The 1,153,433-nt window shown below is 38.8% G+C and overlaps 3 protein-coding genes across 10 annotated transcripts; 2 read left to right on the forward strand and 1 right to left on the reverse strand.

Moving 5' to 3' along the window:
- Nucleotides 1-147,874: 147,874 nt before the first annotated feature.
- Nucleotides 147,875-884,861, forward strand: EXOC4 (exocyst complex component 4). 2 transcript variants are annotated; one of them, XM_058530219.1, is made up of 18 exons: nucleotides 147,875-147,969; nucleotides 168,866-169,055; nucleotides 179,861-180,055; nucleotides 198,494-198,678; nucleotides 206,227-206,336; nucleotides 226,685-226,928; nucleotides 245,270-245,444; nucleotides 343,765-343,910; nucleotides 349,110-349,198; nucleotides 470,622-470,718; nucleotides 664,714-664,933; nucleotides 724,102-724,238; nucleotides 747,173-747,328; nucleotides 773,691-773,869; nucleotides 818,686-818,827; nucleotides 827,104-827,282; nucleotides 828,975-829,134; nucleotides 883,336-884,861. In XM_058530219.1, exons 1-18 carry the CDS (start codon nucleotides 147,884-147,886, stop codon nucleotides 883,571-883,573), a joined length of 2,928 nt encoding a protein of 975 aa, XP_058386202.1. In that variant the 5' UTR covers nucleotides 147,875-147,883; the 3' UTR covers nucleotides 883,574-884,861. The 2 variants fall into 2 exon arrangements, with proteins under 2 accessions (XP_058386202.1, XP_058386211.1); XM_058530228.1 differs by lacking the exons at nucleotides 470,622-470,718; nucleotides 664,714-664,933; nucleotides 724,102-724,238; ... (4 more) ...; nucleotides 828,975-829,134; nucleotides 883,336-884,861 and adding an exon at nucleotides 355,803-356,159.
- Nucleotides 884,862-922,561: 37,700 nt separating this feature from the next.
- Nucleotides 922,562-1,032,369, forward strand: LRGUK (leucine rich repeats and guanylate kinase domain containing). Of its 7 annotated transcripts, XM_058530256.1 has the most exons (20): nucleotides 922,562-922,879; nucleotides 930,143-930,250; nucleotides 933,100-933,181; nucleotides 936,700-936,800; nucleotides 940,227-940,308; nucleotides 950,908-951,032; nucleotides 955,343-955,486; nucleotides 959,632-959,712; nucleotides 961,313-961,399; nucleotides 962,775-962,881; nucleotides 967,669-967,788; nucleotides 974,848-974,944; nucleotides 978,869-978,982; nucleotides 981,113-981,314; nucleotides 981,948-982,043; nucleotides 1,001,448-1,001,587; nucleotides 1,012,997-1,013,085; nucleotides 1,014,932-1,015,054; nucleotides 1,021,239-1,021,384; nucleotides 1,026,086-1,032,369. In XM_058530256.1, exons 1-20 carry the CDS (start codon nucleotides 922,562-922,564, stop codon nucleotides 1,026,214-1,026,216), a joined length of 2,493 nt encoding a protein of 830 aa, XP_058386239.1. In that variant the 3' UTR covers nucleotides 1,026,217-1,032,369. The 7 variants fall into 7 exon arrangements, 6 of the variants coding, with proteins under 6 accessions (XP_058386239.1, XP_058386247.1, XP_058386253.1 ...); XR_009216762.1 differs by lacking the exons at nucleotides 1,012,997-1,013,085; nucleotides 1,026,086-1,032,369 and having other exon boundaries at nucleotides 922,578-922,879; nucleotides 1,021,239-1,021,301; XM_058530264.1 differs by lacking the exons at nucleotides 1,012,997-1,013,085; nucleotides 1,014,932-1,015,054 and having other exon boundaries at nucleotides 922,578-922,879; nucleotides 1,026,086-1,026,136.
- A 17,427-nt stretch (nucleotides 1,032,370-1,049,796) lies between these two features.
- SLC35B4 (solute carrier family 35 member B4) lies at nucleotides 1,049,797-1,075,882 on the reverse strand. Its single transcript, XM_058530292.1, has 10 exons — nucleotides 1,075,585-1,075,882; nucleotides 1,069,091-1,069,204; nucleotides 1,066,243-1,066,345; nucleotides 1,065,020-1,065,069; nucleotides 1,062,278-1,062,359; nucleotides 1,061,991-1,062,051; nucleotides 1,060,343-1,060,452; nucleotides 1,058,923-1,058,998; nucleotides 1,055,747-1,055,822; nucleotides 1,049,797-1,054,876 (listed from the first exon to the last, which is right to left on the reverse strand). Exons 1-10 carry the CDS (start codon nucleotides 1,075,659-1,075,661, stop codon nucleotides 1,054,630-1,054,632), a joined length of 996 nt encoding a protein of 331 aa, XP_058386275.1. The 5' UTR covers nucleotides 1,075,662-1,075,882; the 3' UTR covers nucleotides 1,049,797-1,054,629.
- Nucleotides 1,075,883-1,153,433: the final 77,551 nt, after the last annotated feature.

The following is a 1,153,433-nucleotide window of genomic DNA, read 5'->3' on the forward strand; positions in this document are numbered from 1 at the left end:
GGAGACTCAAATAAAGCAGACCTTCAAGAATTAGCTTAGTCTGGGGCCAGCCCAGTGGCTTAGTGGTTAAGTTTGCGTGCTCTGCTTCAGCAGTGCAGGGTTCCCGTGTTCGGATCTAAGGTGCAGACCTATACACCACACACCACTCATCAAGCCATGCTGTGGTGGCATCCCACATGCAAAATAGAGGAAGATTGGCACAGATGTTAACTCAGCGACAATCTTCCTCACCAAAAAAAAAAAGAATTAGTTAGTCCTACAAGTAACAGAGCATTGGAGTGAAGACCCACAGCTCCAGAAGCTTCTAGAGTTGCCTAGGATTCAGAAATGCTTTCCAACTGCAGTTTTGTAATGGCTGGCTCTATCGAGTCTCCTAGTCTTCCTGAGGCCCAGCTGTTCCATGTTTCCTACATTCTGGGGCACTCATAGCCTTACCAAAGAATCCTCCTGATCACATGAGGCCTACTCAAATATCTACAACAATAATACAACATGATCTTTTCTTCAGTCTGCAGACAAGAAACCAGCACTCTAAGTAAAAACATTGGATGCGAACAGTTTACTTTGATGCAGAGCAGAGAACTGAGCTGTGGTTTGATTCTCACAAATCTTAGCTTAACCATCAAGCAATATTACCTTCCAACGCCTTTATCCTGAGCAATTTCTTACTTTCCCACCTTGTCAAACCTTTGGAATTAATGCTGCAAATAAACAAACAAATAAATCCCTTTGCTGTCAAAATCCCAATCATCCCTAATGCCCCTGTCCCCTCAAAAAAATCCACATAGACTTCCAAATCACTCTAATAAACTTTCAGAAATCTTAAGGTAGGAAGAAGGTTTGCACTATGTACTCTGATTCTTCAATCCCAACTTCAAAAAAATTGCAGAAGGCAAAATCCCGGTGATCCCTCTTCCACCACATCACTTGACTGTTTCTGATACACTAGTAGGGAGTGTAGGAAGAGATGGGTGAGAAAGAGAGGTGAAAACAGAAGAACATGACCTGGCATGATGAGGTATCAGGGAGGAGAGACCTGTTCCTGGTCCCCAGCTAGAAAAGTTAATCAATGGGCAGTTAATCAACAGACAGTTGTCTGTCATAGCCCTCTCCCCAGCTCTCTGAGTAGCATTTCAGCTGCACAGTAGAGCACTCAGATTCTAAGACCTGTGCTGAAATAGAATATGGATATAACGGTCGTGTTTTCTGAGCTAAAAGTTGGAGCACAGGCTCTGACTATTATTTGTGTACTTACGGGGACAATTAAATCAGTCCTTGAAATCAGGATCATCCAAGAAAATCCAGGACATATAGTTGCCATAGTTATAGCAAACCAATTAAAATCACTGAAGAATGCTTTTTATGTAGTGCAGACAATCAATATAAAGACATTCTGAAAATATGGACCAAGACTTATTTGACAAGCCATAACAGGACATCAGCCTTAAAGCTTTCCTGACTAATTATTGTATGTAGAATCATATAAAAACAATGAAGCCCTAAAACAGTAGTTCTCAGAGTGTGTGTGTGCATGCGCGAGTGTGCTTATGTGACATATTTTGAATACAAGAATTTTGGGTAGCACACTCAAAGAGATTAAAAAAACCCAAAAATAGCATGAAACAAGTCAGCAAATAATTACAAGGCATTCACAAGTACAGTATAACATCTCTCCGTGTCTTTGAAAGTATCCACGATAATGGTACAAATCACATGATCTCCTTTAGAATCCCATCACCGATCAAGTAAAACTGATCACTGCACTGCCCATGCATCTAGTAAAATCATGAGGTAGAGTTGTCCCATGTTTCAGGAACCTCCCCACCTATCTTTGACTTCCCCTTAATAGTACTCTTTGCTATTAATTTCTTGTTCACAATAAATTGTATATGCTCTGCCACATGGTGTCGTCGGATGGGCTCTGGTAACCATTCTGCTTCACAGACAACACTTAACACCGTATAGCTAAAATAAATTTTACGCATGGGTTGTAAGTTGGCAATGCACCAAAAGATTTCCTGGTACCTCTGGCATAAAGCTTATTCTAGAGTAAAGTCTCAACAAATTTATAACAGCTTTCTAAAAAGCCAGTCTCTGCCATTTCCTGAACTTTCTTCTGTTATATTTTTCTTATTTTTATGTTTTTCCTAACACCTCATTACTTTTCTTCTCATCCTACGTTCATCAGAATACAGAGGCTGAGAAACTAAGTGTTGGTATCAGGGCATGGAAAGAGGGGTGCCAGTGAGTGGGGAAAGGTCTGTCCAGATAGGGAGAGGCCAACCCGGCCTAGCTCCATCTCGTCCACCCTCAAGCCCTGCAAGGATCCCAGGGCCATTTGATTTCCTTTGTGCTGAGTGTGGAGTGATCATCTCTGACAAACAGAGCCCAAGTCAGAAGAGGCCCACTTCTCATCTCCAGTCCTTAAACAGGCACAAACATTCCATCTGTCATCTCTCCTGAATGGCTCCTCTGGCCTTGATGAATTTTCAAACCATTTTTATTTGAAAGCACAGGGACATTCTCCTAACCCTTTAACAATATCTACCTGTCATGGATCTTGAGAGATTTCTGAAATGCAGGCTGTTAGCCTCTTTACTTCCAAATAACAAATGCTTGAAATGCATCAAGGTTACATGAGCACTTCTGCTGCGATGTTGGACAGGCAGAGAAATCCCTATTTATTGATGCTAATAGTGTAGAAATGTCCCTATGTATGCATTCTGCACAACTGGTCCTCACCTGGGTGTGTGGCCCTGTTTGGTTCCACTTTTGCCCCAGCTCAGAAAGGCACCCAAGAGATCATATTGTGAGCATCTCAATTCCAGAGAAACTCTGCTTTACTCACATGTTCCACAGCGTGGTGTATTCCAACTCTCAGCCTGGAACAAGAGTCTGGACAATGCAATTCTTTTATTAGGAATCACGGGAATTTTAAGCGGAAGTGACCTTGACAACCATCTGATCTTCCTCTTTATTTCACAGATAAAGGAGCCAACACTCAGAGAGGCTGAGTGAGTGGCCCAAGACACACAGCCTTGTTTCATCAGAGCATGGGGAGATCCCAGATCTCCAGCCATTCAGTCTAGAGCTTAGCCACCACCTCATGCTGCTGTCTCATGAGAAACTGCCCTCAAGAGCCCTACATACCAAATATGAGATATTGCAGTGGCTGCTGAAACCATGGCAAATATGATTATTAAGTAGAGACAGGGAGGGGCAGTGCACAGCTGTAAGGTGGTGATGCAGGCATCCAGCACAGAGGTGGCTCAGGCCTGACATGAATCAGTATACCTTCCCTGTGGGAATATTAGAGGCTTCATCAATTAATTTGCAAATTGTGCACTAGCTAATGACCCAGCAGTTCCACTGCTGTTACTATACACAACAGCAATGAATGCTTATGTCTATGAAAAGACTCATACAGGAATATTCCTTGCAGCTTTATTCACAAGAGCCCCAAATGTCCATAAACTTTAGAATGCATAACTAAATTGTGGTGTATTGACACAATGGAATGCAATACTACAATGAAAAAGAATAAACTATTGCTACCCTCAACAACGTGGCTGAATATCATAGACACGATTTAGCAAAAGAAGCCAAACACAGAAGAATACATAGTGCATGAGGCCATTTACATGGTGTTCCAGAACAGGCAAAATTAATCAATGGCAGTAGATATCAGAGTAGGTGTTAAGTTTATGAGTGGGATTGACTGGGAGGAGGCACAATGGAGTCTTCTGGTATGCTGGAAATGTTTTATAGTATGGGTGTTAACATGGGTTTATATATTTGTAAAAATTCACTGAGATGAATGCTTAAGATTTGTGCACTTGACTGTATGTAAGACATAAGTAATACTTCATTAAAAAAAATAAATTAAAGGGGCAGCCCAGTGGTGTAGTGGTTAAGTTTGGCGCACTCTTCTTCTGTGGCCTGGGTTCGTGGGTTCAGATTCCAGGCACAGACCTACACCGCTCATCAAGCCATGCTGTGGCAGCGACCCACATACAAAATAGAGGAAGATTGGGACAGATGTTTGATCAGGGCCAATCTTCCTCACCAAAAAAATAAAAAATAAATAAATTAAAGAGAGAGAAAGATTTGTTTGACAAAATATGTCTTAGAAGATGAGTAAATCCTCTACAGGAAAGCTGGGATCCAGAATACTTAACAATTAATAAGAATATTCTGAAAATATATAAGGAACTCATACAACTCAACAATAAAAAAACAAACAACCTGATCAATAAATGGGCAGAGGACATGAACAGACATTTTCCCAAGCAAGATATACAGATGGCCAACAGGCACATGAAAAGATGTTCAACATCATTAATCCTTAGGGAAATGCAAATCAAAACTACGAGATACGACCTTATACCTGTCAGAATGGCTATAATAACCACGGCAAAAAATAACAAATGTTGGAGAGGATGCAGAGAAAATGGAACCCTCATGCACTGCTGGTGGGAATGCAAAGTGGTGCAGCCACTATGGAAAACAGTATGGAGATTTCTGAAAAAATTAAAAATAGACACACCATACTGTCCAGCTATCCCACACTGGGTATTTATCCAAAGAACTTGAAATCAACAATTCAAAGAGATTTATGCACCCCTATGTTCATTGCAGCATTATTCACTATAGCCAAGACATGGAAGCAACCCAACTGCCCATCAACTAATGAATGTATAAAGATGTGGTATATATACACAATGGAATAATACTCAGCCATAAAACAGACAAAGTCATCCCATTTGCAACAATAGGATGGACCTTGAGGGTATTATGTTAAGTAAAATAAGCCAGACGGAGAAAGACAAACACTGCATGATCTCACTCTTATGTGGAAGATAAACAAACACGTGGATAAAGAGAACAGATTAGTGGTTACCAGAGGGGATGGGGGTTGAGGAGTGGGCAAAAGGGGTCAAGGGGCACATGTATATGGTGACTGATAAAAATTAGACTCTTGGTGGTGAGCACAATGCAGTCTATACAGAAACTGTTAAATAATAATGTATACCTGAAATTACACAATGTTATAAACCATTATGACCTCAATAAAATAATTGAAAAAAGCTATGGGAAAAAAAAGAATATTCTAAATCTGTTATAGTCATCCATCTATGAAACTGAGAAAATCAAATGATGGAAAAAAGAGGAAGCAGTGGGACAGATATGTCCAAGACAGTCCCAATTTGAGGAATTTAGAGCAGTGATGTGCTGGAGCAAGCTCCTACTGACTCATAAGAGCTGTCCCACATTCAGCGACATCACATTGGTAGCTTGAAATTGACTGTGTTGGGAATAGTTTCACCACAATGGAGGGCAAACACCACAGATCAGAGCTCTTATTTTTTTCCTCAAGCTGGTTGCTAAACAGCCGGTTATTAAGTTGGATTTAAGGGTAATCCACATGGGTTGGGGTACTGCATCCAAGATTCTATGACCAGCTATCCGAGAGTAAGTACATCTAAATGAAATGGATCTGCACTCTGTCCCTTGGCCACTAGTCAGGCAGGATCTGATCCCAACGATCTCTCTCTCTGTGTACCTGTGATTACCACCTCACTAAACGTTTCTCCATTTCTAAGTATTCCAGTACATTTCATAGCTCTGAATCATTAAGCATGCTGTTACCTCCATCTAGAAAGACTTTCCTTCTGTTCTTCAGGTCAAGAACTTCTTTGAAGCCCCAGCTCAAGCGTTGCCTCTGAAATAAAGTCTTCCCAGCTTCCTAAAATCAAAGAATTGTTGGGACAAACAGTTGTTGGTTCTTCCCCGACATTTGCACCTCTCCTCTCCTGCCATCAATATTCTAATTGGCTCCTCACACACTCCCTCTTTTCCTTTCTCAGCTGTCAGGTCTGAATGAGATTGCCCCCACCCTCAGCTCCAGCGAGGGGTGGGAGTGAGGTTCCCGAGTGGCTTAAGCTTATCAGCAGATCTCCTGGTGCTTCTGGGAGAGAAAAATGTCCTTCTTCTGAGGAAGCTGCTGGAACAGACTTCCACTGCATGGAAAGGAGGATGTAGCCTGGGGTGTCACTTTTTATCCCCAGAGAAACCTGCCTGAAAAGGGAGCTAACTCAGAGAAAACAGAGCCAAGAACTGGGGAGAGAGAAACTGAGCCCTGGTCATGTCTCTTGGCTTTGAATCAAGCCTTAGCTAAAGCCATAAGTCTTCCCGGACTTTTAAGTTGTACGAGCAAACATATCTGAGTCTTGTTTTCTGTAAATTGCCACATAAAGCAAACCAGCTGATAAATTGCTTCATCTGTGTACCAAGTCACACACATTGCCCCAGCCTTAAGGGTAGCACAGAGTGGTCATAGCGCAAGGCTGCTTTGTCCTTTTGGTTAGTCGGGTAGGAGGTAGAGACTGGATTGGGCACTAGGGAGGTCTCTTAGGGCCCCGACCCGAAACTGTCTAGAGTGGGTGGAGCCTGAGGAACATTTGAATGTATTGTTTCTTGACTCCTGGTGAATGTAGAAAGAGCCGTCTACCCCAAGACCAGGCTGTGAGGAAGGAGCTTCTCAAGGAGGAATGATATCCAATCTAGAGGCCGCTATAAGGACTGAAACTTGCCCTTCTCAGATGTTTCTGTCTTTTCCCTCTTATTATCCATTGATTCATTTAAATAAAGGAATTTTTTATCCTATTACTCTGTTTAAGTTACTGTATTTAAAGCACCTAGCACAGACAGCATCTGGCATTCACTGGGAGCTCAATAAATGGTGATTTTCTGTTATTTTGGTAGTGTTAATTTTATTCCTCTTGATTTAAAGTATCTTATTAATTATATTTCCAAGCTCTTAATATTGTATTTTGTTTTCGTATGTTTTAGATATTTAAATTCCTTAGATTGATTCTATTTTTATATTCTTAATTTAGAATTCTTATTCTTTTTTGTGTGTGTGTGAGGAAGATCAGCCCTGAGCTAACATCCATGCCAATCCTCCTCTTTTTGCTGAGGAAGACTGGCCCTGAGCTAACATCTGTGCGCATCTTCCTCCACTTTATGTGGGACGCCGCCACAGCCTGGCCTGACAAGCCGTGTGTTGGTGGGCGCCCGGGATCTGAACCCGGGCTGCCAGTAGCAGAGCGCGTGCACTTAACCACTATGCCACGGGGCTGGCCCCTAGAATTCTTATTCTTAAATTCTTATTTTCCTTAATCTTTCTTGAGTGACTTTTGCTTATTAAAAATAACATTTGTTCGTTGTAGTAAATGTAGATAAACAAAGGATTGAAAATTAAAACCACTCATGAACACTCACTACCCGTAAATAACTGCTGCTAATGTATTAAGAATATATGCAAATTTTTTCTCCAAAATTACTAGGATCATATAGTATATACTGTTCTTTAGCCTGATAGAGATTTTGCTTGATATATTGTGATTCTTTTTTCCATGTCATTTTCGTTTACAACAATATTTTTAATGATGCTGTAGTATTTCTTCATATAATAAATCTTTATCAAATTCCCTACTACTGAGTATTTAGAGATTTTTTTTTCCTAATTTTTAAAACACTATTAACAATGCTTTGATAAAGACTCTTGTAGGTAACTTGTTGTACGTATTTGTGATTATCTCCCTGGGATCATGTCCTCACAATGAAATTACTGGGCAAAAGAGTATGTATATTAAAAGACACATACTGTATGATTTCACTTCTATGAGGTTCCTAGAGTAGTCAAATCTATAGAGACAGAAAGTAGAATAGTGGTTACCAGGGGCTGGGGGGAGGGGCAAGGAGGGGGTTATTGTTTAATGGGTACAAAGTTTCAGTTTTGCAAGAGGAAAAGAGTCCTGGAGATGGATGCCCCTGATGATTACACAGTTTATATGAATGTTCTTAATTAAGGTCATTGAACTGCACACTTAAAAATGGTTATGATGGTAAAGTTTATGTTATATGTATTTTACCACAATAAAAAAAATTGAAAGAAAAAAAGTATGGATATTTTCATGGTTCTCATGTGTCTTGTCAAACTCTGTCTGCTGAAACAATTTGTAGTTCCACCTGTAGGACATGAAACGGTTGTCTCTTGTATCCTTGACTACACTGAATATCATCATTTTTCAAACTGTTACCAATTTGATAAGTAAAACAATAACTCATAGTTTTAATTTGCATTTATTTTATTACTAGTGAGGCTGAACATTTTTGCACATATATATTATTATTTGGATTTCTTTACATGTGAATTAATGTTCTTTGTCTATTTTTCTATTGGTGTTCTCATCATTTCTAAAATATTATTTTAATTAATTATAGTTTTTAACTTAATACTATTTATCTCTACTTTTTAATTATCAATCTTTTAAAACTATAATTAATTATAATTTTACTTTATAAAATTAATTTTAATTTTGTTTTAAACTATTAATTATTTTTTACTTTATTTTATATCTATTTTTAACTTTTCATCCTTCAAATTTTTTATTCATAATTTTTTATAATTGCTGTTATCTAATTTGAGTCTAAGTACTTTCTTCCAACCATTTTATCACCTTATATAATCCTTCTTTTTATCTCCTCCTTATTTCTCTTGAAAATCATCTTCTTTGCTTTTAATTATCTTTTCAATGATTATAAGAGGGAACAGCAATCATAAGGTGGGGAGGGTCCATGATGTTCAAGGGCATTTCAAAGTCTTCTTCCCCCATCGCCCTGAGGTTACTCTTCTACTGAACTTCCTTTCCTTTCAAGACTGGTTCCCCACCCCTCAGGGATCCACCAAGCGATTCCCCTGACCACAGTGACAACCTGTGTGTGCTTCTGTAGGAATGCTGTTACCTCTGACCACTCTGCATGCAGACCTCGCGTGGAGAGCTATGAGTTAAGATATGGGATTCCTGACAGGTACAGCCAGCCACCAGATTTGGGGCAAGCTGGGCCAACTATGTCCCATGAGGAAGGTGGGGAAGGTAGGCAGGAGATGACCCTAGGGAAGACTCCTCCACAAACTGCCTTTCTCCCGACCTTGAGGAGAAACTGGGGAGTGTTGCGCCTCCATAACAGCACCATTCTCCTTCCTGGTATCTTGAAGGTGGGAATTGTGTCTTATTCAACTTTCTATTCAGCCCATCTGGAGTCTTTTGTCTTTGATGTATGTTTGTTAAATGATTAATCAACGTGAACCAAGTGCATTCTGTTTTATAAAGAACCTGCATAATGCAGGTCAGAAATCTTAGGTTCTGGCCTCAACTGTAAAGTAGGACCTTGGGTATAACTCTCAATTTCTCTAATTCTTGGTTTTCTCATCTCTAAGAAGAAATAATATCTACCTAATCTACCTTATAGGGGTATTATAAAAATAGCCTTATGTGTTGTTATGAAGATTTTAGGAGAATTTTAAATTATTTAAATTTAAAAGTAGTTTGGAAAAAGTTAATAGAATAAAAAATGACTAAGATATGAGTATACATTCCTCTGTTCTTCACTCTTGCCCAATAAGATACATACACAGCTTGTCCTCTCAGCACTTCCCTCTTTCCTTTTTCTCCATCCCCACCGCTGGGCAGATAGGGCTACCCAGGAAAGGCAGAGGCAAGAGGATGGGAGGATCTCTGCCAGAGGGCCTGGATTGACTCCAAGAAAGCGCAGCAGAAAAGGGAGAGAGAGAGAAGGGAAGAGCAGAGGAGAACCCTCATGGGCAGCAGGAGGGTTATATGTTATATTATGTTATAGAGGAAGGATATAGATATAGATATAGATATAAACATAGACATAGACATAGACATAGATATAGATATAGATAGATACACATATATACACACATACACATACATACATATATATGTGTATGTGTGTATATACATATATATGTGTATATACATTGCAGAGAGGGTGCCAGGGATTAGCTGCAGAGCATGAGGGTATTAGGGATTGGAGAATCAAGTGACATGGGAGACAGGGAAATTCAACAAATGTTTCCGTGGATGATGAAATGGCTCCACTTTATTGTCTTTCACTAGATGCCAGTTGTATCAGTCAGGGTTCTCCAGAGAAACAGAAATAGTAGAAGATTAGATAGATGGATGGGTAGATGGATGGATAGTTAGATAGACAGGTAGGTAGGTAGATAAATAGATAGATAGATAGATAGATAGATAGATAGATAGATAGATAGATAGATAGACAGATAGATAGACATTTATTTCAAGGAATGGGTTTATATGGGAGCTGGCAAGTCTGAAATCTGCAGGGCAAGCCATCAGGCTGGAAACTCTTTGGCAGAAGCTGAAGCTGCAGTCTCGAGGCAGAAGTTCTTCTTCAGGGAAACCTCAGTTTTACAATTAAGGCCTTTCAACTGATCGGGCGAGCCCCACCCACATTCTTGAGGATAATTTCCTTTACTTAAAATCAACTGATTATAGATGTTAGCCACAACTACAAAAAACTCCACAGGGATACCTCGATTGGTAAGAATAATTGCGTACTGTGGTCCAGCCAAGTTGACACATAAAACTGACCATTGCACTGGTGTAGATTATTTCTGCTTTACATTTTTGTTGCTGGACTGTTTCTTTGCAGTCCTGAGACTGAACCACACAATGCAATGGGACTTCTTCCTGTTAATGAGTATAAAGTCTCACATACACAAACATAAGGACCAGTGTCACTCTATGGATTAAGTGGGTGCTGGTCAAAGCATTTTTGCCGATTAAAATCGTGAGGTGAGGGGAGAAAGAGAAAAAAATTGGGCAGATAGGCACTCTGGCTCGGCCCTTAGAGGATTTCTGGGGAAGGGCCTTCTCTCTGAGGGTGGGCAAGCTGAATGTGCACATCCCAGGATGAAGAGCTGGCCAAGAGAGAGGGTGGTGTCTTGAGAGAGCACACCTTGACACTTGACATGTGTGTTTGCATCCCCGGTAACTTCCTTAGTGCACGCATCTGCAAAGTCCAAAGGTGCTATTTGTTAAAGAGAAACCCCTCCTAAGAAGAAAGTGGAGGCAAGGAGGGATACTGGGTAGTGAGCTTATTCGAGCAATGAAAAAGAGGAAGCTATGCAAAAGGCTTCTTGTGCAGCCTGGTCATCTGAAGCAGAACTCTCGACACGCAGCATTAGTTCTGTTCTCTAAGGCCCCGAATGTAGGCTACTCCAAGCCCTGTGCTCCCAAAGCCCCCTTCACCAGGACAGCCTGACAGGAAGGAAGAGGGGCGGCATCCTCCTGTGCCCTCATCCCACCCTCCCCCCGAGTCCCAGGGAACCACTTCCTCTGGCTCAAGCCCTGCATCATCAATCGCCAACGGACTGTTGAAGCCCTCTTTGACTTCTCAGAGCAGAGGATTTCCTGGATGGGGAAGCAATCCTCCAGATACCCCTTCCAAAGTTACATGCTGTAAACTGGATCCTGAGCATGGAAAATACAAGCCTTGCCGGCCTACAAATCACCTTTAATGATCCCTGAAAGAAACCATCAGTAAACCTCAGGCAGCAATCTGGAAGTCTGAAGGTACAGCTACAAAAACACAAGGTGAGGAAGGTGACATTTAAAGGCTCGTTTCACTTGGGCAGCGTCTCTGTTTCTCTCTTTCATGGACCATTGTGTTTGCCTCTTTGTCTGCTGTGAAGCAGAGACGTGTCTTACCTAAACACATCAGGAATTTATAGTTAATCGCGGGCTGTGATGAACCTTATCAATCTCGTATGGGTACCAACTTCATGACTGTGCTGCCTGTGTGTTCTGAGAGAGGGATTCAATTATAAACAAAATCCCTGCAAGAAATGCCAGCCTCCCCCTCCAGAATATTAAATGGTTAATGTAGCTGTGAACAGCAGAAGGAAGAAGTCCTGTCAACTCCCCCTCCTCCTTCACCTCATCTCTTCTGCCCTGCCTTCTCCAGCCTTTCAGAGCCAGGATGGGGTGCTGATACCCAGCCCTCACCCTCTGCCCCAGTCACCGTCCCCTCCCAGGTGAAAGTGAGCTCCAGTACCAGAGCCCATCTGACTGAGAGAGGAAGTGTATCGACTGCCATAGCCAGGTTATATTATATCATGACCATGGCAGATTGAATTTTCCAAAAATGGCCACAGCAGTGTTTCCAATGTTTCTAGTCCCACTTGCTTTTTATCCAGAACTTTGCCACTCCCTGTTAAGAAGTGGGGTCTGCTTCCCCTCCCCTTGGAAGCTGGTTGGGACTTTGTGACAGCCTCAATGAATAGAATGTGACAGAAGAAATACTATACAACTTCTGAGGCTAGGTCATCAAAAGCAGTATAGCTTCTGCTTGGCTCTCTCTTTCTCAAGATGCCAAACCTTAGAACCCAGCCACCATGTTGTGAGGAAGCCCAGATCACGTGCAAAGGCCATGCGCTCCAGCTGACAGGCCAAGCTAAGGTCCCCACTTCTAGCTAGCATCACTGCCAGACATGTGAATGAGTGAGACTTCAGATGATGCCTGCTTATGCTGAGTGGAGCAGAGATGAGCTCTCACTGCTGAGCCCTGCCCAAATTACAGATTTGTGAGCAAAATGATTATTGTATTCCTTCAAGCCATAAAGTTACAGGGTAATTTTGTTGCAACAGCCATAGTAACTGGAACAATTATTCTTCTAGATCAGGAATCCAGGGACCTGGGAAGACTACCAGACTCCTCACTCACTGAGTCAGTCTCCTCCAGGCCAGTGCCAAGCCTTGGTTCCCCAAGGATGCCCCCCTGTGACTGTTAATGCCTCGCTATGCTGGCTTACTGTGCAAGGCTGGGCTCCTGTGCCCTTCCATCCTCCTCAGTTCTAACCACTTACCATGCCGTGTAATTCAGGCTCTCTCAGGACTGGAGTTTGGCTCTGCACTCTGCCCGGTGCCCAGGAACTGAGTTTCCTTGCTTTGTTCTGACCCGCCTCTGCTCTGGGATAGAGACTCACCTCTATGCAGTCCAGCCCTGTCATCGCAATACAGTCATCCCGTCACATTATGTGTGATGGCAGCCGTGGTGCCTGACTGCTGACTGACCCTGGCAAACCTGACTTGCTCAGAAGCTCTTGTGACAACTGTTGCCCAAGCCAGAATCGGTCATACCACACCCAAGAATGTTTCTTGCCAGGCAGCAATACCTCAGGAATGGGCTTTGCAGATGGGCCAGCTTCCCAGGTCATGGAGACATTCACTTGTCAGGTCTCCAGGGACTCCTTTCCAGCCCCAGGTGTCTCAAGTAGATCACCCTTCAATAACCACCAGTACATTACTAGATGGTGATTTGGGGTAAATATGGGTAAACAAGTTAGTATTACACTAGGAGTTCTGATCAAAACAAAAGTTCTTGGACAGACAGAAGTTTGAAATTATCCAATGCTTCGATTCTAAAGTAAGATTTGAAGGTCTATTTATATTTAACAAAATAAATAAAAATATATTCTCTTAGCTGCTGTTAGCAAATTTATTCCTGTAACAGCGGGCCCTCCAGGACCAGTTCAACTGACCCCACCTTACCAATAGAGTAATTAAGAAATATCTTTCAGGGGCCAGCCCGGTGGCGCAAGCAGTTAAGTACACTCGCTCTACTGCAGCGGCCCGGGGTTCGCTGGTTTGGATCCTGGGTGCACACCGACGCACTGTTTGGCAAGCCATGCTGTGGCGGCGTCCCATATAAAGTGGAGGAAGATGGGCATGGATGTTAGCCCAGGGCCAGCCTTCCTCAGCAAAAAAGAGGAGGATTGGCAGATGTTAGCTCAGGGCTGATCTTCCTCAAAAAAAAAAAAAGAAAGAAAGAAAGAAAGAAATATCTTTCAGAAAATTTGCAAAGTCACATAGCCAGAGCATGTGCAGAAGAAATCTTGACCTGAAATGACCATGGAACCAAAGATTCTCCTCACCATGGAACCAAAGGACAGGGCATGACTGGAACTTAAAAGTCAGACTTACCAGAAGCGAGGGGTCTGCCATTCAAGAAGATCTGGTGTTAAAATTCCTTCCCCGTCTTACCATAAATGCTTAAAACCTCATCAAAAATGTTTAGAACCTTACTATATAAATGCTTGAAGCTCACCAATCAAAACCTGTCCCACCAGCATTTCCACATGCCAACGTGTTCTCCCTAACCTCTTCAATTTCACCCCAAATCCCGAATCAGGGAGACAGATCTGAGGGCACATGCCTCCTGTCTCCCTGCAGACTGATCTTGCAGAATAAAGCTGATTTCTCTCCCGAAAGCTGATGCCATAATTAATTAGCTTAGGAGAACCCCATTTTTGTGCAGTAACACCCCAGGGAAGAAACCTCTTTTGTTGGAAAAATTCTACCACATGATATATGCGAGTTCCACAGGCGTGAACATTGGTTGATGTCAAGGTTTCAGAGAAGGCTGAAAACACACTTTTTGTAAGACAACGGCAGACATTTTTGCTCCCAAATGGAGAGGCGAGAAGGACGTGAAAGGGGAGAGAGATAGGTTGGGGCCTAGGTGGAGAAAGAGTGTAGTCAGAGGTGGAGGAAAACCACGTGTCCTATTATGTGACCCCTCGCCATGGACTTCACAGCTTTAGAAAAGTCCACCAGAACCTACGCAATACCTGGTGCAAGTGTACGTCCTGTGGAAAGTAGTGAGGATGCTGGAGTTTGGGTCAGGGCTGATGAGGGGCAGTTAAAGCCAACATCAGGGACACAGAGCTGGAGGCAGACGTCAGTATAAACCTTGAGGAAACAGCGGCAGGAGGCCTGGGACCACGTGAGGAAACGGAGTTGGGAATTCGGAGCAATGCTGCTTAGGCCTCGGGGCTGTGCAGGCTCCAGCTGAACTCTGGGTTACACAAGGGTAACATATACTTTCATCTTTCCCCCCACCACACAATGAAAAAGCAATATGTGGTCATTGTAAAATATTTAGACAATTCAAAAAATACAAAGAACAAAGTAAAAAGTCATATTTTGGTGTATATCTTAGAGATATATATAAAAAATATTTTTCTTCAAAAAAATAAGATAAAATAAATGTGTTCTCTTGTCACCTCTTTCCCCAACTAATAATATAACGTTAATAACAATATATTATCTTTCCACGTATTTGTTCCTCTTTACCAGGAAGAGTCAAAACACTATCATGGTTTATGAAGATTTCTAAAAGGATCCATCTAGTTTTTTTAAAAGGATTATTTTTGGGATAATGATGTAAATGTTTCAATGTGTCACATATCAAGCTTTTGGTCACTGACAACCCAGCAACCTCTCTAGAAATTTCTACAGAATTTGCACTGTTATTAGTTTTTGTAAACAAATTTTTGAATATTTGAAATACTTAATCATCAGAAGTATAAAAGAATTGGAAAATACCAGTGCTTTCCTCAACTCAAGAAACTAAAGCACTGATACAAATAGAACGTTTCATATGTATACTGTGAATGTATAGAAAAACAGAAACCAATGTCTAGAACAACAAACTCATTAAGTTGGTTATTTTTGTGGAGGAGAATGGAATGTGAGGTGATCAGTGGGGGCCTTTGGTTTTTTTCTGTACATACTTTAATATTATATGAAAAGAATATAAACATATTTTATAATTTCTAAAAGTTTAAAAAAACCAACCAACCAGTAAATAAGTAAAAGTCTTACTTTTTGACCTTAAGGTGGAAAGATAAATGGTTATGTCCTGCCATGCCCATAGCCTTTTTCTAGGGTCCTTGACCCCTTTGTGGAGAAAGGGACAGTGATGGGAAATCCCTTCAGGCTTGCTTCCCTTTCCCATGCAAGGGCAGCTCTGATCATCAGGCTTCGGGACATTTGTGGCCCATGGGGTTCTGGGGTTATTGACGAATATCAAATCTAAGCAGCACCAGGAAGGCTTCTAAGATTTCTAAGACAGTATGACATCCAAATGATATTTCTTTCACGTGAACAAGAGGATGAAATGTTTTTTTTTTAGAATGAAACTTTTAAACCATATCATCATCAGTATGTACGTACCCTCAGTTGTTTATCCAAAAATCGGGATAATTTTTCATAGAATTACTGACAAATACTCATCAAGATTCTCTGATAGCTACAGGCTTGATTTTGGGAGGCAACTAGCCAGGGTTAGGAGCAGCTGGTGACCTTCAAGGAAAATGGAGATTGAACTTGTGGTCTGGACCCGGTAACAACAGAAGTCAGTAATTTTAAAGTAAGTACTTCTAACCTTGCAGACAAAAATGTGGCACCAGAATATAGTGCATGATAATCATAGACTTAATTTACTAAATAAACAAAGACAAGTCACTTGATTTCTTGTTTACTTATTCCCATTAACATGCACTGGGCTCCTCCTTATACCAGAATGTGTTCTCCTGAATGAAGTGAACTGAGGACAGATGTAAAACAGGCTTGGAAGCATGAGTGCTGTCTCTTACCTGGGATGTGCTTTGCCCACTCCATATGTAACTCAGTCATTCAGTGAGAGTGAAAATTGAACCGTGTGCAGAAAACAAGTTCCCAGGTTAGGACAGAAGTGACAGAATCAGAAATTAAAAATTGCCCAGAAGCTCTCTTTTCATGCTAGCTGGAATTTATCCAAAGAGAATTCAGACTGCATAAGCATGCTGAGGCTGAGTTAGGGATTATAAACTCCCACAAAATGCAAACAAAATACACTTTCCTCTAGAACAGCCAGTAGTAGCTCCTGACAGAGGTAAGGGTGAGAACTGCCCTCTCCTTGTGGCGCTGGCCTCTGGTCTCGACCGCTGGGAGCTCACCTCTCCAGGAACGCAATGCAGTAACCCTGGTCAACAGGTGGGCAGTTTCATTGTGCATCTTTCTTTAACTTGGTGCTACTCAGAGACGGAGCTATTCCATAACAACTTTAACACAGTTATATACAAAATCTTGTGATGCTGGCTAGCAAGAAGTTTGAATCCTCAAGTGATACTTTAAATATACTTTTCAAAGAAATATGATTGTAAGTTCCCACAATCCTTTCATTTCTTTTATCCTTTGAAAGGCAGGGTTTTCCTGATCAAACAGCACGTTCTCTTTAAAAATACTAATCTCATGCTAAGCATTTCTTGCCCTCTTTCTACAGTGATGTATTCTGAAGAATAACATTGCAATTGCATTACTAATTTCTTTATCCGTCCTTGCAAAGGTTTAGTTGTCCAAAGCAGCCTTAAAATTTAAGTGCCTACGAATTGCCAGGTGCTGTTAGGTGCCAAAGATCGAGATCCACCTCTAGTGGCTTTCTGTTTAGGGTGGCAGTTCTAAGCATTAACGTGCACCAGAATCACCTGGATACTGTATTTTTTTAAATGTGTAAATATCTGGCCCCACCCCCAGAGACTGTGATTCACGTTAGGTTTGGGGTGGCGCCCCAGGCATCTGCAATTTAAATAAATATTCCAGGTGATTCTGGTGCAGGTGGTCTGGCGCCCACACTGCTGCTCCCCTGGTTAAAATCTCCTTGGTGGGCTTCCTGCCTCCCTAGGCTAGAAGCTGTCATCTTGTAGCATTTGACACTTCTCCATCATTTTGCTTTTTGGTATTGACTATTTCCCCAGTGTACATCATGACTTTATTAAGACTCAATTTTTACTTTTTCCTATATGTTGCGCAAGGTCCAGACTTGAGATAGAGACAGGTTTGGAGGTGTAAGATTTTAGATGAGTTGATGTTTAAAGTCTAAATCAGAATCTAATTCTGATGCAACACATAATGTTCATTTGCTAAAAGCAGCTTAGGGATTCGGAGCTGAGAAATATTCATGTGAATGGGAAAAATAAAATCCGTTGTGGAAGAAGTGAATTATGTAGTCCTTTCTGAAATGTCATCCTCTATTTCATTAAAGTATAGTTTTAATGCTAAAGAAAAAAAAAAGCCATGAGGCCAGTTTAGCTAAACTGTAATTGCTGAAAGTGTCATCCTTGCAGCCCTCAGGCTCCTCTCAACTCGTGTGAATAACTAGGTTGGCACAGCACACAACTTGAAAACCAAAAAGGTCGTAATATCCTGATTCAAGACCTCATAGCTACGAAATTTATTGTCTTACTACTGGGTCAAAAAAATTTTTACTTCTATTTTGACCTTCCACAAGCCCTCTGCTCTCCCTAGACTTCCTCGGCATAAAGCAGAATTGAGATGAACTAAGCAGAGTCACAAATATTACTTCCCCTTGGTCCCTGGGCTTCTTAAAGATGGCAGCTAAGGTTAGGAAAGTTGATATTACTCCTGAGCTGGAGTGAATAAAGGAGTGAAATCTCCTCCCCTCTGATAATTAGGGGTCTGGCCACAGGAGAATGAGAAGAATTAGGAAAATGGATGGTTGTGGACTGCTGCTGGGTTTTTGCCCACCTAACATCCCTTTCTCCTTTTGGTAATGGAATTCCTCTTTTCCATGGGAAACCTTTTACATGTGGTTGGGATAGAGTTGCCCTTGACCCCTACAACAATCAGAATATTCTGCCCCTTTCCCCCTCCCCTCCCCACCCCAGGCCTGGAGTGATTGGTTCAGGGAGAGGCATAAGATCCAAGGGGCTAGTCAGCAACTTCCCTGGGACTTCTCTGCCAGAACGCCAAGAAATCTTTCCGCTGGGATTGCTAAACCAACAGGATGGAAATCTTGGGCTGTGGGATGTCATTGATAATATCACATTGAGAAAGCCTATCAGAGAGAAGGAGAGATGGATGGAGCCCTGGTGACATTATTCGAGCCTAGGATTGCAGCCAAGTCTGAATTTTAAGTGACTCAAGAAAACACTTTCCCTGCCTTGATTTCCCTTAGGTTAGTTGGGGGTGGTTTTCTGTCACTTGCACCCCAAAGAGACTACAACAGATTGTATGTTCATCCTTGAGATTTATGGTGTGGAAGAGTAGATGCTGTGGTGCCCCACTCAGAGCCCCTTTCCAGGTAGTGCACCCATCCTCCAGCCGCCATAAGTGTTGTCTAATGACTTATGCCTATGACCTTGGTTGACAAAGCACCTTCACCCCGAGATGCCTAGCAAGGTACATCTTAGCCAGGGGTCAGCCTCTGACTGCCTGATACAGTCCTGCTTCAAGATGGGACAACTCTGCAGAGAAATCTATGACCCAGAGCTTTCCATGGATCGGCCAAGGCTAGACTTTAGCTGGGGCCACCTCCTTCTCCTTCTCCTGCTGCTCTTGCTTCCTTACAGAGTTTTCCTGAAGAGATCAATAAGTCTCACGCACCTGAATCCCTGTCTCAGCCTCTGTCTTTAGAGAACACAACCTTAGATGCACAGTCTTTTTTTTTTTAATTAGTTTATATTTTAATCAAAGAAATATGTGACAAGGTTTAAAAGTAAAAAAGTATGAAAAGACTTTTACTGGTAAACAGCAGTCCCCTGCCCAACCCTCCTTCACCCCCGTCAGGGAGGTAATCACTCTCAATTCTTCTAATTCACTTAGTATTTATCTCAGTGTTTAAAATAACATGCATATCCTGATATTTCCACTTTAAATATAATCTGTTGACTTCCCACAATGATAGAAGAGAATTTAGCTCATTTATACCACCTCTGCTTTTATTCACCCCCCTGGTGCACTATCATAGTATATAGGAAGTTTTAGATAATCAATAGTTGTTTTTTATATTATTGTGACTATTATGACCTATACCCACATTTCATCAAATTTAAGATGCCATCAATTGTAAGAAATACTATTATTTTATCTGCTACTAAGAAGAAACAATGTTGCCAGTTAAGTATGACATACCATCAGTTATATGGTGCATCCAAGTTTCAGAAATAACGTGGTGAAAAAAGGTTTTGTCAACCCACCTCCCCTACACACACTAGAATACCAAATCTATAAGAGCAAGCACTTGGTCTGCTTTATTCACCACCGAAATAGTAGCTGGCACATAGTAGGTGCCCAATGAAGAACTGTTGAATGAATATGCCAATGGTGCCAGAAATGGCTCACATTAGTTTCGTTCACAACTCATCAGTCAGAACAAATCACAGGGTCCTGCCCAACTGCAAGGGGACTGTGACGTGCAGACTTCCAGGGCCTGGGAAGAGGGCAGAGGCAGATGTTGACAAGCACTGGTAATCTCACCATGACCACCTACTGAACATCTCCATCTCCGTGGCCCACAGTCACATCACATTCAACACATCTGAAACTGAACAGGGTCCTCCCACCCTGTCCCACCCTACCTGAGCCTGAACTGTGTATATTTTCTCTCAGAGAGTGATACCACCATCCAGCCAGGTGCCCAAGCCCCAAACCTGGTGCCCATCCTCTCCCTTTCTCTCTAAATACAATCAAGTCTTTTTATTGTTACCTTAAAATATTTTCATTTGGTTTTCCCTCTGCATCTCTAACGCTGTCTTAGTTTCAGCCCATCTTGCTTCTCTTCTGGAGCATCAAAAGAGGCTTTTTTTTTTTTTTGGTGAGGAAGATTGGCCCTGAGCTAACATCTGTGCTAATCTTCCTCTATTTTGTATGGGGGTCGCCACCACAGCATGGCCAGATGACCCGTGCTGAGTGATCCTGCGCCCAGGATCCGAACCCGTGAACCCCAGGGCCACCAAAGCAGAGCATGCAAACCTAACCACTACACCACCGGGCCTGCCCCTAAGAGAATCTTCTTTTAAACAGAGAGTAGAGTGATGTTACCAGGGCCTGGGGGTGGGGGAAATGGAGAGATTTGGTCGAAGATTACAAACTTCCAGTTATAAGATGAATAAATTCTGGGGATTTAACACACGGCATGATGATTAGAGTTAATAATACTGTATTATATACTTGAGAGTTGCTAGGTGAACAGATCTTAAATGTTCTTACCACAAAAAAGAAACGGTCCTTATGTGCTGCGGTGGAAGTGTCGGCTAATGCTATGGTGGGAATCGTTTTGCAATATGTAAGTATATCCAGTTAACATGCTGTATACCTTAAACTTACACATGTCAATTTATCTCAGTAAAGGTGGGGAGAAAAAAGAGGCTTCTTTTTAGCCCTCCAGGCTTCATGCTCCAGCCTGCTATCTACACAGCTGCCGGAAGTAACCCTTTAAAATGCAAATAGTGAAGTGTTACTCTAGTGCTTACAATACTCCACAGCTTTTAGGCTATGGGTCAAGCTCCTTCGGGGTGTGGAGATTTCATGTACTGCTGCCATCTACTCCATAAGTCAGAACATATCCTCCCTTACTCTGAACCCTCCTATAGCTCCCCATTTCCTGCAGAGTTAAGAGCCAGTATCCTTTGAGTCCCACAGGATCTGACACAGTCGACCCCCCCAGTTCCCCCACATCTCTCTGCCCTCACCTACTCCTCTGCCCCTTGCTCACCTGCTCCAGCCATGCTGGCCTCCTCACATTCCTCGAATACCGCAGCCCCCGCCGTCATGGGACTTCGCATTGGCTGGACCCTCTGCCTAGAGTAGTCTTTCCCCAGCTATTTGCATGATTAACTCTCTCATTTCCTGCAAGTCTTTGCTCAAAAATCCCCTTCTCAGCTTTCCTCACCCCATCTTCTCTTCACTGCTGATCCCAGCTACCCTGCTTTTGTTCTATCTTCCTCATACTTACCACCTTCTGATGCACAACTTATCTATCGATTTTTACTTGTAGTTTATTTTCTGCCTCCTCCCTTAGAATCTAAGCTCAACGAAGGTAGCGAACGGTTGTCCACTTTGTTCACTAATGTATCGCAAGCACCTAACGAGGACATAGCACATAGTAGGTGCTGAGTGTATACATGAAAGAGTGAAAGAATCTCTGTTACATTATCTTGCATTGAATACTGTTATTATCTATTGACTTATCTGCTGCTCCCACTAAAATGTGGATTATTTTATTTCTATAACCCCAGAATGATACCCGACACATACATGCTCAATAAATATTTGACAAATATACAAAATAAGGTAAACCTATCATTCTATCATTAAGGACAGAGCTTGCCTATGTCAGACAGTGAGTAAATGTTGGGGTCCAAGCTAGAATCCAGGTCTTCTGTGTCTCTGGGCTGAATCCCTCTGCTATACAGCCCTGCTCCACTGAAAATATTTTAAAGTACATCTTGTCTTCCAACTATGTTGTAAATTTCTCGAGATGAGGTGGGATACCAAGCTGCTTCGAAGTTCCAATCGTGCCTGATACAGTGCTAGGTAGAGAAAATACGTATGCAATAAATATTTGTGGTTTGAGTGCTCACTGAAAATATTATTGTTAGCGCTGTTCCCACTTTTAATGACAGAAATGATAATAACCTCCCAGCAGTCTGCTTTAAATAGGTTCAAGACACTGAAATACAATTTTAACAGTGTCTTCCATCAGCTTGCTCCCCGGAGAGATGAAATGAGTTCATAATGAGATTCCTGCAATGAGTCAAAAAGCACAGGGAATGAGCACAGGATTTTGCTGCAGTCGACACAGATGTTCCACTGGCATTTGGGAGCCCATTTTTCCCTGCTGCTCAGAGCTAACACCAGGCCATGGGGGAGAGGCAGTAAGGTGAGTCTCACCCCAACACTGAGCACATATTCTTTTTTGGGGGCATCCTCCTCCCTTCAGGTCTAGTTTGGCTGTGGTGGAGGACTGGTAGAGAACTGATTGTCTACTGAGAATAAATGTGATGTGGTACTAGCCTATGGAAAACACAGGCACCTCTGAATCCCACACGAAATAACAAATTGATTAATTGCCAGCAACTATAACAGGCTATTTTCTCAGTAAGAGATTGGTGCAAAGACTCTTTTTCCAAGCTTCTGTTGCTAATATGTTTGACTTGCTTGATTTTAAAGTACTGGTTAATACCATCTGGTGCTTTTAAGCTTTGGTGATGAAAGTGTTGGTTCAGTAGATTCTGAGCCAGTGGTGGCCAAACAAATAGTTGAAAGAATAGGGGTAGGGTTTCATCGTTTTCCTTTATGCAACTAGCATATCGTCAGGAAAAGGAATAAGAGAAAATAGGAAAAAATAGCCTGGATTGGAAGGGCTCTTGATATGCTGTTCTCTGTTCTTGATACGTTGTTCTGCTATTCTCCATACAGGGTCAGTCAGGGGAACATGTCCCAATGACAAACTTTCAGAATGCTGTCCTATTTATTCCTACTCCTGAGTTAGAATATCCAAGGGTCTTCTTCACCCTAAATGACTCTCTGAAATAAATAAGTGACTACCCTCATTTCCTGAGAACTTCTGCAACTCTGCAGCACCATTTCTGACCGTATCTAAGTCTCAAGTCCCTGAACCACTTTAGTTCTGACCAGGGTGACAAAGGTTGGCCTCCTCTGTGTGGGCAGCATCAGCTCTCACTCTCAATGTTCCCCCTTGAGGTCTTTACTGCATCATCCTCATCCCCTCAAATAGCACAACAAACAAACCCATCTAAAACAACCCAAATTATGAAAACACCAGCAAATTGCATATGCTTTGACAGATCTTTGTAAGAAGACAGAGAGAGATATAGTACAGTTCAGTCATCAAAATTTTATAAAAATCGCCTCTAATTTGCTCTCAAGTTACAGCGGCCTGTCCTTCCTGCTGAGCAGACTCTCCAGCTATTTGAAGTTCAGCATCACCCTCCCCACAGCTCCCTTTTTCCCATGGAACAATTTAGAGCTTCTCTCAGCCTTTTCAACTTGCATCCTCACAAAGAACTTCCTTGGCATCCATCTTTCTTAAAAGAGAAGGAGATTGAAAATGACATTTTGGGGGATCAAAAGGTACAAACTTCCAGTTATAATTTTTCTTTTTTTTGGGAGGAAGATTGGCCATGCACTAACATCTGCCAATCCTCCTCTTTTTTTGCTGAGGAAGATTGGCCCTGGGCTAACATCCATGGCCATCTTCCTCCACTTTATATGGGACGCCGCCACAGCATGGCCTGACAAGCGGTGCGTTGGTGTGCGCCCAGGATCTGAACTGGCGAACCCTGGGCTGCCACAGCGGAGCATGTGCACTTAACCACTTGTGCCCACCAGGCCAGCCCCTCCAGTTATAATTTTAAAGCCCTGGGTATGTAATGTACAGTATGATGACTATAGTTAATAACACTATATTGCATATATTGCATATTGCATACACTGAGAGAGTAGATCTTGAAAGTTCTCATAACAAGAAAAAAAATTTTGTAATTATGTATGGTGACGGATGTTAACTAGACTTATTCTGGTGATCATTTTGCAGTATATACAAGTATTGAATCATTATGTTGTACACCTGAAACTAATATAATGTTTAATATGTCAGTTATACCTCAAGAAAAAAAAAGCCCAACAGTAATTGAAGAATGGCATTAGATTCATCCCTGTTTTCTGACCCTAAGTCAAATGCTATTTCTATTGAATTATGCATTTTATCTAAAAATAACATTAAAATCTATTTGAAAAAAAAAGAAAATGGCATTTTTTCCTTTGTTGTGTTATGTGAAGGATGTTGTTTAATGAGTGTTAAGTGCTGAGATGGGGTACTCAGGCACTGAATGATACGTGGATCAGCTCTGGTTAGGGCCATGTTCTAGTGACAGCTTCTGGGTCCAGGTATAAGATACTGGCTGGAGTTCAGATATGTGGAGGAAGTCTGTTCACCCCATTCCTCATGGACAAAGTGGGGTTCATAACAGCTTCCCTACCTCTACTACAAGATGGGATTATAGATGGGGAAGCATTAGAGAGAATATGTAACAGACTTTCTGAAATTGCATCATGCTGGCTGAGATTCTGTTATTCCCTTCCCAGTCTTCACAACTTTTAGCGCTTTCTATCTGTAATCTTTGTCTCCTTTCCACATAGTGCCCCAAGTAAAGCCTGATACAACCTCCAAACATCTGAGACAATGGAACTATTAGCATATCCACGTCAGTCTAGAGCAGGGCTGGCCTTATTAGCCCTTTGTCCCTGCCTTTCTTATCACTAAGAAAAACATTGCATTGAAACATGAAATTATCCCATTTCTAGTCCTGGTATTATTTCCCTTCACTGAGAATGTATTTCCCAAGGTTTCTAAGGAAAACGCAGTGAACAATAGTCACAATGGTAAATTGAATTACACCTTGTGGAATGAGAATGATTCTCAGGTAAAAAATGGTAATAATGGATGAGATATCTTTTATTATTTTTAGCAAAAGTATTTCTTAAAGGAGATTTCACCAAAGAATTTTTCAATTAACTTGACACCCAATTTAGCCACACAGGCACAAATAAGTATGCAAAGCAGAGGGGAATTGAAAGTCCAACTCTCTCCCGAGGATCTTCTTTCTCCTCTTCTCTTTCTTTCTTTGTTTTGCCCTGATACACTGCAGTGATGGTGGGAAGGTGACGATCTTCCGTCTGGGCATTTGCTGCCTCTAAGAGAGAAAAAACAAGGGTGAGTGGAACTTTTCTTTGGTGCCAAATTCTTTTGCAAAGTCTTTCCAAGGACATTGGTCTGCTTCTTTTCGTTTTCAGAAAACTCATCTCAAAAGATTAAAAGCTCCTAGCACCGCCTTAACAATATCCCTAAGTCTCCTGGATTCCGTCTGAATTCTGACTTTCTGAAACCCCTCTCTAGCCCATCACTTTCAGACTTGATGGACCTGTTGATTCCACAACATGCCAGCACACGAATCCATCTGTCATGATGGCATGGTGCCCTTGCTGCAGGATGACATGCCAATATCTATCAGCCCCAGTGCCAGCCAAAGTGGCATTAGCAACAATGCCCTGCATGACACAATAAACTGTATACCATTCAGCAGGAAAGTCTTCCCAGGGAAGGCATAAGCTGCCAAATGAGGAACACGTTGCTCATTATGGCAAGTCACGCATGGCCCGTTTCAGTGTAGACCCTGTCCCATGGGTAATATTGGCTCTGTCTGTGTAGAGCTACTGTGGTAGAGAACAGCTCCTCCATACTGACAGAACGCACTCTAGAAAGGAGAGCTAGCAATCGTCAGAACACCCATAGGGTGACCAACTGTCCCAGTGTGCCAGGGACTAAGGGGTTTCCTGGGATGCAGGAATTTCAGGCTAAAAACAAGAAAGTCTCAAGCAAATGGGGATGAGTTGGTCACCATATCCGTGTCCCCGTCACTGGCCCCACCAGGCAAATTCCTGCTGGTCCTGTATCTCCATCCAAACTTGTTTCCATTTCTACTTTTATGGTACGCTTCCTCTGAGGTGGCCCCAGTGATCCCCACCTCCTGGTTTTCACGCATTTGTTAATGCCCTCCAGTTGAGTATGGGCTGGATCTATTCACTCACTTCTAAGGAGAATAAGGCAGAAGTGAAAGGATGTCACTTCTGAGACTATTTTAGAAAAAAGACTGTGGCTTCCATCTTGGGCACTCCCTCTCTCCCTCCTCCCTTCTTCCCTCTCTCCCTCCCTCTCTCCCTCCCTCTCCCTCTGAGGATGACCAGCTGCCGTTTTGTAAGCAGCCTTATGGAGAAGCCCACGTGGCAAGGAACTGATGTCTCCGCCACCAGCCAGCGAGGACCTGAGACCCGCCAACAGCCACCTGAGTGAGCTTGGACACAGATCCTCCCTCTGTCCAGCCTTGAGCCAACTGCAGCCCCTGCCGACACACTGATTGTAGCCTTGTGAGAGACCCTGGGCCCGGCACCCAGCTGAGTCCTGCTGAGATTCCTGACACACAGACACTGAGGCAATACATGTTTGTTGTTTTAAGCTACTAAGTTTTGGGTATCTTGTTACATGGAAATAGATAACTAATACAACTTTAACTGTGAAGGAGCCACACTCAGTTCAGAAACACACTGGATTCAGAATATCACAATATTTAGAATTTGCAGGGACCTTGTAAATTGGAAATGTTTCAGTCAATCCATTAGGAAGGTGAGGAGCCTGTGCCCAAAGGAGGCCAAGGGACTTGGTATGGAGTGAGTCAGCGACAGCTGGACTCAGGCCCCGGATCTTCTGACTTTTGCTTTGGTGCTGGTTCTGTTCAGTGCTGCCACCCTGCTTGGCAGTGCCCAGAACCCAGAATCCTGCTACCTCTTATTTGGTTCACAAAAGGAGACTGCCTTGAATGGACCAGTGTCTTCTTAATCATCTCTTCCCTGCTGGAAGCCTTTCTAACTCCTATTAGCTGGCTGGATGCTGCTTTCAAAGGCTTCTAGGTGGAGTGTAATGTGAGCTCCATGCCCCTATTTGGTTCCTTTTCAAATTGTATTGTTTCTCTGAGATCTTACAGGGAGAGACTTTGTCTCCAGCTTTGTCACAGGGTTAATAAACTTAATAAAATCTTTTATACATGATCTAGAAACACTGCAGATTTTTCCTAGCTCTGACAATCAAGAAGCCTCTTATCTTCTTTAAATCAGATTTCTACAGTGTGAATAAACTATCATCTCAAGTCAATTCAGCAAGTATTCCTAGAGCACCTATACCATCATTTGTTCTAGAAGGGCTGGAATAGAAGAAGACAGGAATGGAAAAAATATATGACACAATTCTTATCCTCAAGGAGCATTTCTGGTTGGAAATCATAATCATAGTCATAACAACATTTAGCACATATTTATGTTTACCTGTAATATGATATTTCTTTTATTTAAAAATATCTGAAAAAAATCATGAGATGTTAACAGTTGTTAATTCTGAGTGGTGAGCACATGATTGTTATATTATTTTCTTTTAAAAAATATATACTGTATTTTTATGGTTATACATTATAATGTATAATAAAACGTACATTATATTTTTATAATATATACGTAAAAATGTATATAAAATATACATTATATTTCCGGTATGTATTTTTTCAAATTAAAAGTATCTGACATTTAATGAGTATTTACTATGTCCAAGGCACTCTAACAAGCACTTTACATGCAATTTCTCATGGAATCCTTCCAACAGTCCTCTGAGGAATGTATTGGTTTTACCTTGTTCTAGTTCAGAAAGTCTGAGTAACTTATTCAAAGTCACTCAGCTAATAAATGGAATTAAAACCTAGTTCTGTCTTATTCCAAAACCAGTGACCTCAATCACCAAGCTTAAATTCTTACCAACAAGAAGTAACAAGAAGTATATCTAGGTGGGGAAATAAGAGATACATGTATAAACTAAGTTCTGACAGCTTCAGTAAGCGGCTACACTAGATATAACCAAGGGGCAAATCTGAGGTACTGAGGTAGCAGTCAGAAAAGTGAGAAATCAATACTAGCTAACCAAGTGAGAGAAGGCTTCTTGAAGTAGATTCCTTCATTCCTTTAGCTACTATTTCTCCAACACCTGCTATGTGCCAAGCACAGGTGCTGGGGGATAAAGTGGTGAATGAGACAGACAGGGCACTCTTTCAGTAGAGCTCACAACCTGGTGGGGAGGGATAGACAATCACTAAGTACATGAATAAGGTAATTTCAAATTATGATAAATGCTATGAAGAAAATTAAAATGGAATGAAAGAGTAACAGAGGCGGGGGCTGTTTGATTGGTTTGGAAGACCCTGTTGATTAAAGTTTGAAATCAGTTTCCCTTTCTGCCTCATTCCTCTGAAATGGAGAGCTTTGCATGATTGGGGGACTCAAAATTATAATCAGTGAGGTTTGTAGGAAGGGAACAAACACGTGAAGATTGACTATATCATGTAGAGCATAGTATCTCCTTTAGTAATATTTGGATATGTTAGCAGTGAGTAGGAAAGGAATAGCATGTGCATTGTGAGAGAAAGAAAAAGCATCATGGGGTCGGGCGACAGAGCAGATGAAGAAGGGCACAAGATACACATTGGGAATTAGGGATAAGGTATTTCAGACAGACAAAGAAGGGCTGGACTTCTGAAAGCCAGGATAAAAAATTAGAGCCAGAGTAGATAGTGAACAAGAGAATGAAATGATGAAAGTGGTATTTTAAGTGGCTTATCCTGGCTTCAGATAACACAGCGTAGTTGTGGTGGGAAGGAACAAAATCTTCCAGAAGACTATAGTTCAGACAAGCCATATGGAACCCTTATCTAAGAAGGCAGGAATTGGGAATTGAGGGATGTAGCTAAGACACATTGCAAAGACTCAACTGCCTAACCCAAGAGCTAGGACTGGAAGCCCTCTGGATATAAGGTGGGTGAGCTCTCAGTTGGAGGTAGTAGCATTGTTTTTGCCTAACAGTCCTGGAGGATTGAGTTGTTCTGGTCTGCTGACGTCTGAACAGATTGTGAAAATGATCTCTCCAACTTTTTGGTTTTGGACTTGAGATGGAAAGTTTCTCTAAACTTACTTGGGTAAGTGGGAGGACTATGCGTAGGACTTGAGCTTCCGGGGGCAAGAGAGCTGCTGCACAGATGGATGTATTACAGAATACAGGCTACAATCAACTCCAGCATTTAGAAGATTTCCTTTCTCACTAAAATTTGTTCCACCCTTTGAGAAATAACAAAAGAACTTCTGCCATATGCTTCAAATATCACTAATGCTCCAGTACTTTCCAAAGATATTTAAACTGCTATTCCCTCTCAGTCCTATAATTAACACCCTATTGGCTAACATATATATATGCTTTAATTGGATTCTGTGTTTCAAAGAGTAGAGATTTGCCCGAGTTACCTCAAAAGAAAAGAGGGAAGGGTGAAGAATTGTAAGGATTCATAGTAGGATGTAAAAATGGGATTCGTCCGTCTCAGCATTTTGGCTCAGGTTCCCCAACTCACCATTACAGGTGCAAAATGCCCTTACATTCTAAACTGCAATGCTAGACCATTGATATAAGACATGCAAAAAGGGATGGTAGAAACATTTTGGCCAGCACCGGCTCATCACCCACCTCTAGGCAATGTAAGAGAAGGCAAATTTATTAAAAAGAACAGAGGCCAAGAGTTGGGATATCTTTGAAAGGGCCGTTTATCACCACAGTCCTCCACACTACCCCTCACGCATCGTATGACAAATGTGATTGGTGTTCTGTTCCATCCTCTTGCCCTTACTATGTCAGTGGGTACTAAGCCAACCTCCCACTGCCTGCCTGCCTTTCTTTGCCTGAGCACTTTCTCTGGCTCTCAGAACCCAGACAGGAAGTGCTGGAAATTAATACCTCCCATCCCCAAACCCAGGTAGCAGCCTCCAACCAATGACCAATAGGAGTTGGTATATAAGTACCCCAGATCTCTTGCCTTTTGCATGGGATATGCTTCTGGAGAGCCTAACTTGCAACACTGCTCTATATGCTTTAAAAACTCTGAAATGTGTGGAGATTTCTTTTTTGTCCTACCACATGGTCAGTTTCTGTAAATTTTCTATGGGTCCTTGAAAATCATCACTATACTAAAGATGTTGGGTACTCTGCTATTGGGTGCTAGGGGGCAAATTTTGTTTGTTAAATTATTAATTGTTCTAGTCTTCCATATTCTTACCGATTTTTCTTTGCTTTTTCTATGAATTTTTGAGACAGGTGGTTAAAATCTTGTGCTAAGTTTATGGATTTATCTATTTGTCTTTTTAGTTTTGTTTATTTTTGCTTTATACATTTTGAGGTGATATTAAGAGTATATTAATTTAAGTTTACTATATTTTTTTGGTAATTCTAATTATATCGTTAAGAAATGATCATCTTTACCACTAACAATATTTCTTTTTTTTTTTTACTGAAAGTCTATTTCACCCAATATTAGCATAGCTAGAGCAGATTTCTTTCAATTAGTATTTGCCTGGTATAACCTTCTGCATCAAAATAATGAACATGCCCATCATCCCCAGAAATCTCCTTGTGCCCCTTTCTCTTTCCCCCTGACTCTGCCTGCATCCTCCCCCACCAGTTCCCAGACAACCACTGATATTTTTTTCTGTCACTATAGTAGTTTGGTTTTTCTAGAATTTTATATAAATGGAATAATTCATTATGTCCTCTTTTTTTATATGACTTCTTTCACTCAGCATAACTATTTTAAAGTTCATCTGGTGCCAGCCTGGTGGTATAGTGGTTAAGTTTGCGCACTCTGCTTCGGCGGCCCAGGGTTCGTGGGTTCGGATCCTGGGTGCAAACCTACATACTACTTGTTAAGCCATGCTGTGGCAGTGCCCCACATGCAAAATGGAGGAATATTGGCATGGACATTAGCTCAGAGACAATCTTCCTCAAGCAAAAAGAGGAAGATTGGCAACAGATATTAGCTTGGGGCCAATCTTCCTCACCAAAAAAAAAAAAATTCATGCATGTTGTGTGTATGAATAGATCATTCCTTCTTATTTGTTCACATATTTTTTCTATCCACTTCCTCCTTTAGAGACTCCATTAACACATGCATCAGACCACTTGAAGTTCTCTCACAGTTCATTGAAGTGCTTTTCATGTTTAAAAAATTACTTTTTGTCTGTGGTTCGTTTTGAATAGTTTTTTATTGTTATTAGTCTTAAAGTTCACTGATCTTTTCTTCTGCAATGTCTAATCTGCTGTTAACCCATCCAGCATATTTTTCATGTCAGATATTACAATTTTTATATCCAGAAGTTCAATTTGCTTTTCTAATATCTTCCATATCATTACTTACCTTTTTAAATATATGGAATACAGTATTAATTGCTGTTTTAATATCTTTGTTTGCTGATTCTAATATCTCTGTCAGTTCCTGATCAGTTTCAATTAACAGACTTTGCTCCTCTTTCTGAGTCAGATTTTCCTGCTTCTTTTCATGCCTAGTAATTTTTTTGGATGCCAATCATTGTGAATTTTGTCTTGCTGGGTGCTGGATAATTTTGTATTCCTATAAATATTTTTGAGCTGTGTTCCAGGATGTAACCTGTTCCAGGTTATTTGGAAAACTTTTGATCCTTTCTGCTTTCTTTAAGTTTTGTTAGGTAGAACCAAAGCAATATTTAGTCTAGGACTAATTATCCTTCACTACTGAGGAAAGATCCTTCTAAGCACTCTCTCCAGTTACCTGTAAATTAGGTTTCTAGTCTGTTCCCAGCCCTGAGTGAGAGTCATGTACTGTTCCCCCTCACCTTTCAAACGATTCTTTCCCTGGTCTCAGTTTCCTCACATGCATGCACTGATCAGTACTCTGCTGAATACTCAAGGACCCTCTGCAGATCTCCAGAGTTCTCTATCTCTTCAGCTCTTTCCTTTCCAGCACTCTGTCCTGTAAACTCTAGCCACTTGTGTCTCCTCAGACTCTTAGCTCTGTTTCCTCAACTCAGGGAGTTTACCAATTTCTGCCTGGGTTCTTCCTCCCTACCAAGTGACCTGCAAACTCACAAGACTTAAACTGGGGCAATGACAGTGCTCACCTCATTTGTTTCCCATCATTCAGAGATCACTGTTCTTCATTGCTTAATGTCCAGTGTCTTGATAACCATGGTTTCAAATATTTTGTCTGTTTTTATTGTTTGTTGGTTTCAGGTGAGAGAATAAATTTGATCCCTATTATTCCATCTTGGTTGGAAGCAGAAGTTCCATCCTTTTACTTTTAATCTTTATATAGCCTCATGTTTTAGATATGTTTTTATAAATAACATGTATTTGCATATTTTAAATCTAGCCTGAAAATCTTTGTGTTTTAGCTAAAACATTAGTCCATTTTTACTAAGCAATTACTGATCTATTCAGGTTTCTAACATCTCATCTTTATATTGTTCCTCTCTGTTCTATATTTATTTATTTTTTATTTCCCTTTTTGCTTTCTTTTAAATTGATTACTTGTTATTTTTCTCATTGTTTTCCTCTGGACTAGTTTGAAAGTTACTAGGATATTACACTTCTTGAAAGCAGGTTTCGTGAACCTGATAATATAGTCAGCAAGATTCAAAATAAGGATAGCTCAGAATCCAGGTGCTATAATGAAATCACAACAGGCCCCTGAAAAGAGAATTTAGGAAATGAGAAGTATTCAGCATGGCTACTGAGTAAAAAATTAATTAATAATGCAGGAAAGATAGCTAAAAAAAAAAAAAGTAACTTGTTATTATCAGTGAAGATTCTGGTGGAAGAAGTAAAATGGCAATTGCTCCTATGGTTTTAATTATGCTTGCATGCCTATGGGGCCAAGTAAGCAAATGAATTCCTGAAGAAGATCCCAGAGACGATGGGAGGTGGTGGTATAATAACCTAAGCTTTCTGCACTTTGCTCTTTCCCTAAATAAGGGTCTATTCCTCAGGGAAATAATAATAATAATAATGACAGTAATGACAGAGTAGCTAACAATTTTTGAGTACTTAAGTATGTAATATGCAATGCAGCGTTACATGGTTTTTTCATTTAATCCTCCCAATCATCCTTTGACATGGATTGGACTGTATAGGACGCTCCCTGTACACCACTTCATCTCCTCTGAGTCTCACTTACCTGTTAATCTAGCCAATGCTACAATGACTAGTCCTGCACAGAGTCCAGCCAGTTTTATACAGATGCAACCTGGTGACACCTGCCCTCAGTCCCATGCTTCCTGCCCCAGAGCTTCTCTGCGGATGTGCAGCATGGGATGCTATAAGAAAGCCTCTGAATTGGAATAGGTATACTCAGAAGCTGGAAGAATCCTCTCGTTAGTTCTCAGACCTCTAGAATAAGAGCCACTACGGTAGGAAGTCTAGAAGCTTCCTAGGAAATGATATGATAGGAAGTGACAGTGTGGAAGCTCTTGTCACTGCTCCCCTCCCCCACCTTTCTGGCCAAGGTGGTAAAGCAATCACGCATCTTAGAAGGAACTGTAGAGATTAGCGCTACCATCAGAGGCTTTCAAGATGTAAGAGTAGTGGTTCCCATAATATTTACATTCAATTAACCTATCTGGATGCTGCAAAACAAAAACAAAAACAAAAACAAAAAATCCAGGATAGATCGTGGTGGATGACAACCATAAACTTAATCAGGTTATAGCCCCAATTAGCATCTGCCGTGCCAGCTGTGCATCTTTACTAAAGCAGATCAACACAGCCTCTAGCTCTTGGTATGTGGCTATTGATCTGCCAAACGCCTTCTTCCCCATCTGGATCACTAGAAGGAGGATCAGAATCAGGTTGATTTTAAATGAGAGGGACAGAAGTTCATTCACTGTTTTGCCCCAGGGCTGTGTTCACTTTCCTGGTCTCTGCCCTGGTAGGGTCTGCAGGGACTCGATTGTCTTGACATTCCACCAGAACATGAATGACATTATACTAATGGGATCTGGTGAGAATGGGATGGCAAGTATCCTGGATGCTCTTCTAAGTGAGCCAGCTTGTGGAAATAAATTCTACAAAGACTCAGGTTGCAAGCAATACTAATGTAATTATTTAACAATAATTTTCAAATTTAAAAAGTTTTAAACTTTTATCATTGAAAACTTCAAACATATACAAAATTAGGCAGAATGATATAATAAATAACCTTGTATCCTTCACCTAGCTTCAATGATCATCAACTCATAGACAATTTTGTTTAATCTATAACTTCATTCACTTTCCTCCTCCCATATTATTTTGAAACAAATCCCAGACATCACATTCTTTCACTCATAAATATTCTATATATACCTCTAAAAGAAAAGATTTCTTTTAAACATAATTAGAATATTATTTTCACATCAAAAATACTTAATAATTCCTTAATATCATCAAATATTCTGTCATTTTTCAAATTCTAATTGTTTCATAAATGTCACAATTATTTTTAAGTTGGTTGTTTGAATAAAGATACAAATAAAACCTACACATGGCAATTAGTTGAAATGTTTTTAAAGTCTCTTCTAATTTATCAGTTCCCCTTTCAACTCTCTGGTTTTTTCCTTGCAATTTGTTAAAGCAACTGGGTAATTATTCCTACAGGTTGGATTTTGCTAATGACATCCCTGTGATGTCTTTTGGCATGTTCCTCTATGTTTCCTGTAAATATGTACTTATTAATAAAATTTTTAGAAGTCCATGGAGTCTGGGATGTCCTGGGATAGCCGCTCTAAGGTACAGGACAGGTTTTTGTATCTTACACATCCTATTATTAAAAAGAAGCCATAATGTTTGATAAGGCTTTTGGTTTGGAAGCAGCATGCATTGCACTTGAAAATACTATTCTGACCAGTTTATCAGGTGACCAGAAAGGTTTCCATTTTCAAGTGGGATCCAGAACACAAAAACAATTCAGCAACAGAACCAAGCTGTGGAGCAAACTACCCTGTTGCTTGGGCCACATGACCCAACAGGTCCAATAGTGCTAGAGAGATCCCTTGTGGGTAAGAATGCTGTGTGAATTTTCTGGCAAACCCTGACAGGAGGACTATAGCAGGTTTCTGGAGCAAGACTATACCCTCTGACTCAGAGAATTACTCTCCTTTTTAGAAATGGTTCCTTGTGTGCTCTAGGGCCCTAGTAGAGATCTAACACCTGGGATGCCAAATGGCTATGAAACCCAAGCTGACCATTCTGATCTCACTGTTACCAGAACCACCAAGTCATAAAGTCAGTTGGGCACAACAGCAGTCCACTATGCAAAGCAAACAGTACACTTGGGATCCTGTCAGAGCAGATCCAGAGTGCACAGCAAATTTTATGATTAGTTGGCCCAGTCCCCAAGTCACCTACTCCTGTTGCACCAACAACTGTCCCTCATCTCACACTAATGCCTTTATGGAGCAGGAGGAGCGTGTCCCTACGTCCATCCAGCTAACAGAGGAAGAAAGAATTTGCATCTGGTTCATAGATGGGTTGGCATTATATGTTGGTGCTGGCCAAAAATGGGTTTTACAAAGTCCAGTGGGACAGGGAAATTTTCCTGGTAGGTAGAGTGGTGAATAATGGTACACTTAATTGTTCCATTTTCTATGAAAGGAGAAGTATCCTGAGGTGTGACTAAACACAGATCTCCAGGCCATGGTGAATGCTTTGGCTGGTTGGTCAGGGACTTGAAAGGAACAAGACTGGAAGATGTAAGACAGAGAAGTCCAGGAAAAGGCATGTGGATGGAGTTCTGGGAATGAGTAGAAAGCATGCAGATCTTTGTGTCTCACATTGATGCCCAACAGGGAACATCCTTTGCAGGGGAGGCTCTAAACAGCCAGTGGATAGACAGAATGACTCATCCTATGGATGTCAGCCAGCCTCTCTCCCAAGCCATTCCAGTCATGGCACAGTGGATCTGAAAACAGAGTGGCCATCACGGCAGGAGTAGAGACTATGATGGGTCAAACAGCATGGGTCCCCTCTCACCAAGGCTAATGATACTACTGAATGTTCAACCTGTCAAGAGCCAGGACTGACCTTGAGCTCTTGATATGGCACTATTCCTCAAGGATAACAGCCAGACACTTGGTGGCAGGTTGGTTATATCAGACCTTTCTACCCCAGAGGGAGCAGAAATTTGTCCTTAACAGAGCTGATACTTGCTCCAGATACGTACTTGCCTTTCCAGCCCACAGTGCCTACATCTGAGCCACTATCATGGCTCTACAGACTGCCTGATCAGCATGGTGTCCAGCACGACATTGCCTTAGAAGAAAGGGTCCATTTTTTTTGTGGCAAACAGGTGCAACAATGGACACAGGAGCACGAGATCCTTTACTCAGGAGCAACCAGCCTAATCGAATACTTATTGAGGAGTGTCATCTCCAATAAAGCTCCATTGCAGGGATAACACTCTGCGGGGTTGTGACATTTTGCTCCAAGATATAGTATATGCATTGAGCCAAAAGAAGATATGTGGTGCTATCTCCCCAATAGCTAGATCGATACGGAGGGGGGAGGGATTGTGCCAGGGATCTAGTGACTGAAACTTGAAGCTGCCGCTACCACCTGATCACATTGGGATCCTCATGCTGAAGCACAAGGAGACTAAGAAAGGAATTCTAATACTGGCAGAGGTAACTGAGCCTGATTACCACAAAGAGCTACTGCCACACAACTCAAGTAGGGAGGAGTACGCCTGGGGATTCAGTGTCCAGGGGATTCAATGGGGGTATCCCTTTATGAGCGGGGAATGGGAATTGCAGTGATCACTGCCTGGAAGGGCAAGGCAACCAAAGCTTAGATTGTTCAGAGATGAATATATGAATCACCCCCGTGAGGTAAGCAAAGGGGGTAGGAACTCATAGATAACTATTTGCCATCCCTCTCTACTCCCCAGACAACTGAATCAGATTTGCACTTGATACAGCTTTTCAGCTAGTCTTGCAGAATCAAGTTTCTAGTTGCTTATAGCTGAGGGCCACTCAAACATTCATCTGTATATGGGCTCTCTCTCCTTTCCTACTTCACTTGTCCCATCCTTTACTCCTGTTCTCTGCAATAATACTCCCCAGCAAAGTATTTACACATAGCCTCCATTGTAGATCCTGTTTTCTGGGGAACTTAGGCGAAGACAGGTACTATTGTTATTCCCATTTTACAGATGCCAATTAATTACTTGTTCATGGTGACATAACTATTGAATAGTGGAACTAGGATTCAGCCCCAGTTTGTCTGACACAAAGGCTGTGCTCTAAACCAGTGCCGTCCAGTAGAACTTTCTGTGATAGTGGAAATGCACTCTCTCTGCACTGTCCAACGTAGTAGCCACTAGTTACATATGGCTATTGAGGCTTGAAATGTGGTTAGTGCAACTTGGGAATTGAATTTTTAATTATATTTAATTTTAATTTTTAATTTTATTTAATTTTAATTAACTTAAAATTAAATAGCCCTATGCAGCTAGTGACTATCGTATTCGGTGGTCCCTGATTATCCAAACCGAACAGCTGAAGACCACTTGGCTCAATTGCTTGCTAGGAAAGATTTAGGGTAAGCTACGAGGCACCACTGACTACATATTCATAAAACAATCTACAAGCATAGAAGCTAAAACCAATAAAGGTGCATTTGATTGTTCTTGCTGAGATCTAATTGCAAAAAAAGCCTCATGTCAGAGACTAGACATTTATTTGACAAATTAAGCACAAATTAGGAGCCAGGCATTGTGCTAAACAGTGGAGAGACAATGGTGACAATAGGACAGATGTGATCCTTGCCCTTCTGGTGGATAAAATCAAGGGCATATATTACAGGACTATTACCTCCCTTTGTCTTCCTTCAAACAATTCATCTTGGCCTTCCGTAGTTTGATTGTTGAGATATCTTACTGACACAACATCTTCTGAAGCACATGTGGTGAAAGAAGCCTGGGCCCTGGAATCAGACACATCTGGATTTGAATCAAGTTCTACCTTTAAAGACATACCCTATCTTATGTAGTTATCTACCTCTCAGAGACTTAGTTTTTCTCATCTATAAAATGGGGTTATGGGGAAGTCATATATATCCTAGCATCAGATAACCCCACAGAAGTGTTGTCTCTCTTTTCCTCATTCTGACCTTTAGGAATTTCCTGCTCTAATTCTCCTTAAACATTTATAAGAACTTTCCACACAACAATCAACTACATGGAAGGAGAAGCCAATCCCAGGAGGCTGTTGGCAGTGACAGGTTCGCTACAAGACAATATTTAGAAATAATTTAGAAAGGGAAAAAAAGTTATAGTCCTGGTGATCACATAGTTTTTTCAAAAGGAAGAGAAAGTTACAGACCCATAACCACATAGTCCTGCCACATTCACCATGGAAATAGGTTTGGGTTACTAACCAGAGGCATGTAAACACAGGTAATAAAAAATAGATAATACTAGAGCTATGTTCCTTTTATTACTTTAGGAAATTTAAAACTGCTCATTTTATATGCATGGTGCTATCAACAAACGCTTTTTGAATACCCACAGTGTGTTCATCATTGCGCTGGCCCCTCAGGGCAAAAAAGAGTAATGCAACCTTGCCTGTGTCCTCCAGGCTGAGGTGGTGGAATACTGTGTTCAACACATATCACAGGTAACTATTAGTGCAGCTGCCTTGTCCTGGGCTGCCTAATGGCACTGGACACTGGGCCAGAAGCAGTGATGGAGAGGTGTACCACCAAGTTTAGAGGACATGGCCAACCGGTCATGTCATGGTCTACAGCAGGAATTGGGCTGGGGGCCTGAGTGACATAAATGGAAAAGCTCCAGGCTCTTGTTTGAAGCAATGTAGATTCAGTTGCAGCTTAACTAAACCCAGTTCCTGAGGGCTCTCAAGGATGGAACTGGAGGCTGGAACAAATGCACGAGACTGGCCCTGGCCTCGGCATCTAAGTAGGGAACTCCGGCAGCGGTATCCTGAGATACTCAGCAGTATCCTCAGGCAGGATCATCAGCTGATCTCCCCTCAGACGAAAGGTCTAGTTGCGTCTGAACATCCATTTTGGTTTCCCTGTGGCAATGGCTGAGTCCCCCTTGGCCCAGGAACCCTTGCTGTGGTTTTCCATGGGTGGCTCAATATCACTGAGGGGACTGGGTTTTACTTGTGTGGTTAAAGCCCCCTTCTTGGTTCACCCTTGGCAGTTCATCTTAGGTCTTCAGGGTTCCCTAGTGAGAATCCTCATTCTTTGGGGCAAGGTCTTCTCTTGAGATTGGGGTCAGAGACACCTCTGGTAGCATCTTTGAGTGTCCATTGAAGAGAGAGAGCCTTGACGATTGAGGGGATGAGGAAAGGCCTCCCAGAGGTGGAGCAGGAGGATCTGGAGAGCTGATCACATTGTGGTCTGTGTGAATGGAGCCCCTGGAGCTGTGTAGTGCATAACCTGTGTAGCTGTGTACAGCATTCCTGTGGATAGGCTAGAAGGGGATTAAGCACTCCAGGAAGTGAAGACAACGTGAGGAAAGACCCAGATGCTCTCCTCTCATTTGATTCATATTCATTTATTACCACTTTAATCCAAGGAATACTCTATAACTCATAGGCATTTCACCCCATTATTACTTCAGTAACTCCCTCTATATCCCTGGAGGATGCTTTGTGGCAAGTATGATTACCCTCACAGCAACCTCAGTAGAATACATTAAAAGTAGCCACCCGGATTCTGGAGTGGATTATTGGCAGAGATGGGAAGTAAGAGCTTCCCCTCCTTGAGTTCTAGCTCCTGTCCAGTCCTGCCTTAGATTCTACCACTTCCATTTTTCAAGAACCATGGAAGAAAAGCGAGCTGGCCAAGAGTACGCTCCACTAAACAAGGGCCAAATCTGGAAGAAAAAATTAAAAATCACTTCTCCTTGTGCAATGACAAACTGAAGTTGCTATAAATGCCAAGAGAAAACAATACAGAGAAAATGGATGGAGTTACTAGAATGTGTTCATAAATTTGTGCAGTAAATATGCTGTGTTCTCCAACTGGTGAACGTCTGATATAAGACAATATTAAGGTGCTGCAAAATCTAAGTTAATGTAACATTTCCCCACTATACTATTTAGATTTATTGCCTGAATTTTTATGGGTTTTAAATGGCTTTTGCTTGACATTAAATATTTAGCAGTTAACAGTTAATTTGTCACTTTAATCTCAAATTGTTTCATATTGCATAACATGAGAGGAGTCGGAGGAAGAAAGGCAGTGTGATATGCCTCTGTCCTGGATTTGTGGGCAAGTTTGGGGATGGGGATGCCAAATTGGAAAATTTAAACCTTTTCAGAAACATCTTGTACTTGAAATGATGAAATGATGTGTTTCCAGGCTTTCATGGAAGGCGTTGTGGGAGCAGGAGAATGGCAGGTCCCCGCTATCATCATTATCCATTTCTGCTAGCAAGAAGGGAAAGAGAAAGTGGTCATTCCTTACTGTATATGGGAGAAATTAAAGCACTAAAAGCAAATTTCACATGGTTGGCAAATCATCGATACTGGATGATGAGTACATGGGAGGTTGTAGAGTATGCTCTCTGTTTTTGTGTATGTTTGAAAATGTCCATAATAAAAAGGAGAAAGAGGGCCAGCCCTGGTGGCCTAGTGGTTAAGTTCACCGTGCTCCCCTTCTGTGGCCTGGGTTTGGTTCCCGGGCACGGACCTGCACCACTCATCTGTCAGTGGCCGTGCTTGTGGTAGTGGCTCACATACAAAAAGAGGAAGATTGGCACGGATGTTAGCTCAGGAGAATCTTCCTCAGAAAAAATAAATAAATAAAATAAAACAGAGAAAGAGAGACCCAAGAAAGGCACATGAGACAACAAAGAAAAGCACATTTCACCCAATGATGGGATATGACTTTGAGTCTTACTTCCTCCCTCTCTCTCAGGTTGATTTTCCATGTCACCTGCACAGTTTCCTGTGTTCTTCCTCCAGGCCTTTCCCAGTCATGTTTCAGCACTGTCATTGCAAACGTAGGATTGAGTCTCTTTTAAGATTTCAGTTAGGGAGAAGCCATAGAAATAATAACCATCACAATAGAAAAGAAGAACAGTGGCCATATTTTGAGCTGTTACTAAGCACTAAACCTATGCTTTAATCCACCATCTCATTTAAACACTCATAGTCCTCTGAGGGAGGGGATTAGCACTGTTTTACAGGTAGAGAAACTGAGGCTTCGAGAGCTAAATAATGTGTCCAAAGTCACAGAGGAAGGCAGAGCTGGCATTAGAACCCACCCCCGTTGCCCCTGAAGTGCCAGCTTATCTCCTATGTTGAAGCTGATCTACATGAAAATCTGGAGGAGGGGTCAAAGGAGGCTCTTCAGGCTGATCACCAGGGCTCAACTCTACTTCACACTTGGGTTTGAAATCGTCATCCCGTCCAATGTCCAAAAACAGCTGCATGATATCAGGCCACTGTCATCCTCAAAACACACATAGGAATTCATGATGGGAGGACAGGGGAGGGGGCATGGTCTGAGGATGAGGTGTTCCTTGGTAAAGGTTTAAACTGGACAGTGTCATAACATTTGGAGTTTGTCCTGAAGGCATGCTGTCCTGCAAGCTGAAATGAAAGAGAAGAAGCCAAAAATAAGTACAGCTGGGGCTGAGGTGTTAATTTTGCTGTCTGGGTGGTTCTCAAGGGAGAGTACCAGTGGTCTTGTCCTAATAAGAAAGGAAAGAAAGAAGGCAGGAAGGCAGGCAATCCCCAAGTCCAAAGAACTATAGCAAATTCAGCCTTACTCTGAGATGACATAAATATGTAGGGGTTCAGCCCACTGAGTGAGGTATGTCAGCAGAAGTTTCTATGATGTTGAAATGTTTGAAGGTGGAAAAATGGCATTATCTAGGTTCAAGAAGTCCATTCTTGTCAGAGCCCAATACTAGGTAGGAGATTTTTACAAGTGCCAGATAGGACGTCAAGGCCCCAGTCAAAAAGTCTGAGTTCAGAGTAGACCTCTCACCTCAGCAGAAATCCTAGAGTTCACTTCAAGTAGTCAAGGTCATTGGGCGTGAGGCTGGTCCTTGATCATCCTTTCTACTCTGCTCTAACCCTGCCCCACCTAACACTATGATTGACATAATGATTCCAGGAAATACCACTGTAAAGCCCACCATGATTTCCTCAAGGGAAAGGTCCCTATATTAATCAGCTTTTTTTGTGTGTAAGGAAGATCAGACCTGAGCTAACATCCATGCCAATCTTTATCTTTTTGCTGAGGAAGACTGACCCTGGGCTAACATCCATGCCCATCTTACTCTGCTTTATATGGGACACCGCCACAGCATAGCCTGACAAGTGGCGTATGAGTGCACGCCCGGGATCCGAAGCCAGGCCGCCAGCAGCGGAGCACGCGCACTTAACCGCTACGCCACAGGGCCGGCCCCTAATCAGCCTTTTTGTATCTGCAGTTTCTAATACAATGCCGAATCCAGAGTGGGTCCGCAAAAATGTCTGTTGAAAGAACGAGGAGAGAAGTCAAGATGGTGGCGTAGGCAGACTCTGAACTCACCTCCTCCCACAGACAGAGCCAATTTACAACTACTCTTGGAAAAATTACCCCTGAGAGAGAACTGAAAACTGGATAAGAGGAACCCCTGCTACAAACAACAATCCTAATTGAGGTGGAAGAGGCAGAAATTCCCTTCTGGAGAGAAAAAACACCAGCTTCACAAGCCACAGTGCTTCACGGCCACCTGGTAGCAACCCAAAAGTATGCAGCCTTCACTGGAGGAGTGGGGGACCAGAGCTGGGCAGCGCTCCTGCGATAGGCATTTTTTGGACCCAGCACAACCGAGATTAGTGTCATAATATCTGACTTTGCTTGCTACTAACAACATTGAGGAATACCCCCAGAAAAGCTGGTTCACAAAGAAATTAAGGCCGGCTCTTAAAGGGCCCACACACAAATTCACCCGCTTCAGAAAACAACCTAAAATCACCAGAAAGAAAGGTGCACAGTCCTTTGGTGAAAAGAGACTCACCTGATAGGCTCTGAGTGCATCTTAGTGAGAGGTGAGACCTCTCCAGGGACTGGGACATTGGCGGCGGCCATTGTTGTGACCTGGTGTGGGTGTGCTGACACAGATGCTGGCAGGCACCATTGGAGTTCTTCCCCTGGCCTACTAGCCCAGGGTTTGTTCCACCCACTACAGCACTGGTTTAATCCAGCTCAGCCAGGGCAGGCAGCCTACCCTAGGGACTGGCCCCACCCAACAACAAGCCCTTAGGCAACTTGTGGGCCTGCTAAATGAACTGCCTGGATTCTCTGCAGCCTGGCAAGTAGGTTCACCTCTGTGGGGCAGGGCGTGTGCAAGGAGCAGGTAGAGAGTGTAGGGTGGTGGTGGAGTGTGTGGGGCTCCCGCCTTGGAGAGACTGGGTCCATTTCAGGAAATCAGAGCACGTGCACGGGGCAGGACTGTGTTGACTGTGTGTATGGACCTGTGGGCAGTGGGGCTTGTCAGCTGGAGAAGACTTGTTCTTCTCAAAGAGCCACATAGGGGATTGGCCCCACCTTCCAAAGCCTGAAACAATTGGGTGCTCCCATGCCTGAGGCCAGCCCCACCCAGCTGTAATCCTCAGGGAGCTGACAAGAGACTTAAAGGCTGGAGGCTTATAGCAATTGTAAGCCCCTGAGCCTAACAACCTGCCATGCTGGGAGCCTACTCACAATGTGTTGAAATACTGCAACAGGAATGTGCTATTAGACCTTGCAGCCACCTGTGTAGGGTTCCCCACACCCAATAGAGAGACTGAAGTGCCCACAGTAACTACAAGCAGCTGAGCATTACAACAGCTGGCCAGAGGGACAGCTCAGCCTCCCTGGGCACCTGCGGGAAGAGCAACCCCACCACAACAGAAGGACACACGTAGCTCACATAAAGGTCACTCCTGGGACGTTCAGAACTGAGGGAAGCACACTGCTTGGCTTCATAAGACATCACTTATATAAGGTCACTTCTCCAAGAGCAGGAGACATTGCTGACCTCCCTAATACATAGACACAAGCACAGGGAAAGAGGCAAAATGAAGAGGCAAAGGAAAATGTTTCAAGTAAGAGAACACAACAAAACCCCAGAAAAGGAACTAAAAGAAACAGAAATGAGCAACCTATCCAACAGAGAGTTCAAACAAAGAGTGTTAAGGATGTTCACTGATCTTAGGAGAAGAATGGATGAACTCAGTGAGAACGTCAACAAAGAAATGGAAGATATAAAAAAGAACCAACCAGAAATGAAGAATACAATACCAGAAATGAAAAATTCACTAGAGGCACTCAAAAGCAGAGTAGAGGATACAGAAGAACGGATCTGTGAGCTGGACAAAAGACTACAAGAAATTACCCAAGGTGAACAGGTAAAAGAGAAAAGAATTAAAAAGACTGAGGACAGTCTAAGGGACGTCTGGGACAACATCAAGCACACTAACATCCATGTTATAGGTGTCCCGGAAGGAGTAGAGTGAGACAAGGGGGCAGAGAATCTATTTCAAGAAATAATAGATGAAAACTTCCCTAACCTAAGGAAGGAAACAGACATCCAGGTACAGGAAGCACAGAGAGCCCCAAACAAGATAAACCCAAAGAGGCCCACACCAAGACACATCATAATTAAAATGTCCAGAATTAAAGATAAAGAGAGAATCCTAAAAGCCGCAAGAGAAAGACAAGTTACATGTAAAGGAAACCCCATAAGACTATCAGCTGATATCTCAGCAGAAACCTTACAGGCTAGAAAAGAGTGGCATGATATATTTAAACTGCTAAGAGGAAAAAACCTACAACCAAGAATACTCTACCCAGCAAGGTTATCATTCAAAATGGAAGGGGAGGCAAAAAGTTTCCCAGAGAAGCAAAAATTAAAGGAGTTTCTCACCAAGAAACCAGTGCTACAAGAAATGTTAAAGGGACTTATTTAAGGGGAAAAGAGAAGACCACAAATAGGAAAAATTATCTATTTCCATGATAAGAGGGTATTGGATACAAACGCACAAGAAAGAGGTTAGATGTGATATCAAAAACACAAAATGTGGGAGGAGGGGAGTTAAAGAGTAGAGCTTTCAGATAGAGGTCAAACTAAAGAGACCATCAACTTAATATAGATTGCTATATATGTAGGTTACTATATATGAACCCCATGGTAATCACAAACCAGAAGCCTATAATAAATACACAAAAAACTAAGAGAAAGGAACCCAAACATAATACTAAAGAAAGCCATCAAGCCACAAGGGAAGAGAGCAAGAGAAGAAAGGAACAGAGAAGAACTACTAAAACACCAAGAAAAAAAAGTTAAAAAATGGCAGTAAGTACATACTTATCAGTAGCTACTTCAAACATCAATGGACTAAATGATCGAATTAAAAGGCATAGGGTGGCTAATTGGATAAAAAAACAAGACCCATATATATGCTGCATACAAGAGATACACTTCAGACCTAAAGACACTCACAAACTGAAAGTGAAGGGATGGAAGAAGATACTCCATGCAAATGACAATGAAAAGAAAGCTGGGGTAGCAATACTCATATCAGACAAAATAGACTTTAAAACAAAAACTGTAACAAGAGACAAAGAAAGGCACTACGTAATCATCAAGGAACAATCCAACAAGAGGATGTAACACTTGTAAATATCTATGCACCCAATGTAGGAGCATCTAAATATATAAAGCAATTATTAACAGACATAAAAAGAGAAATAGACAGTAACACAATAATAGTAGGGGACTGTAACACTCCACTTACACCAACGGATAGATCATCCAAACAGAAGATCAATAAGGAAACATTGGCCTTAAACGACACACTAGAACAGATGGACCTAGTAGATATATGCAGAACATTCCATCCGAAAATCGAAGAATACACATTCTTTTCAGATGCACATGGAACATTCTCCAGGATTGATCACATATTAGGCCACAAAACAAGACTCCATAAATTTAAGAAGATTGAAATAAGACCAAGCATCTTTTCTGACCACAATGGTATGAAACTAGAAATCAACTATAGGAAGAAAATCAGAAAAGCCACAAATATGTGGAGATTAAACAAAATGCTACTGAACAACGATTGGGTCAATGAAGAAATCAAAGGAGAAATAAAAAAATACCTGGAGACTACTGAAAATGAAAATACACGTCAGAATTTATGGGATACAGCAAAATTGGTTCTAAGAGGGAAGTTTATAGCAATACAGGCCCACTTCAACAAGCAAGAAAAGTCTAAAATAAGCAATCTAACAGTGCACCTAAAGGAACGGGAAAAAGAAGAACAAACAAAGCCCAAAATCAGTAGAAGAAGGGAAATAATGAAAATCAGAGCAGAAATAAATGAAATAGAGACTAAAAAAAATAGAAAAAATTAATAAAACCAAGAGCTAGTTCTTTGGAAAGATAAACAAAATTGACAAACCTTTAGCTAGACTCACCAAGAAAAAAAGAGAGAGGGCTCAAATAACTAAAATCAGAAATGAAAGAGGGGAAATTACAACAGACACCTCAGAAATACAAAAGATTTTAAGAGAATACTGTGAAAAGCTATATGCGAGCAAATTGGACAATCTGGAAGAAATGGATAAATTCTTAGAATCATACAACCTTCCAAAACTGAATCAAGAAGAAATAGAGAATTAGAATAGACCAACCACCAGTAAGGAGAATGAAACAGTAATCAAAAACCTCCCCAAAATAAAAGTCCAGGACCAGACGGCTTCCCTGGTGAATTCTACCAAGCATTCAAAGAAGACTTAATACCTATCCTTCTCAAACTCTTCCAAAAATTGAAGAGGAGGGGAAGCTCCCTAACTCATTCTACGAAGCCAAGATTACCCTGATACCAAAACCAGACAAGGACAACACACAAAAAAAAGAAAATCACAGGCCAATATCACTGATGAACATCGATGCAAAAATCCTCAACAAAATACTAGCAAATCACATATAACAATACATTAAAAAGATTATACACCATGATCAGGTAGGATTTATTCCAGGGATGCAGGGATCCCTGCAACATTCGCAACTCAATCAACGTGATACACCACATTAATAAAATGAAGAATAAAAATCACACGATCATCTCAATAGATGCAGAGAAAGCATTTGACAAGATACAGCATCCATTTATGATAAAAACTCTGAATAAAATGGGTATAGAAGGAAAGTACCTCAACATAATAAAGGCCATATGTGACAAACCCACAGCTAATATCATTCTCACTGGTGAAAAACTGAAAGCAATCCCTCTAAGAACAGGAACCAGACAAGGATGCCCACTCTCACCACTCCTATTTAACATAGTATTGGAAGTCCTAGGCAGAGCAATAAGGCAAGAAAAAGAAATAAAAGGGATCCAAATTGGAAAAGAAGAAGTGAAACTATCTCTATTTGCAGATGACATGATTTTATATATAGAAAACCCTAAAGAATCCACCAAAAAACTTTTAGAAGTAATAAATGAATATGGTAAAGTTGCAGGATACAAAATCAACATACAAAAATCAGTTACATTTCTATACACTAACAACGAAGTAGCAGAAAGAGAAATTAAGAAAACAATCCCATTTACAACTGCAACAAAAAGAATAAAATACCTAGGAATAAACTTAACCTAAGGGGTGAAAGATCTGTACACTGAAAACTATAAAACATTGGTGAAAGAAATTGAAGAAGACACAAAGAAATGGCAAGGTAGTCCATGATTTTGGATTGGAAGAACTAACATAGTTAAGATGTCCATGCTCCATAAAGCAATCTATAGATTCAGTGCAATCCCTATCAAAGTTCCAACAACATTTTTCAGAAATAGAACAAAGAATCCTAAAATTTATATGGAGCTCAAAAGACCCCGAATAGCCAAAGGAATTCTGAACAAAGCTGGAGGTATCACACTCCCTAATTTCAAAATATACTACAAACCTATAGTAACCAAAAGAGCATGGTACTGGCACAAAAACAGACATACAGATCAATGGAATAGCATCAAAAGCCCAGAAATAAACCCACACATCTATGGACAGCTAATCTTCGACAAAGGAGCCAAGAACATACAATGGAGAAAGGAAAGTTTCTTCAACAAATGGTGTTGGGAAAACTGGATAGCAACATGCAAAAAAATGAAAATAGACCATTACCTTACACCATACACAAAAATTAACTCAATACGGATTAAAGACTTGAATGTAAGACCTGAAACCATGAAACTTCTAGAAGAAAACATACGCAGTACACTCTTCGACATCGGTCTTAGCAACATATTTTCAAGCACCATGTCTGACCGGGCAAGAGAAACAATCGAAAAAATAAACAAATGGGACTACATCAAACTAAAAAGCTTCTGCACAGTGAAAGAAACCATCAACAAAACGAAAAGACAACCTAACAATTGGGAGAAGATATTTGCAAACCATATATCTGATAAGGGGTTAATCTCCAAAATATATAAAGAACTCATACATCTCAACAACAAAAAACTAACAACCCAATTAAAAAATGGGTGAAAGACCTGAACAGATATTTCCCCAAAGAAGGTATACAGATAGCCAACAGGCACATGAAAAGATATTCAACATCATTAACTACCAGGGAAATGCAAATCAAAACTACAATGAGATATCACCTCACGCCCGTCAGAATGGCTATAATTAACAAGAAAGGAAACAAGTATTGGAGAGGATGTGAAGAGAAGGGAACTCTCATACACTGTTGGTGGCAGTACAAACTGGTGCAGCCACTATGGAAAACAGTATTTTTTGAGATTCCTCAAAAAATCAAGGATAGAACTACCATACAATCCAGCTATTCCACTGCTGGGTGTTTATCCAAAGAATATGAAAACACCAATGTGTAAAATACACACACCCTTGTGTTCATTGCAGCATTATTCACAATAGCCAAGACTTGGAAGCAGCCTAAGTGCCCATCAAGGGATGAAAGGATGTAGAAGATGTGGTATATATACACGATGGAATACTACTCAGCCATAAGAAAGAATGAAATCCAGACATTTGTGACAACATGGATGGACACTGAGGGTATTATGCCAAGTGAAATAAGTCAGAGGGGGACGGTCAAATACCGTATGATCTCACTCATTAAGTAGTAGATAATAACAACAACAAACAAATACATAAAGACAGAGATTGCATTGGTGATTACCAAAGGGGAAAAGAGGAGGGAGGAGGGTGAGAGGGATAATTAGGCACATGTGTATGGTGATGGATTGTAATTAGTATTTCGGTGGTGAACATGAGATCATGATGTAATCTATGCAGAAATAGAAGTGTAATGATGTACACCTGAAATTTATGCAATGTTATAAACCAATGTTACTGCAATAAAAATAAAAGAATAAATAAAATGTGAAAAAAAAAAGAATCTTGGAGCTATATCTGTATAATACCTTTTGCATGGCAACTTATTCCAATGAGAAACACAGTCCTTAATAAAGGTTTTAATGATTATGTGCGAAAAAAAGAATGAATGGGAAGGTTCTATACAGGGGTATAATATAGGAACTTACCTTCTGAAGTCAAGATAATCCAAGCAGATCAGGCCTACTGCTAGGCTCAGTCCCAACAATGTACTCAACTTTCTAGTTCTTCACAACTTGAAAGGTCATCACTGAAAACAGCAGGTCAGCCCTCCAGACTTGATTTAATTTGGACCTTCTTCAACCATAACCATCCCACTTGGAGCTCTGTGAGCCCAGAGCTCCATTCCAGTCCCCAGGTCTCCTCATGTAGAGCACTACCCTGGAGTGCAGAACTGGAAGATGATTTCCACAAGCTAGGGGTAGTAAGACTTTCTCTCTGCGGATCTGATTCTCATTTTTAGGGTCACCCCATTTCACTAGCTCTTATTACATTGCTACTGGGATCGAGGCTCCAGCCACTGAGTAGAAGGCCCTCAGAGTAGCCAGTTCAAGAACCTCAAACTGCCCTGACTCCGACAGAGTCACTAGAGGAGCGGTGTCGCAGCATGGCTCAACTCTCATGACACAACTGAAATCTTGTTGAATTTGCCCTTTGCTGCTTCCTGCACTCCAGGGTAGCTTTGAGTTAAACCAATCTGAACTCTGCAAGCACAGGTTCCTTAGAGACGATGAGGACAACATCTTACTCCGAATCAGGTCCTTCCCTTGCAGAATCAACACTTGAAGCTGTTCTGGGCTCCCTGTTGCTAGTGGACTTCTCCTCTGTATCAGAGTTAGGGGCTGTGCAGCCACCAGCAACAAGAAGATTTGAGCATCCATCTCTTGGCTTATGTCTTACATCTTCCGGAGCCTGTTGAATGAGTGTAACAAGCTTTCTGCCAAAGGACTTTCTAGATGGGCTGGAGGCACTAGGGATTGTGGGTTCTCCTTCCTCATCTGATTTCTATTCTTTTGCTGGAATTATCAGTGTCCATCTTTAGTTCCCTGTGATGAATGCCATGAGGTACCACCCAGATCCCTCAGTGAATGCATTTTCCTAGTTTACTATTTCTTTTTGCCTTATTACAGTCCAGTCAGCCCAGGACTGGACTGTGTATACTAGTTAGAAGCCTAAGTAGGAGGAATTCAGAGTTATATCTCCAAAAACTGACTCTTCTACTGACTTTGATAAGACCACAAGGAAAGCCATTTGCCATTTCTCTATCTTAGAGCCTTTATCTATTAAGGAGAAATAAGGATATCAAGCTGACTTTTGTGATTGGGAGGGAAACAAATTGTTTAGATTGTCAAATTCTCAGGAATAGGGAGCATGAAAGAAATATGAAGCAATTGACATGAGACATGTTGCTTACTGCAAGTTCCAAATGCAGCAATGGTGGGAAAATCTGTTAAATGACAGATCTGTAACTGTGGGTTTACCTCTTGTCTTTGATCTGTGCTTCTCTTTAAGAATAGTGAGCATTTCTGCCCGTCAGTATTTAAAACAAGAAGGAACCTTAAGGGATTGATTCCAGAGTGTGAGAATTTCAATTTTTTCAAAAGTTTCTTTCTCCAAATGGCAGAACCTCAGAACTACTGTTCATAACTACCTTGGAGAAGAAAATGTCATTAGAGGTGGAGGGATAAACTGGCAAAGGAAGGGCAGAAAGGGACACCAGGGAACCAGACTGCTTTAGCCAAAGCAAGCTTGGGAAATGGATGTTTCTGGATTACCTCTCCAGCCCCCCTGTCATAGAACACTAGGTACTCACTTCCCATATCTGTAAAATGGAATTGGTTATACTTGGTGCCTCTTAGCTGTTGTAAAAATGAATAGATTTAAGCAAAATAGATCTTTTCATAACATTTTCACCCAGACTGAACCAAGAAGTGATGAGCGGTGAATTCCAGATGTTGACGATCCCTTATTGCTATCATTTCTCTCTGCGCCTGTCTCTTCTTTGACAGCCCAGGCTATGGATGGCACCCTGAGATGTCTCAGTGCTCTCTCCATCTCTCTTCCCTCCTTTTCTCCCTCTCCTCTTCTCTGTTTATTTCTCCCTTTGATGAAAACTGTCTTCTATCAGGGTGAGATACTTTACATACATTTAAAAGCAACAACATATTTTTTTCTCCCCAGATATTGCACAATATCAAAGATGAACTGTTTGGAAATATAACAAGTGTCTTTTCAATGGTCCCAGGAAAATGAGACGCCTATAACTTGAAGAGGTTTACCACCTAAACATAGTCTTTTTTTTTTCAGGAAACAGAGTGGGCTGGGGCTCAGAAAGTCCCACAGTTTCCTTATTTTTATTATTTTTTTTAATTCCAAAGAAAAGCCCTGATCAAAGGTTTATCTGCTTTGGTCAGAGATAGGAACCTTCCTACTGTTTTTCACGGACGCTTACAGTTCCTCAGTGGACTGATCAGAGAAGAGGTAGGAAAACGCCAATATTTCCAGTGGGTAACAAGACATTCTGGGGCCAAGCAAACCCATCCTCTACACAGTGGCAAACTTTCACTGTGGAGAAGGGCTACCTCTACACAGATAGGGCTCTCGGTTGGGTGCTGATGGGTGACTAACACCCTCTGAAAAGTCAACTGTGTTATAGAAGAAATGATAAGGGGGGAAATAAAAATAATAACAGCCATGTCATATTTATATGGCACTCTATTTTGTGAAGCTTGAAATATGTTTATCCCTCATCACAAACGTATGAGTTAGAAAGTGCAGTTTTTTCTAGTCTGAAAAGGTAAATAGCCTATATCAGGGTCAGTCATGGGCTATGATGGTTACTTTTATGTGTTAATTTGACTGAGGGTGTCCGGATACTTGGCTAACTATTATTTCTGGGTGTGTCTGTGAGAGTATTTCTGGATAAAATTAGCATTTGAATCAATGGACTCAGTGAAGCAGTTTGCCCTCCCCAATGCAGGTGGGCATCATCCAGTCCATGGAGGGCCTGAATAGAAGAAAAAGAAGAGGAAGGGAGAATTTGGCCCTTCCTGCCTGAGCGTTTGAGCTGGGACATTCATCTGCCCTCGGCACTCCTGGTTCTCAGGCCCTCAGACCCAGACTGGAATCTACACCATCTGCTCCCTGGTTCTCAGGCCTTCAGACTCACACTGAATTACACCACTGGCTTTCTTGGGTCTCCAGCTTGTAGACAGCAGATCGTGGGGCTTCTCAGCCTCCATAATTGGATGAGCCAATTCCTTATAATAAATCTCTTTCTGTGTGTGTGTGTGTGTGTGTGTGTGTGTGTGTGTGTGTGTGTGTATCTCCTCTTGGTTCTATTTCTATGAAGAACCCTAACTAATACAGGGACCAAGACAGGGTAGGCCCAGATGGAATTAAGGCCTTCTGACTCCCACAACTGTGTTCTTTCCAGCATATGAGGCACATGCTCCTCCAGGAGCTGCAAGGTCAGCCAGGAGATCTAAGTAGCCGGGAGCAGGAGATATCAGTCCAACAGAACCTATCACAGCCTGGGGCCAAAGCTTAATTCTACTCCTACTTAGCTGCGTGGACATCTCTACAGCTGATGTTCGCGATATGTGGTGCCACATTTCCTCGAACCACTTGGTTTTAGCACTGCGGTGGTAGACAGTTCCGTGCATGTTGCAGCATCCCACTTCAAGCATGGGTCTCACCGTTGCCGGCCCAGGCCTTTCTCACAAGTTTCAGAAGGCACTCAGCAGCCACCTGCAGGTGCAACCTGGAAGTGCAAAGGAGGTGATGCAAGCTTGGTTAAGAATCTGAGGATTCTTAGGAATCTGAGAGGATAAAGGATCTGAGAGTAAAGGCCCCAGCTGCCCTGTCCTATGGTGGGTGGCGCACTTCTGAGGAACATTCTACACGGTTCCCAGAAGGACTGAGCTTCAGTTACCCACAGTAGTAACCAGTCATTAACATACCATTTATTAGCTTTTGCTTTTCCCTATTTCATTCTCTCCAGCCTCTCACTCCTATTTCCTGAGATCACGTCCCAAATAAACTTCCTCTACTCGTTCTTGTCTCAGGCTCTGCTTTCAAAGAAACCCAAAACCCAGTCGGTCCCCTTCCCTTATCCACTCCCCCTGCATCTCTCACCAGCTTGATGTCTTCTCACTTATTGTATTACTAATCAACACCAGCCAGCCCCAACTTCTCTTTCTTTTATACGCTCCTTCATTGCTAAGTCAGCTGTCTTCAGAATAGTGATAACACTCACCAGTGACTGATTCAGTGTCTGTGCTGTCCTGGAGTCCCAAAGGCACTTGCCACCCCCTAGCACTTAACATACTGTGAGGCAGCTTCCTCCTCCTTGCCTGTGCCCCCTAATCATAGTCTGCCAACTTTGTCTCTAAAGAGCCAGATAATAAATATTTTAGGCTTTGCAGGCCATAAGATCTCTGTCACAACCACTTGACTGCTATCGTGGTGAGAAAGCAACCATTGACAATACATAAATGTATGAGCAGGACCGTGTTCCAACAACGCTTCACTTGCGGACACTGAAATTTTCATTTCATGTCATTTTCACATGTCATGAAATATTCTTTTTTTTCAACCATTAAAAAAATGTAAAGACTGTCCTTAGCCCTCGGGATGTATGAAAACAAGCAGGGACAGATTGAATCCTCAGCTCCTTGAGAGAGGAAACGATTGTTCAGGCAGCCTCTCCTCTGTATTTTGCACAGTTCCTGGCACATAGAATGTGCACGGCACTTCTTGAGTGACTAAACAAATGGGGCAAATGCCAGGCCTTACGCTGCTTCCTAGAAAACCGTTCACTTGCTTAACTTCATGTCCCATCTGCCCACAGAGTCTCCCAAAAGGCAGATGCTCCCCCAGTGTAATGCGCCTCAGGCTGTCAGGCTGCTTTCCTCAGCACTATAGGCTCTCTGAGAAGCCCTTACATCATGTCGGTTTGTGTTAATTGCCAGCAGCATAGAACCTCCTTTCCTGGCCTTGTTTCCAAAAATTTCCCGGAAACCCTTTGGCACGGTCAGCGAGTAAATTTCAGTGTCATAAAAAGGAACATACGTAACAGGTGTTTCTGCTACTCTCGCTAGGAGAAGAGGAAAATTCCAACCAAGTCAAAAGCTTTGCTAATGAAATGACACACACACCAAAGGAAAATAATGATGGCGATCTGATCAAGCAATATTACCAGCCTGGCATTATACAAGCCCCGAGTACATTCCTTAGATGACTTCCCCATTGATTTCGTCCTCAGTTAGGATAACCATCTGCAGACTCAGCCTGAAGGATTTATCACCTCCTGGTTCTACAGCTAGAACAAGTACCCACTGTCGATGAGATCAGGAGGCTGATTTAACAAATTGAACTTTAATATGATTTTCCTAAGAAAATTTATCATCCCTGGCTCCCCTCTCGCTTGTTGAAACAGTCCCCACAGGAGATAAAGAGATAAAGAAGTTCTGAAACCACACAGCCTTTGCGCTCAGCACAGTCCTAGTTCTTGGACATCCTGTGGGCGCAGGCCACATCCAAGAGCTCCCGGAGAACTGTGGTGAGGTTGAGAAGAGCCTGTTTTCCTAAAGATGTCAAAGCTCCTGCAGTTTTTAGGCAGGGACCCTGGGCTGACCCCAGGCAAAGATGTGATGTGGGAACCAGCCCAAACCTCTGATCACTCTACCTGGGTCTTCCTCTCATTGACATGTCTCCGTATAACCCTATTCCTCAACACCAGATTAGGTTTTTGCCACCCTCTCATCTATCAAAAGCTGCTTCCAGAAAGACTATCTGATGAACTTATTCATACTGAAAAGCTGGGTTCCCTAGAATAATTATTTATAATTAACTTTTCTTTGTCACTTTCCACTGGAATATAAGCTCCAGAAGATCAACATGAGCTGTTTCCTTGACTTAACGGTGCTCAGTAACTCTTTCTTGAAAGAATTAATGAATGAGTGGTATGTAGTTGGGAACACAAAAGCTGTCAGACTGACCTCCAGGGAAGAGAGGGCAGAGTGAGAGAGAACAGGAGTACCCGTTGCTTTGAAAAGCTCTGAGACTCCTAGGCCTACATATAATCAAATAATTATATTGTGAATGTGTATGTTTATAACAGATTTAATATTTTTACAGTGCTTAGAACAGTGCCTGGCTAATGGAAAACAGTATATGGGATTCTTCAGCAAGCAAACAAACGTAAATAAAATAAATAAAAAGCTGGCAAAGTTTCCCGCGTTGCTGAGACAAATTAGGACAGACAGCTCTCCTAACATCCCCCTCTTTCCCCTCTCCTTTCACCTTCCACCCCGTCTCCCTCCTACCTCTCACTCACACCAAATTCTTTTTTCCCTTCAATTTAAGGTTATTGCTACTGTTTATTCTTACCAGGTTTTATTGGTCTGGGAATGTAGAGGTAGGAAGGGTCGTGGCCCCCACACCCTTCAGGAGCAGTCCTTCTAAAAGTTCAGTGGCCAGTGAGCTCCTATGTTATCCTGTTGCATTTCAACGGGCTTGCACTAAAGAAATACATCTCTGAAGGTGGAACTTCGGGGGTAGTGAATGGGCCCAGTTTGGTCCCCCAGGTCTACACTGAGTATGTAAATACCCTATTTGTAAGACCAGACCTGGTGAGTCTCTTCAAGGTTGATTTTCCTTCCTAAGATGATGATTGCTGTTGATAATGATAAAGGTATAAAGGTGATGATGAAGAAGATGAAGACAGCAGCTGCAATACATTGTGCTTGCCGTGGTCTATTTACTGAACTAAGAAACTCTTTTTTCATTAGTTAACCTGTTTCACCCTAGGAAAAGTTATCAATTTCATCTTCCTGTTTTACAGACTTAGAGAGGCTAGCTAACTTACCCAAGGTCTAACAGCTTGTCACTGGGAAGGCAGAGATTCAAACCCAGGTCTGTCTCTACTTATGTATACTCTGCATGAGGCACTCTGCTAAAGGCTGTGCTCAGATCATATCAGTTCTTCCACAATACTGCTAGGGAGGTATTAGTGTCCCTCCCTCATAGCTGTGACGAATGAGGCTCAGAGGAGCTGTGACTCCTGCAAGGTTACAGCCGGAAGTGATGGAGTTGGCATCTGAACTGAGAATTCTCCTTCTTTCAACATGTGGTTTTGTTGTTCCAACACTGTGGGTCATTTTTATTTTCTCCTTTAAATTTTAAAAATATTTTTCAAACTTTCGATAATAATCATATGTTACTTTTATTTTTATATTTTTATAGTCTTTTAATTACAATAGTAATACATGAATATACGCTTAGTGTAAAAAATTTAACACTGTAGAAGTTATATTACTTTTATAATGAGGAGAAAAGGTTATAAAAATGATGTTATTGCGTGATTCTTTAGGTTTACTAACAACTTTATTTTTGTTATCACTAGCTATTCTTACAGAGACAGATGAGCTAGAGCTGCGGCAGTACCCCCGTTGTTCAAATGAAGACCCTGGTGAGTACTGAGAGGGGATCACCATTGGCTCATGTCGGGAGATGAAGTAAATCTCTCATCCTCCTGCTTCTCCCTGGTCTGCAGACACTGGGGCAGTTAGGGTGGGTTTCAAGAGTGTCAGTGGGAGGCAAGTTTCTCTTGTTTTCTTAGAGAAGCATTGTGGGTTACAGGCCAGTGGGGGTGGGGATATTTGGGGGTGGGTCAAGCAATACGGGAGTATTGGTGGTAATCAGGGCGTGAAGCCCGGAGTGTCAGTAGGATCAGGGCAGGATACAGATGGCCCACTCAAGTGGGCGAATTAGGAAGAGTTTAATGAAGAGGCTACTTACAAATGTGTGAGCAGGGTTGAAAGAACCAATAAGTGATGGAAAAATATCTGGGTGGCAACAACAGAGACCAGCCTAGGCCTGAAGGAGCAAGAGGGGAGAGTGTTTAGGGAAACTTCGCGAGAGAGCTGTCAAGAGGGCCACCCAGACAGAGCACTGGCCTCAGTGCCACACAGTCACTGCCAGCCCACAATGGAGCAGCAGGAGCACCAGGGGAATAAATACCCCAGCTTCTCTCTCCTTCCACTTTCTGATCTCCTGCCAGTGACTTCCATTTGCAGAACCCAACAGAGGTCAGAGGGCAAGGCAGCCCAGTTGGTGCAATTCACAGTGGGAAATTCTAGAGGCATGGAGAAAGTGTGATGAGTGAATATGGAGGGACAAACAGAATAGCCCGCATTGCCCTGCCTTCCTAGCCAAAGGTGAAAAAGAAAGTAAGCTTCCCAGAATGTGGAGGCATGAGAGAAAGGGACCAGGATGGTAGCCCAGATGACCATGGAGCCTGTCCAGCCTTTTAAAATACACTATATTTTAGAGCAGTTTTGGAGTTATGGAAAATTGAAAAGATAAGACAGAGAGTTCCCCTATACCCTGCATCTGGTTTTTTCTATTATTAACATCTTTAATTAGTATAGCACATCTGTTATGATTAATAAACCAGTATTGATACATTCCTATTAACCAAAGTCCATAGTTTTTTCAGATTACCTTAGTTTTTCTCTAATATCCTTTTTCTGTTCCAGAATCCCATCCAGCATGCCACATTACATTCAGTCATCTTGTTTCCTTAGGCTCATTTTAGCTGTGGCAGTTTCTCAGACTTCATTTTTAATGTCCTTGACAATTTTGAGGAGTACTGGTCAGGTATTCTGTAGGATGTCATCCTACTGGAATTTGTCTGATGGTTTTTTCATGATAAGACTGAGGTTATGGTTCATTGGGAGGAAAACCACAGAGGTAAAATATCATTTTTATCACATCATATCAAGAGTACATAACATGATTTATGACTATGGTGTACTATGTTTACAATCTGCAGTTGGTTAAATCCACAGATGCAAAACCAGTGGATATGGAGGGCTGACTAAGGGACTTGAGCATCAGTGGATTTTGGTATCCAAGGGGGTCTGGGAACCAATCCCTCCATAGATACGGACAGACAACTGTATTATGTTGACCTTGATCCCCTGACTGAGGTTGTGTTTGTTAGCTTCTTGCACTATAAAGTTGTTTATCCCCCCTCTCCATACTGTACTCTTTGGAAGGAAGTCACTACGAGTGATGCTTAAGGATTGGGGAATTATGTTCCCCCTCCTTGAAGGTGGAGTATCTACATAAATTATTTAGAATTCTTCTGCATGGGAGATTTCTCTTTTCTTCCCCATTTATTATTTTATACAATCATTAATTTATATCAGTGTGGCCTGATAGATATTTATTTTCTACTTTGGGTTGTAATCCAATACTACTTTATCTATCTTATTGCTCAAATTATCCCAGCTTTGGCCATTGGGAATCTTTTCAGTTGGTTCTTGGCTCCTTTGACACATCCGCATCGAGGTGTTTTGGTTTTGGTTTTGGTTTTTTGTGTGTACTTTCTTACTTTCTGGCACTACAAGATGCTCCAGGCTTGTCTTACATATTTCTTGCTAAAAGAAAAACTATTTCCTCTACCCACAGAACAATTCTGATGCCAAATGTGTGTGTTTTCCCCTCATATTAACAATTCTGACATGTCAGATACAACTCAGGAACATCCAAACGGAAGAGATGCATAGGACAAGGAAGGAGGAAGAGGCATGGAGATTCCATGCCCTCTCTTGGCACATCACCCTCCCAGCACCTCAATGTGTTCACCAACCTGAAAGCTCTCCAAACTCCATGGTTTAGGGTTTTTATGAAGGTTCCCTTAGGTAGGCATGATTGATTAAATCATTGGCCATCGGTGGATTAGCTCAATCCCTAGCCGGTCTCCCCTCTCTAGAAGTGGGGCGGGCGGTGGGGCTGAAAGTTCCAACTCTCTAATCACACGGTTGATTCCTCTGGCAACCAGCCTCCATCCTCCAAGAGTCGCCTTGTTAACATAAACTCAGGCATGCTTGTAAGGGGCATATTATGCATAACAAAAGATTTCCCTCTCACCCTATCCCTCAGGAAATTCCAGGAGTTTTAGTAGTTCTATGCCAGGAACCTGGGACAGAGACCAAATACATATTTTTTATTATGTCACACTTGCCCTACACCTAGAATCTGCCATTTCTTTAAGGAGCCCTGGTTCCTTTTATTGGAGAATGAGATTAGAAACCAAGATCTGGGTGCTAAGTGTGCTTGTTGCTACAGTGGTGTTGTTTCTTTTAGGCCCTCTCAGCTAACAGAGCAAAAAACTATATATGTGTATATTAATATATATATATTTCTATATGTAATCTTCTGTATCTATATTAAACTAAACATAAGTTTATACTGATGTCCCCAACTCTAATCCCTTATCACATGGATCATTCTAGGTTCCTCCATTTGCCGATCTGTAAATTTCCACTCCAGTAGTAAGAAACCTGGCTTCCACCATTTGCCATTCGTTTACTTAATTGTTCACTTACACTATACATGTATAGCAGTATCAGAACTGTTAACCTGTACTCTTGTGGTTAACAACCTTATCAATGAGAATACAGTGCTTACGTGCAGTGCCTTTCCTCTTTAGTCTTACAGACTCCATTGATTTCCAAAGTGACTTACGTCAACACTTTTTCCCCTGCCTCCTTCAGTGAGAATATTTCATACATTTAGATTCTCTTGTCATAGTCTGACATTCTTCCTGGGACCCTTCAACCCCCTATATGATTTTTAAAAATTTACATACATTAAGGTTCACTCTTTGTGCTATAAAGCTCTATGGGTTTTGACAAATGCATAATGTCATGTATCTATTACAGTATCATGCAGAATAATTTTACTTCCTTAAAACCCCTTGTGCTTCACCTGTTCAACCCTCCCCTCCTCCACCGGAGCCCCTGGAAACCATTTATCATTTTGCTGGCTGTATAGTTTTTCCTTTTCCAGAGTATCATAAAATTGAAATCATGCAATATGTGGTCTTTTAGACTAACTTCTTTCACTTAGGTGCTTTAAGGTCCTCCATGAATTTTGGTGGCTTGATAGCTCATTTCTTTCTATCACTGAATAACACTCCGTAGTAGGGATGTACTAGTTTGTTTATCCATTCACCTATTGAAGGACATCTTAGTGCCTTCCAGTTTTTGACAATTATGAATAAAGATGTTATAAACATTTATGTGTAGGTTTTTGTGTGAACATACCTTTTCAAATCAATTGGGTAAATACCCAGAAGCATGACGCTTAGATTGTATGGAAAGATTATGTTTAGCTTTGCAAGAAACTGCCAAACTGTCTTCCAAAGCGACTGTACCATTTTTGCATTCCCACCACCAATGAATGAGGGTTCCTATTCCTCCAAGCCTTCTGTTTAAATTCAAATCATGTCACTCACAACATGAAGAAAAGCTCCTAGCCAATCTCCACTGCTCCAAAAGGCAGAGTTTCCGTAAGAAGAGTTGGTGACTGAGGCACAAGTCATTAGAATCCACCATTCCCATGGCTCTAGGGACCACTAGTTCCCAAAGGACACCTGGAGAAGCAATATTTTTGCAGTATAAGAGGAGGTGATGACTCCTGGATGAAAAAAGGGAAGAGCATGTAGAGGACACCCAGGAATTCTCACTACACAGCCAAACAGCAGTCCTGTGATATCAGAAAGGAGCTTCACTAACCAGACACTCAAGATGCACATGTGTTTCCTGGGTCCCAAGATTTCCTCATGTACACTGCAGTCAAGACAAGTTTACCAGCAGGAGCCTTCAAAGTGAAAAGATGTGACATATCAGAGAAGTTAAGAACTTGCCAGCTTTTTCATTTGCCAACACTTAACCACAAAGATGCCCTGAGCCTGTACTATGGGCCAGTCACTGTGCTGGGTGCTGGCATCCCAGACTCCCAGTACAACGCAGGAGACCAACGTGTCCGAAAATCGTCACAAGTCAGTGCAACACACACAATAACAAAGGGACACGCCTTGGTTTTGGAGGTGATGATATACGTTTGGTTAGTAAATGAGAGCAAGTTAAGTGGCGATTTCAGCAAGAGCTCCTGCATCCAAGGAACCAAGCCAGTCAAGCTGAGGGGCCATAAGTACTTTTTTGGGCTTATGGTATGTTACTGCAACTAACTTTTTGTAGATGGATTTGAAAGAGGGGATAAATTCCCTTGTGGTTTTGAGGCTATTGTGGAGGAAAAGATGGCAGGAGATAAAGGAAGAAGCCCAGCGGTGGCGCAGCCCTGGGCAGAGAGAGGCAGAGACGTTTATTACAGGAGCAACTGCACCCCACCCTCACCAGTTCCCGGAGCTTCCCTGCCATTTGGAGAGAAGACAGCGCACATTTTAAGGACACAGTGGAATGCAAGCGATTGATGGGTCAACACGGCTGGCTGGGCTGGTGATTTTGTAATTACAAAGCAGATTTTTTAGACAGAATGGTTACCCCAACTGTGTAATTAAGAGGATCATTAAGGAATGTTGCTGGGCTGTGCATCACCCAGGGGCTAGAGCTACCACATGGTTACAATAGAAAAATGCACTCAGGCTTCATCAAAGGCCATTGCTAATTAATTGAAACAAATATTTGCAATAACAATTCCTATATATGATATATTTGCAACAGTTGGATGCTGAGAGAATCTTAATAGAGGGATCTGAACAGGGAGGAAAAAACAGAAAAACAGGTGTTAGGCCCCAGGTTAGAGAAAAACCAATAAGCCAGTTGGAATTGGATGGCCTTGGTGTAGTTTTGGTTGAATCCAACTCTGTAGCACTGGTTAGGACTTTATTTTGTCCAGTATATTTACCCTAGAGTGGGCCTGGGTAAATTGGAGAAGTTTCAGAAGCAAGAGTGGTTCAAGTCGGAAAATAGCACCTATGGGGAAGGTGAGAGAAGAGAGGTGACATAGTCTGGGCTGTAAATCTGCATGATACATTAATAAAGACTTTCAAAACTATGAGAAGTTTAAAATTTTTTTTTCAAGGATAGGAATTGGCCGTTTCCATCTCTCCTGAGCACAGAGGAGAAATAAACCTCAACTGCAGAATGAGGAATTTGAACTAAGCACAAATTTTATTTATTTATTTATTTTTTAAATTTTATTTATTTATTTTTTCTCCCCCAAAAGCCCCAGTAGATAGTTGTACATCATAGTTTCACATCCTTCTAGTTGTTGTACGTGGGATGCGGCCTCAGCATGGCTGGAGAAGCGGTGCCTCGGTGCGCTCCCAGGATCCAAACCTGGGCCGCCAGCAGTGGACTTAGCACTTAACCGCTAAGCCATGGGGCCGGCCCAAAAGTTTTAGATTCTAAAATAGGAGGCTACACTAATATTCTATCTAATTCCCTCAAAGCCTTTTGAACTGCAGAAGCCACAAATCCCAACACAGGCCCCCCTCACGCTCTGCACAGATTTTCATTTTTCTTCATATTTTCTGGACATCTTTTTCGTTGGAAATCATTAAGCAGCCTTTGCTAGATGAAAGCATTACTTTGGAAAAAACATAGACCAAATCACTAACAAAGGACCTGATCTCATGCTTCGAAGTGGGGTTAGTCTGTAGACTATAACTGAAGCCACTTAAGATGTAGGTATGGGTTATATATCCTTTGGAGGTTTCTTTTAATCTTAGGACTCTAAAAATTAATGATTATTTGCCTTATATTTCCATTGCCCACTATGGCCAAAATATAGCAGAGGCTCGGTAAGTATTGTTTTTGAGACTACATGCAATATAATTACCCAAAGCTCTTTTTTTTTTTTTTTTTTTTTGCTGACAAAGGTTTGCCCTGAGCTAACATCTGTGCCAATCTTCCTCTATTTTGTATGTGGGTTGCCTCCACAGCATGGCTGACAGTGGTGTATGTCCGTGCCCGGGATCCAAACCCGCAAACACTGCGCCCCTGAAGTGGAGTGTGCCAAACATCTTAACTGCTAGGCCACGGGGCCAGCCACTCAAGGCTCTTTTTAACAGGGAGTCTATAGGTTTAATAAGCTCTCCAAGCAATTTTGAAAACTCCTGGCCTAGTACAACCAAACCTCAGCACTGGGCTTGAAGTGATCTCTCTGAGAACAGCATCCTGGGGAAGGATGCAAGAATCCCAGTCATCAGACAGGGAATCTGTTATCTGATCAACAAGTTCAATCTGCATCTACTCAGCCAGCCAGGTTGTCACCGCATAGCTAAAAAATGGGAGAGACCTTCTAGAATGAACTTAACTGTTCCCTGTGCTTCCCAGTGTCTCTGGGTATGCAGGGAGGTTCTGTGACAGGTCTGCATGTGGATCGCTCTCAGGGCCTAATTATGAATCACTTCACTGGAATGGCCCCTTCTCTTCCGGCGAGGCAGGAAGGCTCACCACTGTGACAGGCAGAGGAGAGCAATACCCTCAGTGCCCCCAAAACCATGTTCCCCCGACTTCAATATGAAAAACCTAATGCTCTTTTGGTTTGTCAGTTTTATTCAGTTCAGTATTTAAAATCATTTTTTTACATTAAAGCAGACATGTCTACATTACATTATAGGATGAAAAACTCATATGAGCTTTTAAAAGAAAATGAGAGTCTTCAAAGAAATTTCTCCCTTGATAAAGTTCTAGCAGAGGCTCCAGAATCCCAGGTATACGCATTTACTCTCCTCTGTCCAAGAATAGTTTAGAGCAGCACTATCCATAGAACTTTCTGGGATCGTGGAAATGTTCTGTATAGACACATGTGCTACTGAGCGCTTGAAATGTGGCTAGTGAGACTGCGGAACTGAATTTTTAATTGTATTCCATTTTAATTCATTTAAATTTAAATAGCCACATGTGGCTAGTGGCTACTGCATTGGACACATTTAAAGGGAAAATTTACATTTTACTCCCAACTTCTCCTGAGAAAAGTCTTTGGGAACGAAAGAAGAATTCAGGAAATGGAGCAGAGCACGAGGTTTCTGGAGCATTTTCCCTCTGGCCGTCACCCCTCACTTGTGCTCTCGACCCTCCACTCACCTCAGAACCCTTTCCCAATCTGTAGAAAACCTGAGCACATGAAAAGACCTGCTTCTGGAGAAAGCCAAGGTGGTAACAAGTAAGCGTGAGGAAGTCTGGGAACCCTTCCTGGGTGTCTCGCGATCCTCTCAACAAGACCTTAGGAATCCTGGAGGTAGTTGTTTTTAAGTTCCTCTGACAGAGGAGGAAACTGAGACTTGGGGGTGGAAATATTTTTGGTTCCAGTGACTCGGTGAACAAAGTGGAAGCACACTCTCAGCCTCCAGCCACTGTGGGCTAGTTCCTGTAATGAACCTGAGTCCCTCTCAGGGGAAGGTGATGGATTGTTCTTCACTGGCCTGCGACGTTGCTGAGATTTCAAAGACAGACAGCATCCTTGTAATTTGACCATATGTATGGCATGATTTACAAATGCCCCTCTGACCTAGTAATTCCTGTGCTAGTAATTTATCCAAAATAAATCATGGGGAAATGTTAATAATATTATATCAAGTGGAAAAAAATAAGGACACAAAATTACATACTATATTTATCTATGATAATACATATTATTATATGTTATATATTATAAAATAATATAATTATAACAGAATAATATATAACATCTGATATATAATAATATGTATTATATATCTAATCTCAAGAGTTTTTTTAATGCATGTGTATTTCTATAACAAAAATTGGACGAAAATATACCAAAACATTAATAGTGATTTATCTCTGAGTGGTAGGATTATGGGTGATTTTAGTTTTCTACTTTATACTTTTTGTACTTTTCAATTTGTCTTTTACAAACACTATTTTTATACTTGGGAAAGCCAATTATCCACAAACACCAACACCTCATTTATTAATCATGATTTAGTATCTTGTGTTCTGTGAGAGCCCACTTTCTCTTCACTGTTGTGGACATATATTGGTGTGCTTTGGTCCTGTCCTTAGGGAGTGGGTGTTCTGGAACAGCTTGGAATTTAAACATGCCCTTCACTTTCTAGGTAAGTTTTCTCTGACATGGGCCCTGCATGCAAACAGGCATGTGCAAGAGGACAATGCCAATGGGCAAGAGTCAAGGGCAGCTTGACTGAGGGAGTCTTCTGGGAAGAGACAGGTTAGAGACACTTTCAAGCGACCAAGAATTGGGGATTGTTCTGGATAGCAAGAGACTATTGTCAGAACGTGCCGTCTTGTAGGCACCTGGCAGAAAAAGGGGTGCCCTTTTCTAATTTACAAAAAGGCAACTTCTAAGCTAACAGTGGCCTTGTGCAGACACTTGGGTATCAGTGACTAGATCACAGAGTGAAATGCAAATCTGGCAAACACGTGTGGGGGCTATGTGGGAAGTTCCCCTCACAAGAGCCTTCAAAAGTTGAGGCAAATGCCAAGATCTCAAGCACACCTAATTTCTAACCACAGACACGCGGTTCCAGGCTCATCTCTTTCCTGAGGCGGCTTTAAGTTGAGGCTGATGGGCTTTGTCTTTTGAAAGCAATTGCTGATAGAATTGGCTAAAATGCAACTTAGAACTGAGCAGTGGTTTCTAAGGTTTTGAGAGAGCCCATTACCTAAGCTAGCCAGCTCCCCCCAGTCCACTGACAGATGCCGGATCAGTTGAGAGCAGGGCTTTCTGTTGCGATGTGCTGCTCCCACTGAGAACACACTGCTTTGCAGGCAGGACACGTAACATCGCATTATACATCACCCAGCTTGCCACATCCTGTTATGTTGCATCCCATCAGCCTATGCCATGATGGAGCCGAACACAACCTGGGGTGACATGTAGCACTTTGTAATGCATCATAGCATTTAAATCTACATCAGCCAAGTTGCACACATTGGCTTGGATACTGATGCTTGTTATTCAGAGGCTGCGATCTAATGTGCAGGAAGTGCTGGCTGAGGATATAAAATGCATCAAGGGAAAGCATTTGTGTCACACTCCATCTGAGAGCCAAAGTTCATCCACTACGTTGAATTAACAGCTCTCCACTGGAAAACTCTATAACCACTGGGTCCTTATGAGAGAGGATCTGATAAATGAAAATATTCCAAACTTTTGGTAACAGGATGGTGCCTCCAGTCTATTGTAAGAAGAGTCATGCCCTGTGAGGAGATCTTCTTCAAGTATTGATGCTGATGGATCAATGGATGCATGGGATGCTGATGGGTCAATAGCAAGCAACTTATGAAGCATATGGCTGGATTAACAGCTGTCACCTCGGATCAGAATAATGCTAAATGACTTATTTGTAGTTAAATTTAGGATCTTGTTATCATCACTCTTCTAACCAATTGATTAAATACATGTGACTTTTCAAGAAAACTATGATAATGAATGATGAATGAATGAATGATTTGAGTCTCTAAAGCCAATTCTTTGTTATAAATAAAGATTTGACACCAGAATTCTATAGTCTCTTCCTCCTCCAGTTGCTGCCTGAAGGACTGGGACCTGGCAGTCATGGAAACTTTATGTTCTCCAAACCCAATTCAAGGAGCGGTAAGGGAACTTGGGAACAAACATGCAGCCCTCAAAGAGTGAGAAGCATTGGAGTGTGGCTCACACTGTCAGTTTCACAGCAGGATGGGAATCCTCACAGGTTCCTGTTAAGAAAGGAGAATTCATTGTAGTTTCAGGAGGGCTTCAAGAGCTCATAGCCTGCTTTTGGATTACAGATGCTTCCTATTATATCCTTTTAAAAAAATTCCATGCTATGAGGTTCTCTTGGCCCAGTCAGAGAGGGAAGAAAGCATCTGGGAAGAGAGGTCAGGGCTGTATTCCTCAGGAGACTTTTTTTACTAAGTAGAATTGGAACTCTCCAATGGATAAGCAATCTATCCAATGACATGTTGATAAGTAGCAGGCCCAGGGCCTTAGTGATGTCAGGTAATCCTTTAGCTTTTGTACCTCCATTAGTCTTCCCTGATGTGCCTAAATTCTTACCATCCTGCCTTGGTCAAGACTGTTTGGTTGGCAGTAACAGAAACCCACTCAAATTAGCTCAATTAAAAAAAGTGCAGCTAGACTTTACCAGAAGCAGAACTGGAAAGCTATCTGAATCAAAGCAGCTCCTCTTCCACCTCACTTGGTCCCTTTCTCTCTCTGGAGCCACATGATCTCTCACTTTTACTTTCCCTACATGACCTCTCTCTCTCCCTCCCCCAACCCCCAAGCTCTATCTCCATCTCTGTCTTTTTTAGTTTATCTGTCTGTCTTGATCAGCTTTCTCTGTGTCTCCTTGTACACGTAGACAAATATGGCTACCTTGGCCCATTTTAATTCTCCTCAATTCAAGTGACTGTTTGAAAAAAAGTACTAGTATCTTGTAGCTCCAATAAAAATTCCCAGAAGATTTAGGCTAATGTTTGGTCTACTCCAGTCAATCAGTATTGTCTACTGATTGTCCACTCTAGTTCATCAATATGGCCTGGATGGTAGGGCCATGCAGTGCACACATAGCTATCATCATCCATTCCTGTGACTATAGAAAGTCCTCAGGAGTGGGGACTGTGGGTTGGACATGCACTTCAAAAGGCATCCTTGTCATCTCTCCCCTCTAATTGTATCCTCTATCTTCTCTTCCAGCTAAAACTTCACACAAATCATGGTACAGTGAGAGAGAAAAGGCTCAAGAGTCAGAAAACTTGGGTTCAAATATTGGCTCAGTAATTACCAACTATATGACCTTGGTTAAGGAGCATAAACCTCAATTTCTCTGTAAGAATAAAGGAAATAGCACGATCCCAAGAAGTGTTTTTGAGGAACGACTTATTTTGGAAAGAAGCACCTAAACTCAGAATCTTCGCTATTTCACTTCCCATTTACTCTACACTCCCTTATTTCTGGCTTCTGCTTCTACCATTCCCTTGAAATTGTTTTCATTAACGTCAACTATGACTTTCCTTTTGCTAGTATTTGTCCTAATCTTATTCATCTTCTTTTTAGAATTGGCACTGTTGACCACTCTCTCCTTGAAAACGTCATTTTACAGCTTCTATGACAATATATTCTATGTTTTTACAAATCTGTGTTGGTTTCTTTAAAATTATTTTAATATATAAATGAACAAAAAGAAATCACCAATCTTTTTTGTGTCATCACCAAAAGTTAACTACTACTAACATTTTTGATTCTATTTTCTTTTTTATTCTTTTCTTTGTGAAAATCACTCCACCATTTTGTAAAAAATTTTACTTGCTCATGATATAAATTCAATCAATATGGAAACATAAAAAAATTAGAAATTTATAAACAGCTTCTCCATCCTGAAATTCTATTCTTTTTTTAGGATAACACAACCAAAAACTCTTTATTATCCAAAGCATCTTTTTGAGGGCAAATGTGGAACTAGAAAAATAGATAGAAATACATTTTTTAAAAATGAGCTCACACCATGGATGCTTTATAAATTAAAAGAATTAAACTTAATTTTATTTTATTTTAATAGACGTGAAACAGAAGAACTGTTGAACTTGAATTAAATATATCCTTCACTACAATAGATCCCTCCAAAGCTAAAAACAGAGTATGAAAAATATTAGGAGGTTAGTGTCATTACATGTTTCTATTTTAGACATCAACATTCTCACGATTCTTCCCAAATCCCTTGCCCATCTCTTGCTTTGTGTTTTTATATTGTCCACATTTGTAGCTTTCACTTTGATTTCTGTACACATAATTCCCATGGTGGCTTGGAATCCAGTTTTGTTTCTGCAATTGGCTCTATATTCAACTGTATTTAATGCTCATTCGCAGTCCTTTTATCATGGAATGTCAATTCCTGAGTTATCTCAACGTGGAATTTTGTTATCCACGTTTTTTTTAGGAAGTGCTCGTGAGTCTGTATTCTTTGAGTGAGTTATTTCATGTGTGAGAGGGTCTGCCTGTAGCTTTTTGCTTGAAAGCTTCTTGGATAATGTAACGTTCACAGGTCACACTTTCTTTCCCCTAGAACTCTGATGATGTTCCTCTACTTCCCTGTAGCATTGAATGCTCTTGTGGAAGAGTCTGGGGCCAGGCTTATTTACTGCTCTTACTGGATGCACAAGAAAAATGTTTCTTTACCTATGTTAAGATAATTTAACTAGGTTAGGTTAGTGTAACTAGACTATATCTTCATGTTCAATGCTCTGAGCGATTAAGAAATGTATATAAAGTGTCCAGCATGGAACCTAGTGCAGGAGTTGACCAACAATGACCCATAGACCAAATTGGCCCATAACCTGTTTTTGTAAACAGAGTTTGTTGGAACACAGTCATGCCCGTTCAGTTATGCATTGTCTGTGGCTGCTTTCCTCCTACAATGGCAAAGCTGAGTAGTTGTGACAGAGACCATATGGTCTGCAAACCTAAAATATTTACTACCTGTCCCTTTACAGAAAATGTTTGCCAACACCTGACCTAGACATAGGTCTTTTCCCCACACATATATTCGTTCTCTCTCCTATAGAAGCAGAAAGTGTGGCCATTGAAAGAAGCTTTACCCTTCACTTTCTCGTTTAACACCTTGTTTTCTGCAAGAAGAGTTTCCATAAAATCTAGACGTGTGCCCCATCAGCCTTTTCCTAACCACCTCCAAAGAAAAGTTCACATGCATTCCGTGATTTCCACGTTACATGGCATTATCTTTCAAAGATGAGCTCATATCTATGTCGAAAGACCCGTCTACAATTGAGACAGAATGATGCTTCAATTTAAATCTATCTACATCTAGTGGCACAGTGGTTAAGTGCGTCCGCTCCGCTTCGGCGGCCCAGGGTTCACAGGTTCGGATCCCGGGATTGCACCGACTCACCACTTGTCAAGCCATGCTGTGGTGGCATCCCATATAAAGTAGAGGAAGATGGGCACAGATGTTAGCCCAGGGTCAATCTTCCTCAGCAAAAAGATGTTAGCTCAGGGCTGATCTTCCTCTCACACACACACACACACACACACACAAACACACACACAGAAAAACTATCTACATCCAGAAACTTGCCCTATTACCTTCTTATGGTCAGATGGGCCATGCCCAATTATAAATAACCAATCAACATCAACTGCAGCATGAGGTTTGACGAGAGGAGGAAAAAAGTGAAACTACTTCTGATTTGACTAAAGCCAAGAAAATTAAATGATAAATCTATTAAAGATAATTCTGAACTGGTCCAGATTTTTAGAGTTTTACAGTGATGACTTTGAAATGCACTTGAGCAGGACTCATCTGGTCCTTCCCCTTGGGAGAATGGGCAGCTTTCTGCATAAGAAATACCTGCAGAGATCATTTCTGACTCTGTGAACTGCCATCTACATTCACTATCTCTCATGTACCAATTTGTGAAGAGTGATGAGGGTGGTGAGATAGGAGAAAGGATTAACAGTCTGCTTTCCAGTGACTGGGAATGTTGAGAATAGATATTTAGCAGGAGGTAAGATAAGGAATCTCCACGCTTTATGTGTGTTTGTACAAGGAAGATGTTATCAATATATCAGCCTTTTAGATATTCGCTTGCCTTAGGTCAGTAAAAATTAGAGGCAGAAATTTTATTTAATTCTGTGTTATCTACTCTTTGCAACTTGAAGTAGAGGTAGGCTAGTTAACATAAAATATATCTTGGGTGGGTACATATTTGTAATTTATATAAAAGGTTGGAATACAGCTTGTTCTATTTCCTCCTCCATGGACCACAGAGTAAGCCTCTATAAACCTGAGAAATATTATCAGCATACATTTGAGCGTCAACAGACCTAGAATGTACGGCCTTGGGCAAGTTTCTTAACTTGCTCTGCCTTAGTTTCTTGATCTTTAAGATGGAAAAATAAGAAGAAGAACTAACCTTAGTCAAGTACTGACTATGTGCTAGATATGATTGTGAATGCTTTCCATGGATTAGCTCATTCAATTCTCCCAGGTCTTTAAGGTACATATTGGTACTATCCCCTCTGCCATGAGGAAACTGAGGGATAGAGAGGTTCAAACCTTTGATAAGTGGGATTTGAACTTGGTAGTCTGGCTCTGAAGAGTATTCTTCCTCCTATTAACAATGAGATTGTTAAAAACATAAAGAGAGAAAAAATTCAAGTAAATTTCTTATCATGTGCTTGTATATAGTAAGCATGCAACAAATGGTAGTGATCTGAAATAATGATAATGATTGTAATAAAAAAACAATAAAAAACCAAAGTGATTTAGAAAACGTGTGATCACAGTGCCTGAAAGGGCTGCCGGCCCCAAGCAAACTATTCTCCTTCCTGGAGAGAGGGCTTTCTTTGCTTGAGCTTGGATCCCACTTGGAACAAAGATGGTCTCCTCCCGTCACAGTACTGATGGAGCTCAGATCTGCTGAGGCCATTATCACAGTTCTGGCTTTTGACCTTTGACTATGCAGGTTGTACTCAGCCTTTATCTTTTACCAGAGTCTCAAAATCAGGGATGATCTTCATGTATTCATGTAGGCTGCCGGGTAGAATTCAGGGATTATTTCTTTTAGCTGTGCAAGGTTTGGGACTGGGACCCGCCTAGGCTATTGGGCATCAGAGAGAAAAGACGGGAGTATCCCTCCTCTAGGAGTCCAGCCCTGGGCTTCTGCCTTTTCTATAGCAGGCTGATGGCGAAAAGGAGGCTTGGGAGGTAAATCAGAATCTGTGAGCTGAATGAAGAAGGGGATGTAGGGAGAGCAGATAATGAGAAGAGGTGAAATCCAGGTAGTAGCAATGAAAGATATTGGCAGGAACTGTGAATCCCAGGGAGAGGAAAGTTGGAATGGGGTCACATAGTAAAAGAGATGAGCAGTACTTCGAAAGAGTAGGCAAGACCAAAGAATTGAAAGCAGGGACTCAAACAGCTGTTTGCACACCTGTGTTCATGGTAGCATTGTCCACAATAGCCAACTTAAAATAGAACGTTGTAACTATAAGATGTTTTATGTAAACCTCATGGTGACCACAAGGAAAAAACCTCTAGTAGATACACAAAAGATGAAGAGAAAAGAATCACAGCATACCACTACAAAAAAAAAAATCACAAAAAGTGGAAACAACTCAAATGTTCATTGATAGATGAATGGGTAAACAAAGTATCGTCTTGGAGAGAGGAGTCAAGATGGCGGCGTAAGCAGACTCGGAACTCACCTCCTCCCGTGGACACAGCCAATATACAACTACTCGTGGAAAAATTACCCCTGAGACAGAACTGAAAACTGGATGAGAGGAACTCCTGCAACAACGGACAATCCTAACTGAGGTGGAAGAGGCAGAGACTCCCTTCCGGAGAGGAAAAACGCCGCCTTCACAAGCCGCCAGCTTCACGGCTGCCGGGAGCAGCTCACAGGTACGCAGCCTCCCTGGAGGCGCGGGACCCTGAGCCGGGAGCGCCCTCGCTGTGGGCATATTGTGGACCCAGCACAATCTAGACCAGCGGCATAATATCTGACTGTGCCTGCTACTAAAACACTGGGGAGCACCCCCAGAAAACCCGGTTCACAAAGAAACTAAAACTGGCTCTTAAAGGGCCCGTGAGCAAACTCACCTGTTTCAGAAAGCATCCTAAAATCACCAGAAAGAAAGGTGCACAGTGCTTTGGTGACAAGAGACTCACCTAATAGGCCCTGAGTGCATCTCGGTGAGGGGTGAGACCTCTCCAGGGACTGGGACATTGGCGGCAGCCATTGTTGTGGCCTGGGGTGGGCGAGCTGACACAGACACCATTGGAGTTCTCCCTGAGGCCTGCTAGCCCAGGGTCTGCCCCACCCGCTAGAGCACCGATTTAATCCAGCTCAGCCAGGGCAGGCAGCCCACCCTAGAGACTGGCCCCACCCAACAACAAGCCCTCAGGCAACTTGTGGGCCTGCATAGATTGGTGACTGGATTCTCTGCAGCCTGGCAACTGAGCCGACTTGAGCAGGGCAGGGTGTGCACAAGGAGCAGGTGGAGAGTGTGGGGCGGTGGCAGAGTGTGTGGGGCTCCCGCCGTGGAGAGACTGGGTCCGCTTGGGGAGGTCGGGGCGCTCACACAGGGCAGGACTGTGTTGACTGTGTGTGTGGACCTGTGGGCGGCAGGGCTTCTCAGCCGCAGAAGACTTGTGCTTCTCAAAGACCCACATAGGAGGTTTGCTCCACCTTCCAAAACCTGAAACAATTGGGTGCTCCTGTGCCTGAGGCCAGCCCCACCCAGCTGCAATCCTCAGAGAGCTGACAAGAGACCTAATAGGCTAGAGGCTTATAGCAATTGTAAGGCCCTGAGCCTAACAACCTGCCACGGTGGGGGCCTACTCACTTAAAAGAAATACTGCAACACAAATGTGGTATTAGAACTTGCAGCCAACTGTGCTGGGGATCCCCACACCTGATAAAGAGACTGAAGGGCCCACAACAACTACAAGCAGCTGAGCATTACAACAGCTGGCCAGGAGCATAACTCAGCCTCCCTGGACGCCTACAGGGAGAGCAAACAGGCCACAGCAGAAGGATACACATAGCCCACATAGGGGTCACCCCAGGAACATTGAGAACTGAGGGAAGCACACTGGAAGCCTCCTAAGGCATCACTTACATAAGGTCACCTATCCAAGAGCAGGAGATGTAACTGACCTACCTAATACGTAGACACAAGCACAGGGAAAGAGGCAAAATGAAGAGGCAAAAGAATACATTCCAAGTAAGGGAACAGGACAAAACCCCAGAAAAGAAACTAAGTGAAACAGAAATGAGCAACCTACCCGACAGAGAGTTCAAACTAAGAGTGTTAAGGATGCTCACTGATCTGGGGAGAAGAATAGATGAACTCAGTGAGAATGTCAACAAAGAAATGGAAGATATAGAAAAGAACCAATCAGAAATGAAGAATACAATACTGGAAATGAAAAATTCATTAGAGGGACTCAAAAGCAGAGTAGAGGATACAGAAGAATGGATCTGTGAGCTGGACGAAAGACTAGATGAAATTACCCGAGGTGAACAGGTAAAAGAGAAAAGAATTAAAAAGACTGAGGACAGTCTAAGGGACCTCTGGGACAACATCAAGCACACTAACATCTGTGTTATAGGTGTCCCGGAAGGAGAAGAGCGAGACAAGGGGTCAGAGACTCTATTTCAAGAAATAATAGATGAAAACTTCCCTAACCTAAGGAAGGAAACAGACATCCAGGTACAGGAAGCACAGAGAGCCCCAAACAAGATAAACCCAAAGAGGCCCACACCAAGACACATCATAATCAAAATGTCCAAAATTAAAGATAAAGAGAGAATCCTAAAAGCCACAAGAGAATGTCAAGTTACGTACAAAGGAAACCCCATAAGGCTATCAGCTGACTTCTCTGCAGAAACCTTACAGGCTAGAAGAGAATGGCACGATATATTTAAAGTGCTAAAAGGAAAAAACTTACAGCCAAGAATACTCTACCCAGCAAGGTTATCATTCAAAATGGAAGGAGAGATCAAAATTTTCCCAGATAAGCAAAAATTAAAGGAGTTTGTCACCAAGAAACCAGTGCTACAAGAAATGTTAAAGGGACTGATTTAAGGGGAAAAGAAAAGACCACAAATAGGAAAAATTATCTATTTCCATGATTAGAACGTAATGGATACAAATGCACAACAAAGAGGTTAGATATGATATCAAAAACATGAGGGAGGAAGGGAGTTAAAGAGTACAGCTTTGAGACAGAGGTCAAACTAAAGGGACCATCAATTCTGTATAGAAGAAGAAAGGAACAGAGAAGGACTACTAAAACACTGAGAAAAAAAAAAAAGTTAAAAAATGGCAGTAAGTACATACTTATCAATAGCTACTTTAAACGTCAATGGACTAAATGCTCCAATTAAAAGGCATAGGGTGGCTGACTGGATAAAAAAACAAGACCCATATATATGCTGCATACAAGAGACACACTTCAGACCTAAAGACACTCACAAACTGAAAGTGAAGGGATGGAAAAAGATACTCCACGCAAATGGCAATGAAAAGAAAGCTGGGGTAGCAGTACTCATATCAGACAAAATAGACTTTAAAACAAAAACTGTAAAAAGAGACAAAGAAGGGCATTACATAATCATCAAGGGAACAATCCAACAAGAGGATATAACACTTGTAAATATCTATGCACCCAATGTAGGTGCACCTAAATATATAAAGCAATTATTAAAAGACATAAAAACAGAAATAGACAGTAACACAATAATAGTAGGGGACTTTAACACGCCACTTACACCAACGGATAGATCATCCAAACAGAAGATCAATAAGGAAACATTGGCCTTAAACGACACACTAGAACAGATGGACCTAGTAGATATATACAGAGCATTCCATCCAAAAACCGAAGAATACACGTTCTTTTCAAAGGCACATGGAACATTCTCCAGGATTGATCACATATTAGGCCACAAAACAAGTCTCCATAAATTTAAGAAGATTGAAATAATACCAAGCATCCTTTCTGACCACAACGGTATGAAACTAGAAATCAACTATAGGAAGAAAATCAGAAAAGCCACAAATACGTGGAGATTAAACAAAATGCTACTGAACAACGACTGGGTTAACGAAGAAATCAAAGAAGAAATAAAAAAATACCTGGAGGCAAATGAAAATGAAAATACGACATGCCAGAATTTATGGGATACAGCAAAAGCAGTTCTAAGAGGGAAGTTTATAGCAATACAGGCCTATCTCAACAAACAAGAAAAATCTCAAATAAACAATCTAACAATGCACCTGAAGGAACTGGAAAAAGAAGAACAAACCAAGCCCAAAATCAGTAGAAGAAGGGAAATAATAAAAATCAGAGCAGAAATAAATGAAATAGAGACCAAAAAAACAATAGAAAAAATTAATAAAACCAAGAGCTGGTTCTTTGAAAAGATCAACAAAATTGACAAACCTTTAGCTAGACTCACCAAGAAAAAAAGAGAGAAGGCACAAATAAGTAAAATCAGAAATGAAAGAGGAGAGGTTACAACAGACACCTCAGAAATACAAAAGATTATAAGAGAATGCTATGAAAAGCTATATGCCAACCAACTCGACAATCTGGAAGAAATGGATAAATTCTTAGAATCATACAACCTTCCAAAACTGGATCAAGAAGAAGTAGAGAATTTGAATAGACCAATCACCAGTAAGGAGATCGACACAGTAATCACAAACCTCCCCAAAAATAAAAGTCCAGGACCAGACGGCTTCCCTGGTGAATTCTACCAAACATTCAAAGAAGACTTAATACCTATCCTTCTCAAACTCTTCCAAAAAATTGAGGAGGGGGGGGAAGCTCCCTAACTCATTCTACGAAGCTGACATTACCCTGATACCAAAACCAGACAAGGACAACACAAAAAAAAAGAAAATTACAGGCCAATATCACTGATGAACATCGATGCAAAAATCCTCAATAAAATACTAGCAAATCGCATACAGCAATACATTAAAAAGATTATACACCATGATCAAGTGGGATTTATTCCAGGGATGCAGGGATGGTTTAACATTCGCAAATCAATCAACGTAATACACCACATTAATAAAATGAAGAATAAAAATCACATGATCATCTCAATCGATGCAGAGAAAGCATTTGACAAGATACAGCATCCATTTATGATAAAAACTCTGAATAAAATGGGTATAGAAGGAAAGTACCTCAACATAATAAAGACCATATATGAGAAACCCACAGCTAATATCATCCTCAATGGTGAAAAACTGAAAGCCATCCCTCTAAGAACAGGAACCAGACAAGGATGCCCATTGTCACCACTCCTATTTAACATAGTACTGGAAGTCCTAGCCAGAGCAATCAGGCAAGAGAAAGAAATAAAAGGGATCCAAATTGGAAAGGAAGAAGTGAAACTGTCACTATTTGCAGATGACATGATTTTATATATAGAAAACCCCAAAGAATCCACCAGAAAACTTTTAGAAGTAATAAACGAATATGGTAAAGTTGCAGGATACAAAATCAACATACAAAAATCAGTTGCATTTCTGTACACTAACAACGAAGTAGCAGAAAGAGAAATTAAGAATACCATCCCATTTACGATTGCAACAAAAAGAATAAAATACCTAGGAATAAACTTAACCAAAGAGGTGAAAGATCTGTACACTGAAAACTATAAAACATTTCTGAAAGAAATTGAAGAAGACACAAAGAAATGGAAAGATATTCCGTGCTCTTGGATTGGAAGAATTAACATAGTTAAGATGTCCATACTTCCTAAATCCATCTATAGATTCAATGCAATCCCTATCAAAGTTCCAACAACATTTTTCACAGAAATAGAACAAAGAATCCTAAAATTTGTATGGAACAACAAAAGACCCTGAATAGCTAAAGGAATCCTGAGAAAAAAGAACAAAGCTGGAGATATCACACTCCCTGATTTCAAAATATACTACAAAGCTATAGTAACCAAAACAGCATGGTACTGGCACAAAAACAGACACACAGATCAATGGAATAGAATCAAAAGCCCAGAAATAAACCCACACATCTATGGACACCTAATCTTTGACAAAGGAGCCAAGAACATACAATGGGGAAAAGAAAGTCTCTTCAACAAATGGTGTTGGGAAAACTGGATAGCCATATGCAAAAAAAATGAAAGTAGACCCTTACCTTACACCATACACAAAAATTAACTCCAAATGGATTAAAGACTTGAATGTAAGACCTGAAACTGTGAAACTTCTAGAAGAAAACATAGGCAGTACGCTCTTCGACATCAGTCTTAGCAACATCTTCTCAAACACCACGTCTGACCGGGCAAGAGAAACAATAGAAAAAATAAACAAATGGGACTACATCAAACTAAAAAGCTTCTGCACAGCAAAGGAAACCATCAACAAAACGAAAAGACAACCTAACAATTGGGAGAAGATATTTGCAAACCATACTTCTGATAAGGGCTTAATCTCCAAAATATATAAAGAACTCATGCATCTTACCAACAAAAAAACTACCAACCCCATTAAAAAATGGGCAAAGGACCTGAACAGACATTTCTCCAAAGAAGATATACAGATGGCCAACAGACACATGAAAAGATGTTCAAAATCATTAACTATCAGGGAAATGCAAATCAAAACTACAATGAGATATCACCTCACGCCCGTCAGAATGGCTATAATTAACAAGACAGGAAACAACATGTGTTGGAGAGGATGTGGAGAGAAGGGAACTCTCATACACTGCTGGTGGGAGTGCAAACTGGTGCAGCCACTATGGAAAACAGTATGGAGATTCCTCAAAAAATCAAGGATAGAACTACCATATGATCCAGCCATCCCACTGCTGGGTATTTATCCAAAGAACTTGAAAACACCAATTTGTAAAGGTACATGCACCCATGTGTTCATTGCAGCGTTATTCACAATAGCCAAGACTTGGAAGCAACCTAAGTGCCCATCAAGTGACGAATGGATAAAGAAGCTGTGGTATATATACACAATGGAATACTACTCAGCCATAAGAAACGATGAAATCCAGCCATTTGTGACATCATGGATGGACATTGAGGGTATAATGCAAAGTGAAATAAGTCAGAGGGAGAAGGTCAAATACCACATGATTTCCTTCATTAAGTAGTAGATAATAACAACAATAAACAAACACATAGGGACAGAGATTGGATTGGTGGTTACCAGAGGGGAAGGGGGGAGGGAGGAGGGTGAAAGGGATAATTCGGTACATGTGTGTGGTGATGGGTTGTAATTAGTATCTTAGTGGTGAACATGATGTAATCTATGCAGAAATAGAAGTACAATGATGTACACCTGAAATTTTTACAATGTTATAAACCAATGTTACTGCAATAAACAAAAAATTAAAAAAAAACAACAACAAAGTATCGTCTTTCCATACAATGGAATATCATTCAGCCTTAAAAAGGAATGAAATTCTGATATATACTACAAGGTGGATGAAACTTGAATATATTACACTAAATAAAAGAAGGCAAACACAAAAATATAGATATTATATGATTCCACTTATACAGGGTACCTAGAGTAGTCAAATTCTTAGAAAGAAAGTGGGTGGGTAGTTGTCAGAGGCTAGTGGGAAGGGGAAATGGAGAATTATTGTTTAGTAGGTACAGAGTTTCAGTTTGTGAAGATGAAAAAGTTCTGGAGATGGATGGTGGTAATGGTTGCAGAACAATGTGAGTGTACTTAATGTCACTGAACTGTACACCTAAAAATGGTTAAAATGGTAAATTTTAAGCTACATATATTTTACCATAATAAAAATAAAAGATAAAAGAAATCTCGAGACCAGCCTGGTGGCGCAAGCAGTTAAGTGTGCGCGCTCCGCTGTGGCAGCCCAGAGTTCACCGGTTCGGATCCCGGGCGTGCACCGAGGCACTGCTTGTTAAGCCATGCTGTGGCGGCGTCCCATATAAAGTAGAGGAAGATGGGCATGGATGTTAGCCCAGGGCCAATCTTCCTCAGCAAAAAAAAAAGAGAGGAGGATTGGCATCAGATGTTAGCTCAGGGCTGGTCTTCCTCACCAAAAAAAAAAAAAAAAACTCACGATAAAAGAGTGGGCAAATATGAATGAAATAACTTAATTACAGTAGTCGCCTTCTAACGCACATCCATTACATAGATTCATGTTTACATTTAGTGGTGGTAGGAGAAGAGGAAACTGGCTAAATGTGTATAACTTCCATTTTTGCTGATTTGAACCCATTGGTCAGAAATGAGGCCTATAATCTATTCCAGGGAGCTGCCACAAAATTTGGGCAGTCCTGCCCTCCCATCAATCAGTCCCCAGAGAGGCCCATGGTGCCCAAGGAAGACCTGTTGGAGGGTGTCGTCACCAGGATTCCTAATGACTAGAGCTGGGGAGATTAGACCAGCAGGAAAGTGGGTCAATGGAGAAGCCATTTGCCTGTTGTGAAGACTTCAGTTAGGGTGCAGAAGAGAAAGGCTGTGCTGCTGGCTGTGATTCAGGGCATGAACACCCTCTTACACACAGTTGTTAATATCACAAGTTTGCACAGAGCCCTCTAGAAGCCAAACAGCAAGACTCTCAGCAACTCTGGCAAGCTCCCCAGTGCTGGCAAATTGGGGCTTCATGGGACTGTAGTCTTCCTACAATTAAACAGATAATTAAGAAATAAGGACATGTTTTTCCAATATAAATTGATAGATACTGGTTGGTAATGTTAGCGTCAGGAATAAATTGACCCGTAATCTGCAAAGGATGTTACTGCTATTATAAAAATAAAGATCTGTCTCCTCAACCAATCAATTCAGCAGATATATACTAACAATCAAATTGTTAAAAATGACTTCTATAAATTACCCAGTGTTCCGTCTAATGGTGCCAGAAGCAGCTGTGATACAATTTAGGGCTGATATAACTGTACATCGAGAGTGCTTCTTCATTCTGATGTTTTCTGTTTCCTTCTAAGCAGTGGTAGCAGAGCCCACAGCTTTGTTTAGTGCACCCATGTGAGAACAAAGTGTATTTCACTCCGCGGGTTAGCAAAGTCATTTTGGCAGAAACAGTCAGGAATATATGCATTTAATATGCGAAGAATAATTCAATTTTCCTTCTATTATTTCAGCTACAAGGTTGCAATATCCTTAATTCTTCATTAAGCCCTCCGGCTGGCAAGGAAGTTGCTGTTCTTTATGAGCTGCCATACCTCTTTCAATTGAATGTGGAAAAGATCCACAAAGGGACAGTTATAATCATGTATTTTTCAGTCTTGTCTACCAGCCATTTCAATGAAATCAGAAAGATTTAGTACCTTTTCTTGACACCTGCAGTACTTGAAGACTCCTTCTGTCCAAACTTTGATTATCTGCTAATGCCTAATCACCAGGCCACCCTGTGATCTGTCGGTGGCCTTTTTTTCCTTTGCATATTCATGTCAGCTGACAAAGCAGTTAAATACTGGCTGAACTGAAAGCAATTTTCCCAGCTGGGAGCCCTGGCACAACAGGAATCCATCTTTAATATAACAGTTCCAAACTTCATTCTTAAGTTGAAGTTTCTCTAGTAAGCTTAGATGGTGCCCAAGCTGAGACATGGTTTACTCCAGACCCAATTAACAGGGAGAGCAAAATCATAAGCAGTAGCTACTACTGAGTGGTAAGTTCTTTCCTCAGAAAATGAGACACCAGGCGACATATTGACACAAATAAACATGGTCCCTGCCTTCAAATAACTTACAATATAGTGAGGAAATAGCTAAAAAAAATGGAATGGTTTGGAAATAACTAGGGTGATACAAACTAGGGTGAGTCTCACGGAATAAATTTGCTTTGGTAGAGAAAGTTCCTTCTTCTCCCCAAGATGGAGGTAGACAAGCTCTACACAGGACATTGTGGAGGTTAAAAGAAGCCACATCCTTGTCTTGAGTTCCACACTCTGACAATCTAGTTGAGGAAGAAACTTAAAGTGATAGCTCACATCATAACGTGAGACAAATAGAGAAGTTCAAGGGCAGGGTAAAGAGAGAGTAGTCTTGAGGAGGACTGGGGTTAGGGACTGATTTGGAGAGGGATGAATAAGATATTAAGTTTGACATAGAAATGATGTCCAGCAATGAATTGAAATCTGATTCCAGAACTCAGGAGAAAAGTGAAGAATAAAAATATAGATTTAGAAGTTCTATTTTATGGAATACTGGTCAGGTATATTGTAGAATGTCCTAGAAGTCCTGTTTTTGACCCTCAAAAATATTTAATTTCTTCCCCAAAAAGTACTTATCCTAAAACTCTCAATGATGCTTGTTGGATGAATGAATGAATGATAATTTTCAAATATGTCCTGTACTTTCTTTTTTCCCCATCTTTATTGAGGTATAATTGACAAACAAAAATTGTATATATTTCAGGTGTAGGACTTGATGCTTTGATGTCCATACACATTGTAAAATAAGAGCTACAATCAAGCTAATTACCATATCCACCACTTCACATAGTTACCCATTTTCTTTTCCTTTCTTTCCTTTCCTTTTCTTTTTTTTTTGGTGTGTGGTAAAAACACATAAGATCTACCCTCTTAGCAAATTTCAAATATACAATAGATTATTGTTTACTACATTTATCCTGTACTTTCAAGCCCTCCATCATAGTGTTTGTTCATACTGTTCCATCTGCTTAAAATGCCATTAACCCTCGCCTCACCTATTGTAATTAGATTAGTCCTCCAGCATCCACTCCAAATGCCCCCTTATCTGCGAAGTCTTCCCAAACGCCTCAAGCTAGAATTTCCTGCCCCTCCTCCACCATTCTACAGCAATTTATAACTTCATCTGAGCACTTAGGACATCTTGCTTTATATTCAGACCCAACTTCCCCATAATATCCTAAGGTCCTTGAGAGAACTTTGGCGATTTTGTATTCCTAGTACATAGTATAGCATTTCACACATAGTAGGCACTCCATAACTAACTGGAGTATTGTCTTGTGTGTGTGTGTGTGTGTGTGTGTGTGTGTGTGTGTGTGAGGAAGACTAGCCCTGAGCTAACATCCAACGCCAATCCTCCTCTTTTTGCTGAGGAAGATTGGCCCTGGGCTAACATCCGTGCCCATCTTCCTCTACTTTATATGGGGCACCGCCACAGCATGGCTTGACAAGCGGTGCGTCAGTGCACGCCCAGGATCTGAACCCTGGGCTGCTGCAGCCAAGCCCACGCACTTAACTGCTATGCCACCGGGCCGGCCCCTGGAGTATTGTCTTGAATTAAGTCTAATTGATTGTTAGGGTCTGGTTGACCAGGACTTGCTGCCAGTCATAGATCATTAATATTGACTGTCTCCCAAACAAACTAAATTAATTCAACTATGAAATTGAGTTTCATCATATTTTAAGTAATTTATTCTAAAACTTCAGGTAATTTAAGTCTAAGATGAAAAACATATGGAAAGTGTAAGAGCACAAGTAGGACAAATGTTTCTTTGTTGGGTATCAAAGTTCACACAGAGAAGGTAAGGGCCTCAAGCAAAGATCTGGCCTAGCCAATGTAGGAATAGCCTGGCCAATGTGGGAATGGGCAAGAGAGGAAAAGTTGGCACATACATGGGCAGCCTCCTCGCTCTTCTCTCCAGGGGAATGAGCATATTTTCCTGTCTACTTTAGCAGCAGTTACCCCTGAGGATTTCCCAATGAATCAGAAGCTGCCTCTGTGCAGACCCATAATCCACAGCTTATAAGTAATTCTCAAATTTAATTTATTAAAAACTCATTTATTTTCAGCAGCACCAGATTTCTGATTAATTCCCAGCACCACGGGTTATTTAATGCAGTGGGTTTCATTGTCATTTCTGATTTCCCAAAGTGCTTGATTGATAGAAGCTATTGTGGGCTTAGTCTGTCAGCATATTGTTCCCTTGTCAAGTGACAACAAAAAAACTTTATTGATGAAATTGCTGGGTGTCTTTTAAATAAGGTGGAATTGCGGGATGGCGTTGGTGACCCACAGGTGTTAGGCATTCACTAGGGAAACTAAAAATTGTGCTTAGAAATTTCACTGAAATGTAAGGCAGAGATCCCTGTCTATCCTTCACTTAGAAGAGTCTGGCAAGGTATGTGGTTGTGTTTTCTCACCTAATGTCAGGGAAGAAAGAAGTTTATTTCCATTTTGCCTTTTTATGAGGGGAATGAAATGCAGGTAAGTAGATTCAGAACCATAAATCACCTTTAAATGAAACCAGCCTTATTGTTTGCTTGTTTTCTTAATTTTTCAGAACATTAAAGACCCATTTAAATCTTTGAAGAGAATAACCCTTAGAACATAAGATATGGTCGTTAAGTGTCAAAAAATGAAAATAAAAAAAAAGTACAAGACGGCGCCGTGACGTTTGTGTAGCTAATCTGACACACTAAATAGGAGCCCTTCTTTATTTACTCCCTTAACCTCTCCCCTGGACTGAGACTACTTCCCCATCCTAGCCACAGATACAAGGTAGGGTTTGGAAATTAGGTATGAGTCGCCATAAAACGTCAATAAAGGGGAAAGAAGCAGGTCTTCCATGTATTAACAAAGTACTTTCACATTTGGTGTACACAGTTTGCCAAAATGCAGCAAATCTCCCCTACGTACCGTCCATTAGTGCCTTTGGTACTTTATATTTATAGAGAGCCAAGGACCCTCAATGCAGGAGAATTGGCCATTAAATGGAAAACCCAGTCCCCTCACATTTCTCAAACATGAAGATAGATAACTTCCTAATCCGATCTTTTTCTTCTAAACAGCTCCTTCCACAACCTACAGGGATTTGGATTAGCTTCTGTGCCAAATTTTTCCCTTTAGCTTGGTGTCTAACAGCTGGGCTATTGTGACGTTTATGAAATGTTTACTGTCAAAGAGATTATGTACCACCTTGAACAGCTTAGAGAACACACACTGTGTAAAAGTAGGAGCTAAGAAGTCAGGAGCCTGAGAAGAAAGCATAATACAGGATAAGTCCCCCGACTCCTTTCCATCACTTCTACCTGCCTCCCTGGAGGAAATTCTATGAGGGCAAACTAGAGAAGAATGTCACAGGATCCAGAGTTCTTAAGATTCCACTTCCCTGTGCCCTTCATTGTATACGAATAAGCCCACTCGTGCAATTTCTCCTATATCAACACTGTCAGTATCAATCTACTGATACTCCACTGTCAGAAAAGTGGGCACTTTGAGATATTTTCCAAAGACAGGTTTATAGTAATTTATCTACAAACATTTGTATGCAAAGACATGTATTTACTAAATGACTAAATTTGGAATGAATAAGGTGTTAGTGCCCTTTACAAAAGATAAAGTTAAAATCATTCCACCTCCATTTTTCACTAAGATTGACCAAGATTAAAAAGCTAAGGTGAAGATATGGGGAACAGACACTTTTATATTGTTACATATAAATTGGTACAAACTCTATGGAGGGCAATTTGAGAATATCTATCAAAATGAAAATGTGCTATCAGAGATTTCCAATTCTAAGATGGCAGAGTAAAGATTTTTTTCTGCCCCCTCTTCCTCTTAGAAATTATCCAAAACCAACACAGATAAAGAGAAACAAAACAAAAACTCCATAATCCATAAGATTAGGAAATATTTATAACCTCAAACTCATACATAAAAATGAATGAAAGAGTTTAAATGATATAGCAGATTGGAGGAAGTCTGTATAGTTGGTTAACAATAGGATTTTTAAGACACTTAACACCACAGAAATCAGGAGACAAGGAAGGGGCTAAAAATGGGGAGACTGATTAAAAGTCTGTATAAGGAGTGGAGAGAACCCCTCAGAGCCTCATCCTGAGCAACCAGGTGTCTATCTCTCACATTGCCAGTACTAAGAAGAAATTAAAACTTCAAACTCAGGGAACACCAACCCAGTGGAAGATGGGGAACAGGCAGTGGACTAAAAAAAGTCAATAACTGTATGTGTGAAATGAACAGTGAGACCCCCAACTCCTACCCCATGCTTAGCTGCCAGAATGCTGGGGACCAGAATTATTGCCATGGCCTCCTCCATTCTCCACCACCCTCTACCCAAAGAAAGTAAAGTAAATTGCAGAATTCTTCTCTGGAATGACTGAACGTCCCAGAGAAAATACCTAGAGATACAGATATGAATTCCACCAATAAAAATCAAGTACCTTGCTACTCCACTAATTTACAGTGAAGCGTCAGCTCAGCTCTACAGGTGGAATTCCCAGTCAGCTTTTTAATGACTCTTTTGAAAATATGAATTGACAGCCAAGGATATCTTGACATTTGAGGAAATCCTCCATTATGAAAGACACTAAACTACACACACACACACACACACAGACACACACACACACACAGGGGAAAAAAGGAACTAGGAAGAAACAGAGACAATGTAGGTAGCAAAAAATTATTTTCAAAAATAAATATAATTGATATTCTTAGAAATAATGAAAATAATACATCCATGGGAAAAGAATAGGAATGATAAAATGAATAATCAGAGAAAAGAAGCTCTTAAAATTAAAAATATTGCAGCAAAAATTTTTTAATTTTTTTTTTTTTGTGTGTGAGGAAGGTCAGCCCTGAGCTAACATCCATGCCAGTCCTCCTCTTTTTGCTGAGGAAGACTGGCCCTGAGCTAACATCTGTGCCCATCTTCCTCCACTTTATATGGGACGTCGCCACAGCATGGCCTGACAAGCAGTGTGTCAGTGCGCGCCCGGGATGCAAACCCGGGCCGCCAGCAGCAGAGTGTGCACACTTAACCGCTACGTCACGGGGCCGGCCCAAAAAATTTTTAAATTTTTTTTCAATAAAGGAGTAGAAAAAAGAGTTTAACAAATCTCTCAGAGAGTATAACAAAAAGACAAGGAGATAAATCATAGGAGAAACAATAAGAAAACTAGAGGTTCAAACCAAGAGATCTAATATCTGATTAATGGATGTATCAGAAAGAAAGGACAAAGAAAGTCATGGGGAGAGAATTATCAAAGAAATAATACAAGAAAATTGTAGGATATGAATCTCTAGATTGAAAGAGCCACAAATGTCACTACAAAGAATGTAAGAGATGCACACCAAAGGATATCATTGTAAAACTTCAATGCATCAGGAATAAAGAGCCTAAGCCTTTTAGAGATTCTTAAAAAGTCATATAAAAAAGATAAGGAATCAGAATGGCATTGGATTACTCAATAGCGTTATCAGAAGCTAGAAGATAACAGGAAGACATCTTTAAAATTTTGAAGGAAATTATGTTCTACCTATATCCAGCCAAACTATCAACTGTGAGGGTGAAATAAAGACATTTTTGGGTATAAAAGGACCTAAAAATTTTACCTCTCATTCATCATTCTCAGGAAAGAGAATGCACTCCACAAAAAAGATTAAAACAAGCACAAGAAAAGATGGGAAGCAGGTAACTGGAGATCCAACACAAGAGAGAAAGATAAAGAGAATTCTTAGTATTAGAGCAGCAAGCCCAGAAAGCAACTAGTCAAGATTAGAGCGGGAGAATGGAGGTTCCAGGGAAAAGAAGGAACTGATTGACTATCTGATGAATGTGTCAAGCATGGAAAATGGTGTTGAGAGGTTGTTGGGTGAAAAATCAAATATTTACAAAGAAAACAGGAAATGAAAAACATAAGGCAATCATTAACACCAGGGAGAAAAACTGCCCAAGAAGGAAACAATCACAGTATACTACTTGGTACACCAGTGAACAAAGTTTGCACAGTCAAAACAATGTAATGTAAATACAAGTGTCAATTTAACCTTCAACTCTAATGTAACTACATTACGAGTCTGGAGGGAGGGGAAAGAGTGTGTAAGAGACCTAAATCTTCATCTAACGTAACACAAATAATAGAAAACATCAGAAACTCAAACATTATCAGTAATGGTATATCACTTAGAAACATAGAGGTAAAAACCAGAAGAAACAAATAAATAAAATGAAGAAATTGGCATGTGGGGAGTCAGGAAATGGTGGGGCTGCACAGTGTGGTTTTTAGTTATAAGTCTTTTAGCAATATTTGATTTTTACAAATTATTTGCCTGTGCTAATTTGATAAAAAGTAAACATTTATTTTAAAATAATAATGGGGTTATGTTACGTGATCTTTAAAATTACTGCTGGCTTTAAAAGGCACTTATTGAAAACTTCTAGGTAAAGAAACCACTTGAAGGAAAAGAGTATGAAAAGTAACTAGCATGTTAAAGGACTAAATAAAGACATTTTTTTTCCCCGCATGGGATTCTTTTTTCTGCTCTTATGCTAATTTGATAAGATTTGGAGTAGAAAAGAACATTTCGGGTGATTAGCACCTACCTCTGAACTTGGCCTAAGTTAATTTCCTGAAGAATAATTTAAAAGAACACAGACAGAATACTATTCAGCAATAAAAGAGAACAAAATTCTGATACATGCCACAACATCGATAAATCTTAATGTAATTATGCTAAGGGAAAGATACCAGAATCACAAGATTATGTAAGGTATTATTCTATTTATATGACATTCTGGAAAAAGTAAAACTGTAAGGACTGGAAATAGATCAGTGGTTGCCGGGAGCTGGGGGTAGAGTGTGGGGTTGACTCAAGGTGCTCGGGGGGATTTTCTGAGGTGATAGTTAAATCTATATTTTGATGGCGTTGGGGGTTGAACGACTGTGTGCATTTGGCAAAACTCATAGAACTGTGCACTAAAAAGGATGAATTTTATTGCATGTGCATTATATCTAGTAACAGAGACAGACAAAGAGAGAAGATAGAAGATATAGACAATGGTTCCAAAATAATTTTAGCTTCACAGATTGTCAAGTGAGCCTAAAATAATCCCACCTCTGTGGTCCTTTCCTCACTGCACAGCGTAGGTCATTAAGATCCCACAAGGCCTGAGTTTTAACATAATTCTCTCCCAGGTATACTAGTGGGGATAGAGAAACCCAAACTGTCATGCAGGTCTCTATGTTAGCTTCATGATCAACACAGTTTTTCTCAGAACTTTCTAAAATAAGTATTGAAGATTAAAAACATCTCTATGGTAGATTGCAAAAAAAGTCACAATTATTCCTCTCCCTGAATCCACATTACTTTGCAATGTGCCTGTGCAGCTCCTTCCATCAAGAGGACTTGTCTAGTTCTCCATCCTTTGAATCTGGGCTGACCTTGTGAATTGCATTACCAATAGAATATGGTGGAGGTGGCTTTACGCCAGTTGTGAGCATAGGCCTCAAGAGGGCTTGTGGCCTTTCACTATTTCTCTTAGAGCCCTGCCTAGCTACCATGTGAACAAGCCCAGGCTTGTCCCTATGAGAGACATGTGGCCCAGTTATCATCATCACCCCAGGTAGTAGATTGCTGACCTCCAGACATGCAAGTGAGGCCTTCCTAGACCAGTAAGCCTCCAGCCCATGCATTGGCTGACCACAGACAATAAGCAAGCCCAGTCAAGATCAGCCAAACCTGGACCACATGAGCCAAATCATTCAGCTTAACTATAGAATCAGGAACAATAATAAACTGTTGTTTTAACTTGCTAAGCTTTGGGTTAGTTTGTTAGGCAGCAAATCTAACTGATACAATACAATAAAGATTATAATTTTGAAAAAAAAAAGGAAAAAAACCTATTAGGTGTCTCTGTAATACTGAAAAGCTAGGTATCTTAGACTAGATATGTGTCATTAGAAAATAAAAATAAATGACTTCTTAAAGTTTCAAAAAATAGCATATTACACTTTGAAAAATCAATTTTACTTACAGGAATTTATTCTACAGGTGATATTCACACTGGTGTGCATTAATGCTATTAACCAAGTGAGCCCTGAGTAGTCTAAACAAAGTTTTATTAGAACATAGCCTCATCTAAGCATTTACATGTTCTCTATGGCTGCTTTTACTACAACGGCAGAGTTGAATAATCTTGACAGAGATTGTGTGGCCTCCAAAGCCTAAAATATTTATTATCTGGTCCTTTAAGGAATAAGCTTGCTGAGCTCTGGTCTAAGCCAGTGGTTCTCAAACTTTCATGTGCATCAGAATCACCTGAAGGACCCATTAAAACACAGATTGCTGTGTCTATCTGCAGAGTTTCAGGTTCAGTTGATCTGGATAGGGACTAAGAATTTGCATTTCTAATTCTTTCTAAGGATCCTCAAATTACCCTATGTGGGCAATTACCTATTCTGTGTCCTCAATGAGCTGGTAACTGAAGATTCTCAACCCAAAGGGCAGGTGTAATCTAGAGCAGTGTGAGTGCAGCATTGCTCTGCCCAAGATGAACTGAGCATCCTGCCCAGCACTGGGTTGAGCTCATAGGTCTCACTTTGTCATAAGTGAGGAAGATCAGCCCTGAGCTAACATCCATGCTAATCCTCCTCTTTTTGCTGAGGAAGACCGGCTCTGAGCTAACATCTATTGCCATTCCTCCTCCTTTTTTTTCCCCAAAGCCCTAGTAGATAGTTGTATGTCATAGTTGCACATCCTTCTAGTTGCCGTATGTGGGACACGGCCGCAGCGTGGCTGGAGAAGCAGTGCGTCGGTGCGCTCCCGGGATCTGAACCCGGGCCGCCAGTAGCTGAGCGCACGCACTTAACCGCTAAGCCACAGGGCCGGCCCTCACTTTGTCTTGACATAAGCCATTTCATCTTCCCCCCAGGTGTTTGGAAGGAGAGCCGTGGAACCTAGAAAAGAATGATAACACTTGGGTTCAAGGTTTCATTCCACTGTGTCCTTGGGTAAGCCAGTTTGCCTCTCTGAAGCCCTAGAGATAATAAAATGCTCTTATCTACTTTACATGTCCATTGTGAGAATTAAATGGGAAATTCTATGCAAACTAGTCCATCAATGTTAACATTTCGTAAACTAAAGTTATATTGCTATTATGTGTTATTGTTAGTAACCTATTGTATTGTAACATTGCTATTATTGATAACCCTAGCCATTCTAAGCGATGTTGCTATGAGCAGAGAAAAAGGCTTTGCCTAGAAAGAATTAATAAAATATTAATAAAATTCATCTCTGATTAAAAGGAAGGCCTTTCACCCATTAGGTAGCTTCAGACGTTATTCTGCATTCAAAGGTAAATATTTGTCTTCATTCTTGGCAGAAAATAAGGGTGTGTAGGACAGGCAAGTGGTGTTGATAGATCCAACTTGCCAACTGAAAGCTCAAAGCAAACCCTGCCTGTGTCCCTGCCCAGAGCATCTCCTCAATCTTTGGATTCCATTGCCATTTGAAGCCAGCCTCCAATGCCAAACCAGCCTCTGAGCACCTCCAGGTGCTCCAGCACCTCCTGCTGAATTGCTCCAGGAGGACCCAAGGCTCTGAGAACACCTGCCCACACAGGAAAGCTCAGGGAACCACTGCCAGTCAGCTCCAAGCTACAAAAAGCCATTAGCTGATAATGACCCTTGGCACAGCTGCCTGTTGGATTGCAAGTTGATGCAGAGCGTGGCAAACCAGCATAGCTCATTACTATGCCCTCTAGCTGCCCAGCTCCCCAAAGGCACCTGAGCTGATATTTGCTGGCTGGCTGATCTTGTGAACATCTTTTCTTGAACCTCACTGCTGTACTTCTTGGAGACGTTAGCCAGAGGTGGAGGCCTGCCTATCTGCTTCATGTTTGCTCTTTAGCTGTTACTTCAAGGTCAGCTTAACCCACTGGCAGCCAAGTCCCGGGTTACGCATCAGGTTGGCATATGCTGCTGGAGTCCTGATTCAAAACACAGTACTTACACGTGCTCTCCCTCGCCACACTCCCCCACGGACAGATGCACTAATTCCAGTGTTTGTGGCCTGCCGGCAATTCCCTACTCTCAACTCCCAAGGACGTCAGGTGACCCTCCTTGAGCGCTCTTGGCTGATGCCAAGCCACTCATATCCCAGCAGCACGTGGTAAGAAGGCTCAGAGCCCACCAAGGCTGTCAGCTGCCTTGGGGAAGCAGGTGTTGTCTAGTCGACATGGAGGTAGAGCCTCCTGAGTCAGACTTGTTAGGAAGTTCTGTGCCTCCAGAAGTGAGAATGCAGGTGGCTTCACACTTTGGAGCAACTAACAAGACTGTTTATGTGTTTGGGTTTCTCCTGACAAGGCTGGACACTCAGTTGGGCTTCTAATTTCATAGTGTTTGTCCCCTTGGAATGAGGGAGTCAGAGAGCTCAGTCTGGTCCCTGCTCTGCCACCAGTTTACTTTGGGATCTCGCATAAGTCACATAACCTCTCCTCTAAAAAACGAAGGAGGAAGTTGCATTATGAGTCTAAGGCTCCTTTCAGCCAAGGTTGTAAGATTCTCTTGAACTCCAGGGATGCCATTTCCACCTCCCTCCCCCGATACACACATGCACACACTCGTAGGAAGACAAACAATTTTTTTAATATGAATCCAAGCAAAATGTAATAAAGAAGGTAAATTTGCTGCCAAAAATTTGCATAATGTATTCTCAAGCCAAGCAGAAACGGCATTTGGATTGTTTGCTGTTTTGAATTATCTGCACCACCGCACCCCTGCATTTGTGCAGATAATTGGGAGGTGACTGTATATGGGGAAGATACACAGTTGTCACATGTGGATCACGTCACAGCACCATTTCTTGGAGTTTGGATTAATGTGATTATCTCAGTTGGGGGAGCCCAAGGAAGAACACGAGTTGGATCTCTGTCATTTGATATAGAGAAAAATCTCTTTTTAAATGTCCCTAATTGTACCCCTACTCAGAAAAGGAATAAAAAGGTTAAAAAATGTATGTGTTCATTAAATTCTGTATCAGTAGACTCTTGCACTCGTGAATTTTGGTTTGGGATCAGAGTAACTCCAAAGGCAGGTAAGGTAATTCATTACTTTATTGAGGCGTGAGTTTGGATCACCTGTGCCAGGTGACAAATAACGGGAACAAGGCCTATCGATGGCCGTGGCGCCTAGCCTGTCACCAAGCAGCCACTCAGCATCTCAGCCTTGTCCTTCTCATGGGCAGTAACTCACGTGAATGCTGGAAAGAAGTGCTTTTACTCTGACACTCAATAAAGCTAAAAAGGCTCTAAGCTCGTCTGTGAAGATATGTAGAGAAAATTCGTGATTTGGAATGCAGCTGGGGAGAAAGCCCAGTGCCTGCACAAATGTTCCCATTCACCTGAATTCAGAAATGTGAACAGGTCCTCGTGGCCAAGGTCTCAGGGGCTACTGAGGTAGAACCAAGAAGCTGCCTCAGGAGCTTGAAAAGGATGGTTTTAGGACAAATACAACAAATTACTATTCTACAAAGCACGTAGTAAAGGAATGAAACATGTTGCCCCTGAAGGCGATATAGGCTGAAAATAGTAATACGTTCGAAAATTGCTTTGGATAAATTCAAGACTTATAAATCTACAACAGAGGGTTTTCTTTCTAATAGGAAAGCTAGGTGTACTTGACACTTGACAGAGAATAGCTGTGCTTGCCCACAAAGCATCTTTTCCCGCTCTCAGACGGCTCTCAGACCACTGCTGCTGCTGCTACTATCGTTACTTCCCTTAATTTATTGAGTGCTCGGTAAGACTAAAAACTCCCTATGCGTTATCTTATTTCAGCCTCACGAGTACACTGCATTAAGTACTATTATCCCCATTTCAGAAAAGAGGAAACTGAGTATTGTACAAACTTCCTGGGTTGACTGCTCAGCTCACACAATCCCTCCCCCATGTGACCATATTTATATCATCTGATCCCGACCTCCTACCCCTATTGCCAACTGATACAGGGGCAAGCCCCTGATCCATTCTAAGCTGGTCCAATTGCATTCTCTCTCCCAGAAACGTGAAATGTGAAGTGAGGGCGCATAGATGTGGAGTGTGCCCATTAATGGCAGAAACTCAGTTAAAGAACATATCCTTGGAGAAACTGAAACCCTCTTACACTGCTGATGGGAATGTAAAATGGTGCAGCAGCTGTGGAAAGTAGTTTGGCAGTTCTCCAAAAAGCTAAACATAGAATTACGGTATGACCCAGCAATTCCATTCCTAGATATATACCCCAAAGAATTGAAAACAGGGACTCAGAAAGATATTTATACACCAATGTTCATTGCAGCATTATTTACGATAGTCAAAAGGTGGAAACAACCCAAATGTCCAGCAACAGTTGAATGAATAAACAAAATGTGATATATCCATACAATGGACTATTATGCAACCGAAAAAGGAATGAAGTCCTGATACATGCTATGACGTGGATGAAACTTGAAAACATTATGCTAAGTGAGATAAGCCAGACACGAAAGGACAAATATTGCATGATTCCACTTATATGAAATATCTAGAAGAGGCAAATTCATAGAGACAAAAAGTAGATTCAAGATTACCAGGGGCTCAGGATTTTTGGAAGGGGTATTCAGACAGTGTTCATATCAAGAATAAACCTGCTTTTACTTATGCACAAAATTAGCCGTTGCAGTCTGAAATCTGACTAGTACAGATAGTTATAGAAGAGCACTCCTACATTTCATTGTTTATTTCATCAAAAGAAAGTCTCACAATATGTGATGAAAGGATCCCATCACTCTGGACCACCTGCATGCCCCATCTCCTCTCAGACTTATCTTTTTGGGTAAGCATGACTTTATCAGGTTGGACAACTCAGTGATCAGCCATGTTAATCTCAAAAATACCTCTTAAATTTAATATAATAAGTTCTACCCAACAATACACACAGGGAAACACCCTTACATACGGATCCAGGAAGAAGTAACAACCATTACTCCTGACTTGCAAATGTATCTTCTTTGGCCTGTGTGACAGACACTGTTGATTCATTACAAAAATGCCTTTGCTGAATGTCATCTTCTTTGGCACTTTCCACCATGAGTGGGCTCTCTTACAACTAGGAGTGAGCACATGACCCACTTTTGGCCTTTGAGACATAAGCAAAAGACTGTTGGGCTAGGGCGAGGAGGACTTCTGGAAAAGAATTTTTGATTTCTTGATAAAAAGGGAGATGGCCGCTTCCTCATGCCATGAAGGTGAACATGACACAGAGTGGTGTGGTCATCGTCGCATGTGGTGACAGGCTTAAGGATGAAGGCCAACAAGCTGGGGATGTAGAACAAAAACATATAAAGACCTGGACCCCAGAATCAATACCAGAAACCACTCACCTTTAGACTTCTTCTTTTTAAATATTTTTATTGAAGAATAATATACATACGGAAAAGAAACCAACCATAAAGGTACAGCTCAACAAAATCTCACAAATTGCACACACCCATGGAAGCAGAACCCAGATCAAGAAACAGAGCATGACCAGCACCCCAGTGTCCCCCTACCCACATGTCCTCTTTCAGTCTTTATGCCACAAGGATAACCCCCTTTCTGCTTCTAATACCATTGATTAATTTGGCCTGATTTTGTACTTTATATAAATGGAATTGTATGGTGTGTATTATTTTGTGTGTGACTTCATTCACTCAATATTTTGTTTGTGAGATCTTCCATATTGATGTGTGTGGTTGTGGTTCATTTATTTTCATTACTGTATAATAACCGTGTGTGTATATATCACAATTTATCTATCCATTCTACTGTCGATGAGCATTTGTGTACTAACCAGTTTTTGGTTGTTATCAATGAACATTCTTAAATGTTCTAATGGTCAACACATGTACACAGGTCTGTTGGGTATATACATAAGAGTAGAATTGCTGCATCATAGGATATCCACTGCCAAATAGTTTTCCAAAGTGGTTGTATTGGACATCTTTTTCTGTGAAAAAAAAAATGAAACTGTATTTAGTTAAGCCACTGTAAGCTGGGCTTTCAGTAACTTGCAACTGAATGCATTCCTAACCAATAGAGACTTGTTGGTGTTCTAAAATATTTTTTCAGTTCAATTGAAAAGTTAATTAAATTAAATTGTTTCGGTTCAAACAAATACAGGCAGGGAACTTAACATGAAAAACTGCACTTCTAGCTTGTCAAGATGGAACACATTCCTGTGTGGAAACAATTGGCTGGATTTGAAAATCATAATTGCCAACACTGGCACAGTGTTTGTTATGTGCCAGAAACCACTCTAAGGGCTTTATGTATATTAACTCATTTAGGACTTACAACAATCTTACAAGGCAGATACTGGTGATGTGCCCATTTTACAGATGAGAAACGGAGGCATAGAGAGGCCAGATATTTAGACCACGATCACACAGGTAAGAAAGGGTGAAGCAGAACTGGAACTCAGACAGCCTGGTTCCAGATTCTGTGCTCCTCACTGCTAGACACCACCATTGGAAGGGTTGTGAATGTCCCAGTTCACCACAGTCGTCCCCATCACCCTCTACTGTCTGAGATCCAGTTCTGTTCCCATTTGTGCTGTCTTGCCAGGCTTCTGTAGACCTTTGAATTTGCAATCTTGGTATTACATATTTTGTGAAGGAAAGAAAGCCCAGCCTATAAATTCAGGGTTTTCCCTATAATCGCCCAGGTTACCTACCACACCACCAAATTACTAACCTCTGAAACTCAAAGCAAAATAATTCTGTACATTTACCCATGTGCAATAATTTTGTAATTCTTACCATCACTCATTATAGTAAATTACCCACCATCCCCCAGATTCCTGTGGATGTTTTTAAACTATTTCTTTTTGGTCAAAAGTTCAACAAATAACTTGTGTTACTATATGTTAAGGTCAGCATGGTTTGACAGGCTAAAGGCACTTTAGGCCTGGAAGCTCCAAGATGCCGACAGAATGAGGCAAAGGGAAGCATTAAGAGGCATGGGAGCAGGCAGTAGAATCGTGCAGGATGACGTGATATGATTTGGAGGAAAGCAGAAGTAATCAGAAAAGAGAAAATTACCTGAGCATGGGCAAGTCATCTAGAAGGGCCTTGAGAGCAGGCAGCAAATGCTGAAGGGAATATTTTCACTTAGTTTGAAGGCTCTGAGAGAAGAGAAGGAGGGCAGGGGATGAAGAACACATCGGTTAGGTTGATAAGTAACTGAGAAATTCATTTGCCACTTGGAACTGGAGGTAGGAGAAGCGATTCCTGAAAAGCAAAGGCAAGGACCTTCTTAAGTGTCCAGGAACATAGGAAAAAAGAAAAACAGAAGAAAAGATAGGTAGTGGACATTGATTGCTTTTGCATACCCCAAATTCATTCCCCCTTCTTCTGGTCACAACACCGCTCAGTCTGCGTGGTTCTGTAGAATTGACCCCACCCACAGATCTAGAAATTGGCACGTGGCCCAAGCATAGCCAGTCAGCATATTCCATTTTGCTGACTATACTGATTATTTCGGTGATGGATATGCAATCCAAATCAGGCAATGCATTTCAATCCTGAGACTCTCATTGGAATTATAGGGAAAGATATGCTTTTCAAATATTTCTAGCTATTAATAGAAGGATGACAGATGCTTGAAGCTGCTGGGAGATCCCATATGGGAAACATCTTCTTGAAAATGATGTTAATACAGACGAGAAAGAAGAAAACTGAGTTCTAATGATTTGACGTGGTTCAAGAAGCCCCTGAACCCAGCCATACCTGAAGCTCTGGGCTTTTCCATCACGAAAACCAATAAATTCCTTTTTGTGCTAAAATCAATTTTGAGTTAGAGTGCAACAACAACCAAAAAATCTTAATTTGTTTCTTTACACTCCAAGCATAATCCACAACTAATAGCCTAAGGCATGATAATAGAATATAAACCCTTAAAAATTAAGAGAAAGAGAGAGAAAGAGAAAGAAAGAGACTTGGCTAGTACAGAATGAAAGAAAGAGAGAATGTCTAAGCGTATCTACCCCTGAAGTGGCAAGAGAATAGTGGAGCTGGGAAAGAAAACTGGAAGCACCTGTTGGTACCTTATGGGCATATAGAAGCAGACTGGGCTGACTGACCCTGGTGTTCATTCCCTGCGCAGTTTGCATGTTCAGGTCCCTACACTCTGGAGGGTGGAGTCTATGTTATGTGGAAGATGGGGCTGAGAAAGAGCACTGGAGGGAGTAAAGGCAAATGGTTCTGGACATAAGACTTCATGCTTCAGATGAAAGAGCTCTGCCTCTCTGGAAGATAGTAACATATGTGTCTGTTGGTGTCATGCCAGCCATCTTCTGGGATGGGTGCTCTGGCCATTTAATCAATGACTGTTCTTGTGGTTTCTTTTACTTTCGATCCCATTTACTTTCCCCTTATTTCCTTCTTCCCACCTTCCTCTTCCTTTGGTCCAATTTCTTTATGTTCCATTTTTACAAATTTTTCAGTCTCTTCCTCAAGTGAGTTCAAAAGAGGAATTTGAGATTGTCATGATTATTCATTTGGTATTTAATTGGATTTTGATTAATATCTATTCAGTAATGTCACATCCTTCACTTAGAATTTCTGGCAGAGTGATATAGATGTATATAATCCTAACCCCGAGCCCCAAACTAAAATACTATGGACTATGACAAATTGCTTGTCAACATTATGCTGATGTCCAGCTCCCAAACTGTAAAGACAGGTTTCTCAAGTGTTATACACAGCTTTAATTGAATCACCAGGAAGGGTCTTAATTGAGCACTGATTTCCAGAACTGAATCTTTTCATTTAAAACTATATATATATATATATATATATATTTAAGAGATTAAGAATACGGAGTACCATTGTTTTCTCATTTTGATCCAAGAGTTTCAGGAGAATACTTTTCCTAAAAAAATCCTTTATCTTTACCTGACCCAGATAAGCCTTACTCATTCCAATTCCAGATGGCGCTCTGTATCATAACTGCAAGCAATATTGGGAGCCTCTTCTTACTGTAATAAAATATTTACAAGATCCCCTTGATTGTTAGTTACATGTCAGTGTAACTACTGACATGTCAAAAGTTTTTGGAAGCAATTAAACACTTTTCCAACATACCTATTTATATTTTTAGTTTCTCTTTTCATTGGCTTCCTCAAAAATTAGAGCTAAACTTGAGTCAACAATCCTTGTTTTCCCTGTCCCTTTCCTCCCACTCTCTCTACATCCATCTCTCATCCTCTCAGTCTCTCTCTTTCCATCTCTCTCTCTCTGTGAAGGCCTATTGTGTGCCAGCATTGTCAACTCTGAAATGACACTAAAATGTCCCTTACAGTTAAGTTACAGCCACCATTGTTCCCTATTATTTGACTTAATTCACTAAGGGAATAGTTTTTAATTTCATCACTGCAGATTTCCTTAGCTTCTTGTTTCCCCAGGGGATCATGTTAAGCAAGAAAAAAAATTTAGTCTTTTTTTTCCTCCTAAGATCTTAGTAAGTTTGAGGGCCGATATACATCATTGAAGTTTGCTATTAACATTAAGTTAGTTAATTATGGCAAGCACATAGCCGACATGCTGTGATGATGGAAGAGAAAAAGAATAGCCCATCAGTCAGAGGAGCTTCTAAACGATTTTGCCATAATCTAGGAATATTGAAATTGATGGGTCTCAGCCCATCAACTAACCAAATATAGCATCCAGCTCTTACTGAGAGACAGGATCTAGAGTTTTAAGGAAGCTAAAATCCAAAGGCTCTGGGATTGATTGCAGCATGTCACACTTGCACAAAGAATTATTTCCATATCCCACACTTGTCAGTAGTACCAGGACAAACTTGCCCGGGGTTCTCGACATGGCCTGCTCTCCCTGCCTTTGTCTTTCCTGACTATTCCACTGCTGGCAGACACCTTTGGCTTCATCCCTGAGACCTGTGATTTGACCACTTGAGTACAAGTGACCCTGATAGGGTATGCTCCAATGTCCCAGCCTCTGCCTCCACCACCAGGCCACAGCATAAGCCCAATCATTTTCCTGTAAATCTTAGGACATCAGAGAACTTCAGAGTGCTGGGAAACTTGCTGAAACTCTGGACTCCCGCTGCCCCTCTGCAAGCCAGGTCACTCTCCTGTGGGTGGAAAGTACCCATCTAGCCAGGGGACCCGGATCAGGTGGCAGAGCTTCATTCTTACCCCAACTTCACTATTGAGAGCTGGGGCTGCTTTGAATTGATAACCCTGAGTGTCAGCGAACAGTTGGAAGACATTTTCGAGGAAGTAGATGCAAAAGCCACTCTCCCGCAGGCCTTCTCTATCACCAATCCCCTCATCCTTCCCTCTCCTTCTTCCTCCTCTTACTTGTACTTATTCACTTTGTTTCACGCAAATGAGTGTATCCAGAGCTTCCTTAATTGCACAAGGAGTCCTGGACTGAACTCAGTGCTGCTGTGAAGAGAGATTTATAACCCCTCCATGCCTGCTGGTCAACACCATGGAAGCCCCATAATGGTCATTTTCCTATCAGAAAAGATTTTTTGAGTCTATTTACCAATCTGCTCTAAGCATTCCCTCCATCTCAAAACATGACTTTGTCTTCATCCGCATACACTGTCTCCTTAATAAGAACTCCAGCAGCCTGGAGCAGTTAATTTTCCCAACCTGACCTCTTCCTGTGGTAGCTCCCTCATACAATTACTGTGTATCATTTTCTCTGAATAAAACTGAATATTAGAGAAGAACATAGACTTTAGACCGAACAGGATGACAGTATTTCACCCATAGAGACAGAAGGTGTTAAAATGTTCGACAGTTGGGCACCAAGGAAATTTCTTCCCCTCACACCTCTGTGAAGCCCAGAGCTGTGTCTAACAGGCTTTCAGGGGCACATTTAGCACATATTTACACTCTCACTGCTCCTATAAGGATGTCTAATCTTGTTTCAAAACAAAGTCAGCCGGATTGTACCACCTTATTGGTCTGAACCTATTAAATCTTATTTATTTCCCAGCTGTTAGAGATTCAGGTAATGGTTATTTATGTAGGAATTTGGCAAATGTAAGACAAACCTAGTGATGCTTGTCTGGAGTCTTGTTTGCAAAAGATGGCAGCAAAAAGGGTTATGTGAGTATTTCCCAGCCTCTTCTCCTAGGACAACTCTATTTGAGGGTTTAGACAACAAGGCCATGCAATGTCTGAGCGGGAGGGAAGTGGTGACACTGATGTCTTACTGAATGCTGGATGCTTCAGGAAGGAGAGTATTATTTACATCAGTTGTATATTTATTTGCTCCATAAACTCCAGACCCAAATATGTTCACAGCTCTTTTGCTTTCCCCATAATTATTTGCCCTATAGCAAAACTTTCCCATGGCAGAAAGCCGGGATTTCCTCTTGAGGTCTACCCTGATACTTCAAATGATGAGTGGACACCAAAGGCTTTATCCCTGGCCAGGGCGTGTTGGAGTGGTGGTGGTAGCCCTTCCAGGAGCCAGCTCACCAGCACACACCACAGTCCTTGAGGTCCTCCCTCACACCCTTCCGCTAGTTTCCCTTTCAGGCCTGTCTTGTTTCTCAGTCAACTTCTCTGCCTTTTCTCAGAGACGAGCCCTTATACTAAGAAGTATTGTCTGTGAGCAGTCTTGCCATCCTTCCTCACACCACAGGGGATTCCTCTCGTAAACTGGGTGGTGGTCTGCTCAAGAGACTCTTCCTTGATAAGAACAGTCTTTTCAGGAAAGGTTGTCATTTGAAGCACCGCTGTCAATGGACACTGTCTAATCTCTACCTTTTAGGTAAACTAAGCCCAGCACAGCACGTACACATGGTCATTTCTTAGTTCTTGATGCAAATGGAGGACTGAAAAGCTCCCTAAAATACCTCAAATGTCCCAAGCCCACAAGCTTATGACAAAAAGTAAGATGCTCACATTTTCTTTAAGACCCCAGATCACCACACCACTGAGCCCCAGTTGCCAGACCTCCTCAAGAATGCCACAGTTTCTCTTGGGAGGCCCCCTCAGCGCTCCCCAGCTGCCAGCAGCCAGGAGAGGGAAAAGTCGTTTGCCCTGGAGACCAGCCAGCCAGTCAACAGCAATGGGGCCTGCTGGGTCTCCCGCTGGCTTGGAGTCTCCGTCTCTGGCCCCTGCCATCAGCCCAATGGAATGCCAAGACGGGCAGCCAGCCACACACCTACCTGGGTCTCAGAGGGGTACAGCTCTTTGAGTTTACAGCCATTTTCACCATGCAGGTCTCAGAGTGCTAGGAAGGCTGGGTGAGAAGTTTTAGTCCATGGGCTCTGCTCCAAACTAGCACTTTTCTTTGACAAACAAACCACTCACGCTAAATCCAGGCCACCAGCCCAAATTTCCTCCTCTTTTGTGGTGTGTCTTCTCTCAGGAACCCAAATGTCCTGTTCTGCAGTCTGCCTTAGGCTGGAGGACTAGTCTACCACATATACCTTTATGTCTTTCATATTCAGAGGGAAAGGGATAGGATCTAATATGTTTTTCCCAAGTGGCTCTACTGCCTCTTATTTCTGAATGCAAATAGATGAAGGATGGGAGTGGTAAATTACTCCTTTATCTGGCAATAGCCAAGACCCACACCTAATCGAGGCCCCCATCCCAGTTAAGCTCCAATTCTTGCCAAGCCTAAAATGGTCTTTTACATCAACACATGATGACAATGATACATTTCATTCACACTGCCTGCTGTGTTAGTTTTCTATTGCTGCTGTAACAAAGTACCACAGACTTGGTGCCTTAGAACAACACCAGTTTATTATCTTACAGTTCTGGAGGTCAGAAGTCCCATATCAGTCTCACAGGGCTAAAATCAAGACGTGTGTTGGCAGGGATGGTTGCTCCAGGAGGCTCTGGGGAGAAGATTGTTTCTTTGTCTTTTTCAGCTTCTAGAGGCCACCTGCACTGCTTGGCTCAAGACCCCTTCCTCGAATCACTCCAACCTCTTGCTTCTGTCACCCGTCTCTTGCTGCTCTCTGTGATCTGCCTCCAGAGCTATTATAAAGGACACTTGTGACTACATCAGGCCCACCCAGATAATACAAGATAATCTCCCCTTCTCAAGATCCTTAACTTAATCACATCTTGAAAGGCCCTTTTACCATTTAAGGTAACGTATTCACAGGTTCCAGGGATTAGGACACGGACCTCTTTGGGGGTGTCCATTATTCAACCTGACTCTTTATGTTTTTTAAACAATACTTTTAGATAAATCATTTCATGTATGCTTAAGACAACCTGGAGAGGCAGGTTAATATCATATCTATCTTACAAAAGAGGAAATTTTATGGGCTAATGTAATATGTCCAATATGACAACCACTAGTCACACGTGGCTACTAAGCACTTGAAATATGGCTGGTCCTTGGAGCCGGCCTGGTGGCACAGGGGTTAAGTGCATGCTCCCCTTTGGTGGCCCCGGGGTTCGCCGGTTCAAATCCTGGGCACGGACATACTCACTGCTCATCAAGCCATGCTAAGGCAGCGTCCCACACAGAAGAGCTACAACTCTATGACTATGATAGACAACTATGTGCTGGGGCTTTGGGGAGAAAAAAGAAGAAAAAAAAAGAAATGTGGCTGGTCCAAATTGAAATACACTATAAGGGTAAAATTCACACTGGATTTTGATGACAGTACAAGAGGAAGAATGTAAAATATGTCATTAATAATTTTTAAAATATTGATTACATGTTGGGATATCTTGGATATATTAGAGTAAATAAAATAAATGAAATATAATTATTTAAATTAATTTCACCTGTTTTTTTTAACCTTTTAAAATGTGACTACTAGAAAATTCTAAGTTATGTACATGGCCAGCATTACATTTCTATTGGGCAGCACTGGGCTAAGGTCATACATTTAGTAAGTGACCAACCTGTCTTCAAACCCCTCTCCTAGTGTCCTATGTCTTACATCCCATGAAATAGGAGAAAAATGCGAGTTTTGTAGTCTAAGAGACCTGGATTCAAATTCTGACTCTCCCAGTTAGGAGGAGTGTTTATTAATATTGCTGAGCCTCAATTTTCAAACCTGTAAAAGAGGATATAAGACCTATGTTATAGGACAACCTATGCAGCAAAGAATCCCACATAAGCTGGACTGTAGTTGATGACAAAGAAATGATAATTCCCATTCCCAACTTACTTTTTTCTCTATTAAACAGTCACTTTAAGCAAAAAGGCAAATAGTAATAATAATTTTAAAGATGATCAATTACAGGAAAATGTCACACTTCTTACATAAAACTTTCCTTATCCATATTAAACCAGGAAAATTTTTTCAACAAATGTTTACAATTTTGACTCCAGGCATCTTTGGCGGGGTAGCTGTCTGCAGTATCTGGATCTCCATGAGCAGATTAGTTTCCTCCATAGATGCACAAGCAATAGAGCCCGTAGATACTAAGAAAGAAGCCAGACTCTTCTGGAGCCAATTATGCTAATAAGAAAAAAATCCAAAGGATAGACACTTATCTTAATTTGTCTGAAGTTTGCCTTGAGTGAAGTATGGCAAACTCATGAAGATAAAGTCTTCTGCTTAGTGGAGTCTGCGTTTTGTAACATAAGCATAGAACCATTACTCAATACTCTTCTTAGAAACACAGCCAACATTTAAATTCCCAGCGATATAGGAAAAGGCAATTCATTGACTGCTGTGTTTAGCAAAGTGTGTTTGTAGGAATTAGTAAGTGTTGCATAAAAAAGAATTCCTCAGAGAAAAACTCTGAGTTGAACAAAATATGCTGCTCTGTCTATGTTAATGTACACTGTGAATCACCAGGAGACAGGACGTAGTGTGCAGATGCCCAAGCTTATCTGACTAAGGAAAACCCCTTTTTATTTCGGCTGAATATGGAGCTGCTATGGAACTAGTATGGAATTTGTATTCTGGGAAATACAATTGTTGATCTATTTAAATGGAATCTTCTCTCTCTCTCTCTCTCTTTCACACACACACACACATACACAAATCAGTTCTCAAATCAAGACCTAGACTTTTTTTCCAGCTTTACTGAGATGTCGTTGACATATAACATACGTAAGTTTAAGGTGTACAATGTTATGATTTGATACATGTATATATTATGAAATGATTGCCACAATAAGGTTAAACATCTCCATCTGCTCATATAATTACTGTTTTTTTTAATGGTGATAACATTTAAGACCTACTGTCTTAACAACTTTCAAGTGTATAATAAAGTCTTGTTAATTATAGTCACCATGGTATACATTAGATCCCCAGAACTTATGTTATAGCTGGAAGTTCACATCATTTGACCAACATCTCCTCATTTCCCCCCCACTCCTAGACGCTGGCAACCACCATTCTAGTCTGTTTCTTTGAGTTCAGCTTTTTTAGATTCCACATATAAGTGAGAACATACAGTATTTGTCTTTCTCTGTCTTTTTTCCCTTAGCATAATGCACTCAAGCTCCATTTAAGTTGTGGCAAAAGGCAGAATTTCCTTCTTTTTTTTTTTTTGAGGAAGATTAGCCCTAAGCTAACGTCTGTTGCCAATCCTCTTCTTCTTTTTTTGCTGAGGAAGATTGGCCCTGGGCTGACATCTGTGCCCATCTTCCTCCACTTTATATGGGACGCCGCTACAGCATGGCTTTGATAAGTAGTGCATAGGTCCATGTCCGGGATCTGAACATGCGAAACCCGGGTCACCGATGTGGAGCACACAAACTTAACTGCTAGGCCACTGGCCAGCCCCTCCATTTTTTTAAGGCTGAATAATATTCCATTCCATTTATATATATATATATGTCACATTTTCTTTTCCATTCATCCATTGCTGGACACTTAGGTTGTTTCCATGTCTTGGCTACTGTGAGTAATGCCGCAATGAACATGAGGGTACAGATATCTCTTCAAGATAATGATTTTATTTCCTGATGATATATACCCAGAAGTGGGATTCCTGAATCATATGGTAGCTTTGTTTTTAACTTTTTGAGGAACCTCCATACTGTTTTCTATAGTGGCTGCACCAATTTACGTTGCCACTAACAGTGTACAAGAGTTTTCTTTTCTCAACAGCCTCGCCAGTAGTTTTGAGACCGCACTTGCTGTCTCTTGTCTTTTAGATAGTAGCCATTCTAACAGGCGTGAGGTGATATCTCACTGTGGTTTAGATTTGCATTTCCCTAATGATTAGTGATGTTGAACATGTTTTTATGTACCCGTTGGCCATTTGTGTGTCTTTGGAAAAATATCTATTCAAGTCCTTTGTCCATTTTTCAATCAGATTATTTTAATCATTTTTTTGCTATTGAGTTGTATGAGTTTCTTGTATATTTTGGATATTAACCCCTTATCAGATACATGGTTTGCAAATATTTTCTCCCATTCCATAAGCTGCCTTTTTATTTTGCTGATTATTTCTTTTGTTGTGCAAAAGCTTTTTAGTTTGATGTAGTCCCACTTATTTATTTTTGCTTTTGTTGCTTGTGCTTTCGGTGTCATATCCAAAAAGATGTTGCCAAGACCTACGTCAAGGAGTTTTTTCCCTATATTTTCTTCCAGAAGTTTTTACAGTTTCAGGTCCTACATTTAAGTCTTTAATTCATTTCGAGTTAATTTTTGCGAGTGATGTAAGATAGGAGTCTAATTTCGTTCTTCTGAATGTGGTTATCCAGTTTTCCCAGCACAATTTATTGAAGACTATCCATTTCCCATTGAGTATTCTTGACTACCTCGTCAAATATTAGTTGATTGTATATGCAGGGGTTTAGTTCTGGGCTCTCAGTTCTTTTCCACTGGTCTATGCGTCTGTTTTTATGCCAATACCATACTGTTTTGATTACTATAACTTTATAATAAATTTTGAAATTAGAAATTGTGATGCCTCCAGCTTTGTTCTTCTTTCTCAGGATTGCTTAGGCTATTGGGGGTCTTTTGTAATTCCATGCAAATTTTGGAATTGCTTTTTCTTTTTCTGTGAAAAATGCCAATGGAATTTTGATAGAGATTGCATTGAATCTATAGATGGCTTTGGGTAGTATGGACATTTTAACAATATTAATTCTTCCAGTCCATGAACATGGGATATCTTTCCATTTATTTATGTCTTCTTCAACTTCTGTCATGAATGACTCATAGTTTTCAGCATACAAATCTTTCACCTTTTTGGTTAAATTTATTCCTAAGTATTTTATTATTGTTGATGTTATTGTAAGTGGAATTGTTTTCTTTATAACTTTTTCAGATAGTTCGTTGTAATTATATAGACATGCAACTGATTTTTATATGTGGACTTTGTATCCTGCAACTTTACTAAATTCATTTATTCTGACAGTTTTTGGGCGGAGTTTTTAGGGTTTTCTATATATAAGATTATATCATCTGCAGAGACAATTGTGCTTCTTCCTTTCAGATTTGGGTGCCTTTTACTTCTTTTTCTTGATTAATTGCCCTGGCTAGGACTTCCAGTATTATGTTGAATAGGAAGTGGTAAGAGTGGGCACCCTTCTCTTGTTCCTAATCTTAGAAGGAAAGATTTCAACCTTTCACTGTCAAGTATGATGTTAGCTGTAGGTTTGTCATATATGACCTTTATCATGTTGAGTTATGTTCCTTTTATGCCCAATTTCTTGAGAGTTTTTATCATGAAATGGTGTTGAATTTTGCCAAATGCTTTTTATGCATCTGTTGAGATGATCAAATGATTTTTATCTTCCATTCTATTAATGTTGTGTATCACATTTATTGATTTGCAGATGCTGAACCATCCTTTTTGTCTTGGTGAGTCTAGGTACTACTTTGTCAATTTTCTTTATCTTTTCAAAAAACCAGCTCTTAGTTTCATTGATCTTTTCTTTGGGTTTAGTTTGTTCTTCTTATTCTAGTTCCTTTAGGTGTAAAGCTAGGTTGTTTTCAAAGGCTAAATCATAGGACAAAGTACTTGAGTGGACTTTGAGTTTAAAGGAAATCATTTTATTTTGGTATAATATGAAAAACTATAATGCAAATTTCCTCTTGCTTTAACGACCATGCTGACATTGTGAATCTTTTGCTTCTCATAGCTTGAAATATGCCCGCTTTTGTCCTCACTGAAATAGATAATGTAAATCTGATCCTACTCTGTCTAACTTCAACAGCACCCTTAAATGAATCCTGAGGAGCAGAAATGAGAGATCGGTGCCCTATTAATAGTAACTATATAACTCCTTTCCCATTCCCTGGAACTTATACCAAATATATTGGTACAACTTTTAGACAAGCTGGATGCATTCTCTCTTCCTATAGAAAACAGGAAGGTCATTCTTCTCTTTGATGATGGCATAGTCTTACTCTCTTTAACAATCATCCTAAGGCAAATAATCCCATTGACTATCTACTATCAAAAAGAAAAGCCTTAAATTAATTTTTTCAAATTCAAAATAGTCACCATGGGCAAATGTGCTCCAGTTTCCAGACTAAACAACTTTGTTATTTAATTTAGTTGTCAGGAGATATTTTAGTTATCCAAAGCTGTTTCCCGAGAAAAATTTTGCCACTGTTTGTATACGCACCCGAAACCAACCCAGGGTGCAAATGGAAAGACCTTCCATCTAGGCAAGAATGTAAATCAAACTCCTTGGTTTCCATAATAAAACCTCAATTTTGCCATCAGCACACCAGATACCTAAAGCACATGAATCTTCTTCTGTAAACAAGGTGGGAGATCTATGCTTTAAGTCTCAAATTACCTGCCATTCATTGTGTGTTAATTACCCACCTGAGACATCTGATAATTAAAAAGAATTTTCTAAGTATAGCTAATGGTGTATTCCTCCAGCCTAAATTCTCCTCTAGCCCAACTTCTATCCTCATGCTAAGTTAAAAACTAGCAAATAATGCTCCTATGATAGACTTCTTTAAGCTACCTATGAGAAAATCTTAACAAATCCGTGACTTAACATTCTCTTCTCAGCATTTATCAAGGATATCTCTGAGACTTTCTATACAAAAATGTTTCTATATCTCAAATAAAATTGAAGATAGTTAAATCCACCATATTAGTTGAAAATCTCCATGATGCATAAATCATTTCAGAATTTAAGAATAGGAAAAAAACTTTATGTTGGTATATTTAATTTAGTAGGTAATGAAGACTACCTCAGTCATTATATTTTTTACCTTGGCTCCCAGGGAGATCAGAGCTATGTTTTTTTTGCAGTAGTTTTGCTTAGCCTAAGTTTTTATGACAGAACTATAATCCACCTATTGCTTGGCTCTTATTCTTTTGCTATCTTTTAGTGGTTCTCTAGCATTTTAGTCTTTATTGCAAATAATTTCAAATCCTTTGGGCAGTGGATAAAATCAAAACGATAAGTAAATAAACTATACAAAATTTTTATATCATCATTCTAGGAATTTGGTAGAGTATAGCTGGAGGTAGAGAGAGAATAAACTGCCATAAGAAAGGAGAAGGCTTAGATAGAGAGAAACAGTAAAGGTAACTTTTCTGCCTAAGAGGAAGAGTGGGAAGAGATAATCTGATCTCCGGAGCCCACTAATTTTCTAAAATGGATTAGAATTAGCACCTACTCTGGATGTTGAGCAGTTAGAGCTCCTACTCCTGCTTTGGACAAACTGCTAGTGACCTTTTAACACAAAGAGAGAGATATCATCTTGGTGACAGATTTTAATTTAAGAAAAATTAAAATTAAGGCTATCTGCAGACACGGCTTGTGTGTGTGTGTGTGTTTTTCTAATTTATTTTTTTTTTTATCGAGGTCATATTGGCTTAGAATGTTGTGTAAATTTTAGGTGTACATTATTATATTTCAGTTTCCATATAGATTGCATCGTGTTCACCAACAATAGTCTGGTTTTTATCCGTCACAATACATACGTGCCCCTTTACCCCTTTTGCCCTCCCCCCACCCCCTTCTCCTCTGGTAACCATCAATCTTTTCTCCTTATCCATGTGTTTGTTTATCTTCCACATATGAGTGAAATCATACAGTATTTCAGACATGACTTTTTTTAATGGTGTGTGTTTTTTGCTTGCTTGCTTGCTTACTGGAGGGAATTTTTTTCTTTCCTATTTTCTCATTTTGCCCCATGGTCTCTTCCTTGGCTTGTCATTTCTAAACACTCTTGGGACTACAGGCACAAATGTGTTCAGCAGAGACCCTGTCCTCAGCCCATCGTTCCCTGCGCTGCCTTCTGAACCAAACTCCTCTCTCCACCTTGTAACTCCCAAGTCAAAGTGAATTGGCTGGATGGTAAGTGTCTCTGAGAGCCCTTCCACCACTTCAGCTGTGGAGTTGGGTTATTGCCAGTCAACAAACAGGATGTCAGCCTCAGCTGTTTCAGCCGAACAGCTTGAGCCTTTTTAAATAAAGTCTGTTGGGGTGAATAATACAAGACTCTCAGGTGCTCTGACAGGGAGGAGTCACACTCGGAGAGAAACACCAGACCACAATCAGAGAGAAATTTATAAGCTAGCTCTAGACCTCACCAATTACGGGAATGGGTCTCAGAGACAAGTTTAGGGGAAAGGATTGTAGTAAGAGTTTAAAAATTTTTTGGCTAACAAACCAACCGATTTTATAGTATAACTGTAGTCATAATATTGTAGAACTGAAAAGATACCCAGAGCAATAAAACTCAAGTTATATTAAGTGACAGTGTGTGAACTGCCTTTAAATTGAATGCCTTTAAATTGAATTGTGTGGGTATGCGCAAACATTCATTTTTCCTGGAAAAAGGAGTCGTATTTTCATCAAATCTCCAAAGAGGTCAACAATCAAAAAAAGGTCTGGAACCTCTCAGTGATCTAATCCAATGCCCCCATTTCATAGAGCCCATTCAATCAGAACTAACTTCAGTTACTCTGCTAAAGCAGAGCTGCCAGGTGAGGGATTAGGAAAGATCAATCACAGGAAAGGAACTTTTCTAATTAGATTTTTTTAAGTCCTATAGCTTGCAAGTCTAAAAACACCATAAAAGGACAAAAAAAAAAAAAAAAAAAAAAGGGCTGCACCATCTAGAACAGTAAATACACAGTTTTTCTGATCAAACTCTTTCAGGCATGATATTTTCCATGATCATTTTCTGTGTTTAGGAGTATAATTTCTCCAGAGGTACTGCATCACTTACAATAGAAAAACCTGCAATTAGGAGATGCTGCTATCAGTTGGTAACACATGTCTGGATTCTTTTGAAGCTTCCTCTCACCAAGAACACATGGATGATTCAACATCCTGGTCAATCAGTTTCTTGATTCACACAATGCCCATAAACATCACCTCCACTTTTTCTCAGCCCTCTGCTTCCAAGGCCACATCCTAGATCTTGTCATCCTCTAGAATTCTGTTTCTGAAAGCTTCATTTACAGTTGTCTTCCTGACAACTAATTTCATTCACCCATTATTTCCTCTGTATCTTAGTTCACACTTTGACACCTCTACTTCCCTGACTCTTCTATTTTCCCCGTACCTAGCGCCTCCGTTCTCCTGTCTCCATCGCTTTATCTATCTTCAACATTCTTGTCTCATTGTCTGTCCAATTCAAACAGCTGGCCAGATGGCGTTCCTTGGCTGATCCAACTGTCCACATTCTCTGCTTCTGTGTTAGTCTGGGCTCTCCAGAGAAACAGAACTAACGGGAGAGATATAGATATATCTGTATGTCTGTATTCTCTCTATATAGATTTGTATATATTAATATATACATTCTGTATTCTATATATATAGAATTCTATATAAATATATAGAATTCTATATATTTATATATAATTCAGATTATATAAAATTCTATATTCATATAGAATTATATATATAGAAATTATATAGAACTATATATAGTCATATTTATATATTTATACACACATATCTAATCTATTACATGTATATTAGAGAGAAAGAGAGATTTACTTAAGGAATTGGCTCACGTATTATGGAGGCTGAGAAGGCCAAGATCCGTAGTTCCAAACTGGAGGCCCAGGAGGGCCAATGGTGTAAGTTCCAGTCCAAGTCCTATTCTGAAGTCGGAAGACTGATATCCCAGCTCAAAGACAGTCCATCAGAGAAGGCGCGTTCTTTCTTACTCAGCATTTTATTCTACTCAGGCTTTCAACTAATTGGATGAGCCCATCCACACAGTTTTATTTTTAAAAGTATTTTAACAGTTTTATTGAGGTATAATTGATATACAAGAAACTATTCATATTTGAAGTGTACAATTTGAAAAACTTTTACACGTGTATACACCCATGAAACCCTCACCACAAGCAGGATAATTAACATATTCCTCATCCCCAGAGTTTCCTCGTATTCCTTTGTAATCCCTCCCTCCAACTCCTTCATACCACCACTCCCTGTTAGTCCCGAGGCAACTACTGATCTGCTTCCTGTTGCTATAGATTTGCTTATATTTTCTAGAATTTTAAAGAAATAAAATCGTGTAGCATATACCTTTTTATTGTGACTTTTTTCAATTATCATAACAATTTTGAGATTCATCTATATTATTGCGGGTATCAATAGTTAATTCCTTTTTGTTGCTGAGTAGTATTCCATTGAATAGATATACTACAATTTGTTTAATCATTCATCTGCCGATAAGCATTTGAGTTGTTTCCAGTTGGGGGCTGTTACAAATAAATCTGCTGTATACATTTGTGTACAAGTCTTCGTATAGACATATGTTTTCATTTTTCTTCAGTAGATGGAAGTCGATGGCTGGGTCATATGGTAGATATGTATTTAACTTTTTAAGAAACTGCCAAACTATTTTTTAAAGTGATTGTGCCATTTTACATTTCCACCAGTAGCGTAGATACTACTCTATACTATATTCTATACTACTCTATATCTATCTATATACACTGGTATGTGGTGTATGAGAGCACCTGTTACTCTACATTCTCTCCAACACTTGGTAGGTCTTTTAAGTTTAGCCATTCTAATGAGTGTGCAGTGGCGTCTCACTGCAGCTTTAATTTGCATTTCTCTAATGACTAATGGTGTTGAGTATTTTTTCATGTAATGGTTTATCATCTATATATCTTCTTTGGTAAAGTGACTTCTCAAATTTTTTGCCTGTTTTTTTAATATAATTGTTTCTTTTCTTATTATTGTTTCGAGAATTATTTATATATTCTGGATCTAAGTTCTTTACCAGATATGAGATTTTCAAATATTTTTCCCCAGTCCGTGGCTTGTTTTTTCATCGTCTTAATTTCAATGAAGTTCTCTTTTTCAAAGTTTTTAATTTTGATGAAATCCAATGTACCCATTTTTTTCTTTTGTGGTTTGTGTTTTTGGTATCATATCTAAGAAACCTTTGTGTAAGTTCGCAGGTATTTTCTTCTAGAAGTTTTACAGTTTGAGACCTAGATGTAAAATCCATTCTGAGTTAATTGAATATACCACTAATTTATATGGTATAAGGTATGAATCAAAGTTTATTATTTTACACATAGTTGTCCAATTGTTACAGAATCATTTGTTGAAAAGACTATCTTTACTCCATTGAACTACTTTTGTGCCTTTGTTGAAAATCAATTGGCCATATATGTGTACATATATTTCTGGACTAACTTGTTCCATTGATCTATTTATCTATCTTTATGCCAATACCACACCATCTTAATTACTGTATAATTATAATAAGTCTTGAAATCTGGTAGTGCAAGTCCAAAATTGAACACATTCTCTCTTTCAACCTAGGCTTATTCCTGTCTTCTTTATCTCAATGAATGGTGGTGCCATTCATTCATGCCAGAAAGCATAGCATCATCTTGGACTTCTCCTTCCTCTACTCCTACATTTCATCAATTACCAGTACTTCTCTCCACCCTTGCTGTGGCTATTTTGGGCCACTATCATATTTTTATTACATATTCAATCTCAATTTCTCTCTCGTTCCGTGTCTTTCTCTCTCTGTCTCTGTCTCTCTCTCCAAGCTTTCAAGTTCACGAGTACAGAAATTACGTCTGTCTTGTCACTATTGTATCCCAAGCCCCTTGCATGGGGCTCAATAAAAGTTAGTTAATTAGTGAACTTATCACCTGAAATTCTGCAACACATAAAATTGGTCTTTTAACTGGTTTCCTCCAGTCTTGGCCCATCCAATCCATTCTCCATAATGCAGCTGGAGTAATTTTTATAAGCAAATCTGATAATGTGCATTTTGTTTTAACCCCCGTCAGTGGCACCTCATTCCCCTCAAGATAATTTCCAAGCTCCTTAAATTGATTTCCACAGTGCTCTTTGACCTGGCCCACACTTAGTTATCTAGCCACAACTCTCACCATGCCCATCCTTAACACTACGTTGCAGGCCCTCTCTCCTGTTTTGATCTTAGTGCATGCTGTTTGCCTACTTGGAATAATGTTTTACCCTCCCTCTTTCCTCTTTCCTTCCATCAGGCTAATTCCTATTCATCCTTCATGCTGAAGTTGAGATGTCTTCCCTGAATCCACCACACCTAGGTTAAATGTTTTTCATATTTACTCTCAGAACACCGGTATTTCCACTTATCACAATTCATTATATTTATCCATATCCATTGGAGGCTCTATGGGAGCAGAGAATGTGACTATTTTGTTGATCATATATCTCCAGCATCTGGTACAGTTCCTGGCACATAGTAGGTGCTTAATAAATATTGCTTGAATAAATGTTACATACTCTGACCTACATGATTTAAACTATGAATGTGACATTGAAAACAAGATTAAAATAATAATAATAATAAAAAGAGTACCATTGTTTCAAATGTGTTTTTCTACATTACCAGATTTAAAACTCTTTTGAATGGTTCAACATAACACCTTTAAGAAAGGTTTCATTTTGATATATATGGATAACTTTTAAAGAAATCGAAGTCTAAAGCAGTGCTTCTCAAACTTCAGTGTGTATAGAATCACTTGGAGAAGCTGTTAAGAATTTTAGATTCCTGGATCCTGTTCCAAGAGTTTCTGATTCAATATATCTTGGAATGGACCAAGGAATCTGTAATTGTAATAAGCATTGTATTAATCAAGATAGCCTACCTGCCATAACAAATAACCTCCAAACCTCAGATATTAACACAATAAAAGGTTCATTTCTTGCTCATATCCCAATCCTAATGGATTGCCAGCTTTCCATGCAGAGATTCAAGGACTCAGACTCCTTACATTTCCTGGTTCTGTCATCTTCCAGGGACTTGGAGTCCTCTGTGGAAAAACTCTGACTCCAGCCAAGAAATGAAGGAAGATTGAGAATGTGATGTATGCAGTGATGTACATAGTACACGAGAGGTTTGAGAGCTTTTACAGGCTATCATGGCAGTGGGCATAACAAGTCTAGGGGCTGAACTCAGTCAAGAGGTCTCGCCTCACCGTGAATTGGGAAGGGGAAGGTAGTCTCATGGTATGTTTGGTTAGAACAGAAAAGGCTTGGATATTAGTGAGCACTGGCATTCTATTTCTAGTGCCCTTGGCTTCAGAAGCACTAATCTATGGGCAATAATTGGAAAAAAATCCTGGTGGCAAACCTCAGTTCATTTCTTACGAATTCTAAATATGATCATTCATAGCATAGTTTATTATCCCAGGACTTGATTTTTAAATGTCTTTGTAATTTCTCTTTAATCCTTATTTTAAAGTCATATAATATGTCAGATGGTTCATGTCTTTGGATCCATAGACTGTCTTAGGGTGAAAAGTTGTTTTTATAGCTTCTGTTAACTATCGGCTCTTGCTTTAGCTTAAGGAATCATTTCAGTCATTCCTCTTTCTCACGGCTTCTACTGAAGTAGTTCCTTATAAGTTTCAGGTCTTTTCATCCATTCCATCCATGGAGCAGGAAAAGGAGGAGATTATGACCAAGTAAAGTATTTCAGCCCTTCAGAAAAACCTCTTAGTAATTAATTCTATTTCTAGACCTCTCTTCTCTTGAGTGCCTTTACATCTTTGCATTTTATTTTTCTTTTCTGTGAGAGCTCACTTCAAGTTATAACCATTTGATCAATATTTTATTTTGCACAAATATGATTTTCCTTAGTAACTTCTTAACAACTTACAACTTTCATAAACTGTCTTCTTAAGTAAGCTGCTTTCTGAGGAAGATTACACAAGAAAGTCATTTGTAAAGATTATACACTGTAAAAGTCCTAATAAAAATTATCGCGTGCAAATATTTTTGCCTGCAGAATTCACATTTGGAATAGTATTTTAACACCAAAGATGTAAGTTGTTTGAAAGAGATTTTAAGTTTTTTCAGTAGTCAAGGACTGTGGAAATTCTTCAGATGATTTAGGAAGGGGGCAGGGTAGGAGAGAAAGTATTGCCTCTGCTTTAAACATGTGGAGTCCATCTTCACCTTCATTTTCAGCGTTGTAGAGAGAGAGCTATAGATGAAGCCTAGGAGATAGTTATTCTAAGATGCTGAGGAATCATTGAGAGGAAGAGAGGGGAAAAAATTAGAAACCCTCTGGTTGAGTTTCTCGTCAACTCATTATGCCATCATAGGTTTTCAAATTCCCCCTTTTTCCAATCTTGAGTAACTTGGACTCCATCACTCCCCCACTCCCTGCCTCAGTTTCCCCATCTCACAGGCTAGAAAGTCCTGCACTAATCTACAAACTTATAGAATCGCAGATCAGAGGAATTTTACAAAATCTGAAAATCTCTTTGAATTCTGTTTTAAAAAATAATAAAATGAAAGATTGATGCAAATATTGTTGGCAAAAAATGGCTGTCTCCATTTAAAAAAGGAATCATTCCCACTCTCAGACCTTCTCAAATGGCCAGGGAGAAGTGTCGAGAAGAGTCTCAGCCTCCTTCCAAACAAGCAAATGTTAGCTCTTCTAATGCAATCTAAAGTTCAAAGAATAAGCAGGTAGAACACATCTGGGACACAGTGGCAAAGGCTCTGTACACATTTCTGGGAATGAAATTCCCTTAAGCCCCGGAGAGGGCAAAGAGCCTGGTAAGCTGTGGCTTTTCCCTCTCTCTGTTGAGCTTACTTGCTCACTACCATTCTAATCACTGCAGAGGAAAGTTTTAATAGTGTTTCAGGTCAATATTTCCCAAGCTCTTAGTCTTTAGGGATCACTGGGACTGGGTGCCAGGGGCTTTGTGTTCTGATCTTGGCTGTGCAGAGGAGGTTCTCCAGAGGGCTCAGTTAGGATGGTGGAAATAGCCCTGACCTACCCGCCTTGTCCACCACTGAGATTCTGAGGTCTAGGAGATTAACTTCCTTCTGCCTCTGTTTTCTCATTGAAAACCTGGATGGTGCTGTTTGCACTATGGTTGTGCAAAAGGATGGCAAGAGAACAAAAGGCTCTGAGCATCTTGTAGGAAGAATTTCCCTATGGCTTATATGCCAGGCCATGTATATCACTATGCTTAGATTACTTTTATATCAAATATAGAAAGGGGCTAATACGAATGCAGTATCTCGTATGAACTTAATTAACTGTTGCTAATAAAAGTTCATTAGAATTAGCATAATTATAGCCTCTCTTGTTTTTGTTTTTTGTTTTTTTGTGAGGAAGATTAGCCCTAAGCTAACATCTGTTGCCAATCCTCCTCTTTTTGTTGAGGAAGATTGGCCCTGGTCTAACATCTGTGCCCATCTTCCTCTACTTTTTATATGTGAGATGCCTGCCACAGCGTGGCTTGATAAGCGGTACATAGGTCTGCGCCTGGGATCCGAACCTGCAAACCCCAGGCCGCTGAAGTGGAGCATGCGAACTTAAACACTATGCCACCAGGTTGGCCCCCTATAGCCTCTCTTAAAATCTGTTTAATTGGATTTTTAAAAAACACACTCATATATGTATATTTTGGCTGAAAACAATACAAATTTATTATCTTTCAGTTCTGGAGGTCAGAAGCCCAAAATGAGTCTGGCTAAGACCAAGGTGTTTGCAGGCTGCATTCCTTTCTTGAGACCCTAGGGGAAAATCTGTTTCCTTGTCTTTTAAGCTTCTACAGGCTGCCACATTTCTCGGCTCATGGCCACTTTCTCCATCTTCAAAGCCAGCAAGGATGGGCTAAGTCCTTCTGACACTGTCATCTCTCTCATTCTTCTACGTCTCTCTTTCATTTTTAAAGATCCTTGTAATTACATTAAGCCCACCCAGAAATCTACTTATCTTTTATGTTTTTGCATTAAAATTTTTTTAATTGTGTTACAATACACACAACATAAAATTTACCATATTAACCACGTTTAAGTGTACAGTTCAGTGGTGTTAAGTATATTCACATTGCTGTGTCTTTCCTTGCGTTAAAAAGGAAATTCAAGTCCCCCTAAAATATAACTTGGTGATTTAAAGCACACTTCTAATAACTCTTGGCTTAAAAAGAAAAATCGATGCTGAAATTATAAAATATTGAGAGAAGAATAGCCACAATAGGCCCTCTTACCCAAGCCTGTGGGGTGTGGCCAAGGAAAACATAGAGGCTTAAATATATTTACTAGAAAATAAGAAAGGTGAAAAATAAATGAACTAGTCACTCATCATAAGAACCTTTGAAAAGAACACAAAAGTAAAGGGGAAGTATTATAAAAATAAAAGCAGAAACAATATAAATATAGTAGACTTGATCAATATAAACAAAATGAATTATTTTAAAACTTCAGTAAAATAAACATTTGGCAACTCTTAAAAAGATAAAAGAGAAAAAATAAAAATAATAAACCTTATAAAAAAGAAAGCAAACTAAAAGTTCAGCAGTAGTTTATTTTTTAATTACGAGAGATAATGTAAATTTTACATCACTATGTTTGAAAACATAGATGAAATGGATGATTTTCCAGAAAAATATAAATTTCCATATTGACTTAAGGAGAATTAAGAGGTACGAAACTAAATAATTCAATAACCACAGAAGTAATTGAATAGGTAATCAAAGACCTATCCTTTAAAAGGTTCAGTCCCAGGGCCGGCCCCGTGGCTTTGTGGTTAAGTGCGTGTGGTTAAGTGCGCGCGCTTCGCTGCTGGCAGCCTGGGTTCGGATCCCGGGCGCGCACCGATACACCACTTCTCCGGCCATGCTGAGGCCATGTCCCACATACAGCAACTAGAAGGATGTGCAGCTATGACATACAACTATCTACTGGGTCTTTGGGGGAAAAAATAAATAAATAAAATTATAAAAAAAAAAAAAAGGTTCAGTCCCAGATAATTTGTAGACAAGTTCTACCAAATGTTTAAGAAACAGATGATTCTTATATAAACTATTTCAGGAATAGAAAAAGATAGAAAGCATCCCAACTTGTTATACAGTCAGGGATAAAACAAAAAACGTATATGGCTATAAATGTCTTTAATATATTATAAAATCAAGACATATATAATCTCACAAACCCATACCATAGCTAAGTACCATTTAATCCCATGAATATAAAGATATTGCAATGTTAGAAAATCTTTTCATGTAATTTCTACATTAACAAATGGAGAAATTGAGATTGATATATGCTTTAAAAATCTGTTCAAAGTCCACTCCTATTTCTGATTAACATTAAAAACTTCATACTAAAATAGGAGAGGAAGAAAACATGCTCAACTTGATAAATGATACCTGCCATAAATTCAGAGCAAACAATGAAACTTTGGGTGGAACTTAAGAAACATTCCCACTGAAATCAGGATGAGGGAAGGGTGTCTGCATGAGCTCAGCTATTCAACATCGTACTGGAGCTTCACACCAGAAGACAAAGAAATGAGACACAAATATTGGGGGAGAGTCACAAAACTGTCCTTATTTGTGCCTTTATAAATTACTGTTTAACTGGAAAGCCCAAGAGAATTAATTAAAATTGTTAGGGTTGATAAGAAAGTTCAGAAAGTTGACCAGATTTGAAATCAGCATATAAAAATCATATTTCCTATTTACTCTGCTGACGGAGTAAAAATCACTACAATTTAAACTGAAGATATTTATTTGGGCAATTAGAATTGCAATTTGGGAGACACAGTTCAGCCAGAAACCCAAAATGTGCTGGAGGAAGACAAAGGAGGCAATGGTTTATAAAGAGAAAAAGAGATAAATTACACAGGTTGTTTTGCAAAATTTGTGATTGTTACTGGCAACAACTGTTACTTCTTGGCTACACGTGATTGGTTGCTAAGGCCATCTTTAAGGCAAAAAGTTCTTATCTATGAGAGTAAGCACATTTCTTGAAAGAAGGTCAAGATGACAACAGTGAAGCACAAGTTTCAAAAGTTACACTTCTGGGTAGAGACGTGGTGTGCGTGCATAAGCCCCAAACTTCACAGCCTCCCAGCTCCATTTTAGAAGCCTCGACGTATGTTAGTCCATTTTGTTATCACTGTCCACAACTCTTAAAATTCGATAATAACATGTAATAGAAACAAAAGGATTCCTATCATAATAGCAATGAAAATGATAAACTATTTGGAAGGCAATCTAATAAGAAATGTGTGATATCTATAGGAAGAAAAATCAAATAATAAGATAAAGTGAGAGACTTGCTATGTTTCTAAATGAGGGGATTTAATATTATAAAGACATCTATTTTCCGTCTATAAACTAAATACCATTCTACCTAAGATCAACAAAATACAAATTTAAATAACAATGAGATAAAGCAATGAGAATGAGTGGTCCCTAACTACTTGCAATACTGTGAAGGATTTTCACCAACATTATGTCAAGTCAAAAAAGCCAGACACAGAAGTGTGTATATTGTATGAATCCATTTATATAACGTACAAAAGCAGGCAAAATGAATCTGTGCTCTTAAAAGTGAAGTCTTAGAGTGGGGGTAGTGACTGAAATAGAGCGTGAAGGGGCAGGAGATTTGGGGTGCTTGATCTGGGTGCTGAGTCATGTGTTTGCATTCAGTTTTCAAAAATTCATTGAATCGTACCCTTATGTGCAGTTTTACATGTGACTATTGGAGTCAATTTCAAAAGTTTTAACAAAATGAGCATTTTTTCCCCCATCAAATTAGTGAAAAGGTGAAAGATTGATAATCTCCAATGTTGATAAGGCTAAGGGTCATCAATGTTTCTGTACATGGAGGCTGGGAAGTACATTTTAGAAACAAAATTTTGAGGTATCTTTCAAACATTTTAATTTTCATTTCCTTTGACCCAGAAATTCCACTTCTATATAAACTCATCCTGTAGAAATAGTTACACATGTGCACTATGCTTGGGGGCCATTTTATACAGTGAAATCACCAAGACAAAGTACAAAAATGCAAAAAACAAGCCACTAAATAGACCATGAAAAGGATACTTGTTCACAGTGTGAGAACTGAAGGCAGAGCGTACCCTTATCAGATGTCAGCTGGGGACAGGTACACTGGGTGACTCCAATTTTTTGCTGCTCTGTGCATATTCATGAACAATTGCCAAAGAGCGTCAAGTACTGATTTGGGGGATCAATGGTATATACACATACTTTAAAAAAACCCAAAGTGTGCTAGAGGCTTTTATAACAGAAACACACCACTCTCTTAGCCCATCCTAATCCGTCTCCCTCCCACACCATGGCCTGGTCACCTGGTTCCCTTCCCTAGAGGCAACCAATGTAGAGATATTCTCGACATGTACAATTGCAAGCATACTTTTACATAAAGTTTGCATAATACTCTGAATCTTGCTTTTTTCACTTAACAATACATCTTGGAGATATTATCAGTGTCAGTACATTTAGCTCATTTAGCCTGCCTTTTTCTTTCCGATGGTTGAATAGTATTCCATGGAATATTATTGATTTAACTATGTTGTCCTTTATGTTTTCAATCTTTTGCTGTTTCAAACATTATCATAAATATCCTTGAATATGTGCAAATATACAGTGTAAATTATTTTAAGTGGAATTTCTGGGTCTTAAGGTATGTGCATTTTAAGTTAATAGATATTTCGCTTTCTTCCCAACATAGTAACATATTAAATCTGTTTTCAGTATAATGAATATATAAATATTGTTCACTGCTGAGCTAACGGTGTGCCATAATTACATTTATTTTCTTGTGCAAATTTTTGTTTTACCGAGAGTTAAAAATATGCTCATTTTTTCATTTGCTTAATATTCTTTGAACGTATAGTTAAGCTTTCCTGTACAATCACAGAGAAATGTAAAGTGCTACTGCAAAGAATCTCTGTCTAGTCAGACTTATCAGGAATTATCCATTTTAATTTTTATTTCCTAGAAATATTCCTTTTGGAGCCACCACCTTCCTGCTCTAATTGGGACCCCTCAGGTTTAATTTCTCCAGAAAATAAATCTCTCATCTCCTGCAGGAGTGGGTGAGAGTAATTGTCCTGGATTTGAAGTAGAGGTGGGGACATGTGTTGCTAGACAGCCTTTTAAACAATCTTCCTGTTTTTATCCCTTTGCCTCACCTCTGCCTTCCAAAGAACCTGGTGTTTCCAATTCTTGACTTTCCAAAGCTTTGCCAAATCATTCATAACTCCTCATCCACTTTCCATCTTTATATGGTGTGACTTGGGTTATACATGACAAGATGGAGTTTGCACTTCTGTTCATTGTTCTCATTATTGTGTTGGGGTGATTTCGAAGAGGAGAAAGGGAGTGTATTATTCAGGGTCCCAAGGGGAAACACATGGCATACTAAACTTAGTATAATTTGAGGAATGTTCAATAAATGGACTATTTACACAGGTATGAGCTGGATGTAGGAAACCACAGGGGACACCACGGTTCCAGAGGCTGTAGCAGAGCTGTTATTCATCCCAGCCCCCAGCCTGAGGGGAAAAGAGAGAGAGGTAACTTGGATCCAGAAGAGAGAGTTAAGTGGAGGAAGCCATCTTGAAACAGTAGCAGCAACTTTTGGTTGAAGTAATTCTGCAAGGAAGCAACAAAAGGACCTCCTCATCCTTCCCCGCTCTCATCTCCTGGTGGTACAGGGAGAGTCCTCCACGAGTGGAACTCAACCAGGGCAGGAGAGCCTATTCATGGATCCAGACACACAGGTCAATCCCCTTGAGGCAGAAAGCAGGGTAGAAAGAGGAGGAGAGTGGATCTGGAGGGGCAAACAGAAGATATCTATCACAGGGGCAGAAATGTCTTCTGCAACTATTTTAAAACTGGAAGTTTGGTCTCCTGGCTTTAAATGTTATTTCTGTGTTTGACACCTAAATTGATGTTATTAAGGCCTCAATTTATACCTCAAGCCAGATTTCTTTAAAATCTAGACTTGTAACTTCAACTGTCTCCTCAACAGCTTCACTTGTATGTCTAACTGACATCTCATGCGTAACACGTTTGAAACAGAATTCCTGATTTCTACCCCCAAACATGTCCCTCTCCAGACTTTTCAGAATTAGCAATAGCATTGCCACTAACCCAGTTGTTCAAGTCCAAAATCTGAGTCACCATTGACTTTTCTCTTTTTGTCACTCTTCACTTACAATACTGTTGATTCTACCCTCAAAATATATCTTGAATCACGCCACTTCTCTCAATCTCTGCTGCCATCACCTTAGCCAGAGCCCCCATCATCTATTATTGCCCCAGGTACTAATTTAAAATAGCTTCTAATTGGTTTCACTGTTTTAACTATTGCTCTCCTACAATTTGTTCCTCACACAGCAACCAGAGTAATCTTAGTTAAAAACACAAGCCAGAGAACATTTCCACGCTGAAAATACTTTCATTCCCATACTGAAAATGCTTTCCAATGATTCAAGAGTAAATTCTTGGAGAAAATTCTTGATTTCAAGAATAAAATTCTTACTGCTCATCATGTTTTCAAGTCCCTGCAGCCTTTGGTCTGCCTCTCCAACTTCTTACATGAAGTCAAATGCAGCCTTACATTTTATGCTTTTTTTTTTGTTGAGGAAGATTAGCCCTGAGCTAACATCTGTGCCAATCTTCCTCTATTTCTTTTAATATGTGGGTCGCTGTCACATCACACCCGATGAGTGGTGTAGGTCCACGCCCAGGATCTGAACCCGCAAACGCAGGCTGCCGACACAGAATGCGCCAAACTTAACTACTATACCTTGGGCCGGCCCCTATGCTATTTTTTTTTTATCGACCTCTGGGAATAGCCCTCAAACGATGACTGTTGGGAGTTTGTATATAAATACTGAAAGTAGCAGAATATGCCACCACAAAATATGACTGTAGCTGTTCAGGACATGCCCCTCGAAAATATAGGCACCTGGTAGGCACCTGAAAAACAGCAAATGCAGGGAGAGGCTTTCTCTGAACTCCCTTTGTCTGCCTAAAGACAGATCCCAAAAGGAACTCAATTGTGATAAATCCCCTCCCCCAGAGTTTCATCAACCAGAGAAGATTGACTTATCATGAGAGAGGAGACTAGAAGTCAACACCACACCCAAACTGTCACAAACGATCATACCTCCTTTCTATGCTTGTAATAACCCATTCATCTCCCTAAAAGTCATTTACTCTCCCCTTACCCTATTAAGATGGTATTTAAACCCAAATTCTATGCTATCTCCTTATTTTTCCCAGGGTATCTCCCATGTATGCGTGAGGTATTCATGTTAATAAACTTCTGTATGTTTTTCTCTTGTTAATTTATCTTGTATTACAGGGGTCTCAGCTAAGAACTCAGAACAGCAGAGGGAAAATTATTTTTCCTGCCCTGCAATATCCCCGCTTCTTCAACCCTTGGCTCCAATGAGTCAGGTATGTGTTCTGTACCATTTACCAGAGCTTCTTATGGGAGTAAGCTGCAGTCACCCAAGTGGAAGTTAGCTTGATAATTCGCCCTTTATTGGCTGCCTTCCCATCCCTGTTTCGCTTCCACACTCCCTCATGGAGTTTCCTGCCCCTCCAGAAGAAACTGCTTGCACTTGAATACTTGTCTCAGGGACTGCATCTGGCAAAATTCAAAATTAAAGAAGTACCAAGGACAAATACTGAATTGAGATGTGTTATTTCCCATTCTCCTGACCTGTCCCCCTGACCTCTCAACCCTCCTCCCACAGTACTTTGTTATGATTCCTAAGATTGAACATAAAATAGATCTAGCTGTCAAGTCTAGACAGTGGGCTGGGCGAGGAGTGAGGGGGAGGGGTGTGTGTGTGTAGGAAGACCACTAGACTGTAAAAAAAAAAAAAAATGTATATATATACATATATATATGTAAAACCTAGTGACAGACATGCAAGTCAGAGTAGAGCAACTGGGTTCTGTATACAGTTGGATGGCCAAATTCTAAAAGATACAGCTATGACTCTTACTTCAGGCGGGCTGATTTCTTTGTTCAGTGTACATTTGAACTAACTGGTCTTTATTGCTGGGCTAGTTGCATTCAGTTGTTCCCCAATTCCGCAATTAAATTGATTTACCCATTGTTTCACTGATCTTAAAGTTTTCAGTTTTAGTTTATTAACAGTTATAGGATGTAGGTTAAAGCCTTGTTTTATTTGGGTTAAAAACATTTTAATCCATGTTGGTCTCACTAACATTGGCTGATGGTTTGATGCTTCCAAATTTAATGCCTAATGTCCAGACTTTGAAGGAATTAAGGAAAAGAAAAAGAAAAGCAATCCAAAATACGAAAAATTCCAATATCCCTTGGGGAGTTATTGTCTAATGCGTACAAGTTTCTGTCTGGGATGATGAAAAAGTTCTGAAAATGGATAGTGGTGATGGTTACACATCACTGTGAATGTACTTAATGCCACTTAATTGTACACTTAAAAATGATTAAAGTGGTAAATTTTATGTTATGTATATTTTACTGCAAAAAAAAAAACTTTTAAGTTCCAATACCCTTATTTGTTATCAGAAAACAAAATTGGAGGTTCTTTAAAATGTTGTAAACTAGGGGCCTGCCCAGTGGCACAAGCGGTTAAGTGCGCGCGCTCCGCTGCAGCGGCCCAGGGTTCTCCGGTTGGGATCCCGGGCGCACACCGATGCACTGCTTGTAGAGCCATGCTGCGGTGGCGTCCCATATAAAGTATGGGAAGACAGGCACGGATGTTAGCCCAGGGCCAGTCTTCCTCAGCAAAAAGAGGAGATGTTAGCTCAGGGCTGATCTTCCTCACAAAAAAAAAATGTTGCAAACTAGACCCAAAGTCTGTAATGACATCTAGAGACTGTTTAATATAGTTCTCTTACCTCCCACCCCAAATTCTGTTCCCAGGAGCACAGCCCAGGCGGTGGTACATAGCAGGTCTTAAATAAGCACTTAATAAATTTTGAATGGTTAAACTCATGGTGAAACAAGCCTGCATTCATTATCTAGTAGTGAATAGAGACTGAAACAGATCTCATCTCATAGGATGGACTCAATTCTGGTCATTATTGTCGTTATCCTGCTCACTTTTCTGTGCAAGAGCCTTTTGTTGTCCAGAAGACCATTCCCATCGCCTCTTGTTCTTCTGCCATGCTTCTCTCCTTGTTTCTTTAACCCTTGCTTCCAATTCTTGCTTTCCAGTCTTAAACCACTCCTGTTTCAGTCTCAGACGAGGGCACTGATATCAGCTAAAGGTCAAAATTCAGATACAGTCTGTCTGCTCCTATGGAAGCCTTCAGTCCACAACATGTGACACTCTGTAATTTTCTGTCTAGTGTTTCTTCATCCTAGACATTTATAGAGAGCATAGAGCAATCTGCAGGCTGCCCTGCCCTCCTTCAGGGCCACCAAGGGACCAGCCCTTCACTTGATCCCACCTCCTGCCACCTCAATCTTGCTTTGCTGTTTCTACCTTGGTTCTTTAACCACCATTTGATCCCAACTAACTTCCAGCTAATTCTCCCTACCACACGTTCCTACCTACGGATACCTCCCGACCCCTGTTACCTTGCCAAACTCAGCATGGACAGCACAGCACAGTCTGGTGGTGTACTCTAATCTGGGATGTGTTGGTAGCTGTTTAACAACTGGCTCTCCAGGCAAAACAAACAAACAAAATAACACAACACAACAACAACAAAAACCACTTGATTTGTGGCATTTGCTGATTTCTGTGGTATATATACTCTACCATGGCCCATTTCAAGCAATCACTGTGATGTCACTGAATGTGGAGCTGGGAAGAGAAAAGGTAGCAAATCATTGTACAGTATTTCCACCTGTGCTAGTCAGCCTCTAAGATAGCCCCTCTGGTGTTCAAGCCTAATGTTTATTCCCCACCCACACTGTTCCTGGGTTGGTTTGTGTAACCAATAAAACATGGCTAAAGTGATGTTATGTTACCCCAAGGTTAGGCTCTAAAAGACACTGCAGCTTCTCTTTCTCTCTCTTTCATCATTCAGTTTGGGGCTAGCTGCCCTACTGTGAGCAGCCTGATGGAGAAGTCCATGTAGCGAGGAACTGAGGCCCCCAGCCAACAGCCATGTGAGTGAACATTCTTGGGAGCAAATCCTCCAGGCCCAGTCAAGCCTTGAGATGGATGTAGACCTGACTGACACCTCGACTAAACTTGGTGTAATTTGTTATGCAGCAATAGATAACTAATACACCACCATACAGATAAAATAGATGTAAATAACCTCAAGAGCATAGATAACAGTAAAATAATCAGGAAGTGACAACTTTTGAATATTTACTACTCTTGTTTTTAACATAGTTTATGTAATTACAATTTTAATAATAGTTGTGTTTAATAGATAGCTTGAAAAACTCCTGAAAATTTACAATCAGCTCTCATGAGCCTATATGAGCTAGTTCCAGCATACGAACTTCCATCTAGTGATGGCTAAATTTTTTTGGTTGCATATACTTATCAGTAACAATTCTTTGAGTTTACAATTGCAAAATATCAGTAGTTAGTTTTATATTATAAACATGTACTACGTTACTAATATAGTTATAAAAATTAAGGGAAAAATAAACAATATTTTAAAATAGATTATATTCAATTTATTTGTGATATAAAACTTTTTTTCCAATGGAAACAAACTTTTTTAAGCAAGAAAAATGTGTCAGCCCTATCAGATCATCCCTCTTTTCATCTGTAACGTGACTGAAATAGAATTCATGCTAGGAGAAGAAAAAGTGTCAGCATTGCCAATTTCTTGTTGTTTCTTTGCGCTTGCATTATTAAAATTCAATTCAATTCATGGTCTCTCTGCAGGAATATTTTAAGGCTACTTCTTCATTTTTTGGATTAAAACTAAACAGCAATCTGTAAAACCATGTAACTGTACACATGAAAATTGCAACATTTCACAATTCTATGAAATAGTGTGAAGGAGAATGGAAGGGTCATTGTCAATCTCAACTCATTGTGAAATCCTCACTCTTCCCAGGACACTTGGTGGTACCACTGGTGACAAATGACTGAATGGACCAAATGAGGGTGGCAATGTCTATCCATATACTAAATATTGAAGTTTAACTTCTTTCATTTATTAAGAGAAATAAATGTTCTATTATTTTTCCCCATACACCAATGGATCATTTTACCCAAGCCTTGGAACATCGCATGTCTCCCTGCCTTCCCCCTTTAGAGACCTATGGTCTAATCCTCTGCTGGCAACTAACACTGACAAGTGGTGTTAAAGGCCATGTAGGGCCTCCGACAAGGGCTCCTGAGAGGCACATCCCCTTTTGCAAGAGGTAAGGAATTGCTGTAACTTGGATTGATAAAACTGGACTGAATGTAAGAGATATAAGAACACAGCTAGAAAACGCTTAGCTATCTCTGTGGAGCTGAAAAGAGACCACAAGAAGAATGTCTTAAAAATAAAAAATCACAGCAGAGACCCAACATGAGTGATGGATGTAACCATCAGAGTTCAGTACTATGTTGAGAGCAAAAGTAAAAAAAAAAAAAAAAGCCAGTAAGATAAAGAGAGAAACTTAAGTGTGATTTTCGAGCACCTTTTCAGTCCCTAAAGTTTCCTTTTCCTGTAAGATTTAATAGAAGAATAAAGCAGTCACCTATCCTCCTGCGTAACATCTGTAAATGTGTTATTTTTAAAAAAAAAGTCTTTAATTGTGATCATTCACATGCATATTTTTCTGCATAATATAAAGTAATTTGTCACTTCCTTTGTGTTTTGATAGATGTTTCCTGGTGTTTAGCTCCAGACATTTCCTTTCATGCATCTGAAGCATTGTCATTTCCTAGAGACTCCAAGGTGGCTTTAAAAAGAGACTGTCTCCCCCACAACCATCGCCTGCTCCCAATAGAGGGGCTTAACCAAGGGAAATTGGAAGGTGCTGGTGATTTTTCCTGGAGGTGGCACCTGACCCACCTTAGCTAAGCTTCTTGATCACTTTACGGCGCCTTTGACTAGTTATTGGGATTAGGGTGAAAATGAAGAGAATATATTGCTAATGTTTCTTTTATAGAGATAGAAGCATGTACTCATGTGGTATTCCAAGAGGAAAAAACATATAATAAAATAACTCCCATAATCACAGCCCTTCACATTTTCTAAAGTACTTTCACATCCTTTTCTCATTGGAGCCTGCTGCACTCCAAGGTTGAGATTATTTTTATTTACAGTTGAAAAGCCTGAGGTCAAGTGGCTTACCCAATTTACACAAAGCTTGTTTCTAAGGTAAATATACACAGACACAGCAGGCCCCGCATTCTGTGATATGTGGCAAAAAGGGGATGGTAAAACAGATTATTTTTTTCTTATCTTTTGCTTCATGTTTTCGATACCTCCCTACCCCAACCTGGTCCAGGTTGTGGTAAGTTGACAGTCTTCATTTACTTTCTACCTGTTTTGAGAAGACTCCTGAACAAAATTAAACCTCAGGGGCAGGATAAGAAAACAGGGAGAAGGAGAAAGGTTCATTGGAGACATAAACCATGAGGATGATGGCCAATATGAGGGACAGAAGAGGTTAATTAGAAACGTGTTTGGCTATAAAGCAGAAAAGACAGAGGCAGCATGGGAGGATCAGGAAAGAGACAGGAATCAAGAAAACTCCAAATTTTTTGGACAATGATTTCTCCTTTTCGTACTATCTTAGGGTGAAATGAACAGAGACCCTGTTTCACCATGTAAGACTGTGTAAACTGGATGAGCTACATGTCATCTCTGAGCATTAGTTTCTCTCTCTCCTAAACACACATACACACACACCTCTAATTTAGGATTTCAAGATAAGATACAGGATACTCAGTTAAATTTGGATTTCAGATGAAACAATGAATAATTTTTTTTAGTCTAAGTATATTCCAAGCAATATATGGAATATACATATCCTTTAAAAAAATGTGTTCTTTATCTGCAATTCAAATTTAATTGGCTGCCTTGTATTATAATTTGTTAGACCTGGCAACCCTAACCTCATTAAACTTCAGCTCCACTTTCTACCATTGAATGTAGTCTAATTGGAGCTGAGGACATTGTCACTGTCACCTCCTGGTCTATGTTGGAACAGTCATTTTCTTGTATTAGGACATGTATATTAGTTGCAAATAATTCTTAGTTTCTGTCTATAGTTTCTCAAAATTCACACTTTAAGTGCAGTTCCCACTCTGCAGATGCTGGAAAAAGTTTTTCAAGTAAGATGTAGCTTGGAATTTGTTCTCTCTCTCCCCAGATTCCAGAGATGCTCAATCCCTTCCACTACCACCAAGATAATTTCCTTTGTCGAACGAGCAAACATCTCCAGTTAAATCACAAAGTCAACTTGATGTTCACCTCTTTATGGACCACATAGCGTAACTCTATGAAGACTTAATCATCAATGTCAGGATTTTCCCTGCAAATCCTACTCCTTGGGTATAAGATCTATCACAGAAAGTTTTTAGACTCTCCTTCCCAGGAGTTAGTTAATTTGAGATTATCTCAAATGGATTGAATTCAGGTTTACCAAATGGCAGGGGCAAAGACTGAACAATTCCTCAGATTACATCGATTACATTTTTATTTTCAGTGTCCAGTTGTCCATTTTTTTCCACTAGGGAGAACATAAGAAATTGAACTTGCAGAGACAGTAAATCACTGGATGCAAAGCATGTAGAAGGATACTCCTATCCCTGCACCCAACCATGAACTTGACACCATCTGTAGCCTCCACATTCAAAGCCAAAAGCAATATGACTGCTCTGCGTACCCTTGAGGGTTGTTTTGGTGCACAGAAAAGACCATTCAGAGGTTTTAAAATTGCTATTGAATGTATTAAATTTTAATATATTAAAATCTAAATCTAATCTTTCTTAAGTTTTTTATTGAGACGAAATTCAAATAAAACAAGCCATTTTAAAGTGAATAATTCAGTGACATTGAGTACATTCACAATATTGTGCAACCACAACCTCTATCTAGTTACAAAACATTCCCATCACTCCAAAGTAAAACCCTTTACCCATTAAGCAGTTTCTCCCCATTACCACGCCCCCGCCCCGTCCCCCGGCCCTGGCAACCACCAATTGGCATTTTGTTTCTATGGACTTGTCTATTATGGGAGTTTCATATAAACAAAATCATACAATCTGTGACCTTTTGTGTCTGGCTTCTTTCACTCAGCATAATGTTTTGGAGGTTCATCCACATTGTAGCATGTATCAGCACTTCAATCCTTTTTATACCTGAATAATATTTTCCTTAAGTTTTTAAGTTCAGCTTATAAATCTTATTATTCTATTTCATAAAGCTAGCAAATTTTGGACAATAAGTTTTAAATTGACTGATTAATATTTAGTCCATTAACATAGTTAATTAAAATTCCTTTAAAATTTCAAATAGTACATGTACTTAACATATTCAATTTTCTTTAATACTTTAATGAGCTTTTTAATTGAAGTATAACTCACATATAGAAAAGTACACAATTCATAAGTGTGCAGCTGCATGAATTTTCACAAAACGAACCCCCCTATGGAGCTCCCACCCAGGTCAAGAAATAGAACATGATTAGCATTGCAGAAGGTCCCTCCTGCCCTTTTGCATTTTCCTGTGAAAGAACCGCCTTTAAGTCCTGAATCTGTATGATTTTCTGTGGAAGATGTGCTTATCTGCCAAATGTTCTATCGATTATTTGCTAGTCACTTGTGTGCTTTAACAAATGTGGCTGCATGGTGCAAAGACGCAACTCAGAAAGAAGCTCCATGTTTGTCTTGTGGCTTTTAGTATCCCTGGCACCCCCTCAGAAGCTCCCCCAGGGAACAGATTCTTCCTTTTGTGCTGAGTACACAGCACACATTGCCCTTTAGTGTGAAGGGATTGGAAACGCGGGAGAAGAACACTGTGCATCAGTTATAGCTGGGTTTATGATGAAGATCAACTGCTAGTTACTGTATATAAATTTCCCGCTGCTGTGTGGGCAATTAATCCTTTCATTATGAAAAGCCTTCGGGTATTGCAGAGCTGGGCAGAGGAACTCAATGGGCTTTAATGGCATTTGCTGCCGAGAGTTCCTATGCCCAGATTGGGTAAATAGGCCCCCTTAGAAAAGATGCCTTGCGAAGAATTATTTCTAGCTGAAATAGACTTTAGTAGCAGAAGCTAGATGACCAGAAGGCCCAGAGCTAAGATAAATATGGGAAGTAGTTAAGAGTTCAAGTGGGAAAAGCAGTCTGGGGCCATACAGTAGAGGGCTTTGAAAGCCAGGGGAGGAATTTGTTGTTAGGCAATCAGGAATCATTGGAGGGTTTTGAAGAGAGAGCTGATCAGATGCTAATCATCTCCCTCTCCTCCATCATTATTTTTATTTTCAGAGAGGGTTTCTGACGTGAAGGGCAGGACTCATGAGTGACTTTTCCTCCCTGTGGCTTCTCGGGGCGAAGATGAATCTGCTCAGAGGCCCTTTATCATCCCTCCAACCTCATCATAAGGTTGGCTGTCTACTCAGCCTACTGAAGGAGTTCAGGACGTGCTACTCCCAAATATACCACTTTGGCACATTGATTATTTTGAGCTGAAGATACTTGAGAAATAGCAGATGCAGGAAGGGCTCTCTGACTTCCCCCTTTCTACCTAAAAACAGGCCATAAAATTTCTCATGAGAAAGGTGCCTTCCCTGTATCAGGAAGAGAAGAACATCTTCATCACCAGAGACTGGGAGTTGCTTTTCTACCCAGAAAATGGAGCTACCTTGATGCATTTTGCCACCGAACACTGGGAGGGTTTGCTAGAGTGAAAGTGGTTTAAGATCTAAGGCAAAATAACAGCGTGTTATTATCTGAGTACACAGTACACGTTGCCATTTCAGAACCATTGCCTGCAGACTTACTGCACAGAGCAAAGCCCTCTGGGAACGAGCACTTACAACGAAAAATGGTTTGTTATCATAATGGAGTATTCAATTACTTCCTCTGATGAGAGGTGGAGGAGTTTCTAAATTCATTGTATTAATTTAGAGTTTTGGGGGGAAATAATTAAAAATGTAGGCCACCTATGGGTGATGCATAATATGGATGATATAGCGTGGTTATAATGGGAATATGATACATTTTATTTATACAGTCTCTAGCTACAAAGAGTATATTAGGTATTTTGCAGTAGGGCTCAGAAGCCTAAAACAAATAAGATTAAAATCAGCAATAAACAGATCAAGAGAAGCCAGTGAAATTCAGCAATAAATTTGATGCAAAACCAATGTGATACGCCAAAGGCCTTTTAGAATTTGCTGCAGGCTGAGGCTTATGTTTTCTTCTTTTAGTGATATGGAAGGATATAGAAGGTAGGGTTGATGACCGTGAAGAAGAGGTCAACCAGGGAGCATTTCCTCTTGTAGGAAGAACAATTCTGATTTTGTGGGGAGAATAGCATTTTCATGGCCTACGGATTTTTGCAAAAAGTGTGTGTGTGTGTGTGTGTGTGTGTGTGTTTACTTCCCAGTTACTCATGCCTTTGTGACTCATAATCCTTATATCCAGCAAATCCTTCGTTCCTAGGTAACCCCACATTATCTTTCTGGGTTTCCTACTAACGTTTTCTTCCTCTCTCTCACTCTCAATTTTGTTTCTCCTGGTCCCATTCTCAGCTTCCAATATTTTAAAATCTCTACTCCTGCTCTCCCTTTTGTTAATGTAACATAGCATACTAGACAGAAATAAGGCTGTTGAAATTGGATTCTGCAAAGGGGCTGCTTATCCTTTGTTTGTCTACTCAGGATAGGGGAGTACAGACTTCATGATATGGGATTCATTGGGTCCAGGTATCTAAATACAGTAATACCTAGAAAAATTCCTTATCTCAGAACTTTACGAATATGGCACCAAAGATTTGTTGAAAAAGACTGAATGCACTCTCTGTAAGGAAAATAGCTTATTTTTTTCTAGGCACTTATGCTAAACGTACTCTAAAGTATATCTTCTAATGCCCTGATAAAAAGCCTTAACTGTATGTTGAAGAGAATGGTTCAGGTCTAGCTTGTGCCCTTTTTTATGTGTTCCATGTTGTTCCTGCTGCAAATGCTGATGCATTTGCCTGTCAAAGCATCACCTCTAAGGACTGAATCTTTATTACATATTTTCTACGGAAGATTTGCCTATCTGCCATGTAGTCTACAAATTACTTACTAGTTGTCTGCTCTCCGTGCTTGCAAAAATGGGTGCATGGCGCTGCAGCATTTCTCATTCTACTCAGAGTGCACTGCATCCTGTCTCTTCAGCCTTTGTTTTTCCTTTGGTGTAACCCATGTTCCCTCTATGGTGGCAGTTGCAGAGCTGTTTCATCCCCCTTTGGCGGGAAATAGTACTTCTTATTTGACAGCTGTGACAAAAGATCCTGCTTTGGGCTACGCCATGGCACTTCCTGGGTAACACCATTCAACATCCTCTCCCTCTCTGTGCTATTGACTGACTGTGTTATTGTTTAAACACTTCATTGCTAAAACCATGTAGTAACAGCAAATTGTGTAATTGTGCACCAACCGTGCTTGTGTTGTTTCCTAGCCTGCTGGTGTGTTTCTACAAGGTGGGCACTACTTTCACATTTATTTTTCTCCATGTCTGGCTCACTGTCATGTATGTATTAAATACCCAATATATGCTTTTTCCACACACACCTTTTATATTTTTCTCCTTCAGCATGTTTTTTAAATGTTTAAACGTACAGAGAAGTTGAAAGAATAGAACAATGAAAACCTGTGTACCTAGACTTACCAGTTGCTCATATTTGGCCACATTGCTTTATCTGTTTGTACATATTTTTTTCTAAACTATTTGAAAATAAGCTACAGAAATCATGGTTTTTCACCCATAAATATTTCAGCACACATTTCCTAAAAATAAGAACATTTTCCTATATGACCACAATACTATCACGATACCCAAGAAAAAAGAACAATACATGGTCCATATTTAAAATTCCAGAATTGCCTCCAAAATGTCATGTATAGTTGTTGTTATTGCTTTTTTAAAATCTAGGATCCCATTAAAGTTCATGGATTACATTTTGTTCTTACATCCAAAAAGTCACTTTGAATGAATGTGGAAGTTCAAAGTCATTCATTTACTGTTTCTGTATACTAAACAGTCCCATAGTTTCTTCTTGGTAGAATCTGGCATAATTATTTCTGCCTAGAAAGCTTATAGAGGCACTAGAGATAACACGTCTAAAACACCCAGAACACGGCCTAGGATATATATCAAGCACTTGTCATTGGGAAGATTAGGATTGTTATTAGGATTAGAACAGGGCTGATATTCCACCGATACGTACCAGTACCGTTGCAATGGTGTTAATATTGAAATGCTACTTACTGTTGATAGATAACTATTGCCTGCAGCCCCCACAACGTGCTCCCCTCCTCACACCTCTCATGGCTACGCTACAGCACCTAAAAGTTTAATTCCGGGCACCGCAGATGACCTCCAGGACCAAGGCTGAGATGTCTGTTCTAACTGATCAGTAACTATGTCATCCCATTCTTAACTTTTTAAATATCACTCCTGGATTAAAAGATTGAAAACCTTAAATAGACACATTCCAGATTATTCTGTGTCTATTTCCATTTTCCCATCTGTTAACTGAGATTATTGTTAAAAAAATTTTTTTTTTAATTTTTTGTTTATTGCAGTAACATTGGTTTATAACATTGTAAAAATTTCAGGTGTACATCATTGTACTTCTATTTCTGCATAGATTACATCATGTTCACCACTAAGATACTAATTACAACCCATCACCACACACATGTACCGAATTATCCCTTTCACCCTCCTCCCTCCCCCCTTCCCCTCTGGTAACCACCAATCCAATCTCTGTCCCTATGTGTTTGTTTATTGTTGTTATTATCTACTACTTAATGAAGGAAATCATGCGGTATTTGACCTTCTCCCTCTGACTTATTTCACTTTGCATTATACCCTCAATGTCCATCCATGATGTCACAAATGGCTGGATTTCATGGTTTCTTATGGCTGAGTAGTATTCCATTGTGTATATATACCACAGCTTCTTTATCCATTCGTCACTTGATGGGCACTTAGGTTGCTTCCAAGTCTTGGCTATTGTGAATAACGCTGCAATGAACACATGGGTGCATGTACCTTTACAAATTGGTGTTTTCAAGTTCTTTGGATAAATACCCAGCAGTGGAATGGCTGGATCATATGGTAGTTCTATCCTTGATTTTTTGAGGAATCTCCATACTGTTTTCCATAGTGGCTGCACCAGTTTGCACTCCCACCAGCAGTGTATGAGAGTTCCCTTCTCTCCACATCCTCTCCAACACATGTTGTTTCCTGTCTTGTTAATTATAGCCATTCTGACGGGCGTGAGGTGATATCTCATTGTAGTTTTGATTTGCATTTCCCTGATAGTTAATGATTTTGAACATCTTTTCATGTGTCTGTTGGCCATCTGTATATCTTCTTTGGAGAAATGTCTGTTCAGGTCCTTTGCCCATTTTTTAATGGGGTTGGTAGTTTTTTTGTTGGTAAGATGCATGAGTTCTTTATATATTTTGGAGATTAAGCCCTTATCAGAAGTATGGTTTGCAAATATCTTCTCCCAATTGTTAGGTTGTCTTTTCGTTTTGTTGATGGTTTCCTTTGCTGTGCAGAAGCTTTTTAGTTTGATGTAGTCCCATTTGTTTATTTTTTCTATTGTTTCTCTTGCCCGGTCAGACGTGGTGTTTGAGAAGATGTTGCTAAGACTGATGTCGAAGAGCGTACTGCCTATGTTTTCTTCTAGAAGTTTCACAGTTTCAGGTCTTACATTCAAGTCTTTAATCCATTTGGAGTTAATTTTTGTGTATGGTGTAAGGTAAGGGTCTACTTTCATTTTTTTGCATATGGCTATCCAGTTTTCCCAACACCATTTGTTGAAGAGACTTTCTTTTCCCCATTGTATGTTCTTGGCTCCTTTGTCAAAGATTAGGTGTCCATAGATGTGTGGGTTTATTTCTGGGCTTTTGATTCTATTCCATTGATCTGTGTGTCTGTTTTTGTGCCAGTACCATGCTGTTTTGGTTACTATAGCTTTGTAGTATATTTTGAAATCAGGGCGTGTGATACCTCCAGCTTTGTTCTTTTTTCTCAGGATTCCTTTAGCTATTCGAGGTCTTTTGTTGTTCCATATAAATTTTAGGATTCTTTGTTCTATTTCTGTGAAAAATGTTGTTGGAACTTTGATAGGGATTGCATTGAATCTATAGATGGCTTTAGGAAGTATGGACATCTTAACTATGTTAATTCTTCCAATCCAAGAGCACGGAATATCTTTCCATTTCTTTGTGTCTTCTTCAATTTCTTTCAGAAATGTTTTACAGTTTTCGGTGTACAGATCTTTCACTTCTTTGGTTAAGTTTATTCCTAGGTATTTTATTCTTTTTGTTGCAATCGTAAATGGGATGGTATTCTTAATTTCTCTTTCTGCTACTTCATTGTTAGTGTACAGAAATGCAACTGATTTTTGTATGTTGATTTTGTATCCTGCAACTTTACCATATTCGTTTATTACTTCTAAAAGTTTTCTGGTGGATTCTTTGGGGTTTTCTATATATAAAATCATGTCATCTGCAAATAGTGACAGTTTCACTTCTTCCTTTCCAATTTGGATCCCTTTTATTTCTTTCTCTTGCCTGATTGCTCTGGCTAGGACTTCCAGTACTATGTTAAATAGGAGTGGTGACAGTGGGCATCCTCGTCTGGTTCCTGTTCTTAGAGGGATAGCTTTCAGTTTTTCACCATTGAGGATGATATTAGCTGTGGGTTTCTCATATATGGTCTTTATTATGTTGAGGTACTTTCCTTCTATACCCATTTTATTCAGAGTTTTTATCATAAATGGATGCTGTATCTTGTCAAATGCTTTCTCTGCATCTATTGAGATGATCATGTGATTTTTATTCTTCATTTTATTAATGTGGTGTATTACGTTGATTGATTTGCGAATGTTAAACCATCCCTGCATCCCTGGAATAAATCCCACTTGATCGTGATGTATAATCTTTTTAACGTATTGTTGTATGCGATTTGCTAGTATTTTATTGAGGATTTTTGCATCGATGTTCATCAGTGATATTGGCCTGTAATTTTCTTTTTTTCTGTTGTCCTTGTCTGGTTTTGGTATCAGGGTAATGTCAGCTTCGTAGAATGAGTTAGGGAGCTTCCCCCCCTCCTCAATTTTTTGGAAGAGTTTGAGAAGGATAGGTATTAAGTCTTCTTTGAATGTTTGGTAGAATTCACCAGGGAAGCCATCTGGTCCTGGACTTTTATTTTTGGGGAGGTTTGTGATTACTGTGTCGATCTCCTTATTGGTGATTGGTCTATTCAAATTCTCTACTTCTTCTTGATCCAGTTTTGGAAGGTTGTATGATTCTAAGAATTTATCCATTTCTTCCAGATTGTCGAATTGGTTGGCATATCAGAACTTCTGATATTTTATTAAGTCACACAACAGGTTTAGGATAAAACAATTTTTACTATTTAAGGTCTTAAGTCACCCTGTAACTCATTCTCGTAATTCTCTGCATTTTGCTTTTCATTACTAATCTATCATATATTAAAATCTTATTTATGTTTCCCCAAAGAAGAGCACATTTGCTACATGATCACTCCAGCCAAAGAACCCAGCATTCAGTGCTCAGTGCTCAGTGTTTCTTAAGAATTGTGTGTATATCTGAGCATTTATTTACTTAATATTTTTGAAATTAAGTGTGGAAATTTCACAAACCTGTAAAGTTAAACAAATGTCATCTATTTTGTGTTTATGTAGTGCACACAAGTGTTTATAAAAGTGGTGCTTCTGAGCAATCATTTACATAATCAAAGAATTTGATGAGATTTTGAGCAATTAATTAATTAAAAATATATATAAAATGTATAAAAATATATTTATTTATATAAAAAATATATAAAATGTAAATTAATGTTAACATGTTATCACTCTTTCCACACACACAATGGCTTTTTTCACAAGGGTTTTTATGAAACAGGACTAATAGAGGCAAGTTAATTTGAAGAACTATTCAGATTATACCATGTCACTAGCTGTTTTTTACCTGTTAGCTGAACTGATTCAACTTGATAATCTCTGTTCAATAGATGTTCAATCCACACAGAATAATTGATCTCGTTTGTGAATCAGGTTCCCCTGTGATGCCTTCCAATCTCTGGATATCAAAGGGCATTGTCATAACAAATAAAATGATCTCTGTGGATGGCTGAAGATCCTCTTAGAAGAGTTGAAGATAAATGGTGGTCATGCTGTTGTTGCTGGTACCCATTGCAATGAGAAGTGTGATTTCAGGGTGATTGAACTTCTTGAGACATTAATACTTAAAATCTTGGAATGGACAATGCCATTCTATAACTGTCTGGTAGAAGTTTTTTTGTTTTGTCTTTTAAATCACTGATGAGCCAATTAAGGACAAAAATAAACATCAAAGAAGTATTTAAATAAAAATTCAAAAGCTTTTGTATTTTGGATATTTGTTTCATTCCACAATAAACATCTTAAAGCATTTTTACAGAACAAGCACATGGATTTTTATATTATCTATAATTTTACTTATGAATGTGAAAAATGTAAACAACATGTTAGAGGATTTTACTCCAGACAGTATGAAAAATTTCAGATATGAAATTATGTTGCTGACTCTGTTTTAATGTTCCTCCTGATTTTATATATTAAGATGAGATTATAATCTATAAATCAATTAAAAATGATTTCTATTTCTGTTATTGTTCCCCAAAGGCAACTAAGTTCGAATTAATTCAACTAGGCGGTAAAGTCTTTTTAAAATTGCTACAGGAAATACTGTGTATAAATCACTTATCGTTAGTTTGATGACTGTGGTGACTTTTACCAGCCTCTCTGGTGTAATTTTCCTTAAAATCGAGTATTTTGGAAAGATTCAGTCTTAGTCCCATCATATATTGAAGTGGCATAGAGGATGCTTCAATTCAACAAATACTTGCTGAGACCCTGCTCTGTGGAAGGCACTGAAAGTGTAAAAATGAATTCAACAACGGTTTTGCAATCAAGTTTACAAATGAACAAGACTAAAGGGAGCAAACACAATCTGTATAACAATCATATTGTCTTGTCATAACTGCCACTAACCGAGAATTAAGGGAGCTGTGGTGTGTGCACGTGCGGTACATGAGTGCTTAAATGAGCTACTGAGCTTGGGCTGTACAGAGTAAGCAGAATTTTAACCAAGTGAATTGAAAGAAAATTTTTCTTAAAAATAACCATATGCTGAGTGTCCTACATACATATCTTATTATCTCCGAGTGTCTTAACAAGGCTGAAGATAGGTAGCCACATTTTAACAGATATGGAATCTGAGGCTTAGAGACATTTTAGGCTGAGCAGAAGTATGTAGGAAAAAGGGAAATATAAGATGAGCTGGCATATTTGGGACATGGCTAGAGAGCAGGACACAATGGGGAGTAATCAGTAAGGACACTGGAAAGACAGTTTGGAGTTGGTTCTCTAGTAAACAGTTTGAAAAACAACGCTTTGGGCAATGGGAGTCCTTGGAGGTTGTTAAACCAGGAGTACAAGGATGAGATTCCTGCTTTCGCATGATTCAAGAGGAAGTGTGGTGGGTTGATTGGAATAAGGACGGTACAAGAGAAAGGGGTAACAAGTGAGAAGCTATGAAAGAGCTGAGAGGAGAGATGATGAAGACCTGAGCAAGGCAATGGGAGTGGGAATGCAGAGAAGGGGATGGATTTAAGAAACATTGTCAGGTCATATTGATAGAACTTTGTGACCAATTGAAAATGACCTAAAGGATCCTAGCTTGGGGACTATATAGAGAGATACATTTATATATATGTGTATATATATATGTGTGTGTATATATATATATATTTTTTTGGTAAACTTTATAACACGAAATTAACCATTTTAAACTGTACAATTCAGTGGCATTTAATACATTCACGATGGTATGCAACACTATCTAGGTCCAGAACATTTTCATCACCTCAAAAGGAAACCCTGTACCCATAAAGCACTCTCCACTCTCCTGCCCCTGGCCCCTGATAACCACTAATTTACTTTCTGTCTCTTTGGATTTACCTCTTCTCGATATTTCATATGAGGGGAATCATACAATATGTGCCTTTTGTGTCTGGCTTCTTTCACTCGGTATAATGTTTTTGAGATGCATCCATGTTGTAGAATCTCAGTCCTCCATTCCTCGTTATTCCTGAATCATATTCCATTGTATGGATATACCACATTTTGTTTATCCGTCTGTCTACTGATGGACATTAGGGTTGCTTCCACCTTTTGGCTCTTGTGAATAGTGCTGCTATGAATATTTGTGTGTAAGTTTTTATTTGAACACCTGTGTTCAGTTCTTTTGTGTATATGCCTATGAGTGGAATTGCTGAGTCACATGGTAATTTTATGTACAACTTTTTGAGGAACCACCAAACTGTTGTCTACAGCAGCTGCACTATTTTATAGTCTCACCAGTAATGTACTAGAGTTCCATTTCTCCACATACTTGCCAACACTTGCTATTTTCCTTTTTTTTTATTTAGCGCCATCCTAGTGTGTGTGAAGCAGTATCTCATTGCAGTTTTGATTTACATTTCCTTAATGACTAATGATATTGAGCATCTTTTCATGTGTGTGCTGGCCATTTGTATATCTCCATTGGAGAAATATCTTTTCAGATCTTTTGCTCATTTAAAAAATTGGATTATTTGTCTTTTTTTTGCTAAGTTACAAGAGTTCTTTATATTTTCCGGATACCAGACTCTTATCAGATATGTGATTTACAATGATTTTCTTCCATTCTGTAGGTTGTCTTTTCATTCAATAGTTTTGGTCCATTTTTTGAAACAGGAAACACAGGGGAAGAAGCCGATGTGGATAGAAGGGGCTGGAAAAAGTGGGTTCAGTCTGAAGTGTTGGTTGGAAATCTGGGTGAGGATTCCCAGAAGGTATTTGGCTATACATGGCGCCTGGAACATTCTATGCATTCGGTGTTTGATGAATGATGGAATCTGGGAGAGAAGCTGGGGGATGGTTGCTGCCTTAGGGGACCAGCACTTAGGTTTGTGTCCCACAGAAACAAAGGACACTCCCTTTTCAACAAAGTTGTCCTCTATTATTGATAATACTATTCTTGGCCTACCTCCTAAAACATTCAGAAACTCAAATGCAAAGCAAAGATTAAACCACAATTCCTCGATCAGACGACATGGGCTGAACCAGGTCCCGAGAATCCAGAAAACAAAATCAACCGGTAAGAGTACGGCCTATTATGATCTACTTATAAAATTTCCCCCCCAATAGAATACAATGTGTGTATACCTTATACTAAGCATATATTTATATAAGATTTATTTAAACTGAAGTAATTTAAAAAGCTGATATAAAATTGAAATCCTGTATAAATAAAACAATTGCTTTTTCCATGATGAAAGCATTATTGACTTTTTCTTTCAGTTTAGAATCTATATGCTGTGCCTTGATTTACTCGGCCATGCCTAAAGCACGTTTTTATATCTTAGGTGAGCTGATTCTTGTAAGCAGGAAATGCTGATAGGGGCATGAAATAGCTCCTTTTCCAGACTTCTGCCCACATGGCCAATATTATGAGACACTCTTTTTAAAGTCACAAGACTTTCTTTTTAAAGTCCCCTGGGTCTGTGCTGGATGTCCAGCAGACACCCAAGTTTGCCATTTTTTTTACGAATCTCAAGGAAGCTATTCTGCTGCTGAGCTAGCCTCACTCACATTTTTTATTTATCCACAATAATAAGAATATCAATACCTTGGATTTATATAGAGCCTCTCATCTAAAAAGGTCAGAGCATTTTAATTTAATTGGATGTTCCCGTGGCTTTAAGAGCCTCTGGGTATATTTACAAATGTAATAATAAGAAACAGTCTGCCCTGGTTTACACTATAATAGACCACATAAAACAAGACCTGAATATACACTGCTTCTCACCCTCACGGCACAAATATATCCAATGCCTGGCCACAGGGTTCAAGGTCCCTTCTGAGCTGATCTCCGTATATCTGTTCACCTATGCCACCACTTCTCCATGAATCCTTTATTCTAGTCAAATTATTCCTTTAACATAGGATGCATGTTTTCACTTTGCCCTTTAACCTGTCTAGAAGGCCCTTCTCTTCCTCTTCAGATGTTTAAATCTCTATTTTTTTTTTCTTTTGGTCCAGCTTAATTATAACCCACATATTCCATGAAGACTCCTATAGTCATCCTAGCCTTCCTTGCTTATTTCCCATCGAAACATCTGCAACATTTATTTGGGTATTGAGTAGATGCTGTACTTTATGGTCATTTCTACTTTTTTTTTCCTTTTATTTCCCTGTTTAGCATGTCAGCCCCTCTTCACAGAGGAGTCTATAATCAATCCTTTAGATGTTCATAAACTGTAGCTGGTTCCAAGTAACCTGGTGAGTTTGGGGGTCTGCAGTTGAAGGCTGAAGGTTACAAATGGGCAGACCCACTAAAGCTTCCCTGATTTTTCTTTTTCCGCTGTTCACAGTTTAGTGCAAGTTTGGAGTTAGTTGAGAAGGTCACCTAGAATAGAAGCAACATGAAAGGGTATGAATGTCACCTGAAGATGAAAGGTACAATGGGTGAGATTTCCTGAGGTGGGTTGCGAAGAAAGTGGAACAGAGAAGCAAATACAGTTTATTGAATTAAGGTCTAATTGGGGCGTGTTGATTTAATTATCACATAATTGCATTTCCAGTTTGTGATAAAAGTAGCCCATCATTTTTGATGCTTATCCAATTCTTGCTTTTAAAGAAAGTTCTTTTGTTTATTTCTGTTGATAAAAGCAACACCTATTCACAGAAAATTTGGAAAACACAGAAAAGTGTAAAGAAAAGATGAAAAATTACCCATATTTTGCTCCTCAAAACAACTTCATAATACCCACAGAGGTGTATATTAAATAAAATTGGTACTATACTTTAATAATAGTAGCTGATATTTACCAGATGCTGATCATGCATATCTCACAGAGTCTCACAATAACCCTCTAAGGGAAGTACTATTATCACTTGCTTTACAGATAAGGAAACTTGAGGCACAAACAGGTTAACTTCCTAAGGTAACCCAGCCACTAAGTGGAGAGCTGGGATTGAATCTAGGTGGTCCTACTGTATAACCTGTATTCTTTATTTTGTTTATTGTGGTAAAATACACCTAACATAAAATTTACCATTTTAATCATTTAAACGTGTATCATTCAGTGGCCTTTAATACATTCACAAAATCGTGCAACCATCACCACTAACAAGTTCCAGAATATTTTCATCATCCTTATAGACACAGGAAACCCTGTGTCTATAATGCAGTCATACTCCACTCCCACCTCCCCCTCACCCCTGAGAATCACTAATCTGCTCTCTGTCTGTATGAATTCGTCTATTCTAGATACTTTGTATAAATGGAATCATACATTGTGTGGCCTTTTGTGTCTGGCTTCTTTAACTTAATGTAATGTTTCCAAAGTTCATCAATGTTGTAGCATGCATCAGTATTTCATTCCCTTTTATGGCTGAATAATATTCCATTGTACGGATATGTCACATTTTGTTTATACTTCAATCATATACCACAGATCATACCACATCCATCCACCGATGGACATTCGAGTTATATCCACCTTTTGGCTATTGCGAACAGTGCTGCTATGAACGTTTGTGTACAAGATTTCTTTGAGCACTTTTTTCAATTCTTTTAGATATATACCTATGAATGGAACTGCTGGGTCATATGGTAATTTTATATTAATTTTTTGAAGGACCACCAAACTGTTTTCCACATTAGCTGCACCATTTTACATTCCCACCAGCAATGTACAAGGGTTTTCATTTCTCCACATCCTTGCCAACATTTATTTTCCATTTTTAAAAATTATAGCCATCCCAGTGTGTGATGTGGTATCTCACTGTGTTTTTAATTTGCATTTCCCTAATGACTAACATTCTTGAGCATCTTTTCATGTGTTTGTTGGCCATTTGTATATCTCCTTTGGAGGAATGTCTTTTCAAGTCCATTGCCCAGTTTTTATCTATTGCTGTTGAGTTGTAAGAATTATTTCTATATGCTGGATACAAGATCTTTATCAGATACATGACTTGCATGTACTTTCTCACACTCTGTGGGTTGTCTTTTTGCTTTCTTGATGATGTCCTTTGATGCATAAAAGTTTTTAATTTTGATGAAGTCCAACTCATCTATTTTTTTCTTTGTTGTTCAAGCTTTTGGTGTCATATTGCCAAATCTAAGGTCATTAGGATTTACCCCTATGTTTTCTTCTAAGAGTTTTAGCTCTTTGACCCATTTTTAGTTCAATTTTGTATATGATGTGACGTCTGAATATGTCCCCCCAAAATTCATATGTTGAATCCTAACCCCTAAATGTTGATGGTATTAAGAGGCGAGGCTTTTGGGAGGTGATTAGGGATTAGCGTGTTTATAAAAGAGACCTCACAGAGATCCCTAGCCTCTTCCACCATGTGAGGACACAGTGAGAAGGCTCTAGCTATGAACCAGGAGGGCCTTCACCATAATAGACTATGCTGGCACCTTGATCTTGGACTTCCCAGCCTCCAGAAATCTGAGAAATAAATTTCTGTTGTTTACAACCTACCTAGTCTGTGGTATTTTGTTATAGCAGCCTGAATGGACTAAGACAGGGTCCAACCTCATTCTTTTGCACGTGGATATCCAGTTTTCCCAGCATCATTTGTTGAAGAGACTATTCTTTTCTCGTTGAATGATATTGGCACCCTTGTAGAAAATAAATTGATCATAGATGTATGGGTTTATTTCTGGAGTCCCAATTATATTCCATTTGTCTATGTGTTCATCTTTATGCAAGTACCACACTTCTGATTACTGCAGCTTTTTAAGTAAGTTTTGAAATCAGGAAGTCTGAGTCCTTCAAATCCATTATTTTTCAAGATTGTTTTGGCTATTTGGGGCTCCTTGCAATCCCACGTGAATTTTAGGATCAATTTTTCCAACTTTGTAAAAAAGGTCATTGAAATTTTCATAGGGATTGTGTTGAATTTGTAGATAGTTTTAGGGAGTATTGACATCTTAACAAGATTAACTCTTTCAACCCATGGACACAAGATGTCTTTCTATTTATTTAGCTCTTCTTTAATTTCTTTTGGCAATGTTTTGTAGTTTTTGGTGTATAAGTCTTTCACTTCCTTGATTAAATTTACACCTAAGTATTTTATTCTTTTTGATGCTATTGTAAACGGAATTATTTTGTTAATTTCCTTTTTAGATTGTTCATTACTAGTGTATAAAGACACTATTGATTTTTTTTGTTTGTTTTGATATTATATCCTGCAACCTTGCTGAATTCATATATTAGTTCTAGTTCTTTATTTAAAAATATTTTTAGGATTTCTATATGTAAAATCATATTGTCTACAAATAAAGATAGTTTTACTTCCCTTCCAATTTGGATGCCTTTTATTCTTTTTCTTGCCTCGTTGCTCTAGCTAGAATTTCTAGTACTTTGTTGAATAGAAGTGAAGCGGGCATCCGTGTCTTGTGCCTGATCATAGATGGAAAGATTTCAATTTTTCACCATTAAGTATGATGTTAGCTGCAGGTTTTTAATAAATATCCTTTATCATGGTGAAGAAGTTCCCTTCTGTTTCTAGTTTTCTGAGTGTTTCATCACAAAAACGGTGTTGGATTTTGTCAAAAGCTTTTTTTGCATCAACTGAAATAATCATGTGTTATTTTCCTGCTGCATTCTTAGCCACTAGCCCCAATTACCTCTCTCTCTCTCTATATATATATATGAGTCACTTAATTTTATAGCCTGCTTTTTGTACTTACATCATGAAAATCTTCTTTTCATTAAAAGCCATTAAAATTATGGTTTTCAGTGGCTATATGTTGTATCCTCCTATGGATGTACTATTATTTGCTGAATTTTTTTTTCCTATATGTCTGTTTCTTTAGAAACAAAGTCCCTAGAACTGGAATTATTGGGCCAAAGACTATGAACACTTTTAAATATATATATATTATTATTATATATATATGTATATATATGTATAAAATTCCAACTGATTTTTAAAAAATCAGCTTGATATCTGCTTAATAAAAGTAGTTGATGTGTTCTTGCTTGCTGCTTCACAACTCCAGGACCTCTGAGTTTGCTTTCTATTTAGTTCTGAAGTTCTTTAATCTTTGTTCCTACTAAGCATATCACCTCCTTCCCTCCTCAATAGTTATTTCTCTTCTTGTTCTTCGATTTACCCAATTTCCATACATACTCTAATCTTTGTTTTTTGTTCATTTCATTTTCTGAATTAACAAGGCCAGTAGAGTCAAACGCAGGATATATCACAACTTACCAGTAAAAATATTAATCAAGCACCAATGTAAATTATTACTATCTATATTTTATTTAGCTTGGTAAGAAAAGGAATCTACAATCTGGTCATTTTGTTTTTTGGTCTTTTCTTTGTCAATATTCTTTCCCGTGTTCCTGCGTGTATGCTTTTTAGGATTATCTGGAACTATAGCAACACTGGAAAATAAGTGAACTCACACATAAGACGCATGTAGAAACATTTAGTTTTAGAGACTACTAAAGAAAAGCATGTCTGTGTCAATTCATTCTCGCATTTTATTGGATTTTTTTTACCACTGTGTTTAAAGTAAACACTCTGCACACAGACATCAAGCTTCCCCCCCCTCCTTGAAATACACATCCCCACATATACATTTTGGCATCGTCAGATAAATTTGATTAAAAAAGTGATAAAACTCTAAGAACAAGGAAACTGAAAAAAACCTAAACTCAGAATAAACATAAATACGACACTCATTATGAAACTTCACGAAGTCGCCTCTGCTTTAGTTTTCCTGCGCGCCCAGGAACCGCGGAAGGAAAACTACAATTCCCAGAGTGCTCAGAGGCATGTCGGGCCTCGAAACTTGCTGCCTTGGTCCCGCCTCCTCACTCCAGCGATTGGATTATACAGGTCCGTGCCTCTTAAATTCTCTTCTCCCATTGGTGGACTCTGCAGCGGGGTCAATTACCGAGTTTACGTTCGGTATAGTTCCTTCTGGCCCACCGGTTCTTACCCCGCCCCCGTACCAAGATGGCGGCAGAAGCAGCCGGTGGGAAATACAGAAGCACAGTCAGCAAAAGCAAAGACCCCTCGGGGCTGCTCATCTCTGTGATCAGGTGAGGGAGGCAGGAGGCGGGGTCAGGGGACAGGGGCAGCGGGCAGCGGCTCGATCACCGCTCAGGAAGGGAGAAGGGTTGGCTGGGTTCCACCCTACTGACTCTTCCCTTCCCTCCTTGCCTCCCCCCAGCCCCTCCCAAGGGCCCCCACATTTCCCCCTTTTGCTCGTGGATTGGGCTAGAGGGAGAAGCCCCGCCTCACGGTGTTTTCTTTAGGACCAGAGCTCTCCCTTAGGGTCCGCGGGTCCTAAAAGCACGCTGTTGGGGCTTGGTAGAGAAAGCCAGGTGTGTTCATTTATTCATACACCGTGTATTTGTTGAACGCCTTCATCACTGCTCACTGAGAAAGACGCCTTGTTTCTTGGACTTGGGGGTGTACGGCCTTGACGTCCGGAGACTCCTGTAAGGAGTTGCAGATTGTGTTTTCACACTTTGGACACCTCCAACCACCTGTGCTTGGCCACAGCCTCAAATACTGTCGTGCGTGGCATAACGACGTTTTGGTCAAGGACGGACCGCATATATGACTGTGGTGCCAGAAAATAAGTACCATGTAGCCTAGGTGTGTGGTAGGCTATACCATCTAGATTTGTGTAAGTACACTCTATGATGTTCGTACAATGACGAAATCACCTAAGGATGCCTTTCGGATTTCTCAGAATGTGTTTCCCGTCGTTAAGCGATTCATGATGGTACAAGAGCCGGTAGTGAGCTGGTAGAAAGGCTGTAGATTTCAAGGCACACATCCATTTTCAGTTCATATCCCGGTCTATTCCTTAAAACAAAACAAATTTCAAATTATCTTCTATGCATATTATTTTCCCAGAATATATATGGTAAGAGTGGGAGTGGTGGACCTTTTAGGGACTTTTTTTTTTTTTTAAGTGAGATAAATTGAGGGCGGGGGAATCCTTCCGAATACTATCAAGGATGATACAGGGAGTGACTAAAAACAACCCGAGTAAAACGTATTATGACGCATTTTTACGTTGTTGGCATTCGAATTTCAACCCAGGTATTTTTCATAAAATGAAAGGCCCTCCTCCTCCCCTCTTTTTCCCCACCTTGCTAAACTTTTGGTTGGATTCTTGGAGGGCTCCTGGAGTGTCCTGATGGTCTGTTTAAAAACCAGTACCGGTAGTTGTTAATAAGCACTTGAATAAATGAATAGATTGAACTTTTAAGACAGCCTACCACTCACGGGCTGGTAAAGACCCATCTCATGGGTGTTATTTTGGGACCTCTAGATTAAGATTATGGCATATTAAATCATTATTACCAAATTTTCTTTAGGATTAAGAGGATGATTGTTTTCTGTATGGAAATACTTGATATACGTGTTAGGCCATGCAGAGGAAATGCTGTTCTGTTGTGGACCCCCATTCTTGCTGTGAAATACACAAGGAGTGTAGATGTTGCTCATGATACTAAAACTCCAACTAGAATATTTGTAGTTTCCCATCTGAATCCCCTGTGGAACTATAATTCATGAATTTTTTTGGATTCTTTTTTGAACTTGTTTATTTTTCTGCCTTATAGTCAACATTCATTTAAACAGTACATATTTAGTGCCAGTCTGTAGTATGGTGCCTGGCACTTACTATGTACTTAGTATTTGTTGAACGAATGAGTGAATGCCCTGGGTTTCTAAGACGAGTCAGACATGATGTTACAGTAGACTATACTTATAACGTGATGTTATAGTAGACTATACTTAAGGGATAAAATATGTAGTAAAAACTATGTGTACACAAGACTAGAAGAGAGAGAAGAAATGTGATGGGAACCCAGGAGAAATTGTTACTTCCTGTGGAAGTGGAGTGGGGATTAAGGGAGGTAGCAGCTAAATACAAATGTACCATCTCAACTGTCCATACGATTCTGTAGGCTTTACCCATTTCTTTTATGCTGTATATCGGTTTTTTTAAATGCCAGTTAAATTTACTCTAAATGTCCTATATTTGAAAAAAGCATAAAAGCCAAAGTGTTTTTACTGATCCTGATTCAGAAACATACATTGCCTCTGGCTGATTGTTCCTTTGTGTTCTTCACATCCATCCTACTGCTGGATGGTGTGGAATATGATTTTGTGGTTATTCATCCATCTCTTGTGCACATCTCTATTACCGTCACATTATCGCCATGATTTAGGCGAGGCATTTTTTACTCTTTCTGTGGTGTGTTATTGTGTTTTTCATTTTTCTTCCTTATCCTTGACCACCTCAGACCACTTGAATAACACTTTTATTTTATTATATCTATTACCACTGTGATATAATGGAGTGTCCAGCCCTAGCATCCTGGACAAGTTGAGTAAGGATTGGGGTTCATGATTATGTGACCTTGTTTAAGACTGGATGTTGTCAGTGCTGGAGTGTTGATGTTTATATTCCAACATTTGAATCACAGGAAAATTTTGGGGTTGGAGTGAGAATGTTGCTAACTCTCTCTTCTTGTTGTTTCCCTTCTGATATACTTTTGAACATACCCAGTGGTTTAAATTTCATAAACAGGGGCGAGTGAGTGAGAGGGGATGGTAGCATTACTTTGGTGTTCCGGGTGGGAGAGAGTCCTTCTGGGAAGAATAGAAGGGGGGATGTAGTTGCTAAGAGTAGAACTTAAAAGTTCTGGTCACAAGAAAAAAAATTGTACCTATATGAGGTGGTGGATGTTAACTAATTGTGGTAATCATTTTGCAATATACACATATATCAAATCATTATGTTGTACACCTTAAATGAATACAATGTTGTATGTCAATTACATCTCAATAAAACTGGACAAAAAAAGAACGGGGAGTGTATATTTCTCGTTAGTAAATTATTCTGTCACTTTGAAGTTGCTGCTTTGTCTGTTCAATTTGTGTTCTTTGTGTTACCTTTCTTAAAACATTGTATTCATGATTCTTAATTCCTCATATAATACTTTGATTACCTCCTCTTATCCTTGACCTCTTTTCAAATTCTCTCTGAAAGACTGTAACTTTCCTGGTTGCTTTGGCAACAAGCCTCAAAAAGGAAAACCCATTTTAGGCTCATATGTATAAAATCTGAGACTTCCTGAAGATGTGGCTGGTACATGCCAGTTCTCTTTCATGTTTCCTTGGACCTATCATTCTGTCACAAAATAAGTTACTTGTTAGTGACAGAGTCTACTGTTGTTTGAAAAGTTTGATTAGTTTAGCTTTATCTTTATATCACCAAGCAGTTGTTTTTCTTTCTTGAATAGTGAATGTTAAAAATTCTCCTTCAATTCTCTTGCTCAGATATGTAAAAAATGTTGTTTCTATACTACATTATGTATTAGCATAGCACTTTATATATATTTTTTAATGCTGTTCCTATTAGTTGGAAGAGCATTTATTGTTACAGTCATCTTTTCATACTGGATAAAAAAACCTCAGGTGGCTAACGACAGAGTAGGTGTAGACGTGGGATATCCAAATCCTATCATTATTTCCAGCCATGGTATTAAGTAGTTAAATAATGACTTTATTTTGCTAATATGATAGTCCATCACTTTAAAGCATTTAAAAGTAAAAATAATTTAAAGATGAAGTACAGTCATTCCTTGGTATCCACAGGGGATTGGTTCCAGGACCCTGAGGATACCAAAATCCGGGGATGCTCAAGTCCCTTGTATAAAATGACATAGTATTTGCATATAACTACACACATTCTCCTGCATGCGTTAAATCATCTCTAGATTACTTATAATACCTGATACAATGTGAATACTAGGTAAATAGTTGTTGAACTCTATTGTTTAGGTAATGACAAGAAGAACAAGTCTGCACATGTTCAGTACAGATGCAACCATCCTAGGCCTTTCCATCCTTGGTTGCTTGAATCCGTGAATGCGAACTGTGGATACGGAGGGCCAACTGTATAGTGTAATTGTAGTGAAAGTGTTATATTTGGTAGTTGGTTATTTAAGGACCTCGAGATTCAAAAATGAAATTCTTAACCATTTGAAAAGTACCAAATAAAAATATTTCAAAACAGTCAGATGTTTGTAAGGACGTTCCCCCAGGGCTTTGCAGAAGAGGTCCTCAGGCTGTGAGGTGGGGCTTTGACGAGGAGACAGACAGTGCTTGGGACAGTTTGTCAGAGGGTGCTGCTCACCACAGCTTTTGGTTTTAAGTCTTGCCACTGGCCCTTTAGAAGGAAACTAATTGGGGGACCGCCCGGTGGCGCAAGCGGTTAAGTGTGCGCGCTCCGCTGGGGCAGCCTGGGGTTCGCTGGTTGGGATCCCGGGCGCGCACCGACGCACCGCTTGGCAAGACATGCTGTGGTGGCGTCCCATATAAAGAGGAAGATGGGCATGGATGTTAGCCCAGGGCCAGTCTTCTTCAGCAAAAAAAGAGGAGGATTGGCAGATGTTAGCACAGGGCGATCTCCTCACCAAAAAAAAAAAAAAAAAAAAGAAAGGAAACTGATTGGGTGGACCGAATCCTGATCACCTGCTGATGTATAATTTGGATGGTTTTACCTGCGCACACACACAGCATTTTCCTACTTTTCTATTGATTTCTCCCCCTAACCTTTTGTTTGGTGCGCAGTTGGAGCAGGCAGCCTTTCTAAACAGGAAATAAGCAAGATGGCATTTTGGAGATGCTATTTTATTTCTGTGAGTTCTTGTCAGATTTTTAATTGGGAAATGTGTCTACCACTTACTGTTAGGTGATTTGCTTTCCAATTAAATGTTGACTCTCTCCTCTTTATAAGTTGGCCTTTAATAGCGGGTTTAATTGGGAAGACAAACTTTGACTGTGAGTTGAAGAGACCTTATTGAAACCTTGGAGCAGAGCTTTTGTCGACAGACTGGTTACGGATGTCAAGGAGGTTTGAAGGCAGTTGAAGGCTCACGTTTTCATCAACTTTCATGTCTTCACAGAAGTTGGAATTTCAAAAACTGGGAAAATCCTTTCTTGTGGGCACCTGTTAAATTCCCTTCCTCCTCAGAGAGAATTTTGGTCAGCCCATGTTTAATTCAAAGTACGCTTTGTTGAAGGGGTCCAGGCTCTGATCAGAGCTTTGAACAGGCAGCTTTGAGGTCCATGACACAGTTTGTGGCAGGAGAGGAATGTGGTCAGTCTGCTCGGAGTGGAGTCCTGGAAGTTGTGGTAGGTGGTTCCTGTTGTTTCCGCCTCCACCTCCTCATGTCATTTGAGCCTGTCTCATAATGGTTGTTAGGGTTTCCAGCTCTCTTTGGACCCTGCAGAGTCTTGGCACTGGCGGTGCAGTACTGTTTGAAAATTACTACTAGAATGCCTGGAGACTAAACACTTTATAAACTTTCTGGAAATCCTGAGACATCTGACAGCATGTATGGATGTAAGGGGCAAAATAATTTCCATTTTTCTGGCCAAATGTGCAGAATTAATATCTTGGGAACCCATGTCTTAGTTTTTAACCTCCTGTGTAATTTTTAACACTGGAATTTCTTGAAGGCTTTGAGGCATATAGTTTTATTTATTTATTTATTTATTTATTTTGTGAGGAAGATTCGCCCTGAGCTAAGATCTGTTGCCAATCTTCCTCTTTTTGCTTGAGGAAGATTGTCCCTGAGCTAACATCTGTGCCAATCTTCCTCTATTTTGTATGTGGGATGCCTCCACAGCATGGCTTGATGAGCGGTGTGTAGGTCTGTGCCCAGGATCTGAACTCACCCCGGGCTGCCAAAATGGAGTGTGTGAACTTAACCGTTATGCCACCAGGCTGGCCCCCAAAACTGGATATTTTTGATGATTATCTTTATTAACTTTCCTCTACTGCACAATTAAGAGGGAGTGTTTCTTCCACTGTTATTTAGACAGTGCCGTTGGATGTATCTGGATGTATGTGTTTTGCAAATATTTTTTCTCAGTCTGTGGCTTATCTTCTCATACTCTGGACAATGTCTTCCCAGAGCAAAAGATTTTAATTTTAATGAAGTCTAGCTTATTAATTATTTTTTTATCTACCGTGTCTTTGATGTTATATCTAAAAAGTCATTGCCATGCCCGTTGTCATCTAAATTTTCTCCTATGTTAACTTGTAGGAGTTTTATATTTTGTGTTTTGTATTTAGATCTATTATCCATTTTGAGTTAATTTTTGTGAAGGGTATAGGATCTGTGTCTAGATTCATTTTTTTGCATGTGGATGTCCAGTTGTTCCATCACCATTTGTTGAAAAGATTATCTCTTCTCCGTTGTTGGATATGTGTAGGATCTTCAACAACATTCCATGCTTGTTCTCTTCCTATGCACACTTGTCATTGCAACATTTCCCATTTTCCTTTATAAAACTTATATTGCATAAATTTGTAAAAAAAAAAAAAGAGAGTCATAAAAGAGAAACACTGTTCAACAATCTCATTTCCTTTGGGAAATACTGCCTGTTTCCTTTTTAAGGTTTTCATGTGGATCCTGTCCAGGTATGTACAGAGATTTAATATTTGTAATTATAACAAAGTTAACATGTTTTTAGCATAACAAAATTTTTTCCTGTTACTATGTCATCTTTATAGTTATATAAATATTTTTTAAGTGGGGGAATTAAAAAATATAGAAAATTACAGAGAAGAAAATATAAAGTACTCATATCCTCTTCACCCAGAATTAACCATTGTTAGTAACTTTGTTTCCAGTTTTTAAAAATCACTGTATTGTTATAAAAATAGTACACAGTCATTTTAAAGAATTCACAAAATGGAAATGCAGAAAAACGTGAGGATGAAAGTAAAAAGAAAAATTATTCCAAACTTTCTCCTCCATAAGGTTGATATTAAGTGAACCTAATTTCAGACATCTTTCTCTCTCTCTCTCTGTGTATGAGTGTGTATGAAATGTTGGATGGATAGATAGAAATAATTTTTAAGTAAATATGGGATCTTACTCTAAATACTGACTTATATGCTAACTTTGTCTCCCTTTTTGAGGTATACATACATGTAGTAAAGTGCACATATATTAAGTATATGGCTTGGTGACTTTTTGCCTGTGTAACCATTACGCATATCAGGATAGAGAACACTTCCAGCATCCCTCTCAATTTTTCTCCAGTTCATTTTTTTGTGTAAGGATATCCTGTTGTTCCAACACCGTTCGTTAAAAAGGCTATCCTTTCTTCACTGCATTTCTTTTGCACCCTTGTCAAAAATCATTTGACCAGTGTGGATCTATTTCTTGACTCTTCTGTGTGTTCCATTCTTCTGTTTATCTTGATGACAGTACCACACAGTCTTTATTACTGCTTTTATAAGTCTTGAAGACAGAAATGTAAGCTCTCCAACTGTATTCTACTTTTTCAAAGTTATTTTGGCTATTCTAGGTCCTTTGTGTTTCCATATCAATTTTAGAATTAGCTAGTCAATTTCTGCAGTAAAACTTGCTGGGACTTTGGTTGGGATTGCATTGAATGTACAGATTAATATGGGATATTAACATTTTAACAATGTTAAGTCTTCTGATCCATGAATAGGGTATAGTTCTCCATTAATTCTTCCTTAATTTCTCTGAGCATTTCTTTGGTAGATTTCAATGTGTAAATCCTACATATTGTTGGTCAGATTTGTCTCTAAGTGTATTAGGCAGCTTCAAATTGTCCCGCAGCTCACTGAATGCTGATGTTCATTTTTTTTCAGTCTTTTTTTTCTTGGTGTTTTCTTTTGTATGGTTTCTGTTACTATGTCTTTAAGTTCACTAATCTTTTCTTCAATTCCTAATCTATTGTTAATCCCATGTAATGTAATTTTTATTAAATTGTAGTTGTGACCTCTAGAAGTTTAATTTGGGTCTTTTTTTTTTTTTAAGTATCTTCAATGTCTTTGTTTACACATTCAGTCTTATAGCTTCTTGAATGTATGGAATACAGGTGTAATAACTGTTTTAATGTTCTTGTTTACTAATTTTATCATCTTTGTCATTTTTGGGTTAGTTTCAGTCGACTGATGTCTCCCCTCCCTTCCTTTACATGCCTTTTACTTTTTGGATGCTAGATATTATGAATTTACCTTGTTGGGTACTGATATTGGATGTCTTTGTTTTCCTATAAATATTGTTGAGCTTTGTTAAATTGCTGTAGTTAAATTATTTGGAAACAATGTGGTCTTTTCAAGTCTTATTTTAAATTTTGCTAATTGGGAGCAGAGCAGCATTTAGTCTAGGGCTCATTTTGTCTCACTGCTGTGGCAAAATCCTTTTGAGTACTCCACCCAAAACTCTGTGAATGATGAGCTTTTCACTCTGCTGCGTGATTTCAGATAATTGTTCCCAATAATCCATTCAGGTGGTTCTTTTCCTGGCCTGGAGCAGTTTCCTGTCAGCAGGTGCTGATGATACTCAGCTGAAGACTCAAGGGAGCCCCCTCTACAGATCTCCAAGTGCTCTGTGTAGCTATCTCTCCTCTCTATCACTCTGCCCTGCAAACTCGAACTGCCTTCATGTCCAAGGTTTTGAAACCTGTTTTGTTCATTTGTTAGTTGTTTCAGATGGGAGAGTAAGTCCAGTCCCTGTTATTCTGTCTTGGCCAGAAGTGGAAGTCCATTGGTGCTTCATATTTTTAAAAATATCTTTAAAGATTAATTTTCATGGGTCAAATTTTGTGTTGTGTATGCTCAGAGAGGAAGAATAAGGTAATCAGATGTGCTATATAAAATTATAGCAGGAAAGTGAACTTGTTATCTCAGCACTGATGGTCTTTCTGATTTTGCAGAATATTTAAACAGTTAAATACCTTTACTTCATATAGTACCTTTTTAGGAACTTTTCCTTCAGAACTCTTAGAAATGCTTTGGAACTATTATTCATCTGTTTATGTATTTCTCTATTTTTAAAAATATAGTTCTTTCTTGTTTAGCTTATTTAATGCCTGTGATAGTATTGTTAATTGTTAGCCTAAGTAATGTGGTAGGTAAATGGGTTTTCGTTGGGCCACACAGTATTTAGATCTTCTTGTTGGTTGGTGTTTTGCTCTTTGTTTGCATTTGATGTTTGCAGTCTGTGCTTGCATTTTTCGGTTTGCAATGGTGCGCCCTGCTCCCTATTCTACTCTGCTGCTGCGTACATTTTTGTTAACTGCTTTCAAAAGCCATGAAATGAGTTATGATCTTGGTCTTTATAGTAGCCAGTCCTTTATGTGTTGGGAATTTCACCTTGGAAAACATGGCAACTCGCCATTTAACAGGAAGTTATATGGGAAAATTCTTGTGTATCATTTGATAGACAAGAAATACACAGAAAATTAAGTATTTCAAGATCCTTAGGAGAACCTTTTTTTGACTTTTATGTATTCTTTTAAAAGTATTTATAAAGCCCTTGCAAAAAATAAAGTGGCACGTAATTCAAAAAGTGTTTTTCCATTTAAAACTTGGTGCCTATCATTGTGCTGAATTTTATACTCAAAATATCACTTGAGAGCTTGTTACAAATGCAGAATCTCAGGCACCACCTGACCAGAATCTGCATTTTAACAAGATTCCTACAAATTTCAGTAGCCCTAAGGACATAATTTAGTTGGGGAAATAAGATAGAAGAAACCAGTTAGCATTGTTAACGTTTTTTAACCAAGATAATGGTATTACGGCTATGGTTTTTTTTTTTTTTTTGTGAGGAAGCTTGGCCATGAGCTAACATCCGTTGCCAGTCTTCCTCTTTTTGCTGAGGAAGATTGGCCCTGAGCTAACATCTGTGCCTATCTTCCTCTGTTTTGTGTATGGGATGCCTCCATAGCATGGCTTGATAAGTGGTGCGTAGGTCCATGCCCGGAATCTGAACCTGCGAACTCCAAGCCACCAAAGTGGAGTGCTCGAACTTAATCACTGTGCAACTGGGCTGGCCCTGCTATGTTTTTTTTTGTTATAAAGATTATTCTTAAGAGATATATACTGAAATATATACCAGTAAAAATGATATCATGTCTGAGATTTGCTTCAGAATAATTGGGAAAGAGGGTTGGAGTCAGTGTGGGTATAGATGAAACAGGATTGGAATGTGTTGATAATAGTCGAAGCTGGGCTTTTTCAATGAGTCTCATAATTTTTGTACGTGTTTGAAAATTTCTATAAAAATGTATGTCTGCATGTGTGTTTATATATGTATGCTGGAGAGAGGGAAGGGGGAAGGAATTACAAGTTTCTGTAGATTACTCGCAGAAATCCTACATAATATATTCTTCATGTCTTGTCCACCCAGCCCCCACCCCGACACCCTCCCTCCCAGAGGCACCTTGCACATTAACGTATTAAAGTCTCCTGGATGTCTGCAGTTATGAAACTTGCTTCAATCTGTGTAACCCGGAATTTCGAAAATAACCTATTACCACAGAACACCTATTAATATCTTCTAAAGCATCTTTCTGAGGAACTCAACAGAAACTCTGCATTAGGAAATGTTATACACCTTTAAAATGACCAAATACTATAATGTGTTATAGTAACAAAACATTCCACTGGAGCTGAAAAATGAGATAATGTGGACAAAGCTTTAAGGAGGATGTGGGGCTTAAAATGGAAGTGGGAAAAGAGGTATAGCTTGGTTCAGTAGGGTAGGGGTAGATTTTAAGTTGACTTTGTCAACCCTGAACTCAGTTTTATGCTTTAGTGGGGGTAATTTTACTTAATTTTAGATAATGGCTTTCTCTTTTGGCTACAAGATTTATAGCTTTTGGTCCCCAAAAGTGTTTTGTATAGCAAGTTAATTGAAATAGTATTGAAAAACTGCCTGTGTTTTCTGTAGTAGTTGGCCCTAAGTGCTGTCTGAAGCAAGACACCAGTGAATTTTCAGTTGACTTTAAAGCAGAAATTGTTTACTGTCACTTGGTATTAAATGAATCTCCTTGTAGTGAATTAAGGGATGTTGTTTTTATGCATCAGAAAACTTTTTCAGAGGGACTTGTCATCCTGAATTGCTGTCAGTTGGGATGGGATTATCTTGTATTTTGTGGGCTCTAATAAAACATAATTAAGAAAGAAGCAATTGCAGTGTATAATTGAATATAATAAAATCCGATTTAAAAGTGTAATGTAGATTTGGTTATGCTTTGAGTGAAACCATATCTTATGTGATTATATAGTGATACACATCTCGAACGTTTCTTTAATGTGTGATGTTTTTCGCGAGCAGAATTATGATGAAGGTTTGTTATTTTTATAATTCATCGGAAGCATTTATAGCCTCTTCATAGTATACAGAGTGCTCTGCTTAGCATAATAGGCTTTGCAGACCTACTTCTCAACTTGTTTGGATAGTGTTTATATTCTTAGCAATCTCTCTTCCTCTTCTTCAGTTTGTACTTTCACTCTACACATGCTTATAACTGTCTTTAGTTCCCCTGCTGACATGGTAGGTATATGTTGCTGTCACACATTTTTTACGTTGGCTGTTTCGTATTTTAAAGGAAAAGAAAATCTGATGCTCACACTTTGAAATAAAATAGATCTAATAGTGGAACCTAATATCTTCTGGTTAAAAGCAGTTTAGGAAAGAAAATGGGATTTACGTTTTGAAGAATCTTGTCAGCTCTAGACTCTTTTTTCTTGTGTTAGGATCAATAACAAAAAGGAATATTATGTTCTAGAAAGATCAATAAGCTAATAGTTAATTTTTTTCCTGCTTGAGGGAGGTTCTGAAACTAGTTAACGTTTGAGTATTTGTTGAGAGTTTAAAAATACTCAGTTTTGCCTATGGTAATGTGTTAGAATATTTTGTAAATAAATACATATGACTCCTTGTCTAGTGCTCTTTCCATTATGCAATTAAAAAAATTTGTTAGTTGTCCTAACAAGAGAGAAAGTAGCACTGATTGAGGGGTTCAGGTGCTTGATGAGTAAAAAGTGTAGGGGTTGTGAGACATCAGTTTGTCTGCTCAGAGGCCCATTGAGTACTTTCCAGAATGGGGATCATTGAGGAGATTTGATTCTTATTGTAGATTGTGCTCGATAGAGCTGTAGTTTCCTGATAAGTGATTTTTTGGGATATGTGGAGCCTTACTTGTAATTAGTTTTTCTGAGTTGCTTGAAGGGATTTCCATTAATTGTTTTGTTAATCTTTATTGTTCCTGGAGGAGAGGTCACTGGATGCCAACAGGGAATGCCCTTAGTAGACAATTAAACCTATTAACTGTTTTCAGAAGGCATGAGTTAATGCTAATTATTCTGCAGGTGTCACCAAAATTCAGGTGTATTACATTAAGTATTTCTTATAGCGGGTTAATTAGTTTAGTTATCTGAGGCTGTATTAGGCAGCTAATTCTTGTTGTGGATTTGCCAAGAATCTGTGTTGCTATGGCTAAGGGCCGTGACTGATAACATCTGCCTTGAGAATTTACCCAACCAAAATAATACTGCCTGTGTTTTAGAGGGTGGTGTATTAGTCTACCCTGGCTGCCGTAACAAAATACCGCAGACTGCATGGCTTAACAACAGAAATTTATTTTCTTACAGTTATGGAGGATAGAAGTCCAAGATCAAGGTACCATCAGGGTCAGTTTCTGGTGAGGGCTCTCTTCCTTCTCACAGTGTCCTCACATGGCCTTTCCTCTGTGGGTGCATGGGGAGAGAGAGAGACAGGGCTCTCTTGTGTTTCTTCCTCTTCTTATAAGGACACCAGTTCCTTATGGCCTCATTAAACCTTTATTACCTCCTTTATAGACCCTATCTCCAAATAGGAAGTTAGGGCTTCAACATATGAATTGGGAGGTGGAGTGGGGGGGTCCACAATTCAGTCCCTAACAGGTAGTACTCTGGGAACTCATTACTTTATTAAAATACCTTAAACTGCTTCCAGAATGATAGTATGTCACCACCTACAAGTAATCTCGAGGCTCGGGCAAGAGGTCTGGTCAGGCTCTTAATTTTTCACAATTGGTTGTCAACCTTACTGCTTGCTTTTCTGGCTTATAATATTCAGTAGTCCTCCACTAACCCTCTAAAACCAAATAGTCGTACTGTAGACTCTTCAAAAAGAAGTACTGTCTGATCAGCTTGAACTATCAAAAGGCTTGCTGAGAGGAGGAAATTCATAAAACGTGATTTGATCCGCTTAGTCCTATAAATTCCCTAAGTTGTAGCCTTAGATCAAAATGGATCATTGGAAAGCTTCATAGTGGGACTATATTTAGAACCTTTCAAAATCTCTAGGTCTGAGTTATGTTTTAATGTTATGTTCTTGAAGGAACTTATAAGAAATGGCCATGTAAAATTTGTTTTCAGAAAGTTGTTGAGGACTTGGGTCACTATATTGTATAATGTCTTCCTTATTGTTATAAGTGAAAGATTTCTTTTAGAATTCAGGACTAGTTTAAAGTTTGCTTCCTCAAAGGAACTGGAATCTATCTTTTTGATAATGACAATTATATAACTGGCTATGTTTCCCTTTTTGCATTGGTTACTAGGAAGCTCAGAGTTAGATTAGGGACTCATTTCGTATAAACTATGTTTGCCCCTATGACCTGCATACTGGTCGTGTGCGTTTGTATGGCATTGTTTTGTCTTGCATCTCCTTAGTTCCACTTTCTCATTTGTATTATCTACATTCTTGTACAAACCATCTCATATCTTTTTTGGAAAGAGGTGGGATAGAATTAAAATGAAACTTGAAAGTCAATATTGTTATTCAGTTTTAGTATTCACTATTAAATCCTGGTTCAAAGCTGTCATTCTTTGCCTGGGTGCTAACTCCCGAGTGACTTCAAAGAACATTTTCAGAGTAAAAGCCCACAAAGCTGTACCTCATCTGGCTCCCAGCTTGCTCTCTGACCTCCTCTATCCCTGTCGCCCTTCCTCGCTTCTCTAAAGCCACATTGAGCTCCTTGCCTTCCTTGTTCCTTGAAAAGGCCAAACACATCCTGCTTCAGGGCCTGTCCATCTTCTGTTCTCTCTGGAATTAGCTTCCCTAGATAGTGTCACCTCTCTCCCCTCACTTCCTAGAAAACTCCATTCAAATGCCTCTTTATTTGAGAGGCCCTCCCTGGCCTCCTTATGTCAAATAGTCCCCATCCTCCTACCCTGCCTTTGTTTTTGCCATAACTGCTAGCTCCCGGCCTCCATGTGTTATGTGTTTCTCTGGTTTTTTTGTTTGTTTGTTTTTTCGTTTTTCCTCCCCAAAGCCTCAGTACATAGTTGTATATTTTAGTTGTTAAGTCCTCTAGTTCTTCTATATGAGCCGCCGTCACAGCATGGCCACTAACAGACGAGTCAGGTGTGGTTCAGTGCCTGGGAACTGAACCCCGGGGCCGCCGAAGCTGAGAGCGCCGAACTGTAACCACTGGGCCATCCGGGCTGGCTCTGTGTTTCTCTGCTTTATTGCCTGCTTCCCTGCTAGACTGTAAGCTTCGTGAGGGAGGGATTGGTTTTGTTCACAGCCGTATCTCTAGCCACTTAGAACTGTGTTTGCTAAGTAATAGGTGCTTAATAATTATTTGTTGAATGAATACAGGAACTAAATAGGGTCACTGTAACTATTGTTTGTCTTTTCTTAGAGATTTTTGAAGAGGCATTTGTGTGGGATAATTTAGTTGCAATTGTTTCTTAAGGTGGGGAACTGCCCCCTGTTACCTCTTCAGATCCTGCGTCTTGCTGCTGCTCATTATTTAGCTTTTCCTAAGCGCTTAATGTACTGGGCACCATAAGAATACAGAGGAAAGGTCTGATCTCAGTTCATAAGTAAACATCCTCAGGAACTTGCACATAGGGGAGGCTTTAGGGGATCTGGGCTAACAGTGTTGTGACTCATAGATGATTTATTTTGTTCCTAATAATGTATCAGCCCACACTTTGATTGCATTTTATATTTTACAAAGCACATTCACACACTTCTCCAGTCCTCACAACAACCTGGTGAGGCAGGGGCACTTAATTTCTTGTCTGTTTGACAGGGAAAGAAACAGCCCCAGAGAAGTTAAGTGACTTGCCCAAGGTCAGAGAGCTTGAAAGTTGCAAACGCCTCATGTTTGACGTATTTGATGAGAGTAGTAAGAAACTTTTCTGGTGGGTTCTTAATGGTAGTATTTTAGATTTGTTTTTTCTTTGTGCATCCTTTTATTCTGTCTTTGACTGAAGGTTATTGTTCCTCTCAGTAATGGGTTACCTTTGGGTGACTTATTTTCATAGGTGTGCTTTTTCGTTTGCTTGATCTTCCTTTTGTCTTTTTAAAGAGTAATATCGACTTTTGTGGACTTGCTCTTGTCTGGACTCCATTACTCTATTAAGTCCAAAGTGAAAGCAAAATTGCTCCGTAGAAGGAGCCAGTGATGGTGACTAGTTATTTTCCTTTCAAAACACTTGACTGTCTACACTTAAATACAGCAGCTGGTATAAAAGAAGGAAACTGACAAATTCAGTTTTAGATCTGCAATTATTTACCGTGGGTTTTTATGCTTGTTTACAGGGCTTGCTTGGAGCTGATGGCTGTGAATTCACTAGACCCATGTAACATACGTGTTCCTACTAGGTGCTGTTAACGATAGCTTAACGCGTACGTGTACTGTGTCCTTTTAGCCCCTTAGGTAAATAAATTCCTTCCTGGGGATTAATTAGTCATGGTTAGAGATGTCATTCATCATGCAAAATGCCAGAGCTGTCTTAGTAAAAAATTCTTAGTGATCCAAAAATGTCTCTGGGTCCACTTAACTGGAATGTAGTTTACACTTGTGTGTTCCTCCATGATCTTGGCAATAGTTTGTAAATCATAATGGTTTTGAGATAGGAATGGAATAAAATATCTGAAGAAGGATTCAGCGACTGGAATGCATCTTAGGGTGGCGACTTCAAGCCATTTGTCCTCTGCTCGTGACTTTTAGCTTGTGCTTTTTTAAACCCTCTTGTCCAGATTCGACTTACTCCTAAAAAAGCTGCTTAGTGCTCTGTTTGTGTGTCTAGCTATCCACTCTTCTCTTTACATGTGAGCTGTAGCTTTTATAGGTGCAGTCCTGCAGCTCAGGAGCTGAAGGCAGGAAAAGGAAGATTTTATAACATGTGGAGTGGAAAAGGGCATGGGCTTTGGAGTCAAGTAAACTTGGTTTTAATTCCGATTCTGATATCACTAGCTGTGTGCATGTGTGTCAGTTACTTTACCTCTCTGTTCCTCTGATTCTTTATCTGTAAAAAGGGTGGTGATACTGTCTTTCCAGACTATTTCGAGGATTGCCTTAGATTATGTGTGCAAAATAACCACTACCTTGCCTGGTGTATAATAGACACTCAATAGTTTATATCCTGTGCCACACTTTCACCTTCCCTTCCCCAAAAGTAGGACACAGGGATGCATGTAAATTTCTGCATTTAGTTTTAAAATTTCCCAAGTAGAGAAAGAGTGAGAGCTGGCTTGTCAGCCTTTACTGCCAAAGGGATCTTGGATAATTTTTGGACTCAATAAAAAAATGCCTTGTAGCTTTAGGCTAGTGCTCATATTATGGGATATAAAACCTCTTCCTGTTTGAACTGATCACACCCATATTAGGAGTATGTTGTGTTCAGTTCTGAGTACCATGTGTTGAGAGGCAGGATAGGGAAGCTTTTAAGAGACAGACTCTCCAGGTTTGAGGCCTGACTCTACTACTTAAAAGCTCTGTGCCTGGAAAACACAACTCAATCTCTTTGGCAAAAAGAGGGTTAATGATGGCACCTACTTCATAGGGTTGTTGTCAGGAATAGATGAATTATTATGGTAAATCACTTAATGCCAGGCACATAGTAAGTTCTATGTGAGTGTTAGCGTTTTTGAGGGGACTCGAGAGGGAAGCAACAAGGATGGTGGGCTTTGTGGAAGCCGTGTTGTGGAAGAAATGGTTGAAGAAATTGGAGGTGTTTAACCTGAGAAAGAAAGAAATATTGAGAGTCCTTTACCATTTAAAGAGAAATTTTACGGAGGAGGGAATAGACTTATTTTGTGTTACTGACAAAGTTGGAACTAGGATCAATGGGTAGACGTTATAGAGAGGCTGATTTTATTTTATTTTAATGAAAGGCTTTGTAATAAGTAGAGCTGTTCAAAACTGCAGTGAGTTGCTTTGTGAGCTAGTGACCTTTCCATCACATGGTGGATTAGAAGGCTGAGGAGAAGTTCCTGACCTGGCTGGTGCGTTGAGCTAGATGACAAGTGTTCTCTTCTCCCCTACTGTCAGTTCAGGTCAAGTGACTGGCTTAAAGCAGGATAACCCCACACTGAAATTTGTTGGGTTTTGGTAGCACGTGTGGGAACTTTCTCTTTAGAATTAGTCTGCTTTTATGGTCTATCATTCATTGATTTTGCAAATATTTATTGTGTGAGACATTGTATTTCTGGTGTCAGTCTGCAGAAAAGAAAACAGGTTGAAAATGAGTCTTTATTTACTGTGTACTATTGCTTGACACCATGCAATCCTTGGAGGAACCCAATCAATTAGGTTTCATTATTGTCGGGAGGCAGTTTTCCTTGGGAGTGTTGTGTTTCTGAAGTTGTTGTGAGCAAAGCACTGAGGGCCCTTTGTATTAGACTGTTTTGTCAAAGATGTTTCTTTAACAAACAGTCTTGGAAGATAGGGTTAATCTCTCCCTCCATAGTGAAGGGCAGGCATGTTTAATGCCCAATATAAAAGATTTGGTTTTCTAAGCTCAGAGTTCTTCTCCAGGAACTCACAGTGTATGCAGGCATCCATTTGGGCCCATCTGCTTAACCCCCGTGGGACTTGGGGGAATGGGGTCTGAACAGATATGCTGGTGCTTGTGCTACTTGCTGTGCTATGAGTAATAAAGTCCTTAGCCTCTGACCCAGGAGTTTTGTGTCTTCTACCAGCGTCCATATGACTCTGGCAGGCTAACTTGTTAGCTTGTAAGTAGGATAAAATCTCAGACTCTTCACAGTTCTTGACATTAAGGCGGAGTAAAGTGAGAGTCAGAGAGGTCAGATCTCATGCCTAGCGCCAAATGATTGAGTGTTTGGGGGTGACGTGTCTCCAAAGGATATCCTTTCCATTACTTTGTAGACACATGCTACTGCTTTTGCTGCTTATGCTACTACTACTGCTATTATGACTATAATAGCTAGCAACCACAACCAACATTTGTTGAGTGCTTCATGATAAGCCAGGCCTTGTTTCATCTCATTTAATTCTTACAACAACCCTATAAGGAAGGCATACTAATTATCTCCATTTTATAGATGAGCAAAATGAGATGCCAAGACCAAGGTCATATGGGTAGTAAATGGTGGAGCCAGGATTCTAAGCCAGGTTATTTGACTCCAGAGCCCATGACTCTGTTAGGAGCATAATCTGCAGTTAGGAGCATAATCTGAAAACAGACTGACCTGGGTTTTCCCTGTACTATCCCTTACCCTTCTTTGTGTGGGGTGGAGCAAATTAATTTAACCTCTTCAAATCTCAGCTGCTACATCTGTAAAAAGGGAGAGGGAGAATAATAATAGGACCCACTCCAAAGGGCTGTTATGAGGATTAAATATACATTCTGTAAAGTGTGCAGCACAGCTGGTTCCTGGCGGCTAGTAAGCCTCTCTAAATATTAGCGGCTGTTATTATTATTATTATCCTTGCTGCCTTCCTTTTCTCTAATTAAAAAAAAAACTTTAATGGTTTTGTACTCGCAGAGTTCTCTAATGTAAGTGTTTTTTACTAAAGGCAAAATGTCATTCAGCCCAGTTTACATCATGAGGATGAATTATGAATTTCAAATGTGGGGCAAACCTGGCATGGCACAGGCTATTTCTTTATGTAAAAATGAAAATAGAAGCTAAAACCCCCTGTAGACCCAATTTACTGTCTAATCTTCATTTTAGTAATCCTTTCTATTTCCTAAAGAACTCCTTATGTTCGGGTAATGTGTTACAGTGACAGCTGATGCCCAAGAAGGTGTCCTCTCTGGGCCTGACATTTTCCTTAATGGTAATTCTACTAGTTAATGTAAATAATGTGAAATGTTTGGCATGTTTCCTTCCACGAATGGTGGTGGAGAGGAAATCATACAAAGCATTATAAAGATGGCACACTGATCCAGTGGAGCTTTGAAAACTCTCTGGCAGTTTGCTGTTACAAGGGGAAATGATAGAGTTAAATATCCAGAACTCTTTCCTTTGGGACAGTTGATAAATTGAAGGCATTTTCTGATTGTGCTTTACTTTAGATTAACAGCCAGGAAGGTTTCAGATTTAAAGAGCAAAGTTATGTATCATAGAAAAAAGAAGACGTGCTAAGCTATTCTGTACTCAAATATTGCAGGTAATCTTGGTAGCTCTGTGTTTGAAACCAAATTCCCTCTAAGTTCTCCACCCTGATTTATTGGTCAGACATTTGTGTGGTTTTCTCTACCTGCGAGTAACCTTGGAGGTAGTCTGGTGTAGGATCACCAGTTGACAGAAGAGGACATAGGATCTGGCATGGTAAAGGCCTTCCTTCAAGTCTTGGGGTTCCCAATGTGTTGCTTTCCTGAGTGTACCCCACATTTCTTAGAGGCTTCACCTTGTCCTTCATTATGTTTCTATCTGTCCTCCCCCACCCCCGCCCTCCCCTCATTTCGTGCTAGACCTGATCTCTTGTCATCCCTAACACATTTACAAAATTCTTTTTGAAGGTTGGATTGAAATCAAAGACTGGCCTGCTGAATCTCCCTCTAAATTGAAAAAGAAGTTTTATATATTATGTGGCTCATGAATTAAGATCTTCTGCTCTAAATGACAGTTTGGAGAAGACTGTTGTACAGTATTTTGCTTGCAAATATCTAGAAGTGGGTATGTGATTGATTTGCTGACAGACCATCTCTGAAAGCAGTTCTAATGATGGACTTATAATTGATTACATCCATCACTGAGAACCTAAAATACCCCCCTCCCTAAATTAAAAAGGATAAATGAAACAAAGTATGCTGAATGTATAAGCTGACAAATCGGAGGGAATTTAATGAAACTCTAAATTACCCCAGCCAACAGATAAGAGAAAAAGGTTTCTTTGTTACTGATTATAACACTAAATTAAAAAAAAATTATCAAAGAAAGATAATAGATGAAACAAAGATCTGTGGCCCATGTATCAAACTAAGTTATTGAAAGATTTTTAATAAGTGTATCTATCTCATTCCCTGGTTATTGTTGATTCATATCAATCTTGTTAGTGCTGTTGGAAGAATAGTAAAAGCAGGGACCGTCTTGTACTCTAGCTTATATTATTGCTGTTGTAACAGATTTTAGAATTAATATGACCTTATTTCTAGGCCGCTGGGGGCTCTGTACTAAATTCAGGTCATTTAAATGAGCTGTTTGGATGGTGGTTCCTCAGTGTATGAGTGATTTTATAGGTTAGTACTCTTTCAGCTATGTGTAGAAGACCAAGTGCAAGTGACTTAAACAATGGATATTTATTCCCTCACCTAACAAGAAGTCCTGAGGTAAGGCAGTTGCAGGGTGGGCTGCTTTGGTGGCCTAATGACATAAGAGCAGTAGCTCGGCATTTCTCTTGGCTTTCTCTTCCATGGTTGTAAGATGGCTGAAGTATTTGAGGATCTTAGCTTTGTATAATAATATAGCGTTGGGAAAAGGGACATGCTTCCTGTTAATTTTCTTGCAAGAAAACTATTTCTAGAAGTCCTTAGGTCTCATTGGCCAGACTTGTCGCTGGTAAGGGGAATGGAATTACTAGGATTCACTCAAACAAATCAAGCCCTGCCCAGACTCTTGCAGAGTTCATGATGCCTGTTATCTGATTAAAATTGGTATGCCGAGGAAAAAGTGAAAAGAAAGGCTCATGGATAGGCAACCAACAAATCCACTTAGATGGGCTATTGGAATTTTCTATGAGAGTGGTTTCATATTCTCTGTAACTTGTTTTATTTCCTAGTTAGTGAGATGAATGTGCTGGCATGTTCATTAACTCATCTTTCTTTTCCTTTTTGCTTTTACATTTGACTTGAAGTATTCGTGTCTTTACCAGGACTCTGTCTACCAGTGATGATGTTGAAGACAGAGAGAATGAGAAGGGTCGCCTTGAAGAAGCCTATGAGAAGTGTGACCGTGACCTGGATGAATTGATTGTGCAGCACTATACAGAATTGACGACAGCCATTCGCACATACCAGAGCATCACAGAACGCATCACCAACTCCCGAAATAAAATAAAGCAGGTGAGCCTCCTTTCTTCTTGTCTGCTGCTTGTAGCACCTTCTGTTAGTCCAGGTGTTGTAGCTCGGAGAGGTGCTGGGTTAGTGGCTGACGGCCTTAATGAGTGACTCCTAATGATGCTTTTCAGGAGTTATGCAGGTGTTGGGAAAGCCTGGCTGAAGAGGATTGCAGAGGGCCACCTAGGCTTGCTTCTTCCCTCCCCTAGGTCTTACCCTAGGCTTCTGCCATCACTTCTCACTGCCGTGTGACAATGTGAAATGACATAGGCAATGGCCTCAACTTGAGGAAGACTGAAAGGAATCCAAACCCAAGAGGAGAGCTCTTTTAAGACTCTAGGGCCTCTTACTAGTAGAGGCTCCTGTCACAGTGTAGTATTTAATGTGCTCATTTCACACATTGTGTGTGTATGTTGCTATAGCAGTTGAAAAACTTTTTTGTTGTTGAAATTTTGCCTTTGAGTATGTCACCTGATTTGAAGTTGGTTGTGATTTTTCTGCAGTCATTATACATTCTTGGTAATTTTTGTGAAGAAAATCTAACTTAGAAATTATTTAAACATGTAGTGAAATATTTATGAATACTGAAATTCTTGAATATCATTCTTTAGTAGTGACAAGCATGTATTAGTTTTTATCTTGTAATTTTCTTTTCATATTTTGGAGCTGTTTCTTTTCTCTTTCTTTCACTCTTTTTTCTCTTTCTCCTTTCTCTCTTCCTCCCCCTCTTCCCTCCTCCTGCCCTCTTCCCACTTCTTTCCTTCCCCCTTCCTTCCTCCCTCCCTCCCTCCCTTCCTTCCTTCCTTCCTTTCTTCCTTCCTTCTTTTCTCCTCACCTTGCCTCCCTCCCCTACTTCCTTGTGGTAGGTCCTTGAAAAGGTCTTGGTTCCTGGGAACCATGTTTTTAGTGCCTAATGGATAAAGTGGGTTCATAAGGAGTATGTTTATATTTGGTCAAGGGATGAACTGATCAAATAAAGGTTATTTACTGTCATATCATAGTTATGTGGTTCTCGGCTGTGTATTTTGAGAGTCACTCCCTTAATATCTTTTAGTGCTACTCTTTGATAAATAACAGTAATTGCTACACTTATTGAGCACTGATTCCTTGCCAGGCATGATTATGTCTGTTCCTCACTCAGCAAATTTAGGATTTGAACTCTGGTCTCCCTGACTCTAAAGCCTTTGCTGCTGGTTTTCAGACATTTTTTTAAGCAGTAACTTCCCCTTTTTAAAATAAGATATTTTGCAGAACCCCAACATACCAATCACCTCTTGTTTGGTGTTGGAGTGAGAGATTCAGAGCCTCATGCTTAGTCCCTTCCTCAGCACTTGGCCGGTGCCCCTCAAGCATCTGTGTGGCCAGAGGGCTGCACAGACCGTTTGAAATGCACTGCCCTGTGCTATTTGATTAGTTAGGAAGTTTCCTGGACTGTACCTGCCCTATAATAGCTGTGCTTGTGGCATTCTCACATGTTTTCTTCCTGTCTCTTAAACCTTAGAATTCTGATTTTGTAAGCAGATACATAAATTATTCTTCTAAGAATGCCGAAGCTTTTAATCTTTTTTGAAGCAATGTGTTGCCCTCTTTACTTGAAAATTAACTGGGCATTTTCAAAAGGAATACTTTCATTCTTAGCCTTTACAAGTGGTGAGTTCTTCCAATGGATTTATCTGTGAAAGTAGGTAAAGCTATAGATCAGTTGCTCTAGTTTTAAAATAAACTGTAGTCCATTTTGACCCAATATACTAAGCCCAAGAGGGGTCAGAAAATGAAATATAGAGCTGCTGACCTTCTGGCTTTACCTCGGGGAATCGCAGTAAGGGTGAAGGACCTTTGGGTATTTGTTTTCTGATTAGTTTCCTTGACTGAAAGGACTGTGTCCTAATCTCAAGGGGAGCACTGCTGTGGTTTCTGTCCTGACTCCCTGTCACTCTGAGTCGATATCATCTTTGCCCAGACAAAGAGTGTTTGCTGGTATTGAAAAAGAGAGTCTCATCTTGATTATTTCACATTTGTTTTAGTAGCCACAGTCTTTTCACCATCCTCGGTTTTAAGTATCCTGGAGTTTGAGCAAAAGAAAACTTTGTGTTTATTATATCAGACAGTTGTCAAGAAAGTAAATGTCATATAATTCTGTGTTATGAATTAGCTTCAGTATTAGGAAGAGAAAGAAAGGGCTAAAGCTCTTTTCAAAAAAGCCTTTAATAATTGATAAATGGGAGAAAAAAATGTTGGTTAAAAATGAAAGTGAATTAGTTTTTGTTGTATAATTTGACAGTGTTGTACCGTGAAAGTCCATTTCTTATCACCATGGAAACGATATTTCCTTGCTAATCTTTCCCTATCATTTTTGATTTTTAATTGCACTTTGGATTAGATACAAAATATAGGTATGTATATTTTAAAAGTAAAAATAGGGATGATTCAGTAATCATAGGACTGCATTATTTCAGAGCCAAGCAAGATGTTGAGAATGTATAGATTTGAGTTGAAATTTTCTTTCTGCATCTGCCAAAAGAATGTAATGAGCATTCATTCAACAAATATTTGATGAGTGCCAGCTACGTCCCTGGTTCTGTTTTAGATGCTGGGGCTATATCAATGGAAAACACCAGTCCCTGTCCTCATGGAGCTTACATGCTAATGGGAGGAGACAGAAAAACAAACAAATAGATGATATTTAACAACATTGACTTAGTCTCTGTATGTTAAATGTCTGTTTTGTGCTGAGCATTGCTCTAGATTCTAGGGTATAGAAGTGAATAAAACAGACACAAATTTCTATCCTGGTAGAGTTTGCATTCTCGTTTACGTTCTGGTCAAGGGAGATAGGCTATAAATTAATAAGTAAAATATGGTGTAACAGATGATAAGAAGTGCTGTGCAAAAAAAAAAAAAAAAAGCAAGGAAGGGAGAATAGGTAGTTGCTGTTTTATTTTTATTTGTTTATTTTTTTGCTGGGGAAGATTCGCCCTGAGCTAACATCTGTGCCAGTCTTACTCTATTTTGTATGTGGATTGCTGCCACAGCGTGGCCGCCGACGAGTGATGTAGGTCCATGCTTGGGAACTGAACCCCGGCCGCTGAAGCAGAGTGCGCCAAACTTAACCACTTGGCCACAGGGTTGGCCCCCAGAAGTTGCTGTTTTAAATAGATTGGTCAGGGAAACCTTCACTGAGGGTACATTTGAGCCGACACCTGAAGGAGGTGAGGGAGAGAGTCAGGAAAAGCACCTCAGGAAGAAAGAATAGCAGATACAAAAGGATCCTGGAGCAGGAACGTGATTGGAATTTTGCGATAGCAGCAAGAGGCCAGTGGGGCTGGAGTAAAGTGGGAAGTGGAGCGAGTAGCCAGACTGGAGAGCAATGAGAGAGTTGGTGGGTGAGGTGTGGCAGAGTGGGCCAACTCATGCAGGGTCTTGATCACTGTCAGGACGTTGATTTTAACTCTGAGTACGATGGGAAACCATTGTAAGGCTTTGAGCACAGGAGAGGCGTGATGTGACTAACATTTTGAAAGGGCCGTACTAGCTACTATACTGAGAATCGATTTTAGTGGGGACCAAGGCAGGTGAAGATGTTCATATTCATGCTTTTGTTACCTTTAAAAGTTTGAGAACACAGAACTGTTTATATTTCCCATTTTGATATTAGTTTCATATATGGATTTATGTTGTATTGGTAGGATCTGTGTCCTGGAGGATGATATGAACTGCCAGATTTGACTCTTCCCAGGTGGTCCAAACTTTTTTACATCAGTCAAGTCCATTTGCAGTTTTTTCTAGATTAAAAAAAAATGTGCAAATAAAATACCATGTATGATTGATTAGGTCAAATAATGTGGGTAATAGGCAAAATATTTGAACAATCCTGTTATTTTTGAATACATTGTAAAATTGGTCAAACCGAGATGTTATTACATTAGAAAACTTCAGAATTCATGCATTCCGCCAGTGCCTCTCATAATAATAACTATTATAGCAGCAACATGAAAAGAGATGAACATGAGGGGATACAAGTTGGGGACTCTGGCCATGTAGGTGATGCCTATGAGTATTTCCTCCATGGTGTACTAGGCAGGCGAGATGACAACAGATTTCTTTAGAGATACTAAGTAGTCCATCTAATGCCTATTGTAGGAGCAAGTAGGCAGAAGGGAAAACACAGATACTTGTCTCTGTTGTGATGTGTACACAAACACTTTACATTTCACCCGGATTTTGGCTCCCTGGTGGTGCTAGATCAAACTCTTAACTCATTTTTCTTGCCTGTAATTGGAAATAACTATACATGATTATTCAAGTGAAGTTGTTAGGGCTTAATCATTGAGTAATGCAACATTCGTTACTCAACATTTACCTGAAGTAATTTTGTGGCTTTATATGAAAGTATACCTTGAAAGGTAGAATTAGAATGAAGAATAACCTTAATTAATATTTAAAAAGTCAGAGGAGAACAACATGATTTTGGTAGGAAGTTATTTACAGCCAAAATATAAGATGGGAAATCCTAGCTGCTTGTATGTGAAAGGGAGAAAAGTCTGGGAATGGACACACTAAACAGTGGGCAATAATGAGATATCGTAATTTAAAATCTGGGCAGTAGTCTGGAGTGCATTAATGCAGTCACAAGAACTATGAGGTAATCTTTCCATTAAGTTTCACTGTATCAGTATATGTGTATTGTATCCAGACTGCAACTCAAGAGGAAAATATTGCCCTGGAAAGAGTTGAGTGGAGCCTCTCAGAGAATCGAAGACCTTAGAATAGCGGCTAAAAAAACTAAGGGAACAAAAGCATGGGAAATAAAAGTTTGAGGGTAATTTGAAGATGATCTATAGTTCTAAAGGGCTTTTAAACAGAATAGTGAGCAGTGTTTCTGAAGTTCATTCTTTCTAGGAACTTTCTGAAAGACTCTAGGGAAAAAATGGACTGGACACTCGCATCAGGAAGATACCCATGAAAATACTTACATGGGGCCGGCCCCGTGGCTTAGTGGTTAAGTGTGCGCGCTCCGCTGCTGGTGGCCCGGGTTCGGATCCCGGGCGCGCACTGACGCACCGCTTCTCTGGCCATGCTGAGGCCGCGTCCCACATACAGCAACTAGAAGGATGTGCAGCTATGACATACAACTATCTACTGGGGCTTTGGGGGAAAAATAAATAAATAAAAAAAAATTATTAAAAAAAAAAAAGAAAATACATGTATATTTATTTTTACTAAAAAAAGAAAACATTGTGATATTTTGTACTTTTAGAATTAAGAATAATTTGATTGTTATAGTAATTTCCATTTGCCGTCCCTTGCTCATGGGGAACTTTTCAGGATATTTCCAGTCTGCAGTTTCAGTGAGGTGCTTGCACATTTATTGTACTTACTACAGATAATATGCACACTCAAAGGTATTCCCACCCCCCTTTATTTTATTCTTGATCCAAATTCAGTGCTTTTCTGATTTTATGACTTAAAAGTTCTGGCTTTCCACCACCTCTCCTGTGCCAGTATTCGTCAGCCTCTCCAAGATATATCTCTGTTGCTCCTCTCACAAATGCTGCCAGAGTAGTGTTCAGGGGCCTCAGTTAGTTTTCCTCCTCTCTTTGCCTTTCCCAAGGCAGAGTTGCAAAAATCTCTATTTCTCTACTTTCTGTATCATCTCATATATCCATTCAGAAGAACCTCTTGGGCCCTGTTTTCCTTATTTTCTCTTTTTCTAATCGTCTCTAATTAGAGTGACTTGCAGTTCTTGTATATTGAAACTGAAATTCTTGGATTGCTGAACAGGTGATTAGAAGCAACTGTGAAGTTACTAGAATTCTAAGGAAGCAAAAGAAACTTGTGTTTGAGGAAGGATTTCTGTACTTGGGTTTTGATGTGATTTGAACAGCTTGACTCTCCCTGGATTTATTTAAGGAAGAAGCAGAGAGTAACATAATTTTTCAATCTTAATTATCCTGATAAATTAAATAGAATGGAATTAAAATACTGTCACTACACTTCTAAAAGTAGAACAGGCATTTGAGAAATAAATGTTTACATGTAATTTGGTACCTTTCTCACATTTAGATGTTATTATTCATTGATGGACATAGCCCTGTTTCTCCCCTCCCTGTTTAAATAATATTTATTGAGCTATAATTTACATACAGTAAAATGCAATATATTTAGAGTATAGTTCAATGAGTTTTGGCAAATGTATGTATCCTTGAATGTGTTAGCATCACCCCAGAGAGTTCCCTCCTGCTTATTTGTGGTCAGTTTCTCCCCCTACTCCCATCCTGCTGCAAGGAACTAACGATTTGAATTGTATCATTGTAGGGTATTTTTGCTTGTTCTAGAACTTCATGCAGTAAGTACTCTTTTGCATCTGGCTTCTTTTGCTCAGTGTAATGTCGTTGAGATTCTTCATATTTCTTCTCTTTTATTGCTGACTAGTATTTCCCCCATCCCCTAAGTTTTAAAATAGCATTTCTTCTTAACTATAACTTTCTAATCAAAAAGCTAAAGCCTCAGGGCAATTTAGTATTAAAAGTTCTTGTAGCTTCTTATGTCTGCAGCTTTTGTTAACTCAGTTGAGGGAATAATTTTGGTGATGTTCGTTTTCCACACAAGCTGATGCCATCTCCCTCACACCATACCCCCGAATTCTACCTTCCTTTTCATTTCTCCTCCATGTAGTAAGCAAAAGTGACAAGTGAGCTGATTACATTGTGTATATCATGGTGTGAAATGCCATAATGGTCTTTTTCTCGTCAGAAAGGAGTTTGCCAAGCTTTACTGACACTCGGTAAGTTTATCCCTCACTCTCTTGATCAAGAGCCTAGTTGGGTGTTGTATGACATAAAATTTTTTTTTAACTGTTTCCAAAGTAACCATTATATGCAGAGGAAAAAGCTGCGATTTATAGAACCAAGGTGATATGAGTAGAATATCAGAAATCAAATTCTAACAGATTTTAACTAAGATTTAAAATAGAATAGATTTAATAGCTAGAGTTCTTACCCCTGAGACCAAGACTCCAAGAGGATCTAGGAATGGCTTTGAGAAATGTGTTTAAAAAATCAAATAAAACCACAAATGCTGATAAAAACCAGTACTCCCCTACCTAGTCCTACCTCAATCCCAATTCCAAAACTTCAGAAGCACTGACTTTTACTCTCTTAGTTGTTTTTTTCCCAGATAGTTCTATTTCTATATTTCTAAGTAATATGCTTATACCTATTTTTTCTTGAATTTTCTATTTTAAATGTTGCATGTGAACTTCCAGCAATGAAAGATAAGGATTTAGTCCCCCTCCCACTCTTTTCCTCACCCCACCACATCTTCTTCCCTCATCCTCTCTATATAGTTGTAGTCTGGTTTTTGGTTAAATAGATAGTACTTACTTTATTATAACTATGTACATATTTACATCTAAGCCATCCAGCATACTATTTTTGCTTGTGCAGTTTTGTTGTTGTTTTCCTTGGAGTCAATGATTGAATAATCCTGTTGCCTTTTTCTGCATCAAAACCCTCCCCCCACCTCCCTTTTCCTGGATCCTGGGTTTCTTCTCTTCTGTTTTTCACTTGTATTGATGGAGCACATTCTTCAGTAGCTTGCTGAGATATGGTGCATATAAGGTTTATTTTTTGAGAGCTTGCGTGTCTGAAAATGTCTTTATTCTTTCCTCATACTTGATTGATAGTTTTTCTGGAAAATAATTCTCTCTTAGGATTTTGAAGACATATTATTCCTTTGTCTTGTAGCTTTTAGTGTTGCTCTTGAGAAGTCTTCTGCATTCTGATTCACAATCTTTTGTATAGGTCCTGGTGTCGTCCCCCCCCCCCCCTTTGAAAGCCTTTAAGAAATTGTCTCTTTATCTCTTGTGTTCTTACATGTCAGGATAATATACCTGGGTTGGGTCTTTTTTTCACTCCATTGTCTTGAACATTTGATGTGCCTTTTCAATCTGAAAACTCCTGTCTTTTGTTGTGGGTAATTTTCTTTTATTATTTTATTGCTGTTTTTCTCCACTTCGTTTTTTTCATTTATCCTCTGTTGGAACTCCTATTTGGCAAATATTGGACCTCTTGGATCAATCCCCTCATTTTCTTTTATCTCCTTTTTTCCTGTATCTTGTGTTTTGTGTTTTACTCTTTGGAGATTTCCTTAAGGATATCTTCTGACCTTTGTATTGGATTTTTTTTTTCTGTCATATTTTTTATTTCAAGAGCTGTTTGCATTGTCTGACTTGTTTTTATAGCATCCTATTCTTGTTTCATTGATGTGATACCTTGTTTTTCCTAATGATGTTAATTATAGTTTTTTTTTTTTAAAGTGTTTCCTGCATAGTTTGTCCCCCTGTCTGCTTCACTACTTCTTTATTTTTGTTTGTTTTGATTCCTGTCTTTCCATATTACAGGCTTTCCTTGACTGGTGATCCTTGGCTACCTATTTGTATGTAAGAGGGAGGCACTACAAAGCTGATTAGAAGCTCAGAGCATGTTATGGGGCTTATCTAGGGAGGATTGGCAGGGACCCAGCAGTTCCCTTGGTGAAACCTCAAATGTCACTATCTATAAGTCTTTTCACTTGGTTACTTTTCCCAGGGGAAAGCCATAATTTTCCTGTGTTGGGGCTACAAGTCAAGCTCAGTGTGATTAGAGACAATCGTGGGAGGAGGCTGAGGATCTTTCTGTTCTGGAGGCCCACTTTGCCTTCATCCTCCTGTTTTCTGTCCAGTGCCTCACACGTTCCCCTCAACTGTGTCTGGCATTTCCTGGTCCACATCCTTCAGTTTCCTCCGAGCATAAATCTCCTACTTGGCCAATGTTGCGGGGAGGGAATTACCTGTCTGTGTGGTTTCATAAGGATTCAGGGCTCAAAATACTCCTCATAGTTATAGGAGTTATAGTTATAACTCCTGAAAGTTATAACCCTGCGCTCCTGCCTTCAGCATTCTTGGTGCCTCCTTTTCAGTGTTAGCAAACTCCACTGCATGCTAAGTTTGTCGGATTTCTCTGCTCTGCTAATTTAGTTACCCATCATCCATCTTTTTGCCAGCTTCCAAACTTTTGTTGCCATCTCTTATTTACTGTTCCCTCCTCTCTGTTCTCTTTTATTGGTGTTTTATGCTAAAAAAAAAGAAAATTCTTTTGCTATCACTTTGGGATTATCAAAGAAGTGGAGGCAATTAGGACCATCTTCAACAGATTTTCAAGGGGTCTATGACCCCCCAAAAGCTAATAATCATTCCACTATGCTTGTCAAGAGAGTTTACAAAATTCCTTATTCAGGGCTTCTTTTTACGTTGGAGAGTTTCATAGAAGTGTGATTTAAGTGTTGTCCTAAAGTTGTAGGAATAGATTAGATGCTTTCTCAAGAAACCTTCTACTCTTAGCATTCTATCTTCATGTTTTCCATGTTTGTTGGAAAAATGTTGAAATTTAGTTTTATAATCACCAGAAGTATAGTGCCAGTGAGTATGTGTACCACCACACCAAATCTTGTAGAAGAAAAAGACAGATTTTCAATTGTCAAAAACATGGTAGACTTTCTAGGGTGATGGAAATGTCCTATATATTGATGAAGGTTTGGATTATACAGGTGTGTGCATTTGCCAAAACTCATCAGATGGTACACTTGAGGTGTATTTGTGCGTAAATCTTGCCTCAAACAAAAAACAAAAACAAAACTGGAAACAAATATTAAATTCTAATTTAAGTAAAAACACATGTCAGGAATGTCAAGAGCATATATGATACTAGTTATGTGAATTCTGAAAGGTCATGATTCTTTTTATTTTTTGTGAGGAAGATTAGCCCTGAGCTAACATCTGATGCCAGTCCTCCTCCTTTTGCTGAGGAAGACTGGCCCTGGGCTAACATCCATGCTCATCTTCCTCTACTTTATATGGGACGCTGCCACAGGATGGCTTGACAAGTGGTGCATCGGTGAGTGCCCGGGATCCGAACCTGCGAACCCCGGGCTGCTGAAGCGGATCATGCGCACTTAACTGCTGTGCCACCGGGCAGCCTCTCTCTTTATTTTTTTATGTTGTAAAAATTGAATATTTTTATTTAGAGTAGAAAATGAAAATGTACTCTTCATGTACATTGTGACTATCCCTCTCTGCTCCTCTCTTCTTCCTTCTGTTTTGTCAGGCTGTGCCTATGCTGGTCACTAAACTGTGAGATATATGAGAACGCTTGCAGTTGTCTTATTTAATATCTAAAAATCAGAATACGTGGCAAAAAAAGTCCTTAGTTCTAATTCCTTGTATTTCGAGATTATCTCTGGATGTGTCTACTTTTTCTGGAAACTGGGCTTATTTTCATTTTAGTCAGTTGAGATGAACGCCCAGTTCCTTGGTTGTAAACTTCAGCTGAAGCTCTGTATCTAGAAGGATGGACCGCGTGACCTATCAGCTGAGTAGGAAATATGCAAGGAAGAATGGGGAAAGAATGGTAGTGTGCACTCTCATGTTAGTCATTCCCTTTTAGATATATTAACATCAGTCTGGTACTTCATGTTTTTTCAGAGTGTTTTGTATCCTAAGTAATTTTTTCTAGATTCAGTCAAGGTAGGTTAGGAGTAGTTTTCTCATTTCACAGGAGAGAAAATATAAACACAGAGAGATGGAGATGCACTCAAGTGAGTCAGTATCAGAACCAGGATTAGAATATTGCAAGCAGATCAACCAAGGGGAATTAGTTGGAGTGGGAATTAGAAACTGTTATTTACAGTAGTACCGATGAAGAATAGTAACCAGGTTAGGGCTTTAGGCTGGCAAGACTTTGGGCTGACCCAAGATTGAATCTGTTTTATTGTAGGTAAAAGAGAATCTGCTTTCATGCAAGATGCTGTTGCACTGTAAACGGGATGAGCTTCGGAAATTGTGGATTGAAGGAATTGAACATAAGCATGTCCTGAACCTGCTGGATGAAATTGAGAATATCAAGCAAGTGCCTCAAAAGCTGGAACAGTGCATGGCTAGCAAGCACTATCTCAGCGCCACCGACATGCTGGTAAGAGAACAGCCCGCGCTAATGGTCATTTCTACTGAGATATGAAAGCGCTTCCCTTTGTTCTCTCAGAATACTGTAATTCATGTGGCACATTACAAACTGCCCTCTTGGGATTCATGAGCCCTTGCAGGTGAAGCCTGGCTGGTTCTCTTCCTAATTCCAGTGTTTGAAATGGTAGGCGACTATTATTTATGTATTGTCTGCCTTTGGAACAACGGCAAGAAGTATAATGGTAAGAAACCAGTACTTAAATCATGTTGGAATAGTAATGAGGGGTGTTTTTTAGCTTCAGAGGAAGCTAAAGTTAATGAATCCCATATTAAAGAATGAAATCTGCATGAGAGAGAACTTTAGGAGATTTATGAACTTGATGTTCCACAAATTCTTGGAAGGCATTTTTACATTAGGGCTTTGTTTTTTCCTTTAAATTGATAAGAAAGAAAATAATTTTGGGGGAATAATTCTGAAAGTAATGTCAAGCAAGAGTATTCCACAACCTAGCCTTTAGCCTCTAGCCTCTATCTTCATCCATTCTGCTACTTTTTGAATTAGAAATGAAAATGCAAAGAAGTTTGCAACTGGTGGTGCATGTGGCTGAGTGTCAAAAAAAGGAACAAAAAATGAAAATACACACCTTGCTCCCTAATAACCCTGTCTTTCCCAGGGCCTATGGCTCTTAGAGAGGGCTGCTCTATCTGCCTCCTCTTTCCAAACCAGCACCCCTACTTCTATCTCATTCAGAGTTGCCTGGGGTCTACAGAAGCTCTCAGTAGCAGATGGACTCTATTTGGATTTTCTTTTCCACAATAGGTGAAAATCTTTCTATGTTGCATCAAATTAGATTGGCTATAACATTGGAAAAAACACTGAGAGGAATTAGTGGGAGACACAGGTTAAATCCTCTAAGTGGTTTTAATTCATTCACACTTTCAAGAAGAATTTTGCTCTAAGTCCTTTATAAGAAGCTTTTAAGGAAATTGAGTAACCAAGCGGTGAGATGTGCCATGATATTCTATCATATATTAAAACCTGGTTGTGTGATAGCAGTGAATGGTCAGTTTCCACAGTGGAAGGAGGTTAATAATGGTCTGCTGTTGGGAGTGGCAAAAGAATAGGTTATTTTCAGTATCTTGTTCATAGTGACATCTTCCTTAATAATGACTATAGGGTGTTTGACAAAAAATTTAATCATCTTTCAGCTTTACTGTTGGTTTATGCATGAGGAATGCATATATGTGCTAAATTATCTAAGATTCAGCAGTCAGCGTAGGTAAGTTTATATATATTTATGTGGCACATACACATCTATTTGAGTCTTGAGTTTTTGTAGTGGGCCTGCTTTTAAGTAAATGCCATGTATTAAAAATAGGTTGTTAGAATTTGTGTTCATTTTAGGATTTCAGATTTTTGTTTTATGGTCGTATTATTTAAGGGCTAATTTATTTACTTAAGAGCTAATCAATAATGAATACTGTCTTTTTTTTTGACTTACTTTCTTAAGAACCTCATTAAATACTTCTTTAAATTCTTGGTTGCAAGTTACAGAAATTCCACTCTAGCTAGCTTAGGTAAAAGAATTGCTTTACTCATGTATCCAGTCTGCTAAAAGGATGGGAGTATATGTGGAGTGCCACCTGTGTGTTCTTTTTGCAGGTCTTCTTCCTTCTTCTCCTGTAGACTGTTCCTTCACGTGTGGGCCGGGTTTGGGTGTTGGAGGAGGAGAAGGAGTGGAGGCTGTAGCCTACATCTTTCTGGTTTTGCAGAGGAAAATAATCTTTTTTTTCTACTTTGAACATGCGGGCATAGGATCTAGTTTGGGCCAGCTTGGGTACTGCGATTGTCAGTTCCAGCTAAAACTATGTGGTTGCGAGGGTGAGGGGCCTGGTGAGTGGGGTGAGGAGGAAGAGCAGTCACCTCCAGGAAAGGTGGGTGTATGAGATACATTTCCCAGAAGTTCCTTTTTTCTATTTGTAGTTCTTTATGTGTTCTGGATACTAATCCTTTGTCTGTTAGATGGGTTAATCCTTTGTCTGTTAGATGGTTTGTATCTTCTCCCAGTTGGTGGTATATCTTTATTACTTTGTTATTGTGTCTTTTGTTATAAAGAAGTTTTAAAATTTAATGCAATAAAATTTCTCACTCATTTTCCTTCATGTTATGTGATTTTTATTTTAAGAAATTTTCTATCCCAGGGGGCTGGCCCTGTGGTATAGTGGTTAAGTGCATGTGCTCTGCTGCTGGTGGCTTGGGTTCAGATCCTGGGCGCGCACTGACGCACTGCTTGTCAGGCCATGCTGTGGCGGCGTCCCATATAAAGTGGAGGAAGATGGGCAAAGATGTTAGCCCAGGGCCAGTCTTCCTCAGCAAAAAGAGGAGGATTGGCATGGATGTTAGCTCAGGGCTGATCTTCCTCACAAAAAAAAAAAGAAGAAATTTTCTATCCCAATGTCATAAAGAGATCGCCTATGTCATCTTCTTTAATCAATTTAGAATCTGTTTTCATATATGGTATGAACTAGGGATCTAATTTTATCTTTAAATAGCTGCTTGGCTTAGACCAATTATTGAATCCATTTCCTGCTGATTTATAATGCCATCTTGATCACATACCAAGTTTTCACATATGCCTGGGTCTGTTTCTGAGCTCTTTATTTTGTTCAGTTAGTCTCTTGTGTATCTGTACCAAAACTATGCTGTTTTAATTCCTATAATTTTATAATGTGTCTTGATAGCAGGTGAAGATACTCCCTCACCTTCCTATTGAGAATGGTCTGTGCTATTCTTGGCCCTTTACTCTTCCATATGAATTTTAGTATCAGCTTGTCAAGTTCCACAAAAAGTGTGATGGGATTTTGATTAAATTTAAGAGAATTTCGTCTTTGTAGTATCGAGTTCTTTCAGTGAACAGGATATGTCTCTCATTTATTGAAGTCTTCGTATACGTCCTTTATAGACACTTAGTAATGTATTCCATAGAGGTATTATGTGTATTTTGTTAGTTTTCTTTTTGGGCATCATATTTTTTGTTGCTTTTTAAAACAGTAGCTCTTTATTAATTACAATTTCTAGTTATTTGTTGCTGATATATAGGGATGTGATAGATTTTTCTTCTTTAATTGATCATGTATTTCCCTGAACCTAATCCCAATCCTGTCTGTGTGGAAAATGATGATTTATTCTTGAAGACTTGGCTCAAATTTCATCAAGTCCCTGAATGTTCCAGGTAATTAGATTAGATGCTTTTCTCTTCTTTTTTTTAAAAATTATTATGTATTTATTTTTATTGTAATAATATTTAACATGAGTAACTGCTTTTCTTTATGGTTCCATAAGCTGCATGTATTTCATTGTAATATAATTGCCTTTGTTTGTCTGGTAGTTCATTGAGGGCGGGAGCCATATCTTACCTATTTTTGTCTGCCCTGTGTTTAGCTTAGTGCACCTCATATAGTCAGAGTTCACAGATCATTAGCCAAATGGGTAACTATGTGAAAGACTCATATCAATGTAGAGAAAAGGGCGTTTCCTCTCCAGGAGCTCTGGTCTGTTTTTTCTTCTTTTTGGCAAAGTTCTCTAGTTTCTAACCTTTCCTTTTTGCAATATTTAAATGAACAACAAAAGCAGTAGTTATAGTAGCTAACATGTATTGAGTACTCACTCTGTGCTGGTACCATTTTAAGTATATTAACATTTGTTAATGCATTTCATTCTTGTAACAACCCTGTGAAAGAAAAGTTTCTGATATCATCCCCATTTTCCAGATGTGGTTGCTTTGAATGATCTGAAGAGTTGGTATATTCTAATATACAACGAAGATTTCATGGAGGTGGGATTTAAGGTGTGCTTAAAAGGTCAGAAATATTCTTCAATTTGGCCTTCTGTCTATAAGAGTGAATAGTAAGATCTAGAATTTCTCTTTCATTGGACTTCATATGAAAAAAGAATCACATTTTCTTTCCTTATGGTTATCTGCTGTTAGAACTAAAATCTACTTAAGGCATCTCAAGGGTCCAAATGGAAATCTTTGGTAAAAAGACATGAGGAGAGTGAAGACAAAACAATGTAGTCTTTCAGAACCCTCTGATTTCCTTGGATTTGTTTATCAAAAGATTTCACATTTCCATTTTAAGGCAGGTGCAGATGCACAGTAATTTAATCCCTACTCAGGTTAATAAATCTGGAGTAAATAAATCAGTGGTGACCCATGGCTTTTGTCAGCTCCTGCAGTTCCTACTTCACCATCAGACTGGTCTCATAGCTATAGGCTTGGCTTCTAGATGGGATATTTATTTCTTCTTTTGATATGATAACCTGAGTATTGCATAAAATAATTAAATTGTCATGACAGGGACTGTCTGCAAATAGGCATGGCCTTTTGTTTCCTTCTTCAAGGTAAACAGCTGCTGTTAGCTTATGAAAAGCTAAAAGTGATCCAACAAGAAGGCTGTGTCCGTCACATTGAAATCAGAGACTTGATTAATATTGTAGCCTGTAGCTTTGTGATATGTACGGTTTAAATTAGACCTTTGCAGTCATTGTGCTGGTGGATGCAAGCACATTAATGACATAATTTCTGGTTGCTGCATCACATTTCTGCAGTCTGTCCTTTGTATTCCACTCACATTAATTGAAGTAATTTTGCCAGTGAAGCGTGTTTCAAACCTCTGCATTTAAATTGAAATTTTAATTCCCTTATTGTCTTGAAAAGACGGCTGATGATGCCTTGTTACAGGTTTCATTATCACTCAAAACACTCCAGCTGCTGGTTCTAAGGTACAATGACTGATTAATTCTGGGAAGAATTATTAATATAAGAATAACAGCTTCTTCTCTGTGTTCATGAGCTATCCAGGAAGGGTATTTCATGATAGTTAATATTTTTATGAACTTTTTTTTTTAAGGAAAATTTGTGTGGAAGTCTGCATCAAACTAAAATTGCACAGATGAGCTTTGAAAACCACTTACACAAGTTCTGATTTATCAACCCATAGAAGTCAGTTCATAATTGCATTCAATCAGTGGAAACCAAGCCAGTGCGAGTAGTTTTCGAAGCACTTTAGCTGACAGTCGCAATGCTTGTGACTAAAATAATTTTTTCATTTCTAAGTCTTCCTGAGATTGTAGAGATTTTGAATGTCTCTTAATCATATTGTCTCTTTTTATTTATTTGCCTTTTCAAAAAGAATCCATAGCTGTATACTCAGATAAGGATTATTATGATAATTATAATAATAACTTATGTTTATGTAGCTACCTTCTTCCCAGAGGATCTCAGAGTGCTTTACTGAGAGAATGGTATAGTGGAATTATTTCACTTACACTGAAAATGAGGCCACATCTGGGATAAAGAGAGTAAGGTGCCTGTTTAATTCCATAGTTTTCTAAGATCCTATAATAAAAATATGTTTGTAATATTTTCAGTTTACAAGATCCTTTGCAGTAGTTGGACAACATTCAAGGTTGTGAATGTCAGCATGGGTCTTGGGGTGGGTCAGACAGACCTGTGCTTGAGTCCCAGCTCTGACTTTTATTAGCTGGATGTCTTGGGGCTAATTATTTAATGTGACTTTGCTGAAAGTTGCTGTTGAGAATACATACTATGTATCTCCGGAGGTTGTCAAAAGGATTAAATGAGATATTAAGCTATGTATGTAAAGTACACATAGTATACATAGTATGTGCTTAGAAATATTATTTATAGTTAACTGGTTATCTTTACTGATACTGTGAGAAAGGATATCGTGATTGTTCCTGTGTTATAATCTCAAAAACTGGTCTGAGGTCGACTTGTTTTGAGCTGATAAAAGAGTTGAAGTGGAGGGCTGGCTAGGTTAAGCATTTTTGATTCCTTTTCTTCTTGCCCAACATGGACGTCGATCTGAATGAAAGGCTAGCCCACATTTTATACAGTTAAAGGAATTCCTGTAGGCAGAGATAGGATTTTTCTCAGAAAATAAGTCCAGTCTGCTCTAACACATGCACAGATGGATGATCAAGACCTCGAAGTTCTATACCATATTTTTGGGATTTGGCATGGACTAATTTCAGATTCTGTGCCGTCAATTGCCTCCTCAATCTACATCAAGTATATGTTTGTAGGGTACCCATTGACTGGCTAATTATAAGCAATGTAAAGTGTTGGTAAACTATCCAAGATCAGCTTCTTGCAAAATCTGCACTTAGGTAACTAAATGTATTAATCTATTGGGTATTGTAGTTAGAGAAAAGCCAGTTCACCATTGGAGAGTGCTTTATCAAAAACGTTGATTTTAGTGTTAGAGTGGTTGATGTTAAGATATTTTTTTCTGTCAGTGCTTAGGTGGCAGCACCAGTGGATCAATGAGGTTGCTCTTATTTGTGCCAGTAAAATTGTGTCATTAGCAAATAGACTAATTATTTTCTTGTCCTTATGGGCAGGGAAGGGGTGATCATGCATCCTTTATCAAGTGATTAATGTACAAGTAAGAAAAAAGGGGCCAAAACACACATCCCTTTTATCTGGCTTGAAAGTTTCTGAGATCTCAGAAGATTTTCTCATCGTGACTCTGGGAACGGTATTGAGGAGAAAGCTCTATAAATATGAGGAGCTGGAACATTCTAGTGAACTTACTGGACTTAACTTGAAAGTGGTTCAGTGACTGTGCAAAAGTGTTTCAATATTCCATATAGATTTCTCTACAACATGATAAAAAATATATCAGTGATCAATAATGAAATAGCCACCGTTAAAGCCCATCTGTTCCTGGTGGAGAATATTGATTTGAATGACTGATGCCAGTATTCTATACTAATAATTTATCAGGAAAGAATCTGGCACATATTTTGATAGATGGGCAAATGAATGCGACAGTGCCATCGTTGATCACTTTTGTTGTTGGTGTATGTATCTGTGAAGGTGGCCTTAACCTTGAAGGAGCTTACATGCTAGTAGAGAGAGACAGATGCTGAACAAATAAAGAGTGTCTCATACCATGATCAGTACAATAAGAAGGGGGACCAGGAATACTGGGGGCTGGGGGTGGGGGTGAGGGTGGGGTCATGTGGTTTGCTATTTAAATAGGGTGCTAAGCTGTAGCTGCTTCCAGCTGCATTTGGGACTCCTTCCTTCCCTCAAACACCTATGTTTGATCTTCTTTTGAAAAGATTTAGGAAAAGCTGAAAATAAAGTTACTAAATGAATAAACTTGGCTTTTGTGTCCAAAATTAGGTGAGTAGTCTTAGTGTGGCAGCTTTATTTTTCTCCTAACAGTGCGGGGCTTTGTAGCAACTCTTTTTCTTGGTGCTTAATGCCCTTTTTGCTTATATTTGTTTTTGAAGGCTGGGGTTTCTGAAAGCCGTGCAAAGCCGTGCTGTTTGATAGGCACAGAGTTATTCTTCTCTTTTGTTTTGCTCTTTTATCTGCTCTTCATTTGCCTCTTGCATTTCAAAGCAAATAGAAATTCTGTTGTATTGTACTAAACCTCATAAGGTTCAGCAGTTTTCAGTTGGCTCGCTTGGCTGTAGGGCAGTGATTCCTAAACTTGTCTGCACATTGGAGAACCTTTGAGAATTCTGAAGCCCAGGTCACACCCCACACCCAATAAATCAAAGTCTCCGGGGGTGGGACGCCAGCTTCAGTAAATTTTGACATTCTCCAGGTGATTCCAACTGGAGAATTTGGAACCGTTGATGTAGGATATAGCTTGTGCTGTGCAAATAGAGCAAAACTAATTGTGTTTGACTTATTTAACACCAGCTTAAGTAGTTAGAAACCAAGGACTTGCATGGGACAGACACGTCTGATGATATTCACATTTATGGTAGAAATGTCGTTTGACTAAAGTTGCTTTGTTGCCATCCTCTATTGGCAGTTTCGGGAAAAAGCTGACGAGTATTTGGCTTTTATTCTGATTTTATAGCCTAATTATTTGGTCAAAAAGAGTTTCATTTAATGGTTAAATTAGATGCTCTCCAGATTTGGGCTGTCGTGGAACTCTTCAGGGCTGTCATCTTGCTGCTCTGGTTCCTGTATCCTTGCTGTGAGTTCTTATATGACTTATTGCTGGGACTTAATGGATTGAAATTGGGGCACAAATTTATTTATTGACAAGTGGTGGCTAGGTACAGTTTGCAGTACAAACAAAATGGATTTAAAAGCCAGATGTTCTTAATTCTAGTTCTGACCCAACAACTCACCAGCTCTGTGAGCTTAGACAAATAAATCGCTCTCTCTCCCTGTTTTTTAGTATCCTCTTTTGTAGAGTGGTTATACAAATACACTGTCTGCATTACCAAATGCTTGTGAGAATAAAAGTGAGATTTTGTATGGGTAAAGTGCTTTGTAAAATATAAGGTATTATGCAAATTTAATATGGTATAGATATCATCATCGTCACCACCATCACCCAGTGCCAGGTAAAAAGAAAAAGCAGTAGTCTAGGGCTTGTTTCCATTAAGCAGTATTTCTCTCCTGGTGCTACTGTCACGTCACTAATGCATATTTTTTTGTGTGTGTGTGAGGAAGATCAGCCTTGAGCTAACATCTGATGCCAATCCTCCTCTTTTTTACTGAGGAAGATTAGTCCTGGGCTAACATCTGTGCCAATCTTCCTCTACTTTATATGGGACACCGCCACAGCATGGCTTGACAAGCGGTGCGTTGGTGCACTCCCATGATCGTCCGAACCCTCACGCCGCCAAAGCTGAGCATGCGCACTTAACCGCTGCGCCAGCAGCCCCGCCCGCATACGTGTTGTTTTAATCAGATTAACTGTGCGTTTGTGTTTACACATTTTAGTCTGTAGAAGGAATGATCAAAGTGAAAAATAATACGCAAGTCCTTTGCTGACATCCTTCATCCTATTTCTGGTTTCAGCCTCACATATGGACTTGCTTGAACAGGTTTTTGATTGGTCAGCCTCTGGTCAGATGGGGACCCTATATATGTGTAAATTGCAGCAGATGACAACCCATGTTGTTGCTGGGAGCCCTCTATCTCAACTTGACGATGATCTGAGAATGCTGATCAGTAGCTTTGGCTTGGCTTCCCAAGATAGGAGGCACTTGTTAATAAGTCTATTTTCTCTGAGATTCAGTCCAATACTAATTACTGGTGGTTGCTCAGCTCTTAAAATGAAAAAAAGCCACATTCCTCTTACATTCCTTTGTGGGATTTTAATAGTTCATGTTGGTAAAGAGCTGTATAAGTGCTGAGCATTTCTGATGGATTTGGGGCTCTTGCAGAGTGTGGGGGAAATTGTCTTGATTTACAAGTGAGTCTGAAGTGATTCTCAGAGACCTCCTTTGCTAACTCTTGAGAGTTCTGTAACTTTTTCTTGTCCCACAATAACAAATAAGATGACAAAGGTAAAGGACTTTGAGACACTTATTAAATGAGAATATCTTTTCTGGTGGTCTCTTCTTTTGTATTTTGGAGTAGAAATCTAGGTTTTAATGCTCTCTTTATGGAGCACTGATGGGAACTGAGAATTGAAGGGATCAAAAGATTAGGAACAAAGAAGTATTTTTTTTTGTGAGCTTTTCCATAAGCAATTATAATTCTTATCTTTCTCATAAAGTATTAAGTATAGTTTAATTTCATCAGAAAAGTAATTGTGAACAGATCTAAGTCCATTTAGAACAAATAAGGCTCTTAATTTGGTGTTATGAATCTGATAAGCCCTAAATATGTGCATAACTTTGGACTTGGAATTCTGCCTCTCGAGTGTTACGTTAAGGAAAGAATTAAGAATTTTAATTGTTATGTGTTCAAAAAATATGTATACAAGGGTACTTATCACAGTAAGTTTTATGAAAGTAAAAACATTAGCAGTTAAATATAGGGAATTGGTTTAAATCATTTGTGGAATACTCATTATGGACTAGTATGGAAACGCTAAAAATCATATATTTGGTAATGGGTAGATGTACTGCCAAGTGAAAAAAGCATATTTAAAAATAGTATTTTTGTAAAAACTTTGGGAAAAATGATTGGAAGGAGTCAGGTTAAAATATTATATTATTATGTCTGGTTAGTGAGAATATGGACCATCTTTTTCCTTTGTGATTTTCTGGGTTTTTCAAGTCTTCTTGATTGAGCATGTATTACGTTTGTAATTTGGAAGAAAAATAAAGGTTAAGAAAAAGGTATATTTTTGGGCTTTTTTTATTGGTAAAATTAGGGTGGGACCTCAGTCTTCACAACCTTTAAAGGTCCTTTACAATAGAAAATTCTTACGTTTCGTTTCTCAGATATTGTCATTCTGTGAGGCTTGGGCTGATGGAATCTCTTGGAAGACCTGGCTGCCCCTGCTTTACAAGAGGAAAAAAAAAAACGGAATTTATGCTTTAATAAAACGTGGGAGTTCTTTGTGGTAGAATGCCCTGATGTTTAAGAAAAAAAAACAAAACAACAAAAAAAGGAGAACCCCGAAGAAAGCTTAAGAATAGCTTAATAAAGTGATATGCTTTTAGAACAAGTCTGTTTCACAGCAGTAATAGGATGAGCTCTTTCAAGAAGCTAGAAGTCACATTTGATCTCTTTTGAGTTTTGTTTTCTAAGATAGATTTGAAGATACTTTAAAGAAGAAATCCACGAGTAAAAGGCCTTTTCTTTGACAGCACTTTATCTTAGAGGCCCCCTCCCTTCATTCACTTATCAATAACTTCATCTCATTTGCTTTATCCTGTAAATTCCATTATCTCCCAGGCAGTCTATTGCATTAAGCCGTTAGTACCTAATATCGCCTCATTTACATTGACACATGCTTGACCTCAGCCCTTCTCCTCTCTCTGTTAATGCACCAACAAGCACTGATATCTCTCTGGAGCATTATCATTTAGCTGTTAGCTCAACTAATAACAACCCTTCATTTGAGCTGATGAAGGTTTATTAAATAAAAACATGCAATAACCCTGGCAGTAATGAAGGCAGAGTGGAGGTAGACAGCATCCTGTTTTTAATGGTAAAAGCATGCTGAGTCTGCATTATAGGTGTTGGGTTTCCTGAGGGAGAAGGGGCACCTGAATTGGTGGATCAATATTATGTTAGCAAACTGATTTTAAGAATGGGTGTTTTTGATTGCCTGATTTGATCACTGTTGATTAGCTACAGGCTGAAGAGTTAGGGGAACAATAGTGTTCTTGCTCCAGGCACTTGGCCCTGCCCTGTGGTGCAGCTTTCTTGGGAAGTCTGTCTTAAGTACCAAACTGTCAATAGCCCTGAGGCCTTCAGTCGGTGGCAAAGCTGAGCCATAGGGAGCCAAAAACATCTTAGTCTTCTCCAGTGAAGCTGGGATCAGAGATTCTGTTTTTCCTATAGATCCCCTAAGACTCTTCAAAACCTTCATGATAGCCCCAAGCCTTAAATAGATGCCCTAATGTTCTCTCTTGTATGTCCCACACTCTCTGCCTCTGCACCCCATCCATTTTGCATGAAGAGCACCGAAGCTATCCTCTACTTCTGTCGCCTGAGGTGGCTGGTGTCATGCTCTAAACACAAGTTGAGTGGATAACATTATCAAGTTTATATTTAAGAGGATTGTTGTGAACAAAATCCTTTGGGGTCACATGCTTGTGGTTTTATATCACATACATAGGATATTATCTTCCACTAATAAAATTGTTCCTAGTTTCTCTGATGCGGTTAAATACATAGGGTTCTGTAAAGGCTGCAGTGTTCTACAAATAGCGCTATGATGTCATAGGTGCATCTAAGCTTTTGGATCTGCTCCTAAAACTGTTAGATTGAACCATATGAAACAGCCAATATTTGATCATTTTTGACTTATAAAAACAATCATTTCGTATTGTTCAAATTTCAAATTAATACATGAAAGATAGTATGGTTTTCTTGTTTTGGGTTTTTTTTTTTTAGCTGCCTTTAGTTTTTTTTTTTCTTTTTTTTTTTTTCACTAGTTCCTGTCTGATAAAGAATAAAATTTCTGCTTTGAGAAATATGGTATAGCAAAATGGAAACGTTTGGTAAGTGAATGATCTTGGGATTCTTGGTGAGAAACATCTTCACTGCTTGTGTAGAGGTGGGTAAGAATCATTCTGCATTCAAAGGGAGACTTCCGTCTGGGACTCCCCAAGCCTGAATATGGAGACTTCTGGGTAGAGGGTTGTCTTGAGGAGCAGGGCCTGAAGCCAGCAGAGTTTGCTTCCAGCAGTTCGGGGCAGGGTGGCAATAGGCCAGTGACCTGGGCACTAAGTAAATCTTGGGTTCCAAGGCATGTTTTTTCTTGTTCATAGCCAAAGATTTTTGGTGTTCTTATTTTGTTGAGGCTGTTCAAAAAGTTTGTTTAAATTGTGTCCTGTTATAGACATATAGGAAGGAAGAAGGTATCAGTTCTCTGGAATAGCCTAATTTCGTATCTTTTTTTTTATTTTTATTTTTTAAGGATTTTATTTATTTATTTTTTCCCCCCAAAGCCCCAGTAGATAGTTGTATATCATAGCTGCACAACCTTCTAGTTGCTGTATGTGGGACGCGGCCTCAGCATGGCCGGAGAAGCGGTGGGGCGGTGCGCGCCCAGGATCCGAACCCGGGCCGCCAGCAGCGGAGCTCACGCACTTAACCGCTAAGCCACGGGGCTGGCCCTAATTTCGTATCTTTTGTTGCATCTGTTAAGTTGGGCCAAGGCAACGTTTTCAGAATGATTACGTTGTTTTACTAGAAAAATGCTTCCTTAAGGGAGACATACTGACCTATTGAAAAGTGATAGAACATTTTGGAGCCATGTAATTATCGGAGTCTTGAAGGAAATATTTGTTTTGGACTCAATAGTGGCAAACATTTGCTTTCTTTAGGGACTGTTGTTGCCAAAATAAGCATTTTCATTAGCTAGCAGATGGTTTAGTTATCAGGTTGGCTTTTTGTTTACTTATAAGTATTTCTTCTTTTTTGGCTTGAACCTTAATTCTATTTAGAAACAGTTACTAATATCATTTACCTTTGTGTATCTCACCTCCCCAACTAAAAAGAAAAATAAAAAAGATCAGTAGTTTCTTTTCCAGCATTTCTTCAATGAAGCAGCTGTTGAGAATGGCTGACTTTGGTGTTCCTCCAAAACATTTCCATTGGTTCATGTTAAAGCACAAAACTAGATCTTTTTACGTAATCAGCTTGAGTAAGACTGACAGAAGACAAACAAACACTTAACTATGAAATAATAATTTCCTAATTTAAACCAAAATGAAATTGAGAAATAGACATTTGGGAAAGAAAACTTTAAGGGTAGTATAGTTCCTAATTACAAAGATTTCCTTTATTGTAAACTTACCTCTCAACTCAAGGCAACCTTTTTGAAATACCAGGCAATTCTTGATTATGTACTTATTTTGGGGAGGAAGAGTAGTGCTGAGCTACAGTGCCCATCTTCCTCTATTTTGAATGTGGGTCACTGCCACAGCATGGCTTGTTGAGTTGTGTTGGTCCTTGCCTGGGATCCGAACTCAAGAGCCCCAGGCCGCTGAAGTGGAGTGTGCCAAACTTAACCACTAAACCACTGGGCCGGGCCCTTGATTATGTACATTTTAACTGTACCTTTGACCTATTTTTTTAAGTTCTGGAAACATTTTTTTGGAATTTCTGTTTTCTTAAATGAATAGATATTAGATCTAATAGCAAAATATGCTGTCCTGTTCAATATCATGTGTTAAAATGTGTTGTAAATGTTTGCTTATTTTTATAATCCTAAAGGAAGTATTTGTTTTCAACTCCAAAACAGATTTCTGTTATCTGTATGGGCAGTCTGTGTTGAGTAGAACACTAATGTTCTGTTAGATAATTGGTATTCTGTGAAAAGATTCCTAGCTAGTAGTATCCTTTTCCCCCCAAAATTTATTTTTGAAAATATGTGTAAGAAAAATTCCAAATACATTCAGTCGGCTCATTATGTAGTAATCTACCTTTAAAAAACAATGTGGTGGGGCCTGCCCGGTGGTGCAAGCAGTTAAGTGCTCGTGCCCCGCTGCGGTGGCCCAGGGTTCGCTGGTTCAGATCCCAGGTGAGCACCGATGCACTGCTTGGCAAGCCATGCTGTGGCAGCATCCCATATAAATTGGAGGAAGATGGGCGCGGATGTTAGCCCAGGGCCAGTCTTCCTCAGCAAAAAAAAGAGGAGGATTGGCAGATGTTAACACAGGGCTGATCTCCTCACAGAAAAAAAAAAAAAAGAAACAATGTGGCATACCTAAGAATTCTAGGAGGTCATAGGAGAGATCATTTGGGATATAAGTGCATGGTATTCCATCTGTGAGTAGATGCGTAGACGGCATTTACCAATGAACTATTCCATTGTATGTTGTCTATTTGATCTTTCATCTACTGTGTCTTGTCCTATAATTTTAATATATATTTGTGACATTATTCATTGTTGTGTCACACTTATGAACCCAATTTTGATAATTTCTCATAGCAACTAACCTGTGAGACCATTTTGTTGCTGTCTACTTTAATCCTACTGTATCTCTTGAATTCCTGTTGATGTTTCATCAGTGTGTTATTTGAAAAGTGCTCTCTGGTCGTTAAATTTGGGAAATAGTGAAATAATGTATAAAATGACCACTTCTCATACATTGGAAAAAAATCTCTGTAGTTGTATTTTTATCAGTAGTTAATGCACATTTCTTTTTTCTTTTTCTTTTCTTTTTGTGAGGAAGATCAGCCCTGAGCTAACATCCATGCCAGTCCTCCTCTTTTTGCTGAAGAAGACCGGCCCTGAGCTAACATCGATTGCCAGTCCTCCTCCTTTTTTTTTCCCTTTTTCTCCCCAAAGCCCCAGTCGATAGTTGTATGTCATAGCTGCACATGTTGCTGTATGTGGGACGCCGCTTCAGCATGGCCGGACAAGCGGTGCGTGTGTGTGCGCCCAGGATCCGAACCCGGGCCGGCAGTAGTGGAGGGCAAGCACTTAACCGCCAAGCCATGGGGCCGGCCCCAATGCACATTTCTAAATGTAGATGATATTTAATGATTTCTCTGCTAAGACAGACTAAATGTTAGTAAATGCCTGGAAACCAGACCCCCCAATACCACAGCACTGACCATCAGTGATGGTCGGTTGGGTTGGCTGTTTACTGCCTCATCAAGTTTTCCTTATGTGTAAACTTGATGGTACAGCTGCTTAAGACCAGATAAGATAAATGTCAGGTTTCTAAACTGATGTTCTAGGGATCAAGTGTTGCATTGGCAATTATTTTCTTCAAATTGGTTTGAGCACCACTTAGTAAGGTTAGAGTAGGGGAAGACAATGACCTTGCCTGGCTTCCATAATTATAGCTTTATAAATAAACTTTTAAAAAGTGAAGGCTGGAAAATAAAGTGCTGTATTTCATATAGAAATAGACTATTCTGTATTCTCTTTGTGGTAAGGTTTTCAAATCTGTGAAGTTCTAAGACTAGTCTTGATTATATAGATGTTAATTGTACTTGTATTTTTTTGTGTGTGTGTGAGGAAGATCAGCCCTGAGCTAACATCCATGCCAATCCTCCTTTTTTTGCTGAGGAAGACCAGCTCTGAGCTAACATCTATTGCCAATCCTTCTCCTTTTTTTCCCCCAAAGCCCCAGTAGATAGTTGTGTGTCATAGCTGCTCATCCTTCTAGTTGCTGTGTGTGGGACGCAGCCTCAGCATGGCCGGAGAAGCGGTGCGTCGGTGCGCGCCCGGGATCTGAACCCGGGCTGCCAGTAGCGGAGCACGCGCATTTAACTGCTAAGCCACGGGCCCGGCCCCAATTGTACTTGTATTTTGCATCAAGAAAACATATTCAGAAAGTTTGTTATCTAAAGGTTTATAATGGTGCTATGAAGGTAACAGCACTTTACTGAAAATGCTGCATTAAAACGTGTTGGAAACACCCTCCGAGGTTTCTTTATCCACAGCATGAATAGATTCTGTTAAAAATGATTTCAGTGAGCACTCACTGTGTGCCAGGTGCTGTGCTAAGTGCTTTACCTATATTTAAAAAAATTTAAGTGGCTTTGAAAATTGACATTGTCATATAAATTTGTATTTGGAACATGAGCCGTTTGGGTTAAAAATCTTCATGCAAATTCCTACAAACAAATCGAGTGTGGATGTGCAGTGGGTGGATTTTAAGCATAAATATCTCAGCTGGATTTAATTACCTTAAGGGATAAGGCTACATGATGGGCCAGTGGTTTACCAAATTATTTTTCATTTTCTGGATCTCGATGTCGCTAAAGGTTAATGCATCCTCTTTTCTCTGCTAGAGACCCGCGTTAAAATCCATTTTAGATCATAAGTGTAAATGAATTTGTTGTTGTTTTTCCTCCTTGGGGACACTTTGGTCATTTTGTGAGACTGCCTTTCCATTTGGAATTGCTGGCAGCTTGCACAAGGCCCAGGGGCCCTCGTAGCAGGGGCAGTTGCAAGTCAGCATGAAAATGAACTGGCAGGCTTCAGAGGGCAGAGCGGGCCCAGGGCTTGTCACTCTTTCATTCCTTCATTCTTTCTTGGTTAACTTAGGGAAACTTATTTGCTGCTGACATTTGATTATAGCACATCATGAAACAAGTGATGTTTGTGGGTAAGCCATTGCATTTTCCTCCCCGTCTCAGGCCAGTTTGTTTTTGGCAGCCACCAAGCTCTCTATATGTCACTGTCCACAAACTTATACTGGCATAGATCTGTGATCACCATTTTTGATCACTGGTAGGTTTCATGACTTTCATTATCAATTGTTTTTGTATGAATGCTTTATTTTTTAGGAGCATGTTTATATCCATAATTACTTTTAATGTTTTTACCCTGAAGTAAGTATTATTAGTTATTGCCTTCATCTGTACATATTTGGAGTATTTAGAAGTATAACCTAAGCGGGTAATAGTCACAGCACATTAATTCCTCTAGGGAGCTTGGTAGTGCTCTTTTTCCTCTAAGTTCAGCTTGTAGTCATCTCTTCTCTATTATTATTATTATAATATATATTTTTTGCATTCCTTGTGTTTCTCTCTCCCCCCCGTTTTTCCCCCAAGAACTAGTACCTAGAGAATACCCTTCACTTGAAGTTTCTTTTCTTTAAAAAATGTACAAGATCTTTATACATATAGAAAGACATATATATTATTTTATATACATGGATAAATGGGATCATATCACAAATGCTGTCTTTTTTTGCCTTTACAGTTATCACTTTGATTTCACAGTGAGTTGCTCCAGGTTCCCTGAGTCCCTCAGCTTCTCCATTTGTTGTAGGCATTCTTACACCAATCTTATTCATCCAATCCTTTTTGTCTTCAGAACTCCCAAATTGTGCTCTATACCAGGAGTATCTCCCTCTCCGTAGTTCGTCTTCTATTCACCATTCAAATCCCATTTTTTCTATCTCACTGGATCAGGCCAAGGAGAGGTGATGACTGCTATTGTCTGCTTGTAGCATTCATGCTTTACCCGTGTGTGTATGTATGAGACAGCGATTGACTATATATAGAAACACATGTAGACTTAGGCTAACTAAGCTCTAACTCGCGATCATCATGAGAATCAATTATTAAAAAATTTATGGTGTGCTTTTATTTAGTCTTAGTCTTAAAAGGCTAGCTTTGACTAAAAGTTGATTCAAACTGTTATTACATGGAGTTCTTGTGAGAATATGAATGATATAATCATTTAATTGGGGAGGTCATTTTACATTGTCCATTGATAGGCAGTGTATGTGTGGAAATAAATAGTATGTACAGCTTTGTCGTTGTGCTTTACATGCCTTCATATTTATCTTTGTCAAATTGTTTTCTTCAGCAGTATCTGTCTTAGATGTTAAACCCTTTAAGGGCAGAACTAGGCCTTATCTACATTAAACTCTACAAAGTGTGATGTGTGCTCATAAGGTTCTCATAAACTCCCTTTTTTTTTTTTTTTTTTTTTTTTTGTGAGGAGATCAGCCCTGAGCTAACATCCGCCAATCCTCCTCTTTTTTTGCTGAGGAAGACGGCCCTGGGCTAACATCTGTGCCTATCTTCCTCCACTTTATATGGGACGCCGCCACAGCATGGCTTACCAAGCAGTGCGTCGGTGCGCGCCCGGGATCCGAACCAGCGAACCCCGGGCCGCCGCAGCGGAGCGCGCGCACTTAACCGCTTGCGCCACCGGGCCGGCCCCCTCTCATAAACTCCCTTTTGATAGCACCTTTTTAAAAAATTATTTATTTATTTTTATCTGGCTTTTTAATTTTATTGAGGTCACATTGGTTTATAACATTGTGTAAATTTCGGGTGTACATCATTATATTTCGGCTTCTGTATAGACTGCATTGTGTTCACCACCAAAAGTCTAGTTTCCATCTGTCATCATACATATGTGACCGTTACCCGTTTCACTCTCTCCCACCTCCTTCCCCCATAGTACCTTTTAAAAAATAGTCTTTCTTATTTATAATATTGCTAGATTATTTAGTTGTCATGCTTAATTTTTTTTCTTTTTTCCCCCTTTTCAGGTGTCAGCAGTTGAGTCTTTGGAGGGTCCCCTGCTTCAGGTGGAGGGACTGAGTGACCTTAGGTTGGAGCTTCACAGCAAGAAGATGAACCTCCACTTGGTTCTCATAGATGAACTACACCGACACCTGTACATCAAATCGACTAGCCGAGTTGTACAGCGTAACAAGGAAAAAGGGAGAATGAGGTTGGTTAAAGAGGCTCCTTGCCACAGTGTTTTGCGGGAAGGTAGTATTTTAAGGAAAATTGTTTCCCAGAATATTGTTGTCGTTTTTTTTTCACTTTTCTTTTTAACATACTGTCTCTGAAACTATAAGATGGTTTTTTAATAGTAAATATTCCATGTTCTGAAAGGCTGACATTCAAAGTTCCTTCATTCCTTCGTTGTACATTTGTTGTGGTCCTCATATGTACAGATACATGAGAAATATTTACTGTGGGCCTTTAATATACTGGATCAGAAATATCCTGGTATATCTCAGAAGGAAGTGAAAAAAATCCCTAAATTGGACAGTGAAGTCAATCTAATTAAGAAATATAGATGTATGAACTGAAGTTATAAAATTCTTTATTACTTAGGATTGCATTCAGCTTTAGACAATTCTTTTTATGGAATAGCTCAGGAGAGGGGCCGGCCCCTTGGCTTAGCGGTTGAGTGCGCACACTCCACCCCTGGCGGCCTGGGTTCGGCTACCGGGCGCGCACTGACGCACCGCTTCTCCGGCCACGCTGAGGCTGCGTTCCACATACAGCAACTAGAAGGATGTGCAACTATGACATACAACTATCTACTGGGGCTTTGGGGGGAACAAAAGGGAGGAGGATTGGCAGTGGATGTTAGCTCAGAGCCGGTCTTCCTCAGCAAAAAGAGGAGGATGGGCATGGATGTTAGCTCAGGGCTGATCTTCCTCACAAAAAAAAAAAAATAAATAAATAGCTCAGGAGAGGTCCAGAGTGAACACTTTTGTTTTATCCCTGGGCTGATTGTAGTGTTGTCCTATATTTAAGGGCCTGGGTGGACTCAAGAAATTCATTAGGTTAGTGTGGACTTGGTAGGGAATAAGATCTTAAGACAGTAGAACATTGGAATTATTAACATGTGTCAGATAGCTGTGCATGTTATATGTCCTTCTAACTTCCTTTAAAATAGACATTAGATCTTTTCAGAGTTTAGCACTATCTACTGAAAAATACATGTTCATACTTTTTAATCCAGTTATAGACAAGAGGAGCACTGGAAGCAGTGCATGCTGAGAACGAAGTCTTTCAAGTCCTGTCCCGTTCAAACAAAAATTGCCAACTTTGTGTGTGATGCTTCAGTTTAGTCAGAAAGCCTAACAGAGAAAGAGAAGTTTCTATCTCTTTTTTGCAGATGGGCACTAGAAAAACTTCTGCCAGGCACACAAATTGAGCTAAGGGTATGTTCCTGAGACTTCACTTCAAGACTGGATTTGAATAGAATAACTCTCAGTACCTAAGCAGAGAGTAAAGTGGTGGGTGGGGGCAGAGCTAAGGAAATTCCTTCCACAGTGTCTGATGGTAAATAAATATTAGCTCTGAATAGATGTGTTTCCATGCAAGGATTAAAAAAAAAATCACTCTGGGTCCTGTGAAAATATTCTGTAGCACAAGGGGAAGTGAGCATTACCTTGAGGTCTCAGGGAAGAGCATTTATGTGAAAAAAATTTTATAAAGCAAAACAAGAAATATTTAGGAGACTAAAGCTCAAGGTTTCTCAAAAGATGAAAGATGATGTATTTAGTAGGTTAGAGTATTGTTGACAATGACCACTATGTCCCCCTCTGCTGTAGTGGGAGTAGTGTCTTGATTTTTGGACTCTTACTTTTGCCCATCGTTAGCACATGTGACACAAGGAGGGTCTTGAAATGGGCTTGTGCCCGTGGGCATGCCTTCTCGTGCCTCTGCCATTGCCATGATGGGGTTGGTCCTAGGAGGACGATGAGAGACATGTGGAACATGTGGAACTCAGCCAAGATCAGCTGAGCTGCCCAGCCTGGATCAGCCAGCCAGCAAAATATGTGCTTATTGTTGAACATTACTGAGATTTTGTGGTTGTATGCAGCAAGCATATAGGTTCTATGAAATGCTAGTGGGGAGCTATAAGAATATAGGGAGAGATACTAAGACAACTAATAAAACATGAAGAAAGTGTAGGGAAAACCAAAATAAAGTAGAGGCATTTAAGTCTTTGATTAATATATTAGAGGGAAGAATTGAATCAGTGACACAGAGGAAAAAATTTCCGCATCATGAAGAGGAAAAAGACAAGATGATGAAAGAAAGATACTGGATATGAAAGATGGAGAATGGTGATCAATCCAATGATTTTAGGTATTCCACAGAATGACACTAAAATGATAGTGTTATGGGCTGAGTTGTGTCCCCCTCCCTATATATTGAAGTCCTAACTCCCGTACCTCAGAGTGGGACTATATTTGGAGATAGGGTTTTTCAAGAGGTAAATAAGTTAAAAAGAGGTCATTAGGGTGGGCCCTAATCCAATAAGACTGGTATCTATATAAATAGGGTGGGCTCTAATCCAATAAGACTGGTATCTATATAAAAAGAGGAAATTCTGACACAGACCCACATAGAGGAAAGACCATGTGAAGAGACAGCAATAAGATGGCCATCTACAAGCTAAGGAGAGAAGCCTCAGAAGAAATCAACCCTGCCAACACCTTGATCTTGGACTTCTAACTTCCAGAACTGTGAGGAAATACATTTCTGTTGTTTAAGCCACTCAGTCTGTGGTCTTTATTATGGCAGCCCTTGCAAACTAATAGAGGAACAGAAGCAAAAATTATAGTGTAATAAAGAAACCTACTTAAACAGAAAAAACAAGACCTTGGTTGGCAAATTAAAAGGATTCAAGGTAAAATTAATAAAAAAAAACTTAGATATGATCAGGAAATTTTTATGAATTTTGAAAACTAATTCTGTAAGCACAGGAAGGAAGAAAATTTGTTACAAGAAATTATGTTATCTGCTGTGACAGAGATAGTTATTTGCCCACCCAGTATCCATTCTCACCTTCTTTGCTTTTAATGACAACTCTTATTTTGTTCCTGGTGGTTTCATGCCCAGCTAAATACACAACTTCAGTGTTCATCAAGAAGAGTATGGTTCATTGAATTATGGTGTATCTATGCCATGTAATACTAGACCTTAAAATGAATGAGAAAGATCTCTGTGCTGATAGAGAAAGATTTCTAAGGTATATTCTTGGGTCCAAAAAAGCAAGCTGAAAAACAGCATATACTGTTTTAACCAATTTGTGTAAGAATTGAGAGGATATATATTTAAATATGTAACCTTTATATATAGATATTAATGTTTGTATGTATATGGACAATTCCTGGAAGGATAATGCTGAAACACTGATAAAAGGAATTACCTATGGAAAATGGAAATGGGAGTTGGGAGTAGGAAAGAAGGACTTATTTCATACCCTCTGTGCTGTGAAGGTATTCATCATAGGCATATTATTACTTTAATAATAATACAATGATTGATGATGCTTTTGAAGATTACTTTTAAGGAAATGTCAAAATGTTTACTCTTGAAGGAAAAAACTAGGATTTAAAATTCTATACAGGATGATGCAAAGAATGTTGAGAAGAGAACATGTGTACATTTTTGTGGTGTGTATGAGTGAGTGAGTGTGTGTGTCTGTGTGTGTGTGTGTGTATGTGTAGGGGGCCGGGAATAGATGGACAGACAGAGACTCCTTTCTGTAAAATGTTTTGGAAGTCATTACATCGAAATTATATTAGTAGGTTATTGTTATTTTCTTTGTATTTTCAAAAAAGAACCTATAATACCTTTATAATCAGATAAAATCAATAAAAAGTTATTTAAAAAATAGTTAATTCTTTTACTTATTGTATGCATCCTGGGTTAAGACTTGGTTTGACCTTGCTTCCTTGGATACTCTGTAGCTCACGGAGGAGAAAATTTCAGACTGGTGGATTTTGGTGTCCATGTTTATCTCTGAGTGTGTACAGAGTGTCCTTGATCCCATTTTATTATTTGCTCTGTAACTTTTGTCTTTAAAATTCTTTTCTTTTTACATGTCTGTTTTGTCTTTGTTATCTTTCAGTTCTTTCTCTTTTTTTTTCTTCTTTGGTTAGATTTTAGCTTCACTTTATTTGGTACATATTACATGTCTTCAGTCTTGGTCTGTCATTTGAGACCATGACTCTGACTTTTACATTCTCTGCATCATTCATTATTCTTTCTGTATGTTCAGGCAGATCTTAGAACTATAGAGAATTACTATGCCAGCCATTCCTGTTTCATTATTCAGTTAAATTTTCTTACTAAGGGCATATCATCTTTGATAGACATTTCTCCACTCAGTTTGATTTAACAAATTTTTACGAGCACTCTCTCTTTGATACATACTGTGCCAGCTGTTGGGGTTATAGAGGTGAATATATTAGTTACTAGATTTACAACTTCAAGTTCAACTCACCTCTGTCAATTTTTAGTTTGACAATAAAATCAGCCAAATGAGCTGCTGCTGTAAATTTTGGACATAGGTTGGACATATATTTATTACAAGTGAATGAACAGAAGTTCTAATTAAAAAGCAAATGTTTAATAAGCTGTTAGCACTTCTAACCTTCTTCTTGAAAAAACAAACCTCAGCTTTTCATGGCTTGAAATACTGAAATCAGACAAATTTAGCAGTAGGTCTTTACTAGTTGGATGAATGGTTAACGGCCAGAAAGTCTTTGGCATTATGGTAATAGAGGTGGTTGTTTTTGGTATAGTTTAATTTGCTTTACAGTTTTCCTGTCTGCCACCACGTGCTTATTAAATAGCAAACCACATTCAATCACAGTATACAATTAGTAATTTTGGGGAGACTGTCTTATACTGGGAAGGATTTTATATACATCAGCTGTCTTTTTCAACTCCGCTATGAATGATTCTGAATGGATTAAAAATTTATAATCATGTATTTGAAAAGAAAAATAACTTCTATCAATGTTTCTTTCAGAATAAAGCAGTACAGAGCATTCATATTAATTAGGAATTTGTAAAGAACAGTCTAATTTTGATTTTTTTTTCAATGTTACTTCCTCTGAGAGATTCAAAACCCTTTAAAGATAATAACTAATTCTTTCTCAACTTCATCTCTGATGTATGAGGAGAACAGGCCTTTTTCTGTCTTCTGAAATGGAAACTGAAGTATATACTACTTAAATGCGATATTCTATAATAGCACCTATTTTTTTTGAGCTTCATGTCTGCAGTAAGTAAATGAGTGGGTGTGCCCCATTTCTGTTGCACTCTTGAGACCGTCTTTTCATAAAAGAACAAGAGAAAAACCAGAAGTCATTTCCAGAGTTACTTGCCTTTGGGTTAGTGTTCACAAAGGAGAAAATTGAAGCCCAAGAGAAAATTTTAGAAAGAGAGATGAGTCTATGAAAATAGTTTTTCAGTAAATTGACTTTCTAAAAGTTTATTGATGGAGTTGGAGGGCCCTTCTGGCTCTGATAATAAAGTCAGCAGGTTATGTTTTTCAGAGTTAAAATGGCAAGCTGTTTATCACCCTATATTTAACTGAAATACATTTTTAGGTTAGAACTGAGAAAATAATTATAAGTTTTAATCTAAGTTGAATCGTGCACATCTGTGTTTATATAAGTGTGTGTTATACTCATATGTATACATATCACTGTGCGCACACTTAAGTGCTAACTGTACTGCTTCATCTATAGGCTTGGCAGGCAGTATTCCAGCTGTATACCTGAATTTTCCTGCTAATTGATACTTTCATTTACCTATCCTTTAAAAATAACTCCTCCACGTTTGTTATGGAAATATTTATAAAATATATTATTTTTCATATCATTTAAAATTGAAATTAACTTTTTCTCCATTACTCAGTAGCAGCACTATAAACACCAGTGATTATCCTCTGTCTCTCTGGGTGTTTCTATCCAGGGGCTAGGGAGGCGTGTAGAGCTGCTTTTCTAATTGTGAGTAAAATGCAGGTGAGAGAGAATGAGGTAGTTGAGAGGAAAAAATGAGAAGACGACAGGAGTCAGTACATAAAAGATGAGTGATAGATCTCTGATCTAATTGATTTCATAAATAGACAAACTACTGTGACAAGTCAGTGGATTCGAAGGATTATCTTAAGATAGTTTAGGCAAATAGGAACTTACAGCTTTATATTGGAGAAAAAGAGTTATTGGAACTAACTATTCCTGGTTCAGTTCCTGGTAAATGCTATTTCTGTTACTTTTATATCTTATACTTCACTTGAGGTTTCACATTAGTCTGCAAGTGATCCCAACAATTGGAAATGTGCTAAGTTTTGTTTAGCTCACATCTTAGTCATACTTGGATCCTCAGCACCGAGCGCAGTGCCAAGCACATAACAGATGCTCAAGACTTGTTTGCGTAGTGATTCCCCCTTCCTTGTAATAAGTGAAAAGGGAGAAGTTAGTGACGGTCATGGTTACCCTCACGGCCTAGGACAATGGCTCACATGTTATCAGCATGTGAAAAAAATTATACCTTAAATGATATTTTTGCTGTTTAACTTAAAGTTTGTTTTTCAAAGTTTTCTGAAAATACGTTTATTTTTTTATTAGTTTAAAAATACACACATACCTAGCACTTTGGTTCCAAAAGGAGTGTGGGAGTGAGATGGGGATATGTCACTAGGTGGGGGCAGATGTTCAGAATTGCACACACCCCTCCATTCCATTTGGAGAAAGCTCTCCTGCAGGTGTCTTCTTGTCCCTGTTCCCCCTTTGCCTGCCCTTCCTTTACAAACCACTTTGAGAGTCGCTTCCATGGAGCCACTGCTACTGATGGGGATTTGCTGGGACTGGAAAGAGGTGAGAACTATGACTGTAACCTCTCCACCCTTGGGACTTAGAGAAGCTTTTCTCTTGTAGAAGCGATATGATTAGATGATTCGGTTTCTTGAGGGTAAGGCACAGGTGTTATTTGCCTTGGCATTGCCGGCATTTCTTACACTTAACAGATGCCTGTAAGTGGGAATTAACTTGAAAATTTAATTGTTTTTTTATAGTCTTTGTGTCATTTAAAATTAATGTGTTTATTTTGGAGACTCTAAAGTTAATCATTATTAGGGTTAGGCCTTTTTGGAAAAGGTGAAATGGGTAATCAGATATTGAATTAACCTGTTTGAGATTCCTTAAATCATCTTTTATTGTAGTGATTCTCAACTTGATGAAATTTATGAACCTCTTTTAAAGAAAATTAAATGTAGTGAACTCCCAGAATACGTCAAAAAACTCCAGCTTGATAAACAAGTTAAGTAGGCTAACCACGGTTAAACCTTCATTCAGTTATGGTATGGTGCCATTTGACCTTTCTTTGCTGATAGATTAATTTTAATATAGAAATAAAGGAGGGTACTGAAATTGCATGGCATAATTTCGTTATAACGTGGTCATCCAGTTGATCCAGAGCATACTTACACTAATTTTTTTAAACCTAGCATTGAAATGAAAAGACAAAATAAAAATTTAAATTAGAATACATCTTTATACATTGTCTGTGACAATCACCACTTTACTGGAAATATACTTGGGAGGTATTTGAATTCACAGTGTAAAGAGGGCTCATGACAAAAAGAAAGTGATAAAGGATGGGCACGTAGTATGACATAAGTTGGTTTCGGAGTCAGTGGTAAATAACTACTGCTACTTTTCCCCTTCAGCTCCCTTGTGAAAGATGCTTCTCCTGTTCCTCTGATTGATGTTACAAACCTTCCTACTCCTCGAAAGTTCCTTGATACCTCTCAGTATTCTACTCCTGGAAGCTCAAGTTGTAAGTATTTAAATCTTCAGCCACTAAGCTTCTTTTTATTGTCTGTGGTTCCTAGGCAAAGCCCCCGGAAGCCTGTGGGGTCAGGGGAGGGTGGTCCTGAGGTTGGTGCCTGGAGCCTGTGATGAGCCCTTTGCCACCCTCAGAGGGAATAAGATAGAAGACGATTGGTTGGGCCTGTTGCATTATCAGGGTTGAAAACCGGCAGCTGCGTCTGGTCCGCCTGCTGACTCCAGCTGTAGATGTGTTTTATTTGACCAGCATGGTTTGTTTTTCTAAGATTGAATTTGAATGCTTTTGATGGAGCCTGTGTTTTCTTTTTTGCTGTAACCTCTGTTGCTCCTGTTACTTTTACCCAGCTGCTTCCCCTATTATATTCTCTGTCTGGTCCTTGGGAGCTTTTGAGTGTATGACTCCTGTCTTATATCCTGATTCCTTGTGTCTTCCAGTGGCCTCTATACTTCCATATGTGCCTGCATGCACGTGCATGCACACACACACACACACAATGCGCTTTGAGGACATATCTATAAACTAATCACATTTCTTCTTGGGCTACCTAATATCCTGAATAAGACAAAGGAGAGCCATTTTGGCCTATATTTAAAGTTGGGGGATGGAGAGTGGACTTTGAATATGGGTGCATAGATTTAGGGGAATTCTTCTGGAATGGCTCAGACCTGCCTTGTCAGAGGGTTCAGCTCAGCTGGGCTCCGAGAGCTTCTGGGCAAAGAGCATCTCTGCTATTGCAGCTTTGGGTTGGGGAGAAGGGGACTGGATGTCTTTGTGGGAAGCCCCGCAGGTGCCTTCATGTGACAGCCTAAGTCCTCAATGCCTTTTAAAGAAATAATAATGTCGATTATCATTGGATTTTCAGATAAAAATTAGTTCTTTTAGTTCTTACTAGTTCTGTAGTCCTACAGAGCTTGAAATAATGAAAAGGTAGGAAAATAATTTGGATTCAATCAATATATTTTGTGTAACTAATTGGAAGTGTTTCTTTTGAGAGCTTAACAATACATTGTTGTTGCTGGGGCATTATTTAATTACCTTTAAAATATCATTTAATTAAATTTTGGAGTTATTCAGGCTTGGAATCTTGAATTTATTGCTTTTACTGTAGGAGAAGAGTGGGAATTATTTTATAATACATTTTTCTTTTAGTCTACTTAGTTATTGAGTTTGTGGGGGAAAAAAAAACCCAAACACTTATTTTTTTAATGACACTTTGCAAAGGTTTGTACTGAAGCCTGTTCCTGGAGTTAAAAGGTTTTGTTTTCTCCCTCTTTCTAAGGTAGTATGCTATCCTTTGAGTTTTGACACTGCTTTGAGTTGTTGTAGAGTGTGGAATTATGAAACAGAATATATATTTATACTTTTGTATTTGACTTGTACCTTCTGTGGAAATTACCACAGAAGGTAGAAGTACCACTTGTGTTTTTATAATGTGAATTATCATTGCTTAGCCTGGTTACGTCAATTTACGTAAATGCTGCCAACTCATTGGCCAAGTAAAATAAAAATTTTAATTGTTTATGAAGACATGAGAGGGCAGGCATTTTGCAAATGAAAAGTGCTGTATAAATAGCAAGTAAGTAGAAAAATGCCACTTATTGCAAATTTCAGCAGAAACTAATTTTGCTACATCTATTATTTTTCATAAGACAGCTCTTACTCTTTGATGGGCACTTTCTTTGTCAGGCCCTGTAGTTAGCATTTATCACTTAATGGAGTTCAAGGTGACACTTTGACTTTGGCAATCTATTCCTTCATTATCGGGAACAACTCTTGAAGAACCGCATGGTAGTTTACTGGAGCTGGGGCTATTATGGATCCTGCTTGTAGACATGTGTACAAACCTATCCTTTCTGGAAGGGCTCATTTCTTTGTTTTGAAGACTGGTGATCTCGTGATTTCCCTGTGGGTGCCTGAAAAAGGAAGGTAGTTAAAATATTATTGATTAAAATCAATGATAGCAGTAGTTAAGATGTGTTTAGTGCTTTCTATCTGTGAAACAATATTTTAAGTGCTGTATGTGACTTAAGTCATTTAGTCCCTCAACAATCTTATGACATAGGTACTACTATTAGCCTCATTTTACAGATGAGAAAACCAAGGCTTAAGGAGGTTAATAATTGGTTTAAGTTGACACAGCTGACAGGTAGTAGAGCTGTGATTTCCACTTAGGAGCTGGGTTCCAGAGTATGCGCTTCTAACCAGTTTGTTTCCTGCAAATAAGCTAAGTATGCTCTGTGTATTAGTTTTCTGTTGCTGCCACAACAAATTACTACAACATAAATTTATCATCTTATAGCTTTGTAGGTTAGAAGTCCAGTTTGGGTCTCACTGGGCTAAAATATGGGTGTTGGCAGGGCTGTGTTCCTTTCGGAGGCTCTATGGGAGAATCCATTTCTTTACCTTTTCCTGCTCCTGGAGGCTGCCCCTTTCCTTGACTCATGCTTCTCTTCCTCCATCTTCAGAACCAGGGACAGTGGGTCACATCCTTCTTATGTCACATCTCTCTGACTCACTCTTCTGCCTCCTCCTTCCTCTTTTAAGAGCTCATGAGATTAGAATTATCCACTCTGGGTAATTCAAGATAATCTCTCCATCTCAAGGTCCTTAACCTGAATCACAGCTGCAAAGTCTCCTTTGCCACGTAAGGTACCATTCACAGATTCTGGGGATTAGGACATGGATCTCTTTTGGGGACCATTATTCAGCATATCACACTCTGCACTGCCTAAAGTCTTTTTTTTTTTTTTTGAGGAAGATTGGCCCTGCGCTAACGTCTGTTGCCAATCGTCCTCTTTTTCTTTTTTCTCCCCAAGGCCCCAGTTCATAGTTGTGTGTCATAGTCGTAGAGTTGTAGCTCTTCTGTGTGGGATGCCGCCACAGCATGGTTTGATGAGCGGTGAGTAGGTCTGCGCCCAGGATCCTAACCGAGGAACCCCGAGCCACCGAAGTAGAAGGCGCGCATTTAACTGCTCCGCCACTGGGCCGGCCCCTGCAACTGCCTGATTTCTGACTTAAGTTATTTTTAGGAACCAATGTGTAAAAATTCGACTTTCTTGAAATTATGTGTGAAGTCTTTTTAAGTCATTGCAGTTCTAGTCTTTAGGACTATATTAATCTGGGTCACATTATTAAAGGAGATTGTGTAAATGAGTAAGATGTAAATTATGTGGAGAACTGCATAAAATGTTACTAAGTACATATAAAAGTGTAGGGTTGATGAAATATACTATAATAAAGGGCAGAAATTTTGTCTTATTTTTAATAATGAACAATAAGTCCTAAGGGTCTATTTGTGAAGTGCTCTGCAAGTCAGCCTAGAAAGTAATAGTCTTTTTCAGCAGGGAATTTAACATGGGCTTTTAAAGCGCCCCTCTCATCTTGTGAAATAGTAGGATTGAGAGTGTAATCCATTAGAACTGACATGTTTATAGAGGAAGTTCCTATAGGGAATCCCTGGGTAGAACAGATCTCCCATTGGGGTGCCATAAATTAAGGTTGGAGGTGATTCCTGAGAACTTTCGGATTATTATTAATTAAATGAGAATTTTGATTGCTTGCAAATGAGTCATTTTTCAAATGTCTTATTTAGAAGTAGAGTTGTGAGAGATTTTCTATTATAGTTTACGTGTATAGTTTGCAAAATATGTTACATCATTCAACTGATGTAACAGTCCTATGAGGTAGTTAGGGGAGGTACTATTATCATTATCATTATGATTATTATATTTGTATCTATCATATTTGAGTGTATTATCAAATATTTAAGTTACAAAAGTACAGAATTGTGTATAGTGTATGCATCATCTAATTAAAAAATAAAACATTTAATTACAAACTACAAAATCAAGGCACAGATTAGCAGACACAAGCAACCCATTAACAGAAAAATGATTAGCATTCACTTAGCTTTTCTACATATTAATGAAGAAAAGAAATGGCATAATAAAGTACTGGGCAAATAATGGTCAATTCACAGAAGAGTCCATATACGTGGAAAGATTGGCATTTATCTGGCAGAGGTTAAACTTCCAGAATATATAAAGAACCCTTATAAATCAATAAAACAAGCTAATAGAAAAATAGGCAAAAATATGATTAGGCAGTTTGTATAAGAGGAAACCCCTGCTAGTAAATATATGAAAAACTGCTTATGTTCTCTGGTTAATCAGGTATTCTTTTAAAAACTCATTCTATAAATGTGAAAACTGAATCCAGGGAGGTTGAGTGATTGGTCCAAGTTCAAACAAGATGGTAACTGTTGGAGCCTGGCCTTGTGCTGTTCCCACTCTAAATATGTAGGAGATGTATTTTGCAAGCCTTTCTCCTATTTTCATCAGTCAAAGTATTTTGTAACGTACAGGGAAACTATGTCTAATACAGGTGTAGTAATTCAACTATAACTTGTGTAGAAGGATGGGAGAATTGTAGAGAAAAGCCAATAATTGTAGTGAAATGTTGGTGTAAGCTTTTGGATTTCCAGTATGTCCTTTCATTTGGCAAACTGCCTTTGGAACGTTTCGACTGAGCAGTTACTGCCAGGGTACACAGGCGTTTCATTCGTGGCTTCTTTATTCATTTTATTCACAGTCCTGCTGTGATTGCTGTGAACATAACTGTAATGAAACTGGACTTCTTCTTTTCTTTTTGGTACCAGCATAGGTTAAGCAATAAAACCTAAAGAGATCACAAATTAAATGATTTGCTTTCTTCTGCTGCTGTTTTCTTGATGTGCATTTTATTTCATAAAGTCTTGCTCTGAGACTTGATATTTACTTAAGAATTTTGGATCTGATATTTAAAAAATTCTGTCTACGTGAGGTGGGAGCTATGAATGCTAACGTAAAAGGAGATAAAGTTTCTCTTCTTGGAACTCACATGTCTAGAATAGTAAAGATCTAATTCTCCAAAATTATGTGACACATTTTGAGATACTTCTCTCCTCAGGTGAGGGCCTCCCTTGTCATTTTAAATCAGCTGTTCCTTGTGTGTTCTTGCATTTGCTCTTATGAAATATCTGTTGATTTCTATGAGCAAAACTAGAATTGAGGAATATGTACCAGGGAGGCAAAATAGAATTAATAGTTCAAATAATTCTAAATGTGAAAATGAAGCAAGGCCACAGTTTACTTTTTTTTTTGGTGAGGAAGATTAGCCCTGAGCTAACATCTGTCGCCAATCCTCCTTGTTTTGCTGAGGAAGACTGGCCCTGGGCTAACATCTGTGCCCATCTTCCTCCACTTTATATGGGACGCTGCCACAGCATGGCTTGACAAGCAGTGTGTTGGTGCGTGCCTGGGATCCGAACCTGGGGCCGCCACAGTGGAGCGCGCGCACTTAACCGCTAGGCCACCGGGCTGGCCCTGGAGTTTACTTTTTAATTATTTAAAATATATTTAGGGCCAGCCCCGTGGCTTAGTGGTTAAGTGCGCGTTCTCCACTGCGGGCGGCCCGGGTTTGGATTCTGGTCGCGCACCGACATACTGCTTTTCCGGCCATGCTGAGGCCGCGTCCCACATACGGCAACTAGAAGGATGTGCAACTATGACATACAACTATCTACTGGGGCTTTGGGGGGGGGGAATTAAAACATATTTATTATAAATATGTATTATAAAATATGAATTACATTATTCATGTATCAGATCAAATAACTATCACCGTGTACTTCCCACTAGATTAATAGATCTTTTTTTTTTTTAATTTTATTTATTTATTTTTTTTTCCCCTAAAGCCCCAGTAGATAGTTGTATGTCATAGATGCACATCCTTCTAGTTGCTGTACGTGGGACACAGCCTCAGCATGGCCGGAGAAGTGGTGCGTCGGTGCGCGCCCGGGATCCGAACCCAGGCTGCCAGCAGCGGAGCACGTGCACTTAACCACTAAGACACGGGGCCGGCCCAGATTAATAAATCTTAATAATTTTCCATATTTGCTTCAGATTCTCTTTTTTAAAAAATAAAACATTATAGGCGCAATTGAAGCCCGCTATGAATGCATGAATTCTTCCTCAATTCCTTTCCTCTCTCTTCTACCGCAGAGGTAACTACTATTTTGAAATTGTTCTGTATCTTTTTCTTGTATGTCTTCATACTTTTACTATGTATATGTGTATATGTTGTGCATTTGTAAATATATAGTACATATAGTTTATATATTTACATATGTTTATATATAAACATGTTATATTTGTTTATATATACAAACTATTATTCTTTTGAATATTTTAAGTCTTAAGTAAATTGTATAATTTACTTATTTACTTAATTTTAATTGTATGATTTACTTATTTACTTATAACTGTATACTACAGTATATATCATTATTAGAAACCTTACAGTAATGAATGTTCTTGTACATATGTCTGTAGGACTGAGTTTCCTAGCCACTCTTTTGGGAATGGGTTATACATATATCTGAGATACTGACCCCTTCAGCCCTTGGGGTAGCCAGTTGGGTCTTGGGGCAGTCAGAATCCTCAGGCAAGTCCTCTCTAGCCATGTGCAGCTGCTTCCATTTACTCCAGTTATGCTATTATTAGTGTTATTATTTTCCGTATGTGCCATGATGCCTACAAGGTGGGGAAGCCCTGCTCTTAGGGTGCATGTGTGTATATGTGTAGGAATGTTGGGCATTTTAAACTTTACTTGCCAAATTTGTTTGTTTGTTTGTTTGTGAGGAAGATCAGCCCTGAGCTAACATCTGATGCCAATCCTCCTCTTTTTTTTTTTTTTCCTGCTGAGGAAGATTGGCTCTTGGCTAACATCCGTGCCCATCTTCCTCTACTTTATATGGGACGCTGCCACAGCATGGCATGACAAGTGGTGTGTCGGTGTGCGCCTGGGCCGCTGAAGCGGAGAGCATGCACTTAACTGCTGTGCCACTGGGCTGGCCCCCCAAATTTGTTTTTAAAGTGAATATCCAAACGTGGATTCCTACAAGTAGTGCATGAACTTTCACTTCTCTACTTTTTGCCCTTAAAATTGGCTTTGTTGGACTTTAATTTTTGCAAATTGATTTTTGCACATCTGACAGATTTTGTGTTTCATTTTTATTTTTTTAGTTTAAGTTATTTTACTTTGCATTTCTCTGGTTTCTAGTGATGTTGAGAATCTTTCCACGTATGGACCATTTGGGTCTCTTTTATGCATTGTCTATTGTTTGTCCAGTTTTTGTTGTGCCATTTCTTTTGCCTATTAACATTCAGGAAAGTTAAGTGGATACTAATCATTTTTCTGTAAATAGGTTGCTTGCAGATATCTTCTAGCTATAGCTTGTGTTACTTTGTTTTTCATTGTTATACAAATGTTTTAGATTTTATTTTAATGTAGTTAAGTTTTATCAATATTTTCCTTTATAATTTGTATTCCTTCTATCTTAAGAAATGCTTTCCTACTATGATTTCATAAAAAAGTATTTACCTATGTTTTCTTAATATTTTATAGGTCTCTTAAGCTATTTGGAATTTATATTTTTATTTATTTTATCAGGAACTGAATTTTGTTTTCTGATGCATAGCCAGTTAATTCAGCATTTACTGATAGTCCATCCTTCCCCCACTGACATAAAACAATTTTTTTAAATAAACTTTTTATTTTAGAATAGTTATCGATTTATAGAAAAGTTGCAAAGACAGTACACTATTTATTGCCACTTCTATCATGTTTCTATATGTGGGTTTTTACAGAGTCTTTTGTTCCGCTGGACTATTGTCTATCCCTGTACTGATACCACACTGTTTTAATATCTATAGCTTTATTGTTTATTTTGATGCCTGGCAAGGCCCATTTTGCTCCTCTTCAAAATTATCTAGGCTATTTTTGGCCCTTTACTCTTGCACATACATTTTAGAATCAGGATATCAAGTTCCATTAATAACCCCATTGGGATTTTGATTGGGATTTCATTTAATTTATAGAATAATTAGAAAGAATTTGTATATTTTATTGAGTCTTTCTATCTATGAACTTGAGATACCTCTTCATTTAATTCTTTACATCCATGTCTTACTCATCTTTTGTTAGATGAACTCCTTAGTACTTCATATTTTTTGTTGTTATTGCAAATAATATATTTTTTCTGTTACATTTTCTGTTTGGTTATACTTCTGAAAAGTTTAATTTTTTTCTGTTGATCTTGTTTCTAGCAGTTTTGCTGAATTATTTATTTAAAATTAGTATATTTGAAAAATATGTTTGTTTACCTTCCTGGATTTTGTATGTAAACGATTATAGTGTTTGTAGTTAAGGACAATTTTGTCTCTTTCTTAAAAATTTAAATTATTTGTCCTTCTTCCCTTTCTTTCTTTTGTTTGTTAACTTTTCCATAGTAGGAACTTGCAGTATGAAGTTGAATAGTAGAGGCAATAGTGGGTCTTGCCTTTAGTGGAAACGCCTCAATAATGTCACTGTTAAGTGTGATATTTGCTCGTAGGTTTTTTGTTTTTGTTTTTGTTTTTTTTTTAAGTGAGGAAGGTTAGCCCTGAGCTAACATCCATTGCCAATCCTTCTGTTTTTGCTGAGGAAGATTGGCCCTGGGCTAACCTTCGTGTCCATCTTCCTCTACTTTTTTACGTGGATCGGCTACCACAGCATGGCGTAATAAGTGCTGCATAGGTCTGTGCCTGGGATCCGAACCTGCGAACCCCAGGCTGCCGAAGTGGAGCACATGAACTTAACCACTACGCCACCGAGCTGGCTCCTGCTCTTAGTTTTTGACCAATTATTTATCCTTCTGCTGGATGGGAAGCTATGGATTGTAGTTTTGTTCTTTTTTAGTGCCTACTGTGCTATAGAGATATTTAAAAATTCTCAATTGTCTATTTTCCTTTCTTCTTTCAAATGCAGTATATATTCCAAGCTATGATTCTTGCCTGGAGCAATTATTAGGTGTTTGCCAAATTGTGATTTTCTATCGTTCTTTTTACATTTACTAATTGGAATTCTAGTGTGATGAAGAACTGCCTCTTCCACGTTTATTTATTCATTCACTAATTATGTCAGTAAGAATTCATGGATATTTATCTTGTTATGTGAGTTATAATCAGTTGCCATCATTATTTATTTTGTTGCTCAAGTTGTCCCAGATTTGGCCACTGTTAGCTCATTCAAATTGGTTCCTCTGTCCTTCCAATATGGCACCATGCGTTTTTGAACACATTCTTACTTTCTGTTACCACAAGACATTTCAGGCTTACCTGTACTTTCCCTGTCCTAGCCTTGGAATGAACCATTTCTCTAAAAAACTCTAGTTCCTTTTATAAGTGAATGCTATTTAGTAACCAAGAACACAAGACCTGTGTTCTAGTGTACTCATTGCTGCTGATGTGTCATTTCTCAGCTGACAGAGCTAGAAAATAGATATATATGTTTATGTGTGTGTTTGTACTTTTTTTTTTGATGAGGAAGATTGGCCCTGAGCTAACATCTGTGCCAATCCTCCTCTACTTTGCATGTGAGATGCCGCCACAGTATGGCTTAATGAGCAGTCTGTAGGTCTGCACCCGGGATCTGAACCGGGGAACCCTGGGCCCCTGAAGTGGAGCACGTGAGCTTAACCCACTACTCCACTGGACTGGCCCCAGTACTTTTTTTTTTTATGTATTTGCACAATCCTAGTGTACACATAATATAATCTCAGAATTGATAACCTATGAAAAATAACTCATGTCCTGGTGGAAAACAGATTTATTAACTTAAGTACAGTATTTGTGTCTAATTCTATTTGTATACTATGAGGCTTCTAGTATATAGTCAAAATAGTCAAAATCTGAAGTTACTTAGGTTAGTTCTTTTGTTCCCTAAGGTTATGTTCTTTTGTTCCCTAAGGTTATATTGTTTATTTGCAATACAGTTAGATTCATTTATTACTACTTGTATTTCATATGGGTTCCCGTTAGATCCTGGTTGATTTCAATTTATTCATGTATTTTCGAGGACATATGAAACATTAGTATGTTCTAATGTCGGAATTGTATAAACAGATATGCAGGCATGTCACTTCCCTATCGCCGTCTCTTTTGTCTCATTCCCAGTTTCCTATTCTTTCTGTTCTGTTCCCATTTATCCCATATTGTTAATCAGTCTCATTAGTTTCTGGTTTATCCTTCCTGTATTTCTTTTTGTACAAACAAGCAGATATTATGTATCTTTTCTTATACCTTTCTTTCTTCTTTGAAGAGTAGGAACTACAGATATACTCTTATATTTTGCTATTTTCTCTTTATAATATATCCTGCAAATCACTCCATATTAGTTCGTAGAGATTTTGCTTTTTTATTTTTTACATTTGCATAGTACTCCATTGTGTTGATTTGCCGTAGTTCAATCACTCTCTTATATATGGGTATATGTTTTCAATATTTTGCCATTATAAGCAATGGTGCAATGAATAATCTTGTGCATATGTGTTTTTCATATTGTTGGAGGTGTATCATTAGGGTACATATCTAGAAGAGGGATAGCTCAATCAAAAGGCAAGCCGATATGTAATTTTTAGACATTGATAATTCTCCTCCAGAAGAGTTGTACCAGTTTGCATTCCTACCAGTGTTTGAGAATGTTTGTTTTCTCCACAGCCTTGCCAACAGAATGTATTGTCATATTTTTAAATTTTTGCCAATTTGATAGGTGAAAAATGGTATCACAGTATTGTTTAATTTGTTTTTTTCTAATTATGAGTTGGTTTGAATAATTTTTCTTTGTTTAAGGTCCATTTTTATGTTTGTGAATTATTATATCTTTTATCCATATTTTCTATTTTTTCTTTAAATCTATTAATATATTAATGGATTTCCTAGTATTGAACCAATTTTCATTCCTAGACTAAATCCCTCTTGATCATGTTGTATTATTTTCTCAATGTAGTATTTAATTTTATTTGCTAATATTTTATTTAGGATTTTTGCATGGATGTTCATGAATAATATTGGCCTGTTGTCTGAATCTATCAGATTTTGGTTTCAATGTAATAATTTGCTTTATAAAAGGAATTAGAAAGTTTTTGTGTATTTTCAACTGTCTGGAAACAATTATGGAGCATTGGGACTATCTCGTGTTTGAAGGTTTAAAGATTTCTCTGCAAAACCATTTGGCACTTTTTTATATTTTTACTTTTTATTCTTTAGTAATTTTCTCTATTTCGTCTATGTAAATTGTTCTAAGCATTCTGTCTCTGGTGGGATCAATTTTAATAATCTGTATTTCCCTAGAAAATTACTCATTTCACTCAGTTTTTCAATTTTATTTTTATAGAGGTCTGTAAAGTATTTTCTTATGGTTTTGAAATTTTCTTTTGTTTCCTTTTTGTCATTTAGTTTTTGTTTGTGCTCTCTCTCATTTCTTCTTGATCAAAGTAGCCAACAGTTTGTCTATTTTGTTAGTTTTTTTTTTTTTTCCAAGAAATTGTCAGGATTTTGATTTACTGGTCGGGTCGGTTTTTGTGTCCTCTACTTCATTATGTTCTCCTTTATCGTTATTATTTCCTTCTTTGTGCTTTCTTTTGGTTTATTTTTTTTTCTGAGCTAGAAATTGAAATCATGTATTTTAATTTTTATTTTTACTGATAAAAGTGTTCAATGATATGAATTTTTCTCTCATCACTGCTTTGAATATGTCCCATAGACACTAATATATAGGGTTTTTATCATCATTTAAAAAAAATTGTCTTAGTTCAGTTTTTATTAACCCTTTCATCCAAGTATTTTTAGTAGAGGAATTTTAGATTTAAAGATGAAAGGGTCTTTTGTGTTTGTTTTGTTTTTCTTAATATTTTCTAGGTTTGTTGCATTGAATTCACAGAGTGTTGTTTATAATATTTCTACTTTATGGAACTTACTGACATTTTCTTTGTGACTTAATATATAATCAATTTTTGTGAATGTCCCTGGGGTACTTGAGAAGAAGATGCATTCTCTATTATTAGGTGTACACTTTGATATATATTCATGAGCTCTACCTTATTCAATTAGTTGTTTAGGTCTTCTATCTCCTGTCTTATTTTTTGTGATGTATTAAAATTTTCTATTCGTGTATTTTTCCTCTGTATCTCTTTGCGTTGCCTGTAGTTTCTTTAAAAAAAAAAACCGGTGGTTGCTATTTTGTTTAGTATATTAATAGTCGTAAGTATTGTAGCTTCGTTGAGAATTGTGGCTTTTGGTGTTTAAAAGTGCCCTTCTTTGTCATGGTTAATGCTTTTTGACCGGCATACCTTTGATCATTCTACATTTTCAGTCTTTCTTAATTGGTTTGTTTTAGGTATGTGTAGAGCATATAGGTGGGACTTGCCTTGTGAGCCAGATTGAACATCCTTTTAATTGTTGAGTTGAAGCTGATGTATATTGGTATGACTGATATGTTTTGTCTCAAGTCTATCATAGTATTTTATGAATATGTGTGTTATGTTATGTTTGCTATGTTTCTTTCTGAGATATGTGTTCTTTGCTCTTTATACAGAATTTTTTGTTCAGGAAGAGTTTTTTTTTCCTCCCCTAGTGGTTGTCTTTTAATGCATACCTTTAAAAAATGCTCTTAATCCTTTTTTCTTTAACCTTTGATCTCAGATTTCTTGGTTTTTATTGGTATCCTTTAATTCCCATCTATTGCCTAGATAACAAGTAATAAACTTACTCTATTTTCCTCTTCCTCTCTTTTGCCATTTTTTAGTTACATTATTTTTACTTTTTCACAACATACTACTTTTTTATAATTGTCTTCCCCCTCATCCCCACTTTTGTTTTTGTATTAAATCTACACTTAAATTTAAATCTACATTTAAATTTTCTGGTTTTCGTAATCATCTCTTGGTTGGATGAAGCTCATCATCTGAAAAATTCCTCAGGAAGGGCTCATGAATGCAGAATTCCTTCACTTGAAAATGCTTTTTTTTTCTCTTTCTATAGTCTCGATACTTAAAGGACAACTTGAGTGGCTATAAATTCCTTGGTTTACACTTTCACTTACTGAATTTTTAATAAAATGCTGTTTCATTGTTGTCTTCCTTTGTGTGTTTCATGAAAATTCTGATGCCAGTCTAATTTTTTTTTCCTTGTAAGTTACTTGATCCTGTAGGCCTTCAGGATTTTTTTACCTTAGGAATTTAATAGTTTTAGTAGGATATGTCTTGGAGTTGATATTTTTGGTGGTTAATTTTCCTGGATACTCAATGGGCTCTTTCATTTTATACATTCAAGATTATTTTTTTATTTCTGGTAAATTTTCTTGGTTTGCAGTTTTAAGTATTAATTCTGTTCTATTGTTTGTTTTTCTTACTTTGTCATTCTGATAATATATTATTTTTTCTTTGCCTGTCTTCCATTTCTACTACTTTCTCTTTGGTTTTTTTCATTTCTTTATCTCTCTTTTTTTTTTTTTTTTTTGTGAGGAGATCAGCCCTGAGCTAACATCCGCCAATCCTCCTCTTTTTTTTTTTTTTTTTTTGCTGAGGAAGATGGCCCTGGGCTAACATCGGTGCCCATCTTCCTCCACTTTATATGGGATGTCGCCACAGCATGGCTTACCAAGCAGTGCGTCGGTGCGCGCCCGGGATCCAAACCAGCGAACCCCGGGCCGCCGCAGTGGAGCGCGCGCACTTAACCGCTTGCGCCACCGGGCCGGCCCCTCTTTATCTCTCTTTTATCCTCTGTTTTGGTTCCCTGCATTTCCTTAATACCCCTTATAAAGTATTCATTTGAGTCTATTCTTTCTGGGTATTTTATAATTTATTCTTCATGCCTGAGATAATTTTGTCTTTTTCTTTCATATATTTCCTGGATTTAGTGAATTTTCTTCTCACATCTTCCTTTTGATTGTCTATGTTTATTCTTAATTTTTGGATTTCTGACTCAAGGTGGCTTTTCATATCCCCAAATTCTTGTTTAAGTGTATTAATTCCATCTGGAGTGTTGTCTTCTAGTTTTCTTGTGCTTTGTGATTGTTATATTGGAGGAAATTTTCCTCTGTTGATGTGTTGGATTTTTCTTGTAGTACCCCTATATGAATCTATTCATCATTTTTTCTGTTCCTTTTTATGGTATTGGGTTGTTTTACGGGATTCCTAGCTCATTGGCTCCCTCTTCTGTCAGTATAGCAAAATCCAGATACTTTAGTGGATTTTTTGTTTGTTTTGTTGGTGGGGAAGGTTGTTTGTTCTCTGAATTTTGACTTTCTTGTCTACAAGGATTCTGAATTTTACCTTTTTGCTCTTTCTCCTTTCACCATCCAATAGCCAAAGGGCCTTTCTCTCTTTCTTTTTATCTTATTTCTCCATCAGAAGTTATGTGTTTCAGATACTGCTCCTTCAAATTGTATCTGCTTTTAAGTCTCTTCCCTATAGTCCATGTTCTGATCTGCTTGGATACTTTCTTAGTGTTTTGAAACTTAGAGTGGATTTTATCTTTCTAGTGATGGTTTTAGATAAATCTTACTTTCATCACTAACTCCCTTCTTGTCCCTTCATCATAGTTTTTCACAGTCTGCTTTTGCTTGCAACAAAGCCTTGTGGCAGAGTGGGGTTGGGGCAAGAAGATGAGAGATCACTTGCTGGGACTGTTATTTTTTTCTTGTTCTTATTTACAGTTCTTTTGAATTTTGGGCAATTTCTGTCTTCAAGTTATTCTGAGAGCATGATTTTTGAGTTTTGTTTCTTCTTCTTCTTGTTCTATGTTGTTTTTGGAGGAAATATTGGGAAATGGGGATCTAAGCAACAGCCATTGTCCTCAGCAACCTGGGAATTCCTAAAGCTAGAAGTTTGAAAAGTACATTTTTTGACTTTTTGGGAGTTTGTTTTTGTGTTTTGATGTCACATTATTTCAATTCTCTATTATTATGCACAATTGTGGAGATAATGTTATCTATACTTTACAGTTGAAGAAATTGAAGTCTAGCAAGATTTAATGACTGAGAGAAGATCACAGAACTAGAAAGTGGAAGAGATGATAGTTAAATCTAAAATTGTATGATGCCACGCTTTTGTTCTTTCTACTACATCACGCTATCTCCCTGGGCAATTGAACTTACAAAAACATTAAAAAGGACTGCAACCTAATACATTTTAGTGAATGTTAATATAAACTATCAATTTATTCTTCTGTTCCTTTTCTCTTCTCTTATCCTGTATCCCTATTATATTTTTAGTAGCTTTTTCTCCATTGGCTGCTACATCTTGACCTTCAAAGGTATATCCTTCTTACTGTAAATGAGAAAATGCACATAAGTGCTGTCCTAGGGAAAACTGATTCAACATATATTAGTTTTGTTTGTTAGTTTTTATCCTAATAGAGTCTTCTACTCTACCTTCCCTCCAAGCAAATATACTGTCATTTCCCCCTTAGCCCACTTTCACCTATGGAAGTACCAGTGCACATTCATTGTGCTTTGGAAACTCACTACAGTGTGGAGTTTATCTCCACCTCTGAATTGGAGCTATCCCTGTGCTGAGGCTGTAAAAACTCCTAGCTTCATGTAAATGATAGCCCCAAGTAGCAGTTGGCAACAGCTTTGGCAGCCTCTTTTCAGGAGTGGGGTGTTACATTGTCTGTAGTTTTCTTTAAAGTAATTTAATCTGCACCTTAGGGGTGCTTAGTTAACATTTTTGAAGTACCTTAATCAGGAATCCACACTCCAGGGGTAGTTAGTTAACATTTGAAAGACCCTAATCAAGATTCTATACTCCAGAGGCAACCAGTGCATCAGATGTTGCTCTCTCAGTCTGCACCAGTGGGTGCATTAATTAGAATAAAAGATGTTAGAAGTAATTTGTCATTGGTGAAACAAATGGTATTTAAGCTATGTAGTTGACCGAGTACCTCCATTGGGACATGAATGGAGGTTAAGGATTTGGTGAGGTCAGCAGCCTGCCAGCCTAGGTCTAGAGCTTGATTTGGTCCTGTGCTTGCAGCCCTTGGTGGAGGATTTTGTCAGCTCACCTGGCCAGTGGAGCATGTTAAGTCTCTTGTAACCCTACATGGGCCAAATCCTGCTTGCCTTTTTCTACTTCTCCACCCAGAGCTCATTGGATACACATTCTGGCTGTACTCTTTGTTTGTGTGTCTTGTCCACAGAGACGTTACTCTCAATTTTGAGCCAGACTATTCTTTGTAATTTCTTAATTTATATTTGATGTATAATTGTATTTTGAGAAGATTGAATATCTCAAGTATGAATTTACAGTGCCATTTTGATCAGAAGCACAAGAATTATTTTTAAGTGGTAACTTTCTTATTTTCTGCTTGAGAATATTGTCAGTATTCTGAGGCCAGGCTCCCATCTGTGGGGGAAGCATTGTGGGTATGTAATTCTCTTGATAATTTAGTGGTCTAGTAAGGCTTGGTAATTTTTTGCAAGCTCCTTTTTATATTGAATTCTGTTCAATAGTGGCAGACAGTTCTCCTGTTATATAGGGATAATGTTCTTGAATACAACATGTAAATTAATTTATGAAGGTTGAAATCATATATATGAACTTTACATACCGTGCATAGTATAAGGAAGGACATCTACTAGGAATTTCTATAGTAAACACTACCATTATCTCTAATACCTTAATGTGAATAAATATAGATGGTAAATGAAATAATATAGCTTCTTTGATAAAAAGTACCAAGGACCTTACCTTCTGCAATTTGGTGACATATGTATATAGATATGGCCTGTGTTACTGATCTCTTCTACCAAACATACTGAGAAAAGAAAGCAGCCACGGACTGGTCTAGATTGCTTTCTGTACTCACAGGGAGACAGAAAAGTAATGTTGTTTTATAAAATATTTAGCTGCATAAATGGATTATTCACATTATTTATCTGTTATTTTTTAAATGGGCTATCTATAATATAGGTATTTATAATTAGCTATAGGCCTTGTAACCAGAGATGTATAGATTTAAACTGTAGTTAATAGAATCATTGAATTGTAGAGCTTGAAAGACCTTAGATCTTTTCTAGTTAATCCTTTCATGAGTCCCAAAGTGTCTTAGTTAAACCGTCCTTCCAGATTCCATGCTTAGCCTCAACCACAGGCATGATTTATATCCACTTAGGCATATATACCTGTATATCCCCTTTTGTATGTATGTCTTTATCTATCTATGTATGTCAAGGTGTTTGTGTGTGTGTGTGTGTAATAGGAAACAATTAGGACCAATAGAATTTTAGTAGAAATAATTGGTTAAAGGACGCGAAAATCTTTAATATTTAGCATTGTCCTATCAGTGAGAGTCTTCAAAACCTGGTTCAAGAAATCCTCACTTGATAAGATCCTCAGAGCAAAAAAATCAAAGGTAAGAGAATTGAGAAAGGGAGTATAGTATTTCCAATTTTAAAGTGTTCTACAGCCTACACATTGAGTGTATATTATAGCAATATAGATACAGGGGAATGACTTGGGGTTTAGTAGTTTGGAAATATGTACATTTTGTTCTAATTGTGGTGTGAGGCCTTGATGAATTTTAGCTAAATTATTTTTGTATAAGGCTTTTTCCATAAAGCACCAATAATTCTATTTGACCTCACAGGGTTTTTGTGATTATTAGACTAGTCTTCATGGTTGATTATATTATTCTTTTAAATTGCCTTTTAATTTTCAGCTGATGTAGGTGAAATAGATAATATAAATTAATTAATATTGGATCTGTTCAGTGTTTATGCTCTAGGAGATTTCAGGAGACAAACAGAAAGATAAGGGTGTAAACAAATGTGTCATTTGGGGCTGTGGCATTTTATTCTTCATACCTTGCTTATTTGTTATTTTTTAATAGGCTATTTATCATATTAGTACGGATATAAGTAGCTATATGCCGCGTAATCGAGGGACTTATTGATTTAAACTGCATTTATCTCATCACCAGTCACTCTGTGGCCTGTGGCCACCATGTTCAGGTGGCCCTTTGCTTGTGTCCTGTTTGTGACTCATGTGTTCTTTTGTGAAGATCATTTTGTCCCAGCTAAATTTCTATTACTTTTTTTCCTGCCTGAAGCTCTGCTTATAGTTTTGCTTCCTTTTCCCTCTCTAACACACTGAATTTAGATGGCTCCTTGGCTGCTAAGTACTTTTCTCTTCTTGCCGTTGGGGCTGATTTTGCAGAATGTAGTAATTTTGTGGCCTGCGGTGTTTAGCTGGTTTCGTGTATGAAACAAAACAAGTAATCAAATGTCTGTGCTTGGAATGTCACATTTGGAAATATTGATGACTTTTTTTGATTTGCTTTCAGAATCGTCATCTTTAGAGGTTTGAGGCTTCTTGGTTCTGCTCTCAGTTTACTAGTATTAAAAATTTTTAAATTAAATACCGTATCATCAAATGCCCTCTGCATTGCAAAGAAAACCGTATGGATTTGGTCATTGTTTATGTGCTTCTCTCTCTCCTCATGGGTTTCAGGGGTCTAGTGAGTCTAAGTAAGAACAGCGTCATGGATAAATATGTGGAGGACTTACTTAAAAACGAGCTTGTGTAAGTAATTATATCATGTGTGTGATTAAATGCCTTTGGTTCATATTTAAGTGCATTTTATGAATTGGGAGCCAAACAAAGGGATTGAGGAGAATAGCCTACAGGTCATCTGAAGTAGAGGTTTTAGAGACTTTATGCATTAGTTACAAGGGCTTGCTCTACGTACTGGGATATTTTCATTCTTCCCTAAATAAATAGATTTCAGTACCTTCCAGTGGTGCTGAACAACTTAGAGTAGGCTTATAGTATAGTTGAGCTTGAATCTACTAAAGAAGAATGCGTACATTATTTCAGGATATCACATAATTGAAAAACCTTCCAGTTGTTTTAGGGAGTAGAGGAGAGGGGAGGATGGGGAAAACTTCAACTATTAGGGTTTGCCTTTAGACTTGCTTTTGCTTTTGTCGATCATAACCTAGTCATTTGCAAAGTGAATTATTTTTAGGCCAGAGGTTTTTTTATTTTTTATTTTTTGGTCAGGAAGATGGGCCCTGAGCTAACATCTGTTGCCAATCTTCCTCTTTTTCCTTGAGGAATATTGGCCCTAAGCTAACATCTGTGCCAATCTTCCTCTATCTTTTGTATGTTGGTCGCTGCCGCAGCATGGCTTGATGAGCGGTGTAGGTCTGTGCCTGGGATCTGAACCGGCGAACCCAGGCCGCTGAAGTGGACCATGCCAAACTACCTCCTTGTCACCAGGCTGGTTCCAGGCCAGAGGTTTTTAACCTGTGGTTCTTTTGATAGTTTGAACCCCCTGAAATCATATGAGAAATTTTGCGTATATGTGCCTTAGTTTGAGGGAAAGGCCTTTGGTTTTCGGTAAATAATGGAAGTCCCAGATTCCAGCCCACCCTCTCCCCAACTCCCTACAGGGGTTAAGAACCACTGTTCTAGGCTATTTTTTCCATTACAAAACCAGATGATTTGGATGAAAGCCGTAGTCTAAAGGTCTACAGAGACTTTTGACATATAAAATTACTTCTCAGAAAACTTCCATGGATTAGCAAGACCTGTCTTCAGTAGATACTGATGTTATGGTAGACGTATGTTTAAAGAAAAATAGAAGGTTGTTCTTTTGTATTTATGAAATACCCTTCATTACTCTTTTCATCAAAGTCTTGTCTCACTTGTACATATTGTTTTTTGTTTATTTTTCTTCATCTCTTTTATCATTTGTTATAGTTTTAACTTATTTACCTTTTATTTTCTACATGTATTTATAATGTCTTTATCAAGCTACTTATCTCTTCTAACTAATAAATAGGAATTTGAGACTATGGTCTAGCTCTTTAGAATTCTCCTGCAGCACCAAGTATGGCATTTTATAAACAGCGAATGCTTAATAAATGTCACAAACCAACTGACTCATTGTGGAAGTGGTAGTCTGTGGAAAACTTCCCGTGGAGATTTGGTTACTTGTTTTTAATTGCTTCTACCTCTTATTACTAACTGATGGGTGTAATTTGAGGAATGTAACTGTTATTTTGTGATTCTTAGATAGTTTCTATGTAAATATAATTTAATTACAAATTTAATTGAAAAATCTCCGATTCCTTTTTCTTTTTTTTTTTTTAAAGAGCTATCCAGCTTTAATTTTATTTATTTATTTTTTCCCCCGAAGCCCCAGTTGATAGTTGTATGTCATAGCTGCACATCCTTCTAGTTGCTGTATGTGGGATGCGGCCTCAGCATGGCCAGAGAGGTGGTGTGTCGGTGTGCGCCCGGATCCGAACCCTGGCCGCCAGCAGCGGAGCGCAAGCACTTAACCTCTAAGCCATGGGGCCGGCCCTCCGATTCCTTTAAGGAAGTAATAAAGCAGTCACCCCATTTATTAGACTCATTCTGTTTTTGAATTTGTAATAGAATCCATGTCTATTTATTTATATTTTTACAGTGAGGGAGATGAACCTGCAGGACATCAAGGAGGATTTGGAATTGGATCCAGAGGAGAACAGCACCCTTTTTATGGGCATCCTCATTAAGGGGTTGGCAAAACTGAGGAAGATCCCAGAGACAGTTAAGGCAATCAAAGAACGCTTGGAGCAGGAGCTAAAGCAAATTGTGAAGAGGTCTACAACCCAGGTGGCCGACAGTAGCTATCAGAGGGGAGAGAACCTCACTGTGGAGAACCAGCCAAGGTAGATGGGGGTGCAGTTCGTGGTTTTGATACCTCTATTTATTGTACTTTTTTTAGGGTGAGAAGTAAGTAAATATTATCTTCTGTGGTATTGTTTCTTGAACTCTGGATACCATGCAAACTTGGGTGAAAACAGCTTGAACAGACATAATTCAGCTGGTTTTTGAGGTACCTGAGAAGTTTTAAAGCATATTGTCCATACTCAAATGAAAGAATGTAGCAGTTATTGAATATTTACTAAGTACTAAGCAGTATTCAAGGCACTTTATGTATAGTGTCTCATTTAATACTCACTACAACTTTATGAGCTGCTTATTAGTATTCACATTTAATAGTTGTGGAAACTGGGGCTCAGAGAATAAGTAATTAGCTCAAAGTCACAGAACAAGTGGCTTGTCTTGGAGTTGAATACAAATCCATGGTCTTTCCTCGGTCCCATGCTTTCTTCAATGTGTGGGGATGTTTACCAATAGGCAAATCAGTCTCAGGAATTGCTGTATCTACTTAAAACAACTAATAGGATTTGGATTTTGTAATTCTTGTTTCATAAGGGGAAAACTGAAATTGTGCTCAGATCCTAACTCTGTCTTGACTGTCGTACACTGGGCTATCATGTTTGCCAAGTTAGAGTTTAGGGCATAATAGACTAATGTCATCTGGTGGTGGATCGAGGTATTTGAAATTGAGACTTTCCTAGAAAATCCAGGATTCACTCTACATGGGTCTCTCTTCTCTCTTCCCCCTTCTCTGCCTCTGCTCCCCAGCCCTTCATGTATAGCAGATGTGGACAAGGCAGGAATTTGGCATGGGGGGAAAAGGCCAATGGAAAGTACAATTTCATATGAGAACGGAGGGCAAAGTAGAGTGTGTCTTCTCAATTGCTCAAATAATGTGAATTCTTGGGAGGTGATAGACAATGTGTAGAAGGCATCATAATCTTGTTATGTTGTTAAGGAAATTTTACTGTTGTACTTAGGGCTTAAATTTTTTTAAAAAAGAAGATAAATTTAAGGGGAAATAATAGCAGCTTATTTAGTAGAGAATTCCCAGACTTTAAATTTTTTGGAAAACTTAATGTACTCTACTTACATTTTCTATATTCTTTTGTATATCTCAATAACATTGATTTTAATTATACTTTCAAACTCTTCAAAAATTAATTCCCTTGTAAACTTCTTTCAAAAGTATGATTGGTGAAGAAACCATCCTATACCCCTCTTCTGCCACAGAATATTTCAAAGTGCATGTTTTGATCAGCATGGGTTTTGGAGTCAAGCAGACCTGACTTTAAATGCCAGCTCTGTAATCTGAGGAAAATAATACCTGTCTTACAGGATTGCTTGCTTTAGATGAGGTTCTATGGTTAGTACTTAGTAGAGTAGCGCCAGTCAGTATGATCACACGCACACATGTGTATGTGAATTCACACGTTTGTTTATTTTGAGTTCCTTCCTCAGCCTCCGTGTTCTTTGATCACTCACCTTGTGATGGAGAGAAGCTGGGAATGGTTCTAAATTGAACTTTGCTTTTCTTCTTTCTTTGCCTGGTGCCTGGATTTCCGTGAAGACCTTTTGCCTCCTTACTAGTGAACACTCCGAAATTCTGTTTTGCTATTTACCCTGTTGCTGCAAGTCCCTAGACAAATACACTGAACTTTCATAGGGAAATAACATGACTATAGTATATATTGGAAATAAAACGAAAGGGCACGGATCAATAACTTTTCTGCAGATCTCATTACAGTACCCTTAAAGGCAGCGTGTCTTTCACAGGATTTAGACCTCTTCCTCTCCATTCCCTAAGCCCCTTCCAGAATTCACGAGTGGAAATTACAGCACTAGAAGTGAAAATTCAGCACACTGCCCCAGGAAATAATAAGTGTTTCTCTATGAGGAATGAGTCAGCAGGAGGGCTTTTTTTGCTATGTAAGTTTCGTTTTTTATCAGTATTTTAAAGGCTTTTGTAGGCAAGATATATTGGACACTGGCAAGTGAACAATCTGTTTGTCTTGGTCTCGTGTCTATGACATGATCCTGTTTTATAAAATATACAAATCTGAAATTTTGGGTCAAAACTCTTTATTATGAGATAAAATAGTACAGAGAAAGCAAATATTTGGGGTGAACCACTCTTTTTGAAGATCAAAGATTAACTTATTGGGCTGGGCTTCCAAATGACTGATAATTTTGAGGTAGACTGTGGTGGCTGTGTGCTATCAAATGCTTTAAACTCCTCAAGAATTAATTCCCTTGGAAACTTCATTCAAAAGTGATTGGCATTCTTGCTTCTCTAGAAGTTTTAGAATTTTAGAAAGGATATTGTCAGATTATCCCTTGAAGCTTGCATGGTGCTTTGTGCTCATCGAACTTGACTGGGAAGGTGTTAGTGGCAATTAGGTTAGAGAGAAGTCACAATACTTGGCATTATTATTATTATTTTTTGCCATTCAAGGAATCTTATGCTAAAGGTATAAGAATCTGTTTTTTCTTAAAGAAAGTTGGAGCATAGGCAAAAAGAACCACGAATCCTCTTTTCCCAACATGTATATTCTCTCCCTCACCCCCCATTAAAATACGTATTCCAAATCATAGGCATATAAATGCTACTCGTAGGCAAGATACCAATACCATAACTTTCCCTAAAGGTTTCATTGTTCATTGTCATCTTATTAAATATATTCTGGTTGTGATGCATTGCAGGCCTGTTTTCATTTGTCTTTATGTAAAGAGAGTTAATGTTGTGTGCTATTTTGCTAGAAAGGTAGAAGGAACCAGGCTAGTGAGTTCTGTCTTGCTTTTGCTTCCTATGGAGCCAGAATACTTGCACAGCCAATTTTTAAAATCACTTTGGTGACCCACTTATTATTTTATTTTTGACCCCCCCAAACTATCTGTTGTCTGTTTATAGGAGAAATATTTTGTCTTTCTGTTCATTCATAATCTGTCTAGTGTCTATAAACCTCTGCTTACTATTAAAGGAAAATATTCAGCCATTATTGTTGCCAACTTGATAAACATTAGGGTAACATGTGCTTTGCTAATCTTCCAGAACCACCTGCTACCCATAATTTCCTCAGGAAGGCAGGCAGTGTCTTCAATTTCAGGTGGCTAATGTGGTCTGCGGCCTGTGCAACTCATAACCAGTTTCTTCAACTCCTGCTGCCTAGTTATTTATTCTTTCCCAAAATCTAACTCATGAGCATTTTCATGTCATTTTTGTTTCAAAGAAGCTGAAAGTTCTCTAATATATAACCAATAAGAAAAGCATGAGGAATAGATGGAAGAAATAAAATCTTCTCAAAGGTGTGATATCTTGTCAAGAATATGGAAGAGAGAAGAATGAGAGAAAGAGTGATTGGCATATGTGAGGCAACTACCTCCATCTCTTTGAAAATGGTCCAGTTTAAACATGAAGGCAGAAAGTTCATTGCAGGGGCAGGTGCTGGAGGCCTGCTCCACTCTCATCAAACTGTTGGTCTTGACAAGGGCAGAGAGGACTGAAGGAGTTGAAGCCATGGCTGCCAGGGAGACTTTTTTCCCTTTCGGGAGGAGACGATTTTGCAATATTTCTTTATCTCTGTTATGAATGAAGGAAGATTAAGTGTCTGATATGGAAAAAAAAAAGAACATTGCATATTCTGTGCTCACTGTGATATTGAAGAAAGATTCATGGAAAACACAGGAAAGAAATATACTTTAATGCTAAAAATACTTGTGTTTGGATAGTAAGGTTGTAGGTTTTCTTCCCCCCTCTATTTTGCAACTGTTGTTAAGTTATAGTGAAAAATAAATTTATTATTTAAGAATTAAAGTATTACTGAAGTTATTTTAATCAGAAGAAATCATTAAAATGAAAATGCCTGTTGGGGGTATCAGTATGGAAAAATGTAATACCTGTTTGCAGACCAACTGGATCATGTCCCTTAGATTACTTTTCATGGTATATGTGTGTCTGTGTGTGTTTGGTTACTTTCTGACTACCCCTAGAATGGAAGCTTCAAGAGAAGACAGAACTCATTTGCCTTGTTCAGCACCATATCTCCAGAATCTAGCACAGGGCCCATCTGACCCATAATAAATACTTGTTGAATGAAAGAATGAATTCCGTGTATACTGAATATCTGCTATAGACCAGAAACTGGGCTAAAATGCCAAACAATCAGACATAGTCCCTGTCTTCTTGGAGTTTAAAGTCTAGAAAGGAAGAAAGACATTAATCAGAGAACCCTCAGATAAGTGTAGTACAAACTGCTAAGTGCCATGGAGGAAAAGCAAAGTGTGTCATGAAAGCATATAACCGTGGGCACCATCTACTCTGTGTAGGTGAGCATTAGGGGATGTCTTGTGTTTTTTTTAAATAATAAATTAAGGCAGCTTTTATTGTTGTTTTATACTAGTTGTAGTTATTAAGCTTCATTCATTTGATAGCACCTACTATTTTGTTCTAGTTGTGCAGTTAGCTTGATATCAGCATACAAGATGTGACAAGGAAAGCAGCCAGATTCTTGGTATGCCATTTTCAAAGGTTTTGCTGACCTCTGTGGTCGATTAGATTTTGATAATTATTGCTAAGTGTGCTTTTCTTAGAGATAATACCAGGTTTTCATGTCATCAATAATGTTTGAGAGTTCCTATATTCCCTTGTGAACAGATTGTATTATCAAAACGTTTTTATCTTTGCCATTATCTTATTATCTTACTTTTTTAACATTTGAAATTTTCAATAATATGGTGTTCAAATAATGTTTATTTCTTTTTAAGTGAACTATCTTTCTAGTATGTTTATCTTTTTATTGATTTGCAGAAACTCTTTATATATTAAAAAAATTAGTTCTTTGGAATTTATATTGCCATTCTGCCCCCAGTATCTTTCTCTTTTGATTTTGTTTATGATGTCTGACCATGTAGACATTTATTTTTATTTTTATGAGGCTATTTATCAATGTTTTCTTTTATAGCTTCTTGGTTTTGTGTTAACTTTAGGTCTTCCCCATTCTTAGATTATAAATAAAATTTCCTAAACTTTCTTCTAGTACATTCTTAGTATTTATATTTTTGATACATCTGGAATCTGAAGGACTGGCCACATTACTTATAAACAGATGTAACACTTACTACACTGTATCGTAATGGACTATATACCCCTTTCTTCTCTGCCTCCTATGTATCTGTCGTGTTATTGATTGTCAGTGTTAGCTGAATGCTTGCTGAATAATTCTAACGCTGAATCATCTACTTTATAGTCATGGTTTTTTCCAAGGGTGGTATTTGCCTCATTTTCTGAAATTTTATTTTTCTAGTTTCTCAGTCTATTAAGGCTGTAGATTTGTAGAAATACATTGAATTATTGCTCTAAAAGTTGAAAAAATGTACTTTAAAAAATTTTCAAAAATTCAGAGCCCAGAACTGGGAATGAGGGTCTACTGTTCTAACAGGGAAGTCTTACAAAGTGGTTTTATCTATACGAAAGTCTAAAGGCTCAGATTAGTTTTGTAGTACAAGTGCAATGTTTATGAAAAGAGTAATAAATGACATATTTCTCATGATTTCTTTAGACCTGTGGCTAGAGTCAGGCATGTGTTTCTTTTTCAAATAAGTAGTATTTCCTTTCATTTCTTCTTTCATTACTAGATCCTCTCTCCTAAGTATCTGAAATGTAGGATTTTGTGGAATTGGTCATTTTATTTTACAGAAAAGTCATTTAAGAGCAGCTTTGAAGCAAGGTCAAGCATTTGTCCTTGTGGCTTCTTTTAGCCAGTCCCAAGCCCTGCATGTAGCACCTGGACATGCTTGGAATCAGGAAGGGCCTCCATGTAATTTAGATGAGTAGTTAATTCGAATCAAAGCAAGCAGGAAGCAAGTAAATTTAACTTCAGTGATTATGATTCCATTTGATTAAATCTCAACTTTTGATTACACATATCAGTGAGAACATGCTTTAAATACACCCAACTATTAAATACTGAAAGGTATGAATATGATGAACCAGGGACATATAGAAGAAATCCCTCTATTCCTCAACTAGAGTATATTCCTTGCAGCTTTACTGAAGTATTTTTAGAACAAATGAAAGGAATTAATTCTTTACATGGGGGACTTATTACACCAATTGTTAAGTAAAATATACAATTCATTACCATGGAAGGTAGTACTGGTCTCAAATCCATGTACTTTGTAGTAAGACTTAAATAAATTAATTGATGATAGCTTCATAACATAGCAGGTGAATTAGTAATGGCAGTGATGTTCATAGCTCTTTTGTAAACATGAAGTTGGACAGCTGTCTTTCTGATTGCATGTTGTCCTTGGGTTATAGTCTCTAGAGAAAGAGTGCTTGGCTGAATGGGCCAGAGGTCTTACTCAATATCACATTTCTTAAATCTTTGTTTTATATTTTTCAGAGAAAAAAAATCTGCTTTTGATTTCTCTAATTTTGCAGACTACAGTAGGTTCAAATTAGAGATTGGACCAGTTCAAGGAATAACAGATAAAATCTATTTTATGGGTTATCTATAACATTATTTAGGTGTCAGCCTTCATGCTGCATCAAGGCCACTGCTCTGTTGGGCAGATAGTGGGCACCACCTTAGGTCTTGTCACTTTCTGTGCACTTATTAGTGTCATAATACGAAAGGTGCTCCACGCTCAAACTGACACTGAATCTTTTTCACTGCAGAAACACGCAAACAAAAACTTGTGTCAAATGAAATTCTTCCCTTGATGATGTTTAGGAGTGGTGTCAGATATGATTAAAGCACCTTCGTGTGTGTCTCAGGCTGTATTTTCTGTCTTTGGGCTCCTCAAGCTCCTGGACCATCCCATGATTATGATCTCTAACCAGATTGGACCTCGAGTTTGTAAGAAGGGGGTTAACTTTGTGTTTGCAGCCTGATTTAGGGCTGGGCACATGTTAAATGCCTAAGACGTTTAATGAATGAATAAATAAGAAAAAGAGGCAAAGAAGGTAATTTTTTAATACGAGGAATTTTTTTTTTTAAATCTCAGCGGTACTCACAGTGGGGTCTAAGGATCAGCAGCACCAGTGTCACTTGAGGTTTAGAAATGCAAATTATCCCTCTGGTCGAGGGGTGATTAAATTGGAATCTCTGGGTGCAGGGCCCACAGGAGTCTATGCTTTAGATGATTCTTATGCATGCTAAAGTTTGAGAACACTCTTTATAACATTGCAGACATCACAGAGGTGTGCAGTTTTGTAGCATTTATGCTTTGCAAAGCAGTCTGCCATCTGGTATCTCACCTGAGTGAGCCTCACTGTTGCCCTCATCACAGGTAGGGGCATTGTGATTAATCCCAGATTACCCAGGGAAATGTGAAAGCTGAAATAATTTGACAGTTCACAAAGCTTGTTGGTGGCAGAATTAAGAGCAGAATAGTCTCTTTCCATCATGTAAGTTTGCTTTCTGTCTTATATAAAGATGACTTTCCTGACTTATTTCCTGGGCTTGATTTTGTTTTTCCTCAGGAGAAGGGCACTATTTGCACTGACATATCCATTCTCCCACCCATACCTCCCACTGTGATCAATGGCAGGCCTCTCAGAGATAGCTGGAAATGTTAAGAAGTGTGATCAGCAGCCACAGAGTAAATGGATCTTAATTAGCTCACCTGAGAATCAAACTGATGACTTAGATACCTAAGCAATTCCCCTAGAAACCTTAGGACATTCTTGTCCTAAGACTAAACAGCAACTACGTACTAAGAATATACACCTAAAATCTTAACTTTTGTTATCTCTGGGAAGTGGAGTTATGAATAATTTTTCTAATGTTCTGCTATGTTGAAATATTATTTTTGGAATGGAGGAAAGGCTTTTTTCCCCTAGCTTAATTGAGATATAATTGATATATAACATTGTGTAAGTTTAAGGTGTACAACATGTTGATTTGATATATATTGCAAAATGATTACCACTATAGCATTAGCTAACGCCTGCATCACATAAATACCATTTCTTTTCTGTGGTGAGAACTTTTAAGGTATACTATCTTAGCAACTCTCAAGTATGTAATATAGTATTATTAACTATTATCACCATACTGTATATTAGCTCCCCAGAACTTATTTACCTTATAGCTGGAAGTTTATACTTTTTGAACACCATCTCCCCATTTCCCCCAGCCCCTAGCAATCACCCCTCTAGTCTGTTTCTTTTTTAGAGTTCAGCTTTTTTAGATTCCAGATATAAGTAGGAACATACGATATTTGTCTTTCTCTGTCTGACTTATCTCACTTAGCGTAATGCCCTCAAGGTCCATCCATGTTGTCCCAAATGGCAGGATTTCCTTCTTCCTCATTGCTGAATAATATTCCATTGTGTGTGTATATGTGTGTAAATACACACACACATATACCACATCTTGGCTATTGTGAATAATGCTGCAGTGAACATGGGAGTGCAAATATCTTTTTGAGATTCAGTTTTCATTTCCTTTGGATATATACCCAGAAGTGGAATAGCTGGATCATATGGTAGTTCCATTTTTAATTTTTTGAGGAACCTCCATACTATTTTTCATAGTGACTACACCAGTTTACATTCCTACTCAACAGTGCACAAGGGTTCCCTTTGCTCTCCATATCCTTGCCAACATTTGTTATCTGTTATGTTTTTGAAGATGGCCATTCTAATAGGTGTGAGGTGATATCTCATTGTGGTTTTGATTTGCATTCTCTGATGATTATTATGTGTTGAGCACCTTTTCCTGTACTTTTTGGCCATTTGTCTTCTTTGGAAAAATGTTTACTCAGTTCTTCTGCCCATTTTTTAATCAGATTGTGGGTTTTTTTTTGTTATTGAGTTGTGTAAGTTCTTTATATATTTTGGACATTAACCCCTTATCAGATATATGATTTGCAGATATTTTCTCACGTTCTGTGGGTTGCTTTTCAATTTGTTGATTATTTCCTTTGCTGTGCAGAAGCTTTTTAATTTGATGTAGTCCCACTTTATTTTTGCTTTTGTTGCCTTTACTTTTGATGTCAAATCCAAACAATCATTGCCAAGTCTGATGTCAAGGATCTTACCCCTGTGTTTTCTTCTAAGAGTTTTATGGTTTCAGATCTATGTTCAAGTCTTTAATCCATTTTGAGTTAATTTTTGTGTATGGTGTAAGATAGTGGTCCAGTTTCGTTCTTTTGCAGGTGGCTGTCCAGTTTACCCAATACCTTTTATTGAAGAGATTATCGTGGGAAAGGCTTATGAAAGAATAATCCTAGTACTTTCAGTAAAACAAAGAGGGCCTGGGTTTATTTTCTAAGTTTAGTCACTAATTTGCCACATGTTAGAATTAGAAGTTCATTTCAGGTCATCTCTCCAGAATTCAGAAACTGAACATGAGAGGCTGACTTGACAAGCAGGAAAGTGACGCAGGAAGGAAATGATTGGAGCCAGGACCCAGTTCAATGTTCTTTTTGTTTTTACTGTGTTTCATTCTCTATTGCTAATAGTTTTTTCCCTGTTCTTTTCATAGTGCAGATGGAGAATTAGTCAGCACTCTTCAAATAGTAACTTCTTTTTACATGAAGATTATTATTAATAAGTGGTGAAACTTATCTCTACTCCTTAAAAGCAGGTATTAGATAACCTTGAAGATTAAATGGGATCTATGTCCTATTTGAAATGAAAAATGCTAGCTCAGCCAAGCCTATTAGGAAAATGTGTATGTGAGATATAGGCGTATAAAACCAAGACCATTTTGATATGAAATAATTGATGATCAATTTCTTTTAAAACCTAAGCTCCGAGTTCAATATTTTCTTATCTTTTAGAACATAGTAGTAGGGAAATAAATATTCTGTGGTTATTGCCTTTGTCTGTCAGTGGGGAAATGCAGAACCCTGATATTAAGGACTCAGCAGATAAGTGGTAGAACAGAACTGATTTTCTACCTTGTGTGTGTGTCTTTGCTTCGTGACCAAGTAAGGCAGCTTCTTGGCTGCACACATGGGTTTTCCAGCCAAATGACTAATTCAAGGTTCCCTGAATGTTAAATTTAGATTCAGATAGTCATATCTCACCTTAAATATTGAACATTTTTCACAGCTTGATGTTATAGCTTTATACCGTAGACACTTCTTGCCTTGTGCAACTGTGACTATTCCTTAACATTTTCTTTTTCTTATTCTTCTGCCTTTTCTCATGGTGGCACTTGAAGATGAGATACATAGGGATAGCTATGCGTAGGAAGTTAGTAGAAGATCTGGGAGCACGAGTAACATTTTACTTATATCTATAAGAAGGCTATTTTTAAAACCTGCCAGATAAGTGGATGTGTGTTTAAAGAACAAATACTTTCTTCATCGTGACACTTGTCTGGGTTTTTTTTTTACACAAAATAGATTTTGTTACAGTATTACTAAAGTTAACTCTGAATGCGTGTATCTTTCATCTTGTAACTATACTTCTTTTTGTTCTCTTGCTTAGGTTGATTATCTTTTTGGGAGAGTAGTTTTGTGTGAAGTATTTTTTATTGTGGGCTTCTAAAACTGGGGGGTTATAATCTATAAACTTCTTTTCTCACCATTTGTTTTCTGTAGTCAGGCCTTTACTTCTGCCGTCTGCTGGAGCTCATTTTTTCCTTCTTTCATTCAACAAACACTCATTTATGCCTATCATGTGCTGGATATTATGACAAATACTAGAATACAATGATAAATCAGACGCAGTTGTTACCCTCAACGAGTTCACAGTCTAGAGGGGGAGAGGCAGCGACCGGAGGAAAGGAGATGAGTTTAAGGCTGTTTTAATGACCCAGGGAAGAGATGATGTGACCGCATTAGCAGAGTAACAGCGGCAGTGGAGTGAAGTAGGCCCTTGTGAGAGATAGTCAAGTGGGGGATGTAAAAGAAGTTGGCGATGGATTTGATTTGAGGGAGGAGAGAAGGTGGAGATGATATGTTGGGGCAAGTGGTACCATTCACTGATGGAGGGAACATGGAGAAGTAGGTTTGGGGAGGAATATGATGAGTTCCACTGAAGACATGTTAAGTTTGAGGTCTACCGCTCAGGGGAGTGGTCTGGCCAGAAGATAATGTTTGCGAGTCATCAACAGGTGGATACTTGGTGAATGTGGTCACCCAGAGAGAGTATGATGATTGAGAAGAGTTTACAGCATTTAAGGAACAGGCTTAGGAAGAGGTTCCTGAGAAGGAGCAGCCAGAGAGGTGGCTGGAAAGCAGAAGAGTATAGGGTTGTGGAGCCAGTGGCAGGCAGTGTTACAAGGAGGAGTGAGTGGTCAGTAGAGACAAGTGCTGCCCTTGTTTGAATAAGGACTGAAGAGTGCCTCTTAGATTGAGCAAAATGGTTATTTGAGACTTTTGTAAGAGTTGTTTTAGTAGAATACCAGGGTAAAAACCAGTTTGCAGTGAGAAAATGGAGGCAGTATAGACAGTAGTTGTATTGACACTCTTTCCAGCCTGGGTTTCCTTAGCATTGTACGGTACTGATATCCCTTTTGCCTTTTTTTTTCCTTAAATTACTTCCTTTTTTTCTAACACCCCTAGAAAGGGACATTCTCCAAAATTGAGTCTTTTATTTTCTCCTTATCTCTGAGCTTTAGTTTTCTTGTCTATAAAATGGGGATAAAAGTAGTACCCTCCTCATAGCGTTGTTCCAAGGATTAAATGAAATAATCCAAGTAAAGCACTTCACATGGTGCCTGGCGTGTTGTCATCAGTGTGGCTGTTGTTGACGTAGTGGTGTTTGTTATAGTCCTTGTCGCTGTGGTTGTCATCCTCATCATCTTCCTTCAGCCTTATTGTTTTCCTCCATTATGACAGCTTTAGCCGCCAGCTCCATACAGAAGACCCCAGTTTGGTGTCTCTAATCCTAGCCTTCTGCTAGTACTGCCACCCTCCATTGCTTCTTTTACTCCTGAAATTGATACGGGCTCATGACAAAGTTGACGTGAGGGAAGCCATGTTGTAGAAGAGAAACCCTACTGTAACTTTGAATGACCTCTGACTAACTAACCCAGCTGGATATGCACCCTCCAGGAGATCTAACTTCTCTGTAGATTTTACAACCCCTGCTTGTATACGTACCTGCCCAGCTGCGATAAAATGATAACTTTGTTCTTTTGAATTCCTTAGGAATGTGATGACCCCCAAACAGAGAGTCTATGCTGATAGCCATCATCAGTGAAAACTGAAAGATCTGGTGTGGCATTCCTGTCTGTAACACCAGAAGGTCAACATTCCTAACCCGCTCCCTTATAACCCACCAGCCTATATAACTGCTGTAAGATTTTGTGCCCCTTAAGATGGTTCTTTTGGACATGAGTTGGCCATCTTCCCTCTTGCTAGCAAGCTGTAATAAAAAAGTCCTTTTTCTCCTACCACCTTGCCTCTTGACTATTGGCATGTTTTGTGGCAAGCAGAAGGCCCCCTTTGGGCGGTAACAAAATCAGTCACCCACAACATTTGACTGAGTGTTTTCTCCATTCTGGGCATCGGGCCATATGTTGGGAGAGAGGTGTGGTTACAAAGAAGCATAAAACAGGGATAGTATCCTCACTTTCTGGCCCAGAAGCCAGCATGTCGGTATTTTGTCACTTCTCTCGGGCCATTGTGATCATCTGGTTTTGTTTGGAGGGCTTATAGAATCAGAGAGGAATGATGGAATTGGCTCTTCTTCTGTGAATTAGGCCTCTTTTAGTTATACGTGACAGAAACCCAACTCCAACTACCTTAATTGAAGAGGGAGTTTTATTGGAATGATACGGCTGTGTCTTATGGAATACAAGCAGGACTTGACTAACCAAGCTGAGGGAAGGACAGAGATGCAGCTGGGCCATGGGAGCATCTGGGTTCTCTCTCTTCTCTCTCCTTTTTCCCCCTCTAGATAGTAACTGTTAAAGATACAGAAAACAATTTACTGTTGTTTTGAGTTTGCTTTTTTAGTATACTTTCACATACATTTTTTCCCTTTAATTCTCACAATTGGTGATTAGGAAATTGTAATTGAGGAAATTTGTGGTTGAATAAGCTGAGATTTGAAAGAGTCCCATGACGTATTTGCAAGTCTCATGGCTATTCAGTAGAGAGCTGGTGTCAAGTCTAGGTTTCTGATACCTTTCTACTGGCGTTTATACCACACTGCCATCCCAGGATAAATATTTTATGTCACCAACTGTGATGTCGTATTGCATATTATTGCATACTGTTTTGTGACTCTAGAAATAACCTGTGTGTGTGTGTACGTTATTTTTTTCTGAAGGGCAGACATTGCAATTAATTGAAATTCTAACCTCTAAAATTCTTAGGCTTATTCTTAAAAGAAGCCTTTTCTTATTTAATTCCGTTTAAGGAATCTCTAGTAATTTAATGTTTCTGCCTGCTCTTTTGTCTTTTAGATCAGTAGTGAAAACCTTGATCCTAACAGGATTTTATTTCTTCTTTGATTTATTTAGTATTTTGTGGTAAGAGTGGAGTGGGGAATGATTTGAGTGGGGCTTTCTGTGTTTAGGTCATCCCGAGTGTGTCTGGAGCTAAAGGCAAACATTTGTTCTCAATCTAGTGTTGTGTGGGCAGTTGGAGAGTGTATATGAATGTTAACATATTTCAGTTTATTTCTGGTAGCTTTAAATTGGGCTAGACTACTGCAGATTTATGTCCTGTTTATGTGAATGATTCCTAATCGCTTTTATTCTTCGATGCATCAGGAGAAAGTCGTCTTTCTTTTTCTTTTTTAAGGAGTGCATATGTTGGTGAGGAATGATGCTTTGGCAAAGTGTGTGATTCACTTGGGTTTCTTTTCCCTTATTAGCCATTCACTCCTCATCCCACTGCTCCTCTGAAACCCTTCTTGCCAAGGTCACTGAGGCCTGTGAGTTGTAAATTTCTCTGTCTTGACCTTACCTGACCTCTGTACAGCCTTGATTATGTTGATATTCTCTTCTTTGTCTTCTAAAATTTCCCTCCTGGCTTCCTTCTTCCTCCCTAGCTACTTCCTAACCATCTTTTCAGTGCTGCTATTTCAGGGAGTGTTGGCTCTGGACTTGCTTGCTTTTCCTACTCTGCATATTATCCTTGAATGATCTCATCCTCTCAAATATTTATCACTTTTTAAATTTCCAATGTCAGTCTCTCTCCTGAGCTCTAGACTTACATATCCAAGTACCTGAGTACGTTAACACCTTACCCTTAACATATCCAGATCCAAACCCAACATCTCTGCTTCCAAATTTCTATCTTTAGTTCTCTGTCTCTCTCAGGAAAGGTAACCATCATATTCAGAGTTACTCAAGCCAGAAACCCAGACAAAGAGATCCTGAACTCTCTTCTCTCTTTAATATGGTTCCATTAACCCAACTAGTTCTCTCCATTTTTTAATTTGATCTTCCAGCAGTGCTGTGAGGCCCCAGAACAGGTTTTAATTAATACTTTGGTTTTACAGATGGGAACACTTGGAGAAGTTGAGATTTTTTTCCTAATTAAAGGACTAGGAATTATCAATGCTGAGAAAGAATATGAATCTCTTGTTTCTAACAGGTTACTTATATAAGAAGGAAAAGCAAATAAAAAACAAGAGAACCAAAAGAGGAAAGTTAATGTCTTCCTGGTAGTGGGACTCCAAAGGAATCAGCTTTCATCATACTTCACTTTTTGAGACAATCAGGTTCCTTTTTTCACTGTTCTGTATATTTTTCTCTTCACCACAGGGGATGTGTTGGGCCCTCACTGTCTTCACTCAGAGCCACAGCTGAGGTTTTTTTTTTTTTTTTTTTTTTTTAAACAGATATAATTCACATACTACCCAATTCACCCATTGAAAGTATACAATTCGGTGGTTTTTAGTATATTCTCAGGGTTATGCAACCATCACTACTATCTAGTTTCAGAACAGTTTTGTCCGCCCCACAGAATAAAACCATATGCTTTAGTAGTCGATTCCTACCCACCTAAGTAACCACTAATGTATTTTCTGTCTCTGTAATTTGCCTATTCTGGATATTTCACATAAGTAGAATCATACAATATGTAGTCTTCTGTAGTCTTTATTCACCTAGCATAATGTTTTCAAGGTTTATCCATGTTGTAGCATGTATCAGTACTTCATCCCCTTTTATAGCCAATATATATATTTGTAGCCAATGTATATATATAATATTCTATTGTATGAATATACCACATTTTGTTTGTCCATTCACTGGTTGGTGGACATTTAGATTATTTCCACTTTTACGATTTTACTATTATGAATAATGCTACTATGACATTTGTGGACAAGTTTTTGTGCACACGTATGTTTTCATTTCTCTTGGGTATATACCTAGGAGTGGAATTGCTGGGTCCACATGGTAACTCTGTGTTTAGTGTTTTGAGAAACTGCCAAGCTGTTTTCTAAAGCAGCTGTACCATTTTACATTCCCACCACCGCTGTATGAGAGTTCCAATTTCTCTACATCCTCACCAACACTTTTTATTGTCTTTTTGATTATTGCCATCCTGGTGGGTTGAAATGGTATCTCGTGGTTTTGATTTGCATTTCTCTGATGGCTAATGATGTTGTGCACCTTTTGTTTACTTATTGGTCATTCATATATCTTCTTTGGAGAAATGTATCTTCAAATCTTTTGTCCTTTAAAAATTCAGTTATTTGTCTTTTTATTACGAGTTGCAAGAATCTTCAGATATTCTGCATACAAATCCTTTATCAGATAAATGATTTGCAAATATTTTCTCCCATTTTGTGGGTTGTCTTTTCACTTTCTTGATGGTATCATTTGCAGCACAAAAGTGTTTGATGTCGAAGCTGTGGGTTTTATTAATATTGCTATGCCTGTGCTGTGGTAAGGCAGAGGAGAGCTTTGCTCGCTGAAATGGGTGGATGTTTCAAAGTAGGCAGAGCTGCAAGTAGAGTCTCTCCACTCTGGCCTGTCTCTTCTCCCTTCTTTCTTCCCTGTATAGCCTGTCTTATGGCTATGATGGTCACACAACAGCAGGTCTATTTTGGTCTTGATCCTCCAGGAGTGACACAAGCTGGCAGTGTGTCAGCATTTTATCAGGGGATTGCTGTTCCCATGATGGTAATAGATACCATGGATCTCATCTGAGACCTCACTTCCCTGCTAGACCTCCTGTCTGAATAGAGAGCCCTGTTCCTGGTTGCTGAGGCGCTCTTGCCCTTGAGTGGCAGTTAAGGCGTGCGGTCGTGGAGCTTTGTGGCCCTGGAGATAACCAGGCAACAGCACCCCTCTGTTCTGAGGACCCACTTCTCTTCCAGTGTTTTCTGCTTCATTGCTGGTTTGCAGGCCTGTACCTAGAACTTCATGCCATTGGGAAGTTGGACACCAGTGTGCCTCAGGCTTCTTCGGGTCAATATGATTTCAAAAATGTTGGGGTATAACATAAGGTTAAGTTTTAATTTTGTCAAGTTAGGACATTTGGCAATATAACCACCAGAGAAAATAACTGAGATTTTCCTATCAGGAGAGTACCCAAAATATCAAATGAAATCAATTTACTTTTGTGAAAAGTCAATATACGATCCTATTTTTCTTATTTTGCTATCTACCACTGAAAAATATGTTATGGTCTGTGGATTGGTATTTGGGAACCACAGGCTTACGTACTCAGCATAAATACTTATTTGAAAAATAGAACCTTCACTAATCAGGTATTTATTCTGTATGATGTCAGATACCAGTTTTATACAGATTATTTCCCTGCACTGAATTAACTATTTCAGCTGTTATGTTAGACACATCTTCCTGTACTTTGTACCTCTCTCTGCTATTTGAGTAGTCCTCCAGTAACACAGATGAAAGAGTTGTTTCAGGTGTATGGCAGTATAAATATGAACTGAACTTAAAAAGATTAAAAAAAATCATCATTCAAAAGGTAAATGGCTCCTATTTACAAATACAATGTGTAATTTCTGGATTATGTATATTTTAGACTGGGAGTACTACATAAATTTTTATTGATTTTGTCTCATCTAAATTAAAATGTCAAATAGATATTAGGGTTTTATCAAAAGATAGTTATTGGCTGTCACATTGGCACATTAATTATAGTAATTGGGCAGTAAAGAAGCCATAGGAATAGATAATATGCTATACGTTTTGATGAGATTATAGTTATGACCTCTTCTTTGTGGTAATAAAATCTTGTTAATTGGCACCGCTGACAAGCTCTCTTGCTTTCCTTTTCTACTTTCTAGGTTGGTTTATGAGTCTGCTTAGGAACCATGAACTGAGAGCCATGCAATATACAATAAAGGTCACATTCCAAATTTTTCTATACTCATTCATGGTATACACATTAAATTCATTCAGCAAATATTTGCTGATCACTGTTTTTAGTGCCTCCAAGTAGACAGAGATGTATAAAGCAGTGCCTCCCCTGAAAGAGTAATAATGGAGAAGGGAGGTAAAGTGTCTCTGTATACATAAATGTGACGCACATTTATTGAGTTACGTATGTGAGCCACATGTGGTAAGGTATCCTTAAAAGTGGGATAAAATACTATACAAGTTCAGAAGGGGAAAGGAGGATTCCAGGCCTGGGAGATCAGTGAGGCTGTAAGGCTCAGTGGTAGAGGAATTACTTTGCATCCATGACATAAAGCTCTGAGCTATCTCTGAGTATACATCTACATTCTAGAACTATAGCGAGAGATAGGTGGCTAAATGCACTGACATGGAAATCAACTTTTGTTCTAGGCTCAGCTGCTTTGCGACCTCATTTTGTGTCCTTGAGTATATGAAATTGATGTAATAATATGTGTCCAGTGTCTCTCACTATGAAAAATGAGATAATGCGGATGCCTAAGCTGCTCCCTGTGGTGAAAGTCAGGTTGCTTGGCAGGTGTTTATTTTTTTCAGGCAACTTAGGCTATACATTTGAATAGTAGTAAGCACAGCTTTCCATGATTAAAAGGATTAGTGTCCTTACCAAAGTGCCCAATTTATTGCTAGAGAATAGCATATTCCGTGTAACATCTGAACTGTTGTCTGAAAAATTGCCTAAATTCCTCAGAGAAACTGCCTATATGAATACAAAGTAGTAGTATAGTGATCACTGAAATATGTTAAAAAGGAAACAAGTGCTTATTGAGCTGCTACTACTCGTTTAGGGCCTTTACAATTGGTTTTTAGATTCTTACATCATCTCCCTTTTATAGCAAGGAGACTGAGGCTTAGATAAGTTTTCAGAAGTTGCTTAGATCATACAACTGTTTGAAATCAAATCTGTTGAAACCTGTGTTGTGCTCTTTACATGGTTGTGTGGTACTTCACTTTAGTTTGATGTTTTTCTTGTAGTCCAGTGTAAACCATCTTTGCATGTGTGTTAATGTTACATTTGTGTTTATCACTAGGTTACTTCTAGAACTGCTGGAGTTGCTATTTGACAAATTTAATGCTGTAGCCGCTGCACACTCTGTGGTCCTGGGATACCTGCAAGATGCTGTCGTGATTCCACTGACTCAGCAGGAAGATGTCAAATTGTATGACATGGCAGATGTGTGGGTGAAGATCCAAGATGTTCTACAGGTAAGGTCCTTTTACAAAGGGTGCCATCTTGATTCAGAATAACAGGTTAAAACAAAACAAAAAAATTACCCACCTAAAATATTCCCTTAATCATAAACAGAGTGAGAAAGTAATGTTTCTATTTAAAGATGATGCTGCTGTCATGAACTTCTGTCATCTTCAAAAGACCTTTTAACAGACTTTTTTTTGCCAGGCTTTAAAATTAGGAGGAGATTCTCAATATGTGGCAGTCAAAGATGTACAGTGTCTGGCTTTCTGTTGTAATGTACTTTACTTCACTCAAATTAGTCATATATTAAGGTAATCACTATTAAAATGTCCTTAAACACTATTTTATACACATATATGTGCTTAATTTTATGACCATTTTCCTACAGTCAACCCTTGAATATATTGGGCTAAATGACAGGTTAAGAGCTTATTTTGAGAGATGAAAATCTGTAAGATATAACTGTATCACTTTGACTGATTTGTTGAAGTTTGGAGGAATCATATTACTGTTTGGTATGATGCTGCAGAGATGGTATTTAGAAACTTTATTATATTTTCTCTCCATGAGCCAGGAAAATATATTTGCTTTGGCCAGGTGAAAATTAGAAATATGATCAAGAGTTAGCTGAAGCAAATTTGACATAGCTAAACAGAAATGATTTGGTTAGACAGTACCTACTAATATGAAAAAAATTAAGTATATGTAGGGAATTGAAAAATATAACTATGTAGGAATGAAATTACTTGCATGGCAAATAGGAGTCTTTGCAGGAAAAAATAAATCATGAATGTAAATTGTAGTCATTTTTGAGAATATAGGCATGCTCCTGGTGGACTGAATGATTGATTCTTGGTTATTCATTCATTAGACTTTCTTTTTTTTTTGCTGACGAAGGTTAGCCCTGAGCTAACATCTGTGCCCATCTTCCTCTGTTTTGTATATGGGACGCTGCCACACATGGTTTGATGAGCAGTGCATAGGTCCCTGCCTGGGATTTGAACCTGCAAACCCCGGGTCGCTGAAGTGGAGTGTGTGAACTTAACCACTATGCCACCGGGCCGACCCCAGACTTTTTTTTTGGTACAGTCTATGTGCTTTATTGATGGCTGAATATAAAGAATGTAAGTTGCAACTACATTCCCTTGGTTCATTTTGCTGCTTTGTCAATTACCATGTGCCCATAGTAGGTGCTTGACGAATATTTGCATATGGAATAAAATATCTTTATTGCTTAGAATTTGTTATTTAACATTTTATATCTTGATTTGCTAATTTGTCATGGGAATAATGTGTGCTTATCAGGTTACATGTTTATTTTAAGGATGAAATAAGATAATAGGTTTTAAAGTTATTTCAAAAAAACGTTAGAGTTAGGGACTTGTTCTGGCCGTGATGAAGTTACCTCCTACTGTAAACAGCTCTAAAAGTGGATGCACCCAGGCAGTTAGCACAAGAGAACACATGAGGTGAGTTCCACATTCATTTTAGCTTCCTCTTTGGGGACACTTTCCAAACTACGACATAGGGAAGCGAAGCCTCAACAGACAGCAGCAGACTCTCCAAGCAGAGGAAATACAGATCACAGTTCAGGGATGTGGAGGCAGCTGGAATTTGTGGATTAGGATACTGGAGAAGAGGGAATTGCACAGAAAAGGAGCCTCAGAAATATGTAAAGACTGCCATCAAGCCTTTGGTCAAATATGACGCTGCACACACCACAAGGCTTGGCAGAAAACAGCTACTGTGGGACTGTGAGCTGAATGGAAAGTCCAGAAGTTGCCAAATGCTTGGAAATGTTGGAGTTCAGACTGGCCAGTGTGGGGAAAACTTGCTGATCATCCTTTGCTTTCAGATGTGACCTCAGAAAAGTTATGTTTTAAGAATAGGGCTATTCTAGACATAGAGTAAGGGTTATTCTACATTTTGCATAACAAAGCCCCAAACCAAGTCTCTACACTATCAGCCTGATCCACCTGTAAATTAACTGCTTGCCAGAACAAAGCTCACTCTAAAGTAAGACAGTATAGGGCTGGCCCCCTGGCTTAGCCGTTAAGTGCACGCGCTCTGCTGCTGGCGGCCTGGGTTCGGATCCCAGGCGCGCACCGACACATTGCTTCTCCGGCCATGCTGAGGCCGCGTCCCACATACAGCAACTAGAAGGATGTGCAGCTATGACATACAACTATCTGCTGGGGCTTTGGGGGGAAAAAAAAATAAATAAAATTATAAAAAAAAATAAGACAGTATAATCCAGATTCTCAATAACGAAGCATCCACAATGTCCAGCATACAATTGTTATACTTGTGAAAAATGTGACTTATGACTGGGATTAAAAAAGTTGATAAAAGATATATGAAATGGAAAATTCAGCAGATGGATTTAGCAGCTGATTGCATGCTGTAGAAGAAAGGATCAGAGAACCTGAAGATGAATCAGTTGAAACTAACCAGACTGAAGCACAGGGAGAAAATAGACAGAAAAGAAAAATGAATAAAGCCATAATGTTCTATGGGGCAGTATCATGCAATGTAACATTTTTGTAGTTGCAGGTAGAGAGGGAGAAGGGAGAGACTGATTGGGGCAGCAAATTATTTGTAGAAACAATGACCAAAAAATTATTAAATTTTTTTTTTTTAAAAAAAAGACCCACAGATCCAAGAAGTGCAGTGAATTCCAACCAAGATTAACACAAAGAAAACCAGTACCTCGATACATCATCAGTTTGCCAACAACTAAAGAAAAAAATCTTAGATAGCCAGAGGAAAAAAGACACATTGCCTACAGGGAAACAGTGATAAAATTTCCACTAACTTCTCATCAGAAACAATTCAAGTTGGAAATCAATAGATGTCATCTTGTAAGTACTGGAAAATACAAAAATTGTCAACTGTCAATCAAGGTAGAATAGGAACATTTTCAGATTAACGAAAGCTGAGAGAGTTTGTCACCACTAAGACCTGCACTTCAAGAAATGTTGTAGAAAGTTTTTCAAGCTAAAAGAAAATAATACTAGATGGTAACTCATGTAACAGGAAAATATAAAGAGGGCTAGAAGTGGTAAATATGTGGGTAAAAATAAAATACATTTTTCTCATTTTTAAATTTCTTTTTAAAGCAAAAACAATAATAATATATGTGGATTTTAGAATATATTTAGAAGTAAAATGTATGACAGTAATTGCACGAAAGTGGGAGTAGGGTAAATGAAACTGTTCTAAGTTTGTTACATTGTTCATGAAGAGATATGATGTTTAAGGTAAACTTTAAAAAGTTAAGGATGCATATTTTAATCCATAGAGCAAACAAAATTGTAAAATAGATGTGTAGCTAAAAAGCTAGTAAATGGGATAAAATAGAATATTGAATAAATATTTGATTAATCCAAAAGAAGGCAGGAAAGGAAGAAAAAAGATGAAGAAGAAAGAAAAGATAAAGAACAAAGCAAAAATAGGATGAATAGAAAACAAATAGGATGTTAGACTTATACCAACCATATAAATAATTACATTAAATGTGAATGGACTAAATACTAATTAAAAGGCAGAGATTGTCAGACTAGTTTAAAAAAAAAAAAGCCCAACCATGCTGTTTATAAGAGATGCATTTTATGTTATTTTTTTAATAGTTAAATAATTTCCAACTTTTAAGTTCATAAGACTGAGAATAGTACAAAGAGCACACATAGAGCTCTTTATTAAAGTTCAGCTATTAACATTTTGCCATTTTGTCAGTTTTCTTTATGTACATATATGTATGTGTGTGTGTATATATATAAACAAATATTTTTCTCTAAACAAGTAGTAAGTTATCTAATCTGTCTGTATTCTAGGTTTGTCAGTTGACCCAGCAATGTCCTATATAGCAAGATTTTTTGCCCCTGCAGTAGAGAATCCAGTCTAGCGTTAGATATCGCATTTACTTTTCATGTCTCTTTAGTTTCCTTTAAGCTTCAACATTTCCGTAGTCTTTCTTTACTTTTTATAACAGTGGCATTTTGAAGAATATATTCCCATCTTTTAATACCAGTTCCTCATTTTGGTTTTAAGAAACACACTTTAAATATAAAGCGATGGATAGATTAAAAGTATATGAATAGAAAGAGAAATACCCTGAAATACTAATAAAAAATAATTTGTATTGTGCAAACATTGGACACTATTAGAGTATGTAATACTATCAGATGGTATTATTTGTATCATAGTACTTATGGCATTTAAAACTTGAATACATCAAGCTCTTGAAGTATGTTATAGATTGTGTAAACCTACTCTCTCAAGATTATTAAATACTTATAAGTTTTTATCATCTCTGATATTTGACCAACTTAGACTAATGTTCTAAATTCAAAACAACTTTTAAATCTATTAGGATCGTATTTATAATACTATCATGAAGAATTAATTATGGTTATGAACAAAGTAAGATATTATGCCTTACTTAGCCCTACTTACTTTGTATTTGTCAAGTGTATATTTCTGATACTTTTGAAAACAAAACCCATTATCTCATATTAAAAATGTTTATAATAAACTAAGGAACTTTAAGTTCCATCAGATATTAACAGCTAAAATGTAAACATGATTAAAAATTTATGTTTCTGGCTTATTAAATGAATTAAACCTTTCACATGTGGTTTCAAATGAGCAATTTGGGGATCCTGTCTTCGTATTATGGAATGAGTTATAAGTTTGTTTATTTGAACAACTTTTTGAGATAAAATTTACTTGGAAAAAGATTCACCCATTTAAATTATAGATTTCAGTGATTTTTAGTATATTTATGGAGTTGTACAACCATCACCATGATATAATATTAGAATATTTTCATCACCCTAAAAAGAAACTTTGTATCCATTAGCAGTCACTTCCCATTCCCCACTCTCTCCACCCCCAAGATGTGTTAAAGACAGTAAAGAGGTTTCAGTTGTGTGTTGTATCTGTCAATAACTTGTAGTCCCCAAATCATACACTTGGCAATACTGCTGTTATTTCATGTTAATACCTATATATATCATTGGCTTAAGCTGTTTGACACATAAAGAATAGAAAACTAAAGCTGATCTTTTTTTTTTTTAATTGCAGTAACATTGGTTTATAACATTGTATAAATTTCAGGTGTACATCATTATACTTCTATTTCTGCATAAATTACATCATGTTCACCACTCAAATACTAACTACAACCCATCACCACCCACATGTGCCAAATTATCCCTTTCACCCTCCTCCCTCCCCCCTTCCCCTCTGGTAACCACCAATCCAATCTCTGTCTCTGTGTGTTTGTTTGTTGTTGTTATTATCTACTACTTAATGAAGGAAATCGTACGGTATTTGACCTTCTCCCTCTGACTTATTTCACTTTGCATAATACCCTCAATGTCCATCCATCTTGTCACAAATGGCTGGATTTCATCGTTTCTTATGGCTGAGTAGTATTCCGTTGTGTTTATATACCACATCTTCTTTATCCATTCGTCCCTTGATGGGCACTTAGGTTGTTTCCAAGTCTTGGCTATTGTGAATAACGCTGCAATGAACACAGGGGTGCATGTATCTTTACGCATTGATGTTTTCAAGTTCTTTGGATAAATACATAGCAGTGGAATAGCTGGATGATATGGTAGTTCTATCCTTGAATTTTTGAGGAATCTGCATACTGTTTTCCATAGTGACTGGACCAGTTTGCACTCCCACCAGCAGTGTATGAGAGTTCCCTTCTCTCCACATCCTCTCCAACACATGTTGTTTCCTGTCTTGTTAATTATAGCCATTCTGACGGGTGTGAGGTGATATCTCATTGTAGTTTTGATTTGCATTTCCCTGATAGTTAATGATTTTGAACATCTTTTCATGTGTCTGTTGGCCATCTGTATATCTTCTTTGGAGAAATGTCTGTTCAGATCTTTTGCCCATTTTTTAATCGGTTTAATTAGTTTTTTTGTTGTTGATATGCAGGGGTTCTTTATATATTTTGGAGATTAAGCCCTTATCAGATGTATGGTTTGCAAATATCTTCTCCCAATTGTTAGGTTGTCTTTTCGTTTTGTTGATGGTTTCCTTTGCTGTGCAGAAGCTTTTTAGTTTGATGTAGTCCCATTTGTTTATTTTTTCTATTGTTTCTCTTGCCCGGTCAGACATGGTGCTTGAAAATATGTTGCTAAGTCCCATGTCGAAGAGCGTACTGCCTATGTTTTCTTCTAGAAGTTTCATAGTTTCAGGTCTTACATTCAAGTCTTTAATCCATTTGGAGTTAATTTTTGTGTATGGTGTAAGGTAAGGGTCAACTTTCATTTTTTTGCATGTGGCTGTCCAGTTTTCCCAACACCATTTGTTGAAGAGACTTTTTTTTCTCCATTGTATGTTCTTGGCTCCTTTGTCAAAGATTAGCTGTCCATATATGTGTGGGTTTATTTCTGGGTTTTCGATTCTATTCCATTGATCTGTGTGTCTCTTTTTGTGCCAGTACCATGCTGTTTGGGTTACTATAGCTTTGTAGTATATTTTGAAATCAGGGAGTGTGAAACCTCCATAAAGCTGATCTTAGAAGATGAGAGGTCTAACATAGAAATAACATTTCATTTTATGTATCGTGTTTAGTTGGTTCGAGATCAAGGTATAACAATGTTCTTTGCCTTTTTCCTTTCTCTGCCTCCATTTTTCTCCTCCTCTTACCTATCTGCTTTTCTGCCCCCATCTTTTGTTTTCTTAGATACATTTTGGAAGAATGACCTTAGTCATGACTTGAATTAATCAATAGTTGATTGTTTCTTAACTCTCTATTCTACTCACCTTTATTAATCCACAGATTCGAGAATAAAACATTTTTGAATAAGAGGTTCATCTAAATATTTTAAATTGTCATTATACAGTAGAAATTGTTTACACAACTTTTAAATTGTTTTTAGTTTCCTATATTTTATTTCAAAAATTATTTTAGGTTACAGATTGCTGAGTAATGTTAGGCTATACACCCATCAATAAACTGGATACGCAGTGACACACACAAATGAACTAATGTTGCTAGATATAAGAGCGGTAGTTGGCACAACGTGTCATATAATCATTCTGAAACGTGGAATGGACCAAGAAAGGTTTTCCAGGCTGATGATGAGCTGATTCTTGGAGGATTCACTGAGGTAGAGGAGATGGGAATGGCCCTCCAGATAGCTGGAATGGCAAATGAGATGATATGAATAAGTGGCAAAGAAGGAATGAATGGAGAAGGATATTCAGGGATAAGTAACAAGAAGAATGGTTTAGCTTTAACTGAGGCTTTATTTTGTGGACTAGAAGATAAGTTTGGGTAGGTAGATTTGGGTGCAAGGTGTGGAAGGCCTTTTGTGTCATCTAGGGGGTTTGTGATTTTATCTTTAGACTGATGATTTCTGAAGCTGGATATGCATTAGATTTACCTAGGGATTGATTCCTAGACTTTCTGAATGAGCATCACTGTGGATAAGAACTGGATTCTGTGTGTTTTTTTTTTTTTTTAGCTCCTATGGTGATTCTGATATATTCGTTTAGGATCCTGTAATTGCGAACCATTGCTTTGGGCCAGTGGTTCTCAAAGTATGTTTCTTGGACCAGCAGCATCACTGTTACCTGGGAACATATTAAAAATGCAAATTTTTATCCCTACATCAGACATGGAATCAGAAACGCTAGGGTGGGGCCATACAATCTGTGTTTTAACAAGCCCTTCAGATGATTCGTATGTATGCTTTGTTTGAAGACCTTTGTTTTAGGTAATAGTGGACCGCTGGAGATTTTGATTGGGGTGTGATGAGATGGAGGAGGATTAACATGGTACAGGTGATAAGGACTGAGTGGAGAGGCTAGAGACTAAGGCAGGGAAACTGTTTTAAAGAGTAATGGAGAATCTGTGGATTATGTTACTTGAGATATTGTGTAATAGTGAAATAGACAAAACAGGCTTTCATGGGGCATGGTAAAGAAATACAAAGAAGAGAGAAGGATTTGTAAATCTTGGGAGTTTTTTAGAAAATCTATAAAACCATGTAGTTGACCTGTCAGCCTGGTTTCCAGAATGATAGGTACTTTAATGATGGCTTAGTGTTAAGTTATTGGGTCCAACTGTGTGCCAGGTATTGGGGATTAAAGATGAACACAAGTTAGAGGGCTAACCCTGGTGAAGTGAGGGAGAGCCTGCAATAGTGTATGTTTTTCTAAATTCAGTGTTAGCCTTTTGGCAGGAGAATGTTTGTCAACATGGAGGGTTTAGAAAAGAAGATTTTTGGTTTAAGTTTCCATGTAGAGGTGTATGCTTAGGGCCAATTAAGTTTTTATATACTTGTCGATGGCATGCTCTTCAGGTTAAAATCATTCCTGGAGAACAAAATAATTGAGAAGAACAGTAGACACCTGCAGTTAAGCATGTGCCAGATGAATAAAGTGATGGGATCATAGGATGAATGGAGTTACAAGTGTTTAGCGTTGGAATGTCAGTGTTTCTTGTAATGGAATTCTTTTGAATTTCAGTTTCTTGCTGAAATATTGAAATGCTCTTTTGTTTATTAAATCTTGGAAAAGAAAATAATTGTTGATCTTTTAAACACTTCCACAGTTTTTCTCCACTGGAACGTGGGCTTTCCCTGGCAGGCGGAATCCATCCTATAGTTGGAAGGCTCATTTGTCTCGGCATGTTTGTGTCTGGAGACACCTTGTGAGGAGACAGGGCTGTAGCTATCAGAGTAACAGGGTGTCAAAGTTTTCTCCTGGTGTCAGCGCTGTGACCACACACCATTGTACTCTTTTTTCAGTTTTACACTCTTTTTGAAACTGTGATAATAAAAATACATGTTTTTGCCCTTCAGAGCAGCAGCAGCACCTTCCAAAATGTCACCTACTTGGTGACATACCTGTCATACTGTTGGCTGCACATTTTGAAGTGTATAAGACTGAAGTACAGTAGAAACACAAAATGTTCTATTTCTTGTGGAATTTTGTGTAACAGAAGAAATAAAAGGATCACTTTGAATAAACACATCCTTCAGGCCTTATGATTATGAAAAATTCTTATTTTTTCATAGCTCATTGCAAAAGAAAACTGTTCATTTAGCCATTGTTGGCATAAATGTGTAACCCCTTAGTGGCCTAAGCAGTATTTTACAGGTGGAGGTGGTGGGTTCTAATTACCCTGTTTACCGTGGACGGTGACACCCAGAACAAGTCACTTCACTTTTTAGTGCCTTGATCTCTTTTTCAGGAGATTAACAGAGACAGAATGTAAAATCGTTTTACTTTTGTTAACTGCCACATAAATGTTTAAATAGTGATAAAATTAACCTCCTGCAGAGAGAACTTGATACTTGCTGTCAGGTAAGAAAATCCAAAATCTTATTGGGTCTGATCCATGACCTGAACAGATTTTTCAAGGAGACAGTTGCAGTTTCTATTTTGAATCCAGGTCTGAAACTATATTATTCTTAGGTTTTGTTTCATTTGATATTTTGATTAGCTGAGGATTCCATACCTTAAAGTAAAACTAGGTTTTTTCAGTATTTCAGGCCAGGTACCTTTTGAGATTATTTTTGCAGAAATAGTTTTTCTTCATTTCTCAGCCTTTAAAACTTTTTGATAGCTTCTCTTTTGGATAGCATGTTAAGGTCATGTTGTCAGCCAGACCACTGAGTCTCCAGAAAGGTGCTCACTCCTAGGATTTTTGTTCTGTCTTGTCAATGGATAGTATGCTGCCCAATGAACAGAATTAAGTTAACATTTGAGAGTTAAAGTAGAAATCTTCCTCTAAATTGGAGTCAGCTTTTAAAGCACCAGGACTCACCCTGTGTTGTTTAGTGTTCACTACTGTGCTTAAAGTGGGAACTGATGAGCAGCCCAGGAGATCCCTCTGGCTCCCAGTACAGATGTGGTAGATACACATGTCAGAGTACTAAGGTGTCTAAGGCCCAGTGAAACCTGAGGTAAATGTAATGGACATCTTAATACACTGGGCCAAACTTTAGAATATAGTAGCTTGGCGGTAGATACCCCAGAATAGGTAGATCTGGTGGAAAGTCTGCTCTCCTTAAATTCCTGGTTACCCAGAATGGGTCTGCTTGGGCCTGATGAGATCTTGGTCCAGTGGACCCAAGGGTAGAAATGACAGGTCTTCCTTTCAACCCACCATCTCCAAAGCTTATCTCTTTGTCTGGTATTGTCCGAGATTTTAGAGCATGGACCATTAAAAGCCAAGTGCTCATTAGGCTTGTACTGCTACTGATGATTTAAGTGTCCTTATGAAGGCTATGTTCTTATCAAGGTTTGGTGCACCTGGGCCAAAGCAAGGAGGTTGCTAGGAACCGAAAGGCTGTAATAAAGGGTGGTAATTAATGATAATAGAGGTGAAATAGTGTGATGTAGAGAATGTGATGTGTAATGATACTTCTTTATATCATTTGGGTGAAATTAAAGCAACTGACATGGCCTTTAGTGACATTTCTGTTGCCTACCAGAGAAGATTTTAGAGCAACAATAATTATATTTTCCTGAATTGGTAATACTTGTGTTTTTGGTAATTTTTTAATTGATAATACTTTTTTAATAATTTCTTTTTCTTAAACGTATTCTGATTGTGGAAGTAATTCACAAGTATGCCTAAATTACTGAATATAGTGATAGTTCTTTTGCTTTGATTGTTGCTGCCTACCAAATTACTCAGAAGCTTAGTAGCTTAAGACAACAGCCATTTTATTTGCTCACAATTTTGTGAGTCAGGAATTCAGTCAGGGCTCAGCTGGGCAGTGCTTCTACTTTGCATGGCATCAACTGAGATCCTTCACTTGACTGCTTCAGCTAAAGGCTGTGCTGGGTTAGATGATCCAAGAAGCCGTCTCTACATGGCTTCTCTCTCCCCATAGGACCTCACAGCATGGTGGTCTCAGGGTAGTTGGATTTCTTACATGACAGCTGGCTTTCAGTAGTGAGCATTCTAAAGGGCAAAGGCGGAAGCTGGAGTCTCTTAAGGCCCAGTCTTGAACATTGCATGCTGTTACCTCTGCCACATTCTGTTGGTCAAAAGGGCAGCCTGGATTCAAGTGGAGGGAAAATAGAGTCCATTCAGTGGGAAGATTGGCAAAGAATTTCTGGCAGTCTTTACCCCATCACAGTACTGTAGGGTTTGTAAGTTTGCTTTTATAGAATAATCTACCAGAGTCAGACACTGGCATGAGGTTATTGTTGCTGAGCCTTTGTCACAAGATAAATGCCAACATTTTATTCTTGTGTACTGCTCTTAATTGGTTAGAAATATTTGAATGATTGCCAGGCTCAGCAAATTTTACCAGTTTGATCATATTAAAGCAAAGACTTTTCAGGATACATTTAGAAAAATACAGGTCTTTCACATAATTGCTTTGTTCAAGTGAGTTTATGAAAATTCTTACAGTAATTATACTTTGTCACTTTAGACTCAAGCACTAAAATGATTTCTTACATCTTATTAATCCCCATGACCTTTCTGTTTTTACCATATCATATTTGTCCCCATTTTAGAGATGAATAAACTGAAATTTAAGTTTTAAATCATGTTTTTATCACCCAAGAGTCAAATGTAGAACTCGGCTTGCCCTAGCTTTCTTTTTCAATTTTTAAGTCAGTGATTTAGAAGCTTACTTTTGTTATACTTTGGCATCTTGACAGTTAACTTAAGAGAATCTGTGATGCTAATTTAAGGTTGATTCATTTAGTTGAAATGATTTTAGTTCATGTTTTTAAAACTTTTAAAATGAAGGTTTTGTGTTGAGGAATATATCTCACTAGGCATTTTACTATGTGTTTATATGTATAGAAGTGTATTTACACCTATACATGTATACGTGTTTTCAAATTATGATGATTGAGGATTTCAAGTTGAAAAGAATAACAGTCACTGAGTAGAGATTTGGCTTTTCCAGTTCTAAAATGCCAGAGATTCTGATAAATGCACTAAAATTGGTTTAAGCTTTTGTATTACCATATAGGGTCAAGGAAATTAAGATTATTTCATTTATGTTTTTGTAGTGGCTTCAGATTAGAATCATCCGAATGTTCTGAATATTTTGATAGTCACAGCTATTAGTGTTCATTGGCTTCTTCCCTCCATCCTTTTCTTCCTTCCTCCCCTCCTCCTCCTCTCCTTTCAATATTAGAGGTAGTTTAGTTTTCTCTTGTATATCTTGCTTTTATGAAATGGTTGTCAGCAGAGAGCACGAGGAAACTTTGGCGATTGCTGTTCCTTTGAGGACATGCATCTTGTGCCTGTTCATCAGTCCAGCGAGGACTGCATTCTAGCGTGGATGGAGCAATCCTTGACTACATTAGTTTGCACTGCTTTTGTTCTTGTTCTGGAGTAAGGGTTGGAATATAGAAACGAGGGATATTAATGATGTATGTTTCACAACATGAGTATGCAAGGCTTAATTTAAAAATTGAGTGGAAGTTAAACAGCAGGATATTAATATTTTCTGTCCTTGATCTTAAACCTTCTGAGGTGAAAGGTGATGTAGAACCTCCTGTTACAGAATTTCTTTTTATCGTAGCCTGTAAGATCTCTATTAGTTGAATGAGGTCTGCTAATGAAAAAGATACTGAAAGAAGGATTTTCTGTGAAGCTCTGCTGTGCTGCGCAGGACCCAGTTGCCATGGTTAAGAGGTGACAAGAAGCACCGATGCTGAAGTCACAGTGTACCCTGACCTATTGAATCCCATGATTTGGTCTGTTTTAAACGTATGTGTAATCTGGCCCCGAAGTCTTCTGGATTCTGTTATACTAGTCATGGTTAATCTTAGTTTTGTCATCTCCACTATCTTAAACCAGGAGTATACTATCAAAATTACCTGTGAACACCACATCTGGAGAGCCTCCTTCAGCAGAATTCCAACTGATTCTAATGCACAGTCCGGTTAAGAGCTAGGATTAGCAGGTATTATAGGTTAGGTCATATTAAAACCAAGACTATTAAAGACTTAAGGGGTATGAGAAATGTACAAAAAGTGAATTTAGTTTACTTTTGAGAGATGTGTCCCTATAGCATGTTTAGGAGAGTGTCTGTGTTCTGTGACATATAGCAAGTCATGATAGCAAGTTGAAACTTTATAAAGATGGGAAAATGCTTTAAGATATACACACTTTAATGGGAAAAGAGAAAGTAAATGATTCTGCCATGACTGATCTCCCTTTACAGATTTTGGTCAACCTTATTTAGGAGTAGCAGCCCAAAGACAGCAAACATAGATAATTCCTATTTTTGACTTAAATAGTTTAGAATGTTGACAAATACCTTATTTCACCCAAGAATTTTTTGGACTGGAAACAATTATATCAGTATGTTAATAATTATTATCTGTTATTAAGAAGGGAGTTTTCTATGGTGCTTCTTTCCCCACCCCTATTTATTACTTGTATGAGCTTTCTAAATTTGTATTAATTTATATGTTTTTTTAAGTGAGGAGAAGAAAATATTTCTTCCTTTTTTAACATGTTCATATAAAAGGAATTTAAGAATTTATTTAAAATTGCAGGGAGTTAGGACAAAAACATAAACCAAAAACAATACAGAGCAGTTTATGGTCCCATGGAAAGATGTTCAGTGTGAACACAAGTGCTAGAGAAGACCATAGAAGGAAGAGGTCAGAATGGATTAAAGTAGTTGAGTTCATGGACAAGCTGAGACTTGGCACATTTTAACATGGTTAGGGTTGAATATATAATGTGAATAATAGTATAGAGAGCTGGGGAGAATGGAGGTTTTTTGGTTTGTTTGTTTTCTCAGAAAGTGTCACCAAAAAAATAGGATTGAATAATTTTGGGTGATGGGGGATCTCTGAATAAGAGATTGAGCAGTTTGGACTTGCCTCGTTAGGCAGTGGGCTGCTATTATGTTTTTTTGTTGTTTTTTTATTATAGAAAATTTCAAACATGTTCAGAAATACAAGTAATGAACCCCCATGTACTTATCATTCAATTTCACCAGGTTCAGGAATTATCAATTTATGGTAATGTTTCATTTCTACCCCTATTTTCCTTTCACTTATTATTTTGAAAAACATCCTAGACATTATATTGTTTCGTCTATATTCCAATATGAATCTCTAAAAGAGAAGGACTCTTTTTAAAAAATAGCTGTGCCTAAAAACATAATTTTCTTATTATCATCAAATATCTAGTTGGTGTTCACATTTCCAGTTGTTTCAAATGTTGTAATTGTATATTTTTTGCAGTTTGTTTGAATCAGGATCTAAATAAGTTTTAAATATTGTAATTTGATTGGTAAGTTTCTTAAAACGCTTTTAATCTCTATGTTCCCCTCTATCTATCATTTTATTTTTACCTCTTGAAATTTATTTATTGAAGAAACCAGGTCATTTGTCCTGTGGAATTTCCCACATTTTGCCTTTTGTTGATTGCTTCCCTATGGTGTCATTTTCTATTTATTATTGTCCTATAACTTAGGTCTAGAGGCTTAATCAGATTGAAATTGGTTTTGAGGGGGCATGATTACTTCACAGATGATGGAGTAGATAATGCTTTTTTTTTTTTTTTTTTTTTTTTTTATGAGGAAGATCAGCCCAGAGCTAACATCTGCCAATCCTCCTCTTATTGCTGAGGAAGACTGGTCCTGGACTAACATCCGTGCTCATCTTCCTCCACTTTACATAGGACGCCGCCACAGCATGGCTTGTCAAGCAGTGCGTCGGTGCGCACCCAGGATCCGAACCGGCGAACCCTGGGCCGCCGCAGCAGAGCGTGCGCACTTAACCGCTTGCGCTACTGGGCCGGACCCTAGATAACGCTTTTTTGATAGAGAAGTAAAATGGTGAAATTAATATTTTTAGAATGATGTATCTGGCAGCAGTGTGCAAAATGAATTGGTGGAGAAGGAAATGGATGGAGAGATACCAGTTAGAAGGCAAGTTCAGTCAATGCAGGAGGGAAGGGCTAGACTAGGGCAGGAACAGTGAACAGAAAGAGGACAGAGATTAGAGAGGTTTTGAAAGAAGAATGAATTTTCAAAACCTTTTAACATTGACTCTAAGAAATGGAGAGCCATAAATCAGGGTGAAGTTTTGAACCTGGGTGGCTGGGACTGAGGATCAGGAAGATCTTGCTGCTTCATGTCTGTTAAATTTGAGGTATTGGCAGAATATCCTTGTAGAAGTGTTTTAGAGACAGTAGAGACTGAGCACAGGAGGCTAGGGGAGAGGTTAGAATAGGAGATAGAGATTTGGGATCATCTCTCTGCCTGAGGATGATAGCTGAACTGCTCAAATGGACCAGCTCAGAAACTCACTGGTATAAACGTGAAGTGAGGACTACTTCCCTTAAGTAGTTCCTCAGCTCAGTCAGCTCTCTGGAGTGGCCACAAGCAGCATATTATACAGTCCCTACAGCCTGCAGTTTTTTGTAGTGATGCCACCTTTTACCTTTTTCTGCTTCTGCATTTTTTCATCATGTGTGGGTAATAAAGTAGCAAGTGTTTTAGCAGGACCCAAATGCTGTTCAGGTCAGGGGCGGTGGCTTTAAGAAGCTGTCGATTCCTTAGGGGATGTAGACAGACAGCTTAGAGACGAAATAAAAGCCGGTGTCACCAGGTCCGGAAGTGAGCCTGGAAGGAAGTGAAGAAGCAGAGCAAGCAGGACAAAAAGTGTATTCGGCCAGCCATAAGGAAAAGCCCTTGGAGTTGAGGTGGTTTGATCTTCATTTTCCTCTTAATCCCTGTATTAGCCAGCCTGCCTTACACCGTGACTGAGAACTGGTTAGTGAGGGAGACACCAAGAGTATCCTGGTACCCTCTCCTATTTCTTCTCTCTTATATCCGTGAGAATTCTGGGGACTGTGGTTAATGGGGAGCCACAAAAATTGTGTATAGTCATAAACAAGTCCTTCCTAACTTAAAGGATCTTAAGAAAATGTGTTATCAGAAATCTCTTAAACTGTTTAATAGCATCACTTTTACCCACCTGTGTTTTATGTATATTTTTGCCTAGTTGTAGAAGGATGGACAAAATTTTTGCTGTCACATCTAGGCCTATAAGAGAACATAGGCAGTAAGCTCCTTGACATCGGTCTTGGCTATGATTTTTTTGGATCTGACTCTAAAAACAAAGGCAACAAAAGCAAAAATAAACAAATGGGACTACATCAAACTAAAAAGCTTCTGCACAGCAAAGGAAATCATCAACAAAACGGAAAGTCAACCTATTGAATGGGAGAAGATATTGGCAAATCATATATCTGATAAGAAATTAATATATATAAAAAACTCATACAACTTTATGTATTAAGTATATATAAAGAACTCATACAACTCAATAGCAAAAAAATCAAACAATCTGATTTAAAAATGGGCAGAGGATCTGAATAGACTTTTTTCCAAAGAAAACATACAGATGGCCAACAAGCACATGAAAAGACGCTCAACATCACTAATCATCAGGGGATGCAAATCAAAAACACAATGAGATGTTACCTTACACCTGTTGGAATGCCTATTATCAAAGACTAGAAATAACAAGTGTTGGTGAGGATGTGGAGAAAAGCGACACTTTGTGTACTGTTGGTGGGAAAATAAATTGGTATGGAAAATAGTATGGAGGTTCCTGAAAAAATTAAAAACAGAACTACCATATGATCCAGCAATTTTACTTCTGAGTATTTATCTGAAGAAAATGAAAACAGTAATTTGAAAAGATATATGCACCCCCATGTTCATTGCAGCATTATTTACAATAGTCAAGATATGGAAACAACCCAAATGTCCAGTGAGAGATGAATGGATAAAGAAGATGTGGGATATGTACACACAATGGAATACTACTCAGCCATAAAAAATGGAATCTTGCCATTTGTGACAACATGGTTGGACCTGGAGGGCACTGTGCTAAGCGAAATAAGACAAAGACATACTATATGATTTGATTTTTATGTGGAATCTAAAAAACAAAAAACCAAGCTCATAGATACAGAGAATAGATTGGTGGTTTCCAGAGGGGAGGGGCCGTGGAGTATGGGGGAAATGGGTGGAGAGGAACAAAAGATACAAACCTTCCAGTGTAAAATAAATAAATCGTGGGGATGTAATGTACAGCCTGGTGACTATAGTTAATAATACTGTATTGCATATTTGAAAGTTGCTAAGTGAGTAAATCTTAAGTTTTCATTATGAGAAAAATTTTGTAACTGTGGATAGTGATTTATGGTAACTAGACTTATTGTAATCATTTTGCAGTGTATACAAAAACTGAATCATTATATTGTACACCTTAAACTAACGTAATGTTATGTGTCAGTTATACCTCAATTTAAAAAAATTTATGCCTATAGGACAATCAGGTGTTAAAAAAAAGGTGACAGGGGACCGACCCTGTGGCATAGTGGTTAAGTTTGGTACACTCTGCTTCAGCAGCCCAGCTTCGTGGGTTCGGATCCTGGGCGCGTACCTACACCGGTCGTCAGCCATGCTGTGGTGGCAGCCCACATACAAAATAGAGGAAGATTGGCACAGATGCTAGCTCAGGGTGAATCTTCCTCAGGGGGCAAAAAGAGTGATGGGCCTTTCTTCACAGGGGAATTGTCTTCAAAATAATTTTAATGTTTTTTTATTCTTAGTAAGATTATGTAGCAAATTTTATAGCATTCAAAGGTGCAGATGTTCTTTTTAATAGGTCTGGGCTTCCCAGAAGCATTTGTTGGCATTGCTAAAGAGTTGTGTCATACTTGTGAGTGGCATGAACCCTTTTTGATTAGCTACCTAAAAGTTTTAAAGGATTTTGAAAATATGAAGTGAACAATGACAACAAAAGCCACCACTTTGGATATGATTCCATCTAAGGAAAATGAGGGCTACCACCAAGTAAACTACAGCAGATGACGAAAACTCAGCACGAAATAGCTACTCCCTGGGGGCGATAAACGACAGCACATTAGATATGTGTTAGCAGCGTGATATGGCAATGAAAAAGACCAGCACTATTTTTGGCTGTGCTGCACGAAATGGCATCTCATCACGGAGCTGGGGCTGATCATCCCTGTCTACCCAGTTCTGGTGAGGCAGCATCCCAGATGCTGGACACGTGTGGGACAAGTGTTGGACACGTGTGCACCAGAACAAAGACAAGCGGATAGGAGTCTCAAGCAGAGCATCTGCAGTGATTCAGGACTTTGGAGATGAGGCATGTTTTGTTGCTTTTTGGAAGAACTGGCATGCTTATGAACTAGCACAGAAGCAAAGAGATGTTAACCTTTTTGGAGATAGGATGATACTGAAGAAATATCGTCATTGTAAAGTTAGTCACTGGGAAGAGAGTTATGATCCCTCAATAGTTGGCATTGGTTTGATACACAGCACTTTTGAGGGGTTACTCAAGTATTTTCACAGATAGCAGATCATCAAAAAGGGGCTCCAAAGCAAAGTTAAGTCCTTGTTTATTGTCAACTGTTTTTATCAAGGGCTAGACAAGTGCGTGCTATTCTGGCAAAAGGAATACAAAGTAATAATCGACAATGTAGGTCAGGTGCTTTGATTGGAAATTCAAATGCAAATGTTAAACTTAGGAACCATGGGGGTGAGACTTTACAGTAATTTTCAAAAATCCAAATAGGAAATAAAGAAATTGCTTTCCACAATAGTATAGGTGACCACAGCAGAAAGAAACTTAAGAAAGGCAGAATGTAAGCTGAATGTCAGGGAATATTTCTGCAGTGAGAACTATTGTGCCATGGGATAGTCCTCTGGGAAAATGGGGTTGAATTTCACTGGGCATTTGATCCTGACAGAATTGACTGTGTATCAGTAGGGAAATAGACTGAATATCCCTGTAGGCTTTTTCATTTCTTTCTTTGGTTCTGGGCCCCTGTTGATGATCTCTTCACCTGCTGTGATTAGAAAGTAATACCATCTCTTGTTTTTTTACACCCAGGCACGTTTTAGGTGCTTTGCTAAGATAAGTAGAGCTTCATTGCTCTGAGGTTGACCTGGCACTACCCCCCCTGATTTTATAGCATTACTCCCCTCTATTTGGGATGCAGCACTAGGGTCCCCTACTGAAGGTGCGTAAATTTGATAGAGTGGGCTGGTGTGTATGGGGTCAGGGTCTTCTTCAAAGATACCTAATAACAGAGACGCAAGCTGGCTTCCCTGGGGTGCTTTGGGAATAGAAGAGCTACAGAAGTGAATGCCAGTCCTATTCTCCTACCTCCCCCTAACCCCCGTCAGGATTTTACTTGAAGGAAAAAGGATACTCAGCAGGCTAGATGACTGTAGACTCTTACTGTGTCCTGTAGAAATATGATAGTTTCAGGTTCCTGGATGGGAAAAGGCTCCTGAAGGAAAGCTTGACTCCCTATGGTATGGGGATGATGTCTGTGCTAGTCTTTGTCTGTAGTAACATCACTGTATATCAAAGAAGTAAATTGAAAATGCAAATTGAATTTTAGGTTCATTACAAATGGTCTGTGTTTCCCTGTAGTAAACTAGTTTGTTACATAAGATTGTTTTCTTAGCTTGGCATTCAGATGCCTCCACAATTTGGACAAAGCCTACTGTTCCATGCTTAATTTTGCTCTTTTCCTATAGAAATGCTGTGTTCCAATTAAATTAGTCTCTCTGTCCTTTCTCACACCAGTACTTTTGTTTATACTGCAAATCTTTCCCACCATCTTTGTCTCCACCCCTGATGCCTTCTCTGATGTGGTCCAATCTGCTCTAATCTCATCTATGAAGCATTCATTGATCATTTCCTTTTAGGAACTCATTGCACTTCTTATTTTTACTACTCATTTGACATATCTCCTAGTTAATATTTTTCTTCCTCTACTGAATCCACATCTTTTCTTTTTCAATCAGATAAAAGTCCTTTGGAGGACCATTTCTTACGTCTTTAAATTTCTCACGGTGCTTTTGCACTTTCAATTTTTAATTCATTTTTCAACTAGACTTTAAGCCTTTGAGAGAAGGGACTATTGTTCATTAATTGTGATCCCCCCTGCCCCAGAGTTTGGCACAGCTTCTTATGTGCGATATGCACCTAATAAGTATTTCTTGAATGAATGAGTAGTAGATTCCTAATGCATATCTATTGATTGGTTGATTTAAGGTTGAATTTTAAATACCTTGAAAATGTGATGAACTTTGTAGTTTTAAAAATCATGTAGCAGAGGAATCATAAAACTGAAGATTTGCTGCGTTCCCCCGAGACCAGTTCATCCTGCTTTCCCTTAGACTAGACGGTAGTGAATCATCCACAGGGTTTCTATTGGCCGGGCAGATGAGCTCAGGGTTCCGGATAAGGGGCATAAAATAATGTTGGCAAGAGAAACCATTCATAATTGAGACTATCACAGTATTGTTACTAGATAACCAATGCTCATTATATTAATTTCCACTGGCATCATTTTTATTGTGGGTCTGACAATAGATTTGGAAGAATGGTGAAAAATGTGATGGTAGGTTAAGTTAAAATAGAGCTATCCAAAATTGTCCTTAGTTCTTTGGGAAAACAGTGATTTCACATTTTGATTTTCTTAGGCTTACTTAAAAAGTTTTCCTTCATAATCTTGCTATAAGTGAACCACACTTGGTGTAAATTAAATCCATTCCTTTCAGTGATATGTTTTATGTGTAATTACCTTCTTTAAGTGTTAAGTCTTTCTTCAGAATCATCAGAGCTTCTATTATGTAATTCTTTTGAGTAAATGCTATTTAATCAGAGCATACATTTCACCTGAGGGGCAGCTGCAAGTGAGTGGTGTGGAGCTGTTTCCTCTGAGTCTAGTTTGTGAAGTGTTCTGTGGTCTTCTGAGAGATGAGGTGCTATAGAAATGTAAGGCTTTTATTACAACTCCCAGCCTACTGTACAAAAAGACCATCCTAACATCATTGATGATTCTTTTGCATAATCAAAGAATTAAACAAAAAAGTCATATTAATTTTCAGCTCCATTAGAGATGCAAGAATCAAAAAAGATGTTTGCCAAATGGGAAAGGGACTAAATTGGTAGAAGAAAGAACTTTTAATTTCAAGCTTCAAGAGAATGTTACAAATCTAGCATACAAAAAAGATCCTACCAAAAGGGCCTGACAGGGTCCTTTTTAAAGACCAGCAAAGTTACAAGGGGAAAAAAATGAGAAAAAGGAACTACAAGAATATGAAATTAAAATTGCTATAATTGAGTCAGTTTATGGTAGTAAATTACTTCTGAGAGCCTCAATTTGAGGATGCCCAGCTAGTCTGTGGTAATTAGTATAATTTTGCTGTGGTCACCAAGTCTTTATATTATTGTTGCTGGTCAAACGCAGTTCTGCCTTTTTTCTTACCTAGTAGCAGCTGGAGATGATGAAGAATCCATTTACTTGTGGAAGGGTAAAGGTGAAATTCCTAAAGGGAAATAGAGACATTTAAAGTGCTCACTTTAAAGAAGGTTTGCATTTTTAAATATAGAATAGTCTTATAATTTTCCTCTACCTACATATAAACACCAGTCCAATATGGGTGAAGAGCTGTTCATCCTCTGGGATCATTAATCAGAGGACTAGAGAGATGGGGAAGTGTATACAATGAAGAGCCATGCCTTTTTCTTTAAAATACAAACCTGGAGGCAGCCAGAGGAGCTGGGGAAACCCTCTTCTTTTATATCTGTTATGCTTTTGATTTTATATCTACTATGTCTCTCTTCATCCATGGCCAACTGGGATCGGATAGGAAATGAGCAGTTTACAATATTAAAGGAGCAAGTGAATGGGACCCCAGAAGTGTGGTTGTAATGAATGCACTGAGATTTTCGTATTTAGGCCCTCTGTGACTCTGGAGGTATGAGTTTTACTGCTCAAGTAAAGAAATTATATATATTACATACACACATATAGTATTTAGAAAGGAAAAAGCCATCTGTTCATTCTGCTACATTTCTGTGGGGATTTAATCTGACATGAATCACTTGGGATTTGTACAGAATAAACTTGTGCCAACATTTTATGAAAAAGGGTCCGGGGAGGCAGCAACCAAAGCTTTCTCTTTAGGGATCATTTAGCTCCCACCCCAGCTGATGCCTTTTTTTTTTCTTTATTGCATATGTACATGGCAAACGATTGTTTTTTTTTTTTGTTTTTTTTGCAGGGAAAGATTTGCCCTGAGCTAACATCTGTTGCCAATCTTCCTCTTTTTAATTTTTTTTTCCTCCCCAAAGCCCCAGTGCATGTTTGTATATCCTAGTTATCAGTCCTAGTTCTTCTGTGTGAGCTGCCGCCGCAGCATGGCAACTGACAGATGGGTGATGTGGTTCTGCTCCTGGGAAACGAACCTGGGACACCAAAGCTGTGAGAGTGTCGAACTTGAACCACTAGGTCATCAGGGCTAGTTCTGTTTTTTATTTTATTTTATTTTTTTATTTTTTTGGTGAGAAAGATTGGCCCTGAGCTAACATCTGTTGCCAATCTTCCTCTTTTTGCTTAAGAAAGATTGTCCCTGAGCTAACGTCTGTGCCCGTCTTCCTCTATTTTGTATGTGGGATACCACCACAGCGTGGCTTGATGAGTGGTGTATAGGTCCTTTCCCCAGATCCGAACCCGCAAACCCCAGGCCGCCGAAGCAGAACGTGCAAACTTAACCACTGTGCCATCAAGCTGGCCCTGTTTTGTTTGTTAATTTTAGCCTTATCTGACTTTTTCTGGAAGAGGTTCATTCTTTTGTCTCAATCATGAAAATTTCTCAGGGTATACAGTTGTCATCAGGGATGACTTGAGACAGACTAGTGGTTCAAAGTGTGGTCCCCAGACCAGCATCATTGGCATCACTTGGGAACTAGTTAGAAGCGCAAATTCTAGGGGTCTATCCCTGAATCCCTGACTTACTGATTGAGAAACTCTGGGAGGATGGAGCTCTGCAATCTGTGTTAATAGGCCCTCCTGGGGCCTGCCCGGTGGCGTAGTGGTTAAGTGCACATGCTCCGCTGCTGGCCGCCCGGGTTCGGATCCCGGACACGCACTGACGCACTGCTTGGTCAAGCCATGCTGTGGCGGTGTCCCATATAAAGTGGAGGAAGATGGGCACGGATATTAGCCCAGGGCCAGTCTTCGTCAGCAAAAAGAGGAGGATTGGCGACAGATGTTAGCTCAGGGCTGATCTTCCTCACAAAATAAATACATAAATACAATAAAAAAGAAAAAATAAAAATAATAGGCCCTCCTGGTTATTCTGATGTGCAGGAGAACCATGGAATTAGACACCAGACTGTATTAGACACCAAGCCTTAAATACATTATTTCCTTCAACCCTCACAACACTTCAGAGAGCTTGGTATTATTATTCCCGTGCTCAGATGATAACACTCTGTCCGAGCTTGTGATTGGTAAGCCATAGAGCCAGGCTTTGAATCCTGGTCTGCTTTCAACATTTATTGTCTTAACTACTATCGAATAGGAAGATTTAAAAAGAATGATTTTAAGTGACTGTATTTGTGACTTTTTACAACTAAGTATGTCATCATTAGGAGGGTACCCAAGAGGTTACACCGCAAGTTGGGTGCCAAGAGCAAACCAGAGTATAAAGTAGAGCTCAGTTCTAGCCCCAGCTTTGCCTTTATTTTCTCTCGTTCATTTATTCAGCCTAATATCTTACTCACTGAACAGGCTTCCTCCTTGGAGTCTTGATTCCTTAGATGACTGTCACTTCCCTGTGAAGTGTGCCCCCTCTTTTACAGTGAGGGCTTCACTTCAAACTGGAAAAATCAGCATAGTGGAGTGACTTTTCAAGGTCATCATCTCCTTTCAGTGGAAGGCTGTAGTTTGCTTCTATTTATATAGGTGTTCTAAGACTGAAACTTTGCTTCCATCCTGTTTCAAAGAGCAAAGAAATACAAACTAACCAAGATGCTGAAGTTCACTTTTATCTGCATTTTATTTAGGAGTCCATTTGCAAACCTAAAGCATTTCTTTGACTAACAACTTGGCTGTTTGTCACAACAATCATGGTTCTATCCATCTGAAGCCTTGATCATAACAGCCTTTGAACTAGCCTGGATCTGTTACAAACGGCACCAATCTAACAGTCTTATTTAGGCCTGTACACATCCTCTGGTTTTGTTGTTTTTGTTTTTTTCCCCCCTACCTGTCACCTAAAGTTGCAGTCTCTTCAGCTGAGTTATTAGCTCTTGGGCATTGAGGATGACATCTTTGTTTTTTGTCTGTAAACTAATACTGTGTCATTTCATAGCAGGTGCTCAATAATTTCATAAAGAATTAGAATTTTCATCCTTCCTTATCTTGCTATCTTTTCTATTATTTTGAAGCCCATCTTCTATGTATTAGTCCATTTATCTTTCAGTATTCATGATTCATCCTGTTACCTCTGAGCATTTGTACTTGCCATTCCCCTACTGCAGATACACCATTCTCTCCTCTGTAAACTTATTCTTGCCATTAATAATGTAAAAATTTCAGCTAACATTTACTGAACATTTACCATATACCACTGTGCTTAGTACTTTACGTATATTATCCTATTTAATCCCCACATTGATAATGCCATTATTATTCTTACTTATTGGTGACAAAAGTGAGATTTAAAGAGGTTAAGTGGCTTGCCCCAGCTATTAAGTGGTGAGGCTGAGATTCAAACTCAGCTTTGTCTAATTCCAGTTGGACACGTAACCACTATGATATACTGTCTCCATTGTTTTCAAAATTTATATAAACCTTTATGGCTTTGTCTGCTTCCCTTTATTATGATATCTTACTCATGTATTAGGCTTAACATGCTGATTGTAATAGGAAAAAAAAAATGTGTAGAGACTACTAGGCAGGCCCTCCAGACCAGAACTCCTGCACATAAAATCTTACGTATCTTCTACTAGAGGGACCTGAATATCATAAGGGTTCATAATGGGCTGCAGCCTCCCAGGTTAAGATTTCTTTCACGTGGCTCAAGCTGTCTCCTCACTTGAGTTCATATTTAAGCTTGGGTGCCATGTTTAATAGATTCCAGTATAGGGGTAAGGATAAGGATGCATACATGGTCCTATTAGGAAATAGGATTGTATCAGCGTTTTCCTGGTTTAGTTACTTCCTTCTGGTATTACAAACGGTTCCTTTCAATCCAGGGTTTTAGTGACTTTGTACACTTGCATGTAAACTCTTTTCTTTATTTCACACTCACTCTCTGCATTTGCTTTATTCAGTTGTGTTGAACTTTTGGTGTGGACTAGAGCATAGTGGGGCCAGATCTTCATTTTAATAACATTCCCTTTCCAGACATTCCCCAGTAATCTTTTCTTTCTTTAAGCAAGGTTTACAGAGGGAGCTAAAAGCAGAGTGAGAAAGTTGTTTTAGTTGTCCTCCTTTGTTTATTTCAGTATGTTCCACATTCTCAACTGAAGTTCTAAGGACCAGAGGATTATCTTTAGTTCCTTTCGAAGTGAGCCTAATTTAGTGACTTGACTCCCATTTTCTCTAAATGGAATTATTTACATGTGTTTCAGAGGGTGACCTGTGGCTTAATTAGTATCTCTAAACTGATTAGAGAATGTAAAGCAGTATTTAAGTGCTTATTATTTTTTAATTACATTTATAAAGGTTAAAATATCGATAACTCAACCATCATTATCATCATCATTTAGAATTTGTATACCATTTACATTTCCAGAATGCTTTATTCATGTAAATTAGTTGGTCCTCTTGGCATTTCTATAAATTATGTCAGTATTATCCTCTGAAATATTGACATTTTAGTTTATAGTTATTACTTTTATTTCAGCCAAACTATACCTTGTTAAAAGGGTGAAAATGATTAATAGCTTTTAAACTACTAAAGGTAAACATTTTTAACACTCTTGAAGATAACTAGATGCCTGGAACTACTGAGATGGCTGCCAGGCCAATATTTGAGAACTAATTTATTTCCTTCATACAGATTGTATTTCTTAGATTTTCCCTCTTCCGTTTCTCTTTCACTTTCCCCACTTCCACTCCTCTACCTGTTTATTTTGTATTTTTTTGTGTGTGTGTGAGGAAGATCAGCCCTGAGCTAACATTCATGCCAATCCTCCTCTTTTATTTTTTATTTTTTTATTTTTTTGCTGAGGAAGACTGGCCCTGGGCTAACATCTGTGCCCATCTTCCTCCACTTTATATGGGACGCCGCCACAGCATGGCCTGACAAGCAGTGAATCGGTGCACACCCGGGATCCAAACCTGGGCCACCAGTAGCAGAGGGTGCGCACTTAACCAATACGCCATGGGACTGGCCCCTTATTTTGTATTTTTTACACATATGAGAATGTGTTCATATCATAAGTGTATATTTTTCACAAACTAAACATACTCACATAATCAATACCCAGATAAGAAATAACATACTACCAGGGTCTCTGAAGCTCTCCCATCACTTGTTCATCAAGTTCATTGGAGTGTAAGATTCTGTCTTACAGACTAGAGATATGAAGATCAGTACAGCTGGAATTATGGACATGAGTTTCATGCTGAAATGTTGCTTCACTTATGAAACTCATTTTTATACATTGCAGAAATTTTATCTCACCAGTTTAAAGTAGCACCTAATATTCACAGAATGAGATGCACACCTCATGAGTGGTTTAGACAAAATATACTATTGGACATCACAGGAGCAAAGTGGGGCCCTTTCTTTTGAAAAGCTTCACATGGAGGTGGGATTAGAGCTGGGCTGCCCTTGAGGAGAGAGAATTTGGACAGAAGAGTCGGATTGAGTTAAGAGAAGGAAAAAAGAGGAGGGTAGGAGTGGCATATGTTCCAAGCAGGCAAAATGGAGATATCTTGCATGTGGCATGTTCTGGTGACAGGGAGTATCCCACTTTGTATGGAGTATAGGATGCCTGTAATGGAATAGTCACCATTCAAATATGAGAGCTAAGTAGGGGCCAGATTTTTGAGGATCTTGCATGTCAGTTAAGGATTCATTGTAAACTGACAAGAACTGAATACCATCTGTGTGTTGTTAGGCATAATGTTCATTGCTTTTATATGCATCTTGAGTTTATACTCAAGACAGTTGGGGCTTTGGGAGCAGGAGTTAGTGGCACTGAAGACATAGGAGCAGCCTGGAGAAAAATGGAGAGACCGGAGGCAGGAAAAGCACTTAGAAGACTGTTGTGGTTGATCAGACATGAGGTAATGAGACCTTAGATTAGACGTGGTCCTGAAATTTGTGAATCCAGCTATGTGAAGATTGAACCTAGAGAATAAAGACTTTAGATTTTCTTGATTATTTTGCATCTAGTGTATGACTTTAATCTAGTGTATGACTTTACAATAATATAATGAGTATTTAGTTGGTAAATACTTACAGTCACATACTATAGATAGATACATCACTATACTAGGTTTGATGTGTTGCTCACTCTGCCCCTCTGCTCACTTGGCATTGGTTAATTTGGGGCAACCATTTAATAAGTTACTTCCTAATATTAATATATAATAATATATATATAGTATAAACCAGTTGTTTGGGAGTCACCCTACTGACTGAAGATTGTGGTTTTAAAATGCTCTCTCCTCTGTTTGTTTCTTAGGAATTTTTGCTTTTCTTTTTTACAGTAGTATGCTAACATTGGATCACTGAATCTATAATTTCTTACTTCATCATTTTAGGAACCAAAGCCAGATCTCTTTGAGGAATTAGTTTTGATCTCTTTCTTCCAGTTTTAGCGCTTGTTGGCCCTAACAACTATCTGGGGTTTGCTAGGGCTCTCCTTCCCTTCTATCACCCTTCTGAGAGGTCTTATTCCGTCTTTTGTGTTACATGGAGGATCAATAAAACTAGATAATGAGAGCATGAATACAGAGATAGGTGGGATATATAAATTGGTAGATTAGTGGGTATTCTGGAAAATGTGTGATAGAGAAATAAGAAGGAAGGAAGAACAGATGCAGGGAGTAAAACATATACATAGGATGGAAACAGGACAGGGAAAATGAAAAGATTCGAGACCTCAGGGGCCAGCCCAGTGGCGCAAGTGGTTAAGTGCTTGCGCTCCCCTGCGGGGGCCCAGGGTTCGCTGGTTGGGATCCCGGGCGCGCACCGACGCACTGCTTGTCCAGCCATGCTGTGGCGGCGTCCCATATAAAGTGGAGGAAGATGGGCATGGATGTTAGCCCAGGGCCAATCTTCCTCAGAAAAAAGAGGAGGATTGGCATCAGATGTTAGCTCAGGGCTGATCTTCCTCACACACACAAAAAAAGATTCGAGACCTCAGAGTGGTGGCAGGAGGAGCTGTTTGTAGCCGTAAGTTCATGGTTGAAGTCAGGTTCTAAAACTCTTAACCAAGTTGTGTAGGAAGCAGTAAGGGTTGTAAAAATATCATTCAAATTTTCCTTTAACCAACTGGAAGAGTTGCCATGATTTTTTATACCACTCTGGGGTGTGCCTAAGAATCCTAGTCACCATCACCATTTGTATACAATATTGTTCCTTGATGCTAGAGTGGGCAGTTTGAAGAGATAGAGCCTCTTTGGCGTGGTTTTCTACTAATATTGATCCAAATTTGGGGAAGTATGTTTTCTTCTTGCTCCTATCAGTCAGTTGTTTAACCTCTCAGTGATTTTGTCCTAAAATTTGGTCTTTCTTAACATGGACAGTGTTTTATGTTCTTTAATAATTAGAAGATAAATCATCAGTCTGAGTCTTTTTCACAGAAAATTTTCTTAAATAACTAAAGATATTAAGTAGTATATATAGTGATTTTTGCATGACATCTTTTGTTTTTTGTCTAAATTTTGACATAAGTTTAGCTTCTTCAACCTTTTAATCTATTCCTGAATGTATTATTTTTAATAGCTGTGGTGTTTATTTTGGAGCTAGAATATTAATTACCCCTTTTAAGGCAAGTCACTATCCAAAACACATTAACTGTGCCTCCACTGAGAACTGTGGTAACACATTTTCACCTAACAAAAGGGAGTGGGCAGAAAATTAGCTAATGAAATAGTTGTTCCAGACTAGTATATAATTAAGGGCTTTGCAAAGCCCTTTGGGAAACTAGAAAAGCAGGAATGAGTTATAAGTATGTAAGTTATCTATTGCTCTCCTAAATAAATGTGTAGTGGAAATGAATTTTTTCTCTGGAGAGTATTTACAACAACAAATCATAATTATGTTAGTTTTTGCTTAAGTGTTCTGGCCTACTGAATACAGGAAATTCTGAAGTTAACTTTCTGACTCGTGCTAATTGCCATTAAGTACTAGTGCATACTGCTTTTTAAATCGCATAATTTGAAGTCTCTTGTTGAGTTATTCCTTCAAACAGGTATGCTGAGGTTTTACTTTTGGCTTTAGGGAGGTGAGTTGTGGACAAGCACCCTAATTCAGTGCTTCTCAAGCTTTCACGTGCATATGAATCACCTGTTTATTTTCTTAAAATGCAGGCTTTTATTCAGTAGTTCAGGGGTGGGGCTAGATGTGTGTTTCTAACAAGGTCTCAGGTGATGTTAGTGCTGCTTGGACCACACTTTGAGTAGTAGCAAGACACTAATTAACATTTCTTGGAACCAGGGGAGAAATCTTTTTACTCATAGGAAACACATGCACACCATCCTTTAGCATTTCCCATCTTGAGAGACTGGGGAGATATTTGGGGTCTTTGAAGACCTGTGGTTACTACTCCTGCCTCTTCCCTATCCTTTTCCCGTAATTACTGTGATCTCATTGCATTTGTGGAAAGACTGCTGGCTGGGCAGCCCATTTGATCCAGAACTCATGTTCTGAACTTCTCTGTGGGTTGTCAATGTTAGTAGAAATGAGTTTGGTCTATTATAGTGATTGGCCATTACAGTGATGCCAGCATTATTTATTGAGTCCCAGGTCTTTGCTTAACTCGGTGCTGGGTACAAAGCCAGCTGTCTTCTCTACCTTAGTGACTTCTGAATATTACCATTCCGGATGCTGCACGTCAGAAACCTCCCACATTAACCACTAACATCTAACAATTCCGTCCCTTCACATCTCAAAAACCCTCTAATTTTTCTCACTCTCTGCAGGGCGACAGCTTTAGTTCGGGGTACCATCCCCCGCCCCCTGTAGTCACTGTACCATTCTATTAATTGATCTTCTAGCGCTGTTCTGATTTACTCTTCACATTGCAGCTAGGATCATTTTTCTAAATGATGAATCTGTCCTGAATGTCCAAACTCTGAAGGTTAAGTCCAAACTTCTTGACGTGGTGTACAAAGCCTTCCTTGAATCTGGCCTTGGCAACTTTACATCTCACTTCAGTGCTTTGATGGGATCCTGTTCTTTCTTGCCTCCAAACATTCGAGTATACTATACCCTCTGCCTAAGATACCTTTTCTCACCCTTCCTTTCCTGGGTAACTCTCACTTTCACTTCTCAACTTTGATGTCAGGCTTTCTGGGAGGCAGTTCTTGAACCTCCAAGGGAGGATTAGGTGCTTCTGTTGTGGACTTCTCTAAAGCCCTGTGTACTTTTCTGCCTTGGCAGTTTTCATCCTATGTTGCCTGTTCTTGGCTGGGCTGGGAACTTTCTCAGGGCCATGACTAGGTCCTGTGCACAGCTATATTCTTGTTCTTTCCCAATTTTTTTCATTGTGGTGAAATGCCCATAACATAAAATTTACCGTCTTATAATATTATGGAACACTCCGTTGTATGTATTTACCACATTTTGCTTATCCATTCATCTGTCGATGGACAGACACTTGGATTGCTTCCACAGTTTAGCTATTGTGAATAATGCTGTTATAAACACGAATGTACAAATATCTCTTTGAGACCCTGCTTTCAGTCCTTTTGGGTATATACCCAGAAGTGGAATTGCTGGATCATATGGTAATTCTATTTTTAATTTTTTGGTACAGTGGCTGTACCATTTTACATTCCTACCAACAGTGCACAAGGGTTCCAGTTTCTCCACATCCTTGCCAAAACCTGTTGTTATTATTTTTTGGACAGTAGCCATCCTAATGAGTATGAGGTGGTATCTCATTGTAGTTTTGATTTGCATTTCCCTAATGATTAGTGATGTTGAGCATCTTTTTGCGTGCTTGTTGCCTATTTATATAGCTTCATTGTAGAAATGTCTATTCAAGTTCTTGGCCTATTTTTGAACCAGGTTGTTTGTTTTATTATTGTTGAGTTTTAAGAGTCCTTTATATATTCTGGATATTAATCCCTTATCAGATATATGATTTGCAAATATTTTCTCCCATTCTGTGGGTTGCCTTTTTACTCTGTTGATATTGTCAGTTGATGCACATAATTTTTTAATTTTCATGAAGTTCAGTTTGTCTGTTTATTCCTTTGCTTCCTGTGCCTTTGGTGTCACATCCAAGAAATTACAGGAGTTGGATTAATTTAAACAAAATGCTGATAATGAATACCAGAATTACTAAACTATAGACCATTTTTCCTTAAAGGATGATGCAAAGACATTTAAAATCAAACTAGAACAGGTACAGAAAGTAGAATTTAGGTAAGAAGTGATCTGTGTTGAACACCTAGATTTCTATCTGTATACTTGGTCTCATTTAATTTTTTTTTGTCCTTTCAATAATTATGCAAAGCCAGGACCATTAGTCATTTTCACTTGTTCAGAAGTCAAACTTGAGGCTAAAAATGGTCAAATAATTTATTTGAGATCAGCCAGAACTTAAACCCAAACCTGCTTCCAAAACCAGTAAAATAATGATGATGATGATGAAGTTGGTAGTGGTGGTGGTGGTGGTGATGGTAGAGGTGTTGGTGATGCTGATGTAGGTGATGACAGTGATGGTGGGGTAGTGGTGATGGTAGTGGAAGTGTTGGTGTTGATGATTGAGGTGGTGGTGGTAATGAATTGGTGGCAACTACTTTTTACTTAGGATTTCTTTTGTTCTAAGCTCAGTGATGATCTCATTTCACCTACATTTCAGTGCTCTGTCCATGTTTTACTACATGGCTGCCAAGTGGCAGTTCTTGGATTTGAACCTCAATCAGTCTGACACCCAAGTCTGCATATTCCATGAGAATGTTATATTCTTTCCCGTCCACCATATGTGAATTCTACATATTTTCATAGAATAGTGGCACTAGCTGTGGATTTTGGGACTGTCGGGCTGAGAGAAGATGGTCAAACAGGTGTGAATGATTCTTTTCATATTTTAATATTCAATACTTTATTTATAAGACCAAAAGACCTTTCTGAAGCACCGTAGGTAGCCTGTGTTAGGACCATCTTATAAAAGGATTTTCTCTTGCTGGAACTATCCAGAGTGACTGCATAAAAAGAGAAGTGTAATCAAAATCAGATAAACCTCTCAGTAGGTTAGTATATAGATAAATCATCGTCGTTCTTACTCATAGGCTGTGCCTCTGCATTGCTCATCCGGGATTGTACAATAAACTAGCAAATTTATAATTGTTTAGCTAAAATACAATAACAGAATGATCAAGCTTTATAGCCACTTTATTGAGGTTTTGTTTTCCTACTATGAAGCTACCATTTTGATGGTCTAAGAATACCAGAATTTTAGCTGCATTAGGTTTCCCCTCTCACTTAATTCATTCCCCTTGCAGAACCTGCCTACCGCAAACATGAGAGAAGAGATGCACATACAAGGTCTGTGCAGCATGCTGCAGCTAAGCAGTGCTTCCCTCCTGTCTTCTCAAAGCAAGTCATGCAGAGTATCACCGGCTATGAGAGGCAGGATGTGCTGGAGGCTAAATTTCTTTGTTTATGTTCAAAATGTTTCCAGAAATGGCCAGAGGAGCTGATTAGCTTTTGTTTCTCTGAGCATTTCTGTTATTACCTTTAGAGATCGCTGACTCCGAGCAGTGGATGTGACTTGATTGTATCCTCATCCTGACCCCTGTTCAACTTTTCTTAACTGTGGAACATATTAATAGCTAGTCTTGTTCAGATATTCGGTAGGCTGTGGTCGTTCAATTAATTCTTTCTTTCTTTTCTATGTATTTTAATTACCTCAGGGATCTGGTGTTCTGAAGAATGTTACTTTGGGCCAGCTTGATAAATGTTGGAAATACTTTGCTCTTCATAGCTCTGGGTTATTTAGCTTTACAGGGCTAGGGAGGGGAGTTGAATGAAGGAACTGGAAATTACTGGACTTTACTTGTAGGGAAACCTGTTGTCAGTTAACGTTTGAAAAGAATTTTGCATTTTACTGGTTTTTTTTTTTTATTATTAATTAGTCTATCTGTATGATGTTTTTAAGAGAACATCCAGAATTATTAGCCTTGTTTTACAAATAAAGACATAGAAGACTAAGCATGTAGATTTGTGAGGAGTCTGCTTTCCAGACTAAGAAATGAAATTATATTTTACCTGGGCCTGCTTGCTTATCGCTTTTTATTTTTTCCCCACCTCCAGACAGCCCATCTTGCTGAGCCAATACACAGTGAGTGTCCTTTTGAAATGGTCTCATGTCCGTGAGCACCACATAGTTAGCCTGCAGGAATCACAATAATGTGTTGGGCACATGTTTCAAGGTAGCTCAGAGTCATCTTATCAGGACTTATATCTTATAGGATATCAGAGGAGGGAGAGAAGAAAGCCTAATATGAGAAAAAAAGCATTTTATTAGGGGAAATTCGAGTTTTGCATAGGTTTATCAAAAGAACCTTAAGACTGAGGAATGTATGTCTGTATGTGTGATTTTCTTCTCCACGTGCAGCTATACACGAATTCACGTTGTACACACATAGGCACCTGCCTACTGTCCTATTTTGTATTCTGTTTGAATAAGTATATCTGAGGTCCCCAAAAGATGGTAGTACAATTTGTTCTTTGAAATCTACATTTGCATCAATAGATCTATACCGTTTAAACTTGGCTAGGTCAACATCTCTCATCTTATTTTACTAAAGTTAAGGACCGGCACTCCGTTGAATAGGACTATGATCTTAAGAGGCTCAAGTTACAGATGCTAGCTATCTTGGGTCAGTTAACTTTTTGCTGGATTTTTTTGTCCTTAGGTTATAAATTATATACATATAATTTATATAAAGTAGTAAAGGTCAGCCATCTTAAAGATATCCATCTTTTCTATCAAAAGGAGCTTGGCAAAAGAATGTGTGTAAATTAGTGTAAACTCATATCCACTTTTGTTAAAAAACAATTAAACTTCATGTCTGATATCTGTAGAGTCATTTTTGGATACAAAGGAAAGGGCCTTAAATAGTTTATTAAAAGTGTTAACCAAATATAAGGAAGTCGAAGCATCTTTTTACCATCTGTATATCATAAATCCTTACTGAATCACTTTACCTATTATAGAGTTATCTTTAATAGTTTGTAATGTCATTAGAAATAAACTTGAGGGGCCAGCCCAGTGATGTAGTGGTTAAGTTTGGCGCGCTCCACTTCAGTGGCTTGGGGTTCGCGGGTTTGGATGGGTGTGGACCTACACCACTCATCAAGCCATGCTGTGGTGGTGACCCACATACAAAATAGAGGAAGGTTGGCACAGATGTTAGCTCAGAGAGAATCTTCCTCACCAAAAAAAAAAAAGAAAGAAAACAAAAAAGAAATAAACTGGAGAATGCTTATCATTAAATAGAAGTATTCTTAGTCACTTATGCATTACAAAGACGTTTCCCATTTCCTGTGCTTTTCCTGACGTCTGCCAGTACATTTAGCACATCCTTACACTTGCAGAATTCTAACTAGATCTTATCATAGATTGTGTATCTGTAGATTTAATGTTTTCAGGACTCAGCATTAGCAAAAGTAGAACAATTTCTTGTTCTTTACATTCCGTTTAAATACTTATTGACATTCTCAAGAAAGTCATTTGAACAAAAATCTCAACATCAAATACCCCACTGAAAGCATCTCTAGGTGTAAATTATGATTAGATTATGAGAGACTTATCTTAAAGGTCACGAAAGTATGCTGGCTTAGGGAAAGCTGTGTCCCAATGTCAAGTGAACATGATAGTGTATTTGGAACTCATGCAGTGTGGTTTATACTAAAATACTTGAATGTATGTTCTCACCTGCTCTCTGTCTTCTACCTTTTGAAAAGTCATGGAGTAAAGCATCATAAAGCAATTTTTTTTCCCCTGGATTCTGAGTTGCAATTTTTTTGTTCCTCTCTAATAATGCAGTTTACTTCTAAGTGTGGCCTTTGAAAAGATGAGGTAGGACCCTAAACCTTAAAGTGAATCATTAAGTAATAATCACCTGTCTTTCAGTGAGCTTGTTTATAGTGTGTGTTGCTTTCGAGGGGTTTTTATTTGACTACTGGGCCAAAGTAAGTCCTGTTCTACAGTGGGCAATCTAACTTTGAGCCTTGTAAGAGCTTCTAGACTGTGAGGAATTTGATTTGTACCTGTTGAGTACTTCAGAATTCAGCTTTCTTTGGCCAATATTTGGTGAGTTGGCGTTAGTTGACTAATAGAAAGTGGCATCTTAGGGTGGGGCATTTGAAAGATTAAACATAACGTTTGTTTGAATGTATTTGGATATTTTAATATTTCCATCTTATTTGGGGTAAACATCTAATTCCTTTTCCACATTCAGGTATAAAGTTTTTTTTTTTTTTTTTGATGTCGTAACAGTTTATAACATTGTAAGATTCCAGTTGTACATTATTATTTGTCAGTCACCATATAAATGCACCCCTTCACCCCTTGTGCCCACCCCACAACTCCCTTGCCCCTGGTCACCACCAAACTGTTCTCTCTGTCTGTGTGTTAGTTTATATTCCACATATCAGTGAAGTCATACAGTGTTTGTCTTTCTCTGTCTGGCTTATTTCACTTAACATAATACCCTCCAGGTCCATCTATGTTGTTGCAAATGGGACGATTTTGTCTTTTTTTATGGCTGTATAGTATTCCATTGTATATATATACCACATTGTCTTTATCTGATCATCTGTTGATGGACACTTGGGTTGCTTCCACTTCTTGGCTATAGTGAATAATGCTGTGATGAACATAGGGGTGCCTAAGCCTCTTTGGATTGTTGATTTCAAGTTCTTTGGATAAATACCCAGAAGTGGGATAGCCGGATCATAAGGTATTTCTATTTTTAATTTTTTGAGGAATCTCCTTACTGTTTTCCATAGAGGCTGCACCAGCTTGGATTCCCACCAGCAATGAATGGGGTTCCCTTTTCTCCACATCCTCTTCAACATTTGTTATTTTTTGTTTTGGTGATTATAGCCATTCTCATGGTTGTAAGATGATATCTTAGTATAGTTTGATTTGCATTTCCCTGATGATTAGTGATGTGAACATCTTTTCATATGCCTATTGGCCATCTGTATATCTTCCTTGGAAAAATGTCTGTTTGTATCCTCTGCCCATTTTTTGATCCGGTTATTTGTTTTTTTGTTGTTCAGTTGTGTGAGTTCTTTATATATCATGGAGATTATATATACCCCTTGTTGGATATATGATTTGCAATATTTTCTCCCAGCTGGTGGGTTGTCTTTTCATTTTGATCCTGGTTTCGTTTGCCTTGCAGAAGCTCTTTAGTCTGATGAAGTCCCACTTGTTTATTTTTTCTTTTGTTTCCCTTATCCAAGTAGACATGGGATTCGAAAAGATCGCTCTAAGATCGATGTCAAAGAGTGTACTGCCTATATTTTCTTCTAGGAGTTTTATAGTGCCAGGTCTTACCTTCAAGTCTTTGATCCATTTTGAGTTAATTTTTGTATATGGCGAAAGATAATATTCTACTTTCATTCTTTTGCATGTGGCTGTCCAGTTTTCCCAGCACCATTTATTGAAGAGACTTTCCTTTCTCCATTCTAGGTTCTTAGCTCCTTTGTCGAAGATTAGCTGTCTGTATATGGTGGTTTTATTTCTGGGCTTTCAGTTCTGTTCCATTGATCTGTGTGTTTGTTTTTGTACCAGTACCATGTTGTTTTGATTATTGTAGCTTTGTAGTATATTTTGAAGTCAGGGATTGTGATGCCTCAAGTATAAAGTTTTTTAGCCTCTGTCTAAGGGTAGCCCAATTCTGCAACCTCACAATTATATGTTAATCCCAAGCCGACATGTAAAATCAAATAGTATCTGAGTTAATTAAAACAGAGCCTGGTCATAAGCCTAATTCAAAAGACAGCAGCAAACATGAGAAAAAAGTAGCAATCATAAAGGACATTTTTCCATAAATAAACTACTGAATCATATTAAAATTTAAGAGGAGAGATAAACTTTGAGAATTTCTTTTTTTCCCATGAAAATGAAATCCAAAAGTGGTTTATAGTCCTTCTGTTGTCTTTCTCAGAACACTGCTCTAATGGCAAACTACTAGGCAAGGACTCTGTCTCTTTCCTGGAGATGCTGAAGGCATTGTTGGTGCTCATTTCTTGTTTAATAATAGCATTATTCAGGGTTGAAATGTTGCTGGTACAACAGGGTTAATGCCAGTGCTCTTAGGAGAAGGCTGATTGACATCTTAATCAGTGCAAATGTTCAAAACCTTTGCCTGAATGACTGTACTTCCAGCTCTTAAGATTTCCCTGCTCTGTGGTTCAGCACCAATTCAGAGGGGAGAGCTCCATCTACTGAAGGCCCATTTCAGAAAGATCCCTTCTATTGAGTTCAGTGATTTTACTTTTGCACAGCTCGTTGAATTTTCTCCTGATTTACAAGCTCTAAGGAAGGTTATGCTTAAACTGGTAATTTGATTGTTTCAAAACCAGATTTCTTGTCATTTTGCTTAGTGCTTAAATCCAAAGGAGTGATCAGGGAGCATTCTTAATTCACTGTATTTAGTAGTCATGTTTTTTTGGGACCTAGATAGATGCTAAAACTGCCCTTAAGAAACTGTTGCTGTAGATGGGCTTTCTTTAGTCATACCTAGCTTGAATCCGCTTCCATAGCTCACATTGGCATTTTTTGTGTGTGTGTGTGAGGAAGATTAGCCCTGAGCTAACATCCGTGCTAATCCTCCTCTTTTTGCTGAGGAAGACTGGCTCTGAGCTAACATCTATTGCTAATGCTCCTCCTTTTTTGTTTTCCCCAAAGCCTCAGTAGATAGTTGTATGTCATAGTTGCACATCCTTCTAGTTGCTGTATGTGGGATGCGGCCTCAGCATGGCCGGAGAAGCGGTGTGTTGGTGTGCGCCCGGGATCCAAACCCGGGCCGCCAGTAGTGGAGCGCGTGCACTTAACCACTAAGCCATGGGGCCGGCCCTACATTGGCATTTTATTGGTGATGTCATAGAAATTACAGTGACTTTGATGTCAGATTGAGGCTTGACTTTCAGTTTGCCACTTTGGCTGGCTCTGGGATATTGTGCAAGTGACTTAATTTTTGTAAACCTCAGTTTCCCCATAGGGGCTTGTGGGCCCTGCTGAATGAGTTTGGACTTTGTTGGAAGGGCATTGGTCTCTGAAGAGTTTTAAATAGGGGAACGTTCATATTTGCATTATAGATCAGGCCAGAGATGATGGTGCCCGGGAATCTAGCTGTCAGCCCCTTCAGAAATTGCCAAAGCTGCAAAGAGCCACACGGCTCAAGATGCCTCTTCTTGGGTTGGCTCATTGACTGATCAGTGAGGAAGCATAAAGGCCAGGCATCTCAGCCAAACTCTGGACAAATCTGTAGGGCCGTTCCAGCTCCAGAGCTCTCCATAGTGTCAGTTGATGCTGTTGTTGGGCCTTTATTGTAGCTTGACATCTCCCTCTGCTCCATCCCGCTTCCATTGCTTCTCTGTAAGGAGGCTGTGGGTGTTGATCCCAAGGGTACGCCTTAATAAACATTCTGCACGCTAAACTCTGTCTCAGAGTCTGTTTTCTGGGGACCTCAGTTTGGGAGTTTGGAGGATAGAGACTAAATTGTAGAGTTTGGATGTTTTCCGATAGGTAATAAGGGGCCATTGAGATGATTTGAGCACAGAAGTAATATGCTGAAAGCAGTGTATTAGAATGTTTGATCTGACATCCATATGGATTACACAGGGGAGAGTCTGGAGTAATCATTATAAGAGTGAATGAAGCAAGAGTTAATAGACACTAATGAAACAGGGGGAGAGAAATGGAGCTTTGCCATCTACCATCTGTATGGCCTTGGGAAATTACTTAGCCTCTTTTAGCTTAAGATTTCTGGTTTGTAAAATGAGAGAATTCCTGTAGATATCATAAGGCGATTGAGAGGATTAAATGAGATAATGTCAGGCACATATTTGGTGCTTAGTAAGTGCTACTTCCTTTGGTTAGATTTATTAATCATAGTCTCATCACTACTGACACACACATGTGCGCGCACACACAGACACACCCACACATACCTTCTTCTGCACACATAGCTCTCTCTTTTCTTAAAACTTTTCAGCTTTGCCATTCATGAACTTCTTAGTGTAGCAGTCAAGAACTTTTCCTCTATCATGATACTTCCCTCTTATCTCCTACTCTTTATGTTCTCATAGTGCATGCAACAGGCCAGAACATTTCACGCTCTTCACGCCTCTTGGCCTATGTACATGCTCTTTATTCTTGCTGGCATGCCCTGTCTCTCTGGTCCATCTAGTGAACTTCTATTCAGCCTTCAGAGTTCCTGTTTAGATAACCTGTTCCTTAAAAAGAATTATTCACTTCCTGGTCTGTATGTTATATTCATTTCTGTTTATCAGACTTAGCATACTGTGGTAACTTTATGTTCGCTTAACCATTTCATTGTGACCTTGAGCCCAGGGCCCATGTTGTATTCCTGTTTTATTTCTTGGCATACAGAATAGCGTTAATGGCACATGATGGTCACTCAATAAATGTCTATTGAAAGTAGATTGACGAAAGATTCTGCATGGTGTCAGCTGTGGTCAAATTCTCATGAAGTCAAGACAACTTTTTGACAACAAACTTAATATGTATTCCATATTTTAATTCCTCCAATTATCCAAAAATATCTTTTACCACTGGGTTCTTAAGAATAATCTAGGATCCACGCAAGGATTGTATATTAAAATTTTTGTTCTGCCTGTTTAATTTCCTTTAATCTAGAGTAGTCCTTTTACCTTTTTTGTTTTTGTTGATATTTTTGAGGAGTCCAGGCCAGTTATCTTGTAAGAATGTCCCGCATATGGACTTGTCTAATCCATGCTCCTGATTAGATTTAGCTTGGCAAATTTGGCAAGGACACTACATAGGAGGTGTTGTGTACTTTTGATTGTCACTTCAGGAAGTACATATCACTTCGTTCTATTACTGGTGATGCTGAGTTTGATTACTTGATTAAAGTAATTCCTCCCACTCTCTCCATTTTAAGGAGACAGATCTCCTTTATAATTAATAAGCAATATTTGGAGTGATACTTAGAGCCCATTTGTTCATCCTCTTTCTCAACAACCTTTCACAAGATAGTTCTTGTATCCAGTTTTGATTTTTGCCTGAATCAGTTATTACATTGGTGATTATAATATAGTTAGGTAAGATAGATTTGAAAGTAATGTATCAGTTACTGATTAGTAGGGGTAAGGATGGATTTGATAAATAACAAATGGACCTATAGCTATCGGCTATATGGGAAAAATTAAAATTAAATATCCACCTCACACCATACAAAAAATAAATTCTAGGTGAGTTATAGCTCTAAATGTGAAAAGCAAAACTCTAAAACCTTCATAGGAGAACACACAATGCATATTTCCATGACATTGTGATAGGGAAGAATTCCTTAAACAAGACATAAAAATCACAAGCCCTAAAAGAAAAAACTGACATTTTGGAATACCTTAACATGAAAATCTTCAATATAGCAAAAGGCATTAAAAACAAAATGAAAAGGCAAACCATAGACTGGGAATACATATTTGCAATCTTCTAAGTGATCAAAGATAAGTATACAGAGTTTGGAAGAAGTCATACAAATCAGTAAGGAAAAGACAAACTACTCAATAGAAAATGGACAAAGGATATGACTAGGCAATTCACAGAGGAAGAAGATTGAATGGCCAATTATGAAAGATGCTCAAACTCACTAATAATCAGGGAAATGAAAAGTAAAACCCTGGCGAGATTCCATTTTACACCTATTGATTGGCAAAACCTAATAAGCTTGCTAACACCAAGTGTTGGCAAGGATGAGAAGAGACAGGAACTCTTGTATATAACTGATGGGAATAAATTGCTGTAATATTTTTAGCCAGCGGTCTGGAAATATCTGATACAGTTGAAGATGTGCATATTCTACTTTGCAACTCAGCCATTCTACTTTTAGATGTTAGTCTAGAAAATTGTCACACATGTAAAACAAGGAGACATATACAAGGATGTTCATTGTAGCACTACTTAAATAGGAACAAACAAGTAGAGGTATTGATAAATGTAACATAATTTTCTTCCCATGCACTGGAACAATTAAACTAGTTGTACGTGAATTCACATGGATAAATCTCAGAAACATAGTACTAAATTAATAAACTGTAAAAGAGTATATAATATATATGCATAATGTAATATAATTATTATAGAGGTATATAATATATGTAATATAACATAATATTATGTAATCTATATGTTTTATACATATGAAAAATCCGGCTTTATTGAGATAGAATTCACATATCATACAGTTCACCTATTCAAAATGTGCAATTCAGTGGCTTTAAGTGTATTTACAGAGTTTGCATCTGTCACACAATCAATTTCAGAACATTTTTATTACTCCTAAAAGAAACCTTTAGCTGCCACCCACACCCAAATCTCTCATTCTCTCTAGCCCAGGCAACCACTAATCTACTTTCTGTCTGTATAGATTTGCCTATTTTGGACATTTTGTGTAAATGAAATTATACAATATGGGCTCCTTTGTGACTGTCTTCTTTCAATTAGATATTTTTAAGGTTCATCCATGGTGTAGCATGGATCAGTCCTTCCTTTCTTTTTATTCCCAGATTATATTCCATTGTATGGATATACCACATTTTATTTATCCATTCATCAATTGATGGACATTTGGGTTGTTTCCAACTTCTGGCTATTATGAATAATGCTGCAGCGAACATTTGTGTACAAGTTTTTGCATAGACATGTTTTCATTTCTCTTGGGACTATACGTAGACATGGAATTGCTGGATTATATGGTAACTCTGTGTTGGAACTACCAAACTGCTTTCCAAAGCGGCTGCATCCTTTTACACTCTCACCAGCAGCATATAATGGTTTTAATTCCTCCATATCCTCGCTGACACTTGTTACTGTCCATCATTTTTATTATAAACATTCCAGTGGGTGTGAAGCAGTGTCTCATAGTGGTTTTGATTTGCGTTTCCCTGATGGTTAATGATCATCATTTTTTCATGTGTTTATTGAATTTTTAAAGCATACAGAACACTAGTATGCATTTTTTCTCAATACGTATATGTATAATAAAAGTATAAAAATGGGAAGAGATGGGAGACTGGGGCTTTAGCTGTATTTGTATCATTTTACTTCTTAAAAAATGAAACAAAGAGAGGCATGATACAAGTAAGGCAAAATATTAGCATTTGTTAAATGATGGTGGTAGATACATAGGGCTGTTATATTATTTTCTATTTTTGTGTGTGTACGTGTATGTAAAAAAACTTTATCTGTATATATGTAAAGGCAACTACCCAAAAATGATAGCTGATGTGGTGAGAGTAGAAAATTTTTCTGAGGAAGAATAAAAAAAGAATTAAAATCCCAGAAATGCTTTGGTGCATGCTTCCATTTTGGTGAGATATGAGACAGAGGAAATAAAGTTTGAACAAAAAGATGTAAGTTGGGGGCCGGCCCAGTGACGTAGTGTGTGTGCCCTCTGCTTTGGCGGCCTAGGGTTCACAGGTTTGGATCCCAGGTGTGGACTTACACACTGCTCATCAAGCCATGCTGTGGTGGCATCCCTTGTACAAAATAGAGGAAGATGGGCACAGATGTTAGCTCAGGGCCAGTCTTTCTCAGCAAAAAGAGGAAGATTGTCAACAGATGTTAGCTCATGGCCAATCTTTCTCACCAAAAAAAAAAAAAAAATGTAAGTTGAAGAATCACTTATTAGTACAGTTACCAAGTAAGAGTTGTCAACAATGTCAGATGTTGCAGAGTGGGAGAGAATGTGGTCTTGTTAAATAACAAAACAACAAAACTTTTTATTTGGTAATCAGCTCTTTAACATCCTCTGAGGATGGAGTTTTGATTTTAGAAGAGAGGTTCAAATTCAGATTGTAGGAGGTAAGAAATATATGATGCATGAGAAAAACAGAGTAAAACACATTAAAAAGGTTGTTGGCGAATTGAAGGAGAGAAATAGGGCAATAGCTTAAAAGGAAAGATGGATCAAAGAACTTTATTTAGCCTTGGGCATCAAACTTGGTACAGTACTTGACCATCATCATGTGAACAGGTTGAAATTTCTAAGTGGCACCACGGCAACACTGTTCTGATTTAGAACTCGAGAGTGACTACTTCTTTATTCATGTCTTATCACTTTCTTCCCTTGTTAAAAACATTATATTATTTGCATATATGGCTGTTTCTCTTTCTAGCTCTTAAGATCCTTTGAGTGAAGGAATATGGGTTATTTATTCATCCTTGTACCACTTCCAACCACAGTACTTTGTGTATAGTAGATGCATAAATAATATATCTTAATTTTAAAAGGAACAACTTTATTCAGCATGGAGAGACCTTGTATGTGGAAAAGCCATCAAAAAGATGGAATGATTGAATGAAACTGTGTACAAAGTGCATGCAAAATACCTAACTCATGGTCAGTAAAAGTTCATATTCCCTCATAACTCCTTCCCTACCAGATATCTGAGAAAAACAATTCCAGACGACTCAGAAAGGGTGGCAGTGTTAAATTAGTAAAGAAGGAGGGAGGTAGGATAAGCCGGTGTTGGAGTAGAGGAGGAATGATGACAGAATACGTGGTCAGTGCCCTCCATGTAGTGAAGTGAGCTCCTACAGTGATGGAGGGAGCAATGTGGGGTATTAAAGAGAATGAAGAGCATTTGGAATATCTTTGTGTGAGCAGAGAAATAAAAGGCAGATGACTAAACGCATTGTCTAGCAACACTGAGAGTTTACTTGAATTTAGGTAGTATGAATGATGAGGTCTATGTGAATATGTGATTTTTATGCTCTGGAAGCTGGGGTTGAAGAAAAGCATACAGAATGTATAATATAAGGGAAGAGATTCCCAGGGCTGCAAAAAAAAGATTTGGTGGAGACATGTAATTTCCTTTTAAATATTTGAACAGTTCCCATATGGATAAGTAATTCTCTTAATTCTGTTTTATTAGAGGACAGAACTCAAGGTAAAGAGTCAGAGTAAGACAGATTGCTGCTCAGTGAAAGAACTTAGCGTTATTAGAGCTATCTAATATTGGAATACACTGTTTTCAGAGATAGGGTGTTTCCTGTCAGGGGAAGGATTCTAAGAGAGGCTGGGATGTGAAGATGGAAGGTCTGACTGCATGTCAACTAAAAACACTTAAGGTGTTAAAAGGTCTTATGATCAGAAGGTTGATGGGCTAAGAAAATCTAGTTTGTAGTTAAGAGCATAAAAAACGTAGTGACTATGAGTCCCAGATAGATTGGACGTCAGTTATAGCCAGAAAGGAGCCCAAGATCCAAGACAATTAGGGAATATTTGTGCCATAGTTACCTCCTTTTTTCTGCCTCTTTACTCTTGACGTTACCAACACCATCTCATCAGTCATCTCTCCCACTACTGGCAGTAATCCTCAACCAGTCTATTCATCAGTACCTTTAGGCTCTGTGTGTTTTTACTTGCATTTAAAATTTCATTTTAGGCTGAATAACTATAATTACTTCTTTGAAATAAAACCCACGGAGTTTTAAGTTTATTTGTCAATTGTACATGTGAAACGTGAACATTTTTTTTACATTTCCAGTTTTTGCATGATTTTCTTTTCACTGGCATCAATCAATAGATGAATTTTTTATTTTGAGTAAAGGCCATACTATTAATAACTAAATGTTTCTTCCATTTTTACTAAAACACAATTTCTAAGTAATTCTTGTTTCCTAACTTTTTCCACCCTTTCATCTCCTCTTGGTAATAGAAAGAACAGCAGTTTTATCAGTTTTGACTATCTCCGTGAAGAGAATGGCATCAAACATATCATGAAGTCCAGGACAAGGAACAGCTAATTAGTACAGAATTCATGTATTGGTTTCTTTCTTGGCTTAGTGCTTCACATATATAGGCTATATAGACTGTGATCTCGTAGGATCCCAAACTCAACACTTTTTTTTGATGTGGTACATTAGTGCCAAGAAATTTAGTATTGATTACTGTAGTTTCTCTTGCTTCATCTGAATGTGAAAGGAATGGAAAAGTAGCTTGGATCATAAGGTTGGCCACTTAGCTCTCTTTGCTTGCTAATGTTTTGTGTTGGTTCCTAGAGAACACTGAATCATCAGTCTCTTACTTTCATGTTGTATCGCTAAGGTACTATTGAATTAAAGTCACAGCATTCGTGGAAAATAATGTGTTAGAAATTACTAAGAAGAATGTCTAAAATGTACACAGGTTGGTGAAGTGCTGGAGAAAAAAAATGGGTCAGTGCATTGATTCTTTTGGGTAAGGGTGGGGGCCACAATCTTCCAGAGATCGCAAGAGGGGCCGGCCCAGTGGCATAGTGGTTAAGTGTGCGCTCTGCTTCAGCGGCCTGGGGTTTGGATCCCCGGCGCGCACCAACCCACCGCTTGTCAAGCTGTGCTGTGGCTGCCTCCCAGCACACAGTGGAGGAAAGTGGAGGAAGATGGGCAGTGATGTCAGCCCACGGTCAGTCTTCTTCAGCAAAAAGAGGAGGATTGGCAACAGATGTTAGCTCAGGGCTACTCTTCCTCACAAAATAAATAAATAAATAAAATAATCCCAAGAGAATCTCTGGTTAAAACTTTTGTAAATATTCATGACCCACATCCTAAGGTTCTGCTGTAGCCATCACTCCCAGGATTCTACATTTTCCTTTATCCTGCTTTGAATGGTTATATGTACTCTCTACCCGTAACTACCTTTAGGATTATTGTGAATCTTGCTGAATATAAGATGAATTGAGAACCACTGTGCTGGTGAATATACTGTGGGGCTGCGAGACCATTGTAATTGATTGGCCAGCTATTTTATAGCAAACTCTTATGTGGGGTATAGGATTAGATAAAGCCCTCATACATGATAAGTTTTTAGAATTTAAATTAAAAATGAGAAAAAAATGGACATTTATAGGGAAATATTATAAGGATGACAGATATTTTCAGTGTTGAGAAAAAGGTCATCCTTGACTATGTTTAAAAGTGATGAAGTGGTTCAATATGATCTTCCTGGTATAAGTGAATTCAAGGAGTGTTGTGCAGTGGAAGAGGCAGGAGACTGCTGAATAATAGTGCCATTTCAAGTAGCAGGGTGTCTGGGCAGAATTAAAGAAGGTAGAATAGAGAAGTGATTTCAAGAAAATGACAAAGTGGTTTCAATTTGAGGGACATCAGATGAATCATCTAGTGAGAATTTTGGTGATTATGGAGTACAGTACAGGGGCAGATGAGCTGATGTGTGGTCAGTAGAACTCAGAAAATGTCAAGGAAGAGAAATGTCGAGGAAAGCAGGCTCATGGTATGGAACAGATTAAGGGCTTATTTATAGATGCAAGGTTGAAGTTCTCCAATTCTCCAAGTTGGTATTCATCACTGACAGAATTAAGAAGTTTTGAGAACCAACAGTAAAGAAATTTACCATCTGACTATGGTGTGAAGTGGATTTAAAAGGGATAAACCAAAGTCTGGATGAAGTGAGATCAGGAAGGTGACAGTGGCACCATCATGCACAGCCAACACTCAAGTGTTTATTGAGTACTGTCCTGGAGTATAGAGTTTGTGTTTTAAGGAGATTGTAGTCTGAATGGGACGAGAGCAACTTGAAAGGTTAACCCAAATGGAAGGCAGCATATGTTGGTGTCAGATGAATAGTAGTGCTATTCAAAGTGGGAATCTCAGATCTCAGGTGCCAACCCATACCTACTCTATCTCTATTAGTTTTCTATGGCTGCCTTACAAATTACCAGAACCTTAGTGATTTATTTTTTTGTTTTTTATTTTTTTTATTGCAGTAACATTGGTTTATAACATTATATAAATTTCATGTGTACATCATTATATTTTGATTTCTGTGTACATTACGTCATGTTCACCACCCAAAGACTAATTACAATCCATCACCATACACATATGCCTAACCGCCCCTTTCGCCCTCCTCCTTCCCCGCTTCCCCTCTGGTAACCATCAATCCAGTTGCTATCTCTATGTGATTTTTTATTGTTGTTTTTGTCTTCTACTTTTGAATGAGATCATACTGTATTTGACTTTCTTCCTCTGACTTATTTCACTTAACGTAATACCCTCAAGGTCCATCCATGTTGTCACAAATGGCTGGATTTCATCGTTTCTTATGGCTGAGTAGTATTACATTGTGATATATACCACATCTTCTTTATCCATTTGTCCCTTGATGGGCACCTAGGTTGCTTCCAAGTCTTGGCTATTGTGACTAATGCTGCAGTGAACATAGGGGTGCATGTATCTTTATGCATTCATGTTTTCATGTTCTTTGGATAAATACCCAGCAGTGGAAAGCTGGATCGTATGGTAGTTCTATTCTTAATTTTTTGAGGAATCTCCATACTGTTTTCCATAGTGGCTGCACCAGTTTGCACTCCCACCAGCAGTGTATGCGAGTTCCCTTTTCTCCACATCCTCTCCAACACTTGTTCTTAGTGATTTGAAACAGCACGCACATTTATTATCTTTCAGTTTCTGTGGGTCAGCAGTCCCGGCAGCTTAGCTGGTTTCTCTTCATCAAGGTCTCACCAGGCTTCAGTCAAGGTACTTAGTTCACCTCACAGGCTCTCCTGGGAAAGAGCTTACCTCCACGTTCCTTGATTGTTGGCCAAATTCATTTCCTTGCTGCTCCAGGCTTCATGGCAGCATGCTTCCTGTAAGCCAGCAGTGGAGAGAGAGAGCCAGTCTCCTAGCTAGACAGAGTCTTATATAACATAATGTGACATCCATCTTTGCCATATTCTACTGGTTAAAAGCAAGTCACAAGTCCCTCTCACACCCAAGGGTGGATACCAGGAGGTGAAGATCGGGGGGCCATCTTACAGTCTGTCTGTGACACCTTCTAAATGAGTATCTACATTTTAACTATATTCCCCAGGTGATTACATTTTAAGAAACAGTGTTATAGATAGTAGGTGCTAAAAGAGTTTGATTTAGAGGGAGAAGAAAATTCTTTGGGCTTGAATTGGCCAGGTTGACTGTTTTATGACCAGCAAAATAATTTGTTGTTTAAAGGCTTATTCACATTAGAGAATCTGTTGTATCTTCTACCATCCCACACACCCCTTCCCCAGCCTGCCACCTCCAGTTAGGTGTAGTGTCTTTTAGTTTTAGTTTTGTGATGCTGTAAGAAACTTCTCTCTGAGAGAGTCTGTGAGTTCCTAACTTTGACTTTTTGAAAAAAAGTTGTTCTTTTCCCTTTCATTATTCCATTTTGATCATGGGGGTTGGTGGGAAGTACTAGACTTGGGTTTTTTTCCCTGCTCAGAATAACAGCTGAGCAATCTTGGGAAAGTCATTGAACTATGCTCAGCCTCAGTTGTCTTGTACATGAGTTCCATCATTTCTGTCTTAGAAGGTTATTGTGTGAATTGAATGAATGAAAGAAAGTTCTTACTAAACTGTAAAGCATTATATAATGTTGTAGTGGCTCCTTTTGTTGTATATTCCTACTTCTCAGTGCTGCCCTCTTCCCATGAAGTAGGCTCCCAAAAGAAATGATTGTACCTTGATTGTGTGTATCTGGCCACAGATTCTCAGAGCAGGGATGATGCCTGACCCAAACAGGGCTTCACAGATTCTCCATCTTGGAATTTGAATTTGAGACCAAAAGAGGACAGTTCTAGCCTTGCTAATATAAGGAGATTAGAAACCAAGGAGGCTTTAGTGCAGCTGTCTTCTATGTGGAATGAGTAACAGAGAAAGCTGGTCGCAGAGGGTAGAGGGAAGTTAGACCTGCGGGGAGACTCAGATCATGGAGGGAGAAGACTCACTCCTAAGGATCATGTCTACATTCCAATTCCTGCTTGGTTTACCTGGTTCTGGCCTTTGAGTTGTATAGTACATACTATATGCCTCTAAATTCATATAATAAATTCCTCTCTTTTTTAAGCTATTTTGAGTTGTTTTCTGTTACTTTCAACTAGAGAGCTGAAATGAAGGCCAATAAGTATGGTACTTAAACATTTTTTTAACGCCCTAACTACTCATTCCTTTTTCTCCCCTAATGTCTACAGAGTTTGTTTTTAAAAGCCAATTATATTCCTTCATTTATTGTTCAGTCATTGAGTCTTTTTTTTAGGGTACTTGAGAGATGTGAGATGAAGAATTATGACCCTTGCCCTGAAGGAATTTTTAATTTACTGGGAGTTGGATGTGTAAATGACCACTTGAAATATTAGGTAGAAGAAAGAAAGAAGTACTGTGTGCAGCTCATATGAGGTGATGTTTATCTTTTGCTTGATAGCCTTACTTAAGGCCATTTAAAAATTGCATTTTTTGCAATGAACCAGCCCTGTTGTCCCTGACTGATGCTAAAGTCCTGACTGATGCTTTTGGACCTATCATTTTTGCCTGTGCCTCTGAGCACTACAAGCAGCCCAGACAGGCTGGCCGTCTATGCTTTTCTTTATTCAAGTAGGTGGCAGGAATTACAGTGACGTAGGCAAAACTGAAAACACGACAAAACAGAAGTTCAGATCTGAGATTTTTTTCTTAGACTTGCTCAGTGAGGTTATTTGCTCTCCTGAGATGACTAATTCACCCTTGCTTAAGGGCACTTTGAATATTTCCATCTTTAAGATTCTGTGTTTCCTACAGCTTGCATTACATATAAAAAGGGTACTTATATAGCTTGTATTATGTACTACAAAGGGTACTTAATATAGGAGTTCTGTGTTCCCTATTGCTTGCATTATGTAATAAAAAGGGTACTTATATAGCTTGCATTTCATAATAAAAAGGGTACCTAATATAAAGTTCTGCGTTCCATATAGCTTGCATTACATAATAAAATGGGTGCTTAAATTAGATGGAAGCCAGTGAAATCATAGTTAAACTGCACAGGGCTGATTTTAGAACCACATTTTCTTAACATGTAGGTTATATAGGTTATATATTTTCCTGGCTTATGCTGTTCTTCAAAATGACCCAGTTCAGAATGACATTCAACTTAGAGCTGATTGTAATGGGCATTGGTGGAAAATCCTTTGGGATTTATGGAGCAATTAAAAAAACTAGGAATCTCATTGTTTTTAATAATAGAAAAAAGTCTCTAGTTAGAATTTTAGGGAAGTGTGTAAGGCTTTATCTTACTAAGAAATTGTGGGAATTGCTTATATTTTTAAAAGAAGAAAAGGAACTAATTAGTCTTATTTTGAAAATATCATTAGGGAAAGTAATAGAATTAATGGAGTAACCCAAGGATAAGCTAAATAATTTTCTTTGAAGTGAGAATTCTTCTAGAGATTGATTCTAGAATTGTTCTAGAGACTTCCTACTACAGAGGAGTGAAACCATAGGTAAGACTAATACTGGCTTATATGTCTATCCCACCTTTTTGTCTTGTCTTAGCCATAGGTGGTTTTCTCTTAGCACACTTTATCTTACCTTCACATCACTTTGCTCATTTGGTAAGAGCGTGTGTGTGTGTGTGTGTGTGTGTGTGCATGCTTGTGTACAGAGTTGTCAGTTTCTTCCCTGCTAGATTTTAAGCTCATTGAAAATGAGAACTATGTGATTACCTTATTGTCACTGGGTACCCAGTACCTAGCACTGTTCTTGGACATAGTAGGCACTCAGTAATTCTTGAATGAATGGATGGATATTTATTATTTATTCACATAACCCTGCACTCTATGATGTTACTCATACAAAGATATGCCAGAAATATTTATAAATAACATCATTTTTAAGCTCTTGGGATATTGTATATTTGATGTGAGGTTTAGCACTGTGAATATAGTCAGTAAATAATCCATAAAAAATGTGATCACTTTGGGGACTGGCCTGGTGGTATAGTGGTTAAGTTCATGTCGTCCACTTAGGTGACCTGGGGTTCACGGGTTTGGATCCTGGGTGTGGACCTACGCACTTCTCGTCGAGCCATGCTGTGGCAGCGTCCCACATACAAAATAGAGGAAGATTGGCATAGATGTTAGCTCAGGGCCAATCTTCCTCACCAAAAAAAATAATAATAATAAAAAAAATTTTAAAAAATGTGATCACTTTGACTCTTAGTTCTTATATTCTGTCAGAGAGAAGCTAATCTTAAAACAAAAAAAGGAAAAAATAAGAGAGAGGGGGCTCAATAGGTGGGACATTTATAATCTTTAACCCATGACTTGGCAAATGACTACCAAAATTCTCTGGGGAAAAAGCTCCTAGTAACTGGTTTGGCCACTGTACAGACAAGGGAAGAGTAGTTCTTACAGCTGCAGACGAGGTCGATGGTGGCAGCAACTCCAGTGGAGGAAGCAATGCCATTTTGTCAGGGCCAGAGCTCAGGAGAGGGGCAAGACACTGTCAGGTGCCCTTTGGGGGAGGGGATGTGCTCCATAGTTCGCAGGTATGGGTCTGTAGGGAGAGTGGTTTTGAAGACAGTGAGCTGAACAGCCATGAAAGCTGCAGGGGTAAGAGGGATGTTGGTAGGGAGTTGCCCTTTCAAGGGAAGACAGAATTTAGAAGTTGGATTTAGTGATGATTGCCCCTCCCTCTTTGCCTTGGATGTTTTCTCTGTCTCTGGTAATGATGCTTTTGGCACAGATGTATCGCTGGTCAACATGCCTGCCCGGATAGTAGAGGTGTTACTGAATGCAACTTGGCTAATTCCATGTTCACTTTAAAGTTGGTGACATCACGCCCCAGCTGGGGGTTATGTCTGTAATCGCCACAGAAGCAGCTCTGTGTCTTACGCCTGCAGATGGCTCTGAATCTGTCAAGGAAAGAGCAAGATAAATATTTTCTTATAAATATGAAAGGAAGAGTTAAACACTTATTGTTTAGAAACCAAGCTGATAAGCATATTACATTGTCTGAGGCACCAGAAATAAGCAAATTAATTACATGCAAATAACTGTTGCTTATGAAGTGTGGGATAATAATAGTATCCGTTTGGATGTTTATGGTAAATTTATTTACATGGCTCAATTTTCTGCTAATTTTCCTGTAGAAAATGATAAATGCTTGGTTCCTTTTGCCTTTCTTTCAGAAATACTTTATTGAAATTGTGAAAACCATTACTTTGTCTTGTTGTCATTGTCTTGCCGAGGGCAATTCTGAAGACTATTTGTGTATACGTGGTGAAGAAAGAACTGTTAATTTTATGTGGGTTTTTTCTGCCTTAAATAAATGACCACCATCATCAGTATCATTATATAATACAGAGGTTGTTATTATTGAATATTAGCACTCATGTAGTTCAGTCCAGATTGACTTTCTGTTGATCTTTTTCATGAACATTCTTTGCTGTCAGCTTCTTGGTGAACTTCACACATTTCCTCTCTTAAGGCAACACAGGAAATTGAACAGTTTATATCGACAGTGTGATCCATGATGTGAGTCTCTGCCTTTTCTGCTAATGAGTGATGGGCTCATTTTTGAAAAGATGGTTCTAGACTCTGCCTAGTGCTCGACACACTCTAAAGACAGTTCCACATTCTCTTGGAACTCCATGTGCACCTGTGTGTGTGTGTTCCTTGAGTTACATCAGAGGTAATTAGATGAGTTCTTTTATGCTTTTAAGATAATCGGTTCGTGTGGGTCATTAACTTGGATTGGATGTCAGATACCCCATAAGCTAGGCAACATTTTAATTGGTATTTAGGTGTAATTGTTTTTCTATCCAACTTTCCAGGCTAGACTTTCCAGTGAATGCCTCCCACGATAGGGTGATACACACCTTCACTAGATTATTCTTTTATTTATTTGCTCTCTATATGCTAAGTCTCAGGCATTTTGTTCACCTCTATGCATTTTCATCAACAGCATTGACATTTTGACACAAGTTAGAAACTATTGTCTTATGGCATGCCAAACATTGTGATTAATCGTCTGCTGTTTACGAGAGAGGAAATAGAATGGAAATTGACTTTTGCTTTAATTTTTGGTAGAGAAGGAACATCTAGTCAGAAAGGACTAGATGTTTAACTAGATTTTTGACTAGATTTGACTAGATTTTAGTCAAAAAATCTTTGACTAGATTTTTAACATCTAATCAAAAAGGAAACCAGAGCCTTTTGTATCTTGGATTAGTTTGTATCAGTTACTCTCCAACCTTATTTTGCCATCTAGTGGTTACATGTGCATTGGGGTGCAGGAGAACACCCTATGGGGGTGGCATAGGAGGGTTGAACCACTGAACTCTGCAAATTAACCTCTTGCCTTTGGGGGCTGTCTTTGCCAGTCCTCTCCATCAATTGCCACGGTAGAGGATAGAATTTGGAAGGCTGGTGGCCAAATATTTTGTTACTGTTTCTGGAGGGTGAAGGGTGATGGCAGTACACACACACACACACACACACACGCACACACACACACACCCTTGGGGATCCACTGTTTCACTGTTCCTCCTTTCAGATTGAGGTTCCCAGGCAGAGAAATTATACTACCTTTTAATAATCCTGATTAAAAGAAGGAGAAAAATCAATTGGTAGATTTTGAGAAGAGAATCAATTTCCTTATTACAGAAAAGGATGAGAGACATAACTACGTTGTGTTTGCAAATTATTTGCCTTCAGTCTGTGATGCTTTCAAGAGTTTGAGAAATAGGGTATTTAACTTCTCAACTTATGACTGATAGGATCGTGGTAAACGTGCTCCAGTCTAATGGAAGCTTAAAACGCAGCTCAGAATTGCCGGATCACACTTGACAGTGATTTGTATGTCTACGGATTATTAAACCTCAGCATAGAGAATGTTCAGATTTAAAATTTTCCAGTTTTATCCACTGATGTGAGGAGCAGCTATCCTTTCTGTAGTCTTCTGTAGTAGAATATAAATTTCTCAACCACAGGTAAGTTTCTGGTCATGGCCAACCAGACTGAGCTTTAAGGAGTTCCTTTCCTCTTAGACTTCTCAGTCAGAGAATTACTAACATTTCCTTCACCCTTGACTTTGTTCTTCATTGACATCTAAATGCCATTTGTTATTCCAACAGCCATAAGCATGTGCCATGAACTAGAGTACATGTCCTAGAGTGATCTAGAAGAAGCAATCTCATAACTAATCGTAATCACTCTGTGCTAATATTTTATTAAATTTATTATGCAGGCCCTCATACAGTTCTTCTAAAAATCCCTGGAGCATTTATATGTTTGGTTAGGTATGCACAAACTTAATGTTCAGAAATTTGCTGTTGTAGAATTAATAAGTTAGGAAACTGATTTAGTAGTTGTGGCTTAAAGACTTGTTTAACATAATTTCCAGGTTCCTTCAGCAAGATTCTACATCAGTGTTTTCTTGTTATTCCACTTGCTGTATATTCCACAACCATTTATTGGTGTTTGTTGTGTATGTGTAGTTCTGAACTGGGTTATACCAGGACTTCAAGTTAATTTTGGTAAAATTGCTTACAGTGAATATCATCACTTCTTAATTTTTTGTTTTATCTCTTCACCTTTTTTTACTAAACAAAAGTTACCTTATGAATGTTATGCAGATAGGTATATCTGAAAACATAATTTGATGTGAGTCAAAAGCTGGTTAAAGGGGGATGGTAGAATATTGATGCCTTGGAGAGGCTGAAGAGGCAGGGAAGGTATTAACCAAGAGAGATGTGACTTGGGAATAGGGATTGAGGTAATTAATAATATGGGAAAGAAGAACAATGATGGAGAAATAGGGAATATATTGATTTAGTAATGCAAGGGTACTGGAACAATGAAGTCTTAGAATAGAATATTAGAGAAAGAATTGATAGAAACATAGCTTTCATATTCTGTTTTAATCAACTTGAACAGTATTTGCCTTGGACCCAAAATAATGAGCCAAGTGTAAAATTTACTTTGAAACCATAATCTGAATATTTTAAATATTTCACTAGCAAATCATCTGCTTTCTATTTCAATATGCCGTTTTCTGTTTTGCCAAGTGATTTTGTTACATATAGGGACCAATGTTTTTGATAATTTTTTTAAGATTAAAAAAATTGAAATATATTTCACGTACCATAAAATTCACCATTTAAAGTGTACAATTCAGTAGTTTTTAGTATATTCACAAGGTTGTGCATCTATCACCACTATCTAATTCCAGAACATGTTCATCACTCCAAAGAGGAACCCGATCATTGGCAGTAACTCACTGTTAGCAGTCACTCCCATTCCTCTTTCTCCCCAACCTTTGGTAACCACCAATCTATTTTCTGTCTCTGGATTGATCTGCTTTGGACATTTCATATAAATAGAATAGTATAACACATGATCTTTTGTGACTGGCTTCTTTCACTTAACATAATGTTTTCAAGGTTCATCCATGTTATAGCATTATCAGTACTGCATTCCTTTTTATTGCCTAATAATATTCCATTGTATGGACATTTGATTTATCCAATCATTAGTTGATGGACATCTGGGTTGTTTCCCCTTTTTGGCTATTATAAATAATGCTGTTATGGGCCGGCCCCGTGGCTTAGCGGTTAAGTGCTGGCGCTCTGCTACTGGCGGCCTGGGTTCAGGTGGAGGCACGCACCCACGCACCGATTCTCTGGCCATGCTGAGGCCGCGTCCCACATACAGCAACTAGAAGGATGTGCAACCATGACATACAACTATCTACTGGGGCTTTGGGGGGAAAAAAAAGGAGGAGGATTGGCAATAGATGTTAGCTCAGAGCCAGTCTTCCTCAGCAAAAAGAGGAGGATTAGCATGGATGTTAGCTCAGGGCTGATCTTCCTCACACACAAAAAAATAATAATGATAATGCTGCTATGAATGTTAATGTACAAGTTTTTGCGTGAAGATATGTTCATAATTTCATTATACCTAGGAATGGAATTTTTGGGTCATGCGGTAATTCTTCATTTAACTTTTTGAGGAACTGCCAAGCTGTTTTCGAAATTGGCTACACTTTATATTCTCACCGTATTGGGCATATTATTTGAAATGTAACTGACATACTGTTAAAAGTAAGTTTACCCTTTGTCTCCTGCCATTTTGGACATCAGGTATACGGGAATGAGTTATTACCTGAAGATTTGGAAGGTCATAGAGTTTTAGAGCTGGAGGGATTCTAATGGATCCATCTTCCTCTTGGAATGGAAGGTCCCTGAGGTCAGGCCCCTTGTCCATTTTGTTCACTGCTGTGTCCACTCCACCTAGATTAGTGCTATAAAATAGTAGGTGCTCGATAAATGTTTCTGAGTGAATGAATCTAATCAAATCCTTCTGTTTTTTAATGAGAAAAATGATGCCCAGAGAAGTCAGGTGATTTCCTAAATGTCCTACAGAGACTTAATGGTGGAGCAACAGCTAGAATCCTGGTCCTGATTTCCTTACCAAGCTCTTACCATCACAGTTATCTTGAATTCCCTCTTCTTCCTGAGCTTGGTGGTCCATTGCTGACCTGGTACAGCATTTTCTGAGAGTTTTATAGCTTTGCTTTGGGAGTTTATTGACATTTAATGAGTATTTTTGTTCTTGTGAAGTCATTTACATGTTTACTGCTGAGGCTAGCATTCATAAAAGGAGAGAAACATTTAAATAACTGCATTTTACCTAGGGAAGATAAATTACTGTTGCCCATCAATAAATAGATATTTTTCATTGCTGCCAAGATTATTAGATTGTAGAAGACAATAAATTTGTTCCCTCCCTTGTGAGTCACTTGCCTTAAAAAATTCACAACTAATTATCTCAAAGTGACACAAGTTAATACAGGTTTGCTATCTATTTACTACTATTCTTTTCTTTCCTAATCACCCTTGTGGATGAGGAATCCATTTTATCAGTCTTCCCTCCCTACTCTTCCAGAGTAATATATGTATAAATTAAATGTTGCATAGCGTAAGCATAGATTACCCTGTATCTGAGGCAGTGTTCTTGGAGCCACATTTGCATATTAAGTGGAGTTGTGTGCCATGAAGGATAGGTCTATAGACTGGACTGGTAGTGAAAAGTTGAGAATTGTTGTGCAAAAGCTATAGACTGTAGGTAGAAATCTAGAGCCTTTGAATGCAAAGAGTGTATATTTCATTTTTGACAAAGCCTTTATTTTATAAGGCTGTATGGAAAACAGTCGGTTCAGTTACTTTAGTTAAAACTCATTCCAGAAAGCAGATAGTAAGACATTGCTTGAATGTATTGGGATTTTCCCCTTTTTGTAACTTTTCACCAGCTGATTGATACCTGGTATTAAAGTAAGAGGTTTAACGGATTCCTGAATTCTGGTCATATTTGTCCAAATCTGTAGGACATATCCTAGGGAGGATCATAAGGCTATTAAGATAATAATTGTGTTTCTATCTACTCCATCCACGTAGTGTTGGCAGTTGAGAGTGGGAAAATATAAAAGAATCCTCTTTTTTGTTAAGGTAAGAAATAAAAGCATTTTTAGGGATTAGCGTGGGGTGGTAGGGGAAAAAAAAGCAAGCTTTTATTTAGAAGATTTATGTTCAAATTCTGGCTCTAGTTTATATTACAGAACTTCACCAAGGGTCACTTTACTCATTGGTAGAATATGGATGATAATAATTCCTCACGGCATAGCTTTTTTGTTTGGTGAGATATTGTATGGGACACATAGTAGACATTCAGTAGTTGTTAACGGAATCTGAACCTGGGGTTCACTGGACTGCCTTAATCAAGTTTCGTTACACGTATACACTCGTGTTGCTTAACGACGGGGATGCGTTCTGAGAAACGCGTCATTAGGTGATTTCATCATTGTGTGAATATCATAGAGTGTACTTACACAAACCTAGATGGTATAGCCTACTACACACCTAGGCTATATGGTACTAATCTTATGGGACCCCCATCATATATGCAGTCCATCGTTGACTGAAACATTGTTATGTGGTGCATGACTGTACATGTATGTACATACATACATATACACAACGCACAAACACACCAGTCTATCTCCATCCTACATCTTATTTCCAGTAGGATTTAACTAGTTATTTGGTTGACAAGTTAACTCTTAAATGTCTATGGATAATCAGAGCCTTTTAAAATTATCTTAAAATGTTGTTTGCTGTGAAGATTTGTTAGTACCAACGTCATCTGTATTGCTTACATTATCCAAGTTGGAAACCTTGGCATGATCTTTTCTACCTCTCTTTGTAATTTTGCTGCCTACCACGCTATTTCTATGTAAAGCTAATACTGCATAAAAGATTGTTGATAATGATGTAAGGTAGACAATTTATCAGTCAACAGATTACTGAGGTGCTAATAAAGTTCCTAATTGTGTCCATTTATACTCAGAAATACCATATAATCTCAATTTTAAAGTGTTCTTCCTATTTAATTCTTATTTATTTATTTTTTTTGTGAGGAGGACTAGCCCTGAGCTAACATCCTATGCCAATGCTCTCCTTTTTCTTGAGGAAGATTGGCCCTGGGCTAACATCTGTGCCCATTTCCTCTACTTTTTATATGGGACACCGTCACAGCACGGCTTAACAAGCAGTGCATCGGTGCACGCCCGGGATCTGAACCTGCGAACCCCGGGCTTCTGAAGTGGAGTGTGTGCACTTAACCGCTTGCGCCACCGGGCCGGCCCCGAATTCTTATTTTCTAATGGTTCTCTAAGTGGCAAGCTTATAAAACTCTTTTACCTGCATGGTGTAGTCATGAGACTTTTGTATTCCGTTAACAGTAGGATACCAGGTGTGGGTAAACATGAAAATCTCCAACAGCCTGCATGCAAGGATGTGGTAGATTGGATTATTAGTAAGCAAATATTCACTTGATAACCCACCCCACCACCACCCACCCCTGCCTCCATGAAAGCAATATGCTTCCTCCCCCAATTGATATTGGCTTTGGACATGTGACTTACCATGACCAATGGAATGTTCACAGATATGCCACTAGCAAAGACTTGAAATGTGCTTGTGCATTTGGACTTGGTCTTTTGCCAAATTCCAGATATCCAGCATGTATGTGAGTAAGAAAGAAATGCTTATTGGGGCTGGCCTGGCGGCTTAGTGGTTGGGTTTGCATGCTCCGCTTCGGTGACCCAGGGTTCGTGGGTTTGGATCCCGGGTGCAGACTGCACACCACTCATCAAGCCAAGCTGTGGCAATGTCCCACATACAACACAGATGTTAGCTCAGGGACAATCTTCCTCAACCAAAAAAAAAAAAAAAGAGGAAGATAGGCAACAGATATTAGCTCAGGGCCAATCTTCCTCACCAAAAAAAAAGAGATAGAGAAACAAATGCTTTTTCTTGTATGTTACTGAGTTTTGAGGTGGTTTATTAGTATTGTTGTGACAGTAGCTAACAGATACAAAGGAATGCTGATTTCTTTTAAAGATTTTCTTTGGCCACTTTTTGGGAGCCTTAACTTTCCCTGTAGAATCAAAAACTTTATTGTTTGCGCCTATTTTAATGCCAATTTTGTGTCTCTTGTGATTGACATAACTATTCAGGATTGAAAGCTCAGTTAAAAGGAATGCTAACAATTCAGATCTGGAAGAAGAAGGGTGCTGGTTGACCCTGGCTATCTCTGCAAACCTGTCTGTACTCAGAAGTTGTTTCTAGGAGAAGATAATGGCCAGTGGCTCCTTTCTTGTTGGGTCAAGTGGGTGTGTTTTTCTTAGTGGTCAAAAGGGCAGTGAGTACACAAAGATAGTCTCTTTAATTATGGAAAGAGCCTATTAAAATTCCATTTTGTGTTTAGAAGTAAACATGTAAGGGAATCTGGAGGAGGCCAAACCCCTCTTTAAAATAATGATTGTCATGGGCTAATTCCTTCACTGTGCTTCCAGCATCATTAGATGCCAATCCTACTGTGTAGGTTCATTTGCAAACAAAACTGATTAGGGAGGGGAGGCTGTGTGCAGAGACTTCCCTAAAGCACAGATTTCAGACACCTGCGCATTGTTTAAACCCATTACCCTCAGCAGTACTTTTATTTATTTTCCCTCTACCTAGGAACAAGTGGGGGGGAAAAAGATTGTTTATTTCAAAAAGTATTGGAACTCATCCTTCAAAAGAGAACACTGAAAAAAGAGAAAAAAGGATATTGTGTAAAAGCTCAGAAGGTTTTCAGAATTTCCCTTTCTTGCCCATTATAAACATGATCTTTCTCTTTGCTCTGAGCTCCCCCCTCTGGCATCCATGGTATATTTCTCTTTCTATTATTACAAACTTCAAAGCTCCCCCACCATGTCACTTTGCAAACCCTATAGACTGTAAAGTGATGGTAGGGGCTGCTTTTATTTCCTAGAGTTACAATTTCAATTCAGTGCAGCAAAAATTGGAAACCCAGTGCACCAATGATGTTGCTTCCAAGATACTTTCAGCTTATTTAACCAATTTTTAAGGCTTGTGTGCCAGGACTGAAATGAGATGCCTTTTCATAAACCTCAGGGTTGTGCTGTCCTAATAGACAGATCTATAAGGCTCTTTGTTTTCGTAATTAAAGCTTTATCCTTACTGCTTTTTTTTTTTAATGGCTATCGTTGTTCTGATGGAGACCGATTGCTTTATTGTAAGTAAACTCCTAGCTATTGTATCATATTTTCGTTCAAAAGGAGGTTGGTAATGCCCAATTTGTTTAGCACTGTCTAGGAATCTGATTTTCACCGTAGCTTAATTTTTCAGAAAGCAAAATCTCACTCCTTTAAGCACCAAACATTATATTTTAACATTTTTAAATTTTGTAAAATGTATTTCTCAAATTGAGTCTGTAGGAGAGGAAAGAGTTTTCCTTGACCCTCTTAGGAACCCTGGCTGGGTCTGAAAATTAAACTGACAAAGACAGATTAATAGGAGAAAGCATACAAATTTATTTAAGTTGGATGTGATGTGGGAACCCTCATCAGGAAATGAAGACTCAAAGATATGGCGAAACCTACTTACTTTTTATGTTACGTTGAACAAAGAGAAGCAATTGTGAAAAAGTGACTGCACTATGTGAGGAGGTTAAAGGAAGATAAGAATTATGTTAACAAGGTCTATTTGTATAGAATTCTCTCGGTCTCAACTTCTTGTCCTTGATGATAAGAATGTTACTTTCCTTCTGGTACAGAGAGGACATCTTTCATATGGGAATTTCATCTCCTCCTTTTAAGAAAAAGAAGGAAGGTCAGAGTGTTTTTCTTGTATTTGCTGTTTTTCAAGGGTCTTTAACTCAAAATAGTCAATATGCCAAAGTGACATATTTTGGGCGTGACTGAACTCCTTTAGGTCTTTCTGTCACAAAATATTGAGCACATTCAGGCTTTTCCTGATGATTGAAGGGCCATCATTTTGAACCCGGTTAACTGATGCTTCTTTTGAACTCTGCAGCACTACCTTTAATGGACGTGTTGTGGTGTGTCAGAGGTCACCTTATCATCTACAGAGGCATGTACACTGTTGCCTCCACTTTGACCCAGCCCCAGACTTCCGTTTCTTTCTCTCTCACTTGTCTACTTTTCCTGCTGTCTTTTTTCCCTTGCTGTGTGGCTGTAAGTTATCATATTTAGCTGTTTATTGTGTCTGTCTCAGAAAGCTCCTCTTGCCTTCTAAGTTGCCCATCGACTGTGGTATAAGCTGTGAAGGCAGGAACCATGGTGGTTAGAATTGTGGGTAGAATAAGTAAACAAAGAAGCACTCTGGCATCAAGCTCTTGAGTTCTTGACTATGGATTTTGTAACATGAGTAAATTTTGGCTGTGGAGATGTCCCTTTACTTTCCTTCCTCTTCTTTGAAGTTCTCACAGGTCCAGGTTGCCAGATAAATTAGGTATTATTGTGCTAACAATGGCAGTCAAATGACACCTTAAACACATTCATTGTAGAATTCGCTCTCCTAGTCCTATACATCTGTATTTCTATCACTTGAGTTTTAAACATTCATGGACATCCATTTCTGGGGAAAATGCTCCATTATATGGTAATTTTTTTAATTTCCAGAAGTATCTGGATTAGGTATAAAGTTTCTGCCAGTGCTTTTTATGCTACCCAGATTGTGTTGAATGAATAATTGAATGAATAAACTTGTCTCTTTTTGGTACTAAAGCAAGTGGGTTTTTTCTTTGTTTCTTTTGAGTCAAATATTTGGTTAAAATTTTTTCTCTTAATTTGTTTTTAAAAAAAATTTTTTTTTAGGGATACCAACTATAGTCACCATGCTGGACAATTAGATCCTCAGACCTTATTCATCTTATACCTCTTTATTTCTTCTTTACCTACCTCTTCCTATTTCTCCCAGCCCCCAGTCTGTGGCAATCCTTTTTCTACTCTCTGTTTCTATGAATTTGACCTTTTGTTTTTTTTTTTTTAGATTCCACGTGTAAGTGATACCATGCAGTATTTATTTTTCTCTGTCTGGCTTATTTCACTTAGCATAATGCCTTCATCCATGTTGTCAGCAAATGGCAGGATGTCCTCCTTTCTCATGGCTAAATAATATTCCATTGTGTGTGTGTGTGTGTGTGTGTGTGTGTATGTATATATATATACATATCACATCTAATTTATGCATTCATTCGTTGATGGACACTTAAGTTGCAGCGTTATTCACAATAGTCAGGATATGGAAACAATCTCTTAATTTGCTCTTGTCCATCTTATTCCTAAGGGTTGTAAAAGGGTGTTTGAATTATCTTAAATGGCTTTTTTCTGTGTGTGTTTTGTTGTAAAGAGATAGTATTTATTCTTGCCAGTTGTTTCAAGAGATTGGTGCGCTTACATCAGCTTGATTGTTTTTGAAAGATTTTTTTCTTAGCATCCAGACAAACTGAGTGGATATGAACTGGGTCAAACCTAGAATTGTCTGGGCCTTCCTTGTACTCCCTTTTTACTGTCTCAGCTGGTATGTCTGTACTTGCCCGTCTCTCCACTCTGAGCTTTACCCTCTGAATGAGAAGATCTTGAATTTGACTCGAACTGTCCTCTTTAGGCCAGAGCTATCGTTACTCCCTCATATAAATGATATCATTACCTTTGAGTCTGCTTTCTCCTTTGCTCTTTATTTGACATCTAGGAAATGCAGTATGCAATCTTTTTTGCTTATGTTTATAATTATTTGAGATCTTTTCCCATTAGCTTAGTCTCAACCTCCTGAAAGCATATGAGTTTATATAAATTTGCCTGTCTGCCCTGTGTATAAATTGAGGATAAATTAATAAAAACATATTTGAGTGTTTGTGGATGGGGATTGTGTTGGTATGTGTATGTATATGAGGAACTTCCATGATTCACTAAATTGTATAATGATCATAGTAAAGGTAGTTTTTAGGATTTCTGTTTATTTTTGGTTTCTCTTTCAACTTTGCATCTTATCCAAATAGTTAGAGGATTTCTTTTTACAGAAAGGACTGAGAATATTTGCTCAAATTTATGGTATATGTTGTACCTTTTTTTTTGCTTTTATTTTATGGTTTTTGAAATCTACTATGTTTCTGCTACTAGAATTTTAAGGTTTTTTTTTCTGATTATGGTTTATGATTTAATTATGTACCAGTTCAAGTATTTCATCTTTTGTTATTACATGATTTCATATATGAGAGAAAAAAATGGGCTATAACCTCCTTCTTGGTAAAATTTTATGCTCAGAAGAAATGGAAAAGTTTGATAGCGTTCACTTTCCAGCTCTTTGCCTATATATATGTTCAGCTATCTGCTGATCACTTGCTCTTTGCTCTAAACTTGGTGCTGATGTGGGATAGTGAAGAATGTCTCTGGACTCATGGAGCTCACAATTTGGATGGGAGAAAATGTCATGGGTTTTACCCCTAACCTTTTCCATAATGTCTCTTTGTAATCATTTGAAAATTGATATGATATTTCATTATTTAATTTTTTTCTCCCCTTCAAATCTTCTGTTTCCCCATTTTTCTATGATATTTCCATAATGATTGTAAATGACTCCTCAAGTGTGTGAGTGAATTCCCTTAAGAGGCTTAGCTTCCCATCATCCAGGCCTACTGATTGGTATGAGTTCGGTTTTGTCAAGTGTTCCCCATCTGCTTTTTGTCAGTCGCTATTTTTGCAAAGTCTTCATTCTCTCTAATTATACAAATATGTCTTCTTCATTTTTCTTGTCAAAGACAAATTAAAAAGAATTAGTTCAGTTTCTGAGCTAGTTTAGTTTTCATTAATTCCATATCCCACTCCATTTTTAGCAGCATTTTTCTTTTCCTAGTCTTTTTCCCCCCTTGATAATTTTAAAAGCTCGTCTTCTCATGTCTGACTTATCTGAGTAGCATGAATTAATTTGCTACCTCTGACTCTCTTCTATAAGTTTTAGCTGAGTTGTAACAAGATACTTTTCACTTTTCTCCATATTTAGTTCAGATCTGTCTTTGTCTGTAGATATTTGAAGAGTCATTTGTGAAACTACATTAGGTGTTTCTTGTTCATTATCATTTTCCCCAAGAGGAATTTTAATCCTATGTGTGTTAATTATTTAATTATCCTAATGATGCCTCATGTGGTACTCCTGGCCTCTTGCACACTGATGGAATTAATCCTTCATCCCAAGGCTCCTCAGAGTTCCTGATTCTGTAGTGTTTGTACATTTATATTTAAATGGTTCTTACATTAGTTTATAACAGATTGTCCCTTGTTTTTTCCCCTGTCGCCCAAACCCTGTCTCTTCTTTCTCTAATGTCCTGTGTTCTTTAGATTTAAATTTTTATTTCTGTGATGTTTGCTCCTTTCTTTCCATTGCCTCCAGTGCAGGTCATTGTTTCCTCATATACTCTGGTTCTCAGACTGTAATGGCCATGAGAATCACTATGGAATGCTTGTTAAAAGTCCAGATTCCTGGGTCCCAAGTCCCGAAATTTTAATTCATTTGGCCGTGAAGAGCCTGGATGTCCTTATTTCGAACAAGCACCTGAGAGGTCTTGATGAGGGGTCCACTGACCACACTGCTGTGTGCTATTGCTGCCACCCGCTGAATTCTTTGCAGTTAGCCTTTACCTTAAATACAACAGCCAGATTTTTCGTCTCAGAACGTCCATTTATAAATTAATTTCTAAAATGCCTACTATCTGCAAGGCGTTGTGTTAGGCATGTAGAATATCATAATGAGCAAAATGGCCTTTGTCCCTCATCTTCCAGTGCTTATAGTATATTGAATTGTTTTCTTCATTTCAAAAACTTCTTTGATTTCCTCTTGTTTACGTGTAACAGTGAGTCAGTTCATCAGCATTTTTGCTGATGAGCTTATAAAACATAAGAGCAATGACTGGGAATCAGGAGATTTGGATTCCAGATTTGTTTTTCCTTCTCACCGTGTGTGTGCACAGGTGCATTCGCGTGTGAGTCTGTCACTTACAAAAGGAGGGGAACTGGATTAGATCACTCATGTTCCTTTTAGTCAGTGTTTGAATCTTGGTTGTGCTCTCTGTTTTCGAGGTCTTACAGTCAAGTTTAGAGGAAATGTACCATATTCCATCAGTTCTCATATGTCATCATTTATAAGACTCCTGCTTTCAGAGATGTTAAAATGTGAAATAATGTGCCATCATATAATTAATAAATACTGCCTATGTGTTTGAGTGTGTGTTTGTATTTATGAGGATAATGATGTTACATAAGCTACCTTCTAACTACTGACACATGATTACCTGGGACCAAAAACATGTGTTACTTGTCTGGCACTCATGAAAGAGTCAGGATTTATTAAGAGACATAAAGTCTATAACACAAAAGAAGCAAAGATGTAGTGGGAGACTATTAGTCTCTCAGCCCAGATGACCCTTCCCGCGTTTCGCCTGGATCTGCCTCACTATTGAATTGTGGAGTGTGTAGAAATTTCTAACACTAAGGTAATCAGGGTGACTATAACTCAGTGGGTAACTCTTCCATCTGTCCCTCGGTTCAGACAGCTCACGGAAACCAAACTCAGGTTAGCACAGTGCTTCTCATGAGTTACAACCTCTTTATTTATTTTTTCCTTTTAATTAAATGTGTTCATTTAAAAGCATTTTTAAAAGCAAGTTTAGTGATCCAGTTGAATAATCACTTACTGGCAACCTTCTCCCACCCCCACACAGGCACACACTTTAACTATTCCTGAGCCAGGGTCTTGCATAGGTAACATTAACTATCTTTTAAACTTTTCAAAGTTATTGTAGTTACTGAAAACCTCAAGGGCTATCTTATTTCTCCTTATGTTTTCACTGTGTCTTGCTTTTCCTAGATGACATATTAGGGATACAGAGGAAAGTACTAGAATCAACCCTGTACTTTTATGAAGGCTCTCACTGTTATTCTTCCCACCTTCATCTCTACCCCAGCTGCCTATTGAATTCCCTCTTTCTTTCAAGCACTTTTAGCCTTAGAATTAACTTCTTATGCTACATTTGGTCATCAATGTTCGTGATTTGACTGGAGGTACTTTAGTACTACTGGGAGACTTTGGTTGAAATCTTCCATTTCAAAAGTTGTAACTTTAACAGCTAGTGGAAATTGCCAAATAAATGATATGGACTCTTAAGTACCAAGGAAGTTAAAGGAAAGGAGAGATCACTGAGTTGTTGGAAAATGCTTCAAGATGGGAGTGATATTACAGAGGAGCAAGCAAGTAAGGTCTGGAGAAGCAGTACCAGAAAAAGGTAGAGGTGGGAAAGTATGAGGAGTGCATGTGGGGAGGGACCGTACTGAATGGACTAGCGCAGACGCTATACATATAAGACATGCGTGAGAGAAAATCCAGGTGGGACGGGGCTGAGTCATGGAGGGCCTACAAATCCTAGCTAAAGACTTTCAATTTTATATTTTATAGAGCAAGGGTTTCTAACGTCTTGAAGGGGCATTTATCACTCTCTATAAAGCTCCAATCATCCTCTAGAGGATAGGGCTTGTGAATGGTAGAGTGGGGCTAATTCTGACTAAAATTGCTAAGCTTTTGGATATTCTTACCCTAATTTGGTATTCGTATCCTAAAGGATGTTCCTGAGATAGAAGTCCTTGAGCAGAGTGGAAGAGAGGACAGCACTTCTGGTTGAGTTCTCCTCTTATGAGTAATCTTGGAAAGCTGTGAAATGAAACTCTGACCTCATGGTCTTTCAGATCTACTAATTACTAATGATCAGCCTGCTGACAAGGCTTGCCATAAGCAATGGGGAAGCACTGGAGGGTTCTTTATTGGTTTGTGTGTGTGTGTGTGTGTGTGTGTATTTAATCTGGAATTGATATTATGAAGTTATTGTTTTAGAAAGAATGTACTGGATGTGGTTTTCATGATGAATTGGAGGGGATAAGACTCAAGGCCAATTAAAAGACTTGTCTGAAAGTCTAGCATGAGATAAGGAGGGACAGAATAAGGACAGTGAGAACAGAAAGAAAGGGGTGGTTATTAGAGAGGATGTATATGGAGAATTTATTCACTTAGTAAATATTTATTGGAATTTATTATACTTTGGAGATTTAAAGTTGAAAAAGCTGGAATCGCTGCTTCGAAGGGCACTCATTAGTAGGCAGTCAGCCACATAAATTGTGATAACATGATGTGCTTAATTATAGAACAGTGCTGAAGTGCTGTGGAAACAGAAGAAGGACTCCTGTCTAGTGGGGATGGGGAAGGGACTCAAGGGGAGATTGAGAGGGATGGAATTTGAGCCTATTTATAAAGTAACGGAAAGAACCTGTTAGAGAAGGAGGGGTTTATTTATGATTGAGAAGAGAGAGAGGGTAATGAATGAAGTGAAATATGGAGGAGGTTGGAGTAAATGGAGTTTGATTATAAGGAGAAGGCATTTGAGGGATCTGAAGGTTAGCTGGATATTGAGGAAAGAAAGAAATCAAAGCTGACCCAGTAACCAGTTTTGTGTAACTAAAAGAATGGTGGTACTATTTGTGATAAAGAGAGGATGAATTTGTTTTAAACCCATTTGAGTTTGAGATGACTGCAGTCCAGTAGGAAGCTTGTAGTGAAGGTTGATAAGGTTGAGCAGTGACAGGTAAGGGTGAGCACCACTGATCAAAGAGGAGTCTAATGATAGTGTCGTCTCTAATCCTAAGTGTGTGTCTGTGAATGGGAGGGTTTGTGAAAGTGATGGAGTGAGAAACTGTCGTTGCTGTGAAAGGAGGCATGGAGTGAGCTTTAAGACGGTTTCTTTCTCTGTAGAGGTGGCACCACACCTTCTTTATTCTCAGATATTCTTCCATAGGTGTTACGTTTGTCCAGGATCTCAGGCATGGAATGATTATGGAGGCTAGAGCTGGTGGGCGGAATATAAGTAGTGCTAGAAGCAGAAGGATGGGTCTCTAGGAAATCCTAGCAGAGGAGGCCCAGAGCAAGGGGAAAGATGAACAGTTAGACACACCAGCCTCTTGGTAAACTCTCTCACGTGCAGTGCAGAGTGTCGGCTCATCTCTGGTTTCATCACCAGAGAGCAGCTGGGTAGCCTTGGATGGAGTCAGAAATCAGACCGTAGGTAAGGACTTGGTCTATGAAGTGCATAATAGTTGCCCCTGAGTCTGTTGTCACTTCATTCTGGTGATGGAAACTCAAATGCCAGAAACTCCTCTGTGACCCTTCCCATGGTCAAGCACCAGGATGCAGAATCCAGCAGACGCTCTGGATGAGTAAGCGTTTGTCTGTGCTGCTCTCCAGATTCAGCTGTGTGCCTGTTTGCTTGCCCTCTCTGGGGGTGTCAGTAGGTGGTATGAGTGGCCTTTAGGAAAAGTTATTGTCTTCCTGGCTGTGATGAGGGGCCAGAACCAAGTATAGTATCTATGGGCCCTGGGGCTTCATCCTTGTCCTTATCTCTCAAAGTTAAATTCCCAGAAATGTTAGCTGGAATGTGGTGGTGAAGTGAAGTGTTGTCTTCTATGAAGGAAAGCTCAAACTGTACACGAAGCACCTGCAGCAAGAGGATGGTGCCCAGATAAAGAAAGCTTGGGTTGGAGTGTAGCCCTTATTTTGGCCAGTGTGCCAGGACAAGGGACAAGTGACAGACCCTGGAGACAAGTGACAGGCCCCGGGAACAATGTGGTTCAGGGAATTATGATCTCTTCCTATTCTTTTGTTCCCAGGAAACCTGGGTCTACTGAAGAAGCAGGTCCACATCAGAGGGGGGCGTAGCTCGCTCACTGACTGTGGATGGCCAGGGATTCAATCTGAGTGTTGTCTTCAGGAAAAGCAAAATTACAGAGTCAAGCTGGCTGACCAAAGGAGTTTCTAGTCCAAAAGGGCAAGGGACATTCTGGATCAGAGCTAGCATAATGAACCAGGGAGACCAGAAATGGAAGAATCAAAGCAGAGAGTAGAAAGTAGACCCTGGAGGAATTTTCTGTGTCAGAGTGAGTATCTTTATATAGTGTACATGGGGTCTCAGGTGTCAAAAGGAGAAAATCTTTAAAAAAAACCTGACCATCTGTGGGTAGTTTGTTCCTTTTCTATTAATCTTCTTGAATCTCCCCCCTTCCATGTGACTCTATTTGGATACACACATACTTGGTTGGAGAGTAGCATTTGTTGAGGGCTGACTTTGTACCAGATAATGTTTTACATGTTGGGTCCATGGCAATGAACAACATAGACAGAGTTCCTTCCCCCATGGATCTTACATCCTAGTGGGCAGGTAGAAACAATAAGATCAGATATACATACATACATACATACATACATACATACATACATATGATAATTTCCTTCCTGATGAGGTCCTATGAAAAAGATAATATTAGAGAAACAACACTGCAGGATGTGATTTGTTCTGAAGTGTCTTCTTCAAGCTAGGGTGGTCAGAAAGCTCTCTTTGAAGAGATGACATTTGAGTTGAGTCCTGAATGAGAAGGAGACAGCCACATTAAGATTGGGGAAAGGAAGAGGAGAATTGGGGCTTGTATTTGGCCATATTAAGTTTGTGGTTCCTGTGAGACGTGAGAGATTGAGCTGGCAGGTGGGTGTATGCTTCTGGGTGCTCAGGAGAAGAGGTCTGGGCTGATGGATTGCGAGATCTTAGCAGATAGATTGTATTTTAAAGTCACGGGACTGGATAAGATCGCACACTCAAAGATTTGGGGGGCTCTTTTTAATCATGTCTATTTGCCTAGAGATTAATTACATATAAAATTCTCATTTTAAATAGAACAGATTTGTTTTTTAATTAGGTGAGCTTTGGGGGCATGAATGAGATTTTGTACGTGCATGTTTTTTTTTCATGTTTCTGGATCATATGTATACTGATTGCTAAGTTCTTTCTACCATGTACTTGGTTCTAAAAGAGCATTTCTCAAAGTTTTCCATTTATATCCTGACAAATTGAAATTCTTCTATACTCATTATAGAATCTACTCAAGTGTGCATATGTAGTCATAGGTTTCTGATCTTCAGATTTATTAAGAGTCCCTGAAATCTCTTTCTTAGTAAATATTGTATTTAAAAAGGATTGCTGGAACATGTGTAAAGTGCTTTACAGTTAACACACATAGGTTCCAAAACCCCTGTGAGGTAGGAAGATGGTGAACTCTTTTTCTTACAAGTGTGCAGAGTAAGCCTTTGGAATATGAAGTGACTGCTACAGAGCCGCACAACTAAAAATTGTTAGGGCCAGTCTTAGAACCCAAGTGGTTAATTTCTGTGCCAGGGCTCTTTCTGTTACCTCAGTGGTCTCAGCCTTGGCTACACATTAGAATCATCTTGGGAAGTTAAAACAAACAAACAAACAAAGCAAACAAAAAACCCCCACTAATGCTCAGGCCCAGCCCCAGAGGCCTGGACAAAGATTTTTTTTTTCACACTCCCCAGGTGATTATAATGTGCAGTGATAGTTGGGCGCCACTGGCCTGCCCCAAACTGCCTCACCAGGAGCTGTGTTGACATCAGATGTACTGTCTCCTTAACTCTAAGGGATTACTGAAGCAACCAGGACACTTTCATTGATGTTGGTAAGGAAGGCCTCCCTTTTCTTTCCGGTAAAGTCTGACAGAGCCCTTCCTCTTATTGTGACTGTTTTCCCTCTCTGGTTTTGAGTTTGAATGCATCACACATTCTTTCTCTGGCATCAGCATTTTCTCTGCCTGTACATGAGACCAGTGAAGCTGGACCAACCCTTTTCTTCCCTTAGCTCAATATAATTACAGCCAAAAACTGCCAATAAAACTGTCTTCTCATTTAAAAGTGGACTTTGTCCAGTTTTTATGATCAAGAGATTTACTTTGGTATTTTTTGTTCCGTTCTTTGTGCTGTCAAATTCTCTGGTGATTTCATGGTGTTTTGAATGGTTACTCCCAGCTTTTAATGCAGGTTTGTCTGTAAAATGAAGATGACTTCTTTAGTTTGCTCACTGTTAGCTAGTGAATATGTGGCGGCTTCTAGCTTGACCAGATTAGTGCTACTCAAGGTGTGGGCCTAGACCGGCACCAGTGTGCTCACTGTTATCGATCCTCGATGACCTAAGTGCGGAAATGGAGATTAAGTGTTTAGAAACTCTTAGTGATTGGACAAAGTAATTTTATGTCTGTTGAATAGTAAAAATAAAATTGGATCTTAGATTTTATTCATCTTTGTCTTTTTAGAGTTTTACTCTTTTTGTGTTTAATAAAAAGTATCAAAACTGATCTATCCTCACGGATAATTTCAGAAGCCCTGGCCTAGATCTCTGAACCCAGCAGGAACTGAGAGGAATAAGGACCACCCCTACTTTTTTCAGATGAGCAGTGATAATATTCTTGATTCGAGACTATTTTGAGGATGCAGAGTGACAAACTATCAAGTGGTAAACCTCAAGTTCTGGCAGTGAGAATCAGTCTAGAACTCAGCCTCAATTTATGATATAACTTTCTAAACATGTGTCTGACACTTTATTTGCCACCTGCCCTCCTTAGGCTGCAGTTATATTTCCATATGTTTATTTAGCCCTTTAAACACACAGGAACATTTTGGCAGATTTAGTGTTGGATTTTGAACCATGAGTCAAGAACTAAAGGAGAAAAATAGTTTTTCGTTTGCTTTGGCAGCTTATGTTTACATTTTTAAGTGAATCTGGCCAAGTCAACTAAGCATTTCATCATGTTTTATATTCAGATGTATTTTGTCTTTGCATCATTATGTTCTAGAAGTTATATCATTTTCTAAAGCATATTGAGGCTTGAAAACATCAGTGTTGGTCCTTTTCTATTACACATTGTTTCAGGCAATCAGAGACTTCTGCTTGCCTTTTTTCCAATGAGGGTACATGGATCTAACAGATGAGAAGGGAAGATCAGTTCACTCTCTCTTCTTTCTGCAGAGTCCACCAGGCAGTTTCCTCCACGCAGGCTTTTTCTTACACTATTATTTCCTGTTACAGTTATGCATTGCTTAACGACTGGGATGCATTCTGAGAAATGTGTCGTTAGGTGATTTTTGTCATTGTGTGAACATCATAGAGTGTACTTACACAAACTTAAGATGGTATAGCCTACTCTAGTACCTTAGTACCTAGGCTATATGGCACTAATCTTATGGGACCACCGCTGTTTATGTGGTGCATCATTGACCAAAATGTCATTATGCAGTATATGACGTATAAGAATAAGACGTGCTCTTTACAGAAAATTTAGGAAATGAAGAAAAATAGGAGGCCGGCCTGGTGGCGTAGTGGTTAAGGTGGTGTGCTCTGCTTCGGCGGCCCGGGGTTTGCAGGTTCGAATCCCGGGCGTGGACTTACAGTAGCACCGCTTATCAAGCCATGCTGTGGCGGCGTCCCATATAAAGTAGAGGAAGATGGCACGGATGTTAGCCCAGGGCCAATCTTCATCAGCAAAAAGAGGAGAATTGGCAACAGATGTTAGCTCAGGGCTAATCTTCCTCACACACACAAAAAGGTAGAAAAACAGAAGAAGAAAAGTTAACTTTTCCATGATTCCAGCACCTAAAAATAACTGTTGTTTAGATTTTAGTGGATTTCCTTCTCCAAATTTTTGCTTCATTAAAAATCATAAAATTGTCATCATATTGGGAGTGTAAAATTCTATACACTAATTTAAATAAGCATTTTATTCTGTTTATAAATGGAGTTACATGTGCATTATAGGCATGTTTAGAAAATAGAGAAAACTTATAAAGTAGGAAATTTAAAAATCACCCAGAATCCTACATCCCAGGGATAATTTTTAACTTTCACTTATATGTATTTACTTTTGATTTTTTTAAAGCAGAGTTGAGTTCATATCCTAATTATCTTTAAGCATACCTAATACAGGCACAGTCACAGGACCTAGATGAGAGAAGAATTAATGAAAAAAAAAAGCTAATGATTCAATCATTCAGTAGGAGTTTCAAAGATGTGAAAAATTATTTCTCAAGTTTCTAAGCAAAAAATGGCTATTTCTCTATGTAACTATTTCCTTTTAGAGAGAAAAATAAACTTTTTATTTAGTAATTCTCCAGGAATATTGTCCCAAATGTGTTTAAAATAGTTGAGCTACCATTAGTAAGTGGTAGAAAGAATAGCACTGCTATTGTTTTGTGTATAATTAAAATATCTTGATTCTGGGTCAGAATGAGTGGTTGTAGGTGAAGGGCAGAAGAGGGAAGGCACAGGTTTGGGAAGCGTTCTCTAGCTGCACTTTGCCTTGAACTGCGTAGTACATCCCAGTACACTCAGTCCAGTTGGGTTATTAACATTGGGGCTGGGAAAGCCCACCAATCCTTTCATATCATCACTTCTGTATGCTTTCAATCCTATTTCTACTCATCCTTGGTAGCTTAGAGTATGTCTTAAAACTGCTCCTCCATAATGGGTAGAATCCTGTACCCCAAAAAGATATGTTCAGATCCTAACCTCCAGTACCTGTGAATGCGACCTTATTTGGAAATAGGGTCTTTGCAGATGTAATCAGGTTAAGATGAGGTCATTCTGTGTTAAGGCAGGCCCAGATTAATCTAATAACTAATGTCCTTATAAGAAGAGGGAAATTTGGATACAGAGAAAAAAGGCACACAGGGAGAGTGCCATGTGACAATGGAGGCAGAGATTGAAGTGATGCATCTACAACCACCAGAAACTAGGAAGAGGCAAGGAAGGATCATCCCCTACAGCCTTCAGAGAGAGAGCGGCCTGTCAACACCTTGATTTCAGACTTCAGGCCTGCAAGACTGTGAGAGAATAATTTCTGTTGTTTTAAGCCACCTCATTTGTGGTATTTTGTTATCACAGCCCTAAGAAACCAATACATTCCCCAAGAACACTGGTTCCTTATTTTCTGAATTATCTCAAATTATGTTTTCTGAACTTTTTTAAATGTGAGGATAATTTTTTTTTAGACATGTTTTTTCCCTTAAAAATCTGCAGGCACTGTTCCATAGTCTTCTGTCATATAGTGTTGCAGAAAGTACAGAGCTATCCTGTGTTTTGTTCTTTTTATAAGTTCTTTATTCTGCCTCTTCTTTTCATTTGCCTCACAAATTAGATCAAATTAGAGAATCATTTCATTGCTGCTGTCCCCCCACCCCCAAATGTGGTAAACTGTTTTGTTTTACTCATGGTATTTTTTTCACCCAAAGCAAGAAAATATACTTCAGGGTGTGTGTGTGTGTGTGTGTGTGTACACATATCTTTTTTAAATCTGTTCCTGTAATTCTGGGATTGAAACCCTGTTCTCAAATCTTCATACCTGTCATCTGTTCTCAACATTTTTTGTTGTTGTTTTCCCCATCTGCATTTGGGGATACTTCTCAAATTTTTTTTTTGAACCTCTGATTTTACTTTATGGAATATAAATTATTAACCTATTGCTTTTATTGAAACTTTTTCTTCTGATATAGCATTTTAATTTTCCTTGCATTTTTCTTATCTTTCCTTTGTCCATTCTTATCTTATCCCGGTGTCTTTTCCTTTCAGCTTATTTTCTCTTTAAAGGTTTCTTTTACTGTTGCCGGAATCCATGTGTTCTTATGTGCTACCGAAGATGCCAGAATTTGTTGAAATTTTCTTATTTCTAGTTTCTTGAAATTTCTCTCTTCCTCACTTTTTCTTTTCCCTTTTTCCTGTTTACTCATTCTCAAATGAGAGGAAGTCCACCTAGACCCAATGTTTGCCAATTGTTGGTATATGAAGACTGCCTCTTAGCCTATTATTTAAAACATTTGGATGCTAATGAAATCATTTTCTGAGTTTTATTGCTAGAAATCAATTTCATGTGTGCATCTACCTGCTCAATTCCTAGTTTTCATATAATGCAAATCTGTTTCCTTGAGATGGAATCTTCAACCTCCGTTTCTACTTGACTCCCTGATACTCAGAGAATAGATGACATATTAAAATAAACATAAATGCATCTCACATGATTATTTTATCTTTAGCTGCAGTCTTTTACATAAGAGGATTCTATTTGTCAGAGCCCCACTGCCAGTCCTCTCCTGCTTGCTAGCAAATTGTTTGATTTGAAGTGCTGCTTTCTAATGGGTGTAGGACAAGAAGTGTTTGTGTGGGGTGGCAAGTAGGGAGGGCTCCTGCCTCTCAAGTCAGCTTCTATCTAACAGTGAATGGTAGCCCAAGTTTGTTTGGTTTGGAGAGTACAGACAGTGGGAGAGTGGGAAAGGCTTTTTGTACCTACTTCCAGGTAGGCAGACTCACTTTCCTTCCATTGGTGCAGGAGTTAAGCCATTAAGTTTAAACCAAAAGGTGTGGGTTTTAACCCTGTTGCATCAACCTTGTGTTCAGTGGAAATTCTTTCAAGTTTCGGCAGTAGTTGTGTGTGGGCTCAGAGTTTTCGCATTGTGAGTTGTTTTTTGTCTTCTTTTGAGCTTGTAGGTGTTTTAGTGGGTATGTGGGAGAGATTATTTGGGGTACTACTAGCCAAATACCATCTTAGCATTTTAACTTGCAAGTCTGATGTTTGTTTCTCATTCTACTTAGTGATTTGCTATTGACTTATAACTTAGGGTAAGATCCTCTTTTAATCTTATTTTCCTTTGCTTTATATGGGATTGTAAATGTATATGTTTAACACAGATTAATATAAATATTTATTAATTCAGGTAATTTACTAATATTTTACTTATTAATATAAGACAACGTTTTCTGTCATGCATTCTTGACCATATGAATTTTTCTTTCATTCATTTGTAGACTCACAGTATTTTAAAAATTTCACGTTTTTTCCTGTTTGTATATTTTACTCTCCCTCATCCCCAGGCATATTTTATTTAAAAACTTTGAGTCGGAGAAAGAGTTACAGGGACTTTTTTTAGGGGTTTGAGATGGTGGCTGCCCGTCAATGAACTGCCATGCTAGGGACAGAATGAAATGAACTCTCAATTCTGATGCTTCTTCAGTGAGGTCTTCTGGATGATGCTAGTTTACAATGTGTTGACAGGGTAAACTTGCTCGGTCCGTAGCTAATTGATGTGATGGAAAGAGGTCAGTGATTTTGAGTTGAGAAGAAATGGCTGTATACCAGGGTGACGCCAGAGAGACCTGGTACCTTGTTTTACCTTTTTTTTATTTTTAAATTTTAAGTGTGATAAAAAGTATGTCACATGAATTGTACCATCTTAACCACTTTTAAGTGTACAATTTAGTAGTAACTATATTCACATTGTTATGTTGCTTTTAAACCTTTTCTCCTACTACTGAGAAGAGGTGAGGCTCTGATAACTGGTCCTATGCACTGTGATTTGTTGAATAACCCAGCTTTTCCCATGAAAGAAGTGTATGAGAACAACTGAAGACAAAAAAAAAAAAAAAAAAAAATGAAGAAAAGCAGAGAGGAGGGAAGAGGAATAAAACTTAGATTAGAAATGGTCCCTCCAAGAACAGTATTAGTAAATATCTCGTTTCCTTGACTCTAAGACACTAAAAGTGTAAGATTGGGAAAAAAAAGAAAAAGCACCTTAAATGTGCACATCTATTATAAAACAGCTATTGATAACTATTTTTAAAGATATATTATAAGATAGCTATTTTAGATGTTAAAATGTGAGAAAATGTATACCTTAGAATTTTAAGAGATAAATTAAGAAGACACTTAAGGGAAGCGTCATGTATAGTGATGAGAAGGAGTAAATGTTGGTCTGAGGAGAAAACTGGTGACCAAAGAGGTAGAACAGTGCTACAGCACAGATCTAGAGAAGGGTCAAAAGTCATCTTGACAACCTTAGCAACCACTCCCGTCTTCATACCCCACCCAGCCTTTAGCTCTCTGTCCATCTCATATGTCCAGAATAGCTAATGCTCATTGATACTAGGATAATAGGGGTTTTTTTCTTATACAAATTATTTTTAACTGGATTGTTTTGATTCTCCACCATTATGGATTGTTGACAGCAACTGACAGTATAACAAATGTACACTGTGGAAACATGTTCTTAGTAATAATGACAGAATAGCCAACAAAATGTTCGGTCTGTGAACTACTAACCTTTGAGTTTACTCTGAGCAAATGAGCAATATATGGACATTTGAAATATATGTCTGTTTAAAATTCTCTCATGTGAGGTTAGTTGTTCAATTCTATAGTCCATTTTGTACTTTTTTTCCATGTGAAAAGTACCTTATAATGGCATCACCAGTTCTTCATCAATCTTTCCATTATGTAAAATCTGCATGTGTCCACCCTCTGTCAGTCTGTAAATTTATCATGACACATATACATGGAATGGATTGTTACCTTTTCTGGGAGGAGAATAAACCGTAAATATGAACGAGGCTTTAAAAGAACCTAACATAAATCACTAAGAAAAATATGTAGTAGACTGTGAAAATATAAAAATCACTGTGAATTACAAATAATACAGCAGGGTTATACAAATCATTTTATATGAAAGCAGAAATATATTTCTTCCTACTACAATAAGGCTCAGTGATTTTTTTTTTTTTTTTTTTTTGGTGAGGAAGATCAGCCCTGAGCTAACATCCATGCCAATCCTCCTCTTTTTGCTAAGGAAGATTGGCCCTGGGCTAATATCCGTGCCCATCTTCCTCTACTTTATATGGGACGCTGCCACGGCATGGCTTGACAAGCGGTGCGTCGGTGCACGCCCGGGACCCGAACCCGTGAACCCCGGGCCACCACAGCAGAGCGCGCACACTTAACCGCTTGCGCCGCCGGGCTGACCCCAAGGCTCAGTGATTTTAATAACATTGATTGACCAGATTCTATGTGGAATATAGTAGAAAGTTCCATAGTTAAATTCCTGCTGATGATCCATAGCATGGAACACTGATGCCTACTTGCTATTGGAGATTGCATTTGCTTTTTATGTTGTTATCAAGGTATCCCCAAAAGAAATCTTTACTTTTTCTCTTTACATTTGCTCTTAGATAGTAGTATACACATTTTTAATTCTTTAAAAATTGAAAATTGGTATTGAAAATTTCAAACATTCTATTTTCATTTATTTAAAAAGTCATTTCTCTGAAATTAGTGATTAACTTTTGGACTACTTACTTATAAAGCATCTAGAGAATCACCTTAATTTTTTTTTTCTGTTCTATCTATTTTAACAAGATTTTCTAAGGAAGATTAATCATAAACATATAAGTTAGTAACCTTTTAAATATGTACTAAAGAGAATATTCTCTATATTAAAGATATCTCTTGGTTAATTAGCTGTTTTAGCAAACAGGGTATTCTTTGCTTTATAAAGTTTTTTTTTAAAATAATATGTAACTCTTACACAGTTAAGAGTTATATGTTAAACGTACAACTTTATTTTGAAAATAGAATGATTTTCTTTCTATACAAAAAGTGCTTTATTCATGTCGTTGGAATTGAGCAACCTCTATAGCTAATGCAGGAGATAAAGAAAAAGTATGACAGTGCTTGTTCTTAGACTGGTTCCTAGTTGAGATCAACTAATATTATTTTTAACAGCACTGACATTTTAAGACAATATGTGATTAAGTTCTAAATTGTGTGGTTGAGGCTGCTTTTAAATGTCAATCTTAAAGAAAACTAAAGACAGGTTACTATTACATTTTTCCACTATTCACACATAACTGGACTGGAAACATTCTAAATATTCAGTTTCCAATAGACTAGGAGATGTTTTCCTTAATTTATTTCTAGAAGAAAATTTCTTCCATGCTAAAAAACCTTTTGTTTTTATGTTTTGTATTGTATTTTTAATTATTTCTCCAACACTAACTTCATTCCTTGAGAGGATTTGCTTTGGTTCGTTGTTAGGCTGAAGGTTATCAAACATAAAACTCCTTCCCTGCTAAGAATAGAACATATTTCTAAGGTGGCAATATATGATTATTATTTAATAGAATTATTATCTTGCCAATTTTCAACTCATCTATGATAAAGCTCAGGAATGCCACCATCTAGATTCCTATCATTGATTTTTAAAGTATCGTGACTGACATATGAGAAAAAAATAACAGTCTGTATTTTCTAAAATTGTTACCTATTGAACCTTTTTATTGTGGAGAGTTCTAGGTTTCTTTGAAAACTGTTTCAGAGTTGACGAATCTAAAAATTCAAGTGGTAGATATATATATGAACCAATATGGATGGATAAGGCTAAGCTGGTGATTGTCCTGGTGGAAAAGTGCTGACTGCCACTTTAAAACTTCATGTATAATATGCATAATTGGCATCCCATAGATTTATGGGTTTGAACTTAGTGCTATTTTGACATAAAAATTGAATGATCTATGTATAGTCCTAAAAATGTTTCAAGCAGCAAAAGTAATAGAATTCCATGGAACATAAGCAGTGCTGCTATTCCCCTGTCCATCAAGTCCCAAATCATAAACTTATGTTATTTACCTATACTATTTATTAATCTGAGAATTACTGATTATAATATCTTCAGTCTTTGAGAAAATAAATTATAAGAAATAAATTATATGAGCAGTCTGTTTCCTTCCACCTTGGGCTAAACCACAGTGTCTTTGGTTGCTATGCTACATTCTGTATTCAGTCTAGGTGTATTCTGCCTTGATCCATGGAAGCTATTATTTAAAGGTAAAGATGTGTTTTTCAGTTGAAAATAAATGCAAAGGAAATGAAAGCAACTATATTCCAGCCTATACATTGTCATTAATAATTCTAATTTCTCCTTGCAGATTATTGTAACCAAATCCTAGAATCACCATATTCATATGGGTCACCAGATTCTGGAGGGGTCAATATGTGGCTTGAAAATGTTTAGGTAATGGCTTCCTGGGTCCAGAAGAAAGAATAACTGTACCAAGGCTAACAAAATAGGAACTCATTATTATATCTTCACCACGTGAAAAGACATCACTATCAAGACTGATAAGCTCTGTTGCTTTTATGGAGCACACCATCATAATTTACTTGCATGTGATCGTATAATGGTACACCCCTGGGAGGGAGGGAAACTTCAGATGGAGCTACCCTGGTAGATTGGGTAATAATAGCAAACTAGGTTCTATTCTATCTAATCAATGTCTCATGTATGAGAAAACTTGAGAGACATCATGAATTGAGCTCCATAAGCTTCTCTGAATGGTGCAGATAATCATCTTGTACTTGATGGTAGATGTACTTTCCCAAGTTCTCAGAGCTTACTGTACTGGGCTGTAGCTGCTACCAGTATGGAACTGGGTATCACAGAACCCAGGATGAAGGACATGATAGGTGATTTGGAGAACTGGGTCACTCCACATAGCAGTTAGGTGACAAATTAAGGTACTTAGTGCCTACCACATAGAAGACACTTATAAATACTGTTTAAACTAACAAAGGAAATTACAGAAACAGGCCAGAGAATATGGAGAACAGAGATGAAAGCCAAGTCAGTGGCTGGAATCTCTGCTTTAGGGCTGCTTTTGGTGTGATGTTTGTAATATTTGCAGCATTATTTGTATAAACCAACAGGGAAAATAAAATACTGTAGTTCAAAGGAATGGAAGTCCATTGAGTAATGCTGAGAGCTCCTTCAGGGCATAAAGTGTCTTATGTATCTGTGTATGTGCAGTACCCAACACGGTGCCTTGCATTCAATAAATGCTTGTTAAGTGAATAGAAACATTAGTGAAAAGTTGATATTTGTACTGGGTCTTGAAAGGTGGTTGAATATCATATAGCAGAATTCGGAAATGAGACAGTTTTTCAAAGTAGTAAGGCTCTCTCAATAAGGGAAAGATGTTGGAATGAGCAGGTTTGATTTTGTGAGAGGTCAGTCTGGTTAGAGGCCTGTGGTGGATATTGTGGTAGTAATGGTTGATAAGAGGTGGTTTTTAAAGACCAATTCCTTAGAATTTTGTGTTCTATTTTTATTGAAGCCCTGTCCTGATTATCTTGTTGGGTCAACCTGCTTTAGGAGAACAGGGTACTAATGAGGCCAGGCTTATAGATTTCATCTGCATGAAAGCCATTTATTCAGTTGGTACTGATTGCATACACACACACACACACACACACACACACACACACACACACACACACACAAGACTCAGTGTAAGCTGCTTTGGGGAAATACGAAGGAGAATGAGACACTTTTCAACTGAGAAATTCCATCTCACAGACTAATCACAGAAGTCCTGATCAGCTGCCTTACTGTATGCTGTTGGTCACAAAGAGGCACTAGCAAGAAGCAAGTGTGGTCCCTCAGTACACCCTCATCCTCTGGCTTAGAGCTCACCATATTGAGTGGGGTGATTTTCTTGATCAGATTGTATATTAAAAGCCTTACTGATACTTGGTGGATTGAATCAAATCTAAAACTTTGAAACTCTATCCTCAGGAAGAGGGAGCCCCTTGTTTACAGTTGGTATGTCCCATTGTTGTGCCAGTCCTTGAGAGGCAACTGCAGATACTGCTAGAAGAACATCATCATTTAGCAGAGGCATTTTCCAAGAAGAACCATTTAAAAATTTTTCCCTTCCCTGCTTCCTCTTTTGTCACTTTAAGTTGGCTAATCATATATTCCCTTACATTTTCACCTATGGATTTCTTTAAAATTCATGAGCCTTGGTTTGTTCTGTGGCCAAATTTAATCATGATAGTACAATTACTAGAAATAATTCTAACATCAGTAGTAGCTGTAGCTCTGGTAGTAACACTAAAAACCTATGCTTTTCTTTCAAAGTGTGCTGTAGATATTTTGTATTGAGCAAACACTAAATTTTTTACGGCCTTTTAGAAGAAATAAAAGAAGGGAGAATTAGAAGTATAATCAGAGATAAATGCAAAAAAACCAGAGTTGCAGGAGGAATGTTTTTCTTCTATAAGTGTGTACCTAGCTTAAAGCATAATTATTTATTTTTATTGGCTGGATATTACACTACAAATGTTTTCTGATTTTGAGTTCTGCTGTTATTTTGTCTAGAGCACTACATAGCTATTCATCTTTGTCATTATTGTACTCAGCAGCTGTTGTATCTAGCTCCTCTTAAGCCAGAGAATCTGAGATTGAGTATTAGGGTGAGAATGAGGACCTGACTCTGGGGTTTGGGATCTGTCATTTATCCTATTGCAGACTACAAGCACTCACAAATTTTGTGCAGTGCACTCCAAAGACATGGTTTTGCTTTCAACTGTGATGACACTATAATTGATCAAATATATTCTTTCAAAGAATAATAAATTCTTATTGGAGTTGGAGGAGATGTCATGTTCATTTGTCAACATGTCACTCCAGGGACACAGGTGCAGCAAATTTATGGAGGAAGCACCTTGTGTTTCTCCTGAGCCACATAAATATGAAGCAGACTTGATTGAAAACGTGTGGCTTTAGATTACTCCTCAGATGGAGAGCAATTAAGATCTCTCTGTAGAAGGCATTTCACTGTGATTCTCAGGTTTTCGTGTAGCTTAGGCAGGGATCAGGTCTGAGGGGACACCAGAGAAATTTTTGAAGATCTGCAGATGTTGTCTCAGAAAAGAATACTAAGGCATTTCTTCTCCGGCAGAGTGAATATTGCACATTTTTAGTCAAGTGCATGATTAACTTTGACATTTGAAAATAGAACTTCACGTAAAAATAAGCATAGTACTTCTGCATGTTTAATTAAGATGTTTAGTTCCTGTCAAGGCTGATAGTTTTTTTTCCCCCTGTGAAGGGCAATATATTCTCAACTTCTGAAATTTCAGAAACCTGTACTTAACCTTTAATCGTCATTCCATTTACATGGAAATCTGATTAACAACTTTTAAAGTTCATGAGCTCCTGGTAAATGCAATTAAGACCTTTTTGGAGTTTGTTATTAAGAGCTGGCATTTAAAGAAGACTAGGGCCTGGCTGCTACTGTTGCAGGCTTCTCCGTAGCAGGATGTCTTAAGTAATTAGCAGAGAGCATGAGGTACACGAATTGTACTGTATTGCTTCTGAGTTAACATGGTTGGTATTTAAATAGCATGCTGTCTTTTTCTTTTCTATGACTCACCTTGTGGTATGAGCTTGTTACCACGTGGTAGAATAGGGCCAAGGATAATTAGGTGGAGCTATGGCAGATTTCATAACTAGGAGAGTTAGGCTCACCTCCTCTGATGTTCTGAAGTCATGTTTGCAAACAGTCAGTCTCGCGTCATACGGAGTCACGTTAATCATCCTACCGCGTAACATTTTATTGCGTCTCTCTACTGTGTGTGGTAGTCTTTTTGAGAGTTAAAATGAAAAGATATAGATTTTGGAGAGGGAAATGCTTCAGGTATACCACTTCTTTCTAAACTCTTAGGCATTTTAGCTGTTCAGACTGCCCTTGGGTTGTGGGGTAAGAAGGGAGGAGTTAAACGTGTTGGAGCAGGCAGGTTGAGATATCTGTAATGTATGGAGAATGGAGAATAAAGAGCTGAAAGCCAAAAGGATCCTATTGAACCATAAGCTGCCAATCTGGCAGGTTTTTTCACTTGCTGATAGAATTGGGCTCTCTGATAGATGCATATAATGCATTTCTTAGGTACTTTGTGCAGAACACTGTGCTTAGTAGCATTTAGAGGAATGGCAAGAGAAAGTAATGAAACGGAGTATCAACAAAGGCAAATCAATAAAATATATTGCATATAACACCCCTTTTAAAGAAGACTTGAATCTTCACATGTTTCTGTACTGCTTGAAATTTTTATGAGCATATATTGCTTTTAAATAAAAGATCAAAATAAAACAAAGAAGTGTTTGGGGAAAAGTAAAGCTGAATAGGAAAACTGATCTAAAAGAATTAAATTTGATGCCAGAAATATCAATGAAGTAATTTTCCATTTTTGGACCCTAGAGTTTCTATATTTACTATTTAAACTGAAACCAGCAGTGCAGTTAATTTGGTTAACCTTTTAAATTATAGGCTAACCTCAAGTGTAGTAGATAAATGAAATAGTTTAATCCCATGTTTTGAATTAACATATAACATTTCAGAAGAAATAGCATGTAATAGTCACAGGCCTATTAGAGGTTTGGAATTCTTTTTTCTGACAACAAAACTGATAAAATAGTATTACTTTTTGTTTAACCAAGCTCTTAGTAGGTATTTTTCATCAGTTTAGTGTCTTACTCAAGGAATATTTCATCACCTTTGAATAGAAGAATTTTGCTTACATTATAGCAAAATCTTTCATGTAGGTGCAAGAGTTGACAAAGTTGAGAAATGAGTAATATTAAGTTGCTCCTTCATTTATTTTATTTATTTATTTATTTATTTATTTATTTATTTATTTATGAGGAAGATCAGCCCTGAGCTAACATCCATGCTAATCCTCCTCTTTTTGCTGAGGAAGACCGGCTCTGAGCTAACATCTATTGCCAATCCTCCCCCTTTTTTTCCCCCGAAGCCCCGGTAGATAGTTGTATGTCATAGTTGCACATCCTTCTAGTTGCTGTATGTGGCACGCGGCCTCAGCATGGCCAGAGAAGTGGTGCGTCGGTGCGCGCCCAGGATCCGAACCCGGGCTGCCAGTAGCAGAGCGCGCGCACTTAACTGCTAAGCCGTGGGGCCGGCCCCAGTTGCTCCTTCATTTAGAAAGGATTTTAGTTAAGGTATTTCAGTGTGACATGAATTTGTGGTAATATAGGGAATTATTAGACAAAATGGCTTCTCATCAAGTCATGTTGGGAGTTTAACAAATAAATACAGGAAAAGCTAAATGTGCAGTAGTATATGATTAATTGCCAAATCCAGGTAATTGTCTGTGAGTCCTGTAAGAATTTAAAGGATGACTTTAGATAGGTCAGTCAGCGAAGGTTTTGTGCATGTGGTAGCAGCTGAACTGGTCCTTTAAGGAACGCTAGGATTTAGGTATGTGGGGAGATCATTCTAGATAGGGATAATATATATTGCGTATATTCACAATAGTGAGTACCTTACTGACTTTACCATATGCATAGTGCGTACAGACGAGTGTACGATGTGATGAGATAGACTGAAATCAGGTTCTGAAGAACCTTAGATGAATTTAGTTGAGATCTTCTTTGTGGTCTCCTCAAAAAAAGGAACCACTTTATTTGTTTCTGTATCCTTGTGCTTTGTATCCTCAGTGCCTTTAAGCCCCATTATCTCCCAGTCTTGACAATGTTCCCCTCAAATCCTCATGGGAATTTACTTACCACAGTTCTGGTGCACAGTAGTTACAAAAACAAATGTTAATTGAATCTGAATCTGCACTTATTATTCCTAAAGATTCCATTTTGTATGAACTATAAGCAAACATTGTTTTTTATAGGTGTGTCAGTGTTCACAGATTACAGATAACCAATATGAAGGAGTCTTTAGTAACTGAACTGCTAATTGAACATTCTGGGTCGTAGCCACTTAATTGAATAAACTGTCTCCAGAGAGCCATTTGGGTCTTTTCCAAGATGCATTAACTCTTTCAGGTCATTAGGGTAGCACTTATCTCATTGGAGCAGAAATTTAATAAATCGTATTCCTGTGCTTTGAGTAAATTAATGTACCTCAAAAAGCCTGAAGTTTCACCATGGGTGTTGTAGTTCTACTCTGAGGAGCTCATCTGTGAATGTAAAACATCAATAAGTAGCTGCCCTTTCCAGCATCTTGCTTTCAATTTAGGTAACCTGCCAGGGAGCACCTCCTTTGTTCAAGACACTGTGCTAGATGTTAACAGAGATACAGAGAAAAAGCATGGCCTGAACTAAGAGACAGGAGAGAAGGCAAATAACTACAAGATAAAATCCTTGAGAGATACAAACCGCTGTGTGGGTTTTAATGAGAGTGAGATATCATAGTCAACAGTTAAAAAAGACGGCAACCTCTCAGAAGGCAGGGACTGTGACATGTTCACACTATGCTTATTCATCTTTAGTCTCTCAGTACATATATGTATAAATATGAACAAATATATGTATGCATATACATATACACATATAATGGTAAAATATGAGTGGCAGATCAGTCAGAAACATTTTTAACAATTTTCATATGTGCTCTTTTTTCCCTGGGAGATAAATTATTAATGTCTGGTGTTGACCTAAAATGAGTATGATAAGGATGTGAAAACCAGAAAAAAAGCCAGTATCTTTTGCAGATCTACTCACTGGTTGTCTGATAGTCTCAATTTGGGTGTCAGCCTACTGCTGGGTTATTGACCTCCAAGTAGAAAAGAGGATGAGAAAGGTCTATCCTACCCATCAGCATGTGTTACACATTTATATCTATTGTGAAGATAGGGGCAGCTAGTTGTCCTCATAAGACTAAGGGTAAGTGACATGAAGAACATTGCAAAAAGATCTTTCAAAAGAAGATAGAAATAACACTTCCACGAAAAGATAAAACTTCAAAGATGTAACACCTACTTCTGCTTCCTCATGCATGAGGTTGGCATCTCCTCTGGGCATGTAGACTCTGATTAGTAACATCTGAACGGAGCACATGTAGTTTAAAATCAATCAAATTATACTTAAATCCTCTTTCTTGATGTCATTCCCCCATACTTGATAGATGGAAGAGGTAGTTACAAGCAGGGCAAAAAAAATAAATAAAAAAACAAACTCAGACATGACGAAAAACCTTGGGACTTATTCAGGGAACAGGAAATAATCCAATTTAACCAAATGGTAATTATGTAAAAACAACTAATAGAAGATAAGGCTGCAGAGGTGAATTGAGGCTGTGGAGGGTGCTGAATAACAGTGAGGAGACTGGGTTTATTTTGCAGGCACAGAGGAAGCCATTGAAGGATCTGGGCAGAATGATGACATTGAGCTCTGCGTTAGTGAGCTTCATCTGGTAACAGGTTGTGGGATAGATTGTCATAAGAAGTTTGAGCAGGATGACTAGTTGAGAGACTATTGTAATAATTTATGTGAAAGTTAAGGAGGGTCAGATTTAGAGGGATGACTGTGGGGATGAAAATATTTAGAAGGAGGAATGGACGTGAGAAGTGTAGTGTAAAATCTCTAGAATGTGGCAGGCGATTTGGAGGACAAGACTGAGAAGAATCAGAGCTAACTGCAGATTTTGATCCTGGGAGATCTGTAAAATGAAAATGGTATTAACAAAGAGAGGAGCTAAGGGGACCTTTCTCCCTTCCTTCCTTCCTTCCCTGCCTCCTTCTGAAGAGAAGTGATATAAAGAGTTTGCTTGAGCAGGCTGTTTGTGACCTCATGTCTCAGCACTCCCTTAATGTCTGTTGTGCTGTTTTCACCTCCCTACGGTGATAAGGATGTCAAAACCAGACGCTCTTGCAGGCAATGGCAGTGCATCTTCAGAGATTGGGAGAAAGTGTGATTGTAGAACGAGATTTGGGAATCATCTGAAATGCAGAAATAACTAAAATGGAAACGATCAACAGCAAGAGTAAGGATATTGAGTATTCAAATAGTTAGGATGGAAACTAGTCAAACTTATTGAAGTGAAAAAAAAACATTCCCAAAGTTTAGAGAATGAGTATTAGCAGAAGCCTGGATTTAGTGACTGAGGTCATAAAGATTGTAGGGAGGAGGGGAGGAGGAAAGAAGAAGAATGATATCAGTGTGAAGATTATGAGGGTACAGAGATAATTTTATTTATTTAATAACACTTATAAAGTGGTTGCTATGCTCCAGGCAATGTTCTAAGTGATTTATAGCATTCACTCACTTAATCCTGACAATAGTTCTGTGGGGTAGGTAATATTATTATTCTGGTTTAACAGATGAGGAAACCAAGGTTCTGAGGCACAGAGAGGTGATATCTTTCTTCTGTGGTTCCTGGGATGCGTTAAAAAAAAACAGATTTCTGAGACCCGTCCTCAGAGATAATAATAGCCTGTTAATGTGCTAAGTATTTCATATGTGTTATTTCTTTTGATTGTCATATTAATTTTATGAAGTAGGTTTGTTATTATCCTTATTTCACAGAGGAGGGAAATAAGCCTTCGCGAGATGAAGTAGTTTGCCAAGGTCACACAGCTAATAGGTGGTAGAGCTGATTTCAAGCACAGACTGTCTCCGTTTCTGTATTGCCCTCTCATTTTGCAGTTCTAAGGTGGGGCACACGAATCTCTATTTTAAAGTAGTTCTCCAGGTGATTCCTGTGTGCAGACCAATCTTTTCAGAGTTTTAGCACAAACTGAGAGGTAAGAGGTGTATATTTGTTGGGAGGAGAGAAAACATTACGGTTAGAAAGGAGAATTCAGAGGTGGAGACTCTGGAGAGAAGTATTTTTCAAAGGAGAAAGTAAGTTACAGAGTAATAGAGCAGAGGTCCTTGGAATTGAGGAGACTAAGAAAGACTGTATAATGATAAAGAGTCGTTAACATATTGTGATTAAACATGAGTCTTAGTACAGAGTAAAGCTGTAACACCAGTACCTGAAGTGTTACTTTGTAATGGTGTAAGAAAATCATGGAGCGTGCTAGTCAACTTTGATGAGAAAAAGGGAGAAAGTGATGTAAATAGGTAGAATGAACTTTACAATCAAGTGGGCAGAAAATACATTGAAGCTGATGTAAATAGGTAGAATGAACTTTAAAATAACTTTGAATGAAGTGGGCAGAGAATATGTTGAATATATTGTGCCTTTGGACATTGAGACCACTTTTGTGTCTTCCACTAGCTTGGTCTCTTTTTCCATCTTCTATTTTTCTATGAGTGAGTTAGAAATAACAAACCATCAAAATACTGTGGGGTTCGAAGTACATGGAGGAAAAACTGACAGAATTGCAAGAAGTGGAAAATTCAGTGATTCAAGTTGGAGACTCCAGTACTTTTTTCAATAATTAACAGAACAGCTACATGTAAAAGTTATGTTTACACTACACTGTAGTCTATTAAGTGTGCGATAGCATTATATCTAAGATACAATATACACACCTTAATAGAAAAATACTTTATTGCTAAAAAATGCTAACCATCATCTGAGCCTTCAGCGAGTTGTAATCTTTTTGCTGGTGGAGGGTCTTGAAAAACACAGTATCTGTGAAGCACAGTAAAATGAGGTATGCCTGTAGACAGAAAACATACAAGATCTGAACGACACTATCAAGTACCTTGATTGAAATTGACATATATGGTATACTCTACTCAGCACCATCAGACTACAGATTATTTCACATTCACATAGAATATTCTCCATGTTAGACTATATACTAGACCCTAAAGTAAGTCTCAATACATTTAAAAGGATTGAAATCACACAAAGTATGTTCTTTAGCCACAACAGAATTAAATAAACAACAGGAAGAAATTTTGGGTCTCCCCAAATATATGGAAATAACCAACTTCTAAATACACCATGGACAAAAGAAAAAAGACCTAAATCAATAGTCTTAAGTTTCTACCCTAAGAGCTAGAAAAAGGAGAAAAAGAATCAACCTAAAGCAAGCAGGGGTAGGAAATGATAATGATTAAAGTGGAAATCAATGAGATAAAAATCTGAACAACAACAACAGAAAAAAAGTAATGAAACCAAAAGTTTGTTCTTTGAAAAGATCAAAATTGGTAAATCTTTAGCTAGACTGATCAATTAAAAAAGAGAGAAATCACAAAAAATACCAAAATCAAGAATGAAAGGGGAGACATCATGACAGACCCTAAAGAAATTAAAAAGCTTATAAAGCAATATTATGAACAATTTTATGCTAACCATTTAGACAACTTAGATGAAATGGACAAATTCCTAGAAAGACACAAAATACTAAAACTGATTCAAGAAGTAGAAAATCTGAATTGTCCTATAACAAATATTAATAGTTAAAAATTTTCCTACAGATATGTAAACCGCACAAATATTCTCTCAAACATTTAAAGAAGAAATAATACCAATTCTTTGCAAATTCTTTCAGAAAATAGAAATGAAGAAACACTTTCCAACACGTCCTATGAGGCCAGGATTACTCTGACAAAAAAGTGAAAGATGTCTCAGGAAATTGTAGAGCAATATCCCTCATGAACAGACATGCAAAAATTGGGAGAAAATATTAGCAAATAGAATCCATCAACATAAAACTGTATTATGCATCATAGTTAAGTGGGATTTGTCAAAAAATCTGTTAATGTAAAACATCATATTAATAGAATAAAGAGCTAAACCCACATAATCATCTCAGTAGATACAGGAAAACACCTGATACCCATTGATGATTAAAAAACAAAAACCTTTAGCCAAGGTAGGACTAGAAAGGAACTTTCTCAACCTGATAAAAGGATCTAAGCAAAACCTGCAGCTAAAATCATAAGGGAACTTTCTGAGGCATTAGAAGTGTTCTAAATTAATTGTGGTGATGGTTACACAACTGTATTCATTTACTTACAGATGATTGAACTCTACACTACAATGGGTGAATTTTATGGTATGTAAATTATATGTCAACAAAGCTATTTTAAAAATATGATGGGATAAAATCAGATTACAAATATTCAAGGATATATGTCCTTCACAGTGTCCTTCAGAGAGCATATAGACACATTTAACAGTCCTGATGCAAGTTAATTAATTTATAAATCATGGAAATCTCATCAACATTATTTCCCCTTTCACAATTATGTATTTGAGGGTACACATGAATATGAATATTCATAAGCTTCACAAGGGAGTAGATTCCAAACTAAATTTATTGTCCCTACTAAACAGATTCTTCCTGCATTCCTGATTATTGTTCATGGAACCACAGTTTTTTAGTTCCTCAGATGTGCAATCTTTTAGCCATTTTTTGTTTCTCCTCTTCTTTCCTTCACAGAGTAACTGGTTAAATTTTGTTCATTTTTTTCTTGCGTTGACTCTCAGATGTATCCCTAATTGAACTATCTTGTTACCACTACTTCAGTTTAAACTCTTTTTTTTTTCCCTTAAACTATCTCAGTAGGTTTTCTCTTCGTGAATTAAGTACTTCCTTAATCATTAAGTGTTTCCTTAATTATTCATTTTGCCCCAAATCCCATTGCCTTCTAATCTATTATTTTATATGCTGCCAAATTAATTTACTTAAAGTGTATTTATCACCATTTTATTTACCTATTCAAAACCTTTTATTGCCTCCTCATTTTGTATTTGCCTTCAGTACCTGAGCCTGGGGTTAAAGGTCCTGAGAAGTTTGTCCATTTACCACCTTTCCAGGCTTCTCTCGAGTCGTCTTTCTCATTTTTATCTTACGTGAACTATTTGCTATTCACTAAAGATACCCTGACTTTCCCCAACACTGTTTTTTATTCTGTTCCTTCTGCCATTTTTTTTGGCTTTTTACACATTTTAAGATTATATTTATGTCTTATAGTGCCATGATCTTCAAACCTTTTCTCATTGTCCTAGTCAGGAGCAATCTGGTCCTTCTATCAATGCTCACAGCAGTTTCTTTGTCCTGATGCTGACCGCTTTCTCCGTTGCGTTGTAGTCATTCGTGTGTGTCTCCATTTCTAGATAAGCACATTGAGGGAAGCATTGATTGACTGGTTGATTAGCTTTTAATTCACTTAAAAATTATATTTACATGTAGTAACATTGGCTCGTTTTGGTATTACGGAGAGATTTTTTTTGAATCTCTTTTTTATATCCAGCACAATACCTTGCATATTTTATATATTAAATAAATATGTGTTGAAAATAAATGAAAGCTTTCTTTTGAAAGCTATTAAAACTGGATTTTCTTTGTTAAAAGCTCTTCTGTTGGGCTGGATCGGGGGAGCTAAACATGAGCTGTTTGATCGAGGCTTGCTGATCAGATGTTTGATTCAGGACCAGAAAATATATGTGTACTCTTGGAATTTTTTGGTTTGTTTTACTTTGAACACTAAAGTAAGGAACTATTCACAAGACCATACTAATAGTGGTTTTTATTATGCAATTGCCGTTGATAATGAGTGTAATTAAACAGGCAGCCATTCCATTTTCAAAATGACTGTTTATTTTTCTTTTGATTTCCTTACTGCAGAATATTTTAGTCCTTATACAATGGGGAAATGAGACTGCTATATTGAAAAAATAACTTTCTGTTTTTTCTTTGTCATTAATATTTCATTCACTAGCAACTCTGGCAGAAATCTGATCATTTTTAGTAATTTTCAATGGTGGTCCTAATTTTAAAAATACTTTTATATTGTTTCAGTCTCTCTGTTATAATATTTTCTGGACTCAAGGAGATAGTTTGAGAGGTATATTACACTGATTTTGCTCCTCCCCCTTCTCAGGATTCTCTTCTCAAATTCTGGAAATCCTGGTATCTCTGTACCTAGGCCTTGTCTCCTCCATCCAGGAAGACTAGTTCCTGCTTGGATTCTGCCCTTGCTCCGGGGGAACTGGGAGTGCTCTCTGGGAAGAAGCCAGAGGAACTCACCTGCTGTGCTTCCTTTCTTCTTTCAGGAGTCACAGCCACCAGTTTCTGATTAATTGGGTTCCTCTCAGAGGCCTTCAAATCCTTGTTTTTTTAATATGTTTTTTTCAGCTTTTATAATTATTATCAGTATGAGTTAGTCCAATGGAAGTTACTTTGCTGTGCCTGGAACACAAACTCCTGGACATCTGCATTTTAAAAGAGGAAATTGTTGAAAATTATAGTGTTTACTGTAGGCACATTCAAGATATTGCCCAAGAAAGTTTAGTCTTAGTTTATATTGGGAGCTCAAGGTGATTTTTTTCACCTTATTATTGCTACTGTCATAATTCTCAGATTCATCAGGGGGGACAAATACAGTATGGCTTTGCTGTAACTCATTGAACATTTGAAGTTTAGTAGTCAGGAGAATTGGTTTCCTAGTTGCAGAGATTGAAATCTGTGCAAACCACTACGCCTGTTATGAGACACCAGTATTCTCCAAAAACAGTATTTGTGTTATAAATGTCACTAGATGCATATTAGTATATATTCACTTATCCATTTCTTAGTGAAGAAACAAAAACCCATTCAATCTATCATAAGGAAAAAGAAGGAAAATGTATTAAAGTCTATAAAGATATATTGTGGAGCCAAAGGATAGAAAATCTAAGACCTTATCAGCAACTGGATTTGAGACCTGTACCTGTGGAAAACTTAGCTTGCAACCTTTAAATCTCTCTCTTGTGGGTCTCCTGTTTCTTTGCTCATCTAGTTCATTCTTTATTTTCTCTGTGCAGATTGGCTTTCTTTGATTTTTCATCCACAGGGTAAAAGCTGGTTGCCCCATAGAATTTACACCTCCTCACTTACATTAACCATCAGAGACTGTAACCCACTGACACGGGAAAGAGAATCTGATTGGCTAATTGCAGGGTTGGCTGTCCCCCTGGTGGAGCAGGCTCTGGCTGAGAGAGTGGAATCCCAGGATACAACCCTGGTTACCAGAGTCCATTGTGTGGCTGGGGAACAGATGAGGAGAGGATTGTATAAGCTGGGAAGTTACTGAAAGGAATCTACCACATTAAGTACCTAGAAGGTTATGGGTGTTTCAATGAGTAGTTATTTGGATAAATGGAGAAGCTGAAGAAAGGAGATGTGTTAATTCTAAGCCTGTAAATCGCACTTATTTTTAGAAAACTCTGTGTGTATAACCACAAGCAGCCACAGGCAATATGTTAAATATAAAAGATTAAATGGGAAATGAGAAATGCATTCAGAATGATGCTACCAATGTTATAGCAAGATATAAATCTCAAAATCTTACATCATGAGATTTCTGACTAGCATCTTAGTAACTGCTAATCAAATATTATAGTAGAAGAGATGCCTGACCACCCCAGTTTGTATGTTCTTTGAAGCATTTATTTCTTTGCTTCTACCAGAGAGCCATCCAACATACCAGGTACTCAAAAAATATAGCGAATCATGGTATCATTGGGATAAATAGATTTTCAGGTGCATTCCAACCATACTTCCATATTTCTTGTCTTAGGTTTTACAAATTAATACCTTTTTAAACTTAAAGTGCCCATGAACTTTGACTTTTATTTTTGAAGTCTTGATCAACAAGAAGTAGCAATTCCTGGTACTTAAAAAGAGAAAAGAAATGAATGTCTGAAATATGAAGGAATTTAGAGCCAGCAGGAACATGGGATTATCTTCTGCAGATTTTCTCTGGGCAGTATGTGTTTGATATTATGTGTAATGCCCTTTGGCCCAGAATTCCAATCTTGGGTGATTTTTCTCAGGCAAAAGACAGCCTGTATAGCTGATTTCCTTTTATAAAAATGGAAATTTGATCTCATAGATGAGTGCTTAGTATATTTATGTACAATTTGGAAGATGCAGTATGTTATCCACAATGATGTGGAATCACCAAGAAATTATATGGTTATATTGTAATACCAGGCACTTGATGTTTGTGTCAAGACTCTGTAGCGGAAGATTTAGCCTAATTCAAACAAATTTCAAGCATCTTAGAAATAGGGGCTTATTTATTCTTTGAGATATTTAAAAATGCACTTTTACCAATTTGGGTGTCAAAATAAAACTTTACCTGTTTTAAAGCAATATTTTCCAGCTGGCTGTGAATGATATTAGGAAAAAGAAAGAAACGAATAAACATCGCAAAGCTTATGATTAAAATGACAGCTCGTTTTTACTTTACTTGTATTATAGATTTTTATACTGAGGACTAATTTACAGGGCTTATTCTATTTGAAGACGATCTTCAATTTGCATATAACAACATTTACATCAAGGCTTCTTATCATATACTTAAAAATTCCGTGAGTTGCTAATTTGTTTGATTCTCTGGTATGTTGCATGGCTCTATGGTGGGAATAAAGAAATGTAATGCTTTAAGGATTATAGCGTTTAACATGGGGTGGTCAGCCATCTTTTCATTAAGTAATAACTAATAGTATCAGGCAGTTTTTGATGAATACTTACTGAATGATGTGTAAAATGGGTACTTTAGGAGCTTAGAAAAGGGGACAGCTGGCCTAGAGTGGCCTGGTAAGGAGTTGTTGAAGAGAAAAAAGTGGACCATTTTTGGAAGGGTTTGTTAGGATTTATTTAGGAGAGAGGGTAATCTAGGTTAGGTGTTCCAGAAATGAGAGGGCCCAGGCATATTCAGGGAAGAGTTAAGTACATGATTTTGATTGGAGTGTTGGGTTCATCTTGGGGAGAATAAGATATAATTGGAATAGATATTGAGGTCAGATTGTTGTAGATGGTGAGATGAATAGCTGTATTTTGATAGCAGCAACAGTGATTTAAGAAGATCACTCTGTTGATGGTATCTGGGAAGGACAGGAAGAGTAAGAGATGAAAGGCAGAAAATTAAATGAGAAAAACTACATGGTTGAGCTAAGTTGGTGCCTATCAGAATGAAGAGGAGAAGGGGTAGACTAACAGAGAGTTGAGAGTGATTAATGGGCTTGGGGACTAACTCCATTATGGATACAAGGGATAAAGGGATGTATCAAAAGATGATTCTAAAGTTTTAAATCTGGAGATCGCTGAGAATAAGCAACTATTAATAAACAGAAAGAAGACAGAAGGAATTACTGATTTTATGGGAAGATGATTTAGATTTCAGAATTTAGGGTTGATTTTTATCGATGAAATATGGGAATATGTCAAGCATGCAGTCACAGATGTGGGACTGGAGCTTTAGAGAGAAATCAGGAATAAACTACATCATGGTAAAGGAAATAACATGTGTGAAGGCTGCTTTTTGAAGTTTAGAAGCTAAAGACAAAAGGAAAATAAGATTATGGATAGAGCATGAGGACCAATGTAAGGTTTTTGTTGAGAAGGTAGAAATAGTACATGCTTATGAATAGGAACAGCCTAATAATGCTGAGAGGTAATAATTAAGAGAACTTTATTGATGTGGAGAAAAAGAATAGTGATCTTAGAATACCTGGGTTTTAAGGATGCTAGTTAGTTAGTTCCTGGTCAGTCAATATTTTATTGTACAAAGCCAGTCATTGAATTCTAGGACAGTAAGTACCTCAAAAGAATTACTTGGTTTAGTGTATCTTCATGCTGTGGTAGAAACGTATTTTTGTCATATTGATTGGTGTTAAAACCAACACTTGAGTGAAACCAGTGCATTTGTAGATTATCTTTCTATGTTATATCAATTTGAAATTCTATTCTGGTTTACTAGCCTTCTTTTGATCACAGATTCCTTCGAACTTTATTAGCCTCAGTGCCAAATCTACAAAATAATTGAGTCCCTCAGTTGAGTTGTTACTAAAGTAGAAACCAATTCAATATTCTCCCTAATTGTTGGGCAGTTTGGGTGATGTATTAACAGAGAGAGTGTTTGTTGTTATATTACTTTATCACCCTGCTGAATAACACTCCAGTGGCCTCGTAAATAAATAAAAAAACATTGACGAATCTGTTAACATGTTTTATACTACCCCAGTAAAATCTTTATTGTACAGAAAATGAAATAAATAAAGTCCATTTACTGCCGCTCATAGCCATTCTCATTGGCAGTTTTTATGCTCTTAGTGTGAGGAGAGTGTCGTGGGGAAAAGGACAGCCTCTCGAGTCACTAAACCTGGGTTGAAATCCCGGCTTCTTATTCTGTAATTATAAGACCTTAGGTTAGTTTCATTTTTTTTCCTTTATTAAGACTATTTGTTTTTTAAAGCAGTTTAAGGTTCACAGCAAAATTAAGGAAAAGGTACAGAGATTTCCCATTAATCCCTACCCCTACGTATGCATATAGGTTAGTTTCTTAATACCACTAATTCTCAGTTTCTTCATCTCTAAGATGCAGATAGTAACTCTTACTTCATGATGTTTTAAAAATGTCTGATATTTGATAGTACTCAGTAATGTGTATATACGCATAACAGAGACATATTGTCTTTAAAACTTACTTGAGATGGCATCATGTTCACAGGGTGCTTCATGAATGTTTTTTGATGATAATGCTTAATGTGGTCCTCAAATCTTTATTGAATGAATGAATATATGCATGCATGCAGGGATGAACAGTTATGGGATCCAGAGTCTCTGCAAAGCTTTTACAAATTTCAGTCATGGGTAGAATTGCTTGCCTGCACGTACTGTTCCACTTTGTTATCTTAAAGTGTTAAGTGTGGTAAGTGATGATAGAAATGAGTTGATATACTTTAGTCCCAGGTTACATATTCTTTGGAACCATGGTGATTTCTGTTCTAGATCTGCTATTTTCTTTCACAGCAGTGGGAACTTTTTAGAACACTGGTTTTAGGAATAGTGGAACAGTTGATTCTAGTCCAGGCTCCATACCCGGAGGCTCTAAAGCAGATTGATTTTATAAGCAAGACCCTCTGACTTTAGCAATCAAAAAAGCTGTTGCTTTGAGGCTCGAAAGATGAGTAGTGGCCCTAGAAATTATTTGCGGGTCAGGACCACTTAGCTTACTCTGGCCTGCCATACCTCTCGTTGGCAGGTTTGTTGGAGCGCTTGCTTATCCACTGTGCTGTTAAAGTGAGGGGTAAGAGCATGGACTGCAGGTTCAGTCCACCAGGGTTCACTTCCAACTCCTGGAACCACTCCTGAGCCTCGTTTCCTTATCTGTAATCTGAGAACTTGCTCGCTTGATAAAATGTTGTGCTTTAAGTGAGATAATACATCTAAATGGATTAGCCCTTTGCCTGCAATATAGTAAGCCCTTAGTAAATATTGTGACATTGCTGCTGATGCTGCTGTAACGTGGAATAGTGAGGATTAAATTATGACTAAAGGAGAGTATTGATTAACTCACTCAGCACAGTGCCTGGCACACAGTAGACCTTCAATAAAAATGGTCCCTTTATCCCCATGTTCAAATACTCACCACTCCCTGTTCCCTGGCTATAATGAATCTTTTCTCAGATCTACAACTAGAAGTGTGAATAGCTTAGTTAATATACTTCTGAATGTCAAAGATGAGGTTTTAGAATTAGATTTTCATGATTTTAAAATTGCTTTTCTTAGTAGCACATCACAAATGTATGTATTAAAACTGTTTATCTGATTGTACAGATGCTGTTGACTGAGTACTTGGATATGAAAAATACTCGTACGGCCTCTGAACCATCAGCTCAACTAAGTTATGCCAGCACTGGACGAGAGTTTGCTGCCTTTTTTGCAAAGAAGAAACCTCAACGGCCAAAAAATTCTCTTTTCAAGTAAGTATCTCCTTGCTGGTTAGATAGCAGGTGTCAAGAAGTGTTAGATCCGAGTAGGGTGGTTTTCTTTCTTTTTTTTTTTTTTTTTTTGTGAGGAAAATCAGCCCTGAGCTAACATCCATGCCAATCCTCCTGTTTTTGCTGAGGAAGACCGGCTCTGAGCTAACATCTATTGCCAAGCCTCCTCCTTTTTTCCCTTTTTCTTCCCAACGCCCCAGTAGATAGCTGTATATCATAGTTGCACATCCTTCTAGTTGCTGTATGTGGGACACAGCCTCAGCATGGCCGGACAAGCGGTGCGTCGGTGCGTGCCCGGGATCCGAACCCGGGCCACCAGTAGCCGAGTGCACGCACTTAACGGCTAAGCCACAGGGCCAGCCCTGGGTTGTTTTCTACTTTATTGACAGCTGTTACTTCACCCGGTTAAAGTTGATTTGAAATCATTTACAGGAAGTAAATGTATATTCAATTTTGTGTACTTTTGTTTTCTGTAAGGGGAAGTGGCTATTTTAGAATATGGTTACTAGAGTATTTAGAACTTCTAATAAAACTAGCTAGAATTTATTTTCAGGGAGTTTTATATAAAATGAAGAGAGATGAAACTCTCTAGTTGTTTCTGGGGAATTTTATATGAATTGAAAGGAAATGAAATATTTGAACCTTTAAAAACCCCAAGTGCCAAGAAACAACCTGTGTTGATAAAGTTATGCAAATCTCCCTAGCTAAGTAGTATTGGATTTTATTTGATTTAATAAAGGAACAATCTGGAAATTCTTTCTAATTACTGTCTTAGCTAACCCTACGAGGCCATGTATCCTGAGTGTTTGTCACTTGGTGACAGCTAAAGTTAATAATATTATTATTAATATTAATAGCAACAACAACAATAACAGCTATCACTGATTGAGCGCTTACTATGTACCAGGCACTGTGGGAGATGAGTTTCTCAAAATAACCTCAATTAAAAATAATTTAATTCAGGGTATACCAAATTTCGGTGGCAGGAGTAATGGCTAACAGTGAGTCCTTGCTTACTGCCATCTGAGGAGTTAAGCCATTTTCGTAGATTATCTGATTTACTCATTACAACAACCTCTTATAGGTGTGGGTTCTATTTTTAATCCTCTTTTACACATAAAAGAAAATTGAGGCACAAGAGAGATTAAGTAATTTATGTAAGTTCCCATAGCTAGCAAGTGGTAGAAGCAGGATTTAAATCTTGGCAGACGTACGTGTTCTTTTGAGGAGTTAATAGATACTTAAGAAGTTGTATCTGTAAATCTAAGCATGTAAAGTGACTACAGAAGTATCATCCCAGTATTTTGAATTCATTCTTTCTGAATAGTTGAAGCTCCAGTATCTTTTATTGATTCACTTTTGAGATTTGTTTTTTATCATGGGTTCATAGAGTTCTTAATCATTAAGGAAAGTTTCAACAATTCATTTATCTTGTGGTCTAGAGGAGAAGAGATTTACTGTGCCCACACTGGAATAAAATCCATTCTGTTTATTGAATATGTTCGTTTTTTTTTTTTTACAATTTTATTCAGAGGTTGGATGCAGTTATCAGTTAAAATGCTTTAGTCTGTGCGCAGTGTAGAACCCCAAAGGAAATAGAGTAAACCTTAGGAAAGTTATCTCACACAATAAGGATGAATATGGAGGATTCCTTAATTCACTAGTACAGTATTATCAAGGACCCAGCCCTTTCCATTCCTCTGTCTTTTTTGTTTTGTTTTTTTTATTGCAGTAACATTGGTTTATAACATTGTATAAATTTCAGATGTACATCATTATACTTCTATTTCTGCATAGATTACATCATGTTCACCACCCAAATACTAATTACAACCCATCACCACACACGTGCCGAATTATCCCTTTCGCCCTCCTCCCTCCCCCCTTCCCCTCTGGGAGCCAACAATCTCTGTCTCTAAGTGTTTGTTTATTGTTGTTATTATCTACTACTTAATGAAGGAAATCATACGGTATTTGACCTTCGCCCTCTGACTTATTTCACTTTGCGTAATACCCTCAATGTCCATCCATGTTGTCACAAATGGCTGGATTTCATCATTTCTTATGGCTGAGTAGTATTCTCTATTCCTCTGTCTTTAGTTCTACTCCAGTAAATGTGATGATGCCAAAGGAATAGGGTGTGATTCTTCCTAAAAATCATTTTTTTTTTTAATTAGTAGACTTTCTTTTTTCATAGCAATTTGAGGTTTTTGGAAAAATCAAGCAGACAATATAGAGAGTTCCCTTGTGTCCCCCGCTCCCACATTTTCCCCTATTATTAACATCTTGCATTAATGTGGTATGTTTGTTACAATTGATGAACTGGGTTCTGAGAAATGCATAGTGTCGTGTATCCACCATTACAGTATTATACAGATCAGTTTCACTGCCCCAAATATCCCCTGTTTTCCACTTATTCGTTCCTCTCTCTTTTCTCTATCCCCTGAACCCCTGGCAATCACTGACCTTTTTACTTTCTCCATAGTTTGCCTTTTCTGGTATGTCCTATAGTTGGAATCATACAGCATGTAGCCTTTTCAGACAGGCTTCTTTCACTTAGTGATATGCATTTAAGTCTCCTCCATGTCTTTTTGTGGCTTGGTAGATCACCTCTTTGTATTGCTGAGTAATATTCCACTGTGTAGATGTACCACAGTTTATTTTTCCATCCAACTATTGAAAGACATCTTGGTTGCTTCCAACTTCTAGCAGTTATGAATAAAGCTGGTATAAACATTCATGTGCAGGTTTCTGTGGAGATGTAAGTTTTCAACTCATTTGGACAAATACCTAGGAGCACGATTACTAGATTATATGGTAAGCCTATGCTTAGCTTTGTAAGACACTGCCAACTGTCTTCCGAAGTGGCTATACCGTTTCGAATCATTTTTATTAGTAATTTATTACTGCTTATTCATTGAGAAATCTTTCCTGCCAGTGACAAAGCTCTTCTGAAAGTTTTCCTCAAGGAAAGTAGGATGGGGTCTTATGCCCATTCCTAAACCAGTCACTGGCAAGGGGAGGCCGACCAGGGTTCTTGTCTTAAACCAGTCAGGGCTCATCTCTGGTGATAGGTCTCAAGCTGAAGAGCGAGCCACTTTGCCAGAGCACATTGCTGAGGGAAGAAGGAGCAAGGAAGTGGAATGCCCAGACAGAATGGGGGCCATGCCAGCAGGCAAGAAAGATAATAGAAGCAAAAGGTGGTTGACAGAGGCAATTAAGACTGCCTCAGATGCTGCCTAACCCTTATGCCTTTTCTTTCCTTTTCCTTCTTTCTTTTTTTTTTTTTCCTCCCCTAGCTCAACTTGCCATGCTAAACCTGGATGTATTGCAGAAAGGAAATTTCGGGGTTTTTAGATTTCATGCTCTCAACCGTCACCCCTAACTTTCATCCTCAGACCACGTGTACATTTTCAAACATTTACCCAAACCTGAAATTGTGGTATTGGAAACGTATAAATTGTTAGAAATGAATAAATGCGGTTAAATAATTGTTACACATTTATTATTATTGCATAGTCATAAAAACTCATCACTCACACAGAATTGGGCCGTTATTTGCCTGTTTCTAGTCTTGGTTCTACCATTAATGAGCCATGGGAGCCAGAACAGGTCTCCTGTCTTAAAAGGCCTCAGTGCCTTTGACTATAAAATAAGGAGGTGAGACTGAATCATCTCTGGTGCCTCTTTTACTGTAAAATTATATCAATCTGTGACTTGTTGCAAACATAAGAAGGATTCCTGAGTAGCAAAAATACATCAGGTTATAAAGGATTAAGATTTTGGCGAGCTGTAATCTGTTTTTATCACATGCATGAAGGACTTGATTACTCTCTTTAATTGCCCCTAGCCAAGGTTAATTAACTGTGTTTAATTTCTCTTTTATTGTATAATGTGTGCCTGTTTATTCTTTTCTCAAGAGTTTATTTTTTTCCCTTGTCATTTCGGATCAATAGCTGTCAGCATGCTTTGCGGTCAGTGGCTTCTTTTCTGCACTTGGCTGGCAGGTGGCACTTTTGAAGTGCTGCACATTTTGCCTTCCTTCTGGCTGTTAGTGCCATCTTAGTTCTTGGCAGGGTGCAGAGAGAGGATCAAGTAACCCAAGTGTTTCCCTCAGACCGGCATTCATCTTAGTATCTATCTTCCTTGTTAAGGAATGGATAAAGAAGGCATAATTAAGAAAATGATGGTGCTTCTTCCTTCTTGCCAGAAACCTATCCCGTTATCACTATTGCTCTTTCCTTATGTTGCTATTTTCCTCTTAGTGGCAGTAATTCTTAGAAGGATTTCTCCTGTCAGCCTGTTATTCTGACGTTGAAAATCTCAGGTTTGAAATGGAATTTCTTAGCACATCAAAGAATATACTGTTTGATATAGTCATAATTTTCCCTCTTTTTTTGTTTCTTACTTGCAGGTTTCTCTTTGGACTATGCTTTGTTTTTGTTTTTTCTGTCCTGTCTTCCTTGTTTTGCTTTTAGAGACCTGTTCTGTATCGTGAGCCTATCCCCCATGTTTCTAACCTGTGAAACAGTTTCTGGGTGGGTGTGAACAAACATTTTGTAGCTTGGTATTTTTGAAAGTATTTTATGTGGTAGGTGGCAAGTCAAAAACCTGGCAGGCATTTAGAAACTATATTGTTTTGGAGGACTTTGAAGGAGAGACCGTGGATGCCTTGCTTCTCCCGTGTAGTTATTTAGCAGCATTTCCAGCATGCCTTTGTACTAGTCCTCTAACTGGGGGAGTTAGAAAGGCAAGATGTCTGCTCTGAAGAGCCAGTGTTTCTGTGGTGGCAGCTGGCAGTCACTTATGGCTTTTGAACTGGATAGTAGCAGAAGAATGACTTTGTAGGTACCCTTCTTGCTGTGTGTGTGTAGGCATCCTGGCAAAGGATGATGGTGGTCTGGAAGCAAAAGAGAGTTGCAACATATCAGAGTTGAATCAGTTGAAATGGAGAATGAGCAAAATATCCAAATCCTGTTGTAGAGGATGTTAGCCAGGAATGTCGTTCATAAGGCAAGGTCTATGGCAGCTGGCCCTGGCCCTGTTATGGAATAGCCAGGATGTCTTGGTTGTGGAACATCAGGGTGCGTCACATAGACTAGAGTAGAAAACTTCTGGAATACATAGTGGGACACCACCTATTTGTTGCCACCTAACTGTTTACCCTGTGTTTCGTTGCAGGTTCGAATCGTCCTCCCATGCCATCAGCATGAGTGCCTATTTGCGAGAGCAGAGAAGGGAGCTCTACAGTCGGAGTGGAGAACTTCAAGGTGGGTGATTGAGCTTCTCTCTGGAAAAATGAGTTTTCTGGAGGAAGGTCTGAAACGTTTACAGCATGTGAGTTTGTGGTCTGCGTTCACAGGATTTTTTCACGATGACAAAGATTTAGACTTGGTAATCTGTTTCTTCTATCATTTCCCAGCATCTACTGCCAAACAGTTAAAACTATTACTATGGCCACGGGATTTATAGACCTACTGCCATTCAAATGGGAACTCAAAGCAAAAAGAGATGAGGTTCTCTTCTTGCTTAAAGATGGCAGACATGAGTCCAGTCACCATCTAGGGCAATGCCAATCTTCTCTGGCTACCACTGTTACTTTTAGTTATTGTTTTCAATACCTTCTGGAATATGGCAGGAGTACCTGAGTTTTGGAAAAGGGCAAATGCAGCCTGTCATGATTTAAAAGCAAGAAGGATGCCTCTAAATAATATGTTCTAATCAACATAACTTTGATAGACAGTAGATTTGATATCCATTTGTGGTTACTAAAGAGTTGTAATCTGTGGAAGACAATACTTAGAAAATAAATAAGTAAATTAAGTAAAAGAAAATCAGACCAGTATCATTTTCTTCTATGAAGGAAAGGGTGCTAATCATGGTAAATGTAATCAATTAAGAAAGATTTGTGAAGGCCTGCTAAGTTAAAGACATCCTAAGCATTGGAAGGGATGGAAGTCAAGACAGGGAAATAAAAGGTAAAGCCTTAAGATCCAGTTATGAAATTAAGGCATGAATTTCAATAACAATATCAGGAAGTAAATGCTAACAACTAAGTAGGTGGTATGCATAAAATTGCTAGAGTTGTTGAGAGAAAGGAGTGATTATTTAAATTATTTTAGAACTAGAGGCTTTCTCCGTGAGGGATAGATGGGAACACTTTCACTGTTTTTATACATTGGAGGTACCTGGAATATTTTGCAGTGACTAGCCTACACAATTAAATATTTATTTTTTAAGATTCATCGTAGTTCTACATCAAAATATTATGAAGCACCCACAAGCCTTTCTGAATTTAAAGACTAATGCCTAGTCATTCCTACCTTCATTATTAATCTAAATACCTGTAAATTTTCCCAAAGATTCTGCTATGTTCTCTCATATTTATATCACAGTAATAGTACCACAGCTCATATATGTAGTTACCAGAACTAAAAGCCTAGAAATGTATTTGAGGCTATAAGGAAAAGAAGATTAGCCTACCAACATTTTATTTAATATTATATTAAAGTGTTATACATTCTGAAAAACATGAAATGTGCATCTTGGAGACTTAAAGTACAGGAGTACAGAGAGTAGTGAGAATTTGGACAAATGAAGGAGTGACCCATTCTATGGTCAGACAAGGAGTGAAGGAGGAGGGGGACTCAGGAGCATACTTAGTGGGCACAGCATATTTTCTAGGGCTAGAGATATCCATACTCACGGTGCCCTCATTTTAATTTCAGAGTTGGCTTAAGGAATTGTTTAAATTTACCTCCATAATTTTTCTCCATCTGGCTTCTAGTATATGAAATTCCCTTAATGGGGACAAAGCCTTTCTTTCTTCCTTTTTTTTAGCTTGAATCCTGATCGTTGCATCTTTTCATTAAGTAATAAAATTTATTTTTTAGAGCAGTTTAGGTTCACAGCAAAATTGAATGGAAAGTACAAAGACTTCCTATATATCTCTGTCCATACACAAACACAACCTCCCCTACTGTTGACATCCACACCACCATGAAACCTTTCCTTTGACACTTAGAGATGAAAAGGTAGACCACATAATTAATGGGACAACAGTGCAACCTGTCAGTCACTTATATTCAGTCATAATTAGTCAACATGGGTAAATGACTGATACTAGATTCTTTCTTCTATTTTGTTAGATAGTAAGAACAGTAAGCATTCTGTGCTCTAGCTATGTGGAATGATTTTCAGTGGCCCCTTCCCCCACCAGTGGTCTTTAATTTCTTGAGAGACAGTATAGCAAAGCAATGAAGAGTAGAGAGTTCTGGGCCCAGATTGCCTACATTTAAAATTTAGCCCCCCATTTACTAGCCTCATAACCTCTGTGCCTCTGTTTCCTTATCTCTCAGTGGGGATAGAAATAACAGTACCTACCCGAGGAGGAGTTGTGAAAGTTAGGTGAGGTACGCTATGCATAGTGTTAGAAAATTGCCTGACATATAGTAAATGTTTTGCTTTCCTCCTTCCCCTCAAATATTGTTGTTATTGCTAGGATAGTTGTGCACTGCACAACAACGTTTCGGTCAACTGCAGACCACATATAATTTTTGATAGGTTTTGAGAACTCAACCATATACCTAGGTGTGTAGTAGCCTATACCATCTAGGTTTGTGTAAGTACATTTTATGATGTTTGTACAACTACAAAATCGCCTAACAATGCAATTCTCAGAGCTTATCCCTGCCGTTAAGCAGGGCATGACTGTACTGTAACTTCAGAGTTTTCATGTACATTCTGTTTGTCTCTTTGGCTAAACCCTACTTAGCTTTCCAACTTAAATTTATTTGTTGGTTATTCTGATGAGCCCTCCCTGCTGGTCCCTCCTCTCCCCAGCCACACACACACTCTGGGATTGTGGTCCCTGCTGTGTGCTGACATCTTTAGTGTTCCTTTTCTGAGCACTTTCCACACTATATTGTGGATTAATGCTCACTTGTCTGAGTCTGCCACAAAATTAAAAGCTTCATGAGGAAAGTACTATTTTATTTCCTGAGCTTAGCACACTGCCTGGTTTAGTGAATGTTCACTAAATACTGGTGACAGAATGAATGAGGACAGTTGAGGTCTGAAGTAGGATAGAGAGCTTACCACTGAGAGGTAGGATAGGCCCCAAAGGAGATGGGGCCACTGCCAGCCATTATCAGCTTCCTGGGTTGCCATTAGTTTTTAAGTTTAGGGAGAAGTAGAGTCTATGCATAGATATGTTTTTTTCTCTGCATTTACACATAACTTTATTAAGTAGAAATACTGCCCTTGAGCTGTCTAACCTAGGACAACGCTGCTGTATGAAATTGAAAAACATTTTAAAATCCAACTAAGTTACAGAGGAAGTTTATTCTGTGAGGATAGTTAATTGAAGAATCACTATAGGGGGCCAGCCTGGTAAGCAGTTAAGTTGGTGCGCTCCACTTCGGCGGCCCAGGGTTCGCCGGTTCGGATCCTGGGCACAGACCTACTCACCGCTCATCAAGCCATGCTGAGGTGGCCTCCCACATAGAGCAACTAGAAGGATGTGCAACTATGACATACAACTATCTTTGGGGAGAAAAAGGGGAAAAAAGGAGGAAGATTGACAACAGATGTTACTTCAGGGCCAATCTTCCTAAAAAAAAACAAAATTCATTAAAAAAAAAAAAGAATCACTATAATCTAACTAAGAACTTTCCCATCCTTCAAAAAGTTAATTTAAAAATGAAACTTTCAAGCAATACTCTATTGTACTTACCAGTGACCGGCGAAATAGGAGGATTTATCTCTGGTTACAAAAGGAGAAAGTAGTTAGCAAACATATCGTGTTCATAATAATCATTAAAAAATAATTTAACTGAGCTGACACATCACATGCTTGGTGAGACAATAGGTCAGCTGACCAGTTTTTGTAAAAGTTTGATGTTGTTTTATTCAGGAAGAAAAGTTTCTCTGATGAATGCTTTTAATATTTCAGCAGGAGTAAAAGGAAAAAAATCACACCTATTTTCCATTAAAAACGGCCATCCTTTTTCAGTTATTCTATTAATCTGACTGGTCCAAGGACCACAGTGAGATCTGCATTTCAGCTTATCCTTGAAAAGGCATAATTGAATAGTTCAGTCAAATAATAAGAGACTGGCAGAAGATTTTTGTCTCTTCTCTTAATACCACATAGCTGCAGCCTTCGCTTCCCAGTGGTTTGGTTCATAGGGTCAACTTTTCCTTCTGTTGCAGGGGAGTGGTAAAGAAATCCACCAGAAAGACCATCAAAATAACGTTAAAAAGCTCAAATTTTACAAAAGTTAAATCCCTGCCAATATTTTCAATTTATCATGCAATTAAAAATGTTATTCAACCTAACAACACACAAGGGAAAAAAAGAATAAAAAATGTGATTTCTTTGGTATCATCAACCCATCTCAGTTGGCTCTAACTGTTAAGGTACAGATGGTTCATTATATAGTCTGCTGTTGGCAATTGGGCTGAGGAGGTGGGGATGCTATTTCAAAGTGTGCGAGATAACAGGTGGAAATCTAACTTGTGTATGTGTCTACATTAATCATAGACTTCCTGTAGTTTTGAGCCTCTCTACTGCTTTATTGTACTGCGTAGACAGCCATGTCGTAGGTTAGAAAGATATTAGTTTTAATGAACATTTAGCTTGAATATACCTTCTTGGGTTTAATGTGTGATTCTTCTGGAGAATAAGATAACTGATGAGCACATTATCTCACAAGGGTAAAAAAACAAAATCAAAATACTGCTGCTCATGACCAAAATAAGCTCTTAGGTTAATCAGTCCCACTGTGCCTTGTTTTTCTCATTTGAAAAATAGAGCTGTTATCAGTTCTGACTACTTTAGGGAGATATTGTGACTATAAAATTAGATATTAAAGCTCTGGAAAAATTCGAATATAGCTATAATTGATTTAAATTTAAATAGTGCTTTTGTGGAATTAGGAGAATGGTGTCCACTTCTTTATCTCTCATTTTCTCCTCCCCTCCAGTCTCCTTGTCCCACTGAGTTGGCTCTCCTCAAGGTCACCAGTGACCTCCATCTTGGCAGATTCTGTGTTTGCTTTTCTGAGTTCCTCTCACTTGATCTTGGAGCAGCTCGCACCTTTTCTCCTCCTCACGTCTTTCTGAGTCTTCTCAAGTGCTAGTTGGAGTGTCTCATGGTTTGGTCCTGTGGTCTTGTCTGTGCTTGCTCTATAACTCTCCCCCAGATGATCTCAGCCAAAACCAAGCTTTGCTTAGTGCCGAGGTGCAGATGATTTCCAGATCTGCTCTCCTGCCCAAACCTCATTATTGTTTCCTGACCTCTTCCAGCATCCTGCCGCCCCATCCTGTCATTCTTTATCACAATATGCCTTTATTTTCTTCATAACACTTTTCCTAATATGTTCATGTGTTGTTAACTCATTAATTTTCTACACTTCCCTCAAAATACCCAAAATCCAAGCCTTATTCATTAGTGTATTCCTGTGCCTAGGACAATGCTTGGCTTGAATTAGACACTTAAAAAATACGTGTTGGAGGAGACCTGAATTCTCAATATCTCCTTATTTTTAGGTACAAGCCTTACTTATTTTAGTAATGCTAGTGAGAGCTTTAATAAATAGAGTAAGAGTCCTGTGATTTGTCTTGGCTTATTTTTAAAGATAATAAAACTCACAAATGGGTAGAGTACATTAATTGTCATTGATCCAAGTAGAAATGTATCCTCAGTTTTGATTACAGTTTCTTTTCTGTCTTGGGGCTACTCAGTACTTCTGTTTGTACTCAATAATATTACTTTTAGAGTGCCATTTTTATTCCCATTAGTTTAATGAGTGGCATTTCTATAGGCCTGACATTAAAATATGCTGTAAAGCTCCAACCACTTGAGAATTGACTTCTCTAAGAGGATTTGCTTTACATAGTAAATATGGATGTACTGGCATCAGGGAAAACTGGGCTTTTATACTAACCTGACCTGAATTTTCTGAGTTTTTCTCTCTAATGGGTTGTTGGTGACTGAGGTTGTTAGTGCTTAATGATATTGTGTGTAATTAATCTGTTTGGAGGTGCCTTGCCTTAAGGTAAGGCAATATCTGAAATAGATTAACTGTGAGTTGATTATCCTTTTTACAAAAGGATTTATAGTAGGAGTCTCTTAAACAGCAAGCTGTTCTATAATGGAGTATTTAAAGCAAGATTTCATTTATGCACACATTTTCAGGGACATTTTGGCTGAAGTGAGGTATAGCAATTTCATACTCATACCACACATTTGTTCCACAGCCCTAAATATAAGAAGCACTTGTAAAGCTTTATATCCTGAAATTTGATTAGAAAATTCTTTGTAGTCTTTTAAATTTGCTTAATGACTTTGTTAATAAGTATGTAACAATATGCAGAGGACGTGAAAAAAAGTACATTTTTTTCTTCTTAAAATTGCATTTAATTATTTCAAAATAACCTTAATCTTTCATAGTTATCTCTTCTGTTTTATATTCTAAAAGTGTATAAAAATTGATTCCACTTCTTTTTGTACATTTATATTCCTGCTTTTTAAATTTTTTAAAAGACTGATCTTAACTTACTTATATGTAAGATTTGTCTTATAATGGAATTATAATAGAATTTTTATAAATGCTAATTTCTTTATCTGTTCCTAGGAAGTAGTAAGTAATAAATATACTTCAGGTTGTGAACAGACTAATGCATTATTTCAAATCATTTAGGAAATAAAAGTATCCTTATGCCAAGATTGTTATTGAGTGTACCACCTTTAGCCTTAATCTATGCAATGTAGATATTTATTTTAAAGTGTTCTTCGTTTGTGGATTTAACTTATATAAAATGGATTTATTTTCTGAATAGTTCATACAACATTCTCTCAAATAATTCTAGTTCATACAATATACGACAAACCACTGGTAGCTGAACCATGTGCAAGAGCCTGGAGGGCATGAGAAAATGGACCTTGAGAGTGCAAAATAGGCATCAGAAAGCCTTCGTCAAGCCCAAGAACCTCACTCTTGAGAAAGAGTCTTGGTCATCACATGAATCTATTTGAGGACGTATAACCTTATTTTCAAAACACTTTTGTTCTACCCATTTATTCATTCATCCATACAGATGTGGGAAAAGAGGGCATGCTGTTGAATGAGATATGTATTGTTTTAAAGGTGATATGTAAGCTGTTCTCTTTATCTGTGTTTATACTTCCATTGAAAGTTTTGTTTTTACACTGAAGAATGAAAAAGTAAAAACTTCTAACATGATGTAACAGAAAATTTTAAAGTTAGCTTCTCTCATAGTTTTCATCATTTGGTTCACATTAATTTTTTAATGTAAAAATAATGACTTTGCTCACTTTCTTAGACGTTCTTTAGGACATTAAGAAATTATATTTTTGGCAACTCTAGTAGTTTATATGATGCAACTAATTCTGATTTGAGCTTTTTTAGAAAATAGAGAAGACCACAAACATTTATGGTATATAGTGAAGGAATTAATTATTAGAAACTGATGAGAATGCTCCATAACAGGTTTATCATTGTTGCAATAAGACACAATTCGTAAGGTGATTTTACATTTTCCAAATGAGGTTGAGTCCTTTCAGGAATACTAATAGTTAGAGATTACCTTATCTGAAGTGATCTCTTATCAAAATTCAGAAGAAATTGATACAAACATGCATGTAGTATGATGTCTGGAAAATAAAACAGAAGATTTTAATGGTAGAGAGTGCTTTTGAATTCATAATCTAGTGCTTTTCAAACTCATTTTTCAGTCGTAGAACCCATCTTCTGTGTAAGTCTTATTTCACAGTTCAGTCTACAAAACAGGTTAAAGTGGAGATGGTTTGACAAAGTAGGGTTGGGGGCTCAGAACCCCATCTGCTTCAACCCCCACTTCATTTGCCCCTTTCCCTTTCTCTGTGGGGCACCCAAGGCACCATTACAAAACTAAAGACTCTCAGAAGCAGACCCCTATAACAAAGGAAAATTCGATATGAAGAGAGATGACATTACCAATTTGTACGAATAGGACAGACTAGTCAATAATGGGTGGTAAGACAATTGATTATCCATAAAGATAAAAAGACATTGGATTTGAACCTTATACCATTTAGGAAAATAAATTTTTGATGGATTGAGAACTCAAATGTGAAAGGCAAAACCTGTTGCCAAGTATGTTCATAGCAGCATTGTTTGAATAACAAAAACCTGGAAATAACTCAAATACTGTAGATGGGAGAATGGATTTATAAATTGTGGTATAGCTATACAGTGGAATACTATGTAGCAATGAAAATGCATGAAGTATACTATACATTATCTTGGTTGACTCTCAAAAGCAATCACATAAGAATATATATAGTCTAATTCCGTCTGTATGAGGGTCAAAAGCAGTCAGAACTGAATAGTATCTTCTTTAAGCATACATCCTTATGTGATGAAAATGTGAAGAAGGTAAGGTAGGGAGCATAAATATAAAACTCAGGAAAGAGAACACTTCTGGAGAGGATGAAGACGGCTATAATTAGAAGAGCACCTGGGGCTTTAAGGATAATAGTGCTGTTCTATTTCTTAAGCTAAATGATGGAAATACTGTTGTTTGTTGTATTATTTTGAAAACTGTACAAATGTCATATACACTCATATATATTACACATTTCATAAAAAGTACAAATATAACAGTTTTTAAAAAGCCCTCTAAAGTCTCCAACGACAATACCATACATGTAGTCTAATACTTGCATTTAGAAGTCTAAACCAAATTCAGAGTTTTCTGTCATAGCTAGATTGGTTCTTTGGCCTGCACCATTCCATTAAAACTCCCAGTTCATACCAAAGCTGTGAATCATTACTGAGCTAGTACTATACTTTAAGTAGTTTGTGAGAAGATGACTTCGGGGTCAGGAGGGCTCCCTCCCAACTTACCCGCTCCTCCCTCTTCCTCATCCTCCATCTGGGATGTCAGAACCTAGCATTAAGTGAAGTCAGCAGCTATTCCACTTTTGTTTCCTTTGTTTTCTAGGACTTTTTATTTATTGAATCTGTACAGATTTATTATATTATTTGTACTGGACACTTCACTAGGCCTTTAGGATACAATAATGAACAGAACCAAGCTTTGCCTTTGCAGGAGAAAAGAACAGAAAGGGACCATGAATGTGTATGGAGACTAATACTTGTCCCCCAACATTTGTTCTCCCTTTCCTCTATATTAATAGTGCCCTTGATTTTCAGTTGGATACATGGCTACCCAAAATATAAATATTTCTAAGCTTTATTTGCCACCAGCCATGGACATGTAATTTAATTCTAAACAATAGAATGTGAATGAAAGTGACGTGTATAACTTCAGGTTCTACATTTAAAAGGAAAGAACAGGGGCCAGCCCGGTGGCGCAAGCGGTTAAGTGCGCGTGCTCCGCTTCAGTGGCCTGGGGATGCACTGCTTGTCAAGCCATGCTGTGGCGGCGTCCCATATAAAGTAGAGGAAGATGGGCACAGTTGTTAGCTCAGGGCCAATCTTCCTTGGCAAAAAAGAGGAGGATCAGCATCGGATGTTAGCTCAGGGCTGATCTTCCTCACAAAGAAAAAGAAAAAGAAAAAGGAAAGAACAGGCTCTTCTTCTCTCCAAGCCCAGTGCGTGTGTGAAGATGTTCACACACACAATATGAATGAAATGTGGTGGTGAGCCCCCTTAGACCATGCAGGCGAGGCAGCACTCTAGGGCTGGTAGAGCAATGAGATAGGAGGAGCTTGGGTTTTTGATACTGTGGAGTGTTACACCTCTGATGACCAGAGCCACTGTACCATCCCAGACTTCTCTATGAGAGAGGAATAAACTCTGTCTTGTTTAAGTCACTAGTATTTTGGTTCTTTGTTATTTGCAACATTTGTTATATCCTAACATTTATTATATCCTAAATAATTCAGTGTGCAAACAAGTGATCACAGCTCTGTGATACGCATTATGATAGAGTTGTATATTTGTGTAACTGAGATGTGTGTACAATTGTTGGGAAAGGCAAGGAAGATTTCATAAGTATTTAAGGTTCAAGCTGCTTATAAAGGATGAAGAGAAGCTTTCCAGATAAAGAAAGAAGGAGTGGGCACTTCAGGCAGTGGGCATGACAGGGATAAATGCATGAAAGTGTGAGAGTACAGGCTTTTCTCATTTCATAACATGAATTGGATATAACTCTTTCTATTAATTAAGGAAGTCAGTTTATGTATGCAGACCTCTACTGATTATACTTTATTATTTTCGGGAACCAAAGATGATAGAAAGGACACCAGAGCTGTTGTGAATGGCTTTGGCCATTGTTCATCGTAACAGTTAGGAGATTAAGAATTGATATAAACCAGTGGTGTACGGGTCATGATAGAAAAATAAAAGTCATTATTATAGTTGAGCAAAAGCTAAATGTGATCACATACTGGATTTTATGGGTGGTGTTCAAGTGGTATAGCCGTGCCACTTTACTATTTAAAATCCTATAGGAACCATAAGTTTGTTTTAAATGCAACTATTGTAGTGTATTGTATCAGACTGTACGCGGTAGATTTGGCTGGAGATATTGGCAGGGGCTGGATCATGAAGGACCAGTCTAACCTAATTCCAAAGCACCTTGTTCAGCTTGGTCTGCAAATGGCAGCTTGACTCTGAAAGGAGATTGCAGCATTCTGTGTGCTCACATCTGATTTCGAGCCTGTAATTGTGGCGTGGATGAAAATACACATCAAGTTACTTTTGGCTTCACCACAATTTTAAACTTAAAAAGCCTATATTACAGTAATATATGATAGTATGTGTGAATGCTACATGAATATTGTAATAGTCATAATATAGGATATTCATTCCTAGAATTGTGATGACATCTACTGAATTGCTGCCAGTTCATTTGCATATTCATGCCCGCTTAGCTCAAATAAGTCCCTGTTTGTTTGCACATTAATGTCTGATTTCAGCACCAGTTAACTAATTTACATATCCCTGTTCAGTTGGTTAGTGATGTTCGTATGTGGAACATTGGTGCTGCTGTTTGTGCTTTGAGTAGCTTGGAGAGCATCGTGATTTAGTGGAAGGAGTACCTGTTACTCATCCTGCTTTTACTAGGCAAGTCACTTTACCTTTCTGAGCCCCAGATTACTCATCTGTGTAATGAAGTTAGCAACACTTACCCTGCCTATTTCTTAGGGTTGTTGTAAGTATCCAATGACATACTGGAGGTGACAAGATAGAGTCAACATTTCTAGGCCAAGTATATTCTAGGCCCTCCTCCTGGAACATCTGCATATGGAAGAGTTCTAGGTGCCGTGGAAGACAAGACATGCAAACAGATACAGTTTTAATGAATGTTATAAGTACTTTGGGGAGCTTGGAGGAGAAAACACTTAACGTTCCCAGGAAGAATCATAGAAGGTGTTACAAAAGAGGAATCATTATACTGAAATTGGAAAGATGAGTTAACCAGACTGACCAGGAGAGGGACACTCACTCCAGGTAGGGAGAAGATGTAAAACAACACACAGATGTGTGAGAGCTTCATGGAACTGTAGGTATTTTGTTGTGGTTGAAGCATAGAGTGTATGGGGAAGGTTTGACCTAGACAAGGGTGACAGGTGGGCAGATCTCAAGAGACTGGGTATAACAGCAAGAAGGCATGGTTTTTGTCATATGGATGATAAGGAGTCCTCTAAGGGTTGAAAGCAGGAGAGTGGCATAATCAAATATGCATTTTAGAAAAAGTATTCTGGTGGCTGTGTGGAGGATGAATAGATCCAAAAGCTAATTTCGAGGTAGAATCAGTTGAACATGATGACTCATTCTGTGTGAAGTTTGAGCAAGAGACAGGTGTTTTGGCTGATTCCCAGTTTTCCAACCTGTTGACTTGGGTAGATAATGATGTTATGTGTTAATATAGGAAATACAAGAAGAGGGGTAGTTTTTATGGAATGTTAGGTAGGGGTGAAGACAGCTTTTTTAAAACATATATTTTCTTGTTTCTCTTTTAGTTTTGTTTAGATCTATTTAATCTAATGTAAACCATATCTAACCTAACTGAATCTGTTATCAACTCCCTCACATTTAAGGCATTCAGCAGTTTTTGATTACCCATCACCATTCTCCCTCCTAAGTCCAGAGTATTGGAGTTATGATTTTCTTCCATCTCTCCTCCTCCTCCTATTTTTAAATTACAAATACTACTTTCTCCTTTCTAGGCTTTGGTTGATCTATTAATTTTAGTGCCCATTTTAGTCTCTGAAGAATATGAATTCTTTAATTTTTTTTCCTGGGTGTAGCCTGTATTTTATTGTTATTAAGATCAAGGGCCGGCCCGATGGCTTAGCGGTTAAGTGCGCGTGCTCCGCTGCTGGCGGCCCGGGTTTGGATCCCGGGCGCGCACTGACGTACAGCTTCTCCCGCCATGCTGAGGCCGCGTCCCACATACAGCAACTAGAAGGATGTGCAACTATGACATACAACTATCTACTGGGGCTTTGGGGGAAAAAATAAATAAATAAATAAGATTATTAAAAAAAAAAAAAAGATCAAGCTACCATTCATCTTTCTTAATAACTTGCTCTGTGATTTTGTGGAAGTCGCTTAACTAGTGTTCTCAATTGTAAAGAGAAGTTAAATGAGTTCTGTGACTTCTCATTCAGTCCAAAGCTCTAGATTCTTTCGTGTGAGCCACTTGGTCACTATCTGTTCCTAGAGATCTGAGTCTGGGACTAGTTAGAGGTTCAGATTGTGTGTCTGTAGTCAGGCTGACTACCTGGGTGACTGGGCAAATTCACTCCTTTGTGTGTTGGTTTCATTTTCTGTAAGCTGTGACTATAATACACCTATCTCATAGGGCCATAGTGAGGATGAAATGAGTTAGTGTGTGTAAAATGTTTAGAACTGTGCCTGGCACGTGTTAAGTGCTAAGTAAATGTTAACAATTGTTAATTTGTCTGTCACTCGCCAGCACCTAGTGTCATTTTTCACACACAGGAGATACTCAATAAATTTTTTTAAATTAATGAATGAATAAGCATGCTAATGGGCGAATAAATTCAAGTAGAATCCCCTAGAATGGTCTTTAGAAACTCCTGGTTTTGCTGTTTTCTTTTTTGACAATGTCCCTAGAGTATTGAGACAACGTGTTATCTCAGTGATCATCTCACTCCTGTAATGTTAAGTGGCATCCACTGTGATGGTCTGGGTGGAACTCACGTATGTCTCTAGCCAAGAGGGCAGCACTTAGTGACTCTTTAGAGGCCTGCTGTTCCTGGCTGTATCTACCCCAGAGACAAATATTCATGGCAATAATGAAAGTGGCCGTTTCTCTTCAGAATTATTTTGATCTTCATTGTCACTAACTCTACATTTTATTACACAAATAATTTATAATGATTAGTATATGGCAAAAAAAGGATGTTAAAATGGAAAGGACATTCCTTCTGTTTATGAATTAAACACTTTACATCTGAGCATTTGGCGATGTTGTATGTACACCATTGCTTTGCCTTCCTCTTGCCTCCAGTATGAAATCACTTCCTTGCTACTTGTGAAAACAAAAAATAAAAAAGGAAGTTGTACTCTAACTCATGATTTGCTAACAACTCTTAACCTAAAAAATCCTAGAGCTAACAGAGATCTCAAATTACTGCCACAAAGGGAAATAAGTTGAAATTATCTTTTGAAAACAACGTAAATTCTTAAAAACAGTAAAAGGTGTATGACTGAAACAAAGTAAAAGAAAAAATATGATTATATCTAGTCTGAGAGGGAAATTTTTGCCTTGGCTTGGAAGGTGAGCAGTGACTTGTTAATGGACATTATTCTGCGCAGCATGACTACAGAAAGAGGACTGATAACAGCAAGACTGTTGATGGGACAAATCATTTACTTATGTACAATTATCTACCCTTTCTAGACTCTGTGACTCCTACTGGGTCAGTAATTCCAGCTCCTCTTAAATATCTCGTGGAATCATTTTTTAAAATTTCTCGAAAAGACCTTTTGCCACAGAAATTCTTTAGCATCTAAAATGAATGGTTGACTCTGATCATTTCTGAACTATTTAGTCTGATTAACTCAATAGATGTAGTTTCCACACAATAGATACAGAATTTGGTCTTATTTCCTAAGAAATTGCAATCCTTTCTCATCCCCAAATCATAGTCAGTATGATTCTTTTTTTACCTGCACTTCCAGGACATTTTTAGGCAAATACATTGCCCAAGGGGGAAATCATTAGCAAAAGTTTAGATGGAGTTTGCTTAATTTTTAGCTGTAATTGTTTCATTTTACACTTTGAAGCTCGTAGCTGCCTCAAATACTTTTAGAAAGGATAATATACGTCATATAAACAAATTGTCTCTCATACATGAGCTTTATTTAGTTCCCTACTAACTAAATCTTTTCTGTTCTTTCTTTCTTTTTTCTACATTATTTTATTTATTATTATCATTTTATTATATTTCACTTTTTATTGAGATAGAATATACCTGCAATAAAGTATGTAAAGTATGCTGATCTTAAATATACAGCTGAAGTTTTACATATGTATACACAGCCGTGTAACCAGCACCCAGAGATTTTCTCATGCCACTTTCCAGTCAGTCCCATCCCTTCAAGGTAACCACTATTCTAATTTCTAATGCTATCACTTAGTTTTGCCTATTCTTTAACTCTGTATAAATAGAATCATACAGTGTCTTGTGTGTCTAGCTTCTTTTGCTCAACATAACGTCTGAGATTCATTGATGTTATTGTATGTATCAGTTTGTTTTTATTGCAGTATATTCCATTGTATGATTATAGGACAGTTTATTCATTCTCCCATAATAGACATTTATCATTTCCATTTTGGGGCTGTGATACATCAGTCTGCTATGAACAATTTGGTACATATGCACTCATTTCTCTTAAGGATGAACCTAGCAGTGGAATTGCTGGATCATGAGATAGGCATGTGTTTAGCCTTAGAAGATACTAACAACCGTTTCACAATTATAGAAATTAATCAGAAATTGTATGAGAGGGCCGGCCCCGTGGCTTAGCGGTGAAGTGCTCGCGCTCCACTACTGGCGGCCCGGGTTCAGATCCTGGGCGCGCACCAACGCACCGCTTTTCCGGCCATGCTGAGGCCGAGTCCCACATACAGCAACTAGAAGGATGTGCAACTATGACATACAACTATCTACTGGGGCTTTGGGGAAAAAAAAAAAGGAGAAGGATTGGCAATAGATGTTAGCTCAGAGCCAGTCTTCCTCAGCAAAAAGAGGAGGATTAGCATGGATGTTAGCTCAGGGCTGATCTTCCTCACAAAAAAAAAAAAAAGAAAGAAATTGTATGAGAATTTCAGTTATTCTACATTCTCACTAACATGATTTTATCAACCTGTTAAGTTTTCACCATTCTGGTGCATATATAATCTACTTTATTTATTTATTTTTTTGTGAGGAAGGCTGGCCCTGAGCTAATATCCATTGCCAATCCCCCTCTTTTTGCTGAGGAAGACTGGCTCTGAGCTAACATCCATGCCCATCTTCCTCTATTTTGTATATGGGACACCACCACAGCATGGCTTGTGTAGGTCCACGCCCGGGATCTGAAACCCCAGGCCGCCGAAGCGGAGCTTGTGAACTTAACTCACTATGCCACCAGGCCGGCCCTACCCTTTTTTTAAAAATGAATCTCTAAGCTCTCCCTACATCTGCCACTTTTCCTGTCCCCTCAATCTGGCAAGAGTTTCTGGATATGATTATTTAGTTTACAGGCTATATCTTGATTCACTGATTTACTGTACAGCTTTTCATAGTGAAGTGACCGCCTGTTCTTCCTAGGAAGTCCTGATGGTGTATATACAGTTTTGCCCAGAATTCTTGGGTGGCCTTTCTTGCTAGAAATCACCTACTAATCTGTTAGCACTTTTGAGGTGGAATGTAGAGATATCTCCTCTCTTCCCTCTTTGCCATTTTTTGATCAATGGCTTTCTATTTTGAATTATGTCTTTATTACGTGTATCTTATTGATATTCCCACTGGTGGGAGGCAGAACTCTAAAATGACCCCCAATGACCCACAACCATCATAATTCCTCCCCTTGTGTGTGGGCTGGAGCTGTGATTATGAGGGAATATCACTCCCACGTTTAGGTTACATTATGTGGTAACTGTAATGGGATTTTGCAGGTGTGATTAAAGTCCCTAATGATTTGTCTTTGACTTAATCAAAAGAGTGATTATCCTTGGTGGGCCTGACCTAATCAAGTGAGTCCTTAAAAGAGACAAGAAGCAGTAGCAGATGCTAGCCTTGAAGAAGTAATTCTTGTGAGAAGAGTGGGCCATGTGGCAAGGACCTGAGGGTGGTTTCTAGAAGCTGAGAGTGACCCCTGTCCAAAGCCAGCTGGAAAACAAGGACCTCTCTCCTACAACCACAAGAAACTGAGTTCTGCTAACACCCTGAATGAGCTAGGAAGAGGACCCCAAACCTCAGATCAGGTTGCAATCCTGGCTGACACCTTGATTTTAGCTTAATGAGACCCTGAGTGCAGGGCCCAGCTAACCTGTGCCTGGACTTCTGACCTACAGAAATTGTGAGATAATAAATTTGTGATGTTTTAAGCTGCTAAATTTGTGGTAATTTGTTATACATCAGTAGAAAACTAATACACATGCTTATTAAGTACTTACCATGTGTCAATCAGTAGTCTAAAAAATTTTACATGGAGTATCTCCTATTATCCTATTAACTATTACTTCCTTGGGGAAGCTTTTTATGGTTTGTTTGTTTTTTTAAATTTCCCCCAGATTAGGTTAGCTTCCTTATTTATAACACATGGTGTGCTTATAATTATTCAATGAATTATTTGTTGTTTGTTTAAAATGTGTATTCACTACTCATTTTAAGTTCCATGCAGGCAGGGACCACGTCAGTTGAGTTTACCTTTCATACCAAGCTCCAGTGCAGTGTCTGGCATATAATAAGCACCCAATAAATATTCACGCTTTTTACAAATGAAAAGAAGTTCAGTATTACACATTAACCAAATGCCGAACTAGACAGAAGGTTATGTCTTTTTCTCTCCAAGTTTAGAGCTTTTTCCAATGTGTTAATATTACTTGGGGAGATATATGAATATGTCATAGATTAAATTATATTAAGAAGGAAGATAAGGGAATCTAATATTATTTGAGAGAAGGGGTAAAGGTACTGAGATGGCTTTTTTTTGAGTACATACATAATTATCATTTTGTCCAGTAGGCCTTATTTTCTAATTTTTTATGGCTAAGAAAATTATGACTCATAGAGCTTAAGTAACTTGACCAAAGTCACATAACCCAAAATAATATAGTTGAACAATTAATATGATAGAGTTTTATTAGATAGGGTTTGCAAAATAACTTGTGTTTGAAGTGGCTTGTGCAATTTGTTCTTTGAGATAATTTACATAGAATAAGCCACATTCATTTAAAATGAACAATTTAATGAGTTTTGATAGTGTACACCTGACAAGATACAGAACATTTTCATCACCCAGAAGTTTCCTTATGGCCTTTTTTAGCCTATTTCTCCTCCATTCCCAGCCCCAGGTAACTACTGAAATGATTTATGTCGTGATAAATTAGCTTGCAGTTTCTTTAAATTTCATGTAAATGGAATCATACAGTATATGATTTGGTGACTGGCTTCTTTTATTCAACATAATGATTTTGACATTCATCCATATTGTTGTGTAAATCAGTAGTTTCTTCTTTTTTATTGCTGAGTAGTACTCTATTGTATGGATATACCACAATAGATATGGATATACCACATTGTTTATCTTTCCAGCTGTTGTTGTATGTTGGGTAGTTTTCGGTTTTTGGTTATTGTGACTACTGCTATAAACATTCTTGTACAAGTCTTTGTGTGGGACATATATTTTCAATTCCCTTGGGAATACCTAGGAGTGAGATTGGTGGATCATATGGTAGGTGTATGTTTCACTTTTTAAGAAACTGCCAGGTTGAGTACATTATTTTATATTCCCACCAGCAGTGTATGCCAACACTTAGATTTGTCAGTCTTTTTAATTTCAGATGCTCTAATGGGTGCATAGTGGTATTTCATTGTAGTGGTTTGTGCATTTTTAATGTAATATCTTATTGATGTAGAAGGCTATATGACTGTGAATTTGAGCATTCTATATTCAAGTTAGAATCAATCTCAAATCCCTTTTTTCTTGTTGTAATAATTAGTCTAGACCTGTTATTTTATGTTATTTCTTTTGGATTAACTCTTTTTTTATATCTACCTCTGTGAAGTTTTTAAGTATAGACATAACGATTTTGCAGGTCAGCTGGAAAATAGACATAACTATTTTACAAGGCAACTAGAAAGCCACATATACAGTCAGCCCTCCATATCTGCGGAGGGCCTACTGTATTCATTGTACTACACCATTGTATACTATAAGGGACTTGAGCATCCTTGGATTTTGGTATCTGGGGGGGTTGCTGGAACCAATCCCCTGTAGATATCAAGGAACAACTGTATCTTCATTTATATGTTAAAAATAGTGCTTACTAAAAATACTCATTATTGTGCACCTATATAGTTCCAGCATCTTCTGAAAGTTTGTATAATATTATTAAACAGCAGTGAGTGAGTTCTAAACAAGTCTTGCTCTAAAGCTAAAAATTCCCAATTGTTGTCTTATTAGTAATCATAAGACTAATGCAAAGTGCTGCTAATTAAGACTTTCTATTTTTCTTTGAGTGCCACCATGGCAGCAAATGGTATCTTAAACTGACAAGCTGTAAATTAAAACTTGCAGAATGCAAGACCTAGTCTAGGGAAAATGAAGTTATGTTTAGGTGACTTGTTCCATTTGAATTAATCAAAAGGCTGCTGGTATAGACCAGCTGTGCTCTCTGATGACAGAAACGAATCTTGACATTTTAGATAATGAAAATTCAGTTCAGCACCTCTTAGAGATATGTATGATAATATATTGTCAGTCAGAAGCAAAGGGAAGGGGGGAAGCAAAAACCCTGTCTTATTAAAATGGACAATGTGACAAGTGGACATGGCTGGATCTCTGGTTTCTAGGAAAAAAATGTCAGGGGAAACTTCTTTTAAAAATATGATAGGAATAGCTGTTTTTGGGAAGGAAGGTGGAAAGATTTGACTTTTGGTGCATGACCTCTGTGACAGTTACCTTTGTTCGTGATTCCTAGTTTCATGGCTTATTTTACTGGGGTGCAGGGCGAGGTGTAAAAGGCCTGGAAAAGAGACACGTTTTTGGTTTGACAGTATTAATGCAATCATCTAGTTCATACCTTGTAAGCCGACTTATTATTTCCTCTGCGTGTGTTTTTTCTAGTTTAGCGGATTAGCTGCACTGTCTCTTCAAAGGCTATACAATCAAGGAGGGGTTATTAAAACCAGGGCGATTTATGACTGAGAATTAATTAGAGAAGCATTTTCATGCAAAACATCCAATTTTTTGATTAGCAATGGAGCAGGGCCGCAATTAACACTCTAGGGAGCTTAAATTTCCAGCTTTTTGATTCTCAGGAAATGAGATTATCAAAGCAGGGTCAGACACTTGACAGAAAAGCAGGGGTGGGGGAGTGTGAAATTCTATGTAAAAAAATTGTCTGTTGATTTTAATTCTGAGATTACTATTATGGCAATGGAAAATTCAGAGAAGTGAAAGAATAAAAAATCTGGAAATCCAAGAACCTGAATGCCTGACTCTTTAGTGGCTTATTTGCTATGCAAAGTATCTGTTGTAAATGTTTGCTGGGAATATGTTTTAGAAGCACAGCAATATTTTTTGTTCCTGCATTATTACTTATTCAATCTTTCTCCAATAAATATCTAAAAGATATTCAGTGGCTGAACAAATATTTAAAGTGTTTGTCTGCTTTGGAGATAAGCCAAAATTTCTTACATTAGAAAAGGAAGTTTCTTTTCTAAATAGTGATTTGCTGTTTTTGAAGTCTATTTATTTTTGTTGGTGTTTTAATTATCGTAAATCAATTGAGATATAGTTTAGGTAGTGAGTTATCGCAAGACATAGATTACCAGTTAATGATTAGTGACCTTTGTCGAGCTTAGGTGCATGAGATAAGAGGTAGGGCAACCCCAGACCTTCTGTAAAACAAAGTGTATTCTGTCATCAGCATAATTGGTGCTCCCCAAGGAGATACAGCATAATGAAAATTCATTTGTTCTGGAAAATATTTTTCACCTTCTGGTCTCTTAATTTAGACATCTAGCTTCAACTGAGAAATAGAGGAGCAATGTATCTTTTTGTGTTAGCTTCCTGTGCTAGAGTAAAACTCTTATCTTTCTCTTCTTTAATCATTAAGTTCTAAGATTCCTAAGAAAAGTGACCTTGTTAGTATTTTTAAATCACCCAACCTTCTCTTCACTGCCGTATTTTTTGCACTTATGGTAGTGCTCTGCATATCTGAAGCTGTCAGTAAGTACCCTTTATGGACTGCCTGCTTATTGACATCAAGGAAATGGTTGGCATCCAGTACTAAGATGGAACAGGGGGGAAGAACCCTTCTTAGGCCTGAGATGGAGGGTAGGGGTGGGGTTGAAGATTTGTTAATAGGCCTGAGTGAATCTGGCTTCTTTCATGTTCTCCCAGCCTTGATTTCTCTATTTCCATAAAGAGTAGGAGCTTTTGTTAGAATCTTGGGGGTTATTTTAAAAAACAGCTTCATAGGCAGTTTCTGGACTGTGCTAACCATGAATGGAAGGGACCATATGGCTTCTATATAATCAGTAATTTCTGTCATTGCATTTTTCTCCCTAAAGCATCTCTGATTTAGGAACATGATTCATTGATCTAGTCTATCATTCTTGCAATCCCACTATGAATTCTCAGCTTTATTTGTCTGTCTCGCTTAATCCTCCTTCCTTTGTTGATGGAGAGTATCTATCACTGGCTGGATGAAAATTGGCTGCAGTTTAATCTTGGGGAAAGGAGGAGGAAGTACTGCCAATCAGAGGCTGAAGAGTTGATCTTGTCAGATTTGTAGCATCAGCCGCAATGCTAATCATCAGGTTTTTGGATGTTGATGATTACATGCTTTTTCAGTGTCCAATAAATATTTGCTGAAAGAATTTATAGTGTTATGTTTATAGATATTTTCTTTGTTGGAAAATGTTTCTGCATTTCCAGATCCATATCCTAGGAAGCATAAGCAGATGAATTAGGGATTCATAACCTCTGTGTGTCTGTTGGAGGGAGGGGTGCATGAATGGCCTCCAGGGAGTCTGTGACCCCAGCATTGTACACAAATTTGTTGGAGAAGGGGGAAGAAGGTGCCTAGTTTTCATTAGGTTTGCAGAATGCTATTATTCTGTGTGTGTGTGTAAACACACACATTCATGAGCACATATATAAAATACAGTTCCCAACTTTGAGAGCATTATTATCTGTAGAAGAAACAATAAAATAACGTCAATAAAAGCACTTAAAATGATATCCATTTGTAATAAGTGTGAACCAAATACATATATACCTATATTCAGATGTTTATTGAAGTATCAAAGGTAGGTAGAAATAATTGAATTTATAAAAATTGGGAAAATTAATCAGGAGAGGCATAGTAATTTAATATGAATCATTTTAAAGAAAGCAAGGATTATTGTTTAGTGGAGTGGAAAAACAAAAAGTATGCTAGGTTTTTTTTTTTTTCCTCCTCTAATGTTAGGTTTTTTTAAAGTATAGTTTGATATAGTTAATTAATTAAAGAACTTGATTTACTTTAAGAGGCTCATAATTGGTAATAACCTTATTATATTCTGGAATTCCCAGTGGTGGGGTGAGGGTGTCAGCTGTTCTACTGGCAACGCTTCTGCTTCGGTTTGCTGTGTGTTCAGTTTATATAGCGTGGATGATGGACTTGGAAGAAGACTGTTTAAAAATCTTTGCTGGCGATGATTGGAAAAGAAAGCTTTTACTTTTAAGTATGATAGAATGATCTTTAATAGTGACTGACTCATGTATGTTTATATGATTATATCTATCTGTATAGATATTTAACTATTAAATATATAGATATTTAATTATTATTGAAATTTCTACTGGGAAAATTACATTGTTATTGAGTGTCTGAATCTTTCTTCTTTAATCCCATTTCCCACTGAAATACTTGATTTGATAAGGATATCCTATTCTAACAGAAATAGATAGTGTAGGAACAAAGAAACCTGTTTTCTTAGGATCCTGATCAATCTAATTTATGAAATTAGATTTTTATGAGCATGAAGGTTGGTGTTGCCAGTGAAATGAAAGATTGAAACCTCAGGGTTCAAAGCAATGGATTGTAAGAGATTGAGGTCAGAGATTAAAATAAATGAATCATCTATGTGGTAGGTGAAAACCCTGGAGTTGTTGAGCTTTTAAAGTTGGGATGAATGCAAAGAAAAGTGCAAGACTAAGCCTTGGTTGAAGAAGAATAGCTCATGAGACTTGAGCAGTGTCTTGAATAAGTGAGGGAGAGGGTGGGCAAGTGGACAACTAAGGGTTATAAGTGTAAAAATCTTCCACCATCAGCTTTTTAAAAAACTCACCTAGTTGAGATCTTAATGATTCCCAGTAACCATAATCACATGTTTGCTTCTGCTTCTAGGGCCCTTCTGTCAGTTTTGATAACTATACCTTTGTCTGTGAGCCCAGTATATCCAAAACTAGGGGTTCATTTTAATGGTTTAATAGTCTGTCCCTTGACTGCAAGTTCCTGAGTTAGAATTGTATGACGTTTGTAACCACTATGATAATGATCAGTGAAAAACAATCTTTGGCTAAATAATGGCATCATGTCTTTAATGGAAATATCTTGTTCTGATGACATGAAATGAACCAGATCCATGAAGATTTTTTTAATATAACACCAAGAATTTCTTTTCTTCTCTTCTCAAAGAAGGCTGCAAACCTTCTTTGCGGCCCAGGTGATGTTAGAGACCTCCCAAATTCTGAGAGGACCTCAAAGTCACTCTGATTCTTCTAAGCATTTCGTACTATTGCAAATCACGTTAGTGTTTTCAGATTTCTATCTAATTGCTTGACAGTGCAATAACAAAAGCTTGATGTTCTGTAGCTGGGTTCCCTTAAATAACATAAAAAATGTTAGAAATGATTAGTAGCTTAGATGATTTCCCACATTCCTCTCTGGGAGTCTTAAATTGCTATGATTTTGTGGTTGCGTTCAACTTAATTGCCATTAACCACTGCTGAAGTCTCCTGATTACTCACTGTGCAGTCATTGCCCATAAGTGGCATTTAGTACAGGATTAATGAACAATCCCTTCTTTGTGTGTTCAGTGAATGTATACATACTTCCCAAAGGTCTTCCTCAACTAGAGTTTCTTTAAAATGGGAGACATGCTGAAGAAATATTTTCAAAGATACTTGTTTTCCATAGCAGTTGGCTTATTTGGTAGTTATATTATATTTGGCAATTGGATGACACGTTATGTCTTAGAATATCTACATGGATGATTAGAAAGATACATTTCTTAATATTGATATATGATTGATTTAAGTTGAAGGTAAAACTCCATGCTAGTAGTCTAGTAATCTGAGTTTACTCATGTACGTGACTGAAATTTGGATGGACATCAGTGATATTAAACCCCTCAAAAACATTAAATTCTCCGGTGGGAATAGGAAGCATCTTCTGAATTAATATAGTCCAGTGATTTCAAAACTGTGTTTGTTTTCTAGAACACTTAGAGGCCTAAAAAATTTTAAGAAATTGACCAGTCAAGATTCCTACTCCTCCCTTGAAAGCTTCAACCAGGGAGGCTCAAGTATTTTTTTTTTGTATGTTGGGATTCAATGTAAAAAATTTTTTTTTTCTTTCAAGTGTCTCTCTGTATACTTCTGTGTTTTTTGAATTTTATACATGAAATTGTTGTTCATGTTTGACTGGTGTAATTTTTGTGTGTGTGTGTGAGGAAGATTAGCCCTGGGCTAACATCTGTTACCAATCCTCCTCTTTTTGCTGAGGAAGATTGGCCCTGGGTAACATCCATGCCCATCTTCCACTACTTTATATGGGACGCTGCCACAGCATGGCTTGACAAGTGGTGCATCGGTCCACGCCCAGGATTCGAACCTGTGAACCCCGGGCCACTGAAGTGGAGCACTCAAACTTACTCGCTACACCACCAGGCCGGCCCCATGGTGTAATTTTTTTAAAAGTTAAATAAAATCTTTCAACCTCTCCCTCCTGTCCCTCTGCGTGTCCTATCCATTGTAAGGAATTTAGTGTGCATCCTTCTAGTTCCTGTTCTCTTCATTTATTTATGTATTACATGATTTCATATATACACATTTTCCAAATTTTGCTACTTCAAAAATGTTTCAGTGAACACTTCTATGAACATTTGTGAAAAATCCTTTAAAATATGTGTCTACAAGAGGAATTGTTGGGTAAAAGGATAACGCCTACTCAAAATTCAAACTTCAACAACTTTCAAATTACATTCCAAAAAATTTTACCAGTTTATACTCCCTCCAGAAGCCTATGAAAGCATCCATTTCTTTACGTCCTTGACATCAATTGATATTATCAGTTTTTTAAAAACTTGATTGGGGTGTATGCCTGATTACTAGTCAGATTTAGCATCTTTTTCTACATTTATTGGACATTTTTAGTTTTTTCACTGAATTATTATTAAGTCTAAAACTATTTAATCCTTAACCCTTCCCTACTTTTCATTGGGTTGTCTGTTTTGCTTCTCTTTAATGATTTTTAGATACTCTTTAAATTTTCAAGATGTAAATGTGTTATAAATACTTTTTTCTCTTCCCTAGTCTGACACTTAGATAAGTTTTAATTTGAGAGGGAAAAGATTATTTTTCTAAAAATAATTTTAAAGCCACTAAACTAGTAATATTTTTGATGGTATGACTCAGATGGATAGATGTTTAAAAATGATTGTTAAGTAAGTAGATATTGCAGTTTTCGTTGGGTAATCTCTTCTAGTGTCGCACAGTCCTTATTAACTTTGTGTTTTTCAACTTAAAAAAAAAATTTAAATAAGGAATAATTAATGTCTTCAATTAGTTTGAATAGCTATTCAGCTTACTTAGCAGTTTAAAAAATTTCCTATCAACATAAAATTTCAAGATTTTATTGTCTTTTAATTAATGTTTCAAATCTTTAGTTACTAAGTAGCAACTTGACTCCAGTTTTTCTTCTTAAAATTGTCTGTTTTATAGACTGTGATCATCATCGTATCTGCTGGATAGATTGTGAGTGGGCATCATCTGTACTTTTTACAAAGGAAGAGCAGATGTTCGATAACTTGCTGTAGGTTGTCCCACAGCAGAACCAGAAATTGGAATCTCAGTCTGTTGAGATGTGGTCTCAAGATAATTATGTCCTATTTGCATGGCAAATGTATTTTATCTTGTCTAGCAATATATGGCCCAACATGTGGTATTTCCTGTAGAAGGCATGAGAATCAGTTCTGTGTTCTATTCCTCAAGACCTCCATGAAAAATTGCCACCTGGCTGGTGACCATAGCTGAGCATGGCTGGAAGAATTCTAACATGACTAGTTGACTTTTTTCCCCATCACCAGCAATTAGTGGTGAGGTATAAACTTAGGTGTAAACTAGGGCATTATAATTCCACTCTTGTTAAAATACAAAATCAACAAATATACCGTTATTTTTATCCATGGCCACAAAGGTATCTAATTGAGTGTATAATGACATTTCTTATCTTATTTGTCCTTGAAAACTTATGTCTTTTCAGTGAAAGAAATGAAATATGGAGTATATCCTTAGAGAGTATTTTCTAACTTTAGGGCACATCAGAATACCTGGAGGGTTTGTTAAAATACAGACTGCTGGACCCCATTTCTTGAGTTTCTGATTCAGTAGGTCTGGGATGGGGTCTGAGAATTTGCATTTCTAACAGGTTATGTAATACTGATGCTGCTGGTCCAGGGAACACGCTTTGAGAACTATCACCCTAAACCTTGTAATAAAATGAAGAATGATGGTGCTGGTCAGGATAGCCCCGTTGTCTCTGACCAGCTGTTTTTGTTGCCTCTTCTACACTATAGCACTTAGGAATTATCTTATTTCCCCTGGAGAAGATCAAACCTAATGGAATTACGCATGTGCATTAAGAGATCATCAACCTTACACCTTTTCCCCTGGGCCTAGAGCAATTTGAAAAGAGATATTCCCATCAAATGACATAAAACCTGTAGCTATAGTAACAAATTAACAATTACCAGGCTCTATAATTGGGTGTTTGTACAAATCTCCTTCATTTGGGGTTTTATGCATGAATTACAAAACTGAAGATGCGAGAATATTGAGGAAAAGGATGAAGGACTAGCTTTCAACCTCTGTTATCCCAATAGAGATTTCAGACTCTAATTTTGAACTGAAAATGAGTACTAGTCAGTTTAGCTGCTTAAAGGCATACCACATTCTTGAAAAGAATAAAATATTAGACACAAGATATTATCTTTATGCTGGGTGTTTAGTTGTACATTAGTGTTCTTTGAATTTTTATTCTAGACCTCCTTATGATTGTTTTTGATCCTGAGCAATTTTAAAGGAAATCTACCAGCAACTGCTGGTTGCTTAGTCACTGCCCGTTTACCTGTTTCCGCTCCTCCCTTTTTTTCCCCCTTCTGATTATATTCTAGGTAGTAATGTTCCCTGCTTTAAAAAAATACATTTCCCAGTGTCCTTTGCAGTTAGGTGTGACCAATGAAATATAACCTGAGGTAGTTGGATAGGGCTTCTAAGGAAACTCCTTCAAAGGCCTGACTCAACTGGAATTTACCCATTTATAGCTATTCCTCTCCCCCTCTGCCTGGAATTTGGATATGATGGCTGGAATTTCAAGAGTCATCCTAGACTATGAGGCCCTCTTGAGATTGGAAGCCAAGCACGGAAGTTGATAGAGCAGGAAGGAGCCTCAGCCCTTGATGAAAATGGAGTCAGCATTCCACCCTGGACGTGAGCTTCAGATGGGAGAGAGAAATAAGCCTCTGTCTTGTTTAAACAATTTCTGTGTATTTTCTGTACTTTGCAAGCAAACCTTACTATTAATATTGAACATGGCATTTCCTCTCTTTTTAAAGAAGGGTACATCTTTAAAACCTATGCGATGTCTTCACTGCTGACCCTGTAAGTTTGTTGTAAATTATTCCACATATGTGACTGGATCCCTGTCATCTTACACCTTTTCTTTTTTTTTCCTTTCTTCCTCTTGAAATAGCATGTTTTGGAGTCAGATACACCTGTTTTATTTTTACCAACTTATTGAGCCATAATTAAAATAACATAAAATTCGCCCATTTTAAGTGTACAATTCAGTGATTTTTAGTGAATTTACTGAGTTTTGCAAACATTACCACAATCCAATTTTAGAACATATTTGTCACCCCGATAAGGTCCTTGGGCACATTTGCAATAAATTCCTGCCCCGGCCTCAGACTATCACTAATCTGCTTTCTGACTCTATAGATTTGCCTTTGGGGACATTTCATATAAATAGAATCCTACTGTTTTGTGGTCTTTTGTATCTGGCGTCTTTCAGCATGAGTTTTTGAGGTTCATTCATGTTGTACCATATAACGGTAGTTCATTACTTTTTATTGATGAGTAGCATTCTATTATATGGATATACCACATTTTGTTTATCCATTCATCAGTTGATGGACATTTGAGTTGTTTTCATTTTTTCGGGTATTTTGAATAATGCTGCTATTTCTGCAAGGCTTTCATACCTGGCTTTGAACCTTAGCTCCTCCACTTAATAGTAACCTCAGGTAAGTTGCCTAACTGCTCATCTCTAAAAGATGTGATTTCCTTATCTCTAAAAGATGATATAGTCTTCTTGATGGAGTTGCTATGAGGATTAAATGAAATACTATAAGAGATCGTTTATTAAGAAATCTAAGCACTGGAGGCATTCAAGCAATAGAATTGTTTTAAAAGCATACATTAAAAACAAATCACACCTTTACAGTGATCTTCAGTAATGCACGTGGGTGGTGATAATGGAACCCACGGGACTGCAAATGCTAATTAGTATTGTCCTGATAGTTTGTTAAATTTATTATGGACAGGTTGATACAGATCACAGCAGAAGCTATAGTGACTGTATTAGCATACTCCTGGTAATGCACATGTTGTCACGTTTTGGTTATTCATATGGTTTGGTAAGAACCATCTTACAGTTCTAAATTACAGTGTGCAAATGCATATTTTAATTAGGGAGGCAGTTAGAATTGAAGATAAAGTCTATGAAACTTTTAGCTCTATGCTTGATGTTATTTTTATCTTTAAAAGTTTTATCCATTTTCTAGTAAAATCGTTCTAAGATATTCATAAATTTCTCATCTTCTTGAGCAGAATATTTTAAATGTAATATAAACTTTTTTTGATAACTTCGAGTCATCGTTATGGACTTCAAACGGTAGACGAAAGGTTTAGGTCAGTTTGTCCTTGATTCAGATCAACCAGCCTCCTGTCTTGGGTCTGCTTTTTAATTTAATTTAATTTTCATTTCTTTCTTATATCTTTCCTTATTGTCAGACATTTTCTTCTGCTCTTAGCTTACTTTCTCCTAGTAATCTTTGTTTTCATTCTTTCATTTAGACATAGAAATTGGATATGAGAATGTGTTGCTCTGTGTAAAGTAAAAGTAAATAGACCTGAGGTGAGTAATAAGGCTTATGGAATCTGTAACATCTATCTTGTCCCTTGAGAAGCCTTTTTTGTTTACTGTCAGTTCTTGATTATTATCTGGATTCATGAAATTTCTGGATATATGTGAGCTACATCTGTTCTCCAAATTGCTCGACAGTAATTGGACAGAGGACAAAATTGTTTGTTCCATTGAGTGGTGTTTTTCTAGCACATTTGTGGCTGGTTCAAAGCTCCATATCATGCTTGTTAATTTATGTATGTAGTGTGATACCTAACATTTATTGAGTGTTATGTCTAGACATTGTTCTAGGTGATTTACATGTATTAATGCTATCAATAATATTTTAATACTATTATGTAATTCAATTTGATTAATTTAGTTCTAATATTCAGCTCATAGGAACATCTCCATATTTACAACAAGTAGAAATTCTTCCAGGCAATTTCTGATAAATCTACTTCGAGAATGAATGTTGTAGAAAATTTGATAGAGAGGTGCTTCTCTGCAGCACCAGATAATGCCTTCAGTACCTAAATTACTGATGAGAGGCTATCTAGTCTAGATTTAGAGTGTTCGTGGAGGCAACAAGAAACAGAAACAGCAAAGTTCTTAAAAGGAGAATAATGAAAATACAAAAATGTGTAGCAAAGAATAGGTTCACATTTTTGAGTTGATTAGATATCAGTGAAACTCTGAGGGCTTAGACTTAGGGATGCTAGGAACAAGTCACCATAATGAGAAAAATCTGGGTCCTGCAAGAGAGTGTGGATTATTTTTGATCCAATATTTTATGTTTGTTGTCCTATAGTAAATTATATTCCCTGCATATGAGGGAATTTTTCTCTGATGCATAGGACTAAGCATATTCTGAACTTTTTTGTGGCCACCACCAGTTGATTCTTTATTACTAATGAGAGATTCAAATTGATAAACCAGGTATTAAACTCTAGTTCTTATTATATTAATGTCAAAAGAATAAATTTTTAAGAGCATGTTGTTTCTTATGTAAACATCTCTACAAGATGGTTTACTTTGATTACTAGCTGCTCATTTTTTTGTGATATGTCTTTATACTGTTGTTGATTTTAATTATTGTACTGCGAGAGGGATAAAGAACTGGATGAATATTTTTTTGCAACCAGTTAATGTTGATGCACAGTACAGTGTATTGCAAGAACTTCAGAACGTATTTTCTTTAGGTGGGCTATAAATCTTTACATCTAATGACCATGGAGGTCACTCCATCAGTAGCACAGGACACTGAATTTTCCAATGGCACTTGTTTTTCATCAAACTAATTTTTTACAGTAACAAAAATAGTTGTTCCAGTACAGCCAGTCTGTAAAGAATTTACGAACAGCATGTCTTCTTACAATTTATAATCATTATCAAGATAATGAAAACATGCCATTGAAGAGCCTTATTGTCAGTAACTGTGGTTTCATCAATCTGAATAGAAAATTCATCTTTGATGTTAATTGACGCTCATCAATACATCTTTGAATTGAGTCATTGCTCAGTGGCAATGGCAGTGCTTTTAAAATACTTGAAGGATTTGATGCATCATTATTGAAATTACAGTCTCGAATGTGGGTCATGTGACAGTCTCAGCAACTGTATAATACTAGAAGGTTTGGGGGAGCTTTTTTTGTTTTTTGTTTTTTTTGCATCCCTTTTTTAACTTTTTAAAACACAGCTTTATTGAGATATAATTCACATGACCATAAAATGCACCCTTTTAAAGTGTACAATTCAATGGTTTTTAGGATATTCAAAGAGTTGTACAACCATCACTACAATCAATTTTAAAACATTTTTATCATCCCCCAAAGAAATCCTGTACCCGTTAATACTCACTCCCCTTTTCCTCTCATCTCACCTAGTCCCAGGCAGCTACTAATCTACTTTCTTTCTCTAAATATTTTCTATTTTGGACATTTCATATGAACGGAATCATATTATATGTGGTATTTTGTGACCGGCTTCTTTCACTTACCATGTTTTCAAAGTTCGTCCATATTATAGCATGTATCAATTCTTCATTGCTTTTCATTGGTGAATAATATTCCATTGCACGGACATTTTATTTCTCCATTCATCAGTTGATGGACATTTGGATTGTTTCTACTTTTTGGCTACTATGAATAATGCTCCCATGAACATGCATGTACAAGATTTTGTGTGGACATATGTTTCGTTTTTCTTAGGTATATACCTAGAAGTGGAAAGGTTGGGTGATGTGGTAACTATGTTTAATGCTACACTACCTGCTCATTTTTTTACAGAATTTGAACCATTCATAGTAGAAAACATTCGTTTAAGATATTTGTGCTTCAGGTCGTTGTCTTCAAGGTGAGTTGTGAGCCTGTCCATCAGTCTGTCCCTGATGGGGGTCAGTCACCAACTACTATTTACACATATATCCACCTAAATCCATTCTTTCTACTCCAAATGCATATATCTAGTTACATATCCTTCTCGTGAACCAAGGGATACCATAACCATAAAGAAATTGATATTGGACAAGAGAGACTAAATGAGGACTTCACAGAGTTATAGGAGTTCCACCCAATTAAGTGACAAAGTTATGGAGATGGATGATGGTGATGGTTGCACAGCAATGTGAATGTACCTAATGCCACTGAACTCTGCACTTAAAAATGGTTAAAATGGCGATTTATATGTTATGTATGTGCTACCACAATAAAAACAAAGTATATTCACTGTAACAGTGAAATATTGGCAAGTACCTAAATGCTTAACAATAGAGAAATTGTAGGTAAGTAAATATTTCATCTAATTTTTAGAAAGTATTAGGTATTAATTTAAAATATTTATGAGAGTATTTAATAAGCAATACTTATAAACGAAAATTAATATTCAGAAAAACCTTAACATGTAAATAAAAGACATAAAAACAAGTATTGTTATTTTTTGAACAATGAGAAAAGTTTTAAAAAAATAATTAGAAGGAAAAAAAGTCAAGCCAGAGAGGAATCCATATAGACTTCTTCATAGAAAACAAAGTTTGACAGAAGTTGACTACAATCTAATCAGCCTCCAAATAGGAATTGTAAATAGTTTAGAGAAGTTGGGCATTTATAGGAAGTCAGGTCTGCCATCCAGTGCCATTCGGAAGCAGTTTTCAGATGAAGTTCTCATTGTAAAGCAGAGCACTAGGCGAAAGGGAATGAATAGACATCTCAGTTTCTTTAAGAACTTACTGTATATGATAATTCAGGGTGGAGTGGATGCTGTCAATGAATGGTGCTAGAACAATTTAGAAAAAAATCTGTCTAATTCATGTTATATTTTCTGAGAAAATTAATTACAATGGTTAAAACAGTAAATGTAACAAGTCAAAACAAAAAATGAGAAGGTACACGTAAGTATTTATTAAATGTTTGAATGTACAAAGACTTTTTGCTTAAAAGGACTTCTGAAGGAAAGGATAATTTAATACTGCTGCATAAAAAAATGTAAAAACTTTTTGTAATCTAAACTTATAAAATTAAAAGCCAAAAACATAAATTGAATAATATTACAACAAATATGGCAGAAAGGCTAAAGTTCTTACCAGCTGCAAGTCTCTTTGGGATGCACGGTACGATTTGTGCGTGTCTCTTAATGTACTTACCACATTGTTTTTTAATTATTGTTCTTGTATCTGACTTACTCACTGGGGGTGCCTTATTCATTCTGATCTTTCTCAGGGACAATCACAAAATCTAGCCCATAGAAGGAACTCAGTAATGCCTGAATATAAGGCATTAGATTTCAGGGCCCTTGTTTTACTGAGGTGTGAAATGCTGACAAATGCACGTCAATTGATGAAGCCGATTTGAGTAAAGGGGAGAAAAATGCTCAGTCAAATTATTGGACAAATGTAGCATCAATTAAGATTTTTGGTATAAAATATTTTAAAAGATGAACTATACCTATAAAAATTGAATGGCTATTGGAGTCACATTATGAATGCAAATAACACAAATTATTAGTTTATATAAATTAATTATGGGAGATCTTTCTGCTGCCCTTGCTAATTCTTCTGCCTTTCAGTTCTTAAAGTCCTACCTTCATTCCTCCTCTATTATTTCACCTCTCTCCTTCTTTCTTTTTCTTTGTCTTTTTCTCTCTCATCCCTTTCTCTTCTTTCCCTTCCTCTCACTCCCTTTCCCTCCCCACAACAAGCTTAGCGAGAGAGTGAAGTTTTTAAGTTTCATTTATGCCTGCCTTCCTTAGTCATAAAAATCAACCAAGTATGTGTTTCAGATAGTCCCAGTCTGATGGGAAATAAGCTTCAAATGCTGGATGATTACTGTTGGTGATGGTGTATAAAATAAATAAAAGGATATTAGGTAGAATGTTGACCCTTCAGGGCTAGTTTGTGCACATACATGATCAGGATGGTAAACTGAGCCATTTTAATATTGGCGAGTGGAAATGACAGTGTATATCAATTTGCAGAGTGACATTTGTATGAATCAAGCTTTAACTTTTATTGCATTGGATACACTTACTGTCATTATTTTAATATTATTCTTCTAGAGCTATTTATGCTATGGAAAACACTAGTTGAAAATTTGAAATTCTTAGAAATTGGATGATTTTTATTTTACCTAATCTTTCATGATGGTTGTAATTAAGATTTTATGTTTGTAAATCAGTCTGCCATAGCATGTGAGAAAAAAGCTTTTTCTTTCATGATTTTCTCACTGAAAATAGTTTTTGTCATTTCTATTTAAAAATGCTTTCTCTTAAACAATGTGTTCCTTATTTATTTCTGTATTTTTGGAAATTTGTATTGCCCCCAATGCATTTCAACAATAATGAAAGATAACCTAGAATTACACCCTTAGAGCAAAATGTACTGTGTTTATTATTTGTGATTTATTCCAGTTCTGTTTCATATGTATTTGTAACTTTAACAATATGATAATAATAGCGTAGATTCAGCTTTCCTTAAAAATGGATTTAAGTAGTTTATATCTCATGGGTCCTATTCATTAAATGAAAATCAGCAAATGTATTTCATCAAGACTAATATTTGTCCTCTTTAGCCATTGTGGTAAATTTTAAGAAGTGAAAGTGGACTTGAATACCAACCTTCAGTAATGTGTTACAGCTTCATTTTTAACATAGTTGAGCTAGCAAAAGCTGTTCCAAAACAAACATACAAATAAACCACCAAACTACAGGTGTGAGCCATCATTATCTTCTCTGAGTTTTGTGCCTTTAATGTGTTTTGAATCTCTCTGAGGTGCATAATATGTGTGATTTGTTTGAGTTTCAACCATAACTTAGTAGTTATTTTTCTCCATTATGAACTTTACACATAATGAATTTCAGGAAATACACAACAATAGCTTCTTCTGCTTGTAGGTAAAGACAGTAATATGATGGAGTGATCAAATACAAATGCTCCTTTAATTTGTTTTACCAAGACATTTATCCATGTTTTATTTATAAGGCGTTGAAGTCATTCATTTTGTGTGGAATGCTTCCTCTTCTGAATAACAAATAATATATTATCATATATACCACATTGGCGGAGGGAGTGATGAAAGCCATACTTGAAAATAAAAGTTTAATATTTGGGGCTCATTGGGCACAATTATAGTGGCACTATCTTTGTTTTCAGCTGAATCATAATTGTGTGTGCAGATTTTTTAAAAAGTGGGATAGCATATAGCATAGAGGAATGTGGAAAATTGAAAATTCTTTATTCAAAGAGGGAAAAGGTGTTTCTTTTCAGCTGCAGAGCATTTTAAATTCACACAGTCTGTCTCAGAAATATCCCTTTGTAAGGTCCTTGCTACACATGATTTTAATAAGTTTCATTTTATGGGTGACTAGAATGAAATAGGAACCTATCTGCCCAAGGATCTGTGATATGGCCGTATGAAAGCCATGGTCAACTGGTTTGTTTTGAACTTTTTCAGAAGCTATCCCATTTGAAGAGCATCTGCAACATTTCCTTTCTGAACCAAGTCAAGTTGCCTACTGGTGTTTCGCTCTCCACTTTGTGTTTGCTTTGCCTGATGCCATAAAGAAATATATCGAAAGCTGCATCGTAGCTTTATTGTTATTTTGTTATTTACCCTCAGTTAAAATTCCAGATAATAACTATAATATGCCACAGCTTCTTATGTAGTGATTGCCTGAGACTACCCACTTCTGGGATAGTTCAGAAGAAAAGATCACGCCAGAAAGAAAAGTTTAAAGTTTAGAATATCATAACATAAACAGCCGATGATTAGTTAGCTAGTGCATACCTCTGTTAAAGCAGATGCTGCATATTAAATTCAGTAAGGATTAAAATATATTAATGGTTAATATCTCCCTATAAATTAGTTTGGGTAGATCCATGTAATGTTGAGATCATAGTTTACTGCCATGTCTTTCCAAAGCATGGTCCCAGACAACTCAAATCTTACTGTAAGATTCCTTTCAACAATGAGCTCTTTCTTAGCACATTGAAAATATCTGATGTATAAATCACTATTTTAGGGGTATCCCTTATGTACAGAAATTGAACTGTCAAAACATATCTGATAATTATAAAGATGTTGGTTTGTGATTGTTTTAATCTCCTGTCTAGAATTTCACAAAGTTATTATTCCATTGTGGAGGCTTTTGAAATCCTTCCTATACAAACGAAGAGTTTTTGACCTAGTCAATCTTTTAAGTGTGACATTTAGCCACTTGAATTGTCCCCCACAGGTTATTTGCTAGTTACTACTTTCACACTAGAAGGGCGGTGCTTCTGGAGGCACCTCAGTGCCCCTTCAGTGGTACCTCAGGTAGTATTTTGGACTGAGGAAAATGTGGCCCCTGATGATGTGTTTGCTGAGTTATCACCGTGCTGCCTTTTCCTTCCCCAGAGCAGCCACTGCTGTTAGGTTAATATTTCCGAGGTCAGACTGATTGCAGGAAATTATTCCTATTGAGACCAAATAAGCCATCTCAACCTTTTTAATGTTTTATTGTAGTTTCCAAGTGAGAATAATAAGCCGGTGTTGCTTCCCGGTGTGTTTGTGGATTTCAGAAGAGAACAATAAGCGTGTGTTTTTCTTCAAAAATTCTTCTTCATGATGGGGTGGAGTTTATGCTGGAGTTTCGGGGACTGCTTAGTATTTCCTCTTTCCCGTACTACTTCTTTCTAAAGTAGGGTTCTAAACCTTTTTTGAATCATGAAACTCACCCTTTCAGCTTCTCAGAATAATGGTCAATGCATTAAAAAATGCATAGGAGTACAAAAGGAACCAACTATGTTGAATTACAGTTATAATAAATAACAAAATCTAGTGGCAAGTCTAATAATACTATAATTTCAAAGTAGTTATGAGCAAAAGTGTCATTTTGAGATACTTGCCACAACTGTATTATATGAAAATATTGTTGATTTCCGTTGGTGACAAAGTTACAGGTATGTTAATATTATTGTAGTTGTTGCCTGTAATCATAATTGAAGGAAATGCTGAATTTCAGTTAGTAAAATAGTCAAGTTAGTAAAATAAAGATAAGTTTTTTTCCCCATCCAAGGTCATGCACTTTTTAACATTCTATCCATGGATCCCAGATTAAGAAGCCCTTTTCTAAAGGGATTCCTGCTTGTTTGATCAATGTTTTTCCTGAGCTAGCATTCCAGAGTGAGAGAGACTGTTGTTTGCCATTTGTTCCTGAAGGGCTGACTTCATTATTAGCCGATGAGGCCTATAATGCTGCTTCAGTGTCTTTAGCTTCTTCTGCCAGAAGAGACGTATGTTTGGTGCATTATTTTCCTTTCCCAAATAATTGGCTCTTTCTTCACTTGAGAGACCAATACAATATTGTTATCCAAGCTGTTGAGAAATTCTTATTTCTTTGGGATGATGTAGACCAAAGCATAAATCAGTTTGACAGAAATACCCAATCTTTTTCTTTCCAATTTGCTTCAATAAGTTAATCCCATTTATAAATGCTGACCACTCCTCCTTTATCCAAGTTGATGTCAGAGTAGGAATTTGTTTGTGATATAGGAACAGTAATTTGAAATAAACCAATTATTCACTGGGTTAAGAAGAACAACCAAATTGATTTGTGGAGAATTTTTTTTTAGACTACATCATCTAAGATTCTATAAAACTTTTCCCATTGATCCTACATTCTATTTATCAAGAGAGAAGTTTACCAGGATGTAGCTTCCTACAGCAAACAAATGTATCATGGCTACCTAGTTTAGCACATTGATTCGCAAAGGCATTTCACTTCTCTGGGGACATTAGAGAGAATCAGCAGTAAGAATATAACTAATTACTGGAGAGACTTAATGGGAAATAGATTTAGATGATAATAGAAAAGGGAGCAAAGTTACAGGGACTCTAACCATAATACCACCCCAGTTAATTGGATTTTTCTTGCATTAAGCTGTAGTTGATTTGAAGTAAATAATACATATTTAAGTCTTGCCATGGTTGGGCCTTTTATGTTGGTTAACTAAGGGCTTGAGCATACAAATAGAGACCTTTACCTGAACCTAGAATCTTCCTATGGTATGTCCGTTGTATTACACCCCGAGCTATTGGTAAAAGAATGAGAAGAGTTAGACAGTATGGTGGAAGGTAGTTTGGGAATGCTGGAAAGCCACTGTAAAACTACAGAAAACAAATTTAGTTAAAAACCCTAGTTAGAATAAATTTCAAATTTTATAGAAGAGAAAAATTTTGTATAGATAAAACAAAAGGTTTCAGTTCATATTGTGATGCATGAAAAATATGAATTGCACCCAATTAAGAAAAATGGCACTGGTTGAAAGTGTTCTGTTCTGTTGGCCACTGTAGGAAGCCCTATAAAACAGTCATCAAAATTCCCAAATAAAATGCAACACTTTTCTAAAAATAATGAAAATTCTTTCCTGTTTTTAGCACAGAAAAAGGGTAGAGAGGGAACATACTCACTGTTCATTTTCACTTTTTTTTTTCATGATTGGACATCCTTGAATGTACCATCATTCTCAAGCTTTATTTGCATCAGAATCACCTGCAGGGCTTATTAAAACGCAGACTGCTGGGTATCTCCCAGATTTCTGATTCATTATTAGGTCAGGAGTGGCACCCATGAATTTGCATTTTTAACAGGTTAGGTACCACACTTTGAGAACCTCTGCACTATATTATCCACTTAATTGTTTCCTATTGGTGGTGATGTCTTACCTGATGATCTTTTGCTTAGTGTGTCTGCATGACCCAACAGAGCACCTCATCTTATTAAAAACAAAGAGAGCGGCTTCATTGTTAAAAGAAGCTGTCTAATAAACATAAAGGAAGCTAAGAGCCTTGATCTCAGGAATATTCACAGTCCTCTAGATTGGAGGTAGACTTACTATGAAATGTTTCCTTATAGTCTTAGCAAATATGGAGGTTAAGAAGATGTTAATGTTGTTAATTGGCTGTGAAAATTCTGATTGTTACAAATACACTTAAATGTTTTATCAGTTGCTGTGATTTTGTGTTTGACTTTAGTGATGCCCTGGATAGATGCTATCTAAATCTGCAGCTATACGTTTTTTTTTCCTGGTGGCTGACCATTATATTGTATTCAGATTGTTGTCACCATCACTTGGTTTATGCAAACCTACATAGGGAATAGAGTCTCAAATTCTCTCTTTTAGTCTTTTTATTTATTGGTTCATTTAAATTCTAGATGACCATTTAATATTTTAAATGAGCCAGGACCCTTAAAAATGCTCAGAGTGAGAGGTTATATGGGTGCTCTTTATACTCTAATTTTCTGTAAACATAAAACTGCTCTAAAAATAAAGTTGATTAATTTAAAAAAAAAAGGTGCTCAGAGCCCACACATTTGTCTGAACAAAAGAAGAGATTTAGAAAATATGCATAAGTTTGACAGCTATTGGACAAGAAAGATCCTGAATGTGCAAGGTATTTTTTTTTTTTAATCCTTGTTCATTTATACATCCAAACATCAACAGATGTATGATTTAGCATTTGCCCTGCACCTCTGGCTCTAGGGACTCTGGAGTTTGTGTATATGGATTCTCTGCCACAGTGAACTCATCATTGTTCTGAACAGCTGGGAATGGAGTCTAGCTCATTAAGACAGGAGATGTTATCCAAGCCTCCCCTGGCATCCCGGAGAGTAGTGAATATGTTTTGCTTCCCCAGATCTAAAGTATCCATTTCGTTACCACCTAGTGTTCTCTTTGCTTTTATGGAAAAACTCTGTTGGCCCCATTGCCTCTTTGAATGATGTGCACAGTTTATACCAACTGTTCCCTTGCTATCCTCTTCTCCTTCTTCTTTGGCTTTTATTATGTTCATGGTGTACGTTGTGCCTTTTATTTCAAAAAATAAAACCTTGGTGTAATCAGCATATAACTTGTTTATGTAACTAGAAGTCTATTAAGAACAGATTTCCACAAATAAGTCCCTAGCATTCAGGCATCCTTGCTCCTTCGGGTATAGAAAGCAACTTTGCTGGGGTAAAGGGTTGCAATTTAGATCTGTCATACTTATCAGAGGAGGGGGCTTACATTTGAGTGCTTATTTTGTGCCAGGTGCTTCACTCATGTTACTTCATTTGATTGTGGTGATAAATCTATGAAGTATAAGTATTATCAAGAGGAAGATCAAATAGTCAATGAGTAAATTGTGGAGCAAGCATTCAAACCTGTGTCTTACTGACTCCTTAATCTCTATTACTTGTGCAACCTTTTGGCGAGTTACATATAAACTCAAATGTCCATGTTCATTTTTCACGTGGCATCATTCATTGTCTGTTTATGAGGCATGATTATTTAGAACAAAGAGACAAATAGAGAAATCATGTGAAAAATACCACTTTTACCTGGAGATTCAGATTCATATCTAGGTCATCGTTTTTCTATTTGGAGGTTTATTCAATCTTGTAGATGAAATAGGCAGGGATGATCAGGAGTAGGAATCTGGAGCTTCCTTTGTCATTGGAGAGAGAAACATTTCAGCCTCCCTGCTAACATATATTGGGAATTTACAATGTGACAGCCACATACATGCATTATTTCATTTAATCCTCTAGGAAGTGTAGGAGTAGCTGTGGAAAATGAGGGTCAAGCAGTTAAATAATATGCCCAAGATTATGTAGCCTGCAAGTATACAGTCCGGGAAAGAGCTGCCATCAGATTCCATAGGTCCCTCTCTCAATCTATGCTACGCTGCCAAGAAGTGGCAGTTTAGAAGGTGGGACTGGTGTGATATTATTGCCTAGAAAAAGAGAGGTAAATTATTTGAGCACCTGGACATTTTCTTTTTCCATCAGTGAAATAGAAATATTAAGAAAATGGAGATACATTTATCACTCCTGAAATACTAATCTCCTAAGGAGAAGTTAAAGTACATGTAAATTTACTTTATATACTTTTGATTAATCCAAGAAAATTGGTTATGTGATTTCTGAGTCATTGTAGTTGGGTATAAATGGAAGGAACTGGGGGTTTTGAGAATTAAAAAAGTTCAAAACAGTGACAGAGAAAGGCTAGAGGTTTTGCACGTAGACAGCTTTGTCAGAGGTAAAAGGAGATGAAGGATGTGAATTCTGATGCACTTTCCATACCAAGGCCTCTGTGAAGAAGGAAGGAACAATGTCGGGTGCTTTGGCATATTAACTGCATAACCTTGAGTGTGATGCAGGGGCTTACCCTCATTGTTTTTCCTAGTTAAAGCACTAGAAGATATGTGGCTTTTCTGACATTCTGGCAAGACTCAGGACCTAGCAGAGACTGTCATCATTGAACATTTGTGTGGAGTAATAGACAGTTCTTAGTATACATATACATACAAATACCTCTTAATATACATATTTTCTGTAGCAAAGCAAAACTGTAGGAAAATTTCTAGGGAGAAAAATTTTAATTAAAATTAATAGTATGGTACCTATTATTATTCATGTCCTTTATTTTTTTATTTTTTTTAATTTTATTTATTTATTTTTTCCCCCAAAGCCCCAGTAGATAGTTGTATGTCATAGTTGCACATCCTTCTAGTTGCTGTATGTGGGACGCGGCCTAAGCACGGCCAGAGAAGTGGTGTGTCGGTGCGTGGCGGGATCTGAACCCGGGCCACCAGCAGCGGAGGGCACGCACTTCACTGCTAAACCAGGGGGCCAGCCCCTATTCATGTCCTTTAAAATACAGCTGATATTATCTTTATATGAAAAGATATCTTTATTTTATTTTATTGACTGTAAGTGTGCTTATATGGTCTTTCCTAAGTTAACTCCTGAAGCACAGACTCTGCCATTGGTGTTTTATGGAATCTAACCATCCGTGTTGGAGAGTATCCATGCTTCTTTAATTAGTTTTACTGTAATAAACCATGTCATATTTAGCATTTTAGATTTATAGTATAGTCTACTTGGCTTCTAACTGTAGATTCATTAACTGAATTTATATTCTTTTGTTAAATTTTGACGAGTAGGTGAAAACTGGAGAGGGAGGCAAAGGAACATTGTAATAAAACCAAGAAAGACTTGGCTCGAGTCAGGGCCTGTGGCACCACCACCTTGAGACCTGGGCAAGGCTCGGGAGCAGGTCTTTCAACCTCGATAAGAAAAAAGACATGAAAAATGTTCTTTTTAGGTGAAAAATATAGAAGTCCTTAGGGACATAAATTCTTATTGGAGTTACAGTTGACAATTCAGTTATACTGCTTCTTTTCAGTGAACCTGACTTTTAATAATGTAATAGTTTTTTAATTAAAAAAAAACCTTCCTATTGAATAGTTTTTAGAAATTAGTTTTGGGGAATAGAGGCCTGGTAGACCTACAAGTACTCAGTATTTATTATTTCTAATTTTAGGGAGCCCAGTTCCTTCCAAAAATTCTCTGAATTTTTTTTTCTCCCTTGGCCTGAACTTGACTCCTTAACTGTACTCATTAGTATATGCCCCATCATAATTCAGTATTTTATTTTATTTATTTATTTATTTATTTATTTGTGAGGAAGATCAGCCCTGAGCTAACATCCATGCTAATCCTCCTCCTTTTGCCGAGGAAGACCGGCTCTGAGCTAACGTCCACTGCCAATCCTCCTCCTTTTTATCCCCAAAGCCCCAGTAGATAGTTGTATGTCATAGTTGCACATCCTTCTAGTTGCTGTACATGGGACACGGCCTCAGCATGGCCAGAGAAGCGCTGCATCAGTGCGCGCCCGGGATCCGAACCCAGGCGGCCAGTAGTGGAGCGCACGCACTTAACCGCTAAGCCATGGGGCCGGCCCTCATAATTCAGTATTTTAGAAAAATAAAAGGAGAGATGACTCAGCATGAAAGATTTAGGATAAATTGCTTCAGTGAAAACCCTTTTAGGGAGTGAATATCAATTGCGTTCTCCCATTGTATGTAGAGAGGAGCACAGTAACTATAGTGACCAAGAGGTGGTGCTTAGTTTGGTAGGTAATTTATTTCCCTGAGTGCTGAGTTGTTTATGTACGTGGTGCTGTGGCAGTAAGTTAATGCCAGAAAACAAAGCACAATGCTAAAAGAAAGCATTGACCTAGGAGAAAGCCTGCTTTTAATATTCTTTTCTTCTACAAGCAGACGGGAGTTTGGAGTGGCTAAGTCATAAATTAGCTACATCTGTTCTTAAGTTTGAAAAAACCATATTTGATTTTGAATCTTAGCAGAAGAAAAATAAATGAATTATTTACTCCAATATAAATTTGTTTGGAGGCGTCTGTAATTGACTTATTTAGAAGCAATAAGATAATTCAGATAATTTCAGAAAATTTACTTTTGAGAAGGAATTCTAATAAAGGATAATTTAGACAATTATATCATGCGTGAGAAAAGACTATTTACTAAAAACAGGAGGAATGTTACTATAGAAGGTTAGAGTTTAAAATGAGAGATTCTCTCTAAAAATAGTCTGTTCTCTGAGATTTCAGGGTGAAAATTACATGGATGGAGTATGACCCAGAAACAGCCCTGTCAATGATTGCCACTGGGAATACAGTAATTGAAGATTTGCGTGTGTTGATTGACTTTCAGTCTCTGATTACAGAAGCTCTGAGCAGTGTATCTTATTCTTTGATCTCCTTTGTTACCTTTTTCCAGAAATGCTTGTGAAAAGTGTCTGGTTTACCTATAGATTTTTGGATTCTTAGAAGGCCACTTAACCATTTCTGTTTAGTGTTTACCAGTCGAATATTTCAATTAATAGCATTATTAACATTATACAAAACTTGAATTACAATTTGTTAGAATTCTGAAACTAATATTTTTAGCATATAATATACTTATTTGTTCTTTGTAGAACCTCATACATGTGAATGTTTGTGCTGAAATACTTCTTGATCTCGGGTGCTAGAACGAAGGCCTATGCCAGGACATTGTAGCTTGGATGCCAAACCTTTTATAATGACTTGTTGGTGCAGGTTGTGTTTTGAGTAAATCTATCTTTAGGAGTTAAATTCAGTACTGTCAACACAAGAACCTGGCTACTTTATTTAGAATTTAACAGTGGTAGAGTGTATTAATGGACTTTTGCTTAAAAAAAAAAAAAAAAAAAAAAGACATCTCTATCCTATTCTACTCTAGCTCTGAGGGTAGCCTGTACAGTGTGGATCATTTATGGTCTGCTTCTTGCCATAAAAAGCTATGGTGGTGCCACAGCTGACTACGCCATCTCTGTGGAGATTTTCTGTTTTTGTTTTGTTTTGTTTTTGAAACTGTCCTACGCTGCCAGAAGCATTGGGGGATGGATTAAGACTATGTTGGAAACTATTTTACTGTTGGAAACGTATGTTACTAGCTTCTTCAGTTTGGCCAGGAGTACATTATGACTCTTACAAACCCAGTTCAGTGATTCTTCTCTTTCCCCATGTGTTAATACACTGATTTGGCCTCGATGGCATGGGAGTAGATGGTGAGGAAGGGACGGTAAGAAAGATGAGGTAATTGTCCTAAAGGCTGTGGATAAGATATCTAACTCCAAGTCTTTGAGAATGGTAAATGTGACAAGTCCACATGTGTTTGAGAACGGTTTTCCTAAATTAGCATAGATCAGAGAATTTTATTTCAGCTCTGATAAGCACTTGGATTGTGTTTCTAGTATGCTCTGTATTTTCATAATCAAACCATGCCCACTACCTTTTGGCATTTTGTTTTCCTCAGCAACTTGTTTCTGTGTGTTTATGTTTTTATTGCCATTTTTGATTTAGTGCAGGATTTGAATAATTACTGCCTACATTTTAAACGATGTCACATTGTAGTGTATATTTGCTCGAATTTATATATAATCAGTAAACCTATGTTTTTGGTGTTTCCTTTCTGTTTCAGAGATGCATGTTTGGCTGTAATTGTTTTCAAAGCCCCTCCATTTTGTCTTGGGTTGAAGAACCTTAGCTAATTTTAATCAACCCTGATCTGTCATTTCTGTTCATCACTGTCACATTAGCATCATTCCTGTTCATCAATGTCACATTAACTGCAAATCTTAACTTGCTGATTAGTAAAGTGGTTGGAAATCACAGCTCTGTGTGTGTCCAAATAGCTACTCATCAGCAAGGCTTGTGATGGGGTCTGATGGTTTAATGCAGGCCTTAATCAAGGGCTGAGAAATGTTTTCTCTGCAGTTTAACCTAGTAGTATTGAATTACATTAACATGTATATACACTCACATACACATACACACACAGAAATAGTGTTACATCAATGTTCAAAGTCAATCAGGCCGAATCGAAGGAAATAAATGGACTTTGAGGATGGCTTCTCTTGTGATTTCAAGTCAGCAAACATAAGCAGCATATTTACCTTTGGTCTCATTGAGTTACTCATATCCAGCTGAAGAACTGCTTGACTGAAAATATACTATCTTTGGGGACATAAACTGAAAGACTGTGGGGTAGATGGGATAGATTTTATGTTCAGAGCTGACGTTATCCAAAGTGGTGTTCATTGTTTACTTCTCAGTGGCACTGTGTAGATGTGTAACACATATTTGCATTCTTGCGCTTATGAGGCAGAATAGTAAAAGGGCATAGGAGCCATTATTTGGAGGTGGAGTGGGGTCACACGTTATGTAACATCTCTGCATGAGCACATGAAATAACTAGATTTTATTTTTAAAAAACAACCTTTTTGTGCATCAAACTCAAATACTGTATATTGAGTATCCACTGTAAAACCTAATGTCTTTGTGTACTTGACTTTTGACATGGCATTTTTATTTTGGGAGGAAAGTGTCATCCTGACGAAGTTCTGAGCAGGTATGACTTGTCCAAAGTCACACTACCCATAAGTAAAAACTGGACCTTGAAGGCAAGTCTTTCTGACTCCAGCTGTGGTAATTTTGTCTTTTAACCACATAGCAGCTGTCTCATTTATGTGGCTTGACGTCATGCTAGATAAGTATAATAAGGATTAAATATTTTTAAAAATTCCTCATACCTTGATGCTTACCATCATGTCTGAATGACCACAGTCGCTGTGAATCCTAACTTCACTTAGGATAAGCACTAACATTGGAAACATTGTAGAAAGCAAGAATGACACCAAAGTTTACACCAACATTCTCTGAGAGGATTGTAGGATTTGCAAACTGAGGACAGATGGGATCAGGAGTCTGGTACTATTTTATGGAAACAAATTTAATGCATATTTTAAGGTAATATCAATTCTTTTATCTGATGGAAAATTATTTTTACCTTATAGATTTTTATTTTCTTTTATAGACTCTAGCCCTGGAATCATATCCATCTTCCAAACATGTTGTCATTTTCTTTCTTCTAAGACTAGGGGGTGCATGTTCAAGTATTTTCAGGATACTTTTTCTTGCTGTTATAAACTGAATGAACATATTCATTTTCTTGCAAGATTTCTGTTACTATCCCATTGTCTCTTTCTTTTCTGATGGCTCAGATTAATAGAGTGCCATCACGTTTATTTCTCTTTTCTTTAATGCCAGACTGGGTTTTTTACTTTGCTTCTCTTCTGAGTCTGGTGAGTTTTCTTCAGAAATAGAACTTTGAGGCAATAGCATTGTGTGATATAAAAAATGTGGGCTTCTGAGACAAAGACCTGAATTAGGATTCTTGCTCCTTCACTTAACTAGCTTTCTGAGTTACTAAATTTTTTCCAGCCACATTATCCTGATCTATGATAATAGAGATTAGTTGGGTTATTGTGAGGATTAAATAGGCCCACCATAGAGAAATGGCTACCATATTCCCTACTCAGAGTAAGTATTCAATAAATTATAATTTTCTTTCATATGCAGTACTGTTTCCCATACTTTTTATATTTCCCTTCTTCTCTCCCCACTCCTCCTCTCTTTGTATTTCTCTATTTAAAACCCTGGAGTCTTAGTGATTCTTGGGAGATCACACTTACCCACTTTGGAGATTGCTTTGACCGTGCTCCAGTCATTAGTGTTAGACAAATAGGGTCATCAATATTGTTTCTAACAAGCCTTCTTACTTCATCAAAATATTAGTGGGTACAGTCGTCATCATACTACTTTTCCCAGTCACATCTGTTGTCTCCTGTGTTGCCTGTTTTATCTGAACTCATTTCTTTCTTCCTGTCAATCCATTTTAAAACTCTCCTTATCAAGTTGACAGACTTCCTGCCAAACATCTTTATGCTGGTTGTAGGAGTAAGGTATGGTTGTGAATAACAGACTCAACATAATAGTAGTGTAAACAAGATAGAATTTTATTTCTCTTTTACATAAAAGTCTGGCAGTCAAGTTGTGGTGTGGTGGCTTTGATACATGGCATCCTCAAAGACCAGGCTCTTTCTTACTGTTTCATCATTCATGTGCTCCATTCCTAAGGTCTCTCTCTTTGTCCAAGATAGGTACTTGAACTCTTGCCATCATATCTAATAATAGTCAGCAGGAAGTAGGCAGGGGTAAAGTAGGACATGTCCGTCTCTCTGGAAGCTGTGCACACTGACTTCCTCTTACATTTCTTTGGCCAGAGCTTAGTTATACGACCATACCTAGCTGAAGGAAGACTCAGAAATGTAGTCTGTTTCAGTCATCCATGTACTGGGAAGAAGAGAATGGATGTTTGAGGACAAGTAGCAGTGTCTACTTTGTTGGTTTACATGAGATGTGCTATATCCTTGGCTAAAGTGTCAAGAAATCAAATCCTTTTCTTTTACACCATTTATGTAGTTACCTAGTTACTTCTTGTACCGGACTTTATCTTTTTAAGTCTACACTATCTGTGAAAATAGGTAGAATTTTGTTAATTTTCTTTCCAAGAGAAAAGTGTCTCATTGGGGAAGAAGGAGAATCCCCCTCTGCCCTTTCCCTTAAGGTTCTTATGGCTGGCCAAATAATTAAAAGACAGGTTAGCAGGAGAAAATCAAAGTTTAGTGACATGTATACATGGGAGAAACCAGGGAAACTGAGTTTCTCAACAAAATGGCAGAAGTTCTCATCTTAAATACAATCTTCAGCTCAAGACAAAGGAAGATGTTGGGGGTGGGGGGAGTCAGTTATGGGAGATTACCAGAAAAGCACCGTAAATAAGAGTAAGGTTATTATGCAGATTTAAGGCCTCACCTTCCTCACTGATAAGCTTCTAGAGATGAAGTCATCCCCCCCTCTTCCCAGTAGAGAGAGGGAGATACCTTTACAAATGGAGATTTCCCTTATAATTGTAAATGTTTGTCTGGCCACTCTTTTCAGGGCCACCTAGAGAATGTGGCCGGGGAGAGACAGAATTTTTGATAAGGTGGGCTTGGTGCCTTTTTTATTGCAGCACCTATTTTACGTTATACTACAACCATCATATGGTAGTGGCTCTTTCCTGAAACAGACCTTCTATGTGAAATTCGTTAGGCAGTTTGGGGGAGGTCAGATGTCCGTCAGAGAAAATAATCAAGGTAAAGAGACATATTTTGGGGTGGTCAGTTTTGATTTCCCACAGTCTCACCTAGTCATATTCTTTGTTCCTGCATCAATTAGCAACCATGATCATTGGTTACATGCTTAGCAGGCAAATCTAGCAGAATGTCATGTTGGATTTTTTTCTCCACATTCCCCTGAAAATAGTCCAACATGTGGATTTTAATATTGTCTTCAACCAGAATAATGGTGGTATAGCACTCTTCAGTTTATTTTTATCAAAGAATCTGTGGAAATATAGTCCATATTTAAGATATATTGGTACTCAAGTGTAATCATGAACCATATTGAAGATGTAATTGTAAAAAGCTTTACATATCAATCACAATAACCCATACTTTTGGTTCATTTTGTTTTCTTTTATAAATAAATGTTTTCTTTCTTCAGTAGAAACAACTACAAAACTTTCCCTGCTTTTTTCACACACTTTCATGTGATTGCCAGATATGTGAGGCCATAAGAGTATTTTTATTTTAGTAGATGAGGCAACTGGGTTCAGAGGTTGGGTAACTTGTCCAAGGTCGTATAACTTGTAAGCAGCAGACCTAAGACTCAAACTCCTAGATCTTTTGAATTCAAGCTCAGTTCCTTTTGCACTGTGGGACCAGCGCTGGAAAATAAGATCATTCTTTGACTTCCCACAGATTGTGAATTCTCAGAATTCCCTTTTTTAGAATGCATGGGTCGTTGTTCATGGGAGAACCCTCATTTCTACCAAAATGTTCAACTGGAGTAGAGACGTTTTCCTTTATTTGCTGTTAAACAGTTTTCTCCTCATCCATAGCTTAACAAAGATCTCTTTCCCTTTCCTTAAAATCTTTTACCCTTCATCCTGTTTCCTTTCCTTCTATGATTGAGTTTGTAATATACATTAAAAAATTATATCCATGCACTCAGGAACTTAAAATCCCTTTAGGGATACAGACTATATGTGTGAGGCAGGGGTCACATTGCCACACTTGTCTCAGTGAAATCGCTGCATGTATGTTTTTTTTCTCTTAGTGTCCTTTATCCAGTACATTTTTAATATAAACTGATACTGATCTATCATCCTCTGTTCCAGAAATGTTTACTTGTCTTTATTTTTTACCCATGTACCTTGTACTTATGGTATACATAAGACTCTACTCCATTACTTCTAGAAAGAACAATTTTATATTTATACATGTATACTCTCTATCATCTTATAATTACAAAGAGTGGGACAGAAGGCAGTGGCAGAATATCCTACCCCTGCATGGAAATGGGGATATCATTATTCTTCATTCTGTCCTACTTCAGGCACTGTGATGCTTTGATTAGGTACCAGATTTTTTTTCTTTTATTGTCAGCTGATATCTGATGCAAATAGCCATCTCTCCTGTATCTCATTTCGTCCTTAACCTTACTTCCTGTGCTGTATTTTTCCATTTTGCGTAACTGCCAATGTCCGAACTTTAAAAATGAACTCACATTATGAACTCAATAACTAGCTTCCTTTGGCAAGACTGACTTAGCAGAATTTTGAATCTCAGCTGCATTCTATTCCTTGCTGATTTAAGTGAAACAGGCTATTTTAGTACCTGTTAATCAAGAAAAGGAAAAGCCATTTGTCTCAGACATAGATTCTCTCTAAAAGCCCACCATAATATCTGTGTAGATTGTGATGATTTAATAATTTGGAGATTTTTCTTTTTTTGTGTGACTTAGCAGTTTTCAAATATAGGAAAATAAATTATAATATGGTTTTATACACGTGAAAACTTTCCCTGGATCCCATCATGGACATAAACTGAATTTTTAGTTGTCCTTCTGGAAGAAGTCTATTGCTCTATGAAGTTTATGAATCCCTAGACCTGAGAATTTGTAGACTGTCTCCCAGAAAATTCTAAGGAGGCATGCTGTAGGGGCACATCTGCTTTAGGTAATCGGTTCACTGTAGATAATCTCTCAGAATCCCTTCTTGCCTTATGATTCTTTGATAAGCCATTCTATAATTCGGATATGTAAAAAAAAAATCGCCACCAGCAACCTCCAAAACCTGGGAGGAGTGGTTAGCTATTTCCTGTTGGTAGTTTTGAGTACTTTAGAAGGAAGGCGTTAGGTAAACATAAGGCATTTTTTGTTATTACTATTGCCATTACTTGTTATCATTTATGTAGCACCTGCCTCACTAATGCAATTGCTTACAGGAGCTGCAATTTTATTCCTGATGGCCACTTTTTGTCATTATGTAATCTGTGGTAAACCACATACCACCCAAATGTTGCCATCGGATTTCTTTTTTCTTTAAATTCCAGCCCGAGAATACTATTTCTGTCCCATTTGTCGATGAGCCACTAATGGAAATTTCTTAAGAACATATGGTCCTGGGTGCCCAGGAAAAGAAGACATTAAAAACCAGTGTAACTCCAACTGATTAGCCCATCATAGTTCTTATTACCTTAGAAAACCACTAAAAGAACGTTAATAAGTTTTCCATGCATGGCTTCATTTTTATAACCAATTGCTAAATTGCTAAGTTGCCTTTTTATTTACTTTCAATTTTATAAACATAATTTCAAAATGCTTTCATTTACTAATGCATAGCTCATTGTATGTATGTATGTGTGTGTTTTTCTGGTAAATTGCCATTTCTTCCTTATTCAAAAGCTTTGGGTCTCTTATTCTGAAAGATTCCTGCCAGCAGTTATCAATTTGCATGTAATGGAACAATATATTGACCTGATAGACTTTACCAGTTTCACTTGCAAAGCTAATAGTTTCCCATTATAAAGTAGAGAAAGACTTTGTTGCAGAGATATGTTTATTTATTCTCTATTTACTTCTCATCAAAAAACTTAAGAAAATATTTTGTTTTGAAATTTGGAATCCCTTGATGTGTAGGGTATTTTTACATAATGAATCAAAGGACTTCTCATTAGCTATTTCCCTTTTCCTGATATTACTAACAATCGTATTTTTAATTCTAGGAACAAGAAAGGTTTCCCATTAAAATAGGTAACAATAAGGAAAATCATGGCCCGTATTCTGAATATTTATGTCTACGTGAAATAATTAGTTTAATTAAGCTAATTATAGTCTTTATTTACTTTCTTTCTTATTGGAAATGATTCTCCCGTTTTTTCAAACAATTTGAGAATTTGTGCACTACACAGGAAGCATAGGTTAGATATGCCGTCTCTGAAAATATACACCCATGGCACTCAGGTTAATTTTACATGTCTATCACTGTTACCTACTCCATTGTTTAGCACTGCTGGTTAGCATCTCCCTGATACCTTTGAAAGCTGTTGGCCATCAACACTTGTGAATAATGATGCATGGCGCCCCATCAAGAGTTCCTTTTAGGTGTGAATCATCCACCCAGTTATTATTTGTATTTTAAAGAAAATTTTTATCCATATACTTGGACCTTTATTTGGTGAATGTTTCAGAAGTAGGATAGAGTAAAAAATTCTAGGCAGTGTTGGGAGTAATTTTTTGGGAAAGAAGTTTTGCCGGGGTACTATGTTTGCATCGTGTGAGTGAGAGGTTACCAGTGAGGAAGGCAGAGGCTCAAGTCTCTCTCCTGGTGGTCATGCACTTTTGGTTCCTGGGAGACTCCGAGGTCCTGAACTCTCATATCAGTCTGTCTCATTTTTTAGTACACAGTATAAGTACATTTTATAAACTTATTTTTAGAATTATTTTGAAATAATATGTCACTATGAGAATGCCCATTTATTTATTGAGATATAATTGACATATAACATTGTGTAAGTTTAAGGTGTACAACATATTGATTTGATATATTTATATAATCATTATAGCATTAGCTATACCACTCTAGCATTTAGCTAACACCTCTATCACGTCACATAATTATCATTTCTTTTTGTGTTGAGAACAATTAAGATCTAGTTTCTTAGCAACTTCGAAGTTTATAACATGGTATTGTTGACTATAATCACTATACTGTGCTTTAGATCTCCAGGACCTATTTATCTACTAATTGCAAGTTTATACCCTTAAACATCATCTACCCGGTTCCTCTATCGTCCCAGCCCCCAGTAACCACCATTCTACTCAATGTTTTTACAAGTTCAGCTTTTTTAGATTCCCATATAAGTGATATCATACAGTATTTAGTCTTTCTCTGTCTCACTTATCTCACTTAGCATAGTGCCCTCAAGGTCGATCCATGTTGTCAAAAATGGCTGGTTGTCCTTCTTATGGCTGAATAATATACCACTGTATATAGATGCCGCATCTTCTTTATCCATTCATCTGTTGATGGACACTTAGGTTGTTTCCATATCTTGGCTATTGTGAATAATACTGTAATGAATATAGGAGTGCAGATGCTCTTCAATATTTTGTTTTCATTTCCTTTAGATATATACCCAGAAGAGGAATTACTGGATCATATGGTAGTTCTGTTTTTAATTTTTTGAGGAGCCTCCAAACTGTTTTTCGTAGTGGCTACAGCATTTTACATTCCCACCAACAGTACAGAAGAATTGCCTTTTCTCCACATCCTTGCCAACACTTATCTCTTGTCTTCTTGAGGATAGCCAGAGAATGCCCATTTAAAGGTGTTCACAAAATTATTTGAAATGGTTTGAAACTGATTTAATGAATGGCATTAAATTCTATGTTTGATTATCAGCACCAGTTTTATTTTTCTAATATGTATTCAGAAAAATTCGAATTGTATTTTTTTCAAACTTGTTGATGGATTCAGAATTAGAACTTAGAGATTAAAAATATTAGTAATATTAAGTGTGTTTAGACTAGAAATATGCCAATTGAGAGCCATGAGATGACCACAGTTATCAAAATAATTTTTTGCTTATTTTTTAGTTAGACCACAAGCAAAGCAGCTTGAATGTTTTGGGAAACTTGAGGTGTTTACATTTGTCCTAGAACTCTTGGTTGGCTTTGCAGTTTATGTTATTGATATTTAGCTCCCTTTGGTAATGATTTAAGAAAGCAATCAGAGAGATATTTTATAACTCTCCCAAAATTCACTTTGTATGTAAATTGAGTATCCTGACGTAATCTCTGTAGTCTAATATTTTTCCCTAAAGCAGATTTTTATGTTTCTATTTGATTTGTTATTTCTATTTAATTCATTATTTCCATTTAATTCAGTATTTCTTTGGAATCTCAGTAGCTTACTTTGAGTATCCGGATATAATTTAATTAATTCTATTGACTCCACCCAAGCTGTTATTCAGTTGATACTCCCTAATGTTGAGTTTCAGAGGAATATTTTTATACTTCAATATCTAAAGGTTATACTGTGGGCAAGTGCCTTTCTTCATTTTACCTGAGTCCGTAATTCCATTTTTGCTTGAGTTGCACTCTTGAACAGCTTCACCCATCCTTCATACAATAAGCTTTCATATATTTAATAACTATTATTAAGTTATCCTTATGCTATCTTTTCTTCAGCCACAATAATCCCAGTTCCTTTAAGCTTTGTTTCTGTGCTTCTTTTATCCAGGCTTCAATAATTTTAGTAGCTTCTTCTAGATCTTCTTTAGAAAAGAGTAGTATGAGATTATAAAATGAACTTGTTAGAATTGTGCTTGTCGTTTATCCTCTATATCAGTCAAATTCTTTGAGATCCTCAAACTGGAACCTCCATGGGAACATTTATTATTTGTTCAAATATGGCCATAAAAATCGACTTTGCAATCATATTGAGTCATCTTGGCAGTGCTGTGAGTGACAGCAACTAATCTTATCTGCTGGCTAGCATTTTGAAAATGATAAATGGACCCTCAGTCTTTAGTTAGCCTGTAAATGAAATTAGGTTTATCTTATTTCTCCAAGAAATAGCATTACTTAGAAAATTTTGAATTATACTTTTCTGAACGAAGTTAAATAGTAAAGGCTAGGGGCTACATTTTGATTATTATATACATATATGTTTGGCCTGGCTTTTAGCACCAAACAATGGTGCTTTGGGAAGATGAAAGTGTCAAGAACTCAGCATATATTTCCTTAATAGAACAAAAGATGCCTTAACATCTATGCTTGCAACCTAACTTAAAAATTATACCCAGATAGACTGAAAAATACACGTTTAAGATAAATTTTATCAGGTATTTGTGCTTTGTTTTTTTCCCCAGATCTAAAATAAATTTTAAAATCTTGATAATCACAGCATGTCTAGGACTAGTGTCTTCATTGTTTTATCTGTTTTCCTTCTAGTCTCCTAATCATTTAAAGATCAAGTTAAATTGAAATCTAGTACAATTCCTGCTGGTAAAGTGACTTGTATATTTATAGTAACTTCCACCATTCATTTGTTTTCCCAGTAGGAAACTGATTTGCCTTACTTCTCCAGGTGATTCTGATATCTTTGTTTTGAAATTGTCTTTTGTCAGTCAGGATCAAGGACTTTGGAACCCATTTTTATCAACTCCTGTAACAAATTAAATTAGGTCACCTCACAGTGTCTAATACCTTTTTCTTCTGCATTTTAACTGAAATTTCAGAACCTCAACACTGTCGTTTTCTTTTCCTTTACTCTATTCTTAATCTCCAGGACCATGCTAATACGTTTGTTAGATGGAATTTTGTCAAATGTGAGGTTTAACCAAATTAAGGGAATTAAAGCAGTAACCTTTTATGTTCTGTTTCTAAAGCAACAGGATATTGATGTGCTGGGTGATTGGCTGTGGAGAAAACTTTGTCATCTCCCGTTGGTAGATTTCCTTCCTTCTTTTTCCTGGTCAGCATACTTCAGAGCTTTGTATCTCATACATGAAACAATAGGGAGATAAGGTTTGAATGAGTAGGAGGATAACTCTTCACCTTTTGTTCTGATTATTTTGTTTGTTAATTCCATTTTACTTTGGACCTTTAAAAGTCAAGGGATCTGTATATGTGCTTGGTGTTTGAAAATTTGCAAGGGATAAAAAGATTACTTAAACAATTTTTTTTTTGCTTGCGTGGTTATTTCTCTGCCAAATATTCATAAATGAGAGATTTCCTCCCTCCCCCACTTTAGGTTTAAAACTCTTGCTTTATGAAGAAAAAAGTACAGTAATGCCTCATTTGTTAGAGGCATTAAGAAACTAAGTGTCTCTCAAAAGTTAATTCTCCAGGTAACTAAATCCTACCTCTGGGAATCACATTGGTTTTCGGTGGACATGGTGTGGGCTTTCAAGACAAATCCAAGTTAGAATCCCTAACTCCTCCAGTTTTTAGATGCTGGACAAGTTGTTGAACTTCTCTGAGTCTCAATGTCCTCTTTTCTAAAGATGGACTTGTAATAATACCCACTTCAGTGGTTTATTCTGAAGGTTAAATGTGTATAAAATAGCTAGGACAGCACAGGGTGCCTAACAGCCATTTAATACATATTAGGTGCTTTCTGTTTTCCCACTAAATACCATCACTTGATTTAACTTGTCATAGTCACAAAATCATTTAGATTTTACATTCAAATAGTTTTCTTATCTTCCTTCTGTATTTCTACAGGTTCCTTAGTTCAGATTCTTTTCATCAGTCACTTGAACTATTTTCAGTATTAAAAGGTCTTAAAAGCCATCGTTTGACTATTCTTCTGCGTTATTTCTTCAAGTAGTTTTCCAGTCTATCTCTATTGCTTAAACATACTGGTCCTGGTTTGACCCCGTCTAGCCTCAGAGAATGTCTCATCTCAATCTCCCCTGGCAGCGTGTGTAACATGTATGAGGAAGGCCAGCATGTTCCCACTGAGCCTCTTCTTTTCCAGATGAAAACTCCCAGTTCCCAGTTTATATTTCTGGGTTTCCAGTGTCCTTGACATTCTGATTGATATTTTTGACTGTTTCAGTTGGTTCAAATCGCTCTTAAAAAAAATGGATACTCTTTTCCAGATATGATTTGACTGTACCAGAGGAGAGTTGGATGATTTACTTCTTTTGTTCTAGATACTGTACTTCTGTTAATGTAATCTAATATTACTCTAGATATATTTTATAGCTAGTTACTCTGTTGAGTCATATTGACTTAAAGGTTCTTCATTGGTGCTATTTTTTTTTTTTTAAAGCGCCATTTGTCCATTTTATTATTTTTAGATCAGGGTTATTGAGATATAATTTACATACAATGAAATTCACTCTTTTTGGTGGACTATTTGAAGTTTGCGTTTTCTAGATACCATTTTATTCTTACATGGTTGGTTTTTCTGCTCTGGTGTAGAACTTGATCATTATTCTTTTATATTTTCTTCCTCTTAGCCTGAGTGCATAGCTCTAGACTATCGTGATATTTTGGGATCCTAATTCTGTTTTTATTGTCTTCCCAGTCTTGTGAAATGCACAGATTTGATATGCATTTTTGCTGTATGTTTCTTCCATGTTATTGAAAAAGGCTGACCAAAGACCACGACCCTTGTTTCTCACTAGAGAACATTCTCTAAATTGACGTTTATTCACTTATCCATCTCTTTTGGTGTTGTACTTAATTAATCTGCTTAAGTATATTGTTGTTCTGCTTCCAGTTATACGTATATTTTAACCAAGGACAGCACAAGAAATCTTGGCAGATGGAAGTCTGGAACACAGTGTTCATCCTGGATTTTCATTACCTAACAGTCCAGTAACCTTTTCTGCCTGCTGACATGACTTTGAAACTATCATATGGTACGCTGTTTGTTAAAATTCACCTTTCTCTTTGTCATTTCTCTTCCTTGGCAGTTTTAATTTTGAAATTTATGTGCCTAGTACTTTCCATTAACCATAAGTGTTTAAGAAACCAATGACTTTTGTTTCTCAACTGACTTTTTCTTGTTAATCAAAACTTTTGTAAAGTGTGTTGTAAGACATTTTTGTATATGAATTGAAGCCATGGTTTTTGTTATGAAACTTTTGTCACTTTAATTCAGTATTAAAAATCCCTACACTGGTAGGGAAGAGAGATTATGTAGTAAACCATGTATATTTACCAAATAAGCTCTCTGAGGGCAGACACCACGTCTTCCTTGTGTACCACTGTGATGTCTCCCAGCATCAAGCAGAATGCCAGGCACACAGTAGATACTCCCTAAATAAGAATCTCTAGGGGCCGGCCCCGTGGCTTAGCGGTTAAGTGTGCGCGCTCCACTACCGGCAGCCCAGGTTCAGATCCCGGGCGCACACCGACGCACCGCTTCTCCGGCCATGCTGAGGCCGCGTCCCACATACAGCAACTAGAAGGATGTACAACTATGACATACAACTATCTACTGGGGCTTTGGGGGAAAAAAAAAGGAGGAGGATTGGCAATAGATGTTAGCTCAGAGCCGGTCTTCCTCAGCAAAAAGAGGAGGATTAGCACGGATGTTAGCTCAGGGCTGATCTCCCTCATAAAAAAAAAAAAAGAATCTCTAACTCTAGCGCCAACCCTTTCCTAGCAGAATGTACTGTGTTCAGTTGTATTAAATACCAGGTCCTATTTAGGCTTGTTTTATTATACGTTTATGGTCATCATTTACAATAACAGTGATTTTTCCTACATGAATTTAAAAAATAAAGGTTTTTTTAAAAATACAGGTCCAAGTTTGAGACCATAAAACCTATATCTCTGAGCAAATCTAGTACTTAATGACATCTAGCTTTTGCTCAAGAGTAATGGCCTTTCTGATTTTTATTACCACCAAAGCTTCATTAGTTAAGGGCTTTTTGTACTTTATCACCCATTTTTATGTATTAAAAAATAAAAAGAAAGCATAAGCACTCAAACTTAGCTGAGATCCAACTTCATGAATGCAGTCTACTCTTCCCCAACCCCACAAATGAAGGTCTGCTGCTAGCTTCCAAATTATTACCTGTAGTGGTCTTTTTGATAGTCACCCTGGCTAGGCTACAGTCCCTATTTAATTCAATAAAACACTAATCTGGGTGTTGCTGTGAAGGTATTTTATAGGTATGATTCAAGTCTGTAATTAGTTGACTAAGTGTGAGAGATTATGCTAGATAATCTGGGTGGGCTTGATTCCACCAGCAAAAGGCCTTAAAAGCAGAGCTGCAGTTTCCTTGAAGAAGAAGTTCTGTCTGTGGTCAACAACTTCAGCTCCTGCCTCAGACTTAGAGCCTGCCCCCCCTGACAGCCTGCCCTACGGATTTTGAACTTGCCTATCCAGCCTCCAATTCCTTTTAATCTCTTAATCTATATCTCCTGCTGGTTCTTTTTCTCTGGCTGAAACGTGACTGATACATTACCCGTCAGAGAGGTGGTCCTGATAATTTTATAGTGAATAGTGTGATGCAAAGCGTGGTTCCTTTTTTTTTTTTTTAATTTTTATTTATTTAATTTTTCCCCCAAAGCCCCCGTAGATAGTTGTATGTCATAGCTGCACATCCTTCTAGTTGCTGTATGTGGGACGTGGCCTCAGCATGGCTGGAGAAGCGGTGCGTCGGTGCGCGCCCGGGATCCGAACCCGGGCCGCCAGCAGCAGATCGCGTGCACTTAACCGCCAAGCCACGGGGCCGGCCAAAGCGTGGTTCTTAATTCATCAGTCTGTTCCCATGTTACAGGTTATGAAAGATTCTTGCTATGTGAGAAATGCCTCTATTTTACACACTTTTCAGTTGCACAGCTGTCACAAACTGTACTACTGTAGCTACTCATTATTTTGCCATTTGATTTTGTTTTTTCCAGGTTTTTCTTCAGAAGGAAAGTTTTGTCTTGTATTTTCTGGTCTGGAGTATAGGGAGATAATCTTTTTGTAATTTTAGTTGTTTTGAAATTGCTCTGTTTAGTTTTTTTGGAAGGAGAAAAGTAACTGCTCTGCATTTTGATGTACTGTATTCAGTAGTTAGGTGTAGAATATGTTAGCACAAGTTTTAAAACGTGAATGTTCTGGAGCACCAGTACAGAGAGTTGGTACAGTGGGGATGTCAGTTATTCTGAAGTTATATTCCAGGATTCTGTCACGTGCTGATATAGTGCCAAAGCATATGGATCTCCATATGGTATTTCTTTTGGGGTTTTTACCACCTGTAATCTAGCTGATTTTCATTCATTTAAATTTGTCCAAGAGGTAAGCAAACTAAATATGGAAATGAAAGTAATATGCCAGTGTTAAAATGCTGAAGTTTGGAATGAGTTACTGTTATTATAGTAATAACTAAGAAAAAAAATCCTTAAGTGAGTGTGTTAGAACTGTAGTGGTAGTGTTTCTGCCACCTCATTAATAGCGGGGAGCAGCGTATCCATTTCTGACTTGTGGAGTGGAGAGGGAAATTAATTTTTTTATTTTATTGAGTCTTCATGAGAAGATAGATTTCGATCATTTTGGACATCTGTAAAAGTAATGATAATGAATTTAAATATGTTTTCATGGTTCAAGAATGATGGTATTGTGAATGGCATTTGGCATTTCGATTGAATATGAAAAGTAATAAAACTGGTTGCTTCTGACTGCGTGATTTTGCAGTTGTTTTATATCATTAAGAACCTTTGATTTCAGAAATGAAAAAAAAAAAAGTGGCTCCATTGAACCATGGCTTTCAGACCTCATAAAAATGCTTCTCTAAGCTCCAGACAGAGTTATTGGTTTATGTGTCAGCTAGCATTGTTTTACATTGCATCTTAAATGTTTTATCTTCTCTTCAAAGCAGTGGTTTTAATAGACAGGGCAGAAATCATTGAAGATGTCTTTGTGTTACTGTTGTCATGTAAAAACAAAAAGATACGTTTTGTTTACAGTCTAGCAAACATTTGAAACTTTTAACTGGAGGTATTTTATTGATACCCACATGTTAGGGAAATTGAGGCATAATTATTGATATTTGAAGTTATTTCGAAAGCCAGATACATTAGGCATTACCTCCTTTCCACCAGAGCCACCTCCAGGAACATATGGCAAAGTGGACAGTTACTGCAGGCCCGATGATGAGGTGGGGAGGAGGGATAGTTCCCCCAACTGGTGAGAGAACTGATCATATGCATCTAATCAACACAATCAGCCCTATCAGCCTGCATGAATGTTTCCGCCACCGTATTCTTAGCACCTGGCACAGTGTCTGGTGCAAAGTACTAAACATCATATCTTCTTGATAATAAAAAATCATACTTTTTCACATTTAAATGTTTCTGAAATCAAGGCACATCTTACCATTAATGTGTCATTTAGTCTCCTCTTCAAAAATTTTTATTAAATCTTTGAACAAAATGTGTTTGATCAGATAAATAAAGGAAGGAGCAGAATTCACCCTTCCTCTTGTCTGATCGATTTGCTTTTTGTATAGTTGAAGGATCATCGGGTTAACATGCCCTGAGCTCTAATGTACCCTTGCTGTTTACTAGTGGGTAGGTGACATTGGGCAGGTTCCAGTATCTCAGGCACTGATTCTTTATCGATACAGTAGGGATAGTATTATATATTCCACTTACTTTACAGGATTTATTTGTTATGAGAATCAAATAAGAAAATGGATATAAAGTGTAAGTGATATACGTGTAAAAGATATTATATTACCATATGCTTGTAATTTATATATATTTTTTTACTCCCACTACCCCACTTAATTCAGGCCTTTTGCTACCTCACACTTGGATTATGTCTATCTTCTACTAAATGAACTCCTTGTCTCTGGCTTTTATAGAATGTGTTGAGTAGTCTTGAAATAATATTCTAAATATGTTACTTTCCTTTTCAAGACTTCTTTACTAAGCTACGTGTTTACTCTTCCAGCTGACATTTTCTCCTTATACCTCTTCCTCCCATTCTGTTCCCTGGACTACTTGCTGTTTGTCAAACTCGTTACGCTCGCCACCTCCATGCCTCTGCGTGTGCTGTTGCTTCTACATAGAATCCTTTCTCCCTTCTAAACTCATTTTGTATCTACTCAGTAAAGTCTGATCTCTCTTTCAAGGTCCATCTCAAATGTGATTTTCTACCTTTAGTTATTTTCCCCACTTTACTAGATCCTATTTTTCTTTCATAGAAATGGAATAAGTAATGGGAGCCAGGAATAAGAGATGGTAGCCGGGGGGAGGCACTATGACCCAGTTTGATTTTCTGTTGTTCCCCACACAGTGAGAGGTGATCCCAGGTATTATTTTGCTGTTGGAAAATTAAAAGTTGTGGTAGGTTTTTCTCTCTCATATAGCATGTCACCAGTGCCTCCTGCCCCCACCCATGTCTATTCTATGGTGCTTAAATTTTCCTTTATCTAGTAAGTGGATTTTATGTAGATCTGTAAGTATTCTTATTTTATATAATATATACAATACAAATTTTTTTAAAAATCGTATAATGTAAATTTCTTAGGAAATATGCTGTTTAGAGGCATGCAGAGGTGAGCTGTCTTGAAAGTGAAAATTCAATTTGTATATTGAAAAACAACAGTTTATCTGTTATATAAATTCAGATTTCTCTATATCAGCTTTTCCTAAGTCATACTTTATCCCACATTAGGTGGTAATATCTATAGGAATGCAGCCCAGGCCCATTCCTGAAAGCTGTAAAACTGTCATAGACTGTATTACCACAGGTTGATCAAATTTTAAACTCTAGCTCTCTGTAATTTAATACTATTCTCTAGAAGTCTTTACTGTTAATAAGGTTTGAGTAACGAGAATCTTGAAAATATGTTTAAATTCCAAGTTCTGAAGCTGTCTACACCAAAAATAAAATTGTTACAATTTTTGTCAGTTTCAAAATAAATTGATCTCTGGTAGAGAACTTCATTGCTCTGCCCTCCAGCCTTCATCCAGTGCTAGGATGGTGTCTACGCCAACCTGTTTGATCTATGCTTCAAAACAAATGACTTTTCTCTCTAACAAAATCACCATGAATCAGAATTCCAATCACAGAGCTCATTTCAGGTTTTTAGGCTTTGTGGCCATTGTCATTTCCTCTTCATTACTGTACTTGAACCTGCTCTTTTCCTAGGCTTGCCTTTTGTCCTACAGGCTAGCATCCTGCATATCACTTTTCATCGATAGAGCCCCACCTGACCTCTCAGACAGAGTTGAATGTCTTCTCTTTCCTATTCCGTTAGCTCCTTGTACGTTAACAATCATCACGTTGCATTATGATTTTTTATTTATATATTATGTCTTCCCAACTGGACAGTGAGATCTTCATGGGCAGGAGTCATGTCTTACTAATTTTTTATAACCCTATGTCTTGCAACTTACATGCAGTACATGTGTGTGAAATCAAATGATGGATTAGCAATCATAAGAGTCCTCATCTTCTAGTTCCCCTTAGGTATAGCAGTATGTCATGAAATATATAGGCACCTCCAAGACTGCTATGGATGGAAAATATCTGGGAAAGCAAGGGATTAGAAGTTATTGGAAAAATTGAATCTAGTCTGTAATGCCCCTGGGGTATGGATTAATTCCTGTAACACAGAATGGCCTGGGCAAGGTATTTATCTAAATAACAATGAACAAATATTTATTGAGTCCCCGTCAGCCTAAGGGACCATGCTAGATTGGGCTATTCTGTATATTGACTGAGGCAGCTAAACAGATTGAAAAACTAGCAATAATTAAAATGCCTTTTTTTTTTGGCTGGTGTATAGTGGTTTAGAAGATGGTACTACGTTAGCTGTGTATTAACTATTTTCCCAGGTAAGACATTTCATGTCTCATCCTCAAAGATAACTTATAACTTTATTCCTTTTTAGCTACACTTATTTCTTTATAATAGTAGTTTTTTGAGTAATGCCTATGTGCTCGTTTTTAATTTTATTTTTTTAATAAAATTCAAAGACTGTAGCCTTGTTCTTCTAAGAACCTAGGTTTATGTTCATAAGCCCCAAGGTCCCTTGAAATACACACAGAGAGAAAGAACACAGACTTTATACTCAGACTGCCTGGGTGTAAATTTTGGCTTTGGTACTTCAGCTGCGTGATTTTAGACATGTTTACTTTAGCATGTGTTTCGTATTTTGTCATCTACAAAGTCACCGACAATAGTGGTACCTACCTCATAGGGTAATTCTGATGATTAAATGAGATAATACACGTAAGACTCTTAACAATGATTGTTAGCTATTATAACAGACACTCAATTACAACTGTTTTTGGTATAAAAATTTTAGTTTGAAACACTCCTACATAACATGAAAAATGCAGTTTTTAATTTTCAGACTTTGGAATTTTTCACCTTTTATATATCAGCACGTAAGGTAGTTATGCTTTTATGACAGAATTGGCCAGACATATTATGTTGTTTTTGATGGAAATGGGATGTGTGCATCACTGAGAAAATTCTAGTTCTTTGAAGTGATTTTTCACTGACTTCATTTTTCCTGTCTGTCAGTTGTTGCCCATAGTTAAGTTGTTGCAGTGTCACTGGGTACCTGTGCTCTTTAACTTGTCACCAGATATATTCTTAATGGATTGTTGTAACTTTAATGAAATCCAGTCTCGCTGAGTCACTAAACCTGCTTTCTCCTAGAAGGCTCTTTTCTGGGACCTGACAGATCACCTCTCCAGAGCCTTCAGACGTCCTGGCTCTCTAATTCTTCTCCATAACGAGTTTTGTGCTGCATGATAAAATATTCATGTTCAAATAGGTTCTAAACTAATTATCTGCAGCCAGCAGTTGCCACTGCAGTCATTTGCTGTTAGCTTGGCTCAAGTTAATGGCTTGTATTTCAGTACAAATAGTCCCTTCTGGCTGTTTCCTGTCGCTGATTCTTATCCTCAATGGAATTTCCATACATATCTAGAGTTAATTCTTCTTATTTTGAAAGGAGATTTCTTGCCCTACTTTTTCCATCCCATTGTTAAGATTAGCTTGACTTTAGTGTCCAGTTCCTTATTGTTCACCTCCATCATCAATCCCAGCATCCCTGCCAAGTTCATGACTCTCACACTGACCAGAAAGAAAAAGTCAAATTCTAACTTTACACTTAATAGAATGTCAGATTTTTAAAGAAACAAAACGAGAAGTACCATGGTGAGGACGAGTTTCAGTATAAGATAAACATTTCTGCTTAGATGCTGGAGACCTACAAAGGGGGTACTGTATTATGATAGGAATTAACCACTTTGGGAACAATCGTGGGGCTGGACACGAGGGAGATAAGGCACTAATGGAGTGTTTTTTGTGGGTATTGGTGGAAGTGATAAGTGAGATGCTGAAAGAGTGGGTGGATTCAAGAGCAGAGGCCTAAGGACTTGGTCCTGGGGTAATTCACGGTTATGTAGAAGTGAGAAGAGAGGGAGCCAGTGCAAGGACTGGGTTGGGTTCCCGGCCTAGGGCTTGCTTCAACCCTTGTTGCTTTCCTCTGTTTCAGCAGTGAGTGAGGGAGTGTGAATGGAGTAAGTCAGAGAATGTTGTTAGATAGGTAGAGAGTGGGCCTCCTTTGGAGTCTCTAAGTGCCTCTCACTCAGCATTGTGGTTGGTTGTTGAGCTCTTCAGAAAAGAGCAGCTAACCTAAAGCAGTTCAGTGGTGTGTTTGACCAAGGAGACAGACACCCATTTCTTCCACATAAGTAATACAGATTTTATTCAACCTGACTTTCTTAGAATGTTGTAGTCATCACATTCTTCTAAATACCACCTGGCCTCCTCTCCTCCTTCCCAAATAAAACAAACATAAAAATCTTAGGTTGCATATTGATTCTCTGCCAGTTAACTGATACTTGCCATATGCATTCTGAAATTGGCCTAGGGATTTCATGAGCCCAGGGTTAGTGATTTGATTTTAAAATTAAAGCTTTCCATTTCTCATTAACTTTTTTAAAAATTAGAATTTTCTTTTGAATAAATAGAGTTGTTAGGGTCATACTCTTAGAACCTGTCAAGATGTTGAGATACAGGTGTGTGGTGCATAAAATGTGCATGATTCTTATGGAGCTCTGAATAATAGAGAAAATTCTCCTAATATTGACGACCCAAATCTAACAGTCCATTCTTCATTGTACTTAAACAGCACAAGCATGGGGAATTAATATGATAAGTGTTTTCCCCTCACACATTGTTTCTGACCTGTGTCATATATTTGTTAATTCATCTGCTTTTTATTCCTTGATCAAAGCAGAAATATACCTGTTAAAACACCCACGGTGAAATGCTTCCTGAAAGGAAATGTTAGCTGGCATTTTGGTTCTCTTCTTTTTTTTTTAGTAAAAACATTTTTGCCCTGAAATCTGTTATAAATGTAATTTCCAGGAAATGTGTAAAAGGAAAATCTAATAACAGCATTAGAATTGTGGCTTTTTAGAGTTCAGATATAACTTGAAATTAAAAGAGTGATTGCAATATTTTATTTTATACTCATTTTCTGGGTATAATTTCATAATAATCAATTTCTTCAGTTAAATGTAGGAATAATACCTTCTTTTAAATTCATAAAATACCTGAGGTGTTTTTGCATGGGTGAGTAAATATTGACTATTTTAATGGGAAAAATGTGTTGAAGCTAACTTCTTCCCCTTTTAATGTTAGAACAATAATTTTGGAAATTACAAACAAATGTTATAAATGTTCTTTAAGTCTCCTATTCCTTTTTTTCTTTTTCAATTTTAAGAGAATTTATATGTTTTATGTTTTTCTGATAGTCTCTATAGGCATGGTTGTGCTCACTGAAGGGATATGAGATATAAATTATGTTTAATGGAATCCTGATCATTTAAGATACCTGAGAGTTAACACGGTTGATAATTCTTCAGATCATCTAATAATCTTTCAGTTGCTCAAAAGAAGAGTGCTACTGATGACGACTTCCAAGAGAAGTGTAAGGGGCAGTTGAAGGAAATTCTGTGCCCAGCTCTGGTACCTCCAAAGGTACCATATGACTGACCATTTAGCCCTCTTTACATTTTTAAGACTAAAGGGCATAAGAGGAGAAATATATGATAGTATATAGTAATTATGTAAAATGCTTATCAGATCTCTGATTTTAAGCGGTTAAACCAATTACCCCCAATTTTGATTTCCATTTGGTATGTGTTTCTATTTGTTTTTTTCTTTCCAAATTGCCAGGTTCTTATTCATTGACCATTTTTCTCTACTATTTGTTGATTTGTATATATTGTGGATATCCTTTCCTGTTAAATACGGCAAAATTGTTTTCTTCCAGTTTGTTGCTCATTTTTTAAACCTTGTTGATAATATCTGTCGTTTGCAAAAGTTTAAAATTTTGTGTCATTAATTCTGTCTTCTTTTTTCTTTACAGCTTCTTGGTTTTTAGTTTTGTTTAAATGAACCTTCCCTACCCCAATATTAAGAAAACAAACACTTTTTTCCCTAGACTCTTATAATTCTGTAGTTCAATTTTTCCTTATTACATCTAGGTCTTGAATTCATATGGAATTTATTTTTGCATAAATGTGAAATAGAATTTCATTATTCAGGAGAGTGGGCTGTCCCTCAGAACCACAGAACAAGAAATGTGGCTGAGCCTTGGGAGAACAACTGTGACCAGGGATTCAAATGCCATCAGGTTTTCATTCTCTTTCTCTTTTTCTTTCTCTCCATTTCTCGTCTCCTCTTGTCTCTACATATTGGCTTCATTCTTTTTCTCACTATAGACTGACTTTATAAATGGTTCCTGAGCTTTTCATCTACCCAGAAAGAGACCGACTCTGGTCTCCAGTCCAGAAATCTCAATTTAGATCAGATGACCTTCATTGTGTCCTGAAAATGAAGTCATGTAAGAACATAGCCAGCCCCAAGCAGTACCGTATGGATAAAGGTGCAGTGACTAGTGAAAGGCTAATACTTCCTTAGATGCTTGCTGTACTTTAGCTACATGGGTCTGGTTCTGGTCTCTCTAACAATTACTATTTAGCTGTTTACCCATGCCTGTTCCAATTCAATGCTGTGTGCTGTTGTCCTTACAAAACTGTAGGACAAGTACCTTCTCATTTTCTTTTCCTTTTAAAAATATTATTGGCTGGTATTTATTCTTCCAGATGAAATTTAGAATCAGCATGTCAAGTTCTATTACACATCCCGTTGTTTTTTTGATGGGAATATATTAAATTTATAGATTTATAAGCAGAGAATTGGCTTCTTATTTTGAGACTTACTTTCTGGAATCATGGTATCCCTCTCTATTCTGTTCAATCTTTCTTTATGTTAAACTATCTTACTTTGCTATATTAGTGTCAAATGAATATTCCTAATTTCTGCTTAACCAAATAAAGCTTCATGGAATAATAATAATTTAGACAACATAAGTGAGTAAAAGAAGAAAATAAAGGTTTCCTGTAATCCTGCCACTCAGAGTTGACATTGAGGCACGTGATGAGGCTGCATCTTCCACAGGGGTTAAAGTTTTAGGATACAACAAAATGGCACTTGTATGTTAGGAAAGCATTCATTTGTAAGTAACAGGAAACCTGATTACAGCAGGGGTTTATTATTATTATTCACATAGAAAGAAGTCTGAAGATAGGCAGTTGGTTTAATGACTCAATGAAATCAGAGCTAATTCTGTACAATTCTTTTGGCCTTCCTCTGGTGGTCACAAGATGGCTGCTGCAATGACAGTCGTCATATTCATGTTTGAGACAAGAGTGTAAGGGACGAGATGTGTCAGTCCCTTGTCAGAAAAATAAAAGCTTTTTCAGGTTACTTTGGCTTATGTCTGGTCACATGACCACTCTGTGCAGATAAGGTTGACAAAAGCAAGCGTTTGGCATTTCAGTTTGTGTCGTGGGAAACAGGGTTAGATTGGCTTTGGATAGCCAGTCCACACAATCTGTCTTTGCAAATAAGGTGAAAAGCACCCTTGAAAATATCTTAAATTGTACAAACCCAGGTTTGTACCATAGATAATTAAGTTCCTCTGTATCTTCTTTAACCAATATTTCCCTGTACTCCTTTTTCCCCCGGCATCTCTAAGAAGCCATTATCCCTAGTTACCTATCACCTGTACAGTGCAGGACAAAGTCCTGGAAACCCTATAAATCATTTATATTTTGTTTCTATGAGTTTTAAATGCCATTCCTTGACTCTTTAGACTGGATTGCCTTGGCCATTCCTCACTGAGTTGGAGTGGTGCCTGTGTTTGTTCATTTGCTTTTTACTGTAAAGAAATAGTTGAGCTTCTATGAAGGATATTTTTGCTGTCTTAGTCAGCTCTGCCCTCCTGTGCCCAGCTGCCCATGCCCAGGGGTTGGTTTCTGCTTCAGTGATAAGGAGAAGTCGCACTGGGCCATGGCCTGACCTCTGAATTAGATGCTCATGGTGCTTCTCTGGTTCCTGGGTTCTGCGTTCCTAGGCTCCTCTGGCTCCTGCCGTTGCAGCCTTGTGCCTCTGGTTCACGTGGTTCTCTAAATCCCATTCATTTGACACTTCAGACTTGTCATTCTTATTAGGTCTCATTGCTTCAGCAGTTATGCCGTATGCCTGACAAATATCTTTCTTTCTTACCTAGGAAAAATATTAGCTTTATTTTAACCATAGCTGTTTTCACAAGTGTGTGAAGAGCTGGAAAATTGCAATTAGTTTCAGATAAGCCCAACTGAAATATTCTTGTTTTGCACCAAGGCAACAAATTGAAAGAAGGATTGAGGGCATTGAGTCATTGTAGTTTCTGACGATACAACTAATGCATTGTGGGGTTCATGTATCATATTGGGACCTTGTTACCTATGAAATCCAAAATAAGAGGATCTTAATGTGTCCTTAGTCATCCTCATGCCTCCTAATAAGAGCTTTTAATTTTTAGTCCCTGAGTCATCACATTTCGTGTTGCTAGCCCCCCTGTGGCCAAAGTGAATACTTTCCTAATTAATTTTAATAATAGAAAGGCTCATTAGGAATGCACTGTTCTGCTGGGATAGACTGTGGTGACTCATGAAATCATGAAAAGAAGATGAAATCATTTTGGTCATTTCGGTGCCACTTTTTAAATTTAAAATGGCTATTTCAGGCCAACGAGGACTATTTGTGGTCAGCGTTCAGGAGGTTGAGTGTTATATTTCATTTGTTTGATTTGTACTGGCGGGTTGTCACACTCTGGCATTAGTGGTCATTTTTAATGGCCATTTTTAAAGGCATATGAAATTGAAAGAGACCGAAGGGTTGAAAGGAAAGAAAATTGTGTTTTTTAATTATTAAAATATCCAGAATGAAATGGGCTTTTTTTTTTTTTTAAGTCTCAAGAAGGGTATGTATGTTTTTAAAAAGTGAATCCAAATTGGGCAAATTAGCTCTTTCTCATGAACATCTGTAAGTGCTGAGTTTAATTGCCCTGCAGCTGCTGTTGGCTATGAGGTTTCTAGTTTTATTTCTCCATTGCTCCTCCATCGTTATGCGTCACTTTATTTCCTCTTTCCTACCTGTGCCTAAGTCGGATGGGTTTGCTTGTGTAGAAGAATTAAAATGCTCTAGTTATTTTTAAGAACCTAAAGACAAGTGTGTTTATCCTTTAAAGTGTTTTCCTCCAAGCACCTGTTAACAGTTGAATGGAATCGGCACCAGCTGTAGCCTGGTTATGTGCGGTGTTAGTGGGCGGTGTCTGATACATGGTGTGTCTTTTCTATGTTTTCATTGAAATGGATTTGATAAAACTAGATGGCATAAGTTGGAAAAAAATTAACTGAATCCTAGACTAGATGAAGACCTTGCAAAATAGGGCCTTAAAACACACTGGTTCAGATATACTTGGCTACACTTTCAACATGAACGCAGAGTTGGGTGATGATAGAAATTTGTTTCTAGAAAATTGCCAGGAGTTAAATTACCCATTGAGACCACTGTCCTTTGACCTCAGCCACTTTGTCCATCTCAGTTTTCCTGCCGAGTTACTCTTTTGGGCATGATTCTGTACAATGGAGTTACCCTAGAGAGAAAAAATGAAGGTGCTGAGAATGTGTTTTATTTTTGTTGGCATGGGTATGTTTCAAATTGAGCTTTGTGGAAAGATCATTTGCTTCATAGAAATTCTTTTATTTTACCTACTTAGTTTCAGGTCAAAGTCAAGTTCCCACCTTTTTTACCTTCTTTATATTTATTTTACATAAGGAATTAAATTAGGTAAAATAAAGATGGTTTAGTCACTTTATGAGGTACTTTTAACTGTACTTTACTAAACTAACTTCTAGTGATCAATTTTGAAGGTTAGGACCAGTAAAAATCCTCACTTTTGGTGACTAACCTGTAGGAGACAGGCAGAGATTTTCACTATGCATTTAATATTTTCCAAGGTTTGTAATATGTGAGCCTTTTGACATGTAATGTAAGGATAAAGAGGAAACAGATATTAATTTTACTCTCAATGAGTCGATATATGTCCTGACTTAGGGCTTGGCTATGGGTTATTCTGGGACTGCAAGTTGAGGCCTGTGAGCTAAGGTTGCTGAGGTCAGTTCAAGCAGTCTTCATCATAGTCTGCAAGGGGTTCTGTGAACTCAAGCTTCACCCAGCCAGCTAGAGATAACCCAGGGGTCTAATCTGGTGACTGGGGAATTGCAATAGAAATCTCTAATTTGGTTAGTAGTAGTGTTGAGGTGCGTAATTGTACCATTTTAGTTTGAATTAGAATCCCAGTTAGTGGCCCTGGGAAAGACTTTTCTCATTCAGAACCATAGCAAAATGGATTGGGGTTCAGGGGAACCATAACCTAATTAGGAGGCAAGCGAGGAGCTAATTCCCAAGGATGGGACGCGCATGGCGGGATCAGTAGGGAAGATCATAAACTTGACGGGCTCTCCCAAGCATCCTGGATCCTGGGCTTAACCTCTTTTTGTTCTTATTTTTCTCATCGATGAAATGATAATAGTTAATGTTAGTAGTTACCTCATGGGGTTGTTTGTGGGCATTAAAAGAGAAAATCCATGACAGAGAAAACTGTATTGTGGTTACCAGGGCCAAAGGGGGTAGAGGGTAGGTACAAGGGGTGAAGGGAAACATATATATGGTGATGGACAAACAAAAATGTACAACCCCAAATTTCACAATGTTATAAACTATTAAAACATCAATAAAAAATTTAAAAAAAGAGAAAATCCGTGGAAAGTACTTAAATGGTGCCCAGGACATAGTGAGTGTTCAATAAACATGTTGGCTATTATAGATGCTACGCACTCAAAGGATTTAACTCGGACACAGACTTGGTTAGAAATGGCTCAGGAAGGAGCTAAGTCTATCTAAGCCAGTGGTTCTTAACCTTTAAGCGTGCATCAGAATAACCTTGAGGATGTGTTAAAACTGATTGCTGAGATCCACCTTCAGAGTTTTTGACTGGATTTTGATTCTGGTGTAGGGTTGCCGGATAAAATACAAGATGCCCAGTTACATTGGAATTTCAGATAAATAACAACTAATTTTTAAAGTGTATCCCATGCAATATTTGGAACATACTCATACTAAAAAAGAAATTCATTGTTTATCTGATATTTGAATTTAACTGAGCATCTTATCTTTTGTTTTGTTTTTGCTAAATCTGGCTCCTCTAGTCTGGTGGGGCTGGGGAATTTCGCATCAAACAAGTTCACTCCCAGGTGGTGGTGCTGCTGCTGGTTCAGAACCACACTTTGAGAACCTCTCAGTATCTGCAGCTGGATGGAACTGAGGACTGTGATAACAATTGTTTTCAAATAGCTGCAGCACAAGGCGTCAAGTTCCCTGCAGGTTCAAAGGGTGTCAGAGATACAATGCGATAATGTTAGTGTCTGAACTGTCTGAACGGTGACAATTCGGTGGGGGTTATAGGTATATAGTGTAACTTTTTAAAATAAAGAACATGAGTTCAGTATCATTTATGAAATTATGTAAATGCATTGGCCTAAATGAAGTGAAAATAATACATTCCACTTTTTGAGTATGATTTTAATTTAGCCACAGCTTCATGAATTTCAGATTTATAGGCTTTTAATGCCAGGAATTATATTTTGGGTTTGAAGTGAGAGAGGGCCAAGGACCAAACTTCAAAATCATCTGTACTTTATCTATAATCTCTCTTTAAATGAGAGACCAGAAATTAGAGTCACACAAGAGGCAGTTTAGAGAGTTGTTGTTTCATGTGCTTTAGACAGTTATTTAACCCATCCAAGCCTCAGTTGTCTCATCTGTATAGTAGAAATAATAATAGTACCTACCTCATAGGTTGATTGTGAGCCTCATGTATAAGAGTACACATACAGCATGGCTTAGCATGTATTGAGCGCTTAAATGTTGGCTAAAATAAGATTAGGGTTAACACAACTCAAATCTTCAATTTAGTTGGTAAATTCTTAGGCCATTGAATCTGAGTCAAGTTGGGTTTTTTGACCAAGAAACATCATTGATTCATGGTGAGCAGGAAGATGCATATTTAAACTTACTTGTTCTACTACCCACTAGAATATTAGCTCCACAAGGGTGGGGACCATGCTTGTTTTCTTATCCATTTTATCCTTAGAGCCTAGAACAATATCTTTCACATAATAGGTGCTCAGTAGATATTTGTGGAAAGAGTGAAGGATGACTGCCATTGGTAAACACTTTCAGTAAACTATATTTAAAAGATTTTATAGTTATGTGTAGGTAATCTTATATTGGAAGATTATGTTTCTTTGGATTTAACATTAAACTGAAGGTTTAGAATATCTGAAATAACAAACCTGAGCATATATACAGAATCATCCAGAATGTCAAGAAAAATGGAAAGGTTTTTACACTTGTTTATACATTCTTTAAAAGTACTGATGTGAGAATAAATTCATTTGACTTTTTTTCTCTCATTCTTTTTAACCTTTTGCTATACTATGCTACTTAAAGCATTTATTTTATTATTTTTAAAAAGTCAAGGTAAATAGGTGATATATTCACATGCTTCAGAATTCAAAAGTTTAAAAGTGGATATGATAAACATCTCCCTACAACCCCTGTATACCAGCCACTCTGTTATCTTTCCCACAGGCAACTGATACCATTAGTTTCTTGTGTTTTATTTTGGAGATATTTTTTACGTAAATAAATATATGTATATTCTTTTTTCTCTTATTTTACATAAATGCTAGCACATTATAAATACTGTTCTGAACATTGTTTTTTTCATTTAATATATCATCGAGTTTTCTTTCTTTATTCTTTTTTATGGTCAGAGACTATTTCATGATGTGAATGTACGATAATTTATATAACTATTCCCCTATTACTGGGTACCCAGCTTGTTTCTAATTCTTTGTTATCACAAACAGAGATGCAATGTAAATGTCCTGTCATGCGTGTGTGAATATATCTGAAAGATAAATTCCTGGAAATGGAATTTGTGGGTCAAATGGTTTATACATTTTTGATCTTGATGGACACTGCCCTTCTGCGCACCATAGTGGTCGTGCCAATTTATACTTTCACCAGGCTATGTTTGAGGTGTTTTCGTAATAGTCTTATCAGCACATTGTGTTGTCAAACTCTTGACTCTTTCCCATTCTGATATGTTTTGTTTGTAGAGTGTTTTCTTTTAGTTTAGTTTATATTTTTCTTGTGAGGTTCAATATTTTTTCATATATTTAAGAACTTTTTGTATTTCTTTTCTTGTGACTTGTCCATATTATTTTGAATAATTTTTCATTGCCTGATTTTTTCCCCTTTTTGTTGATTTGTAAGGATTCTTTATTAGGTAATTTAGCACTTTGAGATACGAGTTTCCAATTTTTTCCCATTTATTTTTTTACTTTCTTTACCATAGTTTTTGTCATCAGAAATGTTTGATGTTTATTTTGTTAAATGTAATAAGCTTTTCTTTTGTGGATTCTTTGTGACACAGTTGTAAAAGACTTTCACCAGCTGAGGTTATAAGAAATTTTCTCATTATTTTCTTCCATTACTTTTATAGTTTCTTTTTTTTTATTAAAATTTTTAATCCATTTGGAAATTACCTAGATATAAAGTATGAGGAAATCGTTTGACTTGTGCTTTGACTTTGCTTTCTTTATGACCTCACTAATTCAACTAATTTTTATTGAGTACCATTTATGCACAATGAACTTTGCTGAATGCCCTCTTATAGGGCATCTTATAGCTTAGTAGGATGGATAGGATTTCCAAATCAAATTACACATGAAAATCACAATAAGTACTATGATAGAGATGTTTGGGAATGCAAAGAACACAGTGATTAATTCTTTCTGTGTATAAGAAAGGACAGGACTCATAATAAGGAAATATGCAAACCATACTAATTTTTGAAGTGAGTAGTGTCTTAAAATAATTTAGTTTTGGGGGCTGGCCCGGTGGCGCAAGCGGTTAAGTGCGCGCGCTCCGCTGCGGCGGCCCGGGGTTCGCTGGTTCGGATCCCGGGCACGCACCGACGCACTGCTTGGTAAGCCATGCTGTGGCGGCGTCCCATATAAAGTGGAGGAAGATAGGCACCGACGTTAGCCCAGGGCCGTCTTCCTCAGCGAAAAAAAGAGGAGGATTGGCGGATGTTAGCTCAGGACTGATCTCCTCACAAAAAAAAAAAAAAAAAAAAAAAAATAATTTAGTTTTATGAAATGCTAATTGAAAGATTGATTTAGAAGACCAGGTACAGTCTGAGTTATAAGAATTTTGAGTGTATGGTATGAATAGATAAACTGGTGATATGATTCACAGTTATAAGCCTGGCGTCTCTAGCAATGTTTTTTAGCTAGGAAAAAAAATAAAGAGAACTAAGAACACTAATTTGAGAGAGCCACTTTTCAAGATGAAGGGAGGATGGTAATATAAGAACAATAACATGCCAACTTTATGACTTTAGAACTCCCTTAGAGAAAGAACCAAGAATAATTAATAAAGATTTTTTTTGAGGCCCAAAGTATTAAAAAAGCCTCAGATAACTAGAAAGGTGACAGAATAAATTGTGAGGTGATGAAGGAAAAGAAGCTTAATCATGTGGGGAAATGTATACCTGGTACAACTGACAGAAAAAAGGAGAGAGTTTTCAGTCACCCTCCAGGACTTGAATGAAGGGGACAGCAAAGATGTTAGATATGTTTAAAGGACAAAATTGATAAGAGAACAGCTTAAGTTTTGAAAGTAAGATGAAATGTGTAAATTGACATAACCTTCAGAAAAGTGAATGAAATTTGATGTCAGTTACCAGCAGGTAGTTATTTTCAACTAGAAAACATATATTGTTTTCAAAGCAGAGAGAGAGATATGTCTTTTAGTTAAGCATGCATTAACCCAGTGTTATTAAGAGAATCAGAATGAGGAAGACCCAATATTGGGGAAAAAAGCCAAAAGTCTATGTGGATTATATTCCAAATATATATGTGTATATGTGTACACACACACACATACACATATTATGGTATGGCATTAGGTTTTGTTCCCAGAGAGCCAAAAGAAGTATAAAATATCTAATAGTTCTTCCATTTTTTGACACAGTCTTCTGCATTTCATGTTGAAGATTAATATTGTTCTTTTCCTTCATAATCAAATCCCCAGGTTTTCAGTCTTCTCCCAGGAAATGTGTGGCGCCTGCTAGAGATTCTGTGCTTTTGTACACCTAATGTTTTACCTCTGTGTCTCAACTGGAATAAGTTTATGAGACCTATGCTTATCACTAGTGCACTGATTTTTATAAGATAATGATGTAGTACAATAAAATATTGAATAGTTGCCTAACTGTTTCTTTACCAAGATGGCAGTGCTGCTGAAATTGAACTGTGAGCTGTCAAGAAAGGCCTGTGTGGATTAACTGGAAATATTTGACGGTTCAAATTTGGTATATAAAAGTCAAGATAGTAGTGTCAATATATCATGTCTAACAGATGGCACTATATGAATGTTGAAAATCTTACGTATTTAGAACCTTTGCAGAATTTTAATACTGTGGAGAGTAAGGGTTTCCAGGTCTCTTTAGAATGGGGTTTGGGAATCTGAGGCCTTACAGCCATAGTAATTAATGATCATCCAGTTCAGTCACATTATTCTATAGTTTAAGAGAGTAAAACGTAAAGAAGCTTTTTTCTGAGTATACAAGGCAAATTTGGTGGCAGAGGTGTGGTTAACAATCAGGTTTTCTGACTTGCTTCATTGCCTTTTTCAGCACATATTGCTCCTTTGCCATAGTGATTCTCAATTTTCAGTGCCCCCCAAGTGATTCTTGGTGAATATACAGATTGCTGATCTCCAACCTCAGAGATTCTGATTCCGCAGGTCTGGTGTCTGCTGTGGATTAACTGGAAATATTTGACAGTTCAAATTTGGTATATAAAAGTCAAGTTAGTAGTGTTTAAATAAGTATCTACTCAGATGAAGATGGTACTGTGCCACCCTATGAGAAGGATGGTCCATGTCATGCATGAAGTTGGGGTACATAGATGTTATATTTCCAAGGTCATAACATCTAAGAAGTGGTGAAACCAGGACTCTTACACACTCCTCAACATCTTTTTGTTGTATGGGTTTCATGTTGTGGAAAATGAGGTGGCTGACTCCACCTAGAGCTTAGGAACAAGATTTTGGAAGCAGCTAAAATCAACATGATCCACTGCTTAGGGTGATGTATGCTTGTTAATAACCAAAGTAAATTGCCCAGCGTGAGCCACCTTTAAATAGGCATTTAAAAGAAGTAAGACTATGATAACTAATGTTTTACAAACGATTTAATTTGAAACTGATTAGCGATGCTAATTTCAGTATTGGTATCTCTATACTTTTCTATCATTACCCTACAGAGCATCCTGGGTGGCCTTTCCCTCCTGGACAATGGAATTTAGAATTGTTTCAGAACTCTGCCTTTAAGTAACTTATAGTCTTGTGGAAGATATGACTTAAATATATAAACAATTAAGGAACAATATAAAAAAAAGTGATTATTAAGTGATTACTTGTGTGGCTTTAGATCGTGTAATGGTTCACAGGAGAGACAAGTGTGAGTCAAAGTAGTGACCAGATAAGCTCCATGGATGGTCCGTACAGACAAAATGTCATCAGACAAAAGGGAGCCAGTGAGTGTGGAAAATGTTAATAAAAATGAATGTCTTTAGAAGGAAGGTTAATGAAAAATTAGGATTTACTGAGAAAGTAGTTGTAGAGATTTTCTTGGTTAGTGAATCGTTGGGTGAAAATAAGCTAGAATATGACGGAGAGAATCTAATGGAAAGGCAGTAGTGTTTATGAATGAAGAATTTAAGTGTCAATAGGTGTTAAAGAAACTAGACAGTTATTTGAATGGTCATACTTGTTTGTGCTTACAGGCACTTTAATGCAACATTCCAGTGTATTTTCTTTTGTTTCTGCATCATTACAGCCTAAATTCTTGTCTAGAGTGCTGTCTAAATTTCTCCTCCAAATTTACAGCAATGCAAACGGTAAATCTGAATCGTAGCAGTGAATAATTGAGTAAGCTAAAACATGAACCTGCCTGGAAAAGAAGACTGGAACTGAAAAATCAATAAGCCTAGGAAAAAAACTTGTAAAAGCTTACTCAATATAAAAATAGCAATAAATCAAGAATAATAAACAACCAAGTTGCTTGGATAATCGTTTTACTTTGAACAACATAAACAAAAAGAATTGATAGTTTCTGTGTGTGTATATGAAAGATTTCTAGCATTTGAAAGGTTATGACAGAATAAGGAAGTACAAACAAAAAATATATGAAAGGAATTCCTCCTGGCATAACAAAAATCACTGTAGTAAAATAAAATAATAAACTTTAGGGAAGATATATTACTGATTTGAAGAGCTATTGGAATTCTGGGGAAGCTTTTAGGACATCTCTAAATGTCATCCCACTGAAACATCATGGTTTTGATTGCTGATTAATAATGCAAGAATAGTGATATCTGAATATGATCTATAGTGACTTAAAAAGGCTTATGACTTAGCCTCCTACTCATAACTACTGGAAATTTTCCAGTTTAATAAACTTGCTTTCCCACTATGAAAATGGGTAATGTTTTAGGGAAACAGTCTATTATTTTTGAATTTTTAAATTAGATATCTTCCACTTAGCAGGAAGCCCTAGCCAGATTCTTAAGAGAATATTTAAGGATATGACCATTTGATAAAGCACTTACTATATATATGTAGGGAATTTGAAACTACACCAATTCTGAAACAAAGCACACGCATAACTCTGATAATACATGAATAGTTAGATCTTGAATACAGTTAATATGTTGACTTTGGAGTTTCTGATTAATAATAAAAAAAGCCAATGCTAGTCTATGATATATATGATACTCATAACTTTACCTAGAGGGCCAGAACTGGAAGGAACCCCATGTTTACAGAATGACAAAACTTAGATCTGGAGAGATGAATTGACTAGTTACTGACAGAGACAAATAGGAACCCGAGTTTTTTTTGGGTACCAGTTCAGATAAGCCATAGAGCTACTTAGAAGAATGGAGGAAGGATCAGATTCAGTGACAGTAGAGACAGTGCTTCAGTCTCATCATCCTCTGGCAAGTCTTCATCTCTGGTCCTCTACTTGGGCCCATCCAGTTGAGGAATCACCAGAGCAACTCTAATAAGTGGGGAACCAGGGACCCAGGAAGCTTGTGGTAATGCACCCCAAAGTCCACAATCCTGCAGAACTTCGTGGACTTAGAGCCGGGCCTTTAACTGCCAACTGGGGTTTTGATTCATAGCTATCACGGTTGTATGTTCCTGTGTTAAGTATGAAATAAAGAGATTGGGGACTTGATTTCTGCTGTGAAGAGATATTCCTCACCCTTGTAAAATTTTAAAATACCTTTGGTTACATGTTATAATTATTTCCAGTTATTATTTAGTATATATAAAATATTTTGTGTTCTCAGAGTAGTTTTTAGTATCATTGGTTATTAGGTAAGACTTCTAATAAGTTGCTGTTCTTATTAATAGTTTGGGTGATTAACATTATTATTTATAACGAATATCTGACAGGAATAAGTAGAAGGTGTGTAGTATATGGCAGAAGTAGCGCTGGCTTTTGAATGGAACCAGAGTCTGTGTGTGTGTACATGTCTGTGTATACATATATGGTTATATACATGATTATATATACAATCTATACATGTGTAAAATCATATACCTACATATTATTTAAATATATATACACGTATACCAATATACACATACATATATGCTCTTTTAGATATTTAGGGAGAGAATTAGACTGAATCTAGATTTTAAGGTTTTTACCTAGATTATAAGCTTGAGAGTAGGCGTTTTTTAATTACCTTGTTGTTCCTTTCGCTTAATAGACACTGAATAAAAATATTTGTTGATTGCCCTGATTTTAGTACTAAGTAAGGTGGGCATCTTTTTCTAAAGGATAATTAAGGTTAGGGCTCTTTGCATGTATACAAGTCAGTCAGTCAGTTTGTCTCAAGGGTTGCAGACCTGCCGCCACTGAAAACTGCCTTTATCCTGAAGTGTCTGCTCTTTGCATGTGTGAAGGGTGAAGCTCATGGTCAGCATAACCAATGCTTCTCTGAAATGTAAATGTCCTCGCTCTTGTTAATACTGTTGTGCTTTGTCTCACGCTGGCTGCTTTCCTTTTCTTCTCTTCATCTTTTTCTCGTTAGAATTTTGCCTCTGCCCTTTGCACCCAAATGCATCTGAAAAGATGTCACCTGCAGAGATGCTATTTGGTGAAGATTTGGAACCTCTTAAGAGTTAAAATACTATCTTTATCTTCAGTGGTGATAACAAATCTTTTAGAAACAAGATTTTGGAAGGAATATTATAATAAAAATGATACTGTTCATGGAATGGATGACCTGATTAGTGTGCCCTTCCTTATATTTCCTGTATCAGTGAAGTGCTCACCAGTAATCAAATAATTATATTTATGATTGTACCCATTTGTTGAAAAGAAAGAAATGTACTCAATTCTCAACTAAAAAAGTTTTAAAGTGATTTTTTCCCCCTGAAGGAAGTCATATATATTTATTATATGTACTTTTGAAGGTACCACATTTTTTTTATCTCCCAGATCTAACCTGTCACCAAATCTTGTCATTTCTTCTTTCATTCAAATTTACCTCTGTGACATCCTAATCTCGCTACTACCACTTTGTCCAAGTCTTCATCACCTCACGCCTGAGTTACTAGACACCCAGTGTTCTCTCCCCTAATTCTGATCCATTCTGTATAGTGCATTCTCAGTGCCCATTATTTACATGTAGACTATAAGGCATGATCACCAAGTGGACAGGAGAGGTGTTGGTTTGTAGTAGAGCACCGACTTTAGAAGAGCTCCCCCAACCTTAAAAATAGTTTGGACTCATAACACTTAAGATACTGCTTTAGATTTTGAAAACATGTACTAAGTATTTGATGAATTGAAACAGTTTCCTTGATTTAAAAATTCTGCTGCTTAGGTGGTAGGGTGTGGGAATGGGATGGCTATAAAGAGGGGTCAATCTAGTATGTTTATGGTCCAGAGAGAACCAGTTCTGGGGATGAGTAGAAAATTTCTTGAATTTAAGTTGTAATAAGCACAATAGAGTTAAGTGGTGCCACTGTCCTTCTGTGCTTCCTTGATGCCCAGTGGTGTACAATTCAAACGTATTCTAATGAGTGGTTGTAACAATCTCATTTTGCCCTCTCCTTTCTTCACCTCCAGGTTCATCTTAAATGAACCTCTCCTTGGTCCCATAAGGCCAGTCTGTTTTGCATTCCTCAGTTCTGATTTCTTTTGGCAGGAGGACTAGACATGGTTGACAGATTATATCTGAAAAGGGCTTTGGTAATTGCTCGTTCTGTTTGGTGACTGTGTTGCTGACAGATGGGCACAGTGAATATTGAAAGTGTTCTGGACCTCCGCATACTCCTTCGGCTCGTGAGTGGTGAGCGCTGCCAGCATTTTTGTTATTATCTATTAGCAAATTTAAAAAGAATCGCTTGGATTTTCACATCTATTTTGAACCTATAACTAAATCACATTTATGGCTAGGTTCTCTCCCACTTCTTTTACTCCTCCCTCATTATATATTTTTTGGAACAGAGAAAATTCTCAAGATGTTAGTGCAGGCTGGCGTGAATGGGTGCCAACAGTGCTTACAGACTTGTTAAAAAATTTATTTTTTGCCTGAGAATTACACATATGGCCTAGAATGATAATATTAGGATCTATGTTGGTTGAGATAATTGGCAGATCACACCTTAAGAAAAGCGATTGGTTGGCTTGTCTCTCATTTTAATCTGTTGTCTCCATTACAGTCACATTACCATTATGTAGCTATTACTATGTCTTTTTAAAAAACTCAGTTAACCCATTTATAGGGGGCATCTGTTAGTTGAGCTTGAATTATTTAAAACATTCTCTTACATCAGCCAATTTAGTAACAGCCAACAAAATAAAAATGAACAAAGAAGGGAATCCCAATAATCCCAGATCTGTAAAGATGGTTTCTTAAGGAGTTGAACAGTCACCACCCAGATAATGCTAGAGGTGATCTCACACAGTCTCAGTAGAAAAATAAACAATCAGAAGTGAGAAATGGGACCAGTGAAACCATCTCAATGAAGACTGGCTGCCAACATGGAGACAATGATATTGAACTACAGTGTACTGTTGGAGAGGTAACTGTGAGGCCTTTGTACCCAGACAGTCCTTTCATAACACAGCGAGTCTTTATTGACGTCCTTGAGATTTAGGGCACATTAATTCACCTGTTTAACTTCAGTGATGATAAATGAGAGGATGACCTTTAAAACATCCGTAGTTGTGATAATTATTTTCAGTATTTGTGTAAGTGTCGGCATTGTACAACAATCTCGGTGGTAACACCTAATTCTTATGGTGATAATAGACATTTATGTCTGCTTACAAAAAAGATGCTAAGATTAAATTAACTTAATTTGTTTTTTATTTTCTAGTTTGTTATTCATTGTTTATGTGTGTGTGCATTGAGTGCATGAGTGAGAGGGAAAAAGATAATATGCTCAGGGTCAGATATGTTTTTTGATTTCTTAATAAGTGGAAGAAGATGCTCACGTACTTGTAGGAACAGAAGCTTGGACTTGACCATCTCTTTCAAAATGTACGTTAAAGATATATATAATCAAAAAGAATAAATTATACAAATGTTGGAGCTGGGACACACCTTTGTTATAGTTAGGACAATATTTTAGATTAGAAAAGTAAGGTGTGTTACCTCCACTCGCCTATAAATATTCACCCTACTTAATGCATTCATCCGACTTTAGGAAGCTAGCAAATACATGATGAAATAATAAACTTGTATTTGTCTTTTTTTTTCCCTTCACTTTAATAATATTGTCTTCATGAAAAATTTTTCAACTATAAGAATGCCACCTTGTAAGTTCCTGGATCAACATCATAAGCATTTTTATTCTCTTTCTTGTAATAACTCTTCCTAGGATAACTGTTCCTGCATTTATTCCAATGATCATTATACAGTTAGAAGACCTCTTGGATAGTGTCTAGCATGTTTTACAGAAGGGATAACTGAGGACCCCAAAATTGAATGACTTGTTTAAGATTACACAATAAAGTAAGTCACAGAGTCTGGAGAAAGAACCTAGATCTCCTCGTTCCCGCTCAGTACGCTTGCTTGTGATCATGCTGCCTCCTATCGCATTCTCAATCGGGATGAGTTGCCTATAAAAGTCGAGAGGATGCAGTTTTCAGTCTAGCAATTATTATCAATGTTTTCATCCATATTTTAAATATTGAATTACAGAGTTCACATTTGTTATTTTCCACAGGCCTTATTTGTAAAAAATACTCAAAACATATTTGTTCACTGAGTGAATGAAACTGATAGTTTTGTGTTACATATGCGACTTTTCTGACTCTCTTCCCCAAAAAATATTAAACTAAAAATAGAAACCAAGATGGATCCATCTGGCTTATTTGGAAGGACATTACCAACACAATCACATTATGCAAGTAAGTGTTCATAGTTGGAGACAAATCAGCATGGTAGAGAGTATAGATTTTTAGTATAATGCAGGTGTTCCTTTCATAATCCTCCATTAGGTAGATGCAAGTTTTTTCCAACTCAGTATACATTCGGAATCATTATTCTTATATTATTGTCTGAATTTGTTGAAATTGTAGTACATAAATAATGGGATTATCACATGGGATTCAAAGAAAAGGAAGTCCATGGTTCTGTAGCCCCCTTTTGGCTATTTCTCTCTTTAAAATCAGTGTCACCTCTCATCAAATACTTAGTGAGATTTTCATGATTTACCTGGCCATCCTTAGTCCATGGAAAGGAATCTTTTTACTTTACTTCATTCTGCAGAAACTTGAGTGCAATTCCCAGATTGCTGATTATTTACTGAGTGACTCAAAATCCAGCCTCCTGTTCTTCAGTCACATGGTTTTTGAATTTAGGATATATTTTTTAATCTCAAAATCAGTGAGAATTAGAATTTCTCATAGAATTTTTAGCCATTATATTTCTTATCACTGTGGCTAACTTGAAATAATAACATGATTTAAAATATATGTAATCCCGACCTGGTGATATATTCTGGATAGCTCCTTGAATCAATAGGTTATTTTTACTGTTGCATCAAAATAAGTTGCTTCACTGTGGGGGACTATCAATCAATTTGCATAAATTTATTTATAATTGAAAATTGAAGTAATGCACTATTAATTTTATAAAACAATTGGCATAGCTGTCAAAGTCCTCAACATTCTTAGCAGTGTTAGAGCTGAAGTTTCCCAGGGCATTGAAAGAAACATCAGAGAAACAAATCTTTAATAACACTGCAATTCTCCTAGTTCTCTTGGGCTTGTAGTGAAGAACAGGTGTTGGGGGTGGTGCTGAAATTAGTTTGGAATCATGAAAAAATAAAATACAGCTCTTTCAGATGGCTAGGGCAAAATGACTTTGGAACACCACAATTACTCTGCCTCTATCTGAGAAAATGCTGTTTACCTTCAATAGTTCTTGTTAACCTGAAAAACTCTAGAATTACATAATTAATGAATGGGCCCAAAATGCATTGGTTTTTGTATTGTAGATGAAGGTTAAGATGTCTTGTCAGGACTAAAATTTGCATATTAGAATAATTTAGTTATCTTATCTTGTTCTTTAATGAAATAAATGACTATGAATATTCATGAATTCAATTAAAATATTAATGGTATACTAATACTTCAGTTTTAGGTCTCTAGCCATCCATAAAGAGTTTCATTTAAACTTGATTAACAGTGAAGGGATACTTTAACATAAAGTATAATATATTGGCTTTTTGTCTTTGAAATGAAAATGTAGTACCTGATATGAGTAAATAATTTGTTTATCCTTGCAATGCGTCATTTCTTTTGATGAGAAAAGACCATTCTTGAGTATAGAGTAAGACATGGACATAGTATGAATATCTTTTGGTGTTTAACTACTCTTTTTTTTTTTAAGCACTTTATCTTTATTATGTAGTTATGTTTTCTTCAGTTGCTCCATTGACTTTATTTTTATTTCTTTTTTATTTTTAGCTGTGGTAAAATACACGTAACATAAAATTTACCGTCTTAACCATTTTTAAGTGTGCAGTCCAGTATTATTGAGTACATTCCCCACCATCCATCTCCAGAAACTTTTCATCTTCCCCAACTGAAACTCTGTACCTGTTAAACAATAACACCCCATTACCCCCTTCCCCCATCCCCTCGCAACCATCCTTCTACCTTCTGCCTTTATGAAATTGACTAGTCTAGTTGCCTCATATAAGTGGAATAATATAGTATTTGTCTTTTTGTGACTGGCTTATTTCATTTAGTGTAACGTCCTCAAGGTTCATTCATGTTGTAGCATGTCAGAACTTTCTCCCTTTTTAAGGTTGCATACTATTCCATTGTATGTATCTATCATTTTGTTAATCCATTCATCCATTCGATGGATATTTGAGTTGCTTCCTGCTTTTGGCTATTTAAATAATAATATATGGATATTGTGAATAATGCTGCTGTGAGCATGAGTGTACAAATATCTCCCTGAGACCCTGCTTTCATTGTTTTGAAAATATGCCCAGAAGTGGAATTGCTGGGTCATATGGTAATTCTATATTTAATTTTTTGAGGAATTGTCATACCATTTTCCATTACTACCAGTAGTGCACACGGGTTCCAATTTCTCCATCCTCCCCAAGGGTTGTTATTTTCTGTTGAATCCATAGATTTTGAGTTAATGGGGGTTACATATATTATTAGAGATGCAAATAATGCGGAAAGGTGTAAAGTAAAATTGAAAATCCTTCTTCACTCCCTCTGACTGATTGGGTTGGGGGAGGAGAAGTTATAGAGGACAGAGAGGAGTGTGAGATGAGTACTGGCTTGGGAAATTGGGTGGAAGGTCCAGCTTTGGGGGAAGAAGGGTAGGATGTAGAGAGGAGGAGTTCAGATCATTGAAACTGAAATGTATGAGACATGCAGGTGAAATCTGGAGTTTGAGAGAGAGGTCAGAGCCACACATGTGTTTGGGTTTTCATTAGTATGTGGGCAATAGTTGATACCATGATTGTGTATTCGACCATCAAGGGGGAGAGAGCAAAGAATTAGAGAATAGAACCTTGGAGGCCTCAACGTGGACGGGATGTATGCAGGTAGAGGACACCATACTTATCTAAAGTCATAGTCATTATCTCTCCTCGAAACTCTTTCTTCCTAAATTTCCTCATTCTCTCAAGATAGCAGCATTCTTAATGTATTGGAATCCAAAATTGCAAGTGCTCTCTGACAGTTATCTTTGCCTAATGTGTCTCCAAGTTCTTCTGCTTTTTTCTTTTACAGTACTTTTCAAATCTGGCATTTCTTATTTGTTCCACGTGCATCATTGTTTTGCAGGATTTTCTTTTTAGTCTATTACATTTTTCTCTTAACCTATCTTATTGTCTTCAGAATTTTCTCTCAGACATTTTATCTACTTATCAGAATTCTACATAGCTTTCAAATGACAAAGAAAAGTTCTACTGTTTAAGAAAAGTTTTGAAAGTGTTCATTTGTAAAAATACAAGTCCTAGCGTTCAAGGCCCTCCAGAGTCTATCTCTAATTTATTTTTTTGAACATAAATCTCAGCATAAATTTTAGGTTTTTGCCATTCTGCAGTATTTGATCCTTCTGAATTTTCATGTCTGCCTTTTCTTATGCTGTTTCCATTGCCTTTTTCACTCCTTCTCACTCATACAAAAGTCCAACTCAACAATTTAAGTTTCATTTCATCTTTGAAGAGGAGACAGTGTGGTGCTGTATAAAGAGCTTTGTGCAAATCCTTGTGTAGCTGCCTATTATCTGAATAACTCTGAACAACTTACTTTTCTGAATTTCAGATTCCTTACTTGTAAAATAGGATGTTGTACGAATTGAAGTAATAAAAAAGTGAAATGTGAAGCACAGTAGTTAATATTTCTGATCTTTGTCTCACTGAGTCCTGTCTTTCAATCATTCGTTTATTCATTCAACAAATAGTTGCTGTGACAGTACTCTGGGCAGTGGAAATGCAACAGTGAACCAAATGGACAAAAATCTCTGCCATTGTTGAACTTATGTGCTAGAAGAAGAGATGGATGGTAAGATAAGAAATGTATAGTGTTTTAATAATAGGTGCTAAGGAGAAAAATTAAAGCAGGATAGGAAGCTATGAAATATCAAGAGGGAAGGTTGAAATTTTAGATAGGGTGGATGGAGAAGGCATCTCTGAGAAGTTTTCTCTTCAGAAATTCTTGAACACTTGATGCACTCTTAGACTTAGTCTGTGACATGCTGCTATTTGTGTAGATGTGCATGTTTAGTCAGCTTTGTCCTCAGCTCCATTCTGGGCTGCTTAAGCTGAGGGCCGGTTTGTATTAGTTCTTCGTATACCTCACCCCACTTTCATTGCAGAGGAAATATATCATCCTGACAACAAACTCATACAATATCAAAACATAACTGGAAATGGTGGAAAAGGCAAGGCCTTCGTAGCTAAGAGGAGGTTGGTAGAATTCCATGCAAGTTAAATCTGTAATACTTGTTTCATCTAATTTTTATTAGGCCAGACACTTATGATTGCAAAATCAAAACCAGACGAATAAAGACTATTTGCCTCCATTAGGCGTTATTAATCGCTCTTTGGAGACTCTGAGGAGGGCAGTGCTTTTCATCATAAAAACTGGACCTCTGAGAGGAAATTGCCTGAACTCAGAATTGAGTGAAACTCCAGTGCCCAGACTGAAACTGAACTAGACTGGCCTTGGAAAGGTGGGGAGTCCACAGCCAATTTTATTCAAATCAGTTGTCTTTTGCAAGGTGCTTGCATGTGAGACTGAACAAAAATCATCAAGTAAAATGCCCAAGTTTTAGCATCATTGTTTGAACCCATCATCAAAATCAGATGACGGCTTGAATATGTAATTAACAGTTAAATTTGTCCTCCAGATTTCTTAAGCTTCCAGCATACCAGGCAGGAAATTGGAATCAGAAAGAGGAACTCAGAATGTGCAACTCTCATTTCTGATTCAATTTTGTCCAAAGAAAAGTTATCCTGAGAAGAGTTAAATTTCCTGCCAACAATGACATGAAAGCTATGTTGTTGCTATTGCCTTTGTTTTGAACTTTGAAAAAAGAAAATCCACCAAACACTATACTTTGATGAGTTCGAGCAGTTGTTTTCCCTTAGGGGAGACTGTAGACTATAATTTCATCACAAAAAAGTGGTGCCTGAGCTCTAACTGAAGTTTGAGTCTGTTTTTCCCTTGAGGATTTGACATTTTCTGTTTCCTGACATTTTTACCATTGTTAGACACACTTCTTTGTATTCTTGCCCTGTATTCATCTCCTAAGGGAATTTGTGTATTTTATCTACTGGAAGGCAGGAATGCCTTCTGTTTTGGACAAGCCATTTAATTGTTCAAATAAATCCAACTATAGTGTAATAGACCAATCATTAGGAACTGGGCCATGTGGCAGTATTTAGATTCATGAGACCCAGATCCTTAGTTCAATCCAGAAAAGAAATTAAATACCATGTACACAAAATGAATGATTTCCTTTTCTCTCTCCTTCCCCACCTGACCCTCCCCACTCCACCTTTTAAAAACATTAAATAGCATCCTAAAAGCAAAATGCCATTTGTCTCATTATTTCTGATTTGCTTATTTATTGTTTTCTCTTTGGGAGAATAATAATTTATTAGCCATTGAGTAAAATAGTAGCAAAGATTGCCTTTTTGCCATTATTCTCTGTTTGTTTTATATAAAATGAGGTGTCCAAATATAAAGGAAATGAGCTTTATTTAGAACTTTATGTACCCTTTTCAGCTATTTTGATGTAATTCCATTTTAATTAATAATTTAAAAATATATAGAGAGAGTCATCATATTTCCTGGGAATACTGCCTCTTTTCCTTCATTTTTAACACTGTATGTATATTTGTTTAAAAAATACACCTTCTGGAACTAAGTTACAGATATGAATTTATTAAGGGGCTTATTTAACAGTCTTTTTGCAGAAGTGAGTTCTCTTAGGTCTGCACACTGCTGGACAGAATGGGCAGCTCATTGTATTATTAAAAGGTGACACTTGGTTTGGAGGGATTGCAAGAATGTAGGTTTGAGAATTTGGTTCATTTGCCCTGTGCTATGGCAACAAGGTGAATTGAGATAGGTAGACATGTGGCAGTGATGTGTGTTGTAGCCTGAGAGTGTAATTTGAGTCAGTTGGGGCTAACTAGTTTTTGTATTTTTCCCGTTCAAAACTCTGAAATTCTCCTGCTGGGAATATTCTTTGGCCAAACAAAAGTACGGCAAAATCTGGACTTGAGTTCTTTGTAGTCTAAGAAGCCTTTGGCAAGCATTCCCTTTTGGCCACTATATTGTATGCAGGAATGTTTACACCTGGAATTATCTGGCGAGGCCTTGAAAGATTCATCCAACAACTAAATAATTATTAATCAAAGGGATTAAATCTTCAAAAAATTAGGAAATTCTTTGATTTTGGTCTCTGTAATTCTTCGTAGTCTTCATTTGTTGTGAAATATAGGAGAGAAAAAGTACTGTGAACAGTCACCACTTCTGTACTGGAAGTATTGTAAATATTGTGGTGCTGTTGTTTTGTTCTGTTTTTACAAGTGAAACAGGAGAATGGATAACATCTAGGCAAGGAGAGATTTGTTAAGGCAAGATTGGAGATGCTGCTTTATTGTTCTGCTTGTGGAATCTGACATTTCTTCATTAGTCTTGGTATCTCCCGTTCACTATCTAAAATTAACTCTGGTAATCCTTACCCAGCAGGCGTAACCTTCAGAGTCTGAGATAATCCAGCTAGAATTCTTTAAGCCATAGGCCATCTTACTCCCTGAATTACTAATGTGTATGTAATTATAAAATGGAATCAGTTTGTCTTTGGGAGTCTAGATTGAGAAGAATAGCTGATGAGTTCAGCTGTCAAATCTATGTGGTAAATAATCATAGGACATCTTTATGGATGGAAGCTCTTGAATTATATAAATCCCTCCTGATTTTAGATTCTTCTTCAGTTCTGTGGTTTCCACACATTGAAGGATTGGTTTTAATAGACAGTCCTTTCCTTGTTATCTCCAGTTGTCACAACTCCTGTACCTCACTTTTGCAAAATTCTTGTAAGGGCGTGTTTCTGTAATAGATAAGCAAATATAGTAAAATATACAACATCTTAAAAATAATACATGAAATAATTTATTAAGCAACAAAAATAAACCTGTTTTGTGTTTTATTCTGATTAAATATTAAAACAAGAATAAATGCATTCTCATTTCCTATCAGAATCCACATTTTATGTGGTTACATAAAGATGAAGTAGAATTTAATAGGTTTTAAAAATGCATTTATCAAAAAAAAAATTCCCGTGATGCCTAGCTATACATTAGATAAAAATAAGTAATATTCTTCCAACAAGTAGAATTGGGGTGTAGTGATTAAGAGACTGTCCTCAAACCAAAGATAGTCATATTGACCATTTTGGGTGTCATTGAGGCGAAACTATCACAGCCTGAACTGAGAGAGGAATTTTTGAATCTAAGAGTTACCAGAAACCTTAAAGGGGAACCCGTCTGATGCAGGTTAAATATTGCTTCCCTTCAACCAAAAGGGAGAAGTGTGTGAGGCTTTATAGATTTGAGAGATAATGGGCAACATCTTAAGTAGAAGAAAATGAAAGCTGGTCATGAGATTGGAGTAGGAAAAGAATGAGAAAGATTTCCATTTGAAGACCTTTCTCCCTTCCTTTCTTTTGGAAATTATTGAGCAGCTACCATGTTCTAGACACTGTTTTAGGCATGGGTCATAAGTGGTGAGCCAAGCAGATAAGGTCCCTGCTCTCGTGGAGAGTGGGGGAGATAGGAAATAAATAAGCAGGTCTGATTATGGGAAGTGCCAAAAAGAAAAACAAAACAGTTAACAGCACAGAGTGAGGGTGGGAGTAGAAATGAGTTGCTATTTCAGATCAAATGGTCAGGGAAGGCCTTTCTGATAAGTTGATATTTGAGCAGGAACTGAGGAAAGTCACAGAGCCATACAGATGTTGGTTGGGGATTGGGGGAAGAGTCTTTGAGGAATAGCAAGGAGGCCAGTGTGGATGGGCCCGTGTGAGTAGTGGGGAGAGTGGGGACATGAGATCAGAGAGAACTTTTGTCCCTGTGAGGAAAGGCAGATAAGGAGGATTGAACCAAGTAGACTGTGCAGGAGCATCCATTGAGGTGAGTAGTGAATCACGAAAGCGTGGTGTCCTGGAGGCCAAGAGAAGGAAGGGATCAACAGTCTGTGTCAAATGCTGCTGATACCGCTAGAAATAGTGGACAAAGCTTTTGCTCCCACGTTATTCCACCCCTAGAAAGTCTCTGTCTTCCTTTCCCCTGCTCTTTGCTCTTCGCAGTGTGTTCCTTAGTTTCCATAATTGACTTGCCTTTATTCTTAAGACTTTTCCCACATATGTCTATTTTGCATACTTCGTTAGATTACCATCTCCCTTTATAGGATGAACTATTTTTGTTGTGGTTATTTTGTTTTGCTTTGTGTGTGTTTGTGTGTGTGTGTGTGTGTGTGTCTCAAAAACCCCAGCATTTTTTAGCTCTAGTGCCAGACATTGTGCTAAGCGCTCTATATACAAGATTTCATTTAATCCTTGTCCTAACCTTATGACATATAACTACCATTGTCCCCATTTTATTGATATGGGAAATGATGGTCAGAGAGGTTAAATAATTTATTGAAGGTCACATTAATAGCCAGTGGCAGAGCTATTTTTTGACCTCTGGTCTTTTAAATTCTAAAACTTTGCACTCCTAACAACAACAAGAAATTCCTATATCTCCTACTGTCTTCTCACCAAACCTCTGGGCTCTTAGATTTCTTCTAAGGAATTGATGGAAAGGCCCAGATTTTGGGACTCCCCCACTGTTCCTCCCCACCAGGCCTCTGTCCTCTTTGGATTCTCCTAAGGATCTGAAACCCAGATTCTGGCCCTTCTGGCTGCCTGTCTTTGTCTTTGTCCCAGCTGACTAGGTGTGGCTCCCAAGTGGCCTTGGCCACTTTCCCTGTCCCAGCATTTGCCTTGCTCCAGCTTTGCTCTTATGCTACGGTTTTCTTCCTGTGTCTACCATCTCTCCACCCGTGTGTCATTTCTTTCTCTTGTCCTACAGCTTAGATACTCCATTTGTTGGGTATCTCAATCCTTGACCTAATTTGGATTTGTTTCTTGTCCTTTAACTGCAAGAGTGGAAATGCTGTTTGGTTATTTTATTTTACATTGCAAGAATTTGTAAAGAAATCGTACCTTGGATTTATGAGAAATTTTGTGAGAGTTCTAGGTGTTTTCTTCTCTTTCCTAATGTGCTGCCTCATTTGGAGAAAAGACAAAAATAGGCAACATTAACTTTGTTTTAAAGATAAGGAAAATGTAAGTTGAATCGTTCATATTTGCAAAATGAATTAATAGTAGAACTACTTAAAATTTGATTTTTCTGCTATTAAATCTCATTCTTTATGTAATAGATCACTCTGTTCCCATAACTCAGTTGTGTATTTTTTGTTTTGTTTATAATTGCTTGCTTGTTTTTTTGTTTTGGAGCTTAGTAAAAAAATGGGGTGCTTCTATGGAGAAATTCGTATATCATTTTGTATGCCTCTGGCTATTAGTAATAGAATCACACCCTCTCCCTCCTTAAATTGGCTCTCCCAATCAGTGCAACAAGAAGTCTCTCCAGTAGGATAGGCTTCTGGGATGGTACAGGGGGCCTCCAGCATTGTTTCTCTGCTATTCTCGTGCTTCTCGCCTTTTCCAAGTGTGGACTCCATCTCCAAATTGGCTCCCAGGTGGCACAAGTGTCCCAAGCATCATGGCTTTCACAGCTATTACATCCACACAAGACCTCCAGAGGCAACAAAGGCCCACCTCTTCTTTAAATTTCCTGTACAAAACAAGTGAGCCTTTCCCAGAAGATCCCACATCTCGCTGGCCTGAATTGCAGACCTTTGCCTAAATCCATCTCTGGCAAGGGCATTGGGTCAGCCTCCCAAGAAGCATGCTGCTGTCCAGAAGAACAAAATCAGAGTTCTTTTTGGAGGAAGAAATTGTGGGGGATATGAATTTGGGCAGGCAGCCAAATTTTAAGTTATGTTTGTCTTCTTCAGCATACACGGAATATCACTTCAGCCAACCTGATCACTCAGATTAAGCTTGGTGAAGGGTGCAATGATAATTGATGTCACTAGAGCACCTACTCTATCAGTATGGGTTAGGCTCTGCTGCAAGTAGCAGAGGCCTAAAGTAACAATGGTTTCTACAAGGTAGACAATTTTCTCCCTTACTTAGAAGTCAGGAAATCTGTAGTTCAGGTATGATGGCCTTGTTCCACAAAGTCCTTGGAGAGTCAGGCTCCTTCCAACTCATGGTTCTGGTTCCAACTCATTCTTTTGGCAGAACCATGGTCCAAGATGGTGGCCATTGCAGTCACTGAATGCAGAAAAGACACAAAGTAGAAAGGCCTAAGGGCTCGCACCAGCTGTCTTTTAAAGGAGATTCCAAGAAACTATCACACAACACTCCTGCTTATGTCCCATTGGCCAAAACTTAGTCATAGAGTCACACTTAACTTTGAGAGAGGACCAGAAGTGTAGTCTTTATTCCAAGATGCTCAACTAAAAATAAGGGAGCCATTAGTGTGGGAGAGTGAATTTTGGCTACAACTAACATCCTCTGCCACACCCTCCCAATCTAATCACCTGATTAGATTAGTTATCTTAGTGAACAGATGACCAATTGCTTAGCCTTTGGACTTTGTTTACCTCTATTTGTCCTTTTGAAAACTGTGCCAATATCAGTGGAATGATGCCTGACATCCGGGAGACTGCAGAACTTAATGTATATGGCTGTGCTGTCCAGCACAGTGGCCATGAATCCTGTGAGGCTGTTGAGCTCTTGAAATGTGGCTAATGCAACTGAGGAACAGAGTTTTTAATTTTATTTAATTTTAATTAATTTAAATTAAAAACTGATACTTGATTCAGTTACTGAAAACTTTTAATTATGTCTAGAACAATTTGGGTATGCAAAATCACCTTTTTCAACTGTGAATTTTATGAGATGTAAATACAGATCAAGTATTTCTGATGAACATTTAACTTCTGGAATGAGTTGTGCTCTAAGTATAAAATGCAAACTGGATTTCAAAGACTTAGTATGAAAAAAAGTATATAAAATATCTTAATTTGTAATGTGATTACATCTTTATATGATAATATTTTAAATATACTGGGTTAAATAAAAATATTAAAATTAATTTCACTGGTTTCATTTTTCTTTTTCAATATGACTACTGGAAAATTCCTAATTACATATGTAGTTCACATTGTATTTCCATTGATCAGCACTGTTGTAAAGCCTCATTTCTCAATAGAGGACATGACTCCATGTGCAAATGAAGAGGCTTTCTAACATTTCCTGGTTTCGGAGGAAGCAGAAATTTCCAAGAGGAGTACACTTGGGTTTTATCTTTTTGTCATATTGTCCTTGCTGGATGCCACTGTATGCTCTTCTCTTTGTATTCATATCTTTCTCTACTTCTTTTTCTTCTCTCTGCTACATTGTCACGATCCTTTTCTTCAGGCTTCTGCTTAACCCCCTCCTTACCTCAAATAAAGTCTTCCTATCTAATTGCTGTTTGATGGAAGATGACCATACTGTGTAATATTCATGTACTGTACTTCACTGAATATGATGTATCGTTGCAGCTGTGATGACAGATAACAAATTAGCCTTTCTGGCACATTAACTTCCACATCTGCCATGGGTTCTCCTGGACATTGGTTGTTTCTGAGATGGGTGAGCAGAGACCAAATGTTTTTCTTGAAATGTGGAATGTTTTATGTCCAAAGCATACCTTTTATTTATTATGTCTTTTATTTTGGTATCTGTGATGAGATAGTTGGGGGTAAGTGGTATGATTCTTATTCTCCAAAGTGCAAATTCATGTCCACCTTGCCATTATTTCCCCTAAATATCCCGCTTTAAGTTAATTATAGAGCTGGTATTGGAAATTAGACAGATCCCTTGACTTTTGGGGCGTTTGAATGTTCCTTGCATTGCCTACATTTTCATTTGTTTTAAACCATTAGCCATTTGTAGGGATCTTAGGCAAAGTGCTTCACCTTTTGGTATCTTGATTTTGTCATCAATTACTTCAATAACACTTGCTTTACCTTACCATACTATGAGGCTCAGATGAGAGTATGATTGCAAAAGCAGTTTGGACATTTAATAGCTTGTTATTGTAAAGTGTTATTTATGTAGACCTATTTTCTTCTTCAGTGAAACGAGGGTGGTGTAGTTTCCCACTTGCCCAATCATCTAGGTGCAGACTACCCTCTATTATTCGCACTAATGGAGAGAATCAATGTTGTAAATTTTCCAAGAGGGCAGATAATTAGAAAATCATTCAGAAAATATTTCAGCATTTACATTTACATATGGGTCTCTCTGATATTCCAAGAATTCGTAATTCAGGTATCAAAAGCAAAAAAAAAATCTGTCTGATTCAGAAGGAATAAGAAGCTTAACAATTTTGCCCTCTTATCTCTTTATTCCCCCACAGCCTGTTGTGGGACAGAAATGCATCTATTTCTCTGATCAGTGAAGGGTTCTAGCTTAAAGCATTGTTGACTTATTTTCTTAACATTTCAAACCTTTGTCTGGTAAGATAGGAACAGATATATGTGAAATTGCCTTTTTGTTATCTTCCACAGAAGCATCAACTACATACAGATTATGCCAAGAAATTACATAATTATTGTCAACATACATTAGAAAGCAGGTTTGCTGTGAATCACCTATCCTGGGAATAATCCCCTAAAGATTGTCCTGGTAACAGCGCCTGGAAATGCCACAGATGTAGACTCCCTTTCTCAGCCTCTCTTTGTTTATATGCTACTTTTTTTTTTTAATTAAAAAATGGTTTATTTAGCATATTCTTTTTTTTTCATAGACCTCTTTGTGATTAGGGTGTTTTTTTAGGGATAAAAAAATCTCAGATTGGTTTTTTAGTTATTTGAAATGCTGAATTTTGATGTTTATTGGTGTCATTGGTCTATAATACTCACTGATATTCGCATTATTTCTAATTCAGAGGAATTTCTCTCCCTTTATTAGTGGAAAGATCTGGTGGAAATATCTAGTGATAGAAAGCAGTCTTTGGAAATGTTTGGATGTGTGTGTACGTGTATATACACATAGGCATATATGTTTTTTAAAATTTAACTCGTTCCCTTCAATTCTAATAGGCTGTAAATCACCCTGAATTGTTGTGTATTTGTCTCATCATTATATTCACCTTCCCTGGTGGAAATCATCTTTATAAATATACAAAACATTTCAATACAATCTCTCTTTCCCTCTCCTTGCTCTTGTACCCCCTGCCACTTCCCTCAATTCTCTCCTTGTTGGGAGAAGAGAAAAGCCCTAGAAGTGGGAGTATAGTGGACAAGGTCGGCTTGCAGTTTTCTTCTTTTCTTTCCTTCTCCCTTATGACAGAGAACAGCTCTACTGTGCTTCCTCCAGCTACAGTAGCAGCTGCTGTATCTTAAGATGTGATCATGGCCTTTGCCATTTTGCCAGGACATAGCCTAAAAATAGAGCTGGTGGCAGAGTTAAGTCAAGCTTCATGGTTTTCTGAACATCTGGGACTTGTGTCTTTTGCCAGCAGAGGCTTGGCACCAAAAATGCTCTATTCCAAATTTCTATTTTGAAGAAAGCCTCCACCATCTCTGGGACATGGGGGCAATCCAATCCAGATCCTGCACCTGCCCACCCATCTGGTCACCAGTTATATATGTTCACATTTTCCAGTGCTTTTGTTGATTATATAACCATAATTGTGTGACTGCATGCCTAAATGGCAGTATATGTGTGTGTGCAAGTGGGTATGTTATTTGTATAAATACACAATCCCAAACATAGAGGTGCTGTAGGGTATCATAAACAGATGTTATCTACAGAATGCGTAATATGTAAACTTTGGAGTTTTTCCTAAATTGGGTCCAGCATGAGGCTGACACACTGACTTTTATGAAATTGGTTTTTATTAAAGTCTGCAGGTTATTCTTGTGCTGGCAATGGCTTTGATTAAGCACTGTATTAGGGTCATATCCTAGAATAACAGCATTTCGAAATCCCTGGCTGTTTTTGAAAGAATTGTGATTAAAGTTCTGGCTGTTTTCCTTGATTACTAATGTCTGCTGAGGGTTGAGTTTCCTGGGTTGTTATTGGCGGTTGAGTTGTGGCAGCCCCTTGTGCTTTCTTGCCAATATCAGTGGCATTCTCCAGGGGGATGTGATTTTGCATTGAAATGCGAGAACTAAAAGCTGTAACAGAATTAACACAGGGTCTAGGGTTTCTGATGTGACTACAGAGCTAGAATGAGAATGTTTCCTAAAGTCTAATTCATCTGTGATTGAATTTCAGACAAAACAACACTGCCATGATGAGAAGGGAAAGAAACCCATCTAAAAGCGATTATGGATGAACAGGTTGAGGAATATCATATGGCAGGGTGAAATCTAGGCAATCAGATATTTCGGCTTCAGCTGGGCCTTTCTTCCTGACAGGTGCATTCTGTGCCTTGGCATGAGCACCGCAGACAGCGGCACACTTGGGAAACCTGTGCTGGTAGGAATGAGGTCTTTGCCTGCTGATAGGAAATGGAAATGAGTTCCTTTCTTATGTGTGTAAAAAAAATGTGTATGCATGTTGGGGGAGGTGGTTCCCTAGGTTTTAAGAAACACTGTGGAATTAAGTTCATCTAAGTAAAAACAATTATTGAATATCTGTTGCTACCCCAGTTAATGATATGTGCTTTTTCACATAAAAAAATATGCCAGATTTTAAAAATTAATATTGGCTATGAGATTTTTTTCCAGTTGCTACCAAATTAAAATTCTACATAACTTTATTCTTTTACTTGCTGGTCTTTTATCTTTGGAAGTTTTAGGACTTTATCTTTGTAAGAGTTTAGGGCTTGTGTATTTATTTTCTACCCTTGTAGGTTATAAATTCCTTGAGGGTAGGGCGCTGTATCTTAGACTTTTTGTTTTCTCTCACTGTGCCATCCACAAAATAGTTTTATGATACCTATCTGTGGTTGGATTTAGAATTTACTTTTTGTGCTCTACAAAAAATAATTTTTAAACTTAAATGCAGTGTTATGCATATACCTAAATAATTAAAATTATCTTAACTTGAGAGAATTCTGAACTTCAAGAATTGACACACTTGATATTTCTTATTCAGCTCTGGTTTCATATTTACATTAACTGTAAAGGCTGATTTCAAGATAGAACAGTGGACTTTTGGTCTTATCTTTGCTCCTCTTTCACACATCATTAGATTGATGTATGCAAAAGAGAGAAGAGCAAAATAGTAGTAGATATGTATGAACTTCAAAGACTAATTCATCAATTGTTCAGCAAATATTTTCTGAGTACCCTCTATTGTCAGATGTTGTTAATAGGTGCTTGAGATAGAAGAGCTAAGTTCCTACATCTTTTATTGTTTTTGTTCTATTTAAGTGTTTTTATTGAGATAAAATTCACATACTGTAATATTCATCATTTTACGCTGTGCAATTCAGTGTTTTAGTATGTTCACAGAGTTGTGCAACCATCACCATTATCTAATTCCAGAACATTTTTATCACCCTCCAAAAGAAACAGCTGTCTATTAGCAGTCACTCTCCATCCCTCCTTCCTCCAGCCCCTGGCAACCACTAATCTGTTTTCTGTCCCTATGGATTTGCTTATTCTGGATGTTTAGTATAAATGAAACTATGCACTATGTCTCCTTTTGTGTCTTGTTTCTGTCACTTAGCATAATGTTTTTAAGGTTCATCCATATTGTAGCATGAGTTAGTACTTCATTCCTTTTTACTGAAATAAGGAAGACTATTGGAGGAGCAGTAGGGCATGGGAGGTGGGCCAGAGTTTGTTTTTGAACGTATTAAATTAGAGTCATGCCTATTAGAATTCCAGTGAAGATACTGAGTAGTGAGTTGGACATATAATTCTGTAGTTCAGGAGAGAGGTCTGGACTGGAGATATGAATTGAGACGTCATTAGCATGTAGAGGATATTTAAAACCACTAGGTTAAATGAAATCTTCTTTAGCTTGTATCTAGAGCAGAGAAAGGGTTCAAGGGTTGAGCCATGAGGCACTTGAATGATAAAAGGTCAGGAAGATGAGGAGGAACCAGCAAAAAAAAAAATAGAGAAGGACTGGCTAGTGACAAGGAAGAGACTCTAAAAATTATAGGGTCCTAGAAGCTAGGTGAAGAAATTGTTTCAAGAAAGGAATGGTTAATTGTGTCAACTGATGCTGCTAGATCCAATAAGAAAGATGAAGACTGAGAATTGTTCATTGACTAAGACCATTTTAAGAGGGTGGCTTCCACATCATTGTCGAAAGAGTGAAGATGAGGACCCCAGAACTGTGTATATTCCTGGCAATTCCCATGGCCCTTAATCCCCCACGACTCTTACAGGCTCACCTCTACAGTCTGTTCCATCTCATCATGCCCTGTATCTCATTCATATCAGTTACTTCAAAGAGCCCAGGGTTCCCCAGTTAGCCAACATACTCAGGCCCCTTATCTCCAATACTGCTCTGTACATCTCCATTTCCCTCCTCTGTCCAGTGTCTGAATTTACCTGTCTCATCATTGCAAATTCCTTATATCCTGAATATCTTTGTTGAATGTTCCTTTAACTTTCTCCTTAGAGCAATTAGAACTAAAGAACTAAAACCCATCTCACCCTTGAGAGCTTGTTTCCTCGCTGCTGTTTTAAATGGTGCCTCTTTTCTGTCCCGTTGAGAGACGTGATAGGTGTCTTCCTTGCCTCTTTCAGACCATTTTATTTCTCTTCTCCCCCAGAATTCCCATGCTCTCAGATTATTCCATCTGTTATTTCTTGTTGTAGTTATTTACAGACCCTAATATTGTTCCATCCTTTTCCTAGCTGTAGGTCATGCAATATGTGTTTGCTAATAGTAAAGTAATTTGTTTTCCCGGTTTAGGCAAGCATCAGTTTTTCAGCCTGGCTTCAATGTTTTTTACGGTAGCAAGGACAGTTTTTTGAGACCAGTTTTTTGAAACATTAGTAAGTATAGAAGATGACAAATGCTTTAGTCAAGCTCCTGCTGTACTGGCCTGATCTTTAAAAAAATGCGTGAATCTTAACTGGTTTGTATAGTTGAAAGGAGAACTTAACACATGTGTCAGACATGCTGATCAAATGATAAGGTGAAGGAAAATTGAGCCTCAACCTTTTGTGCATCCAGTGAAAGTAAAGGCACATTGCAGTTTTCTGAGGCAGATGGAATGTGAACAACAAATAAATCAGGTTTTGAAACATTGAAGAACAACTTATTTCAATGCATATGGTGTTGGATCTTAGACAAGATAGTATTGGGAGTGAAAATAGATTAGGCAACATCAGAAGGACATTGTACCTAAGCATCATCTGCATAACAATATTTAAATGCATTTCATGGCATTAAGCTCAGAAGTTTAGTAAATAAATAGTTATAGTGTGCCAAGAGGAGCCTTCAGGATCTCCATGGAGTTGTACATGAAAGAGATCTGAGTGAAATTGTATTACCACAAGCGTTCTGTGATCATTCTAACATTTCCTTCTCTATTGTGCTTTAAGAAGATCAGAAGACTGTAATCGCTTTATAGACTTCTCATAAAAATGTTAAGAGTAGAAATGCAAATTATTATAATGGACAAATCTGCATCCATGCTTGTGAACCTGCCTTGTGCTTGGGACGTATGCCATGTGGTCATATCTTTTGTTCGCAGAGTGATAGAAAACAGACCATTGCATAAAACTACCTACAACTTAAGGGTAAAAATAGATTTTAGAAAGCAAACAGGCATGGTTCTGAAGTTTGAATTTTGATATTTGCCAAGTAAAGATACGGGGGAAAATAGCAAGCAAAAATTGGTATCATTAAGCAATTTTAAGTTGTTTTTTACTGACTTTTTTAAGTTATAAGTGGAGTAAGAAAATTTTCCTTTAAATTTTTGTTTGAAATAAGGCATTTTTGGTAGAATATGCTTCAACTTGAAGATGTTCAAAGTTTCATAGCAGAATTTTCCTGGGAGTTTGTTTTAAGCTAGATTCTGGACCTTTAGTTTAATATAGAACAATTTAATCTGAGTTTGGAGCTATTTTTTGGTAGAGTAAATGGAAAACAAGAACGGAAACTCATTTTCCCTTGGAAAAAACAGGAGGATGAGTCTAGTGAATATCTTGTCTTATATTCCTCAAAGATGTCTAGGTTAACAATTTGATGCCCTCATTTGAATTTGTGGTATAATTTCTTTCTGCCTTCCCAGAATGGTGTTATATTTACTGTGTTCATCGTCTACTGAACACTATATTAGAGCTTTAGGCATTGTGCTGAAATAGGAGATAAAAGACCCTGCCTTCAAGATGGTCACAGTCCCTGGGAGTGAGAGGGCACCATGTTTGTTTCCAAATAGAATGAAAACAAAGATGACATAAAATACTAAAATATGAGATGCATGTGGTTAGTTTGGCAGAACAGTCATTTGTTCTAGGCCCAGAATGTAAAACTTTTCTCCACTTGTAATAAACTTGCAACCAACTTGTACCCAATTGTGATGTGCTGCTTTCAGCCTGCCTTATGATTTGGGGGGTACTGTAAGCATATGTTAGGTCAGGTTATTCCTTTAGTTAGGTAATTTCAAATGCAATCCCTAAGCAACTCTTGTTAAATCTAACACTTCTAGCTATATGCATTGAGTGGCATGCTATCAAGCCTTCTACTTTACCTAAATCATGGCTTACTGAGTTTGTACTATTTCCCAGGCCTCTACTTAGCAAAAGAGATCTAAAATAGTTAAAGGTGGTGTTTACCTTGAGAGAGTTTCCTTTAATGGGAGGACAATTAATATTATAATACAGTGATAGATATCTGTGCAAAAGCAGAAAAGAACGCTAAGAAGGCCTCGTGGCTTTATGTAAGTACTTTTGAATTGGAGAGTACTAGCCACAGTTTTGGCCTGAGTAGTTAGATCTTGTTCTTGTCCTTCAATTGTTAATAATAATAAACGTGTGTGGTATTCAGACATTCTGGAACAGGATTTAGGAGGGTTTTTCACTAAAGACTCGCATAGATCCAGGGAAAATTAATAGATGGTTGTTATCTGTGTTAAATATAACTACTGTATTTCTAGCAGCTTTATTTCATTTTATTTTTTAGAAAATTTTCAGACAAACACAAAAGTTGGGGAAATAGTGTGTGTGTATCTATATGTATATATAACTTCTATATTACTGTCCTCCACATTCAATAGTTATCAAGATTGTGCCTTATTTGCTTCATCTCTTCTCTTCTTTTTTTATTCTTTGCTAAAGTATTTTAAAGCAATTCCTAGACATCATGTCATTTTTTACCCTCCCTGCCTGAATATGCATCTTTACGTACTAAGGGTACTTGCTTAGATAGCCACAATTCTGACAATTGTTTAATATTGTCCTGCGCCCCATGGGACTGTTGGAAACTCTAATTATAGATTTTGCTTTCATTTAGAGTTCACCTATTAAAAGGGGGTGATAGGAAAGAAATCATTTTTGTTATATGAATTCCAGTATAAAAATATGGAACTCCTTCATACTATTTTATGTATGGAATATTTCCATACTTAAATTGAACTTGTAGTTGTTCAAAAGTTTTGATTCAGATATTTATACCAAATGATTTTTTGGCTTTTGTGATTTTAGCATATTCCAATTACAAGTATACTGTGCCTGCAGCAAGTTGGAAACTATTAATGATTTTCTAATATTATTCCTTCATAATAGGTCTGTAGCAATTGCTCTACTCTCCCTCTGTTGTGTGATAAGCATAGGGGGTACAAAGAAGTCAGCTGAGCAGAAATATTGATAGAGGAATGTTTTTCAGTAAACTGCAGCTCTCAGATTGAGACATAAATACAGTTTATATGTTAAAACCTAGTTATAACCAAAATGGGAAAAACCTGTATTTAAAGGAAAGATATGGTTACCTTATACGTGTTTTTTTTTTCCACGGGGAGGAGGTGGGGTGGTGGTGGTAATGTTATATAGTAAGAATTATGAGAATAGTTTTAAACTCATCGGTGGGCCAGAGCAGCCTTGTACTGGCTTGCTGGAGCTGATTGTGAACTTTTCCCTCCCGACTGTGTTCAATGACATCATGTTGGTAGATTGAAATTGGCCATGATGGGAGTATTATACCCATTATTAAACATTTACCAACACATCAGTGGTTATAGTCCGTGAAAAACTTTTTACCTATGAAATGAGAGATCCAATAAATGCTGCTTTATTGTTTTCTACTCTTAGCCTTTTTTAAACACTGTTCACATTGCTTTATAATAATTTGCTCTTTAATGTGTGCAATATTCCTTTTTATTCTTGATATGACTAGACATAACGAGATATAATTAGACATATTATAAGTTTAATTCCATTTTTATGATCCTGCATGACTGTGACAGAATATAATGGTGAATTCTTTAGGGAAATTGACTACTGTGGAATCCTTGGTGATGGTCTTTGACTTAATAATATTTATGGGATTAATCCCAGGACATTTTTACGGAATCTCAGAGTCTCATTGTTGGAATTGATTCTTGCTTTCCAACATTGCTTTAAATCTCCTTTATGAAACCCCGACAAATGGACATTCAGCTTGTCTTGGAAAAGCAAACACCTTAAGTTATAAGAAAGAAACTGTCTCCTAAAATAGTCATTACTTTTTCATGCTCCTCTAATCCTGGTAAGTTTTTCCTTTCATAAAGCCAAATCTGCCTTTTTGAAGGTTCCAACCAATTGTCCTAATACTGTCTCTAGGACCACAGAATACAGTTTTAATTTCTTTTTTGTAGTGTAGGATTGCACATATCTGAAGACAATAATCATATTCCTCCCTACACTTTGATTCCAGTAACCTAAACATTTCCCATTTCTTCTACGCCTTCTTTTTTATACTTGAGAATGAAACTATCACTTGAACCTGCTTTCCTCTAAGGGTTTGACTCTCGTCTTGTAGCTTCTACATAGTGGGTATTAGTAAAACATATAACTGTTTCCATGTTATAATAACTGTCATCTATACTGTGCTTTATAAAAATTTTACAAAAAACTTCTTATACATAATTTTATTTGTTCTTTATAATAAGTCCTTAAGGGCGAGGAAGGTAGTATTATGCTGTTTATAGATAAGTAAATAGAGATTGGAAATGTTTAAATGCTTGACTAAGGGCAGACACATAGAGAGGAAGTAATGGAACTGGAATTTGAATCCAGATCTTTTTGGCTCCAGGAACTCTACTAATTCTATTAAACTTGAGATCTCTGGTCTTGAGGCTGTCTGTGTAGCCCCTGGAATTATTTGTCAAGTGTTGTCTGCATGTATATGTGCATTTTTCTGAGGAGAAGACCATAGTTTAGATTAGATTCTAAAGGCTTTTGTGACCTCCCCAAGGTGAAGAATCATTACCGTGTAGCCACCTTCTCTGAAGGATTATTCATCAAGAAATTATTTAGCTGTAGAATCATTAATAAATAAAAAATTTGGCTTTAATACTTCCTTTCTTATAGAGATACAGCTTCCATTGAGATTCATATCATAGGGCAAATATGTATTCCTCTAGGCTGAATCACCTGTCTGTATTCTATGGATATATATGTAATAAACATCTTACAGTTTGTAGATCCAACCAGATGATATACACACGCACAAACACGGTATACATTTTTATACTCATTATATTTTCCATTCTTCTCAAATTTTAAAATTTAGAAATAATTTATTGTTAGTTTTATGAACAATAAGAAAACAGATTTTGAAAAAATAAATCTGGTTTGTGGAGCTTGTCTTATTACTTTATTGTCACACATCATTAAATAATATTGAATTTCTGTCAGATTAATGTGTGCTATCAATTCTCTTTGGTTATTTTGAGTGGGGCTGAATTTTAATTTATGTAATAAGCTTAAAAGTGTTCTAGGACTCTGAGGTATTAGCTTTAGGTGGGAAGAACTCTGTTTGAAATGCTTAGAAGGTGGCTAAGCATTTGTAGGAACATTTGTTTTTCTGGAAACTGGAAGATGAACGATACCCGGGTTGTTGATATCTGTTTTCTCTGTAAAATAAAAAGCAAGGCCATGTAGTAAGAGTGAGGGGGAAAGTAGTGTGGCTGGGGGTTTGAGAGTGGAGAAGGGTTGATATAATTGTCGTAGGCAGCAGGGGAATGAATTATCCAGAGAAATGTAGTTGACTTGCTGGGCAGTGTTGAAAGACTGTTTTAGTTAGCCAATATATTGTGTTTGGTGACTCTCTATAGCAATAGTTGGGTGAAAACACAGAAAAGACAGGTAATCGGGCTTCTCTATAGTTGGCTTTTACAGACTGGAATGATGAAAGGGCAGAAGGACGAGTGATGATGTTGGCAAGAGTGCGCTTTGTATTATGCATCATGAGATCTTGGTTGAATAAAGAAAGTGAAAAATAGAAAAGGTGATGAAATGAGAGAAAAGGAAGGGGTCTGTAGATTGGAGATAATGATGGAGTCAAAGAAGATTGTGTAAGGAGAGTGAGAAATCTGTAGTTAGAGCAGTAATAGGTGGTCTAAGTCCAGGTTGGAAGTGAGGGAGTGGGTGGCTGTTGCAGGTTGGATTCTCCAGAAGCAGACACTGAGACAGAGTCAAAAGTGCTGAGGTATCTATCATGAGTCACCACCTGTGAAAGCAAGTGGAGTGGGAGTAGGATTCAACCAAGAGAAAAGTCCAATCGGAGATGGGCTCCTTAGAGCCTCAGCCGATCTAGCAAGCATTAATGGCGTGGATCTTACCCTTTAGAATTGTCTTGCTTTGGGCTAAAATGGCTGATAATTCATACTCCTACCTAGCTCAGTCACTGGATGTGGGCCAGTGAGAAGAGGCTCTCTGCAGCGGAGTCAGACCCTGAAGTGGCCGACAGCTGGAGACTATATGCTGGATAGTGTCTTTGTGTCAACCACAGTGGCTGAAGTGGAATGAAGGAGGTCATTGGAAATGAGAATGTCGAAGCTCTTAGAGGCCTCTATGTTTGATGGACCATAAACATTATTGTTTAGAAGATTATCCAGATATTGGAAGAACATCGGGCAAGAAGTAGATTATGAATCAGGAGCCAAGGTTAGTAGATGGTAGCATCCCGAAGACAGGATGGCATAGCACCATGGAATGGGCCCTAAAGTTTCAGAATTAAAAAAAAAAAAATTATTGTCCAAGTGCTGGAGAGGCAATGGTCTGGAAGCTGCTTTGGGATACCACCCAGTCTAGATTACCAATTCTCTTGCCCATAAGAGAGGAAATAACCAACACTTGAGAGGCCTGTGGAGAAATGATGTTCACAGGAGAAAGTCAGGGGATAACCAGGAGTTTTGGAGATTGGTGAAAAGTAGGATCTGAGTCAGGAGCATGGACATTCAGAATATTATGAGGGGGAGGGTGGGATGATAATGGTCAGATAGTTATTATCCAAGGAGATTGGCCAATGAAATCAGAATGAGAGGTGCAGTAAGGTTTGGGCATAGTGGCCAGAGATTTTGTCACATTTAGCTTGGTTGATGGTGGTCCCAGAAGCTGCAGACTCTATGTGCTGCTTGGCAGAGAGAATTGAAGGAGACAGTCTGGAGACTTTGGTTTGGAGAAGACATGAGAGGTATTTTTAAGCAAGACTCTGTATCAGGATAAAAATTACAGAGAGGGTTCTGTTAGATATTACTTTGGGTTTTAAAAAACATGATCTTCTTCTATTTGCATTGAATCATATCACTCCCCTGCTCCAAATCTTTAAGAGCTTCCCATTATACTTAGAATGAAAAAATCTGTTTTCCTCAGCATGACCTACCAGGCTCTGTGTGATCTGGCTCTGCTGACTTCCCCCCCTGTTTTACTCTTCTTCCTCACCAGCCTTCTACACTGAACTTTTTTTCAGTGCCTTGTATGTACCTAGCTCTTTATTGCCCCAGGGCCTTCATACCTGCTCTTCTCTCGGCTTGGAACACGCCTTCCTCTACTCTTTACAGAACAACTCCTACTCATCCTTCAGGCTCTGTGTAAATGTCACTTCCTCTTTTTTCTGGCCTTGAAGTAAATTAGCCCCTAATAGATACTATAGAGATTATTGTTAAATATTATAGAGGTATCATGGTCTCTCCTGCCATTCTGTTCTAACCTCATAACACAGAAGACAATTTGTAATTACGTATTTATTTGTGTGATGGCTTCATGTCTATCTTATTACAGTATGATCAACTCCATAAGGGGAGGGGCTATGTCCTTTTCCATCACTCTTTTTTCCCCAGCATGTAGCATAGTGCCTGGCATGCAGCAGGCTTTCTAATAATTGTTGACTAGTGAACATTTGGTGCATCCCCACAATATTATTCAACTTTTAGTAATCATATTCTTAAAGACTATTTACTGACATGGGAAAACACTCAGGATAGAGTGTTAGGAGGAAAACCTGGCTTAAACACTTACATATATACGTGGTTTCAATTTTTTATGCGTATGCTTTAGTTGTGTGCTCGTGCGAATGTGTCATTTTAGTGGGTATTCCCTGTGTAATATGTTCCTTGGAATTATATCATCGTGGCCAGATTTCAGGAACTTTGTTTTTTATAGACTGATAGTTGCTGGTATATAGAAATATATGCTTTCTACTGACTAAATTTATTATTTAAATGAACTTATTTATATTTTATTTTACTCTCATTTTACATGCCAGGGAAGGGCTTACTGAGAAGGAGATACTTGAATAAAGACCTGAAGAAGGTAAGGGAGTGAGCCATGTAGATCTGGGGAAGAGTGTTGACAGGCAGAGGGAGCAGGGTGAACAGAGGCCCTGAGGCAGAGGCTTGCGTGGTGTGTTCCTGAAAGAGCAGGAAGACCCGTGTAACTGGAGCAGAGTGAGACGGCGAAGGAGTAGTAGGAGATGAGCCCAGAAAATGACAGGCGCAGTTGGCATAGAGTCTTCTAGCCAATTGTAAGGAGTTTGGGAGGAGACAGGAAGCATTAGGAGCATTCTAGAGAGAGGAGTAACTGGATTAGCCTTGCATTTTACAGAATCACTCTGGCTCATATGTTGAGAATCGCCTGAAAGGGGGCAATGATGGAAGCGGGGAGAGAGATGGTGGTGGCTTAGACAGTAGTAGCAGTGAGGGTGATGAGAAGTGCTGGGATTCTTTGTTTCAAAGGTTCAACTGGCAGGATGTGCTGATGGATTGGATGGAGAGGCATGAGCAAAATAGAAGAGTGAAGATGACTTCAGGGTTTTAGACGAGCAACCAAAAGTTGATGTTTCTCTTACTACTGCCAGGTCCTTGTCCGGTATATGGACGTGGTTGGTACTTAATAAATACTTGAATGTATTTGAATTTAATCTGCCTGCTGTCTTTTTGTTCTACTCTCTCTTTAGTTCTCTGTTGCTGGAGCGATGCTTGATTGTTGAGATAAAAAATGTTTACACTGAAGTCGTGTCCACGGACCATTAGTTTCTAGGCCTAAATTGCTTTGTCTAGTATCTTCAAAGACTTTTTGTTTGTAAGCTCCGCCTGTCTCTGTTCCCTCCAGAGCTAAATTGACAAGTCATTCTTTTGTGCATTTTATTTTAATAAAAGCCTTGTTTATATTTTAGGCTTTTGAAAAACAACATTTAAAAAGCAGATTCACTGATCTTTAAAGAAATACAAAAGAAAAGTAGTTTTCCCCGAAGAGGTTATAGCAATAATTTTATGTGATGTATTTAGAAAATGTTGATGAGTAGCTTCTTTGTTATGTGATTGAGTCACTTTTTTTGATCAGCCAAATGGAGTATTTATTGAATACCAATATTAGGAGTTCTGTACTACATATTATCTTTGCCAATCTATTTTCTTATATTATTAATATCAGGCTACTTTGTAGAGGAACAATGTCATATTTCCTCTGCTAAACAACTGTGACTTCCTGGATTTTGTTATGCTTATATAAGTTGATTTCCAAACTCAAGATCAATAGTTCTGTCATGTTGGAATGCTATTTTTTTTATTCTTTTGCTATATTTTATAATAGCTTTGTCTCTAACTTGTGGTATGTTCTTTTTTATACCCCGATCATAACATGAACTTATTGAGGTCCTGGACTATGTCTGTTAATTATGTTGATATCACCATGAGCCCACTCCTAGGCACAAAGATGCTAAATTCCTAATTATAGATTGAATTCAATTAAATAAATTGTGTTTTCCTATTAAATATATTTCTGTCAGAATTGCTTTTTTGAAAACCATTGATAATAGTGATTTGTTTAAAGTTCTGAAAGCTGTTTTGGGGTAATAATTGTGAAACATTTTAGGTTAAAATTGCACAGACATGCCATGAATTTAGCCCATTTTATTTCTGTGCATTGGAGAATTCTTGTGCTAATCAAAGCAGGGCCTAAGATGCTTCCCATGAAAGAAAGATAGCATAAGATAATCATAATTAGTTGGTGTAAAAATGTCAGCCCCAAATGATACTAATTATTTTTTCCTGAAGCATAACTAATATCCCAAAGGAAAAATACATTTCATTCTCATTTAAAATCCCATTGGAATTATTGCATATGATATCTCAATGATTATAATAATTGGCATAAATTTCTACTTGATAAAGGTGCTACTATACTATGTTATACAGTAGCAGAAAATGTAAATAAAACCAATGGGTATATTGTAAAGGAAGTTTTATAATCTAGGAAATAAAAATTCATAGATGAAAAGGTTTCTCAAGCGTACACTATCTAGTTCATTTTCTTTATTTTTTGGTAAGAAATAGAAGACTCAGAGAGGTTAAGCAACTTACTTAATGCCAAATAATTACTTGATATCAAAGTTAGAAAGAGAACTTCATTCTCCTAATATCTGATTTTATAATGTGCTATATCAAATTGTATTTTATCATATATTGTTATATTTCACTATATCAAGTTAACTGTTAACATTTACCACAAGAGCTATATTTATTATTTTTGTTCCATTTATTTTTTTCTTGTATTATTTGTAATGATTATTTTAGGATAACTATGAGAATTGATTAAAAACAAATGAACAAACAGTAGTAAGGTTATCTGAGTAGAATCCAAAGATAATTGCACTGGAATAATTGAATTCAGAGGGGAAGTTATTTGTAGACTGTTCTGTAAATAGTAGATTGTGTGGAGACTTCTCTTTCTAGCGGTATGACTGGTACTTTCGTTGATGTTCACATGAAAAAATTTAAAGTGTTGGATAAAACACTTAAAAATGTATTAAATTGCTTTGATGAACTGGTAAGAAAGTTAGAATTATCAGGAAGCGAAATCCAGAGAGATATTGGAGAAAGTACTACCAAAGCCAGATTTCACCCTGAGGGTATTTGCCAAACCCAAGTGAACTTGCAAGGCACAGGAGAATAGGAACAAAGCCCAGAACCTACCGAACCTGGAGAGTCTAGTAGAAAGTACCTCTAAACTCCACATAGAGTATCTAGATCATCTGGAAATATCTCCCCATCTCCTGTAAGGGACCAAAAGAAAATTGGCCACCTTGGCACAGGCTCAAGGGAGGAAAAATCCCTAGAGAAACCAGGTTTATTGACAAAATATACATCTTCTGTGTAGTGTGAGAAAATTTCAGTGTGAGAATTTAGTTTAAAATTGGTTCCAGGTTGGTAGTTCCCCTAGGTAAACTAGGAGAAGCTATTGCTAATGTTTTCTGGTCTAACTTACCTTCAAACTAGGCCTCAAAGAATTGCTACAGACAAATTTCTAAGGCGTATAAGCTTATCACACACACACACACACACACGCACACATACACACGATACATGACACATACAGGAAAAAAGGATCCCAGAACAAGATTCGGCAGAGGTGAGAGACAAAAGAATCGCATCAGCAAAGACTGCCAATATTGCAATTATCAGCCACATGATATGGGCTTATCTCACAATATGATTTTAATTAATAACCTTTTTGCCATAATGGCTCCTGCCTTTTATATCTTTTTCTTGCCTTATTGCAGTGTCTGTATATTTTTCATGGCTGCATCATATTCTGTTTTATTTATTTATATGTATGTATATATGCATATATTAGTATCAATTATATGTGTGTGTATGTCTGTAATCAATTACCTATTATTTTGCATTTTAAGTGATTTTTTTTTAAAGTTTAATATACTTAATGAGTCACCTCCTGCATCCCTTGGCCATGCTGTGGCAGAGAGGAACAGGAGGAAGTTACAACTTGGCTGGAGGAGGTCTCAGCCGGGCTCTCCATGGGTGGTCCCCTGTCTCCCAATTCCCCTAGATCCCACCCCGGCTCACTCGGGGGGCTCAGATGAACTGTGATAAACATCCTTATTGCCAAATCTTAAGTTCACCTATGTTATTATTTTTTATTGAAGATTGGAAGAAATTCCTAGAACTGGAATTTTGGGGTCATGTAGTATGTAAAATGTTAACACTTAGGGTATGCGCTTTACAACAATCATGACTGATCAAATGGAAAATAAAAATTTTGAGAATAAGTACAAGATATAAGTGTGCCAGATAAATGTGGGGCAAATATGATCGGAAAAATTCACTACTTTTTGGTTTGGTGGACGACTGACATTGAACTTACTGCATTTAACGAAGAACAGAGGTCAAGACTTCAAACGTAAAAAGCTCATTTTTTTTTTTTTTTTTTTTTTTTGTGAGGAGATCAGCCCTGAGCTAACATCCGCCAATCCTCCTCCTTTTTTGCTGAGGAAGACGGCCCTGGGCTAACATCTGTGCCCATCTTCCTCCACTTTATATGGGACGCCGCCACAGCATGGCTTACCAAGCAGTGCATCGGTGCGCGCCCGGGATCCGAACCGGCGAACCCCAGGCCGCCGCAGCGGAGCGCGCGCACTTAACCGCTTGCGCCACCGGGCCGGCCCCTTTTTTTTTTTTTTTAATGGTTATCATTATTTCAGTTGTAGATGAGTGAGAGGGTTGTATTTCTTTTTTTTTTTTTTTATCAATATAGTACTCCATTGGGGTAAAAAAATGTATTGGACCTTGTAGAAATGCAAAGGGTGGACAGTCTGAATAGATTGTAAAACACTGATTATTTTTATCAATTATTTGCTGAACATAGAGTATGGGAAATCCTATATTATGTGCTATTTATATAGAAACAGAAAAAAATGCCTCTGCCAGCTATAATTTTGAGTGTTGATCATGTCATGGCTCATGTTTAGTTGGCTTGGAAGACCAATTTTAATTCTGTGAGAATATTGCAAGAGTTGTTGCCTAGAGTGCCTGGGGAGTTGACCGTTGCTGATTAAACCTAAACAGTGGCTGTGGGTTTGCTGGTAAAGTTATTTAAAGCCACTTGTGCCTCAGTAATCCAGATGCTTCCAATGAGCCATGAAATAATGCTGTTTCTGTTTGGATGCCGGCACTGGTTATCTTTGTCAATAAGCTAAATGCCAACATGTTTTGCAACTTGTATTCTGACTCTAAATTTGTATTTAAAGAGACCTTTATCTTTCCTACGTCTCATAGTCATTTTGGGTTATTATACTTTGTATCTGTCACATCAAGCCCTTCAAAATAATTCCTTTCAAATTTTGGAAGTACTTAGATTTAAGCACATCTCTGACTATGAAGACAATGACAGCATTTAACAATACCATTTCTTCTATACGAACTAGTATATTTATGCACTAATCATTTCCGGTGGCCTGGGCTCCATCGTAGACCATTTCACAGGCAAAATAAGATTGATGGGTTCAATCTGTTTTCAGCTTGATGCTTATCTGCACCATAAATCTACCACTCAGTTGGCAAGACATCATCAGAAGACTCCTGGCTAGTCTAACATACATGTTAGGTCAGCACTGAGATGGGCTCATCTGATTAGAGAACTTTACTGCATCCTGTCGTCCTTCATATCACTCTTGCTTTATTTTAACAAGAACTACTGAGAAAACAGTAAAATCTGCAATCTGAAACTTGAAGGAGGAGAGAAACTGTATTGTCTGTTTTAATCATGGATGACGAACCAGCACAGACACTTAGTTGAAATAGTACAGATAGCACAGATAGTTGCCCAGTTATGCCATTCCCCAAATGCCTCTGCCCTCTTACATCTGGTTACATCATCCCCTGTTATATCTTGTAATGCTTCTTCAATGATCTGTCGAAACAGACAGGGCCACCCCTACAGGATGCAGGGAGAGATATGGGGCTTATGGGAAAGGGTTCTTCTGGAGAACAGAATACTCATAATTCCTCTGTGTGCTGCCCATCAGCCCCCCCCCCCACAGATTTTCTTTTTAACAATTAATTATTAAAAAAAAAAAAAACCACCAACAATGAGCATTAGGATGTAGCCTTTTTGGAAAACAGTCTGCCATATCTTCAAAATGTTAAACACAGACTTACCGTATGATCCAGCAATTCAAATTCTGGGTATATATTGAAGATAATTGGAAACATATGTCCACTGAAAACTTGTACATGGATGTTCATGGTAACATTGTCCATAATAGCCAAAAAGTGGAAATACCCAAATGCTCATCAGTTGGTGAACAGATAAACTAGATGTGGGATATACATATATTGCAGTATTATTCGTCCATAACAAGAAATGGAGTAGTGATAAATGCTACAACATGGATGAACTTTGAAAACATTATGCTAAGTGAAAGACACCAGACACACGATAAGTAAGGTAGGGGACTCCAGCTTACACACATGAGAATCTCTTAGATATCCCAACTAGCCACTAAAACGTATTTAATAGATTCAAAATAATTAAAACTAGAGAGTCAGTTAAAGAGTGGAAGGAGAAGAAAGAATCAATGCAGTCTCCTCATGTGACCTTAAAATAAAGTGAGTTGGAGGATAATGTCACTAAGATAGGAATGCTCCTCAAAGATGGTCAATTAAAGTTCTCTTGTGCCTTATTGATCAACCATTTAAAAATATGCATGCAGCGACTGTGGATCTTTTGGTAATTGGCCCATATCTTACATTTTGCTCTTCATAGAGCGTGCCATTTCAGACTCCGTTATAGAAAACAGTCAGTACTGTTACTAAGGAACTTTCTTTGACTTATGCTCAGGGAAGAGCTCCAGGTGAATACATTTTACTCATGACTCAGGATGAGCTACTATTAACCTTAAAATTTGTTGCTATATTTTTCTTTGTTCCTTGTTATCCCATCCTCCAAAACCTCTGTAATTTATTGTTAGGAAGATAATTAAGGAAACTGGGTTTTTTTAATTTCTTGTTTCATTTTTTAAACCAAGAGACCACCCCAAAATAATAGATTATTACAAAATTCACTTATTATTTAGGAGGTAGAATGTATTCAACTCTTGAACTACAAAATGTGATTTTTACTTCTTTGTAAGAATTATTTTATGGTCTTTAACCAAAAATCTAGGAGAGACAGTCTTACTTGAAGCAAAATTCAGATGAGTTATTTGCTTCCTAGTAGTCTGCTCATGTTGAAATTTCCAACAGATATAAGGTACTGCACATACACATAATATACTGTTCTTTATACTTTAAAACATGTACTACTTGTCCTTCTCACAGTAACCCATCGTTAGGCAGTCCCTAATTTAGATTCTTTTTCCCTACATTATACCTTATACCTGTGAGTGACTCTAGGGAGCATCAACAGGAACTTCCCTTTTTCCTTTGGGCTGAGATCCTTGGAATTTCCTTTCTTTCTTTCATTTCTTGGTCATACCCACCATCCCAAACTTTGTTGCTGCCTAATTTTTTAACTACCAAACATCAAACTTACCTACTCCACCCCCAGCCCCCTCACTGCCCTATTTCTAATTCAAAGGAGGGCTTCCTGGGGTTGTGACCACTGGGAAAGTGAGGAAGGATATAGTTCTAAACATGTCCCTCTCTAACTAGTACCTCCCGTTCCTTTCAAATCTTCTCTCACTCTGACTCCAGCCATAAGTACTCTTTGACCTTATAGAGATACCCAGGTGTCAGCTTTGCCATTTTTTTCAAGCCCTTCCCAGACTTCATTTTCTTTCTTATCAAGCCTTGACCAATCTGTGGTTAATCACTTGAATTTCTTTCTTACCAGAACCTTCAACTCTTTATTCCCCTTGTTCTTCTAACACATCCAGCTGGTAAATCCTTAACTCTGGCTCTCAAAGTCTCTCTTCTCCACTCTTATTTCTGCTCTAGAATATTCCATAATTATATTACGGTGTTGCTGTAAATTCCAGGTATTTCATCTCATCTGGGCCCTCAGCAGTACAGAAGGATTATCAAGGAATCCTTCATCGATATTTTTTCTCCCATTCCTTTCAAAGATTAGTTCAGTTCATCACCACTCACCTTAAGCCTCCACCCCACTAAGGAAATTAAGTATGCATTTACTCAGGTTTCAGTAATTGTGGGTCGAGGAAGGGAAGATGTATTTCGTGAATATTAGGCCAAAATTCATGCTCAGGATTTTCAAGAGTTACAGAGGGCGACAGAAATAGAGATAATGGTATTGTATAACTGAAATTTGCTGAGAGAGTAGAACTTAATTGTTCTCACCAAAAAAAAAAAAAAAAGATAAATACGTGGGATGATGGATGTGTTAATTAACTAGGTGGGAGGAATCCTTTCACAACATATATGTATATCAAATCATCATCATGTACACTTTAAATATCTTAAAGTTTTGTCAATTATATCTCAATAAAGCTGAGAAAAAAAGAAATAGAGATAAGAATTTAAAAGAAGAAGAAAGTGAACTTTACTTCATTTACATGCTAGGACTGCTTATTTTATTGTGAGACTTTCCAAACTTTATATTTTTTCCCGTCTTCCCTTTTTCTTTGTTGCTAAAATTAAAAACTATTAGATCTCTGTGGGACTCCATGTATTTTCTGTGTTGTGAGGAAACTGTAAGGCATTGTATGGGCCTCAGGTGATTAGATATGTAGAAATGACCTGTGGTAACAGTAAAAGAAGCAGCAAGGAAGGGCTATTGGAATTTTTTATTTAAATGGAGAAACAGAAAAAATGGGCATCAATCAGTGTTTTGGGTATTAATACAGGCAAACTCTCCAAAGTTGCCTCCCTGAAGGCTCAACCCTTTCTCATCTTTCTACCTTCATGGACCTCCAAGGAACCCTCACGTAGTTTGGGGTTGAAGGAGTTGTTATACGCTCTACTGGTTGGTCAGGAGAGATGGGGAAAAGTAGAGTTCTGGTTCTTGTTGCTGAGACTGTATTAGAGAGGAAAATGTTATTTCTGGCCTCAGTTGTACCATTAAACGTGTTTCCCCCAGAAACATTGTGTACATGATGGTTTTATCTATAGAATGTTATATTTCTTTAGCTTTACTTATATTTTTGATCAAGGAGCCTGTTTATGCATGGACTTGGTTAACCAAGTGCTGTATTTAGTGTTGATTCCATGGAAAATGCATTTTATGTGTCAACCCACAATAAAATCAGGGTTACTACTCCCTATTTTAGAATTTTCCTGTATCACCCATCATCTACGTCATTTTAGTCAACCTGTGAGTTTCTTGGGAGCATAAAATGATATTAAGCACATTATAATGTATATAGTTGGAAAAAAAATTGTTTATATACTGAGCCTACCATGTGTATGACCTTGAGCAAGACACCTCCCCTGCCCTTGCCATGAGCCTTCATTTTTTCATCTCTATGTTAGGTAATAATATTACAGGTAGGTTATTAGGATTAAGTGAGATATTTTGTGTAAAAGAGTCCACCACAGTACCATTTTCCTAGTAGATGTTTAATGAATCCTCTTTCCCCCTCTTGACTTTATTCCTACATACCCTGCGTAATGGTTTACACTTGTCTTAATTATCAACCATACGGCATTGGAGCCACCCAGGAATAAAATATAATAGAGCAATGAAATATAGGCAAGCCTTTACTTCCATTATGCTGGGAATAACTTTGTTTCTATTTGGGAGATTGTCTTCTACAAATAGTATCTTAATCAATATACTTTTTCAGCACTTGATTGAAACATGCGTTCGTCACTGAGCATACTTTATGCAAAACACAACTGCTGTTTGTTCCTATGAGGCTTGTACTTAGAATTCACTTGGTCTAAAAGAGACATTCTTTTTCGTTTTTTTTTTGTTTGTTCATTTGCTTATTCATATATTCATTCAACAAATATTTGACAAATGCTTATTATGTGCCAGAAACTCTTCTAGGCACAAGGGGTACATCCATGAACAAAACAATATCATTGTTAATAATTACACGCTAGGTAAGAGTTGAGTCCAAAAAATGATCGTTTCCTTGAAGGAGCTGGTTGCCTGGATTTTCTTTGCAGATCTAATAGCAGTGTACCCTTGAGCAACAAATTATCATCACCAATCCTGATTTGCTTGACTTGATTGTAATAGTAACTCATTTGAGGGTAAGGATAAGTATTTTATCTTTGTTTTCTTCTTAACCTAGGACCAAACACCAAGCTCAGGTATAGACCCTTGTTACAGTTTGGTGGTGGTGGTAGCAGCAGCAACAGCATTGAGTCATAATGATAATTTGTGCTTTAAGAATAGGGATTTGCTGGGGCCAGCCCCATGGCGTAGCGGTTAAGTGCGTGTGCTCCACTGCTGGCGGCCCGGGTTCAGATCCTGGGCGCGCACCGATGCACCGCTTGGCAGGCCATGCTCTGGCCGCGTCCTACATAAAGTGGAGGAAGATGGGCACGGATGTTAGCTCAGGGCCGGTCTTCCTTGGCAAAAAGAGGAGGATTGGCATGGATGTTAGCTCAGGGCTGATCTTCCTCACACACACAAAAAAAAAAGAATAGGGACTTGCTAAAGAACTTAATCTACAAGAACACCTCTGGCAAGGTGACAGCTTGATACCAGAATTCAGGGCACTCTTAGCCCATTCACCTGGCTCCTAGAGCCAATTAAAGACCCTATTTATTGATGCAATCAGGAATTCCATATTTATTGTACTGTATGCATTTTCATAATCCTTAGAAAGTATATATGAAGCAAAATATTTGCTGTAAAAACATTCACCTTCACTGTGATTCTTTTTTATGTGAAAAGGCCAACTCTGAATCCAGAACATGTTGTGAATGTCAGTTGAGGCATGCTGCCTTCTGTTGCTCACTAAGGATGACCATCAAATTCTCTATCATGTTCATCTGAGCACTTGGCATAAAGCATTCATAATTTTAATGTCCATACATTTAAAATTGGTTATTTTTAATTGAAAAATTAAGATTAGAGGAAGACTAATTTCACTCCGTCATGCCTAAGTGTTCTCAGCAATTTTCTAAACCTTTCACTGCAATAATATTGCCCCAAAAATAAGACAGACATGTTTTAATTGCTCTCATTAATGTTATAGACTAGTACCAAGTTGCCTAAAGTAGCAAGAATAACATTTTTTGAATTTAGGCCTTTCGTTTTTAGTTTACGTTCCAGTGATATTTTGTGTGCGTGTGTGTGTGTGTGTGAGATCAGTTAGATCCCTAACTGCTTGATAATTGATGGGAAAAGCAGTTGAACATTTATTTGAGATGTGCTAGGTGTCAAACCCTGTACTGCGTGCCCTCGAGTACATTATCTTACTTAAACATCACCACAAGTCTGAAGGAGTTTATTGCAATCTGTATTTTATAAGCAGGAAAGTTGAGGCTCAGAGAATTTAAATAATTTTTTCATTTCACACTTATACTAATAGTAAGTAGCAGATCTGAGGTCTGACACAGATCTTTTTGCTTCTTCCCACTGTACCGTAGTCCTCTGAGTGAGAACATTTGTTTCCATTTCTTTCTGAGGCTTTGGTTTTCTGTTTTATTAATATGACTATATTCATTATAAACTACATCTAATTCTAGTTGGGAAGAGTCAAGGAGTAAATAAATTTAGGAGCTAATTACTTATAAGGAAATGAGTTCTAAAAGAAGAGACTAGCCTGCAAGCACTAAAAGGCTGTCACCGCAGCAGTTGTTGGGTGGCCTTGGTGCCTCTTGCCAGTCATCGGAGGGAGCCTGTCAAACCACTGTCCTCGTTGCTAGAAACAGGAAATATGACTGGGGCATTTCTTCCCTGTCTTTCTGCACAATGTGTATTGTACTTGTAATACTATTGTCAGTTTCTCTTTCTTTCTAACCATCCATCATTGTTCAGCATTTTCTCTGGTTCCTATCGCCTCTGACAGCTGAGATTAGACTGGAAGCATAATGAATGAAGGGGAGGGAGAAGCTCTGGCCCTTTCTGTACACTTTTCAGGACTGGACAACGTGTTCTTTAAAAAGGTTCATGACAGCAGCTCCCAGGTTCCTTGATTATGGGAAGGCATGTGAGGAGAGGCAAGTTTTGTTTCTCACCCAGAATGTTGAAATGCTAGAATAAATCTCAGAGGATAGAGACTCACAGACCACACAGTCTTTGGCCACAGCCTTTACTTTTGGTTCTGACAGCTTTATTTTCGAGAATATTTTCATTAGGTTGGTGCTGTTGATTGGTAATTTAGTAAGCTAGATTTGGACTTATACATCAAATGCAGTGTAGATGGCACTTGGTAACGGGACTAGAAGAGTATACGAGGTTCCTGTAGGTGGAATTTTGATGGGGGGTTGAGGTAGGGAGGAGAGTTTCTGCCCAAGCTTTACTTTTTATTTAGTTTAAGTTCACTGTGTGAATCAGTAATCGTCTTTCTGTAGCTAACAGGGATTTAGAACAAATGAAACTATTATTTATTTTCTGGCCTGATGCACTGTCATCATGCCTTTATTTTCACAGCTAAATCTTCCTCTCACTGACATTTCTCGAGGCTCCTGTGCCTTATTTTTGGTATTGTATCTTATCTTTCTTATCTCTGTTCTCTATATGATTGTTATTAACAAATGTTTATTAAGCACACCTACTACCTGTAAAGCTTTGGGGATACAGAGAGAATTGCTTAGTTAGGTTTTTGACAGTTTACAAAGGATTTTACGTGTACTTTTTCATCTGATTCTAACAACATTCTACTAAGTTAGGTCTTGGTTTTTTTCCTTCACTCATTCAGCAAATGTATGCTTTTATAACTACTTTCTAGGAATTGGCATTCCAGGTGGGGAAAAGTTACATAAGCATTAGAAAACAAATGACAGTAATAGAAGTGACCGATGTTAAGGTTATATGGGTTATTTTATATCAAGTCGTTGTTAATAGAATTGTGGACGTCGGGAGAGGGGCATTCAACAGTTTAGGGCTAGACCTGGGGCCTAAAGGATGGGTAGGAGGGGAGAAGGCTCCCCAGCTGGGAGTACAGTGTGGACTAAGGCGAAGAGGTGGGCATACATGCATCATGTTCAGCGCGCATGGAGCTAGGTTAATCAGGTCTGTATTTAATTATGGAATATCTAAAATCATAGCACTTCAGAATTTTTAGAAACCATTGGAGATCTTGTAGTTCCAGTCACATTTGTCTTGAAAAGATATACTCATATTGAGTAGATTAGTACATTATTTTTTTGGTATAGATTTATTTATTTCATAGGAAGTTATCTATGTTGTTCCTGGAGTGCAGTATATAACCCGGTTTCTTCTACATATACAGACGTTTCCTTGGTGATTCAATTCTGGCTTGAGTTTATGATCTGAAAAAGAGAAGAGTTGATAAAGAAGATATATTTATTCTGGGTTTTTGTCTGTCTGTAACCATACCATGTGACCTTTTGAGGAGGATTTTTATTAAGGGAGTAGAGTTTGTGGTAGTCTTGACACTCTGCTTTTGCTTTTTTTTTAACTCAGCAAAATCACTGACTTAGCAGAACACTAATATCTCTGATGCAAATATAGTAATACAAGATGGATTTTTTCCAAATGAGAGAAAACAGCTCATGATTTTGAATCAGGAGCTGTACATGCCAATTATATTTTCTGTTTTTCTTAAGAAAAACCATGCTCTGATTAGTTGGTGGAAACAACAGAGCCAAATGGGATTTGTCTAGACTCTGATGCCTCTGGGAAGTCTTGATCCAGGGTATGGATTTCTGAAGCTTCACATGTGTTTATCAGTCAATTTCCAAGATGCCTCAGAGACCATTAAGATAGATAATAAATCAGGTGAGATTTAGTTATGTTTGGTATCGTGCAAAGAACTATAATTAGAATGAAAATGTTTAATTTAGACAAAAGAAATGAAATATTGTAAGTATAGATTGTTGGGTTTTGAGGAAGCCCATTAAATAGTATCTACCTTTCCTGTCAGAGTTCTGAAACTATTAAGAAATAACATAAATAAGGTATATGGAAAGTGAAATACAACTTTTATATTGATATAAGCTAGACTGAAAGATGTAACCTAGTTTGAGAGCCAAATGAGTTTGCTAACTAAACATCAAAATTAGACAGATTTACTCACCCACTTACAGAAGGTGCTGGACCACTTCATCCTTCTCTGACAAGACAGGAATTTTATTGCTGCATTTGGCGAGACAGCACTTACTGTCTATAAGAATTCTGATTTCTCAAGTGGAATAAGGGGGTTGCTGAGACGTGCGTGCCCAGCTTTTTCTTCTCAATTTTACCTAAAGAGTTTCTTCGCTTCCCCTAGAGTGGGTAAAAGATGGAGGGAGTCCAAGACTTACATTAATTGAGCTTCATTCTAATGGGAAGGAACATGAGGAGTAGAGTGAGGGGGCAAGCATTTCTCCTGACATCCTAAGATACACATTTTTTCACATTCTAAACTCTCTGAAATTACGATGTATCTTAAATCAATGGCATCTTAATGGCTGTCGACCAGAAGACAGTGATGATGAGTTGTTTGTGCCTCAGTGTGTGTGAGATGAGTGGTTAATTCCTCACACCATGACCCTTCAGTGTTTCAGTTAATGAACCTCTTAAGGACCATTTGAGGAAAGAGTATGAATCTTGGTTGGGTTAGGAACACCTTCTCTTTAAACCTTCTGATAGCATCAAGAACATATCAACATAAAACCTTGCAGAATGGACATCAGCAGCTTGGAATAAAATACTTGGTGACACTGTTTTAGAAAACAAGGCTTTTGACAATGCTGAGTCATTTAGAAGAGCTGGACGCTGAATATTATATAGTTTAAGAATACCGTAACTAGTTTATTTTTCTTATATTTCCTTGTGAAATGTGTATGAAAGATTAATGGCAAACATCTATTTATTTAAAAAGCCAGAGGAACTTCTCAGTAAGAAAAATAAAGATTCTAAGTAATAAGGAAGCATTGTATAGTTTAATTAGCAGGACTTTTTTTCTTAGTGTTACATCAGACAATATGTGTATCTTAACAATCAGTAGGGTCTTAAATTTGGTGAAATATGGTCAGTTGGGTTTCTATGGGTTTTTGCTCCAGTCTTTATAGCCATGGACATCTTTGAATACCACTTCCTCCTTCCCGTGAAAGCCTCATGTGATGTACTTTCCAAGATAGGCACTGGTGATTAGAGGTCAAAATTTTAACCTTAACTGAGTTAAATCCTTGCACTGTTTCTTTGAACATACCGTTTATTCTTACTCTGCTTCCGTGTTATCGCTTCAGAGTGAAAAGGCTAATCCATAGTTTATTTAATAAGGAAGTCTGGATCAAGTCATTCAAAATAATTTTGTACATATTGAAGGCAACTGTTTTCAAAGATGGTCCTACTTATAACAGTATAACATTCGTCTCTATAGGCTTGGTTCATTTCTTTGTAAAAGTTCTAATAAACTAAATTTCTCCTTTTTCTTTTTTCTGAAAGGGGGTCCTGATGACAACTTAATTGAAGGTGGAGGAACAAAATTTGTCTGCAAACCTGGAGCCAGAAATATTACTGTCATATTCCATCCATTGCTGAGGTAAGTCAAATCCTGTGTATTGACTGAAGATCAATTTTTCATTATTTATGCTGATGTACTGATTGCCAATAGGTCAGTCAGCAGTGAAATAAGTCATTAAAAAAACTTGTTCCATCTTCTAGGGCCTCACTCTCAAAGTTTGTCAATAGAACAAATAATGTCAACCCCATTAAGTAGCTACTTGTTCTCAGGAGTTATACTCCATAAATACTTTTATCTGATTTTCTTTCCTACTCCCTGTCCCTGCCCCTCTCCCTCTCCCTGTCACTATCCTTCCCTTCCCCTTCTTATCTATTTCAGGGGTTGGCAAACTGTTGGCCACAGAAGAAATCTAGCCTGTCACATGTTTTTGTAAATACATTTTTATTGACACACAGTCATGTTCCTCCGTGTATGTATTGCCCACAGCTGCTTTTGTGCTACAATTGCAGAGCTGAATATTTGCAACAGCACTCATATGGCCCAGAAAGCCTAAAATATTTACTCTCTGGCCCTTTACAGGAAAAAACTGCAGACCTGTATCTGTCTCACTAATTTACACTAATGACTCAGATATCCTTTGAGAATTGGCAGATCTCTGAACAAATATGATTTGCAAAAACTGAAACACATTATATCAATCAAATACATGGTTTTATATATCGAAGAAAAACTTGATGACTAGAATGAAATCTATTATAATGCTCAGTTTATTATGATACCATGATTCTCAGAAAATAAGAAACCATGATACTACCATTTAAAAAACTTCTAAGCCCTAAATACCTTTAAAAAGATGCTTTTGGGAGGGGGAGAAAGGGGAGTCATTGTTCAATGGATCTAAAATTTCAGTTTTGCAAGATGAAAAAGATTTTGTAGATTTCTTACACAACGTGCGTATAGTTAACACTACTGTACTGTACGCCTAAAAAAAACGTAAGACGGTAAAGTATATGTTGTGTGTTTTTGACCACAATAAAAAAGGGTATGTTTTGGACACAAATATCCAATATAATATTAATTGTAGGTTTTCTCTGTAATGAACCAGTAATATTTTTGCTGTAATTTTATAAAATGGACCTGAAACTCACGGGTTCAGTAAAAGTTAGGTACCTCAGATCATCACATTAACTTTCTTAGATAACTCCTATAATATTTGAGGCATTTAGAATAACAGTTAAACGAATGCTACTGAATTGGCCAGAGATAATACTCTATGTACCTTTCTAAAACGTAAACAGTTTATTACTAAAATTATCCTACCTTCTCGTTAACCAAGACTTGCTAAATTGATGTGACTTGCTAAATTGATGTCATTAGTAATAGTTCAATTCAAATCTTTTTAGGTAACCAGCTTTTTAAATTGTACTGGTGTACTTTACCCAGTTAGTTTTAAATGCAAACATACAAATATATAAATTAAACAACAAAAAAACCCTGACTTTCACACAATAAAAAATAAGAGATTTTTAAAGAAATGTTATTAACCTTAAAAAAAAATCTGTTTTATCAAACATTTGCAGCAAGTAAATTCATTAATTTAAGAATCATGGAATTAAGAAAATTAAGACTATTCTTCTATAAATTTAGTTGATTTTTAATATATATTTGTATATATAATTTATGTATATATCACAACATATAGAATTTCTAGATTAAGTAACGATGCTCATATATATCAACTGACTTTGGTAATTAGTTTAGTATTCACTCTCTTCTCCAATTACAATTGATTTCTACTTAGTTAGTGTTGCTAATTGTTAGGAAAATGGGAACATGCCTTAATCGTTATAGACATCTTCTAACCCAGATTTAACACCATAATTTACGCTAAGTTACGCTGTGGTTTGGATAAATGGAATCGCTATGCTTACGTTTGTTCCTAAGTCTAGAAGAAACCCTTTGGAAGGTTTTAGCCGTGTGGTCAATAACCACTTTTCAAGAGACTTTTTTTCCCCCATAAACTTTCTTTTTCTTTTTTAACATGAAGTTAGGAGAATGGGAAAAAAATAAGTATATATTTCACACTTAACAATATGCATTTCTGGTAAAATACTGGTAGAGTTTAATGCATTACAATTCTTGACAATTATTTTTTAGTATTATATTTATGCTCCTTTACTAGGGAGTGGTTTTAAGGCTTGGTAATACCCCTACTAGTTTTACTCACTTGTTTGGTCTCTACTTTCACTCAGAATTTGAATTTATTATTGGCTAGAACTGGAGAAGGTTTTGTTGCATGATATAAATAGTTTATCATTCACTCGTTCTCTGTGTAACTCTTAATGGGAATCACAAGAATATGCTGTGGTCTGCAACGTAAGTTAATTCCTTTCTAAGGAGGTGATCATTATAGACTTAAAATTAGCCTTTGGCTCAAATTGCAATCTTCCTTCTCAAACCCATGATAGAGTCTCAGCTGAAAACTCATAATGGGCTTATTGAACTTCAAATATTAAGATCTTTTAATTTTTTTTATTTTAGTTTTTACACTTCAGCATTTGCCGATTATTGGGTTTATTATTTCTTCTAAAGTTTGGAAGTTTAGTTTTGGTAATGAGAAGAATCTGTGTGCATTATCATACTAGTATATTTCATTTTTACTATTATCATTTAAAATTTTTCTCATTTCTCCTATACTCATTCATTTATTCATACTCAACAAATGTTTATTGAACACTTATGATGCGTGTTTTCCCTTCTCTAAGTTAGATGTGGACTCTTGTTTAGAAATAGTCGTACTTTTATGGGATTCTTTAAATAAAATATGTATATTTTCCATCCTTTGCCCCTTGCTTTTTTTCAATGCTAGTTCGAAGTGAATGTGATTTAGCATTTTATTATTTAAAATACAATACAACATAGTGGAAGAGGCAGTATAGAAGAATGGAAAGATGAGAAAAAAGCACAGGAGTTGAAATTTAAAATGAAAACCACAACAAGTTTTCTAGATTCAAGTCTAGGTTCCTTCACTTCAATTTTATTCACTGATTATTTATTGAACTCTGATTCTAGCCAGGTCCTGGGGAAACAAAAAAATAAGATCAAATCCTTGTCTAAAGGTACTTACTTGGTAGTTGCATGGGTAGCAAAAATGAAGAAGCCCCAAAACACTAATTATGGGAGAGGACGTGGATCAGTGGGCTCTCTTATACGTGATATGTAAATCAGTGCAGCCTCTCTTGAAACCATGTGACATTATCGAGTAATTACGTATCTTGTCACCCAGTGGTTCCCCTCCAGATGTGTTTCTGCTTGTATGGAGTGACTCATATTATTTTCCCATCCCAATTTTTCAAACTCTTTGTCTAACTGCTTGCAGTAATTATTCTTTATTTACAACTTACACATAATCAAAAAGTAAGTTCAGAAGGAATTTTTCACAAGTTGACTTTTATCACAAGCCAGCATATTTAAACATTTTCATTGTTTTCTTACACTCTGTTATTGAGCTCAAATATTTTTCATTGGAAGGGAGAAGCCCTCTCAAGTGTGTGGGTCCTTCATTTTCCTTTGCTGCTCTTCCCCTACGTCTAGCCACACTTGTACTCTGTCTTCCAGAAACTTTGCATATGGCTTTTCTACACTTTATTTATTAAAAATGTTCTTTTCTTAATTTTTATTCAGACAGCAGTGCATTCTTTGCAACCTAAAGGTTTTCCATATTGAAAACTCTGAACCACCCTGCTAAGAACACCACACAGCGGATTCCCATTATGCTGTTTTATATATTCCTGGCCGTTGTTTATACTATCCTCCCATACAATTATTGTTCAAGGTCCTCAGATCTGGTAACCTTGCAAACGTATTTTTGTACTCTCCTCAGAACTACCGCGGCCTCATCACTAGGAAATCTCACAGGGTGTTTGGGCAAATCTACCGACTTCCAATTTGTTCTCTACGCATTAACTCTGCTGGCCCCTTGATTTGCTTATTTAATGCTTTTCCTTGCTATTTTCTCTTTCTGGTTAAGAGAACAGAAAATTGTCTCTTAGAAACTGAAATTTTAAAAAGATGAGGTATAGTATTATCTTGCTTGCTTCACTCTTAGCCTAACAAGATATTGTGTGCAGTTAAACCCTTAATGTAGGCTTCGATGATGAGAAGTCATCTAATCAATTCTTCTGCCTGTGGGTCTAAATGAACAAAAACATGGTGAAATAAATAGGTTTCTAGCCATGCCTAAGTAGACTCTGAAGTACTTTCACCAAAATATAGACCCTGAAAATGGTAGACTCTTTTCTCCCCCACCGAATGTTTGCTGTTTTCAGCTTTCTCTGGAAACATTCAAGAGGAATGGATAGGTTCACTCTGATAAATGGAATATATTTTATGGGCTTTGAATTTGGGGAGCAGAAGAAAGATAGTGTTGAAATTTGAATGGCATATTTCTCTTTTGTCTGGGTCTGACATGGATTTAGATTTTTTTTGCAAAAATTATTTTTTAATGATTACATCATGGTAGTTATTAACCATCATCTAAATATAAATAAACCAAATAAACCTTCACCAATGAAGTACATTTTATTAAGGTATCAACCACAGTTTAATACAGAATAACAGTTTTTAATTACAATTAATATATGATGAAGCCATTTCAAGAAATCTGAAATTATTCTGTGGCTGTTATTTGTGGAGTTTCGGAGGGAGAGAGTGAAAATTTACTTTTCTCTTTGTTTTTTCATTTATTTCTCATTCTTTATTCTCTAGCAGCTGAAAAGAGAGAATATATTGTGCCTCAGATTTGTTAGTACAATTTCTTCATGTAGCAGATAATGGGTGACAAGAAAAATTATTCCTTTACAAATCTAAATTCTTGTAGAATATGACTAAAGTTTTCAGAAAATGCTCTAATGCTTTATCTATCTATCTATCTATCTATCTGTCTGTCTGTCTATCTATCTGTCATGCCTGCATCCTGGGCCAATAATGCAAATTAATGGGGAGTGTTACTAATGAGGACAGAGTCACATATTTAACTCTGTTGCACTCACCATCTCATAACCATAGGCTTCTGATTTCAAAGGTGGAATCTCAAAGAAAGGTGGTGGGATTTAATGGAGCCCATCATTGCTTGAGAAACAAAAGTTCCAAGTCTTTAGAGCCAGGACAAGTCAGAAATGAGGACACATGAGTCCAAGGAAGCCGTTTCCCTGTGTCCTCACATGGCCTCTTCTGCTTATGACATGAGCCATATTGGATTAGAGTCTCGCCTTTATGACCTCATTTAACCTTAATTATCTACTATAGAGAGTATACATTAAATTTTGTAATTAGAACAAACTTGAGAAATTAATTTAGTAGATGACTTATTTAATCCTTCTTTTGGCACTGGAGCCATTGTTGCCGTGGAAAGGTGTTTTGTATATTGCATGATAGAGAGGATAGGCCACTGAAAGTAGACTGGGAGGGTTGGGTAAGAGAGACCACGTTTTAATTTTTGGTGTTGGCCAAATCACTGTGAGTCTTTGTTTTCCCTATCTATAAAATAAAGGAGTTGGTTGATCTGGATTTTGCTATCTACTCTTCAAGTTTTATGATTCTGTGACTGGGAAATAGTTTTATAATATTTAGGGACTCCAAAGGCCTGACATTGTAAAATTTAAAAGTCCAAATGACAATATGTTCTTTCTTTTGCTTATTTGCTTCAACTAGCTTTTAAAAGGCATTTGGCTCTTTAGGGTAATTACACTCCATATATGCAAAGTGCTGTTTCTTAGGAGACAATTGAAGAACAGATGTTTTCAGTCTTGGGGTGACTTGGCAGAGGTAGGAGGCTGGAGACATAGTGGATGATGATGGCATTTAAAGTTGCAAAAATGTCACTGATGCTTACTCTGTTGAACGCAACTTGAATATTGAATATCTGGGCCATTGAACATTTTTCACTATTTATTATCAGCCACACTTCATTAAAATCAGACAGTAATTAAAGACTTCCTGGGTAGAAGAAAAAATGAAATATTTATTGGTCAGTAAGGAATAGGCTGGCATTTAGGTCAGTTAGGGAGATGAAAGTTTCTTAGCAACTTGGGCTTTGGTAATGAACAGTATCTCTCTGGTTGACTGCGTGCCGTTCTTAAGGCAAACAGCAATAGGAATAACAAGTCATTTGTAATCATATCATCTAATCATATTTGTCTCTAATTATAGAGAAGAATAACTTCTAAAAGTTAATCTTGTCAGATATAGAAACTGCCAGTTAGCAGGCAGTAGGGGGAACTGTTTCAAAGTTACTCATGGCCTGGTTGTGAAATAGCTTTGAAATGCTTGCGATTATTAAGTGCTTGAAGTTAGGGCAAGAAGTAGCAGAAGCCAAACCTGGAACAATGGAAAGCTCCAAAATTGATTATGCCATTAACATAGTAGGTTTTGTTTCTAAAAATGATATTCCAAATTAAATGACAATTGTGATTAACATTTTTATTTTATATTTTTTGTTTTATTAATTGTAGTACTTATAATATTGCATGTTGACTCCACTGGCAGATCAAAGGCATATAAAATTCACTGTTATAATTAAGCATAATAAAAATCCGTTCACTCATCCATTTAACAAAATTTATTGAACACTTATTTTATGCCAAGTCTTCTCCATCTAGTGACTAACTAAAGTCTCTGCCCTTGTGGAATTTAGCCTAGTAGAAAAGTCAGACAATAAAAAAGTAAACTAATACACATAGAAAACAGTATCAGGTAGTGATAGTTTTGTGAAGAACAACAGAGAAGAGTAAAGAATTTGATAGTGGCTGGCAGTGTGGGGGACACTATTTTAGATGATAGGGTGAACCGGGAAGGCCTTTCTGAGAACATGACATTTGATTAGATTGAAAATGAAGTGAGGGAGGAAGCCATGTGAATATCCAGGGGAAAACGACCTGGGCAGAAGAAATTTAAGAGGAAAGGAAGAAGATGAATATGTTCAAGGAACACTGAACAGACTAATGTGAATAAGGGGCGTGTGTGGCCGAGGGTTGGGAGCGGGGGTGTTGGGGCAGATGAGTGGGGAGCTTGTACACAGGGTAGTCAAGATAAAAATTCCTTCTTTTTGCTTAAACATCAAGAAGGGCATTATGTTTAGATTTATAAGAAACTTTTGGGACTAAATCTGAAACCTCCAAAGACTGTGAAGGCTTAGCAAGAGCCTGATATAATGGTTGTCAGGAAAAAGTATTTTTTAAGACTTTATGGTACTGGATTTGGGACACTCAGAAAGCTCTGTTTTTAATGGAGAAGTCATTAGCACTACTCTTTCTGGTATGGTGAAAATCCTCTGTCCCTCCTAACAATTATGTATTCCAAAATGGAAAATAAATCTTTGATATAGCCCACTTTGACAGTATTATCCAAAGATATTGAGCAAATGTTATTATGCAATTAGCCTGTCAAGCTGTTATGAAGGAGTTATCCTGTGTGACATTCCAGATATATGAGAGTTTTTAAGGGATAGTTGTGGCTGAACTATAGATTACTGTTTTCTCATAAAGAAGTAGTATGGTTTGGTGGGCTGCTTTGCAGAAGGCCTCTGGGTTTTTTGTTATAAGCTTTGCCAACAAATCTAACAGTTTTTTATAAAAAATAATTCTGGAATGATCACTTAACGACTTATGAATTATATATATTAGTCTAAACCTGATCTAGCACAAAAGGTCTTTTCAACCTTTTCTGGCACTAACTCTTGCTCATAAATGAATGGATTTGGTAAGACCATTTTAGGTCTTCAAAATTCCAAATCTGCATTCCTGTAACATCCTGGATTTCTGCTCTTCATGATCTTTCCTTTCTCAAATCCTTTCCTAACATTACTTCCACAGTGAAGGAAGAGGATAGTGGTTCAGATGTGTCTTCTATATGAGTGGGGTACACAATAAGTATTTGTTTAAAGAATTAATAGGTAACTTATAGGAGTGCTTAGCAAATATTTGTTGATTTGAAGTGAATGTTTTTTTAATCAGATATTAATACAAATATAAAGGAAAATTATTTTTTCTTTAGTAATGATATTGAAATAGATCAGTCTTTCTTGCATACCTAAAAATGGTACTTTAGTTTTTTAAACATCTTTTTGCTTCTGTTGTAACTAGGAAATGTTTGTTATAGGATAAAATATAGAAATATAAAGGTGAATTTAGGAATTTACCTTTTTTTTTATAGCATTGGTCCTAAACTATTACTCTTGTAACTAAGCTTCATATTTTGTTTTTAGTAGTTATTAGAAACTTAGATACTTCACCTTTTCTTTCTTTAATTACTGCATTGAAAACTTACGGTTGCAAAAAGCAACTTTTGCCTTATCATTCTTTCATGAATTATGGAAACCCCTTCCAAGATTATAAAATCTTTTCTAATAGAAGGAACTTCGCTTTATTTTTATTTATTTATTTATTTTTATAATTTTATTTATTTATTTTTCCCCCAAAGCCCCAGTAGATAGTTGTATGTCATAGTTGCACATCCTTCTAGTTGCTGTATGTGGGATGCGGCCTCAGCATGGCTGGACAAGCGGTGCGTCGGTGCGCGCCCGGGATCCGAACCTGGGCCGCCAGCAGCGGAGCGCGCGCACTTACTGCTAAGCCACGGGGCCGGCCCAAAACTTCGCTTTAAAAGCTTTCTTATTTAGTCTCTTGTTCTATCTTTGTTAGATTTTTTTTTTCACTTTTATTTAAAAAGTGTACAATAGCCTCTGGATCATTTCTTGATATGAGATATATATATATATCACATGTATATATATACACGCACAAATATATATATATAGTGTGTGTGTGTGTGTAGTTTACTTTGATAGAGGGATTTCAGTTTGATTATTTAGAGTAAACATGAATGTCACAAGCTGAAATAATTATTCTGTATTTCTTTTCCCAATATTTTTATCTTTGAGAAATGCACAAAAGTTGTCCCACCATGTCAGTTTGATGTGTGCATTGGTATTTGGCAGAATATTATTCTGAGTGTTCACAGGTATGTGATATTTTTATACAGATACATGTTTGTTGTTAATGAGCTAAAGCTTATATAGACATTTTGAAAGATGCTGGTGATTAGACAGTCTAGCAAATAACATTGTAGATCATACATTATTCATGCATGGGAGGAAACGTGGCTACCCTGTTGCATTTTTATGAAACACAACGTTTTTCTTCCTGTCCTCAGAATTATGAAAAATATTGTTGTTTTCAGACTGTCTGACCTGTGAAGCCTGTGAAGTACTTGAGTGTTGGTATATTAGATTTCAGACCCCACATTTGAGAAAGTGCTTTTGAATTTATATTATAACTATTAGATGCTTTTAATCTTCACACTAAGTTTTGGAGATTAAAAATTTTTTTCTAAGCTTTTCTTTTACTTTTGTATTTTCAAAATATGTTGTATGATATATGGCTGAACACTGATTGCAGCTAATTGGCAGTTTTTTATTAGCGAGTGAAATGGAGAGCCATTCAAGGCTCCAGCCCACATATCAATGCACATTTCAACAATAATGTCAAGAGAGGCAAGACATGCCAGTCTAGTGAGCAGAAGAGTATAGGCCATTCTTTATGAGAAACAGTAGGTCTACATTCTTTAAATCTAAGATTCTAAGTCTTTCTAGTATACTGTGTACCTTCAAAGCTCTGGATAGATACGTCTCTTCCAGTCTTGCTTGTTTGGGTTACTTTTTTATACTTCAGTTTAATGCTGATGATTATCATTGTCAGGGTCAAGGAGTTGTAGTTGACTTCTGCATCATTTCAGCTCTGACTTTCTTCTTTCCAGTACAGGGGGTAAGAGAGAAACCTGTGTCATGGCTGTATCTAGAGCAGTTGTTAGGGAAACTCACTCCTCCCTGCCATGGACTTCCTTCCTTCCTTTCTTTTTTCCTTTTCTGCTCCTGTTTTTGTATTTTTCTGTTTTTTTTTCCTGTGCCAGTAACTGGTACATGTGAGTATAAATTAAGTCTTTCTGTGACTCTTAAGGCAAAAAGAAAGCTGACTTTCTTCTGCTGTAAAAGCTAATATGGGACTAAATCTGTATTTCCAAATAAACCTAAAATCATGACTGCTCCTGTGATATTAACCTAGATTTAAGTTGATATTTTAGATGCAGATTTTTTATTACTATCAATTAAATTTTATAATTATCAATTAATATTATTGGAAGCTTACATATAAAAGACAGTAGAAAAGATTCTTTTCAGTGCAAAATGTTTACATAATTTATGTGCGCTTTTTATGTATTCTGAACATGTATTCGTCTTGGACTGCAATAGCCAAAATATGCTTATTCAGCGTTCAATGAAATATGTTTATGTCCAGCCACAGGCCCATTTACATTTGATTTTGAAAACTAAATTGATAATGTAATTTGATATCAAAAATAACAGGAATACCTAGAGGAAAAACACGTCTCTCCCTTTAATAACTTACATTCCTTCGGGTGTTAGCTATACATTGTTTCTCTGTATGATTTAGAAAATTATTTTACCATTCCCCTTGCCTCTCAGAAAACACCCACACACACTCCTATTCATTTTGTCCTCTTATTTTCGCTTTGCATACTTTGTTACAAGGGCTTCTGTATAATACCAAAGACTCTACCTTGGTCATTTTCAATTTTTTTCCTTTCCGTAATTGTCATTTGAATATTTAATCATTAATAGCCTACTGTGGTTTTTTTTTTTATGTTGTACTGCAAGTGAAATATTTTCCATTTCACGTCGAGTAACCCTTTTTATTTTCCTTTTGTAGTTAAAAACAAACAGACAAACAAAAAGAAACCTCAAACTAAGCAACAATATTTTCCTGAGACTTTGTTATTTAATAAGTAAGAAAGGAAAGTTCTTTGACTCAAGCAAGAGAAGCAAGAACACCCAGGTATAAAGAATAGAGGTGGAAGTATCATAAAAGATGATTTAGTTTTTAATTACCTCAGTTTTATTTTTTGGTAAGAGCAGTGGTTTTGAACTTGGAAATACTGGGTCTGTCCCTTTTTTTTGGTGAGGAAGTCTGTTGCCAATCTTGCTCCTTTTCCTTGAGGAAGATTGTCGCTGAGCTAACGTGTATGCCAGTCTTCCTCAGTTTTGTATGGGGGACACTGCTGCGGCACGGCTTGATGAGCGGTGTATAGATCTGCACTCGGGATCCAAACCTGCGAAACCCCGGGCTGCCAAAGCAGAGCACGCAAACTTAACCACTAAGCCACCAGGCCGGCCCCTGTCCTTTCTTTTGTTTTCTAATGGAAATAGATACTGGAGTTTTTGATGTCCTCAAGTGATTTTCAGTCCTTGTGGAAGAATAGTAATTATTTGGCAATTACTATTTTTAAACTCAATGAGTGTTCTTTAAAGCCTATTCCTGTTAGCTACCACATTGTAGATAGATGAGGAACTATTTGATACATGATGAGAAGAAAAAAGAAAGTTTCTAGGATATCATTCTTTAGTGAAAGAATATGGAAGTATCTTAATTGGACTCTGAATTTAGAATCTATGAATATTTTAAAAGCTAATCTATGTTTTCATTTTTATTGAGATATGATATAAATATATTAACATGTACAAATCTTTACATATGTATTTATATATATTCATATATTTGTATGAATTTTTACATCTGCATATACAGGGATAACCATGACCCAGATCAAAATATAGAAAATTGATATAGCTTATTTTCAGTGCCCCAGAAGACTTTCTCATGTTGACTGTTAATACCTTTCCCTAAGAGGTCACCATTATTCTAATTTCTGTCATTCTGGATAGATTGGTTTGCCTGTGCTTGAACTTCTTATACGAAGTTCTCACAGTATGTCTTATTTGGTATGTGGCTTCTTCTGTGCAACATTATGTCCGTGTCAGTCATCCACGTTATCAGGAGTAGCAGCAGTCATTGGTTCCTTTATGTTAGTCATTGTATCAGTATACCACTGAAATTTGTAGTTATAAGAACACAGTATTCAGTTATTATTTTAGAATAAATGAGAACTTTTTAGGATCTTATGGTCCTAAAAACTGCTTACAAGAAATCTTTTGGTTGCCTTTTTTTTTGTTTTTAGCTGAGGAAGATTCACCCTGAGGTAACATCTGTTGCCAATCCTCCTCGTTTTTTCACTTGAGGAAGATTAACCTTGAGCTAACATCTGTGCCAGTCTTCTTCTGTTTTGTATGTGGCTTGCCAACACAGCACGGTTGACCAGTGGTGTAGGTCTGCACCCGGGATTCGAACCTATGAATCCAGGCCGCCAGAGCAGAATGCGCCAAACTTAACCACTATGCCACAGGGCCAGCCCCTTTGTTTCCTGTTTTTTAGGGGCAAGGAGCCTCTCAGCAATTAAGAGATCTTGGCGGGCTGGGACATGGTCTAGCAAAACAGAGAGCCAGGATGCCCGGAAACCAGATTATCTAGATTATGAATATAGACTGTATCCTCCAGCTTTGGAAGTAAAAGCCAGGGAAGCTAAAATTAATTAACTGTGTTTCCGAGGCTTTGGGATTTATAATTAATTAATGAAAAATAATAGGCAACTAACATAGGTTGCCAGTTTTATTAAAGAGAAGGAATTTCAGCACCATAAAGAGTAAAAGAAAAGATAATCCTTTTCAAAAAAAAATAGTTGGCAACTTTAAATCAGCATTCTTAGGCAAACATCAATATGTAGGCTAGTATTTGGCAATAACAAATTCAGTCCAAAAGGGAGGAGAGAAGTGTGATATGAGGCGTTAACCAAGAGCCAGTTGGATATGAGAATATCAGAGGAAGCAATGAGCAAGCATGGGCCCAATTGAGAGGCCCTAACATAGTTGTAGTGAGTAGGTATTGTAGTGAGTAGGTAAATCACAGGGTTCTGGTCCATAATAGGCAGTCAATAAAAATGTTTTGAGTAAATGAGCAGAAGAATCATAGATAAGTGGGTGGGCCAGTTATAAAAGCACAAAATCAACTTGTTGGATATTAAATATTCTTTTAGTAGGTCTTTGGAATCTTGCATTTTAATTCTTGCATATTGTGTTTTTAACCTCTTTATACTATCTTGAGCCTCTTATTTTATTTTATTTTTTATAATTTTATTTATTTATTTTTTCCCCCCAAAGCCCCAGTAGATAGTTGTATGTTGTAGTTGCACATCCTTCTAGTTGCTGTATGTGGGACGCGACCTCAGCATGGCCGGAGAAATGGTGGGTAGGTATGCGCCTGGGATCCGAACCCGGGCTGCCAGCAGCGGAGCGCGCGCACTTAACTGCTAAGCCATGGGGCCGCCCTGAGCCTATTGTTAATTATATTTATTCATTGCCTTCATTTTAGCTACTTGGTGGTTAGAATATAATATATTCTGTACAGTCACATTTGTTACAGACACTTTGTTTTCTGAGTTTTAATTCATCCACAGCCTCTGCTGGTGGCTATGAGAACTCCCTGTCAGCAGGGATCCCATGCCAGCCACAGGCAGCCCTCTCCCTCTGCACAGTATGCTCAGGGTGCTAGTATCAGCAAAGCCATCAATATCTTGTTTGCACATTTTATTTATTTTTTTAATGTAAATGGAAATAATAATAGCAAAGAAGATTGTATGAAAAGAGACCACTAAATCCAGTCTTTAAAATGAAATTAGAAATGCTGAGCAGGTTTGATAGAGGTACATCAGTGCTCAGAAATGCATCTGAGTGAATCTACAGTTCTTTCTTTTTTTGAAGCTTTCAGGAAAATTGAAATGAGGATTTAACTGAAGAATAAAAAGGAACCAACATCCTTCTCTGAAAGTTAGAAGTCCCTCTGCTTTATAAGCCTTAATTTATTACATTTTCTTTTTCACATGTTTTTGATTGACATGTTGATTTTTCAAGATGCAACTCCTCCATTCAATAGGAGTTGACTGTACTTAAACTGAATTTTAGGGGAAAATTCTCAATTTAGTTGTATTTTTCTCTTAATTATTTTTCTTTCACTTGTTCATTTTTTTTTCAATAAATAATTATTGAGTGCTTATTGTGTGCCAGACATTGTCTTTGCCTTTATGGAGCTTATGTTCCTAATTAGGGTATCGTGGTAATTTGAGAATAAAAGAAAATCCATGACAAAATAGTCTAGTATTCTACCTGTGCTGAATTTCCTCAGTTTTCCTTCTTTATACCCTTAGACATTTATTTATCATAGAGGCACATCTCTTTGCGTGCCCTTTCCTTTTTAAGAGGCGGTTTCTCCTCTGGTCTCAGTCCTGTTTTCCTCTGCCCCCTCTGGGATCTTGTTTTTGTGTTAGATACAGTCTCTCCTGTGTCTTTAGTCTTTTCCTCTCCACTGGCTCCTTCCCTAGGACCTATAAATATGCTCAATCTCTCCCATTTTCTAAAATCTTTTTTCTTAAACTTGCATATCACCCCCCTCACCTGTCATTTAAGTTCCTCTTTTCTTTCTTACTAAATTGTTCAAGTACATTCTATGCTCTTCATTTTGTTCCCTCCCCTCTCATTCATTTTGTACTCTGCTTGCCAGTGGCCATCTAATTGCCAAATCTCAAGAGTATTTCTCAGTCTTATCTTACTTGATTTCGCCAACATTAAACAACTGATCATGCTTTTGTGTTTCAACCTTTTCCTTCTTTGCTTCTCTGGTACACCATCTCTGGCCTCTTATTCCACTTCAGACCATCCCTTCTCAGGCTTGTTGAGGTTCTGTTCTCTCTGCCTACTCACTCAACACAAGCTCTCCACAGTCTTCCTTTGACTCTTTTCTGCTTACTCTTGCCATTATCTCACCTATTCAGTAGTTTTAGCTATTACTTTCAAAATATTATCTCCAAACTAGAACTCTCTCCAAAGGTCCAGAAAGCAGGTTCAGTTCTAAAACTGAACTAATAATTTCTTTGTCTGAATCTTCATCCCCAACCTCTACTCCCCTGTACATATCTACACCGTAGCCTGCTAATCTACTTATGCTTCTTCCCTTCCTATATTCTCTATTCTGAGAGACGGTGCTGCCAGCTCTCCAATGATCCAAACCAAAAAAATCTTGGAGTCCACCTAGAAAACTGTTATCCTCCTTACTCCACGTATCCAGTGTCACTCATTTTTGTCAATTCTGCTTCATAAGTATTTCTCAAATCTGTTCTTTCCTTTACATACCTGTTGCCATTGCTTTACTTTCTGGGCCTCCTAATTGATTTCCATTGCTCTAAACCTAAACTTCTCTAATCCATCTTCTATGCCTCTTCCGGAATACTTGTACCTCTTCCCTTCTCCTTTGTGATTTCCTTTTGTCTGCCAGTGAGGGAAGTCAGGATTCCTTTTTGTAGAGTATACGGCCTTCTTTGGCCTTATTCACATTGCTCTTATGCTCACCCTTTATACTCTACACCCTCAGTGAACCTTTTCTTTTCCTAGATCTGTCATGTTATTACCCATATTTATTTATTCCTACCCCACATCTACCCAACCCACGCCAACCTTCTACTTTCCTTCATTATCATTAGCATAAACTATATGTTTATTCTCCAAGATTCTGGTCATGTACCACCTTCTCTATCAACTTTCACCTGGGCTTACTCCCACCCACCCTTGCAAGATGTGAATTGACCACTGTCTCCATTTTTCATTTTTTTAAAATTATTGTGCTTTAGGCATATTTTCATTATAGTGCTTAACACATTGTCTTGAGATGACTCAGGACAGAACAGTCTTATTTTGAAATTATACCCACGCCCAGTAAAAATATTAAAATAACCTCCTTATCAGGAGAAAATGGTAACATCTGTAATTACTAGTGATATTTGGGAAGAAGGTAGAAGAATAGAGATGAGGAAAAAAAAATTGGATTTTGTTCAAATTCGAGATTTTTGCTTGGAATGTGGAGGTGGGGGTGGGGAGGGAGTACTTGTGAAAGACAAAGAATGGGACTCGTGGGTAAATATTGTAAGCCAGATGGACTAATGAAATTTGTGGCTGAGATGAGAGTGTATAGGTTAAGTCATTGCAGAGTTGTACAATTAAGTAAAGCTTAATACAACGTTGAATCAGATGATGCCGAATTGAGGACTTTGAAAAATTCTTCAAGATAAATACTGAGGTTCTGGCAAAGAAACAAAGCAAAAGAATGATATGAGTGAGTGCATGGGAGGATGGGGTAAAGGGAGGGATTAAAAGACTGTGAAACAGACAGACCACAGAGAATGGTTAGCTAAGATCTATGTTCATATATTGGACCATCTATCTAGAGGAGATTGATTACATAAATTATGTTCCATGCGTACAACATTGTCCAGTCATTGAAAATGGTGTAATAGGTGGATTTTTATTAGCATAGAAGGATACATTCAATATATTGAGAAAAAAGCTGGTTACAAGATAGAATGAATTGCACCACCAAATTTTGATTAAAATATATGAATACATATATATCTTTGTTTATGAGTACATTTATGCCTAGAAATAAATATGGGATTGTGATTATTTTTATTTTCTTTGGTATACTTTTCTATATTTTCTGAATTTATTGCAACAAGCAGATATTTATTTTATAATTATAAAAGTCGAAAAGGAGAGGCCGGGGCACAAAGTCGTGATCTACCAGAACATAAATAATAATGTTATTACTAGGATTATGTATTTGCTTAAGTGTATAAAGTATATAATAGCATTAAATAGCTAACATTTAAATAGCAATTTATAATATACTTCCAAGGCCATGTCTTATTCAGTCATCATAAGAACCCGGAGAAATAGTTTGAAAGAGTTGTATTATTATCCCTATTTCATGAATGTGGCTTGAACATTCAATGCTTTCTTCAAGGTGACACAGTATTGGAGGCAGGACATAAACCTGTGGATTCTGATTCTAAATCATGTGCTTTTGCACAGTGTTGGATTGGAGCCCAGGCATAAAGTGGGCCTGTCCAAGGTACTTCATGGGATGTCCCACAAGGTGATTCAGGGGTCCAGGCCACCTCCATTTTGTGTATCCTCTCACATCTAGGCCCTCAGAGTCCTTCTGTTTAGTAAGTGGTTGAGAAAAATGGGATTGTAGAACTATCTTTTAAGCTTCATTTCCTTCTTTTCCTGTATACTTCTTATCATGTTTAGCCATCCTAAGCTATTTGATGTTCCACAAACCATAATGTGCTATCATGTGCCTCTTCCTTTGCATGTGTTTTCTCTCTACTTGATGCCCTTTTCCTCCTCCTTCACTTGGTGAATTTCTACTCATCCCTCAGCAACGTCCTTTCTGATACCTCTCTTACTCCTCATCTTTCCTCTATGCCCTTGTTGACCTAGCACATAATTTTTCTCCAAGTAATTTTTCTCATATGTTTCTTCCTCATAAAGAAGATGCTAATGACCAGTTTTTTTTTTTTTAAAGATTTTATTTATTTATTTTTTCCCCCCAAAGCCCCAGTAGATAGTTGTATGTCATAGCTGCACATCCTTCTAGTTGCTGTATGTGGGACGCGGCCCCAGCATGGCTGGAGAAGCGGTGCGTCGGTGCGCGCCCGGGATCCGAACCCAGGCCGCCAGCAGCGGAGCGCGCGCACTTAACCGCTAAGCCACGGGGCCGGCCCAATGACCAGTTTTTTGATCAGCTTTGCTTACCTGCAACTTTGATGATGTCCAGAACTTACTAGGCTTTTAGTAAGTGTTTGGTGAGTGAATTAATACTGTAAACTTTTCATGGAGAATAAGGTCTTATAGTTCTCACTGTCAGATCCATGATAATGAGGATACGTGGCTGCTTATTAGGTGACCAAGCACAGTTCGCAGTTCTGGTTTTGTGCTCCTGTGTGCCTTAGGGTCATTGCCTCATAAAATAGATTTGCATCCACTTTTCCTTCTTGGGGTTGCTTTTGGTATTCAAATAGGTAAATTACAAAGATAAATATCCAAATGTGTTTTGTGATACAGTTATTTAAAGAGAACTGATTCTTTTTTAAGTCATTGTCGAGATGAGGATGAAGAAGAGAAAGAAAGTCACTTGCTTTACCCTCTTTAGTTCTTATGCTAGCTGACAGGCTGCCTGTGTTTGATTAAAAATGATAGTCTGTGAAACTCCTTCAGGTAGACATTAATTTCCCATGACAGCACACGAAACCTCTCTTCTCCTCCCCCCCGAAACCCAAGCGCACACCCCAGAGGAACCTCCTATGTGAGACATTTGTTTAATGTTGCCTGTCAGAGAAGGTGCTACAACAAGTCACTCTGGTTTGAAGTTTGCAAACATACTTCCACCTTACTGAACATCACAAAGACTGTCAGAAATTTTATTTCCCCATATTTTCTCTTCTCTCTAGAAGAAAAACCATTACAGATGTAAATGTTAGAGGAATTTTGTCACAGGCTTTGGCACTTCTTCAGGAAGTTTTATTCGTAGTTTGGATTGGGGAGAGGAGGGAAATACCAACTGACATTTTGAAATCTTTCTAGCAATTTATGTGAACTGCACTACTAGGAACTAGATATTTTTTCTTCTAAATATTAGTTATTATCTCGTTTTTATTTTTTTCCTGCTGTCTCTGAAAAGAGTAAGCTTTTCCTAATGACCTTGATATTTGTAAAATTTCTATTTTTCCCTTTAGTTTCTTCTCAGTCTTCTAGACTCTCTATCAAACCCAATTTGTATTAAACATCCACGTATGTATTTATCGGAGAGTTAGATGAAATATATTTGTGTGTGCTACACATATTTCAGATATTGTTTTATTTGGTGGGTGATGAATAACTACTGAGAAAGAAACCAGTTGCTCTTCAAAATATAATTAGCAGCCCCAGCCTAGGAAGAGTTTGCATTTGGTTGTGACAAAGCCTGTGGCATGCCCTCTGTGAAGACAAGAAAGGGAAGATGGGTGCATTTCTAATGCAATCAGGAAGCCCCTCTATAATTTAAATATATTAGCATATCCTGAGAAACCTGGTATTTGAATGTCCCTAAGATAACACAAAGTCTCTCCCAAACAAACATGATTGAATTACTTGAGGGAATGCGTTAAGACAGCAGGCATGGTCCTTAATGGATCAACCCTGTCTATACTCATTAGCACAGCAAACTCCAGGAAAACTATCGCCGAGGCTATAAGGAGTCAGATTACTGATGCAGTCCTAGTGATTTTGCTTGCCTTGCTCACATCCAGTTTGCCACTGAGTTTGACGCCATGCAAATGTTGAATTTCTGGAGCATTAATACTGTTTCCTACTTGTACCTAGAAATAGTAAAGAGCATACATCTTGAATCTTTGTATTTTGGATTATGTACAAAGCGTAAATAATAGTTTTCAAACATTCTGAATTCTAGGAATGTTAGGGTAACGTTGAATGGAACTGATCATCTAAGTGTACATTCTGGGTCTCACTTTTGCAGTCTGCTTATGTATTGTAAAGGTCTCCATCAGCTTAAGTCGATAATAATAAAAGTAACTAAAATTATTGAGCCCTGTGATGTGCCTAATTATGTTATAAATGCTTAAATGTATTATCTAATTCAGTCTTCACAGCAACTCTATGTGGTAGGTACTATTATTGTCCCCCTTTTATAGCTAAGGAACCTGAGGTGTAGAGAGTTGAAATAGCTTGACCAAGATCACGCTATTGTCAGTGGAGAGGCTAGGATTCAAGCCTAGACAGAAGTACCTTATGTCTCACCTCCTATTCTGTATTTCAAGTGTGTCCTCCAACTCAAAACTCTTAAAATAAGAGGTTTCTCAGGCACTACGACTCTTTCATGATGGTTATAATGGGCTGTTTGATGCCAGAATATCATTTCAGTAGGACACTTTGCAAGCTGTTAATAAACATAAATTCCCATTGCGTTAGAATAAATGATTTTTCTGTTAAAATTTAAAATGAAAACATACAATATGACCAGCTCTGGGTTCCAGAGACCTCGCAGGCCAGGTCAAGATCAGAACCTCAAGTACTTTCTCATGGTAGTCTAGTCTAATTGCTATACCCTTCTCTTCGTTTTGCTTCTGAAAAATAAACATCTAAAAATAGTTGTGCTGATTTAGAAGAAAACTTTCTGAATTCACCTGGTTAATTTAGGTATAATTATTTGCATAACTTAAGGACTTTTATTATATAAATTTACCCAAGGTAAAATTTCAAGCCCATTTAAAATATAATTTAATTTATTTAAAACGGTATTTCTATACACAGATTAGGGATGTCTCTATTGCAAGAAAGAAGGAGCACTTGAATATTTTTAGAATAGAGCATTGTGATTTCCCTATTAGCTTTAGGTCTTGGTATGAAGTGAAATGAAAACTGTCAAGAATCCCTATGCTGCCTGCAGGAATGTCTTCTTTATAAACATTCTCTATTGCTATTATCTTCTGGAGAGCATGCGTTTCCCTATATTTTGTGCCATTACATTATTTCTCAAATGACTTCTGCAGTTTTGGGTCCTTCTTTGTTTCCAATGAGATTTGACAAGCATAATATTCTCAAATATTTTAGTCTTCATGATACTATTATGAATTGGCTTTAAAAACATAATCTCCCAATGTAGGGTATATTTCTGTTCCTTATTTTAAAGAAGGATGATATAATAGGAGCCATAAAAGGGGAGGAAAACAGTTCTGACTTACCCAGGCCAGTGCCATCTTCCTAAGCCTAACTCTTATATGAGGAAGAATGGACACATCTATGTGTTTATTTGGAAAAGTTTAAGTAAAGTATTCGCAATTTGATTCAGAAATTTCATTAATTTTTAAGATTTGCTTGTTCATTTAGTGTTCATCCTTTTCTAAAAAGGATGTGAGACAGTTGATAGAATATTTTGATTGAGGAGCAATTAAAAACTGAAGTTGTGGGTCTGGGTCTGGCAAAAGGAGGTAGTCGGGCTGTCCAGAGGTAGCATTTGCACAAACATGGCAACACTGGGTGGCATCCAGGTCTTGAGGGAAAACCGTGTGAAGCAACTGCTGTAAACTTGAGTCATCCTTTAAGTTGATCTCTTATAACTGTTATGTGTGATAATTCTTAAGCACATGTTTTGTACTTGGTACACAAGAAAACCCAACTTTCATCCTTTGAGGTCAATATTAATATCACTGAATTAATTACAGTGTCCTATAGAAAATGACATTAATACATTATATAAAGTACTATACATTATGTATATTAAAATAAGTCTTAATCCAGAAAAACAAAAAACAAAAAACTGAAGTCATGGGGAAACAATGATAGAAACCATTTATGCAAGGAAAGCAGAGGACAAATTTAATTTTTCTTATTCATTTCTCTTAATGTACCTATATGTTTCCATCTATAGTGTCTTAAATATCAGGAAGAGAGAGAAATGAAAGGAATGATTTTTCTCTATGGTGGAGTACAATGAATATTGAGTAGACTTTTTTTTCCTAGTGTGGTAAGTCTAGGTATACCACTCATAAAGGGAAAAATCACTTTAAGCTTTAAAATTTAGTTTAGCTTTTTCTTGAGCTTATTATTTTAAAATAATAGTGCCTTTCCCCTTTTTTGAAGTACTGGTATTGCAAACTCTTTGTATAATTTCTTCCTAACGTTTGCAAAATCCCCCTGAGGTTTCTTCTGGCTCCATGGAATTCCTCTTCTCCAGCTATTGACGAAATCATTAAACCAGCCTGAAGCTTCATGATTACTTTTGCAGCTCCACTCTCATTGCTGTTTATCATTACATTTAGTTATGTTTCATTTAGTTTTCAATATATGTGACAGGGTTCATATCCCAGCCAACTGGGATTAATTTGATAGCTAAGCATTTCATGAGCTGGCTCTGTAACGTACTCTGCCAGATTCTGCCATGTGTGAAGCATTACTACTTTTTTACCACTAAAGATTGTTTATAACTTTGACTTCTTCCATGCTCATTTGTGTTTCTGAAGAAAGAAGAGAGTAGTGTGCCTGTTCAGACTGTTTCTCTTGGCTCTCCTCTATCTAAACCTCACTAATGCTTTCAATCTCCATCTTCTGTGTCGTTCCTTTTGAGCAAGAGGAGAAAAATGGAGTTGGTTTGAATATGCCAAGCCTTGCTTCTCAGCAACAGAATGCACTCAGAATCTCTGGTGTTATTCCAGCCTGTCTCTGTGATTGCCCATTAGTGGCATGAGAGGGTATTAAGAGGGAGAGTGTGGTTTGGTGGGAAAACTGTTGGAATGGACCTCAATAAATAATTTTTAACAGCTTAGTTCTTAGAAGTTATGACGATAAGTGACTGAATGAGAACCTATTGAATATTATATCACTACCTTGGGGAAAAAGTAATTTTAGCTAAGCATTTCAGGAATAAGAGAAAGAAAGTGTTTATATTCCTCAGATTTGGTTATGTTCCAGATTTCTACCCTGTTGTGAGTGTCCAAAACCATCCGAAACAGACTTTATTAATATTCTGAAGCAGCTTAGAACACACTCTTTTATTTGGCCATTTTTCCTTTGTTTATCAGTTTGATAATTTAATTTTATGGCCGTATGTATGTTCCCTAGTTTAGAGATTTCCCTCACATGGCATGATTAGCAATCGTGTGTGAAATGATTATGTGGAAACATTACCGACGAATTACTGCTTGTCTAAATACTGTATGTTTTCACTTGAGAACATTGGCTCTGGAATGTATTTCTGGCACTGTGAAGGAAAAAAAAAGTCTTGATGTTAAAATGCAGCCAGAATTTAATTTGTGAAATGGAGCTTTAAACTCAGTTGTTCCTCCCACTGGCAACAACTTGAGGTTGCTTATTTCCTTTCTAGAATGAAAATTGTGCCCTTTAAGACTACTTAGTCATATTTTTAATATACAAATTGGTGTTTTCTTATAGAAAGAGCCAAAACTTAATACACTCTGTGTTTATGTCTGTGTATTACCTAAGATCTAAATTATAAATCCTAATTAGTACCACTTACAACTAATGGAGTGGCCATTTCAAGGTCCCTTACTACAGTAATTATGCCATGGAACAGGGAAGTGAATTTATATTAAGATTTTATGCTGATAATTCTGGCCGACTTCTCATACAGTGTTGAAGCCCAGATCAGGAGTGGTATTCTTATCATGAGAATAATCAATAACCTACCTTACTGGATAGTCACTGTTTGAGAGAACTAATTCTAATCTGTAAAATAATCTGTAATGGAAGCAATTCAAAGAGGGAGAAAAGCCGGGAGACATATTCTTATTTTCTAGGTTATTTTATCCTATAGCAGAAAGGAGTTGTTTATTTTAGCTTGTAAATAAAGCTTTTTTAGTATTGGTCAGTTTCATTTCTGGAGTGAACATTTCTTATGTGTCCCTAAAGAAGTAAAGGGAGGGGGAGGGAATTTCTTTACTAATTTAATTATTATGACCGTAAGAAGTTCTTTGACTATGTCCAAAGTACTCCCTATGTGAGAAAGAAGAAAAATTGAAAGAAGTCATACAGCACTTTTCCCCCTATTTCTCCCCAAAGAGGGCCTCAGAGTTCTGTAATAAAAAGTCAGTTTCTCCTCACTGCCTGCATCTGATGTAGAAGATTGACAGCGTCTGTAGAGACTTAGCCTCATTAGGGTCTAGGCCAAGGAAGACATCATAGCCAAGAAGATCAAAACTCTGAACTGAAGCAGGAACGTTTCATTCAAACTTGAATAAATCTAGAGGAAAAGGATGATATATCTTACAAAAATTAAAAGTCAAAACAAAATGAAAAAAAACATCAACACCTATAGTCTGTTAGCACTACAGATTCTGTATTTGTTTTGAACTGAACATTTTTGGAAAAACATGATTCATTAGTCTGAAAAATTATTGCATTATCATAAGAAAAGGATTGTTGACTCTAATAGAAATAGGCTTTGGATCACTTATAGTATGAATTAGCCTTATAGCATTAAACCATAATATGAAGATACAGATTGCTTGTTCATTGAATAGGATGATTTTAAATATTACTCTGAGGGCTTCTCTCTGATGACAGAATTACCCAGAAGGACCTTACTATGTAACTCCAAAATTCTAGTGGGCAGATGCTACTTGGTAGATTGAGTCTCGTTATTAGCTTAGAGATAAACAGAAAAGCTGGTTGATTTCCTTTTCCAGGTAATTTAGCTATGATGTTGATGGTTTGTAACTGCTGTTCTCCCTACGACATCCACAGTAAATATTCTCAGTGTAGATGAAAAGCTACCAGCATAAAAGTACTTACTATACAAAGATGTATTTTTTGAAATTTATATGTGAGAAAATATGAATTGTGATTACTTTCACAAACAGCCTAGAAGTACAGTATATTTTTAATGAAGATAAATGGAAAATGGGGGAGAGTTTTTTTCTTTGATGACCCCAAAATAAATTGAAGCCTGTATACTTTGGTAAAATGTAGTTTTCTCTCTCTCTTTTTTTGTCGTTAGAGAAATATAGATATTTAATTTGTCTTTAACGTAGTAGGGCTTTATTTACTAAACACACAATTGCTGAGAAAAAAAAGATACCTCAGTTCCATGTAAGCCACTTAGCAGAGGGAGTGGAGCAAAGGGAAGGAGTGGAGCGTGGCAAAGGGAAACCATGTAAAGAAGGAAGAAAAGAGTAGCGTGGATCCACGGAGAAGGAGGAAGAGGGGAGATACGGCACAGGGTTCAAGGAGGAGACCTAGTGAGAGAGAAATGGAAACAGTGGACAGCTGGGGACGGAAAAGCAGCCCCAGGACCAAGGCATTCTATGGCCCCCTTGGTCTGTCAGCCTCAGAGCAACTGACTGTTTTTACTGTCTTATGGAATTTTGATTATTTCTCCATTCTCCAAACTCTCATTCATAATACTCATTTTTACTTACAGATATGAAAATAAAAATAGCTTTAATGGTTTTGTGACAATATCCTAAAAACTCACAGGATGGGCACTATATTAAAGTAGACCTTTTTTGTCCTTAAATATTAACTCTGCTTTTTCCTGGTTGAAAAGAAGAATAACAAAGACTAAAAATCTCCAGGATAGGGTCTGGCCCGGTGTCATAGCGGTTAAGTTCTCATGTTCCGCTTTAGCAGCCCAGGGTTTGCTGATTTGGATCCCGAGCGCAGACCTACTCACTGCTCATCAAGCCATGCTGAGGCAGCGTCTCACATAGAAGAACTAGAAGGACCTACAAGTAGGATATACAACTGCGTACTGGGGCTTGGGGAGAAAAAAGAAAAAGAGGAAGATTGGCAATAGATGTTAGCTCAGGGCCAATCTTCCTGGAAAAAAAAAAAAACTGCAGGACAAAGAAATTTTAGGAATTTAAAACTATAAATAACAATGTCAGTGCTTACTGTTTTCTAATTAGGGTGAATTTTAGGAAGAGAGCAACATTAATAAGTAATTGAGATTGTGTCCTTTAAAGGTTTTGAAACCTGAGGTTATGTACGTGCATCATAATGGAGCAGTTGTATGTAGCATTTTTTTGTAGATTTTGATGAGCCTGAGGGTGTCTTCTACTGAAACTTCACAGAGGAGGGGAAAATTATTAAAATTAACAATAATAGTGTTTTATATTTGTAGGTAGATATTATATTTTCAGATTCTCTATTACGTTGAATTGGTTTGGACTCCAAAACCATAGCTCAGCTTTCTTAAGCTTTTTCTCCCCTAAAGACCAAGGCTAGCCTCTGCATTTTACCAGGATGAAATAGTTCTCAGTGTATTTGCCTGTCTCAGTTGAAAATATGCACTGTACCAAGATACATTTTTTTTTTTTTTAAAGATTTTATTTATTTTATTTTTTCCCCCCAAAGCCCCAGTGGATAGTTGTATGTCGTAGCTGCACATCCTTCTAGTTGCTGTATGTGGGACTCGGCCTCAGGATGAACGGAGAAGTGGTGCCTCGATGTGCACCCGGGATCCGAACCCGGGCCACCAGCATCGCAGCGCGCGCACTTAACCACCAAGCCACGGGGCCGGCCCCCAAGATACATTTTTATTTGTAAAATTATGTCTCAGAGTAATTTTTGAAGGATGTACAAGACTGCTCTGTACTATTTTTGCACTATTTTTCATTTGCACAAACGCAGCAATAAATGTACTTTTTAGAACTTTCACTTCTCTCTGGCAGTTTTAACAGGGTAAATACCTTCTCTAATCTTTTTTTCTCTCAGTCTTCAGCTCTGCAAACATCCCCTCATTCCTTGTAAACTCTCCAAAGCTCAGCAAATACCTTCCCCTGTATAGCTGAATTTCCTTCCCTATGTAGCTTCATTTTCCTCTCTTTTGACAGATGAGAAAGAGGAAGCCCAACTTTATGAACCTTTTTATGTTGTCACTCTCCAAACAATGTCCCTGTTTCTGAACTGCACAGAGTTTGAAGTGAACAAAATAGAAACATGTGAGGATGGCGTGCTCTCCCTCCATAGCTATTTGTCTTTATACTTGCCTGCTGTGAGAGTAAAGGCCTGAGTACCCGGGACAGCAGAGAATTCAGGGCTCGAGGAGTTCAAGTTCCATTAGGCTAGATGAATAGGAGGCGAGAAAGTCTAATTATAATTAAGAAACCTAGTCGAGAAAGATATAGGCAGTCATGGGAAGAAATGAGTTTCCTCACAGATATCATGTATTTTTTCCCCTTTGGGACTCATAAAATAGGGTTTCTAATATGTGGAGTTTTTCTTAATAAGAAATTGAGTAGAGCACTGAGCGATCTCTGTCATTCTACACTGATTCTATGGATGTGTGAATGAGGGTTTAGTAAAAATCAATCCTGCGTGAAAGAATATGCCTTAGTAGGAATTGGAAGGAGTGCCGTAAGTTCATTCGAATTCTGAGAGCTGTGAGTGAAGCTGTTTAGTCCTGAAGGCAGAAATACTATTGAGGTTCAGGTGTTGGAATCAAACCAATGTAAGTTCCATTCCCATTTTAGTCACTGAACTTTGGTGAGTCTCAGTTTCTTCGTCTGTAAAATAGGAATAATACTGTTAGCTTTGTGGGATTGTTAGAAGATGAGCTGATGTACCTGAATTACTTAGACTTGTGCTTGAAACACAGTGAGGTCTCCGTAAATGATATTCATAGAGCTTGTTGTCATAGAAACTGAAAATGGATAGTTAAATGGATTACTGTTTTTAGATGATCTGAGAGGCCTTAGCATTTTGGAGCTGTTGGTTGTGGATAGAGGAAACGGAAGTTGGGGGTGGAGAGTGGAATGCCTGCTGCTTTCCTCTTATCTGAGTACTGGGCCCAGCAAATCTCTTGCTTTCGTTTTCCTGTTGCTCAGGGCTCATTCATGGTAAAGTAATAGGATATATTGCTCCAATATAGTATTTGTGGTATAGAAGGCCTTGGAGAAAGATTGCTTTTACTTAAATTCTTAAGGGCTGAATTTTAAGTGTTAGTGGCAAAGATATCATTTTGGAAACTTTCGTAATAATACATAGAATATGGTACTTTCTTTTCTGCCTATGCAAAGACAATAGCAAAATTGGAGGTTGGAAGAAATGGAAAATGGTTTTCGTCTTATAAAGTATCCAAAGTACGTAACTAGAATAGTGAGAATTATTTTTAAATTCTAGAAAAACTAAGAAGTTAACAGTAGCCCCCTCAAATACAAAACAAGCTCTAGTAAAATGATAAATAACCCATTAATTAAAATAATCACTAGAATATTATGACATGATGCAGTTTTGTAGTGATTTCTTTGAAAGTTTTACATAATATTTGCCTATAATTTACTTTTGATGTACAGGTTTAGGAATTAAGTCATGGAACTGGGGAACAATATCTGATTTGGGGACTCGAGAAGAATTCAGAAGAACATTTCAAATAACAAATGACACTTAGGGAAAAAAAAAAACCCATTCATCTAATTGAACATGTGCTGTGAAGATGGGAAGACAGCCAGGGAGATCATCAGAAGTAGCAGATAATATTTCTTATTTTTCTGTTCTTAGTCTAGTAAGGTAAAACGGCATTTCTTCTAGAAACTGAGGCATGATTAAGAAAACAAAAACAAAAGTCATGCCAACTGCATAGTGATAGTTGTTGATCACTTCTGGCTGCTTATGAATGATAATGAATGAAGTCCAGCAAAAGAGACTCACTGACATCAGTTTCTTTCTGCTCTCATAATTAACATTCCCCCCTAAAAAGAGAGTGGCATTCCTTGCTATTAAGAAGTTCTTAGAATTTTGTTATTGAGACTAGAACAATCTAAGAAAACTTAGAGTTTTGTTACTGAGAGCATTTTTTTTAGCATGAATCTTAAACATCTTTGGAAGTTCTATATTATTTAATCTATTCCAATCCCCTTGACAGACACAATTGAATTTCAATGATGTTCCAAATTTGAAAATATATTTTCACTAAAGAGGATCATTATACTTCTAGTATAAATTGTAGTTATAAGCAGAAATGATCTTCAGTTTCCTGAGTATATTATTTATGGGGAGTGTGTTTTTTTGAGTTTCTTCTCATCTAACAAGACTTGCACTATTATTTTAGAAATCAGTGAGGATCCTGCCTTAGTTGAGTGTAAATCAGCATTGGGAGATAATTGAATTGGTTACTGAGGCTACGTGGAAAAACTTGGAACCACAGGATGTGGGGTTTTTTTAATGCATCTTTTAATGCATTGGTCTGGGCTTTCAGAAGAAATCAAGTCATGGTCTTTGCGTTTAGGCACTTTATACTGCTGCAGGGAGACCAGTACATGTGCTAGGCCCTATGCAAGCCAATAGGAATAACATGTGAATAACACTCCCAACCCTTATGGTGCTCACAGGCTAGTGGGGGAGATATGCAATCCTGAAGAAAGCAGTTAAGTGCCACAAAGAATGGGAGAATATAGTAGAGCAATCCAACCCAGCCTTTGAGGGTCAGGGAAGTCCTCCTAAACTAAGAAATATCCTAACTAAGACCTGGAGGATGAGTTAGACTTAGTTAGGAGTGGGGGAAGAACTCTCTGTCAGAGAGTATGGCATGTGCAAAGGCAGTAAACAACAGGGGAGACAGAGGGAGAGATCCATACACATCTGTGAGGATTCTATGAGTCTACAATCTTGACTGTCAAGTTCAGAGATTCCATATCACCATCACCAGATTGTGCTGGTATGAACTTGTTTGGTCATTAGCCCTTGCTCTTACTTGACTATGGCTTGAAAGTACAGCCACTTTATAGGCCACATGACCCCTCCCAGTATATTTCTAGGGCCTTACAGAATCCCATTAGGTTAAAAATTTTTTTTATCTGTCATGTGCCCAGGGAAGGAGGTCTAGAATTCAGGGAAGCTTTTTTTGTGATTAAGATCTCCCCTCTTAGGAAAAATGCCCTCCAATCATTAGTCAATGGAGGAAGTCTCCTATCCACTATGGATAGGAGAAGGGACTGTGGTATAAGGTAGACTTAGTTCCACAGTTTTTTGATTGTGTTTCATTGGGCAGATTGTTTAATCTTAGTTTCTTTATCTTTCTAATGAGGATATAGTAGTAATACCTATTTCATAAAGTTGTTGAGGGTTACATAAGTACTCAATAAATGGTAATTATTACCTAACTATGAGGATATTCACTCATTCATTCACTAAATGAATATATATTATTAAGGATGCTCAAAGGGCCTTGTCATCTAGCCTGGTTCCGAGGGGAAATGACTGGTTTTGTACTGTTATTTGAATTTCTTTCTCCCTTTTTATTTCTCCAAAGCAAAATTATTGCTTATTTCATTGTTTTATTTTATACGTTTACGGTGTCTGTCAAAGTATGTTCTGAGAACCATCTATATGAAAATCAGCAGAGGAGCTTATTAAAAATATGGATTCTTGGTCCTCACTTTGGACCTGCTGTGTCAGAACTCTGGGTGTGGCATGGAGAATCAGCATTTTTAAACAGGCTGTCCAAGTGGTTCCTACACACACTGAAGACGGCAACCTGGTAGGATCACATGGTCTCACTGACTTCCCATTTGGTGCTACATTAAGAAAGATAGCAGTCACTTTCGTGTTCGTTCTATTGTATAAGCTTTCTACAACTTTGGATCCTGAAAAACACTCTTTGCTTTACTTTAGATGAAGAAACGGCAATTTACTTGTTTAGCAGCCTTCATTTACGTGGATTTTTCCAGAGAGCAGTAAGATATGACTGAACTGTCTTCCTCTCTGGATGACTGTCTTTTACTAGCATCCATTTCTCTAAAACTCAAGAAGCAGAGGCTAAGACCTGTCTGCCACCAACCTTCCGTGTAATGTAGTTAATCATGTGCTTTCCCTTTCCCAGTCACAGGAGTTGTTATTGCCCTGGGACAATATGTTCAGGACTCACAGCCTGCATGTTAATAACAGGGTAAAAAGGACTGAAACTTCTGTGCATGTTTTCATTAATTTTTTTTTGCAGCCTTGAATTGATTGCTTCCCTTCCCCCAAAGCACACCTCGTGTGACCCTAATCTAGTGTGTTTTAATCAATAGACTGCCAAATGACTAATTTGTTTCCAGTCGCTTCTTCCAGAGTATTTTCCAAGCAAAGGTGAGCATGGAAAGACTGCTGTCTGTGAGCTGGAGGGAAGGGAAATGTTGAGGCGTCGATAGAGAGTTGTGTGCCGGTTTTACTGCAATAAACAGAAAGGGAGAAAGAATGGTGGTAAAAATGCCCATCCCTCTAAGATAATGTTTCTGCCCCATTATGTGCAAGACCTCCTGATAGCAGGCACGTAGCACTTTAATGCCTGTTGTTTTTGTTTTGTGTTCACCTCTATAAGCCATGAAAACGATATATCCCCCGCTGAATGGGCCTAGTAGAACTTTGTAAATTTTAAAAGCATCCAATCAGAAGAAAATTAAACCTTTGAGTGCAGTTTAGGATTTTCCTTATTTTTTTTTTTTTTTCATTCTTCTCTCAACTTTTTCCCCTCTGATTACTTTATGGGGAGACCCAATGCCAGTTTTATTCTGTGGGGGTACATAATAAATACCTCGTTAAAGTTGAGTGCAGAATTTGATGAAAACGGGTGAATGTGCAGGGACATGCTGCCACCTGCAGAAGGCCACACACGGCCCAGAGGGAGGGCAGGAAGGAACTGCCATTTATTCATTTACTAAGAGCTTGCTGTGTACCAGCTACTCTTCATGTCTTCTCTTAATTCCCAGAACAATCATTTAATTTTATAAATTGGGAATCTGAGAAAGAGATAAAGTGAATTGGTCAAGGTCATAGAACACAGGACCATATGGTGAATTTGAAATTTGATCTCACATTTGTCTGACTTTAAGTTTCATTTGCTTGCCAGCACACCATTCAAGCCAGCCAGGGCATTTTCGGGGTTAGGAGGGGCACTTGAAGTAGCTGAAATAGCAGAGAGGTTCAGCATGATCCCAGAGAGGGCTAACGGAGGTCACCCACTTTACGTGTGTGTTCTCATAAGTCTCCGTTGCTCCATGCTAGCAGAGCAGCTGTGTACGTGCAGAGTGAAGCACTGGGAATTACTACTTTAAGAGCTGCCGTTGGAGAGAAAGAAGCACAAAATCACAATGAACTATAGTCTTACTATAGTTTGGTCATTGAGCAATATAGGAGGAATTCTATGCATTTTAGTAATTAGCCCCCAAACCTCAGCCATAATCGTATTCTGCCCCCTTCTTCCGGGGAAAAGTAAAAAGTTTATAGCTACAAAGAATATGGAAAGCTCATACAGAAATGGTAAAATACACATTTTACTGGCCCTATGGATGTATTTTATTAACTGCTTATGGTTAGGGGCTATATATTTGTTGAATAAAAGAATTTTGATGGCGGTGATAATTTATATTTCAAAGTAGGTTATTGGCCAATATAGGATTTGACAACAAATACAGGTTATCTAATTAAAAATAAACAGGGAGCTACATGTCCAGCAGGAGATTTGTGTGACAACATACTGGATAGTGCTCTTACAGGTGAGGATGGGACAGGTATGGGTGCTAAGTGTTCTGTGTTAGCATTACCTCCAAAGCCATTCTTACAATAATAGGATAAAATATTTGAAATGGAAATGATTGTTGTTTAAAAGATATTAATAATAAAAGTTTTTTTTTAAAGATGAAAATACCTTAGAAACATGGGGTTCTGAAGTTCCATATAGCATTTTCTAGACCAGTGATTCTTGTCTAAGGTGAGAATCATTGATTAAATGAATGTACTGTTTTATTAATAAAAACTGTAGGAATGAAACTTGACTAGATATAGGCTGGTAAGGCAAAGAAGATGGAGTAGGATAGCATTGTAGGACGCATAGGTTAAAGAGATTGTGAAACACCTTCTAGACATTCTTACTATTTCGGGTTAGGTTTCCATTACTGGAATGCCATTTTATTCATCACTCTCCTGGGCTTATATTTAGTGAATGATTTGCTATAATTGACTTACTAATGATACAATAATTGATCTTCTTTAATCTATGATATCCCTAAATTATTTTGTCTTTGGTTCACAAAGAGTTTGAGGAAGTCAAATGACTAATTCGAGTAGTCAATAGAAATTAAACTTGAAATAAAGACAGGCTGGGGCTAAGAATTTATGTTTGTGAGTCATAATAATAAGCAACACTTTTTTTGTGTGTGTAATATGTACTCACCTGATGAATTAGCTAATTTAACCTTCACAAACACTCTCTGAAGCAAGTAGTATTAATAACTATGTTTTATAGATGAGGAAACCAGCACAGAAAAGGTTTTTATAGTTTGCCATAGGTCATACAAGTAATAAATGTTACAGTGAGATTCAGACAGAAATCTTGGTGATGTGTAAATCCAAGCTCTTAATTCCAGTAGTCTTCTACATAGAGGTGATTTTTAAACCTTGAATGTAGTTGAAAGCTGAGGTCGATTTAACCTTAAAACATACCATTTTAAGAGGATGAGAGAAGTGATGAGACAGCAAAGGACGTAAAAGGAAAGCCAGTTATGGAAACCATGCAGGAGCGTTCAGAGGAGGGAATTATTAAAAGCTGCAGAGAAATCAAGAAGAAGAGAGAGAAATTATTAGATATGGAGATTATGTGTCTTTGGGAATTTTGACTAGATAGTTTTGAGTAGGGCATTTAATCATATCTCAGTATGCCATTAATTTTTGAAGCTTCGGATTAGTTTACTCAGTGATTATCCTCAGATACCACTTAAGGCTAGTTTAAAAGCGTTAGTCTAGGATAATAGTTCTGAATACTTTTTAGCAAATGAGAGCCTGTGAGCAAATGAGACACTCCCTTCATTTCTTTGTCCCGTACCTTCTCTTCTCCAAAATAAATAAGTAAATACATATTTAAAACAAAGCAAAAAAAGTGACATAAAGTCTGCCTTATTGAGAACAGCAGAATAATACCAGAATTTTTTCTTTATCTTGACTAGGAAAAGATTTACTAAGAAGGAGTAGAGACAATATGGCAACAGGTGATGTGCTAAATGTATTAGTGGACTCTATTGAGAGTGAGATTTCCTGTGCTTTTTACTAAGACCTCAAACCATGTCACATCTTGCTCAGTTTTCTTAAATAAAATATAATGTGTAAGGCTAATTTCCTTTAATTTTTTTCGTAATGGAGAAATTGAAACAGAGAAAAGAATGACTTGGAACAAATAGTTTTCCTTTTCTGTGCATTCTCTCCTGATATACACTTTTCTTGCTGGTCAGCACAAAATGACCCCACTCTTGTGACCAGCTACTTTGACATGTTACTAAACCTGTCTGTAGTATTTGATGTGGCTAATCTCTACCTCCCTCTCAGAAGACTTTCTTCATGTGGCTCCCAGGATAACACACTCCTCTAGTTTTCCTCCCACCTCATGGGCTCTTCATGAGTTTCCCCCTCACCTATCTGACCTCTTAGCCTGTAGTACACAGGGGTTAGTTCTTAGCTCCCTTCTCTTTTGTAATCTACATTTACTTCCCTGGTGATCTCATCCAATCTTAGGACTTTAAATACCATCTCAGGCTGATGACTCCCAAATTTATATCTTCAGCCTGGACTGCTCCAGGGAACTCCAGCCTTAGATGTCTTTCAGCTTACTCGACATTTCTGCTTCTTTGTCATATGGGAATCTCAAATTTAAAATGTCCAAATCCGAGATCCCAGTATTGCACACCATCCTGTTCACCCACTGCTGTCCCTTGGACTTCCCATTTGAATAAATGGCAGCACCATTCCCCCAGTTCTTCAGACCAAAAATCTAGTTGTCATCCCTTTTTCTCACACCCCAGAAGCAATCCATCAGCATATCCTATTGGCTTTTCAGAAAAATACCCAGAATCTAACCATTGCTCACTGCCTTCATGATTACTACTCTGGCCCATACCACCATCATCTCTCGCCTGGATTATTGAATTAGGCTCCTGACTGGTCTCATTCTTCATCTCTTGCTCTCCTCCCTTGTAGCCATAGTGATCCTATTAAAATGTAAGTCACATCATACCAACTTTTTGGCTCAAGATTCTCCAATAGCAATTCTCAAATGTTACCATCCTGATGAAGCCTTCCTTGGCTATCCTATTTAAAATTGTAATATGCCCTGCCTTTCCCTCCCCATTTCCCTTACCACCATTTTCATACTTCACCATTTATCTCTTATTGCCTGTCTGCTCCCACTAAGAATGTAAATTGCATAAGGGCAAGGATTTTTGTCTATTTTGTTCACTGTTGCTTCTCTGTCCCTTAGAATGGTGCCTGATGTATCATAGGCCCTCAACTAATGTTTTTTTAGTGAACAAATGACGTTTCAGAGCCTAAAATAGAGTTGTGGAGTCAGGGTGTGCAAGTATATGTGTGTCTGTGAATATATTTTTCTCCTGCTTTCTGAGCTACAGTCCCAAGATAACAATTTTCCACCTCTGAACAAAGGTGCCTCTGAGTACCCAGATCTTTATCTCTGTGAACAAGCATTGCCTATTAAAGCCAGTGTAACAGGAAAGGCACATATTACTATCTCAATTCTGTAGAGTCCCTTTGGCCCAGAATGGTTTCAAAATGCTATCTCATAAAGGCAAACAAATCCAGAGACCTTTGTAGTTTCCCTTAGCCTCTGCTGCATTAGCTGAAGATAAATCTATGCAGAGTTCACTAAAGGGAACAGACAACTGCATTAAGCTGTGTAATGATGAACACTAATGGCCTGTGACAAAATGGGTCTCTGTAGGCTCAGCTGCCATGCAAGGTGGGGATTTTTCCATCTTCTTGATAATGGTAATGAAAAAACAAAAGCAAACCACATCCAAAGATGCAAAGAAACAACCTGCAGGCCGAGTTCAAGATGATTTTCATGGTATCTCTTTGTTTTTCCTTTTTTCTTTTTGAAAGCACGTGCATCTTGACTGCAAAAGGTACATATGCCGTTGTACAGCGATGGGGCACTCTTCTGCTGTATTATATAGAAACTCAGTGCCCTTTATTCCCAACAGGAACCCAATATAGTTCATTTGTTTCCTTTTCTTTGGCATATGCGTTGTCATGCAAATTGTTAAATTGAGTTTTTTAGTTGCTTTATTTTTCCTTATAGACACTTATACCTTTTTCGTAGTGATCCATGCTGATTGATTTCATTTTCTGTGCATTTCTTTCCCAGTCTTAATTTAAGTGACAAGCTTATTTACTTATGTGTCCTTTTCCTCCCCATTTGACTTTCTAATGGTTAGCTGGATAGTCTTGGGTAAATCAGTTAACTCTTTCTATTGCATGTGATTCTTATGAGGATCAAATACATATGTATAAACATGTTTTATAAACTGCTGTTAACCTTTAAGTTAATGATGTCAATGTGGGTATTAGACCAGTTGCTCTTTAATACTCCTTTCAGTTGTAGAACTAAACTATTCTAACACTTCCAAAAGCAATCTTTCTTGTATATTCTATAAATATACTAGCATTTCTAGTATAATTTATAAATTTAGGTAATTGGGATATATAAATGTAAATTTTTCATGTTCAACTCTAGAAACCATAGGTTTTACATTTTATGTTTACATATATGACCATGAAATAGTGAATAATCTGGCATAGGACTTTTTTTAAATCTATTCAGAATGCCAGTATGACCTATACATTCTGTATTTTTAGTGTTTGCTTCTCAGATATTCAGAACACATTTTACTCTACAGCAGAATTATTTGAAAACACATTTCCTCCCTGCCCTCTGAATCTCCATGGATGATCTACAAAAAAATAGCATCTCCATTTGTTACTAAATAAAACTCTGGTATGATTCTTTTCTATAAATCCAGTTTTATTACCTTCTTCCAAAGTAATTTCTGATAATCCAGCCAGAACCCTCACTTCTGTTTGTCATTTTCAAGCTAGATTCTTGAGTAAGAGGGCTATCTCTAATTTTAGCCTAAGAAGAAAGGATTACAAGGCAAATTTCAAGACCCTGGTTTTGCTGCCTGATCTACTAAATTTGTAAATTCTAGGAATCCATTTACTTTTAGAAAACATTTTTGTTCTTATTTTCAGTGCCAATTTGTTTCCTTCAGCTTTCCCACATGCATGACTTTTATAGCCCCATATAAAGTAGAGTGCTCTGCCATATTGATTTAATGGTATGTTTCAATAAATTTCCCCTGTTACCCTGCTCACTTCATATAAGGCAGCCAAGGGGGAAACAGACGGATATGCTGGTTAACTAATTTTAAAAGAGAAAAAATTCCATTTTCTCCATCCTTTAATGTCATAGCTGTCCCGCCAATGACCTGATACTTAGATGTATTAGGTTCCCCCTGACATATGTTACAGGAAGTAGTGACCTGACCTTTTAAAAATTTTATTAACATTTATAAATTTGTTTTAGTGTATTATGTTAGAAGCAATGATTTTTCTTCAGAATGGATTGGGGTGAGTAGTGTACAGATTGATAGCCGTGTCATATATTAAGCTGGTGGACATTTTGTGGGGTATACAGATGCTATCTTTTTTTTCCCCTTCTCTCCTACCTTTAAAGCTTATGATATTGGGGGTGGAAACATTTTAAATTTTCCTTTAAAGCATTTTACAAACAACTGAATCGTTACTGTCAGCCCTTACATAATCGGTTAGGTTTTGATTATTGCTCGATAAAACACTAAGGCATGGGTATTCATCCATCCATTCATTCAACCTTTCCTCAGTGCCTAATATATTCCAGACGCCATGCCAGTCACTAGGGATGTAAGAGTGATTGCCACCATCCCTGCTCTCAACCAACTCACAAACTGATGGATTAGGAACCCATGCTATACACTCAAGATCCTAATCAAAGATTTTTTTTCTCCATCAACTCTGTGTTCAAAGCCCAGATCGGTACCTTTTTTTTTAAAACTATTACCTCTTGGTGCTTCCTGGGAAACAGTTTAATTTATACATACTTTCTGGGCAAAAATATTTGTCATAGAGTAATAAAGGAAATCTTTATTAATGCAAATTATTAGAATTTAGCTATCTTGAGTTTTATTGCCTTGGCAATTCTAATCTTTCTCTCCATACGCTGAGAAACTGGGAAGTGTGTAGTTTTATAAAAAGGCCACCTCTCCCATGGCAGGAAACATAGGAGCCAAGAGTTGGCCTGCTGCCTTTCTAACCTGTTTACTACAGTTGTGATGATGATAATGATCGACACTCCCATCCATCATCTGCCTTTTTCCAAATGCTTCTGAAATGTAAATTAAGCCTCCTAACTCCTCAGTGAGTATGGATTGCTGTTTTATTTTACAGTAAATATTTGTTTATTTTATAGACAGGGAAATTGAGGCGTTGAGAACATAAGTGGGTAGATAAATAAGTTATGGACACTGCTGGGAAACATCAGCTAATGTTTACTGAGCCCACGTGGAGCATAATACTTTCATAAGCCCTGTGCAATATTGTTTCTAGCTTTCCCCCTTCCTGCTTGAGGAAAGTATTCCATGAAACTTATTGACTTGAATTTACTGTCTTGTCCTCATGGAAAGCTATTTTTTTGTTGTTGTATGTTTTACTTTTACATTTGCATTTTCTTAACACATTTTACTTTTACTTTAGCTATACAAGACCTAATAAGAACATCAGTCATATGTCCAGGTTCCAAGCTTTTCCAGGTTGTCACTCAGTTTTTCAAAAAACGTGAACACTATCATCTATCAGATATTGTGCTAGGATCCATGGCCAGAAAGGTGAATTAAGAAACAGTTCTTATTCTCAATAAACTTTATTCTAGTAAATTCTTTTTAGTACCATTAAAGTGTAATATTCTTGTTGTTTGATTTTAAAACAAACAACTTTCTTTACTGCAGAACTTTTCAGAGCCTTCAGCATACAAGGTTGATGGTGAATTTCCAGAGGCAAATAGCCTATGCAACGTTTTCTAAGTTTATGTGAACAAGAAAGACGTTATTTAAGGGGTATGTTTTGGAATTAGTATTCTTTAGAACATGCTTTAAATAACTGAGGACATGGCCATTTTTCACCATCCACTTGCCAGACGGCACTAGAAGTGATCATGGGCAGACCATGCAACTTTCCCGGAACAGCTGTTGAGGATTTAATCCAGTTACTCTTTCAAACTGCTTTTCCCCAAATTGAGTAGCAGCTTATGATAGAGAAACAGACTGCCTCCCCACTGCTTACACTTATGCTCAGTCTATATAAGGTATTTTTATGCATGAGACTAACTCTTAAAAGATTAGCAATCACCTAGTCTAGCCCCTCTATTCAACTTGAGGGGAAGTTAAAGCTAGTATAGAAAGGCTTTTTGACTTGCCTAGGATAATAGAACTAGTTAGAAGAAGAGCTTGAAAAAAAACCCTGGTCTCCTGACTCTTCTGTTACACCACATTGTGTCTCAGATGATACCTGATCAGAAGTTTTCTACTTCAGATACTTGGAACTCCAACAACCAGTGCCTTTGGTACAAACTCCTACATAATTAGCCTTTACAATCACATACACTAAAAATAGCCTTTACAATCAAATGCTTTTTGCTTTTTCCCACAAAATATCTGAATCAGCCAGCTTCTTTTTTGACTTTGTGGTTTTCTCATCCACTACCTATCCCATCGTAATGTTTAGGGTGTTTTTACCTAAATAGCCATAATGTTTTAGGTACCGGCGAGCCTTCCTCCTCCAAGCTCTACAAATGAATATAGTGACTCACTGTTAAAATCTGATGCACTACAGAAGCCCTGTGTTGGTTATGTTCTGAATGGTTTTTTATGTCAAAGAAAGTACGATAAATATAGGCAGGGGAATAAAAACCATTAAATGTATGAGTGGAAAATAAGTTATAAGAAGGCCTTGCTTTTCTCATAAATGTGTTCCAGAAATGCATGTAAGTCAAATAAAAATGTGTACATACATTGTATAAATAGTCTGAGGGCATTTTTAGGTCATATTCATGGTCATTTGCCAAAGTGCCTGTTTTCTGAAGCTTTTCTGTAACAGGGTACCCGGTAGCATCATAACAATATAGTTTCATAGTTGTGAATAGGTTATAGTCCATACATCTGGTTTATATGTTAGTCAATTATTTGAAACTCAGAATGCATTTTCTCAAAGAAATAATCTTATATTGTCTTATTTGGTGCAGACATCCACAAAACAGTTTTATCTATAATATGTCTCTGGTGTCTGACTGTAGCTTTCTCAAATTTAATAAAATATAAGCATGTGTCCTGGGAATGGATTTAGAGTTTGGCTTGAGATTCTAGAAGCACATCTCTTCTTACTTAAACCTGGAAGTGAGGTCAGAAGCTCATATCCAGTGTTGAGATATGGTAAATAGAAGGGGCCTTAGAGATGATCCAGCCCAGCCTTCTTATTTTAGAGAATAAGGACATCACCCTCATCATGCCCAAGTTGTGGTTACCAAGGTCTGGGGCACAGATTTCTTTCTTGTGAGAGCTAGGTGGTGAGGGGCAGAGTCTCTATGGATCACTGGTCTGAGGAGTAGGACGTGGCCTGGGTCAGATGGCAGTTCTGGGATGAGGCATGGGAAAGTGAAGTAGTGATGGGGATCTGGGCATGGGGGAGAAGATGTGGGACTTTTCTTGTTAGGCACAACAGAATTCTTCTCCATTTTTTGCCTCTCTCTTTGTACCCTACTCCACCTTCTTTTCCTTTCCACTTAACTAAGGCGTATTGGGTGAACTCCCTTTCTTTTGGCAAGAGGGCATTCATCTTTCTCTTCCTTATTGGCACTGCCAGTGCACCAAAAAGATCCCCTCTTACTCAAGGAGGCTATGATTGGAGAGAAGAGATGGGGAGCAAAATCGAGTTGTCTCTGGCGGTTGCAGAGTCTACAATGGTGAAGGGAGGAGGAATAGGATGTTTCTTGTACTGGGTAAGGAAGAATAGCTTCTGTGGCATCCTAACTGGAGTGTGTAGGTAATGAGGCTGCCTGAATACAGGGCTGGATCTCCACATCACAGTGTCAGGGGAAGCCAGTGTTGAGGTGGGGAGAGAGGTTAACAAGAGAAAAACAAGGCCAACTTCATGGCTAAGCTGAGGCACGTGTGTGTATGGGGGCAGAGGGTTGAAGGGAAACTCTCAGTGCTTTTCTAATGGATCAGAATTTGTGGTTTAGTGACAAATCCTGGAAATTTTTGTATGGAAAATTGGGTTTTAGGAACCAAATAAACAACATTCAAACACCACAGTGAATGAAGAACCATGTTCATTAAATGGCCTGACCGTGTTTAATACACAAGGTTTGTTCCTTTACCCTCACTCTCCTAAATATTTATATTTTTAAAAGATAGAAATTTGCAGTAAAATGTAATTGTGTAAGTTTGGGGTAAGAGAGCATGGTTAGAAAAAGGAGGAGGATAGATGAACTGACATGCAAAATAAAATCCTTCAGAGTCCTCTGAGAAGGCTGCCATGAGAATACCTTTGCTTGGCTTAAAGCTTCTTGAAGGTCATCAAGAAAGAACATTCTCATATCTGAGGAACACCTAAAAGGAGTATAATGAATGTTGTTTCTCTTATAATGTTTTTATATCAAAACATTTTATTTTCACATAGTTATTTTCTTTACCTAATTTGGCTTTGTAGCTATGAGACTGGGGGAGGGGAGCAGCTAAGAAGCTTGTTTTATTTTTGACTGAAATTTCTGATGAAATATTGGTAGATTTTTCTGGAGGTTAGTTATTTCAACTTTTGGTAGTGCAAATCCACGATTGATTTTAGTGATGAGCATTAAAACTGAAAATAACTGGTGTGAGTGGGTGTTTCTTTCTGATTTTAGTATCTGGTTCAAAGGGCGGTGTTGACATTGCTAAGTTGAGTGCTGCCTTTAGTAGCTGTATTAACTTATCACAGGTTTCAGAGTCTTTGGAGTCACATTTAGGTTAATATTCTAGCCTGGCCAACTTTGTGACATTGGGCAAGTTCTTTAATTATCTGACCTTGTTTCCTCACCTGTAAAATGGCGCAAATAATAGCTGGCAGTGTTGTTCTAAGTGTCAACTTAAATGATATATGGCAAAGGTCCTGGCATTTACTAGCAGCCCAAAGATGTTTGGTTTGTTTAGTTTGATTCCATTTCTCTGTGTTCTTGGCCTATTGCTAACAAACAGGCAGAGAAGCAGCAGCACAGGCTGGCTGGAAGGTATTTGTTGAACTACCCAACGATGAGGGAAAGCCTGTGAGAGACTGTTTTCCTTCTGTGTCAGGACCAGAAGCCCCCAGAATTTCCTTCTTTCCTTCCTAGATTCCCTAATTCTGTCTCTTCGTCCTCACATGTAACTTGTTATTAGTGGTAAGTCTCTTGAATGTTTGTACCTGAGTCTCTGTCTTTGTGGATAATATTTGCCTGATTGAGACAATCCCAACTGGTGGACTGAGTTGATGCATCTGGAGAACATTCTTCTTACACATTCCTCTGTTAGGGCATTTACCACAATGATATGATTTTTTGCTTATATTTAACAAATATTTATTTTGCTCCTATTATGTGCCAAGAAATGAAAAACACAGCCATTGCTCTCATGAGAGTCAGGCAATAAACAAATTAAAATACCGCAGGTATAGTAAGTACTATGAAGAAAAATAAAGCAGGGTAAGGGAGGAGTGGGGTAGGAGGCTCTTTTAAATAGTGTGTTCAGAGAAAGTGTTCAAACAAAGATTTGAATGAATTTAGGGATCAAACCATGAAGTATTTGGGAGGCAAGCATTCCAGGAAGAGGAAAGAATAAGCACAAAAGCCAAGACCAGAATGACTGAAGTCAAGTGAGCAAGAAAGGGAGTGTGTCAAAGATGAGGTCAGAGAGATGCTGGGGACAAGATTATTTAAGGCCTTCTTAGATGGTGGTCAAGACTTTGGATTTTATCCTGAGTGAGGTGGGAAACTATTGGAGCATTTTGAATAAAGGAATGTCGTAATCTGATTAACATTTTTACACGATTGCTTTGGCTGCCATATGAAGAATATGCAGTAGGGGGCAAAAGTAGTAGCAGAGAGTAGAAGCCATTGCAAATACAGGAAGACGTGATGACCTGAACTAGGCTGGCAGCAGCAGAGGTGAGAAGTGGTCACATTCTGGATGTACTATGAAGATATGCCAATGGGCTGAGTATGAGTGTAAGAAAAAGAGGAATCAAGCATATCTCAAAGGTTTTTGGCCTGAGCAACAAGAAGGATGGAGATATGATTCCCAGAGATGATGAAGACTACAGGAATAGCTAGAGGAGAGTAAGATCATGAGTTCAGTTTTGGAGATGCTAAATTTGAGACAGCTGTTAGACAGCCAAGTGTATATGTTGAGTAGTTTGTTGAATACATGACTCCAAAGTCTGGAAGTGAAAGCTAGACCAGCACTGTCCAATAGAACTGTTTGCCATGATAGATATGTTTTATAACTTCACTATCCAGTTTAGCCACTAGCCATGTGTAGCTATTCAGCACTTAAAATGTGGTTGGTACAACTGAGGAACCAATTTCTTATTTTACTTCATTTTAATGAATTTAAATTAAAATCTAAAGACTCACATATGGTTAGGGCTACTGTATTGGTCAGCATGGAAGACAATAGATGTTAAATTTGAAAGTCCTCAACATTGCAGTGCTTTGTCAGGCCATGAGACTGATAAAGTATACTTGGGAGGGAGCGTAGATAAAGAAGAAAAGACATCTGAGAACCGAGATCTCCACGTAGGTGTTAGGAAGATACAGAGTTACCAGCAAAGGATGTTCAAAAAGGAGCAGATGGTGAGGAAGCAAAAGGCCAAGGGAAAGTGGTTTCCAGGAAACCAAGTGAAGAAAGTGTTTTAAGGAGAATGAGCAACTATGTCAGATGGTGCTGAGCTGTCCATCACCCTCATCATATAGTGAATCAGTTCGGGACGTACCTCTTTAAAGACTGCTTATCCCTCAGCCTAGCAAATAGTTGTTGCTTTATAATTGTTTGTGAAGTGAAGAATGTTGAACAAATGAATGGATCAATCAGCTTTTACAAACTTATTTTCAGGAAATATACTCCCTTATTTAATGTCAGTGCACTGAAATCTTAGAACTACTATCTTCTGGAAATTCCAAACTGTGCTTATTACCTCTTACCCACCAATACTTAGCACTATCTCCCCCTCCCCAGTCCTAACAGGACAAGATTTGGGGAAGCTGGTATGCAGGCAGCGTCAGTGCCTCTTACTCAGGAGTTGAAGTGAACGAACCAAACATTGGCCTGGATCCAGACTTTCCCTCTCTCCCTTACTTTGCTTCTCTGGTGTTGATTGCTTACAGGAATCCTCTTGAAAGGGAATTCCTGGATAGGGAAGCTGGAAGCTGTGTGTATACTTGGGCTGTGCCAACTTTTAGGGTCAAATGAAGAAGTTATGCAATATGGCTGGGAAGAAACAGATGCTTTTACCCCAAATCCCTGAAACACTGGTATGGCTTATTAAGTTGGTTATTGTGATACCTAGATCTATATATTTTTTCTTTTTTCTCAGCTTCTCTTTTAGTTGTTCTTCTGGGCTCAGTGTTGACAGTCAACTTGGTCCCTCCTGCCTTTTCTCTTGTGTATGTTTTTCATTTGTTCTTTTCTCCACTTATTCCTCTATTTTGAAAAGTTCCATTCATTGTTCCGATGTATGCCCTGACTCAGATAGTTGCTTGGTCTAACCGTACACATCGTTGCTTTTGGAATTTCTTCCCTGCCTCCAGACCTATGACTTTCATTCTGTGCACCTGGCTCTGCCTTAGCTTCTGTTCTGTGTTTGATATATCGCTTCCCATGATCTCTGATTAGCTTGGAGAGAAATCTCAAAAACAAAGAGGGAACAGGCATACCTTTCTCCTTGCCACCTTTCATATTTTGATTATCGTTTCTATGGTAATCCTCTTAAGTATGATTTTAAATAATTACTATGATACTTTGTTGTTAATACTAATTTTCTTTGTTCTTTATATCTATATCATACCATCTTATAATAAATACTAAGTGGATGTTATAATTGACACAGAGAATTCATCATCATTCCAATTGTTAAAATACAGTCCAGTGGGTAGTACTGGTGCAGCACTGTATAAGGAGGAACAGATGCTAGGGTAGTATGGGACTGACCCTTGAGACCCACAGTGACTTTCCGTAGTGAAGTCCAAGGGAGGCAAGGAATTGGTGTCACTTTCAAGCTCTACTGAGTTTAAATCTGCCAAGGAAAAAATTCAGAGTTGTAGCGTGCCTTAAATGATTACAAGTCTCATGAGGGATCGGGAAAGAAAATCCCAAAGGATTGGTGGCTAGAAAATCTTTTATGGTCAAAAGCTATACTAAAAGCAATTGCATGAAACCCTAGAAATCAGAGATGGAAATGAGAATGGATATATATAATACAAAAGACAAATGCACACACATTCCCTGCTGAATGGGCTTTTAATATAGGACAAGCCAATTAACATAAAATGCACACTAATGAAGGCCCATCTTAGGAGGGGTCAGCGTTGCTGAATTCTTCACACATTCATACACTGAGTGTATTTTTAATTTTTCTATTATGATAATTATATTATTTTTAAGGTGTGATTTTTACAATCCAGTTACATGAAAATGACAGATTGCTAAGTGAGGTTTTTATGTTTAACCTCATGATTCGGTCATATGCCACTTAGGCGCCTTACCTACACTGTTTGCCTTCTAATATTTCTGTGTGTTAACCCAGCTGCCTCCCTTTATTGCTGCCATATTACAGTGAATGTTTTTTGCATTTTTATGAAGAGCCTATTAGCAGCATAGGCTTGATTTAAAGAATTTCTCCAGTTTATGAATACAGTTCATCTCGGTGAATGAATTTAGCACTCTAATGCTGTTTATTTACTACACACCATAAAATGTAATATAATAAATAATGGGTCCCTTGGGTTTGTGGTAAAACTCAGTGATCATCCTCTCAGCAGGAAGATGAACACAACTTGAGTGGAGAAATAATGATCAAAATTCACCACGCTCACTGGGATGCCGTTTATATACCTGAATCTAATAAAGGCAGAATTACAATGCTTAACATTATGCTTAGTACTGGCATCTGAATGTGATGAGATGGGGAGAGGAAAAGACTCAGTCATATTAGCAACATTTTAGAAGATTAGATCAACTCCAAATTAGCAATTCAGGTAAGCAAGTGTTCTTAAAAGTATATAACACCTAATTTCTTGTGCTAAATAAACGTTAGGTTAGTGTTTTTCACCACCTTCATCTGTGGAAAACTCTTAGACTTTTTTTGGGGGGATGGGGGGTAGAGGACGTTGTTTCACAGTTTCTTTATTATCTGTTTGGAGGTTTTCAAGGTGACCTTAACTGTCAGTTATTCCTAAATGAAATATCTACAAGCCAGAGCCTCAGTGTGATTATTGGTCAATAGGGCCATTCTATTTCATGGTTAAAGTCCAGAAGGAGTTAATTCATGAATGTTCAAAACTCTATAAATGTATGATTATATTCCAAGTTATTCAGGTTATTTTTGTATTATCTTTGCTTTTATTTTCCTTCATTAGACATTTGTTCCTTGAAATAAAGGGTCACAAATTTACATGCCTATAGGAGCTTGACTGGTAACCTAAATGAGTGATTTAGGCATAAATGGGGATTTAGGCAAATTAGAGTGTGTTATTTAGAATGTAATGCCAGGGGTGCCAAACCATCTAAATTTGAAAAATAAACAAATGAAAAAGTCAGATATTTTTGATTTTTATGTGAAATCCTCATATATTCAATTGTCATCTAGTTTTTAAGAATTAAATACTCTAGTCTCCTATCAAATATGTCAGCACTCTGGTGTTGGTTCATAGGTTGCCGGTTTGGTAATTCTGCTTTAAATTATACGTTCATGAAAATGTTTATACACTCAAGGCTCCTATTGAACTATTAGCTTGAGTCATCTAGTACCAGCTTGAGTGTGCCTCCATTTTGATTCTCCCTGGCCATGCGTATTTACCTCATGATACATTGCTAGGACTTTTCCTTGAAATTAAATCACTCAAACTTTTAACATATTTAAAGGAAGAGTGCTGAATGAAGTTAGGTATTGCAAAGTAGAGGTATATATACCTCAATAAACACAAAATACTTAGTTCTTCTTTTATATTGTATTTTTATTTTTCAGTCTTTAAAAATCAATATAATTAAATTTTATTTTATTGTATGTTTATATGGCAATATGTGGATACTGGAGGGATATGCTGAGATTTACCTTTGTGGTAGTAGAGTCATAGACGAGTGATTTGGTAATTGTGTTTTGCTACTAGCAAATGATAAGCAATCACCACCAAATGGAGGAATCAACTGCAAACTTTCCTTTTTAAAAAAAATAAGTGGCAAAGGTTTTTCTCATTTCATTCAAAGGCATTTGCTAAAGTTATGATTTTATTGTTTATCCCATGATATTCAGGAGAATTCATATTGATCATCTCTACAATCCAATGTTGCTTCTCTAGATAAAATTTATTTAGTATCAACTGGAACAGTATATGTATATAATAGTATATCAATCTATGAAGACTTTTTGTCTTCATAGTTCTATTTAAGGATATGTTCAGTCACCTTAGAAAACCCCAGGTTATTCATAAAAACTAGGAGTGTATTATGGAAATACACTATAGGCTGTGTAAAAGGTTGTGGTTCTCTATCAGGAAACAGTTGACTTTATTCTGAAAGATTCTGAGTGCTGATTTACTAGTTGTCTGCTTCTAGTGTGGACAAATCATTCTACTTGGTAGATTGTTCGATTTAGAGCAGACTGTATTCCTGATGGCCCTGCCAAGATGAATAGCCCCAGACTGTATCTCCAAATAACGGGCTAGGAGTGGGGAACAGTATAAAATAACCCTCTGATGAGAGACTTCCGAAAGCACAATTTTGATTTGGGAAGCTGGGAGCTCAATACTTGTTCCTTTGTTGGACAGTTTCAATTATTAGGTTGAGATGAAATCTGTCTTCTAGTTATTTTTGCTTCTAATTTCTTCAACTTCTAAATTCACATAGCACTGTTTGGTTCTCTTCTCTGGCTGTTGATAGTTTCTGCCTTGTGCATTATCTGTACTTGTCTCATGAATAAAGAATGGCTTGTCTCTGTTTGGGAAAGTTGCCTGCTCCATGAGCTTCAGCTTTGTTGAAGAAAGTGAGTCAGCCAGATGCAACTCAGTCTAGCAGAGGGTCAGATCAGTGGGGTGAGAGTTGCAGTCATTCATTCATTCAAAAAAATATTTATTGAGTGCCCATTACATACCAGGCACTGTTCCAGATACTAGATGGCACTATAACTTTATGTCTTAATTTTCTTTCTAGACTGTATACTCTATCAGAACAGGTTTCTTGTCTGATCACCTTTGTATCTTCCACGTCAACTACCACAGCACAGTACATTACATTTAGAATGTGCTCAAAATTTTAATTTTTAAATGAGTAAAAGACTGAGTGTGCCTATTTTGGAAAGCACCATAGAGTAGATCTAATTCCTTTACGACAGCCGTTAAATATATTAGCCACATTAGTCTAATATCCAGCTAAATAGCCCTAGTTCTTCGATAGCTCTTTCTTCTAAATAGGTGGATTGCCCTTCTTTGGTTCTTCTCTGGTAGAGTATTGCCCCTTTTCATGTGTAGGAACCAGGACTGAATCCTATATTCATGATGGGGTCTGATCTATACCAAGTAGAGGGGAGGCTACTATACTTTCTGTGATTCATGAATTTCCCTTAAAGCATTTTCTTAACTACCACCCTCTCCTGTTTTCCCAAGACAGTCTTACTTTTCTCTTTTATTAAGTAAATATATTAATTAACAGAGTATTATATATCTATGTGATAACCAAGTATGTATATCCTTGAACTATTTATTTTCCTATTTTCCTGATAATTTTCACTAGTGAAGATTGTCTGTGATTAAGACCTTTTATTTTCAGTAGGAGGTTCTTATGTATATTATAGAAAGCTTTTCAAAAAGTCACATATAATATCATTTCCGGGTACAAAAATATAGTAAATGTGTGTGTGTGAGGGGTCAGGGGAGAGAGAGAGAAGGTGGGGAGGTAATGTGAATGAAGTGATGACTCTCCAAGGTGTGGAGTTCTTGCCTTCTTTATTCTGACAGTCATTCTTGCTTATACTGATAGCATCTGTTATCAGATGTTATCAGTATAACATAAATCTATGTTATAGATTATTCTGTTTTATTTGAACTCCCTATTTCCTATGTGTGAAATAAAACCAATTGGTTTAGTAAATCTTAGTGTTTCCCTTGTCTCTCATTTTTAAGTTCTAGAAAAAAGAATTTAAAAATTCTTGTTGACGTCTTTGTTATGTTTAAGATGTGTTGCTTTTTCTAGGAACCAATGACAAATCCCCATGTCTTTGCCATTCCACAAGCCTTCTGCCAAATCTGTGGTCAAAGGGCCCCATCCAGGTGATTTACTGTGCTTGATCCATTCCATGATTTCATGTTTAGGCACTTCCATCTTTGTCAGGGCTGTGCTGATCTCCCCACAAGGGATACATAGTAGAATTTCTTGTATGTCAAATGTATAGCATGCATTAAAAAAAAAAAAAAGACTGTCCTCTAAGTTATCAACTACAAGAATAAAATTCCAAAGCTTCAATTTGGAATTACAGGCTTGTGTTTTAAAGTTTGCTTTTCCCTGGTTTTTTACTTTGACTTTTGCTTTGCTCCTATATTCTAGCTTCCTTCATTCTTTAGTTTAGTTTAGCAAATATTTCTTAAATGTTCACTGTGTGCAAAGAATTGGGCTCGGCACCTTGATGGTTAAAAAGATAAATGAAATCTCCTTTCCTTTTCCCCACTCCAAGGCCACCCAAGAGCACACTCACTCTTAAATCCTTCTCTTTCTGTTAAATAGCATCAGAATCAAATGCTTTGTTTTTTTGTTGTTGTTAGTTTTAACTAAAAGATTTTATGTATTTCGTTTGCATCCTTCATTGGTAGACAGATATATTTTAGAAAGCCTATATCACTTAGTGAATTAGAATGCTTATTTAATGGCCTATAAAATGTATTCAACAGCATACTATGCCTAAAATGCATCACTATAATTGTACTCTTAAACTTTCACTGACTAATTTTAATAAGGCTCCATTTTCTCCTATGTTTTTTCAAGTTAAGAATAACCTAAAAAGAAGAGTGAACTTTATGGTATGGAAATTATATCTCAGTAAAGCTGTTATATATAAAGATTAACCTAAAAGATCTTACCTACATAATATTGCCATATGTTATAAATACAGATATTATTGCTGTGTCTTATAAATACAAATAGCCTTCTTTGGTTAGATTTAATCTCGTGTATAACAGATTTGCTGGGTCATTTTGTAGCACCATAGATGGACTGCTTTATTCCACATAGTAACTCCAGTTCTAAAACAAGAGGAAATCTTAGTTAACTAATTGAAACACTCATTTGGATAAGAACTTAAGCAAGGTTCAGTAATTCTCAATTTCCCACTTTGCTTGCAAAACACAATGTAAGTACGGAATTACGCTCTTCACAGCTTATTACACTATGTGTTCACTCACAAGGAAATAATTCAATGCAGTTTACTCCCAACTGTTTCCCTCATGCTGACTCCTTTATTAAAGTAACTGATTTCTCAAGGTTATGTTTATTTTGGAATTATTTTATTTTTTTGGAGGTCATAAATTTAGTCACACACCTGGTCTCATTCTCCTTTTGTTTTTTCTTCTTTTAAATTTCCACGTTGTGTCAACAAACCAGCTCTTGATGGCTCCTACCCTCTCTCTTCCTTCCTGGTTGATCTCAGTTACTTCTTTCACTTAGATATTTTATTTTTATATTTTTCTGGTATTCTTTATATGTTCAAACCAATCTCAGGACTTCTGTTTTGTTAAAATACTTCAGGCCCATCACGTATTAATAACTTAGACCCTTGCCTTGGAGTGTTTTTGTCAACGCTCACAACCTTAGAAAAGCAGGACATATTTTCACCTACTATCCCTATAAGTCTGATGCTTCTCTCCCATAGATTGTTCTTTTGAAGATGAACCATCATGCTGAAAGTGAATGCACCATTTTGAAAATTTTAGGAAATTTTCAGAATTTTACAAAACCTTTTTCTTCCTTTTGCTGCCATTGTTCCAAATCATGCTTTTAAACATTTTATTAAAAATGTTGTCTTTAAGTTCTTCTCATAACTGATTGTGATCAGTTATTCCTCCCCCGTGCTGTTAATGCTCTGAAGGCCTCTGAGATTTCTTCTCAATGTCCATCATAGAGCCACTCAGAGCAGAGCCTTGGGCCTGATGGCCCAGGAGCTCCTAGCATAGCTGTTGTATCATGCCCAAGAGCTGGCCCTGGGGAGTCTTTTTCACTTCACTTGAATCCCACCTTCTCCTCATAGAATGGTATAGACATTATATTAACTATAATGCTTTATAATCAGTTGACATTGCCAGTTGTTATTTGTGGCAGGCCTTTTTTTCTTCTAGATTTTGCATGTTCAGTGAACCCTCTGTAGAATGTTGAAGCTAAAAAGGTTACTCAAAAATGGCCATAGATGATAGCATATGAGTATAACATTAATTTGCTAATTGGTCTATGATCGAAGTATAGGAGTAAATAGAAATGAAAATTTAGAAAGGGTGACAAATCATAATATCTCATTGTTAAGTAGAGAGTTTTTTTAAAAATTAGGTGAAAATCCTTCATACTTTTTATTGATTTTATTTAATGAATTTATTTATTTTCTGCCTCCCAAGAAACCGCCTTTATTCCTCAGCATAATAGCTGTGAATTAGAGGATAAATATCTTTGTTTTACATCTGGAGAACAAATGGATGTTCCTGTTTCATTCTCATACAAGAGGGTGATTGATGGCTTTGATATCAAATTCTTAACTGAAATAAATTTTGTCTCAACTTGAGAGAAAATAGTGATAACACTGGGTCCTCTCTGGCAACCAATTCAGGCATATGGGACTTTTTTTTTTCTTCCCCGTCTTTCTTCATTTACTTGTACCCTAGACTGAAAGTCTCACATTTTCCCCTAAAATTGATTTAACATTATGGCAAACGTTAAACAGTATCTAAAATAAAGAATATAGCACATTGTACTGAAATAGGAGGCTGGTAGTTTATACATGCTTGGTCTAATGCATTCCTCACCTTCCATAAATCTCCAGAGAAGCTATAGGAAGGAAACACATTACCCTGACACGACAGGATGTAAAGTGGATATAAACCAATTACTTTTTGCAGTTCTTAGAGCAGTCGCAGGAATACTGACCCTTCTGACTTCATTTTCAGGCAAGACCTCTCCACCCTCACCTTGCAGAGAAAAATAATTGAGCTGAATTCCTGGCAAGAAGCAAATCAAGGTTTTCAAACAATAATCTTGCTAGGACCCATGGAGCAAATCACCCTTAAAACGTGCCAAAGGTAGTTATTTAAATACATTTAAGCCTCTAATCACAAAGGTCTTTGATGAACTTTTCCCACTTTAAATACATCAAAGTAAGTAAAGAGAGTAGAGAAAGCCACTAGAAAATCATTATAATAAACACCAACGTTGATCTACTTCCCTCTCCTTTGGAACGTCCCCTCCCCTTGTTTTAAGCTATTCAGGTGGGCTTTATATAGTGAAGTAATCAAATTCTCAAGGCCATCAAAAGGGAAATTTAAGTGATTAAAAAAATGTTCTTTAAGATTTTAAGAAACCTGGTCAGTACTGTGAGTGCCCAGTTTTTGGCTGTGACTTGCAAGCTGAACCTTTTCAGTGGGAAATAGCCTCCTGCTTATGCCTGTGTTTTGGCTTAAAAAAATCAATCTCTGAGAAAATGGGCTCCATCTTCTTTTCAGCCCCGTCTACTTTGATGATTGATGTTAATTCAGTAAGCTGCTGACCCAAGAAAAAAGAATTGTTTGTGCTGTTGTTTTGAATAAATAAACTTACGAAGAATCAATGGCTGTAGCTTAGAGAAATTAGATGCTGGAGAGCATAAAGTCTCTTTCTGTCGTGTGTCTTATGTAAATAAAGTAGGTAAAGGGCATTTCAGCACCAGATATCTTTTTGAATGATGGAGACTTGCTTCGAAGGGGAATTTTTTTTTTTAATTTAAAAAGAAATGTTCTCTCTGCGTCTGTAGTGATAAAAGCTGGTATTTTTAACAAAATAGAACACCTGCTTATTGTTTATTCCTATAAACAATTCCAAACTGGCAGTAACAAAGCAAGATTCCCCATTCGCTGGGCCTTAGCTTACATTCAATATTGTTAGTATATGGACTTCAGTCTTCTTCTCACAATCGTTTAGCGAAATATTTCTGAAGGACTTTAGAACATTTTATTTAGTTTTAAAACTGAAAGGCAACGTGGTCTGCCAGAACAAAGTAGTTAACCCAGGTGATTTTTCTGATCCAGCTGGCTGTTTATTGACTGACCATACTTGAGTAATTTTGCTTTTCTTTGTCACAATTTCCTTTACCTACCAAATGTTATGATCATGGAGGGAAGGTGACATCATCTTATAATGACTATTCTTCAGGCAAAAATGTGATTCAATGAGTTCTCAGCCATGAGACTTACAATCAGTGTTATAGGCAGTCCAAAATATTTGAAAATATAAAGGCAGCCTTGCTTTTTATTACCATTTGTTTTGGTACCACTTATTCAGCAATGTCTAATAAAGACTGTGTTTCAGTTCTCAGCTTACTTAATTCACAGTTCCAGCCAAACCAGTATACAGTTATGTTAATAATACATGCAGAGTCAGAACTTAACATTAGCCGTGTTCATTACCCTTTTATAAGTTATAAACAACCTAAACACGAATAGTGGGAAGGCTAAGTAAATTATGGTATTTTCAGATAGTGTACTATTGTATGGTCATTAAGTCAGTTTGTCATTCTGTAAAATGGAGATAATAGTACCCACCTCATAGGGCTGAGCTGAAGACTACGTAAATTCATATATGTGAAGCACTTAGAACGGTGACTGGCGTGTAAGCATCAGATATCTGTTTGCCATTTTTATTAGCGAGAGGTTAAAATTATGTCCTTGAAGAGCTTTTAGTAGCAAAGAGAAGTATGTATGTTTCGAGTGAAGATGAGATTATAGACACAATAGGATCTTAACTATGTAAAATATTACTAGGAGGTAATATAACAAATAATACACATAGTTATCCCTGGGCATTATTTTTCTTTCTACTTTTTAATTTTTTCTATATTTTTATGTTTTCATCCTATGAGCATATGTTTTATGATTTGAAAAAAATGTGATGTTAAAAAGTGTCAATAGCTCCAATATAGTATCCAAGAATGCATTCTGTCTGAAAGAAATGGTCTGATACATCCCAGTATGCTCAGGCAAATTCAGATATAAATTAAAAAAGAGAATACCCGTCCATGTAAGCCAAATGTAGATTTACAACATAATATACTTCTATCTAGTTTCAAGTCGTTAAGTCTACCGGTTACTAGATCGTGGGTCTTAGGTAAACTGCTTGAACCCTTAGAATTCTCATCTGTAAAATGGAAATAAGATTCTTTTTTTCTGTTTGTCTCATGATGTGGTTGAAAGGATTGAATGAGCAAATATATGTGCGAGTGCTTTATAAATATTATCTAAAAGTATACAAAAAGTCTATGTAGGCTTTTTTTTATTTTTTAAAATTTAAATGTTATGAGCCTTTAGGTATAAATGGGATTAACTAAAGATATTTACTAAAATTTTTAACAAAGAATGAATAAAGTATGATTCAACAATTAGAAAATAACTTTATCTAAACTGTATTTCAGGCTTAAGCCTAAACTATAATCCCCCATTGGGATTCAGACATCCATGAAGAACCTCTTGGGTAGTCCAGAGTCTAGTTTATAGGAAGCGAGTGTCAAGTAGACATTCTTAGGTCGGTAAACAATACTCTTGATTTAGAAGAGGAATGGCGATTTCATGCATACATAGCTCAAGTATCAAACACTTAATTGTCTCCTAGCCCAGCGCTCTTCCTTATTTTCTATTATTCATATTTAGTCTGCAGTAAGGTGAGTTAATCTGAATGAATGGGCAGCCTTTTTATGCCCCTGCTTGCTATTTGGACAGTGAAATCTTCCAGTGCTGGTGTTGAGTAACAGAATTAGCACTGCCATGTAGGTTTACAATTTTAGCATGAACTTGGGACTCTACCCTTTACTTATAGTGAGCCGAGGCCATCTTTTCCAGGCTTAGTTTATTTATTCATAAGGTCAAGGATTCTTATGAAGGTCAAAGGAAATGGTATATGTAAAAATGGCTTTTGAAAACACCTAAATTGTAGAAACAGGATATTCATATAGCCTTGAAATATCTCCCCCAAAGTATTTATTAATTACTGTGGTAGTTATAACATAAATCCGCAAGTTCTTTGATACTCCTCTCTCTTGTAGGCAAAGCCTGATTCCCCTGCCCTTGAGTATGGGCTGGACATAATGACTCACCTCTAACAACTATAGCGTCTAGAAAGGGAAAAAGAAAATTTACAGTGGAAAAACCTGATAGACATTACCTTGCACATGTGATCAAGGTTTACCTCACCAGTCATAAGACATATTGGTATCATGTATCCTCTGATGTGCTAAATTGAGAAGAGCACTTCACCTCTGTGGTATTCTTCCTAAAAATCCATAACCACAGTCTAATCCTGGGAGAACATCAAAGAAACAAAATAACTGGCAGGTACTTTTCAAAAGTTTTGAAATCATGAAAGACAAAGACGGAGGAACTGTAATAGATTGGAGGAGACTAAGATGTGACAATTAAATTCAATGTGGCATCAAGGATTAGACCTTGGAACAGAAAAAAGGCATTAGTGGAAAAACTGGGGAAATCAGAATAAAGTCTGTAGTTTAGTTATGGCATTGTACCAATGTTAACTTTTTAGTTTTGGTAATTACACCCTGGTTAAATAAGGGATAGTGGGTGAAGGGGTATACAGGAACTCTCTGTTCTGTCTTTGCAGTTCTTCTGTAAGTGTACAATTTTTCAAATAAAATGTTTAAAAAAAATCTAGGCCATGGGAAGTATTATATAAGTGTGTAACAACTTTATTCAAAAGAAGTGATGTTGTTTACTATATTCAGTTGCGTATGATGGAGAAAATCTATATAATCTGTATAATTAAAAATTTGATTAGTGTGATAAAATATTGCTAACATATGAAATTTTGACTTAATTTTTTGTTACCTTTTTAGAGAAATTATTCTATTATATTTTTTCATTGGATTTTTTTCTTCTGGAAGATCTATTTATACTTTTCCTTTATTCTGACGTTCATTTTAAAATATGCACTTTAATACATATTATTCCGTTTACTACATGGGAGAAATGTTATATCAAAATGGTTGAGATGGAAGCTGATAAAAAATATAAAAATTTACAAGTTAGATTAATGAAATAGAAATCAGGAAAACTAGTAAGTCTGTTAAGCATGATAAAGATAATCATACAATTAGAACAGCTAACAATTATGGAATGTTATAGATCTAGCACTGTTTTAAGCACTTTATGTATATTAATTTATTTAATCCTTACAACTAAAACCTATAACCTAGAAAGTAGGCACTGTTATTATCCTCATTTTATAGATGAGGAAATTGAGACACAGAGAGGTAAAGCTTAAATTCTTACAATACACAAACCAACCATGTTGCCCTATTTCTGAGAATTCATATACCATGTTTATACCATAACGTTTACTAAGAAGCACCCGGGTAACCACGTGTGGCATTATGGAAGGGGAGCATACCCTGAGTGATTTCACAAGCCACCCTTCTCATGCACATATTACACTTTCATTGCCTGCTAGTCCTGTACCAGATGGAAAGTAGTATTTACCCTCAGACCCTTTTACCACCACGTAGGGGCTGAGGCTTTCAATCAAAACGACTCAAAAGCTACACCTACTGCGTCCTGAAACATGTTGTTATTTTCTCAAGCACCAATTCATGCTTTTAAAGGAAAGGAGTTGGTCCACACATGGCAAAGCGATGTCTGGATTTTCCCTCTGTGCTGAACACCATGAAATGCTTTTCTTTAAACAAGTTGCTGTTCTGACCTTGCAGAGACTTTGTCATTCTATGAAAGTGGGGATAGTACGAGGAGAAAGCAGGAGAGAGACTGCCTTTTCCACCTTGATTTTCTGAGTGCTGTGGAGATGTCATGTCTCCTCTTCTTTTACTCCTGGCTTTCTTTGTGGGGCCTGCGTCTCCTTCCCTGTGTGTTTATATGGCATGGCTCATTCCAGCTGACACTTTTCGTTAGTGTTATCAGACAGATTAGGAGTAAAATCACTGGGACTGTTGTCTTTCATTCTTTTAGGTCAACAGGCTTACTTTCAAAGATAGCACTCCTTGATTGCTCTGCTTGGGGCAAATTGATCAGTATCAAGTTTGAGGCTTATTCTACATCTGACTTGTTAATTTAACTCACAGTATGCTAATTTCATATGCAGTGTTGGTTCATATCTTAGGGCTCAGTATCTAACATATATATTAAACTGTCAAGAAGCTGGCAATAGAAGAATGAATGGTTTATAATTTGCTCATCTGAGCCATTATAGCTAATATCTGTAGCTTTTGAATCAAATAAAAATACATTGTGATTATTATTCTTTCACTGATCATTAATTAATGTTAAGGTTAGAATTTCTGAAAGTAATTTCCAGTAAAATCCTCATTTAAGAGCTCTACCCTTAGGATAGCTTTATGGTCTCTGAACAGCACGCCGTCTCCTTTCCCCAATTTGGGGACTCTCTTATGAGATTTTAGGCATTCTTGAACCAAGAAAAGCAATTTTGCTAGCTTTGTTAAAATAGTTGTCACTGTTGTGACACACTCACCCATATGGAATAAAATAGCTAATATATATTAACATCAAAATATGAAAAGCTGATGAATATTTTACCTATACATCTAAATATCCAAAATATAAGGATATAAAAATAAAATACCTCAAAAGTAGGATCTTTCCTTTTTTATTAAAACATAGCTTATTGAACAAATGATCACAATGTGCACCCAAGTTTGTCTATACATGTTTAGCGGTCTGCCTAGATCATTTAGAAAGTCACGAAGTCTCATTTGCCATTTTAAAGATGTATTATTCTGCCAATATAACATGTTCAGTTTATCCAATTAGTTGAGACACTTCTATTTTAACAAATTATAACTAGTAGGTGCTACTTATCACACATATGAGGACTGGTTATAGCTCAGAAAAGATGTCTCATCATACTTTTGCCTTTTGGGTGGACTGTATGTAAACTATAAACTAGTTTTACAAATGAAAGATAAAATATTAATTCTTCATGATAATTTATTAAATTAAAATTAATTAAACATTTGTTTAAAATACCAGAAAACTTTATTCTTTGAACTTTATGCACTCTTATAACTTTGTAAAAGATGCAAAAGTGATGGTTTAACTATACCATATATAAACTTGATATAAAGACAAAGAATTTAAATACAAAATTATCATATTTTCATTTGATTTTCAATTTTAAGGATTGGTAATTTAAAAAGTGCCAAATTACCTCAACTTTTTAATAATTGGGTTTGATGAAGTAAAAAGATTTTGCATATTTGACAAATTTGTGGGTTCTAGGTTAAAGGAAATGGGAAAGAAAAAATATTAGAAATGACCACATAAAAATAAAATGAAGGGCCTTTGACTTCTGGCAAGGTTGAGAGCTAAAAAGTCTGGAAGTGTTCCCAGTACAAAGCAGTTAGAAATGCTGGATATGATGTAATAAACTTCGTTTTCAATGTATTGTTGACCTTGTTAGAGAGTAAGAGGTCTCCTGAGGATGAAAATGTAAAAAAAAAAAAAACACTAAAAACCAGAGCAGTAAGCTGGTACTGATATTGCAGCTGCCTTGGGGGCATTTGTCAGTCTCAGTAACCAAGAGATTTGAGTTTTAACAGCTGCATCACTACTGGAGACAGGACTGTGGGCCTGTACAACAGGGGATATAGAATTAAAACCACCATATAAAGCATAGAATTTTTGAAGGGATACACCTTCAGTAAAAGGGTAGAATAGAAAAAATCCACTCATCAGCAGAGGGAGATGACAAGCAAATTTGTCCTGGCAAAGCAAACAGTTCTACTCTAGAGGAACATGCTCTCAGTTTGGGCCTTGGTTCTTCTCATGGATAAAATTTCTTAAAACATGAGTTCACAACTTCAAATTACAGCAATTGACAGGGAATACATAACCATGAAGTGGAGTCAAGCAGAAACAGTAAACAATTGAATTAGTTCTCAATAACTTTAGAAATGGAATTTCTAATTGCAGAATATAGAATGGGTGTTTCAAATATTTAAAAATTAAAATTTGCATCAAAAACCTGATAAAAGAATAAGATGCTGTCAAAAAAAAGTTTAGGCAGTCTTGAAAAAGAACCAAAAAGACTTCTAGGAATGAAAATTTTAATCTTTACATTAAGAATTTAGTTTATGGTTTAAATTTCAGATTAGACATCCTCAAGAGAGAATTAGCAAACTACTAGACAAATCCAAAGAAATTACTTAAAATGCAATACATAAAGACAAAAGATTTAGAAAATATGAAAGAGAAGTTAAAATATGTAGGATGCTGTGGCACTTTTACAAAGGACCACAGATTCTTTGATGTTACTCCTGTGTTGAGATGCAGTCTATGCCCTTGAAACTGGGCAGGCCTGTGACTGCTTGAACCAAGAGAATGGCATAAATCATATTATATAATTTCTGTGGCTAAGTTGTAAAAGGCCATACAGCTTCTGCCTTATTTTCTGGAATAATTGTTCTTGGAACCCTGAGCTGACATGAAAGAAATCCAGTTACCCTGAGGCTCTGATATTTTGAGGAATCCCAAACCATTTGGAAAGTCCAGCCCCTGCTCTTTGGGTCACTGCTAGTTATTTGAATATTCCCAGCTGAGGTCTCATATATCCTGGAACAAACAGAGTCCATCCCTGCTCTGCCCTATCAGAATTTTTGACCCACGGAATGGCTGTTGTTACTAAGTTTTGGAGTGTTTTTTTACACAGCGATAGGTAAATGGAACACATAAGATGAGAAGTTCTAACATGTCTAAAAGAAGTTTCAGAAGAGGATAATAGAAAGAATGAGAAAGAGACAATAGCTAAGGAAATAGAAATTGAGAAATTTCCAGAATTGGTAAATGACATGCATCCTTGCATCCCAGAAGCATAATGAATCCCAAGCAGGAAAGATAGAAGAGACCTGTACCTTAATGCAGCAAAATAAAACTGTAGAACGCCAAAGTCAAAGATAAGACATTAAAAGCAGCCAGAGAGAAAAGATAGATTACTTACCAATGAGGTAGAATCTATATGAGTTGGTATAACTAAAAACTTGAACATCCTAACTGTTCATTGAAAGAAGGATTGATAAATACACTGTGATATGTTACAACACTAAAAAGCTACCCATACTATCCAGCAGTGAAAAATGAGTGAAGGAGAGCTATATATATCAACATAAATCAATTTTCGAAACACGATATTTGGCGAAGAAAATAGTATGATGGCGTTTATTTAAAGTGGGGTGGGAGTGGAGAAGGAAAAGGAGTGTAATTAGGGAGGACTACACTAAAGGCTTTAACTTTGTAATGTTTTATTTATTAAATGGGGTATCAACTACATGGGTGCTCATTATTCTGTATACTTATTTGTATGTCTGAGTATTTTATAATAAAAATTTAAACAAGAATATGAAGATTTAATGAATTAGGGGTAATAAGAAGCTGTATGACAATCTCTTTGAAGGAAATACATACTTAGTCTGAAAGCATTTGGAGGATAGAGATTAAGTGAATCTTATTTACCTTTTGGTTTAAGTGAATAGTTTAACAACATAGGAAGAAGATCAAAGCAGATCTGGGCATGAAATCAGTTCACCTTGATTGGGGGATTTTGAGCCTTAGCAGGTAGAGGTGGATAGAGTGGAGGAGGGGAGGAAGAAGGAGATATGGAACCTTATGGCTGAGGTCTAAGAATTGTTTATGAATGGGATATGTTACTTGATAATGAACAAGGTAGAATTTGAGCTTTTATACCATTAGTGGTACCATTGAAAATCTTAATCTTAAAATCTTTTCATCTTCTGAATATCTGTAGTAACAGTCTGCTATATTTTGATGAAGGTGGCTATTTTTCATTTCTCAAACCCCTGGAAATCACTGTGATTTGTCAACAGTAAATGAAGTCCTTGTAAGTAAGTTTGAATAGGAAAGAGAGGGGATGTATATGGAGTAGGGAGGAAAGACTGGGAAGAGATGAGAAGTGAAGGAGTTACTATTAAATTGCCAAGAATGGTGGTTGTGAGGCCATTATTACCATCTTCCTTCTCTTCAGTGGTAATTGTGTCAAATGGAGAAGAATGAGTTATGGAGATAACAGCTTACTTGGAGATTTAACTCAGTTTTAAAATCCATTGGCAAAACTTTTGCTTAATCTTTTAATTGAATCTTTTCTTTGCAAAGAATAGAGACTCATTCAGATTATTGCCAAGTGTTATGGCATGTATGTAATGTACTTGGGAGTTATTAAAAAAATGCATGGGAAACACAGGAATGGTAGTAAACTCTGTATAGCTGAGCAGAAGGAGATTGCAGACTCTGAATGATAGCTGGCCCACAAATACTCATCTTCCAGTAAATGATTCAGCTAACTTTCATGCTTGTTTTTCCCTCCTTATGGTTTTATTTTCTCACAATTTGGGTTCTTTTAAAAATTCAACATCATGATCCTTTAGTTGCGTTTTTCTCTGTTAACTACCTAATTTCAATTTCAGCTTTCTATGTGTGGGAATATGATCTTGGCGTCTGGCCAGCCTTTGAGTTGGCTGTCATTGGATAGGATGTCTACCCTTGGTCCAATTAGCTACAGCTTGGTAGGATAGAATCATGCTGTAGAACAAGGTCTCTAGGCTGAGCCCATCAAAGTGACTATATGTGAAGCAGGTATACTCAGTGATTGTGGCAGTCACTTGATCTAATTAATACATCCAGCTATCTACAGTTAGCAAAGTATGATTTCTGTCTAATCAGCTAGCACAAACTGATACTTCACTGGGCAACTACAGTTTTGATAAATCCATAAGCAAAGAATAGTTATGCTTTGGAATGGTACTAAGTTTAACATTTGGCTCTCTAGTATCCTTATTGTTCCATATATTTTGAATTCTGATTTCTATATTGGCATTTGCCCCTCTCTCTATTGCCTCCTAGCACCTTGTGCACCACACCTCAGGACCTGGCCATTAATACAAGTACTGACCTTCCTCCAGACTAGTTAAATTCTTCATCTGGCCTTAAAATGTATTCAAGCAATTGTTCATTATTTTAGCTTAACTAGTTATTAATCAGTTGCCATGAAATGTTCCTTAAAGAAAAAAACTTGTTGGATAAGGGTATTTATTTAACATAAATATTTGCGTTAAAGCTTAAAATACTAGTGTATGAATCTAGCAAACTGTGTACAGATATATGTAAAAATTATTTTTAAAAGTTGGCTTAGAGGATATCTTTATTTGCCTTGAAGCACTCTAAAAATAGTTGGTCTAGAGTAGAATGATTTAGCATCACTTTACATGCCCTTGAACTCAGAGTTAGAATCATGATTGAGACACCCTATAATGCAAATAGAGATGTCCTGAGGTCGTTGTGGATTAGTGATTTTACTTTACATTAGAAATGACAGTATAGTGATGATTATTGTTCCTTTGGGACTGATAAGAAAAGAAATGGTGCCCAATTTTATTAGTCATTAGTATTCTCTGTTATAAGTGCTATGGGAAGCTCTGGAAATAGAAAAACATGGCCTGAATATATTTTTTTAAACAAGTAAATTATCTTTCAGTATCAATAAAAATGTAGTTTGTCTGCCTTAGAAAAATAAAAACTTCAAATGTAATTTAGCTTGTCTGTCATTTTATTTGTTTATTTTTTTTCCCCCAAAGCCCCAGTAGATAGTTGTATGTCATAGTTGCACATCCTTCTAGTTGCTGTATGTGGGACGCGGCCTCAGCATGGCCGGAGAAGCGGTGCGTCGGTGCACACCCGGGATCCGAACCCGGGCCACCAGCAGCGGAGTGCACGCACTTAACCGCTAAGCCACAGGGCCGACCCTTGTCTGTCATTTTAAACATTTCAGAAGGCATAGCCTCATGGTCCAGGCCCATTTTTCTTTGTCAGGATATACTTCCTTGGTCCCTGTGTAAAAGTTTTGGTGTTTATATTATGCTCTGAATACTTGAGAAACCAAAGGATTTCAGTTCTTTTGGAATTAACCAGCGGTATGTCCTCTACCAGTCAAGCATTTGCAGTATTCTGTGTTTACACTAATTGTTCGAATGCCCTCTTTCCTTACATATATTTTGTTATATTACTGTTTATCTAAATAGTTTCTTCCATATGCAACCCATTCCTTCTCATCCTCATATTTATTGCTGTAGGTCAAATAGTTTGGAAAAGATATCCAGTCTTAAATCTGTGTTTTGGTTTCCAAGTAAAATAGCCAGCACATGCAACAATTTCTTGGTGAATAATTCTGATAGGAGAGCGATTGTTTGTAACCATGCTGAAATACTTTCCCTGACCAGTTTAAGCTTCCTTCTTTAGTGTTCAACCACTTCCTTTTACATCTTTGTACTCTGGCATGTGTAAAATATGGAAAAATGAGCAGTCTCATAATCCAATCTTAATACACCAGTCCAACCATAAGAGCTGTGAATTAATAAAGATATTTACTCCTGATTTTCTTGAAGTGGAGAAAAGTCACTTTTTAAAATTCATTTTGCAGCAAAACTTTGTAAAGACCCTCTTTGGATAGCTCTTCCAAACCTCAACGTTAATAGTCACAACAGCTGCTAAAAGTGTGCACACAGGCCTTATCTCACCATGCTATTTCCTCATTGCATTCTTCTTTTTTCTCTTACTGCTGATGCAGACACTGCCTCTTTAGACATATGACCTTCTTTGCCATAGGACTTTTCCTGAAAGGCGCAGCTCCCCTGGAATTCTGGTGAATAAAATGCTTCATCTCAACAAATAGATATATTTGTTATATTCTGCCCTTTTCCACAAAGGATTTAAAGTGGCTTATAAAGATACAACTAAGTAAGCTAAACTTAATGATATATGAGAAATGGAAAACTAAAGGAAATTGTGGCTCAAAAAGTAAGATAGAACCAGTCATGGTGCACTGGTCAGAGATGGGCCATGAATGTATCTCTTTGCTCTCCAGTGGTCACTGCAGGGATGCACGTATATATCACTCATGTAATTCCTTGTATCACATGTTATAAGTGGTATGACATAGCTGTACTCTAACCACACTGACCTCTTTTTTTTTGTTGTTGTTGTGTGTGTGTGTGTGTGTGTGTGTGTGTGTGTGTGTGTGAGGAAGATCAGCCCTGAACTAACATCCATGCTAATCCTCCTCTTTTTGCTGAGGAAGACCAGCTCTGAGCTAACATCTATTGCCAATCCTCCTCCCTTTTTTTTCCCCAAAACCCCAGTAGATAGTTGCATGTCATAGTTGCACATCCTTCCAGTTGCTGGATGTGGGACGCGGCCTCAGCATGGCCGGAGAAGCGGTGCGTCAGTGCGCGCCCGGGATCCGAACCAGGGCCGCCAGTATCAGAGCGCGTGCACTTAACCGCTAAGCCACAGGGCCGGCCCCACACTGACCTCTTTTTAATTTCTCAAATATGCCAAGCCCTTCCCCACCTCAGGACCTCAGAGACTTTGCCTGACTTGTTTATTATCTGTCTCTCCCGATTATATTTAAAAGCTATTCGAAGACAGGGGACATGTTACCCTCAAGAGTTGAGCCTCTTCCCAACTAACCAGTCAGCCTTGAGGGACTTACTGTTGTTATCAATCATTGAATGGCTGAGGCAAAACCAACCCATTAACAGCTTAAATAAGTCTGTGTTGATAATTATTACACTGATAGTGACAGCAACTTTTCTAATCATCATTATCGATGATGTCCATTAAGTTGTCTCAGCATTTTTAAAGTTTGACACGCAATTCTGGAGGTATCTGAATTCTGCTTATCTGAACAATTATGTTGCATGCATCAAATCCTGTTGCAGTAAAAGCCAAAAGACTGTCCAGATTCATTTATTATACTGAAATGTGGCTGTATTAGGGATTGCTTGAAATAACATTGTCTTATATGAAGACTAACATATGAATATGGGTCAAGTATTCTCCACATTTCAGAGGTTATTTGTACTTTCTTGGGTTGTTAAAAGACAAAATATACTACGGACCAAGGAGCATTTAAAGCATGACATTATAAATGTAAAACAAATTGATAGTCTCTCTTAAATTCTGGTCTCTTTTTCTATATACTCTTTTGAGTTTTTTATTATTGTTGTTGACATCAAAGAACATAATCTATTGATGTTTTGAAATTAGCTGCTTTAGAGCAACACATTAATCCCACTCTCCTTTTCACTGTGTTTCTGTTGTTGTATTTATCACAATTTTATTTTAATTTATTTGTTCACATGTCACCCTCCCTTATTAGACTCTGAAGGCAAAAAGTCTTATTTGTCAGTGTCTCATGCCTGGGGCGTTATTAGTGTGGTTTTTAAAAATTTTTTAAATGATGTCACACGTGGTTCAATCATTCAATCATATGCAATGTATTTATTTAATAAATATTTATTGAGCACCAAATTTGTGTTAGGACTGTTATCTGCTTTAGGAAATTTGTTCTAAGCACAGGTCTGGAATTGGCTGCATCACAATTACCTAGAGAACTTTAAAAACAGGTCACATTCCTGGGCTCCATCCCTGGTGGTCCGGACACTATAGATTAAGGCCTGGGACCTGGGAAGCTATTTCTTGAAAGTTCCCAAGGTAATTCTAATGTTCCCTCAGGGTTGAGAGATAAAGAGATGATCTTTTCCCTAGACTGGTTATTAGTCTTTTTCCTTAGCTTTTGTCATTATCTTTGTTTCTCTTGTTCTTTATCTTTGTTCTCCTTCAGAAACAAACTGGAAATTAAGAAAATGGGAGGTGAAGTGGCTTATTTTAAAGCTTAAGGAAGGAAAGGCACTTTAACATACATTATCTCATTTAACTTTTAAAATAATTCTGTGAAGTAAATATTATTATTCCCCTTTTTTTCCATAGAGCGTGAAAGTTATATAAAAACTTACACAAGGTCACACGTGTAGTTAATGGTAGAGTGTGGTTCTGAACCTAAAGCTGTGTAGCTCAGGAGCCTACGTTCTTTCCCTTCGATATAACCAGCTGTACTGTAAAACTGATAGTAGTTGTTTTAAAAGTGTGTTGTGCAACTGCATAGTGTTCTGTTTTAAGAACAAAGAAAAAATGCAAATGAGTTGAATGCCTCATAAAAAAGCTCAAATGCTCTATGAACAAAAATATAAAGTTGATTTTATATTCATGACCTTTGATTTTATTTTCCCCCCTGCCCTGTGTATCAGCGCCTCTCCATGAAAAAAAGCCTCAGGCTATTTTTTTTAATGGTTGTGTATAGTTTTAAGTAGTGGCTTCACTTTTGAGTTGAGACTATTAATCTTAAAGAAGATGCATAGGGATATTGTAAACTTTCTTTTAAACTTATGAAAATAGCTACCAACATTCAATGGACATGTTACTCTGTATCAGGATCTATGTTTTTTTCTTATGTCTAGTATGTTGGCCATTGCTTTTCTCTTGGTGGTTTTTGAGGCCAGCTATTGAGATTTTTGCAGAGAATGTTGAAGTTTAGAGGTTGATGGTTAATTTATTTGTGTGCATTGGGTGTCTATAATATGGAAATTAAAGATTGGGCCATGATAATAAATTAGTCAATAAAAACAGGCGTATGCTTTACCAGTTCTATGCCATGCATATGTTATTTCTTATAAAACTATGCAGTTACCTGACGTTGCTTTTAAAAAGTACTGTTTTTGTTTAATATCAGCATTCACCTTTTTTAGAAAACTGATAGATATGATGTAGGTATTGCAAGGATGAAATTAAATCACACATTAAAGAGGCAAGTGTGAAGTGTATTTACAGAGGGATATATTTACATGGGATTGTTTAAAGATTCTTATTCTTAAAATTTTTTCTCTGTTTCTGATGCCCTTCACCTTTAGCCCCTCAAGTATTCATCCCTCAGGTCCACTCTTCAGTAGAGCTCTCTCTGCCTGACACTTTTTAGTCTGAATCGGTATTTGTTCCTCTAATAGTTCCCTGTAATGACTTATTTAAGGCAGTGTCTTCTCAACTAAATGTGAGCTCCTTCATGTAAGGACCATCTCTAGGAGCTCCAGCAGAATCTGAAACATTGCACATTCACTAAACGTGTGGTTTTGGTTTAAGGAATAAAGTTTGTTATTTGCCATTGCAATGGAAAATGTATTAGAGCAATTAATTTTGTGTTATATAATTGTGAGATATATTATGACTCTTATTTTTAGGAAAACTGAGGTCCAGGTAGCTAAATAGCTTGCTAAGATCATATAGAATGTTCCTTAAATTTAGTGTGACACTGTTCATTTGTCTTTCAATCCTATATACTTTTCAATAAGCCAGCATTTGCCAAACTGTGTTCCACAGGACACTAGTGCCTGAGGAAATGTAACTGGAGTCTTGGCCAGTAAGGGAGAAGATGGAATTTGGAAAAAAAACCCTTGGTTAAATAAAATTTAATAGGTTTTTTTTTTACTCTAGGTCTTTTCTGAACTATAATGTCCTAAAGTGCATAGTGCCCAAGAGATTGATAAAGCATGTGATATTCTCCAAGTTATATATGAACAGAACCCCCCTTTAAAATTACTCTTATCTTCTCTTAAGAGACTGTTTTTTTGAAAGATAATTTCTGCACTAAATGAATTCCATATGATGTTGATTCAAGTTCTTTATATCAAAGTCATCTTGACTTTGTATGTGAACAAAAGAAATGGAAAGATATTGGTTGTGAACTCTTTTCCTGGATTTGTCTCTGATTTACTCTATGAGTTTTGACAAATTCCAAAATTGCAGAAAATTGTTTCCATTTATTCATTAGTAAAGGGGATATCTGGGGAGACACATGGTCAAATACTCAATCTTTGGATTTGTGATTTTTGAGCCTGTAGGCATTATTTTGCAAATAGGTCCTGGTTGAGATGTATATGTCAGATCATATTATAACAAATAACAATAGATGATCTACATTCATTTATTGTACTGAATTTATGTTTTATTGCCTGAAGTAGGTTGGCTTGGTAATTATTATATGGAGACTCAGGTATCCAATGTGGTCCAAGAAGCATTGCAAGGATTACTCTCTGTTGGAGTTTATTTGTTAGTTAATAAAGAGAAGAAAAGAGCCCTTCTCTGATGTTAAATATTAACTTAATAGTATCTGTTGTAAGAAAATTTAATTTGATTAAATTCAAATCAGGCTTAATATGAGTTCAAGTTTAATTAGAAGAGGGCAGTTAAAGGTAGTTATATTGTAGTTTGAGAAGGAAACCTCAGAAAGCTGTAATAGAGATTGTGGATTTGGGAAGAGAATCCACAGCAATAGTTGTAAAGAGAAAGAACCCATTAGTGTCCAGGATAATCAGTGCAAGGAAGTATTAATGCTGTCACTATGTGGAATTCATAATGGTAGAAGGGACAATTGAGTTTTTATAGTTTCCCCAAGGGAAGAAATAACTTAATTTGGTTAAATGTAGTCTGGAAAAAAACCATCCACACAAAATAAATACTGTGAATTTAAGAATGAGAATACTGGACCTGTCTGAATTTGAAAGGGAGAGGGGACCTGTAGATGTGGATTAGTGTAGAAGGAGTATGACTCAGGACACCAGACTCTGCCATTTTCTAGCTTTGTGACCTTGGACAACTCCATCTCTCCATTTGACTTAAGAGGACATGGAAAGTCATACCTAATATGACTATAATTCTAAGATTCTGAGCTAGGAATGCAAAAGGAAGTAGAGTAAACACGTCTTTGCAATTGATTTTTGAGTTGACATGTTAGAAACATGATTATAGGGGGACTGATTTTTTTTTAGTAAATATTCCAGATTTGATCATCTAATTGGATTTTACTTATAAAAATACTTACTTTAGGAGTATTTTTTTAATATGTATATTAAAATGCTACCATTGTTCCAAACATTTTTTTTAAATCTTCCTTTGGAATTACCTTAGAGCAAATTTAAGGACCCCAAAATTAAGTACAGTTGTTTTATATATTTTTCATATGTGCATATATATATATATATACACACACACACACATTTATGTTTTTTTAACATCAAATGAGAGTACCTTATTTGTTTACTTCTTCATTCATTCGACTAAGGTTTGAATGATTTTAAATGGTCAAAAGAAGCTTTAGCAGACAAAGGTATTTCATCATTTAACTTTTTTGAGGTAGTTCCTAAAGTAGAATTCTAGAATATTTTTAACAGTGGCAGCAGCTCTGAGGTAAATAGTTAACATCCATAGGCAAGTATTTTGGAAAGACTAACTCTTATTTGGATGTTTAAGTTCTCATATGTTTATTAAAAATAGCAATTATCTCATAGCATATGCTTATCTGGTGAAATAAATAGGACCAGGTAAGCAGTAGATTTGAGAATCAAAATGCAGAGATATGTGTCAATGATAAAAACCAGTATTTTGAATTTGCAAGTAGTATTCCACCAAAGGGTTAAAAGCACCTAGAAAGTCTTAATTTTCCAAGTTGAATTTCTCCTTGAGTAATTAAAAATAAAATATAGTCCAAGACTTTACAAGTTTTCCATTGTTCAAATAGCTCTTACGCTCAAAAAGATTTGTGCAGAGTATAATAAAATTGCATAATTCACGACCTGTGATAGAATAATCCGAATTGGAGCTGAGTTGAAGCATAATATTACCTTAAAGATTTTAATGAAGGAGAATATTAACATGATTAAACAAGATCGACAAGATCAATAGCTAATAATCAAATCATTTTTAGGTACTCTGAAAGAGCTTGCTTCCACGGAGGCTTTGCTATGCCGATTGTGCATGAGTTTTATTTGTGTATTAAATTATACTTTCTACTAGATGGCATTTAGCTAGAAGTTCCAGTGCATTTATAACTTCAGAAATGATCAAACTTAATTTTAAATAAAAGTGTAGTATTCACCTGGCCTTTCTGCTAGTGTGTGAATGGACTTCCCTCCCAACTAGTTTCAATTAACTTCACTTTTATGACCACTGTGTGTATGTATGTATGCAGGTCTGTGTGTGTGAAAAATTGTATATCTGTGTATACCTTTTTATTTTATTAGTTCCAATGACCTTGATATAATTAAATTATGATGATAAAAACATCTAGTTAAACAGTTTTCAGCATGATGCCTTTCTTCTACTTTGTAAGAATTTACAAACTTGGTTTATCAATTAGAAAAGCATACTACAAAGATGACAGATACACACTTGTATTTGTATTTATATTTACATTTATTCACATACACAGACTCCTAAGTCAACATTAGACATGGCTTTTGATTGACTAATAAATGTAAAGGTCAGCACTATCCAAAAGAAATATAATTTGAGCCACAAATGTGATTTATTTCCGATAGAAATATAATATGTGCCACGTTGAAAAAGTATAAAGAGGGACCGCCTTGGTGGCATAGTGGTTAAGTTCGCACACTCCGCTTAGGTGGCCCGGGGTTCACGGGTTCAGATCCCTCAGATCCCTGGTGCGGACATATGCACGGCTCATCAAGCCATGCTGTGGCAGTGTCCCACATACAAAATAGAGGAAGATTGGCTCAGATGTTAGCTCAGGGCCAGTCTCCCTCAACAACAATGAAAAAAAAAACAGTATAAAGAAACGGATGAAATAAATTTTAATAATATATTTTATTTCACCCAGTACATCCAACATAATCATTTCAACCTGTAATCAATATAAAAATTATTAATGAGATATTTTACATTCTTCTTTTCATACTAAATCTTAGAAACCCAGTGTGTATTTTATATTTCAGCACATCTCAGTTTGGACTAGCCGGATTTGAAGTGCTTAAGAGCTACGTGTGGCTCATGGCTACTCTCTTGGACAGCACAGGGCTGGATGCTTATCAGTGTGCATGCCCAGTGTGAGCTGCGAGGAGGATGGGGACATCGAGAATAGTGAGATGTGGATGAAATCATAGATCATTTAACAGCCTCTCCAGTAATCACCAATTCTTTACTATAGAAAGTGAAAAAGAAACACAGGATAGAAAGAAAGCTTTCTCAATATATGTGAACACAAAGAATATCTGCCAAAAGAGCTGCCTAAATTACTTTTCTTTGTTTGCTGACAGAAGCAACATTTTCCAAATTCTAAATAGGGATAAGATGCACAGAAATTTCCAGTCCTTGCTGATTCCTAGTTGCGGGAGGCCTGCAGAGGTGGGAAGCCTGCCTTAGCCCGGCAAGCTTTCATTAACATTCCTGGCCTGGAGGGCTGGGACCAAAGCTACTCTGAGGGGAGGTGCAGAGTTGTATGAGTAATTTGCTTCTCCAGAGAGACTGCAAGTGGGAAGTTTCTGCAACGGCAGACTCTCAGGCCCAGTTAATATAAATATGGAGACAGAATGAAGAGGGTGTCTTAGTCAGCTCAGGCCTCTGTAACAAAAGATCATGGCCTGGTGGCTTAAACAACAGAAAATTATGTCTCACAGTTCTGAAGGCTGGAAGTCCAAGATCAGGGTGCCAGCTTAGTTGAGTTCTGGTGAGTTACCTCTTCCTGGCTTACAGATAACCACTCTCTTGCTGTGTTCTCACATGGTGGAGAGAGGAAGCTCTGATGTCTTTTCCTCTTATAAGGGCACTAATCCCGTGGGGGGCTCCACCCCTATGACCTCATCTAAACCTAATGACCTCCCATAGGCCCTACCTGCAAATACTATCACATGGGGGAATTAGGGCTTCAACATATGAATTTTGGGGGGGACACAAATAGTCAGTCCATAACAAGGGGACTGCTTTCATATCTCAAGTTTAGTTCTTAGGTTTTGTGTGTGTACACATTCATTGGCCTTTTCTTGCCTATTCTTTTTTTTTTTTTTTAACCCATATAAAATTGAAGCTAAGATACTCATTTAGCACATAATTAACTGTTAGGTGCTTTGAAAGATTTGCATTGAAGCTTTTACTGGTAAAATTATAGAATTCAACTTATACCAGTGATTAGTTGAGAAAATGCCATAAAAGCCATTGTTAAATAGAAACAAAAATAAAGTTGACAATTAAATGCCAGTTAATTAGATTAACAGTTTTCTATTTTAAGATAGATTATAGAAATCTGCCTTGTTTTTTTCTCAACTTGAAATCCTAAGGTTTCCCTGAGGTTAATAGTGTGGCCTCTGTTCTACAAGCTTGTAGTTTTGTGATTTACTTTTTCTGTAAACCTTTTGTTTCCACTTTCACAACAGTTTCTGATTGAATATTGTTTTGTCTCAGTGTAAAACTTTCTGTCCAGCAGGACAATTTCACCCAGTTTTAGGAAAAAAATTCTTTTCATAATATGAAATTAATAAAGCAGTTTAAAAAGAAGAAAAGATTATTTCTGAAAAATATTTGCTATCATTTTTGTTTCTGACAGATTTGAGGACCTGAAATTTTGAAATTCTGGTGATCTTAAGTGACAATGAGCAATTACTTAGATAATGGAAAAATAAAAAGAATACCTGAAATTTGTACAGTGCTTTATAGTTCATATTATTTATAAAGTGCGTTTTTGAAATCCTCAAGATACGACCTAACGAAAACCCGAAAAGAGAAGTTTTGGGGCAGGGCCACCCAGCTATCAGCCGAGACAAATCCTACTTCTGACTGGAGATCCTTCAGTCCTTCTGTTAGAATGCAGCTGAATCTCCTGATTTATAAGGTTTACTGTAAGAAGACAAAAAAAGTAGATTGTGTGGTCAATACAGGCAAAACGAATTCTTCATAAGTGACTTTATAAACTAAAATGAATGAAGAGTGTGAGGCATTTATCATCACAAGCTCTTCTTGAGTTTTCAGTACTGAGTTTGGGGAGAACAAACATTCTGGTTGGCCAGTTGGGGACATATTGATTGAAAGGATTCAGTTACTTACCTAGTCCTAATAGAATTTCTTTCTACATCACTGAAAAAGAGGAATTGACATTAATCGATATTCCTAAAAGGAAAAAGACTATCAGTATGTTTATTCATTTATTCTTTAAATATTTATTGAGTATTTGTTATGTTCTGGCGAACAAACAGACAAGCATCTCTGCCCTATGGAACTTAAATTCCAGTGGGAGAGAAGTTTCTACTTCACTGAAGGCACTGTAGTGAGTACTTTATATATATCCTCTCAAAAATCCCGTGGCAACCTGTGGTCTTATCATTATTTCCACTTTAAAGATCAAGAAATGAGTCTTCAGTAAGTTGCCCAAGATTACACAGCCAGTAAGCAACAGGAATGATAATTAAATTTGTTCTGTCTGTCTGACTGCTTCACCCCATAGCTCCTCTCCCATGGCCACAGTCTTTTTAAGAATACCTTACCAAATGTCAGCATTTAATAATGGTAGAACCTGGAAGTTTGCTCATCAATCTGTTGCTTTTTTTCAGTGTGGTTATTTTGTAGTATTGGGCTTGGTTATGTCTTCAAAACAAATTACATCTGATCTGTTTAGTCTGATCTGGTAGCACAAATGCCTGTTTCCCTCAGTAACAAGGAAGATGCTTAATGGGCACTATCTTCAGAATCGTGATTCTGATAAGCAATTGCCTCTTTAATAGCATAATCTTTGTCGTAGCAAAGGACAGCCAATTATAATCAGGCAGTGTCTGCCAAGGTTGACGTTGGCCCAGGTCTATAGACATGCATAGATTTTTTGAAGGAATAGCATTCAGGAGATGGCATCAAGAGAGAAAAAAAAAGATAAAAAGGAGGCAAGACAGTTTACACATTACTGATCAGTTACAGTAAAACGTTCTGGAAACTGAATATTAGCAATGGCCTCTCACTAGGCTCACTAGGCCCTAAAGGTTAGGGTTCCTACCTGCCAAGTTGTATAGACACCTTGTTTCTTAGCAGCTTAAGATTTTGATTACATCTGGCCCAACAGAAGGGGGCATAATCCTATTTAGTATGTGTTTGGCCAAACCTCAGACTAGTAGGCTGGGGATTATATCTATTCATTGCCTATATGAGATTAGCAATGTTTTTAAGATTTCCTGTGACGGAATCATCACTACCGTAATTTGTTTTCTGTTTCCTTTTTTAGGGGAGATGTGAGATTTTAGTGTAGTGGTGAAGAACTTGGGGCTCTGTAGCCAGGTTGCCTTGGTGCCCATCTCTTCCTAGCTGTGAACCTTAGACAGATGACTTAATCTCGCATTGACTCAGTTTCCTCATCTTTAAAATGAGCATAGCAATAGAACCCACTTGATAGGATTTTTGTGAGTAGAGCATTTAGATGAGTACCTGGCCCATGGTAAGTGCTATATGTGTTAGGTGGACTGTTATTATTATCATTGTTGATGTTACTATTATTATAGGCATATTATCATTATCCTTTTAGCATCAAATGGCAGATGAACAAGAGGATTTACTTTTAGATTCTTAGTACTTTGCCTATGAATATTGACAAATTTATATCAGTCATAAAGAACTTGTGAATTTAATAAAAATATCACATGCAGTAGTAGTCAGGTATTTTGGACAAAATATTTGGTATCTTAGTTCAGGCTACTATAACAGAAATACCATAGACTGGGTGGCTTAAACAACAGAAATTTATTTCTCACAGTTCTGGAGGCTGGAAGTCCAAGATCAAGGTGCCAGCAGATCATTGTCTGATGAAGACCTGTTTCATGATTTGCAGGCGGTTGCCTTCTTGCTGTATCTTCACATGGTGGAGAAAGAGATCATCTTTCTTGGACTCTTATAAAAGGACACTACTAATCCCATTCATGAGGGCTCCATCTTCATGACCTAATTACCTCTCAAAATCCCCACCTCCCAATACCGTCACATTGGGGGGTATCAGGACTTCAACATGTGAATTTTGGGGGGGCACAAGCATTCATTCCACAGTACTTGGGAAGAAGTGCAGCAGAAACAGCACAGGTAAGAGTGGAGCTCACGTGACAGTGGGGGCAGACCTTGAGGGTACGCTCATCCACTCTGCATCTGATCTTTTAGGCACCTTCCTGTGTCTTCCCTCTCACTCGCAGCCCTGGGTCAGTGCAGCTGCTGTGGCTTACATTGTGTGTGGGGATCACACTCAGTGGTGAGATGATTTGGACATGGAAACTAGTTGGGATATAAATTGGTAGCTACAGATACAAAATGCTACTATGTGAGACCTATCCTATAACCTCAGCTATTTTTATTGTGCAGCAGAGAGATGAAGAAGCATATTCCAGGGCAGCTGCTAATTTCTTCTTTGTTTTGCTTTGACGTGACTGCCACATTCTTTTTTTTTTTTTTTTTTTTAATTTTTTTTTTTGTGAGGAGATCAGCCCTGAGCTAACATCCGCCAATCCTCCTCCTTTTTTTTTTGCTGAGGAAGACGGCCCTGGGCTAACATCTGTGCCCATCCTCCTCCACTTTATATGGGACGCCGCCACAGCATGGCTTACCAAGCAGTGCGTCGGTGCGCGCCCGGGATCCGAACCAGCGAACCCCGGGCCGCCGCAGCGGAGCGCGCGCACTTAACCGCTTGCGCCACCGGGCCGGCCCCGACTGCCACATTCTTTTTATATAAGTAATCCTAAATCAGATAACCATGTCATGTTAGACTTAAAATTAAACTGTACCAGGCTTAATTTTAGCAACCAAAAAAAAAAGAAGAAGAAAAAAAAGAAAAAACTATCACCACCAGTGTATCAAACATTTTACAAAATGAACGAAGGAGAGGGGTAGATTAAGCACACTATTGGTAAAGTGGAGTTTGAGGGGTGTGGCATACAATATGCCACACTGTCCCCATAGAACAACAGCAATAGAAAATAAACTGTATCATTTTTTACTGACTTGTTCTGTTGGTGATTGAGGCATTTCAGTGCACAACCAAGAAAATAATAGGTTACTTTCCCAATGGTAGAAGTTTAACAAATGCTCAATCATTCACCCTACATCATCACTGTCGTCGGCGAGAGCTTTACTGGAGGATATTGATGCTTTGCTTCTTTCTTATTGCCGTGTTCTTTTCAGATTCAATCTGTCTGCAATGGGCCACTAAACATTTCAATTTGCTACCTGGAGAGCTCGATTGCAATGCTCAGGTTGAAATGAGAGAAATGGATTTAGTGAAATTCAAAGTAGAGAGAGTTTCGTGGATTTTTGTAGAAGGGTGCACAAACTGAAAAGCACTGATAAGATACACACGATCACTTTTGAGTGTCTCATAAAAGTACATGGTATTAAGCAATTTGTGGATTTTTATAGAAAAAATAGACTCAGCTAGATACTGATAAGACCCCCTACATTTTGAGGAACTCAGACTCTGTCAGCCTGGGGTGTACTTGCCTATAGTCACTGCCATTATAATAGCCCTTGAATACTTCTAACACCATGCCCGTTTAGGTGCTCTTAAGAGAATGCAGCTAGTGAAGAACAGGGTAAAGTCCAAATTATTTTCTGGCCATACCCTTGAATTTAGTCTTTTCCTAGCAGGAATCATTTAGAAGATTTTAGGAGCTTTCCTAGGTGGGAAAGAGTGTTTATTTCATATGGGCACCTTTCGTTGTTGACATTTCTTGGCTGCTGCCATAGTTCTTGACTGACCATAGTTCTCACGATCTTACCCTGCCTCCTTGTTTTTTGAATAATTTATGCTTATTTTGGATTTGTCGCTCTCTGTGCTCAACAGCAAGATAGTATAAAAGATTCCCTATCTAGCCTACAATGAGCACCATAACTAAAGTGGATATGATGAACTTTGATGACATTGAGAATTACTCAGCAGAAATGGAAGTATTAAAAATTACAGCATTAAAAAGATTAAAGTACCACAATGAGGTACCACTTCACACCCACTAGGATGGCTATAACAAAAGAGCAGAAAATAAGTGTTGGCAAGGATGTAGAGAAATTGGAACCTTCTTACATTGCTGGTAGGAGTGCAAAGTGGTTCAGCCACAATGGAAAACAGTTTGGCAGTTCCTCAAAAATTATGCATAGAATTACCATATGACCCCACAATTCCATTCCTTGGTATATACTCAAAATAATTGAAAAGAAGGACTCAAACAGGTACATGTTCACACATGTTCATAGCAGCACAACTCACAAAAGCCAAAAGGTAGAAACAGCCCAAATGTTCATCAGTGGATGTATGGATAAACAAATTAATGGTGTATCCATACAATGGAATATTATTTAGCCATAAAAAGGAATGAAGTACTGATACATCCTACAACATGGTTGAACCTCCAAAATGTTATACTAAGCGAAAGCAAGGCCACGTATTGTATGATTCCATTTTAGAACTATCCAGAGTAGATAAATCCGTAGAGACAGGAAGGAGATTGGTGTTTACCAAGGGTGCCAGAGATGTTATCCAGGAGAAGGGAAAGTAAAAGTTTGATAAAAACAAGTTCTCATGTGATGTGGGTTTTATGAAAGATAATCACTACCTGATCTGTCCTTCTACAGAATTACCTAAATAATAAAAGTTAGTTTAATTTATAGCAGAAGGAATATGAGCCATGTTCATTCACCTATCAACTAGATTGTGGCTTTCTTGGGATTGGGGTTTATTCTTTGATTTATTGATTATTTTTTTAAAAGTACCTAATCGTCATTAATTTCATCACTCCAAAATACTTAATAAGAATCTACTATGCTACAGGCATTGTGCTATTCTTTGAGGATATAAATATAAGGAAGGTAGATATAATCCATTTGTCTTAGAATTTAAATTATAGTTGAAGAGAAAGACCAAAAAAGTAAACACATAAAAGGATCATAGAATATCATAAGGGCTATAATGGAAACAGGAAATTGAGACACAGAAATATGGGAGGGCACTTGGAGTTTACTGCTTGATGCGATAGACACAACCTTGGACAGGGACCATGACCACCTTAAGTCCTACCTTCAGATCTATGGTAAGTTTCAATTCTAGGTAGGAGCTTTCTGGTTAAAAGTTTTTGTGGATGAAGTAAATGGTTGCCTTACTATTGAAGTCTCCTTGCTGCCATCACCTTGCACTTTCTGCCCATATTTCCCAAGGCTTTGCTTCCGCCTTTAGTTCTTACATATTTCTAGATTCTTCACTACTTATACTCTCTCTAACTGGATGCCTTGTTCTGATGACTGGTATGGGTGCCTTTTGTTTTGTTTTGAACATTACCTTGCTTTACCACTTCCTGCCGCTGTGCTATCAGGTTTTCTGATACATTGTCTGGTTTTAAGTCTCCCCCAGCTTTTGACCCCAGTCTTCCCAAGTTGGACTCATTGACTGATTTCTAACTTCTAGTTCCATCATGATCCTGTTTCCACACACTCCCCTATAGCTAGCTTACTCTATTTTCTACCTTCTACCCAGTCTCTCTCTTATATCTTAGCCTTGTTCTAACTCTTGAGCCCCATCTGTCCCCAGCTACTACCCCCTCTCTTACCTGGTGCTGACAGTGATCTACCTAAAGGGCATGTAATGAATCTTAACTGTAAACAGTTGCTCACAAACTTAGTAATATACAAATGAATTCTCTTCCTTGAGTAATAGATAACTTGCTAAAATGACAAGATAATTGTTAGTTTAGAAAAGAATTTGTGGCAACAATTAATATTTTGATGTTCCTGATTCTTCTATCTGAAAAGACTGTGTGTTCTCCTACCTTCGAATTTTTCTTGTCTGCTTTTTTAAGATCATCTCTAGATTACCAACAGACATCTTATGCTTTGTCATTTTCTTGACTTATAACCTTTCTAATTCATGAAAATCAATAAAGTTAAGATATTTCCATTATGAAGGAGAAGTTTATGGTGCTTAAGAGTGAGTCTGAATTATCAGTGATGAGTAAAATAATAATAATAACAACAATGCAACAACCACCATTTATGTAATATTGACATCTTTCAACCTAATAGTTCATTTATGTGGCCGATGACTCTTATCCACACTCGGGTCTTAAAATGGTGCTTATACCTCAACCGATAACAATTAGCCTTGGGTACTGAAGACTTATTTGTTGGATTTGTCAGTTTCTGAATATATACTCCTGAAAAGGAGAAAAGTCATCAGTAAAGCTAGATTTTTTAAAAGATTTGGGGCCAGCCCCGTGGCGTAGTGGTTAAGTTTGGCACATTCCATTTTGGAGGCCCCTGTTCATGGGTTCGGATCCTGGGCGTGGACTTACACCACTTGTCAGCCACGCTGTGGTGGCAACCCACATATAAAGTAGAGAAAGACTGGGAACAGATGTTAGCTCAGGGCTAATCTTCCTCAGCAAAAAAAAAAAAAAAAATACATCAGATTTATCAATGCAGGCAAAAATCTGTTCATTTCTAAGTCTCTCATGATATTAGCCAACTGATTTTTGAACTTTTAAGGTCAGAATTGGAAACATTTATGAAGAAAAGAGCAAAAATGAAGAGCAAAGTCAGAAGATATGCAACTGCTCATTTTCCTGAATAGCTTCGTTCAGCAGCAAGGAAGAAATACATATAATTTGTATGTGTATAACTTTTAGGGTTAGATGTTGTCTGAGACAGTGGGTCTGTTGACTCAGAGCTGGGGAAGTAAAGTCAGAGTGAAAGCAATTAGGCAGGTGTCAGAGATAACAAGAGATGCTGAGTCCAGATTCCAGCAAACAGACCTCAGGATTCAGGAGAAAAGTAAGGACTTCTGGAATTGGGGGAATCAAATCTTCAGCAAAAGATTTCGATCACAAATACAGGGCGCTAGGAGTAAGCACATCTTTACTGGTCCAGAAGTCTATCCTTAGCCTTGAGCTTTCTTATATTTTCCACTGAGACTAGATCCTATAATGAAACATAACTTGTGTGGTCATCAGTGTTTTCAGCATCTGTAGTGTACAGTGTTGTTTGCCTACAGGACCTTCCTCCTTCCTAATAGTATCCACTCCTCTCCATAGTAGCCCACGTGATTTAGGAGAAGTCAGCCCTTTTGCAAGCTCTGGAGGTAAGGCCAGGTTAATCTAATCCAGTCATGATAATTTTATTCCCTTTGCAGTGATTGTTTTAGAAACCTAGGTTTAAACCGGTCAAAGTGGCTTAATCCGTAAGGATTATTATTAGTAAAGGTAGACTCAGAACTTAAATTGTCCCGATTATACTGAAAGGAAGAATTTTTATTCCAAGTTGGGAGAGAAGTTTTCTCTTTTGTAGTTTTAAGGGAAGGTAACCTGAGGACAAGCTGCCTGGAGAAGTGAAGAGCCAAGAGAAGCACAGACAACTGGAGCGAGAGGCTTGATGTTACATTCCTGGAGCCCTTCCCACCTTTGGACTTCTTGTTATAAAAGAAAATAGATTGTCTGCAGTTGTGTTTCCTTGCTGCTGAATGCATGCTGATGGATAGATCACCTTGGATGTTTATGTTCCATAGTCTCTATTGTACGTTCAAATACATGCCCATACTTTAGAAAACAATTATGTAAGTTAGCAAGCATCATCTCCACTTTACCAGAGTGGAAACGAAGGATCTAGTGGTGAAGTGACTTGCCTAAGGCTGGGCCAGGATTAAAGTCCTCATCCTTGGAACTCAACTCTAGCTCTTTTCCATTTATATCATGATCACTGTCATCATATAATAAAAATAATACTGGACTAGAAAGGAGTAAATAATCTGGACGTTAGCCTCCTCTCTGTCACTGTATGCTCTGGACTTCATTTTTCTCTTCAGTGTGCTGGGGCAAGTTGTGTCTGTTGATCTCCAAATTCTTTGGTAGTTCTAAAGCCTTCTGATTCCATTAATGTTTTTTCTCCTTTTTTGTCTTCCTTATCTTCTTTTTCTCAAAACCATCATGCTATTCACAAAAGAGCAAGTTTCTTGATGGGTTGTATAAGTAGGGGAAAGTTAGAAGGCAGAGAATAGCAACTATGGGTCACTTTGGGCTATGGGTATTCTGGGCTTTGGAATGCCAAACCAGTGGGCCTTCAGGGGTTTCATTGTCCTCTCATTTCTTGCTGCCACCACTGAACAGTTCCAGTTGGAAATAGTCTTTCTTCACCTGACTGTAGACTACAAAAATGGATCTGGTCTCTAACCCCTTTCCCTGCTGACCCTGAAGTAGCCATTAAAATCTTTAATGTTTTCTAATGATTTTGGGGGGGAGAGGGAGGTAATATTGAGAATACAGCAAACAGGAGAGATCCCAGGTTAAACATTATAAGTTAAAAGATAGAGTAATTCAGAATCTTAAACATAAAGGCCTCTATGTTTTGAGTGAATATAGGAACTTTTAAAAATTTTGGCCCTTATCTCTGCTTTCTTTTGTATTTTTCTCTTAATTCCTAAGCCGTTTCTTAGGGACTTTCTGTCCTAATTTGTGATTAATTCGAAGATGACCCCTTCTTACCTCTTCTGCAATTTGTGTGTTGTTTCACCAGACATTGCTTGCTTGTTTGTTTTCTCTTCACTATTTGGGGCATTCAGAGAGAGAAAGTGAGGAGGGGAGGAAAGAGGGTGTGCAAGGTGCCAGTGCCTTTAATTACTTAGTTTGTAGAGGAAGGGGTTGTTTGTAGTATAGACACATGAAACTAGGCAGTTTACCTCTTGTGGTAACTCTTATTTTTACTCTAGAGAGAGTATTTCTTCATAGGAAAGTTACTGTCAAATAGCCATATTATTCATGTTCAAATGGGGAGAGCCATTTACAGGTGATGCAGAATCATTAAAGCAATTGACTTTGCATTGTGTTATATAGAAAGCATACCCTATCCCAAGCAGGAATTTTTTTTTCCTGCTTCTTAAAAATATTATAGGCAAGTTCTCAAAGACTATATGTTACACCACTACCTTCAGAGAGGTTTGTTCTAGCATGATACTTGTTAAATATTCTTTTTCTAGATGCATTCCATTCCTGTAGTGATTCATTTAGCAGATATTTATTGAATACTCACTATGTGCAGAGCACTGCAAAATGCTGGGGATGTAGCCATGAAAAAGTTGACATGGGCCTTCAAGGGGCTTTCAATATGGTAGAAAACAATTGAACAAGTATTGCAAGGGCTTGTTATAGAGCTGAAATATCTGTGTATGGGAGAGACTCTTGGGTGAACCCTACCTATTTATAAGCAAGGATTTAGAAAAATTTGAAAGAAAAGAGCACTGTTGTAGAAGAATGTATGAGAGAAATTCTCCCTGTTCACAGAATAGGTATGCACTTTTCACGTGTGGCTTCGCCTATTAACCTTGAAGACTTAATATGATTTTTAATATAGATCTGATCTCCTGTCATGAAATATAAAAATGAAAATACCCCCCAAACTGGAGCTTTCTTCTGGAGTGTTTTTGTAATTAATGAGTGTGTTTTACATTAGTTTTAGAAAATCTTGTTTAAAAGTATATTTCTTCAATTGGTGATAATTCACACCAGCTCTTTGTTCCTTAGACTCAGATATAAACAAAGAAACAAGAAATTATTTTTTGACTTAAGTTTTTTAAAAAAAGTCTTGTTAGTAAGTAATTCCATTTGATATTTCCTGTAGATTCAGATTTAACTCTAGAGAAAAAAAAAAAGAAAAAAATCCAGACAAAGACAAATTGTTAGAACTTCTGAAAGGTTCATTGCACTTTCTTCTCCTTTCAGATGACTACTCCAAAGAATGAAATCAGTAAAATTGCCCTTTTATATGAAATTCAAGGTTAATAACTGGAGAAAGAACTTTTGATCATTAAGTGAGCTTTATAATTTTACAAATGATAAGAATTATCTCCTGTTAAGTTAGTATTATTCGTTCAATAACTAAAGAGTTGGTATATTTCTCTCATTCAGTTGTAGAAGTTTGTGCTTATATAGTCTGGTTCGTTCATCAAGGCCCTACTAAAATGAGACTGTTCTGTCTGTGAGCATCTCATCCCCCCACCCCCCCAATCTGTGAAGCCCTCCATGATCTGTTCCCCACTCCACCCCTTGCTTCTGTATAATTTTATTATAATACATCATTCATATATCCATCTTTCTGCTAGATTAGGAGCTCCTCGTGTCAGAACAGTACCTTTAAAAACCCAGTGCCCAACACTGTGTTTGGCATATAGCAGGTGCACATATATATATGAAATGAATTGATGAAATGTGACCTTCTGAAGAACAAAATATACTTTCATATGTACACACACATACAACCAGCAAATATCCATTCAATGCCTGTTGTGTACAGGGTTGCCTCTCAGCCTATTAAAGGTACTAAATATATAGGGCCCCTCCGCTACCTTTGGGAAGCTTACGATTTCATTGGAATCAAAATGTATATTTGTGAAAAAAAAATGCCTTAACTAATGATGATATATATCAAAGATGTGCTTTGTTCGGAGATCAAAGGGTAACCTCTGCTGTAGTTTAGAAGCCCAAGGATACCTTTTCACTAAGGAAAATCAGAGACTTCTTCACAGAAGACGTGGAACTTGAGCTCAGCCTCAAAGGAATGGGTAAGATTTATGCCAAAAGGCATTAAATGTGGTGGTGGTACTTAACATGGGTTAAGGAAAAGGTTTTACTAGGGAAAAAGAACACTTACAAGGCTAAGTCAGCAAGAGAAGAGGCATAGTTCCCCCAATTCTCCCATCATCCGGCAGAGAGGTATACTGGGTTTTGGGCTCTTCTGAGCCTGCAGTGTGGGTTTGAGTTCTTCTGTTATTCTGCTTTACCACAGGGCAAGAATCAGCATCCTTGTCATTGGAGGAATACTTAGGCTACTTAGGACCAAGCAGTTCAGTTTGGTGTCCCAACTGCCTACAAAAGTTGTCTGAGAATGTCAGCTGACTAGTATCTAGACACTTTCAGACCTGTAGGAAGTTTTTTTTTCCTCTTCTGAAGGAGGAAGCCCCCGTTGCTGTGGATAACTGATCTGATGTACAGTCCTTTCTGCTGGGAGAAAGGTGTTCACCTGCCCCAGCCAGTTTGATGTCCAGGCAACACTGAGTGAACTCTGAGGGTCACCATCAGATAATCCTGCTTATTGCTCTTCAGTGGTCAAGAGTTTGGGCCTCAGAAGTAGAGACTTCAATTCAAATCCCAGCTTGCCCACTTACTGGCTGTGTGACCGTAGGCCCTTAATTTATCTAAGCCTCAATATTCTGAAATGTGAAGTTAAGATAATAATTTATTCTTCATAGGATTGTAGTGAGGATTAAATAAAATAAACATTTAGCACATAGTAAATGTTCAGTGAACATTAGCTGAAAAGGAGGGATAATGATCCTCCAAGAAAGGGAATAATGAGAACCTTTGTGTGGGAGCAGGCATGTTCTGGGGACAGTGGGTAAACCAGTCTTGTGAGGGAAAGGGCTCATTTGGGGGAGAAGAGGACTGGATTTGTGGAATGCCCTTAATGCGGGACTAAAGAGTCATCCTCCAGTCAGTTTGGAGCCATTGAAGATTTTCTTGTCAAACCATGACACACAGAAGAATTTTTCAGAAAAATAATGTGGTGGTAGGCATTCCAGACATATTAAAAGGTAAAGAAACTGAAAGCAGGAAGACCTTTTAGGCTAGAAGTAATTTATTTTCCAGGAAGCTGCGGATTTGAGTTGTTTGAACTTTGACTTCCCTGCCTTCAGTCTACCATTAGCCTTCATCCAGTTAGTTATAATCTGTGTTGCAGTGTGCCTTCAGAACTGTATCTGTCTGCTGTTGTTCTTCATTCTGTGCACAGTTTGAGGCTTAGCATTGTAAAAACAAAGAGTTAAAAAAGTAATTAAAATTATTTTAATAAGGCATAGTTAACAAGTACAAACACTATAAAACAACATATATATATATATATATATATATGTATATATATATATATATAAGGCATTTCTCTGAAGTGGACTTTGGTGATTTCTCATTAAATTGAATTGACAGAAACTTAGAAACAATGCTCCTCCTTTTCAAGATGGAATTATTTTTAATGTAGCAAGCCAGGGTCTTTTAAAAGTTTGCAATATCTTGTTTAGCACTCTGTTTTCCAACCCTGCCTGGCATAGTGCATGACAGAAACTAGTTAAGAAGTGAAGGATAAATGAATGAATGAATTGATGGGTTACAAAGGAGTTCAGAATTATTGGGCCTTACCCCACTAGATTGTGATTGATTGTGTATGATTGTCTAATGTGTCTCCCACCATTACCCCTGCTGGACCATGGGCCTCTTGGGGCAAGGACTACACCTCTGTTGTTCTCACTGTACCCTCAGTTGCCAGAATAGTCTTTCATTATTTCTTGAATTAGTGAATCTGCCCCAGAAATGAGGTTAAGTATGGGATTTTGAGAGAATACGTCACCAATTAAGGATTGTGTTCTGGGCCTTGGGCTACTCATTTAAGATCTGTAAACTTTAGTTTCCTTACTTTTAAAAATGTCTGTAACACCTATTTTGCTAATAAATAATAGGTTAAAATATAATACAAAATACTTCAGAGTTATAATAATTTAATCTGCTAAATATACAGTTAATAGGGAAATGTTTCATGAGTGCTGCCTTGTGAGCCATTATAATTATGAGATTTCAAGGTATAACCACCAATAAGGAAGTAACCACTTTATACAAGGACACCATGATGCACAAACCAGTCAACCTTAGGATCTGATTGTGGGGGTATTTTATTTTCTTGCACATGTAAAAGAAAGAGTTACTTTTGGGTTATCTTAAATTATAAAACTAGAAATTTCTAGACAATGGAGTAGATTTTGTACTCCTGACTCAGTTGTTTTCTGTTAAAATATAAGAGAAAAAGAACTTTTAAAAGAGTCAAAACAATGTTTTGCTTAACTTGTTGATGATAGTTTTGGCAGTCCAGCTGTTGTGTTTGGCAAACAAGAGTATTTCCATAGTAGATAACCAGAATGTAGACCAGGTGGAGTTGCAGACAATGAACATTCCAGCAAGGGAATAACTTGAAACTGACTTGACTGCCATTCTAAACATGCCACCATAAACACAATGGAGTGTTATTCAGGGCTTAAATTTATCTGATAATTTTAAGAAGAAATTATTTTGGGCTAAAATAGAACTTCTTAGCATTAAATAGGAGCCTTCAATTTTCCTAAAGTAAATATCTAGCTTAGTGGTGTTCGATGTTAAGATTGTCGTTTTGCTCTATTCCTTTTGCTTCTGGTGGACTTACTCTTGCATTTACTATCTATATCCAATTAAGGGAAAATAGAGAACTTGAAATTCAGATAACTCCTTCTTCTTGTCTCTAAACTAATGTACTGGGCTTGGTTTTGGGTGAGGATGGGAAAACATGGAGCTTCATTTCCATTTTTTCACTAAGATTAAGAAAAACATCCATGTGTCGCACATTTATCAGCAATGACATCACCTTGCAGTTTACTATTTTCCATACCCTTAGGAGCTTGTTATAAAGAAAAATACTTTAAAACATCATCAAGCATACTTTCTGTTACCTATTTGGGATTTATACAATATTCTTAGGGAAAGAACCAGGAATCAAAACTGATAATTGTTACCATTAATAAGATAGAGAATCCCTTTTAATACAGAGGCAATGTGGTGTGGCAGAAAAATTGATACGTTTGGAAGTCAAGAGGTCTCATTCCTATCCCTAATATTGTTACTATGTCAGAGGCCAGATTTTATACATTAGGCATATGCCATTGTAAGATTTAGACAAAGAAAAATGCTAATATAATATGATGCTTGATGTAAGATGGAGTAAGCTTTAGAACTTTATAATCAACCAAAAGCACCAGATCTTTTTCATGACCTAGTGAGTCAGGTGTCTCTTTTACATGTAACCGCTGGGTAGATATACATGGTAAGAAAGTGTTTGTTGGGAGACAGTTTTCCATGGGTCTTGCATTTCTTCACATCTTGTGAGCAGAAGCACAATATCCTTTTGTTGTGGACTATCTTAAGGGTGGCTGTACAGTGAACAGCCTTGGAAGAAGAAAGTGTTTCCCCTCTGGAGCAAAGGGCAAGTTTGTTTGCTGTCTAGTATCATGAAAATAATGTCTCCCTCCAGGGTACAAAGATGGGGCAGGTGGACTTACAGCCCCTTATAAAGGAGTGGGATTTCCTGACCTCAGGATTCCCCTCCTGTACTGCAGCCCACTGTGTGTCATGAATCACCTGACCCTCATCACATGGCTCTGTGGGAAATGGGCCTCCAGGAACCAGGGCAAGGAAATGATGATACTCTGGCTAAAATTATTGCTGAACGTAATAAGATGTCTTTTGTCTCTGACCCAGGGGGCTTTTTCCTTCTGCCCGCATCCATGAAACTGTAGCAGGCTAATTGTTAGTTGCAAGTAGGGTAAAAGCTTAGACTCTTCTCGGTTCCTGACAGAGCTGAGTTTGAACATACCGATTTTGAAATAAGTACATTGATGAAGTTATGCATCTTGATGCAGTTGGTAACTGCATGTAAGTTCTGGCACCCAAGAAGAGGTCCGAACTCATGATATAAAATGTAACTTTAAGATTTGTTGCTAAGTAGGCCATACCCCTTATCCCATTAGGGACTTGGAAGCCTTAAAACCGTTTTTTCCTTGCAATGAAACGTTGGAAATCTATAGATAATATCCTTTGATTTCGAGAGTTTGACATAAAACGAGAGAAAACCAGTTTCTCTGGCTACACATATTCAGCTACTTTACCTGAGTTCCTTAAATTCCTGTTGCTTTTGCATTTATCTAGAGTTCAGGGGGAAATCAGAGGCTCTTTCAATGGAGGAAAATAGTTAATTTCTTTCTCCTTTAGAAAAAAAATCAAAATTCTGCAGACTGAGGAATGTTAAAGAAGAAATGTATCCTTTTCACAAGAAAAGGGAAACTGTTGTTAAACTCTGCTTTGGGCAGTTACGTGTCTCTATCAGTAGCCAATTTGAAAACATTATTGAGAGTTTAGGTCTTTGGTATAATATAACTGGTGCAGTAAGCAGAAGTCATAACTGTTAGATACTTCATCTTGAATTCAGGGCATTTTAAAGGTCATCGGGAAAGGGAAAATAATCCATTAATTTTTACTAGAGTGTTCGTTTAAGTGTCTTCTGTGAAAATCAATGTAAAATTTCCCAGCCATTCAAAATGCAAAATGGTGTATAATATCACTACTCCAAACTGCCCTAAATTGTTGCATTTTTAAACAAGCGGGCCTTGACTTATGCCCTTACCCCATAAATTCCGCTTCTCAGATTGGATTATTGCCATATGGATGCAGTAGCAGGAAAAAGAAATTTATGTCAGTGAATTCTACTTCTGCATTTATTGTTAAACTGCTTTTAACCTTTTCCTAGGTCAGTGATCATCTCCTAGATTTGCTTTTATTCGTATGCCTCAGAGAATAAAAATTCCTTTCTTTATGAGTATTATTTATAAGTTAAATGTTACTTCTCCATTTACATTAGTAATCTTAAACTATTTACCTGCTTTGGAATTCATACATTACAAATTTGCCAGATGAAAGCTGTCAGATGAGTGAATATGTTTGCGCTACTCATCTGTTGCTCATTAAAGTAGCTGGTTTGGGGTTTTTGGCAAAAATAAAAAGTGTTTAAGGGGCAGAAAAGAGGGGAGAGGAAGTCAGGTGGTCTGTATCGAAGTCAGCCATGCTGCAGCTGGCACGAGCTAGCCTTGTGGCCGTTTCCCCTTGGCCTCGAGCAGTAGCCTTCACCCTGCCACCTCCTTTGCGATGAAGGACACCTTCATTGAATCCTGGGTGGAGTTGGTCAGGGTGGAGAAACAGAACGCTGTTTAAAACAAAAGAAATTGTGTCTCCCTCTGGGCAGTGGTATGGCAATACCTCTTGACTTGATGGGAAATAATATCCTGAGCTACTAAAAAAGTTTAATTTCTTAACATAATGACTTATTCAAAATTTAAAGTGAAGCTCTGAGTTATATAAACAAAAAATCTTATGTGTAATTGCTAGTCATGCCAATCTAAATTATGTGAGAATTGAAAATCCCATTATCGAGATTAATAATTAACCCCAGGCTGGCACATTTGGCAGTGGCGAGTTTTGCCCTTGGGCTGGTAAATGTAGTTTGAGGTCTTGGGCTGCTCCGTCACATGTGATTTTCCCAAGCTGGTATTTCCAAAGTCTTCCAGCCCTTCTTGGTGAATAGCTTGAAGCAGAGAGGAGTCAATTGGGGCTGTTGAGAAACTTTCACTTACTTTATCAGTTACTCCAAAGTCAAAGGAAAGGAGATCTCAGTTGAACTAAGCTTGGTGGAAGTAAAAGACAATTTTTTTTTCTTTTTTCTTTTCTTTTCTTTTTTTTTTTTGGTGAGGAAGATTAGTCCTGAACTAACATCCGTTGCCAATCCTCCTCTTTTTGCTGAGGAAGATTGGCCCTGGGCTAACATCCGTGCCCATCTTCCTCTACTTATATGTGGGACGCCTGCCACAGCATGGCTTGATAGTGGTACGTAGGTCTGCACTTGGGATCCGAACCTGCAAACCCTGGGCTGCTGAAGCGGAGCATGCGAACTTAACCACTACACCACCGGGCTGGCCCCTGAAAGACAAATTTTGAACCCACATCTGGAAGATAGGTCAATGAGGCAGATTTCAAAGCAGAACTTCTTACATCTTAATTCTTCTGGAGCCTCTTCTGCATGGTGTTCCCATTCATTCATTTACTCACTCACTCACTTATTCATTCAACAAATATTTATTGAATACCTACTGTGTACCTGACGTTGTTCTGGGTTCTGGGAATACATCAGAGAACAAAATAGAAAAAATTCCTACTTTTTGGAACTTACGCTCCAGTGGGGAAACAGATATTAATAATGCCATATCTATTATTTGATTAATAAATCATAAAGTATAGATATAATAAATCAGCTGATGACAAGTGCCATGAAGACAGATAAAGTGGACTAACAGGCTAGTTAGGAAGGGGATCTCTGTGAAGGTGGTATCTGAGCTGAGGCCAAAGGAAATGAGGGAATGACTGATGCAGATATTTGTTTAGGTAGAGGGAACAGCAAGTACAAAGTACCTGAGACAAGTGCATGCTTGGCATTGGAGGGCACTGCGAGAGGACCCGTGTGATTAGAACACAGTGAGTGAGGAGAAGTGAAAGGAGATGAGGTCAGAGAAGTGATGGGGGACTGGGGATAGGGGGGTGGTGATCATATAGTAGGCCTTAGCAAAGACTTGGGCAGTGAATGAAGAAGAAAGTTACTGGAAGGTTTAGAGAAGTGGAGGGAAATGATCTTAGATTTTAAAGCAGTGCTGAACAACAGAAGTTTATGTGATGATGGAAATGTTCTAAAATTTACAGTGTCCAGTAAGGTGGCCACTAGCCACGTGTGGCTATTGGGCACTTTAACTGGGGCTAATGCACCGAAGGATCTGAATTTTTTATTTAATAGAATTTTAATTTGAGTAGCAACACATGGCTAGTGGCTGGCACATTGGACAGTGCAGTTTTAAACATTTCACTAGAGAATGGTATGTAGGGAGGCAGAGAGACAGAAGTAGGGAGAAGACTGTGGGAGCTATTGTAATAATCCAGAGCAGGGGTTAGCAAATATTGTTTCATAAAGTGCCAGAAAATAAGTATTTTAGGCTTTGCAGGTCATATGGTCTTCATTGCAACTACTCAAATGTGCCGTTGTAGCATGAGAGCAGCACAGACAATATGTACATGAACTAGAATGGTTATGTTTTGATTGAACTTTATTTACTGGTGGGCTAGATTTGGCCCCTGGGCTGTAGTTTGCTCACCCCTGATGTGTACGGGAGGTGGTAGTGACTTGGACCAGGCTGTACTTCAAAGGTAGAGTTGACAGGATTTATTAGTAGACTGCGTGTGGGGTGTGAAGGAGAAGACTCAAGCAAATAATTTGAAGGTGTTTGTCCTCTGCATTTGGTAAAATGGAGTTGTCATTTACTAAGATGGAGAAGACTTGGATAGGAGCTGATTTGGGGGGAGAAACCCCGTTGAATTTGGCCTTGTTAAGTTTGAGATGTCTGGTAGGCATCCAAGGGGAGTCTGGAGTTCAGGAGAGAGATCTAGACTACAGAGATATATTTGATAGTCATCCAAAATAATAGTATTAAACCCATGGATATGAGTAAGATCCTAGAGTAAGAGTCTGATAAAGAAAAGAAAAGATGTGAGGACCGATCCCTGGCATCCTCCCATGTGTAGAGGTAAAACAGATAAGGAGAACACAGCAAAGGAGACTGTGAGGAAGGGTCCAGGCAACCAAGAAAGTGATATCCTAGCAACCAAACGAAAGTGTGTCAAAGAGAGATTCATCAATACTTACCAAATGCTCCTGGAACTTAGTAGGCACGTGTATATTTGTAGAGTCAGTGAACCATTGGGCACACACTAGTCTATACTGACTTCCGTTGAGTTCTAATATACAAACCCCCTGATCAGAAGTCTTTAATGGCTCCCCTTTGACTACAAAATAAAGTCCAAGTCTTGAATTTTACATTTCTTTATTTGCTCATTCTGTTCAGATTCCTTTATGTTTGGAATGCCATGCTGTCCTTCTTTACCTATTGAAACTTAGCAGTCTATTAGGGACCAATTCAGCTGCCCTCTTCTCCACGAGTACTTCCCCAATTCTCCCTCCCTCCATCTCTCTTCTCACCCATTATTAAAATCTTGTCATGGCTCTCCTAACATTTCTTCCACTCTACATTTGATTCTGGTTGTTTGTTTTAATTCCCACATATTTTAGACTCCCTGTAAGCAGGAGCATGGCACTGGAGTGAAGCAATTGTGAGCATGGACAATGGTATAAAACAGACCTATTTTTAAATAACAACCCTGCCATCACTGGCTTGTGACTATGCTAAGTAACTCAAATTCTTGGAGGCTCCATTTATCCACCTGTAAATTAAGACAAATAAGGTTTCATGAGAATTAAATGAGATAGTCATATTAAGTTTATGCATTTATTGCATTTTCTGTGTCAGATTAAAGCTAAATTTTTTCAATGTAAATAATTTAACAAACAAGTTTGTGCAAGGAAAAATCATCAAGAGATTGTTGATGTTTTTATCTCTTACATTGTTTATCACTTTCTCTTGCACTTAGCTCCTCTTAAATTATTTACATTGAAAAGATTAAACATTAACTTTTATGCTTTAAGTTAATTACAGGTGAATTTCTCTTTTTTTTTCATTTTACAATCTTTGTTGGAGTTCTTTTAAATAATTGCCAGTTGACAGTTTATTAACTTGATAACAGCACATGAATATCTGATTCTTCCTTTGCCCCAAAATGCCACTTGTTAATCAACAGAGCATCTCTGAGTGAGAAGGAGCTGCAGCTAAAGTCAATACCTAAAAACTATTTCATTAGACCACAAAACATTACGTTTAAAATTTATGGTAGTGCGTCAGGTGGAGAAAGGGCAAGTTACGTGGAGAGCTAATCCTTACTGAGACTTTCTGTTGTTATACAGTGTTTACTGAAGACAGCTTTTCATTTCAGAACTGTAGATAACATTGGGAGTTATAGAATGTCTCAAACCTTTTTGACTATATTGACTCAACCAAAGAATGCCTTCCCTTGTCAGATTTAAGCTGGATTTTCTGTTCTTTTTTGGAAAATGGTTGTATTTGCTGGTAATTTGTCGTGATATTAAGTGCAAACTTTCCTTATTTCATTGGCTTCTAGCTATTTGTAAAATACATTATCTTCCCCTATAACATTATGTATAATTTTTCTATTCTATAAACTGCTTTTGGGCTCTTAACCCACTTATTAGTTAGCTAATAACAGTAATAAGAATGACTTCTATGTACAGGTCGTTTTACTAAGAACCTTTAGGGTCTTCTAATCCAACCACCCTCCAACACATGTTTTCTGTGGTATCCCTCTATCTTGAATTTTGTCCATTCCAATATTTAGACCTTTAGTAATACAAAACTTTCCACGTTTTGAAGAAACTCATTTTATCATTCAATGAAATTGCCTATTAGAAAGCCTTCTTTTAGTGCAAAGCACTCTGTCTCCTTGCAGCCTTACCTGTCCATTCCAGTTCTAGCCTTTGGGTTTTTAAGGTAATAGTCTAATCCCTCTTGCATAAAATAGTCCTTCAAATATTTGGATGACAAGAACATGGTTCTATTCTATAAACCCTGTAGGTTCTCAGATAATGCTGGTTATTAATGAACTTTCTCCCTTTGTTTTTCCTTAGAATTAGTTACAAGAAAAGTTATGGACAACAAATGCAAGAAACTTAATTGCTAACTACAAACTTGGGGCAGGCTGAAAGAAGAAATGAGGGAGTAATTGACAGCTGATTTGGTTATTCTCTATTGAATAAATATATACTTATGCTATTACAAAAAATCTTATATTTTTGAGAAGACAGTAATTGCACCAATGTATTGTATAATTGTTAAAGCACTACTATTTGTTTAGTCATCACTAATCAATGGATTTGGACTCCTGTTGGTCTATGCAAATCTTGCAAACTGCTATTTGAAGGAATGGGGGAAGGGAGAAATACATAAAAGGTACCGCCAGGTGAATGCTTATTTAGCTAGGAAAAGGCAGTACTGTCAATTCACTGCAATTAGCGAGTAATGAAAAGGACTCATTGTGCTTCCTATTGTAATATAATCTGGAAAGACCGGAAGAGAATACTTACCTGTAGGATATCTTCTTGGATCCTTGGGGCAGAGTAAGGTTTTCTTAAGCTTTCCTGATGTTATTTTATTTTTAGTTAGTTACCAGTTTTTATATAATATTTGATTTAATAAGTCTTCTTTCTCTAAGTTTCATACTCATATATTTTATGGTTTTTTTTAAAGAATAGAAATAGTCAAAATCAAATTTTGGGCTTTTCCTTTTCTAAATAGTCCCCTAAATTCAGGAGATAGATTCTCTCCTTACCACAGAAAATTAAGAAAACTTCCTTTTCTAGGTCTAAAATAGCTTAGTCTCTTGGTCAAAGGAATAAGACTAATTAAATCTTAATCTTGAAACCTCCCAGAGCAAGATATAAAGTAATTGACCTCTAGAAATTAAATGTAATAGCATTCAGATAAATAGTCGTTGACTACTATGCTTTTCTTAGATTTAGGTGAAGAGAATAAATGATGTAGGCTTTTGACCAAATAATAGCATGGCTTTGATTTTCTGTTATTCTAGTATTGCCACTATTTCTAACAACCACAAAGTAAGGAAGGTTTCAAAAGAAAAAAAAGAAGGAAAAAGCACTCTATAGATCCCAAAGGCAGAAAAGGCAGCTTTTTAGTGACCTTCTTTTTGACCTACATAGTACAAATGAGATGAGTGGAAACAGGGTAATAATTACGATGACAATAATGGGAATCTTGTTAAATGGGTTTGAAATTATATTCTCTATCTGGACAAGGACCTTACAGGGGAAGTCCTAGAGGTTAGCAAGCAGGATCCCAAGTATAGCCTTGGGATTAATTGCCTATGATGACCCTTTACTAAAATGTTCTCAATTCCTGTTATTCCTTTCAAACAGATGATAGATTGGTAAGCTGTTATTAAAGGTGCTGCCATATCTGCTGAGCATGGCTCTAGAAAAAAATAGTTTTTTGGTATAATTAAGTCAACTTGGTGAACTACTCTTTCAGATGTGGCAGATCCCAAGTTTTCTGGATTCTTGTTTGGATGTGTGTATATAGCCATTCTTCTTTCTGTCCTCCCCTCTCTTCCCTCCCTCCCTGCCTTCTGTTATTTGCTAAATTCTGAACATACAGCAAAAAATAAGACAAGTCCTTGTGCTCATGAAGTTTACAATCCAAAGATTTGGAAGAAGTGTCCAAAAAGACTAATATTGAATATTAAACAATTAAGAATTATGCACTTTATTGCTTTTTTCCCCGTTTTGCATGGATTAACTCAACGTTAACAGAATGTACACTATTATGGTGAGCTTTAGTCATTTCACGTTGAATGTTATGAAAGACATAAGACTGTATTAAGATTAAATATTCTACTTTTCTCAGATTTCATTTGACTTCACAGGACTCACTTGATAATCATTACAAAGTGAATCTAGTTATTCAAATGAAAAATGAGATTTATTTTTTCTTTTTACTTAAAATATGGGTCACATCTAAATAGAAGAGCAGCATGTTTAACATAGATGATCAAAAAGAGTAGTAGATTTCACCTGATTGTAATTTATCTTTCTTACAACAATAGTTCAGAGTTTTAGTGTGATTTTAAAAATATTTTATTGCTTTTTATTATTGTGATAAAATATACATAACATCAAATTTGCCATTTTAACCATTTTTAAGTGTACAGTTAAGTGATATTAAGTACATTCACATTGTTGTGCAGCCATCACCACCATTCATCTCCAGAACTTTTTCCTTTTCCCAAACTGAAATCTTACCCATTAGACAATAACTCCCCATTCCCCTTTTTATTACTTTTGATTTATTTTAGGTGGTACATAAATGAAAGAGTGTCCTTTACCCTCGGACTCTTTAAAAAATTATAGATGCTAACTGAAGACCCTCTGTTTATTGCTGGGATATGATGAAAAGAAAATCATGCTAACTTCTAGGACGACTTAATTTGCAAAACAGTAGAAAAAGAGGATAAAAAGACAAATAGTTATTTATCCAGCCAACTAAAACATTCACTGATATAGTGGACTAGCATGGAATTTGGCATGACAAGACCTCAGTTTGAATCCTGAATCTAGACACTTGCTTCTGGGCAAGTTACTTAAACTCTCTGAGCCTCAGTTGCCTCAGCTCTAGAATGGGTATAATAAAAGCTTGCTTTACCTACCTCACAGGGATATTGTAAGAAACAAAAGTTAATTATGTCACAGTATTCTGAAAATCAGAACTCACATTTCAGATGTTAACTTGTATATTACTATGCTGTGTACCTGAGTGTTTTCCTCTTATTGCCTTTCCTTGTCAATTCTAAGCATCCTACATTGAGATTTTATCATTTATGTATCACAAATCTGAGTGTCATTCTTTAATTATTATTGTACCTAAACTTGAATTTTTGTAAGTCTATGGTGACTTCCTTTTTAGTATTTGGAACCCATCATATGTCTGTAGATATCTTGTAGTGATCTGTTGAGATTCTATCTTTCACTTCTAACCCCTCAAGATACTACTCAAATGACAGAGACATAACCTGTTGTTGTTTAGATAAGCAAGGGTGTGGGGTGGAGTGGGGAGGGTGTGGGGTGGAGTGGGGGGGGTGTGTGTGTGTGTGGTTGCCTATTGGCCCTCTCTTCCAAACGTGTCTTGTAGATGTAATTTAAAATGCAAATTTTAACTTATTTTTAGTGAAGTCCCAAGAAGATAATTGCCTAAAAGAATAATTTTTCTCCTCTTCAGCAAATAGTTTTTGCTATTTTTCAAAATGTGGCTTGTGACAGAGGAATACGATATTTAAATAAAATTCTTAGAATCAAAAAATTGCCGAAGTTAACAACTTTTTAAAAGGGCTATTTTCCCAACTCCATAATTGACATTCTGTCACTGCTCAGACTTTATTTCATTTCTACTCAACTCAATATATGGATTTTTATACAAACCATTTACCAAGCACTAGACAATAGCGCCTTTGGCGGATCAAATTGGTACAGGTAGGTTGTTTGTTGTCCACAGGAGAGCTTCGTTGTACCACTGGGACAGCTTCCGTTAGCAGCCCAGGGTGAGGGTGAGTGACACTTAAAAACTCAAATTATTGATGGAAACTTCCCAAGGACTGGAAAGAATTTAAAATTAAACCTTTTAAGCCTGTGCAGTCATTATCACATTAAGCAGAGAGATGGTGATGGATCATAAATTGGTTTTCCATTTTATTTAAACAGAACCTGGCAGAATGTAAATGGAATCTTTGAAGTTCACTTATCTCATGATAATTCTTCACTTTCTTTTCAACATGAGTATGAGGTTGGAACTTTAGATGATCTCTGATTATTTCTGTTAGACTCCATTTATTGGTAAAATTATATTTAAAGGTTTTTTTTTTTTTTCCTAGTTTCCATATGCCTTCCAGAAGTCCAGGGATTCCTTGACATTCTAATTTTTCTGTATTGATTTCATGCAACTTTTTGAAATTTTAGGGATTTAACAAATGTGACTCACACTTCGTTGTCAGTATTTCTTGAGGGTTAAAGTATATTTTAGTGTTAGTCAACCGTTTTAAAGCCATTCCTAACTCACAACTTTGATCAGATCTTAACTTTTTTCAGACGTAACGTAGATGTGAGTTGTAACTTTGGTTCAAGCAATCTGTTTCCTTTTTTGTGAAGCAGTTATTGTCTGACTTCTCACTTGAGCCATATTGTTTATAAACCTCCACCAGATGGCTCACAGGTTTATCTGAGTCCTCTCCACTACTCCAGTCATCTTTCTGGTCTATTCTCATAAGAAATCTAATTAGTTACATTAGAATATTGTTTACCTGCCTCAGTTAAATATGATCTTAGGTTCTTTTTTTTTTTCTTATAATTTTATTTGTTCATTTATTTTTTTCCCCAAAGCCCCAGTAGATAGTTGTATGTCACAGCTGCACATCCTTCTAGTTGCTGTATGTGGGACGCAGCCTCAGCATGGCCGGAGAAGCGGTGCGTGGGTGCGCGCCCGGGAACCGCACCCTGGGCCGCCAGCAGCGGAGCGCGCGCACTTAACCGCTAAGCCACGGGCCGTCCTGATCTTAGGTTCTTTACCTTATGAGATGTTGTAGTCCAGAATTCTCCACTTCTTGAAACCCCAGAGCTTCACTTATTAATTTACTTATTGAGACCACCTAAAGAAGATTCTCATAGCATACCCCTGTTCTATTCTACCTCAAAAATTTCTCTTTATCTTCCTGTTACTTCTCTTCCTTTATTCCTTTTCTTGAGAAATAAATATTCTTCTGCCATATCAAGCTAAGCTCCTCATTTGTGCTTTTGATCGTATCCTCTCCCAAATTTTCCAGAATCTTGCTCCTTTATTCCCTACCCACTCCAATCCAACACTCTCTGCATTCCCATAAGATATTTATTTTCTCTACGTCTACTGATTTCTTTCCCTCTACCTACAAACATGCTCATTCTCTCCTTATCCTAAAGAAACCTTCTCTTGACCTGAGATCTCAAGACACTGTCCTGTTTTCTATACCAAGTTTATCCAAAGAGTAGCTGTGCTCCTTTTCTCTAATTCTAGTCTTTTTTTTTTTTTGGTAATATTGTTGCTTCATCATTCTGCCTAGAACAGTGGTTTTCAACCCTGGCTGCACTTGAATCATCTGAGTGGCTTTTAAAAACTACAAATGCCTGGGCACCACCCCCAACAAATTCTGATTTACTTGGTCAGTGATAAGCATCCTCATTGATAATTTTAAAAATCTTCCCAGAAGATTCTGATGTGCTGCCAAGGTTGAGAACCACTGGTCTTGATGATCACTGTCATATCCCCCTAATTGTCAAATCCAATAGGTTTTTTTCCCCAACATTTATCCTCTTTGTCTTATTAGTTCTTTCAAAATAGGTGAAAACCTTTTTCTTAAGCTCATGAATATTCATGGGTGGACAGTATGCTGTATTCGTCTCTGACTTTTCTGACTGCTCATTTTCTCTGTCCTCTTTTGCCTCCTCTTTCTCCTTCATATTCCTAAAATATTGCTTCTGTCCAAATTATTAACCTAGGTAGATCTTCTTGTCTATATAACGTAGATCACTTATATAATAAGTGATCTTATTTCCTTGCTTTAGCATTATATTTATGTAATATCACCCTATTCTCTTTCCCAAGACCCAGAATCCTCATTATAAACTGCCTCCTAGACATCTTTACCTACATATGCCTTTGGCACTCAGGTCCAAAGAAGATCTTATCATCTTGCTGGAACTGCTCTTTCACTTTCTAACTTCTAGCTTTTTCATAGATGCAGCCACCTGTGCCATCAGCATCATATTTATCTTCAATTTTGTCTTCCTTTTTGCCACTACCAGTTATTATCTAAATCCTGTAGATTCTGCCCTAGGAATTGCACCATAGTTTGCTATTCTTTTAATATTTCCACAGTCATTAATCTTGTTCTGGCTGCATATGAACAATTACAGTAGCACACTAGGTGGTCTTTGCTGTGTCGTATATAGTGCTGTTATATTAATTTTCAGGCACAGTTCCAATCTTGTCTTTAAAACCCTCTATGGCTCCTTATTGACTATAATTGAATACAAACAATTATCATGAAATTCTAGGCACTTGATAATAGGTCCCTGCCAGCATTTTCAATCCATCCTCGTTACTCTTGCACAAGACCCTATGCTTCAGTTAAACTGGGCTGTTTGCTGTTCCCCCACCTCTAAACATTTTTTCTGACATTCTTTTTCTTGTGTAAATGTTCTGCTTATGAAGCTTATTAATTTTTTCTGAATCCCTTAGGAAGAAAGATTTTTGCCATAAAAGTTCTAGGCTGTGTGGCTCCTTCTCGTGTTATTTGACTTGTCAAGTCAACATGGAATTAAGTAGCTTAAGGTTTCTGGTTTCTTGGATATCATTTAACCCAGTGTATTTGTACGTTAGAAGATGGCTTGTGGCTGACTGATGCATGGGGCATCCTGAGACTTTGTCTAGCTAATTGCTGTTTCCTTCAGACCGTGCAAGGTAAAGATGAGATTTTTCACTTTTTTATTAGAGATCATTCTCATGTTTCCTGTAGGCTAGAGTCTGTCTTCCCAGCCTGGACCTTTTGATGAAATATGCCCTTCAGCCTTTGAGTTGAGTGGCAAAAATAAATATCCTAGAAAGTTGGACCAATATACTTTTAGAGTCTTTTAACTTTGCATGCTTTCTGTGCCCCTCAATTATTAAACCCAAATTGTCTTTCTGCTGTCTTGAAAGAAATGAGATTTCTCAGCAGTAGCAAACAACAATGTCAATCTATTTGAGACTGTTAATGACTCATTTATAATGCTGGCAGACACATGAAGGCTGGAAAAATTAAATGTACAGCATCATTACCTTTCTGGTTAGCATTGCTGGGAAACAGTATAGTGCTTAGTGCAACATTTTAAGAGACAAGAAGAATTCTTTTAGCAGAATGAGCTTTATACTTGAAGATGTGGATAATGGAATGACAAACTGATAACTTCTTGCTATTTGAGCTTTCTGCCACAAAGGTTCTTTAGAGATTAACTAGCAGACTCTGTATATCTGCAAAAGCTGAGCTGTTCCAGTCATCATGACCTGTTTTGCATAGATAATTTTGGACATGTATTTTTGGTGTTTTGAGAACATCATTTTTGTAGAACATGACTTAAAATCTTTTTTAAAGTGGTAATTATTAGAAATTGTCTCAACTATTAACTTTTGATTTGAAGATAATGTTACTGCCATCTCCAGGGATGCTGCAGAAAGGAGCTTGGGTACCATATGAACCAGCACGCCTGTAAGTTCCCTTCCAACTCCAAGTTACATTCTTACTTCCATTCCATTTGAATTATTCCCTGGTAACTGAGATGGATATGCTCTAGACTAGTTTTCCTTTCTGTACATAGAACACATTTATAAAATAGATGGCTTTTTTTTGACAGTTTGTAGCTGTGGAAGAGAGTGAAACTAACCGGCCCAAATGGCGACTGCAACAAACCCTGAGATCCAAAAGTGAAATGTAAACAATAAATGTAATATAAATGCAAATTATGTGTGGTGGTCTGAGACCTGATACTCCTACCTCTACTGCCTTTTAAAAATACCCACCATAGTATTAGAACTATTCTTTTTCTAACAGGACAACAAAAGACATTTTGTGAAAGGACAACAATGAACTTCATGACATCAACCTACGTTGTCTTTTTCACGATTAATATGTAACTTTTAATTTATAAAACCTTTTTGCAATCTATATTATTTTGAATCTGTGTTGCTTCTTTGAATAACAATAACAAGTTCTATACATCTACCCATTGCTTGTAGTATTTTCTTGGATTTGTTCTGAAATGACCTTTAAGCTTCAAGATAGGTCCTCTTTGTTGTAGAGTTAAACAATTTGGTGAATGGCTCTTCATATCATTTTTATCAATTTTTTCAGTGAAAAATCTGTTTTTGTGTCTGTTTTCAGCTGTATGGGGCCAGATTAAAAAGCCAATTGACTATTAAAATTAATAGGGCTTTATTGAGTATCTGCTGTTTGCAAAGCACTATGTACAGTTGAGACAATGCTAGGAAGTAGAAGATATGGCATCTGCCATCAAACAGCTTATACCAGTTGGCACTTAAATAACCTAAACCATTGATTCATAAATACCATGACTATATGCATGTTACTTTCATAAATACCATGACTATATGCGTGTTACAAGTATCTTGAAGTGTCATGAAGAAGTTATGGAACTGGCCTCAGGAAGCTTACATTCTGATCAGGGAAAACTGGTTATACCTAGATGGTTTGGTTAGGGAATATGAGTAAAGGAATTGAGATAAGAAAGAGGCATCATATGTTGAGTGATTGAGTATTATAAGCAATATTTCTATTTCTAAACATTTTGTGTAAATTTTAAAAATTGTAGCATGGCATTTTGGCTGAGAGTATGAATCCAGGAGTTGACAAAATGCCTTGTCCTGCCACTTTCCTATTAGGTGATCTTAGGAAAGTTATTTATCTCTCTTGTCTTAGTTTCCTCATCACTATAAAGGAGGTAATCATAGAGTTTTCCTTATAGAATAATTGTTGAGGTAAAATGTTACATCTAAAACTCATAAAACAGGCTTGTATTTTCAGTAACATTTCGTTGCAGAACCATATATGTGAATGTTAGCTATAATTATTATTATTCTTTAGAAGACTGCTGTTATTAACCCTTTTGCACAATAGATGCTGCTATTACCCCCTTTTATATAGAGATCTATATATTTAACATACTCTTTATGCTATTTTCATTTTGTTATTTTCTCTAATATATGTGTTTTGAAAAATCAAAATTTCAAATATAGCAAGGCCAAAGTTTTCTACAATGATTGGAGAATAAGAAGTTTGAAAGCAAAATTTAGCAGATAATTGAGGCTTAGCTTTTAATGCTAAAAGTTAGTTTTGAACCTTTTCACATGGAAATCTCTCTTAAATGTGTAGTAATCTTTCTTGCCTCTTTAAGCTTTATCCATTTCTTGATGATTCACACGTCTGTCAATTACTAGATTGTAGGAACCTGAAAAACAAAGTTTACCTTTGGTCTTTTCTCTTCAAAATAAAGATCTTTATAGACCGTATGCTGTGGAATGATATTCCAACAAATTAATTATGGCATTAAATACTGATGTTCAATAAGAAAAGCAGAAGCACGTGTAGGTGTGTGTGTGTATAATATAAAAACATACATGTAATAGAAAATTTGCTACAGGGACTTGACCTTATGCAATTGTGGGCTCTTGTTAAACAGTTTCTTCACAGCTCAGCCTATAATTTGATGTCTGCAGGGCAGACAGTCAGGAAGGAGGAGAGAGGGATATTAAGTAAGGGAGAGCCAGGACAAGCTAGAACCCACGAGAATGGGCTGGAATTCATGTCAGTTCTCGCTGTCTCAAACCCTAATGATATGAGTGTCCTACAGGAGAGGTTGGCACCCTCATCACTGAGTTAAAGACATACCTGGCGTAGGAGTCAAAGAAGCTGTAGGAGGATCCAAGGGAAGGTGGAGTGGTTGCAGGCCCAACAGCTGCCCCATGCCAAGGAGTTGAATCAGCAACAACATTAAGACCCCAACCTCCTAAATCTAGAAAACACAGTGGCTGCTGCTTCACTGCCACCCTTCAAATCTCAAGCAAGAATGTCTCTTGTAGCCAACCCTTACCTGGAAACACACGGGGAATGTAGTTTAGCCTGGCCAACTCAATACATTACCAAGCTACCCTAATAACATACTAGCCTTCTGTTTAACTTCTTTATCATTTCAAAAGGGTAATATTCTACAGATCAAAGCTTTTTCCAACCTTCTCATGGTATTTGGATGACAGAACTCCAAGCATAGCCAGCATGCGTAATTGCATCATTAATGTTACTGTGGGGCTAAGAATCCTGTGTAATGGCTCATTGTATTTGAGGGTATAGGATTCTAATGTAGTAAAAATAAGAGTAAATAAATGAGAATATTTGGGGAAATTCCTTTGAAAAATTTCCTCGTCAATTTATGAGGTCAATTCTATAATATTTCATATTATAATTTAATTTGATTCAGGGAATTAGCTTTGGCAAGCAGAAAGATAGTATAAGCATATCAATAGGCAGTAGTCCTTGCTAGCCACATATAACTATATGAACTGAAATTCCACTGAATGTACAAAAAAAGCTTGAATTTGACAGTGGTACCAAGCCCCAAGGGACCGGTGAGCTGCAAGTGGGCCCTTTTGCCTGGAGCTGCCCACACCAGTAAAACGAGACCAGGTTCGAAATAGCAGAGCAGAAATGTTATTTATTGATCAATGAATGGAGGAGACAGAGCTCGTGCTCTAAAACACCTTCTCCCCAAAGGGAAGGTGAACCAGGGTTCTTAGGGGATGTGAAGAGGGAGGGATCTCCGCATCTTTGCTCGGGGTTGGGGCATTTGGGACATGTGCAGATCTTCCCTTCTTGCACATGGCATCTTTTGCACACGTTTTCTTTCACTCATGGCACCCCATCGCCATCTTGGACCTTTCTGGTTTGGACCAGTTCTGTGGTTTGGCCATCTGGCAATATTCTGCTTTGGTTCCTATAAACAAGCACAACTTAAAAACAAACCATTAGACATAGAAAATGTTTTTAGGGACTTCTCTGGATGATAACAGGAGGAATTGGTATGCATTAGCTTGTACCCTCTAAGCAACTGGTAAGCATATGACCCTTAGAAAACTCTAGGACTCTGAAATTTGCCATTATCCATACATTTTATATATAAGAGCCTGCATAGATATTAGTATGTGCATAAATAGTAAGCCCTGTCCTCTAAACTTCAGGCTCTTGATCCGTTATTACCTGCTGGAATAGTGGTTGACATCCTTCAACAACACAGTGACATTGCTCAAGAGAGTCTCTGTTAAAAACAACAATAAAGTTCTCTGGAAACACTCTGACACTGTTGGGCAGTTTCATGGTTTATTGGTTGTCTTTCTTCAGATAGAGTCTAGCCTTCTTTTCCATAATGACAATATAAAATGCTTCAAAAACACACATCTCAGCAAATTGCTTTTCCTCAAGACAATTATTTGCCCTTTCAATTAACACTATTCTGAGATGGTGGGACTTTCTGAGAACAAAAGTCTCCTTTGTTACTCCCTCTTATGATAATAATGGTGCTATCTCACATTATCTGTAGAGGTTTTACATATGTCACTTCATGGGATCTTCCAGGAATGATGGCCCTGTGAGATCATAGGCATAGGTTACCATAGGAATGAAGCCCCTGTCAGATGAGTAGGCAGATGTTAACATCCTCATGTTAGAATTGAGGAAAGCAAGACACTGAGAGTTGGAGATAAGCAACTTGCTGAACCTGTTGATTGCCTATCTCCCCATACCCATCCCCCTTCTTCCTAGCTGTCAAATGCTAATTTTGTTCAGGATACTCTCTCTGCAAGGTGATGTGCTCAGGAAGAGTCCCTTTTCCTGTGCCTCATGGTACATCATGATTTGTCTACACAGTCATGGTACATCATGATTTGTCTAATGCAGTTTCTTTTGCCAATGATGGTATGGGCCATGGATAAATAATACAGTTCTGGTCAGCAAGCCTGAGAGAACATCTACAGAGGCCTTTGGGGAAAGGGTTTCTTTGATTAAAAGATAATACAAAGAAATAGGCCAGTTTGTTTCTGTCAACAATGTCAAATGTACATGTGTTACCTGGAACTGTGACAGCCATTTTGCAGTCAAAAGGGACAAACCCCTGATGATTAAAGAATAGAAAAATGGAAAGACCCTGCATCATTAATGATATTGTAGAGCCACTGAATTAATTAATTCTGAAACTGCCCTGCCTTTGGAATTCTTGTCAGGAATGCTAATAATCATCTTTATTATTTAATCTACTTGTGAATCTGGTGGTTTGGCACTCAGAGAATGTTCCAAGCTCCTCCTGGTGTGCCTTCATGACCACGTTTCCTGGTCTCCCTTGCAGCAGAATTTAGGGGATAAATTAGGTTCTTCCTGTTAGATGCATTCATATGACATTTGTAAGGGGGAACTGAGATGAAGGCTGTCTTTTGTGGCTTGGCTATTTTCTGGGAGCAAGTATGGAGATGTTGATATTTTTGGAAACCCAGCTTCAACCCAGCTCCACCAACTCTTCCTATGATACGGTAAGCACAAAATTTCTTACATTAAATCCCTTTCTGTTTAAAATAACTAGAGTGGTTTCTGTTTCTTACAACAGAAACCCAAACTGTTAACCACGTTTAGTCAGTTTTCCATTACTTGTAGCTGAAATAATCCTAGTTGAAACAGTCACATACATAGCAAATAGTGGAGGTAGGACTTCAATCCTGGTCACGTGACAGCAAATCCATAGCTCTTTCCATTATACCATGTCTAGGATGTCAATAAGAGCTATAGTTCAATTTCTGGAAAATGACTCCACTTTTTTCCCTCATTTTGTCTACTTTTCCCTTTGTCTCCTATAGTAACCTACCAGCAGGTGTCTATCTCTCTTCCCACTCTTGTCTTTCTAAAGACAGGTCTTCCCTTATCAACACTGGTTTGTCCCTCCCACTTGGGGCCTGGGCTGACCTGAGGATGCCAGGACCTCTCTCCACCTGCTACTCCAGTCCTGCTGCTCTTCTGTTGGCTATGTCAGATATGTTTTTAAGATACACCTTAGATATAACATTAAAAATATGAAGCCTTCCCTTTTCTTTCTTTGGCTGGCTTAACATCTTTTTCCTATCATATTTATTGTTTCTATCACATTGCATCATAATTATTTGAGTGTTTCTCTCCAATAGACAGTGACCTTTGTAGAGAGAAAGACTGGGTCATATCTGCCTTTGTATTCCACCATCTGGGTCATAGTGGGCACTCTGAAAACATTTCCTGAACTGCTGAAACATTGTTCAAGTGTTCCAATCCAGCTATATGCAGATCACAGTATTACTTTTAGGAATTTGTTAATTCAAAATCCTAAAGATGTTTTTCAGCTTTCATTTCTGAATCTTAAATATTATCTAAGGTACCTGAACCAATATTTCACTAAAGCATGTTTGAAACCTATATTATGGATGAATATCTTGTCTATTTTCTGATATTGTTATGTATTATTATACAGATTGTAGAATGACTTTGTTTCTCACTACCTTCCAATGAATTGTTTGCCATTTGCTGATCTGGATTGATGATATATTTATGCCTGTGACTAGCTGGTTACAGTGATGCCCTCGGGGACTGATGAAGTTATTTTAATAGAAATCCATTTGCCCTTTCACTAACTGCCCCCCAAAGTCTGTAGACTTGGCACTTTATAGTTGATGTGCCTTTGTTGTTGCTATAATATGCCTTATAGGGACTCAACTATTTCTCCTGCTGCTTCTACTGCTTAGTGCACCATTTCTGCTAGGTACCAGCCTTTAACCTTTTTCCTTAGTCTAATGAATCTTTCATTCATTTTTTTCATTGTATCCGTTGGCTTCCTTTCCCTCTCACTTTCCCCTATCCTTCTTTAATTTTACACCACTAACTTGCTTTTTATGGTTATTGCCTGTCCTTAAGAATGCCTCTTTCCTCCTGGAATATGTAATAGAATTTGTGACCAGGGTTTATTCTTCGAGAACTTCCTGTTTTAGATATTCTGATTACTTTTAGCATTGCTAACTGCTCCTGCTTTATTTATTTTCTCTTAGAGTTGCTTTAAAAGATAAAATAAAACAGAATGCAACATGACATCCTGGTTTACCAGGGTTTCCTTAGTTCCTAGAAAACTGATTTCCTCACAACATTAATAAATTGTGTTTGCTTATAGTGAGGTACACCTTGATAGCAGTTTAGGATTCTCAACCTACAACATATTATTAATGTTCTAGAAAACATATATATATGAGAAATTGGAGTGTTCAAAGTACGTTAGAAATAATTATTTTTTAAATGAATTTCATATTCTACAGTAAGAAAACTTCACATTTCTCCCTGACAGAGGAGTCAGGAACTGTTAAAAGCATTTTTCAATGATACATTAATATTCAGGGCAGCTCATCCAATATTGCTTAGTTATTTTCAGGTTGAAACTTTAAATACAACAGCATTTAAAGGCAACACATGCAGCTCAAAAGGATGTCACCTTCATTCCTGGGTTGCTCATCTCCTTGAAGTTGTTGACCCGGGAGTTCTAATAGATTATGTGCTGAAAATAGGGGAAACATTATTTTTAACGTCAAAAGAGAAACAAAGAAAAAGGGGTTGTTTTTCTTTTTCCCAGCTGCCCCCTGGTGGCAAAGGCACAACAGACAGCAAAGGCATTTAACAAAGATCCTTGCTGTGTAGGTGCTGCTGGTGATTCTTAAGAGGGTCTCAAACCAAAGACTGTGCTGTACGTGTGTGCTTCTGAAAAGTAAGAGCAGAATATTGGGTCTCCTAATTACGTTTTGCTTCTCAGCGGCATCTGTTCTTATCATCGTAGCACCAGGCTCTACCAGCTCAGTCAATACTTGTATATTAACAAGAGACAATCGATAGAAAAATTAAAAAGGAAAGTCAAGGTAATTAGGCTAAAGCTGCTGCTTATGAGTTTTCAATAATTACTTTAGCTTCCTCTTGTTTTCCCATCTCCAGAAAAATAGGGCCTGATTGAAGGACTGGGTCATGTTTGACTGAGGACATGTCAAAATTACACAAAGTCAGGCGGGAAATAAAATTAAGCTGTATTTGTTTTAGAGCAGTAAAAGGGGCTTTGCATGATGGCATGGGATGAATAGACGTTGATTTAAATGTACCCATTAGCAGCTGTGCCATTGTTAGTACCTGTTTCATGTCATCAGTTTTTGCACCACTGGCAGGAGCCCACTCAAAAGCACTGTGACATGTCATGTATCAAAGCTCCAGAGAAAGATAGTGGATGAATTTCTCCCAGAAACAGGATCTTTCTGGAAATTAAACGCTATCCTTTACAAAACCATGAAGTAACTCAAAATCCCGTGACTACCAATGTGGACCATGCTTTGACCGTTGTTGTTTGTGGCCATAATTGACAGGGGATCACTGTCCATTTATTGGGCTTTAATGAACAAGCTATCCACATTAGGTGAATAAGCCTAATCTTTGGTTTTGAGCTACTTTGACATTTTTGTGCCCTGATGCTGGAAGTCCTAAATAAGTCAGAGCTACCTTGTTTCTGACTGCTGCCTATTATGTTAGTGTGTCTGCCTCTTAGAGGAAGGAAGAAAACAGAGGAATCCCTGGTTTGGGAGAGATAAATCTAAAAAGAAAAGATAGGTTAGTGAGAGAGATATTTCATGTTTTATGTCCATTTACAGTCTTGATTTGCACTATTTCTGTCAACTCCAAGCACTTTATAAACTTTACAACCAAATTATGTACCAACATCATTTCATTCACTGCTGATATGTAGCTGTTAAACATCTGCCAGGTACATGTTTCCTAGGGGCAAAAAACGTAGAAGAAAATTAGATCTTGTTAAATATACAGAGAAAATTTAGATATGGGGGAATATAATATGAAGGTATTTATTGAGTGCCTGCAATGTACAAAGCATTATAGAAGGTTCCCTAGGCACGGGAAGTAATATAGTAAACTCTCTGCTTCCACCACTCTACCACACTCCCCATCTAAGTTTGTAAATCAGAGGTGAATGATGGCACCAAGATTTGAACCTAGGACAGTCTGATTTCAAAGCACAAGCTCTTAAACTCTGTTATTACATTATGATTTTTACTTGAGGCTTAGTAAAAAAAGACTCTTCAGAGGAAAATGAAATGTGCGAACCTTGGTCTTTACTCAATGAACATAAATCTAATTGATGATAGTGATGCTAGGGTGTGAGGATGGGAGAGTATTGAATAGAACGTATACACCCAAAGGCATCAAAAAATAAGATGAGGCACAGATAGAACTAGAGCTTTGGTGAGATTATTAATTATTCTTAATATTACAAATGGCCTTATATTATTCCACTGGTTGGGCTTGAATATGTGAATCCCTGTTACAGGTAGAACTTCCAGCAAGTGAAACCAGACCTGACTGGTGATTTGGGTCTGTCATTTTGTAAGATTGTGTCAAGGCCCTCAGAAGAGTCTACGCACTCTTTAGGTTAGCTGAAGTCAAGGAATTGCCAATGCAGCTAAACATGGACACATCCGATGGCTGAATTCTTTGCTGCTTATCGCTCATGATCTCAAATGTTTGGAAGGTTCTAGCTGATGCTTTCATGGTAAAAATCGTACATAATGAGCATTTGTTCCTTTACTTAAAAATAGTTATTATAGATAGGTAATCACTTCTGGATTAGATATGTTTAGAAATTTGCCAAGGGGATAAGTTTTGAAAGTTCATTTTTCTTCTTCTCTCTTGACTCATTTTATTTAGACATTCCAAGGGAAGCTTTTTTTTTTTTACTTTTCTGCTTTTTTTCTCCCCTGTATTTGTTATTTCTATTGTCACTCCATATGTTTTGTGTACCAAGTGCCAAATAAGAGAGATGGAATATTATGCAACCATTAAGGCAGTATAGCTTAGTTATGTGATAAGAGCTTAGATATGAGTCCAACTGCCTGCTTTGAATCTTAGCTATGCTTTAAATTAACTATATAATCTTCAATAAGTTGCTTAAGCTTACTGCCTAAGGTTTTTAATTTATAAAATGAAGATAATAGAAGTATTTATTTTATAGGCTTGTTATGAAGACTAAATGAGCTAATATATAGAAAACACCTTTTACACAGTTCTCTATAAATGTTAGCATATTTAATAATAAAACTATTATTAAAATTATATTCATAAGGCATGCATAATGATACAGAAAATGTTCATGAGATAACTTTAAATGAAAGAAACAGGATATAAAGTGATATATGATTACAACTATAAAAACAAGCACTTAAACATTTTTTTGAAGGACTGGAATAAAATAAAGCAGAATATTAATTGTGGGTTTTTTTCAGAACCATTGTCTTCTGTTAATCTTTATCTGGTTTTTTTTTTTGTATATTTGAAGTACTTATCACAATACACAATTATTTTATTGATCTGTTTACTTGGTTTTTGATGGTCTCTCCTTCTTTAAAGGAAGTTTTATGAGAAAGGACTCATGCTGGTCTTTTCACTGTTGTATTCCTGTGTCTAGTGCCAAGTGCCTGGCAGAGGGTATCCCTTCCATAAATATTGTTGAATGAGTATGTTTACTTCTTACTTTATTGTGTTTTCCAATTATGTTACTAGGAAATTTCTGTTATGATAGGAAAAAAGCTATTTTAAAAACATTATCTCAGCCTTCCTAAAGGCATATTATTGCTCTACAGTTCATGGTAAGGTAGCAAATAGTAAGAAAATATTTCTCACATTACATGTTTACTTGGTTTTTTTGAAATGGCCATTCCAACTCACAGCCTTTATTCTTTTTAATTTTTTTTCTTTAGCTTTTTAATCCATCTAGAAAAATCCTAGGTAGATTAATTTTCCACTCTTTTGTTTTAAACATACTAAAACTCTTCTTTTTTAGTTAGGATGACTGCCAATTCCAAGTTAAGTAGAGAACTTCAGTTATTTTGCTAGTTAAGAATTACCTTAAAACCTTATTAGATGAAGATAAATTCTAGTTTTTAATTCAAAAAATGGTAGCCTGGCTAATTAAGTCACAGATGCCTTCAGTGGTTTACTCAGTGTTAATTTTCCCAGTGCCAGAGCTGCTCACTAGTATGTTTTTGACCCACTGAGCCGTGGTCCATCTCTGCCTAACGCTGAGTTACACGCGGATGTGCCAGTGCAGGGAAATAGCTGCTTATGTGCCAGAGATTTTGCTTTCCAGTAAAACTTGGCCTTAGCATTCAGTCTTAAGATTCATAAAGTTCTCTGGTAGCTCTATAATTCAGTACTCATTTTTGAAACGGAAACCTCAGCGAAGTAGGATTGTAACGATACACACAAGTTCATACAGAGAATTCGAATAGAATGCAGAAACCTTTTCATCTGTTCCTAAAAAATTTCAAAGTCACAGAGAAAGTATTTTTCTTTCTTTCCCATGATTTCCCATCTTTCCCATGATTCCTCATTCAACTACCAGCCTGACAGCCATAAATTCTACCATGGTTCTTATAAGTCAGGACAGAATTTTCTTTCTTCTAAAGAGGGTGTCACTGAAGCACTTTGGAGAAAGCCAGAACAAAGGAGACTAAGAGAAGAAAATAAGTGGAGGAGAGAGAGTCAGAGGTCCAGAAGAAGAGCATTACCCAATGCTCAACTTGGGGAATGTTAGGACTCAGGTATGTCAACACAAAAGATATATTGTTTCAAGCAGCACTTAGAAAAACATCTGAATCTCTAAATCTGCAATAGAAATGACATAAATTAGATGTGTGGGGTGAATCTTCCAGTAGCATTTTGTTGCTCTGAAGGTCTGAGACTTCTCTTCTCTGAGTGCTTAAGTCAGGTTAACTCCAAAGTGCTAATGATTCAGTTTTATGAAATACTATTTTGCTGTATATTAAGATCGATTATTTTTATTTTTATGTAATATTGGAATGCATTGCAGTAAACACACTTAGAAGCAATTACTATCAAAAGTAACATAGTCCAGAATACTTAGTAGACAGAACAACTGGTGAGTGCCATGTTGCTCTTTTGGCAGTGGTGATGGTTATTGATATTGTTGTTATTATTTTATTTTTCTTACATGAAATAAATGTGGCATGTTTAACTTGTAATAAGAACTCCAAGAGGATTAGTAGGAACATCATTTATATTAAAATCGCACCAGAAATATTCACAGTAATTGGTATGCTGTGAAGGTCAAATGAAATAATTTTGAATTGGTTTTGAAATTCACATACATTAAAATTGTATGTTGGTAAAATGATGATGATGTAGGTTTCTCGACTCTTATGTATTGAATTACTCTGCTCAAAAATAAAGATAACTTGAGCTGTTTTGCCTTTCGTAGGATCAGACTGAGCATGCAACCTAACTTAGCCTCTCCATTCCTCTCCCCTCCCTTCCAACTCAACGTAACTGTTCCTATTCTGAGGCAGTGTCTAAAATCTGTATAATTCAGCAAGAAAAAACAGCAACCAGGGAGAAGATTAATTATTTTCTTGCCTATCAGCCATCACCACATAATTGCAATGTCTACATCCTGATTGAAAATTTAGTCTTTCAGATTTAGAATGGCTCATTAACTTTTTGCTCTCCATTCTCACATTGAAAAAGAAGAATCTGTACAAAGAGGCTAGGAGACCAGTAGATTTTTTCTTCCTGTGGGTATGTCCCTTAAACCTTCCCTTTTGCTAGGCCAACCCTATTTGCAGATCTAGAAACTGCGGGTGTAATATGAGCTGAGGCACTGCAAAGCCTGTGTTGCCCCCAAATACTTCTTTTTGTGTGTGTGTGTGTGTGTGTGTGTGTGTGTGTGAGAGAGAGGAAGATTAGCCCTGAGTAACATCTGCCAATCCTCCTCTTTTTTTGCTGAGGAAGACTGGCCCTGGGCTAACATCCATGCTCATCTTCCTCTACTTTATATGGGACGCTGCCACAGCATGGCTTGCCAAGCGGTGCGTCGGTGCACGCCCGGGATCTGAACCGGTGAACCCCGGGCCGCCGCAGCGGAGCGCGCGCACTTAACCGCTTGGGCCACCAGGCCGGCCCCGCCAAATACTTCTTATACTGATCAGTTATTGAACTAACATCTTTCTACTTGACCTTAGATTTTTACCACCAAAATTAGTACTTTGGATTAGATGATGAACCTGAGGATATTTTCTTCAGAAGGCTACTTGTTAAAAGTGATATAGTTTTGAAGGAAGACCTCAGATCCTAGAAGTCTACAATGACTCTTCTTCATTAATATGCTTTATGAATAATCTAGGACAAGCTTCAAGAGAGGGAATGTGAAGCCTACCAATGAGCTCCTGTGATGCCCCTGTGATGAGCCCCTGTGATGAGACGAACCACACGAAACCCCAGATTGGGAAGTCATTTCATAGTTCTATTGGGGGCTCCCCAAGATCACTCCCATGTTTGGAGATTCACTAGAAGGACTTGAGGAACTCAGCATATAGTTGTACCCATGGCTAAGATTTATTACAGTAATGTAGTAAGGATGCACAACTGGCTGATAAGGGGAAAAGGCACAGGTGAGGTCTGGAGGAATTCATATACTGGCTTCCTTATGCTCTTTCTCTCCCATGAGGGGGTCATCATACTCTTCTCCCAGCGACAAAAGTTAAACAACATGTATGAGAGATTCAGCGCCCAAGGTCAGAGACTGGTCACATAGGCACCCTCTGCTTAGCACATACCAAAATTCCAGACTCCAAGAAGGAAAGCAGGTGTTCAGCATAAACCACATTATTTGCACAAGCAATCTAGGCACACAAAACCACCCTTATCAGTTAGGGAAAGGTGAGAACACTTCCAAAATCCAAATTCCGAAATACTAGCCAAGGGCCAACTTTGCAAGCAGGCCCTTTGTAAGATAGCAGCCTCGGGCTTGCTATGTTAGCCATTTTCTGCACAAGGGTACTTAGCTTCAGTGATTTTGCTAGACAGCTAAAGGATGACATGACAGTATAGGCTCAGGAGCCAAGACAGTTGGCTTTAGGTAAGATATCTGTTCTTGTAGATATGAGAGAAACACTTGCATCCTCACATCAGTAAAGATGACACATTGTGGTAGTAATTTGGGGAACTTCATTACTTGGAAATTAAAATCAGGAGATTGTAGTGTCATGCTGTTCTTCTCTTTTAGAAATTCCTGCTCTACCTGATAGACGTTTCAGTAGAGTCCCAAGGGGTGATAGAAAGGAGAGAGATTACCCCAGATGGCCTACTTTACTATTTTATCTATGTCTCTGGGTCCTGATGGATGGCAGCCTATATTAAAAAGCTTTATGTATAATCAGACTGAACATCTCTAAAAATATGACTTAATTGTTTTGAGTTTTGTTCAATCTATGTCGTAAGTGACTCTAATCTGGGCAAATTTCAAAGAGATAATGTTATGTCTGAAATTCCCTAGTTCAAATGCCGAACTAGATCCAGTGTGAACTAGTATTTTCACATCAAATCAATGGTCAGTACTTTTTCCAAACAAAATTGCTTCTCCTTTTCAGTATCTTGAGATTCAGTAAAAGATGAAGAATTCTAGCCACTTGTTTAACGTATTTTTGCCCTTCCTTGATGGCCTTCCTAAGGGTTGGTTGGCTTTTTCTTTGTCAATGGATTTTGGTGCCATGAATACTAAACAGATAAGCCTCTGAGACCAAAATGAAATTGCTGGAAATTTACATGAAGCCAAGGAAAGCTCTAAGGCCTAGTGTTGTGATTTTCTAGTCCTCAGCAGAGAAGAGGGGTTGCATATTAGAATTATCTGGAGATTCAGATTACATAGGCTTCTGTTTCTCTACTGCATCCCCTTTTCTCTTTTTCTCCAAGATTCTGGATTCTCTATACCCTTAATAATGAGCCATTGTTATTAATGGTTGATGGAAATGTGTTTTATATTTCAAGCATATTTAGACCCCAATATGTTAAGAATAATTGGTCTAAAACAGTTTTTCCAATGTGTCCGTTGAACCCCATTTTCTCAGGAAGTCTTAGTCTATTTTGGTTTTATATGCACTTTCCTGGATGGAGACTCAGAGCACCACTGGTAGATAACTGGTTTCTTCTGGAATGAATATGTATGTAAAGCAGAAGTGCCTATGGTGCTTCACATTGTGGGGAGTTCAGTTTTAAAATAAGATAGTGTGACACAGGAGACAGGAATGGCTGATGTGTGAGCAGATTATAGACTTGTTTTGAACTTTTTTAATGGGAAAACTTCAGAAAACCAATTTTTGGAGAGTGCAAAGTTTCCTGAAATGCAAGAGTCAGACCACTTGGAGAGAAGTCATTTGTATTCCATGCTCACACGTGTGTATTAGCATGGAGGTGGACCATCACACAGAAAGTACTTTTCCTTCTGAACTAGTTTACTGAATCCTTCGAGTATTTTGTTTCATCGAAGACCATCAAAATTTGGAAGGCCGGTGTATTTCATGATCACAAAGGCGCCTTTAATTGCTTGCATGAAGTTGAATCCTGTCTTTCTCCTTTTCCAACAAAGTGACATTTATTAGCATTTCTCTGGTAGTTATTTGTAATTGCACTAGTGTTCACCATTCCAAAATGTTACAATGAAATCATTTGAGATTCTAGTCACATTACTAAGCAGATGTACCAAATTACAGCTCAAGACTTCTGCTTGAAATCGAGAGTTCCAATTAGTCAAATATCCGGGTTGGGAAGGTTAGCAAGGGAAAGACCTGAGAAAACACATAGCTCAAAATAGTTTGAAATTTCCTTGCTGCTTTGCCTCCGCCCAAATTTGATTTGTCAGCATGTGAGAGGGCATTACATCTTCCAAGAAACTGCTTGGTTTCCATTTCATTCAGTATAATTGGTTTTCATGGACTGAATTAAAGCAGGAAAGCAAAAGTTAGGTGGATGATGTAAGTAAGCAAATAACTCCATATATAACAGCATCTTGGTTTGAGTATTGGTTAGTGCTTTGCTCTTCTTCGTTTCCATCAAAACCACAGTCTCTTTTTGTCATATTGGTTTTTACATGTTGTCTTAAACTCAACTGCAGAATACTTACATCTAATTTTCCATATTAACTGATTTCAAGAGCCCTTGAAACTGCCCTCTTAGATAGTCCTTTGACTTGAAATGGCTACTCTATTATATCTCCTGAATTTTCTAATTTATTTTCCTGAAGACCAGCTTCTAAAATTTCTTCTTCCAGTTAGTCTTCCTTTTCCTGGGGACTCATTTATGTCTCTGCGGCACTTATGAATTTAGTTTTTCAATTGCATTCTCTTATTGCACTGCTATCTAAGGGAAGCAGTGTGATCAAGAGGAAAGAGAATGGGTGGTAAAGTCTGAACAGTTCTGGGTTACAACTGGCTTTACTGCTTACTGTCTCTATGAGTTTGGTCACGTCAGCCAACTCTTCAAAGTGATGATATACTTATCACAGAATGGGACTAATGGCACTCATCTTTCTGGGATATTTTTCATTTGTTCATTTTTTGGTTTGTGCTTTCTCTCATTCATGTGTTCTGAATAAGTTTTGAGCACTTAGTCTGTTGAGCACTGTGCTAACACTAAGGATGTCAAGCTGGACGTGGTCTATGCTCTTATGATGCCTACAATCTAGGGGGGAAAGTGGACGTTAAACAAGTAGTTACAAGTATGATCAATGTTTCAGAGCAAAAAAAATGTGAGTACAGAATGCCATAGGAGCCTTACAGGGGAGGAACAATAAGAAGCTGTCTTAGTCCTTATGGGATGCTGTAACAGAATACCATAGACTGGGTGGCTTAAACAGCAGAAACTTTTTTCTCACAGTTCTGGAGGCTGGGAAATCCAAGATCAAGGCATGGGCAGATTCAATGTCTGATGAGAGCCCGCTTCCTTCTTCATAAATGGCCATCTTATTGCTGTATCCTCATATAGCAGAAGGGGCAAGGGAGCTTTCTGGGGTCTCTTTTATAAGGGCACTAATCCCATTCATGAGGGCTCTACCTCCCAAAAGCCCCACCTCAAAGTACCATCACATTGGGGATTAGGTTTTAACATATGAATTTTAGGGGGACACAAATATTCAGTCTGTAGTAGAAGCCATTAAAGTATTTTTTTTTGGTAGGGGGTGGGAGACTGAGAGAAGTCATGAGCAACTTTGCTCGGCAAATAAATGTTAACTTAATGGATGTTTACATGGAAGATGAGCTAAAATAGGCCATGCTTTGCTGGCCTTAGCAAATTTTGCAATTCTCTAACCAGAGTCTTAGTTTTCCGATTCCTGTCAACCTTTGAACTTTCAGCTGGCTCTGTCAGACATTATCCCACATAAGTGCCTGCATCTGGCTCCATGTTTTGCTGATGCTGCCCTGCTTAGGTGAGGCCTGCTGCCTTTCTCTGTGATTTGGTCATGCCTGCTTCCTTGACACCATTCCTTTTGTGCTTCTCCTACAGAATACTCCTTATGTTTTCTCCACCGTGTTGACCATCTTTTCAAAGATCAGAGAACCTAATCTCTTTAGAATGTGCTTTATTTGTGGGTTCTGAATGTTTTCAGCTTAAATTTATAAATATAGGAAACTTTCATCTATTAGGAATATGAACACCAAGAAGCTGAAATAACTGTTCTCTCCCAAGACCAATTCTGTAGTCTTCATTGTACCTGTTTATTTTTTAAGTCTCCTACCTTACAGTGATCTCACTGAGGCCGGAACTGGAACTTATTCACTATTGTGTCACTAGCATACCCAAGACTATGATACATGGTAGATACTTGATAAGATGTTTTTAGGTAAATGAATATGTTAATAAACATTCAAGGAAGAGCTTAGATTACATCTAAACAGCAAACAAAAACTCTAGAAATGAGATATGTAAATATCTAATAGGATAGCAAGATGTCATTAGTGTTGCAGAGATGCGCTGGAAGGGTTACATGACCTCTACCTGGGGAGGTCCAGAAAGACCATTATACCATTGTCTTAGTCCATTCAGGCTGCTGTAATACCAGCCTGGATAGCTTATAAACAACAGAAATTTATTTTTCACAGTTTGCGGGGCTGGAAGATTGAGATCAGGGTGCCAGCATGTTTAGGTGAGGGCTTTCTTCCAGGTTGCAGACTTCTCATTGTATCCTCACATGGTGGAGGGGCAAGGGAGCTCTGTAGGATCTCTTTTATAAGGTCACTAATCCCATTTTTGAGGGCTCCACTCTCATGACCTAATCACCTCCCAAAGGTCTCACCTACTAATACCATCACCTTTTGAGGTTGGGATTTCAACATATGAATTTTGGGGAGACACAAACCTTCAGACCATAGCAACTATTTATGTTAAATCTTAAAGGATGACAAGGCTTTCTCCAGGTAAACAAGGAAGGAAGCACATTCTAGCCTGAGAATTTAACATGTAGATAGCATAACGTAGGAAAAATTCTCACACATTTGCGGAACTGCAAGTTGTTCACTGAACCTAGAGTGATGCGTGTGTGTGGAGATGTGATGAACATGAGTGAGGCTGCAGAGATGGGCCAGGCTGGAGCCTGAGGGTCTGTTATGTTTAGGGCTAATAACTTTGGACTTTATGAGTTGGGGAGCATTGAAAGAGTTTAAGTCAAAGAATTATTTGAACTTAAACAAAAAGGTGGAGGAAAGGGAGGAGGAGAGGATATAGTTCTTATAATATGCCAGACAGAATCTGTGCTTTTTATAGATACTAATTCCTTTAGTCCTCACATCTTTGATGCCCACAGTAATTTCAGTGGTGTAGAGAATATTTTGAACCTGGCAAAACCAAAGGCATTGAGAACAATTTTTTTATAAAGTTTGGTTGACAAATGGTGGGGTCTTGAAATAAGATTGTTTCAGTAAGGTGAGAGAGAAAGGGTCTTATCAGCAGAATTGACAGGTCTTGGACGAGCTATTGGAGGTGAAGGAGAGGGAACAGGACAGGATGGCCTCCCTATTTCTGCCTTGAGCAGCTGGGTATATGGCTGTGCCTTTCTCTGAAATAGAGCAGGAGCAGCTTTCAGAGGAGAGATGTTAAGGTTAGGTTTAAACTTGTGACATTTGGTCCTGATGAAAAATCCAGAAGGAGTGCATTAGTTACTTAGGAATGCCTCTCAGGAGCTCAAAAGGGTAGCTGTGGGAGGTATATGTAAGGGAGTTCGTGGTATTTGAGCACTAGTTGAAGCCAAGACAGTAGTTGACATGGACTAGGGAGTTTATTAAGTAAGAAGAGAATTGGGTGACACCTTAGGGAATATCTCCACTTAAGGAATGGCCAGAGGAAGGGGGTCTAAGTGAAGATACTACTACTACAAACTATTGTAATTCTTTACCGTGATACAATGTTTAGCCATCCTAAATGTACGGTACTGATTGATGATATAAGGTGCTGTGACATATTATGAAATATATATAGTAACATTTGTAAATCCAATTGATATACTTTATTTTTTTTTATTTTTTTTTTATTTTTTCCCCCAAAGCCCCAGCAGATAGTTCTATGTCATAGCTGCACATCCTTCTAGTTGCTGTATGTGGGACGCGGCCTCACCATGGCTGGAGAAGCAGTGCCTCAGTTTGTACCCGGGATCCGAACCCGGTCCGCCAGCAGCGGAGCCCGCACACTTAACCGCTAAGCCACGGGGCCGGCCCTGATATACTTTAAATTTAATGCTAGCAAATATGATAAAACATCACATATTTCATTAATAATAATTAACTATTAAGTTAATAATAACTTAATTATTAAGTCTGACTATCTTTCTTGCTTTCTTAGAATTTAGAAGGGCTACTAAGTATTGTTTGATCCAGGTCTAAAGCTGCTCAAAGAAACTGAACTGATGCTTTCTTTTTCTCTACATACATGCCCTTGCTCTTAACAAGGAAAGATGGTCCAAATTTTTCCATAGATTTATAAACAGAGTATTTTAGTTGCTGATTCATAAATGTTTACTGATAATGATCATTTTCCTACAGAAAAAGAAAATCTTGGCATAAAAACTGACGCTGCATTTCTCTCATATACCTTCCTCTATCAACATAGTCTATTTAAAATATAATGCAGATTCTGAGAATCAGACTAAAGACCACCAGAAAATAGGGGCTAAGAAATTCTCCATTCACACAGTTTTATTACCACAAGACCTACTTGATGTTACATGCAGTTCTTCACACAACATTGGAAAGCCATATTGAAGCAATCAGTGAGCCTTTCATTTAGAATTTTTTAAAAGAGTTTTAGTATAATAATAGTGTTACTAAATTCCGCTTGCTGAAGACTTACTATACACTAGACTCTGTACAAATAGGCACAAAACATGTCTTCTCTCTTGTTCTCTCTTGAACATCCTCACAACTGGGTGTTCACACACCCTGAGCTTCTTATGCCCTTTCCCCAGATATTCCTGTTTTAATTTCTTCATGTCTTGACTTGAGGTGGAATGTTTGCTCTGAATATCTTGCCCTCCCTTCTCTCTGATACCTCTTCATCCTTCAAGACTTAGCTTGTTTTACCAGAGTCTGCATGGTGGCTCCCTTCCCAATAAAATCATTGGAAAAATAGTGTGATACCAATGAAATATGTGAATGAAGAAAAAAATTATCATTCTATTCCAACAACTTTTTTAGTTCCATACCCTCCAGTTATTTCCCTCATGCATATATATTCATATAATACTACATGTATTAATTTATATTCTGCTTTTTCTCCTACACATCATATTTTTTCATATAATTTTCATTTTCATCATAAAAACAGTATTACCCCATTACAGAAAATAAATCACCCATAATTACCATCTTGATGACACTTCCTGCGTGTTTTGTCTAAGTACCTATGTTACAATTTAAGGCGGAGGGTGGGGATGTTTAAATAGCTAAGGAAACCTCGATTGCCACTTTGTTTTTATTCTGATAGTGTGACTTTTTTAAAAAGTTCTTTCATCTTCACTTAATTTCTCTGAACTTCCATTGTTTTACCTGTAGAATGAAGGTATTGAGTTTTACCTTTAAGTCCTTTTACACTATCCCCAATCTATGACTCTATTACTCTTTTAATGTAATAAGCCTCTATTGCATTGGTAGTTCTTCACTTTTTTTGTGCCATACACCCCATTAAGAATGTGGTGGGGGGCTGGCCCGGTGTCGTAGCAGTTAAGTTCGCGCGCTCTGCTTCAGCCACCTGGAGTTTGCGGGTTTGGATCCCAGGCACGGACCAACACATCGCTTGTCAAGCCATGCCATGGTGGCATCCCATATAAAGTAGAGGAAGGTGGGCACAGATGTCAGCCCAGGGCCATTCTTCCTCAGCAAAAAGAGGAGAATTGGCAACAGATGTTAGCTCAGGGCTAATCTTCCTCACACACACAAAAAAGAAGGTGGTGAAAGCTTTGGACCCTCTTCATTTACAAATGTCACTATGCACAAACACATAAAATGTTTCATGCAAGATCATCTGGGAACCAAGACTCCTTAGCTCTAGGAAAAAAAATTTGTGGAAATGACATAGAACCAGAAAGTATTTCATATTCGAGAAGTGGAGAAATGATGCTGTTCATTTTTCTCTAATATTATGCAACCAAGACAATAGAAAATGAGAAGAAATTCTGAAAAGCAAGTATAAAACACATTGTAAAGTTACATTAAAATATTGACTAAAATGAGTTTTAAATATTTGGGTGGGATCTGATTATTTAGTTTGGGAGAATCACTGACTGTAGTCAAAGATGGTGACTCTTGGAGCTATACATGGAAATATGAAAGTCAGGCTTCTAGAATGAGAGGGGGAAAAATGGGCAAGATCACGATTGTCTGGCTGCTTTTTAAAAATATGTATTGACAAACTAAATATGTTCCCTAGTTTCGTTGTATATTATTAGAAAATATGTATGTGAAATTGGTTGTTTGAGATTTTGTTTTCTGTATATAAGAGGATAAGCAGACACTAATATTCTGCTTTAATACAGATGAGGCCACTCTTTCTTCCAAGGCCCTCTTCTTACATGTGAAAATAGTGGATCCTTCTTTAAAATGCACTTATAGTGGGGAATGTTGTAATGTGCAGTGTAAGCCATTGAACATAAAGTTGTATTTTATGGCTCTAGATAAATTGCTCCGGATTTTTCTGCTGAGTTAAAGAAGATAGGGAGAAAAAAGCAGTGTTAGAAAAAAATATGGAGCGTCACCTTTTTAAAGATGTAGACACTGTTTGCTTTGTGAGTTAGATGTTTAAAGGAGCATCATGAGGGTGCTTCAGCTTTGGAAATGCCCGAGTTGGGATGGGACAGAAGACTGTCATCAGGCAGCTCTGTTCCTCAGAGATTTTGGAGTCAAAACTGCTTGGTGGATTCTTCTAAGAGATATCACATCCTCTTTGTTCTGTTTCTCTGGAGAACCCTGACTAATACATACTACTATTATCCCCATTTTGAAACAGAGAAGGACACTGAGTCTTAAAAAAATTTTAAATAACTTGCTTAAGTTGACACAGCAAGTAAGTGGTGAAGGAAGGCTTGGAACTCAGGCCATCTGGATCCAGAGCCTGCTTTTTTATCCAGAGAGATTAAGGAAGGATCACTTTCATGATTGCTTTTATTTTCTGTTCAATCAGGAGAATTCTGAGTTGCTGGACTCTTTAGGAAACATCTTTAATGGTACTGCTATGACTGTGACCCAGGCGGAAAGTCATGAAGCTAGTGTAAAATAATTAAATCAATGCATAATTTATTCATTGAATTGAATCGATATTTATTTAGTGCCTATGATGTCCCAAGCACCGTGCCAGGCACTAGGATACAAAGATGAAAAGGCCATGATTTGGTCCCTGAAGGGCATGTCCCACTGTCTAGGAAAGGCAGACATGCAAATCACCAGGTACACTTAGGACAAGAGTTCTGTCATGAAATATGTACAAATGCAGTGGGAGCATTGGAGATGAACACATCTTTCTTTTTTAAGTATATGTATACATTTTTAATAAGTAAAACAGAAACATGGTATACAATTCTAATGGTATACATTGTTATACAGTTATACACTGAAGTGTGGGTGTCTATATATATGTATGTATGTGTTGGGGGTGTGTGTGTGTGTGGGAGTGTGTGTGTGTGTATATAAAGTAGTAATTTTTCTTGCTTGGATACCCAAAGAATTCTTCTTTTTTTTTTTTTTTTTTTGGCGAGGGAGATTGGCCCTGAGCTAACATCTGTTGCCAATCTTCCTCTTCATGCCTGAGGAAGATTGTCTCTGAGCTAACATCTGTGCCATTGTGCCTCCATTTTGTATGTGGGACGCCTCCACAGCATGGCTTGACGAGCAGTACATAGGTCCACGCCCGGGATCCGAACCTGTGAACCCTGGGCCGCCTAAGTGGAGCGCACGAACTTAACCACTACACCATTGGGCCAGCCTCCCCAAAGAATTCTTAATCTTTGAAGTTTAATAAGCTAAGATATATAGCATTGTTTTCTGGGATACATTGTGCCCTTTCAATCTTTAGATTATAAAGAGTATAAAATAGACCATGTTGTTCATAAAGGAAAATCAAGGATGAAAGTGCTTTAGCAGTTTCAAGTGCTTAAGGAATAATGTTGAAGTTTTGAGGCATTTCTGGAGGGTGGGGAAGAATAGGGAGAAGGGGCGGTGGCATATTGATAAGCCAGGCAGTTTTAAATGTGATGAAATTTTGTGGGATTCATGGATTGCTCCCCATGCCAAAACCTCCTCCCTCCAGCTTATAACAGTGCCTGAAATTATACTATTAAAATCTTCAAGGTTAAGGTGCTTTCCCCTAAATTGTGTTGTGTAGAATTCTATTATTTTGCAAGATGTTAAAAGATGTTCTCAGCAGGGGAAGAGTTCTGTAAGTAAATAAGACTGGAGAGTACTACAACTAATCCCATTCTTGGCAGTTTATTACTCCTTAAGATAATAAGGATTCTAAGAAGTCCCATAGTAAGAAAAAAAATCCATTTAGCTTTATTTATACCATCACTTCCCAAATTTATATGACCACAGAATTCTTTTTTTCGTGGAATATTGGATTCAGATATTATTTCTCTAAGAAATCTTCTTTTAAAATTCAAGTAGATCTGGGAGAGGCTAATAAATAATGATAAGATGATAATTATGCTAACATTAATGATGTAATAAAATAATATCTACGCTTTATTGAGTATTTACTATATCCCAGGCACAGATTTAAAGTGGCTTTACCTGTATTACCTCATTTGACTACAGCAATCCTATGAGCTTCCTCATTTTACAGATGAAGATATTTATGCCTAACAGGATTACATACCTTTTTCATAGTTACACAATTGGCCAATGGCAGAGCCAGGATTCAAACCCTGGTCGTGTGACTCCAGAGCTACTCACCCCTCTATTTACCGCCACTGTGTAATACTACACATAAAGTTGTTGTCAGATACTTAGAGCCTACATCACTTAGTTATTGACCTCTTTTCTCCATGACAGCAAGCTGAGAGAAGGGCCTTGCTGAGTTGGAGTTCTGATGGACCAGGAGGGGAAGGAGTAAAGAGAAAGGGCATCAGTCCTTGACTGTTAGGGGAAATGGGTGTGGTCAGAGTTTAGGAGGGAGTACGGTAGAAGAAAAGTAAAGTGGGAGGGTAGTGATTGACTTCACCTGCTTTCCAATTTGGTCTAGAAGTAGCCTCTAGCATGAGAAAAGAAGACACAAGGGATATAGGAAAAAAAATGAGAAGAAGTAGAGTATAGGTTAGAATTAATCATCGCCTCTCGAAGTCAGCACTAGTCTGCCCAAAGATGAAAGTGTCAGGACAAGTCAGATCCCTAAGAGGAAAAATCAGTGGGAGATGACCTCTGTGTTTACACGTCCTCTTGTGATGCCCACTTCTGTGTAGTGAGGATCTTCAGAGAGCCCATGGACACAGCAAATGGTATTGAGTCAAAGCGGATTTGTACAACAGAGGCATTCAGAAGGCCCTGTCCTTTTTTCATTTAATTGTTTTTAGTGAAGAATATAACATTTTGGTGTGGTATTTTTGTACAGTAACTACATTTGAATATGTGTAATGCTCTTAATTAACACAGAAACTTTTTCAAAATATTGTTTTAGTGATGGGATGGGATATGGAAGGATATATATCATCTTAATATTTTCCCTTAATAGAACGTCAGTTCTTAGAGTAACGAGGAAGAGAGGAGGGAATGTTATAAAATCACTGGGAGCCTGTCCCCTTCAAATATCAGAATCCAGTGTTGACAGACCCAGAGGGAAGAGGGCCATGTGACAACAGAGGCAGAGGTTGAGGTGATGCAGCCACAAGCCAAGGAGCGCCAGGAGCCACAAGAAGGTGGAAGAGGTGGCAGGGGGTTCTTTCCTGGATCTCTCGGGGGGAGCAAGGCTTGCCGGCATCTTGATTTTGTGCTTCTGTCATCCAGAACTGTGAGAGAGTGCATTTCTGTTGTTTGGGCCACTCAGTAATTTGTTATGGCAGCCTCAAGAAACCAATATAATCAGATTGTAGAAGTTTCTGGAGAACTAAAGCCACACTAAAATGTCTGAATTGGGGATGTCATATTTAAATGTCAATTAATATCCAATAATCATGCTCTTGCACATTGATCGGGAGGAGAATAGTTCTTTCTCTTCTAAGAATACAGCGAAGTTGGCCTCTTTCTGCACGGGGAAACAGAAATCCCCAGGGGAGCATTTGGGCTCTCAGCGTTGGTCCATCTTAAATCCTCCTTCTTCTGGCTCTTGACATCGTCTGTGGAGAAGAGAGACAGGGATGAAGAGGACTCTAGAGAGCAATGCTTCCCTTTGCTTCACACCCGAGAACTCTTCAATCCATGGAGACACAGAGCTATTAAGGGCAAAGCTCCCTGCGAGGAGTGGTTCCTTCTCTGCCAGTGAGGAGCTGCAGAGGATGGAAGCTACGGCCTCCTGCTCTTCTGGATCTGTGGGGACCATGTTCAAATGATGGTCAAGGTGTGCATGGGCCAGGTAGATGCAGGCAGGGAGGGCATGTGAGAATATCAAACCAGGAGGTAAGAAGGAAGAGGGCAAATAATATTTTCTCTCATTGAAGCTATAATAACAAACAAATAAACAAAAAATTAGGGAAAAAGGTACTGTATTAGTCTCCTAGAGCTGCTGTAACAAAGGTGGCTTAGAATGACAGAGGTGTGTTCTCTGGCGGTTCTGGGGGCTGGAGGTGCGGGATCGGGGTGTTGACAGGGCCCTGCTCCCTCTGAGGGTGTGGGGGGAGGATGTGCCCCAGGCCCCTCTCCTGGCTTCCAACAGTGCCTTCCCTTGTGGCAGCATCACTCCAGCCTTCACATGGTGTTCTCCCTGTGTGTCTGTCTCTGCATTTAAATTTCCCTTTTTTTTTTTTTTTTTTTTTTTTTGTGAGGAGATCAGCCCTGAGCTAACATCTGCCAATCCTCCTCTTTTTTTTGCTGAGGAAGACGGCCCTGGGCTAACATCGGTGCCCATCTTCCTCCACTTTATATGGGACGCCGCCACAGCATGGCTTACCAAGCAGTGCGTCGGTGCGCGCCCGGGATCCGAACCAGCGAACCCCAGGCCGCCGCAGCAGAGTGCGTGCACTTAACCGCTTGCGCCACCGGGCCGGCCCCTAAATTTCCCTTTTTATAAGGACACCAGTCAAATTGGATCAAGACCCACCCTATTGACCTCATCTTAACTTGATCATGCAAAGACCCTATTTCCAAATAAGGTCACATTCATAGGTACTGAGGGTTAAGACTTCAACAGCATTCTGGGGGCACAATTCAACCCATAACAGGTACTAAACTCTACAAGGTATATATATATATATATATATATATATATATTTTTTTTTTTTTTTTTTTTTTCCTGCCAAGATTTATTTCTGTATAATCTTAAACATACAGTTTAAGGACATTAAGTTCAGTGACTTAAATAAGGAAGTATGCTAATTAAAATTTGGGAAATTAGGAACACTCTGAAAACACTAAATATATGGAGTAAGAGGATCATACTGAGAGTTGGGTTGTTTCCAATCTTGGCTCCACCACGTAAGACTCGTGTGGCCTCAGGCAGCTCAGCCCACCTCTCTTAACCTCCCTCTCCTTGCTTGCAAAATGAAGATAAGACTAGTTCACAAAGTCGTTGTGAAGATTAAATGGGATAATATGCCTTAAACATCTGTGACATGGCAAACTCAGGAAAATATCTCTACTATTTCCAAGATTATAATAAAATATTCCTGATATTCCTAATAATAATAGAACTAACATGGAGGAGGGCTGGCTAGAAAAAAAAAAAAAAAGAATCCAGTGTCTTCCAGGGCGAGTCTCCACTCCTCATACCTCTCCGTCTGCTGTTACCCCACGCCTGTGCTTTCTCTCCCCTGCTCCACTGACTTCCCTTCTGCCCAGCTGGTTTGGCCTTGCACCATTCTAGGCCTCATTTAGCAAAGACATTGGTAGCAAAGCCAGGACCTACGTCTCCAGCTTTCAGTCCTCTGTCACCTCCTATACCACAAAACCTTCTTTCCTTAAGGAAAAAAAAATGTGAATGTAGCACCACATGTCTGATGTCCTATCAGGCTGATTTAAAAGAGGTCTTTTTTCTAGGTGACAGAAAGTTCTGTGTAACAAAAATATCTCCAAGGCCTAGGAAATGGTCTCCTTATTGTAAGCAATATTTGATACATCAAAATTATAACAGAATGAACAGATATATATCATCTCTTGGATTTTCTGTTATCATTATTTGACCTGTAATACTTAAGCTTTACAATACTTAAGCTTGACGGCAAAAACAAGACAGCAGATTCACAACCCTGCACCAAAATTAGCATATATCAGCCTATCAACGATCAGTGAGAGAGCAACCACACCAATAAATTAAGAATTTAGTATTAACAATAAATCCACTGGGGCTGCAACCTTCCCTAATTAAGAAATCTTAAAGGAAGATTAGCATTTTCTGTTGATGTTTACCTCTGAAATTTTAAACAAAACAGTGTGAACATAAGATACCCTAAGGATCATTTTTGAAAAAATCCCAACCATAGCATAGAGCCACACAGATGAAATGATTTAATTAGCTTGGCTCACACTATTTCTTCTAAAGCATCTGAAGAGACTCCTGAAACTCATAAAAGCCTTGTATTTTCTAGCGTATGTGAGAGTTTAAGGGTGCTTAACAGCCTGCTTTGAAAGATTTGCTATGAATCTCCCTTGATAAAATGTATTATTGCCAGAGTATAAGGAAAAGAGGCTGCCTATAGTTATTATCCAACTGCCAATGTCTTCCCAGAATTTAGAACTGGAAACAGACTTTAGAACTCTTCTAATCTATCTCTTTTTATGAAAGAGTAAACTGACGTATAGATTGGCTATTGACTCAGTGAAGGTTCCGTAGCTAGTTTAGGCGGCAGAGCTAGGGCTGGACCCCAGATTGCCTGAAAGATAAAGAGAAGTTCTCTGCTCTTCCCACCCCACTATATTGCTTGGCTGGTATTTGATTTACTTTTCAATGTGCAGTCAACTTTATTGATTGAGGTAATAGCTGATAAGTGAATTCTCTGTATGACTCAGTTCAGTTCTAACCACCTCCTTGTACAACTTATTAGCAATACTAATTAGTAAGCAAACACTTTCACCTGAGCCTGGTGATTTTTACCTATACTTAACAAGGGACTGACCAAGTGGACAATTTAGGCTGACTTTTACCAGTAAAGAGTGTTTCTTCTCCCTCCTCACATGAAACTTCACTGAAGTGGCTTGCCAAGGAGTGAGGAAAAGGTACAGGAAGAGAGATGTGAATGCTCTTCACTGCCTCCTTGAGTTCAGCTCTCTCATGCCTGGACTTTTCCCTCTACATCTTTGGAGCAGGAGAGAGAAAGCACAGGTGTGGGGTAATACCAAGTAGAGAGGTGAGAGGAGGGGAGACTCCTCCTAGAAGACACCAATTGTGAGATTCGCAGGGAACAGGTTTCCAGTGATTTTATAACCCTCCCTCCCCTCTTCCTCCTTACTCTAGGAACTGACATTCTATTAAGGGAAAATATTCAGATGAGATTATGAATTTTATAATCCCTTTAGGTACTTGGTTGTAGGAGGGGGCAGAGCTCTGAGTGCGACCCAAGATGATACTGAAACTAGTGACAAGAATTTTTTTTCTTCTTTTCATGTGCATATGTCATGTGTCCCAATTAAACTGAAGATTCTATCACTGCATAAGTGATAGAATTTTAAATCCTGCAAGTTAAGCTATTAGGTTTGAACAGTATGAAATTGCTGATTTTCAGCTGTATTTTACCTACAAAAGGGCAAGTTCAGATGTCTTAACCTAAATAGTAAGAATCAACAAATGAGATCATATGTGTGCAAAAATGTCATAAATGTCTGGTGAATATATAAGAAGTTCAACGTTACTAGAAACCAAAAACTGAACACTAAAATAAAAAACCATTTCCTTACCTTTGTCGAATGGTAAACCAACAGTTACTCTTATACTCTGCCAATAGGATCATTGATTAATACAACCGCTAAGTATGGAAATATTTAAACTTAGTGTTTTTCACTAATAAAGATTTATATCAAGGTAGTACACTGATATGTGAGTAAATATTTTGCACAAATATGTTCATCACAGCTTGTTTATAACAGAAAATTGGAAACAAGTTAAATATCTAGCAATAGGGAAGTGGTAAGTTAATCATGCTACATCCATATGATGTAGTGTTATATAGTAATTAAAATATTTACCAAGTGTTTTTATGATACTGAAAGGTGTCTAGAATATAAGAACTGAATAAAGTAGTAAATCAGAATAGTATATACAATATGATCTTAACAATGTAAAAAACTATTTATAAACATAGAAAAAAGTTAATACACCAAAGCATTGACAATGGTTATTCTTTTCTTTGCACTTTTCATTTTGTTATGCAATTAACATGTATTGCTTTTATAATATGGAAGGACATTTAAAATAATGGTTTGCAGGACACCAATTTATGAATTCAGGATGTCTCCCTGACCAAAGGTTAGCATGGCCACATAGAACCGTGGACATCTGCACTGCTATCAAGTTTCCACGTGGTGTTGGTGCTGCTTGTCTGGGGACCACACAGATGCTGTTATGAATGGTGGTTAGGTTTATTTAGAACAGGACTGAGCACCAAGTATAAATGCTCGTCTCTTTGTAAGTCATCAGGCTCTAACAAACGAAAGTTTGGAGTACAGTTTTTTCACTGTCTTAGTGTCTGCCCTGAGGACTCAATACCATGTCTTTCCTCTTTGTATCCCCTTCACCTAGCACAGTATCTGGCATGGGAAAAAATGTTCAGTTATGTTGGTTGGTTTATTGAATGAATTAAGTGGTGAAGAGCACAGTTTTGAAATCATAAAAAATGAATTGTACTCCTGACTCCCTTGACTTACTAACGATGTGACATTGGGCAGATTGCTTAACCTCTTGGTGCCCCAGTTTGCTCATCTGTAAAATGACTTCATGAAGTTGTTGGGAGGATTAAATGAGTTAATGTACAAGTTTTAGAACAGTGCTTAATAAATGTTAGCCACTATTATTACTTTCATACAGGACTGTCTGCATTTTAATGTTTTTCAGAAACAAAAAGTCTGAGTAGTCAGCAAAAAAAAAGTAACACCAAACACTTTCAAGAGAGGGAAGTGATAATCTTTTTATTAAGTACAGAAGTTTGTGAAAAGGACTGTGGAGAAAATAGAGTTCTCCGAAAACAGTTTGACAGATTTCTACTGGACATTTCTGGCTTTAGTGGCTTTCACATTCCCAGGATTACCAACTATGGGACCTCTCAAAAGTACTTGAAAATTTCTTAGTCCTCTTTTGACTTTTGTAGCCATAAAAAGTAAAAATAAACCACAAAGAAACATAACTCTCTGTGGATCAGTAGAATTTCTTAACCTTGTGACTTTTGCCCATGTTTCTTACGTTAACGATGACAATACTGATTCCCTCATAGGTTACAGGTGAAGATTAAATCAGGCATTGTGAGTAAATGAATTAGCAAGGTGCCAGGTGCACAGCTGATTCAACTTAATAATGGTAATTCATTTTATTTTAACTGCCCACCTTCTGCTCATCTTTCTGCATTCTACAATTTCTATGTGGTTTTCACATGCTGAACAGAATCAAGGTAGTTTTCTTACTAGGACTGGCGTACTTTTTCAAAAACTGCTCTAAAAGGTCACAGTTTAAAATAATCCTTCTGATACTTCTGCCCTTAAAAAAGAGATGTGCTCTAAGAAGTTAGTTTAGCCAGTGAAAATATGAAGCCCTCTTCTTTCTTCCGGTGCAAGAAGGCTTCATGAATATTTCATTATAATGTCTCTAAGTTGGGGACAAATTCATTGCCCCCTGTTAGGAGAGCTCCAGCATGCTGTGGGCTGAGAGGATTTGGTCCAGGAGTACGGCACTTTTCTGAGGCAGACATGCCACTGGAATTTGTTTGGTTTGAGGCTTTCAGTTCAAAAACTTCCTAGTCCCAGAAGAGTGATTTCCTGTGAAATAGGAAAGAAACTTTATATCTCAGATATGCACAGTTGCCATTTAATTTTCTTTTGAGTAATATTTGAAATAATGAGGAAGTTAGTAGTTTCAAGTGTATTGAGTAACTTGATAAGCTGTTTTGCCATTAGCTAACCCAGCTAAGAGTTGCTCACTATTGACCAAGCTTTTGCGAATCTGGAGAGTGTTAAGAACTATTGTACAAATGTACAGACTTTTCTTCTTTATCTGACATCTGCAAGGTGGTGGGAAGGACAGTAAATTCAAAATCCAAAGACCTAGTTTTGATCCTGTTTGTGCCATTTGTTAAGTAGATGATCTTGGGCAGGACACTTAACCTCTTACTGCCTTATGAAATACAGACGCCAGGGGGCCGGCCCAGTGGCTTAGCGGTTAAGTGCGCATGCTCCGCTACTGGCGGCCCGGGTTCGGATCCTGGGTGCGCACCGATGCACAGCTTGTCCAGCCATGCTGAGGCGGCGTCCCACATACAGCAACTAGAAGGATGTGCAGCTATGACATACAACTATCTACTGGGGCTTTGGGGAGAAAAAGGGGGAAAAAAAGGAGGAGGATTGGCAATAGATGTTAGCTCAAGGCCAGTCTTCCTCAGCAAAAAGAGGAGAATTGGCATGGATGTTAGCTCAGGGCTGATCTTCCTCACAAAAAAAATAAATAAAATACTAAATAATTAAATAAATAAATAAATAAATACAGATACCCATGGCTAGGTAACTACAATTGTTGTCACAATCGGGTAAGATGAAATGTGTGAAAACTTTATAACTTATGAAGTTCTACAGAAAGGTAGATGGGATTTGTTAGGCTGTTGTGGCTATCTTTATGTTATACTGTTTGTGAACACAAGTTAGTTTGTTTGTTTCCCTTGTAAAATGAGCATATTCTGTTGCTTAGGGAGAATTTACACCTTCATTTAGCTGAGTGTTGTATCTAAGCAGGATCCCTGTTTTTCCGCCTTGATTTCAGGACTTAATATTTAAATGGAAGTGATCTCTAACAGATATAGTTGTAACCCGTCTGCCTTTTGGTTGACTTTGTCACTGGTTTACATGTAAATTGTGCTAGGTAAAATTTTAAAAACTGAATAGCTGAATCTTTTGGTATACAGAGTAGATAGGATTTCAAAACGGCTTGTTCTCATTTTGAAAACCCAAGGGTAATGGAAACTTTTAACCATGGTAGACTCAGGAATTAGAAGTTGTATGTATGTCTCTAGATGTGGTCTTTTTCCATGGGCAAATCATTTGTTTCTTAATCACTAAAAGCATCATATTTTTGTAAGTATAGGATAAAATTAAAAAAGGAGTGCATTTTAAGATCTTTGTATAGCATAGCATCGTGATGTTAAATTTCATACTTGAAGTTATTCTAGAAATGACCTAATTAAATGTTTCTCTTTTCTGCATTGATCACCTTCTTCTGTATTGTAATCTTTCCTATAAGGAAATTGTCAGATTAGCCCATCTTTTTTTGTTGTTGTTTGTTTTAAATTTTTTGTTTATTGCAGTAACATTGGTTTATAACATTGTATAAATTTCAGGTGTACATCATTATGCTTCTATTTCTGCATAGATTACATCATGTTCACTACCCAAGTACTAATTACAACCCATCACCACACACATGTGCCGAATTATCCCTTTCGCCCTCCTCCCTCCCCCTTTGCCCTCTGGTAACCACCAATCCAATCTCTTTCTCTATGTGTTTGTTTATTGTTGTTATTATCTACTACTTAATGAAGGAAATCATACGGTATTTGACCTTCTCCCTCTGACTTATTTCACTTTGCATAATACCCTCAATGTCCATCCATGTTGTCACAAATGGCTGGATTCCATAGTTTCTTATGGCTGAGTAGTATTCCATTGTGTATATATACCACATCTTTATCCATTCGTCCCTTGATGGGCACTTAGGTTGCTTCCAAGTCTTGGCTATTGTGAATAACGCTGCAGTGAACACAGGGGTGCATGTATCTTTACCTATTGGTGTTTTCAAGTTCTTTGGATAAATACCCAGCAGTGGAATAGCTGGATCATATGGTAATTCTATCCTTGATTTTTGGAGGAATCTCCATACTGTTTTCCATAGTGGCTGCACCAGTTTGCACTCCCACCAGCAGTGTATGGGATTTCCCTTCTCTCCACATCCTCTCCAACACATGTTGTTTCCTGTCTTGTTAAATAGCCATTCTGACGGGCATGAGGTGATATCTCATTGTAGTTTTGATTTGCATTTCCCTGATAGTTAATGATTTTGAACATCTTTTCATGTGTCTGTTGGCCATCTGTATATCTTCTTTGGAGAAATGTCTGTTCAGGTCTTTTGCCCATTTTTTAATTGGGTTGGTAGTTTTTTTGTTGTTGAGATGCATCAGTTCTTTGTATATTTTGGAGATTAAGCCCTTCTCAGATGTATGATTTGCAAATATCTTCTCCCAATTGTTAGGTTGTCTTTTCGTTTTGTTGATGGTTTCCTTTGCTGTGCAGAAGCTTTTTAGTTTGATGTAGTCCCATTTGTTTATTTTTTCTGTTGTTTCTCTTGCCCGGTCAGACATGGTGCTTGAAAATATGTTGCTAAGACCAAGGTCGAAGAGCGTACTGCCTATGTTTTCTTCTAGAAGTTTCATAGTTTCAGGTCTTACATTCAAGTCTTTAATCCATTTGGAGTTAATTTTTGTGTATGGTGTAAGGTAAGGGTCTACTTTCATTTTTTTGCATGTGGCTATCCAGTTTTCCCAACACCATTTGTTGAAGAGACTTTCTTTTCTCCATTGTATGATCTTGGCTCCTTTGTCAAAGATTAGGTGTCCATAGATGTGTGGGTTTATTTCTGGGCTTTCGATTCTATTCCGTTCATCTGTGTGTCTGTTTTTGTGCCAGTACCATGCTGTTTTGGTTACTATAGCTTTGTAGTATATTTTGAAATGAGGGAGTGTGATACCTCCAGCTTTGTTCTTTTTTCTCAGGATTCCTTTAGGTATTCGAGGTCTTTTGTTGTGCCATATAGATTTTAGGATTCTTTGTTCTATTTCTGTGAAAAATGTTCTTGGAACTTTGATAGGGATTCCACTGAACCTATAGATTGCTTTAGGAAGTATGGACATCTTAACTATGTTAATTCTTCCAATCCAAGAGCACGGAACATCTTTCCATTTCTTTGTGTCTTCAATTTCTTTCAGCAATGTTTTATAGTTTTCGGTGTACAGATCTTTCACCTCTTTGGTTAAGTTTATTCGTAGGTGTTTTATTCTTTTTGTTGCAATTCTAAATGGGATTGTATTCTTAATTTCTCTTTCTGCTACTTTGTTGTTAGTGTATAGAAATGCAACTGATTTTTATATGTTGATTTTGTATCCTGCAACTTTACCATATTTGTTTATTACTTCTAAAAGTTTTCTGGTGGATTCTTGAGGGTTTTCTGTATGTAAAATCATGTCATCTGCAAATAGTGACAGTTTCACTTCTTCCTTTCCAATTTGGATCCCTTTTATTTCTTTCTCTTGCCTGATTGCTCTGGCTAGGACTTCCAGTACTGTATTAAATAGGAGTGGTGACAATGGGCATCCTTGTCTGGTTCCTGTTCTTAGAGAGATAGCTTTCAGTTTTTCACCATTGAGGATGATATTAGCTGTGGGTTTCTCATATATGGCCTTTATTATGTTGAGGTACTTTCCTTCTATCCCCATTTTATTCAGAGTTTTTATCATAAATGGATGCTGTATCTTGTCAAATGCTTTCTCTGCATCTATTGAGATGATCATGTGATTTTTATTTTTCATTTTATTAACGTGGTGTATTACGTTGATTGATTTGCGAATGTTAAACCATCCCTGCATACTTGGAATAAATCCCACTTGATCATGGTGTATAATCTTTTTAATGTATTGTTGTATGCGATTTGCTAGTACTTTGTTGAGGATTTTTGCATCGATGTTCATCAGTGATATTGGCCTGTAATTTTCTTTTTTTTGTTGTCCTTGTCTGGTTTTGGTATCAGGGTAATGTCGGCTTGGTAGAATGAGTTAGGGAGCTTCCCTCCCTCCTCAATTTTTTGGAAGAGTTTGAGAAGGATAGATATTAAGTCTTCTTTGAATGTTTGATAGAATTCACCAGGGAAGCTGTCTGGTCCTGGACTTTTATTTTTGGGGAGGTTTGTGATTACTGTTTCGATCTCCTTACTGGTGATTGGTCTATTCAAATTCTCTACTTCTTCTTGATCCAGTTTTGGAAGGTTGTATGATTCTAAGAATTTATCCATTTCTTCCAGATTGTTGAATTGGTTGGCATATAGCTTTTCATAATATTCTCTTATAATCTTTTCTATTTGTGAGGTGTCTGTTGTAATTTCTCCTCTTTCATTTCTGATTTTACTTATTTGTGCCTTCTCTCTTTTTTTCTTGGTGAGTCTAGCTAAAGGTTTGTCAATTTTGTTGATCTTTTCAAAGAACCAGCTCTTGGTTTTATTAATTTTTTCTATTGTTTTTTTGGTCTCTATTTCATTTATTTCTGCTCTGATTTTTATTATTTCCCTTCTTCTACTGATTTTGGGCTTTGTTTGGTGCATTGTTAGATTGTTTATTTTAGATTTTTCTCGTTTGTTGAGATAGGCGTGCATTGCTATAAGCTTCCCTCTTAGAACCGCTTTTGCTATATCCCATAAATTCTGGCATGTCGTATTTTCATTTTCATTTGTCTCCAGGTATTTTTTGATTTCTTCTTTGATTTCTTCGTTGACCCAGTCGTTGTTCAGTAGCATTTTGTTTAATCTCCACGTATTTGTGGCTTTTCTGATTTTCTTCCTATAGTTGATTTCTAGTTTCATACCGTTGTGGTCAGAAAAGATGCTTGGTATTATTTCAATCTTCTTAAATTTATGGAGACTTGTTTTGTGGCCTAATATGTGATCAATCCTGGAGAATGTTCCATGTGCATTTGAAAAGAACGTGTATTCTTCGGTTTTTGTATGGAATGCTCGGTATATATCTACTAGGTCCATCTGTTCTAGTGTGTCATTTAAGGCCAATGTTTCCTTATTGATCTTCTGTTTGGATGATCTATCTGTTGGTGTAAGTGGAGTGTTAAAGTCCCCTACTATTATTGTGTTACTGTCTATTTCTGTTTTTATGTCTGTTAATAATTGCTTTATATATTTAGGTGCCCCTACGTTGGGTGCATAGATATTTACAGGTGTTATATCCTCTTGTTGGATTGTTCCCTTGATCATTATGTAATGCCCTTGTCTCTTTCTACAGTTTTTGTTTTAAAGTCTATTTTGTCTGATATGAGTACTGCTACCCCAGCTTTCTTTTCATTGCCATTTGCGTGGAGTATCTTTTTCCATCCCTTCACTTTCAGTTTGTGAGTGTCTTTAGGTCTGAAGTGTGTCTCTTGTATGCAGCATATATATGGGTCTTGTTTTTTTATCCAATTAGCCACCCTATGCCTTTTAATTGGAGCATTTAGTCCATTGACGTTTAAAGTAGCTATTGATAAGTATGTACTTACTGCCATTTTTTAACTTTTTTTTCCTCAGTGTTTTAGTAGTCCTTCTCTGTTCCTTTCTTCTTCTATACAGAATTGATGGTCTCTTTAGTTTGACCTCTGTCTGAAAGCTCTACTCTTTAACTCCCCTCCTCCCTCCTTTTATGTTTTTGATATCATATCTAACCTCTTTTTTGTGCATTTGTATCCATTACCCTCTTATTATGGAAATAGATAATTTTTCCTATTTGTGATCTTCTCTTTTCCCCTTAAATCAGTCCCTTTAACATTTCTTGTAGCACTGGTTTCTTGGTGACAAACTCCTTTAATTTTTGCTTGTCTGGGAAATTTTTGATCTTTCCTTCCATTTTGAATGATAACATTGCTGGGTAGAGTATTCTTGGCTGTAAGTTTTTTCCTTTTAGCACTTTAAATATATCGTACCACTCTCTCCTAGCCTGTAAGGTTTCCGCTGAGAAGTCAGCTGATAGCCTTATGGGGTTTCCTTTGTATGTAACTTGACTTTCTCTTGTGGCTTTTAGGATTCTCTCTTTATCTTTAATTCTGGACATTTTGATTATGATGTGTCCTGGTGTGGGCCTCTTTGGGTTTATCTTGTTTGGGGCTCTCTGTGCTTCCTGTACCTGGATGTCTGTTTCCTTCCTTAGGTTAGGGAAATTTTCATCTATTATTTCTTGAAATAGATTCTCTGCCCCTTTGTCTCGCTCTTCTCCTTCCAGGACACCTATAACACAGATGTTAGTGTGCTTGATGTTGTCCCAGAGGTCCCTGAGACTGTCCTCACTCTTTTTAATTCTTTTCTCTTTTACCTGTTCAGCTTGGGTAATTTCTTCTAGTCTTTCTTCCAGCTTACAGATCCGTTCTTCTGTATCCTCTACTCTGCTTTTGAGTCCCCCTAGTGAATTTTTCATTTCCAGTATTGTATTCTTCATTTCTGATTGGTTCTTTTTTATATCTTCCATTTCTTTGTTGACATTCTCACTGAGTTCGTCTATTCTTCTCCCCAGATCAATGAGCATCCTTAACACTCTTTGTTTGAACTTTCTGTCAGATAGGTTGCTCATTTCTGTTTCACTTAGTTCCTTTTCTGGGGTTTTGTCCTGTTCCCTTACTTGAAATGTATTCCTTTGCCTCCTCATTTTACCTCTTTCCCTGTGCTTGTGTCTACGTATTAGGTAGGTCAGCTACGTCTCCTAATCTTGGATAGGTGACCTTATGTAAGTGATGGCTTAGGAGGCCTGCAGTGTGCTTCCCTCAGTTCTCAATGTTCCAGGGGTGACCCGTATGTGGGCTACGTGTGTCCTTCTGTTGTGGCCTGTTTGCTCTCCCTGTAGGCGCCCAGGGAGGCCGAGTTATGCTCCTGGCCATCTGTTGTAATGCTCAGCTGCTTGTAGTTGTTGTGGGCCCTTCAGTCTCTTTATCAGGTGTGGGGAGCCCCAGCACAGTTGGCTGCAAGTTCTAATACCACATTTGTGTTGCAGTATTTCTTTTAAGTGAGTAGGCCCCCAGAGTGGCAGGTTGTTAGGCTTCGGGCCTTACAATTGCTATAAGCCTCCAGCCTTTAGGTCTCTGAGGATTGCAGCTGGGTGGGGCTGGCCTCAGGCACGGGAGCACCCAATTGTTTCAAGCTTTGGAAGGTGGGGCAAACCCCCTATGTGGGTTTTTGAGAAGCACAAGGCTTCTGCAGCTGACAAGCCCTGCCGCCCACAGGTCCACACACACAGTCAACACAGTCCTGCCCCGTGTGCGTGCCCCGACCTCCCCAAGTGGACCCAGTCTCTCCACAGTGGGAGCCCCACACACTCCACCACTGCCCCACACTCTCCACCCACTCCTTGTGCACGCCCTGCCCCACTGAAGCCGGCTCAGTTGCCAGGCTGCAGAGAATCCAGTCACCAATCTATGCAGACCCACAAGTTGCCTGAGGGCTTGTTGTTGGGTGGGGCCAGTCTCTAGGGTGGGCTGCCTGCCCTGGCTGAGCTGGATTAAATCGGTGCTCTAGTGGTTGGGGCAGACCCTGGGCTAGCAGGCCTCAGGGAGAACCCCAATGGTGTCTGTGTCAGCACGCCCACCCCAGGCCACAACAGTGGCCGCCACCAATGTCCCAGTCCCTGGAGAGGTCTCACCTCTCACCGAGATGCCCTCAGGGCCTATTAGGTGAGTCTCTTTTCACCCCAGCACTGTGCACCTTTCTTTCTGGTGATTTTAGGTTGCTTTCTGAAAACGGGTGAGTTTGCAGGGGGCCCTTTAAGAGCCAGTTTTAATTTCTTTGTGAACCAGCTTTTCTGGGGGTGCTCCCCAGTGTTTTAGTAGCAGGCAAAGTCAGATATTATCCACTCGTCTCGATTTTGCTGGGTCCACAAAATGCCCCCAGCGAGGGCGCTCCCGGGCTCAGGGCCCCGCGCCTCCAGGGAGGCTGCGTACCTGTGAGCTGCTCCCAGGCAGCCGTGAGGCGCTGCGGCTTGTGAAGGCGGCGTTTTTCCTCTCCAGAAGGGAGTTTCTGCCTCTTCCACCTCAATTAGGATTGTCCATTGTTGCAGGAGTTCCTCTTGTCCAGTTTTCAGTTCTGTCTCAGGGGCAGTTTTTCCACGAGTAGTTGTAAATTGGCTGTGTCCGCGGGAGGAGGTGAGTTCAGAGTCTGCCTCTGCCGCCATCTTGACTTGTCTCCTAGCCCATCATTTTTATTTTCTCCGTGATAAATAAGCTTGCATACTTTAAACTTTACCTGTGAATCGTAGTTCCTCCCCCTTTTGTAATGTATTTCCCTGTTCTCTTTGGGACTCAAAGTGGCATATGATTTCTGGGTGACTTCTTTTTTTTCAAAGAACAGGATACTTACCCTAGAAGAGTATTTCAAATCAGGCTTTTTTTTTCCCATATACTTTTCTCTCTGCCCAGCTTAGGAAAATAACCCCGTAAAACTAAAGTGAGGATAAAATCTGGTAAAGTTCAGACAGAGCTAAAGAATCAAAATCAATTGAACTTTTACCAGGAGTTTGAGTGAAATAATTGATTGCATTCTCCAGTGCTCCCCTTTCAGTCAGATTTCTTTTATTTGCTTTCTTTTACTTGAATATGGTTTTTAGGAGTCTCATATTTAGAATTTCTGTGCTTATAAAAAAAAGAGATAGCTATATAATTACAATGTAAGAACTACGAAGTGGGGAAGAATACATTGGCAAAGCATATTACAATTACTTTGTCATGCATCTGGTTATGTTGGCATATTTGTTTAATTAAATTCCCTTCTAATTATAACTGTATGTACTTGTGTTAATTATTATTTGCTTGAAACGGGAAACAGTGTAATTCTTTAAAGGAAAGCAACTCGCTTTCTATTTAAATTAAATTCCAATTTAATATGCTTCCTAAAATAATAGTAGTGACATTTCATTAGAATGGTAGTTGAAAAATATTTATCTACCTCAGTGGAATTTGGACTGGCTAAAATTTAACAGAGTTGTTTTAATATCAAATTGTAATTGGGCATCATAAAGTTTTAGAGTATAATGATCAACATTACCAAACCACCAACTGATGCTACACATGGTTCATCTACAGAAGGATAAATTTTCACTCTTTAAGGAAAACCTTCTCTGCCCTTCTGAACCTCCTTTATCTTCTACTCTAGAAGAGAGGGGATTAGTACTTGACAGTGATTCTCAGAGACCCAACAAGTGCAGTTCACCTTCTAATATATTCTCTAAAGCATTTGTTTAATGTCTGATTGCCCAGATCACTTGATTATGATCACTCATGATACTCAGTATATTTATAGACTTCCCTAAGCTTGCAAATCTTTCTTTAGAGTTAAAATAAGATTCCCAATGGAGTTGAGTCTTTTCCATTTCATTCTTTTCATCCTCTCTCAGTTTCAAAAGTCTTCTGCCTCTATAGATTTCTCTTTCTTCCCACTCTTTGTTAGACATTAGATATTTTTTAGAAGTTTCCCCCACTTACCTTGTGATGAGCTGGGAACTCATATTTATGTGACTCTCCCCTTTCTTTTGCATGCATACTTGCATCTATTCGGAGGGTTGATTCTTATCTGTTCTTTTCCTTCATTTACTTTAAAACTAATTTTTCTCTCTAAAATATCAGCTTAAAAAGTTTTGCAATTTATTCTTCCTGTTTACTCTCCCTAATTCTCATCAAAAGCTTTCTTTTCTATCTCAAGAGATTTAGCTTTGGCTCCAGACAGAAATGGGTTTAAAATGTGCCTCTTCAGGTAAATTGCCAGTTTTCTGAACCCTCAAGGTCCTTATTTATAAAATGAGGCTATCAGTGGTGTCTCCCTTTATAGGGCTAGAGAGAAAAATCAAATGATATAACATATGTAAAGCATCTAGTTTAAACTATCACCAAGGTTAGATAATGAACTTTAATTGGCAAAATGGGATACTGCAGTGTTTTTTGAGACGGATTCCTAGTTATTATCTGAAATTTATATTTGGGTCCCGGAAAGGTGATATCTCTCAGCTACATGATAACACTCCAATGAATTCCCTAAAATTTGATACCAAATTTAGGACAGATGTTCAGTTCAACTCAACAAACACTTTTTAATTAACTACCATACACCAGGCACTGAACTGTGTACAAGAGGAAAACGAGAAGCCCCCTCTTCTCAGAGAGCCATGGTCTAGTGAAGAAGTCAGATCAGTAAATGGATATTTTCAAAATATTGTAGTAAGTACTATGGGAGAAATATAAAGATCAGGTTATGGGAACATAGGAAAGAGGATGTCATGTCAGAGGCCAAGACGTTTAAACTGAGTCTTTCAGAATAAGTTGGGAATTAGGCAGATGAAGACATAGGGTGGGACGTCCTGGATGCTTTCCGTTAGAATGGAAAGCAAGTGGGCTTTGACATCTGATACACCAGACACTGGGTCGGCCACATGCAGGGCTGTGTGATCAGACATAAGCCAGTTATTTAACCTCTCTGAACATCACTTCCAACATCTACATTTAGTATTTACCACAAAACGTTATGAGAATGCATATAAAGAAGCTGCCTGAGGCCTGGTACACAGTTGTTTAAAAATAAGTTGATTTGGTTTTAAACCTTGAAAATTGGACTTTCATTGCCAAGAAAGGCAAATTTTGGTATTTGATAGTGGCTAAACTTGCCAAACACCTACCCAGTGGTTGGGGTACTAAAATGGGAAGTTTCATTCCCAGTGAATACACCATTTTTCTCAGAGACTTTGAACAGACATGTTTTTGATCCATCAAATCTTTCTGTCCTGCGGTTGTGTCTGGTTTTTATTCCAATTTTAAAGTCTGTCTGCACACATTGTGCCTTGAGCCATGTAGCACATAGATGATTTCTTTCTATTATTCTTTTTATTAACAACTAAAGGAAATAGTTAACATTTATTTAAGAAAAAAAGAAGACTTGAGAGCAATTTTTGGTTATTTTCTAATGAGGAAAAAAAAATCTCTAAGTGCAATACATCAATCCTGTTTTCTAGATAACAGAGCAAATCTGAGACAGTTTGGAACTTTTCCCTTATTCCCTTTATCATGAATGTTTAATATCCAAAAGAGCCAATTTTTGCTCAGAATTAGCTTCCAGGTTTAAAGGACTATTAACAGTCACCACAGGGAGCCTCACACTTCGATTATATCTGCCACCCTTTTTTCCAGAACAGAATCATTTTCCATGTAGTTATAGCAAATGCCTTTGTTTCACTAGCCTCGTCTGCTATATTTTAAATTTGTCTACCTGTGCCAAGATGAGACATCAAGAAAGGAAAAGAGTAGATCACTGCTTTAATAAGCTTGGTAAAATCAACATGTATAGCTTTCTGTGCGTGTGGAATGTCACGTTGATTCCTCATGTGTCTATTTCAGTAAAAATGTCATAAATGTTCTTATAATTATTTTATAATCATAATGTCAGTTAACTATTTTTTCTAATCACTTAACTCATACTAAGCACCTAGCATGTGTTATCTTGTTTGTCTTTACACTGGTCCTATCAGGTCAATGCTAGTGTGCTATCTAATTTATCGATGAGGAAACTGCGGCTTCAAGAAGTCAAGCACTTGTCCATTATCCTACAGTGAACAGGGCTGGGATATGCACCCAGGCCTGTCTGATTCCACAGCCCATGCTCTTAAACCCTAGGCTCTGTTGAATCTTTTTTATTTTTTATTTTATTGAGGTCATAATAGTTTAGAACATTGTGAAATTTCAGTTGTACATTATTATTTGTCAGTCACCATATATATGTGCCCCTTTACCCCTTATGCCCACCACCCTATCCCCTTCACTTCTGGTAACTACTAATCTGTTCTTTTTCTCCATGTATTTGTTTATCTTCCACATATGAGTGAAATCATATGATGTTTGTCTTTCTCTGTCTGGCTTATCTCGCTTAACATAATACCCTCAAGTTCTATCCATATTGTTGCAAATGGGATGATTTTGTCTTTTTTTATGGCTGAGTAGTATTCCATTGTATATATATACCACATCTTATTTATCCATTCATCAGTCAATGGGCACTTGGGTTGCTTTCATGTCTTGGCTATTGTGAATAATGCTGCAGTGAACATAGGGCTACATAAGTCTCTTTGAATTGTTGATTTCAAGTTCTTTGTATAAATACCCAGTAGTGGAATAGCTGGGTTGTATGGTATTTCGATTTTTAATTTTTTGAGAAGTCTCCGTATTGTCTTCCGTAGTGGCTGCACCAGTTTGCATTCCCACCAGCAGTGTATGAGAGTTCTCTTTTCTCCACATCCTCTCCAACATTTGTTGTTTTTTTGTCTTGGTAATTGTAGCCATTCTGACAGGTGTAAGGTGATATCTCATTGTAGTTTTGATTTGCGTTTCCCTTATGATTAGTGATGTTGAAGATCTTTTCTTTGTTGTTTTTTTTTGGGGGGGTGAGGAAGATTAGCCCTGAGCTAATGTCCATTGCCAATCCTCCTCTTTTTGCTGAGGAAGATTGGCCCTGGGCTAACATCCGTGCCCATCTCCCTCTACTTTATGTGTGGGATGCCTGCCACAGCATGGCTTGATGAGTGGTAGACAGGTCTGCACCCGGGATCCAAACCTGCAAACCCCGGGCCACCGAAGTAGAGCACATGAACTTAACCATGGTGCCACCGGGCTGGCCCCAGTGATGTTGAACATCTTTTCATGTCCCTGTTGGCCATCTGTATATCTTCTTTGGAAAAATGTCTGTTCATATTCTCTGCCCATTTTTTGATCAGGTTGTTTGTTTTTTTGTTGTTGAGTTGTATGAGTTCTTTGTATATTTGGGGAATTAATCCTTGTCGGATATATGATTTGCAAATATTTTCCATCAGTTGGTGGGTTGTCTTTTCGTTTTGTTCATGATTTCCTTTGCCTTGCAGAAGCTCTTTAGTCTGAAGAAGTCCCATTTGTTTATTTTTTCTTTTGTGTCCCTTGCCCAAGTAGATATGGTTTTCAAAAAGATCTTGCTAAGACTGATGTCAAAGAGTGTACTTAGGCATTGTTGCCTCTTTTTAATCCTTCTGTGATCTTCTAAAGTAGACTTTCTACGTGACAGTCCTTAATGTAAACCATAATTTGGTCTTTATGATGTGCTTATTAATGGTTTTGTTTGCAAACACTGAGAGCAAGCTGGAACCAATGCAGACTTAATAAGACATTTATTCAGCAAGTATGTTTTTGTTAATAATAAGCCAAACATTGTACCAGGCATTGGAGTTTAAAAAATAGGAAAGATATTTCTTGATCTTGAGGAGTTCGTGTGTAGTTGGCAAAATGTACAGGAATTCCCAGTTTCAAAATCTCTGAGAAATGAAAGTTTCTTTGTGAGAGGCTCATTTAGCACTAACACCTGACCTGAATTGAGCTAAAATGGCCTTTATTTGTACCTCTTAGTATAATTTTTTATATATGTATTTGATTATGAGGTGCTACTCCAAATTCTGCTGGAGTTGTTATATAGTAAATGCCCTGCATAACTTTTCTAAATTCTGAACTTTCTCATTTCTGAAATACATCTGGTCTTAAGGGTTTAACAGAAAGGATTGTGAACTCGTACAGTGAATGGAGGTGTGGAGGCCCAGAGAAAGGACTGATCACTTGACGCAGTTGAGTTAAAGATTCACAGAAGAGAGGCTTCAGGCACTGAAAATGGAATTTACCGAAAGGTAGAAGGCAATCCAGGCAGAGCTGAAGTCAAGGGCAAAGACATCGAATCATTGAAGAATCTAGCAAGGAAGACAGGACTAGAAAGGTAACTTGGCACCAGATTATAGAGGGCCTTGTATGCCACAGGGAGTGTGCACTGTTTTTCTCTGTGACTAGCCCTGGGGGGGCCTTAAGCAAAGGAGTCATCTCATTGGATTTCTGTGTTAGAGAATTCCCTCTTGCCACAGTATGGATGCTATAATAGTAAACAGGGTCCAAAATGATGTGGACTTGAACCAAGGCAGTGGCGGTAATTAAGGAAGGACAGAGAAGAAAAGATGGATTGAGAGATGAAGAAAAGACCTCAAAGCTGACTTCAAGTTTTCTAGCTTGAGCATTTGGGCAAACGGGAATGCCACTGACCAGGATGTGGAAAACAGCAGGAAGAGCAAGGGTTTGGGTTGAGAGAGGAGCTCGGATCGTGTTGTACATTTCAAGTTGCGTTTCCTCTGTATCATGCTTGAGAGGTGCAGCAGGCAGTTGAAATTTGGGTCTGAAGCACTAGTTATAAATTTTGTATTCAGTCATTGGTATCTACGTTAATTTGAAGCTACTACAATAAATGACATTATCAAGGGTGGGCATGCAAAGTAAAATAAACCAGGTGACTGATATTTAAAGTTAGATGGAAGAAATGAAACTAAAGAGATTAAAGAGGAGCAGTTAGTAGAGAAAGAAAAGGGAGATGTAGCAGTGAAGGGAAGAATAGCAACGTGTCTCCTTCCTGCGTGAGGAGGGGGTTTCAGGCGATCGTGTCAGATACAGTGGAGACACCAGAGAGGATGAGCACTATCAAGAGATCACTTGTCACTTTCAGGCAAGCATGTGTTGTGAGAGCCATTGATGTGGCTGAGGAAGTACCAACTGCTAGTGTAGATTGCTCTAGAAAAAAACTTGAGTGGAGAAGAGAGAGATTTCTGTCTTCTTTCAAAATAATTTGGAAAGGCAATGACTGATTGGGGTAATACGTTAGAGGCAATTTAAACTGTACTCAGCATAGCTATAGCCAGTAGCTTTCTGCTCTTTTCCAGTGTAAACAAAGGAGAGAAGCCTCTTGGTCATTGTCTCCAGGAGCATGAATTAAAGAATAGCCGTGGAATGTTTTCCCAATGCAATTTGAGAATACCTGAGTAGATTTTGCTTTTAAGCTGCTGTGAAATAAGTTTTGGTGCCACTGACAAGCTTTCACATGGATTTGATTTGAAGAAGTAAATTCAGGATGAGTTACCAAGGGGAATCCTTATCTGGGACTAGGGTGAAGACCAAGGATAATCTGTAAGTGAAGTACCAATTAGAATTTACCTTTTATTTATTTTTAGAAGTTTCCTTTTTAGAATGATATATGCTTAAGAATTATACTCAGCTATGACCCAAGCAACTTCTACCACTTGGTGATAAAATATATCAATTGCAACTTGGATATTTTTAGGTGAGGTGTGAAAGTTTGATGATGGGAGGAAGATCTTGAAGAATAAGTTTCCAAACTGAAAAAGAACAAAGGGGCCCAATAGCTTCATATCTCGAAAATAATGTTGCTTGTCTTCTTTTCATCAGGAGCTTTTACTTTGCCTTTTGTGGAAGAGTATATCATTATATATGGAAGGTATTATGGGAAGCAATTCTTTTTAAAAATTTCTTTGTTTTATTCTAGTAGAACATTGTGTCTTGTAGCATGTCTGTTGTGCTAAAGAAGATAGCCTAAATGCATCTTCTCCAGCAGCTTGTAAACAAGATGTCTTACATGGATTAATTACTCATGAAAATGCTAAAAGATTATCATCTTTTACATATGAAAGTATTGTACCTGGCCCCTGTGGGAAACTGAATGACTAAAGAACCAAGTCTCAGCCAGAGGTATAGAAATTGCTGTTTGCAACCTCCAGAACCAGACTGGTGGTAGTGGTTGGGGTGAGGGTGGGGAGTGTAATGACTGGAACTCATCAGTCACCTCCAAGTACTGTGATATTTCACAATGACTCTCCATCCCATCAGCAACGTGTTTTACCACTCCCAAAAAATGCGCAAAATTACATCAAATGATCCATAGCCCTAACAGTTGGGCTGTCCTTCCATAAAGTCATGAGACTATCATCTTCATGATTTGATATGAGGAGTTTCAGGGACACTTCCGTATCGAAAAGTCTTTCTCCCATGAGTTTATTACTGCAATTGAATTCTGCTAGGAGATTTATTGAGTTAATATATTGTTTTCATTTATCATTCATTCATTTATACATTCAGCCATCAAGTATTTGTTGCATATCTTTAATGTGTACTACTTCTTCCTAGGCACTCTAAGAGATAAAGATATGATCCCAGCCCCTTGTCAAGGGAGGAGGAGAAGGAAGCAGCAGTTTCTGAGCCCAAACTATGTACCAAGCACTGTAGTAGACACTTGAATCTTCCAAACAACCCTGAAAGGTGGTTGGTAATTATGTTTGTTCTATAGGTGAGGAATTCAAGGCTCAGAGAAGTTTCTTACCCAAGCTCACAAGCTGCTAAATGCAGAACTGAGGTTCCTGCTCAGGTTTGTCTTCCTCAAAAGCCTATGCTCTGTTAATGCTTCCTTGAGGATCTAATAACCCAGTAGGAGAGAAACAAAATGAAAGGTGGAGTCTAATACGTGCATTAAGAAGTTTAAATAAAATATTGTGGCAGTTCAGAAGGGATAGAAATACTTCTAGCCAAGAGATTAGGGTACATTGCCTGGAGGAGATGACATTTAGGCTGGACGTCAAAGATGAGAAATATCACCCATGCACCAAGTTTAAGTTTTCTTTCATCTAGAAAATACATGTCTTATTTATGGATATCTTATACAGTGCTTTGATTATATAGAAGTATAGCGAATGTTTGAAATAAATATTCTCTAATCAAAGTAAGTGAGGGGAAATCTTGAGGCATAGTTTTTTTTTCCTTTTTAAAAGGTGGTCTTAGGTCTTGGTGATACAGTCTACATAGTAAGTAACATCAGAGTATTAAATAATGAAGTGCTGTGGGAGATAGATTGCATAATTTTGAGGAGCTAAACCCTGAATTGAGAGGTTCATAGTCAATGACTTCTAAATGAACTTCTTGACTAGTCTTTCTCCCCAGAGCAATCTTTCTAAAACACCTAGCCAATTACTTTGTTAGCTTGCCTACAATCCTTCCCCACTTTCTGGGTATAGTTTTGCTCTCCAAAGAAGCATACAAAGTCTGGCCCCTACATCTGCAGGATCTCCTTTTGCTTTGTTCTACTTTACCTCTGCCTCAATCATACCCGAATGTTTTATATCCTCTCCTCCTCTAACCATTGTCCAGTGTAAGTATCAGCTCTCCTTGATTAACCTTTCCTGAGAACTAATTGCTCCTCCTTTCCTCCCCACTGTATACTGTATATATTTGTGTCACAGAATCTCTAATATTTAATCCACTCATTTGTTTACAGGTTGCTATCCTCTTACTAGATAGTAAATTTTTTTGAGAAAAAAAAACATATCTTTATCTACATATCTCCAGTACCTAGCATTATACCTAATACGTAGTTATCACTGAGTAAATACTAGTTAGATAGATGGATAGATGTATGAACAAATGAACATTTTTGTCGTGAGCTGACCCCATATATTGCAACCCATTTCACAAAGTCCATTGGCCTTGTTAAACCTCTGGGCCAGTTTCACTCCCCTAAGACCTGAGCCACATGATACTCTGGACAAGGTAGCATAGCAGAGCTAATGTAGGAAAACCCAGATTTTGATTTTCAATACAGTAATTACTTATCAGCACTCTTATGGTTGGATGTAAATATCTAATGTATAAAAACAGGTCACCGGATTTTATTGGCTCTCAAATATGTCACAATTAAGTGACTGCTTCTGACTATGTGGTTGAGATCATAGCATTTTAAAAGTAGAATATAATTATCTGCTATGATCACCTAGCTAAAATGTTATGGCTTATTTTACATTCCAATAATTCACATAATGGAGCTTTTTCAACATTTACCAGCATCCTAAATCTCAGCTAATTCTTCAACAGATGTTGAAACTGACTTTACCAGAAGTCATAGCTTTATCTTTAGATCTTTGGCAATAGGATCATTCCCACACTGTCTGATTACTCCTTGTGAAAGAAAGATGGGAGCAGATATGTCTAATGAGTAGAGTCTGAAGTTAAATTAAGTAACTGATAAGCATTATGCCGGTTCAGTTTGCCTTTGGGGTCACCTATGTATTTAATGAATGTTTGTTGACCAATTTCTTTGCCTTAGTCCAAGGATTTTCAAAATTTTTGTCCATAACCAATAGTATACAAGCATATATACATACATACTTATGTACATACACACGTATATATTACTATATATGTTACACTCTGATATTTTCTGTTCTATTCTGTCCTATTCCATTGTATATCAATCCATTCCATGCTGGTTATGATGCACAGTTTGAAAAACACTGCTTTGGTCATTATCAGTAACACAGATTAAGTGGGTACAGAATTTGATCTTCACTCCCAGAAAATCCTACATGGTTGTGGATGTGCATTGTACCAATGGTGGTACAATGGAGGGGGTAAGTGGGAGTTACCGTGGATGTATTATATGCAAGATCTGACACAACTTCTATCAACTGACAGTCTTTTTTCTTGTTTCATTCAGCCTTACTTGCTAATGTTCCTTGCTTAATTGAGAATGTCATGGATCCGTTTGGGGAAGCTGATGAGTAATCTTGTGAATGGAAAAGTGAACTGAGGGAAGTGACTTACTTCTGTGTTGATTCAGGCCCCATTTTGTCTTAGCCCCCTAGTTAAAGGCCATCAGGAATGATTCTGTCTCTGTAACTCATTCCTAAATAAAATTAATTGGAAACTAGATAGCTCCCTAATAACCATGCTTGCTTTTACATAATAGAAGGAGAAAAGGATTAAATTCTTTGTTCTAATTAATAGGAGTGAAAATAGAATTGCAATCGTGGTATGGCAAAATGAGAGAAAATAAGGCTTGTAAGTAATTTTCATGGTTGTTTAGGAATAATTGTTTCATTATTGAGTTAATAGTTTTTACAAACAGCTTCCATTTCCATATCATATTTCTGCGGTAGCTCTTTATTGAGATTGCCTAGGCAGAAGATGACAAGAAGTTGTTTTAAATCCATCACTTGTCTAAAATATGGGTTCCAAAGTAGTTAGGGGAGGGGGATGCAGCAGGAAAGAGTAAAGTGTGGGAGGGAGATAGAGGGTCAGATTGAAATCAGTTGATTAATAAGACAACAAAATTCATTCACCAGCTTGTTTCAAAGGAGACTCTTATTATTCTGGAGAGAAATTAGACATCAGATCCCTCATAGGCCCCAGGCTCTGACATGTGTTTTATAATGACAGTTAATTAGATACTGTCTGCAGCAATCATAGGCTGTCATTTCTAATACATTTCTGGGAAGTTGAAGGACAGGAGAAGTCACCCCCTCCCCATCTTGCCCCTTCCCGTAACTGAAATCGGTTGCCAAAATTAACTATGAATATATAAGGCACGAGTTCAACAATTATACAGCCGTTTTACACATTGACGTTTCCTACTTAGTATGTGCTCTGCATCCCAGGCTGTGCTGGGCATACATTTTGCAGGCAGAGTTGTTATTGCAGCCCTGGTAATATTCAGGAACATCTCACCCAGCACTCTCTAACACCTGGTCTCACGGAAGATGCCACTTATCATTGCAACTTATGTGTTAGAACACAAAGAATCTTTCATGCTGTTGAATTCAAACAACTAGGCCCCCCCTTCCATCTTTACTAAAGCAAAACTCGCAGTGCATTGATTAAAATTATTTATTCTTATATATGTAAACCTTAAATTTGGATAACTCCTGCAGTAATACCTAACCTAGATTTTTAATGCCCCCTTTTGCTGAGCATCATTATAACATGGCAATAACGTATAATATACAGTCACACGCTGCATAAAGATGTTTCAGCCATCGACAGACGGCATATACGAGGGTGATCCCATAAGATTAGTACCGTAGAGCCTAGGTGTGTAGTAGGCTGTACCATCTAGGTTTGCGTAAGTACATCTATCATGTTCACACAGCGACGAGATTGCCTAATGACGCATTTCTTATAGTGTATCCCCATTGTTAAGGGACGCATGAGTATGAAAGAAACTAGGCCATGAGGCAGAAACTCTGCTCGTGACAGCTTAAAATCATAGATTGTTAGAAGTTTAAGGGGGCCTTAGAAATGATCTAATACAATCCCTTTACTTTGCAAATGAGGACATTTGTGGCCCAGGGTGCTTAAGTAGTTTCGTGGCAAGCCTGAGCTGAAACTCCATTCTCCTGATTTCTAGGTGGTTGTTCCTTTCCCTTTAGAGTAGTCCCTCATGCCTTCCTATCTGGGTGACTTTATGCAAATCACTAGCCGTTTCTGACCCTGAGTTTCCTCGCCTGTAAAATGGGCATAGGAATAGTACCTGCCTCGTAAGGTTGCAGTGAGCGTAAGCGAGGAAGCTGTTCCTCAGTCGCTCTAGGACTCCAGGCAGCCTTGTGTTGCCCCTGATTGCTTCTGTCGCATGTCGTCTTTCCCCAGTGCATGCCTAGGCCTCACAAACACCTGCAAGGAGCATCAGAAGGCTCTCAGTACCTTTCTGGTTGAAAACCACACTCTTTTACAGGCTACCCACTAAGTTTTTGTTTTCTGTTTAGAGACATGGCCACTCAAGTCATGTGAGGAAATTCAGTCTTTGTCAACCCAAGTTATCATACCTGATGTCTCTAGGGTGGTGGTTTCCAAACACGACAGAGTAAGAATTCCCTAGAGAGTTTCTTAAAAGTGCAGATTCCTGCTCCTCCCTACTTCTACCCTCCCATCAAGCCCCTTGAGAAAAAAACCTAATACAGTAGGTTTGGAGCAGAGCCTGAAAATCTGTATATTTGCTAGGTTTTGTTTTATTTGTTTTTGCTTTTTGAGCACCCTGGAAGAGTGCCTGGAAGATGCTGCTTACCAGAGCAGATCATATCCCAAAATGTGCTGCCTTCTACAGCTGCTAAAATCTCTGGATACTTTTTTGTGGGTTCTAATTAACTTTTACATTCTGGAGGTTGCAGTGTCAGCAGTAAGCTGATAACATAAATTCTTGGAGGTCTTGACTCTCCTTTCCTTGCTCTTGTGTAGTCATACATACACAAAGCTACTGCCGTCCGTCCCCGCAAACTCCACCACCACTCTGTCCATAGCCATTCTGACCTAAATGGACTATATAGCAGATAGCCAGTGTCTGTGAAGATAGATCTGCTGTTTACTACTAGTAGAAAACACGTTTGAGATTTGTTTTGTTGTGTGGTGGTGATGGTTTTAATCTCACCATACCCATCATCCTAATAACAGGGCTGAGTTTGTATTAAGCCATTTTCTTACATCTGGTCCCCTCACAATCAAAGACATATTCTCAAAACACGTAGCTGGGATTGAGGATATGGTATGCGATACTCAATGATTATTCTTTCAGGCAAAATAAACTGGTATCAGAACGCAGATTAAGCCATAGTCATGACCTCATTATATGGATCTCTACCCAATGAACTAACCAGCCAGGGCAGAGTTGGGAAGGCTACAGGAGAGTAGACCATCAACATCCCTGAAGATCCAGACTGATATCTTGAATTATTCTCAGGCATGAGCAGAAAGTGTATGCTTAGCGAATTTCATATATGTTACTATAATGGTTCACTTGCTTTCTAAATGAATGCAGCCTCCTTACCAGCTGTGGACTCTTAATGTTTTTAAAGGTTTAAAGATGTTCCAGTAGGAAGTAGAATGACATTGAATAAAAGATGTTGAAAAAAAGAAGGCAATCAAAGATGATGAGATTATATATATATAAAATTAGCCTAGACAGAGCCCAGCACATAGTAAGCATTCAATGAAGGTTAGCTCCAGGTGAGGTTATTACTGTTATTCTTATGACATTGCTGTTTAACTCAAGTTATTGCTGATAATCAATGGCATATTGACCATGAATATTAAGCGTAGAAACTTGAAGGCATTTAACTTGATTTTTTTTAGAAAAAAGCCATTTTAAAAATCCACGCAGTTCAAGCCTAACTTCTTACTCTATATGTGCATATTACAGTATATGGTCCTTAACTTATGAATATTAGTTCTGAGTTCATATTTCCATTGGGTTTAGTGAATTAAATATTTTTAGGTGCATTAAATGGGCTATATGAAGCTCATCCATGGACCAATTTCAGGAATCACTGAGGCTTATAGATAACTCACAATGTCGATTCAAAGTTTATGGTTATTTTTCCCTGAAGATTCTAATCCTCCACTCAACTTGCCCCCCCACTTATTAGTTGAATAAATAGTGATGAAAATATGGTTAACCTGACTAAAGTCTGTTACCTCCAGCAGTGACTCAGATATATGTTAGTAAAATGGAGCACTGGCTTTACCCCGGGGCTCCAGGTCTATGGATTTTAAGAGGATTTAACTCTTTGTGGAGTCATAATTGTGGCAATTTTTCAAAAAGTTAGACAATATTTTACATTTTTTTTTCTTAGTTTGTCTAGTCAGAAGTGAGGAATTCCGTTTCTCTTCTAAACTCTTTACTATGTAGTGCTATATGCCAGGGTTTCTTAATCTCTTTAATCTGCAATATGCCTATCCTTTGGGAAAAAGGAGTGGAAATCAACATGGATGAAATGCACAGCCTCCATGCATTAGGCTTTTATATAAATTGGAAGAGTTTGCATTGGTCATTCTTAGCCTGCATCATGGAAAAATGACTTCAAGCCACTTGTTAGGTTATTCAGTAAAGTAATCAATTTGACAGTCCCACAGGGTGTTCTGCAAACACACGGCTTTCTTCATCTTGGTACATAATGTAGCACTGTCCCTGCACTCTTGTCTTTTAGTTTATTATTCTTAATCAAGTTAGACAAGAAGAAAAATTAATTTTATCTGCCAAACATGTAGCAGGTGCATCTGGCAGAAGATATGTGTAGCTACACTAATATTATCTGAGATATATTCTCCCTATAGTTTTTCTGTGGATTTAGTACAATAGAGAGTACACAGTTAAGGCATCAAAATATCTGAGAAAATATATGAGATCTTTTTCCCTGTCCGCTTCTCCTGTGAGACATTCATAATCCCCCATTTACTCTTCTGTTGAGTGTCCTAAGTCCATAAATACAGAGGAGATAGAGGGACATATGGGGCCCTCAATGTGGGTAAGTCATGGCTATGGACCATACGGGATGCTCTAGTGTCTACAAAAGAACTGAAATTGGGCGTTCCTGAAACTTCAGAAAAGGATTCCTAGCAAGTAAAGAATTAGGTTCAGTGCTAGAAGAAAACCACATCATCAGCTCTCTTGAAGGAAATACATCTATCTTTTTCCTTCAGTCTTAGTGGACTTAAGATTCTTTGGACATTTATGGCTATTCTATGGATAAAAAACACTCTTAAATCAAAGAAACAAGGCAAAATAAGGTAGAGATCTAATTCTAGCTGAGGTAGAAAGCTAAAGGAAGTGGTGACTTGTAAATACGATTTTGTAAGGGAAGTTGTAAATATGATTTTAAGGAATAGGTTAGCCACTTGAGGAAATTGAGGTTTTTGGTTTCTTTTTTCACCGTCTCTTTATTGATTGTCACAGCCTATTTTCGAATTTCACCCTTTGGTGCTGGGAATACAAGTGGTAGTGTCTTTATATTGTTGCTTAGCAAAGCAGCAGTGCAGCATTCTCCTTACAGGTACTCTTCTTCCTCTCCCTTTCTGATGCTAACTGCACTGACACATTAGTTGCAGTTCTCTATTAATTTATTCAGTCATCTTTCAGGAGTTAATTGAACATCTTGTCTCTTGTGCCAGACATTTGGCACGTGTTGCCCCAAGCCCAGTTCCTTTATGTGGAAAAAGGGACTGCCAAAGAAGGCTAGTTGACCTCTTTGTGAATGAAGGACTACAGAATGTGAATGATGAGTTGGGTTCTTTGGTGAATGTGGACAGGATTCATTTGCTCTTCTCTCTAATTTTTAAGATCATGTGTAATTTATGAAAAATTTAATTCATATTTGATTTGTATCCTCTTAAATCATCAACATATTATTTTTGAAGAGTTATCAAATGTTCAGGAGCTAACATTTAGCTCAGAGTAAGCCTATTCACATGCCAAATAATTTGGATTATGTACAGAAACCTATTGCTTTGGGTCTTCAAATGGGTATTCTTAACAAAGTGTGATTTTCTGTGTTTCTTTTTTGCAAGTTATGGGCCACGGATTTGTTCCCTGCTTTACTGATGTCCTCCTAATTGCTTTGTATTAAGAATACTTATGTGTATTTTTAATACCATATTAAAAATATGAAACAAAACTGTCCTGTAACAAGAAGGCCCTTTTACCCTTCTGGAAAGGAAGTAAAGTGAAAACAAAAAAGAGTACAAGCTTTCATTTTGTTCTAAATATAGGACCACTTGAGGGCCAAGAAAATTAATTTATATTTTCAGACATTATTTCATAGTTATCTCTTGTTCTTGATTTTTTATATTTAGTCTGCTAAGATTATAGATTTATAATAATTTTACAAGGATTCTTAATGATTCTTGCTCTCTATCAAGGAGAATTCTTTGAACATAGTATTTATCAGGATTTCTATTGAGATAAAAAACCATGTATATTTTGTTCTTTCTTTTAGGCCTCTACTTGTTCTGTTGAGAATATATTACCTTTAGAAGAAATTATCAGGCAACTTGATTACTGAGTTGTATATCTGGGTCTGATTCAATCTGAGGGTCTCCTTTTGGACCACACTATATAGTAAAAATACTTCCTGCAGAGGGTCATGTGACAAGCTGCTACTCTAGAGCTGAAAAGTGCTTTCACATTCTTAGTGAATGTCATTCTAAAGAACAAGGCAGTATTATGATTATTGGTGGAATCAGGGATGGTCTGATTTGGAATTGTACTAGGAAGCAGATGAGTAGTATAGATAGGAGATAGTGGCATGTGGTTGAGAGTTCAGGCTTTAAAACCATCCTGTCTAGCTTCACATCCTAGCCCAGTCATTTATTAGCTGTGTGACCTTGAGCAAGTCACTAAATCTCTCTGTTCTTTGTTTTCTTCATCTGGTATATGGGGGTGATAATAATAGTACCTGAGCTATAGAATTATTGTAAAGATTAAGCTTGTTAATACACATGAAGTTCTTAGAACAGTCTCTGGCATATAGCTGGTACATATCATATATAACACCTTCTATTATCATGAGTTGTTATGAAGATTGTCTTGGTACCATACCTTACCTCTGTAATATTCTGTTCTCCCTGGAACTACATCTCCTCCACACTTCTGTGCTATTTGCAGCTTAGATATCTAGTAACATTCACTCTTTACTTTACGCCTTATTTTTAAAAAAGAAAAGTGTCCCTTTTCTTACAAAAAGCTTGTAAAAATGTACTAGACTGATGAGAATTGCAGGCATTCTTCCTAGGACTGTGCTGTGATTAAGACAAAGGAATGGTCCAAAGTAGGTCGAGTAAGAGTTTTAACGCAAGTTGCCATTCATCCTAAACTATCTCTTGATTCTGATCTAAGGGAATAATTAATGAGAAAAAAATGTAAACCAAGTTCCTCATGATTTGCTTATTAACTTTAAACAGGACTTTATCTGAGATATTACTTGATCTGAGCTATTATCTCATTTAAGACTTCTTCACTATTTCTAGGGTGTGGATAGAGTCACAAAGTTGAGGACCCCATTTACTGTCTTCCCACCGTTAATCATTGGGAAAGTTATCACAGTCTAACCAAGGGTTCAGAGCTGTTTTTCCTTCCTTCTATCACATGGCAGAATACCCAATACCCAAGCAATAATTGCTTTATCTAATCCCCTATTAGTCTATAATATGGCCTCTGCCATGGTGGTTTTTTCCTTTTAATTTAATTCTTCTAAAATGCTAACAGCATTTCCCTTCTGATTTAGCCTCACATGGGCTGCATCAGAGACTTTTAAGTAAATTGTTACAGTGTTAATTAAGATTTTCATGGTTAGGCTCTATTCCATAATAGGTATGATAGGATTTGGCCTCCTCTGTATCTTCAAATAAACAATCCTCAAATGTTCTTATGATCTTTCCTGCTTCTTTAGAAGATTTGATATAATGGAGAGATGATGAAGCAATCAAACAAATTCTATTGAATCATCTCTGTGAATATAATTCATATATCAGTGAGTATCTTGGATGCAAAATTACCTTTGGGGTTTAAATTTCCATTGCAAAGTTGTGTTAGAAAGGGAATTTTGTTTTGGTAGACCACAGGGTTTTGCTTTTAGATATTGTAAAATTTATATCTACTTGCCATCTTCATTGTATAAGCAAGAGATTTAAACACGGTGCATTTAATGCCCCTGTCTATAAAAAAGAGGTTTTTTTCTTTTAATGGCTTTCTCAATGCTACCAACTCTTATTTTTGCTGTAGTGCTAGATGAGAAGTGTGGATTTATGGTACTGTAAAAAGCAAAGAGTGAGGGGAAAAAGAGAAGGAACAAATCTCTTAGAGATTGAAACTTGTCAGAACTCACTAGGTCTTTGGATCATTTGGGAAATTGCAGTTAGTGATGAGTCAGAGGCCTTTCCTGATGATTTATTAGGGAGCAGGGCAGTGTGTTGGGTAGATTGGAAAAGCAGGAGTTGAATGCTGGAGGGCTAGGTTTTGTTTGACAAGTGATATTATCGTAGAACTTAATGGTCATTAGCAGTTTTTTACAACTAGCTATGTTTTTATTTCTTGTTATCAAGCAGTATCCTAAGTGCCTTATCATTCGTAGTTAACATGCTTTCCAAAAAAAATGCTCATTTTCTTCATATTTGAAATAATTTCTTCTTCTTATAATTGCTTTTTAAGAATCTAAAAAAGTCACTCTTTTAGCATTTTATTTAACAGTATTACCAAGTCAATAAGAGGTTTCTTTGTTGGTTTTGTTTTTGTAAATATGGAAAAGGGAAACATTGATGATATTAGCAGCCTCAGAGATGTGTTGGATTTGGGAGCTCAAAAACTGGTTTTAAAAGCTTATTATTAAACAGGTTTCTTCCTGTACACACTCATATATATATATATATATATACATATATATATGTATATATATATATATATGTATATACTTTTTTTTTTTTTGTGAGGGGATCAGCCCTGTGCTAACATCCGCCAATCCTCCTCCTCTTTTTTTTTTTTTTTTTTTTGCCGAGGAAGACGGCCCTGGGCTAACATCCATGCCCATCCTCCTCCACTTTATATGCAACTCTCTCAGATTTACCAGGAGTCTATTGGAATTCTTGTTAATAATTCCCGAGAGCAATGTCTTTTCTTTGTTTCGGAGCATAGTAGTGTCGTAAAGAATCCCACGGTGGGCCGCAGTGGCCCAGTTCAAGTGTGCCTGCCATGCTCAGTCATTGGCTGGGAGCAACTCCGGAAAATGTGGCCTGGCGTGAACACCGAGGAGATCCACAGGCTTGGTGTCTGTAGGCTGACAATCAGCTCTGCCCCCCACACACATTCTCTTAAAGGGAGATCTAAGGGGAGCACCTCATGGCCGCCACAACCCCTGTTAGCATGTTGGTATTTTTAAAACTAAGAATTGTTATATGTTGCCTTCTGAAGTGCTAAGAGATTACTTGATTCTCTAAAGATCACTCTAATTATAATATGCCTTGCTTCCTGGTGAATCTACATGTGACATCACAAAACTGGGCAGATGATCTTTTGTTAGTCTTCGGTAGCATGAGACACTGGCCAGTGTGTCAGCAACACTGATGAGAGTGGAACATGCTGCCTGTGTTCCCTCCAACACTTCGGTTCTAAAAGAAAATGATAACTCTCAGGGAGTATGTCTTTCTATGTAAGGGAAATAGAAACTATCAAGAATAAAAAAAAACCTCTCTAAATGTAGAATTCAAAACAGTCCATGAAGAATGCTGCTGGAAGCTGAAAACTTTTGAAGGCTGTTTTAGGTTATCTGTTCATTTGTTGGTAGCCTGGGGCGGGGGTGTCACTAAACTCTAGATTAGACCAGACTTCTTGAGGTTCCTGGATTTACTATAAAAATAAACTGGCTTTCTGTAGGTTCTGAAATCTAAAGATGGTTTGTCACACTGTGGTGTTGTTAAAAGAACAGTGGGCTAGGAGTTGGTAGACTTGAGTCTGGGATCTGGCTCTGCCACTTACTAGATCTGTTTCCTTCAGCATATCACTTAGTCTTTCTGGGTTTGTTTTTTTATCTGCACATGCAAGGATTGGAATAGCAAGGAATGTGGAGACCTGTCCCAGTTCTAAAATCTGTTGATTCTGTCAGTGTCTGGGCTTTTTCCAGATGATTGAAGCCCAGCCACTCCCATACCTGAAGCTTGTGGGAGAGCTTGATACATCTCAGGCCTTCTTCACCTGTGTGAGTCTCCCATAGCGGGCTCAGCATTAACTCACTGTGACCAGTGGAGAAGTAGGGGCTCAGAAACAACTCCAGTTGTGTGCTTGGCTTACTCTTATGCCTTTGGGCAGGTTGTCTAACTTATCTTTAGTTGCACCAGCTACAAAACACAATAATGCCTCCTTCCAGACCTGCCACTTAATGAGTGACAACACAAAAAACTGTTGTCAGAATCAACCTCTGCTAATTTTATTCATTCCCTGTGGCTTCTAATATTTTTTTTTTTTTATTGTTCCTTTGTAATCCTAGCCTCTATGAGTCTTTCTACCTAATTTATCTTTGGGGATGAATACGATCAAGTTGGGTCAGTATTAAGAGGCTGCCAATGGTTGCGGTGTTGTCTGTGTTCATAGTATCTTTTAAGCTTTTATTGAGAACATGTTAGCTTCCTTAGCTCAGAAGAAGTCATCAATCCAGACATTGCTAGTTATTTGTCGAAATTCTATATTAGGAAATGTTATATTTATACATATCTAGGTTTACTAAAATAAATGTAACCTCTAAGGGCATGCAACCATTCTGGGATCCAAACTAGTTGGATACTTGGGCCTCTAGGCTTACAATAAGCAAATATCTCTCCTTGGTTTTATAAAATTGTTAGATTATTTCAAATCACACAAATGCACCCATCCTTGGGGCCTTGAGGGCATTAATATTAATCAAAGTGATGAAAAAATTCAATTAGAAATTATCTGATGCTCCCTGCATGTTGATCTCACTAGACAAGGAGTCTCTTTTGCAGTAATCTACTTGAACAGACGAGACTCACTCAGATTAGGCAGGCTGAAGGCTGTCACAGGATAAGTTTCAAATCAGGGCAGAAGAATGATCCCAATATAGGAGGCTTCTTTGCAGCATTATCCATGCAGGTAGTAGAGCCTGGGGCAAATCACACTTCAATGAATCCCCTGAAACACTGTCTTTTGTAGATAAAATCTGGTTAAATGAATGCCAGGAAATTGTCCTTAGATTGAAAGTTCCCAGGACCCATGTACATAACTATAGTTTTACTGTGCATGTGGGGAGAGGGATGTGATATCAAAGGCTGATGGTATCATGTGGAGTATACAGAAGGACAAGTCTCCACAGACCTGCCCTCTGGCTTCAAGGTCACTGACTCAAGCCATTCGAAAGTACGGTGACAGAGTGGAAAGACCCAAGTAAGTGTCAAGACAGACCAGGGTTTGAATCCCGGCTATGCTACTTTTCTTTGCCTAGTGACTGAACAAGTTACTTAACTTCACTGTGCTTCATCTTTAAAATAGGGATGTTTATCTCGTGGGAGTACTATGAAGATTAGTAATAAAATGTATAAAGCAATTCCTACAGTTTATAATGTTCAATAAATGAGTTACAGAAGGTTCTTTCTTCGTATCCTCTACTGTGAATATGAGCCACTGTATCCTTCGAAAACTTTACTTTTTTAGCTCCTTTCCAACAGTAGAGGACTTAGAGCATCCACATCTTCATAGCATCCTTAAGTCTCATTGCTGCATAGGCTGCCAAGCCCTTTGCCAAGACCAGCTGTGGTTGGAGATATCCAGAGACCAGGGATTGTCTGTGGTTGATTGTTGAAAGAGTGGATCACAATCACATATGCATGTGGACTTTGATGCTTACAAATGAAACACTGCTGTGTGTGACATCATATCATCAAGCCATGACCCAGGCCATCATCCTACTTACAGTTCCACTAGGACATAACTGCTTTTATGAACAATAAATTTTATATGATATCTAGTGGCAGAAGGCCAGAATGTTCATCTCATTCACCATGTCAAATTACTCATTCGTGTCTGTGCTCTTGAACTCTTGCATTTAAGTAGTGTAATAAAGTGTGCATTCAATGAACTGTGTGGAGAGTTAGTGTATGGGATCATTGGTTGTAGCTGGTTTTAAAAATTGTAAATTATTTGGAAAGGAGGAAGGTTCAGATTTTGACAAAGATAGCTTAGTTTTTTCTTCCTTTGCTTACGATATACCGGTGATACATGTTCTCAATAGCAGGAGACAATATAGATTTGGGGTTGTGATGCTTTCAAATTTTGCAAAACTCTTCTATAGAATTAAATTGTTCAGACTCAGTGAGTACCAAGAGAAAGTTTTATGCAGTAGATGAAATGCATATTTACTTTTGATTTGTTTTGATTTGCTTTCTTTGGACAGCTTATGAATGTGATAAATTCTTCACACTCCCATCCTTATATTCTCAAAGAATAGTAATCATTAGTTTGAAACATCCCATTTTATCTATCCTTCCATTTTCAATGATAATATTATTAATAATTATGTTAATAAATCAATAAAATTTTTAATTGTGCCATTTAATTTTTTTCTTAAAGTACTTTCTCATTTGATTAACACATAGGCTTTTCTTTGCTTATATTTTATTCCCTTTATCATCTCTCTTACTAGGTGAAAAGGTCAAGTGCAAGTGCTTGTAATAGTGCATAATAGTTATTGAACTCTAGTGGTTAAGACTTTCAGAGACCATTAAGAGGACAGAAAAATGTACCTTTGATATCTTAATTTGATCACGCTAATTGAGAAAATACACCTTAATAATTATTCAGTAGGTATATTGACCTGATCATTCATTTGCCTTCTACTTTGGACCTTTTCTGAGTTTTCTCTCCATTTAACTAAGTGATATATGGAGAACCTTGGGCATCAATATTCAGGTGATGGAGCACAGGCCTTGACCTGTGCCTTTTTCTCTTCTTTCTTCCTCCCTGGAGGCCGTTCTCCTTGTACATAGCATTGCTGATGGGCTCCATCAGGGAGCTAACAGCACAGGCTAGTTATAATGATGCTTTCAGATTTCTTCAGAGTCTGTAATTAAATGACATCACTAAGTCTTAAATGCATCTGCTGTGAAAGTCAGAAGGCTAAATTATCCCATTAAAGAGAGAAAAGTGTTACTTGGTGTTAAAGAATCCCAAGTTTAGTATGCTGAAGAGTTGCTTCGGGAAAGCTGTTGAAAGCCAGTTGAGCATGGAACATAGTGGGAAGATTAGGAGGCTGGAAGGCCATGTGGTTCAGAACAAGCTGTTCAAGAATCACAGCTGCACTCAGGCTAACTTTTAAAAAAAGAAGGCATTTAAAAAAAATGTTTTTTTCTTTCCCAAATGTAGTTAACTGCTTGGCTGCTGGTTTTTACTCCAAACAGCTGTGCTACTCCAGGCAGCTAGCAGCAGCTACATGTCCCCAGAATAGTATATTATAGTTAATTGGAGCACAGTTTGAGTGAGACCAACTCCATGAGTTCAGTTCCTGTAGGATCAACTAACTTCACTAAATTAAATCACCAGTTATCATATCTCCAACCCTAGTTAGCCATCTCCCATATTAGCAGAAGGGAATCTGGAAAAAGAATCAGCGCAAAAGTACCACCGCTATTGAAATGATAGCTTAAAACTATGTCTTCTATGCCTGTTTGGCTAAGTACATAATTTTTAGAATTTAAGTATTATTGCTTGTTGTGGTACAACAAGAAATACTTATTTGGCCTTTGTCCCTGGTCCTGGCACACAGCTCCTAAAACCCTTGGAATCTCTGGAGTGATAGAGTGTAATGAGATGACTGGTGACTGGGTACCCCTGGATAGCTTCAGGAGCGGGGCTGGTCGCCAGAAAGACCAAGACATGTTTAGAGGGTTGGAACTTTCATCCCCACCTCCTGGCCTGCTGGGAAGGGAGAGAGGCTGGAGACTGAATTAATCACCCACAGCCAGTGATTTAACCAATCATGCCTGCAAAATGAAACCTCCATAAAACCCCCTAAACAACAGGATTCAGAGAGCCTTCACGTTGCTCAACACATCCACGTGTCAGGAGGGGGCACACAGCAACTCCACTGGGACAGAAGCTCCTGTGCTTGGGACGCTTCTGGACCTCACCCTATGTACCTCCTCATCTGGCTGTTCATTTGTTCTTTTATAATATCCTTTATAATACACTGGTAAGAGTAAGTTAACTGTTTTCCCTGAGTTCTGGAAGCTGTTCTGGCAAATTATCGAACCTGAGGAGGAAGTCGTGGGAACCCTGATTTATAGCTGGTCAGTCAGAATTACGAGAGGCCTGAGGCTTGTGATTGGTGTCTGAAGTGGAGGCAGTCTTGTGGGACTGAGCCCTTAAATTGTGGGGTCTATCGCTAATTCCAGGTAGTTAGTGTCAGAATTGAATTGAGTCTGGAGAGTTGGAGAATTGAATTGATTGTAAGTGTGGGAGAAAATCCACACATTGGATGTCAGATGTGTTGTGAGTAAAACCACCTCATACTTGTACTTTTTTTTTTTTTTTTTAGTTATCAGTTGTGATGCTCCCTTTTAAATATAAAAAATAATATAAGCACTTGGTCAAGTCGTAGCTTTTTCAATAACTGTTTTCTTTGACACTTCCATAGAATTGAGAGATTTTCTCAGTAGACTTTTTCCTTCCCATGTGTGTCTGGTTTATTATACTGTATCACAATTTAGGACTTTTTGGTTTACTGAGTAATATAAGGATAGAGTGGTAAGAGAGGGAGGAACTGGGTTGACTTGGACAAAAACCACCCCATGTTGGTCCCTTCTTCCCTAAACACTTGCTTACTTTCTTGAAACTGCCTAGCTCCTTCCATCCTCAGCACCTGAGAAAGCCATTATCTCTAGTTGCCAAACCAAGAGGTCAAAGGAAGGGATGGAAAAAGGAAATGGGCATATGTTCTATATTCTTGGTTTTACTTTAGAAACACTAAAAGTCCTCTTACTTCAAATCTCAGCCTCTTTCCAGTATACCAAATATATCAACTAAGGGTTTCTTTATTGTAAGCAAGAAAAAAACCAATACAAGAAAAAAGGAAACTTTTTAGAAGGACAATAGTGTCTCATGGAATCCAAGCCTTTGAAAGGACAGAAACCAGGGCAGTTCTGGGGACCTCAGCAAGAGGAATCTGTGGGTCTTACCTCCGTAGTGCTCCCATTCCATGACCCAGGTCTCCCACTTTAGCCTGATATCTCTTGACGCTATGTGAATCAATTAGTGCAAAGACAGAGCCATGCAGCAGAAAAAAAGAGTCTACCCTTCTGGGGGTTATGGATTCTTCTCTGAGAAGGGGGCTGGGTAGGCCATCCAAAAAGTGTCCATGTTGTTGGTGCAGGTCCCAGAGGCTTCATTTCAGTTCATCAAAAAGCAGATGTCAAAGAATTTTCTAGACCAGCACCCATTCTAGAAATGTGATAAAATCTCTCAAAGCATATTCAGTACCTGAGAAATGGAACACTGGGTCTAGAAAAGCATTTTTCATCAGGCTTAAGGTCACGTAAAAGGTCTACACTCTGTCATTTTACATTTTGCTGACCTTTATTGAGTTGCTTTCCACTTTTCCCCCATCCAACAAAAGGCCAGATAAGATCCAACAGTGATGACTTCATCATCCTGGCTCTTAGAAGACTTTTGGTTTATGTGTCTCCAACGAACATATAGTTGATTGCATATTAAATTTTCCCTTCTAAGCATCCAAGCAAACAGAGAAGAAAACCCCAAAGACCCATATTCTTTTTTGCCCTGTCAAAAATGTAAAATAATAAATTAGTCCACTATTAATATATATATGTAATTTCTATTGTGCTCAGAATATTGTGCTAGAATGGTGGAGAATATAAGAAGGTTGAACCAGTTACTGAATTCAAATAGCTTACACTTCAGTTGACACATAAGACATAAACACAGAAGTAGTTACCATTATACTTCAGAGTTATAAATAAATCCAAAATGATCAGTATATACATGGCAAGTGCTTTAGACATAAAATAGGAAGGATTCATGAATAACATCAATAATGATATGTAACATTTATTGAGCATTTTCTGTCACGTACTCTATTGAGCACTTTTTATGGGCTGTGCCATTTAATTCCTCAACATACGGATGGTATTGTTTTGTAGATAAAGCAAAAGGCTCATAGAGGTTAAATAACTTGTTCAAGGTCACACAGGTAGTAGCAGCATGACCTAGATATTCCCAATGCTTGTGTTCTTAACCATTATGATACATTCTTTAGAATATATAGATACATATCAGATTCCCTAGGATATATTCTTTAGAATATATCATATTTTAGGGAATTTCCTAGAGGAAAGGGAATAAAGTTCATATATACTCAAAACACTATAATCATTAGGTTCTTGGTTGGTTCCCCCTCCCTCACTGCTGTTGCTTCTTTGCCAGCTCCTCCTTGTGTTTTCTGTCTCTAAATTAGGATATCTCAGGGCTCAGTCTTTGGACCTCTCCTCTTTTCTAGCAGACGCACTTCCTAGTCTCAAGGCTTTAAATACCAACTATGCGCTAATATGTTCTAAATTTTTATCTGCACCGCCAATCTCTCAACTCTAGACTCATATATCCAACTGCCCACTTGATCTCTCCACTCAGATATCTAATTGGCATCTTCAGCTAAATTTGTCCAAAACAAAACTCTTAATTTCTCCCCTACCTGTTCCTCCTGTTGTCTTGCTCATCTCAGTAAATGCCAACTTCATCCTTCAACCAAAACTCTTCATGTCACGCTTAAGACCTCTCTTTCTTTTATACCCCATACACAATAGGTCATTGACAAATGTTGTGTGTTCTGCCTTCGGACTGTATAGGCCATCTCCACTGCTCCCGCCTGATCCAGGCCATCATAATCTCCCATCTGCCTTGTTGCAATAGCCTACTGTCTGAAGTTCTTACTACTTTTCTTGCCCATTTTACTCTGTTGTCCACACAGCAGTCAGAGTGATCCTGTTAAAACACAAAGTAGATCATAGCATTCAGTTAGAGTAAATTCAGATTCTTTACTATAAAGCCCTTATGACCTGGCCTCCATGATTTCTCAGGCCATCTCTCATTTCTCTCTCCCTCTTCCTGCTTCACCCACAATAGCCTCATTGATGTTTTCCAAATGTAAAAACTCTGTTCTTGGGGCCGGCCCGCTGGCATAGTAGTTAAGTTCGCACGCTCCGCTTGGGAAGCTTGGGGTTCGCAGGTTTGGATCCTGGGCGCAGACTGATGCACTGCTTATCAAGTCATACTGTGGTGGGTGTCCCACATATAAAGTAGAGGAAGATGGGCATGAATGTTAGCCCAGGACCGATCTTCCTCAGCAAAAAAGAGGAGGATTGGCAACAGATGTTAGCTCAGGGCTAATCTTCCTCACCAGAAAAAAAAAAAAAAACCTCTCTTCTTCCTCCGAATCTTCTTATTTGCTATTCCCCCTTCCTGGAATGCTGTAGCTTCAGAAATCTACATCACTCTTGACTTCATTCTGGTCTCTGTTCAAATGTTACCTTCTCCAGAGGCTCTTTCCCTGACTATCCTCTTCAGAAGAGCAACTGCTCATCGCTTTCCATCCCCTTGTCTCCTTTATTTTACGTCGTAGCATCTGTCACTACTTAATACGTGTCTGTTTCCCCTAACTAGAATGTAAGCTGCATTAGTCACCAGCTTTGTCTATTGGGTCCCCAGTGTCTAGAGCAATGCCTGCCACGTGCAGAAACTCAGCAAATACCTGTGAACTGATTGGCAATTGGGTTCAGATGTTTATTCAACGCTAAAGAATTCAGTCATTTTAAGTTCAATTCCAAGAATCAAATATGTTCGTACTCAGGGGTGACCTGAAAGAGCTTGTCCCTTAGGAAGTTTGCTGTGAGATCCCAGTGCAAGGGCAGGTTCTGGCATTCTCACAGGGAACCCTGAAGCTGGAATATGTGATCATTTCATAAATATTTGTTAACTCGAGTTCAACTAGATGCTTGTCGAGGCTTTTGGGGAGGTTCAAAGATATGTAAGACACAGCTGGCGGCTGAGTAGCTCCAACAATGACATTAACTTTTTCTCATGAAGTACTGAGAAATCATAAGGAAGGCACTATGAAACCCACCACATCTGTTTAGTCACTATTCTGTGGTGATGCCATTGTATCTACACGCCAGCATAACATATCTCCTACTTCTTAAGATCCACATCGTATTCTTTTGGTATTCTGTTAGTGGTTTACAGTTAATTTGATTATTATTCATACCAATCCAGGGCCTTTCACTTATCTTTAATCTGGCTTTCAGTTCATATTTGGATTGCTTTGGTTTCCTCAGTCAAATAAAAAATACTACTCCGTTAATGATTATGAATGAAAAATAAAAATAGTGATAGCAGTGGACTGTGAGTTAATGAAGAACCAGAGGAGGGATTTCAACACATCGAAAAGCAACAGTCATTCATCAAGTGATGAATGGATTAATAAAATGTAGTATATCCATACAATTCAATATTTTTCTGCAATAAAAAGGAATGGAGTACAGATACATGCTATAACATGGATGCACCTTGAAAACTAACGCTAAGTGAAGGAAGCAAGTTACAAAGGTTCCATTTATATGAAAAGTCCAGAACTGACAACGTATAGAAATAGGAGGTAGATTAGTGGTGGCCTAGGGCTGGAAGTGAGTGGAGTTGTGGGGGAAATGGAAAGTCACTGCTAATGGGAATGGGGTTTGTTTTTGGGGTAATGAAAATGGCTGTACAACTCTGTGAATACTAAAAACCATTGCATTATAAACTAAATGAGTGAATTGTATGATATGTGAATTATAGAAGGAAGAAAGGAAAGAAGGAAGGAAAGAAATTCCTTATCCAAAAAGTTCTGGAACACTGGGTCGAGAAAAGCATTTTTGTCAGACTTAAGACTATACAGAAACTCTCCACTTTGTACTATTTTGTATTTTGCTGACCTTTGTTCAATTCTATGCCACTTCTCCCCACCTCCACACCACAAAATCTCACATATTTTCCTTTTGCTTCTCTTAATTTGTTCAATTGTTAATTCCCAGCAAGCTTCCTAATATAATTTTATAGTCTGCCCCACCAACAATATAGGATTACCATTTGACAATAACACAAAACAATACAATGTATTGGAAAGACCAGAAGAGGATTTGAAAGTCCTGGCTTCTAGGCCCAGTGTTGACCTAGGTATATCCTTGGGCAAATGACACAAGTCCATACCTCAGTTACTTAGTTTGGTTATAAATCATGTTACCATTATAATAATTGCAAGTTTACTAATCAGTCTGTCTGTCCATTTCAAAGGGAAAATGTTACTTTGGTGTCGATTGTGGGGATGATGGGAAAAGACTTTCTCCTTTGTGTTTCAGTTTCTAAGAATACACTGTTGTTGCAAGTAGTGAAAGACTTTATGTGTAAATTATGCATTAAGCATCACAACCATATTATACTGATTTAGTTTCTAACATTTTATCCTAGATGTAGTCAACATATTGATCATCTAATTTAAAGTGTCCAAGGACTTGCCACGTTTTCTGGATAGCAAGATCTTCAGCCCACTGACCACATATTTAGAAAAAATATATATTCTCATGTAACAAACGTGATGCCATTAGTGTTAGGCAGCTCCTATAAGGGAGTCAGAAGCTGCCTCCAGCCTGGTAAATAATGAGCACCTAACTAACACAACCTGATCTTCCCAGCAGAAATAAGAGTCAGCGTACTTTACAGTCCACACTATGGTCAATGAATCAGTGGTTGCTGAGTGAACTGCGGTTACCCCAGCTGGGGGAGAAACAAGCTTCTTTAGGAGCAATAGAGCGTGCAATACAATGTAGACAGGAAAGGAATTTGATGAATTGATTCTCACTGGAAAAGTCTGAGAGATGTCTTTACCTGAGATTGCTTAATAGTCCTAAAGCTTTAAGCTTCTAATGAGTCTCTGCCCATCCCATTGAGGGCGCTTATATGTTGCTAAGCACTGAGTAGGCTGAAACAAATGATGCAAAAACATGATTCGATTTCCCGGAACTATGGGGGTGATTACTGTAACACCTCAAATTGCACCAAAGTGATAGAACTTACACAAATGCAAGTAAATATGTGGAAGTTGTTTACCTTATTGCAAGTTCATGTTAGCCCTGTTTCACATAATTTATATTCTTTTTGAGTGGCCACATGCATTCCATTAGAAATAAATAATTAGCCAAATTCTTCATATAATTTATCCCCTATTTCTAGAGCTGGGTTATCCTCTTATTTAAGATTTACAAGTAGCCAGTAACTGAAGGGAAGATATCATGACTGAAATATTCTTCAGCTTCACAAAACAAACCTTTCCGGGTTGAGATTTGCAGGTAGAGGTTTCTGCTACACACTACTGGGGCTCTTTGGAACCTGCTTGTCAAATAAACAGAACATTCATCCTCAGGCATGTGGTCCCAATAGCTTTCACAAGCATTAAACTCACTTAGAAAATAATTAGTAATCAAAAAAGGCATTTAAACTCAATTCTCTGAAGCATGGAGGAAGATGTACATTACATAAATTGAAATATCAGTGTAAATATCTACGTTAGTTATAGACATAATTAGGTTTTAGTGAAAGAAGACATTTATATAGATTGGGGAGATGTGGGAATGTTTTAATCATTGACATGTCATTTTTATTAGGGCTTGATGTCAGAGCCTGGTGTTGAACTCTGGATCCTCTCTTCTCCACTTAGTTTTTATTTTTAATTTTTTTTTTTGTGAGGAAGATCAGCCCTGGGCTAAAATCCATGCCAATCGTCCTCTTTTTGCTGAGGAAGACTGGCCTTGAGCTAACATCCATGCCCATCTTCCTCTACTTTATATGGGACGCCACCACAGCCTGGCCTGACAAGTGGTACATCAGCGCACACCCAGGATCCAAACCCAGGCCGCCAGCAGCGGAGCGTGCGCACTTAACTGCTATGCCATGGGGCCAGCCCCTCTTCTCCACTTAGAATGGTGAGATCTTCACGTGTTAGAACTAGAAGGAATCTGACACCTGATCTCATTCAGCAGCTGACCGTCCAGAATTCCCAGCTCCTAGAAGTCTGTGAAGTTGGTGATAAGCTTCACAAGTTATTTTCAGGTTATTCATGAGTAAGGATGCACTCATGATATGGCTGCAAATTACAAATAGGTTTATTTATATTCTGGCTGGAGTTACGTCAGCTCAAGGTGAGCACTTACTGTAGGCTGCATAGAAGTAGGGGCTGGGTCTGTCTAGTTTAGTTATGTGTCCTTAGCTCCCTGAATAAGGCCTCAGACGTACTAGGAACTTCATAAGTAATTGTTGGTTGGACAAAAAGGTAGAACAACAACTGATCAGAAGTTCTTTTGGCAATTACATAAACTTGAATTATTTTTCAAAAGGAGAAATAAATTATTGTTTAATAAGTGCGTTTGGTTAGTAAAAATATTTCAAAACAAAATCTCAGTGAGAGTGAATTACTAAAATAAGTACTTGATGCATAAACTGTGTTCAACAGTTCTGAACTAGGGTCCAGAGAAGTTACTTAGCTTTCTCCAAGCTGATCAGCAGAGTGATGGCAGATCAGTTTTCTTTATATGTTTAATCCTTATGAAATAATGTTATCTAAGATTTAGGAATCAAACATCTGTGGCTCTAAATACGATTTACCCTGTAGTTACTTCCTTTTATTCTTATGTGTGACATGTGGAAACTGAATTAAACATTGTTTCTTCACATGCAGATGAGACTCTTTTGGGGGGAATTTTGTGGTTTAGGAAATTTTGGGGGGTTACAGCTACCTTTGAGAATCTGACAACAGCTGTGGACCCTGGAGAAATATTTGTATGCCCAGACCCATGCGGTTTTACACACAGCATCAGGTGATTCACAGACACCACGGTAAGGACCCTGGTTTAGGGAATCTGCTGCCATTCTTTTTGTCCCTCCCGTGCTTTCACATTTGCTTCTGATTAGATCAGAATTAAACAGTCCATCATGTTTCATCATTTAAAATGCCCCAAAAGGTACTTTTCACATTTTCCATAGAAAGTGATTATTTTATTTACAACTAAGGCATTTTCATTTCTTAAAATATGAAAAATGACAAAAAAAAAACCCAGCTATGCAAGAAAATTGTTCACAGGAGCAAAAATCTAAATTACTATGCTTTGATGAAGCCATAAGTGGAGCTATTGTAGAATATGCATTTTTATCCCAAAATGGAAATGGAGCTGTAAAAACTGAGACAATTTTGATGCGCTGAAAAAAAGTGTATAAAAATAATATGCGTTTATAGTTCTTCTAGAAGAGGTATCAAAAGGAGTAGTCAACTTGAGTGGTCTGAGTGGATTTGGAGGCTCGTTAGTGTAGAGACAGCCAAATAGTGAGTCATCTTCCAGGGTGTTCGCCTTTGGAGCACTGGCAGGACTGGTGCCAGAAAGGAAGGAGAAGGCGGACGTTCACTCGGCTTTTCTGAGGCATTCTCTCCCACCCCACCCCCACACTTTTTCTCCTTTGCCTGTGAAGATATGTTGATTCTTAGGAAGGCAAGCACAGTGTGTTTAAGAGGCAAATGAAGATGTTTAATAAAAGTGGGGCCTCAAAATCCTCCAAGAGCAGCTTGAGCAGGGAGCTTTTTCATCTCATTTTATCATCTTCATTAATGGTTGTAATTCTAGTGACTTGAAGAGACTCTAACAGAGGCAATAGTATCCTGTTGATCTTGACTGTATTTATCAGGTACCTCACATAACTTTTGAACCATGAGTCTCAAATATACAACTCCAAGAGGAATTTCAGCTTCACATTACCCTTCTAACAACAGTGAAAATGTCTCCCTTGCATTTTGTAGGTCTTCTCCTCCATAGGCTCTCTTGATTCAGTGGGAGACTGGTTGAAGAGTTAGATTTGAGGATGGAAAGCCATTTTTTCCTCATATACCTTGCCCATTATTTTGCTAGTGAATGGGTTTTTTTTCCTACTTTCCAGTCTCTCTGATTAATTTTGAATTCTTCATAAGGCTTCTGGTGTTCTTCACTTCAAGTTAGAAAAATAACTCTTTAGAGATACCGTATCATATACATTCAGGTGACTTCAGTAATTAGGGTGGTATTTTCGTCTTTGGTGTCCAGATGAGTCATAGACTAAGTGTCTCTCTCCCATTTTAAATGGTGAATTACTTCAGAAAGCCACTGGCAGCCTAGCCCCTTGTCAACTGTGCTAAGGAAATTGACACTCCTTGGCCTCCTTAGTGAGCCCGGAAGTAGAGCCTACCTCTTCTGCTTTGGCATTCTTAATTTTCAGTGTTTATAAAAATCTCAAAATTAAATCACCTTTTTCTGATTTTGATCTGTAGTTACTAGGCTATTCCATCTCTTAGCACCTGAGGGGCACTACCTTCAATTAAACTCATTCAATTTTCAATTCTTTTAGCCCAGGTGTTCCTGCCATCATTATATTAGTTTCCTTGGAAGCTATCCAGGCTGTTAATAGTAGCCTGAATGTGTCACAACCAACTGTCACTGATCATGTTGTCTTCTTCAGTAGCAGCACTCTCTGGCTTCATTGACTGAGCATCTCCCAGTCTAATCATTCTGTTTTTCAAAGCCACTAGTCATTTTGAGTGCTTTCTTAAATGTTCAATCGAAGAGACTGTGTATTCAAATAACTTTAAAAAAAAAATCAAGTATTATACAAGCAAGTGTATATATAACTATTGTTGAATATAACTATTACCCTCAATGGATAAAGAATGAAGACACTTAGAAAAGGGAGAATAATGGTTAATGGGCCTGCTTTTCCCTTTAACCACAACCGTGAAAAAATATAACCCTCATTAAAGGGTTATAAAGTTATCTGCTTTAGTAGTTCAACACACTAATGTCTCCTTGCTTTTAGTGCTGTTTTAGTATGTTGACCCTCTGTTCCCTGAAGCTGGGAGTTTATTAGTCTTTGTGGCCTTTGGAAATGAGTATTCATCATGAGATAGCAGTGATACTCCAGGTCTCTTTAAGGGCCCTGAGGGAATTACTCTTAGCAATGAGGAAAGCTGAGAAAAAGGCCAAATCATGCCATCATCTCATACTGAGTCATAGAAGGTGAGGGCTGTACTCAAAGGATCTGTAAAGTTCATCTCGTGAGTAAACTGAGGCCCAGGGTCACACAGTTATCAGTAGGGCTGCCAGGTTGGAATCCAGGTCTTTCGATTCCCAAGCCATATTCTTTCTATGACATCATGCTTGTTTCCATATTAATTTGCCTTTTTTATTCCTGAGGTTCTAACCCATTGAATTTATGAAATGCCAAATATCTAATTAGAATTTGACCATGATGGTGAGACATATGTAATAAAGCTACTCAAGAAGGGTAGAAAAGTGGAAAAGGATCTCTGTCAATCATGTAGATTCTTAGAAGTAAACTCTCATTATATTTTGGGGTATTAACTGCACCACTATGTCACAGTTTTTCCTTGTAAAAATTATCATCATGATTATTAACAAATTCTTTAAAACATCCTTAAGTTGACTCACAGCGAGTTTATGGAACACCTGTTAAATGCTGATCATTATGGTAGAGTGGGGAATGTGGAAGACATATGATGGTGCTTCCTTTTAAATTCTTTTTTCTTAATTGTATTGTAAGCATCTTATGAAGATTTATAATTATAAGATAACTTCATGAAAAATCTTATGATTGCATTTTAATTTACTAGGCACCCAGTTCTCTAGCCTTGAAGGTTTTAGATTAAATTCTACTTCACTTTCTCCATAGGCAGCTTATTTTAGTGAGTGTTGTACTTCTTTAATTTCTTGATGAGATCAGGCCAGATGAAAGAACAGTTTTGCTTTCTCAAGGTGATGTCATTTGGATCCCAGACTGAGGTTGTATTTTTCCTGGAATGCATACCAATCAGACTGAAGGGGGGAAAGGGCTCAAGTAGAAATATGGCCAGAGGGCCACCCCTCCTGATCTAGGCTTCCCAGAAAGGCTCCTAAGTTGACTGAAGGATGAACTAGGTGGCTTTGCCTGTTACAAGCATGGCATCAACATTGCATTAGTCTAACAAGATTATTTTTAGAGATCTGTGTCTCTGGTTTTATTTGGAAGACACCTGACTTCATAGATGGGCTCCTTCCCTAGTTATGTGCCCAGGAAGGTAATTATTCAGTTGGAGGGTAATGAAAGACCCTGCCATCTGTCTGCCGATTTAATGGAGTGTCAGCACATCCCAAATAGGAAGTAATTGGATTGACAGACACAAAGCCAGTTATTAGACTGTTATTATCTGATTGGAAAAAGCAGGCAGAGAAGCATACAACTGTAGCAAAACTAATCTGATGATGTCTGTTGTTCCCGGAATGCACTGTCTGCCACGCAGAATTCATGGGCTTTAAAACCCCTGCCGGCTTAGGAAGGTTTGGAGTTCCTTCTCTCAGAATTCATCTCTGTATTCTTATTACAAATCATTATAATGCAATCTAATAAAACACAGTTTGCATAAAGATGGGGCCCATTTATAAAACTGTCACCGCAGCCACTCTATTAATAGAGCCATTTTAAAGATTTATTGTGAGCATATGTTACTTTTTACAGGGGGCCAGATTGAGAGCTGCAGGATTTGAACATGCAAGAATGTGCTACTGGTGATAATTCAAAAGAAAATTTAAGTTGTTTTGCCCAAGTAATGTCATTAGACTGCTAGTACTCTTTTCTTACTTTTCAGGTATGATCATCAAACAACAGTCTTAATGAGACATTAAAGAAAGGTGACAAGGTCTAGAGCAGTGTTGCATAAGCACTTTTTTCCTTTCACAGAGTCCAGTCTTATGGCCTGACACCACTGGAGGTCAGAGGACACATGGGATGGGCTAAATATGAGCCTCTGGAAGCAGAACTGGGCTCTGGAGCTTTATTCTTCTCTGGACAACTGGCTAGGATGGATCTGATGAGTGAGAGTTAGTCAAGACATTGCTTCTACTCATTCACTGATTGGTTCGGTGAGAATCCTAGCCTCCTGGAGTTTCTAGTCCTTGGAGTTCATAGAGAGAACTAGAAGGGAATCCAGCAAGTTTACATTTATTCAACAAGTATCTCTAGAGCACCTGCAGTGTGTTATGCACTTTTCTAGGTTCTAGGTCCACAGCTATGAACCGATCTAAGTCCCTACCCTCATGGGGCTTACATTCCAGTGAGGCAAATGGGAAATAAGCAAATAAGCAAGTTATGTATGTGGTATCCGATTATGATAAGTTCTACAAGAAAAAGAGCCAATTAAAGGAGATAGAGAGGAATTGGGGAGCTATTTTAGATGTCAGGCCTTCCTTGAACATCTTCAGAAGATGACATGTGTGCAGAGACCCGGCTGAAGTGAGAGAGTGAGTTGTGTGACTGTCTGGAGGAAGAGCAGCCCAGGCAGAGGGACCAGCACTTTCAGAGGCCCAGAGTACATTTCAAGTATTTTTGTCAATGTTACCAGCAAGACACCAGGTGCTGCTGGGTTCCTTTGCCTGATCAAGATCCCCAACGTTTCTTGTTTGCACGTTAGGAAAGACTGATAATGTGTATGAAAGGGTGTTGTAAACTCTAAACTGTATACAGACACAAGATATTGTTAGTGAGCTGCAGGTGGGCTCTAGAGATCTTCGTTATTATAAGCTGAGTCATTAAAAGTTTCAAAGGAATTCCTACTTGAGTCTCAGTGGTGACAGAACTTTTATGACACAAATACTCTCTATCATTTGGCACATTTATAAATAAATGAACAAATGAATTCATTGTTAGAAGTGTTACCTACCGTGTAATGAGTACTACTATATTAAAGGCACTTTGCTTATATACATTAGGTGAATAGAAGGCATTAGTGCAATGCCTACATCACTGCCAACCTTACAATAACCCTCTAAGGCAGGTGTTATTCTCCCATTTTGTAGATTAGGAGCCTGGGGGTCAGAGAAGTCCTACAGTTAAATATCTGAGAGAGCTGAGATTTCAACCCAGGCCTTTCTGACTCCAAACCCTGTGTTCTCGGCTGTATACCATGTTGTTCAAAAGATCATACCATGGAGTTCTTAATATGAGTGGCACATTGTATTAAGAACCATGGACAATATAGAAAAAAATAAAAACACAGTCTCTGTACTCAGAGAAATGAAAATATAGTTGGGAAGAGATGATTACATGAGAAATAACACAGGACAGTGAAAGATGAGGTATAAACACATAATTGCGTTCCTGGGACTGTGAAAGCAAGGAAAGAGAGGGAGATTAATGTAGGCTGAAGACAAGAGGCCTGAAGCTGAGCTTTTAAAAGACAGGTAGAATTTAGGTAGGCTATATCATAGTGTTCTAATCATATATGGTGTTAGAATCTACTCCTCTCCCTAAGGTGAAAATCGGATATCATCATGATTACCTATGAAAATCACTTAGCAAGTTAGAGATGAACTACTGTCTCTCAATGTGATAAATACAATGCAGCTAGATTTTCCTCCAGTTTTTTTTCCCCTCTTTGGCTGGGCTCCAAAAGAAGTATTCATCTTGTCAATAACAGGAATTATATTGCATTAAAAATCCGTATTTTAAAATACTAGATTACCTAGTCACACTGAGAGTAGCTAGATACTGACACCACAAAAGGTAGCCAGGAGCTGAGTCTGACTGAGGGAGCTGGATTTGTGTTTCCTCCTACTCTGGGACATACTCTTATCAAATAGAATGGCAAGCCTAATGCCTTGCTGTGTATACGTTGCCCTCTCTCTCGGCTTGTGTATTGTTGATTTCATGTGTATTGAATATGGGTATTCTGAAAATTCATTGAAATGAGGTGTGTTCTGAATGAGTGGAAAAAAATAAGTGAAAGGTCCAGGGCAGGTATAATTTTGGATTCTTATGAAATAATAAGCAAATGAGCATCATGCAGAAATGTGGGAAATTAGTGTGGCCAGATCTTAGGCGGGCCATGAAAACCAGAGAGGATTTTAGATTCATGTGACGGAAGGAGAAGCCATTAAAGGTTTTGAGAAATGGAATATCACTGTGAAAGAGATCTTTAATGTAGACTAATCTGGTGAAATGTAGGATGGATAGTGAAGTGGGAATGGAAAAGACCAGAGACAGTTACAATAATCTAGGAGAAGAGGATATAGACCAGAACCATAGCCAAGTCATAGAAATGGAACTTGTTTGGAGATGATTTTGTTGCTGTTTCACCTTAATTGATTTCATTAAAGCAATTTGAGGAGAGTAAGGCACATTCAAAGGAGCAGGTTAAATACCAAAAAAATTAATGCATCAGCTAGCTATAGCTTTTTGGAATCTACTTTGTCATCCATCCGTTCATCCCTCCTATGTTCTTTCCTCTCTCTCTAAATTTATGCTTACTGTCAAACACATGCTTCTCCAGTAACAATCCCAGTGTAGCACTCTAAGGTGTTGGTGATATTAAATTAGATAATGAATATGAAAGTGACTCAAAAATTCTAAAGACAAATCTGAAACATTATGACTATTATTTCATTTTCATCTCTTGGGTTCTCTTAAAATCACATTCAGATTAGATAGGTAGATGTATGTATTGCTTGTACATTTGAAAATAAATATCTTTCAATGATCCAGTTTCTAATTATTCAGATTCCTTCTGCATTTTTATGAGAATGCCTTCTCCTAGAGAATTAATTGACCAAAGAGGAAGGGAGTCTTCCTTCTCGCTATCAAGGCTTGAAATAATCACTTTGGTTCTCTTTATGATGCTCTGAATGAATGAAAGATTCACACTTGTAAGAATAAAAGTTTTGCTGTTTTTTTTAAATAACACCCCTTTTATTTTCCTTATAAGACAGTATTAAGTAACAGTCATATTATTAAGTAATATTCTTGCACTAAATTTTCAGTTCTCTGATAGGTTGTCTTTCTTTTGCTTCAAAAGTTGCAACAATCTTAGGAACAATAGTCAAAAGGAAGTTCATTTATGGAAACATTTCATGGACATCCCCTGCTCATTGCATTCAAGAGTGGTGGCCAAAGTAACTGACAGTGTTGACATCTAATTAAAACTTTTTTTTCAAGTGCGGAGACCTAACAGGCAGACATCTTCTGTTCTCTTGTAAAATGCTGCAAAGTGTCAAGCATGCACAACTTCTCAAGTCAGAGAGCAAGATACAGAATTTTTAAATCTCATGCTTTTATTCCTTTCCTGTGTTGTAACTTCCATAAATTACCTTGGGGAATAGAATGGGTCACCCCTGTGGTCAAAGTTGATCAAGCCTATCTTTTTTTCAGATGAAAAAAATTGTTATATGACAACTGACCAAGAGCCACGACCTTCACAGAAGACACCCACCAGACACTTGAGCATAGTGAGGGCAGATGACAAAGGCAAGGCATGTAGGGCCAGGGTGATGAGAGCCTGAAGGTGGCTCTCTTTCCACTCCTTATTGCTTTCTTAACAAAGCTATTTATTTCTGTGCTAATTTCCAAGGGGAGCAATGAGATGAGAGGCATGAACTGTATTTGGAAATGATTTTCTTCTTGTTGGCTGTAGGTTAGACGTTATTTACTAGCATCCCCTTATGCCTGTGTTCTCTTGTTGGTTGAGTATATTTGCTCTTCATGAATAATCAATCGGCCTACTCCCTTCCCTCCACATCAGTGCATATCCAGCTAATAAGAGGCACAATTTGTCTTAGCAGCGATACTATTTGTAATTTCTGAATAATTCCTAAAGGTAGAGACTCAGAACTATGAATTTATTAGAGCTTGCACAAATGAAGTTAGCTCTAATTGTCACGAGTAGAGAAGATACAAGCATAAAATGATCATAAACCCTGGCCAGCAGCAAATGAATGTATATTTTCTTCACATATGCTTAGCTAAACACAGCACTAAGTTCGCTGGTTTATTACATCATGGCCATTTTCCGAGCCGGCTTAACTTACATTTTATGCAGGAGGTTTATACTGAGTTTCTGCCCGATGGGAATACAATGATAGAGCTGAGGGGAATACAATGATAGAGCTGACCAATATCCTACCCTCCCAGAACCTAGAGTCACGTAGGGGGAAAAGGTATGGAAACAAATTACAAAATGGTCTGTATCATTAGTGCTGTTAGCCTGTCTAGAGTATAATTCTTAAGTTCTTTTCTCTCTGGATCAGTGGCTTTCATACTTTTTTCCCCAGTAAAAATTATATTTTACACCAGGATCTGGTACATTCCTACATGTGTGTGTAAAAAAAACCCAAATAAATAAATAAATACACACACGTAAAATAAAGATTACACAAATCAGTATTTGCCATTAATATGTGTAATACAGTCTGATATTTTCTATCCTAGTCAGTCTACGCCACCCCCAATCAATGATGATTGCATCTCTCAATGATGATTGCAACCCTTTAGTTTTGTTTCACAACCACTAATAGGGTGTGAATTGTGGTTTGGTTCAGCATTGCCTTAGCCTGAGCTCTCTTAAGAGCAGGTTCTATATTTTGTCCATTTTTCATTCTTATCATCTAGTGGTGCCTGACATACAATGAGCACGCTAAATGTTTGGTGAGAGAGTGAATAAATGGATACCTAGATCTGCTCAGAACTAATTTTTGATCCAACCTGATGAATAGCACAGATATATTCCCTATGATCCTGACTGACAGTAATAAGAAAAAATTGTCACTGTCTCATTCTGTCACCTCTACTGAGGTGAATATAACAGGATAAGGAATTACATATTATTGAGAAACAATCCATGTAGTCCAAGGATAGGCAAAATATCTACCATCCTCAACTTCTAATACATTTTGCTTCACTAATGATCTCTCTTTATTCAGCATGCTGTTGAGGATTTTTTCCAAAACCATGACTTAAGGAATGAAATCTACCTTCAATTATTTATGGTTTAAATTAATGCAAATAAGACTTTCTGGCTTGCTGTGCTGATACTCATTAATAAATATTTCACTGGGTATTAGGAAGATTCAGATTAACTAAATGAGGCTCTTTTTCAGTATAAACAAAAGCCCTTGTGTTTTTCGCAACTGTGCAGGCCCAGTTCTTATGTCTGGCTTTTATTAAGGCAAATGAATGTTAGATGGGTGCGTCTACAGAAGGATGGAGCCTATGGGAACTGGAGTCAGCGGGGGCTCTGCTGTGAAATAATCCTCTAGTTAAACCAAATTTAATGCATTAGCTGGGTAATTGTGCTGTTAGGAGAAATAGCCAATCAGGTTAAAGAGAAACCCACATAGTCTAATTACTCTTTCATTTTTGTCACTGAAGACTAGAACATTGAACTAGGAGGCAAAAGATACAGATTTTGTGCTTGGCCTAACATTGGGATTGAGTCTTATAAAATTCTACATCTCTCATAGCTCCTTGGGCCTGTGTATGGCATTGGTGTCATGTCGTAACACATTCTGGAATCCTTTCCTATAGAAATAAACACAACAATAGTAGAGGTTCTTGTCATGTCACTCTTTTTTATATATGCTTTTTGCCCACTCATTTTTCCAACAAAATTGTATGCATTTGACTTTGCCAGTGTTTTTAAAACTACCAAAATATTTAAAACTTAGTTGTGAAAAATATGCCTTTCTACCTTTGGAAATGAGCACATTGGTAAGTTTTCTAGAATCATTGAATCTGTGACCATTTATTTTACATTTTTCTGAATTTCCATGCATATGGGCTTTGCCATTTTTAGGATACAGTATAGAAGAAAGAATGGTGAACAAATTAGAAGCCAGATCTAGGTTAAGACACAATCTTAAAAAACTTGATAACAGTGTTACCTTTGGCAAATTACTTGTCTTGTCTGAACTGCGATTTCTTCATTAGTAAAATGGAAATAATTATCACTGTCAAAGCAGCCCCCAAAACAGAGTGAGGTTCAAGTATGTGAAAGTCCTCTATAACTGCTAACAGGCGCTATAGATATGAGAGATCATCATGTATCCACTTGACTGACAGGTCTTAGCATCCCTCCTAGGACATGGCTTATACATGGTCAGTAAATGTTAGTTGAATTAATTAATTAGTTAGATGTTTGGGAGGTTTACCACCATATTTCAGATTGTTACTGGGATCTTGCATGAATGATTATTGCCAAGAATTTGTCAAAAACAAAGAGTAAAATGTATGCTGCTGCATGCTTTTTTAAAAGAGAGAAAATACAATGACTATCTCCTGTCCAAGAGGAGTTTATTATATGGCTGCCAAAAGAAAATATGCACATGGGAAATGATATAAAAACAAAGGTATTAATAAGTATGAATGAACATAGTAATGATCTGAAGACATAAATGCTAAATGCAAAACTAACTCTTGTGCCTGTGGCTATCATGCCTGTGGCCATAAGTTTTTACTGTTGGCCTCATAAAAATGAGCAATGTTGTGTATACTATCATATTGAAAATAAACTGTCAAAGGGAACTAGCTGCCAATCTGGGCTAGAAATTTTTTCACAAGTTTCATATGAGACAAAGTTTTCTGACATAGTTTTTTACATTAAGATGTACTTCATATTTGTGCTATGATAAAGCATAGATGCCTTTCATTTTTTCCTTTGCTTTGAAAACAGGAAACATTTCTCAAATGAAACCAGGACTTAAAATGGATTTTGTTTTTATGTTCGAACTACTTCCACAGGCTTTTTCTGTCTCTTGCACATTCAACTGCAATTAGTAGCAACAATCAGCCCAAGAGTGTAACTCACTGAGCAGAGTAACCTGATTACAGACACTGACTGTTGGACAGCTGTTTTGTCTTCTAGTGTTGTAGGTATTTGTCATCAGCTCAATTCAGGTGAACATCAGTTCTGCAGGAACTGATAATATTGTAATCGAAATTCTTCTATAAGGTCTAGTTTTTCTTTGGAAATGTTATGTATTCCATCACTTTAATGCCTACATGATTGATAGATATTCACCTACAAGTAATCAGCTAGACAGGAGGCTATTTTTTTCTGTATTATTCCATATACAAATGTAATTATCTATACTTTTCTGCGGCTCAGATTTGTTAGCAGAATTTTTAACTCCGATTTAGCCTTACAGAGGATATGAAAACTTGAATAAAATAGAATGGTAGGAATTATAAAGTCTTTAATTCCTATCTAGTAAGTGGACCTAGTTATGAAACTAACTATAAAGAAGGAAATGACTCTGAGACCTCTAGAAGGAAGACAAGACAAAAGTGGTAGAATGCCAGCTGAGATGGCTTAAACATATTTATTTTAGTTCACTTTCAATATTAAGTTGACTTTACTCCAACCCGTTTTGTCATGTTGAAACCCTAAGAGTGTGATATGGCAATAGATGGCCAAAAGTGAGACTCTAGAAAGCAGATAATCTCTTCCAAAGGAGAAAGAGCTCTGTAGGAGGTTAATTTGAGGAGAACTTTGAGAACTTATGAAAAATAACTTTGTGACTATTGTTGCAAGATAATTATAGATATTGGTCTGGGAAAGTGTGGATATGGGAGCAGAGAAGGAATCAACAGTGATTGGAGAAGATTATCAGTGGTTTAATTGAAATAATCAAGTATGTGAATAAAGGAGATAAAAGTAGAAAAGTTTAGGGGACAAGAGATGTCTGTGACTCCCATATATCATAATTGTTGACTAGGGCGTCGCTCCCTATTTTCCAGGTACTTTTTCTAAGAGCACTTTGCATTCAGGTTGGCAATTAACCAAGCGGTAATAAACAGAAGAGTGGGATAAGAAATAGTCATAAGCTAAGTTCAGGAACAAGGTTAGCTGCCAGATAAGCCCATTAGAGATAATTCAAGCTGAGTTTTCCAAAGCATTCATTATTAAATATAATGAAATCCATCCTGTTGAGGAACAATGAAGGAGAGAACCAAGTGGCCAGCCTGTCTCTTCCAGCAAACATATGCTGTAATTTTATCACAGCAGGCTCACAATTCATGTTTTTGACACATGAAATACTTCCAGTCTCTGACTTCTATCATTGATGCCCAAGTAGTATTCAACTTAGGGCAGGTTCACTAAATTTCACATTATTAGGAATGTGAACAGGTTTTGATTAGCTAATAGTTTGCCTAAAAATGCCTCATATTGATACATTTAACATAATGCATGCATCATTTAACTTCACAACCTTCTCTTTTTTCTTTCACCATCTCTGTTCTTTTTTTCACCTTGTTTTGCCAGCCATATTTATTCCCTAAAACGTAGCCTTAAAGTAATCTGTGTATTGTAACACTTTTAAATAGCACTGGCCTTTCAAGACAAGCCTAAGTAAGTTGTGATAGAAGCACATTTTTATCATTCTTAAAATATTTATTAACTGTATCCACTGTACTTGACATAGAGTTAAGTGCTTCAAATATGAATCAAAGACGTACAAAGCACAGTTGCTGCTCTGAAAGAGCTTAATTCTACTAGAAGAGATGTATGTATGTGATGAAGTAAAGTAGTTCAAATTAATAAAATTTACAGAGATCAGGGAAAATTTTACGAGTGAGTGAGCAAGCTTTGAATTGGTCCTTGAAGGAAGGCTGTAGTGAAAACGACAGTTTTTCAAACCTTCACTCTAGCTTATATACCACAATTTAGAAAATGCCCAGATGGACTAGAAGTAGATCACATAGACATCATGAGAAAAGGCATGGAATTAAAAAAAAAAATGCAGGGAGTACACAGAAATCAAAGTTTGCTGATAAATAGAAGTGCAAATATGTTAGACTTATTGCTTGATTACCTCCTAGGCACCAAACACTATCTACAGTGAACAAGGCACATTCCCTCTCTTCAAGATGTTTATAAACTACAGGGAATACACCTCAGCAGGAATATTCTGTGGACCTAGGGTGTGCTGTGGGGGCAAAGTGAAAGGGCATTCAATCTAGGTTGAAGGGAGAAGGCCTTCTGGAGAAAGTAATATTTAAACTAGTGGCTGTAGGGCAAATGACATTTGGGAAAAGAGGTATGGGGAGAGTGTTCTAGCCAAATGGACCAGTATGTACAAAGACCTGGAGGCAAGAAACTGCAAGTAGTTATATATTCTGTGCTTTAGTGAGAGTAATATAATAGCTGTATGTTACATAAATTGAAAGAAGAGGGGATTAAAGATAGAAAAACCAGTTAGGAGATTGTTTTAGGGAGGCCTGGGAAATAAATTACCTTATATCAAGTTTTGTCCATTCATCTACATCATCTCATTTAATAAAAGTCTGAATTATGATGCTGGATGTTACAAATGGAGGCACAAGAATGTCTGCCCAGGCTCCAGCATGGAACTAATTGAGGTGGCACCATTCATATCATATGCTATGTAAATGATAGTCCTTGGGGCTTGATTCTTTCACTGTGGATGCTTTAGTCTCTAGAGCAGTGCATGGCATAAGGTAGACACTCCATATATATTGTTTAAATAAATGAAGGAATGAACAAGTGAATAAATGCATGAACATAAGAGATAATATAAATGAATTTCTCTAGGTCAGGAAGCTTCTTGCATGAGTAGCAAGGCTGAAAATAAAAAGAAGAAGTGAAAGATGATTAAGTTTGAGCCTGGGTAACTGGAGTAAGGATGGTACAAAAATAGAGAACACAGAAGGAAAGAATTGAAATAATAATGGGAGGGCAGCTATGAAGAGTTTCATTTTGGACATAGTTTGAATTATCCAGAGGACAACCAGTTAAAAGTATCTAACTGGTGGTTAAAAATGCAGGTCAGGAGCTTGGGGAAAGAAGTCAGGGCTGGTGATAAGATTTATTATATTTCAGTAGAAATAATTCAGTCTTTGATATATTCAGATATATGTATTTAGCAATATTATGGTCCTCTCAATCCACACGAGGTTCTACTACATCAACACACACTCTAGGGTTCTCTGCATGGACTTCTGTTGATTGTCCTCCCCTTATCCGCCCCCCTTCAAAAGGCCTAACCCTAGGGGTGAACATCTGGGAGGCAGTGATGTTAGAAGAGTACTTTGCGTAGAGTGGTGGTGAAGTCCAGCATGGCCTCTGGAGCCAGACCACCCAGGTTCAAATTTTGGCCCCATCACTTACTAGCTGTATGACCTTGAGAAAGTGCTTAACCTTTCTATGCCTTCGTTCCTTCTTCCAAATGGCAATTATAAAAGCACTTTACTTCATAGTGTTGTAAGGAATAAGTGAAGCAAAGCATGGTGATTACTTAAAACAGTGCTGGCATATTGTAAGCATGATATAGCTGTCAGCTGTTAATGTTACTGTTACTTGCTCAGTTTCATCAGATGTAAAATGCAGATAGTAATAGTGCAGACTTCAGAGAGTTATTGTGAGAATTGCATAAAATAATCCCTATAAAGCTCTGCAGTCAGGACGTGGTAAGAGCCCAATAGATGTAAGCAATTTATTGATACAGCTCCTACTCACATAGCAACAGGTAGAAGATTTGCCAGATTCCATTGTGTCTTACATTACAATATCTAAAGGCTAAACTGATATGGAACACTTGAAGTATATTTAATATGTTACACATATGTTATGTGTGATATGATAGACATTTTGTAGTAAGTTGTGATTTTTCTTGAAAATTTTTCTGACAGCCTTATCTTTTATAAAAAAATATAAAGGAGAGGTTATTTTACTATAAATAAGATAAATGGGAAAGATAAAAACAGAATTCCAGGCCTACTGGAAAAGTAGGGTTATCATTTTGTCTCTGAGTTTGATATCAATAGCCCTTATCTATTTACTTACGTGTGGTGGAGGGTTTTTTGGTTAAAAAAAGAGTGCTTGATATTAAGCGTTAGAGTTTGAGTTACGTCAATTTCCAAATTATATGCTTAAAAAATTTAAACAGCTGTCATTTTAAAGAGGCTTACTTAGTTTTACCTAAAGTACTTTTCAGTCTGGAGGGAGCACTTAAATGTAGTCACAAATCACTTGCAATGTACTCACGGCAAGATTTTTTAAAGTTAAATTTGTTTACAAGCCTGCAGAGTTCAAATTTTGTAGATAATATTCTTTTCTCCCTCTTCTTAATGATTTTTGCCTCTTTTCTCCTCTAGACCGAGGCATGAATTTCACTCATTACAAATAAGAGCACCTAAATCCCTTTTTATTTCATTAGTTCAGCAAATTGTCTCCTAGGGGTAGGGGCTGAGGACACGATTGGGCTCTGCAATGATAAGCTTATTTTGCACTTTTACCCAGAAAATCTTTATATACAAAAGTCACAGATAGTAGTTATACTTAGCGTGAACAATTATAGGCTGTTGGGGGAGCCTCTTCCTGATGTGCTGATGGCCTGCTCCCATGAATTAAGAGGCAAATGTGCTCTAAAGTGCATTAACCTTTATGGATTTTTCCTAGGTTTTCGTGTTCCACTGATTTATGGTCTTAAATATGCCTGTTGCTGCTGTTTCTGAATAAGTCCCTTGTAAATCATTTCTAAATGGTCTTTTTCGAGTCAGGTAATCCAAGTTGGTTGAATATATCTCCATTCAGTTCCTCTGAGGTTTCTTTCCTTCTTTGCCCAAGTTATTTTCAGTTTGCTCTGTGCTTTAAATGTCATATCGGAGAGTAATTGAGTAAGTAAGAAATAATGTCTTAAAGGAGCCACGCTTGTTGGGTGGCTTCTTTCTGCTTGAGTTGTTTCTGGCCTTTTGCATGGCCTCACTTGGGTTTGATTCCAAAGGCCCATTTACCTGAGTACAGCTAACTGTTCACAGTTCTTTGTACAAAGATGGGCTTGTGTCTGGTGAAGGAGTTCAGAACAGACCTCTCCAAGATGTGTCACTCTGGCATGTGGATTATTTTGAGCTAAAGGCAATCAAGACCCTGCAGGCTCAGGAGAAACTTCTGCCCCTCCCTTAACTACTTAGAAGAATCTAAGCTGGAGGTCTTTCCCAGAAGGAGAGTTATTACCAGACATAAATTTTATCTGAGTAACCATCCATGGCAAGACAAACATCTAATTACCAAACATCTGCTCTTCTTCTTGTTGTCCTGTGAATTGTCATCCTCCCCCCTAAAGCTCCAGGCCGCTCTCCTCATCTCTTAGCTCAGGATGGCGTATCTTCCTCGTTTTACCTTGCTGTCCATGAACCTCTCATGTATGTGGGTCTCTGACTTTCTCAAGTGTGTGAGGTTCCCAAATGTATGAATTAAATTTGATTTTCTCCTGTTAATCTGTCTCATGTCCATTTGTTTATTAGACCAACTGAAAGAACTTTTGTAGGGTAAAGGAAATTTTTCCTCCTTGACGCTGGGGATGGATTTTATTATGAGTTGTAGATTGGTTTTTTTCATATAAATCAAGCATTGCAAGGATTTTGAGTATACTGTGTTCTCGTAAAAGTCCACTGTGTCCCTTAGAGTGATGTGCAGCAAGTGTCATCACCGTGCAGGACCCTGTTGTTAGTGCTGCTTGGCATCTTTTTACATGGGCCCATATTTCTCCAGAAAAATTCTGCATTTGGCAGGCAGTATTCCTTTCTCATTCTGGGTCCAAAGATTATTTCCATAGCCTGGATTTGGGGGGAAATGTGCATTTTATTGTCTCCTTGTAACTCATGTGTCATTCATGCTATAGGGTTGTTGTTAGTGCTATTTTTTGCATTCAATGCATTTTTAGCAAGAATATCAGAAAAGTGATGCTGTGTTCTTCTCTATCACATCAGGAGGCACATGATATCAGTTTGTCCTATTACTGATAATGTTGGCCATAGCATTTTAAAAATTCATTAGGGTGTGAATGTAGGGAATATGTATTTACTATGAGGAAGTATTTTTATTCAAATGAATAAATATCATTGCTCTCACTGCAACTTCCCAAATACGGTGTAGGCCCTCTACCAATCTACAACTCATAATAAAATCCATTCCCAGTGTTCAAGGATATTTCCAGCTGGTAGCCACCATAATTCTTGACTGAGATAAAATGAAGAAACGTAGCTTTACAGTGAAATAGAATTTGTGATGAGGAGACTGGGTTAAGCAGGGGGCTTAGGAAGCTTGAATGAAATTTTAATTAGTATACGATTTCCCTGGATAGAAATCAAATCAAGATAAAAATATTGAAAATACTGGGTCAAATATAGGTAGTGTGTGCTCATGTACACATTCCAAAGGACACATACTTTCTATAAGAAAGAGTAAATTTAAAATATAGGTACTGCACATGTACATATTTTAGGAGGCTCCCTAGTTGATGATATTCCAAAAAGAAAACCTTTGGTTAAATATTTACAAATAGCAATATTAGAATTTAAGAAATAAGATCCATGCTTTAGACATTCAAATGCAATGAGAATCAGTTGCCTACTCATTTGTTTTTTTTGTTTTTCCCATTTTACAACCTTAGGTTTAGGAGGCTGATCTGAATAAGGTTCCTCCAAGTCCTCTAATTAGATGCTCAGCATAGAGCATTATGCAGATCTTTTTCTTTGATTCTCATTCTCTCTTTCCACACACAAGATGTACCTGGGCTTTGTGTTTGTCTTCTCATCGTTTACAAGGATCGGAAATCCCTGATGTGAAAGCACTTCACAAGATTAGTTAATACCCTTGTGACAGGGTTCCATCTGTGTTCCATCTTAACTTTGACGTGTTTTCTTTCCTAATGAGATTCTTTTCACTGTTAGAAATTCAACATTTTCTTACTTCCATAGAGCTGATTAGGAGCATTAGTGGAAAAACTGGGCTTTTTGATGATTCTCCTCTACATCTTTGATTCTCTCTCCTGTCTCCCATTCAACAGAGCATTTTTAAAGTACTTATTAGGTGAAGAGAGCCATGTAGTATTCTATGGGAATTTGGGGAAAATAAAATACAGACTCATCCATGAAAAATGATGAGGAGCTATTCCCAGTAACTTGTGGAAATAATTAAACAGAAGCAAAATGAAGATGTTCACTGTAGGATTATCTGTAATAAAACCAGGAAGCAGCATTAATGTTCCCTAATAGATGTTTGGTTTAATAATGTTGGGATGTTTGGTTTAATAATGTTGTGTTCATTAGCATGATGGAATAAGTCTATAATACTCTGCACAAGAGCAGATTATAAAGGAACAACTATATTGTGCAAAGTAAAAAACAATGTGGGGCTGTGGGCAAGGCCTAGCGAATGTTCTTTCAGTAAGAGGCAACTGTTAATGTTGGGATGGTGGAGATATGGGATGAGCTTTCTTTCTTTCTTTTTTTCAATCTTTTATTTGGACCTTTAGTCCAAATTCTTGGGAGAAGGGCATTATTTGTCAGAGAGGTCACACCCTAGTTTCAGGAACTATGGGTTGAAGTTAAAGGACCTGTAAATTATTTTATTCAACACTTCCTTCACCAAGTATTTCCTGAGAGCCTACTGTGTGCTAGCCGTAGAGTACTAGTAGGCGATGAGCATACAGCAGTGAGCAATTTACACTTGGCCCCTGGCCACATGGAGCTTTGGTCATTCCTACATCAGTTTGTTGCTGAAATAGTCAAGGTATTGATCTAGTGGTCTGAATTGCTGATTCTGGACAATTGCTTGGGAAAGTAAAGGAGCAAGGTGAAAAAAAATCATAAAAAATGTCACACTTTTCTCACATCTCCAACTTCCTTAGGGTTTAGATACTGATAGTAATTATACAAATAGCAGCAGCTACCATTTACTTAGCAGTTACTATGTGTCAACCTCTGTGCTGAGTGCTTAACTTTTCTTTCCTCACTTAATCATCAAAACAATCCTGCGTATTGTCATATCCATTTTACAGAATACAGAAGTAAGACTAAGAGAGCTAACTAACCTGCCCAAGACTGTACACTCAAGATTCAGACTCAGAAATACCCACTCTAAGTCTTGAATATCCACTAAATATCCACTCTTGGCCACTCTGCTTCCCTAAATTGTTCCTCCCTGCAGTGACTGTGAATCTGGTTTATCTCCTGGGTGCCTGGGAAAGTTCTTCTTCTGTGTCCTTCCTGCCCAAGAAAGGGCAGTTTGCCCATTTAATGTAATTGCTTCCCATTTTTGACTAGAGTAAAAAAGGGGCTGATAAGAAAGCCATAATTTTTCTCTTTCATTCTCTCTCACATGTTTCATGCTTTCTGCACAATGAGGGCGCTCACAGCTCTGAAAGCAGATTTGGAAACGTGTTGAATGGGTCCCCTCGAGGTAGAGATGACAACATCAACCTGGATGTGTCATTTTAGACTGATGTGTGTGCTTTAGGGAATAAATGATTTGTATTTGAAAGAAATCATTCAGCTGAAAGTGATGGGAGCCCTTCCATCAGTGCTGCTCAGAGCTGTTTCATGTTTTAGGGACACCAAAGCAAATAAGGGACTAGAAAAAAAGAAAATGTGGATAATTTAGAGCCTTGTGTCACTGTTTAGGAGCTGGTTAGCTGCTAAAAATTTTGTTCTAATAAATGTTAAAGATTTTGAAAATGTAAGAAATACTTCTGCTCAGAAAACTTTTTCTCATTGAAAAGAATAAATAGGGATTCTGATGATTGATTCCCATAATATTAAAAAATAATAAGATAGGGGCCGGCCCGGTGGCGCAAGCGGTTAGGTGCGCGCGCTCCGCTGCGGCGGCCCGGGGTTCGCTGGTTTGGATCCTGGGCGCGCACCCGCACTGCTTGGTAAGCCATGCTGTGGCGGCGTCCCATATAAAGTGGAGGAATATGGGCACAGGTGTTAGCCCAGGGCCGTCTTCCTCAGCAAAAAAAGAGGAGGATTGGCGGATGTTAGCTCAGGGCTGATCTCCTCACAAAAACACACACACACAAAAATAATAATAATAATAATAATATAAAAGGACCTTTGGTGTATTTACTCATTAGCAAATTAATAACAGTGGTTTTCTGAGGCAGATGAAGATGCACCTGGGTGAGGATTCCTCTGAGGGTTAGATGAGATCAGAAGAGGTCAAGGTAGCAGGATGTGGTATTTAGAGATTTTAAAATTGTGGCTATGGTTAACAATCTAATTTTATTTTTTCGTTTTTCCCCGCCTTCTTTCACTCATTCTCTTCTTAAAGATATATTATGTCTTGTTTTGGGTCATGCTTTTATTTCCTTTTCCATGTTGATAACATCAATTAAGAAGCCTCATTGCTGTTTCTCATGGCTTCTCAATTTTCACTTTCTTTCCTGCATTCTTTGGGTTACTTTTTCATTGTGATAATCCTATATGTACTTCCTCCCTCCCCCACCACACACACACACACACACACACACACACAACCCAGAGGTTAATAGAGTGTTTAACTGGTTATATGCAAGATTAACCACAATATATTTATTTATTAAGTAAAGGAAACTCTTTATTAGGTTAAATAGCTAAATTTAAGGAACATTTATGCACCAAACTTTAAATGTGGTCTAATTAGAAAGCAATTTATGAACTATAGTCTTAGATTACTGTAGGTAATTTTTATATTTTCTATTTTAATTTTATTTGAGTAGCTAATCATTTGTGGTTTTTAAAAATCAAATGATGATAAAAAGTTATAATTGAAAAGTCTTATTCCCACTCCTCTTCCATACCCCATCCCCATCCCTACTTCCTACAAGTATTCGCTTTTATTAGTTTTTTGTGAATCTTCCCACAGTGTCTTTATAATGAAATAAACAGACGAGGATACATAATTCTTACACAAACGTCAGTGTAGTAAATACTACAAATACATATTGATCTGCACCTTGCTTTTCTCACTTAACAATATATCCTGGAAATCTTTTCACGTTAGTACATCAAAAGCTTCCACGTTTGAGGGTCAGGATTGCTGCACTGTATTCCAATGTATAGATACACCACAGTTTATTTCATCCCTAACTGATGGATTTTTTGCGTTGTTGCCAGTCTTTTGCCGTAAAAACAATGCTATGCTGATCTACGTAATCATATTCAGATATAGCTATAAGATGAATTTCCCAGAAGTGAGATTTCTGGGTCAAAAGGAAATGCATTTGTAATTTTGAGTGATAGTGCCAACTTGCCCTTCATAAGGGTTCTACCATTTTTCACTTTCATCAACAATATACGAGAATGCCTCTTTCCCCACATTTATGCCAACAGAGAGTGTGTTTTCAAACTTTTGAAATTTGGCCAATGCATGGAGGTAAAAAATGACTTCTCAGTATAGCTTACTTTTTGTTTTTCCCATTATGAATGAAGAATTTTTTCTTATGTTTAATGGCTATTGTCTTTCTTTTACTGTAAACTGTCTTTTTGTGTCCTTTGATCATTTTTCTAGTAAGTTGTTTGGTTTTTTCCTAGCTGTCATCTGTGATACAAGTTGCAAATATATCTTTCTAGTTAGTCATTCATTTTTTTTGTCTTTATTTCATTTGGTTTGGTTTCATTTCCCTTCTACTTTTTTTTTGAGAACATTTTAAAGTACAAATTAGCCCTTGCTTTGCATAACTTGTGGAACTGTAAAAATCACCGTGCAAAGCAATCTTAATCAATGGGGAAAATCACAGTTGTTTCATGACTTTAAAAAATTTTTGTCAAAACATTCAAATCTCTCTTACAGTCAGTTATAAATGTGTACGGAGAAGAAAAAATAAGAAAACTAATATGTATTAGTACACTGTGACATTAGAAACATTGAGAAGTAAAGTTTTATTTCTTTGTTAAAATCTTATCCAGAGTTCTTTGAACAGTGCTTGCCCCCTTCTTTTTGTTGCATACTTTACAATACACAGGGAGCATCTTTTCTCTGGTGGTGAAATGTCATTCCTCTTTCCAAGTTTAGATCAACCACCAGCATTTTATTCTTTGCTATTCAATGTCATGAAATATCTCCAAGAGTTCCTTTAATGTGAAGCTTTTTGCCAACATCACTTCCTCTGGGATGTCTTTATCCCTTTCCTCACACCACTTTCCTCTTTTAGGTCAATAAGTTCACCTTCATGGGCCAGCCCCGTGGCTTAGCGGTTAAGTGCACGTGCTCCACTACTGGCGGCCCGGGTTCGGATCCCGGGCACGCACCAACGCACCGCTTCTCCGGCCATGCTGAGGCCACGTCCCACATACAGCAACTAGAAGGATGTGCAACTATGACATACAACTATCTGCTGGGGCTTTGGGGAATAAAAAGGAGGAGGATTGGCAATAGATATTAGCTCAGAGCCGGTCTTCCTCAGCAAAAAGAGGAGGATTGGCATGGATGTTAGCTCAGGGCTGCTATTCCTCACAAAAAAAAAGAAAAAGTTCACCTTCACTCTGGCTGCATTTGCCTCTCAAATGGGGGCAGTGTTGACATTCCCAAGGTCAGCTATTTCTTATACAAATCCATTTACATTCAATTCAAATTTCACTCCCAGTGTTATCACTTCTAGTTTTTTTCTGAACTCTTATCTTTTTTGGCCAATTCCCTCTTTTAATTATCCATTTTTGTAAAATCTCACAGGGGTTTATCACTGGGAGGCAAGGAGACAACACAACTACAGACTATGCTGTCTGTACATGAACTGAATTACAGATGTACAGTGATCAGTCACCAATAGACTTTGAAAGAAGTGACATGATTGATCATTGATCATGATGAACATCAAGTATTTACATAGAGATTTCTGGACAGAAGAACTGGCAGCAAAGTTTGTACTTTATGCCATTACTCACAGTTAATATAATATAGTAACTGGATTTAAACCTTGTTTTTGGAGGACTGGTGTTAATAACGAAACTGTAGTAACTTAAATTTGTGCATATCAGAACCATGCAAAGCAGGGACTACCAGGACAGAAAAGTACAAAGAATAATATAACAAACATCTGCATACTCATCTCTGAGTTTGACAGTTATTAACCTTCTGCTATATATGATTTAAGTGTTTTTAATAAAGGAAATAGGTCATCACAAATGAGGCTGAAGTTCTCCTTTGTCCCCACTTACCATCCTGTTCCCTTTTGTAACCTGACAACTCACATATCATCACAAATTCAAAGAATGTCCTTTATTCTCTCTCTCTTTTTTTTTGTTTAACATTTCTATCTACACATATAAAGATCTCAGTGAGAATTATGTAGTATATGGGGGTGTGCTTTTAATCATAATTTGTTTTCTGTTTATCATGCTTTCCTTTGTTTCTTATATTCTTATTTCCTTCTTGAATTAGTAAAAATATTTTTTTGTATCTCCTTTTTTTCCCCATAGTTTAGAAGTCATGTTTTTTATTTGATCCAGTTTCTATTCAATTAGTGAAATAACTTGTATTTTTAAAAACAACAAAAACAGATACAGATGAATAACAGAGTGATGCTCTTGTTAAGAATTCTGGGAATTTCCCCACATCTCTCTATGGAAATAGCCAAAGCCCAGAGATCCCCATCTGTGTTTTGTCATATTTCTCTAACTAGTTTTCTGATACATTTAACAATGGTTTTGCTCTGTTTGTCTTCCAGATTTATTCAGGAGATTGAGCATGCCCTGGGACTTGGCCCAGCCAAACAGTGTCCTCTTCGAGAATTTCTCACTGTGTACATCAAAAACATCTTTCTCAATCAAGTCTTGGCTGAGATCAACAAGGAGATTGAAGGAGTCACTAAAACATCTGACCCCTTGAAGATCCTAGCTAACGCAGACACCATGAAGGTGCTGGGTGTGCAGCGGCCTCTCCTGCAGGTAATAATATACTTTGAACTTACTATTTTTATCAACAATTTTCATTGATTTGGCAAGAGTCACAAATTGAAAGAAGAATTACCATCTGTTTCCGTATTCATTAGGGACAAAACAAGAGGAAATAAATTAAACAGGCACTAGGGAAATTTAAAACTAATGTAGAGATAATGGAAATTCCTTAAGATCTTTAAGAAAAAAGTGATTAGCTTTGAATATGGGAGATGGTGAGTCTCATTAACATGCAGGCAACTCCTCATTAATTGCCTGGAATTTGTCCTTGAAAGGAATTCTTTTTCCATTGGTGAATGCATCCTAGAGTATGTAGGACTTACAGGAAGTTACTCTGCCTAACCTCAACTACCAGCAGGAAACCCTGAGTACCATTTGAGGGCAGATTTCCTGTAAAGAACTTAGCTAGCTCACAGTGACTTTGAACCTAACAGCAAACTGGCTTTCAAAAGTCAGATCATTTGATTCAGTGATGATCTTGTTAATACTGAAAATTTTACTTTGACTATATATAAAGAAATGGTTTCTGGGCAACAGAAATAAAATAATTTGTCAGTAGATATTTGGATTAATAGGCTTGAGGTATTTATTTTATGTCTTTTTTAGCCAGTGACTTGGAGGTAAATATAAAACTAAAAGAAAATTAGTATGAGTTTAAATTGTGGGTATATATTAACTGTTATTACATTGTAATTGAATCTTTATAGTGTTTCTTCGTTTAAGAGAGTGATGGGCACAAGAGCATATTTTTACATAAGTTGCATGATATGAGGATATATCAAAATGTGGAAGGCTTAGGCTCTTCAGAGAAAAGTTGTGTAAATGGAAGGGAGTTATAGTTGCTTCAATTGCCTGCCCTTGTCTTCCTTGATTTTTCCCTCTTTATACATTAGAATTAGTAGAAATGCTGGACCTTCCGTAGGGAAGTGTTCTAGTTATGAGCATTCTTTTTTTATAATGAAACTCTTCTGTGGTATTGAGAAAATACCATAGAGGCATTTGCTTCTCCCAGAACTTGAATAATAGCGTCATACCTAGAAAAGAGTTCATTTGGATTGCCTGGATCTGTGTTAGATATGTTCCTGGTGAGGGATCTGTACTGAGTAGGGGAGGCAGAGAAGGGAGAACGGCACAGGGCTGTGATCACTCAGCCCTCTGCTGGGTTACTCTTCCACAGGCTCTTTGCGTGGCTGGGATTTTGTCTTCTCTAAGTCTCAGTTCAAATGTCACCTCCATAGGGAAGCTTTTCCTGACTATCCTACGTAAGTAGGTCCCCTTCCCTGTTTATTCTCCATTCTGCCCTCACCCCTCACCTCCCCCAATCCATTCTCAACACTGAAGTCAAACTGTATGGACTGTAATACCAAAGCTCCCTTGCCAGGTGGCTTATGATTAGGTTCTGCCAATAGGAAGCGCTAGCAGCAGATTGGAGGGTGAGAGGAGAAGGAGGTTGAGTTATTTCTTATCTCCTTCCTCTTTCCACTTTGGATCATGGTTCTGACTGTGGGAACATCATCCCTTCATAACCAGAGGTCCTGCTCACTGACACTTCCTCCATACCTCCACCTCTCACTGGACTCTGGCAACACTGTTTCTTCTCCTTGCCCCTTGATTACAGCGTTCGGCTATTACTAGTCTCTGGTGCCTCAGCATCCTTGTTGCTTCTTTCAGTGATGCCCGTCCCTCTGTAAGTCATCTCTTCGTTAATGTTCTTCATTTGAATCATCTGAGTGGAATTCTCTTTTTTTGTCAGGATCCCTGTTGGGTCTCCCCAGTTAGTGACTATTTTAACACTTTGATTTTTGTCCTTCTTAACACAACTATAATTATTAATTTATTTTCTAACTTGTTTATTTTCTGTCTTTTCCCATTAGAACATAAGTTCCAAAAGCATAGTACAGTAGCAGTCATTAGGAAGGTGCTTGGTAAGTTATTGAATGAATGCATACATGTATGGATAGATAGATGGATGGATAGACACAGTGAATAAGTTTTGAGAGTTATAAATAATGGCAGAGTCAGAGTGGGAAGATGAGAAATAGAGAGTGACAAAAACTTGTTTACATTTATCTTTTGTCTGACCATATCATTAGCTTCCTCTCCATCAGAAAACTTTTAGTATTTCTGTCCCTGAAGTCATGCCGTGTGCTGTACAGAGCAACTTTAATATGCTTAGTGTACTGAATTTAAAAGAAAACAAAAGGCAACAATATACTACAGAATGAATCTGTGAACTAACGATGCTGGCTTATTAAACATGATGATTTTCAGCTTGAGTAGCAAAGACACATTAAAACTCATAACTAGTTGACTGCCATCTGGGCCATGTCAGGGCCACACGTTGCTGGCTAAATGACATCTCTGGGAAGTCCACCACTGTGCTTGTCAAATCACTCCCAACGTTGTCACCACTCTATTCTGAAGCTAGATAAGAACTCCAACTTGACCTGTTCTCTCTGACCTAGTCACGATATGATCATTCTATTTGAGTGAGTAAATCTTGAAACTAAGGCCATTCAAGTTATTAATTTCCAAAATTTGTTTTCTCAGCCAAAACACCTGCTTTCTTATTTTATTATTTTGTTGCCCTCTCTTTCTTCATAAAATTTTATTTTATGAGAATGCAAATTAGTTAGACCATATCAATAAATTTAATATTCTCAGAGTTATGAGATTAAAAAAGCAGTTGAGATAGTTATTTTCCTTTCCCATCTTGAGAAATTTTCTTGCTTTGTGATTGTAAATTGTTTTCTAACATAATTTCCCATACTTGAGTTTCAATGTTTCTTAAATATGTTTCTATGTCACCTTGATATTTTTATTCCCAGCCAATTGTAAATGACTAATCTGAAGAAAAAGTAAGAAATAAACCTCAAAAATTTCAGCTGAGAATCCAAAACAACTATTATGAAGGGAGCTTGGAGAAATATATGTATGTGTGAAAGATGCAGGTGGGTTGAGTATTCAGTTACATGAAGTATAAAAATGTCCTTTAAAGTCTTTCCCTCTGCTAGACTGTTGTTTGGTCACAGAGTAGAAGGATTGTGCCTTTCCCCTGAGGCAGACCCAGTGTCATATAGCATCAGCCTGCCTGGCTTCTCCAGGGAGAGCAGAAGGACAGCTGTCTCAGTACTGCTTTCATTTGTGTGGTGATGTGCAGATGCAGAGAACCCCAGGACACTTTGTCCTTACCTCTCTGAAATGGCATCTGGGCAGCACAGACAGTTGGTTATAAGGGGGCACTTCCATGGGTGATAATGTGCTTTTGTATTGGTAATTTCACTTTCTAGGCACAGAATTCATAGAAGGAAAAGAAGGAAGGAAATGGGAAGGAAGCGATTACAAGCACCATTTTATAGGTGAAACAACTGTGCAAGTGTTGGCCTAAAATGATACAGCAGCATAGTACTAGTAGGAATCGTAGAAGTAGTAATAATAGTAATGATAGCATTTGTAATAGTAGATAGTAGTGATAGCAGCTACCACTTTCATAGTATTTACTATGATCCGGACGCTATTCTGAATCCTTTATATGTATTGACTTATAAATGTTCTACATGTATTGGCAACAGCTTTGTGAGAGTGGTGTTTCCATTATGGGGAGGAAACTGAGAAACAATGAGATTAAATAACTTGCCCAGTCCCATAGGTAGCAGGTACTACAACTGTAATTCAAAGCCAGGCAACCTGACCCTGGAGTCTGTGATCTAAATGAGTTCTACTCAAAGCATAGCCTGAGGAGTATGCTGGTCTGCAAGCTGTTTGTTACCAGTCTGCTATGAGATGTACAGAATTTGAGAGTAAGCATTTAGACCCCCTCCCCCCTTTTTTAAAGCAACTTGACGTTGTTGAATTAAATAATTTTAAAAAATGAGATTTGTGTTTTGTATATCTTTGTGGTTTGTAAAATTTCTTTTTTCTAGTAATTCATTTCTGTTGTATTTTATAAAAGTGTCAATCCACAACAGATTGGGGGAAAACCCTAGGCTCTCACCATATTTAGGGACACACTGCTCTAAATCCATTACTCCCCGGTATTGCCTCACAGAGAAGTAAAAGCATAGAACCAGCCATCTCAAGTGCCCAGGGCACTTTCAACAGGTGGAATAACTTGGATATTTATTGCAAGTGGTTCTGTTCTAAATCCCCAGCTCCTAGAACAGTGTTTGCTATAGAGGAGGTACTCAATATTTAATAAATGGATGAGGGAAGGAAAATGAATGAATTAATGATGACTTCTTTCATACAAAAACGTGTGTGAATGTTTTCCCCTCATGGTATAAGATTCGTGGTCTTGGGTTTAAGATTCTTGACAATGCTTAAATTAAAATATCACAGTTCTTATGCCTCTAATGCTATCAGTATGAAGGCAAGATTGAATATACCTCATGGTCTTACCATCTGAGATTCCTCTATTGCTGTCACTTTTTTTTTTGCAAAATGGCTTCCACCTGTTGCAAGGCAAAGCATGGTGATTCAAATTAAGGAAATCTCTTAAGAGAAATTCCTCATTTCTCCTGAGTCAGATCTTCTGGCCTTCTGGTATTCAGCTATGGAAACAGTCAATTGAAGTGGATACCCCCTCATGCCTTATGTCTACAGGAGTCTACAAATGCTCATTCCTTAAGACACAAGGAAACATCCGCTCAGTTCCCTGCTTTATCATTGATTTGGGGATATCATTTAATTTATTTCTTCTTTAGTGTCTCCATCCAAAAAAAGGGCAGGGGGCTAATGCTTAAGGTTTTTATCTTTTACCTGTCAAACTGCTGAAGAGGCATCTAACTATGTGAACAAAGGTGCAAGTAAAGTTTTTTCCCCTGCCTCCTGATGGAATTATCTATACCCTCGCTACTTAGAGAGTGGTCTGTGGACAAGAACACTAGACCTCTGAGTCAGAATCTGCATTTGTACGGTATCGCCAGGTGACTTTTGTGCACCTTAGAGTTTGAGAAGCACTGCCTTGTACCAGTGCAACTCAAAGTGTGGTCCATAGACTGTCAGCATCAGCATCATGTGGGCTTCTGAGAAATGCAAGTTCCTAAACCTCACTCCACTCTGGGCTGGGGCCTAGGAATCTCTGCTGTAACCAGCTTTCCAAGTAATTTTGATAGAGACTACAGTTTTAGAAACATTGTCTTACATAACACCGCCATGCCCAGCTGGAGGTTAGGGAATGGACTCATGCTGTGGGGCTCTTAGCATTGCGGTGACCAGTAGTCACTTAAAAAACTATTCAGCTTTGGGCCGGCCCCGTGGCTTAGCGGTTAAGTGCGCGAGTTCTGCTGCTGGCGGCCCGGGTTCGGATCCCGGGCGCGCACCGACGCACTGCTTGTCCAGCCATGCTGAGGCCGCGTCCCACATACAGCAACTACAAGGATGTGCAGCTATGACATACAACTATCTACTGGGGCTTTGGGGGAAAAATAAATAAATAAAAATTAAAAAAAAAAAAGACTATTCAGCTTTGTTTCATACAGGCCCAGAAATTGTAACAACGATATTTGCAGTGGCAGCAGAAGCTGCTTCCTAGTCTAGCACGTTGCTGAATTTTGCAAAGTTCTTTCCAAACACAGGGTGAGCCTACATTTTCTGGCTCATGTAGGGCAATGTGAGACAGAGGCAGCCTTCCTAATGCTTAGGCTCAAATTCCTGCTTCACTGGAAGAAAAAACATAAGCTGTGCAAGTAAAAATTTTAGGCAATCTTGAAACATTTAAAGCATATTTTCATTTTCCTTACTGCCCCAGTATTTGTCAAAGTACTTCTGAGAAGTGAAATGGTTAGAGTCGGCCCACAAACACCTCACTCTCATCTCTTCCTCAGCCAGCTGCACTTCCCACTGCTACCTGTGGGTTTAGAGCAGTGGTCCTCAGCAACAATACCCATTAGAATCATCCAGGAGCTTTCTGAAAACACCACTGCCCAGATCCCATCCCAGGGATTCCTTCAGTTGATCAAGAGTGGGGCCTGGGCATCAGCATTTTGTAAGATGCCCCGGTGATCCCAGTGTGCGGACAGAATTAGTGCCACTGGCCTGGATCTTTCTACTCTGTAGAATCAGTTATTGTCCTGAGAGGAAGTATATAAAAAATTATAGTTGAAGCATTCTTTAATTCAATGAGGTTTATAACAGAAGGCTCTCTTTGATACTTTGAACTAAGCTTGGTACATAAGCCTTGGAGTCAGATACAAATGGATTTAAATCCCAGCCATTTCGATTGAAAACTTTGTGGCCAGGACAAATTGCCAAGCTCTCTGTACCTACTTTCTCCTCTATAAAACAAGTGTAATAAAATATGTGACATAGGAACACAGGAATCATTTCTAATGAGTAGATGGAATAATGATTCTAAAACATATCTGCTTCCTTCCCCCATGTCACATATGCATGGATTTCAGCATCGACTGCTCCTTAACTCTCACCTTGACAGACTTCTGACTCCTCCTGACTGTGCTCCTCCACCCCTCCATCTCAGTCTAGATTTCACCCTGCATCTCCTCTCATCACTAACTTGTTGTATACACACTCCTGTTCTTTGTACTCGATCACCCACCTAGTAATTTCTGTTCCCTGCCTCCCACTACCCTAGAGTGACAGCAAGAGATGATAGTTTCACCTCCTTTCTCTTTTTCCTGGAGTTTGCCCACTGATCATTAGCAGGAGAAGCTGCATGCAGTGTTTCTGACCGTTAACACTAATGTATTCATTTCTTAGGGCTACCGTAACAAATTACCACAAACTTGGTGACTTAACACAACAGAAATTTATTCTCTCACAGTTCTGGAGTCCAGGGGCCACATTCCCCCCAAAAGGCTCTAGAGGAGGACCCTTCCTTGCCTCTTCTAGCTTCTGGTCGTCCTGGCATTTTTTGGCTTTTGGCAGCATAACTCCTATCTCGGCCTCCGTCTTCACGTGGTCTTCTCCCCTGTGTCTCCATTTGTCCTTTTCTGGCTCTTAGAAGGATGCTCTCATTGGATTTAGGGCTCATCCTAATCCAGCTTGATCTCATCTCAGTCTTTACCTTAATTACATCTGCGAAGACCCTATTTCCAAGTAAGGTCACATTTTGACGTTCTGTGTGGAATTTTAGGGGGACACTGTTCAACCCACTACAGCTAATAATTTGAAGCAAGTTATATAGAATGCAATATATTCAATTTGGTATATTTTCCTTGAAGACCCTCTGGCAGGAAGCAGTGTAGAAATCATTGCTGTTAAGGTAATAGGGCCAGGATGGTCTAAATTCTAGGTGTCAACAAGGTTCCAAATGAAAGTTTTTGGTAGGCTGAGTGATTGCTGGAGCTCTAGTTAAGCCTGATTGAAGGTTGGTAGACGCAGCTGCTTACAGTATAATGATTTGCTAGAGATAATTACACTGATGCCCAAACCTATTATCTCGCCAGCCTAGTGAAGATACTGCCAGTAACCTCTTGCTGGTTGCCCAAGGAAGTGTGGCCAACAGCAATAGCATATTGTTTTCATCGTATCAAATTATGTTAATATGAAGAATGTTGCATTTGAGTGGTATTTGCATCACAGCCAGTTGCAGTTCTCTTCTCTGGTGCTGAATAGATTCGGCTTCTATTAGTGTAAATAGATTAGTCCCATTTAAGGTCTGCTGGAAGTCATCATAGAAATCATTAAGTTGAAAAGAGAGCTGATCATTTGATTTTTTTCCCCTCCTGTAAGCTCTGAGAGGTGGTGCTTATGGTCTTACTGTGTTAAAATAAGTCTTAGAACCAAGATGCCTTGGGGTGTGATCTGATTCTTCAATGTCTATCTAGACCTACAGAAATAATAACTTACTACAGTTTGTCGTTTTGATTTTCTTTGAATTTTACTCTTATTATTTTAATTTATTCACTAGCAATATTGTTTGGCCTCTTCGTGACAAGCAGGGGCCTCAAATAACTAACCTCTGGTAGCTTCTTCAGGCTTTATCCAGAAGATGGCATAGAAGATGCCTTTATTCTTGTTTTTGGTTGTTTGTATTGTCACCATGGCTTTCAACACTCACCTGTTCACTACTGGGACAACTAAGCAAATTCAATCTTTCATTACTTTAGGGATCTTATAACATTCATTTTTGCCTTCAAATAGTCTTATCAAGTTGTGTTATTTTTATATTGTTAATTTTATTACTGGTTTAATACATTTTATTTTTTGTAGAATTTTTGTTGTGATTCTTCTTAGCCATTCCGGAAAATAACTAATGTAAATTTCATCATGGCGTGGTAGGAAAAGCACGTAAAATGGGGATCTGGTCTCCTTGTCAGCTCAATGACTTTAGATGAGGCCAAGCCTAATGTTCCTTGAGCTTCACTTCCCTCATCTATAAAATGAGAATGATGCTGGCTCAGACTACCTCAGAAGACAAAGGTGAGAATACAATGGGATCTTGTATTCATCAGGGCTTTATGAACTGCTCTACATACTGAGTTGTTGTTTCATAACTGTTGTTATTATTGGTCCACATGCCCACATGATCGCTCCATTCAAAAAATCCATTAGCATTAAAGGGAATGGTGCTGAGAAAACACCTACAGAAATGAAAAATATTTCCTAGTAAATGAGAAATTTCACTGGTTTTTACCAACGGTTTTGCTTCCTACATGATTAGACAACCACTGTAAGAACCTGGCAATTTTTTTCCCCACATTTTATCATGAAAATATTTTAAACATTTAAAAAGGATGAAAAATATTATACAGTGGACACCCGTATACTCACCGTCCAGATTCTACAGTTAACACTTTGCCGTATTTGTTTCCTCACATAACCAAACCTGGTCATTTTAGTTCTTCTTCAGCCATCCCAGAAATGAATTCCCAATCGTTCCCTAAGCATTTTACCATAGTGTTGTTTACAGGTTTTTAATATCTTACTTAGAAAATCTGAACATAAAGAGAAATAAATTAAGTGGGAAAGTAGTTGCTTTGTTAAAATAGTGTTCAATTTCTAAAAGTACCCATCTAAACATTCCCGTTAAATAGCGTCATGAATGGGAAATTGACCAGCTCATGCTTTGATTAATCTGTAAGTAGTGCCTTTATTGATATAATACTGTAAGGGAACTTGCCCTCATACCTGTTGATGAAAAAGGCTGTGAAGTGACCCAGTGAGAGATGATTTTTATATACAAGCAGAATGGGCACATAATATGATCAATTTGACTTTTTACAAATATCTTTGTAGTCTTATTCCTGGATGAAAAAGGAATGGGATCTGGTCTGGTTGGATGGTTCTCTTAGAGAAGTTCGTGGTTAACTTGACTTCTAAAAGTAGCTTTCTGCAAAACAAGGAGAGGGAAAAAAAAAATACATATATACATATATGTACATATATGTATATATATATTTTTAATTTTATTTATTTATTTTTCCCCCCAAAGCCCCAGTAGATAGTTGTATGTCATAGCTGCACATCCTTCCAGTTGCTGTATGTGGGACGTGGCCCCAGCATGAACAGAAAAGCGGTGCGTCAGTGCACGCCCGGGATCCGAACCCCGGGCCGCCAGCAGTGGAGCACGCACACTTAACCGCCAAGCCACGGGGCCAGCCCTATATATGTATTTTTAAACTAACTTCTATATAGTTATATATAGTATAGCCAGCTAGGCTTTTGGAGAAAGCCCAGAGGAGCTAGAAATGAAGAACTTTTTTTTCTTTTGTCTGCAGAAAATCATCTGCAGTCAGTCTTATACATTTTATAAGAATCATTAATGATCTCAAAGTTTTTGTTTTTTGAAGTCAGTTATAATTCCAAATGTTTTCTTCAACAGTCCGTCATCTCTCATAGTGTGCTTGGAAAGATTTTAATTTAGATACAACTTTTCAAGAATTTACTATATCTGGGTTATGAGGTGAGTTTGAAAAGAATAGGCTGGAAGGCTTGATCCCCAAGGATAGAGGGGAGTCATGAGGGACTGCTGAATGAGAAAGTAATTACAGGAGGTGACACTTGTTTACCAGCTTTGCTTCGTACTAAGAGACTTGTCTGAGCACTAGGCTATTTCAGAATGATATCAGTGTAGAGATAAGCCCTGGGTTTTAAACTAGGATTCTGAATTTACTTTCTATCTAAGTAAAGGTAGGCCCACTGATGGCCATCTTTCTTGTCACTAGAATGTTCTATGAAACAGGCTCATTTGGGGTAAGTATTTGGAGACGCTGATTGGCTGCTGTCTGTTTTGGTCTTGCCTTGGCCCACTCCATGGTGGATTAGCGAGAGAAAAGGTAATTACTTATGACAGATCTGCTGACAGGGACTGAACTACATTAACACTCTGTCCCTCAGATCTTTAGAGAGCTGCCTTTGCCTGAAATATATTTGACTTTACTTGCTAACAAAAGCATCTTCAGATTCATTTCTTTTCCTTAAATGCTGGAGAAGAGGAAGAGCATCCCATCAAAAGATACCAAGAAGAGAAAAGGCTGGCTCGACAGCCCAAGCAAATGACAGTTATCATTTTGGGGAGCAGCAGAATTGCTAATCTGGCAAGATTACTGGTAGGAGCCAGATGAGTGTAGATGAGAACGGCTGTTCTTGGAGAATTTTGGAGGTTCTTATCCTAAGTAATTTTTGCTCTGTCTGGATGTTGCAGCTCTGGCTTAGAGATGTTCTAGTGAGAAAATGGAGAGAAACAAGACTATCTCAGCTTGAAAGTTAAATGGCCCTGTAAGATTAACTGTTCAAATAAAGCAGCTGTTTTTCTTCATGCTTTTCAATGATCCTCTCCTACTCAAAAACTTGCGCGCACTTTATCTTAGCATAGACACTCTGAAATGGGCTGATAAAAACCTGATGCATCTACTATAACAAGAGTGATATGACACAGTTGAGTAATTTCCACCGTTGAAGTTCTAATAAAACTAAATGATAAGTATTTACTTATTAAGCACCTGGTTTGTGCTATCACTAGATAAGGAAATGTGGAGATACAGAAGAAATTTAAAGCACAGCTCCCATTTCTCAGGAGCTTCCAATTTAGTTAGGGAATCACAATTCCTCACACCTACAAATCTGAGAATCGTAGAGGACAGTTTATAATTGAACACTGAATGTATTGGTTCAGAAGAAGTTTAAGAGTTGAGGAGAGAGACCACTGAGGGCTAGAGGATTCAAGAAACTTGAGGCAAGAAGTGGGTCCTGAACTGGGCATTGTAGGATGTGTAGAAATGGAGAAGACAGAGGAGAAAGTGATGCAAATAAGGGACATAACATAAGTGAAGACACAAAAGCTGTGTTCCTGAGACAGTGAGATTAGTCTAGATGAGTGAAAGAATGAATGGAGAGTTAGCAGGGGCCACAGAACGTATGCAGGTCTGAAACTTGGAGCAGAACAGTTCACTTTTGAAGTGGGAAGAGGTCCAGAGTCTGAAAGGGAGGGTGCATTCTAATGGATGCTTTTTTTTTTTTTTTTTTTTTTTGTGAGGAGATCAGCCCTGAGCTAACATCCGCCAATCCTCCTCTTTTTTTGCTGAGGAAGACGGCCCTGGGCTAACATCGGTGCCTATCTTCCTCCACTTTATATGGGACGCCGCCACAGCATGGCTTACCAAGCAGTGCGTCGGTGCGCGCCCGGGATCCGAACCAGTGAACCCCGGGCCGCCGCAGCGGAGCGCGCGCACTTAACCGCTTGCGCCACCGGGCCGGCCCCTAATGGATGCTTTTTTAAAAATAATTTTATTGGGGTCATGTTGGCTTACAACGTTGTGTAAATTTCAGGTGTACATCACTATATTTCAGTTTCTGTTTGGACTGCATCGTGTTCACCACCAACAGTCCAGTTTTTATCCATCACCATACATATGTGCCCCAATGGATGCTTTTTTAAGGGAGAGTGGGCTTTGGCAGTTCATAGACAGGATTAGAGGGCAGAGAGCCTGGGATCAGAGAAGCCAGCCAAAATAGGGATCCACTAATCCAGCTCTGAAGGGAAGACAGAATGTTTCCTATGAGTGTTTCTCTTCAGACCAAAGCTTTGAGTAGTGACCTCATGGCTGCCTGAGATTTGGTGAGCCCCAACATTTTGCTCAGCTCAGCATTTGAAGTCATTCTTCTGATTGATTATCATAATTGACCAAACAAACCAGACAGGCTTACTTGCTGGGATAAGTATTGTGCTCATAAATCTTCATCAGGTTTTCCTCTCTGAGCCCTCACAGGCAGTGACTGGATGGGGTTCTTCATCACCTCTGTCCACAAGAGCAGCCATTTGGCTGCAGCATGTTCATATTTGTCTAAAGATTAAGCTGTAATTTCTCATTTATTCCCTTTTTAGATACACAGGACCTCTGTCAGTTAAAGTCCTGCTTTGGGGAAGAGGCAACACACAGCGAGCTCATTAACAGGTTATCTATGTCATTATGTCCCTTTTAGATTGTACATATTGGAAATAGAGTCTTTTGAGGAGAAAAAAAATCCATCTAGGCTTCTGGTTTCCCTTTTTTTTTCCTTCCTCATTTTTATCTGCTTTTTTTTCCCTCCACAGTTACAGCTATTCCCATGATGGATGGTCATATCTTTGGAGTCCAGAATACCCTGAGTATTCTCTTGCAAATAGCTATGAAGTCAAATTCAGATAACTGCACTTAAATGAGAGCCGTTCTGTACCTTTCCTCATCGGACACACACAACTTACTTCTCTTTGCCCCATTTCAACCACAGGAGCTTAATTGCTTCTTCCTTTTTATTCCACAGAGCACTTTTTAATTTGTTCTCCCCTTGGTCGTTCCAAGGTCAAGGCTGCCTATCAGGTGCTTGCAGAAGTGCCCTGGTGACCTTGCTTGCTGTGTTTGCCCATGGCTTCCAAGGCTTTGCCAGAATGAGCAGCCTGCCTGAGCAGAGAGAGGGCTGGACTGACAGTTAATTTCTTACCTCTTCATACAAGAAGGATCCCCTTTTCTTCCATCGTTTCAGAGTTTTGTTTTAGAGCCAAACATGTGTTAGAGATCTCTGACACATAGTAGGCACTCACTTGTTGAGTGAATAAAATGGAAATTGCCAACAGTTATGTTAAAGGATGGCCTCTAACTTCCATTTAGGGATAGGGTATATAAAAGCAAACCTATATTGTTTGCAAAGGCAAGTAGCATTAAATATTTGATTTTAAATAAACTTTTTATTTCAGAAAAGTTTTAGATTTACAGAAAAGTTGCAAAGGCAATACAAAGAGTTCCCATACACCCCCCCCCCCCCAACGTTCCCTATTATTAACATCTTATGTTAGTATGGTACATTTGTGTCAATTAGTGAACCAAAAATGACACATTCTTATTAATTAAAGTCCATACTTTTTTCAGATTGCCTTGTTTTTTACCTAATGTCTTTCTTCTGTCCCAGGATCCCGTCCAGGATACAGCATTACATTTAGTTGTCTTAGCTCCTCAGGCTCCTCTCAGGTGTAACAGTTCCTCAGACATTCCCTTTTTTTAATGACCTTGACAGCAGGTTAGGTATGCTGTAGAATGTCCTGCTATAAGAGTTTGTCTGATGTTTTTCTCATGGTTTGACTAGGGGTATGTGTTTTGGGGAGGAAGACCACAGAGGTCAAGTGCTGTTCTCATCACATCCTATCAAGTGTACAAGCTATCAGCATGATCTATCACTGTCAGTGTTAACCTTGATCACCTGGCTGAGGCAGCGTTTGTCAGGTATCTCCACTAGAAAGTTACTTTTTTTTTTTTTTTGAGGAAGACTGGCCCTGAGCTAACATCTGTTGCCAATCCTCCTCTTTTTGCTGAGGAAGATTGGCCTTGAGCTAACATCTGTACCCATCTTCCTCCATTTTGTATGTGGGACACCACCACAGTGTGGCTTGACGGGCGGTGCATCAGTCTGCACCTGGGATTCCAACCTATGAACCCTGGGCTGTTGAAGCGGAGTGTGCGAACTTAACCTCTGTGCCACCATGCCAGCCCCGAAAGTTACTCTTTTTTCCCCCTTTCCATCTACTCTTTGGAAGGAAGTCACTATGCACAGCCCATACATTCAAGGAGTGGGGAGTTAATGCTTTGCTTTCTTGAGGGTGGATTATTTGCATATATTATTTGGAATGCTTCTGCATGAGAGGTTTGTCTCTTCTTTCCCATTTTTATATTTATTCAATCATTTATTTATGTCAGTATGGACTCATGGATTTTTATTGTATACAGTGGGTTATAATCCAATACTCCTTTATTTTATTGCTCAAATTGTTCCAGCTTTGGCCATTAGGAGCTCTTTCCATTGGCACCTACATCTCCTATGTCCCCTATCTTTGTGATTTTTTTTTTTTTTGGCTCTTCCTTATTTTCTGGCACTACAAGATGCTCCAAGCTCCATCTGTGTATTTTCTGCCCCAGTCCTAGAGTCAGCCATTTTTCCAAGGAGCCCCAGTTCTTGTTATTGGAGAATAGTATTGGCAACCAAGATCTGGGGACTTGGTATACTTGTTGCTACTTGGGCATCATTACTTCTAGGTTCTCTCAGCTAACAGAGAAAGGAAGTATATGTGTGTATACTAACCTTTGTATGTGTTCATATCTATACATATTCCTATATGTAGCCACTTGCCCACTATAATAATAAATAATAATAATAATAAATAGCCACTTGATCTATTTATTAAGCTAAAAAGGAGTTCATACAGATGTCTCCAACTCTAATGCATTACTGTATAGATCCTTCTAGCCACCTCCTCTTGCTTATCTGTACCCTCCCTCTCCAACAGTGAAAAACCTGCCTCCCACCATCCACTATCCGTTTACTTAACTGTTTAATTCCAGCATACACGTATGGCAATATCAGAATTGTTAACCCGTACCTTAATGGGAAATAACTTTATTGACTAGTCCTCAGTTCTTATGTACAATTTCTTTTGCCTTTAGTTTTACAGACTCTACTAATTTCCAAAATTATTTGGATCAGCACTTTTTTCTCCCACTCCTTTCAAGAAGATTTTTTATACATTTATAAAACAGTTAGATGATTTTGTGACCTTCTGCACTCCATCCGGGATCCCTTAACCTCCTAAATGATTTTTTTTTAATTTGCGTACATTAAGATTCATTCTTTTTGCTTTAAAGTTCTGTGGGTTTTGACAAATACATAATGTCATGTAGCTACTGTTACAATATCATGCAAAATGGTTTTTACCACCCCCCAAATTGCCTATACTTCATCTATTCAACGTTTCTCCCCTCTCCCCAAGCCTCTAGCAATCACCAATCTTTTTACTGTCTCTATAGTTTTGCCTTTTCCAGAATTCATATAATTGGACTTATGCAATATTTAGCTTTTTTAGACTGGCTTCTTTCAATTAGAAATATGCATAAGATTCATTCATGGCTTTCCATGGCTTGACAGTTCATTTCTTTTCATCACTGGATGATATTTCATGCTCTGGATTATGGATGTGGTATAGATATATCACAGTTTGTTTATCCGTTCACCTATTGAAGGACATCTTGGTTGTTTCCATTTTGGATGATTATGAATAAAGCTGCTATAAACATCCACGTGTAGGTTTTTTTTTTTTTTTTCCCCCCAAAGCCCCAGTAGATAGTTGTATGTCATAACTGCACATGCTTCTAGTTGCTGTATGTGGGATGCGGCCTCAGCATGGCTGGAGAAGCGGTGCGGCAGTGCGCGCCTGGGATCCGACCCCGGGCCGCCAGCAGCGGAGTGCGTGCACTTAACCACTAAGCCACAAGGCCGGCCCACGTGTAGGTTTTTGTGTGCTGTAACTTTTCAGGTCAGTTGGATATTGTTTTTAGCAGTGTATAGAAGTTATAGGGATGAACTGGGTTGTGGTGGTAGTGAGGACAGACTTAAAAATAAGCAAGTACATCATGGTGGTGATTTAATGAAAGTATGAACGTGATGAGTAAACTGTTGAATATAAGAAAAAGGCAAAAGTAAAAATACTTAAGTTTACTCTTACTCTTAGTTTCTATTTTAAAACTTACTTTTAGTTTCTATTTTTAAAAAATAGCTTAGCATTCCTTTCCAGGAAAAACACTCTATCCTTTCAACTCTACCCCCTCGCCCCCCAAAATTAAACCAACTTGATGAAGACAGGCTGCTACAGCTACAGTAAAGACGGTGAGTTAGGTGGCACAAAAATCTTCTGTCTGAAAAAAGATAGTCATAGGAATTCATTGGCAGCAGACTCCTTCAGAACTGAATGATTTTTCTTCTTCAAGCTCAAACAGTAGAGAAGAAAATCCATGTAAGGGTGAAAAAGCAGCTCTTGCCCATGAGGGGGAAAAAAGGCATAGGGGCTTTTAGCTAGCTGGAAACCTGGAATTAATAGGATAAAAGAGCAAGTATAATTCTTTTACCAAGTCATTCAGAGTTAACAAGTAAATTTATTTTGGGATTTGAGGTTCCTCCCCCAGAGATTTCATAAAAAAGGAAGTAAACCCAAAGGAACTAGCCGCATGGGAAGCAAAATCCTGCTTTGTCAAGAACTAAGCTTGTATCTTTCAAGAAGATCTTTTGTGTTGAGCTTCTGGGAAGAGTTACCAGGCGTGTGTTTAAGAGGTCTCTTGTTTCCTGCTTGCACATCTTTGAATGTTAGATGCTTGGTCAGTTGGGCCAATTGGAGCTTAACTTATACACCAGTCAATGGTGAAGAAGGTGGAATAGAGAGAGAAGGAAAGTGTGTTTGCTACTTGGGAGATGGAATGTGCAAGAAGTGGTACATGCACATCCTTCTTGAATGTATAGTCACCTGCATATTATTAAAATACAACACATGCTCAGAGGCTTGATTCAATTAGGAAGTCCTCTTCATTGGTAGAGGAATTAATAGGGTAGAAGAAGTATAGGCAGAGAGGCCAAATTGTAAGTGCAGAAAGAACTTTCTCCAACACCCAGCATGACAAGAAATTTGTAAGCTGCAAGTAATCAGAAACTTTTTGATACATAGACTATAAATAAGAGAAAATTAAAGATTTCTCTTTAAGTGAAACACAAAAAAAGCAGATAAGTTATAATTTATAATGTTACAATTTAGTTGGTGAATGTTTATAATTAGTCCTTGGGTAACTATATATTTAAAAATCTTGCTGTAGTTCATATATTTGTCTAAAATGCATTAGTTAAATATTTATGTGATTAGTTGTATATTTATAATGTCTGCTTTTTTATGGAGTAGTTTTATAGAAATAATCGTAAGTGCCTGAATTTAAAACTATTTTTACTCTTTTTCAACTAGCTATATCTAGGGAAAACCAAGCTAATTGGCTTATGAAACTACTGATCAGATGACCTTATGAGTACTAACCCAATTGCAGACCTTGTACCTGGGTAGAAATAATCAATTGGTTTATAGCTAGGTTAGCAAATACAGTACTTTAAGTAATGGCAAAAAATTTAGTTTTATTTTAATTCTATTTCCTTACTTCTTTCAAGTCCTGGACATATAAGGCTGTTTTATTTATATGACAGAAATATAACATAGCAAAGAATGTTGTAACCAAACTCATATACGTGGGACAAATATTCTTTGTAAGTCATAACTGTCTTTAGTAAAAGACTGATTGTGTATAGTTAACCTACAGTATGAATCTTTCCCAGCTAGCGTTGGTATTTTCTATCATATAAAGACTAGACTCCAATAGGATTTTTTTTTTTTTTTTTGTGAGGGAGATCAGCCCTGAGCTAACATCCATTGCCAATCCTCCTCCTTTTTTTTTCTGCCCCAAAGCCCCAGTAGACAGTTGTTATGTCATAGTTGCACATCCTTCTAGTTGCTGTATGTGGGACGCGACCTCAGCATGGCCGGAGAAGCGGTGCGTTGGTGCGGGCCCGGGATCCGAACCCGGGCCGCCAGTAGCGGAGCGCGCGCACTTAACCGCCAAGCCACCGGGCCGGCCCTCCAATAGGATTTTAAAGCTAGAGTTTTAATCCCACTCTATCACTGAAGTCAAGCTCAACAAGTAAGTGTCTTGTCCAAGGTGATGTCTAGTAAATGGCAGCTCCAGCAGTAGAGTCCAGGCCTCTCCTGCTGACCCAGTTCTCTTTTTTTCTACCTGCAGTATTATTTAAAACCTGCTACCCTTTCATGTACTGAGTAATTTATTTACACTGGATTTTAACAGCACCAACACTTATACTATAAGAAAAATATTTCGTTCTGCTGAACTTCCAGAAAAGTCACATCTGGAACCACCTCCTGTAAATAGGTGACTTTGCTTTTTCCTTTTGCTCTTTTCTCTAAAGGCAAAGCACGTTTCACTCCAAAACCAAATAACAAGCATCTCTCTCCTAATTTATGGTTTTCAAAATTTTAGAGTGTTTTTTCCCTTGCTGTCCAGAATGCTGTCTGAAAAGTCACAATGATTTAAATAATTGATGGCTACTTTATGAAATTGTCAGCCTAGATCCATCCTTCTGCCTCCCGCAACCGCAAGTCCTTGAACAGCTAATCCTTTTATGTTGTATGCTTTTTTTTTTCTTTCTGGTTTCATTTAGATAATTATATTATTCACCCTGGAATATAATTGCCGTTATACTGTGGGGGAAGGAGGGCGGAGTAGGGTGGGCTGCCTGCTGTTGGCATCTGCAGGTTGTAAAATGTCTGTTATGCTCCAGCCTCTAATTTCTTTGCCATCCCACCTTTTAAAGATTTAATTATACCTGTGTAAAAGTATAATTTGAAATGTGACTTCTGATTCTTTTGGAAGATAAAAGCGAGATTAATCCATTGTTAAACAGGTATAATGGAAAAAACTTTGGACTGGAATTCAGGGATCTGTTTCCAGTGGAACAAACAATTTCTGAGTGGCTACTGTGTACTAGACATTGGACTAAGCATTAAGAAGTGCAAAGACGTAAAAGAAAAGAGAAAACTGTCCTCTAGGACTGTACATCTTGGTGATCTGCTGTCAACTTGTGACGAGGCTTTGGGCAATGCTCTTAACCTCCCTGGGCCTCGATTTCTTATCTCTAAACAAAGGATATTGGGCTTCTTCAAAATTCCCTTCTAGCTGTATCCTTCCATGATGCTCTGAGAAAAGACCATAAAGTAGCAGCCATGTTCCTTCTTTGTCAGATTTAATTGGAAGAGTTGGGGGTGGTAAAAGGTATAAATTTTCTGTGACAGAAGTCAGTTTGTCACCTCTGAAATCAAAGATGGTCCAGTCTGAAAGCTCTTAAACGAAGGATTCCTTTTTCTTGAATATATTTCCTCCCTGCTAAATCCAGCATGCTCAAAGCAGGGTGTGTTTGGGGGCAGAAAGTAATAATCTCTGAGCAACCGAAAGTTATCAAAGGATCAATAACTGTGCCTCTCAAATTACTGCCTGACATCTTTTTGCTAGCTCATGAAGCTGTTTTTCCAGTGAGGATTCTGATTCTAACATGTGTTTTGCACAAGTCTGAATTTCACAGTTCGTTGGTTAGAAGGGAAGGTCACAAAATGGTTCTCATGCTTCTTTATACATTGTTCTTTTCTCTTTGGAGGTGTCTAGTTTGGACATGGTGAAACTTGCCAACTCAAGAACTTAGAAAACTTGAAGATATTAAATATAAACCGAATGATAGATCAGGCTTTGTAACTTTAAGAGCAAATGGTATTCATCTCTGTCAGAGCCTTATAGTGTTGGATAAAGTAAACCCAAAATGACAGCATACAGCCTGTTACAAATGGAACACAAATAACACATGATAAAATAGAGATTTAGAGTGGATTTTATAACATGTTTATTTTCAGGGAGCAAATCATAACCCATTTGCCTTATTGGAAAAACAATTTTCCTGTTACACAGGGAAAATGGAGTATTTAAAAAGGAAATGAATATGACAACCAAATGGACTTGGTTGAAATCGGCAAATTGGTTTCTTATTTACTTGTTGTTTTTGCACTGGGGAGAGTGATATGGGGCCAAGAGCTGCTTTCAGCAGTAATGGTGCTCGTATGAAAAAAACCTAGCCATCTGGGGTAAGGTAGTTTGCACACATCCCATCCTCTCTAGGGGTATAAATTGATGCTAGAAATCTCTCTCCTTCATATACAATATTAATGCTTTCCATATTTTGCCATCTACTTCTTTCCTCTTCTTCATCTTTATAAAAGTCTTTGCAGGCAGCCCTCTCCTGTATTGTCTAGTAATAAAATATTGCAAGTCTAGTAATAAGCCCACCTCTTTTCAGTAATTTTATTTATCTTTAGGACTGTGCTCTTTAGACCAGTGCTTCTAAAATTTTAATTTTCATGTTAATCACCGGGAGGGTCTTTTTAAAATGCACGTTCTGATTCAGTTGGTCCGGTTGAGCCCTGGGATTCTGCATTTTGAGTAAGCACTGAGGTAATGCTGGTGCTGCTGGTCCATGAGCCATGCTTTGAGTAGCAGGGCTGTAGAGCAGGGGTCAGCAAGCTGTGCGCACTTGTTGCCAGCCATATGGTCTCTGAACAGTTGTGCCTTTGTGTTATGAAAGCAACCATGGACAATCCATAAATGAATGAGCATGGCTGTGTTCCAATAAAACTTTACTTACCCAAAAATACAGCAGCTGGACTTGGCTTGCAGGTCGTAGTTTGCCAACCCCTGCTTTAGACAATGTCTTTGAAATGATACATATTTTTTTTAACTTGAAGAATTTCATCCAAATGTTTACATGGGATTGCTTTACAATGTTAAAGGTTAATTTATGCCCTACTGAGGTATTATGCAAAAAAAAATTTAAGCCAAATAACAAGATATGTTTTCTCTCCGGAGGACTTAGAATAAGGTGGGAGGCATAATGTTTTAGCACTATTGTGGCATGATGGTGACAACATTTTGAAAAACCATTTCTTGTTTGGCAAGCAGGGGTTTACAGTTATATATTGTTATATGCGTGCCTCTCTCCGATCTCTGCCTCTTTCCTGCATATGTGCATTTCTTTTATCACATCCCTTGCCATATCATTTGGCACTGATCCATATTTGGGTAATGAGATAGTTTGTTGTGCCTGCAATGAAGAAAATGATTTAAAATGTTTTTTAATAAGTTAACAGGAGCAAGTGTTGAAATTACTGTAATGAGATAATGACAGTGCAGCATATTGCTTTGAAGATTGTGCTCTGGTGAAAAATCTATGCTCTTAATAAATTCATTTTCACTGTATTTTCCTTGGGAAGATTGTTGAGCATTTGCCTGTTTGCCTGCAGATAGTAGAGAAATGGGCGTGTGGGTTGGTAGTCAACAAAGAATGAAGACCAAAGTTGGTAATCACTGAAGAGGACTATTGAGCTTTAGGCTATCAGCCATAGAGGACTTGTGCCAATACCCAAATCCTACAGTGACAAGTGCTTTAGGGGAAGATTAAAATCCAAACTTATGGACCTCAGGCCAATATACTAGGTTCTCCTTTTTAATCAGTCTGTTGATGTAGATCACATGTACTTTATTCCTTTGATACTTGAAAGTTGTCTAACTATCCTTGCACATATTTAGCCAACATGCATTGTGTGTATACTCAGTATGCAGCATGGAGTAAGACGGGGAACTACAGAGGTGAAGAAGACCTGAGTCTTGCTCTCAAGTTTATTATTATTATGTATATTATTGTTTAGTAGAGAGCAGCAGACATATTAACAAATCAGTGTTATATTGGCCATGATCCACTTTTGTACATGGCACGTTAGGAGTTCAGGAGAGGGAGTGGTCACTCAAGAAAGATTTCATGAAGGAAATGATACTTAAACTGAATCTAGAAAGGTGGGAGAATGTTCGAAGTAGGGGAAAAAGCATTAACAAAAATATAGAGGCATGAAATAGCATAGCACATAAAGGGAAATAGATACATTGTCATATGTACCTATAATGGAATTCTATACAGCAATGAAAATGAATTTATACATAGCCTTGGTGAATCTAACAAACATGACATTGGAAGAAAGAAGCAAGACACAAAAGAGCACGTAAAATATGATTCCATTCATAACAGAAAAAATTATATAGTTTAGGGATACATATCTAAGTGGCAAATTCATAAAGAATAGCAAAAACAGAGTTATTATGAAGGTTACCTCAGGTGGGAAGGGAAAAGGTTTTGATTGGGCTGGGGAGCACTTTTATCAGGAAAGTTCTGTTTCTTTATCAGGTTTATGGTTCCATTGGGTGTTTGCTTTATGATTATTAAGATGTACATACATACTATAAACTTTTTTCATATATATATATGTTACATTTCACAATAAGAGATTTTTAAAAAGGGGATGAATTCCTGAAATAAGGCGGTAGGAAATGGCTATGAAGGGGATTAGGCAGTAGAATCCCATGGCCACATGTTCAGTTGGGGGTGGAAAGCCAGAGTCTACCATGATCCCAGGTTTTTTAATTTGTCAACTAGAAAGATGGCATTTGCTGAGATTGAGAATATAGTATCCACAATGAGTGAGGCCTTTTCTGCTGTAGCTTCTCTTCTTTTAGGCCCATTCTTATTCTACACAAAGGTTGTTATTCATGCCTACTTCTTCAGATAAGTATAAATCACCATCACCTCCACCAGAATCCTACCAAGAAAACTGCTCCATTGCCCATCTTCACACCCTCATTAAATCTATCACTTCAAACTATATACTCTTTTTTACATTTTTACCCAGCCAATTTAATTTCACTGATTCTTCTCTACACCACACATTCCATTCTTACCAGCTTGGTATAGGCCTACCTTACTGCTCACGTTTCTTCTCCAGGGCCTTGGCCTTACCTCTCTGCCACGCTTCTATAGGTATAAAGGCATTGCTTTATCCTTTTCCTCAGATTCCACTCAGTTTTTCTAACCAAAGTTAAAAATCCCTTCAGAAGCCCACTCCTGACTAAAAAGAAGGCCCTTGTAGGCCATCTCTAAACTAACCCCTGAAAATAATGTTACGTTAAAACCACACTAGATTTTCTTCTTTGATTATAATAGATTTTGTTCTATCTAATATGGATTTATTTATTTATTTTTTTAAAGGTCTTTCATTAACTCAAGCCTTAAAATCCAAACTTACATATTGAAGTTGAAATTTGTATGTGTAAGTAGCATCTACTTCATGGGAACTTTGGTTTTTATTACTTATGTGTTTTCTCTTTGTATGAAAAAGAGTGAATAAACTGTTATCTATTTAGAAAGATGATACAGAGGCCTACTCTGACTAGGTAGGCATATGCTTTATGTTGTTTTTCTAGTGCAAAAGCTGCAGTTCTATGTGTGTGTGTGATCCATGCACATCCTGTTGCCTGGGCCGTCTTAAGACAGATGGCCCACAGGGAACATTCCATTCAGTCAAAATGTACTGAGTGCCCAGTGTGGACAACTAGCAGAGACAGATAGTCAGGTTAGGAGTATAGCCTCTGCCGACTGTACTGACTGAAAATATCTGTAAGTTGGACTCATCCCCAACTGCCTGGTGTCTGGTTCTCTCAGAAAGTCAAAAACTCCTTTCATGGGGCTTGGTGGGCTCTCTCCCTAACAGAAGCACTTTACATAAGTTGACTCTCCAGCATATAACTCCTGCCACATGTCCCAGCCACATCATCTCCCTCTCACCCAGCAAATCATATCTTTTTTGATACCAGCTTAGAGCTTAGTTGAAACAAAACCCCACACTTCAGTTGTGTGCAGTGAGTTGAAGGGAGCTTTGCTTACTTGAACAGATGAAAGGTTCATTTTATAATCATGTCATGAACACAAGTAACAATAATCTGGTCTTTGCTGCAGCAGTCTCAGAGTGCTGATGGTGCATTCTTCTTTTTCGGGGAGAAATGAAGTGTCTGGTTGACTGGCTAAACTTGTCAATCTTACAGGATTTAAAAGAACATAAAAGGCAGGCATTTGTTCACCATAATAAACCAACAGACTTTGCAGTGAATTCAATGATAGCTGCCTTTTCTTCCTCACTACCCCCTCCCCACACACATACACAAACAGGGTAAAATTTTAATTTATAGCAAAAAATAGTAAAACATCACATTTATATCTATATAGTTGGTCTTTAGTCAAGCAAAGAAATAGCAGATAAAGTGAAAGGAAATTTGAGAAAAGACAGTGCAAGAAGCAAGGTGAGACTAGAATTTCATAAAATCCATTTCTAGCCCTGTCAGCTGCTTGGTTCATTACCTTAGGCTTTAATTTAATCTTTTGTCTTCAATTCTATCTTTGTATTCAGTTCTTTTTCTTCAGTTTCTTGTGAACCTCAAAATGCTGAAAATAGAAATCATAGGCCAACCTGTGAAGGTTAGTCAAGCCTTTTTCCCACACTTAGCTGAGTTGTGGTTGATGTGTAGGTGACATGCATCCCACAGTGGTACTCCGGGCCTAGAGAGTCCCTTTCCAGTGCCCAGTAGCTATAGATTGCTCCACTACATATTGGACTTAAAGAGTCCATGCTGTTGCCCCTGGGAATTTAGGACCACTCAACTGAGGCAATATGGTATAGTGCAGGGGTCAGCAAACTTTTTCTGTAAGGGACCAGATGGTAAATATTGTAGGCTTTGCAGACCATGTAGTCTCTTTTGCAACTGTCCAACTCTGCCTTTGTAATAGGAAAGTTGCCATAGACAATATGTAAATGAGCACGTGGCTATGTTCCAAGAAAGCTTTATTTACAAAAATAGATAGCAAGCCAGATTTGGCCCACAGACCATAGTTTAGACCACTAACCACTGGTATAGTGGCAAGATTGCTGGATTTTGCACTGGTTTTCACATTAGGTTTAAAACCTATATCATCACAATGTGGTCTTAAGTGGGTCTCATCACTTTGATATTTATTTGTAAAATTTGTGGTAATAGCATTTGTCGTATCTCCCTTAGAAAGTTAAGTGGAATAATACAGATGGATGAGATTTATTCACTATGAAGTACTATGTAAACAGAGTCTTTTTTCCTAATAAGTATTATTAGCAGCAGCAAGGCAGTTTTTCTAGAAGAGTAGAGGATCAGGATTCACTTCTCACTTCCCACAACTGTATCAGAAGACTTTGGAATTTACAGGTTTGGGGGGCAAAACTTCTACGAGCCCCCAGAGAGCCCCACACTGGGAAGTGGACTGCACCTGGAAATGTTCATATGCATGTGATTCTAATTTGAAACTCTAGCAACACATCACATAGCAAAGAGAAGAAATAAGAAATGACCCTTTTTGCCTGAGTACACAGCTTCAGGGAGATTATATAGAAGAGAGAGGATGCCCACATGGTCTGTGATATCTTTTACATCAACCTTGGCAGTCAATGGGGTGATTGGTATTATGGATGGTCTCCCTCCCATCAGAGTGTTCCCAGGGAGGATTTGATACACTCGAGGGATATCATATTGAGACTTTCCCAGTCTCCGTATTTTTAGCACTAATGAAGCTAGCTTATAAACATGTGTCATAAGGGACAACTGTGGGAGATAATTGTATCTTATATAGAATGGTATATTTTGTGTAACACAAACTTTCTAATTGGTCTTGTCACCTTTCTCAAAAGCATACCTGGCATTTTCTTGACCCCTTAGTGTCTTCATATGTAGATGTTTAATACATGTTTGTTGAGTGAAAATATGTTTAAGCAAAAGTAAATATTTTTTTGGTATAAGAGAACCTTTCAGAAGCCAAGAATACCCGGATACAAAAACCTTATTTGGTAGCTTTGACCTTTTGATACCGGTCTCATCTGTTTTAACCTGAAGCCTTGGGACTTGAAAGTAGTTTTTACCCAATAATATTCTGGTAAATGTTGAACAACCCACTCTCTGGGGAAGAAAATGGGGGATAGGAGAGAGATCAATAAATCAAGCCCTAATTTGTAGTGTTTGTCAATTTCTATAGTGTAACTACTCCTCCCATGGCCAATTTTAATCTACCAACACGGTGCTGAATGTGGTGCTGAGAAGAGATGTACAGTAGCACATCATAATATAGAATTTTCAGGGCCGGCCCCATGGCTTAGCGGTTAAGTGCGTGCGCTCCGCTACTGACGGCCCGGGTTCGGATCCCGGGCGCGCACTGTTGCACCGCTTCTCCAGCCATGCTGAGGTCGCGTCCCACGTACAGCAACTAGAAGGATGTGCAACTATGACATGCAACTATCTACTGGGGCTTTGGGGGAAAAAAATGGAGGAGGATTGGCAATAGATGTTAGCTCAGAGCCGGTCTTCCTCAGCAAAAAGAGGAGGATTAGCATGGATGTTAGCTCAGGGCTGATCTTCCTCACCAAAAAAAAAAAAAAAGAAAAAAGAATTTTCACCATATGGATACGATAGACGTAAATAACAGCATAGATAATAGTAATATTATGTATATGTTTAATAATTCCTGTGATTAACAACTGGTTCGCCAAAGTCCTAAAACTTTAACAATTCACTCTCATGAGCTGATAGGAACCAGCTCCAGCACGTCACTGTTCTTATCACAATGCATGATAATGGCTTATTTAATTGTCTGCCTTCTTCCCTAAATAATGAGCTTCCTGAAAGCATGTACAGTGTCTTGATTTGTTCACCATTGCAGCTATAATGCCTAGCACATGTTAGGTACTCAAGTATTGTTGACTGAATGAATCATTCCAGTGTTTTGCATTCTCACCAAATTAATACACCACAAAAGATACAACATATCAAAAGATAAGAGTTTCTTTTCCTGAAAACCACATTTTGTTTTCTTGGTGTTGGTCAGCTTTGACAATATACTTACTATGAATGTTCATCTCTTAAGTACTTCAGCATATGAAATATTAACGTTTTCAATATCTTGTAACTAAGGGTATGTAAGTTATTTTGGGGCATAGCGTTCAAAGAAACAACATAATATAAATATATTCAGGAACTATTTTTCAATAGAATGTCAATTTCTCTGATCTGTTTGTGTTCTTCTAAACCAACAAAACACTGCCAATTCCTGTGATATTGTAGCTTTGACTTTTTGATGCCAGTCTCATCTGTTTTAACCTGAAGCCTTGGGACTTGAAAGTAGTTTTTATCCAATAATCTTCTGGTAAATGTTTAACAACATTTACTTGTCTATTATAAAATTGCAGAGAATTTTAAGATTTTCTCTGGGTGATGCATAACTTCCAAGTTTACAGCCTAAAACTTTGGCACTGACCATAGTTAGAAATTCTAGCATCTTTGCACTTTAAGGTATTCTAAGGAGAAAAGAATACTCTTCCCATAGTGTAGGTTAACATTTCCCAAAATGCATTGCACGGGATCCAGTTCTGTGGGATGTTACTAGGTACTGTCTAAGAACTGGTTCCAAGGTAAAATTGAGTTTGGTAAAAAATTAGTTTAACATTAAACAGGTATTTTTATAGTGGCACATCACATAAGAGGATACAATATATACTTTTTACCAAATAAATTTTTTTTCACAAGAATATCACAAGGACCTGATGTTCCAAGGAATATTCTTTGGGAAATATCACACTAGCATATGAACAGACTTAGAGAATCGTCAATCACTTACAGAATTGAGAGGCCTTAAAAGTTATCTAGGTTACCTCCCCCACGCCCACCCCCGTGTCAGAACCCGTTTTACATCACTCTTGCCAGATGGCCATTTACCCTCTGCTAAATACCAGCCTCAGTGGAAAACTTAGCAGTCCGAAAGGTAGTCCATCCATTGCTGGCCTTCTTTCCTATTTTTTCTGTTAGCTTTCTCTTCTTCAAAATGGATATTTCTGTTTATTCAACGCTTCCTCGTATGAGGAAGGTTCTAGAATTCTCACCATCCTGATTACTCTCCTCTGGATAGTGTCCAATGTCCCTCTCAAAATGAGATACCTAGAATTAAACATGGTCTGCTATGGTCTGCCAAGCACAAATGTTTAGCTTTTCATTCAGCAGACTTCTGGAACCACTATTCTATTTTGGACACTATTCTAATCACTAGGAATACAACAGGCAATAAGACAAGGTTGTAGGTTTCATGGAGCTTAAGTCTAGTAGTGGAAAAAACAAATAAACCAGGAAATAAGTAAGATGGTCTCAGGTAGTCAAAAATGTTATAAAGGCAATAAGACAGGAATGTCTATTCTGATAGAAAGTATTTAGGAAGGAAGTGGCTTGTTTTAGATTAATGGTAAGGGAAGGACTCTTGGGAGGTGATGTTTGAACTGTTCTTGAATGATACAAAGGAACTAAGGAGTCAGCCTCTGGCTAGTATTGTCAATAGGAAGGAAGCCCGGGTTGGGGAGTATAGTAAGAGAAGAGAGAGCAACATGAACTTCTAAAGGGTAATTCCAGTTAATTTGATCTTCCCATGAATAGTACATTATATTGCTGTTAATCCAGCTCAGGACTTTTGGTTGTTGCTGGTATTTTTCTAAGAATTTGTTCAAATTTGTACTTCTTATTGGTTTTTGATAAATTAAAATCCCCAGACCTTTTTTTTTTTAATGCTCTTGACAAAGCCAGTAATTTGGAATCTTAAGTGAAAAACATTTGTTCTTAAGTTTCAATTTTGGTTTCCTGCTTATCAGAATAATGTTGAATCCTGACTTTGTCATCAGTACTAATAGCAGCATCCTCGGCTTTCTGTTTTCCTTAAATTTAACAAATAAACCTTATATGTCTTTATTCAAAATTATCAATAAAATTGTTGTACAGGTCATTTCCAAGAACTGTTGTCTATAATGGGTATCCCTTTAGGTTGAAAAGAATCCGTTAAGCAACTATTTCTCAGAATAGCTTTTCAGCCACCTGCTAATACTTCATGAACCATTATCCACCCCATATTTTTACCATAAGGATAGCCCTCAAGACAATTGAAGACATATAGATCACTCAGTCTGCTAATCCTGTGAGAAAAGGAAAGAAAATTAACATAATATCTTAGTGAATGCATGGTAGCCCTTAGATAACATTTCCTTTTCTATACGATCAGAACCCGAAAGATGGTTGAAGTTTAATCAATACTTCCTAAAGTGCATTCTTTCCCATTAAAAAAAAAAATAAGCACAGCATTTTCCTGGCTCCATTCTGGGATGGAGATTAGGGAACAAGTGAAACTCTTATGGAGTCTTCTTGGATAAAAGCATTCTTTTCTGAGGGAAAGGAATAGCAACATCGATTGTCACCTAAAATCTATGCCTGACATGAATTCACGCAAAACAAGTTTGTATTTATTGAGCACTCTTACAATGACCTAGAAAACAATGATTTGTTAAAAACACAAAACATAACAATAAACAAATAAAAGACAATCAGGTGTCTTTGCTCTTAAGTATTGCTTAAAGGCCTGAGAGATCTGAGATGAGTTAAGTTACTGGAAGCTAGATTTAGTCACTTACCTGTCCTTTTTGCTCCTAATGTTCAGAATCCAGTAAACAATTCTAGCCTAAGGTATAAAAGTACCCGTTAAAATGCAATTTGGTTGGGTGTTAGGCAATCAAAAGGTAGTCTCAGGCTTCTTGGGAACAGTGCCATTCTTTAGCATGACACTGAAGATAACTACGTGCTTAGTCACCAGCTGGAACACCTGCTTCCTATAGCTAGCTGAGTTCTGGTGCCATCCGCTTCTTTCTTCACAATACTGTTATTGTTAGGATCTCATCTATTGTTTTGATAATCATCACCTTTATTTTATGGAGAAGGGAAATCTTTCTTTGCCCTAATGTTTAAGTTGCTTAGCATCAGGCTTAGGCACATCTGAGGCCCAGCAAACCATTCACAAGTCTTGCCACTCCCTGGACATCCTGATTCGGTTTGGTCCAGTTCAACAAGTGTTTATTGAACCCTCACTGTGTGCTTGTGTTCATATTCATTTGAGCATTTCTGGGGGCACAGAAATTCTATTCTAGAGACATTTCTCACCTTTTCTGGCCAGGTTAAACCTCAGAAGAACCTATTGGTTCATGTTAGCTGAGCCGTGTCTGTGTTGCAAACTCCTTCCAACCCAAGCTTTGCTCCTCCCTCCCCAGAGAGAGCTCAGCCTCCAGGTGTATTCTTTTCCTGACTTGTCTGTGAGCATAAAGGTACTTGGGAACAGCTTCTGGCACTTCACAGTCCCTGGTAGGTACACTGGGTTCACATTTGCCGTACGGAGGTAGAGTGTAGAGCCCTCAGGAAGAGGTGGTACACGGAGGAGACAGTCCTAACCAAGGAGCTGGTAGGCAGCTGCCTCATCAGAGAGGCAGTGTTCCTAGGAGAGGGTGTGTGTGAAACGGTCTCTCCCATTTGACTGTGGGGAGAGGACTCATAATCACAGACCAGCAGTGTCGTTTTACACTTGCCTCTCCAGACACTGGCCGTCCAGCTTTCTGTTTCTCGGGGTGAGTCAGGGTAGACCTGTGAGTGAGACACAGGGCATGTGGGGACCCTGGAGACTGATGGAGGGAAGTGCCTTCAAAGTCTCTGAGGACAGCATCCCCTCACATATGCGGGCCTCTCTTATTGGTCTTCTGGTTACTAGGTATTTTTCTAGCACATTCTCCTGGGCTCAACTGTTCAAAAGAAAAAAAAAAATTAATCCTGTTCTTCACATGCTCTGCAGCTGAAAGGAGTGCAAGAGAGAAGTTTACATCAGATCTGACAGTCTTACTGATCATTGCTGAGAAAAACTAGCGAAGTGAAAGGTAATCGGCGCCTCGGGAATTCAATTCACTCCTTTAATCCACTCAGCAGATATTTTATTTTTAAAACACAAGTGCAGCCATCAGCAAAATTGAGACTGTGTGGGACCCTGAGGCGCTTTAAACTTCTGAGCCCTCTTAACTCCCACCCCATCCCTACTTTCAAATATTCCCTCTTAGCCATTTCTTCCTCTTGGGTGTATCCTTCTCACTATCCCTTTCCTTTACTCCCTAGAAACCAATTTAAAAAAAAAAAAACTTGCCTGTTGGCATTAATTAAAGAAGGAAGAAGCCTGATGATCTAGACCATCATCTAGAGACTTGTGCAGTATATTATCCCTACTTCTTGCGAGTCTCTTAATGTCTCCGTGTCTTTCTCATTTGCAGGAAGTAGATAACACAGGCTGCCCTCCAGCTGATGATGGCCTTGTAAATGGCTCCTCCTCCTTTCCCAAGGCACTGCCAAATTAGCTATTTTTACCAGCAAACAGAAGTGGGCAGCCGTTTCTCATGTACAGCTTTTCCCAGGCATTTCGAGGAGAGTACTTCTACTACTTTATACTTCTTTCTCAACTCTTCCCAAACCACCAACCTTCCTTGAATAATCTAATAATCTAAACCAGAAAACCAACTTAGTTTCACCTGTGAATTTTAACTGCTCCTCTATACTACAGCAGGTACCCTAGAAGATTTGTTCTGTCTAATAAGATATGAAAATAAGATCTAAGAACGAACATCCATGTCCATATGTCTTCCACTTACTGGGTAGGCAGGATTGATTCTTTATCTCGATTCTCAAGATACCAACACAAGTGCATTTGGAGATATGTGGCTTTGAGTCTAGGATCCTGGGATCCATATTTTAGCCTATAAGCTTCAAATCTCCAAATTCATTTTCTCTGCGCTAAGTGCCAAATGGTGATGTAATAGTACTCTTAACATAATATAGAGTGATGAAAAATTCTGGAAAGCATAGTGTGTACCTTTTTCCTTGGAGAGAGGGTGGAAGCAACTAGGGATAGGAAAGTAGGCATTTAAGTCGGCTCCTTGTGTTTCATCTGCCAGTCAAAGTAGCTGACCTTGCATTCCCTTTCACACTCAAGAAATTGGTGAACAGTTATTACACATGTAGACTGTAGTGGAAAAGCATTGATTTAGAGTCTGTCGCCTGGTTGTAAGCCTTTACCTTTACCCCTTATTAGCTGTGTAAATGGATCCTATCCTTTAACATCTCTGAGCTTCAATTTCCTTACCTGTAATGTGAGATATTTACCTTACAGCATTGTCTGGAAGATTAAATGATCGGGAACATGTAAAAGCACTTTGTAAAGTGAAACCCTACATGAATATTGATTTTAAGAAACTGGCTGGAATAGTTAAAAAAAACATGGCCTTTGGAATTAGATGTGGGGTTAGAGCCCAGACCTGCCACTCACCAGCTGTATGGCCTTTCACAGGAAGCCTAAGTTCCTTGATCCTTAGTTTCCTAACCTATAAAATGGAAATAATGCTAACTCGACCCTTACAGCATCAGTATGGGGATTAAATAACTAAAGCATATAAAGGTACATTATGAATGTAAGTTCTATGCAGATTAGAATTATTGGTGCAATAGTAAATGAGAAAATATATGTGTGATGCTGTAGTGACTTAGTGTTGTAAGAGCATCATAACAGTTACACACCTGGGGTACGTTGCCCAGGCCTTATTCCTGGCACTGCCATTTACCAACAGTGTGACATCACCTCTTTGTAATTGCTCATTTACTTCTCTGTCACCCACAAGTCTGTGAATTCCTTGAGTATAGATAGACTGTCTTCTCACTGTATGTGCATCTCCTAATGGAGTATCTAACATGTCATAGGTGCTCAGAAAAAGTCTCTTGAATGAATAAATGCATGATTTTTATCATTTGCTATACCTTTTATTCTGTAGTACCTCATAGATATCACTGGCATTTATAAAAATAACCATAAATTGGAAATGGTAGGGCCATGGTCAATTAATGTAGCTTGTGTGACACCCACAATGCTGCTTCTATTCTGCATCTCCAGGCTTCTTAACACCTCTTAATTCAAGTTCCTTGCTTGATAGGGCCTTATCTAAAGCCAGAAATGCAACAGAGAAGTAGAACATTTTAAAAAATAATACCTCCACTTGATCTACCTGGATGATTGTCTTCTGTTACTCAGGGACTAAACAGACATAATTTTATTTCCCAGATAGCTCTGATGAAGACTGAGTGCCTTTTGGAATCATACATCTTAAACACTCCTTGAGAGTAGGGACTTGTGCAGGTGCTCAAGAAATGTTGATTCTGAAATTGAATGGTCTTCTGTTCACTTCAAACATCAGAGAGTTCTCCTAAACTTGTACCCCATGGCAGTTAATCCAAACCCTGTAATATTAAATTATTTTCAAGTTATTCAAAATAGTTTCACAGTCTTAGGCATTTCTCATGCTTCATCTGTTTTGAACAGCAAGTGGCATCTTGTTGCAGCTTCTGTGCAATCCCGGGGTGCATTTCAAATTCTGATTGCTTATTTTATGACAGCCTTCCACTCCAGCAGGTCCCTTTGTTGCCATCTTTGGCGCCCTCTGGGTACTTGACTATTCTCCCCTCAAACCTTGCAAAACCCCACCCAATGGCACCAATTTGTTTTTCAAAGACTTGATTCCACTTGTTTCACGGATCCTTTTCGGTTGAGTTAAATCTACAAACATTGTTTGTGCAGTCTTAGTTTTTCCAAGCATCCATTAGAGGTAAATGGCACCACAGCTCCTGCTACATTTCAAGTACATGTCCCAGAGGTAGCAAGACAGAACATCAATCTTCCTTGCCACCTGGCTCCCTGATAAGCTTTTGTTTTAGATGTGGCTGTGTTGTCAGGAGCTTCTCGCCCTCACTCCCACCACTTCACCCAGAGAGCTTTTCTGAATATGACAACCATCTAAAGACAAATTATCTCCTCAAAAAGTTAATTTCTGTTTCTCAGCAGGGAGCCACTGGTTCCCGCTGGGTTTGAAAGTGCTGCTGTTTGGTTAATGGATGAGTCTCTTGGATCGGGTTCCCACACTGAAACTGCTGCAGCGCCTGGCTCTCCATTTACTTTAATTTCCTTCTTGCAGCTGGTGTTAGGAGACCTAAATGGGTTTATTCACAGAGTAGTGGCTTACAGTCATTAGCACAGGAAGGAAATCATATTGCAGACAAGGACTAGAGAGCTGCTTTCATGCCATCCTTGATCAGTCAGGACAGTTTGGTTGTTTTTTTTAAGAGAGTGAAGTCACAAAATCCTTCTAGAGATAGAACAAATGGCCTAACAGAAGAGGCTATCTCTGAGTTTTAAGAGTTGAAAAAGAAGGGAATTTTGTGTGTATCTTCAATGTACAGGATTGTGAAGACAAAATAAGATGCTGGATGAAAATTGCTCTGAGCACTTTAAGTATAATAGTCACTGTTGCCATTGTTTTGTATGCTGAAGCTTTTTAAAATGCAGGAAATTTTGTAACAAATAGTTTATTATCATCTACAAAGCAGATCCAGATGCCATCTGTAAAATTCCTTAGAACACATCTGGAGTGCTTCTATCAGGTTATGAAATTGCTGCTTTTGTAGGTCAAATATTGGCAGTTTTATATGATTCGGTCTATAGAATGCTGGCTTTTTAGATAGAATCCTGAAGCCAACAGCACCGTAGATATGTTTTCCTCTTTGAAAAAATCCAAAGCCTGTAGGCCAATGCCCATATGTCCTTGAGAGGAGCCCAACTCCAAGCTGTTAACTGTAAGTCAGAAATATGCCTCAGAATTGCTCTGCTAGGGGAACATCTGGTTCCACAGACTGGCTAATGTTGGACAGCTCACTTCCCCTTTCTAAGCCTCATTTTCCACAGTGTTTCTGCATATTACACAGTCAAGCTAATGAAGCATGAGAGATCATCAAACTAAAAGTTCTGAGGAAGAAAGTAAAAGAGCCAGAAATTCCTTATTCCTAACAAGTGCCACTACAATGAAAAACTTTGATTCTGGTGACTCCAGGGATATATTTATTTGGCAATTTGTGAGAGGGAAGAAAGAAAAATGCAAAGCAAATTAAAAGCAACCCCCCCCCATATCGCCACTGTGTGACTTTGGGCAAATATCTTAATGTCTACTATTTTGGATTTCATGCTAAGAAAAATAATATTTCAGAGAAATGTTGGTGAATTGAAGATCAAATAGTAAAGTATCTACTATAAAGTCAACACACATAAGTGCTTAATAGATGTTATTTCTCTTTTTCCTCTTTATTTCCAGGTTTCAAGCACAGAATTTAAATTTGTTAGGTCCATAAAATAATAATAATGCCTTATGCAATACACTTTAAACTTTTAAAGAGCCTCCATATACATATGTAATCTCATGATCTACCTAAATGCGTTATATGCATAGCGCACGTGATGTCATCATGTGTATGTTTCTTTCTCTGTATATAACTAGAAATAATTCAGGCACTACAGCCAAACTCAACTGTTCCCTATTCCCCTTATATGCCAAGAGCGTTCTTGCTTTTACATTCTTACTCCCTCACTTTTCTCTACTGGGAATGCCTTCCACCCATCCCTAAATATCCGGGTATGACTAGCTCAACTGTCACCTCCTTCACAAAGCAACCCCTTATTCTCCTCAGCTGAAAGTAATTCTCCCATTCTGTTCTCAAGTCAAGAAAGGAACTGAAGGGAAGATTCCTTTAAAGCAGACCAGTGCTCAGACAGCGTAGGCACTAAGTTGTAGAAAAGATCCCCAACGGTCTTCAGGAAATGAGAAAAAGCTACAATAGGAGCAGAGACAGTGATTCTCAAATTTGGGCCCAAGAATTGCCTGTGGACCTTGTTTAGAGATGGGAGTCCCTAGGCCCCACTCCACAGACTCTGATTCTCTAAATGTGGAGTGGGGCTCAGGAGTCCACGATTTTAACAAGCACTCCAGGGTGGTTCTGATGAAGGTGTCTCTTAGACCGCACTTTGCAAAACACTGGTTTGGAGGGAGGTACCTTGCATATAAGATAATGAAGGGTAAGGAATGCAAGGTTGGAAATGTCAAAGGGATGCTTTCACAGTTCCATCTGAGGTCAAACCCATTTTCCCTTGCTGATTACAAATAAAAGTCATGACACAAGGTACTTGGTCAGCTGCTGTTTATGTGCGTAGCTTTAGAAACATGCCAATAAAGCCACAAGGCATGCACCAACACTGACTCACAAGGTTCATATCTTTAGTGTTCTTTATCTTTTTTTTTTTTTTTTTTTTTTACTTTGACCTGCTTCATTAAAAAGAACTTTATTCCTAGAGGCTTCATTAATTGAGGCATTTTATTTCTTGGTTTGATTGATTGATTGACTAATTGAAATACTAGTTACAGCAGAAAAGATGACCTTTAGTTAAGCTAAATCATTGCATCCAGCTGTGAAGCTGATGGCTATTCCTAAGATTTTCAAGGATCTCTACAAGAAGCCAAGGTTGCTTTTTAAACTAAAGATAGACAGACAGATAGATAGATAGATAATGTACATACATATTTATTTTTATATTTGGTGATGTTGATAGATTTATGTTAATGGTGAGAAATTATATTAGGGCAAAGATATATGAGTAAAAGCTTTTAAAAATTAGCTTCTAAAATAGCAGTTACCAGGCTGAGGGTTTCTGAGTTTTTGCAAGGATCATGAATGTGAATAATTAGGTCTCATACATAAATGTGTTATTCGTCAATACAGATAAAAGCTATAATGACACCTAATCTATAAAATAATCCGTAAGCATTACTGAATTCATAGTATGTTTGGCTCATTAAGTGTTTCCTTTGTCACTGAATACTGAAAGTACAAACACTGTTGGGGGAGGTCAGCACAATTTTTTGCATTAAAGAGAAATCAGTGGAGCAGAAGAGAGTCCAAAACTGACCAACATCTGATTTATGACGAAAGTACCATTGCAGGGTTGTGAGGGAAGGGTAATCTTTTCCGTAATTGATGCTGGATCAACTAGATATCCAACTAGAATTAAAAAATAAGGCTTTTGAAAGATAAAATAGGAGAATACCTTCATGACGTAGGCAAAGATTTCTTAAACAAGACACAAAAAGCACAGTGATAAAAGAAAAGATGGATAATCGAGCTTCATTAAGATCTTATATTCATTAAAAGATACCTTTAAAGGAGTAAAAGGCAAGCCACAGGGTGAGAAGATATTTGTACTACTTACTTCCAACCAAAGATATATGTCCAGAATATATATAGAACTCCCACAAACTATTAAGAAAAGGACAGACAACCAAATTCAAAAAATGGGCAAAAGAATAGGCACTTATGAAAATAAGCTATTCCAATAAACATATGAAAAGATCCTCAACATCATTAGTCTTCAGGGAAATACAAAATAAAATACCAAGGGCCGGCCCGGTGGCGTAGCAGTTAAGTTCACATGCTCCGCGTCAGCGGCCCAGGGTTCCCCAGTTTGGATCCTGGGCGCGGACCTACTCACCACTCATCAAGCCATGCTGAGGCAGCGTCCCACATAGAAGAACTAGAAGGACCTACAACTATGATATACAACTATGTACTGGGGCTTTGGGGAGAAAAACAAAATAAAATACCATAGTGAGATACCACTACCTATCTAACAAAAAAAGACCTAAAAAAAAAACCTGTCAATACCACGTGCAGGAAAGGTGGAGGAACTAGAATTCTCACACACCGCTGGTAGGAGTGCAGATTGGTATAACTACTTTGGAAACTCTTTGGCAATATCTATTAAAGATGACCACATACATATCCTGTTACCCAGCAGTTCCACTCCTAAGTATATACCCAGTAAAAATATGTACATATGTTCACCAAAAGACATAAACTAGAGTGTTTATAGCCAAACTGGAAACAACCCAATATCTACAAACAATAGAATATATAAATAATGTATACTATGTTTATATAGTAGAATACAATAATGCATGAACAAGAAGAAACTCTTGTTAAATACCACAACATGGATGAATCTCACAGACATAATATTGAGCCAAAAAAGCCGGACACAGACATGTATATACTGCATTATTTCTTTGAATAAAGTTCAAAAACAGGTCAAAGGAATCAAAGGGATGGAAGTCAGGACAGTGGTTACCTTTAGACAGGGATAGTAACTGGCAGAGTGAATAAGGGAGGCTTCTGGAGTGCTGGCAGTGTTTTCTCTCTTGATTTAGGTGGTGGTTATATGGTTGGATTAACTTTGTAAAAATGTATTGAGCTCTACGTTTATGATTTTTTCACTTTTGTTTGTGTATTGTATTTCATTTGAACATTTTGCCAAGAAAATAAAATGTGTTAGAGGATGCCATCTCATTTGGGATGGCTTTCTTTTTTGGAAAAACTCCCAGTTTTGCAGCTCTACACTAGTGACTGACAGTTGTGACATTCGGCAGTTCTCCTGGAATCTACTGACCAAACAGAGCTAGCTATATGATAAACAGATTTCATAAAAGGTGGCGGGTGGCCATTGAGTTATTTGTTTTCTACTTGTATCTGTGTTTAGGATGGCATTAGCAGTAATGTGAAGTATATCTTCTAATGTTGATTCTGGAATTTGTTCTTTCTATGCCTAGGACTTATTCTTGTCACCATCATCAGTTCTTCTTTTGATGATTGCTGGCCATCTCTGCTATATTCTCTGATGGCTGTTTCACATAAATAGCTGTGATGAAATGCTACAGAGTATTGTGTGGCCACTGTATATATTGTTCACTGGTTTCTGAAACTTGATTTGACTAAGTCCACTGATTTATGTACGGAAATTGATGAAATCAGTGAATATTTGGATGGCATTTTACCTAGTGCACAACAACCTTGTGAGGAAGGTTATTTCTTCCATTTTATACGGAAGGAAACTTATGACTTAATTAATGTAGTACATCTAGTGAGTGGTAGATCAGGATCTAACATCCAGATCTTCTAACTCTGATTCCACATTCTTCTCAGTCTACTACACTGACTGCCTCTTCTGGATCAGGAAAGCTCATTAATTTACAAAAGTTGTTAGAAATTGCTAGGTAATTCCACTGGCTTCCAAACTTTTCCTACAAATATTAGTATTTAATCGCCTGCCAAATATCAACCCATTTGGTAAGCAATAAATCGTCGAATCCTCTTCTCTGGCTTTTAAGACATTTGCACTCAAATTAGGAAAGGCAGAGGGTTTGGTGAGTATAGTAATTATGGAATAAGAGATAGATCTCCTGTCACTAAAATTTTGGATTTTGTAAGTAAATTATATACGCCAGATGTGGAAACATAAACTTTGCCACGCCATGATATATTTGGATCTAGTACTCTTACATGGTAAGAAGTGAAAATGTAAGAGTGAGGCTAGATGATCAGATTCCTCAGAGAAGGAGCACTGAGAGCAGAAATCCAAGGAATGGACAGCTAGTCCCCATAAGCCATGCTGACACTTATGGCCTGGGAGGAGAGGCCTCTCTGAGCCCTCATCTTCTCCAGCTCTGTGGGGTCAGCCTCTGGCTTCCTTCTCTGGTTTCTCAATCCAGTCACATTGTTGTTATGCTCCCCCTTCCCCAGTCTCTGTTCTGATAGGGAAATATGCCCACCTATGTTGCTCTCGTCCTCACTGGAGGCAGTTGGTAAAATACCAAAGGCTCTTTTTCTCTGACTCATATGGTTTTTTCAAGAAATAAATAATAATTGTTTACTAACTATGTGCAGGATACAATGCTAGGTGCTCTGAGATATAGAAAAATGAGTAGGATCAGGCTTTGCTTTCAAGAAACTTAAATTTTAACACAAGGATATGAAAAATACCTCTATATCATGAATCCTGACTTATTCATCAAAGTATTCCTAGTACTTTTTGCCCACCTGGCTTATTGTTGTTGGAGAGGATAGTGATGCTCTTGCATTTTATTTTCTCTGAGTACTTGATTGATTCAGAAATTAAGTACCAAAGGTTGATGAGTATAAGCAAAATTGAAAGCTTCTGAGTTACATAAATAGTGGTCATAATAAACCTAGGTACCAAAGCCCATGTGCTTTACCCACAGGCCTTAGTCAAAGCCTATTTATTCTAGAAAAGTTTGCCTATCTGATTTTCTAGTTCACATTGTTTTAAGAAATAGCAAATTAGCAATTGCAGAAACTGACAGTGATAAGACTTTGCTGCTATTTTTTATTCAAAGCATTGAGGTTTAATAACTGCTAGTCTTTATAAGAAACGCTATATAGAATCATATAACAATATGCTGGTTTGGAGCCATTTAAGTGGGGCGCAAACTACTCTACCTGCCAGGATAGCCTTTAAGGACATGACTTTATTGCTAAACAGAAAGATTGATATTAATAATGACAAATCACTAATTTGTAATGAGTCATTATGGGGTTACATTAAGATCTATGGATTCTACTCTAAAAGTATGAATATATTTTAGAAAAATCATCAGAGATGGGAGTGTAAGAAATTATATAAAGCGTATGGTTGTACTGGAATTTTGTTTTATTAAATATTGTTTTGAAATAAGTAAACCACATATTAGGAATTGGGATTTTGAGAAATCCTTGTCTGAAAAATGAAAGTGAATAGTGAAGAATTATTATGCATATAATTTGAAAGATATTTACCATTATGTAATACTTTTAAATTTTTTCTAGGTAAATTTCATGGGACAAAGTTATTTTAACTAATTTCATTTGCCCAATCAGATTTAAGATGATTTCTAAGATTTTCATTTTTTTCTGAATTTTTTGTTTTCGTTTCCTTTAAAAAACAATGAAAACCTTATATCAGTGGAAATAAAGATTAAGAAATCCATTGGCAATGGATTGAAACAGATGAAAATATAAGTGTAGTTTATTTATAATGAAAACCTCTAGAGTCCTCTCATGTAATTTACTTAGAAATGATATACAAATTCTGTGTATGCCAAGAGTGCTTTTAAATTATGTAATACTCTGTACATACATTTGGGCTACATTATCTTCCCAGCTCTTACATTTTCATATTTATTTTTATTCATTCTTCTAAGGAAATACTTGTATCCTGGTTAGTTGCTCTATTACGATACCTCTATGAATGACCAATTATTGTGAACTTGGAGACATCTATTTTGCTATGCATATTTTCTTAGTAAAGATTATATTCACTTCTCGATATTTTCTCGAGAAAATTACATTCATTCAACTAATGTTTATAAAGAGGAGACTATTAAGCAACATACTTTTTGTGGATGTGATCTCATGTAATCTTAATAACAATGATGAGGTTGAGAGAAAGTAAGTGACTTCTTAAGGTCACAGAGCAAGTCACTGGCAGAGTTTGGGGTGAATCCTAGCCTTTCTAACTCCTGCCTCTACCCACTACCCACTCCTCCTTCAGGCTTCCGCTTAGTGGGTACCAGATGCTGAGTAGCCACTCAGTATATGCAGGACCTCATATGTCTCAAGGTCTGGTTTCCATGAAATAGTTGGGGGCAGGGGGCTAAGGAATAGAGGGAGATAGCAAACAAGTAATTCAGCAGTAATCATTTGTTCAAAGCACTGTGGACACAAAGGAACAAATGACTTATTTGGAAAAAGTCAGGAAAGGCTTTACAGAGAATGCTGACATTTGATCTTGCAGATTGAATAGGAGTGTACCAAGCAGAGAGAGGAGAGGTGGACATTTCAGGTAGGGGGAAGAAGAGGCCCTAAGGCACAGATGTGGCAAGAGTGTGCAGTTCAGTGCAGCTGTGGAACATGGGGGAAATCGGCAAGAGGTGATGCTAGCTGGAGAGGCCATGCTGGTGAGATTGCTGTACCATTATTGGTGAGGAGGTATGGAGTCATGCAGGCTGGGCAATGGGGATTGGTTAATCTGAGGTGTTGCTACTTCCTTATTCCACTAAATCTCAGCTTTGACAAGTACCTTCCGATTTAATTATTTATCTTCTTTCTCTGTTCCAAAGTAGAACTTATTTTGATTCATCTCTGGATCTGAGAGCCTATGTGTGCTCTGCAGCTTTGAGTTTTAGAGCTTTGCAGGAGTTATGCAATTTTATCTAATGACGAGAGAAATGTGCATGCTGTGTCTACTGAAATGGATTCTGTCCATCCTACTCATTTTCAAGTCTCTTTAGTTGATTTGAAAACATTTGGCTCTGCTGTGCTCTGCAAACTCTCAACCATGCCAACCAAACTCAATCAGTGGACCATGTCCTGTGCCCCTCAAGGCTATTGCGTAGTGTTGGTCTCCCAGACATCTATACACCATCTCATCAGTGATCCTGCTACCTGCTGGGGCCCTGTATCATAGTAGGTTCTGCCACTTATGGAAACTACAGCTCCTCAGTCTAAGCATTCCCAGACTCCAGGGCTCCACTGTGAGTGATTAAGCCAGTGGGCTCTGAAGCTACACTGCTTGGGTTCAAGTCCTGGCTCTGCCACTTACCAGCGTTTGGCCTTGGGCACGTAACCTACCCTCTCTGTGCCTCACTTTTCTCTTTTGTGAAATGGCAATAATTAGTATCTTCTTCACAGGGTTGTTGCAAAGATTAAATAAATTAATATTTAAATTTATAACTTACATATTAATATGAACACTTTCTAACAGAGTAGTCAGCACTCAGTAAAAGTCCAGTGTTATCTTTACCATCACTGTCATCTGTCCTTTCAAAGCATGCAGAACCTCCTCCCCCTTCCCACTGAGGCAGTCCAGCTTCCTTTCCCACAGACCTAGGTGGTGGATTTTCTTCAGGGGAGTCCCTTGAAGCGAAAGGAAGCTGTTAATCCTTTCCTGGGGAACCAAAGACTTGGTTATTCTTTTACAAGTGGGAGGAGAGAAGGAGAAAAACATCTTTTGAGTTTTCTCCCCCCTCAAGTTATCTGTGGCAGTTAGAACAGAAATTAGTCTCTCAGAAGATTATCCTGTTACATTCACTTAAATGTGATACGTGGTATTACCTGTAGGATAATAGTGGAAAACTCTAATCACTTACTTAAACCTGCCAAAGACTAATTTTTAGAAGCCTCAGAGACAGGTGTGCATATTAAGAGAGACTGGTTTCTTTCAATAGAACCCTGAGCAAATGTGTATTGATTAACTTAATTAAAGGAAGATTATAACTTGTGCCCTGCACTCTGTGTTATCTGACGATATGGTTCCAAGGGATCTTTAAAGCATGTGTGCTAATGGCCTTCTCATTTAAACCAGCATGAGTTTGAGGTTATTTCATCAGTTTGGCAATCAAATAATTGCTAAGAACACAGAAGGTAGAAAGCAAGAATTCCTTAGCTTTTATTTATTTAGCTCTTCTAGCACAAGAGTTCTTTAGCTTTTATTTATTCTTCTGATCTTACTTCCTGGCTTGGGCTGGGGCCATGGAACCACGAAGATTTGATTGGGTTATTTGTTTGGGAAACCTCCAATGTCAGAACTTTTAGGTCATTCCTCTTGGACCAGACTCCACAGAGAAAGATTCTCTAATCTGCTGTCTGGAGATTGAAGGCTTCACTGCCAGGAAACCAAATGGAAAGAGGATGGAAGACGGCTGGGGATTCTTGGCATCCAATATGCATAGATTCACTTAATTCTCATGATTTTTTCCCCATCGTTAATTGTTAATCCTGTCTCCTAGTCCAGAGACTCTCTATTTTTACTCTTTCCAAAAAATAAACCTTCAGATTTTTACCAGAATGGAGGAGAGACAATTACCCAGTGGGGGAAGGGATCTGGGGATCTGACTACTTCTTAAATAGATTTTTAACTAATCCTTCCATTAGCCACTCCTTGCCTTTTGCCCCCACATCCCCATGTACCTGGGGCTGTTGGGAATTCACGGTCGAGACTGGGTTGCTTCTCAGCTTTTCCTACTACTGACGTAAGATTCCACTTTCTTGAGTCTATTAGAGGCATTTACTACTCTGATCTGCTTTCCAGCTTCCAAAATTATCTTGCGTTTGTCTTCTCCCTCCTGTTCTCCTTATCCCTATGGGTTTATGTCTTAGAAAAAAATAACGTCTTTGCTATCATTTCAATGAGATTTTGGGAGGGAGAGAGAATAGATTGTGTATGTTCAATCTGCGTTCTTTACCCAGAAATAAATTCTCCCCTAGGTACATCTTTCTCAACCCTGCTCCCTAGGCCTTTACTCATCAGCCCTGCCTTTCTTCTCCCATCAGGCAACTGGAGGAATATGGAACACCCATCCCTCTTCTTTCCTACCTCCTCCATGATGTTAGGGTGCAACTTTTCTACCTACTTTCCCTGAAGGCCCAACTCAGATTCTAACTTGTCTGTAAAACTCGTCCAGAGCATGTCAGGTCATGATGAAAAGCACTTGTATATACGTTATGTGGGTAGCTGAATTTCTATATATATCTTTTATAGCCTCTTCAAGAAGACTAAGACTAGATTGCAGCCTCCTTCATGCGAGGGCCTTCACTGAGAATTCGTGATTTAAGTTGCCACTTAGTATAATGGAAAGTGCACGGGCTTTGGAATAGGACTAGTCTGAGGGCAGCTTTGGGCCCTACCACTTACCATGTTATCTCGGGCAAGGAACTTAACCTTTCTGAAGCTCCCTATCTTCTCTGTAAAATGAGATATGTGAAGATAAATGAGACAAAGCATGTGGCCGTGCTTAGCATAATTCCTGCATACAGGAGGTATTTAATAAAGGTTAGTCCCCGCCTTCTACATTCACATCTCCTTAGCACAGTGTCCTTCTTCCTTGTAGTAGATGCTCAAGAATATTCACTAAATGATTGTTCTGGAAAAAGAAGTTGATAAAGGTTCTTCCTTAGACATTGTCATTCTATTTTTTTGTATCCAAGCTATACCATATCAACTATATTAGGAAGATAGAATCCCATCTCTAAACTAGAATTTTCTGGCAGGAAATCCTTATCACTTGAGTAAGGGGGGACCGGGAGAGGCAGAAACACAGTATTCAATAAAACTAAAAGGGCCTCAATCTCAGTATTGGCTTTACCAAAGCCAACCTGAGGCTTACAGCTGTGCTTCTCTTTGCAATTATAAAAGGGAGAACTATGTTAACTAACTTCCAGTTCAATCCACAGTCTGCCACTTGGGACCTGAAAGCTAGCTGATTTTTTGACCTAAGGTGCTCTGTTAGGTACGGATGCCAGTTATAATTATATGTTCAGGTGTCAATTAGCAAAACAGCCCATTATTTAGCAGTTTGGAGTAATGAGATGGATCTTGCACTAATCTTTCAATTCGACAAGCATTTGATAAGTGCTTTATACGTAGACTCCTATACTGTACTGTACCTCATAAGGTTATATGAAGAGCTAGAGGTCAAAATTTTTAAATGTGCATTCCTTTGTGAGCTCGTGAATTTTAAAATATTACTCAAGTCCTGAGCAACAAAGAAAAAGGCAGAAAGTTTTCCATAAAAACAGTTCTCACTCAAACACTCACAAGCATCCCTTTGTATTCAAGTGACAAGAATTTCAAAGACATTTACCTCATGGAACAGATATAATGGAAATCCACTTAGTGAAAAAAATACTATGATTGCACTAGACTCTGTGCTTGTTTCTGGGGAAAGCTTGGTGAGTGAAACAGACTGGCTTTCTTCAAAGATTGTCAGTTCCCTGTGATAGTTGACTTGTTCTTCTCTCTGTATCAGAGCTTTCCATGAGATTTTTCTCAGTGCCATATCTAGATTTATATAGAAAAACTATGCATTAATTCCTGAATCTTATTTTCTTTTTAATAGCTTATCATTATTATTCACCTAAAGCTTGTCATTTTGTATAAATGTTCTCTACTCCTTCTTTACATTTTGTTTGTTTCCCATGAATAAAGAGTCTACATAGAACAGAGAATGAAGATGCAAGACCTCGCATAGGGAGTGTGAGGATAGGTGGCAAGATTCCATAGTGTTCTTTTGTTTGCTACCCATGGCCTAGAGCATGTTAGAGAACACAGACTCAGGCCTTCTCTGTACTTATCTTCTCAAACTCTCTTTTTCACACTTCTTTTTCCATTCATCAGGTTAGAGTGGATATTCCATTTTTCATACGCTCTATCATTTTTGTTTGTCTCCCTTTTCCTGCATTTATTTCCTGGCTATGGCGAATTTGGGACATTGTGAAGGTCAAGTCTTCAGACCACTATTCACTTATTTGAGAATAGATGTATTTGACTAGTCCCACTCGGTAGTGTATGTGAGCTGGCTCCTATAGGCTCCCATAAGCTGGTTGTTAAATTTTCAGAAATTTTGTGAGCTGATTATTAAACACAGCCATTATTAAGAAGTAAGTTCTATAATATTAAAAACAAAGGTAATAAATACTCAAACTCATCACTTCTTAATTATTGTACTATTATCTATGCTCTTGGTTATTTGCATCTATTGTAGCTGATGGCAGAAATACTATATTACTATGTGCCTTATTGTATATCTCTTTCCAGCTGTAAGTTCAGTGACATCTCATTGGTAGCTTGAAATTGGCCATGGTAGGAGTGTATACACATGGAAATCAGCAAACACTACAAATCTGGACTCCCTCATCTCCCTGGAGAGCTAGTTGTCAGACGTTTATCAGCACATTACTAGTCATGCTATTCTCTTCTACCTCTGCCAACATCCCAGTCACTAATGATCTTGAGCCGCATCAGTTACTGTTTATCTTCAAGATGGCAAAACTTTTTCTTCAATGTGGTCGCACCTCCCTTACATTTCTTTGACCCACAGCCCTAGTGAACACCAAGCCCAGATTTTTACAGTCCATCCATGGCCACTTGTAGGCTGCCTTTCCCTCCATCCTTCTCATCCCCAATGAATCAGTCATTAATTTCTCTCTTTCTCTCTCTATTTTCCACCTCCCTTCCTCTTCTCTTTCCAACTCCTTCTTATTCTTTTTAAGAGCAGGGACACAGGTGTCAGACTGACTGGCTTTGTGTTTGGCTCCACCATTTACTAGTTGTGTTACCTTAGGCTTGTTACTGAGTTTTTTGTGCCTCAGTTTTATAATCTGTCAAGTGGAGATAATAATTAGTATAGAGTTATTATATACTATTATATATACTATATATATTATATATACTATTATATATACTATATATATTATAATAGTATATTATATACTATTATAATAACCTCATAGAGTTATTGTAGAGATTAAATGAGTTAATGTTAAAAGCACCTAGAATGATGCCTGGTATATAGTAAGCAATATATGCATATTTATTTAATAAAATAAACACTTCCAGTTGTTATCCAGACCTTGCCTACAGGCTCAGTATGTGGTAGAGAGTTCAAGACAGAGAGGAGAATAGCAAAAGGAACACGTGAAAATGAAAGAAGAGGAAGAATGGTCTGGGGTTGTGATACAGGAACAGTGACTCTGTGGAGCTAGGAAAGGGGTTAAAGAAATAAACCGTAAGAAGGGTGGAGATCAGGAAGGGAGACAAATAAAAAAGAAGAAAAATAGTTACATTTCAGAATAATCTGCCAAGATTAAAATGTGTAAATATAAACTTTTTATATTTTATTTCAAATATATACACCAGGAAGATAAAGGGATACTTTATAAATGCATAGAAAATTCCCATTTTGATTTAAGCGATTAAACCAATTTTGATCCTCATTCTAGGCAGAAATTTGGTTGTCACAAACTGAAGGTACTTAGGTTAAATCAAATTTGTATTGAACAGGAGCCATGGAGACTGAGTGAGAGATGTGTGTCCATAGCTGTGAAAAGCACAAACCCAGAAGCCCCCAGTACTCATTTGTCTTACCATCTGGAAATCTCTAGTGATCTAAGCACTTAATTTTACCCTCATTTTTAGAACAGAAGGGAAACAATGAAAGAAGAAAATGGGCAGCAGGGACATTCTACTTTTCATTTAAAAAAAAAATCTTACTGATAAAAGGAGCAGAGAGTTTAAAAGAAAAAAATGAGAAACCATTAAAATGATTTGAATGCCCTGTCTGTATTTTGCAGTAGGCTCTGTTGTTTTCAGTTACATGGGAACTGTGGTAATTTTATGAATCATTAGAGTTTTCTTTCCAAATTATATCTGCATGTTCTTAAAGTGCCTCCTAAGTTACCCACAGTAAAAGGCTGTTGAACAATTTTATTATTGCATTTAGTACTTTTGAGTTTTGTATTAATTTTGTATTTTAAAAAATTTTATACTTACAAGCCAAAGGTAAGTATAAAAAGATTCATGACAGCTGAATCTTTGTGTACTTAATTTCTCCTACTTCTTGAAACCTATGAGCCTGTCTCTGTTCTCATCCTTAGTCTAGTAAGAGGCTCTAGAATAATTATGAAACACTGGTTTGGTAGAATGACAACTTCCCATTTAAAAGCAACTCCACCCCCGCTCCAAAGTTGAACAATCACAACAGTTGAACATTGTCCTTTAGCATCTATGTCTCATTAGGCATAGTGATCTGCAAAACATGTACTCTGTCAATGATACCTAACACCTCCCTTCTAGGGCAATGAGCCCCAAAGTCCGGTTCACCAACCTGGGCCGGCCAGTCCAACATAGGATCCACAGAAAATGGGTAAAGTATGGTCAATGTAGTAGGGGGAGTGTGTATGCGTGTATGTGTGTGTGTGTGTGTTTTCCGGTTTACCTTCTTAGGAAGGACTGGCTTTTTTTTTCTGATATTATTTTCCTCCTATCTTTTGGTGTTAAAATATTCATACTTTTATCAAAATAATGGTATTGTAGGTGATCTTTTTTTGTTTTGTATTATTTTAAGCATCATAACTTGGCAAAATAAAAAGTTGGATCTATATTGGTCCATTTATTTTTCCTGGTTGGTGAGATCTTAAAGTCTGGAAATTATTGTACGTGTCTCAGCTATATCCTTTCCAGTGGCGTGGGTGTTTAATGTGTGAAGAGACCCTGTCTTAGAAAGAAATACATCAAAGCTACAATATTCTGATTTTTAACTACTAACTGTTCTTGCACTCAGGAGAAAAGATGCTTTCCTGGGCAGCATGTGGGTGGTTCTATTACTGTTACTTCTGCACAAACTTTGGCGAGATGCCATTGAGTTTAGTTCATCAGAATGCACTGTGGTAACTTCTAATCTCATATGGGCCTCTCCCTTCACAAATAATGTGCTTTGATAACTAAAATCTAGGAAAATAAGTGTGAATGACTCATCTTCTAAACTTGGGGAAATGAGTTAAAGCCCAAGTTGACTTTAGGATGGGCAGGCTAGGGAAGTCACCATGGTTCACAAATAATATCACAGACCTTGGGAATGAAGAAAGGGAGAGTAACTTGTTCAGTATTGCAAGGGCAGTCAGTGTTACAACCATGTTTGGAATCCGGTCTCCTGTTTACTAGTCATTTGATTTTTGCCCAATGGTGCATACTGTTTTGCTCAGCATGCAAAGGTCATATAGAGCAGTTAACTTTATTCCTAGAATGAGCTAGAATGCTGGGTTTACGACAGCCAGTTTTTGTCAAAAACAAGATCTACTTTTTAAAATTCATTAGTTCTTCTCAAATTTTATTATCTCTCCAGTATCAGGCGTATCTGAGTTGCATCTCTACCCTTGAACAAATTTTCCCTTGCATGTGCACACTTCCACGCTTGCTCACATGCTCTCTTTCCCAAACAGTTCCATATGTTCTATTTTCCTGGAAGCCAAGCTCCCGTGCTCATTCTCCTCCTTAGGGGGCTCCAGATCTCACCTCTAAGGTGCATGAGTAACTGAGGCTGAAACAATTTGTAGGGAAACTTGTCAGCATAATTGATTATTATATGGTGTGGGCCACCAAAGACAGGTGAGGCCGCACAGAGTAGAACAAATATGTGTGTAGTGTGCATCTTCCACTGGGTCCAGCCGGACTTCCTCCTCTGACATGTTGATTTATATATTTGTAGCTCTTCCCTAATGAATCATGCCCATCGTGGGTCATTGGAGCCTCCTGCTGAGGAGACCCTGCCTTTGCTAGCAAAAAGAAGAATTGTAAAAGTTCTGCTCGGCAAATTTTTGAGTTTGTTTGTTGGCACTAAATGGAGTGGCTGAGGACATGTAATCTTTAAAAGGACAAAATAATCACATAAAACACATGAATAATGCTGCTACATCAAGAGAGAGGTTTCTGTAAATACAAATGTTTTGCGGCATGACAGAAACTAGTCGGAGTGGAATGAGAATTTGAGAAATATAAAGAAATGCAAGCATTTAAGACCACTTTGGTGGCAGCTTGATGTTCTGGAGTTCTTTAAAAACCTCTTTCTAAGTGTTATGCTTGTTCCTTGAAACTGCTTTAAGTGTTAGACTTGCTAAAAAATAAGGATGATAATGACTGCTCTACTTTCTCACAATCTGTTGGGATATTGATTGAGATATTTGCAAAGTACTCTTAGTTCTCGACAAAAGGATGTTAAAAAATGCTATGGTGGTGTGTTAGCAGGGCATGGAAAATTATGCAAAAACATAATTTCAGAAAGATAAGTTTAAGATAGTTGGAATTATTAGCCTGAGCCTGTATGGCAATCTTATGTCCTTATGTCCTGTCCTTTTGTCTTAGGTATGAGTTCTGGGTGAATTAAGAGTCCAGGGTATCAGGAAAGGGTGAAGAGAGAAGAGCCCTTGCTGGCATAAAACTGTCACTGAAGAGACTCTTGACTGCTGGCATGGGAGTGGCCTGTGCCTCCAGAAGGCGGGTCATGCAGAACAGCCTAGTGGCCAGCAGGAGGATCCAGTCTTCATTTCCTCTCCTGACTCAGTTCTTTCTACTCACTGTGTTACTTCGCACCTTCCTTTCGCTAACCGATGTCTCAGATGAGTGTCTCTCTTCCCTCACCACACGCTCCCTTCGTAGCTTGCTATAAACCTCATCTGGTCTCACCAACTCTGCCACTGAGACTGTCATCTGAAGGTCACAGTAACCTTCTTCCACAATCAGTCCTCTTTCACCTTGACCATGCTGTACCTGGCACTGTGCACTGCCTGAAAATATTAAATCATCAGTTACAGTTTCTGTGTTCTTACTAGAAGCAACAAAACATTCAGGTTGTTTGAGTTCAAATCCTGGCTAAAGCCACAACTTTTTAGTTATGTGACTTTGGATAACTCTTTGATCGCTTAGTACTTCAGTTTCCCCAACTGTAAAATGGGAATAATAGTACCCACCTTATACATGGTTAGGTTAAATGAGATCATGCATACAAAGCACTTAGATCTATATGGAGCTCATTATAATTGTTGTATTCCCAGCGTGTAGCACAGTGGTAGTGCCTGGCACATCATAGGTGCTCAGTAAATATTGGGTAGATTGACAGATGTATGGTAGGTAAGTAGCTCATTTTAACGTTCACATTTATATTATAATACAAATACTATTTATATTTATAGGTATATAGAAAATAAAGAGAAAAGAAACAAGAGTACTCGAGTATTTTACCTTCATCAATCAAGTCAACTAGGGGCTACAATTTGGTTATCTTTGAATATATATCTGTTTCCTACAAGCTCATCTATATTTGTTCTTTTTCATGCCTTTTTACATTTATGCTACTTTCTGTTACTACTTTTTTCTTTGAGTAAATTATCTTTTCAAAAAAAAACAACTTGTGGGGCCAGCCCGGTGGCGTAACGGTTAAGTTCGCACATTCCACTTCGGCAGCCCAGGGTCTGCAGTTTTGGATCCTGGGTGCGGACCTACTCACCATGTTGTGGCAGACATCCCACATATGAAGTAGAGGAAGATGGGCACAGATGTTAGCCCAGGGCCAATCTTCCTCTGCAAAAAGAGGAGGATTGGTAATGGATGTTAGCTCAGGGCTAGTCTGCCTCACCAAAAAAAAAAAAAAAAAACAACTTGTATTTGTTGGGTTAAGGAAAGAATGAAGGGTTTTTTCTTTTTTGTGTGTGGGGGGGGTGTATGTATAACTAGACTGTAGAGCATGAGCCCCTTGAGCAAAAAGAGAATACATGGAAACATACAACTGGGAAATAAAATTCCAGGGGACACTCTTAACTGGAGGAAGTCCTCCCTCTCCCAAAGAGATTCTTCTTTCTCCATTGGAGGATTTTGTGAATGGTTGGTTTATTTCTTAAAAGTTGGCCTGGGGCCGGCCCAGTGGCGTAGTGGTTAAGGTCCTGTGCTCCGCTTCAGAGGCCGGGGGTTGGCAGGTTTGGATCCTGCACAAACCCCTGAATAAACCTCACAAAAAGCCAGCTGTGCTTATGAGATATGTTAGGCACAGATTTTATTCAACTATAAATGATCCTCTACCTAAAATGTTAAGAAAATATTATTAGTAATTTACATCATATACATTTTCCAAGTTTTTAATTGGCAAGTAAATTTTATAATCACCTATATTCATTCTAAAGGGATATAGTTTTTCTGATTGCCAAGAATTTGACCTCATATTTTCTTTCTTTAAGCCTATTTATAAATTCTACCTAACTCTTTAGACTGCTAAACAGAGCTTCAGAATGTATTTCCCTGTTGGTTGTATATTTGTCTTTTCTAAACAGTGGAACCTTTTGAAATTATCTTCCTACACTTGGAGTGGACCATCTAGTGATTAGTGACATCAGATTGGATTAATCTGTTGTATTTTCTTGCTGGGGAAGGGAAAAGGAGGGATATTCAAGATATTTAGGTACTGTGTATGTGTATGTTATGAACAGACCCCCAGGATCTAGCTTCTGACTGCCTCTCTCAGCCTGCCGTCCTGCTCTCCACACACACCCACACACACCCACACACACACACACACACACGCCCCCACACCCCCCCACACACCCACACACCCACACACACACCCCCCCACACACACACAAACACCCTTCACCCCCCCATTGAGAACCACTTGCAGTTCCCTAAGTCCCACGCTACTTCACACTCCTGCTGCTCCATCTGCCTCTAGTGCTTTTCCCATCTTGGTCAAACCTTAAGTCGCTGTTTGTCTTTCAGGACTCAGTTGAATTATAACTCCCTCTTTCTCACCACTTCCCCCAACCCTTCCACTCCGGTCCAGTTAACTCTTTTCTCCTCTGTGCCTCTACTGTACAGTATACAGATGCCAAGAGAGCACCCGTGACACTTTGCTGTCCTTATTTGTGAACTTGTCTCCTTCTACTAATATCTAAGATCACTGGAGGGCAGGAATCTTGTCTCATCTGGCTTTTCATCTCCTACAGTTAACCTGGTATTTGGCGCAGAGAAAATATTTACTTCATAAATGTGTATCTATTTAATCAATTAAAGTTCCCTGTTCTTTCCCCAAACAACTTCTGATCCTTCTGAACAGTTCTCATCTAGTGGTCTATAGTAGTATTGCCAACAATACTGCTACATCTTCACATTTTAAAAATATGCTGTAAGTGAAAACCACTATAATAGAATACTTAGACACTTACAGATGGTATTCTCAGACAGGTTTTTGAAGGAGTGCCTATTCATTTGTGTAATGGTTGGACATAAATTGTTTAAAATTGAGATTTAACATGCACGCATGTAACCACCAACCAGCTATCCCTCCCAGTCAGTATCTCAGTATCTCCCCCTACCCTGGCAACGGTGTATGAATCTGGGTGCTCCAGAGAAACAGAACCAAATAGAGGTGGGAGAAAGAGATGTTCTAGGTATTTCTAACGGGAGGACCTAATGGGGGTTAGGGAGAGTCTTCTCACTGAAAGGAGTTTTTAGCTGAGACCTGAAAGATAAGAAAAAGTATCCTAGGAAAGGAAGACAAAGGACAAAGCTTTGCAGAGCAAATGCAAGGCCTGAAACGGGAATGAAGAACTGAAGAAGCCCCATGTAGCCAGATCTTAGAGATGCAAGGGAACAGTAGTAGACAATGAGGCTGGAGGGATAGACAGAAGCTAGGAAGGGTCTTATGAGTTATCTGAAAAATGTGGAACCTAGTGCATTACAGAGCTTTAAGTTGGTGAGACACATAATCAGATATAGCTTTAAATTTTTCTTTTGACGTTAAATTTACAAAGTGTAAAGTGCACAAATCTTAAGTCCAAAGAATTTTTACATGTGTTTTTATTCCTGCAACAGCTACCCAGTCAAGATATTTTCAGCACTTGGAAGGTTCTCTCCTTCCCAATCAGGACCTGCCCCCTCTAAGAGTAGCCACTATTCTGACTTCTATCACCAGAGATTACTTTTGCCTGTTATTGAACTACAATATTAACAAAACCATACAGTTGTGCTCCTTTCTGTCTGACTACTTTCATTCAGCATACGGTCTGCAAGATTCATCCATGTCATCATGTGTAGGAGTAATTCGCCCTTTTTCATTGCTCTGCAATATTCCATTGTATAAATATACCATGATTTATTTGCCCATTCAACTATTGATGGACTTGAGGATCACTTTTTTTTTTTTTTTTGGCTATTATAAATAACACTGCTATGAATACTTGTGTTCATGTATTTTGATGGATATAACCGCTCATTTCTGTGGGAGATACAACTTTTTAAAAGATCCTCCTGCTTGTGATCTGGAGGAGGATTTAGAGGAGAGTTGAAGTGGCCGTTCCTCAGGCACCAACTCCTGGATGCTTCGCCTTTTACTAGCTGACTGATTAAAGGAGCAAACTCATCCAGAACATTTTAAACATCACACAAATCAAAACAGAGATTAAAAAACAAAGTAGATTTCCTTTTGGATTTTATCATTACTGTCATTGTTGTAGTTATTATTGTTTGCAGCCAACTACAACTTGGAGCTGGTAGTTATTGGAAGGACAATCTGGTATGACAAGTTTTACTGACTTGTAGTTGAATATGTCCCAGTAAACAGAAACTTTATTGTCATCGTCAAACATTTGTGAAGCCCCCTTCCTCCACAATTGCTGGTATGTGTGCGTGGTGGTGGTGGGGTGTGTCTGAAGCGATGGACAGATTTAGTTGATGTTCTCTTTCAAATTCTTCCTAAAGCCGTTTCTCAGAACCCTAGGTTCTTTGCAGCATCTCTGAACCATCCTGCCTCCAGGGGCTAAAAATAGAGATTGCATTCTGCAAACTAAAGTTTTTTGGTTTTGTTTTTGCTGAATCGTGAATTTATTTATATGTCTTAAAACTTTAAAATTGGCACATTTTATATAATGTATATCATGGATTGCTATTATAGAAAATAATACATTCAGGTGAAATTAGGGATGTTTTTGTAGAAAAATCTAAGACTTTTAGTCACAGTAAATGTTCAGTCTTTAGAACCATGGGAATTAAGATACAGTAATGTAGTAATAAAGAGGCTGTGATCTGATTCTACCTTAACAAACAGGCTTTTGATCCACTATTTTGCATTATAATTATCCTCTAAATCTGTGTTTTCACCCTATTCTAAATGTGCTATGCATTTGCATCAGTTGATCTAGTAAACATTTATTGAACACCTGCAATATGCCAGATACATTGCTTCTAGGTATGCTGATCAAAAGGAATTTATAGTCAAGCAAAAGAGACAGTCAAGTGAACCAGTGGTTGCCATACCCGTTTAGGGCTTGGGCTAAAAGTATGCCCAGGGTGTTCCGGTAGCACAGAAGAGGGGCATTTAAATCAGAACAGGTAACCCTGGAGCTGACTCTTCAAGGATGAGAGCTAGGAAGGGCATGCCAGACACAGAGATTGGGAAGCTCAAAGGCGCAGAGGCAGGAAGTAGCCTAGTGCAGTCAAGGAATGACTAGTAATTTAGTGTGGATGGAGCACAGAGTGGGCATGCCCAGTGGAGCTATAGAGAAAGCTAGCGAGTTAGGCAGGATCCAGAGCTTCAAAGGCTTGGCGTGTAGGACAGGGCATGGACTGAGAAGAGAGACCTGAATTCTCACCCTGTTCCTACCAGGACTCGGTATGTGCCCTCAAGCGTGTCGTTGGGCCTGGTGTCCTCATCGGTATAACCAGAGAAGTGGGAAGAGTTGTTCCCAAACCATGTTCTGGAAACACTGTTCCAGTAGATGTGAAAAGATGTGCTGTAAAAAGTACTCTTTTTTGAAGTAAAGTTTCTCTTTACTTCAGTATTTAGGGGAAGATTGAATACCTCATTCACCTCTCTAAGATTCACAATGACATTAGCATATTAAAAGTTTCTGAAGTCTTCCAGTGAAGAAACCACTTCAATTTTCTTTGACTCAGCATTTTACAAATTACGTGAACTTGTAGCCAATTTTCTGTAATGTTAATATTAGTATCATGCAGCAGAGCCCTATTTTGGCAAACAGTGGACAAGGTCTCAAGGTCCAATCATCTTCATTCATTCATTCATTAAATTGTTTAAAAGTGCAAAACCAAAGAGCTTGTTCTTATACACCCTCTTCTTATTGGAGATTGCTGGCATATCTCTGTAATAGACTTTTATTTATCATTTATTTTTCATAGAGGTGTCTTTGTTTATTGCATCAGCTATCCTGGGAATTTTTTTTTTCTTTTCTCATTTTTCATGTCATGCCCACACTTTATTCCCTGGTAATAAGTTGCAAGAAATGAGAATTGAGTTATTGCTAGATAAATATCAATCATTTGTGAAATGTTTGATAGAAAATTATAATGAATAAAATCAGGGTTTTACTTATTATTGTCATTATATTCAACGTTGACAAATCCCAGGATTAATAATGAGTCAGTAAATCATTTGTGATGCCAAGGAGATCAAATGAATAAAAATAGGATTGACCTTGTTAGAAATTTGATATTTTCAACATTTATCTGTCAGAGCCACGATTTGGAAATTGTTATAAATTCTTGAAAAATGGGAACTTTTTTTTACCTATCATTTGGTAAACTACAGTGTCATTTTCTTTGAAGAGAATGTAGTGATTGATTATCCAGAGTGCCACCATGACAAGATAAGCCAACCAAATAGCTGGAAAAGTGTATGTAATCGTATAGCATCACCTAGGCTCTGTGTGGAGCACAACCATTTGAATTAAACCATGGCATTCTAATCATTCCCTACAGGTTTTTCCTGTTTACCCCAAAACCTTTATCTCCAGGGGATATTCCTATGTGCTTGTGGTCTCCGCTTCCCCATGACTGTCACAGCTCTAGTCACCCGAAAGCACTGGGATAATCACAGACAAAACTAAATCCACCCAAAAAGATTTCAAAATGCAAAGATGTCTGTGTCTAACATCCCTCACACATACAACATTCAGAGAGGTTTATTAATGTTATTAGTATTGTTTCTTTTATTAGTAGTATTGTCCTGAAGATGCTGAGAAATTATAAACAGGTGATGAGGGGGAGGATGGGAGATGGACAGAAGGAAAAGAACGCCAATCTTACTTTTGAGAAGCTGATAGTCTGATCAGGAAGACCAAACATACCTGAGATGACCTGAGACCAATGACACAGTATACTCCAAGTGTAAAAGCACCAGTGCACCAACTGAATAGCTGAGTGATGAGGGCCAGTAGAGTAGTGGAGCCATCCAATTATCCTTGGTTACTAGAACACTAAATTGAGTCACAAGAAAGGAAGGGGCTACCCAAACCTGCCCCAGAGTTGATTATTAATAGCATAATTGGGAATAGAACCAGGCCCTTTCTCTTAATAAGCCAAGTAATCTCTCCGTGCTCCTCTTCCCTGCAGTGTTTTAGATTTTAAGTGGGCTTTGTTAGGATGGCTGAACTCTACTCTCCTTTATTAATTGCTGTCCACACGTTGTAGGATATCCTGTATTCCGAATCAGGGTGAGGAGTTTAGATTCTTCTTAGCCGCGTGGGGACGTGTAGCTAAGCAGAATCAATTCCTGTCACTCACCCACAAATACAGAGGAGCGGGATTGTGGATCAGGGTGAGGCTGCGGTGCTTTAATCTTAGAATCAATGCAGAAAGGGAAGTGGAACTTGTGGGGATTCTATAGAGACTGTAATTTGGTTTCCTGTGAGGTTTGCCTTACAGAATATAACTGCTTCCTTTTCACCTTCTGATTATACTTGGATGGAGGGGGAGGGGGCGAGAAGAGAAGGAAAGAAAACAAGAAGCCTCTACAACCAGATAATCTTGAGTAAGCATGCACACGTAAACTCGTAACTCAAGCTGATTCTCCCTTGTGTTGAGAAAGCCTGTACACTTTTATCCATTCTTTCTGTTTTTAGGAGAAAAAAAAAATTAACCAAAACCCTATACCCTATAGTCTGCATTTAAGCATAATAAAATGCCTTTGATTCTTTCATGGATCACTGTCAAACTAGAAAAAAATTTTTTTAATGTTTACTTTTATGGCTAAGTCTACTCTAGCTTACGTAATTATATATAAATAAATACATATTCAAGAAACCATTTATTGACCAAAGGATTGCAAGCTGCTAAGCACGTGATTAATATTTACTCCAGTGTAATTCAGCTCCTTTTGAAAAAAGCATGAACTAATGGTTTAAACAACTCAGTCTTTTCTTAACCAAAGATTTAGAATTTATTGAATATGCCTCTTTTCAGGTATAACACTCATTTGCTGCACAGTACTATCAGTCTCTAGCTGTGAGATGAGCTTATTGTTCTTTCCCTTGGATATTTCTTTAATTCAGTTTAAAAATATGTCTGAGTCTGGACACTGCTTCTGCAGTGAAAACAACGACAGGAAATACTCTGATCTTCTGAGAAAATTTTTGGGCTACAGGCAGGAGTACTCAGGTCTAGCTATGAGGCAGAATGGTGTGGTGAAAAGAGGCAAGCCTAGAGCCCTTGCTTTGTGTAATCTTGTTTTTGTAACCCTGTTTTCTCATCTGTAAACTGGGGGTGGTTATAGGATTCACCTGATAGGTAGGTGTATTGAGAGGATTACGCGAGATGAAGCAGGTAGAGTGCCTAGCGCTGTCCTCTGCTCTTGTAAGAACCCATAAATGTTCATGATTATCGTGATTATTATGTGAGTCTCAAGTGAGATAACATATGCTGTGTATGTGAAAACATTCTACAAGCTGTAAGGCACAATACAAATGTTTACTGTTATTCTTCATAGATTGATGGTTTTGAAACTTTTTTGTGTGTGTGTGTGGAAGACTAGCCCTGAGCTAACATCCGATGCCAATCCTCCTCTTTTTTGCTGAGGAAGATTGGACCTGGGCTAACATCCGTACCCATCTTCCTCCACTTTATATGGGACACCACTGCATGGCTTGACAGGTGGTGTGTCGGTGCACGCTCGGGATCCGAACCTGCGAACCCCAGGCAGCTGAAGCGGAATGTGCGCACTTAACCCCTGCGCCACCGGGCTGCCCCCTGAAACTTTTAAAACAAATCTTGGAAGGCTTTTTCTTTCTGCTGCTTGTCATAGGTCACTAATCTCAAAGTATAGCCCTCGAGGTGATAAATGAGGCTCCACCTGAATATGTATTTTCTTTCTTAAAAGCCACAGTGATATCTTGTCGATGCCAAGAATTCCGTGAAATCAGTTTGAAAATCCCTGGCCTATGTCCTTTCACGGAAAACACTTTCTCAGGTCTTTGGAAGACCAGCGCTATGTAGGATACTTATTTTATTGTTGGTTTTAATCAATATTTTTAAATGTCACATCCTCCCACAAAAGCTCAAGTGCCTTAAATGATTGCATCCTTTCAGTTGTCCTTCCTTGTCCTACACATTATTTGAGTGAAAATACTCATGATTTCTGTGTCGTCTGTCTTTATGTTCTTTTCCAGAGCACAATCATTGTGGAGAAGACAGTGCAAGACCTCATGAACCTGATGCATGACTTGAGTGCGTACTCAGACCAGTTCCTCAACATGGTGTGCGTGAAGCTCCAGGAGTATAAGGACACCTGCACTGTGGCCTACAGGTAGAGCTTCTGTGGGAGCTGAGCAAAGTCACTCTAGAACCTGGTGATTGTTCTGGGTGGTGGTATTGCCTTCACAGCCTAACTTTCCACCATTATAGAAAAGGACCCTTCTTGAGTTTGTCAAGGGGCCTGACAAGAACATGTGCCATAGCAATAGTCTCCTGGATGCTTGTATAGTCATCACAACAGAGAAATGAAGGGGACAAAGGGACAGAGCTACTTAGGACTGCTGTTGGGTGGCTTCAATGAGGTGTCAGGCTTGATTTTCATGAAAGCCTAGAATTGACAGATATGTCTTCCTCTAGAAAATTCCAGATCTGGATTAGTCCATCTTTTGATTCTAAAAGATCTTGAAAGCAATTTTGAACTCTTAGTAACCTGTAATAATCTACAGTGTAATTCCTTTTTAGTTCTTACAAATGTGTTCCTCCTGATGTTTGATCTGCAGCCTTCCTACTTTCCTGAAAGGACAGTTACACCTGTTTTTAGCATCAGTGGAAATGGAAAACCATTGTTATAAACTTGAAAACCTTGAGTTTTTCCTCTTATTTCTTTTCTGTGGGTTCAAAAATCTCTTTGAGCTCATAGAAAAGATCATAGCACTTCTTGTAAAAAGCTAATATTAGGAACAAATTATGGTCTGGTTGACAAGACCTGGAACAATTAAGAAAGAAAAGAATGTATAATAAAATACTAAATTTATGTGATATATAATCAAGGATAGATAGGTGAAGTACAGTACGTAATCAGGTACTACTTGTACAATACAGAATATAAGAACAGAAGGGATAAAACACAAGAGAGAAAGGTGATTGGAGTCAGGAAGGATTTCACAGAAGGTGAGCTATGTGCTGGACCTTAGAAAGACAAATGCGATTAGGGAGGTGGAAAGAATACAGGCATTGCAGAGATGGAGAGGAAGCACACACATAGCTGCTGATGTTCAGAGGGGGAAATGAGGAAGTTTGAATGGAACAGAGTTCCTAGTAGAAGCTAACAGGAGATAATGTTGAATAGGAAAAGTAAGACCAAATAACAAAGGGTCTTAAAAAATAAGACTTGGAAATTTAGATGTTGTATAAGATGATGATAAGGAGTCATTATAAGGGAGCCTGGAAGCAATTTTTAAGCAAGATGAATCTGGCTGAGGAATACAACATAGGTTAATGCTTAACCTCCCTTATTCCAGCCATAAGTAACGTTTATCCACAGTGACATGAACACATTAAAGGAAAGAAACCCAACCACCTCCCTAAGAGATGCACTCCCAATATTTTACTTTTTCGGTTCAATAATTATTCATTAAAAATGATAACATATTTAGATTTAAATCATACGTATAATCAATGATTATGCTGTAATCAATTGGGTACCAAATGATAATTATAATGGCAATTCAAACAAAAAATATATTAAAATTTAGTCTTGTGGTAACAAAATGTTAATTTTTTTAGATTTTAATTTGTACAATTTTTTTACAGAAAACTATAATAGAGTAATTAAAATACTTTCAAGCATAACATGTATTCCATTAGGATAAAATTTAGTGAGAAAATGAAATAGAAATAATAATTCAAAGAGAAAAATGAAAAATATCCAACTGTTAAAGAAGAGTTTATTCAAATATATTTAAATGTGTAATGGTAGGTTTCAAATCCCTATGGTATTCAGAGTCCATTGAATATACTTAAAATAGTGATTTTAAAGTGTCAATATTTATAATATGCCAAAATTATATCTTTTGTGACCGTTTACACTCATGATGAGAAATACTAAATATCAATTTTAAAATGTAAGAAGGAGAATCTAGTTTTTCAAAATTCCTTGAAGGAATATACAAATAAAAATTTTAAAAGCTGCTGCTCTTGATTAGTTGTCCAAGATTGGAATTTCTGGGCCACAGAGTGTTATATGTTCATTCAGCCTTACAAAACCAAACTCCAAAGTGGTTGTACCGATGTCACATCTCCCAAATGAGAATCAAATAGCATATTCTAAATATTAAAACTTAAATATTAAAAAATTTAAAAATATTTTAAAATCAGTTGCATTTTGATAACATTGTTTTAAATTTACTATTATGTTTATGTTTAACCTTCATTGAATTTTAAGGTTTTTTTAAAAAGCAAGTCATTTCGGATCCCAGTGGGGCCTCCAAAAAAAACCAAAAAAAAAAAAAAGCAAGTCATATCTTCTTTTTCTCGTATTTCGTTATGGCCAACCAATAATTTCTAACAAATAATAATGCCAGTGAATATTAATTATAATGGAGATGTTACATAACCTGCCCAAGATAAGGTAAAGTTGACTCTAGACTCTAAATCCCACTGATGGCCATTTATATATTCTTGTTGTTGTTATTATTTTGAAAGAAATCTTTTAACTTCATATAGCTTGGCATCTAATTATTGTAGGAGATCTTTTCCTCATTGCTTATGATCCTGCCTTTCAACATATCGGGTTATGGGAAGCTCACTACATCCACAAAGCAGACTGGTCATTGTTGAACAGTCTCTTGTTTTGAAGTGATTTTCCTCTATCCATTGGACATTGTCCTTTTCTATGGAGTGATTCCAAATCAGTTTAATCCTTACACGTGAAAGCCCTTCCAATATGAAAAGATAGCTATCATGGTCCGTTTAGTCTCTTTCTATTTTTTTACTAGATTGAGCCCTCTTGGTTTCTGATATGTCCTGGGTCTGCAAACCATCCCATTCTTCTTTGTTGCCCATCAGCCTGACAGTGTCTGTCTTAAAAAGGAGTACTCCAGGCTGAACCTCATGTTGCAGATGTGCTCTTTGTACTTGAGCAAAATCATTACCTTCCTTGTGCAGGACGCAGTGCTTCTTATTATATCCCATCATTGCATTTGTCAGATATTTATTAAGCCTTTATCAGATCCAAGACACTTTGTGAGTGTGTGGGGATAAAGAAGCCAATCGGTCACAGATTATACTTTTAATGAGCTTACCTTCTTGGTAGAGGATAGAAAGAGAAATAAAGACAAATAAATAGGACATGTATATCCACAGCATTAATTTATTACAGAAAATATGGTAAGATAGATAAAGATGACATGCTCCAGGAGGAGGAAATTACTTAAGAAGGACAAGAAGAGCTTGGTGAAGGATATGAACTAGGTCTTGTGAAAAGTGAGGAGAGTTTAGACAGGATTTAGGCTTAAGGAGCTAAAGGAAGAAAGGAACCAAAGCAGTGTCAAGGAGGTGAAGATGAGTAGGAAAAGGAAGAACAAATGTTGAATATTTGGGTTTTGGAAAGGAAGCCTGAGCTGAAATGGAGACTCTTGAATGCCAGGCTCGAGGAACTTGGCCTGTTTAAATTAGGGAAGCCTAAATTTTAAATTAGTGGGGATCCACTGAAGGTGAGTAAGCAGAGAGTACCAGGTGCAGACCTGTGCTTTAGGAAGATTTTTCTGAGCTTTGTATAAGATGGATTGGAAAGGCAAGAGTGTGGAGGTAGAGGGGACAGAGGCAAGGAGTGCCTGAATTAGAGAGGCAGGGGAGATGGAGGGGAGGGGGCAGATCAAGAGATATTAAGGAGATAAATTGTAGGACGTGGCCATTGGTTGGCTGTAGGGGGTAAGAAATGTAAGAAGAAATACTAGTCGAAATTAGCCAGCAAACAGAATTCCCAGCCAGGTTGGATATAGAGTATGAGAGAAAGAAAGATGTCAAAATGATCTTAGGAGTTTTTATTTGGATAGTGAAACGATGGAGTTGCCAGCTATTGAGATGAAGAACACTGCAGGTTTGGGAGCAAATAGATCAGGATTTAAATTCGGAGTGTCTATTAGACATCCACATGAGATATGGAGTAGGCAGTGGAATATATGCATCAGAAGGAGAGAGGTCTGGCCTGGAGGTATATATTTGGCAGCCTTGATGTATAAATAGTATATATTAAATGGTATTTAAAACCATGGACTAGATGAAGTCTCCATGGGAGTGAGTGTAAATGTGACAGAGAAGACGATCATGGACATGAAGAAGTTTGCAAGATGAGGAGAAACCAGCAAAGGAGACTGAGAAGCAACAATCAGTGAAGTAGGAGGAAAATCAAGAGAATGTGGTGTCCTGGAAATAAGAAAAGGAATGGAGGGGAGTGATCAGCTGGTCCAAATGATGCTGTTAGGTCAGCATTAGAACTGAGCATTGATTAATAAATTTGACAATGTGGAGGTCATTGGTGATCATCTCTAGAGTTGTTTCTATGGACTAGTAGGAGTGACAACTGGATTGGTGTGGGCTTAAAAAAGAAATTGGGAGTAGATAAATTGTAAATATAGGCCAAACTTATACAGTGAGTTTTGCTGCAAAGGAGAACAAAGAAATGGGATAGTAGCTGAAGAATTTAGGTCACGTGAAGGATTTTTTGTGTTTTATGTTATTTTAAATAGGAGAAATAAATGCATGTTTGTATGTGAAGAAAATTACTTAGGCAAGAGGGAAAATTATTGATGCAGGAAAGAAAAGGGCAAATTACTAAAATTAGGGTTTAGGCTAGTGAGTAGGGGTGGGCTGTAATGCACAAGTGGAATGACTGGCTTTAGGCAGAAACATGAATAGCTTTGTTTACCATGGTCTGCCCTTCCTATAGGAATTGAGTTATTCCTCTGTCATTTTTATGTCACCATTTTGTCTCAACAGTGAAACTCTATCACCCTTGTCCTTCTTCTTCTTGGAACATAGCCATTGCTTTCAGTTCTTGACATATTGTGGTCATCAAGAGTATCTTGATTCCTTCCCCCAAGAGACTATACCACTTTGGTATCCCTCCTGGCCAGATTCTTTGGAATGGTGTCCACTTATTGGTGCCCACTATCAGATCATTCTATATACAGGATAATATCTGTAGTGATCTACCACAGGTGCTGCATTACAGGCCTAGGATGAATTTATCTCAGGGTTGGAAAAGCAATTCTGTGAAGCTTTGAAGGGGATTAAATAGAAAATGATTTATATAGTTGTTATACAACAGTGCACACTCACACGCAAACACACCCAACACACATATAACCCCATGGTGCCTGTTGCCTGTTACTTAATCAGGTTTTTCAGGCTAGGGAGAAAATGTTTTCTTATTCTATGAGTCTGAAGATGCAAAGTGTCCTTACTTCCTCTCTTCCCATTTATTGCCTCCCCCGGATTGGCACCTGCTGAGGAGTAATTAGGGCAGTCCTAATTTGGACAGCCAAATCCTGATTACAGTGAGAGGAAAAACAGGAAATGTTCTAGTTTTGCTGCCAGCAAATGACTGACTTAAATAGAAAGCCATATACAATTCAAATGATCCAAAATGATATAACATTGGGGAAGGAGGAAAGGAGCAGGGAAACATTGCAGTCTGATTCAGTCTCAGCAGATATCTTTTACAGAAATGATCAAATCCATAAGCTCACAATGCCCTCTGCTGAGAGTCAGCTTGTTTTCCGAGTTTACCTTGAGAAGCTGAGCATCCACTGGGAGTTTAGAGATCTGAGGAAAGGTCAAAAACATCTCAGCTTTCTGTGAGCGCCTCACTCTGGAGAGAAAGACTGTTCTATATAATGATGTCATGTTACATGCTTTGGGTAAAGAAAGGTTTCCTAAAAGGGAAATGAAGACCAGAAGTCTTTTCCTTAATTAGTCACACCCTTGGGGCTTAAAGGAAAACTCAGCTGTGAATTCTCTACTGCGCTGCATTAGCAATCAGGCAGTTGGTCCATTAGCCTGCTACTTCCAAGCTAAGTGCTTTTCTCTTTGCTCATCCTCTTTGTCCTGAGGTACAACCAGCAGCTTATGTGTCCCCAAATAGTCATTTTAAGATTGGAAATCACAGTTTTTTGAAGTTTCTGTCTGTTCCAATTTGTTATCAGTTCATTAATCTTTTTTCTTTTTCTGGCCTCTGCGTTGTGTTGGGCCTGGTAGAGAATACAAAGAAAACATCTTCTAATCTTAGAGGCTCCATTGATATAAGACACAAGCATGCTTTTATTAGGAGAAGGTGTAACCATCCTCAGGGCCCACCTGTCACCACTTCACCACAGAGGACCGAGAACTCATGCCAGAGCATGAAGAAAGAGTGACATAGGGATAAACTTGCAATTGTTGATGGCAGAAACTAGGTCTCACCCTGGGCTGGACACCTTGTTGGCCCTCAGTGTATTTGTTGGATGGGTAAGGAAATTCCTGACATACTGAACTGGATGAGCAAGCAGTGGGGAGCATGGATGGATGTGATACATGGGGGAGAGGAGGCAAAATAAATGACTAGACTGGTTGGGTAGGAATGGGCAGAAAAGGGGAGTTTTGAAAACTTCCCATATTATGTAAAGGAGTGCTATTAAAGGTTTTGGTGAGGAGGATGACGTGATCAAAGTGGTATTTTAAGATTTCTGTGGCCCCCTTGTGCCAAATAGTAGAGCCAAGACACCAGGGGCTGTGATGGCTCATGAAACTCTTCAGATTTCATATGTAGCCAGAGGCCAAGGCCCTGCAGGAGTGAGAGCCTGGTTGAGCATGCTTTGCTGCCTTTGCCAGCTAACGGACTTTGAATCTCAGAAGAGCCAAGGGCATCTGCCAGGGAAACCTCTGCAAGCTCCATGCAAGCTTGTCTCCTCATCTGCCTCTTGAAACTATGTTGTGTTCTCCTCCCTCTTGGTTTACCAAGAACTGATATATTCATTTTTATTAAATATTGAACAGATACAAAAGAACACATAAAATATGTACAGTATGTGGCTCATAGAAAGCATTCAGTGAGTGAGAGCTTTTATTATGTGCTCCTACAATTCATTATGCACAACTCTATTCTGGTGTTTCAATTTAAGATTTTTTTGTTATGTATTATTTGATCAGTTATTGGTTTATATATCTTTCTCTCCCGAAAACATTATTTTTCTTTTTTTTAATTTTATTTACTTTTTTTAATTTATTTTTTATTTATTTATTTTTTGTGAGGAAGATCAGTCCTGAGCTAACATCCATGCTAATCTTCCTCTTTTTGCTGAGGAAGACCCGCTCTGAGCTAACATCTATTGCTAATCCTCCTTTTTTTTTTTCCCCAAAGCCCCAGTAGATAGTTCTATGTCATAGTTGCACATCCTTCTAGTTGGTGTATGTGGGACGTGGCCTCAGCATGGCCGGAGAAGCGGTGCGTCGGTGCACGCCCGGGATCTGAACCCAGGCCGTCAGTAGCGGAGCGCGCGCGCTTAACCACTAAGCCACGGGGCTGGCCCTAAAATATTATTTTTAAACTGTGGGTTCACATCAGAATTATTTAGCGAGATTTCAAAACACTTACTGGATTTCCCACATTAGGCCCACTAAGCATTGGGCCTGGGCAAGAGTAGTTTAAAAATGGCCCAAAGTGATTCTCATGTGCGTTACTGATCTGAACTCTGAGTTTCTACGAGGAAGTTACTATGTCTTTTTCCACATAATTATCTCCAACATTTAGCGTGATGTCTGTATATAGGCCTTTCTCTCTTGCCTATTGATCAAGTGAATAACTTCACTCTACTTTTCCAGTGCACATCAGCTGCCCTCCTGGCCAGATACAGATGCTGCTCGCCTAACCAGGTGTCCCCTGAATTCCGTAGCAAGCAGCCAGTCTTAATTCCTCCCACCTAACTCAGTCTCCCATAATCAGATAGGAGTCTAGTGCAGTAACTTTGATGCAAAGTAATAAGGACCTGGACTAGAATGGAAATACACACTCAGTAAAGTACATAGTCACTGTGCAAGGGACTTCATAGTCATTAATTCATCTAGTCAGTCACAACAGTTCTGAAGATTAGATTCTCCCACCCTTACAGATGAGAAAATGGAGCTTCAGAAAAGTTCATAACGTGGCTAAGGTCACAGAGCGTGGGAGTGGGAGTGCGTGCTCTAGAAGCTAAGTCTGTCTGGCTCCCATTAAAGAGCAAATGGGAAACCTGAAAAATATTTCAAATGGTTTAGAGAGACATTGTAGTAGGTGCACAGACTCCTAAACAGTCAGTCTGGGCTCATCAACCACTTGACATGGGCAAGTTCCTTAACCTGTGTGCCTCGGTCTTTCACCTCTCAAATGGGAATAATTACAGTACCTACCCACAGGATTGTTGCCAGGACCAAAAGAGTTAAGATATGCAAAGTGCTTAGACAGATGCCTAGCTCGTGATAAATGCTAAATAAGTGCCAGCCGATATTATTATTTATTATTGCTGCTGTTGCTGTTATTTTTATTATTTACTTTTAAATTAATTCACTGATAATATTGTTGATAGTCACTAACAAGATGGCAAAAGAAAAATATTTTCATGCCATCTGTTATTTCCCTGGTGGTTTGTGCTTCAATAGTATTAGTCATTCATTCATTCAATCCATTACTTTATTCATTCAATAATGATTTATTAAGCACTTCTAGGGGCCAGCATTATTCTAGGGCTGAAGATATGTAAGTGAATAAACCAGGCAAGGTCTTGCCTCCATGGATTTTACACTCTAATGGAGTGACATAGAAAATAATCAGGTAACAAATAAATAGACAAAATAGCTTTCTCAGAAATAAGGTTAATATGATTTTTAAAAAAAGCATTCAGAGTGAGGGGAAGCATCAGGAAAACCTCACTGAAGATATGACATTTGAGCTGAATTCTGGAGGATGAGAAGGAGCCACCTGGAGATATGGGGAAGAGCATTCCAGGCAGAGAGAAGGGAGCAGGTATGAAGACGGAAACAGTTTTAAAACTTAACTGAATTTAGGTTAGTGTAACTGGAGCACAGTGAGCAAGGAAACTGAATACTGAGTGAGGTTGGACAGGTGTAGGGATCAGATCATTTGGGTTATTTCTGGCTACAGGTTAGAATCACTTGAGAGCTTAAAGAGTACCCATGCTAAGCCTCACTTCAGAATGTGAAATTGATATATGTTGTAAATGCTTCCCAGGTGTTTTAGTGTGTAGCCAGGATTAAGGAGCATTGATGACAGATCTCGAGCTCAGGGAATTTGAGTTATATTCTAATGCAGTGGGAAGGCATGCGGGGTTGAAACTGGAAGTTACCTGGTCTGATAACCTTTAAGAAATATCCTAAGGATATTAATATTTAAATTTGCTTATCAGAAGAAAAATCTGAACATTAACAGGTGAGATAAATTTTATATTAATTCTTGGTCCACTGTGTTACAATATAGTTCTTTTCTTGGTTTTTAAATATCAAACAGTTATGACCCTTCATATGAGAAATATTTAAAGGTTTTTACTCAATTATCCCCAAGAGTTACCTTCTGTAAGCTCCCAAATTCCAAATTCTTTTCCCCCGGCTCTCTTGAATTGTTTCTGTTTTCCATGAACCTTCTCCAGAATTATCGGATGTTTCTTAAGTTGTGATTCCTAGATAGAAATACACACCATGATAAAGCTCTCTGACCACCATTGATGTGATATAAAAAACAACCTGATGTTTCTCTGCTCTTTTCCTATTTATTCTGCTCCATTTTGAGAGATTTTTTAGTTTTGCATTTGTGTTCGTTTTGTTCTGTTTTAATCAGCAGCATAGTGCCAACTCTTATTTTTGCCTCCCACATTGTCATCACCACTGTGCGGCTGGACATTGCACTGCAGTTCAGCCTGCTACAGGTCCAGTCATTCACAGTCAGATATCAACTACAGCAGCTTAATTTGGACCAGCCTTGTCCGGGGTTCGTTTGTCTAGCTTGGCTCCTAGTTTTTGAAGTGTCCGAAAGATTCAGTCTCGGAAAGTAGACATCATGCCCTGGCTGTCACCAAACAGTTGAATCCAATTAGCCCCACTTGCCCCTGGTTGTTTACCTAGTGAAAGACTCAGCACCCCAGCTGTGTCCAGGGACCAGGCACACTTGCACTTCCCAGCTGTTCCAGAGAGGAAGCAATGCACATCAGAGCCAGTCGACACCAGCAGATGTTTTCTGAATGAAATTCGCTCAGCTGTGTCTAGAGGGTGGACCTTTCTCATGGTAGCCTTATCACCTGTTCCAAGAGGTAGACCTCTTTTCGTCTTCCTCCTGGGAGCGGGTACAAATAGGTATACAGATGGCTCTGTCTATGGCCCATTGAGCTGTGAATAAACTGTAGATTATGGTTCTGGTAGTCATGATTAACCCTACTCCTTTTGTGGAGTAATTGTTGGAGACTTAGCTCTCCTTTTTTGAGGCTATTTGGATATGTCCTGGAATTTTGTAACCCACACAAACGGGTTTATCACAAAATTCTAAACTAATAGATGCAGTTGGTGAGGATGGAAACTTTGCCATTTGAATGAAAAATTCCCTTTAGGGTAATTATATGTTGCTACTCAGTGCCAATATTTCAAATTAGAATATTTGGAATTGACTTTGGGATTGAATATGAGTAATATGAATTAATGATTTATTTCTGAGGGCAGCATATAGGTAGCATTTTAGTTAATTTGGATTACTGTTTTTTAGTGAGACAGGATCTATGAATATTAATGAAGGCTGTAATATAATATCGAATTATTGAATTAAGCCAGTCTTAAGAAAACATGTAAGTAAATAATGTGGGTGCCTGTAACGTAGTATCCCACTAAGCTAATTTTTTTTATTCCAGCTGATACTAGAATGAAAAATTCTAGATCCCCAAAATGTGCAATACCATCTCACACCTGCAGATCCAAACTGTTTCCAGAACCCTAGGGCAGATGGGCTCAAAGATTTAGATACTGGAAAACTGAGTTGGATTTGGGCTTCTAACTCTGTGGAGCAGAATTTAACCTGTAATATGGGTCTAAGAGGAATTGAACCACCCGAAGTTCTTTCTAGATATGGACACTGAAATTTAAATTTTATATCATTTCCACGTGTCACAAAATATTATTCTTCTTTTGATTTTTTAAAAAACCATTTAAAAATGTCAACGCTGTTCATAGCTTACAGGACATATGAAGTCAGCTGATGGGGTGGATTTAATCCACAGGCCATAGTTTGCCCAACCCACTGAGTAGGACGAAGTTCCAGTTGTGAAGTTATAGAGGATAAGTATAAAAGGAGGGGTTTTGTTTGTTTATTTTCCAAAGGGAGAGATTACTGTAGTCTGACATAGTCAACAAATTCTTCACAGAGAAAGTAAGACTTTGATGAGACTTTCCAGTAACAGGCCACCTAGGAATAAGTGGAGTGGAAGAGGAAGGCTTGTCAGTAATCACTCCTTGGTTCCTTTTTGTGTGAGTCAGGACTTTTTTATGTTGGATGTTTTTTCAGAGGGAGACACACTTGTGTTCATTATTCTGTTTTGTATTGAATTCAGAGAAGTATGGTGAGAACCTGGCTGAGTGATCTATAATTTGGTTAAAATACCAAACGACTTCATAGCTCACCTAAGTCATTTAGTGCAGAGAAGAAATAAAGGAAAACCACTAAAATGGTTTTACTTTAATAAGTTATCTAGACTCCTAAAACTGAAGAGGACTTATTTTTATCTCCAGTTCAATTCTTATAGACTTTCCAAGTACGAGGTATTGTGCGAGGCACTGGGGGCACAAAAACTAATGAGAAATCAACTCTACCCTCAGAGAACTCATCATTTGGTATGGGATCCCAGCTTGTAAAGAAGCATAGTAGGACCAGTGAGAGGAGAGGTATGTGCAAGGCAGTGGTTCTCACACTTGAATATACAGTGGGATCACCTGGGAAACTTTTTAAAATTCTGATGCCTGGGTCCCACCCCCAGAGATTCTGATTTACTTGGTCTTGAGTGTGGCCTGGGCGTCTAGTGTTTTAAAAGCTCCCCAGGTGATCCCAATATGCAATCAAGGTTGAAAATCTCTGGTATGGGGGTGATGAGGCACAAAAGAGAGGACTCAGCTGTCCCAGGAGAGGAGTCGAGGTATGCTTAATCAGTAGAGGCAAACAAGGAGGATGAGAAAAAGGCTTTCTAGGCAGAGATAATACACAGAGGCAGGAAACAGTATATCCCATTCAAAAGGCTCTAGAATACTCATGTAAAGGGTGTTCAGCCAACACAGGCAAGAGTTTGGCTGGGAGTAGTGAACAGAGACCAAGGAGGAAAGCGGTAGCAGGAGGTGAAGTTGAAAAGGTAGATGTTCAAGCCTTGCTAGGTTTGGTCTTGTATGGTCTTGGTCTTATATGGAATTAGAAATCAGTGAAGAGTTCTAAGAAGAAGAATATCGTGATTGTAGTTAGAAAAATTACTCTTCTGAGTAGTGTGGTGAGTTGGACTGATGGTCTTGAAACTCCACACAAGAAGCCCAGTTACAAGGTTACAGCCAAGTCCAAGTGAGAAATGATGAAGATCTAAATATAGGTTAACAGCAGTGAACCTGGACAGGAAATGACAGATTTGTAAGGTACTAAGGAGGTGGAATGGTAGGATGTGGTGACTGTGGATGATTAGGATGACTCTGAGTTCCTGACTTGACTGACAGGATATATGGTTGGACTGTTGATGAAAATAGGGAATGCTGGATGTTTAGTGAGAGAGGGAGAGGTAGATAATAAATGAGCTCCTTTTGATTCATTTTAATTTGAAATACTGGTAGGACTTTCAAGTACAGTTCTCCAGTAAGCCTTTGGATATTCAGGTTCCAAGACTTAAAAGAGAGGGTAGCCCTGAAGATATTAATTTGGGAGTCATCAGAATACAGGTGGATCAAGTCTGGAAATAAGATGAGATTGCCAAAATGAGAAATGCAGAATGCTGTGAAACACCAATATTTAAAGTACGGACAGGGGCGGAGTCAAGATGGCGGCGTAGGCAGACTCTGAACTCACCTCCTCCCGTGGACACAGCCAATTTACAACTACTCGTGGAAAAATTACCCCTGAGACAGAACTGAAAACTGGATAAGAGGAACTCCTGCAACAACGGACAATCCTAACTGAGGTAGAAGAGGCAGAGACTCCCTTCCGGAGAGGAAAAACACCGCCTTCACAAGCCGCCAGCTTCACGGTCGCCGGGAGCAGCTCACAGGTACGCACCCTCCCTGGAGGCACGGGGTCCTGAGCCGGGGAGCGCCCCTGCTGTGGGCATTTTATGGACCCAGCACAATCGACACCAGCGGCATAATATCTGACTTTGCCTGCTACTAAAGCATTGGGGAGCACCCCCAGAAAACCCGGTTCACAAAGAAACTAAAACTGGCTCTTAAAGGGCCCGCACACAAACTCACCCGTTCCAGAAAGCATCCTAAAATCACCAGAAAGAAAGGTGCACAGTGCTTTGGTGACAAGAGACTCACCTAATAGGCCCTGAGTGCATCTCGGTGAGGGGTGAGACCTCTCTAGGGACTGGGACATTGGCGGCGGCCATTGTTGTGGCCTGGTGTGAGCGTGCTGACACAGACACCATTGGAGTTCTCCCTGAGGCCTGCTAGCCCAGGGTCTGCTCCACCCCCTAGAGCACCGATTTAATCCAGCTCAGCCAGGGCAGGCAGCCCACCCTAGAGACTGGCCCCACCCAACAACAAGCCCTCAGGCAATGTGTGGGCCTGCATAGATTGGTGACTGGATTCTCTGCAGCCTGGCAACTGAACCGACTTGAGCGGGGCAGGGTGTGCACAAGGAGCAGGTGGAGAGTGTGGGGCGGTGGCGGAGTGTGTGGGGCTCTCGCCGTGGAGAGACTGGGTCTGCTTCGGGAGGTCGGGGCACGCACACGGGGCAGGACTGTGTTGACTGTGTATGTGGACCTGTGGGTGGCAGGGCTTGTCAGCTGCAGGGCTTGTCAGCTGCAGAAGACTTGTGCTTCTCAAAGACCCACATAGGAGGTTTGCCCCACCTTCCAAAGCCTGAAACAATTGGGTGCTCCTGTGCCTGAGGCCAGCCCCACCCAGCTGCAATCCTCAGAGAGCTGACAAGAGACATAATAGGCTAGAGGCTTACTGCAATTTTAAGGCCCTGAGCCTAACAACCTGCCCCGCTGGGGGCCTACTCAGTTAAAAGAAATACTGCAACACAAATGTGGTATTAGAACTTACAGCAAACTGTGCTGGGGCTCCCCACACCTGATAAAGAGACTGAAGGGCCCACAACAACTACAAGCAGCTGAGCATTACAACAGCTGGCCAGGAGCATAACTCAGCCTCCCTGGGCGCCTATAGGGAGAGCTAACAGGCCACAATAGAAGGACACATGTAGCCCACATAGGGGCCACCCCTGGAACATTGAGAACTGAGGGAAGCACACTGGAAGCCTCCTAAGGCATCACTTACATAAGGTCACCTATCCAAGAGCAGGAGATGTAGCTGACCTACCTAATACATAGACACAAGCACAGGGAAAGGGGCAAAATGAGGAGGCAAAAGAATACATTCCAAGTAAGGGAACAGGACAAAACCCCAGAAAAGGAACTAAGTGAAACAGAAATGAGCAACCTACCCGACAGAGAGTTCAAACTAAGAGTGTTAAGGATGCTCACTGATCTGGGGAGAAGAATAGATGAACTCAGTGAGAATGTCAACAAAGAAATGGAAGATATAAAAAAGAACCAATCAGAAATGAAGAATACAATACTGGAAATGAAAAATTCATTAGATGGACTCAAAAGCAGAGTAGAGGATACAGAAGAACGGATCTGTGAGCTGGAAGAAAGACTAGAAGAAATTACCCAAGGTGAACAGGTAAAAGAGAAAAGAATTAAAAAGAGTGAGGACAGTCTAAGGGACCTCTGGGACAACATCAAGCGCACTAACATCCGTGTTATAGGTGTCCCGGAAGGAGAAGAGCGAGACAAGGGGGCAGAGAATCTATTTCAAGAAATAATAGATGAAAACTTCCCTAACCTAAGGAAGGAAACAGACATCCAGGTACAGGAAGCACAGAGAGCCCCAAACAAGATAAACCCAAAGAGGCCCACACCAAGACACATCATAATCAAAATGTCCAGAATTAAAGATAAAGAGAGAATCCTAAAAGCTGCAAGAGAATGTCAAGTTACGTACAAAGGAAACCCCATAAGGCTATCAGCTGACTTCTCAGCAGAAACCTTACAGGCTAGAAGAGAATGGCACGATATATTTAAAGTGCTAAAAGGAAAAAACTTACAGCCAAGAATACTCTACCCAGCAAGGTTATCATTCAAAATGGAAGGAGAGATCAAAATTTTCCCAGATGAGCAAAAATTAAAGGAGTTTGTCACCAAGAAACCAGTGCTACAAGAAATGTTAAAGGGACAGATTTAAGGGGAAAAGAGAAGACCACAAATAGGAAAAATTATCTATTTCCATGATTAGAACGTAATGGATACAAATACACAAAAAAGAGGTTAGATATGATATTAAAAACATAAAAGGAGGGAGGAGGGGAGTTAAAGAGTACAGCTTTCAGACAGAGGTCAAACTAAAGTGACCATCAATTCTGTATAGAAGAAGTAGGGAACAGAGAAGGAATACTAAAACACTGAGAAAAAAAAAAAAGTTAAAAAATGGCAGTAAGTACATACTTATCAATAGCTACTTTAAACGTCAATGGACTAAATGCTCCCATTAAAAGGCATAGGGTGGCTGACTGGATAAAAAAACAAGACCCATATATATGCTGCATACAAGAGACACACTTCAGACCTAAAGACACTCACAAACTGAAAGTGAAGGGATGGAAAAAGATACTCGATGCAAATGGCAATGAAAAGAAAGCTGGGGTAGCAGTACTCATATCAGACAAAATAGACTTTAAAACAAAAACTGTAAAAAGAGACAAAGAAGGGCATTACATAATGATCAAGGGAACAATCCAACAAGAGGATGTAACACTTGTAAATATCTACGCACCCAATGTAGGTGCACCTAAATATATAAAGCAATTATTAACAGACATAAAAACGGAAATAGACAGTAACACAATAATAGTAGGGGACTTTAACACTCCACTTACACCAACGGATAGATCATCCAAACAGAAGATCAATAAGGAAACATTGGCCTTAAATGACACACTAGAACAGATGGACCTAGTAGATATATACCGAGCATTCCATCCAAAAACCGAAGAATACACGTTCTTTTCAAATGCACATGGAACATTCTCCAGGATTGATCACATATTAGGCCACAAAACAAGTCTCCATAAATTTAAGAAGATTGAAATAATACCAAGCATCTTTTCTGACCACAACGGTATGAAACTAGAAATCAACTATAGGAAGAAAATCAGAAAGGCCACAAACACGTGGAGATTAAACAAAATGCTACTGAACAACGACTGGGTTAACGAAGAAATCGAAGAAATCAAAAAATACCTGGAGACAAATGAAAATGAAAATACAACATGCCAGAATTTATGGGATACAGCAAAAGAGGTTCTAAGAGGGAAGTTTATAGCGATACAGGCCTATCTCAACAAACAAGAAAAATCTCAAATAAACAATCTAACAATGCACCTAAAGGAACTGGAAAAAGAAGAACAAACCAAGCCCAAAATCAGTAGAAGAAGGGAAATAATAAAAATCAGAGCAGAAATAAATGAAATAGAGACCAAAAAAACAATGGAAAAAATTAATAAAACCAAGAGCTGGTTCTTTGAAAAGATCAACAAAATTGACAAACCTTTAGCTAGACTCACCAAGAAAAAAAGAGAGAAGGCACAAATAAGTAAAATCAGAAATGAAAGAGGAGAGGTTACAACAGACACCTCAGAAATACAAAAGATTATAAGAGAATACTATGAAAAGCTATATGCCAACCAATTTGACAATCTGGAAGAAATGGATAAATTCTTAGAATCATACAACCTTCCAAAACTGGATCAAGAAGAAGTAGAGAATTTGAATAGACCAATCACCAGTAAGGAGATCGACACAGTAATCACAAACCTCCCCAAAAATAAAAGTCCAGGACCAGACGGCTTCCCTGGTGAATTCTACCAAACATTCAAAGAAGACTTAATACCTATCCTTCTCAAACTCTTCCAAAAAATTGAGGAGGGGGGGAAGCTCCCTAACTCATTCTACGAAGCTGACATTACCCTGATACCAAAACCAGACAAGGACAACACAAAAAAGAAAATTACAGGCCAATATCACTGATGAACATCGATGTGAAAATCCTCAACAAAATACTAGCAAATCGCATACAACAATACGTTAAAAAGATTATACACCATGATCAAGTGGGATTTATTCCAGGTATGCAGGGATAGTTTAACATTCGCAAATCAATCAACGTAATACACCACATTAATAAAATGAAGAACAAAAATCACATGATCATCTCAATAGATGCAGAGAAAGCATTTGACAAGATACAGCATCCATTTATGATAAAAACTCTGAATAAAATGGGTATAGAAGGAAAGTACCTCAACATAATAAAGACCATATATGAGAAACCCACAGCTAATATCATCCTCAATGGTGAAAAACTGAAAGCTATCCCTCTAAGAACAGGAACCAGACAAGGATGCCCACTGTCACCACTCCTATTTAACATAGTATTGGAAGTCCTAGCCAGAGCAATCAGGCAAGAGAAAGAAATAAAAGGGATCCAAATTGGAAAGGAAGAAGTGAAACTGTCACTATTTGCAGATGACATGATTTTATATATAGAAAACCCTAAAGAATCCACCAGAAAACTTTTAGAAGTAATAAACGAATATGGTAAAGTTGCAGGATACAAAATCAACATACAACAATCAGTTGCATTTCTGTACACTAACAACGAAGTAGCAGAAAGAAAAATTAAGAATACCATCCCATTTACAATTGCAACAAAAAGAATAAAATACCTAGGAATAAACTTAACCAAAGAGGTGAAAGATCTGTACACCGAAAACTATAAAACATTTCTGAAAGAAATTGAAGAAGACACAAAGAAATGGAAAGATAATCCGTGCTCTTGGATTGGAAGAATTAACATAGTTAAGATGTCCATGCTTCCTAAAGCCATCTATAGATTCAATGCAATCCCTATCAAAGTTCCAACAACATTTTTCACAGAAATAGAACAAAGAATCCTAAAATTTATATGGAACAACAAAAGACCCCGAATAGCTAAAGGAATCCTGAGAAAAAAGAACAAAGCTGGAGATATCACACTCCCTGATTTCAAAATATACTACAAAGCTATAGTAACCAAAACAGCATGGTACTGGCACAAAAACAGACACACAGATCAATGGAATAGAATCGAAAGCCCAGAAATAAACCCACACGTCTATGGACAGCTAATCTTTGACAAAAGAGCCAAGAACATACAATGGCGAAAAGAAAGTCTCTTCAACAAATGGTGTTGGGAAAACTGGATAGCCACATGCAAAAAAATGAAAGTAGACCCTTACCTTACACCATACACAAAAATTAACTCCAAATGGATTAAAGACTTGAATGTAAGACCTGAAACTATGAAAATTCTAGAAGAAAACATAGGCAGTACGCTCTTCGACATCGGTCTTAGCAACATCTTTTCAAACACCACATCTGACCGGGCAAGAGAAACAATAGAAAAAATAAACAAATGGGACTACATCAAACTAAAAAGCTTCTGCACAGCAAAGGAAACCATCAACAAAACGAAAAGACAACCTAACAATTGGGAGAAGATATTTGCAAACCATACATCTGATAAGGGCTTAATCTCCAAAATATATAAAGAACTCATGCATCTCAACAACAAAAAAACTACCAACCCAATTAAAAAATGGGCGAAAGACCTGAACAGACATTTCTCCAACGAAGATATACAGATGGCCAACAGACACATGAAAAGATGTTCAAAATCACTAACTATCAGGGAAATGCAAATCAAAACTACAATGAGATATCACCTCACGCCCGTCAGAATGGCTATAATTAACACGACAGGAAACAACATGTGTTGGAGAGGATGTGGAGAGAAGGGAACTCTCATACACTGCTGGTGGGAGTGCAAACTGGTCCAGCCACTATGGAAAACAGTATGGAGATTCCTCAAAAAGTCAAGGATAGAACTACCATATGATCCAGCTATTCCACTGTTGGGTATTTATCCAAAGAACTTGAAAACACCAATTTGCAAAGGTACATGCACCCCTGTGTTCATTGCAGCATTATTCACAATTGCCAAGACTTGGAAGCAACCTAAGTGCCCATCAAGGGACGAATGGATAAAGAAGCTGTGGTGTATATACACAATGGAATACTACTCAGCCATAAGAAACCATGAAATCCAGCCATTTGTGACAACATGGATGGACATTGAGGGTATAATGCAAAGTGAAATAAGTAAGAGGGAGAAGGTCAAATACCGTATGATTTCCTTCATTAAGTAGTAGATAATAACAACAATAAACAAACACATAGGGACAGAGATTGGATTGGTGGTTAGCAGAGGGGAAGGGGGGAGGGAGGAGGGTGAAAGGGATAATTCGGTACATGTGTGTGGTAGTGGGTTGTAATTAGTATTTTGGTGGTGAACATGATGTAATCTATGCAGAAATAGAAGTACAATGATGTACACCTGAAATTTTTACAATGTTATAAACCAATGTTACTGCAATAAACAAAAAATTAAAAAAAAAAAAGTACGGACAGAGGAAGAGAGCCATCAGTTTGGCTAAGGAAGAGGGTAGGGTAGTAGGAGTAGAGCCAGAAGAAGATGATGTTGTAGAAACCAAAGGAGTAATATTTCAAGAAGGGAATAACCAGAAGTATCAGATGCTTGAGAATAATCAAAGAGTGTGAAGAATAAAACATGCCCATGGGTTGGTGGAGCAGTTTCACAGGAATGGTGGTTCTAGAACCATGATTGCAGTTGACTTAAGACTGATTTTTAAATTCCAGTCAAAAGCATGAAGTGGATAGATTTAGGAAGCCCTTTTCCTACTCCTAACACATAGAAAGTCCAGATAAAAATATATAACGTTTAAAAATATTTTAAATATGTAGCCAAATTCAAAAGGAAAAAAGAGAATTCTCCAGATGCTTCAGATGAAGGAGAAACTAAAAGCCATAGGAACAAGCAAATGTTGAAGTTGAGTGTCTCACAGAGGTATCAGGACCACATATAGAGTTTTCTGAATCCATTCAAGCTGCTATAATAAAATACCACAGACTGAGTAGCTTATAAACAACAGAAATTTTTTGCTCACAGTTCTGGAGGCTAGAAATCCCAGATCATGGTGCTGGAAGGGTCAGGTGAAGACCCTCTTCCAGGTCACAGACTTCTCAATGTATTATTCCATGATGGAAGGGACTAGGGAAGTCTGTGGGGTCTCTTTTATAAGGGCACTAATCCCATTCATGAGGGCTTCACCCTCATGACCTAACCACTTCTCAAAGGCCCCACTTCCTAACACTATCACATTGGTGTTAGGTTTCCAACATGTGAATTTTGGGGGGACACAAACATTCAGATCCTAGCAGAGGTCAAGACCCAAATAGGGACTAACATTTTAACACCTCATGGCAAGGACCTTTGTCTGTGCAGAAATTATGCAAGGGGCTGTTCCATCCATGAATGGAACCAGGAAAACTCTGAGCTTGGAAATGAGCCACTCAACTTGAAGTAGAAAAAGGGCCCCTAAAAGAAATCAGAATCCCATGCATGTGACATGTGCAAGTGAGGACCTCAATTTGCACTACCCACGTAGGGATAGAAAGTTTTAAGCCAAAAAAATAACCTTTAAAACTTGTTTGGAATTAGTGAAACCCAAGGATCCGGAAGAGACTGAAGCAAACCACCTAAACGTGACATCTCCAAAATTCAGGACTAATGTGGGACTCCTGCAGAGGACAAGTCTCACCGAGGGAGAGCTTGCAGATCAAAAGAGCAAACCGCATGGGAAAACTCACCATCGTGAGAAAATAAGGAAAATGCAACAAACAGGACATTCAACATCGAAAGAACTACCAAAAAATATAGAGCCACATAAAAGGAACTTTAAAATTGCTGGTTTTAAAATATTCAGAGGTGAAGGAATAGAATCCATAATACAAGAACAGGACATTTTGGAGAGAGAAAGCCAGTAGATTTTTTAAAAAGCCAAATGAAAAATACAGTAACTGAAAAATTTTCAAAAAGCAATATATGGGTTAAATCATAGAGTAGACCCTAGAGAGGGATTTCATGAATTGAAAAAGTGAATGAGAAAGTGAAGTCACTGAGTGAAGGCCACTCATTTGATGATAGTGTCTGTGAAGGAGGGAGAGGAGCTTTATTAGAGAGAAATGCTGGATCAAAGAAGAGAGTCATTCATTCATTCATTCATTCATTTTTTAAAAAAGTAAATTAGGTTGGGAAATATATAGAGATACTAGAAATATAGGAAAAAGAGGGGATAATTGAGGGGAGAAACGATCCCCACGAGCCTAGGTAGAGGGATTATTGGAAGTGAATGAGGATGAAATAGATTTGAACATATTTCTGTGGGGGATAGAAGGTGGAATGGTTGCAAATATGTAATTAGGTCCCCTCCTTTCTCTGTCATATAGGAAGAATGTGGGGATAACCAATGAGGAGATAAAGAGCAAAGGTTTAAAAAGTAGCCATTGAAGGAAAGGGAAGGGAAGTTATTAGAGCCAGGTAAAAAGAATGCCAAAGAACATTGAGGGTTGATGTGGCATGGAATTTGAGATAGTACCATTCTGTAAGATCGCGCCCAGCACCCCAAGTATAAAAGTATAAAAATTAGATTGTAGGATTAATCCATAAATGTTGCAGAAAAGATTCAAGAAAATAACAGGGAAAAAAATGAAATAGAAGATACCAGTGAGAGTAATTTGAGAAATCCAAGGGAAGAAGGTTCATAGTCTAATTTTTGTATTGCTGACCACAGTTACTGTTAGAAAACTTTGCTTACAGTGAGTTAGAAGAATTCTAGAAATCAACTATGGTTCTCTTATTTATTCTAGCATATTTTCAAAGAACCAGGGTAGTATCCCTCCCTACAACATGAAACCATCTTACCTTGAGTCAGGTTGTCAAGAGTCAAAGTTTTAGGCTTCCACTTCTTTTGACTACTAACGTTAAATTGTCTCTTGGGGAAAGGAGCTTTTATCGTACATACATGCATACACACCACACATATGTTGTATATTTAGAAGTGCATAATGTCCCCCAGTATAACCCTTAACACCAAAATGAATCCCTGCCTGTGATGGAGGGGAAAACCTCCTGGAGTCTTGGTCAACTTCAGAGGATTAGCCAGCTAATTAACTCTCCCTTCATAAATAAAGGTCATTTCTATCACCAAGAGTTGCTGATGAGGATTTTTAGACCATTGAAATTAGTTATAGTGACAGAAATGTTTAACAGAAAGAGAAGCTTTTTAATTAAGTTGAAATTGAACGTTTAAGATGAATTTACAAGCACATTCTGGTAAGAGCAGTGTTAATAGCTAACCCATGGGCCCTGTTAAAGGACTTGAAGCCTGTCACTCTAGGTCACTAGTCAAAGCCCACTGGAGACAGCAATAATCAAAGACTTTTCCTGCCTGACATCAGGGGCAGAAGGTTTCTCTGTGATGATAGATTTGCTTTGAATAGAGGGGTGTCCATAGTTCAAAAAATACCTTCAAGTAGAACTAATTGGCAGTTTAAACAAAGAAGTCAGAGAACAACATTTTGCAACACTTCTGTCACCTTTCAGGTACCATTTATGTTGTCGTTTAATAGCATTCTTTTGTATGGTTACCCCACTTTTTATTTGTTCAGCATCTTTCTTGAAAGATCCCTCAAAAACCTACCATACACTTTTATTGATCCTATGGGATTAACTATGATAACGGGGATGAATTAGATTAACAGCTTTCATGATTACTCAACAATGAAGAAACTAGGAATGAAATCTAGAAATGATGTTTCCCAGTAATATGACCTATTAATGGATATCACTGCCTCCAGCTCAGATAACGGATTATGTTAAGAGAGATGGGTGTGATATCTTTGTTCTGCAGCAAAGGTAGATGAAAATACTAACTGGATACTAGGCGATGTGCTGAAGTGTCTCTTTTCTGTTGGTTGTGTTTAGGGGCATTGTCCAGTCGGAAGAAAAACTTGTCATCAGTGCATCTTGGGCAAAAGACGATGATATCAGCAGGCTCTTGAAATCTCTACCAAACTGGATTAATATGGCTCAACCCAAACAGCTAAGGCCAAAGCGAGAAGAGGAAGAAGATTTCATAAGGTAAAAGGTCTATTTCCTAAGTCGTACTAAACATAGGGAGGAAAAACATCTGTTTAGCTAATTCTTTCTTACATGAAATTTTGGCCAGTTCTAAATATCAAGCAGCAATTAACTGAACTTAGTAAAATCTGTTGTTATCCTGCTGCACCTCATTTCCCAGGCAAGTATGCCTTATGCTCAAAACTTGAGAAGGAAGGAATTAATGTGGATCGAATTTGGAGCATGGCTAAATTGAGTTCAAGTATCTTTTGATTTGTAGGTCATTTTCTCCTCTTAGGGGAAAAATATAGTTTATTCATTCATTTATTTAATTCAGCAAAGCTGTATTGACCTTATTATGAGCCATACCTTGGAAACATGACAGTTAATAAGATAAAGTTCCTGCCCACACAGAGTATGTTACAATTGTTCTTAGCATGTTCTTCAGTTCATCGAACTGTTAGAAATAGTACAATATATATGAACAAACATGGGAAGCACATTTGTATTTCCATAATGTCCAACTGATTGTTTCCTACTTGTTTTGACAAAGTAAGGTCTCTCTTTCAACTTTATCACTCAACATTTACCTTTCTATAATTTAAATGATTTACTTAGCCGTGACAATATGGCCTAATTTGGTCAAGTGACTCATTTTCACACGGCTGGTTTGCCACAGTAAAATATTTTCACCGCTGTCATTTTAGAGCTGTGTAAAGTAGGAAAAAAATGGAGGTAATACTTTGTCACATTAAAATTAGGTTTATCCTTACTGTCTTTTGGCTATCCAAGGGAATGAATACATAGTAAAAATAAAATAAAATAAAAGCACTTTAAAGAAGCAAAGACCAGAAGAAGAATAAAAGAAGTAATGGCCAATATTTTACTTTTAATTCATCATAGAACTGTGGACTCATCTCTTTCTCAGAATGTAGGTTACAACTGTAGATAAATAGGTCTTTACTGCTCACAAAGTTAACTGTATTCATACACTATAGGGCCATATTTTTACCAACATTTTATGAAAATTTGCTATTGTGCCATTTAAAACTTTCTCAAAATTATGAGACTCAAAAATTCACCTGTAATTTAACCTAAAATCTTCCTATTTATTCTCTTCATTATCTCAGAAAAACTTGTCAACTAGTTACATTGATATAAGAAAACTGTATATATAGTTTACTTTTTTAAAAAATAATAGACTTTGTTTTAGGGAGGAGCAGTTTTAGGTTTATAAAAAATATTGAGGGGCTGGCCCAGTGGCACAAGCAGTTAGGTGTGCGCACTCCGCTGTGGCAGCCCGGGGTCCGCCAGTTAGGATCCTGGGCGTGCACTGATGCGCTGCTTGGCAGGCCATGCTGTGGCGGAGTCCCATATAAAGTGGAGGAAGATGGGCACGGATGTTGGCCCAGGGCCAGTCTTCTTCAGCAAAAAAGGAGGAGGATTGGCAGATGTTAGCACAAGGCTGATCTCCTCACCAAAAAAAAAAAATATTGAGGGAAAAGTACAGAGTTCCCATATATCTGCTCCCCCACTCCCACAATTCCCTCTATTTTTAACATCTTGTATTAATGTGGTAGCTTTGTTAAAATTGGTGAGCTAATAATGATATTATTATTAACTAAAGTCTATAGTTTACATTATGGTTCACTCTCTGTGTTGTACATTCTATGGGTTTTGACAAATATACAATGAATGTATACACCATTACAGTATCATTCAGAATAATAGTTTCACTGCCCTAAAAATCCTCTGTGCTCCTCCTATTCATCCCTGTCTTCCTCTCACTGAACCCCTGGAAACCACTGATTTTTTTTTACTGTCTTCATAGTTTTACCTTTTCCAGAATGTCATGTAGTTGAAATCACATAGTATGTAGCCTTTTCAGATTGGCTTCTTTTGCTTAGGAATAGGCACTTAAGTTTCCTCCATGTCTTTGTGTGGCTTGATAGCTCTTTTTTTTTTTTTTTAATCTCTGAATAATATTCCATTGTGTTGGTGTACCACAGTTTGTTTATCCTTTCACCTCTTGAAGGACATCTTGGTTGCTTCCAAGTTTTAGCAATTATAAATAAAGCTGCTATAAATGTTCAAGTGCAGGTTTTTGTGTAGATGTAAGTTTTCAACTCATTTGAGTAAATACCAAGGAATGCGATTGCTAGATCATATGGTAAGCGTATGTTTAGTTTTGTAAGAAATTGCCAAACTGTCTTCCAAGATGGCTGTGCCATTTTGCATTCCCACCAGCAATAAAGGAGAGTTTCTGTTGCTCCACATCCTCACTAGCATTTGGTGTTGTCAGTGTTTTGGATTTGACACATTCTTATAGGTGTGTAGTGATATCTCATTGTTTTAATTTGTATTTCCCTAATGACATAGGATGTTGAGCATCTTTTCATGTGCTTATTTGATATCTCTATCTATATTTTTGGTGAAATATCTGTTCAGATCTTTTGCCCATTTTTTAATTGTGTTGTATGTTTTCTTATTGCTGAGTTTTAACAATATCTTTTGTGTACTTTGGATACAGTCCTTTATCTGATACGTGTTTTCGTAAGATTTTCTCCCAGTCTGTGCCTTGTCCTTTCATCCTCTTCACAGTGTCTTTTGTAGAGCAGACGTTTTTAATTTTAATGAAGTCTAATTTTAATAAAGTTTAATGAACCAATTTTTTTTTCTTTTATGGATCATGCTTTTCTGCCTTCTGGTTTTAATTCTTTTGTATGATTCCACTTTTTCTCTTCTCTTAGCGTATAAATTGTACTTCTTTTTTTTTTTTTTACTTTTTTTTAGTGATTGCCCTAGAGTTTGCAGTATACGTTCATAACTAATGCAAGTCTACTTTCAAATAACACTATACAACTACACGGGTTGTGCAAGTACCTTGTAACAAAGTATTCCTGATTCCTCCCTCCCATCCTTATAACATTGCTATCATTCATTTCATTTATCCATAAGCTATAATCTCTGCGTATAATGTTGCTATTTTGAACAAAGTGTTATTTGTTAGATCAAATAAGAATAAGAGAAATAAAAGGTTTTATTTTCCTTCGTTAATTCCTTCTTGAATGCTCTTCCTTTCTTAATGTTGCTCCAAGTTTCTGACCTATATCATTTTCTTTCTCCCTAAACAACAACTTTTAACATTGCTTGTAAGACAGGTCTATTCATGACAACTTCCCTCAATTTTTGTTTGTTGGAGAAAGTCTTTATTTTTCCTTCACTTTTGAAGAATAATTTCACAGAGTACAGAATTCTAGGTTGGTGATTCTTTTCTTTTAACACTTTAAACATTTGACTCCACTATTCTTGCTTCCATAGTTTTTGAAGAGAAGTCCAATGTAATTCTTATCTGTATTCTTCTATAGATAAGGTAATTTTTTCCTCTGGCTTCTTTCAAGATTTTTTCCTTTGTTTTTGATTGTGTGCTGTTTGAACATTATATGCCTAGGCATAGGGTTTTTTTGGTGTTTTTCATGCTTAGTATTCTCTGAGCTTCCTGGATCTGTGGTTTGATGTCTGTCATTGGTTTGGGGAAATTCTCAGTCGTTATTGCTTCACATATTTCTTCTGTTCTTTGTTCTCTTCCTTCTCCTTCTGGTATTCTCATTACACTTATGTTACACCTTTTGTAATTGTTCTATAGTTTTTGGGTGTTCTATTCTGTCTTTTCATTCTTTTTGTCTTTGGATTTCAATTTTGGACATTTCTATTGACATTTCTTCAAGCTCAGTGATGCTTTCCTTGGTTATGCCCAGTCTATTGATAAGCCCATTAAAGGCGGTCTTCATTTCTGTTATAGTGTTTTTGATTTTTAGCATTTCCTCATGATTCTTTCTTAGAGTTTCCATTTCTCTGCTTACATTACCTACAGTTTACTTTTCATTGAAAATATATGTATATATACAACTCTTTAATAAAGTATTATATATATTTACAGAGAAGTGGATATATCAAAGGCACAGCTTGGTAAATTTTTACACTTTTCACTTGTGTAATCAGTACCCAGATCAAGAAACAAAACAGTAGCAACAAGAACCAGAACATAGCAAAAAGGAGCCTTCGTATGCTTCCTTCCAATCACTACTTGCCTCTCCAAAAGTTACCCTTATCTGACTTCTAGGGACATAGATTAGCTTAATTTGTCTTTGGATTCTCTATAAGTGAAATCATGCAGTCATCTTTTCTTTTATGACTAGCTTCATTTGTTCCACATTTTGTTGGTGAGATTCATTCATATTGTTGTGTATAAGTTCTCATTACTCTATAATCTGTATCATATTCCATTGTATGAAGACACCACAGTTTTTTTTTATATTTTAGTATGTGTGTCTATGTTTGTTTATGTGTGTGTATATATATATATGTATGCACATATATTCATTCATTCTATTGCTGATGGGCACCTGGGTAATTTCTAGTTTGGAACTATTTCAAAGAGTGCTGCTATGAATATTCTACTATATCTGATAACCATATGTATATGTTTCTATTGGTTATATTCTAGGAGTAGAATTGCTGCGTCATAGGATATGCATATATTCAGTTTTAGTACACACTGCCAAATAGTTTTCAAAAGGAGTAGTAAGAATTTACACTCTCATAGCAGTGTATAAGAGTTCTAGTTGCTCCATGTCTCATCAACTCTTGATATTTTTTCATCTTTTTAATCTTACCCTTCTAGTAGGATTGTAGAGGTATCTTATTGTGGTTTAATAAGTATTTCTCTCACGACTAATGAAGTTGAGCACCTTTTAATGTATTTTTATGTATTTATTGGCCATTTGAATATTTTTTCATAACATATTTGTTCAAATCTATTTTTAATTTAGTTGTCTGTCTTTTCCTTACTGATTTGTAGGAATTCTTTATATACCTGATGGTAACTCCTTTGTTATAGATCTATTGATTGATTGATAATATCATCTTCTTCTACTCTATAGGTTGCCTTTTTACTCTCTTACTGGGGTCTTTGAGTAAACAGAGTATTTAAATTTTAATAAGTCCAATTTATTGTTTTTTATGGATGGGACATTTTGTATCCTATTTAGAAATTCTGGCTTATACCAAAGTCACATAGATGTTTTTCTCTAAAACCTTTATTGTGATGAATATATTTTTCCCCAGCATCTGAAATAAATTATAAAATCTTAAATTTTTATTTCCTATCCATGTTTTCTATACTTCCTCTTAATTTAGATCATGTTGTTATGACAGTAGTAGCATAGAGTAGCCTCATGAGTTTTTTCTATCAAGAGAGGTAAAGAATAATTGAGACATCAATTAATTAGAGCCCCAACTATTAATAATCAAATTGACCTTAAGACAGGTCAGGCCACAAGAATCTGTTTTTTCTCAGTATTACCATCATATTTTCCTGCTTCCAGATCTTTAAGAGGTCTCGGTAAGCATATTCCTACTCCTCTTTAAGTGTACTCCTTTAATCATATCTATAACCTTAATAGTTGTATTAGAAACAACTTCTGGAGGATACATTATTTTTTCCCCTACTTTTCAGGTTACTTTAAATGAATGTAAGTCTTTTTTCTTACGTTCCTCAGCTTATTATGTAACTCCTTAATTGTATTTTATGCTTGCAAAGAGATTTTCAATTAGTCTTATTAATTATCTTCAATATCTTAGAGTTGAAAGAAAGAGTTTCTAGCCGTATTCCAGAAAAGAGAATGCTGATCCAAAGAGATGAACCTCTGTATACCACCTCATGCTTCCAATTTAGAAGAGCTAGAATTAAGGTTCTGGCTTTCTTTACTCTTGTTTTGCTCACTGAATTATATCGCCTTCTATCTTAAATTTGAAGGCAAAAGAAATTATACATAGATTTTTAAATTTTTTTGTGAGTTATATATAAAGTGAAGTATAATCTTAGGTGTATAACTCAGTGAAGTATTATATGTGATTATACCCATGTAACTGCTTCCCAGATCAAAATGTAGAACTTTTCTAGCACTCAGAAGCCCTGTCCTCAAGGTAACCACTGTTCTGACTTTTATCACCACAGTTTAGTTTTCCCTGTCCTCAAATTTTATATAAATTTAATCATAGTGTCTGGTTGCTTTTGCTGAACATTATGCTTAAGAGATTTGTCCATATTTTTGGATGTAGACAGGGTTTGAAAACAAATTAGATTTGATTTAACAGAAAAAAAATAATTTTTCGGTCTGTTTTGTTCTGTATGTGATTCTTTCCTCTTAATCTGTCATGTTCTCTATCCTGATTAGAAGTTGAAAGCCACAGCAAGTAGGAGAGAACACTCTTCATTGATATTCCAATGTGGTAGAGTTGACCGAGAGCCTTGATATAGCACATTAGAGTACCATAGAGCATGGCATAAGCCAAAAAGACTGAAAAGTCACACTCTCCTCCTATAATTAGTTTTTAAAGCTTGGAGGGCTATTTGGCTCACAGATGAATATAGAATCCAGTGCCCTTTGCCTTGAATAAAGGTTATAGTCCCTTCATTACTGAACGAGGCCCTTTCCTATCCTTGTTTTTTAACTAAAAAATAAAATGTATTATTTCCAGGCTTAACTCTGAATAGAGAAAAAGAATAGGTCAAGCCAGAGCTTTAATAGAAAAAAGAAAAATAGCAAATATCCTTTCGTTCCCAAAGAAGTTGAAAGCAGGCTTTCTAGCCCATTGTCTTTGCACCTGTCATATATATGTATATATTCATCCTTTTGAGATCAGTGAATATCCACTGATAAAAGCTGTCCTGCTTTCTGGAGGCATAATGAACAGAAGGAGTAAGTTGTTGGGAGAAGTAAAGGGGGTGGGGAGGGGTTGTCCAGGAGTTGAGAAGGCCGTATGTATTAGAAAGACTGTACCCCCAAATCTGTTACCCCCATTTCACTCAATGCACCAGAATTCAGAGAATAGGAATCATTTCTCTAGAACCAGGTTTGAAAATCTTTAAGTGGATAAATGTGATTGGTGGGACCAGGACCAGAGTTTTCAGGTGATAAAAGTCTAAGAATCTATAAAACCCACAAATTAGTCTTCAACTCTAGCAGGCAGAAAGATGAATGATAAAGAATTAAGTTTCTGGAAAGATTATGTAATCTATTTCAGCAATCACAACAATCAGAGTTGACAGTGCTGGGTCTGTACAGCAACATTATGAGCTTTCAAGTACTATTGTTCAACAGTTGAGGAAACTGAGGTGCAGAAAGGTTAAGTAACTTCCCCAAATTCACAGAGCCACTAAGTGACAGAGCTAGAATTTGAGCCCAGGTAGTCTGGCTCCCAGAGCTACCATACTGTGATCAACCAGCCTAAAAATGGATCAGGGCTTTGTATTTTGGGACACTTGAGTTATTCCTTCGTTTTCATTGATCATCATAATCTTGACTGATATTCTAATCGTTTTATGCTAATGTCACAAACATTTATCATATAGGTGTTTTTACTCTAGATTTTGTTCCTTATTATTGATATTCATTGTATTATATTTAATGTATAATATCGTTGTAGATTCTTTCCCTTTCAATAACAGGTTGTTAACAAAACATCCAGCTATATTGGCAGGGACAATATATTGAAACCAGGAATGTAGGTACTTTAAAACTGATTGTCTTATCTTTCATCTGAGTTTGTCTAATCAAAGAAAAGAAAAAAGAAGAATAACCATTGTTGTAAAAAGAAAGAAGACACAAAGGGGATGAAAATATTAAAATAATATAAAACAAATTACTTAGATTTCAGATAATGCATGATGCAATACTGAGTGGGAAAGAGATATTAAAGGACTTTTTTAGCTATTTTAGTTATTGAGTTGTTTACAAGATAACTTTTTAATTTTGTCTGGCAAATCAAATGAGTGATATGTTTATTAAAGACTTTATTAAGACTTTTGTTGTTTTATGAAATTGTGAACTCAATGTGATTAAAGACCAGCAAAATATTATTTTCAAAGAGCAAGGTGATTCCTAAGATTTTGGCATGAGTTCTATATTAAATGTTTAATGAAAAAAAGAGTCAGAATAAAAGCAGAAAGCAGGTTTGCATTTTACCTTCCATGAAACCCTAATAGTACATCATAGGTCCTCAATCAATGTTGAATGAATGAAACTGAATAAAAAATTGGAAGGATCAGCCACTCTTCAAATAAAAAGAATAAAATGTAAAGAATGATGAGCCAAAAGCTGTAATTGGAAGAAATTACAGTGGCCTCCCTAAAAGTTATGTGTGTAGTAACTTGTTCCTTCTAGAAGCTCGCAGGCCTGAGTCCTAGTCCTCAGCACTGCCATTGACTAGTCTGTTTTATTTTGTTTTGTTTTTGCCTTTGGTGGGTCTTTACATCTCTTCAGTTTCTGCATCCAGCTCAGATTAGACATTTAAGAGAAACAGAAATCTACTAGGCCTAGGAATGTATTCAGATGTGGACATAGAATGGATAAAGTAGAGCATAAATAATTTTCATAAAAATTTCACTTGGAAATTTAAAAAATTCTCAAAATAATATAAGTAATAGCTGTTAAAAGGTTCCAGATAACTACAGCTGTTAGAGAATCTTTAGATAAATTTGAAGGAGCGAGTAAAAGACCTGATGCAGGAAATAGATTTTAGCTAGCTTGAACAAAACGTTCGTTAGAATGGAGACGTTTATTTCCCTATCTCTGCATGCTTAATATGACTTTAAATATATAATTATACAAGGAAAGATGAATCAGAAAACATGAATATATTAAATAAGTACAAGAGTAGAAAATGCTTTCCTGAAATGTTATTTTCCCCCTCAATTAAATAAGATGAAGGTCATAGATGGATGTAGGACACTGCCAAGCAAGACTGGATGCGAAGCAGACTTAAATCTCAAAATTAAACAAAAAAGACAGGTAATTAACTGGAGTCTCAGCTACAAACATACCAATTAATGTTCAAGATGATTGAATTAGGCACTTTGTTATTATATCAAAATGATATGACTCTTGTTAGCATAAGATTGGCAGTAAGTGAAAAGAAAAAAATTCCTAAATCTCCTCTATACATTGCACAAATGCTAGTCTATTTAGACAGTTATTTGAGAATTACAGTTCTCTGTTACTATCATAAAAAAGTTGTTAATATAGTGTTTTCTACATTTTATTTTTTTAATTTCAGATCATGGAATTATTTAATTTTTTTCATTTAGCTGTACATTTAATACCATTCCTCTTTATCTCATTTGGAATCTTAATTTAAAAAGTCTTAATTCCTCTAATTTAGTCCCTCTCAGCCCTTCAGAAAGGGAGGCTGAGAATGATGGCCTGTGCCATAGTGGTGGCAGGTAGGATACTTGTTATCTAGCCTGGGTAGCAGCAGGAAGAGGTGTTCCTAAGACAGGGGCAAGCAGTGCGACAGTCCAAAGTCACAGCTGAAGAGGCCTGTGCCTGCTGTCATCTTTCTCCAGTCTGTCTCTACTAATGGCTGCTCTCTGCTGCAGGCTTAAATTCCCTGCCAAATGATGAAGGACCACTTGCCCTCTCACCCAATCTTTCTTCCCCTATTGAGCTTCTTCAGGTTCCCAATCCACCACGCTCTTTCCTACCTCTGTCTTTGCCGTGCCCATTCTCCTTCTTGGAATGCCCTCTGCTCGTTCCACCCCTGCCTCCTGTACCTGCCCAGTTCAGCTTTCAAGATACAGCTCAGACATCAACTCTTCCAGCTTCTCCTCCCTGAAACCCTCTCCCCTTCTGCACCCTACCCTGCTTCCCTCCTAGGTTAGGAGCTCACATCTGGGAGGAAGTCAGACAAATAAGCAGTTTATAGTGTGGTGAGTGCTACTGCTAGAGGGAAAGATATGTGTAAATATATAAAAAAGAGACCAGGGGCCGGCCTGGTGGCTTAGTGGTTAAGTTTGTGCGCTCCACTTCAGCGGCCCGGGGTTCACAGGTTCGGATTCCAGGCGCGGACCTATACACCACTCATCAAGCCATGCTGTGGCAGCATCCCACATACAACATAGAGGAAGATTGGCACAGATGTTAGCTCAGGGCCAATCTTCCTCACCAAAAAAAAAAGAAAGAGAGACCAATAGAAAAACTAAAAATAAGAATATAACTACATTAGGAAGGAGAAATGGGTATAACTGGGGATGGGAAGAGGGGACATATGTAAGCTAATTCCTCACCCATCCATCGCGCAGGACGTCACAATAAAATGTCGACAATTAATACATCAACAAGTAGCAGTTTCCACAGATTATGTAGAGACGTGGATATAACCCTGGAAGAATTAGAAACAGAAATAGTTTTTTTTTTAAAGTTATAGGTGCTTCTTTCTGGGGCACAAGTCTAAAGATGCGGAGGGGTAGGACAGGGAATCACTGCTCATCATTATAGGTGGTTGAACCATAGGTAATTATTATTACTTAGGTTTTAAATTTTTATTTGCTTAAAAAAAATTTCCACACATCCTCAAACTCTGTTACTGTTCACTGCCAGTTCAATAATTCTCCACAAATACATTGTGATTCTAACATTATGTTATCCCTGAAAAAAAGTCTTAAATCTTAAGCCATCTTCACTTTTCTGCCAATTTTATGCAAAGCATTTACTCTTCTCTATAGTATTTTACTTTGCCCCAGAGGTTCCCATCTCTTTCTTTATGTTCCTCCTAAGACCTCCATCTCCCCACCTATTCCTCAATCCTTCCCCTCTCTCTGTTCCAAAAGAACTACCTTGAAGACATGACACATAGTTGCTTAGTTTTGGAATCATTGCCTTTGTTTTGAGATCAATTGTTTAGTGTCTCTCCTCTGAACAGATTTAGATTCTTCGAAAGGAAATTGTGTGACAATTTGAGAAATAATCAGAATGGTCAACAAGCTGGAGTACTCAGACGAGGAAGTTCAATGCTACATGAATTTTGACATTTAAATAAGTAATCATTCTCGGTAGTTGAAAAACTAAAGTATATGTTCAACTTCTAAGTAATTATTGGTTATTTTAATCCTATATATTGATAATCTATTTTGAAGCTTAAGAGGTGTTCTTTATAGAAAACTATTGCTATTTGTATAAATGCATAACTTATAGTGGCTTCTGGCAGAAAGCTCCTGGCTCCTGGCTCCTGGCTCCTTCCTGCATACCTCTGGAAGTCCCAGCTCCTATGGAAAAACACTTGTACCTTATTATTTATATCCAGTGTTGCTTGACAACATCCTACAAAGAAAAGTTAGTAGCCAGGCTTATTTGAGTGGCTTGGCTAAAGAAAGATGCATTCATGCTCCAAGCTAACAGAGCGTTTCAATGCAACTTGATTCCAAGTTGAGTCTATATCAGAACCCTGAGCAGGTGCCATCAGCCTGAAAATAATGTGCTGTTTCACAATTAGCTCTTTGCCTGTCATTACCTAGTATCAGTTTTCATGGCATTTTTCACTGTCTTTACCCACTGATACATCAGTGTACTCACCTACTTGGTACCAAAAAAGGGGGTACAGAATGTAGAGAAAGCCCTGAGGCTCAGCCTTGGGTTCCTGCCCCAACTGCCCCTCATTCTCTGTGTGTTTTTAGCCAGGTCCCTTCACTCCTCTGTACCTCTATCCCTCATCTGTAAATGACAACCTTTGATTCTAGAACTTAGAGGCTGGTTTTTTAGTGTGTGTGTGTATGCATGTGTGTGTTTTGACTAGTATATTAGGTCATGTTTAATGTCCAGTAAAATTGTGTTTTTATGTTGTGTATTTACACTTTAGATTGGAGCCCTTTGTATAATCAGTATTCTTAGTACATTCTATCCATTTTGTAGAATTTTGAATATAATTTTACTGTTTTTTAGCTACTAGCTTTAGTATGCTTAGTTCTATTTCTAGTATGTTTACATTTATGGGTATTTTTTTTTCCTGGCTTGCAGAGACCCATTTTCTTGCTGTGTCCTCACATGTCAGAGAGAGAAAGAGAGATGTCTCTCATGTCTCTTCTTATAAGGGTACTAATCTCATCATGAGGGCTCCACTTTCGTGACCTAATTACCTCCAAAGATCGCATCTCTAGATACCATCACTTTGAGATTTAGGGCCTCAACATATGAGTGGCGGGGTGGGAGGGAATACGTTTCAGTCCATAGCAGGGTGCAAATACTTGGCTTTCTACCTAAAATCTGAGCTGTAATTTTACATTAGCAGTTGGAAATTAGTCGGAAATAAAAAAGCTAACTGTTTAATGTATAGAATATATTGTTAGTAATATGGGCGGAACAACAAAAATTATGCCACTCAAGGAGAAAAATGGCAGCTTAAATTAAAACTATACTTATAGAGAAAGTTTAAAGAATTTCTTGTCATATGACTTATGCAGTTCTGAGTCAAATAGGAACAGGTTTTTTGTTTTGTTTTTTTGGTTACATAATGATTCTCCCACAATATATTTGGACTTATTTCACAGTCACTTATGTTGACTTGGGATTAAAGTCTTGGCCCCTACTCTTGGCTGATCTAAATAGCTCTTTGAAGACCTTGGGCATTAGCTCCTGCCATGGTAAGGCGACTCTTCACCATCAATAGTGGAAACCATGCACCAACCCCATGAAGGAGATTATCTTGCCCGCCAACACCAGCATCTTCGTTCCCTAGCAGCATGCTCTGGCAACAAGGGACTTTCACTAAATTTGGACTTTCTTTCTTTCATCTCCCCTTAGCCTAGAACAATACTGTGATTAATCTATCATTGGTTTGGAGTATGTTATTTCTTTTCTTGGCTTATTAAGAGGTATTATCCTGTAAAAAAAAAAAAAAAAAAAAATCTTGGCCCCTAATTGGAGACTCACTGTTTGAACCCTGGTGTTTTGCTACCAGCCTAGCCTCTATAGGCTTTGTGATAAAAAAGGGTGATGCTTTTGTCTTTCTTTTAGACAAGGAACCTGCATGGAGGTGAAACTGCCTTTAGCAAATTGTTGCCTGCAATTTAGTTTCTAAACCTGTGCCCTGCCATCACCTTGGTAGCTCTAGCCTTTTTTTCTAGAAGAAACTTACTTGAGCATAATAGTTTCTCTGTGCTTACCCATAAGAACACAATACATGAACTACTCCAAAATTCCTATACAAGGATAGAAAGATGGACTGACAGAAGAAATTATGCATTTATGCCTATGTGGATTAAACATGTCAAAACTTAATTCTCTGTCATTCTAAATTTTCTCTCTCTGGATCTGAAATGAGAATGGCAGAAACTGTTTGCAAGAGTTCTGATTGCTTTAGTAGTATTGTTTAAGTTTTTAATTTGATGCATTAAATACTAATCATACATGTTATGTTATACCTTGTACAAAGCCTTCATTTCCAGAAACTCAGCCCATTGGGAAGAAACTTAAAGAGCGCTGTCAAGGGATCCATCTAGGAAGTGATTCCTAGGAGATTGCTGTCTTAGGAACTATTTTGGGCAGGGGTAGTGGGGAGATACTGATTTTGAAAAGCACAGCAATTGTCTATTTCTCACTTCTTCTTTTTTCCCTGAACTTAAAATTTTTTTTAATTTGGAAATTTTTAAACCCATAGAAAAGCTGAAATGATAGTCCAATGAATGCATATGTACCCTGACAGCTTTACTGAGTGTTAACATCTTGCCATACCCACTCTATTCTCTCTTCAAACATATACATACACTTCCCTCTTGCCAAACCATTCAGAAGCAGGCTAAGGACATCATGACCCTTTATTCTTAAACACTTGAGCATGCATTTCCCAAGAACAAGGGCATTATCCTACATACCCACATCATTACTACACATATTAGTAGTTTTATGTCACAGCCATAACAAATTACCACAAATGTAGTGGCTTAAAACAACACAGATTCGTTTTCTTACAGTTCTGTAGATATTTATACAGAAGTTCAGCACAGGTCTCATTGGACTAAAATCAAGGTGTCTGCAGAGTTGCATTCCTTTTTGGAGGTTCTAGAGGAGAATGCATTTCCAGCTTCTAGAGGCCAACCTCATTCCTTGGTCTGTGGTCTCCTCCTCCATCTTCAAAGCCAGCAACATAGCATCTCTCTGATCCTTCTTCCATAATCACGTCTCTCTCCCTGACCACAGCTAGGAAAGCGTCTCCATTTCTAAGGACTATTGTGATTAGATGTGGTCCACCCAGATAGTCTAGGATAATTTACCTATCTCAAGGTCCTTAACCTTAATCACATCTGCAAAATCCCTTTTGCCATGTAAAGTAACATACTCACAGATTCCCAAGATTATGATATAGACATCTTTGAAGGGCTGTTATTCTGCCTACCACACCACACCTGACAAAATCAGCCTTCATTCAAAGTTTATCCAACATACAGTCCATAGTCATATTTCCCCAATTACCTCCCCCAAAAAAAGTGTCGTCTAGATTTTTTTAAATCCAGGCTCCAATCATGGTTTATACATTATGTTATGTTTCTTTAATTTCCACTAATCTGCCACAGTCTCATCAACTCCCTCTATTTTTCGTGACATGGAATCCTTTGATAAAGAGTCTAGCCCTGTTATCAAATAGAGGTCTGAATTTATCTAACAGTTTCTTTGTGATTACATCCAGACTGAACATTCTGTCAAGAACACCACATAGGTGATATTTTATGCCTCCTACTGCGTCGCTTTACGTAAAGTCTGGCTGTGCTTGGCAGTGCCAAGCTTGACCATTTGGTTAAGGTAGTGACTGCCGGATCTTCCCATTGTAAAGGTGCATTTATTTCCTTTTGTGATTAGTTAGTAATCTATGTGATGATACCTTGAGACCATGTGATTTTCCTATTCTCTGGCAACCTTTCAACTAGTGGTTTTAGCATCTGTTGATGAACTTTCTCTGAAATATTTATTAGCTGACATTCTTCTGTAAAAAAGAGCTTTTCCTCCATCTCCTTCTTTCTCTCCCTCCCTCCTCCCCCTGTCTCTTTCTCTCCCCATCTCATTGATGGCTTTCAATTAGTCATTGCTTTAGGCATAATTGGAAGGAAAGCTTTTTGGTGAAAAGGAAGAATGGTGGTAAATGAATTGAAAGTATTTGCATTGGTGACTTTATTCCTTCTCTCTCTAATATTAGTGTAAACACTTGGTGGTGGGTCAGTCTTTGTGCTGTCCCATCAAAGTAATTTAAATGTTTGAAGATAATCATGGTTGATTACAAATACTTTCGTTAACCTACCTGAATGTTTTCCTTTCTGTTACATGTTCAGATGAAGGGCCAGGATAGGAAAGTTGTAGGCAGGTAGCTGCTTTCATTCTCCAGGAAGCCTCAGAAACAGCAAGAAATTCCAGCATTTCTAAAATGTGATTGCATTAAGCAATTCAGTTTTCTACATTCTATGTATTTAACAATTAGTTGTTATCATTATTAACGTCTCACCTGCTGGAGCACGACTTAGGAGCATGACTGAAATAGTGGAATCACTGGAAGAGATGGGTATTGTGATTTTTTTCCTTTTAGTAAAGAGTGCTCTCACATCTCTCATGGTTCCTTTCTCTTAATAAAAGCTCTCTCAGCATGTTTTTCTGAGCCAAGCATATGTGACACACCCTGTGACTCAAGAACAGACTTAAAGCAAAACTGCCCACATTGTCCCTCCATTTAAAAAATTAATTTAAAATGAAGACTGAGAAGGCAGCTAATTAAATGGTCAGAGGATCAGGCCGCTTGTGGAAAGGCTCCTCGTCACTGTTAAACCCAGCCCATGGACCCAGCTGAGCAGCTGTGCAGGGATGACTGTGACCCAGCAGAAGCAACATGTCCATCCTTTGTGGAGGTAACATCCAGTCAGTCACCCTTTCTCTCCAGCCATTCCTCATGTTTGCTCATTCACCGTCTTTCTCTTCTCCTTTCCAAGTCCATGTATGCTGAATTTAAGAGTTTGGTGTCCTCCTCTCTGCCCCCACATGAACTCTTGCATCATGTGTAGATTATGAACATATCAAGGAGCTGGAACATTGTTTTCCCAAAGGAGGCTGTTGATTTACCTCACTGCTGGGCACATGGCCATCAATCAAGCATTCTGGTCTTGAAAAGTAGGAAGATGCCTGTTATTATTAGGGGGCTCCACTCTGAGATATGACAGATCTGTGTATGCCTCCCCTCCTTTAGCACTACTTGAGAATCGAGTTTCAACAAATTGAAATTTGTTGAATTCCATGATAAGAAGCATTTTTTGTATGTCTTTGTGGGCAGGAGCTATTTGAAGCCCTGGATAAAGGGAAATGCTAAAGCTACTGCAAGTCATGAGAGGCAGCATGGCCTGTGGCCTTGATTAGTAAACTAAGAACAGAAACGAGCTCTGTTCCTGCCTTTGCTACAGTGTGCAAATGAGCACATAGTCCTCTGTGCTTCAGTTTCTCTATAAAATGCCTGATAAAAGTTTGCCATTTTGGGGAGACTCAGTCAAGAAACACATTCACAGAGCCAGGCAGACTTTTTAACACAGTATTTTTCAAACTCTGGGTCATGGCCTATTAGCAGATTATGAAATCATTTTAGTGGGCTTTGAACCCACCACAGAAACTAGGACACGGCCTGGGTGGTGGTGGATTCCTAGTAAATATCTGCTAAAGAATGAGTGACTCAACAATAAGAAGACAATGCAATTAAAAAATGAACAAAGGATCAGAATTGATATTTCTTTAAAGAAGATATACGGATGGTCAGTAAGCACATGAAAAGATGCTCAATATGATTAGCCATCAAGGAATACAAATCAAAACTACAATGAAATATACTATTTCACATCCATTAGAATGACTGTAATTTTGAAAAAGACAGATAATAACAAGTGTTGGCAAGGATGTGAAAAATTGAAACCTTCATATGCTGCTTGTGGAAATGTAAGATGGTGCAGTCGTTTTGGAAAATAGTCTGGCATTTCCTCGAAAGGTTAAAGACAGAGTTACCATATGACCCAGCAATTCCACTGCTAGGTGTATATGCCCAAGAGAAATGAAAACATACATCCACACAAAAATTTATACACGAATGTTCATAGTAGTAATATTCATAATAGCCAAAAAATGGAAACAACCCAAATGTCCATCAACTGGTGAATGGATAAACAAAATGTGGTATATCCATACAATGGATTATTATTTGGTAATAAAAGAAATGAAGTACTACTACATGCTTAAACATGGATGAACCTTTGAAAACATGTTAAGTAAAGGAAGCCAGTCACAAAAGATGACATAATGTATGATTCCATTTATATGAACAGGAATCATATATAAACATCCAAAATAGGAAAATCCATAGAGACAGAAAGTAGATTAGTGGAGGGGGTTGGGGATAAGTGTGAAGTCTAATGGATACAGGGTTTCTTTTTGAGGTGATAAAAATGTTCTAAATTGTGGTATGATTGCGTAACTCTGTGACTGTACTAAAAACCATTGAACTGCTCGTATTAAATGGGTAAATTTTATGGTATATGAATTATATCCCAATAAAGCTGTTCTTTTCAAAAATGTCCTGGCCTTAGCCCCACCATGACCATTAAATCAGAATTTCTACAGGTAGAGTTTGGCATAGTATATTTTGTTTATGCTACCCTAGTTAAGCTTTTAATGTATAGCCAGGATGAGAACTACTGGTTTAGACTAACTACAAGATCTCTCTCAATCTCAGAACACCATAAATCCGTGAGTCTAGTGTTTTGTGCCTGTCTCAGTGAGCAAACTGATTTAAAGGAACAAGGGGAAGAGCTGGTGGTCAAACCCTCCACCCGTCTTAATGACAGTCTTGATTAATTTCTCTGGCTGTCATCTCTGAGTGAGAAGAAACCCAGAAACCACAATTTTCCTGCAACCAGAAAAAAAAAAGATGAATATTGTTCTAAGTCCCAAATTGAACCTAGAAGAGAGTTGCTGATAGTTCACATATTCACCTTGATTGCAAAGAACACCCTGAGGCCCCTCCCCAACTCATTCCCAATTCTGCCTCTGCACAGAATTGTGGACAACTCAGCATCATCTAGCCAGTCAGGAGCATTGCAGGTTTTTAAATGGTGGAAGAACAGTAGGCAAAGAAAGCAAATGAAAAATTCTTGATTGTGATTATTGAAGGAGGAGACAAATTTCTAAAGAGGAACAATTATTAAATATGAAAAATAGCTATTCACATGATGGTGTGTGATGAAATGCACATGCATGAAAACCATTGAAGGATGGACTTAGTGATGAGTTTTAGTGGTTTCTAGGAGGAAAAAAATAATACCGTAATCAAGATAACTGGACTATCTTATTACTTCTTATTTGTGAGGGTTTAGCCAATATCATTTTAGAAAAACAGTTATTGAAAACCTGACTAAAGAGCCCATCAGAGTGGTACTACCCCCATTATTTTTGACACAAATTAGAAAGGTTTTGAAAGGGTTGGAGATTGAGCGGTTGTGGAAAGCAGAAGTGATTAATGGAAGTGTCATTGTCACATCTCATAAGAATCAGTTGGTATTATTAGAAATCTAGGTAGGTGGCCTGACCTTTTTATAATTTTCATCAATTTAGGCTCTGACAGATAATGGCTAAGTGATCTTTACAGGTCACCTTAACATGTCTCAGTTTCTCTACCTATACAACAAAACTAATTAATCCCCAAGCCAAATAATTTACTGGATTCCCAGTAGCATTGATTATAGTGAAACATCATTATTAGGTCTTGTATAAGTCAAGGTCTAACATGGAAAACAGAAACCACTTCAGGTATTTACGTCAGAGAGAATTTAATGTAGGGAATTGGTAATAAAGGTTAATGAGGATCTGAGCATCAGACAGGGGACATTAAAGGTAATCCATAGATTAGCAACAGCAAGAAGCCACTACCTCCCTGTAGCTAGAATGCCAGAGGGAAGAGGCATTTACTGGAGCAAAAGGCACCCAAAGTAAGTTGGGGCATGGTAGGAGCCAGAGCCAAGGAGAGATGCATCTGTTGCTGGAGACATCACTTGAGGCAGGGAGGGAAGAGGATAAATGCCCTGGCTTCTCCTTTCTCTTTGCCCCTCAGTGTCCCTCCAAGGTTTCCCACTGTCAGTACCCAGCTGGGATCCTGGAAAATAGCCTGCAGGGGTCAACACCCCCCTCCCTTCCCTGCCAGCAGGGGAAAGATAAGGATTGGATCTTAGGGCAAACAGGCCTACGACTTTTAGAGTCCACCCCATTTGTTACTCTATCCATTCTCACCCTTATACCCAAATTTTAAAACTTCATACTTCTGCTTAATGTAAGGTACTATTCGTCATGTGAAGGCATTCTCCCCTCATCCCCAGCAGGGGAGAGTCAGTCTCATCAGTCACTGTGTTCATCTCAAGTTTAGGATCTCCACAGTCCTCTATGGCAAGTCAGATGTGATTCCTCATATCTGGTGACCTCTGAACTAAATTGGAAAGTTAATCACTACCAGCTCCTCATAAAAAATAGTGGGGGAAATACCCCTTCACATGCCTTAGGATTGCTCTTATAAAAAAAATATTTTAATAAAAATTTAAAAACCAGAAAATAGCAAATTTTGGCAAGGACGTGGAGAAATTCAAATCCGTGTGCATTGCTAGTGGGAATGTAAAATGGTACAGCTGTTGTGGAAAACAGTTTGGTAGTTCCTCAAAAAGTTAAACAAAGAATGACCATATGATCCAGCAATTCCACTTCTCTGTATATACCCAAAAGAATTGAAAGCAGCGACTCAAATAATTCTACACTAGCGTTCATAGAAGCATTATTGACAATAGTCAAAAGGTAGAAACAACCCGGATGTCCATCAATAGATGAATGAATAAGCAATATGTGTATGTACATACAATAAGATGTTATTCAGCCTTAAAAAAGAATGAAATTCTGATACATACTACAACATGGATGACCCTTGAAGATATTATGCTAAGTAAAATAAGCCAGACACAAAAGGACGTATATTATATGATTGCACTTATATGAGATATCTAAAATAGGCAAATTCATAGACACAAACTAGAATAGCGGTTACCAGGGACTGGGTGGAGGAGAGGACTGGAAAGTACTATTTAATGATTACAGAGTATCTGTTTGGGATGATGGAAAAGTTTTGGAAATGGATAGTGATGTTGGTTGCACAGCATTGTGAATGTACTTAATGCCATTGAACTGTATACTTAAAAATGGTTAAAATGGTCAATTTTATGTTATGTATATTTTACTACAATAAAAATATATTAGGGGAAGTGGAAAACAAAAAGAAACCATGGATTAATATCTGCGTAAAAATGCAAGGCTGTTGGTTGCAGTGCCTATTTCTATAACTGGTCACAAGGCAGTAGGTGATATTTACCACTTCCTTCTTCTACCACCCACCCATGTTGCCCCTGCCCTCTGCCAGCGCCTCAGCTGGTCAGAGTTCTCTACCTGTCTGTGTTGAACTAAGCCTTTGTTCCTGAAAGAACTGATTCTTAGCAGTTCTGCCTTTATTAGGCGGCTGTGGTGTTTCCATTATTGTTACTATGGACATGGAAATACTAAGAGGGGTCCCATTGACTCCAACGTAGTCCTGCCTGCCCTTATTGCATAGAAACAACACGCTTCCTCCTTGGCAGTTGAGGTCAGTCATTCCAGGCGTCAAAGTAACCCCTTTCTCTGCCTGTTAGTTCAGTATTATGAGAAGCCCAAAATAGCCAGATGTCAATCTCTCCTACCAATTTAATGCAGCCATTGTTGTATCTTCCAGTGGAAGCGTTCCTGCCTGAGTACCTCTAGACCAGCTTAGCCCAAAGTTGCTGGGGCAAGAGCAGAACCTCCATGAGAGGAGGGGCCATTCCTATTTTTAATGCTTGGTTCCCAGACCCATATTTTCTTATTATTGGGAAAAAAAATTAAAAGCACTATTTATTGGTCTCTGGGCTTACTCCAGCACTCCAGCCTTGTAAGTGTTGTCTCCCAACTGGACCATAGCTGAATCTTGCATAGGCCATCTCATCCTTCCATCAGGCCAGCTCCTTCTAGAGGATTAGGTATGCAGCAAGAGAGGGGAATTCCAGGAGCATGGGCACTGCCTTACTCCTTTTGCTATAAAATAGTTTCTAGGCCAGAAACATTGTTGAATAAGAGCTCATGATTGTGAATAAGACCTTGAGTAAATCTCCTGACAGTGGTGCTGGTAGAAACATTTCAGACAAGGACAGCAGTACTGTCCCATACTTAGAGTGGCTGTTCCACTGTGGCTACAGCACCGCCCCCTCCAAGATGCAAGAATGTGTGAGTTGGTTCACCATTTGAGCCAGTCCTTGCCCTTCCCCTGCTCTGTTCTGGATCACAGGGGAACCGCCCTGCAGGCCGGGTTTCCTAGGCTCCTGGGGCAGTTATCTCACAGCGAGGTTCAGCAGTAGGAAGCAATAGTGGAAGATTTGGAGAATGGGGCAGGGAGAGAGAGGAATGAGTCCAAGTGTATATGTCATGTGTCAAGTATAGCCCAGATCTGCAAATTTAATCATTTTGAAACTATTTGTGGTGTTTCTTTCATAAGTGCATTTAGTCTGCTGAAAATGCAACTTTTTATTTTTTATTTATTTATTTATTTATTTATTTTGCCTTCCTAAGATTTCAGTAGCTAACAGAACTATTTAAAGACTAAATGGAGACAATTTTCAGCATCTTTGGCAAAATTCTCTTAAATGAATTCTTGTCAGATAGACCTCTTTAAATATTATAATTGTGTGGTAAAATTAAGCTTAACAGATTGAACACTCTTCTTCAGTGTCTTAGGCCTCCACGTGAGCATGTTGGCTTACTGATGATAAAGGTGACTCTTCACGAGGGGTTCAGTACCTAAAACATACAAGTTTTGAGTTCTGATTTCTGTTCCTGGCTATGTCAGATAATCTTTGGGCAATTAATGAATGCCTATTACTTCTGAGTTTCTGTTACTTCACCTTCTTAAGATAATTATTCTGCTGCCCATTTCACTCAAAATATGTAATGTCTTCATTAAATAATGTGCTTTCATAATAAGCAAAAGATGAAGAGTAAGTAAAAATTCAGATCTAGAAAGAGGAAACAGTATTGGCCCATGTGCTGGGTGGCAGTGCTTCTGGCAGTGAGACCCTCTGCAGTGGACACTGACGACCTCTTGAGCAAGCCTGGAACCGCAGTCCAAACCGGCCTTTGGACCAACCACTCATGGCCTCCCTGTTCGGCTCAAGTAACTGTAACACCCTTGTCCTCCAGTTTTCCACGCTGTAATTCTTGATGTGTCCATTTGAAAGGTTTTCTCATTTGAGGTAGGGTTTTCAATTTTTGTTTTTCATTAAAAAGTAAAGATGTTCTTTGGAGAAAATGTAGAAAATACAGAGAAGCACAAAGCATGATCCAGTCACACAGTTAACATTTTGGCATATAGATATCTAGTCTTTTTTTTGGTTCATATAGATATATAATTATTTTCTTTTTTAAAATCATACAGTGCATACAGTTTTATGACAGCTTATTTTACTCAGCTGCATATCATGGCTAAAAATAAGCTACACCAAATATTTTTCTATGGTATGAAGAATTTTCTAATATATAATTTCTAATGACTGCATCATTTTTATAGTGTGGATATACCATAATTTATTTAATAAATTAGAGAATTTAGAAAAAATCTGTAGTCAAGCAGCTAAAGCCATCCCCTTAAGGTTATTGTAACACACAAAAACCGTCCACCAAGCTCTTTGACACACACAAATCCTCGAAGGAATGGTTTTTGTGTGTAAATGGTTATAGCTGTCAATCATTTATTCTCGATGTCATGGTTTCTGTGCTCTCTCCAGGTTGTTAGGGGGTGATTATGGATTCCTGTCAAATGAGATGTCTGCTGTGTATTCAGCATGAGGCAGTTTGTATTTTTCTCAGTCTGTTGCTCTCCCGTCGGAGGAGGTTAAGCAAATCTCAGTGAGCCAAAGGGAATTGGGATAGGCATCCGGGCTGGCAGCGCACCGCAGACATGCCTAGGGCCCAACGATCCCTGCACAAGCAGATTAGACTTCTACATAAATATATTTGTCTTGATTGTCACATTCTACCCAGGGTTACACCTACATGCATAAAAATGGCTCCAAGCCTGTTTTTCAAAGCTGTTTGCCTCCCCTGTTGCTTTTTAACCACCCAGCTCAGAGGCATTTTTTATGTTATATCTATCAAAAATGATTAAGGGGCTAGGAGAGTTGATATATAAGGACAGATTAAGAAAACTAAATATTTACAACTTGACTAAGTGACAGCCCAGGGGAAGATATTATAACTGTCTGCTGGGCTCAAATCATGGAGGAAACATTGTTTTGCTTTTCCCAGTAACTCGATTTTAGGGATGTCTAAATTCAGAGAAAGTTTTCTGAAGATGACATCACTTATGCTAATTAGATAATTGTGTCAGAAATTGTATTTAGCTGCTAGTAGCAGAAACTTGGAATAGCAGGGGCTTAGACAAATAGGGTTTCATTTTCTCTCCCATAACATGAAGCCCAGAAGTGTATTGTCTGGGGCTGCATTGCAGCTCCGTGATGTCATCGGTGCACCCATGCCCTCCTGTCTTGGCTCCATTATTCTCAGCGTTATTTTCATGCTCAGGGTCACCTGATGTTTGAAGAAGAGCTTCCGCAGCTTCACTTGCCATGGCTGCCTTCCAGAAAGGGGCAAGGCAAAAGAGGTCCTTGCCAACTAAGACTGCTTGAAAGAGCTTTCTTGGAAGCCCATCTACTGATTTCAGTTTATATCTCTGACCATCAAATCTGCAGGAGGGGCTGGGAAATTGAGTGGGGTTTGTTGTGCATTTTATTTTGTTTTTAAGTTGGGCACATTGCTGACCTCAACAATATCAGAGTCCTTTTACTAAGAAGGCATGAGATAATGGATACTGGGTAAGCAACTAGTAGTTTCTGTCACAATAATTTACCTCTTTTTTTTTTTTTTTTATAATTTTATTTATTTATTTATTTATCCCCCAAAGCCCCAGCAGACAGCTGTATGTCATAGCTGCACATCCCTCCAGCTGCTGCCTGTGGGACGCGGCCTCAGCATGGCCGGAGAAGCGGCGCGTCAGTGCGCGCCCGGGATCCGAACCCGGGCCACCAGCAGCAGAGCACACGCACTTAACCACTAAGCCACGGGGCCGGCCCCAATAATTTACCTCTTGAAGATTCTGAGAAAGTCTGGACTCTGAAACACAGTGACATTTGCTGTGATGTTACAAGGCTTCATTTGTGAAACTAGCCCTTGAGATCTAATTTATTTACTTCTGATCACTATTATCTATTTCGGTTTATTCATCATAGCATACCTTGAGTTGACACTCAATAAACTAGCCATCTCAACAGACCTAAGAATAATAATAGCTACAACTTATGAGCTTTCACCAAGTTCCGTGTACTGTGTTATGCACTTAAGAATATCATCTGAGTTATTTGCTTTAAAATACTCCGGGAGAGGCTCTGGATCAGGATAGATGAAATAAGACTTGCCTCAAGTTGCTAATAATTGAAGCTGAGCAATGGCTACACGGGGGTTGATAATACTCTTCTACTTTTGTAATTATTGAAATTTTCTCAGTGCAGATGTTAAAAGTCATCTTATCTGCTTCTTACATTACTTTATATGAGGCCAGCACTATTACTGCCGCTGATAAAGCTCAGGGAAGTTGAGCAGCATCACACAGCAAGTAAGTGGCAGATGCAGGATTCACACCCAGGCTTGTCTGACTTTGAAGCCTGTGCTCTAACCCTTTCTACTCAAAGGAAGCATGCTTCCCACACAAGCAGCCTGAGACTAGTTAGAAATGCAGGCTTTTGGTCCCACCCTAAGACCCTTTACAAGCCCCCCAAGAAAGGTTTGTATGTACAGGTAAGGTTCCTGTACTCTGTCCGCTGCACCGCATTGCCGCTGTAGCCGTGACTTACCCAACTCAGTCAATCACTTATGACTTTTCCTTAAAAATGTAACCTTCTGTTGAAATAAGAAGCCTAATCACTTGGTAGCATAAACATTCTTTAGTAAGCATTTAATTCACAGCAGTTGTTTCTTCCAACACTGAGTGTCTGCTATAGTGTTGGGCTTTAAATGCCTACGTGTCAGTTAAGCATCATTCTCGCTATATGTCAGCTGTTATTTTTTTTTTATTTTCATTTATTTATTTATTTTTCCCCCAAAGCCCCAGTAGATAGTTGTATGTCATAGCTGCACATCCTTCTAGTTGCTGTACGTGGGATGCGGCCTCAGCATGGCCGGAGAAGTGGTGCGTCGGTGTGCTCCCGGGATCCGAACCCCGGGCCGCCAGTACTGGAGCGCATGCACTTAACCGCCAAGCCACAGGGCTGGCCCTGTCAGCTGTTATTAATCACTGCTTTGTTGAAACTTAATTTGGTTTGTTCTACTTAAATAAAGCCCTTGCTTCTGTTCACTTAAGGTATTTTGAGTTTTAAAAGCCTTGGGACTTGCAGAAAATTCTCCCGGTGCCTGTTCCAACCTCTACCAGCATCAGCTCTGCTTGCCTACCTGTGTGTAACTTTCCTGAAAAGACATGATTTTTCTCCCTAACATCCTCAGTCATCTTTTATCATTTCAGCCTTCTCTTTTTTGAAAGAAAAAGAGCTATGGGAATTAGGTGACCTGAGTCCCAGCTCTACCACTCATGTGTCATGTAGGTAAAACAGTTAACCTTCTCAGATTCCATCTCTTCATCTGTGCAGTGGCTGTGCCATATGGTCTCTAGGGTCCCTTCCAACTTCATCCTTCTGTAACCCCACGTAACTTGATTTTTCAACCTCTCAAAAACCTTATAAAGACCCTGGGATCTGTGTGAAATCCACCTGATTATATTTTTCCAGTCAGTAAAAGGACCCTAGCATTGATTTTTACTGATTTCTCTTTCCAAATAATGAATGCCTTAATGCTTTATAGTTTATTTGCCTCAGATCATTTTTAGGGTAAATAACTGAATGAATGAATGAGGCCTGTCATCCATTTCAACTGTAATCTACTTTCTTAAAGAGCCTGGGCCCTCTTTGCTTTTGGACATTTTAAAACATTTTCTAGCTGCTAGATTAACTTGGTTGTTTTATTTATTGTGATAACCTTTAAACCATGTATATATTTAACACCTTAAGCTATTTGTCAACTTCCATGGCAGAAGAGGCAGGGAAAAAACCCATAAGAGAGCAGCCATCGAAGCCATCCCTAGGGACCGTCACTGTATAGGTCAGACCTAAACTGGTTGCTGTTGAAGGTACAAGCATGAAGGTCACTTCATTCTTCTTCCAAGAACTCTTTCATACCAGAATAATTTTAAGCAGGTGTATGATAGTTTTCTCACGAAATTCAACCTAGGAAAAATAACATGCTGTAATATAGTGATTATAACAACCACTGTGCTAGACATGCTCACTCGTCTCTTTTCCAGGCTATATGTGAAGTGTGTTTCTGATCTTGTTTTTTAGGGCAGCCTTTGGCAAGGAGTCAGAAGTTCTTATTGGGAACCTGGGTGATAAATTAATCCCGCCGCAAGACATCCTCCGTGATGTCAGTGACCTCAAAGCCTTGGCCAACATGCATGAAAGCCTGGAATGGTTAGCAAGTCGAACAAAGTCAGCTTTCTCCAATCTTTCTACCTCCCAGAGTAAGTATTTAGTAGGCCAGCTGTTGTGGGGACAGCTGAGGAACTAGACTGAGTACTGTCATTTAAAATGTGTGTGGGTATACATGTCACCATATGGGGATGTGTCCAAGGTGTCAGAAGATTCTTGCAAGAATTCTGCTTATGCTGCACCTCCCGTATTTTCTGATTCTGCAAAGGAAGTAATCTCGGCTTCCCTGTGTGGGGCATGGGAAGCCACGAAAGGTCCATGTTAACATAGCTTGATATTAAGCCTTAGAAACATAAAATCATGTAGGAATGAACCACTGTGTCTCAAGAACAGAAAACAATACATTTTTTCTCCTTACAACTTCGCAAGGGTAGAAACTATCTCAGAGCTCAGAGCTGAGCACATGGCTGACGTTTTCATTTTAGCTGATATAAAGCTAATGAAAAAGTGTCTAAAAAGAGAATAATAGAAGTGATTAAGGTGCTAGAAAATAGAGACAATGAGAAAAACAATTATTCTGGAAAAGAGATTGCTGAGAGATAACTTAATTATAGATTTCAAGGAAATTAAGGAATAGGATATGAAATAATGAGAAACCTTTTTCTATCAAGGACCAATGACTCAGAGAAAAATAATTTGAAAACTTTAGGACACATAAACTTTATTCAATAACTATAAAATAAATATTTTTTTAAAATCATTAGTTGAGGGGCCAGCCCAGTGGCGCAGCAGTTAAGTGCGCACGCTCCGCTTTGGCAGCCCGGGGTTCGCAGGTTCAGATCCCGGGTGCACACCAACGCACCACTTGTCAAGCCATGCTGTGGCGGCATCACATATAAAGTGGAGGAAGACGGGCACGGATGTTAGCCCAAGGCCAGTCTTCCTCAGCAACAAAAGAGGAGGATTGGCATCGGATGTTAGCTCAGGGCTAATCTTCCTCACAAAAAAAAAAAAAAAGCATTAGTTCAGAAGTATGTGTTAGGCAATTAAAATAGAGGCGAAGAAAAAATGATATGAAGAAGGAAGAAAGGAGGTGGTAGACTTGAGTGAATAAGTGCAGAGACAGAAACAGGATGGAAAAAAGAAAAATGACAGCAAGAAGATGAAAGAAGCAAAAGTCAGCTCTGAACTTAATATTAGAGTCAACTATTAGAAGATTATTAGAAACAAAATGCTTGTATTATTTGGACTGTGAACTTCAGAGTAAGTTACTGATTATCATTGTCTTTGTAAAGTTATTATTACTTGATTAACCGTGGTTTCCAGTCTAGAGATGGAAGAGGTATGGATGAAATTCATAGGGGTAAATTACTCCCTGAAATACAGGCCACATAGGCAGAGTCTAGGAGTCCCCTGAGTGCTCACTACTAACGATCTCATGCTGATTATGTGGCTATCCTGAGAGTCAGTAGGGGATGGGGAAAATGGATGGTAGGAGTGGGGCCTTTGAGCTAGATTATATGATCTGCTTTAGAAATCTTAAAATATTACTTTTTGTGTATACTTTTATTTTTATACTTTTATTTAAAATTTGACTTTTTGTCTGACGTTAAAATCATACGTGTTTATTCTCAGAAATCTATAAGAATAGAAGTGTATCCACCTATTAAGGATAGTTTGGGCACAGTATAGGATCTGAGCAGGCTCTGCATAGTAGGTATCCTGGAAAGGCCTTCAACTTTATAATCCTGTCATATCAGGCAGTCTGTCACAAAATGGGTAAGTACGTTACCCATTTTATCTCCCAGACTCACTCCACTCCTCCAAAAAAAAAAAAAGTCAGAGTTAAATTTCCCTTTTGCTAATTGCAAAATAAACAACTCTGAAAAGGGACCAGATGCCTCTTTTCCCGATTTCCTTTGACTTTTGCAAACGCAGGGCTGCTATAGTAGGTTTATTAGTGATGATTGGAAGGCATCCTTGTTTTGTAGGCCATCAATGTCTAATATTTAATAATGCAATCTCTCATTACCAGCAGCACAACATTCCAGTTTTCTATTTTGTCCATTCTAAAAGGGCTTCACAAAGCGAGAAAGTGCGTAACCTCTACAGCAAGCCACTGAGTGATTCACACAGGTTAACCTGGCATCGACTGTTTTCAAAAAGAGAAAGATGCTCTCTGAGTTATGCTCAACTTTGTAATTGCACAATTAGCTGTTGTGTTCATGTCACTAAAAGTACCCAGTACAGTTTATGTCTAATTCTTGTCTTTAATCATCTCTGTTATTCTCACTTCTCTTCTACCACGCCTGTTAATACTTTGTCTCATGTGCTCAGTTCCATTTTATGATATAAGTTGTACCCTCTCAGTTCCTTTCAGGATGATTATTCCACCCAGTGAGTGATTTAAGTGACTGTCAGCATTTTGACGATCAGTGCAAAACCCAAGGGAACCATAATCACTACTTATGTTGTCTTTGCTAAAACAAGGCATCAAGCGAACCTGATTTCTTCTGCTAACAACAAGCCTAGCTCACACACGCTCGCTTGTGCTTTGAATTCCCAGGAGAGATGCCCATTGATGTTTATAATTTGAACAAAGCAGGGAATTCTCTGATAATGGGTTACTTTGATTGTTCCATGTCAGTGTGACTCTAGAAAGGGAATAAGGGACAGCTCTTCATTATTCTTTTGAAAAGTGAACCAAATGATTACCTCAACAAAAGTGCTTCCAAGTCTGCAGCTTAGATAGGGTGAAGAAAATGCCAGCCTTTTATCTAGGACTCGTGGATACTCAACAGGATGGGAAGTAATTAAGAAAAGAAGATTTTAGGTTTATTTCTTGTTCCACCTCCTGTTAACTATTTAGTATGGTAAATGTCATGTTGTATTATAATTAAGAAGCTATTAATGTAATGGAGTGGAAGAAGTTTGCAGAAAATTATTGTCGTAGAATATCTCTTCAAATATTATAGCAGAATTCATCCACCTGAAACATTTCATGTCATATTGAAGAGAGTATTGTATTTTAGTGGCAGGGCATGGTTGGCCTTTTGTCCAGGAGATAAGGGTTGACCATTCTTTCAAAGATAATTTTTCCATCTCTTTTAGCATTTGCTTAAATGTAGCTCTGTCTTCTTTACACTTAAAAGAGTCTCCTCACCTTATATAGATCCCGACTACAGCAAAGGCACTGCTTTTACTTTCGTCCTACTAGAGTCTATGATTCCTGCTCCATTTCTTCTGATATTCCCCCTGCACTGCCGCCCTCTATCTTCCTTATACCTATTCTACTTGAGCTTCTTTCCATTGAAAGTCACAGACTGATTGAAGGAAAAAGAATGCATTGATTCATAAAACTGGTAAATCAAAAGACTTCAGGTGTGACTGGATCCAGAGATTCACAAGATAGCATCACGTCACAGACATGCTTGCACAGTTGCTCTCTCTCTCGCCCTTTCTCTATCCCTTGGTATTTTCTCTTTCTTGCTTTCCATCTCAGGTAAGCGCTTTCCATATGCAACAACCTTGGCCACCAGCAGCCCCAGAATTATTTGATCCCAGACAAAAAGAACATTTTTGCCAAGAGCTCCAGAAACAGTCCCAGAGAGGACTTAGATTAACCCAGCTTGACATTCTTTCATGGGTCTCTCTGGTTCTCTTTGTATATGCTTTGTTTCCTGACTTGGTCTTTCTCCCCACCCGCAACTCAGTCTCTGTCTCCCACTCCCACTTCTAGAATTCCTTTATGTTCAAACATGCTTTCAGTGCAGGGAAGTTGAGCGGGATCATATTTAGCATTGGGCATTCAAGATCTAGGTTTATACATATTTCCCCCCGATAAGAATTTCAGCCTTGCAGTAGAGGCAAAAAATAATGTCATCCTTTGTAATACCTGCTGTTTGTAAAAATCCTAAATAAAAATTCTGAGATTAACTGTTATAGTTAAGAAAATTCTCAGCAAAGTGTGGCCTACATAAAAATTGTTGAGATGTATTCAATTTGAATATTAATGATTTTCTTTTGTATTTTTTCCTTTTATTTTGGGGATATGTTGCTTTTAAAAATAGACCACAGAGAACTGGAAGGGAGCTCAAGGGTTTATTTTGCCTGCATTGCTTCCTCAGGGGAGCCGTCCTCTCTGTCTTGGATTCTGTAAAAAATCTCCAGGATTAGAGATTCTGAAACTTCCTTGATTATATATTCTACTCTTTAAGCAACCTTATAATCTCAGAGGTCATCTTTTTTTTATTGAAGTCCCTTTGCTTCAATCTAAACTTCTTTCCTCTGTCCTATTCTTCAGAAATTAAATGTTAAATTTTCTCTATAAAGTACTTTAATGTATCTGAAAAAATTTCCCTGGCCCTTACCTGCCCATCTCTGGATATTAAAGACTTTTGGCCTAACGGCCCCAGTCTCTCAATCAAGGGCAACCAAATCTAGCAGAATTAGGAGCCCAGATTAGGCCCAAGTTCACTGACACTCTCTTGGATGGTGATTTGGCTGTTAGCCTTTGTGAAGGTGGGCCCTATTGTAGGTTCCTTTGACACCAGGCTTATCCACCTCTGGCTCACTCAGTTCCTATTACTGAAGTTCTTGTTGAGCCCACATGTATGATTAATAAAAAGTAATAAAAGTCATACCCTAGTTTTCTTCAGTCTAAGAAATCACAAGGTTAAACATCCGTCTAACTTCTAAGGCACATAAATCTCATAATTCTGGTTCCTGGAATTGGTTCAGGAATTGCAGGATTAGTTATACCATTATTTATATACAGTCATCCCTCAGTATCCTTGGGGGATTGGTTCCAGGACCCCTCCTCCCAGGTACCAAAATCCGTGGATGCTCAAGTCCCTTATATAAAATGGCGTAGTTATTTGCATATAACCTATGCACATCCCCCTGCATACTTTAAATCATCTCTAGGTTACTTAAAATGCCTAATACAATGTAAATGCTATGTAAATAGTTGTTATACTGTATTGTTCAAGGAAGAATAATAAGAAAAAAAAGTCTGTATGTGTTCAGTATAGACACAACCATTGTAGGCCTTTCCATCCGAGGTTGGCTGAATCTTTGAATGCAGAACCTCCAGATACAGAGGTCGGACTGTATTTCTTTTTTTTATTGTGATAAGAAATACATAACATAAAATATACCATCCTAACCCTTATTAAGTGTACAGTACAGTAGTGTTAACTATATTATTGTGCAACAGATATTCAGAACTTTGTCTTGTGCACAACTGAAACTCTATACCCATTGAACAACTTCCCTTTACCCCCTTTCCTTCACTCCCTGGTAACCACTTTCTACTTTCTGTTTCTATGCAAGTTTGACTGCTTTAGATACCCTCGTATAAGTGGTATCATGCAGCGTTTGTCTTTTTGTGGCTGACGTATTTTACTTAGCATAATTTTCACAAGGTTCATCCATGTTGTAGTATATAATAGGATTTCCTTCTTTTTTAAGGCTGAATAATATTCCGTTATATGTATATACCACTATATGTATATACCACATTTTCTTTATCCATTCGGCAGTGGACATTTAGTTTACTTCCACCTCTTAGCTATTGTGAATAATGCTGCAATGAACATGAGTGTGCAAATTATACTTCTTTCTTAAAGTAGAATTATTGCTAGGGATCTTAGAAATCATCTGGTCCAACACAGTTACTTTGTACATGAGGAAATTCAGGTCTCAGAGTGATCACACTGCGTGTCTGTGCCTGAACTGGGATGGAAGCAAGTCTTCAAATTCCCAGTTTAATTTTCTCTCTACTGCATCCTTGTCTTGACCAGTACCATGGTTCAGTACTAGCAGGTTCGTTCATGCCATATTCCTATTAAACCATCCAGGAGGGTCATTGTATTTTTTTAATGGAAGTACTTCAGTGCTTACAGTTAACTTGTAATCATTTTTGATCATCATTTTCTTGTATATAACAAGAATTTCTATGCTTTAAATATGTGGAATTATTGCACATATCCCCTTTGAATTTTATCTTAGTTTTGATAAAATATTTCTCTAATTTGTCACTCTCTATTTTTGTTTTACAAGTATTTTCTAAATTAGGAATTCCACCTGTCTTGTTCTCATGTTATGTAATATATTTTAGATACTGTACTGTGCTATACAGTAGCTTCTAGCCTTGTGTAATTAAATTTAATTAAAATTAAATAAAATAAAAATTCAGTTCTTCAGTCACACTAGCCACATTGCGAATACTCAGTGGCTACTGTGTTGGGCAGCACAGTTACAGAACATTTCCATCATCACAGAAAGTTCTGTTGGACAATGCTGTAGATCATCACCTAGGCCACTGATAAAGGTTTAAAATAATGTCCATCCATATACTTATCCTTTTGTAACATAGTTGAAATGTCCACCTAGTTATATCAAGACAGGGATAACAACTTCAATTGTCCAGCCTCCAAATCCCCTGGATAGAGAAGTATATTTTAGGCCTACCACTATCCAAAATTTTTCTATTGATGCCAAAGGGAAAAGGGATTAGTGGTTAAATACACTTGAGAAACGTTAGATTAAAGAACATTAAATATAATTCCTGCATACAATAAAACTTCTGAGGTCTTTACCGTGTTAATGGGGTAATTAATTACAGCAATGCAGTGCTTCCCAAACTTATCAGTGGAATTCTCTCATCCTAGAGCATCTCACAGCAATTTTCTGCCTTAGAACAGCTTCTAGGAAACAGTGTCCTATGCTATATCTATATAATTTGTTGGAATGTTTTATTTCTCCCAACACAGTCAGGCACAGGGCAGGACAGATGTTTCACTGTTGCAAGAATGTAATTTTATATTACTGGCAAATGTGCACACCATCAAATGACTTCTGTTGCAATTGGTTATTTGATTATTTGATTTGTTTATAATTATTTTTAGAAATGTTCAAGTCGACCAATATAAAATGACCATGGTTTCCTTTTTGCTTCTTTCAAACTTGGCTGCTATATGACCTTTTCCAGTCATTGCACTTTCCTCACAATTCCCAAAGATTCTAGCCACTGATATAATTTCATACCTTAATTCGTCAATGAATACTAATATATTCATTGTGGGGCTCCTGGGATTGATTTTTTTTAATAAAGTTTTAATATTACAGTAGTTTTAGATTTAGAGTCAAGTTGCAAAGATAGTACAGAGTTCCTGTGTATCTCGTACCCAGTTTCCTCTATTGTTAACATCTTACTTTCATTGCAACTCATGAACCAATACTGATACATTATTATTAACTAAAGTCTATTCTTTATGCAAATTTTCTTGGTTTTTACCTAAAGTATCTTTTCTGTTCCAGGATCTCATATAGGATGGCATAATACATTTAGTCTTTATGTCTCTTTAGGCTCATCTAGACTGTGACAGTTTCCTGGACTTTCCTTGTTTTTGTTGACCTTGATAGTTTAGAGGAATACTGGTCGGGTATTTTATAGAATGCCCTTCAATATGGGTTTGTCTGATGTCCTTTTATGATTAGACTGGGCTTATGGGTTTGGAGAAGGAAAACCACAGAGATAAAGTGCCATTCTCATCACATCATATCAAGTATAACTCCTATCAACATGACTTATCACTGATGATGTTCTGGGATTGATTTTTCTGCCTCCAATTCACATAGTCCTCACTAGACAGTTGCTTCTGAATTCTAGATCGACCCTCCACTTTCCTACCACAAATTGCTTTTGTCTGTTTATCTTTCTAAGTGACTGTTTTTTAACGTGATAAATGCCCAATGTTTCAACAAGTTGAATAGATGCTTAAAAAAAATAGTTGTCCACCGTAAACAATTATGCAGTTGATATGGATTATAATCTTGTGGATTTGAAAGGCTCTGTGTGGGAGGAGCTGTTTTTCTACCCTGAGCTGCTTGATTAGGTCCTGCAGCTACTTGTTCATTGCCACATGTGCTAAACAATCCTTAATAAATGTATGCAACCATATTAATTTCAGACATAGCCATGGTGAGATGAAAAGAGTTATCTGAATTTTATTTACTAAAAATAGTCTTATTTTGATACATTTTCATTAGGATCTAATGTGCAGTGATGACTCAAAAGCCATTTACCAGTGAAACTTGCTTCCTGAGAAATGTCCTTTTAGAGGAGTAATTCTCAAACTTGGCTGCACATGAGCTGCAATCAGTTGGGGGGCTTTAAAAATACTGAGGCCGGAAAAAAATACTGATGCTGTGCCCCACTCCCAAAGATTTTCATTAAATTGTCCCCAGGTGTGTGCTGGGCATCTCCAAACCAATCAAATGGTTTAGAACCACTGTTCTAAAGGAATGGTTCTCAACCTTGGCTTATGTTAGAATCTCCTATGGAGCTTTTGGTCACACTCTCTGGGGGAGATGCTCAGACCACCGTGCTTTTTAACATCTTCTCAGGGTATTTCAACAAATAGCCAAGATTGAGAACCACTGATTTAGAGCCCCTCAAACTTTCTTCTTTAATTTCTGTAGCTCTTTCTATTTGGAAAATGCTTGGTAGTTATTTTGCCAGTTCTTGTATTCTCAAAGGCTCAGGATTAACGTGACTTCCCATTCTGTGGACAAGAACACGAGGCACCAAGATGTTGCACTTGGTGTCTGTGCCGGAGTCCGCACAACCCACTTCTGCTTAGCGGTTTTTAGTTAGCCAAACTGTCCCCCAGATCTGATTAAAAATAATAACAGTCCTCTTACCCTTTCCAAGCCAGCTAAATGAGAAGGGCTCAAGGAATCAGTGTCTCTCTTAACACAAAAGGCTGTGATTGCCAAATCAACTAAATGAATGTGAAAATGTTTACAAGTCAATTATATCATTGAAAATAAAGATGGAAAAGGTCCAGGTGTCTGTACATCCGCCAAGTACATGGTTGTGTGGCATACTAGGAGGCCTATATGTGATTTAACATGATTTAACATTTTCTAGAAGATGGAATATGAATTCTCCCACACTAGACCTCACTATTATGGGCTTTTTCTGCCTAAATGGTAAATGAAAGATAAAATGCAGACCCCTCTGCTGTTTGTTTTTCTGCCTTGACACAAAGGAGAATAAAAATGTCCCTAGCCAAGATCTCATGGGACATTGTCCTGTTTCAGCTTTGCTTCTGTCAAACCATTAAGCCTGAGTTTTCCCTGTCATGATTTCATCTGATTATTTTTAATTAAAACTTCATGCGTGGTAGTTCCTCTCCTGCTTCGGTATTTACAAGTTTCAAATATTTGTAGACTGTTATCAGACAGCTCCTCCTCAGGCATTGCTTAGCCTAACTACATATTTCGCTTGTCTAATCATCTTTATGAGGGTAGGTTTTCTATGCCATAATCATTTTTTGGTCTTATTAGTTGTCATTTTCTTAAGCTGACGCTCAGTCGTGGCTTCACTTCTTATCATTCTCTTTCCTCTATTGGTGATACCTTCCAAATTCACTGTCATTCGTTAATTTCATGATCATGCTGTATACTGAGAAAATTAAATTACCATTGGTATTATATCTTGTTCATGAGTTTCCCGCCCACTGTCTAACCCTGAATTTGTTTTGATCTTACCTAATTGAGACTACGTCTACTTTTGTATGAACCTTTATCATTTTTTTAAATGTCCATATATATTTCCATGTTGTACCCAATTTCACAACTTAATCGTGTTTTCTAGGAATAAAACCTCTAAGTGATAATCTTATGATGATTCAGTTGTGTTCATTTTCAGTGTTAATTGTACTCTGTTGTTTACAAACTGATTGAAATTCATCTTAATGAAGAAAGAATTGCATGGAAAGTCCCTGTGCTCGAGGTGTTCACCTGATTGTTCTTAGCACTCTTTTGAAACTTTTGTTGTTATTAACAATGGAGATGCTGATAATTCTCTCATTTTATAAGGAAAAACATCTGGACCCCTCTAGCTCCTTCTCCACATTGATGTACTATGCACTGTAACTATTGATTATCATCCAAGCTTCAGGCTGACCCATGGGGTCCCCCTGTTCCTTTGTTTTTAGCACATTTTAAATACTGATACACAGGGGTTAGTCCCCTTTTTAACCATTTCTGTTCTATTGTTTTCCCTTTCCTCTCATTGAGTACCCTCCCAGAGCTCCTAAATCATGGTCATTTTTGCCTCTTCCTAAACATTTTTGTTCTTCTTTTAATTCGTAGAATCTTTCCCATGCTTCTTCCTTAGTCTAAGAGGCAGATAGCACATACTTGACTTTGAAATCCGGCACACTTGGAGACAAATCAGGCAAGTTATTGTATCACGATAGGGAAATTCTTTAGCCTTTCTGAGCTTAAATAGGTCTCCTTACTTGTTAAATAGAAATAATGATGCATACTCGTTCGGTTGCTGTAACCATTAAATGAGGTGATGAACTTGGAGTTCTTAGCAGTGTGTGATACCCAGTGGGACTCAGTATGGGGTTCCTGGGGTTACTACTATGAATCTTATCACTGGAGCCCTCACTGAGTGCACTCCTCCCGTAGTACTGGGTCTTCACCTTCCTCCTACCCCTTCAGGCATCTCTCTTCTCTTTTATCTCAAGTCCTATGGTTGCTTTTAAAACTCTATTAACATCTGTGCTCCTGAATTATTTCTAGTAAATCATGACTGTCACTCCACCAGAGTTCCCATATGTATCTGAGATCATGGGAATGTGTCCGAAAATGGACCTGTATCTGAAAGTTGCCTCTGTCTACAAGTGCCCATCTGAGAAACCAAAGTTGAATCTCAAAAGGATACCTTTTTCTTCTTCAAAACTATGAAAAGAGGGCTTAGCTGTTATTGAAAAACATGCCCAGAACCAAATGCAATTCACTTCTTATCAATCAGCTGGTCATCTGTAGAGTTCATTGTCTTGTGCTGAGTACTGATTAGAAAGTCATGCCCTGCTCCCTCGGCAAGGAGGTGATTATCAGTTGCGAAGCTGCAGAAGGCTAGTGCTGAGGGCGTTTCAGTGTAATTATGGGGTTCTAAGTATCTGCCCGCAAAGAATTATGTGGCTGTTTCTTTGAAAATGCCAACGTTTGTATCCATAAGGGAAATATTTTATTAAAATATGATAATATCATGGATGCTTAAGTGTGGTGACTGGGAGCTTCCAGCTGAGTGATTCTATCTTCAAACAAAACTATAAAATGGAACCAGGAAGAAGAAATAGAAATGAAAATCTCTGGAAAAGGAGAGGCAGAAGAAGTTGGAAAGCAAGAGAGTGCTCTAAAGTGCGATGCTGACATTGCAGAACTAGACTGAGGAGATGGTGGAAATGCAGAATTAGCCCAGCCCAGAGCCAGCGCTCCCAGCGGCAGTGGGAGGAGTGGCTGCTAGGGCAGCAGGACTTGAACAAGAAATCGGAAAGGACTGATTCGGCTGCCAAACAGAAAAGCGTCCTATAATGAGAAGCAAGTGCAAGATTGTACCTGAAGGCATTGATTGTACTATTAAATCTAAGCTCTTGTCTGCAAAAGCCCTCAGATAGTTGGGTGCTTTAAAACTTGAAATAAGCCCACTAACCAAGGTGAAACCATGACTTAATGAACTCTTCAGTAGGAAGAGAGTGTGCTTCACTCTTGAAACTAAGTTTAGATATGCTACAAAATGCGGTGAGTAGGAGAGACGAATCCTGACAGGGAAAACAGAAAGAGGATAGAGGGCTGGCCTAGATTTAATGGAAGAAATCTCCATGACTTTGTGGGATCGAATTTAGAAAAATATTCTAAATGTAAACTAGATCTGCTTCTCAGAGAGCTTACTTATTAATCAACAGTGCATCAAGACCCTTTGCAGACTGCCAGCCCCGGGAAAGTGTAGCAAAGGGGCGATATGTGCGAACGTGTGTGTATGTAAGGGTCCCAAAGGGTGCCTTGATGACAGTAATGGAACTCAACGTTTAGATTGTGTTTCAGACTCTCAAGGACCTTTATAATCATTCCTTCTTTTTTTTTTTTTTAATTTTATTTATTTATTTTTTTCCCTCAAAGCCCCAGTAGATAGTTGTATGTCATAGTTGCACATCCTCCTAGTTGCTGTATGTGGGATGTGGCCTCAGCATGGCTGGAGAAGCGGTGCGGTGGTGCGCGCCGGGATCCGAACCCAGGCCACCAGCAGCAGAGCGCACGCACTTAACCGCTAAGCCACGGGCCGGCCCTAATCATTTATTCTTAATCCTTTATCCTTGCCTTGAGCTGTAGTTGACAGGCCAGCCTTTATTCTCTCAGTTTTGCAAAGCATTATCATGAAATAGATAAGTTGGGCCATTTGCCCAAGGTCAAAATGAGACAGTGACAAAATCTAGACTAAACTTGACTGTTCTCAGAGTGCAGAGCAGAGTGTCTAGAAAAACAACGTCATCACCTGTTACTAGTGTGCCTCAGAACACCAAACCAGAGTGCCTCTGTTTCCCCACAAAGATAATGCTGTTCTTCAGCTGTCTCCTCAAATTACAGCAGCAAGATGAATGCGATGCTGGTCCCTGGTACAAGTGGCATTGAATGTACTTTACAAGGCAGGGTGGGGGGAACTGATCTTGACATTTCACCCACTCTAAGAAGCTGAAGCATAAAAGCTGTACCCCCCTCACCCCCCGCCAAGGATCTATTTTGGAACCAAATTTTGTAGTCATATATTTAGGAAAAGGTTTTCTTTTACTTTATCATCCTAAATTCAATACTGTAATTTATATCTATTATTATAAATTATATGACAAAAATGTAAAAGACTTCCTTCTTCATATGAGATATAGGTATATATCAGGTGTCGGTCTCCAAGGAGCAGTGTTATTTATTAATAGCAGCTAATTCTGTGTACTAACATCTTTGAGCTCTGGTCATTGAACCCTGGGTCAATTTGACGGGGGTTCTTGACTAACAATTTAATCCAATTTTTATGAAAGGAAGAATAATGAGGACTTTTCTATAGGACTGATGAGAAACCTAAGTGTCTTTCTAGAAACCAAGAATATCTGATCAGATTCTTCAAGGAAGCAAAAATCCTGTAAATGTCAGAAAGATGTTACATGCTGGAAAACCACTTTGGTCAAATTCATCTAAAGAAGGTACTGTTTGTAGGTGACTTTTCAGCAAGTCTGTCAAAAGCTTCTTGCTACAGATAAAAATTCAATAACCTTTCACTGTGGATGTGCCGCAATTATCACTCATTTAAAAACAGTCCCTCTAAAATAGAGTATTTTATCGTGCTGGACAGTCTCTGCATTGTTCATTATTTAGTGTTTGCTAAGCTGATGGCGCTTCCACAGCACTTTTCTTATCTCTACTTCTTCAGAATTGGATTTTATATTTCCGAACCAGTCAGATATGACAAGTCATTTTCTTCCCTCTTGTCTTTTAAGAAACGCAAACTTGATTTCTTTTTTTCAACAATCACCACTTAAAGATTAAAGTTATTGGAAGTGTCTGTATTAACTAGCATTGGGACATGCAATGGAGGGCTATTGCATTTTAATTGCAATTGGGATTTTCCTTTTTTCTTTTTCATTCTTTTTATTTTCCAATATTTGTGTATTCTATATCTCTTTGGAACCTCATTCTTCTAAAACACACAGTTTATGGCAAAGATGAGGTATTATGAAGCCTGATGTTATTAGAAGACAAGACAAAGTATTATTAGAATGATTATATTGTAGAACCTCAGTAAGGGTGGTGATAAGCTATGTAAGTGGGTCTCTGTATATAAAGATTGTCTTTATATGAGAAACTTCCTGAAAGGAAATTGATAAAGTCATTAGCCTAACACCTGGGGGAGAAATGCTAGTTCAAACAATATCTCTTTCTATATATAGCTCACTATTGAGAATCTTGACATTTTAAGTCTGAAAAAATTCAGCTACCTATGGTTCCAAGTGAATTATTTTTAAAAGATGAGTATGCTTTATCCAAACTTTGAACCTGATCTGTAACACAGACTTTTCGGTGTTTACCTTTTGTTCCAGGTGTTATCTTGGGCACTCTCATGGAGTAGTGCTATTTTCTGTTTAAGACCTAGTCTCTTTTCTTTATAGTGAGGAATCTCTGGGGGATTTTGGTGAGGCAGCCTGAACAAAGGATCAGAGTAAAGTGGGCACATATCCTCCTGCATGAAGATTGGAAACTCTCTCTTCCTGAGGACCTATCCATTTTCTCCAAGAGAGTCTCTTGCACAATTTTTAGGGAAATAAAGAATTTCCCTCAGAACTGTGATGACAAGATTTTGACCTTTTGTAGTACAGTCTTTAAATTGTGATATCAAGATACTGAGAAAGATTGTATAGAAATTCTCACCGAAATATTAATTTTAAGATTTATGGATTATTGTTGTGAGTATCCAAACAGAAATAACATCATTCTTTCTTCATACGCTAATTATAAAGGCCGTCTTTTAGGATTGGCTTGATGACGAAAAATATTTGCTCAAACTTTACCCAGAGAGAGGAGATGTTCAGAACTTCTGTCGTGTCTGCTTCTAAAGAGGGAGTGTGATGGAAACTCCTCCCTTGTATTATTTGTTTAAAGGTACCACAGCCTAATTAATGCATTTGCTCAAGCCAGCAGCCTTTGGGCTTTTCACAGAAATCTTGGAAATGTGCTAGAGAAACGCCCCCACAAAAGAGTTTTGCATATGCTGCTGTATCTGCCTCGCTCCAGGAAGCGAGCATGGGTCACTGACAGACAGATGGCTGCCACAAGCACCACTAGGGGCCAGAAACTCCTCCCACTACCTCCCACTCCTACAAACAAGTAGGGAGAGGTGTTTTTCTTCAGTACTGTGCCCAGACTTTCATTCCCTTGACCCAGCCCTATCCATGGACGATTGAGTCAAGACCGACATCTAACATTACACTCCTGCCTTACTTCAGTTCCTCAGCACCAGCATAATTCAGTAGATGAGCATGGGCTTGGCCTTGAACAAGGAACTTAACATCACCAATGGTGTTGTCTGTATTATAAATCCCTCATAGGATTGCTTTGAGGATCAAGTCAACTAACGTATACACAACACCTGATACAGTGCCTGGCAAACAGTGATCTCTTAATAGATGGTAGTTTTTTCCTTCTGTTTCTTCTCCTTTTTAAAGCTCGTTTCCTCATTCTTAGCCCTCCTGAAAATATTTTATTCCTGAGTCATTCATTTTACTGCCAACATTTGCCCATAATGGTACTCAATGTGAAATGCCCAGGTCTGCTTCCAGTTTTTTTCCTTCTTCTCTTATTCTTCCTGCTGAAAGCTGGGCCATTCTGCTTGATCATTTATTCACTCTCAAGGGATCTTTGGTGTATTGCATTTGAAATCAGACTTTGAGCACTTTTGTTTAACAGCCTTCCAAAATCTATGTGGCCTTCAGACTCAGGCACAGGCCCATGATAGCTCTGGAGCTCGTGGGTCCTTGGCATCAAGGAACTCTGTCTGCATTCAGCTGCGTTCTCTCTTCATTAGGAATTAATTTGTAATTAATGTGTCTCCGAGTTGATTGTTCATATGGATTTTATTTTCAGTGAGACTTCTTATGAATTGTTTTATTTCTAAAAGCAAACTAATTATAGACTGCTGAATGTCTGAGTAGCCCTGAATATTCCTAGGAAGGTGAACAGAATACTGACACTTCGTTAATGCCATATATAGTGGAATTTTCAAAATAAGAAATAAATATGCATTAATTTACATCTACTGTAACTTTACAGTACTTAATTTTTATTAACTATAGTCTTTCGTCTTCAATAAAATCCTGGTAGCAGAGTATAACTTAGCCTAAAGTAGGATTTTCTTTATAAGGGTCTAAGAAGTTTAAACCATTCTGGTCTTTAGATTAAGAAGTTAAGAGTCTTAAGTGCTAATATGGTATTTTCTATGTTCACTATTTGGCTGATGGATTATTCCATGATTTCCTTTGTATACCAGTCCTTTACTAAGGATCACTTCTTATGGTTTCACATACATCATGAGACAACAAAAAGGCTTCATTTTCACAGAGCTTCTTTTAGCTTCAGCAGAACCATTTGAAACATCTAAACAGTTGAGAAATGCATCCCCATAATATACTTGGAAGGGCTGGGAAACAAGAATAGTGAAAATAGCTATTTAGCTTGAATTCATTAGAAGTCAATTACCCATGTTGCAATTCACTTAATTTTCTACTTTCCACTCTGAATTAGTCATGTGAATTAGTTAACAACTCAGCCACCACTGCCAGATCGGCTTGCACTAAAACTACTAAGACTCCTTTTCCTCATCAATACTCCCTATTGGCTTAGACGGTAAGCCAAAGCACCAGGTAGAATCATAGCCAACCTGAGTGAGCGACTCAGGGCCTAGTGAGTACTTCATGTTGATACAGATGTTGACAAGGCTAATATTACAGTATCAATAATAAAACCAATTCAAAGCATAACTCCTAGAACATAGTGGGTACTCAGTAAATGTTTCATTAAATTGAATTAAATTAACAAGTACTTCCAGTGAGGGCCTGAAATCTGCTACCCTGCTTCCATTTGCTGAATTGGCTGGTAAGTCAGTGTCTACAAATGAGCCAATCCTTTTATTTCTGCAGGTACTACCATTCCCTTTTTCCCCCTCTCATTTCAAGCACTGATAGTAACAGTTATCTTATAAAGCACAGGAAGGTTCCTCCCAAGTCATCCATTTATCTCCTTTAAGAATTTCTCCTAGGATTAAACAGTACAATTACCTTTGGATTTCCGCAGTATTTTGGCCATTAACTTCCTTATTTAAAGCAATATGGTTAATTATATGCTTATTTTATCCCTTGCTAAGTGTGGATTTTATTTACTGAAATTGTTCTTTCTGATATTCGACTTTGACTTGTCTTAACAATCTTTCCTTCTGTACCTGTTTTGGCACAAATATTCACTCAGTGACTAATGAATGTGTATGTTCCAGAAGTTCTTTTTAAAATTAACTGCCAGAAGCTCTGAGTGCATTTTCCCTGTAGAAACATTGTTATTTCTGGTTATGGGATGTAGGACATGATTTTTATCGCTATGAGTCTCAATTTTCTCATCTATAAATTAAGTATAATAATATTCCTATTTCTGATAGTTGCTATGAGGATCAGCTAATTTTACTTTCTAAATATTTCTACATCTGTCATTTCTTCTTCTTTCCTACTGTCACTGCCCTAATTTACATTCATTGTTTCTCACCTGAGTTATCTCAATAGCCTCCTGCTGATTGGCCTGCTTCCATTTTCCTTATCCTCTTGTGATGCAGCTACCATACCAAAGTGATCTATCTAAATGCAAATGTGACCAGATAACTTGCTACAGTGGCTTCTCATCATCCTCTGGGCAGTGTCCAAGATCCTTAACATGACATAGAAGATTCTTCACAATCTAGATCTCTAGTTTTTTGGGCACTGAGCTGGCCTTCATTCCCCTGCTATGCCATGCCATTTCTCCCCTCTTTGTCTTTATTCAAACTGTGTCTAATGCCCTTCCTCCTACCTTCTCCCATTCTCCTTCACCTGGTTAATTTCAGTTCCTCCTTTAAAATTCAGCTTAAGCAACACCACTTCAAGAAACTTTTTTGAGCCCTCTCAGACTGAATTAAGTAATCTTTATCTGAGCTCTCACAACACCCAAGAGCTGTCTCTAGATTTTACATAGTCTATTATGCCATTTATCTATTTCTATATCTGCCTTTTCAACCAGATTTTAAGCACCTTGAAAGTATAGACTTCATCTCTTTTCTCTTTATACCACCAATTAATGTGGTACCTAGTACATGGAAATATGTGGATTGTATCAATTTGCAAATAAATGGACATGCTAATCGACCTTAGCCTCCATTAATAATATTATTTCAGTGGGGAAATATATATTTCTATATGAATGACTTCAAGAACACAGTCCTCTGTGCTGTAGTCTCAGAACTTTCTCTCCCTACCTACTAGCTCTACAAATCCCAGTAGCTCCCCTGGTTTTGATCTCTCACATTTACTTACTATGAGATTACACTTAAAATAATGTGATGTGGACCATAACCAATGCTATAATATAAACAAGAACAACCTCTCTCACTAAGGCAATTGTGGCATAGGTCCAGTAAATATTTTTGAGAGCCAATTAAGAAAACCTATCTGGAGTTGGGCTAAAAGAAGAGCTATAGGGTCAAAATCTTTCTCAAAAAACAATTCTAGGTTTACTCTAGTAGATTAATGAATTGTTGATTTAGAACCCCAGTTTTTTTTGCCATAGAGCAATGGTTTCCAGAGACTTTAAAGGGGTCCTGAGCAGGCGTTGTTCTAGGCTTTTCACCTTCTACTTTAATCAGAGCCCCTTTTGAATTTTAGGCCGGTAACTGGAGAGTAGTGTTAAACTCAACTCATAGACTTAGCTATGAGTTGTTCACGTCCTGAGAGTCAGAAGCTGTGAAAAATCAATAAAAGCTGCCAACTCCATCTTTATGTTGTTCCTGGCAGATTTCTTCCCAAGACATTGAGGTAGGAGGGATAACAGTGATCAGTTGTGATGCCTGACACCTGCCTATTACTTACATAGAATATTGATTTGATACACCCAGGCATGCAATTTGCCAAGGAAGACACTGGCATCGAATTTAGGAGGGATATTCAGTAAATTGATAGATCAATAGAATGGGGGAAGTACAGGAATGCCATTTTGAGTAAAATACTCAAAGTCCAACCACATGGTAATACAACCATAAAGTTAATAAGGAAAAACAATTTGGCACTTAATGTGAACCTTAAATAATTATTGTAAAAAATATGATAGATGAGGGGCCGGCCCGATGGCATAGTGGTTAAGTTCATGCACTCCAGTGGTCCGGGGTTCACAGGTTCAGATCCCAGGTGCAGACCTAAACACTGCTCATCAAGCCATGCTGTGGTGGCGTCCCATATACAAATAGAGGAAGATGGGCACGGGTGTTAGCTCAGGGCTAATCTTCCTCAGCAAAAAGAGGAAGATTGGCAACGGATGTTAGCTCAGTGCCTCACCGAGAAAAATATATATGTATGATGGATGAACAGGCACATTTTATCTGTGCTTCCTCCATTAGCTACACTGAAACAAAACAAAAAGGATTTTTTAAGATTTAAGTACATAGGAACAAAGAAAAGAGGGGAAGAGAAAACCCAGGAAAGCTAATTTCTGAAGCAGTAGTGGGAACACCAAGAGTTTATCCAACTTATATTAGGAAAAAAAAATAGCCCAGCTAACTACCTCTGAAAGAGAGAATGAAGATGGGGCTAAAAAGAGGAACATTTGTTGAAAGTCTGTTTATAAGACATTTACCCTCAGATTTTCTCCCCTACTTCACATAGCTGTGCCACTGCTCTTATCAAAGTCACAATAGAGCACTGGAGGTTTATTCTCTAAAGATGGTAAAATAGAGATTCCTTGGACTGTGGGACATATGTCATGGTTGAGTATGGGGCCGCCATCCTGAAATGAGGGCAAATAATTCAAAATTCACATTATTGACTGTTGAGACCTCCCTTCTTTCCTTGATTAGCTGGCTGCCAGGTATATACCTTAAGACAAGAGACTAGTAAGTCTTCTCTGAGGAATCTGATCAGCCCAAGTGAAAAAATAAACAAAAACAAAAGATACTGACATCAGTGGATCCCCAGTGAAACAGACTAGATCACCAACAATGATGACCACAGTCCATAAGCTCCATCTCCACAGAAACAAAACTACAGTCAGCCCCACTTAAATATGAGCAGACAGCCAAATACAGTAGAAATTTGAGGAGACCATATAATATGAAACAGAGACCAAAATAAACGGGAAAAGTAACCTAGAGAAAACAAGGATTTTCCAGAAAGAAAAAAACACTTTAAAAAAAAACTAGGGGCTGGCCCGGTGGCATAGCGGTTAAGTTCGTGCGCTCTACTTTGGCAGCCCAGAGTTCATGGGTTTGGATCCTGGGTGCGGATCTACACACTGCTCATCAAGCCATGCTGTGGCAGCATCCCATATACAAAATAGAGGAGGATGGGCACAGATGTTAGCTCAGGGCCAATCTTCCTCAGCAAAAAAAAAAGAGGAAGATTGGCAATAGACGTTAGCTCCGGGCCAATCTTCCTCACCAAAATAAATAAATAAGTAAATAAAACTATACTTAATGTCTCTAGAAGTAAGAGAAGATATTACATCCATGAAACAAGAATAGTATACTATATGAAAGGAACATTCAGAGAACAAGAAAGAACTCTTGGAAATAAAAAATAAGAAAGTGAAAATAAAAATCTCAGAAGAAAGATTAGAAGAGTTGAAGAAATATCTAAGAAAGTAGAACATAAACACAAATAGAAAATAGGAAAAAAATAGAAATAAGAAGGACCCTATGGAGTAGTCCAGTATGTCCAACAACTGAATAAGAGGGCCACAGAGAGAAAGAAGAGGGAAATAAAGGCGAGAGAGTCATCAAAGAAAAATTAGGAGAACTTCCCAAAATGAAAAACATGAATTTTCAAATTGAAAGGGCCCAGAGTGCCCAGCATAGTGGATGAAAATAGACCTAGATTCCCACTAAGGCCATCATCAGAAAATTGTAAAACCCTCAGAATAAAAAAAAAAAATCTTACAACTGTCCAGGAAAAAAAAAGAAAGATTTTATAGAAAGAACCAAGAAGCAGAAAAGCAATGACTTCTCAAAAGTAACAATGGAAGCTAGAAGACAATAGAAAAATACCATTTAGAAACGTGTTTTCTACTAAGAAAAATTATTTTCCTAGAATTACATACCTAACCATACCACCAATTCAGTGTGAGGAAAGAATCAAGATGTTTTCTGATATATAAGGTCTTTAAAAACTTACTTTCCATGCAGTCACCCTCAGAATCTAGCAAACTGAAAGAGTTTACATAAAAGTAGGAAGGCATGGTATACAAGAAATGGAGATTCTAACTCAGAGAGAGAAAGAACCCCAGAATGATAATGGCAGGAGATACCAAGACAGCAGCTCTGCAACAGGCATGGGAAGTAACTAGCCCAGAGAGGAGCAGTTCAGAAGGTCTCAGGAGAGGTTTGTTCAGGAAGATGATGGTGATAGAATATTTAGTGTGTTTGGATTTATTGAGAGGAGAATTGTTCAGTCAGGGAAGTGTTTGGGGTTGAATGATCTCTAAGTACATAAAAAACTAAGCAAACAAATAACAAGGCTGTTATTAGCACCAGAGAAAACAAACCTGTTGTGCAGGAGGAAAAATATGGAATACTACATGGCCTTAGATGTCAGTAGCATGTATCTAGTCATAATATCGTAAACACAAAATATCGATCTAACCAAAGTTATGAGACAACTGCAGTGAGAGAGTAGTGGGAAGAGTGTGCGTATGCGGACGGAGTTAAATCCTCATCTTTCATAGTGGGAGGGCAACAAATAGACACCTAAAACTGAAAAATCAAGAAGTAGCAAAGTAGGCAAGTTCTTTAACTATACAGGGAGAAGAACCAAAGAAATTAGCTAAAAAGAGTTGAAAGTGGCCTAGTGAAAAAGCTTGTAAAAACTACTTGACTCCTTAATCTATGTGCATAACTAGCTTTGATTAAAGTAAAGAGTGATGGGGCGGGTCTCGGCCTCGGGGCTTAGCGGGCCTTGGGGCTTAGCGGTTAGATGCGCATGCTCTGCTACTGGCTGCCCAGGTTTGGATCCCGGGTGTGCCCTAACGCACTGCTTCACTGGCCTTGCTGACGCACTGCTTCTCCAGCCATGCTGAGGCCGCGTCCCACATACAGCAACTAGAGGGATGTGCAACTATGACATACAACTATCTACTGGGGCTTTGGGGAAAAAAAGGAGGAGGATTGGCAATAGATGTTAGCTCAGGGCCGGTCTTCCTCAGCAAAAAGAGGAAGATTGGCATGGATGTTAGCTCAGGGCTGATCTTCCTCACAAAAAAATAAATAAATAAAAATAAAGAATGAACTAAGATGTGATTACAGTAGCAAAAGTCCTCACTGGGTGCTCACTTTTAAGTTTTCAATCAATTCTACTGAATAATTTACATGACCATGCGAAAACACGTTAGGTAGACTGAATCAAGGAAGAGCCCATTGTCCACAAAGTTCCAGTCAGTCCTCCTGAGATCCACAAACTAGAGGAGAATGGACCTTCCAAATGCGAGTTGGAATCCCGGCTTTCACAATTTCTCCTGTGAAACTGATGACAAGAGTAATTATATAATCTGACCTCATTCCTAGTGCTGACCACCAAACCCAAATCTTACCAGAGTAATTTATTTGCTTGGATTTGGGTGAGATAATAAAAGCTCTCTATCCAGAATTTAATAAGATCCCAGGTGGCTTCTTCTACCTTCTGCCTTGCTCGTGGACACACTGTCTTGACCAAGATGTTTTCTGGTTTCATAAAGACTATTAGATAAAACCAATAGGGTATGTCTTCTCATAGTGGATGCCTAACAGAGTATTGTTAGGCATCTATATGAGGTGGAACTGGATTCTGTTTATCAGCAATACTTACATGAGAAACCGTAGAACCCTGATAATTTGACTTAGTTTTTTTTTTTTTTCAGGTATAATGAAACTTTTAAGCCCTTACATTGTGTGTGCATTCATGCATAAATAAATACACATGAGAAAAATTGGCAAAATAATGCAAGTATGTTTAATATTTGGAGATATAACATTATACCTTCATAAGTAATATTGTGAACAATTCACTATTGTTAAGATATTTCCACAAGGTGTTTGACAGAGTTTTCCAGGCAAATCCCCCTAGGAGTGTGATAATCATGCTAGAAGATTTAACTTGCCTCAAATTGCTACCGGCAGATTAACCAGAGAACCAGATATTATGCTATTATAATATTCTGGCTGTTAACAGACAAATGTTTATCGATATATGATCAGAACTTGGAACCTACTTGTTTATGATCAAAACATAAAACTAGTAGCAAAACATTTAGCTAAGATCACACAAGTTCCAAGATTTACAGGACTTTGGTCACTAGTGAGCTTCAACAAAGAACACTGCCATTTATTGAGATTTTATTATGCACAAGACACTATACTGGGAGTTTTAGAATAGTGTTTCTGATTTTCATAATGCGGTACGTGTGGTAGGCAGAATATAACCCCCTAAAGGTATTGATGTCTTATTTCCCAGAACCTGTGAATATGTTCAACAAAGGGGAATTAAGGTTGCAGATGGAATTAATGTCACTAATCAGCTCACCTTAGTGTAGAGAAATTATCCTGGATGATCCAGGTGGGTGCAATATAATTACAAGGGTCCTTACAAGTGGCAGAGGGAGATAGAGGAATAGGTCAGAGTGATGCAATGTGAAAAAGACTCAACCCTCATTGCTGGCTTTAAAGACGGAGGAAGGGGCCACAAGCCAAGGAATGTGGGCAGCCTCTAGAAGCTAGCAAAGGCAAGAAAATGGATTTACCCCTAGAGCCTCTGACACCACAATTTTAGCTCAATGAGACCCATGTCAGATTTCTAATCTCCAGAACTGTAAGACAGTAGATTTGTGTTGTTTTCAACTACTACATATTGTAGTAATTTGTCACAGAAGAAAGAGGAAACTAGTACAGTAAGCATTATTGTCTCTATTTTTCAGATAACAAAAATAGGGTTCAAAAAATTGAGTCACTTCTCTAAAATAATGCAGGTAGTAAGTGGCAAAGCCAAGACTGGAATGTAGGACAGTGTGACTCCCAGACCTGACTCTTTCTACTGCAACAACAGCTAGCATTTATTGAATACCTACCAGGTATGAGGCAGGCCTCAGTCTGAGATCTCTGCTGTGTTGTCTTGTCTGGTCTTACAGCAACCTATGAGGCAGGTGGGGGTTATCCTCATTTCTTAGAGGAGGAAGTTGAGGCTGAGAGAGGTTAAAGAGCATGGTGGAGGCAGGATTTAAATCTGTGCAGCTGGACTTGAGTGCCCACACTCTTAATCTCAACACTACTGTGCTATCTTCTCACAATTTATGGACGAGAAAACTGAGAGCCAAGTGTCTGACCGTCGCGAGGTCACACATCAACATGGTGCCACAACCAGGTCTAGAATGTGGGTCATCTCCTGCCTCCTGTAGGGCTTTATCTTCTTGAAGAACATTCTTAATGTGAAAATCCAGTTGAAAAAAAACACATGGAGCAACGATAACTCAATAAAGGCTCTAAAGAGAGAAGAATGTGTTTACTCTCTACTTCTTGTAAGTGTAGTTCAGTTTCCTGAGAAATTTTACACCTACCCCAAATCATTTCTGTCAGAACTAGTTATGCAGCTCCCAGGTAGCTGTCCTGTCTGTATTTTAGTAATTAAGCTCATTAACATATCTTTTAACTTAGATGACCCTTCTCATTAGGTTAAATGAGTTGAAAGATTATCCCTGTGACTCCATAGCTATAGTGGGGCAGAGATGCACCTCCCTTGACCCTGTTGTTCCCTCAGACAGACTTTCCGGAGACATGATCCAAGACCTGTAAAGGGTTGCGCTCTTATTTTCTGTCACTTTTATACACAAGCGAAATCTTATCACACAAACAACAATTATCATGCAAGTTAAACAGATTTAAATTTAAGCAAAATTGAGTGTCACATGTGCTTATGCCAGATCTATATAATTCTTTTGAGGTTTCTGGAAACATGAACCAAGCCATTTATGCTTCATAGGAACAGATTATATCATTTGAAATCCTCGATAAAAATGCAGTCTCATATTCTACAGATGGGTGTCATTTAATTAAAATATGTATTTAAAATGCAAAGGGCTACATTAAGTTCACACTGTGGCTGAGATTTTGATTGCACTCGAGTTAGGAAATTCTGAGTTAATGTTCCCCTGGCATCTCTCATTCAGCCTCTTAGAACAGATGTATTGTCATCCAAAGAGAATTTCAATGTTTTTGCATGCTGTACCTGAAGGGATGCCTTTGAGATACTAGGGTGGAAGGAGTTTTGAAAACACGATGATTCTCATGGGAGGGAGCACAGCAGCCTGTGGCTGCTTCCCCGGGTTCCTCCACTTCAGCAGGTGCTCCCCGGCTAATCACTGCTTGCACTCGTGCCTCATCTTACTCCCCTCTGTCGGATATGACAGAGAGGTTGTCCTGGGACTCCCATTTCGTTGGTGAGGGGAGGGCCACCCCCAGTTTAAGGGCTCAGAACTTTGAAAGGCTCAGATAGTCAAACAAAGAAACAAAATCTCTGTGAATTTCTTTTAGTTTTAGAAAACATTTTAGCGTGTATTCTAAGTGTTTAATAAATTCTAGTTGACCCACGAGAAAACTAGCAAACTCATTTAAGTACTATTGTGACATAATAAACTACAAAATATATTCCACAGTGGAACGCAGGAATTTTGAACTCTTAGGAACTTCTCTTTAGATTAGAGACAGACTGGGGCAGAAGAAATGCAGGCGCTCAGGAGTGTCTCTGACAAGTAAGGCAAGGAGTGAAAGGAAAGTGACAAATAATAGATGTTGTGGGCACCAACTGTGGGATAACTGCAGTGTCAAGGATTTGGGGAAAAGACTGATTTTAGACTTAAATTATTAGAGAGGAATCCATGAGGTATTAAAGTATCAAAAAAAGAGATGAGAACTTCCATGAAGAGAAAAGAGGGTGAAATTGGCACTGAGCGAGAAAGGACATCGTCCCTTCATTCATTCTGTGACTTCAGTCATTCAGACTGCTCGGTGCCCAGGGCAGGGTTAGGCCTGGGGATTCAATGGTGAGCAAAAGATGCGTGTTCCAAGCCATTTGGGGCCTTATAGCTTCATGGGGCCGTTATCTACATAAGACACACATGCAGATACATGGTTAAATTAATGCAGAGGTTTTAGTTTTATTTTTAACACAGTTAAAATATTGACGATCATAGGGAAAAGAAGAAAGGGGTAGCTCGACTTGAAGAGATGAATGTTAAGAAATAGTGACTTATCTTATATATTTTATGAGATTGTTCTTATTATGTATGTATGCCCCTGAGAAATCTTTTTAATTAAAATCTGCAAGGCTAATATAAGGTAATATATGAGAAAGAACTTCAAGTTCTTAGGAAAATAAGCAGTAGATAAATCTTTGGGGAAGAAACTAAATCCAAAACTCTCTTCGAAAAATCAGCAAAAGAACCAGTCATAGAACTCATACCTCCTGGCTCCTCATCTAGTTGTGTGTCAGAATACAATACAATCTCTCAGATATTAACTTTTTATATTAAAAAAGAAAGCCAGCTAAGTTGAAGAAACAACCATATTTTTGTGTCAGGCTTTTAAACTTAGTTTTATCAGTATATGCCTCACTGGTTCAGAATTTTCGACCACAAAGCGAACAAGCACCACCAGAAGACTCCAGTTTCCAAACAGCCTTCCCCAGACCCATCTTCCTTAAGAAATGTCTTCTAGATGAAGAACCAACAGAGAGGCTGGTTAAAGGCTGAAAAGAGAAGCTCGGCCCTATCTGTACAGTCCTTTGTGAGCTGTCGCGGTTATAAACCCCAGAGAGATGAAATACACTTGTGTGCCTCAGACGCCCAGGCCTGACTTTCTAATTCTGCAGAGGGAGATGAGGTTTAGAGGACCTTGGCAAATGGAGAAAACCTAATCATCAGGGTTAATGTGCAAGACTTGACCAGTAAGGGTTGATTTCTCTTTATTGTTATAGAAGACTAATAGGGCTTCAAAGTTGTTGGTTTTTTAAAAATATTCCCAGCTCACATCTGGGCTCTTATATAAATCAGATATATCTATTTATCTATAAAATCTTATGGACGATTGTTTTGCCCTTTTTAAAAAATTTTTATAAGGTAGAAAGAAAGGGCAAATTTTCTTAAGATAGGATGTTTGCAGAAACTAATTGAAAACAAACTTCTTTTAAAGGAGTGATTGCCTCCTTAAAAGTGCTAATTTCCATGTGAAATTTATGCCTCTTGCAGAGGCAGAGAGGAGTACCCCAGGCAGTTCTAAGGAGACAATTCATTACTGGTTAGTGTACACATGCTATGAAGGACATTAATTCACAAAATGAAAAACTAATCGAGTGTTTAGCTTGCTCTTTATCACCAGTGGCAGTCTGCAGTCTTCATCATTAGTGTTTGCTGAGCTGATGGGGACCATGGCCAGGCCTGCTTGTCACAGCTCATCTCAAATGAGTTTATATCACTTTCTGAGCTTCGTTGGGCATCCCACCTCTCTTCATTGAAATGAGCAGTCCGGGGGTACCAAAGAAGCTATAAAGTTATTCTGTCCATTTTTTATTTTCTTCCCTTTGACTTCCTATTGTGTCCCCAGCAGAAACTCTCTAGCACTATACATTTGTAACTTACACTATAGTCATCCTTGGTTAATCCCCACAGCCACGTTCTGAGCTAATGAGAAAGCCAGCATCTTTATTCCCATTTTTCAGCTGGAAAAACTGAAGCATAAATGTATGAACTACAGTGACAGAGCTGGGCTATTCATCTTGGAGCCACATTACTTTTCATTAAACTGAGAAGAAATTTTACTCTGCTTCTCTAACTTGTTCTTTCTCGCATTCTGTACTTTACATTCTTTTTTTTTTTCTGTAGTGGTTTATTTATTCAGATCAGCCCTGAGCTAACATCCATGCCAATCCTCCTCTTTTTGCTGAGGAAAACTGGCGCTGGGCTAACATCCGTGCCCATCTTCCTCCACTTTGTATGGGAGGCTGCCACAGCATGACTTGACAAGCGGTGCGTCGGTGCGCGCCCGGGTTCCAAACCCCGGGCTGCCGCAGCGGAGCGCACACTCTTAACCGCTATGCCACGGGGCCGGCCCTGTACTTCACATTCTTTCAGCACCCCTCATTGTAGACGATTAGTCTGTCCACTCTATGATTTCCACTTTCTCATATAACAGATTTTACCAATTGTTCATCTGAAGAGCTTTATTTCCTTCTAAAAATCTGTTTTGGTGATTCTTGGACGTGCCTTCTACTTTCTTGATTAGAAAGGCCTCTACTTCTCTCCCTTATCATTTAAGTTGCTTCCTTATCTAGTAAAAAGACGTGAAATGTGAAGAGGTGAAATGTGAAATGTGAAAATGATATTTTCACAAACTTGAAATATCAGAATTGCTTCATTAAGTTTAAAGCTTGTTTGAAAGCATCCTATTGTAGGGAGCATTATTTACATGTCTTTGTGTTTACATAAAGCACCTCAGATGAACATTGAAAATCCAATTTTCGCTCTCTAAATTAGGAGACTTTTTGTAATTTTGTGTGTTATGGGTTGTTTGAGTTGCAGAGAATGACGAAGTGCTGTAAGTGGTATGATTTACAGAAGTAAATTTGGCTTTCTTCTGTTTTTGCCTTTGACCTCTGAGTTGGCCTGTTGTGTTCCTCGGCTTTGCCAGCTGCCTCACTCTCCATCCATCTTCTCCAGCAGGCATCTGCTACTGAGGAGACAGAGACACAGGGTCAGTCAGCTGGAGAGTCACAATGGTTACAGGCATAGACAGGGCTTCATAAATCATGTGTTCTATTGAATTTATCCAATAGAAATTAAAACCAGATCAGTGAAGCGCTATCTTATGGGACTGTCAGGGAAGATAGTCGTTCATTCAGTAAATATTTGTGGATCAACTCAATTTAACAAATAACACAGTACCAGCTATGTGCTAGGCCCTAGGGATACGAATAAACAAGACTCAACCTCTGCCTGCAGGGGGTTTATAAGTCATGGAAAAGACAGGCATGAAAGTAATTACACTAAATTGTAGTTTGGCAATTACGAGGTAAGCACAACATGCTATGGGAATATACGAAAGTATACATTTTTGTGTGTGTGTGTGAGGAAGACTGGCCCTGAGCTAATATCTGTTGCCAATCCTCCTCTTTTTGCTGAGGAAGATTGGCCCTGAGCTAACACGTGTGCCCATCTTCCTCCATTTTGTGTATGTGGGACACCGCCACAGCATGGCTTGATGAGTGGTGCATCAGTGCATGCCTGAGATTTGAACCTGCGACCCCTGAGCCATGGAGGCGGAGCACGAGAACTTAACCACTATGCCACTGGGCCGGCCCCCGATGAAGTATACATTTTAAAGGTAGATATAAATATCAGAGAAGGCTTTCTGGAGAAAGTGGTAGCTGACCTGGGTCTTAAAGGATATATAGTAATTAGCCAGACAAAGAGGGGACATAAGGGCATTTTATAGAGGAGAAACCAAGAAGGGAAAGGGAGGTGAGGAGAGAAGGCTATGAAGTGAAAGAAAATATGGTGAGTTCAGGGTAATTCACGTTTTTCAGTAGGGCTGGAACATAAGGTTCAGTGTAGGGGAGCAGCAAGCAATGAAACTGGAGATATGGGCAAGGGCCAGTGGAGATTTTATTTGGAAGACAACGTCAAGCTATTGAGAGTTTAGAAATAAGAAAGACATGATCAGATGGGGTTTTGGAATGATTTCTTCAGCAAGACTATAGGAGAGTAAAATGGAGAGGGATAATTCCTGAGGCAACGAGATGAGTTGGAAACCTGCTACATTAATATGGGTGATGGATGGTGAAGGACAATACCAAGGTGGAGGCAGTGGGGATGGATTCAGAGATATTAAGGAAGAATGATCAACAAGTCTTCATTGCTAATTAGGTACAGGAAGTGCAGGAGACAGAGGCATCAAAGGCCTTTCTAGGCTTCTTGTCTGTGCAACTGGGTAGACTATGACTGTGCCAAGCACTGTGTTAGGATATGGAATTAGCTCTGCCAAATAGAGCCATCTGTTGAAATGACGCTTATTAAAATGAAACTACCTACACATTACGGGTATGTAGTAACAGCATAACTCTAAATACAAGCAACTAATGGTAACTTATCCAAATTATTTAGTTCAACTAGAACAGTACTGTATAAAATTCTCGTTAGGATATATGCTCAATTGACTGATTCATAGAAATTTCTTTCATTCTGGAGATATTTATATTAATAGTATTTGATCTGTAATACACTAATCTTAGGTGTTTTATTCTCCTAACAGGCCTGCTAGAAGTAGCAAAATGGGCTCATTCAAATGTCATTTTTTTTATGCCCTGTATTTGTCCCATGTTGGGAAATAGACTGAAACAGGAATTCTGTTTATGGGTTAACATGTGGAATTATAAGCATGTTATAATAATTATAAATAATCTAGAAGGGGTCAGAGGTAATTTTCACACTGAGCAATAAGCTTCTGAATGCCCCTAAAGTAACTCAACTTGTTAGTAGTTCTTGTGAATGGTTTAATGAAGGAAGAGATTGATGCTACTAACTAAAATTAAAATATGGGATCCAGCATAAGTTTCATTGAGAATTGACTCTACTACTCATTTTGGAAATACTTATCAGCATCTTTGCTGTATACACAGTGCTTTTACCTAAAGTAATGGCAAGGACAAAATGGACCATTTGTAGCACCGAAGGAAATTAAAACCCCGTAGAAATTCCTGTATGTTTATTTTGAGTTCTGTATCTCATATGGAGGAAAGCACAACTGTTTAGCAACCATCCTTGCTAATGGGTAAAATGTAGGAAATATTCTATGGAAATTCACCTTTCTGAGAAGAGATTGGAAACAACATTCAAATGAAGATTAAAATAAACATAAGAGGAGGGGGCCGGCCCGGCGGCACAAGCCGTTAAGTGCACGCGTTCTGCTGCGGCGACCTGGGATTCGCCAGTTCGGATCCCGGGCTTGCACCGATGCTCCGCTTGGCAGGCCATGCTGTGGCAGTGTCCCATATAAAGTAGAGGAAGATGGGCACGGATGTTAGCCCAGGGCCAGTCTTCCTCAGCAAAAAAAGAGGAAGATTGGCAGATGTTAGCTCAGGGCTGATCTTCCTCACACACACACACACACACACACACACACACACACACAAACATAAAAGGAAGAAGCAAGTGATATTGTTATAAAAGTGTACTACAGACCACTCAGTGAGATGGAGGCTATGGATGATGCTTTCAAATGAAAGGATAGGACAAGTCGTGGTAAGAAACAGTTGTGAGGAAAGCATCAGATGGCATCTGGCTTCTTTGCAGTAGAGTTCAATATATTATCTTGGGGTATTTAAGGAAATTTGCTGAATTTAAGAAAATGTGGAATATGTAAAAGATGACAACACCAGATTACAGCAGATATTCCTATTCTTAAAACAGTGAAATCTGAAGAAATTCTAGAAACTATAGATTAAAGTTTGACAATGATTCCTAGAACAGATATAATTATTAGCACCTAGAAAAGAATGTGATGAGTGTCAGGAGCCAACATCAATTCACGGGAGGAAAAGAAAAGCATCATAGCTGCCCAAAGGCCACCGAAAGAGACAGAACAGGATATATAGTGGAGGGAGCAGGGGGCACTATGCATATCCCGGTCTTGCTACAATCTCAAATGTGTATGTTTAATTTCCAAATAATGTAAGTATGTTTTTCAACTTAGCTCTTATGTCTTATCAAACCAAGATTTACCAATATCAGCTTATTGTTTCTCTGAAAATAAAATTCTACTTAGTCAATCCAGCAGAGGAAGATGTAAAAATTTAAAAGTATTATTCACTTTTTAAAAGTGAGTGTTTTGATGAATAAGCCTAAAAACAAAGAGATCTAAGCTTTTGTAGGTCAAGAGGTGGGTTCCTTCTAAAGTTCTTGCCTTTTACCTGGTTGCCAAAGAGCTGATTATCCAAACTATGGAGCCCAGAAGTTATTACATACTTAGTGTGCTCGCAAATATGGAGTATTGTGGAAGATACATTCAATATTAAGCTGAAGCTTTTTATATAGTCATTGAAAGCAGCTCCAAATTGAGTGGCCTCGCTAATAAGTCTGCTTTGTTGAAGTTTACGACTTTAATCGGATTTCTTTTGAAAATAGTAGAAAAACCCATGGTACAGTTTTCTGAGAAATTTGACAGCAAAATGGTTCTGTGAAACATTTTCCAAAGGGAAGGTTGAATCTACTTTGCAATGGAATCTTGGCATGTATTATTCAGAATGAGAGCAATTCATAATTTGTTCAGTACTGAGTAAATCCAAAAAAAAAGATACTAGAGTTCACGTAACTAAAATAATAGAGAAAGCAAGTCACATATTTTCAAGTAAATATTGTTTGTATTATTTATATAGCTCTTCCTGCCACTCATCCTCATTCTATAGGAGTTGTGCCATAATTTAAATGTTTGACTTTTATCCCTGCTTTGGCTGGTACCTGGGGATAGGAATGCAGTGGGAAGTTGTTTGCTTGGGACCAGATCCTTCCTTTTCAAGGGCAGTGGTTTGTAAACAGCTCTTTTAGTTTCAAAAGTGGAGCCTCTCTGATTAAGGTGGAGGAGAGCAAAACAGAGAGAATGGAGTTGGGAGATTCAGAGTACAGAGTACAGAGATTCAGAGTACATTCTGAAGATCCTTGCCTTAGGGATTACAACAACACTCCCTTGAAGGGTACCCCAGGATTCTTAGTAACCCTTCATCCCACTCCTTCCTACTCCAAATGTTCTCTGAGATCTGAGTGGCCATAGCTCAGAAATATCTCGTGAGTAGAAGGTTATATTTATTCATCAAGGCTCAGTCAGGAAAAGAGAAACCATTTTAGGTATTTCAAGCAAGAGGAAATTTAATACAAGGAATTAGATGTTTTAAAAATTGCTAAAAGGTCTTAGAAAACAGTTGGAAAGAAGCAAAGAGCAAGGAAACTAGCTGCTGGCTTTCAGGAAACAGGAAAATACAGGAAATACGCCAGTGGTTTCCCCTACCTGCAGTGAGGAAGCAGCTGTTGCAGGAGCTCTTCTGGAAGCTGCCACATGCCTCTTATTTGCCATCTGCCCGAGCATCTTTCTACCACTGCAAGAGAATAATGCCTTCCCTTTTTTTTTGCCTTCTACATCTTTTGGGAGTGCCTTTCACTGGCAGAATCGAAACTCAAAACACTGCTGGCAAGAAGTTGGAAAGTGTAGTTCCTGTGCTTCCAGGAAAGGGGCTGGGGCTGATGCCGAGTTGACAGTAGACAAGGGCACAGGGTATTTTCCTGTCTCACTTTCTACAGTAAATTTAATCTAGGGTAATATCAAGGGGAACATATTCCCAAGAAAGCAAATAAAATAACAAGTACCCTATGGTAGTAAATATAAAAAACAGCTTTCCAAAATAAGCCCAATTCAGCTGTTTTAGCATTAATGGAAGACCTGATTTGTTGGTGTCTTTGTGTGCATATTGAAATAATTTATAACACAATTTCTGTCTCTTTAAGTGAGAATAACAATTTCTACCACCCCAGGTCAAAATTTCATAGGCTATTAAATTCATAATCATTGCTCCCCATAACCATTACTAACCCTAACGTATGCCACATGGACACACACCCATGTGTATTTCTTCTCCTCTGTCCACATAGTGCCTTTGGCAGGGGGGAAATAAACTGTGGCCATGAAATAAATGCTGATTCAAAATATAAATGTAACCTTTCAGGCCCTGTGTGAGTAAGGCAGACCTGATCTCTCAAAAACATAAACAATTTCAAAGCTTTGTTGAATATCCTTTTTAATTCCTAAGATAATGGCTAAGTTCATTTTGCTAAAGAACCATGCTCTGCAGACATCCTTTCCTTGAAAAGAGAGATCCCTGTCGTTCCTCCCTCAAAATAATGTCAGAAACACTACTTTATCTCCTCCCAAGCTGTGTCTTAGTGTCATCCCTTGCTTTCCCACCAACTACCACTTCCTCATGCCTGCCTGAAATGCCACCTCTTTTATTTAATTGGCAACTCTGAAGAAAGTCATTCTCCTCCTTTTGTGGATGAAAAGATAAAATTTAAACCTGCCACCCTTAATCCCTTTTTTCTTTTGGATGTCTCCCCTGATTTGAACATTGCCAGAATTCTGTAGTGATCTCATACTTTTGTGATGCCTTATTTTAAGGTCAAAATGTCCTGAGTTTACACAATGTAAATGTCTTAATATATCAATATGTCATATCCTTTCTGTCCATCAGCCACGTGAACAACGAAGCCCACAGATCTCCAGTTTTCTGCAGGGTGTTTTGATGAGTAAGGAGATGAGTTTAAGAGTTTCACTCTTCCAGGCTTCCCACTAGGAGGTCTAACAATGATAGCTTAGATTATTGAGTGCTTTGCTTACTGTGTGCTGAACATTGTTCTAAATGCTCTGTGTGTTTTAAATCATTGAATCCTTATGATGACCCTCTGAGGCTGAGACTGTCACTGCTTCAATTCAAAGTTTTCACAATTTACCCAAGGTTATTCAGTTAGTAAGTGGTTGAGTCAGAATTTAACCACTATTTTCTGAGCCTAAACATAGGTAGTCAATCCAAAAGAAACGTTGTAGGTAGAAAAGTCAAGTCCATAATTAATATGAGAATATGTATTCTTTTACCTAGGGAAAGAAAATTATTTAGATTTTGAGGCAATATCCTGAAATTATATAATCACCTGATAGATAAATGATTGCTTCTCTGTGTAGCTTACCCTTAACTGGCATAAAAACATTATTAATCTTTTGGTTTTTAGGAAAGTTGATTCTGGATCATCTATATAAACTGTTAATTATTCTAGGGATTATATGACAAGACTAGAATTAATGTGTGAACAGTATTCATGTGTTACTAATGTGTAAAGACAGAAATATGGCTGTATATTATTAACCTTCACAAGGCATTAGTCAATATGTGTATGGCACCAATTCATCAATTTAGCCCTCACAGGGCATATCTGATACAAGAGAAATTACAGGGGAGGTACTTAACTGTTATCTTTACCATATACTGGAGAAGTGGCCACACGTGTCCTCAATGACTAGAAATTCTCTGAGCAAGATTTACACCTGCAAATCCTGCACCGTGTGTTAGCAAGTTAATTCTCTCCATATTTCTTAACTTCCAACATGCTTTAAAGGGAGCCGACACCAGTACACAGCTAGTCTTGGTGATTGTCTACGTGCTTGATGGCAGGGTCAACTGTGTCTTCCGGATAAGTCAGTTGTCTGTGTGTTGTCCACACAGTGATAGGATCAGAGAGACCAGTGCTTCTAGGAGTCTCCCTATTTTACTCTCCAGTCACAGTAGCTTATCAGGTTTTGCCATTAAATGGATAAAGATAGTCTTATTGTTCCAAAGGCTATTTAAAGCTATAGATGGAGGAGAAGAAAACTGGGTTTTTGTTATTTAACCATTCAACACATCTTTGTGGAATGAATAATAGTAGGAGTAGTAATAGTAATCACCATATATTAAGCACTTGTGTGTCAAACGCTATTCTAGGCATTTATATATTTTCTCATTTAATCATCAAACTCCTGTGAGGTAGATATGATGATCTTCCTTTTACAGGTGGGGAATCTGTTTTAGAGAAGTTCACTCAAGTGGAATATGAGAAGGTCAGAATTTGAACCCAGGTCTGTCTGTCTCCAAAGGGCGCCTTTTTGTTCGCTGTCCTTGATACTTACCTGCTGGTTCCAGAAACGGCATTATAGACTATAGATGCAAAGATAACTGTGAGCTTGTACCTGCTCTCAGTCAAGAAGTTGATTTCTCAACGTGGGCCCAAATTTATGAATGATGCAGCTGCCTGAACAGGAAACTCATGAAAAAAGGCAACTGGAAAAAGTTAAATTGAAGATAGAGACACCGTATAGGACTTTCAATTTAACTTCTTTAGTTCTGTCTTTGTTTGTGGCAATTGTTTGCTGTGTCATATTGGGAAACGTGCTTTATTTCTGTTTGGTTCAGTTTCACCATTTGTAAATGGCCCTAATATTTCTAACTTGCCCAGTGAATAAGCCATTATCCCCTAAGACTCTTTGGAAGATTTACAAATGCTAAAGCTGGAAGGATCCTGTTTGAACACAGGGATAAATGTTATCTCTTTGCCATATAATATTTTTGCCTCCAAAATTCTGTTAAAACTTAAATCTGTGTTGCTTATTTAAAGATTTTTTATTTATTCATTTTTTTCCCCCCAAAGCCCCAGCAGACAGTTGCATGTCATAGGTTCACATCCTTCTAGTTGCTGTACGTGGGACCCGGCCCCGGGTTGGACGGAGAAGCGGTGCCTCGGGGCGCGCCCGGGATCCGAACCCGGGCCGCCAGCATCAGAGCGCGCGCACTTAACCGCTAAGCCACGGAGCCGGCCCTGTGTTGCTTATTTACCTAAAATATCTGCTTAAGTATTTGTTAACACTTTAAGGTGCTCTTTGATGTGGGATTTTACAGAAATACAAAAGGCTTACAAAGTCCATGGAAATCTAATATAGCTCCACAGTAGTGCCTTTCAACAGAAGCACAGGAGCTGTTCATTAGCTTTCCCCTCCATTTCTCTTTCATATCTGGCAGGAGCTGAATTGGCCACACCACACGCCTTTTTAGTAGATGATGAGGTTTTTACCAGGCCTCAGGGAGGATTATTTGGAATAAAAGAAAAATCAATCTTAATGTTTTCCCCCCAGGACTGAAAGAGACTGAGGTCTGTACTATCACTCATGAGGTGTAAAAACCACGTGTCTGTGCTGGTTTGCGCTGTGTGGAGGTAGGAGCCTAAAGCTGAATGTCCTGGAGGACCTGGGGATTGCTCAGGCTTGTTACCGTCAAGCGCCGTTTTATACCTGGGTGTGATTTTCCTTCTATGGGCCTGTGCAGTGTGAGTGTACACTGTTGGCTCAGAATGGTAGCCTAAGGGAACAGCCGTCCTTTTTTACCTTGTTTCTTATTTTTGTTTTGCTCTTCACAGTGGACCTTACACAAATCTCCTTTGTTTTCCTATGTAGATCAATATTTGGAATAATTCTTCAGTTTCAAACATTCATAGCCTTTTTGGAGCTTCAATTTCTTACTCTGAAATACAATAATGTTCCAGGCTAATGAACTATTTAGAAGACATTAAGTTAAAGGCATTGTGAAGATATAATGGGAAAAAAAGGATATAAAATTATTTGATTTGTCCTTAACTTAAAGATTATATTCAACAGGCGTTATTTCTGAGTGTAAGGAAGAACTATAGGGTATGAGAGGTGCCAGGAAGAATACGTTATTGCTTTTGTTCTCATGGATCTCACAGTCTACCAGGGATGCCCTGGGCAAATACAGTGCAAGATGAATTGTGCTAGGGCCATAAGAGGGAGGCAGAGTGTTACTAGAGTTCAAAGGATGGTCCCTAGCTTTGTGGCAGACACTGTGTTACGGGCCACATTCCCCGTTTGGTCTTCACAGCAGCTCTCTGAGTTGTATAGATGAGGAAAATGAGGCTTAGAGTTGTTAAGAAATATGTTCTAGAGGTAATAAAAAGTAAAAGAACAAACTATATTCCTCTGGGAAGCAGCAGGAAAAAGTGGTTTCATAGAGATGAAAATTACTCTTAAGTAGCATCCTTAAAATTAAGTTCTTTATAAAAGTTTGATCTTTGGTCTTTTGGCGGTGCAGGGGGGTGCTCATAATAACACATTTTCAAACAAATATTATTGAACATCTGAATCATTATACTGGGCAGTGAGTGGGAAAAGCATATCTTTTCTTCCCCAAAGAGTTACTATCTATAGTTAGGGTAATATAAGACATTTTGGAGGAAAGAGAGAGAGGAGTAAGAGGGAGTTGTCCCAAACAACGCTAAGAACTTATAATGCCCATAGTCTTATGATTAATAGGGGGAAAAGATGTAACACATGATCATTTAAATAGCAGTCCCACAGAAAAGAAAATAGGTGTTTGCCTCCTATACCTACTGGAAGCATTTTTTTTCCCCAGCAATAAATATGGTATCAATTAGGCGAATAGACCCTAGAAAAGTAAATATAAATAAGACACCTTCACCTCATCCTCCAGTTCCCCCATCTTTATCTTTCTTTTTCTTCCTGGTAATAAATTTTTCCACTTTTCCGCACCCTGATTTTTTAAAAGTCCCTTCCATTTGCCCTCCTTCCCCTGTAAGAATGGACAAAAGAGAGCTTCCTTACAGAGGCAGCAGTGAAAAGGCTCACATTCTTGCTACATAGCTATTAGATATAAAAGGATTCATTGGTTGGATGTTATGTCACATAGAGAATAGTCTATATTTCCAGAGCTGGTTATGCATGTGTGTATGCATGTACAGGGTCTAATGTGAATAATGTGCAATACGTCCCCTTTGCAATCGTAACTGTATAGGTCAAGGAACAATCTGAGTCAGCATTTTGGGTTTCAAAATCAATTGACTTTGCTAGTTCAAATCCAAAATTTCTAGGGAAATCTGGACTGAAAAGAAATAGTTATTATTTGGGGACAGAAGAATTACTGCCTCTGCAATAGGAAGCAAAATGAAGAGAACCTACCAAACATGTTTCTTAGATAAGGCCCATCCTATGTAGAAACCCAGAAAAAGAGCTTAAAACTAGGTATAGATTGTTTGGAGGGTGGGAAAGAGTGACTAAATAACTGGCTTGATAATAGTGGCTAAAGCTAGAATTGTTGGCAAAGAATAGCTAGGTGTTAAAAATCTATCTCAGGAAAGAGAGTGATCAAAAAAGAGTCAGCGTGAAATTTTAGTTTGTAGTAATTAACTTAGATAAGGAGGAAAGGACATCTCTATCTTAAGAAAATTCAAGTTAGATGCTTAATAAGACAGTAGATACTTTAGCATGGGAAGATCATCTATCCATTCCATTCATAAATAGATAAATAATTTATTTAACAAACACTTATAAAGTGCCTACTGTATACAAAGCACTGGGGTGGGGGACGGTTAGCTTGTATAGGTTTGCAAATAGTTCAGGGGAATGAATAAAAAGTAATGAGAGTGGTACAGAGAAATTAAGAAGGCTGAGGATAGAATTAGCTGGCGTTCAAGTTCCAACTTGGAACTGTGGTATTATAGTGTATGACATTTTTAAATCCTACCCCAGTGTTAGACTTGATAAGTAGCATATCCCAGAGGCATTTAAGGAGAACCAACGGGTTAGATGGAGGGTCTGCTGTCACAGCCCTCATTGACTCTCTAAGCCCCATGAGTTCTTATTGTCACAGACCTAATCAGTATTCCTATTTTTATTTTAAAAAATGTCAGCCAGGTAACAATAATCAAAGGATTTCACAATTATTTATGAAAGCTAATAGCACATTGCTCTAGGAGTTAGAAAGGTGCTATTGCCACAATTTTCTAAATAGGAAAACTGAAGATTGGAAATTAAATAATTTTATCCCAGGTTCAAGCAGAGATTATGTGGTGTCATTTCTCTGTACAAATAGGAAGAGAAGTCCAAAATAATTGTACCAAAATTTCATCTTCTAAAATGTTTTCCAGTGAGAAAATCTCATGGGGTCATTCTTTATTGTCTTTTTCCATCTTCTAAAAAGTTTGAATTCACAGCATTAACCTTTCTTTACTGCCGTGATAACCATCTTTCCCTTTTCAATTTATCACTTTCATGATAGCTGATACCAGTCTAAGCTAATATTGTAACAATTTTAGGTAATATTGCAGCTGCACAAGGACATCCTCATATGAATCAATTAAAGAAGTCACAGTAAGTTGCCATTGAAACTGTAGCAGCTGCATCCTTGGAAACAGATGCTCTTCTGGGTCTGAATGAGTCCAATTTTGACTAATTTTAAGACCTAAACAGATTTCAGTCTGGTTAATATTAGGATGTGGAACCACTTGAGGCATCCTCATGTCCTAGGCTGATTGCTTCTCCATGACAGTTAGTATGTTGGCTTTCCTTGAGAGATGCTGAGTATTTGATATGCCAGGGATTTTATGTCAGTAGAAAAGAGAGATCCCAGATCTCAGCTGCAGCAAGGTGGACTCATGAAATTAAAGTGACTTCTAAAGGCAACACAATTTACAGGGAAAGTGCTTGGGTTGTAGGGATTGGCCAGAATTGCTTTAAACTGTACTTCTGCAAGGTTCCTGGATAGCTCAGGAAACCAGCTATAATGAACTACTTCCTTATCCACGCTCTATCTCTAGAATATGCTCAAGAAACTAAGGAGAAGTCGTTAATGATCTGGTAGGGAGACATACTAATAAACAGATAATGTCAATGGAATATGATAACTACCATAATAGAATTGTGGGGGGGGGGGGTACCCAGAAGAGCCAATGACCCTGCCTGAAGAATCAGAAAAGACTTTCTAAGCCAGAAAGCATGAATAGTTTAGAAAGAGGAATAAGAGCCATTAAAGGTATAGAATCCTGAGACAGCATGGTATGTTTAGGGAATTTGCTTCAAAAGGGTGTTGGGTCAATGGGCCAGAGGTGGGGAGGGGATAAGTTGAAGAGGAAAGAGAGAGTGGTGAAAGATGGAGAAAGACTGAGATGTTGGGCAGAAACCAAAAATCATGGACAGCCTTGCTAAGGAGCTTGGACTTCATCACATAAGCAGTGGGAAATATTGATGTTATTTTTACAAGAAATTAACATAGTCAAATTTGTGTGAGGTAAATAACTCTGTTTATCTAACTTATATTTCATTAGCTAAATATGGAGGATTAAATTAAGTAGGGGCCAGGCATCAGGCAAAGACATCAGTCAGGAGACCATTGCAGTTGTCCATGGAAGAGATGAGGGCTAAACAAGAAAGTGACAGTAGATATAGAAAAGGCAAAATATATTAAGAAAACTTCTGGAAATAAAGTTGGCAGAAATTAGTCTTTGCTGAGGAGAGTGAGGAAGAGAAGAGATTCAAAGATTACTCTCACGTTTGCAGCTGAGATTCCTAGATTAATATACAACTGATAGAAAGGGAATTCAGGATAAAGAGCAGATGATAAAGATAGATAATGAGTTTAGTTTTGAACACATTGCATTTGTGATGCGTAATGGCTGTACAAGTAAAGATAGCTCGCAAACAGTTGATCAAATGAAGTTTAGGAGTCATCAGTTCCTACATAATAGGGAAAACCATGTAAATGGATGAGCTCACTCTTAGAGAATGTGTAGAATGACAAGTAAGGGAGACCAACAGAGAAAAATATCCCTGGGAACACCAGCGTTTATGGGTGGGCTAAAGGAAGAGGATCCAGTGGAGGAAACTATGAAAGCAGTGTCAGAGAGGTAAAAGGACACCCAGAGGAATATGGTACCATATAGCCCAAAGAAAAGAGAATTTCGAGAAGGAAATGGCCAGTCATGTTGAATGTAGCAGAGAGCCTTTCTGAGATTAGGACTGAAAATCGCCCTGTGAATCTAGAAATTACGATATCATTGGTGACGATTATCAAAATAATTATTTCATAAAGAGGTGAAGGCAGAAATCATATTATGGCACACGGAAGAGTTAATAGAAGGCAAGACTACGGAGAAAGCAAGTGTTGACAATTCTTTCTGAAGTCTTAACAAGAATCTGAGGTCCTCAAGAGAGGAGTAGCAGAGAATAGGAAGGAGCAAGAGCCTGGGGAGAGCTGCATGAATTTGGGAAAGTTGCTGAGAAAGAGAAAAGAGCTAGCCGAGCACTAGTGAAGGATTGACGAGCGGTATTGAAGACTCTTTTGAAACTAAAATACAGAAAATTTTAGTGGCAACAATCTGTGCTTTTCTTTTTTTCCCTGTCGAAAGATGAGTTGCAGAATTAGCCTAGGGTTAGATCAAGTTGCCACAGAAGAATCTACTTAGCAGGTCATTGGCCAGACGGTGACACATGGCCAACTCTAGCTACAAGCAAGGCTGAGAATGCAAACATTTAGCTTTCCAGAGTCTATAGTGGAGTGAGTGAAGGAGAATTGGAAATACCAGTTGGTTCACCTAACAGGCAGTGTCTGCTCCAGAGTCCAAGTTTCAGCTTCCTCCTATAGACCAATCAATTTAGTACAGGAAGTCGTAGTTACATTGCCACAAATGTAGGTAGGAGTCTTAAAGATGTGTACTTTTATTTAATGGTTATAAGAGGAACAAGGATATTATGAATGAGCTGATATGACCCATCCCCAGCGTTAGAAAAACAGCTCAAAGTGCATATCTTAATAAAATGATCAAGTACTAATATTTTTAAAACTCAGTAGGTGTGGGCTCTGCCAATGTGAAAAGCAGTCCCTGAGATAAATATACAACCACATAGCCTCTTAAAGAGTATGTGCAAATGTGTCTGTGTGTGTGTGTGTGTGTGTGTCCAGTAACCTCTTATCTTGACTATAATCTCCCAAGCAGATTCTGTCAGCATTGCTTTTTTTGAAGATTTCCGTTTGACAGTTAAGAGCTAGTTAATTGGCATTGTCTCTGCCACGCTCAGCATTTCTGTGTTCAGCTTTTCCTTCTTGTTAAGAAAACTTCGTATATTTCAGTGAGCCCTCAGGAATTCAGAAGCCAGCTTTTCAGTAGAGCTCTGGGCATCATTTTTCATGTTGCTTTACTAAAATGTTATGTTTTTGCTATAAATTACAGTTGAGCAAAATGTACAGTGTGCTGCTATTCTAAACTACTTTTACCTCAGTCTTTACAGGTTTTATCTTGGCTGCTTATCTTGCCGTTAACTTCCTCTACTTGGATTTTTTTTTTTAGTTTGCACAGTGGTCATTGGCTACACATGATGAGATTATGTATTTCTATAATAAGAAAGGGAGTTTTTTTGACTTTCTTGGTAGAATTCTTCCAGATGCCTTTGATAAGGTTTGGGAGATTAGTATAGCTTTGGACCTCAGGCCATGAGTCCAATTTCTTCAGAGTCTGATTTCTTCCTCTTTTCATTGGTACATAGAGAGCTCACTATGCCACAGTTAGTGTAACACAACAGAGGAATCCAGGGGCTCAAAAGCCCTAAAATGCTTTGAAATATTAGAACAGTGTTAACTTATAGTTGTTTTCATCCATCCTGCCAAATGGAAACATCATGAAGGCAGTGATCTCGCCTTGCGATCAAACAACATGAATAATGTTAAATTAGAGAGGGCGTGCAGTGTCACACATCCAGTCCTGCAGATCGCATTAGTGAAGATCTTGGATCAAGGCTGGTAAAATTTTAAATCTACATCGCTACATTCCCTTCTTCCTTACACGTCAGTTCCCTTGAACAAAATTCATTTTTTTATGTTTGTGTGGTATTTTAATTTATTAACGTCTGGTTCCACAGAGGAGAACTTAGCCTTATAAGTCTTGACTGTCTCTCTGGGCCCTTCTCTGGGCTTGGCAGAGTCTAGCAATAGATGCAGCCCTGAAAGCCCATAACTGTAGATACTGCTGCAGCCAGATGTTGACTCCCTACTCTGTAAGGTGAACACGTCCTGAGTTAGTCAGAAGTACCTCACCAAATCCCATGTGCTCTAGGTCCAGGGAGCCCTCTTCCAAAGGACACTGTATCTATCCTCTGATAGGGAGAAGAATTTTCAGGTAGAATAGCAAAAAATACTGAGATATGGAAGTTGAACTTCAAGATGGATAGAATTGTCTTTTAAGTACTTTTTTGCTGTAATTAATCTTAAGTCTCTTAACCTAGACAAATCACAACTAAAGAATAATTATTATTTGTGTGTAGTATATATATTAATATTGAGTGAGTTTTATAGGCTGTTGTTCTAAGTATTTTATCTACATTAGCCCATTCAGTGTTCCCAACAACCCCATGCTGTAGGTACTATTATTTCCATTTTACAGAAGAAGAGACTGAGGCAGGCAGAATTGAAGTAATTAGCTCTTGGTCACATAATAAGTAAGTAGTGGAGACAGGCCTCAAGGCCAGTCTTTGAGGCTCTAGAGAACTAAAAGAGCTTTTGAATGAAATTGCCAAACTACTGTTGGAGATCTTTGAGAAACTGTGGGGAACTGGATATACAACAGAAATCCAGACATAAAAAAATGTAGTTCACATTTTTACTGTTTGGTATTTTCCTGAAGAAAATGTCAAAGTGCTATTAAATATTTTACCAATTACTTGAGAGAGATATAGAAAGTAGCTTTATAAAATTTTCCAAAAAGACCTTCTTAGGGCTTTTAGCTGACTGTAAGGCTCTATATGAGTTAAAGTAGAATACAACACACTACACTCCCCCCAACAACTCAGAAGATTTTAGGCTTACATGCAAGCAGCATGGCATCTAGAACAAGGGAGTTAATAATTCTTTCTAGACAGGTAAGACCACTCTGTAATATTTATTATGTTTGGTCCTGAGTCCCACATTTCAAGGGAGATATAGAACAATTGGAATGTTTTTGTTGGTTAATTATGAGAATTGTAAAATGACTCAATCCGATTATTTGAATAATCGGATAGAATAGTTGAAAAACTGGGGGCATTTAGCCTGGAAAAGAGAAGACTTCAAGGAAGCCAAAGGAGATGTCTTCAGTACTTGAGGTACTGACACATGTGAGAATGATCGCACAGTTGGTAGAATCAGGGCCAATGATTAGAAGTTAATGATGACAGGGCCGGCCCCGTGGCTTGGCCGTTGAGTGCGGGTGCTCCACTGCTGGCGGCCCGGGTTCGGATCCTGGGCGCGCACTGCTTCTCGGGCCATGCTGGGGCTGCGTCCCACATGCAGCGACTGGAGGGATGTGCAGCTATGACATACAACTATCTACTGGGGCTTTGGGGGGAAAATAAATAAAATCTTAAAAAAAAAAAAAAGTTAATGATGACAGATATGGCTTGATGAAAGATGGTCAAATCTTTCAGAGATGGAATAGGCTACCTCAAAAGATACTGAGTTTCCTTTCACAAACATTTGTGTGGGTGTGCAACCAGAAGCTGAACAGCCACTTGAAGACGTAGGAATTATACAAGCATAGACCACGTGGTGAGGCCAGATGACTGTTTGCTTCCTACTCTGAGACTCTGTTTCTATCATTCTATGAATTGATACAAGACAATCAGCTGTGCTTCTATGTTTAGTCAAGTACAAAAATAGTCCAACATGTCTTGGATGTCTAATGCTGCCATCACTAACATTAGCCAAATTGGTGAAAATAATGTGATAAGCAACAAAATAATGTCATTCAAAAAAAAATCTGTAGGCATTTAATGAAATGATTGGTGTTTTGTCCTCACCCCTCCTTTTAGTGCTGTCTCCTGCTCAAGAGAGCCACATGAACATGGATCTCACCCCAGTGTCAGAGCAGATCATGCAGACTCTGAGCGAACTTGCCAGATCTTTCCAGGATATGGCTGACCGCTGCTTGCTGGTCCTACATCTGGAAGTCAGGTATGACACAGCCAAGCACAAGACTTTGTGATTTAAATGCACTGTGGATCATAAAGCACTTGCTTACTTCTGGGGAGTATCACCATAGTTTTTGGTTATGATTATTATTGATGTTGTCCCTTTTTTTACACTGCGGGTGATTTTTAGTGTCATTTGGTCATTCCTAAAGTTTTTAAGCACATGCTGTATTGTCTATGTGGTGATTCAGAGTTTGCATTAGAATGATCTGGATTTGAATGTCTCTGCCAGCTGGCTCGGCCATTTAAGGCAGTTAATTAACTTTACTCACCCTGTTGCTTCATCTTAAAAGTGAAACAATAGTTCCTTACTTAGAGACTTTATAAATGAAATAATAAATAGTATACTGCCTGCCACATGGTAAGTGCTCAAATGTGGTAGCTTTGCCATTATGGTGACTTTATTATCATTGATATTTTTACTAAGGTACTCTGCTAATCAAGGAGAGAGTATACAGATGCAAGAATCATGATCCCTTTCTTCAAGAATTTGAAAACCAATTGAAGAGATTAGGTTAAATAATAATTCAAGAAAATAGTTCCAAAGATGCCATACTCTTGGACTCTTATTCCTTCCTCTGTCATGTAGAGTATTCTGATTAGCTTTTATCTGATGATAATATTCTGATTAGCTATTATTACACCTATGGAAATGGTAGGAAGAAAGGACTAGGAAGTCTTCAATTGTTCATTTACTCATTCAATGAATATTTATTGAATGCCTTCTTGAGGCCAGGCCATTTTCTAAAAATTGGGATATAGCAATGAAAAAACACTCTAGGTCCCTGCTGTCATGGAACTACATTCAGATGGGGGGAAGCAGCCAATGAGTAAACAAAAATGATAATTTCAGATAAGTGCAACTAAAAAACCAAAATAGCATAATGGAATCAAGCAGTGCTATCCACTAGAAATATAAGGTGAGCCACACATGTGAACCATAGATAATTTAATTTTCTAATAGTCACATTTGAAAAAGTGGAGAGAAACATATAATATATTTTATCTAACCCAGTATTCCAAAATATTATCATTTCAACATATAATAACATAAAATTATTAATGAGATATTTTGCATTTTTTTGTACTAAGCCTTTGAAGTCTACATATTTTATACTTATAGCGCATCAAAATTTGATCTAGTCACATTTTAGGTGCTTGATAGCCATGTGTGGCTAGTGCTATCATACCGGACAGTGCAGAGAGTGGTGGGGGTTGACTAGAAAGGAGGATTTGTTTTTTGTTTTTTGGATAGAGTGGTCAGAGAAAATGTGAGAAGCCAACAAGAAGGAGCCATCTGTACAAAGACCTAGTGGAAAAGAGTTCAGACAGAGGGAACAGGACTCACAGGGTCCTGAGACAAAATCAAGCTTGATAGTTTTGAGGAACAGAGAGGAGTCTGACGTGGTTGTAGCCAGTGAACAAGGAGGATGGGGAGAAGAGGAAGTACAGGGAAAGAGGCGACCTGAGCCTGATCATGTGGGGTCGTGGAGCCTGACACATTATAGCGCCTTACAGACCAAGTGAATAGTTCAGATTTTATTCTAAGTGCATTAAGAAACCATAGAGGGTTTTAAGCAGAGGAGAGATATTCATTCATTCATTCATTCATTCATATTTTTAGAAGATCACTCTGGCTGTTGTATGGAAAAGGAATTGCTGGGAGAACTATGAATGGAAGCACGGTGACCTGTTGAGACCAGTAGTGAGCACCAGAGTGACAGAAGTGAGGGTGTCAGAAGTGTTGGATTGGGGACATATTCTGAAGGAAGAGCTGATAAAATTTACTGATAGATTGGATTGGCACAGGGGCTGGTGGCAGTGAGAGAAAAGAAGGACTCAAGGAAAACCACAAATTTTGGGACCAGAGCAACTATGTGGTTGCCAGAGCCGTTAACTGAGCTGAGAAAGACAGAACGGGGAGAGGTCGGGGAGGGCTGGAAATCAAGAATTCCATTTTGGAGACATGCAGTTTGAGATGCTTATTAGACATCTAGGTAGCAATGTCAAACAGTTGAATATATACTTTTGAAACTTCAGCATCGGAAACCTCAGGATCAGAAAGTGTACAGTAATACATTTTCTTCTGTATTACCATGGGACATTATTGAAGTTGATAGAGTATTTTCATTTGGAGTCTTTACTAAATTTAGGTTTTAAAAATGTAAATAGGGTTTTGGTTCATACGTTTGGACTCTGGTCAGAACTTGGAGATCTTTCAGGTGTGCTAGGCAAAGCCTAATTGATAATGTATTGTTGCTGTTACTTCTTTTGTATGCCACTTGCTCTTTTCATTCTTCCTTATCTTGTACGGTGAGTTACTTCTTTATTGCTTGTGAGCATCTTGTGAGTGGAATAAGAGAAGTCGCATTGCAGATTTGGAATCTATTTTACTCAGCATTATTTCTGATCTTATTTCTTACATTCAGCTATCGAAAAGTAAAGGCTTTTCCTCTGTTTTCTGATTTGCTTTATGATAATTTTTAGATTTGTTTTCTATTTATTTACAAGCTGACAGTGAAATAAATCAGATGTTTTCTATGAATACATAAATGCAATAGACAGAAAAATATCACCCAGTAACATTCTGATACCTCTGTTACCTGGGTTGCACAGAAAAACAAGGAACATCAAATTAATTACTACCACAGCTCCTAGAATTTATGCTATTGATTGTGTAGGTGCACGATGTGTTCTACATTCAGAATTATCTGCTTGTAGTGTGGTTAATTCCGAGTGGGATATTTTCAATACGTTTGAGTAAGATCTTTTAGCTCCTTAACCTCTATCCTGTCCTTTTTATTTTTGTACATCTTGGCAATACTGTTCTTAATAATGCTGAACATGATTTAGTCATTACTTATTAACTTCACAAGAAGCCATTCAGTGCTGAAACACCCATTGCTATATCTCTTTCAACATTATTTTAAAAACAGAAAAACATCATTTTAAGAATGAATAACAAAAAAGACTGAATTTTAGAGTCCTGGATGCAGAATTATCTTTTCTTTATTTTCACAAGAACACTAAACATGTTTACTTTTTCTAAATTAAATTTCCTCCCCTCCTCATATAACAGGTTGCTTTCTTATGAATATACTCCATTTAGTCTTTGCTCCTTTTAAAGTATGATGTATAAAACTAGGCAGAACACACCATGTATGGCTCAGATGGTGCATGTTGACACTTTATTCATTCCTTGTCACAGTAACAAGCTTTTTTTTTCTGGTTTGTACAGTTGATAATACAAAATAAATAAGACATATCTTGAGTAAATCACTATACTGTAGTATAATAATGCTAAAATGGAGGAAACTTCCGAGCACCGTGTATACCCACAGTGGGTGACTGCGGAGGAGACTGTTAGGGCCCAGAAGGCAGGATCAGGTGTGCCTTGTTCATTGTTATGGCCCAGAACCTGGAACAGTCCTGCTGCATAATAGGTACTCAATAAAAACTTCAGTGACTCTCGAGAATTAGCTGGTTTGAAACCAAACCCGGATAAAATAAGTGCTGTTTCCCCAAACAAAACCTGTTGCTCATTAAAGAAAATGAGTTGATTGGAGATTCTGTTTTCACTTGGTGGTCCACTACATGTATGTAAGAGGTCCAGAGACTGCGTAGGCAACACCATTCTTGTCATCAGAAGGAGCTGTTTGTTTTGTTCCCATCCTGTTGTAAAAGAGAATTAGAATTTCAGCCCGGTCATCCAAGAGCTGGTGCAATGAAGAAGTGGCTGGTTAGACACTGTCTCTAGCACTTTTACCCAGGAAGCCACTGTAATAAGAAAGCACACAGATGGAACAGACAAAAAATTAATGGGAAATGCTAGCAAGAAGTCCAGAACAGCTTCAAATGCCAAAAACTTGTCTTATTCCCCCAAATATTTTTATATATCCATAGCATATATTTTTCTTTAACATTGTTAAAATTCAAACCAAAAAGTGTTCTCAAATCTGGTAGGTTCTGTGTTGAGAAACCCATCCAAAGAGCATTTGACATTTTACCTGTGTCACTGTAGGTCACATTTAACCACCAAGCAACGCCTTTCCACAGTTTGAAGCATAAGGCAAATGACACCCCCAAGAGATGAAAGACATGGTGAGACCATTAAAAATTGTTGACATTTTTTTCCTATTTGAACTTGAGAAGAAAAAAATTAAGTTGCCATTTGAGTCCAAGATGCCAAGAACGTCACCTTTATCAGCTGATTTCTCTCACCATCAAGAGGGCTCTAAGTGGGTTCAACAGCAACTGCCTGTCACTGTTGGGATCCTAAGCGCGCACTTTCTGAAAATCAACCGTCCTGCTGTGTAATCAGCAATATTTGTGGAAGACCTTAATGCCAAAGTCATGTTAAGGTCAGCAACAACATGACAGAATTCAAAAGAAATAAAAAACCACTTTCTATGAATTTGACATTTGCCAGTGACTATTTTAATTTCTTTTTCATCTCTAGTCATTTTGGGAAAGGAAGATAGTACCTTAAAACAGTGTTTATCTCTCCATCCTCCCACTCACTATAGGATCTCATAAGCTCTCACCTCCAATTCATAATAATTTCCTAATTGGTCTGTCTACTTCCAGTTGCTGCCATTCTCCACCATCAATCCACCATTTATACTGTGCCAGAGTGATCATGCCAATGCTTATATTTGATTATATCATTTCACCTCTTAAAATCCTTATAAGGCTCCCAGTGGCTTCCCAAATAAAGTCCAGAGTCCTTAGATGACTTCTAAAGCCTATGATGACCTGGCCCCTGCCCATCTCCACAAGCTCACCTCATGCTGCTGTCATGTGATCTGTGTGTGCCGAAAGGAACCACTCGTCATTCCTTAAAACTGTCCTCCATTCACACCCTCATGCCTTTGTACGTGGTCTTCCTGTTGTCTTGGGTTATAATATCTGTTATTTATTGTAAAAATACTTTAGCTTTGATGGCTTGATTTTATTTTCGACTAAGAGCTACATAATTTAAATTTCAACCACAGTAGCAATAGGTTTCCTAGTCATGAATCCCACTCCAGGGTTGGTCAACTTTCATTGTATCAGAAAAGTCACATTCCAGAGGGGGCTGCAAACAACGCAGTTACTGATATCTTGATCAAAACTATGTACTTTGCCAATTAACACGTGAATGTCAGAATGAGTTTTTATTGGTGGTATTAGTCATTAGTTGATTACCAGCTGTTAAGATGATCACACATCGTTAAAATGAACTGGTAGTCAAGATATTTGGATTCCCTTGCATGAAGAGGTTATAAGAATATAGCACATTCTACATAAAACTTAGCTCAAAATGGATCATAGATCTAAATATAAACTATAAAACTATAAAACTAAAACTATAAAAATTCCAGAGGAAAACATGAGAAAAATCTTTGTGACATTGTTTAGGCAACAATTTCTTAAAAAATCTGACACCCAAGCACCATCCATAAAGGAAATAAATGATAAGTTGAACTTCATCAAAATTTAAAACTATTCTTTGAAAAACATTGTTAAGATGAAAAGACAAGCCAAAAACTGAGAGAAAATATTTGTAAAATGTATGTCTCATACAGGACTTATATTCCGAATATATAAAGAACTCTCAAAACTTAATAATAAGAAACAAACAACCCAATAAAAAATTTAGGGAAACGATGTTAACACAAAGATATTTGGATGGCAAAGAAGCACATATTTTCTTCTAAAATTCCATAATACCCAGCGTCATTATTCATTAGGAAAATGCAAATTAAAACCACAATGGGAGACTACTATACATCTATTAGAATGACTGAAGTTTTTTTTAAAAACTGACAGATACTTGAAGGCATTATGCTGAATGAAATAAGCCAAAGAAAGACAAATACTACATGGTATCATTTACATGTGAAATCTAAAAAAAAAAAAAAAGTCAAATTCTTAGAAACAGAGCAGAAAAGTTGTGGATGGGGGTTGGGGGAAACAGAGAGAGGTTGGTAAAAGGATAAAAAATTTCAGCTATAAGATGAATAAGGTCTGAGGATCTAATGTATAACATGGCGACTATAATTGATAAGACTGTATTATATAATTGAAATTTGCTAAGAGAATAGAACTTAAATGTTCTCACTAAAAAAAATGATAAATAAGTGAGGTGATGGATGTGTTAATTAACCAGATGGAGGGAATCCTTTCATAATGTTTACATATATCAAATCAGCATGATAGACACTTTAAAAATCTTACAATTTTATATGTCAATTATGCCTCAGTAAAGCTGAAATTTTTTTAAAAATGACAACACTGAGTGCTGGTGAGGATGTGGAGCAACTGGAACTCTTGTACATTGCTAGTAGTAGAGCAAAATGGGACAGCTCCTTTGGAAAACAGTTTGGCAGTTTCTTATAAAATTAAACATACACTCACCCAGTGATTGAGCAATTCCACTTCTAGGTATTTTCCCAAAAGAAATGAAAATTTATATTTACACAAAAACCTGTACATGAAGCAGGTTTATTCATAATCACCTCAAACTAGAAACAACCCAGATGTGAACTGGTGAATGATTCAATTGGGGTACATCCATACATGGGGAGGCTGCTCAGCACTAACAAGGAGTGAACAACATGGATAAATCTCAGATGCTTTAGGCAGAGCGAAAGAAGCCGAACTCCAAAGACTACATACTGTATTATTCCATTTATATGGCATTCTGGAAGAAACAAAACTATAGGGACAGAGAATAGATCAGTGGTTGTAAGAGCCTTGGGGTATGAGTAGGGATTGACTACAAAGGGGCACAAGGGAATTCTGAGGGTGATGGTAGTGTTCTACAGCTTGATTATGGTGGTGATTATACAACTGTATACATTTGTCAAAACTCATAGAACTGCACACTAAGAAGTGTAAATTTTACTCCTTGTAAACTATTTCTCAATAAACCTGGCTTAAGAAAAGAAAGATGACAGTCAAGCCTGTAGGTGCATCATTAGGGATAATGCCCAAGGCTTTTGCAGCCTTTTTTCCAGGAATATTTCTTGTTACCTGATGCCAGCTATAAGGGTAACAGAATCCTGACTCTGGATTGTCATCACGTCTACATCCAGCAAACCTTCCATGGCAAGATCAGACAGACAGAGCACCCGAAACAACAGAGAGTTAGGACTTCACTGAGTTTACAAAACAGCCTCTTTGAACTGTGCTTGCCAATGGATGGCTGTTTTGTTTTGTTTTTTAAATAAATACCTATATATGTGGTAGAATTATTTGGACTGAGACTTGCTTTCACTACGACTTACACAAAGGTTATGGAGTAGCCAGTCCTTACCCACCTCAGACTTCTTTGGCAGTTACCAGTATTTACCAGAAAGAACCTAAGAATTGTGTATGATCAAACCAACTCAGGCCATTTCAACATAAGAATGCACGCACTCCTTCCTCAAGCTCACTCAGATACATCTTATGCATCTCAAGTATCACCTCCTGTCATGAACCTTTCCTGACGCCCCACAGCAAATTTCCATGACACCCTGGGTACGTGTACTTCTGAGTGAGACGCTGCCCTCTTTTGGTCACCTTTTTTTTTTTTTTGGTTGGCCTCATTAGGCTGTGATGTCTTTAAGGGCACAAACTGTGTCTTACATTCCCAAGGCCTAGCACAATTTCTAACAAAAGCATAGACGTTTAGTAAGTGTTCTACTTAAGTAATAGATTAACAATAATAAATATAATGTAGTGTCAGGCCCTGTGCTGTATGCTTTATATGTAGTAGCTCCTCAGAGCACCCTATGAGGTAGGTGTAATCATCCCCATTGCACAGATAAGGACACTGAAGCATAGAGACAGAAAGTAACTTCCCCAAAGTCACACAACTAGTAAGTGTTGGAACTGGGAATTGCAACCAAAGTAGTCTCATTGCAAAGCCTACACTTTTAAGATCTGTGACCTCTGCCTCTCATTTTCACTACAACAATATCTGTTGAAAGGTATAATGCTTCTCACACTATGCATACAGTCCGTCATTGAAAGGAATTTTGGAGCTCATCTATTCCTCAACCCCAATGTATGGATTACATAAGCGAGGATCACAGAAGCTGACTTGTTCAAGATCACTCAACTGTTCTACAGCATAACTAAGATTGCTTTCTGTTGAAAAAGGGGAGAAGTACATAAAAATTTACAGGATCACTGCTGCTTTAAATATTTGGGCGCTCTGTCACAAGAAGATCATTATTTTTATCAGAAAGATTTATTACTAACTGCTCTCCTCATCTCTCTCTTTCTCAGGGTTCACTGTTTCCACTATCTCATCCCCCTTGCAAAGGAGGGGAACTATGCCATTGTTGCTAATGTGGAAAGTATGGATTATGACCCTCTGGTGGTCAAGCTCAACAAAGACATCAGCGCCATTGAAGAGGCTATGAGTGCCAGCCTTCAGCAGCACAAGTTCCAGTATATATTTGAAGGTCAGACCCTGCCTCTGTCCCTGGGAGTTTGAGAGGACAGAAGGATGAAAGTTTTCCTGATTTTTCTATATTATTTAAGTTCAAAATTTGTAAAAAAAAAAAGGTTGTTTTGTTTGTCTGTAGGATTAAAATTACAATACCTAGCCTATCTATGAATTGCTAGGTAGACAACAATATGGCTGCCATTGCTCCTGGTTGATAAGGAGATTTAATCCAAGATAAGGCAGATGGCAGCACAGCTGCCTCCCTGACATGTCACTCATGCGAGTTGGGTAAATGTGTGGAGTAGGCCATGAATTAACTCAAGAGGAGCTCATAAAAGAAAAAGAAACACACACGCAATGAGTAGAAAACCCTGAAAGATCCTGCATTGGCTAAAATTATCTCTGGAAGGAGAAATTTTCTCTTAAAGAATGCATTATTGTCTAAAAAGAACAGAAACCTCTGATTAACAGCGATTTTAGGAAGGCTGCATCTATAAATGCCTTCAGGGTCAGGCAGGTGAGGAAGGGTGTGAAAGACGGTACCATCAAAAGGCCTTCACCTTCAACATTTTGAAAAATGTGATGCCAGCCAAATAGTTTTCATGCTAAATTCCTCCCATAGGACCCCTATTAGGACTTCAATTATATTCCCTTTTTTCTTTTGGTTTATATGTATACCTGGGTGCCAAAAGTATCCACGGTGTCTCACAGAATTAAACTAATGTTACTTAAAACAATTAAGAAGGAACATTGTCCAAAGGCGGTCCAAAGACCTCTTGCTACTAGTCAGACCAGCTTTAGAGTTCTAGGGGAAATGTCCTACTAGAGGCTAACTTTGCAAGAATAAGAGAAAAAGATGGAAGATCACTTTACTTAATTCCAAGTATTTAGAATTAAAATCTAACTTCTAAAAATGGTAACCCACATATGCCTAAGGTTGTTCAGAACCAGCTTTCTTCAACTTTATTACATAGGATATGCTGAATGGGACTTCTTAGTTTGTTGATGTACTGAGCTGCCCTTTGCCGAATTTCATAGACCATAATACGGTCCTTTGGATATGAGAACAAACCACTTATGAGACCCCAGAAATGTCCATAGATATCTTGTGGGAACGGTTACATATAATCTGCTTTTCCTTTCTGAATACATTCTCTCCAGTTACTGCTTTAGAAATATACTCCATTGTCAGTGTTGAGGTATATTAGCATTATCGCCAATAGCCCAATTTCTTCTTGATTTATTTTTGCTTATGTAGGTCTCCAATCAACTTTTCAGCCAAAAGTGCACCCCTATCTGTTTTGTGGGAGGAAGAGGCGACCAAACAGACCATTGTATTTACATGTGTTCTTCTTTGCTCCCAAAACATCTGTATAGAAAAACAATAGTTCCTATGCACTTGAATAGTTTATAACAACCTTGCATATTCTCTAAGCCCTGGCATGGTGACTTTAGGTGTATATGGCAATGCTAGAGCTGGATATACCAGGTTTTGTTGCCAGCATAAAGTTTCCCCATTTGTAACTATTAGGGTATTGTATAACTCTAAAATTATTGTAAGATCAGCTGGTGCAGCCATTAGAGATGTTTCCTGTGGTCATCTAAATTTGTGGAGGATTAGAAGAGAGAACTCCTGTTTGTAAGTTTATGCAGTATGGCACTAACCTGTCTTCTCTTTTCTCCCCACTGTGCTGTGCTGACCCCTTAGGCCTGGGACACCTGATCTCCTGCATCCTCATTAATGGTGCCCAATACTTCAGGCGCATCAGTGAGTCTGGTATCAAGAAAATGTGTAGAAACATTTTTGTTCTTCAGCAGAATTTGACGAACATCACCATGTCGCGGGAAGCAGACCTGGACTTTGCAAGGTAGGAGGGAAGATTGAGCTCAGTTCCTGGTACCAAAACCAAGACCTCATTGCCTATCAAGTCATTTTTAAAAACAAATTGTTGGTACTTATAAAGTTAGTTTAAAAAAATATGAAACAGAGGTGATGGATGTTAACGAAACTTGTGGTGATCATTTCGCAATATATTCATATATGGAATCATTACGTTGTACACCTGAAACTAATATAATGTTTTATGTCAATTATATCTCAAATTTTTTAAAAACTAGAAACAAACAGATAATCTTCAGTCATAGAGAAGATAATTTTATAAAACTCTTTGGGACATTTTTAACATCTCTCAGGCAGGTAACTTTTCTTATTCTCTAACCTAAGTTCTTACTAGAAAACTTCAGTAACTTTTTTCTGATTATAAAAGTAATATATGCTTATTGCATAAAATATGTAAGATAAAATACAAAGAAGAATATAAACATTACTCATAAAACTTTAATCTAGAGACTGTGATATTTGGTATACTTTCTCCTGGTTTTTGTGCATGTGCTAAGTGTATATGTGAGTTTTCACACATATGCGTGTATGTGATTTCTCTTTACAAAATTGAAACTATGTTAATATAGTTTTGTATTCATTTAATTGCATTTTCCCATATCAATAATATTCTGTGAAAACGTGGTTTTTCTTATATCCATTAATATTCCTTGAAAATACTACTTCTGATGCCTGAACAAATATTCCATCGTATAAATGAACCATAATTTATTTATTTAATCATTTGCAAATTTGTAGACATTTGGATTTTTTCTCTCATTATAAATAACATGTGTTGAATATATTTTTAGGCGAATCTATTTCCTTATCTGTTCTATCTTTCCCAGTTGAAACCCATCTCCTCCTCGTGTTTCCACTGGGGAGGAGAGTAGTTACTCATCTGTATCCATGCTCTCCCTTCATGTAATCGAAGGTTCTTCTTTTAAATAGCACTTTCGCTTTCTCTTTTCTAGGTTTGCTGGTCTCAATTTTTACTGTTTCTTTGTAATGCTTTTCTAAAGTTGAGAGTTAATTTTATTCTGTATGTGGTCTCAACACCATCTACAGCTTACTGAAATTATCAGACCTTTGGTACTTTAATGAAAGCTTAAACAGTTTTGAAGAGGATAGATGGTTATTATGGTATCTTGGCGCTTTATTGCTGTTTATACCTGGGTGAATTATTCCATAAATTCCTTTATGGCTAGGAAGTCATTTGTTTTTAACAGTACAGAATGATCCTGCCAAATATTTAGTACTTTGTGTTTTTTGACTTGATTTTTTTTGATTCCTCAAGAAGTTCAAGAAAATTTGAAGCAATTCGTGAGACATTTAAGGGGATGATGAAATATTGTATTACTTTGACAATTATTAAGACATATATGCTAGGATCTTTGTTTTGAAAAACATATAACCATATATCTTCATGATTAGCCTTTCTTCTCCAATCTGTCACGCGATTTGTTCCATTGCTACCCTGTTCGTCTGCCTTTCTGTCTGCCTTCCCTGTCTTTTTCTTCCTATTTGTCTGTGTGTGTGTGTGTGTGTGTGTGTGTGTGTGTGTGTGTGTGTGTGTGTTTTCATTAAATTCCCTATTTTAGGCTAAATTTGGTGGCAAGCCTTTCTTGCTCAGATTAGGGAAACCAGGTGTGACTGAATACTGCATTTATTTGGTCGCTCTTATGGGGAATGATCTCATTATTGAATTAGTCTATTCATAATAACATTGACAAGGGGAAGTTAAGAACAGGGAGGCCTGAGGGATACAGAGAAGCATTACTAATTCTCTGAGGAATGTAATTCCTCAATTCAATCATCCTTTTTTAAACGATTTTTTTTATTTAGCTAAAATAAGTAAATTAATACAGTTTTTGGCAGACAGTATGGGGCCCAAATACGTACTAAAAATACTGGCATCTGAATAATGAAATGCAGACTGGGCAGTATTGAGGGTGGCATTGGTGGGCCATGTGCTGACAAAGCGTTTCTTCAGGAAATAACTGAATAACTATGACATGCCTTTCACAGTTGGATTTGTGAATGATGTCCAAGGAAGGGGTATAAGCTGAAATGTGACCACTGGGGAGAGGTACTGCTACTATTCCTCTTTACTCTTTTGTTACTTTCTTTATATTAAATGGATTATAAAAGGAAATAGGCTAGCATAAACATACAGAATTGGATGATTCCGTCCTTCTGATCCTGGTCCAGAAGACATCTCCTTACTAGACTGTTGGCTCCAAGAGGCCAAGACTTTTCCTGTCTGTTTCCTCAGTGCTTGGATGAGTACGTGCTCATTGTGTGCACTGGATGCATGAATACGTATCATATCAAGGCTTCTTTTGGTGTTGGTAAAGGGCTTGGATAATGACAAAGTTGACTTTATCTTTAATGCCCTGAAAGTTTTAACCAGCTGACACGGGTCAATTTTCTTATGGGCTTCTAAGAAACAGAGCATCTCCCTCGCAGTTCTTTCTTTGTAGGGTAGAAAGTGTTACAGAAAGGCATAATATATCCCTACTATTCATAGTCTCCTTCTCCCTCATTTTCTCCTACTCTCATACGTACACACATACAGAGACACACTTTATAGCCTTATTTTTTTTCTGTCCTTGTTTTGTAGAGACAGGTTTTGTGAAATGGGCTCCATCAATTCTACTGAATTTAAAGCTATGTAAAATAAATATAACAGCAATACCAAAATAGCCAGAAATAATAGACTGTAGCAGTGTGCCTCAGCATTCCTTAAGCAATGTCTAATCAAGCATGGGCAGCATCTGTATTTCCTGCAAATCTCTATAGGAATGTTATCTTCTAACATAGTAATTAATCACTAGTTACCATGTGTCAAAAAACTTATTTAACAAGATGTTGCAAGGCTCTTGTAGCTTTTCACCTGCATAGCCTTCTTGGCCAGCGGAAAATATAACAGCCTTTCTATAATAAAGAAATGAAGGATCTGGAGTGATTCCATTTATGTTGATTCTTCTACTCGCGGTATTGTTAAGTTGTCTCTCTCTTTTTATGCACATCTTTACTCTAATCTCTAATAGGAGGATAAATCTTGGGAGAGGAAAGGATCAAGATAACCTACATAATCACCAGAATTAGAGAGAGACCCTGTCCTCTATGGTAATGATCTCTGCTATGGTTTTGACCCTTTTGACCCCACTGTTGATTTTCAGACTCAAAGAGATACTTTGTCCTGGAAAATCATTGCAGATTAACTAGAAATTGGAAGGGCTTTATGAGTGTGCTTTTTAGTTGCTTTCACCAGAGATCATCTTACCCGGAGCTGTCATGCTCTTCTCCAGTACTAAGTCACTGAAGCAACCCAGGAGTCCAGGCAGTGCATAATAGGAGAAGTCTGAATGGGCACTGAAGTCCCAGGGTGGATCTGGCAGTCTTTATAGTTCAAGTGAAGCTGTTATTCAAGAAGAATATCCTAGAGTTCTCTTCCCGCTCTCCCCCATTTTCCCCTTTGTTATCTGTCTGTCCCATTTCAGTTCCCTCTCTTTTCTCATTTATCTCTCCTGTCACCTCTCTTTCCTGCTTTCCTCCTTCAAGGCTTCATCTCTCCTTGATTTTTTTCTCTTCTTGGTTTTCTTTAGACTGGTAGCTCTCATTTTTAAATCTGACAAAGATAAGGAATGAAAGCTAAGTTTCAAGAAGTGGTAAGGGGAGAAGTTCTAACACATAAGAAAGCTTCCTCACTTTTTTATTCATTCAACAAATATTTATCAAGTGTGCGTTTTCTCTAGGTCCTGCCCTCATGGAATTTGCCTTACTGTGGGGCAAGACAGACAAACTAATAAATAAGCAAAATATAAAGTATGTCAGATGATGACATATGATATGGTGAAGGAGAATAGAGCATGCCAGGGTGTAATAGATAACCTGCAGTTTTAAACTATTCATACAAGTCCTTAATGAGATTGTAACATTTGAGGACAGACCTAAAGGAAGAGTAGGAACCAGCCACGTGGGTATCTAGGGGAAGGGCATACCAGGAAAGGGGAAACCTAAGAGCAAAGAACCAAAGGGAGGAGAGTGCTGGGCATTTAAAGAACAGCAGAAAGGCCAGTATGGCTGAAGTGATTGAGCAAGGGAAAGAGTAAAAGATGAGGTCAGAGGTTTAATCTAAGGAGTTGAGGTCTTGAAGGCCATCGTAATGACATTGGCTTTTACTTTGAGTGAGGTAGGAAGCTATTAGAGGGTTTGAAACAGAAGAATGCTATAATCTGATTTACCTTGTAAAAGAATCACTCTGGCTGCTGTGTTGAAAATAGGCTATTGGAAAGAGATTACAAGCAAGGGCCAAAGCAGAAGGATCTGTTAGAAAACTATTGCAATAATCTAGGTGAAAGATAGTGATGATTCAAACCAAGATGGTAGCAGTGGCGAGAATGAGAAGTGGTCAGATTGGGATATATTTTAAAAGTGCAGCTGATAAGATTTGCTGAGCGATTGGAAGTGAACCAATGACTCCAAGGTGTTTGTTCTGAGCAATTCACAGGATAGAGTTTTCATTTACTGAAATGAAAATGAGCTAGACCATTTTAAAGGCAGGTTGAGTTAGGAGAAGGAGGGGCAGATAGGAAGCAGTTATCAAGAGTTTAGGTTTAGAAATGTTCAGTTTGAGATGCCTCTTAGACATCTGAATAGAGATAAAGAAGAGAGAGCTGGATATACAAATCTAGAGTTCAGGAAAGAGGTCTGAGCTGGAAATAAGAGCTTGGAAATCATCAGCATGTAGATGGGATTTAAAGCCATGAGACAGAGTGAGAGGTGAGGTCTCAACAAGAACACAAGTAGAGTAAGAAGAGAAGCTGTCCAAGAATTGAGCCTAGGGTACTCCACTGTTTAGATGTTGGAGTACTGAAGAAGAACCAGTAAAGGAACCTGAAAAGGAGCACCCAATGAAGTAGGAAGATAACTAGGAAAGGTTTATGTCCCAGAAGTCAAGTGAAGAAAGTGTTATAAGAGGAAGATATTTTCATCTATGTCAAATGCCGCTGGTAGGTTAAATTAGCTCAGGACAGAGAATTGGCCACTGGTGGGCATGACAAGAGGGCTGAAATTCTTTGGTTTGCATTCCTTTATCATTCCTACACAATTTACCTGCATGTAGAAACAAGCTTTAAACATATTTGGGAACAGACTTCTCACTTCTTAATTCCCTGGTAGAGTCTGATGCATTCAGGGCAAACAAAAATACATTTAGAGTGTTTCTGGTGTGATATATAACAGACCAAATTGGAAGCCTCTCTTTTCTCATTGCATGGTCGCTAAGAAAGCCCTGCTCTTCCAGCGTGGGTACTCATCATGTGTTGCCCATGATGAGGCAGAGTTGTGATCACTCCAGAAGGATACTAACTGAGTGGTTTCATTTTTAATGACAGGCTTTCTCTGTTCCTAGGTGTCCCAGCCCCGCTTCCAGCAACATGGGTTAGCTGTGGAGCTGTTCTATATATGTTCACTTAACCAATGAAGCCCTGTGTTTCCTATGTGCAGTACCCATACATAGGAACATCTGCTCCACAGAAGTGAACCAAAAGATCTCACTGGTAGAGGAGGGACCATTTGGAACCTGGAGACCAAAGGAGAAAACTGCCTGAAATGCCAACTCTGAACACAGGTTTATAAGGAGAAGTACAATATACCATATTTGTTTAACTCAATAGGAAGTTGAATCATGTATGGTGATGGATAAAAACTAAACTATTGGTAATGAACATGATGCAGTCTATACAGAAACTGATATATAATAATGTATACCTGAAATTTATGAATGTTATAAGCCAATATGACCTCAATAAAATAATTTCTAAAAGTAAATAAATAAAATAAAATAAGTAAAAAGAAAGTGAATAGAATAGGAGAAAATATTTGTGTATCATCTATCTGGTAAAGGGACTTGTATCCAGAATATATAAAGAACTCTTACAACTCAATAATACAAAGGCAAATAACCCAATTAAAGAATAGGTAAAGGCACCCCAGTAGCAATGAGCATACCTAGTGCCCAGATCTTGGTTTCTAATACTATTTTCCAATAAAAGGAACCAGGGCTGCTAGGAGAAATGGATAATTCCAGGACTGGGACAGGAAATACACAAGATGAGCCTGGAGCATCTTGTAGTACCAGAAAGTAAGGAAGTACTAAAAACATACACAAACATAACACATTGATGAGGATGTGTCAAAGGGACACAGGACCCAACTGAAAGAGCTCCCACTGGCCAAAGTTGGGACAATTTGAGCAACAAAATAAATAAAGTAGCATGGGGTTATAACCCAAAGTATAAGATAAATACCGATGAGTCTGTAGTAATATAAGTAATGATTGAATATATTAATAAGTGAGGAAGAAGAGATAAATCTCCTGTGCAGAAGAATTCCAAATAAATTATGTAGCTACTCTACCCTAAAGGAGGGGGAACCTAACTCCCCACTTCTTAAGTGTAGGTTGCACGTAGTGACTTCCTTCCAAAGAGTACCTAAGGAATGGGGGTAAAGTAACTTTATAGTGGGAAAATCTGACAGGTGATCAAGGTCAACATCAACATGCATAAATCATGTCAACAGATGTACCCTTGATATGAAGGGATGAAAATGACACTGTACCTCTGCAGTCTTCTTTCCAAAAACCCATAACCCCCATGTAATAATGAGGAAAACATCAGACAGAGTCCAGTAGATGAGGATTCTATAAAATAGCTGAGCAGTACTCCTCAAAACTGTCAAGGTCATCAAAAACAAGGAAAGTCTGAGAAACTGTCAAAGCCAAGAGGAGCCTAAGAAGACCTGACAACTACAAGTACTGTGGTAAACTGGATGGGATCCTGGGACAGAAAAAGGACAGTACGTAAAAACTAAGGAAAAGTGAATAAACTATGGACTTTAGTTAATAATAATGTGTCAGGGCCGGCCGGTGGCACAAGCAGTTAAGTGCGCGCGCTCCGCTGCGGCGGCCCGGGGTTCGCTGGTTTGGATCCCGGGCGCACACCGATGCACTGCTTGGTGGGCCATGCTGTGGCGGCGTCCCATATAAAGTGGAGGAGGATGGGCACGGGTGTTAGCCCAGGACCAGTCTTCCTCAGCAAAAAAAAAGAGGAGGATTGGCAGATGTTAGCACAGGGCTGATCTCGCACACACAAAAAAATAAGGTGTCAATATTGGTTCATTAGTTGTGATAAATGTACCATACTAATGTAAGATGTTAATAATAGGGAAACTGAGTGCAAGTTATATGGCAAACCTCTGTACTTTCCTCTCAATTTTTTTGTAAATCTACAACTATTGGAAAAAAATAAAATCTATTAATAAATAAAAATAGGCAAAGACATGTCTCCAAAGAAGAAGATCTATGGCCAATACACACATGAAAAAATGCTCAACATCATTCGTTATTAGGGAAATGCAAATCAAAACCATAGGGAGATACTACATTACACCCACTAGGATTGCTACAATCAAAAAGACAGATGATAACAAGTTTGGAGAGGATGTGGAGAAACTGGAACACTCGTAGGTTGCTGGTAGAAATGTTAAATGGTGTAGCTGCTTTAGAAAACAGTTTGTCAGTTCCTCATCTACTGGAAATAGAATGTAAGCTCCATAAAGCGAGGCCTCTTTTTCACTTTTATTGTTCCAGGGCGTAAAACAGAACCTGGCATATAGTAGGCATTCAGTACGTACTTGTGGGATGATAAAGTTAAGGTGTTTGGATTTTATCCTGTAGGTGACTAAAGGCTTTTAAATGGAAGAGTGAGATGGTCAGATTTGTATTCTAAGTAGACTGTTTCAGCAGCTATGTAGGAAATGGATTTGAGGGAGATAAAACTGAAGGCCTTGCAGACCAATTGGAAGGTGATTGTTAAGAGAGAGATATGTAGGTCCTGAACTAGGTCAGTGCTGGTGGGGATGGAGGAGACCGATTTGAGAAGTATGAAGGAGCTAAAATTGGCAGGATTCAGAGAGTGATTGAATAGTGAGGGTAAACAAAAGGAGTTAGGGGTGACCCTCCACTTTCTTTCTTTTTTTTTTTTAATTGAGGTAACATTGGTTTATGACATTATATAAATTTCAGGTGTACATCATTATATTTTGATTTCCGTATAGACTACATCATGTTCACCCTCCACTTTCTGACGTATCTAACTGCGTCACGATACCATCAAAGAAGATAAGCCTACAGAGGGAGGGAGGAGTAAGTTTGATGGAGGGAAGATCATTAGTGGATATGATGAGTGTAAGATGCCTGTGAGATTTTCAAGGGGAGATGTCTAATATGCAACTGGATATGTAAGTTAGAAGCTTGAGGGAGAGGCCTGGATTGAACAAATAGATTTGGCGAATCATCAGCATAGAGTTGTTGTTTCAAACCATTAGAAGAAATAAATACTGTAGATGGAGGATGATCTCCTGGGGAACAGCAGCATATAGAGGACATGATAAGGAAGAGGAACCCCTAAAGAGGCTGGGGAAGGAATGGCCCCACAGTGCAAGAGCTGGGAAAGATCTCATGTGCTGCCTGCACTGAAATGGTACTTTCCCCATAAATTGATATAGCATCTTTCCTCCTGGTAAATTAAAGCGTCTTCTCATTTTAACTTCTCCAACTCATCTTTGAAGTAAACTGTTTAGGTGTCTTCCTCAAGGTGACAGAGGGAGTGACAAAGCCAGCTAGAAACCAATGTATCGATTCAGACTTCTACTTTTTCCTTGACCTTGTACTTTCACTAAGGCCAGGAACGATCTCTGGCGTGGCTGAGAATGTTGAATTCCTTCCAAGGGAGCTGTTTAGGTAGACTTATTTCCTACTAGCCTGTTGCACCAGGATCATTACTTTGGTTTTCTGCAGAAAAGGTTATAAGTTTTTCTATTTGGAATGACCAAGGCGTAGTTTGGTAGATAGGGATTAGCAATGACATGCTGCCATCTACTGGAAACACCCACAGACATCCAGATAGATGGATACCTGTGGTCTGAAATCTCCTTAAAAGCGGGTACTGCCCCTGAAGTAGGCTTCCGAAGTGACTTGGCTGAAAATATGAAATGCTCCCACCTATCAAATAAAATTTTCTTTGCCTTGCTAGAAGAGCAATTTTGTTTCTGAAAAAGAAACAAAATATTTTTCACATCCTTTTCTCTGTTTATTTTTTTCCCAGCTTTATTCTGCCATTGGTCTTATCTGCCTTTCCAATTCTGGGGTAACCTATCCCTTTTCCAGCCTTTACGTGTAATATTCCAGATTTTTGACTCAAGATTATTAACCATGTGGATTTGTGATGAATTTTGTGGGAGAGATTAGTCTGCTACCAAAATTCTTTTAATGGTGATGTCCCTAAAAATTCTGTTATGTCTCTTCAATTTAATGGTGATGCAAAGCTAGCCTTAACTTTCCTGGGGGCCAGAGTAAATTGGGAAGTATAGGGGCCGGCCCCGTGGTTTAGCGGTTAAGTGTGCACGCTCCGCTGCTGGCGGCCCGGGTTCAGATCCCGGGCACGGACCGACACGCCGCTTCTCTGGCCATGCTGAGGCTGCGTCCCACATACAGCAACTAGAAGGATGTGCAGCTATGACATACAACTATCTACTGGGGCTTTGGGGGAAAAAAAAAATAAATAAAATTATAAAATAAATTAATTAATAAATAAATAAATTGGGAAGTATGATGGGGAAGTAGCTTTTGCTGCCTGGTAAATGGAAATAGACCAGTTAATAAAATTTAATAATGAAACAAAAATTTGTATGGTTTGATCTCTGAGAAAATTTTCTTAAAGATATTTATATAAGTAGATTTAAATAATATTACATCTCCCTAATTAAACCTTCATTTGACTTTGCTACCCTGTTTCTGACCATCCAACTTTCTACTGATCTCCTTTTTCTGTGTTTATTGCACTTATAGTAGGTTCCATACCTACTATACATTCTAGTTATTAATTGATCTCTGATTAATTATTTAATTAGGGCTCTTTGAAAGCAGGTGAGTATGCCTACTGGTCTGCATAACCCCCATAGAACAGCCCAGAACAATGAGTACTTACAAGGCTCTCAAAGAAAATACCTTTCAGTATTGGTGTTTGATTTCTCATAACCATATCTCACATGTGAGGCTTTGATTACGTAAGATTTCTTTTGATTATGCTCAATTGATATCACCATACCTTGTACATCTATAATGTCAATGTATAATTTAGGGTTCCTTGAGATTATTGGCAGACTGTGGTGGTCTTTTCTTTGTAGCACACATGCTAGAATTGGAATGATTCAGAGATTAGCATAGATGGCAGGTGTGATTATTTCCAATAAAGAGGCCAAGGAACGGAAATCAGAAGTGACTTGTCCAAAATCTCTCACCAAATTGTGCTATTTATATACCCTGTACTTCCTCTGTAGACGTCACAGTTAGGAAATTAAATTAATTCACCCAGTGGGGCCATTTTTCTGCCATGAAAGAATTGAGTTGTACTAAAAAGACATTAAGCTTGTTCTGTGACTAAAGCCCAAGAATGATCATTTACTGACTCTATTAGAACTCTTACTGCAAAGCTTGGGGCTGGAAGCTGACCGTTCTTGTTTTCTAAATAAAGATATAGTGTTTAATTTTGATGCTTAAAAGTAGGAAACAGGCACAATTGCTACAGCTGTAAAAGCAGAGCTACAACCCCTTAGAAACCCTATCAAGGCCAGACTTCCTCCCCAGCTCCTCCCTCGCCCTCTCCTTGTTCCATCTTATACAGAAAGCCCTCCTCTCCATTCCTGCCTCCTGCTTCGCTTAACACCCTTAGCCACCCTAAAGAGAAGAAGACCAGCGTGATGAAGGGAGGCCAGTTGGTGAACTCACTGTTCAACACCCAGACGAAGTCCCTTTTGCTCTCTAAAACCTTCCCTAACATGTCTGGCCCATATCGATTTCTCTCTTTATAATTCTTTTTTTCCCCCCAATTTTCTATTCTCTGAAATTAATACCTCATTATATGCCATATTGTTCTTCATTTGCACCCATTGTTTAATACTTTATTGCTCTAATTTTTATTAGCATGTTCTCCCTCCTTGCTTCATTATAAAGCTCTTGTGACTAGTTACCATGATCATGTTTGTTTTTGGTTTCTGGGTATTTTTTTTTCCTTTACTTCTCTGTAATAGTCAGCAATCTAAAGTATTTATAAATGTAATTTAAGCTTCAAAGTATGTTTGATAAATTTCCACATATGTTTCAGAGAGCATCCTTAGCTAAATACAAATAGGTTACCAAGAAATAGTTCATGGGCCTGGTCTTGTAGACCTTAGACTCTAAACTGCCTTCTCTAAAACAAGGACAGCTTCTAGAAGCAAGTGACTTGAGTGTAAATCACCCAGAAGCCTAAATTAGTTACTTTCTCTTAGTGATGATGAAGATATGTTACCATGATAAGAGTAATTATTGTTACTTTTATGTAATTGAATGCAGTACCTGACATGAACCATAGGAAATGCTTTACCTACATTGGTTCACTGAATCCTCCCTGAAACTCTATATGTAGCTATTATTACCACATTTTCTAGAGGAAGAAAACTAAAGCTTGAAGAGGCTAATTCCCAGTTTACCTAATAATGAGAGTCAGGATTCATGCTTAGGTCAATGCACCTCCAGAGTCTACGTATGCTCTTAACCATGTGAAATCAGGGCTGTCATTTTGGTAAATATTGGGTCTCTGTTTTGCTTTGTTTAATTAAAATATGATTTCATTTTTCAGTTAGGCTCTTAGCTCTCAAACGTTTTCTTTTCCTTTGTTTTTTGTGGTTGTGTGTCTTTCCCTCTTGATTTCAAGTGAGCTCTGGTCTCTGGCAGTTTTAATTAGCTTTAATTAGCAGTTTCACTGTAGAGAGCTCTGCAGACCCCTCCTGCCCTGGAATGTGTGGGGGCTGGTTTTGCTCAGCCATCAGGTGCTTGCTGCTACTTGTTCGTCTTCTGCCCACCTGCCAAACCACTGCCCTGAAACAGTAGCACTTGACGCCCAAGAACACTCTCTCTGAACCTAGCGCAAATTACAGCTAGCACGTGATTCACATCCCTGGTAAACTCTATCATTAATCCCAAATACATACACCTGTACTCTTAAGACACCACGCAGCTTAACCAAGTGGTTGTCAAAGGCTAGAGGGTATAAGAATTTCCTAGGGAACTTAAATGGAATTCTTGGACTCCATTCCTAAAAATTCTGATTTAGAAGGTTGAGGGTGGGGCCTGGGCATCTGCAGTTTATTTAACTGCAGATGCCCAGGGGATCCTGATGCAGGTAGTTCTTGGACACTCTGGGAGAAATACTGGCATAACCTCATGTTCTTTAAGAGTCATACAACATCCAGGCCCTTTTTTTTTTAGCCTCTTACTCTCTTTAATCCCCCTTTCTCTTCTTCTCTCCTGCTAGAGGCACTGAGAGTAAAAATTACCCGAAAGCAGTTTTCTGGATTAAGTTGAATCATCATTAAAACTACCGCTCAAGGCAGTCTTATTATTTGGAGGCAGAGTCAAGTTGTGTTCTTGAAAATTTTGAGATGAACTAAAGAATATTTCATTTATCTAATGGGTGGCCAATAAACAAATTCAACCTCATAATTGCATAAACTGGGCAAGTCACTCCAGCTCTCTTGGCTAAAGTTCCCTCATCTACCAAATAAAGGGTTTGACAAAAGATAAGTCTAGGGTCTCTTGCAGATATGACTTGCCCAGATCTCCGTTATGTAGAGCTGGTGATGGGGTTTCAAGGTCTAGAGCTCCCTCTTGACCCCTAGCTCTCAAAAGAGACTATCACAGGAGAGGTTTTTATAAAGAAAGAAATTAACTTCAATCCAATTCCATAAAGATACTGTAAAGATTTCTGAGATATACAGTACATAATAGGCACTGTAATATTTGTTGACTGGATGGACAAACTAATCCATGTGTGTATGAATGAATGAATGAAGGAAGAAGTAATGTAGGCCTGTTTCTTTTCATAGTCAAGATCGTGGTTGTAGCGTTTGTTTACCACACGTACTGGAGAGTACAACAGACAGATAGAAGCTGGCTACTGCTTTTGCATGACCTATAAAGGTCTTATAAAGCTCTGAACAGTAATTCAAAAAACAAACATGCAGGTACTCAAAAATATAAATGTCACATCAGCTGTAGCTCTTCATCTCCTTTGCTGTGCTGTGGTTTCCATTTGATGGAAAGGTTTTATTCAGATCAGCCATTTCACTTTTTCCTGGAGGCACTCTTAATCTTTGTGTTCTAACCTTTAAAGATATAGGCTTCAGTTGCTGCTGTAATGATTTCCATTGCCTGGCATCTACATGTGGAAATTCCTCCAAAGAATTGCGCACCTTCTATTTGTCTCAGTTGGAGATGGAGTCAAATGAGGAAAAAAACAAGGAGGGGGAGGAGAGGCTAGCTCTTGATTGACTTCTCTCTCTTGATACCCAGATCAGGGGAAGGAGTGGATCAATGGCCTCAACTCTGCAGCAGGCATTAACACTGCATCTCATTTGCCTCTTGGCAATCTGTTTCACAAAGACGCTGATTAAACATTTTGGGGTATTGGGGACAGAGAAGGGAGAGAGAGGTTGGGGATTTTTAGTGGCTAGAGCATGTTATTGACAACATTAAAGGCTTCATGATATATTCGACCAGAAATTAATTACAGCCTAGTTCCCCGTTTCTCCCTTAGGTGACAACAGTCTTCTGTTGATGTGTGCCGCTGTGAAAGTAATAATAGGTTTCAAATGTTTGTGAAAAACATAAAGTAATTACTTGCTGTGGTAAATCAGTCATTGGAAGTTTCAGCTTCTTTCCGCTCCATGTATGTGGCAGTCGGTCTGCGTCTTTTGTTAACTTTAATTATATAGCATAGGAGAATTTTTATTTTTCAGTTTTCAGAAATTTTGTGTTTTTTCATTTCTTGGTTTCCTAGTTCTCCAGGGATGAAAGTATTGAAATGATAATGACACATAACTATCATTTGAACACGGGAAGCATATGTCTGCCAGGGGAGCTGATTGCCTTAGTGTTCTAGCTATTGGCTATCAGCTATTTGCCAGTTTCTCTAATAAGCCTTAAATATTTACTGTTTGTTGTGCAAAGGGAAAGAATGTACTCTCAGGCATTTTGAGGCTCCTTCTCACCAATGTCATATGTTTAAATGATGGGCCCTGAAGCCAAAGAGCCTCTAATAGCTCTTTTCCCCTTTTTAAAGTTTAAAAAAAAAAAAAAACTGCAGTTTTCCATTAAAACCTGCAGCTTCTTTTCTGAGGTCCCTTTCTTCTTAGAGGACCTGTATGGATCTGCTGGGATAATACCTACCTCTGTGTTAGCTCACCTGTAGAATAAGAGAGCAATTTCCTTTGGGTAACTATCTTAAAAGGGATCCTCACCCAGGCAGATAGAATAGTGGGGACTATATACTGGCCAGTGTGACATATTATCACACCTAGATATCCTGCTGTTGGCACTAAGGCAGATTCACCCCTAAAAATATGAACTATACATGTTCACGTTTCTTTTTAACTCAAATAATTAATATTAAGTTTTTCTATTCTGTCTAATCTGTCTTGTCCATTCCTGATCAGTGAGCCATTATCCTAATTTAAAGGTTTGCTTAATCTCCTAGATTAAGCTATCCCTCACTTAAAACATAAGTTTGTTTTTCCCTTTCCAATATTAATCTCTTTCTTTGAACTATTGTTTATATTTAGCACCAAATAGAAGAACAGTAAGAATTGGTTATCAATAATTCTTCTGTATAGAAAATCATACTACCTGGGATTTCTGTGCTTTTTCATAGCAATGATAATTGGGGTTCACAATGTTTGCCCCTGAGATGGGAAGATCCTGTCCATCATAAAAGCGTACTACTGCATTGAGTATAGTTTTTGCATTATGTGTATTTTACTGTATTCTGTCTTTGAAAAACTGATGACTCAATATGATATATTAGTATAAGCCAGAATATTTGATTAACTGTAACCCCTCATTTTCTTTTCATGCTGCATCATGGAGTTTTTATATCTCTATAATTCTGTCATAGCATTTTATTTTTCCACATATATGTGAGAGTAGGTAGTAACAACAAATTGCTTAAAATAATTATTATTTTATTATTGTTAATATTATTACTGATAAGTACTATGTATTGAACAATACTTTGTATAAGGCACTCTACTTATGTGATTTATATGCATTATCTTATTAATTCCTTACAATAACCTAGTATGCTTAGGTATTAGCATTTTCATTTTACAAATGGGAAAATTAAGTCTCTGAAAGATTAAGTAACCCAGGGTCTATACAACTAGCAAATGACAGGACCATGATTCAAAGCCAGGTCTATCTACGTTTTAGCTATTGTGCTATACAGCTTATGACAATGTAATGCATTAGTATTTCAGGGAGACATACCACAGCCTCAATGTTTTTATAGACTCTATTAAACGGTGGTGATGAGGTGTTCCTAGTTGAAAGGGCTTGAAGGAGGGGTAACAATTTTTTATCTTCCCTGAGAGAAGTTGAAAGGAGATGTTTTGTAGGCCTGCAGGGATAAACAAAAGAAAACCAAAAAGATAATGAAAAAGGATTTTAGCACAGCACTTAAGGGCTATCTAGGAATGATCACAGTCATGGATGAACCCAACAGAGGCAGAAAGAGGTGGAGGACCTCAGGGAGACCTGGCTGGGAGGTCAGGGAGGAAGCCTGGACCAGACAGCACAGGGAGACTGGGGCCACTGCCAAGGTAAACCTAATCCCCAAAGTATCAACAGAACGCCTACATATGATGGTAATACAATGACTGATGAAATTGTCTTAGAATAGCTTTTAAGACAAATACCATGTAATTTCACTCATACGTGGAATTTAAAAAAACAACAAAACCAAAAACAAACTCATAGATACACAGAACAGATTGGTGGCTACCAGAGAGGAAGGAGTTTTGGGAGTGGGCAAAATGGGTGAGGAGGGTCAATTGTATGGTGATGGATGGTAATTAGATTTTTGGTGGTGATCACTTTGCAGCATATACAGATGTCAAATTATAATGTTGTACACATGAAACCTATAATGTTATATATCAGTTTTATCTCAATTAAAAAAATGAGTTAGTACATGCAAAGTGCTAGGAGAGTACCTCAATAAATGTTTGATGTTGTCATAAAAAAAAAAGCTCTTAAGAAGCTACTATGTCTTTTCCAAATGAATTTATTTATTTATTTATTTATTTTGTGAGGAAGATCAGCCCTGAGCTAACATCCATGCTAATCCTCCTTTTTTTTGGTGAGGAAGACGGGCTCTGAGCTAACATCTATTGCCAATCCTCCTCCTTTTTTTTTCCCCCTCAAAGCCCCAGTAGATAGTTGTATGTCATAGTTACAGCGCACATCCTTCTAGTTGCTGTATGTGGGACGCGGCCTCAGCATGGCCGGAGAAGCGGTGCATCAGTGCCCGCCCAAGATCCGAACCCGGGCGGCCAGTAGCGGAGTGTCCACACTTAACCGCTAAGCCACGGGGCCGGCCCCAGATGAATTTAAAATATTCAGAAAGGAAGAGAAAGCAAGCAGCTATGTCTTTTTGTTCTATCAATAGAAAACCCAGTCATTTTAAAAGAAAAATAAAAGTAGTGATACATGATTGACGTTTGTCCTTTATTGACTGCCTAGCTTCTAAATCTGTTTCTTTGTTTAGGGAATTCCTCACAATATGGTCTTGGAGGGAGGCAGAGCCCACCTTCCATCATAAAAACACAAAGTCCGGGCTTGCTTACTATATGGGGACCCAACCTAGGCTGGGCCAATCAGGTGTACCCCCTCCAATCTCTGATCAGGGAGCTAGGGACTCTGAGTATGGAGGTAATGGCGAATATTGTGAGGTGCTGTCAGCAGCAGTGGCAACTTCCCGTTACCTAGGGTAGCAGCCCAGCAGTGGCAATGGCACGGTCAACATCCAGTTCTGCTGGCAGCAAAGCAAGACATGGTGCTCTGTATTTCGCAGCAGCAGTGGCGGCATCTTCATGAAACTGTCTTGGAAGAGTGATTCTGGAGTGACTTTGGCCATGTTCCCAGCTGCTGCCTAGTTTTGTTTATTCCTGCTCACTTTCCAAGCCTGCTTCTCCAGTCTTCCTGGCTCAGCTATGAGTTACCCAGTATCCTTTCAATAATTCCTTCTCTGCATCTTAGAACCTTGACTGTTACATACATACCTAGTAAAGTCACGTGAATCTAGGAAATTTTAGCTTTTAATTTTGTCAATCCTCAGCAAAGCTCAGAGTCTTACATGGTTACTTATTACTATTGAAGTTTTGATTTAAACTTTGATTTGATTATGACTCATTACCATTAAAGTTTTAATATAAAGTTATATCATATCTCTTTATCTTGGTCAACTATATAGGATACTTAAATATCTATCAAGAATTTTAATTTTTTAAAGAGAAAGCAAAATTGTTTGGATTGCATGCCCTGAAGCTTGGCTCCCCATAGCTGTGAAAGCTTAATTATGGGATCTATACATTTGTTTCCGTTATCTATTACTATATAATAAATCATCCTAGAACTTAGAACCAAGAACAACAATTATTATATTAGTTCTCTTGATTTAGCAGATTGTCTGGGGCTCAATTTATGGTTCGTCTGCTGGACTGACTTGGGGTCTCTCACATGGCTGTAATCTGATAGTGGCTGGGGCTGGAATATCCAAGATGGCAACCTCATATGTCTGGTGACATGGTGGGGAGAGCTGGAAAGCTAGGCTCAGCTGGGACACGGAGATGGCTAGGTCCCTCTCTCTCCCTCTCCATGTAGTCTGAGAGATTCCTCCTTCCACATAGCTTTTCCATGTGGTTTCTCCATCAGGATAGTCATACTTCTTACATGGTGACTCAGGGCTCCCAAAAGCATGAAAGTAGAAGCTGCCAGGCCTTTTTAAGGCCTAGACCCAGGACTGGCACAGTATCACTTCTGCCACATTCTAATAGTTAGAGCAAGTCACTGGGCAAGCCCAGATTGAGTTTAGTAGGGGACTACACAAAGGCATGAATAACAGGAGGCATGGTTCGTTAGGGGTTATCTTTGGAATTTAGCTACCACTATATCTAAACTTCAGGCCCTAAAGCAGATGCTCAGTGCCTGGTACAGTAGACATCTAATGTATTTGTCAGGATTCTTTCAGTTGCAAGGAGCAGAAACCAAATCCGTACTAGCTTAAGCCAAAAAAGGAAATTTATTAAATCATGAAACTGGAATATTCAAGGGGTGATTGGTTTTACACTTGGTTTTGTCCAAGGACTCAAACCATATCAGCAGGACTCAGGGTTTCTCCCCCCCAGATTCCCACCGCTGTCTGCATCTGCTTGGCTTTATTATAACATAACCTATCTCCCCATGTGGCAAGATAGTAGCCCCAAACTTACATCATACTCATAGCTGGAAATCTTAGGGAAAGACAGACCCTCTCTCTTCTAAAATCCTTATAGCATATCTCTTGGAGGGACTCTGATGCGCTCTGTCCATCTCCAAGCCGATTGCTGTGGCCAAGAAGAAAGGAGCATTCTGACTGGGCATTCCACATCATGTGTCCACACCTATTGTGAAGGGTTGAGCAGTCCAATCTGGACCTCACAGAACATGTTCCGGAGAAAAGGAAGGGTTCTGTTACCAAAAGAAGTGGGATGGATGCTGGGTACACAAAAACAAGAGATAACTACTACACCCAATAGCAGTTTGCTGAGTGAGTAAAATTTAAGTAATATGTAAGTGGCGCAGACAATAAAGTACTGAGTTTCTTAAGTGCCAAGGAAGGTAGATACTTAAAAAAATTATTTCATGGAAAAGCACTTTTATGGAAAGAGTTAGATAGAGGTGCTGCTGGGACACTATTCAGAGTCTATTGAGTTAATCAGAGAAAAATGTAGAAGAAGCAGTTTTTGAGCTATACTTTGAAAGCAGTGAGATTGGGAAGGAAGGAGGATATTATAGACAGAGGAAAGGTTACTTTCTCAAGAACCGTATGCTATTAAAAAGAGAGCAGGTTACAAAGTATAATTTTTGGATGCTGCTACTCTCCTTAAACTGTACCTTTAAGAAAATCGAGAGGTTGTTTACTGGAGGGCGTTGCACTATATAGTGTCAGATTTAGGTGATTCCAAGGAAAAACTTTTTTTAACCCTGGATGTGACAAGTGGGTGTTTTAAGTGTTTAAGGGGCTCATACAAAAATAAAACTTCCAAGGTGATTGCTATCAAACAAAAAGTAAAGCCTTTTTGAAATATATGTTCTTTTGTTGTCCTCTGTCACTTTGATTAACAGTAGATACAGAAATTACCAGAAATACTAGTAATCTGCATTTCTGTATTTATGGTCCTCCTATGAAGCTGCAGGTTTCCACGAATGTGAATTAATTTAGCTCCTGTCTTGTGTGCTAAGGAGGAAAGGAAAGGGAGCCCAGCTCCCTCCCTTGCTCGCTGTCTCACAGTCTCTTTCTCTCTCTCTGTCTCTCTCTCTGTCTCTCTCTCTCTCTGAAAGACGATGAAAGAGAACTCAGAGTATGAGGAGAGAAGTAGCAAAAACTGAGCTGGCTAAACTGACTACAGTTTTCATAAAATTGGTGCAAGGAGAAAGCAGTAGAGGGCAGATATAAGTTTAGAATTTGGTAAGAAGAGTCCTGATCGGCTCTCTGATTACTTAGATCATATTGTCTTCCTAGAAACCTAAAAAGTCTTCATTAAATAGGACCTTTGAGATGCTGTCATCTAGCCCCTTTCTTTAGTGGGCAGGAAGCTGGCTCAGAGAGATGGAGTAATTGGCCAGTGAATGATCCTGATGGGACCAAAACCCAAATTTCCTAACTCCTGGTTTAGGGCTCCCTCCTGGAGACCTTGATGCCTCCTGAGGGCTGATGTCAGAAGCTCTCACAGTTCACATTCACATTAGATGCAGTGATGCCCTAGGGCAGTGACAGGCATCCTGGGGAGAAGGGGCATCATTGTGGGTTTGAACCTCCCTTCCAGTTTCTGATACAACCCTGAGGGTATCTTGTTAACCCCACTCCCCATAATGTTTGCTTCTCTAAGACTAGAATAATATTGCTGCTGGACACTGCTTTATAAACAGAAATTACTGTGTGATAATAATTATGACTCTGTTCACTGTCTATACATACTCAGGTCCTTATTACTAAGTAAATACAGAAAGATTATTAGTCTTATTAGCTTTTGATATTGATATTGCCATATTCTCTCTCTATAAATATCTGCTCTGCCCACATCACTTTGAATCTTTTTCCTTAGGTAAATTGAAGTAGAAATAACACAATTAATTACTATCGAAATTCTACTAAACTCTTAAGTCAAAACAAAATATAAGAACTATGATTATGTGAAAGGGAGATATTGTACAGAGAGACTTCTCCTGCTACTAAAGAACAGAAAGTCAAATCTTCAGCAGAAGAACCTGGACTTCTTAGGTCCGCCCCAGTGTGGAGGGTGGCTGGACTCCTCTTCCAGTAGGCACAGCGCAGTGGCCCAGACTTGGAAGATGAAGGTCGTTACTTACTTTGTTAAGTGCTGGACCTGGTACTAGTCTTCTGCCTCTGATGAAGATTTCTCCACAGGGTATATGGGTTCTTCTCCCAAGCCCCAGAGTTCATGATAATAATGTAGAGAAGTACCCTTAAAGTGCCAGGTAGACAGGGAGAATCTGTATATCTGACCAGTTTGGAGGAAAGCTGAGGATTGGGGTCAGGGTCACTTACACAAAACCTTCAAATTCTTACTTTCTCCCTGAGAAGAATCTAGTCTAATTTAGACATCTGCTGTCTGCCTTGAAAAACATTCTCAGTTACTTAGCCATATCTAGTGAGTAGACGTGAGAGCACCCTTAGACCCCAAAGTGGTCTTTCTAAGCAATTAGGAGGGAGCAGGTCAAAGCAGAACTCTCGAGCATGGGAAGCATACGCAGGTGATTTTCTCTTACTTTGATAAAGGAAGGACCTTGTCTAGACCAAGACAGGGTAAATCCAATGGTTATCTTTCTTATGTTGAGAGATGGCATATTCTCATTATCCAAAACTATGTTGCTTGGTGTCTTTCTTGTTTATCATACATTAAGCCTCTGTCTCACTTTAGCACCTTGGTGGCCCTTTTACAGGAGCCTGTTCTCAGGTCTTATACATCTTTGGAACCATCTACTGTTGGGAGTTTCTGACCACTGATTTCCTTAATGAATAGAGCCGTGTACAAGCACAAAAGCTTACAATTTAATGTTTCAGTATCTGAAGCATTTCCTAAAGAAGTCAGTTGCTCGAGGTGGTTATGACAAATTGGCAAGGGTCATTCATTCATTCATCAAATAGTTATTGAACATTTGGTTTGAGAACTAACCATTCCTGGAGCTTCAAAGATGAAGATCCTGCTTGTACACAGTGGAGCAGTTGGGTGTGATAAGAATTAAGAGGGAGAGGATTAAGATAAGAAAGGATGTTAAAACCTCATAAGATTCACCCCTAGGTATATACCCAAGAGAAATGAAAACCATTTGTCCACAAAGAAACTTATACACAAATGTTTATAGCAACATTTTTCATGATAACCAAAAGCTAGAAACAACCTTTATGCCCATCATTGGATGAATAGATAAACAAATGTGGTATATCCATACAATGGACTATTATTTGGCCTTTAAAGATTGAAGTGCTGATACATGTGACAACATGAATAAATCTTGAAAACATTACGCTAGGTGAAAAAAGCCAGTCGCAGAAGATCATATGCTATAGGATTCCATTCCTATGAAAGTCCAGAATAGGGAAATCTATAGACACAGAAAGTAGAGGGCCAGCCCGGTGGTGTAGTGGTTAAGTGCACGTGCTCTGCTGCAGCGGCCCAGAGTTCGGATCCCGGGCGTGCACCGACTCACTGCTTGTGAAGCCATGCTGTGATGGCATCCCGTATAAAGTGGAGGAAGATGGGCACGCATGTTAGCCCAGGGCCAGTCTTCCTCTGCAAAAAGAGGAGGATTGGCAACAAATGTTAGCTCAGGGCTGATCTTCCTCACACACACACAAAAAAATAATAAAAAAACAAGAGACAGAAAATAGATAAGAGGTTGTCTAGGGCTGGGTGGGGAGCAGGGAAATAGGGGAGTGATGGCTAAAAGGTGCAGAGTTTCTTTTTGAGATGATGAAAATGTTCTAAATTGACTGCAGTGATGGTTGCACATATCTATGAAGATGTTAAAAATCATTGACTTGTTCTCTTTAAATGGGTGAATTAAATGGTATGTGAATTATGTCTTAATAAAGCTGTTTTTAAAAAAAAATCTAATAACAACAAAAATTGAGAGTAGTGGTAAAGAATGGCAGGGAGCTCCTCTCTCTCTCTTCCCCCCACTCCCCTTTCTCCCTCCCCCTCTCCCTCTACCTGTCCTTCCCTCTCCCTCTTCCTCCTTCCCTCCCTCCCTCCCCAGAAGGGAAAAACTTTCTATGGTTGAGCAAAGACAGACACAAAGTTTATAACACTGCCTCTGGAAGTAAGGGAATGATTTTAGTAGTCCTGGTGATTTTTTAAATTATTATGGAGTTGATTATGGAGCTAATTAGAACTAAAGAACTTCCAGCTAGATAAAGAATAGATTACACTTGGGAGGGTAGAGACAGGTATTTCTGCTTCAAAATCTGACACACATTTCCATCCCAGCTGGAGAAAGCCTGTCTTATTATAGAAAAGGAGCTATGTTGCAATAAGCTACTGAAGAAATAGCAATTCCAGAGTTAAAATAGATACATCTAATGATGAGAAAGAAACTTCTGTGCAAATGAATCTAAGACTCCATTACAGATCCATTAAGTTAAGAACAACAAATGAAATGTAAGGGAATTCTTTTGTTTTGTATTTGCAATGAAGATTTTTCTTTTCTAAGCTTTCATTTGTTACTGAATCTCTCAGTTCAGATTGTTTTAATAAGCAGACAGTGAGTTAGTTACAAAGTCGTGATTTAAAATACTAAATGTCTGATCTCCCTAGTAACCCAAACCATCTGGGATTATAAATTATGACTCTTTATTGCCACCTGATGACAACAAAGAGTACAGCCCTCCTGGAAATACTAGCCTTTTTAGAAACAAATTAACCCCTTGCAAGCTGAAATTCAGAATTAGTGATACAGAGATGGTGACAAAGGCTCTTTGTGAGGTCCTCTGACCTTGGTGTTAGGAAGAGGCCCCTTGTCTTAGGCATCTTTAAGCATACTGAAGTCTTATCTTATAACCACGTTACCTAGGAAGCAATATTCTATATTGAAAGCAGTTTTCGACACATTACATTCAAGTGTTAGGTATGTGTGGTGTAAGTCTGTCACCACTTTCTCCTGCAGTTGTAGCTGCTGTCACTGTCCAGCGGCTGCTACTCTGCTATCTGCGGCAGCTGCCAGCCTGTTCTCACTGTCGCTGCTGTCATCACCATCACATACAAGCTGTTGCCCCTGCCCCTGTCTTCCTGCTGCTAATGGCACTGATTGGCACCTCTCCATGCCACATCAAGGTGCAGAAGCTGCTCGCCACCCCGGGCTCAGAGCCATCTGACACCCTTTGCTGCTGCTGTTCGTTACCACCCTCACAGCAGTGACACCAGCTGGGACCAGCCCAGCCCGGAGCTGGGTGGCTTCGCTGGTGAAGGGAGTATGACAGTCACCTTGCTACCTGTGGAAGCAGCTGGGCCTCTCAGTGAGACCTAGGGTCTCAAAGAATCCTGTACTTTTAAGAGTCAGCACATTAGAGCCCAGCATCTCTCTTCTTTGTTTCTGGAGATGACAGCAGTTTGAAAACTATTCTGTCTAAGTACAGTGGACAGCTTCAACAGGTTCTTCCTCACTGTGTGCCTGCTTAGGTACCCAGAATAAGCAGTACTGTGCTCCTCCCTGATAACATACTGAATCTCAATGCCATACATTAAAAGTTCTTTTTAAATGTTCTGCATCATTTCCAATATTTTTAACAGAGCTTGTGAGGTTTAAATAATATGTACGGTCCAAGATGGTGGACCCCACTACTGTACTTTCATGGAGAGATGAAAAGGATTAAATCCACAACTGAGAAAGAATAGAAGGGATTTACCAGTGAACAAAAGATGACAGCAGGTTTCTGGAAGATGGGAAGAAGATGGGACACAGTTAATGGATAAACCAGTGAGGAAAAACCTCAGTCTGGAATGTGCAATGAGCACTTTGGAGAAGTTCCAGGCTCATAATCAACAGCTCAAAAAAAATAAAAAAAATGAGAGTGTGAAGAGAAACTGAAAATAGAGAGATTAATGAAAATTTTATAGATGTGGAAATTTATCATATAGCACTATTTTATTCACCCCTTCAAAATGCTGGCATCCAGAATTTATTCCTGAAAGAGCCATCTTAGGAAGTATTTAAGGAAAGTTAAGGCGTCTGGTGTGGATGTTGGAGCCCTAGAATAAAACCCTCCTCCTTGTGGCATTGAAGAAGGAGGTTCCAGGCTGGCCCCATGGCTTAGCGGTTAAGTGCGCGCGCTCTGCTACTGGCAGCCCGGGTTTGGAACCCCGGGCGCACACCGACGCACCGCTTCTCCAGCCATGCTGAGGCTGCGTCCCACATACAGCAACTAGAAGGATGTGCAACTATGACATACAACTATCTACTGGGGCTTTAGGAAAAAAAAAAAGGAGGAGGATTGGCAATAGATGTTAGCTCAGAGCCCGTCTTCCTCAGCAAAAAGAGGAGGATTAGCATGGATGTTAGCTCAGGGCTGATCTTCCTCACAAAAAAAAAAAGAAGGAGGTTCCCAGCCTGGCAGTTGGCACCCCACCTGCTCACCCTGAAGAGAAACCTACCTGTTAGCAGTTTCTGCACCTCTCACAAAACACTCCCAGGCAGAACTCCCTCCCACTAAGAGAAGAGGCTTTTTGGGAACATGAGCCTACCAATACTTAGAGATCTAGCATCCAACTAATTGGGGGTCCCAAGAAAAGAGACAAGAAAATGAAGGGAAAGGGGAAGTACTGAAGAATTTGTAGAAATGCTTTTCTAAAACTGAGGAAGGGCACCCATCTTCACAGTAAAAGAGTCTGCGGGTGCCAGTGCACTGAATGAAAAAGCAGCCTCACCTAAGCACAGCCTCATGAATTTTCAGAATGCCAGAACTAAAGTTACTAAAAGCTTCAGAGAGAGGGGGAAAAAAGTCAGGCGGCGTCAGACCTGTGATCAATCGCACTAAGTGCTAGGAAATAATGAAGTGATGTCTTCTCAGCTCTGAGGAAGAATGATTTCAACCTAGAATTATACATCCAAAGAGTCTATCAGCCAATTCTGAGGGCAAGAAAAAGACATTTTCAGATTTAGAAGGATTCAGAAAGTTCATTTCTCATGCTCTTTTTCCTAGGGAACTAACTGAGGATGTATTCAAGCAAAGCAAGTAAATAAACCAAAAAATTAGAAAATGTAGTGTCTAGAAAACACTTGATCCCACTCAGAAAAATGGTAAAGGGCAACCATGAAGCAGGCTTAGAGAAGAACCAGTCCAAGTTAGAGTGAGAGGACACAACACCCTCGGCAGAAGGTCTCTGGGAGGGAAAAGACTCAAGACAATGAAAAGTACGATTAAGAAGTTTTAAAAAAAAAAATTAATGTATGATAAATACAAATAATGCAAAAAAAACCAAGTCAATCAGAAGTTTTCAAGAAAAAAAAACTATACAAGAAATTCATGGTCCAAATACAAAGCAGACTTCCAGAAGTATCCTCTTTGAGAGGCCCACTTGTTATGACTGACTGATAGAGAAGGAAATGTAATCCTTACACATTATTGCATATAGCACTAAACACTGCTTAGCACACACACATTGATGTAAATGCTTTTTATTGTTTTTCATGAATCATCATGCAGACAAAGCATGAAGGACTCAGTTGTGTTTGCAGGACAGTACTGGGAAAAGTGAAAATGTAGCTGAGAGAAAATGGAAGATGGGGTCAGAGTGGCAGGCAGTGGGTAGACAGTAGAGGGAGGAAGAAAGTTTTAAAAAAGGGAAATTCATAGCTTCATCTTACAATGTGGGGGCAGACAGATTAGTGGCAGACAGATTAGTGGAAGTAAAAGCAGTGGTTTGGATAGTTTATTTAAATTACAAAGAACAGCATTTTCACACTAAAATAATAAAATACTAGGAAGAGGAGAGATGTATTACAGGTGAACCATATCTTTATCTTTCACATCAGGAGGCTTATCTATTAGGATACTTTTTTTTTTTTTTGTGAGGAAGACCAGCCCTGAGCTAACATCCATGCCAATCCTCCTCTTTTTGCTGAGGAAGACTGGCTCTGAGCTAACATCTATTCCAATCCTCCTCCTTTTTTTCCCCCTTTTTCTCCCCAAAGCCCCAGTAGGTAGTTGTATGTCATAGTTGCACATCCTGCTAGTTGCTGTATGTGGGACACAGCCTCAGCATGGCCGGACAAGCGGTGCGTTGGTGTGCACCTGGGATCCGAACCCGGGCCGCCAGTAGCGGAGTGCGTGCACCCAACCACTAAGCCATGGGGCCGGCCCCAGGATACTTTTGACTGCATGTAGCAGAAAACCCTGACTTAAGTGACTTAAAACACTTATTTTTAAAAAAATGTTTTATTTCACATAACATGAAGTCCCCTAGTAGAGGGGCTTGAGTGTTGGCTAATTCAGTGGCCCAATGATGTCATTAAGAACCCAGGCTCTTGCCAGCTCTCTGCTCTTCCTTCCTCAAGGTGTGTTGGCTTCCTCCTCCACAGCCTCCTCTGCAGTCCCGGGCTGGTTCCTGCATTTCCAAGCGTCACAAAAACATCCAGTGGAAAAAGACTGTTTCCCTTCCTATGCTTTATTTTTGTCAGCACGGAAGCGTTTCCCAGCAGTCCCTCTGCAGACTTCCTCTCCTGTCTTATTGGCCCAAATCGTATAACACACCCTCCTCTAAACCAGTCACTGGCAACAGAAATGGAAAGCTGCCTTCTTGCAGCCTCTCCTCAGCTGACTTAACTTGGCTGAAGGTCCCTGGAAATGGCAATGTGTATCTCAGCATGAACCTAAGACTTAGGCATGACAACTGTTAATCTCATCTCTCTCTTAATTGATAAGTGTTCATACCAATAGACCTGTTAAAGAAAAGTTGTTATCTGTATTGTCTCTATACTCTGTTCGGTTACAGACGTAATTCAGGGAAAAAAAACCATAGTGACTGCCTAGTTTCCTTGTTCAGTAATCCTCCCTGGAAATCTAGAAATATAGATTCCTTCTTTCTGACTTACATATCAAATCAGGATCCTCAGAGCTGCTAAGTGAATTTTTGCTTTGATTGAACAGCTTTATGTAATTCATAGATCCTAAAACATCCTTCATCTCTTTAGATAATCCGTAGCTTTTCCATAATATATAGATTCTATATAGACAGAAGGATTCTGTCTCTTCTCAAAATTTTCTTGTGTTGCTACTTGGTAAAGTGGAAACAAAATGTAAACCAGGGTTGAAGCCCACCTCTACTACTTACTAGTAGCTGCATAACCTCCAGTAGTTTCTTAACCTTTTAACACTTTAGTTATCTTATCTCTAAAATGGAAATGATTTGTTTACATTTTAGGGTGGTTTTAAGGATTAAAGGAAACTGCAAATAGAAGTACCTACTAGTATAAATATAAGGAGGATGTCAGCAATTGTTAATTCTTTTTCTTCCTATTGTAACGTGCAAAAGGATACCTAGCACTTGGTTTCCCAGTTTTTATGTGTTTGATGGTCGGTTGACATTATTGAAAAGTGAGTCAAATTAGGGGGCAAGGCAGAGGAATTTAATTCTCATTTGAAACATGAATATAGTAACAAGGGGAGAGATGAAAAGCAGCAAGGATAAAGACCAAAGAGAGAAGATATCAGTTGGTTTTGACCAAGTTTTCTCAATCAAAGACTGCAAGCTGCTCCCACACTGCCCTGGGCTGGATCCTAGGGAGCTCCATTGAAGGGGATTTCAGTGGAATGGTTTCCTCACAGAAGGAGACCAGGGTAACTTTATTTCTTCACTGAAACACTTTGAATTATAAAAAGAAATCAGGCTCAGATAATCAAAAAGCATGAGATGATGGATAAAATATGTTTGAGGATTATAATTCAATAATAATTGAATTTCTCTAGTATTTTTCCCTGGTGGAGAAGCTCAAAGAAGTTCAAAAGTCTCATCTCAATTAGTTACAACAGGCATCAATCGAGATGAGAGCCTGGTGTTAGATTTTCTGCTGTTCACATCCTATACCAAGGCAACGAGACAGAACAGCGTTCCTGTAGCTTTAGCAACCGTGGCTTTGTATGCTTTGCCATGAACATTTTAGGCACAGTTTAGAAGTGAATTATCCCCATCCCTCCTTGGCGGCTTTCTTGGTCCTGAATGGAGGCATCATCTTTCTCATGTCTTCTCTGAATGCCCGCAAGCAGTTGCTTTAGATTCAAACAGCTTGTTGAACGGAATGCCACAACAAAATGAGCTGAAGACCTCCTGTGACTTTTTGCAAGTTGTTATTCCTCAACTATAGCCCAAGAATTCTTGAAAAAGCACATATTTTTATTTCCAGTATTCCAGTTATAAAATAGTAATCCTCAGCATCTTATTACTTACCACCTGATTCTGAATCTAGGGAGTTCTTTTCAAAATGCCTAGCACTATGAATAACAAGGAACTAAAATAGGTAACCTGTCTTTCCACTATCTACCTTTAAAAGGTCAAGATGGGAACAGAATCCAGTGCAATATTGGCCTCGTTCATCCACTGTGGATGGCACAGTGGAATAGACATCACATTTTCAGAGGCAGGTCTGAGAAGTATGAGGCTACGAGTTGCAGTATTGATTGGATAAGAATTAGCATATCTGGCAGATGGGGACTGTCTGAACTCATTCAACTGAGAGGCATCTGCACCAGGCGGGTTGGCATTGCTGAACTTGCACACGTCAGATTTAGGATTTTAACATGCAGCATGAGATGCAGCAGCCTGCACCTTCTTTCATGGAGATCCAGTGAACACATAAAAAGATTTAAGCCCTTATTAATTCCAGGAGATGTTACACATTGCAGATAAAAATATTTTCCCCAAGTGCTATGTTGATACTCCAGGCATCTATATTTACATTTATGCTCTTCGGGAACCACTGCATGGAGTCAGTTATTCAGAAGTTGTTGGCCTCTCTAATTTGTCTTATATATCTCTTAAATTGTCTTAGAGTGCTGAGCTAAATTATGTGGGTAAATTGATCTTTCTTGAGAAATCACTTGCAAAACATTAATTTTATTCTCTATTACTTCCTTCTGATTCTTCATCTCCCCTACCTCTGCTTTCTCATCTCTGTGGTACTTCTTTCCCTATTTCTTACCTTACGTTCCTTCACTGTCCTCCATGGCCCCCATACCCTCATCTTTGCAGATAGTAGTGTGAGGCCTACACCAAGCAGAGCAGGCACATCACAGGATGCTCTCAATCTGCGTACATTACCATCAGCAATAACGAGGGCTCTTGTAAGATCCTTGGGCTGTAAGTTTGAAGCAAGACTTTCTAGGGCTTGACTGGCTCTAGGTAAGGACCTGAGAATCAAGATAAATGAAGATTTGCTTACCCAGCACTCTCAAAGCACTCAAAGTGCACATGTAAAGATATACATATATGTGTCTATGCAATAAATCCCATAACCTGTGTTCCTACTTCTGGAGATAGTGAGGTTTCTTCCTTCATTTTCCTTGCTGTGACATGGAAAGATCCACTCACCTTTACATTGCCCTATTCTCCTCCTTCCATCTGGTCTGAATAGAGATCCTGATTAATCAGAAATAGAAGTGAGTGAAAGAAAGCTACATGCAGCCTTATTGATAGATAGATAGGCAGGCAGGCAGACAAAAATGCACATAACTATGGTATATGTTCATTTAGAAAAGATGAGCATCTCTCTATATAGATACAGATATTTGCATGTATGTGTGTGTGTGTCTTTGTGTCTGTGTGTGTGATGTTTAGAGTATAAACCATATAATCCTAACTTGGAGTGCATGATAGAGCTTCATGAGGTCCATAAACACCCAAAAATTATATGCAAAATCTGTGTTTATGTGGATGTTAATTTTCTCTGGCAAGACAGCCCATAATTTTACCAAATTTTCAGAAGGTGCTGTGAGATTCTAAATTCCTTCTCTTTGGCCCTCTGTATTTGCTCTCTCATCCTTGGAACATTCTGAATAAAAAGTTTGGGATAAGAACAGGCAATCACACTAAAGCTGAAATGATATAATCTTGCCAGGCCTGATAGTATTGTCTCCCTCTTCACTGCCCTCCATCATAGTCCTCCATTCAGAATTGACCCCCAATCCCCCAGCTATTCATGTTGTTTTCCTTAGCTGCCGCAGCAGAATGAACAACCATGAGGACAGAGCCTCAGAAAACACAGGCTTTCACTTTATTGAACAGCATACATTCGAAAAGAGCTCATCTTCTCTCATAAAGCAAGTTCCCATTTCTAAACCTGACAGCATTCTCCGTTCCAGAGGGAAATCTGGATAATCCTTGGCTCCTGATTATCGTTCTTCATCTTTATCTGGTCCTAGCAATTCTCCCTCCAAGTTTTCAGATATTAATAGCAGATTCGTTCACTTTGGTTTTGGTTATCCATAAAAGCAGGCTCAAGATCTGCCAAATGTGAACCTTGGTTCCACTCCCCATCCTTAACCTTATATTTTACATTACAGAAATTTCTGACACCCTCTATGGCTCATCCGTCTTGTCAACCTCTTATATCCAGTCAGACACTGACTTGTTGACTCCTTCCTCTAAATGGTTCTCAGTTTGATTCCTGGTTTGCTGTTCCCACCATCACTGACATATCACATCTAGAGTAAAACAGCAGTCCTTCGGCTGATGTTTATGTCTTTCAGTCTCTTCCTTTCAACCATCCTTTGTGATACTGCTTGCCTTGAATTAATCTTTTGCTCAATCCTTGAAGTGACTTTTTTGTGAATACTCTATCCAGCCCAAAGCATTTCAGGCTTGAATAGAAATTCTCCTAATAACTGTCCTTTCTTGACTGGCCAGCTTCTTCTCTCATTGTTTATTCCAGAATCTTCTGGAATTTATTCCAGATCCCACTGATCTCACGGTCCTCCTTACATGTAACTTAGAGTCCAGCCTTTGTTCTGGCTGTTCTTACTCATTCTTAAGCTTCCCACTCTTCAAAATGCAATCACACTCCCACTCCTTTTCTGGAATGATTGACCATTCCAGCCGACACTCATTTTTCTGTTCTCTGAAGTCACTGGCCTATTATTTGTGTCTCCTACAATGCAAGCACGTCATGTATAATAGATATTTAATAAATGTTTGATAATTTCAAAGATAGCTTTCCAACCAATGGAATCCAAGGGTAATAAAGGTATGTTTTGGGGGAAGCAGATAATGGCTGCTCGTAAGTAATCATTGCACAAATTTTTACAAATATGCAGCTAATTCTGAAGTCCCTGAAGCTCGATTAACAATATTTGTAATATCTTCAGTATTCTTGTATGTCAGCAAAGAAAAAGATGTAAGCATGTTTAATGCTGATGCTTCTAAGGGGTAGCCAGTCTCCTGTGGAAATCAAGAATGGTGCTATTGTCAATCAACTTACGTGGTATAGGTGGTTGGGCCTTCTCTTTGACTAGTCAAGTGAGTATTTAATATGGCTTCCCAAGCATATTCCTTGGCTGAACTGTGAAAAGTGATCAGCTGGTGTGTACCTTTACCTTCTGATAAACATCACAATGCATTTCCCTTCCCTTCGCAAAACTGATGGTAAACACCACCAAATTGGTATACGTCTACCTCTCCCTGTGATTACGGCATCACATGTTTGTGTATGGTTCCATTGCAGTTGTCCTAAATAAGGGAGAATTTTACCATCATCATTGCTGTTCCCAAAGGGTCACATAAACTGCTTTAGTCAGCAAAATATATATATCATCTTTGCCTTGCTATATATTGAATTGCTGACTCTCTCTTCTTTAGACCCAATAGTCATTTCTTTAGCTCCTTAATATATGCATGAAGCCAAAAGAAAAATCACTTAGTAGTCTTAATAAAATGGCATAAGGTTTAGATAATTTTTTACTATATGTAGTAAAAATGCAAATGTGTGTGGCTTATTTGCAAGTGCAGACATTAATAACTGATATTTAAACAGGCTGGATTAGCAATTTTACTGATATATTCAAGATATTTTTCCAATAATTTGCACACTCAAAATCAATTTGAATACAACATGTAAATTGAATTTAATTTTTTGATATAAAATTGTAGTTATCAGCTTGAACCATTAAATTTACTATTTAATATATGCTTTCCAGCTCACTTGGTTAGAATTTCATTGCGCCTTATCTATATAAATTTAATTAGGCTTGATATCATCAGTATATTATAGAACTAATTAAAGATTTAGATAAGTACTGAGGGGACTTATTGAAAACTCCATAAAGTTCCATTTGGAAAATGAGATATTCTTCCTTCTGTTCATTGTGAGAGAACGAAACAGCAAGAAGTGTTTCTGAAAAATTATTTAACTGGATTTAATGGACTTACTCCATTCTTTGAAGAGCTTTTTAATTACTCTGTATCTTTGTGCAGGCCAATAACAGTTATAATCTTTATTTAAAGGCTTTAAAATCCTCATTTCCTCTCCTCCCACTGAGCTGGCTGTCTTGTAGTCTGGTTTGCACGTGCGAGTTTGTGTGTAGAGGTAGGTGGTGTAGGATTCTATACGCTGACTGAGATCATATAACGTGTAATGGTTTTTATTGGGAAGTCTGTCAGTCCTCACAAGTAGAATAAACATTGAGAAAGATCAGAGAATGCCCGCCTAAACATGGCAGGGAAAGAGAAAAGATAAGAAACCCTGACCCAAGAGGTAAGTACCTGGGCAAAACTGAGGTTCCCACTTGGAGGTCTGGCTACTTTGAGTAAATCATTTTGTAGAAACCACTTTGCATTCCCTGTATCTGCGTCTCTGCTATGGAATATAAAGCAGATTCGTTTAAAAGACTGTGATTTCAACTAAGTGCTTTGTATCTTCATTACAAAGCACAATAAAGCTCTTTATTACAATGAAGCCACTGTTACTTTCACTTGAATATGCACTGAAATAAAGCTGAGTCTACCACATGCCCAGGGAGCTCAATGCTCCTGTCAAAAGCCCTTTTTTTTTCAGTGCAGATTGAGTGACACAATGCATAGAGGAAAAAAAATGAAAGTGAAAGGACAGATAACAAATATGGGCCATCTCTGACTGGGGACACTGTTGTTTAGTGCCAAGGCACCCAGGAAGCCAGGGAGCCAGAAAAATTGTCGGAAGCCTGTGTGGTGTGCTAGAAGAGTTATAGGCTTGGGGCTTAGGAGATGCAGATTTAAGCTCTGCTGCTGATTAGCTGTGTGACTTGGGGCCTAATCTCTCCAAGCCTAAATTTCTTTTCCTGGAAAATGGAAATAATATTAATGCTGCCCCTCCCCCCACTTCAGTCTCCCTCATGGGTTGGGATGGTTTTTAGATGTCATCTATTCTAGTCTAATCCATTTATTTTTCCAGATACAGAAACTGAGGTACAATGGGATTAGTGGTAGGATCATGATCACTAGTTAGCTAGTGGCGGGGCAAGGACTGGAGTAGATGCATCTGAGATGTCACATCATGTCTACACTGTCATGTGGAATATAAAAGAACACATAGGCATTTTCTTAATGATGTCCTGGCTGCGCTTGGTAGCACTGGGAATTTTTTCCCCCAAGCAACTATTTCTGAAACACATCACTGCATTTTTCCTGCCCAAATGGTTTGTAAACATTTGCACCCCCCAGCCTGAGAACACATTTGCAGAAACATTTGGGTCACAAACCAGTGTTTGTTTCACCACCACACTTGAAATGTTTCTCTTTGAAAACATTAGAAATGTTTGCCAGTAAAGCAGATTCTCAACAGAAGTATAAGCCTGGAGTGGGAGGGACACCCCCAGGTTTGGGACATTCAGGGACCTCCAGGCATGCCAGTTTCTTCCTGGCTCATAAGTAACATGTAACATCTCCCAGCACGACCTTAGACTTGGACATTCTTTGGTTTTGAACTATAATAGATATAATGAGGAGTGCTACGCTCAGGTGAGCTTTTCAGGCAGCACGTGAGTTCTCTCCTATGCCTGTGAATTTAGACGAAGTGTTGAGAAGGAAGTGTGGAGAGAGGAGGCAGGAAACTGGCCAGAACAGCCTCACTGTAGAAAGGACAGACTGAAGGCTTACTTGTTTCCTCATTTTTTTTCCACACTCCCCTGCATAGTGTCTACAGCTCCAACACAGTAGTGCTGGTTTGAAACAGAGTATTTAGGATAACCTTGGTTAGTAGGACTGGCCTGATCAATGATGGAGCATGGTCTAGTGACTAGATCAGCAACTTGGGGGTCCAGGCAGAGTGGGCTTAATCATGACTCTATTTCTGACTGGTGGATAACCTCAAGTAATCCCCTCTGCCCCATGCCCAGGTCATGAGAGTAGAGTTCCCTGGGGCTGCAGGAGAGTAATCAATAGGCTACATCCTGCTTGCTGACCAAGCCCCATTAGACCGTATGTGAAGCTCTGTGGAAGTTCATTAGATTCTTGAAAGCACTGGAAGTTATGAGACACTAATTCTGACGGTAGCAAGTATGAAGGAGATGGAATAAGCCCTTTTGCTCTTTCTTACTATCTCCTTTTGCAGTATTTGTGAGAAACCTGGTTCAGATTTCCAGGCTATTTCTGCTGCCTTTTGAATAACTTTTGACTTTCCCTATTAAGTATCAACATATTTTTTCTTTAAATCTGTACCTGCTGAGATCACAGGCCATCCCGCCCTACCTTCCTTTCTAGTACAGCCTCAACTCAACCTTGAAGAGTCACTCGTTACCATGAATAAAGATCTGAAGGTCAGCCATGTAAAAGAGTAGGTAATTGCAAGAAGTCTCATCTTTCGCTTTCACTTAGCATAAGTGAGCACAGCAGTCACCCTATGAGCAATCATCTGCACCTCAGCTTCTAATTTTTCCCTGATCTGATACCCAAGCTAAAATAATATTAATATATTCTTGCCAGATATGTGTATTTGCATAGCCCTTTACAGTTTACATAGGGCTGTCACAAATATGATCTCAGTGGCTCTCTTGATTATGAGTAAACGTATTTTTCTCCCCAAGTTTGATTCTGAGTGTAAACTGTTTTCTCACAGCCCAACTCAGAGTTGTTCTGGAATGTTCTGAGGGAGGTAGAATAGGGTAGTGTATTATGTAGGCGGAATTCAATCTGGTTGTTGTTAACCAGCCCGGGGACCTTAGCTATTTAGCCTTTGCAAGCCTCAATCGTGAGGATGAAATCAGGTACACCTGTAAAACACCTGACATATAGTAAGTGTTAAATAAATACTAATCGTTCCCCTTAATAAAAACATTAATATAATCATTAGTGAATCTGGCTCAATTATATTTCTATCACTCTGTAATCACACACATAGAATTGTTCCCAATTCTAACCTGTTGTCCTAGTAGGGGTTATTCATTATTAGTTACCATAAATTTTTCTTGAGAATAGTATGTAGGGTTGGAGCGAGTTCAAAGGCATTTAGTGCAAAGATGCTGGGGGGGGGTGACAGAACCTACAAAAGTATAGAGCCCTGAGAAATGGCTTTGGTACATTTCAGGGCACTTAGTGAAAATGTGAGCTGCTGAAAATGTTTCCTATCTGTCAGCTTACAGAATCTGCAAATATTACAGGAGAACATTGCATGGCAGCAAATGTCTTGATTAATGGATCAATCTTTACAACAGTATTGCCTGTGGATGTACATCTTCTGTACAGTTAAGAAAAGAAATCAGGGTTCTAGTTCATAAAATTAGCATTTTTTATAATAGCTTCATTGAGCTAATAATTTACGTACCATGAACATTAACACTTTTAGAGTGTGCAATTCTTTGGGGTTTTTTGTGTGCTCATAGAGTTGTGCAGCCACTAGCTAATCACTAGCTAATTTTAGAACATTTTCATCACCCCAAAAAGAAACTCTGTATTCATTAGCAGTCACTCCCCGTTCCCCCACCCTTACCCCTGGCAACCACAAATCTACTTTCTGCCTCGGTGGATTTGCCTATTCTGGATATACCATATAAATGGAATCATACGACATGTGGTCTTTTGTGACTAGCTTCTTTTAGTTAGCATAATGTTTTCAAGGTTCATAAAACTAGCATTTGTCTTAATGTTAGGATATAAGACTGAGTTAAAAATATATATCCAAGTACCCATCCCAACACCTGGCCTATTGCCTGCTCTCTTTTCTTTTTTTTTTTGGTGAGGTGGGGAGGAGGAAGGTAATATTGAAGTATTCACTTTTATTGAAGTATAACATACATACAGGAAACTGTACAAATCTTAACTATGCAGCTTGATTATTTTTTACAAAGTGAATTTACACCCATATAACCATCACCCAGCTGAAAATATGGACTATTAGAATCACCCCATAAGCCTGTTTGTGCCCTATTCCTAGTCATCACTCCCACTACAGGTATTTTCTGATTTTGTTTAATTTTATTTTTCTGAGTTCATTTCTGTGCACACCCACATATAGCATGTGGTCTCCCAGCCTCCGCCGAATTCTGATTTCAGAACAGACGGTTCCCCAGCACTCCAGGCCTCCATCACTGCATTCATTACTGTTGGTTCCCATGGGAAATAAACCCAGGAGCCCCTCGCCGCCTGCATACTCTGTGTCCTCCTCGCTATTCTGGGCCAAGTGACCCCAGGCCTTGCGCCTGCTCCTTGCCTTAATCTCAAGCTTTTCTTCCAAACACCAGCGCTCCCTCAGCACAGGCGACTAAAGGGGAAGGAAAAAAGCATCGCCCACCATCAGGTATAATTTGTAGCAAACGCTGAGCTCCAAAGGCAAGTCTTTTTAAGGGAAGCTCTCATTTGCGACAGAAGCCACCCATGTCCCTGCCATTAAACTCACCTGCTGTGTTGGCGGCTGGTTTTTACCCTGATCAGAAGGGTGTTCCTCTCATGAAATTCTGTGTGTTAGCTTCTCTGCAGAAATGAGAAATCTTTTATTCAAGAAATTAAGTTTTCATTTTAAATTCACTTTATGGTCTTTGAAAAACTTTAGTTTTTGTGTGGCCCAGAGCTATAGGTTAGCATTAGCATTTAAATAGAAGCATTAAGTTCTCAAAGCCCTTCCTCTCATAAAGTTGCCCTTTCTGGGAGGTTTTTCAAATCTGATACTTCTTTCTTCCTAAAAAAAGAATGCAAATGATATATATTTTTTCCCCATCAAAGGCCCTTTTCTTAATATAGAGACTTAGGAGAATGGCATAGTTGAGGAGGTTCAGTCTTAGTCTTTTACTATGGAAAGGGCCAGTTTAAAAATCTGCTATTCTGTCCCTCAATGCTTGATTTTCTCTGCTGAACTCTCAGAATGTATTTTCCTATGGCTCATTTTATCTTATTATATCTCATTTCCCTCCAGACACCCTCCCCAGACTCAAATCCCGATTCTTTTTTTTTTTTTTTTTACAATTTTATTTATTTTTTTCCCCCAAAGCCCCAGTAGATAGTTGCATGTCACAGCTGCACCTCCTTCCAGCCGCTGTGTGTGGGATGCGGCCCCAGCATGGCCAGAGAAGCAATGCGTCGTTGCGCGCCTGGGATCCAAACCCGGGCCGCCAGCAGCGGAACACGCGCACTTAACCACTAAGCCACGCGGCCGGCCCACAAATCCCGATTCTAAACGAAGAATCTGGTGTAAGTTCTTGCTATGTGATATGATGTTCCGAGTTACCAGTGCTCCCTGAAGCGCCCCATACCTGCAGTAGAGACTCCTCCCGACCAGGGTTTGAATCCAGTGTCAGTCCCATGAAGGCTCGTGGCCTTATTTTCAGACCCTCTATTTATCCGCCAAACTAAGGTTATCAAGCCTATTGTGTGTGGTTGTCAACAGATTAAAGGAGATAGTGGTTGTACTCCTAATTTACAGTTATGTATGTATAAAACTAGGTGCAGCTTAGGTCTTCTCCCTCGCATTTCAACCAGACCAGTGGAGGAGTAGGGATAGGAGGTACCCTTTGGTAAGAGGTGTCCCTGCTGCTTTCTTCTGTTCTTACTGCCAGCCTTCCCTTTCCTCTCTGCCTCATCTCAGTCCAGCTGTGTGTGCTGTAAAGCTTCCATGCTGCTGTTGACCTGAACAAAAGGTGCTGGAGGTGAGAGCCTGGATGTGTTTTTCTACTGGGATGTTGGCACCCTTCTCTCTCTTTGAGGTTGATTTTGTTCAGCTACAAGCTTCGAGCTGTGGAGTTGAGGAAACCTAGAAGATCGATACAGTCTGATAGAGGAGACGAAGTTGAACAGACCAAGGAGTAGCTGGGTAGTCCGACAATCTGAAGGCCCTCTTGCTTCTCAGACTGTCCATCCTTCACCCTGCAGCTGGAGAGGTCTTTCGAAAACACAGTTGTCATCATGTCTGACTTCTTTCTAGAATGCTCTGTTTTCAGATTCCTCCTCATCAAGTGCAGCATTGGTTCCCAAATGCCAGGATGTAAACTGAAGCTACACTGTCCTCATCCTTAGGAAAATTATGACATTGTAGTGAGTTTCCCATTAAAAAAAAAATGTAACTTTTGTTCTGAGATTATTTCCTTTCTACTTGAGGAGTATTAAAATACCTTCTTTTTAAAAATACTGGTAATAATAGATGATAATTGTTTTGTCTTAATAATCTAGGCAAAATAAAAGTTTAACAACTCTGTCAGTCTCACCCTCCATCCCCTTCTTTTTTTTTTTTTTGTGAGGAAGATCAACCCTGAGCTAATATCCATGCAAATCCTCCTCTTTTTGCTGAGGAAGACCGGCCCTGAGCTAACATCTATTGCCAATCTTCCTCCTTTTTTTCCCTTTTTCTCCCCAAAGCCCCAGTAGATAGTTGTATGTCATAGTTACATATCCTTCTAGTTGCTGTATGTGGGACGCCACCTCAACATGGCCAGCCAAGCAGTGCGTTGGTGCGCGCCCGGGATCCGAACCCTGGGCCGCCAGTAGCAGAGGGCGTGCACTTAACCAGTAAGCCATGGGGCCGGCCCCGGCCCCTCCATCCCCTTCTTCCACCTACCCAGGCAAGCCCAAAGTCTTCGGCATGACACACAAGGTCCATTATGATCTGGCCCCAGTTTACCTTACTAACCTCTTGTCCCTCCTTCCCCATCCACACACCTCTTGCACTCCAGTGAGGAGTAAACCATATGTGGTTCACCCCAAATACCATATCCTTCCTGCTTTCCCACCCACTTCGCACATTCCACTTCCTTTGCTTGTAGAGTACTTTCTTTCCCTTGTGTTTGCCTCATTGTTAATGTTTCCTCCAAGAAGCCATCCGTGACTGCTCTAAGAAGTATACAGCCTTCCTGTTGGTGATCTTAGAGAATCTCATTTATACCTTTATTACAGCTGCTGTCACGTTACTGTAATTACCTGGCTACCCTCACACCAGACTGTGCATTTCCAGAGAGCAAAGACTATGTTTTACTCTTTCTGTATCCACAGTACCTACTATATACTGCCTGGTGTGTAATTGATGCTTAAATATTTGTTGAGCAAATAAACAAACAAAGAATTTTGAAAGGTACTATATAAGCACTGAGGATGCTACAGAGAGTCATAAGACATAGTCTGTGTCATCAAGAAAGCTGCATTCTGGGAGAGGATAATAAATATATATTATGGTACATCCATACAATTGAGTCCTCTGCAGCCATTAAGAAGAATGAGGCAGGTCGATATGTACTAAAATGGAACCATCTCCAAGATATATTGTTAAGTGGAAAAAGCAAGATACAGAAGAACATGTAAACACCAGTTCTCTTTAAATATATGTGTGTGTGTGTGTATACACATATACATATATGTACGTACATATATGTACATAAATATATATTCCAGGGTACACATATACCCTGGAAACTAGTAACAGTGCGTGTCTCCAGGAAAGAAACACAGTAGGTGGCTAAGAGACAGGAGTAGGAGAGAGACTTTTCACTGTATGCTTTTTTGTACCTTTTATTTTGCTTATTTAACAAACACTCATGTATTATGTGCCAGGGACTGTTCTAAGCACTTTACAGATATTAACTCATTTAATCCTCCTAAGAACCCCTATGAGATAGGTACTATCAGTATCCTCATTTTATGGATACTCAGTGGAAACTGAGGCCTAGAGAGGTTAAGTAACTTTCCCAAGTTCACACAGGTAATAAGTATAGACCCTAATAACTTTTTTTATTACCCTAATAACTTTTTTTATTATATCACCAGTTCAAAGGAATCTTTTTTTTTAAAATAATTTTATTTATTTATTTTTCCCCCAAAGCCCCAGTAGATAGTTGTATGTCATAGTTGCACATCCTTCTAGTTGCTGTATGTGAGACGCAACCTCAGCATGGCCGGAGAAGCAGTGCGTCTGTGCGCGCCCGGGATCCAAACCCAGGCCGCCAGCAGCAGAGCGCGCACACTTAACCACTAAGCCACGGGCCAGCCCTCAAAGGAATCTTAATAATTTTTTTTTTTAAAGAAACAGATACTACTCTGAATGATGCATGGTAAATGGGCGACCCTTACAAGAAGTAACTGAGAAGGAAGAAATGGCTCGAGATAGCTTCATAAAGGATAGGAAATTTCAGCAGGGTTGGAGATTGGTTAGATACACAAACCCAGAGCCAAAAAGTACTAAGTATGTTCAAGGGATGCTGAGTAGCTCAGTTTGGCTTAAATAGAAGGTTGATGCAGGGGAAAAGTAGGAGAAAAGGTGGAATAGGGGCCAAATCTTTTAAAGGCCGTGGATGTCAGTGTTAGGAGTTTGGACTTGATCCCTTCAGCACTAGTGAATACACAAGTTGTTCTTATTGTTTTAACGCAGAACAGTGATCTGATCTAGTTAGAGCTGGAAACATTAATCTGGGAGAAATTAGTGATTGTGAGAGACCTCAGTAGGAAATGATTGTAATAACCCAATGAGAACTGATTAAGATCTGTGATAATGAGATTGGAAAGAAAAAATGAATATAAAAATGTTACATCAATAGACCTGGTGATCGGCAGGCAACAGAAATGAAGAGCGAAGACTTCAAAAAGTGACATGGACATTTTGAGGTTTTTGCAAACTATAATTCTATTAAACAAAATTTGGAAGTTAGGGAGGCCACGTGGTAAGCGCATCTGGTAGAAATGTCTGCAAATCAGTGAAAATGAAGCTTTGATCTATTAAGAGACCAGATCTTGAGAGAAAGATCTGTACATCTCATGTACAGATAAGACTTTTGGAAGCAGAGAGAGAACAAAGGGCCACGCCTGACTGGGAAGAATGCCTGCAGAGGGCAGACAGAATCAGAGCCAGTGAAGAAATCGAAGGAGCTGAGGAAGTTGGGAGAAGAATCTAAATATCGTGGCTCAAAGAAAGTTGAGTACAGGAGGACAAACTATCAAGGGGAGGAGGACTAAGCAAAGGCCATTATGTTGTCCACTAGGATGTCATTGGTGACCTTTTTGAATATAGTTTCAGATAAAATTAAGGCTTTAGAAGGACAGACAGTAAATACAGATGATTTTTTTTGAGCAATTTAACAATGAAAGGAAGAAAAAAAACAGTGATGAGTGGAGGCAGGATCACATGAAGGGCTTGGGGTTTGTTGTTAGGTTTTGTTTTTTTTTTTCAAAATATGAGAAACATGAAGATGTCTGAAGGCAGACATGAAAGAACCAGTGAAAGGGGTAGATACTAAATGCAAGAGTTCAAGACAAAATACAACAAACCCCAGCAGGGTCCTAAAGGCATTGGGAGGGATTGGATCAAAGGCACAGGGTTAATCTTAGAAAAAGAAAGAAGAGAAAAGAGACCGCTCTTTTGAGTGGAGAGGGAAGGATTAACAAAAAATCATTTCAATGTGTAAGATATGATACCTTATACAATTGTAGTGAAGTGAAGATCCAAAGAGATAATATATATGTGGCCGGGACAGAGTACAATAAAATTTAGCCATTACTTTTACTATTTTTACATGCAGGTATCCTGCCATGTCATTTGATTTAATCCTCAAACCTAACCTGTGATGTTATATTATTTATGCCGTTGTGTACATGAGGAAACTAAAGTTCAGATAAGCCAAGACATTTCCAAGGTTATACATGTTAAGTAAAAGATATGGGATTCATGTCTAATTCTGCCAGAGAATAAAAGAAAAGTTGGGGAGGATTGTAGATCATTAGCCAAAAATAGATCTCTTCCTTCTGTGCATTTGCAACCAGTTACCCCAAACACAGGGTGCTCCACATCTCCTTCTCAGAGTTACATCAGAATAACCCTTTGCCTTTCACAGGGAGCAACTATTTTATTCATAGTTCCTCCCCTCCCCGTGTCAAAGAATCATAGACTGTTTTTTGCATTGTGCTCTGTCACTTAATGAGATTTACTGACTGTTGGGCCTCTCATTCATTCATTCCTTTTCATTTATTCAACACCCAGTAGATGCCTAGTTCTCAGGCCAAGGGTAACAAGGAATGATACAGAATCCAGCCCTGCTCTCACAGAGCCTGTATTCTAGGAGAGGGAGGAGATACGTATTTACGTAATAAACACTTATACAATACTTACTCTGTTCCAGCCACTGTTTTTCATCATTTGATCCTATTTCCTTTTACTTTTTCCTTTCCATATTACTGTTTCCTTTCTCAAATGAAGAAAATAAGGCGCAGAGAGATTAATAAATTGTCCAAATCATACAAATAGTAAGAGACAGAACTGAGACTTGAACCCTGGGCCCTGGCCCCTGAGTCCATGATCTTAACCACTATACTGTGCTGTGTCTCTAACTTTATGTATACGTACATTTTTAAAATATATATTTTGGAAATATGTGTTTTTTAGATGGAGATAAGTGCTACCAAGGAAAGTACAGCTCAGTAAAAGGACAGAAGGTGCTGAGGATGAGGCAGCTATCATTTTAGATAAGGTGGTCAGGGAAACCTTACTTATTGATAAACTGACATTTGAGCAAAAATTGGACTGAATCTCTTTAATCTTCTATTTTCCTCCAACTTTCTGTCCCTTTAATCCCATTTGATGCTCTTTTCCGGTTTTCTTTCAATTGGTTTATGGTATAAAGCAATACAGAACTCTGAAGTACAACAAAGACAGGGATTATCACCACCTCCTTGCCCTGTAACTGGTACTTTTTTTTCCAGGAAGTAAGAAAATACTCTGGTTCCGTGCTGTTAACCGCTGCCTCCCTCCCCCCCTCGCCCCATACCTCCTCATGGACTATTTTTACCAGTGCTGTTCTAATGTTTCTCCCAACAGTTGAATAGAGGAGGTTAGAATTTCTTCCAGACAAATTCACTTAGGTTTTTCCAAGATGAATGTCATTATGTTATTTGCTGACTGTAACTCTAAATTCTCTGGAGCCCTTTACATTTCTCTTTCTCTGTTGCTGTTCACGGCCCTTTCCCATTTAGTAACATTTGCCCTTTTCACCACTCTGTATGTTCTTGCACATGAATTAAGGTATTAAGTGAGATCAGTGATAAGCCCGTGTCCTTAGCATTCACTAGATGCTTTCTCTTCTGAATTTGTTGATTTGCCTTTATCACTACCCTTTGTTTGCTTTTCAGCCTGTGTCCTATCAGGGGTAGCCATTTAGAATGAATCCATTTTGCTAGTTATATTTTTTTCGAGGCACTGTATAAAATGGTTCACTGACGTCCAAATATATATCAGCCACAGTGGCCTTTTCATCCACCAAATTCACATTGCTATCCAAAGCTATCCATCACTTTTGTCAGAGTATTTGGGTCTTTAATTAAACCCTGCTGGATATTGTACATATTTCCATTAGCTCCTTCTGATTTGGTCTATTATTTTTCTAATTGACATCCGTTCTGAGTCACATGTCCTTAACTCTCAGGTGGCCCATTTTGTAGCTTTGGTTTATTTAGGTTTTCTGTGTTTCATGAATAACCTGAGAGTTTAGTAAATGCACTCTCAAGTGTTCGCCATTGGGACCTACTGATTTGCATATGCTCATACTTTTCAAATAATCCACTGATTTTTTGGTTCCTCTGCCAAAACCATTTTCCTTTCCAGCCCTTCAGTCCTAAAAGATACAGTCTTGGGTCTTAGCAAAGTAGAGAAATTTCTTATAACAATATCAAGAAGTGTATTGGGGTCCCTCACTGGGACCAAAAGGTCAGAAGTCAGGGTTTGAGTAACTCAGCCAACCGATAGCTGAATAACAAAGCCCTCAGCAGTGATAATGGCTTGTGATGAGCCATCCATTCAACCTCACACAGTCATTGTCTTAACACACTTGGGAGGTAGCCTGCTAGGGGCAGAGTCAATGGCTAAAGAGTGGAACTGGCACCTACCAGAATCAATCCGTTACCTTGGCATAATACGCTAATGGGCATGTTCTCCCATAAAAGCCATGCAATCCACGCCTATCCCCACTGACCTTCCTCCCCAAACACTTAGAGGTAGAGAAGGATCTCTATATTGTAAATACAGAAACCCAACGCCTGTTACTCCTTCACTTCTGCATCCCATCACTAACTCTGGTAGTCACTTGGTGCAGAAACCTGGGTTTCTGTACCTTGTCTAAGGTCCTTCAACTCTTTTCTCCTTTCCCATATACCAGAAGAGAGAAGCAGAATTAGCATGCAGGCTGGCTAGCAAGCCCAGGATTTATTTTACTTTAAATTAAAACATTTGCCTAATGACTTAGATACCTTTGATCTGGGTCTGGATTGGGTTTTTTAAAAAAAGTGTAGATAAAAAAGGCTTTTTGAAGCCAAGGACTATACCTTTCTATATTAGCATTTAAAATGTTATTAGAGCTTCCTAAGCATTAGTAATAATAACGCTAGGTGTTCCTTTGAAGAAATCCTTTGCATTATTTATTGAAAAATTGATAATTCCATTTCATTACTTAAAACTGAAAAAGCCATAGGGCCTCTGAATTATTCTTATTCAGCATATCTCAGCAATTGTTTTCCAGATTGCTAATCTGAGAAATACAGATAACATCCAATGTATGGGCCTTAAGCCAATTAGTAAACAGTATGTAGCTTTCAGGCCGTCAAAGTGCATAATACTATGACCTTTTATCAACCTATGATATTAGATAGATTATTTTTTTAATTGAAAAGACTATCTAAAGTGATATTCGATCAATTATTTTTTTAAATTGAAAAGGCTCTCTAAAGTGATATTCAGCACAGCATAGCTCTCCTTAACCTGGACTTACCTTTTGATAATCAAAAGAGCATTTACAGGAGTATGAGACAAACACAATTATGAAAGTAAAATGAAGGACCTAAATAAAAAATCACAGAACAAGAGGGTAACTCTATTCACTCTTTCATATTTCATTATTTGATAACATCAGAAGATGAATCCATCAGAATTGCTTTGGCAAGTGCAAACAGAAATGTGCCTGATCAATATTTATTAAACCCTTCAAAATGGGAGAAGGAGTTGAGCAGACTTCTTAATGGACTGAATAATTATTCATACAAATGGGGTTTGACCAAAGGCAGTGCCAGACCAAAGAGACACAGTTTTAATTGTACTGAATTTAAAATGCAGACCTTCCTCCAGCCCTGTTGTAGAAAACTTAATTTAAAAAATTATCTGATGTAGCAGAGAGTGACATAAGAATCCTTAAGGTGTTGAGGAGGAAATTTAAACCATAGATATTTATAAATTTAGAATGTGTTCCAAAGGTGGGGAGCAAAGTTTCTAGCTAAGGGAACAAAAAGGAATTTTCTTCCCTTTTCAGCAACTGTATCTGAGCTTGGGAGAGGGTCATCATCTCAAAATGATGGGTCTCGGAGGAATTCCTTTGTTTTGAGTGGTTGTATTTTCTGAAGAGAAATAAAGCGAGGCTCTGGCTGCTGCTATCAAAAATATCAAGATACGTTCCAGAGAGGGATGAACACAGCTGACTAACTTTTATCGTCTCCCCAGGAGAGACACCCTCAGTACTGCTGAAGCATGATGGTTATCAGAACTAGGCCAATAGGTAACTGCCATTTAAGTGTAGTGCCATTGATGAAGGGCCGTGGTGTGTGTGTGTCACTTTATATAAAGAAAATGTGGATAGATGACCGATCAAAGAAGCCCAGGCAAGCTTTACAGCAGCAGACTCCCAAGCTCTCTTTACCTCTTGAATGATTTTCTGCTGCCACCAGCTGAGGGAATTTCTGCACTGTCTTTTCTAAAACCCGTACAATAGTCTCCCCTTATCTGCAGGGGATACGTTTCTAGACCCCCAGTGGATGCCTGAAACCTGAGATAGTACTGCACCCTGTATATACTATGTTTTTTCCTATACATACACACCTATGATAAAGTTTAATTATAAATTAGGCACAGTAAGAGATTAATGGTGCTTTGGGGCCATTATTAAGTAAAATAAGGATTACTTGAACACAAGCACTGCAATACCTCAACACTTGATCTGATAACCCAGACAGCTACTAAGTGACTAACGGAGGGTAGCATAGTGTATACAGCATGGAGATGCTGAGCAAAGGGATGATTCACAGAGAGGGACAGCATGAGATTTCATCATGCTACTCAGAACGGCACACAATTTAAAACTTATGAATTGTTTATTTCTGGAATTTTCCATGTAACATTTTTGGACCATGGTTGACCGCAGGTAACTGAAACTGCGAAAAGTGAAACCATGAATTAGGGAGACTGCTATACTTTACTTCTCTTCTAGAGTGTCCTGGCCAGAAGAAAAACCAGCACAATCTGTTTTCAGGAGTGTTAAAAACCATCCCAATATAGAATATAAATCTAATTCTACCACTAACTCTCTGAAAATTATTTAGCTTTTCTCTACTTTAGTTTTTCTTATTCCTGAAATAGAAATAACTTCAACTATTTCAATCATGTCTGTAATAAACTCTAAGCTCTCTGAAGGGGAAGACAAATGAGATCAATTATATTATATTTTTTAATAAACTAATTTATTCTTCTGACACACAGGATTACCATCCATTTTATTATTGGTCTGGAAAGTACATCTGAGCTAAGTTTACACTTGTTCAGAATGTTTTCAAATCAATGGCTACTGCACCTTGCAGTCATGGCTAGGGGAAAATCAGCATCAGCTAATTCTGATGGAAGCCCATGATTTTAAAGGACCAAGAAGAGGATGCTGTAAAGGTTTTAAAATCCAAAAATGCCAGTGCTTAAATAGCATCTGCTATAACCTCTTTGTTTTTCACATGGGAAGCAGAGGTCCAAAGAGCTGACAGCATTTGCCCAAGGTCGTACAGCTAGTTAGGGCGGAATGAAAGACTTGACCAGAATCTGAGCTTAGCTGATCTCCTGAGTATTTTTACTTGTCTAAGTCTTTCTGCTATAACTACCTCTCAATTATTTATGGGATGATTGTCTAGTTTATGGATTATTCAGTTCTTTTCTCTCTTTCCATTTCTCTGCTTATTATTGTATAGACTATTGACTGAGCAGAAAAAACAGGAGTTTAATGTTTTACCTGACAATTTAGCGACCCATCTACTACCGGGTTTTTATTAAAGTGCTCAAAATGCTGCAACTATTGAATTAAAGCAATTTTGGGAGCTGCAGTCAATACTAAGTTATATTCAGGTAGATTTTTCTTTGTTTGCAACTTACATTTAAGAAGTCAGCTTCAGATCCTAATTCTCTTGTTGACATTAATACTATCTTTATCTCAGGAAGGACTAGATGAGAAAATCTTCACAATGAAATTACTTAATTATCCTTCTTCCTCAAGGAAGTAATGAATCAGAAGGACAGCCAACTTGTGGAAAGGATGGTCACCTTGTCCGTTACCAGCTTGGAGGGGCAAAAAGGGAGAAATAAAGAAAGATGACTGAAAGAAAAAACCAAAAATCTTTCCTGTAACTCCTGAATGCTGAATTTGCAATATGACTTCATTATTTGGTTTAGAGCATTGAATTCCTAGATCAAATCCAGTGTTATTCAAATATAACTGCAAAGTGTATAAATGAATTTTGAATTGCCACAATACTGGTTTGTTCCATTACAATGGAAGACAGAGACTTGAGTTAGTATGAGAAGTTTATTTAATTTGTATTTTCTAAATCATGACTAAAAATGAATTAGCTATACAGGTATTCTTTGCAATTAGTACTCTTGCTTTTTACAGTTTCAAATATTTGTGTATTATGATGGCTTTGGAATGAGTCCAGGGTTCAGAGTCCTTCATTTTGAGGCCTTAAGACAAATCTCTCATACTCTCTGTAGCTCAGTTTGCTCATCTGTAAAATGTGGATAATTGCAGGACCTACTTCAAAGGGTTGAATATGTTAATGCACCTAAAAGTTAGATGTTATTATTAATATTACTATAATAAAGACAGATTCTAAAACCCAGCATAAGATATAGCTGTATATCCATAGAGAATACAGTTTCCATTCAGGGATCTAGCACTCCAAACCCCACCCCATAAAGGGAGGCAGATGGCCAAGCTTTCCCCAGGGACTGTGGACAGTCCCTCAGTCAATGTCTTCCTTTCACCCCCACATCCCAACTTCACGGAACACCTGCAGGTACGGGAATGAGAATTGCCATGGGTTGGGAATAGCTGGTTTTAGTGGGGCTTTCTTCCATCAATTTACAAAGAAGAGAACCGAAAGTGTTTCCAATTGCTTTCAGAAAAGCAGTGATAACTTTTATGCTGAGTATGCCAAAGTGGGAGGTAGAACCAGGGATGAGAGACTAGAATGCTTCTTGCTTCTTGTCTATGAAAATTTATGAAGAGCTCTTAGAGAAAAGTAAAAAAGGCAGTAATACTCAAAAGATAAAAAGACGTCAACAATTTGCTTATACATATGTGCATACCTACATACATTAAAAACCAAAAAGTCGGTGAAAAATGTTCAACCTCATGTACATTAAAAGAATATGAAGAGCTAGGTGCTGTCATATGTTGTTGGTAGGAAGATAAATTGATACAACTTTTTTAGAAAGCAATTTGGCAGTATTGCCAAAGTCCTAAATATACTTATCTTCTGACTAATTCTGCTTTTGGAAATCTATCCTCAGGAAAGAAAGTTTTTATAACTGGAAACAACAAAAGTGTCCAATTGTGTTTCAACCTAAATATTTCAGCTATAAGAAAGAAATTGGTAGAACACTACGTAGGGAGAAGAAAATCTAGAAGTAAATGCCCAAATGTGGTATGTCTTTATAATGGAATTATATGGGTAATCTTTTTTCTGCTTAATCTTTCTGTATAGTCCATACATCCTATATGACACACGTATTAATTTTTCAGTCAGAGAAAGACAAACTTTATTTTTAAACTTTAAAAAGAAAATCTGCCCAACTTACCAAAATGCCCTTCATATCCTTGCTGGTATAAATGTTTACAGACAGAATCAATGGGGAAGAAAGAGTTGCAGTACAATACCACTAAAATAAAGGAAGACAAAAAAAACACAGGGAAGAATAGTCTGTTGATAAAGGAAACATGAGGAAGATATGTGAAAATAATCTGCCCCAGAACACAGTGTAAATGTTGTCATGTTGTAGACTGTGTGCACGAGGCCAGTCCATGTGACGTCACGCCACCGCTTTTCCATCACTGCGCCCGCCTCCCTCTCTGCTCATTACACGTTGAGAACTGCTGCCCAAACACGCACAGCAAAGGGAGAGAGAAACCATGGGAGAACAACCACCCCTCCCAGAATGTTCTCCCTGTCAAGGTGACTTGGAACCCTGGTGTCCAGAATAGAATATTTGGTCCACAGCTAGCAATTGGCCTCTGAATATTATGGGCTATGAAGAGACTGGTTTTACAAGTCATGAGCCAGAAAATGTCTAAATCAAATGTGTGCTCACCGATCCCATCCAGGCAGCTCAGTAAAGTGCTACCTAGTTTAAAACACGGTGCCTTGGGAGCGATGGCTGCTATTTTATTGCTTGACGATAAAGATCAAGCTTTCATTTTCCTGGGGCCTCAATAAGTGCTGATAAATTATTTATCCCGGTTGGGTTACATGATTTCATTTCAGTGTGTCAGTGTTTACCATGGAAGCTCATTCTAATAGTATAGTTTGAGGCATTTTCTTATTTTCTCCTTAGGGCACCTTGGAGCACCCTTTCCCCACCTCCAAGTATAACTGTTGGTATGCTGATTTAGTAGAGTCTTTGCTACTGGGTAACTATTCTGAAAGATGAATGAATTTCATTCTGTCTTTAAATATTTATGTTTCTTTATGATCTAATATATCATCATGGTTATGGGGAATTTTTTTCCCTAACTATAGAAAATACACCATCAGTTACCTGTCAATTTTGTTTAATAACTCAGCTTTGCAATTCTGGGGCACTGTTCATCCAAGGCTCTTGAGTACTCTTTTAGTCTCTCAGTCCACATCAGAGTGTCATTCTGGGATTTATAAAGGTCATCATTGCACAGAGGATATTGAAACATTAAGGACTTAAGTGGTATGCCCTTTATCACATATCACGCTGGAGGATCCAGGACTAGAAATCCAGGCATCTTTGTTTTGTTGTTTGCTCCCAGCATGGAACAACATTCTCTGTAGAAAATCAGCCGGTATCCCTGGAAACAATTCATCAGATTTTTCAAAAGAAATCCAATTTTGTCTGGTCTGATGGGTTCAATGTTACTTCTTAAGATAAATGATGAAAATATCAACATCATAATACAAGGAAACCCAATTCTTTTGGTTTAATCTCAGTGAAAAGCATCATAACCCACTTATTGCTTCTGTCTCCTTCCCTAATGCTTTTAGGCCTTTGGCTCAAAGAGATGGGAACAGTTCTGTAACTATTCCCACACCAAACAGACTCTGGCTCAGAGTCCTGGCTGATTCAGAACCTTTGGGAATTACTATAGCTGGGGATGGGGCCTCAGAAATCTGCACTTTTCATAAGCTCCCCAGGCACTCTACAGTTGGAGAACCACCAGTCTAGAACTGCAGCTATCAAGTGAGTTCTAGCTTTGAAAGAATTGTGAGCCCCAAATTCTCTCTCATTCTGTTTGCTAAATCTATATTCGAACATGTGTTCTTCTTAAGCAATTTTTAAAATGTATCCTTAGGTAACTCCCTAAATGAACAGCTCTCTCCATTACCTGTGCATCTAAGGCAAACAGAATTAGATGATGTAGGGCCTCATTTCTCAAAACAGGGGCTATTATCAGGGAGGAAGCCACGGGGTGCCAGGGGACATTCAAAACCATAGGATAAATTGAAAGCATCTTCCTATAGCATCGTTTTTCTTAAAAATAGTATCTTTTAGGGCCAGCCCGGTGGCATAGTGGTTAATTTCACGTGCTCAGCCTCGGCAGCCCGGGGTTTGCGGGTTAGGATCCCAGGCATGGACCTACACACCACTTAACAAGCCATGCTGAAGCGGCGTCCCTCATATAAAGTAGAGGAAGATGGGCACAGATGTTAGCCCAGGGCCAATCTTCCTCAGCAAAAAGAGGAGGATTGGCAGCAGATGTTAGCTCAGGGCTAATCTTCCTCACCAAAAAAAAAATATATCTTTTAGTTACAACAGATATATTGTAGAGTAGGAGTAGCTCACATGGGTTTTATGCTAAATGTGAAGCTTCAAAAAAATGTTCTTGACTGTGGCTGATATTAGGCTCCAAGACCTCTGGAGGTTAGAGTTCATTCGTCTCTTCTATCAGAAGTACCTCTGTCTATATTCAGGGTTACCCTTGACCAGTGATTCCTCATATGTGGTTCCATGAGGTTAAAGTGAACACCCATTTGAAGCCACTATAGAAAATTAGCCCCAAGAGGACCCTCTAAGGAAGGATGTTGAACAATTTGTTGCCAGGAGTCACTCATAAACTTGCCAATCTAAGATGAGCACTTTCCATTCCTACCACTATTTAGGAAATATTCACAAAAGAGTATTATTTCTCCTATGTATAAAAAGAGTGTTTTAATTAGAAAAGGAGTTTTAGCAGAGCAGGAAAAGGAACTAGCCCATGTGAAAAGACACCAACGCTCTTACAGACCACATTCCCATTGTAGCAGCAATTTATAAAATAGTCTTGAAATTATGAAGCTCCCAGAATGTATTCCTTACTGCAAAGAGGGCTTAGTTCTCCCATAGGATATGCTCATTTTCAAGAGGCTCCTGATAAAGAAGAAACAAATCCAAGGCCCTGAGTCCAATAGTACAAGATTTCTGAGCGAGTGATCCTGATAGATCTGCCAGATCTCTTCCCCTCAGAGTTGCCTTTGGCCCGCTGCCTTGTTCTGTCCCCTCAATCCTGGCAAAGCTACGTTTCCTGTCAGGAAGAGAGCAGGAAGTAACCTGTGCCTGAGAAGGCCCCTCTGTCCTTTGGCTAACCAGCTGTGATGGCAGTGCTGGCGCAGAGCCTGCACTGACCTTTACCTTCTGGGTAATCTGTAGTAGCCGTGCAAGTTATGGCCTGAGTCCAGTGGACTCAGCGAGGGATAGTAATAGCATAATGTGGGTTTTAAGGATGGCACGTGGCAGCCTTCTCCCTTCCCGACTCCCACCTTCATCTTTTCTCTGCATTGAAGATTCACTCTAATGCATGTTTCTCTTACAGGCACTACTCTACTCTCCACCACCTGGGCCAATGGCCTTGTAGCCAGATGGCTCTCAAGTCACTTCTTTTTTGCTAGAATTATAACTGGTCCCCTCGCAGACCATTCTACACAGCGCTGTCACATTAGTCTTCCAAAAGCACAACTTGGAATGGTGCCTCTGCTCTCAACAGAACCTTGAGGCGGGTGGGAGAGGTCCTTTATTTACTTGACTAGGCCTCAAGTTCTTCATGGACTAGGCCTAAGGTTCTCACTGACTTAACTAGCCTGATGTCAGACTCTCTACCTCTGGCTTCAACTGCCTTTTCCCCCAGCGCTTCACTGTTCCACGGCACTCCCCAGGCTAATCAAATTACTCTTCCCTGCCTTTGCTCATGCTGTTCTCTTTTCGTCTAATCTAGAGCATCCTTCCTGGAAGCACTGCCTGACATATCCTACCCATATGAAGTCTTCCTCGATCCTTCCCCCTCCCCTCAGCATGGTGTGATTTCTCCTTCCCCTGCTAAAATTCCTAGCGTTTATACCTCACTCGTGGCACTTAGAATGTTCTACTTGTCTGTGTCTATGAAGAAAAAGTATTGGACTGAGAGTCAGAAACCTGGGTTCATATCCTGGCACAGCCACTCACTATCCTTGTGACATTGGGCAAGTCGTCTAACTTCTCTAGGCTTCAGCTTCCTTATCTGAGAAAAAGGAGTCATAGCCCCCTTGGTATGTGAGGGTGAAGTGACATAGTACATGGAAATTAACTTTGTCAACAGAAATGCAGTCATTATCTCTCTGGTTTTCATTACCTTTCCCACTTGTCTCGGAGCTGTTTGAGGAAAGGAGCTGTGTCTTGCTCATCATTATATACTACTATGACTACATTACTATTAGCACATTATTATTATTATTATACTTCTAATAATAATACTTAATGTTTATGGAGCATGTAAAATTGTGTCAGGCACCATTCTAAGAGGTACTATTATTATCCCTCTTTATGGAGGAGAAAACCATATATTTCACAGGGCCTCCAATGAATGAGTGAATGAATTAGAGATTGGATGAGACAGAAACTGCTGGCAATGCCTGCCAGATGATTATTTCTCTCCCTCTTGGTTCTGTACCTCTACGTCTCTCTCTTTGGATCTCCCGAGGTAAATGCAAAATTAGGAGAAAGTCTTGAGTGAACTGAGACCCTGAAAGATTTTAGGTCTCCCTGGGTCTTCATTTAGACTTGTTCTCATGAAGTGAGCCCCAGTGAGCTCCAAGAGGATAGAGATCATGTCTGTCTTATTCTCCATTGTATTTGTGGGGCCTAGAACAATGTCTAGTGATCAATAAATGTTTATTAAGTAGGTAAACTAAGTAATTTATGAATAACCTATCCATTACCAGTAAAGCCTCATAAGTTGCTGACAATGGTGATGATGAGCAGTGTTCTGTCTCACTTTCGCAGGCAGTACTACGAGATGTTGTACAACACGGCCGATGAGCTCCTGAACCTTGTGGTGGACCAGGGTGTGAAGTACACAGAGCTGGAGTACATCCACGCCCTGACCTTGCTGCACCGCAGTCAGACAGGGGTGGGAGACCAGACCACCCAGAACATGAGGCTGCAGCGGCTCAAGGAGATCATCTGCGAGCAGGCGGCCATCAAGCAAGCCACCAAGGATAAGAAAATAACTACGGTTTAATTGAGTGCACTGCAGGGGCTGAGGGTGGGCGTCATTTTTAATTTTTTTAGTCATCCTCACTTCTTTCTTTGCTATGTTTTTTGGTGTATTCTGAGCTGACTTAGTTTTCTCTACACTGATGCTTTAGTGGAGAATGTAAGGATTTAGTGGAGAAAGTAGTGGATGTTAAGGAATTTTTTTCTCTTTAGTCTTGGCTTTTCATTATAAACTCTAAAGGGAGTTTGTAGTACAGAATGTTTTGATTTAACATCTACTTGAATACAGTCAATTCCAAGGGGACTAGGGTGGGATGGGGAGGAAGGTTGTGTCAAATTGGACTCTGAAAAAGTGAATGCATGCATTACTAATACCCAACAATCTTTGGAAAGTAGACTGCTGCCTAAGTTTTAGTCCATTCCTGAAACCACTTAATAGGGTTCTATTACATAAACAATAGGGTTTTTACTCTCTTGACCTGTCAGTTTACAATTCAATGAAATAAGTGTATGTGCATTGCTTTCTGTCTCTATTGCCGAGATCAAATCAGTGGCTTCTCAACTGGCTGTAGTTTTCAACAAATTTCCCTAACCAAAATAGGACCTCTTCCAGGGGTCATTTTATCTCAATCCCTGGGAGAGTTTTGTCTGCAGTAGCTTGTACACAGTTTATAGGTTGGTGTATTGCCTTTTCATTTTTATTTCTGATGTATCAAAACCAAGAGCCATCAAATTAATGACAAAAATGGAAGAATGAAGGGTGATTCAACCCTCTTCTTGATTTTTCCCCTCTACTTTCCAAGAGAAAATGATGGTTAGAGAACTTTTAATCTCACTTGAAACATCGTTTGGGTGTAAATGATGCTTAGATGATCACTTACACTCCTTATGAGTCCCTAGGTCTTTCTCACCGTGGAAAGTAGCCCAGGTCTCCTCAGCTGAGTGCAGGGAAGATGGGACAGCCATGACATTCCTCCTCTGTGCACCTACCTGCTGAGTCCATTTCTGAAGTGCTCTTGGGTGGTGTAGGCACTCACTGCTCCTGGCACGCTGGACCTCACCACTGTCCCCAGATCTCCAAGTGCTCTTGGTGCCTATTGTTGATATGTCACAGAAGAAAGCAATGCACCGACTGGGACACACCTTAAAAAGACATGGAAGGGAGAGCAGAAAGGACTTTGACCATACAAGGTCATGCCTCATGCCCTGATAGTCCAAAATTTTACACCTGTTTGTATAACTTTGGTCTTGGTGGGAAAAGCAGAAAATTAAAAAATGTTTTGAGAAGCTTAAATGTTGTGTATTGTTTTTCTTGTATTTCTTCAGCAAACATTCCCTGAGGGCCTAATATGTGCCAAATGCTGCTGGGCATGGGGGCAGATACTAGACAATGAGGACACCCTTATTGTCTACCTTTAAGACAGAGTATGGGAACTGGACTCTAACCAAAATCCCCACAGGTGTACACTCAGAGCTGAGTTGGAAATCAGGTCAAACAGTGGTGCAGCTATGAAGAGAATTCAGCAGGCAGCTGGAAGATGGTCTTCCAGAGGGTTCTTGAAGGAATATTGTAAATCTGTGTGGCTTCAGATGCCAAATTGGGAAGAAGTTGAATCTATGTAGGAGACAACCAGGGAAAAACATACTGCCCCTCAACAATATCATTGGAAGTAGTCTACCCAAGAAGTAGGGGTGGGAAGAGGGAGACAAGGGGAGATTAGAGCTGACCACTTTGTGGCCCTGGCCTCCCAGCACAGCTTCTGTGCCTTTTCTTCTCTTTCCTGTCCACTCTATGCAAAGAACCCTGGAGTGGTGACAGTGATGCCAGAAGAAGAGCCAGGGCGGGATTGGGGAGTGCTTAGGATAGTTTTATTGGATGTGGAAATAGACATGGGTTTGAACTGAGTGAAATGCCAAAAACACTGAGAACTGGCAGAAAAATGGCAGATGAGCTGCTTCAGGGAGAGCATTTAGAAAAGCAGAATCCCTGCTTTGCTTATAATAACGATAGGATTGAAAAATGCCAATTCTGCACAGAAAAAGCGATCTAGGGTTCTTTGAGACATTCAAGGCCCAGATTTCTTTGTAGGATGGTACATAGGTCATTATTCTTCAACAGGTCAAGAATAGCCAATGACACATTCAGTGGATGGTCAAATGGATGCAGATGGAGATGCCATGGCCACCTCAAAACCTACCTTCATTTGGGACACAGTGAAGATTGCTACATGTTATGGTCCTACTTTGGGGATATTTTGTGAGACTGCTTTTGAGATGTTCACAGCCATGACCAGAAAATGCTAGAGAGAGCCAGGGTCTGCCAAGGACAGGGTCCAGCATACACACAGACTGATATGTAGCCACACGAATTAGTTTTCTACCATGAAGACCACTCCCTAAATGTGTTGTTGCAGCTAAAAAGTCCAACAAAATAGTCCTCACCAGAAGGAGCACCGAGAACAAGCAAACCATTATCTTGTTCTCATACAAAGTGACAAATGAGATGGACATATGTGGAGTACTATCTACAGCACTAGTCACGGCACCTTGGAGAAGGTTCATGAGAAAGGGTCCTGAGACAACAGACATGACCATGAGAAAGGAGGACTGTGAGGTGAGTTTGTCCAGCCTGGTCATCAGAGAACTAGCTCCACAAGCAGTAGCCGACCCCAGAGGGAGCTTTCCTCTTATATCGTCACTGTCATCTACTCTATGGCACTTAACATGTTATCCCATTTCGTTCTCACAACTCCATGTCATAATTACTACTTTCCTTCCTTCCATACCCAAGAGATCAGAAAATTACTAAAGGGGTCTCTCCCAACATAGCCTCCCTTAAAATAAATTCCTTGAAAAAGAGGTACTAATTCAAAGGATAGGATCCAGCTCTTCATATGTATTGGCAAATTGTGTTCTCAGAACTGCTGATAGTGGTTTCTTCTTCCACAGTGTTTTGTTACTTTTGATTATCTTATTATCACCTGTCATTACACTTCTCAATTTATAAACAATGCTCTTTGGATAATATTTTACCATTCACCCCATGAACACTCATTTATACCTGTACTATTAATACAGTTTCTTCCTGGGACTTTCATCCTAGCACAACGTTTTCTACCTCACAATGAGGTTCTTTAATCTTATTGCCCACCTAGAATTTTTTTCCCTCTCTCATCTGATTATGTCTCTGCTGATTAGGCAAGGGTAGGTTCCTCATGCTGCCCTTGCCTGAAGAGGGCCCCTGCTTCCAGGCTCTGAAAGACAAGTTCATTCTCGAATAGGCAAATCAGCTGAAATTCAGTGGTAGGACCAGGCGTGAGCTCCCACAGCCCATAGCCTGAGATAATCAGTCATGCAGAATCTGTGGGGGACCCTCCACCTGGAAGTGACCTCTTTCACAGAAGCCCCAGCCCCTCTCCAGGACCTCATTCTTGTCTGAATGTTTTCTCAGCCTAACAGTCATTAATTTCTGTTTCAAATAGCTTTGGAAGAAAAACTCAAATACAGCCAAGTTGAATTGGCAACCAAACCCTGATAATTCTTACTGTCAAGTCATATCCATAAATCTCTTAGCACTAATGCATTCATTCAGTCAGTCACAAAGATATAATTGCCTGTTACAGCTCAGGTGATATGGGATTCATGCAATAGCAAGCAAAAGTGACAGTCCCTTGTGGCATGGAGCTTATACTTCAACTCTGATGAAGAGTCACACAACTTCCGCTCTGATCTTGTCATCCCCAGAGTCCATATTTCCCTCAATCTGTCAAGGCTGTCCTTTCATTTAGAAGACATCTCATGGGATTGAGGACTGAAATCCTCAGCCTGACCCTCTGCTGCTCCCTTCTGAGGTTTGCCCTTCTGGAAGCTTTGGACTATATCTCACTATTCACTGTTCCCTCCCTGGCTAGCAGAGAGCCTGGAAGTTCACCCTTTACCATTTGTTGGTGGAGCAAATGGCTTCCTACCTCAGAGCCTCTATGAATGGACCGAGGCCTTTGCCTTCAGGATTCTTGCTCTGAGGCATAGCCGTGGCTGCCTGTCCGGGACCAGGGCAGAGAAACTTCACAGTAAAGAACCGAGAGTGGCAGAGCTCAGGCAAGCCCAAGCTAGACTCGCCTATTGGGGGCAAATGTGATGAGAAGACCAACAAAGTGGCTATCCTCCCAGCAGGATACGAAAACAAGGAGCATCCTGATCAACAATATTTTGCTTGAAAAGCAAAGTGTGTGCCGAAATACACACACTTGAGAGCAATTGTCTTAATGTGGCAGGGATGTAAAACAAATTGGGCCTAAGTTAGAGGGAGGGTAAGGAGGTACGAAAGCAAGAAAACAAAGAATGACTAGGCCTGGCAAAGGTCGCCACTCTGTCCTAATTAGGCACAGTTGTTATAAGAAGTACATAATTAATAAGCGTGGGAACAGATGTGAACTACAGCAGAGTCTTTCCTGAAATGGAAGAGGTAAGGAAGTGTACACAGCTGGAAGTGGTTGTCCTAATTTGGCTGAGGCAGAAGGCCTGCCTGGAATTTTGAAGAAGTGTAGTAAGAGGCACGCCACGGGTTTACACCTGAAAACAACTAATCCTATTCCAAGTGGGCTGGGGTGTAATGAGATAGAGCTAATTATCAAGAGTAATGAGATGCAGAAGCCACTGGAACTGAGCTGGAAATTTCTTTAAAAATGAACCAAGGCACAAAGACCAAAGAAGAATTTCTGTTAGTGGAGCTAGGTGTGAGTGTGATGAAGTGTGTGTGATTTGAGGAGTTGCTTTAACTTACCTGAACTAAAAACTTATGTCTGTAATTAAAAATCTTGCCAGGACATTCGCACATCTGAACAGGAGTCCCTGGGAACCTGCGAATGCTGTGACCTGTAAAAACTGCATATGTATTTTTTAAATACAGCTTGTGTCTGTGCATACAACTGAAAAAAAATGAGGCCAGGTGATCTCAGGTGAATATGGTTTCCATTACAGTCAATCCCATTTAGAATGTGGCCTCAGATTCCTGCTGACTTGGCGATAGATTCTCTAGGAGGAGGAAAACTGGCAATAGCCTCATCCCAAACATTTAATTACTTACCAGGCTGAGTTTTCTTTCAAAAGGATTTATTTATTGCGAGAAATCAGGAAAACATTAGTACCTGTTTTTTGTTATTGTTTTTATTTCATGTTTGCTATTGTGTTATCTTAGATACCATGTATTGAGCACTTAATATGTATCAGATGCTGTGCTAAATGCTTTACCACATTATTCCATTTAATCTTCACAATAATCCTCTGAGATAGATAGATGTATTATCATCCCTGTTTTAGAGAGGAAACTAAGGCTCAGATTAAGGACTGGGCCGCAGACAGATGCTGATGCCAGAGTTGATGCCTGGAACGCCTCTAGTCTCTATTCTATGAGGGATGCCCCTCCTCCCGTGTGGCAAAGGGAGGGGACCTCACATGCTATATTCAAGCTCCAAGTGACAGTCTCTGGTAGTTTAACAACTCCATCCACTCTGTTCTCTCCTGCGGCCCCCAGAGGGAGCCACTCTCAGACTGAATTTGGGTCTGCCTATCCCACTCTCCTCTCTGCTTCTTCTCAGCTCTTGGAGGCCTGAGCCCACCCCTGTGGCCAGTACATCAACATAACTCTTGGAAACAAAAAGCTTTGGCCCAGGGGCTGACCCCAGTCAGCCCGAAGCTGAAGATGACCCACACTTGAGCCAAAGGCTGGAGAGGTCAGGAGGGTGGGGGTCAATGCTCAGGTTTGAGAATCTGCTGTACCTTGGCACAGAATATCACCTCAGCCTTTGACAAGTAGTTTGCTGTACAAGTTATTAAACACCCTAAGCCTCAGTTTCCTCATCTCTGGAATAGGAGAATAATAATAGCTCCTCTCCAACAGTTGCTGTATAAAGTAAAAGAGGTGTTCAACGCCTGGCACATAGTGAATATTACACATACATAATAAATAATATTATCTTGTCTGTTTCTTTGAGGAGCTTCTGACCCCATATCTAGAAAAGCTGCTCTGTGGATGTGGTGGAAGAGTGCAGCCCCCCTGACAGGCAGGTCCTATTGTTAGAAAGGCCTAGGCAGCTGCTTGCTGTGTTTGGAAGCCTGAAGCCCCTACGCAACAGTATGTCCAGATTTTGTTTCTCCATTGTTCCAGCTCCTTCTGCCACACAGGACAACCACCCTTGGGTTCCTCAAGCTTCCTTTTTAGCTATTAGTGAGCTTGCATCTCACTGCCTGCCAACATATTATGTGCATCTCATTAAACTCTGAAGGTTAAGGAACCCTACAGGGACCAAGCCTTAGCAGTCTTACTGGCCTTCTGCCCAGGGTTTGAGTTTGCTGTTACTCTTACCTATGCTGAGGAATGTCACCTCATGGATCTCTAGAACGTTCACAAATTGCTCTATGAAATTTAGGTGAGAAAAATCACTTTTTTTTTTTTTTTAATTTTTCTAAATCAAATGTAGTCTGAGCTCCCACTTACATTCTCAGCAGAAGTCCAACTTCAGTAATTTTTGTGATTTCTTCCTGGGGAGGGGAGGGAGGAGCTTCCATGAAGCCAGTATCTTCGTCAGTGTGTCCTGATCACTTTGTCACCAGCACCGGTCAGATTGGTGCTATGAGGTCCCAGGTTCTTGGTCCACAGACACAAAGGAATTTGAGAGCAGACTCACAGAGGAACTTTTGACAGAGGAGGATTTATTAGCAAAGTGAAAGTACACCCCCAAGGGGAGAGGCGGGCAGACTGGAGGTGAGCAACTGCCCCGAAGTTGTGGTGGTCGGTGGCTTTGGAGGATGGGGTCCTGGGGGCGGGTGAGGGTCTTGGAACGTGGACCAGTGGGGGCATTGTCTCCACCCCCACGTTGGGAGGAGGAGATTTTTCCTTACATAGGCATCTCCGGAACTGTCATGGCAGTCATCCCCCGCAAGGGGGGCAAAAACTGCAATGCAAATAACGGTATAATGAGGCTTGGGGCTACTCTTGGTCAGCGTCGGGGAAGTGCTGCACACCTGAAGAGCCGCTGCCTGGTAATCAGGATGCTGCACCAGGTGGAGTGACCTTGCTCCCAGCTCATGTCTAGCTTTCTGCCTCTCTCAACTTCATCTCTCCTGCTCTGGAACCTGCTGCCCTCACGTACTGCTGCCCCCGATGCAGAGGTCCTCTCTAGTGTTCCCAGTCTTCAGTGTCCAGCCTCCACAGGTGTCCCCTGCAGTCACCCTGACCCAAGGTCCTGCCAGCTGTATGGCACTGTGAGCTTGGCACAAGTTGGAGCACTATAGAATCTACTGCCTTCTCTTTTCTCAGCTTTGGGGATCCAACATTCCAGGTTGGACAATTCTGCCTTCTTTCCTCTAAAGCCAAAAAGTCTCTTCCTTTTTTCCACTGGAGAGCCTGGACTTTTCAAAACAATAGCCTGCCTGAGGGAGTTTCCCAAGTGACTGCCTCCCTTCCCTCTTCTTTCTCAGCCCTGAAACAGGAAGTTTGTTAGCCAGACTGCTGGGGAAAAGGGAGCCTGGGCTTCAGGAGCAGACCCCAGATAGCCTTCCTGTAAGGTGGCAGAGGGAAGAGATATTCCTTTTATTCTAATTTGGCTTGGGGGATTACATCAACTAATCTCTCGGTAACTCACTCTGTGGTGGATTCATTAGAGCTGGAAAGAACTTCTTTAGAGAGCTTTTGGCCCAACCATCTCACTTTTCTGACAGGTCAGGTGAGGAGGTCCAAGAGAAGAGAGTGGGGACACTTAGTGACTGAGGCAGCACCAGCACCCAGGTCTCTTGACTGCCAATCCCAGGGACCCTGCATTTGGGGCCCTAAATGTGCCCCACACTGTTAGGCTGCCAAGTAGAGGGGTAGAAGGCAAGGCTCTGCCTTCAAAGACGGAACAGGGCAACACACAGGAATCAACTTTGGGATATTGCAAGCCAGCGTAGCATTCGAAGTTCATTATGTGCTTCAGACTAAATACTTGAGGAATTCAGAAGAAGGAATAATGATTGGAGACTATTGTTAGCCAGATACAACTTAGTAGAGGATATGGAACTGAACTACAGTCTTGAAGAAAATGTGGAGCTAGGGGAGTGATGGGGAAATTTGAGATGAAGGGGTGCATTATGACAAACTCTACAGTTTAAAAAAAATAAGCAATGAAAATGAAGCAAAAAAGAAAACTCTCAGAAGTATGAGGAAGATCAGCAGAATACAGTCATGAAAACTAGTCAAGAGGGAAAACTAGTCAGGGAGGAGACCCGGCACATTGGATGTTCTTTAATTATTCTAAACCTTGCCGGGGGTCAATGGATACATGGGGTCTTTGCATTGCTTGGAATTACACATATGTAGCATTTGGAGGGATAGTTTGTAAGTGCATTATATGACATAAAAGTCTGAAGTTTTAATCAGATTCTCAATATTTCCTGCTCTCCACCTTCCAGGAATATGGTAGGATTGCATTTCCTGGCTCCTTTGTGTTCAGGTGAGACCACGTGATTAGGTGGCCAAAGAGTTGTGAGTAGAAGTATGTCACTTCCCAGCGAAAGTATTTAATTTCCTGTGTGCAGCCTTCCAGAGCTCACTGCCCCCTGTGCCACAACATCCAGCAACATTCCAGACCACTCAGTGTGCTTGGGTCCCAGAGGGAAGAAGATGCAGAGCAGAGCCCCAGCTGACCTGCAGTGGACTAGTGATATAAGCATGAAATGAATCTTTGTTGTTTTAAGCCATTGAAATTTTGGGGTTGTTTGTTACTGCAGCATAACCTTGCCAATTCTGACTAATACACACAACAAAGTGGCTGACCATGATGAGGAGAGCAGAAAGAGCAAGGGAGTTTAAAAGAAGGATGAAGTTATTGCATCAAAGAGAACTATTTGAGGGGAGTGATGGGAACCAGAGCCAAATTTAGAGGCTTGAGGAAGAAGTGGTGCTTTGCCTATGTCAAGTGCTCAGTCAGCATGTTTGTCCTAGAGGCTGAGGCAACAGGGACATGTTGTTCACTCACAGAGTGACCCTAGAGCCCCCCAGCTTATTTATGTCTTTTGCTTTCTCTACCTCCTTCCTTTATTTTAACTCCTATAGTATTGCAGGCTCTTATACATAGGTCTTAGTTCAGAGTTTCTAATTATTCATAGGAAAGCTTCTGTATACACCTAATACATAAAGAGAAAAAATTAATACCTATTATAATTAACTGTTATTAAAGCTTAAAAACCCTAAATTTTCACTGAGGTCTAATCCAGTCACTGGACCAGCCCCTTCTGCTTTGGAAGCTTCCCATCACAGTGCCATTCAACACCAGTCCCCAGAACTGAGTTTTTATCCTCTGACAACCCAGACTCATTCACCAAAACATGAAAAAGACTGGGAGGAAAAATCTGTTTTCTGTTTTTCTACCATCTTCTCCAACAGTTCAGAGTTCCTTGTATTTCTCTGATGTCCCAGTGGAAGTAAATGTTAATGGTTTTGAAGGAGATCTGAAGTTGCAATTTTAAAATGAGGAAACACAACACTGACGTGCTGTTAACTCAGCCAGTTTGAAGAGACTAATCAAGTACCAGGCCTTTGGTACTTAAAGAGCTGCAATTCACTCATCTACGATACAGCAAACATTAAAGTATTTGCTCAGGGGTTATAGAAATTCTTCAGTTTTGCAGTTTTATTAACTGTTATCATTTTCTTGGATTTTCATTTCCATGTTTGCTAGATACAGTTAGTTATGGTACAGGTCCTGCCCCAGCACAGCCCTGGGACGGTTACACACTGTCCCAGACCCTACTCAGAGATCAGAAAGAAGTAAGAGTATCCAAGCAATCCATTGAGGACTGATTGTCTTAATCCCTTCAGGCTGCTATAACAAAATACCAAAGACTGGGTGGCTTATAAGCAACAGAAATTTATTTCTCACAGTTCTGGAGGCTGGGAATTCCAAGATCAAGGCACTAGCAGATTCGGTGTCTGGTCAGGCCCCACTTTCTGGTTCATAGATGGCGCCTTCTCACTGTGTCCTCACATTGGGGAAGGAGCTAGGGAGCTCTGTGGGGTCTCTTTGATAAGGGCACTTATCCCATTCATGAGGGCTCTACCCTCATGACCTAAGCCCCTCTCAAAGGCCCCACCTCCTAATACCATCACATTGGGGATTAGGATTTTAGCATATAAATTTTGGGCAAACAGAAGCATTCAGGCCATAGCACTGATCTAAGCCAATTTGGTGTTCCTATTTGTCAGGTTCCTTTGGTAAACAATAGGAACTGTCAACCCTGAGAAGTCAGTAGGAGCAATATGCCTCCTCCCCACCACTTTGCTACCAGGTAGTGTGCCACAGAGTAAGCAGGATGCTGCAGACAGCATTCATTAGTGAGTGAGCACAGAAGTCATCTTTCAACATGTTTCGTAAGTTCAGTGAAGTCCTCACTCTCTGTCCCCACTCTCTGACCACCACCTTTATTGGAACGTTCAGTCCAAGGCAAACACAACAATGTTTGCTCAGCAGGATCAGACTCACCTGCTAGTCAGATCTGGAGACAGAGTTCTCCATTAATTATGGGGCATCGGGCACCCAGAGTGCTGTTCCATATCTGTCAAGTACTGGGTTTACCTCTTTTTAAATTCATTCACGAAAAGGTGGTAAAGTCCATAAAGTCTTGCCAGCCCAGCACGTATCTTGAACACGTTTCACCACTCAATTCTAACCCCTCTCATGCTAATTAATCAACCCTGATACGGTTCAGATTTAGATGGCAAATCTTGAAAAGTTTGCCACAGCCACCCCTGGAGAGCAGATTCTGGAAGGATGCGCTGGGTCTGGTCTTTGAAGGCAGCATTTCTCGAGGAGCTACCTGCTCTGCCCCCTCATTAATATCCTGCCCTTCAGATGCAGCATCAGTTCCTCTGATCTCCCACAATAGGACATCTACTCACTGTTATTTTCCTAGTTGTGGACACAGCTTTGAACTCAGTGGTCCACCAGACCTCGGGACCTACAACTCAAATTTGCAAGGCAGGACCCAGGGTAGAGTCCCAGCTGCCTCACAGCACAAGGTCACCAAGTAGGCCACCAGAAACAAGCAGGGCTCGGCCCCAGTGACATAGTGCTTCTCTGACCCACTGAGTGCTCCACTCCAGTCACCCACAATCAGGAAGCCTGACCCAGAGACCCCATGAACTAGTACATAGAGCTCCCCACTCCCAAACCTTACCCCTACTGCTGGTGCAAACTGGATCCCTTCCAAGGGTGCAGAGCTTTGTACCCTTATCACGCCAAGATTTAGAGCCCATCTAGCACAAGCATAAGCTAGATGGACTCTAAATTAATTCATATCCAGGACCATGCCACTAGCCCATAGCTTATTAATAATGGATAGCTGCAGCCCCTGACTTAGTTAAGCTACAAATGTCCTTCATTTGCATGATTAGCTCTTACCTTACTGATTAGAAAGTTTCATCCTGTCCCAAAACCTACCTTTTCTGAATGAATGACTCTTCTAAAGGGAGCCAGGTTCTCTAAAATGCATCTCAAATCTGAATAAAAAAGAATCAACAACAACAACAACAAAAAACCTTGTTATTTTTCTTATGGAATGAGAAGAGAGGAGCTTAAGAAGGTTTTTAAAAGTTCAGTGCCATGCTTATTGAAGGAACTAAAACTAGCTATCGCTCTGGGGGGACTAGGAGGACATAAGATTGGAGAAGGTCTTGGGGGCTCAGAGGAGATATTAATGAATTTTTAGTTTTTACCTTGAGGAGTTTGGGGTAACTACTAAGGGATTTTAAGAAAGAGACTGGGATCAGGTTTTGACTTGAGAAATACCACCCCGGGGGGAAGATTGATAATGAATTGGAAGGCAGGGAGACTAGTAATAATCCAGGAGAAGGATGGTGGGGGTTGAATTAGGACGATGGCAGTGCAGATGGGAAGGAGTGGATAGATTCAGGAGACATTTAAAAGCCTGATGGCTCCCTCACTTCCTTCAGCTCTCTGCTTGAATTTCACCTCCTAAGTGAATCCTTCCTTGACCCATTTAAAACAGCAGCCCCTCCCCCATCCTTTCACCTCTCTCTGCTGAATTTTTCTCCATAGCATTTATCACCCTCTGACATCCTAAATAATTTGTCAATTTGTTTACTTTTTGTATTACCCTAAATATACTAAATATGCTAAAATATACATTCTATGAGGGCAGGGATTTTTGTATCTTTTGTTCCATGTACCTCCAATACCTAGAACAATCCCTGGCACATGGTAGATGGTCAAGAACTAGTTTTAGAATGAAGGAATAGGTGAAGAATAAGTGGAATTGGCAGGACGTGATCATTGGTTAAACAGGAGGGGGTGAGGAAGAGGAAGTGGTAAAGGGGCAAAGGAAGGTTCCCAGGTTTCTAGCTAGGTTAACTGAGCCTGCGATGTGCCAGTCAGTAAGATAGGGAACACCACGTGGGAGGGGAGAGGCAGGGTTGGAGGTGAAGGAGTGAGTGGATGATAAATGTGAGGCATCTGTGGGACATCTAGAAAAAGATGTAGACAGACAGGAGAGGGCTTTTGGTTGGAGGAATAGATTCTGCAGCCTTTTGAATCTTAATTCATTCAAAAAACTTTTATTGTGCACCTACTTTGTTCCAGACACTATGCCAGGCATAATGGATACCAAGATGAGCAAACTGAAGTCATGCAAATGGATGACATTACTCATAAGATCACAATTACTACCACAGTTGATAATAGCCAGTGTTACTAAGGGGGTAGAGAGCAGGCATTCTCATAGACTGTAGAAGTCTCTAGAAATTGGTAGGACCTTTCTGGAATACAATTTGGCAGTATGTATCAAAAAACTTAGAAATTTAAATATCCATAACTCAATAATTTCCCTTCTAGATATTTATTTGCTTGTCATAAGCACAAGATATGCTATCCACCAAGAGGACTCTACTTCAGTGTGGCCAGCTTGCTCACCAAGCATGCACCTAGGAGCCCCACCCAGTGATGCACAGGGCAAGCCCCTTAGTCCTGGCACCCTAAGAGGGTCTATGCAGAAAAGTCAGGGTCTAACTCTGGTCCCTTGCTCATGTCTAAGGCATACTATCACAGAAGGGCACTGGCTCCTTTCTGTGAAAGGGGCTGGCCAAAAGTGAGAATATGGCTGCCAACTGGTAGGGCACCATCCAGGCAAGGAGAAGAGCTACCAGACTCACTGGGAAAGCTGATCAGAGAAGGTCCCAAGAGACTGGCAAATCTTCTTATCACAGGTTGCCACCTGGGCTGCCCTTGGGTTATCTTTATATCAGGAGGGCCTCCAGCAGGCTTCCTTGAATGTAGATGCCTCCCTACTTTGCAAGGCTTGCAGGTGGTTACAGAGGGCACAGGCTTTCCAAACAGTCAAAGAGAGGACCAGCTCCACAGAAAACGCATCTAGTTCAGTTGTAAAGAAAGTATCCACTGAAAGGACAGGCCTCCCCATCTCTTTAATTCCACTGTTAAGTCTCGTAACTGCTAATGGCAGCTCTGGGCTGGGTTGGCAGGTGAGACTTTGGGTTTCAGTTCTGAGTTCAGATGCTGTGTGGTGGTTTTAAAATATGTCCACAAATTCTTTGGTTCTCCTCGCTTCAAGAGGTGGACCTTGGAGACTTCCAGAATGGTGGAGTAAGAACTTCTGAAAATCCACTCTTCCATAAAAGCAACAAGAATACTTGCAAAAATTGTCAAAATCAACTTTTCCAAACTCTGGAAATTAACCGGAGGCTTGCAACAACCCAAGGATCACTTATGCAAGAAAAACTGCTGGATCTTGGTAAGAATAGCAAACTCTGTGGCATTTTAACTTGCACAGTAAGGATATTCCAGTATCCCTCACCCCAGATCCCTCACCCCAGATCTGCAGTAGCCTTGAAAACCAGCAGCTTCAAAATCTTGATAGCTATGAGAACGAGTAGCCTTACAGCCACTGGAGGGGTAGACTGGGTTTGGAGCCCCTCAAAAAGCCCCACTCTTGTAGAATTGTCACTTTTTACCTGTCCTGCAGCTCCATGAAAAGCCTCATTCATAGGACATTGTCATTATTTGACCTGATTCAGAGCTTATTAGGGGCAGGGAGGGAGGAGGGGACCTAATCCCTAGGGCATTTGTCAAAAACAATAAATAGCAATTGTTTAGCATTGTAGCTACCTGAGGCTGCCATACCACTGGGGCAAACAAGAGCCTGGCCAAAAACTTAAAAGGAAGATCTTGGGAATGAGATGTTCATAGGGGGCTTTGAAAAGCTCTAACATACTCCTAGAGATCTGGAAGGCCACACCCGTGCGAGACTGTGTGTACACTCAGGAAAGACTTAAGAGGGACCTAACTTCTCATGTCTGGCTGACCTTGAGCACCTATACAAGCAGGAAGTTGTAAACTTCAGGATCACTGAAAATGTGCCCCAGAATGCACACAGGAACACAGTACCCCTTGAGAAAGGCTAGAGACTAACTGGTTCAAAGCATTTATGGAAATCTCTGTTCAGTCATTAGCTGATCGTTAAGTTAACTGAGCAGAGACTTCAGTCATCACACACGACAGGGAATACATATTTTACAGAATTAGGCCAGGAAAGTTACTAAACAAACAAACAATAACAACAAAACAGCAACAACGACAAACTCTGGTGAAGGAGGGTATCTGATTTCCAGGGTGCCACATTATATTATTTTAAATGTCCAGTTTTCAATGAATGGGTATGGAGTTTCTTTCTGGGGTTATGAAATGTTCTGGAATTAGATAGTGGTGATGGTTGCATAACCTTGTGAATATACTAAAATCTATTGCATTGTTTACTTTAAAAGTGTGAATATTATGATATGTGACAAATGTCAATAAAAAAATTTTTTTTAAAGTCCAGTTGTCAACAAAAAAAAAAGAGACACACAAACAAACAGGAAAGTATGGTCCACACACAGGACGTGAAGCAGTCAATAGAAATTGTCCCTGAGGAAGCCCAAATATTGGTCTTACTATATAAAGACTTTTAATCTGCTATTTAAATATGTTCAAAGAACTAAAGGAAACCATGTATAGAGAATTAAAGGGAAGCATAAGAATAACGTCTCACCAAATGGAGACTATCAATAAAGAGACAGAAAATTTTTTTGAAGAGGCCGAGCTTAATTCCTCTTCCCTTGAGTTGGGCTGCAGTTAGAGACTCAATTCTACTGAATAGAATATGGCAGAAGTGATGGTATGTGACCACATTAAGTCCTAAAAACATTGAGACTTCTCCTTGCTCTCTTGGATTACTTGCTCTGGGGGAAGCCAGCTGCCATGTCATGAGGACACTCTCTCTATGGAGAGAGCCACACGGCAAGGAACTGAGTCCCCCTGCCAACAACCAGTGGGTCATCTTGGGAGCAAATCTCCAGCTCCAGTCAAGCCTTCAGATGACTGTAGCCCCACCAACTGATATCTTAATAATAACCTCATGGGAGACCCTGAGCTAGAGCCATCCAGGTAATTTGCTCTTGGATTCCTGACCCTCAGAAGCTGTGTATCTCACACAAACTGTGTCTGTCGTTTAAGCAGCTAAGTGTAGAGATAATTTGTTATTCAGCAATAGTGACTAGTGTCAACTTAAACGACAAATTTGACTGTTATTTTACCCTCAAAACAAGTTTAGTCAGGAATAGCCAAAAGAATTGTAATTTGGGATGTGCATGCTATGGTGAACCATAGGCAAATCCGGAGAATACAGGACGGAGCTTGCTTTTATAGAGAAAAAGGGGAGTAGGGAGGGGCTGTTCTAGATGAAAGTCCACTGGAGGAAAGTAACAGTTCAGGGTGGCAATAGCTTCTCATTGGCTGGGCTGTTGCCCGATGGATGGGGAGAGAAATCTTCCTTCAGCAGTAAGGTAGTTGTACTTCCTATCCGAGATGCAAGCATAGGTCTCTTCCTGTTTGGAGTAGTGACAGCTCCCCCTACAGGCCTACCTGACTCCAATTTAGTTGAGATTTCTCTCATTTCATTCCACACTAAAAATGCTGGGAGGAAAAAATCCTCTAAAATAATCAAAGGAGAGAATTAAGATCAATAAAGGAATGTTACCAGGAAGCTAATTTTGTTTCAGTACAAGGAAGAACTTTATGTAGTGAAAGCAGTCCAGAGTGGAATAGGCCACATTTTAAAGTGGTAACTGCTTGTCACTTAAAGATTTCAAGCAAAGATAAATGGTCATTTATCACAGGTGATGAATGTGGTTTCCTTATCTAGTGGGTAGAGGATTTTTGTGCATGACTTCTGTTTTCAAATTACTTATAATTTGACACCCACCACTACCACTACCATGTATTTTCCAGAAAGAATTTGAAGTAGACTGGAATTATGACACATATCCATAAACAAGCTAAGATAAAAATAACAGAGACCAGAAATAGAAGAATTAGGAGAGTTGCTACAATTAAAATTAAGCCTCATGGAAGCTTAAAGAAGAAGAAAATTCTACACCCAAGCACTGGAGATGTTGACTTAGTAGGCATACAGTGATATCTCGCAATATCTTCCTTTTTTTAAGTCCACTAGCTAATTCTGGTTGGAGATCTACTGGACCAGACTGTCCCTCTCAACTCTGTTATCTCCTCTATACTTTAGTCAGGGGCTAAATATTACCTGATATAAGGGAAGAATATTCCCTGTGAGAGATAACCAGTCCCAGAAGATGAGTATGAGAAAGCCTAGCTCCCTCCTCAATGGAGAAAAGCAGATCCCACTGTCTATTACCTACAGGGACTGTCCTACAGTCTCCTAAAACAAGGCTGTTTTATCTTGCCTAACACTGGGAGGCAGTCTCCTACGTTACCCTAGAAGATGGAGATGTTTTGGCATCTTAGACATAGGCAATTCTTGCTGAGACAAGCTTCTGGGTGACCCAAACCAAGAGTCAACTAACCAATCCTAAGGATCCTGCATATTGACCAAGGATCAGCCTCCACAGCCTGATATGGGATGGAAACATCCAAGTTCATAGTGGATCCCTTCTTTCTCTAAGCCTCTCCTCCTGGTTATTTCAATGCACATGGAAAAGACACTAAGATATTATAGCTTTGATTCTGAGTATGATTTGGGCCTAGAAAATGTTTATGGTCATATCAGTTGGCCACCTTAGTCATAAAATTTATGAAAGAAATCTGACCTGGAGTTTTACTGCCTTCTGATGAAAACTGAGATGATCGGTGATATCCAACATCCCTAATAACTATGGGTTCTCAGATTCCAGTGCTGTGAGCTTTGAGCAGTAAAGTCAAACACGCATCCCACACACCATCATGAAAGGAGGATGCACACTTCTTAATCAAACTCAAGTCTGAGACAAAAGTAGAGAAATGGCACCTGATGTTCTTTTCAACCAAAGTCCCTGCTTAATTCCAAACATATTCTGCAGGCTGGATTTCGGGCAGCTGAAGGGTGATCAGTCTTAGGCTGGAATTAAAGCCTGCTGCAATGTTAATGAAGAACCGCCAGTGGGTTTGCTGGAAGGTAATTTAGATCTACATAATTATGACTTAATCCTTCACCCTATGACATCAAAAAGGTCCCTGCCCAAGTGGAAGCTGCATGATTTCATGCCACAAAGAGTACAGCTGTGTGACTCCTGTTCCCTTTTGTGTGTAGTGCTCACATCAGTCATGATAGCTTTATTAAATGGTGTGACCCGACCTAATTCTTGCACACAGGGCGCTGTCTCCTAATCAAAACTGCAAAATGCGGCTGAGCAGGCTGTGAAGAGAAATCAAGATCTGCATCTTAAACAGTAGATTAACTGCTGGATGGGAGAGCTGCTGGCAGGAGTGGGGATGGCTCAGAGCATCCTCAGTTCTTCAGCGGTAGCAATTGGAAGTGCAGCCTCTAGCAGTTGGTGAAGGAGTGAGTCCTCAGAGGTGTCTTCAGAACTCCAGCCCTGGTTCTGGGGACAACTGTCATGGCAGGGAATCGCCACTGGGACACCTCCTCATCACATGCAGCAGGTTCCCAGGGCCAAGGAGAGCCCTCTTTGCAGCATTTATGCTTGTCCTCCTCCATCTTCTGTGATGAGAGATGGGTGTGGGAGGTAAGGATCCTGCAGACAGGGTTAACATTCCCTTCAAAAAGCAGCTTGGAGCCAACTTGAATGCCTGAACCAGATGCAAAGCCAGTGCTTGTGTCATAAAGCACAGAAAGTGGCCAAGGAGGGATAAAGATTATGTCAAGCTTGGAGTAGGGAGAGGGAGAATGGGTCTGGGATGTTTCCAGAAGGAGGAAACATTTGAGCTTGGCTATGAGGATGATGTTATGGGTTGAATTGTGTCCCCTCAAAACTCATATGTTGAAGTCCTCACCCCCAGTGCTGCAGAATGTGACTCTATTTGGAAATCAGGTCATTGTAGATGTAATTAGTTAATATGAGATCATATTAACTGTAGTAAAGTGAGCCCCTAATCCAATGTGAGTGGTGTCCTTGTAAAAAAAGGAAATTTCACACACACACACACATACACACACACACACACACACACACACGGAGATGTCATATGAAGATTGGAATTACGCTGTCACAAGCCAAGCAACTACTAGAAGCTAGGAGAGAGGCCCGGAAGAGCTCCTTCCCCGGAGCCTGCAGAGGGAACATGGTCCTGCTGACACCTTGATTTTGGACTGGCCTCCAGAACTGTGAGAGAATAAATTTACGTTGTTCTAAGCCACTCAGTTTGTGGTACTTTGTACAGCAGCCCTAGCAAACTAATACAGATTTGTAAGGACTATCTTTCTAGACACAGGAAAAGAAAACCTCAGATGAAGAGGAGAGCATGAGTTTAGCAAGTTAAGAACTGGGTTTGCATATCGGGAGCATTCAATAGTTCAGTTCTATTGGAACCAAAAGTCTTACAAGGAGCTGTGAGAAGGACTACTGGGGACAGGCAAGAGAGAGCTTTGAATGCCAGGAAATTTTTTTATCTGGGGGAGTTTGCTTCTCAGTTGGTTGTCTTGTGTTTATATTTATTCATATCCACCTTGGCAGGAAGTGATCTGAGGTGTCTGACTTTAGTCTGAAGCTCATGGGGCACCAGGTTGTGTGCTGGGAAGTGACTTGATCAGAGTCGCTGCAGGAAGATGAACGTGGACACATTTACTTAGAGAAATGAGAGACAAGAAGCAGCCTAGGTAAGAAGCTGCTGCAATCTTCTGAAAAAGAAGCAAAGAAGGACTGAAATAGGAAAATGGCAGCCGAACAGAGAAGAGGGGGTGAAGACAAGAGATGAAATTATCTGTTGACCTGGCAGATGTTTGTCACTGAAGAGGAAGGGAGAGAGAGGAATTGAACTACATGCTGCCAACATTTTGAGCCTGGTGACTGGGAAGACAGTAGTGCCAGGAACAGATTTAGTGAGGAAGGGAGGACCATTGAGGGGAGTTGAGTTCCTTTACACATATTGATTTGGGGGCTCTGTGGGGCCCCCAAGTAGAGAAGTCCAGCAGGCAGTGGAACTTGGAAGAAACTATGAACTTGAAAGAAAATATGACATCATTCATCTTGACACAAGAATTGAAATTTTGAAGCCAGCTAAAAAATAATAGTTTTACTATACAGGAAATGAAATGAAATAGGGGAAAAAATCGACTCTGTTAATCCATTTAAAGGTTGTTCTAATCTATTCAAATGTGGGTTGTTTTTTTTTTCTAAGTACTATTAACAAAGAAAAGGCTTGGTCAGTGGCAAAACTGCTTGACCCTTGCTTTTAGCAAAGTCGTCCCTCTCACTGGAAGGATGAAGGAATGAAATGAATGTGCTGTTTGTCAAGGAAAGCCTCCCAACTGGAAAAACAAAAGCCTGCCCTTAAGCCTGAGGCCCTGCAGCCCCCGAGGGTGATCTCCCCACTTTGCTCTCCTGGCCGTAGCAGGAAATGGAAGTGGAGACATCGAGGGAGTAAGAAAGCAAAGCCAAAATGATAGCAGCTCTGCTTTCTTTGGAGAGTTAATTAGTTGGTGAGCACTGAGCTCTCTGACAGAGGAAGCCCCAGTCATCAAAGTATTCTTTTTTTTTTTTTTAAAGATTTTTATTTATTTATTTTTTCCCCCCAAAGCCCCAGTAGATAGTTGTATGTCATAGCTGCACATCCTTCTAGTTGCTGTATGCGGGACGCGGCCGAGGCGGGAGAAGCGGTGCATCTGTGCGCGCCCGGGATCCGAACCCGGGCCGCCAGCAGTGGAGTGCGCGCACTCAACCGCTAAGCCACGGCCGGCCCCATCAAAGTATTCTTAATTGATGCATCGGGAGAAATAGACAAAAGAAACAGCATCTGGGAAGAAGACCTTGGATGCTTTTAGCACCAGAATGAGAGAAAGTACTTTCTTTAAAGAGAGTAAGAAAAGCTTTGGTTAAGTTCAACAGTGAAGGGTAGCAGAAGAATATACTTAACTCATCATGCCCAACCATACTTAACTCCTTCTGTGCTTAAGTATTTATTAAGCCAGGTAAAAGTGAATAATATCTCCTAAGATCTCATCACCAAAACTTAAGCCAAATAAAAGTGAATAAGATCTCACATGGTGGCTTGGCACCAAAACTACTCACTACCTCATCACTGTCTGATAAAAATATAATGTGAACAAGTAATTAAAAAATCTCTATTAGCCACACTAAAAAGGTAAAAAGAAACAGGTGAAATTAATTTTAATAAAATTTAATAATATTTTAGTAAAATATTTTATGTAACCAAATATATCCAAAATATAACCATTTCAACATAAAATCAATATTTAAAATATTTTGATAGATTTTATGTTTTTTTTTTTTGGTATGAAGTCTTCAAAATCCAGTGTGTATTTACACTGACAGCACATCTCAATTCATAGTCGCCACATTTCAAGTGCTCGAGAGCCGCAGGCGGCCACATTATTGGACCTGTTACCGCCCAACGTGGGGCCTTCTGCTCGCCGCAAGACATAGTCAAGAGGCAAGGTGGTAGGAGAAAAAGGACTTTTTTATTACAGCTTGCTAGCAAGGGGGAAGATGGCCGACTCATGTACAAAAGAACCATCTTAAGGGGGCACAAAATCTTACAGCAGTTATATAGGCCGTTGGGTTATTGGGGAGGGGGTTAGGAATGTTGACCTTCTGGTGTTATAGACGGGAGTGCCACACCAGATCTTTCAGTTTTCACTGATGATGGCTATCAGCATAGATTCTCTGTTCAGGGGTCATCACATTCCTAAGGAACTCAAGAAAACCAAAGTTATCATTTTATCGCAGCTAGGAGGTACATGCATAAGCAGGGGTCATAAAATCTACAGAGCAGTTAGATCTCGTGGAGGGTGCAGATCCAGCTGGGTTAGTTTGTCAGAGGTCATTCAAAGTTACAATAGGGTTTTTCTTTTCTACAATATGGCTTCCCTTATGTCAACCTTGTCTTCAGCCGGTATCAGACCTCTTCTGAGTGAGGACTTCATCCTTGCTAAGCTATTCATCCACATCTGTTCTCTAGTTATGGGTTTCTACTTCATTTTCAAAACGGATGATCTTTCTTTACTTCAAAAATATTTACCAATTAATTTGCTAGAAATCTCTTCGAAATTATATGGTATTTCCTCCTGTGTAAAGGTTGGCTGCAAGACCCAGTTTACAAATTATTTTGTGCTATGAATCTCAAGAATCTCAAGTAAATGTTTATGGAAAGGGACTTGGGGGGCGGTGAGAACTGAAATTTATGAAGTGCTTCCTATGTGTTGCATCCTGTGCTAGATGCTGCATTTACATTGTTTCATTTAGTTCTCATCAAGCCTGGGCAACACGTTTATTACCCCCCATTTTTCAGAAGAGAAAACTGAAGATAAAAGAGGCTAAATACCTTGCCTCTTACGTGTTACATGTTACCAGTAACAGCTAGTTAAGTGTGTCAACAAATAAGAGGCATAAACTGCAAGAGAAGCAAAATTTTATTTGGGGTCTCAAGAATTGTAATTCAGGGAGCACAGATTCAAGCAGAAACCCAAATAATCCACTAGGGAGTAAAAGTTGGACTTTTAAAGGCAAAGAAGGGAGGAGGTTGTATTACAAAGAATTTTAGCTAGAATTGGAAACAGAGAGGTAGTCTTGGTTAAACATTGATTGGCTATTGATTCTGTCTTCAGAAAGTCCACAATCCTCAGTCTTTGTGATCAGGACATACGTTCTCCTGCTGACTTCTCAAACAATTTTTTGTAAAACAATTGCCATTTTGGCCTAGTCCAAAGGTTTGGCCCAGTCCAGGGTTCAAGATAGCAAGCCAGTTTCTCTGGAAAGGCAGCTCCAACTCCATGTTAAAGTGGTTCCACTAAAGTCAATTTTGACAAGTGTTACCAGTAAGAGGTCCTAATTTTCAGTATTAATACTCCTTTCAGCTCTGAGTAACGTAAAGACAGAAGCCAACCCTACAAGACAGTAGTACTTGGTGGATTTCCTTATCTTTGGCAGTGAACAAATCACATGGATGCAGGCCATGTGATATTCCAAGCCTGTCTCACGTTCTGATCAAGGCACTTGGGTCAGTGGACTCACCCCATCCACCTCCCCTTATCTCACCCCACACAGCACTAAGCAGGTCCTGCTCAGCACAGCAGTAATGCCGGGCAGGGAACATTATCCAGAGAAGAAGGCTAAGCCAGCTGCCCACTATGGTGGGAAGTCCCAGCCCCTTCTCTCCTATTAAACTCTTGTCCTCACAGGCTGAGGGATGGGACTTTACTTGACATCCTGGAGCTAGCTCTGCCTCACACCCGGCCTTAGAAGATCCCAGGAAATATCCAGCTTATAGGAGGAAAAGGGAGCTTCAGAGAATGGCAATAATAATACATTTTCAAGAGTACATAGTTGAAGAATGCTTCTCATTGGAAGAGAAGGCAGAAGTGCACACAAAGCGTCCACGGGCTGGGTAAGAAGAGAGGTCAAGGAAAGGGTGAGGTGGAAAAGATGCTGTGGAAGCTTCTTTCACCTGCAACCAGTCCTATCGCTGATCTGTAAACTGGATGAGGGGCACAAAGAGCTGATTGGCCCTCTTCTGCCCGGTCCCTCCTGTCTGCTCACGCCCTCAGTCCCATCTGCCCTTTCTGCCTCAGCTGGTCAAAAATGCGAAGCTGATTTGTACTTTTGTGCTTACCTGACTTTACCCTGACTTATTTCCATTACTAAGCACAAGCTAACTGAGGGCAGGGACTTGACTCAGGTTTAGATCTTGCACTGTGTTTATCACAGTGCTGCGTACATAGTAGGCACCCCATAAGCATTTGTTGAATTGCATTTAGGGATAAAAATCTGGGGTGCCCTGTGAGCATAAAGTTGTCAAGTAAAAGGGTTAAGAGTAAAAGCACACACAGAATACTGAGAAATTCATTTGAATTTGAAAGAGAGAAGTGGGAGGAGGGTGCTGAGTGGGCACGCAATTGGGAGAAGAGGTGCAGCGGGATGCAGTCTGCAGACCCTTGAAGAGCCCAGGAGAAATCAGAGACGGGGCATTATCTCATTATCACATTAAAGAGCTCCAGTGAGGGATCGCTGCCCTTTGTTGACAGATACCTGTTTGATCTTATAAAGGAACGCAGAGAGAGAAGTTTCCTATGGCTTCTGTGAAATTGCACTGCATTTCACAGAGAAAGCTCTGTAAATTACAAAAGAGAGATGAATGTAAATTGATTAACTGCCCCAGATTCTACTAAAAGAAAAAAAAAAAAGAAAGCAAAATAGCTTGAGTAACCATTTAACCATTAGAAACATCCAAGAGCGGTTCCCATCACCCAGGGAAATAATGAAAGAGCCAGAGTGGGCCTTGGCCTGGGCAGAAGGCAGTCCTTTTTTGGAAAGCCAGGCTCGCTCTGACCCCCATCTCGATGACTTCAAAGGCTGGTGATTTTATGCTAACACAGTTCCAAGAACCGTACTAGGGGGGTATCACCAATTAACACAAGAAGAGACCATCTCTCCTCTCAATCTTTTTTGAAAGAGCTGGGAAACTGTTCCCAGAATCCCCTCCAGACAAGTTCCATGTGACCATCCTAAACCAATCATCAGCAAGGAACAGGACACTCTGATTGGCTGAAATCTATCAGGGCCCTCACCAGAGGCTGCAGCTAGGTGGGGGCCAGCCTCCTAGAAGCAGGAAGCAGCACTCCTGGCTGCTGGAAGGAGGAGTTCCTGAGGGGGTTGAGGATCTGTTAGGAAGGAGGAATGTTGGGATAATAGATGTTAGGTTGGCCAATATTGGGTGTGCTCCAGCCTAGGTATCTTGTGACCCAGTTTTTAATTCTACTTATTAAACTAATGAAATCTCAGCTTTGTTCCTCCAAGAGATTTCAGTGGTACTTGATTATATTTCAGTTTTCTGTGAGATGCACAGTATGGCAGAAAGAGCGTGGGCTTTGGGATCAGAAGACCTCTGTTTGTTTACATTTTTTGCTGTACCACCTACTGGCTTATGTGCTCTTAGGCAAGTCACCTAACCTCCTAAACTCTTTTCTGGTCTGCAAAATGTGGATAATAATTCCTACTATTCTAAATATTAAGAAAGAGAAAGTATATAAAAAACCCAGAATAGTGCCTGGCATATACCAGGTGCCCTTATTGTGAAATCCCTTTATTCCATCTGTGTTAGAAATAGTGGCAGTAGCAGGTGGGCTAGCTGTTTACCCATTTGCTAGGGAAGGTGATATCCTAGATTTGTTTTCAGGGAGAACATAGGAAATAATTTACAGTTCCACAGAGTCCACAGAGAAAACTGGTAGAATGAGGTATTTTTCATAAATACTGAAGAAAGGAGGCACCTAGAACCAGTCTAGCAAATTAGGGGATCCAAAGAAAAAGGAAAATACTGCCATGCCCTTTCTCTCCTCTCTAGGACTTGATTCTCTGCTTGTTCACTAGTTTACGATAGGGAGAAATGCTGGGTTCAACAAGGGCTCGGTTAGCCACGGCCTTCTGTGCTTTCCCTTAGCATTTGGTCCATGGCTCCATCAGTAGCATCTCTCACATTGTATTACAAAACCCACCCATCTTTATGAATCATCTGTACTTAGTTCAGTTTCTCCTACTAGACCATGGGTTAGCATAGGCACCTTTTCTTATTTGTCTTCTCTCCCTAAGGGAAATTCCAGGAATCTAGAAGCTTCTGTTTAGTATGTAAAGTACAAAGAGAGACTGCCATTTGCCAACTAATATGTGACCCCTTTTAAGTGCTGTGATGAGGTCATGGGATGTTCATTTTTGTCTTTAAGGGATGACTGCAAAGTTAACAGAATTACTCTCAGAGAAGCCATTAGGAAGGCTAGGGAGGGCTGAGGCTCAGACCCACCTTTCATTTTTAAGGGGCTGCCATCTTCTTGCTGAGTCATTCCTTTCTCATCTCAGCCTCTCTTGGCAGCTCTCGTTTTAACTATTGCTCCTTGAAAGGGAGTTCTTGTTCCTCTATTCTAGTAGAGTGGTTCAAAATTTATAGAATCACCTTTCTTCAATGTGCTGCTTTTCTCCAGGAGCTGTGTGTTTACCAGACTTGCATTAAGAAGAACGCCCAATTTTCTAAACAGTCTTGAGGTTTAGCAACGGTGGGCTAGTTGCTATTTTGGACTTCCACACATTACTCATGCTGTGATGTGTCCTCGCCTTAGATGGTTCGGTTTTTGAATGGTTGAGCTCACAATTGTAGCTTTGACAGCCTACAGCTCAGATTCTACAGTTTGCCATGTAATTAAAATGCTTATGCTCTTTTACTTTCAATTAATACATTAATGGACCAGCTTAACAATGAAACGTATTCAGTTTCCGGATTTGTTATCTCTAATCAGGAATTAAGTGGTTAGATGGCCCTCCTGACACTAAGAGTAGACCAGCCTTTGTATTGGGGAGGGGAGAGAAAGGTGGTAAGGTAAAATCATGCTGCAAATTCAAGTCCTGCTCCCCAAGTAAATTCCAAATACCAACCAGTAACTCAAGACGGAAATTTGCTCAAGGCTTAAAACCAATAGTCGCACTGTCATTTGGTTGAGTGCACTTGTCTTTGGCCTTGCATGACACCCCCAACCTTCCCTTTCAAAACACCTGATCTTTCTCTCGAGAGGGGACACCTTGGTATCCAGTGCTTTCCGCCCCCCTGTGTCAAGGCCGGGTCCAGAAGCTGGTCTCAGCTATTTCTTCTCACTCTCCCTCATGTATTTTTCTACCACTGGAAACAGTATTACTGTTTCCAATCTGTGTTTGCTCATGCTTTGAAGATTCTCACATGCACCCCAGTGCACTCTTTTCTTTCTCAATCTTCCCCTCTTCTATTTATCTGTTCCTGTCTACGCAATTCAAATGACAACCTCTTACTACGGTTGCAGCCTCTTCGGTGGGTACTGTTATAAAACAATATAGATCTTTTTCCTCTTTACTCAGAAAAACTAATGTCTTTTGTGGTCAAAAAGAAAATTAGTAGCAGCTGAAAGTGGAATTTTAATGACACTAAAACCTAATTGTTATTCAGCTTTAACCTTAAATCCTACCTCCTTTTCCACAAATTCCTATTAATTCATCAGCTAAATAACGTGGCTGCTACTAAATATTCTGACATCTAATTCTCTGCCTGTGCAGGTTTATTGCCAGGGTGAAAAATACTTTGTCTTTTTACTTTCATTTTTAAGAACAAGCATAATGAAAATATAAAATATTGTTTAGGATTTATCTGAGAAGACTTGGCAGCTTCTTTGAGAAATGGTGAGATGAGGAGATATGAATCAAATTTGGAAGTCCTCTCTCCCAGCCTTAAGTCATCACTTGAATAAGTATGAGCTGATTGGGCATGGAGAAGATCTCTCTATCTATATTTTTAACTGTGATCCATATCCATTTATTTCTTTTAAATTTTAACATAAAGGGTAATTTTTGAGATAGCAAAGGACTAGGAATTAGCCATGTAACCTTGTAAATTGTAATGATTGTCATCCCTGGAATAGGTTGGGTTCACAAATATCCCACAAGTAGTGTACCATTGATTCCCTTCTGAGGTGTAAGCCTCCAATTCTGATAGCTGCTGTTGGGAGGTAATTGGGAATATTTATAAGGGCAGAAGCATCATCTCACGGATTGAATCAGCAATGGAGGCAGCTGGCAGGTATAGGAAGTGCTGTAATTCTGACTACATGTGTGCCCAGGATTCACCTCTACGGTACAAAATTATGGGTGTAGTTTACAGGACAATTTAATTCAAGTCCAGCTAGATGGCAGAGTTTCCTTCCGGAGACAATCAGATTAGTTCAATAACCGAGTCAGGCCTGGGTGTGGATTGAGTTTGCCCATTAGTTAAGTTCAAATGCATAGAGGAGAAATGAGCCAAGGGAAGATACAGTCCCTTTCAGAGATGACTAAAGGAGCAAGATTAAAAGAAATAGAATACTTGAGTAGTCCCAGATAGATGCCATCTCTCTTATTAACTTCTGATATGATAAATTATTGCTTAATGTAATCCAGGCCTAGGTTTACTTCTTATGCCCAAATTGTAAACATATTTCTATGGCTGAGTGGTATACAAACAATACTTAACTTGTTGACTGGGTTTGGGGAGACTGGAGAAACTCTTCTGGCTGCTTTAAGTTGGTAGTGTAAAATCCTGCTACTAGTCTGCTTGTCATAGCTATCATTAGTACTTGGCAGGAGCATTGGTCTTTTACATCAAATTTTCTCTTTGGAATCTTAGCCTTTAAAAAAATAACTTCAGAATTGCCCTTCTCTTCCTCCCTGCTTCTCTCCCATCCAAAAAAAGAACTAGAGAGATGACTCCTGGGCCTCTCTCATTCAACCTTCAACCTCCAAACAGGATTTGAGTACCATGGTGAATATCTCCTAGACTATTTAGTTTCATTAGCTCCTTCCAAATGGTTGTCTTTATGTTTACATACCACTCTTATCAGTCATGGGCTCAGCAGGAAATATTAGGCCCACTCAATTAGGATTTTGAAGAGAATTTAATAAACGGACTGTTTACAGAGGTATGGGCAGGGTTAAGGAAACCAGGAAAGGATGTTGAGACAGCCAGGGCCTAGCCGCAGTAGGAAGCTGAAAGATTAAGGGAAGCAAATAATGTTCCAGGGCCTGATGAGAGCTGAAGCTGTGGAAGGGGCCTCCAGACAGGAATTGTAGTCACAGAGGGATGCAGGGGGTGTGAGGGAAACTCTGACCATTCTCTCACCTGTCCTCCCATCTCCTGCCGCTCATTGGCCAAAATCTATCAAAAGATAGAAGGCAAGGGAGCCAGGCGATATTCTCTGCAGGGGTCAGCCCCTCCAGGGATACAGAGACTGGAAGGAAATAGATGAGCCAGGGGAGAAATGGAGACTAAGCAATGCCTATGCCTTACAGATTATTAAATTAATACTGGTCAGGTGCTTGGTAATGCCTGCCTATAATTAGTCCCATCTTGCTCAGTCTTAGTGCTCTCTACATAAAGAGACAATCTTGTTCTTTTGAGAATTTTAAACATAAAAAAGTAGTAGTGTCTTCTTCTCCAAGGAAGATATACAGATGGCCAATAGGCACATGAAAAGATGCTCAACATCACTAATCATCAGGGAAATGCAAATCAAAACAACACTAAGATACCACCTCACGCCCGTTAGAATGGCTATAATCACCAAGACAAAAAACAACAAATGTTGGAGAGGATGTGGAGAAACAGGAACCCTCATACACAGCTGGTGGGAATGCAAATTGGTGCAGCCTCTATGGAAAACGGTATGGAGATTCCTCAAAGAATTAAAAATAGAGATGCCCTATGATCCAGCCATCCCACTACTGGGAATCTATCCAACGCACCTGAAATCAACAATCCAAAGAGGCTTATGCACCCCTATGTTCATTGCAGCATTATTCACCATAGCCAAGAAGTGGAAGCAACCTAAGTGTCCCTCGACTGACGATTGGATTAAGAAAATGTGGTATATATATACAATGGAATACTACTCAGCCATAAAAAAAGACAAAATCGTCCCATTTGCAACAACATGGATGGGCCTGGAGCGTATTATGTTAAGTGAAATAAGCCAGAAAGAGAAAGACAAACACTGTATGATCTCACTCATATGTGGAATATAAACCAACACATGGACAGAGAAAACTGGACTGTGGTTACCCGGGAAGTGGGGGTGAGGGGTGGGCACAAGGGGTGAAGGGAGTCATATATGGGGTGATGGACAAACAAAAATGTACAACCCAAAATTTCACAATGTTAGAAACCATTAAAATATCAATAAAAATCAAAAAAAAAAAAAAAGTAGTAGTGTCTTTTCAACAAATGATGCTGGGAAAACTGGATGTCCACATGCAAAAGAATGAAGTTAGACCCTTGCCTTACACTATGTATAACAGTTAAAATGGATCAAAGACCTAAACATAAGAGCTAAAACTATAAAACTCTTAGAAGAAAACAGAGGAGAAAATCTTCATGACATTGAATTTGGCAGTGATTTCTTGTATATGACACCAATAGCACAGGAAACAAAAGTAAAAATAGATAAATTGGACTAAATCAAAATTTAAAACTTCTGTGCATCAAAGGGCACAATCAACAGAGTGAAAATGCAACCCAAGGAATGGGAGAGGATATTTGCAAATCACATATCTGATGAAAGGTTAATATCCAGTACACATAAAGAATTCAACTCAACAACAAAAAAACAAGTAATCTGATTAAAAAGTGGACAAAAGACTCGAATAGATATTTCTCCAAAGAAGATATACAAATGGCCAATAAACACATGAAAAAGTGCCCAACATCACTAATAATTAGAGAAATGCAAACCAAACCCACAATGAGATACAATCTTACACCAATTAGGATGGCTACTATCAAAAAAAAAATGCAGAAAATAACAAATGTTGATGAGGATATGGAGAAACTGGAACCCTTGTGCATTGTTGGTGGGACCAACAATGCAAATGATGTGACCACCATGGAAAACAGTATGGCAGTTCCTTAAAAAATTAAAAATAGAATTATCGTATAATCCAGCAATTCCACTTCTAGGTATATACTCATGGTCTCTGCACACCCATGTTTATAGTAGCATTATTTACAATAGCCAAAAGGTGGAAGCAATCCATGTATCTACCAACAGAAAAATGGACAAGCAAAATGTGGTATATACATACAATGGAATATTATTCAGCCTTAAAAGGAAGAAAATTCTGACACATGCTACAACATGGATAAACTTTGAAGACATTATACTTTGTGAAATAAGCCAGTCAAAAAAGACATACAGTCGTCCCTCAATATCTTCTGAGGATTGGTTCCAGGACCACCCTCGGATACCAAAATCTGTGGATGCTCCATATCTGCAGATTCTACATCTGTGGATTCAACCAACTGCAGATCATAAACACAGTATAGGATTCATGGTTAGTTGAATCCACAGATGCAGACCCGTGGATATAGAAGGCCGACTATATACTGTATGATTCCACTTCTATGAGTTACCTAGGCTAGTCAAATTCATAGAGACAGAAGGTAGAATGATGGCTTTCAGGGGCTGGGGGGAAAGGAGAATGGAGAGTTATTGTTTGATGGGTATGAAGTTTCAGTTTTGCACAATGAAAAGAATTATGGGGATGGATGGTGGTGATGGTTGTATAATGGTATGAATATACTTAATGCCACTGAACTGTACACTTAAAAATAGTTAAGATGGTAAATTTTATGTTATGTGTATTTTATCACAATCTTTTAAAAAGCTGTAGTAAAGAGCAATTCAGTACCTACATAGTTAAAATCAAATTTTTCTAACATGATTTTTATTCAAAACAATTTTATAAAGTCCATAAATCATTTTCTGAATGAATTCACGATCAAGATGGACTCTTGAGTAAATTGATTTGGTCAGGAACAAAAATCAAAACATGACAGGGAGAGCTGCTTGAGGGGACCTCAATAATTAATGAACTTTGAAAAATGCCCTAAGCCTCTCTTTATTTATAATGAAAATACTATGCATATTCACAGCATTTGTATCTGTGAGACTCTTTACAAAGCAGATAGGTAATTCTAACACAAATTGCTCCTCTGGGTAGCTAAGGGCAGTGAGGCCAAAGGTCAGGATCTACCCTATTCTTCTGGTGGTTACTGATTTTTGTTCTCCAGAAATGTACATTGCCAGTGTCCTATGACTCAAAAAATGCCCTGTGACATGACTCAAGGTGTGATTTCTCTCTTTACCATCCTCTTTCCACTTTGAATTTATAATGTTTCATTTGAAGGGAAAAGAATTCCAAAGCCACTTCTTGTCTACTTATACTTTTTCATGTAAGTGTGGCTCTTTTCGTTGTTATAATTAGTAGTATTTCTATATGCATCTTAGACTTTTTACTACTCTTAGTAGTTTGCATTATCAGAGACCTTAAGGAAGGCAAGGCACACCCCAAACAGTGGGGCGTGAAATGGAGGATGATGTTCAAGCAGAGTGTCCACGAGGCCCACTTGGCTGGACAGGACGGCTGGTACAGTGATGGTGAAAGATGTGAGATTTATTCTTTCCCTTTCACGGATTCCAAAGGACTTTCTTTCTGTCCCTCACTTAGAAACCACCCATAAGTGTTACCTTCTGTGAGGGTTAATTTGTGTGTGTGCGTGTGTGTGCTGAGGAAGATTCACCCTAAGCTAACATCCGCTGCCAATATTCCTTTTTGTATGTTGAGCTGCCACCACAGCATGACCACCAACAGATGAGTGGTGTAGGTCCGTGCTCGGGAACCGAACCCAGGCCACTGAAGCAGAGCATGCCGAACTTAACCACTAGGCCATCGGCGCTGGCCCTGTGATAGTTAATTTTGTGTGTCAACTTGACTGGGCCACAGGGTTCCCAGACATTTTGTCAAACATTATTCTGGGTGCATTTGTGAGGGTGTATCCAGATGAGATTAACATTTGAATCGGTAGACTGGGTAAAGCAAATTGCCCTCCCTGATGTGGGTGGGCCTCATCCAATCAATTGAAGACCCAATGACCGAGAAGAGGGAACTCTGCTTATCTGACTGTTGAGCTCACATTGGTTGCCTTCCTCTGCTCTCAGGCTGGAACTTATACCATCACCTCTCCTGGGTCTCCAGCTTGCCAACTTCAGATCTTGGGACTTCTGGCCTCTATAATCATGTGAGCCAATTCCTTTATATATATATATATATTTATATATATATATATAGTATATATATATATATAAGTATATATAAGTATATAAGTATATATATATAAGAGTAGTAAAAAGTCTAAGATTATATATATATATATATATATATAAAATCTTCTACTGATTCTGTTTCCCTGGAGAACCCTGACTAATATACCTGCATTGCTGGAAGGATTTGCAGCTTCTTTTTGGCTTATATACCAGCAAAGATTTGTTTATGATGCAATATAATACTGACAGTATCAAAGACCAATCTGATAATCACTTGAATGAGAGTCAGAACATAAGGATTCTAACTTCAATCTGTCACTAACTGGTTAGGTGAGACTACAGGCAATCCAGACACTATATGGATAAGTTAACTTTGCTACTTTTCAAACAGTCCCAGATCTTAGTGGCTTAAAACAACCATTTATTTAGCTCACATGAGCAGGTTTTATTTCTATGTGAATTACTTCCCGGAGACTCTTCCTGAAACACAACCAGGCCAGCCTCCTTGCCTCTGTTTACGTCACTTCCCATTCCAGGACTGCTCACCTCCTCCTCTTGTGGGTCTCTTTCCTCGCTGAAGGCCTAGCTCAACCCTTACCTCATCCATGAAGCTTCTGAGCATCCCTGTCTTGGGACAGAGATTTATGTCGACTGACAACTCCCATGGACTGGCCTGGGGCACTGCTTTATCTGCCTCATGGGGTGAGCCCTATCTGCCAAGAGTGGTAAAGGGGAATGGTGGTCTACATCTGCCTCAACTCGGTCCCTCCCTGAGGGCCTGTAACACTAACTCCAGATCAATCAGTAGGACTTACTTCTCTTGTGTTCCTTTAATTCAGTTTTAAAATCTCTGTATCCTGCTGCCTTAATCACAATGCAAGTCTCTTGAACAGAGACCAAAACTTTAAATTTTGTATTCCCAGTGCCTGAAACAGACCCCACTTACATAGGTCGTGTAATCAGTTGGTGATAATGGTGACCTGGGTGCTTCCTATGCTTTATGTCAGACCCTGCATGATCTGCTTTTCCACAAAACACCATCATTCCCAACTTGTTCTTAACTAAATGAAGTATATTGTGATTTTTGAAGTGTCTGGGTTATGGTGGGATTTCTTGCACAGTTCACTTCCTTGTCTTCTGTTTACTCTTCTCTTATTATTCAGTGCCATTGGGATGCTTTGGTTATTAAATCTCATGTCTTGCAAACTCTCTTTGCTTTCTACCACCTCCTGTGATGATTTCTTCCTGAATTCCTTCTGGTCTTTGATTTTCTGAATGTCCTAGTGTAACTTCCTCAAGTCCTCATATCCTCTTCCAAAAGATTCCATACAGTCCTTTCTGGTCATCATTTTAATCATTTTGCTCTTAAATTGCTGTGACTTCCCTGATGAAATCCACTTTTCTGTCTGTGAAGGTAATCTGAGCTAGAAATTCTCAGTAATCCTTATCTTGTCCTCTGTTCAGATTTTACTCATGAGGACGCTTGCAATTCCTTTGCAAACAATTCTTCATTGGCTTGATTTTTCTGCCTTTGTCCATGAGCTTTTAAGGTTATCTCTTCCTAGACTGCAATTTTTATCTTTGATCTCAACAACACAAGCTGATCCAGGGTATCTACTAGTGGGTGCCCTCCAAAATGCCTTTGATATCTGCTTAGAACAGATATTATTTGGCTCAGTCAAGTCATGCCCGGACTTTATCAGGCCCTACAAGCCCAATTAATTAGTATCATCATAATCTGAATATAGCTGATTTCTACAAAGATAACAAATGAAGCCAGCCCTGGTGGTCTAGTGGTTAAGATTTGGCGCTCTCACCACCATGGCCCGGGTTCATTTTCTGGTCAGGGAACCACAGCACCGTCTGTCGGTTGTCATACTATAGGGGCTGTGTGTTGCTGTGGTACTGAACGCTATGCCACTAGTTTTCAAATACCAGCAGGGTCACCCATGGTGGACAGGTTTCAGCAGAGCTTCCAGATTGAGACAGACTAGGAAGAAGGACCTGGTCACTCACTTCCAAAAAAATTGGCAATAAAAACCCTGTGAATAGTAGCAGAGCATTGTCTGATATAGCACAGGAAGTGAGAGGATGGCACAAAAAGACCCGGCAGGGTTCAGCTCTGCTGTACACAGGGTCACTAGGGGTCAGAATCGACTCGATGATACTACCAACAACAACAAATGAAGTTCCTCATGAGGCTCAAAGTGTCTGTCTGATATTTTGAAGGACACTTTCACACCAAACTGGGTTAAGGACCAGGTGATATTCTCATGGCTCCCATATTGTCCCTCCTTAGCCCTTATGGCAATTGAAATTAAATGATTATTTGTATAATTACTTGCTTAATGTCTACAGGCTGTTATCAGATAATAAACTTCCTTCCTTATGAAGAATCATCCCTTTTTCATAGAAAGGGATAACAAAACATAAAAAGATATGATGTTAATGCATTGAGTTATCTCACATTTAAGGTTCTCCCCTGTCTTAGTTTGGGCTGCCATAACAGAGTACCATAGACAGGGTGGTATACAGACAACAAAAATTTACTTCTCACAGTTCTGGAGGCTGGAAGTCCAAGGTCAGGGTGCCAGCTTCAGGTTCTGGTGAAGACCGTCTTGCAGGTTGTAGGCTGCCACCTTCTCCTTGTATCCTCACGTGGCAGAAAGAGTGAGCTAGCTCTCTGGCTTCTTCTTTCTTTTTTTTTTTTAAATAATTTTTATTGATTGATTGATTTTTCCCCCAAAGCCCGAGTAGATAGTTGTATGTCATAGCTGCACATCCTTCTAGTTGCTGCATGTGGGATGCGGCCTCAGCATGGCCGGAGAAGTGGTGCGTCGGTGCACGCCCGGGATCTGAACCCCAGCCGCCAGCAGCAGAGCTGGTGCACTTAACCACTAAGCCACAGGGCTGGCCCTCTCTGGCTTCTTCTAATCCCATTCCTGAGGGCTCCACCCTCATGACCTAATCACCTCCCAGAGGCCCCACCTCCTCATACCATCACATTGGGGATTAGATTTCAGCGTATGAATTTTGGGAGGACACAAAAATTCAATCCATAACATCCCCCATAAAGTTTTATTAAAGTGGTTGAATGGAAGTGCAGTGTTGTGATTAAGGAAGTGGGCTGGGCAACCAGACTCTCTCCATTTGAGTTCTAGCTTTGCCATTGTGTGACAAAGTGGGTTGAATGGGTTATATAACCTCTCAATGCCTATCTTTCCTCATCTGTAATATGGGGATAATAATATTAACCTCTACCTTGTAGGGTCCTTATAGGGGTAAAATGGGTTAATGTACGTAAAGCACTTATAAGGGTGCCTGGCACATAGTAATTACCTGTAAATGTTAGTTGTGGTTGTGTTTTCATTGTTGTTATTATATCAGTGGTGCTTTCTACGGCCTATCTGCTCTCCCCATTTCACGATATTCTGTAAAAATTTAAGTGTTCCATAAAAAACTCCATGAGTTCAAAGTGCTGCCATCTTAACATGCCTGAGAAGCCCTGTTCAACCTGTTTTTCCTTACACAAAATTGGGGAGAAGGGGTAGGTACATGACATAGGAGATGGGGGTGCACATTCTTTGCTTTGCCCGAGGTCTATGCTCCTGGGAAGATACTCTTCTCAAATACAGGAAAGAGAGGGTTCATCCTGCCTTTTCTTTCCATTCTCAGTGAGGTAAGATCTTACATCAGGGTGCTGGCTCCAGGTTGGGGGAGACCTCTGTTCCACACAGAAAAGTTAGGGGTAAGGGTAAATAATACTACTGAGGCAAAGCTACCACGTAGCCGAAGTTGGTAGTTCCACCCTCCTGCAAACTTGAGTTCTTTACTCTTTTGATTCTCCCCTTCCAACAGCCTATCCTGGATGTCCTCTCAAGAGAGGCACTCTTGAGTGTCATGGAGACCCTCTTCCACTTTCTCCTTCTTCTCACTCAAGGTGGTAAGGATGCAGGGCTATCACAGAAGACCCTGCTCTACTGGATTATCATATTCCACTGACTTTGCCCATCCTAGTCCACTGCCCTGGCCCCAGAAACCTGGGGTCTTCCTACCTGGCTCCCAGCAGATACACACACACTACTGTTTTCAGTATCTCACCAGGGCCAGGCTCTGTGTGCCTCACAATTATTTCCTGAGAAACTAATTCATACTTCTGGAGAAAGCAGAGTATTAATGGTTAAGATCAGGGGCTTCAGATCCAGGAAGACTTGAGTTGGAATTTTGGTTTGGACACAAATTGTGTGACCGGGCCAACTTGCTTAACATTTTTGAGCATCATTCTTCTTTGTAAAATGGGGATATCAATTCCTATTTCAGAGAGCAGTTGGAATAATTAACTGAGATATGTATACTTAGCACCCTTAGCACAGGCCTGGTTTACAGTACGCAATGAATAAAATGGAAGCGATTATTGATGTTTTATGCTAATGAGAAGAATTTAGACAAAATATTCCCTCCCCTCACCTCCTCTCCTTCTACCTGATTCTGTCTTCTCTACTTGGTAAAATAACTTTTATGGAGACAATCCCTTCTATTTTGATGCCCAGAATCCCAAAGTAGGGATTCTAGTCATACAATTCCAGCCTGGGGAGCATTTTGGTGAACTAGCGAGAGCAAATGTTGAGCAACAAGAGGTCTAGACTCTAATTCCTGCTCGGCTCCTAAAAAGTCAGGTGATTTGGGGCCAGTCATGGTCTCTGGAGGGCCATCAATTTCTTCTTCCGTAAAACGAAGAGTTGGGGTAAGATGGGCTTTTAAGTTCTTTCTAGTTCCAAATGCTATGATTCTATATGAAAGGGTCATAGCATAAAACGATCTTTTACTTATACTTAAGAATTTAACAGATACATGTTTTTTTCTTCTGAGACCTTTTGTAGCTTTAACTTCCCTCACATTTTCCACCTGTAAAAGCGGTAGGTTAAAGTGGACGGTGGAGTTGGGCGTCCCGTGCTGGGTTTGGGTTTTAGCTCCACCACTTGACTCTGGGCAAGTTATTTAACCTCTCTGGGCTTCAGTTACCTCATCTGTCGAATGGGGATAGACAGAGGGTAGATGTGAAGATGAAAAGAGGTGAAACACTTGGAAATATATAACCCCAAGAGCTACTGTAAGGCTTTAACCAGTTTTATCTTTATCTTAGTGAACTTATTTCAGAATGGCTTTCTTTATGGACTATGAATACCCTGTTATCATCTTAGTGGTTCCCTCATTAACTAATGAGTTGAATAAAATCTTTCACATGTGTTTCATTCTATTTTTGTAAGAGAATCACATTTTTAACTTTTTGAAAATTATTCTTTAACAGATTCTAACTCTGCCTTAAGACACTTTCCTCAATAGTTTGACGTTGGCAGAGCTTGCTTTGCTAGAAATGCTGATTAAGTTATTGAAAAAAAACAAAAACACACTAGGCTTCCATGTTTATATTTTCTGCCCTCTTCTTCCCTATGTCAGTTAGCTACAGCCAGGTCCTATGGGGGTGAGGGTGAGGAAAAATCCCTTGGAGGAGTCTCTACCCACTGGAAAAAGAAATAAGCAAGCAGCAAGATGAACCTAGCAAAGAGATACTTTCATTGTGGCCTTTACATTTATGACTAGCAAGATAATGAAGGAAGATAATTCCAAAAGCTTTATGTCAGCTTTAACGGTCCCTCAAGCACTGAGAAAGATAATAGTCAATGGATGGTGTCCATAAGGACTTTTTCTCCTTCTCCCCTGACAGCCACTGACAGGATCATTTTGTCTTTGCAACTGCTATCACTGAAGCATGGAGAAAAGGCCCTGTAAGGCCAGGAGGACGAGGGTGACTTCCCTGCATGGATCTCTATTGTCATCACTATGGCAATAATAGTTACTATAATTTTCATTCTGCTTTTCTATAGAATGTCTACTTTGTGGCGCTCAAGGCTATGGGATCTGGGTCACATAAATTCACACTACCATAAAATCATGCTTTGTAATCTTGCAAGAGTATTTTATAAAACTGCAAAGAGAACCTATGTAACAAGACAAAAATAATTACCAATGCAGGTCACTTGACTAATACAATTATTTATGGGATGCTAATAGCTTTTCAGAGGCTTTCAGATACAGTGTCAATTTGACAGTCGTTTTTTTCTCTCCCTGTTTGGACTGTTAAAACACTGCCAGTTTTTCTCCCAAAGGACATGGCTTATCATGGCGGGGGTTGGGGGTGGGTGTGGGGGGTTGGGGAATGTAAATTAATTGCAAATCAGCTCTCAGTCATCGTCTGGTAGTTTCACTTTATTATTCGCAATTAAATCATGAGGACAGGAGCCATGCCTTCCGTTTCATTTATGCACACCCTCATCTCCTAAGACTGCGCTCTGCACGGAGCAATGTTTCAGTGTTCTTACTTTCCGGACAGACAGCATTAGAGACATCTAACACTTCCAAAGTAGACTTTGCAGAAAGTCTCTGTGAATGAAGCAGGATCGGAGGCTCACAGAGAAAGAGCCTCTGTGAATGAAGCAGGATCGGAGGCTCACAGGTGATCTTAGGGTGGGATGACAAATCTCTAAGAGGGGCCTCGAAGTCGGGAGAAAACAGTTGAAGACAAAGAAAAGGCGTCCAGAGAAAAGAGATGAAAACGAGAAGGACAAGCAAAAAGAAACAAAGCCAGCGATTGAACGGACTAAAGAAACAAAAATAACAGAAGAGGTACACAAAACGAAAGGGAAAGGCGCGCGCCTGCAGCTACACAGACAGAAAGGGAGGGACGGAGCGCGGAGGGGCGGAGACTACAGCCCCCAGAATCCCTTGCGGCGCCTCCCCCCCCCCCCCGGCGTCAGTCTCCTAGGCAACCCCGGTAAACAAGATGGCGACCTCCGGGAGAGATCCCCAGTGGCTGATGCCTTCCTCTCTCCAGGGAGGCTTAGGTGGTTCACGAACTGAAGCCCAGTCGATACTGTTGCGCTCAGAAAAAGACCGTCAGTCTTGCTGGTCTTTTATCCCCATGGGGCAGAGACCGAAAGGTACTATCCGCAAAGCCTCCTCCTACCTGCTTCGGCAGCTCGTTCGCCGCTACCAGGAGTCGGACGCGGACGGAGAGGAGGACGAGGACGAAGGCGAGGGCGAAGGCGAGAGAGAAGTGGAGTCCGAGGAGTCCTCAGAATCAGAAATGCTGAATTTGCAGGTGTGCCTTCCCCACCACCGCTCACCGCCTCGCTCCCTTCTCCAGCCGTCGGGCCCTGCTCTTTCAGCGGCAGCTCCCAGACGCACCCCGTAGCAGCCCGCGGCTCACCGCGTTCCTCGGGATCTCGCCTCCAGGAGCGCCTCTTCCTGACCGCTCTGAGGCTCCCCCTCTCTTCTTCCCATTTCTGTTACCCCGTTTCCTTACCCCTTGCCTGAAATATCTCCAAGTATCTCCATTATTTTTCATGAGCACATTTGGTTTCTTTAGAGTCAACACAGCGTCGTTATGAAAAAGTATCTATCTATTTATATGGGAGTTACGGTAACTTTTGCAAAATTATACCTTCACAGTAGTGCATATATTGTCAATAGGCAGAGTTTGTCTTTGGCATCCCCTACACACTCCCCCACTTCTAGTCCCTTCATCCTTCTTCCACCAGGAAAAAAAATTACTCACTTGAAATAATCTAATGGAAGAAATAATCTAGTCGAAGAAATAAAAAATTCTTCCTCAAAGACTGACTTAAAAGTTTAGTATATTACTTCTGTCAGGGGCATATGACGCATTATACAAGCAACATAGACCCCCCAGGAAGGAGCCATAGAGTGTTCAAACAGCCAGCTCACTGTGGGAGTATTTTAGCATGTGGGGAATGTTCCCAACATTTCCATGTGTATTGCCTAGGTTGGGGCTTTGCCTTTCATATTAATACAAATTACCCCTTTTCTACAATACCTTTTCTAACCACCACCCAATCCCACTTGTTTCGTACACTTATCGTCTTCCTGCTCCTTCCTTAGCCGGTTGCCTGTCTTCTTGTCTCTTTCCACTTCTCATCACATCACCTCCTTCTCTTGGCTTTTAATATATTGTTTGCTTTCTTTCAAAAACATAAATTGATTTGCTTCCTTTCAATAAACTATTAGGTTTTTCCTTTGTCTTGGCTGCCAGGAAACTCAGAATCAATATTTTTCTTAATTTCAATAGTTTTTTTTTTTTTTTTTTTTTGTGAGGGAGATCAGCCCTGAGCTAACATCCGTGCTAATCGTCCTCTTTTTGCTGAGGAAGACCGGCTCTGAGCTAACATCTATTGCCAATCCTCCTCCTTTTTTTCTTCCCCAAAGCCCCAGTAGATAGTTGTGTGTCATAGCTGCACATCCTTCTAGTTGCTGTATGTGGGACGCGGCCTCAGCATGGCCGGAGAAGCCTTGCGTCGGTGCACGCTGGGGATCTGAACCTGGGCCGCCAGCAGCGGAGAGCGTGCACTTAACCACTAAGCCACCGGGCCGGCCCTCAACAGTTTTTCTTTAGATTAGGTTTTTCTCTCCCTTTTCCTTCATAGTATAAATTGCTTCAAATTTTTTTCAGAAGTAGATATAATACAGAGAAATCGAATGTTTCCAATATCCCCATTCTGTAACATTCTTCTGGCTTCCCCTCTTTGCATCTTTGCACCTTTTGTAGTCATATTTCCTCCTTGAGCCCGAACATGTTTCTCTTTGTGATGCCTGCTGTCTTTCACAAAGTCCTTTCTTCATTTGTCCTATTTCTTCTTATTCTCCCCTCTGTAACTTGCAATGTTTTCTGTTACTCTGATTCTGCCATTAACCACTTATACTCTTCCCATACTTGGGTTTCCTTCTTTCATAATGTTCTTTTGCTCACTTTCAATATTTGGCCCATTTTTTCCACCCTCATCCCCCATTTTGTCTTTCCTCTTCTTCTACCTCCTTCTACATGGGCTAGTTACATTAGTTTTGCTTAAAGTGAACCACAGAAAAGTATTACTTATTTTTGTTCATCTTCTGTTGTTTTGCTTTGCTACTCTTAATAGTGACTGTTGCAAAACTGTAGCAGTGTTTTTAGAGCTTTGAGATGTTTGTGTGGTTTCCACCAGCTTCCACCCCAGAGGAATTCACAAATGAATCAACAGTTTACTTTATTATTCTAATTAACGCGTGCTCTTCGGCTGCGGGATTCATTAGTACCGTTGTTAATCTGTCTTCAGTACGCCATTAACAAACTGTTGAGGCGGTTGACTTGAACTAGTTATTCTTTTTGGCTTGTAGGCAGCGTGTGGAAAAAGTTTATTATTTCTTCCATTTACGTTCTAAATATTAATATTTATTTTGTGTTTTCACATTCTATTTTAGCTTTTTACAGTTTCTCAATTACTTTTAATATGCTGAATAGACTGAAAAGTTTTAAAAGGAAACATTTGGACTCTGATGTTCAGTGATTTATTTTCCGTATCCTAGCCTGGTGAAGATTTACAATGCTATCATGGTCACAATGATTATTGAGGGCCTTATCATGCAATTAGCCTCAGACTTCAAAAGCCCTTATGAACTTAAGGGAGGTAGTCCAGACCAGCTTTTCAGAATACTGCCTTTGGAATCAAAGATTTTTGTAAAGCCTTTTGTTAGTTGTGAGGTTTTGAGCAACTTACTTCACCTCTCTCTGTTTCATCTGTAATATGGTAATTATAATAATACCTGTCTCATGGGAGAGTTGTGAGAATTAAATGAGATCCTATATGTAAAATACTTAGCATAATATATTATTTATACTGTTACCAATACAAATAATTTACATGCTTTTATCTGCTAACTACAGTTCATTAAGTGATTTAATTAATTTAGCCTTCATTGAACAAACATTCATGGAATGGTTGCTATGAAGGTAGCACTCTTTGACTACATAGGGCAGTAGAAGTGTCTGGGCCCATGATGTGTGTCTGATGCATGAAACCACTTTTTGCCAGGAACTTAATGTGGGTAATAATGCCTACTCTTTGGATAGTTATGAAGATTGAATTTATTGACAAACTCTATGTTAAAGTTCTTAATATAGTGTCTGATACAGAGTAGGCTCTCAAAAAATTATAGGTGTAATACTTAATAGCAACAGTAGTGATAGAAGAAGAAGAGAACATGATTAAGGACATACATGGCCCCTGCTCTCAAGGTGAGATAAGAATGTGAGTAAATCGTAGCTATTCAGCATGTGGCAGAGATCATGGAAGACTTCAAGGGAAGTACAACCTTGTCTGAGTGGACAGGTGGTGTGTGGGCAGGCAGATGGCAGCTTTTCCTGCTGATGAGTGAGTTATAGGTGAGAGCAACTGAGGTGGGGGCCAGATTGTGAAGGGCGCTGTGCTGTTGTATGGACTGTGGATTTGAGTCTCTAAGCAGTGAGGAACTGCTCTGGTGGCTGAGATGATAAGACTGGAAGTAAGGAGATCAGTGAGAAGCCTCTAGCAACACCTATGGGGGAGAGACAAGAGTCTGGATTAAGGTGGTGGGAGTGGAAAGGAAGCTAAAGATGAAGATATATTTCAAATATTTAAGATGGGACAGTTACTAATTGATTATTAGAAGTCCGGGATGACTGTTAGGTCTATGGTATGGTCTGGGAGGATATTAAGGCCATTAACTACAATAGGAAACAAGATATATCAATCACAGGACTCTGGAAGTCAGGGGAGGGAATCTCAGACTAGAAGACCTGGGAATCATCAGCACTGGAGTCCATGAGATCATCCAGGAAGAGAAGAGAGGAGAAGAGGAGGGCCAAGGAAAGAAGCCTGGGGATACAGGTATTTAAGTGGCTGGCAGATGAGGAGGAATCAGGGAGGGAAACTGCAAAGGACTGGTAAGAGAAAAAAAAGAAGAAACAAGAGCCATATGATAAGGAAACCAAGGCAAGAAAGAGTCTCGAGAACATGGGAATGGGCTGTGCTGCCAGCAGGTTGGGTGGGAGGGGGCCTAAAAATGCTCATTAGCTTTGCCTATTTGAAGTTCATGGCAGACCTTGCCCGTGTGGTTTTTGTGATGTGGCAAAGGCAGAAGCCTAACTGAAGTGAGTTGAAGAGTGAATGAAGGTGAGGAGAGGAACTAACAGATAAAAAAGCAACTCTGGAGGAGCTTGGTTTTTAAGGGAAACTATAGCTATAGCTGCAGGAACATGCAGGACTGAGAGAGCCTTTTTAGGACAGAAGAGACTCACATACTTGTATAGTTGGAGAAGTGACAGGTTGGAGAATGACTGGTTGAAATCACAGGCAAAAGAGGGCAAAACTGATAGTCCCTGAGCAAGGTCCCTGAGGAAACAGAGGGAATGGGGCCCTGAGTGTGGAGAAGGAGAGGCTCCCTCTGAGACTTGAGTGAGAAGCGTTAGGACTGGCGCAGAACATTGAGAGAGTTAATGTCTGATCATTTCTACTTTGCCTCAGAAGTAGAAGGGAAGGGCATCAGTTGAGAGCGAGGACCAAGGAGTGGAGGCACGGGACAGCTTGAGGGGAGGGATGAAGACCTGACTAGCCAAGGTGGGGAGTTGAAAGGCAGCTGACGAACAATGGGAGACTATCTCATAGCATCAAGGTGGAGCTAAGAGTTACCTTTAGAGTGGCACCAGCATGCATGGGTGTGGGGCCCTTCCCAGCCCACTCAGCAGCTCAGGGCGAGGAGTAGGTTCATTAAGTCCTTTAACTCATATTGGAGCGCCTGCCATGCACTAGGTGCTGTATTCCCCCCTTCCCACTTTATGTTCAGCTATTTTGAACTCTTTGTAGTTCCCCCAATGGGCCATGGTCATCTTTGCCTTTGGGATTTTGTACATGTTGCCTCTTTTGCCTGCAAGACCCTTCTTGGCCCTCTTTTCTGCCCTTTCTTCCCCTTTGCCAGAATAACTCACAACTTTGGGTCTCAATTTAATCACTCTTTCCCCCCTCTAAACTCCTATTGCCACTAGAACCAAAGTAAAATGGGCGCACTGCTTGCAGTCAAAGTACCCTGCTTACCTCTACTGTAATATTTATCAAACTCCTGAAATTGCTTGTGTACTTGTCTGTCTCCCAGATTGAACTGTAAATCCCTTAAGGATAGGCACCATGTCTTATTCATAATTCTATCCACTGAGTGTAGCATAGTGGCTGGCATGTGCTTGGCATGCTCTAAAGATTTTTATCCCAAATGAATGATGAGCATGACACAGTCCCTGCGTTAACGCGGTAGTTGATTGTGAACTTGATGCAGGTTTGGGTATGTATGCAGTAGTTGCAATCAGAGGACAAGAAATCAGAGACTTGAGGGCAGAGAGACACTGAAATTGTCCATGGGATACCCAGTACAGAAGGAAATATAGTTAGGAGGGGACAGATAGACTCTGAGAAAGGGAAGGATGAACAGACTGGAGATTTTGTTGTTTTGTTAAAGAACAAGTTCAATAGGTGTTGGAAAGGTTGAAGGATAGGCAGTTGTGGAATCGGAAAGTGGAATACGAGGGTCTGAGGTTTCTAGGGTGGAGCAGTTTAGCATGATGAGTAGGTCCAGGGCATGGCCAAGGGAGTGAGTGGCTGAAGTTGGGCGGAGACCATTTGTAAGGTGTCTGGAGTTGGGAAGGTAAAGAAATGTGTGTATGTGCATGTGCTTGGAGTAGAAGAGGTATTGAATGGCCATCTTTAGGGATTCTGAAGCCACCCAAGATAGGGATAGGGCTTGTAAACGTCTGAAAGTGACCAAAGACCAGAAGGGAAAGGCATGATACTGACAAATGGCAAGAACCTCAAAGGAGATGTGATGGGAGGTCTTGCAGTGGGGATCTGGGAAAATGCTGACAGTGTGACCTGTGTCCATATCAATGGCTATATTGAAAAATAGACATCCACCTACTATAAGTAAGAGATGCAATACCTTCTCATTTCTAGGAAATGGAGGGGATGGGTCAGGTAAACTACAGAGGTTTAGAGGGAAAGTTTTGGAGGGAAGATAATGCTCCCCCACCTCTATTCTTTCCCAGGTCTTATATAAGAAATTGGAACTTTATTTATAAAAGTAAATATCTTTCCCCCATCTTGTGAACAAGTTGGTTGGTATGGATGAATGAAACATTAAGATATGGGATTTCTGACTTCATCAATTAGTAGTAACAACTGTCATTTATTGGGAACACTTGCTGTGTTCCAGGCATTGTGCTAAGAGCTTTACATACACTTTTTTTTTTTCATTCTCCTCAAAACGTTAAAAGAAAGGAATAACATTTCCTATTTATAGATGAAGAATATGAGGCTCAGAGAAAACTTTACCTCCCCAAAGTCATGCATCCAAAATGGCAGATCCTGGGTTCTACCCAGGCCTGCCCAGCCACAAACCCTGAGTGCTATCTCCTTGTGGGCAATAATTTGCTTCCCTCGGGTAGGGGAAATTTGGGGGAAAGAAACTCTGTACAATAGCACCAGCCTACATACTTATGTCCTCAGTACTAGCAGTCTGAGCAGCACTGTTGGTCTGTGAATTAATATAGAAGACCTGGAAAAGGGTATTTTGCCATCATAGTCCAAATGCTAGTCATGGTTAGCTATATTGGTGTGACTGGTGTGATTACTGTATTTTGTGTCCTTGTGCTGATGTCATTGTTAATGTGTTGGTCATTATGGAGTTGAAGACAGCACAAACATAGCACTGACCCACCTGTTATCTCTTCTGTCTGTCAATGTTGGGGAAAGGGCATATCAGGCCACCACTGGTCCGTGGATGTCTACAGACCAAGGGCTAACCTCCTTATGGAAATGATTGTTACCCTTTTAATAAATCTTACAAATTGTATTAATCCAGCAAAATTAGCCAATAGGAAGTGAACTGGGGACCTGTTTTCTCCAGCAAGGATACCAGATCTAGAGAAGTAATTGCCTTAATTCGATGTAATGATATTTGGGGTGTGGACAAGCAGTCAAGTGTAATGGTTAGAATTGCCCTGGAGTCAGACAGATTTGGGTTTGTATTCTGGCTCTGTCACATACTAATTATGTGGTTTCAGGCAAGTTAACCTCTGTAAGCCTTAGTTTCTTCATCTGCAAAATGGAGCTAAGAGTACCTACCTCAGGGTTGTCAAGAGGATTAAATGAGTTTATCCATTGAGAGCTCTTAGCACAGTGCCTGGAACAGAGAAGCACTCGATCAGTATAGCTATAATTACTAATGCTGATGCTTCTACTGCTATTGTGTTCATTCCACTTTGAATACCTGATGCAAGTGACTACCTAAAAATTCAGTGGTAATAAAAACATTGATTTGATAGGTATTTATTTAATTATTCATAATATGTATGTGTTCTCAACACAGAATTTTCTTTGGGGCTGATAAATTTGGGAGGGCTCAGCTCCTGGATATGTAACATAGTAAATAAAAGCTGGATATGACAAGGTAGATTGTTTCTTTTCCAATAGAAGTCCTTTCTTTGTCCACGTCTCTGGATTTTTTGCAGGAGGAATTTGACGGAGTCCTGAGAGAGGAGGTCGTGGCTGAGGCACTTCACCAACTGGGTCGCTCAGGCCCTGGGACTGAGCAAGTCTACCTCAGTCTAACTTTATCAGTGAGTATGACAAGATTGCCATTGGCTGGCTATATCTTGACACTGGTTGGACCATATCCATTTTCTCTGGTACTCATAGCTTTTGTGGTGGTCCCAAATTTCAGAGTCTTGCATTTGCTGGAGACTGGCAATAAGAGTTATTTGTGTAAATGTTAGACATCAAAGAGCCTGACCAATCCGGCAATCAGCCTTCCAAATTCCTTTGTTTCCATTCCCTTCACAGTCTATTTCTTTCATCTTAAGTAGTCTATATTATAGTAATCAATGCCTTCTTTCCAGAAGGTTGAATTTGATGCTGTAAAACCAATCAAAAACTCTTTAAGAATTTTTCTCTCTGATCAGTGCCAGGACTTAAATTTATATCTGAATCCAAGGGAACAAAGTATTCTGGTATTGACTTTTCCCCCTCTAAGCATGTCAAGAAATAAGTAGCTTTGAGCTATAGCTTACTTTCCAAAAGATACCTATTATTAAAGAAAAAAATACATTGTTATTTATCAATTTTCAAGATTTTGATACTAGCACAAAATCTTGGCTCTAATTTTATCATAAAAGAAGCTATAAGAGCAGAGTACTCTGAGTATTTTAGCTTTTTTCCTTCTTTTGTTTCTCTTTAGTCCTAGAAAACTAATTTAACTCTTTTTGCTTCCTTATATTGTAAAGCATTAAATATTCCTTGGAGATCTACTGGTAAATGCAGACACGTAGGTGAAAAAAAGCACACTGAAATTTTGCTATAGCACTATAATTTGGCAAAGTGTATATAATTCATAGCAAGGCTATTTTGTCTTGGATTTGAACTAGTCAACTATCCAAGAAATGTTAAGCTCTTTTCACTCATGCTAGTTCCGTGGTGTCTCCTTTGGGGACAGTATATTAAGGCTCTAATCTTGTACTATTTTCACTTTATAACGTTTTATGAATGACTCAGCCAGTCAGGCAATAACATACAGGGAGCAGCACCCTGTGTGCATTGCACTGTTAGGCGTTGGAATGGTAGATAATTCCAGCAGCCACTACATCCCACACAAGTCCCTTTCAATCAATATTCTACTTATATACATAGAGCTATGCCTTAAATTGATCTATAGGAAAAAAGCAATCCTTTAAATCTGATTTCAGCTGGATGGATTGAAGCTTAACTTACTTTGCAGACACATGCAGGCACTGACCTCCTTACCTTTGAGATATTACATGTTGAATTACATTGCCTTAATAACGTGTCTTACTGAATACACTTTCTCATGGTTGCCTGGTTTCGTGATTTTTTCCCCCTTATATCTTATTTATGTTACGTGTTATTTTTTACTTTCTCTTATTACGTGTGTACCCAGCTTTTCTCCTCTCAAAGTTATATTTCTTAAGGGCACTATATAGCTCTGTTCCATCATTGTATTTCTCATCATGCTAAGCACAAGGCCTTGTGTGTAGTAGATTTTCAGTAAATATTTATTTGTTTCTGTTCTAGTGGCCTTCATTAAACATTCTTGTCATTATTGTATTTGAGAACTTGCTTATAGTGACATTTCATTAGTTGGCTTTTTCTGATTCTGACATAACAACATAAACCAGTGATATGAGTCTGTTCCAAGGGACAAATTCCCCTCCAGCCCCTCTTGAAGTTCACTAGAAGCAAGTGTAGGGGAGGAAGAACTATTCCTCTACCCTCTAGGTCCTTCTGGCTGGTCTAAGAATTAAATTGACATGAGACAGGATAACAGGAGAAAATCAAATAAAGTTTAATAACATGTATACATGGGAGAGACCCAGGAAAACTGAATAACTCACCAGAATGGCAGAAGCCACCACCTTAGATACCATTTTCAGCTAAGGACAAAGGAGGAAGTTGGGGGTATTGGTTTGGGACTTCAAAGGGGAGGAAGGCAATTCACATGGAGATGGAAAAGCAAATGTTTGGTAAACAAATGTTTGCTGGGCCATCTGTAGACAATGTGACTTGAGAGAGAACTTTGGTAAAAATGGGCTTAGCCAGGATCCTCCCAGTCTATCCATACCCAGAGTTATCTATGGTGATGGCCTGTCCTGGGACAGGCCTTCTATCTTAAATTCTTCCAAGCAGTTAGGGGAAAGATCAAAGTTTCTTTCAGAGTCTTTTGTCCTTAAAAATAATCAAGCCAAAGAGACACATTTTGGGGTGGCAAATTCTGACCCCCTACACAAGATTTCATAGAAAGAGTGTCAGACAAGGATTCAGGAGACTTGGATCTACTTCTCTATCACTGATTTGCTATGTGATTTTAGGCTATTTACATACCTCTTTGTATCTCATATTCCTATTCCTCGTCTCTAAATTGGGAATAATCTGCCCTAGGGATCTCAGGTTTGTTTGATCAGATGAGATTATCGTGTGAGAGCTTTGAAAATGAACCCTGTGAAAATGTAGGTGGTATTGTTATTAATGTTCTTCTGATTAGGTGTGAGCTCTCTTTAACATTTCATTTAAATTCTAGGCATTTGCTTTTCCTTTTCTTCTACTGGACAAAGGCTTTGGCTTTATTGCTATTATGTGTGGTTTTTTTTTTTTTAAACATAAAACTCTGCTCTAAAGGTCTCCACGACACTGCCTTTTCATGTTGTGTTTGTTCTTGCTAACAACACTAATTTTCTAAGCTATTATTTTCTTCAGAGGAATGCGTTTTTTGATGGTGTGTGTAGTCTGTTTTGAGATCCTATTAGTAGTAGGCTTCAGATTTTGTTCTCTCACTTCTACCATACTTTTGAAAGAAATTCTGGATTTCTTTTGTCAACTATTATTTCCAGATATTGCGAGAAGGCTAGTACTAACCTGTTAAAACAACATTAAAGTCTTTTATCTTTTATTTTCTCAGGGTTGTGATTTAATTGACGTTAGCATTCTCTGTGGATATGTTCACCTACAGAAGTTGGATCTTTCAGTAAATAAAATTGGAGGTATGTAATTATTATTCTAGTAAATTGATGGATCACTGAATTATTTCAAAATTTAAGCTTTGCAGTATGTAATATAGTTTAATACTACAAAACTTGATATAAGTACTATTGTGGATCAATTTACATATTGATCCTCTGCTTTCCCTGTAAAAAAGGCGTCAATGACTAGTGATAAAGAAAAAGGCACAGGTCAGCAAACATGCCATCTTATGTTATGGTTGAGAGGCACTCAGTGATATTGAAGAGTATCAGATGGAATGTTTGCTTTGCTTTTTCCTTTTAAGAGATGAATCGTTACTTCTTTAATACTTCCTGAATATTTTATGATTCTCTTTTCTTTCCCTCTATTAGTTTGTTCAGTGCAGATGAATTAGTCCTGTTTTGTTTTTCCTTTAATGGATTCTTTTCTTTATTTTGCATTTGCATCTACATTTTAATCCTGGCTAGCTATTTCCGTTCTTCCTATTTGAGCACCAGGGATTCACAAATTAATTTTTCCCCTCTTCTTGCTGTCTCTCTGTATCTAGTTGATTCTTTTAACTCTAACTCTGCCATGTGTAGTTCTATATAACGTATTTGTTGTGACACCTTGCTCACATTTAGTGAAATTAGTCACAGTTTCTTCAAAGCTTGATCCGTGTTTCTAATTTTCTGATCTTATTTGAAGTTAAAGTGTACAATTTCTTTTCTTTCGACTTCTAGGGAAGGAAGCAAATCCTTTTTTCTGATCTGCTTTCTTCACTGATAATCTGTCTACTCACTTCTTTAGCCTGTCTTTTTTTATGACAATTGAATATTGCCGATATGGTCTTCTCTGGCTCATTTTTAAATTTTTCCATTCACATGACTGCAATAATTAAAATCCACTTTCATTTCAATGACTAAGAAATATTCTAGTATATATTAATTCTTAAAATGCTACTGTTTTTGAAATTTTTAAATTTTTTTTCTAGTTTTATAAAACTTTCTAATGGAAACTTACAAACATGTACACAAGTAGAGAGACTACTGTAGTGAATATTCAGGTTCAACAGTTATCAGCCCCCGGGTCATGTTGCTTTATCTGTACCTCTCTGCCCCCATTCCCCAGAGTTATTTTAAAGCAAATGCCACATATCGTATCACTGGGAAGACTTTTTTAGTGTTATTGGGAGGAGCTCTCCCTGCACCCCACACCTCCTAGGATGGTTTCATTTACTGGATAAGGAATTGCAGTGTGGTGGGTGTCTTCAACAATGCTTAGTGCTAGTGAAGAGGAAAATGTGGCTTCATACCCTTGCGGCTTGAGCAAGGAGTCCACAGTTGGCAGTGAAGCTTTCCTCTTCAGATCAGTCTTTAATCTTTTATGGTCCATTTTATTAACTCATCAACCATTTGAGAACCTACTGTGTGTAAGTACAGTATATTTCTCTTTTTGTGAGGACAGCTTTATTGATGATCTGGTGTAGACCGAATTTCAACTTGCATCAGAATCAGCTGGTGGGGGGGGGGTGCTGTTGAAACACGGATGGTTGCGCCCCACCCTCGTGGTTCCTCATTCGGTAGATTTCGGGGGGGACTTAAGAATTTGCGTCTCTAATTAGTTCCGCGGTGAAGCTGGCGCTGCTGGTCCAGGACCACACTTTGAGGACCACGAGTGGAGACATGAGGAGCTCCTGCCACCTGGTGGACACAGAGGTCACTACACTGAATAGGGAATTAAGGGGGCTGCCAGAGTTAGAAGGCCAGCAACCCAGAGCATGGATTTTTTTTGTCGGTGATTTGAAAGCATTGGCCATCTACAAAGTATGAAATGTACCTGCCATCTCTTTATCTAAGTGGTAGTTGCTACTTCTGCTTCAACACAGAACTCCATAGTACAGCACTTACCTGCCCACAGAAAGATCATCTCCAAGGGGGTCTGGGGGTCGGTGGAAATTAATAGTTGAGACCACTCCTGACAGACATGGAGCTGACCTCAGAATGGACAAATAGGCAAAACTTGTAAAGCCATGACAGTTTCTCCTTAGGATTCCCCTAACAGGCAGCCTTCCTGGGTTCACTCATTAATTCCCACCCAAGTGTTGATATTTCAATGTATCATCCCTCCTAGACTGATTCCATAAGAACGACAGGCTAGGGCTGGCCCCGTGGCTTAGCGGTTAAGTGCGCGTGCTCCGCTGCTGGCGGCCCGGGTTCGGATCCTGGCGCCCACCAACGCACCGCTGCTCTGGCCATGCTGAGGCCGCATCCCACATACAGCAACTAGGAGGCTGTGCAACTATGACATACAACTATCTACTGGGGCTTTGGGGGAAAAAAATAAATAAATAAAAATTAAAAAAAAAAATACGACAGGCTAAAGAAGGATGTGGTTTACACCAGAGAAGTGAAGTAGAAATCAGGATATTCTGGCTTCAGTGTCCCTTGAGAAGGAAAAGTGTTGTGGGGGACATGGGGGGCCAGGTGACCCTCACATTGCTTGTTCCACCTACTCCAGGGCACGGCCCCAGCTGCTCGGCCTTGCTTCCTTCTCCTGGGCTGGATGTGTCTTTGCCACCTGGTCAAAGGTAGAAGCACTTTGCTTGGCTTCAGGTGTGGAGGCTCCATTCACCCACCAGGGGCATCCTCTGAGGGGCTGTAATCGCTGGTTCTATGATCTAGAATGAGAAGAGAAGGAGACATTATTATTACCATTTTCAGGTGGAGAAACAAGTCACAGGCTGTAAGCTCTCGTCATGTGATTCTTCCTGATCCTTTCCCTAATTCGTCCTGCTGCCCCCAAGTGCGTTTGCTGGACAGTGACAGAGAAAGGCAACACAATTCTTTACCGTTTTAATGCTTTATATGCAGTTTCTTTAGGAGTGAATATTAGCGGTATAGTCCTTTACTTAGTATTCGAGGTTCAGAATATTTGCTTGGGATAAAATGCAAAATCAGACATACATTTGACCCAATCCAGAGTCAAAGTAAAATAATAGCAATAATTTAAATCACTTCAAATAATTAGTGAGGTTTAGGATTAAGTCCAAGTAAAACAAAATTTAATTTATAACGAAGAAAGTTCTCTAATTGTGGCATTTTCAATCTTTCTGAAAAGACCTAATTCAGTTATTTAGGGACTGATTTTCAAGAGGATTATCTAAGGCTTTAGTTTCTTGTCTTTTCCTCTGTGGCTAGCAATTTTTGAAGCTTTTGTCTGTTAGCAGCTTGGGGGAGGGTGAACTGGGACACAGAGGTGGCCTCAGTCATCTTTTACTTGGCTGTCTTGGAAAGAGGGGGATGGAAGAGGTGGGGACGCCCTGGGGAAGAAGGTTAAATTATGGGCTCATGGAGAGTTTTCCACACTGTGTGCGTGCAGTGTGTGTATTTGTGTGTTTCACACACTCCTGTTTTTACTCATATCACTCATCTGGAATAAAGATGTGCTTACATCTGGCATAATTAAAAATTTTTCTGCTGGAGCATATGCTGTTTTTAACGACTTTATCTAATTTTTATTTTATTGGCTTACCTTATTCTTTATTTTTTCCCCCCAGATTTATCTTGTGTGAGTTGTATGCCTTATCTTCTGGAACTTAATGCTTCTCAAAATAAACTGACTACATTCTTCGATTTCAAGCCACCCAAAAATCTCAAGGTAGACTTTATCAATACACTGACTACATATGTTAACTAGTTTGCAAAGTACAGTAATAAGCAAAACAGCACTAAAATAGAGAATTCAGAAAGAATAAGATGTAGGGGTAAATAGCATAAGTATCTGAAAAGAAATTAAAAAGGAGAAGGATTTGTGTATCATTTATTTTGGAAAAGGGAGATGGTCTATGAACAGAATCTTTTTAGGAATCTTTGCTAAACCCTAGTGTTCAAACCGAAGAACTAGCTTCCTTCCATTCTCTCTCCCTTACCTAAATACTAGCTATTATTTGTATATTTTTATTGTAGCAAAACAACTTTGTACCCAAAAAATCTGTACAGAGTGTCCTCGGGGCTCGAATTTTGCCCCTTTATTTATCCAAGCTTTAACTTTTTTAGAAAGCAGCGATCTCAGATCTTCATTCTTGCTTCTCTGCACTTGCTTTTGCATTTCAGAGGCAGAAATGAACTCTGTGCACAGTGGTTGATGGAGCAGCTTGCTATGCTGTAGAGTGCTGTGTCTCACGCTTTCGTGTGCACGTGGGTAAATTGGGGTTCTTGTGAAAATGAGCTTCTTGACCCAGTAGGTCTGGGGTGGGGCCTGAGACTGTGATTTCTAACAACCTTCCAGGCAATACCATTGCTGCTGGTCCATGGACCATACTTAAGCAGAGAGGTCATAGATTAGTGGTTCCCAAGCTTTTCTGCACATTGGAATTACCCAGGGAGTTTTAAAAACCCCTGATGCCTGGATCCCACTGCTAGAGATTCTGATTCAAGTGGTCCAGTGTAAGGCCCGGGCGTGGGAATTTTTAAAAGACAACCAGGTGTCTCTAAAGTGCTGACAAATTTGGGATCATTGCCATAAGCTTAGGATTAGTGCTGTTCTATTGGACTCAAATATTTCATTGAAAAGTTATTTTTAGGAATTGACATCAACTATTGCCTTTTATTATCCATTAGTTTTATTTTATTTACAAACCAAATTAACTTAGATGCCAAGTATTCTGCCAGGGCTTGTACAAATACGTAAATCTGTTTGAAATCAAGAATCTGATTCCTCCCTCCTGCCAGTGAGACACACACTTCTTAATTTTTCTTCTATTGTTTCACATCACTCCATTTTTATCAGTAGCGTGTTTTTTCTTTTTGAAATTATATTTCTTGCCAGGGTGGTATTCCTTTGTCCAAATAAGCCACACAAGGTGCCTGTTTGTACTCCCTGTGGGGCCACATGGTCTCTAGGTTCTTGGGAATTGTATTTGCCGGGCTGTTTCAACTCTCCCTCCTTTGCTGTCCCATTCCGCCTTGCTCTAAACCACAGGGATCAGTGTGACCCCTTCCCTGGAAAAACCTTCCTTGGAGTTTCTTTCATTCATACCCTTACCTTACCCCCTCCCAAAAAGACTCCACCAATGAACAAAAACAAATCAGAAACCCCATCTTTAAGGTTCTGAGCTCCCTTGTATGTATTGATAACTTTAGAGAAGTGCCCAGAGCAAATGTATTGACAACTTTAGAGAAGTGCCTGGAAAGTGCCAGACGGCCCTGAGGAGGTGCTTCAGCCCCCTGGGAACCCCCTGGGAACCCTCTGTGAACCTGGGAGGGGAATGATTAAGGCCTTCCGATGTTTTCAGTGCCTTGTCTTATTTAATCCTCCCAATAAAGCTGTGAGGCAGCTGGAATGGTCCCATTTTACAGATGAGGACATTGAAGTATAGAAAGGTTAAGTAACTTATTTAATCTTTGCTGAGAGCCAGCAGGACTGGGATTGACCCAAAGCCTGTATCTTCCCAGTAAATCAGGCTTGTGTACAACGTCCCACGCTCTCGGAAAGCTCTGCTTCCTTTTCACTTATTATCTTGAGCCTTGAGCTGCCAACCAGAGAAAGCATATATTTCCTAAAGAGCAGGGGCTTGGTCCTGCCCTCTTTGTATTTCCTAGAATGCTTTTGTTCTTAGTAGGTGCAGAAGGTTCATTTGATTGATGAGTACTTCCTGCAAACCTTGGATTCCAATGGAACTCCCAGTGGGAGTCAGAGCGATACCATAACCCATTTAAGGTCTCTCAACAGACCTAATATCATAGGTTCAGAGAAGGCATAGTACTGGCATGTAGCCCTGACAGGGGTGTAGTTGAATAGATATCATGAGCAGACACCAGCTATGGCACAAGAGTGAAAGGTGTTGATGAAAAAGTGTCGAATATAAGTAAGCTCAGATAATTATAAATTTATTTCTAGTCCATCATTATTTCATAGGAAAAAAAAATGAATGTGAAACTTCATTACATCATGCCAAACTAACTTCTTATTTCAGTCATGGTATGCATTTTACATAGTTGAAATTTGTATACGCATGAAATTTTGTGTTCTGATTTTTTTTTTTACTAACAGTATTTTGCACATTTCTACTTTTTCACATGGCCCACACACTTATATTTTACTGTGTAGTCCTGTTACTATATTGTAACCAACTTAACTTGCTTTCTACTCTTGCCACTTGAGTTGTTTCCAATTTTTTTTTTAATATTTCAAGTTTTTAAAGTTTTTAGTATTTAAAGTATTTAATATTTAGTACATTGATAAAATAATCTTAGTACATTTTTGAGGATGGAATCACTGTTTTAAAGGGCACAAGAAGATAAGAACAGTGCTTATTATATAGTTGCTTGATAGTTTTCCAGAAAATGATTACGATGTAACCAGCAAGTTATTGATGCAGCATTTCAAAAAGTTGGGTTTTTCTTTCCTTTTTTAAAAAAGAAATTGTTTTTGTTTATCTTTTGCCAGTAGGTGAATAATTAAACAAAAATACTTAATGTTGCTTTTCTTTAGTCTCATATTTTTGAGTAGGAACAACTGATGTTGCTGAGAATGCTTTCCTAAAATAGTCAGTTTTGAGAAAGAGTCTTAAGTTGAAGAGGTGTGGCCTGAGGGATGAATAAGAAAGATTTTTCTTGCATTTAGGGGGTGGCATGGGAGAATATATTGAGATAGAAAAAGAAAAGGCAAAGAAAAGAGACACAGGATATGCATATAAACTAAGTGAATAGAGTTTACAAGGCATTAGAGAAAATGAAAGGAATGGTGGTAACTAAGGGTGAAATTGAGGTAAATCCTGAGGAAAGATCAAGAAAGTTTAAAATTAATGCTGAAAATGGAGAGAATTACAGCAGGAATTGGAAGCAATGGGGTTGTGGGGATGTCTGCCCAGCCACGAAGTCTCCTCTTCAATCTCTCTCAAGGGACAGACAAGGATCCCAGTTAGAAAATGATTCAATATTAGTAAATATGATAGCCTTAGTGTATTTTCAATAATGCATTCTAACCCCACATCCAGAAATACATTCTTCTTGTGCAATTAATTATTGTGGTTAAGATGAGTGAAAAATAAAGTGTGATATATTATTCTCTTTTTCTCATCAGAAGGTGGATTTTTCCTGCAACCAAATTTCTGAACTGTGTGATTTGTCGGCATACCAGGCTCTCACTAAACTAATTTTGGACAGTATCCTTTGAATGAATAAAGGGGAAAATTTGGTTAATAGGGCCATTAATAAATATGTACCAGCTGACATAGACTAGTACCAGATAAGCAATTTACTAGAGATGTGTGGCTCATTTAAATGATTAAGAATTGATATTCACAAAATGAGGAAAGATATTTTATTTACCAAGGAGTGGGATTGCAAGTCAAAGCTTGCCAAGAGCATCTTCTACCCGAAAAGCTAAGTAAGACAGTTATTCTTCTGATAAATGGAGGCTTATTTTTAATTCTAGAGCCAGATAAGAAGTTCTGTTTTAACTGACTCCTTTTCAAATTTACTTAAACTTCTGCCCTATTTTCTATAAATTCAGTAGCTGGAAATCCAGATATAGCGAAAAGGAGAATTAGTGATTATTTCACAAAAGAAGTCATACTAAGCTTTCTTGAAGTAGCAAGCTTCTGTGTGTATTTAAAATGTGCATTCATAAAAAAAAAAAAAAAGCAAAACCAACAACTTTTGATTAGCAACCAACTTCAGGAACATATCTATTGCATGAGTCAGGCTCCCAGTTAGACAGCACCTGCTTTCAAGTAGGCGGCACACTTCAGCTTCTGGAGCCTAGGGGGTTAATTGGGGATCTGTGAGTTTAACGAGCTCGAGTCTTTTCTTTACACCAGGGGCTGATGTTCTCTGGGTGATGAGGGAGCAGCACCTTCTCTTTCTCAGTAAGCATCTTTCTACCCACCTGAGGATTTTTCACGGCAGAGTGAAGAGGAATTGATTGCCCTTGGGTGCCTCATTCCAGGGATGTGGCAGCAGCTAGTATACACTACACCTGTAATAGGGCTGAGATGTGAGGAGAACAGGAGGTACATTTTCTTGAAGACATATTTTATAGAAAAAAAAACCTTTATTCATATATGACGGAAAGCTTAGGACATAGCGCCACTCTTTTTAGAACTTGTGTGTGAAAATGAGCAATGAGTGGACATTTAGATGGTGTTCTCGAAAGGAGAAGTTCTCCTGAACGTAGCTAATGAGAAAATGAAATGTTTTGATGACAAACTAAACGTCGTATACATTAGCAGCACCTGTCCATAGAACCTCACTTGATGCTTGACTGTCATCTATATTAAATTCACAAAGAGATGGAGTCTGACAGCCCAGAAGCCGTGTGGCTCACAAATCCACTCATCTCAGGCCATCTAGCATAATGCTGCTCAGGGAGGACCAGCAGCATCAGTGTTGCCCGGAACTTGTTAAAAATGAAGACTCTTGAACTCGACCCCAGACCTATGAAATCAGAATCTGCAATTTTTTTTTTTTTTGAGGAAGATCAGCCCTAAGCTAACATCCGATGCCAATACTACTCTTTTTTTGCTGAGGAAGATTGGCCCTGGGCTAACATCTGTGCCCATCTTCCTCTACTTTATATGGGACACCGCCACAGCATGGCTTGACAGGTGGTGCATTGGTGCGTGCCCGGGATTTGAACCTGCAAACCCTGGGCCGCTGAAGCGGAGCGTGCACACTTAACTGCTGCGCCACCGGGCCGGCCCCCAGAATCTGCATTTTTAACAAGACTCCCCCCCAAGTGGTGTGAATGCACATTACAGCTTGAGAAGCACTGGTCTAGAGGTCAGCTGGCCCCCTAAACTCTTACCGGCCAAAAGAGATGGAGATCCAGAGCCCCTTCGAGTCTTCAGGGTACCCTGAATGAGGATAGTGACATGACAGTCTGGAGTTTGACAGTCTGAGCTCTGTCTCAGAAAAATATTCTTGTATGTACAGCATGGAATTGCCAGAGAAAACAACTCTACAATATTTTGGACTCAAACAAAGAATGCAGTTTAACACATTTCTATCATGAGAGTCTTAATTTCTATATGAATTTATCTTTTCATGTAAAAACTAAATTATTATGACTTTGTATCTGTCAAATATCATGAAGAAAGGAATTAGGGTTTTTTTTAAACTTGACTTTAGATGTAGCAATTGAATCTTATCTCCAAAGCGTAAAAAGCTGTAATTATTACATCATAACAAATTGAAATTCAGAACATGGACACGTAATTAGAATGTAACATTCCTCACCTGTGTTTTTTAAAATGCAAAGACAAGTAGGCAAAACAAGCTACCCTTCATAAACTATTAATGAAATAAACTTCTTAGCTTACAATTTTGAAAAGATAGTAGGCTAGTTTTTAAACAGTACTAAATATGCCTCTTTGTTCTGTTCAGGCATATTGTGTATAATTATATATATTTTTTTTTTTTTTTTGTGAGGAGATCAGCCCTGAGCTAACATCCGCCAATCCTCCTCTTTTTTTGCTGAGGAAGACGGCCCTGGGCTAACATCCGTGCCCATCCTCCTCCACTTTACATGGGACGCCGCCACAGCATGGCCTACCAAGCAGTGCGTCGGTGCGCGCCCGGGATCCGAACCAGCGAACCCTGGGCCGCCGCAGCAGAGCGCGCGCACTTAACCGCCTGCGCCACCGGGCCGGCCCCTATAATTATATTTTTGAAAAAACTAAAAAGCTTTGAGACAATAAGAGAAATTTTTTTTTTTTTTTGGTGAGGAGATCAGCCCTGTGCTAACATCTGCCAATCCTCCTTTTTTTTTTTTTTTTTTGCTGAGGAAGACTGGCCCTGGGCTAACATCTGTGCCCATCTTCCTCCACTTTATATGGGACGCTGCCACAGCATGGCTTGCCAAGCAGTGCATCGTTGCGTGCCCGGGATCCGAACCAGCGAACCCTGGTCCGCCGCAGCGGAGCACATGCACTTAACAGCTTGCGCCACTGGGCTGGCCCCAATAAGAGAATTTTTAAACAACTTTTTTAGGCCAGTACGTTTGAAAACTTAGATGAAATGGACAAATTTCTATAAAAATATTCTGCACCAAAATGCTGATTTCGAAATAGAAACCCTGAGTAGTCCTGTAACTATGAAAGGAGTTCATTAAAAACTGAAATAAGCTAAATTAAAAATCTTCATGCAAAAAAGCCGACCAGACCCAAACTTTCTATAACAGACCTTGCAATAATGAACAATTTTTTCAAAGATTAAAAATAGGTGGTGTATTAACAATTCATTCTAATGAGGTTACTTCAATATCCAAACCAGACATGGAAGCATACGAAAAATGAAAATGACAGACTCATTTCCCTCATGATATAGATGTAAAAATCCTAAACAAAATATTAGCAAACTGAATCTGACAGTATATGAAAAAGGTAATATAGCATGACCAAGTTAGGTTTATCTCATGGATATAAGGATGGTTTAACATTAGAAAATCAGTGATGTCAATAAACTACATTAACAGATTAAGGGAAATGAACCATATGATCAGTAGATATAGAAACTCAATAGACATAAAAAGTTTAATAAAATCCAGTACTCATTCACAATAAAATCTCTTAGTAAACTAGTGATAGGGAATTTCCTCAACTTTATAAAGAATGTCTACAAAAATATTTGAAACTAACTTTATTTTAATTGGTGACATGTTCTAAGCATTCATTAAAATCAGGAACAAGACAAGATATCCACCATTGCTACCTGTATCCATCATTGTTTTGGAAGTCTCAGCACCATAAAACACAAGAAAGAAATTAAAGGTATAAAAATTGATAAGGAGAAAATAAAAGTCATTCTTTGCAAATAATATGATTGTCTATAACAAATATCAAAAAGAACTTGCAATAAACCACTAGAAATAATAGTTTTGGGAGTTCAGCAAGGTAGTTGGATGTGATTTCAGTAAACAGAAATCAATTGCATTTCTCTACACCGTAAACAAGCAATTAGGAAACAACTTTAAAGAGAGACACCATTTACAAGAACAATAAAAATGAATCTTATTAAACATGAATAAGACCTGTGGGGGGGACATAGTAAAACTGTATTGATGAGTATTAAAGACTTAACTAAAAGAGAAATACATCCCATGTTCCTGGATCAGAAGATGTGTAAAAAGAATTTTGTAGAAAGTGAATCAGATAAGGCTAATAAACCTTTGAAGAGATGTCATTCTCTTTTTTATTCAGAGAAATGCCACTCAAGACCACATGAGATGCCATATTATATCTATTCGATTGACAAAATTTAAGAAATCTAAAAATACCAGGTGTTGGAGAACATGTAGATCAAAAGAATCTTTTTTTTTTCTTCCTTATTGTTATAAAATTAGTTCAACTGCTTTGGAAAACAATTTTATACTATCTTGTAAAGTTGAACACCCAAGTTTCCTATGACTTAGCACTTTCATTCCCGCATATGGGAAGTTTAGCATGCATGTATCTGGAGGTATGAGAATGCTTATAACAACATTGCTTGTAATAGCAAAAAATTGAAATAGCCTAAATACTCATTGATAAGAGAAAGCATAAATTATGGTATACTCACACAATAGCATATCATACAGTAGTGAAAATGAGTGAACTATATCTCCATGCAGCAATAAAGATGAATCTTCATAAAACTAAATATAATTTAGGTATAAAACCAAAAGGGAAAAGGGAAGAGAAAATAGACAATTCATCATAGTGGTTATCTCTGAGAGCAAGACATCAGGATGTGACAGGAGAGGTGCACAGAGGTAGATGTAAGTTATTGCTAATGTTCTACTTCTCGGGTAAGGGTGATGGTGAGTTCAAGAGTGTTCACCATATTTTTAACAGTAAATGAAAGCAGGCCATGTATGGGTGAGTGATGTACCTGTGTCCATTAAAAATTTTTAAAATCTGAAGATTATAAGTTAATTTCTTTGAAAACAATTATTTATCAAGCTTCAAACTTCGGCTGTGTTAGAATCCCCTGGAGGGCTTGTTAAAACGCCTATTGCTGGCCTCCATCCTCAGAACTTCTGGTTGAGTAGGTCTGGGGTACCTGAGAATTTACATTTCTTTTTTTTTTTTTTAAAGATTTTATTTTTTTCCCCCCAAAGCCCCAGTAGATTGTTGTACGTCATAGCTGCACATCCTTCTAGCTGCTGTATGTGGGACGCGGCCTCAGCATGGCCGGAGAAGTGGTGCGTCGGTGCGCGCCTGGGATCCGAACCCAGGCTGCCAGCAGCGGAGCGTGCGCACTTAACCGCTAGGCCACGGGCTGGCCCAGAATTTACATTTCTAACAACTTCCTCAGTGATGCTGATATTGCTGGTCTGAGGACCACACTTGGCTCTAAGCTAATCAGTTTAGGACCACACTTTGCTCTAAGCTTGCAAGGTGTGCTTTCCTCATCTGATGCCATTCCATTTGTCCTTTTATGAATGCTTTAGAAATTTGGTTGTCTTTTTTATACTTTTTATATTTGTTCAAGATTTCCTTAGTGGGCGTATATGTCTTTTCTATTTGAGGGAAAAAAGTGCACTTTTGTTTAAAATAAAGTTAAATTAAAATGTAATTATCAATATTAAAGAGCAATTATTTAAAGAGCAATTATTTAAAATAAAAACAAATCAGTTAAATGAAGCTAGTCATGCTGGCAGTGTGATTATAGTAGATTATGCTAATACCTCGGAATAAATTACCTATGATATCAACTTTTCAGTTTATTTTATTATGCCGTTTTGTCCTTTTATATGTGAATAACTGATTACTTATTGATAATCATCCCAAATCACAAGATGATAAACTTTGCCGAGGATAAGGAAATTTATTTCGTCTTAAGAAAGAATGCAATTTATTCTTTACCTATAAATATTGACTGACTGTTCATTGGAATTTGTTTTATAATTATAGAATAATGGAATTTTAAACAGTGATTCATGGAAGTTTTAAATCCAGACTGGACTTTAGAGATCATCTAGTGCTAACTGTTATTTTATGGGAGAGGAGCCCAAAACCCAGGGAGATTCAGTGACTAGTCTAAGATTATTTAGAAAATGGTTGAACTGAAACTAGTCTTCTGAATTACGTTGTTTCTCCCATGTTGCAATTCATTGAGTAATTACTACTTTTGTCACATAGCCATTTAAAGTGTATGCGTGGGGCCGGCCCCATGGCTTAGCGGTTAAGTGCGTGCGCTCCGCTGCTGGCGGCCCAGTTTCGGATCCCGGGCGTGCACCGACGCACCTCTTCTCCGGCCATGCTGAGACCGTGTCCCACATGCAGCAACTAGAAGGATGTGCAGCTATGACATACAACTATCTACTGGGGCTTTGGGGGGAAAACTAAATAAATAAATCTTTAAAAAATAAAAAATAAAAAAAAATAAAGTGTATGTGTGTTTCATTTCTTAGAGAGATTCGCTTTTATGGTGGAGAACATTTTTCACTGGTAAGGTGATATAGATCTTTCAGGATTGGTTTTGATTAAGGCCATCATTGTGGTTCTCTCCACTAGGAAAATTGTGATGGATTTCTTACTTATTTCTCAGTAACTGTTTTCTATACACCCAAACCATATTTTATGATTGTGGACAAATGAATAAGAGCAAATACTGAACTAGTGAATAATTCATGTCAAGCACTGTGAACTGCTGACAGCATTGCCAAAATGTGAAAATGTGTTGTTGGACTTTTCCCTAGCTGTAAAGTTATGCTAATGTGCCACTGGGCTCCTTTATTCAGTTTCCACGAGGATCTAAAATTCCACTGTAAAAGATTTATTCACAGAATCGTAAAACTTTAGAGCTGGAATGCAGTATGATGACTTTGAGTTCTTTGAGTCTCGTTCTCCTGATAGTGGCCTTTTAAAATGAAAATGTAGCTAAGAGGATTAACCCAATAAGCTAATTCATTGTGATAGTTTAGTGATTTATCAGATTATATTTCTTATCGGAAAGTCCCGGGACCTATGAAAGAACATGGAGGAATAATGTAAGGAGGGAGGACGAGTAACATTTTGTGAAGGTTCTTAAAATAAGAAAAGGGGAGATTGAGGAGACAAAGTATTCCTGACAGCCAGCTGCAGCTCAGAGCTCTGTATGGACCAGTCCCGCATGTTGACCGTGATCGTTGCTGCAGTCACATATGATGTGACTGTGGGGGGTGTTAGGGGAAAAGCTGTTGTGCCACTGTAAGTACTCTTTACTCAAGAACCTGATTAATTTATAGTGCCTGAAATTCCTTGAGATTTATGGGGGAGTGAAGAGTTGGGAAATAGGAGACAGTTTTTCTGAAATGAACATATTTCTCAACAGAGATGTTCAGTGGGTTCCTCACCCTTTGCCCCAGTGCTGGGAGTGACGGCAGTGGTGGCTGGAGAGCCACGGCTATGATTTCGGCGAGGCATCCGTACTCTTCCTCCTGTTGGCCCTCGCAATACTAGTTTCCTAAAACCTGACTTGCCCTACTAGTCAAAGCTAGAGAGCAGGCTGGGCATGCCACGGGAGCTGTGATTGGCCTCCAACGTCTTGGAAAATTACTGTATACACAATAAACAAGCTTTCTTTTCCAATTCCCATTATCCCTGGATAGTTGTGGGATTCCTGTTTCCTAGTCGTCTGATTCTTGCCTACTTCCCATGGGAATGCTTCCTGACTCAGCTACACGCAAGCGTTTGTTTTATCCTTTGCCATAATTCAGAGCATCTTCAGTTTGGTTGGAGCAGAGCTACCAGGACATTAGTTCTGAAATAGGACTTAAAGACTGTTGCTTCCTCTGCTAAATTGAGACAGATGGCCATTTGAAGTTTTCCTTGCTTAATTTTTCTTGCCAAAGATTGCTACTCCAAGGATATTTTATCTAGGCCATAACTGTGTGCGAGTTTAATCTCCTATTTCCCACATTTCACATCCTTTGTTGTAATCCGTATCTGCAAAAATCTGGTCTTTGTTCTAGTTCCAGAATGGTTGTTTAAATAGCCCAGAAAATGGAAGCAGAAAGGAGCATAGTGTTTGTGAGTATAAATGTCTATTTGTAGAGCCATTCTGGCGAGAAGCTTTATGAAGTAGATTTGAAAATGCATATTGATGACAAGCAGAACTATGCTTCAGCCCAAGGATTGAATCTGAAACCAATGAAGAAAATCTAGGAATTTCTGGTTCATTTGGCAATATTTTCTCAGCATTGCTTCTAGTTTCCTAATTTATCTCTTTCTCTGGCCTAGGTCTTTTCAGAATCAATCCTGGCCTTGAATCTTTCATTTTGTGCTGTTGGCCAAGAGGTATAGGATGTGATTCCTTGGCCTCATGTGCTTGTAATTTAGTAATAGTAATGATGCCTTACAATTATGAGATGCTTTACAGTTTGTGCAACTGATTCACACCCATTTTCTAACTTTTTCCATGATCTAATTTTTGGCCTTCATGGCAACCTAGTGTTATCCCCACTTTACAAATGAACAGTATGAGCAGAGAAAAGCTAAGTCACATAACTAGTAAGTAGTAGAGTTAGGATAGCTGCAAATTATGAGGCAAAATATAAGTTTTTGTGAGACTTATGATACCTTACTTGTGATTCCTTCCTCTTTAAAAAATTTGTTGATTCTGTGATTAATGGAAGGAGATAGGTGAGGGGTTAGAAGTTGACCAGAAAAGGCTTTGAAGAAGAAATGGCTTGTCTAGAGTGAATACCAAGAATTGAAGTTGCTGTGACATATTTACAGTTATAATATATACTACCAAATTGCCTTCAAAGTGGCTATATCATAATGAACCTTCTCACCCATTAGTGTGAAAGTATCTGTGCTTCAAAACCTTTAAAATGTTTGCTGCTGCTGGCCCCGTGGCTTAGTGGTTAAGTGCGCGCACTCCGCTGCTGGCGGCCTGGGTTCGGATCTTGGGCGCCGCTTCTCTGGCCATGCTGAGGCCGCGTCCCACATACAGCAACTAGCAGGATGTGCAACTATGACATATAACTGTCTACTGGGGCTTTGGGGAAAAAAAAGGAGGAGGATTGGCAACAGATGTTAGCTCAGGGCTGATCTTCCTCACAAAAAAAAAAAAGTTTGCTAAGCTGACGGGTAGAGGATGATGTTTGTCTTAATTTGCATTCTCCCCACTACAAATGAAGCAGAGTGTCTTTTCATAAATTTATTATATTAGCCACTTGGATTTGTTCCTTTGGGGATTTCCTGGACATATTCTTTCTCCATTTTCTGTTGGATTGTTTTGTCTTTTTTTCCCTATTAGTTTGTTTTCCTTCTTTATGTATTCTAGGTAGCAATCCTTTATCTATGTTATATGTTATATATGTATATATGTTACTGTATATGTTGTGAATGTGTTCTTCCAGTCCATCATTTGTGCTTACTTATGTAATTAAAAAATAATAGAAATAAGAAAATGAGGTTATCTGTCAAAAAAAAAATACTTAAGATGTTGGTTTAATGTGAATGTGAAAAAAATGAAAAAGAAAAGAAAAAAAAGTAGAATTTGAAATTAAGTCCTGAAGAATGGGCAGAGTTTAGAAAGGAGTAGAAAAGCAGTATGAAAAAAAGATACACTGCCAAGTAAGAAAGTTCTTGGTACATTCTAGAACTATTGAAAAGATTGACCTGGCAGAATGGAGAATTGTCATTGGATTGTAATGGGAATGAATTGGATAAACAGGTTTTGCTTGAAGTGAAGGGCCTTAAATGCCAGAGTGAGGAACTTGGAATTCATCCTATGAGAATTTTTTAACTGAAGCATGATATCCAATCAATATTTTGAAAAAATTAACCTGACTACAGTGTGTAAGGTCACTTGAGGGTAGGAAGAACTGGGTTAGAGGTACCCATTGGCGCTAAAGCTGAATTAAGTTGGCAGAAGAGTGAATGAAAAGGAAGGGAATGATTAAAGAGATGTTTTATAGCAAAAAATGCCAGGTCTTGGTGATTGATCGGATGCTCTGAAGATTATGAGTGGCTGAGAAAATGGTGAAGTCTTAGGCTACTTGGGAGGGAAGATGGAGCTTTGGTGAGGAAACGATATTAAATCCTGGAAATTTGTCAAAGAGATTGAGAACAGAGAGAGGTGAGTAGAGTTGGTGACTTTGAGATTGTAGTTTTAGTTACTACAAGGATGGAACACAGAAGATAAGTTAAAATTTTAGCAATGAATAGAAACTTAATCAATGGATGAGAAAATGAAGGCAGAGTTTAGGCCTCATTTATTTTAAAGGGAGAAGAGAAGCCAATATAGACAGAAAGAAAAGGCTGTTCCTCTCTATATCAGGGTCTTGGGGTTGTTTTTATCACCCATTTGCTGCAGATGACATCTCCCAGGCTATTACCTGGTTATGAGGGTGATAAAGCTTGGTGCATGTCACCTCTCCAGGGCAGCTCTGTAGTCAGAAGTCCTGCCCATGGGAAAGCACATGAGTTTCTCATGGAGACCATTCAGCAGCAAGGACGACCACTCTGCAATGAGACAGTTTTGAACCACTCTGAAATGTCTTTCCTCACTGATTAAATGAGCACATATGGATGCAAATGCAACTGAGCACACTCAAAAGGTATGCCTTTTTTTTAAAAAAATAATAATAATAATTTTAAGTGGTGTTAGTATTAACTTCTATATGAAAAAAATATATGTCAAGATTTAGTGTCCATCTTGTATAGAGCATATAGTACTGCTTTCTTTATGCTATTGTCTGATTTTTCTAATGATGATTTCACACTGATTCTTTTTTTCTTCAAAATGTTTCTAGTAACATTTTCCTTAAACGTAGTCATGGTATTTAGGCAATGAGATAGAAGAAATCAGTGGACTCGAGCTGTGCAGCAGTCTAACTCATCTTAGTCTGGCCAAAAACAAGATCACAACAATTAATGGCTTAGGCATGTTACCAATCAAAATACTTTGTCTGGTGAGTCTAACAGAAATGCTATTCTTTATAGAAGTGCTAGTTAATGTTTTAGTAAATATATGAATGATGATTAGGATTTTTCAGGTTTATAAAGAGCTAATTCCTTTATGAAATGTTACTGTCTTCAGTTTTGTTTGCTTCTTTCCATATCTGGTGTGTGTGTGTATGTGTGTGTGTGTGTGTGTGTGTGTGTGTGTGTGTGATATCAATATTTCATGCTAAAGTATAATGATTTTCTCATTTGGTACCCAAATTCAGTTTTTAAAAAGATTGACTTTTTACACTCAGAAAGAAAGGTATACTTTTAACAACCATTAAAAATACATTTTTTAATGTCTTACTGATGAAATAACATTTAAGCATAATATTTATTGCTGTTAACACTTTATTGCTCTCAAATGAACCATAAGATGTTCTCTGGGCACTGAATTTTGGCAGTTCTTTTATATTAATATATTCTCGTCTCCCATTCTAGAAAACCAAAATTAGTGCTGAGAATAAGTGACAATTCTAATCAGAAAGTTTAAATTTTTAAATTTTTTCCCATTGAGAGCACTTTTCTTAAGCTATATGACATGCTATGTGACTATGACTGAGTGAAAATACAGATAATTTATTAAAAAATCAGCAGGATCATAATAGTTCCAAAAATATATATAGTTATTTTTGAAATAACAGTATAGCTCACTAATTTGGGGGCTGATAATATAGTTTGTGGGTTATCTAGGATTCTTTCTTCTTCGTTTCCTCCTCTCTCCTACTTCTTACCCTTGGGTGGCTTTGCTGTTCTTTGTTATATCTCTGTATATCTGTCACAAGGTGGACAGGGAGGATTTTAAGCCATAAGGCTGGTTGCTTGTTAATTTCTTACATGAATTATCCCACCGGAGAGTGTTGAACTGTTGTTTGAAATGAAGTCTTGGGTTATCTGCAGATTTTTGACATGTACGGTATACTATTCCAATCTTATTTAACCACAGGTAGCTGAAGGTTGGCTGTGTGTTAATTTTTCTTTCCCTGAGCTTGGAGCTTGAAGTACTTTTTCAAGACCCTTTACTCTGTACAGTGAGTTAGGTGACAGTAAAGTACTTCCCAGTACAGAGGATGAAACTAAGGCGAGGAAAGGTTTAATAATTTCCCTAGGGTTTCATGTTTTCTGCCCACTTAGGCATCTTAGCAAAGCATAAATGAAATGAATTTGAAAAGTTAGATTGCAGATTTTGAAATTATGAAAGAAAGTCACATTTTAAAATTATGATAACTTGAAGAATTATTGGCAGTATGTACTATTCAATCTGTAGCTGGTTAGAACCTTATCCTTTTCTTTACATATCTTTTTGTATTGGCATTCCCATTAACTTTAAGTGGAGCATGATATGTGGAAAGAGATATGGAGTGTGCTTAAGGGAATGAGAATGGAACTCATTATTAAGAATAAGAATGCATAGCACTTTTATCCTGAGTGCGTTTCAGTAACTAAATAAGTAATCTGTGTTGACAGTTCCATCTCAAGTACCTTTTAGAAAAAGCATAAGAGACATTTTTTTCTACAAATAGGTTAGGTGGATTGTTCCCAATCCCTGCCTCCCTCACCCAAGATGAACTAGAAAATACAGACTATGCCATCATTCATTTTCCTTAACATTTTTGAGAATAGTAAGGGTGTCTTTTCCAAATGTTAATAAAATATGTAAAATAAAATGGTACACATTTGTTTCAATAGTTTTTAATGCTTTTATTTTTTAATTCATGGAATCAAAGCCAATTGCTTTACTATTGAAAACAATTCATTTTACAATTTAGAGAACAAAGAACAATTCACCATACAAACCAATTGTCAATTCTCTACCATCAACTTTTACAATAAATGTAAGGGGAAAATGTGATTCACTTATGGGCTATTCTGTCAACCACCTCCCTTAGCAAGTAAGGAAAATGCATTCCAAACTTTAAAATTTATTTTGTCTTGGTAAGAGCCACTTGTTTTTTCCCTCCCAAATTGGGGAGATTAAGACTATTTCTCATTTCATTTATTTAAAAAAAATAGCTTCCCTCTAAAGGTCCCCTTTCCCCTGCTAATCATGATAAAACAAGCAAGAACTGTTCATGCAGAAACTGGATGTCCACTTTGAGGAATGATGTATCAATTTTTCAGCATTGGATAAAGGGTTTGAATAGATGACTTTCAACTCAGAACATTTCTCAGTTCTGCTTTCTTTTATGACCATAGGACAGCTAATTAAACTTTTCTATGCCTCACTCTACTTTTATGCATCTACTACTGTGAAAGCCATCAGAGATGCTGTAAAGAATTATTAGTCTATCTTCCACATCTACAGCACTTCAAAGTTCTTTGGAAAGTGTATTGTGTATAAATTTGATATGTGGGCATATTTTAAATAGGATATTGAGGTCTTTTCTCAATAAGTTAAATTAATATGGATAATATGTTTAGTGTCGTTTTTTTCTTTTCCTTTTCTGTTATACTTTCTAGAACTTTTTTGAACTCTGAATAGTAGGAAATTTGACTTAGGCAAATGAGGTTATGAGTATTTTTTCGTTCTTATTATGGAATTTTCCAAACATATATAAAAATAAAAGGAATAATTTAATGAGCCCCCATGTGCTATCACCCAGCTTCATAGATGATCAACATTTTATTAATATATTTTAAAGAGCCATAGGATTAACTAATGAATGCAAATCTTGCTCATTATTGAAATGAAATCTTATGAAAGTAGCTCTTGCTATTAAATGTGCCAGGAGGGCCAGCCCCGTGGCTTAGCGGTTAAGTGCTCGAGATCCACTGCTGGCGGCCCGGGTTTGGATCCCGGGCGTGCACTGACGCACCGCTTCTCCGGCCATGCTGGGGCCGCGTCCCACATGCAGCAGCTGGAAGGATGTGCAGCTATGGCATACAGCTGTCTACTGGGGCTTTGGGGGAAAAATAAATAAAAAAATAAATAGTTATAAATAAATAAATAAATAAATAAATAAATAAATAAATAAATGTACCAGGAAACATGTACCAGGAAAAGTATTGTAGATGGAAGACAATACTATAATTTAATTTTTTAAGTTCTTACGTGCTTTTTAAAAGTTTTAAAAATTTAAAGATGGGCATAACATGGCATTGATTGAAACCTCAAAATTCTCTTTCTTATGATTTTCAACTTAAAGTTTCATTTTAGCGTGATGTATTCTTATACCTCAAGGCTAAGGAACCTGAGGAATTATGAGTATGTTGGAAAATATACAAGAAAATACAGATTACTGTTGTCACTATAATTTGTTGTTATGGGTACATGGGGGTTGGGAAAGAGGACAACATTTGAGTCTTAAATCTTTCTTTGTTTTATGGTCATTGTCTGAGAAGATGCTTATGTGTGAATATTGAAGAACTTAGTTTGGTTATCTATTGTTGAATAGCAAGTGTAGTGGCGTGAAGAAATTTTATTAGCTACCATTTTATTAGCTAACAGTTCTGCACTCTGAACTGGGTTCAGTTGGGTGATTCTTCTGCTAGTCTTGCCTCATTCAGCTGGCAGATTTGCTGGAATGGCTGGGTTTTTCCTCTCTATTTAGACTCAAGGTCCCTCTCCACGTGACCTGTCCTTTTCCATGTGACCTCTCCACAAATTCTGTCCAACAGAGTAGCTAGAGTGCTTACATGGCAGCTCAGGATTCCAAGACACAAGAGGAGAAGCTGCCAGGCCTTCTTAATTCTTAGACTTGGAACTGGGTCACTTCTGCCATATTCTTTGGTTAAGGCAAGTTGTAGGTCCAGCCTAGATTCAAGAGGAGGGAACTGTGCGAGAGCATGAATAAGTGGAGGCCTGTATCACACTACCACAACCCTCGTGATATGAAGTGATTAGAATGTTTTAAAAAACAAAGTATATGTGGGAGTTACAATATTCAAGTGGTTTATTGTGATGGTGATGAAAGAATTGCATTAAATTTTTATTTCTAAAGATAAACATGGAGTTATGTGGTCATTAGGCTTTAGGTAAACAATGTTAAAAGCTTATACTCCTAGCTTTTGTCTGTCCTACTGATTTGAACATTCATTTTGCTTTAACTTTAGTGAAAATATTACATTCTGAATCTTCCAGCTGAAAAACTGGAATTTCTTTCTGGGGAGTGTGTATATATGTTTAAGGAGGTGAGTGATGAAAATGGGAGGGTGGGAAACAAGAATGGCTTACTGATTTTAAGAGATTTGGGGCAATATCTAGAATAAAAGCTTGTCATTGTGCTTTTTCCTACTAGAGACCTTTAAGACATTAAGTGTATTTTATCAATTTTAGAGCAATAACCAGATTGAGAAGATCACAGGTTTGGAGGACCTAAAAGCGCTACAGATCGTGGATCTGTCCCACAATCAGATCAGGAGCCTCCAAGGCTTAGAGAATCATGACTTCTTGGAAGTGATCAACCTAGAAGATAATAAGGTAATGTCATGCTTTATATGTCTTGGTCTCAGTGTCCACACAGAAGGACATATCAGGACCCTTTATTGGTTTCTCAAGGAGTGTCACATTAAATACCAACTTAGAAGTGTTATTCTAGAAAACCTCCTGGAGCAGTAGTTGCAGAAGGGCTGTTTTTTGTTGTTGTTTTTTTTTTTTTTTAACAAATACTTACAATTCTTAATTTTTGAAAATTTGATGATTCTTAATTACATTGTTTTAAAGATTTAAACTGCAACCAAGTGCATATGACTTTTTGAAGTAGATGTGTTCATGTGAAATTTTGTGGAGAAAGATGGCATTAGGAATGTCTGAAATGTCAGAGCAGAGAAGTTGGGAATAGCCTCAGGCTGGTGTTGCTCATGTCATCCATTAAAGAGAAGAGGTACAGGAATTCTTGTATCCTATTGGTAACAACAATGTATGTTCCCAATCTGTATGAGTTGGGTATTGGACTTATTCACATTTCCATATCTGGCTTAATGTACACTTTATTTCACAAATTATATAAATTGGCTTTCACTCTTAATTACACTTTATTTCTAGTAAAGCATTTGTGCTTGTAGTCGTGGTATGTCTGACTTCTTATGCAATAAGGTCTACAAAGTGATTTTACTCTTAGTGAGTACCTTAATCATATTTTTGGGAAGATTTCAAAGGAAGTTGAATGTTTATTTCTTCTTGAAAATGAAAAATTCTGGCTGACAGTGAAAGACACCTTGGTCCCACCCGGGGTGAGATGTGCTGTGGAGACGTGTCTTTTTGCAGCTGTGATGGTGCTTATCAATTGTGTCTGATGACTCTTTCTCCCATGAACTGCTATCACCTGTTAGATTTCTAAAAATCAAGAAAAGGCAGTTGTTAGGTCTGGGAACAAGTAGATTTTTAATCACAGACAAAACTGTTCATCCTCATTTTCACTTGATTTGTAAATTAAGTTGTTTCATCAACTGCTAAAGTTAATTCTAATGGATGGCTTTTGTTCACTGTGCCACGTGTTTTATGAAGTCAGCACAACCTCTGTTTCGTATGGTTTTAGTGTATTTCATGAAATTACCATTAAATTGGTATTCACATTATACAGGGAGTGTTGGAAAGGTGGAATGTACTCAATAAATCTCAACTCAATGCATCTCAGGATTCAGGAAAAGGAGTAATGGTAATAATAATAATAATACTTATATCAGGAAAAGGAATAATTGTAATAATAATAATACTTATAGTCATAAAGTAATACAGACATTTATGAGTACTTATGCACAAGGCACTGTTCTAAGCACTTTACCCATATCATCTCATTTAATCCTCATTATAACCCTATTATTATGCTGTTTTACAGATGAAGAAACTGGGCACAGAGAGGTTAAGTAACTTGCCCAAAGTTATATATCTAGCAAATAGCAGAGCCAGGATTCAAATATAGAATGGTTTGCCTCCAGAGTCAATGTTCTTAACCCTGCAGGATAATATAGTAAATGAAATGCTAATGGCCCTCCCTTCAGAAAAGTGTGCAGTGTAACGCTCTAGAAGAGTGCTTTCTGATAGAAATATAATGTGAGGGCCGGCCCCGTGGCCTTGCAGTTAAGTGCGCGCGCTCTGCTGCTGGCTGCCCGGGTTCGGATCCCAGGTGCGCACCGACGCACCGCTTCTCCGGCCATGCTGAGGCCGCGTCCCACATACAGCAACTAGAAGGATGTGCAGCTATGACATACAACTATCTACTGGGGCTTTGGGGGGAAAAATTAATAAGTAAAATTAAAAAACAAAGGAAATGTGAGCCATAACTGTGAACCAAGCATGCTTTTTTAAATTTTCTAGTAACCGCAATAAAAAGTAAAAAGAAACAGGTGAAATTAATTTTAATAATATTTTATTTAGCCCAAAACATCCAAAATATTATCATTTTTAACATGTAATCTACATAAAAATTATTGATGAGGTATTTATATTCCGATGCTTCATACTAAGTTGTTGACATCTGGTGTGTATTTTACATTATGGTACATCTCAATTCATCCTAGCCATATTCCAAGTGATAAGTAGCCACACGTGACTAATAACTACTGTATTGGATAACACTGGTGTAGAAGGACCTCACAAATAATATATTGTTCTCTTCAATTTCAAGAGACTTTTCAAGTTACTTTTGAAATAGTTTAAGGAAAAAGGGGCACATTAAGTGAAGAAAGGAGGTTATATATATTATTTTTTTTCTGGTGAGGAAGATTGGCCCTGAGCTAACATCCGTTGCCAATCTTCGTCTTTTTGCTTGAGGAAGATTGTCCCTGAGCTAACATCTGTGCCAGTCTTCCTCTATTTTTTTGTATATGGGACACCGCCACAGCATGGCCTGATGAGCGGTATGTAGGTCCACACCAGGGATCCAAACCTGCGAACCCTGGGCTGCCGAAGTGGAACATGCAAACTTAACCACTACCCCACCAGGCTGGCCCCAGGAGTTTCTAATTTTTAAATGTTAAAGAGACCTCATTAAAAAAAAATGGCTACGTGTCCCAAAGGGGGGATCCTTTGGCAACGATTGGGTCTATAACAATAACATAATTCCCTGGCTCCCCACTGGGCAGGTTGGGGAGCAACCAACAGTACTTTGAAATATTCTTTGAGCCATCCAAAGATTTCCTCAGAGATTTCTCCAGTACAGCTGAGAATACTGTGTATTAGGGATGGAAAATTTGTCATTTGAAAGAAACATAGCATAGCTGTTGCTTCTCGTATGATTAATTTGATGTTAGGAAGATTGTTTAATGGTAGCACTTTCATCAGTATTGTTTACTTGGTTTTAGCTGTTGAAACATTGCTGTACTTTCACGTGATCATTTGCACGTCTCTTTTAAGTTCTTTTGCAAATGTTTACCATCAGCTGGTGATTTGGGGACCTTTGTCACTCTCTACTCTATAGTCCTTGTTAGATTCGATGTCATTTCTAGCATTTAAAACTTATCCCCAAAATGTTAACTCTATTATAACCTCAGTCCTTTCTTCTAGAAGCAAGATGTTGGTCTAGGAGTTACTTAGAGAATGCTATTTTACTTCTCTGAATCTTAGTGTTGTTATTTCACGAATCAATATATCTGTCTGTCTGTCTGTCTATCTATCTATCTATCTTAAGAAAAAGCCTTAACAGGCCCCTTTAGGTCTAATGGTGAGGCTTGGAGAACATGGCCTAGAAGGAAATGGCAAAAAAAGAGCCAACTAAATTGCCCTCCCTACGAAGTCAAAGTTGTGAAACAACCTACTCAGAAAAGAGTATAAAACGTAAATTTACAGTTTAACAGAAAATTTTAAGGTAAACACCCATGTAACACCACCATCAAGAAATACATCATATAATTTTCCATTTATATCTTTCCTTAAAATAATTCTTTCTTTCTTTTTTTTTTTTGTGAGGAAGACTAGCCCTGAGCTAACGTCCGATGCCAATCCTCCTCTTTTTGCTGAGGAAGATTGGCCCTGGGCTAACATCTGTGCCCATCTTCCTCTGCTTTATATAGGATGCCACCACAGCATGGCCTGACAAGTGGTGCGTTAGTGCGCGCCCAGGATCTGAACCCCGGGCTGCCACAGCGGAGTGTGCGCACTTAACAGCTATGCCACCGGGCCGGCCTCCAAAATAATTATTTCTTATGGAAAAAATGATAGAGCTAAACATGTACAATGCAGTAAGAAGGCTTCCTCAGTCCCAAATAACCAGGCCAGCAGAAGCAGTGTTGGGGAGGGAGACTAGGGAACTGGAGGGCTGGGAAGGATTAGCGGTGGAGAGAGCCAGCTAGCCCTGGCATGCATTTTTGGTACTGTTTCTCTGATTCTAAATACCATTTTATTTCTGTCTTAAACATGGCTGAGAAGAGGAATACCTCACCATTCTCTAGCCAGAGGGGGAAAAAAGAAAATGTGTATGTGTGTGTTCACATTTACTGAAGGGGAATACAATAATTCCCTTGTTCTGCATAGCTTTGTGGAATTCTCATTAAAAAGCTGGATATTCAACAGAGCAATTTTTAAAATAAGTTGAATTTAAAGGATCCAAAGTAGCTCCTCTCATATTGTTTTCTATTATCTTTGTGCATTTAGTCTATTGGTGATATTTTGTTTCTCTGATTAAACAGATTGCTGAGCTGGGTGAAATAGAATACATTGAAAATCTACCTCTCCTTCGAGTTCTCAATCTTTTAAGAAATCCAATTCAGGTGAGAGATCATTTATATCAGGGGGAGGGGGATGAGGACTTTCTTGGAATTCTTGTTCTTCAAGAAATGCTTTTGATAAAGAACATCAGGAATGTGAAGACAGTGTGTTTATCTTCATTCTCTCTCTCTTAGGAAACAGAACGGTAAGCAGAGTAGCCCCTATGCACCACTATCAGTGACAGTGAAAGCCTGAGGTTACCTACTCTGTGTGGTCATTTGTGACTCATCCCAGGTGGTAATAAAGATTACAGGCGGGAACTATCGAGATTGGGGAGCAATGTCCTTTTACATTACAGAATGCACGATGCCAGAGGTGTAGACAGAATATGGTTCCCATTTTCTAACAGGGGAAAGAAAATCCAGAATTAGACACCTAATGTAATTTGTCTGGATATAGCTGTGAAATTGATATTGTTGTAAAATGATTATAGAAAAAAATAATATATTTCTTACAGATTCTTCACCTTGGGATTCAAAGATCCATGACTTTTTCAAGCCTCTCTCTTTCCTTCCATTGATAGATCCTTTCTTTCTGGCCTCTGTCCTTCCCTCTTTGTCCATTTGTCCTTCATTCCACTTTTCTACGTCTACTCTTCACTTGCCTTTCCATAGACTCTTGAATTTGTATGTATCTCTGAGTACCGTTCTTTTTGCGGGTGTCTTGATGAGCACGTCTGGACAGGTGAAAAACCAAAATCAGAAATTAAAAATAAGATTTAAAATAAAAACAATCCTTTGTATGAGAATAGTGGCAAGTAATTTAAAAGCACCTCTGGGAAAGAAAGGAGCAGGGCTTAAAGTGGGTGTCACCTCCCATTTCAGATCCATGAGGGTGTTTGAGCGTATGCATAAATAAACAGCACAAACGCTTTCACACATGTTAACTCATTTATATACACACACCCCCATTTACACATTGAAATACAAAAAAGACACCTTTGTATTTTCATTTCATGTGCATTCTCATCTATAAAATGTATCATCCACTAATGTCTTTCTCTCCAAAGAGATGTAGCTTCTTAATACAAAAGACTTTAATTATATTTCTAAAACCCAGATGATTCTAACACAGCAGATGGTTGGGAGTAATAAAGAATTTATTCTGTAAGTGAATATTATTTTATTATTGTAAAACAAATTCATAATGAGTGATACAAAATAATACAAAGTAATAAGAAATAAATAATGACAAAGTAATAATAAATAATGTTTCCTTATTTGCAATAGTGAAACTCGTTGGAGTTAGAAGATAGGGTTTGAATCACGGGCCGTGGCATCTTAGATGAAATGCTTCACCTCTCTGAGACTTAGTTGTTTTTCTCTTGAGAAATGATGTTAATCATATCTGTCCTGCTTATCTCCCAGGGAGATTAACAAGATCACATGTGAAGAACTTTGTAAGTTACAAGGCACAGTCTGCATTTGAGTTGTTAGTATAAGGGGACTGGTAAGCGTGAAAAGGTAGCGGCCTATGAGGGGGTGTGTGTGGGAATGACAGGAGTAGTAGGGGGAAGACCTACGCTCATGGAAGTAGAGCGCTGGTGCTTGTTAAGTTGGGAAAAGAAAGGCAATTGAATAGTCCTCTTGATATTTTGAATAGGAAAAATCTGAATATTGGTTCTTCGTAATTTTTATGCTACTACGATTAACAGAATTAGATCAGAAGAAGATTCAAGTGGAAGAAAAGGTATGTAATCATATCATTTCATGTGTTTATGAGTTAATATGCTCAAGAGCTCATGCTGCCTGCTGCAGGACCAACATAATCAATAAATGACATGCATAACAATATGTAAATTAATTATTTAGGAAGTGTTTCCTTGTCCTGGGATCTGTCTGTTGAACCCTCTGCAAAGCTGAGTGTCAACACACATGTAGCGAAAGCCGTACTATTGGTACAGGGAAAAGATGGGCAGTGGGAACAGAAGCAGTCCTCCATTTACGTAGGCCGGCAGCATCATGGCAGTCTAACTTGAATAACTATCATATTTGGAGGGTGTGTGATTCTATCTGCGTTACTCTAAAAATTCATTTGTGTAATGAAATATAATCTCATTCTACCATATAATCGAAAGGTACTCAAATAAATCACTACTCTGATAATTTAAATCCTTAATTCTGCTCTTTAAGAGAATGATTCCTCTGGACACACATTTCCAGAGTAACCAGACCTTGAATGCTAGCACCTGCCTCCCCCACCATACCTGTGGTGGCTACTTTGTCTTCCTTTAGTGACCGGGGACAGCTGAAATCTCCACTAATGAGGGATTTCTTACACTGGATGCAAATTTGAAATGGGAATGAAAACAGGTATAAATATGTAGAGAGGCAGCTGTTCCGTTTCATAAATGCCTTTTTGAAATCTTGGTTAAAAATAGTTACAGATGCCAGTCTGTTATTATTCTCGCACGCAAAGGCACTTATTAGATTTCTGTTCCCCTTTAACATTTTATGAAAGGAATAAATTTAAACCCATATATTAAGTAAAGGTGTGGTAGTGAGGATAATGTAGTTAGAGGGATGACGAAGACAGGGGATAGAGAACTGTATGTTATGTGGAAAAGGCCCATATCTTTGAACAGAGACAGTTATGCTAAAAGAGGAGGAGGTTTTGGTAGAATTTGAGATAATCAGATAGTTCCTGGTGAGATGGCATGAGAAAATAATTCTACAGTATCAACTACCTGGAATCTAGAACTGTGAACTTTATTCCTTCTTCTCATACTAAAAGTTGGAATTTTTACTATGTTAAAAGTAAACTTGGACTTTAGAGGTTTTGTTTTTGTTTTTGCTTTTTCCCTCCCTCCCAAATTCCCTTTATGGGGAATATAAAGAAGTAGGGGACCAGTGGGGTCCAGTTCAATATTTTAAGATAATTATCATTATTTAGGCTTTAGGAAAGTTAGAGTAGACATAAGACTGAACACAAAGATTCTTGAGCATGTGTTAAATTATTTCTATACTGATTGTGTGTGTAGAATATTTTATTGAAGAGAGTCTAAGCCTTGTTTTCTTTTTAGAAATGAGATTTGTTTTCCTTTTGCATTTCTAATTCTGGAAAGGTTGCGGCAGTGAATAAATATGACCCTCCGCCGGAAGTGGTCGCAGCCCAAGATCACCTGACGCATGTTGTCAACAGCGTGATGCAGCCACAGAGGATCTTTGACAGGTATTCATTAGGGGTCCGCAGGGTAGATAGAACTCAGGGCGGCAAGCACAGGACAACCTCCTCAAGTTCCCTAGCCCTCTATTTTGTGACCCATTCCTTTCTCACCTGCTCTGAGGGAAGGGGTCGGGTCTTTATTTGATAGGATGTGTTGTCTCATTTATAGTGTTTTCATCACATGCTTGAATATGGGGCTCACTCATTGGGTTTTCCCAAGTGTAGGTGACGACTGGATTCATCTTCCCTCTTTCATCTGGCCCTTCAAATGGTGGCTAGCCTGTGACATAGGACAGTGAAATAAAAAAAGAGAAAGTTTGTCAACTTTTCTGCTGTAGGATAGAACCACAGACTTTAGCCTCATTAACAGAGAATTATGATGATTTCTATCCCTTGTAAATTTTTCCTTAGCTGCGAGTGAATGCTAGATAGTCCTGCCAAAGAGCATCCCATGAATGCAGATTATTAGAGAGTTTCTAGAAGGAAGCCCAGCTAGCCTAAGGGAACCTGAAATAGCCTTTCTAGTGATTGCACTGAGCTGCAGTCAGCACAGCAGGGAGAAGTCGCCCAGCTTGGTTGAACACATGAATAGAGTCTCTCACCTCCAAGTTCGAAGCCAGATTTACCACGGTTTCTCCATTTCTTTTTAAACAATCTGTTGGAGCAGATGGCCATTTATGCTATAAGTATAATGCAGAAATTCTATCGATACCCAAAGACATTTTAAAAATGCTTGTAGAATCTCTTGGTTATAAATGGCTTCTCCATGTGGTATTTGCTCCTGAGCTTCACGTGGATGGCACAGAGAGCAAAATGTTTTATTTTGCATCTAGGACATGATTTTTTTACGTGTAACTTAATAATATAGACATTGACAGTTTTATATATTTATGGTAGCCCTCTAGATGAAATGATTTACCATTTATTTGCATACATCTGGAAAAGCACATTTGATTTAAAAGAAGGGCATTTATGTCCTCATTGTATTTCTTTTCTGGTTTATGAGATTGCTAGTTGTTTCATGCTTTAGAGTGCATTTATATAAAAATATGTATCAAAGAAATTTACAGCAGTCTCATAAACATGTGTTTCTTTATCATTTCTGGCAGTCAGGCAGACAAGAACAAATAGCCGTGCAGCCCTGAATGCTCCAGATGGAGCAGCGTTCATAGTGAAAAACTCGTGGAGGCGGGAGCTGGTCTGCCATTGCCCTTTCCACTCTGCGCCAGGACACAGCTCTCGGGCAGTCCCAGAAGTCAGGTTCCAGGAGAGGAACCCTGACTCTTGGCCTTGGGACTTTTACATTATTGGGGAATCCCTGCCCCCTCTCTTGGTATGATTGGGGTGAGGATACAATATTAAAGTGACACAGCAGACCCTTGACTCTGGCCTAGTAGTCATTGATAGCTTTCTTGTTCTCTGGTATGACAAGGTTCTCCAGCCTCGTCTTGTACAAGTCCTATCCAAACTCTGGAAGCAGCCATTTCACTAAGAAGCCCTGGTTTGTTTAGTGAGAAATGGTATTTCTCAATCACAATCTGGGTGCTAGTGATAATCATTACTATTGGGTTGGTCATCATTTCTAGGCCTTTTAGTGGACAGAGCTGGGAATATATTTCCCTTCTCCCTCCCTTCATCCCTCCCTCCCTCCCCTCCTTCCTTCCTTCCTTCCTCCCTCCCTCCCTCCCCCCACTTCCTTCCTTCTTTCCTTACTTCCATCTATTATATCTATCCTGTCTGTTTGTACCTATCTATCTTCATCTATTCAGTCTGTTTGTGTCTAATCCGTATCTAGATAGATCTATCTGTATCAATCTATAGATGGATGATAAAATACCTTCTGAATTTTTATTGATACTTTACAATTCAGTTTCAGGAACACAGTTGAGCTTTTATTTAACCTCCTCTCTATTACATCTGTATTTCCTTTTCTCCCACACCAAGGACACAGAGGAAGATGGATTAGAATATTCCATAATTAGTCTTTTTTAAAATCCCATATTACACAATGGTATTAGAATACCAATACTAATACTAACACCAACATGACTACTGAAATCATTAAAAACATGTCCTGCCTATGCTTTTCCCATTAACCTGTCTCTTTTTTGTTGTGGTAAAATATATATAACATAAAATTTGCCATTTTAACCATTTTAAAATATGTAGTTCAGTGGCATTAATTATATTCACAATGTTGTGCAACCATCACCACCATCTATTTCCAAAACTTTTTCGTCACCCCAAACAGAAACTCTGCAACCACTAAGGAATAATTCCTCATTCCCTGCTACTCCCAGTCCCTGGTATCTTCTAATCTACTTTCTGTCTCTATGAATTTGCCTATTGTATATATTTCATGTAAGTGTCAATCACCCTATTTTAAAAATAGTGTACTATGTTTATATTGTCAGAACATATATCCATCACACACAACACTTTCTCCTTGGCTGTCACTTAGTCTTGGTTCTATGGATAACTGCATATTTATTGCTCCCTTCCAGCCCTTCTATTGGTGTCTCATGAGTCACTTTGGTTGTATGAACCTTGTTCTCTAGTAGATTCCTTAGGAAGGGCTATGGGATCAATATCCCTTGAACTCTTGCTTGTTGATAATATTCTCTGCCCTTTATGCTTGAAAGTCATTTTTGCTATGCATAAATTCCAGGGCTCACACTCTGTTCCCTAAGTATAATAGAGAAGTTACTCCATTTTCTTTTGGTGCAAAACATTGCTGTCAAAAATCTGATAACCATTTAATTTTCTTTGCCTTTCTTTGTTATAAGTCATGTGTTCTCTTTTTCTAGCTGAACAATTTTTTTTTCTTTAAAGTCCAGTAATTTTACTAGACTATGTCTTGATATTAGTTATTCTGGGCTAATAGTCTCGGGTATGCTCTGTGCTCTTTCAATGTATAGTTTTGTTTTATTTTTTTATTTCAGGAAAGTTTTCTTGAATTACACTCTTTAATATTTGTTCTGTTTCTTTGCTTTGGTTTTCTTCTTCAGGAAGAAGATCTCCTTTGCCTATCTTCAATATTTGTCACTTGCCCTCAAATATTTTTGTTTTTAATCTTTTAAAAAAGTTTGTTTTGAGATAATTTTAGATTCACATGCAGGTGTAATGTGAATTGAACAGCAAGTGTAATGAAGAAATTCTATGTATAACTTTCACCCAGTTTCCCCCAATGGTAATATCTTGTATAGCTGTAGTAGAATATCAAAACCAGGACATTGACATTGATAGAATCCACCAGCTGTATCAGATTTCACCAGTTTTGCATGTACTCGTGTGTGCATTTAGTTCTATGCCATTTTATCACACATGGAGTTTCATATGAGAACCACTACAGTCAAGATACAGAAGAGTTTTGTCACAAGGATCCCTGTGCTTCCAACTTTTTAGCCACAGTCACCTCCCTCCTTCTCATCTTCCCTAACCCCTGGCAACCAACGATCTGTTCTCCATCTCTATAATGTTATCATTTCAAGAATGTGATGGAATCATATAGTATATAACTGTTTGGGTTTGGCCTTTTTCTTTTTAGCTTCATTCCCCAGAGATTCATCCAAGTTGTTGGGTGTATCACTAGTTCATTCCTTTTTATGGCTGAGTGGTATCCCTCGATATGGATGCACCACAATTAGTTTAACCATTCATCTTTTGAAGGACATCTGTGCTGATTCCAGTTTTTGGCTATTACAGATACAACTGCCATGAACATTCACGTACAAGTTTTTGTACATGTACAGGTTCAGCCTGCCTGCTTTCCATGGGATACCCATTGGCTGTTTTGGGGTTCACTTGGTCTCAGGTCTGTCATTTGCTTCCCCATTGCTTCCTCCTACACAAATTCCAGCACTGTGATAGTCTTGTGGGTTTGTGGTTCATGAAGATACCTTTTCCTCTGGTTTTGTTGTACATACTTACCATGGGCTTTTGCTCTCGAGTTTTTCTGTTTTTATGTGGGCATTCAGAGAGATTGAAAAATTATGCTGCCACCATCCCCATTCTTCATAGAATCTACACCTCAGCCATGTGTTTTGAAGAGATATTACATTTTATTACATATTTCTGCAATTTGTGTCAAGAGTGGAGTCCAAACACTTCAGCTCAGCATGTTGCAGGACATTTTATTAATAAATTCATTCTTTAGTTCAGTCTTTCAGGCCCGGAAGCCATGCCTAGATTTATATATCAGCTCTTTCTTATTAGCTATTATTTTGAGCAAGTTAATTAACCTCTCTGGACTTCAGTTTCTTCATGTGTTAAATGGGGATAATGATAGAAACGTTTTCATTAGCTTCCTGTGGTAATTAAATGGGGTAATGCATGTAAGATTCTTAGAATAGTGCCTGGCACATAGTAATTGCTCAGGTAAATTTTAGCTATTACCATTTTCTTTGCATATCTGTGTTCTAATTTAATAGGTATGGATGTTAAAGTTTAACTTTCACAGGGCAATCTTATTTCTTTCATTTTGAAGTTCTTCGGGGACTACTTTATCAACCAAGAACTGATATATCTTACCATACTTTTCCTTTTAAAAATGTTGTTAAAGTAAATTTACATGTATTTGGATTTTGTTTATGCTTTGAATGTTATTTATGGCATATTATAATCAACTTGCTTGTGGAAGGGAGGACTTCCCTTCTATACAGTGTCTACGTATAGCAAGTGCTTGTCTACTGAATTAATTGTGATTGTGACACAGACACTTTGCACACTGGATGCGGTTAACATGCTGTATGTGTGACTAGAATAGGCCATCACTGCTCTGCCCTGTGTTACAGCACTCTTCCTAGTCTGGATGCCCCTTACCCCATGTTGATATTAGCTGGTCCTCAGGCTTGTGGGAAACGAGAACTCGCTCACCGCCTCTGCAGACAGTTTAACAGTTACTTCAGATACGGGTAAGTTTGCTTATTGGCTGGTAAGGCTGTAAAATCTTGGATATTGCTAATTTTGATTATTAATTTTAAGCAAGTTAAACAAATTAATATTTAAGTTACATTTTATGGCTGAGCTAAAAGTGGATGTTTGGTAAATATTACCTCTTGGTAAGGATAGCGCACCATGAGGGTTGTAGTCTTTGAAGGTGCATTATTGATAGTATTGGATAAGTGTGATTACCTGGTCTTGGAATGACTAGGAATCTTGATTCTCGTGTCATTCTAACTGATGTGGTAGAGATGATTGCTAAGTATACTTCTAATAATAGAAGAACTTAACAAATAGCAAGAAGAAACAAAATATTTTGTCTTCTGTGAAGCAGACAGTAAACATATGGCAGTGACCCCCCTCAAAAAACAAGAACAGAAACATGGTTCATCCATGCCATTATACACTTTTTCCATAGAAGGCTTATCAGCTTCTTTGCTGTTTGTTACACCGTGATATACACTGTGTAACATATATATTTTTTACTTTAATTCTCCAAATGTTTAACTTAATTCATCGCCAGCCGAGATCATCCTCCATGGTTTGAAAATGCACGTTTCTCATTAAGCAGAGTGGCGTGGGAACGCAGGCTCATTCTGTTGCCGTGCGGTGTGACAGCATGAATCACAATGTTGTGATGTGTCATGGGTGAGTCTGTGCACCAGTGACAGCCTCTCCTAGTCTCTGCTGGCACTCACACTGACAGCACCTCAGCTTTGTCTCCACACAGGTCTGCCTTTTTTAAGGCATATTTCAGGAGGAAGGAAAAGGAGGAGAATGGAAAGGGGCAGCAAAAGTGTTCCTTCCCTTGTCCCCAGGTTAGCATTCAATACACTTTCAGTTTACTGGAGCAAATATTTTGCTGCATGATTCCCTAATGACCCAGTTAAAATAGAAGAAAATATCCGAAAAACTAGAACCATCCAAAAAATTCTTCGGCTGGATGTACAGACTTTTTAAAGGTTTCTGGGAATCAGATTTCAAATTATCACTGAAATCTTTTGAACTGGTTTCCTCTTGTATTTTTTATGTATGGCAAAGAAATCTCTTTCAGATTAGTGGTGTTTGTTAGTGAGCTGAGGATGTGGCTGCAAAGATGCATAGGACAGCAAGAAAAATAAATGCAAATTATTTTCGAATGCTATTACAGAAAAATTCCTTCCCTTAAACTACACGTGTTCAAACAATGTAAATACTATTTTAAATAGGTCCATTTATTTAGATATCTAAAATTACATCCTTCATTTGAACAACTCTAGGATATAAATACTATAGAATAATTTATTCATTAATATATTTTAAAAACCCTGAAGTAACAAAACTAAATTAAAACTTAATATTAAAATAAAAAATATGGAGGGCCATTATGCTCATATAGGAGTACTGAATCTGTTTTAAAAGATAAGTGGAACACAAGGAATGGAAGGTCAAACTAGGGCAAAAGAGTGTATCCTGACTGTTGTGCTAATATGTAAACCTGGAACCTTTTAGCAAACCAAAGTGACTTGGGAGAATCAAGGCTTTCTCTGGTTAGAATTCCTTTCACATCTTGGTACCAATTATGTTGCAAATGGTTGGTGGCCTGGTCCTTCATATTTGTTGTGGTATATACTGCTGAGGCACGTAGGGTCGGATGTGATCATCAGAGTTAAGATTCTGATCCAGTCTGATGCTGCATTCTCACCTGGATAAGCCTCCTAATTATTCATTTTCATTAAGTCCTGTATTTCCCCTAGTAGAATGCTTATCCGTTAGGCTCGTGATTGTTTGTTTAAGGCCTGTTTTCCCTGCTCGTCTGTATGCCCAGTGAGGGAAAGAACTAATGTCAGCTTTGCTCACCATTGAGTTCTCAGTGCCCTGCACAGGACCAGGCACTTAATACATGCATCAAAAATATTTGTTAAATGAATAACTGATTGAGTGAGTGAGTGGATGAATGAATTAATGGCATTGCATGGAACATTTAATGGGAAATTACTGTGATAAGAAGCATAGGCGATTTTCCCCAACCTCTGCTGATGGATATATGGAGAGAAGGGTGGATTCATTCATTTGCTCATCCATTCTTTCACTAAGTATTTATTGAGTTCCTCCCATGTGCTAGGCCCTGAAGATACAGTGAGAACAAGATTGGTGAGGTCCTTTCCATAATGAAATTTGTAATCTAGTAGGGAACTCAGATCTTCAATAATTGGTGTTGTGTGTCATTAGTGTGGAGGCACAAGATGGCAAAACAAAATCCTAAAATTAGCTTCATATCTACACTGTTACTGCCACCATTGCTATTTTTCTCCTCTGAATAGTATTAGTGGTGAATGGAAAGATACTCCTGGCTCCCCCACTTCCAACTGCCCACTCACTCGCCCACCTCCCTCACAGACAGGCTCAATAGCATCGTCCAACCGTTCATTGGCATCCTCATGGAGACAGAACTCAGGGCTTGTTCAATGACAGATCATTCTAAGAATTCCATCAGGGCATGGATCAAAGATCATAGCATCGCATCAAGAAGGATAGTAGCTAGTAATTCTATGCATTGAGAAAGTAAGATAATACTACTATTATATGCAGCAACTTTCTAATTAAAACAAATGATAAAACCAAAGCACATCCTCAGGGGCAGCTCATTACTCTTGTTTAGATTCTATTTTATTTTATTCTTTATCCAACATAAATTTTATTGATTTTTAATTAAATGAAAAGCAAAAAAGGCATGAATACTGTCTTATCATGCAACATATAAGCATTTACAAAGGCACTTTCTCTGCCATTTGCTTGAATCTTTTGTTTCCCTCCTATTTATTTCATTTTTCCTGGTATTTTGTCCTCTTTTTTAAATTGCATTGACCCAAGAACAAGGCATTCAATGAAATATTCACATGCTAACTTGCATATCCAGATCTATAAATATTAAAAATATAACTTGATAGTATAGCAAGTACTGGTGTGCCTGAGAGATTTGCTCTTGTCTTAGGTTTTGATTTTACTATTTGTTCTTGGTTTTAGAAATAGGTCGGATGTTCTTTCTTTTCTTGTATTATTTATAAATGGCCTGGACATATGCGTTTACTGCCATCAAAGTCTCTCTATTTATTTCCACGTCAATATTACCACACACATCAGTGGCTTCGTAAAGAGTGATGGATGATGAGGGAAACACAAAATACTGGCATGCCTGTTCATCTTCCAGATGGGAGGTCCCAAAAGTGACCTGAATGGTCATGAAAGAAAAACTTGATTCTTCTTCCTTATATCTCTATTTTATAGCAATCTCTATTTTCATAACCTTTTTCGTGGTGTTGACTACTAAATATATTTTACTTTTAGCTCTATAATACAGTGCAGTAAAAGCCCACAGCTATTTAGCTAAATGAGATGGTATGAGGTACAGCTACCTAAATACAGTCTAATCTGATGTCTGTTTATACAGACGTGACAAACTAGTTGCACGGTTCATTTGTTCATTCAATCAGCGTTTATTGAGCACTGTCCACGTGCTGTGTGCCGGTTATAAAACGGTAAAACAGACAGACACGGGTCTTGTCCTCCTGGCAGCTTATAATCTAGGATGAGATTTAGATAAGTAAATGCTGTCTAACAAGATAGTTTGGTGGGTGCTGTGATGAGGAAGTAAAGAGCCTCTGTGATAGAAGACGTAAAAGAGGAGTAGGGTGTGGGGCTTGAGTGGGGGGTGCATTCCAGGCAGAAAGAACAACAGGCACATTTGTTCACTGGAAGTACACTCTGTAGTATGACTATGCTTGAAGGATGAAGGGAGATGGCAGAAGATAAGACCAAAAAGATGGATAGGGGTTTGATCATAAAGGGCTTCTAAGCAGAATCGTGTCATGACCACAGATGCATTTTAGGAAGTGCATCTGTCGGCAGTTTGGGAAAGGGCTTGGGGAGGGAGGGCTAGAGACAAGGAGACCAGTTAGGAAATGGTGACAGGTGATGATGGCAGGAGTTAGAAAGTGGTGTGTGGTTACTGGAAAGTGAACAGAGTAGTGGCTTCCTAAAGTTTGATACTCAGACACAGTATGTGCCGGAATCTTCTGTGTTCATGATCTCTTAAATCGTGTCTGGCAATTTATTGACATATATTTGCACTGGGCATTCAGATCAATTTAATTTGCCTACCAAGTGCCCTACGAATACCTTGGCCTTTGTGGATACCCATTGAAAGAGTTCACTTACTAACAACATGGCGTGCTACAATGTGCTTGAATTTAGATGCACTCACAGCCAAGCCTCTGCCTAAATATTTGCAGTAACAGGGTCATTATTTCCTGAGACAATCTGGTCCAGAATTGAAATTCTAAATCTGCATGCTTCTGAATCAAACTGAAAAAATTTCTACTTCCTCATCCACCTGCTAGCCCTTGTTAGACATCTTTTCTTCCTATTATGTTTGCCTGGATATTTTAACATTCTCTCATTGGCCTGGCCTTCCAGACGCCTTTTTCTCTTGATCATCTGCTCCTCTCCTTGGGCTTGGTTTGTTAGGGTCCTCGATGACTGCTGGCCAGTGAATTCGCCTTTAGAATGTCTAAACTCACCCTGAGACTTTTAGGAGCAATGTTGTAGTCTGGGGTTAATCTCTAACTCAGTTCTTTTGTCTGTTAAGTGAAACAGGGAATATGGCTCCCATTATAAACTATGATTTAACTAATTTACCATGATTTAACTAGTAAATTAATTAGTAAATAATAAACTCATGGAAATTGAAATTACATTTGAAATTATATTTAAACAGGGGAGAGGAAGGGTATTGAAGGTGATGGCCCAAATTTCTTTGTCTACAATTTGGCATCATTTTTTTCTAAGTTAGTTTAGTGAAACATTGCTTTCACTATGAAATATTTCCTTTTTAAGATCTTCATATTTGGGCAGCATACTACACAACGAATGTATCTATATGTGAAAATTGGATGACAGATTCAAAAAACCTCAGGTCATCGTAAGTCCTTCTTAATAGAAAGTTCCGCAGAGGATACAGGTTCTGTCATCAGCTTTCTCCACATCAGTGAAGCCATCTCTTTATTTACCTGCCTAGAAGCTTCAAATTGCTTCTTCGCTTTGTCTTCCTTTTAGAAATTCTGAAAAAATTCCTGCCGCTCAATCCCTTTGTTGAGAAATGCAAATTCCACACTGTGTGTAAAAGCTATATTAAGGGTGTGCAGCACAGGATGCCAAGTCACTGATTTATCTGTCCTGACTGTCAAGGACACCAGTGGACAGAAAGTCTCAGGTCGCTGCCAAGGGGTGTGAAGAAATGCCAGGGTATTCACACAACAAAGCAAATGTCATGGTGTTTTGACAGTCTTCTCTTAGAACATGCTCTCTTTCTTGAGTATACAATTTAAATGTGATGTTAAGACCTTAGAATTTGCTAGTATAGCTAATTCTTGATTATAATGGAACAGGAACAGTGGAGTGAATTATAAAAATTTGTCTTTGACTTTGTAATGGACAGGCTTTTAAGGTGACGACTTTACCCTCTGAGTGTGATATTAAAAGGAATTGACTTGGGAGTCATCCTGGCATTGCTACTTAGTCACGTTACTTAATTGCTGGGCCTTGGTCTCATCATCTGTAAAATAAAAACAATAACACCTACCTCATGGTTTTTATGAGGAATAAATGAAATAACGTGTCAAATGTCTAGCTCTTCTCATCTCCTAATTTAAAACTGCAAGATGATCTAAAAATCAGTTTGCATTCCCAGAACTTAACACTAGGAAGTCAGAATGGTATGAGATCAAGAGTCCTGGACTAGTTGGGACCCCCATCATCTAGTTCTGGGACCGACACTGGCCTGCTCTGTGGCCTCAGACAAGTCATTTTTATAGTCGTCTATAAAATGGAGTTCATTGGGCCGGCCCCGTGGCTTAGCAGTTAAGTGCACGTGCTCCACTGCTGGCGGCCCGGGCTCAGATCCCGGGCGCGCACCGACGCACCGCTTCTCTGGCCATGCTGAGGCGGCATCCCACATACAGCAACTAGAAGGATGTGCAGCTATGACATACAACTATCTACTAGGGCTTTGGGGGAAAAAATAAATAAATAAAATTAAAATGGAGTTCATTGCGGCTGTTATCCACTGCACGTGTTTCATTTATTCATTCATGTTACAAATATTAGTGAATGCCTACTATGGGCCTGGTAGTGGGAATGCAATGGCCAACAAGACAAACAAGATAAGGTCCTCTCCTCATGACTCATATGTCCTGCTGGAAAAGATAGGAAAAAACCTAATATATAGATAAAAGAAGGCAGTTTTGGTGATAGTAGTTGCAGGTGTAGGGGGTGGGTTGGAAATGCTGTTTCAGACAGCGGTCAGAGAAGGCCTCTCTGGTTGAGTTGAGAATTCCATTCAACGTTGGAATCACAGATTCCCATAGGAGGTTCATGCACAGTATTGATGAGTACTGGCAGCGCCTCGGATTGAGCTCGTCTCTGCCCTCAAACAACAGAGGAGATGGGTTCCTGAACAAGGAACTCGGATGCAATTGGCAGAAGGCACTGAGGCTATGGGAGTATAAAGGAGAGATGCATAACCCAGCAACAGGGGATCAAGAAAGGCTTTTTAGGCGTGGTGACACTTCAACTGAGTCCTGAAAGACAAATGGGCCAGCTGGGAGGAGGAATGAGGAGGAGAATACGAAGAAAATGCCTGTAGATCAGAGAGAACGTGAAAACACTTGGGTGGAAAATTAAGAGTAATAAATATTGTTATACTTCTTAAAGTATTATTATGTGATAGCAGAAGAGGTGGTTCAGAAGATGATAAATAACAATGAGTAAAAATTTGGTGTTGATAATCTAAAATTTGTATAATCCCTGTAGAGAATAGCGGCTGAATGTAGTCCAACTCTTCAAAACCACAGGGTTTTCACAATTATGTCACTTTATGATTTATGATTCATGGATCAATTTCAATGTTTAAAACATACTTTATACCGAAACCTTTCCCATTTTGAAATTCAAGGTAATAGAAACAGATTAGGTTACCTATTTTATGTTTTCAGGGCCTGTCACACCACAAGACCACCTTACTTTGGAGAAGGGGATCGAGTTGATTATCATTTTATTTCTCAAGAAGTTTTTGATGAAATGCTGAACATGGTAAGAATGTTCTTCTTTATTTTTATTACATGAGCAATACATGTTCTCTGGTAGAAATATTAGGAAGTAGTGATAAAAAAGATAATTAAATTTTGTATTTGTTATGAGAGAGGTATTCTTATTGAGTTGTTTTTTTCCTTAAACCACTTAATACATCATTGTTCACATGCTGCTTTATTTTATGATCTTGGAGAAAATATTGCAAATTTCCAATAAAACTGAATGAGTAGACATTTTAAGAAAATAGAAGTAAAAGCTCTACAAAAAATTCTTGTGATCCGTGTTTATCAGGTGCTGCTGTTATCAGTCAGGTTTTACTCAAGATAAACAGTTCTCCCAGACCTGATGTGATGCACGAAGCTTGTGAATTGAGCATTCCTAGGGTTGGAGTGTTCTGTCCAGAGACCCTCCTTCTGTTTGCCATCACTGGCGGGTTCTAATTGTTGTGACTCTAAGCACTGGTTCACCATGGTGTGTCCCATTAAGTTGGTCTGTCCTGGACACGTGTACAGCCTTAACCTCCCACCGTAACTTCCTTGTTTGAGAAGTCCTGGGTCTGGAGGCCAGGCAGTTCACTAATGCAGATGGAAGCCGCTGCTACCAGACTGGAGAAGATTCCTAATTTCTTTCAGGTCTGTGTCCTTACTAGGTGAGGGTACTTGCCCTGCATTAGTCTATTTCATAGGAGCTCTGGGCAATCTTGTTCAGCTTCAGTTTTTTCCCCCCTGAAACCCTGATAATCTAGTTATTGGTAATAATTCACGACACCCTCATCTCTGAGTTCATTTTCTTAAAAACAATTTATTTCTTCTTTCTTGGCCTTTACCTACAAAGGGAATCCTCATACCCAAGTGTGTTTTTTCTGTCAAAAGTACATGCTAATATCAATACATATTTACGCATGCCTTCAGTTAAACTGAAAAAGTATCTCAGATCTTCATCACTACTGATGAATCTGTAATCCTTTTATTTTCTCTTCACCATGGACCTTAATTTTGTTTATATTATCATCCTTTCTTCCACCAAATGAATCCTGCACCACTTGTATTTTTTTTCTGAAGCCTGCAAAGGACTGGATTAAGGACCGGTCTATGTTTCTTCTTGTGAAAAATAACCATCCAACCAGTGATGCTCTTGTAGCTACACCCCCGCCACTTCTCCTTCCTCCCTCCTTCACTGTCCACCATCCGCAAATAATGGACCTGGCTTATACCTCGCTGTACATAACTGGAACACTCAAGCGCAGGCTCTGCAGTTTCTATGAGTTTAATTTAGAATGACGAGCTTTACACATGGTGCATGTTTTCTCTTGCATGCACAGAGAAACCCGACTGAGAAAGTGCTGTAATCCCTAGGCCATTTTCCCTCTAACCTTGTCAAAAGAACATCTTGGAAATCCTTTATAATTTTCTCTCCTAGGGCTGTGTTTTGGCAGGTCAGCTAATGTATCAAGAGTACTCTGGGTGCTTATATTTCTGAAAGGCTTAATAGAGAGGTTTGAGGAGTTGTCTTGATATTAGCAAGAAGCATTCTCTTAGGACTCTTTGGGTTGAAAGACAACTAGTTCCCAAAATTACTGTTAATTTCTCTTCTTAGAGTCTGAGGCATTTTTTTTCTTGGTTCAGTTCATCTGTTCTCAGTACCCCATATGCTCCCCTGATGTTCCATACCTTATCGGATCTGTAATCAAGTAAGTCTGGTTCAGTTCCTAGTCTAAGAAATCACTGTACGTCTATACTATCTTTAGTCTTACAGTTTTTACTCCCTCTACAAAAATCCATATGTGTTTGAGAAGTACTCATTTTTACTGCTTCTGCTAACCTATATTGCTTTAATATAATGCCATTTTCTTCAACTTGAATTTCACTTCTGATTTCCTTTTCTTTTCTTTAAAGTGAGTTTGAGAGTGTTTCATGAAGAGAGACAAACCTAGAGATTATAAACTCATGACACATTGTCATCTTCGCCAATCAGGCCCACACGCTCAGCCTTCTGTACACAGAACCCCTCTCCATAGAACACCCGCCCAGACAGCCTGTGCCGCCACCAGTTACAGCCTGCCCCCGACCAACAGACAACCCTGGCATACCCCAACCTTGCACACCTACTGTGGACAATCACACCTACCCACTCTGACAGCACGCATAGACTCGTACACCCTTCCATATACATTCACCAGCCCCCAACACACAGGTCATCCCCCCACCACCAAGTGCCCGTAGACACATGAACCTTTTTTTTTTAAGGATGTATACACAGTCATATACCTGCGGAGACTCTTCCATTCTTGTGGAAATAAGACCACAGATCTGGAGGTTTCTGCAATGATTATTGCTTTTTGTTAAGAAATCCATAGTCAGGAAGAAACGAAAGGAGTATCACCACCTGGGAGCTGGGGGATCACTTCATCTCAATTCTTAAAAATCAGTTTAATAGGGCCTGTTTTCTATACATTAGTAATACAGTGCAAGATTCCTCCCAACCCTACAGCCTTTCAGAAAATGTTTAGGGATCCACAGAGGGAGGCTCTTGTACACCCAAGTAAATAGACTCATAGGATCTGAAAAGCGATTCAGATACACATTTTGAAAACAGAGTGAGTCACAGTAAGCAAGATAAAGTATATACCGGACAGGAGATTTAGATATCTACCTATCTACATAGATATAATATGTATATTAAAAGAAAAGGAGTCACAGTATTTATTCCATAGAACAAAGAAGGTATGACATTGAGGGAGTAAAATATTAGGGGTATTTATTGTTGAGTTTTTAACTTTAGAAAGTATGACAAACTTCTTTTGATTATGGGAGTGTGTGGATTTTCCTCATCACCCGCAGCAGACACATCCTCCAGAGACCCACCGCACCCCGAGAGACACCCTATGTCTCCTGGCCTTCCAACACTGCTCCCCTGACAGATAGCCTGTCTCCCATCCCCACAGATCTCCAGAACATCTGGGGCCAGGTGGCACAGGATAGCATAAAAGATTCCTAACTGCTACTGTTGTTAATGGTCCTGCTGCCATTTGATGGATTCAATTGATTGGATTCAGCCTTGGGAGTTTTCATTTCATTATTTATTTCAAACTTATGTGTATGAGGAGTCAGAGTTGTGAAGGTTGTCCACATTTTTATTCCTTCTATTGTCATCAGCCTCCCTGTTTAGATTAGATCTGGTGGTTTAATAAATATAATACTGTCAAAGAAAAAGTCAGCCAATTTTGAGAGTCGTGTTTTTACTTGCATTTTTTGCAAAGCAGTATAGCTTTTGGAAGAACTAGGCTTCCAGAATACAGAGAGAAGGCAGTATAAATGCTTCAAATGACTATGGGCACACAACAGTTCTGTTGAATAACTTTGAGGCAGTTTCAATAAAAAGCTATGTTTGTAAGGAAAAATTGGATGAATCTGTTTTTTATGGCTTATCTCAGGATGCAAAGGTTTTAGGATGCCCCTGTAATTCATGGCCTTGAGGCTTATTTGGGAATACAAGGCTTTTGAGGATGAAAGCTTTTCCTGGGCTACCTGGTTTGCTGGCATAGCTGAAATGGCTGAGGCAAAGGGTGAACTATTAGTTTTGCTCTCTCAATAACGAAGGTTTATGGTGCAGGTTTGACAGGAAGTGGGTAAGTAAGCAAAATGATCTGTTCTGCCATAAGCCCTAGTACTTTCACTCTCCTCTAACGTTTTGTCAGCAGATTATTTCCAAGAGCCTAATTTTTTTTTGCCAGCTGGGAATTCTGCATAAATTTCTCTATCAGAGTTCGATATTAAGTTTCCTGAACCCATTGTCATTCTTATATAATTGCTAGTATTTGTATGTTTTATGGAATCATATAAAAGTAAGACATCAAGTTTTATTTATATTAAATTCCATTATGGCAGCTCTTATGTGAAAATCTTCGTACTTCTTAAATTTCAGGGGAAATTCATTCTGACATTTAATTATGGCAATCACAATTACGGATTAAGTAGGGACACCGTAGAAGGTATCGCAAGAGATGGTTTAGCAAGCTGTATTCATATGGAAATAGAAGTAAGTGCTTTTCATTCAGTCAACTTATTTTTAACGTGAGTGAGTTTGTATATACATTTGTGGTTGGGGAGGGGGCTACAATGTGCAGCTAGCACACTGCTAGGCACAAGAGGAATGCATACAAAAGTGAGATTTTAAGTTTGTAGTTAGCATGTGGAGGTAAGACACATGAAAAATTAAATGACAGGAATTAGATTACAGTACAAGAAATCATACTTTCACTAAGAGTGAAACTGCCAGTCAGGATTTATTTTCTAAGTTATTTCCGCACATTCTTTTTGTTTTTAGAGCATGGCCTCTGTTTATATAAAGTGATATTAGATAAAGTGTGATTCTTACAGGTTGTGGAACTGGTTCCCTGTGCGCTCAGGACAATGGCAGCTCTGTGCAGTGGACCTTGTTCCGTCATTCTTCCTGGGAGGTGTATGGGCTAGGCTGTCATTTGACTCCAGGTGTTCACTGGTGGCAATGTATTCATTCTTTCCGAAAGTTAGACTTGCAGGTTTCAGGAGATTTCTCTCTCTGCCCCAATATCCCATCTTCCCCCAATGATCTTCTACATCAGAGTACACAGAAATTTCTCCAAGATCGAGATCCAGAGTAAAAGCATGAATATTCCACTCATTTGTTTTTAAAATATGTGGCTTTATTAGATATTTGAAATATTCAAAGACAGTTGATTGGTTTTTTTTCAAGTTACCTTCACCAAACGGTATATTACTTTTGTAATCAGAAGAAAAAAATGTAATAAAAATGATTCCGTTAGACCAAACTTACAGAAAGTCAAATCTGGGCATATCTAGTATTCCTTTGCTATCAACTCTGAATCTTCCTGAAAACTTGTTTCCTTGATAACTTCACAGAGCAGGAGACTGTGAGTCTTTTTGGCTCCTTGCGTTGGTGTAAGTGTTGTGTAGCGTCCGTGAAACTGGTCACATTTCTTCCAGCTCTTTAATTTTGCTAACTTCAAAATCCTGCAGTTCATATCTTCCTGCAATTGATTGATTTCACATCTTTAAGAAGGTTTTCGTTGTTTCTATGCTAATAAACAAAAAAGGGCCTTTTCCCCAAAATGTCTTCCTTAGACAAGGCAGAAACACAAATTAATGCGTCTTTGAGTGTAGAAACTCTCCAGCAAATTGCGTCTCCCTGTTTCCAGTTTATCAATTCTCTGAGTGCTGCCTCCTGTTGTCCTTTTTTCCTCCCTGAGAGCTTTCTGTTACTCATTTCCTAGATGTTGACTCTATGAATCAGGTTTTATTCTCCTGATTCTCCCCAGCTGAAGCACTTTTCCAAACTGTTCTTGTCATTGACTCTTTTAGAAATTATTTTTAAAAAGAGCCTATATTTCTTCCCCTGAATTTTGAAAACAAAGATTTTGAACATTGAATTAAACTATTGATGATAGGATTGAGATGGAAGGAACTTTAGAGTCCATTTGGAATAGCTCTTTTATTTTACCGATGAGGAAACTGGTACTCAGGGAGCTTGAGGGATTTGCACGGAGTCTACAGTAACTGGAGAGCTGCAGTCACGACCCAGCCCCCCATATCCACAGACCACTACCTGCTGTTCTTTCACCTTCTGAGCTCCTGGTATCAGGGTATCGTGAGCTTGGCTTTCCCGTGCACTGGGAAGAGGCCCTGAGATATAATAGGGACCAACCAACCAGGTTGCCAGTTTAGGAACAGAAAGAGTCCCAAGGAGACAGAAGGGTAGCAGAGGAGCCTTTCCTCTCTGGTAAGATCACTGTCTCCTGGTGCTGCAAGGATGCCTTTTGAGATGTAGAATTGAAATTACTTTTCAGTAATAAAGATGCAGTACTGCTGTGAGTGTACCTATTTGTATCTAGCAATTTTCCTTTTTAACAGTCATATTCATAAGAATGATTAGTTAGAGAATACCAGGTAGAATGAATTCTTATATTTCCAATGATAGTTTAATGTTTGATGAACAGAGAGAAGTAATCTGATCTTGAAATATTTATAGGAAAATAATAGCTAATTATACAGATAAAATAAATTCTTCAATGTAACACTACTTATTATACCTATATTGTCAGACATCTCCAAAATGGTTTCTAAATCGTGTATTTGTTTTTAATTTATTATCTTTTCTTTAAACACATAGGGTGTGAGAAGTTTGAAATGTTCCTCTTTTGAGCCTCGCTATATCCTAGTGGTACCCATGAACAAGAAAAAATATGAGGGATACTTGCGGAGAAAAGGATTATTTAGTCGTGTAGAGATTGAATTTGCTGTCTCCAGAGTGGACCTTTATGTTAAAGTTAATCAGAAATTTCCAGGATATTTTGATGCAGTAATCAATGCAGGTCAGTAACTTTCAGCCAAGTTTGATTTTTGAAGTATAAGGTCACTGGGGAAGAATCTGCTCCAAACTACATTCTTATTGCTGCCTGAATACAGTTTCTTGTGGTTGTAGGATGGAGGTCCCTGTTGGCTATCTGCCAAGGGTTGCCTTCATTTCCCAGAGTCTGCTCCCAGGTCCTGTCCATGTGGCCCCCTCCATCTTCAGGCCAGCAACAGCACATCAAATCCTCCTCATGCTTTGAGTCTCTGCCTTCCTCTTCTGCTACCAGAAAACTCTGCTTTTATGGGGCTATGTGATTAGAGAGGCCCACCTGGATAATCTCCCTTTTGATTAGCCCAAATTCAACTGATATGTAACCTTAATTATTGCAAAAATCCCTTTTGCTGTGTAACGCAACATAATCACAGGAGTAATATCTCATCATGTTCATAGGTTCTGCCGACTCGAGGGGATGAGATTATGCAAGGGAGGAGTGGCATTGGGTCTTAGAATTCTACCTACCACAATACTCATAAAATTAAATGTAGCTAAAAAATCATTACCACCAAAAAATACCACCAAAAAAAATACACCAAATTGACTATATTTTGATATGATTCTCTTGCTTTAAAGTAGACTCTCTCCTTTACTGTAGATGATCTGGATGTGGCCTACCAAACACTGAGTCAGCTCGTTAGAGAATACCTTGGATTGTCTGAGGAAGCTGCCAAGGGTTTGGCTCCAACTGCAGGTACTGTCCTTCCCTTTCGTGCCAGAATTTTTTTTTTTTTCATGGAAAAGAAAACAAATCTGTGAGTTGTTATTTGGGTACTCATCAACCAGGCTAAAGCTGGTTTTAATCTTTAATCGCTGTACTTCCCCTGGGGTGATTGTCTCCACAAAAGAGCTTCATGAGTCAGCCGTCTGAACCTGAACCTCTGCTTGTCCCGGTGACTGTAATGGAACTCAGAGGGCTGCCCTTCAGGGACACACAAGGCAGCGCCTTGGAGGTTTGTGGTAGATAAGAGTCAGCCTCGTGGTTCAGAACTCGGCATTCCAGAAGTTTGGCTGCCTTAGGGGGCTGAGGTGATGTTCTGCTTGGCAGGTTTGTATTTAGTGTTGTTTCAGCCCAAGAAAGTTCTATCACCTTTACTTCGCCTTGCCCCGGCCCTCAAAATGTTGCACTGCGGAGTGTAGTGGAAGGGCGCTTGTCAGAGGATGTGAGCCTGGTCCTGGCCCTGCTGCTTCCCTGGGCGAGCTGCTTAGCTGTTCTGAGCTGCAGTTTACCGTCCTGCTAGCTGAAGTTAATGCTCCCCAGCTGCCTCATGGATCATGCACAGCAAACGATGTAGGATATGCAAGAGTATATCTCCTTGGAATCTGGGAATTCTAAAACCCTAGCTTAGAATTGTGGTACATAAGTATTTTGAGATGTATTTAAAGGGTTCCGCCAAATCTGCCTCACATCCATTAGGATGGCTATGATAAAAAACAAAACAAAACAATACGATAGAAAATAAATGTTGGCAAGGATGTGGAGAAACTGGGAATGTAAAATGGTATAGCGACTATGGAAAACAATATAGTGGTTCCTCAAAAAATTAGAAATAGAATTACCTATGACCCAGCAATTCCACTTCTGGGTGTATACCCAAAAGAATTGAAAGCAGAGTCTTGAACAGATACTTGTACACCCATGTTCATAGCAACGTTATTCATAATAGCCAAAACATGGAAGCAACCCAAGTGTCCATCAATGGCTAAATGGATAAACAAAATGTGTTATATATAGACAATGAATACTATTCAGCCTTAAAAAAGAAAGAAATTCTGACGTATGCTACAACATGGATAACCTTGAGAACATTATGCTAAGCGAAATAAGCCAGTCACAAAAACACAAATACTGTATGAGTCCACTTCTGTGAGGTATCTAGAGTAGTCAAACTCATAGAGACAGAGAGTAGAATGGTGGTTGTCAGGGGTGGGGGAGAGTGGAATGGGGAGTTAGTGTTTAATGGGTACAGAGTTTCCTTTTTGCAAGACAAAAAGTGTTCTGCAGATGGATGACGGAGATGGTTGCACAAAGATGTGAGTGTACTTAATGCTACTGAACTGCACACTTAAAAATGGTTAAGATGGTAAATTTTATGTCATGTGTGTTTTACCACCTTAATAATAAAAAAAGAAGGTCCTCAATGAACTGAACTGCATTCACATATCACGTATTGTCAGCTGTTAACACGAGACCCTTGCTGCTGAGTGGATGTCATGCAGTAGTTATGCAGCTTTGTGTACACGGGTGGTTTAGCCTTTGAGACTCTTTGGCCAAGTAGGATTTTGTTTGCCTGGTGGCAAAGACTGAGGCAGGCCAGGTCATGATTTTGCCAGAGTTCAAACTAATTGTGTTGTTTTGCAATTTTATACACTTTTCCCAGGTCGGCTGCCCCTGGAATTCTGGAATGAGGCTAGTGTGAAACTGGTAACAACCAACAGATAATGACGGAGGTTTTCCTTCCATGTATGTCTCACAAGAGACAAGTGACCAGGGTACAACCTACTGACTGGAAAGTGCCTGAAGCAAGTGCCCCCTGTCTGAAAACAGGCATTAATGGAGGAGTGGAGGACGGTGCTCAGGCTTCAAAGGGGGGATGTTAAATTAGGAGGGTGCCAGTGTGTTTGTCTAGCTCTGCTCTGATTAGTCCATATTGGGCATTGGGGCTTTAGAAAGCTCTGCCTGGTGAGTTGCGTGGTGTATCTAATGAGGCGTCCGTAGCTCCATGGAAGCTTCTCTTGAGGAAATCTGGCTCCCTTTGCTTAAATCTTTGCTAACCCAGCAACCTTCTGATCTTTAATTTGGTCCCCCGGTGGACCTGTCCCTGAGGAGGTTGTCCCCTACGTTAGAACACCCTGCCCCGACCCCTGAGCCAGGCCCATCTCCCGTTGTAAATTAATAAATTGGCAGTCTGGATTTTAAATCAGCCCCGTGTGGGTTTGGATAAACATGAGTCAGTCGCCTGAGCCAGACCAGTTCTGAGTAACTGAAGAAAGTGTGTTTCTGAATCAGTAGCACTGGAGGTACCTGTGAATGGTGACGCTTGAGCGGGACTCTGCCTCCATAGCCAGCAGGGCTCCATCTCTCCATCTTTCCTTATTCTACAACCATTGGGAACACTGACTGTTGGGTGCAGTTGCCATCTGGTGAATTAATAGACCAGATAATGTGTGCATAGGAAAGTGGACTCGCATTTTAAGGGGCATAATAAAACTTCATTTATTTGGAATAATTAAGTTAGGCCTGGCTGATTTAATGAAAAGTATGAATTATAGAATTTGTAAAAATGTTATCACTCTCAGGTACATTTAATAACTGAAACTTGGCCATCCAGTTATTGACTAGTATAATCTCAGCTTTAAAAAGTGGATGGGAGAGTTTGTAATTAATATATCAAATCACTAGCCTCAACAGACTCCTGTTCTTCTGGCAGATTTAGTATTTTCGAAAATAATGTGTTTCCTTAAGAAGACAAACACTATTTTATTTATATAGTTAATCTGTGGAGGAAGTTACTTTTTTCAGTTGATTGTTTAAGGATAAACTTGCACATAAGGTGACTTTGTGCTGGCCAGACATTATTCAAGTGAGTATTAAAAATTCTAAATAACATAATCCCATTAGTAAGTTTTTATAGTGTCTCTAGTGGCCAAAGAGTAGAGCCAGTGGCCTCTCTGAGTTTCAGGGCTGTGAAGTATGTGCTGGGGAGTGCGGGCCAGATGTTTACAGGTTCCCCTCAGGAGGGTGGGGGCCAAGCATAATCACCTCAAGGCGCAGAGCCCGCACAGGGTCACCTCCTCAGGTCCGGCTGGCTCTTACCCTTTGCCTCTGCTCTAAGCTGGGCTGCTCTGATTTTAAGTTCTATAGTTGAGGTATATTTACACAAATACTTACCTTACTTACATAAGTGGGACCCTTGGAAACAAAAATCAATAATTTTAGTACATGGAGTATAATATTTTTTATGTATAATTGAGCTGTCAAAGGTAAGAAATTGAAATAAAAAATATTTAAGATTCTATGAAAGACAGTTTTGTCTGAGCAATTAGAAAACTGAACTGGAAATAGGAAGCCTTAGTTTTGTATTCTCAGTTTCACCAATAATCATAAATTTGGTTAGAGAAATCACTTTAAACTCCCATTTCTAAAAAACGAAAACGAAAACGACTACGTATAATATTATGAAACACTGTTGGACTCTGATCTTCCAGAGCTGAGGTTTTCCCCAATTGGATGAGACTATTCATGGCTTCAGTACAAACAGAAATCTGATGGCCAATGGCATTGTTTTCACAGAAGCAGTAGTTCTGTATCAATGCAAACTGAAAATTATTCCCATGTATTTGAAGTGATAATACATGGCTTTATCTTTAGTAATTTTGTCTTGCTAATTTGTAACTGAGAATGAAATTTTAATTTCTACTCTTAATGATGAGAAAGGCACAAAGCGATAAAAATAAGTGAGAGGTCCATCAGTCTGGGTAGAGCATGCCCATCAGCCTGGACCCAGGAATGTAAACCTTCACTGGGGGAGAGGCTAATGGAATTCTCCTTTAATGCACATATGAAGAAGTAACTTTAGGCACAGAGTAATTTAAACTCTCGAGATCTTTAGATGTACCATTAATTAAAAATGTACTTAATTAAAGTACAGAGTTGTCTTATTTTTTTTCCCTATAGCAGTGCAGGTAATATTCATTTCTAAAGCATGAAGACTGAAAAAAGCCTGATTAAACAATATAATCTCTATAAAATAAGGAAAAACACTATATTCACAACTCAGTATAGGGGATGATTTTACCCTTCATTTGTCTCTATACAACCTATTTCGGGAATAGTTGGTGCTTCCAGTAAAGCTTTTAAAAAGCTGATTCAACTACCACTCTGAGTTCTTGTCATAAAGATCATAAAATAAAATTATATTTGCAAATTATTGTTCAGAATTCTGACTAATGATAGAGGAAAATGATGATGGTGATGATGAGTCAAACGGGAAAATTGAGCAATTTACTGGTCCATAAAGTGGTGCCTTTATCTCTAATAAAGGGCATGCTATCATTTGCCAAATTATGTGAATTGTTAAATTGTGAAAGTGGGCAAAAAAAGAAATCCTGTATGTCTGAAACTAGGAGTGCTTAAAGACGGAAAGAACCTTCAGCCTTGGGTTTCACTGTTCTTGTATTTTTCTATCCTTTTTAATTTACTTTTTTATTGTGGTAAAAAAAAAATAGCATAAAATTTGCTGTTTTGGGCCGGCCCGGTGGCTTAGCGGTTAAGTGCGCGCGCTCCGCTACTGGTGGCCGGGGTTCGGATCCTGGGTGCACACTGATGTGCCGCTTCTCCGGCCATGCTGAGGCCGCGTCCCACATACAGCAACTAGAAGGATGTGCAGCTGTGACATACAACTATCTACTGGGGCTTTGGGGGAAAAAAAAGGAAGAGGATTGGCAATAGATGTTAGCTCAGGGCTGATCTTCCTCACACACAAAAAAATTTGCTGTTTTAAGTGTACAATTTAATGGCATTAATTGCATTCACAATGTTGTGTAACCATCACCAATACCTATTTCCGAAAATTTTCATCACCCCAAACGGAAACTCTATACCCCTTAAACAATAACTTCCCCCATCCCCCAGTAACCTCTTATCTACTTTTTGTCTCTATGAATTTACCTATTCTAGATATTTTCACTGTTCTTATTTTATTTTAACCTTGTTTCTGGACTAAATTCATAATTTATAACTGTTTTAAACTAGGGAGATAAGAATGATGAACAGGGCATCCCCTCAGAAACCCCACCAAGAGACAAGCTTTTCCTTGTCCTCACTTTTCCCCTCCCCCTCCTTAGAGACATCTGGATTGCCTGGATGCACAGGGTACATGTCCAAACGAGGAGGTTCAATGAGAAGCTGGAGTAGTCCAAGCTCATCCCGCTTTGTGGGGAGAGAGGTGGCCAGGAGCCTGGTTTGCTTCTGGGGATGGACCACTCCGGGATCACTTCCGAGGTCTAATTTGGTTTGGAGTCTCTGGGTATCAGGTCTCCCCCTAAGTGAACTGAGACTAGTTTCTTCAAGGCTGTTCCTTGAAGAACTGGTGTGAGCCTCTGACCACTAGCATTTCAGAGCCATGTCCTTAGGCCTGAGTTAAGATGATATTTGGGCTACCTGAGTATATCAGGGCTTCTATCATAAACAGGTACCTGCTGGGGTGATTGTGTCCGTGAGGCCAGAGACACTCACGAGACACTCGTGAGACCAGAGACATGTCACTCTGAGAACTTGCTCCCGTGGTGATTGAAGGAAGGAATCCCCATTTGCAACGTCAACCTTGCTAGTGGCCTCTGAGAGCCATTTTTGAAGCCAGGGTAGAATTGGAGGGAAAAGGGTAGCCCTAGGGGTGGGGGTGGGAATAGCAGCTTGGATCGTGGACTTTCAGGAGCAGCTTCTCTGAGCCACGATGTCTTATGATTCCACCAAATCTGTTCTTTCCTTCCTTCTGCATCACCTATCTATTGAGTGCCTGCTGTGCTCCATGCACCTTGCCAGGTATTGGTAAACTGACATGACTCCTCACAGAGCTCACAGCTCCTCACAGAGGACTGCCATTAAACAAGGAAACAAATAGGACTTCATCTGGCTCAGATGTCCATCTTCTAGTTTCTACCATGAAAAGCAGCATAGACCTCTAAGGTGGTGAAAATTTGAAATCTTGTTTGCTTAGAAAATTTTCGTGCCACTCTCAGACCTGGAAATAATTTTTGCTTCTGTGCATAAGCCTCTTTGTGTTTATTCATTAAAGTTCATGTTTTCAGTTGACTAAAATTGTCCTAAGTTCCACTAAATAAGAGAATTCTAGGCACTTCGTATCTCCAAGGAGAAGGGACAGTTAAATTCTGCTATATGTGTAATTTTATTCTTAGGTGCCTATGTACATCAAAAAAGGGAAAGATATTTTTTGTGATTAATTTCTAAAGTTACATAGTTGTATTTGTTAAGATGTTTTTAGCTAATTTCTTTTTATATCAAAGCAGGAGCTCCCCCTAGCAAGAAGACTCCCTCTGGAGTACCAGCACACCTGGTTCCATCCCCAAGGCGCTTGGCAAAACTGCAGGCAGATGGCCAGATAACAGAGCATCTCTCCGGAATGCAGATTCATGCAAAGATCTCTGAAAACCAGAACCTAGCTCCCTCCCAGAACCAAGAAGTGGCTCAGGAGGGAGCAACCCATCAAAAAGAGCTTTCTCCCAATAGCCAGGTCAATGCTGAGCCTCTTCCACAGCCCAGCTCATCAGCGCTTTGTATTCCCCAGCAGGCCCAAGACCTATCCCCAAACCAGAAGGAAGGGGATGCTCAAGAATCAGATCTTTCTTCAAAAATAATAACCACAAATCTCCCTGAAAATGAAGCCCGGACACCTGAAGTAAAAGCAGGTGAAGTAGGGCAGCCTTCCTCCTCTCCTTCCCAAGGGCCTCCTCAGCACTCTGACCCACCTCCAGCCCACAGCCCTCAGCCAGACCAAGATGAGGAATCGGGGGAGGCCAAGGTAACCCCATCTGAACCTCCACAGGGGCCTTGCCCAGCATCCCTCAGCCCCCAGAGAGCCCAGGATGAGGAAACTGAGTCAGCCAGTCTGCCACCCAACAGTTCCCATCATGATCCTCTAAGAGATCCTCCTCTCCCTGAGGGGGCCAAGGCGCTTGGACCATCGCTGGGAGATTCTCAACAACCTCTGGAGGTGGGAGCCTCCAAAGAAGAAGTTGTCCGAGTCAGCACTCCTTTCCCAGCATTGCCACAACACCAAGACTCAACAAATACCAAACAGACCCAGAACAAAGAAGACCCAATGACTTTGCTTCCCAGAAGCCGGCTGGCTCCCACCAGGCTGCCCCAGCCTCGGGTCCTCGCTCCCCTGCAGAGTAGGAGGCCCACACCCAAACTCCTCTCCCCTAGCAGGGAGGAGGCTTTAGGAACAGCCTCACATCAAACCATGACTCCCTCTCCCAGGCCTCTGCCAGCTCAGGAAGGAGATCCCAGTAAACTTCCTCCCATCAGCCCTCCCCATTCCAAACCACCACAGAATCTGAGCTCCCATCCGGACTACAGTCCTCAGCAAGTCCAGGAAAAGAAAGCCAGGGAGGTGAAGCTCCCTCATATCAGTCCACCTGTCCAGGAGCACGCACCACAACCCGCCCCTGATCCACCCCAGGAAGAGGAGGCCCAGGTGGTTAGGCTCCCTCACATTCCCACTCCCTTTGCAAAACAGCAGCTGCCTGAGAACACGGGAGCTGGTCATGATTCGAGGCCTGCAAAGGAAAGGCAAGCTCTAAAAGCAGGCCGCTCCTCTAGTGAGAAGATTCCAGATCTGCGGGTCTCACCCCAAAACCAAGAGCCAGTGCAGCAGATGGGAGCTAGAAAAAAAAAACTCCCTTCTCAAAGAGAGACAGCTAAAGGACCAGCACCTCTGAAAAAGGCACCGCCTGGAAGCCGTCAGACGGCCTTGCAACCAGAATCCCAGAGTAGGCCGACTGCCCCACAGGTACCTGACCACCCTAACCCCAGCCCTCCTCAGAGCCCTGAGGGGAACCAGAGAAGAAAAGTCCCTACACCAGAAGTTCCTGAGCCACCCCACGCTGAACCATTGCCTGAAGATCCCCAATTACAGGAAGAGAAAAGGGAAAATGTACATTATTCCAGAAAAAAGACCCATACCAAGCCTCCCTCAAATGACCTGGTTCAGAAGGTAGCTCTGTCCAAAAAAGGACCATCTTTGAAAACAGAGAATTCTGGAGGATTATCTCAAGAAATTACAACTACCCTCAGTGGTGATCAACCAACTCAAGAGGGTCACCCCCCGCACAGGAGACCTCTCGAGAGTGAAAAGGCCTCTGCAGAGTCAGTAGTGGACGGGTCTGCTCCCGGGGAGCATCCAAGGAGAGGAGAACAGGTTCACAAAAGGGGAAGGTCTCAGAAGAATAAGACTGCTTTGGATCCCCCAGAGCAGGATGGCGTGGCCCCTACCCAGCAGCCTGTCAAAGAGACACAAGCCCATAAAGGGACCAGTCAGACCAGAGAGAGCTCTGTCCAAAGGGACAACGCTTCCAGGCAGCAAACCAAAGAGAAACACACCCAAAAGCATGGGGGAGTACCACAGGACAAAAGTTCTGCCGCACCCCAGAATCAAGTGTCTAATGAGGAGCAGGGCACCTGGAAACGAAGACTGCGAGCTAGGGGCAGTCAGAGCACCAAGGTTTAAGCCATCCCTGGGGCCACCAGGTCATTAACGTCTGTGCCCCCTGAAGCAGTGCTGTCACAGAATGGAATGCTGTGGCCAGGGTTCTATGAGTCTATACGTCAGCTTCACTCTGCAACTCCAAGTCAGCACAGGTGGAGGGGCCCGCCAGCGCTGTCTAGCCATTGCATTCTTAGAAGGCAGCCAGTCTTTGCACTTCTGCGCCTCTTTTGTGTCTTTCCATTGCAGCCTGGAAGAACAACCCCTGTAGTGGGATACGCTAGCAGGTAGTTCTCCCTCTGCCAACGATAGAGCCCGTCTTAAAGGTTGGCATTGTCAAAGAGTCTTTGTGTCCAGACTTGTATGAATTCCACCATGAGTTCCAAATCTGGCTGAAGCAGTACCATTAAGTTTTGTTCTATTCATTAGAAAAATTCACTTCTAGATTAGAAAGTTCTCTCATGCCTCTTGCATTATCGAGGGGTCCAGAAGCAAAAAGAACTCTGAGAAAGGAAGCCTTTGCAGTTTCTGGGTCTTGTTCTCTCCCACAGAGATTCCAAACCAACAGTCAATTTGTGGGAATCTTCTGACAGGAAGAAGACAAGTTCTTTATGTGCGTGACACGGTGATCAAACACTTCAGATTTGTGTTGGTGTATAGTGCCTGAAACTTACATTTGTTTTAAATATATTTCAAAATGAATACATTCCTTCTGTCTCTGAATAGGAACCTCATGTAAATTAGCCTATGCCTTCATTATGCCAAACCATCTGGTTGAATCTGTTAAAAGAATTAGTGGGGAGAAAGTTCAGGTGAATCAGTTTTGCTTTTATCTATTTGTACCGTCAGGATTCTTTTCCTGAGAAGTGACAGGAGTCCAGCCTGAGCCAGCTTATGTGAATCTATTAGGAGGAAGTGGAATATCTCACCCAGCTAAACTGTGGTGAGGGCAGAGGTGAGGCAGAGCCTCAGAGAGATTGGGGACCAGTTATTGAACATAACCTGGACCTCCTTCATCTCCAGTATTCTCGTCATCTTCTGGACTCGTCATCTCCTGGACTCTTGTCATCTCCTGGATTCTTGTCATCTCCAGGACTCTCATCATCTCCAGGACTCTCATCATTTCTCATCTGTTTCTTTCTCCATGTTGGCTTCATTCTCTTTGCTAAAAATAACTATATCAGTTTCTGCACATGGCAGGGAACATGGTGACTAAGACCTCTCAAGTTTTACATCTGGTTTTACATCTGGCAGCTCCCACTACTAGAAAGGGATTAACTCATGTGTTCCTTGATCCTAAGACAAAAATTTGGGGAAAGACACTGTTTGGCCTGGCTTGGGTTAAGTGCTCAGTCTTAAACCAATCTACTCTGGCCGGGGGCAGGGTCACATATACCTACCCACTGGGTCCACTCCTAGAGTGTGTGGGGGGGCTGCATTCCCAGAAAAGAGCAAAGCAACCAATCCAAGATTTGACTTAGAAAGTTATGATATTTATTGAGTGCATCTCTGTATATGGCAGCATGCTAAGCTGTGTTTGGCATCCTGTATTTAAAAAATATAAAAAATTGAAGCCAAATGCCTGTATAAATGTGTTTTATCATATACAAAAGGTATGTGTCCACAAAATTGTTTGTATGTCAAATGTTATTTCAAGTGCCGTAGAGGAAATTGATATTTTAAAGATCTGGGATGCAGGAATCCTCTTGTAAAATGAAGAGCCTATGTTATACTAGTAATTACCCTCTGATTTATCTGTTTTGGCTAAGATGAATGTAATAAGGTGAATTTTTTTTTTTTTGTGAGGAAGATCGGCCCTGAGCTAACATCTGCCAATCCTCCTCTTTTTTCTTTTGCTGAGGAAGACTGGCCCTGGACTAACATCCATGCCCATCTTCCTCCACTTTATATGGGATGCCGCCACAGCATGGCTTGACAAGCTGTGCTTCAGTGCGCGCCCGGGATCTGAACCGGTGAACCCTGGGCCGCCGCAGGGGAGCGCATGCACCCAACCGCTTGCACCACTGGGCTGGCCCCAATAAGGTGAATTTTTAACATATCATAATTTAGTTTTATTTAGGTACTTCAGTCATCCAACAAGCATTAATTGAGCACTTCCTATGTGCCAGACTATGATAGTTGCCAGACATAGTGAGATGATGAGGACACTTCGAGGAGCTCTCTTTTATCAAGGGACACAGATGAGAGGGTTCATCACACCACCATGTGATTAGGACAATTGGGGGCCCCATAGCATGCCAGGCTAGGTTTAGCATCAAATAGACGGGAAAACCCATTTGTTAACTTTTCTGGAATGTAATAAAAATACCAAGGAAGGGCACTGAGTTCAGCCGGGGGTGTGAGAATTGGGTCAGAAAATATTTTCAAGGGGAGGTCATCCTTCAGCTAAGTCATCAAGGTTGCAGGATTAGTCAGCAAACTGATGGGAGAGAGGGGGAGTTTTCTTAGAAGAGCATATGCCTAACCATGGAGGGCAAGAGCAGGCATAGCATCTTCTAAGGACCCAAATGTCAGGAAAGCTGTAGGTATACGTAGATCCAAAGGGCCTTTTGTGTTATGCTAACGAACTTGGAAACTTGATCTTCTAACAGTGGGGAGCCATTGGATGGTCAATTTTTTATCTTAGAAGCATCTGTCTAGAGTTGGTATAGAGGATAAATTTAAGGAGGCAATAAAGGAACCGAGAAGAGTGGATGGGAAGCTATTGCATTAATCCTGACAAGATAAGGGTCTGAAATAAGACACTGTGGCAGGAATGGACAGATTCAAGAAATATTTGGATTGGAAGCAGGGGAGAGGCAGATTGTGACAGAGAGGAAGAAAATAAGGATAACCACCGATTTTTTATGAGCTGTGTATGGGGCATTTTAGAGGTGCCATCATTCAGTTAGGTAAGAACTTCAGAAATTTCCTTGGTTTTCTCCTTGAGCAACTCCTTCTGAGGCTCCTTAAGGCATTTGGGGGTGCATTTTCATTAGCGTTCACATAGGAAGTGAGAAGCCAAATTTCCCTTCATTTGACTTGCAGGAAGCTCTAGCTCCCTTCTCTGGGATCTATGATGGTATAAGGTTGGTTTGTGTTTGTGTTTTTGTTTTGGTGGTATAAATGTCTCAGATTGAGTACAACTGGGCAATGTTTTGTTTGTGGTCCCAGGAAAGTAGTAGAAAAGATCATCAACTCCTCTCTGGTGAGAGAGGTTTTTACTGCTATTACTGATTTTCTTGGTATGAGGGAAACTGCTGCTTTTTAATTGGAGAATATAATTATTTAAAAATTGTCATTTTTCTTCTGCATTTACAAACAAAGTTCATATCACTTCCATTTGCTTTGTTTCTCAGTGAAGTGATCTTTATGGGAAAAAAAAGAACCCAGTGTGGACTTTATTCACTCTATTAGCTAATACAATCTTCAGCTTTTGAACAGAAGTCTGGCACCTAGTGTTCAAATCAACAAAGATGATAGTTCCACTGGGCGTAAGAGCCTTCTTCAAATATTTAAAGATCCAAATCAATTATTTTCAAGCCTCAAAAGATAATTTGACAAAGGATGTGATTGGGTAATTCACAAAAGAGGAAATAAAAATGGCCAATAAATACATCAAAAAGTATTTAACCTCACTATAAGTTAAAACAGAATAGACTGTTTGGGATACCAAACTGGCAAAGATGGAAAACAAATTAATGCCTGTTCTTGGTGAGGCTAAGGATAAATGCACTTTCTGTGTCATCAGTGAGAAAGTAAATTGGCAGAACTTTTCTGGGGACAGTTTTACAAATATTTGTCAAAGCCTTAACATTTTGCATATTTTTAACACAGTAATTCTAATTCAAGAATTATCATCAGGAAATAATTTATGTACAAGATGTTCATATTAATGTCTTTATAATAAAATCTGGAAATAATCTAGCCACCTAATGGGATTTTAAAAATAAGTTATGGAAAAAAGGTTATGTATGGTACAGGCAGGTGCTAGAATTCCATGTGGCTATTATAGTCATGTTGTAGAAAAATATGGAAGAAAAATATATTTGTTATATATTAAGGAGAAGGCAGGTTAAGGAGGTATAGCCAGTATGGTTCCAGTTGTTAGCTCTGGGTTGTTAGATTATAGGTAATTTCTGTTTTCTCATTTATGCTTTTTAGTTTTTTCTGAATTTTCTACAATGAACCTGTGTTTATTCAGGAAAAGTTATGTAAAATTAAATTCACATACATGAAAAGCTGTCTTGTGAAAGCAGCAACCATATATTCTATTTTGATTTGACATAATGAAGAACTTTCTAAGTGTTAGAAGTCATTTACAGAGGAACAGACAGGATTTTTCCAGAACTTAGGTGCTCTGTGATGGGAATCTTACAGAAGGTCTACATATGTTGGGTGATTAGTTGAACTGGAGGAAATTTAAGGTTCCCCTTATGACCTATGATTCATTGACGACAGCTGGCTCTACTTGCTGGCTGTGAAGAATCCAGCAGTCTGTTTTTTTAAATATAGTGCTTAATACTAGAAAATTGCACACAGTTACTAGTCTTTAGATCAGTGGCTTTCAAACATTTTGGTCCAAGATCCATAACTAGGAATACGTTTTACAATATTATGACCTACACACAGACACACATAGGAAACAGAAGTATCATAAAACACTTTCACTATGGTGATCCACTCTGATCTTTTCTATTCTACTCAATCTTAATTTTTTTTAAATGTTGGTTGTGACCTATTAATTGATTTCACAGTTTAGTTCGCAGCCTGCAGTTTGAAAAACCCTGCACTGAGTGCTCTTGAGCTTCGCTATGGTGCTGTTCTTAGAGGCCTGTTGACCAGATGCTTCCCTGCTCTGGTTACTTTCAAGGGGGGTGAGATGGGTTGGCATGATTTATGCTGAATTCTTTTCTGGGACAATAGCAAGGATCCAGTGTATTGGTAGTTATGCTCTTTGTCAATGTTAGGGCTCCGGATAAAATATAACCAAAATTCATATGCATGGTAATAAGTTCTTTTGTAAAGCTAAAAAAACTGACTTCAAAACAATCTTGATCAGTAGTGTTTTCGCCACCAAGTACTTTGCTGATTCCCTTTCCTTTTGCTCCATGACAACACTGAAAATCGTCGTTACCATAAAAGATCCTCCAAATTCCACTTCAGATAATTGCACTATTTATACAGTGTCTAGCACAGGATGTTCATAAATGAACTTAATTAATTGCTTAGTTCAATTTGAGAGACAATTTTATAAATCACTTTTCTTTATTGACCAGGCATTCAGAGTAGAGGGCAACAAGAGCCTAACTGTTTCTTTGTGTTGATGATAGATACATGTTAGAAGAGTAAATCTTTAATCTTAAAGGTGATTATGAGTGCAGTCATGATTAGCAAAAGCTAAAAATCCTTTTTAAAAGATTGTAACCTTACAAATTCATGATTTCAAATCACATTAAAAGTCAAAATAATCATAGGAAATTCCAGGTCCAGTACCATCTAGGTGTGTGATCTTGGGCAAGTTACAAACTTCTCATGCATAAAATGGAGATAATAATAGTACCCATTTCAAGCTTATTGTGAAGATTATAAATGAGTTAATATATTGAAAAACACCCAGAAAGAGTAAGTGCTCATGCAAATGTCTGTAAGCAGGAAAAACATTTTTAAAAATAGCATTTTGCCATTAATTGGAATAGGATAACACTGTTCAAACTAGGTGGAAATATTTGGCAAATGGAATGGCCTTCTCTGAAAATCCTTTTAAAAACGTTGACAACCTTGGTTGAATTAAGGGTCTTAAACAGAATTAGAATAATATTGGAAAGAAATTGTGGTTCAGCGAAATATTACAGAGATCAAGAGATTCTTTCTTGGACATTCGCAGGCAGCCTTATAACTTGGACAAGTGAGTGGGGAAACATGAGTTCTGAGGTTCTTATGCAATTTACTTGTGATACACAGTTAAAGATGTGTAATAGCACCTGGCACATGGCACATGCTCAATAAATGTTACGTATTATTTTTACTGTTATCATTTCAATGTTGATAAAATTAAAGGCATTTATATTCTGTGTTTCAGATTGGTTAGGTGGTAAATGCTGTCAAGTTACTTGACTCAGGAGTAAACTACTAGGTAGTGGGCATTTGTCTTCTCTTTGTGACGGGTTGAGAGAAAGACTGGCTTCTACAAGCTACCAGATCTAAAGACCCTCAGCTTCCAAGGACAAAGATAGAAAAGCAAAGTGAAGAAAGACAAAAAATGTCTTTGCTAGAGGAAGTGACCAACGAAACAACATTGTTGAAAAGTTGTTCTCAAAGGATGAGCCCTTCGTAAGCAGAGACCACACTTACCAGAGGTGGGGGTGTAGAGTTGGATGGAAATCACATCAAAAATTTAGTTATCAAATGTATTGCTCAGAGAAGAGGAAACCTTTAGTGTGTATTCAAGCTCCCTGAAGGTTTCTATCCTATTTCCTGTCGATCATTGCTACCCTTTTCTTCTCCTTTCCATCTCCCAAATTCTATACATGTGCAGATCTTATGTATCAAGTTTCCACTCTTGAATTTTACCCGCCCTATATCCTATCTCCTTCAAAGTGTCAATGAACTACTTCATGATAAACTCATCCATTTCAAGAAAATGAAATTCAGGGCACTGTTGTTATATGTTTTAATTAGGACATTCTGGTTACAGTGCCCAAATATTAAGCCCATTAGTTCAACTCGATTGAAGACATTTCAAAATATGTAGTTCAATGGAAAGAAATATTTTTTGTACCTCATTCTCTCTGTGTGAGAATACACCTTTATGTGCTTTCCTTTGTCTCAATGTAGAATCTGTTCTCTAAGTCTCCTTTGACTGGATGCTCAAGAATGTAGCACTTTCCTGCTAGAATAGTTTAGTAAGTGTATTCATTTTACCATCTATAACATGAATATTATTACCATGGTTCCTTGGACTTGTATGGTAACTTTCTACTATAAAAACTTATTTTGCTATGGGAAATTATTACAGATACTATGTAAAATGATTATCTTTCTAGTTGCTGTTATTCCTTTCTTAGAAGCACAGATAGATAAGACTTTTAAGATTTAATTCTGTCTTGGAAAAATAACTTCTTTTGGCACCCTCAGTTTTGTGATATGAACAGAGATTTTCCCTTAATTTTCCACTGCAGATTATGTAACTATACGATTAAAAATAAATATTTTAAATCATATAGCAGATTATTGTGCTTTAATTTGTTTTGAGCCCTTTTACTGGTTACATATTTCAGTATTGAGACTTGTACAGGGATTTTATAGGTATTTACATTTTATATATATATATATATATATATATATATATATTTAATCATGGTAGGTGTAAATTCTTTTTGTTAGTTAAAAAACCCTCACTATTACCTAAATAAACATTTTCTTTTAAAGCTCGATTTGAGTGGGAAAACAATAAACGATTCTGAAACCGGCTGGCTATCTGAGGACTTTTGTCTGAAAATTAAAGCCTATTTCCCAGTCATACATTTCCAAGTGTTTTTAAGGAGAGACAAACTCTAGTGCTGATTCATTTTTTTTGCAAGATTTTATTTAAATGTTAAAAAATTTATATTTAGAAGTGTTCAGTCTCATGTTTTTGGATAGGAGAGGGACTTAGTGACTTTGCTATACAAGTAACCTTATTAATGTAGAAAAATTGGTTATTGATCTAGGGATTTTTGTTTTTCAAAATTTTCACAATCTGACCCCCGAATTCTAATTTTATTACTAGTTATCGACATGGCTATGTGCCTGTAATATCAGACCATCTGCATCTTTTATTTCCTCCTTTCTTTTATATAGTAAAAGGCCCCGTTTAGTCTGTGTGATGATATGATATTTAATATACATATAAATGTTTTTGTGTCTTTTTTTCTCAGTGTTTTGGGTTTTTTTTTTTTGGTGAGGAAGATTAGCCCTGAGCTAACATCTGTTGCCAATCCTCCTCTTGTTGCTGAGGAAGATTGGCCCTGAGCTAACATCTGTGCCCATCTTCCTCTATTTTAAATGTGGGACGCTTCCACAGCATGGCTTGATAAGCAGTGCATAGGTCTGCCCCTGGGATCTGAACCTGTGAACCCTGGGCCGCCGAAGCGGAGCATGTGAACTTAACTGCTAACGCCACCTGGCCGACCCCATACAAATTCTTAGGGACATGGCCTCTACTGCATTTTTATTTAGGTTGGATTCTATGCTCATTCTTTTAAAATGTTTTATACAAATATTACTTTAATTCACTTGACTGCAAAGGGATATAAGTTGAAGTAAAAGCTCTAAGGTTTTTAGAATTAATTTGAGGTGTAGTTCCCATTGTTCCACATATTTCATTTATATTTTCCTGCATTGGGTAATGATACTAATCCAGAAAATAACTTTAAAATCCGTCATGCATCATTAAATTCATTTGTGTTTAAATAAATTTAAGTAGCCTATATACTGAAGAACTTCGTACTTTTTGTGGACTGTAAAGTAATTTATATATATTTTTTAATGTTGCCTCAAGGTTGACTTTAATTTAGATACTTTGAATAAGATCACATTACGATACTTTATTGCAGGGTATTATAACATTGGTAATTATGTTTTTTTTTTTTAATTGAGAAGTAGGATCTCTTGTCCATTGATGTATTAAAACATTAGAAACTATATTAAGAACTGTATGAAACTCTTTATTATAGGAGTCCAAGTCATTAAAGTGGTGGCATTACAATGTAGTTTAATGGTAATCTAAACACATTATCTTTATCCAGCATATTTTGTTGCTGAGAAATCATTAAGACATTACATTGTTGGAATTACAGCTGCGTTGTATCGTGAGATTGAACTGGGCTTGTTTACACCACAGTACAAACGGCTTATGTCTCAGAAAGGAGAAAAAGGAACTCTGACACAAATGCTATATTTCGAAGGTTTTATATATACAGGATCATTTCTATGGGAATTATTTCAATGAATATAGCTTCTATTTCTTTAAATTTTATCTTAATTTTTTCAGATTCATCTGGTCTTTTTCACAATGCTCTGTTCTTGGTATCCCATCAAGAGGACAAGTGTTTTTTAAAAAAATGAGCACAGGGTTCATCCCGTCCATCTCATTTTTTTCCCCTTGCTTCAGCCTTGCTGAATCCTTTACTGTAATTCAGTTGTGTTAAGCATGCTCCTGGATCCTCATAAAGGATCTCAAAGCCACAAAGCCACTCTCTCTGCCTAATATGCTTTCGCTCCAGATATTTGAATGCCTTTCTTCTTCATGACTTCAGATCACTGTCCAGATGTCACCACCTTAGAGAGGACTTCCTTTGACCATCATGCCATCTCACTCTATCCCCTTACCCGGCTTCCCGATCCTTCACCGCACTTATCACTTCCTGACATTATCTGATGTGTTGTTTGTCTCCAACATTAGAATGTAATCCCCACAGGTCAAGGACTTTTTATTTACTGCTGTATCCCTGACACCTAGAGCACTGTCTGGCACATGGTAGATGCTCGACGAATATGGGTTACATGGCTTTCTGTCACGAAGATTTAACAAAGAATGTTTCCACATACAGTTGTCTCTGTGACTGTTAAAAACATAGTTACTTTAATGTTCCTTTTCAAATTGCTCTATCACCTGGAATTCCTTGGCTGTGGATTTGCCCATTTGTTGCATCTCCAGGGTCTGAGTTTTAGATTTCCCTACCATGATTAAATACTGTTATTCATCTGCAACAGCTTCTACCTTGTTTTATTGACTTGGAATTGCCACACAGTTGGGTGCAAGTTCAAGTCCAGATTGCATACCAGCACACAGCACAGGATTAGAGGTCTGATTTCCCACAGGTGTTTGCACCTTCAGTCCAGGTGAGACTCTGCCCAGGCAAAGTCCTTAGGTCTGTGGCTGAGGTTTCCAGACACTCCGTTTCTAACTTTTAGCCTTATCAAAGAGCCCAGGTCTTGTACAGTAAGCACACAGGGACTGGCCTCCCCTCTCAGCCCCTGACACACTCTGACCTCTTGGCATCAATGCCCACTGCCCTGACTTGGAATCTTCACATCACTTCTGGCACCTGGAAATTTTTCTTTCTTGGTTTCTGCTTTGCTATGTATTAAAAACAAAACAAAATTCTGTTATATATTACCCTGTATTTATTTGTCTTTGAGTAAGGATAGCTTCCCACATCAGGCAGCCATATTGGCTGGTGGTACATATGGAAATTACTTGTTTTAGCATTTTTAAAGCAATATTCCTGAAAGTGTTGATGCTCCTAAATATCCAAGGGTATTTACACCTGGGCCCTCTATAGATGAGCAGTGATAGAAATTTAGATTCTTTATATTCCAGGACTCTAGACACTCTAATGTTTTAAAGGAAACGTTAGACATTTATGAATAAATTCTGTTAAACAGTCACCTCATCATCCATTCTATTCTTTTCTAAAGTTTCTTCTTAGAATTGCATGTTTTGTTTTCTTTTTAGGCTTTTAAGAGAATTTTGTCAAAGGGAAAGTAATTACGAGCATGACTTTCAGTTAACTATCTAGAAACCATTGTTTTTGCCAAGTTTTACTTCCTTTAATCCATTCATCAGCCGGTATTGTCTGAGCACTAAGTGTACTCCCAGGATGTGTCTGCCAGGTGCTGCAGGCTGACTTCATTATTATCAACACTAATTATTATCTTTTTCTAAGACATATTTTTCTCTCACTTTCAAGTTGAAATGCACAGACTTTAAGTATACAGTGTGTTATGGTTGGGCAAATCTAGATGTACAACATTTCTCTCACTTCGGAAAGTTCCCTTATCCTATTTTATGCCTTTTATTTTAAACTTTGTTTTTTCCCTACCAGATATTAAGACACCTGAGCTGAAATTTGGAAAGTCTCCTATGAAGCTTAGTACTTCGCATTCGTATGATTTCCTGGATTCTACAGACAGAAACTACTTTGTGGAATTATGGGCCAAACTTTCAGCCAAAAAAACACCAGTGGTAAGGAGGACAGAAGGGCAAAGCTGCAAATGAGCATTACAGTGTCAGACAAAAAGGGGATTTAATATTTTGAGGTTAATAAGTTTCCCCAAAACTATTCTCTTGCTAGTGTCAGCTGAAGACAAATTTTTTTTGCCTCTTTTTACACCTCTAAGAATAGTCATAGGTTCTAAAAATAGAATATTCAGTGTAGATTTTGTGAGTACTTTTTCCGGAGACTCCTAGTCAAAACTCTTGACACTCAACTCTTTATTTAGCAAGAATAGAAAAGCACTACAATAGAATTAATGCTGTAAAATATGTATTTCAGGGGAAAACTTACTTTGTTTTGGGACATAATTTTAAATTCTTGTACTGAGCCTTCAGTGAGGCCACTCAAAGAGTCCAGGTGTTATAACTTAACACTATTTAACCAATCATGTAACTTAGTGCCAACTCGGTTCTCTGAGAACTCAGAGTAATCAGTATGGGCAGGAGTATTGAATTCAGAATTGGCACTACCTTCAAATTAGATTGTGTTCATTTTCCATTTGTAATACTTTTTATGTGGTTCTGGGAGTATGAAGAGACCTAAATCATTGCAATTACAGTTGCCACAAAAGCGACAGAACTTCTGTTTCAGGTGTTAACTCCTTGGTTGTATTTCCTTAAGGCTAGCCAGTTCTAAGCAAATAATCAGATCACCTTCTAAAGTCAGAACCATCAGCAGTGGTCAGAAGAATCAGGCTGGTTACTTCCAACAAAAAGTCTCAGGCCGTGGTGTATACAACAGATTCACTCTTCAGAAATTAGTGCAAATATAATACTAAATTGCTGCTGTTATAGATATGGGGTGAATTTGCCTAAGATTATTTTTAGTGCCTCATTTTCTTTTAAAGATTATGAATTCAATGCTATTTTGAAATTTTAAGTATTTATAAAATTTTAGGACATTTCATAGGTTATTAACATTTTGCATAGCTATTATAATGCTGCAAAATAAGCAATGTACCTGTTTAAGATCATCACAACAGAAGCTTGAGTGAGATGGTATGACGTTATGTTAGAAAACATAGTGCAACCCATAGGAGAAGATGTTATTTTCCTCATTTTACTTTCTCAACATAAATTTCTGTGTATTTTTGGAACTTTTTAGTGAATTCAAGAAAATAATTGCAACTTCCTCTGTCAAAAATCTGTATCTTAAATTGTCCAAAAAAAAAAAAAGTAGAAATTTTTCTGCTTTTCTGTAGATTTGGTGTGTTTATATTTACCTTTGGAAACTACCAAGACAGCCATTTGACAGTGATGGACAGAGTAGAAATTCCCATTGTCAATGCTTTTTTGATTCTGTTTCTCTGGAGCACTCTTCATGCTTATATTGAAGACTGCATTCTTCCTCTCCACTCAAACGTACCCCAAACTCACTGTGTACATGAGGTCTTTCAGTCTAATCTCTCTATTCTAATATTCCACTCTTTCCTGGTGCATAGTTTATAGCTATATGTATGTCAAGGTGTGGTTACAAAATAATGAGGCTGGTTTTGTGAGTATCTTACGGAAACCAGTCTTATTCCTTGGTAGTCACATATACACATGTCATAACTAGTTGGCTAAGTGTATATTTATGTGTGTGTTTGGTTCTGTGTGTATTTCTAGTCTATACTTGCTTCTATCTACATTTAGTTATTGGCTCCTTGACTTAAGAGGAAATGCACTGACTTGGAGTTCATGGGACAGTCTTGCTACCTACTGGATGGTATTACAAAAGTCACTTATCTGCTATGACATATCATTTCCTCTTCTATAAAGTGGAGCTAATAATACCTACCTTACAAAGTTATTGTATCAAATGCATATGAAATTTCTTTATAAATTATTGACCACAAAACAAACGTTAGTTGTTGTTAAGATGATAATGGTTGGCAGGGAAGGGAGAAGGGGTTCAGGCCCTCAGCTGTACTTCTTTATGTTCAAGAACAGCAGCTCTCCTTTGGAGGATCATCAACATCCTGTTAAGATTAAGAACCTTCAGATTTATGAAAAGTAATTTCTACTTCTACTTCCAATAAAGGCAGACTTGGCAATTTGGACTAGCCTTCTTACTGAGTATAACTAGAAGACCTGGACCAAAAAAACCCCCAAACCTACCTGAAGGTATTAGAAAGCAAACAGAAGAGTGGAAAATTATCTGGCCAGGAATTAGGGAGGGAGGATGATCCTGAGAGGTGAGTTGGGTAACAGAGACCACTTTTCCCTGTTGACCTTTGCCAATTGAGATTGGCATGGTTGAGGGGCTGACTTGGCGCTTTTGACAGTATTGTGGGACTAAGACAATAGCATTGAAGTCTGAGGTCCACCAAGGAGGAAGCCCTGAGGAACCATACTTGCTTTGGGTTAATACTTGAAGGGCTGCAACTTTGAACAAAGGTGAACAAAAAGTATTCAGGACTTCATAGGAACTGCAGTTAAAGGTTACGTACTCACATCCTTGGAATTACATTGAAAAGATCCCAGATTTCTAGTGTCCTTAGGTCCCTGACAGAAAAAAATTTCTATAGATATTTTTGGAAATACAGTGTCTAGTGCACATTAAAAAATAACCAGGTACACAAGGAGATGGGAAACATGAACTAAAGGTAACAGACTCAACAGGTAATAGAAGTCGGCCTACAGGGCCTTCAGATTTTGGCAGTATCAAACACACATTTTCAAACCTCCAAGTATTGATGTTATCAAATCCAAACTTTAAAATAATGGTGCTTACAATTTCCCAGATGCAAAACAAAATTGGAAATTTCAGCAAAAAAAAAAAAAAAAAAGATAATTAAAAAATAAATGGAAATTATAAAACCTGGGGGAAAAAACAGTAACTGAAATTAATATCCAATTAGACACAGCTTAAGAGAGAATTAGTGGACTAGAAAATTGGTAAGAAAAATAGATCGTAGACAAAAAGATGGAAAATACAATGAAAGGGTAAGAGATATAAAGCAAACAATGAGAAGATTTAACATGTGTTTTTGAATCCTAAAAGGGCAGGAGAGAAAAAACATAAGATTTGAAGAGATAATGGATGAAACTTTACAATCCTGACAAAAGTCATCAAGCCACGAAATCTTGAGAACCCAATTTAGACACACACAGTTTTAAAATTATATTGTACTCAAAATCAAGACAAAAAAAAAATCCAAAGATCAGTCAGAGATGAAAAATATACTTTCAAAGGAGTAACAATTAGGCTGATAGATGACTTTCCAAAAGAAATGATGGAAGCAAGAAGACAAAAGAATATCTTTAAAACAATAAAAGAAAATTATTACCAACATATAATTTTGGTTCCAGTGAAAATATCCTTCAGAAATGAAGATAAAGATATTTCCAGACAAAAGAACAGACAACTTGTCACAGAAAATCTACATGAAAGGAAACACTAGAGAATTTTCTTTAGGCAGAATGAAAATTATCTAAGACATAAGGTCAGACATAGAAGAAAGAATGAAGAGCAAGAGAAAGGGTAAATATGTGAATACATCAAAAGGTGTATTGACTCTATAGAACAATAATGACTTTTCCTTAAATATACATAGAACTAAAGTATATAAAATTAAAATATACAATTATAATGTCAAGAAGCGTATAAAGAAAGATAAAGTGTTCTAAAATTCTTACATCTGAAATCCAGGAAGAGGGTAAATATAATAATTAATATCAGACTTTCAGACTTTGATGAGTCAAGGACACGTAATTTAATCTCTAGGATGACACTAAAAGATGATTTTTGTTTTGGTGAGGAAGATCAGCCCTGAGCTAACATCTATGCCCATCTCCCTCTATTTTGTATGTGGGATGCTGCCACAGCTTGGCTTGATGAGCAGTGCCTAGGTCCACGCCTGAGATCTGAACCTGTGAACCCTGGGCCGCTGAAGTGGAGCACATGGACTTAACCATCACGCCACTGGGCCGGGCCCTAAAAAATGATTTTTTAAAATGTGTAGATTTAATATCCATACCTAGAAAGATGTAAAACATATTATTTAGAAAAATCAAAGACTTAAATAAGTGGAGAAATAGACCACATTCATAAATTGCAAGACTCAATATGTGTACAAATGTCAGCTCTCCCCAAATAGATCTATAGATTCAGCACAATCCAGTCAAAATCTCCATAAATTTTTTTGTGGAAATTGATAAGTGGATTTTAATATCTATATGGAAGTGCTAGTATTGGCACAAAAATAGGTTAACAGACCAAATAAGAGCCTCCAAACAGACTCAAGCACATATGGAAAGTTGATTTATGAAGAGGAGTGGCACTGCTGAGCAGTATGAAATAATAATTCTAGAAGACAATCTGAGAACACTTTCAGACTTTGAAGTGGGGGAAGATTTCTTAAATGTAATACAAAAATCACTAATTACAAAGGAAAAATTTGAAACATTGAGGTACATTAAACCTAAGAACTTCTGTTAATAAAAAAACAGCAGTAAAGAGGAAAAAAGGCAAACCACAGAGAGGGAGAAGATATTTACAATTAAGTATAACTGAAAAAGTGTTCATATCCAGAATAAAGAACTTCTACAAATTATTAAGGAAAAAAACAGATAATTTATGGAAAAATCACTTCACAAAAGATAATATCTAGATGGCCAATAATCATTTGAAGAAATATTCAACCTCACTATCAGGAAAATGCAAATTATAACCACAATGGGATACCACTATACATAAACTAAAAGTACTAAAATTATGAACTGACTTAAGATGTGGAGCAATGGGAATTCTTATAAGACAACTGGTGGGAGATTCAATTCATACACTTTAGAAAATAGTTGGGCATTATTTACTAAACTGAACAGACACATACCCTGTGCTTCAGCAGTGGTATTCCTAAGTATATACCCAACAGAAATGTGTGACCATGGGCACCAAAAAATATGTACAAGAGTGTTCGTAGTAGCATTGTTCATAGTGGTCCTAAACTGGAAACACAAATGTCCATCAGCAGTAGAATGGCCAGATAAAATTTTGAATTTTTATAGAATAAAATATGTGTGGTAACGAAAATGAACTTTGCTCCATGGGTGTATCTCACAAACATGCTGTTGAACCAAAGAGTTCTTGACTCAAAAGAATACATATTATATGGTTCCATTAATATATAATTTAAAAACAGGCAATACTAAACCATAATATTTAGGGATGCAAGTTTAGGTGATAAAACTATAAAGAAGAAGTGGTTACTATAAAAGTCAAGAGAGTGCTTATCCCTGGGGGGACGGGGGTGGAGGAAGAAAGTGATAAAAGGATCTCAAGGGACTTGAGGGATGCTGGCAGTTGTGGGGTGCAGGAGGGCACCTGGTGTAGTAGAACGAGTGTTGTGTGTCTGTTCATTCGCTGTACAAGCCTCAGTGAGTTACTTAACCACTCAGATTGGGTAGGATTTCCTACAGGCTGCAGCTTGAAAAATCAAGGGCAGTCTGTAAGGTGGGGGGTCCAAGGGCAATGCTGAAGCCAAAGTCAGACAAAGGTCCAACTAGACGATCAATCTGAAGAATTTGAAGCGAGTGAGGAATCCACATTATAGCAATAGAAAAGATTAGGGTGGGAATTGTTAAGGGCTGAGACCCAGTGTACTATCCCACTGAGAAAAGTGAAATAATGAGCTACGAGAAGTGTGGCCCTGTGTGAAAGGAGTAGCGTCCATGGTCTGTGTGATAGTTTTTGCGGGATGAGTTCATTACGTCTTTGCTAGTTTAGCAAGCCTAGAACCTTTGCTCTCATGGCCATCCTCTCCATGCCCATAAGCAAAAGGCTTCCCTTCCCTTCCCTTCCTTTCCCTTCTCTTGGTCTTCCCCTCTCCCTTCCCCTTCCTTTCCTCTCGCTTGTTCACCTAGCTATCTGTCCTGTGTTTGTTGAATTCCAACCATGTATGTAGGATCTGGATTTGCTTTTCAGTGTAGAGCAGATATTTGCTGACCAGAGCCTGTTCTAGACACTAGAACAAGGTGGACCTGGTTCCTGCCCTTATGGAAGGTATGGTAAGTAGTGACCCCCTCTCGCCCCCTCTCGCCTCCTCTCGTTGGTGAGGTGAGGTCAGGAATCTCTAGGTTCTGCTACTGCCTTCTTTCTCTGAGTAGAAGATGGGCTCACGGAGCATGGACATCCTCAGTATCCTGACTCCTAACATACCGGCAGCTGTTGTTGGTTTCTCATCTCTAAGGTCACTGGGGATTTACTCTAGGACGCAACCGACTTGTCTTTGTTAGGAAGAAGTGTCCAAGAGTATTATTCTTGGCTCTTCCAGTCTGAAAAAAATCAGCTAACATCACTTTTCTTGCTTGTGACTCCAATAGTTCAGCAATATAAAATATGACCATAATTTAATATGAATTTAAATAATTTAATAAACTATTCAATCTACTCATTTTCTCATTCCTCACTTATACAATCCTTTGTTGCTTTGTCTTCTCTCTTCATATCTTAAATAGTCTTTACTTTTACGAATGACTCCCAAAGCACATTAATTTGAACATCTCTAAAAGATTTTTAGAGAACTGTAAATATGGTTTTAATCAGCCTTCTTCATCACTTACAATTTCCTTTTTAGGTTTGAGTAATAAAAATGCACAGCTTTTTTCTTACTGCTGCAAAACGTATATAACAAACACTATCCAGTGAGAGGTTTTATTTATACAGTAAAACTGTTGTTGTATAAATTAGATAAAACAACTGTAATAAAACAATAAAAACAACTGTGCCATTGGTTATAGAAATGTAAATTGCTGTGTTTCACTTGTCAGATATCGCTGCATCACCCAACCCCCTTTTGCATGGCTGGTTCTCTGGAAAGCGGAAGGCTGTGCCGGCTTAGTGACGATGTTTCACTCTGAAATTGTTGTGACTAGATCTTTGCCTTCTGGGAGAAGCTTGATTTTCTAAACTTCAATAGTATCTATTTCTTCAACCAGCTCCTCTGACCTCTTTAGGGGGCACCCTTACTCCTGAAGCAGGCTAAGTCACTGAAAGCCAATTCTCCAGAAAAAAGTGCTGAATGACCAATTCATTGAAAGCCAGTCTAGCAAGTGTATGTGTGCAGCAGATAAGGCCAGTACAATCATAAAAAGTACCCAAATGTGTGAAAGCCGGGGAGAAAGTGGATCTGTGGTGACAAAATATCAGGCACCTACATTTGCCAAGCAACGTTTCCTTTCAATACTGTGAGGTAGGTCAGCTCAGGGAGCTTGTCCAAGATTACCCAGGTTAGAAGTGTCTATTTCGACTCCAAAAGAAAAGTGCTTTCTTCTACTCGGGTGCATTTTTTAGTGCATGTTGTTCAGCAGCATATTTATTAGCTAGAATAATACTATAAATAGATGCTTCTCTCATCTGCCGCCTGGTTACCATGCGGTACAGTTTGTGTTGGATCAGCAGTCTAAATGCTTTTTTTGATAATGAATTGATTTCCTATTATTCTCTGAAGGTGCCCAATTAATTTTTAAATATCATTTATGATCATTATGATCTTGATTTATGCATATTGAAGGGTATCCCCCCACTGCGTTTTTTATCCTTGTTGAAACTCGAATTATCCTACCTTTGGCCAATGAGGACCTCTTCAAGTTGGCTCCTGTGTCCTTTTAATGTGACCCATGTGGGCTTCGATAGCCATCTTACTATCTGGTATGACAAGATATTGAATGCTCTTTTGTTCATTACCTGTCCCAGACCTGGAATCAATCTTTTCTCCAAGAAACCTTGGTTTCTTTAAGTGGAAGATGGTAGTACAAGAACACGTTGTGGTTGTTAGGAATGCTCATTGCTGTTGGGGGTCATTATTTCTAGGCCTTTTCTGTGGTTAGATAAAATATTTCATGAGTTCGCATTAATATTTCCAATTCAGATTCATGACTGCAGGATTTTTACTTAACTTCTGTATTACATATTTTTCTTTCTTCCACACTGAGAATGCTGATCCTCAAAGACGTAGATCATAGAATTATAATATCTCATTAAATTTCTCATCTGTTTTATTCACATAAAACACAGAAGTGTCTCAGGGTAACATTACTAATACTACAGCACCCATTATAAAAACTGAGAACAGTTAAAAAGTTTTTTTGCAGATATTCTCCCCTCATTATTTATGGTTGTGTTATAGCTACACTATCAAAGCATATAGTCATTATATACTCTCTCCCTTTAACTCTCATTTTGTCTTAGTTCTCAAATATGTACATACCTAGTACTCATCATTAGACCTCAGGTCCATGTCTCTCTAGTTGCTTTGTTGTCTAAGCTTATTCTCTACTAGATACAGAAAGGGCTATGGGAACAATATCTCCTGAATCCTTGCCTGTTAATAACAGGCTGTTATACTTTGTACTTGGATTGTAGTTTTTATCAACTATCCTGTTTCCTCATTTTGGATTACTTTGTCCAGGACTCTGATTGTTTCTATGTTAGATCTTCTTTGTTTATCTTATGTAAATTTGTCATTTTCTCTTGAATCTTTTTACCTCTTTCTTCATTTCTTTTTGAGTTTAAAAATTTTTCTCCATTCACTGTCTATTTCTCTTAAGGCGTTATTTGTTGTGTTTATTCACTCTTCTTCTATTCCTTCTAGCTTAGTTTTTGTTTCTGAAGTGGTTTTTTCCCTTATATTTCTAACTCTTTCCTGAGTTCTGTCACCTCATTTATAAGTTTGTAAAATTATAATTTATTTGTTCCTTGATGTTTTGTGTCATTTTCTTAATGTCGTTTAATTTATTTTGAAACAGTAGATTACAGATTTTATCTGTTCTGTGAGCAAGCTTACATTGTCTGTAGAGGTGTTCCTCTGCTCCTTTTTCTCTTTTTTCTTATAATAACTTTGTATAGAATTTAACTAGAAAATTTCTTATTTTTATGGGAAATTAGTTTTCTCAAGTTTTTCGAAGGCAACATGCTTCCTTCAAATAGCGTTAACATAGACGGCAGCTTCCTTCCTGAGATTTCCTGGCTCTATTCCCTTCCTTCCTGAGATTTCCTGGCTCTCCATCTACACTTTCTCTTTCCTTTGTCTCTGTTGATTCTGTCCTAATTAGTTTCTATCCCATTCCCATCAGCTTTTTCTTTAGTGTGGGGCCGTGTCTTAGAAGGGAGCCCCCGTGGGTCACTTTCAAGAATTCACAGTTGATTTAGCTCCTTCGGAACTTACTGTGGACCCCTTTTACTTACCCACCATTAGAGTGGGAACAACTCCGTCTGTGTTTCACTGTGTTTCCTAAATTGTCCTGCTTTGCTTCCCAATAAATCCTTTTGAGCTATTTTGGGGTTCTCCTGTTCTCAGGTGCTTTAGCCCCTCTGTTGCTTCCTTCAGCTTCCTCCTGCATAGCACTGATATCATGCAGTGGCTGTTAAGGCATCACCTGTATTTGGGGTTTTGAGGAGATACCTTGTCACCTAGTTTTGTTGTAAATGTTTTGATATATTTTTCATGTTGCTATTTAGTTGCTGTATCTATTTTTATGCGGGATTCTGGAAGATCCAAAAACTGTGCTTCCACTACCACTGTCATCTTCCCAAGTGTGATGTAATTTAAATCAAGTGTCAATATAGGAAAGAAATAAGGATGGTATAAAGTGAAATCCCAATAGTAAATGTATTTACTAGTATAGAGTGATTTGAGGCAAAGTAATAAATTAACATGAGAGCGGGACAGCAGTTTTGGTCAATATAAGTAATTTTATAGTACTATGAAGCAATTTAGATGTATTTATGGAGTTATTTAAACATATAGTTTTTAAATAGTGAAATTTAAATAGAGTTTGTTCCTTTCCTCCTTTCTTGTCCCATTACAGACTCCCTCCTTCCCATGCAACAGATATTTTCTCCTCATCTTGCTTATGCAGAACCACAGAGCTAATGGTCAGGAAAACAGTAAAATGGTCTTGGCAGTCAAACATCCACCTGAGAGCCTGTGTTCAATGAATCCACATGTTAGCTCTCATGTGTCATGGTTTCTAATGAACAGTTGCAAAATCTTCATCTAGAATTTCTCAAACTAGCAACAATTGACAGCTAATTCTAGTGCAGATTATAAAGAATGGTAAACATTATTCACTCTTTATATTATCCCCCCACATTTATGCTGTTGTACATTAAAGATATTTATTGAGCTCCTGCTTTGTGCTAAGGCGTGTGTGCTGTGTGCAGGGGATACAGGAGGGACCAAGGGACTTCTGGTGTCTGGGGTGTGACTTGTTTCCCAGAGATGCTCACTGCGCCCGTCTTGGCATCACCGCAGAGCAGAGCCACTCTTGCAGATAGGTTTTTCTAATGCAAAGATGTTTTTAGAATCATATCAACTTAATCCTTAAAAATCGATTTTTAAAAAATTCCCCCCAAAGACGTGCAAACACTTGAAAGTGTGTTAGTTCTCAAGGCTAAAACAAGTGGTTAGCCTGGAGTTGTGGGCTTACCACCACAGCTATGGTGTGGATCCTTCCCCTGGCATACTTGTTTCTTGTTATTTCCTATTGAATTTTAAATGAGTATCAACTTATAGAGGGGCCTGGTAATGACATTAAAATAAAAACAGTCAGGTTTATTTCAGGTTAAGTTACTGAGAGCAAAGATTAGTGTATTTTAAATGCACGTGCTGTTTAAATAAATGTTATTATAAATCCCTTTATAAATGATCGTTTTTTATGTAAAACAAATAAGCACTAGCTAATTTATCTTTTCAGTGAATTAGGAATTTTATATATTAGGTTTCCTTAAAGTGAGGAAATCCAGTACATGAACAGTTGCTAAACAGGTCATAATCTGTGTAAACACATGGTGTACTATTTATAAAACAGCATTTGCTATCTTGTTTTTTTCTGCCATCTTTTTAAATCTCCTTTTGCCACCAGGTTATAAACCTTTTGAATGCAGAGACTTTTATGTTTTTATATCCGTATCAAATGCTTATTAATTATTTAGTGATGGCGACAGTGATGTTGGTGAAATATGGAAGAAAGACCTCTCAATTTGTCCTGTTTCAGGATCATATCTAAACATTGTTGGATATAGTCAATCAGTTAGTTGCTATGTGTGCTAAGATCTAGGGAGACTAAAAAGACGATAATAATCTGTATGCTTAAGAGAGAATCTCATTGAAAGATAAAAAATATAAACATGAAATAATAAAAAATTGCCACCTTATTATTTAGATGTCAAATAAAGTTTATATATTAAATTGCAGTCATCATAAAAATCTTTTGATTTGATTTATAAGGTTTTTTTTCTTCCCATTAAACAAATATCAATTGTTTTTTAGGCCTTTTTTTCCTTTTTCTTTCCACATATTTGGCAATCTCTAGTAAGAGAATGATTATGACTATTTTAATCATTAGACATCATTTTGACATCAATATAATTTTCTGATCATATTTCTTGCCTAGGAAAGAGAGTCTATGGTGAGACAGTATGAGACAGCCCGCAAGGCCCTAATGGGAAAGACACCTCCTCATCACACACTCCTATTTCAAAGGTAGTGATTTATCACATTTAGTTACACCTGGGCATCTTTAGATTGATTTTCTAGCATCCAGATATACCAAGTGAATCCTAAATCATCAACATAAACAGGGACCTCTGTACTAAAATGCACCCAGTGATTCAGTAGTAAAACTAGTTCTAGAAGTTGTATTTCCCTTTCATTTGTGTATATTTTTAAAGGCACAATATGCTCATAGCTACTACAAACTGAGGATTTTTTGCAGTCTTTGAAGACTGCAAAGAATGATATTTCTGGTGGTGTTTGAAATTTAATATAAGCCTTCACCGAGGCTGTTCATGACTGAAGGTTAATTATACCCTGTTGAAGCCTGTACTTAACTCTCATGAATCTCAAAACAATAGCAATTAATGCTTTTTGGGATCATTTGTTTAATGTCTCCTTTCCATTTTAATTGTAAATTCCATGAGGTTGGGGACCATTGTATCTTTATTAATTCATGAATTCTTAGTCCTTAATATGAAATATTTCACTTAGTCCCTTCTGCATAGTGAAAGCTTCATATAGTGGCTATAATAGTTATTCTCCTATTAATTATTACATATTTAGGCATTAAGATTTACTCAAAGTGAATTAACCAGGTCCCAGGATGTTTATGAAATGTTTGCATTTTAGTTTCTCATTAATGTTACAGGCTTCAGTATTCTGAATTCTCTTTTCCGTGCGACCTTTTAGAAAGTTTGAGTAATAAAGTGAAGTCCCTGTTTTCAGAAAGTTATGAAGAGCGTTGACTAGACCTTAATTATTGCATTTTAAAAAGCTTTTTAGAATGCAATGATTCAAGCAAGCAGAATAAAAAAGCCATTTAAAATGTTTTCAATTTCAGATCTTTTTATTGTCTATAATTTTAAGCTATCTGTTGAAAATCTTTAACCCATGTAAATAAAATTAAGTTTTGTCTATTTGTCCACTATATATCAAAAAAAGTGTGATTAATTTTCTTTGCATTGGTAGGCTGTCTTTGGATAGTCTGATTCAAAAGACAGGCTGTGTGGTACGTACAAAGTTCTATTGCGGGCTTGAGAGTGTGGAGGTCAGGAGAAAGGCGGTGTCCCCTAGAACACCTAAAGCTGGGGCCTGGGTGATTTCTGACCAGCAGAGCAGCCATGCCTATTAAGACACTGTGGACAGAGACACTAAACATTTTTAAATATGAGCTCCAAATGGGTTGAACTAGGGCAAGTAGACGCTTTGAATTGCATATGTTTGCAGGCAATTGGGCTGTTTTGCACACAACAACTCCCTTTAACATGTCTGGGGTGAATAGCAGTAGGATTTATTGGCTAAAAATGGTTAATAATTCTCTCTGGTCACTCTGGGGAAACAGGCTAGTATAGATGAAAAAATAACATTTTATACTAGAGTTCATTTGAGAGTATCATATTAGAATTTTGAGAAATATTTTATTCTGGTATCATTTCAAAGCATTAGATTATAAAGAAAATTGGAAAATGTCTATTTCAATTTTTATAGCAGTTGATATATTGCTGGATCTCACATAACAAATGGACTAGGGTTTACAATAGAATAGGTACTAATCAGTAGGAAGATAATTTGCCTATTTTAATGGCTTAATGGATAAGGAATATTCACAACAATACAAATTTGCTTAGTCTACAAATTAGAATGTAATAATGCCAGTGTCTAAGACAAGCTCTGAAGTGAATGTTTATGAACGGATACATTATATTATTCCAAATAGATTTTATTGGCATTTGCATTTATGTAGAGTGTAATGGTCAGTATTTAGATATTTCTTGTGTATATGCTTGATACCATTACAAAATTCTTTGGATTTTTTTTCTTTTCCCAATTTCAGGGGTTCAGTACGAGCACCTATCATCAATGGTCTACATTATTTTACAGCTTTAGAACTACAGGAAAGTTTTGACCTATGTGAAGATAATTTTAAACCTGCTTTTGGACCATATTGTGAAAAGGGGTGAGTTGAGTTTTTTTGGATAGAACTGGTTATTTTCTGCTGGTTAATTAAGATCATGGCACTCATCCCTAGGCTTCAGAGAAATCCTAAAACTGGAAAGCAGGGCCCCACCTCCCACTGTGGGATTTAGAGGGAGTAGATCCTGGCCCTCTAGGGAGGCCACAGGGATATGAGCTAGGTTCATACAATTGGAAGCTTCTCTCTGGGACTTTGAATCTTAAGGGAGTGACACAAAGACACAGGGGCAGTTAGAGATCATTTAAGTCACCAGTGGTAGAAGAATCAAGAATCCATTGTGGAGTGCCAGCAATGATGATCTACCATTCTCTTCCTGTATTGTGACTTGTCTGTTCTTGGCGCCTAGCTGACCTTAGTTCCTGCCCAGTTTTTAAGCCTGGTTCTCTAGTTTTCTGTTAAGTCTAGAAACTACCCAACAGCTTTTCAGTAACTCCCTTTTTTTTTTTTTAAAAAAGATTTTATTTATTTATTTATTTTTCCCCCCAAAGCCCCAGTAGATAGTTGTATGTCGTAGCTGCACATCCTTCTAGTTGCTGTATGTGGGATGCGGCCCCAGCGTGGCCGGAGAAGCCGTGCGTCGGTGCGCGCCCGGGATCCGAACCCCGGCTGCCAGTAGCGGAGTGCGCGTACTTAACCGCTAAGCCACGGGACTGGCCCTCAGTAACTCCCTTTTTAATATTCAAATTGGCCAGTGTTGGTGTCTGTAATTTGCAGTCAACATCTCTGATTAGTACAATGCTATATTTCAAAATGCTTATCTGCTGATGTCCAATATATAAAAGGCCATTTCAGGGTCCCAATGCTGAATATGTCAAAGTGTGATTCAAAACCTGAATATGTGTAAGTTGAGGAGCCCATATCGACCACAGCAGACCCTCCACCACTGATTTTAGTGCTTGGCTTTTGCAGGCATTCTACTACATTCTGTTTCTACTTCAGCTGTGCTTCCCACTACAACTGACCATCTCTCTGTAGGTCTTGAATCCAAACTTCCCAAGCACAGATCTGGCTGGTTTAGTCAATCACTATCTACTACAGAGTGCCACTCTTGGGTAGAGATCTCTAGCAGGGCCCTTGTAGGTAACAAGCTGGTCTATAGATTGGTTGCCCCATGTCAAGTACTCATCCTTTATCCGATCATCTGCGGCCAGAGCGATGACAGAGAACCAAGTAAAGAACTCTTCAGCAGGGGTCTGTAGGTTTGACAGTCTCTCTGGAGTGTGTGAATGCATGGCAACGTAATAGACAAGAAATGTGACTGGAAGGAAGTACACTAAAACACTAACAGTGGCTATTCCTCTAGAATTATCAATTATTTTTATTTTCTTCTTGATCTTTTTTATGCAATTTTTAAATTGTACGCACAGGATATATATTTTTTATTTTTATATCCTTAAAAAATTACTAAAAGTCCATGAGAATTTGATGACATATTCAATAAATGGGAAGAAATAGTCCTTTAGATACAGCTAAGCTTCTCATATCACTCTACATGTTAAAACAAATTTTAGATAAATTATCGTTAAACACAAATAAATGCCTATAATATAATAATAAGTATTAAATGTCAAATGCAAATGTATATCCAGCATAATGTAAATTTAAAAATATTCATATATATGTATAGAAAAAAAAAACCCAGAAAAGAAATACACCAAAATAATATCAGATACTATCTTCTGGTAATGGGATTTATGGCCAATTTTTATTTTTTTTGTTCTGCTCCATATTTTCAACAGTGAGCATTTTATAATTTTTGAAGTATTAATATAACTTTAAAAAGTTATTTTACAAGTCCACGATAGCAAAGGGATATTTTATAGGGGTAATGTGTCATAATGAGAATGAGAATTTTAAAAATGAGTAATGCTTTCCTTCATTTCTGAGTTTTATTGTTGTAACACTTTGGGTTTCCGTTCATAAATTTGATGATGAAAAATAACTGTCCCCTCCAAATGGTTCACCCGAGTCTGCACATTTCACTAGATACTAGAGACTCTAGCATTATAATTAGTTAGTTAGCTTTCTGTGACAATGTTGAAACTGTGGATTTCTGAGGATTTATTCAAGCTCTAAATTTCTAGTACAGTAAGGTAGTTTGATGGGAAAACAGTGAAAAAGAGAATGTCTCAGTCAGTTCAGCCTCCTATAACAAATTACTGTAGACTGTGGGGCTTAACCAACAGACAATTATTTCTCACAGTTCTGGAGGCTGAGAGGTCTGAGATCAGGGTGCCAGCACAGTTGGGTTCTGATGACGGCCCTCTTCCTGGTTTGCAGATGGCTGTCTTCTTGCTGTGTCCTCACATGGCAGAAAACAGAGGAAGCAAGCTGTCTTGTGTCTCTTCTTATAAGGCCACTAATCCTATTCAAGAGGGCTTCACCTCCTGACCTCCTTATATCATCACATTGGAGGTTAGGATTTCAACATATAAATTTTGGGGAGGGGACACAAACATTTAGTTCATAACAAAAGGAAAAAAAAACAATGCCTAAGAGGCTGCAATGGGCTTATACATCATCTGTTCCCACAGTGAAAAGGGTGGATAAGACCTGTCACTCAAGTCTGACCCTTCACATATGGTAATTAACATGTCTTTCAACTCTACCACTTTTTGACTTCTGACTTTTGAAGTGTTTTCATCTAATACTTTCTTTGACACAAAGAAAAAGTAATTGTTGAAAGGCAGAATTTGCTCTGTGATCCCTTTATTGGTATGTGTTTTATTTTATTTTATTTATTTATTTGTTTTTTGTGAGGAAGATCAGCCCTGAGCTAACATCCATGCCAATCCTCCTCTTTTTGCTGAGGAAGACTGGCCCTGGGCTAACATCTGTGCCCATCTTCCTCCACTTTATGTGGGATGCCGCCACAGCATGGCTTGACGACCGATGCCTCTGTGCACGCCCGGGATCGGAACCCAGGCCGCCGGTAGCGGAGCGCGCGCACTTAACCGCTATGCCACGAGGCTAGCCCTCTTGGTGTGTGTTTTAAATGAGGAGGTGTTCTTTTCCAAAAGTAAGAGACCAAAACATAAGTGTAATGGGTTGAATTGTGTGTCCCCCCCCGCCACCGCCAAATTCATATATTAGAGTTCTAACCCCCAGTAAGTTAGAATGTGACTTATTTATAAATAAGGTTGTTGCAGATGTAATTAGTTAAGTTGAGTTCATGCTGGAGTAGAGTGAACCGCTAATCCAATATGATTGGTGTCCATATAAAAAGGAGAAATTTAGACACAGACACATACACATGGAGAGAGCTTGGGGGTGATGCAGAAGTGAAGGAATACCAAAGATTGCCAGCAAACCACCAGAAGCTAGGGGAGAGGCCTGAAACAGACTCTCCCTTACAGCCCTCAGAAGGAACCAACTCTACTAACTCATTGATCTCAGACTTTTACACTCCAGAACTGTGAGACAATAAATTTCAACCACTCAGTTCACAATACTTTGTTACAGCAACTCTAGCAAACTGATACTGTATGTATTAAAAATCCAGTGAAATTTTTCTTGCCATTTTCTTTCTGTGTTTCCTTCAACATACTATATTTATATCACTTTAGGGATTTAGCCATAAAGTCTATGGATTATTGTGTTTTTCACTAAAAGAAAGAAGGCTATCTTTAGGCTTTTATACTTTAGAATAAAAGATCTAGCCCATAAAACACCAGTGCATCTAAGACTGTATTTAGGGGGACAAGACTCAGTCTAATTATGCTTCTCGAGAGAAGATCCCAAGCATGGGTTAATAATGGCACTTCTCCTCTGCAAGGGGTAGAACAAAGAGTTGTTCAGTCACTGGAAGATCCAGACGTTGGCAGTATTGGTCTCAGTTTATACTTCTCTAGAAAGTGCTTCTTGAATATGCTCAATTATCTTATGTGGGAGCAAGAGATTGGGAAACGAGGTCTTCTAGGACCGTGGGTGTTCTACCCGAAGGGGCTAGCATTCTATGAGGGGGTTCCAAAAGCTGTTGTCTAGCAAAAAGAAGACAGAACCAAGAACTCAGTCCAAGCTGGTAAGAAGGATCTCCTCCTTCAAGTAAGCAATTAGACTTCTCTATCGGTTGATAACAAGTAGTCAAAACTTCTAAGCAGAACCTCTAGGTGCATGGAGATTGCCCCATCCTGGACTATCTCTCCCTGGGAATGTTGGTACCGTCTAGCCCTGGCTGTGGTTGGTAGGAAGCTCAGGTCCCGCAGGAGGCAGGTGTCCATGCTCAGCAGTGTGGAAGCTTTCCAGGAGAGCTGGTGCTGGATTCCAATCATGAACTACCACTCAAGTGCTGCAGCCTCTGCTTGCCATTCAAACATAACGCAGACAAAGTGAGTGGCCTCACATTGGACGTGCCCCCTTAGTAGGCCTACACCACTACATTTCATCCTGGGTCAAGGACAGGCCCAGGTAGCTAATTGGACTGTGTTTCTAGTGACAGAGCCCTGAACTCCTGGGGACAACTCATTAAGACTTGTTTCTACCCTTTTCATCTCTGCTACAGTCATAATATCATCCTGGTAGACATAGACACCCTCAGTTAAATAAAAAGGCTTTATCTTGAATAGACTCAATTTGCATAAGCCTTTGCCATTGCCAAATAGGAACTTAAGTTAAATGTGGAGTCTGAACAAGTGGAGGTCAACTTGGACTTAATCCTAGAAACATACTTCTTTACTGAGATAGGAATCATTACATTGGAACTACAGAGAGGAAGGCAAAATCATCAGCCAACCACCAGGCTCTGCAATGAACAATTATCTATTAATTTTCAACATTTTAAATCAAGCTTTGGCTAAATCATGAAAAGGCATAACTATGAAGACAAAACTTAACATAATCAACTTTGACAGTGAAAAGTAGAGCTCTAATGACAAAGTTTAGAAGGTGGAGGTGGAAAGTCAAGATAGATCATCTGTTGTTGATGGAACGAGAAACAGAGGCCTTAAATGTGATACATGGAGATGTAGATCTGACAGATGGAGGAACTGAAAATAGTGCTAGAACTGTTTGAGGGGAGAAAAAATAGGGGAGTGTTATTAAGTTGGCTAAATCCTTTCCTGTCATAGCAGAAGTCCATATCTATCAACTATATTTTTTAAACCAATAGGTCAATAAAAGTCAGTGACATATTATTTCGAAATAAGAAGATTATTGTCAGAATATCTAAAAAACAGACCGTTAAAATGGTTGGTTCTCAGGAAAATGAAACTGGAGTGATTGTTACTTTTTATTATAAGCCCTTCTGTATAACATGACTTAGTTTTAACTATATGTATATGGTAGGTTGATCAAAATGTTAATGAAATGTTTTTAGAAAAATAAGAAAATCATGAAGAAAAGATGAATATATTTTGATTAAATAAACATTTAAAATTTCTCTAGGCCCAAAACGAATTTAAAAGGAAAACAGCAAGCTGTATAAAATACAACAAAAGAGTTAACATTCAATAAATAGAGCTCACACAAACTAATACGGAAAACGCTGAGATCCTCAAAAGATAAATGGGGAAAAGATGTAAACAGTTCACAAAAGACAGGAGAAAAGCTAATTAACAAATACAAGAAATAATGTTTAATCTTGCTGAGAACCAAGCTCAGCTCTTCACCGTGCTCTGCAGGATGAGCTCCCCGGTGAAAGAGCCAGGAAGCAGGTGGATCTCAAAGGAGAGCAGCCTGGTGGTGGGCAGGGCGCTGGTCCAGATACGGAGACTTCAGGCACCCAGGTCACACCCCAGTCTTGTTCTAAAAAGGGGAACGAAGTCAGTCCCTAAACTGGCATTAGGTAGGCTCAATGTGTGGTCCAGATTGCACCTTCTCTATCTCTGAAATAGCGGGAATCGCCATATGTAAATTGCGCTTGATTCTGAAGTCCTAGGAATTAGGATCTGTGCTGTACTCATCTTGTTTTTTAACTCCAGCACCTATCACGATACCTTGCTCTTAGTAGGCATGTAGTTATGTTTGTATAACGGGTAAGAAGTTTATGCTAAAATGTACAGTACTTAATATGTCGGCTGCTATATAGCTCTTACCACAGATGCCATTGAAAACATGTTCACGAACTACTGACATGACTTGATAAAGGTGACCCAATGAAGCCATAGGCAGAGATCATATGGCCATTAGTTTTTCATCTCAAAGATATCATTCATTCTTCATTTTTCAGCGGCATGGATTTCTCCGGAAAGTATTCTGCGTTACCTCAGTCTTGTCCATGGTCAAGAGAATTGCCTTTTCAGCCTCCAGAGGGCGGCATTTATTCACACTCAGGATCGAGAATAAGTGATGTTGAGGCGGATCCGGATCTAAAAGGTATGAGTCATTTACATATGATTCTCATATAAATATTAATATTATATCTATTTCCCACTGTTTTTCTGAATGTTCGTGATTTTTTTAATTAAATGAATATTTTAAGTCTGAATCTCTCCTTTGAGGTAGGGTGGGTTGTTTCCCATTGCTATTGATGAGAAACAAAGTAAAGAAAGGTTAGGAATGTGCTGGAGGTGACTTAGCTACTGCGAGTGGACGCTACTGCTCTGCTCGCCAGGCCACACTCCCCGGGGGTCTTCTGGGGCGAGGGGTGCGTGCTCTCTGGAGGAGATCTTTGACGACTTGGGCTCCTTTCAGTGAAGGTAAAGAGAAGCATGGAAGGTTTCAGATTGCTGGCCAATCTCCTGCTCTGAGAGTCTGGCAGAATCCTAATGGTTTTAGGTTTGAAGGATCTGGTCCATCCCCGCCCCCCCCCCTTGCCCCCTTGCTCCCCAACACACACGTGAATGTGTATGTCCAGGCACAGACAGAGTGCTCATTGCATTTTTGTCTCTGAGCTCAGTGGTCATGTTCATAAATGACAGTCAGTAAAGACCTTGAACAGTGTGGGGAGACTGAATGGCTAGAGGTGAAAATGGGAAAGGGAGAAAGTGACTCAGTGTTGGGATAGAAGGTGGGGCTTTGTGAGCAATTGATAGAGGAATGAGTAAATTGGAGGAATTCTCTAGGACGTGGAGGCTAGGAGGGAGCCACCATTTGTAGCCTGAGTGGGGTGCTCTGCCTGAGCCCAGAAGAGGATTGAGGATCCTCTGCTTGCTCAGGTGACCAGGGGAACCAGAGAGAGAATATAGACTTGTTAGGTTGCCAGGGACAGGAGGACACAGTGGATGGCATCTCCTAAAGCAGGCATCTTCTAACCATTTCACAGGTGGATTCCCTCTTCAGCTGTAGTTGTACTCAGGAGAGCTGGCCGAGATGAGGTATTTTCAAGGATTTTACTCATGAGGGAGGACACAAGCAATAAGGATTAGATCCCAAGACCAAAGTTCCAGGAAACAATCCCAAATTCTCAAGTAGACACTTTATGTCATCTCACAGGATGTGGGAAGTGATCTAGGAACCCCTTAAAGGCTGTGACCTGCCACTCCAGGACCTGAGGGAACCCAGGAGCCCTGGACCAAACATGTCACCAAGGCCCATCATGATTCTGGCTTCCCATAGGAAAGTGTTCCCAGACCTTTCCCATCTCATTTTCTTTCCTCTGTCTGCATCCTTCCTTACTGGAGTTGAAACTGTTTTCCAAACATAATCTAGCCAGAGCAATGTGGGGCTGTTAGCTGTGGGGTAGTGCAGTGGAAAGAACATTGGATTAGGAATCAGAAGACCTAGGGTCTAGTTGCATTTCTACTGTTGTCTGGCTGCACAGTGTTGGGCAAATCAGTTAATGTCTGAGCCTTGGGAATAATAATATCTGTCCTACAATAACACAGGGATATCCTATATTACTATATATTACTGTAATATATACGTATATTATGATGTAATATATAATATAGTAACACAGACTAGACAAGATGAGTGTGGTATAAGTAAGAAGTAAAGAACCAGATACCTGCTAGGTATTATTATTGTAAATTTTTATACACATAGCAGAAGATTGTGGCAGTTTTTTGCAGGGATGGTTTCTGGAGATTTATTTTGTTCTTTGAATGGGCCATGTTTTCCTGTTTCTTTATATGCCTGGTGATCTTTTGTTGAAAACTGGGCATTTGAAAAAGCAGCTGCCTCTCCAAGTCTGTGGCCTGGCTCCATGCAGGGGAAGAGCTTGACTAATTAGCAGGGTGTGTTCTGAGCCCAGGATCAGCCCAGTGCGAGGGCTTAAGGTCTTTTCAGTCCTTTTGTGGCCATGCACTTTCCCTGGACCTGTGAGTGTGCTTTTTTCCAAGTCCCCAGTATACACAGATGTATTTTATCTGCAGTCTTACTCCTGCTTCTTGTTGGGGCCTTGACTGTTCTATTGTGTTCCTCAATTAGTCATCTCTTGCCCCAGGCTTCTGTGGGTCCATCACCCCCTAGCAGTTTTCACGAGCCCTGTCCACTGCTTCCTGGGGCTTCCTCTAGTCTGAGACCCCAGCTATGCCACTTTTGGCCATCTGGGCTCGAGTTACGTCACACAGAGACCATCAGGCAGCCCCTAGACAGGGTAAACATTGCTTTGCTCTCTCTGGTTCGCAAGAGAGAACTGGGGACCAGGCCTCCCTTCTCCCAAACCAAACCTCAACTCTCCAGGGTGGGCTTGGGGCAAAGGTGAGTAAAAATTCCATGAAATTTCCCACTATTTGTGTGTGTGTGTCAGGAAGATTAGCCCTGAGGTAACATCCATTGCCAATCCTCCTCTTTTTGCTGAGGAAGATTGGCCCTGGGCTAACATCCATGCCCATCTTCCTCTATTTTGTATGGGACGCTGCCACAGCATGGCTTGATAAGCTAAGCGGTGCGTTGGTCGGCGCCCAGGATCTGAACCCGTGAACCCCAGGCCGCTGAAGCAGAGCACGTGAACTTAACCACCACAGCACTGGGCCAGCCCCCCTACTATTTTTAATATGCCTTTCTCTTGACTGGGCATTCGGTTGGTTGCTGTAGATCTTTGACTGATTTCCAGAGCTCCTATGAAGTTATTTTAGCTAGCCCCTTGTTGTCTACTTAATGTTTCCATGGGGGAAGGAGGGCTGGAGCTTCCTAGTCTGCATCTTGCTGCCATCTTTCTGTGGTAGTTTTCTCAGCAATCACATCACACCACTGGCTCTGGGTCAGTGAAACTCTCATATCTTATTCATGTGAACTGCCAAACCAGTTTTCTATCATTCAATATAAGCACACTTCATTTTTTTTTTTTTTGACAGAACTTCAACTTTTATTCTCATTTTTTTATCATTTTGGTTTCAGCCTCACATTCTGACTTGATTAGATCATTTTGGGTCTTGATTCATCTCCCAAATTAACTACTTTATAGATTTCTATAAAGCCAGCAAGCATGCCACCTATGCCTTCGTCATAGTAACTGTCAACAATAGGACCCAGAACTTGGCCAAGAGTAGCATCCTGTGACAAGTCTCTGGAGACTCAATTCCAGGGAGATTCTACCTGATATGTGATTCCTACTCACATCTCTCTAGTGTATTCACATGAGAAACTTTGATATGTGTTTGCAGAAATCAAGACACAGTATATCAGTGGTATTTTCTGACTCAGGGGTCAGCAAGCTTTCTGTAAAGGGCCGGACAGTAAATGCTTTTGGCTTTATGGGCCATGTAGACTCTTGAAACTACTCAATCCTACCATTGTAGTGTGAGAGCAGCCACAGACAATATGTAAGTGAATGGGTTTGGGCTGGGTTCCAATAAAACTTGACTTACTAAAACAGGCTGCAGACCAGATCTGGCCTATGGACTATAGTTTGTTGACCCCTGCCTGAGTAAAAGGGAAATTAAGTTAATTTGAAGTAATTTTTCTTTGCAAATCCCTTCCAATACTTAACACTTACGACAGTATTTTCTAAATGCACAAATCATTTCTTTAACAAACTCAAATTTACTAAGGTTTAAAGTCAGGTGTACTGGTTTGTGTATCTTTATTTCCATTTTTAAAATGAGGATACTATTTGTCTTCAGGGCTTTTCTGACTGTCAGTGATTTCTCAAAGACCAGACACTCTAAATTACTTCTGTAGGTTATTTCAGCACCCTGGGATGTAACTTACCTGAGTGTGTCAACTTGGACTGATTGAGAAAGGAGGCCTAATCTTCTGCTGTCTTCTCTCTTCTTCAGGGCCTTTATTCTCTGAAGATGTTTTTGTTACCCTTTCCAGTTTAAAAAATATCTCCATGGTGAAAAAAAAGAAGCAAACAAGGAGGAGCTTTTTCTTTTCTTTTCTTTTTTGTCCTCTGTTAACGTGGTATCGTCTTCTCAAGGAGTATGCCATCCTGACTCTGAATATACCTTGAAAAGGTCCATTTTGCCTTTAACATTTTGGATTGCTTCGGTTTGCCCAATAGATTGAGTCTTCTTGATCTTATGTTATAGGTCACTCCATTTTTCTCACTCCCTGGAGAATCCTCTGCGTTACTTTCTCAATGCCTACTACACTGCTTTCTCCCCAGTGAGAATTCGGCTTCCTCTATGGCTACCATGCTTCCAGCTTCAGTCTCTATCATCCAAATTCCACTTGCTTCTGACAGGGAGTCTCTGAAAGAACCTAGCTCCATGGTTCATCCTTGCTGTCTTATCCTTGATGAACAGACCAACCTTAGAGGACATTAGATGAGATTTTTCTAGGAAGGACTTCAGGATGTGCCCGTGTGTGTGTGTGCGCATGTGTGTGTGTGTGTGTGTGCGCGTGCTAAGTCTGCTTATGTATCATTGTAAAAGAATATGGTGCAGGATATGGTTATAGAGAGTATGAGCAGGATAGAAGAGTAGCATAGGAATTCCTTGCTATAGCAACCTTCTGGTCATTGGGCAAGTCCACACAACCCAAGGCTTGTCCAGCCATGCACATCATATATTCTGAAACTCATCCTTTATTTTTCTTGTTTGGATGTCATTTATTCCTTATAGTGTGTTATGAATTAATTCTAAAAATTATTCTGGTGCTTACATTACACAATGCTTATTTCTTTGTTTAGTATACCAAGGGGTTGACTATACGTACTGTATCTTTTTTTTTCTTAATGTTTTACAGCACCAAGTAAACATTCATTTCCATGTGAAAAATGGCCTCTCCAACACAGAAGACACGGGATCTCAGTCATCAGTTGCCCAGGTTCCAACACCAAACCCACCCTCCCTCCAATCCCTCAGGGCCACAAGTAGACCAGTGCTTGACGATTGATCTTAACATGGAAAATTTGCACTGATCATGTCCAACCCCTTTGTCTTACCTGGCCATGGATCCTGGCTGTTCTCACTCAACCAACTACCTATAAAAGAATGTTCTATCTGCCTGAATTCTCTCAATCAATTTCTTTTGTGATTCTCTGATTAGTGTCTATCTTTTTTTTAATGTAAGTTATTCTTAGCTTTGAGAATTGTACTTTCAGTTTTTTCCATAGCTATTATTGATTTTTTCCAGCTGCTTCCTGCTGTGAAATATCAGATGGCAAAATCTTTCGAGATCTCTGTGTTGCTATGTGCTTAGTAATTTTTGGATCTATTCAACTGGGATTGTGCTCTTGAAATTTCAATGTGTCCATTTATAACATTAGTGTATACTCTAGGGGATTGAAATATTTTGTTCTTCTGATTTTGAAAGGGTTGTAGAGTTCCATTTAACTTGTGGCCAACATGATATCAACTGCATCTCTCAAAGGGGATTAATTAATGTAATTTTTCATGGTTCTCAACTTGTTTTAGCAATATGAAAGTGTAAAAAGTATCAGATATTTCTTTCATTTCACCCTTTCCTGGCTCTGATTAAGTACTGCTTGTCATTAGAAATGTTTTTAAACAACTTTCATCATCTTTGTGGTTGCGTTACCTGCTGTTTGCAGAAAAAAACATTGAGTAGTTATAGATAATGCTAGTAGTCAGCTGATATGTGCCAGTAAGACTATCCTGGTTGTTAAAACATTGAAACACATCCCAATGGATTGGTAAATGGTCTCTTCTCGAATCCTCTGTGCATGACGACTCATAGGAACAGGAGCCTTCACATAGTACTGTACTAATTTTTAAATATTTTAAATATCAAAACTCTCTAATGACTTCCCTTTTAAAAATATCAAAATCCTCTTTAATAACTCCCTTTACCATAACTCAGATTTGGATGTAGCATGATTTGCACCTAGCTCTATTCTCAACAGGAGCTGGTTAAAGTTCTTTTCTTGGGGTTGGTGGGAGGGGATGAGAAGGGGAACATGGAGGAGAGGACAAGGCTGAGCAGGAAAAGGGAGGGCAGTACTTTCTGGAGAAGTGGGAGGGCGGAGAGTGGGTGGCGTTGCCCCAAGATCTTAAAGAATAGTTTAACTTTCACCAGCATCATCTAATCTTTTAAAAAGTTGTTGCGAAATATTTTAGACACACTAAATGATATAAAAATAAAAGTTACAATTTCAGACAATATGGAGGAGATGTACTTTTCCCTATTTCTCCCATAAGCAAAGTGAAAATCCTAGAAATTATATATAGAACAAAGACAAGAAGATTGAGAGGTGGAAGGAAGAAGGCAGACCAGCTGGGGACCTCAGGACCTGAGTGGTGACATAGTGGTGAGTTCCCAGAGTTTCCTTTTTGCCTCAAATATCCTGAACTGGCTGTTGGAGAAGTTACAACCCCAAAACACTTAACAGTACAGACAACAAAAACTCCAACAAAAAGCCAACTCTCCCTAGCTAAAGGACTAGGAAAGGGGCAGCCTAGCAAGAAAGAAAACTTTAGACAATAACCACCTTGTTTTTTTAGTCAAACACCATGGATAAAACTGTAGCCCCACCCTCACCCCTCTACCCCTGTCAACAAAGGCTTCCACCCTTTTCTGGCTGTAACAAGGTTCTCCTCCTCCTCCTTTCTGGGATAGCGTCAGAGAAGTTCTTGTGGAGAGCCAGGCCTTTCACCACCACCCAATATTAATGAGAACTCCCTCCCACAATATAATTAAAGGCCACTTATGGACCTAGACTTCTATTCCCCAGCTGGTAGTAATGAGGCACCTGTTCCCCTTCCCATCAGGGTAGTCTCAGAGAAGGTCTTATGGAGATCCAGGAATTTCACCACTGACCTATCTCTTTGCAGTGCCAGTGGAGGCCATGTAGGGGCATTAAAGAGTGCCCCTCCCCTTCTCAGCTGAGGTGGTATAAGTGGAGGCCTAGCGGGGAACCCTAAACTTCCACCCCCAGGCAGTTCTAATAAGGCATCATTCCCCCCTTTCCCACCCTAAGTGTCAAGAGAGGCCAAGTGGAGAATTTAGACTTCCACCTCCACCTGGCAGTAATGAATTAGTCCCCCCTCCCTGACTGGTGTGGTGTCAAGAATGTCTGCTAAGAGAGGAGAGTTAAATAAGATCCAGAGTCACATAACATACTATAGCCAAGATGAAATTTTTAAAAAAATACTCATCAAGAGTCAGGAAAACCTCAACTTGAACGAGAAAAGACAATCAACATATGCCAACACCAAGATGAAACAGATGTTGGAGTTACCTGACAAGGATTTTAAAGCAGCTACCATAAAAATGTAATTCTAATCAACTTGCTTCAGCGAGCAATTATGAACATGATTGAAAAAAATGAAAAAGATAGTCTCAGCAAAGAAATAGAAAATATAAAGAAGAATCAGATATAAATTTTAGAGCTGAACAATACAATGACTGAAATTTAAAAACTCATAGATTGACTCTACATTAAAATGGAGAGGACAGACAAAAAAAATCAGTGAACTTGAAGACAGAGCAATTGAAATTACCCAACCTGAACAAAAAAGAGAAAATAGACTGAAAAACAAAATGAGCTCCAAGGACATGTAGGCCTATATGTAAAGACCTAATGTTTATGTCATTAGACATCCAGAAGGAGAACAAAAAGAGAATGGGGCTGAAAAGTATTTGAAGAAATAACATCTGAAAATCCCCCAAATTTGATGAAAGCCAAAAACTATACAAATTCAAGAAGATGGTGAATCTCAGATAGGATAAAGCCAAATAAATCTACAAGACACCTCATAATCAAACTTCTGAAAACTAAAGACAAAGAAAAATATCTTAAAGCAGCCAAAGAGAGATGATATCTTAGTTACAGGGAAGAAAAAAAACCAAATCAAATGATACTGGATTTCTCATCAGAAACCATAGTACCACCAGAAACCATGGAAGTGGAGGAACATTTTCTAGTGCTAAAAGGAAAAAAACCCCATCAATCTAGAATTCTATATTCAGTGAAAATGTCCTTCAGAAATGAAAGAGAAATCAAGACATTCTCAAGTGAAGGAAAACAAAGAGAATATGTTGCCAGTAGACCTATCCTAAAAAAATGGCTGAAGAAAATTCTTGGAACAGAATGAAAATGATAAAAGAAGGAAATCTGGAACATCAAAAAGGAAAAAAGAACAATGGAAAGAGTAAAAATATGGATAAATGCAATAGAAGTTCCTTCTTATCTTGAGTTTTCTAAATTATGTTTGATGGTTGAGCAAAAATTATAACATTGTCTGATGTGGTTCTCAATATATGTAGAAGGTATGTATAATTTAAGGCAATTATATTATAAACAGGAGAAAGGGGACTTGAAGGGAGGTAAGCTTTCTACATTTCACTTGAACTATTAAAATGTCAACACCAGTACACTGTAGTAAGTCATATATGAATAATGTAATACCTAGAACATCACTAAAAAAGCTACTTTGTGAGATACACTCAAGAACACTATAGATAAATAAAAATGGAATTTAAAAAAATGTTCAAGTAACACATGAGAAGGCAGGAAAAAGAAGAGAGAAAACCAAAAGACAAAATGACAAACCAAAAGCAGCCTTAACCCTTAACATACCAACAATTACATTAGAGTAAATGGTCTAAATACACCACTTAGAAGGCAGAGGTTGGCAGAGTGGATAAAAAACATGACCCAATTATATAGTGTCTACAAGAAACTCACTTGAAATCTAACAATGTAGGCAGGTTGAAAATAAAAGGATGGAAAAGTATTTTCATATATTATGCAAACATTAATCAAAAGAAAGTGGGAATGGTGATATTAATATCAGATAAGCAGGCTTCAGAGAAAAAAATTTTACCAGAGACATATTACATAAGGATAAAAGGATCAATCCACCAAGAAGACATTTCAAGATTAAATATGTAAGCACTGAACAACAGACCTGCAAAATATGTGAAGAAAAATTGATAGAACTGAAAGGAGAAATAGACAAGTTTACAATTATAGTTGGAGATTTCAACACTTCTTTCTCAACAATTGATGGAAAACTAAACAAAATCAGCAAGGATACATAAGAATTCAACATCATCAACCAATAGGATTTAATTGACGTATATAAAACATTCCATTCAATGACAGCCCTATAAACATTCTTTTCAAGTGTTCGTGGAGCATTACCAAGATAGACCATATCCTGGGCCATGAAGGAAATCTAACAAATTTAAAAGAATTGAAATCATACAAAGTATGTTCTCTGACCATAATGGAATCAAACTAGAAGTTAATAACAGAAAGATAACAGGAAAATCTCCAAACATCGGGAAGCTAAACAACACACTCCCAAATAACCCGTAGGGCTATGAGAGGGTCCCAAGGGAATTAAAAAAACTAAAAAAAATCGAACTGAATGAAAATGAAAATACACTATATCAAAATTTATGAGATGCAGCTAAAACAGTGCTGAAAGAGAAGTTTATATTACTAAATGTATATATTAGAAAAGAGGAAGATTCTTAAATCAATAAACTCCTACCTCAAGAACCTAAAAAAAGAGCAAAATAAACCCAAAGTAAGCAGAGGAAATAATAAAGATAAGAGCAGAAATCACTGAAAATGAAAACAGAAAAACAATAGAGAGATCAATAAAACAAAAAGCTGCTTCTTTGAAAAAATCAATAAAATTGACAACTTCTCTCTGGTAAAACTGACAAAAAAGAGAGAGAAGACACAAATTACCAATATTAGAAATAAAATGGGAAGAAATTACAGATTCTGCAGACATCAAAGGATAGTAAGGGAATACTACAAACAACTCCACATACATAAATTTGACAACTTAAATGAAATGTACCTATTCCTCACAAAATACAAACTACCACAACTCACCCAATATGGGATAGATCATTTGAATAACCCTATAAATATATTAAAGAAATTGAAGAATTAAATTGAATTAAAGAATTCATAATTGAATTCTGAAAAAGAAATCTCCAGGCCCAGATGCTTTCACTGGAGAGTTCTACCAAATGTTTACAGAAGAATTCACATGATTTCTACGCAATCTCTTCCAGAACATAGAAAAGGAAAGAACGCTTCTCAACATATTTTATGAGGTCAATATATCCCTGATATCAAAATTAGAGAGTACAAAGAAAGGAAACTATGGACTAATATCACTCAAGAATATAGAAGCAAAAATCCTTAACAAAATGTTAGCAAATAAAATCCAGCAATACATAAAAAGAATTATACACCATGACCAAGTGGGGTTTAACCTAGGGATGCAAGGTTGGTTCAATAGTTGAAATCAACCAATGAAATCCAATATAATAACAGACTAAACAAGAAAAATCAGATAATTATACCAATTGACGCAGAAAAAACATTCAACAAAGTCCAAAACCTATTCCTGATAAAAATCTGAGAATACAGGAGACCTTCCTCAGCTTGATAAAGACTTTAGTACATATGCATCTATCCCTAAACAATATATACTTTTGTTCACCGTGATTTTAAACTTCAATTACACTGTATATATTCAGCAATTAACTTTTCTCTCAACATTATGTTTGTGGGATTGGTCCATGTGGATTGTGTTGTTTTGACTTTAAATTTTTTCACTGCTGTGTAGTATTCCATTATAGGAGTATACCACAATTTATCTACTTTCCTGTTGATGAAAGCTAAATTTGTTTCCACTTTTTTTTCCTTCTACAAAGGATGCAACTAAAAGTATTCTTGTCTAGGAGTTGAATTGCTGTGTTATAGGTGTATAAATCTTTAACTTTACCAGCTATTGCTACATTGGTTACATTGCTACATATGCCCTCACCAACATGTAAGAGAGTTCCCATTTTTCTGCATCGTCACCAAAAAGTGGAATTGACAGTCTTTTTATTGCTAATCCAATAGCTGTTAATGTAAACTCATTGTGGTATTTAATTTGAGTTTTTCCAATTACTAGTAAAGTTGAACATTTTTAATAAATTTATTGGCCACATATAGCTTCTTTTCTGTGAATTGCCTATTTATATGTTTTGCCTAGTTTTAAGTTGGATAATTGTCTTTTTCTTATCAATTTGCAGGATTTATTTATATATTCTGGTTATTAATTCTTTGTTAATTGTGTAAATTACAAATGTCTTTTCCAAGACTGTGTCTTGTCTTTTCACTTTTTAAAATGTTATCTTTTAATGAATAAAAGTTTTTAATCTGGCCAAATTTGTCAATCGTTTTCTTTATGGTTTGTAATTTTTATGTCTTACAAATTCCTTCCCTATCCCATACTGATAAATATCGTCTCCTAGATATTCTTCTAAGTGCTTTTTTTAAAAAAAGTTCTGCTTTTCCAACTTGGGTCTCTGCTGTACCTGGAATGGAGTTTTGTATATGGTGTGAGGTAGAATTTAATTTTTTTCTAGTTGTCTCATCCCTATTCCTCTCCAGTCTGTAAGACCACATCTCTCATATTGTTTCCATAAACGCATGGGTCTGTTTCTGGGCTCTCTGCTCTACGTTACTGTTTTATTTACTATACATTTATATTAAGACTTACAACATGGGAAGACAAGTTGTGCACTTTGATTTTCTTTGCAATTATCTTGGCTATTCTTCACATTTTGCTTTTCCAAGTAATTTTAGAATTTGTTTATCAAACTCCACAAATGCCTTGCTTGGAGTTGATTAGAATTACATTTAATTCATAAATTTGGGGAGGTTTGTCTTCTTTATGATATTGGATCTCCCTATCTATAAACATGCTCCATTTGTGTCAATTTTTTAAATTCCTCTCATAAAGTTGTGTAATTTTCTCCATAAAGGACATATGTATCTTTAGTGAGATTTATTTCTAGGTGCCTTTTATTTTGGTTGTTGTAAATGGAATATTCTTTAAGATTATATTTTCTGTTACTGGTGTATAGAATATAATTCATTTCTATAAATATCATATGTATTCTAACAATATATTTATAGATTATTTCAGGATTTCCATCCAAATAGTGTCATCAAAATGACCATTTTTCCTTTCTTTCTATTCTTCTTATTATTCTCTTTTTTCTCTTTATTTTATTTCATATTTTTTCTTTTTAAAAAGTGCCCTGGAGAGAAACTTCAATAAAATGTTGAATAGAAGCAATGATAGTGGGCATCCTTATCCACTTCTGATTTTAAAAATGATATTTCTAATGGGGCCGGCCCCGTGGTGCAGGTGGTTAAGTGCGCGCACTCCACTGCGGTGGCCCGGGGTTCGCCGGTTTGGATCCCAGGCACGCACCAACACACCACTTGTCAAGCCATGCTGTGGCGGCGTCCCATATAAAGTGGAGGAAGATGGGCATGGATGTTAGCCCAGGGCCAGTCTTCCTCAGCAAAAAAAGAGGAGGATTGGCAGATGTTAGCTCAGGGCCAATCTTCCTCACACACACAAAAAATTTCTAATGCTTCACTATTAAAGTGTGATATACGCTATAGATTTTTGGCAGATAAACTTCTTTGGAAAAAGAAGTTTCATTTAATTCCTAGTTTACTGTGAGTTTTACCATGAATGAGTATAGAAAGGAAGGTGTTTTCTTTGTACAGTGCAAAAATTTGAAGTATTAATTCAATCATATTAATTGCATTATTCAAATCATTTATTTTCTTTTTATTTTTTTTCTACTTACACTGATAAGTTAAAAAACCTCTCACAGTGGCTGGATTTCTGTTCCTTTCCCTCCCTCCCTTCCTTCTTTCCTCCACCCCTACTTCCTGGATTACTGGCTGACTGAAGAAAAGTTAGTGGTACACAAAAAAAATGCTCACAGAAGCATCAAAAGTAACATCACACAAATGAAAAAATAGCAATATTATAATCAAAGTAAGAGGTCAAGACAAAAATCATTAAATGATACATAAAACATCCTTTTACATTAAACCAGGTGCATCCCATTACTAAGATGTAACAGTCACAAGCCCTTATGAATCGTCATATAACATCAAAGTACATAAAGTAAAAAAGTGTTAGAAATGTAAATTACTATCTATCTGAATCAAAGCACTATCATCTATAAAGCTAGGATTATCACAGGATTGTCTGTTAGGATTCTTGTGATGATTAAGCTAGATAATGCGTGTATAGTGAGTAAGAATATCTCAGGCCACAAACTCTTAATTTTAAACTCTAATCGAAAGTGAAAGAAACAATCTTATTCTCAGTCAATTCAGGACAAGCTCAATCAATTCCGTTTCTCTTGCTTTTTACCTGGGATTGCATCCAACTTCCAGGAGTTTACAGAGTTTCAAGATATTGGGGGGGCATCTGGTTCCTGTATTAATGAGAAAGTCTCGGGTCTTGCCTACTTTCCAGGGTCCATGCCTGTAGCTGCTCGGCACCCCCATCATTCTGACCACTCCAGGTGTGTCAAGCCTCTTTTTTATGTAACTTTAGTTCTTTTTATGAAAACACGTAATAAACCAACTGCTCCCTTGTGCATTCTGAGGCCAGGGGTCTGTCTCAGCACCTCTCTGCCTTGACATCCACACAATCTTCTTTCCTTGACGTGTTGCATAATTATGGATTTCACCTTGTTTCAATATAAAGAGGTCCTTTTTGGCATTGATCCTTTTTGCTTTGAACTTTCCTTTGATAATACTGGTGCCACCTCTGCTTATTTGTGTTTGCCTAATACATTTTATTCTATCCTTTCAATCTTATTTTTCCTATGTGATTTGATTTTGGTCTCACTGTTGTAAGAAACAGATAGTTAGATGTTCTTCTGGAACCTGGTGCAAGTCCCTGCCTCTTACTTCAGTTGTGGAGCGAAACTATTTTTATTTCTTTTTAATACTGTTGAGTTGAGTCCTATTTCTATCATTTTGTCTTATATTTCGTAGTGAGTTTGAGACTGTGTTTTTTTGCTGTTTCACATATTGGTTTATGTCTTTTGCTATATATTTTGCTCTTTTCATTTATAGTGTTTGGAAGGTATATTTCTCCCTAGTCTGATGTATATCATGGACTCTAAAATGTTTTGATTTCTCCCTGCCTTTCTCATTCCCACAATTATAAATTTAATTAGGAATTTAATTATGACTCAGTTTATAGGACCTCACCCCTCTTTTTCTTTTTGCCAAATAAATCTTCAAGAGCTGTTTTGGCTTTATATTCAATATTTATTTTTATTTTATTTATCTCTGGATTTTTCAATAGTTTCAATATTTATGACCAATTTTTATATATGATTCCTTTCTCTTTGTCAAATTCTTAATCTGAATGCCAGAACGGAAAGTGAGGGAAGGGGAATATTTCAGAAAATAGTTCTACAGCAATGGAGGAATCTGCTCGATTTCTGTGTTCCAACAGGAGAAATGAGAGGTGAGAGGTGACTGAACTTTTTAACATTTTTTTATTTGTGAGGAGATCAGCCCTGAGCTAACATCCGCCAATCCTCCTCTTTTTTTTTTTTGCTGAGGAAGACGGCCCTGGGCTAACATCGGTGCCTATCTTCTTCCACTTTATATGGGACGCCGCCACAGCATGGCTTACCAAGCAGTGCGTCGGTGCGCGCCCGGGATCCGAACCAGCGAACCCCGGGCCGCCGCAGCGGAGCGCACGCACTTAACCGCTTGCGCCACCGGGCCGGCCCTTTTTAACATTTTTTAAACATTTATTCTGCTATTCCCAGGATGTATTTTCTTTCTGCTCTCCCCAGGATGCTATGTTCAGTGGGGAGATATAGCAAGACTTTGGCATATGGGCTTAAGTTTAGATTTTATTCCTAGTGCCAGTTACTTTTTTTTTTTTAATTAATTAATTTTTTTCCCCAAAGCCCCAGTAGATAGTTGTAAGTCATAGTTGCACATCCTTCTAGTTGCTGTATGTGGGACTCAGCCTCAGCATGGCTGGAGAAGCGGTGCGTCGGTGCGCGCCTGGGATCCGAACCCCGGCCGCCAACAGCAGAGCACGCGCACTTAACCACTAAGCCACGGGGCCGGCCCTGTGCCAGTTACTTTTGTTATTTTTGTTTGGATTTTATAAGGGGAGTGTCTTTCATAATTCATTGTATGGGAAATTAGGATAGGTAGCTGCTAATATGCTGTCATATTAACCTGGACTTCTGTATTTCAATTTCTAGAAAGGACTAAGTTTTCAAAAGTTCATAAAGGTGTATGTTTGTATGTATTGTATTGTATACCACTGCATTCCAAAAAGGTTTGAGGACACTTACAGTAGTACATTCAATTCAATCAGATAAAACATGACAAAGTAAGTATATTAGGGCAAAGAGAAAAAAGACGATGTTTAATATATCAAGTGCAAGGCTAATTGTTAGAGGTGAGTCACAAAATTAAGCTTCCTAGTATTCACAGTAAAGACAGAAGCACGTCAGTTCCACAGTTTTAAGATTCACGGTGACTTTAAGATCAAGTCAAATAGTTGCCCAGGAGCAGCTCAGCTTTTCTTGATAACGAGACTTTGGAGACGTTTCTTTCCCAGTTCTCCCAAAGGGGGCGCTGTGTGAACATGTGGACCACGTTCTCAATACCTTACAGACATTAAATACAGCCTTGAGTTTGACACGGCCATTTCTTGTGATGTCCCCCAAAGTAGACTATATAATACAAAATCACAATCCCTGCCCTTCCCCCAAAGCAATTTTTTGAGAGGCCCTGTCTAAGTATAAAGGGAGGCACTATACCATAATGATTAATTGTGTGAGGCTGCTGTCAGAATTCTTGAGTTCAAATCCTGATTCACCCATTTGCTAGGAGTCGGACCTTAGGCTGTTTACTCAACTCTCTGTTTCTTCCACTGCTAGGCTCAGTCATGGAGGGACTGATGGAGATGTCATTTCACAGACCTAGGAGTGATAAATCAGGTTGAACAATAGCAGGCAGGTCTCCAGCCTCAAGTCCCAAGCCCCTGTGGTGGGTCTGGGTAGGGAATTAATAATCAAGTGGTGGAATATTGACGGGAAAAAAAGTATTATATCGATTCTAAGAGACATATATTTAAAATATCTAAAATCAGAGCACATTTTTAAATTGATGGCATGCCGTAGTTGAATTGGCAGCATTATTTTTCTTTGTGGAATATAAAATGATGGTGTATATTAAAATTTATAACATCTTAGATTCCATAAAATAGGGTAGCGGTAATTATTGTAAGAGACCAGCCTTTCTTCAGGGGCAGCCACGGTCTGTTTGGGGAGGTAGAATGGATCCCTTTAAACTTCCAGCACTCTAAGAGGGCCACGGCTGTCTGGTTAGGGTTCTGTCAGAGAAGGTGTTCAGCAGAAATATGGCTCTCCTATTGTAAAAAGAAGCCCTACTAGCACTAACCCTTGCGTTAGCTATCTTTCAGGTCCCTCATAAGGAGGGAAAAGAAGGGAAAAGAACTGCATGTACCAGGAAACTCCTTTTGTTAACAAGGCAGAAGAGTCAACCACAAATAAGCATAGGATAAGCATAAGAATAAGAATACACAATTAGAGGAAGGTAGAGAGCAAGTGTATAGCCTGCCAGGGTCCCCTCCAGTGCCACTTCCCTGTGGCTACATATTTCTTTCACCAAGTCAGCCAAGACTATTTAGAAATCATTGCTAGTAGACCCTCCCTCTGACCTTTCCCTCCTGTGTGGTTGCACGTTGTTGGCAAGGCTAGCCCCAAATCCAACAGGAAGGACATTAGAGACCACTGTTTGAATACACAGAAAGCCACATAAGCACTGGAAGGGCAGACTGTGAATAGCTACACCAATCCAGTTTTGGGAAAAAGCGACATCTACTTCAGGGAAGTTCATACCCTATTCACCTCAGAATTGTCCATGTAACATACTTGTCAAATAATAAACGCTCAATAAACATTAGCTATTTTTATAAGAAGTATTTTTGGCAATACAGGTTTGGAAGATATGAAGGATTTATTAGGGAAAGCCAGAAATGCTACTCCGTTTCATGGTGACTGGGAATGCTGGGGTAAGGGAAGACCTGAAAATGTCCTGGTTGGTTGAGTGATCATGCATCAGATTTGCTTGCTGCTGTCCCAGTTTATGCCTATTGTCCCAGCAAAATTATGAACAGGGTTCCCTTTCATTCTCAAAAGCATACTAGTTTAGATAATAATTTATATGATCACTGTCCATGTGGGTCATATGGATTCAGTATTTCCATTTCTATTCATACAATATGAGAAATAAAATAATTTAAATATAGAAGGATAAAAAATTGAATTAGTGAAATACTTAAAAGCTTGAGAACAAGAATTTAAATACCAAGAAATCAAAAATAAATACTCAAAGAGAAAAAAATAAATACCATAATGTAAAAAGTTTCCATATTGGACTTGTTAAATGAAAAACATTTGAGATGGTAAAGGAACTATTTCAGGGGCTGGCCCTGTGGCCTAGTGGTTAAGATCGGCATGCTCTGCTTTGGCAGCCTGGGTTTGGTTCTGGGGCACAGACCTACACCACTAGTCAGTGGCCATGCTGTGGTGGCAACTCACATAGAAAATAGAGGAAGATTGGCACAGATGTTAGCTCAGGGCGAATCTTCCTCAGCAAAACAAAACAAAAAAAATCTATTTCAAATTAGAAGTTCAAAATAAGTATCATTAAAAGTGTTACATTAAGACATATAATAATAAATCTTAAAAGACAAAACAGAGAACCCAAAGGTTAAACAGATAAATTATCAAATAGGATAAGAATAAAAAACAAAACAATAAAAAGACTGAGAAAAACTCACTAAAACCATACGTATCTCTGGATGCAATACACACCTATGTTTATATTTATAGTATAGTTATAGATACATAATATTTATCTCCTTAATAAAACAAACCAAAAACTAAAAGACAAATGGGGAAAAAAGGAAAACCAGGCCTTGGCTAGGAGCCAGTGAATAGCAACAACTCCTAGAATTCTGTGCTCAGGCGGTTTTCTCACAGTGCAGGGCCCAAGCAGAGTCCCTGGAGAGAGGAGAGGTGTGAGGGCACTCAGAGAACCACCCGACCCTCTTGTCCCAAACCACATCAAACCTCTTAAACAAAGAAGAACAAACTCTTTCTCATTACAGTGTTGGGGAGACGCTCTGTTTTTGAATATATGCCGCTTAGATCTCCAAACGCGTAAGCATTGTATATTATTGTTTTCATCCTTTTTTGAAAAGTGGTCATGTGTAAAAACTCTTCCCTACAGTATCTGATTACTGAAAGCACCCCAATCCCAAACTTGGTTGATGACGAAGGAAGTTGTTTGCAAAGATGATGAAATCAACACATAAAGAACAGCTCCTCAGTATAAGAATCAGCCTAGCACCAGACAGAATCTGTGGTGTCACTGTTTTAAAAAAGCTTATGCAGCAAGATTTGTTGAACAAGAACTATGAAAAACGAGAGCAATTTGATCCACTAATTAGAATGCCCCCATCAAATCAAAGTGGCTCAGCTAAGGTCACATACTACTTGCTTGTATTTAAGAAGGAGAAAGGTCTGCAGTTTTGTATTTTCTCTTATTTATTAACAAGTGAAAAGCTTCAGGTTTTTTATTAACCTGGGCAGTTGTTGGCATGAGAGGTTAGTTTCACAGTTTCATGAGGTGAATTCCACAGCATGTTTAATTAGAATCCCAGACACTAAAGCCTCAAATCTAATTTTCACCCTAGTTTATAAAGTTCCCTTAAAAATTCTATTACCCTAATGCATGCCTCTAATTCTCTAACTGCTGTTAGAAATCGTACTTCCTACCAATTGTAATGCCAAAAATATTCTCGACTGCCATCATGGAATATTTAAATGCTATATTTACTAGATCATTGAGATTAGGTACAGAGATCTAATCTATTATTCCTGAAATTGCGGTACTTGTAAATTGTAGCAAAATCCCTGATCTAACTATGAATTCTGCCAAATAAAGATTTCGCTTGGGCCATTAGTTTTTACCTAAATAATTACTCCACTTGCTTATTCTTGGGGCAGGTCCTTAAAAACCCGATCAATATATGATTCAGAAAGGAAAGAGAAGGATGTTGGTTGGTTCCAATGGACCAGTGTTAATAGGTGAGCTTCACATGTGAGTTAAGCCACTGATGAGAGTATATGCACTTCCTGTAACTCTGTCCCTGACGCTCCTCCCCCGGTAACCACACGGCTCACTTCCTCGCCTTTCCAAGTCTTTGCTCACACATCACAGTCCTCCCTGATCATCTGATTTAAAATCTCTCCATCTAGAGCCCCATCCCCCTCCACCCAATACTCATGCCCTTTCCCTGCTTCATTTGTCTCTAGAGCACTTTTCACCATCTAACATTTATTTTCATTATCTTGTTTTTTTGTGTATTTCCCCTTAATAAAATGTAAGCTCCTAGAGGCAGAGATAGCCACAATCCTGAATTTTCAGTTTGCCATTACCTTGTGTTTTTTAAACAGTACATATTGTTTGATATTGCTAATTTTTGAGCTTTATGGAAGTGCTATCATTCTGTTTATCGTCTTCTGAGATTTACTTTTTACACTCAATGGTATGTTTGTGAGATTCATCTTTGTTGACAAGTGAGGCTATAATTCGTTCATTACTTTTCCACTTTTTCATTCTCTTGTCAATGGCAATTTTGGTCTTTTCTATTTCTTTGTAAAGCAAGCAGCATTGTCATGCACCATCTTGGATATGTCTGCTGGTACACATGTGCCCGAGTTTCTCTATGGGTGTAGCCGGGAGTGGAATTTCTAGTCCCAGGATAGATACGTTTTCAGCTTTAAAAGCTAATGTCGAATTATTTGCCAAGTCGGCTGTGCCAGTTTACACTCCAAAGCAGCGTATGAATAGTTCCTGATCATATATACTCCTTGTCCATACCTGCTATTTTCTTACTTTTCAATGTTGGCCAATCTGATGAATGTAACATGATATATCACTCTGGTTTTAGGATGTATTTTCCTAATTATTGGTGAGATTGAGCATCCTTTCATGTCTAGGGGCCACTGGGTGTTGGTTATTCTGTGAAATACTGTTCATGTCTTTTTGCCTGTTCTTCTATTCAGTTGTTTGTCTTTTCCTTATTGATTTTAGGAATTCTTTATAAATGCTGGATATTAATCCTTTGTCAGTTGTATATATATTACAAACATGTTCTCCTAGTTTGTAGCTTAATTTTTCTTCTTTCCTCTTCACTTCCTTTTTACACTTTTCCCCGGAAAATCTATGGGTTTGGAACAGGAGGGAGACCCATCCATGTCAGCTCAAACCATCACAGTAGATAGAAATTCCCAATAGACCCTTCCTCTTAAATTTTTCCATTCCTAGCATTTTGGGCAGTTTTTCCTAGATTTTTTTGGAAGAATAAGTAACTCCTTTGACACATGAGTTATTTATTTTCATTTTTAAATTGTGGAAGTAAAATAATTATTTTTTTTATTTCTCCCTCTGAGTACCATTTGGAATTAAACCAATTTCTAATATTCCTCCATAACCTTAACTAACTGAACACATAATTTACAGGTAATCGTGTAATTTATGGGTAATTTGACAACTGCTGTATTGCTTAGCAAATTTTAATACCATTTGTTGGAATTATTTGCATAAATGGTATTTTGAGAGTCAAAGTTTTCATTTTGTTCTTATTTTTTCCTTTCTCAAAGCTCTTAATTCTGCATGAAATTTAACATTAAATCTACAAAGATTCTTATTCTTAGGTTAGAGCTAGATTCTCAGTTGATTATAAGTTCTGTAAGGATATCCTATTGATTCTGCTTACCAGTGTATTCCTAGTGCCAGAGCACCATACCTGGCACATAGTAGCTTGCTTAAAAAATACTTGCCTAATGAATTATGCGAAGCTTAGATCCACAAAAATTTGGCCATATGTCTTTAAGAATCTAAAAATGTTTACAGCCTATGGACCAATAAATCTACTTCTAGGGATGTATTCTAAGAAAGAAAGCCGATCGATGCAGACAGATTTATATACAAGGATGTTCATGCAATCACTGTTTATAATAAAGTAAGTTTGGAAAGAAATGTTAAATATTCAATGATAATAAATTTGTTCAATTATGGAACATCCACATAATAGAATGTCGTGAAGTCATTAAAACTCATGTTTCAAAGAATGTAAGAAAAGCATACAAAACAGTGTTAAGTAAATAAAACAGAACATAGAACTGTATATTTAGTATGATCCTAATTTTGGTATATAGTATGTAGGCATAGAAAAGACTAGAATGAAATAGACTGATATTTTTCAATAGTTGTCTCTGGGGGTGGGAATCACCAATAAGTATAATTACCACATTAGACTATAAGTGCCTTAAAATTAGTACCAAGTTTTTTTTGTTTTGTTTTTTGTTTTTGGTGAGGAAGATTGGCCCTGAGCTAACACCTGTTGCCAATCTTCCTCTTTTTGCTTGAGGAAGAGTGGCCCTGAGCTAACATCTGTGCCAATCTTCCTGTATTTTGTATGTGGGATGCCACCACAGCACAGCTTGATGAGCAGTGTGTGGCTCTGTGCCTAGGATCCGAACCCACGGACCCCTGGCCGCCAAAGTGGAGCACGTGAACTGAACCACTGTGCCACTGGGCCTGCCCCTAGTACCAAGTCTTTCCAGCTTGATATTTCTATAGTTTGGCACAGAATTTGTGAATTGTGGTACTCAACAATTAATTAGAATAACACACTTAAAAATAGTAAGAATTCTTAATACTTTAGAGCCCATCATCAATAACTTGTTATAGATCATGTATTCTGAAACTTCATTTATCATCATTTATTCCTGCTTGCAAAACGAGTGGTTGGCATGCCACACACCAGCCACATCCACCAAGGGCAGTATGGGTACTGGAAATGGCAGAGGAAGGTAACATCCTTTTCACCAGCACATTTGAATGCCTGCAGACTGTCACAACAAAGTGCATCTGTGGAATCTCTGCTTTAGCCATGTGAAATGAACTCAACATGCAGTATCCACAGCAGAGTGTGTGCATCTTTGATATGAGATACATATATTTTCATTCGCTCTTGGTGGGAGATTGTCAAGCACAAGGCACTAAGCATGCTGAGCTCAGCAATGTCTTCCATAATTATCTACGGTGGTTACATTTTGGCTACTTAAGGATGATTCGGAGATTTGGGACACATGTTTTCATTAAGAAATATTCTGATTTTGTTGTATTACCCATTGACTGCCAAGATCTGATCCTGTATCAAAAGTGTGTGACTACAGTGGTGGTTACCGTGCAGCCTGATCTTCATGCCTTCCTGGGCTACTCAGTTACAGGATCACAGGTCTTCCTGGCATAAGGACCCTCAAGGTGCCCTGGAAGAAATGATGAAGAGGACTTTGGGAAGGTAGGAAATGTGTTCCAGTTTCCTCAGTAGAGGGTTGTGATCAATCTCAGATATGATCTTCTAAGATTGGCTAAAATTCCTGTAGCCACTCAGGAAGAAGCCTCCTTCAGGGTCTAGAGTCAAGGAACGGGCATGGTGCAGCAGCAGATGCCAGGGAGCCCCACAGACCACGCTGGGCACCAGCCACACCCTCCCCCTAATGGAGGTGGTGGTGGGGTGGTAAATCCTCTTGGAACCTAGGAGAAGAATACCAGGTGGACAGAAGGCTCTAATCCAAGCCCCCATTCCTTCTTCTACCCCAAGGCAGGAGAAACCAGATCTCCAGTTGCACATGGTGTTTCACTGAGCATTGATCTGCCTCTGCCCTCCCATTCTTTCTCTTTATTAAAAGCCTTTGCCTGGCTTTACTTTCCCCCTCCAGTCGCTCTGTGCTCCCTTGCCCAAAGTAAGCCAGGCGTTTGGACCCAAGGAAATGCTAAGGGTAACACAGCCAAGGAGAAACCAAGACAATGTTCCCAGGACAGGCACTAGAGCTACAGGGTCACCAGACTTCAGGGACCCCAACAACCAAGAACAGACAGAAATTCAGAACCCTCATTCATTTTCTAAACATCAAATAAGCCTCCTGAGTCTTTGTCCCCAGGGAGAGGCGGGAGCCACGGCAAAGACAGAGCTTGAGACCTCCACTGGCCTGGCAGAAAGGGAGCTGGGAATCAGTTCTTTAAGTCACTTTCTTTATATCAATTATGTGTGACACTCCTTTCACAATCCAGTTTGTGGTCTCAAATTCACACCCATTACACTCACACCCTCTGGGGTGGTGGGGAGTGTGGTTTTTGAGCACTGATTACAAAGTTGGGCTTCCCGAAGATGTTAGGGAAAAAACCCAAGTCATATCAACAAATGTTTGATTCCCATAAGGCAAGAAGCCTTTTGTCTTCCAGCACATGACAGCAAAGCACTAATCTTAGCATTGGTGAAATACCTTCTGTCACCATCAGCTGTCTTGGTTTTCGGTTGCCCCTAAATGCCATCACGGTTATATATTCTACCCAGTGTGCCCTCTTTACATAATTAACAACCTTGTGCAGTGGTTAATGGATGAGGAAAAAGCTCTCTAAGGAGTCGATCTTAATTCATCCCCTGTCTCCTACAGGAAGACACGTGCTTCTGTGCCAAAAGTAGACAGGACATGATGGGGAATTTACAGACGGCCTTTATAGAGTAATTTACTGGCAAACTTGGGTGTATATTATTGTAAACTGCTGCATACCATGTGATTACAAGATTAAGAAAGGAGTGAATTGCTAATCTTGTCAGTCCAACTGTTTTCTTCCTTGATAACATTTGTGTTATTACACTTTGTGTGATGAAAGATTGTAATTGGCTGTTGACACTGATTGAAGGAAGGAGACGTGTTTTTTTTTTTTTTAAAGAAAGAGCATTAATTAGCTTGGTGAGGGAGGTAACAATTCAAATCCGCAGCTCTCACAGCTGCAAAACAGAAGTGAACTGTCAAAAAGTGTTTTCATCTCTTTCTTCCCCACCTGTTTTCCTCCTTTTGATGACATCTTTTCCTAGAATGAACACATTTAAAATGGGCCCCCCAAAGAAAGAAAGTGGGGGCAGGAGCTGGGGAGACTTCAAAAGAAAAAGAAAAAATGTTAGCTTTCAGGATTCACACCAGAAATGCTGCAAATGTGTGTGTGTTTCATTTGCATGTGTTTAAGCAGTGTTTGAGGAAGATGCCAGAGACAGACAGATGAAGCTAGGCCAACTCTGTCACTCAAGCTGTTCTAAACCAGTACCAAACACCTGAGACCTGGCTGCTTGTGTGGCAGCCAGAAAAAAAGCATCTAGGTAGGTTGACACGTCCTGATTGGCCCGGTTCAATCTCAATGTATTGGAAGAGCACTAAAAACCTGCTGTCCTGCAAGATGCAGTATCTGCTTGAACCAGCAACCAATATACAGTCCCTTTTCATCTGGAGAGAAAACACGGGTGCAAGAATTAGGAGGGAGATGTGCAGTGGCATCATACCATTTATCCCTAACAACCCACTTGCAAAATTTTTGTTTCTTGTTCCCACAACTTTAAATGCTGCTGGTCTAGAAGTTTTAGATCCCAAGGGAGGAATGTTTTCACCAAGGAATGTAACAAAGGGTCAGTTGAGGAGGAAGGTTGAGGCTGCCACATGGTCACTTTTGACTTGTTATGTTGCTGAGCCATAGGCAAGGAAGAAGATTACGATCATTGCAGGGGGTGGGGGTGTGTGAGGGAGATTGATCTTTATGAAGGAGAAACAGAGGTCCTGCCACACCATGGGGATAAGGAATGTATGCAACTCAAGGCATTCTCTGAGAACCTTACTTAGTAATTATATGCCCCCCAGAGGTACAGGTTAATGGAAGATACCAGTGCAAGCCGGAATAGGCTCAGACTCTTCAGGAATGAAGGTTTGGGGCATTCCACACAGTAAAGACTCTTGACCAGCTGAGGAGTGCCAGAGGGCAAAGGGAATAAGAAAGTTATAAATACCAACTATGCCCTCATAAAGAGTTGCTAAAGTGACAACCCTGCATATTTTGCTCCTTGCATTGTGATGAAGATATTATTGTATTAACATTAGCAAATTAAATTTATTGTCAGCAACAAATCTCCCCCTCACCCTGCCTTTTTCATTTTATATAAGACATGTAGTGGTTAACTTGAAATTTTAGGCTTCAGATTACAGGATATCAAAGGGGAATTGTGACTGAACTAGAGATGGATATGGTGACTTAAGCAGAAGGCAGGATAGCGTGTTCATTTGGCTGAGGGATAGTCCCATCATATTCAGCAGAAGCATGCTGTTTTACTCGAATTGTTTGTCTGGAAGTTAAATATTACTGTGCATCCATGGGGCAGACCGTGCTGGATTCCCTGTTGGCAATTCAGCCGTTTCCCCATCTACTCCTGATCTCTCTCTGTACCAGAGGGTTTGAGAGTCTTGGAATCTACATTCCCCAGAATCTTCGCCAGCAGTGTTCTGGATAGGTTCCTCTAATGACATGTACTTGTGTGATGTGAAAGGAAAAAATGAAACAGAAGCCATGTAACTGCTCCTCTGGTGATGGTGGGTAGACATGGGGGCTTTTGAAAATGTGCCATTTTATAGCAGCTTCCACTTGCTTCCCTTGAAGACTTCCTTGAGTGGCTGAACCAGCCCCAATCTGTCTACCTCCTGAGAAAAATAAACCGTTAGGTTAAGTTACTGTAGTTTGGGTTTCTATTACAGGCAGTTAAACCTAATCCTGATAAAATCTGTATAAAAGGGATGACAGTTAAGTTTTCATTTCCTGACAAAATTACACATGCAAACACATCTGCAGAGACAAATGTTTTCTAGAATTAAAATTTGAGCAACTTTAACATTGATTCTTGTTTGAAAAGGGGATATTAGGCGATCTACTGGATAATGGATGATGCATTAAACTCCATTTGTGCCAGATACTGAATCATTGAAAATAAAAGCTCTTGTAATGATCCTTGTATAATAGTGGAAGGTTTATTATCAAAGTATAATTCAGGGATGGCATTTATCCAGGTAGATGAGATAACATAATTTAAATGCTTCCTGAGACAGAACTTGGAGGAAACTAAAAGAATGGTTAATGCATACATTAAGCATTCTGTAAATCACAGCTCCTTAAGCAAATCGTTGATAAAGACTTTGTGATTTAATTACCTAAGTTTCTAGATTGCATATTTGATATTGTTGACTAACCTGAAAATCGTGCACATCAGATACCAGGAATAATGGGTACATTCTGACGTGAACATTTAAGAACTAGAACTGTCTCAGAGTCCTCTTCTGCCGCTTCCCGGATTTTGTTTTCCTCTGCCTTGGACTACAGAACAGATCATAAGCTCTTAGGGGAAAGGTAGAGAACAGAATATGAATTCAAAGACACATGTTAACATAATGGTAAAAAAATAGATGCAACACTAATTGTTGACATTTAGCATATAGAGATCTACACCGAGCAGGGAGACAGGGCAAAGAAAGGTCGTGCAGTCTCTTACTGAGATTTTAGAGGTTGCATAGTGCAGTGATTAAGAGAGTGTAGATGCTGGAATCAGTCTTCATGAGTTCAAATCCCAGCTCCAACACGCCTGAGTAACTGAGGCAAGTCCGTTAGCTTCTCTGTGCCTCAGTTTCCTTATCTGTGAAATGAGGATAATTTTCTAACTTCAATGATTTGTCATGAAGATTAAATAAGTTACTATAAGTCAAGTAAAGTGCCTCACACATGGTAAATATATGTTTACTATTACTACCATGTCACTCCATTTAATTGTTGGAATGAAACCCATTATTTTAACAATGTTAAAGATTCTGGGAAATCGATACAGATGTGTGGCCTGCACGAAAGGCATGTGTTCACGCAATAAACTTCATTCAAAGCTATTATGGGAAATAATAAAACTCCAGTAATTATCATCATAAGCCCCCTTAGCTTCAGAACACATCTGTGCACCACAGAGTCACGTGATAACAAAGCCAGATGCTAAATCTTTGAAGTGCTGATTAAGAAACAATCAGACATGAACATAACTTAATTTTAATGATGGGATGATTTTATTAAATTAATTTGCAGATCAAGAACATCACTGAAAAGCTTTGACTATTAACAAATACTTGCATAGCCAGATGTGCTTTTTTTTTTTCCTTTAAAGAGAAGTTTGACATTAACACACACTTATTTCATTGATCTGTACTCATTTCTGATAGTTGCTTGAATGCCCAATGTAAGACAGGCACAAAAGAATTGGATCTTTTCCGACATCCACACACAGTACTTGAGCCCTTAACAACTCGGGCTATCTCAGGCCAAGATTCTGCTGCTTTGTTTGCAATTGGGTTTTGCTGTTGGCACCGGAATGACAGGGCACTGTGTTGACGGCTGCTCCACTGATAAGATTATACAATTTGCTAAAGAGTTGAACTAAACCAGGATTTAGTTTCCCCAAGCGTTCTTTACTTTTTTTAGGCTTGCGGTTCATAACATTTTAGAGTTCACCACCATCTATGCCGATGACTTGAGAGGGAAGGGGCTTCAGGAGCAGCCGAGACCATTCCAGCATGCAGTTACAGGCTCAGGACTGTTGAAGATCAAGCGCTATCCTGCTGATAAAGTTGTGCTGAGATTTTTAAAAAGATGAATTAGAATTATGCTGTATTTTGTGCAAAATCTCCCATTTGTTTTTTTCCTTTATGGTTCTGTATCTAGGGGCTACTGAATAACATGATTAAAAACGGACTGGGCGTGGTAAACTGCTTTAAAAGTTGCTTTCTCGTTAAGATTTGTTTAAAAGCAACAGATTGAAGATAAAGAGAGCTGGCCATTGCAGCATTTCAAAAATCAATGTGCTTCTATTAAGGCAAAGAGGTTTCGAGAGATTTGCTACAGAAACTTACTGCCACGACCTTCCTAAACCTCCAAAAGTAGGCTGATCCTCTTTAAATATCTGCAGTAGAAACAGATCTGTAGCCTGAGAAGTGGTTTACGATCGATCCAGCTGCTAGGCATGAGGAAGACAGGTTGCTTACCATCATTTCTAGTAAAATGTACCACCAACACTATGCAAGGCGAAAATTGGAGAGCTTTTGAAATTGCACACTAGCACTTGAAAGGTAATGGTGATTGGAAACACCTGCAGGAAATGTATCACTTTTATTAACAAACAATGATTGTACAATTCAAGATAAAAACCAGGTGTCTGAGGAGTTGTTTCAGAAGGTAGAAAATTGCTCTTTATAAGAAATCATGGTAAAAAGACTCCTTCAGTTTGTTTGGTAAAACATTTTATTCACAAAATCTCCCTCTCCTCCTTCCCTCTGCTCAAATAACTCATAAGGCTGGAAGCGATGTTTGATATTTAAACAGCTCAAAATCTGAATACTCACTAATGTCTTTTAGCTGTTCTACAGGCACTCCTGCTATCGAGGCCCCTCCCACCCATCTTTGTTCTTAAAATGTAATACTGAGTGAAGAGCTCAGAGGCTGCATAAATCCAATCCCCACCGCCCTCCCCACTCCCACTCCGTGTGATCTGTTTGTTAGGAAATCCTACTTTAAAAATCAGCTTCTTTTTTGGAGGATGGTGCCATTCTCTGGAATGAAAGCAACTAGCACAGAAATGACTTGTGACTGCAAGTGATACACAAAGACATTTTTATTGCATTGGGGAATGACTACTGCTTCTCTTGTTGGTTCACAGGACTCTATACATCTCAAAAGATACAAATAATGTGCAGAGGAATCATTACAAGTTTTTCCCTTAAAAAGGATGGGTCTTGTTTCTTCTAGGCGTAGACCACACTCCCCCCCCCCTGCCCCGACCTATCTCTGGTACCCTGCAGTTTGCCTTAGTTGATTACAGTTGAGGACATTTGGTAGGATGGTTAGCGATTTAAGGAGGTAAAACTCAGGGGAGGTGTCTCGGTATGACACTGGGAATAGACAAATAGACAGTGGGCTCCAGGCATCAGCCAACACAAACCAGCTACACCCGCCATGGAGACGGAAGGGTCCACCCCAGGCAGCCGACCTCAAACACTTTTAGGAATCTTTAATGCTGACCTGATAGGCATCTCCTTGCACTGAGCATCAAATGATGCGAAGTGCGAAGTGCTAAATATATAATGCTCTTCCCTCCTACCATCAGGCAATCAGAGAGCAAAAAGCCGCAGAGCAATAGCAATCGTGGTGTATGTCCTCCATTCCCCCTCTCGCTTGGAATCTTAGGGATGTTTCCTCTTATTTGCTTTCTTGCCAACCAGCAGATGGAGAATGGTAAGAGGTATCAGGAACCACTAGAAGGTTTCTCAGAAACTTGTGGCAATAAGAGATCTTGGGCGGCATTCATTTATTCACGTGATGCAAGTCAGACACTGTGCTGGGGCAGGCAATACAGAACTGAAGAAGACATGATCCCGGGTCCCTCCCTTCTCTGCAGTGTCTACTGTGAGGAAGCTGCTGGAAAGAGAGAACACAGTCTCCCACCCCAGCTTTGGACATACTGAACATACCCCAATGCTTATGACTGGTTCTTTTACTTACAAATATTGTTTATACTCATTTTCAAATGTCACGCCAATCAGTAATAATAATAAGTTTTTTCTATATTGACAGTTCTTTCAGCCTAAGGATGAACTGCCACAGGTAAGTTCCACTCACATTTTAAAAGGACACAGCTATTGAGACTAAATGCTTTGTTTATCTAATAAAGGCAGAATTACTCATAATTCTATTTACTCCAAGCCATAGAGAAACAAACTACAACAAATGTAGGATCTTGATTTCAGATCTCTATGATGCAGTTCTTCTCGATGTGTATTTGTGTATCTGCTCAGGTCTTTGCTACATTCTCTAATATGTCAGTTGGTCCACCAAAGAGTATGTCCATCAGCCCAGAGATAATTCATTGGTTTCGATTTATTCCTGACCTCATGTTTCAACCTCCCCTCACCACAGGCATTTGGTACTGTTGAGTGAAGTCAGCTAGAGGTAAGGTAAAAAGAGCAAAATAAGAAAACTATTGTTTTCCAAATCTATAAGTGACCAGTGGTCAAGATTCTTAGCCCCACTTTGAGCTGTAACAGAGTATAGAAACATTTTTACATCAACCCGTCATGTTCATACTCATCTACACATATATTCACATACTCTGCCAGATATTCCCCTCCTTATAGACACACACCCCTAGTATCAACGCTTATAACAATGTATAACAAAATACATACAACACAGATAAAAACATCCTGTAAAAATCCACAAAAACATCCAGAGGCCCCATAGAGGCATAAACAGATACAAGATTAGAGGTGTTGCTCAGTAGAAAACTACACAAGTGAAGGCAGGCTGCAGTGAAGACACTGCCGGTAGGGGTTAGGAAGTGAAAAACAGGGCAGAAGGGAGGAAAGGTGCTTAGGAAATGACCACAAGATATCAGAATCCTTTAAAAATGTCAGGTGATCCTCCCAGAAGAATAGAAGAGGTTTGTTGGGAGTGGTACGGATCAACTCTGCTTTTGTGGTTTTCTTCGCTTGTCGCACTGACCCAATTAAAGTACTGTAGCATTTCATTTTGGATAACTGGGCAGGAAGAAGGAGAAAAAACCTATTTGGATTGCGTCTAAATACTGTAGAGCTTCATAGAAACTTATCAAGTGCATTAATGGTTGTTTTAGTTGGATGAAAAAGAAAATAAAGGATCAAAGATAAATTACTAATAAAAAATGAAAAAAAGCACTTATAATGTGACAATAGAATTGTGGTAAAGGATATGTAGACATCAAATTAATAAAATTCAAATATGCACTGTTTTCTCCTGTTACCTTATCTATGACACTGGCCAAGCTGGGTACAAGGGGCACGTGCACACACACACACACACACACACACATACACAAACACACACACTACATTTTCCAGCTAGTGTCATCTGCTATTTGATCTTTGCTCTCAGGGTAGAGTTTTGGATGTCTTAAACACCAATCTCTTTTGTAAACAAACTATATCCTCTCTTTCTGGGGCACATTACATGGTCTTGATCCAGAGAAAAAGGAGAGGCATTTAATAGACATTTCTCCTCCAGTTAGGTATGAGTCTGATCCTCTACAAAATGGTTTATTTGCCCCTTTAATAAAGGTTGAAATCAATTTCAACCTGGATTGAAAAATCAGTTATCCAAGGGGAATAAATGGTTAAAAAAAAGTAGTTAAATAAAGTATTAACTAGGGCCCATTAGACATATTTCCTTATATCCCACCACTAGAGAGAAAATCAATTCCCAGGGCATTTCAGACACTGTTCTTACATGTGTTCGTTTCATAGTATGAGTGCCCTACTCCGTCCATACATAACCTCTTGTTAATAAGACCAGCAGAGGTGTTCAGGCGGAGAGGAACACACTCTCTCTAAAACCAGAATCTAAAACCTAATGGACCCAGTTAAATGCTGACTGTGTACATCGACACAGTTCAATTACTAAAAGTTCTGATATTTCCCATCAACAAAAAAAGTGATACTATGTTATGTAAGGCTCTGTCCTATTAAGAATTATTCTGTGAAGACTCCAGATATGTAGCAATCAAATAGCGCCTTGGGACAGGTTGTTCTATTAAGCCATAAGAAAAGCAGCTTTTCCTGTTTTTTTGTTTTTAAGAGGATATTTAACACATGGTATTTATAGCACCATCAGTCTGAGGAACTCCACATATTTCAAAGAAAGTATCTTTTGATTCCATGAATGGATTCACACCTAATTCAGCATCTTTTAGAATAGACCATTACTGGCACTGGAAAGCTGTCAATGTCCAGAACGACAAATTGGTCTAAAACTCTGTGACTTAGATGGAGAAAGAGTATCCACATTTATGTAACAAAAAATCGAGGCAGCTTAAGTGACTCCCCCAAAGCGACCCAGTGGTTGTAGGACACTTATCTCAGACCCCACCGGAGAACAGCTCCAGGCAGTGGAGTAAACACCACACCATGGTGGGCCCAGGGGACCCGGGAACCGCATCTCCATTTAACAAGGCAGTCTGCACCCAGCAAAAACTGAAAGGCCTTCGTCTGTGTGCAAAAGGAGAGTGGCTGGTAAGTTTAACTGCCTACAAAAGAGCATGTACTTGAGTGAGGTTAACGAAGGCCCGGGGCTAAGTGAAAAGAGAGGAAATAGAAGAAACCTGACTTTCACGCTTTTCTCCAAAATTATCACACACAGACTACACAAGAGCACACACACACCCTACACACACTACACTGACATCGTTCCTCTTTCTCAAAATTATCCCGTGGGATGAAAACCAGACCTTTGAAATGATGAGCAAAAAGGGGGCATGTTTCTATGTATAATGAAATACATACAACCCCCGACCCCCACAAATACCCATCAAGAACATTAAGATACCTATAGGAAAAAAAGAAAACCTTTCCATTTCAGTTGTGATTTGACCTGATTTCTACACCACACCTACACCCACTGCATATATTAGTCTACTTATTAGCCTGACTGGTCGTGACTCTATCAGAGCTGCCAGGCGGAGCTGAATCTCCTTGGTTAAGAGGACAGACTTAATCTCCCCACTTGGAGCCAGCCCTGCAAGTGCCTGGCTGGGCCTAGGGGGAGGTGAGGGTCTCTGGGTGCTGACCAGGACCAACTTCTCCTGGGCCATCCTGGCGTCACCATCTCAGCTCTAGGCTTGTGGGCTTCATGTAGAAGACTGAGGGAAAAAGTCTCTCTTTCCCAATTCATACCCAGCCTTTCTTCCTTATTAACACTGTGCATAGAGATATGCTGCAGGTTTGTTCTAGCACAGAGAGCAGCAGATGTGAAAGCATATGACTTGTGCATAGGAAAAAAAAAAGCAAAATGTGGGAAAGACTTCCCACCAGTCTTGCTCCAGTGTCACCAGGGCTCGGCTTGCAGGGACAACTGCTTCTTTCCCAACACGCTGTCCAGCCCAATGTCACCAGTGTCTCAGTTCACTTGGCTACTCAGTGGTTCCTGACGAGGATGCCTGGAGTGTCTGACTGAGAAGTACTGCTGCAGAGTGGAAGGGTGACAGGACAAAGGGACGAGGCCACAGGAAGATAATGACTGTTATGGCAGAGAATCATCAGAGCAGCAATCAAAGGGATAATCTTGTCCAAGACCATGGATATAAAACTAGTAGCTCTGGGGGCTCAGAATTCAACAAACAAGTGCAGTACTGAATAGTTTGGTAAACAAAACAGAAATAACAAATGAACAGGCTGTTCAATAGTAGAGACTGTTCTTTTTTCTATTTCAGGGTTGAGGACTTTCTATTTGGAGGCCACACACGTTGGTCTGTATAGCTATGAGATATCCTAGAAGTCCCCTCCTCCTGAGGATCCTCTGGTACCTGGTTGGTTCAATACTTGGGGGTAATTCAGCATTAACAGAAGTGAAATGGCGGCCAGACCCTCGCTCACTACGACACTGGTCTCTCTATTCCAGGGAGACCTCAGTTCTTCTTGTCCTCCTTCTGAGGCTGGCTTTTTGTGGTCCCTAGGTTGTTCCACACCTCGGTGTACATTAGGGTCCCAATGAAGACAAACAAGGTGCCCAGCCAGTGCCACAAAGTGAAAGGGTTCTGGAAGTACAGGATGGAGAAGATGAGGCTCACAAACTTGCGTAGAGTCACGACGAGCGTGACGGTGAGGGAGGCGCATTCTGTGGTGAGGATGAAGACACCCCGGATGCACACGTACCTGGAGGGGGGAGTTAAGGTGGTTTTCTGTAGGCTACTGAGATCAGCGGGGAGGACCTTCTGACATGGTTCTTGGCTTAAATGTTCATATTTTGAGAACCAGAAAACATGGGGGTCAGCTACAGCTGCTCTGAGGCTCCTCCTCAGTAGAACATCCTGCAGAATTCTCACCCTGCCATTCCATTTGCAGATCCCAAATCGAAACTGCCTAAAGACCTCCCATTACTCTTATTCTAGATTCTTCCCACAGTTTACAGTGAAGGTCACCTCTCAAGTAATGACAGAGGGTCACACTCTCAGTAAGGGAGATCACCCCACCCTTATTTGAGCTGGTCCCCAGCCTTTCCACCCCCTCCTTCAAAAAGAAACTCTGTAGGGCAACTCTATGAGGTAACTTCAGAGGAATGAGGTCAATTCCAATCTGTTTCATTGTTTCAAAGACTGAATAACTTTTATAATGGACTTAAGGTTGTTCAAAAGAACCACTTAAAAATTGTTTGAATTAATTTGAAATTTCTTTCAGAAATTTGTGGCAGCTTGTGAAATATCCTAGGAACCTGGAAAACTCCAGGTAGAAATCACAGAGCATTCATGTCATATATGGATTCTTAATTCTCCACTGACTTCCACACCTCTACCCAGAGCAGTTCCTTCATGGTGCCCTGGGACCTACTGCCCTACTGCACCACTGGTGGCTCTTTTGCCTTCCACAAAGGAGCTCACTGGATGGGCCTCTTTGTCTCCTGCTCATGCAGAACAGATCAAGGCAAAAACAAAACTCACGTCACTGCATCGTTAGCAGGAAAGAATAAACTTCCCCATGCCAAAATAACACAGAGAAGACCATATGGCAGAGGAGTGCAAAGGATACTGAGTGGTGACGTTCATGAGGAGGTAGACCCACATGACGGGCACGGTCACACCAACGACGGGAACTTGATAGAGCTCTGGAAAGATTAAGAGGGGAGACAGCTGTATCACTTTGGACAACTAAAGTTTTCATCTTTTTGAACTAAGTAATACAGACTGAACATGATAGCGATAGCAACTTTATTTGCCTTGCAAACAGATTTAGACCATACACCACTTTACTTGCCTTGATTCCAGGCTACATCAGTCTCAAGAGTCATTACATTTTTTTCTTAAAACAAATTATAATTTAATTTAATTTTAAAATAAACGTTTAACCATTCACCTGCATAGGACCCCATTTTACAAAGAAAGACTGAAGCACAGAGAGTTCAAAATGATATGGTCTTAACTGACAATTAGCACGAAAGGAAAGACAACAGTAACTAAATGCCATTTGGAAATATGTCCAATCCTACTAGTAAGCAAAGAATTCTAAATTAAAATAAGACTATACCATTTTATATCTATTAAATTAGCAATTAAAAATTTATAAATAATATCCTAATTTGGCAAGGTGGTCGTGGAACTGGCAGCCATTCAGAGGGTGGTAATATAAATTGGTGGTGTTTTTTCTAAAAATTAATTTCACAATACTTATTAAGGGGCCAAAAAAGTATTTATACCCATTCTTAGGAAATAATCCTAGATAATTCAAAAGAAGAAAAAAGTTCTGGATCCATTGCAGTACTACTTATAATAAGGAAAACTCTGAATCAATCTAAGTATCCACTGATAGAGCAATGGGTATGTAAGCAAAGGTACTTGAACTAGGTGAGGCACTGTACATTCAATAAAAAAAAATCATAAAGATGATACATAGTCACATTAAAAAACTCATAAAAAAGTGAAAAAAGCAAATATAAAATTATATCTACACAAGGATTCCAACTATGTAAGAATATATGTAAATAGTGTCTGGAAGGAAACTGGTAAAATGAAATTAGCTGATGTGTAGGGCGATGGAACTGTATCTTTCCTTTCTTTAAATACATTCTTATGTTAGTTTTATATAATGAGGCTTGCAGAGTAAATGTTTGGGAGGAAATAAAATATTCAAGATCAAAGAGAATACGGACATAGTAATCCTCAAGGGTCAGTTTTTTTATATTGCTGAATTGTTTTGGGAGTTTGAATTATACAGCATAACTTAGAAAATTCTAACAAGGTGATGCTGAAATCTAGTTAGTAAATGAACATTAATTTTCTTTTGCAAAAAAATTAAAAGCTACATATATAAAGATAATTTGTTATAACTATACATCTGGGCTAGTGGGAAATCCCAATAATCTGGTATTCCATTGTCTTTGAAACACTTAGCAAGTACTGAAATGAAAAGAAAGTTAACAAATGTTATTACTGCTTAATAACTTCAGATATTAACTTTATCAATTTGCTAAGGAAAGAGACAATCAGTATGACTTAAAATGTTTAGATAGATATTCAGCTCTCTCAGAAAATTCAAGAATAACAGGTTCGTCTGAGTCTTAATTTCAAGACAAGCAAGAGAAAGAAATCTGTATTTAACATAGGGATGATTCTGAAGAAGTTGAAGGCAGAGTCTAAAAACATTTATATAAATACTGAGCCCTGCAACTTTTAGAAGAAGCATTCTAGTAACTAAATCAAAATCAATCCCAGGGAATTTGATAACATGTTTATTTCAACAGCCCTTTGCTACTGGGGGCTCTCAGAGACCTTAAAAACCATTGCGTCAAAAAGCAGCTTGGGCCGGCCCCGTGGCTTAGGGGTTAAGTGTGTGCGCTCCACTGTTGGTGGCCCGGGTTCGGATCCTGGGCGCGCACCAACGCACCACCTCTCTGGCCACGCTGAGACCGCGTCCCACATACAGCGACTAGAAGGATGTGCAGCCACGACATACAACTATCTACTGGGGCTTTGGGGGAGAAAAAATAAATAAATAAAATTATAAAAAAAAAATCAGCTATATGTCAATCATATCTCAATAACAAAAATCAGAAATGATTAATTCCGAGCCTTAAAAACTATTTTTTTTTTTTGCTGAGGAAGAGTAGCCCTGACCTAACATCTGTTGCCAGTCTTCCTCAGTCTTTTTTTCCTTGAGGAAGATTAGCCCTGAGCTAACATCTGTGCCAATCTTCCTCTACTTCATATGTGGGTTGCCGCCGCAGCATTGCTGACTGAGTGGTGTAGGTTCGCACCCGGGATCTGAACCTGGGCCACTGAAGTGGAATGCGTGGAACTTAACCACTATGCCACTGGGCTGGCCCCTTAAAAACTTTCTTGTATACTACCTTCCTCACACATTGTTTTGCAGGCAAATGGGAGAGGTGACACTGCAAACCCAGAGAGCAGTTACAACTTAACTCATGTTCAGACAGCAAACTAATGTTCACTGAACACCTACTTCATTCTACAAAATACACTTAGCATTTCAGGGATGAGCAACACACAGCCCAGCCCTGAGTTTTAAAAAGTTTATTTCTTCCTTGTGTGTTCATTTGTCTGTATAACATGCTATGTCTTTTAGTAGATATTCAGATTATATAAGTAATTTCCTTCAAGTTAACTGGCAATTTATAGCTAATTTCTTAAATAGCCACTTTAAAGAGTAAGAGCTAACTTACACTGTAGACATTTGAACTAATTTTGCTTATTCCTGCCACCTAGCTAAACTGTAAGTTGTTAGAAGCCCTGTCATAAGTTTTGCTCCCCTTTGCTCCAAGGCAGCTCGGACTGGATCTGTGAGCAGATCTGCCTTTCACAGCAGAAAAGGATGAACAGGAGCAGAGAGAGCTGCACTGCCGCCCAACTCCTCATGGCTCCAGTCTCTGCAGTGTATTATTACTATTTGTTTGCATTCTCAAAACATCAAACATTCCACCTTCAAATGCAAACACAGAAATTCCAAAGCAAAATAGAAAATTTGAAGATATTCTCTTACTTCATGTGCAAATAATTGAGAAGCACCTGTAAAAGCTTTTGTTGCTGCAACTACAGATTAACGGCACTCAACACCTGGAAGGTGGAATGGGGACAATTTTGAGGGGGACAGACTGATCTGGATAACATCATGAAAACAGCAGTGGTCAACAGTCAAACTGAGACTCTGCCTTAGAAACTGTCAGTAATTCTTCTGGATAACCCCAAACTCACCAGACTTATTGAACAGAACTGCATGGTCATAGATATCAGAAGCCAAGAAGATGAAACCAGGAAGTGGAAGGGCATGCTATGGGAAGAAATAGGTCAGATAAATTTAAATGCAAAACCATTACAGAATAATACAATGACTGCAAGTTTTAAAGGTTGTTTAACAAGCAATATCAAGAAAAGCAAGCTAGACATCTTACTTTAATGTATCCAGTGCTTCTGACTACTTGACATTGTATGGCGTGATATTAACCCCCCAAATTACAGTTCTTGCTCTTATGGAGTCTGATGGTCATCACATACAAAACAAAAAAATGGAGCCAGCACCCTTTCCTCAACAAAAAGGAATGAGAAATTTAAACACAAAGTCATTCTGCCCAAAGAATTTGCTATGTTTTACTATTTTTGAGAATGGTTAAACAAATATAATGGATTTTAAAATGATATAGAATGTAAACGCAGATTTCAAGGAATTTAGGAAACTAACGGGAATGGAGTTTGAAGGACGATATGAGGTCAGGGAAAAAGAAATGAAGACAAGAATAAAAAGAGGTTGAAGAGGAAGGGGAAACAATAGGTAAGCAAAGACTAGTGTGCATGACGACAACAACCCATCACCACCACAATAATATTAAGGAGTCACAGCTAACAGTTCCTGAGCAGTTAACCATGTGCCCAGTACCAGGCTAAAAGAAAGATGTGAACCAAACAGAATGTTCCTGTATTTTTTAAATTCCCAGCCACAGACTCTAGCTCCAATGAAATATCTCAAATTGCTTATCTGCAACTTCAGTACAAAAAGCTGGCAGTGAAGGAATCCCCGAGGTTACTGAACCTGGAGGCAGTTGTATCAGCCTGACCTCGAGGGGCTGTGTTTTGGGCATTGTCTCAACAGGAGAGAGGGAGAAGGAGAAGAGTTAGAGGAGGTGGCTCTAGATCAGCAGTTTAAAACAAAGAAGCGGAAGCACATATAATTCACTAATCAAACTCTCCATCAAATGAACAAAGCCCATCTGAGGGACTTCTCTCACCAACCGCCCAACTCTCTCACATGCCTGCCTGCACGGATTCCCCTTGGCGTGTTGTTTTTAGAACCTCCTTTTCCAGGTTTCCATATTGGTTTTCATTTGATTTCATCTACAGGAACATTAGGGGTGAAGGTTCCTTGTCCCTTGGGGTTGTTCCTGGTTAGCAGACATGTTTTGTTCACACTGATCATGACCATCTCATGTAGAAACTGTGGCTCAGAACACACACTAGTAGCCTATTAAAAGTACTTCAGTCTGTGGGGCCCAAAGCAGTTCACCAGATAATAAATTGATCCTTCAACTACATCAGAAGGATGGCATGTTAGGTTTGAAATAACATATTACAGTAACAACTCAGTAATTTTTATATTCCTCAGGTTCAAGAAATTGCTTACATTATAAAACAAAGCCTCCTTGGAGTGTTTCCCAAATTGTTTATACAGAGTTTCTTGGAAAATACCCATCCTTGCTGACATCAGAAGAGCAAAAGTCAGTGCCCCAATACCTGAAAGACAAACACTGGGTTAAGAGATGCCTACATTTTCTAATTTCCAGATCTTTTCTCAAAGACATTTATTGATTAAGTTCTACGAATATTACAAACTAATTGTAGAACATGTACAAAATTGTAAAAAGAAATAAAAATCAACCACTATATTACAATCCAGTCCTTAATAGTTCGCTACATCTCTCTCTCTATATTTATTTATATATTTTATGCTAAGAAGGTTTCATAATGAATATATGATTTTATATCTTTTTCCTGGATTTTCCTTCAAGTCATTCATTAAAATTTTTTCAAGAGTATGATTTAATGGCTGCATATTATTCTATTATGTGGATGTACTATACTTAAATGTCTTACAATATGAGAATAGTTACATTACTTCCAATTATTTCATTATTAAAATCAATGTACATCGTTGTACATACATCTTTAAACGAAATGTTGATTATTTCCTTAGGATAAACTCTCATAAGTGGAATTACTGAGTCAAAGGTTGTAGACATTTTAAAAACTCAATACATACATAAATTTTTTTCCAGAGAGGCTGTGTCAATTTATACCATAAACAGTTTATACGAAAATGATTGTCTTACTGCACCTCAGCAGCACGGAGAATAATCATTTATTATCTTGCCAATATAATAGACCAAAAATAAAAAGCGACCGCATTTTGGTTTCGATCTGCATTTCTCTGATTACCAGACTAGTGAGGCTGAATATAAAATTATTGCGCATTAATTTTTTCCCCATGAATTGTGTGTTCATATCCTTTGAAAGTTTTTCTTATTGGATAAAGTATTTTTCCAATAGCTCATAAGGATCTTTCCGTGTTAAGAATCACAACCTAAAGGGATAAAGGGTCAAAGCCAAGAAGTAAGAATGCAGTTCTTGCGTTGCTATTTCTTTCCCATTTGGTCAGTCCCAATTATCTCTGCCATCACTGAATGTGCTCGGAAAGAGCTTCACCTTCACATCACACACCGAGAGGGCAAAGCTCCACAGGAGTTGTCTAATTAATTCCACAAAGACACACTTGTATTTTAAAAAGTTCCCCAGGAAATTCTGATGATCAGTCAGGTTTGGGAACACTGCCATACGGAACAGCTCACGTATGAAGAAAATAAATCTAAGATTTAGAAATGGGTCCCTTGGAAATTTAAAGAATCAACTGCTGTAATGTGCCCTTTTGCAGAAGCTTCTACTCAGCAAACAGATCATGAAGAAATGGATGACACTCTAAGCACTGCTCCCAGAGAGTATGATGGACAAGTGGACATGTACTTTTCTTTCTCTACCAGTGGCAACCAAGAGAAACATGGATCCATGTTGTAGAACACACTTCCATGAATGTAGACATTTTCTTTTTTTCATTTCTTGAACACTAAGTTTCAGAGATATATGATCCCAAGTGTCTCTGTCTTCCATGGTATAATTTGTTTAGCTGAAGCTTCTTGCCAAGAAACATGTCCCTTAGGAAAAAACTCAGCAAACAGAACTGCAGAGGCAATTAACGTTATTGTAATTACTGTACTTGCCTAGTAACCACCACGCAAATGCCTGGAATCCATCATTCTCACTCGAGCTGGACTGGGAAGTCTAGGAAATAAGAAAAAAAACTAGGTACAGAGACCAGAACTACAGGCAAGGTGCCCAGATACAAGGGAAATATTTATGTTACCCATTTCCCTCTACTCTTCTCTTTCAGAACTTTGCATCCTTGTATTATATAAGCATTTAAATTTATTGTATCATCAGTAAGTGCCTGGTATCCAGGCCCCCATGGCAAGTACTGAATATAAATGATTTGTGAACCGATCCTTACCACCTGCTTTGCTGACATGAAAGTGCAAATAAATATCCCCACAGACACCAGGGCAATGGAGGTATATTTGAATATGCTGTATCTGCAAAAATAAGAACAAGAACACCTTAGGAAAGCACAGACGGGAATTTCCACATGATGTTTACAATCAGATGACGCATGAGAGTATAAACCACCAAAATATGATTGAGGCACAGTCCGTGTAAGTCTGTGCGTGAAAAAATCAGGATGCTGACTGGTCTCTAAACAACACCTTTCTTGGTGTTGTTTAAAATAGTTTGTTTCTGGGGCCGGCCCCAAGGCCTAATGGTTAAGGTTGGCACGTTCCACTTCAGCAGCCCGGGGTTCAGTTCTCAGGCACGGACCTACACCACTCATCAGCAGCCATGCTGAGGCGGCGACCCACATACAAAATAGAGGAAGACTGGCACAGATGTTAGCTCAGGGCGAATCTTCCTCAGCAAAAAAAAAAAAGCTTGTTTCCAATAGTTTGTGGACTAATAGACTGTTTCATCAGAAAACAAAAACAAGAGACACAGACCAGACATGACATTCCATTCTGCTCTCAGGAATCCAGATGAAAGCCTGACAGAGATCTTAACTGGCACCTGTTGCTTTTCCTGTCTTCAGGCAGCCCACACCTGAGTGTGAAGAGACACACCATGCAAGAGGAAGAACAGACCATCAGGGACAAGTAGCAGGATTGTGTTGACTCAGGAAATAATTCAACCGTCCAATTTCAGGAGCATATTTTTTTAACGTCTCTGAATGACTTAAATGTTGTTTTTAAATGTTGTCGTAACTGGATAAAGGGAGGAATATTAAAAACTAAGAGGGTTATTGGCAGTAATAACAGTGGCACTTAAAATTAACTAAAATAGTATCATTAACATCCTTCTCAGTGATAAAGCAAAAGGCTTCAGGCAAGAATTAAAAGAAATTAAACATACAGGATGAACCATCCAAGGTTTTCTACTCAAATACTCTGTATAGTTCTGGTCACAGCACCTCATAAAAGGCCCACACAACTGGCTAAGCAGTAGAACAAGGGGCCAAGACCCCAAAGCTAGAGAAGAGGGTGGGTGAGGGAACAGGCTGCTGGAGGCAGGTATTAAAATAAGGGAAATTCAAGACGGATAGGTTTATAACTCAGGTCTAAAAAAAACAATGGAGGGCATGGGTAAGGTGAATATCCACCTGACCTCCAAATCCTGGAATGAGGAGCACGCTATGAACTTGAGGGGCTCTACTCAAGATAAATAAAAGAAGTTACTAAGTACCAGTTCATGATACTGGATAGTTAACTTAGGGAAATTCCTGCTCCCTGGGTGATATACACCGAGGAGACCCAAAAAGGCTTAGAAAGATAGATTTACGATGACAGATTCAAGTTCTTAAGGGAAACTGAGATGTGTGAGAAAGGCTCCTGACATTTTGGGGACAGCCAGGGGAATACATTCCTTTTATATGTTCTTTTGTATCCCTGCTTTGAGCCAAAATCAAAGGTAGGAAGGACCATAGGTCTGTCCCAAGATGAATTCTACACTACCAAGAAGCACAATGTGTACTTCAAATGTAACAAACCTGACAATTTATATGTATGCTTAAATGCAGAGAGCCTAGCAAAGAAATCAACTACAATGGTCCTTATCTGGGGAATACATAAGCCTCAGGAGATAAAGAGTTCCTGATAAGGAACCTGGTAAGACAGGACAATTGTCCTTTTAATGATACAGGCTTTATTACTGAAACTCTAGGTTCTCACAGTCTGAATTGACAGCTACTTTCCAAGCTAGTATGGAGAGTTCTAATGCTGGGGTGGATATTGAATACACTGAAAAGTTGGCATCAACTTCTATAATTTTAGTCTTAATAGTAAGGGTGAAGTTCCTATGAGGAATATTCCAGATTGTTGGTGCTGTTTCTCCCCATTGTTCCTCTTCCTTGAGAGTGAGGGGTGAGGCTCAGAATCAAGGTGGGAGACAAATACTTTTTCTTTTTTTTTAGTGAGGAAGATTGGCCCTGAGCTAGCATCTGTGCCCATCGTACTCTATTTTGTATGTGGGACGCCACCGCAGCATGGCCTGATGAGCAGTACATAGATCTGCACCTGGGATTCAAACTGGTGTACCCCAGGCCGCCGAAGTGGAGCTCGTGAATTTAACCACCACATCACTGGGTCGGCCCCAACAAATACTTTTTAATGTTTATTTCTTAGTTCATTATGTTGTACTTCTGTGACAGCACTGTTCCACAGAACTTCTGTGAAGTTGCAAATGTTCCATATCTGGGTTCTCCAATATGATCAGCACCAGCCAAATGTGGCTACTGAGCACTTAAAATGTGACTAGTGAGACTGAAAAACTAAATATTTAATTTTATTTCATTTTCAATAACAAATTTAAATGTAAATAGCCACATGTAGCTAGTGGTGACTATATGGGACAGTGAAGTTCTAGATCAACTGGCTTCATAGGTTAGTCCGGTACTAAAGATTCAATGATGACAAGAGCTAATTAGTTCTACACAGAGAATATGTGGCTCCAAAGCCACAGATGGGGCCTCTTACCTGGCCCAGTGCCCCAGGAAGGTATATCATTGTCACAGAGAGAATTAAGAAACAAGGTTGACGGCCAAGAGCAAACTCATCACCACTATGAGAAGAGGAACCCAGATGACTAGCTCACGGATGGTGCCCAGGATATCCTTCCCATACATAAAATATAAAAGAGTACTGTTTACCTTTTCTTCAAAATGATAATTCCTAGAATCATGTTGGCAATCAGAGAACCCTGTAAAAGGACAACAGAGAGTTTTAGTGCACTAAGGACAGACAATAACATAATTCAAGATAAATATGAACATGGACAAGGGGGAAAAACAGCTGAACAAGAGGTTAGGATGAATAATTAGTAAGGTTCAGGTGTTCTTATGATGGCAAAAAGGATAAACCATAAAAATCTATAATGTAAAACAAGAAAACCTTTTAAAGATGACAATGAGTATAAAAATGATCAATTCTCAATAACTGGTCATAGCTGAAACTAGGCCTAGCAGGAATAAACTATAGACTTATTTTTGTCAAATTTTCTACTATCTACTGTATAAGAGCTTTTAATAAGCTGCTCCTCACCCCCAGCTTTAATGAAAGAAGTCGTGTGGGGATCTCCCTCCTCTCTAGAAAGGTGTCCATCAGTCAGCAAGTGTTTATTGAAAGCCTACTATGTGCTCGATGCTCTGAAGGTCAACTTAGTAATTATAATTAGCTCTGGTAAGTTCCTTTAGGAATAAAACATTTGAGCTCACAAAATCTCAGAGCACACAGAAATGTTCTAATTCTGATTACCACCCATTTTGCTGCCGTCCTAACTATGTTCCCATTGAAGTCTTTCCTGCTCTTCAGGGAACACTGTTCTTATTTACATACACACTCAACACAGATCTCCCACCATACATGAGGCAAAGAAGAAACCTCTACTGCTTTGGGAGAAGCCCACCTTCATCAAGAATTTCCCTTTATTTAATTATCTCAAGTCTCTGCTTTAAGAAAATCAGAAAAGAGAAGTATCTGTGTCACGTACTAGAAGTAAATGTAATTGTACGGAAGAAAGAAACAAAAAGTGATGAGAAATAAGCAAATAACATTGCTAGCAAGTTTGAATATAAAATCAACCAGATGAAGGAAATTAAAGGTAAAATCTGTTTCCCGGGGAGATTTTAACTTTCTTTTTATTCATCACCCATAAGACCTCAGATAAATAAAAGTAAACTGTCTACTTTCACATTCCTCTCTTTTTGCCTTACTTCTCAGATGAAAGCCAGCCTCTGCTGCCTCATCCATGAGACCTATTCTTAGACTCGAGACTTTATTTATTACAAGACCTTTCTACTTTTGGCCTGTGTTCAATCTACCCACTTGGCTGTATTTCCCAGAGGAACATCCGCACGTGAGCCGCAGCACTTACAGATCTGAATATCATATGCAGGGGCATGGCAATGTGGAGGTTCAGGGCGTAGTTGTTCACCACGCTGACGGTGAAGAACATGGCTACCATGACAGCATAGTACCTGAAATGCAGAGAGAACAGTCATCACACAGAATCGACCACGTCAAGAAAATCAACTATAAAAGGAAATATATATTTTTGTTTAAACAACTATTTTGCTTATTTCCTCTGTATTAAAAGATTGTATCACCATCATAGTGTGAAGTCAAATACTAAGTATATATAAAAATACTTCACAAAGCCAGACTAATATGGAAAAAGTTTAAATTATTGAATGTTTCAAGATCATTATTTTAATATTTATCAAATATATTATTTTAGTATTTTTCAAGCAACTTAAAACTAGGCTTCGAAAAATGTTACCTGATAGATATCAATAGGTTTTTTAAAGTGAATGGGTAATTTTTATTATTATATCAGTTCTTTGTATATAATTTTCATACACCTCTAAAGAACTTGAAGATGGTTAACTCTCTCAAATATTTCCTCTATACACTTGTTTATACTACTAATTTTCACTATTTCTAAAGAAAAGGTTTGCTAAGTTAAGAGTTACTTTCAGCCTAGCAACTGTTAAAATTCTCTCACATTCTGAACCAGTGGCCTCCAAATTAATGGGGACATTGTTTGACTCATATAGATTTCTATTTAAAATCAGGGCCCCTGTTTTTTGAGCATTTATAGGTCTTTAAATAATAATAAAAACAAACACGAAAAGAAATCCAGTAACCCTAATAAGTCAGAAAGATGAAGGGATAAATACAAATGACCAATTATAAACAAATAAATGAATTAAATAAATAATTTTACATTTGAATGCCCCCATTTTGAAATAGAAAATACTTAAGCTTTTCATATGCACCAGGTTAAACCATATAAAATTGCCAATTTTTCTGTAGGTCAAAAAGGGTTGAACATCAGCAATTTCATATGATTCAACCTAATACATTCAAAAAGAGAAAAAATAATATTTGATATACATGGCTAAAGAATGCAGGGTAAAGGTAAATAGGTGGTTCCATATTCTTCCAGAAATGTTGATCTTTGAGCACAGATCCCCACCCTTTTTCATCTTTGCGCATCTGAAGAATGTGACAGCACTGAGTCTCAATTATCTTCCCTGATAAGAACATATTTTGCATTGCTGGTTAGGTATGGAGCTATATGCTCTCATAGGCAGCCACACTATGGCTAAGTTAACACAATCTGGCAAGTTTGAGGAGCTTTACAATGAATCTAAAACACAGTGTTACACACATGCAAAATTACTGGCAATGGCGATTTCATAGCTTCTAAGTAATATACTATTGGTGACTTCACAAGGCTTCTTGCCAAATTTTGTTAGTTCTGTCTTGAAAAGATGCCATTTGGAAATAAAGAGCGTTCATCAAGGTCTTTTATGATAATTAATTCCAAGTATTCCACATTGTGCCTACACAGCACTGCCTAGAAATTGCTCATGGGGATGAATGACATGAGCAAGATTTTGATTATGGGTTCACAGATAGAAAATAAAATTGCCAGCACACATGGGACACACAGGGGGTATGGTTGTTAGGGCAAGATCGTGGGGAGCCTCAAAGGGCAGGTTAGGGAGTTTGGCCTTCACTCTGAACCTAATGAGTTCACATGGTGACCCCTGAGCGCTTGTGAGAGAGGGTGCCACCATGCGACAGTAGGAGGTTGAAATGCAGGGACGAAGAGGTGATAGGCTGGAGGTCAGCCTGCTGGGATACCATTGTAAAAGTTATGGTGACAGTGAATACATTCCTGAACTATGCTAGTGGCAGCCAGAACGGAAAGAGATAGCGGAAGGAGGAGGGAAAGGGTTAGAGGAATCAAAAAAAGCTGGTCTTGGGAGTAGAAAGTTTTATCCAGATACTAAAGCCAATGAAAAATAAACAAAAAAGTATTCAGAATATTTAGCATCACATTGGGAAATTTAAAAATACAACACTAATAAAATCCAGCCACATTTTCCACAGCAGGCTACTCAGGAATGCTGCAAAATAACACCAACAAGGATGAGCCTTAACCAGTCCTTGGAGACACTGGTACCAGAATTCCCTCTCAAAGGGACTGAGTGACACTATCCTACTAAATGCTCACAACTAGATGGATTACACTTTTATTTCAAGTCTCTCACAGCAAGAATGCTGAGTTTTCAATACGTTGTTTATTATAAGAACTGCTCTGTTTTCTATTTGGCCCCATGAGTACGGTTATGCAAACTTAGCCTAGTGGACGGAGGCCTGGAATCAACAACTTTGCCTTAGCTTGCCGTTCATCTTCTTTCAGTTGAGGTGAAATTCACACAGCATAAAACTCAACCATCCTAAAGCAAACCATTCAGTGGCACTTAGTACATTCACACTGTTGTGTAACCACCGCCTCTATTTACTTCCAAAAGCCATTCGTTTCTAAAAATGAACAATGATACCACTCTTAGCATATTTGATAACTTTATCAACATGAGGATAGCATACGTAACCATTTAAAAATTTTGTGGTCACAGTAGGCCTTTAGCTGACCATGTACTACACATACAGATACACACACACTCACATATATTCATTGTTGTCTCCATCACAGTTATTTTATGTGTTGTAGCAACAATTTTATTCTAAAAACAGGCTCCCTGGAGTTTCACAACATATTAAGTTCAGAAAATGAATTATTATTCTCCTGATTTCTTGGATACAAATCTTATAAAAGGATGTCTCATATTCCTTTTATGTAGGTACCAGAAAAGCTCTTAATTTAAAAAAAAAAAACAAAAGCTAAAAGAGACTTCAATGTGCCATACCTTATTGGGATAGCTGGCCGCTTCCTTCCCAGATCAGCTTCAAAGAGGAAGCCTTCCACAGCAATAAATAAAAATTGTGCAAATGTTACAATGTTCCCACATCCTGGATGCTTCCTGTGTTGTGAATAACAAAAAGAGAGGCACAAAAAAACCAGATAAGGGGCACTAAGTCTTGTTACATTGATAGTTCAGAACAACAGGGAGGATAGATTTCTATTACCCAGTGTCCTTTATCTGAGTTTTCATATGCCATGGACACTCATTTAGTAATATACCTTACAGAGAAGAATGTCAAGTTTTCTTATGTCACCCCTCCCTCGGTGTAGCAGGCCATGAGGAAGAAGCACTGTGATATACTTGTTCCTAGAACAACTTTCCTAGTAAACTGTAGGAAGTTCGTCATATGTTCTTATTGGGATCCTCACTTAACCAAGAGGGCTTTAGTCAGGATCCTAGTCAGCTTAGGCAGCAAAGCCTAAGGATAGAGTTGCTCAGGTCTCCTAGAATCTTGATATATCCTCCTGACCAGGCATCTCAGAGACTGCTGTCAATCAAAGACGCGTACCCAGTGTTGACGACAGGGACATTACCTCAGACAGCATCCCCACCAGGGCAACAATTGGTTCTTGGGGTGGGGTGGGGGAATCTTACTCTTTGTATAAGTATAAAGTACAGATATACATATAGCATATAGTATACCTGTGGAGGGGTGATTAGGAGAAAAACGTCTAGAAAGGGTCTTGGGGTTGGGGAGGAGCAATAATGAAGAAAATATTGAGAAATGCTACTATAATCTACCGTTCCCCACAACCCTTAACCCAGTGTCTTGGATATATGAGGCACTCGGCAAATGTTCTTGGAATTCAATCGAACCTCTTCAGTGATCTATGTAGGAGTTAGGGAATCTTCCATGGCGACCATTAGGAACAAATTCATAAGGCAGAAAAATTCGTCCGACATCCCTCTTGAGGCACCATGTGAAGACTAGTTACTTAAAATGTTGGTGGTTGTCTTGAGCTTGTCCTCCATGGGGCTCTGCTCAGTCACTGGAAGAAGTACAACGCGAGCACTTGTCTTTGTCTTCCTGAAGCTTCCAGATTCCCCATATGACCAGCATTCACAGCCTTCATATCTGTATTCTCATCTTAACCAGGGACATTTACCCGAAGCCAGTGATGAGAGGGATTTAACTGTATTATTATATATTCATGTAACGCTATTTATTAAAAAAAAAACGCCGTTCTCTATTGGTGGTATTAATATGAAAAAGCAACGCCAAGATATACAAATTCTTAAATACACCCATGAGGCATAAATATAGACAACCCCAGGCATACGCCATTCTTGCACAGAGCTACGCTTACCATCTAAAGCAGAACTGCTGCTTCTGTCAGGCTCTCCTGACTAAGGTTTCTTTGAAAACTACTGCTTTATATTCAATTCAACGATTTCTTTTAGTACTTCTTATATTCAAGGGACAGGGCCAAACATTACCAGAATCCATAAATAATCATGTAAGACATTTACCTCATTCAAGGAGCTAACCGTTAGCCTAAATATGATGACAAGAGAAGGAACTTGAGCTCTAGCAAGTTCCGAGCACAGTGCTTTTCAATTCTGGTGAGGCTGCTCTTTAAAAACCCATCCACCTGAGGAGCTCACCCTCCCAGTTCTGACTGGATTGGTCTGGGGTAGGGCCCTGGAATCTGTACTTTTGAAAGCTTCCCACTTGATTCTAATGAGCAGCCAGAATTGAGAACCACTAGTGTAGGTTTTGGGAAAGGGCCGGGAGGTGTGTCTGTATGTGTGTAAGATGAGCAGGTAATCTCATGTGGCTGTCACAGGGTTGAGAACCCCTGTGCTCCACAGTGTACACAATGACACGCATGATCCAGCTCTGTCACTTACCCTGTGACAGTGGAAGTTAATTACCCTATTTAAGTCTAGTTTTCTTATCTTAAGAATGGGAACAATATTAGTGTCTATTTCATTGGTTTACTGTAGAGTAAATAAGCCAGTCCTTGAAAAGCACTTAATATAGTGCCTGCCACAGAGGGAAAAAGGCAAAGACTAGAACCAGGAGGATGAGCAGTATTTAGAATCTTACAAACTGAAAGGTCTTCAATCTAAGTACAGCAACCTTTCTTTTTTTGCTGAGGAAGATTCACCCTGAGCTAACATCCATTGCCAATCTTCCTCTTTTTTTTCACTTGAGGAAGATTAGCCCTGAGCTAACACCTGTGCCAATCTTCCTCTATTTTGTATGTGGGTTGCCGCCACAGCATGGCTTGACAAGGGGAGTAGGTCCATGTCTGGGATTCGAACCTGCGAACCCTGCCTGCGAACTTAACCACTACTCCACTGGGCTGGCCCCATAGTAATCTTTTTAAAGATATTTATATTGTCCAATTTTTCTCACCTATAAAATGAAAGTGCTATATTTTTAACGTTGTAGTGAGGATTTGATGAGAAAATATATGTCAAGTGCCAAGTGCAAGACTTAGCCCAAAAGGGGCTCATTAAATTTCCTTGCTTTCTCTTTCATTTTCTCTTTGCCAAAAGCGTAGGCCAACTCAATTAAAGAACAGTTATCAGAACATATAATGTGTAAAGTTAGGTGCTAGCCGGGAGGGAGCTCCCAATGTGAGTGGGACGTGATCCCTGCCCTTCAGGAAACGACAACAGGATGAGGGAGTCAAACATGGAGTATGAGACAGTGAGAACCCAGGGCCATACAGGGAAGGTCAGAGGCCTGGGCACGTCCCGTATACCTCCCTACCCCGCTCTTTAGGCACAGTGTCTGGCCTTCACTCAAGCAACGGAATGAATGTGCAGGTGCCTCACTTTAAGCAAACGTGATCTAGAATATTAGGATTGTATGAAAGATAAAAAGAAACAATTTATTTCCAAAAATGATTCATTTTACAAGTGTATTCTCCATAGGATTTTTTTATAGGTATCATAATAATGTTTAATTTTATCTTTATTTTATGGAGGTAGGTATTATTATGCCCATTTCATTGCTAAAGACACTGTGGGCTACATGGCACTGAGTTAGGTAAGTCTCCCAGGGACACAGGGCAAGTAAACGGTGTTTGGAACCCCCTTACTATTGTTATTATTTTTTATAATTCAGTGGTTTTTAGTATATTTAGAGTTGTGCAGCGATCACCATTATTTAATTTTAGGACGTCTCCAAAAGAAATCCCATAGGAGTCACTTCCCATTTCCCCTCTCCTGCTCCCTTGACAACCCTAATCTACTTTGTCTCTTTTTCTAAAGGATTTTTACATCTCCCTAATGTACTCACATAATTCAATTAAAAAAAAAATCAACTTACAGAGCTTTTTAGGAACACACTGTTGTATAGCTACCAATGAAACTATTTATTTCAACTCGAATAATTTGTTTTAAAACTTCAGAGTAAAAACTTGGATCCTTTTCTCTAAATCACTTGTTTTCTTGAACTTTATTCCTCTTAATAATCATTAACTGCAAACAGTTTCTTTTACTTTGAATTCTCTTTGGCAAAAATCCAAATTCTTACTTTTAAAAAAGCAACTTGGAAGAGAAAGAATTGGGCAGATAGTTTATGCCTCTTGTATTTCTTATTCTAGATTTAGGAAACTTCCTTATTTGATTCAACATTAGGCACTTGATTAAAAAATAAAATGGGAAAAAGAAAATGTTTCAGACTGTTTTCTTGTCTTAAGACACGCAGTACCTTGCCTAGTTAGCTGATGTGGGCGTAATCTTGTTTCCAAGGTAGAATGTAAGGTCTTTTGGAGGGAGATCAAGGCACTCATTCATTACTTTGCATCTGCTCTGTACACTGCATGGTGCTCTATATTTTATTATAGGTCCCAACTATACGTACAGAAATCAGAAAGAAAAACCTAAATATGTTTTCCAATTTGGGGAAAATGGTTAAAAATGTTTGCTTCTCCCTACAAGTCACTTTAGCATTTCCATTTATGTTTAGTGTTCTACTTGCCACTTACTGGGGCACCTAATGGTTCCAAGGAAGCCATTTAAGAAGCACAGTTCCTGCTCTATAAAAATTTATGAGCTTTCCACTGTGATGTCCCAAGATAAAGTCACAAATTATGAGAAGGCCAAATCTACAAAGAACCTTAAAGACCATCTGGTCCAAGCAGCTCTTATTTTATTGATCTGTAACATGAGAAGTCATGAGTTGCCCAAGCAAATCAGGAAAAAGCTGCTATTCAGTCTGGTGTACCACTCATTAAATTAATAAATGTACCTCTCACCACTTTATGAAAATCCACTGCTATATGCAAAAATCCAGATTTACAAAAAAGATAAATAAGGAGTGATGATTTATTTACAAATTATTCAGTGTTCTAAATAGAAGCTCCTATAATGCACGAAAACATTCTGTAAAGCTAGATTTATCCACAGTTTTTCAGGAACAGCTCATAAAACAAGGTATATCTGTATTGAAACAAAAGTTGTTGGAGAGAAGGGGGAGCAGGGGCTTCAAACATGCATCTCATTTAATCCCCCACACGCCATGAGGCTGGTAAGGCCATCCCCTCCCTTTTACAGCTGAGAGAACAGACTGGGGGAGGTCAAGTAGTTTAGCCAAGGCCTCACAACTAGCAAAGAGGGCCTTCAGTTGCCAGCATATTCTGACATCAGCCTTTGGCAAGATTTCACTTAATGGCATATTCAACACAAATATTACACTGTTTTTCTCTGACCTTCATTTCCATGGCTGGCCTGATTTTATCACTTTTTTATATTTTTAAATCAATTTCCAAAGTGACCATTCTTTGAAGTGTACTAGCTTACAGCCAGATACGTTCTTTCTTTCATTTTCATATCTCTCACGATCTACTTACAAGAATGACAAATGACAGACCTTTATCAACGCTTTCTGCATAATAAAATTTCAAGCTCTGTAACTGCAAAAACTAACCCCACGTGGACTTTACCTTGAGTAAATTAGTTGCCTCAGAATGACTTAAGGAAGATCAGCCCTGAGCTAACATCCATGCTAATCCTCCTCTTTTTGCTGAGGAAGACCGGCTCTGACCTAACATCCATTGCCAATCCTCCTCCTTTTTTTCCCCACAGCCCCAGTAGATAGCTGTATGTCAGAGTTGCACATCCTTCTAGTTGCTGTATGTGGGACGCAGCCTCAGCATGGCCAGAGAAGCGGTGTGTTGGTGCGCACCCGGGATCCGAACCCGGGCCGCCAGTAGCGAAGCGTGCGCACTTAACCGCTAAGCCACGGGCAGGCCCTAAAATACATTTCTAGTAGGCACCACCTGGGGAATTGGGTGACCAAAACTATGGGCTGCTCAAGCTCAAAAATAATAGGGTTGAAAAAGATACTGGACTAAGAGTTTAGATATCCTGGGTTCCAGTTCTGGCTCTGCCACTTACAAGTAGTAAAAGATCATCTAACTTCTTGGGACCTGTTTCACTTTCGGTAAGACAGAGATTTTAATTCTTGACCTACCTTGTACACAAGATTGTTCTGATGGTCAATAGTAACTTCTGATGGAAATAATGTGTAGACTCAGAAACATGGCACTAAATAGCACCATATAGATAGTATTTTACAGCAGGGGAAAAAGGAGGCCCAGAGAGGCTAAATGACTTGCAAAGGTCACACAGCCAGGCCATGACATATTGAAATTCACACCTTTGAGATTTTTGGTCCTGAGCCTTTTCCAGTCTGCCTGTTATCTTTTCTGTAACACCTTCTATCCACTGAACTTTGCACATTATTACTCAACACTACTTTCACGCTACCTCAACAAAGCTAACCTAGTTTCCCTTGGGAAATTTATAGTTACACCTCACCTCAAAATGCATGCTTCCCAATGTAAAGACTATAATACCTTAAAGCTGGAAATGCTCTCTGGGGTCAATTGGACCGACCTTCCGTATAAACAAGAATCCATTCTACTACATCACTGAGAGGTACGTTTGGGCAAAACATTCATAACCATCTCTAAGGCCAATAAAACAAATGCTTTGCGGGGCACTAATACAGATGAAAACTTCCTTTGCAGCCTGTACAAAATCAGACTGCTTTATAAGTCAGAAAGCGTTGCTCAAATCAAATATGAGGCATTAACAGGATGGAGAAAAGAGCTGGAGGAACTTGTCTGCCTCGAGCTCCCTGCCGACCTCGGACCAGTCACGTGAAAAACTCTCCAGGCTTCAATCCCTCCAGTGTGTGAAAAAGGCGTGACGACAGCAAGACCCCGAGTGTTCCCGTGCGAGGGATGCTGTGACAGTGTTGCGCGGGACAGCGGGGGGTGCGCAGGCTGACGAAGTAGCCAGCTCAGCAGGGTCCCGGGCAGCCCCGAGCCGACCGGGGGCTCAAACCGTGCCACTCCGGCCCCGGCGCGCCGCGGGTGGGGGCGCATCAGGGGGGCGGCGCGCGGGGGCGCCTCTCCTCCGACGGCCTCAGTGCAGCTCCGGGAGCCCGGGGGCGGTCCGCGGGGGTCACTCACCGGGCCAGGAGCTCCAGGAAGATCACGTTACTGCAGCAGCCTGCGAACACCAGGCCCACGGCGAAGGCCGGGCGCATGGCCGGTGCAGGGGAAGGGGAGCGAGCGCGCAGAGGAAGCGCCCGCCTAGACCGCTACCCCAGGAAGCCGGGCTGCTGCCTCGGCCGCGGCACAGAACATCGCCACTGTCCCGGGGCGCTGCTCTCCCCCGGGGCCGCCGCGGTCTCCCCGTCCCCGGCGGCCGCCACCAACGCTGCCGGCCGAAGAGCGTAGTTCGCAGTCAGCCCGGGCCCCATTCATCCGAGGGAGCGTCCGAGTCCGGGCCAGACTACACAACCCAGGATGCCGCGCGCCCTTACGTCGGGCTGTGCCGTATCCCCCCTAAGCCGGGTAGCTCCAGCGGAGAGGAGAATGGGGCGAGGTGCCCGTCATGCCTCGCGCGACAGGAGGCCGCGGGGCTTGCTGGGAAGTGAAGTTCCAACGCTGTCAATGTTATTTCTTGTGAGGCCGTTAAGGGCTCAGAAAGGGATTCGTCCATCGCTGTCACCACAAGCTGGCGGCACTGGAAGTACAGACCGTTGATTGTTCAGTCTGTACAGATTGTTCTACCATCTGAAACAATTCTCCTAAATTGAGTGAAAGTAGGAATTCCTCTGAACTTATTTTTCTACCTCTTGAAAAGAATATTGGACTCAGGAAGTTCTGGGGTTGAACCTTGGCTCAGCCAGTAATCAGCTTGGCTATCTCCAGCAGCTTCTTTGAGCCTTAGTCTCATCATAGGTAAAGATAGGAACAGTGATGCCTACCTTACCTGGTTGTTGCGAGTGTTAAAACCTATGATCACCTGGGGACCTTGTTAAAATGCAGACTCGGATTCACTGGACCTGCGCTGTGGCCTGAGATTCTGCATGTCTAACAAGTTCCCAGGTGATGCTGATGCTACTAGTCTGTGGGCCACACTTTGAAGAGCAGATGCCTATAAGATAGTTGACTCTGGAGACCTCTCTACCTCACTCCATTGGTTCAGGGACCTCCTGCCACCCAACCTGTCCTTAGTCTCCTCTTTCCCCTTAGCCTACAATCATGCTCAAACTACCTTGTCTTTCTTCTTCCCTCACTTTACCACCAAATATCTTTAAAGACTAATCTATATTCATAGTCTCTGCTTTTTAAACCCCAATCGGCTCCTTAAACTACTCTGATCAAAGCCAGATTATTGAAAGTAGTCTCATTTAGAGTCCTAATGACCTCTTAATTGTCAAAACCATATACCACAGTCTTATCTTACTTGATCTTGCAGTGGCTTTTGACAATGAAAGCTCTATCCTCTTGAAATTCTCTGTTCCCTCTGCATATAAGACATGAGTCTCCTGTTTCTTTCTACTTCACTTTTTTCAGTTTCCTTTTTAGGCTTATCCTCCTTTGCCCACTCAAATCTCCTTCCAAAGTTCCGTCATTTATCCTCTCCTATTATTGCCCTGAACACTTTCTATTGGTAAGATCATCTCTGTAACTTCAACCATCACCATATGTAACTACAATCATACGTGAATGTATATATACAACCCCAATCTCCCTTGTGCCTTAAATCAAAGTTGCCACGTGCTTATTTGACATCTTCACCAATATATCTTTGCAAGCCCCTTAATATCAGCATACACACATTTCACTATCTACCCTCCCAAATAGGCTCTTCTTTCTATTAAGGAAATTACCTGCCACCTGTCTCTTTGTATAAAAAGCTGAAAGATTTTCAGTCCTCCTCTCCTTCACACCACACGTTTATTTGATCTCTACATCCTGTTGATTCTGCCTCTAGAATCTCTAGATTAGTATCTATAGTTCCTGCCTCTCCTTTCTGTTCCCATTGACATTCACTTATCCTCCTGTAGCCTCCTAACATATCTCAGTCCTTTCAATCTCTGCCTTCTTCAGCCCACCCTCCATGCCATCTCCAGACGATGTTTCCAAAAACAAACTCAAACTCTTTATGTCACACTGCTATTCCAAGATGTCTTTTCCAATTATCTACTACTGTGTAAGAAACCACCCCAAATGTAGTGACTCAAAATATAGCGTAGAGCAAAAAAATTTTTTTTCTCTCTCACAGTTCTGTATTTTGACCCTGTTCAATACACAGCCTGTCTGCTCTCCACTGGGGTTTCTCACACATTGTGGTCAGTGTCAGCTGAAGCTGGAGTCCTCTGAAGGCTTGAGTGGGCTGATGAACACCTCTCTCCACATGGTCTCTCTTACGCTGTGCTTCCTCACGGTATCGTGGACTCAGGATAGTTGGACTTCTTACACAATGACTGACTTCCCCTAGAACAAGTGTTCCAAGAAATCAAGACAGAAGCTGCAATGGCCTCAGAAGTCACACGGTGTCACTTGCACCGAATATGTACATGTTTCGTCATAAAACCAAAGTTATGAAGTGTAGGCATGGCTTCATCTCCTAGAGTTTTTCCTTCTTTTTCCCCTGAGTTCAAACTTCTAGAATCTTTGAATGAATAGCAACTTCTTAGACAGCAGCTGGGCTCAACGTGTTTAAACCTTCGCACAATCCTCTTCCCTTGTGAGGAAGGATCTATCACTTTCTGAACGTTCGTCATCTTTTGCCCCCGTGTTGTCAGCAGGAAAAGCTGTCAAGGTTGTTTTAAAAGCCATCTTTGCTTCTAGTTCCAGCCACTCAGACGTATTTCGAATCATTTATAAAATCCACTTTAACCAAGTTGTTGACAAAAAATTAAGTAAGATGACTCCTGTGGGATACTGCTTGACAAGTGTCCTTAAGTTGACAATCCTACAGAGATTTGTCACTTGATTTTTCAAAACCTGTTTTCCATATCTAACACATGAGGATGATTTTCTCCTCTCTATATCGCATAAATCTTGAGATGCTTACAGCTGTGCACGGGAAAGACAGACTATAAATATACTTAAGATATTATTTATAAAGTCAAAATATTTTTGTTGCTTATTTCATAGGTCAGATTCAAGCAATGCCCCCGTGTATTGATAGATTTATGTAATCTAGCTTCTTCAAGGAGGTTATTCAAAGACAGATTTTCTTTTTCGGAGTGCTGTAGTTAAGGCACAGAGTTTTGGCTAGGAAGGAAATCTTCTCGACCAGAATGTTGTGGCACAAGGTCAAGGACTTTGTCTCCTTGGTCACAGTATCCTCCACGTCTAGATGGCATCTGGCTCATAGTAAATGCTCAATAAGTAATGGTTGGAAGGTGAGAAAGAAGAAATGGAGGAGCAGAGGGACAGATGTGATAGGGGAGTGAAGAGGAAGAAGGACTTTTGGAAAAACCAGCTCCTTTTTTAGGAGCTCTTAGACACAAAACAGGAGACGGGTTGAAAATGGTACCTGCCATGGGAGAAGATACCAAGTCAAGTAATCACCTAAAGAGACAGCTCTTAGTGCCCGGGGCTGTGAGCGAGCTCCTGCATGGCACGGCAAGAACCATGTCTGCCTGATCTATGTGCCTCAGTTTTCTTTTTCATTGCTGCTGAATTGATGTTTGTCAAGTTGTGTTATTGAATTGAGGTGGCGAATCTAACTGTGAGGAAAGGACACTGTTATACCACCTTTAGAAAAAGACCGATGTCAGGGAACCAAGTTTTCTATATCAAGTGTGACATGTCTCAAAGTTTTTTACTGTGTTTCCACCTCCCCCTGCCCCCAGAACAAATGATAATATTTTAAGGAAAAAACCAAACCCATGGGATCATTTAATTTTAATTTGCCTACATTTGTTCTGTGACCTTTTCCCCAACTCAGGCATTAAGTGTATGTGAAGATGTTAAGAACCCATATACTGAAACATGGTTTGATCTAGTCCTGGGTGGAGCGTGGTATGCAGCGTGTCACAGTCTCTGTTTCAGTTTATAAATGCTTCCATGCACAGCTCATCTACCCCTCCACCAATTATGTGAAGTCAATTGGGATTATTATTCCTAGGAGAAAATCTGAGGGTCAAAAAGGTTAAATATATTTCCTAAGGCTCACAAATTTGAATGGGTATAGGGCCAGGCAGGTAAGGTAAATGTGTGCAACTGATTTTTAAAGTAAATGTGTGAAGCTGGCTGAAAAACATCCGAGTTTTGTTGGGGAACTGGAAAGTGTAAGCTTTGTCTGGATACGTTCAAATTCAGATTTTTAAACATTTGTTTTTGATTGTGGTTACATACATATAACACAAAACTTACCATCTTTACCGTTTTAAAGTATACAGTTCAGTGGTATTAAATACATTTACATTGTTGCGCAAACATCTCCACCATCCATCCCCAGAACTCTTTTCATCTTGAAAAATTGAAACTCTGTACCCATTAAATAATCATTCACCCTTCCTTCCTCTCCCTAGCACCTGTCAACCACTATTCTAGTTTCTGTTTCTATGAACTTGACTACTCTAGATACCTCATGTAAGTAGAATCATATAGTATTTGTCTTTTTGTGTCTGGCTTATTTCTATTAGCATAATGTCCTCAAGTTTCATCCAAGTTGTAGCATATGTCAGAATTTCCTTCCTTTTAAAGGGTGAATAATATTCCATTGTATTTATCCATTCATCCATTGATGGAAACTTGGGTTTCTTTCACCTTTGGCTATCGTGAATAATGTTGCTATGAACAGGAGTGTACAAATATCTCCTTGAGACTCTGCTTTCAGTCCTTTTGGGTATATACCCAGAAGTGGAATTGCTGGATCATATAGTAATTCTATGTTTAATTTTTTGAGGAACCATCATACTGTTTTCCACAGTAGCCACACCATTTCATATTTCCACCAACAGTGCACAAGGATTCCCTTTTCACCATATTCTCACCAACACTTGTTATTTTCTGTTTTTATTTTTGATAGTAGCTGTCCTACTGGGTGTGAGGTGGTATCTCGTTGTGGTTTTGATTGGCATTTCCCTAATGATTAGTGATGCTGAGCGTTTTTTCAGGTGCTCATTGGCCATTTGTATATATTCTTTAGAGAAATGTCTGTTCAAGTCCTTTGAATTCCCATTTTTAAAGCATGGAGCACATCAATCTTTAAGCCAGATTTTTTCTGTAAGTTTCTGGCTTATGACCCCTAATCATACCCTAAGTGACAGAGCCAGGAAATGGGGGAGGGAGCCCTTGAACAGCCTTCATTTGACATGTGCTCACTTTGTTCCACCATCTTAGCCCAACCTGTTCCCTTTGGGATTGGTGACACTTTTTACTTTTCTTCATTTAAATAATTTTTTGTGGATTTATTTTTGAATTTGTAATACATGCATATGGTACAAAATTCAAAAGGCACAAAGGATACCAGTGTAAAATAATTTCCTTTCCTCTCCTGAACCCCAGTCACCCAGCACTCCTATGTAGAGGCTACCTTTGTCACTAATGTTTTGTGCATCCTTCCATTTGCCACAAAATATGTAGGGTTGTTTCACTCAGATACTATTTCTTTTCCTTAACAATGTATCTTGGAGAATGTTTTGTCTTAGCACTGTCTTGTTCTTTTTAATGGCTGCATAATATTCTATTTATGGATATGCCATCTTTTATTTAATTGGTCCCCTGTTGTTGGATCTTCAGGTTGTTTCCAATAGTTTGCTCTAACAAACAGCACTGCATTGCCTGTTAATGGCATTATTTTTGATTAAACCAAACAGGTGGACAGTTGGCCATAACTTAGCTATGAAACATTGTCAAATTAACTGACTTACTCATGTTTTAGATTCGAACTGTAGCATTAATAGTACCAACATTTCACAGGACTCCCATAGCCAAGGATACTTCTTCCTAAACCTTCTCCCTATAACCAGATAGTTTCAAAAAAAAAAAAGACCAAAGTAGATACTTTAATACTTATGTACAAGACAAAATATTATATAATATACCCTATACATTGTCTGAAAACTACAGCCTAACAGTAATTCCTCATAGATCTAATATCACTAGGAAATAAATGTTAGTGCCACAAGGGCAAGATTCCAAGTAAGCTAAAATTTCCTGATAACGCATCAATTTTAGGGCTGAAAATTGTTGCACTGAAATAATTTTGAATGGAAATCTTCATGTAATTCCCTGCTTTATCAAATATAATACAGGGAACATTGGCTATCCTTATCTCGTATACTCAGCGTTGTGGTTTTGAGCCTCCGTTCTTGCAGTGTGGTGATTCCTACTGGATGAACCATGGCCTGGGTGCCCTGATACGAAATGGCCCCCATTTCCTCCAGGAAAGGGTCTCTGTCAGCTGAAGACTGATTGGTGCTCCTCTAGCGCCCTCTAGTGTCCTGTGCTCACCTGGCCTATCACTTAACACTGCGGAACTTGCTTCCTTGCCTCTCTCCCCCACCACACTGTAAGCTCTGTGAGGGCAAGGATGATGTTCTTAATCACTTTTATGTACCTAGCTCCCAACAATAGTGCCTAGCCTACAATAGTCACCCATAAATATTTGTTGAGTGAATGAATTATTGAATAAATGATTGTAGGAGTGAGTGAATAGATTCCTGTATTCCTTTTTTGAATTCTCCTCTCTGCTTCTTATAGTTTTAATTTTGTCTTCTTTTGCACTTTGCTCTCTATACATTAAGCCTGTTGGCCTTTGGCCACTGTCCCTTCCAACTCTCTGTAACCTGGGAAACCCAATGGGCTAAGCATGTGATTGGGTTTAAAATCGAGTGAGAAATGGAGAGCTCTCCATGATTCAACTTCATAGCTTTAGTGCACAGTCTTTCTGACAGGTGTATCGGGAATTCAAAGACATATTTTGTTTTCCTTCTGGTTCTTGGCTTCTGCATAGAGTTGTCAGTCAGCTGACCGCTAGGTTGGAAAGTTATTGCTGTTTTCTAAGTCTACAAAAATTCATTAGGAGTCAAGTTATGGGGTCAACACAGTACTGGGAAGTATTTTGCTCTGACGAAATATGCATCATCAAGCTTGTACGTGGTAAGAGCTTAATATGTATTTGCTGACTGATAAAGGAAAATGTAGAGTATGGTCCTGCTGCCCTCAATAATAACAGCTAACGTAGGGAGCACTTAGTCAATGCCAGGCACTTAACTCAAATTATCTCATTTAATTCTCATAAAAAATCCAATGAGATGGGAACTATTATGATCTCCATTTTATAGAGGAGGAAATTGAGGTTTAGAGAGATTAAGAGACTTTTCCAAAGTGATATAAAGTTGTGAGCTTAGCTAACACCCAGATCTGTCTGATACTAGAGACCACACTCATAACTGCTCTGCTCCATTGACCCAAGAGATTTTCAGTTTCATCAGACAAGCAAGATAAACACCCAGAAACCACTAAGACTTCTTAAAACACTCTTGCTCATGACCTGACCCCTGGTACCTCTCTCTCTACCACTCTTCCTTGTGCAAACTACTCTCCAGCAACTATGAGTTCCTTGCTGTTCCTGCAGTATGCTGAGCACATTCTTGCCCCAGGGCCTTTGCACTTGCTGTTCCCTTTGCCTGGAACACTCTTCCCCCAGGAGTATCCACGGCTCTCTCCCTCATTTCATTCAGTTCTGCACTTAAATGTTACTTCCTCAGAGAGACCTTTCCTGACCACCATATCTAAAATAGCATCCCTTGACATTCTATCTGGACTTGCCCTGCTTATTTTCTTTATTTTACCATTACCTAACATGATATTATCTTTATATAGATTTATTTTTTATTTTCTATGTCTCTCACTAGATAGTAGACTCCATGAAGCCAGGGACCTCCAGCAACTAGATCAGTGCCTGGCACATAGTCGCACTCAATATATACCTGTTGAATGAATGAATTACTTTGTTACATGTCAGAGTTCTTAATAAAATTGACAAGTATTGAACAGCAATTCTGTGCCAGACATTTTGTCAGATGTTTTTATATTATAGTATCTCATCTATTACTTTGCCACATCCCCATGAGAGAGGTATATTATTTTCTTCTTCTTTTATAGACATAGATAAGGAAACTGAAGTTCAGAGATGTTGAATAACGTCCACCTGGGCAGTAAGTGGCTGAGCCGGGGTCTGGACGTGATCTGTCCCACTATGGATTGTGTCCCGAGAGTTCATTCTCCACGGGCTTATTTTCTTGTAGGGTTACAGTCTTTAACTCCAAAGCTTGTAGCAGCAAGTAGTTTCTCTTCCGTTTTGCACTGATGGTATTTCAACAAATTCTAACAGGATGGAGAAGAAAACAGGATCGTGGGCTTTTTAAGCTCCGGCCTAACATCCACAGCACCGCTTCACCAGGGTCAGATCCCCGGACAGCTGCTTGTCCAGGACCAGATTTCCTCCAGGATGCCTCAGACCCCCCACTCTTTCTCGGCCACAACAGATGGCTTACAAAGAGCAATTAACTCTGAGCAGTAATGAGGAGAGTGGTCAGCGGGACTCCAAGGCAGAGCAGGTTTTAACTCCTGCCACCTCTTTGACACAAGGAAAACTTACTCCTAAGCAGAATGTTTTCCAAAGTTTTCGGTGATGTGTCAACAGGTTTTTTTCCAAGGGTGATTTCTGCAAACTGCTTTCCTCACGCTGCTCTGATTGCTGGAAGTTGCACCACGCCCTCGGAAAGTGGAGGCAGTCCCTGATCTCCCGCTGGAGAGAAATAGTACTCTGAATGTGGACCTGGAAGATTCCATCTTTAACAAACCTACCCCGTTCAGATTGTCCTTGGGGGAACAGGGGAGGGAAGGTGATTCTTGCATGTAAAATCAAAACAACTCAGAATTAACATCAACTCGGTGTCCCGTGAGGCACCAGTGTGGTGGTCTGGGTTTTTGCTACAAACAAAAGTTTTGGCGTTTCTTTATTAACAAACCCTCTAGCAGTACAGGTGCTCTTTTTGTTGTTGTTATAGAGTCAGCGTTGGTTTCCTTCCCCTGGCCCCCAACACCCATAATTTCATGAAACAGTGTTGGGGGTGGTGCAGAGGAGGGTGGGTGGATTTGAAAAGAGGAAGTTCTCGATTGTGCAGCGTCAAGCCTGTGGCAGTGACAGCTGAGAAAGGGAAGCTGCAGCACAGAGCACCTATGGCACCCTGTGCTTTGTGTATCCTTTATGATGCTGCACAAATCTGACCACTAGTCATTTCTAGACTAACGCTCTTCAGTGGCTTCCCATCACCCACAAAATAAGGTCCAAAGCAAGGCACCCGATCTATGGCCCCCTTGCTGTGAAACCCTGCCCCAACCTTTCCTTCTAGAACTGTGTTGTCCCACTTGGAAGCCCCCAGCCCTATGGGGCTATTTAAGTTTAAAGTATTTAGAATTAAATAAAATGAGAAATTCAGTTTTTTAGTCACATTAGCCCCATTTTCAAGTGCTCAATAGACACATGAAGCTAGTGGCTACCATATTGGATAGATTTATAGAATATTTCCAACATCACAGAAAGTTCTATTGGGCGGTGCTATTCTAGACCCATTTACCTCCATTTCTTGCATCATCTTTGACACTCTGGAACTTCTTGTGTCTCTGTGCCTTTGCTCGTGCTAGCCCCTCTGCCTAGACCACCCATTCCATCCTGGATAGATTTTAGATATCTCCCAATATAAGTTCAGGCATTAAATCCCGGCTAGGCTAGGTGCCCCTCCTTGAGTTCCTACAGCTTCCTCTGCCTACCTCTCTCACAGCACTTACCTTCTTGGGTGCTCAGTGTATCTGAATTGGGGAGACCTCAAGGGCAGGGACCCGGTGCCTTATCTATTTCTCGCTCTTTTGGCTCCACAGAGGCAGGGCTGTGCTAATCTTTTTCAGAGCTAGAAACCTAGTGCCTAGCATAATAATGGCTCATAATAGATGCTCAATAAATACTTGCTAAAGAAGTGAGTGAATGAATTAATAACTCTGTGTAGGCAGCAGTAAGAGGTCCCCGGGAGAGCCTGGAGCTGCAAACTCTGACATCCCTCTAAACAATAAAGTGCATTATTAGAACAGATTCCGCTTTTCTTTTTTCTTTTTTTATTTGCCTTTTTCAGGGGTGTTTTTTCCTATTTACCAGAGGATAAAAGAAAAATACAGAAAAGTATCAAGAAAAAAACAAAAAAATCACCCAGAGATTACAACTTTCCAGCATCTTCTTTTTTAACTGTGTTACTAACTCTCTTTTTGTATCCATTGATTCAGTATTCATTGTTCAGTTTTACCTGGTTTGACATAGTTTTATTTATTTTTTTATTTTTATATTTTTTGTGAGGATGATCAGCCCTGAGCTAATATCTATGCCAATCCTCCTCTTTTTGCTAGGAAGACTGGCCCTGGGCTAACATCCGTACCCACCTTCCTCTACTTTTTATGGGACGCCGGCACAGCATGGCCTGATGAGTGGTGTGTCTGTGCACACCCAGGATCCGAACCCCAGGCCACCACAGTGGAGTGCGCGCACTTAACCACTATGCCACCAGGTCGGCCTCTAGTTTGACATAGTTTTAATTCACACTTAGCAGATGGGACAGAGGGCAGTTGCGCAACTGTGCATAAGGAGCCTTTTCCAACAGTTCTGGAGGGAATTGTAAGGTTTTTCTCTGACAAGAGTTACTCTCTGTAGGACTGCTACTAGTTTGTCTAGAAAATGGCCCTTCTTTAGTTTGTTGGCCTAAAAACTAGGTGAAAGGAAGTTTTAGAAGAGTATTGATTGATTCATAGAAACTAGTCAGCATCTCAGTGGAACAGCAAGGCTTAATTTTATCATAGAAATCTGGGCTGGTTATTTTCCATCATCCCTCCAGATCCCTTTTCCACCCTTCTCTGTCCTGCGTCGAGCCTTGTGAATTCTGCCTATGAAACACATCACCCAGGCTCCCTTGCTTGCTGCTTCTAGTTGAGTTTGGCAAATAGAAGACGCCAGCCAGGAGAGCAGAGGGCGGGAAGAGAGAGAGGTGAGTCTTTATTCCCTCTTGGGCCATGGTTCTAGCAGTAGCTGCATCTTTCTATTTAGGGCCACAATCCTTGACAGAGGGCTCCTTTTCCATGAATATACCTGATGCCAGGTTCCAATAATAATGTTCTTCCCTTTGTCCCTTCAGGCCTGGGGTTGGTGACTGCTTCCCAGTGTTGCTGGTCCGGGATGTTTCACCATCCTTTGTTGGTTCTCTAATTCCTGTGCACATTTCTGTGGAAACTCTTGCCATAAAACTTTATGTAATTAACTCTTTGAGTGTGTCATCTGTTTTCCTCTGAGATCCCGACAGAGATAGCATCAAATTCCGCTCAGTCTTCTTTGGGGTCTACCTCTTCCCCAACTTAATGTAGCCATTGATTCTGTTGGCAAGACGCTGTAGAGCAAGAGTTGGCAAACTCCAGAGTAAGGAGGCAGCGCAGATCTGCCCACTGCCTGTTTCTGTAAACCAAGTTTCATTGCATCGCAGTCATGCTACAAGGGCAGAGTTGAGTAGTTGTGGCAAAGCCTAAAATATCGACTACCTGGCCCTGTACAGAATGATATATACCTCCTCTAAACTTATACCACATTGGAATAACTATTTGTGCCCACAGACTCAGGTATAAAAGCTGCACAGCCCCCGCACATGCTGACCCCACCCTGACTCCAGTGCTGCTCAGCGAACATTTCACTGAGCACCCCAGAGTGTGCCGCTCAGACCACGGGCTGTGGCACCAAACAGACCTGGGTCCAAGTGTCAGCTCTGATATCCACTGGGTGACCTTGGGCAAGTTTTTAGAATTCTCTAAACCAACCTCAGTTTCTTTTTTTTTTATAAGATTTTTTTTTTTTTCCCCAAAGCCCCAGTAGATAGTTGTATGTCATAGTTGCACATCCTTCTAGTTGCTGTGTGTGGGACGCGGCCTCAGCATGGCCGGAGAAGCGGTGCCTCGGTGCGCTCCTGGGATCCGAACCTGGGCCGCCAGTAGCAGTGCGCGTGCACTTAACCGCTAAGTCACGAGGCCGGGCCTAAACCAACCTCAGTTTCTTAATCTGTAAAAAGGGAATAATAATACTCCCTCCCTCCCTCCCTCATAGACTTGTAATGAGAAATGAATAAGATGATTTGATGTAAAAAGCTTAACACAGGGCCTGAGCATAGTGAATGCTTCAAAACTGTTAGCCTACTGTGCGCTTAGCCCTTAAGAGATGGGAATAAAAAGATAGATAAGACATGGTCTTTTGCCTCAAGGAGCCCCCAGATGTACTGAGGGAGAGAGATGGCTTCAATTTGAACATAATATTTTCTCATGTTCAATTTGGAGCTATAGTATAGCCTGAACCCTCCCTTTCTAGCCTCTCTCCTTTTTAAAATCCCAAGTCTGCCCCTTCTGGTCCCAGCTGGGCAAACAGCAGAACCTCATGCTTGAGAGAATGGCCTTCACTATGTCCTGTTTTCATTCTAGCAGGTATTGAGGGTCCTGCTTTATTAAAGGTGATTTGTGCTCTATTTGGAGGTCGTCATTTCAAGGCCACCAAATTCCATTGGTTTGTGTGGAAAGACACAGCTACTGCAGAATGTTCTTTATCTTCTATTGACTTAAGACCCCATGATTCATCTGCAGCAGCAGCTTTCGTACCACAATATCATCAAGAAGGTCTTGATGTACTTATTGGCATTCCATAGGAGCCTTAGTGACAATACAGAGCTGATGGAAAGGTCTTATGCATCATGAATATGAATATCATTATTCAAATTACTCTGGTAGATGTCGAAGATAAAAGGAAATTTTGTATTTTGTGTTCATTAAGCACTAGAGGGTATGTTTCCCCTGGATGCCAACTCATTATGCCTGTAATGGTTAATGGGAGTTAAATTCCAACATCGCATCAAGGGGGAGAAATGATCCCTCAAGTATTTGGAAACTCCTTCCTTCAAATTGCAGATCAAAGCTAGGTTATGAACTTCTATGCTGTCTTGCTAATGGATTAGACTAACTGTATTCTTTGAATTTTTTTTTCCCTTCAAACACTAACTTTTCCTAAGCAGAGATGATTATAGAAATTTTGTAAGTGTGAGAGACTGTCTGTGAGGTCTACCAGAGCCAGCCACCATTATTGGTTTTCCCTCCAGGGGAGAAAAACTAACATTATATAAATGCCAGTGGGTATCAGGGGCTTTGCTTATGCCCTCTCACTTACATTTCACAGAACCCCGGTGAGATGTTTCTGTCTTACATATGAGGAAACTGAGGCCCAGGATGGTTATGTAACCTACCCCAAATCTACAGCTGATAGTAGAATGAGGCAACAAGCCCAGTGCTGTCTGGTTTAAAAATACATTTTAATCCACTGTTTTGGGTCATCGCTCAAGTCATCTGTCAGATACCTACTCTATGATAAATGTTATATGCGGGGCTGGGTGGGCACACAAGATGAGGAAAAACTGAGCTAACAAAATTGCCAAAGAGATGTGACTGACTCGTATGAACTCATGCAAGCTATCCGCTGATGTGTTTTCTCCCCTTCCGTAAACCTGATGATGAGAAAATGAATTAATCCTAGATCTTGGTGAGCGAGTAGCCAGGCAAGTGCCCTTTATGTGACTTGGGAGAGGAAGGGGCATGTGCAGAGGAGAGAGAATGTGGGCGAGAAAGAATGAGTTGCTGGGTTGTGCTCTCAGCATGCTCGTGGGTGATTTGGGATGCTCCTCTTGCGTCTGGCCTCACTGTAGGGGAGGCTTCTAGTGACTTCTGAAAGGAGAGAAACCCCAGAAAGCTTTTATGAAAGAAAAACCCTCATGCAGATTTTAAAAACACTTCAGAGAAAATACCTCTGCTGTGGTATAAAACCAGTTCTTTAACTGTCATTGAAGATGGAGGAGAAATTGAATCCCTGGCCTTTTTACACCATCTTCCTGTGGCTGCTTTGGGGTTCTAAACAGAACATGGCCCAGCTTTGGAATCTTTCCTCCCAGGACCCGTTTTCTGGGTCTGGGTAATATTTGTGTTATACTCCTTTGTGCTCTCTTTGGCTTGTCTCTGTCTGGAGTGAAATGTGGGGCCCAGGAGGAAATGGAAATGGATCTACTAAGCAACACTTGGAGTAACAGATGACCCTGCTGAGACCCCACCTGGAAGGCTGTGCTCAGCTGTGAGCATCTAATTACCAGCCAGGTACAGACAAATGGGGTGAGTGTTGGGGAAAAAGCAACCAGAGTGATGGAGGAGGACGACTGGGTTGATGAAGAAAGATTAAAAGAGCTGAATAGGTAGAGCTCCGTAAATGATGGTCTGGGGACCGCGGGGGCCGTCTCCTTATATCTGAAGGCTGTAAACAGTCAGCAGAGTAGGAATTATTTTAGTTAGACCTAAGAAATATAACAAAGAGTAATGAAAAGAAATATATAATAATAATGGACTATAATTTTATACCTATTCCTATCCCAAGAAACCTCAAAACATTTTATGGCTCAGTATAATATGCACGCTGAATATAATACGTATTCAGACAGCAAAGTGGCTGGTAATTTAGCTAAAGCCTTTGCAAAAAATAATATTTAGTGAGAGGGTAATGAGCACTTTGTGTATAAAGCGAGGGCCCTGGCTTTGTTTTGCCTGCTGCTCACTGACGGGCATAGGGTAGGTGGGGAAGAGTGTTGCTTTGTATGAGTGAGAACACTCACAAAGTTTTCTGCTGCCGTTTTCAGAGGCACACACACTTCACAGTCAGAGAGATATGGGTCTCAGAAAGCCGTGGAAGGCTGTTTCCGCTTAGCTCTGAGCACAGTCCCAGGTTGTCAGCTACCTGACGGAGCAGGCAGGACTGCAGCCAGACCTCCTGTGTCTTTACCCTGTTCCTGTCCAAAATGTGACCCTCTGTAGATTTGGCAGGGTCTCTGCCTTGCTCTGGACCTCAGCTCTCTCAGCCTCTACTTGAGGAGGCAAATCTTGGTCTCTTTTCTGATTGTGATTCTGAGTGATGGGCAAGTCTGTGCGTTTTGCTTTTCCGTCTGCTTAGAACGCTCCTTCCTCAAATATTCACATCGCTCACTTCTTTGTTTCATTCAGGTTTCCGCTGCAATGCCAGACTGTTAGAGAGACTGTGCCTGGCCACTCTGCCTAAAATAGCAGCACCTTCCCCACTTCCTCACCCTCCAGCCCCTTCCTCTTCTTTATCTTTTAAGCATACTTATCAATACCTAAAATTATATGATATGATATGATATTATACTATAGTATACTATACTATGTTATGTTATGTTATCTTATACTATGTTATGTTATATTATGTTATATTCTATTCTATATGTTTATTTTCTGTCTCCTCTGACTAGAACGTTAGCTCCTTAAGGACGGGGACTCAGCTGTTCTCTTTGCTGCTGCGTCACCAGCAGCACCTAGGTCCCTTCCTGGCCCCCATAGTGTATGCTCAGTAAATATCACCAAAGAGAGTTTACTTGACCCACTTCGGTTGTCTCAGAACATAGGAACCCTATCAATTGTATGTGTAGGTTATGTCTGCAGCATGTTTTTAATCTTTTAAAATTCTTACCCTTTCAGTAGTCCCATGGGATACACTAGTCATCTTCTCCTCAATTTACAGATAGGAAAATGGAGGCACAAAATTACAACTTGAGAAAAACTTTGCATTGTAGGAGCCAGATTTAAATCCAGAGCTCCTGAGTTTTCAGATCTTTCTCGGGGACCTTGGGCATCTCCTACCAGAGTCCAAGTTTCATGTCTATAAGCTCCTTGCCTCCTATGTTATATAAACTTGCAGAAAGTCATAAAGGGATTATAAAGAAGTTCTTCAGGCAGAATTGGATAAGCCTATAAAGTAATGATCTCATTATAGGGAAATCTATAAATGTGGGCCAGCTCCCCTCTGCCGTTAATTGCAGGTTCCTGAAGTCTCTGGCACAGGTCATTTGCACGATATATACGTCAAACAGTTGTGCACTTTGCTGTTCCAAGTAGCTGGGAGAGTGAAAGAGGTGCATTGCTGGTGTGCTTTTTCTGCCTTCCATCTGGTTAAGATTCTTAATGGCCGTGTACATGGCTGGTAATGTGTTTTCCAGCCTAAGTTTTCAGTGATTGTCTTCAACTCACAATTTGCTGACACATCAAGAGGATTCAGAGGTTTCTTCCCTCTAATTCCTTTATTGGCAGGTGTCAGCATCATTTTTATTTTTGTCATTAATGTAGAGTCAACGATATGCCAGATGGCACTATGGGGACCTGGAGGAGGCAGATACTGTCCTTGGCGGAGGCCTCACAAGAGAGTTTCACAGGAGATTTGAGAAGCTGAACCACAAGTGACAACTGTCGTGGCCTGGGGAAATGAGGCCATCGTGGGCTTTTCACTGGCTGGGAAGCCTCTGAAACCACTTCTCTCACTAGCAGGAAGTTCAGGGGCAATCATCTGGCCAAGGGCAATCCCAGGAGGACCAGCCGCAAACACAAAACCTCTGGGACATTTGTGAGGCCGCGTGACAGAGAGAACGTTTGGGCTTGGCTTTTCCTCTCCCATCTCCTGAACACTGCCTTGCGTATTCAGAGAGTTGATGCTTTGCGTCATTTTTACGGAAGGCTTTACTCTGCCCAACAGCTCAGCAAGTAAGATCAGCTCTCTTGGTCCTACTTACAAGGGCAGGAGAAACGATAAGAGAACGAAGATTCTAGAGTCCATTGACTACTCTCAATTTTTTCTCTTTGAGACCCCCTCCTCCCCTCTTATAGACCCGGATGTCATTTAGGAAGGTCAAGCTAGAAACATAAAAACAAAAAAGTCTAGTGCCAGTTAAGAAGTACCTTTTTGGAAAGAAAGCATTCCTAAGCCACCTCAGACACTCTGCGCAGACTTTCCAGACTAGGTGGATCGTGTTTAAGTGACTTCTCTTCTTTCTTTCTAATCAAAGATTTCTTTTTTCTTTTCAGTCCTTCACCTGGCAGTGAGGAGAGTTCATTAAGTGGGTGAATAAAAGAAGCCCATTTGGACAATGTGCTTTAGAAGGGAAGGAATTAGGTTGATTTGCTGTTTGATTCTACACAGAATTTTGTGAAAAAAAATTTTGTGGAAAAAAAAATGACACAGATTTATTTTGGCTCCTGAAGTGGTGAATGATAGCATTGCGTGACTAATTGTTCAGGATGGTCTGAGCATTGCGGCTGCCTCAGTGAACAGTCTTCAATTGCTCTGAGCCTGTGCCGGGGTGAGACGTGGACCACAATGTTCTCAAAAAGAGAATTTCCTTCTCCATTTGCAGAGAATTTTTTTTTGACTTATATGTCAGATGTCATGGTCATTTGTCCATTCTGAACATGCCCAGGAAATAAATAAATCTAGAGATGAAAGTGGCAGGGTATGTGCAGTGTTTTGAGGGATGGGTGAATGATTTCTTTTGGGAGTCTCTCTATCAAGCCTTAATTTAGGCATGTGTAACTTGACCTATAAGAGTTAATGGGCTTGAATTTTAAAGTAAAACACTGAAGAAGGGGAAACTGTGTAGAGTTATGGAAAAAGTAGTTATTTTGGATCAGATGGGTCAGGCTTCAAACCCTGACTCTGCTTTTTATTAGGTGTTATGACCTTATGCAAGTTGTTTAAAAACCTTCAGCTTTGGTTTCTTCATCTATAAAAGGGAATAATAGCACCTACCTACTATAACCGTGAAAATTCAGTAAAATTACATATGTAAAGCTCCTGGCACATAAAATGCACTCAGTTAACTTCAGTGTCTTTCCACCGTCTGTCCACCTCAAAATGCGTTTGACTGGAATAGAGCCAAGGTTAATGAAGAAAGCTCTGTTTAATGTGAGAGAGAGCTGTTGCTAAATGTGTCTCTAGACACCTGCTCTCACAGTGGCGGATCAACCCCAGAGCCATGTGAGACTTTGGGGCCCCACAGGGTGCTTGGGCAGCTGCTCACTGCACACCAACCTTGTTTCGAATCCAGATCCTCTAATGCTTTGTAACTTTTTGGAGATGTGGTGTGACCTTGGGGAAGTCACCTGGCCTGGGATTGCGGAGCCTGGATGACCAGTGACATGACCAAACATAGATATCTTTCATGCTTTCCACCTGGGTAGGGAATGAGCATGTCTCCTTGGTTCTGGAGAGGGAGGTGCGGGTGCTCCACTGCTCTCTCAGAACTTCTGCAGAAAGTCCTGCTCTCGTGGGGATGGTGGGGAGTAACTACTGGCCCTGTGGAGCCTGTGAAATGCACTACCCTCAGTGTCACCATGATTAGTGACACTACTCTCCTCGCAGGTGAATATACTGAGCAGTTGTTAAAACGTGCCCTGACATGGGTACACTGGTTGAATGCTTCACGTTCATTTGCTTACCTCACCCTTGCAGCAATCTTGCATTTATCTCCATTTCACAGAGGAAGAAACCAAGCCTAGCAGGATTGTTTTTATAAATTTTTTTTTAGATTAAACAACAAACATTTATTTCTCACAATTCTGGAGAAGTCCAAGATCAAGGTGTTGGCAGATTCAGTGAAGTCACACAGCTGTGAAGTGGTGACGCTGGGGTTGGTTAGAAACGCAGGTGTGTCTGGCTCCAGAGCCCGGGCTCTCTCTCTGTCTCGCTGCACTCTCTCTCTCCTCTGCTATAGAACGTGCTATGTCTTTGGAAGGCAGTTCTGCTCCCCACTGTACCACCAGCACTGGGCTGTGTCTTTGGGAGTCTCCCTAGCCCATCATGGGTGCTTGTTAATGTTTGTGGAGCAGGTGAATTGCTTGAGTAGCCCCTACTCAGTTAATCCACTCTACATCTGTGCTGAGCAAGATGGCGAGAGGCAATCCTCTTTGGCTTTTAAATTCAGAAGGCTTCACAGGCATATGCTTCTGGGTTCATAGTTACCCACTTAAGCAAAGAATTCCACGGCTTAATTATTTCTCAGGCGACTCTCAAGGGCTCAGAGAAGTGCCCATTCACTCAAAACTTGGAAAGATGAACATGGGCAAAGAAAATCAGCAAATCCAAGAAGTGGTCAAGTGTGGGAATAGATGCCTAATTGTTATTCGGGGACAGAAATAAAAGGATGTCTAGGTTCCTAGACTTACTATGTTGCCCAGAGAATGCTTCAGATATGTTTTTGATGGATTTACAGAAGTCCACCTCACACCATTAATAAAACTGGGGCAACAGAAAACATGGGCGGTGGGGAGGATGTGTGCGTCCACAATATAACTTCCCTCATGCTTCTGAAATCAGAGGGCAGAGTCGGGGGGAGAGACGAAGAGGAGAAACTTAGGACTGGAAGGAATTTTGAAAAGTCATCTAATCTGTCCCCCTAAATCATCTGAGGCAGATTCATTTTATTTTGAAAGACCTCTGGGGAAAGACACTGGGAAACCTCTTCTTGGTAGAGCCATTGCAGTGTTAACAACTCTTGCTCGTTGGAAATTTAATCCCCCCAATTCATCACCTGCCACAGCAAACACAAGCTGATGGAGCCTATCTGTTTAAGGATTTATGCTCCTACTTTCTTCCAAAATGGGCATGAGGCAACCTGCTGATGGAGCTGGCTCGAAATTTAGGGAAAAGAGAATGTAAAAAAGCTGAGTGCTATGTAATGTGCAGCCCTAAAGGAAGGTCAAGGGTGGCCTTGGCACATGAAAATCTGGACTGGAATTCACATAATTGGAAGGGGCTGAGTGGCAGTGAGTAGAGAGGCCGAGGGGCTGCAGCTGGCACAGAGTGAAAGAACCATTTGCAAGTTGCTTTGAAACAGTCTAGAGAAAGAGAGAAAAAGCTGGCAATAGGTAAATTCTGACACAGAAGAAGATTTGAGGAAGGGCTGGTAGTGTCTTAGTTGTAACCTAATCATAGAGGGTGATTAAGGAACGTGTGAATCTACGTGGGGAGGCTCAAGTGAAATCTACTGTCATTCCAAAGCTGCATGGGTAAATGATCTATAAAAAGGCAAGTCCAGGGGGTAGCAGGAAGAAGGACCTACTGAGAAAGGGAGAACTTGTGCTTCTAGTGGTGGCGGCGGTTAGGATGTCAGCCATGGGCAGAGATGCCTGCTAAGCCAGGACGGGCCGTCTGCTGCAAGGAGAGACTGAGGCTCACTATCGAGTTTAGCACAATAGCAAATAGCCTCATCAGTCTTGGTGAAGGTACTACGCTGACCTTTAAGGCATTGCTACATAAGAGTTTTTCATGCTGACAGGCTGAAAGAAAATGCAAATGTTGAAAGAAACTGAGTGAATTGAGGGAAAGTAGGCTTAAATGAGTTAGAGTCAATCTAGACTGTGAAAGCACAGTGTGCGTAATTTGCAAGCTAGACATATCCCTTCTCTTCATTAAAAAGAAGATTGTTCTAATCATGGTGTTACTATTATTGCTATTATTACTACTAACTCAACATAATTAAACTGGGATCTGAGGTGCTTTACCAAGACCAAATACCAGAATGGATATCATTGTATGTACGTGAAGCAAATCTTGCACAATTCCTTCAGAGCCAGAAAGCAAAATCCAGTAGAGAAGGAAAAGGAAAAGTGAAAGGAAAGAGGATTGAGGGCTCCTCCCTGTGGACCCTGTGTGCCCTGCACCTTAGTGGGAAGTCTAGGACTTGGATGGATGGATGGATGGAGGGATGGATGGATAGATGGAAGAATGAATGGGTGTGGATGGATGGATAGATGGATAAGTAGATGATGGATAGGTAGATGGATGGATAAGTAGATGGATGGATGGATGGATGGATGGATGGGTAGGTGGATGGATAGACAGATGGATGGATGGCTAGGTGGTTGGATGGATAGGTGGATGGATGGACAAATGGATGGGTGAATGGATAGGTGGGTGGATGGATGACTGGATGTTTACGGTTTAGAGTTGGAGTTTAGAGTAAAAAAGTTACCTGGAACAGTTGTAAAACAGGAGGGGGCTGGAAGGAAAATAGGGACAGTGCCATCATTAGCTATGTATAATAGCTAATTAACACCTTCTGGGGCACTGACCAGCACTGCCCCCACATGTAGGTGGGTTGGTGTTGGTTTAGGTGACTAAATGACTCAGCAGCTTTTGTTCCAGCTGTCGACCCCCTCTCGTTCCTTGCTCTGTGACAGCCCACTTGCCTGGTTTTCCTCATTCCTCTCCAGCCATTCCCTCTCAGACTTCCTAGTTGCTTTTCCTCTACCTAAGCTCCTGCTGTTGGGCTTGTCCAGACTCAGTCCTAGGCCCTGTTCTCATTTCACTCTGCACTTTCTCCTTGGGTAACCTCACCCACTCCCATGATTTTAAAAACCCTCTTTATCCTAATGGCTCTCAAATTTATCATTCTTGGCCAGACCTCTCTTCTGAGCACTAGATTCATATATACAATCACCTACTCTTCGACTCTGCTTTGACGTCTCAGAGGCGCCTGAAGTGCATGTCTGAAACAGAGCAGTTTCCCCTTCCGTCCCATCTGCTCCTGCTCCAGGGCTTCCGGTCTCTGTACTGGCGCCTGCATCCACCCTGTCGCTCAGACCAGAAATCTGGGGAGCATCCTTGGTTCTACTTCAACCACCTACACACATAAAACGCATCCCCAACACTTGTCATTTCTATCTCCCAAATTTATCCTGAATCCTTCTCTTTTCTCCACTCTATTGTCAGAAGCTTGGACAGAGAAGCCAGCATAGTTTCTCCTCTGGACTCCTCAAATGGGCTCCTAACTCGCCTCCCTGCTCCCACTGTTGCTTCCCAGTTATCAGTTCTTGCTGTCACCAGAATAATCTTTTAAAACAAACCAAAAAATGATGCATCTGCTTAAAACTCTTTTATTGCTTCCCATTGCACTTCCAATAAAATCCCTTAACCTGGCTGTGAGACCTGACACGGTGTGGCTCCTGAGACCTCTGGAGCTCCTCCCAGTTCACCCTCTGCCTCATTCACCTCTGGCCATACTGGCATTTAAGGTCCTCAAATAACTCAGCTCTTCCCTACCCTGGGGCTTCATTCATGTGGTTCCCTGTCCTGGAATGTTCTTCTTCCCCTTCCCTTTGAATGGCTAATTCCTACGTCTTTTTCAGGGTTCAGCCTAAATGCCACTCCCTCAAGATAGCACTTGAGGGAGTATAGATTGGCATCCCCAATCTATATAATCCACCCCCGTCCCCATCTTAGTCCATTCTGGCTGCCATAAGAGAATACCATAGACTGGGTGGCTTAAAAACAACAGAAATTTATTTCTCACAGTTCTGGAGGCTGAGAATTCCAAGTTCAAAGTGCTGGCAGATTTGGTGTCTGGTGAGAGCCCGCTTCCTGGTTCACAGATGACCACCTTCTTGCTGTGTCTTCACATGGTGGAAGGGGTGAGAGTGTTCTCTGGGGTCCTTTTATAGGGGCACTAATCACATTCATGAGAGCTCCACCCTCACGACCTAATCACCTCCCAAAGCCCTTATCTCCAAATACCATCACGTTGGGGGTTAGGTTTCAACATGTGAATTGGGGGAACACATTCAGTCTACAGCACTCCCGCAGCCATTCTTCTCTACCATGGTAGGCTGTACTTTTGCATACTACTTCCTCTCACTTTGTAATTTATAAATTTATGTGCCTATGTTTGGTAGTGTCTTTCTCTCTACTAAATTATAATTCCATAAGGCAGGGGGTATGTTCTTTTTGTGCGCAAGTTTCTATTTCTAGAATCTGGAATTGAGAATCAGAGATGGTGTCAGTCTTTGCTGGTTGCCTTGAAGACAAGTCCTCCAGGAACTGTGGGAAGGATTCTCCTGCCAGTGAAGAGAATGTGGGGAAAGCAAGAGGAAAAACCCCTGCAAGAGGAGAGGCACAGACCCAGTGATGGAGAGACAGAGAGGGACACAGAGATAGAGACCCCGAGAGAGGCAGATACGCTCCTGCCCACTCTGGTTTTGTTTTGTTTTGTTTTCTTATGAGATCTCAGAATCCTCACATCAACCCTTTTAGCCTGGGCTAGGCTGTGTGCATTTCCACAACCTGAAAACAATATGAGGGGGTTGGAGATAAAGACAGAACAATTGGAAGAAAGTTCCCTTAGCAATTTAAGCAAAGAATATATATCTTGAACCAATCATTGCAACTATCCAGTAACAAATTTCAGGAACTGGGGCATGAGCTCTCCACATCCCAGTTCACTTGCCTGTTACCTGTCTCCGTGTTTGGAAGTTGCTTCCCTGGTCTACAATCTCTTGAAGTGTCTTCACGCTGGAGTGTGACTGTGGGCTAGAGGAAGGCCAAGCCTCTGACCACCCCAGACAGCTGTCACTCTGAAGCAGAGTCAGATGTGAGCCCTGGAGCTGGTTCTCTCTCTTTGCAGCTGCAGCACGGCAGAAGCTGTCCAGGGCAATGATGGATTTTGCGTTTCTTCCCTTGAAGGACAGGGCTGGGCTAATGCAACACATCCTTCCTGAAAATGATGCATTTCTAGGTTTTTGTTCTTAAGGGTATGTGATTTCTGAAGGGTAAACATGGCCTTAAAGGGGGAAAATTGTTCTGCTTACCTATGCAGAGAATTCCCAGCAGTTCCTTTAATTTGGTTTTCTCGAATAGGGCACATTTGCATTCATTGACTTGTGGCTTTTTAAAATAGCAAATGCATCTCTCTCCTCTCTGTGTTTCATTAAATGACTAGGCGGTCTCTAAGCTGCGCTAACATTAGCCCGTACCCCTGAGATTTGGAGGCATGTCAATCTAGCTAGCTTGTTTCTCTTTCTCTACCCTCCCTCCTCCATCTTTTTCCATTTTAAATCCTTCTTGTCACGTGAGGACTGGACCTCAGAAGTGAGTGTGTATGTGTGTGCATGTACATGTAGAACACACACACACGATAGGATGAAGATAGAAGAGGAGAGAAAAAAAACAAATAAAATCTTGCTTAGGGTAAAAAAACATTGCCTTGGTCTACAGCTGAAGTTAGTGAAGGGGATGGATGTTTTAATTGTTTTACAATTCAGTTTTTTATTAGCACATCACTGTGTGGCGCTTAATATTCAGTGTCAGGGACACATGCTATCAAGTGGCTGCTCTCCCACCCATCGGTGAGGAGGGAGGGGCATCTGAGCAGAGGATCTGTCACTCCCGTGGTCACATGGCTCCTGGACTCCTGCCTGAGCCTGGGTGAGCAAGGCTGGAGGCTGAGACCAGCACTGCATAGGAACTCACATTCCAGAGTGTCACAGGTGCGTGAACAGAGAAGAGGGAGCAATCCTCTGTACTCCAGCAGAGAAGCCAAGGTATTTAAGTTGATCTAACACATCCTCTGTGGTTGGATATTTTGTTTGTTCCAATATTTTGTAACTACAAATAAGGCAGACTGGGAATCATTGATTGGGGATGAATTATAAATAAAGAGCAAAAGGGTTGAAATCTCCCCCGAAACACTGAAAATTTGACAGAATTCCCTAAACACATGCAATAAAGGCTACAAAACAACCCCACTATGCACTGAAATTACTAATATGCAAGGTAAGAATTTTTTATCAAATTGGGTTTGCATCCATATTGTCCTTTTGATCCAATGAAGTAAGTTTCTTAGGGTCAGATGCTCTAAAGCCATGGCATAGTGGGAGAGAACCTAGTTTTGGAGTTAGGAATGCTGGTTTTAAGACACAATTTTCCCACCCAGCTTGGACAAGTTGCAACATTTCTCAGCCTCCCTTTTCTGAAAGTAATATTTATTTTACCTGGTTGTTAGAAGGATTTGATGAGATAATGTATGTGAAAGTGTTCTGTAAACTGTGAACCGTAAAGATATTATAATTTCTCCTCTAGGCTCCAAGCAAGTTTTCAGCAATGACTGATCAAAATAGTGAAAAATTTTTTTGGCGCTTGCACAGCACCTGATAGATACATGATATTCACTATTTATGTGCTTGGTGCTGTAGCTGCTCTGTGGGCTTCTCTGGATTCAAGCTGAAGCTAGAATCCATCAACTTGTTCTAGGGTGTGTTAGGACTAGAACCTTCCAGGGCTATACATGCTCTGCAAGTAACTTACATTTCTGGAACTGCCAAGGAGAATTCACATGATTTCATTTCTTTCACCAATACGACTCTGCTCTGATCACCTTCAAACTTCCTCTTGCACGTTTAGACGGAAGGCTGTTAGTTTGGGGGCACTGCATCAGTAATATTTCCAAATATATCCAAACTCTAACATCAGAAGAAATTCTCTTAGGGAGTCCACCCCACGGGGGATTTTATAATGGGCCGACTTGGAACCCATCCATGATTTAATGCAACATTTATTACACACCTGTTTGGTGTAAGGCAGAGTGCTAGGTTCTATGGAATGTAGAATACATGTAATTACCCTCTTCCAAGGTAATAAAAAACCCCAGATATACATAAATATTCACACAAAGTGAACTGAGGATTATTTATAAAAAAGATCTTGCATTTTTGCTGGTAACATGCCCAGCGTGGTTTGAAAGGTGGCACATGATGTTGCTAAACATTACAGTGCCACATTATCACAAAACACAAAAGCAGCACAGGGTCCAGAAACACTCCTCTGGTGGGCATTGCTTCTTGATTTGCCATAAAGCAGTTTGGCCCAAGCATTTCTTTTCTTGACTGTGGGAAGCTGAAGGCAAAGTAAATCTGGCTGACGATGAACCTTAGATGCAACTGCACTCTTGGGACAAGACAAGTTGACAGGAGGGCACTGTGGCCAATTTGCTGATGAAGCCGTGGGCACAGGAAAGAAGAAGGGCAGAGCGATGATCTTGGCTTATAGCTTTGTGGGGGTGCCTGAGCAGTTGTGATCTTGAAAATGTCTGCTTCATAAAAGGATGTTGATTTTGCCAGTTTTTCTTGTCATTAACCACGTAATACTTACTCTTGAAAGTGATGTTATTACACGAAAATCTCTTTACTGATATTAAAATGGGAGGAAGTTGATATAATCAGTGAAGTTGATATAAGTATCTCCAAATAACAGCGGATGGAGATTTGGTGAGGTGGACCAAGGCCTTCAGATCCAGGCTTGACAAGCCCTTCCTGTGATGACCCGTTGATGGATGCTTGCACATCACTTTCCATGGTTTAGACTGCACGCAATCGATGGGTGCCAACTAAATAAGCATCATATGCAGCCAGAAATAGACACCATTGTTCAAAAGTGGATCCAATGGTAACTAGGTCTCCCCATTTTCACCTTCACAGTGATGCTTTCAGAGATTCATTAAAATATATTGTTTTGATTGTCGAAACTTAACAAAAAATTACTTCATTCACAGTTTCAAGGTTTCCCAGAGCTTCAAGAGTTTTGAATAACTTTAATTGCCAAAGTGTTACAAGGTAAAAATAGACCTGGAAAGTTCTTCTGGCAGTAAGAATGTTGCTAATTTGTTATATACCCAAACATTTTGGAAAGAGGAATACATTTTTAATCCATTCAGGTGCTGGGGAACTCCAAAGCCTGTCCCATTGGGGTGGGCAGGGTCTCTGCAGGTATATATCCTTATTAGCTTTTCTATGTTCATTAGAGAATGTCACTCGCACTTCTAGCTAGACAGACCTTAAGGCACACGGTTTGCCACTCAGCCATAACATAAAATACCTGGTCTCCAGTAGTCGTTAGGGAGTGTAAAGTGACTCAACAGCTCTCAAAAGCTTAGCTGAGAGAAATTCTATTTATAGAATGCTAGGGCTGGAGCTATTCCTGCTAGGGTGGAGCTATTCTATTAAATACTCTAAATTTAGCCTTGAATTGAGGCAGAGCGAAAGAGCCTCACACTTTGGCCACGTTATTTTGGGCTATGCTTAGTGTCATGCCATTGATCTATGGGACACTGTGGAGTGTTAGAACAAATGGCCCCAGGAGACTGTATTTTGTCACAGAGATGTGTGTAGTAAAGATTTAACTTTACACAAACAGAGATCTTGGCTTTTTCCCCAGTTCTGGCTCTGGCTCCAGGGAGGTAACCTCTAAATCCTTGGGATTTCCCAAGTGACAGTGTTATTCGTGGTGAACCCCTTGGACCACACTTGAATGTTTATCTAATGAGGTGACTCAGTGTGGGGCTAGCCCTGCCAGAAAGACCAACCACATGATTAGAGAATTGGGGCTCTGGGCAACCACATGGGCAATGATCCAACTAGGATAGAAACTGTGAACCCTGACGCTTGGATGAGCTTCCTGGGTTGGCAATCCTTGGTGCATATTGTCGCACATGGATGACAGGAGGGGAATGTGTCCCTGAAGACACAGAAACCTCACACATGGAACCCTCCCAGACTTTGCCCTATGCGTTTCTTTGGTTTCTGACTTGTTTCCTTTCGCTGTACCAATACTGTAATCATAAATATAGCGCTTTTCTGAGTTCTGTGAGTCATTCTAGTGAATTATCAAAACTGAGAGTGGTTTTGGGAAAACCTCGAACTTGCAGTTAGTGCCAGAAGTCTTGGGCAGACTTGGCAGTCTTTGAAGGACCATGCCCTTAACCTTGAGTTTGGCTAATTCTGGGTAAAATATTTTAGATGACATTGTTTGTCACATCATGGGGAGTGAGTATCAGAAAAGCACATCTGGACACTCTTCTACCAAGCAGATTGTTAAAGATAAGGGGCACTTTCAGCTCGGCTGGTGTGTGTGGGGTTGAGGAGGCCCATTTCCCATGAACTGAGCTGGTTTCTCTGGCCCATCCCTATGGAGAGGCCCTGGCTCATATTTTCCTGGCCCTGGCTCCCGTCTCATTCTCAGTGTGAGGGACTTTAGCCAAAGGATTCTCAGTGTTCTCAACAAATCCCAAGGTTAGACCAGCATGTGTCACCACTATAGGGGGCCAGAGTGGATTGCAGAGGAGTTCTGGAGCCCACACAACATTCACCTTTTATATTAGACATAAAGCAAGTCAAGTCAAATGTCCTCTCTTACAACTCTATTAGAAATGTCCCTGGCAATGTTAACATCTGATTGAGGGTAGTTCTGTGGAACTTCAGTCATAAAAAAAAAAAAGACAGGCAACAATTTGGACAGTGAGTACTGTGATAGGGAGATGCTACGTGTTGGCAAATATGGCAGAGGTCCTTGGATAATGGGAAATTGAGTTGTGGCTCCATTCATCCTCCCCACTCAGAATAAAAGTTTAAGAAGACAGGTGAAGGAGAGGGATGGGGCAGAATTCAGGGGGTGCTGGAGAATGGACTGGCTTCAAAGAATGCTAGGGGAATGGCTGGTGGGTGGCCGGGATTCACTAGAAAGGGCCATGGGGGCCAGACTGTGCATGGGCGTGATCCAAGTTTAGGATTTTACATTTTAATCTGTATTCAAAGAGGAGACATTGAAAAGTTCACGGCCAGAACTGTGCTAGTATACAGCCAAGATCTGGTGGTTCACAAACCACCTCTCTTCCAAATGGTGAGGTATTGAATCCATTTTGCATAACTGCATATTTTAGATAAAGTTTTTTTCAGGAAATATGTCAAGGTCTTTTTCTTTCCCAAGGCAGCAAGCAGCAGCAGCCCCAGAAGGAATCTATCACCTATTTGCCCTGAGTAGTGTCCTTCTCCTTGCCACTGACACCCATGAGGTGATGAGACTAAGATCAGCAGCAATGATGAAATGCAGCCATGGAACAGAAGAGGGGCTGTCACTCCCTCAGCAAAGAGCCAGGATGCCTGACCTGGACTGCAGCAGGGACAGTATGAGAACTTGGGCTTGGCAGGGACACCAGCATCCTTATGTTCCCAACTGTCTCACTCACCTGTGCAGTCTGTGGATATTGTGTACTGCAGGGACTGGTTCCCGGGCTTTCAGATGTCAAACACTACAGAAGTTCCCAATATGAATTTTTGGGGGTAAACATAGGGTTGTCATTTTTTTTAATCTTGCCAAGTAGGCCTCAAATAAAAAATGTTAATCTTCCATCCAAAGTCAGCATCATTTCATAAAGAAAGGACATTTTAGTGCCAAAAAAAGCAGGAAGGAAATTATCACAGAATACAGAACCATCTTCTAAAATGAAAAATTCAGCTTTTTAAAAACTCTCCAGGTTGATCTTATTTTTGATCATTTAGCCCTGATCTGTGAAAAAAGAAAAGGAGTGGGGCACGGATATTTGGAAATAAAAGACCTGGGTTCAAGTCCTGGCTCACTTACCCATCAGCTCTGTGGCTTGGGCCAGCCACCTGCGGTCTCTCAGCCTCAGTTTTCTCAGTCATAAATTGTGGGGGACAAGCCCGCCTCTCAGGACTGCTGTGAGACTCGAGGGTGATTCCATATGTGAAAAGGCCTTGTGAATTGTCAGGAGACAGACAGAGGTCAACACACCCAGACTCTGGAGCCTGCAAGTCAAATATAATCACAGAGGCAGCACAGAGCCGCATGGGTCATTCTCCCCCTTCCTAATAATATTAAAGTGATATGAGAGATGGCTCAACTCCAACTGCTCAGACGGTTTGCTTTCTTATCAGAGATTCTTCTTAGAGGGGCTAAGTATTCTTTCTCTACCAACAGGGCTGTTTGGCTACAAAAGGGCTGGGGAGTCGCAGGGGCAGGATGCTCTGGCTGGCTGGTCCTGGGGGTCACTGAGGGGCGTCTCTTTTGGTGACAGCATTGATGGCACAAAGCGGGAGCGAGCTGGGGTCTGTGTGTCCTGTTTGGCCTTTATGTTCTTTTCCTTTCTTGTGCCTTGCCCTTGGCTTCCTGACCAGATGGTGACTCTAAATACCATGCCCTGCAGCATCCCTCCCCTCTCCTCAGAACTGCTTCTCCAGGGAATTCCTGCAAAATGTCCTAAAGAGCTCTCCTGAAGCTCCCAGACTCACCTGAGTCCTCTTCCTCTTGCTTCTGGTTCCTCGGCTTTAGTTACTTCAACAGGGACATGAGAAATTGCTATCTGCGCCGTCATCTAATTCTAGCTAAATTCCAGTTCAGCCAGGTCAGAAGCACCAGTGTCTTTTATGATTTTTCCCTAGCACAGCAGCATTCTCTGGCATTGCTGTCCCATATCATGTAGCACTTTCAGTGAAGGCACACCACGAGCTGTGGCTTGGCTTAGGGAAAACTGATGGCCTGACATGTGGGGGGCTGGCTCTGGTGGTTTCTTCCCAGGATTGGAGCGCACCGTCAGAAGCCGACCTCCAGAGCCTCGTTTTCCATTTGTGGGACCCAATCTGCTTGTACACTTAGCTGACCCTCCCTGGCAACAGGCCTCATGAGTACGTTGAAAGGCGGTGAGGCCGACAGCACCTCCTGGAGGCAGGCTGGACCCTCCCTATTTCCTGTCAGTGCCCTGCTCCTGCCTCCTTGACCACGGATTCCTGGTCCTGTCCCTGTCTTCTCTTTCTGCTTCTTGCCCTTTCAGTTTGGTGGCCTGTAAGATCCCCCTCCCACCTCCTGGATTTCTATGTTCTGCTCAGAACTTGGCTTTTGGCTCCATTTGTTCCTCTGCTTTTATTATCGCCCAGATGTTTAATGGAAAACACCCCACACCAGCCTTGCGGGGGCCCCCACCATGCTGGCTGACTCTCTGCCCCTCCTCTGGGGAGAGGGAGTACTTGAACAAGTTGTGCTAGTTCAGAATCAACTCCACCAAAACAATACTTGGAACCAAGAAGGAAGCCTCAGAGCCTGAGAGGATCGTTGGCATGGGAACGGGAAGAGGTCTCACTTGCTGTGTCCCTCATGCCCAGCGTTCTACCGGAATCTCTGCAGCCTTCCTACACAACACTGGCTCTTCCTTTTCCCTGTCTCCCTCTCCTCTTGGGTCCTTCCCGTTAGCTGATGTAATCAGCTCCCATTGACTGGGCACCAGGGATCACTTAGAGTCTTGCTAAGTCCTCCCTGACCTCTCCTCCTGTCCACTTCACCTGCCCTTCTCTCAACATCTCCATGGCCCCAGACATTCTCTCTCCCTCCGCCATGGAAGTCCACCCCTCTCCTGAGGCACTTTCTCTTTCTGAAGCAAGCATGGCCCCCATGACTCACAAGAGCTGTGGGTGCCCCAGGGAAGCTGAGGACACTGGTGAGTCTTCATGTCACCGTTTGGGCTCAGACCCGCAGCAGCTTCAGGCTTCCCTGACAGGCTGAACCCCCACTGCACAGCCTCGCCCATCTCATCCTCCTGAGGAGATACCCAGCAGCCCTGGCAGCCCCACCCTCCCACAGTTACAGTCCAGTCAGCACCCAACCCCACACTGAGAGCTCAGGCCAGTCACACCCTCAAAATGTGTTGAATCCTTTCTGTGAGTCCCACTGAGCCTGGAATGTGGGGCAGTTTCAGAACATGGAAACTGGCAGTCTAGATCCCAGGAGGAGAAAGCTAGACAGGGCCTTGATTGGGGGGCAAACTGTGTGGCACATAAAATTAGAAGAGGAGGCAGAGTATAGTAAAGAGGCTCTTCAGAAAACTCCACCCTGAGAACAAAACTCAATACAAACACTGATGAGCTTTTAAAGCAGCCAGACCTGGGTTCAAAACTCCAGCTCGGCTTCTGATGAGTGGTGTGATCTTGGGCTAGTTATTTAGCCTCTCAGAATTTCATTCTCCTCATCTGTAAAATGGGGATGGTAAAAGTGACCTAGGGTCACTGTAGGATAAAATGAGGTCATGAGGGGATCACTCCCAGCGCAGTGCCTGACACATGGTAGGTCCCCAATAAAGGTTAGTTCCTGGTGGGAACTGGAGTAGCAAAGTGCAACATGCCACCGCCATCTGCTGGCAGATTTTGGATACAACTAAAAGGCTCCAGAAGAAAACAAGTTTATAAGACAGCTTGCTTTAACTCAACTTGCTTAAATAACAGGTTGTATAACGATGGGTAGAAATTAGGGAAGTGGGATAAAGAGGTGGCGTTGGGGTGGCATCCTATTCAGGGAGAGTAACCTAAACAGATACAGAGATGGGAGTTATTACACTGAATTTTGGGTGGGAAGCTATAGTAAAGAGACTCAAGAGAGTTGGTGTTTCTCATAGTGTCATAAACCCTGCACAAGAAGGCAGTGGAAAGGGGCACTGCTTGACCCCAGGGTGTGGCCTGGCATGACATTACTCCTACATCCAGGCTTTAGACCATCCATGGCTTTTCTGACCCAATACCCAGTTTGATGATGAAAGTGCTTTTCTGTGGTTGTCCAAGGAGGATGCTGTAGTATTTCTAGAACTGCTGGTCAAGGCCTCCACCAGGAGGGTGGCCTGATGGCCTGTGGATTCTGCAGGGGCTGGTCTGGTCGCATAGATAGCTCCTGACAGCTGAGGAGCCACATTCACCCGGCTCCTACCTTCACTGGCTGCTGACTCCTCTCATTGTGGACCCAAAGGGCTCATTAGGGTATATGCAGTGGACACCACCTGCAACTTTAAGAAGAGACTTATGAAATCCTGCTGCTTGAGGCTTCAGTAGATGGGAAGTGACTATTATCACCAACTGGGTGTTTCTGGGGTCTGCAGCATCCTCTGGGTGAAAGACAGCATGTGCCATATGCCATTTACTGATGTCCTCCAGCATGACTCACTGCTTTACAATGACTTCTGTTTCCTGGAGGGCTTGGGCATGGCTGGCTGTGGATGGCTTGCCCGGAGTCATCCTTATTTCTTTGCCCATTTCCCTGTGCCAGCTGGCCTGCTGAGGCAAGGGTGTTCTCTGTGACCTAGAACAGTTTTCACTGTTTAATGCTAACTGGTTCGTAATTGGAATTGAACCTACAACCTTGGACTCATCAACCTGTGTTCTAAAGACTGAGATCACTACCTTAAAGGAAAATGTTAAATAAACCACCCATGTATGCATGCACACACTGGCACACACATACAAACAGTGAGATGCCACCGAGAAATGAACTAACCTAAGGAAAGGAGCTTTGTCTTAACTTGAGCGGAGCCAGCAGCAGAGACTCAGGGACAGCCAGAAGGACTCAGTAATGTCCTCATTTCTCTAACATGTTCCAGCCCCTTTCTTGTATCTTCTTTCTCACAGAAAGACAGTTCTGCTGACTCTGCAACTGAAGCCAAAAAGACCTCTGAGGAGCTCCCTCTTGCAGTACATTTCAGACTTTTAAGTGATGCCTTCTTGTTGAGCTAAAGAGGCAGCCACGTTGCTGCCAGCTGTCCTCGGTCCCATGAAATCCAATCTGAGCCTGGGGTAGTCAAAGCCATGTGCGGCAGATCCTCAGCTAATACGTCATGACCTGGCATAAGTCCTGGCAAACACAGCTTTGGTCACTGTTGGAGGGTCATGGCAAGCTGAGGACCCTTATGTTTGGTCTAAAAGAGCTGAGAAGCCCAGGTTTTTTTTTTTTTTGGTAATTGTGATAAAATACATATAACAGAAAATTTACCATTTTAACCATCTTCAAGTGTACAGTTCAGAGGCATTAAGCACATTCACAATGTTGTGTGAGCATCGCCACTATCCATTTTCTGAATGACTTCATATTCCCAGACAGAAACTCTGTACTCATTAAACACTAACTCCTCACTCCCCTATCTCCCAGCCTGTGGTACCTACTTTTCTACTTTCTGTGTTTATGAATTTGCCTATTCTAGTTACCTCATATAAGTGGAATCACATAATATTTGTCCTTTTGGATATGACTTATTTCACTTAGCATAATGTTTTCAAGATTTATCCGTGTTGTAGCATATATCAGAATTGCATTACTTCGTAAGGCTTGAATAATATTCCGTTGTACGTATAGACCACATTTTGTTTATCCGTTCTTCTATTGATGGACATTTGAGTTGTTTCCACCTTTTGGCTACTATGAGTCATGCTTCTATGAACACTGGTGTACAAGTATCTGTTTGAGTTCCTGCATTCAGCTCTTTTGGGTATATACTGATTCCTGGGTCACATGGTAATTCTATGTCTAACTTTCAAGGAAGCTCCATCCTGTTTTCCACAATGGCTGCACCATTTTGCATTCCCACCAGCAGTATATGAGGGTTTCAATTTCTTCACAAACCTCACCAACATTTATTTTCCTTTTTTTTTTTTTTTTAAATAATAGCCATCCTAATGGGTGTGAAATTTGTGGGTTTTTATGCTTTCCTTTTTGCATCTCTCTCAGTGTCTCAGGTTTGAGGAGAACTGTGAGCAATGTAGGGTTTGAGCCTGATGATATCCTGAGGAGCATGTGGGAGGGAAAATTGTCCTCTTCTAAGGCAGAATTTCTCAACCGAGACACTATGGACATTTTCAACCAGATACTCCTCTCTTGTCCTGTGCACTGTTGGGTGTTTAAGCAGCATCCTTGGCCTCTACCCACTAGATGCCAGTAGCACTTTCTCCTGAGTCATGACAATCAAAAGTGTCTCCAGACTTTGCCAAACGTGCCTTCGGGGGCCGAATAGCCCCCAGTTGGGAACCACTAAGTCAGGATTAGCTAGAGTCAGCCTGGCACATCAGGAAGAGAGGTAGGGGCTGCCCCAGTTGCCGGGAGCTAAGCGTTATGAGTTCCAGTTCCAACTTGCTCTTTCTCTCAGTTGAGATTTGTGTTTTTCCCCCAAGTAAAAGTTGAGTTCAAACCAAGCTGATTTGTTCATATGCTACAGAAAATGCAAGCGTTTTTCTATTATACCACTAGGGGACACTGTTGATCAAGAAAAGCTCAAGATGGTAGCCAAGTGAGTATGCGGGTGGTGTGGGGTGGTGAGTGGTGGTAGAGGTCTGGAGAGGGGGGCTTTTAATGAGCAGTTGGTGCTCGAAAGACACAGGTTCATATGCCTAAAAGCCTCTGGTACCCTGGCCCCACCTCACTGCACCCCTGCCAGCTCCAAGGGAAGGCTGGTTGCCTCTCCTCTCCACATACCTCTTAATGTTACAGATTGTCTTTCTTTGACATCCCTTCCCTCCAACGCTGATCTTGAAGACCCCCATCAAATTTCACCAATCGAAATAAAAGTGCTCAATCTAATAAATGATTCATAATCTATGAATAAAAGAATTCACCTCACCGAGTCTACTGACACTCCTAGATGTCCAGCCATGACTACAGTCTTGATTTCTGAATGATGGCAGCACATGGATGCTCTACATCTGCACACAAATAATCATGCACTGCATGTGCTATGTTGGCACTCAGAATCCATTCCCACCCTTTTCTACACTCCCTTCAACATTTCAGGGGAGGAGAGGCCAAAACCTGCCTTCCCATCCTTTCTTAGAGCTCGGGTTCTTGATGCAGTTTAACTTGTGCTAGTGAGCTGCGTTTGCACTAATAATGGAGAGGCAGGCAGAGGTCATCGGCCTGCACTGCAGCTGTTGGCAGCAGGTCAGTCAGAGGTGAATGTTTGTGGTGGCTCAACTCCACCTCCACGTCCCAGTGTCTGGTCACTAGTTGAGAGGTGTGAAGTAATTGTGTGGTGTCATTAGCAATCACAGCTTCCTGACCTGTGGATCACAGCTGGAGTAATCTGATCTTGAAACCAACAGGCTAAGAGTGGCCTCCTTACTTCTGTTTGCCCAGTGATTTCAGGACTACCTGATTCCCTGTATTCGATCACTTTCACCTAGAGTGTTTCTGTTTCCTGCATCGAACCCTGCCTGACACATGTATGTTCACTCACATACACATACATGTTCCTGACTGCCTTCCCACGCTGCTGGTTTAAATTTGGGAAGTATTTATTAATCATCTGCTGGGTGGTAGAATGTGCCAAGTGCTGTTGGAGTTGACAAAGGAAGCTTCTGTTGATCTTGTTTAATAAAATAGACTCTGGAGCACAGGGACGAAAACCCCAGAGCAATGCAAAGTCAATAAATGACTAGTTGCTAAGTTGTGTGTAGTTGAACACCACCAAGGGCTCTGGCAGTCAGAAGGGATGGGATCAATGGAGTTATTTCATTCAAACAGGTTTGAACTAGACTTGAAGGACAGGTCAGCCCTGGGTAGGGGAGGAGAAGGGGAGGTAGAATATGAAAAGACAGAGGCAGGGAGTGACATCTATAAGGGTCAATATCCTGGATTAATGTCCTCATGTTGCCACCTCTTCTAGTTGGGTCAACGATTTTCTCTCTCAGAGCCTAAGTTACTTTGTTTGAAAAACATGAAAACCCTGCAGAGTTGTTGTGAGGATCAAATGAGACTAAAAAATAGGTCTCTATCTCTGTCTGCATCTAGATATCTATATCTCTGGATATCACAAGGTGCTACACAAATGTACGCTAGATCTTCTCTCTTTGCCCCCGCAGACCCAGCACCTCACTCCCCTCCCTGCTCTGATGCTGGGGAGCTGACTTGAATGGATGGCATCCATGGGCTCTCTTGTCCTCTCACTGGGTCTCACATTGGGTTTAGTCAACGGGAGGCTTTAACAGGAGACTGGAGGGTGAGAGGAAAGAGAGGGTAGGGTAATTTCCCAGTTCACTCTATTCCAGCCACTCTGTGTTCCTCCACCAAAGGCCACAGCTTCTGGCAGGCAGGTGTCTTCTCCTAGAGCTAGAGCTTGGTCCAGTTACAGCAACACTTTCAAGTCTCCGGCACGATCCCTTGTGGGCTTCCCTACACTCCACCCCACACCATCATACATCGTCTCTTTAATGAACTTTCTGCAAACACCCCTTTGGAATGTGCCATTTGTTTCCTGCCATGATTCTGGCAGATACAAAATGTAAGCTGCTATATTCAAGAATTACCCCTGACTAAGAACCTGTGATAATTCCCTGTCATTTAATAAGGTCAAGTGCAAATTCATTTTAATAGCATATGAAAAATGCAATTAAGAAAGGGAATCCACATTACATGATTTACAGGTTACCCTGCTCCTGCTCCTGGCACCATATGCATAGTGGAGACTTGAAGCCTGAGGCTGGACATGGGGGTCAGTGGCTGTGATGCATAAATATTCTTCCATTGGTTTCATTTAAGTCCCCTATTTCCAAGCCAGATAAACAATTCTAGAGCACCCCATCTGCCCTTTTCTTTCCTCTCTTTTCCTTTCCTCCATTTCTATATGCTCCCTTTTTTCTTTTCATTTTGGAAATCCAAAGGTAGACACAGGAGTGGAGGCATGATCTCATGTGAAAGGTGGACATGATGAACCATAGGAAAATTCCTTAGCCGTTAAAGCCTCGTGGTTCATTGGGCAGCTAACCTACCAGACGAGGGAAGCAGATGACTCATTTGGATGACAGGAAGCCAAGATGGGGAGAAGGGTTGGGGGGAGGGACAAGTCACAGGAGGGCTGTGTGGTCTAATCTCCGCTCTGCTTGCCCACCTTTAGTTCTCTCTTCCTCTTTCCTCCCAGGTGAAGGGTCAAAGATGAAGACTCCATTTTCATGGACTAATAGCAACTCCCTTTGCAAATATAGGTATGCCATATGTATGCTGAGCTAAAGGGATTTTCTAAAGTATTATTAATAGTGGTATCACAGAAAGAGGTACTGAGAGACTTAGTCTCTCAATTAAGAATTACAGCCAAGTACGGTGGTGAAGTGTAGATTGGACATGAATACACCCTGTCCCATCCCATCCCACAAGCTTTACTGCGCACCCAACCCTCTTAGAGATCCTCAAGGACTCAGATGGAGGGCTAAGTTTTATAACACAAACACTGTACTTTGGCTGTGGCTCACAGAAATAGCTGGGGCTATTTCTTGCCAGGGGCCTTTGCTAAATGGTTTACTTCAAGGACCAACTCAAGTCTCACCCATTCCTGAAGCCTTTCCCTTATCTTCCACAGTGTGGTAGAACCCCTTTATTTGGCACTTACACAAATAGGAGAATATGTGAACCACTCCACGTAGTCTTTTCTCCCCCACATGTTTGCCTAAGGACTGAAATCATGTTTTATATTTAAACAATTCCCAACGATGTCTAGCACAGGGCTGTGTGGGAGATGAATTAGAAAAACCTAAGAGTCAGAAGGGGTCTAAAGTGGTCTGACCCAAAAACACCTCAATTTCCAGGTGAGGAAACAGACACATAAAGAAATAGACACAATAAAATTAATTACAAAACTTGGACCAGAATTCGAGTCATTTGATGTTGAATTTTGTATTCTTCCACTGCACTATAAAGCCTTCTGATAGCGTGGAAGCTGTCCAGCCCTGAGGTATTTGTACAGACACATCAACTCAAAGGGTGAGAAGAGCATGGGCAGATCATGGAGGGATGAGTCACCATGAGCCCATCTCCTCTGAAGATTCTAGAAAGTGCTGGAATCTGGTAGCTCAACCTTTGGAAAGGTGATGGGAGAAGTTAGGGGGATGATTTATAAGTATTGATAAACATAGAAGACATTTCCCTTTTGTGTCTGGAAAGCAAGTATGGCAGGTCTGAGATGCCACCTCCCAGGACATGGTTCTTTTTGCTCCCTATGTCATGATTAGATTATGATCTCCATATCGTGGTTGGGCTTTTAAAAGTTGGAATCATTCACCCATTCTTGCACTGCTACTCTATGAGAATGGAAATTTCCTGCTTAAAGTTAGCATTTAGATCTACTGTCTAAACTTACTGTGTGATGAGGAATGGATGCATTTCCTTCATATTTCCTTTATTTCCCACTAACTAGAGCCTTATGAATTTGGCTTTGACTTTCTTGCCATTTCTGGTGAGGCATCTCCTTTTCTAATCAGAAAAGAATCCTTCAATAAAATGGCAGCTCCTCATAGATCCACAACTGCTCAGCTCTTGGATACTTTCTCTGGTTTAATCAATCAGAGCAGCAAACTACATACTTTAAACATAAGTTGTGTTCTGTTCATTCAATGAATATCTATTCCCTGTTTACCATATGCCAGACCCAACAAAAGGCACTGAGGATACAAAAGTCAGTGTGACACAGTCCCTGCCCTCAAGGACTGAGAAGACAGTCAATTACACTAGAGCGTGATGAATGATGGGGTGGACACCACACAAAGAATGGGGACATTAGCAGGGGCAGGCGGCCCAGTCTTGGGATGGGGTACAGTGCAGTGGTCAGGTTTCCCAGACATTTCCTAGAGTTATTTTCATCAAAGCATAAACTGGAGAGACTAGTAGGAAAGTTGGGAGTTGGTGGTGAAGAAGTGGCCCAGGCAGGGGAAACTGCATATACACAGTCCTGAAGACCTTTCCATACATTCAGGAAATAGCGAGTCGTGTAATATTTCTAAGTCATGAAGTGCAAGTGCAGAATAGCAAGAGATGAGACAGAGAGGGAAAGACAAGGTGAGCTCACACATGGCCTTGTAAACCACATGAAGGGGATTGAACTTTATCCTAACAGCAGTGGGAGAACAAATGAGGGATGCTGGCAGGGATGTGATGCAATGTGATCAGATCCCAGGTAAGAGATCACACAGAGGTAATAACCATAACAATGATGAAGATAATTCTTAGTATTAGTGGTAACTGTATTGAGTGGAAGGGAAATTTCCCTGATTGAGGAGGTTAGTTGAGACAATAATAGCCAGCTTAGAGTCCAGGTTTATAATATTAGATGGCTCTGTGATTATCTTTACCAGTAACTGTTCTGGGAATTTTCCTAAGGACGTAAACTTAAGGACAAACGGAGCTTCAGGCACAAAGATATTTATCAAAGCATTATTTATATAAATGAAAACTTGGAAATACTCAAAATTTACAATAAGAAGAGGAAGATTAAATTAATTATATTACATGCCTAAAATGAAATATTAAGCAGCCATCAACATAAAGTCACCAGAGGTTTTTTTTAATGACATAAGAACACGTCTACGGTATAAGTGAAAAAGACAATATCTTACCTATGGTGGGATTGTCTGTGTGTGTGAATTTCATGTAATTTTTATTTTCTCTTTTATACTTTTAATATTTTGTAATTTTTACGATTAATCTAAATTTCTTTATCATCAAAAATATTATTTGAAGTAAAAAATATTTTGATGACAATGACCATCCATGCACTCTTCTACAACCACTCAGACAGTTCTGAATCTTGTTCATGGACTGATGAGGAGGGGCAGATATCCAGCAGATATGCACCTGTGCAGTTGTACACATTATTTACTGCTGGCTCCCTTCTGATCAGTCGATGCCCTGGCATATGGGTGGATAAATATCTTGAACATCACCCCTGGAGAAGAATTTGTATCACTAGAAGCTTAGTTTCCAAATAGGCATCTTCCTCAGAATGTGTATGTAGTTTCAGTGGAAAAGTCATGGGTTTTAATGCTGGCACTCACTGGTTCTTACTAGCTGGTGACATTAGGCAGATTGTTTTAATCTTCTGAGACTCATTTATAAAATGAGAATAAAAAATACCCTCCCAAGAGCCTGCACAGGGTGGTCTGAGAATAAATGAGGACTCGTTGGCCTCATCTTTGTCCACACAAGGTATATCTGAGGCACTACATTGCTTGTTGGCTTGGCTTGTCATCATGGGATGGTCACAGGATCTCCAGGTAGACCCTGACCTAACATAGAATTCTCAGAGTATCTGTTATGTCTGCAAACCCTTTTAGACTACCAAAAAGCTGGTGAATTTTCTCCAGGAATGGCCAGTTTCACTGCTGGTTTCCATGGTTCTCCTGGGCTAGGCCATCGTTGACATGGAGCATTCTTTAGCTGACTTCACTCAGCAGCAGAAAGTTTCCACCAACACTCACCACCGGCAGGCTGACAGCACGGAATTCTCAGGTTGTTTCTGACTGGGTATGTGCAACATCTAGCATATCCATGAAAATGGAACTTTCCCAGGATTTCCATCGAAGTAGAACCAAAGCTGCTTCTCGGTTCTCTTTCTGCAAATGCAAGCTTTTCTGGTGGGGTTTTGACACTGTAGGAGGGGATGTGTGCATGAAGTGTTGTGATGATTAAGTCCATTAAAACTGAAAAGCCCAATGCCCACTAATGATATAGCTCAAATTTCCTAAGATCTTGGATTACAAACAAGATGAGTTGTTCAGTTAGATGAGGCTTTTTGTTTTTGTGTGATGGCAAGTTGCCTGTACAACGAATATAATTCATTTGTAGAAAAGAAAGAGATAGTAAACATTTCTAAAATGCATTTTATGCTGTTTTTTTTTTTTTTTTCCATTGGAGTGTGAACTTTAAGGCTGCCATATCACCATGAGTAGGACACAGGTTGCATTAGTTTCTGTGGTGGATCCAGGATGGTTGCCTGAGGTTGCTTGGAAGGGATGAGGTTTTCCAGCCACAGGCCGAAGACAAAGTTAACTAACAGAGAGGAACGCTGAGGAAGGTTGTCCCATGTGGGCAAAGCTGATGTGGCTCAATGGGCATTTCTGAATTCTGAGGAAGTGAGTTGCCTTATTTTCTTCCAGTCCTGGAATCATGGAAAACCAAGGCTAGGAGTGAAGTTGCATGAGTCACAGCCACACACAGTAGGTTCTCACACTGGCTTTTAGGATGTCAACGATTCCTTTATCTGCATCATTTAACATTGACCAGGCACTGTCCAGAACTGCCCAAGACCCTGTGACCTTAGGAATGTTGACCTTCTGCAACTGACAGCCCCAGCCTGGAGATACGAGGGGAACTGTCTCTGAGCACTGGACATGTCCAGCTGCTGAACAAAGGCAGATGCCTGGTCCCTTCTTCACTCCAAGCTAAATCCCACCTGGGCTATTGGATTCCTAGTCTGCAGCAGATTATGAGCTGGGAGCTGGGCTTGTAGTGTGGAGGGGGAGGCATTTGAGGTGGGTGTCATGGGAGTGGGAGAGCTGGCAAATGGCCTGACACTGAGGAGGAAGGCAGAAAATCTAAACTCATGTAGAACTGTAATGGTGCATGGTGCAATTGCTGAGATCCAGTTCTGCCCACATCTTTCTTCGAGAGGGCAGAAAATTTTATAATATATCTCAGAAAACTGTCAACATTCTCATCAATAAAAAGAAAAAATTATTTTTCTATTTTTAGATGACTAACAATTATCAGATCCTGGGAGAAATACAAGGCAAGATGCCTGCCTGGGGAAGCTGGGCTTTTGTGGGTAAAAAAACGCCTTAAAAATGCAAGGTGGCTTCTGCTAAGTGCCAAATAAATGATTTAGGTAGTAATTGCCTTGCAACTGAAAAAAAGGAAAATAATCAGGGCTCCCTGAACTACCCCCTCCCAATATCATATGACCAACTTCCCAGGGAGGAAAGAGATATTTGTTGAAAGCATGATGGAACTGTCAAAAATCCAAGAAATCAATTACATAAATTGTGAAGCATAAATCACAATTCTATTTATTCTGTAAGAGTGTAAAATTTACAGTTTTTCATTAAGATAGAAAATAAGAACCCACTACTGCTTCCTCCAAGAGAGTCATGTACACCTCCTGCACATTCCCCCTTGTTTTAATCATGCTATACCTGTGCAGGTGTTTTTGCTACTTGCATTTGTCATTCGAAGTATATAGAAGGGCCATTGTTCATCAGGTTAACTGAAGGGTGGATTTCTTTTTTGCGTCTTCTGATAGGGTCATTGGCACAGACTTATATCTAATGAACCAATTAAATAGAGAGATGGTCATGAGGAAAAGTAGAAGACATGAACCCACCAGAAGTTTGCAATGTTGGCAAATCACTTAGTTTGTCAGAAATTTCAAGGACTGGCCTCATGGGTCTTGAAGGACTCAGGCAGGGAGAAAGTCTAGGAAACTCTTCAAGGGAGGGCAAGACTGTTATGAAAGATGTGAAATAGGACCAGATGGACATCAGGAAACAGCTAGGAAAGAGTATGACTAAAGCAGACATTTCTCTGTAGCGACTTGTGAGAAACTGACTTAGGGTGGTAGGTGGCATGGTGAGATACAAATGAGTTGTTATTGTTTTGAGAAGACATGCCATCTTGGTTTGGGTTCCCTCAAAAACAAACCTTGAGTAAGGAATCGAGTATAAGTAATTTATTCGGGAAGTGATCCCAGGAAGCATGGAGAGCAAGAGGAACAGTGAGGTGAGAGGAGGGAAAGCCAATGAAGGGTGTGTTAATGAGAGGGTTGTCACTGTGAGCAAGCGGGACTCAGTCCCACTGGGGTCCTCCAAGAGACTTGAAGAATATTTGAGTTTTTTTCTTTCTTATAATCAATCATTTATCACAAAATGAATAATTTCAATTTTTAAACATACAATCAGTTTTCTTTATACTTAACTGGAAATGAGTAAACAGAATTTTATTCAGACTTTACAAATATCCTTTACATTTAACCTGAGATTATGCATAAGGAAGTTCAACCTGAAGTTAGACTTCATTGCCCCAAAAAATAAAATAAAATAAAGCTGAGAATGAACAGGCATCTATCAAGTATAATGAAAGCATTCCAATGAAGTTTGGCAATGAATAGTGATGCAGTCATGAATAAGACCTCAGGACTGTCCCACCGAGGCATGAGGAAGCTGAGGTTTTGATCCACCAAATTCCATTTCATTGGCTTGAAGGTTGCTCTTGACACTTTACTTTCCTGGCCTTTCTAGCCTCCCATGAGTAAGCCGAGCATGATGCTAGTATGACGCCAGAGAAAACCTTCAAGCAGAGAGAAACAAGTAATCGAGGGAGTTGGTCATTACCCTGTATGGGAACTGTTCACCGAACTGCAGTGACTTCAGGTGTGCAGAGGAGAGACGGATGGGCCACCTCAGCTTCTGCCACGCGTTCTTCTCGCCTTCAAGGAAAACTCTAAGAAAAGGACTTTGGTTCCCAGATTCCCAGCTGCCCCTTTCTCCCTCTTCCTGTGCTTCATGCATTCCCCTTTCCATCCCGCCCATCAGAGTCCCCGCTCCCTGCATCTGTTCCACGTAATTGGGTGGAGGTGGGGGCTCAAAGGCAGCTTTTGCCTTTTAGCAGGTGACCAAGGAAGGAATTTTTAATTATGAAATTTCAGCTGATTAAGAAATATGTTTTGGGAGAGACAGAAGTCTACCTAGAGCCTTGCAATAAATTACCTTCTAGGCTTCTGCCAGATGCCAGGTAACTCACAGCCCTGGCGAAACTGTGATGTTTTGTTCACGTATGCATATCATCTTATTTTCTGCAAGACTGAAAACCAGGAGATAGTCTTCTGTCAACATGTGGAATTGCCACAACTGTAAAGTGACAGTGACATTGTATGGGCACCATATCTATGGGTTGAGAATAAGAAAAGAATTAAATAAATTTTAAAAATATTAATCAGAAGAATTCTTTTTAACAGGAGATCTTTCTTGCTCTTACAAGAGCAGCTGAAGAGCCAAAACTATCACAGAATCTATTAGCCAAGGATATAGCAAGTCATCACACACCTGAAATTATGGAATTCTCTATTCTTGACACATACAGTCATCTCCACAGTGACTGACTGTCATGTCGCAGAGCAGACAAGAATGCGAAGACAAAGAGAATAGCAAGAGTGAATAAACTGTGATTCAGTTTCCACGAAAATAGTCTAAGTCAGAAAAATAAAAGGAAGAAAATCTCTTAACACGAAAGTAGAATTATCTAGGAATTGATTTTTTTCCTCAGCTAGCATTTCTTTTTACACAGATTATTTTTTAAGTTGATTTTTTTTTGTATGAGGACATGACAAGCCTGTTAGGGACTAGAATAATAAAAATCGTAAATCTGGAGGGAGTTCAAGGGGTCACCTTGCTCAGCTTCTGGTTTCCAGGCGGAAATGATCACTAACAATGGCGTTCTGAAAGAGCCTGCTGGAAAGATGATTCTACAGTCTTTTTCAATATCCCAGCTTGCCTGCTTTAACCCCTCCAATACGACAGTCCCTTCTTGTGTCAATAGTGTGTACCTGTACTGAATTTTAAGTCTGTGTTTTATATTCTGTTCTTACTGGCACATTGAGAACAGCTGGTCACTGCGAATGCTACACTCTGCATTTATGATAATATATGTACCCTTAGTCCTCTGGGTTCCTGCTATTCCTGAACAAATAAGCATTGGCCCTTTAAGGAATTACCAAGAAGAGAGTGGAAAGTAACTGGCTGGGGTGGATGTGGCAGATTGCAATTTGTCCCCCCAAATTTGCAACAGTTGACTAAAAGAAAATTACTTCTCCTAAATTTCTGCAAGCTGAAATGTGGGTAAGGCAATGACCCAGCTTTGGCCATCAGACCAAATGCCTTAGGGCATGGTGGAGTAACAAGGAGAGAGGAAGTACATGGAACAGAGCTGCCCCTCCTGCCAGGACAGCCCACCCTGGACTTAGTACTCAGAGAAACAAACTCTCTGAAACTTAAGTCTACTGTCCATTAGGGTTCTTGTTGGAGCAGTCTCCGCCGTACCCTAACACAGTGGTTCAGCCACTGGTACTCAAACACGCCAAATAGGAAAGACTCCACATGAAAGAGCCTTTCCCAAGACAATAATTCTCAACTTTTTCTTTCCCCATCATAACACACATGATGAACGACGTTCACATATTAACTAGGATCTCAAGTAACGTGGATCCCAAGTCCCTGAGGGCACCACATTCTCATGGGCAGACTCAGATTTTGAAGAAACTCCCCAAAATTTGGTGGTCCAGTAAATCCTCATGCTAGCCCCAGATGCCCACAATTCTAACAGTCCTGCTCATTCTAGATTGAGGATGGGGTAAGCTGGGCTGGGGGTTACACACACTTCCAGGTCCTCTGGCTGAAACACCACCTTATTCTCTCCCACTCTAGAAGTCATAGGGATGGTAAGAGAGAGTGGAGTTACCACAGGGCTCACCTGAACTCCACAATGAGATATTAAAAAATTGTAGATCATTCACAAACTTCTGTGTGTCAAGATCCAACCATGGTTGAGCCCTTTCTCTTGGCAGATTTCATTAGTGTGGGAACTTAAGCAAAACTCTAAGACAAAAAGGAGAAGAGATTGAGGGGCAGGGGCAGCAGAACTTAGCCGGCCATGAAGCACAGCTCTGCACTGATTCCTCATTTTTGTTCCATAGTAATATTTGCACAACTTACAGAACCCATTGCACTTTATCTCATTTGATTCCCACTGTTAGAGAAAGTTAAGTAACTAGGCTCCCAAGTCCCTGAAGGCACTGTCACTCTTAGGGGCTCCCTTGCAGGGAGCATGCCTGCCTGTGATATGCACTCTTGACTGCTTTAGCCCCTCTCTCCATGTGGTCTTCTGCCCAGGTGAGCTGGGTTGGGCCAGGAGGGACTGTTAATGATTCTATTTGTACCCTGAGCTATAGGTCTAGCTTGGCCTCAGCTGAAGGGTGTCCCTGTCCCCTTTCCCTGAGGCACAGACCCTGCTCTCAGCCATGTGAGTTGCAGCACTCAGGGCCTTGCTTCCTAGGGACTCGAGCAGATCCGGCCCCAGCCGCCCACTTGGTGCCTCTCCTCCATGGGACACTGGCCTGTCCCTGAGGCTCCCAGAGGCAGGGCTCTTTCAAGGAGGGGAATATCCAGGTCTTACTGCACTAGCACATGAGGGGGAGAATGCAATGAGGCCATCTCAAAAAAGAATAACCAAGAAGAGCACAGTTCTAAGACAATCCTGAAAGGAAGATAGAAAATAGGAATTTCAACCTTTTTACTCCTCTTCATAAGCACATCTTCCTCCAACTCAAGGTCCAAGAATGACCTTTTGACCCAATCAGCTATTTCCCCCAAAGAGTGGGGTGGAGTCATTGCTGTAAAGAGAAAATGTTGATCTCCCCATAGAGGTTATATGGGACACGAACACTCCTAACTGCCCCATGAGGCAGCAGGAACATTTATTATCTCCAGTCTACATATGAAGAAACAGGATCAGAGAGGGGAAGTGATTTGCCCAAGATCATATGATGATTTAGAGGCAAAACCAAGAATCATTCGCCTTACCTAACTTCTAGTCATGCTTTTCCGCTGTCCCAGGGTGGTCCACTGCCTCTACATCTCCCTCTCCAGCCCTCCCACCCCCGGAAACTTACCAGATTATTTACCTATGCATCCTGACGTGTGCTGAAACATAAATCCACCCACTTTGGTTGGAGGTGCCCTGAAAGCAGAGTCTGGACAAGGGCTATGGTGTGGGCGTTTTTTGGGGGAGGAGATCCCAAGAAGCAGGAGTAAGAGAGTAGGGAGAATGAGATGGGGAAGGAGGAAAAGCTAATTACAGACACCAGCGACTGGGGCTCAGTCCTGCTGGGAGTCCTCCAAGGAACCATGTAGAATGCACCTCAGATTTCCCTCTAAAGGATGCCAGCTGGGACATTTATCCCCCAACCCCCGTCAGCCGTTGGTTGAGGGTTACCCACAAGAGCTTTGATACTTCCTCATCTGTATTTTCAGGCTGAGCGAGGTCCTGTGGCTTCAGAGGATGCCCTGAGACAGAAAAGTGTAGAGATGTGGCAGGTGCTTGAAGTGGGAACTGTCAAGGCAGTGTGCACTGGAACCATCCACCATGGCTGCAGCTGAAATCAGAGATGGGCTGAGGGGATGGCACCTGGGCATTAAAGGGGCTACCTCACCACACTTAAGAGAGTTGGATGTCAAGAAAAAATGACAGGAAAAGTGGGAAGGGCAGTGAGTGAGTAGATGGATGAGATGGTGAGTGGGGTGGCAGTGGGGCGTGAACTGTCTGGTGGTCAGAGAAGTGTTTGGCTTCCGCCCATGTTCCCTTCCAAGAAAGAATCCAGGATTTGGAGTCGGAAGATTGGGGCTTACGTCCCAGCACTGCTGGGATCCAGCTGTTTCACCTTGGACCAGTCCTTGACCTTCCTGTAAATAGGACTAGTAATTCTATTTGCCTCACACACTTCACAGTGATGTTGTGAGGATCAAACTGAGCTAACGTGTACAGAGGGCTTTATAGGCTGTGACGTGCCGCTGTTGTTTTACAGAAGGTGGTATGAGGACTGCTTGGGCTGTAAATCTCATCTCCCCACCTTCAGTACAACCGACACACAACTTTCCCATTTCTATTAAATAATGCAATTTTAGCCTACAATGTACCAATGCACTTTACCCATGGTTCTACTCACTTTCATTATTTATCCTCACTTATCTTTTGTTAAATTGTTTTAAACATGCTTGTTTCACACTCTTAGATGTTGCTGCTGGGAGTAAAAAATGGCAGAATTCATATAAAGACCAAGTTGGCAATATCTATCAAAATGATAAGTACATTTACCCTTTAGGCCAGAAAAACCACTTCTGAGAATTTATTCTCCTGATTATCTACACACATGTGAAATACTTAAGCATGAAATTATTTATTGCAGTATTGTTCTTAGTAGCAAAAGACCAGAAACAGCGTTAGTGTTTACAATATGGTATTGGTTAAATAAACTATGGCCCCTCCGCACGGTGGAATCCCATGAAGCTGTCACAACAACAACAAAAAATCCAGAAACTCTGTGTGTTCTAATATGGAAAGGCCCTAGGATATGTTGTTAGGTGATAAAAGCAAGATTCAGAGCACTTTATAAAGTATGCTACCTTTTGTATATGGAAGGGAAAAAACTAAATGGATAAGAAAATAATAAAAATGATTGCCAGGGCAGGCCAGAAGCTGAGGAATGGGGCAGGCAAGGACAGGGGTGAGAGTGAGCCAGTTCAACATACGACTTTTTATTCGGTTTGATATTTGGCCCAAGGTATTGCCTACCCCCAAATAATTAAAAATGAATAAAACACAAGACTGGTTCTGTTCCTGGGATTCTTTTGTCAAATAAAAACTGGAAAATATAGCCAGAAGATAGAAGCTATCTAGATTTACCAGATGACTGATGACAGAACTGAAATTCTAATAACAAAGGGCTTGGGGAGAACTCACAATTGCTCATAAGACCCTGCTGCTCTGCCATTTTTAGGAACTTTGAAACAAGCAACCAAAAATGCTCCAGTCAAATCCGTTGACTATGGAAAGAAGGTGGAGAGCTCATTTAAGGTTTATTATCATTATTAAAATATTATTATTATTATTATTACTTGTCAAGAGTTTTATATACTCTTTCTCACTTGTTCCTCCCAACAAGACTCTGGGGTATTATTATCATTATATCATTTCCATTTTATAGATGAGGAAATTAATCTCAGAGAGGCTAAATAACTTGCCCAAGGACACAAAGCAAGTTGGCAGTGCTGCTGAGATTCAAAACAGGCCTGTTTTAATTATAAGAGAAAAAAATTTATCAGATGCAAATCCAATTAACCAATTCAGCTCTTTGTTTAAAAAATGTTAAGTGAGCATCTATTAAGTGGCAGGCACTATATTAGATCCTTACGACATACCCAGTAGATTAACTTTCCTTAAATATAGAATAGATGCCTTTTAGAGTTTGTTTCAGAAGGTTTCTCTCTACTTCTGGTACTGTGGAGGCTGTGGTGAGGCTAGCTGCTTGCAGCAGGAGAAGGGATCAGGGTGGGTCTCTTTTTCCGCCAGCCTTTCACTTTATTGATGCTTGGTTAAACTCCACAAAATCAGGAGAGATGGTGGATGCCAGGTTACTGGCTCTAGATGCAGATATCCCAACCTTTGCTGATATGCAGCTCAATGAACGCCCTGCACTCTGATCAGTCAATCCTTGGGAAGAAGGGGCTCGTAAGAAGAGCAAGCAGAGATGGAGGTGGAAATGTGATGAGAGAGGGGACAGAGGAATTCCCCTTACCTCCCATCTTGCCCATTCACACACTCATATCTGAGCAACATTTCCCTTGATCTCTAGGAGAAGAAGTATAAATAGTGAAATCGCCCAAATCTCAGAGAGAACAGACATGACTTTCTATTTTTATTAACGATCTAAAAGAAAGATTGCCAGGGAAACTCAAAGATTTTGGTAAAATGTGATGCTGATAAGTATCAAGTAGAAATGACAATTTTGAGGGCTATTTCTCAGATCATGCCTCAAGAATTTGGTTAGAGAAGCTCTCTTGCTAGTGTGAAGTCCATAGGACTGGAGGCTGACTTTTCCTGAACAGCTTCTTCGCTCCAAATACCGAGACATTTTTGGGAAATCTACCACATTATCTTCTGTCCATTCACAAAGCAACCGACAGCATTTTACACTTTGTCAATAGGAGAATCTGGAACAGTGCCCGCTTCGACTAACACTCTTCCTGTGTGGTATAGCTTTGTAAAGTCTGGAACAGGTGATTTCCTTGGGTATATTATTCACACAATACCCTTCCCACACAAGATCCAGTTCCATCTTTTCTTTATTGTCTCTCTGATTCTATTTTCCTTGCAAGGTACTGAGCTCAGAGAATTAGGAATCACTGGGAAGACAATGGTCAAGGCGGACAATTGTTCAAGCTAGGAGACTTAGTAACTGAAAGCAGCTCTTTGAAAGTCCACCAAGACAAAAGCCATTATGAGAGTGGTTCTGATTCCCACTTCATGTTCATTTTACTAAGGGCCTTATAGTTCTCTTCAGATTCTAACTAGCAGGATGGGATAATGCCTTTCAGAACTTCACAACTTAAAGAGCATGTTGGGTGCATCATAGGTTAGTATGTGTGGCAGAGACTGTGACGCTCACCCATACCTTGTTCTTCTCTCCTTGGGGGCACATGAGTGGGTTATATGTCTCTGCTTCCCTCGCACTTAGGCAGACCACGTGACTAGTGCTGGCCAGTGGGCTGTGAGTGGGGTGTCATATCAGGGCTGAGTGTTTATCTGCTGGGGTGAAAGCCACTAGCCCTCCCTCCTCCTGCCATGGTGATCATGGAATCCTGTGTTGAAAGAGCCACAAGAGCAAAGAACCCAGTATCACTGAGCCCCCACATGGAGGACGGGGGCCTGGAAAATTTTCCAGATCCGAAGTGGACTTAGTGTGACTGAGCAGTAAATGTTTATTGTTAAGCTCCTGAGATATTTGAATTGTTACTGCAGCATCATCTAGCTTATCCTAACTGGTACAGTGAGTGTTTGTAGCTGGCTGTAGCTATTGCCAACTCTCAAAATGAAGTAGAATCACACAGAATATGGGAAGTTAAAATCTTGGCCACCATCCCAGCATTCTTAAGGAATATCCAAAATATCTATTGCCATCAATAATAACTATTCACACAAGGTAAGGGAGAAGGCACTAATCCCCATTTGAGTTAGTGGCATCTCTATTGATGAAAATGGAAAGAAAATATGAATTTTAGCAAATCTGAGGAATGAAGAATTTCAGTTTGTTGTGTCATAATTTAAAATTTTTGTTTAGCAATAGACTCAAATAATAGACAATGAAATAAGACTGAAAAATGAGGCTTAACTTAAATCGTGTTGTAACTTTTGAATCATTACTCCCCCCTCCTTTTTTCCTACCATTTTGTTGTGTAGTGCATTACAAAGGTTTTCTATTCTCAACTCAAGAAGATACAACTGTGGATCAGTTAGGATGTTTTTGGCTACAAGTAGCAAAAATCCCCAACCCAAACTGATTTAGACAATAAGGACACAAATTATCTCACATTATTGAAAGTCTGGGGGCTTTGTGAGCTCAGGGTGAGCTCTTTCAGCAACTCAGTTATGTCATCAAGGACTCAAATTATTTTCCAAAGCTGATAGACAGTGCAGCAGTTCCAGACACCACATCCAGATCGGACAATGTCCAGAGGAAGAAGGGAGATTGTCTCATCTTGTGTTTCTCAATTAAAGAGAGGAAATATTTCCCAGAAGCCACTTCTCATTGGCCAAAAGTGGTCACACGCCCAATCCTGACGCCATCACTGGTGAGAAGGATAAAATTGTCATGACTGGTTTAGAACTATTGGTCCAGGTATAAGATAATGAGCATTCAGGTAGAAGGGATGGTGGGGAGTCTATCACAGACATTATCCCTATTTCCATTTTGTAGTGAAAGAAACAGATGTTCTGGGGCATTTTTTTCCTTTGATTCTCCTGAATTGATTCCTTTTATATTTTTTTCTTAATTCTATTATCTATTCTATTATCACCACCACAGTCAAGATGCTCATGCTTTTATTCCTAGATTTTGCAATAACTTCTCATCTGCCTGCTCTGACTCATCTTGTTTTTCTCCAGTCCACTCTGCACACTCCTGCTAGATTAAGGTTCTTAAAACCCTCTTCTCATGTTGTCGCATCTTTATCCAATTACACTAAATGTCTCTCTCTTGCCTTTGGTTTGAGGTTCAGACTTCTCTGGGTGTTCTTCTGGATGTGGTTTTATCACACCAATCCCATCCACTACCAACACACAGCCTGCACTCTTTACATTGCCTCAATCACCCAACACATCAATTCCTGCTTCTATACTTTTGTGTTTTCTCCCATCTTGAACATCCTATTCCATCTTCTCTGCCTGTCCAAACCTTTTGCTTTCTTTAACATTCATCTGAAACCCATCTTCTTCATGAAGGCTTTCTTGACTAACTCCAGCCAACACTAGTCTCTCCTCATTGAATTCTTATTTCATATATATCCAACACCGTATCTGTGGTCCATAGTATGTGTTAAGCTCTTCTCCCCAAATAAATGGGATATGTCTTGAGAGTAGAGACTAGTGTTATGTTTCATTTCTATCCCACGCTATATTTATATAACATTTGTCACACCTCATTGATCTTTCAGTCAATCAGCAAGCAATGACTGAGACCCATTCCTCATGGTTACACTGTGACATAAGCACAGATGGGGTCTGACAACTTGATCCTATTAGAAAAATTTGCACTAATTATGCATATCATTTTGACACTGTTTTGAGATAGAGAAGGGTCCCCTATGAGTAAGTTCAGCTTAGAAACAGGACTGGTAGTTGAATTTTGTATCTGGAAGTTTCTAGCCCATTTCTGATAACTCAAATCTGTACTCTTGTTTAGAAAGCTATGCTTTTGGAATTGTATTTCAGAATAAATACAGAAGGTTGATAAGCATTTGATTTAGCCTCTTAAACCTCAGAATTTCAGTCATGTATATGTACTTTTGTAGGTACCATCTTTTGTATATAAAAAAAGACTTGAACCTCAATTCTTTTTGTTCTTTAAATGGGGAAATGTTCATGGAGACATTATGTCTACTTGCCTCTTTCCCCTTGTGATCAGTAATATGCATTTGCTGGCCAGTCACTCTGAACGAGGCCTGTGGACAAGCACCATTGAACAGAGAGAAGGAAAGAGTCCCTTAGAGGAATCGGATTGCTCCTCTACTCTGTGCTTTGTGCAGCAGACCCTGTAAGGCCCTCTGGACACTGGGCTGCTTATGTTGTGTGTGACTGTGTGTGATGGGAATTAACACATAATTCAGTGTCCCAGCTTTAATGCTGAGGTCCGTAATGAGTCAGTATAATTAAGCACCATTTGCCTGGTTAGTTAGTTCAGGTGTCTAAATCTGTCACAATAAAGTATGTGATGTTAAACATGTTTGAATTAGAACCTTCTGGAGCCAATACCAATGCAGACAGCTATATTAATCACATGAGAGGTTATCTTATTTGAGATTTTCTATGCACCTCTGAGTTACAGTGTTTCATCCATCAAAGGCTTGCTGAAGACATCGGTAAACTTTGATTTATTGCACTGTTCCTGGTATAGAATTAAATAGCATTATACTCAAATATATTGGCTTAATTGACAGGTAGAGATTTAATCCCGCTAATTATCTAGCCTGCTTGAAAGCTTCCATTAACCCTTTGCTGAATCAGCAGGATTCAGAAGAGGTATTTCAGCACCTATTTGGGGCTCAGGTAAATCCGTCATTGTCCGTCTTCCTCAAAAAGTTTATTTTCGCGAGCCGCAGTTTGCGAGTGAACATGCATGCCCAGGAGACAAGTGTGTCGGCTCAGGTCGTGTCCTCTCTGACTACAAACAGCCCATCCTTCAGGTAAATGACGTTAGGAGGCTTGTAGTCAGGGTCTGTCCTGGCTTTGGGTTTTGTATGTGAGCACTTAATGAGATAATGTGTGTGTAAGCCATTCATTCATTTATTTATTCAACACACTTTTATTAAGCGCCTACTATGTTCAAGAATCTTGCTGGAATGGGAAAAACAAAAATATATGTAAAGACAGTTGAGATACTCAAGAAACTTACATCATTTATAAATCATATAGTATTCTGCAAATATATGACCCTCATTAATGATAATCATCTGTGTCTTTATAATAACGCATGCTGATAGGTCATCCATACTAGAAAACATAAGTGTACTTGAACTTTGTCCTTCTAGAACCAGTACTTCTAACAAAAGACACTAAAGTGGGAATTTCGAACACTGTGGCAAAGGAGCGTGGGAGACATTTGAAGGAGGCAGATCCTTTTGGAGCTCTCAATGCATTCATCACAAAGCAGCCATGTTCTTTTCTTGCGTATATGGCGGGACCCCGCCAATGGAGCCATCTGCTAAGCTTATCTACTCCTCTGCTCAACTAATGTTGTCTCTGTTCCTGGTCATAGTGCTAGGTGTGGAGGACACAGAGAGAGGGTAGACTTTTCTGCCTTCTTGGAGACACAGCAGTAAGAGGACTAGGGTGGAGGGTCCCACAGGGGGCTATGGGAGTCCAGAGTGGACATACTTAGTCTAGGAGGATTCAAGGAAGGCTTCCTGGAGGAGGCACTATCTAATTTGGGTTTTGATAAATGATTAACAGTCATTAAGTTAAAGAAAGAAGGGAATGTGAGGAGGTGAGTTAGGGACTGGCAGTTTGCACAAAGCGAATAACCTGGTCAAAGTCACAGAAGAGTGAAACCGTGTGTGTTCCTAGGAAGCCACAAATAGTGTTTTTAAATGAAAAGCAAGGAGTAGCCATAGCTGGGACTGGGCAAGGGCTTTGTCACGGAGGGTCTCATAGGCCAGACTAGGCACTTGAACACGGTGTTTAGGAGCCAGCAAAAAATTTTAGGCAGGAAAGTGAAATGGTTGGGACTTCTAAAATCGGTCCATTCAATGATCAACCTGGTGGGACAGTGAAGGATTTATTGATGTTTCTCAACTTGAATAACTTGTAAATGAAAAAAATTTTGTTTCTACACTCCAAGAGCAGTTAGTAGACCGAGGTCCACCGAAATCAGGACATTTAAAAAAACTTTCCATTTTGATATAACTTTAAACTTATAAAAAAGTTGCAAGAAATACAAAGAGCTCCCAAAAAACCTTTACCCAGATTCACCAACTGCTAACAAATTGTTGACATTTTGCCCCATTTTCTCCATCTTCTACCTGCCTAGTCACCTACCTATCTATATGTGAACACACACACACACACACATTTGTTGGACCATTTGAGAGTAGTTTGTAGCCCTTATTCATATTCATAAATACTCCAATGTCTATTTCCTAAGAGAAAGAACTTTCTCTTTTTATAACAACAATAAACATTTATCAAAATCAGAAAATGGGACCTTGCTACGATACTGTTATCTAATCCAATTTTGCTAATTATGCTAATAATGACTCATGATATTCTTAAGAACTATGACTTAAAAAAACTAAGTCTGCTTCTATGCAAATATCTTTCAACAGCAAATTGTCATTGAAACAGAGATTAATTTTTATAATCATAAATGTTTTTAGATTATCATAAAAATAAAAGTACAGAATTTAAAAATTCTCACAGAACTCATGGATTCCTGGATCCACAGTTAAGAAGAATTATTGGAAGCCAAGGTGGAGACAGGAAGAGCTGTCCTCATCATGAAAGTGAAGACTGATTGTCTTTTACTGTTCACATTAGTTAGAGTATCAGAAATTGAAGCAGTAGCAGAGGCCCCATCTCTGTTCAGCAAAGTTGAATTAAAAAAGCTGATAGAACTAGGAATCAGGGTGGGGATTATGCACATTAACTCGCAAGCAAATACAGAGCTGAAAGGGGCAGAGAGTGTGGCCAAGGATATGCCCAGGCCTGGCTTTAGCAGGCACCAAGTTTGGGATGAACAGAAAGAAAAGGAGAAAACAAGGGGAGAAAGAAGGACACAATTTCCACAGCTCGGTGGGAGGGCAGGTCTCTGAACCAGAGGAACATTTTAGAGGGTAATGGAATGCTGTTAGTATGTAAGAAGACATGGGCTCTACAAAACAGAATGAAGTAAGGAGAGAAGCAGCTGAGATGAAAGGCCACAGGGTGAGATGGGAAAGGAGGTAGTGGAGATAAGAAGGGCTTGCAGGGAAACCAAAAGGCAAAATAATTTTTATTTATTTAATTTTCTTAAAAGACTTTTTAAAAGTCCACTTTGGAGGCAGGAAAGGACAGAACTGAAACTGTTGCAAATAGGCTCAAGGATGGGGCAGACGTCCACTGCATCTAAAAGGCTGGCTTGTTCCGGGCAGAACCGGGAGAAACGGAGAGAAGCAGAATCATCGAGACTTGAGCAAACCTCTTGGTCTTTGGTGAGGAGGCAATACAAGTGAGGACAAGGGGACTGTTTGTTAACAGATCTACTTCAAAGTTGGTACCTGTAAACAGGGTTCTGATCAAGCACGTAGGCAGCATTACCACAGCTGATCCTAAACACTAGGCCCTAATGACCACCTCAATAAATTTAAATCAGTGGACATTACTATGAGGATTGAAAACATAATGCAGAAACTTTGGGGTCACATTCTGGCTTGCCAACTGAACCTCGGTTTCTTAATCTGTAAAATGTGAATATTAATAACAGTCCCTTCTATGGATGTTGTGAGGAGGAAATGAAGTTTTTTTTTTTTTTTTTTTTGCAGGGAAAGATTCACCCTGAGCTAACATCTGTTGCCAATCTTCCTCTTATTTTTTTTTCCCCCCAAAGCTCCAGTGCATGGTTGTATATCCTAGTTGTAAGTCGTTCTAGTTCTTCTATGTGAGTTGCCCACACAGCATGGCAACTGACAGACGGGTGGTGTGGTTCCATGACAGGGAAGTGAACCCTGGGCTGCCAAAACAGTGAGCACCGAACATTAAGCACTAGGCCCTTAGGGTTGTCTCGTAAATGAATTTTTATAGAATTTATTGTAGTGGTTGGCACAGAATAAGTACTCAATACATGTTAGCTGTTCGTATTATTACTGCTCTTATTATTGTTTTAGTCACATCCTCTACTACCCAAAATAATAAAAGTTTAAAGAAACAAACCTAAACTCCTAATCAGTTAAGATAAAATAAAAAATTCTTAATCTATTATTGAATCAAATAGACTATCAAAACTGTAATTATAAAACAAGGGGAAAATAATAAAACAGATCAGCAATGACGTCTAATGAAAGTCAGCCAAAGCTCTACTAATAGGTAAACTCATAGACTCAAACAATTTTCTGATTTGGGGGAAAAAAAGAGAATAGTAAGAATAAAAGAAATCTTAGGAAAATAGAAGGAATGGAGTGGTAGAGGTAAAAGGAGAAGTCGCTTTTAAAAAATTTTTAAAAATAGCATAATATTAGTATAATTTGGGAGGTAAAACAGCAAAATATACTCATCACTTATAAATTTAAGTTTTAAAAAGATGGAGGCCGGCCCGGTGGCACAGCGGTTAAGTGTGCACACTCTGCTGCGGTAGCCTGGGGTTTGCAGGTTGGGATCCCGGGCGTGCACTGATGCACCACTTGTTAAGCCATGCAGTGGTGGCATTCCATATAAAGTAGAGGAAGAGGGACACGGATGTTAGCCCAGGGCCAATCTTCCTCAAGAAAAAAGGGGGAGGATTGGCATCAGATGTTAGCTCAGGGCTAGTCCTCCTTACAAAAAAAAAAACTAGATGGAGATGCATACATGCTTCTAGATAACAAGACTGAATACTGTAAAAATGTTAATTCTTCCCAAATTAGTTTATCTGTTTATTAAAAACCCAATGAATATGCTGATGGGAATTTTTTTGGAAATTGGCAGGGTAATTATAAGGTTCATCTGGAAAACAGGTGAGAATAGCTAAGAAATTTTGAAAACATTCTAATAATATTAAATTCATCTGAACAGTCTAGATTCAGAAGAAAAGTTATTTTGAGAGCTGACTGACATCAATATAAAAAGGACCTTAGTCAATCTGCTACCTTATTGAAATACTAATTGCTATCAACCTGGAATTCACACCCACTCAGCCCCAGCTCTAGGTATTTTTGCCTCGTGGATGCACAGACTGCTAAATCAAATCACAGAAAGACAGGTAGAGAAGAAATTGCTCTTGTGTCCCTTAGTATGAGGCCAGAAAAACAGTGAAACCCTAAAACAAAAATATCTTTGGATCTTATTCAAATGGGATCATGTGTATTTGTTAAGTTTTGTTATTTCAAAAACATCTATTTTAGTCACTAAAGGAATTTGGCATGCGTGAGCCATTACAAATCCTTTTGATTGTTTTCAGTCCATAGGTTTTTCTCATTTTCAGGCTTGGAAGTTTAGGAAGGTCACGTTCAAATTTTAACTTTGTTGGTCAAGCACAGACACCACCATTTGTAAACAATTTCTAAAGTGACTGCTAGATGATGATTCTAAATATGGGTTTGTTTTATATTTAGGGTCTAGAAATAAAGCAAGTTGCTTTTGTCTGACATCTGAAGGAAAGGATAGGAGTTTTGATGATGGGGAGCATGGCCTGGGGAGGTTGTTGGGTGGGACTGAGTAGGCCCAGGACACCTGGGGCTAGCAGTGTAAAGGTGGGACAGAACGCACAAGGATTCTCTATTCTGTCAAAACAAGGAGTATTATATGGGAAGACAGGGAGTCTAGAAGTATAGGGGGAGTAGTATAGCAATCGAATGTTAGTGTTAGTACTGATTTCAAATTCTCAGTACCATAACCAAGGCCAGGAGAAAAGAAAACGTTCCAGAGTCAAAAAGACCACGAAATAAGTAAGCTCCACCACTTACTAGCAGTCTAATGTTAGACAAGTTCCTTACACGCTCTGACTCCCAAGTTCCTCATCTCTATATTAGGGATCACACAGATCTCAACAATTGGCAGCCAAAGTTCCTCGGCATAAGAGACAGTGGTCATTCTAAGCCTAAGTTTCTCATCACAGGGCAATAGAAAATGCGTAACTGTGTAGGTGAAAGGAACTCTAACAGTGAAATATTAGGTAGAGATATTTTTACTGTGTGTATGTATATAGGGGGAGAGAGAATATAAGAATAAAAAAGGATAAAAATTAAATGATATACAGTATGAGGGAAAACTACAGATATTGATGCTGGTTAAAAATACTAATAAATCCATAGAGGAGAATGTCCATAGAAGTTTGATATAAAGGATGGATGGTCCAGAGAAGCGCTTGCAATTCAGCTTTGGGAGAAAGAAAGGATGCTGATGCCAAAACATCCAGCCTTAAGAAGCTGATTAGAACCGCATTCCTGTGTGCTAGGAAGGATGCAGCAGTTATGGGGGTGAGGGAGAAGATGGCATGAGGTTAGAGGGTCCTGCTACATCTGGGTGACCTATCTACCTGGAGGTGATGCTGCATGGAGGAATGCTTAAATGACCCTGAGCAGTGGGAGAGAGTCAGGCATAGATGACAGGGTCTCCATGGAAGCCGTTGGTACCCATGAACTTAAGTACAAGAGTTATAACCTTGAAAACAAATTCACTTATACTCTTCATGCTTATCCACATGCAGATATCATTATATGAAACAAATTGGTATTGACACCAAGTAAGGCTTACAACAGCACTGAACTCTCAACTCTCTTCCTGTATATTTATCTTTTCCAATTTGTGGCTCATCCATTTACAACTAAAAGAGATGAGACGGATATTGATGACATCCCAATGAGTGCGGAGCTGATGGAAGAAAGGGCTCTAGCTCACACTTTGGAAAAATGATTAAATGATTTGGCAGGCTATAAAGCCACTGGCTTGATCTGAGATTTATAGGAACAGGGCTTCTAACCTTACAGAAGTATCTTCTAGCATCCCTTATCCACAGGTACCAAGATCTTAGCTCACATGTATCAATAGAGTTGCCTGGGAAGTCTAGGAAAGATGGAGGGATGAGTAAATTGTTAGGAAATTCAGAAGTATCTTTAGTCAGAGATGCATCTGTGTCTCTGCTCTTTCCTGGAGCAGTAAAAAGAACCTTTGTAACATTGTTCCCATATCTGTGTCCTTCAGAGAGGAAGGAGAAAGGTAGATGGGAGAGCAGTAGAGAAGGGAAGAGGGGGCCAGGTCAGCGAAGCTCTCTTTCCTCCACGCTTTGAAGTTATTGTAAATAGCCTTGAGCAAGACAAGCCACACTGCTATGTGCCATGGAAGACAAATTCACAGAGCACATGTTTTGTTTTATGAATTATTTCCCATTCGTTACAGAAATCTGACAGGAGACCGCAGATAGGTCACTCCTGCCATTCCCTGCTGAGAGCCTAGGGCAGTTAATCTTTTTAAGGCTCAAATTCCTCCCAGAGCATTCAAGGCGCCCTGGAAGTGAGGGTGTCTCATGTGAATTCTATGCATTAGTTGTCTTGGCTACACAGTGACACCTGCAGTTTTCCTTTTCCTGTTCATTGGATGACACTAGATTGGGCCAACTCCAAAGGCGACATCTAAGCATGGATGCTCCACCGAGGTCACCACTGCAGCTGCCACCAGCTGATGTCTGATTTGAAGGCCTAGATATCTGAGCAACGGAGTTCTCATGTGGCACTTCTGAAGCCCCTGGCACTATCTCCCACCATTGCAGAGCTGCTGGGGCCAATATGGCAGTGTCTTGTGTTCTCAGAGCCCCATGGAGATAATGATGAAAAAGCTCTCTGAGGTTTGACTTGCTCTTTTATTGCAGAACTCAGCCATGAGTACCTGGGGTCTTTGCCAGGAGATGGTCTGTGGGACAGATGCCTTACTCCACTCAGCTGCTGTTCCTGGGCAAAATGAGAGGAAAAAAATGCTATCCCCTTACTAGCTGGTACAAGAATTTATCTTAGGAAGAGACTTGCCTTTTTGAGGAAAATGATAAGCTCACTTGTGCAGTCAATTCCTTTGAGGCAGAGCTGTTCTCTGGTGCCAAGTTTTCAGAGAAAGAGCCAAAGTTATTCTGCATAAGAAAACAAACTATTTATTTATGTTTTTATTTTCTCTTGGAAAGGGTAAAGAGGAGAAGAAAAAGGAGGAAGAGAAGTTAAGATGGTGGGAGATCACGTGTTGCCCAATGGGATTCATCTTCACTAATATTATTAAAAACCATAAAATGTTTGGTTTGATTGGATTTCTTATGCAAACCAGTGAATGGGGCTGACTGTAGATATATGCTGGCTCTGGGCAAAACAGAGGTCACAGATACAGATAAAGGAAGGGGAGACAGACCGGTAGCCATCTATACAGCTAGACTAGGGCCCTTATTTTTAAAATCAAATCTGTGCAGCCTACCTGGTCCTTGATTATACAAATTGATCCCAAAGGGCTGTGCCCCATCGGGGCCCAGGATGGGCTCAGACAAGTCTGTAGCCCAGGGTAGATGCAGCCTAGGAACTGCAGAACTATTTAAGAACTATTGAAAGTGGAAGCAAAACTGACCCCAAGGACCATCCCCTCTGACCTTCTTCACAGTACCGTTTCCTTCCCTCTTCAAGGAGGGGTCTCCACAGGCTCAGAAGGGCCTTAGCGCCTGGACAGCTGCCGGAAACCAAATGTCTGCAGTTTCCAGTAGGATCTCTGCCTCTGTCCCAGTTTTCTCTTCCATTCCATTCCATTCCATTCCACGCCGCTCCACTCATCCCACACACACTCATTGAGCACCTACTCTGTGCCTAATGCTTACCAGGCTCTGGGCATACAGAGACAAACAACACACAATCTATGGGAAAGGAAGGCTTAATTTCTCTGCACCATTGGTAGGCTGGGCTCCAAGGATGGAACTAACCCCTTATTCCTCCTTGCCTTCCGAGCACACTGCTGAGATACAAAGCTTTTCCTCTAAAGAACTGTCCACCATTTCCTTGTCTTTGAGATCAGGCCTTCAGAGAGATTAGTTTTGATTCTACCATTTCTCATACATTTTCATATTCTCTGCTATGCAGTTTCTCCATGTATATTTTCTATTGCTGCTGGAACAAATTACCACTAATTTTGTGGCTTAAAGCAACACAAATTTATTCTCTTATGGTTCTGGAGGTCAGAAGTCTAAAGTGGGCCAGCAGGGCCATGTTCCTTCTGGAGGGTCTAGTGTACAATCCAGTTTTTTTTTTTGCCTTTTTCAGCTTCTAGAAGCTGCCCATATTCTTTGGCTCCTGGCCCTGCAACACGTGGACTCTGCTTCATCTTCACGTGACTTTCTTTCTGACTCTGACCCTCCTGCCTCCCTCTTATAAGGACCCTTGTGATTACATTGAGCCCACCTGGATAATCCAGGATAATCTCCCCATCTCAAGAGCCTTAATTTAATCACACCTGCAAAATCCCTTCTATCACGTAAGGCAACATATTCACAGATTCTGGGGATTAGGATGTGGGCATCTTTGGGGGCTATTATTCAGCCCACCACATTCCCCCAAATATAAAAAAGAGTGCACTTTTCACCCCACCCCTTCTGGAGCTGTGTTTAGTCTCACAATGTCAGGTCCACAGTGGTCTATAAGTGGAAGACCAGACTCCACAAGATGTTGGGGGTCATCTTGGACATGAGGTGCAAGTGAGGACTAAAAATCATAAAACCTGCTCTCTCTTTTTTTTTTTTTTGAGGAAGATTGGCCCTGTGGTAACATCTGTTGCAAATCTTCCTCTTTTTCTTTTTACTCCCCAAAGCCCTAGTATGTAGTTGTATATTGTAGATGTAGGGTTGTAGCTCTTCTATGTGGGACGCCGCCTCAGCATGGCTTGACGAACGGTGAGTAGGTCCGCGCCCAGGATCCGAACTGGTGAACCCTGGGCCGCCGAAGCAGAACACATGAACTTAACCCCTAAGCCAAAACCTGCTCTTCTTAAGATTAATTCATTCAGTCATTTAACAAACGCTTATAAAGAACCTATCTTGTATAGATGCTGTTCTGAGGCATGGGGGCAACAGCAATATGAAACAGAGGAGTCTCTAATACCATAGGGCTGATGAGCTAGGGATAAAAATATAGAGGCATGCGCAACATCATATGTCACTAGGGAATTGCAAATTAAAACAACAACAAGATACCATACATATCTGTTAAAATGCTAAAATCCAAAACACTGACAACACCAAATGCTGGTGACGATGTGGAGCAACAGGAACTCTCACTCGTTGCTGATGGGAATGCAAAATGATGCAGTCACTTGGGAAGACACTCTGGGAGTTTGCTACAAAGCTAACCATATTCTTACCGTACGACCCAGCAATCATGCTTCCTGGTATTTACCCAAATGAGTTGAAAACTTATGTCCACATAAAAACCTGCACATGAATATTAATAGCAGCTTTATTCATAATTGCCCCAAATTGGAAGCAACCACAGTGTCCTTCAATAGGTGAATGGATAAAGAAACTGTGATGCATTCCTACAATGGAATAGTATTCAATGATTTAAAAGAAATGAGCTATTAGCCGCAGAAAGAAGGCTAGAGGAACTTCAGCCTCTTAAGGAGGAACCTTAAATTCCTATTGCTAAGTGAAAGAAGCCAACCTGAAAAGGCTGCATACTGTATGATTCCAACTATATGACATTCTGGAAAAGGCAAAACTATAGAGACAGTAAAAAGACAGTAAAAAGGCCAGGAGTCTGGGGGAAGGGAGGAGAGGTGAATGGGTGGAGCACAGAGGATTTTTAGGGCAGTGACACTATTCTGTACGATATTGTAATGGTGGACACATGGCATTATGCATTTGTCAAAATCCATAGAATGTACAGCACAAAGAATAAACTCTTATGTAAACTATGGACTTTAGTTAATAATAATGTATCAACATTAATTCATGAGTTATAACTGATGTACCACATTAATGCAAGATGTTAATAATAGGGGAAACTGTGTGTGTGTGGGGGCATGTGGAAACTGCTTTCTGCTTAGTTTTTCTTAAACCTAAAACTGCTCTAAAAATAAAGTCTATTTATTTTAAAAAATGCATAGTATGTCAGATGATGTGTGTTATGAAGAAAAATAAAGCAACACACAGGTATAAAAGTAATGGGATGGTGATGTATATGTGTGTGTGCAAATTATTTTATTTTTTAGGTGGTTAGGGATGACCTCACTGATGAGGTGATGTTTGAGAAGGCTTAAAAGAAGTGGCAGAGCAAGTCATATGGACTTCTGATGGGAAAAAACCCTTACAGGTCAAGGGAAGCAAGTGAAAAGGCCCTGTGGATGGCATGAACTTACTGGGTTTGGTGTCAGTGTGGCTGGAGTGGATGAGCTTGAAAAGACAGCAGAGGGAAGAAGGGACATGTCATGGGGGGCCTTGTAGGTCACTGTGAAGAATGGGGATTTTACTTTGAGTGAGATGGGGAGCCTCTGAGCGATTGTGAGCAGAGCAATGACACCATCTGATTTATTTTTAAGAAAATTCCTCTCGCTGTTGTGAGAAGAATGAACCGTAGTGGGGGCAAGAATGGAACCCGGGGACCTGATTTAAGTCCTGCTGACTTGGTGGGAAGAACTGTCATAGCTAAACCCAGAAATAGGATCATGTCCTCATGTGAGCTTCTGATCCATTTAAATAAAAGAAGAGACTGGGTCCTAGTGCAGTTGGGAGAATGGAAAATTGGGGAGAATTTAACTCTCATGAGAGTTGTTAGAAACCTAGGAGTTGGGGGTACTTTGGTGAAGCTGCTCTGACTGTTTCTCGAAGGTTCCAGGCTAGGGTTTCCTCCTTGGTAAGTCTCGTGATTTCTACATTCAGATGGGCCTTAACTATTAGTTTCCAAAGAAAATGTAAATTCTGTGTCCCTGTAATGGTTTGGGCAGATAGTATGGGGTCTTTTGTGTGCTTGAAGACGTGATATATTCCAAGTTCTGCCCAAGGTTTCTTTACATTCATTAACTATCTTAATCTTCATAATTACCCCGTTATTAGACCCTATCATTGTCTCTTGACAAACGAAGAACTGCAGACCCAGAGAGGTTAAACATCGTCCCAAAGTTATCTAGTAATGAACAGCATCCAGGTCTACCTGATCCTGGAGCCCAGGCCCCTCCTGAGACGTACGAAGACGGACTAGTAAGACAGAACTGACCATCCCAACAGACATGCGCCCGCCGGCCTTGTGGTTTAACTCCAGAGAGAAAACATGGAAGGCAAACATGTCCATGCAAAACCTCTTTCTCTCCTTTGGCTGTTTGACACCCTCTTTCAGAGGGGGTTTGAGGGGACTGGTGGTGTGAGTGAAGGAGGGGGGGAGTTCGAGAGGAAGAGTTTAAGATAGTGAAATGTTCCCAGAAGAGGCCAATTCAGGCATGTTTCTTTACTTCCCATCTACTGTTTCTAAGTAGCTCCCAAGGTGTGGAGGCTAATGGCTAACAAAGGCAAAGAAAAGCCACTTTCTTCTTAAAAGCTGTGAGGATTGTGTGGGCCTTCTGGTTTCTGCCACCTCTTCCAGGTGGTGAGTGAGGCCAGGTGAGGGTCAGGCTGGCCTGGATGCTCAGGGGTCTGCTGTGGTCCCCAGCAGGCCCGGTTCCCAGAGACTCTCAGCCTTGTCCCAGGCTGCTCCTCCCCACTACTAAGTAGAAAATCCTTCCCTGGCCACATAAGCTGAACAGATTTGCTCTGGGAAGTTCCCCCATTTCAAGGTGCCATGGCTAATGGAGGTTTGGGTGGGAAGGATGTCAAAGAGGCCCCAGCTGACTGATGACTCTGGAGTGGGTAATATTCATGTCCACGGGCCATTAAACAGCTGTGTTCTAAACTCCAAAAGCAGAAATGCTGGCTGACTCCAAACTGTGTGTTGGTGAAAGAGAGAGTGGCTGGCAGGGAGATGCTGTTTGCTTTGTCGCTGGCCCCTGAATCCTGAAGGCCATTTTAATTAGCTTTCAAACAGCTTTCGTGCTTTTTGTCTTTGAGTTTGTTCTTATGGCTACACACACTCACCCACACAGAATCCTATTTTAATGAAATCAGGGGAACATCAAATTGCTACATTGTATCAATGTCTCATTAAAATGGACATCTCTTGTTGTAGCAGGGTAGAAGGGCTGCTTTGTAGTTGATTAGTATATTTAACGATTTAAAGCAAAATTTCCACACATTATTGTATTGGTGAATAGAGGTCAAGGTTTTATTTTTATTTTTTACTTTTTGTAAACAAGAAAGATTGTTTTCCAGCTTCCAAAGTAAGCTCCCAAGGAGAGAAAGCCTGTAACTAGCTTTGAATATAATATCAGATTCCTGGTAACATTGGACGTGTTTTTCAAAACACACTGTTAATATTTGGAGTGGAGTTATACATATTTATGAGGGTGGGGGTGGTGAGAGCCATGCTAGGGGACTAGTGGGGAAAATGAGAGGATATCAGATTAGCTCTGGGTGAAAACTGACTGTGTTGTGCTGCAGAAATGACCAAACTGGTGACTCACCACATCTAAAAGAAAAGTAGTAATAGCAATTTAAATAAGCAAAGCGTGCAGGAGGGTAGACTGTGGAGGGGATTCTTAGGCGCTGATGGGGGAACCCTGGCCTTGGTTGAGCTGCCTTCAGAGGCTGTGGGCCAGCGGTTCCCAGAGGTAGCAAGGCTCAGAGGGTGGGGAAAAAGGATGTGGGTGACGCAGAAGGAAGGAGATGAACTGATACTGTGGGAAAAAGGGGGAGCTGGTTTCCCCCCTGCCAAGATGTGGTAAAGGGTCAAGGGTAGACTTGAGGGACCTGAGTGAGTCCAGCTCCCAGTTGAGGACACCTTTGGAAGAGGAGGAGAGGGAGGATTTGGAGGAGGCATTAGCTGAGTTTTCCAGAGAGCTGGAGAGCTTAGAATATGACAGTTTAAGGACTCAGGAAAAGCGATACTGGTGAGCACTTGAAGTTCTCCTAATGGAATTCTTAGTGAATATGTTTAATCCGCATACCTGGTACAGAGTCTCTGTTAAACTGCTATGTCTAGCATTGAATCACTCAGGGCCCAGTAGGAAACAGACGGCGCACTCAAACTGGGTAATTGAGGAGAGTTTAATAAAGGGACTGTTTGCAAATGTGTAGGCACAGTGCGAGGACCTCAAGGGATAGTGTCCACGGCTGGGACCCAGGTGGGGAGAGCATCATCACCCCATCACCTGGAGGGGAGAGGAGGAAGGGTACTGAACCTGGGCAGTGGAGAGGACCACCTTGGTAGAGCAGCCTGGAACAACCTATCAGGAGAGAGCCATGGGAATACATACCCCAACCTCTTTCTCCCTTCACCTTCCAGTCACCTGCTGCTGACTCTCATTGGCCAATCCCTCTTTGAAGCCAGACATGATTGTGGGGGGTGGCAAGTCCAAAATCCATAGGCAAGTGCCTATGGATTCCAAGTGGTAGACTAGAAATTTGAGTAAGAGTTGATATTGCAGTCTCAAGTCCAAAGGCTGAAAACTTAGGAAGAATTTCTATGCTACAATCTGGAGGCAGAATTCCTAATTTCCCAGAAACTTCATTCTTTGCTCTGAAGACCTTCAACCAATTGGATGAGATCCATCCATATTATGGAGGGTAGTCTGCCTTACTGAAAGTCAACTGATTGTAAATGTTAATCATATCTAAAAATTACCTTTACAGCAACATCCAGACTAATTTTGACCAAATATCTGGTCATCATAGTCTTGCCAAGTTGACACATAAAGTTAACCATTGCAGTCCTCGTGGTGGGCAAGATGGAAGCAGTTATGTTGAGGTTCAATCAGGACTTTACAGTTGAAAAATTACTTTCATACATGTTGACTTATCTAATCCTCAAAACCATATGGTGAAACAGGTATTATCAACCATAATTTATGGGTGTTGCAACTGAGGCTCAGAGAAATTATTGCCCAAGGACACAGCTGGAAAATTGTAGAGGCAAGATTCAAACTGAAGTCTCCCGATTTCAATTCTAGGTAGTTTCTAAGCGAGTGGTACAATATTTTAAAGTCCCATTATGAAATCACGTGATATCAGGAGTTTACTTAAAAATAATACAATGGAGGAGTGAGTGACAGCATGGGTGAAACACGATTGGCCGTGTGTTCATAATTTTGGGGGCCTGGTGATGGGTACATGGAATTTCATTGTATTTTTCTCTATGCTTTTGAACATGTTTGAGAATTTCCACAATAAAACATTAAATATAATCTCACAGCTTTGTGAGCAGTTTGCTGTCTTATAAAGTAGTGCTATCCACCCAAATTCTATCAAGCCCTTGGCATGAATCCAAGTCTTTTGAATCTAGCTCTACTTTTCCCTACTTTGATTTTGAAGGTCATTCTTTGCCAAGGAGAGGGGGAGGTTATGGCAGGAGTCTTTGCTGTCAAGTTACACTGGGCACCTTCTGATGACACTGGCCCTTTCACCATGTGAGCTGACATGCAGGTCATACCATGGTGTGGGGGTCACAAGAACAGACTCTGTGGCCAGACTGTCTGGGTTTGCCCCCTGCCTCTGCCACTTCCCAGCTGTACCCCCTTGGCAAGCCACTTAACCTCTCTGTACCTCAGCTTCACCGTCCAAAAATAGGACAATGATAGTACCTTCCTCCCAGATTTATTATGAGGACTGAATGAGTTAATATTGCTAAAAGACTTAGGCTAGTACCTGCATACAGTAAGTGTTATGTAAGCATATGTTGAATAAAATCTACAAAACTCTTTTTCCATGCAAGAGAATCAACTTTTGGCTGCGTGTGGTCTTCTGATTCCTTTGTCTTTCCAATGCTGGAGGAGAAAGAAATAGGTAAATTATTCATTCATTCAATAATTATTGAGGCCTTGTTTCATACCTACTATGATGATCATAACGTGAGAGTCTTTGACAACAAGGCACACAGTTTAGTTCGGAGAGGCAGACCATCAACCAAATCAACGGTTCTTGGCGTTGACTAAGACATAGACCTTTAGAGAATCATATGAAGGTTATGAATCATCTCCACAAAATACTCATACACATAAATTGTTGGGTATAATTTCACCCTACAAGCTAGGTTAAGAACCTCTAAAATAAACGATTATAAATAGGATGATAAATACTATGATAGAGACATATGTCCTGCTTACCTCTCCAGTCCATTTTCTCAGCACTGCCCTTTCTCGCTCCCCAGCTCTACTGTATTGCTCTTTCATTCTTTAATGAAATGATTTCCAAAGTCTTGGTTGTACACCTCAATTAGAAAACATCAACAAATAAATAAGCAAAAACCTTCTTGGCTCCTATATATGTATATACCTACATACATTCTCCAAGGCATGTATATTTATTTATAAATGGTATACATGTATTATCACCATTAACTGATGGAAAACTATAAATAGGACAAGATTCAACATTAACAATACAGGACACAAATCCGTATTTCAAAAAGACTAGGTGATAATTTTGTATTCTGTTGGCAGACTTCTTGTCAGGTCTGATTAAATCATTATTTTTATCTCATAATGTGGCTGACAAAGAGCGTGTACACGGCTGTGTCAGTTCAGAAGAAAATGCTTGTTCACTTGCACTTACATTATTAGCATCGCCTTCAATCTGTGACTTCATTGCAGGAGCTCCTTTAAGCCATGTTTCGTTTTGTGAGGGTCGGTTCAGACTAAGTGATATCATCCATGAGTTGGTGTAACAGACACACGTAAGCTGCATGTTAGCACACAGCCATTCTTTTTTAAGGATACGTCATGTATTTTGCATGGCATGTGACCCTCCAACACTAAGAGAGTTGCTGGTTTCAGCCTGTTTGTTAGATAATAGTAGAGCTTAACTTTTTCTTACTCATTTAGATTAAAAATTCAGCATAAGTAGATGAATATTTTTCCTTCCCACTTCCTAACGGATGATCTTCTGCACCCCCTGGGGAACAAGCACCCTACTTTGGAAACCTGTGCTTGAACACACCAGACCTTCCAGCTACAGAGTCTTTGCCAAAGCTGTGTTTGCTGCCTGGAACACGTTTGCTGCCCCGTTGCTCTTGGCCTATTCCTATACTCCCTTCAAGGTCTCTGACATATCACTTCCTCTGGGCAGCTTTGCTTAACCCCCTTAAACCAGGCGGAGTGCTTCTACTGTTGACTGCCCTAGCACTTCATATGATAAACCCCTGTTGAGTTTCTATTATGCTAGGCTTATTCAGGTGAACAAACTGGACAGGGCCCTGTGCTTACAAAGCTTCCTGTCTAGAAGAGTTAGTAGTAAATAATCAAGTAATGATACAAATAAATATGAAATTATAATTGTGTTAAATGCTTTGATGGAGAAGTACAAAATGTGATAAAAGCATAAAGGAGGGGGATCTGATCCACCTGGGGAACTAATTGAGTTTAAAAAAGAAGGAGTACTAGACAAAGGTGAGAGAGAGTTCCAAGGGAAAAGAATAGCTTATGCAAAGGCACTGTGGCAGAGGGGGGAATTTATTTTAACACTTACCATATACATTTTATAATCCCTTGTAAAATTGTTTGTGCCCCTCATTAAATACTGAGCTCTATGAGAGCAGAGACCGTGTCTGTCTTGTTCACTGTTATGTCACCCTCACCTAATATAATGCTTGCCACATTGTAATTGCTCAAGAAATATTTGTTGAATGAGTGAATGAGCACATGGGAAAAGCAGTAAACCAGACTGAGGGTTCAGAGAGATTTTCTCAGAGGAGACAGCAATTGAGTTGAGATATAAAGGACAAGTAGGATTTCACTACAAGAAGAAGCAAGGAAAAGAAGGAGTGGGAAGTAATAGGAGGATAGTAATAGTTATCAAGATGTGTTGAAGGACATGCAGGGGCCCCCATCTGGCAGGCTCCAGCCCCGGGCAGGTGGGACAGGAAGGTGGTGCAAAGGGCAAGGCTGGAGGGGAAATTGGGAGGGGACATGGAGAACCCTGCACACTGGCGGGGGCCTTCATAGGATTTGACTGGTGGGGAGGCGTTGTAACCGAGGTGCAGCAGTGAGGGCCCGGGCGGAGGTGGGTGCAGTGGGGATGGAGACAGGTGGGCACTGCCCCCTGGGAGGGGAGTGGTGCCATTACCCAAGAGGGGGGCATGGGAAGAGCAGCTGTGTGTGGTGGGCTGGGGGATGACGGCTGCGGAGTTGGCCATGCTGAATTTGAGGTGTTGTGCAAAATCCCGAGGAGTAAACTGTAGTGGGTAAGATTACTGGGTCTGAAGTCATGGTGTCTTCTCTGACTTAGGGCCAGGGCATCCTAGTCATAGTCCCATATAAGATACCAGAATGGACAAGGCGCTGTCCCTGTCCTGAGGTGGGTTCCCGTCTATTAGGGGATGAGATGTGCTCATATAACTACATATACGGAGGAAAGTGTGAACTAAGAGAGGAACCAGATGGGAATTCAGAAGGGAGGGAGCGAGAGGTCACTTCTGGTGGGGCGAGAGGAGGTGGGAATCTGCTTAGAAATCGCTACACGGGGTAAAAGTCATGAGTCATCCATGTTTTGTGGCAGCAGGAAAATGTGGGTGTCTTCGTTGGCATTAACCTCAAAAAGCTAGTCCTTTAAAACCCAGATTCCACGGTGACTTTTAAAAAAATAGCCATTAGTGTGGAGCCTTTCTGAAAGTCTAAATAAATTACATTCATTGGTTTCCCCTTGTCCACACATTAATCTTCTCAAAGGCTGCAACGCATTAATCAGGCTCGCTTTCTCCTTCTGGAATTGCCTTTCCTGGGTAAGTTCTGTGTATCTGCGTGGGTCCTACCGATTCCAAGCGCCTGCCTGTGCCAGGGTGGGAAGGGTGCTGCTCCGCTCGTGGTTCTCAGAACCCCCTGTGGAGTCTTCCTCATGCTGGGGGTCCCACTGAAATTTTCTGGCCCCCAGACATCAGGGCTCTCTGTGGTGACAGTCCACACACTGGCTGAGAGTTGCACAATTTCACTGTCCCCTCCCTCAACACTTCTAAAAGTCTTGGGTAAGCCTCATCCCTTCCCAGGGATTTATTTACATCTGGCTGAACTACTAAGAATTTGTCACTATATGGTTAGCTCCCTGCAAACTACCTGCTTTGATAAATAAGCTAGAAGCAGCCCAGCCAAAGCATCTGAGTGGCTGTGGCTCCACTTTCTCCCTCCGCCCAGGCATCGCCATCACCCAGCACCGTTACCTCGTGTGCCCTTGACCTGTGGGAGCTTTGATGCAGTCAAAGAGCGTCCAATTAGAGGCTTTGGAGCTCCCAGCAGGGCACCTTCGAATTACTTTTGTCTCTGTTGATTCCGTTTTGCTCTGAATCTGCCAGACTTCATGGGCTTTCCAGATTTACTTAATTGGGCCTTCTCCACCCCTATAAAAAGCACTATGCCCACGTCCCCAGTCTCCCCTGATGTGTTTGGGCATCCAGGATATGTTTGCTCTAGGACATCCTGACAAGGGTGTCCTGTGGACTAGCCTGTCTGTAAGGGTACAATTTCAGACAAATATGGGCCAGGACGATCAAGGACCTGGGTTCTGCTATATGATTGGATAACGGTGAACCTACAAGGAGGATTCTGGGAGAGTAGTTGCTTGGCAAAAAACCTCCAAAGCTTTGGGTGGAGGTAGGAGCTTGTTTCCATGGCTTGTCTGTAGCTCCTTAGCTGACCATGAGTCCAGGAAGGATATTCTTTGTCTTAAAGGGCCATCTAGAGCAGTTCAGATCCACATACTCCCAGATCATCCCCCAAACAGAAAAACTGAAACCCATAAAGTTAGTCCTTCTTGTTTAGCCAAGAGCCTCGTCCACAGTATTTCAGGAGATGACCCCTTCTTGGGACCGCATTAGGAGGCAGCTGGGATGTCCATGCCCAGTCTCAGAGAGGACAAGCTAGCTGCCATTGTAGAAGTCAGAAGTATGTGAGGGTGCCTCCTTCTCATCCTCTGTCACCTTTTTATTGTCTGAGACTTGGCTCCGTTTGTCTGACGATGGTGGCCAGGCTGCCTCTACCTATTATCCAGACAGTTAGTAAAACACTCTAGCATGCCCAGACCTCCAAGGCAACTCTAGCCCTTAACAGTGGAGAGAAATTTTTGAAATATTTGACTTTAAGTTGTTCTTATTCAGCACGACAAGGGAAGAGCTCTGAATTTGAGGAGTTGTTTGAATGATTCCCTGAGTTTATTTTCAGGCAAGGCATGTTGGAATGGTTTGAAGTCCCTTCCAGCCGTGAGTGCCATGTTTCTCTTAGGTGGTCTGACAAGTGAGGGATGGAGTGGAAAGGCCACCAGCCTTGACGTGGGAACAGTTAGGGTTCCAGCAACCCCAAGTTGCACGAAGAAGGATTAGGTTAGAATAAGTGTGCACCAGGGGAGACTCTCGCCAGGTAAAAGGAAACATCTATCTTCAGGGATTTGGGCTCAAACATGGGGCATCAGATTTCTCACGCCTATCAGAATGGCTATTATCAAAAAGACAACAAATAACAAGTGTTGGCGAGGATGTGGAGAAAAGGGAACCCTCAATGCCTGTTAGCGGGAATGTAAATTGGTGCAGCCACTATGGAAAACAGTATGGAGGTTCCTCAAAAAATTAAAAATAAAACTACCTTATGATCCAGATACTCCACTTCTGGGTATTTACCTGAAGAAAATGAAAACACTAATTTGAAAAGATATCTGCACCCCTATGTTCATTGCAGCATTACTTACAATAGCTGAGATATGGAAGCAACCTAAGTGTCCATTGATAGATAAATGGATAAAGAAGATGTGGTATGTGTAAGCAATGGAATATTACTCAGCCATCAAAAAGAATGAAATCTTGCCATATGTGACAACATGGATGGACCTAGAGGATATTATGCTAAGTGAGATAAGTCAGACAGAAAAAGACAAATACCATATGATCTCACTTATATGTGGAATCTAAAAACAAAACAAATGAACAAACAAAACAAAACAGAAACAGACTCATGGATACAGAGCACAAGCTAGTGGTTGCCAGAGAGGAGGGGGCTGGGGGTTGGGTGAAATAGATGAGGGGGATTAAGAGGCACAAACTTCCAGTTATAAAATAAATAAGCCATGGGGAAGTAATAAAAAGCATAGGGGATATAGTCAGTAATATTGTAGCAAATTTATAGGGGGACAGATGGTAACTAGACTTATTGTGATGACCATTTTGTAATATTTATAAATATCAAATTTATATTTCAGGTATTGTACACCTGAAACTAACATAAGGTTGCATGTCAATAATATTTCAATTAAAAAAAATGGGACATCAATCCTCGGAGGATGCAGGATAAGGTGTTATCCTATTCTTGGATGTGCTGAAGTCGTTGGAACCAATGCTAGGATTCCATTGGAACTGGGTCTTATGGCAAAAGTTGGCCAAATGGAACAAGGCAGAGGGAATTATTGGAACCAAGGGACCAAGATCAGATAGGGACTAACAGCCGAGGTGGTTCGATACTAGCTACTGGCTAAAGGCTCTTAAACTTCTCCTACCTGGGTATGGAACGGGATGGGTTGAACCTAAAATTCAGGTTTGGTGGCCTCAGTTGAAAAAAAAAGTGAGTTTCAGTTGGTTATTAATGTTAATTTTGTAGAATGAACTTTAAAAATGCAGGGAGAGTGATTGAATCTCTGTGAATATCTGCACAGACAGCAAAGCCAGCAGAGTGGTATTGAGGGCTGACTTTTACATCTGTATCTGGACTCGTCCTCCGAGAACCCTTAAGTGTGACTTTTCACACAGCACAATGAGGAAAGAACTTAGCTGGCCATACCTGAGAGAGTTATCAGAAATTAAGGCAAATGCCAAAGATGTGCCATCAACTAGATAGGAATCTGGGACCTCAGATCACAGTTAAGCAAGTGAAGATCTTCTCACCAAGCGATGTTTCTATGCCCGTTGTTTTGCAGAACATAAAGAGTGTTTCAATTGGCATTGCAAAAAATCAGAGATGTCTCCTCCAAACAGGGACACTGCTGCCCTATAAACTCTATTATTCCTTTCCTGGTGCTGGCTCTTACTGCCCCAGTCCCAAACTTGCCAGGCATCTCCCGCCCCACCCCACTCTTGCTCCATCCCTGCTTTCTAGGGGGAGCTTCAGGGAGGATTGAAGAAAAGTTTGGATACTAAGTTGACATCTATTGGATCAGCCACTCATGAGCTCCATTCTGATCACATTGTTCTCATAGCAAAAAATATCAGCTTTGGCTTTTCTGCTTGAGTGCCACTTTCTTTGTCTTGCCTATTTGGTTAGAGCATCACTTCTTATGATGTGTTTTGGGAGAAGAGTGTATGTGTGTGTGTGTACGTACAGGTTCATAAATACACACTCTAGTTTTAGTGTGCAGTGGATGGGGAAGTAGAGAGATGATTGAAATAGCAGATAGTCAAATTATCCTTCTTTTCCCTTCTTCCTGACACATTCACATGTAAGTCGTGAAGCTGAACTGTCAGGCTGTAGAGAACGCGTGAGTTGGGATGGAGCTGTGCTGGAGGAGCTGCTGGGAACGACACCCAAGGCACCTCATATACACCTGGACCTGATTTAGATGACAAGCTTCGGAATTGTACACTGATACCGTAATGGGATGAGACTTTTGGAGATCTGGGGAGAGAGTGAGTATGTTTTGCATGTAGGATGGATGTGCATCCTTTGGGCCAGAGGGTAGATGGTGGTAGGCAGCCTCCAAGGAGGCCGCTAATGATCCCTGCTTCCTGGTATTTACATCCTTGTGAAGTTCCCTCCCACATTATATCAAATTTGGGCTGTGTGACCAAGAGAATACATCAAAGTGGCCCCTTCCCCCATAATTCCTGACACACATAAACTGTAAGATAATAAATGTTTGTTTAAAGCTTCCAAGTTTGGGGGTAATTTTTTTTTTAATGCAGCAGTAAATGATGAATACACTCAGCATATGGATGTCCTCTTGGTCATCAGCCTCCCAGCTCTGTTCCAGGCAGGAATACACAGAAGGGAAAAGCATGCAAGTGGGCAGATGCTTTATTAGGGGAGCAGCAAATTTCTGCTTCTATCAACTGAGCAAGAACTGTGTATATGGCTCTCCTGGGCTGCAGAAGAGGCTGGGAAAAGGGGAGTGTTTTTGGTTTGTTTTTTTCAGCAGAGAAAATTACTGCCTGGAATTAAAACCAGGGTTGAGTTAAGGAAGAAAGGGAAGGAATATTGGAAAGGCAACTATCCTGTGTTAAGACAGAATTATTTCTGAGTGTACTCCACATGCATTTGCGCTTCCCAACATTTTTCTTATCATGGGACCGAGAAAATAATGCTTGTATGGCAAGCATGGTAAATGGAGATGCTGTTCCTGGCCAAGGCAACTCTCCTGGGGACATGAGCTGACATGGGACCCACCTAGCTTCTCCAAGGGCTGCGAGGATCAATATACCTGTGGACCAGTAGCCTATTCACAGTTAAACCATTTGAGAGATGTCATGGGTAGAGTTTCTCGGAGATCAGCCTGCAGGAGCTTTATTAAGTAGTGTTTTCAAGAACAACACCTGTGAGGGGTGAGGGACACAGGACTGGGAAAGGGGGAAGTTGAGTGGCAATAAAATGGCCTCAGGGACCTCAATGGATTCTATGGGGAGCTCTGGAGCTGGGACGGCCGTTCAGAGTTGTCCCACTTTGAGACAAGGGAGCCAGGTCTTTATCCCACCCCTCCCCACCACTGACCAGTCACTGGTTATGGGAGGGGAAGTGGCTTTGGACAAGGGGCTCTTTTAGGTCGAGGCAATGCCCAGATTGGGACTCAGCTGAGAGCTATCACAGCCATGACTCCCAGCAGCTAGGGCAGTGGGTCCCTGAATCCCAAAGGGATGGGAGGGTCTGGGCAGAGCTCCCCACATTCAGTTCTGGAGGTTTTGTATTCCACAATCACAGGGAACAGTCATGCTCTCCTGCAGAAGGACCCTTGGTGGCACAGTAAGAGCAGAAAACCGGAATGCATGAAATAGAAGTCTTACCAAGAATGGCAGTTGTGGGGTTCTTCTTCAAATTGGAGTCTTCACCAGCAGATGAGTCCCAGAAGCCTGAAGGAGAATTCTGCCAGTCTTCATCAGCGCTAGAGGGTTGACAAATGCATTTCACACTGCTGTTTATTTGAATTCAGCCAGACTCTTCTGCGGCATTTAATTGTCATGGACGTCATGTAGCAAGAGGCAGCTGAGAGACTGAAATGAGCTCCCAATTTGTCTTTGGAAAATTTTCTCCATTATGAGACTACAAAGATTAAAGGGATAATAATACCTTACACCCACATCATGCTTTCCTACCAGCAAACGGCTTTCATATGCACATTAGCTTATTTGAGCCTCATGATAGTCCTGTGAGGTAGTTAGAACAGGAATTATTATTCATCTTAAAGGTGAAAAAATTGCAACTTTGGAGACTTATGCCTCCACCTTATATTCCCAAAATGGGTTGCATTTCTTGATTTTTTTTTTTTATTGACCAAGATCCTTCCCATTCTTTCAAAATCCAAGAAGGCTAAAACATGAAGACAAGAGAAAAAGAATTCCCATCTCTTATGCAGATCTGGTTTATAGCATCCTTCTCCCGTCTCTGAAGCTCCAGTACAAGAGTTAGGAAGCAGAAATTAAACTATCAACAAACAAAAAAACATGGTGACCGTCAACTTCTGCAATTGCATCACTTATGTATTGTGCTCCTATGAAATGCCATGGGGATGGTAAAAAAAAGTGAATAAAAATCATAGTTTTTGGAGCTAACAATCCAACAAGGGACATAAAATAAGCAGAGAACTAACAAACGTTAGGGAAAAGAAGTGGAGCCCAATTTGACGTGAGTTTAGAGAAGGCACAGATGCTGGATGCTTAAACAGAAGAGGCAGCGTGAGAGCTGGTCCCTAAAGGATGAGAAGTGCTTCCTCGGCAGATGATGGAAATGCAATGACGACCTCATGGGCTAGCAATAATCCTGAGCTTACCATGTGCCAGGCTCTGGGCTAAAATGAGGGCAACAGCATTGACTATGTGGCTGATGCATTCAGGTCAATATTCAGTCCATCGCATATGCATTACCACCAGCCAGCCGACTGAACAGCCCATGCCTGCGTGCTTTTCCATTGCTCTATTTTCTAACATGTTTCATCCTTTCAACACTTCTTGTAGTGTTTGATAGCGCGATCACCAGAATTTTAAAGAAATGTTTTCCTGCAGCTTTCCTTGAAGAATAGACTCCTAAGGCTGGGTCTCCCGGGGTCTTCGGGGGGATTCAGAAGACACTTTGAACAGCAGATGTTCTCGTATCTGCACCAAGTCAGACGTCTTTTTTGCACACAGGTGAT

This window comes from Diceros bicornis, chromosome 3, assembly GCF_020826845.1.
Source record: "Diceros bicornis minor isolate mBicDic1 chromosome 3, mDicBic1.mat.cur, whole genome shotgun sequence".
NCBI classification, from domain to species: Eukaryota; Metazoa; Chordata; class Mammalia; order Perissodactyla; family Rhinocerotidae; genus Diceros; species Diceros bicornis.

What these genes read in the sequence shown, in the direction of transcription:
- SLC35B4 (XM_058530292.1), bottom strand. Translation starts at nt 1,075,661, where the DNA reads ATGCGCCCGGCCTTCGCCGTGGGCCTGGTGTTCGCAGGCTGCTGCAGT. An exon ending in CGGCCAGCTATCCCAATAAG is followed by an intron (nt 1,066,346 to 1,069,090) that starts GTATGGCACATT and finishes TCTGCATTTCAG; the next exon opens with GTACTATGCTGTCATGGTAG. An exon ending in CTCATGAACGTCACCACTCA is followed by an intron (nt 1,054,877 to 1,055,746) that starts GTATCCTTTGCA and finishes TCCCCCCTCCAG; the next exon opens with GTACGTGTGCATCCGGGGTG.
- EXOC4 (XM_058530219.1), top strand. Translation starts at nt 147,884, where the DNA reads ATGGCGGCAGAAGCAGCCGGTGGGAAATACAGAAGCACAGTCAGCAAA. An exon ending in CCCGAAATAAAATAAAGCAG is followed by an intron (nt 169,056 to 179,860) that starts GTGAGCCTCCTT and finishes GTTTTATTGTAG; the next exon opens with GTAAAAGAGAATCTGCTTTC. An exon ending in GTTCCAGTATATATTTGAAG is followed by an intron (nt 827,283 to 828,974) that starts GTCAGACCCTGC and finishes CTGACCCCTTAG; the next exon opens with GCCTGGGACACCTGATCTCC.
- LRGUK (XM_058530238.1), top strand. Translation starts at nt 922,595, where the DNA reads ATGCCTTCCTCTCTCCAGGGAGGCTTAGGTGGTTCACGAACTGAAGCC. An exon ending in TCAACCTAGAAGATAATAAG is followed by an intron (nt 955,487 to 959,631) that starts GTAATGTCATGC and finishes CTGATTAAACAG; the next exon opens with ATTGCTGAGCTGGGTGAAAT. An exon ending in GGGTTTGGCTCCAACTGCAG is followed by an intron (nt 982,044 to 988,378) that starts GTACTGTCCTTC and finishes ATATCAAAGCAG; the next exon opens with GAGCTCCCCCTAGCAAGAAG.